The following is a 1,153,433-nucleotide window of genomic DNA, read 5'->3' on the forward strand; positions in this document are numbered from 1 at the left end:
GAGTAGGACAGATGTAAACTCTGGCTGTTCTTATCCTACAACAGGGACATTCCTGTCCTCCACTCTTTGGTGTTGCACGAGACTCTTATCTAAAACCCTGTTTAGTCATCATCTACTTCCCATCGCTCTGACCTTGACATATAGTGCTATGCTAATGACCCTTAGATTTGTATAAAAGTCACTGGGCAAGAGAAGCTGCTTTTCACTTAATCTCTGAATTAGAACCGTGCTCGCATCATCCCACCTCTCTACAGTAGAACGCAACGTGCACCTTCACACCACAACAGATGACAAACGAATCACCCCATCAATTCTCATCAAACATGCCCCTTCACATTAGCCCTTGCCCAGTCACATCACCGTTCTCATAAATCCATAACTCCATATAGCACCACATCACACCACCTCCAAGCGCACTATCCAGCTGCCCACATGACATTAAATTCCGGCAGCCACATTGCCCCCAGAACAGCCACATCATCCCCATCCATCGCATCACCCTTAACCTCTGAATCACTGTGAACTGAAAAGTACTGCTCCTGGCATCACCACATCTCACAACGTATAAAACATGGACATATGCCAAATTAGCTACTTCAATACAGACCAAACCAGCTACTACACAACAAAGAATGCACCCAAACCTACCATTACACACACATGGAAGGGAGAATAGCTCTGTGGCAACTGGTGGGTCTAGGAAGCAAGAGCACACTGAGCAACAGAGGTTCGAATCCCAGTTCCCCTAGAAGCCAAGCCATCTAAATAACCCGCACTTCCACGATCTGAATGAACAAGGCCCAGTAGAGTCGTTCCACCCTCACCCCCCTCTTTGCCTTTTTTCGCCTTGACAAACACACGTATAGGATCATAATAAATGACCTATAAAAAAAAAATTAGAACATTCACATCAACAGCCTCACATACACACATAAAAACTCACAACTAGGTCTCACTCTAGGTAAAACATATAAAAGTCTTCTTTAAAGGGTTTGCATTAGAATAAGTAAATTCTACGCAGTTGCCTAGGACACCCTAAACAGAGATCGGTAGCTGGGGGCTCGATTCCGAGCCAATAAACATCGGATACAATTCAGTTTTAAGTGGAGAGCCCACAAAGAGCCATTACCGGGGGCTGCATATATACTTATGTGTTTACTTCTAACGCCTCACCCCATAAATGGCAGCACTGAACACATACCCTACCAATCCTGCCATACCTACACACCTCGCCCCCATTGCTTCGCCACTGGCCCTCATTCCATTGCAGTGCTAGGGTAAGAGAAGGAACTAGATGAACACAACCCCATACCAGGCAGAACCAAACAGGAATGTGTCAGATGTTAATCCATCAACTCAACAAACGAGGATAAGCAAGAGACGGAGATGGGCTCACAGCCATCTGAACATTGATAAGACTTCCAACGTTACGGACCAGACAGACCTACAACAAGACATTTCCACAAGTAGGGCAAGGGGACGCCCCAGGGCTAGCACAGAGCAGGAATCACAGAGCCGTGTACATAGCACCTTAGCAAACCCAGACAGGCCCAGGAGGTCTCCAGATTTCTTCTCAAAGTATCCAGACACACCACTCCAACTCCACACATCTGCACACGAACATGTATGGCTATAGTGTACTTTTAGCAATCAGGTTGCAGATATAAGGCTGTGGAGAGGTGAACTGGCTCGGAATATGGACATTTCCAGATTGCTGGTCTCTCTGAAAGATGGGTATCGCTAAGACAGTCATCACAACCAAGGAGTAAACAGAAAAAAGTGTCTAAATCTAAACACACTCCCGTCCTCTGCACACCATTAGAGCTGATACAAAATCAGTGAAATATAGTTGTAATTTATTACTGATGAAAAAAACGTAATCAAAACATACAGAGATAATATTGCCAAAACACTTCTGATTAACAAATATAAGCATCCAAATAATTAAAAAAGGCCATTGTGGAGACAAGAATTAAAAAAGGCAAATGCAACAATACTTAGTTATATAAGGAAAAAATAATCAAAATCAAGTAATGTTCTTGGGATGAATTCAGATGCTCTACGCGTTTCGGGGAACATCCCCTTCTTCAGGAGCAAAATAGTCTGAAAATATATACATTAAAAGCAACACATCAGTATCATAAACTCCAATTAGCATTTTAAGTATACACACAATATGAGAAATCCAAAGCTTGGGATATACCAAATATTACCTAATTTATAAAACAAGTAATTCAATGTACACAGATGGTACGAAGCGCGCATGCGCGGCCCAGTGGGCCGGCGCATGCGCGCTAGTTAATAAAGGCGGTGCAGTCGACAGCTTCGGAGAGACGGAAAGTCTTCCGTATTACGGACCCGCGGAGCGCCGGCGGCCATTTTGATTTCACTCGCTCCCCTCTTCACAGGTGGCAGCAGTGGTTGCGGCCCGAAAGGGTGCTCGTGCGCCACATACCAGCTGTGTTTGGAGGTCACAGACAATTTTTGGAAAACCCACAGTCCTGCAGGCGCAGGGCTGTGGCATTTAAGAAGAAAGAAGTGGGTTTCTACACCCCAATACTACCACGAGACCAGGACAAGCCGCCCTTCTCTCAAGAAAGACAACTGCGAGTACGTGACGCAGAAATGGGAGAAGAGACCGACAATGAGGGTGCCGCTGCCCCAATCCCCCGCAGATCTCGCAGCTCCCTAGCCCCCATGCCTGAATTCGATACTACTGGCCCCCCTTCCAAGCTGGGCCCAAAGTGGCTATTGTGGGTCAAGAGACTAGATATGTTCTTCAGGGCATCGGGGGTGAACGATGATGACACCAAAATCGCGACAATGATCTACTCGGCAGGCGCAGAAGTCCACAAGATCTACGACTCCCTCGTCATCCCCGTGGTCACGTATGACGCAGTCAAGCAGGCACTCAAAGACCATTTTCTCCCCATGGCTAACGTGGATTTTGATAGATTTGTCATGGGTGCCGAAAGGCAACTAGACGACGAGCCCCTAGACAAATTTTGTGCCCGTCTGAGACACCTGGCGACCTCCTGCAGATGGGACGATGAGGAAGAAATGGTCCGCAACCAACTACTGCAGGGGTGCAGCTCCGGCAAACTTCGAAGGCAGGTACTGAGAGAACCTGGCCTGACCCTCCAGCAAATTTTGGACCTGGGAAGAGCACATGAGCTAGCGGAAGCCAGAGGTGCGAAAATGGGCGCTGCCATGCGACCGAAGAATGACGAAGACGCATTTGTTGTGGGACGGTCAGCAGCAGGAAGGTCAAGGTGGGCGTCGAGAAGGCCTAATACCCCGCCCACGCCAGGCAACGCCTCATCGTGCTCCTACTGTGGGTATGACCTCCCCCACAGCTGTGAATACCTGGCAAAGTCGAGAACGTGCGGCCGGTGTGGCACACCGGGGCACTACGCCAGGATGTGCCGGGCTGCCTCCCCTGTTGCGGCAGGAAGAGGACCGGAGAGAGTTGGACGGGGAGGCGCTCGCAGAGTGAGAGGCATCTCTTCGATCGATCAGGGCCTGCAGGACCTGGACATCGCGGAAGAAGAAGAGGAGGAGGAAGAGGTTTTCTTCATCTCCAGCATCGTAAAAGGCCCTGACACGAGGCGCCAACCCACATGCACTGTCAACATCGATGACGTCCCCACCCCCGTTCTCATTGACACTGGGGCTTCGGTCTGCGTGCTAGCCACCAAACATTATGAGGCCCTGCCAGGCCCACCGGAGCTGTCAGCGTCCATGGCACGAATATATGCATTCGGTGGGGATACGCCCCTACCCATCCAAGGCGTGTTCATTGCCCCGGTTTCTCATGGACAAAACACCATCAAAGCAAGATTCTTTGTCACCAGCGTCAGCCCACATTCCCTGCTGAGCTGTGCGGCGTCAGAAGCACTCGACATTGTCCACTTCACGTTTGGGGTATACCACGCCGATCTGAAAAGCATGCTGCACAGGTTCGAAACTCTCTTCAAGGGCATTGGTAAACTGAAAGCAGAGCCCGTTCGCTTACACATCGACAAGTCCGTAAGGCCGACAGCCCTCAAACATCGCCGGATTCCTTTTCACTTAAGAGCCCAAGTGGAAGAGGAGTTGCAACAGCTGGTCGACCGGGACATCATTGAAAGAGTGGAAGGCCCCACCCCTTGGGTGTCGCCCATCGTGGTAGCCCCAAAGCCGAAACAGCCGGGGGCGGTACGCATCTGCGTGGACATGAGGCTCCCAAATGCCGCCATCAAAAGGGAGCGTCACCTCACACCCACTCTAGATGACATCGTCGGAGAACTCCAAGGTGCCAAAGTCTTCTCCAAACTGGACCTCAGATCTGGGTACCACCAGTTGGAGCTACACCCCGAGTCGAGGTACATTACGACATTCACTACTCACGAGGGGTTGTACCAGTACAAGAGACTAAACTTTGGAATCTCGTCCACGGCAGAGGTCTTCCAGAATGCCATCAGAGGAGCCCTGTCCGGACTGAAAGGTGTCATTAACATGTCCAACGACATCTTAGTCTTTGCCAGGTCGGAAATTGAACACCTTAAATGGCTAGAGAACACTTTTGAGAGACTACAGGCGGTGGGCCTGACCTTGCACCAAGAAAAGTGCGAATTCCTCAAAGACCGACTGGAATTCTTTGGGTTCACCTTCCATGCGGGGGGCATATCCCCAGACCCTGGAAAAGTAAAGGACATAAGGGATGCGCCTCCACCCACATCACTGGCGGAGGTTTGGAGCTTCTTGGGGATGGTCAACTACTCCGGCCGTTTCATCAAAGACCTAGCCTCTCTGTCGGAACCACTGAGGGCACTTACGAGGAATGACGTGACTTGGCAGTGGACTGAGATTGAACAATGATCCTTCAAAGCCATCAAAGAAGCCCTGTCAGAGCAGGAGACAATGGCCTATTTCAACCCCAGCCGGGAATCGGAGATTGTGGTCGATGCCAGCCCGGTGGGACTGGGGGCAGTACTCATGCAGGCAGACGAACTAGGGGTCATGAGGCCCATAGCATATGCCAGCAAAGCCCTCACCGACACGGAAAAGCGGTACTCCCAGATAGAAAGGGAAGCCCTCGCCATCCTGTGGGGGTGCAAACACTTTAGAATTTACATCCTCGGCAAACCCGTCGTCGTGATTACGGACCATAAACCCCTGATTGATATCCTGTCGGGAACGTCATCCAGACCGCCTCCCCGCATCGAAAGATGGATGCTATCCCTCATTGAATACGGCGTCAAGCTAGTATACCGCCCAGGCACCCATAACCCAGCCGACTACCTTTCTCGCCACCCAGGCACGAGGGACACCCAGAGTCCCGTAGAGGTAACAGACGCTGGAGACGCCGTGCATCTCGTCATTGAATCAGCCCTGCCAGTAGCCTTTTCGAGAGAGGACATTGCGGACGACTCAAACTCCGACGAGGCGTTCCTAAGAGTGAAAAGGGCGGTGGCCACAGGAGAGTGGCGGGACATCCTTATAAACAACGCCAGGAGGAACCCAGAGGTACAAAGGGACCTACAACTGCTGTGGAAAGCTCGACACAAGCTCTCGGTGTCCACGGACGGCCTGTTGCTGCGAGGGAACCAGATCGTGATCCCCAGGTCGTTGGTCATGAGAGTCCTCCAGTTGGCCCACACAGGGCACCAGAGCATGGCCAAGATGAAGGCACGCCTCAGGCTGAAGGTCTGGTTCCCCGATCTGGAGCACAGGGTAGCCGAGTTTGTGAGGACCTGCATTCCCTGCCAGGCCACGAGTCCTGTGGAAAGAGGCCCACCCATTCAGGCCATGGAACGGAGCGACGTGCCATGGGGAATGGTGTACGCAGATTTCGGCTCGACAGGAAGAGACCTATATTTCCTGGTGGTCACAGACCAGTGGTCGAGGTATCCGGAAGTGGAACTCGTGGAATCCACCGCCAGCGATCACACCATCCTGGCGATGGACAAAATCTTCGCCACCCATGGGTTCCCATTTGAGATTTGCTCAGACAATGGAGCGCGGTTCCAAGGACAGCGGTTTGCTAGATACTGCGCCGAACGAGGCATCAAGCACCGGAAGGTAACCCCGCTATGGCCAAGGGCCAATGGAGAGGTTGAGCGTTTCATGCGGACACTAAACAAAGTTTTTCGTATTTCTGTCGATGGAGGGGAGGACCTGCGACACAACCTAATCGACTTTCTCCGTGAGTACCGGTCCACCCCACATCGATCCACCGGAATTGCACCCGCTGAGGCACTGTTCAAGCGAATACCCAGAGGGCTGATACCCGAAGCGGGAGACCGACGCCCAGGTGTGATCGATAGCGCACGGGTGACAGCAGACAGAGCAGCGAGAAACGAGAACGAGACAACAAGGCGGAGGCTGCCAGGAAAAGAGATAGCAGTAGGAGACACCGTCCTAGTCCGGAACAGGAAACTGGAAGGGAAACTCTCGATGACCTACGAAACCCAGCCAATGGGAGTAACTCATGTCAAAGGGTCAATGGTCACAGCTGCGAATGCGCGAGGGACGGTAACCAGAAACGTGTCCTTCTTCAAGCGCATAGGACCCGTGGCCGCGGAGGAAGAAATCAGTCCTGCCAAAGGACAAGCAGCAGAGGCACCGCAGGAAGGCGGTGAACCGCCCGAGGACCCTGGGGGACAAGAGGACCTCGAGAGAGGCTCGCCCAGGTACCCGCGCAGGGAAGGACGCCGTCCACCGCAAAGGTTCCAAGATTTCATCATGGACTCGGCAGCCTGAGTAACGAAGCCTGTTAAGTACAGTTTGATTTGAGCCACGTTGGCTCCCCTGTTTAATGTGTTTGTTGTTTGGGGGAAAAGGAGGGATGTTGTGTACATGGTACACGAAGCGCGCATGCGCGGCCCAGCTGGCCGGCGCATGCGCGCTAGTTAATAAAGGCGGTGCCCAGGCAGTTCGCGCCGGAGCACCGGAACGAGCAGACGTCTCCGGCGTGTGTTCTTGCGCGCTGCCTACGCGTGCTGGTGTCCCGACCCTGGGAGGCCCGCGCACCACCACAGGGCTTCCCCAGGGCACAACAACAGACATCCACCTTAAAGTGGTTACACTAGATCAAAAAACAATTATATATACATGCCCATCAAACTGCCCATAGGTGTGACTCCAAAAGAAGAGTGTGGACGGACATCATGCAAGAGCTGAAGTATATAAATATGCCCAAATCAAGAAATACCTGGAAACAGGACAGGTGAATGGGCTGAAAAGACAGCAATAATATGTAAGTAAGTCTAACGGGTTAAGCCGTCCAGTTCCTGCTGTAGTTCATGTAAACTAATTCCAAATCAATGCCCTGGGATAAGGAAGAAGGAAGAAGTGGAAGAAAAGTTATTCAATAAGGTAATACACCTAATGAAAAAAATGTCAAAAGGCCCATACAAAGCACTGAAGAAATATGCTTACCAATGATTATAACCATAGTCACTGTAATAATAGATGTCTGATGGAGGATCCAACTGGGACCATTGAGTAAGATGTAAATAAATTCCCAGCTGATTCAAATGTCACTAAATTGGTGTACCCGGGGAATACAGATATGGCACAAGTCAGAACAAGTTTTCGGCTGTATCTGCCAAACGAAAAAAGAGATAGGCACAACTGAAATCATCAAGCAGTCCATCCAAGTGGCTAGCGAACGTGCCCGAAGCGTCAAGAAAAACGGTGTTAATGAATAGAAGTAAGCAAACAAAATAAACAAAACGGACCCGAAGTGAACACTGCAACTGAGGATGTATTCCCAAGGGGGAAAGGCACGTAAATACCATATAGTAAAAGTCTAGATATTACTAATGGACAGATGCCCAAACCACGAGATTCCAAGCAAGTAGAAAGAACTGCAGTAACGTTAAACCAGCCTCGAAGAAAATAACTAATAGGAACAAAGTTCTCAACAGATGCAGAGAATAATACGTGAATTGAAAACACAATCCAAAAGTAACTCCAACGCACGTCACGGCTCAAAAAGCTGTGTACGATGCGTCCGATGGTGTGCCATTTAACCCTAGTTATTTATCATGTGACTAGAGCACGTGACTACAGGACGTAGGCAGCCTAACCTGTCAACTAAGAATGATGAAATGATTAGCTGGCTAAGTAAAAAAATAAGACGTGATTCTATGTCCATTCAATCACGTCTTATTTTTTTACTCGCCAGCTTGTTCCGTTATTGTCTGCCCCCCCCTTTTTCATTCTTTTTTTTTCCGTTGTTTTAATTATATTTTTTTTAATTGTTTTTCAGTTGTACATTACTATGGTAGATTACCGATGGCATCTTCATTTCATCATTCTTAGTTGACACGTAAGGCTGCCGAAAACTTGTTCCCACTTGTGCCATATCTGTATTCCCCGGGTACACCAATTTAGTGACATTTGAATCAGCTGGGAATTTATTTACATCTTACTCGATGGTCCTAGTTGGATCCTCCATCAGCCATCTATTATTACAGTGACTATGGATGGCTGATGGAGGTCCTAGTTGGATCCTCCATCAGCCATCTATTATTACAGTGACTATGGTTATAATCATTGGTAAGCATATTTCTTCAGTGCTTTGTATGGGCCTTTTGACGTTTTTTTCATTAGGTGTATTACCTTATTGAATAACTTTTCTTCCACTTCTTCCTTCTTCCTTATCCCAGGGCATTGATTTGGAATTAGTTTACATGAACTATAGCAGGAACTGGACGGCTTAACCCGTTAGACTTACTTACATATTATTGCTGTCTTTTCAGCCCGTTCACCTGTCCTGTTTCCAGGTATTTCTTGATTCGAGCATATTTATATACTTCAGCTCTTGCATGATGTCCGTCCACACTCTTCTTTTGGAGTCACACCTATGGGCAGTTTGATGGGCATGTATATATAACTGTTTTTGATCTAGTGTAACCACTTTAATGTGGATGTCTGTGTACATTGAATTACTTGTTTTATAAATTAGGTAATACTTGGTATGTCCCAAGCTTTGGATTTCTCATATTGTGTGTATACTAAAAATGCTAATTGGAGTTTATGATACTGATGTGTTGCTTTTAATGTATATATTTTCAGACTATTTTGCTCCTGAAGAAGGGGATGTTCCCCGAAAAGCGTAGAGCATCTGAATTCATCCCAAGAACATTACTTGATTTGGATTATTTTTTCCTTATATAACTAAGTATTGTTGCATTTGTCTTTTTTAATTCTTGCCTCCACAATGGCCTTTTTTAATTATTTGGATGCTTATATTTGTTAATCAGAAGTGTTTTGGCAATATTATCTGTGTATGTTTTGATTAAGTTTTTTTCATCAGTAATAAATTACAACTATATTTCACTGATTTTGTATCAGCTCTAATGGTGTGCAGGGGACGGGAGTGTCTTTAGATTTCGACACTTTTTTCTGTTTAATGTTTAAGACAAACCCTTTGTCAGGGTTTGTATTCCTCCCCAGCACCCGGACCAATTTAAGCCTGTGTTATTTATTATGAACATTGATTCTTTAATTTGGTGTGCACCTATCATTCATTTTCTTCTATCACAACTAAGGAGTACATGTTGCAGTATAGTTGATTTGGGTGAATGAACGTGTTAGTTCAAAATCATTGGGGCAGACAATTGTTGCAGCAGGTCTGAGATCAGCCTGGCTCTGTCACTGTTCAAACGTCATGTTAAAGTATCTACAGGGTGTTTCACCAAATAGTTCCTGCAAAGTTGCTGAGAGGTGTGGTTTTAGATTTCAACTCTAAATTCCTCTAGCTTCCCTTAATGTCAAATGCAGATTTGCTTGGTCTTGCACAGAGGTAGCACAAACACCTGCCTCCTCGTTGGGTCTTGGCGCTTGGGAGGCTATTAGTAACCACAGGCCTCTGCGACCCTCCGGGGAAAGAGGGTTAGGGTCCACGGTTTGGATGGGTAGGGGGAATTAGGGTAGCCGGGTAAAGGGTAAGGCCGAGGTTAGGGCTGGGAATGGGGATAGGGGGAAGGTGTTCCACGCTGGTTCTTGATGAAGCACTGTTTATCTCCACCCATACATCTCTGTGCATTCATACACTCTTTCACACTTGCTGTGCTGTACACACTCTCCCTGTGATTTGCCCATAGAGCACCTAATACTGCTTGGGTGCTGCCTGCTGCGATTAACATAGGAACATTACTTTCATGTTACACTTTGGATTCAGTGCTGCCTCGTGCCCTTTTACAACATATGGTACATTCCCTCTGGTGCAGCCTTTAACACCTGAACAACATTACATCATGTTGCACAAGATCACTACATGCACTTCACAAGAGTTTCACAAATAGAATGCACTTAGCTTCGAGTTCGTGGTTCGTGTGGCTCTCCCCAGAACCTGCGGTCCCCAGCTGTCAATCAGTGTTGATACGGAACTCTGCTACAAAGAAAGGGCAATGTGAGTTTAGCGTAGCAAAGAACGTTAGCACAACGTAAATTAACAATAGCGGAAGTTCGCCTGCACAGGCAAACTGTGGCTGTTCTGGGATTACATAGGTTTCACATGTCTCAATATTCCGAGCCACGCTGCCCTGTCATCTTGCAGCTGGTATGGCCAACTAATGCTCCAGTCTCCGTTTACTGTCAATGCGGTAACACGTTCATGTCAGACAACTTTGAGACCGCAATACTGTGAATCTACTAACACCCCTTCCCGCTGTTAAATAAAGGAGAGAAGACTTATCTGGTAGTACGAGCGGGGCCTGCAGTGGATGCGCAGGCGGGATTACGGCCCCGTGGTAGGTAGCCTGCAGGAGCCCCCGAGTTCCACGTCTGCTTCCTCTGATGCTCTGTAGCACAAACACGGGCCATCGGGCGTGGCGCGCGCATGCGCGTAACGTCGGGCGTAGTCCTAGGAGTTCTAGAAGGGTTGTGTCCATGCGGGCCTTCTGGGTAATGTAGTTTGATGCTCCCTCGGCTGCCTTGGAGTGTCTTTCCTCTATACCAGGCTGCCTTCCTGCAAATAACACAAAGGAGGCTTCTGTAGTATGCACATTTTCCCCTTCAGTTCCCTGGGCCAAAGCTTCTACACTGCAATACATTGTTTAAAGCAGTAAATCCCCATTGTTGCTACTTGCCACCAGGTGGTTCCTGACACTTAGCCGTCGCTGTATATACAATGAACATGATAATAAGTCAACATTTCTGTTGTTTCACATCATGGTAGTGCACACCTTTTGTCAATTACATTTTCATTACTTAATTCGGAGGACAAAACGACCACAAATGTCTGGTAATTTCCTCGTCAGAATCAATAACCACTGTGGGCTAACAAAGTGTGTTAAGTACTCAATGGGCCTCATTACGAGGCCGGTGGTAGGGGGTAAACGGCACTGGTAAGGATGCTGGTGCGTTAACCCCCTATCGCCAAATTCGAGGTCCCTTAGCGGGTCCACTAAGGCCGGCTGGTTTTACCAGCCGACCTTAGTGGGAGCTGCTAAGGGGCCAGGGAGCTAATAACGGGCCCGCTATTTGCATGCCTGTTATTAGCTCCTTTCCCATTCCCATTGAGCCCTATGGGTGCTCGAATGGAAATGGGGAATGGTTTTCAGAATGGGGATTTACCGCGTCCACCAAGGTTGGAATGACCCGGTAAGTCCCCATTCCGACTACCCGGACCCAGACACGGGTTTGGAGACAGCCATGGCGCAATTAGCACCATAACTACCTCCGAATTCGTAATGAGGCCCAATTATTTTTTGCAAAACATTGATGTCTGGAAGGTATTTAATTAATCATAATCTGTGGCACTGCACTGGACAATCCAGCAATACCTCGTTGGTCAACCTGCGGGCCATTACCAAATAAGAAATAACATATGCCAGACCGACTTGTTCCCATCCCAAAAGCACAATTCTAGCCCAAACTGCAAGGTCACATGCCTTCTACACGAGACCACTAGCTAGCCAAACGTGTTTGAGCCTCATTGGGCATTGCTAGTGAGATGTAGCTTTGGTCTGTAGGCACAGCAACTTGGTATCCACCTCTGGTCATCCGCGTCCCACCCAGGGTGGGATGTGCCAGTGAAATGTCAAACTTTCAATATTACAATTTGTATTTTGGACGCCAACAACATAGAGGCAGTCTGTAGCGTAAGTATTACAATGCAAATAGAACCAATGGAAACAGTACAATAAAGTGATAGAGAAGCACGTGCTCCATTCGAATTGCGAGAGGTAGGATAATTGCATGGTGGAAAAAAGAAAGACAAGAGTGAAAAAAGCCCAAAAGAAAACCCAGCTCATGTACCATGAAACATGTAGATATACACATGGATCAGATAATCTATACAGCTGGTCACTACTGCTATACCAGCAAGGCAAACATGTCATATTATAAAAACGATTAAAAAGTCTTCATCCTGGAAGCATGTCAGCCATGTCAAACTGTCAATCCTCTTGATATAAAATTGTGTTCTTTGCTTTGCACACTGAACTGCATTGCTGACCCATTGCAGATAATATACATGCATGGAGTTTATGACCTAATGTTACTATCAAATTGCAAAGTCTTATAACTCCCAAAGGGTATCCGGTCATTGCATCGAATACAAAGCATTGAATGCCAAAAGCATCGAAACAAAAGCATCGAAAAAAACATTGAATGCATTTTTTTCAAGGGTAAAGGTTTTATTGGGTTTTAAGGGGTAACGGGATTGGGGTGGACCAAAATGTTTGTTTACAAAAAAATGCATTTGATGTTTTTTTTTTCGTTGTTTTATTTTAGAAGCTAAGGCATTCGATGCTTTCGCATTTGATGCAATCACTATACACCCTCCAAAGACCCAATAACCCAACAGTCCACATCCTCCGACCCCTCATCCAACATCGGTCAGTGGCGTCATGGACCTCTGCAAATCTGTGTACACAACTAACACACCTGTTTGCAGATATGTCATGGTCGTGCACATGTATGCCCCATCTTGATTATAATAGTTCACAAAGCTTTGGTATTTCAAAAATAGACAATACTTTAATGTAAAGTGCTTCATTGCAGCCCTTCCTCACTCTGGCTAGCACGAACAGATGTTGTTTACATGGCTCATTAGGCCACTGACGATGCAAGGCTCTCACGGAGAATGCCTGCCTTTCTGCTCTGATAATACGGGACCCGTTGGCGTTTCGAAGACTCCTGGCCCATCTAACCCTCGGGAGCCGCGTGCAGGAAGTTAACATTCCCCCAGAGTCTTGCGTCTCTAATTCAGCCGCTTCCTGCACACCAACTCTGCCCTGAATGAAGAGCTAATTGAAGCGAAAACTGCGTTGACAGCCCTGCAAAAGCAATTATACACTTAATTGAAGTTTCATATGCTAAGCAAGCATTTGCTTTTATTCGGCTAATCTCTTGCGTCTCTCAGGCCTGCAATGCAAATGCCTGTCAGAGAGGACGCTTTGAGAATGTGCGACTGTTTCTTAATAACTTGGGGAATCTGAGGACAAGGAGTACCGGAAAGATTTAGGGGATTTGGCAGCAATCTTATTAGAAGTTAGTTGAATGGATGCATGAATGTGATATGGGACGGGTGCAGTCTCACCAATTGAATCACAGTGAAAATGCTTTATGTTGCAGGAGAAGTGGCTTCAGAAGAGTTTGTTTTTCTTTCGCTCCATCAGATGAAGTAGCTCTTTTTAAGGTTGATGGGCCTATTTAGGAATCATGGAAAGTTAGAAGTATGTATATATTATTAAGACCCGGGATAAGGCTAAGTATCGCATATAGCAGGGTCTGGCAACCTACATCTCTCCAGATGTGTGGACTTCCACGATCCTTCATCATTTGCTATGCAGGCAGGGCAGAGAGGAGTAGTAGTCCAAAACGTTTGAAGATCCGAAAGTTATAGTCCCTAAAACAGGATTGTTGCAAAACCTTTATTCCTCATCATGAACATCAGTTTGGAGACTAAGAGCCCGATTCATGGAATCTGGCGCAGAAATGGTGCAAGGGCCACGTGGCGAGAAGTACCCTGCACGAGCCGTGGTGCAGAAAAAAAATTGTACGCCACCCATATTCATGGATTTCAAGACGCATTACTAGCCGTCGTGCACGTAACAACAAGCTGCGTGAGGAACGCACCAACACGCCCCCACAGACACCAAAAAGCAAGTCAAAGGACTAACACGGCGCAAGCCTCCACGCCATCCCTAGCCCAGCATCCAGCACCCCAGAGAAAACACACGACAAAACCTTGCAATCCCAGGCCGTACCCCAGTGAAAGTGTGCGACAAAACCTTGTGATCCCAGGCCGCACCCCAGAGAAAACGTGAGACAAAACCTCGCAATGCCAGGCCGCACCCCAGAGAAAATTCATCCAGCCCGTACCCCAGCGAAATCGTGTGACAAAACCTCATAATCCCAGGCTGCACTCAAGAGAAAATGTGTGCCCTCCCTCGCATGCCCAGCCTGTACCCCAGCAAAATCGCACAACAAAACTTTGCAATCCCAGGCTGCACCCCAGAGAAAATGCATACCCTCCCCCACAAGTGCAGGCTACACCCATTACAAAAATGTGAGTTCCCTCCTAAACCCTCAGCACCCATCCTGTCCACATACCCCCCTACTGCACATTAACATCTGTAGTTCACACACCAGCCCCTTCACTTGTGACACCCCCCATAGGCAGCCCTCTCCAGAATGGACACCCCCCCACAGCCAGCCCCCTCCAGATGGGACATCACCCTCAGACCCCCTCACCTGTGACACCCCCCACAGGCAGCCCCCTCCAGAAGGGACACCGCCCTCACGCAGCCCCCTCCAAATGGGACACCCCCCACAATGATGCCAAACAGAGAGTGATGCAGCATAGGTCAATGCAAATCCAAATAGACAGTGCTCACCCATTCATCTGATTGACACACCACCACATGTCAGGCACATGTGCATCCTGCCATCCGCAACCATCCCAGCAACAATACACAAGCATGCACGCAACAAGACAAATGACTTGCAATGGATAGATTCACTGGCTCAAAATAGAACTAGCAAATAGGCCGAAACACAAATGAACTGCACCAAGCGTTGAATTTTACCAACACAATGATATATATATTGAATAAATATGTACAGGAAAAATGTTCAAATTAAGTTTACAGTTGTACAGGTACAATTTGTAAAACAATAACATCCTTATGCCTAAATAACAATATACAGTAAAAAAGGGGATGGAATGTCAGAAAAGTCTTGGGAAAATAATAAATAAAGAAAGGAAACCTACTCCTAAAAAACTATTTACACAGGCAGCCGGCTATTCCATCTCCTCCTCTACAATCTCGCTCAGGCTCTCCACCAGGGCTGAGTCCAGTGCCACGTCCTCTTCCCACAGGCGGGCCTCCATTGTTGGCTGGAGGGCTAGCATGCCCTTCAGCATATGTGTCTCTATCACCTCGGCTTCCCTGTAAGTGGCCTGCAGGATGACAGCCCACCTACTCGTCCGACGCAGCACAATCCCAGCACTGGCCAACACAATCCTTGCTTGCAGGGGCCTCTGCCTCTCTGCTCCGATTCGCTGCCCATATTGCTGGAACACGGAAGACATCCTTTGCCTGAGGTCCACGTGTTCCTCCCGCCTCACATCGTACACCTGCTTCATTTCGATGTTGGACCCTGAGAAATGTAGCCTCCTCCTTAATGCCTGCTGCTGCCATAGTGCCCGGTGCCCACTTTGTGTGTAAGCCTTACGGCCTGATGATGATACCTGAGGGCATACAGCCCGTGGCCTGCTCTGGGTGCCTGCTGCCCCCCCATTGCCGGTGACCCTGACAGTGCCTTGGTAGGCACAGTGACCACCTCAGTTGATTGATGTTCGACTCCCAATTCGGGCAGGGATGTTGGCTCCACCAGACTGGGCAATGCGCGTGGGACTGGTGCACAAGGGGCCTTGGTGATATCTGAGCCAGAAGGCGCCCTGGAGGACGACTAGCCCACAGAGGAGGAAGACGAAGAGGGGGTTGCATTAGTGAACAGCCAATGTAGCACAAACCAGAACAGGCATGTTGCAAGCCAGCTGATGAGGCGGCATACGTCATCGTGATGATGTGCAAGCAGTCTACATGTAGCCTGCACATCACCACGGATGATGGCTGTATGCCTTGCCACACCAGCCTGCAGGGGTAGCACATAGTCCTGGATGGCAACAGAAGATGGTAAGGGGGTGTCGGTCTTTGTGGACACAGCCAACACCAGGGGCTGGGACTGGGTGGAGGCGTCCTGGCAGCCGCATATAGCTGCATCCACTGGCCCAGGGACAAGAATTTGCACAGGCACCTCCAGGGTAGCCTGCACAGCCTCATGCCCCAGGGACAGGACTGCAGTAGGCACACCCAACTCAACACCTGACCCCAGGGGCTGTGCTTCAATGGCCACCCCCCGTGTACCCCCACTAACCTGGATAACTCTGGGGTGTCTTCCACAATGGATGGCCCCTGTGTGGCATCACCTGTCCACCCGCTGCTGAGGAGTCCACTCCCACCTTCACCTTCTTGGACTTACCCCAACAGTATTGCCCGATGGGACCCGCACGGACCCAGCCACCTTGGTCCCTGAAGATGTGCTCCCATAGGGGCATGTCTGGGCCTTGCACCTCTGCCTGGTAGAGGCAACCCTGCTGCCATGCTCCAAAGCACTACTTCCACCCTCTTCATCAGGTGCAACTGTGGAAAAGGAGACACAGAGCAGAAACATCAGTGTACTGCACCAATGTGTGCGTGGCAATACCAACATTCACATGATCTTGACTAGTCAATGGAACAACCATCATCCTCCATCCCCACACTCATGGACATGCTTTCCACATCCATACAAGCGGGTCTATCACTCCAGGCATTTACATCAGGCTACATGCCACTCTCATGACCAGTGAATTGTGTATGCTACACATACATGCACCATGTGCACATGCACATGTCATGCACACACATCAACAGAGAGTGCACAAGCAGTGTGATGAGCAATCACACCAGAGTCCCGTTAACTGTAATCCCGCTACATGACTATGTCAGACATCAAAATGCACGTGTTTCATCCAGGCATGAGTAATGGCCTGTCACACATTCCCATCTTTGCCACATACACATAAACATCATGCATGCACATGACACGGGCAACACTACCTCAACTCTCACACTTGTCACACTGGCACCTCTCAGACACAAGAAACAAAACAAGTGCATGGTCTGAAAGACAGCAGAACAACACACACTGCAAGTGATATTTCATTGAAATTACATATGGTCAAATACACACATGGATAGCAATGTCTGGGGCATGCACGCAGACATCCGTCTCAGAGGTATACTTGCTGCAAGTCTAAAGGGCTCACTGTCAACATGCAGCAACAATTACATGCACCGTAGAGCATAGAAACACATGGATATTCATCAGTCAAGTCCAGATGTTGATGCAACTCGCTGACCTAGGTGTGCAGCGCCAGGTAAACCTTCTTCAGGACCTGCATGTTGGTAATGGAAAGCCAGCATCTGCGAACACAGTGCACCTCTGTGGTGGCACAGGCATCAAGTAAGTGCAGGGCTTTGCTGTGTGTCCTGGATTTCAGGTCCCCCCAGCGCTTGTGCACGGTCTTGAAGGTCCGGGGTCCACCCCCTCCGCATTGATGGCATTAATTATCCCATCCCAGATCCACTGATGTTCTTCCTTGCGGCATTGCATCGGTGGGTTGAAGAGGGTATAAAAACTCTCCAGGACCTTCTGCACCAGGATGTCAACTTCCCTGGCAGTGAAGTTGACAGCCCTCTGCTTCGCTGCCATGGGATTGCCACTTTGGTCTGAGGATGACGGTGCAGACATGGCAACCCGCGAGGCAGGTGAGAGTGGACAAGGTGGTCATGAAGATGGGCTGTGGAGCAGTGGTGGTAGTATGGCATGGTGGGAGTCAGGTGAAGCAGCTGAGGTGTTCACAGGGCCAAAGACAAGAGCCCTGGCAATGGCTGGACAGCAGGCACTCAAACACAGGGCAGGTGGGCAGCAGGCACACACACTGGGCAGGGAGCAGCAGATGGCTCGGTAGGAGGCAGCTCAGGGCAGTAGGAGGCAGATTAAATGGCTCAGAGGCAGAAGCGTGGGTCTTCCGTGTATTAATGCGTGGGCAGATGTAAACAGAGTGATGGGACTTTGTGCGTAAGGAAATAGCGCGGTCAGTGAAATCTGAGGGAAGGCCCACAGTGGGTAACTTACGTGACACACGCTGCGCGCTGAAGTTGAGCATGCCAGAATTGGGGATACATAAGTACGTGTAGAAGCAAATCCAACCGTATGTGCAAATAGGTGTAGATGGACGAGTGGAATACTGCAATTGTAGGGGTGCCACGCAATTTGTTCACTTAAGAGACCGTACAAACCTCTTATTTTGGTGGGGGATTTGTCTCAGTGCATATTCACCTCTACTTTTGTATTTTCAGAGTGTAACGGTGAGTAACGTATGCATTTTTCATACTCTGGGTGCCCCTGTGTATCACGTACCTCTATTCTTACGTGTACAGTCGCTTTCCGGGTTTCACATACTCATTTTCTTGTGTTACTAGGTGCCACTGCATAACGCTTTTTCTTCTCACTGAAGCTATCGAGGTCTTGTGTACGCATTTTCTTTTTTTGGGGAGTGTCTGTGCGTTACGCATCCTGTGTTTTTGTCACCTGGTGTACTTTTGAGCCTAGCTGGACCACAGAAGTACATTTTCCATCACATACACAGCCCTCTCACTCTAATTACCCAGGACAATTGCTTGGTGTGCCTTCCATTGTTATATTACACATATAACATGAGTGGAAAGGCCCCAAGAAGGAAAGGTGGCAGAGGTGGCTGGGGTCATGGTTGGGGTCAGGGACGTGCAGTGGAAGCTGGTGTCCAAGCCCAAAGGATTCCAGAAGCTGCTGGGATATGCAGTGGAAGCTGCTGTCCCAGCCCGAAGGGTAAGGTACATGCAGTGGAAGCTGTTGTCCCAGCCCTGAAGTGTAAGGCATGTGCAGTGGTAGCTGCTGTCCCAGCCTCAAAGGGTAAGGGACGTGCAGTGGAAGCTGCTTTCCCAGCCCCGAAGGGTAAGGTATGTGCAGTGGAAGCTGCTGTCCCAGCCCCGAATGGTAAGATACGTGCAGTGGAAGTTGCTGTACCAGCCCCAAAGGGTAAGAATCTTACAACATCCAATGAGATGACACGGATATATAAACAGATTACTCAGGATCATACTAACTCACCTTCTCCTCTGAAAACTAAGCAAGTGGCTGAGAGGTAAAGTAACCGTTGGTTCTCGGCAGACTTACAAAAGTTGAAAGCTAGTAAACAGATATACTTCTATGCATGGAAATGAACACAATGTATTCATGAGAGCGAGGGCTATCGGATTGCAGCTAAAGAGTTCAGACAAGCTGTGTTTGCAGCAAAAAGGAACTTTTATGATGATAGAATCACAAAGGCACAGTCAAGTACAAAATAACTTTTAAGTATTAAAGGAATTGGAAAAACTGTGGAAAGTTAATACGCCAGTATTGAAAAGAATGATGCATGGTGTAATACTATTCAAGATGTGTTGATGGAAAAAATGTATACAATTTAAATTTAGGGGAATATTGAAGCTAATAGGAAAAACCATCATATAATAGAGATTATATTGACAGATGATTCCATCCAGCAATCAGAGAGTCATGAACACTGATTTAATTTTAAACCTGTAACAAAAACTGAATTGGCTAAAATCATCATCCATCTGAAATCAACAAATTGCAAGGGAGACCCATGCCCGGCCATGGTAATTAAGGAATGCACTCCATAGCTGATAGGTGCACTTTGTAAATTTGTAAATAAATAATTTGGGGAGAACCATGTTCCTAGTGACCTAAAGAATGCATGGATTACTCCACTGCTTAAAAAGACTGGTCTCTGCCCGGCGACAGCTCCAAATTACTGTCCTATTACAAATACACCCTTTTTGTTGAAGATTTTGGACCATGTGGCCCACATGCAACTTTCTGTGTTCTTGAATGAGCACAATATTTTGAATAAGTGGCAATTGGGCTTCAGACACAGGCACAGTATGGAGACAGCGCTACTGGATTTAAAATCATGGTTGTTACAGCATATAGACAAGGGGCAGATGGTGACATTGATGCTGCTGGACTTGTGGCCGCCTTTGACCTGGTGGATCATGGTAAATTGGGCACCAGGTTAAAGGGGTTAGCAAGATTTTCAGACAATGCAGCTCATTGGATTACATTGTTTATAAGCAAACAAAGTTGTAGAGTATGGAGTGGGGAGGCAGCGGCTACTCCTGTAATCTTGAAGTGTGGTGTTCTGCATGGAGCGTGCTTGTCGACATCGATATACAACATATTTACAGTGCCTTTCTTCAACTTGCTGGAAAAAAATAACATAGGGTTCACTAATGTTGCCGATGACACCCAGTGTGTCATTCCCATGTCGGTCCAACATAAGGAGGATGAAAAAAGGATAAATGAGACATATGAGATCATCCAATCATGGATGATGGAAAATGCCTGGTGCTTAACAAAGAAAAAAAAAGAACTGATGATGATAATAGGCACAAACAAAAAATAAAGAAACTTGATGAAGACTATAAACATTTTTTATTAGCAGGTTGTGTTATAGAAACTAAATAGAAAGTAAAGACAGTGGGTGTTGTCCTTGATGAGAACTTAAACATGAAAACAAACAAACCAACTGCAAGACTGTTGCTAGTGCTAGTTTTGGGTCTAAGATTGAATATTGTAGTAGTCTTCTTGCTGGAGTAGCCAAGATTGCTATGTCTCGACTTCAAACACTACAAAATATCATGGTTAGAACTATTGTTGTGTAAGTGATTTCAATCCAGCACTCCAATTAAGTCAATGCCTAGTATGGGATGCCCAATGGAAACCCTTATTTATATATTTTTATGTCAACAGTTCTTTTAATTCTGGAAGATGTACCCTTATATAATGCACCTCTCTTTGAATTCCCCCGGTCTCACTGAACCAAGAAATAGGTTTGTTTTGCAAATTAAAATATTTATTTGAAGAATTGAACAATATATAGATTATACTTTTATGAATATGAATAATATCTGAATATCACACTTATGAATATGAACAATGATCAGCAATGGGTAACGTTACAATATCAACAATCTCTTTAATCAATTAGGAGTAGGAATAGGAAGAACAATCTAGCAGAGAATACTTTGTATGGGTTCAAGAGATTGCAATGATAGGAAGAAATGCAACACAGAAATAAACTTGATATCAATTCAACCAAAGACAATATAATCACTCTTCCCCCTGTTACTACTCACTCCCCCCAATATGCAATATGAAGATATGGAATGAGGACACACAGGTATCAGGAATAACAATCAAGAATGCAGTTCAATCCCAATTCTCCCAGCAAGCTTAGAGAGAACAGGTATGATTTTAAACAGGTCAATTGCTTTTAAATGTATGCACCTTTTTGAACAACTTGAAAATCTAAGCAAACAGGAACTAAACAAATGGTGGGAAATTAAACACTCAAGATGTATTTAGAAGTCAATCGCATCCCGAGAGGATTACGCATTTGTATTTTTCCGCCATTTGAAGAAGAAGAAACACTAGCCTTTGAAGATTGGGTAAATTTACTGAACAATACGTCTAAAGAGATGATGATAAGACTAATCAACCAAGCAGCCGAGACACATGAAAAAATTATGAAAGATATTGATGACACAAAAGAGGCAATCAAAGCATTGGAATGTGGGGAAATCAACTTTAAAAATTACCAAATTATGGATGACTTTCTAGCGAATTATGAGAAAGATCTGAAAATTAAAAAACAAAGAACGTTTATTAGAGATGAGGATGACTACATCAACAACAGAATCTTTACCTTTCACAGAAAATAAGACACCAACCCAAAACAACAATTTAAACCTAAAGGGAGTAAAGGTCAAGATCCGACCACAAAAAGCAATCTTTCCACTCCATCATCCTCAGACATTGAAAGTGCAAGTGATAAAGAGATACAACAAAAATTAATTCTTGACTTGTACCTGTGTGAAAAATAAAATGAATTCAATCTATTTCTGAAAACAAGAGTTAAAACCACAAATATAGTAGTGCGAAGATAACACTTTGCCAATAAATTTGATTTGATTCACCAATTTTGACTCACTGCATAAGTATCCATTCATTTGATGATTTAAGGAGCTGGCGCATTTGAGTGACTTTTCTCACATACCAACCATTTAAGCATTTATCTTGTGTAGTAGCCACACAATTTTATGGGAAAACTCATGCTGACAACTTTGCAACTTTTATGAAGCAGAAATAACTCATTTACCTTTACTATCACAATTGATGTCGCCAAGGTTGAGCTTCGGTTGGCTACAAACGGGAGATTTCTAATTCTTGCTTTTAAATGTAGTTTGAATTGAATGGGTAAAATAGTAAAATGATTTTAATTTGCAAAATGGGATTCAGAACTAGTGAGAGTTGCTTTGGATTGGTTCAGGTCAACAATAGCAATGATGATAGAATGATTAGCAGATGGAAAATGAAATTCAGAAGTTGAGAGCAAGAAATAGCTGTTTTACATGGGGTGAAATTGAGCCAAATTGCAAATTTGCAGCAATTTTTCTGCGTGCGGGAAACGCAATTGAAGAAGTAATATCAGGAATCGGAATGTCGTTTTGGGTTCGTTTGAAAGCTGAGGATGTTAGCTTCAAATGACGTGCGGTTCAAAAGTTACAGAGGTTTTTGTGAAGGTAGATTTTTCAGAAACAGAGTCAAGATTCAAAATGAAAGATGCGCTTTAAAGATTAAGATCCAAGATGGATTTATACTAATGAGCTATGAAAGTACAAGATACCCAACGGGACATCCAAAAGAACAGGGCGCCTTCCGCTCTGATTGCTGTGCACCGGGACACTTGACTTTCTTCAGAAAATATCAGCGCACAAATGATTATCGCTACAATTATCACAGACTATATATTGAGAAGAATTCAGGATGGACACAAGATTCTATAATGCAGTTCTGTATAGGTTGAAATGGATTGAATAGGATTATTTTAAACTAAGAGATGAATATGTACAGTTCTAGACTAAATACACACTCATATGGCTTTGTAATGGAATGGACCCGTCAAAGATCTGGTCAAAGGTTTGGCTTGGACTTCACTCGCCACCGGACAGGATCAGGGCACCTGGACTCTGCTCTCAGCAAGGCACTCTGGTCTGCACGGCCTCTTGGACTGGGTCTGACGGGTTCTGGGTTAAAGCCCTGCTGGACTGGTTGGGGTCTTGGGTTCTAGCACGGGTTCTTGGCCAGAAGCAAAACAGCTTAGCCAGGCTGCTGGATTTTCTTAGGCACTGTGGAAGTTAGGGGTTAAAATCAGGTTTGCAAGATTTTTAAAGGCCTGCTGAAAAGGGTTCAGCTTTTTGTATTAGGCCTCTGCCTCAGGGTTCTAGAGTCTGGTTCTAGAATCTGGATCTGGAGTCTGGATCTGGAGTCTAGTTCTGGAGTCTGGATCTTCCTGCAGGGTGCTTCGCCAGGGGATCAAAAGATGAGTGAGAAAGTGTGTGTGTGTGTGTGGGTCCTCAACAGTCCCTATTTATCCATTTTACAAAGTGGGTGGGGAGGCTGATTGTCTATGCCCAACCCTCTAAGGATCTGATAGGTCAGAGAATTCCCTGCCCCCTGATTTGGGAAAGGAACTGTGTGTCATCAAGTGTCATAGTGATGCTGCCATTTACAATCTAGGGAAGAACCTCCCCTTTGCTTTTACTTAGAAAATCTCTTTTCCCCAAAAAAACATATTTCCAATATGCACAACTTGTTAATATTACATATACACATCACAGATTATTTAAGGCACGTCTCTGTTCAAGTCCCATGTTCCTATGGGTTTCGGTTCACAAATGACAGTTTTTTCGTGCTTTTGGTTGGTTACACATTTTCGGATCTGTACAATTTCTTACATATACATGCACATACCATCTGGTCATACTTCTGTAATTTTTCATGTTCCTAGCACAACCACAATAGCCACAATATTAAAAACGTTTGTGGTTCAGTCTCAGAACATCGCACAGATTCCAGATTAGTTTTTGAACTGTAAGCACATTTTTCATTTTAATAATCTCTAAATTTCATATTTTTGTTAGTTCGGTACAATATTTTAGAAGCATTTTCCTTAAACATATATTTAATCCAATTTCAAATCCACATTATCAGTTCGGCCCACCTCCAATGTCTTGGCTGAGTCAGAGGGTCACATGGCCTTCTTCCTGCCAGGGCAGTCTCTATTAGCATTTCCATTCAGCTCAAGGGAGCCCTTTGTCTGCACTCAGAGCAACAGGCCAGAGTGCCCCTCCTAGTTCCTTTTCACACCAGCCTTCTATTGACGCCCCAAATTAGCATTTCCATTCAGCTAAAGGGAGCCCTTTGTCTGCACTCAGAACAACAGGCCAGGAATCCCCTCCCAGTTCCTTTTCACACCAGCCTGCCAGTTTCTTAGCAGAGCACAGGAGAACAGATTCCTTTGTTTAGGGAGGAGGTGTGGAATGTGTTTGAAGCCCAGTGTGGGAAACTTTAACTTTTAAATTCAATGTCTGAAATTGTCTTGTCTTAAAATATAACTTACATTTTTAACAAATACATCAACCAATTTCTTACTTCAAGCCTTTTTAGAATATAGTTTTGAATTGTATCCACCTCTTAGGCTTCTGATAGCAAGTCTTTCTTTGGCATAGTTTGAGTTCAATGTACAACTTTACACATGACAGGTTTTAAATCACCAGCTTCTGACAGAGGTGAGTAACGGTACTACACACATTTTTGACAGATTTCTTCCAGCAACCGCCTTTAAAAGTGGACTTTGTTCAGATAACATATACTTCTGCTGGCATTATATTTATGTGGATTCTTGAAGTAGAATGATGTTCACCACCAAACAAGGAGGTTGGATCTTTTTGGGTGGTTTGTGAGCCATGAATTTTGCAAATTTGACAGCCAGGGAAAAATTGATTTTTAAAACAGCTCTGTGTTTCTTTTGCAATGATTTTGCTCTGTGGGCAGCCAAATGATGGGTTTTGGCAGTGGTCTCCTGGGTTACCACTAACATAGGCAAAAGTGGATGGCGGCCTATTTTTCAGATTTTTACTGCACACTTTCTGGTGATTTATAGCAAGCAGCATGCTTTCCGGTGGCCATTCTGATGTTTCTGCTGCAAGCAATGCACAGTAATGTTACAGGGCCTGGACTAGTGGGTTGAAACATCCCACAAGCCCCCCTCTTGTGATTGGCGTTGATGGACCATCAATGGGAATTTGCAAGACTGGGATGTCAGTTTCATCTCTTCTGATTCCACAAATGGTAAAGTTCATCATCTTTTCCTCCATCAGGGGTGGATCGATCGGTTATCCTTGCCAGTCCTGATGGGAGTATTGAGCGTTACTCCGGGCCCCTCAGATCTTTGCTCCTGGTCCCCGGGTAGTCGTCCTTGGTTAGTTTCCATGGTCTTCCATCAACTATACGTTATCTCCTAGGATGACAAAGCAAAAAACATATTTGTAGACATTTCCCCACCAATATTAATGTAGTGGGACTGACACATACATTTGATAAATCAGAACACATTTGTATTATTGTATTTTATAGGCTATATGTGGAATATTTTATAGTTGGAGTTTTATGGATCTTGAGTGGCCCCCTCTGGGGTTCCAGAAGACTCCTCCAGTTGCTGCAGATTGTGCCTAAGATAGCAAACCTTTGGTTGATTAATATGGACCCACTTATCTTCCCCCTCTGCCAAACTGCCTTTGGGGATGCAGATCTTGTTGGCGACTGGTGAGATTTTGTCTACAATTTCAAAAGGACCCCTCCAAGTAGGCAGAAATGTTCGCTGTTTGGCCTGGTTCCTTTGGAAATTGTATAAGTAGACCCAGTCTCCTACATTGTATTCCTTTCTGGTAGTCTTTAAGTCATAGTGGGTCTTCATGCTGTCGGCTGATCTTTCTAGATTTCGCTGAGCATAGCCAAAAGCATGTTGAAGGTGTTTTCTTAGATTTTCAACATACTCATGAGTTGTGGGGGCATTGATCAATGTCTGCTCTTGGGTCCTGTAGAGCAGATGCTGGGGAAGCACCATCCTGCGTCCAGTCATCAGCTCAAACTGTGACATTTTGGTTGCAGATGAAGGGGTAGATCTGATGGCCATTAGGACAAGAGGTAATCGAATATCCCAACTTGGCCCAGAATCTGCCCCAAACTCTTTTAATATACTCACAATTGTTCTATTATATCTCTCTACTGCACCATTAGAGGCTAGCCGGTAAGCAATGTGTAGCTTCCTTTTAACCCCAAGTATCTCCCACATCTTTGTCATTACTTCGCTGGTGAAATCGCTACCTCTGTCTGACTCAATCCTTTGGCATAGTCCAAAACGCGAAAAAGATGTGGTTGATCATCAGGACAGCTGCTGTTTCTGCCTTGCAGTTTGGAGCCGGGAGACATTCCACCCATTTAGTAAACCAGCATGTCACGGTCAACATGTACTTGTTCCCCCTAGAGGAGCGAATCACCGTCCCGATGAAATCTACTTGCAATTCTGACCATGGCACTGTCATCCCCCTCTTTTGGAGAGGCGCACGGTGTGTGAGGGATGTTGGCTGAAATTGTGCACACACAAGACACCCCTTCAAGTATAGGTCGAGGTCCTGCCCCATGTGTGGCCAGTATGCAACCTCTCTTAAGATTTCAAGTGTTGTATGAAACCCCCTTTGACCGGCTGTGGCCGCATCATGGGCGTGACTTAACAATAAGGCTTCGGAATGAGGTAGGGACAACCCACTGATCATGGCCAGCTAGGGATCTCCTTACCAACAAACCGTCTTGGATTCGGAACATTTTTGGACATTTCATCAACACTCTGAGGTCCTCCTTCCCAATGTAATCGGTATCCGTCAGGGGAAAGTTCTCTGGGTCCTCAATGTGTTGATAACATTTACCAATTATTGGATCCCCTTTCTGAGCCGTAATCAAATCAGCATCTCGGGTCTCCTTACTCCATTGTGCAGTTGAGAGAGATCTTTGTGAGCATTTGTCTGGGACCAAGTGATAGCAGTGACCTGGATTTCTCCCAACATTGACTCGATCTCTATTAGATCCCCTTGGATGACCCCGGTTTTGGTCAGCTGATCAGCTAAGTCATTTCCAGTCTTATCTGGTCCCTCTACTTTAGAATGACCCTTGATCTTTTTCCAGTAGATGGTCATCCCATTCGAGGTGACCAGATCATCAATATTTTGGATTAACTTCCCATTTTCAAGGGTTTGTTATAAGCACATAACATGCCTCTGGTTTTCCAATTAACCAGGTGCTCCACAAACCCGTTCCGTACATAATCCGAATCTGTGATTATGACCAGTTTGTGGAGTTGATGTTGGACAGCAGTGAGGATGGCTTGATGCACAGCCATCAACTCTGCCACTTGACCACTTCGGGGACCAATCTTGTTCCCAGCGGAGGGTTCTAGGATCTCATTCGCCCATGCATTCCCTATGCCGGCCACAAGTTCTTTTTCCCCATTGTTGTCAACATGGTAAGAGCATCCTTCCACATGGACAGGGGCATTCCCTCACACTTGTCTTCTTCAAAGACTTTGTGTGGGGAATTAAGGTATGCCTCCATGTTGTCCTTGATTTTTAGACTCTCGACCTCGAGACAGTTTTCTCTGGCACAATCATGCAAGTCAGCCAGACGTTGCGCGAGGGGACTCTTCTTGTTTTGGCCATATCTGACCTCCACAGGAAAGCCTTGAATTGACAGAATCCAGGAAGTAATTCAGGAATTACTCACATTTCTAGCCCAGATTCTGTCACTTTGGAGATATTGCAGAGGCTGGTGTGGAGTCTCCACTATGATGTGTTCCCCCTGGATAAAGGGCGGTAATTCTTCATTGCCCACACCGTTGCCATGCGTGCCTTCTCACAATCGTTGAATTTTTCCTCCACAGAGGATAAAGTTTTACACGCATAAGAGATAACTTTATTAACCTTGTCATGCTTTTGGTATAATACTGCAGTCAAGCATGTATTAGAGAACCCTGTCTCCATGAAGAACTCCTTGTTTCTGACAGGGTAAGCTAGGCAAGGCACTTGTGAGAGGCTTCTTTTGAGTTGTCTTACTGCCTCTGCTTTTTCTGGACCCCATTCCCACTTGAGCCCCCCTTCAAAAGATGAATCAGGGGTCTGGTGTCCTCTGCGTAGCCCTCAATGAACTTGAGTTTTTATAGGTTCCTGCAGTTTTAAATGTCAAATGGCAGCAATTTCGTTTTTTTCCTTAGGCTCCTTAGTTCCGGCAGAGTTGTCGGGTCTTTTAATTTCTGCAGTGCTTTCTTTTCCTGGGGACAGAGACCCTGAGGAGTAATCTCATGCCCCAAGAAATTGACACGTGTTCTCTTTTTGAAAGGAAAGTTTTGCTCTGGCAGCCCTCAACTGTGTCAGAACATAACAGATCTCCGCTATGTGTTTCTCAACAGTTGGATTATTGAAGGTGCTGTGGACTTCACGGATTATCCCACAGGACTCAAGGTTCTTAATTATTTCAGTAAGGGACTCCATTGATGCGAGAGGCAAGCGATATTGCTTCACAAACACTGGAGTCATGCTAGGGTCCGTGGGAATTGTTGTTGTGTGGATGTCGGTGCGACCATAGTCATATGAGTCCACCGCAAAGAGATCGTGAAAATCCAAGAAAACTTGTTTCAACTTTTGCCTCTGCTGCAGAATCTCACAGGCTTCAGCTAGGTTGACTCTCTCTTCAACCATCTGCCTGAAGCCTGGAAAGACATCTGGTTTCGCTATCTCAGCGGCCTCCTCTAGCTGGGTGGAGAAGTCCCTGGTCAAAGTGCGGATTTGGACTGGTGGCTTCAGGTGGGAAAGGCACCCCTCATGGACCTGGAAAATCACCTCATCCCTCCTGAAGTCACAAGTCACATCTTCCTTACCATGAGGGCAGGAAGTGTACACCAGGATGTTCCCCCCATACCGTGTGAAGATCCTGTCTGGTGTTGTGTTGTCATCACTGTCACTGTCAAAACAGTCCTTGGGGATTGGTCCTAACAGTTCATTGCTTAAATCAATGGAAAAATGTCGGTCATCAACCCGCCATTCCAATAATGGTGCCTGTGGCTAGAGTGATACTGTTTAAGTCACTGTTATCCACCTCTATTGAATGGTGTCATGTTCTATGTTGACTAATGGTGTTGGGTTTACCCCCAAACCTTGCTGTTGGAGAGAAGCATTTAGATGAATATATGCAGCAGGGTTTTTCAATTTCTGTCATCTTTTAACCTTCACTTCCAGGGAGAATTGTCGGGTCCTTTCTGGGATGGTGACTTCCTCTCCAATCTGAATTTCAACTGCATAAGGCAGAAGTTGAGTGGACCTAAATGCTTTCTCTGGATCATCAAAGCCCATGGGATTATCCACTAATCGGGACCAAGCTTTGAAGTTTATTAGGTCCAAACTAATGGCAAAGCGATTGAGAATATCACTGCCTAAGTAAAAGGCGGCAGTGATGTCTCGCACGACTCAACAATTATGAACTATGCTCTTGTTGCCAATGGAGATTTTGAGCATACACCTGCTTGGCAGGAGATGTTTGGAATTGGGTGTTTCCAGATCCATTTCCCATTTGTCTATCAGTCTAAATGTGGGAATGGCTGGATCTTTTGGGAGTTGGCAGAACATGGCTTCGCTGATGAAGCTCTTACCGTTGTTCACACACACTCGGGCGAGAACCTTCCCTTAATTTAACTGAACAGGTATGAACAACTGCTCTCCAATTTGTTGAATATCAGCCAGGCTCTGAGCTGATTTCTCATCTTTCTGGACTATAGGAGTGGGAATGTCTGATTGTGGATTGGTAAAGAATTTCAGAGTGTTTTCTTCCAGTGTGGAATGCCACCTCAGACTGAAAGGAAGGTTGATTTTCAGAAATAGAGAAGACCCCCCATCACCAGTTTGTTGTCCTACTTCTATTACTGTCACGTCTGGAATTTGGTTGTTCTGGAAGTGAAATTCTACTTGGTCAGATTTTTGTTCAACCATGTGGCATGTGCCGTTTAAACTAACATGGTTGACGCTGTTTCAATTTTATTGGTCGGCTAGTCTGGGTCCAGAGGACCTTGTTTACACAGTCTATTAGGGGTGACAACCTTCTCAGGGGGTCATTCCCTAGTAAACAAGGGGTGCCCTATGGAGTCACAACTATGACCGGGTGCTTCACCTTGTGTCGCCCAATTTTAATGTCCAAATCCGCAGTCCCCTCGACAGGAATTTTCTTCCCATCAAAGTTCTGAAGTTGTCCAGGAAGAGAGGTGAGAGGAATTTGATAATTCTCCCCCCTTCTTGAATGCAGTTCATCAAATGCCTTTTTGGACAGAATGGTAGCTTGGGATCCAGTGTCCACCAGTGCCAAAATTGTACCCTCCCCCTGTATTTGTACCGGGGCATAGTACCTTCCCTCCTTCTATGCAAGGGGCACAGATAATGTACATTTTTGGACAACTCGTGGGTTAGTTTTTTAAGTTTTGGACACTGAAAGAGAAGAGATTTGGACAGAATTCTGTGGGGACCCTAGGGAATCTGAAAGAAAAAGGTGGCAACTAGAGATGGGAGAAGTTTTGAGTTCCCCTGGTTCTGGTCTGGAACGCCCCCCCCTCTTTTTGGAAGCAGTCACCAGGATGGGTTTGAACCAGGGGATTTTCATGTTGTTGGTTCTGGGATTGGATGATAGGTGGCGCTAGCTCAGTCCCCACCAGTGGCGGCCGCTTATTAAGGGCGGGGGGGCGCCGCCCCCCTACCCAGGGCCCCCACTATCCAGGGATTGAGAGTAAAATGGTGTGCAGACAGAACAGTCACTATCCAGGGAGTGACAGTACGAGCATGTGCAGACAGAGCAGTTCTTGAATCATTATCTGCATAATTTTAGCAGCGCTGTGTGATGGAATATTAATAAATAAATAATATGCCAGTGCTGCTTTCTGCCGTTTTATCATGGCTGGCTGGGCCCCACAGAGGGGCGTGTCCAATTTTACACAGCTTTTTTTACTGTAAAATGCGTGGAGCTACGAGCTCCACGCACTTTACGTAACCCCAATGCAATGTAGAGGCTGGCGGGGCGTTAGAAGGGTGGCCCCGGCTCCGGCAATCTGTGCGCAAACAGCGCACCTGGGAAGCTGACGAACGTGAGTGACCTGCAGCTGCAATTTCGGCATAGCAACACTTATTTACTTTAATGTCATTGGCTGTTTGCCAGCCAATGACATTCAGTGTGGCTGGCTGGGCGCTTGTGTTGTGACGCCGGAAACCCAGTTTTTTCTACCACCTTCTCATTTCGTCCGGAGTTGCTGCACAGACCACTGTTCTGTCTTAAGGGTCCACTAATGCACATGGCACGGCCTAAGGTAAGCAAAGTAAAAAAAGTAAAATAAAGCATTTTGATTATTGGCGGTCACAGTGCCCTTGCGGCCTTCATTGCCCAGGACAGTGCTCTCTGCCCAGGCCAGGACCGTCCTGGTCTGGAGCCTTGCCCTGGGGAATGCAGGGCCTAGTATGTCGACGCCGGCGACGGTCTCACTAGCCCAGGTGGGCAGTTATACATGTGTGTGCTGCCACTGACATTTCTATGTGCATGTCTGCTTGCTGGTTTTAATGATCTGTGTACCCGTGTGCGGGTTACACCTAATATTATATATACATGTGTGCGTACTGGATGCAGGTACTAATATTCCTTCTGCCTGGCATTAACATTTCACTATACATGAGTGTTTGCTGGTTTTAACGTTCTGTGTGCTTGTGTGTACTGCTCGTAATATTGTATATCCATTAGTGCAAGCCGGCTTGAATTTTCAAAGTACACTTGTGCGAGCTGCTCCTAGTATTCAATAAAGGTGTGCGTGCTACTTTTAACATTCTATGGACACGTGTGTGTGTGTGTGTGTCTCTCGGTAGTCTATACACATGTGTGCGTGCTTACTGACCGTAACATTTCTATCTAGGTTTGTGATGCTTGTTTTAATATTCTGTGCACTCGTGGTTGATGCTGCTACTACTGCTCCTCTAAGCGTCCAGGCGGTTCTCGGCTCCATAAACATTCCACAGTCTCCCTCTCTCCTTTCAAGGCCAGGAACAAAGGTGACATTTTCAAGGGACCCTCTGTGTATTTCTCAGGCCCCTGTAGCCAGAGGCATTGCTAGGGGGTGGCTAAGAGGGCTATAGCCCCAGGTCTTTTGGTTGTAGCCCCGGCTAGAAGCTCATGGGTTACAACCAAAAAGCCTAGCTAGCCTCCGGTCCCAACAGTCCCAAAATTAGCATAGCCCCTGATCTTTTACAGACCTAGCAACACCCCTGCACGGAGCAGCAACGGCTGGCACGGCATGTGGCAATCGGATGAGAGCGCCCACGCTCCATGTTTTCTTTTTGCTGTAAATGAAGTGGTTGGAGACACTCACAATGCAGTTTCCATTTGTGGAATGTCCCTTTTTTTATTTTGTGATGTGTTTACACACAAATGCCGGCATTGCGCCCAACTTGCAACTTTATTTCTATTCCTTTGCGTTGTGGGGTGGCAAGCGGCCTGGCGCAGGTAGGCATCCTGGACTTAACAAAAACAAAGAGGTGATGGCTGGAAGGTTTAGAATTAATCTTAACCACTGGCAATGCTCTGGGCAACCCTCCAGACCACAGTTCTTCGCCTGCCAAGCCATTACAGAAGGGAAAGACCATATGCAAATCAGGCTTGGCCCCACCCCAAAAGGGGCAGTCCAGCCCGAACTGCTAGGCCACATCCCTTCTGCACGAGACCACAGGCATCCCCAAACATGTTTCGCCCTTGTTGGGGCTCATCAGTGAGGAGTAGCTTGGGTCTCTAGGCCCAGCAGGCACGGGACCCACGTCTGGGCATACCCGTCCCACTCGGGGTGACATAACAAAAACAAAGAGGTGATGGCTGGAAGGTTTAGAATTAATCTTAACCACTGGCAATGCTCTGGGCAACCCTCCAGACCACCGTTCTTCGCCTGCCAAGCCATTACAGAAGGGAAAGACCATATGCAAATCAGGCTTGGCCCCACCCCAAAAGGGGCAGTCCAGCCCGAACTGCTAGGCCACATCCCTTCTGCACGAGACCACAAGCATCCCCAAACATGTTTCGCCCTTGTTGGGGCTCATCAGTGAGGAGTAGCTTGGGTCTCTAGGCATCCTGGACTTGACTGAGCACCACAGAAGATATTGGCTGGGTCATTGCGCCAGCAGTCCCAGTGGCACATACGTGCAGGATTGCCAGCAGCTTAGTTAGATGGAATATGGCAGTCATTGTGTGAATGCTGCTTTCTATAGCGTGTGTGGTCCTGAAAGAGCAAGAGGATGGAGGTTATAGTCTGATCTAGCTGTCTCCTCGCTCTCATCCCCTTTCTGTGCTGGCACAGATCCTTCAAAGGGCAGCATCCGTGTCTGTGCATGTCTGTGGATGCCACCAGACGCATACATGTTACTCCACGATGTGCTTCTTGGGCACTTGGCTTTCATACCTTTGTTTGTTGAAACCTTGGCTCTGATGTTGCTTTGTCTTCCTGATAAGTGAACTTTTAGTTATATCTAGTGTGTATGGGTGTTATATGGCAGAGGCACAGTGTTCCCATTTTGTGAACTGCCTTTGTTGGCGTTGATAGGTCCTTCATTTTTGAAAAATGTATTTGTATGCATCATCTGTTAATGCCTTCACATTGGTCCAGTCCAGGTAGCCTTAAGCATGAGAAAACCATTGCTGACATTTCAGTGGATTGCAGGCTGTTTTCGACTCATAATTAGGCGAGAATGTGTGCTGAAAATGCACATGTAGTGTAATTTCTGCACTCTGAAAGGTCTGCATGCATGTTTTTACAATGGCTAAACAACTCCTAATAATATCCTCTGCTTTTTGGCTGTCGGTGTGACTGTCTCGCTGGACTATGGTGAGATTTATTGTGCAGTATATCACCCAATGACCTTCCCTTTGGACATCCAGTGAATACACAGTCAGGGGAAGAGGCACATACACTACATCCATCCTAATAGGAAAAAAGATTAAAAGGTGCAGTCAACTAGGAGAATCAACAACACAGGTCTGCCAAAATGTCTTGCATCGTGTATACGCTTTGCTTGTAAATCTTTTGACTTAACTTTCTTTACATGAGCTGATGAGGCCCAGCTTCCCATCCCCCTGGATGGGACGCTGTGGCCACTACCTCTCACTGTAAACACAGTCTCTGACGTTGTAGGTTGGGTGAATAGCATTTTGCTTGCCTTTATGCAAAAAAGGCTGAGAGAGTGGTATTTAGAGGTCAGGAATTTATTTGCAACAGGTTCTGGTAGGACTTAATGGGCATAAGTCATACAAGATAGTACCAGCTATTCTCAAATACAAGCTGCTGTAAAATACACCATCATATTTGCACACGAATAATGTACCACCATTAGTATGTAAAACCTAATGCTTTTTATGTCATATTTCTGTGGGTTTGGACAGTAAATTGCACATTTTGGAAGCCATTTTTCCAAGATTTCTCAGGTGGGGGAAGCCCCCCCCCCTTGGTGTGGGTTGGCATCGGTCGCTGCGCTCGCTCCCAAATTCCCTCCAAGAAATGTACGCCCCACCACCTTGCAAAGTCACCAGCCGCCACTGGTCCCCACATCTACTCAGTCTGGATTTGAATCCTTTGGGACCCATTTTTCTTTGGGAGGAGTTCCCCCATTTCTGAAGGAGAAGATCCTTTTCCCAGGATCCTCTGAGGACCCCTCTCCTTCAAATTGGAAGATCTGTACCTCCTCCACAAAATGGGTCTGTTTGGATCCTTTGTTTCTCCTACCCCCCCTGCTCCTTGGGTGGCAGGAGATTTTGTTTCCGGTTCCTGTGTTTCCAGGGGCTTTCTACAAGTGGGGAAGGAAGCTTCCTCCAAGGCTTCACTCCCCCCTTCCCCTTGTGCCTCCTCCCTGGGAACCGGTGGGATGTCGGGGTGCTGCCCCGTCATTATTCTGGATCAACAGGTCCAGAGTTGGAGGCATTCTGTGCCGGCATGCCAAGCTGAGGGTTCTGCTGAGCCCTCAGCATGTGACCCAGATCCTGTGCCATATTTTGGACCTTGCGCTCTAGCTGTGAAACCCGCTCAGGGTGATACGGGGTTCTGTGTTCTCCCCTGGGCTTATCCCGGGAAGGGTAGCTATCCCTTCTCTGGTAATACCCCGGGTTGGGAAGATTTGGGTACCCCTGCAACCTTGGCCTTCCCTCTCCCGGATTAGGTTGTCTGGGCTCAGGAAAGTGGGGAAAGAAGGATGGATTGTTCTGGGGTTGGAAGTTTGGTGGGTACCTGGGGAAAATGTTCTGCCCAGGATTTGGGGAGTTTCTGCCCTCCTGGGGGAAGTTAGGAGGGAAGTTCCCTGGGTTAGGTGCCTGGTTGGATCCCCCCTTGGGCTGGAGGAGTCCACACATAACCCAGGATGGGTCTGTTCCCCTTGTAGCGGGGACTTACGTAGTCAGGGGAGTGAGGGACCCCATTTGTGGGACTACCTCCTTGGCTCCCTGTCTGTGACTGGCTTGAGGGCCTTCTGGGCTTGGGATTATTCTGTTGTGCAGTTTTTAGGCTCCCACAGCTCCAAATCTAAAATGGGGGCAACCTTTACCTCTGCCACCTTAGCAGCAGCAGGTGGGTTGGTTGTTTTGGAGCTTTTTGAGTATTCTTGTTGTCTATGGGCTTTTGCATCTCATAGATCCGGGTGGCCTGTTCAATGACCCAGTCTAGTGATCATTTCTCATGAAAATCTCTTACTAGCTGGGTCATGATGTACTTTGGTAGAGCGTGGGAAAAAGTATTAACACATTCTCTGCTGTCCCTGCATACTCTTCTCTCTAGTCTGTGCAAAGGCACGCTTTAGTTCCTGCACAAATTCTTGTGGGGCCTGATCCTCCCCACATTGTAAATTGTAGGCTGCCTTTGCAAGCCTCTTGGGGATTTCTGTGTACAGAAAAATGCTTCAAGATGGCCGCCCTATAGGTGGACCATCAGGAATGATTTTGGTCCTCCAGCCCCGCAAAGAAACTGGAGTATTCTGGTGAGAATGTCCATTTCACATACTGAATGCAGCCACTACTGTCTTTCAAATGGAAAGTTTCCATCATCTGCTCAAAGAGCTCTAAGTGCTCCCAAACAGAATACTTAGAGTTCTTATGATAAGGTGTGAAGACTCTCCTTATTGCCTTGATCTGTTTTAAGGGGTCCTTAAGCAAGGCCCTTTTCGCCTTATTGGCCTTCTTGGTTCGGGTAACCCTGGTCCATTCATCCTCTGACTCAGAGGCACTGCTCCCAGAGGTGCTTGTCTGGTCTTCTAGGTTCTCCCGGAATCTGCGAGCCTGGGAATGGCTGGCAGAATGTGGGGACCTAGTCTCCTGTGTCCTGGGGCGCTCAGAGGAGTCTTCTGATTCCTCCTTGCTCCCAGGATTTGATGGGTACCCCCCCCACTGTCCTAACTGGGCAGAGGTTTTTAGGATACCCTTAGTGGGCCTACTCTCCTGAAGTTCCCCACTAAATTTCACTGTACTTGGGTACTCATACCCAGATGCCCGCCCATCCATACCTGGGAGGTGCTGGTCTATGAGTCCCATACTTCTGACTGGATAGTAATCTGCCATCTCCGTGGCCCTGGGCTCATGTGCGCCAGTGGGCATGGGGGTGGCAGAGTCCAGGGACTGGGAGAGATGAAGGCCTCTGGTACTAGGGTTCCTGTGGTTATGCTCAGGTGTTTCCCTTTCCCTGCAAACTTCATCTCTATCAGACCCTGCTCCCTGTTGCCATGCAAGAACCTGAGCTTTCTGTTCCTCAATCAAGGCCTTACTAGTCTCTATCAGTCTCTCTTGCATGGCTACCTGCCTGTGGAGCCTATCATTTTTCTCACAGAGAGCCTCATTTTCTCTCTGTGCTTCCTGATTTGTCTTTGAGTACTGCGCTAGTCTTTGCTGCAGGAGGGTTACCTCCTGAGTCCCGTCCCTACTGGCCTGCTCCTTTCTTGCCAGAGCATCTTCCCCTCTCCCGGTGTGCTCTAACAATCTATCATGGTTTTTTTGGAGGTCACCCAGTCCCTGGAGGGCCAGGTGATTTTCTTCCAGTTTCCCTTTTAAGTGACAGACTTCCTGGCCTAAGGCGTCCCTTTCCTGCACAAAAGCCTGCCTCTGTGCCGCCAGGTAGTCCCTCTGTCTTTGAAGGGCAGTAGCTTTCTCACGCTCTTCATCAAACTCTGCCTGGGTATCCAGGTGTTTCAAAATCAATTTATTGCTCTCTGCCTTCTCTCTATCTAGGTGGCTTTGCAGGGTGGCTACCTGCTCTGTGCATGCCTTGTTGAAATCCAGTTGTTGCTTTTTCTGGCTCTTCAGTAGAGAGTCCAAACCTTCTTGGTACTCCTTCGGCAACGCCAGCATTCTGGTATCCTGATCTGCCTTTTCCTGCTGCAGGATACACATATCCTCTTTAATTTTAACTATATATTGCCTGCTTTCATTTTCTGCCTCCTGGCTCCTCTGCAGCCTCTGCTCAGAAGAGTCCAGATCAGATTGGGCCTTTTCTAATGCCACCAGTTGCCTACTTGCCAGATCTTGGCCTTCAGCATATTTGTCCTGTATGGCTCCCATAGATAAATATAGATATGCTGCTATCTTGGCAATCTTATTTTGCTCATCCTTGGCCTTAGGGGCCATATATAGTTCACTCAGGGCCACATGTAAGGACCCTTATCTCTCCAGATATCTAACCCTGTTGCAGTGATCTGTTGTGTGATTGCCTGCAACCACACATTCTTGTCCTGCTCAGTCCACTCACCTCTCACAAATAACTTATGTAAAAGGTGTTCTCTAGCTATATTGATGTCTACCAATGTCGCCATTTTGGAAATATTGATTTCTTTCCTGACTTACAGAAGTTTTTATTTTTTTTATTTTGCAAAACAGACCATTTCCTTAGAGCGTTCCCTTTTGAGGGGTGCTTTTACAGCGTAACACAGCGTAGTAGCCCAACAGGATTTATGTATCCTATTAGTTAGCACACTGTATTAAGCCGCACAAGTGGTAGATCTAATCCAGAAATCCCAGCCACAAGCCCCCAATCTGTAAGTGATTTCAATCCAGCACTCCAACTAAGTAAATGCCTAGTATGGGATGCCCAATGGAAACCCTTATTTATATATTTTTATGTCAACAGTTCTTTTAATTCTGGATGATGTACCCTTATATAACGTCCCTCTCTTTGAATTCCCCCAGTCTAACTGAACCAAGAAATAGGTTTGTTTTGCAAATTAAAAGATTTATTTGAAGAATTGAACAATATATAGATTATACTTTTATGAATATGAATAATATCTGAATATCACACTTATGAATATGAACAATGATCAGCAATGGGTAATATTACAATATCAACAATCTCTTTAATCAATTAGGAGTAGGAATAGGAAGAATAATCTAGCAGAGAATACTTTGTATGGGTTCAAGAGATTGCAATGATAAGAAGAAATGCAACACGGAAAAAAACTTGATATGAATTCAACCAAAGACAATATAATCACTCTTCCCCCTGTTACTACTCACTCCCCCAATATGCAATATGAAGATATGGAATGAGGGCAAACATGTATCAGGAATAACAATCAACAATGCAGTTCAATCCCAATTCCCCCAGCAAGCTTAGAGGGAAAAGGTATGATTTTAAACAGGTCAATTGCTTTTAAATGTAGTTTAAATTGAATGGGAAAAATACTAAAATGATTTTAATTCACTAAATGGGATTCAGAACTAGTGAGAGTTGCTTTGGATTGGTTCAAGTCAACACTAGCAATGATGATAGAATGATTAGCAGATGGAAAATGAAATTCAGAAGTTGAAAGCAAGAAACAGCTGTTTTACATGGGGTGAAATTGAGCCAAATTGCAAATTCGCTGCAATTTTTCTGCGTGCGGGAAACGCAATTGCAGAATAAATATCAGGAATTGGAATGTCGTTTTGGGTTCTTTTGAAAGCTGAGGATGTTAGCTTCAGAATTACATTCACATTTTGTTTCTAGGACGTGTGGTTCAAAAGTTTCAGAGGTTTTTGTGAAGATAGATTTTTCAGAAACAGAGTCAAGATTCAAAATGAAAGATGCGCTTTAAAGATTAGGAACCAAGATGGACTTATACTAAGGATCTCAAAAGTACAAGATACCCAAGAGGACAACCACCAGAACAGGGCGCCTTCCGCTCTGATTGCTGTGCGCCGGGACATTTGACTTTCTTCAGAAAATATCAGCGCACAGATGATTATCGCTGCAATTATCACAGACTATATATTGAGAAGAATTCAGGATGGACACAAGATTCTATAATGCAGTTCTGTATAGGTTGAAATGGATTGAATAGGATTACTTTAAACTAAGAGATGACTATGGACAGTTCTAGACTAAATACTCTCTCCTATGGCTTTGGAATGGAATCGGCCCGTCAAAGATCTGGTCAAAGGTTTGGCTTGGACTTCATTCGCCAACGGACAGGATCAGGGCACCTGGACTCTGCTCTCAGCAAGGCACTCTAGTTTGTGAGGCCTCTTGGACTGGGTCTGACGGGTTCTGGGTTACAGCTCTGCTGGACTGGTCAGCGTTTTGGGTTCTAGCACGGGTTCTTAGCCAGAAGCAAAACAGATCAGCTAAGCTGCTGGATTATGTTAGGTCCCGTGGAAGTTAGGGGTTAAAATCAGGTTTGCAAGATGTTTAAAGGCCTGCTGAAAAGGGTTCTAAAGTCTGGATCTGGAGTCTGGATCTGGAGTCTAGTTCTGGAGTCTGGATCTTCCTGCAGGGTGCTTCGCCAGGGGATCAGTTGATGAGTGAGAAAGTGTGTGTGTGTGTGGGTTCTAAACAGTCCATATTGATCCATTTTACAAAGTGGGTGGGGAGGCTTATTGTCTATGCCCAACCCTCTAAGGATCTGATAGGTCAGAGAATTCCCTGTCCCCTGATTTGAGAAAGGAACTGTGTGTCATCATGTGTCATAGTGATGCTGCATTTACAATCTAGAGAAGAAACCCCCCTTTTACTTAAAAAATCTCTTTTTCCCAAAAAACATATTTGCAATATGCACAAATTGTTAATATTACATATACACATCACAGATTAATTAAGGCACATCTCTGTTCAAGTCCCATGTTCCTACGGGTTTCGGTTAACAAATGACAGTTTTTTCACGCTTTTGGTTGGTTACACATTTTCGGATCTGTACAATTTTTTACATATACATGCTCATACCATCTGGTCATACTACTGTAATTTTTCATGTTCCTAGCACAACCACAATAGCCACAATATTTAAAACATTGCACAGATTCCAGATTAGTTTCAAACTGTGAGCACATTTTTCATTTGAATAATCTCTAAATTTCATATTTTTGTCAGTTCGGTACAATATTTTAGAAGTATTTTCCTTAAACATATATTTAATCCAATTTCAAATCCACATTTTCAGTCTGGCCCACCTCCAAGGTCTTGGCTGAGTCAGAGGGTCACATGGCCTTCTTCCTGCCAGGGCAGTCTCTATTAGCATTTCCATTCAGCTCAAGGGAGCCCTTTATCTGCACTCAGAGCAACAGGCCAGAGTGCCCCTCCTAGTTCCTTTTCACACCAGCCTGCCAGTTTCTTAGCAGAGCACAGGAGAACAGATTCCTTTGTTTAGGGAGGAGGTGTGAAATGTGTTTGAAGCCCAGTGTGGGAAACTTTAACTTTTAAACCCAATGTCTGAAATTGTCTTGTCTTAAAATATAACTTACATGTTTACCAAATACATCAACCAATTTCTTACTTCAAGCCTTTTTAGAATATAGTTTTGAATTGTATCCACCTCTTAGGCTTCTGATAGCAAGTCTTTCTTTGGCATAGTTTGAGTTCAATGTACAACTTTACACATGACAGGTTTTAAATCGCCAGCTTCTGACAGAGGTGAGCAACGGTACTACACACATTTTTAACAGATGTCTTCCAGCAACCACCTTTAAAAGTGGACTTTGTTCAGATAACATATACTTCTGCTGACATTATATTTATGTGGATTCTTGAAGTAGAATGATGTTCACCAGCCAACAAGGATGTTGGATCTTTTTGGGTGGTTTGTGAGCCATGATTTTTGCAAATTTGACAGCCAGGGAAAAATGGATTTTTAAAACAGCTCTGTGTTTCTTTTGCAATGATTTTGCTCTGTGAGCAGCCAAATGATGGGTTTTGGCAGTGGTCTCCTGGTTTACCACTGACATAGGCAAAAGTGGATGGCGGCCTATTTTTCAGATTTTCACTGTGCACTTTCTGGTGATGTATAGCGAGCAGCATGCTTTCCAGTGGCCATTCTGATGTTTCTGCTGCAAGCAATGCCCAGTAATGTTGCAGGTCCTGGACTAGTGGGTTGAAACATCCCACAGTTGAATGGTCAGATGGCACTGCGAGTAGAGCGCTCACTTTGACATCCATACAGATCCTGCAGACACAGGTTCGAATCCTGGCAGGGCAAAACTCAGCTTTTCATCCTTCCGTGGGTAATAATAAGCAGTGGCCAGATAGCTGAGGGTTTGTAGCGCTATATAAGTGTACATTATTATGATTATTATTATAAAAAAGTGAGACCATGTGTCAGAGGCCAGGCAGGGATTGCAATGGCTTCCCATTGCTGCCAGGTTTCAGTTTCAACTGTTGACTATTACTTATAAATGCTTAAAGGATTTGGCCTGCATTATATAACGGAAGCATTGACGAAAAGAACCCAATGCTAGAACGTTGAGGTCAAATAACTCTAATCAGCTACAAATTTCCAAATGCAATCAAGTCATTAAATGTGCGTTCTTTATGGTAGCTCCTAAAGCATGGAATGAGATCCCACCCGGCCTTAGATATATTGACATGACATCAATATTTAGGAAAAGGATCAAGACATTGCTTTTCAAATAAGATTGTATAAGGCTAGATGTTTTTGTTCTGCGCATGATATTTGTTTGTTTGTTGTGCCCTCACAGCTCCGGGTTTTATGGTGCTCCATACAGGTGAATAAAGTAAAGTAAAGTAAAGTAAAGTAAAGTAAAGTAAAGTAAGAGACTTGCAGTGAAAGCTGCTGTCCCAGCCCCAGTGGGTGGTGGCATGCCCCAGTGGGGCCCTGAGTGTTCTCAGCCCACAGGGTCAACACCAACACCACGTGCCAAGAAGGCAAGGCTGCACCACAGGAACAGGTTCAACCCTATGGCATGGCAATGGACACTGGCTCAATGAGAAAGAGGAATTTCAGTGGTGAAGAACTCCAGATCCTCATGGACTACGTAATCGAGCACCAACATGACATGAGCCTGTAACTGGGGAGCACTCATACACATGCTCAGCATATGGTGCATTGGCAGCATGTCACAGATGAGATAAATGCCTCGGGGTATGAGAAGTGCACTGCTGCTCAGCTCATGAAGCACTGGAATGAACTCAACCGTTGCACAAAGTCCAAGATGGGTGCCAACCTCGCCTCTGGTATGGCAACTGGAGGGGGGTCATCATCAGAGGAGGAGCTCACCCCACATGAACAGGCTACAAGCCAATTCATTCTACTGGATCAGGTGCAAAGCGTGGGAGGTCTGCCAGAGTATGAGGGCACATCCGGTGAGTGACCAAGATTGTGCATCCTGAGTACGTGTAAGGAAACGTAACAACGTTGTATGAATGTGTTGCGCTTCTGCATGCATTTGAATGCTTGCCCTGGGTGAACCATGTCATGGTGTACTAACTCCTTTCCAGTGTACTCAAGAGTGCATACAGCCCATGTGTTGTACATCCATTGCACATGGAGGGTAACAGTACTCATCCCCCACTAGCATACTCAACCAACATCTGCAACATGCTACCACAACGTGCCATCTAGTTAGTTGCATCAGTGTGTCAGTGACTCTGCTCTGCTAGGCATGTGGGTGTGTCCAAAGCATGAGTTACACTTCATGCACTGTTTGTTGAAGATAGTCTATTCACACATGTACGTAGGTGGTTCAATGCTACAGAGAACTTCAAAGAAGACTACCAAAACGCCTCACAGCGTGCCATGAGTAACAGTGCATAGTTCTAGACTGTGCAGCTATGACAAAGATTCTGGTGTCAAATTGTTGTAAGGACTGATCCCTGTTACCCTCCCACACACAGCACACACTCCATGGGTCCATGTCCCTCTTGTGGTTCACTGTCCCTTCTTCCTATCTCCAACTACATTTAATTACTCTCTCCACTTCATAGACATTGCCTAGGTGTTACTCTTACAGTCATACTTCAAATGGGACTGTTTCCTTTTTTCCACACTGAGGTCATTTTCCCATTGTGTGCAATCCCTGTGCCAGTTCAACACTGGTGTGGCATGTGATGGATGCGTACTTGGATTGAATATGTGTGTCTACCTGTTGACATGTAATAGCATGTCACAGAGCCACATGACCATGCCGTTTTCACAGGTGTTAGTCTATAGTTTGCAGAGTGCTATGTGCCATAATGTGCTTGCTACGAACCATATTTGTTGGCAATGTGTACACTTGCTGCATGGGCCTGAGCATGGAATGCTGTTGCCAGTCTGCATATGCCATGATCAGATGGCTTCTTGTACATAGTCTGTGTACACTGTTTCTCTCATGGTGACATACCCTGCAGTGTGTTGCATGACAGCAATGTCATACACATGTTTACTGTAGACGTGTTTGACATGAATCCTCATGTCTTCTTCTGTCCTTGTGCAGGTGAGGAGGCACCAGATGCAGAGAAGGAGGAAGAGGAGGAAGAGGAGGATGAAGAGTATGTGCTGGTCAAGAACCCCAGTAGAGGACGTGGTGTGGCAGGCCAGGAGAATCCACTGGTGCTACAAACCATCCTAGGACTTTCGTCATACAACACTGACTCTTTGAAATCCAGTATCTCTGGTGCTGAACCGGATGTGCAATTCTCAATGCTGGCAGAGATGAGTCCACCCATTTTTTCAGCAGTTGGGGCCCTTGAGTCTGCAGGAGGTCAGGTGCCTTCACAAGGCCAGTCAGTGGTGTCTGGGCCATCTGTGGTGGCTATGGATGCAAGGCCCCGCTCCCAAGTATTGGTTTCTGATCCTGGGTCAGATGTCCAAAGAAGGGTTGCAGTCCAGCAACCAGAGACAGTTTCATCACAGCAAGGTCCATGCTCCTTTGGGTCAGGCCAGCATGGGCCCTGCACATGTGGGGGATGTGTGCAGGCTGGGCAGACAGTGTGGGACCATCTGATGTTGCCAGCTGTGCACCGACAGGGTGCTGCCTATGATAGTTTGACTGAGGGCATGGATAGGGTGGCCAGTTCCAAGATCCCACCCGAAACACATGTGGAGGAACAGCTGCAGGTAATGCGGTCCACATGCCGCTCCCACAGGCTGAGCAGTGAGACCAACATCAGTAGCTGATGGGAAGATCTGAGGTCTCTGCAGGCATCCTCGCTTGCAGAGGGTTGGGTGCACATAGGAAGCCCTGAGGCACGATTTGTTGGCCCACAGAGCTGAAATCCAAGAAAAAGAGGCAGCCACCAGGATACTGTTCCAAACGGAGATGCTACAATTGAGGCAGAATATCTTGGCGGAACTCCGTGCATATTGTGAGGTTATGCATGGTGACCACCAAGCCCTCAGTGTGATGTTGCTTTCATCAGTGTCATGCATGGCCGCTGCGACTGAGGAACAGGCCAGGGCACTGTGAGGTGAGGCTCCAGCACCACTACCACCTTTTATTCAACCCAGGAAGGTGGTGACAGCAGAGATATGCCTCCTGGTCCACCAAAGCCATGCAGTGGAAGAGCCCATGGAGTTTTTTTTTAACATCCCCCAATGTGGAAGTTGAAATGCCCCGTCCCCCGCGGTCCATGATGGACATTTTTTATTTTCGTTTCTTTTTTATTTTTTATTTTTTTAGATACTTTTGTTCACCCCAGGACCAGATTTTGGCATTATGTTTTTTGATTTGCCCTTTCCTGGTTTATTTTTTTATTTTTTTCCTTTTTTTTCCTTGAGGTGTGCTGTTAACATCTAAAGGGCATGACATGTGCAGAGGTGTACATGCAGGCATTCATAGTGAGGTCAACTTGCATGTTTGCATGGTGCCGCTCAGAATAGCATATGCAGGTAATTATGGTTTTTCGTGTTCCATTGAACATATGTCTGTGCCAATGGTACTTCGCTATGGCTGTTTTCATTTCTTTTCCCATGTTGTTACAGTAATCCATGATCTGCCGGGGACTGCTGTCCCAAGGGAGACACCATGTGACATCCATACTCCCCATGCCCTCCAGCAGGCACTTTCACTGCTGTACCTAATTAGGAGACACAGATCCGGATGAAGGTGATACAGGATTGAGCATTGTCTTGCATGTTGAGCATGCGTCATTGGTGTGCATGTTTGCTGCATGTCTTTCTTATGTTCATTGTGCTTTGCATTCTGTCTTTGCTGTCTTCTTGCACTGTCCTATGATTATTTTTACAAGACAGAATCCAAGCAATACTAACACTAGTATTGCTCCAAGCAGCTTGAAGGTATTTACTAGCCATAGAGGAACTTACAAGAACAGGGACAAACCATCCTTGTTCTTTGATCTCAACTACTTCTTCCTCAATTTTCATGTGCTGAGTTGACAACATAGCTATTACTTCTGACAGGGTTCCATTTTGTCCATCATGGGCAGGTTTATATGTATAGCAAGAAGGCCCCATCTTGGTGCACACACCTACTTCCAAAGATGTAATTAAATCTACGACATTCCTGTTCAGGAGGGTCATGAGTCTGATGGCCCTCAATTCTTCTCTAATCACATTAAATCCTTTCATGGTTGCACAAATTGTTTGTAGCAGCTTCCAACTAGTTATTTTTAACCAGTTATTTTTAACCAGTTGGTGTTTACTGCAGTCTGAATTCCTGGCATGAATATGGCTGTAAATATCAGTTCCATTCTACTGAACAATTTATGCTCATCAGGAAAGTTGTGATAAGCTTATATTGATTTTGCTGAAAAATAGTTCTCTCTCTTCTGTCAGAGGAGGTTGAGCAACCTCTTCATTCTTTAGTGTGCATCCACTTTTTTGAAAGCTCTCGATATGGAGATCACTTTGGGGAATCACCAATGCAGGAACATGTATGATCACTATAGAGAATATTCCTCCTCCATCTTTAGGTAGCTGCATAAAAGCTTTGGAGCCACAGGTCCAATAGTGGTCCATTAGCACGGCAGTTCCTCCATTCATTTCTGGTACAACAATTATTTGCTTGCATTGTTTGTTTTCTCCGAATTTGGTCACACCCTTGTTTCTGAAGCATAGTTTCGTCCTTGGCAGTATGGATACAGACCCTGCTTCATTTTCAACCCTGGTTAATAATTTTGAATATTTGCCCATTCTTTCAGGCATTCATAATTCACTATTTGCACTATCTGTACTGGTGCTGTCATTAATAAACGTGAACTTCATGCTAACATTCCATCGTCCCATTCTGTACTGGTGGCGATTCGTCCATTCAACAATAGCTGTGGTCTCTCCCAGCATCCTGACAATCGTTGTGTTTTCCATGTATATGCACAACCCAGTCTCTTTTGTTCAACAGTCCTTATCTGTTCTCCAGTCATACCACAAAATGATTATAGGAGCATCCTGCTTTTCCAATCGGGCCTCTTTTCCATTTTCTGCATATTCATGTATGCATCTTCATATGGGAACGTCATTTTTAACCTCCATTGTGGGGATGCCCATCTTCCTTGAAATTCTCCTCTGGTTTTGCACAGCCCTAGACATTGCTGAGACATTTTGCATCATGTACAGGTATTTCTCTTGTGGTAAATGTTCTGGCTGTACTCATGGCTGAAGGGATGAGAGAACACACGTAGCAGTTCTCATCTGATGCTCTTCTCACCAACTCATTTATGTGCTGATACAACATGTTATACTTTAAATGGGCTGAATTATCAAGGTATGTATTTATATTCTCATGATCTTCTTCAGCATCTCTCTTAAGTTGAATAATTTGCTTGGAAATATCTGGGAAAATATCACTTGTTCTTTTTTAGGGGTAAAAATATATGTCTCATTGCTAAACACTTCATCTGTATTGTGGAACATTTTTTGATGAGATGCCATAATAATGAGGAAGAAAAGACAAGACATTATGCTGAATGAGGTTACAAGAAGTATTGCAAAAGAACGAATCAATCTTCTTGCTGGCAATGTGCATCTTATAAATTGGAAAATTCCCATTCTGTTTTTTCACCATGTAATTCTTGTTACTCTTTATAATAACAACACTCTTTATAATATACATTTTAAAATTATTGCAAAGATGATCCTGCAAATGATATAATTGTTTTTATGCTTTTTCCAAAAATGTGACAATATCAATGTGTCGTCTCACTAAAGCTGGATAACACTGAAATTTGTATATAAAAACAGCATGCAGAAATGTGTGCAATGTTATAGGCAATATAAAGTGTCATGTGTAATCTTTGTGTTTTATCTTCAAGGCGTTGTCTCTTTAGCCTCACTGGAATTGTTCAGTGGATACTTTACAAAGTTCTTCTCCCTTTAAACTTGGGAAAAGTCAGTAGTCAATAGTTCCTCTGGACTCGCAGAACATCTTCTCTTGCTTCACTCTCAGTGGGTTCAGGAGGGGTAAGGGTATCTCCTTTGTAACGTTTTTCATCATTCAAGTGTAACCAAGCTCTTCTTCCTTCTATCTTCACTGTGGTGGGAGTGACCATCTGTACAAGGTATGTCCTTCAAAACAAGGCTTATTCCAAGTGTGGCCACAACTTTTTACAAGCACTTGGTCACTAGGGTACAAACTAGGTTGCTTCAGAAAGTCTATGGGATCAACTGTTTGTCTTCTTCAATCTTCTTTGACCCTTCCCTCTGATTTCTGATCTATTCGGAAATAAAAGAAACACTAGCGGTCATATAATCATGCATCTCATCCCCTAATGTTTTTGCTACACTATGGGCATCCAATTCTATTCCAGTGGGAGGAGCAAGAGGCACTTTCATGCAGTGTCCAGTTACCAGCTCCTGAGGTGTCAGGTGGTGATTAGAGCCAGGCTGATTCCTCAGTGTAAAAAATGCAAGGGGTAGGCAATGTAGCCATCCCATCTTCAAAGTCATTTTGATCTTAGCTATCCTTTCTTTAAGGAGCCTGTTTAGCCTCTCACAGATACCATTTGACTGTGGGCGATAAGCCGGTGAAAACCTGTGCTTCATGCCTAATAAAAGAGTGATCTGTTCGAACATCTCATTTACAGAATGCAGCCCATTATCAGACCTCAGAACTTCACACACACACCATCTAGGAAAAAACCTAACATACGAAAAACTTGGCAGCACATGTGACATTGGGATGTGTACATGGACATGCTTCAATCCATCTGGAAAAGGGACATTCTACCACTAACATGTATCTGTAAGCAATGCATGTTTGTAACATTTCCACATAATCTATATGCAGAGGCTCAAAAGGACCATTGGGTATAGGGATTGCTCCTCTAACTGTTTGAAAATTATGCTCTGCTGTGAACTTCTGGCAGATAATGCAGTTCACATTAAACTGTGCCACGTGTTCTAACACATTTGGTGAAAACCAGTCTTCTCCGGTCATGGCAGCAAGACTCTCTCTAGTTTTGTGCGCGGGGTAGTGAAGCTGCTCCAGTGTCACCTTCGAAAATGGTAGAGGTATAAATGGCTTTCCAGTGCTATCTTGTCTCCATATAGCCTCTGAGGGGGATGAAGAACATGCCTGTCTCTTCAATAATTCCTGCACTTCTATTGGAGCTCAACCTTGTAGATCAATTAACCGTACAATGGATAACATATTATAAACGTCCTTCACCATCATACAACGCTCTGACATTTGCTTAACACTTTCTGCTTCAAAATCAGAAATATCAGGAAAATATGCTGCACTTTTGCTTCAACATCTGCGGCTTTGTTACTATGAGATATCATGTCTGCCCTCATAGTAAGGTTGCCACAGCGATAGTCACCACAGCGATAGTCAATGAGAGCTTTACTACTTTAATGAGTTTATCCAAAAGAGACGCATGTTGCACCGGTGTACCGTCTGCGCGGAGGAAACCCCTCCTTTTCCAGTGTGAGAATCCTGCACATACGGTTGATGTCACATAGGAGGAGTCAGAGTACACTGTTGTTTCCTGATCCTCATAGCTCTGTAGTACGGCCCTAAGCACCACTAATTCTGCAGCCTGTGCTGAACAATGTGAAGGCAGTCTTGCACTTGTCATTACTTAAATTCCCCGTTCTTTTTCAACTTCACTACTGCTGATCCCGTATGTGTCTCTCCTGTCATTTTTTCAATTTTTGAAGAACCATCAATGAATTAAATTTCCAACTCTCCAAGATAATTTTCTCTAACATGGGGAATATCGTCATAAAACTCAGTATACATTGTGCAGTCATGTACATAGTCCTCCTTCTCTACTTGTTCTGCTATGAATGTCGCAGGATTCAGTACTCTACATCTAACCATGTTGATCGCTGGGTTTGAAATAATCACTTCATATCCCCTTGTTCTTTGTGTAGTCAATGTACTTTTGGGTTTTTCTAAAATGGCAAATAAGGAATGCTCAATGAATAAAGTCACTGTGCACCCCATTGTAATACTCACAGCTTTTTCAATCACAAAAGCAGCAGCAGCTAACACTTGTTTGCACAGATAATGTCCTTTCATTACTGGGTCTAAAAACCCGCTATAGTAGGCTCATGGCTTATGTCCATGTACTACTGTTGTCTTCTGCATGAGGACTGCTGTTATTAATTCTCCATTTGAATGTGACAATAAGTAAAACTCTTCATTATGGTCTGGAATTCCTAACACAGGGGCTGTTCAAAATTGCCCTTTTTTAATTCGTCATATCCTTCAGTCATCTCATCTATCTATATGTTCTCACTTTTATATATCTGTTCTTCCTTGAATCCTTTTAAATGTGGTCGAATATATGTACTGTAATCAAAAACCCAGCCCCTACAATAATTACATAGGCCTACACATTGTTGCATGTACCTTATTGTCTCAGGTTTTGGAGTTTTCATGATTGCTTCTCCTCTCCCAGGTGTCACTTTTCTCCCTTCTTGAGAGATTAGCTGTCCTATCTACAGGACCTCTTTCTAGCATAATTGTAATTTCTCTTTGTCTAGCTTGTATTCTTTTTCAGCTAGTATGGTCATTAGTTGAAATGGGCTTCATTACAAGCTTGGTGGTAGCTTTGCTGGTTAAACCGGCAGGCTGCCGCCGAACTTGCACATTTTTTCAGCGCCTGGCAATGGGGAAATACAGGGCCATTACAGGACTGGTGGACCCTGTATTTCCCCACTGCCAGGTGCCGGAATGCATTACTCCCCATTCCCAATTGAGTCCCATAGGGCTCAATCGGAATGGGGAGGCAGGATGCATCTGATTCACCGTTCGTGAATGGTGCCGGTGCATCTGACATACCCACCAGGTCAGACCTGGCAGGGGAAAAGGCAGAACTCGTAGTTCGCTGGTACCGTTGTTAGCGTAACAGAAAACTTGGAATGAGGCCCGAAATGTATCTTTTCTGTATTTTTCTTGTTTCTTGCTGCACACTAATATATTATCTATGTACTGAATTATTGTGCTCTCAAGTTGTATGTTAGTTAGCTACAATTGAAGGACCCCATTAAAGATTGTTGGGACCTCACAGTACCCCTGAGGTAATATTGTATGTTTCAAACCCTGATTTCTATACAAAAATGAGGTCAAATCTTGGGAGTCCTCATGAAGGGGAATTGAAAAGAAGGAAGTCTATAATTGTAAAATATTTGGCTTTGGCTGTGATGTTGCATAATATTGTAGCTGGATTTGGAACCAAAGAAAACTCTACTTCAACAATATTGTTTAGGGGACGTGGATCCTGAATACATCACCACGACCCCCCTGTTGCTTTCTTCACTGGGTACACAGCCGTGTTACATGGGGATTCTGATGGCATAAATATTCCATGCTGTACTAAAGCGGGAATGGTTTCAAATATACCTTCTTCTGCTTCTCTGGACATGGGGTACTACTTTACTCGTGGCAAAATTGGGCCTGTCTTAAGCTTGATTTTAACTGCTCCTGCTCCACTCAATAGACCCACGTCATATGTATGGAATGTTGGTCCATAAGATGCTTGGCACCTGTTCTAACTCTTCTTGGAACAATGGTGGTTTCTTTTTTACATTTGCCATTCTCTGAGTTATTTCTCTATTCTCAACTTTAATCCAATTAGTGAGGCTTATGAAAAATACAAACTCATCATCTGAATAATTATCTCTGAACAGCTCATCTGTCAAGTCTGTTAGTCTGTATCCTTCATAAAGGACTATTACTGTTCTCCATGCTCTTCCCTTATCATCTGTCCCATGAACAACCACCCTTTCCTCTCTTACCACTGCTGCCTCTAGTTCTATGGGGATAACATGTCCTTTTTCGTTATCCATAGGTATTTGTGGTCTAAACAAGAATTTTTCAGGTATTATCAACAGTTTAGCTATCATTCTAGGAAGCGTTGTCAACAAAATATTTACTCTATACAAAAATACTTCTGGGTCAAAAGGCACACCTCATAATGGTTTTTGACCTGTAAATTCTATCTCCTATAGAAATTGGTAATGTATCAGTAAAAGGAACTAAACTCATAGCCCTTTGTGCATTCATGGCAATGCCAGACATTGGGTACTTTCCCTCTTGAACACAGGAACAAGTTGTTCCAGTGTCTACAAGAAACAGAAATGTCTTGCCTCCTATTGTTGCCCTGACCCTAGGTTCCTCTTGGTGGGCTGGTGTCACTGATTGTACTGAACACATGAGGTTGTTCTGCGTGCTTTCCTATTGTGGATATACATTCATCCGTGTGCCTGTAAAAGGGTTCCCACCCTCTACTGCCACACTCCCTGGGTGTGAATGGTTGTGGGGCTCCTGTATTCACATTCCATTGTAGCACCATTGCCTGCTGTGCCTGTGCTTGCTGAGTCTTTACTTATTGTGTTTGTATAGGCACTTGCTGTGGTTGCCCTTGTGGCAAATGTGACTGCAATAGAAATTGCTGCATGTGCAGTATTTGCGGCACATGTGTCTGATTCTGCATGTGATCTTGGGCATAAGACTCCTGCGGTTCTGTATTGTACTGTGGAGAATAGCCCATCCCCCCTCTTGGAGCTTGCCAGTTCTGTTTCAGGCCTCCTCTACTTCTACACGTTCGGGTCATATGTTGTACCCTCCCACAATTCCAGCATTGTTGCAGCTTTACTCCATCAAACACTCCTCTACTTGAGGGTTTTGAAATACACCTCCCCTTCCTCTAGGTCCATTCCCTCTACCTCGCGGCCAAAAATCATACCCACCTTGATCTACAGGGTACCCTATATTGCTTGGCTGCGCTAGTTGTAACTCTTGTGTGGCCATGCCTATACCACTTGTCAATACTGCTCCTTCTATGGCAAGTCTTGACAATTTTTTCTGAACTAACTCTGCTTCCTCCTGTGTTCTATTCTCAGCTTTTCTCTTATTCTTCTCTTGTAATAATCAACAATGATTTACAATAGTCAACCCTATTTCTTGCCATGGCTTCGCATCCATCCCTACCTGTTTCCTCATCTGCCGTAGCTCAGGCAGTCCTTGACATAAAATATGATAGAATAATACTACTGTTTGATCCCACAGTTCTCTCATCTCAAGACACAAATTTTCTTGAATCTCCTGAATAAAAGCAACAGGATCTTAGTCCTCATCAATTTGTACTTGTCATAATTGCTCCCATGTCTGATGTGTCAGGATATTGTGCTCTAAGTGCCCTCCATATATCGGCTCTGCAATTATTGAATGGCGCTCTGTCATGTGGCGTGTTTTGCACTATCACAGTCGGATATCCTGCTCATGACCAAATGTTGTCAGCTTTCTCTCCTAAAATAGCTGCTAGTAGGCCTTTTATGTCACCAACTGCTAACGTTATTCCTGCTGTTATTCTTTCTAACTCATTCTTTCTAACTCATAAATCCATTTTCCCACACCTGCAGTCAAACTAGGAAAGTTACATTTCAAATTATCTTTATCCATTTGTGGCGATCACGCTCCCCCTTCTCTAATAATGGGAATTGTGTAAATCCTGGTCTACAATCATACCCACCTACACTTCTGGTATTCCAGGTGGGGCTAGTTTCACCTGTTCGTCTTTGCCCTGGCAATGTCCTTAATCTACTTACATAAATTAGGGATATATCCCCTGTGTTGTGCGACCGTGCTTGTGGTCATTTGGAATATGGTGTCAGTTCTTGTATCTTTACTATTGGATCTTCTAAATCTGACCCCTTTGCCTATCTTTCTATATTTACATCTATTGAAATGTGCCGTCTCTTTGTGCTCTTTCATTTTCATCCCTTACTTTATCTGAAATCATTACACCCCAGCTGGTATGGTTATTATCCCTGTCCTCATCATCAAGATCTAGTCTGCTTAGGGACAGGGTTCTATGCTATTCCATCATTAAATAATCCAATATTTCTCCTGTTTTATTCGGTAAAGATCCATTGATGCTCCCTTTGGCCTTATAACCATCTTTCTCTCTCATTTGCCAATATACATCCCAAATCCTTTTCCCTATGCCTTCTGCCTCATGCTCATCAGCCCATGTCTGTATTCTTGATATCCCTTGCAGCTCACTGCGGGGCTGTTGTGACCCTCTCTTGTCCCGTTGTCATGCTTCAATTTGTATTATACATCTAATAATGATGTGATCCAGTTCATCATCCCATTGTCCCCTACTCCTTCTCATTTCTTCTTTCCTTTTTCTCAACTCCTTTTCTCTTCTTCCTCTTTCCTTCTTTGCAACCTACATTCTTTCAAATGCTGCATTTCTATTTATTCATGTTTCTCCTCCTCTAGTCTCTGTTTCTTGTTTCTGCTCTTCATACCGTCTTCATTCTTCCTTTAGCTTCCTATTTTTGATTCTCCTCTTTGTTTGCCCTTCTTGTTCCAGTTCCTTCTTTTCCAGTTCCTCTCTTTTCTCTCTCAAACATCATCAATAGCCTTTCCATCTATTTTGAATAATATCTGTCTTCCCATCCACTCGTTCTATAATATTGTCAATTCATTGGCTTTATCCTTCTCTCCTTTTTGTCTCTTAGCTTCTTCTTCTACCTCTATCTGTCACTTCTTTCATCACACTGTTTATATTAATTATGTGCTGACATATAATTACGTTCTGTAAGCTTGCTCTTTTCTATATTAACCTCACTACTATAAGCGGAGGGAGGGGGTAATGTTGTATTAACATACCCCACTGCTGTCAGTCATGCCATCAATGACATTTGTGATGTCATCTTTGATGTCATGGGTGTTAGTCCTTGTAGTGCACAATGAATGCGCAAGTTATGGTTGCTTAGCTTTCCATAACTTGCACATTTCTGGAGTTTTTCAGTTTTACCTGTAATGATTATGTCCCTGTAACAGTGTTTTTCCATTGAATTGCATAGGTTGTTAGTAGCACAACTTAACCACAACGTCCTTTAACAACGTTTTTTCAGTAAATTTCATTGGCTTTTAGCAGGATCCCCTTAGTTTGTAAAGTTGTACTGTGCAACATATTGAAGCTGCTGGCACCATATTAATGCACACAGCAGTCGCAGACTATGCGTCTGGTTGCGGACATCGGGTGGCACAAATCTGTTCAGGAAGGCAGGTGCTCTCTTACATAGTGGTACCAATCAACAAACACAAAGAACATATACAAACAGCACCATGTACAAGAATTGCAAGGGAAAATAGAGTAGGTGTGCAAATTGTGTACTTATGAAGCAAAAAAGACAAAGGCATAGGGAGTACACCATAACGGAGTGCACCAACAAGAGAAGTGACGTCTGCCTTCAACAATCTTACCCCACTGCTACTGTACATAGGAACAAAAACGATCAGCCAGAGTAAGGACTGGAAAGTAGTAAGACCAGTATGTCACTACAATGTAGCAAGCACACTAAAGTTTGTCTGATAATTGCACAGGTGCTGCAGTATACAATAGTAGAGAAGCACAACGTGTCTTGTTTTACGCAGCAATGGCAAGCACCTTAGAGTGGCTGGAAGAAAATGTACCTCATGACGCAATGACTTACGATACTAACCCCATTGGTACTCACAGTAGTGTGAAGCGTAAATTATGTAATATATAGCTGCATGTACACCAAACACATTTTCGTTTCTATAAGAGAACATATTGGAAAGGAAAGCAAGGGAGCTCAAGTGGCACCCCTTCCACAACAGCATATGGGCATAGGAAAGGAAAGAAACCCTGTGCATAGGAAAATTGACAGCCTAGAACCCAAGTGGAAAAATTGATGAACATGTGTGCCACCATAACGGTTGCCTACAACAGGTATATATTGGACAAAATAAAACAGCATGGGCAGACCTGCACGTGTACCCCTTCCCCTTGTCAGAGCCCACTATCCCCTCAAAATCCATGTGAGGTGAGGCGTTACGGTGATACAGCAATCTCTTCCCCCCTCACAACCAACTTGTGCAATTCTCCAATTGCCCACAAAGAGTATCCACTTCTGCTACCCCTTCCCTTTCCTAATGGTGTGTATGAATGTGTACAAGTAAATGTTAACATTTAAAATGTTGTTGTGTGTATATGTGGTATTGTTTTTTTTATGTCGTTCTGAATCACCGGCACACATTCCTCCTTGGAATGACTGAAATTAAGGAAAAGGTAGGTTTCCTATGGACACTGCAGCTGCCCGGCATATCCACAGTGACAATGGAGGCATCCGTATGACACCAGCACTCTCTGCATGTCCACATGTTGCCCACCACCCATGATTACGTGTGGGAGCAGATGTGTGTTCGTTGTGCAAGTACACGCATGCGTATCTGTTCCTCTGTGTCCTGGTAACACCGCCACTGTGCAGAATCTGCGAGGGAATGTTAATTTGGTAGAGGTGCCCACCTACAATCTACAGGTAGCTATACAGATAAACATTGCACCTGCTATACCCTATAAACAGCCACCGTCTCCCAAAATGGTCGGCGCACATGTGGCACACTATTATTCAGCAGAGAAGTGGCAATGGTGGGCATACCACACCTATGCAAATGCGCACAACATATTCCTCCCAAAATGTGTCCAGCGGACAGCCGTCCCAAAGGAGAACAGTGGCGACGTCATCATGGGACCGCACCCACGTGCACAGAGACACACTCCGGACCCTTAGACAGAGGCAAAGTACAGCGTTGAGCATTGTACAGAGTGTGTTTCGGAAAGTACACGCTTACAAACACATTACAATGTGCCGCTGCACATGTATGTATGTTTTTGAACAATGTAGGCCTGTTTCCTGGGTGCAATATCTCCCCAGGAACCCTACAAAAGGCCACACCCCAGAGCTGTTCCGCAATCTGTTCACAGCTTTTCAGAACAGAGTAGCAGGCCACATAGGTTTGCCTTCTAAGTGATGGTGGACGAAATCTGCTGTGCTACATTGTGTTTGCAACTAATAGCAACAATGTCAGTCTGGCTCAGTACGCACAGTAATGGAGAAAATTATGAACAGCCCTTCTTGTGACCCACACACACAGGTGTGACAGTCCCCACTGCCCCAATCTCATGGGTAGCATGCTGAAAATGAGAGTATGTGCACATGCGTTTCCCCAAGGACAGCGGGGGATGTGCCCCAATAAAGCAGAAACATTCCTTCTTCCCTTTCCACTTTCTTCTTTCTAGCATGCCGTCATTGCGTACTGTTGAAAAGTTCCACATGCATCCACCAATGACACTGAAGAGCTCTCCATGTAACAGTATCAGTTCTGTACAACAGTCCTCTGCATACAAACCACGCCCAGAAGCATTATTGTGCAATCCCTCTGCCTCCACAGTCCCATTTGCATGGCCGCTATCCTCAAATCCCTGGATGTGGCTTTCGTGCTGTGTGCGGGTGTGGGGGAATAAATTGCAATCAGGGTAGGGGGAGTTTGTTGCATGGGGCGGCTCTGAAAAGAGCCTTTTTTTTCAATGCTTCTAGAGAAACAACTTTTTTTTGGTTTTTATTTGATTTTGTGTTTTCTTGTGCTAACATTGTCACAGTAGACTCTTCACTGCATCTTGTAGATGGGCAAACAAAACAGCATTACCAACGGGCGACAACGAAATGCCATTTGCTTGGAAAAAACTCAGCATTTCCACAACCAATGAGGTCAATGTTGCGGAAGAATATCCCACCAGCGGACAAAAAAGTACACATGCTTCTGTTGATGAGACACCTTGGTGCCTCAGACTCGGAACAACATCCAGGAGCATTGTCCCATATTCTTTGTGGTGTTATGGATGATAAAAGCATCTTGGCAGTGGGAAAAAGCCTCTTCACTACATTTAGCAACCTCTTCAGTCGACAGACCAAACCTAAACAAGACACGTAACCCATATGCATGCCGCCGTAGTAGATGACGATAAGATCGGCAGTAGCAAAAGTGGCCAGGTCTTTGCAAAGTGCATGCATGTCAGTGAAACTGCGCTTATAGACAGCATTCCACAATGCGTCCAATCCTTCCAAACCGAAATTGCCATCAAAGTATCTTTCCAGGGCATACTTGTGCAGATCTATCTCAAAGGCATCACCCAAAGTCAACACAATGCGTTTTGCCATATCAGCCAGCCTCACTACACAGAGTAATGTACAACAGTATGACTGCCCCTTCCTGTGAACAACACCCACAGTACCTGATTGGATAATCCCCAAAGTCCCATGTCCATTGGCCAGCATGCTGAGAAGCGCAGATTGTGGCACGTGTGCTTCGCAAAGTACCGCCAGGGCTGCACCCCGCTAAAGCAGGAGCAGTCCTTCTTCTCTTTCCACAATCTTTTGTCCACCACTACCTCATTCGGTACGGGTAAATAGGCAAAAACTATTCCACCAATGCCATCCAAGACGTTAGCATCTAACGCTGTCAGTTCTGCAATACCCTTCAGAGTTTCCGTTACAAATTCAGCCTGCAAGTGTTATGTCACTCGAAAGCACATCCAGTAGAAAGTTCAGTAAAAGATTGCAAGATTTGTGCATCCACATTCATCCACATGAGCACCCATCACCACAAAATGGAGGTATGAAAACTTTTTTCTGCAGTATGTTTACCACTGTGTTATAAGTGCCTCTACGCATGGTATATGCCACTGAGCGTCGATTACGTTCTTTAAAAGCATACTGGTTTTTTTTCCCCTTCTCCTACCATCAAGTGTCACTTCAGTGGTATGTGCTTGCAATGTTTTCATTTACCCATATCATACATTGTAAAATCGAAACAGGAACTTTCTGCTTTCCTTCCGACAATGCTACAAAATGTTTTCCCCACTAACCCATCTCCTACATAAATCCTAAAAATATGCCTCCAAAAACCAGCACTGCATGTATCTTACCAACCTAAAGCAAGTTTCCAAAAAGTCACTGTCTGCACAGCTGTGCGTCTGTCTAAGCTGCACTTTTGCAACAGGCTCTTTTTAAATCTGCCAGCTTCTACTCTCCGCCCTCTGCAAAGCATCCAGAAGAGGACTGCGCGACTTGAGCTGGTATCTCTCCTGCAATGAAATGTCTGCAATAGCTCCTAGTGGCTTTGAGGAATAAGGTAAAAACCCTCATTATCCACAAGGCATTCTGGGCCGTGAGACCCCAATACCTTCAACTCTCACTTCCTATATATCGCTGTGCTCGAGCTCTTCCCTAGTCCGCCTCCAACTCCCTCAGGGTCAGTCGCTTCTGCAAGCAACCAGTTGGTGTTAGATGTTTTATTTTTTGGCTGGGGCCTCCCTCTGCAACAGCCTCCCTGCCTCCCTGAAACTTGAGGAGAACCCTCGCCGGTTCCGGAAGCACCCCAAAGCCTTTCTCTTTGTGTTTGCTTTTTCTCCTCCTCTCCCCAGCTGACTGCCTGGAGTAAACTGATTCTGCACTGGTTACCTGGTGACTCTGTGATGTCGGGCCCATTCCACCTCCCCCTGAAATGCCTTTCTAGCAAATCCTGTTCTTGGGGATTGTTTTCTATATCGCTAACAATTCCGTCACCACCTGATGTGTGCACTTATCCTTGCACTTGGCACAATCGGCCTGTATTTTTATTTATTGTCATTTCTTCTTCTTCAAATGTACTGCACCTTTACCTCCCCCTTCCCATGCACGTGGGTGATCTATGTCACACCAAGGCCTAGTCAGTTTGTTGTCTCTGTCTCCCCTCTGAACCTCCTCCCTTGCCTTGTTGCGCTTTGCTAAAACATATGTATATAGGCATTCCGCATGCCATAGCATATAATTGCACATCATATGAAATCATACACAGAATACATTCATGACAGTAGGATGCCTCCCACTTACCTTGTACACTCCACAGTTTTTTTTACAGTACCCCACTTACTTCACACTTTTCAAAAATGATTGCTCAAAAACAGCACTGCATGCTTGTTACAAACTTCAAACAAGTACATACAGTTCATGCATACACCTAGGATGCCTGCCGATTAACTTGCACGATTCCACCATAGCCTTCGGCACTTATTTGCACAAAGAGACCTTCTGCCACAGTTTCTGCATACAGACAACAACCACAAACCTTATTGAGCTGTGTCTTTGACTCCACAGTCCCAGTTCCATGACTCCCATCCTATAAATGGCTGGATGTGGCACCTGTAATCCTGTAATCCTGAAACTACAAAGTGATCCACAGAGCTTTTGTGCTTGGAAGGGGGGCGGGGGTATTGGGAAATAGGGTAGGCGATTGGGTCTTTAGTGGTCCATCTGAAAAGGTTTAATCTTTTCTTTGTTTCTTTTATATACATTTTTTTTACGTGCTTGCAAAACATCTTTTCTTTGCATGACTTTCTGTTTGCTTCTTCCCCTTCCATTCTTACCAATTTATGGGCAACACTTCATGCACAGTGTACAAGAAAATGGTTTTGTGAATGGCGTTCAAAGAAATGCCATTTGCATGGAAGCAGGGTATGTTTTGGAAATTCATGCTGTTATAGTGGATGGAGAACATCCCATCATTGCACATACATGCAGACCTGCCTAAGTTCATAAGAAACCTTCCGAGCTGTGGCTGGGGACAAATTACACCAGCATGGTCCCATAGTCCTCTTGGGGGAATGGGTGAGAAAACGACCTGGGCAGTGGGAAAAATCTGCATCACTACATTCATCAACTTCTTCAGGTGATGGGGCAAATGTCCACACAACCCAAATGTAGACCTCCATAATGCACCATGACAACTTCACCAGTAACAATAGAGGCCACATATCTGCAAAAGCAAACCATCCCACCAAAACTGCACGCATCGAGAGTGGCCCACGAAGAGTCCACTCTTTCCAACACGAAATTAGCAGCAACCCCTCAGCATACCTGTGCAGATCTTGTACAAATGTATCACCCACAATCAGCACTGTGCGTCTCTCCATGTCCACCAATCTCATTACACAGAGAGTATTGGGAGAAAGTAGTACTGCCCTTTCCGGTGAACCACACCTTTGACACCTGATTCCATAATGCCCACAGCTCCATTCGCATGCCCACCATTCTGAGAATGGCAGGATGTGGTGCTTGCGCATTCCCAGATACAGCTAGGATTACACCCCAGTAAAGCAGGGACCGTCCTTCTCCCCTCTCCACTGTTCTTCTTCCAGCACTCCCTCATTGAGGACTGTGAAATATTAATGCATGCATGCAGCAATCACAGCCAAAATGTCTGCATCCAACACTATCATTTCTGTACAGCACTCCATATTTTCTGTTCAACACTCCGAGTACACGTTGCATATGCTGCTAAAGCACCTTCTGTACAAAGGTGTGGAAAAGAAATCCACAATGTCAGCTTCGAAAATCATCCAGAGCGGCACCCATCATGCCTTTGACCATGCACACAAGAGTCTACTGCTTGTCGACACCCATCATAACATAATGGAGCCATGCATAAGAACATGTGGCCATAAACCACAATCCACAAACGTAACATAGACAGCAGCACTTCTACCCAACCCAAACACCATAACACAGTGATGCATGTAAACAAATACCAGTTAGCACATTCCATAAACACACCACTTCCTCCACCACCCCTACCCACTTCCATGCACAAAGTATTATTTCACTGGCTAGCAAACCGCACAATCTTCACAACATTGGGCCTACTCCCGGGAAGCTACACAAACCAGAATGTCCAAGCACATAGAAGATTTACTTCAACCCAACCCTCTTCTATACTGACAGTGTTCCAACAGTGCATACAGTGGGCACACTGCAAGACTTTTCAATGCACAATCTGCAGCAATACACTGAAAAAACGTAGGATGTTCTAACAATGACCACACCCATGGGACCAACAAGGTATGCATGTCAGCACACTTCTGGTGCACCATGAATAGTAAAATGTGCTCCACAACCATTCTGCGACAGTGAGAACCCTCTGAGAGATGCAGTGAAAACGGCATTGCTGCGGTGGGTGTGGCAAGGCCTTGGCTTTTGGGTGCATGGCCTACAGCCTACGGCCTTTGGCCATGCACCCAATCATCTAGGCCTTGGCCACACCCACTGCAACGTAATCAAACCATGCATAGCAACATGTCACCAAGTACCACAATCCACACACATACCACAGCCACTGGCACTCCTAACTAAGCTGTGCACCGTTATATGGATATGCATAGAAAGATTCACCTTCTACCAGAATCTACAAACTTAACACAGCCTCAGGCACCCCTACCCACTTTCATTCACATACAATGGTGTTACTGTCAACCGAACCAACCAACAGTATATGAATGTCAGCAGACGTCTGGTGCTCTATCAAGTCTACAATGTGCTCCACAACCATTCTGTAAAGGTGAGGAGTCTGTCACAGATGCAGTCTACACTGCATTGCTGTGGTGGGTGTGGGCAAGTCCTAGACTATTGCCCAAACCCACCGCAATGTAATGCAGCCATGCATGGCATCATGTGCTCACATACCACACTGCACACATGTACCACAGCCACCGCCACTACTACTCACTACTCCACACCATAATACAGCTATGCATGGAAACATATCCCAGCCTACAGCATCCATACCCACTTTCATTCACATAGTACGTCTCCCAGCTCTCTATTCAGTACACAAAAGCAATCCGTCATACTGCAGTACAGTAGACACCACTCCGCGCAAGGGACACTGAGCAATCCTATGTGACATGCCGTTTATCCCGTATCCACTTCTATGCACACACTTTTGAAGAATTGCGGCCACTTCACACACTGCAGTATCCATGCACATAGAAGGTGCACTTCAACCCTACCCTCTATGATACTGTTAGTATTACCACACTGCACTCAGTGGACTCACTGCACAACGGTTCACTCCAGTAGCTGCATTCATGGAGTAAACACTGTAGGATGGGCTAAAAAGCACCACACCCATGGAATCAACCATCTATGCGATGCTTACGAACCACAAACAGAAGGGAACAATGTGAAACCTAATTCCAACCACGGCACATAGTTGTCGCTGCAAGGCCTCCAACCATGCAACACACCGGAGTAGACACTATCTTACAATGTGCATGTCATGTGCAATGCACTCCCCTTCTGCAATTGAGCTTCCACCAGTCACCACGGAAAGAGGTCTCTGCACCAGCTATTGTGCTGTAACGAAACCTGCCTGCATGCAGCACACATGGGAGTTGGCTGTGCAGAGACCCACAAATTGGCACTGTACGCAAGGACACTGCAGGCACATCAACGTCTTTGTCCACCTATTGACATATCTCAGATAATTCACTTCTCACTCCCCCATCCCTTTACATCCCTTCCTCCCACCACCACATCGTGTAATATCAGTTTTGCAATGCCCTACCCATTTGCTATTCAGGTACCACCAGTCAGCACGGTAAGAGGTTGCGGTACAAGCTATCGTGCCGTAACGAAGGATGCCTGCATGCACCACACATGGTAGTCACCTGTGCAGGGACTGGCGAATTGGCGCAGTATGCATGGATACTGCAGGCACACCACCATCTTCATCCAGCTAATAATCCCTTAATATCTCTAATGAACCACTTCTCTCTCCCCCACCCTTTCCATCCGCTCTTCCCACCACCACATGCCGTACATTATTTTAGTCAGTCCCTTTCGGCACTACACTGTCCTCCGATACACCATGGTGGCATTTCCCAAAGACTTTGATGAACAGCACGCTTCCCTCCAGCCAACCACCGGCCGCATCCAAAGATCACCCCCAGCACAGCGTACTGCAAGCCAATGAGCCTTCTGTCCACGGACCGAACAGGGAAATGGGTCCGCGGAGGAGAGCTAGATATCACTAATGTTTTGAGATGTACATTTCAGTTCTTTGCAACAAAAGTACTAGTCGGATATCCACCAAACACACAAAAGCACGCTTTCTAACCCAAGCCCCCCCTCCTGCCACAAATTTAGTGCAAATCCATCCAGCCGTTCGGCCTATAGCCGTGCGCAAAGTTTTCACCCGTTCAGCTTATTGGAAAAAAAATGTTTTTGGGACCCCCCTATAACTTTTCCCCCCCTGCACGAAACCTCAACAAACATCCCGGAAGAGTTCAAAGTGGGCCATATACTTTTTTTGCAAAGTTTGGTGAGGACTCCTCCAGGGGGAGCAAAGCTATAATCCGCTGAAAAAGTGATCTTACTATGGGTTTAGCAATTTAACCATAACTAAACGGCCGCTACCACAGCCCGTCTAATATATATATATTCGATAGACTGAATGGAGAAAAACTTTCTGCATGCGTACAGCCCAAACCGCTGGACTGATTTCACCAAATTTGCGGCAGGAGCGGCAGCTTGGTTCCGAAAGTATGCTTTTGTAAATTTGGTGAAAATCCATCCAGTAGTTTTTGGTAAAATGTAGGTCCCAAAAAAATAGTGATATCTGGCTCTACTCCGTGGGCCCATTTCCCTGTTTGCTCTGCGAAGAAGACTCTGATTGGCCCAGAGGGCGTGTGATGTCTGCAGACATATGACGCGTTCCCGCTGATTGGCTGGAGAGAAGCGTGATGTGTGTCATAATTTTCAGAAACTCCCGCCATGTTGTATTCGAGGATAGTTCGGCAGCGAAAGGGGCTAGAAAACATGCTTTGAGGCATCTGGTGGTGGCAAGAGAGGCAGGAAAGGGTGGGGGAGTGAAAAATGGCTCATATGGTGTATTTGTTTAGGTGGTAGAAGACGGTGGTGTGTGTGCGGTGTGTGCGCGGTGTGCGCGAATAGTACAGATGTTCGTGGATGGGTCCTCAGGCAGGCAGCCTTCATTAGGGTAGGATAGAATCTGAGGCAAGCAGTTTATGTGGTGACTGCAGAGAGGCTTAATTAGCCAAGTGGAGTGGATAGTAGATGATATGAGGATGTTTGTATAGGGTGTATTATGCTGTGTTTTGTGTCGTAAGCCACTAGACTCTTGGGTGCATCGCCAGAGGTCATGCACCCAAGAGTCTAGGCCCTGGTCACAACCACTGCAACATAACATAGCCATGTTGTCAACATTGTGATAGTGGTTTATGGAATGCACAAATATGTGTACACAATGCAATCGCAGATTACAAAGAAGTAAGATACCATTAAGGGTATACTTACTGTCTGTATTGTTGAGGGTGCATAGTATATCTAAAAAAGGGTACAGAGGCTTAGGTGGCTTGTTTATTGGAGTGAAGAGTGTGGTGACTGCTTGCTATTATTGGAATACTATATGTATAGAACTGAACAGGGTTTCAGGTTGTTGGTTTATGTGTGTGGTTTGTGACCAGTGTATAGATTGTTGGGTGAATGGGTATGTTATGTTGTGGTGATTGTGACCAGGTACTACAGTGTTGCGTGCATGGCTGAAGGTGATGGAGTCAACAGTCCAGGAGTGTTCCCACTGGGTGAAGTGTTGGATTACTATGTGTGCAGAAGTGGACAGGGCTTTAGGTGGATAGTTTATGTGTTTGCGTTGTGGCCACTGGGCAAATTCTTGGGTAGTTTACTGTATTATGATGTATTGGTTGCGGGCAGTTAATTTAGTCTTGGGTGCAGAGGCCATCTATTGAAGAGTTTGTGCATTGGTTGGAAGTACTACAATGTGAACTGAAGTGCGTAGGGCCGCAGGTGGCTGTGTTATGTTTGTGTGTTGTGGTAATTGAGCAGATGTATGCAATCAGGTCTGTATTATGTTGCAGTGGTTATGGCCAGGGTCTAGAGTATTGAGTGCATGGCTGGAGGCCATAAATTAAAGGGTAAGCCCTGAAGAGTGGGTAAAAGCACCACACTACAATATACCTATGTGTTCAACATTGTGATACTGGTATGTGGATTGCAGAAATATTTGTACAGATTACTTACTGTTTGTATTGTTGAGGGTCTTTGCAGTTTTGGGCATGTTATGTGGAAATGTAGGAGTAATCGTTTCATTCTCTGTGGTAAAAAAAAAAAAACATAACATTTTAACATTTTAGGGAAGGTACTTTGTCATTTTGTAGTTCATTGCATTGCAGACATTTCTATACTTTGTGGACCCTCATAATTATTACTCCATTAGTACCATGCTTTAAACAAGTGTAGTGCAAGGTGTGCAGGTTCTGTGTTTCTTTGCATAATCATTGGGTCAGTGGGAAAAAGAAATCCATGCAGGATTTTCAAAAAACCTTCTACATTCATTTGTTGTTATGTTGCACAGTCTGTTTTAGTAATGCATGCAGTAGTTACAGCAATGTTTAAGGAGCACTGTTACAGTAGGAGCAATTGAAATGGTATATGATTTGTCTTTTGGAATTGGTGGTAGTATGGTTGCAGTTTGATACCAGTTGACGTATTCTAACTGTTTATCTGTTTCCTCTTTTTAGCAGTATTTCTTTATGCGTTTGGTTGTTGCTGACGTTTTGTAAGTATTGTGGCATTGCACTGTGATATTGCAGACTTGAGGGGGTAGTTCGATACCTGTTGCTGTATTCTAACTGTTGATAGTTTGGAAGTTGTTGAGTGCTAAAGGTTGAGTTTGGCAGTTTGAATGCTGCAAGTAATATTGAAGTATTATGGCTGCATGTAGAGACCAGTTGGCATATTCTAACTGTTTACAGTTTCTCATTTTTGCAGGGTATGTTCAGAAGCGTGTGCATTCTTTTTGGTACATTTATATTTTTCAATATTATTATTTTGTTAAACTTCATTTTTTGAAATTTTACAGTGAATAGCACACAAAAAAAAACATGGGGTGTATCAACAGTTTCACCCTCGAGTCCCCCAGGTCCCCCCGTCATGGTTGTTTGCAAAGGATATTGTTTCCTCGTAGCGTGTAGCACAAAGCCGGGACTGCCTGTGGGGTAGTTTCCTGGCAAGTTCACTCATGCAGTCCGTTGGGAGTGATTCGATGAGGAGTCGTTGCTGGGGAGCGATAACAAATAAAGGATATACGGTCCCCACACATCGGGGGGCCGCGCATGCAGTGGTAATGTTCTGATGAACTCCGATTCTATGTCTTGACAGTATAGGACATCCTTCTCCAGTTTGCCAGAGTGGGGGCTGGTCCTCTTCTTTTTCATCGCGGGAGATATATATTTTGTTAGCCCAAGGAGGGCTATGGTAGGGGTGGGGTCAGCTCCTCTCTGTTAATCTCAGCCATTGTCTGCAGTACCTGTATCCAGAAGTGAGATACGGCGGGACATTCCCACACTAGGTGGTGGAAATTTGCTGCTGGAGTGCCACACCTCTCGCACAAGACTTCCTAGTCGGGACGTTGGATGCATTTTTTAGCTGGAGTGTAGTATGTTTGATGAAAATAGTTGAAGTGGATTTGTCTATAACGTGTGTTCAGCGCAACCTTTTGGGTTTATCGCAGGATGTAGGTCCAGTCCTCATCTAGTATTTGGGCATGCAAAGTTTTTTTCCATCTGGCCCTTGCGCATGTGGTTTTAGGCACTGTGTCTGTCAAGATGGATGTACAGTGTTGAGACTACTTTCGCCCTGAGCTTGAATTGTATTGTGTAAAAGCTGCCAGGTAGGTGGTTGTAGGGGGAAGGTCGGGAACAATGTTTGCAAGGTGGCCTTCTGTCTAAAATATATAAATGTATCAGGGAATGTGTTGCTACTCCTCTCCTTGGCCGCCTGGATGGTCATGTATGACTCATCAATGAACAAATTGCCCATGGTTCGCAGCTGTAGTTTGTCTGACCATTGGTGAATGACCGTTTCTGTTGTTAGGGGAACGCCAGGTATGAATTTGATTGGCAGGAGGGGGGAGAATCTAATGAGGACCCTATATTTCTGCACTAACTTTCTCCAGATTGCGTACGTGGATAGGACCCCATTCATCGTTGACTGGGCCACCGTGAGGTGGCTGAGGATGACCGCTCTAAGCAGATTGGGTGACACCAGGGTCCGTTCTATTTGTATATGAGGTCTGATGAAACTGGTAGCGTACCAGTAGCTAAGAAGCTGTGCTTGGGCCGCCCAGTAGTATCTCTCTGGATCAGGGAGTGCGAGACCACCATCTGATGTTGGCAAAATAAGCGTTGCGTAGGCCACCCTTGCTGGCTTACCGGCCCATAACAATTCCAGGATCCGGCTTTTGACTTTCCGCAGGAAAGTCTGAGGTAACAGTAGGGCTCCCGCAGTAGCAGTAGCCCCCATAGGGCTCAATGGGAATGGGGACGGAGCTAACAACGGGCCCATTCGTAATGGGTCCCTTGTTAGCTCCCTGGTCCTCTCGTGGGACCCGCTATGGACGTCTGGTAAAACCAGACGTCCAGCACGTGTCCCGCGAGGGAGCCTCGTAATATTGCGGAATGGGTTTAACGGCACTGGCACCAATAGCAGCGCTGTTAAACTCATTCTGCAATAGTTATAATAAGGCCCCTGGTGTTCTCTACTTCATAGGAGGCACGGTGTCTAATACATCTTAATCTTTTCTCCATGGTTTAAAAAGTTGCAGTAGAGCCATGTAGTACAGTTCTTTGTGTTGAGGAGATTTTAATGACAGCTTCATATGATTAATCAGGCTGTGTTTGGTAAGTTTCACCAGGCTGCCCTCACAATCTTTCGACTAGGTGTTTACCTTTTTTTCTCATCTGGTTTAATGTTATTTTTGTGTGAGGAGTTTTGGGCTATGTGGTATAGGCACATGGTTTCTAAAGCAGTACTCCTGTTTGGGTAGTATGTGTCTAATAAGTTCTTTTTCAAAATGTCCTGGCTGTTGGGATCATTTTTGGCTTTTGTTTCTATTTCTTGGTATGATTTGAGAAGTCTTTTTCTGGATGCAGCAGGACCAAGGCTTAGCCAGACTATGGGCCTCATTACGAGTAGGGCGGTAAGGGATACCGGGCACCAGTAAGGAGACTGGTGCCGGTAATCCCTTACCACCCTACTACGAGGTCCCTTAGCGGGTCCCTTCCTTAACGCCTGGTCTGACCAGGTGTTAAGGACGGGAACCGTTAAGGGACCTGGGTGAAAATAACGGGCTTGGAATACGCCGGCCCGTTATTTTCGCCCTCCCCATTCCCATTGAGCCCTATAGGGGCTCAATGGGAATGGGGAATGGTTTGGTAAATGGGGACTTACCGGTCTCTCCAAGGTCGGAATGACTGGTAAGTTCCCATTGTACCAAACCGGAGTTGGTACCAGTATGGGAGGCAGTCATGGCGCAAATAGCGCCATGACTACCACCATACTCAGAATGAGACCCTATGTTTTTAGATTTCCCATATAAGGTGGTGCCGGTTAAATGGTCTGTGGCTTCGTAGCAGCCACATGCTCTATGTATGCCAAAGATGTACAGTTTCTGTGACAGTGTTTTGTCTGATGATATGTTATCCCAGAGGTCTTTAAGCTCTGTTTTCTCTGCTTTGGTTAAGGAGGCTGTGACATATCGTACAACTGCAGTGGAATTGTCTGCAATGCACTACACATCTATATTTGCATTCCATAGGAGGACAATGATTGCACTGTAATCATTGATGTGCTTCAATTCTTTTTATGCAGTATGTGTTCTCAGGAGATTTGCCTTTTACACTGTGCCTAACTGAACACATGAAGCTGTTTACTTTTCCTATTGCTGAAATTGGTCTAGGGAAACCAAAGCAGCATTTGGTGTAGTATTTGCCTTCATTTTTATTTTTGTGCCGACAATTCTTGCCACACTCGTGTCTTTGAAACTGCAAAATGTGTGCATGTAGGTCACTATGTTTACTTTCCGAAGGGATTTCACAAGTGACATATTTGTGAATAAATTGCAAAACAGTTGCACACTGTCCTGACCAAATTTAGGAGCCGTTTTTTTATACACAAAAGCATGTGGATGTGTGGTGCTCCTCTGGCTTGTGAAAGTGGTCATTCCCCAAAAAATACAAACCCAAAACTCTGAATAAATGGACACCACCCAGTAGGTAATGGACCAGGAGAATGATTGTGAGGCAAACAGAGGATACTTTATATAACATAAAGTAAGGCATGCAGTGGACTCTGCTGCTCTGAGATCACTCTGCCAACAATACAGAAACATGAAATTTTAACCACAATGCTCGTCACTGGTGACGATTTCTATAAGTGTTACATGGTGCCACTTCATTGGCTCATTTAGCTAATACATTATAAACTATAAGGAGTCGATACTGCTCTATTGGCTGGTTCTGAACTTGTTGCTTCTTGTGGTATGTGGGTCAGCTGAGCTCATCTGGGAGGGGTGAAGATCAGGCTGAGTCCACACCGTCAGTTGTCCAACTAATCTAAACTACACAATAATTGCTGGCATGCAATGATTGATATAAGACATAAAGCTTTTTAAAAATATATGCAGTGTCATCTATAAATTGTAGTAAAAGGCACACATTCTTATCCTGGGCCTAAGTGGGGACAGGGGCACAATGATCCAGGTGCCATATCTAAGAGTGCCCTCCTAAGATTGATTCACATGTCATGTCATAGTTCAAATGAATGGATTGACAGGTGTTAGTACAGAGAGAATATATGATCACTCTGGATAAGCTATATGGGGCAATTTAGGGTGGCCCATGGGGACATGCACCGTGACACAGTTTGACAACCTACTTTTAAGGAGGCCGTTGATTTTTTTTGAGAACTCTATTCGCTTGTGACTGGTAAATAGAATATAACTTGTGTTTTATCCGTAGCAGGCACGTTACTTCTTTGAGTAGGTTGTTTACAAAGTGGGTCCCGTTGTCAGAGCGTATTACATCACAAATGCCCCATTGCAGGAAAACTTCTCTCAAAAAAGATTTTGCTGCACATTTCGCATCGGGTGGGTGCAGGGTCCAGCCTCCACCCAGCATGAAAAGGGGCAGACCACCACAATGAGATATCTTGCTCCATTACACCTTTCCCCCATGTCTGCATAATCAATATGCAGTTCATGGAAGGGTCCATAGGGCAGGGCAATGTTCCTTGCAGCATTCTCAAAGTAATTCCTGAGTTGTATGTCTGACATGTTGTGCATTCGATAGTCGATTTTGCTATGTGTTCCTGCAACTGTGGGACAAACCAATGTTCCTGTATGTCTGCTGCTATGTGTTGCTTTGCAGTGTGTGCCGGGAAATACAACTGTTGAAATGCGATTTGTAAAAGCTCTAAGGGCATTATTACTTTTCCTGTGCTATCTTGGCACCATAGGAGATCTGTTGCTGACTGTCTGCATCCCCTTTTTGCCCACATCTCTTGTTCTTCTAATGGAGCTCTTTTTTGTAAATCTATTATTTGTGACACTGACATCGAGTTGTATCCCATCTCTCTTTCCTCCTGTGCATTTCCGTTTATTATGTAGTCTGCTATTTGCAGCTTTTGAAAGTGGGCTGCCTGTTTTGCAGCGGCATCTGCTGCCGTGTTTCCCAATGAGATGACGTCACTGTTGTTAGTGAGCTTGGCACTTCACCAGGGCCACTACAGAGCATTCCGCTAATGCTTGTATTAGTTCTTTTAGGAGCTCTGCGTGCTGCACTAGGGATCCATCTGCCCTCCTGAAACCTCTCCTTCCCCACCTTGACAACCCACCATGTACGGTTGTCGTCATGTATGCTGAATCAGAATATATTGTTACTGCGCACCCTTTTGCCGTATGTAATGCTTCAATCAGTGCTATGTGTTCTGCTGCTTGTGCTGAAAAATGCATGGGTAAACGTTTCTGTACAATTGTCTCATAATGCCCATCATCCAATCTGACCACTGTTGCTCCTACGTGCTTTTCCCCTGTCTCTGGGAATATTGATGCTGACCCATCCACAAAATAAACTTCACCTTCCTCAAGGGCATTCTCGTTTGCTTTGGGAATGTCATCACCTTCCCCCTCGTACATGGCACAGTCATTATTCTGCATGTCCTCTACAGTGCATGCCTCTGTGATGAATGTGGCTGGGTTTACTGTTTTGCAGCGCACTATGTGAATGTTGGAGCTGGAGTGTATAAACTCGTATGCTGTTGCTGTTTGCATTGTGAGTGTGGACTTGGACCTCTCGAGAATTGAAAACAGAGAGTGATCAACAAACAATGTCACTGAACATCCCATCACAATTGTGGTGCTTTTCTCAATGGCAAAGGTGGCGGCTGTGAGAGCCTGTTTACACGCAAAGTGTCCTTGCATTACCACTGTAGTAGGTTACAGGTTTGTGCCCTAGAGATGTTTTTGAGTCAGCACTGCTGTCATAAGAGTCCTATTACAGTGTGAGAACAGGTAAAATTCCAATTCATAATCTGGGGTGGCTACGACTGGGGAGGTAGAAATTAGCTCTTTCAATGTGTAAAAGTGTCAAATGCACACAATAATGGAGGAGAGAAATCGACACTCTCCCCCGAACCACAGAAGCCGAATCAATTCGACCCTCCCACTGTGGTTGGCACAGGCACCTGATAATATTCACAGGACACCACGTGGCAGCCAATGGGGGGAAGAGGAGTTAGGGAGACGTTGTGGATAGGGTAGGGGGAAGTTAGGAACACCGGAAAGAGGGTTAGGGAAATCCTAGGTTGGATAGGGAAAGGGAAGCACAGGGAAAACCCTCCCTATCTAATTCTAAACTCAAATAAACACTTAGGGCCTCATTACCCGGTAGACGGTGAGCCATGGCGCTATCAGCACCATGGCTCATGCCGGTAAAATACCGGCACCGCCTTGGCGGAAAGGGGATTTACCGCCCCATTCCAAGGTTGGAGGGGCGGTAAATCCCCTTTCCGCCATTGCCCTTCCCCATTCCCATTTCTGCCCCATAGGGCTCTATGGGAATGGGGAAGGTGCTAATTACGGCACCGCAATTTTGCGGTGGCGTAATTAGCTCTGAGGTCCCTTAGTGGGTTGGATTTTAACGCCTGCAAAAAGCAGGCCTTAAATCCCACAACCCACAAAGGGACCTCGTAGTAAGGCGGTAGGGATTTACCGGTACCAGTATTTTACCGGTACCGGTAAATCCCTACCGCCATCCGTGTAATGAGGCCCTTAGTGTATTGTACTCTTAATCTTGCCTCCTAACCTGCCTCCCAGTTTATCTAAACACACCTTAATACGTGTGAACATGTAGCACAATGAACATATAGCAAGCAGGGATGAACACAAACAATGGAATTAAATTCCACACATGAAATGCATAACACATGGCCCGTTGGGCAAGCTGAATCAACACAGAACACTGATAGCCGTAATGTACATGCCCAGACAGGGAAACCAGATCATTGCTTTACACGAACAACTCCCAGTACTGCTTGTCCTGGAATGTATACTGCTGAGTTAACATCACTCAACATTGTTTGCCATAAACTCCTTGCTCGTTTTATCACAACATATATGAGAGTAGAAGCACTCTGCCATGTGTCTTTAAACACACGCGTTTTCCGCTTCAAAGTCTTAAGCAAGAATTTGGTTTTCAACACACTTTGCTTTCATCCCTTTATGTGCCCATTACTTATCTGAGCTCCGAGCGGCCCCACAGGACCACTCGGAGTCTGAAGAAAAATGCTGTCACACCACCAGGCAGCCTGCCCGCTTCGTCCTGCTCCCATGGTCCTCACGAGCTGTAATCAAAGCTCTGCACGCGTCCAGCTCTGACCGCACCCATCCATGAACAAAAAAAGCCACACCTGATTGCGCGAGTGTGATTGCTTTATGCTGCCTTCCTCCATCAATTGCAGCTGGCAACGCGCGGCAACCCTCGCTTGAACTACAGTTTCTCCACGGAATGCTGGGAAATGTAGTTCTATTCCCCACAGGTGTTTACTGAGCAAACTTAGTCACACCCTGGCGGCACCAGCCCTTATTCCTGACATTACCTCCTCTCCCAGGCCTCTTCCCAGGGCCAGGTTTTGCCGGATGTCTCAAATGAAATAGTTTCACCAACCTGGGGGCATGTACTGCCTCTGATGGTTCCCATGAACAATCTTCAGGTCCGTAACCTACCCACTGAATCAAGAACCATAGCTGCTTCTTCTTTCTTTTCGCATCCAAAGTCCTTTTCACCTCATATTCCTCTTGTCCATCCTTGACAATAGGTGGAGGTCGTTTAGTCTTCATTCCGGGAGCTGTGGGTTTAAGTAAAGATACATGAAATACCGGATGTACTGGCACAGTTTTTGGCAAACGCAATTTCATTGCAGTATCTGATACACACTTACATATTTCATAAGGACCAATTAACCGAGGCATGAATTTACGTGATCCTGCCAAGGATAGATTTCTTGTTGATAACCAAACCCGATCACCCACGTGATACTGTGGACTCTCTTGCCGGTGTTTATCCGCCTGTCTCTTATATGCTTCTTTGGCTCTCTCCAAATTTGTGCGTGCCCTCTGTCTGACCTGCAGAAGCAACTGTTTTCGCTCTTGTAACATGGGCATATTTTCCATATTCAGTAGTTGCTCGGGTATCATGTTTTGTTAATGCCCATAAAAAACATTCATTAGGTGCCATTCCCAAAGAACTGTGAAAGTGTTATTATATGTAAACTCATCCAGCCACAGTGCCTGCACCCACGAGTCTCTGCCATCCCCCAGATAACCTCTCAGGTATTGTTCCAAAGTCTGGTTCAGTCTCTCCGTCTATCCGTCAGTTTGGGGATGATAACTAGTGGACAGAGCACAGTTCATTCCCAACATCCAACAGAAAGCACGCCAAAACCTGGATGTAAACTGCGAGCCCCTATCTGACACAATGCTCTTTGGCAGGCCATGCAGTCTGACCAAATGTTGCACAAATAACTCTGCCAACTTGCCTGCCCCTGGAATTCCAGCACATGGAAAGAAATGGGCTTGTTTGGACAGGAAATCCACCACCACCCAAATGGTATCAAACAGATTATCAGGTGGTAGATCAGTAATAAAATACATTGACAGATGAGTCCATGCGCTTTCAGGGGCGGGCAATGGTTGTAAGAACCCTCTCTTTTTGACATGCTCAGCCTTGTTACGCGCACTATTTTCACAATGTAATAAATATTTCTCCACATCCTTTCTTAATGTAGGCCACAAAAAGTACTTCTCTAACATGATTTGCATTTTCATCTGCCGGCATGTCCTGCCGGCGGTAGATCAGTAATAAAATCCATTGACAGATGAGTCCATGCTCTTTCAGGGGTGGGCAATGGTTGTAAGAACCCTCTCTTCTTGACATGCTCAGCCTTGTTACGCGCACTATTTTCACAATGTAATAAATATTTCTCCACATCCTTTCTTAATGTAGGCCACAAAAAGTACTTCTCTAACATGATTTGCATTTTCCTCTGCCCGGCATGTCCTGCTAAAGGAGAATTATGGCACCAATACAATGCCTTTTCCTGTAATTCTTGGGTGGGTAAGTATAAATGCCCCTTATGGTAAGGCAACCCCTCCCGCACCATTCGTGTTGAATCCCTATCCTTCCACTTCTGCATTTGACTCGGTGGTAGAACCTTCTTTATTCGGTCAGTTAGGTGTTTAGTGACGGCACCAATAACTTTTTCTAGGGCAATAATTGTTTTGACTTCCCCTACTATATTGTCTGTATTTTGTTGTCGGGATAATGCATCCGCCTTTCCATTTTTACTTCCTGGTCTGAATGTCACCATAAAATCAAATTCATTAAAATACTGGGACCATCTCAGTTGTCTCTGACTCAGGGTTTGTGCAGTTTTAAAATATTGCAAGTTCTTGTTATCCGTTACCACCACCACCTGATGCCTTGCCCCTAGTAAATAATGTCTCCATTCCAAAAAGGCTGACCGAATAGCCAACAATGGTGGTCGGTCAAAAAACCGAAAACAAAATATCGAATCACCAAAATCCCGAATCCAAAATCTCGAAATAAAAAATCTCGAATTTTTTATTTATTTATTTATATGTATTTGTGGGTTCAGGTAAGTATAAAAAAAGGGTAAAATAAAAAAAAAAAAAAAGGGGGGTTGGGGGAACCCCCCCATTTCGAAATAAAAACGTATTAAAAAAAAAATCGAGATTTTTGTTTTCGAGATTTTGGATTCGAGATTTTTGTTTTCGAGATTTTGTAATTCGGTTTTTTGACTATAAACCGCCAACAATACCTTGTCAGTAATGGAGTAATTTTGCTCACAACTGGTCAATTTCCTAGAGAAAAATGCCACCGGATGCCATACTCCATCCTCCTCTTTCTGTGACAGTATGGCTCCTATAGCTACATTGCTAGCATCCGTCTCCACCTGAAAAGCTTTCTTAGTGTTTGGATGTCGTAACACCGGTTCTGTAGTAAAGGCTGTCTTCAATTCCTTAAAAGCTTTTTTCTGCCTCAGGATTCCAAACAAATCTTACTGCCTTCCTAAGTAATTGTGTGATGGGAGAGACTGTTTTGGAGAAATTTCGAATGAAACGCCGATAGAAATTGGCGAACCCTAGGAAAGTTTGGATATCTTTAAGGCACTGAGGGGACGGCCAATCAGTCACTGCCTGCACTTTCTTGGGATCCATAACCACTCCTGCTGGAGTCAGGATAAATCCTAAAAATTCAACCTGTTTTACATGGAACGCACATTTCTCCAATTTCACACACAGTTGGTATTCTTGCAGACGTTTCAACATGGCCCGTACATGTCTCACATGTTGTTCTGGAGAATCTGAATATATCAAGATGTCGTAAATGTAGACGATAACAAAAATATCAATGAAATCTCGCAAAACTTCTTGCATAAAGGACTGAAAGGAAGCCGGAGCGTTACATAAACCAAATGGCATCACAAGGTACTCAAACAACCCAAACTTAGTCCTGAAGGCCGTCTTCCACTCATCCCCCTCTTTCACCCTTATCAAATGATAAGCACCTCTCAAATCAAACTTAGTGTAAATCTGTGCAGACCGTACTTGATCCAACAAGACCGAAATCAAAGGCAAAGGAAACCTATTCTTAATAGTAACCTTATTTAGTGCACAATAATCAATGCATGTTCGAAACGTGCCTTCCTTCTTGGGGACAAAAAATAGGGGGGAAGAGACAGGGGAAGTTGAATGTCTGATAAACCCTTTAGTCAACATCTCATCAAGATATTCCCTTAGATGTTTGTTTTCAGTTTCAGTGAGAGCATATATCCGACTGCAAGGTAACTTGGCCCCCTCCTCTAATTCGATAACACAATCATATGATCGATGCAGAGGTAGTTGTTCCGCTCCTCCTTTGTCAAAGACCTTTGCAAATTCCATATACTGGGCAGGGATCTCTGTTTCCACCACTCCTACTACTGGGACATCTAGTCTCCTTTCAACCAACAATGCTGCAGGCCCCAATTCTGATAACATATGCTCCTTACACTTCTGTTCCTCAAACCACAAAATCTGTTTTTCCCAATCATATCTTGGATTATGTCTTTTCAACCGGGGCATTCCCAAAATCACACCAAACTGAGGTGCTGCTATTAAATCGAATGTGATTTCCTCTCGATGACCTGCTGAACATACCATCTCTAATTTCTCTGTCTGCTTCCGAATTGGTCCTGATATCAACGAACACCCATCCACTGCCTGCACTCCTTCCACCCTCTCCTTATCTTGCACAGGCAATCCTAAGTGTTCAGCCAAAGTAATGTCTACAAAATTTACAGTAGCCCCTGAATCAACCATTGCCCAAACCTCCTTCTTAGACAAGGCAAAACATTATGTCACCAATATATACAAATGAGAGGTTTTACTTCCAACCGTGTTTGCTACCCATCTGGGGAACCTTACTTCTTTCGGGCCAGACACCTGTGTTCCCCCTAAGGCCGGCCCATCTCTTTTACCGTTTCCTTCTTGCTCTTGTCCCCACCACACCCTCTCTGAGGAGTATTAGGGCAAGTGCGGATAAAATGACTTGCCTGTCCACAATATAAACACAAATTATTACTTTTATGCTGCTCCTTTTCCGCTGCTGATAGAGGTCCTCTGACGCTACCAATCTGCATGGGTTCCACCTCACTCAACCTTCCTCCTCTACTTCTATCTAGTATCACAAACGGGACCGCTTCCGGTCTCTTTCTATCACCTTTTCTCTCGTTCATTCTGTGATCTAGTCTCAATGCTAAGTCTATCATAGCTGTACATGTTCTAGGTTGCGGCTCCACTTGAGCAATGGCATCCTTTAGTTCTTCCTTTAATCCTTGATAAAAATAACACCATTTGTTTAGCCTCTGGCCATTCTGTTTCAATCACCAATCTATTAAATTGGGTCACATACGTTACTAGGTCTTTAGCACCCTGCTTCAACCCCAATAATTCTTTATACTGTGCCAAAGACACCTCCTGCCGATCAAACAGCCTTCCAAATTCTGCCAAAAAACTATCCCAATTATAGAGCAAAGGATCATCCTTTTGAACCAAGGGCATTGCCCAGGCTGCCGCATCCCCTGTTAAGTATGATATTACAAATGTCGTTCTGGCCTGAATGGTTTCAAACGATGTGGGTTTACACAGAAAATGCAATCTACATTGTGTCAGAAACATCATATACTTCCGAGGATCACCCGCAAACCGTTCAGGTGCTGCCAACGGTACGCTACTAGGAGGTTGAACAATAACAGTAGCATTTTGACTGGTAGATGGTTCCCTAACATTAGACCCACTAGCCCCCTCCAAAGGAGTTCTCTGAGCCACCAAACCTTGTACTTGTGCTTTTAAATTATCTGACTCTTGGCGTGCATGTGCTAATTGTAACTGAATATCTTGAAGAGCCTTTAGCACATCGGCCAAAGGCGGAGGAGTCGCTTCCATTTGGCTTGGGCGATTGTAGTATCCCAATATGGGGGTGGCTTATTATGTCAAATGCACACAATAATGGAGGAGAGAAATCGACACTCTCCCCCGAACCACAGAAGCCGAATGAATTCTACCCTCCCACTGTGGTTGGCACAGACGCCTGATAATATTCACAGAACACCACGTGACAGCCAATGGGGGGAAGAGGAGTTAGGGAGAGGTTGTGGATAGGGTAGGGGGAAGTTAGGAACACCGGAAAGAGGGTTAGGGAAATCCTAGGTTGGATAGGGAAAGGAAAGCACAGGGGAAAACCCTCCCTATCTAATTCTAAACTCAAATAAACACTTAGTGTATTGTACTCTTAATCCTGCCTCCTAACCTGCCTCCCAGTTTATCTTAATACATGTGAACATGTAGCACAATGAACATATAGCAAGCAGGGATGAACACAAACAATGGAATAAAATTCCGTACATGAAATACATAACACATCTCCCGTTGGGCAAGCTGAGGCAACACAGAACACAGATAGCCGTAATGTACATGCCCAGACAGGGAAACCAGAGCATTGCTTTACACGAACAACTCCCAATACTGATAGTCCTGGAATGTATACTGCTGAGTTAACATCACTCAACATTGTTTGCCATAAACTCCTTGCTCATTTTATCACACCATATATGAGAGTAGAAGCACTCTGCCGTGTGTCTTTAAATACACGCGTTTTCCGCTTCAAAGTCTTAAGCAAGAATTTGGTTGTCAACACACTTTGCTTTCATCCCTTAATGTGCCCATTACTTATCTGAGCTCCGAGCGGCCCCACGGGACCACTCGGAGTCTGAAGAAAAATGCTGTCACACCGCCAGCCAGCCCGCCCGCTACGTCCTGCTTCCAGGGTCCTCACGAGCTGTAATCAAAGCTCCGCACACGTCCAGCTCCGACCGCACCCATCCGTGAACGAAATAAGCCACACCTGCGTGCGCGAGCGTGGATGCTTTATGCTGCCTTCCTCCATCAATTGCCGCTGGCAAAGCGCGTCAACCCGCGCTTGAACTACATTTTCCCCACGGAATTCTGGGAAATGTAGTTCTATTCCCCACAAGTGTTTACTGAGCAAACTTAGTCACTCCCCGGCGGCACCAGCCCTTATTCCTGACATAAAGGCAGTGTTCATTTCTGGTGTCCATGTTATTGCTGAGTTTTCTCGCTGCGCTTCTTTTAGTGCCCGTAACAAGGACCTTTTGTACATTGCATAGTCTAGTGTCAATGCTTGGCAATAATTGCGTATGCCTAGGAACTTCTGCATCTCTTTTACTGTGCGCAGTCTAATAGTCGCATGAACTGCTGCTGCTCTATCTGGCCTCAGTACAGCCCCTCTGTTAAACAGTACTATAACTTCTCTCTGTACGCTTTGTACCCTTATCTTGCCAATATGTTTAGTAATGTGATCGAGTATATACTGCACTGTTCTTCACTTTCACCACAAATTAAGTGATTGTCTACATATTGTATCACTGTACTTTTGACGTAAATGTTTCCAATATCTTTGTGTAGTATTCTGTTAAAGATACTTGGGCTTTTGCAGTATCCTTGAGGCAGTCTACATTGTTCATATCTTCCCCCCCTAGGGTAAAATCAGGCATATATTGTGAGCATGGATCAAGTGGTACAGAGAAAAAGGTGTTTTTCAAGTCTACCACTGTGAAGCAGTTAGCTGATTTTTGAATGCTGCACAAAATGGACGTGGGTTTTGGGACAAGAGGAAACTCATTCTGTATGACATCATTGAGTGGTCCTAAATCCTGTATCATCCTCCAAGCACCTCCCTTTGCTTATTTAATCAGATAAATGGCTGTATTGCCAAGTGAATTTGATGGCACAATAATGCCCTGTTGTAATAATGCATGTATTGTCTCTTTTATCCCTTCCTCTGCTCCTCGTGACATGGGGCATTGTTTCACTCGGAGCAACACTGCACCAGGCTTGAGTTTTATTTTGACGGGTGTCACTTCCTGCAAGAAGCCTACATCATGGGGGATTGGTTGTTCATATTTTGACAGGCACCTGTTGCATGCCTTCATCAAAAGATGTTGGGGTGCAATGAAAATGGCCATGAGGGGATTTGTTACTTGTCTGTGCTGAATCATTATGTCACAGGGCATGCAAATTTCCAATATTATATCTCCATCATTGTCAGTTTATAGTTACTCATCTGTGAGATCGTGCCGCGCTATATTGGGGTCAATGCAAAGCACTGTCCACCACTTGCTTTCATGTGTGTCTAAGCCTATCACCGCAATATGTTCAGCTGATACTTGTATACCATGTAAATCTAGGAACAGTGTGGACCCAGGTACCACCTCAGGGGCAGCCACGGGGTGGAAGACAAAGTTGGAAGGTACTCTCCACTCTTTCATGTTATTTCAGGCACCACTCTCACCAAAACCTGTATTCCACACAAAAACATGGCTGTGTCAATAGGCACACCCCTGACAGCTACCTCATTCGCTATTGTGTTAATTAGCAGCATCGCTCTGAGGGGACATATTCCCGGGGTTGAACACACTATGGCTCTTTCAGTAAAGGAGATGGTCATGTTGAGATCCCCAGCAAATTTATTGGCGAGTCTTCGTGGTACAATAGGGGTGCTTGCACTGTCTTTCAACCTACCGTCCTATCCAAATCTTTAGTGTATGGAACCGTCACTACAGCCCCAGAAAAGCCCTGTGTTTCCAACTTCTAGTCTGACAGCGGAAACCGGTCTTCCATTAGGCACGATTTTTCCTCCCCTGAGTCCACCAATAAAGATGAACTGTTTATTCCCTATCTCTGCCTCCACCAGTGGTTCCTCATCTGGACGTAGGTTAGTCGATAGGATTGGACACGCAAGCGCTCTCTGTGGGCTGTCCTAGTCTGGATGTGTGTTTGTTCCTGGGAAAGAAAAAACATTTTCCCCAACCATGGCCGTTCCCTGGAAGGATGCTGGTGCAGTAGTGACAAAAGGGTGGCTGTGTGTGTTTATCATTTGGTTCTGTCGTGTACTCGCTGACGTGTTCCTTGTGGCAGTGTTCTTTTCCCTTTTGTATGGCGAGTGTCAACCTGCTCCTCTTGTCTTTATCCTCCCATAGGTATTCCATATGGGCTACCTGGGTGGGGGTGACCATACTGCTGTTCATTGTTCATTCCAGGTGCATTTGGATAGTATGCCATGGGACGGGTGCAACATTCCCTCACAAAGTGTCCCCATCTTCCACATGACCAGCAGACTCCCTGTCCTCCTATCCCTCAGGGTCCTCTTCCCCCATACCCTCCTCTCTGTCCTCAGTACCCATCCCTTCCTCTTCCAGGTCTTCCTTGCCATTGGGGCCCTCCATACTGCTCCTCTCCAGCCCATTGCTCTTGTCTGTTTGCTGCCCAGGAGGCTGCCATTCTTGCTGCACTACTACTACTGGCTCTTCCTCCCCATCTCCCTGTCTCTCAGCAGGGAGGGTGGCTGTTACTGCCGCAACCTTCACCAATTTATTTTGCACAAGCTTTGCTTCATCTGCTAATCTCATTTGTGCCATTTCCTTCTCCCTTTCATTGATCCTCCTGCAATGGTGTACTATGATGCTCTGTATTTCTGGCCAACCCTTGGCTTCTATCCCAGCAATTTTATCTAGGGCCTTCTGTACTTCCTTCAGGAGGCCGCTTGATAATGAAGTAAAAAAAGGAGATGGACTGTTCCCAAGCAGTGCCCGTCCCCACCCTCCACATATCCTGCCTTCCAAGAATGTACTGCGTAGCATCTTCTTCATTCCCCATTGTGAATTGCATCACTGACTGTAAATCAGGGGTGTCAGGGATCATACTCCACAGAGAATCCCACACCAAGGCCCTCACCTTGTTGAATTAGGCCCCATCGTGGTGGTCACAATCTATTGTCACTCCCTGGAAACCCGTCTTCACCCTCACTCCGTTTGCTTGGTCACCCACTTCGGCCACTAACAAGCTCTTGACATCTCCTATTGCTAATCGAACCCCTGCAGTGTTTTTCTCAAAGGCATGTATCCACTTACTCGCACCCCGGAAAGTGGGGCAGCGTCTTCAGCAAGTTAGCTTTATCTGTTAATGCCCAAGGCACATAGTTAGGCCTCCCTGCCCCTTTATGGATGAGAGGCTACTGCAAATTTGACTTCCCTCTCCCCTTACCTACCTTTGTTCCCTTCCTCTTTGCCAGCCCCATCCGTCCCATCCTGTTTCACAACCTTCCTTGCCACCCTTCTTCCTTCTCCTCCTCCTCTCTTGGTGGCATCCGCAGCGGCAGTTGTATGCTCTCCACCCTTGCCTTTTCCTCATACTCGTTAAGATCGCTCCAGCACCACTCTTCCCTGTCCGATGTCACACTTCCTTGTCCTGTACTCACCTGCTTGTCTTCCCGTTCTATTCTTATGGCCTTAACAGGTGTACTATTAACGTGGAAGAGGAAGTCCTCTGACTTGCACTCATCCTCGGCTATGCCAGAGGAAGCTTTTTTGTTGGCAGGGGTGGTGGAGTCTGCCCACCCCCTGGCAGAAGCTGCAAACTTTCACACAGTGCTCTAAGCCGGGTTAACTCTGCTTGGGTAGTACTCATTTGATTTATAGGTCTCGAGTGAGGTGTCCTAAATGAACTGGGGGTGCACTCGTCAGGCCATACAAACCTTTAGGGTTTTAAGGGGGAGGGGGAACTACTGCAGCCGTGGTAGGCACACTCGGCTGGGGCAAATACGATGGGTCACTATATCCTTCAGCAGGTTTGGTCAACAATGGGTATAGCTTTTTAGGTTCTTCCCCCTTACCTTTTTCTTCCCAACCTCTTACTGAGTTGTTGTCACTGCAGGCGGCGACGCTCTATCTTTGTTTTTAACTTCTGGAACCTCTTCAAACATATGCCAGAGGTCTAGTATCTCCTGTCTATTTTTGAGCTGCTTTCCTTTGTATTTGATCTATATGTATGTTGCTACAAGGTCCAACACTGTTTTATCGAAGGACCCTCCATCAGGCTATATTTGAGACAACCCTTCCCTCTTACTTTCAGTTAACCACTGCTCGTGGTACTTTTTTATCTTTTCACTATATAACGGAAGGTGTTAACCTATGTTCAAAAGGGGCGTCTTCGCATCCATTATTTGTATTTATCAGTTAAACGCATGTATATGTATAGATGTCTCAATTGCAGCTATCAATTCCTCATAGTTTTGTAATTCTATTACCACATCAAACAAAAACCCCAACACATTCTACTACTGTACATCAAAACATTATATTCATGCTTTAAGTCAAATTTTGAACACCTCATAAAAATGACAAATAACCATAGAACATCAAACACTTAACACATTGACGTGATGCACTGACGTACCTCACTCAAACCGAAGAACATAAAACATGTACCTGGACTACCCTCATTACTCATTAACCAGCACTATAGAACTAGAGTCTTCCCCCCTCATTTACTCTCCACAGTCACCCCTCCCTGGCCTCTTTTGGGCTGACCTCTAGAGAACCTTTATCAATAGTAAAGAAAAAGAACAACTAATATTTTCAGAGTCTTCTCCATATACAACACTCCCACTTATTTCTTGTTCATCCTTATAATCCAGTACTGGTCAAGACAGTACTATGCGGCGCCGCCTTCCATCCCTTTCGGAGCATGGTTCCCGTATCTCCTCTTATTCTGTTACCTTATAAAAAATCCTAATGACCATATGCAGAAAGAAAGGAAAATTGCTCAACCATACATACTCTACACACACCAGTTGTTCCCCAATTACTTAATCTGACTCTATTCCCACTACCCTAAACTCTCCTTTAGTTTTTCTCACAATCAATATGCACGTGTCCGTGTTGATCCGAGAGCCTCAGTGCGTGGTATATCCAGAATCGGGGTGCCACCCCCAATCAAGAGCCAAACCCGGCTCTGGCGAGAAGTAGGTTTGGGTATTTGCAAAGCCGGTACCCGCGGAACCTGCTAAGGAGCATACACATTTTAGGGTACCAGTCAGCCATAGATGGAGGCAGCCTTGTTGGGGGTGCCCCTGATCTCAACACAATTCTTGGGGGCTTTCCTTTATCATCATGTCGGATACACCAAGTGAAAGTGGTAATTCCCCAAAAAATACAAACTCAAAACTCTGAATAAATGGACACACTCCAATAGGGAATGAGACCAGGAGAATGATTGCGAGTCAAACAAAGGATACTTTATATAACATAAAGTAAGGCATGCAGAGGACTCTGTCGCTCTGAGAGCGCTCTGCTAACAATACAGAAACATGACATTTTATCCACAATCCTCATTACTGATGACGATTTCTATAAGTGTTACATGGTGACACTTCATTGGCTCATTTAGCTAATACATTATACACTGTAAGGAGTCAGTGCTGCTTGATTGGCTGGTGCTGAACGTGTTGCTTCTTGTGGCATGTGGGTCATCTGGGATCATCTGGGAGGGGTGAAAGTCAGGCTGAATCCACACAGTCAGTTGTCCAACTAATTTAAACTACACAACAATTGCTGGCATGCAATGATTAATATAAAACATAAAGCTTTACACAAAATATGCACTGTTGTCTATAAATTGTAGTGAAAGGTGCACATTCTTAAACTGGGCCTCAGACGGGACAGGGGCGCAATGGTCCAGGTGCCTTATCTAAGAGTGCCCTCCTAAGATTCATTCACATGGCGTGTCATAGTTCAAATGAATGGATTGATAGGTGTTAGTACAGGGAGAATATATGATCACTCTGGATTAGCTTTATGGGGGCAATTTACGGTGGCCCATGGGGGTGGGCACCATCTGCTGCATGAAAGGAACACAGGGGAGCAAGGGTTACACAGGCATTAATTCTGAAAGGTGGGAAGGTTAGAAGGAGCTGGGGCATATTTGTGGAGAAAAATGGTTTTCACAAGCCAGGCTTCGGTGCGGTCACACACTGGGCAATGATCTCAGATGAAGAGAAGAAATACATTGTCAGTATACAACAATTCACGCCTGGGCTTCCGTGAGAACAGGGCAGCCACAGAGCAGACAAGGGAGGAGGAGGTGGGGTGATGGGGTTGACTGTGCGCTGCGCTGGAAGAAGGGAGAAAGGGCTGGTTGGCAATTTCCATGATGCCTAGTCAAAAGATGGAGTCGGGAACAACACGAAAATTGAGTCTGGGGACGTACAAAATGGAGTTGATTTGTGTCATGAAATGGCTTCCGAGCTCCGTAACGGTTAGCCCAGACGTAGGGACGTCTCCAGCAATTGAATGAGCATACGATACTCTTCATACGGAATGTAGGGGGGGTCAAAAGAACCCTTCCTCCGTTACACTTGATATTCTTTTCTCTAAAAGAAGTGTTCCACTTCTCCAAGGGGAGGAAGTGTTTTATTAAAAATGAAGTGCAGCATGGCAATAAAGCAATGATGGAAGTACCTTGATATATTTACAAGATCAAGAGAGCAGAGTTCTCTTGCTGTTTTTATGTCTATACCTGTTTTGTTTTTGTTTGCCATGCATAGGAAAGTGTGCATGTCTTCCCATGCATACTCTGCACAACTTAAAGTGACACACTATGTGGGCGGGCCAAGGTTGCACAGCATACACCGTAAATCTGCATGCCGTTGGAACCAGTTTTCTTTCGTACCATGCATGTTTGCCAAGAGAAAGTAAATCCTGGTGAGGAACCTTTCTCCAATGGACACTTATCAAAGTGGACCTCAGCGCTCTGTGATCTATTGCAGTGATATTGTGTGTCGCATGAGTTGCACAACAGCGGAGAAAATGTGGTTCCTCCACTCCACTTTATAAAATTAAAAAAAGGCAAAAATAGTTGCACTCTCTCATTCATGCGTCAACTTAAACAAAGAAAAACTCCACTCAATTGGAATATAGGGATAGATTTTTGTATTAGTTAGAGTAAGTGCCTTTTGTGATGACACGTGTTTCAATGGATTACGCCGTCTTTCTCAAATCAGGGCTGATTGGTTAGATGCAAAATACAATACAGATCAAAAGTCGAAGTAAAAAAAAAGATTCAAAAGAAACAATGAGGCCGATTCATGGAAATACAGTCAAAAGTATCGCACGCGGCTGGCGCAGAGTGTTCCCGTGCGAATGTCTGCGGCAGCCGCGTGCGATAAAATCCATTTCAGCGCACATCGTATTCATGGATTAATCCTCCAAAACAAGCCGTGGCGCAGAGTATCGCAGCGACCCTGCAGCAGCGCCAGTTACGCCCCCAAGAACGCCCTCGCGCAAGGAAAAGCCATCAAGATCGCAAAACCATCACAAAGGGCTGCGCCAACCCTGTGCCAGTGCGAGAAGCAACACACGCGACCTGGGGGAGCGTGTGCGTGTAATTCAGGGGTGCGCGAGAAGTTCCACACGTGATTGGCCTGGGTGCGTGTATTACAGGGGAGCGCGAGTAATTCTACACACGAATGGGCTGGGTGCGTGTATTCCAGGGGCTCGCGGGTGCTTCCACACGCGATCGGGCCTGGGGGGAGCGTGTGCGTGTATTCCAGGGGTGCGCGAGAAGTTCCACACGCGATTGTCCTGGGCGCGTGTATTTCAGGGGTGCGTGAGAAGATTCACACGCGATCGGGCCTGGGGGAGCGTGTGCGTGTATTTCAGCGGCTCGCGGGTGCTTCCACACACGATCGGGCCTGGGGGGAGCGTGTGCGTGTATTCCAGGGGTGCGCGAGAAGTTCCACACGCGATTAGCCTGGGCGCGTGTATTTCAGGGGTGCGCGAGAAGTTACACACGCGTTAGGCCTGGGCGCGTGCATTACAGGGGCTCGCGGGTGCTTCCACATGCGATCGGGCCTGGGGGGAGCGTGTGCGTGTATTTCAGGGGCTTGCGGGTGCTTCCACACGCGATCGGGCCTGGGGGGAGCGTGTGCGTGTATTCCAGGGGTGCGCGAGAAGTTCCACACGCGATTGTCCTGGGCGCGTGTATTTCAGGGGTGCGCGAGAAGATTCACACGCGATCGGGCCTGGGGGAGCGTGTGCGTGTATTTCAGGGGCTCGCGGGTGCTTCCACACGCGATCGGGCCTGGGGGGAGCGTGTGCGTGTATTCCAGGGGTGCGCGAGAAGTTCCACACGTGATTAGCCTGGGCGCGTGTATTTTAGGGGTGCGCGAGAAGTTACACACGCGTTAGGCCTGGGCGCGTGCATTACAGGGGCTCGCGGGTGCTTCCACACGCGATCGGGCCTGGGGGGAGCGTGTGCGTGTATTTCAGGGGCTCGCGGGTGCTTCCACACGCGATCGGACATGGGGGGAGAGTGTGCGTGTATTTCAGGGGCTCACGGGTGCTTCCACACGCGATCGGGCCTGGGGGGAGCGTGTGCGTGTATTTCAGGGGCTCGTGGGTGCTTCCACACGCGATCGGGCCTGGGGGGAGCATGTGCGTGTATTTCAGGGGCTCGTGGGTGCTTCCACACGCGATCGGGCCTGGGGGGAGCGTGTGCGTGTATTTCAGGGGCTCGCGGGTGCTTCCACACACGATCGGGCCTGGGGGGAGCGTGTGCGTGTATTACAGGGGAGCGGGAGAAGTACTACACGCGATTAGCCTTGGCGCGTGTATTCCAGGGGTGCGCGAGAAGTTCCACATGCGATTAGCCTGGGCGCGTGTATCTCAGGGGTGCGCGGGAAGTCCTACACGCTTGCCTACAACACGTATTCATGGAATCGAACGTGGCCAATCCGGAAGCACGTACGCCAGCAGGAAGCAGGCGTACGTTGACCCGCACAGCATAAAAGTGCGCGCAAACAACAAACAAGCTCAGACGCCAGGATGAATATACCGTTCCTAGCAGCAGTGGCCGTGGGATATCGCAGGAGGAGGAGGATAGTCCGGGCCAGAATTTTCACACCCAGAACCAGCCTTTTTGGGATGCCTGATGACCAGGTGTATGGGAGGTACAGGTTTCCACCTCACATCATACTCGACCTGGTCAGTGAGTGGGAGGATGACCTCACATCACCCACCCTTTGCTCCCAAGCCCTCAGCCCCCTGGAGAAGGTCCTCAATGTACTGCACTTCTTGGCCACTGGATCATTTCAGCGGACAAGTGCCATAGTGGGGGGGGGTGTCACAGGCCACCCAGTCACGCTGCCTACACCAGGTCTTGGCCATCACTGCACGCCCATCAGTCCGCAGGCACATATACCTGCCCAGAACACCTGCAGAAAGGCAGGCTGTCGCACAGGAATACTACAGGGTGGCACAATTCCCCAAAGTGCTAGGCGCCATTGATTGCACCCATGTGGCTCTACGTCCCCCCAGGGCAACTGAGCACATCTACAGAAACCGCAAGCACTGGCATTCCATCAACGTCCAGGTAGTATGTGATGCCAAGGGAATCATCACTTCAGTATATGCAAACTATCCAGGCTCAACCCACGACAGCTTCATCTACAGAATGTCTACCCTAAACCGGGACATAGAGGCTGGGCGGCATGGCGATACATGGCTGCTCAGTGAGTATGAATGCCACTGCGCGTGCATGCATGTCAGATACTGAGTAATGTCACAACCCCACTAATGATACCCATCACCACCTCCCCAGGGGACAGTGCCTACCCTCTCAGCACCCACATGATGACGCCAATTCGGAACCCCACCACGCCACCCCAGGTAAGATACAACACAGCCCACATTGCAACCCGGGGCATAGTGGAGCGCACATTCGGAGTGCTCAAGTCAAGCTTTCGCTCCCTTGACCGTTCTGGCGGGCAGCTGTTATACGCTCGCCCAGTAGTGTGCAGGATCATAGTGGCAGCATGTGTCCTGCACAACGTTGCAACACGCCGGGGCCTGGCCGTGGACATGGTGGTGCCCCCACATCCCCAATCACATGCACGCCCGCTGCGCATGGGAGGGGAAAGGGCATGGGGGAGGCAGCCCGCACGCAGCTGGTGGCTGATTACTTCACATAAAATCACACCCCTGTGGAGTGGGCACAGCCCTGGCACATACCAGCTGACAATCAATGATGACTCATTCTGACAAAGATGATGCCTCAATGGAGAGTCACCTGTCACAACCATACCAGCCTGAGACTGTACAACTGGAAGTGTACCATTGTGTGCCACCCTACCTACACAAACACCACCAATGCTGTGTCATCAAAAGACACACTTCAATGATGCCAATATCACTACCACCATCAAAGATAGTACATGACAACAGTGCCATGTCACCCAACACCTCCCCCCCAGGCCCCCATCCATGTCCCCCTGCACCCCCACCCCCCAGCAGTGAGGGGCACCTGCCAACAGGCCCACACTCATCTCCACCATGGCATGTCATGCAATGTGAGAGCAAACAAATTCATACCCCAAACATTACACAAGTGCCACAGAGTACAGTGTCCCAAATGGAAACTGCCCACACACAGTATGTCCACATACATGTACAAATAACAACAAACATGACCAAATACTAAAGGATACGTTGACCTACAACCTGATGATGCCAGCACATCGACCACCTCTTACTGTACAGGGTTGGTGCCAGCCACATCTGCGAGTGCACTGCTAACAACATGAACTCCATCTCCAAAGTAGACGGGCTTGTGAAGACATGAGGACTGACCCTGCAAATTAGGAGGGAGACATGGAAGCACAAGCACACATCAATACACCATGCAGTGTACAATACTACTACAATTTGCACTAGGAATGTATACACAGTATTGACTACAGACTGGCCACATAGCTCATGGGAGTCCAACGTCACTGTGTAATTCACTGTCACTTGGGAACACCCTTTGCAAGCCCATGGAAACGGGAAGCAGGAGGGGTGTGTGTCTCACAAACCCAAGCATCTAACCCAAACTCAGGACAAGCCTGCATGTGCCCAACGGAACACAGTGGAAGCCCACGGGAGCCACACAAGGCAACACACTGCACCTCAAAAATCAAAAAGCAAAAATAAAAAATGGCCATGTGGGGGCCAGGGGGTGTGGGGGAGGCCACCCAGGAGGTCCGAGGACAGGATGCTCACCAACAGCCACCTGGGTGAATGTTGCGAAAATAAAACACCTCCATGGGCTCATGGCCTGCACGGCTACTAATTTGTGGGAGAATCACTGCTGGATTCGCTCTCCTCGACCTCTGCTGCTGCCACAGGAGGTGGTGGTGGAATGGGAGGCAGCCCACGCAAAGCCCTGGTGTGGTCCTCCATTGCAGCAGTGTTGAAGGCCTCGTTCTGGAGGGATATGGTGCGGAGATCCCCATGCAACACCCGACGTGTTGCCCGGACCTCCGCACGAGTTGCCTGCATCTCTGTCGAGAGCGTACGGGTGACGCGCTCCAGCAGCTGTTCTGTCCTGGTGAGAGTGGAAGCCTCAAGGTCCAGTAGAGTCTGCCTGAGGTGCTGGACCTCCCCCCTCAGGGCTTCCCTCTGTCCCTGGGCATCTAGAGAAATTGATTCCCTCATATAGTCCAGGGCCGCCTGTCTGTCCCTGTTGGACGCCAACATGTCCTCCCTTACTGATTGGCAAATGGAGGCTGTTGCCTGCTCAAGTAGCTCCCTCTGCCTTTCTGGGGGGACAATGGAAGTGGCCACCCTGTCCATGGCTTGAGCAATCATTTCTGATGATGCTGCCTGTTGGTTGGCCATACCATATATGGATTGCTCCCATACGGTATTGCCAGGTGGCGGACGGCCACCGTGTTGGCGGGCACCACACCTGTCTGGGGCAAGGCGAACTGCGCCTCGCTGTGTCGGCACTGCCTGAGGCTGCAGGACTGCATTTCCCCTCTGATCTGCTGGCCCAGGAACAGGATCAGATGCTGCGGAGTGTGGCCCTGCATCCGTAACCACCACAGGCGCACCTACCAACACTGACATCCCCATTGTGGACTCTACCCCTGGTGCAGGTGGGTCAGACAGAACAGTATCCCTTCCATGAACACATACCTGCGAATCCACATGGGTCTCATCCGAATCAACACTTGAAAAGAGTTCTGGGGAGGTGCACCCATATACAGCCCTGGACAGAATGCCCTGCAGCAAGAGTGGGTTCTCACCCACCAACACACCAACACACCACGTCCCCCACTCGTGCTCGGACGTGTCAGAGATCCCTCCTGGGTGAGCACCATCTCCTCACCCTCAACAGCATCAAGTGCGTCATCCTCTGAAAAAACATGAATGACAGAAAATGGAAACAGGCATTAGCACCATGGCACACAAATAGGCCAGACAAGCTACAGGAAATGTACTTGATAGACACATGTCCCACATGACTATGTCCCTCACATGCATGCACTGTCACTGAGTTGGAAGGGGAGGTAAATGTCAGACACTGATGACACCAAGATGGAAGGGAAACACATCAGATGCATGCAGAGTGATGTGCAATAGAACTGGGGGTATTCCTACAATCAGCCAGAACGTGCACAGCGAAATACGGAACAATGTTGTTGCATGTTGCCACTTCAAGGTCAACTGGCGCAATATAGTGGCAAATGCCTGCTGTGGCCAGAAGGGACACTGCAATACCCAAATCCCAGGGGGCAAAATGCATTGGATGAAGCACATGGGTGACCCAAACCACTCAGGCACACACACCCTGACCTGGCACCCACCCTGGACCCCTCCCACATGCAACGTACACATGGATCACACACACATGCATGTGCACTCACCGGACAATGCCTCGTAATCTGGAAGTTCTCCCACACCTTGGATCTGCTCCTCTGTGACGTAGGTCCCAGCGACATTCTCATGTGGAGTGAGCTCAATGTCCTCTACTGGAGACCCTTCTCCAGTCACCAGAGTTGCGGCATGACTTGAGGCCAGCTTACTCTTTGCCCTGCGCTTCAGGTCATTCCATCGCTTGTAGCACTCGGTAGCTGTGCGCCTCATAAACCCAAGGGAACTTATGCTGTCCGCGACGGCCTGCCAGTGTGCCTGACGGCGAGCAGGTGTGATCCTAGACCCTGGAGTGCTCAACATTTCGGCGTCATGATCGGACACATACTGCACAAGTTGATTCAGTTCGGCATCATTGAAGCTAGGCTTCCTCGGCGTGCCGGACTGTGTAGCCGTGTCTGGAGCATCAGCCTGTAGTGCACGTGCACTCTTCCTCTTCCTCTTGTATGGTGGTGGGGACTGTGAGTGGCATATGCCGCTCTGGCCACTCGGGGCAGGAGCACCGGTGGACTGTGTCGTAGTGTGCAATGGCACACTGACCATCTGACTTCCTGCAGGCATTAGCTCGAGTGTGATAGTGGCAGGGGGAACCTCAGTCTGACGGACTGGGACCAACACTGTCCTGGCTGGGAGAGTCAGAGCTGGGGTGGACGGAGCTGCAGCTGCCCCTGCAGCCTTCCCACCCCGCCTACTTGGGGCAGCAGATGACATGGCTGCCCCTGATACACGTGGCCTGGTGACACTGACTGGCACGGCCACCCGTGGCCTAGACTTGTGGACCTGGAAATCAGTCTCGGAGTCAGCCTGTGCCAGGTCAGGTGCCACAATGGACGGGTCCAACAAGGGCTGAGCCTCGATGGTGTCAGCCACGTTTTCCTCATCCATGGGAGGGGGGGCATGGGTCTCCCTGACTGGTCCTCCACACGTGGGGTGCTAGGGGTAGCCTGCAAATCCCGGCCACGTTCCCTACCGCGCCCACCACGCCCACCTCTTGAGGGTCGGCCACCTTTGCCACCCTTACCTCTTGCTCGCCTCCCAGACATGGCACTGATGTAGCTGTGCGAATGGGAGTAGCAGGGAAGTATTGTCCTGGGCAATTGGGGGTCAAAGGGGTAGGGTACTAGATGGTATTCGTACCCTAGTGCACTTGCAAGGCTGAATGGAACCCCTGGGGAAAGATGACGGGTCACGCAATGCACAGGCACCCCAATAACAGAAAATGACGTGCAAGCGACCCCTCGTAGACCATGTGCGTGTAAACAAAAACACGCACTACGCTGTGCCACCCAGAAACACAATAATGAACGTATGCGTGTCACATGCAGCCTACAATGACCTCTGAAGGGGTACGCGACACACGGGGCAAGCACTGTTGGAAAATAGGTGCGCAACTCACCGTCTGCCTGGAAAAGGTGCGTGAAGCACACACGCGTGCGCGCGCACGCGTTGGCAACACCCCCGCCAAAAGAAGAATTGTACGCTGTCTGAGGAGACAGGACTACAGGAGAAGTGAACGCTGTCTGAGGGAACAGGTCCAGAGAAAAAGAGAGAAAAATAAAATCTGACAGAGGTAACAGGGAATACGAACTCGAAACGCTGTGAAGTAATTCGCGTGTGAACCGACAAGAAGTACAGATTTCACCCACTCGCTCTCCACGATAAGCACGTACAAGGAAATGACGTCCTACACGTACCTTTTAAACCGGACCACACGTCCAACGTCACTTCCGCGTATACGTGCTAAGGACCTATTACAAGTGCTGATACTAGGACGTGCAGTTCACGTCACAGACGCGCCTGCGCTGTAAGGGCCTTTGGTCCAATGGATTCGCGTACCCAGCCAATACGCGTGTGGTACTTCTCGCGCACCACTGGAATACACGCACCCAGCCAAAACGCGTGTGAGACTTCGCGCGCACCCCTGGAATACACGCACCCAGCCAAAACACGTGTGAAACTTCTCGCGCACCCCTAAAATACACGCGCCCAGGACAATTGCGTGTGAAAACACCCGTGAGCCCCTGAAATACACACACACACGCTCCCCCAGGCCCGATCGCGTGTGAATCTTCTCGCGCACCCCTGATATACACGCGCCCAGGACAATCGCGTGTGAAAACACCCGCGAGCCCCTGGAATACACGCACACGCTCCCCCAGGCCCGATCGCGTGTGAATCTTCTCGCGCACCCCTGAAATACACGCGCCCAGGACAATCGCGTGTGAAAACACCCGCGAGCCCCTGGAATACACGCACACGCTCCCCCAGGCCCGATCGCGTGTGAATCTTCTCGCGCACCCCTGAAATACACGCGCCCAGGACAATCGCGTGTGAAAACACCCGCGAGCCCCTGAAATACACGCGCCCAGGCCAATCGCGTGTGGGACTTCACGCGCACCCCTGAAATACACGCACACGCTCCCCCAGGCCCGATCGCGTGTGGGCCTTCTCGCGCGTGTAGGACTTTGGCGCACATTTTTTTCCTGCGCAGGGACGCTACCGCCTGCTTTCGTGTGGCGGACATGTATGGGCCTGTGCGCGTCTTTGGCCGTGCGCTGTTTTTCCCTATTCGATTCCATGAATACGTGTTGTAGGCGAGCGTGTGGGCGTTCTGCGCACTTGCCTCCTGTACTTCCCCCGTGACGCCCACATTTTCACGAGTTGTTCCCCATTCTGCGTGTGACGCCCCGTGTTACGCCTACTTTTGTTCTGTGCGCCGCGCTATGTGCGAATTCGCTGTGGCCTTATCGCACAGCGTTCGATGACCTGTGCGCCAGCGTGCGCCAGCGTGCGCCAGCGTGCGCCGCGCACTTTCTCAGCGCACATCCCACATTTTGCGCGTGCCCGTGCTTCCATGAATGGATGTGCGCTGTTTTCTGTGCGATTTTCTGCGATTCTTTTCTGTGCCACTGCAAATCGCACGTTTTCGCACGCGTGCGCCGGTTTTTCCGCGCACATTATTTCCATGAATCGGCCTGAATGTGTCAAATGTGGCACAGACAGAGAGGGAGGGGAGTGGGATGGATTGATTAGGATAAACAGTGTGTCATTAAGCATCATAGCAGATATTAGAACATTATGTAATGACATCCAATAAAGACATGAAAAAATTTGAAAAAATTGGAGACAAAAACGGGATGGGAACGGAAAAATAAAAGGGGTTTTGAGTGAAAGAGAAAGAGAAAAGAACAAATAAAATGCCATGAGTTTGTTTGTTTCTGAACATATGAGTGTGCAGATTAGATACCAATAAGTATATGAACGTAAAACTTATGGGAATGGTTAAATCTTACCCAATGTTATAGGTTGCTAATTTGGAACGTTGCTTTTCAACATAAGAAAAAAGTATCACAGGATCAATCCCAGCCTGCCAAACAAAATTGGGGTGTTATATTTTGTATTAGTACATCTGTTTGCTTATAACTGTCTAGTTGAGAGGCTAATGAATTTATGGGTATGATTAAAAGGTGCCTCTAAAGTGTAATTAACAGGATGAATGCATAATGTGTTCCTTTAAATATTACTAAGTAAGTCTATTTAATTGTGCCTATTTTTAAAACAATAATGCGGAAACAATGCAAATCTTTCCTGCTCCTGACAAGAGAGAAAGTAAAAGATTCAGGGTGTATAATCTTAATAAACGTGCCGTTTGTTCGAACATCGAGCTGCTTAGAGAGTGCGCTTCTGTATCTACTGTCGCTACATGTGCCTTTAAATCGGTCACTTCCCATGCCGTGCAGGCTTTGGATGCGAGACATTGAATTGAGCGTGTCTTACCTAAGGCTGGGATTGATCGCGTGATTCTTTTTTCTTATGCTGAAAAGCAACGTTCCAAATTAGCAACCTATAACATTGGGTAAGATTTAACCATTCCCATAAGTTTTACGTTCATATACTTATTGGTATCTGATCTGCACACTCATATGTTCAGAGACAAACAGCAGATATTATGTAAAAAGATGCATATTGGAAGCACTATTAGAGAAATGAGAAGCAGAATCCGGGAACATATGTCTAGCATTGGCAGTCAAAATGCGAATTTACCACTGTCAACTCACTGGCAAAGAAAACATCACATATTTGGGTCTTAAAAAAGTAACACTTGGACCAAGAGGAGGTGATCAAGAGAAGAAACTGAGACAAGAGGAGGCGAAACTAATATGTCGATTTCGGACAGTAGATAGAGGTCTTAACTCAGACAATGAGATGTCCTTCTTCTTATGAGACATTGGAATTTGCAAAAGCTATGTATTATGTGTCAGTTACTTACTACAATGTTAACCTATAATAGACTTACCCTGCATTTCAATCAACAGCTCAGAATGCTAATATTTGAAACTCAATAGTTAACTGCATACATTGACAATAAGCTACATCTCTTAACATTTGTTCTACCTTATTTTATTCTGTAATTACTTCACATTCTATTGTTATTTACATATAGTCTATCTAACCATTTAATCCGACAGAGCACCGCTTTCAAACAGTAATTATATTTCAATGGCCCTCATGCCTTTAGGTGAGGTGCTTATGAGTGACCTACTCATTATGCGTTGCAATTTTTTAACAAAATTGCATACTTTGTCTAAATACGTAATGTACTTTGTGATCAAACCAATAGTGTAAGTAACAAATTTAAATTGACATGTTCAAAACAAATGCTCTTATTTTCAATTTTATTTTAATTTTATTTGAAGCATCCTATTACTGTCCCATATATACGTTTTTCTAAATGAACTTAATTTGCTTCATATTTTGGTTATATATCCTATCTTTATTTCACAAATACTTAGGATACACATTACTTAATGTGTATTCATTTTTATGCACGGGCATACGCAACCGCGATCAGTAATCTGTATGATCATAAAGCCCTAAAAGATGGCACTCTTATTAGTAACTAAAAGAGGACCATTGTGGTTGCCTTGACAACCACAATAACAACTTTTTAAAGCCACCATTTTCGATTCTCCCGCGAACGCGACAGAATCGTACGGAGCTTGTGTTTCGATACTGCAGAGGTAAGACATACTCAATTCAATGTCTCGCATCCAAAGCCTGCACGGCATGGGAAGAGACTGATTTAAAGGCACATGAAGCAAAAGAAGATACAGAAGCGCACACTCTCTAAACAGCTCGATGTTCGAACGAACGGCACATTTATTAAGATTATACATCCTGAATCTTTTACTTTCTCTCTTGTTAGGAGCATGAAAGATTTGCATTGTTTCCGCATTATTGTTTTAAAAATAGGCACAATTAAATAGACTTACTTAGTAATATTTAAAGGAACACATTATGCATTCATCCTGTTAATTAAACTTTAGAGGCACCTTTTAATCATACCCATAAATGCATTACCCTCTCAACTAGACAGTTATAAGCAAACAGATGTACTAATACAAAATATAACAACCCCAATTTTTTTTGGCAGGCTGGGATTGATCCCGTGATTCATTTTTCTTATGCTGAAAACAACTTTCCAAATTAGCAACCTATAACATTCGGTAAGATTTAACCATTCCCATAAGTTTTACGTTCATATACTTATTGGTATCTAATCTGCACACTCATATGTTCAGAGACAAACTCATGGCATTGTATTTGTTCTTTTCTCTTTCTCTTTCACTCAAAACCCCTTTTATTTTTCCATTCCCATCCCGTTTTTGTCTCCAATTTTTTCAAATTTGTTCATGTCTTTATTGGATGTCATTATATAATGTTCTAATATCTGCTATGATGCTTAATGTCACACTGTTTATCCTAATCAATCATTCCCACTCCCCTCCCTCTCTGTCTGTGCCACATTTGACACATTGTTTCTTTTGAATGGTTTTTTTGACTTCGACTTTTGATCTGTATTGTATTTTGTATCTAACCAATCAGCCCTGATTTGAAAAAGACGGCGTAATCCGTTGAAACACGTGTCATCACAAAGGGCACTTACTCTAACTAATACAAAAATCTATCCCTATATTCCAATTGAGTGGTTTTTCTTTGTTTAAGTTGGTGCATGAATGGGAGAGTGCAACTATTTTTACCTATGTTTGCCAAGAGATTTGTGATACTTGACTGAAAACTTTGTCTTTCTCTTGCACCTTTTGAAGTAGCTCCATAGCAGACATGTTTTGAAAATTGGAACCTGTTTTCAATGTGTGTGCAACTCCATAACACAGAGTTGCTAGTTCAATTTCATACAGGAGGTGGAATATGTATTCCACGTTTTGTCTGAATCTAGGGTCTTCAGAATACATTTGTAAGAGTGGTATTCTGATGCTTTTATTTGTGTGAATCTTTCATCGTATCTTCCACCTTTTCCAGTAGGAAAAAATAGAGGAAAGGCGTGTGCCTCTACACTTTTTTCCCATATACTGATTGGTGATCCTTTGGCTTTCCGCATTTGATGTGTTTCCAGTGCATCGTCTATGGAGTCTTTGGAGTGCAGTGGGTGAATTGTATAGTGGTCTAAAATATTGGAGGCTGCAGTAGAATCTAGAAGTTCAAATTAGCTAGTTTTTCAGGAGTCCCAAATTATTTCAGTTGTTTCTCTCAGGTTTTCTTCAATGTTTATTTCTTTGTAGTATTCATTGTTATCTTTAAGATATTGCAGGGCTTTTCTGACTTTGTTTAAGTCCACTAGTTGCTGCCAATTTCTTTTGCCTTTTGTAGGTGCACCATTCACCAGGATAATCAAAGATTGTTCTATTGGCCATTGCAGTCCTAGAGTGTCTACATTTTCTTGGAGATCTAATGGCAAATAAACTACTTTGACACAAATGCCTCTCAGTAATTCTGTTGGAGGTAATTTTGCAGTTTTTGGTTGTAGTCATTCTATTGCTTGAAATGGGTCTACTGTTTGGATTATAATGGTCTCATACAAATTAAGCTGCTGGAGTGTGTTTGGCAGGTGGTATATTTCCAAATTATTACTGATCACCCATGAAGGCGTTTGGTTATTGTCAAGTTTTGCAGTACAGTATGTGCACAGTATTGAGGGTTTAGTAATTTCGTATTTGTTTTCTGCTATAAATTAGAGAGCTAATTGTAACCATTGGGATTCCTCATTGTCTTTTATTTTGTACATTATATCAATAGTTTTCGTGCTCTTTGTATAAAAAGTTCTGCGACAACAGACACATACTTGGTTTGGTACTTCAGCAGATATGCTTTTGAACTTGGCTATTTCTTTTTTGTATGTATGTAATAGAAAGTTGACATCTGTAAGGTTGCCACTACTGTTTTCTGAAGTTACTGGATTTTGTAAGTGCTCTTCAGTTCAAAAATATTTGCTTTGGATGTGGTCTATTTGTTTGAGAAGTTGTTTGGATGTACCGTGCAGAAGAATGTCATTTAAATGCTGCAGTGCTAAAGCAGGACTTTTTGCATAGTACAGTTTGTGAACAAGATTTCCTACAGTAGAATGGTGTGTTGCTGACATTTTGATATGGTGGAAGGTGCTTTTGCAAGCAGGTCCAGAAGTGCAGGTTAATGAATGTCCTCGTAGTCCTGTTTATTTGCGTACTGAACAGGAGTCCATAGTTTGTTGTATTTTCATTTTTATTTTGTCGTTGACTTTCACATAGTGATTGGGGAACTTCTGCAAAGATTTGATAGAGTGTTGGCGTACATTACACATTGATGTGCATGGCCATTTGTAAATGGAGTGTATTGGTTCAGTGGAATGGAGAGTTGATTCTAAGTTTGATGGGGATATTTGTGAAAGCAGTGTTTCTTCTTCCATTGTAGTATTGTCTACCTTTTCATACCCTTTCCCTCTGCTATGTATGGCAATTTGGTTTGTTTGCTCTTGTTTGAAATATGGCTCTGTGCTGGTGATGTTACTCTACTCACCTGTACAGATGTTGCCAAAGGTATCTATGTTGATATTGCGTTTGTTGTGAAGTACTGGTTGTAATTTACTAATTAATTTTGTTAGTGGTTTCATTCTGTTTAAAATTAATATAATGAATTTCCTTTTGAGGAGCATTGCACTGTCTACAAGAGCTTCCAGGATTCGTTTTTTGTGGTAAGTTTTAAGGGTTGTGCATGATTTTTGCCCACTGGCGTAACAGGAGCCACCACAGCCCCCGCGGTGCAGGAGTCCCCGCCAGCACATGTTGTGTGGGGGGGCCCCTGGATAAAAAAAAAAGAAACATTTTTATTTCAAAAGATTTTTTTTTCTTTTTCAATTTACTCTGCATTCATAAAGAAATGATTTCTGTAAAAGAAATCATTTCTTTATGAGGGCAGTGATTACAAAAAGAAATGTTCTTTTTGAAGTCCAAGGGCTCCACCCCCCCATGGCATGGCTGACCCTCGGCTGGAGGCCTCCATTTCATGGGGTGGAGGGAGCCATATGTCTTAAAAAATAAATAGTTTATTTTTGAAGTCACTCTGCCTTCCCAAAGGAATTACTGCCATTATGGTTCGGTCCTTAACAGAAATAATTTCTTTATGAAGTCAGAGTGACTTCAAAAAGGAACAATGGGTCTCATTACGGGTTTGGCGGTAACCGTGCCGGTGCTACTGGCAGGTTGCCGCCGGACCCGTAATGATTTACCAGTGCCCGACTTTCCGGGAACACAGGGAGATTACAAGCCCATCAGTCCGGGAAGTCAGGCGCAGGCAAATGATAAGTCCCCATTTCCATTGGACTCTATGGGAATGGGGTCCACGAAAGCACTGGCACCGTTAATAATGGTGCCGGTGCTTCTGTGAAAACTCTGAAGATGGGTGTCGTTCCACCTGGCAGGTCTGGTCTAACCTGCCGGGTGGGATAGCAACCGCCCGCAGAGCTGCAATATGCTGATCCGGAAACAACAGTGCCGGTAAGCTTACCGGCACCGTTGTTTCTGGACTGGCATAGTTGTAATGAGGCCCAATTATTTGGGAAGTATTAGGGCTCCCCTGAACCCCATGATGTGTGTGTGTGTGTGTGTGTGTGAGTGTATGGTGAAAGGCTGCACAATTAAATGTATAGGTGGCTGCCTGTGTGAGCATATGGTGAAAGGATGCACACTTAAATGTATGGGTGGGCGCCTGGTAGTGTGTGCCTCTATGGTGAAAGGGTGCACACTTAAATGTATGGGTGGCTTCCAGGGTGTGCCTGTATGGTGAAAAGGTGCACACTTAAATGTATGGATAGTTGCTTGGGTGTCCCTGTATGGTAAAAGAATGCACATTTAAATATATGGATGGCTGGGAGCGTGTGTGTGTATATGGTGAATGGTGTGTGTGCTTGCGTTCAGGGGCTCAACAAATCTACATTTTGGGGGGCTAACCCTTCAAATGTTGGGAGAGGCGCTAACTTCATGGGTGGTGAGGGAGGGGCAAACTTATTTGTTTGGGGCATCTCATTTCTTTACACATTTTAATGAGACTATTCTAGTGCAGCTTCAATGTTACAAGCAGTTAGCTCTCTCCTTTAAGTTTGAAAGCACCCACTTATGGACTGCTGTGAGAATGAGTGATCTCCTGCTGCCTTCCTACCCTTCCAATCACTCCGCTGGCATGCAAGTATTAAACCCACATCACAATTTCAATTGCCTAAAAAATGTGGCATTTGAATGCAGGTGCTAACTGTGAAATGCTTTATGTTAGTAATTGCTGGGCTCTTGTTAAGAGCAAAACCCGGGTGCCATTTAACATCTGTGTCCTTTTCTGTCTGCCAACTGCTGTGAAGGTCAACCAAGTTGAGTCATCATAGCCCAAAATATCAGGGGGAAGGGGGGGAGTGCTGAATCCCAGTCAACTCAATGGTGTTGCACCAATACTTGCCTTGAATGCCTTGATTACTCATTACTCCTAGCCCTATTCTTCCTCGTCCCAGTGTGTATGAGACAGTACTTGTGTAAGAGGCAGAGCGCCTTATACACAAGTACTGGGATGAGGTAGAGGTCCTCCCAGTACTTACCTATGAGGCAAAGAGCCTCATCCATAAGCTGTGGGACAAGGAAGAGGGACGTGGAGGTAATTCTGGGCCCATAAACTGAGTTTGGAGGTTGGGGTAGTGTTGGGAGGGAAAGGGGATCCGTGGGGGGGTGCAGGATATGTGGTATTAGTGGCTAGAGAGGCATTTTGGTGTAGCCAGTCTAGTCATTCCTCAGTTTGGTGTGACATTTTTTTAACTGGGCATTTCTAATAAAGCAGTCCTGCTAAGTGAATTACCTGGCTAGACTGCCATTTGGGTGCTGCTAGTCTAGCCGCTTCTTACTGCGGCTTTGTATATTTTTCTGTGCATCTGTGATCAAATGATATGATATAAGTCAGTTATAATGCACCTGTACACAAGTGTTTCTAGGCTCAACAAGACAAGGGCGGGAAAATAGAGGGAGGACAAGACAAACAATCTTACTAGGCCGTGTGTCATTCAGATCGTGCAAGTGCAAGTGCAAGAACGAGAAGTGCAAGGGGAAAGCGAGGGGGAAAGTGCAAGGGAGAGGAGAGGGAAAAACATGACAGAAATGCTCTGAGTAAGTGCAGCGTGGCTCTGGGTAGTGCAAGGAGAACAAGGGACTGTAGGGTTACAGTTACAGCCCCTAAGTGCGTGGTAGGACCAGAGGCAGTGCAAGGGAGACTGATCAAGAAGGAGTCTGGACTCAGTGAGACTCTGAGGGTAGCCAAGCAACCAGTCGGTACAGCAGACAGTTGGTCAGGTGCAGCAGGGGAGGCAGAGAGAGAAAGCAGAAGAGAAGAGGAAATGTTTGAGCTGCTTCGGGAACTTCAGGTGGTCCGGCTCAGGTTTGAGAGGGGCAGGGAGGCTATTCCAGAGGGAAGTGCCTGCATAGGAGAGAGATCTACCACCCACTCTCTGCCTGGAAAAGTGTTTAACCCTTAGAGAGTTGTAGGTAACAGAGGAAAGGGCTTGAGAAGGAAGATATTTTGGAAGAGCGTGTTGGATGTAGTGTGGGCGCCAGTCACAGAAAGCCTTGTGGACAATGCATAGGGTCTTGAACTTGATCTTTGCAGCAACTGGGAGCCAGTGGAGATCTTTCAGGGCTGGAGAGATATGATTCCCTGGGCTTGAGGCCAAGGATATGTTTTGCAGTCCTGTTCTGGATTAGTTGCAGAGGGTTGAGAGTAGAGGAAGGCAGATTGACAAAGAGGCTGTTGTAGTAGTCCAGCCTAGAGAGAACCAAGGCTCTGGAGACAGTGAGCTTCGGGGGAAAGTGATAAAGGGAAGAGTACCTTTGTGGAGGAGCAGCTGGTAGTGGGACTTCCTGGCGATGACCACGATGTGAGGAGAGAACGAGAGAGTGGAGTCAAAGATGACACCAAGGTTGTTTGCCTCACAGAATGTCGAAAGAAGAGGACCCAAGGCGGATGGCCACAGTGAGAGAGGGAAAGCAGGGGCAGGAGTCCAAATGAGAAGGATCTCCATCTTACTGACATTAATGCAGAGATCATTAGAGGCACACCAATCCTGAATCGCAGATAGACAGTCAGGAATGAGCGAGAGAGGAGAAGAGTCTGAGGGGAGCCTGAAGGAAAGCAGAGTGTCATCCGCATAACACTGAAAGTTAGAGGCGAAGGTAGAGATCAGGTGGGCCAAAGGGGCCAAGTAGAGGTTGAAAAACCAGGGTGAGAGGATGGAGCAGAGAGAGAAGAACCAAGTTGGACCTGGGAGGGGCTGTCCAAGAGGAAGAAGGTCAGCCACTCAAGGGCCTGATCCATGATGCCCATGTTCTGATGGAGTCGATTGATCAGGATGGCGTGGTTGACCGTGTTGAAAGCAGAGGAAAGATCAAGGAGGATGAGGACAGAAGGAATGCTGGGATGAAGGTTAGAGAGCAAATCTTCACAGGTGTTCAGGAGAGCAGTTTCCGTGACTCTGGCAGCTCTGAAGCCAGACTGAAGATCATGGAGCACAACCAACAGATTCTGTGTGGAGAGTAAGCTGGGAGATGGACCGCTTTTCCAACAGTTTGCCCAGGAAAGGGGTGATGGAAATTGGGCGATAAATTGCCAGGCAGGCAGGTTCGGCAGACAGCTTCTTGAGGAGTGGATGCATAAGGGAGTGGGAAACGTGCCAGTGGTGAAAGTGTGATTACAGAAATCGGCCAAGGCTGGAGCAAGGGTGTGTGCATTAAAACACATATTTATATCATTCTGCTAGTGCAGTGTGCGGCATATACCTTCAGCAGCACATTCGTGAGTATTGCACAAGCGTCATGATCTATGGTGGCCCAGTGTGTGGCGCGACCAGTGATTTGTTGCTGAGTTGGGGGGCCCCCCTCAGCATGGCTCGCAGGGGGGGCCCCACATTTTGTGTTACGCCACTGTTTTTCCCTGTATTGATAAGGTTCTTAATGACTCTGTGGTGAAACATTTTTTGTAGAATTATTTTTTTTCAAATGCTTACTTGTGGCTACGTTACTATTTGTGCGTGCTATGTTAGCAGTATAGGTAGTTGCAATCTTTTTAGTACATTTCTTTTTATTTTTACAGTTTGAAAGAGGAGTTAACGTTTCTTTCTTGTTTGGTGCTTTCATTTTCATTAGTGACTGTATTAGCTGTTTTTTATTTAACTTTCTGTACAAATTCTGCTAGAGGCGGATGACTATTTTGTATGCTTTTAGGTTGATCAGCTCTATTGTTGTGTTGTTTTCTACAGAGTTGCTTTTTGGTAGGCATTCCGTAGTATCTGGTGGAGAGAAAAGGAAAGTGTGTGTGTGCAGGTTGGGCAATGTATATTTGTGCACTGTGCATGAGTGTTTGAATATGAGGGTAGGCATACACATAGAGGTGTGTGATTGTGCAATGGGTTGTTACTTTAGGTTGGGAAGGCTGTATTGGTATCTGTTTGTTACTTTAATGGTGGTCTGATGACAAGAGGAAGTGGGCACCTGTTGAGATGCAATGAGTAAGAATGAAGCAAATACTGTGGCGTTTCATGGAATTGTGTATCCTACAATACAAGAACACTGCACTGTGTGAGTAAGAGGCAGAACACTACGATAGAATTACACTTACTTTGTTGGATGTTGATAGTAGGTTTTTTCTAGGTTGTATTTTCCACTTGAGATGCCACTGGCTTTCAGGAGAGAGGTGTTCACTGCAAATGCAAAAGATATAATTAAGAACATATGTTTGTTAATGGCATAGTGATTGCATTTGGATAATACATTGTTTAAAATTGTAGGAGGATGTCTTGGCAGGAAGAGTTAGTGTGTGTGTGTGAAATTGGATAGCTTTGTTTATGAATGGGGACTTGGGAGCATCAGTATTTTTGGTAAAGGGATAATTGGTTTATTTAAAAGTGTGCTGTATGAGGTGCACTTTAGGAAGTGTGTGTGTTCTGTAGGACTATTTAGTTTGGAAATGGATTAGTGCAACTTTTAGTAGGGAGAGAAAAAGGTTTGGAAATATGTAAAGTTGGGAAAGGAGAATGTTTTTGTGTGTTCAATTCCATTAACTTGTTTGCAGATATATTCCTGCTACATGAGTGGAGCAATCATTTGAGTAGTTTGATTTATTTATCGACATTTATAAATGCTACTGTTCTCAATGCACACATACCTTTTTTGGCTTTTTAAGAAATGTTGCATACTATGAACTGTGCAAGGTAAGTGGCAGGCACCCTGTTGACATGCATGCACTGTATGTACTTGGTGTACTTGGTATGATTTGGTAAGATACATTCAGTTTTCCTTTTCTATGTTAGTTTTAGGAATTTTATAGGAGGTGTGATAACGGGAGAAGAGGTTGTAAACATGATAGAAAGAAGAGAATAACAGTTTGAACATTACAATGGGTGAAATGGGTACATGCAAACTTTCAAAGCACATAGCATTGTAAGTGCCACTTAATGATAGGTGATGGGACAAATGACAGTATGCTTTTTGAGAAAGTTATGGAGGGTAAGTGGCAGGTACCCTGTTCACAGGCACTTATAACAGAGTTGAAAATGTACTGTCCAAACATATTCATACCTGTAGTTTGTGTTGATGGATGGAGATGTGGATGAATCTGGAACCAGACATGATGGATAGTTTTACAGTACCTTTTGCTGGAGGTGTTTGCAATAACAGGATACCTGTGCTTTTAGTGTTTAATAGTAAATCTGCAGTGTTGAACAGAGATGAGCGAGTTAGATGTAGAGGTCTTGGATGTGATTGGTGGATGGTTTTGTGACTGCTTAACAGTAGCCAATGAGGGAGTGGTGCAATGGGTGAAGTGGAAAGGGAAAAAGGGCCGGCCCTGTTTTATGAGATCCACGGACACCACGGTAGTCCGTAGATCGCACGTGCTGCATCCAGGGCTTGTTAGCATGATGGGCATGGAACTGGGAGTGATCTATGGGGATTATCCAATCAGGTGTTCAGGGTGTGCTTAAAAGGAAAGGATGGCAACACGTTGCTTCATTGTTGTATTGGTTGTGTAGAGAAGATGGCTGGAGTTACTGTGTGGATAGTGGGAGATTCCTTTGTATGCAATCTGGAGAGCTATGCAAAGGCAAGAGGCTTTTCTGCAGATCTTGGTTTCCAGGCGTGGAAGCTTTATGGTACAGTGTGCCTGGCTGCAATTTTCAGGCACTACTTGCTGTTTGTAGAAACATGTCTACTTTTGGTCATCCTGATGTTTTGTGGTGCACTGTGGAGGAGAGAATTTGGGCTGCATCAGTGCCCCAAGTTTGTTTCCAGTATTGAATTTGTTCGTGGAAGAGCTAATGGTGCTTTTCCCTAATGCAATGACGTCCTTCCTTGGAAATGCTTGTTTTTTTTGGAAATCTAAGGAATGCTTTGCAGAAGTTGATGTAAGGCAGTAAGGAGGAAAAGAGAAACCCACCTCCCAAAAAATAGAAAATAAAAGGTGTTTCTTCAGTACCACCTAAACAAGAAAAAAGACTCTTTTCACAGCCACCACTAAAGAGGATTCCCTTACCCTGGTTGAAATGTGTTCCCCCACCCCTGCGCAAAGCGAGATATGATACCGCAGTATTTCAAGGATTGCACGTGCCCCATCCGGGGCTTTTGATGATGGCAGGCAATGAAATGGGAGTGTGGAGGCAGGGGATTGGTCAATAAGGTTACCTGAGTGTGGTGTGTAAGGAGAGACATGTGCAGAAGGTCTGTTTGCAGAGAGGAGTGCAGATGGCTATGGCTATGGCTGTGTCCTTCAGGAGGCTGAGTGTGTGGGATTTTGGGGGACTCTGGGATACATTGGTTGGAAGTGCATGCAGAAAACTGTGGAGTGGCTGCACATCTTGGATTCCATCATGTGGATGTATACTGGTATGGAGTGTGTGGAATAAAGTGGCCGGATTTAGTTCCTCTTTGTACCACTTTGGTGACTTTCGATCATTCAGACATTATTATTATTCATTGTGGAGGGAACAGTTTAGGACATTTTACCGGAATGTCTCTGCAGTATGCTATAATTGAGGCACTTGGGCAAGTCATGGGCATGTTTCCAAACCCCAGAGTCTTTTTTTCTCGCATTGCCCAGAGAGAGATGTGGCTGTGTTGTTCTTCATTTGGGCCGCAAATGGAGAAAGAGAGGCGCAGTGTCAGAAAGGCTGTTTGCGCCTTTTGAGGGATATTGGCACGTCTTCCTTCCACAATGAAAATAAAAACGTTTCGTAGCACAAACATTTTTTGCAGATTTGGAGTCCATCTTTCTCCATTCTCTTTCCTTCCTTTGACAATGATGGTGCCCCTTCCCTCTTCCCCCCAGCACCCTCCACCTGTGCCGGACTGCCACCACGGATACGCTTGGCTGGGGGTAAGGCTTTTTGTATTTGCAACTATTCATCTGGATCTGGCGAGCAACATGCCTTATTGCTTGCAATTGCACTTTTACATCGTGCGTGCAAAACATGACTAATGTGCCACAGCATGTCGCGCTCCTCGCATATCCCACATGGGATTTATTTCATTTTGCCATCTACATGCCTGTTGCCATTAGGCCCTCCAAGATGGTCGTTAGCTTGATCTGTTTGAATTCTGTCTTCCATGTACTGGGCCAGCTCCTGCCTCCCTTTCCCATTGACTGCCTTGGCCTCCTTTAGCCAATGGCAGCAACCGGGAGGCGGGAGCCGGCCACACCATCAAAGACCCACAACAAAGGCTCTGTCTACCCCTGTCTACCCCTGTCCACCACTGTATGCCAGTCGCCGGTATGCATGTACCCCCACCCCTCTGCTGCCCTCTGTATGCATGTACTCCCCCCACTCCTCCACTGCCTGTTTATGCATGTAAAACCACCACCCCTCCACTGCCCTCTGTATGCATTTACTCCCCCCAGTCCCCATTAGTCGCTTGTGCTACCCCCTCTCCTCCTACCCCAGTAAATTCCTGCACTTATGGGAATTGTATGAAGCAAATTTCTCTAGGTATGACTCTGATGCACTTATGTAACCAAGTAAGCCTACTTAACAGTGCCATGTTGCTGCACGTTGTTTGGAAACTTATATACTAGTATGCACTTGCCACCGTCCAATAAGGAACTGGCCCCATGCTATTCTATGTTGACACTAACCATGCACCTGCTTGTAGCTTGCCTCCTCTGTATTATGTGCCGGACACCACGCATTTACCCATTGACATTGACCACTCATATATTTGTTGTTGCCGCCTTGTAACCTTTGGTTGGAACCTGTATATTGCATACTTATTTTGACCACGCGATTGTTTGTAGCTGCCGCCATGCAACATATGGCTGGCTCCATGCTCTTGCCCATCAATCTAAGTAACCACTGTTTAAGCACTTATGGGAATTGTATGAAGCACCGTTTCTGTAGGAATGCCACTAAATGCACTTATGTAACTAAGTAAGCCTACTTAATAGCGCCACAATGCCCAAGGGCAGTTTGGTTCTTTACAAATTCAAATAAATCAAAATAAATCAAATCTTACTGATTCTGGCAATCAGCTTTTCCTGCAAAATATCCAAAATGCATTATATTCCTTTTTGCAAGTTTAGGAAGCATTTTCGGTAGGTGTTGGCCACTTCAACCCTTCCAAAAACAAACAAACACCACAAAAAGGCTCTTTTCAGAGCCACCATTTTCTCCTGGAAAAGAGTGCAATGTTTTTGATGGAGCCACCGTGCGCATTATTTTAGATGTCTGTGGACTAGCGTGCTGTCCACGGACCTTACAGGCTGCGCCAGGGCCTGCATCATTTCATTGGCTATTCTATTTTTGAAATGTGAAAGGTGGCTCTGAAAAGAGCCTTTTTTTCTTGTTTTGTATTTTTCATGTTTTTTTTTACACACGACACACAAAGAAAGGAAGGGAAGGGAGGGTGGGGAAGGGGTACCAACCGCATGGATAAGAAAGGGCACGTGGAGAGAGGAAGATGTTGGGTGGTCCTCACTTAGGTAGGGGGCACTCGTTCTCATGCTCCCAAACTGAAGCATCGAAAGCACTTTGAAGTTTCTCCCCCATGCAGAGTAGCGCATCGAAGTACATGCACAATACAGTGACCTTCGAGAGGTAAGAGCCTGCTGTTGTGCGTATGTCCTGCAAGGCTGGTTCAGGGATCCGCTGCCCCAAAGGAGTGTTCCTTTTGGTGGCAGGAGCAGATACGGAGGATGCTGCAGAGAAACTCTCCCTTCTGCCTTGTTTGAAGGGGACGACCCTCCTAACTGCTGCCTTGTGGTTTGACCTCAGGAGTCGCCGCATGGAGGTGGTGCCGTATTTGTACAAGCCTGGTTTGCCGCGACTGAGTACCATGTTGCACTTGCACTCAGTGCATTTCACCTGGTTAGCACAAGCTTTAGCCACGTTTCCAATGGTGGTAAACATCCTCCACACCCAAGAATCACACTAGCTGCAGGCACTGGGGAATTCCATTACTTCATCCTCACTCTCTTCTTGATCCCTATCTACATCAACACACCTGTTCTGCTCTCCAGGCCCTTGGAAAGTGGTGGTGGTGAGCATGAGGCTCTAGGTGCAGGTGCAGCTGAGGCAGAGGCAGTAGCAACAGCCATGGTTACCACTAGCTCCAAAGGTAAAGCAGAATTCAGCAGAAAGCAATTCTACCAAGGAGCAATCTGGAATACTGTTCTGGCACAGCAGCAAAAGTAGCACAACAGAGCAGATTTCGGCAGAAATCAATTGCAGTAGGAAGGAGAAATCTGGACCACAGCTGTGTTCTGGATAGCCAAAAACAGAATTAGGAGCAGCTTGGGGTGTGGCCTTTTATATGGGTGCTGGGGAGCACTTCAAACCCAAAAGCAGGCCTAAAATGTTCCCAAAAGAGGTCAGATCGCCTGGGGCATAGTGTGGGACCTCTCTAAGGGTGTAGTTTCACGGGAAAACGCCTTGAATTGCCCAAAAAAGCACTTTTTTGATTGTCAGGGCCGACGCTCAGCATGGGTACGGTCACATGGTGACATCGCAAACATTCTCGAATTGGACAGCTGGCCACAGGACACCTATTGCGCGATATACATTGTGCGCATGTGCATAGGTGTCCTACGGACAGGCATGTGCTTCCCAAACTAATTAAAATTGTGACACACGTGCGGCTGACATTTCCGAACAGGCGCAGTGTTCATAGGACCCAGGAAGGGGATGCACATATCCTGGGTGTTCAGGTGTCCATCGGACATGGGTGGGCTCCTCGAACTAATTAAACTACATCACAACTTTTTTCAGACATTCCGGACAGGGGCAGTGTTACCAGGACACAGAGGATGAGCTATGCACGCTCGGACCGGTGTGGGCTCCCACAACTAATTAAATGTGCGTCACAAGTTTGCAGACATGAGGACAGGCGTGGCATCCTATGGACACCTCCATTTTGATTGCGGACAGGCCGGACAGGTGCGGTGTCCGTACGACACCTCCATTTGGATTCATTGCGGGCATCCCGGACAGTACCACACTCCACGGACTCATAACGGGATTTTAAAAAAAAGGAAAACACACACACAGACACACACACAGACACACACACGCACACACACACACAGCAACAGTATACATATAAACCTTTATTTACACACATACGTAGACAGTAGGGATAGCAGAAATGGAGAGATTTACAGGGGCTTTTGGGTTTTGTACAAGTTGGGCATCAGGGAAGGAAGGGATTGAGGTCTCATCGTAACGTCTCTCTTCACAGGGAATTTGTGGGGATGGTTAGCTGGGAAAGGGTAAAGGGGTACAGGTTCAGATGGGGAAGTGGTATTTTATTTTTTCCATAATATGTCATTATACAAAATCTTTCAAGCTGGCAAAATTGTTTTGCAATTGTTCATTGTTTGCATCCAGGCTGTCTAGTTTTTCATTTACAGAGTCTGTTTCATTTTCTTGGTGCATATGCCATTGTGGAAGAGGTGCTGCTTGTGGTGCATTTTCTTCATTTCCAGTATGTACTGTTAAAGAAAAAAATATCTGTTAGGTGTGTCTAAAGCAATATGTATTAACTGTCTTACTTTTCAGACTGTGTTGTTTACCAATGGGGTTACTATATCCACTCATTTCGTCATGAGGGAAATTCTCTTCCAGTCAACCAAATCATTTTTTCTACTGTTGTACAGTGAACTATGCAAATGTAGGAAACAAGTTAGTGTACTGATCACGTAGTAGTGCAGTTCTGCTCTCAGTACTTTGCAGTTCTTCCGCTAACAGTTCCTTCTTCGTTTCTATGTAAAGCAGCACTTGAGGTAATGTTGTTGGAAGCAGATGTTATTTCTCTTGTTGGTACATTCCATTATGGTGAATACCCTGTGCATTAGTTCTGTTTCTTTCATAAGTACAGAGTTTGTAAACCTATTGTATTTTTCATTGTAATTCACGTATGTGGTGCTGTTTGTATATGTTCAGTGTCTTTGCTGCATGGTACAACAATGTAAAAGAACCCCTGACCTTTTGAGCAGTTTGGATGCTACCCGATGTCTGCGAACTGACACATAGTTCAGGGACTCCGGGGCTATCAGCATGGGGACAGGGGGTTCGGTATGTTGTATGGTATATCTATACAAATTAAGGGTATTCTGGTAAAACCCTATGAAATTCAGAGAAAACACTTTGTTAAAGGGTTGTTATGGTTAAGTTACCCTATTAAAAACCTATCAAATTCAATGAAAAAATGTTGTTAAAGGTACGTTATGGTTAAGTTGTGCTACTAAAAACCAATCAAATTCAGTGCAAACACTTTTTTAAAGGGACATTATAGTTACTTTGCACAAATAACAACCCATCCATATTATGGTTTCAAGTAAAACCAGAAAACCCCAGAAATTCGCCAGTTATGGTAAGCTAAGCAACCATAACTCGCGCCACCATTTACTATCCAACATGTCAAGATTATGAAAATTGCACCTCTATGGTGTATGTGGCACAAAATAAATATGTTTCTACATGAGTAGGTTCCTATGCTGCAAAGAATTACATAATACAATTGTGTTTATAGCAATGCATTGATTAATAAACTACATAGTTCATGATATTCCTTCCAATGACTCCTGACAGTTTTGTGCCAACATTATAATAAGAATCCCTTGTACAGACTTTTCATGCAAAGTAAATGCACATGTGATGTCATCAGTGATGTCATAAATGACATTTCTGATGTCATATTTGATGCCATGGGTGTTAGTCCTGGCAGTGCACAGTGGTGGCAATAGTTATGGTTGCTTAGCTTACCATAACTGGTAAACTTCTTGGGTTTTTTGGTTTCACTTGTAACCATAATATGGATAAGCTGTTATTAGTGCAACTATAATGTCCCTTTAAAAAAGTTTTTGCACTGAATTTGATAGGTTTTTAGAAGCGCAACTTAATCATAACATCTCTTTAACAATCTTTTTCACTGATATTACACAGCCACACTCGTGGCTGTGTAGTTATGGTTAAGTTGCTATTTCCATAGGAAGAGCACTTTTTGGGCAGCTTATAACTTCGCTCCCCCTGGACGAATCCTCACCAAACTTTGCAAAAAATGTATATGGGCCACTTTGAATTTTGGTGATGTTTGGTCCAGGGGGGTAAAAGTTGTGGTGGGGTCCCAACACGTCTTTTCTTCCCATAGACTGAATGGGGGAAAAACTTTGTAAACGCCTACAGCCCAAACCGCTGGACGGATTTTCACCAAATTTGCGGCAGGAGCAGGAGCTTGGTCCCAAAAGCGTGCTTTTGTAAATTTGGGGCCAATCCGTCCAGTAGTTTTCTTTGAAACGACCAAAAAGTACGTCTCAAAAAATTTGTGATATCTATGTCCGCTCCGCGGTCACATTTCCCTGTTCGCTCCGCGCACAAGATACCGATTTGCTAATCCATAGCGTCATATCCATGGACATGTGACCGTTCACTGATTGGATGTTGAACAGCGTGAAGTGCGTCAGATTGTTTTGCTGCGCCCGCAATCTTTCTTTTGTGTTTTGGTGTACGCGGACATCGCCGCTAACACATATAAAACAACACAACATTGCACTTGTTAAACTTATGAAATACTTTCTCGGAAGGTGAGGGTTAATGAGCCTGGGATGGGATGTGGCCGCAGGAAGTCAAAAAGTGGTGTTTTCTTGTCACCAAAGTCATACGGTAAATTGGAAGTTGCTGCTCAATATAGTGTCCATTAAGTACAGGCGAAGAATTACTGTGTCTGTGTTTCAATGTATATAAAATAATATTGCAGTCAGACTGGCGTCCTAAAGTTTGAAATCTGAGGCAGCCATCTGCACTGTTTGATGGAAACAGCGGGTCTACAAGTGTATGGGAGTACCAGTTCTCATGAATGCATTGAGACATGTTGTTGCAAAGTCAGAATGTATTTGTATTCTGAGTGAAGGTCACTTGCTTTGCTTTTTTGGTTGCGAGCTCAGTAGGCCCACACATTCGACTGAACCCATAAGGGTCAATTGTTTTTTGACCTTGAACGAAAGGGAAAATTTTGTAAGAATGTAGGGAGTGAAAGTTTGCAAAAAATACCATTTGATAAGGTTAAGTATTCAAAACGTTTGTAAGGCACATGTAATATCAGTTCAAGAAGATTATTTGGTGCAAGTACACTGCTGCCTGAGATTCACAAAGACAATGGAGATGGTGAATATCGTGTAAGTTTACTTTTGACGACTCTACACCGGAACAAGATTTAATTTTTTATTACCAGAACATTGATTTTGGCAATATAACTGAAGTACTATCTTTCTGTGTAGTTGTCATTTTTTTTTTACTTATGAAGAGTGCAGATTCTCGGCGTTTGTAGGCTATCACTAGATTTACCCATGTTCAATGCTAATATTTCTTTAAAATGTGATGTATGACCACATCGATTTATGTCTCAGTTTCCACGTTCTTTTTGTCTTTTTTGAAATCACGAAATTTAATTTTTTATTACCTGAACATTAATTTTGGCAATGTAACTGAAGTACTATCTTTCTGTGCAGTTGTCATTTTATTTTAGTTATGGAGAGTGTAGATTCTCGGAGTTTGTAGGCTATCACTAGATTCACTCATTTTCAACGCTAATATTTCTTTATAATGTCATGTATGACCACATCGATTTGTGTATCAGTTTCCACATTCTTTTTGTCTTTTTTTAAATTGTTTGCCAATGGTTGGGTATTGATACATATTTTCTGTTATGTTTTCCGAACAGCTCCATCCTGCCTACTGTGATTGCCATGGATTCCAGATGCCAAGTGATGGATTTTTTGCACGCCAGATGCACGTACTCGTGACCGGCTGCCTAACCGGCACTGTTTTGTGGGACAATCACGCATGACCCATTCGTCCATATGCTGCAGTGGCCATTAGGAGTAACATAACATCTTTTATGGTGGTCTAGGCCGAAGTTCATGCCGACGTCTTGCAAATCACTGTGCAAACGAAGCGGTTGCTTTATCGAAAATGAATACTTTGTATGAGAAAAGAACAACGTGTGCCTCACGATTAACATTTTCGATGACGACCGAAGAAACAAAGTTACTATTTGATTGAAAATGTGAATAGTCTGATGGTCTCTGATAGTTTATTGTGAAATAAAAGTACTTTACAAATTCTAAAATGTTAATATTTTCTTTTAAAAACTAGTTTATTATTTCAAAATGTGATGTGCTATGTTGTACGTCTGTGTGTTCATTTTCAGGTTCTGCATCACGGCACGTAGGTGCTTATGGGTGCATTTGGCTACGCTGGAGAGGAACGTCATCCAAAAAAGGTGTAGAATATCATTAGGGTTGGTTATGTGACCCGATGTGGGAGTGTTTTCGTGTTAGACAAGTGTTATAATGTAGTTAAAAAACATAGCGGTATATGTTTACTGACTGAGGGGTAGGCTGTATCCATGGGGAGTAGGCAGAATGTCGGGGTCACGGTATAAGGTCATGATCTGCACAATGTGGCTACTGGCCATGACCAGAAGGGAGAAAAGATAGGATTAAAGTGGCCATGTCCACCTGGGACTGGCTTTGTGGTAAAGCTGTTCGACATTAGGATACATTTGAAACGGAAGAAAAAAGTGCTTGTGGTAATATGTTAACAGGGTTTCCTTTTTGCTTTTTGCAGGGTGCCATGGAAAGTGAAGAGGGGCCCTGTATGGAACAGCCGCCTTCCCTTTCTATGGTGGGCATCTTGGAAAAGGATTTTGTTTTCTAATCCGGGACACCACAGGCATCCCGGATTAGGATGAAAAATCCTCCTTTTTAGTAGCACAGGTTACTGCTTTGGAAATCTAGATTGTTAATGGCATTCATCCCCCATTTTATGGGTCGAAGGGGGGGGAATGATCCAAAAATCGCGTTATGCACTCTCGCTTTGATTGGGCTGATAACTTGGCCTGCTGGCTCTTTATTCACTGTTCCAGTCCCTGGAACGGAGGACGAACGCTACAATATTCCCATTAGCATAACATAAACTGCAAATGGAAATGTTGGGAAATCTTATTGCGTCTATGTACTTTACTGAGAAATATAAAGTAGATGGAGTCTATGGATTTTGTTAAATTTATATTTTTAAACTGTGAAAGGTGGTTCTTAAAGGAACATTTAATTTGTTTACGGATGGCTTAATTTTTTTGGAAAGACAGCTAAGAAGGAAAGTTGCGGACGGAAATGAGTAAAGAGGCACGAAACAGTAATATAGAGGCCTAGGTGGACGGGGGAAAATGTTGTGCGTGTGTTATTTGAAAGGTAGGGGCAGTGTTTCTCATGCTGCTTCATTACTGCAGTGGTGCTGTTTCTTGGGGAAGAGGGAGGGCCTTAGCTCATGTCGTTTTCAGATAAATAGTACTTTTGCTAAAAGTATGTACTGTGTACTAAATTGTTAATGGCTGAGTACAAATAGGTGTTGGAGCTGTGCAAGGGAAATGTTAAAGTTGCAAGTTCCTACATCAGTAAAAAAATTTAGTTCCACACTGTCCACGAGCCATAGATCTTATTGTTAAGTGTGTTCGGATTCTCTGACATGTCACCGTGCTGTGCGCCAGCATATGGTCATGTGGCATTCTCCAGAAGGTGTGCAATGAAGTCAGATGTTAGTTTACATCATGGTTACGTGCCACTACTAGAAACCTATGAACTTCAGTAAAGACATTATGGTTAAGTTGCGCAACTAAAAATCTATCAAATTCAGTAAAAAAAAACATTGTTAAAGGGAAGTTATGGTTAAGTTGCCCTACTAAAAACCTATAGAATTCACTGAAAAAACGTTGTTAACGGGACGTTATGGTTCGAAGTAAAACCGAAAAACCCTTGAAATTCGCCAGTTATGGTAAGCTAAGCAACCATAACTTGTGCCACCACTGTGCACTGCTAAGACTAACACCCAGGACATCAACGATGACATCACAAATGTATATATAATGTATAATGTATATAAATGTATATACACCATAATGCAAGGTAGATGAGACTTACAGAAGCCTGCTGCAGAGGAAAACATAATATGGCTAGAGCGGCTATGATGGCAAGGCTGGGAAAGCATGTCAACCAATCAGAGGGTCAATGTAGAAATATGCTATACAATGTTGCAAAGACCAACCCGCTGTCATTATTCTGCTATAATCAGTATTATACATATTAATAGGGGAATCAAAGCGTGCCCACCAGATAAGGGCCAGCCATTGAAGTTATTAACACTTATATATACCATAGGTACATATGCTCCCTTTAACAATCCCTCCTTTCAATAGGTTTTAGTTTCCCACGTAGTATGACATCATAGATGATGCATATCGAGGTATAAAACCTTTGTATAATCACACTTGGGTGTGAGTGCGTGAATAACTGCCCGTTATTCGCCATATTGCCCTAGTTTATTTTTATGCTGATAATAAAGTAGTTATTTGCCATATTGTTTGAGTGTGTCTGTTTATTTGGGTCTGAGTTCATTATTGGTAATTCCATCTATCACATGAGATACTTCAAGGTGCTAGAGTAGAGCACAGGCAAATTCTGGAATATCATTAAATGACAAACCCAGTAAACTTTCAGCATGAGAACCAATGCATACTTCCAGTTTGGATAGCTAAGAGTACACCCAATATAGCAGCCCCAGTAGGAACTCAGTGTCACCAAATTCTTGTATAGTCCCAGTTTCACGATTACAGGTAAATTCATTCATAGAACACCCACAGGTCCATCCACCTCTTGTGCCCACCAACACCCAAATGACATTCAGAGAACACTCATGTACACCTGGCCATCAATGTTAGAAACACCAGCATCCTCACATCATCAAACTACATTCTGTGAACACCCATACAGGTGACAGGTGCATGCCACACATCCCTCTTGTTTTATACAATTACCGAAAGAAAGGAGTCATAGCCTCTAAAGCTAAAACCATCCAGTGCACTACATAAATAACAATAGTATATGTGCCAGACTATGCATCTCCAACTCACTTGCACCCCACAGTGCCTCACACATGAATTAAAAACCATCCAGCTTGAGTACTGTAATGCAATACTCCAAATTGAGCACCTCGATTTATCTCATCATGCATCACATATGCAACACTTAGTGTACCACTCTGGCAACATAGACTCCTTATGTATCACAAATACAACAAAACATGGTGTGCATTGCCTTGCACCATCTTGTACATTTCAAACACAAAAGAGAACAGCTTATGCACACACAAAATCAAGCACGCACTGAGTACATCACCCTTGTCCTCCTAAAATATCGAGTGTTATTTATCTTTAATACATTCTCGTCAAGTGGGGAAAGCTAGAAATAATGGTCCCTGACATTCCATCCCACCCCACAATTTATGAGGCTGAGAAATATGTTGCTTTTGTCTGTTCTGATATTTGTTTTTATTGTTTAAAGTAAAGTAAATGCAGAGGTAGTCCCAAGAGTATCACCTTAATGTTACTCAATTCAGGCAGCTTGCACACGGAAATGAACATTCCCTTTCTGCATGCATGAATTTCAACATTATTCACATGCATTCATCCATGTAGTCCAGCTCAAATATAACTAGAATTCTGAGTAACAATAGAGCATTCTAATTGTAACTCTGCTGCTTACCAACCATTTGATTCAAATAATTTTTGGTTTAAAATGCATGTTAATAAAGTGCAGACATGTTTACATTCGTCTATAATGTAAACGACCTTTACTTCACCAATATCACCAACCAGTACTGTTATCAGGGAACATTTGCATGCCCCACTCATCCCAATGTAAATATAGTACTGAGGTATCTTTGTATGAGTGTGACATTGCAAGCGCGCTCCTAGTGAATTATACCAAGCCCCTCCAGTTGCCCCAGGTTAGGCAAACATTGTCACCAATTAAGCATGCAATCAATTCCAGTGCACTAACACCAATCTAGCAGAATGCTTCTCAGATTGTATTAAAAAGATAAAAGTACTCATCACCTCTCACTTCACCAATGAGTGCCCCCGTGAGATTCAGAATAAGGGGTTGTCTGGGATTTATATTCAATTTTATTTTCATGAAAATAGAAAGTGTTCCTTTAAGGTGCCTTTTGCAAATATCTACAGTCTCCACGGGCTGCAAATTATCAATAATTCTCTGTCAGGCTATGAAACGTCATGATTATTCCATAGTGTAAATATTCAACGATGTACCTGGAAACCGGCGTGTTCAAATCAATAGGAATTAATGTACAAAAAGCAAAACTGTGCTCAGATTTCGCAGAAGTGAGTGCATACTCAGCACAAAATTCAATCCGTTTTCCTGAAATTAAATCTCACGTTTCACTCCATTATAATGACGTGCACAGTGCATTTTATCTAACCATTCGCATGTGTTTTATTAGAAACTAGCATCCCCTAGTGCTCCAGACCACACATTCTGGGGATATAGCATGTAAAGGGCTGAAGGGAAATTTGAATTTGCATTGGGGATTCATAAACACACTTCAAATGATGTTTCCAATTTTGGAAATAAATCTGCACCCTCTCAGATTGGAATCTCTCCATCGACAATGCCCCCAAGCTGATCTGCACAGGCTCCCATATGGGTCGGACTCATCGCCTTAGAATAAGAGCCATCCTTTCAGCAGCCCATATGGAATCCTGGCTCCCCAGATGGTGTCTCTCATCAATCAATCCATAATAATAATCCCTCATTATCTTTCTGCAGCCCATTTTATAATCAACACATGGTACACCCAGTGTTGTTAGGATGCTGCATATTTTCATTGGTCAAATCCTTTCATTGTTGTGTTTAATAATCAGACACTCCCTAAAATGCCCACCCCTATTCTTTAATGGCTTATAACAATTTCTATAGTTTTCCGCGCAGGAGTTCATGTGGGACTCCTGGCAGTGCAGCTCTCTCTCTTTTGGTTTGGTGAACGGACCCGTGGGATACGCTTATGGCACCCATGGGTGGGGATACAACCCTGTGCCCCTACTGTATGGTTTTGGGCACCTGTGGCTGGCCCGCAGAGCACGGTATGGGCTGGTGGCAGCTCCATGCTGAATTTGACAGGTGCACGGAGTATCCTCCATTTTGGGATACCCCGGCCCTGCCATTGGGAACAGTTGATTCCTGATGGAAAACAAGATGGCCCCTGTGGCCTCTTGCTTTCTATTACCAATTACCTTGTTTTCCCAAAGTCCTGGGAAGCCCTGACTCTGTCCCTTCCCCCTGACTGGCTTTGGGGTGGAAATTCCATATATGGTGTTGTTGTGAAAGCCCTGCCAGACTATCTGGAGCCTTCCCGGTGATGCATGTTGTGGGTACCTCCTGTGGGTGGGACCTGGGTGAATAGAGTGTGTGACGAATATGCATTCTCTGTTGTGGGTGTCTAGTATCTGGTGGTTGGCACAATGACTGAGACAACCCTGCCCGAAACCGGTATGAATGAAGCTTAGAGTGTTAAATGGCTCGGTACTTGTCCCAATACACATAACTTGTTATGAGTGTCTGGAGAGAAGTGAATGGCCTAAATACCTTGTGTGCCTGATTGGCTGCCTGCCTGCATGAATGCCCATAGTCGTGATTGGATGCTTGAGTGTGACCCAGCGGAATGAATGGGAGATCAACAGTATATCTGGGGACCTCTCACTGCTAGGAATCGTGTTCAGAAGCTGAAGTCCACTACGATGAGTAACTGGAGTAACTGACGCTTGACCTTGAAGCCCTGCTGTATGAGAAGAATTGCTGTTGCTCTCCTTCGCAATCTGAAAGCTGCTGTGTTTCCAAGGACTGACCCAGAGAGGACCTGGTAAGGCGCCCTCTTCCCGAGCTATGAGGGACCATCGTGCACAGCTGATCTTTGCTAATGCTCCCTGGTAGACAGACCTTTGACAGGCTGCCGACCGGTTACGGGGACTGCTGCGGAACTCCAAGGTTGTCCGCCACTGACCGGAGCCGCCGTGCTCCCGTTTGCCTAAGAACTTCCATTGATTATCTGACTATCTCGCCTGCATCGTCATCTGCTTGTCTCCCGCTGGAGAAGGCCTGACCGTCAACGCGGTGAGTAGCATCCACTGGTGGGTTTCCACAGACCACAGAGACGCAGACGACTTGACGCCCTTGCTGGGCCACAGCTCTTCATCATCTCTTTGCGGTCCAGAACTATCGTCACCGAGGTGCCCCGCATGCCTCTTCCTTGCAGGACGCCAATGCTCTGTCGTCGACAAGCACCGCTAGGAACGAAGCTGCCACTTCCCTGCCATAGTTCACCCTGTTTACCGTCGGACGTTCGATGACCCGTGACTCCTGCCTTAAAGGGAGGGCACTCAAGAAGGGCCGTCGATTCCCCGACACCGAACGCCAAGTTCCCCGACACCTCTCGACGATCCGTGGCTCCCACCTGAAAGGGAGGCACTCAAGAAGGATCGGTTGACGCATCGTCGGAGAACTCTACTCCACCAGGTACATTGGGCGGGATAAAACCTTAATAGGAAGAAGTGAGACTATTGAACATATGGACTGGGCTTGTGCGATATATCTTATTTTACAGGTTGCCCAGGATGGGGGATCTCCACACAGAACTGTGTCTAGGTAACGGGGCCAGCATTCTGCCTATTGTTTCAACCATCATACGTTCCTGCCTATCTCTATTGCTGGTTTCCTCGTTATTAATCTGTGTGACATTTTAACCGTACAGTTGATGCACTTCAATGAGATTCGATAACATTAGTGGTACCACTTTAGAATTGTATATATTTATCATTGTTGACTTCTGAGTACAAAGTTTGTTATTGTGATCGTGTACATACCTTTGAATATTGATTATATAAAAACTGTGTTTTCAGTAATACGGTGTGTGGACATTCCTTTGTGGGGGTTCGGGGACTACACTGTACTTAAGAACCAGCCCGCATCACCTCCTGAGAAGCTAGGCCTTTATTGCTCGTCCATTGCTACCTTATAGAGAATCTTGGCTGAGGTCTTCTGTACCTCTCCTCTACCATATAGAGAGCAGAAGTACAGACACCCCCTACCAGTCTTTACACTGTCTATAGTTCTGACATACGCAACATGGATGGGGGTCTAGCACGGCTGAATTATATTCTGTTTTTCTGTATAATTCCTAACAGCTGTATGCTAATTCAATGAAATCAAGATTTTGGAAGTTGTGCTTACAGGTGCACATCTAGGTGTCAAACAATTATGTGGAATATTTCTTTATACCTTTTTGATGGGTTCTCATTTTAATAATTTTGGATTAAGGTATCAAATGTGAATTTATTCTCGAATTAAAAAGGTCTTCCTGTTTGTCGAAAGACCCTAAGGTTCATGTTCCTACATCTCCAAATTCCAGAGTTATTAATACTATTAACTTTTGCATATGGTTAATGGTGCTTATTTAAATTGTCCTGAGAGATGCATACGATTAACATGCCCTGTGCTTACACTAGGGGGCCTCAGTGCTCCACTAAATTTCAGCAAGTGTTCGTAAGTTGTTTCAGACAGCGTTGGATGGAAGATTTCAATGGTCCTTGAAAGGTTTGTTAGTCACATATCACCAGCCAACTGGCAAGATATGCAGAATGACATGGACAAGCTGTGAGTACTAATGAATGCATCCCACTTTGAAGTTGGCCATTAATATGAACATCTGTTCAGCTCAAATAATGATCTCTACCTTCTCTGCAAGAGGGCCCATTTCTGGGTGCATTTTACAATTGTTTTACAAAAATGTATTGTAGAACATCTCTCAAACATGGAGGGTGGTGGTTTGGATTTGAACTTAGGTTCACATGATTCAACTTGTACTCAGTTCAACATCATTGATTTGAATACTTAAACTGTTCTGTATAATATTAAAATGAGACAGTCTGTGAAGTAATATGTGCACTGTTACATTAAAGTTTCATTTTGAATACAGAGAATACAAAGGTGCAGTGTGTTCTTTGTATAACATTTGAAACCATGGCAATATTCATTTAATGTTCATATATTCAACACTGATTTTTTAGCCCATTCTATGTTCTTCTGTTGGCTTAATTATATTTTTGACACGTTGGAGCCTGGGGGTTTTGAATGTGACAATGTTCCATTGTGTCAGGCACCTATGCAAAGGATTTGTTGGTGCAAAAGCTCTGAAAACAGTTGATTCATATGTGTCACACTTGACGAAGCAGTACAACCTTTCAGCAACTCTCACATTAAACATAGGCAGTGTACCTGTCATCTCACTCCTCTTAATGTTGGTGTTCCACAAGGCCCGGTCTTGGTTCTGCTCCTCTTTACACTCTACAACTCTGCTCTTGGGGCACTAATCTCCTCCTTGAGGTTCTCAAACCAACTCTAAGTGAATGACACCCACATCTTCTACTCTTTTCCTGAACTCTTCTCCGATCTCTCTATCAACATTTCCAACTGCCTCTCTGCCATTAAATATTGGATGGATTTGCACTCTCAGATGTTGAACTCTACCACAGCTGAGGTGCTCTTCTACCCTGCCAAAATCTCTCTCACATCTCTGCCTCTGTCTATACAATTCCCACCTGACACAATCCCCTACTCTTCTTCAGCTAGAATCCTTAACGTAATCCATTACCCCTCTCACACCATCTCTACTTTCATCTCCAAACCTGGAACAGCAGCTTGACTCAACCTCCTAAATATTAGGAAAATCAGACACCTCCTACAGTTTAACACTGCCAAGCATCTGTTAACCATTCTTGTCTTCTCTTAACTGAACTACTGTGCCAGCATCCTCTTTGGTCTCCCCAACTATGCTTTCTGTCCTCTCGACAAGATCATTAACTTCACTACCAGGACTCTCTTTGAACTTCCTCATTTCACACCTACTTCCTTGTACCATCATCAGGCTGGGTGGCCAACGATGCAAATCAGGGCCAGATTTAAATGTCTTATCCTGATTCACAAATCTATCCATGGTAAGGCATACTGTAGCTGTCTCCCTCTATCCAACTCTGCAAGCCTTCTCATAATCTCCGCTCTGCCTCCTTGTGCACCCTTGTTGCTTCTTGCCCCCTCTGTGCTTCCTCTTGCTTCGGCTCCTTCTCTCTTCTGGCTCCACTTGCATGGAATTCTCTTCCCCTGGACATCCAAGAAACAATAGACATGTATTTTTTTCAAAATCAAACTAAAAAACTAGGTCCTCTCCTCTGAGTTACCATCTTAACCTACCTCTTATTTGCTGAAAGCTAACATTTTCCCCTCACTTCTAACCCGCCTCCCTCCCTCACTTCCTCTGCCTCCACTCTAGCACTTCACCCATCATGGTCACATCCTGAGCACAGCTGGCTGTACCACCTACCTGGACTTAAAAATGTCCAATATTAGTTGTCCTTTATGTATGTCCACTTATGTATCGTCCCCAGTGATTGTTCCATTTACTCCCCTCCACAACCTGTTTAGAATGTCCCTAAAATGTACCCCATTGCAAGAAGCTCACTGCTTCTGTCAAATTTGATTTCTTACCTAAAGCACATTCTTTTGTGATGAAAAGAAAGAGCGACTCTAAGTGAATGACACCCACATCTTCTACTCTTTTCCTGAACTCTTCTCTGATCTCTCTATCAACATTTCCAACTGCCTCTCTGCCATTAAATATTGGATGGATTTGCACTCTCAGATGTTAAACTCTACCACAACTGAGGTGCTCTTCTACCCTGCCAAAATCTCTCTCACATCTCTGCCTCTGTCTATACAATTCCCACCTGACACAATCCCCTACTCTTCTTCAGCTAGAATCCTTAGCGTCATCCATATCCTCTCTCACACCAGAGTGAGGTGGAGGGTGCCTAATCTTCCATGGGATAGACACCCTCATCCAGGCGGTCAACATACCTTCTGGAAAGGCCACCTGCATTATCGTGTCTCTTCCCTGGTCTGTGCTCTATGGTGAAGTCTATCCCTTGCAGGCTAATGGTCCACCTGAGCAGTTTCGGGTTCTCACCCTTCATCTGGATAAGCCACTTCAGGGGCTTTTGATCTGTTTGGACCTTGAAGGTAGGCCCCGTAAGGTAGGGCCTAAAATGCCTAAGGCTCCAAACTATACTAAAACATTCCTTTTCAAGAGTAGCCCACCAAAGTTCTCTACCCTTGAGTTGTCTACTGATGAATATGATAGGATGTTCTCTCCCTTTGTCATCTAACTGGGACAAGACAGCTCCAATTCCGGTGTCGCAGGCATCCGTCTGGACGATAAAGGGTCGGCTGTAGTCAGGTGCACACAACACGGGTGCTCGATACAGACTTTCTTTCAAGCCATCAAAGGCCCTCTGACAGTCTTCAGTCCAATTAACCTTCCTCGGCTGTTTGGGTGAAGTCAGAGCTGTCAGTTGTGCAGCTATGGTTCCATAGTCTGCCATGAAATTGCGATAATACCCGGTGAGGCCCAAAAAGGCTCTCACCTTGGTTTGAGTAGTGGGAGTCTCAAAGTCCTGTACATCCTGTACCTTACTGGGGAGAGGTTGGATTTGACCCCCTCCTACCGCATGACCAAGATACGTGACTTTCCCCTGAGCTATCTGGCACTTGGTGGCCTTGATAGTGAGGTTAGCCCTTTTTAAGGCCTGCAACACTCTACCCAGATGTGTCAAGTGCTCTTCGCAAGTGGAACTGTAGACGGCAATGTCGTCTAAATAAGCCACACAAAAGGCTTCCAGCCCACTGAGAGCATGATTGACCAATCTCTGGAAGGTGGCAGGGGCATTTTTCAACCCAAAAGGCATGACCCTAAACTGGTAGAGTCCCTCGGGTGTTGAGAACGCCGTCTTTTTCTTGGCATGGTCCGTCAGAGCTATTTGCCAATAGCCTGAGGTGAGGTCAAAGGTGCTTACAAATTTGGCAGCACCTATGGTGTCCACAAGCTCATCAGCCCTGGGCAATGGGTGCGCGTCAGTTTTGGTGACAGCATTGACTCCTCGGTAGTCCACACAAAACCTCCAATCCTTGGTACCTGTCTGGGAACTTGCCTTGGTGACAAGGACCACTGGACTGGACCAGGGACTGGTTGAGGGTTCAATAACACCCAGATCCAACATCTTGGTGACCTCAGCCTGGATGTGGTTCTTAACCGTATCTGACATTCGGTAGCTCCTGCTCTTGACAGGCACGCTGTCACCAGTGTCAATCTTGTGCTTACACCACGGTGTAAGGCCTGGCGTCAGCGAAAATAGAGAGGCATACTGCTGGAGCAAAGTCCTGCAGGCCCTCTGCTGCTCGGTTGTCGAATCTGGAGAGAGCTGCACTCCCTCCACTGAGCCATCCTGAGGGTTGCTAAGCAGCAAATCAGGAAGGGGCTCACTCTCATCCTCTTCTTGCTCTGAAGCCAGCAAGAGACATGAGACTTCTGCTCACCAGTGGAAAGGCTTGAGCCTATTAACATGGAATACCTGAGGGGCTACCCCTGGGATTCCCATGTCGACCAGATAACTGACCTCGCCCATCTTGGAGATTATCCAGAAGGGTCCAGTCCATTTATCTGCCAATGCCCGAGGCTTGGTAGGCTCCATCACAAGGACCTCCTGTCTCGGAGTCCAATCCACTTGCGATGCTTTAAGGTCATGCCAGTATTTGTTCAATTCCTGGCTGGCCTTGAGATTTGCAGTTGCTTGACCCATCATCTGTGTCATCCTCCGTCTGAGGCTTAACACATAGTCCCCCACTTGCTTGGCGGGACCGGGAGGGTGTCTTCCAAACCTTCTCTGATCAAGGCGAGGGGCCCCCTCACAGGATGTCCAAAGAGTAACTCAAAGGGGCTGAAACCAACACCCTCTTGAGGTACCTCTCTGTAAGCAAACAGCAGGCATGGCAGGAGGAGATCCAATTTCCTCCTTAGGGGCTCTTCCAAAGCACCTAGCATGCCCTTGAGAGTTTTATTAAATCTCTCAACCAGACCATTGGTCTGGGGGTGTTAAGAAGTGGAGAACTTGTAGGATACCCCGCACTCTTTCGACATGGTTTTCATGTAACTATACATGAAGTTGGATCCTCGGTCAGAGACAACCTCCTTGGGGAATCCAACACGGGTGAAAATGCCCAGGAGGGCCTGGGCAACCACCTTGGCAGAAAGAGTCCGAAGGGGTATAGCCTCAAGGTACCTGGTGGCATGATCTACCAAAACCAGGATGAATCGATGTCCACCTGACGTGGGAGTGTCAAGGGGACCTACGATGTCAATGCCCACCCTCTCAAACGGTGTGCCAACCTCTGGCAATGGCTGCAGTGGGGCGATGACACTGCCTCCAGTTTTGCCAGACAACTGAAAAGTTGGGCAGGTCCTGCTGTGGGACTCCACCTCTACTCCCATCCGAGGGCAGTAGAAATGGGCAGAGAGCCTCTGCTTAGTCTTTGTGGTACCAAGATGATCAGCCAAGGGCACCTCATGCGCCAACTGCAGTAGGAAGGGCCTGTAAACCTGGGGTACCACCAACCTCTTGAGGGCACCAGGTTCAGGCTTAGTATGCTCACTAACAAGGAGCTCACCCTCCCAATAAATCTGTAAAGTCCTAGGCATGTCTCCTCATGCCTGGGACAGGGCCTGTTTCCTCAGACTCGAGAGAGAGGGACACTCTCTCTGTCCTTTACAGAAGTCTGCCCGGGAGGGTCCCCCTTCAGCTAACAAGCATTGAAGATCGGGATGATCCTCTGGGTTGAGAACCTCTCCCACAGGAGAGTCTTCTGGCTCTTCTCCCACAGGAGTTGAGACGGGGTTTACCACTGGACCCAGCCCTTCCGGAGCATGGATCCCAATGGGTGCTGTAGGAACAGCAGGAAGAGAAGGAGCTCCCTCCACAGAGGTGGCCTTCTTGCTCTTCCTTCGTCGTGCCTTAGGCCGCGCCTTCGGCTCGGGTACCTGACTCACTGCCTGTCCCGGTGTCACCTGTGACCTAGTGACCGCAGCAGCAGTCATGGGAAGACCATCCGCGATCAATCCCAACTCGACTAGATCGTTACCTAACAGAATGTTAGCAGGGACGTTGTCCTGAACCAGGACAGGAAGTTTTGCTGTCTTGTCTCCAATTACGAGAGTGACTCGGGCTACAGGAGATAATTTGGGAGGCCCAACAGCTAACCTGGTGGTTCTCAGAGGAGCATCTACATAGTCCTCTGGCTTGAGCAGGGTCCTGTCCACCACTGTCATGCTTGCCCCAGTGTCTCTCAGACCAGAAGAAGGCTGGCCGTTCAGGAGGACACTTCTCAAAAATCTACGGGTGTCCTGTGGGATAGTCGCCAGTACTTCCGCGTACTGGTCCCAGGCCCCAAGGGACACTAAGGAAATCTCTATGGGAGCACCAAAAGTGATTCCTGTAGAGGAGGGGAGGACAGTGGCCTTCACCTCAGACATGGGGTAAGGGTATGTCAGGCTGACAGCCTGTACTCCGAGTGCCTTACCTTTACACTTGGAGTCACCCCTTTTGGGATCCAGAGCCCCACAGTCCCAACAAGTGCCGGGAGTGCGGGGTACGGTACTGGAACCACCGGGAGCCTGCTTTGCAGCAGGTGGACCACTACTCTTATTCCCACCAACAGATGACTTATACCCACTAGATTTTTGGGTTTTAGGAGAGGAGGGTTTAGGTTTATTCGACTGTTACTGCTTTTGGGACTCCTCAGCTTTCTGAGAGGCCGCCTTTTCTTTGTCCTTGTCCTTCCCACTGGAGTCCTTAGGGGACACCCGGTGGGAGACCCACTTGTCAGCCAAAATAGCCAGCTTAAAGGGATCCAAAATGTTCTAGTCAGCAACATACAGACACAGCTCCGGTGAACAGGCTTCAGAGAAATGCTCAAAAAACAACAGGTGGGACAATTCAAAAAAAAGTTTTCAACTTGTAACCATCAATCCACCCCATCATATTCATGTGCGCAGCACTCACCCAGTCAACCCAAGACACATTCTCTCTTTTCTTAATTTCCCTGAACCTTTTAATGTATTGGGTAGGCGTCTTGCCAAACTTGGCAATCAAAGCAGATTTCATACACTCATACTGACCCCTTTCTTCCACACTCAGCTTCAGAATACAGTCATATCCAGTTTGAGGCACTCTGCTTAGCAAACACTTAGCCCAATCTCTTTTGTCAACATCATGAATTGCACAAGCCATTTCAAATGCTTCAATCCATTGGAGGATATCAGAACCCTCTGAAAACACACCAACCAAATCATTCATAAACTTAGTTGCTGGGGACCTGACACTCTCACTGGGTTTCGCTGAAGTCTCCACTCGAGCTTTCTCTAGCTGGATTCTCTGACATTCAGTGTCCTCGTCTTTGAGTTCAAGATCCTTATTCTTGAGTTCAACTTGTTGAGCCAACTTCTCTTTCTTAAGTTCTGCATCTATTTCCAAATTGCGATATTCAAAGGCCAATTTCATCCTTAATAACTCAAGTTCCAAGGAATTGCTGGGGTTCGGAACAGAGGCAGCAGGAACAGCGGCATTCCCAGAAACAGATTCAGTAGAAACCCCAGGGGCAGAGTCCTCATTGGTTTCATTCCCCCCCTCATCAAGAGTTTCACCATCGGTCTGGTAGTCCACCATGGCAGCTATCAGCTCAGCCCTAGACTTATCCACAAAGTCTAACTCCCTGGCTTCACAAGCACTCTGGAGAGCCTCTAAGCTCATCCGAGTCAATTTACCATTCGCAATAGACTCCATTGCTTGTAATGCAATTATTTTGTACACACCCAAACCTTAATCTAATAAAGTGCAGATATTTTGTAAGGGGCACGGTTATACACTGATTCTTAAAACCAAAAGCATCCCACCGCTGCCACCAGTGTAAAGACTGGTAGGGGGTGGCTGTACTTCTGCTCTCTATATGGTAGAGGAGAGGCGCAGAAGACTCCAGCCAAGATTCTCTATAAGGTAGCAATGGACGAGCAATCAAGGCCTAGCTTCTCAGGAGGTGATGCAGGCTGGTTCTTAAGTACAGTGTAGTCCCCAAACCCCCACAAAGGAATGTCCACACACTGCATTACTGAAAACACAATCTTTATATAATCAATATTCAAAGGTATGTACACGATCACAATAACGCACTTTGTACTCGGAAGTCAATAATGATAAATATATACAATTCTAAAGTGGTACCACTAATGTTATCAAATCTCATTAAAGTGCATCAACTGTACGGTTAAAATGTCACATAGATTAATAACGAGGAAAACAGCAATAGAGATAGGCAGGAATGTAAGATGGTTGAAACAATAGGCAGAATGCTGGCCCCGTTACCTAGACACAGTTCTGTGTGAAGATCCCCCCACCTGGGCAACCTGTAAAATAAGATATATCGCACAAGCCCAGTCCATATGTTCAATAGTCTCACTTCTTCCTGTTAAGGTTTTACCCCCCCCCAATGTACCTGTTGGAGTAGAGTTCTCCGACGATGCGTCGACCGATCCTTCTTGAGTGCCTCCCTTTCAGGCGGGAGCCACGGATCGTCAAGAGGTGTCAGAGAACTTGGCGTTCGGTGTCGGGGAATCGACGGCCCTTCTTGAGTGCCCTCCCTTTAAGGCAGGATTCACGGGTCGTCGAACGTCCGACGGTGAACAGTGAGAGTGTCAGGTCCCCAGCAACTAAGTTTATGAATGATTTGGTTGGTGTGTTTTCAGAGGGTTCTGATATCCTCCAATGGATTGAAGCATTTGAAATGGCTTGTGCAATTCATGATGTTGACAAAAGAGATTGGGCTTTGCTAAGCAGAGTGCCTCAAACTGGATATGACTGTATTCTGAAGCTGGGAAGATACGGTAAAGTCTTTCTACCAGCACCTAGGGTACCAGTTTATGTGCTGCTAGAGAATCGAATGTTCAAGAACGGTACAAGCATGCCAACCAATTGTAGAGGGCCACATAAAAAAGGGCATTGTAGTTTGAGAGCCAAAGATGTATAATTTTTCTAATAACTGTGATGACTTGCACTAAGGGAGGGCATAAGTTGCCTACCTCTCTGTAGAGACCCAATAATAGTCTAATCCCTTATAATAAAGCATACTTAAATACTCCTCTTAGTCCTAATACAATGCCCCATAGGTTTTCTTAGCTTGCCATGTAGTATGACATCGTGTATGATGAGCTTTTGCTATAAAAGTACTGTGTTTTTAGGAAATAATTTGAGACCGTGCTGTGTAACTCACTGTTTTAGATAATTGAAAATTAAACAGACAATTTCCCAACTTCCTGAGTTGGTCTTATTGATGCAATGTATTCTGCATCCTGTCCATCATATGATGTGTTACCTTAATTAAAAGGACAATAAGGGTTCACTATGTCTGAACTGCTGGAACCACTGACACAAAGACCATTTCCGTCCTGCTGAATAACCTATGTTCAGCTGGTACATCATCTATGGATTTTTATGACTCGGATGAGAAATAGTTGTCTCTTTTCACTTTACTCACTTGCACTGACCGTTTTTTCCTTCGCTTTTCTCCTACTCCTACAGACCTCTTCTTCCTTGTATTAGTGTCCATCTTTGTGAAGTCATCAAGCTTTATATCCTTTCGGGGCACTACCAGTGATGGCATATTGATGTGTAACAACAAGCAAACTCCTCCCCTTTTGGGTGGCAGCTTCTTGTATGCCTTGGATCCACACGGCCAGTAATGATCCATCAGTACTGCATTGCCTATCTTCATAGCTGCATGCTTTTCTCTTTACCGATATTCTGTGTTATCTCCCACTTTTACTTCTCCCTCATTCTTGTAGCACAATGCTGGTTTCTTCAAGGGTATTACGGGCATTGGTCCAGCTTCATCCCCTACTCAAATGAGCAGCTTAGCACTAGCATCCCATTCCTTCAGGCACTTATCATTCTCAACTTGTAATGTATTCACTTGTGATTGTACTAGGGTGTGTGATTTGCTCCCTACTACTCCGACTTTCCTCCTTCTTCTGTGTATAATGGGCCATACACAAGCATCTGTGGTCTTTCCCAGCGTCCTGGCTCTCCATCTCTTTCCTTCACCCGCCTCCTCAGGCAGGGAAGCTCTTTCAGTGTAATCGTTTTTGTGCACCTTGCTGTGGTCTGTCAGTTATATATTGTATTGCTTGGTCCAACTACCAATAATTGTTCATCATGTCAAGAGTCTTTATGTAACTATCTTGGTATGGGGAGGTTGCCTGTGAAACCCATGTCAATGCTGCTGTTTTCCCTTGAAATCTTGCTCGAGTTGTTACATCAGGCATTAGGCTCTTGCTGCTGGTATTTCAGTTGCCATGAACGTTCTGGAGGCACTCATGGCATAGGGGATTAATGAACAGACATAACAGCTCTCCTCAGTGGTTTCTCCTTACCTACATTGGTCATGTGCATTTACCACATGATATTGGACACTGTAGTAGTGTCAGTGAGATATAGATCCACTCCCATCATGTATGTGTCAGCACTGCACTTACCTCTTCTTACCATGTTGTCAGTCCTCTACTGTCCATCTGCCATGGTTGTTCCACCTGCTGGGGTCATCGTAATGTTAGTTGTTTTTATTTATTTTATTTAATGTACATTAGCAAAAAAAGCTTGACATTTTACACAGTTCACAGTCTAAAATCAAAATTCAATTATACAATATACAATTTCTTTTCTTGCATAACAAAATAAGAAATGGACGGAAATAGAGAAAGAACCAAACAGAAAAGAAAAAGAAAAAAGAGATAAAAACACAAAAAAGGCAATCAGGAATAAACAATTATCAATTGTCTACCAGACAACAAGTAGACTGGGCCCCCTTGTTAACAGTGAGATTAACATCTTTGAGAAGGGAGGCCACCTCTAAAGTAAGAAAAACTTCAGTTCCTGAGATCAACCTGTCCCAAAACATATCCGATACAAGCAAGTGGGTGTCATGAACAAATCTCTGGAATCTTTATAATCTGAGAGGCCAGGTTCCAGAGCATTCTAACAGTAGATGATGAATAGTTTGTATTACATTTGCTTCGTATTTATCACAAATATCTGTCAGATAGATGTCCAGAACGGGACATGTAGAATTTCCAAAGGTGGTAAAAGATTGAGTCTTAGTCTCAAGAAGTCCATCCATACTACAGAGTCCAGAAATGTCATTAGGTATTGAGGAACACATGATCTAGGTTTGTCAATAAGGTGTGGTGACGTCGAAAGTTTACATAACCTAATTTTCACTATGGTCCTAATCCAGTCCATGCGATGCAATGCTTCCTCCGTTTTCAGCGGATTTGTGGCAAGAGTATCAGTGTCAGTGTCCGAAGCAACCAACAATTCATTGCATCTTAGTCTCAGTTTGTTCAAAAAGATAGAAGTTGAGTTCAACATGGCTACTGCCACTTCCTCATACAGAGATGATTTTTTAGGGTCTAAAATGAGCCTTTAAATCGAGACCCATTTCCACTCCAACCATGCCCCCAAAGAGAGGAGACCAAGCTCAAACCTTATACAGGAGATCGGAACACAGTTAGGCAGTCCCAGATGTTTTTTCCATATTTTACTTTCTATCTTACTCCAGTCGATATCAAAGGGCAAGATATTACATTCCATAACAAATGTGATCACTGGTACCACCTTATCAATATAGAACTTTAGGAGAGGGAACAATGAGAATTTACAATACTAAAGGTGAATTTTCTTCATTTGCGCTACCAAATTAGTTACATTCAGGTCTATGGATCAGAGGAGATCAGCCATGGTGGGAAAAGCTGTTATCTTAGAGCCCAAATAGGTAACCTTTTTAGAGACAGGAATCGGAGAGTTGTCCAATTGCCAAACAAATGATTTCAGCTTTCTTAATGGATGTTTGAAGACAATAATTTTTTACTTGTTCGGATTGATTTTTAAGTAATTTTCCTTGGCGTACTCAGAGAGGGCAGATGGTAAGCATTGCAGACTGACTTGTGTGTAGTCAAAGACTACAATGTCATCAGCATATGCTAACCAGTTGATTTTTGTATCACCCAATTCAGGACCCACCAGACCGCTCTTCTTCAACCATTGTGAAAGATCTGACATATATAAAATGAAAAGAAAGGGCGCAATCAGGTAACCTTGATGCACCCTTCTTTATATTTTGATGCACTCGGAGAGGACCCCTGATTTGGACAAACAATTTCTTAATGGTGACTTTAAGTATAACTCTATCAGAATAGACCACAGATTATCTCTGAGTCCACATGATTTGAATTTAAACCAAAGCCTATTTCTATTAATGGTATCGAAAGCCTGGGTGAGATCCACTTAGACTCCAAATAAAGGGGTCACTCCTTTTATGTGAGATTCTGAACTGAAACAGCTCAGGATCAGAGTATTAAGATTGGTAGACCGTCTTCTCCTGAAGGCTGTCTGTTGCCTAGGGATAATACCTGCTTCCTCTGCCCACTTCTCCAGCTCCCCCAGTATAATGCCGAAATAATCTTGCCATTGCCATCAAGGAGCGAGATGGACTGATAATTCAAAGGGGACAAACAATCACCTTTTTTGTAAATGGGGGTTATGATGGAATTCCTCCATGACTCAGGGATGATTTTACTAAGAATTATATAGTCAAACAAGATTTTAAGGACTTTGGACCAAACAGAGTTCAGGGTTTAATTTGAGAACTGCATTGCTCAGTCCGTTAGGACCAGTGGCCCTAGAGATAGAAGATTTTCTTATTAGCTTTTCAATGTCCTCACATCTATAATTCTAGAACCAATTTGACGTTAATTCTAATATAAAATCCTGTGAGTCAATGGAGCTATATAGCGCAGAGAAGTGGTCAATCCAGGTACTCTCCTGAATAACAGTGTTTTGGGAATGACTAGCTGGAACCTTTAATGACCCAACAATGGACCAGACATTTCTAGAATTTTTCGCACAAACTGCCGTCAGCATTACCTCCCCCTCTTTCTGCCTCTTCCTGCCTCTGCAAGAACGTATAAGATCTCAATCACTTTCTAAGGCTATTATTTAAAGATCTTATTTCAGCTTTGAGAGTTTTAGGATCCCGTATGGTTCTCTTTTTATAATGACCTTTGCAATCTTTTAAGGTTTTTCTTTTGATAGATTGTTGAATCGAAAGAGCATTTATGGGATCTACTCGGAATGTTAGGGCTGGACAGGAGAGGATTTAAATCCCATAGGAATTCACTAAACTGAGAAGGTTCAAAGTATATTTCAAGTTGCTGCTACGAAGAGTCCTTAGTTACTATTTCTAGGTTATTGGTGAGAATACACCCACCCTTTTCAAACCGCGTCAGATGATAACCAGCAGAATTTAAAGTCACTTCCTGGGAATAATAGAGAGATTGTATACACTGTGCATAGGAAAGGGTTGCCTCAAGCATACAGTGGTTGTCTCTATTTCCCTCTGTTATTAAGAATTCAATACAATTGTTAAAAATGTTATTGGAGGTAACAATATAATCAATCCTCGATAATGATGACCCTCTCTGTCAGGTGTGTCTACTGGGAAGATCGACCTGGATGTTGCCATTGAGCATCCTCAGCTCCCAATCTGACATAAAAGTGTGCCATGCATAACCTCCATCATGTATTTCTTTTTCTGAAACACTATTCACTGTTGTCTTTATGCACATAATAATCAACTCATCATCTGAGAAACGGGTTGATCAAATTGCTACACATAGCGAGAAGACCTCCATTAGGACACCCTTTTAAACCTCTTGTTGCCATCTGCTGATATACAGAAAAACCATCCGCATTCAAAACATCAGAAGCCAAAGTACTCAGAAAAAGAGTTAAAACCTCTTGAGTTCCAGGATAAGCATCTTACTACATCCGTGACTAGAGCTTCTGCTCTGGTATTCCCAACTTAAGAAAGACTTGAGATATTTCCCAAATAGTTGGGAGAGACATTGATCATTTGCCCCAAGTCGACTAGGCTCAAGGGGTTACTTTATTCATCGCTTGAGAAGAATCTTGTTTGTCTTCGTGTGAAAGCATAGTGGATATTTGAAACCCTCTTGTTATCCAGTCTTCCTTTGCTCCCAGGATAGTTTCAAAAGACAATCTTGAGTTCATGCAAAGCTCTGTAGTATTTATCTCCAAGTGTAGAGGGAAGCTCAGTTGCTGTATGTCTGCTGTGGAGTGACATTTTAAGGCAGGGATGGTACTCATTTCCCTTAATACCCTTGAGCGATTTAAGGGGAAGCCCTTTATGGTATCCTTTGATTTATTAGAAAGGAAAACTGTAAGGCCTGAGTACGAATCTTGATTCAACTGATTATGAGTTGAAAGATTGTGACTCTTAGCCATTGTCGAGACTTGTGCAGTAGAAACACTAGTATTTCCCCTTTCAGCGGCTTCCGTTTGGCTTAATGGAAGAATGGAAGGGAATCTTCTTACCATCAGAACCTCGATCTTGATTCTTGGGGGGCTTTTCCAGTTTAAAACTATTCAAGAAATTTGGGGCAATTTTCTTGTCTGATAGAAATGTCTTTGCTTGCTTTTTTAAATTCAGAAAGTTTGGGGCAATTTTCCTTGGTGGTTGTCAGGGTACAGTAGACTTTGGTACTTGCGGGATAATTCCTCTGGAGTTTATGTTTGCTTCCTTATCTTCCACTAACCTTTTCTGTTTTTTACCCCCCTTTTGGTCAGTGCCTTTAGACTCCACTTTGTTAGGGGCCTCTAAGATCGGTCTATTCAGATTTTTTGTGGCACCATTCGAGGTAACACCTTTTTTTTGTGTTGCTTCATTTGATTCTGAGCTTCCCTCTTAGCGGAGCCTTTCAGGGCCTTATTTTGCCTCTTCCTCTGTTTCCTTGTTTTCCCATTTGGTTTCTTGCCCCTCCTCCTCTCATCTTTATCCTCATCAGAGGTTTATTCTATGGTTACAATCACCTCTGCAGCAATAGGAACTTCTTCATGCTCTAAAATAGTTGGCTACACACAATTCTTGTAACCGTTCAAAGAACCCACCATTAAAACTTCATCCATTTTCAGAGTCAATTTGATCATCTCATCTTTTAGATCGGCATATTGACTAGTTAGTAGATCTATATTCCTCAATTGCTTCTCTGATATTGAGGTCAAGAGGGTAGCAGTTTCACCCTTGGAGTCATTCAATGCCATTTGTAGGTCAACCATTGATGTGTCGCTCAATTCAAGTTCTTTTGTAATTTCCACAGAATTCCAGTATGCTGTTGAACTTCTAATTTTAAGATTTAAAAAAAACCTTAACCAAGGAGCACAACACGAAGTTTAGGGGCACTATTGAGGTGGATCCTAAGTCCGGGCCTTTCATAACAGCCGGAGAGATGTCTTAAACCAATGTATCCCTATGGTTCGGAGGGGGGGGCTCATATCTCAAACTCCCCCTGCCTCTGCCCTTTAGTTCATAAGAAGAGTCTATAGGAATTGGTGGAACTCCCTATTCCCTAACCTCCAATTCAGGGGACTGGATTTCAGTACACCAATCCACAGTGTGGGCGGGTCAGTAAGGGGTACCTTGATCGACCTCTAAAGGGGAAGAAGGGGAGCCAGATGGGCTCCCTTCAGGAGCAGATGGAAAAAAGTTCCCATTTGTGGTTTTTATTGTAGTAGCTGTTAAGGTATAATTCAAGTTTGAGGTAAGAACATTGTTTACCAAAGGATTAATCGGCGTGGAAGCTGTAGTTGTGATTGCCGGGACCCCAGATTAGTTGTAAGACCAGAGGTTGTCGGCTCTTGTAGATCTTTTGCAAAGAAACTCTGTAGATGAAAAATCACCCCTCCCATTCTTATAGGGCCTAAATGAAGAGCCCCCTTCCTTTATATTTGGTGGGGGTTAAAGGGCATCATTAAGAGCTGAGAATTTGCACTTGGAACTTCGCCCATAGACATACTTCGCAGATTGTAGGGCTTCAACATGCTTTTAGGTAGCAGAGTTTGAGGTCAGTGTTAATTATAACACTGCTATATCGCTGCTTCTATTAAAAGTTCGAACTGAACTGAAAGCGCACTCCAAAAGTATTTACTTCGGTTGCTCTTTAGACTGAATGTTTGCCGGATCGGAGGTAAGAAAAAGAAAGAAAGACCAGTGAAAAACCAGTGACCTCCTCCTCACTGCAAAACACTGCCGAGACGGCGATGACAAATAGAGGGACTGGTAAACAGAGAATCACCACTTCCCTGCCAAAGCTCCACTGAAATACATCTTAATGTTAGTAGATGATACAGCAGTTTCACTAGACACAAGCGATATTCGCCATAATATGAATACAAAGACCCCACTCGGAAATAAGAGATATGACAAAATAAGCACATTTTTTATTATTTCACCCATTTTTACCTGGGCTGCTGGATCCTTGTGCAGCTTGAAGATATCAGTTGCACGTCTGAAATGCGCAAAAACTGAGCATTACTTTGTTAGTGTTATATTAGTTTTGATCCTTCTGGATCATGTAGTCATTCATGGCAAAGATGAAAAACTGCTCCCACACAGTTGTAACTCTAGGGTTTCTGAGGACTGCAAGAACTGATGGGTTTCCTCGTTCAAGTTGTGGGTAATGTAAGGAACTCATGGGGGCAACAGTAAAGACAGACACAAGTAATCACAAATCAAGGGTGTTCAGTGAACTTTATAATGGGTGAGATAAACGCCTAATCGAAAACTAAATCTAAAATGGGAGCAAATTATGAGCATCAAATAATAATAAGGCAGTCCTAGTGATGTCTTGTCCAATAAAAAGGTCATATACAAAAAAATAAAAATATTGACAATTTTTATTACTAAATTACAAAACAGAGTGTGGTATAATGTTCACCAGAAAAGAAAGAAGTGTTCACAAAATGATAAGTCAGAGCATAACCCCGGGTTCCCCTACTCAGGTGATCCTTCCTCACTCGTCCACCCCCAGGGATGGGGCCTGAGAGCGCCAGCCCTTCCCTGGCCACCTGAATAAGGGATTCTCGAGGTCTACTCGGGAGAATACCATCAGGTGTCTTACAGAAAGCCTAGGCCAAATATGCTAAGAAAACATGGTAATATCTACCAGGGGGACATGCTCGAAATCTATTGGACCTGCTAATAAAGTGGACAAATTGCCCCATAAGGTATCAGATTTTAAATCATTGGGGAACATGAACAATCATGAAATATCACAGTCACACTTTCATTAAGAATGTATGTACAGAATAAAATAACAAACAGACAGTGTATCCTCACTCTGGATGTGCTGGAAGTCCTTGCCCTAACCCTGCTGCCCTTGAGCAAGTAACCAATGGGTGTCCTCCTCTCGGCGGTGAAAGTTCTGAATTATGTGGTTGTTCCTCTTGCTGATGATCGTTGGCCATGTCAATCTCGTTGCCAGGTGCGGCCACAGCTTGTAGGGCTTTATATCTGTGAGGTGGTTCCAAAACGACCTCCCCTCCAAAGTCACAACTTCAACAGTATAAAGGCTGGTGAATCTGGCTGTGTCCCATCGATGAACAGAATTCCGCAAGAGGACCGTATCCCCAGGAAATACAGGCGGTGCTCCCAACAAGTCCTTTGGGTTGTTGACACTGTTGTTTTCTCAGCTGGCTTCAGGTCCTCCCTGGTGCCGTTGTATCAGGCGAGAGATTAAAGAGGCACTAGCAAGCAAGGATCTAACAATCATACTTTTCCTGGCCTAGCACAGTTGCACTACTCTCTGCGTCTTTTATTGCCCTAGTGGGAGGAGCCAGGGTTAGATGAATGTGCCGTCCGTTCACCACCTAGTGTGGGGTTAAATGGTGGTTCGACCCGGGCTTATTGCGCAATGCAAATAATGCTAAGGGTAAGCAGTGGAGCCAATTTTCTTCACTCTTTTTGGTTTTTGCAATGCTTTCCTTCAAAAAGGCCATTGAGGTGTTCATGCATTCCGTTTGCTTGCATGTGATAAGCACAGGAACATTTTTGTTGAATGCCCAGCAGCGTTGGGCTATGCTTCAACATCTCATTGGCGAAGCGAGGGCCATTGTCAGACTGTAGGATCTCACACAGATGATGTGTCAGGGTGGGAACAGGGGGCTGCATCAATCCACCAAGGGAATCAGCATACCACCACTTCATATAGCAGTGTCCTTGGCACACTTGGATCATATCAACATGTGGAGGTGTTGTGGATGTGTTGAAATGGACCCACTGGGCGAGGTATGGTTCCTCTCAAAACTCTCAATGTATGTCCTGCAGTAAATTGGGCACTAGGTAGTTGGTCATACATTCAGCCACATGTTCTGCCAAATTTGGACAGAGCAATGTTTCTCCAATATGGGTGGCAAGCACCTCCTTCCCTGGGTGTGTTGGATAATGCAACTGATTCATTGCTGTGTGCAACAATGTGTGCGGCATGACCACCTTTCCTCTGTTGTTCTGCCGCCATAGGGCATCTGTTGGCAATACCGTACAACCGTTGCTAGTCAATAGGTCTTGTTCCACCCTGGGTGCAGCTCCCTGCAGTTCCATTATTTGTGTTGTAGACAATACATTGTACCCCTCTTTTAGAATCATTGTCCTTGAATAGTCACAGGCATGTGATGAAGCCTCCATTTCTAGGAGCTCTCCAAAATAGGCAGAACACTTTGCTTCCGCATCTGCTGCTTCACTTCCCCTTGAGATGGGGTCCTCCCCCTGCGTTTGCGCTTGGCATTTCACTATGGCTATTTTCGCAGGATACTGTATGACTTCTACTATCCTGCCCAACAGAAGTGCATGATGTACTGGGGACCTGTCAGGCCTCCTGAAGCCCCTCTTCATCCATCATGACAGTCATGAGTGTACTGTGGACGTCACGTATGCGGAAACTGAATACATTGTCACCTCCTTCCTTCTGCTGTGCTCAAATGCCAACATTAAGGCCTCTAGTTCTACTGCCTCTGCTAATTAGTGTGATGGCAATCACACACTGACCTCTTCCTCACAGGTTTCCTGTATGTTCTTGGTGCAGTCATGTGCATAGTGACTGTCCTGTAAAATGTTGGTGAGAAAAGTCACTGGGTTATTGAGTCTGTACCTCACTACCCTCGGTGAAGGGTAACACCTCATACCCTGATGCTTTCTGTATTGTCAGTGTGTTCTTTGATTTCTCTAGTATTGCAAAGAGGGCATGCTCCACGTAAAGAGTGGTGCTGCACCACACAGTAATATTTGCTGATGCATCCACTGCAAATGTGGCAGCAGCCAAAGCTTGTTCGCAAGGATAGCATCCTCTCATTACTAAGTCAAGCTTCCCACTGTAATATGTTCATGTCTTGTGCCCCAAGCTTGTCTTCTGTGTCAGAACTGCTGTCATCACTACCCCATCGCAGTGTGAGAACAAAGATAATTTTTTTTGTAGTCTGGGATTCCTAACACTGGAGCTATGCATATAGCTTCCTTCAGCTCATTGAATGCCTCAGTCATTTCTGTTGTCCATCATATAATCTTGGGTACCTTCTGTGCTTCCTGCAGAGCACTCAATAGAGGCCTGGTGGAAGTGCTCTACCAAAGACCCATGTCCTGCATTCATTGCAGAACCACAGAAATTGCTGCATCCATCTCACTGTTGTAGGTTTTGCTGTCCTGTGTATTACAATTCTTTCTGACAGTATTGTAGTTTTGCTTTGATCACTTTTGCTCTGCATCTCTTGTTTCCTTGCATTTCTGCGTTACTGCATTTGGCTAATGAGAAAAATACAAATAAACTTTGACAGTATGTATATGTGTCCATCTTCTAGCTATAGAACTGATGTATGTGAATGGGTGTTCGTTCAATTTGGAGCAGGACAGTGAGTGTGCTTTATGACTAATGCTGTTATGTTGTGGTGTCACTAATGACATCAACATAATGGCTTCTTGGTGCTTAATCGAGACTGTCCATTAGGGTATTCCCATCCACAACCTCTGTTGTGTCCCCTATACCTTTAAAGATAAGCACTGAATTAGGTCTGAATGGCTGACTGAGAGGATACCTTTTCGTGTACATGTCAGCCAGTGGCCCTCCATCCTTTCATACTCATTTGGGTGAGGAGGGGCATTCCTGGGACCCTCCTTTCAACAGGCCCCAATCTAAAATGCTTAAACATGTGGGGACAATATACCACTTACAATTTTCCATCTGCAACACATCAATATGCAGTCAGCCTACATTAGCATAGTGTTTCATGCTGCACTTAACCACACAATATTATGTAAAGCCATGACATTGTGTTCATGCAATCTCACATTGGCAACACTACGTATTCCATTCTGACTACTCTTTACAGTTCATCTTTCAATTGCTTTTATGTTTCCTGTGTTCCTGAAGCACCTTGGAAGGTGCCCTTTCTGCAGAAGTGAATGCTTTCCTGGCTTTTTACACAAGCGCAATGAAGCCTGCTTATTGCAGCGGGTCTTCTTTTTTCTTTGAATTCTCCAATTGGGTCCAACGGTGGTGAAGAACTTGTACCACTAGTCAGATCGGCAGCACCCCAGCCCACTACAGGACTTAGATGAATGTTTGAATTTACACCATGTAACACACTCACACATTTGTGTTTTCCATTCTAAGCATCGCCAAGGTCAACTGGACCACAAGCATACACTCAACTCAAGCCCATCAAAAGGCCACCTCAACCAACATCTCAGATCACTGCTTAGCCTTCCAGCTTAGCCCAATCCAGCCCTAAAATCCACTGGCCACTGTGCCCCCCAACTCCGCTAACTTCAGGTCTCACTTGGCACATGCCCCACTCATCCACAGAGGCAATTAAACCAGAGGGTCCACTTGATGATCTAGCATTACACGCTCAGAGAATTTCTGGGATCAGTCTGTTTTTTTCCCATGCATCCTTCAGCCTACTTCCTCAATTTGCTTCCAAATGCTTGGCTGCTGTCACTGAAAATGACCTGAATACTACGGAAGCATGCTCACATTGCTAGAAACTTGGTTTTCTAAACTCACAAATAACTTGATGAATGTTATATGTTAAGTTGTTGATGGATGTCCTGCTCTGCTCCCAATTACAAAACAACATAGTTTCTCTCTTCACTAGTCGAGTCTATAATAATGGTGTAAGCGACTTCAATTCAACACTACAGCTAAGTCAATGCCTAGTCTGGGATGCTGATGGAAGCCCTTATTGATGTATTTTTATGTCCAGTTCGTTTACTCTGGATGACAACCCTTATATAACACCCCTCTCTTAGAATCCCCCTGACCCCACTGAGCCAAGAAGTAGGTTGGTTTTGCAAATTAAAAGGTTTATTTGAAAATTAAACAATATATATCTATCACACTTTTATAGTAAATTAATATTTGATAGCACACTTGTGAGGATGATAGTGATCAACAATGGATAATGTTACAGTGGTACACTCTTTTTGATGGCTTAGAAGTGATATAGAGAGGATAAAGTAGCTGAGAATGCTTTTATGGCTTCAAGGACAATGCAATGATGAATGAAAATGCAGTACAGGAAATAAACTTGATATGACTTCAACAAAAGACAATGTAATCACTTTTCTTTGACAATTCACCCCCCCCCCTTTATGCAAGGTAAAGAGATGGAAGGAAAGCACACAGTTCTCAGGAATGCAATCAAATATAATTCAGTTCCCCCCTAGCAAGCTTAGAGGGAAACAGGTGGAGTTTTAAACAGAGGCAATACACTTTGTTGTGGTATGCAAAAACGTGAAAAATATGCTAAAATGATTTGAATTCCCTCTAGAGGTTCAGGGTGGGTGACAGCTACTTTGTATTAGTTCAGGATCACTTTAGCAATGCTCTATGAATGATTGTCAGGTTGCAAACGAATTTCAGCAAAGGAAAGCAAGGACAAATATTTTTACACGTTCAGCTAGAATGCTGATTCTAAGTTCAGAACTATGACATTTAACAGTTGCAAACTATGTGACACTCAAAAGTAGGTCACTCATTTAATTTAAACATTTTGATTTTAGTGATTTTAAATCCAATTTCAGTTAAGCTGCTGACATCCACAGCTCAGCCAGTTTTGTTATAAACATTGTTTTGGGCTCTTCATCTTTCCAGATTTTGTATGCACACAAAACTTCATTCTGCCAGATGTCTGCTGGTGTTCAGTAAGATTTTTGAATATCCTGCAATGTTTGAAATAGGCATTTTGAGCTTGCATTCAGGGAAACAAAGGTGATTTTAAAGCGCTTTTTTAGCCAACCGGCACTGTTTTTCCTTTGGCACACATTTCACTCATGGCATTCCTGGCCCATCATGCTTGCACTGGTGGGTGGCAGGTTAGGCAACCATTTTGGTGTGCGCACAAATTGCGCGGTTTTCCCAGATTCTGGCGCAACTGTGGGCTTTTTCGCCATCTTGGATTTTATAAACCCAAAGCACCAAATGTTGCAGCATAATAGTCCAAACGTGGGTCAGGACACCCAACAATGGTGATGCTTGGGGCATGGTAGTATAAAGGGTGTAGGTGTTGTTATTGATTTGTCTTCATCATAGTTACAGGCGAGTAGTTCCAGGGAACATCCAACCACAATAGAACACAGACATGATGCACCTCACTGTACAGTACACCCTTATCACCAATGTGGTGATGGTGATTTTCAGGTCATAGCAGGACAAAATGTTTAGGTTTCTTAACTGTACCTTCTTAATATTACTAACTGTTAAGATGGATTTGTAAGCTCTGACCTGGTGGGCAGAAGTTTAGAAGGGTACCCTAGTTTAGTTGAAAAGGGGAACCTTCTAGACAAACCAGACCAATCTATGGTAGCTTGGCAGGCAGTCAAGACTAAGTCTCAAGAGGGGTGAGAGTGATCGGAAGACCACAATGAGCACACACAGAAAACCTCAACAGATGACTCTTAGACAGATGTATCAAAAATACATTTATTATAGGGTTTATAATCAAAACACAACTAAACCACAGTTATGAAGAAACAATACCACACACGTACATATACTATCTAACATACATATGATAATGTGATTAGCCTAAGGCTGATAATGCGGGAAGAAAATAACCACAACCTTTAACAGCAAAAGGGTTAAATCAACACAGATGTCAGCTTAGGCAATCCTTCATCAACAATCCCTAACTTATGTAGTCCAACCTTATGAAGAGAGGAGCCTAGGGCTCAAAGTACAGTTGTGCGTTAACAACGCGCGGTCATGTGCAAATGAAAAAGGCGCATTCTCATCAGTGGTTCAGGAAGGGGCTTGAGGTGATGAAGAATAAGTTCCTAATCCTAGAAGAAGCACTACCCTTGAGGATAGAACAATTTCCGGAGTTCGGAATAGCTGGGGACACTCATGCGTACAAGTGAATGGATCTGCCAGGGTCCACTGGTAAATTAGGAAAGTACTCACTGACCCTCAACAGAGTCTGTACCAAACTTTTGGCAGTCTAGCCCACTTTGTCTGTTGGTGTAAACCCTGCAGTTTCAAGAGGCTCTGGCTCTGAGTGGCTGTGGTACGGGAAAATCATCTGTGACGGGATGTTTGCTTTTTCTCAGCCCTTGAAGAAGGAAGAAGGTTTGTTTTGATGCAGCTTGTCTCAGATAAGGGTAGACAAGAACTGGAGGCACTTTCAGCAAGGTTTGCCACAGTGGGGTGACACAGGGACTGCAAATGCTGACAGTGTGGCACTCTCTTGTAAATCCCGACCCAGAGGAGCTAGGACAATTTTTTTTGGCGGAAGAGGGCCCAGGACCACAAGCTAGTGATTTCCAGGGTCTCAACTCTTAACTCGGGATGGCAGCATTCCTGTGCGGTACCCTTGGTTTGAGCTGGTCAGTTCACTGGATGATCTAGGAACACTTCAGAAGAGGCTCTTTGCAAGGGTAAGTAGGAGAAGCCAAGAGTAGTTGTTCCCACTACTCAAAACGGGCAAAGTGCCCTTGCAGGCGGTCTTTGTGCGATGATAAAAACAGGGGTCCGATGGGAAAACAGCGGAGTCAGGGTGCCAAACCTTCCAAGAACGTCACTGGCGGTTCGTGGAGTCTGCTTTCTTCTTAAGGATAATTGGCTCCTTATGAAGTTTGGTGTGAACCTCAATAGATCAACGTGTTATGGATACAGAGGCCCTTCTCTTATTCAAGATTCGGTTTGTGCTCAAATCTTAGATAGCCAATGGAAAATCTGCTCGCTTGCATGCACCCCAGATATATTGACTAAACTTTAGCACAGTGATGATATTAGGCACACTTTCTAGATTCAACTATACCAGAGTAATGCTATTAGGCACACTTTCAAGTTTCAACCTAGCAAGGTATACGCTGTTGCTGACACAGTGGTATTTACATGTTTGGCTGAGTTAAAGATGAGTCTAAGTAGATATCAAGTATGGCAATAAATAATTCACAATAAGTCATCCGTTCATTTTTCATGCAATGCAACACACTGCTCGGGTCCTCTCACAACAGAAGGCAACACTTTCCCGATCCATGGGCATTCCATGCACAGCTTCTAATTGCTATCTAGCAATTCAAATGTGTATAATGTGCAAATTAATGCATGGGCAACGAACAGCAAACATTTAAGTAAACCCTTTTTAAAAAAAAAGATTAGTTAAAGGTAATTGCTGCTACAAATATACATTACGTAGGGACTAGAAGGGTTTTTACATACTTTTGGAAAGGTATTGGTGTGGGAGAAGATCGTGAATTTCCACTGGTTGGGGGCAACAGGAAAAGCCTGCCTGAAAGTTAGCTGATTTCGAGGGAGGGACGGAAGGAAGCCTGTAGTAAACTCAGGTTTCGGTCTATTAAACATGCCAAGCGGCTGGTGAAACATCCTTGTAAACAATGCAAACCAACACGAACCAAACGTGGGCGTCCCCAGAGGGCCAATTAAGTCCGGCATAAGTGAAATATGGCTGTATTCCTTACCCTGATAGCCGTGCGGAGGGTTAACTTAAAGGAGAGGGGGGAGAGGTCAACCTTCGGACTTTAGCCAACAAGGATTCCCTGGAGCTTTAGATTGCTCCAAGGGTCAATACTGGATCCGAGGGGTTACACAATAAATCCAAGGCATGCAGCAATACATTAATGCAATCCTGAGAGTGGGAGCATAGTTAACCTTTTAAGCTCTCAAATGCCTATTTTATTGTGCCGACTGAATCACCCTACCAGAAGGGTACTCATGGGGAAGCCTTACTGGATTATGACTGCACCCAGAACTGTTCCTATGTGGAAACTGTACCTGGTATTCGAGACCAGAATTCTGCCCACCAGATGGAAGGGAAACACTGGTAAACCCAGACTAGGGAAACGGGGCAATCCCTGTGCGGATCTGTGTTGAAGGCAGAAGCCGCAGCAGCTGACAGAGCAAGAGTCCTGTGGTTGCACCCAGAGGTCTAGATCAAATTGCAACTCTGATAAAGCCCAAATCTAACAGCCAACCACCCATCTGAGCTGCCACAACTAGACGCTGCCCATTCCTTAGTTGGCGGTGTAGCTCCAGTAAACTGAAACAGTGCACTAACCGTTTTTTGACACTAGGTGTTACCAGTAGTAGCTCCCCACAAGTCACCCTTGCTTGATCCTCTTCCGGTTCACTGGACCAGTCACTACTACAGTGCACTGCACTAGGAGAGGACAAGAGCAGTGAAAGCCAGTGGCTGGAAATCGCTGAAGCTACTAAACCGCAATGTAAAAATAAGAATAGTCTTTCCTGCGGGATCACTTTGGAGCCTTTTCAAAGCTCTACATAACATTATCTCCTCCACCAGCAATCAAAAACTAAAGACTAAGCATTATCAGGACCAACATTGTCAGTCAACACCATTTCCAATAAAACTGAATCAAAGTTAATCCTCTTCAATCTTTATAGCTTACATGCATATAACTTGCATCGACAGCTTACTTTAACAAGCTATACCGTGTACTTCTAATGCCTGGGTGTAAAAATTCCTTTTTTGAAAGTAATACGGAGTGTATTTACCAACCAACACTAGGCGAGACAGGCAGCAAAAAATTTAAAAAATGAAGGCATTCTCAACACCAGCAATAACTCCAAGAGATCGTGACAACACACCCCATTCAGCTGTAAATGGCAACTCTCCCATTAATCCGTGCAAAGTCCCATCACCAAACCCAACTCAGGCTACTTAAGTCACACCACAAACTGGTCCCCACATCACTGCCCTCATTTGAAGCTCATTATGCCAGTCATGGTGCCAAAGCACCCCCCTAACCCCCACCCTCAATACAATTGCAAGTGCCGACTTCTCATCACGAGGTTAGGTCCCAGCTTGTCAATGATATATGCTCTGGGAAAGCTGCATCAACACAATTGTTTGAGAACTAGATTAATCCCTCCACCAAAATTGCAAGTGTCCAAAAGACACTTTGCGAAAAGAGTACTAGGCGCTTCAATAGAAAACCACATGCTGATTAAGGGAGATCCACCTACTTTGCTTTTTGTAATACTCCTCCCAGGCCTTGCTGTAATCAGGCTGGCTGTTCTGCTACTGGTTCTGCTGACTTGGAACTTGCTGCAAATCTCATTATTTGTAATATTCAAAAGTCTCAATGGATTTTTAAACAACCACCTTTTTAGTTAGGTCCACCTCATCCAGGCTCAGACCTTCCACAGCATTTGCCAATTTTAAACAAAGACTTCCGATGTGCAATCAGGACTCGCTGGGTCTCTCTGTTAGCCTATGGCAAGTGCGCGTTTATTTACAAAATCACAGTTCACACAGCCTTCCCCTCCGCCGGGCACAAACACCTGTTTCACAATTCCTTCAGTCATGTTCACAATTTCACAATCTCCAAAACTTCTGCAACGTGTGAAGGACTTTTGATTGTACAAGGGATTTGGCTTGACCCTTCAATGACCATCTTGACTCCTCATATCGGCCTTCCCTATGGCCTCTTGCTACTTGTAGTTTCAATGCCCTTTTAGTTCAACACAGTCTCTTTGTTTAGGAGAGGGGTACCAGCCAGTAACCTCTGAATGAGCGCCCACGTCGTGTTGGACCACTCTATCTTTGGTACCAAGTTAATTCACAAAAGACCTCTGTATCTTAATCTTCTTAAAGTTGCCACTGCAACCTTGAGCCTAACACAGTCTGGCCCACTATCAGGTTTTTCCGACTCACCAGCTGTGCTGAACTTTTTGGCGTTTCTTTTTCCACTGGAGTCAAGGACTGTACCACAACGGCACTGCATCTCCACACCCTGGCTATCAGTGTGGGAGAGTTCCATGTACCGCTGACATCCATCACACCATTTGCCAGCTGTGATTCCTGGACTTATGTTTCCTTTATCAGAGGCTTTAATGGGTATGTGTTGAAAAGAGCAAGGGTGACTCCCTCCTTCACATCCATTTAGATCTCGCCGCCTTTCTCCTCCGTTTGAACTGCTGTCCTGGAATAGCTGCTTCCTTGTTCGTTCTGTCTTGCTCAGAGTCTGCTCTTGTGCCTCGCCTTTTATCCCTACAGGGAAGGGAAAGGGCAGTCAGGTATGTGTAGTTGTCGACAATTGCCTGACCCTTTTGTTGGCACATGTCAGGTAAACGGCTCTGGTATTGGTCCGTTGTCACTCACAGTGTGAGAAATAGTTGGTGTTGGAAAAGGGGGATATAGTTTCTAAATATGCTACTGGGTAGGATGGGGAAAAGGTGTCATAAGGAAGGGGATACCATGTCTCACCCATCGGTGTCCCACCTCCACTCCCCTCCGTCATCTAGGTGATCCTTCCACACTGGTCCACCCCCCGGAACTGGATCCAATAGTGATGGCTATGTGTTACGCTCACCTGGACCCCACAGAGGTGTCGATCGTACCCGGACAGCTGCGGTCTCCTTCAACGTGATGCGTAGTGCAGAGATGACTGTCTTGGCTGGCCCGCCTAGTCTTGTCTGCTGGACCCGAAGAAGAGTTTTCCTGCAAGTGGAGACAGGGATTAACCACCTGTGGGTTTTAGTGATGGCCTCCCAATTGTTCTCGCTCTCCCCCACTAATCACCTCCGATATCCCCTTAGTAACCTCACCTTATGTTCGTAAAAGATGAGCTCTCCATCCTGCGTGCCTTGCAGGGGCACGTAGATACCAGTTACTTCACTGGTTTGAAGGCGTTGGGAGAGTTCTGGTAAGTATTGACTCTGAAGTCCCTGGCGGGATTGGTAAGTATCAAGTTCAAAGAGTTCAATGTGCCCGATGTTCAATCTTGTCCCCTTCCTTCCTTAAGTTGCAACTGAGTTCGTGAGAAGAAGGTCTTGTAGCTGCTGCTGGCGTTCAGGTAAGAGTCTGTGTTACCAAACGCTGTCCGGTAACTATTGCATGCATTAACGTGTTGTTTTACTCCCTCTTTACAGATGCGGCATATGAAAATGTGGAGAGTTATGGAATAATACCGCCGGTGGTAAATCAGGTAAATCTATGGTGGTAAGAGGTTGTATTTGTTGATTCCCTTGGCTCACCTTGTTTTTTCTTGTGTCCCTTAGGTGCCGGATTACGGCAAAGAAATGATGGAGACAGTGCCAGATCGAAAGATGCTGTGAGAACTGGTGAGTATGGCGCTGTGCTGGAGCTGGCGAAGCGACGCGTGCAGGACTGATGTACTTTCCAGGTCCGGAGATGAAATGGTTCCGGAATTAGGTGAGTAATTTGAAATAAGTTTGTTTTCCAACCTTGTCCTTTTCTTGTTCTTTATTCTAGGATCTCCGGATTCGAGGCAGGCGTGGCAGAAGACCGGATGCTGGCTGCAGGCACGTCGGCGTGGCAGAAGACTGGATGCTGGCTGCAGGCACGGTGAGCGTCACACTGCTGGATGCAGAATAACGCGAAGCATGTGCTGCTGTTCGGGTGTGGTTTAAATAGCCTCCAAAGTAGTTCCAGGTAAGAAGTTCCCTAGAGCCATGCCCGAGTAAAAAAAAGTCCCTGTAACAAAATAGTCCCATCCAGACCTCATGTAGGTTTGTACTCTTTTGCAGCATGGTCTGCATCAGGTAAGTAAAGTCTATGAGCCTATGGACTGATTTCTATGATGAGCCTGGCACCTAAGGCGCCAGGACTGAACCCAGACAGCCCCTAGCCTGGGCTGCTGAGTTTAAACAAATGTCTGGATGCCTGCTCCCGGAGCTGAGGGCCTTGGTCCTGATGCCCGGGGGTAGGCATCATGACACTATGTCCAGACCACCTGGATGACAGATCCCCAGGGACTAACGAGTGAGAACCTTCGAGTTTTTCACAGTAGGGAAGAGTTCCCTTCAGGTGAGATGCTTGGTGGAGTAATATTGTTTTCCCAGTTGTACTGTATTTCAGGTGGTTAGGTTCTAGTCTTAGTTGAGGTGGGAGTTTGTTGCAGAGATCAGCACAAATCCCTGTGATAATTATGACTCCATACCTTTTCTTTTGAAGTTGGACTGTTCTTGGAGGTTAGCAGAAGCCAAGAAGGGAGGCTTCTCTTTGGGTTGTAATGAAAGGGCTGCTTAGAGATGTGCTCAACCCTCCGTTTGACTCTATGGGCAATGAAGAGGGTTTTCAAATCTGCATGCTGCTATCTGTTGGGACATTACACGATGCTTTCATATCACAAAACTAGTACCAAACAAGTCTCCTTTGTGAAATTATATCATACAATATGCTTGCTAACTTCAAAAGGACAGCAAACAAGCCTCAAATCTATTCACCTTTCTCACAATCTGTTCATCATGTTAGCCAATTCTTCAAGGGATCATTTTGATCTGAGATTCCTGTCTATTGCAACTCACAAAAAATCCACTTGTTCACTTTGGTTAGATTTTTTCTTTGTCTTTTAACAATATTCCTGTGCTGTATTCATCACCCACAGGTGTTCACTTTCAATCTAATTGTCCAGTAGGCATGTGTATCATGTTGGTAATGTAGAGAAGCAGTGCCTCCTCTTAGAGATTCATTGATCATAATGAATGTTCCAGGGTTGGAGGATGTGCCCTTTAGTATTTTACACTATATTGGAAGCTAAAGGTTTTATATGTGTAAGATGAATAATTTTAGAACAGAAATATGCATGTTGTAGCGGCTTTTATGACACAGCACACTCCAGCCAGGGACTTCTTCCACTGACAATGAACGTGGAGCACAATAAAAACACCTTTTTATTTTTATCTGAACCCTGGGTTCTTTCTTGAGAAAGCCATCAATCCGTCTCACACCCACCTTAACAAATACTGTGTGTCGCAATGGACAATGAACCAGGCCGGTGTGTAACAATGAAATATTTATTAATTTTTCAAATTCAAAGAAAATCAAACAAATCAAAATTAGGGTTGCAGCCACCACTGTGTGGAAGTATACATGCAAAAATCCCACAATACAGTTATTTCACACCCCTAACATAAGATACATACACCTTTGATAGAAGTGTAAACAAAATTACTTTTCTTCAAAAGAACAGATAGCACACAGGTTAGGCACTCCCCCTGAAACACTTCCCCAAAACACCTGCTTACTACATTCTTTGTGGATGGAAAGCAGTTCGGATTTAACATTCAGCCTGCCACCCCAAGATGGGAGGCCAGAAATGAAAATGAAAACCTTCAAAAGGAGCAAAATGGCATACTCCGATTTTACTTGTTAGTTGTATTTCAGTTTACAGTTTTGGTAGGACAGCTATGACAGAAATGTGTGTGGCTGCACTTAAGATATGATATGATATGATATGATATGATATGTTTATTTATATAGCGCCTATACACAGTGTGTTTCAAAGCGCTTCAAGGCAAGGGAGGGAACAAGGGAAAAAACAATGACATTCTTACATGCCATGAACAGTAAGGATGTGAAATTAACTATCATACTCGGCTTGACGACATTTCAGATAGTGCAAGAGCTAAAACATAGATAAGGAAGGGAGGGGGAGAGTGGGAAGGAAATGGAAAAAGACAGGCGACTACCATACTAGGCCTGACGACATTTCTGGTAGAGCCGGAAAAAAACCAAGAGATGAGGGAGAGGGGTGCAGAAAGGTAGGGGAGGAACAAAACAAGCGACTTTCATATTAGGCCTGATGACATTTCAGATAGTGCTGGAGGGGGGTTGGGGAGGAAAAAACCAGTAAGGGGAGGGAGGAGGAGACGGACAAGGTTGATATCATACTAGGTCCAGGGACAATTCTGATAGAGTAAGTGCATAGAAGAAAGTAAGGGGAGGAGATAGGAAAAGGAAGAAGGGAAAGGAGGAGAGAACAGGGAGTTAGCAGTCAAAAGAGTGGAGAAGCAAGAGGGGAGAGTGAATACAATTGCAGAAGTCAGTAGTAACACATAATGTTGCAAGCCAGGATACAAGATGAAGATGGGAACAGCATGATACAGGGCCACCATGAGTACAAGATGCAAAAGAAGTTCAGCATGAGAGTTGAGAAAGGGTGACGCACCATGAATGAATGAAGTCCATAAAAGTCAAATCCAGCATTGTCCACAAGATGGTGATGGTGAAACCAGAATGTATCAGGACAAGAAAGCTTATAGACTACTGAACAAGGCACCAAAGCAACGTGACAAAAGTAAGAAAATCAATTTTGGGAAGGAAAGAATGCAGAAAATAAAACACACGTGGCAGAATTTCCACTCGTTTTTCACACAGGCTTTAAAATGACAAGCAGCTAAGAAAGGGGCTTAGCTGTCAAAACCGGAAATCGTTTTTCCGATGAGAAACAAAGAAACATATCAGACAGGATTCTGAGGGAAAGGGAATATTCTTAATGGAATGATATTTGTTTTTTTTTTATGGGAACAAGGCAAATTGGAATTTAGAGAAAAACACAAAACATGGGTAAATTTGTTTTTTGTTGCACAATGACAGGTTCTACTGAGGCTATATTTTAATGACTGTATTATTAAGGAAAGACACTGCATGCAAGGGGGTTGATTTCAAATTTAAACCAGCTCCCACTGCGTACCTCCTTATAGGAAAATTAATTAATGTATTTCAAAATGGACTTACACAGATAACTGAAATAACTATAAAAGAAATACGCTAAAAGATATGGACTAACACATATTCCTCTAAGCAAAGGTGAAAAGATGATACTGGCAATTTGGGATTTGGTATGGGATTTGAATAGGATTTGAATAGGATGCAAGGGTAAGAGAGTGGGATATGCAGTTTTGGGGACTGGGTGATGTGATACTTACAAAGTAAGCTTGAGTTTAGGTAATTTGGACAGCCAGCAAGGTTTCTGGACAGCAGTGCCAAGGATCTGGTCACTGGGACAGCAGGGTCAAGAGATATGGTCACTGAGATCAGCTGGGCTCTTCTGGGTGGGATCAGCTGGGCAAGGTCTGGTCACTGTGGACAGCTGGACTCTCCTGGATAGGATCAGCTGCTTTTCCTCCTTTCTCCCTGGATTATTTGGCATGCCTGGATCTGGATGGGTGGTTCTGCCTGGATGGAATCAGCAGCATCTGGATCTGGTTTTTGAATCTGGATAGTGGGATGTATCTCTGCATTCCTGGATCTTGGGGTCGGGTTTTCAGTGGCTTGTCCCTGGCGTTTCCCTGTCTCTCCCTTTTATAGGTAAAGTGACATCATAGAATTTTACAATCTGGGAGAAAGTACCCAAGAATTAGTCCTATCCTAGGATAGGCCAGACTATTAGTCCTCCCACCTCCCCTGGGTTGATTGGTTCAGGGGAAATGACATATTTTTATGTGTGTGCCTTTATGACTTCCATTGTCCCAAAAGCCTATTTCATGAACAAAAAGGAGTTGTGGATCAAAACATCAGATTTATACTAGCCACCTTCATGGAAAATAGATATGGAGATCCCATATGTCACAGGGAATTGGATAGTCTGATCACCAACTCTGTGTGATGTTGCATCGCCCTTTTTCCACAATTACATCATTTGTATGCACAGCATACTTAAAATTCTGCAAATGGCTACACGTATACCCATTAATATTTCACATCATTTCACCAAGTTGTATGTCTGTGCCATTTATAATTCCCACCACAAATGCATTTTTCCTGCCATTCCAGTTCACAGAGTGCTAGAAAGATGCACATGGCCTCTTTCTATTCACCAAACATTTACATGGGAAACCAGCATAATATAATAATTCTTACTCATTCAGAGTGCTGAGAAAATGTCTTAAACTGCAACAGTTTTTAAAGTTAATGGGCTAGATTAGTCACTGTGTGGGCGGTCCTTCAACCCCCCACAGCCAAACTGTCACTGCCAGGCTTGGCTGGCAAAAAAGACATTTTATGATGCCCTTTGACTTTATTTCAGGGAGGATGCTGGAGGAAATTGCACCTCTGGGTCAAACGCAGGGCCCAGTCACTTCTTTTGTATTTGCTGGCAGTCTTGCTAGCCAGTCTAGTAGAACCATCAATAATCAAGCTCTTGTCCATTTCATGTGCCCTTTTGCGCATGTTCCCTTATGGGTGCAACGTCTTCCCTGGGAGGCAGGGCATCCTTGAAGTCATTGCCTGTCCAAGCCACTTCTGCTGGCTTCTGAGTTCTTTCCAAGCACCAGTTCTGATGAAAATAAATATAATGTACATTTAGGAAGCCATATCACTGCAGAACCCCCACCCACATATACCATAATATCTCTGTGCAAGCAACTGCTGTCATTTGACATTTGACTTTAAAACACATTCTCCTGTTTTACAAAAGCACATTTTTACACATGTGTTTATTTTCTTTCATTTCACTTTGACAAATGCAGTTGTCTGCAGCCTACAGGATTAGGTTTCACTTTATCTTTGGCAGGGCTTTTGCATACACTGTTAGTTCACAGACACAGAAGGGAGCCTGCAAAGAATTTCTTTAAAATGTACATATGCAAGAGAAAAAAGCTGCACTATTTCTTTCCTTTGCCGCATTTTGAGTGCAAAGGTTCATTTTAAGAGGAAACAAAAGCTGTATTGAGTGCAAAAAAGAATTATTTTCCTTTCAAGTGATTTCCCAGTACATCAGCTGTTCTGTAAATGTATTGATGCATTCCTGGTAATCAGCAGAAATAAAGCATAACAGGCTGTGTTTCCATGAAGGGCACAACTTTGAGATGTTTTAAAATGAAATCAAGAACACATGCAAAACAGTCTTGGGTGTCATGTGTGCAGCTTTAGTATTCAGAAAACAGAACTTCAAATATGGTGCCTTTCTCCATTTAGGACATCTTCAGATGGTTAGATGGAGGTAAAACATTGCATAGCACTTCTTTTGGTGGCCTTCTCAAGAAAGAACCCAGGGTTCAGATAAAAATAAAAAGGCATTTTTATTGTGCGCCACATTCATTGTCAGTGGAAGAAGTCCCTGGCTGGAGTGTGCCGTATCATAAAATCTGCTACAATGTATGCTTACAAGATGTCACCTTTGTGTTAACACTATTGTAGGTAAAGTGCACACTTACAGTTCTGTTGTCTAGCATAGTCATGGACTGAGTACCTTGATGATTCCAGGTGTTCAGCCAATGTTTTGAAGCCTTATATTGGCATGCTTATTGCACGGTTTAATTGAGCGCAACCATACTTGCTCCCATTCTCACCAACCCAAACAGTGTTGGGCATAGCAGGGCCAATGTATGCCCCCATTCCAATATCTCTAATCTGCCAACAGAATGGGCCTCATTATGATGTTGGCGGTAACGGTATGAACAGTGCCGGTAAGGCACTGGCAGCATTCATACCGTCTCTCCGAATTATGAGATATGCGCGTGGGTGCCTGACAGCCCGTCAGGTCTTACCTGGCGGGCTGTGTGGAACCCGCAAGCATAACTCGTAATTAGACTGGCACCATTATCGACGGTGCCAGCTCATCCATGCTCCCCATCCCCATTCTGCCCTGCTGTGCAAAATGGGGATCGGGAGCCCAGCAATACCGCCACCCGCGAATGGGCAATTACTGGCCCATTCAACTCGTAATAGGCCGGTTATTGCCCAATCACGGGTGGCGTTGCCGGTAGCGAGCATGGTGGTAGCCGTGCCTGCCATACAGGCATGGCTACTGCCATGCTCGTAATGAGGCCCAATGTCTTATCACAAAAAACAACATTGTAATTAAGACATCATCTGATTGGATGTTACATCATCTAGGTGTGTGCCATAAAGGGTGTCTGTCTTGCTGACAATTATACAAAAGTATACAGCGAATTTTTAATCAGTTCTATATTCATCGATAAAAAATATCCAGGGAAGATACATTTGTTTCATTAGTCTCAAATATTGCAAAATTAATCACTTGTTTTACTTTGGGTGGATTTAAATCACACAGCCCTTATCATATGCACCCTAAAACACCTTCTTGATGCTGACTCCTCATTCTTCTCTGTCTAGCCTCGAGGCAAATTGGACCACCTTCTACTCTTTTGTACACCCAACAGCAGCTCATTCATAATAGGCAATGTTTTGTCAACCCTGCCCGATTATAGATGAGCAAAGCCAGCCCAGTGAAAATACTGAGTGCTCCCCGAGATGCAGCAAACAGCAAGGGAGCGCTCCATGGGCAGATTTAACTGAACTCTCAAAGGGAAACGTGGTGATCCTTTAAGAGTTCAGTAGTAATCTAGCTTGCATGCCCAATGAGCCATTCAAGTTGGGGGTGTTTTGATTCTGCAGCCTTGCTATGCCCATTGGGGATGCAGGCAGGTGTACTGCAGGCATGAATATACGAGGGGGCGCAATTACTCCAGCTTCACCATGCATATAGAGCAGGAGCAAGAAAGCCATAGCTGTTACCTTGTTCCTGTTAATGCTGCATGGGAGCCGGAGGGCCTTCATCTCAAGGACGAGAGCGGCGTGCAGGTAAGAAAATTAAAAAATAGTATTTGTGTGTGTGTATGTAAGTGTTTGTATTTGTTAGTGGGTGCTTGAATGATAGATTGTATGCTGTTTGGATGCACTTTTTATGTGAGAGTGTACCAAATCTGCCTGGGTGTGCAGCATGGGTGAATGTGAAAGTGAATGAAGAATGAATGTCATCTGAAAGTTGATGCACGTGTTTGAATGTCAGAATGAATGACGCCGTATGAATGCTGACGCATGTTTATGAAAGATAGGATTACTTACTGGTAATCTTCATTAATCCTAGTCCTTCTCTTCCTCATCCCAATACTTACTTCCGAGGAAACCTTACCTCACAAGTGAGTTCTAGTAATCATATTCACCCCTAGTCATACTCTTCCTCACCCGAGCACTTGCTTGTAAGTTAAGGTTACTTTGCAAGTAATTACTGGACTGAAAAAGACAGACACGGAGGTAATGTGATAGAGAATGAAGAATGAATGATGCTGTATGAATGCTGATGTGTGTGGGTGCATGTGTGTAAATCTGAGAGTGAATGAAGGAGGAATAATGCCATATGATAGCTGATGCTTATGTGTGAATTTTACAGTGAATGAAGAAAGAATGAGGCCGTAGGAAGGCTGATTTGTGTGTCTAAATTTGGCAGTGAATAAAAAATAGATGATGACATGTGAATGTCTATGCATATGTGTGAATGCTGGGATTACTTTCTGGCAACGTTGATTACCCTTAGTCCCACGAGGAAGAGGGGATGTGATTACTTACCTGTTCCCTTCCTTACTCATAGTCATACTTTTCCAAATCCCAGTACTTACCTATCGTGGTGAGGTCATTTTACAAGTAGGTAATGGGACGAGGAAGAGGGATATGGAGATGATATGTGCATGAATGATTCTGTATGGATGCTGATGCATGTGTGTGTTTTGAATGTGATAGTGAATGAAGAGTACATTATGCTGTATGAATGATGATGCATGTGTGTGCATTGGAGTGTGAAAGCGGTATGAATAATCATTGATGAATGTGGATGCATGTGCCAGCTGGGAAGCAGACCTCGTATTGAGTGAAGAAAGGGAGTTGGGTTGAATGCAGCCAGGAGGACTATTTGTATTTTATTGTTGAGGTGAATGTTTGTCCAAATTGGACACAACAAATTGGTGTGTCTAGTTTGGACACATATTCACAGTGGCATGGCATTTCTTTTACTTGGCATCAAGAGTGACGGCAGCATAATGCGTGTTCCTAAGTAGTACTGGCCCACATTGGTGGGTGCATTCTGGGCATATTTCTTTAATGTAGCATATTTGTACTGGTCATGAAGGGTGAATGCAGTATGATTATGAGTGGTCTATGTGGTACTTGCCCACATCAGTGGCTTCACCCAAGGCAACTCTTCACTGTAGCATGTTATTTTTTTTCCGGGCATCCAGGGTGAAGGTAGCACGAGTTTTCCCACATGGATCTGGGCCACATTGTTGCGCCCAGTCTTGACATATTTACTTTCTGTGGCATGGCATTTGGTACTGGTAAAGTCAACAAGAGTATTTTCTTATATGGTAATACTGCCATATATTGCTGCAGCCTTCATGGACATGTATGGGCACAGACAACATGCTTTTTAATGTTTTTATTCTTGCATATAGTGTGTGCAAAGGCATCCTGAAAATGAGCTGGAAAATGCTGTTGTGCAATGTTGATAACTTTCATCTTCGGTATTTTGTCATGTGTTACCCACGAAACCCATTGCATACCGTTGATTTTTTATGAAGTTTTTCACAGAATTTTTTTTTGAAAATGCATGATTTTAACCCAATATTTAAAACATGTTCTCAGGGAGGAAAACCCCAGACCCTGCCTTGCTTGGTCTGGGTTCCCTTGTTATGCCCGGTCGATCCAGCATATTCGGGAGAAACATTTACAAACCCCATTCAAAAAGAAAATTACCAGCCACTGCTGTGTATACCCCATCTAATGCACTTGCAATGGATTTGGATCTAAATTGTCGCTGCTCCACACCACCATGGCAAATCTGCTCATTTATTGCTACCCCATCCCTTGCCATTCCCACTTTCTGCCATGTCAAAAGCCACTCGTACTTTCTACCATGAGGGGCATTTTCTGGGGCTTGATTTTTGGGGATAACCCCCACAGTCGCCTCGCCAAACTCTGTCCTGCAGTATCTCCCTCTTCAATGTCTACTGCCCTGAGCCCCACTTACCTATCTCTGGTGCCAGAGGCAGTGATTGCCATGCCATGTCTTCGGGTGGCTTCATGGCCAGTGCACTGTGTGATCCGCTAGCATCCACCCATCTGTGTTGTGTGCAATCACGTTCAACATGTAGCTGCAAACTCAGCATGCTTGAAGTGGAATAGGTGAACATTTTTCCCGCCCACTATACTTATCACAACACACAGCTATTGGGCTAGGGGGATTGCTCTGGACAACTCCCACCTCTGAGGGAAAGACCTGACATGTCTTTGCCACTGCTATGCTCTCTTCCCCATTTGCACCTGTCCGCTGAATTCTTGCAGGCACTACAGATTCTGTGTTGCCCATTTCCTGCGCTCATTGAAGTCGCGTATATTGGACCTGGCGCTCTATCTACAACTTCTCTGCAACCTTTTTCAGTTCTTTGTCAACCAGAAACGTGTTAGTTCTCTGAACCCTTTTGGTGCAGGTGTGTTGCATTCTCCAGAGACCTTTGTATGTGTGAGCAGTTGCTTTTCTGCATTATATGATGGTTTCTTCTAGGTGCATCTATACATAATGAGTGTTGGGCAATGCCGCAGGGCCTCCCAAGGCGAAGCAGGGTAACTGGTGTTACCATCAGCAGGCCAGGAGAGGGGCAGCCCAACCCCCCGTCTGCTCCTCTACTCTTCCTAGCTTCAGAGACATGCAGTCTCTGCCACACTAAGCTGAGGAAGGGTGAGGTGTGAACAATCACCTCACCCTTCCTCCAAGCAGCAAAGTGCTAAGCACCAAAGGAACTACCCGGCGGTGCCCGAGCACACAAGACTCCTGCACGGCGCCCCGTTAGCTGCAGATAGGAGACACGGGCATGGACAGAGAATAGAGACCACAGGAGCCCCCTCCACTGACAGATACTTCACTGTCCAGAAGAAAACGTACCAGTGAAATGGCCTCTTCCGAGTCACGTCTTTTGAATCGAACATAGCCACTGGAAGTTGGCACATCGGCCACCACGGAAACACAGATATACACCCAGAGACCAGGATTAAGCCTCACCCCACATTCCCACAGGCCCTGAGGAATACATCTGAAAGCTCTGTGCTGCCTGCGAACAGAAGCCATCTGCCACAGGCCCTCTGCGAGTGCCCTACCCTCCCTGGATTCCCCAAGAGAGTTGGGATCACGATACCGACGACGCCATGAGCATAGCCGGGTCTACCAATTGGACGCCCTGAAGAAGGTGCCTTGTACTGTGCAAGTACTTTAAAGCACTGAAACGTGCACCCACTTAACAATACACAGATGAAGACCATGGATAGAATATGTACCTTTTTCTTCACCCACTAGTGTGTTAAACAAATGCTTTGTGAGCATGTTGGCTTAATACAGAGATATCCCTCAAGTCCAAAGATCCAGACCTTAAAAAAGACAACCCTGAGCACTGAAGTTGTTAGAACTATTAATAATACTCTGCTCAAACAACCAACCCTCGAGGAAACCAAGCCTCAGATATTCCATACATGTTCAATAACTGCTCTGTTTGATTGTATGTCACACAAAATATGTTGCAGGAAATATTTAGATTCATGCTTATTCTTTCCGTGCACATCGATTGGTTGGCACTAAGAATTTAAAGTGCAACATGACTATATTTTGCTTTACTTTTGTTTCACCTTTGTATATATGTGTCACTGTAAATTGATCATTACACAATTGTAACATATAATTTGGTTCTTTTTACCACATAAATTGTTTTTTCATTAGATTCGGTTGCATATGGTCATTCTTCTTTTCAGCAAATAAGAGCCTGAATAAATAGTGGCATATGCATGAACTGTAGAAAAGGATATAGACCGCAACCAATTGCAGAGTAATGTGAAGAGCTCCCCAGTAGTCCCCTTGTCTAACATCCAGTGACGATTCAGACCAAGACGAGGAAGGAACAAGTTTATGCCCCCATTAACCTCAGGAGGGCTCTATAGAATTTATTAAATGCGAGAGGGGACAGCTTTTCCTTGTTGGCAAGCACCTAAGGAAACCAACAGTCAGGCAGGGCCCAGGTACAAAGAACTGCCCCCCACAGGGGTCAGACAGTCGGCTACCCGGTCGGGGGCTGGAACCCAGCCCCCACTACTTGGCACATCAAAGACCCAGGGCTCCCCTGGGTCGTATAAATAAGAGCAGCATGCTCTGAGAAAACACAATCTGTTTGTGGACCCTGAACTGGGACCCAAACAAACAGAAGGTTCACTGTTTACTCAGTGTCTTCCAACCTTTGCTTCTTTAGCAAATCTAAGAAGTTTGTTGCAAAAGCAGCGTCTTTTTCCCCTCGTTGAACATTGCACTGTTCAAATCATTACAGCCCGGGAAGTGTGCGGGGAACACTGTATCAACAAGAAAAGATTCTCCAGGGACGTACCGTGTGGAAACAGGACTCCGGCCCAACACGAACGAAGGAGGAACTAGCAGAGCAGCCCGGCGGAGGCGGCGTCAATTTCACTGTCGCTTTCAGGTGAGCCTCTAAGCCGGGTTGCGAGGGGGAGAAAAATAATGCTACAGAGGGAACACGTGCACTAGTGTAAATACCCATGGGCAGCCGACAAGAAGCAGGGCCTCCGGCAGTTTCAGGACGAGTGCGCTATGTCAATTGCAGAAAGGAACGCAGCGGAGTCTAAACCCAGGCCGGGAGGAAACTTTAATATTTAAAAAGTTAACAAAGAATATTGAAGCAGGCGAAGAGGCAGGTCCCTGGCCAGTATTAAGCAGCGCACAGATACCTGACACTTCACAACCCTATACAAATACATTACTAAGGCCCAGGCAAACAACGGGCATATTATTGCATTTAACTTTTTAAGCCAATCACCGTGGCACAGCAGTATGTTGGGTGTCCTGACCCACGTTTGAGCTATCATGCTGCAACATTTGGTGCTGTGGGCTTAGAAAATCCAAGATGGCCAAAAAGCCCACATGTGCGCCAGAATCCAGGAGAACCACGCAGTTTGTGAGTACACCAAAATGGCTGCCTAACTTGCCACCCACCAGTGCGAGCATGATGGGCCAGGGTGCCATGAGTGGAATGGGTGCCAAAGGTAAAACAGCAGCGCCTGTTAGCTCAAAAACGCTTTAAAATCACCTTTGGTTTCTCTGAATGTCAGCTCAAAATGCCTATTTTCAAACATTGCAACACATACAAAAATCTCACTGAACACCAGCGGACATCTGGCAGAATGAAGTATGTGTGCATACAAAATCTGGGAAGATGAAGAGCCCAAAACAATGTTCATAACAAAACTGGCTGAGCTATGCATGTCAGCAGCCTAACTGAAACTGGATTAAAACCACCAAAATCGAAAATTAACTGAGTGACCTACTTTTGAGTGTCACGTAGTTTGTAACTGTTAAAATGTCATAGTTTTGGACTTAGAATCAGCATTCTAGCTGCATATGTAAAAATTGTATTGACTTAAACTGGGGAACAAAAAGTGACATTTTAGCGGAAACCTGGCTTAAGGAAACTGGAATTCTGCCAGAGAGCTACCCCCGACAGGAGTGGGGGCTTGCGCAACAAATGCATTCCCAGGCCTGGCTGCATTCTGTTGCCCCTGCCAAAAGGAGGTCACACACTCTCTGATTGAATTACCAGGGGACTGCAAGAAACTAAACAAAGGGCCCAGGCAGATGGTTTATTTGGGGGGTCTTAAATGGCTTCCTTTTGAACAAAGCCCTTCCTTGACTCAGGCAGATGGTTTATAGGGGAGGTCGTAAAGTGGCTTTCTCTTGGCAGAAACGGGGAGGGGCAGCCCCCTCTGAGAACAGGCTGAGCTTAAAGAAAGTGGGCAAACTGGTTTCTCAACCATGTGACCTGGGAAGACACACCCCTGTTGGCCAGAATATGATTTTAAGAAAGATGTATAACTCATGGTGCGGACTTGTCAAAATTATCTAAATGATACCATAATTCTTGTGATTTTTCTGCCCACAGTTTAAGAGGTTTTAGGACCCGGTGGTATGATCTGGGGGTTTACTAGCGGAAAAGAGGTTGTTACTCTAAATGTATGCAGGTTAAAAATCTGACACTTCCTTATCTAAATGCCCACATGCCTTGCACACAATTGTATAAATTTGGAGAAAAATCTGATATGGGGAAAGCTACTAAAAAGCGCAAAAAGTTACCATTTCTTTACCCAAGCTCCTAGAAACGCCAGGGTCGGAACAGTGCCTCCCATCTGTAATGCATGATGTGTGTATGCAATGACAAACAACTGTGTATCTGTGGAATATGTATTTGGGTCAAATATAGATTTATGTGCAATTTGACAGGGGAGTGTCCTTTCTGCAGGCCATAAAACAGCATCACCATGACTCACATTTCCTTTCCCCTATCAAAGAAGAGAGAAAAGCTTGACCAATGATCAGTTGAGAGAGGGGCTGGCTTAGTGATGCTGCGCACACACCCACTTTCAAAAGACATAAAAAGAGCCACTGGAAGCTAGAGAGGACATTCAAATCCAGTTGCTGCGGAGCGTTTTGCCAGACCACACAACATCCAGAAGATACCAGTTCCAGACTGACTCCATCTACATACTCCAGAACCAAGAACTTATACTTTAGAACCTAAATCAGAGGCCTAAAACCACAAGCTGAGTTCTCTGCAGCAGGCCTCAAATCACTGCAAGCTACTCACAGCCGGGTGAGCTGCTTGAATCCCTTGCCAAGAACGTTTGCCAGGACCAGTGCAGAGATCCAGGAGCTGTGCAGAGACCGCTGTATCCGACCAGACCAGACCGTGCAGTACCGCAGACCCAGAGACCAGATCACTGTGAAGTGCCGCTAGCCTGATTGAGCAGATCTGTGACGAGACCCAGTCCTTCCAAATATATTGTGAGTACAGCTAGGACGGGGCAAAACCAAATCTCTTAGTTTAAAGTAATATAATTCAATCTATTTAACCTAAGTAGAACTGCCTCCTAACTGTCACCTGTCATTTGTAAAGCTGCACCACTGTCATTTGTCAATTCTGCAGCTGCAAAGCTGTCACCTGTCATTTTGAGTTTACTTTAAATCCGAAAAACGACCTTTACAAAATCGTTCATATCTCTGGAACCGTTTGGGCTACGAACTTGGTTTAACTTTCCTCAGAAAGCTTAGAATCTAACAATCTAAAAACAAGCCTACTCCTTGCACTTTTTCCGCAATCACGATTCACGCACTCGCGAATTTTACCACGATTTGCGATTTGGTTAAAAATCCAGCGACGTGTAACCATCAGCAGTCATTTCTTTCCATGCTAAAAATTCGTTTGCCTCTTAATCACCATCTCTGAATCATTGCTAAAGTGAGCCTGAACTCATCCCAAGTATCTCTCACTCACCCTGAACTTCCTAAAGGGAATTAAAAGCATTTCAGCATATTTCTCACTTCATTGCCACCACATTCAAAGTACTTGGGCCTGTGTTTTAAAACTCATACCGGTTTTCTCTAAGCTTGCTGGAGGGGAAGTGAATTTCGTATTGTATTTGATTGCATTCCTGAGAACTGTGTGCTCCTCTTTCCATCTACTTCCATGTCTTACATTGCATAGGGGAGGGGGGTGAATTGCCAGAGAAAAAGTGATTATATTATCTTTTGCTAAAATCATCTCAAGTATTTCTGTACTGACTTTTATTCCTCATTGTTTTTCCCTTGAAATCATAAAAGTATTTTTGCTACTTGATCCATCCTATACTAACTCCTCATTGATTATAAAGAAGTGTGCTAGTGTCAGATTACCCATTGTTGATTAACAATTATATTTATAAGGGCGATATTGATTATTAATTTATTATAAAAGCGTGGTATCTATATTTTGTCTTATTTCTCAAATAAACCTTTTAAACTTGCAAAACACAACTACTTCTTGGCTCAGTGGGGTCAGGGGGATTCTAAGAGAGGGGTGTTATATAGGGGTAGTCATCCAGAGCTCATGAACTGGACATAAAGATATATCAATAAGGGTTTCCATTCAGTATCCCAGACTAGGCATTGACTTAGCTGTAGTGTTGAATTGAATCTTCTTACAAGTAAGTGTTGTGACTTGTATCTGAAAGGTTGGGGGTTCGAGCCACTGCTCCAATTTCAAAATTCTAAAAGTGTGGAGAAAAGAAATTATCCTTTTACGAACTACACAGACTGGGATATTTGAAAGGGACCGGGGTAAGAATAAACAAGCGCTTTATGCTTAAAGCGCCATTACATGTTTTTCATGACTGAGGTACAAAGAACAACTGTGCATAAAGGGCACCCTAAAGCTGAAATATAAGCTTTAGATTGTTTGGGCGACATCCAGCAGTTACCCAACATGGGCAACAACATGGCAAGCCCAGAGAAATACATTCAAACACAGGCAATCAGTCATTTTAAGTAAATTGTTTTTTTCCCTTGTGATCAAACAGGCTAAAAAGAGACATGGGTCCCAAACGAAAATCGCAGGAACCCTCAACAAAACCTACGGCCTTTTATTGCCAACACTTGACAACATTGTGTGAGACAAAATTATTCTGGGTGAGGGTAAGCGGTCGGCCAATACCAATGCAAGCATGTGGGTTCAGCAGTTATGATGATGTGCATGCATACTTGATTTCCATTTCTTAGATAAAGCTGGAGTATTCTTACAAGAAGTGGGAAGACACATACCTACCTTCTTCATGGTCTGCATTGTGATCGTGTTATACAGCAAGGGCAATCTTTTTTTACAAATGACCGAACAGATGCTGGTCTGTTAGTCAGCATCTTTCCTCACTGGAGCATAAAGGGTTGGGAACATCAGTGTGCTATAGAGGGTAGGCAGGAAGGAGGAGATTGCATGGAACGTTAAATAATATTTTGGGAAGACAAGTAAGAAAAGCCAGTAATGATGATTGCCAAATCCCCATTGTCCAAATAGGGCACAAAGGCAGCGGAATCTGCTATTCATTGAACCCCTGAATATGACCAGGGGAGATTCTTAAACTTCATCTTGAGCCTTGGTGGAGGAGAGGAAGGGTGTGTTAGCAGGAGTTCATGCATCTGGGCTGATAACTCTATGGCCTAGTCCCTTTGAGTTTTATAAGTTCTCTTCAATGTGTACTGCTCATTGCACCACAAAATGATAAAAGAAGGCAGTACAACATTGTCATGCAGCGAACATATAACCCGTACTCACACGTAAATGAGGGAGACATATATGTGCATTCCTTACAAAAATGTGTTCCAGAAACTCAAATGATGTGAGCGCCAGAGAGCAAGATTCCTAGCGATTAGCACAAAGGTCCACATTCACGCAATGCTGCAACATGACAGAACGGTTCACATAACATGCTTATGAAAACTTTTCACAACTGTGGGTAGGACTTATGTTTGTTTCTTCACTTGAAAGAAAAGGCTGCTTAAGGGTGTATACTGATCAATTGTATTTACAGTTGCAGTGTTTATAGCGTTTACATAGGACGGCGGGAAATGTGCCCTGTGCCCTCTCATCTGCCAGTAATTGGGATCTACAGGTACCCGTAACAATGGCGTTCCAGTTTTATGAGTCCCTAATAAAGCAATACCCCATCCACGGAACCAGTAATTGAGTGAAATACGCAACGGCCGTCATAGCAACACTAATTTACCTCCAAACCACGTCAGAGACACAACTGTCAGAAGCGGGGAGAAACACCATCTATTAACTCACCAGTAGGTGTCGCTGTGTCATTAGAAAGGGTTGAACATGCCCGAGGGCGCATTCTCTGTCCACAAAGTACATAGGTTCATCACTGCAGAAATGCCCAGGCACACTTCTCAGCCAGATCATTAAGTGGAGCATTGGCCCTGCATAAGAAAACAGCTAAAAGTGCTGGGTTTAAACCTCATCTCCGAGGCTCACTGCTAAAACCTATCCTAGTTCAGTCATTCAACAATGTCTAAAGTAAGATGTATAGTTCAGGGATGTGGTATATACATCCAAAGCAATGTTTCTGAATAGAGACACTATACAGTAGGCACCTAAAACCTGACTCGCATATTAGGGTACAGAATTAGTTGCATAGAGGAAACGATTGAGGCTTTCAAATGTCATCAGTAGCCTTCATTTGAAAAGTGTCCCTATTTATTTCGGACCCAGATCATCCATTTTAGTTTTTATTGTGTACACCTAAGTCAATTTAAGAAGAAAAAAAAAACACTATCACTCTTTGCAATCAATATTGTGGATTTGTTAATCCTTCCATTTTGAAAAGACCAATCCTGCATTTCAAATGATATATATTATTGTTATTTCTAAAAGGCTGGCAGTGTTCAACTGTATGCTGTACAGCCTTCCTGTGGGCATTTCTGTTGTTGTATGATTTTCTAAGTGTTCTTTGTAATGATTATCCACGCTGCAGCATCACAACTAATCCTCTATTCCTTTGTGCACTAGCACCTGGAACGTATCTTATGCGCAGAATGGAATTACCATGATAAATGATCTCACACCCAAATAACCAGACAGACTCAAAAAAATATGCCAAAGTAATACTTTATTGTCAGCTCAGACAAAGTCGGGAAATCTGGTGATCATACAAAATGCAGCTCACTCACTCTCGTCTAATTTTTGATAACACAAAGACTTTATACTCCATTGTAAGTCAGCTATGATGTCATCCTACGTGGCAAACAACAACACCTATCGAGTGGAGGGATTGGATAGGGGAACATATATACGTATAGCATGTGTAAGTGTTGATAACCAAATTTGCTGCCCCTTTTCCAGTAGGCATGCCTCAAACTACCCCTAAAATATGTATAATAATGATTATAGCAAAATATTAACAACGGAATGGCTTTTGCAACACTACATAGCATGCTGCTCAATAGCCACTCATGATTGGTTGGCATAACCTCCCAACCTTGGATATCCAGCTCGCTAGCAGTACATGAATAAAATGAAACATATGTGCAGAGAACAACATCAGTCCACGGCCCTCGTTGGTCATTTAGTCTACCGTCTCTCATCAGTTACACCACAAGCCAGGGTTTCTCCTTTATAGTTGACCTTGCTCACTGTTTTCTTCTCTGGGAGTTTTAAGGGAGTCAGAGTACACCACTATTTTTGTCTGAGGCTTAATGAATAGACCTTGTCTTCGGTTCTTGATCCACGTGTTAGTAGACCACAAATGTGTCCATTTCATCCATTCATTTACTGCTATTTGATTTAATTTTGCAGGGTGCTGTTGCTCCTTTTGGCCTCTGGAGACTTGGTTGTTCCACCTTACATATGCTTTTTACATCCTTAATTGTCCAATATTTGGCACTTGCAGATGTTTTCACTTCTGCTTAATCTAAGAGAAATGTGCCCTTCATCTCATAGCTTATCCTGGTTAACTTCCTTTGTACTTTCCAATTATATCCTGCTGTGTCATCCTTAATCTTAGTAAAACAGATATTCGTTGTTCTTTGCACAAAGCTGTTTCTGCAGCGTCTCCAAGCCCTACAGCCTTTTATTGTCTCTGATGTTGTTTCAAAACGATTTGACATCCATCTTTCCATCATGGATGCTCTATTTACATTATCACTTCTATTGCAGCAAGCTTCTATACGTTTCACCTACCTTGCATTTCTGCATATGTACATTCATTGAGCCTCATCTCACTCATCTTTTCAACATTGATTATTTCCTCATCTCTCTTCACTCGATTACTTTGTTACTTCAATTGCACCTTCCATCTTTAAGTAGCTGCATATTGTTTCTGTACATCCTCATATTGTCCCATTATGACATCACTTTACTTGCGTTAGTTTGCACTTACAGCTCTTTTATCTCCAATGGTGTATGTCAACATCTTTCCACCACTTCAGCATGAGGGTACATTCGATATGTCTGTCTAATTGCATAATGTCTTTCATATCTTTGGTGCGGTATTGGGATGATACCTAGTGTCGCACACATCGCTCTCTTGCTGTTATTCCAACATGCCGGAAGTGAGGGGGCAGGCACCAATGATGACATCACCTGCTCCGCTACACCTTTTTTCCTGGTGCACTGATGATTGCTTTTATTAATTAGCTTTTGTAGCCTGAGCAGTAGGTCAGGAAACAAATCCAGCAAATTGTATTTTAAATGACTATTGCAGTCTATATACAAGCGTGCAAGCGATACCACAAACTGCTTCAACATCAAACATGTTTGGAAACATTCGACATTTGCACACATTGAGTAACACGAATGTGCACGCACTGAAAAGGCAAGTCAATTCCACCACCTCTCTCTCTCTGTACATGGCCTTGACACTCGCCATACGTGACGGTTACTGGGAACCAAATATGCCACTGGTAGGTGGACACTTCGGTGGAAGGGAGTTTTGGTGATTCAAGCCAGGTATAAAAGTGTCACAAGAGCTCTATTGCATGAAAGGGACTGTTCTACGAGTCTGGAACATAGGGGCTCATTCTGACTATAGTGGTCTGGTAACACCGGCGCCGGTAAACCTACTGACACTGTTGTTACCGGTGTGGCACAATACGACTCTGCAGGCGGGTGCCGTACCACCTGACAGGGTCAGACCTGGTGGGCAGAACGGAACTCACCCGCAGAGTTTCACGGAAGCACCGGCACCGTTATTAACAGTGCCGGTGCTTCCGTGGTCCCCATTCCGATTGAGTCCTATGGGACTGAAATGGGAATGGGGATTTACCATTTACCAGTGCCTGACTTCCCAGAATGCCGGGATTGTAATCCCCAAGTGTTTCCGGCAAGCCAGATCCTGGTAAATCTTGCAGATCCGGGGGCAACCGGACACTTTTACCGGCACAGTTACTGCCAGACTTGTAATGAGGCCCATAGTCTCAAGAAGAGACTTTCCAATGCCAGTGGGATACCGAGCCTGCAGAGCAGACTTACATCAAACAAGTCTAAAAGCCAGAATTCCACCGTCCTTGATAAAGTGACCTAGTGCAGCATCAGCTGTGTATGTGCAATGAAAACACACAGATTCACCTGGGTTCTGTGACTAGAGCGCTCACCGGTAGTGACCACACGTGCAAAGTCTACTGTGGTTGACACTTGAATATGCCACCTCCACGAGAGGTCAGACGGCCTGAAGGAGAGCACAGAGTGTATTTGCTGCTAGGAATCAGAATCCACGTTGAAGCAGGTGGGAAATTCATGAGAAACGTCAAAAAGAAAGGACAGCTTACTAGCTGCAGCAGCTAGGACGACGCAGAGCAACACAGGTTCGATTCTCGGGTCCGTGCTTAGAAACCTCTGGGTATTAAGCACGTTATAAATAACCAATTATAATTATAATAAATAATAATTATTATTATTATTATAGTAGAAGCACTGAGTCTGCAGTTTTGCTTGAAAGATCGCACAATTGAAATATGCAAAATCCATATTTTGCGCATGCAGTACTTTCTATGTTGCAGTAAATAGCCAATTCAATTGCACACTATGTTACCCTTCAAACCACACTTACAACGCTGTCAGGACCACTGGAATTGTAGGTGTCATTGCCAGTTTTTAAGGCATTTAAGGTACTGGCCTCTGAAAGAAAAGTGCTTAATCAAATCTGCTGGGATCTGTCACTTTGACTGGAGGCAGCACACATAAGTCAGAGTGAAGAGCACAACTCGAGGAGCTACCTGACAGTTTCCCAAAGCCCTGGTGTCTGGGTTGACCGATGATATGAACTATTTCAAAACATATTTAAACAGTTTACATTTCAATATAAGACAACACACCAATAAAGGCAATTACAAAGGGCAGAGAATAAAGAACTCTCAGGTCACACTTTAAAAAAAATCTATGTTATAGACGCTTTATCGTGATTGCCCGTCCCCCGGTGAAGGCACTTATTTTATAGAGAGATTCGGCTGAGATGCAAAGAGTCGGTAATCGGCCATAACGGGAAGCATACTTCTTCACAAAGCTGTGTCCTGTCAGCAGCTGTAGCAAGGCATTGAAAATCACATTTAGAAAAGCAATGGCGCGCTTCCGGAGGCTTTTTGGAGACACGCTGGCAGCCGTGCTGAGAAGAAACTCGTCAAATTAGCAATTTGGCATCCTCTCGATGCCTCTAAAAAAAGAATCGAGCGGGGGCAAAGAGCACAGGCTCCCACTGCTGGCTGACGGAGGCGGGGTACCATTACTGTTGAGATTGTGCGATGCAAATTTCACAAAGGGTGTTTGCACACGTATTGATTGAATGCTGGGAGCGTAGCTCAAGGGCAGCTCGTTTGTCCTGGGAGCAAAACAACGCGTATCAACCAGGGACGTCATTTGGGGGTCACCAGTGAAGTCTCCTTTGCTACCCCACTTGCTACTCCTGTGGTCTCCCTTGCTACCCCTAAAAAAGTAAATGAAAAAAAGAATAACAATGTAAACTCCTGGGCTGTGGCGAGAGCCATGTGGCTCTTTGTTGCTGGAGTGGTTGGCTTTCCTGATCAGGCCTCTTAATAAAAGGGGGTGGCACAAGTGTAACACTTTGAGCAGTGACCCTAAATAAGAAAGAATAGGAATAACAAATAGTCTTTCTGGATTTCTATACAACAATTGCTAGACTCATTAAAGGTTTATTTTAGGGACACTTCAGTGGGTGTGTCACTGATTTAGTCTGATTTAGTCTGTTCTTAAACACCTCAAATTCACAAGGCAGACAAAAACTATATGCATTTTGCTTTTCGCAAGTTGCAGTTATAGCATGCTTTTTTCTGCCGTTGTCTCTGTTACAATCATCACAAGACATTCCATCTCGGTGTCCTCTGTCACTTGACGAATTCCCTGTGCCTAAAAGCTTGTGTACAGTGTAGAAATGTTTAACCATAGCAAATCAAGTGGCCCTTGATTTCATTGTGCCACAATTAATGCTTTGTTGTAATGTGTCTATCTTTCCTATCTCCCTGGCATGCTGTTCAGGATGTTTGCTTTACCTGCGATACTCGAAATTATTTAATACACAGTTATGAACCCTTCCAATGGTATGTATTTTGCTAACCTCTGAAGCCTGAAAAGTAGATCCATGCAGACTTGACATGTGGCCAACTTTGCACCAGACCTGCAGATGAACTGGCCTGCTTATAAATCTCAGTTACCAGTTTATTGGTATCCACTTTGAGAACATTCAGACATGTAATTGCTAATTTTACTATAGCCGGTAAGATAGTTATAGCTGGTATGATAGCTCAGTGAGTGGAGTGCTTGCTGCTGTGATCTGCGGTGATATTGTATGTATATTTGTTCTATATAAAGTGCTTAAGTGTAAGTGCTATATAACAACACATCATTATCATTTGGCCTTGGACGTCTGCTTGCATTCAGAGTAATGTGCTAATATGGGCCTATGCACACTGACATTAACAATACATATGGTGATTCATTCGCGTATGATATAGTAACCATATTTATCATAGTGTACGTAGGAAAAATGCTATGTGATGCCACTTCCTGTTTTGTCAAGGGGTAAAAGGTTGTGTTCCATCGCTTCCCCTGATCCTGATGTCAGTTTGGGGTGGTGTCAAATGACATCACTTCCTGTGATATCATCATAGGTCAAGGGTATGGTGATGTCACTTCCGCTACGACTGGCATTTTTGTGAAATGATGCCCCCGATAGCAACACAAGTTTTAATCCTGGTCTCTCGCTTAGAAACTGGCCTTCGGTATTAAGCATGTTATAAAAGAACAATTATAATTATTATAATTTTGGGATATCTGGCACAACCCAATTGAAAATATTAGCATCATCTGCACAGAGCTGCACATTGACGAGTAGATGTTGCATACGCAGATAAATAGTGAGGGTACAGGGCCAACGTCTACAGTGGCTCTACAGGAAGTTACAAACTAAGCCCACATTGTGCATTCTTAGAATTTGTGTGTCTGAAAGTTATGCTCATTTTTTCATATATGAATGAGATTAATATTATTTTTTATTGTATTTTAGTTTTTTAAAGAAAAAAGTTCACAAAATATAAACAGTTAAAATCAGAGCAAATATCACATAAATACAAAATACAAAAAGCCAATCAAGTATATCAGCAATCATTACATATCAACATCACATCATAACATACATTTGTGAAAATACGGTGCTAAACAGCATTGTACAGCACCATTTTGATTAATTTGACAGTGGCCAGAGTCAATCATGTAAGATTTCCTCAGGACATTCTACGCCAAAACCAATCAGTAATTCTGGAATTCATGGAGTTAACAAAGGAAGAGAGAGAACGTAAGCAACATTGAATGGTTCCGAGCATTCGTTCAGCAGATGTTTCTATGATTCTGACTGTCCCAGTTTATTGGATAATTTACATGATTTGTTTAAGACACTCGACCCACCTCAAATGTTCTCTGTTTCTACACACAATAACATATTCAATCATAACCTTACAAAAATATCTTTGTAATAAAAATGTGGGAATTTACATAAGTATCCTCATAGTGAACCCAGTGGTTTTCCTCCTCATAAGATAGATTGTAAAGTTTGTAATGAGCCAAGGTCTCATGTGTGTTGATCCATTCCCGCTCCCAGAGTGTTTGTTTGACCTGGCGCAAAATAGAATTTGAAGACTTTTCATTCAAATTATCAAGAAGAATGTTGCAGTCAGTTTTAAGATCATTCTGGCAAGATCTACTGCCAGACCTACCACAAGAGAAAATGAGTGTATTTTTGGGAGGGAAGTTTAGAATAAAAGGATAGTAGGTATGCATGATTTTAAAGAATTGAAATCTTGTTTGAAGCGGATTGCAGAAACAGCAACTCAATTTTGAAGACCTACGACCGACCTCCACAGTAGGCCTTCGAGTTTAGCCAGACAAGGCCAGCCAGACATGTGCCATAATTCCAAGCTGTAAATTAGGTTGCAAATTACTTTTCCATTGTAGAATTTATTTAACAGAATAAGAGAAAGACAACAGTATCTATGAAGGATTTATTTAATTTGTTCCGCGAGTAAGAATGCCCTCTTCCTCAAATGGGCATATAGGAGCTTTGGGCTGTGTTTGTAATACATTTAGAATCCTAAGTAGGTAACGTGTCAGAATAGATCAAGTCTGGACCCCTGGTGGCACCAAGAAAAAAAAAAAGTAAAGTGTATTACATTTGTCTTGTGGATGTTTAGCTCTAACTCATTCTACAAAAGGTACGTTTTTAAAAGGGGAAGGCCTCTTTGAAGACCGATGGTTGTGTAGTCTAGCACAAGATGTTATCAGTGTATGCTAGCCATTGCATATACATTTACTTTTTTCAAGAACAAATATGTGTATATATATATCATTCAAAACATTATTTTTCTGTATATTTATCTTCTATTTTTTATAAAAAAATGTTTTGTCAAATAAAAATCTTGTTAAGTATTTTACCAAAGGAATACGTATTTTATAAAGCTCATGGGGGCTGAATATGATCCCAAATAAAATATTTAAGGTAATCCATGCTTTTGGGCACCCATATTAGAAAAGCTATTTATGCAAATTTTATGAGATAGTATTATTCCAGTTAGCTGGCACAAATGTATTATGGTGCCTATCTTATTGACTTTTGGTAATGGTAGATGCCAGTTAGAAAGTATTTGCTGCTTTGCTTCTGAAAAAGTTAAATGTTTGGATTCCAAATGGGCTTTTGCTCTGGAATTAATACATTAACTAACATTAGTTTATGGAATTATTTAATTACTGCCTCTAAGCAGAAGAAACATGATAGACTATAAGTGTGCTTTATAGACTTCAGTAAGGCCTTCGATACATTAACCAGACCTCGTCTATGGGAAAAACTTAAGAAATGGGGGATTGATCATTCACTATTACATTTCATCACAGCTCTCTATTCTGACACTACTGTTAGAATTATAGTTAATAAAGAGGGTGTCCTTACACCAGACATTGTTACTAACACTGGTATCAAACAGGGATGTGTATTAGTTCCAACCTCATATAATTTATATGTATCTGATATGGACCAAAAAGACTGTCCGTAACTTCCCTCCAATTATTGGGACTACTGCGGTACCAGGGATCAGCTGTGCTGATGATACTATTTTTATGGATCGCACCCCAGTTGGACTATAAAAATCACTCAAAGCACTAGCGGAATATGCTAAAAATAATCACCCTCGGATAAATGGTTTAAAGACTAAAATATTAATATTTGGTCATAAAACCAAAACATGCATCCCATCCTGGTATATTAATGGTAGCAAATTGGAGGTGGTAGACACCTATAAATATTTGGGTGTTCTTCATAACAATGTGCCCAGTATTGATTTTTATTGCACTAACCTTTGACTTAAGGTTCTAAAAAATGTCTCCTACTTAGGGGAATTATGCACAAGAAAGGTGACAATAATATTGAGGGCCTTCTCAGAGTATACTGTACTAATATTGTTCTTTGCATTGTTTATTGTCTATCAACTATCCCAGAAAAATAAATTAGAGCAAATAGAGCAAATAGAGTAAATAGACTAACTGGAAGCAAACATTGTCTGTACTATTTTGAGCATTCCACAGACTGTTCACAGCAATTAGATCTATACAATTGGTACAAAAATGTGCTCTTTATTTCGCCATCATGCTGACAGCTATGGAAGAAAAATCTACTCTTGGTGGGACAGTACAATAAAAATAGCAATAATGTCTTCGTGGGAAATCTAAAACAAACCATCAAGAAATTTCTTGAGCAACTTAATATGGATTTGGGAGAGACATTACTTAGTCCCAACCGAATGATCAATATTAAGAGAAAAGTAAAACAATATGATTGGTGTATGAATATCGATTATTTATCTAATTGGATCATCTATATGGAATACAGTATGCAAGCCTTTAGATCTGGGGCTCCTTGTGCTTATCTCACCAAAATGTACTCTAAAGAAATTAGAAGATGTATTATTTATCTTCATAACATTATAACATTATAGCATAATGTTATAACTTTATAACCTTTTACCCACTCTTGAGCATACAGGGCATTGGTCATGCATTCCAAGAGAGGAAAGGTTGTGTTGACGCAGCAGGAACAGTATTGAAACCTCAAGACACATTCTCACTCAATGAAATCAACTAGTAAGTAAGTATACACTAGGTTATGTTAATTTTGTAACTAACATATCACACATTGAAAAGAATCTGTTTTGGGCTGCAATTATTGGGGCAGAATCAATTGTTATAGCTGGTGCTGCCTTCTATGTATGGAAGACGGCCACCTGGCGAATAATTTCCCAATAACTGAATCATCTTAAGGATCCTAATGTTCTTACCTGTCACTCCTGATTGTACGTTTTTACTTTGAAGGATAAAACAATCCTTCATTTTTAAGTGATTATTTTATAATATGATCTAATTGAAGGCATGAATTGTTAACTCTATTTTGGTTCAAAGTGGCTTCTTTCTTGTTTTAACAATAAATTAATATTCTGTATTGTAATACTACATCTGCAAATTTTTTATGAAATGTATTGTATTTTAATATGTGTAATGGTGTGTATTAACCATAGACACAAACAAATCAATAAAAAATATTTTATAAAGTGTTTCTACTGATGTTGCCACACAAGGTGATTAATGGAAAGTTGTTGAAAAGGGTGTAGAGTCAGCACAATTCTGGGTCCAAAAGATCGAGTGAAAACAATTTAAATAACCCTAGTCATCCAGAGTGTGAAAGCCTGTTGTTCTAGGAAAGGTTTCTGAGTCAGGTGAAATAGGATAATAGTCAACAACACAGGTTTCAGTGCATTGCTTTCTATACACCTATTTGTCAGAGCATTTTCAAGCCTTGGGACTTTTGACTAATCTGAGGCGAACTTATTTGGCTAAACTCTGAACAATCGGATTTTCCGCTGTTTCGGACAGCTCAAATTCTCCCAAGCTTCCTTTGTGGTTATGATGAGGCCTGTCGTGCATGCTATATAAGAGGCCTGTGCAGTCTAAGTTTGTGATTAGTCCTGTAAGTAGAGGTAGGACGTTTCGACTGACTTGGCTGGTGTAGGTAGGCAACCAAGAGGTTTTACCGTACGTTTCATGATTGTAGCAGAGGCAGAGGTAGAATGACCGGGATCGGACTGGCCTATAGGGCAATAGGATTTGAGAAGGGAGAGGGTGCACAGCTATGTATTCAATAATTTTGTAACTTTCTTCATGTTAACTTCTGATTAGTTAATAGTTGCTTCGTAGGGTGCAGCCCACTAAAAAGTGCCTCCGTGCTGGACTCTCGTATTGGACTGTAGAAAAAGGACCTAGGCTGTTTAGCCATCGGTGTGGGCCGCACACCTATAATTACCACGTGTGGTTAATTGTTTTGTATTATACTTTGTCAAAAAATAATAAGTACCAACAAAGTTCAAATAGTTTTAAGGTAATTTTCTTTAATCCAATAAGTTGTGAATTAATAAATGCTTATCATTGGTTAAAAAGCACCAATTTGCAATATGCTGTTTGTCAGGCAAACGAAAACCCTATGGCTAATGCATTTCGGAAATACTGATTTCCTTCGTCAGAGCCGGGTAAATATACACAGGATTACTCAAAATTGTTCTTCCATTAATCAAAAAAATCATCAAGAATTACACATTCATGTTACAATAGACAGATTGTAAAAACATTTGGAAAGACAGATTGCAAAAACATTTGGAAAAACAGGGTACCCACAGGGGACAACAACGATTAACAACCACATATAAAGAGAAAGAGAAAAAGCATATGTCTGTGTTAAAATACCTGTGAGTTTATGCAAGGGTCTTATTTAGCTAATTCTTTACACACTCATAATGTAATGGTAAAACATGTTCCACATATTACAACAACTTAAAGAACTATATATCTCATCTTCTCTGTAATCATAGAATTACTTATGCATTTTATCTGGTCAATCCTTATTATTTAGCGCTGCTAATTGAGCTAAATATTGTTAGTTCTCACCGAATGTTGTGCTTATTCATACTTTCATTTAGCATATGCGGGCACTAACCTGCAAGTGTTTTTACAACCCAGGTGCTATCCGCATTGGTCAGCGTTGTCGGTTGCGTTCAAATAATGGTGTAAGAGGTACTTAAAATAAGTTGAACGTGTGCTCTAGCGTGTTTGTAATGATAAAGTGCACGTCTGCTCTTGGTTAAGCGGCTGCTTATTGTTTCTTAGTGCTTACCTTAAATGCTTTGCTATCTGTAAACGTAGTTCTTACAAGTCTTCCCTTCCGAGCTGCTGCCTGGCTCGGTGGTCACAGAAAAGTGAGACGTTGTCTAGGCAACGTATATATCCAAAATGGCCACTCGCAGTAGAGCAAGTCGGCCATGTTGGTGTGGGCATGTCAATGGTACCTAATGTGAGTTACTGTGCTCCATCTCCGTGTTCAGCTAATTGTCTGACTGATGGATGTTTGATGGCTTAAGGCAATTCGTAAGTGTAAATAGTATGTTTACAGATTATAGTACAATATATATCGGTAATTGAATAGCAAGGTACGTGTGTAAAGCGTGTATACTACTTTGTGAACATTAAAATTATGATGTTACATAATTGGCTGGTTGGTGCCAATGCAAGTAAGTGAAGTCCATAGATGATGTTTCTATCAGGCTTATGTTACGTATAAAAAGTAAAAAGAAAGTGAGCAACTAAGCCCTTCTGAAGATGTAAATATGTGATACTCTTTTAAATGTTTAGATACCGAGCGTGCATGATTATCATAAAGTAATACCAGTCTATCTATGTGGATACATGATACAGCGCCTGCAAAAACTTAAATAATGAAGAATGACAATACATAATGTTGTTATATACAATTTGCAAAGTAATTAAAGAAAACAATTCAGATCAAATGCATCATTAATTCCTCTCAGTGATAATGCCTAGTTGATCAATCCAATATGCTTTTCTCTGCTGTCTCTTCTTTTTAGTGTCTCTGGAGGTCTTGTCAATTAGTTCTTGTACTTGGAATCTGAGTTGTGAGATATTGTGATTTTTCTCGTTGAAATGTTTTGCCACTGCTGAGTTGGTATTTCTATTGCGTATACAGGATTTGTGTTCATTGATATGTATGCGTAGTTTTCGTCCTGTTTCTCCAACATAGTTTATACCACAAGGGCAACCTATACAATATACACAACTTTCTGTGTTGCAAGTTGCTTGGCATTTTAATTTAATCTGTTCTCCTGTGTAGGGATGAACCACTGTTCCTCCATTTATTATGCTGTTGCAATTCCCGCAATTTAAACACGGGTAACTTCCAGTTCTTTTTGTCACTATGATTTTTCTGGGTTTGTCTTCTCGTGTGTTAACAAGTAAGTCTCTCAGGTTGTTTGATCTCCGCTATGCAAATAGGCCCATGGCTGTAACAAAAACACAAAATGCTGGTGTGGGCCATTTTTGTTGCTCAAAGTGGGCCACTTTTTGACCAATTTGGGCCTTTTTGATGAGTTAACTTACTATGTGGCTCGTAGTTTTGACAAGTCTTGCTGAATAAATAGTCTTTAAATTACACAAATTGCATCACACTTTATCAACAAACTCCCCCTTAGTTACTATTCAAACAATGTAACAAAAGGAATGAATAGCCATTTGCAACTGTGGGGCACTTTTTCTGTGGTGCCCCAGGCAATTTTATGGCCCAGTCCGACCTGAATGACTATAGTTTGTTTGCTTTTTTCATGCCCACTTTGATAAGCATTCACACAGACACATGACTGTTTTTGTGATTAGGCTGGAGAATGCATTCAGTGGCTGTAACTAAGTGTGCAACAAATGTGCTAATTCAGTGACTTACTAGGGAGGAGCATTTCTCAGTGGCCACGTTGCACCGGCCACACTGCAAGAAATATACATAAATCACATGTGTTGCCTGTGACTCGGAAGGAGAAAATTCAGGACTTTGCTAGAGGCAGAATATGACAGACCACCACAAGCCAACCATTAGCACAACACAGATTGGGACATGTATAGGGTTATCAAATATCCATAGATATTCGAGGTCTTTGAGTGGTCAGATGAATTTCTCAAAGAAGTTACTTGATTCCGATTGACCTTCTAAACTCACAACCGTCCCCAAACCCGCACATGGGATCAGTCAGGCTTTAGCAGTGCCAGTGAGTTTAATGAGAATTTGCGAGTGAGCTGAACCCAGAATATGGAGTTTGAGCATACTGGTGAGTAAGACGAGGTGCGAAGAAGGCTTGTCCAGCATTACTTGCCCTTTTCCCACTTGCTACTTTGATAAACTAAAATGAGGTTTCCATGGCACATGAAACCACACCAGCGGGTGTAGCAAATTATAAAGATATTGCAATGATACCTCAGCTGCACATCAGCGCCATTATGATTGGTGGTTGACATCCTTCTACAGTTCCTTAATCTCAGGTCTGCCTGAGTAGCAGCAAAGGGTTCTTTCACCAAAGATGCAACTGGATTTTGAGGAGCCCAGAAAAGTAAATCTGAGGGGGTGAGGTTCCGCTGCCTCTTCAACCATCCCCTGCCTCTTCACCAGGCCTCTGTTACTGTTGTCCACTGTGTATCCATCAATTTGTATGCATTCACCACTTCCTGTAGGATGTTTCTACATACCCTATTCTCGCCAATGCCTCCCCACTCAACAGTTTTTTGCTGGTTCATTGCAGTGTAAAATAAAAGGTATTGCTCTTATCTAATTAAATGGCACTCGTTTTATCGCCTGAATAGGTGTCAACGGCCGAGTTGGCCCTGCCAAATTCGTATGTTCAGGTTGCACACAGATCCACAAATACCACCACAGATCTCTGGGGCTTACACAGAGAATAGTGTACACCTGCATGGCACTATTTTACGGTAGTACATGTTTAACTAATGTTGCCCAACAGTAATGTGCTTGTAAAATAATCTCATTGCATAGAAGTGTAGATGTCTACTACAGTGAGTTATAATGATAAGCCAGAGTCCACTTTTTTATCACATCAGTGTTTTCTTTAACCTCTTCTCAAGAATGTACAGAAATAGAATTCCCAGATCATGTTTTAGAACATATCAGTTGTTTAGCTCATGTCATTTTGCATTCCTGATTATTAGGTGTGTTTGAATTTCCCAATATGATTCTGTTACAACTACTATCAGAATGCAAAGTGATGCGAACTGAAACACCAGAATGGGGCCATCTCGCTCATTACACAAGCAGCCTGAGATGTATGCAAACATTTCTGTTGTACTGCTATATACTTGCTAGAATTAAAGTCACACAGGTCACCAGCGAAAGTCAGTTCAGTTCACTTCTGCTTTATTAAAAATCCAACAAGCATGCGGCATACGAAAAATAGTCACACACATAAATACATCATACATTGAGGCTAGAACAGTGGGATGATATAGGTGACAGGTGTTGTCACCTTATATCACCAAGGATTAGACGTTGGTTCCTTGACATCATGCAATACAATCTCCAAATATGTTACACCCCTGGTCCGCAAAACCAAGTAGCCGATTGCCTCTCTAGGTTACCGGCCAACCAAGACAACCTAGACATTGAGACTGAATTTCCTACTATTGGTGGCCCAACATGCGGAAAGAAGCAGATGAAATAGTCAAATATTGCTCCGCCTGTGCCACCAGTGACAAATCAAAGGTATTAAGGAAGACCCCCCTTCAACCTATAGAGCCCCCAAGAAACGTATGGTCAAAACTTGCCATAGACATCATGGGCCCTTTCGAAAACCTAGAGGCAGTGAGAATATTCATTATTGTGATCATAGATTATACCTCCAAATGGACTGAATGGGAGGTAGTGGAAACAAGTGTAACCACAAAAAAGTCACAGATTTCCTAACTGAAATCTTTAACAGAGAGGGTGACCCCAAAGATCTGGTCTCGGACAACGGGTCCCAGTTTACATCATCAGAATTTCAAGAGTTCCTCAGAAACAAATCCATCAACCACATCACAACGTCCCTCTACCACCCGATATCCAATGGACTGGTGGAAAGAATGAATAGACTAGTGAAGAGTGTAGTCCAACTAGCCACAGCAAATGCCCTTCCATGGAGGGAAACCCTGAAGAAAGCTCTATATGCATACAGAACAACCCTACATACCACCACCAACGTGGAGCCCTTTACCATGATGCGGGGCAGAGTTGCAACCAACCAACTGAGACCAGCGTGGATCTTCATTGATACTGGTGAGGCAAGAATGGATATAGACCAAATTCGGAAAACGGTGAAGGAGAAGCAAGAAGAACACAAAACATATTATGATTCAAGGAATGGAGTAAAAGAAATGTCCATTCAGGAAGGAGACTGGGTTTGTGTCAAAGAACCGAAGAAAACACTCAAGGACGAATTCAATTTCAGGTCTCCACAAAGAGTCACACGTTGTCAAGGAAAATCTGTCATAATGGACGATGGAAAGAGATGGTCTGGAGATGATCTTGTGAAAATAACAAAAGACATCTGCAGACCCAGCACATCCAAAGACATTAACTGTGGCACATTGTCAAGAAAAGACCTTATTCCTGATGATACGTCATATCACAGGCACATGGAAGATGATGAGCTCCATTGCGACAACGATAAAGCCTCTAAGGAAGCCCTAATTTATATATTTTTATGACAAATTATACTCTGGATGAAAAAACCCTTACATAACGCCCCTCTCTTTGAATCCCCCTGAACTCACTGAGCCAAGGAGTAGGTTTGTTTTGCAATTTAAAAGATTTATTGGAAAAATTAAACAATATATATGTATCACGCTTTGATAATAAATTAATTGATATCACACTTAAGAATATGACAGTGATCAACAATGGATAATATTACAATTGTACGCTTATTTAATTACTTAGGAGTTGGTATAGGAAGGAAAAGGTAACTGCTTTTATGGTTTCAAGGAAAAACAGTGATGGAAAGAATGCAGTACAGACATAAACTGATAGAGTTTCACAAGAGATAATATGTTCACTTTTCCCCTTGTGGCAATTCACTCCCCCCCTATGCAATATAAGGAGATGGAAGTAAAGCACACGGTTTTCAGGGATACAATCACAATACAATACGGATTTCAGTTCCCCCCCTAGCAAGTTTAGAGAAACAGGGATGGTTTTAAACACAGGCAAAAGTACTTTTAAATGTGGTATGCAAAGAAGGGAAAAATATGCTAAAATGATTTTAATTCCCTGTAGGAGGATCAGGGTAGGTGATAGCTATTTAAGATTAGATTAGTTCAAGTCACACTGGCAATGCTCAATGAGGGATTAGCAGGTTGAAAACGAATTTTAGCAGTTCAAGCAAAAGACGGCTATCTGTGACAGGAGCTAATTTTTCAATTTGCGGCAATTTTTCCAAATGCGTCGAGCGCTATTACGGAATAACTATATAGAAAGTCTAGGCTTAAGTTTTAGGCTTGTTGGAAAGCTTAGAATCTTAGCTTTCAAATGAAAGTTAAATCTCGTTCCTTTCAAACACGCGGTTCCAAAGATACGGACGATTTTGTGAAGGTAGTTTCTCGAAATTAAAGTAAACTTCAGAATGACAAAAATTACACTTTTACAGCTTTGAAATGACAGAATGAACACATGATTCCTATGATGCAGTTCTGGACAGGTTCAAATGTTTTGAATCAGATTATTTTAAACTAAGAGATTGGGTCTGGCACAGTTCTAGCTGAGTACTCACACTATAAATTTGAAATAGGCCGTCAAGATCTGGTCAGGTTGGCTGCGGTTCTCTTGCCACGGACGGTCTTTAGTACTGGTTCTGCTCACAGCGATCTGGTCTGGGTCTGCTAGCGGTACTGCGGTCTGGTCTGGGTCTCTGGTTCTGCTGGTCTGGATCAAGTGGATTCTGGATACAGCACTGCTTTCTGGGTACTGGCACAGGGTTCTAGGCCAGAATCAAACAGCTTGCCGGGCTGTTGAATAATTTGGTTAGGTTTGCTGAATGCTGAGGCCCGCTGAGAAGAGTCCAGCTGTTTGGGTTAGGCCTCTCTGCTTTAAGTTCTGGCTTGGTTCTGGATCTTGAAGTCGTCCGGCAAAATGCTTCGCAAGAAAATGGAAAGTGAGTGTGTTGCCTGTCCAAAGCAGTCTCTTGTTATGTGTTTTGAAAATGGGTGTGTGCGTGGGCATAACTAAGCCTGCCCCTCACAACTTATCATTGGCCAAGCTCTCCTCTCTCCCTCGATTGGGGGAAGGAATGGAGTGTCATCAGGCATTAATTTTATGGCATACAGAAAGAACACTCCCCTTGTCAATTTGCACACAAATCTATTTTTGTTCCAAATACATATTTATCTATGTACCATTTTTCTAATATTATATGTCCAGTTAACATATTTTCTGTAGCACCAAACCATCCGATCCCTGTCTTTGTAAGATGTCGTGTCCACTTATGACAGAATTCTGCCCTTTTCATCAAGAACACAACCTCTAAACTTTTCCAGAATTTACACAAACATGCACAAGGAATATGGGCATCAGATGATAAAGTGTCAGATTTTTAACATACAGACATTCGGAGTAATACCTTATTTTCCGCTACATACCACAGAGTCCTAACACATCTTAAAATGTGCAGAGAAAAATCACAAGAATAATGATATTAATTATATAATTTTGACAAGTCTGCACTATGAATTATCCATCTTTTTAAAATTATGCTCTGGCCCAGAGGGGTGTGGTTTCCCAAAGCACATGGTGGAATTTCTGGTTTATCCACTTCGTCCAACTCAGGTTGCTCACAGAGGCACTGCTCCTCCCAGTTTCTTCCAAGAGGAAGCCATTTACGACCCCCCCTAATTTAACATTTGCCTGAGCCAAGGAAAGCTCATTGTTCTGTTTCCCTGCTCCCAGATGCTCCTCCCCTGATTCAATCAGAGAGGTGTAATCTCCTTTTGGTGGGAATAGCAGAAGGCAGCCAGGCCTGGAATTCAGTTGTGGGGCACGTTTCAACTCATGTCGGTGGTAGCTGCCAGGCAGAATTCAATCTCTTCAAGCCAGGCTTCAGCTAAATGTCACTTTTGTTCCAGTTCTCTTCATTCAAATCAAACTTACAATTTTTACACATGCAGCTAGAACGCTGATTCTAAGTTCAAAACGTTGACCTTTAAACAGTTGCAACCTATGTGACACTCAAAAGTAGGTCACTCATTTATTTTAAACATTTCGATTTTAGTGGTTTTAAATTCAATTTCAGTTAAGCTGCTGACATCCACAGCTCAGCCAGTTTTGTTATAAACATTGTTTTGGGCTCTTCATCTTCCCAGATTTTGTATGCAAACAATACTACATTCTGCCAAATGTCTGCTCGTGTTCAGTGAGATTTTTGAATATCTTGCAAAGTTTAAAATAGGCATTTTTAGCTTGCATTTCAGAGAAACAAAGGTGATTTCAAAGCGCTTTTTTTTAGCTAACAGGCACTGCTGTTTTTCCTTTGGCACCACGTTTCACTCATGGCGCTTCTGGCCCATCACGCTTGCACTGGTGGGTGGTAGGTCAGGCGACCATTTTGGTGTGCGCAAAACTGCGCGGTTTTCCTGGATTCTGGCGCAAATTTTCTAAGCCCACCGCACCAAATGTGGCAGCATAATAACTTGAACGTGGGTCAAGACACCCAACACCACGCAATTTGGCTGGTGCGAGCGGGATACGTGATTTTGCTGGGGTACGCGCAGGCCTTCCCACGCAATTTGGCTGGTGCGAGCGGGATACGCTCTGATTTTTCACATAATTACGATGGGGGGCTGTGTGCTGTCCCAATGATGGCGCAGGGCCTTGCACCCATAGTAGCCATTTCACTGGCTTTGTCCTGCGCAAGGGGGCATGTTGGGGGCATTACTGGTGCTGCTTCATGTTCATTGTGCCACGGCTACTGATGCCTCTGAAATTCCATGAATACGCTTGTCGCGCATTTGCTGGTTTGCACCACGGCTGGCGCACGCTCCTTCTCGGCATGCGGAGCTTGTGATACTTCTGCACTGATTTCTATGAATTGATCCCTGGGTCTTCACGGGTAGTTTATGCCTATTACGACTACCAGAAACTGGACTGGAAGTCACAAAGGAAACTGGACTGGAAGTTCTGAAATTATGTTATGAAGGTTCACATTTTCAGAGCCACAGAGTACCTGATTCTATAGGTGGAAGTCACAAGACCATTAACGCTGCATTATTTTTGAGTGGGAAAAGGTCCAGTTGTAGCAAAGGCTGGATTGACCCAAGACAGGTCAGTCCGCAGTCTGGAGGTCTGTGGTGACTAGGACGGGATGCCTACCTGATCCTGTAGTCAGGGCTGACTGAGGCTTTGTGTAAGGGCCTGGTCTGGTTCCAGTGGTTCGGGAGGATATGGTACGCAGTAGCACCTGGACTTGGAAGTCACCCACTTGGCTTTGGGTCAGTACCGTGTTCAGGATTCAAATGGTTCAGATTATAAACGCCTGTTTTTTCTAGGTCAGAACAGGGCTCGCACCGTTCGCTGGCTCGGAGGCGAGGGGGGACTGCTCACACCAGACCCGTGGGTAAGAGGAGAGCTGGCTGGCGTGGGGGGGCTTGGTAATGGCTTCTGTTGAGTCACTGGTTCAGTGGGGTTGCTCTCACCTGCGCACTGGGGCTGAAGCCGCCCGGAGGAGCCTCGGGTGATGAGATGGAAATTTCCTCTGGCTCCTTTTCGAATGCTCTTTGAATTTAGAGTATAACTCGCACTGCGCTGGAGACGCCACGCACATCTATCTACGGGCCAAAAGCGCCGCTTCCATGACAACACTTTTGTTTAATTCTCCTCTGAACGATTTATTGTTACTGCCATGAATTCTGTTTTCCTTGAGAGGTCGGAGCTGTCACGCCGAAGTAGTTTATAACACATAAATGAATGATAAAATATACGGCAATGGTTGACGAACAGGACACGAGCTGGTCGCTGCTTAGGTATTTAGTCATCGGATATGTCATCTGCCCGCTGTACAGTGAAGGGCAGCATCATTTTTTACTCCTCAAAATAGTATTCGCCCACGCAGGTGAACTCCAGGGAAAAGGAAACTATTTCTGGCGCACAGTGAGGGAGTGCAAGAAAGTGGTGCAGCTAAGCTAATTTTAGATGGAAGATAAATACCTTTTCCTCCTCTCCTCTCTCTCCCTCTCTCTCTCTCTCTCTCTCTCTCTCTCTCTCTCTCTCTCTCTCTCTTTCTTTCTTTCTTTCTTTCTTTCTTTCTTTCTTTCTTTCTTTCTTTCTTTCTTTCTTTCTTTCTTTCTTTCTTTCTTGTTTCTCTCATTTCCTGTGTGCGTTGTGTCTTATTTCGTTGACTTTGTTTGTACTTTGCTCACTTCTATCTTTGAACCCCAACATTGTCCTTCTCCTTAAATTGGGCTCTTTCCATCATGTTCCCCTATGTGTGACCGTTCTTACTTAGATACATACATATACAGATATATGTATTCTCTGTTAATCCTTTCATTTGTCCTCATCATCTTTCTTTGCTTTCCTCTGATAACTTGACCTCTCCCCCCTTGTGCTTGCCAGCTCCTTAACACATGTGTAAGATGTTACTTTCCCCCAGCTCCCTGGAACCTATACCGCTTTAATGCTGCCTTTTATCCGGTCCCCTTTCTCTCCCTCTCCTTTCGCCTGTCGTTCACTTCAAGCCATAGTTCTTGCCCCTTTACTTTGTCATGTGTTCTCATTAAGTCTACCGACCCAAGGTCCCCTTTCTCCCTTTTACCTCTAATTTAAATCTTCGTCGCCCCCCCCTCCTTTTCACCCTGTCATTCCCAACCTGCCAGCTGCCACCCACTTCCATCTGCCTCATGTTACAGACATGGCTTTAATATCTCTGTTTCTGGTCATCTTCTATATTCTCCATTTTTCTTTTCCCCATCTCCATGCGTGTCTCTTTATCTTGCACCCCACATTGTCTGTGCCCAATCTTTTTTTTCTTTGTGGTCTTCATTCATTGACTGCCTCTCGCGCTCTGTTTCCTCTGCCCTCTTGGCGCGTTGTCTCTTTCTCTCTCTCTTTGTCCCACCATTGTTAATTAAAACAAGCTCAAAGCTTGAAGGAAAACAAAAAAGTACCATATAAACAGAAGCATTCTCCTAATCATCTTATGGTTAATTATGGATCTTATTTTCATCAACACAAATATGTATTCAAAATATGACATGTAAGGTTACTGCAGGGAAATGGAGTCAGGGAAATGAAGTAATTGCCCAGGAATACAAAATGCATTCATTGTGGGACTGTGTACCAGACATTAACGGCTTGACACTGCATCATCCACCGCACTACACAGAACACTTTACTATAACGCTATTCGGGGGGAGGAAAGCATATTCCAATCAGATCTCATGCCATCAGTTATCACGCCAATAATTGACCCATTCATCTGCATTTCAGAAGACTTCCAGAACAGACATAGCTTCTGTGTCTTACCACTCACGTCTCTTCTAGCCTCCTACACAAGAATGTGGAGGACATTAACCACCTTCTCCATTTCTATACGCTCGCGATACCATATTTATTCACCCTACTCGTTATCATCCTGGTGTATGCGCTTTTCTGTAGCCTCACATGAAAGGACCTTTCCAACTACCATTCCAGTATGTTTATCTCAACAGTTCTTTTCTGAAAATCAATAGCCTAAGTGGTCCCGATTTTGGCAGATTTGGTCGTTTGCCCAAAATCACACACTAAGTAGTTTAGGGAAGCTGATTAGCCATTTCTCAAGGGTCCATCGTTGGGAAATTAGCCAATAGAATTGCATCCACCCAAGCGCAGACAAGCATATATGACAGTCCCTCTGTTTCAAACCAGTCAGGGTTTCCTATTTGATTAATTATTTAAATAATGTGTAGATCCTATCTAATTTATTTCAGCCTACAACAGTGGGCCAAATTCATAGAATCCAGCGCAGAAGTAGCGCAAGCGCCACGCGCAGAGAAGGAGCGTGCGCCACGTGTGTGCCAGCCATGGCGCAAACCAGCAATTGCGCGGCACTGGTATTCATGTATTGCCCGAAGCATCAGTAGCCGTGGCGCATTAAACAGCAAACAGCACCAGTAGCACCCCCAACACCACCCCGTGCGCAGGAAAAAGCCAGAGAAATGTCCAATATGGCACAAGGCCTGTGCCATCCGTGACCCAGCACACAGCCCCCCTCCATCGTAATCACGTGAAAAATCAGGATGTATCCCACTCGCACCAGCCAAATCGCATGGCTAGGAGTGCGCATACACCCACGAATTTGCATACCCCATTCGCGCCAGCCAAATTGCGTAGATAGGGCCGCGTGTACCCCCACAAAATCACGTACTTCGCTCCCGCCAGCCAAATCACATAGAAAGGGCCATGCATACCCCTGTGAAATCAAGTACCCTGCTTGTGCCAGCCAAATTGTGTGTAAAGGGCGGTGCGTACCCCCGTGATATCGCAAACCCCACTTGCGCAATCCTAATCGCATGTAAAGGGCCACGTGTACCCCCGCAAAATCACGTACCCCGCTCGTGCCAGCCAAATCGTGTGTAAAGGGATGCGCGTGCTGACATCATCCACGAACACCCCCGCAGGCAGCCCACCCCACAAAGGACTCCCCATCAGCCATGACCATACCCCGCAGGCAGCAAACACCACAAATGACCCCCAACACCTGTGACTATAAACCGCAGGCAGCCCACACCGCAAGGGACCCCTCAACACCCGTGACCATACCCCACAGGCAGCTCACACCACAAGGGATCCCCCTGTCAGCCGTGACCATACCCTGCTGGCAACCCATACCACAAGGGACCCCTCCATCAGCCGTGACCGTACCCTGCAGGCAACCCCCACCACAGGGGACCCCCCCATCAGTCGTGACCATACCCGCAGGCAGTCCACACCACAAGGGACCCCCCATCAGCTGTGACCATACCCTGCAGGCAGCCCACAACACAAGGGAACCCAACAACACCCGTGACCTTACCCCGCAGGCAGCCCACACCACAAGGGACCCCCATCAGCCATACCCTGCAGACAGCCCACACCACAAGGGACCCCCTCATCAGCATTGACCATACCCTGCAGGCAGCCCACACCACAAGGGATTCCCCAACACCTGTGACCATACCCCGCAGGCAGCCCACACCACAAGGAATCCCCCATAACCCGTGACCATACCCTGCAGGCAGCCCACACCAAAAGGGACACCCCATCAGTCGTGACAATACCCCACGGGCAGCCCACACCACAAGGGACCCCCCCATCAGCTGTGACCATACCCTGCAGTTATCCCACACCACAAGGGACCCCCATCTACCGTGACCATACCCTGCAGGCAGCCCACACCACAAGGGACCCCCAACACCATGACCATACCCTGCAGGCAGCCCACACCACAAGGGATCCCCTCCATCTGCCATGATCATACCCTGCAGGCAGCCCACACCAAAAGGGACCCCCCAACACCCATGACCATACCCGTGGGCAGCCCACACCACAAGGGACCCCCATCAGCGGTGACCATATCCTACAGGCAGCCAACACCACTAGGGACCCCCCATCACCCGTGACCATACCCTGCGCGCAGCTCACATCACAAGGGACCCCCCCATCAGCCGTGACCGGACCCTGCAGGCAGCCCACATTACAAGGGACCCCTCAACACCTGTGACCATACCCCACAAGAAGCCCACAGCATAAGGAATCCCCCAACCCCCATGACCATACCCCACATGCAGTACACACCACAAGGGATCCCCCAACACCTGTGACCATTCCCTGCAAGCAGCCCACACCACAAGGGATCACCCCATCTCCCATGACCATACCCTGCAGGCAGCCCACACCACAAGGGACTCCCCCATCAGTCGTGACAATACCCCGCGGGCAGCCCACACCACAAGGGACCCCCAACAGCTGTGACCATACCCTGCAGGCATCTCACACCACAAGGGACGCCCCATCTGCCATGACCATACCCCGCAGGCAGCCCACGCCACAAGGGACCCCACAACACCTGTGACCATAACCCGCAGGTAGCCCACACCACAAGGGACCCCCCCATCAGCCGTGAACATACACTGCAGGCAGCCCACACCGCAAGGGACCCCCCATCACCCGTGACCATACCCTGCAGTCCCACATCACAAGAGACCCCCCCATCAGCCATGACCAGACCCCGCAGGCAGCCCACACCACAAGGGACCCCCCATCTGCTGTGATCATACCCTGCAGGCAGCCCACACCACAAGGGACCCCGCAACACCTGTGACCATAACCCGCAGGCAGCCCACACCACAAGGGACCCACCATCAGCCGCAACCATACCCTGCAGGCAGCCCACACCACAAGGGACACCCCAATCAGCCGTGACCATACCACACAGGTGGCCCACACCACTAGGGACCCCCAACACCCTTGACCATACCCCGCAGGCAACCCACACCCCAAGGGACCCCCCATCAGCCATGAACATACCCTGCAGGCAGCCCACACCGCAAGGGATCCCCATTCACCCGTGACCATACCCTGCAGTCCCACATCACAAGGGAGCCCTCCGTCACCCCTGACCGTACCCCGCAGGCAGCTCGACTGTGACCATACCGTGCAGACAGCCCACACCACAAGGGACCCCCCAACACCTGTGACCATACCATGCAGACAGCCCACCCGTGACCATACCCCTCAGTTAGCCCACACCACAAAGGACCCCCCATCAGCCATGACCATACCCCGAAGGCAGCCCACACCACAAGGGACCCCTCAAAACCTGTGACCATACCCCGCAGGCAGGCCCCGACTCATGTCCCCCAACCCCCAGCAGCGATGGAAACCTGCACACAGGCCCCGACTCATGTCCCCCCATCCCCAGCAGTAACCACAACCTGCAGGCAGGCCCGACTCATGTCCCCCCAACACATTGGCCTAACATGCAATCATGTAGCATATGTCAACTAAAATGCAACTATACGTCGCCCCCTCACCCTGCCACAGTGCACCTCAATACCCATCAATTGCCTCTGCTCCCCAGTACATGCCCCATGGCATGGGAATCACAAATTCACACATGCATATTTGCACACACATGACCAACATTGCTCAACAGCAGGGACATGTAAGAGGGCCAAGGAAGAGTGAGATATGCACCAAACCATTGAGAGCAGGCACAACTTGGACATCATGGAACAAAAATGTATTGATTCATAAAACTCACACTAACTAAAAGACAACCAGTAAAATCAATATGAATGAAATCCAAAGGAAAATCAAATTGAAAACGAAAAGAATTGTGATGTAAAAAAAGAAAAACTCAAAAAAGTGGTCCATGTCCAATGATGCTTCTCAAAATGTTAACAGAAATAAAAAAAAACATTTGTCCATGATGATGAAAAATTCAAAAATTAAAAATATTTGTCCAACTATATGCAAAGATCCAGGGCCCAGGATCCCAAAAGATAAATCAACGACCATAACAAGTCTAAGAAGAAAGAATTATTTACAAGATGTGGAGAAAAGTCCATGAACTTCAAATTAAAAAAACCCCAAATGAAACCTACTCCTGAAGAACTATTTACAAAGGCAGCGGGCTAGTCCTATGACTCACCATGTTCCCCAAGAGTCTCGGCCAGGACATCATCAAACTCTGTTTCTATTTCCCTGAGTTGGGCCTGTGCTCTCCCCTCGAGGGCCCGCAGGGACTCCAACGGGCTCCTCTCAAACTCCCTGCGAGCCTCCTCGAGGTACTCGGCCCGCCTCCCCACCAGACGCAGAGTGTTCTCCACCCTGGCCATGGTGAGTTGTATCCCTTTTGCCAGCTGCCACTCTGCTCCAATCTGCTGGGCCATTTGCTTCAACACGGAACACATCCTCGTGTCAAGGTCCACGTTTACCTCCTGCCCGATGGCCGATACCTGCCCCTGTGATGTTGAGGGCCCGAGTCCTGTCACCTCCTATGTCGAGCCTGCTGCCGCTGAAAAGCCCGGTGCCTGAGCTTCCGGGACAGCCTGCAGGATGACGCGAAGCCCCGGGGCTGTCGTGCACGTGCCCTGCTGCTTGGTGCCTGCACTTTCTCCATTGCCATTGTTCCTGTTGCTGCGGTGACCACCTCTGATGATCCTCCTTCGACTCCCAACTGTGGCAGGGATGTGGTCTCCATCAGACTGGCCACTGGGGTTTGGACAGGTACAAAGGGGGCCCTGGTGGTATCTGAGCCAGAAGACGGCAGGGTGGATGACTGGCGCACAGAGGAGGAAGAGGAGGAGAGGGTCCCAGCAGTGGCAGCACACGTAGCATATTTGTGACCATGAACTGTGCTAGCCAGTTGATGAGTCAACAGACCTCATCGTGATGATATTCAAGCCCCCGATTGGAAGCCAGCACATCATCACGAATGCTGCCTGTATGCCTCGCAATACTGGCTATCACAGGTTCAACCCTGTCACGAATTGCCTCATCCGCAGGTAGTGGAAGATCCGTTTCTATGGATACATCTGCCAAATGCGGACGTCCCATTACGAGCCCCCACTCTGTAAGTGACTTCAATTCAGCACTCTAACAAAGTCAGTGCCTAGCCTGGGATGCCCAATGGAAGCCCTTATTTATACATTTTTATGACAAGTTCATAAATCTGGATGATGAACCCTTATATAACGCCCCTCTCTTTGAATCCACCTGATCTCACTGAGCCAAGAAGTAGGTTTGTTTTGCAAATTAGAAGATTTATTTGAAAAATTAAACAATATATATATATCAAACTTTTATGAATAAATTAATATTTGATAGTACTCTTATGAATATGACAGTGATTAACAGTGGATAATATTACAGTAGCACAATTCTTTAATTACTTAGGAGTTGGTATAGAAAGGATAAGGTAGCAGAGAATACTTTTATGGTTTCAAGAAAAAGCAATGATGGAACGAATGCAGCACAGAAATAAACTGATTTGGTTTCAACAAGAGATAATACGATCACTTTTCCCCTTGTGGCAATTCACTCCCCCGCTTATGCAATATAAAGAAATGGAAAGAAGAGCACACAGTTCTCAGGAATACAATCAAAATGCAATTCAAATTCCAGTTCCCCCCTAGAAAGCTTAGAGCAACCGGTATGCTTTTAAACAGTCAATAATACTTTTACATGTGATTTGCAGTGAAGTGGAAAATATGCTAAAAATGATTTTAATTTCCTATAGGAGATTCAGGGTAGGTGATAGCTACTTTGAATTAGTTCAGGTCAACACTAGCAATGATTCAGGAATGATTATCAGAGTGAAAACGAATTTCATCAGTGGAAAGCAAGAAGCAGCTATTTTTACAAGTGGCGAAATTGAGTCAAATTGCAATTCGCGGCACTTTTTCCGAGTGCGTCGATCGCGATTATGGAAAAACTATAAGGAGTGGGTTAGATTCCTTAGAAAGCTTAGGCTCTTAGCTTTAAAAAGAAAGTTAAATCTCGCTTCTAGGACATACGGTTCAAAAGATATGGACGTTTTTGTGGAGGTAGATTTTCAGAAATAAAGTAAAGATTCAGAATGACAAATGACACTTTCACAGCTTTGAAATCACAGAATGGACACACGATTTCTATGCAGTCTAAATAGGTTGAAATGGATGGGGTGAGATTATTTTAGACTAAGAATTGACTATGCACAGTTCTGGGGTTGGATACTCACTCCTAATTTTGGACCGGAATGGGCCTTGGACTGCACTCTCACCACAGAACGGTCTCTGCCACTGGCTCTGCTTACAGCGTGGCCTCTGGTCTGGGTCTGGCACTGCACAGCAGTCTGGTCTGGTCTGCTATCCGCACTGCACAGCGGTCTGGTCTGGTTCTATCACAGGGTTCTAGCCAGAATCAAACAGCTCGCCCGGCTGTTGAATAGTTTGGTTAGGTTGCTGGATTCTGAGGCCTGCTGAGAAGGATTCAGCTTTTGGTCCAGGCCTCTCTGCTTCAAGTTCTGGAGTCTATCTGGAGTCTATGGTCCTTCTGGATATTGTCCGATCCGGCAAAGTGCTGCGCAAGAAAGTGGAAAGAGCAGTCTCTATCTGGCTTTCAGTGGTTCTTTTTATGTCTTTTGAAAGTGGGTGGGAAGGATGACTTTCTATGCCCAACCCACTAAGGGTTCTGATAGGTTAAAGGCTTTACTGTCCTCTGACTGGAGAACGGAGTAGTGAGTCATCCTGTGTCATTAGGTATCATTTTTATGGCTTTAAGGACAGAACACTCCCCTTTGGTTTCTTATAGAAAATCAATTTTACCCAAAACACATATTTCCCAGATACACAAGTTGTTGAAATTACATGTACACATCACAGATTGCTTAAGGTATAGTTCGGTTCAAGGCACATGTTTCTACGAGCTTCGGTTCAGAAACAACAACATTTTGCACTTTTAGTGGGTTTCGCCATATTGGTTTTTCATCAAATCTTCCACGGAGGTGCACCCCCTCTCTGCGTATATTACTGTAAGTGTGCATTGTCCTAGCATAAACACAGTGTCTACAATATCAATCAATCCAGGGTTTTGCCTCAGAACATCCCACAACGTCCAACTTCGTCTTCAACTGTGAGTGAATTTTTCATGTTAAGAATCCCCAAATTGTACATTTCTGTCAGCTTGATACAATATTTTATAAACAATTTAATAAAACATACATTTGCTCTAAATTCAGTACACCCATTTGTTTGCTCCTGCCCCCGGGAACTTGGCTTGCCTTCCCCAGAGCAGTGGGGACAGTTCACACCCAAAATCAGCATATTCTATTCAGCTGAAGGCATCCATTGTCTCTTTCCTCCAGGCTGCAGGGAAACTCTCCTCCCCTTTTAATCAACAGGACCCTGTGATATCCTGTGCTGTTGATGTAGGGCCTGGGAAGAGTAGGTGTTAAGAATTCTCATTGACCAGCAAGCCTTTTGAAGTCTCAGCCAACCCAGGATGCTGTTGAGCTTCTGAAATACAGGTCCCCTGTTAGAATTTAGATCTCTAGCGCCGGTTAGAGTCAAGCACCGGTATTGCAGCCATTTTTGACAACTGCCTTACCAGTAAGCAGTCCTCAAATTATACTTTGTTCACATATAGGTGCACTTCTGTGGACCTCAGATTCATGTAGATTTTTGCAGGAGAATGATGTTGACCCCCCAACAAGGAGGTGGGACCTTTTTAGTGGTTCTGTGAGCCATGATTTTAGCAATTTTTGACATCAATTAAAACGGATTTTGACCAGCCCTATATTCCTTTGCACTGATTTTGCTCTGTGGGCAGCCAAAGGATGGGGCTGGCAATGGGTTAAAGGTCCTCGTAGGACAACAGTGCACTGTATGTGCTGTTCGTGGAGACCAACGCGTGAGATTCATATTATTGTGGGTTCACACGCAAATTGTTCACTACTGTGGCAGTGCGCACTTCTTGTTTTGGCAGAGGGGTTGCCTATGCGCACACGCACGTGTGTTTTTCTTCTTATTTTTGAGGCGGACGGTGAGTCGCGCATGCATTTTTCCCATTGTGGTTGCCCCTGTGTGTCAAATACCCCCTTTTCAAGGTCAGAGTAGCCTATGTGTTACACGTGTATGCATTTTTTGTGTTGCTGGGTGCCACAGCGTACTAAAGGTCGTTTTTTCATCGCACGTGTGCCACCGAGGGGTCGCATGCATGTTTGTTTTTGTTTTTGGGATGCCTGAGCGTTGCATGACCCATTTTTTTCCCCCAGGGGTCACATATAACCTTGATGGAGAACAGTGGTACGTTTTCCATCACGTACCCTGCCCCCTCACCCCAATTGCCCAGGACAATTGTTGTCTGCATCTCCCATTGCGGTAGTCCATCAGTGCCATGACTGGGAAGGCAACAAGTGGTAAAGGAGGCAAAGCTGGGTGACCTCCCAGAGGTGACAGCAGTGGGCAAGATGGTTAGGCTGGACGAGGTGGCCAAGGTGGACAAGGTGGATGACATTACCAGGGTGGTCAAAGAGGGCAAGGTGTCCAGGCCCATACAGGGATAGCTATGCCACCCATTCAAGTGAGTCAGGGAGATGCATCTTCTGCTGCCATCAATAGCACCCATCGGACCCGACAAGCAGTGCCATCTGCTCTACCGAGCAGCCAGGGTGTGGAAGCTGCAGGGTAAGCTGCGGCTACCACCACCCAGGCTCTGGGTCAGCCAGCCCGGAATGCAGTCGTCCCGGAAGAGGCACACAGTGACTCAATGACCGATTTCTGTGTCCAGAAGGCCAAGGCACGTGTGGTGCAAGTTGCTGTCACCATGACACGTGGATCTGGAGCAGCACTGTCATCTTCTGTGCCCGAGCAGCCAGGGTGTGGAAATTGCAGGGGCAGCTGCAGCTACACTCACCCCGGCTGTGGGTCACCCAGCCAGGACTGTATTGGTCCCGGTGCTTGGCACCAAGACAGGTGCAGTGCAGGGTCCTGACAACAGGACTCAGCTGCCAATACCTGCAGTCCAACCTTCAGTCGTCATGTCATTGCCTGATTCCATCGGCCAGTCCACCTGCGCTTCAGCCCCTACTGACCAGAGTGGCACAAGCCACTCAGGGTCCGCACCACCTCGCAAGAGGAAGAAGCATGCTCCAGCGGTTTAGGCTGGGACCCCAGACACGGCTCAGGAGTCCAACACATCAAGTTTCTGTAATGAGGAACTGGACGCGTTTGTGGACTACGTGTTGGTTCACGGCCACAACATGCTGGTGATGGCAGGAAGCAAACATACGCCTGCTCAGCGTAGGGCCCACTAGCAGTGCATTGCAGACTGTATTAGCGCCTTGGGATATGAGAGGCGTACAGCCAGTGAAGTCTTGAAGAATTGGAATGATCTCCAATGCCGAGCGAAAGACAAGCTGGCTGCAAAGTTCGCCTCTACTCTGGAGACTGGCAGTGAGACACCACCAGAGGACGATGAACTCACTGCACATGAGGAGATCGCTGGTGATTTCATCGTAGTGGAGCAGGTCCAAGGCATGGGAGACATGCCAATTTATGAGACAATGGGCCTCATTACACGGATGGCGGTAGGGATTTAACTCCCCATGTGGATCACAACCCGGCACACCGCTATTAGCGGCACCGCTAATTACGGTGCCACTAATAGCGGGTAGGCCGCGTGCGCGCGACCCTCCATCCCGTTAATTACGCTATGCCGCTATTAGCACAGCATCACAAGGCCAGTGCACATGCTAATAGCGGCATGGTAAATCCCCCCAAATCCCTTACCGCCATGGTGCTAATGCCGGCATCGCGGACCACCCGTTAAGGGAAATGAGCAGTGTTCCCACCTGCCACAGGTGGACCAAATCAGAACAGGTGGAGGCAATGGAGACTGTGGCAGCTCAAAAGGAGCACACCACACCCCTTCCCACACCCCTTCCCACACCAAGATGGTTCCAATACTGGCAGCATTACATGGCCTGGAGGACCTCATTGCAGCGCAGCTGCTACAACAACAGGCAGCACAAAGGAGACGCAGGAGGAGGAGGAGGGCAAGACAGGCACAGCAAGCACCACAACGGCACCTAATCATACCACAGAGGCACCCACCAATACCCAGGATCAGAGGCAGTCCATTCAACCTGACCCCTGAGCAGATACACACCCTGTACCGTCTGGACAGGGTTACCATCACCAGCATCGTGGACATGATCCACAACGACATTGTGAGCCTCATAGACATCAGAACTGCCATCCCCCCGCTACTGAAGGTGGTGAGTGTGCTCCACTTCCTGGCCACAGGCACCTATCAGCATACAGTGGGACAGATGCATGGCATCTCACAACCAGTATTCTCACGCACGTTGAACCAGGTACTCGATGCACTCCTGAAGCATGCACCTGAACACATATCCATGCCACAGACTGCCCAGGAGATTGCAAACACAAAAGTTGGCTTCTATTCACTGGCAGGCTTTTCAAGTTGCATCGGGGCCATCGACTGTACCCATGTGGAATTGGTGGTCCCACATCACAATGAAGTAGTGTACCGAAACAGGAAGCAATTCCACTCTATCAATGTCCAAATGGTATGTGACGCCAACAAGATAATCACACATTGCTGTGCCAGATTTCCAGGATCAACACATGATTCCATGGTTCTGCGGAACTCAACTATCCCACGCTACAGGGAGCGACACACCGGACAACGTTCGTGGCTACTTGGTGAGTAGCAGGGAAAGCACATGGCAACGTGATTTGGGGGGGAGAGATACATACTCCAACTGGGTGTGAATGGGGGGGGAGAGATACATACTCCAACTGGGTGTGAATGGGGGGGGGGTTAGAGATACATACTCCAACTGGGTGTGAATGGGGGGGAGATACATACTCCAACTGGGTGTGAATGGGGGGGGAGAGATACATACTCCAACTGGGTGTGAATGGGTGGGGGGAGAGATACATACTCCAATTGGGTGTGAATAGGGGGGGAGAGATACATACTCCAACTGGGTGTGAATGGGGGGGAGAGATACATACTCCAACTGGGTGTGAATGGGGGGGGGAGAGATAGATACTCCAACTGGGTGTGAATGGGGGGGGGAGATACATACTCCAACTGGGTGTGAATGGGGGGGAGAGAAACATACTCCAACTGGGTGTTGACTGGCGTCCGTAGGGAAAATGGACATACAGATGTACGCCAATGTCCTTCAGGGCAGGCCACGATGTACTTGAGAAGAACCCACATGCAATTCAAAGGTGCACAACATTGAGAACAATGCAGGTTGCAAAATATTACACATCCATCCACATTGCACATCATGCCATGCCACATATTACACAAATCAGCAACATGGCGTCAAGACAGTAATACAGAATCAGTGCAGCACAACATCAATCCAGCAATGCGCCCTTGAATGTATGCAAAGGGATCACCCCTAGACACAGCACTGAACCACACACCTATGGCACCACTGAAGTGATGCTTCACAGCATGGCAACATCGGTGTCAGGATGTCAGTACACTAGTAGTGTGGTACCAAATTTGGCTGGGCCTGGGGCACCTAAGCCCTGGCCTCACCCAGGACATGTCAATTACTGTTGGAGACATGGATGTGGCATTTCTACTTGCAGGGTTGACCTTCCCCTTGCACGTTGCTGTCACACAGACCAGCTGCATGTATGCTGTCAATTCAGTACTTGAATCACAATGCAATGTCAATTTGTGTGATGTGAACAGGCCGATCTTGAGGTGAACAGTAACAGGACCCCATTCATTCCCCCATACAGGTGATGCGGGCTATCCCCTGAAGACCTGGCTCCTCACACCTGTACGGAACCCACAGAACAGGCACGAGGAGGAATACAATCGTGCACATACCCGTACCCGCATCGTGATCGAGCAGACCTTTGGACTTTTGAAGTCACGTTTTAGGTGCATTAGCAGGTCTGGTGGTGCTCTCCTGTATGGACATGAGAAGGTGGGCAAGATCACCATGGCATGTGTCATGCTGCACAATATGTGTATCAGACGGAATGTGCCACTGCCCCCTGACGTTGAAATAGAAGCACCTGATGAGGATGATGATGGTGATGAGGACGGAGGTGAAGGGGATGCAGTTGTTGCAAGAGGGGATGGCCAGGAGGGACGTGCTGTGAGACAGCATCTGATCAACCAAATATTCTGAGGAACATGTTTTCGTACTGTCACATGGATATGGGGGGTAATGCACTGGTGTATGTTTTGAAGCACGCAATGGACCCTGTCGCCAATAAAGTACACACACACAATGAAGATGTCCAAGCCTGTGTTTTGATCAGGAACCAGTGTATTGAGTGACATAAAGGTGTATAAGTGCAAGCCCCAAAACATCCCACCACCCTTCCCATCCCCCCACAACAGACCCATAACACCCTTCCCACCACCCCAACAACAGACCCATAACACCCTTGCCACCAACCCCCACAACAGACCCATAACACCCTTCCCACCACCCCCACAACAGACCTATAACACCCTTCCCTCCACCCCCCACAACAGACCCATAACACCCTTCCCACCACCCCCCACAACAGTCCCTCATGTGTCTGCCATGTTTTCCCTGGACAATGCATACAGAGGAATCTCCATCAACCCCCTATTTTCCATTGTCCTTGAAAGGATCTTGAGGGTTGCCAGACGTGCGCCTGGTGGTGTGCGATGAGCGCCGGAGGGGGCTTGTTTGTCTCGACCCGGAAGATGAGGACGGGGCAGACTGGCCTTGTTGGGAAAAGTGGCGGTCCATAGTGTCAGCCATGCGGACAAGGACCTCCCTGAGCCTCGCTATCTCATTGCATAGCCTGTCGGTGTTGGCGTCCATCCGCTCAGTGCAGTGCCTCGCCGTCTCGACAATGTTCTCTCTGAGATTGGCAGCCTCCTCAACATGCTGGCCAACCAGCACAGTCAGCTCGTTTTGGCGCTGCAGGATTGTGGTGAGTTGGGGGGCAGTGCTGGGTGACCGTGCACTGGATGCTGTGCCCTCCGATGCATCCACTGCAGCAGGTGATGGTAACATGGGGGACATGATTGCAGGGTTGGTGTCCTCAACAGTCCCATCAGACCCAGGGGTCTGGAATGGCACAGGCGCTGGAGTTCTAGGGGGGCTTGGGGTGTGCATCTCCATGTGCTGGCCTAGGGTGTCCTCCGGATCGGATAGGGGGGCAGTGGCGGCTGCCTCACCAGCGGAGCTAGCCGCAGCTGATGTTGGGCCCTCGGTGGCTGGCATTGGTGCCAGTGGGTTCACCTCCGGTGGTGGGGCCGCAGTTGGTGGTGCAGCTACTACTGCCCTGGCAGTGGCACTATGACGATGATTCCTACTCGTCAGGTGTGGCCTTCCCCCTTTGCCCCTGGATGTTGTTGGGGTACCCTCCGGCTCCTGTGCCCTTGGCCTCTTGCATGTAGCTGGTGCCTTTGATGCATCAGCGGCATCCTCCCCATCTGTATGTGAGCCTGTCAGGGACGAGAAGGGGGATGTCATTGGTTGCGATTCAATTTACTTAATGAAGATTACATGAATGATGCAGTTGTGGCCATTGGGACTCAGTGGTTGTGGATGCAGGTGATGTGCCAGTTCAGTGCCTCATCCATGCATGGTTGTGTTTGGGACTTGTCTCTGGTGATGTGTGCATGTGTGTGTGTTTGGGTCTGACACTGACATGGTGAGGGATGGATGCATGTGTGGATGTGTGTCCATGCATGAGAGGAGTCTGTGCTCACATATGGGGGTAACAGTACATTCACACCGCATCCTGGCATGTGTACACTCACCTCCATCTGAAGTGATAGCCACGCCGATCTCCATGTTGCCCACTCCCTCAATGGATTCAACGGCAATCATGTTTGCGCATGTCTCCTCCCATTCCTTCATCCGGATTGGTGAGCCATCTCCACCGGCACTGGCAATGCGGTGGTTCTCAGCCAGGATGCCCCTCACCCGGAGCCTGAGGTCGTCCCACCTCTTCTTGCATTCGCGCACAGTGCGCGTGCTGGTGCCCACAGCACTGACTTTGAGAGCTACCTCCTCCCAGATGGCTTTTTTCTTCAGCAAGGTTGGCCGGCGCATGTCATTTGCAAGGATACCTCCGCATGCTCTGCAAGGGTCTGTGTTAACATGACCAATTCCTCATTGGTATATTTTTCCTTGCGCTGCCTGTCACTGGTTTTCTTCAAAGCCTTGGGCATGATGCAGGTGTCCCAGATGAATTTGCACAGCTCCCAACTCAAACCAGGTCCAGGGTGCAGAGGATGGCAATGGATTGTGTTTTTAAAGATAGCCGCCGTGCTCTTTCTCGTTCCTGTGCGATGACGCTATTTCCAGTTCCGCAATTTAACAGTCACCGCTAATAGCGGTGATCGCTAATAGCGGTGACTGCTAATAGCGTTGTCCGCTAATGGCGCAAGGGCGGACGTGCTATCTGCACTTTCGCGGAAGGCGGTAAATGACTTTTTGGGGACTTTAGCGGCATGGCGGTAGGGTCATTAACGGCATGGCACTATGCTCGTGTCCGCGTACTCGTAATGGAACACCATTAGCGCCCTCTTGCGAGGGCGGACACGTTAATAGCGCCATGCCGCTAATTTGCGATTTTTAGCGCACAACGTGTAATGAGGCCCAATGTCTGGTGAGTGGTGATACGTGTGTGTCCAGGCCATGTGTATGTTTCTTGGGTGATGCGTCATGATTGTCGGCTAGTTCAGGCTAAATGGACATGACTGCCATGTGTGACCCATGTGATGTTGGACTGATACGTTTTTGTTGTCATGCAGACTGCATACAAACCATGTCCTGCAAATGGAGGCAATCCTCATCACCACACTTGCTGCATCCTTCCATGACAATCTCTGTGCAGCCTCTCTTGGCCCTATTCTTGCTCCAACCTATGGTCACGGATAGCCTTGGATGATAATCCTCTCAATACTCACCTTCTATCATCTCATGACTGACGTCTCTGTGAGGTCACCCTGCAAGCTGTTCCTTCTCAGAGGCATTCTTCCTTACCTCTACATCCCCCAGCAGCTCAATGTATCCATGGGACTGGTGATTCTGATGGCGACTAATGCAATGGGCTGCACCCACATTTCTGTGAATATATGAGTGTTCGTTCCTGGACCCTGAGCATTCCCAGCAAGTCCATATGGGTCCTGGGCAAGCAATTCATCTCCAGTATTTGCTTCCTTCGAATGGTATTTTATCATCCTTTTCCTGCTCACTCAGGGTCAGTTGCTCCTCATGGTCATTAGTTTGGGGTTCTTGTCTGTGTCGAGCAGAAGCCTCCCTCTGGTACAGCCTCCCTGCCTCTATGCAACTGCTTCCTCATTGTGCTTACTGTCCCCCTCCCCCCTGCTGTAGTCCCAGATGACTGAAAAAATGCAATTGACACCTGCCCACACTGTCTGCTACAACACAGTACTCTGTGCAACCATTTTGAGCACTGTATTTCAACACCCTAGAGTCATTGCAGCCTGTGACACATGTGTGTTTTATCGTAGTGATTTCAATAAAATGTCAAATGACATGCATTGTACATGGCTCATGGACAGTAGTATTGAGCTTCCATCTGAGTCTGGTTGACAGTTTGGCATGGCTATGCTACGTGCCATCTGTGTGTTGGGATCTGTCATGTTTGTGGAAGCACTATGCCAGCCAGAAGCTTGTGTGTGATGCAAGTGCTATGCACCATGTATTTCATTTCTTATTTTACCATTTCACACACATCCATGTCTTCTTTCAGGCTCCCCTTCCATTTCATTGACACTGCGCGCCTGAGTTTGTCTCATGTGTGACATGGCTGGTTCATGTGTTGGCTGTCAACATTGTGATACCTATGTGTGTGGCCTATGCTGTTAACATATGTGTTCATATCTTCTTTTGATTTTCTGTAGGTGAAAAGACACTGGATGCAGTGGAGGAGGGCGTGGAGGAGGAGGACGTGGAGGAGGAGGAGATGGTGGAGGGGGTGACATATTCAGAGCCCCAACCAGGCACCAGTGGAGGCCGTGGTGTGGTGGGCCATGAAAATCCATTGGTGCTCCAGACCATCCTGGCCAGGTGTGTCTCTGAGCCCTATGCCTCTGGTGCGGAATCTGACACTGAACTATCATTACTGTTGCAGGTGAGTGATTCTGCTGTGGATGCTGTTCTGTCTGACACACCTGCAGGGGAGCAGGTCCCTCACGGGCCAGTCAGTGTTGGTGCATCCGTCTGTGGTGGTTATGGATGCTGGGTCACGCTGCACACTATTTGCTTGTGTTCCTGGGGCAACTCAGCAAGAGAGGAATGCAGTCCTGCAACCACAGGCAGCACCAGCACAGCAAGGGCAAGGTATCCTTGGGCCCGACAGGTGTGGTGTCCGGCAACGTGGTGGCCGTGTGCCACCCAGGAATACTGTTTGGGAGAATTCCGTGTATGCCATTGCACAGCAACAGGGGGCATCATGTGAGATGATGGCTCAGGGTGTGGAAAGAGTGGCCAATTCTCCCCCCCGAAAGGCAGATGGAGCTCCAGCAGCAGGCAGTGCGGTCCACATGCTGCTTGCACAGGCTGGACCTGTTGGCTGCCAACAGGGCCTGACGGGCTGAACTGGGGGCTCTGCGCACAGCCAAAGCTGCACAGGCAGAGGCCAACAGGGATGCCCTGAGGGAAGAGAACACCTCCCTCAGATCTACTGTGGCTGCACTTGAGATGGCCCACAGTAGACGGGCAGAACAGCAGATGGAGCAGCTGACACACAACATCTCTTCTGAACGCCGTGCAACCCGGGAGATCTTGTGGGCAGAACTCCATGCAACACGTGAGGTGCTGAATGGGGACCTGCATAGCATCATTATGCAGAATCAGACCCTTCAGGCCTGTATGCTTGCTGCCATTGAGGAGCATACCAGGGCTATGCGTCGTCAGCCTCCCTTACCACGCACACCTTCTAATGTTACACCAGAGGGAGCCGACAGCAGTGACATCTCTCCCACTATAGGCTAGCCATGCACCCCCTCCTGGGTTCGCCAGCCCCCCTAGTTTCCCTGGTCCACCATGGCCATTTATTAAAATTATTATTTTATTTTTATTTTTGTCTATTGTGCATTCATGTAACAGTGTGTTGCTTTGTGTTGCATCCAAAGGCATCCACTGTGTGTTCCGGCTGGGCCCATACAGGTTTGTCTCATGTTTTTGTTTGTGGCTTGGGGTCCAGACATATATGCCACTCCTGCTTCCCCTTTCCATGGGCTTGCAAGGAGGGCAGCGTGTGACATTGATTTACACAGATGCATCGGTCTTCCGTCATTCATGTGGCCAGTCTGAAGTCCAACCTGTGTATACACCCCTAGTGGGGATTCATGATTGTTTGTCCAGTGCATGATTAGCATGCATTTTGGTTTGTATATTGGTAAATGGGCATTTTTTTATTGTTGCATCTTCATGTATTACCTTGCTGTCTCCATTATTGATACCCTTCACGCTGTATGCGTTACCCTGCCCACTTTAGCTAGCAGAGACCCACTCAAGATGAAAGGGTCCATGTGGTGGCTTTGTCACATTGAGGCACTTGGTCACTTTCTGACATTGTCACTTTTGGGTCCTGTGTTTATGATATGTCATGCTGGTAAAGGGATGTTCCTGTGCACGGTTTCATTTTGATGTGTCAGAGGGAATTGTTTCTTACCTATTTCCATTTGTCAAAGTGCACTTTGAGACAGTTGTGTCATGTGTTGTACATTTACTTTGGACTTTTTAAATTGCATGCCATGGTGTGGTGTGTTGCCCGGGTGACATGGGTTTTGGGAGGGTTTAGGTGACATACTAGTATTTAGATGTGCTGTTTTGCATGGGGTTAGTGGCATACTGCATCTTGAATGTGTGCATTTTGGTCACACAGAATTGTGTTGGTTTAAGTAGCTAGGGATACACAAAATGTAGCACTTCCAGGGACACATTAAGGTTGTGACAGTTGATTGTCCCTTTGTCATCATCGATTGTTACCTGGAATGTGCTAGGCCTGTGTGCACTCCGCAGGGGTGGGATTTTAGGTGAAGAATTGTGCCACAAGCTGGGTACGAGAAGCCTCACCATGTAAACATTCCCTTCCCATGCGCAGCAGGCGTGCATGTGGTTGTGGATGTGGGGGCACCACCATGTCTACCGGTACACCCCGCCGTGTTGCAAAATTGTGCAGGACACATGCTGCCACAATGATCCTGCACACTGCTGGTGGTGCATATAGTAGCTGTTCACCGGAGTGGTCAAGGGTACGGAAGCGTGACTTTAGCACTCCAAATGTGCGCTCCACTATGGCCCTGGTTGCAATATGGGCTGCGTTGTATCTTACCTGGGGTGGTGTGGTGGGGTTCCGTATTGGAGTCATCATTTAGGTGCTCAGAGGGTAGGCACTGTCCCCTGGTTAGGTGATAATGGTTGTCATTAGTTGGGTGTGTCTGTGTGTGACATGCATGCATGTGCACAGGCATTTGTACTCACCAATGAGTAATGTGTTGCCATGCCTCCCAGCTTCCAGGTCCTGGTTTAGGGGTGACATTCTGAATATGAAACTATCATGAGTGGACCCTGGATAGTTGGCATAGACAGAGGTAATGATTCCCTTGGCAACACAAACTACCTGCACGTTGATGGAATGTCAGTGCTTGCGATTGCGATAGATGTGCTCAGTGGCCCTAGGTGGACATAGGGCCACTTGGATTAAATCAATGGCACCAAGTACTTTAGGAAAGTGTGCCACCCGTAAAAGTCCGGGACCACGGCCTGCCTTTCTGCGGGTGTACTGGGCAGGTATATGTGCCTATGGACTGAGGGCATGCAGTCATGACTGCCAACACCTGGTGTAGGCAGCGTGACTGCGTGGGCTGTGAGACGCCCCCAACTATGGCAGTTGTCCGCTGAAATGACCCAGTGGCCAAAAAATGCAGTACACTGAGCACCTTTTCCAAGGGGCTCAGTGCTTGGGAGCAAAGGGTGGGTGATGTGATGTCATCCTCCTACCACCTACCACCCTGACCAGGTCTGATTTTTTATGAGGTGGAAACCTATACCTGCCATAGACCTGGTCATTAGGCATCCCAAAAAAGACCAGTCCATGGGGAAAAAAAACAGGGGTCTGGCTATCCTCCTCCTCCTCTCCTCCTCCTGCGGTGTCCCACAATCACTGCTGCAAGGAATGGTACATTCATTGTAGCTGTATATGCGCTTTTGTTGTTTGCACACACTTTTATGCATTGGTTTTGCCTCGCGGGGGCGCTTACACCGGCTTTCGCGTGGCATAAGTGTTTCCAGGTTTGCACGTCTTTTGCCTCGTGCCTGTGAGCCCTGTTCGATTCCATGAATACGTGTTGTTAGCGCACATGTGGGAGTTTTGAGGATTTTACTGTGGTGCTTCCCCCATAACGCCCACATTTTCACGTGTTGTTCCCCATTCCATGTTCCCGTCCCCTTTTTAGGGGTGTGTACTGGATGGTGTGCACCTTTGCTGGTGTATCACACAAGGCGTTTGTGGTGTCGCAGTGACGTGTTGGACCCATGTGGATTCAACACAGGTCCCAGGTAAGCCACGCACAATGTGTTCCATGAATACATAAACGGGTGCTTGCACGTGTTTTCCACGCGCCCCGCTTTCAGCACACATTTATTCCATGAATCACACTGAGTGTTTTTCCTGTTTAAACTGCTGTGGAAAGGCACACACACTGCCTGAGACAGAAGGGGTTAAATTTCAGTTAAGCAGTTTCTGGTTGTAATGTCAGGTTACATTTTCATGTGGATGTCTGATCTGTCGTGAGGGCTGCCTGTCAGTAACTGGCAGCAGGCTGTGCACAGAGATGCTGGAATGGGGTGACTGTATCTTAGTGACAGCATGACTGACAAAATAATAGACCAATGAGTGTGGGGAATATCAACAGGAACGGGCAAGCTGGTACAGCTTGGGCAGAGGAAGAATCCTCCAAAAGAGCACAGAGACAATGAGACATAGTTAAGGTGAGTTGTTGCTTGAGAAGTATCCCTAGAATATAGGGTACGTCCTTGGAACATTAGATGAGAACGACCTCCACTTGACCCACTAATAGACATCAACATATGGGGGCAATGGCAGTAAACAATTCTATCCACGGTATGGACTATTTCTGGGAGGTAGGGTAGAATTGAGGCACACCTCCAGCCTTTGACCGTGATGTTCAGAACCCCTCCTCTGATGCGCATGGTCATTCTTTTTGTGCCTCAGTGGTGACAGCACCTAGACTCGAAATCATTGAGACCATTTAACTTCTGGTGGTCGAAGAAGTGTGAATCCGGCGGAGTTCCAGTGTGCTAACTTTACTGCTTTAATGCCACAAATGTCAATGGGCCGAGATGAGAACAACGCTTTCACGGACTTCATGATCATTTCAACTTCCAGTTCAGGGATATCATGACAAGAAATCAATATAGTTGATCTACGGTAAAATATGCCCAGAGTGGTGGCCCAATGTAGTTGAGCCATGAGGTTCAATCATTATCTCGAAGAAGGCCACAAGACTGGCTAAAAGTTGCTTCATGGGGATGGTAGTGGCCAACGGGTGACTAGTGTCTTACCATTTTGCAGAACATTCTCAAGATTCATGCCTGTAAGTATTTGCTTTGGCTAGAGTGTGCCTGCTGCACTCTGTTGATGTAGGTGGTTATGCTAGTGGTGGGACATTTAATTTCCCTTAAGTGACTTTCCGGATGGATTTTCTTTTATTATATGGAGAGCCGTAGCAAAACCTTTCTTTGCATGGGTGTGCCAGATATATTCTTTCTTTTTATTGATTCAGGGAGGAAAGGTGTGGTGCCGGGGTACACTCCTCCCTCACTCATTAAGAAGGTTTCTTGTGGAGCATACAGTGGATTATCTGTAGATGGGAATGTTTGAAGAAAGGACATGCATAAGTTTTAGAAAAGAGCGGGTATCCATGAAAACATCAGAGGATTTTCTTTTGAGCCAATATTAGTCTGCGTGAAAATGGATGAGGAGGACACAATCAGAGACGGGGAATGCATGTGATGAGACAAGGAGGGTGTTGATAATCAAATGTTGGAATTGTACACCATGCTATGAGTATGTAGAGGAGCAGGTGGATATGTCACCAGTAGCTCCCTCCCCCTCACTGCCGCCATAATGGAACAGTAGGAGAAGAGCCCTATGTGGGACACCAGGTATCATCCCAATACCACATTGAGTGTATGAAAGACGATATGCATTCAGACAACCGTATCAAATGTAACCTCACACTGAGAGAGTTGAAGGATGCCTGCACACACCATTGGACATCATAGAGCTATAAGTAAAATCGGACTAGAGCAGAGTGACGTCATGAAGGAAAGACACAAAGATGCACTGAACAATATGCAAAAACGGAAAGAATAAAAGGGTAACTGGAGTAACAAGAGAAACACGTAATCAAATACAAAGAAATAATATGCACCAAAGAAATAAGTGAGTAGAGATGAAGTGAATGTATATATGCAGAAACGCAAGGTAGTTGAGACATATTTTATTTTGTTTTATTTCATTTTTATTGTGTTCCTGTCAAATTATTTACTTTTCACAAACAATAAAGACATCAATTACAACAAAAGAAAATAATGTAATATTAATAGAATTTCTCAAGGTAAAACTACTTAAAACCAAATCATAATTCACATTTCATTTACAATAGAAGTGGGCTGATTATTTTCCAGATAAAGCATTTGCATCATCTTTTATTTTTTTATAAAAGCCCAATGTTTCCAGCACCCTTATTACATACACAGTTAGTTGGACTTCGTGCCCTGCAATCAGCCTCTCCCAAAACATCTCAGTACCTTCCCGATCCACAAAGTGCCTCAGAAACTTGACTCTCGTCCCCCTTGAGCTTTTACACTCAATCATTATATGCTTGTGGGTCTGTTTACCATCATTCTGACAGAGAGAGCAGGTTTGGTCACCTTTCAGTCTTTTTGCGATTGCACAAGACCGCTCCTGTATTAATCAGGTTTAGGCAGAATCTTAAGAATTCCTGCCTATATCTGGAGTTTGGAAAGTGTCCTAAGTACCTGGCTGGGAACCCTCTTGGTTTGTCAGAGAAAGGAACAAGGCCAAACTTATTTTACGCATGGTTTCAATTGCGCCGATCCAATCCATTCTGCCCAGCGCCTTCTTCACGCCTGATGGGTTAGAGAGAACATCTTCCACAAAGCATTCACAATCATGCAAGCCTCTGGTCACCAGATTCTTCAAGTTTTGCAAGAATAAGCTTGTGACATATAGAAGATTGCTGCAGAAGAAAACATAACGTGGCTATGGTGGGCATGATGAAAAGATGGACGTCGGACTTGTGTTGAAATCAGACGTGCTACCTCAGAAACAGATCATGGCGGCAGAGTCGGGAGATGCTGGAAGAGCAGCTTTATGTGAGGAATAAAGAGGAGCCTATTGGACTGGGATCAAGGAAGCTACTTCAAGGAATAATTGCAAGGCACAAGTGGAGTCAAAAGGATACGCCATGTGTGTAAAACATATTTCTCTTAGTTTAGGTAAAGAGGAAAACATCTGCAAGAACCAAGTATTGGACAATTAAAGATGTAAAAAGCCTGTACAAGGTGGAGTGAGCAAGTCTCAAGGTTGAGAGGAGTAATGACAACCAGCACAATTGAATCAAATAGCAGTAAATAGAAGGTTGAAATAGACAAATGTGTAGTTTCCTCACATGTAATTCAGAAGTCAAAACAAGGGCCATTCATTAAGCTCTAGGTGAAGATAATGGTGTAGGTACACTCCCTCAAAAGTCCCAGAATAGAGAACAGGATGCAAGGTCAACTACAAAGGCAAAGCCTTGGCTTAGGGCCGGACCGATGAGAGATGATGGACTAATTGAGAAAAGTGGGGAGTAGTCTGACATTACTTGCGGCACCTGGGATCCCTTTTGCTTATGTGCTGCTAATGAGCTGAAAGTCCAAGGTTGGGAAAGCATGCCGACAAATCAACGGGTCTATGTAGCAACATGCTATACAATGTTGCATAAATCAACCTGCTGCTATTATTCTGCTATAATCTGTATTATATATATTTAGAGGTGTTTCAAGGTGTGCCTACAAGATATTACTAATATGTATATGATATGTAAGTATATATATTCCCTAACCAATCCCTCCTTTCAATAGTTTTTTTTGGTTTAGCACATAGGATGACATCATAGATGATGCATATTGAGGTATAAAACATGTGTATAATCAGATTTGGTTGTGAGTATGTGGACTGCAGCTTGTTATTCACCAGATTGGCCTACTTTGTTTTATGCTAATTATACTTTACCATATTCTTGGCGTTTGTCCGGTTATTTGGGTTTGAGATCACTATTGGTATTTCCATCTAGCACACAAGATGCTTCAAGGTGCTAAAGCACAAGTAGGTCTTCCATCTAGTTGGGTGAATTCACAGCTGTCTACGCAGGGGAGGAAACATTGAACAAGGGTGATACACAGGTCATCTACACAAATGTGTTGGCATCTAGTAAATATGCATGCTTGGATAGAACATGGCCACGTCATGTACTCTGCTGTGGAAAGAAGCTTAACATTTCACGTGATGGTAAAGTATAACACATATGAAATAGAAGGCAGCACTTATCAAACAATGAAATAGATTGTGAAGTCAAGGTGTTTTTTGCATTTCATTTCATTCAATGCTTTTGAAGTCGTGCAAGGGCATTCGGTCTCAGCTTGATCATTGCAGAGAATGCTATAGTATTCCTGTAGAAGGTCAGAGAATGTGTGAGGTGAGAAATCCATAAGCTCCTTCTAGGAAAGGGAGTCATCAGAGATACAGTCCTACATGCAGTAAAGTTCTGTAAGAGGCACACTTTCAGCTGCACCTCCTCAGAGGCATTCTCCCTATCCTCAGCTTCCCCCAGGAACTCAATGTCTCCAGATCGCTGGTCCTCTCTAGGCTGAGCTGCTGCAACAGCCTCTTCCTCAATCTGCCCTTATCCTCGCTTTGTCCCTTCAAGTAGACCAGAATTGTTCTGCAAGACTTAGCCTTGGCCTCAAGCCCAGGGACTGCATTTCTCCACTGGCTCCTGGTGGCTGTGACGATCAAGTTCAAGACCCTCTACATCATCCTCATGGCTTTTCCTGGGTCCTGGACTCTGCTGCATCCAATTCTCTCTCCCTAAATACCTCCTTGCTAGAGCCCTTCGGTCTACTAGCTCCAACTCTCTGCAGATGAGACGCTTTTCCAAGCAGAGAGTGGGAGGGTAGATCTCACTCTTTGGCAAGAACCTCCCTCTGGAATGGCCTCCCTGCCCCTCTCAGGCTTGAGCCGGATCTCCTTAAGTTCTGGGAACATCTCAAGACCCTCCTTTTTTCTCATTTTCCTTCCCTCTCCCTCTCCTGCTAATAGCCCCCTCTCTGCTGCATTGGCCAGCTGCCTGGTCCCTCCTGAATCTTAGAGGGCACCAGGCCCTCCCCGCCCAGTTCACCCCTGCACCCCGGTCAAGCTCCCCCCCCCTTGCTTGCACTTGCCCTTCCGGGTCCCCTTCCCTTGAGTAGCCTGGCGGGGTATGCATCCCTACCGAGCCTTATCCTTTACTTTAATTTACTTTTATTATTTATATTGCGCAGGCCATGGACTCGTAGGCTTGAGGCTGCAGCAAAAAAATAAACAACAGGAAGGAGAGAAAAAAGAGATCATAACCAGAGACCGGACTTCAGAATTCGATAGCCAAGCTTCACAAGAACAGGTGCGTTTTCCATTTCTTCCTAAATAATTATGTCGACTTTAAACACCTCAGGTTCTGAGGGAGGCCATTGCAAGCTTTCGGGGCTGCAAACTGAAAAGATCCCCTTGAGGCCTTCGAGGTTCTAGACCTAGGGAGATCCAACTGATCAGTATTAATAGATCTCAGGGTTCCTGTAAAGGGTTTTTCATTCAAGAGTTCCTGTAGATACACTGGCATCAATCCCTGACAGCATTTCTGAGTGATAACCAGAAGACAAACCCCCGTCCTCGCACTTAGCATCTGGCCCTCACTCCCTGCGCTCCCTGCTTCCTCTGGCACTTGCCCACCTGGCCTCCCCTTAGCACTTGCCTAATCCCAGGGGCCCTCTTCTTCCCCTCCTGCGCCCCCCCTGCACTCGTATACCTCCACTCTGCCCCACACTTCCCTCCCACCCTAGCATTATCCATTCAGCCCGACCTGCACTCCCCCAGCACTTCTTGTTACTGCACTTGCACGACCCAAGTAACATAAGGCCTAGTAGAACCGTTGTTTTGGTTTTCTTCACTCTACCACCCCTTTTTTATCTTATGACGCCTTGAAACACCATTTGCTATATAAGCACTTTATAAATACACAATAAATAAATAAAAATAAATAAATACATTGATGCCCTTTTTGGAGATTGTTTAGTAGCAAGGAGGGCACAACATCACACTCAATCATAAACTCTCTTCATGAGGTTGACGGTCACAGTGCCATCATCTGCATAGTTCAAGGCAATTTTAAAATGTTTCCATCACTGTTCTCCTTTTTGTATTGGATCTTCGGACACATAACTTATCCTTCTGTACATGTCCAGCAGGTCCAGCTTTGGCCTCAATTCTCACATGTCACTATGCACACTGAAATTGGGGAATTGTTATTAGGAAGGAACGACCAGAAATGTTTTGGCTTGGTATGGACTTTCCTGGTGGGAAACTTGTATGTTCCTTGTTAGCCTTATGAGTTTAAATAGATACTAGGGAAGTTGCATTGCCTGACACAGAACTCACTCTGCCCTCGCCCAAATGAACAATCAAAGTCATGTTTGTCCGAGTTGGGCGGTAAAGGTAAAACGATGCTGGTAAAGGATTACCGGCATCGTTTCCCTTTACGGCCCATTGTGACCCACCAGACCGTTATTTACGGCGCCGTAAATTACGAGGCTGTAAATAGCGGTTTAGTGGCGCGCGCCCGACACTCCATACCGAAAATAGCGCCATGGCGTAAACCGGAGCTGATCCAAAGTAAAGCGGACATGGAAAAAACGGCCTCCACAAGGCCGCAAAGTAGCTTACCGCCATGGAGTAAATACCGGCATCGCCGAGAAGGTGTTAAGAACCATGAGCAGTGTTTCAAAGAGGCACAGGTGCACTCAGTCTGCACAGGTGGAGGCAATGGAGTCTGTCACAGCACAAAAGGAGCACACCCACACACCACACCCCCTCACACACCAAGATGATACCAATTGTAGCAGCATTCCTGGAGCTGGAGGCCCTGCTTTCAAGGCAGCAACTACAACAACAGCAACAACAACAACAACCACAGCCCCCACCACAGAGGATACACAGGAAGAGAAGGAGGGTGAGACAGGCCCAGCATGCCCTACCGGTGTAGCCAACATTACCACGCCGGCAGCCCCCAATCCCCCGCATCAGAGCCACCCCCTTCAACCTCACACCAGAGCAGATCCACACCCTGTACCGGCTTGACCGGGACACCATTACCACCATAGTGGACCTGATACATGATGACATAGTGAGCCACATCTGCACTGCCACCCCCCCTCTACTGAAGGTAGTGTCTGTGCTCCACTTCCTTGCCACAGGTACCTACCAGCATACAGTGGGCTACATGCATGGCATTTCACAGCCCATATTTTCCCGGATACTCAACCAAGTGCTGGATGCCCTCCTCAACCACACAAGGGACTACATATCCCTACCACGGACTCCCTCGGAGATATATGATACCAAAGTTTCCTTCCATGCACTGGCAGGCATGCCAAATTGCATAGGTGCCCTCGACTGCACCCACATTGAATTGGTGGTCCCGCATGCCATGGAGGTGCCGTATCGCAACCGCAAGCAATACCACTCCATCAACGTCCAGATGGTGTGTAATGCCAGTAAAGCCATCACACATTGCAATGCCTGATACCCCGGATCAACTCATGACTCATGAGCAACCCACAGAACAGGCACGAGGAGGGCTACAATAGATCCCATACCCGTACACGGGTGGTGATAGAGCAGACCTTCGGCCTGTTGAAGGCACTCGGTCGGGTGGGGCACTCATCTACAGCCACGAGAAGGTGTCCAAGATCACCATGGCATGTGTAATGCTGCACAACATGTGCATCCGTCGGAACGTGCCACTGCCCCCTGACGTGGAACTGCTACCACCAGATGATGATGAGGGGGAGGAGGAAGGAATGGCAGGACAGCATCACGTTGCCGATGCACAGGAGGGACGTTCCGTGCGGCAATCATTGATCGGACAATATTTCTGACTCACAAGTCAGCTGAGGGTGTGAGGATGACAGGACATTGAGCACTGGGTGTGGGGATAGATGTACACCATGCACTGTGAGACATTAAAGGACACATGCACAATGATCAATGTCCACTCTGTTTCTTAGGAATGATCAACCAGGGTATTGAGTAATAATGTTCAAACGTGTACAACAAAACCTCCACCCTCACCCCTCTCCCCCACCTCCCCAACTCCCACTCACACCCTCACCCTCCTCCCCCTCCCCCCCAACTCCCACACACACCCTCACCCCCTCCCCCCCAACTCCCACACACACCCTCACCCCCTCCACCTCCCCCCACAACAACCCCAAAATAGTCCCATTGGTACAACATAGGCAACATATGTGTGCCAGCATGGTCAACGTGCACTCCCAGAGCCAGGGGGATCCATGTTGTGGCGGCGCAATGTACGCAGTGAGCGTCGGACCGGGCTTTGGGAGGGTGGGTCCACCCGCTCGGGTTGTGGTGTGGGGTGTGCTGCCTCCAGGGCATCTGCGATCCGGCTCAGCACCTCGCAGAGCCGGTTTGTGTTCGCCGTGATCACCTCGCCCAGAGCCTAAAGGTCATTGTGCCACTCCAACCTAGAATCACGATTGTCCCTGATGAACTCCTCAATGAGGCCTGTGAGGTGCTGGGAGCGCAATACATCCGTGGCCGATGTGGCCGACGTGCTTGGCAGGCTTGGTATTGGGCCTGCAGGCCTTTCCGGAGTGTCTGCAGGGGAAGTGGATTCAGGACAGGCAGGTTGTAATCCTTGCCCTGTGAGCCCTGGGGTGTCACTCTCCCCGGAGTCGCTATGTGCCACCTGGCTGTATGATGGTGTGTCAGGGGTATGGGCAATGTCATTGGTATCCTCCGCGTTGGTTCTGGAAATTGATGGTGGGCTGTCTGGCACATCGAGGAGGCACATGGCTGCATGCTCCCCAGCCACACTGGACTCCTCTGAGTGCAGCGTGGGGCACGTGTCCAGCGGCACTGCAGGCATGGGTAGGGGTGCAGGTGGGGGTTGTGCACCCTCCATGGGGGTTGCAGGAGCAGGTGGTGTTGCTTGTGTTTTTCTCCTGCTTGCAGGTATACGTTGGCCCCTGCCTCTGCCCCTGGAGGTACTGGCCCGGGTGCTTTCCTGGTCCTCGCTGTCATGCCCGCTGCCTGTTGGGGGGGAGAGAGAGACGGCATGAGCAATTATTTGGGTGTCAGCATTTGTACATGCCTATGGTATCACAATGGGATTGCAGTGTTTTGTGGACATTTGGGTGGTGAGTGGGACAGTGAACTGGGCTTGGATGCTAAATGCATGCAGATGTCTGGATCACTCATGTTGGCGGCGTACTGTGGTGACTCACATTCACAGTGTTTACAATCACTGCCCCGTGTGCCTCACAGATTCAGCTTCTTTGTGTGGTATGGGCCATATGGGTTACAGCCTTGCACCTGACATCAGACTGGGTCCCACTTGTTACAGCATTATTTCATTGGGGGGGGGGGTTGCCCAACCATGACGTGACACCTTGCCCAGCCCTTGGCAGTGACTTACATTAGGAATGCATGTTCTGTCTTGAATCATGACACTCACCTCCATCAGCGGATGACGCTGCACCGCACTCCATTTCGCCAACCCCTTCTATGGCTTCTGTGCCCATCATGGCCGCACACGTTTCCTCCCACGGCATCATTTTGATGGGGGAACCTGGCCCTCCTCCTGTCTCCAGGGCCTGGCTTCGGTTTGCCGAGAGGATGGCCCGCACCCGGAGACGTAGGTCATCCCACCGTTTCCGGCAATCCTTGGTGGTGCGGGGGGGGTTTCCTACGGCGCTCACCCTCTGTGCTACCAAGGCCCAGATCTCTTTCTTCCTGACGACGGTGGGCCTACGCATATCACTGCTGAATACAGTGTCTGCATGTTCGTGCAGGGTGTCCACCAGTATCTGGAGCTCATCCTGGGTAAAGCGCTCCTTTCTTATGCGTGCGGCCCCCTTTTTTAGTGCCTTAGGCATGATGCTGGTCTCGAATGCCAATTTCTCTCTTCAGTATATGCCTCAGGGTCCTGTATGGAGAGGATGGCAATGGATTGTGATTTTAAAGATGGCCGCCGTGCTCCTTCCCGTTCCTGTGCGGTGACGTTTTTTCCGGTTCCGTTCTTTACCGGTGACCGTAAATAGCGGGGACCGCTATTTACTGTCACCGCTGATTACTCCATGTCGGTAGTGTTATGTACGGTGCATTTGTTGGTGGTAAGGGCTTTGGGGGCACTTTTGCGGCATGGCGCTAACGTTCATTACCGGCATGGCGGTAAGTGCGTGCTCGCGAAGTCAGAATAGGCCGATTTTTACGGTCTAGTGCCAGCACGGAAACGCTCTTAACGCCATGCTGGTATTCCCCTATACTTACCGCCCAACTCGGAATGACCCCGTTTCTCATAAGTCTATTCACCAGTGTTCTGGGCCGTGGCATTGCAATTACAGAAATATGGCAATTTTCCACACTAACGCAGATCTACCATATAAGCATGACGTGGAACCATAGCCTCACTCACATAACTCCACAAGAGGCAGAAACTGAGATATTCGCATTGAACTCAAGTGGCACACACATATATGAACCAATTCAAAAACATGTTTACACATACATGACATGTACAAAATGTCATACTCTGTTCTACAGACACAAGCAAACAGAATGAAACATGCCCACTCAGAACCAGATCTCTTTGCAATCACTTTAGGCTGCCCTACCAAGCGCAGAATTGGAGTCACACTTTGAAACCTATAAATATCAATGGGCCTCATTATGAGTGTAGCAAAAAGGCACCAACGGCGCCGGTAGTGCTAACGGCACAGTTTTGACCTCTCCACCACACTATGAGTTCTGCTCGTCGGTGCCGGACTGCACGCCTGGTCTGACCAGACGTGCATACCGGCACCCACAAGCAGAACACCGTTATAAACGCCGGTGCAACCATGCTCCCGTCCCCAATTCTGCCCTGTGGGGCAGAATGGGGATTGGGCGGCCGCCATAACGGCACCCGTTAATGGGCAATTACTGGGTCTGCCAAACTCGGCATGACCCTGTTACTGCCCATTCGCGGGTGCGGGAAAAAAAAAACAACTCCGGCGGCAGCCGTGGCTTTAATAAGGGCACGGCTACCGCCACAGTTATAATGAGGGCCATTGTCTCTCAGAATTTCAAGTGATAGTGGATCAATTTGCTCCAGTCAAACATGTTGTACATAGAAAATTCTATACCATGACACACACCTAACTTAAACAAAGAAGAACGAAACATGAAAAAAATTGGTTCAACGGAAGAGATTCCTTTTCGCATTTGGTAACATATGAACATCATAAAGCCTATAAAATGGCAATTGTGGAAGCAAAATCGGGATATCTCCACAATCTTCAGCTGGTAACAAACCTAAAGAGCGTTTCACTATTATCAAAAATATGGCTTCCGCAGACTGCTGAATGCAACCTCACACGCCTTCCTTGCAGTTGGCTAATGGTTTGAATACATCTGCTCTCTCCAAAGTAGCCACTATCTGGTAAAAGTTGCAGATGGAATAGACAACACTAAGGGCCTCATCACGACCCAGGCGGTAAGTTACCGCCTGGGCCGTGACTTTACCACCATGGCGTAAACTATTACGCCCCGCCAAGGTCCGAATGGGGCGGTAAGTCCCCAATCCCCATTTACCCTTCCCCATTCCCATTTTTGCCCCATAGGGCATAATGGGAGTGGGGAAGGCGTTAATTACGCCACCGTAAATTACGGTGGCGTAATTAACTCCATGGTCCCTTAGCGCCATGGATTTTAACACCTGCTAAAAGCAGGTGTTAAATTCGCCATGGCGCTAAGGGACCTCGTACTCAGGCGGTAAGGGTCGGCGCTGTTTACGGCGCCGTAAACCCCTTACCGCCTGGGTCGTAATGAGGCCCTAAGTATACTCACAATGATCCATATTTATGCACTGATTCTAATTTTACATTTTGTAATGCAACGCCTGATGTTAATTGTATCTGTTGTTGGTGCTCAAACCCACTACATTTTGTTTAAACTCTCTTCCAGCTTTCACTACTTGGCCCAATGCCCTGAGCATATCTAAATGTGTATCAATTCTTGCAAACCTCTCCTTTAGCTAGGATATGATGCCCCCGAAATATTAAATCAGTGAGTATGTTCATATCACTAAAGAGAAAACAATCTTGATCCCACACTTATGAGCTATTTTCAACTGATCATCCATGTGCCTTGGCTAGCCAAGGTGCTGGACAAGCTGGTGACGATTCAACTCAGGCTTCGATCCTAAACATAGTACTGAATCTGCATTGATCACAGTGTGGAATGATGTTAAGTTTAGGAGTTGGGGTCAAATATGCACGCTGGAGCCGCTGGTGGGTTTCACAAATCTTTACTAGGTCAGGTTCACAGGTAAGTACATAAGGGAAGTAAAACAGGTAATATAGGCAAGGGAGACATCCACCGGCCCCCTTGTCCATTCAGTGCCCGGTCTCAACTGTATTACCCTGGAACTCTCTTGCACACTCCAGCATAAACATTCCACATTAACATTCTAAGTATGACTCAAACATACTGCACATGGACAGGGGCAGGTCAAAACCTAACACATCTTCCCCCTTTATACCAGACAACAATAGGAAGAAACACAGGGAGAAGATGCAACACTGCTCTGAACACAAACAAACCACATGCATTCTACATAGGTCGGTTCTTTTAAGTTCTGTTCAATATGACTTTCACCAACCAAGCTATAGCTCAGAGCAAAATTTGCTGCCCTCACTTTACCTTTCTCTAGCTCAGACGGCTAAACACTAACCTCGGACCAATATCAACTATGTAGCGGGCCCCACTACAGACATCAACAAATAGGGAACCAGCCCTCATTCACCGATCAGTCATAACCACCATGTATCATGCTAAACCATCTATTCATCTAACTTCATACTAAATGATGTGCACAGACACTTTCAAACCTAGCACATATGCCAGGCGTAGATTTGTTCCGCAAACAAATAAGCTGACGGGAATATCCCCATCAACATACCCTGGAACTCTCTTGCACACTCCAGCATAAACATTCCACATTAACATTCTAAGTATGACTCAAGCATACTGCACATGGACAGGGGCAGGTCAAAAACTAACAAATGACATCTTTGCCACACGCTGAGGATGATCATGTGTCCTATCTAGTCATTCTTCATCTATCAGCAGCATTCAACAATGTGGATCATACTACTCCAGTATTTTGTCTCAAGACCTAAAAAGTGAGGACTGGTCCCTCGCTAGACTGGTTCAAAGGTGTTCTTACAGAGAGCCATCGATTGGTAAAGATGGGACCATGTGCATCTGACTAGGCTCTATCAATTGGGTGTTTGGCAGGACACTGCCTTATTCCCTCTGCTGTTTAATATCAGTGTTTAACTGCTCATGACCAGCCCTTGTACTTTACAGGTAACATTTCAATCATATGCAGCTGATACACTGATTTATGCTCAAGCAGCGTGTCCCCATGAGAATGCTTTTGTGTCAGATGATTGCCTTAGAATGGCTTGGAAGTGGAGCACTGTGAATGTCCTCCATTTGAATCCTTCTAAAACCGCAGGTTATGCTGTTAGGCCCGGTCCATCTCTACAAGGATCTGGCATGTATATTGCCACCTTCCGGTCCTAATTGCCCTTCAAACTTCTTTTTTCAGTAAAGTGAAGACCTTGAGGTTTATTTGGGACACAGACGTGTCTCTTTCAGCCCAAATCAATGAACTTTACAAAGTGTACTGCTTCTGGCTCCAGCTGCTCACATAGTCTATTAATTGTATTCCAGAAGAATTCCATTATCTTGTAGTGGGCACACTTACAAACTGCCGCATGGATTATGCTAATACTTTTTGTGCTGGCATTTCTAATACCTTGTTGAACAAGCAACAACTGATACAAAATACCACTGTGCAGTTGATTTTCAATCTGCCCACATCCTCTCTGGTACGTATGTACCATCAACAACTTCATTGATTACCAACTCAGCAAAGGATCACTTTAAACTTCTCTATCTTAATTTTTGAGTGGTTCAATGTTGCGTCAAGGAAAACATTACTTTGTGGTCATTTAATTCATGGTACGTACTTCAAAGTTTTACATCAATTATTGTTTTAACTGTGGGGTCCTGTAGGAGAAATCCTGACACTTCCCTTGCTGCCACAATTTTACCGCAGGATCTTAGCTAGACATCTACAGACCTTGTACTCATTCTAGATGTGCATTTATTTAGAGGTATAAACCAAAAACAAACTAGAAACATTACAGAACCACCACACACTTTCACAGTTTTGCACTTTTATATATGTTCAGTTTCATCAGCCAGAAAAACAAAGAAAAACACACTCTGGGCACATGTGAGAAAACAGGAAAACACATTCTGTAACAGTAAGCACTTTTCATTAGCATAGCATTTAAAACATAAGTGGTTTCCCTCTAACCTGAGAAATCCTACCTGGCACTCGTTGGCTATGACAGCAATGTACTATGAAACGAGTTTCAGCTCTCAGTAACACCCCTACACATATCTAATGTTGTATCAGTAGGAAGATAAGATTATGAAATTGCAATATTATGAGATTGTGATCCCCTCTGCGTGAAAGAAGCAACCCCAAGCTAATACTTTGGATTATGGCTACTGTGTTAATGCTTTGGTACATGGACATCATTTGAGGTCTCTAGGGGTTGCAGCTGCGACCCCAGCCAATTCCCCTGCGACCCTGTCATGGCACCTGGAACCTTGGATCTTTGGAGACTGCGTTTTTTCAAAAATAGTTTAGATTATCCACTTCAGAGCTGTCAGAAGTGGCTGGCTGGTTAGTTTCAGCTAGTGCGTCTTGAAGACTTTCTACATGCATTCTTCATGTTTGAAGGTCCTTTACTCTAGCATGGTAGGAGTATGCTGATGCCCGCTGTGCTTGAACGAGCCTGTTGGAGAGATGCAGTGTCACTGTGCAGCTGTTCAGTATTGTGAATCCTTCTATGAGGTTGGTGACTAGCGAGAGGCGTGCAATGAGTACTGGGCCTTTGGTGTTTGCTGGTCCTCCAGTGTGCTGTGGTGCTGTGGAACAGTTGCCCACATGGTAAAATCTACTCTGTGTGCAAAAAAACACAGGCCAACTGCATAACTGTATAACACATTGAAGTGGAACAACAAAGAGCACACCAGGGCTCAGGGACAAAGAAGCACCTAATTACATTTTAGTCTGTTGAATAAGATATTGAATTATAGACATCAATGATGTCAACTTCAACCATCTAGTATGCCACAGATAGTAATATCAGGTATTGCAGATAATAGCAAATTCAAATGACTATTTGGTGCCAGAAATAATTTGATTACCACTCTGTTCAAACACTTATATACAGTAAAGATCCTCACAGGTAGTGATAGCACACACAACTCAAAGATGGCCAACACTGGTGCTAGTGATTGCAGTCCTATTTCTGCATTGCTTTCCTAGTACATGATAGGATGAACACTTATCAGCATCCATGTGCCTCATTGAAGAACATCAAAAGAAAATCCCATTTAGGTGGAGCAGTCAAGCCATCAGCATGAGAGACCACTGGGGAGACATTTATCCCCTGCAGAAAATAATGCCAGTATTATCTGAGTCCAATCCCCAGTCCCCAAAACAGCAGAACATCTGCAGGGATCTGACTGAGTACGTCAGAGTTTCTGCCTTCATGGAAGTGCCATTCATGCTGGCAGGGAAGAGTGTGGGAAGCTAAGTACAAGTACAGGTCTATCAGGTAAACCCTCTGAGGCCACAATAAATATGACAAGGAATCATGGAAAAGGTATGATTATGTACGTAATCCATATTAAAATTTGGTTTCATTAAACATCTGATAAATGGGTGTGGCCCATACCAGGTGTATGAGTCATTAACTGATATTGGGTGGTACTACTGGACATTTAAGGATGCACTTTGCATATGAAAGAAGCAACTCCATATTAAATCTGTAACCTACCAATTTAACCTTACATACAGGCTGTAAAGCTATAACAGACATGGGGTGGCAGTCTCCTCAAAGGCTACAATAGACACTCTGCATTACGGCAGCTACATGGAGTGTGGTATTTACTTGGCAAATGATTACCTGACCTGACATGTGCAGCAATAATTGGTATAAATTGGCAATAAATTGTCATATGATGCTAATGTAGCATGTGCATGGCAGCCCCCCAGACTTATTTTGGTTCTACTCTGTCTACCACTGCCATAACATGTCCCCTTCCATGGCATATTAAGTCAACTCATTTCTTAAAATATGGTTGGTATCTAAAAACGTCTTATGTTTAGTACTGGTTTGGATCTCGACACTCGCCTGTCACTTTCGTGCTAACAAAAGGGTTAAATGTCATGATCAAAGGGCATATGATATCACTGCCTCTGATGCCATCAGGTGTCACCTCTTCTAACCTTGGCATTTTTGTGAAATGACATCCCTGCTTTGGTACCGGAAGGATTAAAAAAGATCTGTCGTCCATGCCCATTCTGACACAATGCCATTTACAATACCCTGCAGAAGGAAGGGGGGTCCTAATTGATGATTGTTCACCTATTTATACTTACACAGAGCTCTCTGCTTTTCAGAATGATTGTCTTGCCCTTGAATCCGAGGCCCTTTTTGCAGCGAAGTGTGATACAGCCCTTTTCTGCTAGGACACTGAACCTGATTCAAAAAATGGCCTTCAAAGAACTTTTTTCTGCAGCTACACAGTACTCCAGCCCAGCCAAGAAACCTTTAGAGACAGTGACACAGGACAACCCTCTCTATCCAGCCAGCCAGAAGGAGCACCTCTCTCTCCCCAGGAAGCTAGCACACCCTCATTCCTCTTTCTCCCTCTTTTAAACATCTCATTGAGAACCACCTCTCGTCATATGTCTCCATGCATTTTCTTGATCATTTTCCAGCCTCCTTTTCTGTGGTGTCATCTGTCACACTAGATGCCAGAACCTTCTAGCACTCATCCTGCCCCCTCTGACGATTCTGCTCGTGTAATTTTCTAGTGCCTGGCTTAAATGACCGTTGGACAGTATTCTGCATAACACAACCTCCCAATAATGCTGCATCTTTCTTTTCTCTCTTTCTGCTCTGCACCATGAACATGTATTCTCAAGGCCCATCGCACTGTTACACTGCATGCTCTCCCTTGCATAGCACTGCTTATCAGCTTTCAATTTTGTATTATTTTCTAAAACTGGCGATGATCAGTCAGTGGTGTTCATGCACCTGTTGCAGTATTAGTTCCCTTAAAGCCTGTGGCCTAGCAAATCTAGCCCACTCAATTTGCCCCTTTACTAAGTGTTAGTAACCAATAACACCACCTTTGTTGTCCCCAATATGAACCCAATTATTAACCCAAATGTTAGTAACCCAAGTAATACACTACACACAGAATATACTGCTCAGATTATTTATTCATAACCTCTCCTACATATCCCCCTTTTCAGAAGAGGGCACTGATTAAACATGGGGACTCTGCAGAGCAACTAACCATCAAGGCTAGAAATCAAAGGCCCATTCAGACATATTGTATTCTTTTTCATTGTTATCATCCCAGTTGAACACTTTTATAAGCATGTGAGTGGGTGCTTTGTTTATATCATTGAAGTGAAAATAATTGCAATATAATTTGTGGCACTGTTAACAATATATTCTGTGATCCATAGATTAAACTATAAACAAAAACAAAAAAACAATGAGAATAGAGTTAAAGGATATTGGGCCTCATAAGGAGTCAGTGGTATCGTAGCGGCAAATGCGCCAGGATACCACCCAATGCAAATAGTGTTCCCGCAACTCGGTCCAGCTCTATAATTGCCAGATCATAAATTGTGGTGGGGCAGCAAGTCCCCATTTATATTGGGTCTATTGGACCCAATGGGGCATTTCCAGTGCAATTAACACAGTGCTATTAGCACTGCGGTAATGTCACCGAAAGTCGGCAGATGTATGTCTAGCTGTGAGCTGGGGGTAAATCTGCCGACTTTTTGCCCAACTCATAGGGCCTGATCCCGACTTCGGCGGTAACCCTTAAATCCGGCGGTAGCGCTAATACTGCCGGATTTAAGGGTCCGCTGAATCAGGGCTTCAGCGGATTTCGCCCCAGCTCTGAGCTGGGGGGAAATCCGCCGAAAATTCGCGCTATTACCGCTGGCGGAAAATCCGCCGGCGGTAAGAGCGTGAAAATTCCCCATTGAGCCCAATGGGGAATGGGGCATTCCCAAACAGGCTCAATGGGGAATGGGGAATTACTTTACCGCCAAACTCGTGATCCGGCGCTGTTAGCGCCGGGGAGTTTGGCGGTAGGGCTACTACCACCGGCAGTGATACCGCCGGCGGTAACAGCCAAGTCGTGATCAGGCCCATAGTCAGGCAGAGTGGTAATGCCGTGGTAATAGCGTCACATTTTTACCACTCCATCCAACTTGTGATGATGCCCATTATGGGAATAGAAGTAAGCAATGTGAGACATTGTCTAGGATGGATTCTGCAACTTTGGAATTAGGTACATAATATGGAGACTTTGTAAAGTGGTATTCTGTTCCCTAATATGAGTCCAACGGCATCTTCCATCTCAATTCCTTATGCTTGCCCCGGCTGAACCAGAACCTTCCCATTTGCTGTGTGGCACATGTCCAGGTTACTAAACACATTATAAGTAGTATATTTTTCAATAAAACAACATGATTTTTAACACTCATTTTCTTCCCATGTCGCAAGTACAGCCCTGTTGTCATCTGGAGTTCCCATTTGTGTCCACCAGTCTTTATCCGCCTACTGGAGCCTTCCTCTTCACATCACAGGGACTCCATCTTGCTTTGTCCTGGGCCCTAGAAGTATTCTTTTATTCTTATATTTCCAACACATACACCTTTCATTTATTCCTTTCAATCTTGTGTTCGTCTCTTTATGGGCCATCGCAAAATGATTTACTCACCTAGTTCACAGCGTTTTCTGGCTTCTGATGTGATCGTTACACCCCTCAGTCCTTATTAGTTTCTACAGGTAGTTATATTATCTGCTCCTCATGTTTTGGTTGGAACTGTATTATTTGGTTCACATGGACAAACTGCTCCATGACCAGATCCCCTTCTTTTTTTCAGTATTCTACATACCACCGGCGAAATCCTGTACACAATTTTGAATGGGCCATGCCAGGATGCCATCAACTTAGAATACTTGTTTCCTTTTTCCTTTTGTAAAGATGAATTTTAATACCTGCTCACCTACTTCATACTCCCTAACAGATAACTTCCTGTCATAGTATGATTTGGCGCCCTCTGCTGCTCTCTCTAGGTTTTGCTGTGTGAATGCAATCAGGTACAGGTATATATTCCAACCATTTTGACATCAAACATGTAACTGTCAACATGTATTTGTTTCCATGACCTTTTGACTGGGTCAATGAAATAAATGTGCAAATCTGGCCAGGGATGTGTCAACCTCTCTTCATTAATGGTGCTTTATGTGTCTGGGTGGCGTGCTTGCATGGTGTGCACACCAAACACCCTTGGGTATACCATTCCACATTGTGTGACATATGCAGGCATATTCTTTCAATATGTTAATGTTTCATGCAATCCTCTATGCCCTGCTGTTATCATACCATGGCATAATGAAACATTAGCCCCCTGCAATGACACAGGGATCACCCATTGGATATGACCTGAAATGGATTTTCGGAATAACAGTCCATCTTGCAGCTGAAGCTGTGTTTCATTCTTCATCATTACCCTAAATTACTCTCTTCACTAGCAGTCCTCCTTTGTTAAAGTATTATTTTCTGCATCTTCTTTTTTTGCTTTAATCAAATCATGTTCAGGATGTCAAAGCTCCACTAAACTAATGATTGTTTACTTGTCCCTTGATATTTGGAACATGTCAACATGTCTACTTGGATCTCACCGAGCAAGTGTTCAATGGGAAACAGTTCTCCCATTACCACCCCAATTCTGATCAGGCTTATTATTAACTTCCGTATCATCTATTGGTCTTTTAAAGTGCCCTCTTATCTTCCTCCAATGAATTTTCATCTCATTCCTTGAACAAGATGGTTGATGGCCTGAATCAACTTCCCATGCTTGAGTGTTTTTTTTTGTTTTGTTTCAAGTGACCATCCCTCTAAGTTTCCAGCTTGGTAAATATTCCACAAAACTATTCCAGGCATAGTCAGCATCAGAAACCAACATTATTTATTTTAATTAGTGTTCTACTGCTGTGAATATTGCTTTGCAAATTGCAGCCAACTCTGCTACTTGATTAGTCCTGGGACCTATCTCCATGCTCACTGATGGGATACCTTCACATTTGACCTGCACATTCCCAATTACTGCCACCATTTCCTTTTCAGGGTCATTACTCACTTGGTATTTCTACATTTCTCTTCATCAAATGCTCTGTGTGGAGATGCTTCAAATTCAATAACATCTGTTTCTAATTGTGTACTATAGATAGAAACTACAAATTCACAGTCGTGCAATTCTGCCAGCCCCTGAGCCACTGGGCTTCTTTTATTCTGCCCATATTGCACTTTCTTAGGAAACAGCTGTAATGCCAATGTCCATGATTTAATTCTTGACTGGGCGAAATTTCCTGAACGGGTCATCCTACTCTGTAAAAATTGTAGGGGTTGATGAGTAGTCTCAACAATCACACGCTCTCCATGAATAATGGGGCGGAAATGTTGTAATTCCCTAACAGTCGTCAATCGTTCTTTTTCACATTCTTAACCTTTTGTTTCCACTTGTGATAAGGTCTTGCTGGCATATGCAATGGTCTTGTGATTTTAAGCATGCTTCTGATACCTGACCACGGACATGCATAGGTCTGTGAACTCTATTTATAAGAAGAAATCCTGATTCCTCTTTGGATAGGCCAAACATGGGGCCCTTACTCCCTCCTCACATTGTTCCTGTCCCCATTATCAGTGCAAACCCTTTTTTCAGTAGCTTAGTCAATGGTTGTGTGATTTCAGCATAGTCCTCAATTCATTTTCTATTGTAACTTGTCATCCCTAACAAGCTCTTCAAACCCTTTAGATGTGTGGGATCCTACAACTTTCTTACCTTATCTTACCTTATCTTTCCTTATCTACCTTTTTCTTCTGTGGGTTTATCTTATCCCTGGTCCCAAGAAATGTGCCCTTCTCCTGCACAACTGTGTCTTCTGCAATGATACCTTTGCTCCAGCATTTTTCAATTGGCAGAGTACATGTCTGATTTCTCTGAAATGGCTCTTTATGAAATCATTCTTAATCAGGACAACATCCACATAAACCACTGTTCCTCTCTCAGCTGTATCTGGAAGTGCTTCATTCAGGAAACCAGAACCTTCCCATTTGCTGTGTGGCACATGTCCAGGTTACTAAACACATTATAAGTAGTATATTTTTTTAATAAAACAACATGATTTTTAACACTCCTTTTCTTCCCATGTCGCAAGTACAGCCCTGTTGTCATCTGGATTTCCCACTTGCATCCACCAGTCTCTTTCCGCCTACTGGAGCCTTCCTCTTCTCATCCCAGGCACTCCATGTTGCTTTGTCCTGGGGCCTACATGTATTATTTTATTTATATTTCCAACCCATACACCTTTCATGTATTCTCTCTCTCTCTTTACTCACTCTCACTATTTATGAAGCCAAATGAGGTTCTTTCCCATGCATACTGTTTCCCTTGGACGGTACACACAAATAGATTGTGTATGCCCTTTGCTAAAGACACACAAAAATACCCAGCTGTCAGATCTAAAGTAGTACAAACCTTTCATCCATGGATTTTCTCCAGACCTGGATCAATGAATGGGAGTGGCCACCTTGACACAGGTACCCTCTTATTCAGTCCTCTGAAGTCTGCACATAACTGCCACTGACCATTGGGCTTCAACACTCCTAATATAGGCGTGGTTCAGTTATTGTTAATGGTTGTAATGATTACTCTGGACTCTAAACATTTGATTATTTCTGCAAAAGATTCTTAACAGGCTAGGGGTAGCCTATACTGTCATGCAAAGACAGGCTGCCTACCATAACCTTCTGACAAAGTAGCAACATGCAGATCAGTATGCCTACATTCTTAGTCATCTTTGGCGAATATAGCCTTGAATTCTATGAATATTTTCCTCACCTGGTCTTTATCCAAATCATTTGTGCATGCCTCCGCAGCTTGGACTTGCTCCTCTATCATTTTAGAATCAGGAAAATCCACCAGAGGAGAAATATCTGTGCTTTTTTTCTAATTGTGTGGCAGTATCTCTCTGGACAGACACCACTCGCAGACACCACTATCAGACACCACTCTCAAGTATCTTGGCATTCCAGCCTCCACATCAATTTGCAATTTTTCTTCTGTCTCCTTTTCATCCACCTAGAATAGGGTGCAATCATCCAGGTGATGACAATTCACATATTTTGGTTCATAAGTATTCACCAACTGAATTCTGAAGATCCCTTTTGGCTTGAAGTCTGAAAACTCAGTTCACCTCATGAAGTGACATAGCTTTCAGGAATACTCCCAGTAACTGGGTTGTTTAAATCCACAGTGTAATATGATTTTGCATTGCCATTCCTAATGGTATCCCTTCCTTCAAGCAAATACCCTGATATCCTTTGTTATCCACAAATATCCGGATGGGACCATCCCCAACTTCTACCAAGGGTGGATGTCAATGATACTGTAAACTGCCTTCTGAATGCATGAGTGGAACATCTGTCTTTACACAAAGTTCAACTGCCTATGGAATCATTTGTGCACAATGGCATGCTTGACTTCCATTCTCAAATTTGGGTGCTGCCCCACACAGTCTAGACCAAACATTTTGATTTAAAAAATCTAAAACGATACTCTTCATGTGCATGACCTCATATCCCAGATAGAATCTGTTCTTAGTTCTACGTCCAATCCATATATAGTGATGGATGAAATTTATTTTTAACATGCATCTCCCGACAATTCTACATCCAAAGTCAAGACCATCTAATCAGAATGTTGATTTTTTTTAATTTTAAAACATGTTATTTCATTCCAGGTAAGCATTTGTTTGAACACGTTCTCATTAATGAAATTCCTCTCTTGTTCCAGGGCCAATACTGCCGTAATAATTTCCAGATGCCCATTCAGTAGCCTGATCTTCATTCATGTGTATCTCTGCAATGGTTGAATTATATTTTTCCTGATCTGACCATGAAGCAACACATTGTTTAAAATCATCAGCACTTAGATAGAATTGCAATGTGTACACTCCCACTGTGTTTGGCAGTTTTTCTTGGGATCTAGATGAATTTCCAATGACTGCTTTTCTTTGTCCCCCTGCATTTCATCCTGGCATATGAGAATTACAGTGACACTAGGTACACAGCCTTTCGGAAGATATACTGTTATTGCTCTCTCTGACTTGGCAATGTGGTTGCATTCTTTTGCACTACTAACCTGGCTACCACATTTTGAGGGTTATGGGGCTTTTTGGCCTAAGACCACAGAACACCATTCTCCTCAACAATTAGCAGAGACAGTTACTTCAGACAATGCATGCCTAAGAGGAATGGTGTCTCCTTAATTGGCATGACCACCAATTCTTGCCTCGGTCTATGTTTCCCTACTTTGATGTTAATTTCTGTCACACCTTCCCCCGGGATCTCTTCACCAATGAAGTTATACACAGGGCCCTCAATCTGCCTTAACTTCAAAATGTTCTGTTGGGATCTTCTTTTTTTGCTATCCATCATTTTTCTTGACATTACAGTAACGTGTGAATGTCAATTACTGCAAACACGCTGCTTTGCTCTTCCACTGTGATAGGGGCATAATATCTATCTTCACATTCTTCAAGTATACCTAGGAAATGTTAATTGTTACTTATCTCAGGGCCGATTTTCCTTAAGCCTGCCTGGCTTCTTGCGAAACAAAGGGGTATGTGGAATGATACCTTAGCCCCCTTTTTGCCCATTTCATTTTGAATTTCCCTGTTTATTTATTTTGTCCTGAGGTTCGATTTGAAGCTTTGCTATTCATTGGCATCCCTGCATAGTAAGCCCACCTGAGTTCTCATCCAATTCCTTTGCTGCTTTTTCCATATTGTTTTTATTTTCTTCACTTACCTTTTCGCTGGAGCACAACTGCTATGCGTTTTCATTAACTTCTTGTTCATGTGGCAGTATATCAATATTTTGGGCCTGATCATGACTTTGGCGGTAATGCCGGCGGTATTACCACCGGTGGTATTAGCCCTACTGCCAAACTCCCCGGCGCTAAAAGCACATTCGGGAATGCCCCATTCCCCATTGGGCTCAATGGGGAAAATGTGCACTCTTACCGCCGGCGGATTTACCGCCAGCGGTAATAGCGCAAATTATCGGCGGATTTCCCCCCAGCCACGAGCTGGTAATAGCGCAACCGCCGGATTTAAGGGTTACTGCCAAAGTCGTGATGAGACCCTTTGTGTTTGGAACTCACCTTGCACTTGTACTTTACCTGTTAATTGTACCTCGTTGAACATCTGCGGCTCAATATATTCCTCTGCAGACTCAACTGCAATTGTCCTTTGAGGAGCTTTGAACTCTGTGGAAATATGAACATCATTAGACGGAGGTATTGAACCCCTTCACTTGTTTGTGTATTCTTTCTATCCTTAATAGTCATTTCATTTGGTTCTGATTTATCATATGCTCCTCGTCCTTTTCATATGTTTCTTATTCAACAACGTTTTATCCCGCTGCTCCTTGGGTTCCGCCTGTGCAATTTCCTTTTCCTTTTCCCTGGCTCATCTCACAGACATGAATTGAGTCAATACTTTGGTTTAACTTTAGGTTAAACTACAAATCTTTCTTGTATGTGTTTTTATGTCCTATGTCATCACCACTTTGTTTCCCCAACTATAACTCACTGCGCAGCTTTGTGTGTTTAGCCAATGGTGAATTGAATCATTTGTGCCTCCGTGTGGGATGTTTGCCTGGTTAGTCATTGCCAGTTCCACGGGCAACGTCACCCATGTGCTCTTCATTCTGACTGGTCACCTGTTGCTGGCTCTTTTGACCAGCACACAGCCTTCCTATTTGATCAGCCAGCATTTTCACTTGTGCTTCTTTCTTTATCCTTCTAATTATCTCTCTGTGCTCTAGGCCAGTACAAGTTCCATTCAAATTGCCCTGTCCTGTTTTAGTCACCTTGAGGTGACTAAATTCAGTTTGCTTTTCCCCTGAACTCCTGTGACAGAGGAGGTGGGGAATATGGGGTTCTTCTCTGCCTGTATGCCCTTGCACTGAGGATTGAACATAGGATAGGGGCGAGGGCTATAGGTCACATTCCTTTGTCACTGGATCTTTTCCCTCTCTTTTCAAGCACTCCCTTGTGTACCACCTACTGAAAAAGCCTTCTGCTGATCCTTGCTGCCTGGCCAACTATTGCCCAATCACTATCACTCCTTTCCTGGGCAAACTCCTGGAGAAACTGGCCATCTCTCAACTAAACCACCACACTGAATCTGCTGGTTATCTCCATGACCAACAGTCTGGCTTCAGATCGGCCAGAGGCAGGGAAACTGCTCTTCCCAACTCCTATGAAGGTTTGCTCTCCAAACTTCACTCCAGCTCTCACTCTGTCCTCATCCTCCTTGACCTCTCCTCTGACTTTGATATGGTGAATCATACCACCCTGATCAACCGTCTCAGTGTGAACCTTGGTGTCACGGATCGGGCTCTGGCATGGCTGAACTCCTTACTCTTGTACCGACCCTCCCAGGTCCAACTCTTGTCCTTTCTCTCCACCACCTCTTTCCACATGTGTTCCTCAGGCCTCTATCCTGTCACCCTGGCTTGTCAATATTTAGCTGCCCCCTTGAAACCCTGATCTCTACTTTCTCCTCTAACTTTCATTGTTATATGAATTACACACAGCTCTCTTTCAGGCTAGCCTTGGCCTCCTCTCCCACCTCACTCATTCCTGACTGTCTGTCTGCTATTCGGGGATAGTACACCTCTAATGACCACTTCCTTAATGCAAAGAAGAAAGAGATCCTTCTCATTGGGACCCTTGCTCCTGCCATTCCTCAATCCCTCTGGCTGCTGTCCTTGGGCCTCTTCCCCTGTCTCTCCTGTGAGGCAAACAAATCCTGCGTAATCTTCGACTCCACTCTCTCCTTCTCTCCACACATCACAGACCATGCCAAGAAAGCCCACATCCAGATGCACCTCCTCAGAGGAATCCTACCTCCTCTCACCTTCCTCCAGAAGCTCACTGTCTCCAGAGCTCTGGTTCCCTCCAGGCTGGACTACTGCAACAGCCTCTTTCTTCTTCTTCCAAACTCTACCCTTCACCCTCTTCAACTAATCCAGAACAGGCCTACATGACTTCTCCTTTGTCTCAAGCGCAGGGACTGCATCTCTGAAATGTCTTCACTGGCTCCTGGTGGCTGCACAGATCAGGTTCAAGACCCTCTGCATCATCCACAGGGCTTTCTAGAGCTGTGGTCCTCTCTATATCCAACACTCTCTTCCTAAATACCTTTCTTCTAAAGCCCTTCATTCAGCTCCTCAAACTCTCTGTGGGCCAGACATGTCTCCAAATAGAAAGTGGGGGGTAGAGCTCTCTCCTCTGCAGGTGCCTCCCTCTGGAATGGCCTCCCTGCCCCTCTCAGACTTCAACTGGATTACCTGAAGTTCCAGAAGCTGATCAAGTCCTTCCTTTTCTCTTCGTCCTTCTCTCTCCTTCACCTGTGCAAATATACCTGTCTGTTCAGCCTGACTGGTGGCATGGTTGCCCTCAGATTCACACAGGGTTCTGGCCTATCTAGCACTTCTGGTCTGGGACTGCACACCTGTAGTCCTCTGCCATCCTGTCACGTACTCAGAGCCCTGATGCCCTGACTGCGTTTCCATCTCACCGCTTCCCCGCACTTCTCCCCTCATCCTATCCCCTAGTAGGCAGTTCCTCCTTGTTTCCTTGCTCACTTCGACCTCTCTCCCTGGCCCTGAACCCTGAATGGGCATTGGCTGTTAATGCTGGATTAGTGAATGTAGGCTATTCTGCAGATGCTAGGCGCAGCATGTCACTTGACGATCAGACCTGCAGTGAGTTTACTACCATTGTTCAGATATGTTTCTGGTTGCTGGGACATTGTGTGTTTTTGCCGCTTCACGGCCTAGTGGAGGCAGTTCCTCCTTGTTTCCTTGCTGACTCCTGCCTCCCTCCCTGCCCCTGAAACCTAACTTGTCATTCGGCCCTACTTATGTGACCCCAGTAGGGCAGCCCAACTGCCCATGGCAGCCCCATTTTTAGCAATGTTGAATCTGCGTGGTTTGTGCATTGCTGATGTGTTTATACCTAGGCATTGTCCCCTTATTTTAGGAAAGTCGAATCTGGGCGGTTTGTGCATTCTGGTTACTATTGGACTGTGAACTGTGTCCCATTAGGCTCTTCCCTACTCTATAGGTCCCCACCAGATGGGGGTACTGTTGTACTGCGGTGTGTCCCTCGTCTGACCATCCTGTGTGTCACCTACTGTGTGACCCCCCCCCTCCATGCTTACTGTATTGTGCAGCACTGGCTATGTCTCTCCTTCTCTCTTTCAATCCCTCCTCCTCCTACTTTCCTCCTCGCACCCTCTATGATGCTTACCGTCTCTCCCATCTTCTCTAACTGCTACTCTATCTCCTATCCTATCCCTGTCACTAAGACTGGAAGAAAAAAGTTCAAGAGGGACATCCTGGTCTCCAACACAAGCCTCTGTATTGCTCATACCCACATTACTGCTTCTTCCAGAGAGACTCTCAATGACATCCTCTTTGTCGTTCCCTCACCAGACCTACAGACCCCTCATATGGTCTTGGTTCTTTTTCTTATCTCTTCCTCTCCCATTATCGGGGCACAAGGTGGGAAGTCCTCTTGGTCTCCTTCCACTCCCCCAAAACCATAATTAATGTCTCTCTGAATGGCACTGTCTTAGTCCAAGGCCTTCAGCTCAGTATCCTCCTTTTTGATAGGCGTCACCCACATTTTATCAACTTCCTTGCTTCTCCTGCTACTCCTCCTAGCACCACTCTGACTCCTCTGCCACCTCCTGCCTCTGCCGACTCCCTGGCACTTCCCTGTTCCTCCACTCTGGCTACAACCTCTGCCCACTCTCTGGCCCCTCTACCACTTCCGCTGGGTGTACCTCAAGCCTGTACCCCACCCCGGAAGACTCCCAAATGTGTCATCCTGCTCTTTGTTGCTACTCTAACCTCTTGCTCTGCTGTCAAACACTCCCCTGACATATGCCAGCTCCTTGAAGAACTTAACATGGATGTCCTCACTCTTACAGAGACATGGTTCACAGCCAGCCCTGTCACAAGTTTTGACACTCTCCTCCCTGATTGCCACAAGATCCTCTCTGAGCCCAAAACCAACCGACCTGGAGGTGAAGAAGCAGTGATATTTCCATAATGGGTCCCTGATTCTGTCATTCCTCCGCAGGCTTACTCCTCCTTTGAATGCCTGGTCTGCAAGGTCTCTCTCTTCTGACCTCTCTCTGACTGTGCCCACCATCTAGAGGCCCCCTGGCAGAGTTGCACTCTTCGCCTAAGACTAGGCTGACCTCTCCTCTTCTCTCCTTGTCTCTACCTCTCAACTTGTCCTTCTCTGGGCGCTTTCACAACCTCTGTGACACTCTCTCTCTTTCCATTGTACCCTGTAGTCCGACACACTCTACCGGATACACCTTGGATGATCTCATCTCCTCAGACATCAACCTCTTTAATGTTCTAATCACTCCTCTCTCTTGGATTGACCACTTGCTACATTCCTCTCACCTAAAACTCTCTGTTCCTCAGGCAAAACCTGCCCCAGCACTGCCACCTACCTTCTTGGTCATTTGGCCCATGAAGCGTGTGCTAGTGAATGCCTTTGCCTCTAATTTCTCTGCTCCGCCTACTCCTGCAGCAGACTCACCTTCTGATGTAGCCCTCTCTAACGTGCATCTTTTTATCTCCAATGATCTGGACATCCTTGCCCCTGTCATGTGAATCCGCCTGAAGACTGCCTCGAGGTGCAACACTTGCTATGACTCTGACCTCGCCGCCCTGAAATTCAAGTGCAGGAAGGCTGAGAGGAAGTGGAGGCTTTGGGGTTCATCCTTTGACAAACTGGCCTGCCGCCTGCTCCAAAGGCAATACATACTCTTTGTCCTTTCCAAGACGACAGTCCATCTCGAAGCTCGCATCTCTGCAGCCTCTAACAACATGGCCAAACTCTTTCAAATCTGCAAGGAGCTAGCCAATCCTTCTGCAGTCTCTACCTCTCCTGGCCCTTGCCAGGTCCTCGGTACGGCTCTGGCTTCTCACCTCACCACTAAAACCCAGGACATCCTGTCCTCGCTCTCCTCTTCCTCTCTCTCTCTCATCTCCCTCTGGCCATGTCTCCCTCTCCTCCTTTCTCCTCTTTTACCCTGACAACACCTGACGATGTTTCTAGACAAGTCCGATCTATGAAAGAATCGTCCAAACAGATGCTGCCCTGATCTTCCAGAACCATCAAGGACCACATTCACACCCTCGCTCCTGCCGTGGAAAATATCTGCAATCGCTCTTTCACCACTGGTTCCTTCCCCTCTCTCCTCAAGCACTCCCTTGTGCACCCCCTCCTTAAAAAAGCCTACTGCCGACCCTACATGTCCAGCAATTTATTGCCTGATCTCTATCACTCCTTTTCTGGGCAAATGCCTTGAAAATCTGGACATCTCCGAGCTTACTCTCCACACTGATTCTGTTGGTTGTATCCATGACCATTAGTCTGGCCTCAGAGCAGCCATAGGCACAGAATCCTCTCTCCTGAAAACTTGTGAAGATCTGTTGTCTAATCTCGATTCTAGCCTTCCTTCTGTCCTCATGCTCTTTGAACTTTCTTCTTCTTTTGACACAGTCAATCACACTATCCTGATCAATAGACTCTGCCAGCAAGAAGCTGGGCATCACTGAGCAAGCCCTGGAGTGGTTGACCTACTTCCTCCCAGGTCCAGCTTGGGTCCTTTCTCTCCAACACCTCTCTATCCACATGTGGTGTTCCCCAGGGCAATATCCTCTCACTTGGCTCTTCAATTTCTACTTGGACCCTTTGTCCAAACTGATGTCTATCTTCTCCTCACAATTTCAGTGTTATGCAGATGACAATCAGCTCTCTTTCAGGCTCCCCTCAGCCTCCTCTCCACTCTTGCTCATTCCTGACTGTCCATCTGCGATTCAGGATTGGTGTGCCTCCAGCAATCTCTGCCTTAATGCCAGTAAAACAGAGATCCTTCTCATTGGGACTCTTCTCCTGCTTTCCCTCTCTCACTCCATCCACCCTCCTTGGGCCCTATTCCTTCACCTTCCTGTGACACAAATAACCTTAGTGTCATCTTAGATTTCACTTTCTCCTTCTCTCCTCACGTCATATACCTTGCCAAGAAACCCCACTACCAGCTGCACCTCCTCAGAGTTATTAGTCCTTTTCATACTTTCCTGCAGAAGATCACCGTCTTCAAAGCCCTGGTTCTCTCTAGGCTGGAATACTGCAACAGCCTCTTTCTCAATCTGCCTTCCGATACTCTCCATCCTCTGCTACTTATCCAGAACAAGATTGTGCAATTTATCCTTGGTGTCAAGCCTTGGGACTGTATCTATCCAGTCCTAAAATCTCTCCACTGGCTCCCGTGGCTGCAAGGATCAAGTTCAAGACCCTGTTCATCGTCCACAAAGCTTTCTGGGGCCATGGCCGGCACTACATCCAACTCTCTCTTCCAAAGTACCTTCCTTCTCTATCCCTTCGTTCCGCTACCTCCAACTCTCTGAGGGTCAGACGCTTCTCCAAGCTGAGAGAGGGTGGTAGATCTCTCTCCTCTGCAGGTGCCTCCCTCTAGAATGTTATCCCTGCTGCTCTCAAACCTGAGCCGGACCACCTGAAGTCCGGCAAGCTGCTCAAGACCTTTCTTTTCTCCTCTGCTTTCTATCGCGCTCTCATCTGCTAAGTTACCTGTCAGTTGTACTGACTGATTGCTTGGCTACCACAAATTTAGAGGCTGTAACTGTAAACTCTACCGCTGCCTGCCTCCCTGCACTTACCCAGAGCCGAGATGCCCTGACTGCACTTACTCAGAGAAATGCTGCCCTGATTGCAGTTCCCCTTTCTGTCTCCCTGGCACTTTCACTTCCCCTTTACCCCTGAACATTTTGTGCTGATGCACATGCACGATCTGAATGACACAAGGCCTGGTAAGATTGTTTGTCTTGTCCTCCCCTGTCTCCCCCTCTTGCCTTGTCGCACCTAGGAACACTTCTGTGCAGGCGTGTTATAACTGACTTATCATATCACATGAAATCATTATGTCGCACATTTGGTTGATCCTATTCCTATGTTGAGGACCTACTTCAATAAATGTATCTACATATCTTGGTTCCATTTGTTTGTTTTTTCCACGTGCCATTGTCACAGGGTTAATTCTACTCTGTGCCCTGAGAGAAACCTAAGGGTATTCTCACTCCAATTCCCCATGCATCCTCTGTGCAGGTCGCCAGGGAAAGGCCATCACTTTTGGATCCAGACCCTGGTGTAAACTAGCAAGGGAGGTACACCTGGGTGGAGGGTCTTTGGGGAATAGGAGTGGGATGCCCTTGAGAGAGACAGGAATTTCCCTTCTAATGACCATCTCAACCCTTCCCTTATTTATTGTGAATAAACTTCCCTGACTTCCTCATATAGAATGACTAACAGTACTGGAACGAAGAAGAGGCAGCCAGGAGTAATGAAGACTAGGTGTTTTTACCACTCTGGTAGGGCAACGATGAAGAGGCGGGCTGAGAGTTGTAAAGGTCAGTCATGTCCCCTTAATAAGGTTCAGGCCGGGCTGATTGCACATTCACACATGCAACCTGTTAAAGGGCTGCAGGTCTGTAAAAAGTACCCAAATCAAATGATGTTGGAAGAAGAGGCAGTGGTGGTGATGGTGAAGCAGCAGCAGAGAGGCCAAGAAAAGCAGTGGGGAGCTATATGTGTGCTACATGATTATTAATGGGTGTGCGGCTCCAAGGAACCAAACGAACACTAAAAGGGGAGTCGTGCAGGAAGGCTGCCCCTTTTTCTGGTATTCAAAGTGCTTGTTCTCCTGGGGTGAGAAGATGAACCAGGAGTCCCTAATGGGCAAGAGGTGGAGCACTGAGGCGGAGAACAGAAGGCAGAGAGATCTGTGCTGTGGGAACCTACAAAGAAGCAACCAGTGAGTTTCTATGAGAGAGGAAATCCAGTATGACAGTGTTTGAAAATTATGCAGAGAATTACTTTGTATCGGAGTGGTCATGTGCATGAAAAAACATGTTTTATGTTTTTAAAGGTCTCTGATCAGAATCCTCATTCACTATTGAACAATTAAGAATCATTTGTAACAGAGTGGGGGCATGTACATAAAAACACATTTTTGGAAGTCTCAGGTGCTGTGCACATCATGGAGGCAAAGATAAATAACAACAAAATGAACGGAATGAAACGGTTAACAATATTGAATTCTGAACTGAACAAAAAGCTAAACAAAATATGTTCATACTTATTGACTACTGAACTGAAAGAAAACTCAATAAATAAATGGAATTGTTGTGTATCAAGACTACAAATGAATGCATCTTTAAACAGTGGTCAAAATGTATGAAAAGAAGTAGTGGAACTATGTACCCTAGTTTTGCCCCCACTCCCCACAAACCCCATTGCCAGACCCCCTCCCACGCACAATACAAAACCCCAAACACATGTGCCTGCTGTTTAAGGGGATTTTCAGTGCAGTGCACTAAAAGTGCAAGATTCAACTTCTTCCTGCACTTTTATTTTAAAACAAAACTATTCCAGATAGGTTTAGTTTTCAAATAAAAGTATAGGAACAGTAAAACGTATTTAATTAATTAATTAAACTTAATATAACTGTACATTTCTGCCTTACTATGTTGTAACCTAAGTGATGGGCCTGGATGCCCTTGGGCCTGGTTGCGCTTTATAAATAAATAAAATACAAATACAAATACAAAATTTAAAAAAGTAGAAGAGAACAGCTCCCAACCAATCATTTTCACTTCGACCACTGTCTTTAAAATTCAAATATGTCAAGCGCGAACTTGAAATGCAACTTTAAATACAAATACAATTCATATATGCTGAAAATACAAGTCCATAAAACATACACCAAAGAAACCAATCACACTGAACTTTAAAGTGAATAAAACTTTAACAATACAAGTGAACCCAGTAGATATGGAACTCCAAGGAGAATGGAACCTTTGGAAATTAACTTTACTAAGTGAACCGAAGAAAAGTATATTAAACAACAGAGTGGGAAACATTGTAAATAATAAAATATACTTGGAAATCTGAATGAAGGGAAATTTTCAGTCAAGACATTTTTGTACAAAGACCCATCATATGCAGGGCGCAAGTGTGGCTCAGAACTTTAAGAAAACTGAACAATACTATTATAACATTGGAAGTGAATCTTGAGAAGGGAACCCTGAGGTGTAATACACTTATTGACCTGAGCACAGAGTCTCAAGATAGTTTGTGTTTGGAACTGTGTTTTTGAACTTGGGGAAGGGAATCCCAAGCATTGGTTAACTCTAGGTCATCCTGAATTTAAGACAATCCTGAGACTTTTATTGGAACTGTTTATACTTGAGGAAGGGGGCTGAAAGAAAGCTGCGAGCTGGACAGAGCTCCAAACTTTGCGTTGAACACTATTTTTTATATTATCGACATCATTACACATTGTATAGATTTGTTGTGGGGGCAAGTATACGTTTTGGACACAGACCGATTCCTAAATTGAACTCTTTGACTTTCCTTAGTTTTGTTTGGTATGGAAATCCCACCATAGTGTTGGCCAAGATAGACCTTTTTTCCATCCTTTAAGTTAAAAAAGTGTTATTGTTAATTTAGAATCTGTTGTCTGTGTCTTACTCCAAGATCTCTTCAAAGCCCACAATGCTTGAAATGGCCCAGTATGTGTTTGAATTGGGGTACTATTTGATTCTGCCATGCTGTACCGAAATCCTACCCATGGAGAGCTGCCAAATTACCAGGGACTCATGTAGGTATCCGTTTGACTGGGATCTGTTGACTGAAATACTGGTATTTGTGATGTTGTGCTCCCTTGATTCGGCACACTATTTTGATTCTGCATTGTGTCTTTTTTTATTTGGCCTTTCTCCAGTGCCATTTATCTCCCTGACCTAATGTCTGAACCTGCAGGAAATGTTGTTGTCTCTTTTGTTTTATGCTCGGACTCCTCATACTTATTTTAATTGTGAGAAGCCCTTGCAAGACAAGGCAGTGGTGTTGAGCAACACAGGTGTGCAGGAGACACTGCCCGATGACACGCTATGCTACATACAGGCTTCCAAGCCTTTAAGAACTGAGGTTTGGACCTTCAATGGCAAAGCCCTCTCAGGACAAGGCTGCAGTGTTGAGCAATGCAGGTGCACAGGAGACACTGCCCTTCGGCATGCTATGCTACATAAAGGCTTCAAAGCCTTTAAGAACAGAGGTTCGGATGCTCTGTGGCAAAGCCCTCGCAGGACAAAGCCGTGGTGTTGAGTGACACAAGTGTTTTTCGGTGATGGGGTAGCAGCGCAGATTGTGACCACGGACAACCTTACCCTTCTTTCTGTGGCTGCAAGGTAAGAGAGATTGGGAAGGGAGAGTAGCATTGTTACACTCTACCCAACCCCCCCTCACCTTGCAAGTCTGTCAATTTTCCTGCTTGCACTCGCTTTGTTCCCCCTGAAATCTGCTTTGTCCTTCTCACCTTCCCTGCTTGCTCACCTCACACCTCAGACACCCACTCCCCTGATCTAGCACATTACTCTCTGCATTGATTCCCACACATCCCTCTCTGCATTGCTCTATACACATCCCTCGCAGCAGTGCTCCTCATGAATCCTCACTGTGTTGCTCCCACGCATCCTTCGCTGCACTGCTACCCACTCATCCCTCTGCGTTCTCTCCACTGAACTGTCCCTTACGATCTGTGACCATTGTGTTGTCATTCCACTATATTGTTTCAGTACTGTAATTCTGTGACTATTGTATTGTTATTCCATTGCACAGCCTTCATTTTCTCTTACTTCCATGTTTCCTTGGGTTGTATACGATTTGTTCGAATGTCAATTGTTCGAATAACAATTGACCTTCTGCACAATTGACCGAATTTAAACGGTCAATTAGGATATATATGCGGGGGAAACCCCCCGCAGCCTCCCGCCCAATCGAACCCCCACCCCAACCCCCCTCCCAATCCCCTTATATTATTATTACACCAACCCAACCCATAATATATATTAAAATGACCATACGGTCAATTGTGCAGAAGGTCAATTAGGACCCCTATTATTCGAACAATTGTGTCATTCGAACAATTGTAAACAAACAATTCGGGTAATACCTTTCCTTGTATCATCTGTGTGTGTGATTTTGTGTGTTGGGTTCTATTGTATTGTTACATACTGCATCCTTCCTTTCTCTTCCTCCCCTCTAGGACCTCTCCACTTCCTGCTTTGTATTCTTGTACTGTACTTGCATTCTCACAACCTTGAGTTCCATTGTAGTGTACTTTGTTACCTGCACTGTTCTTCTCCAACCACGCTAAGACATTGCAATGTCAGTGTTCTAGTTATGTGCTTTATGTACCTGTTGCCCTCTTGTGCTGTGTGACTCCCTCATGTGTCTCCCTCCTGTTTGCCCCTAGGGTTTGACCCTCACTCCCTCCTGCTTGGGATGCCCCCCAACCCCTCTCACTCTCCGCCCGCACTGTCTATGGTGCTCTCTGTTTCCCCTATCTTCTATAACTGCTATTCTATCAACTATCCTATCCCTCTCACTAAGTCTGGGAGGAAGAAGCTCAAAAGGGACATCCCGGTCTCCAACACAGGCCTCCCTATTGTGTATATCTACACCAGTGCTTCCTCCAGACAGACCCTCACCAACATCCTCTTTGTTGTTCCCTCTCCATGCCTATGTACACCACATTTGGTCTGTTCTTTCTACTTGTTACTCCTCTCCCATTAATGGTGAAACCCGGTGGGAGGCCCTCCACCCTCTTCCACTCCTCCAAGACCATCATTAATGTCTATTTAAATGGTACCGTCTTGGCCAAGGCCCTCAGGCCAATCTCCTCCTTTTCAATAGACACTTCCTGCATCTTATCAACTTCCTTTCTTCTCCTGCTACTCCTATCCACCCTTCTCTGGCTCCTCTGCTGACTCCTTTCTCCACCACTTCTGTGGCACCCTCGGCTGCTTCTTTGGCCACTGTTCTGTCTCCTTCCTCTGCCACCTCTCTGGCACCCTCCACTGCTTCTCTGACTCCTCTGCCTTTGTCTCCCTCTGCCACCTCTCTATCACCCTCCCTTGCTTCTCGGGCTGCTCTGCCTTCTCCACATTCTGCCACTCTCTTCTTATTCTCTGACTACACTTCCACCTCTGCCCACTCTTGGGCACCCCTAACACTACAGCAGGGCATTTCTCATGCCTGTACCCCTCTACAAAAGTATTTCAAAGGTGGCAATCAAAATGACTTGTCATTGGGGTCAAGTTTGATTCCCAGAGCAGCTTGACTGCTCGAAGAGAGCAAATCACCATGGACATTTGTTACATACACCCTCCCATCAGCCATCCTACCAAGAAATTCTAGACTTATGTGCATCTGGCCAATTGTGTGAATTGGGTTCTCCCCATAATCATTTGCCTTAACAGATGCTTCTTTTAGTACACATTTCTGAAACACTTTGTCCCATGTATCTCTGCCTATGAGGTTGTAGTCAGCTCCACTGTCAAACAACATGAGCACTTCTTTCCCATTCACCTGACCAAGAACCTAGGTTTTTCCAATTTCACTCCAGAGACAGCGTTTATCACCTGAATAACTCGTACTCCGCCTGGAAACTCACCATCTGAATTGTGTCCCTCACCCTCATTCTCATGCACACTCCCTCCCGAGCGTACACAGCTGTGCATTCTCTCGAGTTGGCAAGATGCTGCAGATCGCTTCTGTAAATAATGACGAGTATCTCTCTTCCGGACATCATCATCCCGACCATCACTCCTCCAAAACCCAGTGTATTCTTTCTTTCCTCTAGCATTTCTGGGTTTCCTGGTATCTGTCTAAATTGGGGTCCAGTTCCTTCCACAGCTCCTCCTTAATGCGATTATCTGTACACTTTATCATTAGCTGGTCGCAGATATGTTTGTTGTGACAGTGAACAAAAACAACATTTTATAGCAAGCCCACGAACTGCAGTGACAAAGTCTTCAATTGTCTCTCCATTCTTTTGTTCCTTTGTCCCAAAGTGATACCTAGCCAAGATCCTGTTCTTTTTGACCTCATAATGCTTGTCAAGCTTAGTGATGCTTATGTCAAAACTGTTACATGATCCAACATCAAATGATTGCGTGGGTCCGGGAAGTTAGACATCTTCTCCTGCACTGCCTAAACCATGATAAAGAAGGGCGTCTTTCCTTTCTATTGAGTAATTCGGACCCATAAACTACTAATACAAATTTCAAAAAGTCTTCTTTCCACTTTCTCCACTTGATGAGTGGCTCTCCAGTTTGCGTGAGAAAAAATGCAGGTGCAGGCATGCTGGACATGATTGCCCAAAATTGTGACTCATTGCAGTGAGTAGGCAGTGAATTAACAGAAGATCACTTGACATTAACCTCCTTACTTGTTATACCATTAACTATGCCATCACCTTCTTCTCATTCATGCAAATTCGTAAAATTCTTACTGTCCTTAAGCAGACAATACTCCAGATGCCTGCACCCTGATGTTGCTCCTTGCAAATCAGTTCTTCACCAGCTTCCCTCAGCACTTCATGCATCAGAAGAAGGTTGAAGACAAATTTGAGCGGGTTCTCCCTCACCTTCACAGGTGCGGAAATTGAGCAACGCTGGAACGCTAGCAACACATAGAATAGTAATATGTGTATAGTGATTATAGGTACTGTAGGGGGAGTATACAGCATTTGTAACATGGTGGAATTATATAATTGAAGTGTATATGGTATTTATGATAATAGGACACTTAAGATTAGGATGCCTTCATGTATCCTCTCCTTTCACATGCTCAACCATTCTATCCTCATTTAACGGTTACATGATAATTTGTCATAATGGACCAGGTACTGGACTGGCTCACCTGTTTTCCTCACTAACCACCCTTCCCAGCTGCAACTGGGCCGTTTCTACTCCACCACCTCAATGCCTGTCTGCAGAGTACCCCAGGGTTCTATCCTATCATTGTGGCTCTTCAATATCTATTTTGTCCCTCTGGCTCACCTGATGTTCTTTTTCTTTTCTCATTTCCAGTGTTATGTTAATGGCACACATCATTCCTTAAAATTCCCTCAACTAATTTCTTCTCATTTTTTATCCCTGATTGCCTGGCCGCCATCAAGGCATTGTGTGCAGCTAACAATCTCTGACTCAAAGCCAATAAGACAGAAATCTTTCTTATTTTGACACTTGTGCCCTGATTTTCTCCTACCCTCTGGCCGGCCTCTTTGTGCCCTCTACTCTCACCATCCTGTGAGATCAAAAACCTTGGGGTTATCTTTAGGTCCTCTCTCCAGGGACGTCATTTCACTGAAATGCAAGGGGGAGCAGAAGTGACATCACATGACCCTTCACCTCTGATGACATCACCAGAAGTGATGTCATTTGACCCCACCTCCAAGCAACATCACAGGGAGTGATGGTACACAACCTTTCACCCCTTGACAAAAAGGAAGCTGCATCACATAGCATTGCTCCTCAGAACACTAAGAAAAATATGGTTACAATATCACTGTAATACGATATACATTTCATACAAGAATGGATCACCATATGTAGCAATAATATCAGTGTATATAGGCCCATTTTACCAAATTACTGTGAATGTAAGCAGACGTCCCACACAACAAACTGGACTATTGTACATCACTCGGGCTGAACTGTGAACAGACAGAGCATCTCAAAGAGGCCTAAACTCCAAAGTCCAAGCATCCAGTGCCTGCCAAGTGTCTTGCCACAGACTGGAAACAGCAACTGACCCACACAAGTCCAACCAGAAACATTATGGTCTGGAGGGTTACCCAGAGCTAATAAAGTGGTTATGAATGATTTGAGATGTTCCAGACATCACAATGCTATTTTGCTTATTTGGTTAGTAACCCACAGTTTCTTTTATGTTAAATGAGAGATAAAGGGGAAGGATGTGTTGCAGGTCACAGCAATTGCATATTTTCTTATTTTAAAATGTAAACAACAGCAATACCTCCATGACATTAACACTAGAAAAGGGCAATTCAATTATTTCTTTTGGTCCTTTATATCTTGCTTAATGCCAGCTTGCTCCAGCTAATAAGCACTGGAACAGGAACTGAACCCATGTTGCACTGCATCCTCTTGTTCCCAGAGAAAGTGCTTTGTCCTCGAGTTATCCTTCCAAATATATTTGTTTTGCTTGAGGAAGCAACAAATGGTTTATTTCAAAGGTGATGGGCAACTTCATGTAAATTAATTATCTCAGCTTGCGTCTATTTACAGTGTGCCTGTGAATCAGGTCTGGCATATCTGGGTCAAGTCACACAGTGCCCAGTATGGATTGGTGGCCAGAAGCCACTGGAGCACACCCCTCTCATCACAGGCTCAGTTGCTCACTGGATGTGCAAAGCAGACAGCGAGAAACACTGATGAGATTTGCATTCATGCTGTGCTGTCACTGAGTACTGCAGGCTGCTCTTACCCATTCCCAGCTAGCTAGACCTAGCCCCCACCCCCTTCCTGTTGATACAGTACTGGGTCACCAATTACACATTCTTCACAAATGGACTGCTAAACTGTTAGTGATGGCAGCTTCATGGTTTTTCCTGCATCACTGTTATTTCTCGAGCTAATGAGATAGAGATTCAGGGTGAAAAAAGCTGTGGCGCATTTAGCTGCATTTACAACTGCCTTTTTCAGGTGCAACACATATATCTGCTCTTGGCACTGCCTCTTTGTCCAGTGTCAGGGGTAGCAAGGACAGGTCTAAGGGTAGCAGAGGGGGACAGGGGTAGCAGCTGCTACCTTTGTCTACTCGCAAATGATGCCCCTGCCTCTTTTTCCTTAACTCCTTACATTTGGGAGCTTGTAAAGAAAGTCCACTTTCAGCTTGACCTCCTTACAGACATTCTACTGAACTGGAGGTCTTCCAGCCATTTAAGATAGGTTAGCAATCCATTTGAGAGGGATGGGGATACAGAGGTTACTCAAACATCAATTAACAAAACGACTCAGGAAGTTGGCAAAAAGATAACTGTTTTAATATCAATTATCTAAAACAGGAAGTACAACGGACTTCAACGGAAGTCTCACAGCATGATCTCAACAAACTTCATAAAAAAACAATCTTTTATACTAAAATCTCATCATAGGTGACGTACAGCCTGCGTATTACTAATGTGTTCCTCCATGGCAAACTACAAAAACATACTGAAGAGAGTGATAGAGTTTAAGGGAATATCTAAGTATACAATCCATATCGGTCTCATGGGTGTGAGAAAAGTGATAGATTTCTTAACATCAGGTGGGACAACTAAGCCCTTCCCTCAAAACAGGTTGAATGTCACTAAATACATGACGTCTCATTGGCTATTTAACTAAAGGACCCTCAATCATATGATCCTCTATCTTTGGTTGGCTTCTAACCTCCGTCAGCATCCTTCAGCCTACGCTAGCAGCACGCAGGCCAGCCTGCCAGGTGCTGGTTAGTTAGTCTTAAAAGTCCACTTCCCACCAATTAGAACATCATCCATCATCACCTTAGTGGTCGGTTGTCAATTAAGGCCTTTGAACTTGTCCTTGGAAGTGTTCATTTGCTCTGGAAGATACAGGAGAGTAGAGGTACGCTCTGCACTTGTGTGTAGGTGGGACCATCCTGCTCATCCAACTCCTTCTCCCCACGTGACTGAAGACCACAAAATTGAGTTTCAGTGTATTAAAAAGATTATTTTCCAATGAGCCTCTGACGCCTTTTTTGTTCTCTCCAAGCTTCTGAACAGGAGGTTCATTCCTTCACATGATTGTAACTAGTGTCTGTCTTTCTCCGCCAGATACGACCATGGCTTCTTGGCTCGTTCAACCTCGCCTTTCTGAACTTAGTTTGTAATCCATTTGTTTTCTAACTGCGCCACACTTGGAAAAGATGGCCTTTCTTCTTTAGCTCAGCTCTGTTTACAGTTCATAATGGGACCATCCATTATTTACTCATTCCTTTGTATCCATACATTGGCGCTTGCCGCAATCTATTCACTATAAAGCTAGCCTCATGAAAACTTTGTCTGCTTGCTTTATTTTGCGTTTGTACATGTGTGAACTGGCTTAATATCTTCATTGTCTCACAGCCCAAGATGTTGCTTATCTGTGATACTTTCTTGATGCCTTATAGAATATCTGCATCCTCTCATCTCTGCATCTTTTTTATTTAAGTCATCTCGTCTCTCGCATGATGTCACCACTCTGCTTCGTCAGTCAGGTGTCCTACTTCTTCTGGGATTTCGTTTAAACAGCCATCATACTGTCTAGAATGCACGTATGGTTTTCTCAATGGGAACCTAACCTCCAGGATTTCCTTTACTCTCTGTTGTTTCAGTTGTTCCATATATGTCACATACTCTGGTTTCCAAAATATAGGCTTTCTGGGCAAAGTAGTTGAGGAGGGGATACTTAGCTCCGACCTCTACACTACCGTTCCTCACCTTTCCCCAGAAGCTCAAAGTCTCTAGAGCCCTGGTCCTCTTTAGGCTGGACTACTGCAACAGGCTCTTCCTTAACCTCCCCATTTGTTGTTTAAGCCCCCTTCAGCTAATCTAGAATAGGGTTGCAAGAGGTGTTCTTAGCCTCAAGCCCAGGATCATATTGCTGCAGCTGTAGAAATGTGTACATTGGCTTCTGGTTTTTGCAAGGATGACATTCAAGATCCTCTTTATCATTGACATTCCATGCTAGAGCCGTCCGCTCCACTAACTCCAATTCTCTGCCTATCAAACACTTTTTGAAACAGAAAGTGGAAGGCATGTCTTTCTCTTTGGCTGGTGCCTCTCTTTGGAACAGCCTTCCTGCTCCTCTCTTACTTGAGCTGGACTTTCTTAGGTTCTGAAAACTTCTGAAACCTCAGATTTCCTCTTCCTGCTTTACTTAATCCCTTCCCTGCTAACTCATACTACTGCCACTGAGACTGGTGGCTTGGTCCCTCATGAACCTCACAGGTTGCAGGCCCTATATCTAGTTGACACCAGTACACTATCCCCCTTTCAGCACTGCCCTTGTGGGTCTACCGCCTGGCGGCTGTGTATCCCACTCTTGGGACTCCTCTACCCCAGCAGTTAGCAATGACCTCCCACCTTGGCATCTCTTGGCACTTTTCTTCTGGGCTCCTATCAGCACTTGGCAATCCCTACTCCCCTTTCCATTCATGTACTTCTCTTACTGGACAATGCATATGTGGATTTATAGCAGCTGTGTGTACAATTTTGTTGGATAAGTAAGGGAAATGCAGATGCAAAAGAATTGTACAACATTCTTAAGTGGCATTTGGTGTGTGGAAGCTTAATATGTTGATGGGGTTATATGTAGAGTTATTTAACCAATTGGTGGACATATGTGTGGCTGTTTGAAAGCAGGCAATGAGGCAGTGTTACAAACATAACTGTAAAAAGGGTAGAAGGGTTCTCTTCTGCGATCGTGTGCAAGTTGTGAGAAACCAAAGGGTGTCTCACTTACTAATTCCTGGGGATCACTCAGGTGGCTAGGGCACGGCCATCGCCTTCGGATCAAGACCCTGGTGGTTGACCAGTGTGGGAGAATCACCTGGGTGAGGGGTATTTGGGGAGTTGGGGTGAGACAGCCGATGGTGACACGCAGTATTCCCCCATTTCCCGTACCAATGCCCAATCCTATTTCATAGGATACTCCAATGTCCCAATGCCCCCTTTCTGCTCAAACACTGGGACGAGGAAGAGGGCAACAGAGTAAAGAGGCTAATGTTTACATATCTAATTGGACATGCCCTGCTAATCTGGTCAGGCAAAGTCAGGCACTTGACTTTAATCACATACATCTGATACCCCTTAGCTCTCCCCACATGGATAAAAGGCATAACATAGAGACACACTCTGAGCAAGGTGGAACACGAGAAGGAGCAGATCTTCTGAGGCAAAGGCAAACCTACTGGAGCACGATGACCGATCGAGGGACCAGAGCAAAGGTTGGAGAAACCCTGAGTTTCACTTCAGGAGGTTGTTGCCTCCAGGAAGCCATGAAAGAGACGCAGAGAAAACTAAATTTCAGACAAGAAGAAACTTGCATTGTGTTTCAAGGACTCCCACGACCCTCCCGCGTGAACAACAGAGTTGGGGAGGTGAGGCCAAGCCTTTGATATTAACCTTGACTCGTGAATAAAAGCCACAAAGACAAGAAAGGAACGCTCACAAACGGTGAGTTAGTGAAAGACATGAAAGGCCGGTTTATGTCAAGGAAAGGTTTAAGCTGCAACAGTGTATCTCACAAATGAACGTTGTACACATGCTGATGAGACACGAAAGAAAGTGAACCAGTGATGAACTTTGAAGTGACTGATAACTATGAAGCCAGTGATACAGAGTAGTGGAGTGGCCCGGAGAACGGAAGTAACCCACTTGAAAGTCTCAGCGAAATGTGAAATGTTTTCTTATAAAGTGGCAGTGAATGAACTCTGAAATACTTACTAGTCAAGATTAACCCCGGGAAAAGGGGAAGTTAAAAGGTGAATGCTTGAAGAGAAAGATTTCTTTGAACTTTTGTGCTTATGGTACCGAACAACCAAGTCCAAGAGACAATGGGGCAAGTAACATAAGAGTGTGAGCTGAAGAGAAAGTCAAAGTGGTCCTGCGGAGGTCTAAAGTAAAAGCCTTGCAAATTCGAAAGTCTTTGACATTTTTAAAAGGTACGAGGCCGACTGAGGGAAACCGTAAGTGTGATAAGTTAGGGGGAGAGAAACCCTGCAAGTGCAGTGTTTGAGAGGTCCGAGCCCAGCTGAGGAAGACCTATGTGAACTGTTAAAGCTTTGAGATGTCGGAGCCCGACGTGAACTTTTTTTGGTTAAATGGTGAAAGATCTTTTGGAAAACTGCAATAAGTGACTTTGACGTGGAAGGCCAGGCAGGCGTCGATCCACGTTTTTAACTGCCTTTGTTTTGAGAACCTGAGTCAGAGTGTGTCATCCTGTCTATGGGGGCTACTTTACTCCATGCTGTCCAACGTGGGGAGGAGAGCTGACTCTGTCACGTTGATCCTTTATGTTATAACACTGAATTTCTTTTACATACATATTCCCCTTTACAGACATTTTGTATAAGAGATAGAGCAGGCATTAGGGTTTGTTAGTATAGGCCATTTTGATTCGAGAGAAATTGACCAGGACTGTTTAATGTATTACTTGATGGTAGAGACTACTCCCATCCTAGCTATAGAGCAATGCATGAGTTTTCCAAACCCTGAAACTTGAATAAAGGTTTTGAAACTTGTACCTCTTGATTCAGTGTCATACTTGTGATACCATGCCTTCCCTTACAATCTGCAATCCAGGTTTTTTAATGATGCATGGCCTAGAGAGGGGACTGCGGAGACTGTGGGGACCGCAGAGGGTCATGAAGGTCCATGGATTATGGTCCTTATTGTTTGCTAGAAACATTTATTTGGAACATTAAACAATTGTCCATTATTTCCATTAGCATAGTAGAATATGCTAATGGGAATGTTGGAGAAGCTTATTGAGCCTAACTACTTTACTGAAAAATGAAAAAATAGATGGTGTCTATGAGCTTATTTATTTTTACTTCTATTTTTGAAATGTGAAAGATGGTTCATAATGGAACAATTCTTTTGGTGTTTCTTATTTTTTGTGTACGAGAGTCCAGGAAGTAAGTTGGGGAGGGAAATCAGGGAAGAGGCACCAACCAAGGAAACTGAAGCGCAGGTCGACAGGGGAAGATGTTGGGTGTGTGTTAAATCTAAGGCAGGGGGCAGTGTTTCCCATGCACCTTGATTACAGCCTGAAAACACTTTGAAACGACTCCCCCTTGCAGAGTGGTGTTTTGCAGTATATACAGAGTACTATTGTCTTGAAAGATATGGATCAACAGCCTCTTGCATGGCTTGTAAGGTAGTTGGTGAGATGTATTGTGTGCCCCACAAGAGTAGCATGTGTGGTGGCAGTATTGATTGAGGAAAATGAGGTAGAGGAAGACAGCCTACTACCTCCTGAGAAAGGAACAGCCTTTCTCAGAGCATCCCGGTGGTTGGATTTGGTGTGGCGGCGCATGGAAGTGGTCCTGTAGGAGTTCTGTCCTCATCTGCGACTGAGTGTTGAACTCAGTGCATTTCACCTTGGTAGCATTAGCCTTTGGTGCACCCCCAATGGTGGTAAAGAACCGCCACACCCATGATTTTCTCTGGGTGCTGGAGGCAGGCATGTCCTCTTTCTCATCTTCTTAGTACTGTTGATTCTTTTCTGCATCATTGCACTTTCTCTGTTTTCCAGGCCATCCAGCTGGTGATGGTGGTGGTGTTGGCTCCTGGGGAGGAGAAATGACCATGGCTGATGCCATTTTTGAGGTTAAATAGCAGTAATGCTAATATCCTTCCAAGCATGTGTTCTCTCGTGGAATGCAGATAGAAAATGAGTAAGAATAGGTCCATGAGCTTTGCTAGGGTTTAGTTTCAGCTTGAAACTTCCTAGATTAGCTGAAAATGCAGTTTCAAACTATTTGCGAATCACAGACCAGTTTGCGAAGCGTAGACCCATTCACAAACATGTCATCACAACACGCGCATGGTCACTGGACACTGTCCAGAAAGTCTGCAATAATGACAGATGTTCACAAACGTCGGTGAACAAAAAACGGTGCAAACATTTGCAAAAATTCAAGGAAGTGTTAGAAATGATTCTAGGAGGTGGGGAATGGCACAGTTATAAGGTGAATCTTTCTAGATCGTCCGAAAAGGCTGCTATATTGGAGGTAAGTATAATATTAGAAAGCTGTACCTAACTATGGCGCACTGGTAAAAACCCATGAAACTCAGTGAAAAAACATTGTTAAGGGATGTTATGGATAAGTTGCTGCAATAAAAACCTCTGAAATTCAGTGAAAAAACTTGGTTAAAGGGATGTTATGGCTACAAGTAAAACCTCAGAAATGTGCCCGTTATGGTAAGCTAAGCAACCATAACTCGCACAACCACTGTGAACTGCTAACACGAAAACCAAGGACATCAAATATGAAATCACAAATGCCATTGATGACATCACTGATGACATGACATAGCCACTTGTTTTTGTTTGAATCTAAAACACTTAATATTCCCTCCTCTACAATTGAGGAGTCTGCTGGATCTGTGTCCTCTTTATTTCCGTCGGTCACTGATCGAAAAAAACATCATATGCCTCCTCTTCTTTTCTTTTTTTTTCCGTTTCCTGGGTATTGGTGTTGTATCACCAGGACTAAGTGATCATTCAGCTACCTCATACATGGCCTCTGGTTGGGTCGCCACTTTATTTGTAGTTTTTCGATTCTTCACTCTGCTAGGGGCTACTCATATTTGTGAATCCATAATTGTAATGGTATTCTGGTGTGGAGATGGTAAATCAGGTTCACCTGCCTGTGTGCAACAAGATGCCAAATGTTGCATTTTCTTTAAATATTTCCAATGTTCTTCAATTTAGCTCGTCCTTTCAAATTCTTTGATTTTTTGCTCATTAATACCGCCATTCATATAATTTTTCAAACAGACCAATTCTTTCACCGCAGGTCACCAAATTCATGAGTCCATTGTCTCCAGCTGATTGCTCAGTAGGATCTACAGTATCTATCTTAATGCTAATTGTAGATGGTTCAGCTGCTTTCAAACACCCAAGTTCAAATTCTCATTCTCTTTATCGAGAAAACACGCTTTTGGTTCTTTAAAATTGTTGTTTTCCCCCACCCCCAAAACAACTGTGTCGTATAGTCGTATGAATGATTGCAGGACAATGTTTAATACGACCAGCGGACTATCTGTATTAGGTGTAGAATCCTGCGATAGTTGTGAATCCCCCTGAAACGGGAGTGACAAGCAATCTCCCATGATGCCTCATGCCGGGTTGTTTTCAGCATAACAGTCATTGCTTGTTGCCTCACCCTCTTCGGGCGTTTCAAACAATTTAGGAGAGACACTTAAGCTTAGTGAAAGGGCATCAATAGCGTGTATTTCACCCTCAAGGCTTATACAAGCGTCCATTAGCAGTAACTTGCTCTTCTTTCTGTTTCCAACAGAACCAGGCATGATATGTATGCTTGGTCTCTGAGCAAAGAAGGCTGTTATTTTTTCTTGATTAGAACATTTTGGATTAATTTTCTTCCCTGCTTGATAATTCAGTGTTCTTCGCTCACTGTGGATTGAATCCACAGTGCAAAGGTTATATATTTTTGGTTTCCCTCACATTCTTACAGCGCAATGTTTCTCACCAAACTAACAGAGGAAGACTTCTGTAAAGGGAGTCATTCTTAGTTGGGAATGAGTTATCACGCTCTACACTAGTAAGACACCCCCAACATCTTGCAACCAGTTTGTGAATAATACCTTTCAGTTCTTCAATCCGCTTATAAGGAAAGTTAATGGAGAACCTGGCATGACGCAGCAGCTGCCACAGACAGCCGAACACTGACTACAGACTGTTTGAGCACTTGTCGGACACTTTGCGGTCCGCATTCTGGACATTCAAGATTTTCAGCAGCAGGGGGAGCTGTCCAACAGGTTCACGGCAAAGTCCTTCAGAGAAAAGTTAGCAGCTCTCCAAAACCTTGACGCACTCCAGCACACTGCAGACTGTCTGAGCACTTGTCAGGCGCTTCGTGGCCCGGTTCGCTGACACCGCAAGAGGTACTGCAGCAGGGGGCTGAGCCAACAGGATCACTGGCAAAGTCCTTCACGAAAAGGTTACCAGCTCTCTATAACTCTGACGCACCCAGCACACTGCAGACTGTGCACATACAGGAACAGTCTAAGAACTATACTGTTTATAATTCAGATATCATCTTTTACCAGTGCACTACAAAGGAAAGCTTCAGTGACATGATGCATGTGTAGCTGTTTAGCATTTTAAACAACGTACTAATTGGTATGAACTACTCTAAAATGCTTATATCACATTTGTAGAAATGTAAGGGTGGTCTAAATATGGGCAAATATGGAGAGTGATCTTATGTCTGATGCCACTAGTTAAATCATCATTGATGCCATTTATGAAGCTATAAGCAATGTCACCAGTGAAGTCATCAGTGATGCCATTAGTGATGCCATAGATGATGTCATTAATGAGGACACCACTGATGTCATCAATGATGACATCTGTGATGACATCTGTAATATCATCATTGTGGTCATAGGCTGCATGACAGGGGGCACAAAACTAAAGTGGCTTTTAGCTGAATTTCAGGGGTTTTGTTGTGCTAAGTTCTCACCTTAATGTCCCTCCAACCAAAATTGTTTCCTTTAATTTAAAAGGTAATGTATTGCTCCGTGTATGTGTCGCGATAAAGTGGAAGGCCTCCTCCCTCCCCACAAAAGCAGACTGGCTGAGGAAAGTGAAGGAAATGTATGAAATGGAGAGCCTGACTGCCATTTTGAGAGCAACGCATACAAACATAGACCAGCTTTGGCTCCCTTTTCTGCATTTTTACAGGGAGGCACGAGTGGCTCTGCAATAGTTAAAATCCCTGTACTCTCGTAGCACTGAAAAGAGACTGGCCGTGTGAACCTGGCATTCTATATGTACTTTACCCGCCTTTGGAAGACCACGCAAGAGGAAACATCTGCATAATTCAGACCCCCCCATTTCATACTTCTCAAAGGAAGAAGACGTCTCCCTCTCATTGGTGGAGTCCAGCTACCCGACAATTATGGCCAACTAACCAAATCATCTCACCAATTGCTGTCGGCCAGGCTCAGGCCTGCGGAAGAGGGGTGGGTGGGGGGAGGTCAAGGGCTCTTTGTTTCTCTCTTCTTTTTCTTCCTCTCTTCTTTGGTTGTGTTGAAAACAGAAAATGTTTTCTTTGTGATCGCACAGTTCAACTTGGCAAATGTTGGTTGCCTGTTTTGTTTGGGGCCTTTTGGCCGATGTACTTGTTGATCACAATAAAAATATATTTAAAAAATAAATGTATTGCTCACCTTATCATTCCAGCAACTAAAGATTCTTCATTGAATTTCAAAGGTTTTGTAATTCTGTAGATTTTTAGAACACTATCAGACCACTAGCCATGGCATTTGGCCATGGTCTGTGAGCATGGCCACTCTATATTTTAAAACAATTTCAACCCATCGCTCAAAGATGTTCATCAATCACAAACTGATTTTGACCTGTTTTGACAGTGGTATTGTTACGTATAAAAGATTGCAGGTTTTGAGACCTCACAATGTTTTTAGGCAATGTGCAGTGAGTTTAAATTATTTGCCATGATCACACACTTTGATGAAGCAGTGGGCTACAAGTCGCTTGTTTCATGGCCGGTCTCTTGGTGACTGTTGGGATACATCATACAACCCCAAATAACTGCATTTAAGCAACATGGAAAAGGGAAAACAATGACCAATACAAGAATAAAATATGCCCAGGTACTTTGGCCCCCATAGTGAAAATCAAAAGTTTCACGCACAGTAAGTGAACATGTATTTTACAGAAATATAAAAATGTAGTTCAATAGACCTTCCTCTTAGAAAAAAAATGTGCAAGACAAAATTGCATTGAACTTAAAAAATAAAAAAAGGAATGAACACCACAAAAATAACCTGAGAGAGAAAATGCTGCAATAAAATGCTAGCAAAGTACAAAAGGTGCTCAACTTTTAAACCCAGCATGCTGTAATGAAATATTTCCTGGTAAACAAAATCCCACTACAAAACAAGTGTGTGTGGTCTTGTGGGTAAGCATCTCCACTGGGAACATGATAACCTGAGTATAATCCTGGTAGCCAAATACTTGAGCAAGCGTGCCAACCTAAAAAAAACCAAGGGATTGCCTCCACACTCTGAAAAAATGTACACTCTTCAACCACGTGTCCTTTTTAATTGTGCCCTTAACATCAGCCATAACCAGGGGATAATAACTGCACCAGTGTCCACGATTACAAACTCTCTTGCCATATCATGGGCAAACACTCATGACTTACTTGCACTCATCATTTACCTTCCTCAGCCCCATGTCTGGCTTTCAACAATGCTCTGCTTTATAAAGATAACTTGAAAAGTACACATTCAGTAGGGTCACTCAAATATCTAAATACCTATAGAACTATGCTAGGCAGTAATGTTACAATTGTGGCATTATTTCCCCCATCTTGACTAAGAGACAACAAATAGCAGAATGCAATTCAGTGAAAGGCAATTGTCTCTAAGTGCAATACATTCAAGGACTGACAGTGGCACAGTTTAAAAGAAATAATAACACAGATGCTCTGTGTTTTCTTAGTGTGTTATGAGATATTTAAAACTAAGAGAACACACAGCGTCGGGGATTGTGGACTGTCTTCCATCCATGCAGTAATCTTGACCAATCCTGCTTAGCTTCAAAGCAAAGAAGGTGCCTGCACCTACAGGCCATGTTGATCTAAGTGGTCTTTTAACTTGTGCTCACTTATTTGGCAACATGGAATGAGGGTGTCAGCCACTACCTTTCTTTGAAGCTAAGAAGAGTCATTCCTGGTTAGCGCATGGATAGGAGTCGCAGATGTCTATTGTGTCACTGCCAGTGATTTTTCATCCTCGACATCACTGTAGCTGTCAAAATATCTTTTTTTTTAAAGTTTTTTTCTATAGATGTGGGTAAAGAACTACAGATACCCTCAGCTATCTTTAGTTATGTTATATATGAAAAACATAGCGCTGTGGTTATCTGTAGTTTTTAATAACCGAGAATAGGGGAAAAACGGCTGGGGAAAAATGTTTTCTTGCCCTCACCAAGTGCCCCATCTTCTGTGCCAGCCCCCCACTCCATAGTTGGCCTTCTCACCTACCCTGCCCTCCCACTTCTCCCCCACAACAAGTGCTGTTTGTGTGACACAGTTTGCTTTCAGATGTCAACTATTCGCATATATAGCTGAAGTTACAGAAAAGCTCTGTGTTGCAAACACAGTCACTAGACCCCCTCCAACTCCCAAGTTTAACTTGGCGTCTGCAAATTACTTCTTTCTTACTTCTCATTTTCTGATATCCTTGGCTATAGTCACGGGGATCTCTCCCATTGAGAAGAAAAAAGACAGCAGCTTTTTCATTTATAAAAACACCCTGGTTTTGTTAATTTACCCGAGATATAGCTATCTATTTTTGAGAAGGGGTCACCTCGTTCTCCATCAAATATTTAAAGAACTACTGCATGGAATAACCCCAAACCACAGAAAGACATCTTTCAAGTGCTTCATGCCCAAGTTGTTTCGGACCTGGTTCAAATCCGTCGTGCGGTTTGGGCTGTACGGTCCGGTAAGAATTGAACTTGTTTGTCAATGGGAAAATGTTATAGTAAGTAGAGCACACTTTTTTTTCTTCCTAGTAACTTATTTTTTAATGAATCTTTACGAAACATTTGAAGAGAGAGAGAGAGATGAATGTGGCCCTTGTTGCTCCGGTCCCTCCCTCATCTCAGTGTCACATAAATCAAGGGTGCACATCATTCCTTGCCCCCTCTTCCCCATCACTGCTGTTCCGCTGATGCGAGAAATGCTATTCACTCAGACAACCATACAGACCCTACCCTGATGGCGTTGTAGTGGAGATAAGCTTGTAGGCAATGTAGCAAGTGGATTGACCGTGATAGTGCAGAGAGCCAATGACATCACGACCAGGACCAAGATATAGATGCGGTAGACATGAAGCACACATGCATCCCTGCACGAAGCTATGCAGACACCTAGGTTAAACTGCTCTTAGACACAAAGAACATGCTTATGTCCCAGTTAGATAGAGATAATGACATTGAGAGTCACTGGGCTTCCACTATCTGTCTTTGCCCTAATATATATAACACAATGTGGACAGTAGTTGTTTTGTTAAAAAATATATATTTATTCCTGGGTCAGAGTCCCTAATGATAACTAAATTGCGTGAAACTAGTTGTGTGAATATCTCATGCCCCCATTGTATGGCACACCTGTGCCTAGTTGGCGATGATGTGCCGCCTACAAGGGGTATAGAGATCCTTGTACTCAACTCTCTTACTACTCTCCTCACTCTAAGTAATAGGTGCACACTCTGTGGAGGTCGGTGTTTTATATTTATTATTGCCGCCTCTAGTCTGTGTGACTTATGGTCAAGAAATGTATTTTGGTCAAATGGTCAAAAAAACAACTTTAAAAGAAATTGTCTATCAATCAGCACGAAAATGTTATACTTTTTTCGATAGGGTTAAACATGATGTATTTGAATTACTCGAGCCCTCTCCTCAAACGTGTGTAGGGTCTCGGAGTTGTGGTCATCAGCCTATCAACTCTTGAAAATAGTCAACCGGTTTCAGCGGTCCTTATGACTAGCACCCTTCTTCAGGACAGAGAATGTAACATTCTCATTAGCAGCATGATTTCTTCAAACATCTCCACGTCTTGGAGGGTTTGAGAGATTATTTGGGTTACCCACGGGCGTTTTTGCTTGTGTCCTGATGTCTTTAGGGTTACAAAAATGGACAAGACGGGGATTGTGCGAAGGGAAAATTCTTAATAGGTATTTTAGTGTAGGAACTACCATTTGGTAGAGAGGTGTTACCTATAGTTACACTTTCTATTCTCTGGTCGTTGCTGGGTACACCTTAGCTCTTGGTGACTTCCTGTGTGAACAACCTGTAGGGAGATATCCTGGAATGTCTTGTACTGTACCAACTAATTTACAAAATGTGGCCAGTGCTCAACATTGCAGATTGTTTTTGTTAACATTATATATAGTACCTGTAAGATCGGGATCCCTCGTATCAGACTCTGTGGGTGCTGGATCTAAGTACTGGATGTTGCGTTTCGTCCAGTCCTCTTCAAACTTTTTGTTTGAATATCTCTGCAAATTAAAAACCAAAATCAGAGGATTTGAGTCTTAAGTCTTGAGTGCCAAGAGAGTGATTGGTGGGCAAATAGTGTGCGGGCAATGGTCAAATTCCAATGTGGCTAAACCATTACATATTGTGCGCAGTGCGCTCGTTGCAGGATAGATTATCATAATTGAGTTAAGCTTGATAACGTATAACTGATGCACCAATATGGAGATGTGCTGTTCGAGTGGTGCGAGCAATTAGGCAATTGTTGAATACTATGGCCATAGAAGCCCCTATTCAAATGGGTGTTTCCTAAGGGGTATCTTGGTTTCTTACCTGCATGTGTGAGGTGTTCTCTGTCAAGGGAATGGGCTGTCTGTGGAGTGGCCGTGCTAGCGCCCACCAACTTGGTTCTCGTATATGAGAACAGTGGCCTTTCGTGGTCACGTGCAGACGAAGGCCTACAGGTTTTCACAAGGATGATGGGAATTGTGGTTCTCTGGCTTTGCGTCCCCCCTCTCTTAGTGCTCGTATTAGTTTGCAGTGGCCAAAAATGGTATCATGTGAATAAAAGATTATGTGGGTGTGCCGCACATTAACCCAAAGTGTGTTGGGAGTTGTAGTCATGCTAGCAACACTGCGCTGAGATGGCAAACCCTGTGAGCCTAAATGGGGCTGCAGGTGTCTGGTAGTAACTACGAAGTGACCCATCTTGGTACTGGTCTATATTTGTGATGACCAATAATCGTCACGTGTGGGTGAAAGACTACAAGTTTTCCTCAGATGTAGTGGAAATTGTAGTTCAATGAGGTGGGCTATGTGGCTGTGTCGCACAATATCCCAAGTTCTGCCGGAAATTGGGAATTGCAGTAGTGTTGGCAATACGCTGAATAGGGCTGTCAGAGATTGTGTATACAAAGAGTGCACACATATGTGCCGCTGCTGGAGATGATGTTGCCCAGGGCATGTTGGGACATGTAGTCCAGAGGAGTATGCTCAAGTAATGGGCCTTCTGGCCAAATACTGGACAGACTTATAGATGATGGTAAATAGGATTGGCAACCTGCAATGATCTAGAAGGTGCGCCAATTTTTAGCTTTCTCAATTTTTAATAGAAACGGTGTTCCATGATCTAATTGGGTGACTGCTGGTTCTTATGGTCATATATACTAATCATCATTGCACAGCCAATGTTTGCTAGCAAATTTCTTCATTCAGGCTGATCTTATGGCTTTGAAGTCTGTAAATCCACATTTGTTCTCTTCGTAATAACAGCGCTGCTATGTTGCCTCCTCTTTTTGGTACCGTCACTTTCTCTAAGATGGCTATGATATTTCGTTTTCTGAGTGTCCCTTTGTCATGTAGTGCTCTACTAGAGGGGCAGTGCATTGTTTAGTTCTGATGTTGGATCTGTGTTCACAGATACGTGTTTTTATCGTTCTTGTTGTCATTCCGATGTACCTCATATTGCATGGATACAGAATTAGGTAGACCACGTTGGTGGTATTCCAGTTTGTGAAGGTCCTCTGTTCCCACAGGTATTTCCACCCGATGTCTACTGTGGTTGTGCGTTTAGTTAGTGGGCACACTGAGCAAATTCCACAGGGGGCATGTCCCAGCATCCTGGGTGTGTTCCAGAGAGTGTTGGTCTCTGGGGGTTTTGTTCCTAGGTATGTGTGTATTAGGCTATTCCTGAGGTTTTTCCTTCTTTTGATGGTGAAAAGTGGCACTGGTAAGTTATTATCATCTACATTTAGTAGGTGCCAGGATTTTTTAATTTCTTGTTTAAGAAGGTTGATCACAGGTGAGTGGCTGAAGACTGCTGTAATGACATCCGGTCCCCTTTCTTTTTTCCCGTGTTGTGTAAGGGTGACTTCTCTGGGTATGTTCCTTGCCCTTTTGCACGCTTGTCTTGTGATTTTTTTAGGATAGTTCCTTTCTCTCAGATTTAGTGAGAGTGTTCTCGCCTGTACATCATATTACCTTTGGGTGGTACAGTTCCATCTAAATCGGAGGAATTAACCAAATGGCAGGTTTTCCTTAAGTGTCCTTTGATGAAAACTGGCATATTCTAGAAGGGACTTCCTATCTGTTGTTTTTCAGAACACTGTGGTTTCAAAAGTGTGTTCTGTTCTTTTGATTCTTCAGTCGAGAAACGTGGCTTCAGTTTTGCTCACCTCATGGGTAAATCCGAGGAATGGGTCTAGTCTGTTTACCCACGTGATGAAATTGGTGAGGGTATTTTGATCTCTTTCAAAAAACATGAGGATGTCGTCAATGTAACGCCAATTTTTTAACAAAACAACTACTGTCCACATTGTGTTATACCAGTTAGATAGAGGACATATACTCTTTTGCTATACCAAGGTTATGCTGTTAGGCCCAATCCATCTGCTCAAATATCAGGTATGTACATTGCTGCAGGACTCTTTGGCATATCAGTTTGGTGAAGAATTTGGGGTTTATTTGGGTTGTGATTTGTCACTTGCAGTCCAAATCAATTAACTTTACAGAGTATCCTACTTCCTGCTCCATCTGCTCAGGAACTCTAATTTATTCCAAAAGAACTCCACTCTCCTGTAGTGGGCATATTTGCAAACTCCCACTTAGATTACGGTGATGCCTTTAAGCTGGCATTTCTAATACCTTGTTGGACAAACTACAACTAAGTCAAATGCCAATGAGCAGTTGATTTTCAATCTCTCTAAATCCACTCTGATTTCTGTGTACCGTAAACAACTAAGAATACCCACGAGTTAGCCCCACCCTATCGCTGCATGAAAGTGTCCACTTTGCTCTGAAGACAATATTTTACTAGTAGTTATTAGTTCACACTTCACTCACATGCTGAAGGACTGTTCTCAGTCTTAGGTCCTAAACTGTGTAATCCACTCCCTCATGATATTGAAAATGTACATTCTCTTATGCTGTTTAGAAAACAAATGTAAAACCTACCTCTTCCAATTATATCCCCTCGCCTAATAATCCCATTTTGTTCTGTGCCGAGATGCAAGTCTCCTTCAAGGTTCTCTCACAGCTGAGGATGAGCGCAATACAAATGGAATAACAACACAAGCAAACACATCTCCATCAAGCTTTTTTTATGTTAAACTACAGTCTCAATTTCACAACAACACAGTTGACACAAATATCTTTTACAGCTCCAGTGGCAGTGAAGGTTGATGGCATGCCGGGGACTTCTGTGATCTACACCTGATTTATGTGCCCCCTCTGCTGCCAAATGGAACACATATAGGGCCTCATTACGACCCTGGCAGTATGGGATTAACAGCGCCGGTAAAGGTGCTGGCGCCGTTAAAACCATACTGCCTCATTACGAGGTTACCTCGCGGGGCCCGCTCTGGACATCTGGTCAGTTGTTAGCATCATCCCCATTCCCATTGAGCCCTATGGGGGCTCGAATCAGAATGGGGATGGTCTGGGTCCGGGTTCCCTGAATGGGGAAATACCGGGCCTTCCTAGGTCGGAATAGCCCGGTAATTGCCCGTTCAGGGAACCCAGACCCGAGTTTGGAGGCAGCCATGCCCTTTTTAAGGGCATGGCTGCCTCCAAACTCGTAATGAGGTCCATAGTCTTAATAATGCATACCCTTCCAGAAACCTAAACACTACTATAGTCAAAGTATTTGAAAAGGTGATGGGGTCTGATCCTCTGTGCTACAGACCAATTTCCCTGAGTGATATTGCTTTAAAAATTCTGGGTACATTCGCTTATGGAAAAATGTCTCTAATGATATCCTCTATGATTGTCAACTTCGGGTTCACTCTTCTGTGGGCCACACCGAGCAATATCAGAAGCAACTGCTGCGAAACTGAAAGAACCCCACCAAATAAGCCGTCATAAACCAAATAGGTTACAATGAGATTGAAATATCGAAGTTTGATTATTTATGCCTGACTAGGAAGCTCTAACTGATTAAGAAAACCAAACAATGTTTTGAACCTATCTTTCAATGAAGACTTGTATTTAATATTGAACTGAGTTGTGAATGAATCTACATAGAACAAAATTGTAATGCAATGTTAAAGCACATAAATAAGAATGGGCAAACACGAATATGCATTGTATGTGACTAAAGACAAACTCAGATTTGCAAAAGTAATACATGTACACGGGTAGAACTGAATATCTATGTGCTTTGAGAAAGCCCAAGAATGGGTGAGACAATAGCACGTGCCTCCAAGATGGAGTAATGTTGGCACAACTGTACTTATAACTTGATCTAAAAACGAATAAACTCCTGCATAAACTAACACAACACTGTCAAAAATGAAGCCTTACACAGGCTGAACTTTCGACTCAAAACTTTGCGCATAGGGGCTTGGTGCAACCCAATTTCAAAACAATATCAGAAACTGTTCCTCATCATCGACAAGGACCATGGGGTGATGCAAGGCAGTTTGTGCTTTGAGTGAAAGAACTCTTTGTTGGCATTTGGCTAGGCAATTCGTGAGGTATTATGGCCTATGACATGAGGACAGATGAACAGCTACTAATGCAGCTTTATGAATGTGCCTTGTCCTGTCTGACCTGTGGTAGAAGTGGTGAATGTGCAAAAGCATTTTAATAAATGAAGGGTTTTGCTAACGGTACGTTTACACCCCACTTTTAGACAACCTTTATTCTAATGGCCTTGGGACCACCTTCTAAAATTAACTTCTGCTTTTAACTTCTGATATTTCAAGGCCAATACATAGGTTAAACCCCTGTCTGGCATATGGAGAGGAAATGGCCGACTTCAGAAGAACTCCACCAACCCTACAAAAGGTTATGCTGTTTTTATTAAATCTCGTGTAATGACCATTTATGTAAATATTTCACAGGTCATGGTCAAGATTCCCAATTATTTATATTGACAGACACTTACAAAGTTTAACACATTTGCCTATTCATGGGTGAGTGGGGTTTATGCTGAAAGCTCCTGGAAACACCAAGAGGAGAGCGTAAGCAATGTTGAACTGAACACATTTGTCAACTCTGCAATTCTCCACATAGTTTGGTGGTAACACAGTTCTCCCTCCCTCCTTAATCAAATTCAAGTCTAAGATAGATGGAATTGTGCACTTTGGTGAGGGAGCTTGGGCTATCCTACCTCTGATTCCTATTAATATAGCTGTGTATACATTTTGAGATCACTATTGGGCATGCCAAGGTCCACAGCAAACAGTCTTCTCTACCTTGGGGCATGTGTTGAAGCCCTAGCACGGATTCCATGGTCTGCCACCTTTGGTCCTCCAGATGTTTTTGACTACAACTCCCAACAACCATAGCTAGCATTTTCAATGCTGAGGGGTTATAGAATGCATAGTGCAAAGCACCTACAGACCCACAGTTTGTAGGTCTATGACCCAGACTAATGCTGGCTTTGTTCTTTAGATTTGAGATCTGGGTGACTCTTTCTGGGCTTAGTCACGTAGTCTTTCTGTCCCTTGATAACTGTGGCAAGATCTAGTGGATAGCCTTTGTTCATTACACTTCTCAATTATTGGGCTGCTCTACCCCCTTTAACTACACTGTTTGACCAACCTTTCCAAATGGGTAGTGACCAAGGCTTCCATGTCAAAACAAGTGAATGATAATCTATTAGCCGAGTCAAGTAAATCCCCAGTCAAGCATTCTTGTCATATCCATTCCCAGTTTTGAATGGCAAGTCTTATTTTTTCTAGGTAAAAATTGTTTTGTACGAAAACGTATGGCCCGTCTTTGTGTTCTTAGGCTTCCCATAGCCCTACATCAGAGAGGTGATGTTCGTTTTTGTAGTTTTGATGGTAATTCAGTTGAACCTAATATGGATTTTCTGTTCTTTTGTTGTTGGTATGAGTTCTCTCGTAAAAGAAATGAGTACTGAGAAAGGTCTATTGCCTCCCAGTAAATTGTAGGACAACTTTTGAACTTCTCACCATTATTAATAAAACAAAGTATGTAAACTGCCCCACTTCCATCAAGACTCAAGTAAAAAGGCATAACCCTGACAGATTCTTAAATCTAATCTTCGTAACACACTGCAAATCCTCAGATTTAAGCAATCTCGGAATGGCCGGTTTTTTCGTGGATTACAGACATTGGCACACGCTATCAGCCAGTGGTTTTGACAAACGTGATCATCTCACATTTAGAAAAATTATCACAAATTTGATTTCGCTTATTGTTCTGTACACACCTTTTGATATTCATCAAGCACTTACATGTTGTTGGGCTGCAGTGTAATACTGATGAGAATAAAAATTAGTCAGCTTTTCAAGAATATTAATTGCAAGAAGTGTTATACAACGTACGTTTATATCCTCTTGGCGCATGACCCTTTGGTTTGCTGTTGTCTCGAACACTTTCTTCCTCGCGGATTAGGATGAAAAAAAAACGTGCGCACCTGTAGCATTTTAGGATTTTAGTTTTAGCTTCATTTTGTTTTGCTTCTGCATATGCGGGATTTTGTTTTAATGTATTATTATTTTTGACAAATAATTAATTGAATATTGATCTATATTTTGATTACATATTTTTAATGTGGATGCTTTAAGAGACAAAGTTGATATTTTATTGTGATGTATTTCCGGTGAATGGATTTATTTGAATAACATTTTCTATTATTACTCTCAATGCTGAAGCAAAAACATAACTTCCACAAAACACAAATGTCACACATGCAAATATATATGGATTTACAAACAGGAGCTTTGCATGGATGCAAGTGTAATTAGCACCGAGGAAAATATTGCTCTAGTTCAAAAAGCAAACTTTCAATGCGTTTTTGCATCATGACAAATTACTAGGCACAATGCAAACATCGTCTTTGTGCAAAACTGCACTGAAAGCATTTGTATTTTATATTTGCCCTAGTGTTACTTGCTCGTACACCGTCGCAGCGTTTCTGTAAGACCGCGCATAATTAACATAAAAGAAAAGCATTCTTGTTTTTACGATGCCCCTCTGTTGCATCTGTATCAATAAAAGGAAACAAATTGGGTGATGGTATAATAAATACTATGTTCAGTTTATTTACAGGCTCGTATTGTATGAAACTTTCACTCAGAGTACGAAGGTCAAACAGGCCATATATATACATATATATGTACCACTCAAGATGAAGGGCACACTCCAGTTCTCACTATACCTGGCAATTTAGCTGGTGTTCTCTTCTCCTTCAAGTCCTTTTGAGCCTCATACTCTCTTCAGGAAGGAATGCTGCACTGTCAGTTTTTCCCCACAACTACAAGGACCAGAATACCTGCACTGATGGAGGATGAATTAATCATCAACACCTTGGACTGCCTTCCTGAAGAGAGCATGAGGCTCACAAGCATTTAAAGGGGGACACAGCCTAAATTGGTAGGCTTCCTGAGAACTGGAGTGTGCCCTTTATCTTGTGTGGTTCATTTCTTTTTCGGAGATTTGGACAGCAGAAGGGCAGCAACAGGGCTACTGTACCCCGCTTAGGAATGCTGCTCTGTCAGTCATTCTCTCCCGCCATTGAGGTTCTCCTACTACAGTAATGGTGGAGTGTCTGTTCTCAGCACCTTTCAACTACAAGGACCAGAATTCCCTGCACTGATGGGGGATGAAATAATCATCAACACCTGGGACTGCATTCCTGAAGAGAGCATGAGGCTTGAAAGCGCTTGAAGGAGAACACCACCTGAGTTTCCAGGTATAATGAGAACTGGAGTCTGGAGAAGGCCCTTCATCTTGTGCGGTAGTAATTATTTTAAGTTAATATTAACAAACTGTTATGAAGTGTATACATATTGAATATTTAATACCTTTCTTATTCACATTTTGAAACACTGCACTTTTATAATGCTCTCATTCTGACTCTGGCAGTGTGGGAAAAAAGTGGGAACTTTTTTAGGTAGTAACAAAATTATCATCATTTTTCCCATAACGCCAAATTACATGTTTTGGCGAAATTACAACTGGCAGAATTACCAAGCGGTAATTCTGCCAATATTTGGAGGAAAAGTGGAGGATTTACCTCCAGCATTTGCCTCCAAAAATCAGTGAAATTACCACTCAGTAATTCCACCGGTGGTAATTCCACCAAAAATCTGTAAATTGGGTATTATACGGCCCTGCCACCACTTGTAATCTGTTGTAAGAGCACCGGACCAAGTGGCGGTAACGGTATCCCATTTTGGCAGTAATACAGCAGAATTTCCACCAAATTTCCTCCAAACGCAGAATGAGGCCCTTTTTCTTTTTGGCAGCAACAAATAGGATTGATTATACATTTCAGAAGCTATAGGCACATTAAATCAAATAAATCAAAACGCGGATTTAGCAGATTGGCAAGGTTGTAAACAATGTTTTAGCCATATTTGAACCACATTATATATAATATAGAATATAAACATAAATATGCATACACACACACACACACTCAGACACATGTACCAATAATTTAGCAGGAATTTCCTTGATGTTTAAAGAAATGGCATGACTTAATTTTTTACAAAATACACTTCTTTTCCCTTCCATACTACACGAAATTGATCTTTCGGCTTCCCATTTTTAAGTACATACGAAAAAACCATCCCTCCACCCAAAAACCTAGGTACGAATTTCCAACAGTGAGAAGATCGCCATCGGTGGTAGCAGCAGGCATGCAGTGCATCTGTAAAGAACAACTCAGTTGACTGTGGCAGAACATCACACCTTGGAGGCAGGGCCAGTGCTTCGAGCTTAGAGTTGCTAATCAGATTTCAGGTTGTTCCAGGGAGGGCCAGTGTAGCAGCATGACTATTCTAGGCAGCTGCCTGTGGCACTACCTTCAAAAGCTCCACAGATGTTTCCATGTTTGGCCCAGAAATATTCAGATCTGTCCGCAGCGTAAGGTTGGGGTATGATAATGGTACTTTGTCCGGGGAAACTGAATTCCTTTCCCCATCCATGGGCACCTAAACTTTATGATATGGACAATGGCTGAACACCTTCAGAGCAGTTTATATGATATTTCAGAGGGAAACAGATGTTGCACACTCCCCTTCACACTACGGTATTCTCAAATGACATGTCTATCACTAGGTGTAAGGCCAGAAGCCAATAGGGCTGCAAGGTTTAACAAGGAGTGGCAGTTTACTGGATGGGGTTTGGTGATGGTCAAAGCTCAGATATTTCCGTCATCATTGGCTTTGCATTTTATGCCTCAGAAAATATCAAAGATATTACTTTTTAGGGCTGTGCTTTTGGTGGCAGAGTCATTATTTTGCACTTGTTCCCTTTACTTTCCCCAACTTATCACCATGCCTTACAATTACAACTTGCCTTCCACATTGTGCACCAATACTTCTCACTGTGATTAAAACACTCAATTCCTTACAGTGTGGTTGCTATTTAAAGTGCCTTTTAAAAAAAAAGAAAATATATATTGATTTAGCTCAAGGTTCTTACACATATATTTCGAATGCTGGCAGCCATGGATGTGATTCCATTTTGCAGCAATGCTGCCCCACCTTTCAGAGGTCAGCATCATGGAGTGAGAAAGACATGAGTATTCCATGGCCATGCACCCGATGGTTACTGCGGTGAGTTAATCAAGTTAGGTGATCCATTAGTTCAATGTTTTTAGAGTGAACGACACCTACGTATGGGAAACTAGGATGAGGAACAACTTTATGAATAGACCAGCATCTTTGAGGATAATCAAATGCTTGTGTCGTGGTCCAAGTTAGAACTCACCCTTCGAGGTTCCCATCCAATTATGATCCATATAGTGCATTCCCTACATCCCTCGTTCATCTTCTGCAGATTGACTGCCACACACACACAAAGTACCCACTGGTAGATCTTGGACATCGATTCAGGCACCATTCCTTCATTGTTTGAGAACAAAAGAGGTCTCACTTATCAGGAAATGGGAACATTGTATGAAAGGCCATTGCCTATGAAAGGTATGTGCAGCCGAGTTGAAGTCAAATTCAGATCGACTCCATCCAAGCTATGCAGGTTTTTCTGGGGCAACAGTATGCCATTAAAGCCAGTTGGTACCCCATCAAGCGTGTGCAACTCTACTTCGTTCTGAAGTACTGGCACACTGATATGCTGCAGAGCGAATAGGTCCACTTTTCATGGAACGTCCGCTTTCAGATCTATGAGATGGCAACGTGGCCATCAAACCATCTGAGAGCAGACTAGGTGCTCATCCACGCTCCCCAAGAGGCTAACATTCTGTTTGGTTTCCTAACTGCTGAGGTAGTTCTGTTCCCTGTAGTTCCTGTGTCTGGCATCCATTTCCAGTGTGGCATAGGAGCTCTGGCACAGATGTGACCTGGTCTTCACTGCTCATCTTTTCACAGTTGACCTCAGCCAATTTAGCCCGCAAGATGTCTCGGAGCTTCTCATCTTCCACTTCCAATGATGCTGCAAGGGCTAGGAGGAAGTAGCTGACCGCATCTTTTGTGTCCTAAAAAACAAATACATACATGAGGTAATTTATCTCTTTCACTTAATGTTGACTGTTTTGTGGCACAATATTGATTATCCCTCCCTAAACATCAATTCAAAGTGAAGATAAAATAATGTGGCAGTATTATAGCTCGGTGCCAGAAAGTGCTGCCTCTCAAGTGAATCTGTTTCGGTGCTTTTTCAAAAGAAAGTGATTCAGTAATGCTGGTGTTTTACATTATATGGTGTGGGACAGAGAGACTGTGCGTACAGAATACTTTGCTATTTTTGTATCAACTGGAATTGATACTGAAAGTACTGTTGAATAATCACAATATACGCTTTAAAGTAAATATTCTACACAAGCATGATTAAGGCCACAATTACATTAATTGACCATAGACAACTTATATGGAAGGTTCCGGATTTGTGGGGTTTAAAACATTCAAACTTAAAACAAGGAAAACACTATAGCATAGTGTATGATTGAATGTAATGCCTTTGATTAAATGACATGAGGTCAACGTGGCATTCCACACTGAAATAGCAATCAATGAAGGCATACAAAACAAAGTAAAAATGGAAATCACTTTTCTGAAAAGAAATATTCAGCATAAAATGACCAAAGATCATTGACTTTGTTGGATGTGAATTGTTCCCATATCCTGTTTGTACACATCCAAACATGCAAAGTATTTTATTGTTTATTCTGTACAAACAATAATTTATCTATGAGACAGATCTTTGTTTTTACATTTAACAGAAGATCCCTATTGTTAAAAGGAGAACCTTTGCAAAAGATTGAACAGGCCTTCCAAACAAAACATGTTCCCACAGAACAGGTGTTATTTCAGCCAGGCACACATGTTTCCTGTAAAACCACAAACATTTCTTTAGGTACTTGAAGTCATTATAGGAAGTCAGATACTTTTTGTCTGCTGATTTTATTGCGTCATCCTATCCAGTTGTTAATGACAGGCCAAAGAAATACTCTGAGACTAGCCATTAAAAAGACCTCATTATACAAAGACCACAAAATAGGTCTCATTTTCATAAAAATGTGACCTCTTAACAAGGTCTCGATTTCCTTTCCTTTTCTGTAGGGTACCATTATTCACAGGTGACACTTTTACAGCATGCCAGACAGCAATAACACAAAGTGTATATTATAGCTTTCTGGAACATACAAAAACAAAAAAACAAATGCTACTAATCAATACTTTCTTTCCAGTTTATGGGACACACACAAAGTAACTCTTCTACAGGCATGTATCTTGAATGAAAGAAATTAAACTGCAAGACTTGCTTTGAAAGCAGGCTGTTTTAAAGAGGGATGTTTTCAAGAATTAGAATCCTGCACACATTCTCAACCTTTTTTAACTAGTGAAAATCTGAAAATATGAATGTGATATGCAGGAGAAGAGCTTTACAAATATTCAATAAAGAAGCAATATGTAGACATTTTAGTATGTGAAGCAATATCTGAAAATGTAATTTCTGCTTATCCTAGTCATATATAAATTGCAAGTCAGAAAACCTCTCACTTTGAAAAATCTGATGTTATTTTGACAAACGGGAAGTTATTACAAATGTGATCTTAATAACCTTACTCATATTTTCCCCAAATGTAATCTCATTGATGTACTTTTGATGTGAGGAGGGATACAAGGGAAAATATGATACCTGTGTTCAATGCAGTCAAAACGCGGGATGCACCGCTATACTTTAGCGACTGGTGCCGCGTTTGACCACTTTTTCTGAAACCATCTTTTTGCTCTTTCTAATGCTTACAATACTCTTTTTAACAGACAAGGCGAAGGCTTGTCCTGAATTCAAAGATTTGAGCGTCACAATGCGATGATCCCCAGGTTAATTCACTATGGACACAGGTCCCATAGAAGTATTATCATCAGAAGGGCACCCATGCACGAAATGTGTCGGTCATTAGGAAGAGTCCTGCTGGCTCATAACAACTGCTTCTATCTTAGCACTTTTCTCCACTTAAATATCTGTTCCAATTAGCTTTTGAATTATGTATTGCACAATGTAATGTTGCTTTCTTTCTACTGAAATGTATTGACCAAATCTCTTTTCATGCAATATATCTACTCTGAGATTCCATGTTACACTTATTGCTTTAACACATTTTGTTAAAAAGTTTTGCTTCCATGAATATTGCATTGTTAGTTTTATGAATTTGCCTTCAACCACTTATTATTTATGAGTAAAATATCTGTATAGCACTCAAAGTTGTTGACTGTGATTGAACTCCTTTAAGGCAATTGATTTGCCACAGTCTGCACAGGTCCTGCCACACAATGTTTTTGTGTGACCATCCCTTTGCACCTTTGCGTTGTCCTTGTAGCCAAGTTCAGACCCAGAGGACCTAAACATTTCCCTTATTTGAATTTACTCTACCTCATTCGCTGTAATTTAAGTTACTCTGTGTGCACATCTACACACATCTTCGTCCTCAGAAAAAGGTGAGCAGGGAGACAAGGTGGCTGATGAGGGATGTAAATGGCTCTGATTTGTGGATGTCCCCAGGAGAGGTAGCTGGAGGATGACAATGTGAGCAGTGGGAAAGGAGTGAAAAGGCATCCTTTAGACAAGTCCCATTGCACATGAATCTCATCACAGTGGGATTTGTAAAAATGAAAACTTCCTCACAGATCCCATAGGACCGGTTTCACCCCTTCCTTTTCCCCAAAATATAAATTGTCACTTCAAAATTACATATTTCAACTCCATGACAATTTAAAGCAGCAGAGAAGTAAACACTTTTTGACTTGTGCAAACACCTGAGACCCAACACTGAGTCACTTACTGTGTGCTTCACTATTTTGATGTCCTAATTTCATGATTGTTTAACATTTTAAACATTTGATTTGCCTTTTGTTTAAAAAAAAAGCATTTCACATTTAGGAAAAAATAGTGATATGATTTTAATGTACATGTAAAGTTAAGCAGTCTTTTTTCGAATAATTGCAACTCAGATAGAGGGGGTTTGTACTTGTTTGAAGAAGTATTGCAAATGGAACTGTTTTGTAAATTCAAGATTATTTACTCAGCTTGTTTCTGTCAACAGTGTTCAAGGAGTTCTTCTCTTATGATGCTCTTATCACAAGCCGCCGGTTGTTTATTGTCCTGGCAATAGGGACTGAGATAGTGGAGTACCACCTGAGGTTACCTGTGCCTGGAAAAAAGAACCTGAAATATTGAATTATGCGACTCTGATTGAGGGGGGGTGATGGTATTGTCAAACTTCCTTAAAAGAGGTTTTTGTACATTGAATTATTGTTAAAGATAAGGGGTTTGAGGATATAATGTTCACTCTGCACATAATCCTTTAACAGAGATTTGAGCAAAAGATGACAAGGTATGTGAGAATGGTTTGTCATGGTGAATATGATAGTCTCAAAGCACAGTCTCATAAAAGATGTGGGCTATATATTAATCAATCCAAACATGTAAGGAGTAAAGTAATTGTTTAACTCACAGATTGATTTGAAATTAAATGTAACAATCTGTATATTAGTTAGACAATTTTGATATTGGTGTTGTGCATGTATGGAAATTGGTACTCCGTATTGGACGATTGTAGGAACCAGAGAGAAAACATCAAGGTAGACTGGATACAGGGACTTTGAATACAGGATAAATATATATGATTTATTAGAACCCATAATCAAATGTTGTTTTTTAAAAGTCACAAGCTTTGGTTGACAGAGGTGATACAAGTCACGCATGGTCCAAATAAAATTTTCACAGAAAATGTGCAACACAAGATCTAAGACTCTGGAAAATGTAAATGACAGATTAGCAAACATTGAAAAGACATTTGGTAAGAAAGGGGTCTATCACATCAATCACTACAGAAATCATACATGTACACCGCAAAGAGAGATAAAGTGAAAAGTTGCTAGAAAATAGAATTGAAGATAAAGTTTACATTGGTAGAGTTGATAAATATGCAGCAAAAATGTAATGAGAGACTACAAGAAATAAAAGTATTGCGAGTGATATTAGAGGTTGATCAGATGTTCATTCAACAGCAGCAAAGCACAATATAACACATACAAAAATACTTCAAAATACACTAAGCGTCCAGAAAGAATTTTGATGCAGAATGTTTGCATCTCAAGTAAAATTATAAGCAGAGGATACAGACAGGATGGTTTTAAAAGACAAATACATTTTAATTGCACCTACACTAATAATTACTTGATAATCTAATAACTCTGAAATTACAATTAAAAAAAGCCAAGACATAAATACTAATCAAATTGTTAAAGGTGTTAACTCCGAGGTGGTGTTTGGTCAGAAGTAGCATGATTTGAATGTGGTACAGCAGCTAATGACCAAAATTGCCAAACCAAGCGATACTATTTCTCAAGAAAAACACCAACTAAATTTAGAATTGACACAAGCACAGGCACAAGAATATCAAAACACGATAAATGGACAAGAATTAAAAAGAGATGTAGATGAAAAGGTGGAATTGAAATAGAAACTAGAAAAGGTTTTCCCTGATCCTATGCACAGTGTCCAACAACAGGGTAACTGGATCAAGAAGTAAATAGCTAGCAGCCTCAAAAACAATGCAAAATAAATGAGGCATGCTTCTGCAGGCTTGAGAAAGAGTCCCTACATATTGAGCTGCAAAATAAACATAATATAATTATTGGCATCCAGGAATAGTGCATGTGATTCTGATCAGGTCAGTCTCTGTGAATCATGAGAGCAACTGTTTCAGTGTAAACAATTGATTACAGAAATGGAACAGAATGCTAAATTGAAACAGGAAATGAAAGACAGTTAATTTCAGAAGAGATTACTTAAAATGAGATAGAAAAAGGCATCATAGAGAGGTAAATCTATTGACCTGCATAAGAAATCCCATCATAATGCCCAAATAAGTCTTGAATAATGTCAGTGGATCCATTATGCCTGGCCTACAACAAGGTTCAGGGGGCAGGAGGTATGTGGTTTCCCCTCCACAACATCAGGAGCAGAGGAAGACATTGACTTTCAGCTGAGAGATGGGAAGTGGCCAAATGAATATGTCTGGTGTGAAAAGGGGGGGAAATAAACATGATCCTAAGTAGAGAATCAATGAACACATATACGACAACCTGTTAAGGAAGCAAATGTTACAACACACATTTCAAAAACAAGATTATTTAGCTCACCCAGCTTACCTTGAGAGACAAGGAAAGGCATTCTAAAAATGTCTTCCTAACTGAGAGACATTCAGGATCCTCAGGGAGGTGAGGAAACAACAGTGTTTACAGCAACAATAAGGAGAAATGCCACATGATACACCCCCTAAAAATGAGTCTGAACTAATCACCTAGAAAAGCACAGAGAAAAGAATAAAGCCTGAGAACATGACACCAAGCAGATAAGAAGCCTTCCCAAAGGGAACACAACAGGGAAACCATATTATTACACAGAGAGGGAGGTCCAATTAGCTGCTCTGACTAGGGTAAGGGAAGTCGTACTCAAGTTAGACGACCAAAGAAAAAATAAAAACTTAATTTCTTTATTGATCCCATTTAACAAATCAAATCCATAAAAAGGTCTATATGATTTAATATCACAAAAATGCAAAATATTCTGTTTACAAACATTTAGAATGTTAAGAACAGATAATGGTATCATTTGGACTGAATCGTGATCAAAATCAGATTTAATTCATGAAATTGAACTTCACTCTTGAATTTTCCACTTTCCTTGCTGTAGTCTTGACACCAGACTTACACTAAATAGTCCACTTTGAAAGTTGCAATCCTAAAATATTTTCTATAAATAGAAATCCCCAAGAAACCCAACAGGCAATCTACATTTTGATGATCACTGTGGAAGAGCCTCCTAAGGATTTCGCTCTGTATCTCAAGCGTGCATTCACATAGAGTTACCGGCATGGTGATACTGATTATTGTGACTTCGAGACCACATATTTTAGCCTTTCCAAAATAAGCGGTAATGCAACTAGTCCATCACATGGATCACATAGCATCATTGTAGTGGGAAGTAACTATATTGACATAAATCTATGAAGTGCATTATCCTACTGTGCCCGATACTAGCAGCTGAGGTTAAGAGTACTCCTCAATTGGACTTTGCAATGGGGGAACAAAGTAATCCTCCTCTGCAGTTATACATATAAAAAAAATATAGGAGACCCTTTCTTCAAAGCCAGCAGAATAGTCCTCCATTAGTCCTCAATATTTTGATTATATTCCAATCGTGGGTTACAAATACACACCTCGCAGGGAAGGGCTAATCAGTAAACAAAGTCAGGTTCTCTGAGAAATCAAAATTTCAACCAGGAAACAAATAGATTTCCTCCAAGAAACAACTAGTAATGCAATTCCCCCGCTCCTCCTTCTAGGTTCCAGGACATTAGACCCCAGTACCAGGATTAGTGAAGACCTAGTTCATTTTACATTGGCAACTAGTAGTTAAATCCTAACTGTTCCCCTAGGAGAGATAGTTACACTCCTAGGGAGGGACCAAGCTATAAAAGGAGAACTCCATGCAACCAAAAGGGCACATTAAGGGTCTCCCAACTGAAGCGACAGGTCAAACCATTGACTGAGAGCATTGGTCAAGTGATGAGAGTTCATAGGCCTGGCATAAATCTAGTAGTGCCAGAAGACATGATCTCAGACCAGAGAAAGATGTTAGTTGAATAGATAGCTTTTAAGTCCTTTCCTGAACATTCTGTTTGAACTTTCAGTTCTGAGTTTCAGTGGAAGGTTGTTCCAGGCAGTAGGGGGCCACAGAGTAAAAGGCTCCAACCTTGGTCTGAGATAATCTGCAATTTGGAACAGTTAGCTGAAAGAGATCATTGGATCTGAGGCTATAGTTGCTGGTTTTAGGCCTACGTTCATCATTAATGTAGGTAGGACCACACATTTTTCAGACAGTTCAAGGAAATAGATAAGAGGCGAAAGAGAATACGTTCCTTAATAGGAAGCCAATGAAGCTCCCTTCTTGACAGGGAGATATGGTCTGATCTCTTTTTATCCATAACGACCCTGAAAGCATTATTCTGCACTACCTGCAATCTATTCACTTCACATTTTGGGAGACCGATCAGAAGACTGCTACAGTAGTCTATCCTAGAGCTAATCAGTGCTCGGGCCAACGTCTCTCTACTAGTTTGAGAGAGAAAGGGGCGTGCATGAGAAAGTAGTTTGATACAATACGAAGACGAGGACACCAAATTACTGACCTGTGATTTCATGCTCAAATTACAGTCCAAATAAATCCCCAGTGTCTTAACTTTTTTCTTGATCTTTATGGCAAAATTATCAATCACAAACTGGGAGTATAAGTCTTCCAGTTTGTGAATTTTTGGATCAGTGCCCACAAGCATGGGTTCTGTCTTGTTGGTGTTGAGGGCCAATCCATTAGCACACTTCCAGCTTTGGATGAGCAAATATATCCAGTTGATTTTAATTTCATCAACCGAGAAGACACCTGTGATAGAAATGATACACTGAGTATGGTCAGCGTAATTGGTGAACTCTATGTCATTATTGTCCAGAAAGTCAAGGAACGGAACCGTAAAGATGTTAAAGAAAATTGGTGAAAGACAGGCTCCCTGCGGGACTTCCTGTGTCAGATCCATGGGGTTAGCTTCTGCAATGTTGCTGCTCACTCGCCAGTGGTGCTCTTTCAGAAAAGAGGCGCCCCATGCGGCCACAGGGGCTGAGAAGCCTGTCACCTCCTTCAACCTATAGACTAAAACTGAGTGGTCTACCAGGTCGAAGGAGGCAGAAAGTTCCAGCAGCATGAGCATGTTTGGGCTGCCCTGATCCATATGGCGAAGGAGCCTAGATTTTAAATTCAGCAAGGGGGTCCCTGTGCCGTGTTTTTCCCGGAAACCAGATTATCTCTTGCTTAAGATGTCAGTAGTTCTCAGATAGGTCAGTAGTTGAGTGTACGCAACTCTATCGAGAATTTTAAGCAGAAATGGTGAATTGGAAATAGGACGTTAGTTCAATGGATCGTCAGGCGAGAGATCTGTTTTTTTTAATAGTGGAGTTGCCCAAGAATGTTTTATGCAGGTAGGAACAACACTGTCCCTAAAGGATTCATTGACAAACTTGCAGAGAGTAGTAATAAGCAAAGTGGTGCAGGCTTTTATTGTCAGTGCCGGGCATACGTCTCCCTTGCAGTTAGATGGTTTAAGATTTTGAATTATCACTGTAAGGTCGGCCTCTGAGATGGGCTTAAATGACAACAGTTCTGCATCATTCCAACATTTAACAGTAGTGGCCGTGTCTTTGATGCCCCTAAGTGATAGTATGTCTCTGTCTTTGTCAATGCCTCTGTTAGTTCTGGTAGGTTTTGCATCCATAGCCTCCTGTATTTGGTTACACCCTTTGGTGTCTTTAACAATGGGATCCTGTATTTGTGGTTGTTTCCAACTCTTTAAACACTTTGAACAGCTCCTTAGGTTTGGACTGATCTTTGGCTATCCTGTCATCAAGATAAACTCTTTTGGCAGCAATCACCGCTTTTTTATAAGCCCTAACATGACCATTATAAGAGTCTCTGTCAGCTTCTGAGAGCAATTTTTTCAAAATATAAAGAGCCTTAGTTTTAGTATGCTAAAAAGACATTTCAAGCCCTAGGGGGAGACACTTCTGTGCTTCTTAAAGATCCACCCAAGTTAGTGGAAATACGGGTTGAAATACCTTTTCATCAATTGACTCAAAATTAAGAGCAAAAGATTAAGTTGATGAAAAGAAACATTTAACAATCATCTTTTATAGAGAGGAGAACTAATTTCAGACGAGACTGGAAGTTCTCTCTTCCAATGGGCTATGTCTAAAGGAAAAGTGAAAGATAAACCGGAAGAAAAGCAAGAGATTTGACAAGAAACTCCAGGCATGAGATGCAACATAAAGAAACCAAAATGATTTAGTTGAAAGAACAAAAATGTAGATGCACCTTCTTTCCCATGAGATTCTGCAAATTGCAGTCACACTGTGTGACCCATGCTATAGAGCCGCCAGGCAGAAGGTGCCTGCAAATTCACCCTACCTGATTTCAAAATGTAGTTTTATTCTGACGGATTCCTCTTCCAAACCACCTGAACTTGACCTTGGTTAAAATGCATGTCTGATCATCACCCAAGATCACGATCATGACACCTTTCATGTTAAGATGATAAATTCATATTTGTCCAATATCTCACTATTTTCTTCAAATGAAATATAGAATACTCTGAACCCAGGGAGGATTGCTTCATCACTATTAAATGCCGTATTAGGAAATTACATAACTTTGATGGAACAGAATTTCCAGTAGTTGCAATTACTGAATTGGACATCAAAATTAGACAACACTTGTTCACATACCTTATGAATGGTGTGGCTCCCGAGAGTACTCCATTTTTAATGGAGAATGATTTACTTTGAAGGCTCTTGCCTTTGATTAATTGCATTAACGAGGTTTTATAGACTTAAAATGCTGACAAATCAATCTAAATAAAATTGTCCATTATGTCAGCTTAAATGGCTTAATTGAGCATTGTCCAAATCAAGTTCAAATTGACTTCATAGACAAATAAATCTGTGACATTACCATCATGTCTGTCAGTCAACAGAAACATTTGAGAGTAATCACTCAGTGAAAGGTATTAGGATTTAAGAAATAACAGGATTTTGGACAAAGCTTCCCACAACCTCAAATGTTCTGAATATTTTGTGCTAAAACCAGCAAGGGGATGGAAATCCTAGTTGGAAGGACTTGCAAAGATCCTAAATCCTAAAATGTATTCAACCCTTAATTTGAGAAATAATTGATTGGATGATATCTGTGATTGTGTGCATCAATATAAACTTTACTTTACCTTGAGGAAGCAACATGACACATGAGTTAATAAGCCCCCGTTAGGTCTGTCAATAGTACACATATATTTAATATCTTCCTCCATAAGTCCATGCCCAAATTCAAATAAAGAGGAAACTTTGTCTATGTTGATAAATGACTGAAACAAAGCATACACGTGAAAGATAATCTTGTGGAGAACCTTCAGGTTCTGACACAAGAACAGAAAGCAGATGCTAAATCATCATTTGAGATGACTCAATGTTTTTTTTTTGTTTTACCCTTATTTTTATAATTCTTACTTCTTGACCTCTTTATATGCCCCCACATCTGGGTTACCATACCTTCTTCATCCTGCAAATCATGTGAGATGGGCACAACCTCCACCTCCCCATTGGTCAATATTTCATTACCTCTTTCACTTTTACCCATCAAACCATCATCAAGAACATCACACAAAACATCTATCATCTCCCGTGAGTTAGCCACCTGTACCTCCCCTGATCCATCATCAGTGGTGCGGATGTTATTAGACAATATAATATCTACAATCTTGGCCACAATACAGTAAAGATCCTGATGCTCCTTCATTATTGTGCAACAGAGGCCAAAAACTACCTCTAATGTAGCTGAAACCTAATCCATATTTTTGGTGGGGCAGACAGAGTCATTATCATAGTGTGTAGATTCATGGTCCAAGACTTGTGACAGAGTGGTGCTATCCAGTGGAAAACTTCCTTCTGTAGAAGTTGATTTAAATGATTCAGCAAACCGTGAAAAATCGGGATTTGCCGACAAGCTGGAACCTATGATGTTGTCACAAGATTCTCCCGATCTTGGGGGCATACTAGAGCCAATAATATTTTGAAATCCCTCTGTGCTCAGTTGTATGTCATTTCCTTCAAGCACAGGGGAAGGCACTAAGGATTGACAGTTCAGATTAGACTAATTGTATCAGGCAGTTATCTACCACAAAATTCTGTGAGTTGTCAGGTAATAGAATAGTGTCAAGTCATTCGTTGTGCACCTATGTTCCAAATCAATAACATTAAGAGTTAAAACATCTGTCATCCTCCTCTGATCCATCGTTTGACTCACCTTAGTATGCTTTCCATCGATTATCGATTTAGATACCAGTTACCTTTTTGCCTTTTTTGTGGACCGGACATCAACAGTGAAGGAATAGAAATCTCATAGGGCATTATTGTGGCCCCGCTTGGTTTCTTGCAGCTTTTGTGAATGCAGTTTAGCAGGCATTTTTATCAGTCTGCCTTGGGCAATTTTAATCTTCCAGGCCCACTGAGGAGTGGAAGTAGTCAGCAGGCGTTAACACTGCCTATCAATATATGCTCCCTTAAAAGTTTGGCCATTCCAAGTGCCTTTTCACAGGCAGAGAACCAGGGAAGCAGCCAGACCAACTAGCATGCACTAGCCCTAAACAGCAAGTTCAGTGCTGCAGGTCCAACCTCTCCAGACTACAAATCCAATCACGCATAAGATGCACACTTTCACTGTGCCTCACATCCCAGTCTCAAGGACATAGGAATGGGTTTAGGGGGGTACACTAGCCAAATTCTGGCTCACAATCCAAAGCCCATGGAGAGGCTATCCTTTCAATGTTAAGTGCTTCAAGACAGTGATAAAAGTGAGAAATGACAGTGTAATTAGTAAATAAAAAGTATTGCCACTGCACTCCCTTCAACTGTGTAGGCACGTTTCTTAGCCCTCTCTCAGTCCCCCATCCCCACAGCTCAAAGGGGATATGTTCCCCAACACTCACTGTAATGAGATAAATAGAAGAGGAAGAGGGGTTGGGGTTGGGAAGTGGATGCCATGTGTTTCAAAGATCAAATAATTGCACTTAGCTGTAAGTTGCCCAATTTGCGGGTAGCGAATGCAGGGACACTACTCAGCAGCACCGTGGTGCGGCGACCCATACTGGATCAAGAGGAAGTCTGTGGGTCCAAAAGGGCAGAGAATCCCCTTCCTCACCATTCTGTGTTCTCCACATTCGTCTGCCAGCTCCCAACTCACAGCATTGGTTAACTAGAGGAATGGACCCTACAGTGTGGCCAGTATGCACTCTGTCGATCAGCTGATCATCAAGCCGCACCACGCTGCTCTGCAGAAGCACACGCCTCTCTCACTCTCTCACGCAGGTTAGCGGCCACTTCCGACAATCTGGCAATCTTCTTCTTCCACTTATTTAACCACCAGCTCAGTGGTCAGCCCACAGGCATGAAGGCTCACCACCAATATCCACCATCTGAAAAGCTGTCACCCCTTATCCACTCTAAGACAAACACAGGGATCATCTGAACCACCGATAAGGATGCCTCAGAATACATCTGAAGAGGAAAACTTTAATGAAGCAAGGAACTGAATCATCCTGAATCATCCTAAAGAGTAAGCAATTATGTTTAGGAAAGATAATTAGGATATTGATTAAAACCTCTGTATCTGTGCTCAATATTACCCCAGCCTGTTTACCCCTGTTTACAAACAGACACCATGGAATTCCATGTCCCCAATTAAGCCCTCCAGGTGGAGAATGAGCAGCATATTATCTGACTGAATGTAACATCTTCTGTAAAATGGCATGGGGCCAGAAATATATTTCACACTGAAATGGCAATCAGTTATTTTCAACAAACAAAAGAAAGTTAATAGAATTTGCCAAGCCACTTCTCTCAAAGTTACTCTGCTGTTTAAACTGAGCCCAGATGATGTTGTATATTCATTATTCAATATTCAGTTTCTCCAATAAAGCAATGGAATGATGTTTATTGTGTACTCTGTACATGTATTAATTGATGTTGGGAACAGTTTTACATGAATTTATATTGAAAAACGCTAATGTTTAATGGAAGAATTTTGGATTAAATATTGGTGTATAGTCTTTGTAATTGATAGAGCAGTCTTTTAAAACAAAACATTCGTTCCCACTTAACAGTTGTTATTTCAGCCAGATACACATGTCCTATAAAGCATCAAATGCATTTTTGCGTTCTCAAGGTCAGTGTAAGAAGCCAAACATGTTAACATTGCTGATCCAATCAGCTATTTATACTATTCAGGTTTTAAGGGAAGGCTGTAAAGGTGATCTGAAACCAGCTAGCTTAGCAGACGTCATTACAAACGTACCCAAAATGGGTCAACTATAAATAGCAATGTGGTTTTTAATTAACAAGATTCTCAATTGCCTTTGCTTTATAGTGCCTTTCATCCAAGGTGACAATTTTACAACCTACAAGTCTGACACAGGAATGTAAAGTTCACATATTTTTAGTATACACACAAATCAGATGCTATTCACAGAAACTTCCTTCATAGACTCTGGGAAACTCAAATTGTAATGTTAGGAAGGCTTTGAAATTAGTTTCTATTACTAAGGAAAGTATGGATCTTATATGCAAAGACACAGGCTTGTAGAGTCTGTTTATTCAAACCTTTGGAAGTGGGACAGCTGAAAGACAGAAATGAAACTGCTGAACATGTGTTGAAACCTGGAACTGGGATGCTTTTGAGAGTTAGAATCCTGGATTTGGTTTTATGGTGGTATATCCATATTTTAGAATGTAAAATAATACTTGAAAATGTAATTTCTGTTCATAAATGGATTAAACACATTTGTCTTTAATACTCCCTTATAAATATCTGCTTATTTCAGATGATGATGCTACTGCAAATGCTGTTTTAAAAACTGCATACTTATTTGGGTCAATTATCCTCTTGGTGAAGTCAAATTGCTGAGTGGAGAGTCGAAAGGCAACATTTGATCTCTTCTTCAGTAAAGAATTGACATTTGAGAAATGTTCCCATTCCCAAATAGTTCTCACAATCGTGATGAATACGTGGTTAGGGACATGGTCTTTAGAAATGTCACAACATCCGAGCATAGAATCAAAACAGAGAATGAGTCAAAAACAATGTCATCACAAATGCCTGATAAGGGGAAGGGCGTCATACACTTTGAAAGGTCCAACTCTATGAATGAAAAGATGCCTTTCTTTGGGACAGCATCCAGAGCAAGAAGACAGGGCTCAGCAAAAAATGCTAAGCATCATGCAAAGAGACAGGCTGATTTTTCAGAGGAGGGGAAGAAAATATCCTGAATGAAAGGCGCAGGAGATCATTTGGAAAGTTTACTTCCAGACTTCAACAGAAACAGAAGAGGGCCCAGTGCTTAGCAGCAGGCCTTGTTTGCATACAGCAGAAGCTGGTTTCTGGGAGTAACTGACGATCCTGCACATGTACAGGCAGTGAGAAGAGATGTGCAAGAGGGAGCCAGGCGAGTGACCAGCCTGTGCAGAGTTCTGCCTCCTTGTGTCCAATAAGTACATCTTGAAAGTAAGTAAATCGGTACCCTGAAAGTACATTAAAAAGTATAGCTCTATATGAATTTAATACAGAAAAAGGCAAGCTGGCCTCTTCTTAATGGGACCAAATAGAATGTCTTGGTTTTCACAGATGTAAAATTCTATCTGAATGTGTAAATTACGAGGTGCCACAGATGTCATGGATTAACAGTGATTTACAAACCATTAGCCATGTGATGACCACAGTAAAGTGTGGACATATGTCTTATTCCTCAAAGGGATTATTACATGGATGGTGCATGGTTGAGCAGAATCCCAACAGACAGTTGGATTCGACAAATTAATTTCCATAGGAAATAAATTGTCATTACAAAATTACCCATTTCAACTGAATTGCCATTTAAAGCAGCCCAGAGTCAAGGGACTTTACTATACGTGAATGCCTGGGGCCCATAAGTGATTGACTTGCTGATTCCTTCACTATTTTGATTTCTTCATTTCGTGATTGTCTGACATTTCAAAATTTTGATTTGCATATTGTTTTCCAAAACACGTCAAATGTAAAAAGAGAGTATTGTGACTTTGTTGGATATACAAAGTGAAGCAGTCTGTCCACCCATTGACAGAAGGGTGTTTGTTTTGAAGAAGTATTGCAAAGGGAACTGTATTATAATTGTTCATAGAAACATACACTTAGGCAAATTGTATTCATTTTGACAATGGCCCTCATTAGGACCCTGGCGGAGTGGGTTTCCGCCAGCGCTAATCGCGGCGGACCCGTCCGCCGTACTACGAGTTCCCTTAGCGCCATGGAGGTTTTCTCCGCCTGGTTTTACCGGGCGGAGAAAACCATGGCGCTAAGGGACCTCGTTGTTAATTACGCCGCCGTACTTTACGGCGGCGTAATTAACTCCTTCCCCACTCCCATTATACCCTATGGGGCAAGAATGGGAATGGGGAAGGGTAAAATGGGGATTGGGGATTTACCGCTCCGCCAAGGTCGGCATGGGGTGGTAAATCCGCCAACCCCCATGGCGCTATCGGCGGCTTTCCGCCATGCTCCGCGGTGCATTTAGCACCGCGGATTCCGCCAGGGTCGTAATGAGGGCCAATGTGATTTATTCTGCTGGTTTCTGGCAACTGTGCTTTAAGTGTCTTTCCCTTGTATTGAGCCGTGGCTCTTCAACATCTACCTTGCCCCTTTGGCCCACTTGATTTCCTCCTTCTCTCCTCACTTCCTGTGTTATGCAGACGCACGCAGCTCTGCGTCAAGCTTCCCTCCACTTCCTCCTCTTCTTCCACTCTAATTCCTTACTGTCTGACTGCTATTCAGGCATGGTGCACTGCTACCAATCTCTGCCTTAATGCCAGTAAGACTGAGATCCTTCTCATTGGGACCCCAGATCCCTCCTTTCCTCCCAATCTCTGGCTGCCCTCCATGGGTCTGTGCCCTTCTTCGACTCCTCTCTCTTCTTCTCCCCTCGCATCGCAGACCTTGCCAAGATGGCCCACTTTCGGCTGCACCTCTCCACAGCTCTAGTCCTCTCTAAACTGGAATATTGCAAAAGCCTCTTCCTCAATCTACCTTTATCCTCCCTTCACCCCCTTGAACTAATCCACAATAGAAGTGCAAGACATATCCTTGGCCTCAAGCCTAGAGACCACATCTCCCCAGCCCTAAAATCTCTCTACTGGCTCCCAGTGGCTGCAAGGATCAACTTCAAGACCTTCTGCTACATCCAACCCTCTCTCCCTAGATACCTTAGTTCTAGAGCCCTTCGGTCTTCTAGCTCCAACTCTCTGCAGATCAGATGCTTTTCCAAGCAGAGAGTGGGGGGTAGATCTCTCTCTTTGGCATGAGCCTCCCTCTGGAAGGACCTCCTAGCCTCTCTCAAGTTTGAGCCAGATCTCCTCAAACTACGGAAGATTCTCAAGACCGTCCTTTCTCTTCTTCCTTCCCTCTCCACCTCCCTTGGTAATGCCCCCGTCTGCCACATTGACTGGCTGTCTGGTCCTTTCTGAGTCGGGAAAGGGCACCAGGCTCTCCTTACCCAGTCTACCCCGGTCTCCCTGACTCTCTTCCCCCCAACCTGTACTTTCCCTTCCAGGCCCCGTTCCTCTGACTAGCCTGGCAGGGTTTGCATCCCAACTAAGCCTAGTCCACCCCCATCCTCGCACTTGCATGTGGTCCTCACTTCCTGCACCCCCTGGTACTTGCCCACCTGGCCTCCCCTTAGCACGTGCCTAGCCCCATGGGCCCTCATGCCTCCCACACTTGTATGCCTCCATGCTGCCTACCAATTCCCTCCCACCCGAGCAAAATCCCTTCCACCCCTTCCTGCACTCCCCCGCTGTGCTGCCCCCACTCCCTCCACCCTGCACTTCTCTTTGCACTTGCATGATATGAATGACACAGGGCCTAGAAGGACCGAGATTGCCGTTGTCTTCCCGGCTCCAGCCCGTTTTTATGTCTTGTGGTGCCTTGAAACACCATTTGTTGTGTAGGTGCTTTATAAATAACCAATAAATAAATAAAAAAGCAGAAAAACATCCCCCAAAAAAATGCACATAATGGAGAATAATTTATTAAGCGATGGCAGAACGGAGAAAGTAGAAGCCACTCAAAATAGGTGGGGAGTAAGAGCAATACAATCAATATATACATTTAAGGAAAATAAAAATAGAAAAAAGGATAAGAAGGTGGGAAAAGGCATTGAAGAAAGGGGAATGGGCAGCAAGGCGGGAACAGGGAGAGAGAAGAGTGGATTAGTAATGTGATTAGGATACACAATGAAAGGAAGAGGGAGTGGAAAGGGAATATAAAGTGGAGAAAGAGAAAACAAAATAATAAAGGGTAGAAAGGGAGAACTGAAAAAGGCCAATGGTATCAAGGTTAGGGAATGGAAAAGCAAGAGGGAGAAGGAGATATATTTAGAACAGGAGAAGGGAGAAAGGCAGTGTAAGGGAGAGAGAAGAATGATGCCAAGTGTGAATTGTTGAGAAGATGGGAGAGATGGAATAGAAAGAGAAGGAAGGTCCAGTGATCAAGTGGAGTACTGGAGAAAGACATGAACAACGGAACAAAATAGAAGAGCCATGGAAAGTAATGATAAAGTAGGTGGACAAAAAGAAGAAAGGGAAGAATCAATAAATGAGGAAGCGGTACAAGCGTGCACCTTATTAGGACCTGTTGCCTATTAGGTGCAGAACCCAGCTAATGTTGCGCACTTAGCATGCTTAGACCTGTAAGCACCAATATCAACCAGATATTCTCCTGCAATGACATCTATCATCTGTCATGCCAACAGTATCCAGCATTACTCTCTCATTTGCTGGGTGCCATCGTACATAGGCCATACAAAGGAAACCCAGTAAGGGCTTGCAAACTCACACACCAGCGCACAACCGTATGTAAGAGTTCTCTGGAAGTATGAACAGATATCAGGGCGTTGACCCCTGCTGCAATTTGGGATCTAAGGCCTTGGCAAGGGGGAAATTAGAAGTTTAAATGTGAAGGGTGAAATGCAACATACTTGCAAATGATGGAGCGAAGAAACATGGTGGTTTTCAAATTCTGCCACATAGGGCAATAAGACTTGGGAACAGTCATTGTAAACACTGAGACCCGTCAGCCCCTCCATATGGTACAGAAGGTAAGACAATGTGCATATGTGAGCTGGTGATGTGTGCCATAGCGGATAAGGCACTGAGGAAATGGATCGTTACCTTGAGATTGTGCAGAGTGAGTTTCCCCAAACGGTAGTACAGTCTTGCGTAGAATTCTGCCTCCTTTGAGCACCGCAGTGGCGAAGGGCACAGGGACGCGGCCTTCAGGTAGCAGAACTCAGCCATCTCATACATCTGCAGGAAATAGTAGACCGTAGCCAGACGATGAAATGCAACTAGCTCGTGTAACTCATCCCCTGCAAAGAAAAGCACTGGTACAGCAACACTGCCACCTGCTGGTAATGATCTTCTGCCCCAAACCCCCCCCCCCCCATCCAGACATGCACAGTCTCTCGGAAACAGCTGCTATTTATTGGATAGAATTTGAAGAAAGCTTTTTATTCAGCAATCATTATTTTGGTGTTTTTATTTAATTAGAAATTCAATTTGTATCCCCAAATTATTTGCATTATTTTTTAATCTGAAATCTCATGTGTTAATCAAACCATTTTTACATTTATCTTTAACTCATAATTCAATATGTTACTAGCCTGTAAAACATTGTGCTTTTTCATGGCATATAAGCACATTTTGGCACTGGGATTTTATGTTCTGGAACCGATTTTTGGGGGCCGATTAGGTTAGTAATTTTTTGTATTTGTATTTGTTTATTATTTATATCGCGCACCGAACCCTGAGGTAACTGGGCGCTTGAGAAACTTTGAGTTACATACGTATGAAGCAGTAAACAGTGACAAGTACATAATAAAAAACAAGATTGGCGACCCTGGTTACAGTTGGGTCAGGCAAGCATAGGCAATTGTGCAAAGTCATGACAAGAGGAGAGCAGGAACATGTGGGAAGACATCAGGAGGCAATTGTGAAGTATCCTAATAGAAATACAGCATAGAACGAGTACAGTACAGTAGTTGCTAGCGTGGATATGCTATGAAGTAGTCAGATGTGGAGGGTTTCAGAATTAGTGTAACGGCTTATTATTGAGCCAGTTTTTGAGTTTGGTTTTGAAGGTGAGGAAGGAAGGTTCCAGTCTAAGTTGGATAAGAAATGAGTTATATCGTATGGCCACTTGGACAAGAAAGCTAGCTCCTCCAGCTGTCTTTAGGTTGTACCTTGGTACCACCAACTTGAGTGAGTGAGTTGATCTAGTGGTAATTGAGGCTTGTTGTTTGCATATTTTGTCGGACAGGTATTTTACGGCTGTATTCAGCTGTATTTGAGAGGCATTTATGGGTAATAGCCAAGGTGCATAGTGTGATTCTGTCGCAAATAGGCAACCAATTGACATTGTGTCTGAGCATGGAGATTTGGCTAGATCTGGGTATGCTAAGTGCTGCTCTCAATGAGTTATTCTGCAGTACCTGTAGTCTGTTTAGGTTGAGTTCAGAAGAGCCTAAGAAGAGTGTGGTACAGTAGTATAGTTTGGACAACGCAAGAGCCCTTGCTACAGTGAGACAACTGTTTGTTGATAAGTATGATTTGCAGCTATAGATCAGTTTATTGGTGTAGGCTGTGGATGACACCAAACTGCTGACTTGTTTTTTAAGGGATAAAGTTGCATCAAGGTAGGCCCCTAGTGTTTTTATATCTTTGGATACTTTGATGTTGTTGCCATCAATATCGAAGGATGAGTACCTTGGGCCTCATTATAACCCTGGCGCTCCCGTAATGAAGTGTGCCATACGGGACCGGCACCCTTCATTACGGGAGCGCTGATTACGAGGTTCCCTTTGCGGGACCCGCTAAGGACGCCTGGTGAAACCAGGCGTCCTTAGCGGGACCCGCGAGGGGAAGAGGGAGCTAATAACGGGCTGTTATTTCCGTGCCCATTATTAACTCCCTCCCCATCCCGATTGAGCCCTATGGGGGCTCAAATGGGAATGGGGAATTGTTCCTTGAAGGAGGAATTACCGGGTTCTCCAATATTGGAATGACCTGGTTATTCCTCATTGAAGGAACCCGGTATTGGAGACCGGTATGGAGGCAGCCATGGCGCTAATACCACCATGGCTACCTCCATACTCGTAATGAGGCCCCTTGAGTTGAGTTTATTCAGTCGTCCTTGAGTGCCCACGATCATTAGCTTGGTCTTATCGTCCTTAAGACATAAGCTATTGGTGGCCATCCATGCTTGATTTCCAGGTATATTTCATTAATTAGTTTGGAGTCTTGGACGTAACAGCCATTGAGGGGTATGAGGACTTGGATGGCATCCGCATAGTTGGTATAGATGACACCCAGTTTGTCCGCCAATCGAATAACATCTTTGTAAAAATGTTATATAGTGTGGGTGATACACATGAGCCTTGAGGGACTCCACAAAGTGTGGGTATTGGGTGTGCTGAGGCTGTAGGTGAGAATACTCTGGTAGTCCGATTTGATAGGAAGGAGTTGACCCACTCAGAGGCATTTGTGGAGAATGCTGCTGCTGAGGTAAGGTGCTTAGTAAGGATTTGGTGGTCAACGAGGTCAAAGGCCGCTGATAAGCCTAAGAGCAGGAGGATCACTAGCTTACCATTGTCCTTTGCTTCATCCATTTGGATCTTTAAATGCAGGAGGGCTGTCTCGGTGCCGTATCTAGGCCTGAAGCCTGATTGTCTAAGGCCTAGAAGTTAATTTTCCTCTAAATGCTTCTGAATTTGCAAGTATGGCACTCGGACTAGGAATTTTAGGAGGAACGGGAAACTGATGATGGGCCTGTTATTAGTGTAATTGACAACTGGGTGAATTTTTTTATCCTTTTAATAAAAATGTGTTGTACATTCTCAAGGCCTAATTTACAAAGTTTTTATTTTTTTATTTTAGATGTGATTGACCCTTTGTAAAAAGCTTTTGTAAATCAGGCTCTTAGAGTGTTTAAACGACCTAAATAACACCAACCTTATATAAACTCCCAATTACCTGTATTTCTTTCTTTAATAGCAACACAAACATATTTCAACACAACTCATTTGTATAACTGTTTAATGTATTTTTTAATATCACCAAATAACTTTAATATTGTTTTACAGGTATTTATATTTTCATAAATTATTTTATAGTGATCCCAATTTTATATTGAAACAGAAGTTTTTCAAAATCACTAATAATTTAAATGTTGTTACAATAATGATTTACAAAAAAGTATTTGTATTAAACTCTTACATTAATATAATAAACTTGAAGTAACAATCTTATTTACTTTGATTCCTTAACTTCCAAATTAAGAATCACAACTTGCTGACATTACTTTAAAAACTCTTTTTTTAGCATTTCCGATTGTATGACATGCAGTGTCTGTCAAAAATTCTTATAGTTCTTATGTTTTCAAACTGCCTGAATCATTTATCTAACTTAACAAAGTCACTATGTTGACCATAACATATTGTAACACTCAAAGGTATACATCACTGCTAGCTTTTAAATGTGTACCTTTTGTATGTGTGTGTATTTTTCGGTGAAATGTTGCCTATTTTAAGAAGGGGGGAACTTGCTTTCCTACCTCTGGCATTACCCCCAGAAGAGAAGTTGAGATGTGATTTGAAATATGGGATGCAAAGGAAATATGCTTCTTATCTTATTAAAAGAGGTCAATATTGCATGCATTTGTTTCTGATTCGACTGAATTTCATTCAAATAGAACTCACCAACAATGGAGCTGAGCCTCACAGCTGTTGTGGCAAACTCCCTTGCCTTCACATAGTCCTTTAGTGCGATCTGCAGTTCGGCCAACTTGTGGAAGAGCCTGAGCTCAGTGGCGGTCTGAAGTACTTTCCTGGCCAATGGAATGGCTCCCTCCTACAAAGAACAGGGAGATATAAGATGGCACTCTGCCAAGCGACAATGTACAGAACATCGAACAGGGGTGAGCTTGACATACAACCAACTCTGCTCCGATATCACCTAATTTTCAGATGCAATGATGACCAGATATCGTAAAATCTCCTCAAATGTGAACCCGCCTCAGCCACCCACCCCTGAGATATATCTTCAGAACTGAAACATTTGTATTTGTCTATGCACCACAAGAGGTAAGCAGGATTAGAATATGAAAGATCAAACATCAAACATGTATTTTGTACCTGAATCTTATGAGCAGGGATTGAAAATCATAATAATTATAAGTATTGTTGTCACAAGAATTATGAATATTGAAGAGAAAAATACACCTTAGTCCGGGCGCAGCCTATTAGTGGCTCAATAACAGTATTGCCCAATTTGATTGATTTTAATTGATCAAATGGTACATCTGGCCGAATTCGGCCAGTACCATTCGATCGATTAAAATCGATCAAACTGGTTAATCACTACTAAACATGGGAGGCAGGGATTGCGGGGGTGTCCCCTGCTCCCCATGTTCAGTAGTGATGGCTTCTTGGGGGAGCGGGGCATGTGTCCCCTGCTTCCAGAGGATGGGAGGTGGGGGATGGGGAAAAAAAACTAAAAAAGAAGAAAAGCGCCCCCTGCAGCATCAGATCCGACCTGCGCAGGAGGGACAGAACTGACGCTGCAGGGTCAGAATGAAAGCAGACATCCAAATGATAAGTGGGGGCAGGTGGGGGGATGTATTGGGGGCGAAAGGGTCAATATTTTGCAGGATTTGGCTGTAGCAAAATTGTCTTTGCAGCAAAATTGACCACTGTCAATTCCGCCACGAAGAATTCTGCCACGGCCAAATCACGTACATCCTCAATAACGAGACGAACCTGAATTGTGAGTTAGCAGTCACAGAATTATTTCTCATCACTAAATTAATGATGCTCAGTCCCTTTTAGAAAATTTCTGTGAAACTCTTTATTCCATATGATTCTACTTTCCAACTCAAATTTTGCCTTTTTTTAGGAATTACAGATGCCCAAGTGCCAACACGTGTTTCGAACTTTGCACGGTTTTTATCAAGGCTGGGTTTAATCCATTTGTTAGTTCAACGGGTGCATTGACCATAAATTAACATTTTTAGTTGCTTGAGAAAGTCATGCCTTCCCTGATCAGTTAAACTCCTCAGTTTAGGGCGAGACCATGCCACGTTGGTGTCCCGCAATATTATGATTAGAAGTATTACAATCATGATTTTTCTTTTACTAATAATAACAATATAAGAATCAGAAGGATATTACAACTGCTAATAATATAATAATGCAAATTAGATTATTCATAATAATATGTATTACTGTTGTTATCATTAGTGTCATGATCATTATAATCTGTACCATTTATGTGGTCTATACCACCAACTGAAACATTTGTCATGCTAGCTAATAAATAATACAAGTTATTATTAGCCAACTTAATAGTACTCAGGGTATCGGCCTGTAAAGGATGAAGGGCTGAGTGAGTCCTGCTGGGATTTAAACATGTGTCAAAGAACATTGACATCAATTACCTTGTGTACTATTTGAAAACAAAAATGATGTGTTCATACACTTTAATAATCTGTGAGGATGTAATCATGATGATAGCATTAAAACAATCCTATAATGTGGTATACTCTTTTTCACATTTATTCTTTGCTAATACTGAGCAATATGTGAGCAATACTCGCTGACCATAGCACAGCGTAAAACCTTCACTAAACCGATAATATGTCCCCCCTGGTCATAAGGAGCTGTATTGGCTTGCAGTAACTGCCCAATAATTCCCTCCTTTGACAAAGAGGTGCGAACTGTGGTTCTAGATTTCCCGTTAAAAATCTCATTTTCTCATCAGGTAGCAGGTAGCTTTATTAGCTTGCTTGGTTAGAGGTCCAATCCCTTAGTGAAGAGTTGTCAAATATTAGAACCCTGGCCCGGTGAATACCCATTTCCTATTGGTTAATTTGCAGGCTATAAGAAACGGTATAGCACACATTTTCATTATAGCCTTCAAATTTGCCCTTTGCTTTCTTCAGCTCGGAAAGTTTTGCATTAACAGTGATTTGCCCCATCTAGTGGCCAAAGTGAAAATTACATTTTCCTACATATACCGTCCTTTTTCGTTTAATAGTTTGTTAGTGAAAAGACTAGCTTACTGTAAATAAGCATGACTCATATTTTTGGCATGCTATGTTCATGTTTTTGTTAAACTTAAATGTTACACAAGGAATGAAGTCCCCAAAAAACAATATAATAATTTTACAAATTATTTTTTTAAATGAACATTTTTCTCTTTGGATATGAGTTCTAATAGCTTTTTGTAATGTTATTTTTCATGTTTAAAACAAAACAAAAAAATATTTCATAGGGAATATTCAAGGCCACCAGAAAACAATGTAATAATAAAAAATACATATGTCTAAATGAATTTCTTTCTCTTTGGCTATGGGTTCTAATAGCTTTATAAACCTTGCCCGTGGGCCGTACCATTGTTATGGGCCCTCATACCTCATTAAAGGCCCTTGCGCTTTAACTACGTCTTCAGGGCCCATAACACCCAGTATGGCCGACGGGAGAGGTCTGTAAAGCTATAATATTTCTGACTTACCTATTTGACAATTCTACTATGTTTGGAATATGTACCAGGCAGTATTATAGACTTACTTGTCAATCAATTGCATCTATTCGAGAACAAGTGCAATCGTCTTGGTGTATTTGCTTCTCAACTATCAGAAAACAAAAAGATGTGCATGGACCTGCTTAATTGAGCCAATTCTTTGGAACCAGGCACCATTTCTTTCTATCATGCTTCAGATACTCTGTTGTTTCAAAAAAGGTCCCACTGAATGCAAATCAATTTTGAGCACACAAACAGATGTGCACACACACACACACACACACACACACAGACACACATGCACACATGCACGCGTGCACGCACACACACACACACACACACACACACACACAAGCAGTCTGCTCGGCCAGAACCATTTGATGTGGGAACCCCATGTGCTTTGACGTAACTGGACCTCATGTTTGAGATGCTGCATGTTTCCTTAGGAACATCAAGCTTGGGGCTTATTGTGGGATGTATTGATCCACTCTGATATACTATGCGGCCTCACTCTGCTATCTATGTTGTGAAAAACAGTAAAATGGCGGCAAAATCCTTGTGCGCGCCAAAACCTCCAACCGCGTTTTTCAGCACACAAAAAGATGGCTGAACAACCTGCCACCAATGGTGCATGTGTGGTGGATCATAACACGTGTGGTGGAACCAAACACATGCTGCAGAAAAAGTGCCAGTGGGCTCCATGACAAGTAAACATAGAGTGCAGAGGGAGAAGCAGCACTTTGCATATGAAACCCCAAAAATGTGGCTGTACATGACATTTACTTTGCTGCAAAAACCTCAAAATAACTGTACATAACACTTTCCAATCCTCAAAATCTTGCTTGGCGATAAAATGTATTTAATCTAATGAAGCACTGTGAATTTACAAGGTCCTCAAATGTTAAGAGTAAAACATTTTCTCAGCAAAACTGGATTGTCTGTGAAGGACAATTCCTGTCAAAAATCTCTGTGTAGCCAAACAGGGCTACCTGCGAGAGACATCCCCTGTCAAATGGGCTCTCCTGATTAAACGTTAAAGTTGTCTTAAACTAAAGATCTGCTGGGTTAGCAAATATAGAAGGACTGTTGCTGAAAGGAACACCGATCTCAGTTGTTTTGATCCCACAGTTTTAAATCTAAGAATATACATTATATATGTCATCTGATGCAACAAGCTTGTTTCATGCTGGATTTCAAATCATGAAAGTAAGAATTAACTTAGGCTGGCTGGGCCTGCAATAGGTTGAAAAACAGGTTTTCACCCAAGGGGAGGGAATAGCTCTCAGCAGATGCTCACTGACACAATAATTGTGGGGTATGTCAGACTTTTGTCTGCTGCCAGGGACTGAACAATGGCAGATTCTCCAGACCAGAAGGAAATCCCAACGGTGGGGGCTGCTCCTTGCCTCCAGAGACAGACAAAAGGCTGACCATTTGCTACTAAGGACTATGTAATGAACATTTTTAGAGATGTATAACTCGCTATCAGAAGTGGTGAAAAATATAAAACGGGCAGATTTGTTAATCTAAATGTTGGCCCTACATTTCAAAACATGGTGGAACTGTGTAGCATATTCTGAACAGGAATGGCAATATATGAGGTTTTATGGGAACTGTATGTATGCTAGAATTGTTAAACTTTGCACACACTTTCCTAGGGTAAATGCGCATATTTGTGGAAATTTGGAGAAATATTGGAAAATGTTTTCATAGTGAAATGGACAAAAAATTCTGCAAAAAGATGAAACAAGGTCTCACAGCTGTGGGATTTTGATGAACAGATACTCCATAAAATATGTAATCCTTGTATGTGATGTTCGTGGAGGTGACAAATGTATAAATATGTATTTAGGACAGAATTAGATTTGGATATTAGTGGCTAAGGGAGGTTTCTAAGTATTGTAAACATCCAACCATAAACCTGACATCATCTGTCTTTAATCCAATCACCAGGATGCAAGGCGGATATGAGGCTCTGATCCAATCCCATTTCGCAGGGGCAGGTTTAGTTAAGCTGGCCCATACACCCATTTGGTGACATCATTTGACAGGATAAATAGAGACATCTGACAACACATAGGACATACACTCTCTCTTCTGATTCCAGCGAAGCACTTTGATCCAGCATTCAACATCCAGCCCTCAACATCCTTCTAGATCCTGATGGCAAAGGCCAGGCCAAGGGGTAGCTGAACCATTTTCAGCTAGGCCTCAATCCTCAACTAATCCTCCCAACCCAGTGAAGCGCTGTGGTGGGGGAAAGCATGCTGAAACTATCTGGCTTGCTACCATAAATGCTTGCCTGCTGAACTCACTATCCCGCTGATCTGAAATATCCAGAAACAAGAAGGGCAGATACCGTGCAGTTCCGGCGACCAGCCTAGCTGATCCTGCCCTGAGACTGATGTGCTGTCCTTCCCTGATAGACCTGATCCATTGACCAGAATCTTGAGAGGCCAAAAACCTTAAATCCCATTGGATTGTGAGTATTAACAGGACGCTAGAGAATTATTGTATACCTTGCCTTATCTTGTTCCACCCTAATCTCTGAACTATCCTTACTTTCATAACCAGTAACAATGTCAAAATCTTTAGTGCTATCCTATCCTTTCTTTTTGCTAAAGCATCATTTCATAGTCATTTTTATTTGTGTAACTCTTATCCATAAATCCCACTTCGAGTGTTTAGACTGGGTCCGCCGGGGAAGGCGCTGGGGATCTGTTACTGAAGTCATGAATCAGTGTCAGAGCTTACTTTGCCCCAACTTGGTTGTCTAGTCTGAATGCTCTAGTCTTGAGTAAAAGCATAATCCATTTTATCTGATTTTAAACTGAAGTTCTTGTCCAAATTTGTGGCTGCATTTTCGAAAAACACCTCTCACTAAATCCTTTATAACTACCTCAGTTTTAAAGATAGAAATGAAATTTCAACTCTCATTGATACCTAACTTAAAGGTTTGCTGCAAATTTACATTAGCAAACGTTTTACACGTGTGAATTGTCTTTAAATTATTTCCCACTTTGCCTTTGAGATTCCAATTGTTTTCTTTTGAGTAAATCATTGCTTTTGCTTGCTTGCATCTCTTCAAAGCAGCTCCCGTAGAAATGTATAATAATTTAAGCATTTTAGAACACATTTAGTGTTTTTGCTCAGCCAGTTTCAAAGCCAGCCTGACAGTTGAAAAGTCAAACCCGTTTTTCTCTTGTGTTTAAGAGGGGAAGGTGGGAGTGATATTCTGTTTGGTATGTATTATTCCTGATTACCTGCTCTCTCCTCACATATAATTAAATTGCCTATTTGTGGGTTGTGGGGTGTTGCAAGGGGAACTTCTAACCATGGTGCTATCTGTTCCAAACCAACCCAAAAATATTATTTTCTTTGCTGCATTCTTTTTGTGTTATTACCTGATTCCCAGTCCAATAAAGATATTATTCATTGTTCCTGTCACCCCATTGGTGATTGTTGTTACCTATTAAAATTATTTTGTGATTTTAAATTCTGAACAAATAAATAAATATTTACTGTTACAAACTAGCCTGATTCCTGGTTCAGTGTGACCGGGGGGGGGGGGGGATTTTGAGAAGGGTGTGATATGAGTGGTATATCATTCAGAATATTGAACCTATAGACAAAAATAAATAAGGGTTTCATTTGCGCACTACATGCTAGGCGAGACTTGGGTGTGTGCCTGATTGAAATCCCTTACATTATATCATTATACCATTATTGCTTCCAACTAATGCGATTCACACAGAAAGGCAGCAAGTGTTGGATACAAATGCTTAACACTGGGCCTCTAGACTGACATCCACTGATTGTTTCAGGATAAGTGCTGACAACATTATATTACGTTATGTTTTAATTATTTTTTTTTATTGCACCAGATCACCACGGTAGAGGTCTCATAGCACTTAGCTGGTGAGAAGGTTAGTGTATTGTGCACAGGATATCAAGATCTTAGTCTGCAGAGGCAAAGGATTAGGGAGCAGGTAAGAGGATGGCGAAGCAGGAGAAATGCCACAGCCATATGTATGGGGTATTTGTGAAGGGGAAAAGGCAATGTTTTGTGATAGCTTAGGTGCATGAAGACCAATAAAGGTGGTCCAGAGATCAGGACTACAGAATGGAAATCTATTCTAAATGTGAACCCACAGGACAATCTATATGAGGCAGTGGAGAGAAGCAATAGCCAGTTAGTAACATGTAGTGTTTGGCTGCCTTACGAGCTTGAGACATGTTCCAGGTGCTCAAATAAACTGTGAAGGTTTTCTTTTTGACTCAGCATTACCTGTAACATTTTTCAATGGGAAAAACTCCAAAGCAGTAATTCGGAACTAAGCCAAGCCGGGAAGCCAGATGTGCCGATGTCCCTTATCGAAAGGTGAATGTAGTCCCAGAACAAAAGCATAGCAAGGGCTGCTCTGGAACTAACTGCGGACATGTTCTAGGATATGTTGGAAGCCTGGCACTCAGAAAGACGGTAGAATAATGTGATACTCTGATAATATGTTGTCTGGGAGTGAAGTCGTATCACAGCTTATAGTTCCTGTGCAGGGGGGCTCTGTGTGTTACATGACTGTTAATACAAAAGGCTAGGGGCTCGTGTTGCTTGCCTAGGGCCTTCAAGTCACAGGACTGTGATGCTGGGAGAGAATCTTCCAGGCAGCAAGCCAACAAAATAAGCACCAGTGCATCTAAAGATCAACTTGGAAACCCTGTATAGTCCCCATACCCAGAATAGTCAGAAATTGCTAATTCTGTAGTAGGGATTAATGGATAACACTGAGCCACTTCCAGGTCAGTGTAGCTTTCAGTATGCAGGTTTCCTGCTGTGGCCCGATTGAGTCTAAAGAGTTATCTAATTATCATTTACATTCCAGGCATGGAAATGTATGTTGCCTTTTGTGGTTATTGTGTCTTCCTTTAGTCCAGCGACATCTCATGCTTAACGGGTTGGTTTTATTGGTTTGCCAGTTTAACTGGGCCTGCAACCTGTGGCTCTCCGGATGTTTTGGACCACAACTCCCATGATCCCACATCATTTGATTAGGCTGGTTAGGCCTGATGGGATTTTTAGTGTAAGACATCTGGAGTCCCAAAGGTTCCAGACTTCTGATTACTATGCCCTTCCAGAGTATATAGCAATGCTGCACCAAATATGATCCTTTTTTAATATGTCTGGAACTTATATGCCTAGGATCTCATTGACAATTTGTGTCACCTGGATAGTTTGCATGAGCAATAACTTAATCCAGTGACCAAACCGTGTTCCACTTGCAATGCCAATCTGCAGTGATATACAGCCTTCCCTTGCTTGTTTACCCTGTAGAAGGCCACTGCTTTCTGCCTGTTCCGGCTGCCATTGAAGAACACATCCCCAGCTTCCTCATACAGACGCAGGGCAAGGACATAGTCCCCAGTTTCCAGGGTCCTCTGGACAGCTGCCTGCAAGAGAAGTCGTAATGGTGAGATCCAAGAGTCATGCCTTTAATTCAGTCATCAAGTAGCTATTTTACAGATACTGCCCAGAAGCACCTCAGCATTTACAACATACTATTTCAGAGAATGTAGGTGATTAACCTGCATAACAAAAGGGATTAATCAGAGTCACTGTCACTTTACCAAAGCTCCAGCAAAATGTAGGCTGCCAACTAGGCGATCCTAATGGAAAACACTATCAGAAAGACTAGTACATTAGTGCATCTAAACATCTCTGGATGAAAAGTCCTATAGCAATATCTTTTCACCTGGGGGCATCATACACAACAAACATGGGCCAGTCCACTATGGGAATAAAAAAAAACACAGTACCCTGAATGCCTTTTGTTGCTTGCTTAAAACCCAAGAATAACTTAGACTTTGACAAGTGAGTCTTGGAAAAGAGGACAGAGGGACACATCATTTGCATCACTTTATTAGCATTTATGTGGAAAAATGTCACCTGAAAGTACATCTCCACCAGTTCGTCCTCCCGAAGCAGGTAGTAGAGGACACCGGCATGCAGCCAGGCCTGGGCTTCTTTCTCCGTCTCCCCCAGGTCTATGTAAATCCGAAGACTCTGCTTGGTATAATCCAGGGCTTTCCGAAAAGCTCTGAAAAAGTGGACAATACTCTTTGACCAACAGGCATCCTGTGTCTCTCTTCCTAGCCCACGTTTTGACCCTTAAGCCCCACAGGTGATAAAGACTAGCAAAGCCATGTAGGTTCATCGGAGGCGATCACTAGTCTCGAAAGTACATTATTTCCCATTGGGCCTATATGTTACTGCTCCCCCTGAGCCTACAGACTGTTGACAGTCCTTCTGTACAGTGCTCCACAGCTTCATAGCAGCTCCATGCCTTTATATCTGTACATTTTCATTGTTTTAGTGTAAATTGGGCAATCCCCAAGTATCCCACCCCTTTTGATTTTCGATATAACCCCCCAGCCCTTGTTCGCTGAAAAATGGGCAGCATCAATGTTAATGAACAGATGCAAAAGTACCAATGCAAATACATAAACATGCAAACGCATCAATGTAAAGACATGCCACCCTTCCTGGCTAGGTTTGTGCTTTGTAAAGCCAACATGCAAATACTAATGCACACATTTTAAATGTTTAAAGTAAAACTTTGAATGAGCCTGATTCAAGGGATGGTGCTGTGAATGTTGCAATAACATTCCTATTGTTAGCAATTGTTTATGTAGCTATGATTACAGAACACTAGAATGTTTTTTTCACTTGCGTACTTACCCCCTCCATAGATAATTTACATACAAGTAAACACTGGCAGTAACATATTAAAATTACCAAAAAAAGGTCTGGGAGCCCCTCTACTGAGAATGAACATGGCCAAATAAGCTGTTATTTGTGACGATGCCCACTCTGGGGGGTCTAAAACCACATTATAGCTCACTGTACCTTTAACAGAGGAGAAATACCCATTTGCATATCAGTCTGTCCCCATTTGCATATCAGTCTGGTCCCTTCTGCTTGGGCAGTCTAGGAGACTTTCCTAAATCCAAGGGTAGTCCAGACATGGACCTCTTGCTCACTGTGCCTTAGAGAGGCTCATCTTCACCTCACTGAGGAGGCCTAACAAAGGCCGAAGCACGTGTCTGGGGTTGCCGATGGTACTGTTGCTCAGAGGAGAATTGCTTAGTATTCCAGTGCTGGACTGCCCTTGCGGGTCGGCCAGACTGATATGCAAATGGGTATTTCTCCTATGTGGAGGGTGCAGTGAGCTAAATCGTGGTTGAAGACCCTCCTGAGTGGACGACATTCCATAGAACAGGGTATTTGACCAATGATCGTTCTCAGTAGATGGGCTCCCACAATCATTTTTAACATCTCCATGGGTGATGTCCCGGTGTACATTATCAAGAACTTAAATGACGGCTGCCTTGTTGCAGCTGATTCCCATACATGTTGATGTTATGACCCTGCTAGATGTACATGTTACCATTATCTGGTAACACTGCACGCTTGTAGGGATGGGTTGTGTGCCACAGGGGTTGGATCCTTACCTGATGGTGTTACGGCCCTGGTAGAGTCGGCTGAGTGTCTCCAGTAGGTTTGCCTGTTGCACCCGGTCCCTCGTCCAGTTTGCCAGGCTCAGCCAGTGTTCATGATAGACAATGCACTGTCTAGACTTGGGCATCACCTGGTTACAATAATGGCACAGTGCCTGGGTGGCAAGCAGCTGACCTGTAAGGGTGAAGCAAACCAATATATTGAGCACTGTTGACCAACTCAAAACATGGAACAGTACTGGGTGAATTCAGCAATGGCAAAGGTCTGTAATTCACAATTATAAAAAAATAAAAAGGAAAACAATTTCACTGACAGGCTAAGTTTAACTGACTAAAGAAACATTGCAAAATTGTACAACAAAACACCATACATTATATTTCAGTTGAAGGCACACTAATGTTAAAATCACATTCTAGACACCACCAGTGGGCGCGGACTAAGATGGCCACGTAGAAGCCGAGCTACACAATAGCGCATATCGCAAGCTCAAAAGATGTCCCTGCCCCCAGGGTATCAGGTGTGATGCTGTCAGAGATCCATTGTGTGGATCGTGGTAGAGCCCCTGCAAGTGCTTCAGGTTGGCCGCAATGCCTCCATAGGGCTGTAGTCAAAGGTGAGGAGTGACGCGCTGGTGGGCCTAGGAGAGGCTGCAGTGGACACGGGGTCCTGACTGAGAGGCCCAGTAGAGTGAGGCGGCAGGAGTACCTGGTGCAGATGAGTAGCAGTCTGTGACCACATTGGCATGGCTGAGGCATAGTGGACCTGGGGTATGTGGTGTGCTGGGATTCAGCATGCGGCCGCTGAAGCCTGGGGCTGTGATCGAGGACGTGGTTGGAGGAGGAGGAGGCTGTCGGCGATAGCCACTAAGGCACAATACGGAGAAAGGGAGGAGGCGCTGATGGCATCACGATGTGTTAGCAGGAGTGGAAGTGTTTTCTGTCAGAATTTGCAGTGGAAACCATGGGCCTGCGCATGTGTAAGCCCAGCTGTAAAGGTGGTCTGTTCTGGGCTGCAGTAATGGTGGCCGCATGAATTGCAAGGTGAGGGCTGGTGCTGGAATTACCTGGAGAGGCACCAGTTGTGTTGATCTGTGCACTGGGCTCCACAGGACTGGAAGTGTACCCAGAGGTGTCTGGTGGAGGGTATTCGAGGCCTGGTGGTGTGTAGAATACCGAGATGAACTGGAAGGCCTCCATTAGAGAAACCGGCCAGAGAAAATAAAAGGAGAGGGTGCAGGAGGAGGCACCTGGACTTGCCCCACATGAGTGGAGGTGGATTGAGGACACTGGTGAAGGTGAATAGAACAGGGTCAATGTGATAACCTGGCAGTGAGCAGAGGAGATACAGACACAAGGGTGTGCCACCCCTGGGGCCAGGTGCCCGGCAAGTGCAGCACTGCTTGTTGAGGCTGGAGAAGGAAGGGCACATGAGAATTAGGGTGCTGCAACACTTCAGGAGGGATCCAAGGTTGTACACTGGAGAGAAGGTTGGCTAACAGTGACAAGCTGTGGGGGATGGAGGTTTGCCAAATTTGACATGGATGACAAGAAGTATATTTTACAGGAAATTAAAGCCATCAGAAGTGATATTCAGGCCTCTATTTTGGATTTGAAAGAGAGGGTGGACACGTTGGAGAACGAAATGGAGGGGGTAAAAAATAACTAGTTGCAAGTGGACCTCAGAGATATGAAATATGAGACTCGGCTGACAGATTTGGAGATGAGGGAAGCAGATACACTCTTCAAACTGGGCAACCTCGAGAACAGAGAATGGTGGTACAACCAACACATTCTAGGCTTGAAGGAAAAGAAAGGAGAGACGGGGTTGTGGTCATAAAAGTCAAAGACTTGATTAACACCATATTCATGTTGGAGGGAGGAAAGGTGGTAGAGCTTGAGACAGTGCATAGAGGGGGAGCGTGTAGGGGAAAGGGCCCTAAGTTCATTGTGCTCCAATTCCTCAGGAATGGATAGAAAATGGAAGTACTGGAAAGGGTGATGCGACTGGGCAGCATCCTGTATGATGGAGATTGTGTTCGGGTTTATCAGGCTCTGTCAGGACTCGCTTTGTCAGATCACAGGGACGGCCATCCCCAAACACAATGGCTGTCAGAGAAGGGGACCCAATATCATTGGGCCTTTCCTTTATCTTTGTACTTCGAGTGTAGAGATACAGATTATAGGATCACCAGTGAGCATGAGGTACAGCAGGTGCTGGGGCTACTAAAGAACATAGATTCGGCTAAGGCACGGTAGCAGAAGATCGATGGATCACTCATGAAACAGAATCTATTGAAGGGGTTCCTTCCAGGAAAGAGAGTACCGGGCAGCAGAAAATTTAAGAGACTGAATACCCCGTCCCTGATGAAGTGACTCTGATGTGGGTCCGGAGATGCATGTTTGAGAATTTGGTTCTACGTGAGGGGCGGTGGTTGTTGTTCAGTGGGGCGAATGGTGGTGACGTTGTTTGGTGATGGGACGCAGAGTAAGACACTTGGGCAGGGTATCCTTATGTAACTTGGTCCCCATCAGTTAGACGGAGCATGATATGGTACTAATGAATATCTCTGTACTGGGCTTGCACACAAGGGAATCTCTTAGGAAATGCAATGATATGTTGTTGAAAGATGCTGTTTTTTTTAAAAAAAAGAAATAAAGAAAGCTGTTGGAGAGTTCTTTCAGTTAAATGACACTGGGGAAGTGGATCAGTGCACAGTATGAAGGCAGCAAAGGTGACATGGAGATGATTATTGATAGGGGAGTGTGTGTCTAAGAAAAGGGAAAGTACCCTGATAGTGGAGGTGCTCAGGAGAGAGATCTGTGCTTTAGAAGTGAGGGGGCAGACTAAGGCCCATTCCGAAAGGGAGCGGCTGAAGAAGGATAGAGAAAGCGACAGGAGCTGAGGGAGCTGGAGGTGGGCAAGGTGGTGCATCAGTTGCATTTTCTAAGAAACAGATACTACGAGAAGAGGGATAAGGGCAAAGCCCTACTGGCAGCGTGACTCCGGGGAGAGAGAGCAGAGCGATGGATTGAGGGGATTATTCATGCACAAGGAACGGTATGCTCCACCACTGGGGAAACTTTGTGGGAGGTTGCTGCATTCTATGAATATCTATATAATGTGGAGAGGGAGGTGAATGAGCAGGACCTTGTGACATATCTGGATGGTGTGTCCCTCCCCTAGGTAGGTAAGTAGGGAGGAGGTGTTATAGCTGGAAGACCCAATAACCCTGGGCAAAGTGTTGTTGGCTATTGATATGATATGATATGATATGGTATTTGTAACGCGCCTATACACAAGTGTTTCAAGGCGCGACGAGGCAGGGAGGGGGTACAAGGGGAGGCAGAAAACGATCCTACTAGGCCAGGTGTCATTCAGATCGCGCAAGTGCAGGGGTAGGGGAGGGGAAAAGTGCAAGGGGAAGGGGAGGGGGGGAAGTGCAGTACAAGGTAAGAGGCGTACGTAATAAATAAATAAATAGGGCCAGCTGGTGGCAAGTGTGAGGTAAGTGCAGAACAAATGCTGGGGGAGGGGGGGCTGTAGGGATACAGAGACAGACCCGCAGTGCAAAGGGGTTCCAGGGCATCAGTGCAAGTGGAGAGTGGCAGGGCCCAGGACCGAGGCCGTTTAGAGTGGTCCAATTGCAGGATCAGTGCAGCTTCAGTGAAAATTAATTAGCCGCTCAGCAGGGGAGAGGGAGAGGGAAAGCAGAAGCAAAGAGGAAGGTTTTGAGGTGCTTCCGGAACCGGAGATGGTTCTCCTCAAGTTTCAGGGAGGCAGGAAGGCTGTTCCAGAGGGAGGCCCCTGCCGCGGAGAGAGATCTACCCCCAGCTCGTTGCTTCGAGAAGCGGCTAACCCTGAGGGAGTTGGAGGCGGATGAGCGAAGGGCTCGGGAAGGAAGATATTTGGGAAGAGAGAGTTGAAGGTATTTAGGACCCAGGCCCCAGAAGGCCTTGTGGACAATGCAGAGGGTTTTGAACTTTATCCTCGCAGCCACTGGGAGCCAGTGTAGAGATTTCAGTCCTGGAGAGATACGGTCCCTGGGCTTGAGGCCAAGGACAAGTCTCGCAGTTCTGTTCTGGATGAGTTGCAGAGGGCGGAGAGTGGAGGCAGGCAGATTAAGATAGAGGCTGTTACAGTAGTCCAGCTTCGAGAGAACCAGGGCTCGGGAGACAGTGAGCTTCTGGGGGAAGGAGAGGAAGGGAAGAATACCTCTGAGGAGGTGCAGCTGGTAGTGTGACCTCTTGGCGACGTCAGAAATATGAGGAGAGAAGGAGAGTGTGGAGTCGAAGATGACCCCAAGGTTTTTTGCCTTGCAGGTAGGAGCAGGGAGGGGGCCAAGGGAGGCAGGCCAGAGAGCTGCAGGGAAGGAGGGAGTGGGAGTACCGATGAGTAGAATCTCAGTCTTACTGGCATTAAGGCAGAGGTCATTGGCGGCACACCATTCTTGGATAGCAGACAGACAGTCAGAGATGAGGGAAGGAGAGGGGGAGGCTGAGGGTAGCCTGAAAATGAGCTGGGTATCGTCCGCATAGCACTGGAAATTAGGGCAGAGAGCGGCGATGCGGTGGGCAAGGAGTGCCAGATACTGGTTGAACAGCCAGGGAGAGAGATTAGATCCCTGGGGGACACCACAGGTGGAGAAAAAGATGTCGGAGAGGAAGGACCCCAGTTGGACCTGGGAGGGTCGATTTGAAAGGAAAGAGGTCAACCACGCCAGAGCCTGACCAGTGATACCCAGGTTTTCCCGGAGACGGTTGAGCAGGATGGCATGGTTGACAGTGTCAAAGGCAGAGGAGAGATCGAGCAGAATGAGAACACACGGAGTGTTGGAATCAAGGTTCAAGAGCAGGTCTTCACGGATGTTCAGGAGAGCAGTTTCCGTGCTTCTGGCAGCTCTGAAGCCAGATTGATGGTCATGAAGACTACCAACAGATTCAGCATGGAGGTTAAGCTGGGAGATGGCCAGTTTCTCCAGGAGCTTTCCCAGGAAGGGAGTGATGGAGATAGGGCGATAGTTAGCCGGGCAGGAGGGGTCGGAAGAGGGTTTCTTGAGAAGAGGGTGCACAAGGGAGTGCTTGAGGGGGGAAGGGAAGACTCCAGAGGCGAAGGAGTGGTTGCAAAAGTCAGCCAGGGCAGGAGCCAGGGAGTCGATGTGGTCCTTGATAGTTTTGGAGGAACAGGGGTGAACCTGTTTAGACGAGACTTTCATAGATCGGACTTGTCTGGAAACCTCGTCAGCAGAGAAAGGTGGAAAGGCAGAGAAAGAGGGAGGAGGGGTGACCGCAGAAGGGCCAGAGGAAGGGCCGGGTAGGGAGGGAGGGAGGTGAAAGGAGGAGAGCGAGGACAGGATGTCCTGAGTTTTAGAGATGAAGTGAGAGGCCAGTGCAGTGCAGAGGGCCTGGGAGGGGACAGGAGAGGTAGAGACTGCAACAGGGTTGGCCAGCTCCTTGCAGATTTTAAAGAGTTTGGCAGAGTTGTTTGATGCCGCAGAGATGCGGGCTTGGATAAGGGCTCTCTTCTTGGTGAGAACGGAGAGCCGGTACTGCCTTTGGAGCAGGCGGCAGGCCAGTTTGTCAGAGGATGAACATGAAGCAATTCAAAAAGGAAGACGGGGCGAGCACCAGGGGATGATGTATACACGGAGGGCTTTCATAAAGCACTGGCTAGTGATCTGGTCCTCCACATGGAGAAACTTTATAATCATATAATGGAGATAGGAAGGGCCCAATAAGTAATCTCGAAGCGGGGGAGGCATCCACATAACTTTAATTCATATCAGCCTACATCCCTACTCAATGTGGCCACAAAAATATTTATGAGAGTGATAGCCTCCAGAATGGAACAGGTCATGCCCTGCTCAGTTCAATCTGATCAGGTAGGTTTATCATAGGGAGACAAGGGCCGATACATTGCGAAAGACATTACACCTATGACAAAGCAAGGTAATAACCCCACACTGCTGGCCCTGGATGCCGGAAAGGCTTTTGATACAGTAAATTGGTCCTTTCTGCATGCGGTCATGTGAAGGTACGGCTTAGGGCTGAAAACTCTTAATTGGCTCAAGGCGCTGTATACAAATCCGTTGGTTTGGGTGGTGCTTAATGGTAAACATTTTAGGGCATTCAAATTGCAGAGGGGGACGAGGCTGGGATGCCTGCTCACATCCCTGCTGTTCAAAATATCACTGGAGCTGTTAGCAAGGGGCATGAGAAGGACACTCCAAATGGAAGGAATCCGGGTGGAGGATAGGGAATTCAAATTGGGGTTATATGCGGAGGATGTCTTGCTGCACCAGAGTAACCCACATTGTTCAGTCCCAGCAGCAATGGCACTGATTAAGGAATGTGGGTCTTCCTCAGGGTTCAAGGTTAATCGACCTAAGTCAGTCTTGTTTCCCGTTAATTTGGACAGATGGCAGAATTTAACCATCCTCTGGACATTGGGAATGGATATGCAACTAGACAGCATCCATTATTTGTGAGTTAACATCACTAGGTCCGTGGAAGAGTTAAGGAGTGGCTAACTATCCCCTCCGCTTCACAAAGCTGTATGGGGACATGACGGTGTGGAGCAGTATACTATTTCATGGATGGGCTGATTGAATGCCCTAAAAAGGAACTTTCTTCGAAAGATGTTGTATATGTTCCAGATTCTGCCTGTAGGAGTGCCAGAAGTACTTCTGAGAGAGGCTAAAGGGTAGATGCCCAAGTTACTCTGGCAAGGGAATAAGACGAGGGTGGTTTACAACACCCTAGTGTCACCTAAGGAGCAAGGGGTGGTGGGCCTTTCAGACCTTACCTTGTATTATAAAGCTGCCCAACTGAGAGTATTGGTACTGCACCTATGTTAGGACCCATACAAACAAAGGGTTTATTTTGAGAATCGTCATCTTCCTCCAGCTACGGTGGGCGAATTGCTCTCGGTTCCGAGGGAGAAGGTACTCAGAAGGATCAATGAACACCCTATATTGGGAGTGTTGTGGGATATTTGGAGACGTGGTCGGGGGAAAAAGGGGTTCACTGTGTGGCCTTCTCCTTTGAGCAACATTTGAGCCCCTCAGATAAGGGATGATATCCCAGAGGTGGAAAGATACCAGACACGGTTCAATGAAGGGCAGGCTAACTTCATCATGATTCTTGAGCTTGAATCATCTTTACGCATTGGGAAGCTGTGCGTCTTTTTGTATTTACTGTTAAAGGGTGTGCTAACAGTGGAGAAGTGGAAACATTGGTGCAGTGAGACCTTACTATGACCGAAACGATACTGGACACACAAAGGGATACCAAAGGTCTAATTTTGCAGTTAAATGTGTCGCTGGTGGCAGCAGGGAGGGGTAGTACTGAGGGACTTCGCACAATGTGGGAGAGGGACTTGAGTAGAGAGTTGGAGCATCGCTTGTGGGTATAGATGTGTAGGAGATCTGTTAAGGCCTCCATGGCCTGTCAATTTAAATGCATGGAGTGAAATTGTAACATTGTTAGCAATACAACCCAGTGCGGCTCTCTAGGATGTTCGCGTCAGTGAGCAGTGGCATGCTTGTGGGGAAAAGGCTGATTATTGGCATATGTGGTGAGGATGTCAGAAGGTGCGGATGCTCTGGGCTGAGTTCCTGGGATAGATTAAGGAAGTGGAGGGAGTGGAGCGCCCTATGGCGGTACTATTTGGTTTGGAACAAAAGGAATAGGGTTGGAAGTGATTACCTCACATGGGTCACTTTCTACTGGTGGCTGCTAGAACATGTCTTGCTAGGCATTGGAAGAGGGATAAAATCCCTGGCATTGGAGAATGGGGTGCTATGGCTAAAGATATCTACCTACTGGAACAATTCACAGCTGCACTTCATAGAGTGAGTTCAGTGATGGAGGGGGAATGGTCATGATTTCAGAACAAATTAATGGAAGCCGGATATAATGTGGCCTTGCAGGAGACCATATGAGTGTCTGAAAAGTAAAGTCAGCTTAGGAGCAGGTTACACAGCCTTACCAGCCACTGATAATGGGTTTGTAGTGTAGGGAGCCGCAAAACAGTGCTTGATCTCTACTGTTGGAAAAAGGTGGAAGTCGTTGTGCAGTGGACGTTGAATACCCTTGGTTGCGTTATTTGTTTTTGACGGAGGGGCATGAGTAATTGGGGGGTAAATGGGATCAGAAATGCTGCAGATGGTTGAATAGCTTTCTTAATGATTGTATGGTGGATTGTGTATCTTTCTGTGAAAACCAATAAAAATGTCAAAGTATGAAAAAATAACACACCCTAAAAAGTGTATATATTCACCAGTTAGGGCAACAAAGCAACCTTAAACCCCATGACTTTGCTCTATTGAAATTGTGGAAAGCGGTATCTCTGCTGCTGGTTCTGGTGGGCCCCAGCAGAAACCAGAAGCAGTCATCATCCAAGTGAAAAAAGGAACGTTTTTTAATGTAGGGGCGTTATGGATGGGCAACTCTTTGGTGGAAAGATAGGACTTAGTCAGACCTAATTGCCATAATGAAACAAAACAAGGAACACTAAAACCTAACCAATATAGACATAGAAAATGTACCTTCATTCTTCTCATGCACTGAATGCCTCCTAAAGTGTACATTTTCTTACAAACCTCAAAAAATGCTATTGCTAATAAATGTTGATTTGTGTAACGGCACAAAGTTAAGGTGGCTATAGCTGAACCTCATGGGTTTTGTTGCATTAAGTTCTCACCTTATTTTGTCCTTGAATATATATAGATACTTATATTACAGAGCCTGCAGTAGCGGCCCTGTAGTTATGGTTAAGTTGCTCAACCCATTGCAAGAGCACTTGTTGGGTGGCTTATAACTTTGCCCTCCCTGAACGAATCCTCACACAACTTTGCAAGCTAAGTATATGGCCCAGACAGGTTGATCCTCCGAAGTCTGATGAGGTTTCGTAAACAGGGGGCAAAGTTATAGGGGGGGTCCCAAAATGTGTGTTTTTTCCCAAAGACGCAATGGGAAAAAATGTTTGCTCACGCCTTAAGCCCAAACCGCTGGATGGATTTTCACCAAATTTCCAGCAGGAGCATCGGCTTGGTCCTGAAAGCATGCTTTCGTACATTTGGTGTAAATCTGTCCAGTCATAAGTGACCAAAAAAGTAGGTAAAAAGAAATTAGTAATATCTGGGTTCGGTCCGAGAACTCAATTCCCTGTTGGGTCCATGGACAGGCCTCCAATTGGCCCAGACGGCGGTGTGATGTCCGTGGACATCACACACGCCCACTGATTGGATGGTGAAAAGCATGATGTGTGTCAGATTTTTGGCAACACCCACCATGTTGGATTCACGTACAGCTGCCGTTGTCCGCGGAAACTGCAGTGAAAACATATTAAAAAACACAATATTGCACTCATCAAACTAATGAGACAACCTGTGGAGAGGTGAGGGGTGATGAGGTTGGGATGGGATATGGCCTTAAAAGCCCAAAAAGTGGGTGGATTTTCAACTCCGACATCTGCAAACAGTCCGGGTTGTCCGGGGGCAGTCCTGTGATGTCCACGAAGATGTGAGATGTTCGGGAACTTATCGAGTTCAATTTTCGAATGTAATATTTTCGAAAGTCAATATTTCTAATATATTATTTCGAAAAACACTTTCTCTAAAACATTTTCTTCTAAAATAAAATAATAATTTGAAATACAATGTATGTGAATATTAAATAATTTATTGAACAGTAAAATAAAATGTGTATTAAATGGAACAGTTATTTTTTTCTCCGCTAGATGGTGGAATTGTATAACATTTTGTAATGCAACTTAACAATATTATTGTTGAAAACATAGTTCGTTGCGTAACCCATATGTATGCGTTATGTGTGTGTAAGCGCCATTTTGCGAGTCCGTTCATTACCGATGGGTGTCCTCGCTGCTTCTCTTCCCATTTCTCTGGATTTTTCTTTTTATCAGACTTTTTTTTTGTATTCCACGCGTTTTTGGGATTGCATTTTTGGATTTTTGTAACCTGGATTACTTTTTTTTACCGGATTACTGGAATGGATTATGGATTTTCTCCTTGTAATGTTTTTTTTCTTATTTTTCGATTGGTTTCTTTTTTTATTGACTCCGGATTACACTTTGTTTCCCTGGAATGGATTATGGATTTTCTCCGTGGAATGGTTTTTTATGCATTTTTCGTTATTTTGGAGGCTTCCTGGATTCATTTTACTGACTTTGGATACTGACTTTGCCATTGTTTCTTATGGATTTTTGGTTACTTTGGATGTTTCATGGATTAATGTGGATTTTCGAAATGGTGAGTACCTTAACACATGAGATTATATGCTATTGCTTCTAAAAAGTCATTTGCATCTTGTGTTTCAAAATTGTTTACTATACTTTGAATTCGTTGTTCGTAGTCTCTATATTTTTTCTTTTTACTTGTGCATTTTTCAGTGAAATTGTTTGGGATAATCTAAATTCTTGTGCTGATTGTTCTGTGATTAAGTCTCGTAAGAAATGCCATAGTGTCGGGTTGTTGATATTGAATCTTTTGTTTATTCGGTTGTGCCACCCTTCCAGCATATTGTTTGTTTTAGCTCTACCCTCAATTACTGCATTGTAACAGTTCCACCACGATATTTGATATGTTGTTCTCCTTCTCGTACCATTCCTTATTAATTGCCCCAACCATGTGCCTTCCATGTAATCTAGCAAATCTGTTATATGTTCTTCATTTTTTTGTAGTATTCTGTGTCAATTAAATTTTCATAAAATGTAATCACTTTTTCTTCTTTTACAAATGCTAAAGCAAACATTTTTTTTGTATTGTGCTGGAAATCACTATCCTCTATATATTTTGTGTGTAGGCCTAGTTTTTGTAGTTTTCTCCATATGGCTTGTGTAAACTGGAAAAAACAACCTTGTATGCATGTGTCTTTGTTTACTCCTTTGAATGCTCTTATCTGGCTAGTTCATAGTCCATTACTATTGTGGTAGGCATTTTTTCAGGAATGGCATCTTTAATTTTTTCAAATATTAATCTGTATATTTCCTCTGTCTTCTTTAGCATTAATACAAACAATAGTGGAATAAGACTTTGGTTAATTGATCCATATACACTGTAAAATTGTTGAAATGGTTGCAGGCAAGCCTTAAATGTGGCTTCGCTTTGCCAAACATCACAATTTCCAAGGTGTCTTAAGTTACTGTTCGTTGTGAAAATTATTATTTTTTCCTCTTTTGCTGCTATTGTCATGTTGTGAAAATCTTCACCTTTGTCTGTTTTTCTAAACATCTCTGGTATGTATATTTACTTGTATCTCCTTGGTGCTATTGTTAGATTTTCCTTTTGTTATTTTTTACGGTTCAAGGAACGTTGTATATGTTTTTCAGCTGGCATTTGTGCTGCCACATGTAATGGTATTTTGGTACATGTGTGAGTTATTACAGACCCGCTGGCCTCACTCTGGTTTTCCATAGCCGTTTTTATTTGTTCATTCATTGTACTTTTTAACAGTATTGTCGTTCTGTCTGGTAAATGGTTATGTTCAACTTTTCTTTTTATCATAGTTTTTTCACTCCCTGCACACTTAGTTTTATGGTATTCTGTGCACTTCCAATACATTTTGTCTTCTCTTACTAATTCTCTGTTATACATGTAGCCCTCATGTATTAATTGTTCTCCTCCTCTCTGTGACTTCACATACTCGATGTCGTTGCTCATTTTGTATCTACAATAACAAAAACCATGTTTTATTTTACTTGCTATGTACTACATACAGGTTACATTTATTATACACTTCCTCTCATTTCTATATTTTTATTAAAAATTACCAGTATATATGACACGCAGTTACAGTGTATTTTTGTTCGTTTTCTCTGACCTCCGTTTCTGTCATGCAATGGCAGTTTGATCTCAACCGTCATCTGTTTGTCAATGTTCACTTAAGGTTCTTTACTTTTGGCTTTTACTCACTTGTTTAACTTTTAGTATTGTTATTTTATGTGTTTTAGGCCACTCACAATGCATATTATTTGTGAGATTGTTGCAGAGGGTGTGAGGGTTATGTGGGTAGTAGTGGTTGGGGGGGAACCCCCCATGACAACGTTATTTTTTAGACAATTTATCATTGATATTTAAGCATTGGGTTATCACATTTTGTTTTCGAAAATGTTGTTTTGAAAAAATGACCATTGCAATTATAAGTATGTAATGTCAACATGTTTACATTCAACATGTTTTTTTTCGAAAAAGTTGATTGTCGGTAAAATATTTTCGATAATATCACTATAAACCCTTCTGGGGCATATATGTCTATTTCTGTATTACAAGGTTGGTGAAAAGCAGCTTTTGGATGGGTTATAACTTTGGTGCCATTCAATGAAACTGCATTATGGTCCTTACTATATCCTAGAGAAAAGTATTTGGGACAGCACATAGTTTCTGTTCTTCAGTGTCGTTCTCTAGTATATAATTGTCCATTAGTCCTCGGGGCACCACAAAGATTGAGTGTTCTATTCACTGATTGGTCCTTTTCTGAGCCTTACTGTATGGTATTCCCACTCACATCACGGCGGCCAAATCGCACTGGTCCTCTTCATTCTTTCGCCTTCCCCACGAGCGCGCTTGTTCCACTATTGAATTGGAGAAGGGACTACACGTACTCCCTTCTCCCTTTTTCATGGCACCCATTTATTTTACGTACCTTTTTTCCCATTACTTGTCCAACATGTAAAGGGAGAAGGGACTAAGGCCCTTCACCAGTTCCATGGTGGCCATTTCCATAGTTTACTATGGCCACTATGGAAAGAGAAAACAGACTATGTTTTCCTGTCCACGGCAGCCATTTTTAAATTTTTATTTAGAGAAAAAAACACCATTAGTACCCCAGTCTAATGGGCCGGGGCACTCATGGCAATAAGCCCCTCCACTGCGGGCTACACTTGAGCCTATAATATGGGCCTCAGGGGCATTACCTTATGTGGTAATGGCCTGCAGTCTCGCGGCTTATTGCCTTATTATTCTCATTAGCATAACACCAATTGCTAATGGAAATGTTGGAGAATCTTATTGAGTCTAACTACTTTAATGAGGAATGTAAAGTAGATGGAGTCTATAAGATACTTTTTTTAGTTCTCTTTTTTAACTGTATAAGGTGGTTCCTAAATGAACCTTCTTTGGTGTTTTTTGATTTTTGTAAAATAAAATTTGCAGGAGAGGTCAGATAGTAAGGTCGGGGGAAATAAGAGAAGAGGCACCAACCACAAATATGGAGGGGCAGAAGGACAGGGGAAGATGTTGCGTGTGTGTTACATCTAAGGTTCTCAAGCTCCTTGATTACAGCTTCAAAAGCCCTTCGAAATTGCTCCCCACCTTGGCATCCCTTTGAATTTCCCGCCTGGGTTCTCATGAGCACTTGCCCATTTGTACTGACCCTTCTATTTATGCACTTCTCTCACTGAACAGTGCATATGTGCATTTATAGGAGCACTGTGTACATTTATTTCTGTATAAACAAAAGAAATGCAGATACAAAAGATTTCTAGAAGATTGTTAAGTGGCAGTTGGTGTGTGGAAGCGTAATATCGTCATAGGGTTATATGTACAGTTTTTGGAAGTTGTTGTGTCTGTTTGAAAGCAGGCATCAAGAGAGTATTGGAAATATAAAATTAAAAAGGGCAGAAGGGCTGCCCTGTGCGATGGTGTGCATGTGCCATCCAGGTCTTTTAATGATCCATGGACTGGATAGGGGACTGTGGAGACCGCAGATAGTTATAAAGGTCCATCAATTATGGCCCTTACTCTATCCTAGATAAAGGTATTTGGGACAAATAATTGTTTCTGTCCCTCAATGTCTTTCTCTAGTATACAATTGTCCATTAGTGCTCGGCGCACCATAAAGATTGTGTGTTCTATTCACTGATTGTTCCTTTTCTGAGCCTACTGCATGGTATTTCCACTCATGTCACGGCAGCGAACTCACGCTGGTCCCCTTCATTCTTTTGCCTCCCCCACGAACGTGCTTGTTCCACTATTGAATGGGAGAAGGGACTGCACATATTCCCTTCTCCCTGTTTCACGGCAGCCATTTATTTTACTTACCTTTTTTTCCCATTACTTATAATGTCCAACATGTAAAGGGAGAAGGGATGCAGTTTCATGGTGGCCATTTTCTTTGTTTACTCTTTGAAAACAGTCTATGTTTTCTGTCCACAGCAGCCATTTTTAAAAAAATGTAGAGAAAAAAACACCATTAGTACCCCAGTCTAATGGGCCGGGGCACTCATGGCAATAAGCCCCTTCACGGCGGGCTACACTTGAGCCTATAATATGGGCCTCAGGGGCATTACCTTATGTGGTAATGGCCTGCAGTCTCGGGGCTTATTGCCTTATTATTCTCATTAGCATAACACAAATTGCTAATGGAAATGTTGGAGAATCTTATTGAATCTAACTACTTTAACGAGGAATGTAAAGTAGATGGAGTCTATAAGATCATTTTTTTGTTCTCTTTTTTAACTGCATAAGGTGGTTCCTAAAGGAACCTTTGTTGGTGTTTTTTGATTTTTGTAAAATAAAATTTGCAGGAGAGGTCAGATAGTAAGGTGGGGGGGGGGGTGAGAGAAGAGGCACCAACCACAAATATGAAGGGGCAGGAGGACAGGGGAAGATGTTGCGCGTGTGTTACATCCAATGTTCTCATGCTCCTTGATTACAGCTTCAATAGAACTTCAAAATTGCTCCCCCCTCAGGGTGGTGTGTTGCAGTATATACAGAGTACTGTTGTTTTCAAAAGGTATGGATCAACAGCCTCTTATATTGCAGGCAATGTAGCTGGTGGGATTTTGTGTCCCACAAAAGTAGGCTTTGTGGTTACAGTATTGGATGAGGAAGATGAGGTGGAGGAAGACAGCCTACTACTTCCTAATAAAGGACTAACCTTTCAGAGAGCTTTGCAGTGGTTGGATTTGGGGTGCCGTTGCATGTAGGTGGTCCCGTAGGAGTACTGTCCAGGTAGTCCGCAACTGAGTACAAGGTTGCACTCAGTGCATTTCACTTTGGTAGCTTCAGACTTTGGTACAAAAAGTCATCAATGACATTTGTGATATCATCTTTCATGTCATGCATGGTAGTCTTAGCAGTGCACGGTGGTGGCACGAGTTATGGTTGCTTAGCTTACCATAGCTGTTGAATTTCTGGGGGTTTTCAGTTTTACTTATAACCATAATGTCCCGTTAACCAAGTTTTTTCATTGAATTTCATAGGTTTTTACTAGTGCAACGTAACCATAACTTAACCATTTCATCCGCCAAAGGCACCCATAAATCTACAGATAGGACACTGTTGGTTTATTTTTTTTAAGTTATTTCAGAGAATTCTATAGGTTTTTATCAGAGAATTTTATAGGTTTTTATTAGTGCAAATTAACCATAACATTCCATTGACAAAGTTTTTTCAGTGACAAATAAGAGTATGAATTAGGCAGAATTTAAACATTTGCCAAAAAGTACAACCAAGTAAGAAAAATGAACAAGTATGACAAGAAGAACAAAGTCACACTGGAGGAATTCACTTCAGAAAACCCATCAAGCTCGTCGGCAGCTACATTGGAAAGTGATGAAGCACAGACTCATATACGTCTACATTTTTTAGACAAGATGAGACTGCTGCAGCTAGAAGGCACGCAGCCACAAACTCGCGGACATTTCCAAAACAAAACCAGTGGAAAGCAAGCACCGTACCATGGAAAATAAGGCAAGGCAGGAACAAGCGAAAAACAACCAAGGAGCACAACCCGGTCTTGGAAAAAGAAGGAAACCCGGAAATAATGGAAGAAGAAATGCAAATAATTAATCTATCCAAGAGAATCATGAGCAATCAAGAAAAAAGTAGTTTTGTCTAAAGGTCTAAGCTACTGCCCTAAGTCTTGGTTGAATTATGCACAAAACTGCATTGACTTATTCAAATTTGTGCAGGAACTAAGATTGATCAAACATTATGCAACTCACAACAAAAATACAGATAAGGACAAAGGGAATGAAATACCAACAATGCTTTTGATCAAAAACATTTCAAGACTTAGCAACCACTGAGGGGGTAGGCCTTAATGTTATAGACACAGATGGAATGTGGGACAAAACTGATTTAACACCCTGTGGCATCAATATATCCCTCACAAAGGACAGCAGCTTCACACCTCAGTTTAAATTCAATCCAATAACCTCTAATAGTGCCAGTATAGAAATATTCAATGGCCTAGTGGTCGATGATCTAAAACAACTGGCTAGATGGGCTCTACCACTAGTACACAACAGAAGATACATAGAAGTATCACAGACTCTACACAATCTCATTAATGATATGAAAATTATAATAAAACCATTGGATAAAGGAGGTAACATTGTGGTGATGGATTTGGATGACTATATACGAGAGGCAAAGCACCAACTAAATGATACCACACACTACTTGAAACTCACAGAAGATCCCACAAGACAATATAAAGACCAATTTGACGAAATACTGAAAGGGTGGCACAAATCAGGTGTTCTGGAATGGGAGGAAAAACAATAACTCACAATCAAATATCCTTCACTCCAATGATATATTTTGTGCCAAATGTATACAAAAGACTTAACAAACCCCCATGTAGACCAATGGTGGCATCTGTAGGATCTCTTTTGGAAAAAAAACATCATGGTACATTGACAAATTCCTTTTCCCATTTGTACAGACTTTACCATTGTTTGTACAAGAAATGACAGATTTTTTACACAAAGTTGTCAACATTCAATGGGAGCGACTTTCTTACTAACCAAATTGGAAGTGGTCTCTCTATACATAAGTATAGAGCAACGGGGATGCAGGCAACAACATTATACCTATCAACTAAATCTGCAAGCTAAATAAACTACTCAAAAATGTTACTAGAAATGCTCAAGTTCTGTCTCGAACTCAATGCGTTCCTGTTTGATGGAATGTTTTTTCTACAAGTCTGTGGCATGGCAATGGGCACAATATTCGATCCTCTTTATGTAAACTAAATGATGGGAAAGTGGGAACAAGAAATACTGCACAGTGAAGAATATGTGAAACAGTAATAAAATAATCCTCTCATAGACTATCTTTTTATAATCTTGAACGGGAGCGTACAAGAATGGACAGGTTTTGTCAGAGCAATCAATCAGAATCATGACATTCTACAATTTATGGAACATGACAGCAAACTCCAAATCATCTATTTAGATGTATTAAATGAATATATGTGGAGAATGGACAATTGGAAAGAACAATATACAGAACACCTACAAACACCAATTTGGTATTACATGCAAGCAGCTGCCATACAAAATAAATTATAAACAGCATACCATATGGTGAAATGATCAGAACACTTAGACACTGCTCGACAGAACCAGAGTTCCAGAAACATGCAAAATCAATAGCAAGAAGGTTTGAAAAGTGTTATCAAAAAACCACAATATAACAGGCATTTGACAAAGCTAAAGCGAAAAGAAGGGAAGATCATTTACAACACAAACAACCAGGGGAGGGCATGTTTAATATCATAAGATTCATCACTACATACCATGTGAATGCGACAAGTGTGAGGAAGATCTTGGACACCCACTGGAAAATTCTGAAACAATTATGCAAATATTTCCCCACATGTGAAAGACAGAGCCCAAATAACATTTCACAAACCTGAATCAATACAATCGAAAATAGTGTCTACTTTTTTCCAAAGAGACAATACAACTATGACAAAACAGTGGTTGATGGGACAAATAACAGGATTTTTCAAATGTAGTGAGTGCAAAGCCTGGAGATATGGTCTAAATGTCAAACAGTACATGAATCAACGAACAAAGGAAATAATATCAATCAAAACATGTCTAACATTGAGATCTAGTTTTCGATACACGTCATCCAATATAGTTGTGAGATGCTATATGTAGGAAGTACAAAACATATGGCTAAAATATGCATTCTACAACACATTCAAGTGTTAAACAACAAGGATTATATGTACACTCTGGCCAAGCACTTTCAAGAGACACATGAAGGAGACCTATCAACACTACACTACTTTGTCATTGATACAATCGAAAATCAACCACGGGGACATGACCGTGAAAGAAAGTTACATCAAGAGTCACAGTACATCCTTGACGTAGACACGAAAGTCCTGAATGGACACATCATGGATGAAGAGATGTATATGTTCCTAGGAGATTAACAATTAACAATGCCGTTCTCATCAGAATTGACTCACACAGGACAAATTGAGAAGAAACAGCTAAATTGCATCCCATACTGCCACATCCCCAGAAAATGCATGCAACAGCGGCTATAGACTTTGTCATTTTATGACATGAAGAAGAAATGGTAGCTTACTAAAAATACATTTCAATTAGTCTTATACACAATGAGAGCCAAGTAACATGCACAGGACATTGGTACAACTAGATTTTAATGGTGATATCTTTTATTTGTCACGGGACACTATATTTTATCACACTTTTAACAAAATATTCCAGCAACCATTGTTACATATCTCCTTTTAAATTATGTGTATGAAAATTATGTTGATCCTATGCAACAACGACTGTGTACCCATGAGGCAGATATTGCCATTAAAGGCTAGAACACAACCATATTGCCCGGGATGAAAGAAATGGTTGCTTATGAATAATTGCACTTTATAAACATATGATGCGGCCAGTTCATAATGCACTGAGTAAAAGCTGTGATACATTGGACAATATTCTGTATGTACTGATACCATGACAATGCTGCTGATGCACAGTGGCACTTTATGTATTGTAGAAGCGTAACTGCACTTTGAACGTTAATGGGTGCTAGAGTATACATACTCACATACTGCTGCTGATGCACAATGGCACTTTCAATAATATACACGGCACACAATATATGCGACTAGCATTGTGACACGTTACTCGTTTACTGTTGCTCAAGGTACTCATACCAAAACATTACATTTACACATCAGTATTGTATTTGGACCCTGTATCAATTAAGGATAATGCATGTCATTTCTGTTTCCAGCATAAGAGCACCCAACAAGCACAATTTGCACTTGATCTGCCTAAATAGGCATAGATAGACATATGTCTTTCATTTGCCAATTAGGCATTGACCTGCCACTCGTTGCCGATTTGCCCCTAGTTTTAAGTGTAAGAAAGCATTAGCAGTGAACCACACATGCAACCCACAGCATGACACCTTGGAACATAGGGTATAAAAGAGAGCTTGGAAACTAGACCAAGATGGTGCCCAGCATAGCAATAAAAACTCACAGGACCACAGAGAAAAACACACACGAGAAATAGCAGAGGGACTAGTCTCACACATAAACAATGGTGCCTACATTCACTGACAACTTTGACGAAGCCTTGACGGTGAAACAACTTGGTTGACTCCCTGCAGTCTCTTGAATGTGTGTCATCCCCAAAGGTGATTTTTATATATTTTTCTGGATTTGAAATGAGTTTACCAAAATAAAGCAAAATTATTTTCAAAATTCACCTGGAGCTGCTGCGTCCCCTTTTTCACTGAATTTGGTCGTGCTGAACCCTTTCGAACGAGGACGAAAAAGAGGAACCAGATGCGATGCAGGGAGCTGTCCCTGATTTCTTGGATATATAGATAAATGCAAAAACCTTGGTTATGAGAGAGCTGAGGTGATCAGATTTAACGTAACAAAACCTCTGAAATTCAGCACTCACACATTAACTGTGAGCCCTCTGTTGCGTGGGAACTCAGTGGGAACTCATTGCTTTGGTCTAGGTGGCAAGACCATCTGAATGTTGCCCCCATGCATCTTGCGCCATCGAGATGCTGCCCCATTACCTCTCTATATAGAGGAATGTTGTCTGATTTTGAGAACTTGTCCATGAGCTCTGACATTCCATTTATTATTTAGAAGAGTCCCATAACTTCTGCACGACCGACCCTTGTTTCTACCCCTCTCACTGACCACCCAGAGTAGTGCTGAACTCTGTATAGACTGCCTCAGCTCATGACTGCCTTCCCTCTCCAGTGGGATATTAGGTTGCAACAGTACCTGGCAGACATTGCACTGTTCCAGTGCTGCCACAAAACGGCTACTTTGTTATGTGCGTGGCCACGTCCTGGGCTCACCTACTCTGCCTTCTGGCCCTTCGGACAGGCCCTGATCCACCTTTCTCACCCTTAGGCCCTGCTCCTCACTTCCGTTGTGCTGCAATAGGAGGCAAGCTACAGAGGGGCTGAAACATGTAAAGAAGAACGTTCATTAAGGTTCCACGCCACTATTTGAGTTGGTTTGTATTGATGAACTAATATAGCGCACCAAGCGGCGCAAACCGCTTCTAGGCGCATTTTTCCTGAACAAAATCTACTGCCCGAGATTAATGATCATTCAAAAATTTGGCGTCTATCCCTTGAAAAGTTTGGTTTTAAGGGCTTTCTCAAAAGCAACCAGAGACGTCAGTTTAATCGTGGCAGAACCGAGGGCCGTAGACCGAGAAACGTGTGTTACCTCTAGAAACGCATTGAGATGACGAAGTGGCTTGGGGATATGTTAAACCATTAGCTGATTAGTGTGTGAAATGCTTTAAATGGCTGCAGACTTGTGACGTTGTGTGGGCTCAGTGGGAGGTAACTCGGCCCTCTCAGATCTGCAACATAAAATAGTCTCCTTCCAACTACTGGTTTTTACTTTCATGTGTCGGGGTATTTATCAGGTCATCATCCCATGATGATGAAATAGTGCCGTCAACCATTTCCTATCCACTATTGCCCTGGCTGGCCAAGGCATTCAGCTTCCATTTGTAACGTCAGCCTTTGCCCACATGGTACCAGCCACCATTAAAAGCCCTCCTTATTGGTAATATTTCTTACGAGCAAAGTCTCGAGCAGTTGCGATATATATTTTAAACTGCCCTACGGGCGCCAACACCAGCATGCTTCCCAGAGAGCAACTCGCTGGTGTCTGCAACAAGCATCTCTGGCCCGGAGGAGCCAGGGCTGTGTGATGTTTTGAGTTATTCTTAAAGGTTAAATACCCGCAGCCTTGAAATCTAATTATGCAAATTTGTTAAAGCTGCCATATTCCAGCTGGCCTCTCAACCAGAAAAATTATGATTTACTGGAGTCTTATTTTTCGAGGAAAATACATTCTTTCTCACGGAGTGCCAGGAAGTGTGTCTCTCCCAACAGGCGCTTCAGCAGATGATGTTGGGCAGGGGAGTTGCTAGGTCTGAAAAAGATCAGGGGCTACGCTAATGTCGGGACTGGCGGGACTCGGGGCTAGCTATAGCCTTTTGGTTGTAGCACCTGAGCTTCTATCCGGGGGTACAACAAAAAGCTAGCTTGAAAATGCACATGGACCAGTCTGCCCTATCTCGTTATAGGTTTGCCGGTATCCTAGCAGAAAATCCGCCAGGATATCGGCAAACGTACCTACCATTTCCACGTCTGATATCCCGGTCTTACTGGGATATTACAGGTGGCGGAATCAGTCCGGACTCCATGGGGGGATTTGCCGGTATTTTCGGCACTGGCAATACCAGTTCCAAAAATACCATTTGTTTTATGCCGGTGGGGGCCTGAGTTACGTCCAGCTCTTGGCTGGAGGTAAGTCTTGTTACCCACACTGGTACACTTGTACTCTGCAAGTCCAGTAAAATGCTGGTATATGTTATTCTCTGCACTTTCTAACCAGACGGGCTGGTTTATAATGAGGCCCTATGTATTTTAATGAAAAACATCCACAGAGTGTGTACTAAAATGCATTGTTAACAGAGCACTGGGCACTCTTCTACTCCCCATTCCACCGATAACTAACTACACAAACCCTTACTCTCGTCTTTATTTTTTATGTGCGTTTTCATTTTAGAAATGTATTTTAGTTGAAGTGGCGCACAATTCACCTTCTCCTCGCACCGGTTTCGGTGCTTATCACGTCATCAGGGAGGCAGTCTCACTTGCATCAAAGAGCCAGTGCATACGTAATCAATCAATGTTAATTGTGCTGCAAGGAATTATGGTAGCTGTAGTCATTAGGTTTGCAGGGAACCTGCTCACTCCCAAGCGCCCACAGTGGGGGAGGGAGGGGAGTAGCCCACAGTGTGGCACTATTCGCCTTGGTGCAGCACCCTATAGGACCCTGGAGCTTCCACCCTCCAGAGTACCTTAAACATGAACAGCACTGGATGGAAGGGGCGCACTCTGGTTCGCTGCACAATTCACCTCCACAGCTATTTAGGTACTCCTCCGACCGGTTTCATGCAGCTAGCTTAAAAATGCACATGGACTGGTCTGCTCCATCTATGGGCCTCATTTTAGCTTTGCTGGTATCCTGTCAGAAAATCCACCAGGATTACGGCAAACGTACCTACCGTTTCCACATCTAATATCCTGGTTTTACCGGATATTACAGGTGGCAGAAAGGGCATTAAACCCCCATTCCATGGAGTCCCATCAGACTCCATGGGGAGATTTGCAGGTATTTTCAGCACCGGCCATACCAGAGCCAAAAATACCATCTGTTTTATGCAGGTGGGGGTCTGAGATACCTCCAGCTCTTGGCTGGAGGTATGGCTGGTTACCCCCACCAGCATACTTGTACTCTGCCAGTCCGGTAAAGTGCCGGTATATGTTAATACTGGTACTTTCAAACCAGACCGTCTGGGATATAATGAGGCCTTATGTGTTTTAATGAAAATCTTCCACTAAATGGATTATTAAAAAAGTACTGCACACTCTTCTACTCCCCATCCCACTGATAACTAATGACACAAACCCATACTCCCAGTCTTGTTTTTTACGTGCGTTTTCATTTTAAAATTGTATTTTAGTTGCTATATATATATTTACTGAAAAAACTTTGTTAAAGGGACAACATTGTTAAGTTGCACTAATAAAAACCTGTAAAATTCAATTAAAATACTTGGTAAAAGGGACATTATGGTTATAAGTAAACCCGAAAAACCTCAGAAATTAACCAGTTATGCTTAGAGAGGCATCAGCTTCACCTCACTGATGATCCCCAACAAGGGTGAAACACGTGTATGGGGTTGCTGGTGGTACTCTCGTTCAGATTGGAATTGCCATTGCATTTCGGTGCTGGACTGCCCCTGGGCAGGACAAAGACTGATATGCAAATGGATATTTCCCATCTGTGAAAGGCACAGTGAGTAAAAGCAGTGGCTGCGAACTCTCAAGTGGTTAATAACCACTGAACAGGTTATCATGTCTGTTCTTGCGAGAGAGGGGCGCCCGCTACCTTTGTAAAACTATTTTATAAGGAACCTGGGATTGGTAACCCTAGGTCTCCTGGGGGCAACCAGACGTGGTCTCCCTCTCACTGTGCTTAGAGAGGCATCAGCTTCACCTCACTGATGATCCCCAACAAGGGTGAAACACGTGTATGGGGTTGCTGGTGGTACTCTCGTTCAGATTGGAATTGCCATTGCATTTCGGTGCTGGACTGCCCCTGGGCAGGACAAAGACTGATATGCAAATGGATATTTCCCATCTGTGAAAGGCACAGTGAGTAAAAGCAGTGGCTGCGAACTCTCAAGTGGTTAATAACCACTGAACAGGTTATCATGTCTGTTCTTGCGAGAGAGGGGCGCCCGCTACCTTTGTAAAACTATTTTATAAGGAACCTGGGATTGGTAACCCTAGGTCTCCTGGGGGCAACCAGACGTGGTCTCCCTCTCACTGTGCTTAGAGAGGCATCAGCTTCACCTCACTGATGATCCCCAACAAGGGTGAAACACGTGTATGGGGTTGCTGGTGGTACTCTCGTTCAGATTGGAATTGCCATTGCATTTCGGTGCTGGACTGCCCCTGGGCAGGACAAAGACTGATATGCAAATGGATATTTCCCATCTGTGAAAGGCACAGTGAGTAAAAGCAGTGGCTGCGAACTCTCAAGTGGTTAATAACCACTGAACAGGTTATCATGTCTGTTCTTGCGAGAGAGGGGCGCCCGCTACCTTTGTAAAACTATTTTATAAGGAACCTGGGATTGGTAACCCTAGGTCTCCTGGGGGCAACCAGACGTGGTCTCCCTCTCACTGTGCTTAGAGAGGCATCAGCTTCACCTCACTGATGATCCCCAACAAGGGTGAAACACGTGTATGGGGTTGCTGGTGGTACTCTCGTTCAGATTGGAATTGCCATTGCATTTCGGTGCTGGACTGCCCCTGGGCAGGGCAAAGACTGATATGCAAATGGATATTTCCCATCTGTGAAAGGCACAGTGAGTAAAAGCAGTGGCTGCGAACTCTCAAGTGGTTAATAACCACTGAACAGGTTATCATGTCTGTTCTTGCGAGAGAGGGGCGCCCGCTACCTTTGTAAAACTATTTTATAAGGAACCTGGGATTGGTAACCCTAGGTCTCCTGGGGGCAACCAGACGTGGTCTCCCTCTCACTGTGCTTAGAGAGGCATCAGCTTCACCTCACTGATGATCCCCAACAAGGGTGAAACACGTGTATGGGGTTGCTGGTGGTACTCTCGTTTAGATTGGAATTGCCATTGCATTTCGGTGCTGGACTGCCCCTGGGCAGGACAAAGACTGATATGCAAATGGATATTTCCCATCTGTGAAAGGCACAGTGAGTAAAAGCAGTGGCTGCGAACTCTCAAGTGGTTAATAACCACTGAACAGGTTATCATGTCTGTTCTTGCGAGAGAGGGGCACCCGCTACCTTTGTAAAACTATTTTATAAGGAACCTGGGATTGGTAACCCTAGGGCTCCTGGGGGCAACCAGATGTGGTCTCCCTCTCACTGTGCTTAGAGAGGCATCAGCTTCACCTCACTGATGATCCCCAACAAGGGTGAAACACGTGTATGGGGTTGCTGGTGGTACTCTCGTTCAGATTGGAATTGCCATTGCATTTCGGTGCTGGACTGCCCCTGGGCAGGACAAAGACTGATATGCAAATGGATATTTCCCATCTGTGAAAGGCACAGTGAGTAAAAGCAGTGGCTGCGAACTCTCAAGTGGTTAATAACCACTGAACAGGTTATCATGTCTGTTCTTGCGAGAGAGGGGCGCCCGCTACCTTTGTAAAACTATTTTATAAGGAACCTGGGATTGGTAACCCTAGGTCTCCTGGGGGCAACCAGACGTGGTCTCCCTCTCACTGTGCTTAGAGAGGCATCAGCTTCACCTCACTGATGATCCCCAACAAGGGTGAAACACGTGTATGGGGTTGCTGGTGGTACTCTCGTTCAGATTGGAATTGCCATTGCATTTCGGTGCTGGACTGCCCCTGGGCAGGACAAAGACTGATATGCAAATGGATATTTCCCATCTGTGAAAGGCACAGTGAGTAAAAGCAGTGGCTGCGAACCCTCAAGTGGTTAATAACCACTGAACAGGTTATCATGTCTGTTCTTGCGAGAGAGGGGCGCCCGCTACCTTTGTAAAACTATTTTATAAGGAACCTGGGGGCAACCAGACGTGGTCTCCCTCTCACTGTGCTTAGAGAGGCATCAGCTTCACCTCACTGATGATCCCCAACAAGGGCGAAACACGTGTATGGGGTTGCTGGTGGTACTCTCGTTCAGATTGGAATTGCCATTGCATTTCGGTGCTGGACTGCCCCTGGGCAGGACAAAGACTGATATGCAAATGGATATTTCCCATCTGTGAAAGGCACAGTGAGTAAAAGCAGTGGCTGCGAACTCTCAAGTGGTTAATAACCACTGAACAGGTTATCATGTCTGTTCTTGCGAGAGAGGGGCGCCCGCTACCTTTGTAAAACTATTTTATAAGGAACCTGGGATTGGTAACCCTAGGTCTCCTGGGGGCAACCAGACGTGGTCTCCCTCTCACTGTGCTTAGAGAGGCATCAGCTTCACCTCACTGATGATCCCCAACAAGGGTGAAACACGTGTATGGGGTTGCTGGTGGTACTCTCGTTCAGATTGGAATTGCCATTGCATTTCGGTGCTGGACTGCCCCTGGGCAGGACAAAGACTGATATGCAAATGGATATTTCCCATCTGTGAAAGGCACAGTGAGTAAAAGCAGTGGCTGCGAACTCTCAAGTGGTTAATAACCACTGAACAGGTTATCATGTCTGTTCTTGCGAGAGAGGGGCGCCCGCTACCTTTGTAAAACTATTTTATAAGGAACCTGGGATTGGTAACCCTAGGTCTCCTGGGGGCAACCAGACGTGGTCTCCCTCTCACTGTGCTTAGAGAGGCATCAGCTTCACCTCACTGATGATCCCCAACAAGGGTGAAACACGTGTATGGGGTTGCTGGTGGTACTCTCGTTCAGATTGGAATTGCCATTGCATTTCGGTGCTGGACTGCCCCTGGGCAGGACAAAGACTGATATGCAACCATTTGAAAGGCACAGTGAGTAAAAGCAGTGGCTGCGAACTCTCAAGTGGTTAATAACCACTGAACAGGTTATCATGTCTGTTCTTGCGAGAGAGGGGCGCCCGCTACCTTTGTAAAACTATTTTATAAGGAACCTGGGATTGGTAACCCTAGGTCTCCTGGGGGCAACCAGACGTGGTCTCCCTCTCACTGTGCTTAGAGAGGCATCAGCTTCACCTCACTGATGATCCCCAACAAGGGTGAAACACGTGTATGGGGTTGCTGGTGGTACTCTCGTTCAGATTGGAATTGCCATTGCATTTCGGTGCTGGACTGCCCCTGGGCAGGACAAAGAGTGATATGCAAATGGATATTTCCCATCTGTGAAAGGCACAGTGAGTAAAAGCAGTGGCTGCGAACTCTCAAGTGGTTAATAACCACTGAACAGGTTATCATGTCTGTTCTTGCGAGAGAGGGGCGCCCGCTACCTTTGTAAAACTATTTTATAAGGAACCTGGGATTGGTAACCCTAGGTCTCCTGGGGGCAACCAGACGTGGTCTCCCTCTCACTGTGCTTAGAGAGGCATAGCTTCACCTCACTGATGATCCCCAACAAGGGTGAAACACGTGTATGGGGTTGCTGGTGGTACTCTCGTTCAGATTGGAATTGCCATTGCATTTCGGTGCTGGACTGCCCCTGGGCAGGACAAAGACTGTTATGCAAATGGATATTTCCCATCTGTGAAAGGCACAGTGAGTAAAAGCAGTGGCTGCGAACTCTCAAGTGGTTAATAACCACTGAAAAGGTTATCATGTGTGTTCTTGCGAGAGAGGGGCGCCCGCTACCTTTGTAAAACTATTTTATAAGGAACCTGGGATTCGTAACCCTAGGTCTCCTGGGGGCAACCAGACGTGGTCTCCCTCTCACTGTGCTTAGAGAGGCATCAGCTTCACCTCACTGATGATCCCCAACAAGGGTGAAACACGTGTATGGGATTGCTGGTGGTACTCTCGTTCAGATTGGAATTGCCATTGCATTTCGGTGCTGGACTGCCCCTGGGCAGGACAAAGACTGATATGCAAATGGATATTTCCCATCTGTGAAAGGCACAGTGAGTAAAAGCAGTGGCTGCGAACTCTCAAGTGGTTAATAACCACTGAACAGGTTATAATGTCTGTTCTTGCGAGAGAGGGGCGCCCGCTACCTTTGTAAAACTATTTTATAAGGAACCTGGGATTGGTAACCCTAGGTCTCCTGGGGGCAACCAGACGTGGTCTCCCTCTCACTGTGCTTAGAGAGGCATCAGCTTCACCTCACTGATGATCCCCAACAAGGGTGAAACACGTGTATGGGGTTGCTGGTGGTACTCTCGTTCAGATTGGAATTGCCATTGCATTTCGGTGCTGGACTGCCCCTGGGAAGGACAAAGACTGATATGCAAATGGATATTTCCCATCTGTGAAAGGCACAGTGAGTAAAAGCAGTGGCTGCGAACTCTCAAGTGGTTAATAACCACTGAACAGGTTATCATGTCTGTTCTTGCGAGAGAGGGGCGCCCGCTACCTTTGTAAAACTATTTTATAAGGAACCTGGGATTGGTAACCCTAGGTCTCCTGGGGGCAACCAGACGTGGTCTCCCTCTCACTGTGCTTAGAGAGGCATCAGCTTCACCTCACTGATGATCCCCAACAAGGGTGAAACACGTGTATGGGGTTGCTGGTGGTACTCTCGTTCAGATTGGAATTGCCATTGCATTTCGGTGCTGGACTGCCCCTGGGCAGGACAAAGACTGATATGCAAATAGATATTTCCCATCTGTGAAAGGCACAGTGAGTAAAAGCAGTGGCTGCGAACTCTCAAGTGGTTAATAACCACTGAACAGGTTATCATGTCTGTTCTTGCGAGAGAGGGGCGCCCGCTACCTTTGTAGAACTATTTTATAAGGAACCTGGGATTGGTAACCCTAGGTCTCCTGGGGGCAACCAGACGTGGTCTCCCTCTCACTGTGCTTAGAGAGGCATCAGCTTCACCTCACTGATGATCCCCAACAAGGGTGAAACACGTGTATGGGGTTGCTGGTGGTACTCTCGTTCAGATTGGAATTGCCATTGCATTTCGGTGCTGGACTGCCCCTGGGCAGGACAAAGACTGATATGCAAATGGATATTTCCCATCTGTGAAAGGCACAGTGAGTAAAAGCAGTGGCTGCGAACTCTCAAGTGGTTAATAACCACTGAACAGGTTATCATGTCTGTTCTTGCGAGAGAGGGGCGCCCGCTACCTTTGTAAAACTATTTTATAAGGAACCTGGGATTGGTAACCCTAGGTCTCCTGGGGGCAACCAGACGTGGTCTCCCTCTCACTGTGCTTAGAGAGGCATCAGCTTCACCTCACTGATGATCCCCAACAAGGGTGAAACACGTGTATGGGGTTGCTGGTGGTACTCTCGTTCAGATTGGAATTGCCATTGCATTTCGGTGCTGGACTGCCCCTGGGCAGGACAAAGACTGATATGCAAATGGATATTTCCCATCTGTGAAAGGCACAGTGAGTAAAAGCAGTGGCTGCGAACTCTCAAGTGGTTAATAACCACTGAACAGGTTATCATGTCTGTTCTTGCGAGAGAGGGGCGCCCGCTACCTTTGTAAAACTATTTTATAAGGAACCTGGGATTGGTAACCCTAGGTCTCCTGGGGGCAACCAGACGTGGTCTCCCTCTCACTGTGCTTAGAGAGGCATCAGCTTCACCTCACTGATGATCCCCAACAAGGGTGAAACACGTGTATGGGGTTGCTGGTGGTACTCTCGTTCAGATTGGAATTGCCATTGCATTTCGGTGCTGGACTGCCCCTGGGCAGGACAAAGACTGATATGCAAATGGATATTTCCCATCTGTGAAAGGCACAGTGAGTAAAAGCAGTGGCTGCGAACTCTCAAGTGGTTAATAACCACTGAACAGGTTATCATGTCTGTTCTTGCGAGAGAGGGGCGCCCGCTACCTTTGTAAAACTATTTTATAAGGAACCTGGGATTGGTAACCCTAGGTCTCCTGGGGGCAACCAGACGTGGTCTCCCTCTCACTGTGCTTAGAGAGGCATCAGCTTCACCTCACTGATGATCCCCAACAAGGGTGAAACACGTGTATGGGGTTGCTGGTGGTACTCTCGTTCAGATTGGAATTGCCATTGCATTTCGGTGCTGGACTGCCCCTGGGCAGGACAAAGACTGATATGCAAATGGATATTTCCCATCTGTGAAAGGCACAGTGAGTAAAAGCAGTGGCTGCGAACTCTCAAGTGGTTAATAACCACTGAACAGGTTATAATGTCTGTTCTTGCGAGAGAGGGGCGCCCGCTACCTTTGTAAAACTATTTTATAAGGAACCTGGGATTGGTAACCCTAGGTCTCCTGGGGGCAACCAGACGTGGTCTCCCTCTCACTGTGCTTAGAGAGGCATCAGCTTCACCTCACTGATGATCCCCAACAAGGGTGAAACACGTGTATGGGGTTGCTGGTGGTACTCTCGTTCAGATTGGAATTGCCATTGCATTTCGGTGCTGGACTGGCCCTGGGCAGGACAAAGACTGATATGCAAATGGATATTTCCCATCTGTGAAAGGCACAGTGAGTAAAAGCAGTGGCTGCGAACTCTCAAGTGGCTAACAACCACTGAACAGGTTATCATGTCTGTTCTTGCGAGAGAGGGGCGCCCGCTACCTTTGTAAAACTATTTTATAAGGAACCTGGGATTGGTAACCCTAGGTCTCCTGGGGGCAACCAGACGTGGTCTCCCTCTCACTGTGCTTAGAGAGGCATCAGCTTCACCTCACTGATGATCCCCAACAAGGGTGAAACACGTGTATGGGGTTGCTGGTGGTACTCTCGTTCAGATTGGAATTGCCATTGCATTTCGGTGCTGGACTGCCCCTGGGCAGGACAAAGACTGATATGCAACCATTTGAAAGGCACAGTGAGTAAAAGCAGTGGCTGCGAACTCTCAAGTGGTTAATAACCACTGAACAGGTTATCATGTCTGTTCTTGCGAGAGAGGGGCGCCCGCTACCTTTGTAAAACTATTTTATAAGGAACCTGGGATTGGTAACCCTAGGTCTCCTGGGGGCAACCAGACGTGGTCTCCCTCTCACTGTGCTTAGAGAGGCATCAGCTTCACCTCACTGATGATCCCCAACAAGGGTGAAACACGTGTATGGGGTTGTTGGTGGTACTCTCGTTCAGATTGGAATTGCCATTGCATTTCGGTGCTGGACTGCCCCTGGGCAGGACAAAGAGTGATATGCAAATGGATATTTCCCATCTGTGAAAGGCACAGTGAGTAAAAGCAGTGGCTGCGAACTCTCAAGTGGTTAATAACCACTGAACAGGTTATCATGTCTGTTCTTGCGAGAGAGGGGCGCCGGCTACCTTTGTAAAACTATTTTATAAGGAACCTGGGATTGGTAACCCTAGGTCTCCTGGGGGCAACCAGACGTGGTCTCCCTCTCACTGTGCTTAGAGAGGCATAGCTTCACCTCACTGATGATCCCCAACAAGGGTGAAACACGTGTATGGGGTTGCTGGTGGTACTCTCGTTCAGATTGGAATTGCCATTGCATTTCGGTGCTGGACTGCCCCTGGGCAGGACAAAGACTGATATGCAAATGGATATTTCCCATCTGTGAAAGGCACAGTGAGTAAAAGCAGTGGCTGCGAACTCTCAAGTGGTTAATAACCACTGAAAAGGTTATCATGTGTGTTCTTGCGAGAGAGGGGCGCCCGCTACCTTTGTAAAACTATTTTATAAGGAACCTGGGATTCGTAACCCTAGGTCTCCTGGGGGCAACCAGACGTGGTCTCCCTCTCACTGTGCTTAGAGAGGCATCAGCTTCACCTCACTGATGATCCCCAACAAGGGTGAAACACGTGTATGGGATTGCTGGTGGTACTCTCGTTCAGATTGGAATTGCCATTGCATTTCGGTGCTGGACTGCCCCTGGGCAGGACAAAGACTGATATGCAAATGGATATTTCCCATCTGTGAAAGGCACAGTGAGTAAAAGCAGTGGCTGCGAACTCTCAAGTGGTTAATAACCACTGAACAGGTTATAATGTCTGTTCTTGCGAGAGAGGGGCGCCCGCTACCTTTGTAAAACTATTTTATAAGGAACCTGGGATTGGTAACCCTAGGTCTCCTGGGGGCAACCAGACGTGGTCTCCCTCTCACTGTGCTTAGAGAGGCATCAGCTTCACCTCACTGATGATCCCCAACAAGGGTGAAACACGTGTATGGGGTTGCTGGTGGTACTCTCGTTCAGATTGGAATTGCCATTGCATTTCGGTGCTGGACTGTCCCTGGGCAGGACAAAGACTGATATGCAAATGGATATTTCCCATCTGTGAAAGGCACAGTGAGTAAAAGCAGTGGCTGCGAACTCTCAAGTGGTTAATAACCACTGAACAGGTTATCATGTCTGTTCTTGCGAGAGAGGGGCGCCCGCTACCTTTGTAAAACTATTTTATAAGGAACCTGGGATTGGTAACCCTAGGTCTCCTGGGGGCAACCAGACGTGGTCTCCCTCTCACTGTGCTTAGAGAGGCATCAGCTTCACCTCACTGATGATCCCCAACAAGGGTGAAACACGTGTATGGGGTTGCTGGTGGTACTCTCGTTCAGATTGGAATTGCCATTGCATTTCGGTGCTGGACTGCCCCTGGGCAGGACAAAGACTGATATGCAAATAGATATTTCCCATCTGTGAAAGGCACAGTGAGTAAAAGCAGTGGCTGCGAACTCTCAAGTGGTTAATAACCACTGAACAGGTTATCATGTCTGTTCTTGCGAGAGAGGGGCGCCCGCTACCTTTGTAAAACTATTTTATAAGGAACCTGGGATTGGTAACCCTAGGTCTCCTGGGGGCAACCAGACGTGGTCTCCCTCTCACTGTGCTTAGAGAGGCATCAGCTTCACCTCACTGATGATCCCCAACAAGGGTGAAACACGTGTATGGGGTTGCTGGTGGTACTCTCGTTCAGATTGGAATTGCCATTGCATTTCGGTGCTGGACTGCCCCTGGGCAGGACAAAGACTGATATGCAAATGGATATTTCCCATCTGTGAAAGGCACAGTGAGTAAAAGCAGTGGCTGCGAACTCTCAAGTGGTTAATAACCACTGAACAGGTTATCATGTCTGTTCTTGCGAGAGAGGGGCGCCCGCTACCTTTGTAAAACTATTTTATAAGGAACCTGGGATTGGTAACCCTAGGTCTCCTGGGGGCAACCAGACGTGGTCTCCCTCTCACTGTGCTTAGAGAGGCATCAGCTTCACCTCACTGATGATCCCCAACAAGGGTGAAACACGTGTATGGGGTTGCTGGTGGTACTCTCGTTCAGATTGGAATTGCCATTGCATTTCGGTGCTGGACTGCCCCTGGGCAGGACAAAGACTGATATGCAAATGGATATTTCCCATCTGTGAAAGGCACAGTGAGTAAAAGCAGTGGCTGCGAACTCTCAAGTGGTTAATAACCACTGAACAGGTTATCATGTCTGTTCTTGCGAGAGAGGGGCGCCCGCTACCTTTGTAAAACTATTTTATAAGGAACCTGGGATTGGTAACCCTAGGTCCCCTGGGGGCAACAAGACGTGGTCTCCCTCTCACTGTGCTTAGAGAGGCATCAGCTTCACCTCACTGATGATCCCCAACAAGGGTGAAACACGTGTATGGGGTTGCTGGTGGTACTCTCGTTCAGATTGGAATTGCCATTGCATTTCGGTGCTGGACTGCCCCTGGGCAGGACAAAGACTGATATGCAAATGGATATTTCCCATCTGTGAAAGGCACAGTGAGTAAAAGCAGTGGCTGCGAACTCTCAAGTGGTTAATAACCACTGAACAGGTTATCATGTCTGTTCTTGCGAGAGAGGGGCGCCCGCTACCTTTGTAAAACTATTTTATAAGGAACCTGGGATTGGTAACCCTAGGTCTCCTGGGGGCAACCAGACGTGGTCTCCCTCTCACTGTGCTTAGAGAGGCATCAGCTTCACCTCACTGATGATCCCCAACAAGGGTGAAACACGTGTATGGGGTTGCTGGTGGTACTCTCGTTCAGATTGGAATTGCCATTGCATTTCGGTGCTGGACTGCCCCTGGGCAGGACAAAGACTGATATGCAAATGGATATTTCCCATCTGTGAAAGGCACAGTGAGTAAAAGCAGTGGCTGCGAACTCGCAAGTGGTTAATAACCACTGAACAGGTTATCATGTCTGTTCTTGCGAGAGAGGGGCGCCCGCTACCTTTGTAAAACTATTTTATAAGGAACCTGGGATTGGTAACCCTAGGTCTCCTGGGGGCAACCAGACGTGGTCTCCCTCTCACTGTGCTTAGAGAGGCATCAGCTTCACCTCACTGATGATCCCCAACAAGGGTGAAACACGTGTATGGGGTTGCTGGTGGTACTCTCGTTCAGATTGGAATTGCCATTGCATTTCGGTGCTGGACTGGCCCTGGGCAGGACAAAGACTGATATGCAAATGGATATTTCCCATCTGTGAAAGGCACAGTGAGTAAAAGCAGTGGCTGCGAACTCTCAAGTGGTTAATAACCACTGAACAGGTTATCATGTCTGTTCTTGCGAGAGAGGGGCGCCCGCTACCTTTGTAAAACTATTTTATAAGGAACCTGGGATTGGTAACCCTAGGTCTCCTGGGGGCAACCAGACGTGGTCTCCCTCTCACTGTGCTTAGAGAGGCATCAGCTTCACCTCACTGATGATCCCCAACAAGGGTGAAACACGTGTATGGGGTTGCTGGTGGTACTCTCGTTCAGATTGGAATTGCCATTGCATTTCGGTGCTGGACTGCCCCTGGGCAGGACAAAGAGTGATATGCAAATGGATATTTCCCATCTGTGAAAGGCACAGTGAGTAAAAGCAGTGGCTGCGAACTCTCAAGTGGTTAATAACCACTGAACAGGTTATCATGTCTGTTCTTGCGAGAGAGGGGCGCCCGCTACCTTTGTAAAACTATTTTATAAGGAACCTGGGATTGGTAACCCTAGGTCTCCTGGGGGCAACCAGACGTGGTCTCCCTCTCACTGTGCTTAGAGAGGCATAGCTTCACCTCACTGATGATCCCCAACAAGGGTGAAACACGTGTATGGGGTTGCTGGTGGTACTCTCGTTCAGATTGGAATTGCCATTGCATTTCGGTGCTGGACTGCCCCTGGGCAGGACAAAGACTGATATGCAAATGGATATTTCCCATCTGTGAAAGGCACAGTGAGTAAAAGCAGTGGCTGCGAACTCTCAAGTGGTTAATAACCACTGAAAAGGTTATCATGTGTGTTCTTGCGAGAGAGGGGCGCCCGCTACCTTTGTAAAACTATTTTATAAGGAACCTGGGATTCGTAACCCTAGGTCTCCTGGGGGCAACCAGACGTGGTCTCCCTCTCACTGTGCTTAGAGAGGCATCAGCTTCACCTCACTGATGATCCCCAACAAGGGTGAAACACGTGTATGGGATTGCTGGTGGTACTCTCGTTCAGATTGGAATTGCCATTGCATTTCGGTGCTGGACTGCCCCTGGGTAGGACAAAGACTGATATGCAAATGGATATTTCCCATCTGTGAAAGGCACAGTGAGTAAAAGCAGTGGCTGCGAACTCTCAAGTGGTTAATAACCACTGAACAGGTTATAATGTCTGTTCTTGCGAGAGAGGGGCGCCCGCTACCTTTGTAAAACTATTTTATAAGGAACCTGGGATTGGTAACCCTAGGTCTCCTGGGGGCAACCAGACGTGGTCTCCCTCTCACTGTGCTTAGAGAGGCATCAGCTTCACCTCACTGATGATCCCCAACAAGGGTGAAACACGTGTATGGGGTTGCTGGTGGTACTCTCGTTCAGATTGGAATTGCCATTGCATTTCGGTGCTGGACTGCCCCTGGGCAGGACAAAGACTGATATGCAAATGGATATTTCCCATCTGTGAAAGGCACAGTGAGTAAAAGCAGTGGCTGCGAACTCTCAAGTGGTTAATAACCACTGAACAGGTTATCATGTCTGTTCTTGCGAGAGAGGGGCGCCCGCTACCTTTGTAAAACTATTTTATAAGGAACCTGGGATTGGTAACCCTAGGTCTCCTGGGGGCAACCAGACGTGGTCTCCCTCTCACTGTGCTTAGAGAGGCATCAGCTTCACCTCACTGATGATCCCCAACAAGGGTGAAACACGTGTATGGGGTTGCTGGTGGTACTCTCGTTCAGATTGGAATTGCCATTGCATTTCGGTGCTGGACTGCCCCTGGGCAGGACAAAGACTGATATGCAAATAGATATTTCCCATCTGTGAAAGGCACAGTGAGTAAAAGCAGTGGCTGCGAACTCTCAAGTGGTTAATAACCACTGAACAGGTTATCATGTCTGTTCTTGCGAGAGAGGGGCGCCCGCTACCTTTGTAAAACTATTTTATAAGGAACCTGGGATTGGTAACCCTAGGTCTCCTGGGGGCAACCAGACGTGGTCTCCCTCTCACTGTGCTTAGAGAGGCATCAGCTTCACCTCACTGATGATCCCCAACAAGGGTGAAACACGTGTATGGGGTTGCTGGTGGTACTCTCGTTCAGATTGGAATTGCCATTGCATTTCGGTGCTGGACTGCCCCTGGGCAGGACAAAGACTGATATGCAAATGGATATTTCCCATCTGTGAAAGGCACAGTGAGTAAAAGCAGTGGCTGCGAACTCTCAAGTGGTTAATAACCACTGAACAGGTTATCATGTCTGTTCTTGCGAGAGAGGGGCGCCCGCTACCTTTGTAAAACTATTTTATAAGGAACCTGGGATTGGTAACCCTAGGTCTCCTGGGGGCAACCAGACGTGGTCTCCCTCTCACTGTGCTTAGAGAGGCATCAGCTTCACCTCACTGATGATCCCCAACAAGGGTGAAACACGTGTATGGGGTTGCTGGTGGTACTCTCGTTCAGATTGGAATTGCCATTGCATTTCGGTGCTGGACTGCCCCTGGGCAGGACAAAGACTGATATGCAAATGGATATTTCCCATCTGTGAAAGGCACAGTGAGTAAAAGCAGTGGCTGCGAACTCTCAAGTGGTTAATAACCACTGAACAGGTTATCATGTCTGTTCTTGCGAGAGAGGGGCGCCCGCTACCTTTGTAAAACTATTTTATAAGGAACCTGGGATTGGTAACCCTAGGTCTCCTGGGGGCAACCAGACGTGGTCTCCCTCTCACTGTGCTTAGAGAGGCATCAGCTTCACCTCACTGATGATCCCCAACAAGGGTGAAACACGTGTATGGGGTTGCTGGTGGTACTCTCGTTCAGATTGGAATTGCCATTGCATTTCGGTGCTGGACTGCCCCTGGGCAGGACAAAGACTGATATGCAAATGGATATTTCCCATCTGTGAAAGGCACAGTGAGTAAAAGCAGTGGCTGCGAACTCTCAAGTGGTTAATAACCACTGAACAGGTTATCATGTCTGTTCTTGCGAGAGAGGGGCGCCCGCTACCTTTGTAAAACTATTTTATAAGGAACCTGGGATTGGTAACCCTAGGTCTCCTGGGGGCAACCAGACGTGGTCTCCCTCTCACTGTGCTTAGAGAGGCATCAGCTTCACCTCACTGATGATCCCCAACAAGGGTGAAACACGTGTATGGGGTTGCTGGTGGTACTCTCGTTCAGATTGGAATTGCCATTGCATTTCGGTGCTGGACTGCCCCTGGGCAGGACAAAGACTGATATGCAACCATTTGAAAGGCACAGTGAGTAAAAGCAGTGGCTGCGAACTCTCAAGTGGTTAATAACCACTGAACAGGTTATCATGTCTGTTCTTGCGAGAGAGGGGCGCCCGCTACCTTTGTAAAACTATTTTATAAGGAACCTGGGATTGGTAACCCTAGGTCTCCTGGGGGCAACCAGACGTGGTCTCCCTCTAACTGTGCTTAGAGAGGCATCAGCTTCACCTCACTGATGATCCCCAACAAGGGTGAAACACGTGTATGGGGTTGCTGGTGGTACTCTCGTTCAGATTGGAATTGCCATTGCATTTCGGTGCTGGACTGCCCCTGGGCAGGACAAAGACTGATATGCAAATGGTTATTTCCCATCTGTGAAAGGCACAGTGAGTAAAAGCAGTGGCTGCGAACTCTCAAGTGGTTAATAACCACTGAACAGGTTATCATGTCTGTTCTTGCGAGAGAGGGGCGCCCGCTACCTTTGTAAAACTATTTTATAAGGAACCTGGGATTGGTAACCCTAGGTCTCCTGGGGGCAACCAGACGTGGTCTCCCTCTCACTGTGCTTAGAGAGGCATAGCTTCACCTCACTGATGATCCCCAACAAGGGTGAAACACGTGTATGGGGTTGCTGGTGGTACTCTCGTTCAGATTGGAATTGCCATTGCATTTCGGTGCTGGACTGCCCCTGGGCAGGACAAAGAATGATATGCAAATGGATATTTCCCATCTGTGAAAGGCACAGTGAGTAAAAGCAGTGGCTGCGAACTCTCAAGTGGTTAATAACCACTGAAAAGGTTATCATGTGTGTTCTTGCGAGAGAGGGGTGCCCGCTACCTTTGTAAAACTATTTTATAAGGAACCTGGGATTCGTAACCCTAGGTCTCCTGGGGGCAACCAGACGTGGTCTCCCTCTCACTGTGCTTAGAGAGGCATCAGCTTCACCTCACTGATGATCCCCAACAAGGGTGAAACACGTGTATGGGATTGCTGGTGGTACTCTCGTTCAGATTGGAATTGCCATTGCATTTCGGTGCTGGACTGCCCCTGGGCAGGACAAAGACTGATATGCAAATGGATATTTCCCATCTGTGAAAGGCACAGTGAGTAAAAGCAGTGGCTGCGAACTCTCAAGTGGTTAATAACCACTGAACAGGTTATAATGTCTGTTCTTGCGAGAGAGGGGCGCCCGCTACCTTTGTAAAACTATTTTATAAGGAACCTGGGATTGGTAACCCTAGGTCTCCTGGGGGCAACCAGACGTGGTCTCCCTCTCACTGTGCTTAGAGAGGCATCAGCTTCACCTCACTGATGATCCCCAACAAGGGTGAAACACGTGTATGGGGTTGCTGGTGGTACTCTCGTTCAGATTGGAATTGCCATTGCATTTCGGTGCTGGACTGCCCCTGGGCAGGACAAAGACTGATATGCAAATGGATATTTCCCATCTGTGAAAGGCACAGTGAGTAAAAGCAGTGGCTGCGAACTCTCAAGTGGTTAATAACCACTGAACAGGTTATCATGTCTGTTCTTGCGAGAGAGGGGCGCCCGCTACCTTTGTAAAACTATTTTATAAGGAACCTGGGATTGGTAACCCTAGGTCTCCTGGGGGCAACCAGACGTGGTCTCCCTCTCACTGTGCTTAGAGAGGCATCAGCTTCACCTCACTGATGATCCCCAACAAGGGTGAAACACGTGTATGGGGTTGCTGGTGGTACTCTCGTTCAGATTGGAATTGCCATTGCATTTCGGTGCTGGACTGCCCCTGGGCAGGACAAAGACTGATATGCAAATAGATATTTCCCATCTGTGAAAGGCACAGTGAGTAAAAGCAGTGGCTGCGAACTCTCAAGTGGTTAATAACCACTGAACAGGTTATCATGTCTGTTCTTGCGAGAGAGGGGCGCCCGCTACCTTTGTAAAACTATTTTATAAGGAACCTGGGATTGGTAACCCTAGGTCTCCTGGGGGCAACCAGACGTGGTCTCCCTCTCACTGTGCTTAGAGAGGCATCAGCTTCACCTCACTGATGATCCCCAACAAGGGTGAAACACGTGTATGGGGTTGCTGGTGGTACTCTCGTTCAGATTGGAATTGCCATTGCATTTCGGTGCTGGACTGCCCCTGGGCAGGACAAAGACTGATATGCAAATGGATATTTCCCATCTGTGAAAGGCACAGTGAGTAAAAGCAGTGGCTGCGAACTCTCAAGTGGTTAATAACCACTGAACAGGTTATCATGTCTGTTCTTGCGAGAGAGGGGCGCCCGCTACCTTTGTAAAACTATTTTATAAGGAACCTGGGATTGGTAACCCTAGGTCTCCTGGGGGCAACCAGACGTGGTCTCCCTCTCACTGTGCTTAGAGAGGCATCAGCTTCACCTCACTGATGATCCCCAACAAGGGTGAAACACGTGTATGGGGTTGCTGGTGGTACTCTCGTTCAGATTGGAATTGCCATTGCATTTCGGTGCTGGACTGCCCCTGGGCAGGACAAAGACTGATATGCAAATGGATATTTCCCATCTGTGAAAGGCACAGTGAGTAAAAGCAGTGGCTGCGAACTCTCAAGTGGTTAATAACCACTGAACAGGTTATCATGTCTGTTCTTGCGAGAGAGGGGCGCCCGCTACCTTTGTAAAACTATTTTATAAGGAACCTGGGATTGGTAACCCTAGGTCTCCTGGGGGCAACCAGACGTGGTCTCCCTCTCACTGTGCTTAGTGAGGCATCAGCTTCACCTCACTGATGATCCCCAACAAGGGTGAAACACGTGTATGGGGTTGCTGGTGGTACTCTCGTTCAGATTGGAATTGCCATTGCATTTCGGTGCTGGACTGCCCCTGGGCAGGACAAAGACTGATATGCAAATGGATATTTCCCATCTGTGAAAGGCACAGTGAGTAAAAGCAGTGGCTGCGAACTCTCAAGTGGTTAATAACCACTGAACAGGTTATCATGTCTGTTCTTGCGAGAGAGGGGCGCCCGCTACCTTTGTAAAACTATTTTATAAGGAACCTGGGATTGGTAACCCTAGGTCTCCTGGGGGCAACCAGACGTGGTCTCCCTCTCACTGTGCTTAGAGAGGCATCAGCTTCACCTCACTGATGATCCCCAACAAGGGTGAAACACGTGTATGGGGTTGCTGGTGGTACTCTCGTTCAGATTGGAATTGCCATTGCATTTCGGTGCTGGACTGCCCCTGGGCAGGACAAAGACTGATATGCAAATGGATATTTCCCATCTGTGAAAGGCACAGTGAGTAAAAGCAGTGGCTGCGAACTCTCAAGTGGTTAATAACCACTGAACAGGTTATCATGTCTGTTCTTGCGAGAGAGGGGCGCCCGCTACCTTTGTAAAACTATTTTATAAGGAACCTGGGATTGGTAACCCTAGGTCTCCTGGGGGCAACCAGACGTGGTCTCCCTCTCACTGTGCTTAGAGAGGCATCAGCTTCACCTCACTGATGATCCCCAACAAGGGTGAAACACGTGTATGGGGTTGCTGGTGGTACTCTCGTTCAGATTGGAATTGCCATTGCATTTCGGTGCTGGACTGCCCCTGGGCAGGACAAAGACTGATATGCAAATGGATATTTCCCATCTGTGAAAGGCACAGTGAGTAAAAGCAGTGGCTGCAAACTCTCAAGTGGTTAATAACCACTGAACAGGTTATCATGTCTGTTCTTGCGAGAGAGGGGCGCCCGCTACCTTTGTAAAACTATTTTATAAGGAACCTGGGATTGGTAACCCTAGGTCTCCTGGGGGCAACCAGACGTGGTCTCCCTCTCACTGTGCTTAGAGAGGCATCAGCTTCACCTCACTGATGATCCCCATCAAGGGTGAAACACGTGTATGGGGTTGCTGGTGGTACTCTCGTTCAGATTGGAATTGCCATTGCATTTCGGTGCTGGACTGCCCCTGGGCAGGACAAAGACTGATATGCAAATGGATATTTCCCATCTGTGAAACGCACAGTGAGTAAAAGCAGTGGCTGCGAACTCTCAAGTGGTTAATAACCACTGAACAGGTTATCATGTCTGTTCTTGCGAGAGAGGGGCGCCCGCTACCTTTGTAAAACTATTTTATAAGGAACCTGGGATTGGTAACCCTAGGTCTCCTGGGGGCAACCAGACGTGGTCTCCCTCTCACTGTGCTTAGAGAGGCATCAGCTTCACCTCACTGATGATCCCCAACAAGGGTGAAACACGTGTATGGGGTTGCTGGTGGTACTCTCGTTCAGATTGGAATTGCCATTGCATTTCGGTGCTGGACTGCCCCTGGGCAGGACAAAGACTGATATGCAAATGGATATTTCCCATCTGTGAAACGCACAGTGAGTAAAAGCAGTGGCTGCGAACTCTCAAGTGGTTAATAACCACTGAACAGGTTATCATGTCTGTTCTTGCGAGAGAGGGGCGCCCGCTACCTTTGTAAAACTATTTTATAAGGAACCTGGGATTGGTAACCCTAGGTCTCCTGGGGGCAACCAGACGTGGTCTCCCTCTCACTGTGCTTAGAGAGGCATCAGCTTCACCTCACTGATGATCCCCAACAAGGGTGAAACACGTGTATGGGGTTGCTGGTGGTACTCTCGTTCAGATTGGAATTGCCATTGCATTTCGGTGCTGGACTGCCCCTGGGCAGGACAAAGACTGATATGCAAATGGATATTTCCCATCTGTGAAAGGCACAGTGAGTAAAAGCAGTGGCTGCGAACTCTCAAGTGGTTAATAACCACTGAACAGGTTATCATGTCTGTTCTTGCGAGAGAGGGGCGCCCGCTACCTTTGTAAAACTATTTTATAAGGAACCTGGGATTGGTAACCCTAGGTCTCCTGGGGGCAACCAGACGTGGTCTCCCTCTCACTGTGCTTAGAGAGGCATCAGCTTCACCTCACTGATGATCCCCAACAAGGGTGAAACACGTGTATGGGGTTGCTGGTGGTACTCTCGTTCAGATTGGAATTGCCATTGCATTTCGGTGCTGGACTGCCCCTGGGCAGGACAAAGACTGATATGCAAATGAATATTTCCCATCTGTGAAAGGCACAGTGAGTAAAAGCAGTGGCTGCGAACTCTCAAGTGGTTAATAACCACTGAACAGGTTATCATGTCTGTTCTTGCGAGAGAGGGGCGCCCGCTACCTTTGTAAAACTATTTTATAAGGAACCTGGGATTGGTAACCCTAGGTCTCCTGGGGGCAACCAGACGTGGTCTCCCTCTCACTGTGCTTAGAGAGGCATCAGCTTCACCTCACTGATGATCCCCAACAAGGGTGAAACACGTGTATGGGGTTGCTGGTGGTACTCTCGTTCAGATTGGAATTGCCATTGCATTTCGGTGCTGGACTGCCCCTGGGCAGGACAAAGACTGATATGCAAATGGATATTTCCCATCTGTGAAAGGCACAGTGAGTAAAAGCAGTGGCTGCGAACTCTCAAGTGGTTAATAACCACTGAACAGGTTATCATGTCTGTTCTTGCGAGAGAGGGGCGCCCGCTACCTTTGTAAAACTATTTTATAAGGAACCTGGGATTGGTAACCCTAGGTCTCCTGGGGGCAACCAGACGTGGTCTCCCTCTCACTGTGCTTAGAGAGGCATCAGCTTCACCTCACTGATGATCCCCAACAAGGGTGAAACACGTGTATGGGGTTGCTGGTGGTACTCTCGTTCAGATTGGAATTGCCATTGCATTTCGGTGCTGGACTGCCCCTGGGCAGGACAAAGACTGATATGCAAATGGATATTTCCCATCTGTGAAAGGCACAGTGAGTAAAAGCAGTGGCTGCGAACTCTCAAGTGGTTAATAACCACTGAACAGGTTATCATGTCTGTTCTTGCGAGAGAGGGGCGCCCGCTACCTTTGTAAAACTATTTTATAAGGAACCTGGGATTGGTAACCCTAGGTCTCCTGGGGGCAACCAGACGTGGTCTCCCTCTCATTGTGCTTAGAGAGGCATCAGCTTCACCTCACTGATGATCCCCAACAAGGGTGAAACACGTGTATGGGATTGCTGGTGGTACTCTCGTTCAGATTGGAATTGCCATTGCATTTCGGTGCTGGACTGCCCCTGGGCAGGACAAAGACTGATATGCAAATGGATATTTCCCATCTGTGAAAGGCACAGTGAGTAAAAGCAGTGGCTGCGAACTCTCAAGTGGTTAATAACCACTGAACAGGTTATAATGTCTGTTCTTGCGAGAGAGGGGCGCCCGCTACCTTTGTAAAACTATTTTATAAGGAACCTGGGATTGGTAACCCTAGGTCTCCTGGGGGCAACCAGACGTGGTCTCCCTCTCACTGTGCTTAGAGAGGCATCAGCTTCACCTCACTGATGATCCCCAACAAGGGTGAAACACGTGTATGGGGTTGCTGGTGGTACTCTCGTTCAGATTGGAATTGCCATTGCATTTCGGTGCTGGACTGCCCCTGGGCAGGACAAAGACTGATATGCAAATGGATATTTCCCATCTGTGAAAGGCACAGTGAGTAAAAGCAGTGGCTGCGAACTCTCAAGTGGTTAATAACCACTGAACAGGTTATCATGTCTGTTCTTGCGAGAGAGGGGCGCCCGCTACCTTTGTAAAACTATTTTATAAGGAACCTGGGATTGGTAACCCTAGGTCTCCTGGGGGCAACCAGACGTGGTCTCCCTCTCACTGTGCTTAGAGAGGCATCAGCTTCACCTCACTGATGATCCCCAACAAGGGTGAAACACGTGTATGGGGTTGCTGGTGGTACTCTCGTTCAGATTGGAATTGCCATTGCATTTCGGTGCAGGACTGCCCCTGGGCAGGACAAAGACTGATATGCAAATAGATATTTCCCATCTATGAAAGGCACAGTGAGTAAAAGCAGTGGCTGCGAACTCTCAAGTGGTTAATAACCACTGAACAGGTTATCATGTCTGTTCTTGCGAGAGAGGGGCGCCCGCTACCTTTGTAAAACTATTTTATAAGGAACCTGGGATTGGTAACCCTAGGTCTCCTGGGGGCAACCAGACGTGGTCTCCCTCTCACTGTGCTTAGAGAGGCATCAGCTTCACCTCACTGATGATCCCCAACAAGGGTGAAACACGTGTATGGGGTTGCTGGTGGTACTCTCGTTCAGATTGGAATTGCCATTGCATTTCGGTGCTGGACTGCCCCTGGGCAGGACAAAGACTGATATGCAAATGGATATTTCCCATCTGTGAAAGGCACAGTGAGTAAAAGCAGTGGCTGCGAACTCTCAAGTGGTTAATAACCACTGAACAGGTTATCATGTCTGTTCTTGCGAGAGAGGGGCGCCCGCTACCTTTGTAAAACTATTTTATAAGGAACCTGGGATTGGTAACCCTAGGTCTCCTGGGGGCAACCAGACGTGGTCTCCCTCTCACTGTGCTTAGAGAGGCATCAGCTTCACCTCACTGATGATCCCCAACAAGGGTGAAACACGTGTATGGGGTTGCTGGTGGTACTCTCGTTCAGATTGGAATTGCCATTGCATTTCGGTGCTGGACTGCCCCTGGGCAGGACAAAGACTGATATGCAAATGGATATTTCCCATCTGTGAAAGGCACAGTGAGTAAAAGCAGTGGCTGCGAACTCTCAAGTGGTTAATAACCACTGAACAGGTTATCATGTCTGTTCTTGCGAGAGAGGGGCGCCCGCTACCTTTGTAAAACTATTTTATAAGGAACCTGGGATTGGTAACCCTAGGTCTCCTGGGGGCAACCAGACGTGGTCTCCCTCTCACTGTGCTTAGAGAGGCATCAGCTTCACCTCACTGATGATCCCCAACAAGGGTGAAACACGTGTATGGGGTTGCTGGTGGTACTCTCGTTCAGATTGGAATTGCCATTGCATTTCGGTGCTGGACTGCCCCTGGGCAGGACAAAGACTGATATGCAAATGGATATTTCCCATCTGTGAAAGGCACAGTGAGTAAAAGCAGTGGCTGCGAACTCTCAAGTGGTTAATAACCACTGAACAGGTTATCATGTCTGTTCTTGCGAGAGAGGGGCGCCCGCTACCTTTGTAAAACTATTTTATAAGGAACCTGGGATTGGTAACCCTAGGTCTCCTGGGGGCAACCAGACGTGGTCTCCCTCTCACTGTGCTTAGAGAGGCATCAGCTTCACCTCACTGATGATCCCCAACAAGGGTGAAACACGTGTATGGGGTTGCTGGTGGTACTCTCGTTCAGATTGGAATTGCCATTGCATTTCGGTGCTGGACTGCCACTGGGCAGGACAAAGACTGATATGCAAATGGATATTTCCCATCTGTGAAAGGCACAGTGAGTAAAAGCAGTGGCTGCGAACTCTCAAGTGGTTAATAACCACTGAACAGGTTATCATGTCTGTTCTTGCGAGAGAGGGGCGCCCGCTACCTTTGTAAAACTATTTTATAAGGAACCTGGGATTGGTAACCCTAGGTCTCCTGGGGGCAACCAGACGTGGTCTCCCTCTCACTGTGCTTAGAGAGGCATCAGCTTCACCTCACTGATGATCCCCAACAAGGGTGAAACACGTGTATGGGGTTGCTGGTGGTACTCTCGTTCAGATTGGAATTGCCATTGCATTTCGGTGCAGGACTGCCCCTGGGCAGGACAAAGACTGATATGCAAATGGATATTTCCCATCTGTGAAAGGCACAGTGAGTAAAAGCAGTGGCTGCGAACTCTCAAGTGGTTAATAACCACTGAACAGGTTATCATGTCTGTTCTTGCGAGAGAGGGTCGCCCGCTACCTTTGTAAAACTATTTTATAAGGAACCTGGGATTGGTAACCCTAGGTCTCCTGGGGGCAACCAGACGTGGTCTCCCTCTCACTGTGCTTAGAGAGGCATCAGCTTCACCTCACTGATGATCCCCAACAAGGGTGAAACACGTGTATGGGGTTGCTGGTGGTACTCTCGTTCAGATTGGAATTGCCATTGCATTTCGGTGCTGGACTGCCCCTGGGCAGGACAAAGACTGATATGCAAATGGATATTTCCCATCTGTGAAAGGCACAGTGAGTAAAAGCAGTGGCTGAGAACTCTCAAGTGGTTAATAACCACTGAACAGGTTATCATGTCTGTTCTTGCGAGAGAGGGGCGCCCGCTACCTTTGTAAAACTATTTTATAAGGAACCTGGGATTGGTAACCCTAGGTCTCCTGGGGGCAACCAGACGTGGTCTCCCTCTCACTGTGCTTAGAGAGGCATCAGCTTCGCCTCACTGATGATCCCCAACAAGGGTGAAACACGTGTATGGGGTTGCTGGTGGTACTCTCGTTCAGATTGGAATTGCCATTGCATTTCGGTGCTGGACTGCCCCTGGGCAGGACAAAGACTGATATGCAAATGGATATTTCCCATCTGTGAAAGGCACAGTGAGTAAAAGCAGTGGCTGCGAACTCTCAAGTGGTTAATAACCACTGAACAGGTTATCATGTCTGTTCTTGCGAGAGAGGGGCGCCCGCTACCTTTGTAAAACTATTTTATAAGGAACCTGGGATTGGTAACCCTAGGTCTCCTGGGGGCAACCAGACGTGGTCTCCCTCTCACTGTGCTTAGAGAGGCATCAGCTTCACCTCACTGATGATCCCCAACAAGGGTGAAACACGTGTATGGGGTTGCTGGTGGTACTCTCGTTCAGATTGGAATTGCCATTGCATTTCGGTGCTGGACTGCCCCTGGGCAGGACAAAGACTGATATGCAAATGGATATTTCCCATCTGTGAAAGGCACAGTGAGTAAAAGCAGTGGCTGCGAACTCTCAAGTGGTTAATAACCACTGAACAGGTTATCATGTCTGTTCTTGCGAGAGAGGGGGCGCCCGCTACCTTTGTAAAACTATTTTATAAGGAACCTGGGATTGGTAACCCTAGGTCTCCTGGGGGCAACCAGACGTGGTCTCCCTCTCACTGTGCTTAGAGAGGCATCAGCTTCACCTCACTGATGATCCCCAACAAGGGTGAAACACGTGTATGGGGTTGCTGGTGGTACTCTCGTTCAGATTGGAATTGCCATTGCATTTCGGTGCTGGACTGCCCCTGGGCAGGACAAAGACTGATATGCAAATGGATATTTCCCATCTGTGAAAGGCACAGTGAGTAAAAGCAGTGGCTGCGAACTCTCAAGTGGTTAATAACCACTGAACAGGTTATCATGTCTGTTCTTGCGAGAGAGGGGCGCCCGCTACCTTTGTAAAACTATTTTATAAGGAACCTGGGATTGGTAACCCTAGGTCTCCTGGGGGCAACCAGACGTGGTCTCCCTCTCACTGTGCTTAGAGAGGCATCAGCTTCACCTCACTGATGATCCCCAACAAGGGTGAAACACGTGTATGGGGTTGCTGGTGGTACTCTCGTTCAGATTGGAATTGCCATTGCATTTCGGTGCTGGACTGCCCCTGGGCAGGACAAAGACTGATATGCAAATGGATATTTCCCATCTGTGAAAGGCACAGTGAGTAAAAGCAGTGGCTGCGAACTCTCAAGTGGTTAATAACCACTGAACAGGTTATCATGTCTGTTCTTGCGAGAGAGGGGCGCCCGCTACCTTGGTAAAAATAACTCGTGCTACCACTGTGCACTTCTAAGACTAATACCCAGGACATCAAAGATGACATCACAAATCTAATTGATGACATCACTGATCAGTGTCATGTGACCACGCACTAGAAGAGCCCTATGTGTGACACCAGGTATTGTCCCAATTCCGTATTGAGTGTATGAGAGATGATATGCACTCAGACAACCGTATCAAATGTATCCTCACACTGAAAGGGTAGAAGGATGGCAGCACACACCAATGGACATCATAGAACTACTATAATTCCCTTTCACTACCTCTCTCTCTTGCACCGACCACTCTCTTCTATCCACTCACCTGAAGCTCTCCTCTCCTCTGGCAGCAACTCACCCGGCACAGCCACTCGGCTTCATTGTCACCAGGCCCTTGAAAAAGAGACAGTGGCTGCCTTTACCTCCACCTATTCTACTCCTCCCATCCCTGCGGCTGACTCCCACCCTGACACCTCCATCGCTATCCTTAATCTCTCCATTTTCAACACTCTTGATATTCTTACCCCTGTCATGAGGGTCTTACTGAAGCCTTCCAAAAAGTGCAACTCTTGGTATGACCTCGCTGCCCTTAAACACAAGTGTAGGGCAGCTGAGCGGAAATGGAATTTGTTGGGTAGACCATCTGACAAACTCGTCTGCAGCCTCCTTCAAAGGCAATATATACTCTGCAGCTGCTCCAAGAAAAGAGTCTTTATTCAAGTCTGCATCTCCGCAACATCATGCAACATGACCAAACTTTTCAAAGTCTGCTAGGAACTTGCCAATCCTGCAGCAGCCTCCTTTTCTGTCACTCCAACCCAGGACCTCTGCTCGGCCCTGGCAGCACACTTCACCACAAAAACCCAAGACTCCTCCATTCCCCTAACACCTGAGCACATACCAGCACCTGTGCCACCCTTGGCCCACCTCCACTTCCACTCTCCTCTCTCTCTCCCCCGTCACACCTGATGAGGTTGCCAGACAAGTCCGGTCTATGAAGGGCTCAGCCAAGCAAGTGGACCAGTGACCTTCCAAAACAAACAAGGACAACATTGACTCTCTACGGTTAACCACAACATCCTGATCTCCCGGATTTGTGACACCCTTGGAATCACAGGTCAGGATCTGGCTCTGTTAACCTCTTTTCTCTCTGACTGCCCATCCCAGGTCAAACTCAGTACCTTTCTCTGGACTATCACCCTCTCATTCTGTGGCGCTCCCCATGGTTCTAACCTATCCCCCTGGTTCCTCAACGTCTACATGGCTACCCTGGTATGTGTGATCGCCACTTTCATCTCTAATTTCCTTATGTTATGTGGATGGCACGCAACTATCCTTCAGGCTACCCTCAGTCGCCTCCTCCTCACTCATCCTGACTGTCTGTCAGGTATTCAGTCATGGTGTGCTGCAAACAACCTTTGTCTCAATGCCAGTAAAACTGAGATTGTTTGCATTGGGACCTCTGCTCCCGCTTTCCCCCTCTCACTCTAGCTGGCCTCCCTTGGCCCTTTGCCCACCCCCACCTGTGAAGCCAAAAACCTTGGGGTCATCTTTGACTGCACTCTCTCCTTCTCCTCTCACATCTCAGACATCTCAAAAAAGTCTAACTATCAACTACACCTCCTTAGAGGTGTTCTACCTTTTCTCACTTTCCTCCAGCGGCTCACTGTCTCCAGAGCCCTGATTCTCTCTAGGCTTGACTACTGCAACATCCTCTTCCTCAACCTCCCTGCTTCTGCCCTGCGCCCTCTGCAACTAATCCAGAACAGAACCGCAAGACATATCCTTTACCTCAAGCCCAGGGACCACATCTCTCCATTGCTGAAATCCCTTCACTGGCTCCCTGTGGCTGCAAGGATGAAATTCAAGACCCTCAGCATTGTCCCCAAGGCCTTCTGGGGCCTGGGACCTACTTACCTCAAATGTTGCCTTCCTAAATACTGTCCCTCTTAAGCCCTCCACTCATCTACCTCCAACCTTCTGCAATTGAGCCGGTTCTCCAAGCAGAGATGTGGAGGGAAATCCCTTTCCTCAGCATGCACCTCCCTCTTGAACAGCCTCCTTGACACCCTTTGTCTTGAGCCTGATATTCCTAAATTCCAGAAACTCCTCCAGACTTCCTCTTCTCCTCTTCCTTCTCTCTCGCCCTACTCTGCTAACCTAGCTCACTGTTCTTCCTTCTCTTCCTCCTTTCCATACAGCTTACTGACTGGCCGCCTGGTGTACCTCAGAGTCTCACAGGTCCCAGGCACCACTGCCAGTCTTCCTGCACTTGCCTCTGGGCCCTGCACCCCACCCCCTCACTGCACTTGTAATAAATCCTTGAGAGCTTCTCTCTCTGCAGTTCACCAGTCTCTACCGACCAGATGCACTTTGTCCCCTGCCCCTCTCTTGCCATGCCTGCACTTGCATGATCTGTATACAGCCCTGATAAAGATTGTTCTGTCTGTTCTGTCTTGTCTTCACCCCTTAATGTGCACTTGAAAAGAAAAAAAAAAACAGAATCGCCGTCAGGCCTATTTGCAATATCTAAACTGTTAAATGTATCATATTCACTTAATCTGCCTCTGCAGACTGTTATCGTCTTAGAAATTCAAGGGCTCTGACAGACTGATGTGTTTTCCCTGTGTTTCCACCCTCCATGAGCGCTTTGAAACACCTGCCTGTGTATAGGCGTTTTATGAATAAACATTACCATACCATTACCAAGTGAAACTGAACGAGGGTAGAGTGACGTCATGAAGGAAAGACAAGAAGATGCACTGAAATGATATGCAAATACTTAAAGAATGAAGATGAAACTGTAGTAACGAGAGAAACATGCAATCAAATATGAAGACGTAATGTGCACCAAAGAAATAAGTGAGTAGAGATAAAGTGAATATACATACACAGAAACGCAACGTAGATAAGTCATAGAGGCTTGCTGTAGAAGAAAATATAACGTGAATGAAGCAGCCATGAGAAAAAGATGGATGCTGGACTCATGTTGAAACCAATCAAGCTACCTCAGAGACAGACCAGGGCTGCAGAGTCAGGAGACGTTGGAAAAACAACATCATGTGAGGAATAAAGAGGAGTATATTGACCTGGGATCAAGGATGCCACATCAAAAAATAATTTCAAGGCACAAAGGGAGTCAAGAGGATTAGCCATGCATGTAAGACATATTTCTCTTAGATTAAGCAAAAGAAGAAAACATCTGTAAGTGCCAAGTACTGGACAGTCAAGGATGCAGATAGTTTATCTGAGGTAGAGCAGCCAAGTCTTCAGATGCCAAGAGGAGTAATGACACCAAGCATAATTGAATTAAATAGGAATAAATAAAAGGTCGAAATGTACAAAATCGTGGTCTGCTCACATGTGATTCAGATTTCAAAAACAAGGGCTATCATTAAGCTCCAGACAAAGATAATGGTGCACCTACACTCCCTGGAAAGTAACAGAGGACAGGGTGTAAGGTCAACTACAAAAGAGAAGCCTTGGCTTGGGGCCTGACTGGTGAGAGATGATGGACTAATTGGGCAAGTAGGTAGTAGTCTGATGTTGTTCTCTAAACCTGAGTTTCATTTTGCTTGCGTGCTGCTAACAAGCAGAACGTCCAAGGTTGGAAGAGAATGCCAACCAATCAGAGGGTCTATGTGACAATATGGTATACAATGTTGCACAGGCCAATCCAATGCCATCATTCTGCTATAATCTGCACAGTACGAATTTAGAGGTGGTTCGAGGCGTGCCTACCAGATAAGAGGCATCTAGTGATATTAATAATAATTATATGATATATAGCTACATATGTTCCCTTAAGCAATCATTCCCTTTGGTAGGTTTTACAGTTTGCCATGTAGGATGATGTCATAGATGAGGCGTATTGAGGTATAAAGTCTTTGTATAATCAAAACTAAAGGTGTGAGTGCATGGACTACAGTTTGTTGATTGCCAGATTGCCCTACTTTATTTGAGCTGACAATAAAGTAGTTCTTTGCCATATTCTTTGAGTCTGTATGGTTATTTGGGTCTTGGATCATTATTGGTAATTCCATTGAGTACAAGAGACGCTCCAAGGTTCTATTGCAAAAAGCTTCTTCCAAAAGGCCCTATTTAAGCATTTTCTAAGCCGTACCCAGGCAGGTCTAGGAAACGAACAGAGTAAATTAGCTAAATAACTATAAGTGAACATTTTCTAAGCGGTTTACGAAATTCTCAGAGAAAAAAATTACACATGCTCGTAAATGCTTGGGAACTGTTATTTAGCCATTCCAAACGCTTAATAAATGCTTGAGAAATGTCAAGAAACCATTTCTCTTTGTCTAGGGTGGTTTCTATAAGGTCTTCTATTAACTCCCATTTTCCTCTATTTTGCTTTTTTTTAGTACAATTTTCTTATTAAGAGCATTGGATTCATAAAAGATTGAGGAATCACTAATGTCACTAACGTATCATTGACACCTTGAGAATTCACGTCTTGAAGATTCTGATCCAGCACTTTAACTACATTCAGTTGTTTAAGTTTCTATTTTAGAGATGTCTCAGTTTGTGTTTTGTCATTCCATGACCAAGCTCTAGGCCAGAGGTCTACAACCGGATACTCGGCAGATGTTCAGACTACAACTTCCATAATCCCACATCATTGACTAGGCTGGCTCAGGCTGATGGTAGTTGTAGTCCAAAACATCTGGCGAGCCAAATGTTGCAGATCCCTGTGTGGAGGTCATAGAGTCAGTCTTCTGGTTGCGACTCAGTACCACAGTGCAACACGCACGTGACAATTACTGACAAGCAACTCATGAGGATGAGCACGCTATCCCCATCTGTAGTGACAGGTGAGCTTTGACTCCTGCCTGGAATGTTAACTATTTATATGGTGCAAGACACTGAATGAATTGCTTCTTTGCGCTTTAGTGAAAGATTAAGTGATTGCCCAACTCAGTGTTGCTCCTTTCACTTGCTTCAGAATGATGAACATCTCATCTAAAAGTCTTGGGATTCAGACCGGCGGCCTGCACATGCATCTTCAGCAAGTGCACAACCCACTGAGGCATCTTATCAGCATCAATGTAAAATTCTGTTACGGAATGATCATTTAATGGATTTGAGTGCAGCAATAGCACAAAATGGACTTCTGGATTCCCTTCACCATGGATGTTCATGTGAGGCGCCCAGCGATGCTTTGAAGATGCGGTTCGATATGGATTTCAGCTTTGTGCACTACACTGGCATACCATTAAGTATTACTAGTTCCGTGAAATGGGGACTTTCATTAATCATCAACAGATACTTCTGCTATCAAATCTCAAATAACATATTACAAATCATGTTTGCTTTACTGTGCAAAAGGGCAGGATTGTGTGTGTCTTAAAAATGAAAATATATAGCAAAGAGATCTAGTGTGCAAAGGAATAATGAAAGGACTATTGAGTATCGTATCCTCCTGAGCTATATTAACATCCCATTCTGCAACATGCCTTAGGAAGTGAACCAGCAGGAGAAAGTCTGGGAAGTGGTGAACAAATCAGGTGTTGTTCTAAGGTTGAATGCTTTGTAATTGTGGTTTACTAAATTCCTATGTGGAGCTTTTCGGATTCCAGAAGCAGCTTTACCCTACTTGTTTGGAATAGCTGCTATCAATGAAGAGCTTGCACTGCAGAGGCAATTGACTGTTCCTGTTCCTTGTGGGTGGTGCACTCTCTGCTGGGGTTTTGCTGTTTGTGTTCTATGTGAGGGGAGCTAGGATTTCTGAGGCCCATGCTGGGCTCTTTGTCATGGGGATTTGAACTGCTGAGGCCTATGCTGTGCCTGTTCTCTGTGAATGTAGCTTGCATTTCCGAGGCCCTTCATTCACTTGCTCAGTGTGGGGGTGCTTGCACTTCCCCACCCCATGCAGTTCCTTCTCTATGCAAGTGGAACCTCTACTGCTCTGGCTCATGACTTATCTGTTCTGTGTGGTAATTGTGCACTGTTAAGACCCACAGATTTCCTGCTCTATGTGATGAAAGCATGGTCCACTGAGATCCATGGCATGCCCTTTCTATACCAGGCTGGGAGTGTGAACTCCTGCAGCCCATGCTGTACCTGTTCTATGTCAGTGAAACACTGAAAACCGTATGATGCTATTGTACCAATTTTGGGCATGCAGGCAAAGCACAAAGTGTTAGTGCTCACATGTTCCATTTGTGAGAGGGCGCTTGTGCGACTGCACCCTGGGCTGAGAGAAACCTGTTTTTCTGTCTCAATGTAAAGTGCTGCCTCAAGGTAATGATTTACATATAATTTTAACTTTTTGCAAGCTTCCGCTTTATGTCATTTTTTAAATTATTTTACTGAGGAGAAAACACATTTTGAAATCACATTTACTCACAACGTTTTTTAATAGGGAGTGTAATACTCCCACCTCACCTTATCCGGAGCACTGCTTGTGACACTTCGACAGCTAGGTCCTGAAATATATGGATCATTGTAAACCCTGCCAACCCCTGCACTTAGCCTCCAAGAGGGTTCACCCAAACTGTTTAATTGAAACCCAGGAAGACACCACTCTACCTCAAACATTAACTGTGTTCCAGAGGGCGTTCAACCTACCAGCGCTTTGAGATCATACCAATGATACATAAGGAGCTATATAAATGCCAGATAACATAACATAACATTAGGGGTTGCTCAGAGATTAATATATGTAAAGATTACCTTCATCCATTAACATGACAAAATTGAACCACTTACATGACAAGGTACCTGGAACATCCTATCACGTGAGTCATAAGCAAGACATAGAATATCTTTGGGATACCAAAATAAAAAACTCTGCAGCTTCAAAACCAATGATGAAATCAGCAAATGGTTTTCTTTAATAGCACTTTACTTTTCCTATATATTTCTATTCACCTAAAGGTTTTATGTCTTGATCCATGGAAACCCCAACCAATCGGCCTCTGTACCACAGGCCACCTTCTCTTTCTTCTCTTAGCCATTTCACATAGCACATGTTTAGCATATACTAGGGATTCGGTTCACAGACCCATACCATACAAAATCCCAACAAACTGTTCCACAGAGAAAGCCATACTCACTTTTAACATCGTTTGACTTCAAAGAAAAGTTCAACGCCAACTCAAAGTGGAGTCTGCCATTTTGATGCTGTCCTCTGTCCACCAAGGAGTTTCCATACCAAAGCAGAACCCGCACAACCTCTGGATCTGTGCCCTCGCTGCCTTGCAGTTTACAATACGCTTGGAAAGACTTAAAGAAATAGTTTTCTGCCAGTCGCCTTGCTTGGCACGACAAGGCCAGGCTTCCAAAGTTGGCGAGGGCGACAGCCTGGTTACGCCTGTTGCCTGTCTCCTTGGCAACAGTCAGTGCCCGGAAAGTGTTCCCAGCAGCTTTTATTGCCTTGTTCTCCATCTTGAAAGCTATGCCCAGCAAGTTGTACACTACGCCACACTGTGTCACACTTTCTGTCTCCTGCAGAGACTCCAAAAGTGATGTCATTAGTTTAGAAGCCATTTCTGGCTGGCCGGCTAACATATACGTCCAGCCCAAGGAGAGCAAGGACTCGAATGACTTTTCCTCATCCAGTCTCCTGCCCAGCTCCACAGCATTCTTTAAATAATAAATTGATCCACCTAACACCCTGTGTTGGAGATACAACTTAGATAGAATAGTGCATATAGTCCTCTGCATACTTATCACACCATCGTCACAGCTGGAGGACAATGCGTGTCTTAGATAAGGACAGACTTGAGCTGGGATGTGGTTGCCTTTCACTTGACATCCAAGAATCTTAGCTATGTTCTGCAACACTAGGACCGCAATCCAAACATGTGCATGAATTTCACGTAAACTCGAGGGGCTAGATAGTCGGGCGGAGGCCAGTGCAATGTGTGGCATGTACTTCTTGTCATACAGATAGCTCAAAAAGGGGGTAGCATCCAGAGAGTCAGATCCAGTTTGTGGGGCAAAGGCAAATAACAGGAACTGTAGGCGTTCCATAAAGGGCAGGACTTCCTCGTACCGCCCCAACTGGAGAAGTATACTGACCATGAGAAAACAACCACGCACCTCTAAGGAGGCACTCCCAGCCATAATGGCCTTTCTGAGAAGGTATGTGACCACCTCCTGTTCATTGTCTGTGCAGAAGCAATGGCTGGGCAAACAAGCCAAGAGTGTGGCTGCCTTCTCGAGCATGGCCTCCTGCTTCTCTTTAATCTTCTGTTTTAGGTAAATGGCAGTTAGGTTTCCATAGAGAGCAGCAAGCAGTGGTAGGTCTGCAAATCCATCAGTCAAGGCATTTGTGGCTTCTTCAAAATAAACCCGGGCCTGGGAGAGCTTCATGCGTTTGGCACAGAGGCGGCCAAGAAGGAAGCATGATCTGACGTGAGCCCATGTCATGCAGTTTCTCTTGGCCCAAGTTCTGGATCTTTCTAGGTACACAGAAAGTTGGTCCTCATCAGAAAACCCATAAAATGTAGAATGAAGACATGAGAAGGGCAGATCGTACAGGCATTGGAAGTGGGGCACATATCCCTCCTGATCAAGGAATGTCAAGATGGGGTCAAAGACCTCAGAGTCGTCCAGCTCCTCAGCATTGAGGTCAACATAGAACTTAGGGTCATCAAGGTCACTTGGCTCCTGCAAAAGGAGGTCCAGTGGAGGGAAAGGAAATTCTGAAGTAGGGCTTGACTTCTCAGAAAAACTGCATTTAGTTGATCCTTGACAATTGTCTTCCACCTGCCAGGCATCAAACGTATAACTGCTATCAAAGTCGTCAGAAATAATCTCTGAAAGGAAACAAAAAAAGATATAATTATATTTTTAGTCATGATTTTGTACTTTAGCTCGAGAGGATTCTAAGAAAATGTAATGTATTCATGAAGTTCTCATACAGTGACATATCATTTTGTATATTGCATTGTGCCTTCTCGCTTGATCAGTTATTTTCAATGTCAACACTTTGTCTCTTTAAACTATTCAACTTCATAATGGATAAGACTTCAGTATCCTTCATTATTAAAGGATATTTTGTATAAGCCGCCCATTGTCACTGAGATGTACTTCCCAACATTGTGTTCTTCTATCTTCATTTACATTTCACATGGGAGTACAAGGAATACAACAATATACACCAACCCAGTAGACTCCAGGTTTTACAGTAGTACAACCTCAAGCAGAATAATGTATTTATTTGCTTATGTATTTATTTATTTATTTATCAACTTGTATTGTGCACCCGGTACCCTGAGGCTTAAGGGCGCAGACATAAAACATGAAACATAACACGAGACGTAAATTACTAAGCAGTGTAATAGTAAAGTGACCAGACGTGAACCATCAGATATTTAGGAAAAAATAAACGTCTTGAATTTCTTAATTGCTATAGCAAAAGCTCAGTTACGTGCTTTGTTAGTCTAGCACTGCAGTGTGTTCAGCAGATTTGTGTTAGCATGTGCTGCTTATGCTGTAGGGATATATATATGCACAAGACACACAATGTGTCAAACATTGGGGCTTGGGGAAATAACATAAAGGGGAAGGCAGAGTACACCTTGCAAGAGTCAGTCTATGAAGCCCTGTGCCTTGCCTTGCCTCTCTCTGGCAATAGACCATTCAACCTGTAAGGTTAGGGGATATCCCTAAGAATTGGGACTAGGCCCTCCTGCATTTGTGTGAAAGGCCTCTGGCAGGGCGCACTCCATGATCCTCTCTCACACCATGACTATAGAGCCAGGCTGGTTACCATTATTGTTGCTACAATATACTCTGTTGCAGACTAGATTAATGTCTGAGCCATACCTGGAGTGAATCATTCCTTTAAAGAGTTCATCTTAAAATGTTTCCAGAAACTCCACCTGTTAAGCTGTCTTTGTACTTCCTTTTCCAGATAAATGAACTCACCATTGTGTACAGGGCACTAGTCCTCACAATATCACCTTCCAACGTGGTTAATACAGGATACCTCAACCCAGCATTGACCACACCCCTGAGAGTCATTTGCATAATTTCGTTGAGTGAATTATATCTTCTCCTTTTCTAAAGATTTAACTTAAACTGAATGCTTGAAAGCTGGAAGCTAAGCATTAAAACACCAAACAATTCCTTTATGGCCTCAGGTCTTCCCTGCATTATCCAAGAGAGCCTTTGTAATCTCTTGCTCATGGCCATATGAACAATGTTCCACCAAATTGTCTGCCTGTCTCATGTCCAGCAAATGGTCAAGACAAAACCGACAGGAGGCAGATCGCCCTTGCACTGGTGAAGTTATTTTCCAGCCTCAGTTCACAGCCATAAAACCACGTTTGACACATACCAGGTAAGAGTACCATCTTCTACCAGCATCCATTTTGTCTTCTCTCCTGACCTCAGCCACAAGGATAACTAACTCAAGATATAAGCCACCTTATACCGTTCGTGGTCTTGTAAACCAAATCTGTAGTCAGCTCTGCTGCTTTTCAGGACTTTCCACGAGAAATATACCCCTTTCCCTTCACCCCAAGAAGGATCTCATTTGATAGTACATGTTCTTAAGCACCTTCTTTTATGAAATTTGCGCTATATTCTTGAATATAAACAACAGTCAGGGAATTTTATTTTAATATGAATTTTTCCCCAAAACATAACACTGAGAGTTGTCTAATGGAGAAATGCCCCTCTTCATACCGTTCAGAATCATACACACATTTCGAGCTTCACATTTTCATCAAATCGTGAAGTTTGTCACCATATACTTATATCCCTTAGAGCATCATTTGAACGCAGTGCCTATTAAATGTTCATAGAAGCAGTACAATGACAAACTACTTGAATTTGTTTTACTCTCATTCAGTGGGAATAGGTGTCCCAGCCAATACCTGAGCTCTTTTGGATCTGGTTGGTATCACATTACCCAAGTGTAGGCGTGTATGGTGATTAGTCCACTGTACATGTTTCGCCAATATGTTTCTTCTGGACCCACTAGGTTGGCCATGGCCACTATATGTGTCTTTCGGGCCCACTATCCAGGGCTTTCAGCCATGCCCACTGTATATTTTAAAACACTACTGAGTCACTAGCCACGGATTAGACCCATGGCCAGTGGCCATGGCATTTGGTTGTGGCCACTTTACATGTTCACCCAATATGTTTCTTTTTAGACCCACTAGGTATCCACAGTTTTGGCCGTGGCCACTGTACATGTCGATCGGGCACACCAACCAAAGCACAGCCTATGGACACACACAAAAATAACACAGAATATGCCAAAACGTTTGAGCTCTGAACTTGGTCCCCAGCCCCATTCAAAACATCTCCCCCTCCAACTTCCCAATTTCACATGGTGTCCTCCCCAACCCTAGCCTGATGGCATTTCTTCCTTTTTCTTCCTATAAAAGGCATTTTTTCAACTTTTCATTTTCAGATATTTGCGCGAAAATCTCTTGCATCGAAAAAAAAAATATTGCAACTTTTTAATTTCTAAAAAGCCTCTCTGCTGCAAAACACAATGGGAGATATAGCTACAATTTTGGAAAAATAGGCACCCCTTCTCTGTCAAATATTTTAACAACTACTGGACGGAATAACCCCAGAATACTCCTGGGAGTTGTTTTATAACTGGTCTTTGCGGGAAATTAATGGAACTTTCTGTTGCAGTTCTTTTTTTTGTTGCTTTCTTAACCGCTTTTTCATTTTTTAACTAATCGTTCCCGACATTTCCAATGGGGGGCTTGTGACAACATTTTCGTTTGCAAAATATCAGCAAAATCCATCATACAAGTCAAAAGTTATTAGCAATTACATTTTTGGGTTTCTTATGTTTCTCGACACTCAACTTAACTATAGTGCGGCAACAGCTGCACTATAACATTCACTGAAAAAACCTTAGTTAAGGTACAGTTAAGTGGTGCAGCTATAACGGAACAAAACATTTGAAATTCAGCAGCTGTAGGAAGTCCTAACCAGCTTAATTAAGCTCATTCCTGTTGATGTCCCCCATAATGCTATGTTCCCCATAATGCCATTTTGTATCTCATTGTGAATCCATTCTCTTATAATATGTATGTGCTTATGAGCTCTGGAACGGGAACATGCCGAGATGAGCTGGCCATAACTTCCCAAAGCTGCTGAATTTCAAGGTTTCTTTTGCGTTAAAACTGCACCACTTAACAGCAATTTAACTAAGGTTTCTTTCATGAATTTAAAGGGTTTTGGTATATCGTAGCTTAACGGGCCACTGGACATGCCCTTTGGCCATGGTCTTTGGCCATGTGTGCTGTACATGGTCCACCAATGTGTTTATTTTAGACCCACTAGGTGTTCAGGCCCTCTAGCGAGGGCCTACATCCCTGGCCAGTGAGCATGGCCTTTGAAACACAAACTTTCTTTCCCACTCACTAGCCATGGTCTTCACCCATGACCATTGGCCCGGCCTTCAGCCGTGGCCCCTTTTCATGCTGCCCCAATAGCTTTCTTCCAGTCCCACTAACCATGGCCTTCGGCCATGTCCACTCTACAGATTGCTTCAATAGGTTTCCTAAGCGGGCCCACTAGCCATGGCTTTTCGCTGTGGTCCCTTGACATGTTGCCCCAATAGGTTTCAGTGGGGCCCATTAGCCATGGCTTCAGCTCTGGCCACTGTACATGTTGCACTATTTGGTTCCTTAAAGTAACGTAGCATCCATAGTCTTTGACCACATCCATTACCCCCACCTCACTGTAGCTGTAAGATTCCACTTTCTTTGTATTAATCACATTTTTTTAACATTCACTCTTTTAATAAAAAATAAAATAAATCTCCATAAACACGGTTAGTATAACCCTGATAATAGTAATGTACTACAAATAACCACGGTTATCCATAAATAACCTTGGTTATTTGTGTGACACACCTTCATTCCTATCCCGTTTTCTACTACAATCCTGGTTATGCGACAATAACTCTGGTTAAACATTAGTTGCGGGTAAGTTAAGGTAAGAACTTAATGCAACAAAACCACTGGGATTCAGCTAAATTAACCTTAACTCTGTGTCCCCTGTTGTGCAGTCTATGATCAAAATGATGACATCACAGATAAATTCCCTGATGACATCACTCGTGACATCAGCTCTCCACTCACCAGCGGCTCGAGTAGAAATCCTGCGCGGACATAGTTTTCTTCCGGTTTATGGATGGTCCTTCAATCGCAGACCCTGACCTTGGACAGCCGCTGCTGTCTCTATGCTGGACTCTATGCTTTTCGCCTTGACGCCGCTGCGCCCTGCTTCAGCCCCTGCTGTGGGATTCAATGTGTCCTCTATTGCCATCTAACTCTCCTACTCCTTTTAATCTCGCCCTGGGTGGTGGGATACAACTCAATGGGGCAGTGGGCCTCAGGGTCGGACTGGCCCCATTGGCCAATCGGCCCATGGCCGATAGGAAATCACGTGTGGAGGCCAGGGGACCGGTTTTTGGCCACGCCTGGGGCTGGTTTTCTTTTGAATATTTTTTTTATTAAATTGTTTTATTAAGATAATATAGAGTGTGTGTCACACAACTGCCTGCAGTGCAGCCGCCCGCAGCCTTTTGGGCCGCAGTGTGCAGTCAGAGTCAGTGTGTGCCTGGCTGCGGCCGGGATCGCGCGTGCCGCAGCATTAAATTGATCCCATCCCATTCCCCTTGCCCGGGGCGGGCCAAGCCAACAGGACGGCGTCGGCGGATCAACTCCCACACTCTGGCTGGGGGAGGGGGCGGCTTGGCTGGGGCACAGGGGCAGCATATAAATCATCAAAGCAAGGTAACTGTTACCTTGCTTTGATGATTGAAATTTTGCATGCATGATGTGATGTATGCATCATAAATTATGATGCATGCATCATGCATGGAAATTAGAGGGGCGGGGGGTGAAGGTGCCGCCACTCCAGGGGGCTGGGGGCTGGGGCCGCTGTGCTCTGCTCGAGCCGGCTCACTCAAGTAAGCCAGGGTCTCAGAGAGACAGTGTGCAATTTGCAAAATGAACTAACAGCCGGGCCAGCACTGGGCAGGCTGCTGGAGCCTGGAGGCTGACTGCAGGGCAGGGCTGGGCTGGGCGGGGCCTGGCTGTGCCCAGCGGTGCACACATTAAGTTGCTTTCAACTTTGCAGAAAGCAGCAAATTTGTTGCACTTTTGCAAAGTTGAAAAGCAACTTGTGCCTGCCTGGGGGACGCCAGAAAAACAGGCGGACCATTGGGCCAATGAAAATGTGGCTGCAGGCAGCAGCCAACGAGACTCTGTGCCACCACCAGCCTCAGTCACGTCACATGACTGACTATATTTTCCCTGGGCCTCTGACCCGGTCTACAGTACTCACTACTCAGACAAACAGGTCGGACTGGACTAGGGCTGCAAAGAGAGCAGCGCACAGACTAACAGTGACACCAGGAGGACGAGGGCCGTGGGGGGTGTCGGAGGCCGCTGTACTGTAGTGTCCAGGAGTCAGGAAGAGAAGGACCACAGTAGCAGCCACTCCAGCAGTAGCAGCAAGCTGAGGCCAGAGGCCCAGGGCACACAGGCAGGCAGCCAGCTAGCCTAGCCGGCCGGCCCGGGCCGCCCCTCACAGCCCAGGCCACAGCCACCTAGTAGTACCCTCCCACACAGCCACAGGCGCGCGCCACAGCTACCTAGCAGCGGAGACGGAGAGAGATGGCCCTGAGCTGAGGTAAGACTCTAAGCTACCATGCAATATGTATACATGGACGATGTAAGATAACTCAGTGGATTGAGTTTGTGCCATTCTTATCTCTTATACATGCAACAAAAATGTCCCATTCTAGTTAGATGCCAGTCCCGGTTTTAATTTTGCATTCTGGGACTTGTACTACAATGTGGAAATCCGGAACTACAAATCCCAGAATGCAAAGTTAAACCTGGGACTGGACTAGGTTCTACCGACTGGCATCAGTGCATGGGGCATTTTGGCATGTATGTTGCGTTCAATTTGTAGGCTTCTTGATCAAACTCAGTCTTTCACCCACCGAGGTGGAGAAAAATGCACAGTGGAGTGAGAAGGATTATTTACTCTTCAAGAAACAATTCCTTTTTAAGCGTGTACTGTGCAAATGATTTTTATTGCACACGCGCGAGATTCCGCCCAGCACTTTTCATGAGCCCATAATTCACTGTTAAAAAGCAAGTTCACCCAGGAAGTCAACAGGTGAGAGTGGCCGGGCACCGCCATAAAATACCCTAAAGCCGCTAGTCAGAGGATGTCGCTCGGTGGAATTAGACCGAGAAGGGAAAGTCGGCCTGAAAAGAGGCTTGTCACAACTATATTCAAGTTTTCACACAGTGCTCCAAAATCTCCACTTCCTGGCTTCCCCGGGCTAAACGATGGGAAGTGGGGGTGCGGGGGTGGGGGGCAGGAGCCTTGAAGGAGGTTGGCCTTCATTTATTAATCTAGTGAAAAAGCATGCATTTCTTTCCCTCACCCTCTATTTATCTGTCTGTCTTTGGTTGTCTATCTATATTATATACATATGCCTATGGGGGAATCCAACTTGTATGTGATGTTAGGTATTTTTTTCAAATGTATACCCTTCATGTTTCAATTTACATTGTCTCCAGGGGTTCTGGCGGATCTGAAGGAGAGGGGTAGGGGTGGGCGGGGGTCGGGGAGGGAGTGGGACATGCCAAATTCCTTTGGTGTTGGACCTGGATCTTCTGGAACATTCAAGATTCTTTAAAACATATAAACGTGTTGTTCACATCACTGTCAAACCCCAGGGCATCAAAATGACACAATGGCAGAGCAGATGTTGCAATTCTCCAGAGCAACGAAACTCATTTTAAACACTAGCACACTCCTGTGAGAGCTTTAACCAGCAGAATCATCTTAGCAGTACTTGAGTGGCTGGGTATTACCAGCTTCCTATAGATAAGTACTTTGAAAAGTGACGCAGAGCGAGCTCTTGGCGGAACACTTGTAAATGCTGCTCAACCTGAAGGGGAAATCTGCACACGCTGCACCCAACACGTCGCTGACTCCACCCCACCCCGCCGGCCTTTCAGAGCTACCAGCCTGCCATGTTATCCCAGTGGCTAGCTCTTCCTTACATCAGGGTGGCAACATGCCCTGTGTGTCACCCGACTAACATTTTAGACATGACTAAGTTGTGACTAATCCAATGTACATTGTATGGAACTTGCAGTTCTGTACTTATGGGAACAATTAAACTACAAGTCCCAGCATTCACCGGGCTGTTGGTTTAAAATGCAACTATGGTGGCCATTTGATGACTTAACCCAGTTGACTTCTTAAAGTTTCTGCCCGCGTTGAGGTGTCAGTGAATGGCTATGCCCCAGCCCTACCAGACATACAGGAGCAGCAGCCTACTGTGGAACTAAGGACTTGTGACAGGGCTCCGCTAAGAGCTTAGCAGGGTGTTTGGCTGCAAAGCAGCAGCTCCTAGGGGCATCTTTGCGGCGCTACTAATCTGCTGCTAAAAAGAATATGAATATGTAACCTAAATGGGCAGACATCCCCTGGCACCTTTTCATGAACAGGGCACAGAAGAAGGCAGACATTTCAGGCAGGGCACAAACCTGCCATACTTTAATAAGGTTCAATTTAATCTGGCTCAAGCACACCATGGCTTCTTTTTCTCAGGTACCTGTTCACAGCCTGGGCCCTGCCAGGGAAGGGCCAGAAAGATCGTCAAACCTGGACTTCAAGAGACTTTCATTGCATGTATGAGGTAACTAGTGCTGAGAGTATGGGATGTCCTGTGAGTGTGCTGCCTGCTTTCCCTATTTTCCCAAATTCTGAAGCTTGAAAAGAGATGCACGTAGGCTTGACATGCGGCCACATTTGCACCAGACCTGCAGATGAACTTGTCTGCTGTTAAATCTCAGTTACCAGTTAAATGGTATCCATTACAGAATAATTGCTCATTTTACTATAGCCGATATGATAGCTCAGTGGGTTGAGCGCTCGCTGCTGCGATGTGTGTGTGATCTGCAGGTTGCAGGTTTGAATCCCAGCAAGGCCATCTCAGCCTTTCGTTCTTCTGAGGTTGATAAATGAATACCAACACAGGTTGGGTGATATTGTATGCATATTTGTTCTATAAAAAAGAGCTTAAGCATAAGTGCTATACAATAACATATTATTATTTGGCCTTGGACGTCTGCTTGCCTTCACAGTAATTTGACAATATGGATCTAAACACACAGATATTAATGATACATAGAGTGATCTATTGTTGTATGAAATGCATATCACGTTAGTGAAATCATAACCATATTAGTCTACTTTTGATGCCACTTCCTGTTTTGTCAAGGGTTGAAAGGTTGTGTTTCATTAATGGCACTGATACTGTAGAAACATCTGTGTTTGCGCAGTGAGAAGCGTGGTAGGCGATTCACGGATGATGGTTTAAGGGCGTTTTTTTTAGGCGCGGGTTGGGCCACTTTTTTTGAGGCGCGGGGTGGGCCACTTTTTGGAGGCGCATGGTGGGCCACTTTTTTTTTGGGTGTCCGGCCCTATTTCTTTTCCCAGTCCGACCCTGGTGGGCCTCTTCTATCTCTCACTCCATCATCCTTACAATTCAGATATCATCTTTTACCAAACTAGTACAAATGAAGGCTTCACAAGTAGTGATATGATGTATGTGCAGCTGCTGACTATTTTTCACAATGTACTCATCTAAATTGCTAAAATTACATATGTGGAAACGTAACAGTGTTCTAAATATGTGCAAGTAACTAGAGTGATCTTATGTCAGATGCCTTTAGTTAAATAATCATTGTTGTCTTATATGATGTTATTACTGATGGCACCAGTGATGTCATCAGTGATGCCATGTATGATGGTATTAGTGATGTAACCACAATATGACCACAATGATGGCATCACAACATTACCAATTACATCACTGATGACATCACTAATTACATCTTCTATGACATCACTGATGGAATCACTGATTACAGTACAACACTAACCAGCCATTGCCTGTGGCAACAATGTTTGGCCATGCCCACTGTATATTTTAACAAAATAAGGTGCCACTGTAAAAAGTGATGTCATTGTGGTCTTAGGCTGTGCAAAGTTAAGGTGGCTTTAGCTGAATTTCAGGAGTTTTGTTGCGTTAAGTTCTCACCTTAACGTCCCTGCAACAAACGGTTTTCGGAGAGGTATGGATACTGATTGTGGAGCACTGTTATTGACCTGTCTTCAACATGATATTGACATCACGAAAGCATACACTGCAGTGTATGTTGCCTCAATAGACCTGTCTAAGGCATTTGATCTGGTAGATCGGGGAAAGTTATGGCACAAGCTACATTTGCTGGCTATGCCCTCGGGTCTGCTGAATTTTCTGGTAAGTCTTCATGAAAAGTCCTTTGTTAGGGTGAGGATAAACCAAAATGGTCTAATATCCAAAGCCATTCCAACATTCAATGGTCTAAAACAGAGGCGTTTGTTTGCTCAAACATTGTTTAATCTGTATGTAGCAGATGTGGGAAGTCATCTAAGCAAAGCATCTTTAGTTCCACCAAAAATTGTCAATATCCAAATTTCATGGGCCGCTTCTGCGGACGACTTCATAATAATGGATGTGATCCCTATTGGCCTACAGACATCAATTAATAGCTTTACGGAGTACATGGAGCTAAATAACCTGGCTATTAATCTCAACCAAACGGTTATTTTAAAGCTAAGTAGAATTCAAAAGAAGTGCTCATTTACTTGGTTAATTAATAAAACCAAGATTCAAGCGAACAATAACATGGTTTATTTGGGATACCAATTGTGGCTCACCCTAGCAGAGGATTCTATAGGATCTGCTTGAAAAATAAAGCAACATTAATAGATACGCAGATGGGCAATGTGGACAATAAATGTGGTGAATTTTTGCTTTTGTCGGCTATGAAGTACTATGTTGCTAAGGTCATCCCCAAATAATTTATGGTCTGGAACTTTTGCCTGACTGGATAGTGAGCGAACTTGAACGATATGAGGCCCTAATATGGAGAAAGGGTTTATTCCATCTACCAAGTTTTATTACTTTTTTGGCTATTAGATACGGTTGGGCCTTCAGTCACTCTCCAAGCTGGTGGAATGGAGGAAGTTAATGCTAATGAAGAAACTATGGTCAGAGCCGACATCAAATCTTTATGGCCTTCTGGGTACTAAAGGAACGGAGGGTAGAGGCAATAAAGTATATATATCAAAGAACTAAATACAAGGTGTCTGTTTATTTTGGATATGATTGTGTCGCCAAAGAGTACTTTGCTAAATACACCTAACTATATTAAAAAGAAAAAACGCTTCCATGATTGGTCTAAAACGATAGACGCCACCTCCTGCACAAACTTTTATTGTCACATAAATTCCTATAAAAAGGAATTAGGTACACTTCAACCCAAATTGATCAATTTTCTGGGTAAATGGATCAGAAACAACTTTATGCATTTTTGTTTTAATGTTTTGCCAACAAACAAAATCTTAACTATGAGACTCAAACAAATGATGTGAACGAGGTGGCTGTAGGTACTGTCATAATAATCAAATCATTGAATCTTTTTCCACCTTTTGTTCTATTGTCCAGCACTTAAATCACAGAGACTACTGTATTTTGGGAAACATGTGTGTAATCCTCAATTTGTATCATTGGAATGTTTCGGTCTCAATATGCTTCATGGGAACAATGTTTCTTTAAAATTGAGTGGTGTAAGGTTCTTAAAGGAGGCATGTAAAATGTTTAACAATGGATCACTAAAGAGATTGTATTTGGATTATTTTTCATTATCTATCTTATTTTTTTATCCTTTTCCCTGTTTCCCTTTTGCTTTGACTTATTTGTCTTGGCTAAAACGTATTTAACTCCACTAAAATGTATTTTAACAATTTTTGCTAACATTGAATAAGAATGGAATGCGAATATGAATTTGATTGGAAACTACATGGACATTTTAGTTGTGACATGATGATAGAAAAATATTTTGTTATGTTCTGTTTTATCATATTTTATAAAGGTTTTCTTTATATGAAACTAAAAATAAATAAATAATAATAATAAGAACAACAACAACAATAATAATAATAATATTAATCATAATAATAATAATAATATTAGTGACCATTCAGATGTTGCACACCATAAGGTTATTTATTTCTCCGATTACTCACTGCAATGTCTTGTAATGCCAACATCCTTAAAGGCATTCAGTATTAAATAATGTCAGTGATGATACTATTGTCCATTGTAATGGCATTACTTTTGAAGATGGCAGTGCTAATTAGAGGACCACATGTCTTTTGCTGGCTATGTCAGTGTCATTTTTTTTATATAGAGTGCTTCTCGTAATTGGTATGTTTAATTTCCAGAGTAATGGTACTCAGATTCTCAACCTTGAAGGTCTGGGTCGGCTGTGTCAATATTTAAACCTGCGACTTGCAGACTGAAAACCGATGCTTGGTGCTCTCAGTCTGAGATATGTCATGAAACTAATCTTATACCATGCCTGGATATATAGCAGTCAGTCTTGCTAGCAAATGATAGGTTGTTTACCACTATTGCATGTCCACCAAATACATATGCCTGCAGTTCAAATTTCTCATAACTAGTGCACAGAACAGCGGTGAACCCAGAAAAGACCATATTCAAAACCCCATATAAAACTTGAACACAGCAAGAGTGAAGCATAAGTTAAAAGAATGATCAGGCTAGCATAGCAGCTGGACGTACCTTCCTGAAATGCCTACCTGTCTTGTTTCCACTTGTCAGTTTGCCATTTGATTCCTTTGAAGTGGGAGAATGGGAGAAAAGACTCCCCCCACTCTCCTCGTGCCCCTGGCCTAGAGGATCGCGACCCAGACACCCGCCACGAGATGAATTTGCCTATCTACCAGACGACCAAATACCCTGGTACAGGAACATACGGATGTGCCCACCAGCCTGCCCGCCAGCCTGCCCTGCTCAAGCCGACACCTGCGGCATGGATGAACTCGACTAAGCCCTTCAACAGTAAGGAAACACATCGTTAGAGATGCCATGATGACCTAGCCAACTGTCAAGACCACCCGTGCAACCATGCACACTGGACACCCCCACAACAATCCACACGAAGAACATACTCAGTGCTATGACGTAGGTGACGGACACACCCACTGACGCGCATCTTTATTTTTTTTCACATAGGTTTTTTGAAATGCAGAAAGGCAAGACGTGCAAAGCACTCATCTAAATGCTTGCTGACGCTTCTCCTGACCCTTGCATTGTGATGAAAATACAACGAAGACATGATACCGCCTATGAAGCAATGTAATACCACAACTTAAGTGCCGCGCATTAAACATCCCCACCTATGCACCAGGCCCAAGTAGGCCGCAAGCAAGAGCCTCCACGAACATTGGACGAGCAAGAGTACAATTGCTGACCCTGCAGAACGAGCCCAGCGAGAACTGACAGCCAAGGGAGCGATGTTGCAACTCGCATGCTACCAGCCGACGCCAAGGTCACACCTGCAAGCAAAGCCAGACACGCAGTGGAAAATACAACTTTAAATGTGCAGAATTCTGCCTCAACCACGGTCTCTCCTCACGTGACCAAGCCAAACCTGACAGGGTGCCAGACCCAGGAGGGAGAAGTCGCCTGGGTCCCACGTTTGAGATACAGGCTGCAACAATGAAATGACCCAATGGACACCTACAGCGATGGGAATGGTCTGCTCTCAGGCATATGAGCAAATCCACGCATTGTCTGCACGAACACATAGTTACATATTGTTGCAAATGACAGGTACACCGCGAGCTGGGAACAACGATGGTCCCAGGCTGGGGGGCTCGCGAGTGGACCAATCAGAACATGGGGCACTCATCACTGACGCCATTAACATTAGCCAATCATTAGGGGTCTTTGTGTAACAATTTTCAAGTATCTAATAGAAGGGACAACCCAAGTATACCACCTGCCTGACCCTTAACCACTAACAGCGTTCTCTATACGTATGCTATACTAACCCTACCACTCAAGGAACCAATCCAGAGTGGCGATAGGTTTTTTGCTAACTTTGCCAGGTGATGCAAGTAGCGCGTCATACTGAGGCAAAAAGGGGCCTGCGAGCCCCACGAATTTCGAGAGTCTGGACGGACGTGTACGATCCTAGACCCATCCCTGCCGTTATTCAATAAACAGCAGAACCACCTTGCTTCTTATGTGTGTCTCATACTAATTTTTGGGATACGCGGGAGGAGTTGGGGCCTCCCAGCCGGAGGTCCACGGAAGGCCCAGCCGACCCCGGGAGAAACCCCCCGACAAGTTGGAGGCACCGCTGAGATCTGTTTAAGATCTGCCTTTTATTTTATTTTTCTGAGTACTCTCGTTGCAAGGAGGCCCGGCGGCGCGGCCCCCTTTGCCGCTGCCCCCTTTTTGAGTACTACAGGACCATCACGGAACTGCGAGAAGACCGGACAGCGCAATCCGGATATTGGCCCTCGGGAGCCGGTCGTGAAGTATCCCGCCCGCGGTTGGCGAGTGTCCAGACGTGGTCCAGACGAGGGGAGGTGGCGAGCCGCTTGGAGGGGTGCACGCAGTCGAACGGCCCCGCATCAAGAGAACTTGGTGAGTATGCCACACCCAACAAGCAATGTGAAATTGTGAGGGAGGGGGGAGGAATGGAATAAGGGAGGTTGGAGGTGTTACCAAGGTGCGCAGGGAAGATTTGATAAATTAGTGTTGACGGTGAAGTGAATGGTAGCTGGACAAGTGCGAGAGCAGTCCGCTACGCTACGAAGAAGGGTGGGCGGAGCACGAAAACATCACGTGCAGCCGCTCGTAGACACTGATTGGCCTAGGTCACGACCACCTGTAAGGGTGTGTGTGTGTGTGTGTGCGGTTTCCTACGAATTGGCAATTATAGATCAATGAGTAGATGAGGATCCCTATTGATCGATCAGAGAAACTCGATAGATAGATGACGTTTTCCTGTAGGCGGTAGCTAGCTGGTTGCTTAATACGGAAGATAATTGGCTGGTTAAGCCCTCCTGTTGAGGGGCGTATCACATGCGAGGCGACGCAGTGTGTGCAGTCTGATTATATTATTGATTACCTTGTTCCAGGCGTAACAAGAGGACAGCTGTGGGGTTAACGGGGATAAAATAGCAAAACTTATTTCGAGCTTTCTGAAATGTGAAAGGAGCTTACCGGTAGTTTTGGAAGAGGTCGGTGACGTCACCAGTAGGGCTTTCATAGGATACCTCGAGCACGAAGCATTGTTGAAGAGTGGTGGGGAAGAGAATAGTGGTAAGGGAGTGGACACGGAGGTAAACGGTAACGATTATATCGGGGCAAGGTGGAGAGGGGGACGTGACCGCGCACGGAGAACGCCGGCCACGACGAGTAAGGAAAGAGGAGGAGGGGTGAAATAAAGTGGGAAGGCTGTATAAGCACGTCACACAGGGCACGCAGCCGCAGGGGGCTACGTGCGCCTCGGCCGTAGAGGGGCCGTAACGGTGTTAGGAGAAAGAAGCAAAGACAGAAAAGAATACATGATTGCAAATGCTATATTTTATTACTTTCTTTTAGCGGACGATCGCAAGTCCCCAAAATTACGGGGCCAGGTAAAACATCTGAAATTGTATAGCGTTCATTATTAGCAAGATAACCACTACCATATCGAGGGAGGATAACAACACAGTGTTACTATGTGACACGGGACAGGATCGGGAGGGTGGGGGAACACCCTCACTACCCCGCTACAGCATATTTGTAAAACAATGTCACCCCATAGGGAGAAACTGATTAAATACAGCATAGAGGGACACAGGGGACGGACAACAAAATGACAACACCCTGGCCGCCTAATGGCAGTTTCGATCCATATGTCCAACACTCACTACTGACCCATCTACATAACACATACAAGGGGAAGAAGTTGACACACCATGTGGAGGTGTTTAACTTATGGAGGATGTTCCAGGGGTCCCGACCAGGACCGACCGGAATGTTCACTGTGGGGGAAACAAAGGAGGAGAAGAAGGTTAAGGAGGAAGAACAGAATGGGGAAAAAGAGAGTGAAAGCACACAGTGCACGGGGAAAGGACAAGAGGGAGGAGAAAAGAGTAGCAACGTAAACGAAACAGAAATAAAAAAGGAACAGGGCGACGACATGCCCTTAGCGAAAGTAGTGAAAAAGGAGGAAGGGGGGTTATATCCTATAACGGAACTACGAGAAATAGTGAGAGAACAATTAAGGGCGGCTGAGGGGTATTCGGAACCAGCATACAGCCCACCACCATATACAGCTACAGGTGGCTACACGGGAGGGGAGGCGACAAGTACGGTAGGGTCAACTTATACGAAGATGCCCGCAGGGGAAGGGAAGACTAGCGAAGAACAAATTGCAGCAATAGGACACGATGAGTGGGTAGCTGCACAGGTGTTATTAAAATTGTGAGGTTCATTAACAGGAGAAGAGAAGGAGGTAGTAAGGAAAATGAACAAGGACAATGTGAGTAAGAGCGAGATAAGAGGGGAAGGGGGAAAAAGGAAGGAAGGGGAGCTGTTACGAGAAGAAGAAGAAATTTTGGAGGAACGATTAGCGGAGTTAAGGAATGAGCAAAATGCACTAATCAAACAGCTTGAGAGGGAGGAAAGAGAGAGAAGACGAGAAAGGAAAGACAGTAAGAATGAGTTGGAAAAAATGAGGGAACGAACTGAAGAACGAAAGAGGGAAGCTGAAAGGGTGAAGGCAGCAGCAGAAAGGGTATCTCGAGCAGCACAGCGCGACAAGAAAAGGGAGGAAGAAGAGAAAGAAAAGGAAATGGAAATATGGAAGAGGAAAATACTATCAGAAACGACAAAGAAATACGAAGAAGGGAGGGTGATAGAAAGCATATTAGAACGGGAAAGAGAGAGATGGGAAAGGAGGAGAGATCAGGAAAGGCTATTGGAAAAGATGAGTAGTGAAGTAATGGAGGAATTAAAAAAGAAAAGAGAGGAAATGGGTGGAGAGATAGTAGAGAAAAAAGAAGGTGAAAGAGGAGATAGGAGAGGGGAGAGTGAAATAAGGAAATATGTACGCAGGGACACAGAAGTAGCAACAACATCAGCACAAAAGGGGAGCAACTGGTAAAGAAGAAACGGGAGGAACGGATTTAATAGATTTAAAAACAGTGACGATTCGGGTGAAAAAGACAGATTGGGGGTTGTCGCTCCTGGATGACTTTTGCAGCGAGGAAGAAGAAGAAATGGAGAGAGAAGGAAGAAATAGGGAAAGGGAAAGCTTAGATAAATTGTACATCACCCGGACCAACAGGGAATCACCATGGGCCTGCAGAAGGAAGGAAGAACTGGGGGGAAGTGAGGGAGAAGAGCAAGGAATGGCGGGAAGGCACACACGTGCAGCTACACCCTCATCAACCCGTCCAACATGTTCCACCACCCCCACTCATCCCGTGCAACATGTCCACCTACACCCACACCCGCCCCTCACGAACACACACCCTGCGCTGGCAGGCTTAGAGATCTCCCTGGACGCAGGCAGGAAGAACGAATACACACGCCCACATCAAATAAAGGAAATGATAAACAGAGGGGAAGAGATGGAGGGGAAACAGCTACGAGCAGGGGAAATATGGACATAACAGACGATGTAGACGACACGGAAGAAGAGGAGGGGTATACGGACTCAACACCGGGAAACCCGGGGGGTCAGATAGGACACAACATAATGCCACTTTTGGAGAGAGGGGGGGTTAGACCACAATACGTCCCTTGGAAGCATGCAGACAAGGAAAATATAAAGTGCAGGCTCCCATCACTAAGTGGAGGTGCGGGGAAATGGATATATGAGATGGAAAAACACACTGCAGGACAGAAACTGGCAGTAGGAGACGTGAAGGGCCTACTAATATCAATATTGGGGGATGCAGCAGATGACATCTGGAAGAGAGCGGGCTTCCCCGGGGTCACAATAACAAACACATCACACGACGGGGCGCCATTCGCAAAACTGCAGACATGCATTATGGCAAGCACTGAGGGTACAATACCCAGACACATCAGACATAGGAGCAATTACATCGCGCAAGATGCGTGAGAACGAAGATCCTGTTGATTATATCCAGGAAATTCAAGAAAAGTGGCGTATGGAAACAAGAGAGCAGTGGGACAAGACACCAGCAATATTTTACCATATACTAATAGAAGGGCTCCGGGAGGCGCTGCAGAAACAATTGAAGAAAGTAGTGGGGATGGAAGCAAAGGCTTGGCCGGAAATACAACTGACGATAGTACATCATTGTAGGACATGGCAAGAAAAGATGAAACAAAAGGAAGAGGATAGGAAAGCGGAAGAGGCTAAATTAGTGCAGAAAAAACTGACTAAGTACACGATGGAAGGAGCACTAATAACTACACCCACAACAATGACACCAAACCCCACGCAAGTAGTGGCCGCACAAGATCCCTCCCAAATACAATCACCACAAATGATAGCACAACAGCTACCACCACCCCCACCATATACGACTAATATGGGAGGAGGATACTCAACACCAGGAGCTGGATATTATAATTACAACAGGGGAAGGGGAGGAATGATGAGGGGGAGGGGATACGGCTATAACGCACAACAGCAGGGGGGAGGATTCAGAAGCTTCTACCCCACTGGGCAACCAGTATACCAGGACAATTCAGGAAGTTTCCCATGGCAGACCAGGGAACCACCTGTATGTTGGATTTGTGGATTGTTAGGACACATGTGACGCACATGTAGAATGAGACCCTCCACACAAGCGTGGGGAGAACAGGGACAACAAGGGCCTACAAGGGAACAGCAGGGTTACCAACAACAGCAGGTACTGCCACAGGGCAGCACGCAGCAACAGTTAGTAACGCAACAACAGCCACAGACATATTCACAACCGCAACAACAGGTAGCGATATCACAACAACACCAAGTGCAGCAAGTACAGCAGCCCACTCAAATTCAGGACCATAAGGTAACCTCCACCAATACACAGCTACAGCAAACACTACTGGGAAGGGTGAATGTCCTGGGACAAAACCCTTACACAGGAAGTAGTCAATCATTATACCCACAATAGGACAGCCCACAGACGTCCTTGGTGTGTCCCATCCTGTCGGTAACACCTAATAGTGCGGAGGAACCACGCATAGAGGTAACGATAGGTGACAAAAAGTTATCATTCCTTGTTGACACTGGGGCAACCCGGTCTTGCATAAGGGAAGGTAAATTTAAGATGTCAGGTGAGGCCATGAACACCCAAGGATTCTCTGGGGCTAGGGGGTTGGATCCCTTTACTGATAACATCTCCTTATCAATAGGGGATTATGACATGTCCGTCCCGCTCCTATATTCAAGGGAGTCGCCAGTAAACATACTTGGGAGAGACATAATGAGCAGGTTGAATATGACAATCTCCTTCACGGAGGACGGCATAATTTGTTCCACCCCTGGAATAAACATGCTCACTGCACGGCAAATTATGCAAGCATACTGTGGGCAGACGGTGACTCGGGCTGAGCCAGTAGATGGCAAACTGTTCCAGTACGGAACAGACATGGCATTCGCATGGATGCCAGGAATAGAAGGGAAGATCTGGAGGAGGCCAGCAGCCTATCTGTTCAGACCTGAAACACCAGCCAATGAACCAGAAGGAAAGGTGATTTCAGTGAGCATCGAGAGCATTATAGCGACTGATGATTATATCGCAGTACATGCCCAAGACCGGGAAGAAAGAGCATGGAGGGCAGTGATAGCGCTGGCTGAGGGATGCAAGCTCACCCAGGTGTCCGATGAGGAGCTCTTTTCAGAAGACAAGGAAGAGGGTGAAATGGTATTTATGATGAGTGTAGATATATGGCTAAGAGTGACATACAAGCAAGTGGCACAGAAAATTGCCATGGCACTTGAAGCACCCGCATCTACCCCAGTTCCCTTTTACGAGGAAGATATGGCAAAAGTTCCAACATCACTGTGGACCACTAGTCCCTATGACGTGGGTTGCATAAAGAGTATCAGGGGAGTAAGAATAAAACTGAAAAAGGGTGCAATACTCCCTAGAGTGAAGCAATACCCTCTATCAAAAGAAGCAGATGAGGGCATATACGAATCAATAACGGCCCTTATAAATAACGGCATACTGGTACCATCAGAATCACCATGTAACACGGCCGTGTATCCAGTGCGCAAAGCTAAAGGAGGGTCTTGGCGTTTCATCCAGGACCTCAGGCCCTTGAACAACATTGTAGAAGCAGAATACCCCATAGCAGCAAACCCGGCCACCATATTATGTGGAATTCCAGCAGAGGCCTCACGGTTTACAGTAATTGACCTCAAAATACCTTTTTCTCAATACCCCTGCATCCAGATTCACAAGACCTGACAAGCTTCACGTACAGAAACACAAAATGGAAACACACCAGGTTACCACTAGGGTACTGCGAGTCACCCTCAATTTTCAACAGAGTAATACAGATGGACTTGGGAAACGTTGAATTGGAAAGTACGGTGCTGCAATATGTTGACGACATAATAATTTGCAGAACAAGCGAAAAAAGATGCAGGGAGGACTCATTGAAAATGCTGACAATATTGGCTGAAAAGTGTTACAAGGTAGACAAAGAAAAGTTACAGTACTGTCAGGAACAGGAACATTGGTCAACTGATATCCCAACACGGAAGAAAGATTGCACCACAAAGAGCACAGGCTATATCAAACACGCCATTGCCACAAACAGTGAGGGAGCTGCAGCAGTTCCTGGGATTGTGCAACTACTGCAGAGCATGGGTTTTTGATTACAGCTCATACATAGGACCCCTACTTGAAGCATTGAGAGAAGCAAACAAGGGGGAGAAAAAATTGAGGTGGACAAGGGAAATGAAGGAAGCATTTGACGAGTTAAAAGACGCGATATCAACTGCTCCGGTACTGGCCACCCCAGATTATGAACGACAGTTCCTTATCTTTTCACATTGCGACTCAGCAGTAATGAAAGCAGTGTTGGCTCAGAAAACAAGCATGGGATACAAGCCAATAGCGTTCTACAGCGGTCACTTGGACCCTGTTATGTTAGGTCATTTCCCTTGTGAACAAGGTCTTGCCGCAGCTGCCTTCGCAGTAGAGAAATCTTCATCTATTACAATGGGGTGCCCAACCACACTATTCGTGGAGCATGCACTATTTGCAATATTGAACAAACCTAAGTCCACACTAACCACGCAGAGGGCGTCAGGTTATGAGATCATCTTATCTAGACCAGAACTATCTATTGTTAGATGCAGCACAGTTAATCCTGCAAGGTTTATAGCGGAAGTTGTTGAGGAAGGTGACTATGCTCACGACTGTACACAGACTACTGAAATGTACTCATGTACTGGAAAAGTTGAAGAGGATGCGCTAAATGGAGGAGAGCTCTTGTTCATTGATGGGTCATCGACAATAGACCAGAGAGATGGGATAAGGAGAACTGGGGCAGCAGTTGTAAAAATGACAGAAGAATTGGTGTGTGTCCCGGTGAAATGTGTACAGTTACCTCAGCATTATTCTGCTCAAGCAGCAGAATTGGTTGCACTGATCTTGGCGTTGAAGGAAAGCTTTGACAAAAGAGTTACTATATATTCTGATAGCGCATATGTCACGTCAACTGTCCACTCGGGGTTGACAAAATGGCGGAGAAGGGGGTTTAGGAGAGCTGACGGCACCCCAGTGCAACATGCTCTCTTGTTAGCTGAATTAATTGAAGTAATAAATAATCCCCAAGAACCAGCTTTGGTCAAATGTCCCGCACACACTAATGGAGAAGATCAGATCTCAAAAGGGAATGAAGCAGCAGACGCACATGCCAAGTATGCTGCGTATTTTGGTGAAATATGGAACCCCCCAGAGTCAGAGAGAGGGAGAGGGAGGGGGATAGCTAAAGAGATGTTGATGAAAGAAGGGTACACCCATCTCCCAGCCACACAGATAATGAAATTACAGGCGGTCACACCAATGGCAGAAAAGGAACTATGGGTAAAAAGAGGATGTACAATGTCGCCAACTGATGCACTATGGCGTCAGGGTAACACTGGAAAGATGGTCATGCCATTGGCACTATTGAACACCGCCCTGGGCCAGCTCCATCACCCAGCTCATACAGGGAAGGAAGTTATTGCAGCACGAATTAGGGAAGACTGGTTTTGCCCCGAGCTAAATTCTCATGTAACAAATTTTATCAGCAACTGACTTACATGCCAACAATTTACGGCCGGTCACACGATGCAAGTGATAAAAGGTATTATACCCCGGCCAGAGGGACCCTTCCTGCACATTCATATTGATTACGTTGATATGATCAATGTATGTCAAGGAAATAGATATATGATTGTAGTGGTATGCCCATTCTCCAGGTGGATTGAGGCAGGACCCTGCCACATGCGGATGCTTTCAGAGCAGCTAAATTTCGAGTGAGGGAGGTTTTCCCCAGGTGGGGAGTGTGCGAAGTACTGCGGTCAGATAACGGCCCGTACTTCGCTAATGAAATGTTTCAGCACATCACGTCCTTACTGAACATCAAGCATACATTTGCGTGTGCATATCACCCGCAGGCCAACGGTATATGTGAACGCCTGAATGGCCTATTAAAGGAGGCAATCGCAAAGATACAGCAAACAACAAAGAAGAGTTGGCTGTATTGTCTTCCGCTAGCTCTATTTGAGCTAAGGAATAGGCCAGGGTCTGACCACCACCTCACTCCTCACGAGGTGGTGACCGGACGTCAAATGCGCCTTCCTCTAATGCCAACATCAAGAGCATTCACAGACTATGAAAACACTGCAACTGTTCTTGGTGATGAAATGTACCAATATGTGTCTTCTTTGATTACTAGTGTAGCGTTTGTATCTCAACAGCTCGGGCGCACGCGGGGCGGGTCTAAGAGTTACCAACAAGAAGACGCCGACAAAGAATTGGAAAAGGAAAGACTCTGCAAAATTGCTAAAGGTGACCACGTGCTACTCAGCAACTTCAATAGAAGGTGGAACAACCCATGCTTCACTGGTCCCCACTTGGTAGAGGAGGTATCTACGAGAGCGGTGAAGTTGCAGGATAAGCGTGCTTGGAATCACCTACACGACGTGAAGATCTGCAAACTCCAGACCCGCCCTAGCGTTACTGACAGGGCCATTGGAAGAACAGCGACAGCATTACCTACGGAGAAGGAGACGTCTACCACAGCTGACAACCTTAGTATCACTATACCCTATCACCCCCCAGAGTCCCCAGAGACAAGTACTGAAATAGACACTGGGCATTTGCACACCGCCCATCCCATGATCACGAGATCAAAGAGTAAACAGACTTCCATCAGTTGAACCCCAAACCCCCTGCCCACTACAGCCACCACCCAATTGAAGGACATTGTTTTGCGCACATACACATGTAAACACTTGTATGTTTTCTTTTTTCTTTCCCGCACATGCAGGTACTGTGTGTAATTCTATTGTTAAGAAAATAGGTAACTAACAGCGTACATTGCCCAGGAGTAGATGCTACCCACAGACCATAACTACCCTGAAGCCCTATCACACCAATTTGTATATCACATAAAAAGGCCAAAGTACCTAAAAAGAAGGAGGGTACGTGTTTACTACACCGCATTTATTTTGGCCATAGAACAATCAATGCCCCATCTTCACCAGCACTTACCTGCTCTAAGAGATAGATAGCTTAGATTGGCGTGGGAGCAGCTCTTCGCCTGGGCACTGAACGACTACCTGATAGGGAGGGCTTGATAACGACAACTAACCATAATAACAAGCGTATTGAGAATTTTCAGGCGGGCAACTTTAACGTTGCAAGAATAAGCTGTCGGACTGCAGCAAGGTAAGAGCAAATGCCGGTGAGACTAGCTTTTGTAATAAAAATGATAGGGGTTTTGGTCATCACTGGTCTATTGGCTGCCACTGTATGGCAGAAAAGTTATGCTATCAATATTATGGCTGCACCCAAACCTAATGTACCCCCACCCACGGCTGCAACAGGTGTTACGTCAGGTGGTACTAGCAACCCTCCACATAAGGGAAGTAGAATTAAACGCAGCACATATTCAGATAATAAGGGTATTGATAATTACATAACAGATTCAGCACACGTTTCGAACAACATGTGGTACCAGCACATGACCCAAATAGGTAAGCAGACAACAGAAGACAGCTGTTATGTCTGCTCATTGATCCCATACGCTATGAGCGCTTCTCGAACATTCGTCGCCACAGAGATAGAAGAGAAGACGGCACGATGTATAATATATCTGGCACTATTCCAAACGAGAGGGTGATTTCAAGGAACGGTGGTGAGACTGGTGTGGAAAACGGGAGACACATATCCATACGAAAACAACTTCCTCAAGTCATATTTGAGTTACCACAAGAGCAGTTTGCATGCTGAAGCATTCAGATACATGACAAGTGGTCCTGAAAAGGGAGAAACGAAGAAAGTGACACTACAATACCTACATTGTGACTGGTACGCCACTGAAGTTCCTGGTACACAAGGCTGTTGGGAAAGACCACTGGTAACAATAACAGGAAAGGTATACATGAACAATAAATGGGACATAGGAGTGGTTAGCAGCAACATGGTAACAAGAGAAAATATTACCACCATATATGAACATAATAACAGATGTTGGACGATATGGGGCAAGTACGTACCCATGCTGACATGGATGGAGAAGGATGAAGACCCAATGAGCATACTGCCGCTGACTGCGCCCAAGCTATGCTACCAACACAGAGGAGATGTGGAAGTGGGATACAACACCAACTGTGCAATCGTGTTAGAGTTACCAGAGGGGGGAGCAGGAACAGCAGTGTTAATGGACAACTACTGGGCCTGCGGAAATAAGGCATATCACACCCTGCCCCTGCTGTGGAATGGTATATGCACAATGGTACACATTAATGTACCATCACTAGTGGTGCCCCAAAAACATGTGAACATGGCTAACTTCCCCAAAATGGATGAAGGAAACAAGAGGAAGAAGAGATCGGTACAATCTCAGAGGGGGTCGGACAACGACAACAACAACAATAATGTCCTGAACAGGAAAAAGAGACAAGGAGAACCTCTGACAGGAAATTACCTGTGGGGAAGGTCGGAAACAGCACTCACTTCAATCCCACCAGAACACAGATTATTCAGTAGAGCCGCAATGTTCTTCTCGTCAATAATACACCCTGGACTACAAGCTTATGCAAACGCTAAATGGCTCCAGATAACCCGATGGGAGCTGATGATGACAATTAATTCAACAGTAAACGGATTCAACGCGATAAAAGAGGAACTACGAGCGGTGAGGATGGTAGCACTACAGAACAGATATGTATTGGATCTCCTTACAGCGATGGACGGAGGAGTTTACGCAAAGATAGGACAATCATGCTGCACATTTATTCCTGCTAACGATGCCGACAATGGTACTCTCACCGAAGCAGTATCACAACTGGCCCAGATGCACTCTAAAATGATGGAAGAAAGTAAAGGAGTGAAGAAGGATGATAGCTGGTTTTCATTGTTATGGTCATGGATGCCATCATGGCTGTCGGACGGGCTGAAGATTATAGTTGGATGTATAATACTGGCTGGGGCTGCATTGATTATAATAAGGTTCTGGAAAGCCCGGAAGGCACGCACTACAGACAAAATTATCGAAATGGATGGTATGCACCCCTTGATGCCAACTGATGATGACCAGCACACAGACACAATAATAAAGGAAAGAGAAAAACTGCGCAAACAGATCATCACCAACCACCTGGACCCGCCATCCCTGAAGCTCGAAAACCCAAGAAACCCGAGGAGCTACTCGGGAAATGGGTATACTGCACACCGGGAGGAAGTTGTATATATATGTATTGGTCATTTGAGGATCATGTCAACCACTATGGACACCTGGGAGGAGTAACTAAAATATGGAGAGTAAGAGGAGATAAGGAAAAGGATATGTTTGTGGTCGACAAGTCGACCAGAGGGGGGACTGAAGTGGGAGAATGGGAGAAAAGACTCCCCCCACTCTCCTCGCGCCCCTGGCCTAGAGGATCACGACCCAGACACCCGCCACCAGATGAATTTGCCTATCTACCAGACGATCAAATACCCTGGTACAGGAACATACGGATGTGCCCAGCAGCCTGCCCGCCAGCCTGCCCTGCTCAAGCCGACACCTGCGGCATGGATGAACTCGACTAAGCCCTTCAACAGTAAGGAAACACATCGTTAGAGATGCCATGATGACCTACCCAACTGTCAAGACCACCCGTGCAACCATGCACACTGGACACCCCCACATCAATCCACACGAAGAACATACTCAGTGCTATGACGTAGGTGACGGACACACCCACTGACGTGCATCTTTATTATTTTTCACATAGGTTTTTTGAAATGCAGAAACGCAAAGCACTCATCTAAATGCTTGCTGACGCTTCTCCTGACCCTTGCATTGTGATGAAAATACAACGAAGACATGATACCGCCTATGAAGCAATGTGATACCGCAACTTAAGTGCCGCGCATTAAACATCCCCACCTATGCACCAGGCCCAAGTAGGCCGCAAGCAAGAGCCTCCACGAACATTGGACGAGCAAGAGTACAATTGCTGACCCTGCAGAACGAGCCCACCGAGAACTGACAGCCAAGGGAGCGATGTTGCAACTTGCATGCTACCAGCCGACGCCAAGGTCACACCTGCAAGCAAAGCCAGACACGCAGTGGAAAATACAACTTTAAATGTGCAGAATTCTGCCTCAACCACGGTCTCTCCTCACGTGACCAAGCCAAACCTGACAGGGTGCCAGACCCAGGAGGGAGAAGTCGCCTGGGTCCCACGTTTGAGACACAGGCTGCAACAATGAAATGACCCAATGGACACCTACAGCGATGGGAATGGTCTGCTCTCAGGCATATGAGCAAATCCACGCATTGTCTGCACGAACAAATAGTTACATATTGTTGCAAATGACAGGTACACCGCGAGCTGGGAACAACGATTGTCCCAGGCTGGGGGGCTCGCGAGTGGACCAATTAGAACATGGGGCACTCATCACTGACGCCATTAACATTAGCCAATCATTAGGGGTCTTTGTGTAACAATTTTCAAGTATCTAATAGAAGGGACAACCCAAGTATACCACCTGACTGACCCTTAACCACTAACAGCGTTCTCTATACGTATGCTATACTAACCCTACCACTCGAGGAACCAATCCAGAGCGGCGATAGGTTTTTTGCTAACTTTCCCAGGTGACGCAAGTAGCGCGTCATACTGAGGCAAAAAGGGGCCTGCGAGCCCCACAAATTTCGAGAGTCTGGACGGACGCGTAAGATCCTAGACCCATCCCTGCCGTTATTCAATAAACAGCAGAACCACCTTGCTTCTTGTGTGTGTCTCATACTCATTTTTGGGATACGCGGGAGGAGTTGGGGCCTCCCAGCCCGGAGGTCCGCGGAAGGCCCAGCCGACCGCGGGAGAAACCCCCCGACACCTTTGTTGCAGCTATCATCATTATAATCCTAGAGTAGCTTGCTCTTGCTCACATTTCACTGACTGATCCAGAGTGCCAAGAGATGGTGTGTGTAGCTTTAGAAAAACCTCGATCATGTACAAGTCGATTTGCAGTTAGACACTTCCAAATTATTTGCAGTGATCCTTGATCAACAGCATTTTCCTGACTAATGCCTTTTCTTCCCTGCTATTAGTAGTGGACCACATTTAATTAGACCAAAATGCACATAGCCCCAAAAATACTCATTAGGCTTTTGCCAGACTTCAGCAGGTTGGTTACCAAGTCTAGCTGTGCTGTGCCTTTAATTGGCTAATCTGTTACAAACATGCTTCTAAAGTAGATTCAACAAACTTGATTGTAATTTTGGTTTGTAATTTTATTTTTATTTATTGGACATTTGTAAGGCACCAATAGAGCAGAAAGTGTTTCAAAGCGCCACAAGACAAAGATGGGTGGAAGGGAGGCACAGGGGAAACAACAACAATGATGGTCCTACTAGGCCTCGTGAAATTTGGATCGTGCAAATGGAGTATAAGTACATGGGGAAGGAAAGATGGGGGCAAGGAGATGGAATAAGGAGAGGGTGAAGAAGGAGAAGTGCAGAGGGAGGGGCCCCAAGGGACTCGGCAAGTTCAAATGGGAGCCCGGGAGGGCAAGTGCCAGGGAGAAGATGGCGGTAGGGGTCAATAGTGTGTGGACGTGAGTTGACCAGCCTCAGAGGCAAGTCAGGGAAGGGTGCCTGAGGTCAAGGGGTGGTAGGAGGGTGTGCGAAGGGAGACTGGTTGAAGGAGGGCCTGAACCCAGTAAGACTCATAAGGGAGCACAGACAACCAGTTAAAGTGGCAGGAGGAGACTAGCAGCAGTACAGGAGAGAGAAGATGGATGAGAAAAGGAAGGTCTTGAGAAGGTTCCAGAAGTTAAGGAGATCAGGCTCAAGTCCGGGAGGGTCAGGGAGGCCATTCCAGAGGGAGGCTCCTGCTGAAGACAGAGATCCACCCCCACTATCTGCTTTGAGGAACGCCTGATCTGCTGAGAGTTGGTGCTAGAGGACTGAAGGATTCTAGCAGGGAGGTATTTAGGGAGAGAAAGTTGGATGTAGCAAGGTCACAGGCCCCAGAAGACCTTGTGGATGATGCAGGGGGTCTTGAATTTGATCCTAGCAACCACCGGGAGCCACTGAAGGGATTTTAGGGGTTGAGAGATGCAGGCTTGGGCTTGAGGCCAATAATAAGTCTTGCCGTCCTGTTCTGGATAGGTTGAAGAGGGCAGAGGGAGGAAAAAGGCAGATTAAGGAAGAGGCTGTTTCAGTTATCAAGCCTTGAGAGAACCAGAGCTCTGGAGACAGAATTCCTGTGGGAACGTGAGGAAAGGGAGGTGAAGATGATAGTGGGTCTTCTTGGCAAGGTCAGCAATATGAGGTGAGGAGAGAGAGGAGTCAAAGATGACACCCAGGTCTTTAGCCTCACACGAGGGTGTGGGGAGGGGGGCCACTGAGGGTGACCAGAGTGTAGGAGGGAAGGATGGGATAGGAGTCCTAATGAGAAGGTTCTCAGTCTCACTGGCGTTAATGCAGAGATCGTTAGCAGTGCACCATGTCTGAATAGCGGTCATACAGTCAGGAATGAGAGAAGAGGGAGCAGAGGAAGTGGAGGGAAGCTTTGTGGGATATATTGAACCACTCAACGCATTACCCCACATCACTGAGCTGCAAAATTGCATTTTGGCAGCAACAGAAAAATGGCTGCACCATCTTGCCTCGCACATTTAAGCAAAATGGAACTAGGGGACACAATGAAAAAGTATGCCAGTGTGTTCTGATACATATATAATTTTTATTTATTTTTGTATTTTTAAAGCACTCACACAGCCCGCAGGCATCAAGGCATTGTTACAGGAATTGTTTGTTTTTTAGTTGTTTAATTGTTTTTTTGTTTTTGTCTTAGTTGCGTATTTATAACACACTTAAACACCCAGAGGTATCTAAGCGTGGACCCGGGGATCAAACCTGTATTGCTGTGTGTCATTTTGCTTCCAAGGCGAGAACGTTGCCACTGAGCTATCCTCCTGGGACAATATATATGGAATCAAGGGAACCAGCAGCATTGCATTGCTACAAATGCCAACAATTCCCCTTCAGAATGAAAAATGTTCACCCTTTCAAAATGCTGCTTTGGTGCGAATTCCACCTGTCTTTCTGAAACCACTGTGAGTAAAAAGGCCCAGTTAAACCAACTCTCAGAGAAATCAAAAGCAACTTAATTCTTCCCTCGCACGGGAACACACGTTTATTTCTTGACAAAATCTATCCAGGCAAAGCAGTTCAAAGAGACTTTTTACTCTCTGAGCCAGGTCAAGGATAAATGTATCTATATTTTAGATAAGAGTCCTGCTGCAAGGAAAATGACTACAGCTGCCAAGACAGTGGCAATCTGAGGAGCTGCAAACTGAATTAAAGAAAGAAATGATAGCAGTTTTTAACGCATGTGGAAACAATGGGCTGTGTTGACTGAAGAGAAAAAAATGACCTGTTTAAAACTCAATTGTTAATGAAAGCCTGCTTAGTTAGCAATGTACAGGAATTATGTTAGTGGTGACAGTACACACATAGGATATCTTCTGTCATAGGTTGGTTTAATTCAAGACCCAAAGTTAGAAATTAAACAGTTTAAAACACATAGGCTGGAGTTGCATGCTCTCAGAAAAACCTGTTATCCCAGTTGCCAGCTATGAAACTCCTCCAAGGAAGGGAGATACAATCTCAATCCAGGACACATCAGTGCGAAGTGCCAGCTTGAAAAACTTTGAATGGGATAGGACAATGAAAGTTCACATGCTCATCAGACATTCGTCTGTGCTCCATGCTTGGACAATAGCAGTCCTGGGACACTCACCTGTCAAGTGTGAAGGGACCATAAAACCTTCAATTAAGACTGGAAACCCCCTTGCCTGGAAGGAAATGACAGTTGCTTGCAGTTGAAGTAAGAAAAAAAAAACAGGATCAAGTAACAAAGGGACTGCCTTTTGGTGCTAGAGACTATGCTACTAAGAAACTCGAAGACTTTATTTCTGTTACAAGAATTAGCAAAAACTTAAAAAGGTTGCAGTTTTAAACCTAATTTTGTGGGCTATCTTTTAAAACTTGATAGAACGCATTGCCGCATGGGGAACAGAGGTTATGAAAGATGACAGATTCCAAGGAAAGTATTAATGTAGCAAACGTAAAATTGTGTACATACATCCCTGGGAACAATTCACATTTGTGTATAAAATTGTGGAATTTTAGGCCAAATCGTTGATGTGTAAAATTACCAAAATGTGTCAGAAAGGCGAAACAAGGTTGCAGAGATTTGAGGATTGGACTGAAATGTGATGCACATAATATGTGAACTGTGGGTATAATTTGCCAAGAGATTGCAAGTGTATAAATGTATGTTTTTGGAAAAATCAGATTTTAAGTAAAGTAAATGTGGGAGTTTCTGGAAATTGTAAACCTCACCTCATATACCTGACATCATCCCCTTAGAAATCCAACCGAGAGTGAGGAGGAGACTAGCTCCCTGCCCAATCCAAGTAGTTTAGGGGCGGGCATAGTTAACCCTGCCCTGACCCAGCTTCTACATTGATGTTGATGATATAAATAACGGTCCCTGACAAGACCCTGGACACAGACTGATTCCTGCTTTCCTACGTTGGCGTCCTGTTCCTGTCTGTTTCTGTCTTCATCTTGCATCTATCCATCTGAACTCCAGATCCCAACCACAAGGCCAAGCATTGCTGATTCTGCTTCAGCTAGGCCTCAATTCTAAAATAATCCTAATAACCAAGGGAAACACTGTGGTGTTTCGGTAAGCATCCTGAATTAACCTAGCTTGCCACTCACTGCATGCTGCTGCCATCTTGCTATCCTGATGCCCTATCTTATCCAGTAACCAGAATTGCCAGTCCAGAAGAACTATCCTTTGATATCCAGTCCATGCTGACCCTTTCCCGCTGATTTTGTCTGGCTGCTCTGTGTTAGACCAGATCTGTGTGGCGACCAGAACCGCTGACTGTCCAAAATCAAAAATAACAATGAACTGTGAGTATCAAAAGGAAACATAGAAAATCATAGTATACCTTGCCCTGTCCTTAGTTCCAATCTCTAAGTCATCCTATACTTATCCTGATAACTTGTAATGTTGTCAACATCATGCTTGCCACTCTGTCTTTGATTCCTTGTGCTAGCGCCAACATTTTTATAAATTTTTTCTTGTAAAATCCTGAGCTATTAATCCTGTTTGGAGTGATCGGGCTGGGTCCGCCAGGGCAGACATGGAGGTTCTAGGGTTGAACTCATGAGTCAACCCCGGGGCTTTCTGTGTCTCAATCTGGTAGCCTAGCCTGAATGCCCAAAGGTAGAGTACAACTGTCCTTGTCATAATTGATTTCTGCACCTACGTTGTCTCAAAAACCGTGTCATTTGCCATATTTCACCCGTTTTTATTAAAAACCGTTTTGGTAAATTCAGTCGGGAATTGCAAAAGTGTGTTAAATTTCCAGCGTGTCATTTTGAATATAAACTGTTTTAAATCTTCCATTTAATTTCAAATTGTATACTTTGGCTCAATCCATTGTTTGTGATTGCTAGTATCTTTCAAGTGTTGCTCCAGTAAAGAATTGTCTTTGTTTCCAGCGTTTTAGACACATTAATTCATTTATTCAAAGTGTCATTTTAGCATTACCAGGGTTTAAAATCTGTTTTTCTCTCTTGTTTGGGGAGGGAAAGTCGGATTTTAATGCTGTTTTCCATTTGTCATTCCCGATTACCTGCTGTTTCTGTTTATGCACTTAGAATGTATTATTTGTGGGTTGTGGGAACGTTGCAGGGGGAAATCCTAACTCAAGTGCTGTCTAAGAAGAAGTTTAAACTAAGTGCATTGCTTACATTCCTATTGTTCTTATCACCCCATTGGTGATTGCTGCCCCATATAAAAATGTGTATGATTTCTTTTAATTTTCAAATAAAAAAATTAATATTAGATTTTATAACCAGCCTGGTTCATGGCCCATTGGGACCCGGGGTATTTGAAAAGGGGGTATGATGTGAGTGGTGTATCATCTCAATATTGAATCTAATCTAACCTAAGCATTTCAATTGCGCACTGCACACTGGGCTGAGACTAAGGTGTACATCGCCTGATTGAAATCCTTAACAGCTTAAAGGAGAGCTGTGTGTTGTCAGCATAACACTGGAAATGGGGAGAGAAGGTGGAGATCCTTTGGGCAAGAGGGTCAACGTAAATGTAGAAAAGCCACGGCGAGAGGATAGAGCCCTGTGGGATGCCGCAAGCCGAGAGTAAAGTGGCAGAGAGAAAAGGGCCCAGTTGGACTTGGAAGGTCCAATTTGAGAGGAAAGTGGTCAACCAATCCAATGCCCAGTCTGAGATGCCCCCGGTATCACTGAGCTGATTTATGAGGATGGAATGATGGACCGTGTCAAAGGCAGAGGCCAGATCAAGAAGGATAAGGGCAGAAGGAGTGTTGGAGTCAAGGTTTAAGAGCAGATCATCATAGGTTTTCAACCAGAAGTTGGAAGCTTTTTCATCCAGGATATTTTCTTTTACATTTTTCGTTTTTACCATGGATAAAAAGGGTGATGATTATGGGAAGAGAAAACAATCTAAAGAAGATTGTGGATGTGATTAAAACTTGACCTTTTAATCCCTATATGTTTAAAAATATGCCTTAACGAGGGAGCAAAAATGTATGTCATACAAAAGTCACTGGCCACCTCCATTCTGTACATAGACACAACACACCATTTCTTACTCGCCAATAGTCAAATATCACTAGCCAATGGCTAGTGGTGATTGCACATTTTGCACCCTTCTTTGAATGCAGCATTTCGACACATTTTATTTAAAGATTCTACATTTTCTTGGAGCAAACAACCCCTCTTAGAAGGGTTGGGCTCTTCAGCTGCGCTCGCTCGTTCAGTAAAATATAGGGTCACTTTGGAAAGAAAAAAAAACAGGGCCAATTATGGCTTCCAGTCCAGCCCTGGCTGCAGCGTGATCCATGCTATGGCTGCCACTGGAGTACGTGTACTCTTGAACAGTGTCTACCACCACCTGCATGAATTTGGACAGGGTGCCTACGTTGGTAATTTCTCTCATATTGACTTAAAATAGTTGTTTGGTTTATTTGATGGAACAAGCTCAATCTGCTTGTTATGTTTCATAGAAATGATACCCTGTTAATAGTAGATACATTATTTATATAAAGACTGGTGACAAAACCACAGTATGATCATTTAGAATGCAAGACAGAACAGCATCCATCGCAGAGTTCATAGGTTAACAATTCCTCAAATGAGGAACAGTCACATCTGAGATCACGCTGAAAGAAAAAAGAGGAGCAATGATGCCGGCCAGTAATGACGGGTTTTTGAACAGCTTGGCGCTTGTTTTTCACTAGGAACGAAGCAGCGCTATAGTTCTGTCTAGGGATCGTCTTTGTGAGCCACAATGAACGCTTGCTATACATTAGCATGAATATCAGAAAACAAAGAGTTGGAAAACTCAAACCCTGGTGTGGGCACAGCATGCCACTCCGTAGACAAGCCTTCGAGCCATGACGCTACCATGGGGGACTTAGGCAGAGTAGATAATCCTATTAACATAACATAATCATGGCTTGGGTGTACTTTGGAACCACTAGAGGAGGGGTAAAGGTCTGGAGTAGAAGTTACCACAAACGTTGATCCTGGCAGTACAGATGGCATTTTGCAGGTGGGTTATTTTGGTTTTAAAAAGGGAATGATGTGGCACAATCTACAGTGCCACCAATCCTGGCCCCACCCTTCTTGGACGGCATATGGGGCATTATTGGGGGACAAGATATCCCTAACCAAAAAGGATAGAATGCAACCGACTCATTGCCAAGTCTGGGTGGCCGGATGCCGAAGCCCCATGCAAAGCGGTCTATCATATGGGGGTGCTTGCCTAGTGCAGGGAGAGATCCATGTTAAGAGCAGATAATGTGGCGTACCAGCTAGTTGCCTAGAGAAGGGGTATGCTTTTATGTTAAGTGGAAGGAGTGATATTACATTTCAAAATGGCTAGGGGTCATACTGGTCCAAAATCTATCTCAGGTTAAATTGGGACCGCATCAAGACCCAAAAGGTTATGTATTATATTCACTCTTTGTTTAATTAATAATTGCTCCTGTAAACAATACAGATCGTCGATATGTGTCTTGTCCTTGAAGAGGCCCCTGTAATGCAATGTTCAGCAGAACTAACATATGGTTTTAATAACAATAGCATGCATTAAATATATCAAACATTCATATCTTGGTCACAAATGGCATAGTGACTTGAGGTATGTTCTGTATGTACTGAATAATATCCAGAAACAGTGCCTTTGTAAACATGTGGCCACTGTTTGATGTCCACCTCTTGCTAAATACCAATGTGGCCAGCAAGCAGTGACCACACGCTGGAGAGCAATCAGTGCAAGCAACAATAGACACCAGCTCTCTACTGTTAAATTGATTGAAGACTTTGAGTATTTAACATGAGAGTCCTGTAGGGCTGAGGAAGAGTCAGTCACATTCCACTCATACCTCAGTTGTGGATGATTATGCCCCAACACTGAGTTTAGTCATATCCAAATTACCCAACAGAACCCCTTGTGATCACCAGCAATCAAGAACCTACCAGAGCACTCGGTTTGGAGAGGGAGAAAAGGGGCACTTCAATGGGACAGCCACATCCAACGAGTTGGTGGTAGATCTCTCTCCTCGGCAGGGGCCTCCCTCTGGAACAACCTTCCTGCTCCCTGAAACTTGAGGAGAACCATCCCCGGTTCCGGAAGTACCTCAAAACCTTCCTCTTTGCTTCTGCGTTCTCTCCCCCTCTCCCCTGCTGAATTGCTGGCTGAATCCGCACTGGCAACCTGGCCATTCTTTCTGACCTCGGGCCCAGGCCCCGCCACTTGGCCACCTGCAGTGCCTCACTGGCAACCCCTGCACCTGGGGACTGTATTCTGTATCCCTACAGTCCCCCTACCAGCACTTATGTCTGCTCTTACCTTGCACTTGCCACCATCCGGCCGTTGTATTTATCTACTTATTCTACTACCCCATGTACTGCACTTTCCCCTCTCCCTTCCCCCATGCACTTTTCCCTTTCCCCCTTCCCATGCACTTGCGCGATCTGAATGACACCTGGCCTAGTAAGATGGTTGTCTGTCTTCCCTCTGTTCCCCCGCCCTTGTCTCGTCGCGCCTCGAAACACTTGTGTATAGGCGTGTTTTAAATGCCATATCATATCATATCATATCATATCCTCATCAAACAAACAAAAAACACTGTGCCAACATTCACATGCACATGTGATAGTTACAATTTGTTCTACTCACCAGAGGCCGCATGGAGGAGAGTTCCCACGGGTTCTGCTCCGTCTACGGGAGGAAAGAAGAGGCGTGCTAAGGACACAGTAAAAACCACCACCAATTTTTACGGCCTCCAAGGGCGCACTTTAATTTCTAGGATAATTTTAAATCTTCTGTTGTGTCGGTCATAAGTACATACAGCTGTGAGTGAGGAAAGTACAAATACACATAGTTTGGGTTTCAAAGCTCTGAAGTTATATTTGTGTAGCTGTGTCCATTATTCATTGGCCTTTTTCTAAAGGGCTTTGTAAGAACTGACCTAATATGATCATATTTGAACTGGTCCAGGCCCGAGTTGGGAATGGTGATGCCTGTCATCGTGGGACCAGCCAATTGACCCCACTCAAAGGTGAGAGTAACAGACTAGGAAGTGAGGGGGATGAAAAGAGTGAAGTGCACTAAAGAGAGAGTGAGTAAAGGGAGAATGTGACAGAGGCACTGTGGACCACAGGGAGGGCCAACCCTAGGGAGGGAGAATTAGAGGAAACAGAGTGAGGGGGTATGCATTCCTTTATGCTTGACTGGCCGCTATGCATTGAGGCCCAATCAAGGACTCTGGTTGTGGGCCATTGAGAATGTGGTGATGTCATGAACTAAAGGTGGACTCAACGAACCAGCTTACACAGCAATGTTGCCCATAGAGTTTCAACACAGCGCCATCTCCTGGCTCCAGAGGGAAAGACTTACCCAGTCTGTAGACAGAGCTGATGTCTGTCTGGGCTAGGTCATGCAGGAAGTCAATGGCGGCACATCCAACCGCAATTTCCTCTTTGGGAAGGAGAAGGGTGGACTTCTCTTGCTCGCTTAGGAATGACCCGTGCTTCTCCCTGAAATAAGAGAGACAAAGGAAGATCACCCGCTGATACACCTGGAGAGCAGCATGCTGCACTGAGAGGTTCAACTTGTATTAAACAAAGATACGACAGGGTGAATTATCCTTGGCACACAACTATCCTGCACAACTGAAAAATCTCTACAACATCAGAGCGTGCAGCACCCACCTGGAAATGATAGTTGAGACGTGCACTCAAAGGTGCCCCTTCTCTGGGGGCTGTGTTGGACCTTGCACTGCTTTTCCTCCACTTATCCAACACCAGCACAGTTCGCTAGCACCAGAAGATCAAAAGTCATGTTCCTACAAGTGAAAGCCCAGTGAGTGCCCACTCCCAAAATAACGTGCTATTCAAAAGCAAGCTGGAGTAAATGCCCATTCAAAATCATATGGTATGTGAATAAAGACAAGGTCCTGAGACATTGGCCCTCATTATAACTGTGGCATTCCGGAAACAACGTGCCGATAATTCCCATTACAAATGACCGACACTGGCCTGCAAGCAGCCAATACCGATATACGATCTGCAGGAATTGCTGCAAGAAAGAGCCTTGGCCAGTGCTACAATCAAAGAGTATCCTGGGGATGGAAAAGACAAAGAAAAAATAGAACTGTGCCAATTGTTAGTAGAACATGCTTCAAGGGCGTACTCAGGGCCAGCCTTATCGGCAGCAGCACCCTGGGTGAATTGGCGCTTCCCCCCACACCCGCACGCCTCTGGTCAACAGGGTGCAGGGTGGGGGGTAGGATGCACCACAATTTTTTTAACCTCCTTGCTCCGGCGTCGAGAGTGAGGAGGTAATAATGTGAATAGGGTACTGATGCAGAACATCAAGACCCTATTGTTATTAAATGCACCCTGCCACCGTGGGCGCATTTAATAACAAAAGGGCGCCTGCCGCGCCTTCTAACACTACGCCAGTCCTTGTAAGACTCCCCCGAGCTGGCGTGACAGGGGCATATGGTGCCCTGGGTGGGCATGGCGCCCTGGGTGGGCATGGCGCCCCGGGCACTCGCCCGGCCCGCCCTGCCCTAAGGCCAGCCCTGGCCGTACTTATTCAAGCAGTTCATGACAGGCACTGCTAGTAACAGACTTCTAAATGACTGCATTAAAAGGTGTTTTAGGAGTGCTGTAGTGAAACATCACCCAGAAACCCTTATTATGGACCAATCCTTTAACTTCAGGACAGGTTAACTGTAAAAAACCCTCTCCCACATGCCACCCCCAAGAAAACCCATTCCCTCAAAGGATTCAGAACCAAGCAGTGGTAATGTGACTTACCATCAAAAGGCAAGGGCACATATATCAGTCTTGAGCTTACAGGACTGGCTCCCAATGAGACATATAGACTTACAGATAAGTAGTTAACTACAGAAATATAATCCTCAAAGGGTCTCCTTTTGACAACGGACAGAGACCAAAAGTGAAGCTTGAGTTGCCTATAGTTTAAAGTGATCCATCTTATAATTTTACACTGTGTATGGACCACACGTGACCTTTTCCAGACCTTGCACTATTTCCAGGTACCAGGATTGTAGGAGGTGCAAAGGGGAGAAATGAGGGAACTATATGCAACCTAACAATAGCAGGATGCCTCTCACGTAACCCCAAGGTATCCCAACAGGAGAAAATACAATACTTGAATGAGAAAACGATGCATCCCTCATCCGTGATGTCACAGTGGTTATGAATTCCAAAAATCTGCTGCTATGACATCACTGAAGAAGGACACAGGATAATGAAGGTGAAACAATTTAGCAATACATCCCAATCGGGATGAGCATTACCGGTCAGGGAAAGCCCTAGGGTGCATGTTAACTTGAAAAAACAACATGGCCACCATGGATCAAGAAGAAGGGAACTGCACATAGTCCCTTCTCCCTTTCCATGCTGGCCATTGCTGTGATGGAGCTGTGCCAGCACATTGTTCAAAGCACCAGCGAGGGATGAAGGAGCACAAGGTAAGTGGGGAGGTGGTGAGAGCGGGAGGGGATTATGGAAATTGGGGTGGGGCTAGGAGAATGTGGGGGATGACCTCATTCTGAGCATCTTGATTGGCTGGGAGTCTGCCAACAACCCCCCCACCCCCGCACCAACCGCCTACCAGGTACTAGTTGCTAATAGCTTCCTATGGAGGCCAAACCCAACAAGGAAGACATATAAACCATTTTCCACCATGTATACAGCTTTCTAGGCCAGGGACCAAAGTATCTTTAGAAGCAGACATTAACCAGTATTGTCAGGCATTAACCCAGACCTAACTAAACTCACAACACCTGTCAAGAACAGCAGCAAAATGCACTGAAATATCAGTGTTGAGACACTACTTTTTAGGAGCTGGAGACTGCTGAATGTGCAGGCCACATTGTTGAGTCAAACCTGCACATTAATACTTCCTCTTTAGCTCAGTAGTGATTGTGGTCCAAATTTTCAAGACCCAACAAATACAACGCAATCATGTAACATTTGACAGAAAGCCTAAAGGTGGCATCAATTAGCAGGTAAACTGGTGCTGATGTCTGGGCAGAGGCCATGACCTGTACAGTGACGTCCTTTGCTAAACACCGAAAAGTGATGCACACTATTTATGGTTGTTCCTCTTATGGTTGTTTGCAATTTTGAGTGAAATATTTTTTGGGATCGATTCATGCCAAATTGATAACTTTTTAGGAAAACGCTTAGGTTGGTTGCATGTCTTTATATCGAAAATGTTATAGTGAAAAACACAAATATCGAGTATTTTATAACAAAAACCTGTATACCGAATGCATTTAAAAGAAAATGTTTTAGCACCCTTAAAAACACACCCCAAACATTTCCCCAAAAACTTTACCCCACCCAAAAATACGTTTGGTATACAGTTTTTCGTTATAAACGTACTCGATATATGTGTGTTTCAATATAAAATTTTCCATATAAACACTGCATACCACTTAGGTCGTGTTCCTCTTTACACGTTTTTTTTCCTTCAGTTTGATAATGCTAATTGTTAGATTAATAATACAATTTGTGTATTTAGAACACGTCCCTAATTTGGATGTTTACTTTACATTGCCTCTTAAGTGCATTGATTCTAGATCGCGTGAGGCCTGCTGTCCCCACCTTCCATGGCAGAGCTATGCTGGCAGACCTATGGTGAGTGAAGTGCTAATGCAAGGAGTCCTGACCACTGCTCCTGGTCAGGCCCACCGCAGAAGGAAGACGATGGATTCAATGTCAAGCACACTATGCCACTGGCCACTCTCTCACCCTTGCCTTGCCATGCCAGTGGTATACAGTTTAGGACTGCAGACAAGGGTTAAAGGGATTGTTACCCCCAGTTCTGCATGGCGGCTGAGTTCAAATGGGGGGAGTGATAGTATAGTGAAAGCCATTGAGTGTCTTAAGTCTTGTGAGCAGAAAATAATTGACTGTTTATAGTGATACTTAGTCCAATATTTGGAAATGGATTATGTTATGATTAGCTCTGCCTGCAAGAGAGTGGAATGTTGAGATGGAGCATGTTTACCCATGAGTGAGTGTTCCAGGGTGGTCAGTTGAAAGATGCAAGCCCTGAGAGAGGATGCCGGTGTGTGTCCTATTTTCCCCATGACTTATCTGACTTAAGGAATTGTAATTAATAAGCCCAAACCAAGTAAAGAACTTACAGTTTACATGAACTTGTCGGAGTCATTTGTAGCCGGACCTAGAACCCAACAGATTACAATCACACAGGATGCTTTCAAATAGCTCTTGGCTTCATAGTACATGAGCAAAGGATGCGTACATGGTGAGTAAAGGAGAAGGCATGCATAGTCCTGTACAGATATCACAAAACTAGTGCACAGGAGTCAGGCAGGCAGGGACACTGGCCCACTCTGAGGCAGTGTGATCATGTACGGAGTAACAAGACCCATCAGAGGGATCTCCCATCTAGGAGGCTTGGCTGTAGCGGAATGTATGGGTCTTTCTCATAGTACTGGATCTAAGAGGCAGCTAGTGGATTACGGAGGGGATTTCTTTCAAGAACTCTCCTCCGGGGAGATCCCAATGATGTGGTCACAGCTCATCTTCCTGCCTCAGGCAGCTGTCAGATGTTGTTTGCACACTTTTCTAAGTCTTTCTCTGTCTTGTTCTGGGAAGCCCAAGACCAGAATATGACAGTCGATCACCTTGCCTGGGGCTCCCAGAGTTCTTTAATCTTGCATATATATATATATATATTCAGTGAAAAACTTTGTTAAAGAGACGTTATGGTTAAGTTATGGTTAAGTTGCACTAATAAAAACCTATGAAATTCAGTGAAAAAACATTCTTAAAGGGATGTTATTGTTACAAGAAAAACTGAAAACCCCCAGAAATTCATCAGTTATGGTTAGCTAAGCAACCATAACTTGCGCCACCACCGTGCACCACTAAGACTAACACACAGGACATCCAAGATGACATAAAAAATGTAATTGAAGACATCACTGATGACATCACATATCTGTGCCATTTGTTTTTGTTTACTGACATATTTAAGCCATGCGGTTTCGTTCACTGACTTTCAAAATATGAAAATTGAAAAGGTGCTATATATCTAGATGTTAACCTTCTTGTATGTTCTTAAAGTACTTTCCGGTGTATCTGGGTCTCTAAATGAACATGGAACAGGTACCAGATCAGAACCAGGTAAGTGCAAAAGAGCAGGATGCTTTATTTCATTTTAGTTAAAGCATAAGAGGTTAGCAGTGGGAGAGTAGGGCGCATGCATCCATCTTGGTTCCTATCTATACTCCAGGTCCATTAACTGTCATTCATGGAACCTCACGGTACCCTTCATTCAAGCCTATATCATAACATTCCATGAGGCCTACTACTGCATTCACCCATACACATACTCTCAGATACAACACATCTCCCTCTGCAAAAACACAAAACATTAGGGAGGGACAAAACTCCTACATGCCGGGACAAACAAACAAGAATAAACCGAAACTCCTTCCACCCTGGCCTACCATGACAGGGTCATGCGACTGCCACTCGCAAGCACAAAACTTGCCACGCAGGTGCAAAATTACCCTACCTACAATTTCAACCCTCAAGAAAACTGGACCTCCTCCAACTGGGACTGTGTGAGAAACCAGAGGGTATTCTCCCAGCAGGAGTTTGAGAATCCCTTATTCAGGTGGCCAGGGAAGGGCTGGCACTCTCAGATCTCAACCCTGGGGGTGTACGAGTGAGGGAGAATCACCTGAGTAGGGGAGCCCAGGGTTATGCTCGGGGGAATGCCCCAGGTGATATGCAGTATGTTACCAGAGAAGAAGAATAGGAGGGTGAGATCCCTGAGACCTTTATGGGCTGTTACACATCTCCCACCTTCCTCCCTTTTAATCTCTCCTACCCAAATCCACTGACCCCTCTGTATACAACCAATCCCTTAGGATCCTGAACCCCATCACACTCAGAAACCATCTCTCTCATAATCCCTGCTTTCCTGATCCATATCTGAATACTCCCCATCATTCTTCTCCCTGTCCCTCTGGTTATTCTGTCCTGAACACCCACTCTACTTGGACTAAACACTACCCTTTACACAATCCCCTCTTTACCTTTCACAATAAAAGTCCAGGTCATTCCTATCAATTGCCCCCTTCTAAAGTCATCAATCGTCCTGATATGAGGGTTGTAATTTGCTATAACAGCTCTTCCCATCCTACCCCGTAGGATATGCTGACACTCCAAACCCCACCTTTTCAAACCTGAACACTTTCTGCAATATGCAACCTGGTTACCTGACATGCCTCAACCAAAGGGTCAGGCAAAGTCAGGCAATTGACTGTAATCACACACACCTGATGGCCCTTTCCTTTCCCCACAGGGATAAAAGGTGGAGCACGAGAGCACACTACGAGAAAGGCAGACTGCACAATGTGAGAGCTAACTCAGCATGGCAGTTCAAGAGGAAGTGAAAGATGGCACAAGTCAACAGGATACCAAGGGGAGAAGTGACCTTGCCCTTATCGATAGAGACCTGTGAAGCCTCAAGAGAAGGAATTGTAAGACCGCAAACAATAGCCAGCGTGTGTTGCAGCAGATGTCAACGGTACCCAGGCTCCTCCTCCGCTGACAGTCAAGCTGGGGAGAGTCGCGTGGCCCAATGGTACCAGCCTTGACTCTACAGACAAGAAAGCAAAGGAATTCATCACAGCCGGTGAGTCGAGGGGAAAGCCGATAAAGAAACCAAATTGTTTTGAACAAATGTAGCAACTGGCTAATTGAACTTTGAGTAAACAAAGGAACTATTGAGAAAGTGGGGGAAAAGCCTGCAACAGAGGCGTCCGGCACCACATGATTTTCACGCAGAAAACTCTGGCCGGTTACCGGAAGGTAGAGACTACCATAACCAGAAGTCCTTGGAAAGAGGCGAAGAGAGGTCAAAGTGGTAATACAGGGGTCCTGTAAAATCCTCTGTTCGGCCGAAAGACTTTGACCGACAGATGATTGTGAAGAAGGGAAGTAAATCCTGCATGGTGAAATCAGTAATGAGCTGCGTTTCGTAAAGTTGGCAAGAGTGAACCCGGCATAGGGAAGCCGACAACCAAGGGCAAAGCCCAATGATCTGTATAAAAGAGATTAAAAATTGGCAAGAGTGAACCCGGCGGAGGGAGGCTACCGAAAAGGGGTGAGCCCTGAAGTCCCTATGTACAGTATGTTGACAAGGTGAACCAAATCAAGGGAGACTCGCACTGCATTGTTTGAAAAGACATTTAGATTTGTGAAAGCAGGAACTATTGCAAGATAAGGGGAAGTGAAGTGTCCCCCTTATCCTTTGGGGTCTGAGCCAGGCAGAGGGAGATAGATGGGTGGAAAGTCATGACCCTAACTACCGTTTTAAAATAACTGTTACATTGAATCGTCGAGGAACAACTGTGTGGGGTTTGTGCCCGGAAGGTGGTGGGTGTTCAAGGGGTGTAGCTGTCACCCAAAGCTATACGAGGAACAGAATGTTTGTGTTTGTTTGTTGAAAACTGTCAGGCCCTTGAGGGTAAGAGAATTTTTTATCGAGAAGAGACTTTAACCACTGAAGAACCTGATAACTGATACGGAACTGTCGGCTCGTGCTCAGAAAGCTTGAGTGTGTGCTGTGTTTGAAGGTCCCCCATTGTCCCATGATGAAAATGTGGGGAAGGGAGACCACTGGCAATCACATTCACATCCTGACATATGATTTATGAACACTTGGCCGATTCATGGAACAAACGTGCGCCGAAAATCTACGCGCAAGCAGGCGCAAGCAGGCGCAAGCGGAAAAAAAGAGGAAGTCCCTGCGCGTGTCTTCCTCAGGATGTGCGCCAAACCCGTGCATGGCGCACACGTCACTGCAACATCCCGAAAGACGTGCGCGACGCGCACAGTGAAAGTGCACAACCTCTGCGCATACACTAGAAAGTGGGCGGAACACGGGGCGTAACGCGCGGAATGGGGAACAACTTGCGAAAACAAGGGCGTAACTGGGGATGTACTGCAGGGAAGCAGAGGGAACGCCCACACGCACCCGAACCACACGTATTCATGGAACCGAATAGGGCAAAGCCACGCACAGCGAAAGACACGCACAAGCCGATACACGTCTGCCACAAGAAGGCAGGCGGTAGCGTCCCTGCGCATTACAAACGTGGCAACATACAGCAATTGTGCGAGCGGGGCACGTGTATTTCGGGGTTGCGCGGGAAGTCACACACGCGATTGAGCGGGGTACGTGTATTCCGGGGGTTCGCGGGAAGTCACACACGCGACCTGGCCTGGGGGAGCGGGCTACGTGTATTACAGGGGTTCGCGTGAACTTTTCCACGCGATCGGGCCTGGGGGAGCGGGCTACGTGTATTACAGGGGTTCGCGTGAACTTTTTCACGCGATCGGGCCTGGGGGAGCAGGCTACGTGTATTACAGGGGTTCGCGTGAACTTTGTCACGCGATCGGGCCTGGGGGAGCGTGCTACGTGTATTTCAGGGGTGCGCGGGAAGTTCCACACGCGAATAGGCTGGGCGCGTGTATTACAGGGGTGCGCGGGAAGTTTTCCACGCGAATAGCCTGGGCGCGTGTATTTCAGGGGTGCGCGGGAAGTTTTACACGCGAATAGCCTGGGCGCGTGTATTTCAGGGGTGCGCGGGAAGTTTTACACGCGAATAGCCTGGGCGCGTGTATTTCAGGGGTGCGCGGGAATTTTCTCACGCGATTTCAGCAGGGTACGTGTATTTCAGGGGTGCGCGGGAAGTTTTACACGCGAATAGCCTGGGCGTGTGTATTTCAGGGGTGCGCGGGAATTTTCTCACGCGATTTCAGCAGGGTACGTGTATTTCAGGGGTGCGCGGGAAGTTTTACACGCGAATAGCCTGGGCGTGTGTATTTCAGGGGTGCGCGGGAATTTTCTCACGCGATTTCAGCAGGGTACGTGTATTTCAGGGGTGCGCGGGAAGTTCTACACGCGAATAGCCTGGGCGCGTGTATTTCAGGGGTGCGCGGGAAGTTTTACACGCGAATAGCCTGGGCGCGTGTATTTCAGGGGTGCGCGGGAATTTTCTCACGCGATCGGGCCTGGGGGAGCGGGGTACCACTCACCGTCTGCCTTGCGTGTAGTAGAACGCGTAGCCAACACCCGCTGTGAAGTAATAGCGTGTGAACCCCAACGGATGGAAAACACACGCACCGCACGAAAAGCACGTACAGAACAGAAAGGCACGTGGGATCTCCAAGCCCTGCCAGGGCAACGCCCGTGCGCAAAACGTCACAGACGCGCTTACGCTGTAAGGGCCTTTGGTCCAATGAAATTGCGTACGCGTGCTGACGCGCTTACGCGCTAAGGGCCTTTCCTCGAATTACACGCTGACATGCAGATTTTTCACGTGCCAAATCACTCCGTATCAAGCTGGCCACGCGAAAACACACGGAAGACCACGCTCCTGCCCAGAAGGCCGAATTACTGCCCCCCCAGTGCCCCGAGCAGCCTCCCACGTGCCATCTGCTGCTGCCTGCCTGCCTGCCTGCCTGCTACCACCGTGCCCTGCCATTTGGTGCCTGCACATCAGCCATCTGCAGGGGTCCAGTTGCTGTGTCCACCCCTGCTGGAACAGTAGACTCCCGACTGGGATACCATCGCTCCACAGCCCAGCCCCAGGACCCAGTTGCCCACCCACGCCTGCCTCGGGGGTCGCCATGTCGGGGCAAGCACCATCTGAGACCAGTGGTGACCCCCAGCCAGAGAGGCAGAGGGCCACCAGCTTCAGTGAGAAGGAAGTTGGTGTCCTGGTGGAGCATGTCCTGGGGCATTATGATGCCCTCTTCGGAAGACCACGCGCCAACAAGGAAGGACGGGAGAGGATCTGGGACGATGTAGTGGTTGCCATCAACGCGGAGGGGGTGGCAACCCGCGACATCAAGCACATCAAGAAGCGCTGGGAGGACTTGAGGGCCAGGACCCTCAATAAGGCCCGGCGCCTCGCGGAGGGGGGCCGGGCACGCCTGAGTGACATCCAGATGAGGGTCCTGGAACGCGTAGATCCAGCGCTCCACGGCCAGATCCTTCGGAGGCAGACCCATCTGGAGTTGGCCGGTAAGTGGCCAAGCATTACTGTGTGAGACAGGGCATGTTGCAGTGTGCTGGTTGTCTGATACCTGCCTGTATGTGTGACATAGGCCATGTACGTATGTGTGTGTGCAGGGACATCATGGTCAGGCATGTGAGTACAGTGATGTGTGAACCACATGGTTGGTGCATGTGTTCTATTGCAACATGGGGGGCTCTGTGCGGAATGGACACATGGAAGCATGGCAGTCTCTGTTCCTGGACATGGGTGGGGGTGAGGGATGGGTGCTGGTCCCATGTACACGTATGGTGTCCATGTGTGTGTGTCTGACCTGCGTGTCTGTGACTTGTAACTGCCATGGATGCATGACACATGTCTGTGACAATGTTCAGATTCACTGATGCAGCCTAGTCATCCTTGTATCCACTGCGTCTGTGGTGTACGAGGCCAGATGGATGGAACTACGGTGAGGTGTGTGCATGTGATGGCAAGACCCATGATGCATGTGAGTTTAAAACCAACATTGTATGAATCATGAGTCCCTTGGTCATGTATGCCAATGTCCATGGCATGCGCCATGGCTGTTACTGTATGTGTTTTGCCTGCACTGACCCATGTGTTGTGGAGGGACATGATGGAAGTGATGTATGACAGTGCCACTCATCTGATGTTGCTTCCTGTCTAGGGGACCATTGTACAGTACCCTGATGCTTGTGTTCTATGTCTCCCTCTACACAGTGGCAAGTGAAGAAGAGGGCGGAGAAGGCGCTGTGGAGCAGAACGGCGGGGATGCCGCCACGGCTGCAGCGGAAGGGGTGGGTGAGCCCCCACAGGGGCTTGCACCGGCGGAAGACGGCGTGGAGACATCCAGGTTGGTGGTTTCCACAGAGGGGGAGGAGGCCGCTACTGAGCCACACATGGGGCCTGGTGGGGGCATCCCCGCTGGTGCAAGTGGTGCAGTCCAGGGCCAGGGGCAGGAGGCAGCACAGGTCGCCGTGGAGGTGCCTGTGCATGTCACTGTCCCTGACACTGTGACTGCACCACCATGCACCAGCAGGGATGCCCCATCCCAGGCCCGTCCGCAGGTAGGGGAGATGTCCATGTCATCTGACACTCCTCTACCTGCGGACGAGGGGACCCCTGGCCGTGTGGGGAGGGTCCTGATTGGTGTCGCGTTGCGCACGGCTGGCATTCGTGATGAGGTGCATGCTTCCCGGGAGGAGCATGCACATCATCACGAAGAGCACCGTGCGTACGTGAACCATTTGGGAGCCGCCATGGTCGGGGGTTTCCTACATGTGTGTGGCCTTCTGGCGACCCTCTCCTCCTCTGTGGAGGCTATGCGCCAGTCGTGCTCCATGCCGTCTTCCGGCCCAGATGCCACCAGGGCCCCCTGTGGACCTGCCCCGACCAACGCAGCCAGCTCGGTGGGGACCCCATCCCTGCCAACATCGGGAGTCGAAGGTCCAGCAGGGGTGGACACACCAGCAACTGTCCCCCTGCAGATGGAGGATGTGCCGGCATCATCTGGCAGGGCACGCGCACGACGGCATCGGTGGATTCCATCAGCCTGGATGCCGTCGTGCTGGCAGAGGCAGTGGCGTCGGAGGCAGCAGCAGGCTCGACGTGGGAGGCATCATGGCTCGGGGCCATCAAGATCAGAGGGGCAGGCATCGGCCGGAGGGCAGGAGAACCCTGGGATGGCAGTGTCTTCCGTGTGGGAGCAGTTGGTCCAGCGGATAGGTGCGGAGCGGCAGCGGGCGGAAGAGGAGCGGCTCACCATGGTCAGGGCGGAGTTCTCCATGCGTCGGGCGTTGAGGCGGGCTGAGTGCCTCGAGGAAGCTCGCAGGGAGTTTGAGGTGGACACGGGGTTGTCCCTGCAAGACCTCGGGGCCAGGACAGAGTCCCGCCTCCGGGACATCGACATGGAGTTCGATGATGCCCTGGCCGGCAACATCACAGAGTGAGCCGCAGGACTTGCCCGCTGCCATTGTATATAGTTCTTTAGTTAGTTAGTGTTAGGTTTCCTTTATTTTTTAAGTTTTTTTTGGACCGCTCAGACAATGGCCACTTTTCTGTATATATTTTTTTTATTAGTTAGTAGTAGTAGGTTTCATTTATGGTGTTGGGCTCATGGACCCTGGGATATTCTTGTACATAGTTTGATGTTTGGAAAACATTTGTTGGATTTATATTTGTGTTCACCATGAGGCAATGGTTTTTCCTTATTTTTTCCCCCCATTATTTTTCTTTGGACTACATTAGTTTTTGGATTCCTTTGTTTTTTGATTTTTTCTATTAGTTCTCGGACATGGACCATTTGTTTTGTCATCCCCAATGTTGTGTGTTTTATTTCTTTACTTCATTTTCATCTTTAATACATATATTTATTACTTACATTTGTGGTATTTTCTCATTGGTTTCATGCATGTCATGATATGGGTTTTGACATTCACTTGCACCCATTGTGTATGTGTGTGTGACGGACATGTGTTCATTTACATACTTGCCATTGGGGTTGTATCATGTAATTGCATCTACTATGTGGGTGGATGCAATCCTTGGCTGGGTGTTTGTGCTGGGTATGCTGCCCATTACTGCCATGATTGCGTTTCGTCAGGAACTGGGGGCAGGGGGACATGAGTGGGGGCCTGCAGGGGGGTGGGGGTGCAAGGGGACATGAGTGGGACATGGTTGGGGGCCTGCTGGCAGGTGCCCCACAGTGCTGGGGGGTGGGGGTGCAGGGGGACATGAGTGGGACATGGTTGGGGGCCTGCTGGCAGGTGCCCCACAGTGCTGGGGGGTGGGGGTGCAAGGGGACATGGTTGGGGGCCTGCTGGCAGGTGCCCCACAGTGCTGGGGGGTGGGGGTGCAAGGGGACATGAGTGGGGGCCTGCTGGGGGGTGGGGGTGCAAGGGGACATGAGTGGGACATGGTTGGGGGCCTGCTGGCAGGTTCCCCACAGTGCTGGGGGGTGGGGGTGCAGGGGGACATGAGTGGGACATGGTTGGGGGCCTGCTGGCAGGTGCCCCACAGTGCTGGGGGGTGGGGGTGCAGGGGGACATGAGTGGGACATGGTTGGGGGCCTGCTGGCAGGTGCCCCACAGTGCTGGGGGGTGGGGGTGCAAGGGGACATGGTTGGGGGCCTGCTGGGGGGTGGGGGTGCAAGGGGACATGAGTGGGACATGGTTGGGGGCCTGCTGGCAGGTGCCCCACAGTGCTGGGGGGTGGGGGTGCAAGGGGACATGGTTGGGGGCCTGCTGGCAGGTGCCCCACAGTGCTGGGGGGTGGGGGTGCAAGGGGACATGAGTGGGGGCCTGCTGGGGGGTGGGGGTGCAAGGGGACATGAGTGGGACATGGTTGGGGGCCTGCTGGCAGGTGCCCCACAGTGCTGGGGGGTGGGGGTGCAAGGGGACATGGTTGGGTGCCTGCTGGCAGGTGCCCCACAGTGCTGGGGGGTGGGGGTGCAAGGGGACATGAGTGGGGGCCTGCTGGGGGGTGGGGGTGCAAGGGGACATGAGTGGGACATGGTTGGGGGCCTGCTGGCAGGTGCCCCACAGTGCTGGGGGGTGGGGGTGCAAGGGGACATGTGGCTTGGCTGGGGGGCATGCCCATGGTGGATGGGCTGCCTGCGGGACATGACCAGGGGTGCAGGGTAGTCCCCTGTGGTGTGGGCTGCCTGCAGAGGTCGTGGAGGGGGTAGAGGGGAGACCTGGGAGGACCCACACTGGCAATTCACCTCTTCAACTTCCCGCACACCCACGTAATACACTGCCCCACTCGCACAGGCCCAATCGCGTGTAGAATTTCTCGCGCACCCCTGAAATACACGTACCCTGCTGAAATCGCGTGTAGAATTTCTCGCGCACCCCTGAAATACACGCGCCCAGGCCAATCGCGTGTAGAATTTCTCGCGCACCCCTGAAATACACGTACCCTGCTGAAATCGCGTGTAGAATTTCTCGCGCACCCCTGAAATACACGCGCCCAGGCCAATCGCGTGTAGAATTTCTCGCGCACCCCTGAAATACACGTACCCTGCTGAAATCGCGTGTAGAATTTCTCGCGCACCCCTGAAATACACGCGCCCAGGCCAATCGCGTGTAGAATTTCTCGCGCACCCCTGAAATACACGCACCCAGGCCAATCGCGTGTTGAATTTCTCGCGCACCCCTGAAATACACGCGCCCAGGCCAATCGCGTGTAGAATTTCTCGCGCACCCCTGAAATCCACGTACCCAGGCCAATCGCGTGTAGAATTTCTCGCGCACCCCTGAAATACACGCGCCCAGGCTATTCGCGTGTGGAATTTCTCGCGCACCTCTGAAATCCACGTACCCAGGCCAATCGCGTGTAGAATTTCTCGCGCACCCCTGAAATACACGTACCCTGCTGAAATAGCGTGTAGAATTTCTCGCGCACCCCTGAAATACACGCGCCCAGGCTATTCGCGTGTGGAACTTCACGCGCACCCCTGAAATACACGCGCCCAGGCTATTCGCGTGTGGAACTTCACGCGCACCCCTGAAATACACGCGCCCAGGCTATTCGCGTGTGGAACTTCCCGCGCACCCCTGAAATCCACGTACCCAGGCCAATCGCGTGTAGAATTTCTCGCGCACCCCTGAAATACACGTACCCTGCTGAAATCGCGTGTAGAATTTCTCGCGCACCCCTGAAATACACGCGCCCAGGCTATTCGCGTGTGGAACTTCACGCGCACCCCTGAAATACACGCGCCCAGGCTATTCGCGTGTGGAACTTCCCGCGCACCCCTAAAATACACGCGCCCAGGCTATTCGCGTGTGGAACTTCCCGCGCACCCCTGAAATACACGCGCCCAGGCTATTCGCGTGTGGAACTTCATGCGAACCCCTGAAATACACGTAGCCCGCTTGCCGTGCTGGTACAGGGTTAGCGCAGCCCTTTGCGCTGGATTGGGGATTTTGATGGCTTTTCCCTGCGCGGAAGGCGTTCTCGGGGGCGTAACTGGCGCTGCGGCAAGGTCGCTGCGCCACTATGCGCCACGGCTGGTTTCGGTGGCTGGAATCCATGAATACGCTGTGCACGGAAATGGGTTTTGGCGCACGCGGCTGGCGCAGGGATTCGCACGCGCACACTGTGCGCCAGCCGCGTGCGCCACTTGTGCGCTGGATTCTATGAATTACCGAGTTCTTTATTGAACCCCTATCCCACACTCTTTGTATAATTAGTTGTAAGGAATTGACAATAGGTTTTTCTTAGAAGAGGCCCTTTTATTCTGACATGACGCCACAAGGAATGTCTTATTTTTCATTTGGTGGTCGACACTTGCACCCATCTTAGATTTAGGTTTAGTTCAGGCGTTTTTCCACCCTGCATATTGTTAAAATAATCACCCTTGAATTGTGATCACTTGTGTCTGTCTTCACTGTTACCACCATGAGTTTGTTACAACTGCAACTCCCTGGTAACAGGTCTGCCACATCTGCGCACTATACCAATGCCCACAAGAAGACAATACTACCTAACACAAACAAACATCGTCCCAGGCACCCAACTATCTTAACACGATCAGCACTTGAACAACAAACTACCATCAACACTTCACCATCCATTCTCCAAAAAGAAAACACAAAAAAAAAAATTAAAGGTTGATAGAAAATCAACTAACATCACAAGAACACACAAAACAAGTACACAACCACACAGTCATGGCACGTGATAGTACACTTACCCTTTGCGAAACACTCACAAGCGTGCAGTGTACAGCTACATGCGAGCACAAGCAGAATGGTAAAACATTGTGCTAGCAAGAACAATTTTGACTAGATTATCTTTATTTTTTTTGGCAAAAAATGTGCATCACATATCCTTATTACCAGTGTCTAATGCAACCACGTGGTTCTAACAAAAATACATACCACCATAATACCACTTGCTGTACACCTAAAAACACTGGTAATGTACTTTTTGTGCCAAATAAATCTATGTATCCTAGGATAGGAACTCCAATCTTAAATGTATCTTAAATGTCCCCATAATAAATGATGGCAACACAACATCAAACACATGCACTCCAACTGAATGAACCATTTCACCTCAGGACACCACAGTGAGAAACTATACTCACTATAGGTTTGCTACTAGGGCACCCAATATCTCCACACCCCATTCTCTACACCTTATGCAAATCTCTACACCAAATCAGAACCAAATGTCACTTGTCCTGTACCATATCTTTGCCTGCTCTGATTCAACATGCAACAAGCTTTTGCTCCAGAAATATAACTCCATCGTTGGCCGCTCTGATTCAACATCGACAGATTTAACAACTGACTAGGGAGATCACAAAATATTAATGTCTTAACAAAACTCTGTAAATATCCACTTTAGAATTCCATTCGAACTCAGATAAACTCTTCACAAGTGATCTAACGATGATTACACCAAGGGCACTGCACCTGGCCAGCATGTGGGCCGCAATCTCTAAACTCGATGCACGTAATCCTAAACATGCAAACAATACACCTCATGCAAGTTTCACCTCAAACATGCACACTCACGCAAACACTTCTAGTACAGCTCTCCATAAAAACATGCACACATCACCTTGACATGCATTCACAAATGCTTAAAACCTATACATATACCACTTTATAAATATGGTAATTATGGGATGACTATTAGCAACTGGCAGAGCAGTGGTGATCAGGCACTGCTCTCAGCGGATATAAAAAAAAACAACAATGTAGACATCCCAGAATTGATTGTGAACAAATCTCATCTTAATTCAGTGCATATTCTATATACTGTACATGTAAAATCTCATAATAAAACAATATACTTCACTTCTAAACGGCCGCCCCATCATGGCATGCCAGTTCAAATCTTCTCTTCTACTCACTAGCACTTAATTGCATTATAATTTCTACTGGCGCACAAGCACCTCATAACAACACTAAAGTATCTCTTCAAACAAACTTTACCACCCACACATAGCCCACATATACCACAAAGATCAACAGCTATTAATTTAATATTCCTTACATTAAAGTGCCATTAAAACTTTAAGTCCCATGTAAGCTTAAATATGTCTTTGCTGAAAATGCAGCACCAGAAACTAAATCATATCCACAGTGTGATATCTGTTAACAGCCGTGAAGACTAATTAACGCTGTCCACACACTGCTGTAAGGGCTGAGTAGAAATAGTAAAGGGTGCAGTATCTTCAAATCTTCTCTGTGGTACAATTGTGCTACCAACGCAGTGCCCATAACACTTCTGAACTATTTCAAACACTTGATAGCCCTTGAAAACAACTCCTTTCAAGCCAGAGCTGTTTGTTTGTTTGTTTATTTTATTTGTATAGCGCGCCTGACCCTTAGGTATCTGGGCGCTTTGAAGATAAGAAGGTGATTACAAGTTACATGTTACAGACCTTTAGAAAGGTACAGAGGTCATTTTATAAATGTCACAATCATTTTTAAAAATGCAGCACTATAAACTAAATCATATCCACAGTGTAATAGCTTGACCCGAGCAGTATTGTAAGAAGTGAGACCCGAGCAGTATTGTAAGAAGTGATTGGCAAGTGTGAATACATCAACCAAATTGACACCAGTCACTTGTTCTCAAACCCTACAAGGAACAATAATTGGACATTTTTCCCTCCTTGGCTCTCTTGAAATATATATTTGAGGATTGAAATAGGCTGGAAACTAAGTAATCTTAGAATACTTCTTTTACATAGAAGAAGAATGTATTTTTGTGACACTCAGCGTCTTTACCGAAAGGAAATTTTCTTCTTTTTATGTTGAATTTTTTCTTGTTCGCTTTTTCTAAATGTATAGCTTCTTTTTTTGCTACTGATGCATGTTCTTTTGATTATTATCATTTTGTATGGTGTATGATTTATTGAGATACTGTTGATCTGATTGTCATATGTTTCAAACCTGATTCAAGAAAAAAGTGTCTAATAGTTTGTGAAATGTCACAGAGGCTCATGTGTAAAAGATTGTCTTATGTTCTTTATTAAATAATGAAAAACATCCTTGATGTATATGGTGAGATTTCATATCTAGTTAAGTGACAAAATCAAAGTAAATGATTGTTGACAACATCAGTTGCACTATTACACATATGTATGATGGCAGTGTGTACAAATAGAGAATATTAGGACACCACCTGGAATTAAGGAATAGCATACCCAGTTAGTAGTGATCCTGTTGCGAAATATTTTTGTGAAAAAATTCAAATGTTTTGTTTGGTCAGAGAGAAAGAGGTGTGTATAGGTAATACATATACAGCATCACCAGTTTATAACCTGTGGGGACATATTTTATTGGTTAATAGCTGTGTGTAAACATGTCCTTTCCTACGTGCTGCATATGCAAAGCAGTTGACATTCTTTTTTTGCAATTTACTTAAAAACGGTATCTTAACTTCAGGAGAGTCTCTCACAGCATCACAGCAATATTTTAAAACAGTACCTCTGCTTCAACCTTTAATTCGGCTGCTTCGTATAGTTGCATATGTTTGTCTTCAACACCCAACATATGTTCCCATGGGCACGCGACCATGAACTGGCTTAACCATCTCTCCAACAATTAAATTGATAAGAAACAACTATAGTTCCTTGTGCGTCATTACACTTGTGCATGCACAAAGGGCCTTTCCTCTAATGCGCTTTCACCAAGCACAGAGAAAGAAATTGTGGTATCTGGTCTTTTCCATGCTTTCCAGCCAAACGGCAAGGCTGGAACGTAGGGCCAGCTTGGCACGAGCGTTGCCGACGGCCCCTCCAACCCTCACCATGGCCCCAAACTGGTCTGCCATCATATCTTTTAATTTCACAGTACCTTGCAGTGAAAATTGTAATTGGTTATTCATAAAGCGCTTAATACCCAGAGGTTTCTAAGCGTGGAACAGGGGATCAAACCTGTTTTGCTTCAAAGGCAAGCGTGTTGCCAATGGCTACACACAGACTACGTGTCCCACAATACCTCATTTCGCCCAAGCGAAATGGCGCTTAAGGCAGCAGCTGACCATGGCCTTGCAATGTACACAGGAAGTGTGCACTTTATTCTGGCTCCCCACATGGGTGAACCACTTTTCAGCTATATTTATCTCCATGTAGCAGGACCTACACCTGTCCTGGTCCTCTCATGGACTTTCAAACTGCATGGACACTTCTGGATTGTTCTTCTTTTGGTCTCAGCTCCGTCTCCGCGACTCTGATCTTCTCATGGACTGAATTTTTGTATCAGGCCTCTCTTCTCATCTCCTTCACTCTCTCCCTATTTTCTGAGCTTGCTTTTGATAATCCTTGTTGCCAAATGATATATCCGGGTCTCTAAATGAGCATGGAACAGGAACCAGACCTGATCCAGATAAGTGTGAAAGAGCAGGATGCTTTGTTTCTTCTTAGTTACAGCAGAAAAGGTTAACAGTGAGAGAGTAGGGCTCATGCATCCATCCCAGATCCTATCTATAATCCAAGTCCATTAACTGTCATTCATGGAACCTCACAGTCCCCCTCATTCCAGGATGCATCATAACATTCCATGAGGCCTACCTCTGCATTCACCCATACCCATACTCTCAGATACAATACTATCCTTACAGTTTGGTCTCAGTTCATGGTGCACAAATATGGGGCATTAAGCAAGCTTCAAACACACAATTCATTGTATACATGGTGATGAACATTAATGTTATTGACATTTTCTGGTGATGTTGTTTCTTTCTTCCTTAATTTATCTTATGTACCTCTGATTTGTATGCATTGTGTGTTTTGTAAGGAAGGCATGGTATCAACAGTAAGACGGGCAGAAGTGACCACAGTTCAAGGGTGTTTATTGAAATTCAACAAGGGTGTGATTAACATCTATCCCACCATAAATCTACAGATGGGAGTAAGCTATGACCATCAAATAATACTAATGCAGTCCTAGTGGAGTGGAGTTAAAATAAAAGGGCCTATACTAAAAAACTATACTATACTATACTATACTAAAAAAAAGAACATTGCCAATCCTTACCACTGTGGGGTAGTGTTCATGAAAAAGAAAGACGTGTCTACAAAATGATATATCAGGATGTTCAGGCCATTGGCCTTCCTTCCTCATGTTTTCAACACGAGACAAGGCGATTCACTCGAGCAAATCACACACGCTGGCTTCTTCGGCACAAGGATACAGTTCCATCACCAACGTCAGGGGTTCTTTGGTGCAAGTTTCTTTACTTCTCAAAAGCCTCTTGATTCAGAGGGCCTGATGTACAAGAACAAAATACAAAGTTCCTTTCCTCTTATAAGTATTCAATTCGGGTAATTTACCATGGTTCCCCCTCAGCCAGGCTCAGATCCCTTGTATATCAAAGTCATTTTTTTGGATCCCCTTCTTCCTGGCTCAGATCCTCCTTTTTACAATGTTCAGAGAATATCCTTTCTCTGGTGACTCACGGTTCACCCCGGATCCCCTTCAGCCGAGCTCAGATCTTTCCTTCTATACAATGAATCTCCTTACGCCAGGCTCGGACCAATTGCAGTTCACATTCAACTATCAAAGACTTTCAAATGTGCACAGAATTTAGCTTGACCCGTTGCAGGATCACTTTGATCTCAAAATTCCCTTTTCCACAGTGGCCAATCAGTTGGATGCCTAATTTGTTTGTTTATTTATTTATTTGTGTATTTAATGTATAAAGCGTACATACAACCCGTAGACATTGAGGCGCTGTTACAAGGTCAGAGTATTAGTCAGGCTTATTATAATACAGGCATAGTTTCATAAAATCACATGGTGAAGAATAGAGTATAACCTGGTATAACCAGGTGACAGTTATCAAAGAAAGCATAAAGAATCACACATTACATCAGAGTAAAACCAGGTGCCAGTTATCCTCAAAGCACGCAGTTGGGTGGTGGGACAAAGAAGTTATTGGTGGTAGGTGCGATGGGGGAATTCAGATTTAGGTGAACAGAGACCTTCGAATAAGCACTCACGTGGCGCCGGACCACTCTGTCTCCAGTGTCTTGCTTGGCCTCCCAAAGTTCAATCACTCCTCGGGTGTTCAATTATATTTGTGTCGCTCATCACATACATCTCACACACTGCTTTCTTTAGCTTTCTTCATACAATGTTGCTGCTTGCAATCATGGTACTAACACAGGCTGGTTTGGTATCAGTCTCTCCGACTCACCAGTGTTAGGCGGAAACCTGTGCAGTTCCCTCTGGGACCACTGCAAAAGATTTAGGACCACAGGTGTTTGGCGGTGAACCCACTTGGTAGCAGTCTGTACCACACAGATTCACTTGGTAGCTGTGGCTGAGCAGTCAGACTTCCCTCAAGAAGAGTTGAGCAGTATGTGGCGTATACAAAATAGGGCAATTCTTCCCAGCAAGACAAGCAAGCACGCAACGAGACTTAGTGTAAAGATATTAAGGTATTTATTTATAACGAAACATCTATGAAAAACACTATGGCACTTTCACGGCAAACAAATCAAACACAATTACTCTACAAAGAAGAAACGATCAATCCCCCTAGCAATATTTCTGCAAGTCTAGGTTCTACCGGCACCACTTATTTACAGACAGAGGTGTATACCTCAACCTAGATGGCACTCGAATATTAGTTAGGACGGGAGAGAAAAAGATAGGCATGTTACGAAGTCAACGCAGTTCAATACTTCACAGGCAAAATGTACGGTAAGAAGGCAAGAACCACAATAGATCATAAAGTTCAGAGGCCAGGCCCACTCGGAGAGAGGCAAGGCGCTATGTCCCAAAAAGTCTCTAGAGGAGATGCTTTCAAGTCTTTGTAGCAAATTGTTATCGGCAGATTGAACTAGTTCAGAACAATAAGTGAGAAAAGCTTGGAGGCGACCCAATGGAACGGAGAGGATTAAGACACCTCACTCGAACCGATCGAAAGGGAAGCCAGGCGGACACGGTACCTTGTTGTGGAGGGCAGCTCTGGTGGGGGCAGTTGTTCCTGGTGGTGGATGCACGTCGGGTCTTTGCCAAGAGTAGAGAGGTTCTCGTCGTCGAAGAAAAGTGAAGTCCGGTGCACCACCAGGGAAGAGACCAGCCGCGGAGTGCTCCGTCACAAGGCACCACCTTTTGGTCGCGGTACAGGGGTAGTGGCTATCCGGTTGCCGAGGTGCGCTGCACGGGCAATTCGACCACTGCGTCCTGAGGCGAAAAAAAAGCAAAGGGGACTGGTTGTTCCCACCAGTCAGGGGAAGAGACTCTCCGGCAGGGAGATCTCCTCTGTCGTCGGGAAGTGGTGAGTCGGCTCAGCAGGGCTCCACCGGAGGTGTCGTCGTTGCAGGTCGGCTCAGCGTTACCCTCGTCGGATTCTTAGGTCCTGTGGCGACTTCTGAAGATCCAGTCCCAAAAGCCCTGCTTTTATGCAGAAAACCCCCATTCATTCAGCCTAGCTGTCAATCAACACATGCTAAGTGGTAAGCGGGAAGGCTCACCACTTGGGCCAATCAATCCAGAGTGCGACCGGAGTTGGCAAGGCAACTCGGTCCAGGGTGCCTAAACCCCCTCCCACACCCCTGTGGTAACCCAGACAGAATGGCACCACTTTGGAGGGTCTCTGTACAGAGCCCGCCAAAAGTGGAACAAAGGGCTCGACCTTTGGTTTAGGAGTCACAGAGACGAACACAGACGCCATTTTACAAACCGAGTTCTGGCAGAAAATACCCTCCGATAAACCTATTTAAGACAAGTAGATCGGTGGTACGTTAGAGATTAACGAGGAAAAGTATCAATCTCCAACAATGGGACGAATCCCATAGGGTTATGTTCGGGGTTGCACATAACAAGTAGTTTCCACTGCCACCAGCCAAAACTCGACGAGGGGGGACGGGACAGTGCCCCCTCGAGTAACAGATCCAGGAGTAATCGAATTACCCCTACTAGTACGCCCACTATAAGATGGTTTGTACTAGTCCTGTTAGTAAATTTAGGTCTAGTAAAGCCAATGGTGACTTTACATGCCCGGGGAGACAGTAGTCAGTCCCCGGGTATGGAGTCTCTGGTGGGGGTCCGCTAGGACGCCCCAGTGCTACGGCACATAGGGTGCGGTGTAACACACATAGAAAAACATATGAGACCCTATGGAGTAAAAGACCCCATAGCCCATAGAACAATTGACATTCAAAGGAATTACACACATACATGTCCAAGAGTGGGAGGAAAAAGAGTCTCACTCTTGGCAGGATGGAAAAAAACAAACTCCCGAAATCCAGCAAAGCTGCTGGGGGACTCACTAGGTTAGGAAATTCAGCCTAAACAGAGAATTCTCCCTAACACTCGCGCCCCCCCAGACTAAGGGACAGGAGGATTTAATCCACTCCTGAATGAATCTCATACCTCTAGTCGATGACATACATCCTAGAGAGACCATCAGCATTTTGGTGGTGACATCCTGACCTATGCTCAATGGTGAAATCAAACCCTTGCAGGCAGATCGACCATCTCAATAGTTTTGGGTTTTCCCTTTCATTTGCATTAACCATCTCAAGGGTTGGTGGTCAGTCTGAATGACAAAAGTAGAACCATACAAGTACGGCCTAAACTTCTTCAGAGCCCACACGATAGCAAAGCACTCTCTTTCGATTGTTGCCCACCTTGTTTCAGGATCCTTCAGCTTGCGGCTGATGAAGCAAACGGGGTGCTCCCTGCCTTTCCCATCCAGTTGACTGAGTACGGCACCTATTCCTACATTTGAAGCATCTGTCTGCACAATGAAGTGTTGGCGGTAATCAGGAGCTCTGAGTACTGGGGCTTGGCAAAGAGCCTTTTTCAGGTTTTCAAAAGCCTGATTGCACTCCTCGTTCCATCTAACCTTCTTAGGAAATTTGAGCGAGGAGATGACATTCAGTGGAGAAGCTATGGTCCCATAGTTCTCTATGAAATTCCTGTAATACCCAGTGAGGCCTAGGAAGGCTCTCACCAGGGTTTGAGTAGTCGGTGTTGTCCAATTTTGCACAGCTTCAATTTTACTGAGCAGAGGCCTTATTTATCCACCGCCTACCTCATGCCCAAGATAGACTACCTTACCCTGTCCAATTTGGCATTTGCTCGCCTTTATGGTCAGATTGGCTCATCCAAGAGCCTGCAAAACATCTCTCAGGTGGGTTACATGTTCTTCCCAGGAATTGCTGAACACTGCAATGTCATCCAAGTATGCCATGCAGAAGTCCTCCATCCCATTCAGAACCTGGTTTACCATCCGTTGAAACGTAGCAGGTGCATTCTTCAGTCCGAACAGCATTACCTTAAACTGGTATAAGCCAACGGGGGTAGAAAATGCAGTTTTCTCCTTGGAATGGTCTGTCAGGGCTATTTGCCAATAGCCTGACGTCAAGTCAAATGTGCTGAGGAACTTGGCGGTGCCAAGTTTATCCACCAACACATCTGTCCTTGGCAAAGGGTGGCAGTCTTGGTGACTGCATTAAGAGCTCTATAATCCACGCAGAATCTAAGTTCTTTAGATCCTGCCTTTGGTACTAACACAACTGGGCTAGACCATGGACTAGTAGAGGGCTCTATTACCCCGAGATCAAGCATCTTGCTGACCTCACCTTTGATGTGGGTTCGTACGTTTTCTGACATGCGGTATCCTCTGCTTTTGACGGGCAGACAGTCACCAGTGAGTATGTCGTGCTGGCCCCAAGTGGTCAAGCCTGGTGAAAGCGAGAACAGAGAGGCAAACTGATTCAACATAGATTTGCACTCTTCTTGTTGCTCGGGTGTCAGATTGGAGGAGAGATTTACTCCTTCAATTTTTCCATCTAAAGGTAAGCCTCTGAGGAGATCCGGAAGAGCTTCACTCTCTTCTTCTTCCTCGGATGACGCTAGAAGCAACGCTCCTACATCAGGTCGTGAGACATACGCTTTAAGTCGGTTGGTGTGAAAGACTGTCGGAGCCTCCTTGGGATTGCCCAAGTCCACCAGATAGTTAACCTCTCCGAGTTTACCCACGACTCGGAAAGGTCCCATCCACTTATCTTGCAAGGCCCTCTGCCTTGTTGGGATCATAACGAGAACGAGCTGGTCTTGAGCGAACTCAACCATGTTAGCCTTTTGATCGTGCCAGTGCTTGACCAATGCTTGTCCAGCTTTCAGGTTATCGCTTGCTTCCGTCATCATGTGTGACATTCTCCTCTGGAGACCTATCACGTAGTAAGTCACTCTGACTGGCTTGGGGGAAGGAGCACTCTCCAACCCCTCCTTAATCAGGGCCAATGGACCTCTGACGGGATGACCATAGAGTAGTTCGAAGGGCGATTAACCTACGCCCTCCTGAGGGACTTCTCTATAAGCAAAGAGAAGGCATGGCAGTAGAAGGTCCCACTTACGCTTAAGGGGTTCCTCTAAAGCACCTATCATGCTCTTCATGGTTCGGTTGAACCGTTCTACCAACCCATTGGTTTGTGGGTGGTAAGCTGTTGAGAACTTGTAAGTAACTCCACAGGTTTTCCACATGGCTTTCATGTAGTTGGACATAAAGTTTGACCCCCTGTCAGAGATTACTTCCTTAGGAAACCCGACCCTAGTAAAAATACCAAGGAGGGCCTTAGCCACAGCCGGAGCTGTAACAGTCCTCATAGGAATTGCCTCAGGATACCTAGTAGCATGGTCTACTACAAGAAGGATAAACCTGTTGCCTGAGGAGGTTGGAGGATCAAGGGGACCAACAATGTCAATCCCTACTCTCTCAAATGGGACTCCCACAACTGGGAGAGGCACTAAAGGTGCCACATTCTTGGAGCCAACCTTACCAGAGATCTGGCAGGTGTGGCAGCTCCTGCAGTGTTTTTCTACTTCGGCCCCCATCTTCGGCCAATAGAAGTAGAGAGAGAGCCTTTCCTTAGTCTTCTTGAAACTCAAGTGACCAGCCAAAGGAATCTCGTGGCAAAGACCTTCCAGAGTTGGACATTCTCTCTGTCCCTTACTGAAGTCTGCCCTGCTGGGTCCACCTTCTGCCAGTAAAGACTGCAGCTCAGGATGGTCAGCAGGATCCAGATCTCCAATGAGTTCCTGGCCCTCCATTAGCTCTTCCTCTGAGTCTAATTCTACCACACAGGGTCGTACCTCCCTCTCAGCCTCGGCTGGAGGTGGAGTTACGGGTGTAACTTTGGACAACCGCGGGGAAGTGCATGTGGGCTGCACTGGAATGCTGGCTGCTGGTTTTGGGATAGAAGCCTTAGGTTTCCCTTTCGCTTCTGATTTCATGGAGACAGCGGCCGACAATTCCAGTGGAGCAAGAGTGATTTCTTTCTTCATCATCTCCTGGATAGTACCGCGCATGGTCCTCTCTCTTGCAGGTCTGGTTAGCTCCTGTAACCGTTTACTAGGAGGTCTGGGAGTATGCGATACAACTCCGAGAGTTTTCAAATCGTTACCCAACAGTACGCGTCCTGGTACCTCACTCTGTATGCTGACAGGTATCTTCACAGTCATGTCGTTACACTGGATGAGAACTGGCAATTGGGGAAGCATCTGCACAGGCCCTCCAGCTAATTTGGTGAGGCGTTTGGGTGCCTTAGCAACATCCTCAGCCTGAAAAAACGATTTATCCACCACAGTTATGCTGGCCCCAGTGTTCCTAATGGCAGGAGTCTCCTGACCATTCACCTGGACACTGTCCTTATAATACTCTTTAGTATTATCGGGGATAGAATTATAGACATCTAAATTCTGTTGTTCCCACAACCCCAGAGATACTAAAGAAACGCTGGCTGAGACTCCAATGGGTTCGTCAGCTAGCAGTAGAAAGTTTCCACTTGCCATTTGGACGTCCTCCTCTGGAGCGAAGGCTAAGGAGACAAGCTGGACCCCTGAAGGTTTACCCTTACATCTGGGATCTCCTTTCACGTGATCAGTTGAGCCACAAACAAAGCATTTACCGAATGCTTTCTGGAATGGTGGCTTGTTCTGACCTCCTTCCGGTTTGGCACCAGAAGGCACACTATTCTGCGGTGGTTTTCCTTGTGGCTTACCCTTCTGGTTTTGTTTGGGGCCCTCTTTGGAATGTGAGTTATTAGAATTCTCTTTTGAGTCTTTTTTAGGCTGTTTTCCCTCATCCTTTTTCTGAGTTGCCCCAGAATCCTTATGAGTAGCCCGGTTGGCAACCCATAAATCAGCAGCCCTAGCTAGCTCCCGGGAATCCAATTCCTTCGAATCAGCCAAGTGCTATCTGAGCTCAGGAGAACAGGCATCATAAATAGACTCCAACATAAAAAGATTCCTCATACCCTCATAAGTGTTCACTTTGTAACCCTTAATCCATCCCTCTAAGTTCTTCAACCCTTCACTCACCCAGGTAGCCCAAGGGGTACCATCATGCTTTTTGAGGGTTCTAAACCTCTTAAGATACTGGGAAGGGGTCTTCCCGAATCTAGCTATTAAATCTAGTTTCACACTTTCGTAATCCATCTTATCCGCCTCCCCCAACTCCATTACCACAACAGTCGCAACAGGAGGGAGCCTAGAGAACAACCAGGGAAGTAACGCATTCCCGGTGATGTCCTGGAGCCCATGATTGTATTCAAACAGTTTCAACCAATCCAACACATCCAATCTCGTTTCATACATACCCACTAATTCCTTCGGCATCCGGGGTCTTTTGGGACTGGAGCTCCTAGAGGAACCAGAGGAGAGAGTAGCATTTTCCATAGACAACTTTTTCATCCCTAACTCGTGATTAAGTTCTATTTCCCTGAGTCTTAACTCAGCTTGCTTCTGCTCAGCCTGGGCATTCATCCGTCTGAACTCGAGCTCTTGGTTTTGTTCAGATTGAGCCAAGAACCGTTTGTATTCTAATTCGAGCTTCATTTTTTCAAGTTCAAAATAGGCAGGGTTACTCATGGGACCTGGTATGGGCCCCGTAGGCACAGCTGGTAAGGCGGGTAGAGGAGCAGGGGAGACAGTTTCGTTAGCCTCGCCATCCTCGTCAGCCTCTTCATCGCTATCATCAGAATTATGATTTAGATCAACACCATTACTGTTATCTACATTTGCTGGAGAGCTTGGTTCCTCTGAACCAGTACCCAGACTTTGGTTCGCCAGCAATCTCTCGATTAGTTCTAACTTCTTGCCTCTTACAGAAAGATTCTCTTGCCTACAGAGAGCTCGCAAACTCTCAGTATTTTTACCTGACAAGGACTCTTGACTGTAAGTTTCCATCGTAGACATGTTTTTTTAAAAGTTGCTTTTTGTGCAAAGTTTTGTGGTTAGTTATCCTACAGTGTCGAAAAGCACTCTAAACTGTATACTCGATACAAATCCCACCGCTGTACACCAGTGTTAGGCGGAATCCTGTGCAGTTCCCTCTGGGACCACTGCAAAAGATTTAGGACTACAGGTGTTTGACGGTGAACCCACTTGGTAGCAGTCTGTACCACACAGATTCACTTGGTAGCTGTGGCTGAGCAGTCAGACTTCCCTCAAGAAGAGTTGAGCAGTATGTGGAGTATACATAATAGGGCAATTCTTCCCAGCAAGACAAGCAAGCATGCAACGAGACTTAGTGTAAAGATATTAAGGTATTTGTTTATAACGAAACATCTATGAAAAACACTATGGCACTTTCACGGCAAACAAATCAAACACAATTACTTTACGAAGAAGAAACGATCAATCCCCCTAGCAATATTTCGGCAAGTCTAGGTTCTACCGGCACCACTTATTTACAGACAGAGGTGTATACCTCAACCTAGATGGTACTCGAATATTAGTTAGGATGGGAGAGAAAAAGATAGGCATGTTACGAAGTCAACGCAGTTCAATACTTCACAGGCAAAATGTACGGTAAGAAGGCAAGAACCACAATAGATCATAAAGTTCAGAGGCCAGGCCCACTTGGAGAGAGGCAAGGCGCTATGTCCCAAAAAGTCTCTAGAGGAGATGCTTTCAAGTCTTTGTAGCAAATTGTTATCGGCAGATTGAACCAGTTCAGAACAATAAGTGAGAAAAGCTTGGAGGTGACCCAACAGAACGGAGAGGATTAAGACACCTCACTCGAACCGATCGAAAGGGAAGCCAGGTGGACACGGTACCTTGTTGTGGAGGGCAGCTCCGGTGGGGGCAGTTGTTCCTGGTGGTGGATGCACGTCGGGTCTTTGCCAAGAGTAGAGAGGTTCTCGTCGTCGAAGAAAAGTGAAGTCCGGTGCACCACCAGGGAAGAGACCAGCCGCGGAGTGCTCCGTCACAAGGCACCACCATTTGGTCGCGGTACAGGGGTAGTGGCTATCCGGTTGCCGAGGTGCGCTGCACGGGCAATTCGACCACTGCGCCCTCAGGCGAATAAAAAGCAAAGGGGACTGGTTGTTCCCACCAGTCAGGGGAAGAGACTCTCCGGCAGGGAGATCTCCTCTGTCGTCGGGAAGTGGTGAGTCGGCTCAGCAGGGCTCCACCGGAGGCGTCGTCGTTGCAGGTCGGCTCAGCGTTACCCTCGTCGGATTCTTAGGTCCTGTGGCGACTTCTGAAGATCCAGTCCCAAAAGCCCTGCTTTTATGCAGAAAACCCCGATTCATTCAGCCTAGCTGTCAATCAACACATGCTAAGTGGTGAGCGGGAAGGCTCACCACTTGGGCCAATCACTCCAGAGTGCGACCGGAGTTGGCAAGGCAACTAGATCCAGGGTGCCTAAACCCCCTCCCAAACTGCTGTGGTAACCCAGACAGAATGGCACCACTTTGGAGGGTCTCTGTACAGAGCCCGCCAAAAGTGGAACAAAGGGCTCGACCTTTGGTTTAGGAGTCACAGAGACGAACACAGACGCCATTTTACAAACCGAGTTCTGGCAGAAAATACCCTCCGATAAACTTATTTAAGACAAGTAGATCGGTGGTACGTTAGAGATTAACGAGGAAAAGTATCAATCTCCAACAATGGGACGAATCCCATAGGGTTATGTTCGGGGTTGAACATAACAAGTAGTTTCCACTGCCACCAGCCAAAACTCGACGAGGGGGGACGGGACAGTGCCCCCTCGAGTAACAGATCCAGGAGTAATCGAATTACCCCTACTAGTACGCCCACTATAAAATGGTTTGTATTAGTCCTGTTAGTAAATTTAGGTCTAGTAAAGCCAATGGTGACTTTACATGCCCGGGGAGACAGTAGTCAGTCCCCGGGTATGGAGTCTCTGGTGGGGGTCCGCTAGGATGCCCCAGTGCTACGGCACATAGGGTGCGGTGTAACACACATAGAAAAACATATGAGACCCTATGGAGTAAAAGACCCCATAGCCCATAGAACACATTGACATTCAAAGGAATTACACACATACATCTCCAAGAGTGGGAGGAAAAAGAGTCTCACTCTTGGCAGGATGGAAAAAAACAAACTCCCGAAATCCAGCAAAGCTGCTGAGGGACTCACTAGGTTAGGAAATTCAGCCTAAACAGAGAATTCTCCCTAACAACCAGCTGTGCTTTCTTTACTGGTGTTGCTTTGTTGTAGGAGACAAAGACAGTACCACAGCAGCAACCGTTCCTCCCTGTCTTGGTTATCAATGCAGAAGAGCCCTGAGTACCTCCGACACACGATGCAGATTTGTTCAGCTTTAGTTCCAGGTCTTAGGTTTCTTACTTTCCAAGGTTCACAAAAGTAATGGTCTGAAAAGGTCAAGGGCACTTCCCTCCTTGCAATCCTCTCTAATCTCACAGTCTTTCTCCTCATATTGAACTGCTATATGGGAACTGCTGTTTCCTCGTGTGCTTTGCCTTGCTCAGAGTGTGCTTTTGTGCTGCGCCTTTTATCGGTGTGAGGAAGTGTGATGGAAGTCAGGTGTGTGTAATGATCAGTTATTGCTTGACGTTGACTGATCATTGTATTGGGACATGTCAGGTATACGGCTCTAGTGTTAGTCCGTTTACGTTCATGGTGAGCTGTCAGTGAGAAGGTGTTTGTGTCAGAAAAGAGGGTGAGGGGGTTCAGTTCCTAGGTATACTATCTGGCAGGATTGGAAAAAGGTGTTACAGGGAAGGGGATACCACGTCTCACCATCCGGTGTCCCACTTCTAAATCCCGAAGACCCCCCATCCGGTGATCCTCCCGCACTCGTACACCTTCAGGAACTGGATCTGAAAGTGATGGCCATGCCCTGGCCACCTAGATGACAGATCTCCAGGGAGTAGTGGGTGAGAAACCTTAATGTTTCTCACAGTTTTCATATGTATTGTTTTTACTAACACAAGTATGTAGTAAGTCTTGAATTATTAGCTATTTATTTCATGGTTAACATTATTCAAAAGTCTGATAAGGGAGCATTTATTATTTTACTATCCAAAACTATCAGATTAAAAATATTGTACTTCTATGATGCATGCTGCAGCCATTGCCTATGTGTATATATGATTAGGTTCCTGTATTAACAACACCACTCCAATATAATGTTTTGTTTAGATTAGTACATTCTTTAATACATTAAGTAGTTCATGATAAGTCTGCCGATCACCCCTTAGATCTTGTTATCGACATTATAAACACAGCCCCTTGTAGGGACTTTTCATCAAAATTAATTTCATATGTGATGTCATCAGTGATGTCATCAAAGACACATCTTTAAATGTTCTTTGTGTTTGTCTTAGCAGTGCACGGTGGTGGCACGAGTTATGGTTGCTTAGCTTACCATAACTGGGGGAAATGTCTGTTTTTTTTGGTTTTACTTGTAACTATACCGTCCCTTTAACACATTTTTCCCTGAATTTCATAGGTTTTAATTAGTGCAACTTAACTATAACGTGACTTTAACACAGTTGTGTCACTGAATTTCATAAGTTTTTATGAGTGCAACTTAACCATAACGTTCCTTTACAAAGTTTTTTTTTTTCTGTGAAATTATAGGTTATGAACAAAAAATGTTACATCACTGTATATTAGTTATTAATAATTCCTCTCTTAACATATCAAAGAACTGTAAACCTCCTTTAAGAACCATCTTTGTTTGCAATGCATACTGGTGTGTGTCCTTATCAGCAGTGCATGCTGGGGATGCAAGACATGGTTCAATTGACTCGGGCATGAGGCTCGACCATGACCCCAGCTCCACCAAACCACCCCCGTTATCCACTGCACCTATCCTGTATCCAAGTTCAGTGTTCACTATACCCACATAATGTGACCACGACCAGTGCTCATGGCTGGCAGCCATGGCCAGTCTCCACAATCTATGGGGCATGGGCTTCGGCCATGCCACATTCCCAAATAGGCAAATCAGAGTAGACATTTGTCCTTGCCGAGGCCCAGGCCCACTGCCCAGGCATTAAGGTTGTATCACTATTTTTTGTACTTACTTTTTGACACTTTCAAAAAAGTTAAACACAGGACAGATTTGAAAAAGCATGCTTTCAGGTTCTTGCTGATGTTCCTCAGGCAGGTTTGTTGTAATACAGTCCAGCACTTCAGACTGTAGCCACAAACCAAATATTTTTCCCATTCACACACAGGGCTTCAGCCAGGTGCATGCCCCAATAAGCAAATCAGAGTACACATTTGTCCTTGCTCAGCACCAGGCCCATAACCCAGGCACCAAAGTTATATCACAATGTTTTATACTTACATTTTGACACTTTGGAAAAAAGTAAAATATAGGACAGATTTGCAAAACCATGCTTTGAGGTCCTTCTGATGATCCTTGGGAAAGTTTGCTGCAGGATTGCTAACAGGAGTCAAGCACTTCGGGCTGTAGCTACAAGCAGACTTTGTTTTCCCATTGAAACCTATCCTGTTTTCAAAAAAAGTTACCACATAGCCGGTCCCTGGTGGCAATGCCCACTTTAACCCCATTGCCGATCCCTCTTGGGCATGGCCAGCATGACCCACACAATCTGTCCACTGCCCATGGTCACAGGCTATACCTCAGTCACCAAAGTAGATCACATTTTTTTTTACCTACATTATGACACTTTTCAAAAAATAAAACACAGACACATTTGCAAAACCATGCTTTCGGGTTATTGTCAATGCTCCTTCCACGTGTTTGCTGCAAATCTGTCCATGTTTTATTTTTTGAAAAGTGTCAAAATGTACGTACAAAAAAATAGTCCTAAAACTTAGCCCCCACTTGACAAAATCCATTCATACTTTGCACAATCATTCAATGTTAGATCTATAATCTTTCTCAAGATTCGTCAAAGGGCAACAAAGTTATAAGTAATCTAAAAATGTTGAGAACCCCCCTCTAACTGTGCCCCCTCTTGACAAAATCCCACTAATCTTTGTAAAACCATTCACATCTGGGTTTAAATCTGTTTGCAAACATTTGTGCAGATTTGTCAAACAACACCAAATGTTTAAGCCTTTGAAATATTTTGGGACCACCCCCTCTAATTTTGCCCCCTATTGGAGAAACAGAACTAAACTGTGCCTACCCATTCAAGGTCAGTTCTAAATAGAGATTTCAGAATTTCATGCAGTTTTATTGAGTGGCACCAAAGTTTTCAGCCATCCAATAACTGCTTTTCACAGACCCTGTAATGCAGAAATATGCATGGATGCCTCCGAACATCTGAGATGTTCGTGGACATCGGATAAGAAAAAAACACCTGATTTTTTTGCTTTTTATGACCATATCCCAGCCCATCCCCATCACCCCTCACCTCCCCAGAGATAGTTTAATTTGTTTGACAAGTGCAATATTGTGCTTTTTAATATGTTTTACCGTGATTTCTGTGGACTACAGGAGCTGTTCGCGAATCCAACATAGCTTCCATTTCAAAAGTTTTAATGTACCTCATGTTTTTAACTGACCAATCTGCAGGTACGTACAACATCACGCAGCCCCGAGAATGGCCCAGGTGTGTTCGCGGACCCCGAATAAGGAAGCGAGTCTGCGGACCGGGTCCAGATATCACTTTTATTATCTACTTTTTGGGCAATTTTTAACTAACTACTTATCAGATATACACCAAATGTACAAAAGCACGCTTTCGCGACCAAGCCTCCGCTGATGGCACAAATTTGGTAAAAATGAATTAAGCAATTTGGGCTGTAGGCGTGAGCACGTTTTTTTTCTGTTGCATCTATGAGGATTTCCACATAATTTGGGACCTCCTCTATAACGTTGCCCCCCTGCACAAAACCACACCAAAATTCGCAAAATCATTCTGAGGTGCCCACAAACTTTGGTGAGGATTCATCCAGGGGAGGGCAAAGTTATAAGCCACCCAAAAAGAGCTCTTTCTATGGGCAACTTTACCATAACTACAGGGTTGCTATGAGAGAGAGGGGGAGAGAGAGAGAGAAAGAGAGAGAGAGAGAGAGAGAGAGAGTGTGTGTGTGTGGAAACATAGGTTGTAATCAAGGAAGCACTGCCCATGGGGAATGCAATGCACGGAACAGGTTGGGGACGTTGGGCGGGGGGGTAGGGTTGACTGGAGCGATCAATGTTTGGCAAGATGTTCTTTAAAGGCTAGGGTAACTTGTTCCAGGGACAGGCAGGACGCATATTGTGAAAAGGTATGTTTCCTATGTGTTTCCTTTTGCACTTCTTTGTTTCAGTGGTGTTGTGGCTTCTGGGGGTGCTCTGGCCTCTGGAGACAGGGATGCCCAGTTACAGTGGTGTTTTGTGTCCGAGTGAATTATGGATGATGCAGGTCGTATTGAATATGAATGCATGCTTGAAGGGTAGCCTGTGCAGTTCCTTGAGGATGAGGTGATTTGGGCAACGTTTCTGAATCCTGCAATGAGTCGTGCTGCAGCATGCTGGATGGCTTTCAGGGCGGCCAAGATGACTTTTGAAACTAGGGCATTGCATCCACCCAGTTGGAAGATGACCAGTGCTTGGGCAACTGTTCAGAAGCTCAGGGGTGGATGAAATGCTGACGTTACAGACAGGTGCAAGCTGGTACTATGGGGTTTGTTTTTCCTTGAAGTGGTGGATTTTTAATGAGAGCTCACAGTTGTGGGTAAAGTGCTGAGAGTTTGTGCTGGGTAAGAGTTGATGCTCGTATCTTTTGAGTTTCACTTCAGTCTGGCAATTTTAGAGTTGGGCATGCTTAGTTGGATTTCCAAGGAGACTGAAATGGGCCTTTCCCAGGTTGACCGTCAGAAAGGTGTATGATGGGGACATTGGATGATTGACAGACAGGGCTTGTTTTGAGGAATGTAGTTAATGCAATTGATCTTTAGGTAAAGATGTTCGTCATCTGCATATTGCAGCATCCAGATGATGGCAGACAACCATTCGACCAGAGGTTCCTTGCAATGGGGGTTGTAGCACTGCTACTGAATTTCATCTGGTAGGATAGCCCAAACATTTTGGATGTTTATTACCATAAAATGTTGCCGGTAATGTTGCTTCTGAAAAGGAGGTCTGTTAACCAGACTCCCCCCTCTCATTATGCTTCATGCCAATATGATGGGTTCGGATGCAGGTCTATCCAACCCTGTATTTTTTGTATGACTATAAAATAAATGTTGAGTTGGGTAAAAATAAGCATCTGTTTTCTGTCTATAGCATCACAACTCCCCCTCCCCCACCTCACGGAGGATGACCTCTACAAATAGCCATGCTATTTTGATGTAATGTAAACTTCTCAGCTTTTATCTGTTGGCGGGTAGGAGGGCATTGGTTGTGTGGCCTGAAGGACCCCAGAGGCACTCATTGCAGGCAGTAAGCATAGTTTGTCTCAGTCTAGTGCCAATATTCAGACAGCTTTAAAGACAACACTGGAAGAGACAGCCCAGCTGGGCATTACATTTGTTTGTAAACATCCAAAAATAGGAACAGCTTGGAGAGTAAGTATATTAGCACATGGAGATCATTACTGACCTCCTCTTAGCCAACCTGAGTGTTCAGACTGCAGTCAATAACAACTAGTAATGACTGTATTCTGATCATATTGTATTTCAAATCCGACATCAACACAACTATGCAATTTCCGGGTAACATTTCTTTAAGCAAGACATTTCCTCCCTGGGGGGACCTTTTTTTGTTGTTGCTACACTACAACATCCTATTTTCAAAAACTAAAGCGAAAGCTAAAACATGGAAAAAATACTTTCACTTTCTTACAGAGATACAATTCACATGACACCTAATGCATGTTCATGTTAAAACCTCTTCAGCTTTGCCAAACGTGTAAAGTACTGAACTTATGAGGACACTCATGTTATTTACTAGCTCATGAGCCCTATTTACTTTAATCACTGTTAATGTATAATTTAATTTTATTTAGCTACTAAAACGCCAACATGCGTATTGTTACTATCACTATCTATTAATAGCCTTATAGACCTTGTGAGGAGTCATTATTGCTTGGGATAATGACCCTTCCCACACTTATGGACTGAGCCGAGCTGTGGCTCATTATCCCACAATAATGACCTTTCCCGAGGTCTATTAGCAGGGCCAGCCTTAGCGGCGGCAGCGTCTCAACAGCAAAACAAGCTGCCTGAGAGCGGGGCGCATTTAATTTCAAAAGGGCGCCTGCTGCGCCTTCTCCCACAGTGCCGGCTCGAGGGAGACCTTGAAAGACTCCCCCGAGCTGGCCTGTCGGGCTAATGGTGCCCCAAGCGCCCCTGCCCTAAGGCCAGCCCTGTCTATAAGACTATAATAATGTGATCTACTAGTGATCAATTTGGGTTAACAGTTTGGAAAAGACACCGGAGTTGTAAAGCCGTTTAAAAAAAAAATTAAACTTCAGTTTTAAAATCTGCATTTCAAACTTCAGTAGATTAGATCGAGAGAAAAGTCTCACTACTGAAAAAAGAAAATGTTACTTCAATGGAACAACCCTGCCTCCTAGCGGAACAATAATGGAAGTTGTTATCCAGATCAGCAAATGGTAAGGCAGTTCCTTCCAGTTTTGTTAATAATTGTCGTCGCAATGTGTTTAAGAGAAATCATCAAGTATGTGTCCCAAGTCCGGAGGCTTAAGTGAAGTATTGCGTCCAGTTTTGAAGGCTTATGGCTTAAGAATTAGATCCAGTGCAGCACCATTCCCAATTCTGTGGTACACCTCTGCAGAACGGCTTTGATTGCTAGAGTCTTCAGCTGGAGCACGGCCCGGTCCTGTTGGCCACTACTCCTGGAGCACCATTAACTATAGTGCCTGCTCTGCAAACAATGCCTTCTGCTGTTTGACTTCCATGTGCCAGCAGTACGGAATCTATCCTCTTTTTAGGTTTATATGAGGTGGTGCTTAATTGGCATCTACATGCCAACAAGTATTGCAATGAGGTACAGATCAGTGAGAGATGGGAAGTGTATATCGACACACTGATTGTGGGCGTTGTTTGGTTACTTACCAACCCATTGACTCCCCATGGCCATACTAATCCTAATGTTGGTCCCCACCCACTATCTGCCCCTCCCCGCCAAAAACACATTCCACTGGGCTCTCTTTGGGCTAGCTCTCTCATTAAGTAACACAAAACCGTATAAAGTATAAAGCCTATCCGTTAAATTTTTCAAAGCAGCCTTTTTAGAGTCAATGGTGCAATTTCAACTTTAAATGCACTAGTGGTATTCAAGAAATGTCTTAACTATGTGTGCCTTCAGTAACTTGATTTATAACCCGTAAGTGAGTGTTCTGAAATCTGTTCCTTGTGCTGAAGTCTTGTTAATCATTGGCAAAGCCAACCTTTTTTGCTTGTGTATGGGTCTCAGATGGGCATTTGCCAGGCACTGTCTTCATATGCCCTGTACTCACAGAGTTGTCGAGCGGTGTCCATCTTATGGCCATGTGAGGCCATTATGGCAGCGCCTGGCAAATGCCGATTGCATGCCTACTCAAAACATAAAACTATTGGCTCTGGCAATGCTTGTGTACCATGATGTCATTGGGTAATATACCAGGATGCAGCATCTCGACGGAACAAGAGCAGGGCAGAGTGACAACAAGTGTGTACCACCTGTGTCTCTGGTGATAAGCGCCTTAATGCTTAAAGGAAATTGCTTTCAACCCAAGGAATTGTAATCAAAGGAAACTCACAGTAAACTAAGAAACGCAAATAACACAAAAGAAACGAAATAGCCACAATTGAACTCTTTTGTACTCTTTATAGAAAGGTTCTTAAAAGCAGGCAGAGCAACCTGTAGTAACTATAGGCACTTCGTATGGCATTTCCTTGGATTGATTAAAGCCCAGGTCCAGCCCCCTAACACATCTCCTCCAAAGCCTGATGCAGTTCTTGGTCTGTGACGCATACACCAAGTCTCTCAGTTCAAGTTCTTATTCAGAGAAAAAACAGGAAGCTACCTTCCAGACGGTGAGGTACAGAAGTCTATTTAACAGGGCAGATGCAGACTATGTTGGCTCAAAAATATATAGTTGGGCCCCAAAAAATGTGCATGCTCTGAGGCCCTTAGTTCTTCGCTTGTCTGGATAGTTGTTCGGCAGTTCTTATGTACACTTGGCTAGCACCACACAGGGTAAATGGGGTGTAGGATTTTTGCCAGCTTTCATCTGCAATATATACTCCTCTGGACAAAGGAGTGTATCACCCTTGGATCTTCAGACCATCCTTGGTACTGCTCATTGCTTACTGTAGTTAATGCTCTGCCTGTATACTTCTTTGCTCTCCTTATCGGACAGCCCCCACAGCAGGGACCTGCAGTAGGGTAGACTGGGCCTCATGACAAAAGCCTATTGCAATTGAGCCTCAAAAAGGGTGCTCTCTCCACAGCAGCACCTACTTCATCACGAGTTGGGCGGTAACGCCGGCGCAATTAGCGCCGGCGTTAATAGCCCTACCGCCAAACCCCCCGGCGCTAATAGCGCGAGATCACGGGTTTGGTGGAACGGGTATTGCCCATTCCCCACTGAGCCCATTCGGGAATTTCCCATTCCCCATTGGGCACAATGGGGAATTTTCACGCTCTTATCGCCCGGCGGATTTCCGGCCGGCGGTAATAGCGCGAAATTTCAGCGGATTTCCCCCCAGCTCAGAGCTGGGGAGAAATACGCTGAAGCCCTGATTTGGCAGACCCTTAAATCCGGCGCTAATAGCGCTACCGCCGGATTTAAGGGTTACCGCCAAACTCGTGATGAGGCCCAAAGTCTGCACCAGCCAAGCGAGCAAGCACATGCCTGCATTCTCGCTGTCATCTATGGCCATGCATGAAATGTGGCAGTAGTTCATGACTAGGGACTGCGTTGCCATTCATAGAGCCAATGACTCGTAATCCTTCTCCGCCCCGTTCTCTCACTAGGAAGCAGTAAACACATGTGTAAATATCTTTGTATATCTCATATAGGTGCACTTAACTGGGTCTTACATTTGTATCATGCTTTTTGCCCTCTCCACTAAGAACCAGATGTCAAAAATCAGCTCACGTTCTCGAACAAACCACAGACTCTGCAGTCTGCAGCACTCAGAGGAACTGCAACAGTTGAACGTGTCTGAAGTGTATCCACACTTGATGCAGCACACACGTGTAATCTGCTGTCTTTAGAAGATGACTATATGCCCATGGACCTTGCCTCACAATGACATCTGTCTGTGGTGTATTTTCAGCCCCAGGATACAAATTAACTGTGTTTGGCTAAGTTAGGCCCAAAAGTGAAGGAATATGGAAAGTGCATTGTAGACTGCCAGACAAAAGGCCAGCATTTAACTCTCCAATGCCAAACATTTAAATATTGTTTTCAGAAAAAAGAAAAATAAACATATTAAGTATGTCCTGTACTCGAATTAGAAGGCCGAAAGACTACCGGCCTACTTCCCACTACATTACTGAGGGATTGGAGTACAGATTTGCCAAAAGGGAGATGCTATAAGTTGTGAACTCTACAATTTTTATGGAACAATGAACACATAAAAAATTAAACTCCATTGTCAGAAGTAAATTCAAAGCCACACATTAATGAAGCATGTGAAACTGTCAGCTTGTAAACAAAATGCATTAAAATCAGCAGCAAGGTGGATGATGGAGCAAAATGTATATTTTATAGTACGAGATATTGGTGCAGGCATCATACGTAACGAAAATGCAAAAAGTTAAAAAGCCCAATATCTGTTTATTAGAGTGGACTTAAAACCCGTGTTTAGGCAAGAGAAAACTTTCCCACATCATCTTCAAAGGTCAAACACTCCTTCACCTTTCCATTTGGTCAGCCTCTTGGAAGCTCAGAAGAGCCAGGAAGGGGACATAGCTTGTGCCTGGGAGGAGGTTTGTTGCAATGGAATGATGACCACTGAGTAAACAAAACTGCAGCCCATGGATTTTGAACTATCCTAAAATACTCAAAATTAAATTCAGTTTGTGGTGGGGTTCTGAACTGACTGACAGTTGAGATGTAACAGGAGAAGCCACATGTTTCAGGGGCAGAGTTATACCCCTCTGCTCAAAGAGATAAGGAAGCACATGTTTTGGCCCTTAACCTTTAAAGAATGTTAAGTGGTTTTATTGCAGACTAGATCAACAAAAGCCAGATGCCCAGGCCTACATACAGGTTTTGGGAAAAGAAAGGATTATTCATTAAGTGTAAAAGTATGCATGTAATCAAAACGGTTTCTTATGATTTTATGGGGGGGTATCGTATTTTGCTCATAAACTGGTGAAACATAATAGATACAAAGATGTTTCATATGTCTTCAGAAAACACATGAAAAGCATTATTTGTTGACAGGAATCCCCTAAAACGGTGCCCTTGGAAACCACAGTTATAAGCTAAAATGTGATGGCAGTTTCCCAGAATAACTTATGAATAGGAGAGTCAAGTATCTGGTAGTTTATGGAATCAAATACCTGTCTGTAAAATATCATGATCATAATATTATTTTTTCCATAGAAATCACAAAAATCCTCCATTCACGCAGACAACCCCCTGCCAACACCAGACATGGTTAATTGATTTTGATATTGATATTTTATTTGTAACAGGCCCGTACACAAGTGTTTCAGAGCGCAGCAAGGGAGGGGAACAAGGGAGAACAAACACAAAGATCTTACTAGGCCCAGTGACATTGAGAACGTGCAAGTCCATGGGAGAGGAAGAAGGAGAAAGTGCATGGGAGGAGGAAGGAGGAAACGTTCTGAACAGACAGAACAGATCAGCAAGGGAGAGCAGCAGGGGAGAGGAGGAGAGAAGGCAGAAGCACAAGTAAGGTCTTGAGGTGCCTCCGGAACCAGAGATGGTTCTCCTCAAGTTTAAGAGTACCATGGAGGCTGTTCCAGAGGCAGAAGACAGAGATCTTCCCCAGCTCATTTCTTAGAAAAACGACTGACCCTGAGGGAGTTAGATGTGGAGGAGTGAAGAGCTTGGCAGGGAAGGTATTTACAGTGGGAGAGTTGAAGGTATTTTGGGTCCAGGCCCCAGAAAGCCTTGGGGACAATGCAAAGGGTCTTGAAGTTGATCCTTGCAGCCACTGGGAGCCAAATGAGAGTTTTCAGGGCTGGAGGGATACAGGCTTCAGGCCAAGGTCAAGTCTTGCAATCCTGTTCTGGATACGTTGCAAAGGGTGGAGAGTAGAAGCAGGTAGGCTTAGAAAGAGGTTGTTGCAATAGTCCAACCTAGAGAGAACCAGAGCTCGAGCGACAGTGAGCTTCTGGGGCAAGGAGAGGAAAGGCAGAGTACCTCTGAGGAGGTGCAGTGGGAAGTTTGACTTTTTAGAGACATCAGAGATGTGGGCAGAGAACGAAAGCTTGGAGTCAAAGATTACCCCGAGATACTTGGCCTCACAGGTGGGGGTAGGAGGAGGAGGCCAGCCAGAGAGTGAGGGGAAAGGAGGGTGGAGGTGTGCCTTCTTGCTGGCATTCTGGCAGAGATCATTGGTGGCACACCAATCCTGAATGGCAGATAGGATAGTCAGAGATGAGCGAAGAAGAAGTGATGTCTGAGAGAAGCCTGAACATGAGTTGACTGTCATCTGCATAGCACTGGAAATTGGAGCAGAAAATGGCAATGTGGTTGGCAAGAGTTGCCAGGCATTGGTTGAAAAGCAAGGGAGAGAGGTTAGACCCCTGGGGAACACCATAGGTAGAAAGAGAGATAGATGGCAGCAAGGAGCCAAGCTGGACCTCTGAGGGTCGATCAGAGAGGAAAGAGGTTAGCCAGGCAAGAGCTTGATCGGTGGTACCCAGGTTGTCACGGAGATGGTTGAGCAGGGTGGTATGATTAACTGTGTCAAATGCAGAGGAGAGATCGAGTAGGATGAGGACAGAGGGGTTGTTAGAGTAAAGGTTGGAGAGCAGATCTTCACGGATGTTCAGGAGAGCAGTTTCCGTGCTTCTGGCCAATCTAAAGCCAGACTAATGGTCATGCAAACAACCAACGGAGTGAAGGTTAAGCTGTGAGATGGCCAGCATTTCAAGAGGTTTGCCCAGAAAAGGAGTGATGGAGATTGGGGGATAGTTAGCCAGGCAAGATGGGTCAGCTCTGGGTTTTTTGAGAAGAGGGTGCACAAGGGAGTGATTCAGAGGGGAGGGGAAGGTTCCTGAGGCAAAGGAGTCATTGCAGAAATCAGCCAGGGCAGAAACAAGGGTGTCAATGCGGCCCTTGATGGTTTTGGAGAAACACGGAAGAACCTGTTTTGATTAGACTTTCGTAGATCAGACTTGTCTAGAGACCTTGTCAGGGGAAAAAAGAGGAAACAATGAAAAAGTGGTAGGGCGTGACTCTAGGAGGGCCAGAGTTTACAGAAGGAAGGGGGAAGCGGGGGTGGGGATAAGTGAGTGGACAGGATGTCCTGGCTTTTAGAGATGAAGTGAGAGGCAAGGGCCGGGCAGAGGGCCTTGGAGGAGACAGGAGAGGTAGAGAATGCAGCAGGATTGGCCATCTCCTTGCAGATTTTAAAGAGTTTGGCCGAGTTGTTAGATGCTGCAGAGACATGTGATTGGATATTGGCTCGCTTCTTAGCGGATAGAGAGTCGGTAGTGCCTTTGGAGCAGGCGACAGGCCAGTTTGTCAGAGGATAAACATGAAGCACTCCATTTCCTCTCAGCTACTCTACACTTACGTTTAAGAGTAGCTAGGTCAGATTCATACCAAGAATTAAACTTGGCTTTGGCTTCAAGCGGATCATCATGACAGGGCAAGAGTATCAAGAGTATCAGAAAGGGAAGAGTAGAGCATAGACAGGGATGTGTCAGGATGTGAGTCAGCCAATGGTGGAGATGGGGGGGGGGTGGAGGCAGAAGCCTCAACTGACACACGCTTCATGGGTCGGATGTCAGAGAATGTAGGCGGCAGTGCTGGAGTTGGCTTGGCCTGGGCGGTAGAAAGGGAGAGATGAGAGGAGAGGAACGAGTGATTGCTCCAGGAGAGAGGAGTGGTCAGAGGGATGGAGAGGGGGAGGTTAGAGGAGACCAAGACATCAAGAGCATGCCCTGCTGAGTGAGCCGGGCCAGAGGGGAGATAGAAAGGGAGAGGGAATCACACAGGTCACGGAAGAGTACAGAGGAGGAACAAGGAGAGTCTAGATGGATATTGAGGTCACCAAGAAGGAGGAGTTGAGTGGTAGAGGCCAGAACAGAGGAGGAGAGGGCCGTCCACTCAGAGAGAAATGAGGTGATCTGATCAAGGGGCCGGTAGAGAGTAACCACAGTAAGAAAGTGTCTAGGAGAGAGAGAACGTCTGATTGCGGCCGGTATGATCAGACCACTTTAGAAATATATTGATTGAGACCCATTTTTGTACATTAAAAAAGTGTCATGTTTAAGATTTTTAAATTTATATCTGAGTCAGAAGTGCAATTTCAGATGTATGGAGCAAGAACTCCCAGAAATGGGGCCTGGAGACCCGATAACAAATCAGAGGGAATGGGCAAGTTCTTGTTTAGGGAGGAGAAGAAGAGCTGCCCAATCAGGAGTATTAACCGATGAGCTGGTACATTTTAATTGAGACAGTTTTGTTTGTGGTTAGGAGATTTTAAAACTGAAGGAACAATGGAATGGGGGTCTAAACATTTCTGGGAAGAAAGGAGGAACTAACATTGGGAGAGAAGCAGCAAAACTGGGGGCTGAGGCTGGAGTGGCTCCATAACAGAAACTAGGAGAGGCGGGCAACAGAATATACTCTCGAGTGCCCTACCTAACTAAGGCCCACCAGTAGGGAGTCTACCCAGGCCCTGTTGCTTTCAAAGAGCTGACTCCCTGATGATGGCACCTGTGCACAAACCAAGAGAGATTTAAAGTGAGTAAATCTGTCCAACAGAACAAACCATTGGTGAGGTTCTATTTGAATGCATGTCTTCCCCTATATAGACATTCATGGGGTGGGCATCCCGGAGTAGATCCATAGAAATTCATTGCTAATTAATATTTTAATTAATTCCCAGATATTCAATGGACACTAGAGGGATGCTGGGGAAATTAAAAATCTCCAGCATCTATCGAAAGTGCTAATTAAGATATAGAGCCTCATTAGTATTTTGCTGGTGCCGTATGTGTGGGGCTAAAAATGTGAGGCTCACAACTGTGTTTAGTTTTCTCGAGGTTTGACATGTTTTATTTTTTAACAAAAACAGCAAATAAACCCTACTAAAACCTACTCTACCAGGGGATTCCCTGCTTAGTTTAGGATCTAAGGGAAAACCTCCGAGCATACACCAAACAAATCCTCACACTAGACACCCAAACATTCAAAGTAAAACATAAACAACATAAATAAATGATTACCAAATAACAAGTGTCTTGGATGACTTCTACTTGTCCTGAGTAGATCATGCTTCCCCAGTAATGTCCCAAAGTCAATTTCTTTCAAGGAAAAGATAGTCTTAAATCAGTTCTTGAAATGTTCCAAAGAAACAAAATTATACTCAAACAACAATTCACTAGTAACAGTCCTTCTGTGTTTGATGACAAGATTCCCTTTCCAAGTTCCACAAAGAAAACAATATCACCAATGGTATGTATTCCTGGATAACCTCCTTTGTTAAAAAAGTACCACTTCTGGCAAACAACAACTCCTTCTGCAGCGTCTTGAATACAATTTGTAAGGATGCTTCTTCTTAGGGTTTGCTCTCTCATTAGCAAATCCCTTCTGCAAATGATACTGTGAGATGAGGCTCCATTGTCTCACAGTCTCCTACTGCTTCTACTACATTCAAATAATATTGTTCTGACACATTTTCAGACAACCACATTCTACTTCTTCAGCTGCAACTGGATGCTTATAAAGTATTTAAGGCAACAAGACTCTTTAACATCTACAGGTTGGCAAGGCACTCTTCTTTCTTGTATGTTAAGAAAGGCTAGCCTCTATGCCTTTCCCTTCCATCTTGCAGCTACCACAAAATCTGTCTTAGCTTCCAGACTGTTTCTCTCTCTTATTTTTAAAAGTCTCAGCTCTACAGATTAAAGATGAATTATTTTAACAAGCACCCAGCTCCCTTCCCCAGCTTCATGTACACCTTCTAGTCACTTGTAGTTACCCCAAAGCTGTATTGTCACTCTGCCAGCTTTGGATAATCTTGTAACCCTTATATCAGAGAACTCTGGGTTTACAACAGCTTCAACATCTTTAAAACAATGGTGTTCAGTACTTAATTGGGCTGGTTTCACCTTGAAAGGGCTTTGTCTACTGGCGCGGGTAATGCTTGTTCTTCTCATGACTTCAGCAACTTCTACGACTGCTAAATAATTGTTCACGATGTTACAAGAATTACTTTTCTCTGTAGAAACTAATTTAGGTACACGTAATTTTGTTTTGATGACAAACTTCCACTTTAAAGATTTGCGTTACCTCTTATTCGGGCAGCATTTTGCTTTAATAGGAATCGGGAAACACAGTTTCATATGCACATATGCACAAACTCTCTTTGATGTTAGATAAGCTTGTAACACTGTGGGAAAGTGTGATTCTACTTCATAAAGGTTTACCAGCAATGTTCTTCTCTTTAATAGGAGACACATGACAGTTTGGCCACAGATCAAATCTAACAATGGGGAAAAGAAAAAGGCTTTCTCTTCACACAGGCACTTTAAATTCAGTGTAATAAGCTTGTGATACAAATCACTTGTTAGAGTGACCTCCCACGGCTGTGAACAACTTTTACTGGCTTTTATTTACACGCGAGCATCAATTAAGATGGTTATAGTTACCAGCAAGGCAAGATGATTTGGAGTACAGAGCTTCATTCACAGGCTCCAAAATCACAGCGGATGTGGGCTGCTTCTCCTTCTGACTTTATTTCTTCTACTAGTACTGCTAGAGACACACTTGGGGCCCACAAGCTTCTGCAGCATGGGTGTATCAGATCCGGCCTCAATAATTTCTCCAGCATCCCTCTGCTTGCTTCTGCGCATGGTCCTTGGTTGGATGTGCATTCATATCAAATAGGCGCACCTGGAAAGACTGCCAGTTCCTCCCATTCTCTTCCAATGCAGCCACAGCCAAACAGGGTTTGTGCACACAGGACCAACTCAGAGCCTCCAGGTGAAATCTGTTATTCCTCTGCTTCGGTGTTTCTTCTGTATTCACACTTCCCAGTGAACTTTCGGCCTGGTGCTCTGCTTCTTCTTCTGCTACTGCTGCCGAACTTCCAGCTCCTGCTGTAGCTACTTTCTACTGCTCCTTCCTGCTGCAGCCTTTTATGCCACTCTGGCGGGTTTATTGGCTTCAGGGACAGGCCCTTAGAACTAATTACGTGACACTGCCAAAAGCTATTAGGCCTGCCTGCCTGTCCTTGGCCCTTATATTCCTCTCCAGCTGTCTTCTTCATCACAGTCCCTGAGGGACTCTGGAAAATGTAGTCCATTTTAGAGAAATTTTGTTTTACTACTTCTTTAAAAGGTTTAAAGATGATCTTTCTTCCCTCGATGTTATTGGAAGATGGATTATAGGGTTTAACCTTTTCAGAAACAGATGGGACAGAAAAAGTTGCTTTTCTGTTTTTCCTTTTGGTATATCTTTGGGATTGCGGTGGATAAGGGATTTTGGGGTACCAAAAATTGTTATTTGGGTACAACACTGTGTTGAATCACCTCTTTAGAGGTGACCCTCCCATCCTTAGTAGGAGGCTGAGATATATAAAAATGGCAATAAGTCAATTCCTCCTCTAAGTCCATGGCAAGAGTATTCCTCTTCAAGGAGAAATACTGTGTCTCACCCTGCAAAATCTCCCCACCGCCCCGGGCCCTGTCTCCACCCAGGTGATCCTCCCCCAGTACAATATCCCCAGGCATTGGGATCAGGAAGCATCTTCCCTCTCCTGGCCACCTCGGAGGAAACTTTAGGCAGCATTTTAGTGAGGGATCCGCAGGATTCTCCACAGGTAATAACGTGCCGGTAATTCCATTTACTGGCACGTTACCGCATCAGCAAAGTCCAAATTGGCCTGTCGAGTGGCCAGAACTACCTCCAGCCAAGAGCCAGAGGTAATTTTGCCACCCTACCAGCAAACCTAGCTGGTAATACTGGTGCTGGTAATAGCATCATATCCCCACATGGAATCTGATGGGACTCCATGGAATGGGGATTTACCACAGCTGTGGGCACTGAGAAACCAACAGTACTTTCACTGGACTGAGTGCTGGTAACAGTAATACAGGTTACCAGTATCCTGGCAGTATTACCGTCGAGATACCGGCAAACTCGTAATGAGGCCCATAGTGTTTTAAAGTAATTGGGTATCACCGACATTATCGTCAACCACAACTATCCCCTAAAAGTGAGGGGTGGATTTAAAAACAAAATTTCCCCAACAATTCAACATTTCACGGACCCTGCCTTAAAGTAGAAGGGTTTGCAATGGTGAACTGAATCTCTGGATCTGTGCTGTGCGGAAATGAGTTTTCATGGTTAAGCAAAGTGAATATAGCTGGTTCAAAAGAACACTTCAGATATAGAGGGAACTAGGAACTCCAAATTAAAGGGGAACTTTCTCACTATCTAGTGGCAAAAGAAAGATGTTCATTATCTGCTGAAAAGAGCGATTTATTAAATGTCTGTAATGCTACAATGTTGTTCAAGATGGAAAGTGCACAGGAATGTCAGAAATAAAGAGCTGGGTAGGTCGATTCTTTTGCTCACTAGAAATGTGCTACCTTTTATTTAAGTTGACCACTTACGAATTACATGGTAAAGTACAAATTTCACGTCATGTTCTAGGGTGCTGCTTAATTATCTTTACATTAGGCCTATTCCTGTGAGAGATCCAATTATCTGAAGTATTCCCTAGACCTGTTTTTCTCTTTACAGGGGGACTAGAGACAAGAAATGAAAACTGTAGAAGTTATAGTGTATTAGAAATTCAGTGATTTTTCATTTTGAAAAACAAATTGATGCTTTCAACCTGTTAATAGTTATGGCATTGTCTGGAAGGAAAAACTTTGTGTCACAGAGTAAGTTCACATGCCTCTTGATAATCATTGTGTAAATTTGACTATGGTCCATTAATAAAAAGAAAATAAATGTTATTCTTTCTGCACTCCGGCCTGGTTCTTGGCTTGCCTACTGCAAAAAGAGTGAAGGAGTACTGCAGTGTCATATATTTCAAAAAAGGCACAGTTAGTTAAGTATCTATGTCATTGCTCAATTGGTCTGGGGCACTTTTGAATGTGGTGGGGGGAATAAAATCCATCTATTAATTGTTGCGCCATAAATAATCATGTATGTCCTCTGTGCCACATTGGCTCTCATGATCTCAGTGAAAGACCTTGTCTGGCTGTGCTTGTCTTTGTTACTCACCCCTACTAGTATTTATGACCAAGACCTCACGTCATCCATCATGTCCTGCCTTTTCCTTGACAGAGACCCTCTGTCAATGTTGGCCACCTGTTGGGCTGTCCAACCTGATGACTTTGAGAATCTGTGGGATTGCCTAACTGCCTCGGCAGTGGAGAGGGCCCTGGCCAGTTTGGGTACTATGTACAATGGTGGCAGTGCTGTACCATACGCATGTCAATATGAAACCAGAGGTCACTGGGGGTGAATCCAGTTCCTCATCAACCAATGAGCCAAGATGCAGTCCAGTACTAAAAGATGAAGCATATATGCTGCCACTACTGAAACACTTCTACGGTCAATGCAATAAGTCAGTGGTCGAAGTGTATGCGGTGGAACTATGTTCCTTGCTGGCCTGACTCTGCTCTCCACACACCCCATCACCATGCCCCCTCCCAGGAGCAATCCAAGCCCCCAAACAAACACACCTGCAAGTTTCAACTTATTCAAACACTTTTATTTTAAAATTAAACAATTACAGAATGGTTTCTTTTTAACATAAAACTATATGAACAGTAACACTTTTTTTTTTTTAAAGTAGGGGAGCACTGCTTTCAACCGCTCCCGCCTACTTCAACCACTGCAATATGTGAGAGGTCAGAGATGTGAGGCGGGCAACTTTGTAAAGAGTTTTTCACTTATGCCATTTTATTAAATGAAACAGGTTGAATAAACGCCTCTCTATTCCTACCCTAATGAGGATTTCCCTGACTAAAGGAAACTAAAGGGAACACTTCCACCAAGGGATTTCTAACCCTCACACGTATAAAACAATCAAGCAAAAAGGTTATATATGGCAACTCAATTCAACAAATATGTATACGTCATTCAACCTGGTTGATAGTATGATCAATGTCTCTGGTTGTGGACTGGGCAAACTTCCCTTCCCCAGATCCAAACAAGGGTTTTCTTCTCAGTTCAAAGGCAACACAAGGAAATCCAATTTAACATAAGGCCAGTTTTAGAAGAGAAATATGGATTGTTGGTCTTATTATTTCCATTACAATACAACGTCCTCTTATTAGGTTTTTGGGAGCTAGGGGATTTTATAACCACAAGCCTTTTTTGGGTTATAACAGGGTGTTTGTTACTTTTAACACCACAGTATTCATGGCTGAATTCCCGCCCATTCGGATGGTCTACTTGTGGAACAACAGGATTATGATGGCAATAAGCCATTACATACTGTGGATTTGACAGGATGTGTTCTTTAAAATAGGTGAAATACCAGTTTTCATCCCATATATATCCTTCAATCTCCTCACCCTTTTCTCCTCCTGGGTGATCCTCCCGCAGTACACGACCCACAAGGTCAGGAACAGGAAGCATCTGCCTTTCCCTGGCTACCTGGGAGGATACTTTAGGTAGGGTTTCAGTGAGGGATCCATAGGATTCATCATAAATAAGTACAAAATCTACCAAACAAACAGAGCCTCCTACATTTCTTCATGAAGCCCTCCCAATTTTTGAATGACCAGGCAAAGGTTATAATCATTATTGCACACTTGGTGGAGGTGGAGCATTAACCTAGTCCACCCCATTACAGAGTTCGGCAGATCCCATAGACATTACACAGGATTCAGTGCCTCATTAAAAACAATGTTTTTTTAGACATTTGTCAACTGAAGCCAAGGGAGTCGAAATGCTGACTCTGAAAATGGGTGCCTGGGACTTGCTTACTAAATGGTTTAGTTCTACAAATTAGTTCTAAAAATCCAGTGGCATGACAATACTAAAATGGTGGCTTTTCAGCTAGAGCTTTGGAAGGATATTCAGGTTGCTCTAGCTCATGCACACCCTGCCCTAGTCACTATCAACGATCTTAACAATGTGGCACTGTGAACTGATCAGCGAATCCAGGATCATTGGTCCGAACCAAAGATACCTGAAAGTAGATGATCCATTATTGTCATGACTGAGGTTGCAGCAGAACATACACCCATGGAGATTGGTTGACTCTGTGGTTCCCTCGCTGTAGAAGAGTGAAACGAGAAACACTTGGATGGCCTATGGATGTAGTGTGGAAAAAAGGGCCACGTTGTACAAGACTGTTCTTCATAGCGTTCAGGAAACACAAAAACCTGGAGATAGTGAGATGGCACTCTTTGAGCACCTCTAATTCACTCCTGCTTTCGGTGTGTGCCTCCATTTTGCATGTCTGCATACCCATTGAATCTGTAGGTGATATAGCCCCAGTGAAAGTCCCCATCTTTATTGACTGTTAAACAATCGACAACCATGTCAACTTAAAGTTCACCAGGAAGTACTCAATGCTTTTGCTATTGAAACCTCATTCTTTGCCAATCCATTGCATAGATGTCTTCCCCCGGCCACCAGCAGGATCTTGTATGTAACCATTGCTTTACGAATGCACATCCAAGATCATTTGAAGTTAATCTTCTTCAATCTCATCGATGCCCCCAATCTACAAGTTATTATGTGGATGACTTTGCTATTCCATCACAATCCTAACACCGAATGTGTTGAACAGCAATACATATTCATCGCAATACTGCCTGCATTGTCACTGAGGTACCTGTGATAGACCTGGCACACCTTGCTGAGGTTGCCATTCTGAGAGAGATCCTATCAGAGTACCACACATTCAAGTATCTTCTCTGGCTGACAGAGGCAAAAAGGCTATCTCCAACACCCTCCAACAATTGACAATACACCTCATACTGGATAAGACTATTCCGCAAGTTTCATCTACAACCTGTCACAGAAGGAAAGAAAAGTTATAAAGACGTATGTGAATGAATCCAAGCAGAAGACCTTGATCTCTCCTGCTGGGGCCCTGAGATTTTTCATAAAGAAGATCTCCAGAGAGTTTGGGCCATGTATTGACCTCCACAAGTTAAACCACATTAAAATCAAGAATTGGTACCCGCTCATGCCCAACAAAATTGAGCAAGTTCAAGAGACCACTTGCTTCACTAAGCTTGTTTTGCTAGGAACGTTCAATCTGGAACAGATTGGAAAAGGGGGCAAATGGACATTGACATGCAAGATCAACTGTGTCCCCTTTGAGTATAGAGTCATGCCTTTCGGCCTCTATAACACTCCTTCTGCTTTTTAGAACTTTATCAATGATGTGTGTCATTACATCAGCAGAGTTTACATAGAGATGTATCTGGATGATATAGTCATCAACTCTCACAACAGACAAGATTGCGTCTGCCATGTTAAGGAAGTACTCCTCGGATTGTTGAAACACTCGAAACCAAATTGTAACAAGACACTTAGACCACGCTGTCATGGGGCTACTAGCAAACACGATTCCAGTCATGTATAGATTTCTAAACAATACTGAAAGGGAATAAGAAAGAGAAACACAGGGTATTTTGGGAATTACTGACCATCAACTAGCTTCCTTTGAGGCCAGGAAGGAAAATCATTCCCACTTTCCTTTAGAATCTGCAAATCATGGACTGTGGAGATATCCCCTGATTACAGATGCTGCACACTTGCACAATCAGAGTACTTACATGGACTTGCAGCAGCTGAGGTCCACGTGCTGTGTCTGTACAAAGCCAATAGCCCCGCTGACAGTGGACTTCCCCACAAACCACTTGAGAGCAGGTAGGAGGAATCCAATAATTTCGATGTCCTCTCCATCACAGATGTTCAGTTCATCCCAGGTGGTCGATCGGTGGTCTTTGGTGGCAGAGCACGTCCCTTGGCCTGGAAAAGCAAGCAGAACACACAATAGTATAAGTGTGAATATGGGTTGTCTGTGGTGCCCACTATCAGGGAAAGGAGAGACTTGTAGATCATTGCTGCACATGTGTAGGCGGGATTGGAAGAAATGGAAACACTGGATGAGATTCACTTGGAAGAGTTAGCCCCATAATCCTAAGGGAGGTGTATAAAAGAAGAGAAAGGAGGAAAAAGGTTATGCTGTGCACATTACTGATGAGAACTCACTCAGATTTAAAGCATCATCGGGAATAATGTGCCAGGTTAAGGAGGCCTATCTGGAGAGTTGGTTAAAGGTCTGCAGGGCCAGAGGGAGAGCCGTGCAATGTTCTAGAGGTTTTATTTCCAGAAATATGAATACTACAGTGGCAGAGAATAGCATGTGACTAACTCCACCAGGGCCAACCAGGTCCCTCAAAGGTGAGAACTCAATTTACCATTTTGTAAGGCAAGGTCTCAAGCTATACCACTGATAGTTATGCTGAAGTGTGCCAGGCAATGTAGGTGTGAATCTTCTGTTTACCCATGAGGGTGGAGGAGCCTGGAATGCTGCTCTGCCTGGGAATACTGCAGCTCAGTGGGTAATTTTTCAGGAACCATCTGCAAAGGAAATAGAGAAAATCCATAGGCAGGTCTGCTGATGCATCATGCTGTAGGCTCATGTGAGTTCTTTCCAACATACCATATTAGATTCAAGACTTTAAGGCATGTCCTTGAAGAAGTTTGAGCACACCAGTGAGTAGAACATGCTAGGTAGGCAAAGCTCTTTCCATGACCATGATGTGATTACATTTTTGGTGGGTACATTGAAAAAATGTGACTCCCAAGGATATGTCTTCAATTACAGGTCCACTTGTCGGTGACACCCAAATATCACAAATATATAAATGAGTCGGGTAAAATCAAACTATAACACCACTGAAGATGTTCTCTACAAAATGACAATCAGTATTGACAATTAACATAGGATAAAATTTACCGACAGAGAAGGGAAATTGCACCAATCCCTGCTCGCACTCCTGCAGGTTGCCGGCCCATCTAGGGCTCAGTGATCATTTAGCTTCATCCAGCTTTTCGGTCGTGATACATGTGCAATAAGTCATGGGAGCTGCTGAACAGGCTTTTGAAAATTTGTTTTAAAAAAGATCTTGAAGCTGATGTCATGTGCAGATTAGAAATATTTTATATATTTTTACATTTACATATTTCCTTTTGTCTTTTATCAGAAATTCTATTTTCTGCATTCTCTCGAGTGGTTTTATTCTGGTGCGGAGGAGAACCTAGAAAGAGGTTCTAAACTGCTTCCACGATCAAGGCCTCTCTTCACCCAACTCTGCTAATCAAACCATCAAGCAGTGGCACAAAATGGGAATCACACAGAGCCCAGATTCCCACACCGCTTCATGCAGTGAATCTGATCAGTAATGGTGGTTATCATGAATAGCAAAGCAACTCTCATTAAACTTGAGGGCTAAGGACTGTGCTTGATTTTCAGAAGATGCAGAACATGCAGATATAGTGCGTATATCTCAAGAGGGAGACAGAATCCATCAGAATAACAGGGGAACTCCAGTTCATAGTTTCCTCGACCATGCATTGAACCCTTACAGAATGGGCCCAGTGGGGAATTGGCTAGGAAGGCATTGATTCATTCATTTTTCCCATTGTCTGCTCCTATTGAAAGAAATCTGTTTACAGATCAACTTTACAATTATAATGGGTAGATCAATATGGGGTGTCCCCATGTACTGAACAGTATGTAGTGATCATACAAGCACACGCTCTGTGGCCCTGCATCTGGAGATCACACCCCTAGCTCATTACCTATGCCAGTAGCACTATACTACTTTAGTACCTGGGAGGGTATTACCCAAATTGACCTTTTACAATGGACCTTTTGTCCTAATTGACCTAATTATAGTGGTCCTAATTGACCCTCTGCACAATTGACCTTTATATTATTTTAGTTATTTTATATATGTATTGGGTTGGTTTTGGATTATAAATAATATAAGAGGATTGGGTGGGTGACGCGGGGGGTTTTCCCCCGCATATATGTCCTAATTGACATTTTAAATTAGGTCAATTCTCCCGAACGTCAATTCTCCGAGGTCAATTGTGAAAAGGTCAATACAACCCCTTGGAATACAGGCTCTTGAGCTCCAGCTATCACAGATATTATGTAACATTCACTTACTGATAGAATGGGAAGGAAAGTGGTTCCACAGCACACACGGGAACCAAGCCATGTTGACCCGTGGACAAGGAGAGGCCATCCCATCGGTTCTTTTCCCCAACATCCTTCACCTGCAGGAGCTCATCTGTGCAGACGCTGAGGTTCTGATCCAGACTGTCCTCTTCCTCTTGCGGGTGGAAGACACTAAATATCACCCTGGCAAAGAAGTGGCCTGCAAAGTGTGTGAGGAACATCCAATTACCAATGTGAAGATACATGTGATCAACTGGAACAAAACCCTGAGATATCTTCACAATTGGCTACATGAAAACATCACATAGTGGGCTGCTGGAATGCATAGCTGATCAAAGGCTATGCATTCATTGGTTGCATTTATAAGCTCATGGTTGCACTGGGCTGCATGAAATACCTTGCAGGTCTGTAACAAGAGGCTCCAGGGATATTTCTTCAGCAGTCTTAATTTGTTTGCATGTTTTCTGTGAGAAATATACAGTGATTTGTAAAGTGATGGGGCCTCATTATGACTATGGCGCTGACGGAATGAAGGGGGCTGGTACGGGACCGGCCCCCTTCATTCCGTCAGGGCTCATTACGAGGTTCTCTTTACGGGACCCGGATCAGATGTCTGGTAAAACCAGACATCTTTTCCGGGTCCCGCGTGGGGGAGAGGGAGGTAACAACGGGACACTTGTAATGTGCCCGTTTTTACCTCCCTCCCCATTCCCATTGAGCCCTATGGGGGCTCAAATGTGAATGGGGAATGGTTCCTGCAAGGAGGACTTACCGGGTCCTCCTATGTCGGAATGACCCAGTAAGTCCTCATTGCAGGAACCCGGTAATGGAGCCCGGTTTGGAGGCAGCCATGGTGCTAATAGCACCATGGCTACCTTCAAACTCGTAATGAGACCCATGGACTTTTATCACATTTTTATCACATGCTCATTGACTAGAAAAAATGCACAAGGATCAAGGCATGTGTGTTTGTCAGGTTATCTCTGTTCCATTGGCAGATGGCAGATTTTTTTTAAAGGGGTGCGGGGGGTACATTATACCCGATAATGAATACAAGCGACTGAGAGTAATGATCCAGCCGAACACAGTCACAGCTGGTTTATGGCGCTACTCACCACCGAGAAATATATATTTTTTAAATAATGTGTACAATTCTGCATTTTCAGTGTACTTGAATTGAAAATGTGGTTAAAAGGGCACACCATTTACAATGGGGTATATAGGAAACACGTTAAACAAAAGATGCAAGATCACCAATAGAACACAAGGGAATTTTCTAACACATATTCAGGATGTGTACAAAGAAAAAACCGTTATGGTTTGGGCCTTTTAGACCAGTAAGGCTAGGCATTGTAAGAACGCACTTGCAAAAAGGTCCTAAAATTCAAAGTTTGTTAAGCACTTATATCCATTATACCTCTGACATTCATTTGGTTGGCCAGCATAATGCAAAACTTCCTCCCCACGCTCTGGCAGGTGGCTGATCCCCAGCCCTTACTGTTGCTCACCTTCCTGCAGCAGGAGTCCAAGATACAATGTGGCCAGGTCATCTTCATTCACAGCCACCTGGATCTCGGTGTCCTCAACCAGATGCGAGTTTAACCAGTAGTTCTGGTCCAAGAGAAGATGTTCCAGACAGCAGGCCACGTAGCCTGCACGGTCAATACAGAAACAGAAATGCATATAGAAACAAGGAAACAGAAAGTGATTGCCAATGAACAATGACAGGCCCCACCAAATATCCAATGCAAGATCCACTCACATAAGGACCGTCATACTGACACAGATACAGAGTGAGGCTCACCAATATTGGGCCTTTCTGGTCCTTCCAGAAAGGACTGCCAGCCCGAGCCTGATGAGAAGGACTGCAAGGTCATCCAAATATAAATTGCAGAAAACATTTAAAAGAATAAACGAATTTCAAACCACACTACCAGCCTCATATCTCCCAGGACTATCCAGATAATGTCTGCTATGTGAGAGGAGCCAGGCATGAGACGCGGACACAGACAAGTCATATGTGTGGTTATAGACTTTAATTAAATAATAGGGGTTTGGGAAATGTGTCACTGTCATTACTTATAAGAAATATTTCCCTGCCTCAAACAAAACTAAGGGTCTGTACAATGTCAAGATCTCCAAAGCAAAACTGCCTGTGTCCGAAATCCTATCATTGCCCTCACATTCTTAAGCAACTCTAAGGTTTACAGGGGTTATGCCTTTATTGTTGAAAAGTGCACAAATGTTTAAGTTCAAAGGAAATATAAAGGTACTCCAAAACAAATATTCCCAATGGGTGTTGTTCACAATTCCAGGGGATGGTTCCCTTACCTAGGTTGTTGTTCAGGGTTTCTCAAAACTCCAGCAGACACAAAACTCTGTTGTAGGTTTCTTAGTAAATAACAAACAAAAACCACTACACTATGTTCTAACACAGTTCTAGATATCAGTTCCAACTATCCAACTATGCATATTACCTTTTGTATTTCTTGCCAGGATATTTTCCACTTCAATCTCTCTTTACTCTCTGTTTTTGGTTTTTACCTGTCATACTCTTTTGCCAGGACTTCTAGGGCTTTTAATGTGTTTCACCTTAGACACATTTGTCGACTTGGGTTTTCCTGATATACTCTACTGCCAGAGATTGTAACCTGCTTCTCTTTATATACACTTGCAGACTAGTGCTTGCCTGGTAGCTTCCTGCAAGGGCATTTAACATGTTGCACTGCACACACACTTACAGACTTATGCTTGCCTGGTATACTCTCCTGCCAGGGCTTTAAATGTGCTGCCCTTTACACACACATGCAGACTTATGTATTTGCAAAACTTCACAAGGTGAGGGTTTTTCTTGTTATTCCCTTAACCTCTCTCGGGTTGTGCTCTCCTTGATCACGGATCCCAGACTCGTAACTGTTACAGCTTTGCAAACGCTCACAATGTGCAGGGTTTTCTTCCCACCCCTTGATCTCTCTCAGGCTTTGCTTCCCAAATAGTATTCCCCTTCATTCAATTCTCAATTAATGTCCTTTGGTATCATTGCTGAAGCACCCCGGTGTACCTCTCTTTCTCCATAGCACTCACCGATGTTCTGAAGCACTCTTTAGGTCCCTTGTGATAAACTGGGTCCGGCATCTCAGTGTTCTGCTTCCAGTTAGTGCATCTACGGTCGTCTCTCAACGGCCTCCATGTCCTTTGCAGCTCCCACTTGGCGTTTCAGCCTCTCTCTCTGTTCCTGGGGCTGAAGCACCGTTCTCCAGTTCCCATGACGGCTGAGCAGACTTGCCTTCTGTCTCTGATGTTGTCCCAGCAATACACACCGGTTATTAAAGCCTTCCTCCTTCTGCCTTGAGCTGGGGGTTCTACAGATTTCTCCAGAACGGCTTACCAGTCCCTCGCTCATCCTTGAGAGAACACAGGTGGCTCAAGTAACTTCTCCCCTGCTCATTCACGGTCTGCCTTTTAAATCTCTGGCACATGTGAAGAGATTGTAACTACCAGAGTGCCTTCTGCAGTTCTCGGCACTGTGGATCTGCATTACTCCCTTCAGCCTCCTCGTCTCAGTGTTTTTATATGTATGGAAATGTTGTACTTTCCTAGGTTTTGTTTCTGCAAAATACTGAGGTCTTTAGCAGGTTGTGTGGATAATGGTAGGGAACATTTATAATAATCCATAACAGCTTGGGATACAGAGGGAATTTCCCTAAAAGGTAAAGGGGGATATGTGCCTTCACCTGACGATGCCATGTTAGCCCCCTGATGGCCACCTCCCCCCATGTGGTTCTCCCTCATATAGCTGCCCCCAGGGTCAGGATCAGGTAGCGACTGCCGTCCCTATCCCAATCCCTGTCTTCTTAGCTGTGGTGTGCCACAGGGCTCCTCCTTGTCACCGATTTTCTTTGACATCTACATCTGGGCTTTAGTTAGTCTCATCCAGTCCTTCGGCGTCAGGTGCTACTCGTATGCTGATGACACTCAGATCTTGATCCGTTTAGACCTAGATCAGGCTGAGATGGCGACATGTCTGCATGAGTGCCTGACTGCCGTGGGGAACTGGATGAACCAAAACTAGCTCAAACTGAACGGCGATAAAACAGAGGTTCTGGTGGTAAGGTGCCCCCCCAATCCATCACTTTGGGTGTCCTCTTTCTGGCCTACATCTTTAGGCAACCTTCAATAACAAGATGGAAGGTACTCAACAGCTGTCTCTTTCTCAGAAATGCACCAGCCTAACAGTAATGATTTAAAGTGGTGTTGTGATTGAAAGAGGATGGATCCACGTGGAGGAGGCCGTGACACAGGCACCCTTAGAGTAAACAGATAATCCACCTTTGATCCCTGTCCCCAGAAGGCATGAACTTGGATTCAGATATTTTTGCTTTTATTGGTGACTAATTCAATGTCCTGTATTTGGATTGACATCTGATGAGTGTATGTTTTTCCTGCTGAATTGAAGTCCTCATTTTCATTCAACAGATATGTTGCATTAATCAAAATGTGGAAATATGTATGCAGATGAGCATGCAAAGTCTTAGATTAAGCCTTGTTGTTACACCTGACCCACTAACCCGACTAATTTACGAAGCAGTCAATTATACATAATGCTAATAGATGTGTTAAAACTACTCATCCTTTTGCATATTTTATTTTACGCCTCATCCCCACTCGACCTGAATTTTGCTCTCCAATTGCGTGAGTTGCTCAAAGGCTTTCTTACATCTGTTTTCCCAGTATGATTGCAATGGGAAAAATCGAAATAAAAAAAACGTTCAAAAAGAAAAATATCGGAATTGCAATATTCTATTTTTCCAGTAGAGGGAGCAAACGAATGTCTTAAAACTTCAAATATGTGTTCAGAAAGCAGACAGCGTTTCATAATTGTAGATGTTGTTTTGCATCTACAGACGTATTCATTGAATGAGTAAGTTCACTTCCTTTCATTTAATCGTGTCCTTTTGGTTAAGGCACACATAAATTAACATGTTACAATTTGCATTATCTATTAGATTTTGAAGCCATTCTTTTTGTGAATGGTTAATTTATTATCATGATTATTATTATTTATTTTTTTTAACACTTGTTACCAGGTTAATATTTGCAACTGCACCTAATGTTTGGGGAAACTTGTGAAATCCTAACCCATTTCGCCTTTAGGCAGGACGAATGTCACTATGAAACAGGTTTTTTTCTGGGTCTTAAAGTGCTTTAAACCTGTGTGCACAATACGAAATAAAACCTGCTTTAACATGCATTGCTCGTACTTTGCAGCTTTTGTTTTCACCCTGTGGGGTCTAACTGTGTCGATGTGTAGGGAAGAAGATTGTACTGTCTGCAACATGAGAGCTAGGTGTGCTATTCTGCAGTGCTGTTTGGAAAATCTAAATCCAGTTAAGCTCTTGCAGAATCAGTAGTAAGATAAGAAGTACTAGGTTCACTCACAAGAGCTCTATTCTAACAAAACTGTCACGAGGATCACCACATCACTGAATAAAGACATGAAAACCCAGCCTGGTCAATAGAAAGTTGTCAATGAATCTTTGAAAAAGGTCTTCCCATAGAGATTATAGGTAAAAAGCAGTTGTTCTTGTACCAGTCTTGCTTCAAAAGATACCGTGTATTGGATCATTATCATTATAAGGAGTGTGGCGTTGCCCCGTAAGGGCTGCGCACGCGGCGGCGTGACGTTGCACGTCGCCGCGTGCGGCTTAAATAAACGGGGCGTTCCCGGAAGCTACAGAGCGACCGGGGAGCCCGAACCTAACGGACGTGTGAGTCTGAGCTCTGTTGGGTTGGGGGCTCACGGGCACGCCTGGGGGGCCAAGGATAGACCCCCAACAGTGGCGACGAGTGATGTCGGATGCCCGGGCCCGGCGGTGAAAGGCGTCCGGAATTTTTGAAACGATCGGAACTTTCACGGACATTTCGTTTCATGCCGTGGCTGCGGACCGCACACGCGGCTGGCGGCCGTTTTGCAGACGAGGCCGCGGAACTTCTCGGAGCTCCGGTTCGGACCGAGAAGGTGATCCGGGTCTAATTTTTGGATTTTGTGGGTGCTGAGTGCACGACCTGCACGCCCATGCCCAATTTGTGAGTTTTCATCAAATTTTGGGATTGTTACGTCGAGTGTAAGCCAGGATAAGGACTAATATGGTAGGGCCTGCTTAGTCCAGTCCATCCACGTGGCTCAATTTTTGGGACTTCTACACAGCAGTGCTTTTCTGCAAGGTGGCAACAAGGCACTTCCTCGCCCCCTTCATCATCAGGACACTCTTTTTGATCCTCTTCATCATCACAAGGTGGTGGCCGTTTTGGAAGGTCTTCGTGTTTGCGCCAGGCTGTGTGTGGCACGGGGGTGCATCCTTCCGCATGGTGATGGTGGGAATCTGAGTTGCGGCCCCAGGTCTGGTAGTGGGGTGCCTGTGCGCTCAGTCCCATGTCCGACAGTGACCAGGACGGTGACACCGCGGATCCTGGGGAAGAATCTCAGGACGAAGGTCGGGCGGCCCAGCCTGCAGCTCTGCGACCGCTGCCACCGGGGAATCAGGGGCCTGCACCACAGGCACCACTAGGGGCACCCCCCATTATGGCTCAAGCGAGAGCCCAGGCGGCCCTGCAACCGATACCAGAGTTTGATCCTACGGGCCCCCCATCCAGTCTGGGGCCCCGATGGAAGAGGTGGGTGGCCCGCCTGGACATGTACTTCAGGGCTGCTCGAGTGGATGATGATGACAGCATGGTAGCCACCATGCTGTACTCGGCGGGAGCCGCGGTTCAGGAGATCTTCGAGTCGCTGACTCCGGTGGACCAGACCTATGGTGCGGCGAAAGCGGCTCTCCTTGCACACTTCCTTCCACTTGCCAACGTGGACTTTGAGAGATTCGTGATGCTGTCGGCCAAGCAGAAGGATGATGAGACCTTGGACACGTTTTACGGCCGCCTACGCCGCCTTTCCCAAGGGTGCGCGTGGGGGGACGCGGAGGACATGATACGGACAATGCTGATCCAAGCATGCTCCTCCGGCAAACTGAGGAGACAGGTCCTCAGAGAGCCGGGAATCACTCTGCCCCGTATACTAGAACTGGGTCGATGTCACGAAGTGGCCGAGGCACGGGCAAGCAAGATGGAAGCGGGTTCACGCTCGATCAAGGCCGAAGAGGTGTGCGCTGTGTGGCGGGGCGGCAGAGGAACGAGAAGGCCTGGCGGAGCCCCCCGAGACAGGGCAGGAAGATCGGGGGAGTCATGCCAGAAATGTGGCTATGACCTCCCCCACTCCACAGAGTGCCCAGCCGCAGGAAGAACATCTGGCCGATGTGGACTGCCGGATCACTTCTCGAGAGTGTGTAAGTCGGCGCTACCTGTCATGGTACCCAGAGGTCCTGCCCGAATCTGGACTCCGCGCCAAACCCGGCCATCCAACGTGGCCCAGGTGGATCAAGCGGAAGAGGAGGCTCAGGCAGAGGAGGCTGAAGCAGAGGAGGAGGAAAACATCTTCTTCGTCTCAAGCATGGGGATCCTGAAAGGCAAAAGCAGGAGACAGCCAAGGTGCGTAGGGGAGGTGAACCGCTCGCCTGTCCCCGTGCTGGTGGACACAGGGGCATCGGTCAATGTCATGGCTAGGGGACATTATGACGCTCTTGACCCATTACTGAACCTGGCTGCGCCAAGAGCTCGCATCTTCGCCTTCGGTGGACTCGAGCCCATACCGCTGGACGGAGCGTTCGTGGCGAAGGTGGAGCATGAAGGCTCGAAGATCAGAGCCCGGTTCTACGTCACCCCCATAAGCAACAACACCCTGCTAAGCTGTGCGGCTGCGGAGGCACTCGGGATAGTGAGTTTTGCGTGCTCAGTATACCTGGAAGATATCAACGATCTACTGGACAAGTACGCAGCCCTGTTCAATGGCATTGGGAGAATGACCGGTGATCCAGTCAGGCTACACATTGACGACTCAGTACAACCAATCGCCCTGAAACACCGGAGAGTTCCCTTTCATCTGAGGGAGCAAGTCGATAAAGAACTGGACAACCTGGTGGCCTTGGACATCATCGAGAAAGTGGAAGGCCCAACACCATGGGTGTCCCCCATTGTCGTGGCCAGGAAACCAAAACAGCCGGACTCCGTTCACATCTGCGTGGATATGAGGCTACCCAACAAGGCCATAAAAAGGGAGCGACACCTGACCCCGACCATCGATGACATAATTGCTGAGGTACAGGGGGCCAGATTCTTCTCCAAGCTCGACCTCAGAGCAGGGTACCATCAAGTTGTCCTCCATCCGGAGTCCCGGTACATAACTACATTCACCACCCACCGGGGACTCTACAGGTACAAGAGGTTGAGCTTTGGGGTATCGTCGGCTGCCGAAGTGTTTCAGAACATTATCCGGGGTGCACTTGCTGATATTGAAGGGGTACTCAACATCAGTGATGACATTTTGGTGTTTGCCAACACGGAGGTGATCCACCTGAAGCGCCTGGCCAAAACCTTCGAGAGACTACAGTCATTGGGCCTCACCCTCCATAGGGACAAGTGCGAATTCCTGCACCCATCAATAGAATTCTTTGGGTTCGTGTTCAAGGAGGGAGGGGTGTCACCCGACCCGTGGAAGGTTCAGGACATTAAGAGTGCACAGCCCCCGGAATCCGTGTCGGAAGTGAGAAGTTTTCTGGGCATGGTGACCTACTGTGGTCGGTTCATCCAAAACCTGGCCTCGAGGTCTGAGCCGCTCAGAGCTCTTACCAAGAAAGATACTGCCTGGCACTGGGGTCCACTGGAACAGTCGGCGTTCGAGGACATCAAAAGCGCCCTAACAACGGAAGACACCATGGCGTTCTTCGACCCGGCGCTACCCTCGGAGATCGTGGTCGACGCCAGTCCGTTTGGCCTGGGGGCGGTCCTGACCCAGGCGGACCGCGAAGGAAACCTCCGGCCCGTTGCATACGCCAGTAAGGCGCTCTCGGAAACGGAGCAGCGGTACTTCCAGATGGAGAGGGAGGCCCTGGCGGTCTTGTGGGGATGCCGACATTTTTGCCTCTATGTGCTGGGGCGTCCGGTGACTGTGGTGACTGATCATAAACCCCTGCTCCCGATTCTGGCGGGCTCGTCATCAAAGCCCCCGGCCAGAATTGAGAGATGGATGCTCGCATTGCTTGATTACGGGGTCACGCTGGTATACCGGCCAGGTGCCAACAATGCAGCGGACTTCCTTTCCCGTCATCCCAGAGTGCGTGGGGGAGTGGCGGGGGACACCTGTGCAGATGAAGCGGACGACCATGTCCGGATGGTGGTGGAGGGAGCAACACCAAATGCACTGCCCCTGTCGGAACTGGAGGCTGCGGCGGCCGAGGATGGGTGCTTCCAGATACTGAAGCAGTCGATGCAGAGCGGGTCCTGGAAGCTCGTCTTGGAAGCTCTCGCAGGGCGGACCCATGAGGCGAAGACCGCCCTTGAACAGCTGTGGAAGGTGAAAGATGAGCTGTCTTTCTCTGAGTCGGGGCTCCTGCTCCGGGGGGATCGCATAGTGGTCCCCCACTCCAAAGTGGGCGAGGTGATCGCTTTGGCCCATCACAGACATCAGGGTGCTGCCAAGACGAAGGCGAGGCTGCGGATGAAGGTCTGGTTCCCGGAGCTAGAAAAAAGGGTCGATGACTTTGTGGCAGCCTGTGTATGGTGCCAGGCAGCCTCCCCGGTGCAGAGGGAACCGGCTATCGAAGCAATGCCTCGAGGGACCAGGCCCTGGGAGGTCGTACATGCGGACTTTGGGTCCACGTCCGTGGGCACCCATTTTCTGGCCATAGTCGATGAGTACTCCCGGTACCCCGAAGTGGAGTTCGTGGAATCGGTGGCATTCGAGCATGTGGTAGTCGGCGTGGAAAAGATCTTTGCAACCCACGGATTTCCCCTGACGCTGTGCTCGGACAATGGGTCGCCATTTCAAAGCGAACGCTTCTCAGAGTTCCTGGCCAGCTGTGGAGTTCAACATCGAAAGATATCCCCGCTGTGGCCTAGGGCCAACGGCGATGCAGAAAGACTGATGCGAACACTAAACAAGACATTTCGGATTGCGCAAGGACAAGGCCAGCCCCTCCAACGGGCGTTGTATCAATTCCTGAGAGTGTATCGCACCACCCCACATGCCTCCACGGGTGTCGCCCCGGCGGAAGTGCTGTTCCGGCGATGCCCCCGGGGTCTACTGCCGGAGGTACAGGAGAGAGAACCCGGGATTATCAACGACCAGCAGGTTGAGGCTGACCGACTGGCCAGGATCAGCCAAGAGAACGTGCGCCGGGGCCTGCGGCCCCAGCGGCTGGAACCCGGGGATGAGGTGCTCATCCGGAACCACCATCCTCACGGGAAGTTGTCACTACCTTATGAACCAGCGCCCCTGGATGTGGTCGCTGTGAAGGGGTCAATGGTGACGGCCTCCGATGGGCGGACGGCTGTCACCCGTAACGTCAACTTCTTCAAGAAGCTGGGGGACTCGAGAACTGAACCCCCTCTGGACCCTGGTGTCGCCGAGATCCCTGACGAAGATGGGCCCCCTCTCGGTGTCCCGGCCTCTCCGTGTCGGGAGGCTACTGTTGACGGACTGCCGGTGCCGGAGGTGAGCGGGAGGTACCCCCAGAGGACAGGGCGAGGGAAACCCGCTTACCTCAGTGAGTATGTGTTGGGACAGGTGGAGAGTCGTCCGGGGTGAGGGTGGCTGACATTAAAGAGGCCTGGGTCCAGGATGGGCAAGTTGTTTGCTGTGTGATATGTTGTGTTTAACTAATAAAGCAATTGTGTGTCCTCCTCAAAAAGGAGGAGTGTGGCGTTGCCCCGTAAGGGCTGCGCACGCGGCGGCGTGACGTTGCACGTCGCCGCGTGCGGCTTAAATAAACGGGGCGTTCCCGGAAGCTACAGAGCGACCGGGGAGCCCGAACCTAACGGACGTGTGAGTCTGAGCTCTGTTGGGTTGGGGGCTCACGGGCACGCCTGGGGGGCCAAGGATAGACCCCCAACAAGGAGTAGTAGTAGTAGAAGTAGTAGTTTAAATGTTGCCAGTAGTGTACATTAGCACCCTGTGAGGCGCCATCCACCAATAAGATGCTCGGAACACGGGCTGTATTCACCAAAGAAGGCCCGCGTTCCAAGCATTCTCATTGGTGTTGGGCGCTTCCTTTGCTCGCTCCCCTTCAACATTTAGCACGGGCGCTAATGGTGTCTTTTTTCCAAAAGGAAAATACAAATAAAACGTACCTATGTGGTGCATATCGGGTCCAGCAGTGCTGCTTTTTGGGAAGTCTGTTGTCCATGTTGATGACTTCAGAGTCATCAACATGGAAAATCGACTTCCCTGGCAGCACTGCCGGAGCCGATCTGCACCATAAAGGTAAGTCTCTTCCTTTAAAAAAAAAAAAAAAAACATTAGCACCCATGTAGGGAAACTACACGGGTGCTAAAGGCGATATTAACATTGCCGGCGGGCCGTCTGTGTCGCTAACGGCAACGCCACCCTCGTTAAGGGACCCTCAATTGGGACCCTTAACCAGGGCGGCGTTGCCATTACCGACAGGGTCAGTCCGCCACCTCGGTAAATATCGCCTCAACATTACAACTGCTAACATGGAACTAATTATATAACATCATATCTGGCCTATTAGAGACACGGTAATCCTGCAGTTTCCCCAGCGGCCAGCCCATAGCTGTTGACATCAGCGTCTCCAAATCATAGAACACACAACACATACATTTCAATAATGTTCCAGAATTCTGACAAAATAACCCTTCTTCAACATTCACAACACTAAAGACGGCCAGTTCAGAAGAGGTGGCTAGAATATACCTAGGCTCATATACGTCGAGAACTTCCAGACTTCCTCAACAGTCTTGAAGGTGATGACGAAGAGGTCCTCAAGAGCCTGGATGGAGAGCAGGCGCGCTGACAGTTCCTGGGGAAAGACATGATGAAGGCCACTGTGTGAGCGTTACGAGTAACAACATTGGAAATACAGATATAGATCACAATTGTTCATCTGACTTGGACTCCTAGCAATGTAACTGTCTACCCAGGAGCCCAATCAAACACAGAGATCCAAAGTGTGACAATGCCTGTGAAGGGCACTTAGAGTTTGAAGTGAGTGCTCAATAAAGCGCTTGTATCTACTGATACCTCTCTCTTCCTAGATGGTGTATACGACTCAATGGACTAAATGATGTAACAATATAAAGGAGGACTACTGTTTCTTTTTGACATAGATGTGCATCATTATCATATTTTGCACAGATAGTTTCAGCGGTCACTATTCAACCTGCTCAGTGTGTCCTTCAATTAACCTGCACAAGTCTTCCTGTGACTTGGGACAACACGGTTACTCATGTGGTCACAGTTTTAGTTTTAAACAGGGCTGAGTCCACTCTTTGATCACTGTTGCCCTAAGTAAATGCCTCATAGTCACAGGTCGATCTTGAGGGTGCGGGTGACCAACTTCCACTGTCTCCTTATACAATGTTCCTTCCACTTCCTGATAATTTCTTTTAACCATCTGGTGGCCTATTATGATCTCCTCCAAGACTCTTTGCACCTGATCCTGATGTTCCTCCACCGCCGCCTCCAAGTCCATCTTGAACGTTGCCTGATGCTCCTCTACAATCTCCTCCAAGTCTTTCTCAACCTCTTGTTGTCTCAGCTCCTTACCCACTCTCCAAACTCTTTTTCCATCCTCCTCCCTCTACCTCTAACCACCACCAAATCCTTTTCTCACTTTCCAACCTCCTGCTGCAAGATCAAACATCAAACCCTCGCCCTGTCTGACTGAAAGCTTGGCTCAAAAATCCCTGTGACCTTCTCCCTAGGACTGGAGTACCTGTGGCTGGCTGCAGCTGTGGTTGTGTATGAAGGTTAGCCTACATTTTTCATCCATGTTGTGTATGGTGGTTTGGGGCTGGACCAAGTGACTGACCTCTTGGATTTCATTTAAGCAATAAGCACCAGTTCAGGGGGCTTCACCAGCTGGTAATGACTCTGGGCCCAAGTTGTAGGCCCGAGCCCTGGCACCTTTACCAGCTGCTGAAGGCCCCTGGATGGATGCCTATTGCTATTAGCACCCCCGTTTTTAAATCCAGAAACCTCGGGTGCTAAGAGCAATATACATTGTTTCCATGAACAGATCCCCTCTTCCATTTCCATGGTGGCCAGCAGGGACACAGAGCAACAGCAATGGTGGCGTTGGGGGTGCCACTGCCGCTGAACAAATCAGTAAGTGGGAATTGAAGGATGGAAAGTCAGTGGGGAAGGGAGTGGAGGGTGGGAGAATCTGGCAGGTTGGGGGAAGCAGCCATCTGGCTGCTCGGAAAATGGGCTGAGATCATGGGATCCGAGCAACCTGATTGGTTGCATCTCCCACCCCGGGTGCTAATTTCTGTGTTGGTCTGTTTTGTAGAAGGTATTCATGCTTCCCTGAAGATTGTCCTTGAGCAGAGCAGACTGCATACATGTTTATATTTGGTGTTTCCCTAAGCCACTTCTCTGCACTTAATGAGCAGGGAAATAAATGTGCATCCTTCCTGGTGCCGGTGTCACTAAGCAATCGTTAAAAAAAAATGGTGCCAAGCTGTGGTTTTCTGGGTGTGTTCACAAAGCGATTGCTAGGGAAAATCATGCGTGTCTCTGAAGCACAGACAGACTTGTCAAGAAAATACTATGCACATCTGCAATGCGACTCTTTTCTTCAGGTGATACCCTGAAGCAAGTTCTATGGAAATTTCAACTTTATTAATAAATTGGATGCTCGCTATCCATTTTGGAGAATTGTATTTCCTTTGCAACATAGTTTATTTTCCAAAGGCTTTATTTCAGTACGTTTAAAGGGATCTTGATCACAATTCTACATGCTTCATTATGGTCTAGTATTTGCTTATCTTGAGGGCTCCCAAACGAATTTGTTTTGTGCATTAAAGGGCGGAAGTATGTTGTTACAGACCCCTGGCTTTCCAGTACTAAGGTCTGTCTCCCTTAAAGGGACATCACCACCAAAGGCCACAAGAGTATTGAAAGGACTGGCGTCTCTATGTGCTGTTTTTCCGCCTAAATTTTATAGATCAGTGGTCTTCAAACTTTTTTGGCCTGTGCCCCTGACCAAAATGTGGGCAGGCCGGCCCCCCAAAAAATGCCAAATGGACAGTAAATCCACATGGCTATGAACTATCGCACACCGTCACCGACCCCCTTCTCCCAGTATAGTGCCTGGGCACCCCATCTGCTCCCATCAAAGTCTCTGGGCTCCCTCATCCCACTCCTACCCAGTTCCTGGGCTCTCCCCACTGGACAACAGACCCTGTGCTCTCCCCACCCTGCTCCCTGAATAGCCAAACAGTTAGCAATTCGGGCCCACGTGGCAGGCATCGTATTTTTTACTGGACATCTATGGTAGATGACCAGTAAAGAAATACCACCCCTATCCCCTGGGCTCCACACCGCCTCAGAAGGAGAACTTATTTTGGGAGGTGGGTAGGGGGATTGTGCAACAAAAGCATTTTTAAAATGCCTTTGTTGAACAACCCTCCCCCCACTTGCCAAAATCAGCTCCACGGACCAACACAAGCACACACACACATTCACACAGCATTCACACATCAAGCACTCACTGGCGTAACAGGGGCCCCCGCAGGCCCTGCGTGCGGGGGGCCCCGCCAGCACGTGTGGGGCCCCTCCCAGGACTTTTTGCAAAAAAAAATCTTTGTTTTTTCTTTTTGAATTCACTCTGCATTCATAAACAGAAATAATTTCTTTATGTAGTCAGAGTGACTTCAAAAAGAAATGATAGGCCTCATTGCGGGTTTGGCGGCAACCATGCCATTGCTACCTGCAGGTTGCCGCCGGACCTGTAATGATTTACCTGTGCACGACTTCCCGGTAACACCGGGGGATTACAACCCCGGCAGTCTGGGAAGTCAGGCTCCGGCAAATGGTAAATCCCCATTTCCATAAAGTCCTATCGGACTCTATGGGAATGAGGACCACAGAAGCACCGGCACCGTTAATAACGGTGCCGGTGCTTCTGTGAAAACTATGCGGGTGGGTGCCGTTCTGCCCAGCAGGTCTGACCTGCCGGGCAGGACAGCAACCGCCCGCAGAGCTGTAATATGCCAGCCTGGAAACAACGGTGCCGGTAAGCTTAACTGCACCGTTGTTTACAGTCTGGCATAGTTGTAATGAGGCCCAATTTCTTTTTTAAGTGTTAGGGCTCCCCTCAACCGCATGATGTGTGCGTGAGTGAGTGTCTGTTGAAAGGGTGCACACTTTAATATAAGTGTGGCTGCCTGGGTGTGCCTGTATGGTGAAAGGGTGCACACGTAAATGTATGGGTGGCTGCCTGTGCGAGTGTATGTTGAAAGGGTGCACACTTTAATATATGGGTGGCTGCCTGGGTGTGCCTGTATGGTGAAAGGGTGCACACTTAAATGTATGGATGGCTACCTGGGTGTGCCAGTATGATGAAAGAATTCACACTTAAATGTATGGATGGCTGGGTGTGCATGTCTGTATATGGTGAATGGTGTGTGTGCTTGCGTTCAAGGGCGCAACAAAACCTACATTTCGGGGGCTAGCCCTTCAAATGTTGGGAGGGGTGCCAACTTCATTGGCGGTGGAGGAGGGGCAAACTTATTTGTTTGGATAATCTAATTTCTTTATGCATTTTTTATGAGACTATTCTAGTGCAGCTTCAATGTTGCAAGCAGTTAACTCTCTCCTTTAAGGTTTAAAGCACCCACGTATGGACTGCCGTGAGAATGAGTGGTCTCCTGTTCCCTCTCTACCCTTCCAATCACTCCCCTGGCATGCAAGTATTAAAACCACATCACGATTTCAATTGCCTAAAAAAAAAAATGGCATTTGAATGCAGGTACTAACAGTGAATTGCTTTGTTAGTAATTTGTGGGTTCTTGTTAACAGAGAAACCCATGTGCTGTTTAATATATGTGTCCTTTTCTGTCTGGCAACTGCTCTGAAGGTCAGCCAGTTCTAGTCAACATAGCCCAACATTTCAGGGGGAGTGCTGAATCCCAGTCAACTCAATGGTGTTGCACCAATACTTGTGTTTAATGCCTGGATTATTTATTGGTAATCTTCATTACTCCTGGCCCTATTCATCCCCGTCCCAGTGTGTATGAGACAGTACTTGTGTATAAGGCACTCTGCCTCATACACAAGTACTGGGATGAGGTAGAGGTACATGGAGGTAATGCTTGATTTAGCTACCTGTAATCTTCACTACTCCTAGTCCCACTCTTCCTCATCCCAGTACTTACCTGTGAGGCAAGGAGCCTCAACCGTAAGCTCTGGGGCAAGGAAGAGGGACATGGAGGTAATTCTGGGCCAAGGAGCTGATTTTGGAGGTTGGGGTGGGAGGGAGAGGAGTTGTGTTGGGGGGGCAGGATTGTACGACAAATTATAATGGATGTCCATGTCCAGGCTAAGCAGGCATGATATGTGGTATTAGTGGCTAGAGAGGCATTTTGGTGCAGCCAGGCTAGTCATTCCTCAGTTTGGTATGACTTTTCTTTTAATGGGGCATTTATGATAAAGCAGTCCTGCTAAGTGAATTACCTGGCTAGACTGTCATTTGGGTGCTGCCAGTCTAGCCGTTTCTTACTGCAGCATTGTATATTTTTCTGGGCATCTGTGATCAAATGATATGATATAAGTCATTTATAACGCACCTGCACACAAGTGTTTCTAGGCGTGACAAGACAAGGGATGGAAGATAGAGGGAGGACAAGACAAACAATCTTACTAGGCCGTGTGTCATTCAGATCGTGGAAGTGCAATAACGAGAAGCGCAAGGGGAAAGGGACGGGGGAAGTGCAAGGGAAAGGGGAGGGGAAAAACAGGGCAGAAAGGCTGAGTAAGTGCTGTCATGCAGCACAGCTCTGGGTAGTGCAAGGAGAACAAGGGACTGTAGGGTTACAGTTACAGCCCCTAAGTAGGACCAGAGGCAGTGCATGGGTGACTGATCAAGAAAGAGTCTCGACTCAGTGAGACTCTGAGGGTAGCCAAGCAACCAGTCGGTAAAGCAAACAGGTAGGTCAGGTAGGCCAGCAGGGGAGGGAGAGAGAGAAAGCAGAGGAGAAGAGGAAAGTTTTGAGCTGCTTCCAGAACTTCAGGTGGTCCGCTAAAGCTTGAGAGGGGAAGGGAGGCTATTACAGAGGGAGGCACCTGCAGAGGAGAGAGATCTACCCCCCACTCTCTTCCTGGAGAAGCGTCTAACCCTTAGAAAGTTGTAGGTAGCTGAGCGAAGGGCTCGAGAAGGAAGATATTTTGGAAGAGAGCGTTGGATGTAGTGCGGGCCCCGGGCCCAGAAAGCCTTGTGGACAATGCAAAGGGTCTTGAACTTCATACTTGCAGCAACTGGGAGCCAGTGGAAAGATTTCAGGGCTGGAGAGATACGATCCCTGTGCTTGAGGCCAAGGATAAGTCTCGCAGTCCTGTTCTGGATTAGTTGCAGGGGCTGGATAGTAGAGGAAGGCAGATTGAGAAAGAGGCTGTTGCAGTAGTCCAGCCTAGAGAGAACCAGCGCTCTGCATGCAGACAGTGAGCTTCTGGGGTAAAGTGAGAAAGGGAAGAGTCCCTTTGAGGAAGAGCTGCTGGTAGTGGTACTTCTTGGCGATGTCTGAGATGTGAGGAGAGAAAGAGAGAGTGGAGTCAAAGATGACACCAGTGTTGTTTGCCTCACAGGAAGGCGAAGGAAGAGGGCCCAATGCGGGCGGCCAGAGTGAGAGAGGGAAAGCAGGGGCAGGAGTCCAGATGAGAAGGATCTCCATCTTACTGACATTAAGGCAGAGATCGTTGGAGGCACACCAATCCTGAATCGCTGATAGACAGTCGCGAATGAGCGAGAGATGAGAGGAGTATGAGGGGAGCCTGAAGGAAAGCAGAGTGTCATCCGCATAAAACTGAAAGTTAGAGGCGAATGTAGAGATCAGGTAGGTGAAAGGGGCCACATAGAGGTTGAAAAACCAGAGTGAGAGGATGGAGCGGGGAGAAAGGGACCAAGTTGGACCTGGGAGGGGCAGTCCAAGAGGAAGGAGGTCAGCCACTCAAGGGCCTGATCTGTGATGCCCAGGTTTTCATGGAGTAGATTGATCAGGATTGATCAGGATGGCATGGTTGACCATGTCGAAAGCACAGGAAAGATCAAGGAGGATGAGGACAGAAGGAATGCTGGAATCAAGGTTAGAGATGCTGGAATCAATGCTGGAATCACAGGTGTTCAGGACAGCAGTTTCCGTGTCTCTGGCAGCTCTGAAGCCAGACTGATGGTCATGGAGACAACCAACAGATTCCGTGTGGAGAGTAATCTGGGTGATTGCCAGCTTTTCCAAAAGTTTGCCCAGTAAAGGTGTGATGGAGATTGGGCGATAGTTTGCCGGGCAGACAGGATCGGCAGAAAGCTTCTTGAGGAGTGGGTGCATAAGGGAGTGCTTAACGGTAGAGGGGAAAGAGTGATTACAGAAATCGGTCAAGGCTGGAGCGAGGGTGTCAATATGGTTCTTGTTGGTTCTGGGGCAGCAGGAGAGCACCTGTTTGGATGACACTTTCATAGATCGGACTTGTCTAGAAACCTTGTCAGGTGTTGACAGAGAGAAAGAGGAGAAAGGAGGAAGAGAGGTAGAGATGGCCAAAGGGGGGCTGAGAGAGGAAGAGGGAGAGGAAGAGGAGATCGAGGACAGGATGTCCTGAGTTTTAGCATAGAAGTGAGATGACTGAGCCATACAGAGGGCCTGGGAGGGAACTGGAGATGTAAAGACTGCAACAGGATTGACCAGTTCTTTTCAGATTTTAAAGAGTTTGGCCGTGTTGTTAGAGGCCACAGAGACACAGGCTTGCATGTGTGTTCTATTCTTTAGGAGTGTTATTGCTTTGACTGCCATTTTGGTGCAACCAGTCTAGATATGTCTAAATGTGGCCTGGAAAGCTTTACTATATTGTTATTACATGTCTACACTGGTCTACATTGTGCAGCCAGTTGGACAGGTTTTCATTGTGGCATGGAATTTTTAATAGAAAATAATTATTGTTCCTGTGCACTGTTGGTGACTTGCATCTATTGGATTGGTGTTACCCTAGAAAACAATTGCAAACACTCTGGCTTTTTAGCCAATTTTTCTCAGACAGTGTGCTGTATGTTATATCAAAATACATATGTATATCTTTCTCCTAGTGCAGTGTGTGGCATATCCGTTCAGCAGCACATCTGTACGTAATGTGCAAGTGTGATAATCTAGGCTGGCCCAGAGTGTGGCGCGACCCTTGATTTGTTGCTTAGTTGGGGGGCCCCCTCAGCATGGCTCGCAGGGTGGCCCCACATCTTGTGTTATACCACTGACTCCATCATTCACATGAGCACCCATCATCATACACACATTCATAACACAAGCATGCACACATCCATACATATAAATAAATAACAAATAAAAGAACATAAACGTATCTTCTGCCCTGTCCTGAAGTTTCCACCACAGCGCTCCAGCTCCTTCATCATGAATAGGAATCGAGAAGCAAGAGCATCCTGTTTCCTGCATGCAGGGGCCAGAGTGTGGGTTCTGAAATGCCCTGCTCCAGCCTGCTCTGTCTGAATATGTGAGGAGGCATAGGAGCTCCCCCTATCAAATGCAGCATGCAGTTCCCCAGCCAACATTTCCAATGAGCTATGCAAGGCTGGCAAAGCAAAATGCCCCATGCATTGAATGTCGCATAGAGCATTTGCGCCTGGGGAACTGGACGTTTCCCTTTGACAGTTCAGCCAGCCCAGCAGTACTCCCTCACCTGGAAAGAGCAGCTGAGGGAGCGTTCAGTGTTTCGCTGTGCTGGCTCCTCAGCTCCTCCATAATGGGTGAGGGGGCTAATGGGTCGACACCCCCTCACCCATTATGGATGAGCCACACCTGCCCAGGGCTCCCCCCGTGCCCCACTTTTTCATAGATCTATGTGATCACTGCACCGCCCATGATGTCGACTTTCAAAATGCCAACCTCCATTACGGCACGGAGCAGTGATCAAACAGATAACTGTGCCCTGCATCCCCCTAAACGCCATCCTACTCACTCCTCGATCCCTGCAGCGTCAGTTCTCTCCCACTCTACGTGGGTCAGAACTTGCACTGCAGGGTTCTTTTTTCTTTTTCTTTTTACTTTTTTTCCTTTATTGTCCCCCGCTACCATCTAATAGAAGTGGGGGACAGCACCCCCCGACCCTATTACACTGACTTAGGTAGGAGCCAACACCCCCACAACCTCCACTGTCCTTAGTCAATGTAATGATAGTCAGGATTTTTTTCCTTGCAAGGGTACAGTATTCGTAATGTCATCACAATTGTGGCAACATTTTGGTAAGTTCAGGCTCAAACTGGCCTATAGGGCAATAGGGCAATGCCCAAACCCAAAACACAAAATGCTAGTGTGGGAGTGGACTGCTGAGTGAACTGCAGTCTTTGGCAGTCCGTGGGCGTCGTGCCGGTGTGAGACATGGAGGACAAAAATCATATCCTGTGGAGCGGATGTCTGCGCTGCACAGAATTGGGCGCCCGAACCTCCAGCAAGAAGTCATTGCCGGTGGTCATCGCGCCCATAGCAGGTAAGAAGTAGCAAGTAGGGTGGTATTTTCTAACCACTGGAGCCCCCTCCCTGCAGCGAATGATATAAACATTGACATTGACATACCGTCGAGCAAAATAATAACTAAATCAACAGATGAAACTCGATTGCCCCTCCACGAGCTCTGCTTGTCCGTTGCGCTGGAGGTAACAATTGCTCCCACGACAGTCTCCACCACTAGACTTAGAAGACGCACATGGTGCTCGGAAGGGGGCGGAAGGGTCCCCCGAAGTCAGGAAACACCTTGCACTTGAAGATTCTTGTATCTTTTGACCCCTAAATAATAGCATTACTGATGTACATCCAATTGCGCCAATACTGCAATTGAAGGGAACAGACCCTAATGCTTTTCAGAAGCCGCCCCGACCGTCCTTAACCAAATTGTGCCTCCAAGCATTGAGGTGCACCCAAGGATCGAAAGAGAAGACCTAACAACTCCACCAGGGAATGTTACATATGCAATAAGTTCGGATGGAGAGGAAGGAGGGGGCGCCCAAGAATATCAAACCAAAAGCCAAGTAGGGAAGTGTAAATCTGTTAACCAGACGACTCCAGGGTCACCTGACAAAATGCTCTCCGTGAACGGAATTACCTTGCAGAGCCCGACAAACAAGTCAGATGCTCCGATTACCCCCCGAGCTGAAACAACAAAATCTGCATCCATCAAGGAGCAAAGCAACTAGAAAAAAGAAGAAGAAATCTTCCGGTTGCCATAAAGCTCAAAATGCACAACAACGTAGAGGGAATAAGCCTATTAAGAAATAGGAACTGTTCCGAAGAGAGCTAAATGTCAACAGAGTAAGATTCTGCCCTTATATGCTTAGCAACAACTAGTGTTCCAAAACTTATTTAAAAAAAGCTAACAGGCAGTAGAGACTGCACAGAGGAAATCACAGAAGCTGAATTTAGAGAAGGAGTTGAAGCCTTGAATGTTCCCCCACAATCCAACAAACCGACCACAACAGAGTCCTCCTCAGCAAAGAAAACATATTGGGGAGATAGGATAGAGGAAACCTTACCCACGCCAAGTGAGAACGGGAGTGAGATGGCCTTTTCTACTATGATACCACCAATCCAAAGATGGCATTTGGGAAAACCACAAACTAAAGTCCAAAGCATGAAGGAAGATTTGAATAATTCGCTGAAGACAAAAATGCCAAAAGAATTGGAGGCCTTAAAAGGCACTCAGCCCTCCTCAGACACAGAAACAACAAATGACAATGGCGCAAATTGCACACACTTAAAGCCCGAGTGAGCCTAAACAGTATGCATGAGCCTAGGGAGCAGGATCTTTCTCCTATTGGAAAGAAGACTGACAGTGCATCAAAAGAGTTATGCAGCCAATCCATCTTAGATGATTTGAATCAATCAATGCGGGAGTGTCCAAAAATATTAAATAAACCCATAAAGGAGAAAGTAAAGTCAAGTGCAAGAGAGCAAAAAAAACGAAAAGCCTTAGAGCCTGCTTTGCCACGTGGCAAGGAAATCGACATGACCCCCTCAAATAGACGCTTAAGCGAAATTTCAACTCCTACATCGAAAGAAACACCTTCTAAAAAAACAGACTTAATGTCTTTAATGGCGACTGTCACAATAGCACTGACTCCCTTCTGCAAGCTGTATGAGTCATTGAATGATACTTTGAAGGATCACACCTCTCTCACAGACCTAATGCACACTATATTATCCTACTTTGAAGGCTACTTTATGACAAAAATAGCAGAAAAACCACAATGCAGAGACGAATCCACAATAGCAGCGCCGATTTACTCACAAACGGTGATTCTGCTGCACCTAGCAAAACGTTCTTCACATCGGTGGCAACTCAAACAGAGGACTTGAAAGTAATTAGTCCGGCAACGGAGGATGAAAACCAGCCATAAGGACCGAGCAGATAGTGACGCCTCAAAAGGAAATACGATTACACAACTGTGAAGAAGGGAAACAAAGTAACCAAAACAGGAAAGTAACAAAAATCAGTGCCCAGCTGAATCGTACCTCCTTGGCTAAACATAAGGACAACGGCGCTATGCTCTGCACCTCATCCTCTCAAGTTGAAATAGTACCATTGCCCTCTAAAGATCCCTCTAAAAGATCACGACGGACGATAAAGGTCGGGAAAATGTTATCATATGGTATTTTTTCACAGAAACTCTATGGCAGCCAATCGGAAAAGACTGTGAAGGAAGGAAATCCAAATTCTCGAAGTAGTCCCCGAAAAGAGTTTCATTGCAAGGCTCTGATGACAACCCGCTCGTGGATTCAAAGACGTCAAACAAGGTAGTGCAAGGTATCCAAAAGGAAACACCAGACCCAAAAGGTAAGGAAAAGGACCAGGAGAGAGACGGACATTGAAGATAAGGAACAGTTGGTGGATTTAATGAACATGACCCTTTATGCGATAGAAAATTCAGAGTCAGAGTTGACAATCATCTCTCAAGTGAAAAGAAAAGCAGAGTTCTTGCTGGACGAGGAACCAACTCAGAAACCCAAAAAGAAAATCTTGATTCGGGACTCGCTGTCGACGATTTTCCTAGCAATCGACGACAAAAGCAAACTAATACATGGTCCGCTTTCTCCCCCTGTCCGCAAAGAACACAGAGTCAGGATTGACAAACCCTTTGTTTTGACAAAACAAAAAAGGATTTAAAGGAACATCCTGAGAACATGGGAAAACGACAAGACCAGCGGGATTGTGATAGAAATTAAAACCGCAAATTGAGAACACATACATCATCACAACAAAGAAATAATGAAGACGAAATAACACATTTCTCAAGGAAAAAAAGTTATAGAGAAAGGAGAATACAAGACACGAGAACATTCAACCTGAAAATAATCTCAAACAGGGAAGACAACCTGATATTAAACCGTCGCACCATAATGAAGGTATTTGATCATGTACCTAGCTTGAGACATATTCACCCTGATGATATAAAGATTGTAGAGCCCACCCTAAAAGGACAAACTGACTGCTCATACCTCCACATTGATCTACCAAAAGTGAAGCATCTTTTGTTAAAAGCCACAGAGAACCAGAGAGTTCTGGGATACGACCTTATGAAAATTAACCCAGATGGGATGAAAAAAAAACATCAAACTAAAGAGAAACGAGATAGTGATAAGTGGGCTCACTCAAGAAATCACTCCACAAGGACATCAAGAAAGTACTCAAGATTCCCAAGACGTGGACACTTGCCAGAAACAAGAGCCCTTGAGCTTGACCAAAGGCAATCACATTTACTTAAAAAAAGAGAGGAGAAGAGATGCACGTCACGGGAGCAACCAAAAGCTGAGAAGGCAACACACAGAAAATACTCAATTGACAATGAGGAATTGGAAACTGATGGCAGCGATATGGAATGATACCCAAAAGGCCCCCTTCCTCTATTAAAAATACCTTTTGACCAAGAGGATCCAGAGGTGAAAAGGACGTTCCAACATACTCTAGAGAGTCAGATGCAAGTTAAAGATCCTCAAAAACAGCCAATAAAAACTGGACCTGGATTTCCAGGATCCAATACGAGCAAAAATCTAATTAGCCATTAAACAAGGGCAAGTCGGGAGAGGTGATGCCGGGAAGTAAACCAACAAACTTATTAGAGGATGTGAAAATTGGCTCCTGGAACACTCAGGGTTTTGGTCACCTCACCTCACAATCCATGGTGACGTCAAACTGGGAGCATTTGACTTACTATGTTTACAAGAGACCTGGCTGACATCCAAACCAAGTCTGGATGGATATGAATTGGCTCTCTCTCCTGCCGTAAAAGGCTGACAGTCATTGGGCCTCCTCACAGCCATTAGATCAGGCAGTGGTTTACATCTGGAGAGCATCATTTTGGCAACGGATTCAATACAAGCATCCTTGATTTCCTGGCAAGTCTTTGATAAGCTAAAAGACAAGATTAAAGTGGAAAATATCCTTTTGATAAACACATATTGGAATCCAGCATCAATCACCACAGAGAGATTTATAAAAGCCATGGAAAACTTACTAGAGGAGGCAAATGATTCCTACAAAATGGATTACACAATAATCAACCGAGATCTAAACGCAGTCTGCACCAAAGAGGGGGTGGGGAATAGCTCCAACGAAAACTGCATTCCATCTCATATAAGAGGCAGTCAATGGAACCGTTTGATGGATTTGAATGATCTCCATAATCTACAAAGGATGATTGATAAAGCCGAATCAATAATTCCGACATGGGAGAGTAATGGCACGGGATTGACACTGGATCACACCTGCGTTTCATGTGAACTTCTGGCCCTAATTGAGAGCTTTGAAGTAGTCAGGACAAAGAACAGTGATCATATTATACTGATCACAACTTGGAAAGCCACTCGCTCAAATTCCACACTCTTTCTCAACTCTCATGCTGGACTTCCTTTGCATCCTGTACTCATGGTGGCCCTGAATCATGATGTTCCCATCTTCATCTTGTATCCTGGCTTGCAACATTATGTGTTACTACTGACATCTGCAATTGTATTCGCTCTCCACTCTTGCTTCTCCACTCTTTTTGATTGCTTACTCTCTTTTCTCTCCTCCTTTCCCTTCTCCCTTTTCTTATCTCCTCCCCTTACTTTCTTCTATGCACTTACTCTATCAAAATTGTCCCTAGACCTAATATAATAGCAACCTCGTCTGTTTCCTCCACCCTCCCATTACTGTTTTTTTCCTCCCCACTACCTCTTCAGCACTATCTGAAATGTCGTCAGGCCTAGTATGATAGTCGCTTGATTTGTTCCTCACCTCCCTTTCTGCACCCCTCTCCCTCACCTTTTGTTTTTCTCCGGCTCTATCAGAAATGTCGTCAGGCCTAGTACGGTAGTTGCCTGTCTGTTTCCATTTCCTTCCCACTCTCCCCCTCCCTTCCTTATCTATGTCTTAGCTCTTGCACTATCTGAAATGTCGTCAGGCCGAGTACGATAGTTAATTTCACTTCCTTACTGTTCATGGCCTGTAAGAATGTGTTTGTATTTTCCCTTGTTCCCACCCTTGCCTTGAAGCGCTTTGAAACACATTGTGTATAGGCGCTATATAAATAAACGATCATATCATATCACACAAATGTTGACAGAAGTTGAAAGCTGTAATGGCAATACTCGTCTCACATAAAATGGAAATGCCATCAAGTCCCTCACAGAGAAATATCTAAGATGAGCGGTAAACAAAAAATCCGGGAGGTTGGAAGATATAGACTATTGCCCACTACTAGAAGTCTATGAATCAAATAAGACACAAGCCTCTGTTACTTCAAAACCAAATCTCCACATGTACAATCAGACACTAGTGGACAAGAGGAGAGCCTTGAGGCATAAAACTGGTGGCTAATAAATCATGAAACCCAAAATGAATGGCTCATGCCAAGGCAGAGGAGAAAACAGAAACTGGCTATGTCATCAATGACATGAGCTCTACCAGGCAGACTCTGAAGATATGCTTAGCACTTTGAGCAGGAAGAAATCAAGGGACTTCTGGGCACTTATAAGATCATGTGCAAAAGAGACAAACTCAGAATTACAGAACAACATGGCTAAACATACATTTTACAGACCTTTACAAAAAACCTGAAAGTGAAACATTAAACAGCCTCTCTCACCCTGTGTTGGAATGGAAAATCCCATTCGAAATGGAACAAACTGTAACAAAGATCTGTTAAATGACTCCAATCAAGCCATTCCACTAAGTCAGTGCCTTGTCTGGGATTGCTCAAGGGAAGCCCTTATTTATATATTTTTATGTCCAGTTCGTGTACTCTGGATGACAACCCTTATATAACATCCCTCTCTTAGAATCCCCGTGACCCCACTGAGCCAAGAAGTATGTTTGTTTTGCAAATTTAAAAGGTTTATTTGAGAATTAAACAATATATATATATATATATATATCACACTTTTATAATAAATTAATAATTGATATCATACTTGTGAATATGAGCAGTAATCAGCAAAAGGTAATCCTACAATAGCACAGTTCTGGTGACTTATGACTAGGAACAGGGGAATAAGGTATCAGAGAATGCTTTGTGGTTTCAAGGAGATGCAAAGATGAATAAAAGTCAGTACAGAAATAAAGTTGATATGATTTCAGCAAAAGATAATGTGATCACTTTTTCTTTGACAATTCACTCCCCCCCTATGCAATGTAAGGAGATGGAAGTAACACACACACTACTCAGGAATACACACAAATGCAATACAAAGCTCCAGTTCCCCCCTGCGAGCTTAGAGGAAAACAGGTATGATTTTAAACACAGGCAAAATCATTTTAAATGTGGTGGCAATGAAGTGAAAAATATACTCAAATTGCTTTTAATTCCCTATAGGAGGTTCAGGGTGGGTGATAGCTACTTTAAATTAGTTCAGGATCACTTTAGCAATTCTCTATGAATGATTGTCAGGTTGCAAGCGATTTTCAGCAAAGGAAAGCAAAAGACAAATGTTTTTACACGTGGCTGGAATGAAGCAAAATGTCAAATCGCGGCAATTGAGTCACGTGCGTCGAGCGCAATTACGAAGGAAGTATAAGGAGTAGCAAGTCGGTTTAGAGCTTGTCGGAAAGCTTAGAATCTCAGCTTCAAAATAAAAGTCAAATCTCGCTTTTATCACAAACAGTTCAAGAGATACGGACGACTTTGTGGAGGTAGATTTTCAGAAATGAAATTTTAAAGTTTCAGAATGACAGATGACAGTTTTGCAGCTTTGGATCAAAAGAAGGGACACAATGTCTATGATGCAGTTCTCAATAGGTTAAAATAGTTTGAATTAGATTATTTTAAACTAAGAGATTGGTTTTGCACAGTTCTGGCTGAGTACTCACACTATATTTTGGACAGGAATGCTACTTTGTCACGGATCGGGTCAGGATTAGCTGCGGTTCTCTCGCCACTGGGTACTGGTTCTCTGGTTCTGCTCACAGCGATCTGGGTCAGCTCTCAGCACTGCACAGCGATCTGGTCTGGGTCTGGTCTCTCTGGATAATTCTGCCTCTGGGTCTGCTACCGGTTCTGGCAAAAGTTCTTGGCAAAGAATTCAGACAGCTCGCCCGGCTGTAAATAGTTTGGTTAGGTTTTGAGGCCTGCTGAATAGAACTCAGCTTGTGGGTTAAGCCTTTGCTTTGAGTTCTGGAGTCAGAGTTCTAAGTTCTGGTCTCTGTCTTGCTGGAGTCAGTCTGGATGTCTGGATGTGAAGTCGTCTGTCAGCGTGCTCCGCAAGGAAATGGAAATTGAATGTCCCTACCTGTCCTGCACAGTCTCCTTTTATGTGTTTAGAAAGTGGGTGGGTCGGCTCATTCTGCATGCCCAACCCTCTCAACTTATCATTGGCCAGTTCCTCCTCTCTCCCTTGATTGGGGGAACTGGGTTGTGAGTCAGAGTGATGAGGTACGTTTATGGTCAGAGGATCCTCCCCTTGTCAAATTGCACACAAATCTATTTCTGATCCAAATACATATTTCCCAGATACACAAGTGGTTGACATTACATGTACATATTACAGATTACTTATGGTACATTCTGTTCCAACTCTGATGTTTCTCAGTGCTTGCATTCAAAAATGACAACTTATTTTCGTTTTTAGTTACTTTACCAATATCGGACGTTTACCAAAAATGGCACACATGTACACCGCCTTTCTACACATATTCCAGTAAATTTTAATTTTTCTAGCGTGAACCCCGTGTCTGCAATCTCTAAAATTCATGGGGTTTTGCCTCAGAACATGGTACAGAGTTCTAACACCTCTTATAATGTGCACAGAAAAATCACATGAATGATGATATTATTTATATAATTTTTACAAGTCAGCACTATGAATTATCCATCTTTTTTAAATTATGCTCTGGCCCCGAGGTGTGTGGTTTTCCAAAGCACATGGTGGAATTTCTGGTTTATCCACTTCCCCCAAGCTCAGCTTGCTCACAGATGCAGTGCCCCTCCCTGTTTGCTTCCAAGAGGAAGCTATTTACAACCCCCCTAATTTAACATTTGCCTGGGCCAAGGACAGTGCTTTGTTTTGTTTCCCTCCAGTCCTAGGTGCTCCTCCCCTGATTCAATCAGGGAGGTGTTATCTCCTTTTGGTGGGGGCAGCAGAATGCAGCCAGGCCTGGGAAGAGTGGCTGAGCAAGTTTCAACTCCTGTCGGGGGTAGTTGCCGGGCAGAATTCACTCTCTTCAAGCCAGGCTTCAGCTAAATGTCACTTTAATTCCCAGTTTTCTACATTCAAACCAAACATGCAAGTTTTACACATGCAGCTAGAACGCTGATTCTTCGTTCAAAACTATGACATTTAACAGTTGCAAACTATGTGACACTCAACAGTAGGTCACTCATTTATTTTAAACATTTAGATTTTAGTGGCTTTCAGTCCAATTTAACTTAGGCTGCTGACCTCCACAGCTCAGCCAGTTTTGTTATAAACATTGTTTTGGGCTCTTTCTCTTTCCAGATTTTGTATGCACACAAGAATACATTCTGCCAAATGTCTTCTGGTGTTCAGTGAGATTTTTGAATATCTTGCAATGTTTAACATAGGCATTTATAGCTTGCATTTCAGAGAAACAAAGGTGATTTCAAAGCGCTTTCTGAGCTAACAGGCACTGCTGTTTTTCCTTTGGCACCACATTTCACTCATGGCACTTCTGGCCTATCACGCTCGCACTGGTGGGTGGCTGGTTAGGCGACCATTTTGGTGTGTGCAAAACTGTGCTGTTTTCCAGGATTCTGGCGCAAATGTGGGCTTTTCCGCCCTCTTGGATTTCCTAAGCCCACAGCACCAAATGTTGCAGCATAATAGTCCAAACCTGGGTCAGGACACCCAACAGATCAAAAGGTTAAACAACTCAAGAGCGGCAGGCCCGGATGGGAAAACTCATTTTGATGTAAAAAAGCACCCAGAAGCCTGGGTCTTCTTTGTAAGCGCAGTCTTTCAGAAATGCAAAAAAACAAGAGAAATCCTTCTCCCATGGAGGAACGCATACGTAGTCCCCATCTTTAAAAAAGGTTCAAAAGACGACCCTCGACATTATCGGCCCATTGTACAGCTGGATACAATTGGGAACATTTTTTAGATCCTTTGCCCTTGACAATTTCCAGGAATGGACTAACCAAAGAGAAAACTATGACCCCCTGCAGGCAGGTTTTGTCAAGGGCATGGGCACCACAGCAAATATTCTGCTGTTAAGCTCCATGAAGGCAAAGATAATGGAGGGCAAACCATGTGTCTTTCTAGCTTTCTAGTATTGGTTGACCTGCTCCAGGCGTTTGACCAGGTCAACAGGGAAATCCTGTGGAAGAAGCTGGACCACCGAAAATACCCATGACCAATTCTGGAGCCAATAAAGGCCCTATACTCTCAGACAAACATGAGAGTGAGATTGAGCAGAGCAGGCATATTATCAAAACCTATAACCACAGCACGGGACGTCAAACAGGACTGTCCTCTAGCTCCAGCTCTGTATAATTCATACCGAGCAGACTTCATGGATTCCAAGAAGAAGATCAGTGCCTTTCCCCCCACGCTAGGAAACTGAAAACTCGCAAGATTACTCTACGCAGATGACATTATTTGAATAGACCAAACACCAGTGGGCCTACAGAGGCAGCTGAACAATTTGATAGTCTATCTGAAAGAAAACCGTCTAGAAATGAATAAATCAAAAACAAAGGTAATGTCGTTTGAAAAGCAGGGGCGCACATGTCGACAGGCTCCAGTTGGAAAAGGCCAGGAGCTTCCAATACTTAGGAATTATACTAAATAACAGCAGAATTGAACTACCAATGCAAGAACATGTTTATGCGAAGACCAAAGCTCTTACAGCCCAAACGAAAGCAGTGAACAGAAAATTTGGCCGCTTTTCTTTGTCACCAACATTGAACTTTTACAAAGCAAAAGTCGAACCGGCTTTAATTTATGGAGTGGAGGCCATGCCAACCATCACGGCCCACATTGGGCAAAAACTGGAAGGGCGCTTTTGGCGCTGAGTATTAGCTCTGCCCCAATTGACCCCTATCACTCTAATCCGTCGTGAAATAAGTCTAACTTCCATCAAAGCAACAGTAGACCGGAATGGTCTAATGATCTATAGAAAGATCATTTTTCCTTCACTGAAACTGATTTTTGAAACCATCAAAAGAGAAATGGAGGGGGAGCAGAACTCAATGCTAATAGCATGGAGATCAAAAAATTGGCAGTTGCTAGAACTCGATTGGATTGAGACTCAGAACGCAGCAGATCGCTATATGCTCACCAGAGATCTACCAGCGAATCCCAAAAAATGAGATAATGCTTTATATAGTAAAATTTCCAGACCAAAGAGCCCGACAAAGTTTTCTCTGAATCCGTCTAAACTTGATCAGCACAAACGAGATCTCAGCAATAAGAGGACAAGTAAATTCGAACACATGTCGTTTCTGCGGACCATTGAATCAGATGGAGACCATAAGACATCTCCTCCTGGCTTGTCTGAGAGTGAACGGAGAAAGAAATGCCTGCTTAGGCCCCTTCTTCAAAGACCTCCATGCCTACAGTGAAGCTGAATGGTAGGCTTGTTTAATGAGTGGAGAAAAGAGCCACTGGGTGATAGCAGTGGTGAGATTTTTTAGAGCAATTGGTCTGGATTGGAAAAAACCAGACCAATCGCTGGATTTGGAAGTAACAAGCCGGGTGACTTTGAGGAGGATTGACATGCAAGAAGAACTGTTATTCTGACCCATCGCTCATTACGAAAAGACAAGCAGAATATCCTCTTGAAAACGCCTTAGGCCGTTGGACTGCATTGTCCATGAGGGACATCATAGGATCTGGATTAATGAACTGAGAATATTGGTATTCTCCTTTTTCTTTTGTAAAAAATGTTTTATACAAATAAATCAAATAAAAGAACAAATTACAAAAACAATGCTAGTGTGGGCAAGCTTTTTGGGTCAAAGTGGACCACTTTTTTTGGCCCATGTGGGCCAGTTTGATAAGTTACTTCAGCATTCAGCTAGTAGTTTTGCACGAGAAACTTTTATGCCCAGTCTGACCCTGGGTACATTTTCCTTTTTAATTCCTCCCTAAAACAAAAAAGCAAGATGATTTTTTTTTTAAATAGTTTAAAAACAAATATACATTTCAGGCTGGGGATTCATGCCCCCTGGGAATGCAGCTGTGCCACCTCCCTTCATCCCTGGGGTGCACCCAACAGTTTGAACACCTCTGGTATAGATTATGAGAATTATCTTGAAGGATTAAAGACATGAGGATCTGTTTGAAGCTATTACAGAGGGTGGTACAAATGAATAACTTCTTTCACCAACAGTTACGAGCCATAAAGTTATAGCCTGGGGCGACTCCTGTAGAATTATGGGCGAGGATAAAGAAGTCCACCTCTCTCTGGTTAAAAGGGAAATCCTTACCAGAGATAATTGAATTCATTAACATAGAACAGTTCATTAATTTACTACCCCCTTTTTACAAAGAGTAGAGTTGCAGTTAAATAAACATACCCTGGCCTTAGCCATTGAAACTGCACAAAATAATTCTGATGCCAGATGGCACTTTCAGTTCCTACACAGAGGTGATGAAAAGAAAGAAGATTGAGTTATATCTCATCCTCCCCTATCCCAGCAAGATAAATCTGGAGTTGCGGTAAGAACAAGGGAACCAATAAATGAGGATAGAGAAAGAATAGAGAAAAGGACAAAGTACGGAAGAAGCCAAAAGAGAGGAGCTTAAATCCAGCAAACCACCTCCCCTCATGTGCTTCTCTTGTAAAGAGCCAGGACATCTACTCCAAAACTGCCCCAAAAATCGAAAGGAAGAACCCATGAAAATAGGTTGTTTAATGGGGGAGAATGGGGTAAGCAAGCAGAGGATATTGAAACCTTAAGTGGCTGCTTCTGTGATATTCCTTCAGATTCCACCTATGAACCTGCAATGGTGAATGGTACTCACATAAAAGCCCTTATAGACTCTGGCAGCAAGCAAACAGCCATACAATCGGACCTCCTGCCTGCTGAAAGTCTCAAGCATGCTCGATGGGTTAGGATCACCTGTGTTCATGGGGACCAGGAGATCTATCCAAAAATACCTGTTTCCATTTATATCAATGGTAAAAGGGAGGTAATCCCATCAGCTATAATACCTGGCCTACCAGAGGACCTCATCATTGGTAACGATTTTCCCAGGTTTTCCTCTTTGATACAAGACATTAATACACAAACACCCATCTTCTCTCCACATAATAACTGGGAAGAAACCCCTTTTTCCCCACAGGCCAATGTATGAGAATGGCCGACCCCAGCAGAAAGCACCCTCCAACCAACTTTCTCCCATTGGGTGTGAGGCCAGAGATTTAGGCGAAGGGTATGTGAGAAACCTGAGGCAATTCTCACCAATAGTCCACCTGGGTCCATTGTTCAGTTGACCAGGAAAGGGCCATTGCTTTTGGATCCCGACCCTGGGGGCGGACAAGCGAGGGAGGACCAACTGAGTGGAGGGTCCTTTGGATTGGAAAGAGGGTACTTGAGGTTGAAACATGGTATTCTCCCCTTCCTGATAGTGACCTACCTCCGCTCCCATTCCATAACCATTATGGGCTGTTTTCAGTCCTATTCCCTTAACCTCTGTAACTCCCCTGGAAATATTGAAACAAAGGCAAGGAGGTCAAGAGGAGTGCAGACTTCCTATGAAAAACACCACTATGGTACTAGGACAAGGAAGATGCAGATCAAGGCACATCAATGTAACCAATGGACCTGTCCGACTAACGAGGCCAGGCAGGGCCAGGCAACTGATTTCAACTATGCCCACCTGCAGAATGTTAAGTACTCAGGTGAATATAAAAGGAACACACTTGCTTGGCAATAAGAACAAGCTGGATGGTGAGCAGGAGAAGTAGCAGAGCCAGAGCTGCCCAAAACCAAGGCAACGGAGAATGAGATTCTGGGACGCTGTAAGACTGCCAGCTGTAGAGGCAGAAAGCGCAGTGAGAAGGTTGTGTCTCCCAAGAGCTGGAGGAATTGCCAGATGGGAGCCGTGGAATATGCCATTACCATACTCCGTGTTGCCAGAGAGATGCTTTTTCCCCTCTGTAAAGCAGAAAGCCCAGGAGGGTCTGAGGGGCAGGCAGAGAGAACCTGACCTCAGGCGGGAAAGCTCCTGAAGGAAGGAGCGGCAAAGTCATGATCAGTGAGTTTCAGAATGAGAAAGAAACCTGCACCAATTGAGAAAAGACTGTATACTTGTAACAGTGTGACCGCGACTGAAAGAGAACTCATTCCCGAACGCCGTTGGGACACCGCTGAGATATGGACAATGATCAAGAAGGTATAAAAGGATATAAAGTCACAGAGTGGTCCCATATAACAGTATACGCATTCGCATTATCTGTGAAGGAAAAGGAGCATTGCGGCAGCATGGAAGCTGCACACGAGAAAAGAGTGAGCGAAATAGAAATCCTTTTTGAAAAGCACTGCGGTAGTAGGGCAGCTACACAAACACTGAAGAGCAAAACTGTAAAAAACTGACAATGAGAAACTGTGATTGAACTAAGAGTGTTGGGAAGCATTGGTGTTGCCCCCCAGCCAGGAGGATGATACAGGGAGGCCAAAGATACCTGACCCTAAGAGCCAAACAAGAGACTTAAGCAAAGCTAGGCACCTGGTTGTGAGACCTGTAATGTATGGACCATGCGGTCTGCAAACTGTGCCATGAACAGGGTGGTGGGGGGGATGTTAGGTGTGAAAAGGACCTGTTTGAGATACTGAAGTTGAAAGTCAGAGGGACTTGGTTTTGCATGGAGAAGGGAGTCCGACAAGCAACAAGTGCAGAGTGATATTTTCTGATGGAAGTTTTGTGAGTTATACTGTTATGTTTGAAAAAGTGGTAACTTTAAACATTGGTACGTTGAAGGATAACCAGGAGGGTCTAAGCTCGAGTCAAGTGAGACCTGACAGACCCTGTGATTAAGTGAATCCAGATAAGGAAAAGGTACTGTGGATTTTGCCAAGTGAATCCTAAATACTTGTGGAACTTTCTTATCCTTACAATATTGAACTTGGGGTAAGATCCATGGAGGAGCTCCATGTTCACACTGAATTTGCTTTGAACACTATTAAATTAGCCAAATCCCACACACCCTATTACTTTGAAGAAGTGAGGGTATGCACAGGGTTTGAAACAGACAGTAGTTTACTTTTGACTGACAGACTTAGACTTTCCTTAGTTTTCCTTTCATTGGAGTAAGGGCAAGATCGGTATTTTCCCAGCCTGACCACCAAAAATAAAGGTTTTCTAAATCTATCTATTTGTCTGTGTCATCTCTTAATACCATTCCTGTATCACAGTGGGTGCAGGCATTGTGAAGTGCATGTATAACTCAATAGACACGCATGTTTAACTATTGTATTCTGGGTTCAGAAGTGTCCAGAAATCATTGAAAGGGACACAACACGAGTCAGGATGCTGAGACAACATGCCAAAAATGAGGGTCTTAGTCTTTGGGTCTTTTTTTCGAGAAATTACTTTATTAAGCCGGTGTAATCAGGGTTTGAAGAATAAAGCAAAATGTTTAAAAGTAAATGTTTTAGAAGTCCATCACTGAGTGCATAACACAAACTGAAGGTGCACTTCACCTATGAAGTAAAAAGGTACCCCAAAGTACTAAACCCCTAAAGTAAATTTGCCTGTCATAACAAATCCCTTAATTTAAAATAAAGGTTTCTTTAATCAAAAATTACTTGAAAGTGAATTGTCAGAATAGCTAAATCAAATGGTGCAATGAATAACAAAAACATAAGTCCTCCCCTTGGGGAAAAAGTACTGAGGGTAGAATATCTAACCTGAAATCCTTCCCTAAATTAAAAAAAAAGTCCAACAGTTCTCTCACTGTTTCCTCAGATATACAAAGGGCTGCTTACATGAAGCAAGCAATAAAACTGGCACCTGTAGTTGTATTCTAGTTGCAGGACCCCTTAGGCGAGGAATCAGCGGGGTCCTGTACTTTGGTTCTCCAACGCCGTCCTTTGGATGATTCATCCCTGTCTCTCCCTCTGCGTGAATCCCCTTTCCTTTAGAAGGCTATCTTAATTACCTTTCTTCTCTATTTTTGTGACCTCGATTGGTGCCCCTCTCCTCTTCAGGAGAACTTTGATTATGCCCCTCTTATCCTCAGGGGTCCTGATATGATATGATATGTAATTTATAATGCGTCTGTACACAAGTGTTTTTGCTGATGTCCTGGTCTAACTCTACCGGGATCTTAGCAAAGTTTTGCCTTAGCCTCTTCCAGGCTTCTCAGATAGGTCAGCTCTTTCACCTTTCTGGATGTAGGGGTACTCCTTCTTCCCCCTGAGTTAGTCAGTTTCCCCAACTTCTCCTTAGGCTTCTCAAGCAGGTCAGCTCTTCTACACTTTTGGCTTAGGTGGGCTGCAGGGGTACTCTCCTTCTTCCCCTGAATCAGCTAGTCTCTTTAGGCTCTTCTTAGGCTTCTCAGGTAGGTCAGCTCACCACCCTTTTGGCTTAGGTGGGCTTCAGGGGTACTCCCTTTCTCCCCTGGCTCAGCTATTCTTCTTAGCCTCTTCATAGGCTTGTCAGGCAGGTCGGTTCTTCCACCCTTTTGTCTAAGGTAGGGATGCAGGGGTACTCTTCACCCTGGGTCAATCAGTTTCCTCCAGGCTCTTCAGTCAGCTTCCAAGCAGGCAGTGCTCCAGAAGAGTCTAGTCGCCTTCATCCAGGCAGCAACTCCTACTTTGGGATACAGCTCCTCTTCAAGCAGCTAGGCCTGGAGAGAAGTACTGTCATGACCACTGTGAGGGGCTCCCACCAGAACCCTGAGGGCCTTAAAACCACTGCAAAAGGGCTCATGGAGCCAGTCCTGGCACCTTTGACACCCGGCTCATATGTATGAAGGAAGGGCTTTTCAAACTAGGTCCCATTTATGTACATGGGCCTTTAAATCCAACATGGAAGCACCCACACAGTCTAGTTCTAAGAACAAAGCCATGCGGTCTAGTGTTTTGGGTGTGGCAGGCCTGGAACTACTTTCCCTGGTACTACTTCACCTGGGCTATATAAACCACACCCTGACTGCAGAACATGCTTGATGTTATTCTGCAACCAGCAGAGTGACACTCACTGTGTCCAGCTCCTGGTCTTCAGCATCTTCCTGTAATCCTGCAAGAACAAGAACAAGATTATTATGTTTTACCTCAAAAAACACCATCCAGCACTCAGCATCTCAACTGGGCTGCAATCTGTGGAAACCGAGAAAAGAAGAAACATCACTCACCTGTACTAGCTTAAGGACTTTCGGCAAACCGCTCCCACAGCTGCTGTTCGAACACTGCAACCTGCAATAACGAGAAAGGGAAAAACAATATTAGAACGCACGCTTCCAAAACATCGAATTCCATCAGTCTTACCTGAATTCCATCGCGCTACGCCACGCTTCCATCCGGAGCATCACAGCAACATCTGTAAAGAAAAGAGACATATTCAGGTTTGCTTTCAATATTAAACTACCGCACAGTGCTGTACTACCTTAACGGATTCCGGGGGCCTGTTTTTTCATCGTGCTCTCATCCGCTCGCAGCACCACAGCGACCTGTGGGAGAAGAAGAAGAAAACACGTTAGCTTTAAAAGACAATAAAGGCGCTGCACTTCGTGCTTTCTCTTACCTAGAAACGTGTCTCTGAATCGGCACGCCAGCATCGAGACCTTCGCACCCGAAAAGAAGGAGATAAACACATTAACAAATTTCCACCATAAGCAGAACAAAGGCTTACAATTAACAAACCTAACTGCCTACCAGCAGATTCGGGTTCACATCAGGCCTGGGCCCAAGGAAGGCATACTGCACCAGTGAAGCAACTCGGGCAGCTCGCCAACAAACGTCAAGCGCCCCTGCACAAGAAACGCAGGACAGAAAGCTCACCCTACAAATAACTAAGTTTCATTATTCAGCACTGGGTAAATATGCATCCAGGGTTCCAGATCTCAGAGCCTTCCAGATGCCCCAGGATATCAGGTGAACGTAACAGAACACAAAACCTTTAAACCTTATCCACCTGGGTGCCATGGAGACATCTGAAACTGATCAGTTAGCCCAGCTTTTGGGACAATTATGCGCCAAGGTACACACACCCCGGCCGGAAACCAATGCTTTAAGACGAGAGTTAATAGTCACAAAAGACCGTACTGATGAATTAAGCAAACAGCTACTACAAACACAGGATTCGCCCCATCCATCGCTACACCATGATCAGTCAATCCAGTACAGATAATGTTGCCGGGAGCAGTACCCCTGGCACCACCAGAACGGTTTAATGGGGATCCCAGAAGGTATGCAACATTCATGAACCAGTGCCGCCTTCATTTTCTTTGTAGCCCTGGGGCTTTCCCAAACGACCAGGCGAGGGTGGCCTTTGTGTTATCATATTTGAGTGGAAGTGCCGCAGACTGGTCGTTACCTTTAGTGAGCTGGGATGCCCCTTTACTGCAGAACTTCAGGGGTTTTCAACAGGAGATGGAAAAGTTATTTGCTTGACACTTGCATGGATAACAAACTCCTGTCCCTCCGCCAAGGGAATCAAGATTGGCTGACTTATACTGCCACCTTCAATAGACTGGTTCTAGAAGCGTGGTGGCCAGAAGATAAAAGAACCATGTTCTTTCATCAGGGCCTACGAGGAGACCTGAAGGATGTCCTTGCTCAAGTGGTAGACCCACCTAAATACTGTCCAGAGTTTATCAACCTGGTAGTTCAGTTGGACCACAGATTACAGGATCGAAGAACAGACCGACGTAGACTCAAAAATCATGCCATGTACCTACGTTCAAAAGATAATGTTCAAAGTCCATCAGAAAATACCACAGAACCCATGCAGATTGGAGGAGTACGACCCCGTTTAACCAAGGTCGAAAGAGACAAGAGGAGACAGCTACAGTTATGCCTATACTGCGGTAAATCGGGTCACTTCCTCAAAGAATGCCCAGTGAAACCTCCAAGGAAGGTGGTAGGCGCTACAGAGAAAGAAGATGATGGAAAGGAATCAGAAAACTTCCAGGCCCGGCAAACGTAGAGGTCCGCTTGTCGAGCAAGAAGGATGAGTCACAGGCCTCACGTTTCGCCCTACCAGTAACCTTGATCAATCACCAAAGACCCTCATGGATGCATGCCATAGAGGCATACATAGACAGCGGAGCAGTTGGCAATTACACAGATCGAGATCTGGCAACAGACATGGGACTTCCCTTATGCACAAAACCAACAACTGAAAAGGTAACTACTGTTGACGGTACAGAAATTGCTTTGGGACCAGTAACCCAATGCACAACAGAATTAACCCTTATGTTTCAGGGTGGACATCAAGAAGCAATCACGTTTGACCTCATCAAAGCTCCTCAGTTCCGGTTGATCTTAGGGATGCCATGGTTAGTAACTCACAATCCTCATATAGACTGGCGTGCAAAGAGACTGACCTTTTCCGACGAATGTGCCCACGCATGCTACCCAAAATCTATACCACAGCCAAACCTGAAATATGTTTAAGGAATAGCATCGGGGATCGGGGAACCAATTGACACTTTACCAAAAGAATATCAGGATTATCAAGATGTTTTTTTAGAAGGAACAGGCTAACACATTACCACCACATAGGCCCTATGACTGTCAGATTGAACTGATATCTGGCGCACAGGTTCCTTGTGGTCGAATTTATGCACTTACGGAAACCGAAAATATCCACTTGCAGTCCTATCTGGATCAATACCTGGCTGATGGGTTTATACGCCCGTCAAAGTCATCGGCAGCCTCTCCCTTATTCTTCGTACCCAACAAGGAAGGAGATTTGAGGACTTGCATCGATTACCATGCACTTAATCAAATCACAGTAAAAAACTGCTACCCTTTGCCCCTTATCCCGGAACTGTTGGACCAACTCAAGGATGCCTGAATCTACACCAAACTAGACCTCAGAGGAGCATACCACCTTGTACGTGTTAAGAAAGGGGATGAATGAAAAACCGTGTTTCGCACCAAGTATGGTCTGTACGAATATCAAGTAATGCCTTTCGGGCTGTGCAACGTTCCAGCAACGTTCCAATACTTCATGAATGATGTATTACGGGAATTCATCGTTATCTGTGTCCTGGTCTATATTGATGACATCCTGGTGTATTCCCCCTCTGAAAGAGAGCAGGTGGAACATGTTCACTCAGTCCTTGCAAAACTTTGCCAGCACAAACTGTACGCTAAACTCGAGAAATGCTCCTTCCATGTCACCGAAGTTGAGTTCCTTGGTTTTGTTCTCTCGCCAAAGGGAGTCAAGATGGATTTACACAAAGTAGATGCCATCCTTAATTGGCCATCACCTTCTTCACTAAAAGGAACCCAAAGCATGCTCAGCTTTGTGAATTTTTATCGCCAATTTATTTCAGATTTCTCACGGATAGTCCACCCAATCACATCGTTACTGAGAAAAAACAACAAAAAATTCCAATGGACTGAAGAGGCGGAACAGGCTTTTCAAGAACTTAAGAAAAGATTCACCTCCGTGCCAATTTTATGACATCCTCGCCCCGATCTCCCCTATGTAGTGGAAACTGATGCTTCCAGCGTAGCTATGGGAGCAGTTCTCTCTCAAAGAGATCCAGAGAGAGGCCAATTACACCCATGCCCTTTTGGTCACATAAATTCTCACCAACAGAACTTAACTATGCAATTACAGACAAAGAATTGTTGGCAATAAAATCAGCCTTCACAGCCTGGTGGCAGTATCTATTAGGTACCAGACATACCATCACATTAATCACAGATCACCGAAACCTTCAATAACTAAAGTCAGCAAAAGCCCAATCGTCACAACAATTGCGGTGGGCTCTATTCTTGACAGAATACGTAATAACATATCGACTGGGAGTTCGGAATGGGAAGGCCGATTCCTTGTCTCGTATGGGTGTTGAAGAGAAAACAAACAGTACCCTGGACCCTGTTGCCATCATCTCAAGTGATAAACTATTGGGACTCACCACCACATTGACTCTGAGTGAACTTCAAGATAAGATTCAAACCTTAATGAACCCCTAGATCTTGCAGAAATGGAATTCCCAAAAGGAGCATCACACGGTTCTGGATGGATTACCCTACTAATCGGAACAACTATATCTACCAAGTAAAGATCTGCAAGAATTGGTCATGTCTGGTTATCACGATTTTCTGATCGAAGGCCATCCTGGAATTGCTAAGACTCTAGCCAAGGTTAAACGGAATTATTGGTGGCCAACCTGGCATAAGGACATTGCTCGATTTGTTCTATCCTATGGGATATGTGCATAGAATAAATCACAAAAACAGAAACCAGCTGGCCTCCTACAACCACTGGATATTCCACTGGCTCTCTGGCATACTCTTTCTCTTGATTTTATTGTGGACTTACCTCCCTGTCAAGGTGTTAACACCATTCAGGGGGTTGTAGACCTGTTCTCTAAAATGGCACATTTCATTCCATTCAAAGGACTTCCTAATGCTACCGGTCTGGCAAAAGCATTTCTTGAAAAGATTATAAAACTGCATGGTTTCTCCTCAGTCCTAATCTCAGACGTGGAAGCCAAATTGTATCCACCTTCTGGAGGAAATGTTGTACCTTGGCACAAATCGATGTACGATTATCCACTAGCCATCGCCCCCAAACGGATGGACAAACAGAAAGAACAAACCAGACATTAGAACAGTATCTACGTTGCATGCTGCATCAAGTGGAAGAGAATTGGAAAGACTTGTTATGAATAGCAGAATACGCATACAATAACTCCATACACACGAGCACGGGACAAAGCCCGTTCTACACAATATACAGAAGACATCCACATACCTCTGAACTAGACTCCCCCACGACCTTGGAAATGCCAGCGGTAAAGACACTACACAGAAGCATAACCCAAGCCTTCAAAGGGGCAAATGAACATTTACTGCAAGCCAAAGACAGACCAAAAATATTCTCGGATCGGCATCGAAAGACAGCTCCTGATTACCAAGCTGGAGATGAAGTCTAGTTGGCATCAAAACATGTGCCCATAAAAGGTACCCAGACCTTTCGTCCAAGATATCTAGGACCCTATACCATCGAAACTGTGATGAATCTGGTGGCCGTCAAGTTAGCCTTACCACCAAGCATGCAAATTCATCCGGTGTTCCATGTGTCACTTGTAAAACCTTTGCAACCAGGAACCCAAGTCCTAACACCACCAAAACCTGTGCTAGTTGATGGAGAGCTTGAATTTGAAGTTTAAAACATTTGGATTCGAAACTTACCAGATCTAAGCTATACTATTTAGTGTACTGGAAAGGGTACGGGCCTCAAGACAGAACTTGGGAACCAAGTGAACATATTCACGCACCACGTCTGATTAAGAGGTTTCACCTGGATAACCCCACCAAACCCGGACCAGACCGGAAGGTTACCATGAGTGGGGCCTTGGGGGGGAGTGCTGTCATGACCACTGTGAGGGGGCACAAGCTGTGCCACAAGCAGGCTCCCACCAGAACCCTGAGGGCCTTAAAACCACTGCAAAAGGGCTCCTGGAGACAGTCCTGGTACCTTTGGCACCAGGCACATATGTAGGAAGGGAGGGCTGTTCAAACTAGGTCCCATTTATGTACATGGGCCTTTAAATCCAACATGGAAGCACCGACACAGTTTAGTTCTAAGAACCAAGCCATGTGGTCTAGTGTTTTGGGTGTGGCAGGCCTGGAACTACTTTCCCTGGTACTACTTTACCTGGGCTATATAAACTACACCCTGACTGATGAACAGGCTTCGTGTTATTCTGAAACCAGCAGCGTGACGCTCATCGTGTCCAGCTCCTGGTCTTCAGCATCTTCCTGTAATCCTGCAAGAACAAGAACAGGATTATTCTGTTTTACCTTAGAAAACATCATCCAGCACTTAGCATCTCAACTGGGCTGCAATCTGTGGAAACCGAGAGAAGAAGAAACATCAATCACCTATGAGTACTAGTTTAAGGACTTCCGGCGATGTTAGGAAAGATTGCACAATTGTATGTAATTTTCACTCCATGTGGCAACCCCCAAACTTTTTGCTGTTGTTTTACACCATGATCTAGACTTTGCCAGAGAAGTGCAGCCTTCCGCCGCACTCCTCTGGGCTTTCGCTCAATTCTTATGGGGAAACTGACATGCCCTTAAGACAGTCAGTACTGGGCGACTTTGTTTCCCTTAGTCCTTTCCTCATATTGCAGCTTTTGTGCAACATGAAACAAGAGTGCACCATAACTTACATTACCGCGCTCTTGGTTCTGTAGTCATTCCAAAGGCCCTAGAAACTCTCGCTGGACTTATTATGAACTGTGCAAGTGTGTCACGGACGGGACTGGTGGCAGCTATCGTTTTGAACCCTTTTTTGCCATGTATCCGTGCTTATCGCGTTTGCCACGAATAGGTGGCCTGGCTCCCATAATGGCCATGCCACAAGGCTCTTTGTCCTGTCCGCTGACCGTCTTGCCCCTTCTCCTTCCCCCAGGTCGAGCCGACCCGGGGCAGTCCTTATTTGGTCATGCACTTTCCTGCAAAACACAACGCTTTCGCGGGCTTCTGCATGCCTTGTGTGTGCCTCTAGGATGTGGCCTGGGATGTCTGTTCCCAATTCACATCCTGGGTGCCAGAGAGTCTAGAGTGTACTGAATGGCTGGGACCACCGTGTTCCTTGATAGGTACACGTATGATGTGAGTGTCTATGAGCAGATCTCCCATTGGGTCCTCTCCGTTTTGGCGCAAAGGGAACTTTGGATAAGAGGAGGCTGGAAACACCACTCCCATGTCGATCTCCTGATCTCACACCGAACAAAGGATAAGGAGCCAATTATCCTGCAACAAGAAGCTGAGTCGAGGAACCGCTGGTGACCCACTGAAGGTTTGTCATCCTGAACTGCTGTCGTCCTGCGAGACCCCTCTGCATCTGATCATCCTAGAAGGTCTGCAAAGGCGCTTCGACCCATTGGAATAGTGGGATCAACTATTCCCAGCACCTTCATCAAACCCTGCACGTAAGCCTCTTCGGAAGTGTCCCTGGGACAACCAGTGGGCTGACCAACTTACGCAGGATGCTTTGCTCTGTCACCTCTGCCGTTTCGGGGAAGCCCTCGAAACTTGGTCTACTGCTTGCTCTGTGTCCACGGCACCCTCACCCCGAATTCATACACTTGGCATTCCCAGGTCTGAAGTGAGACGAGTGCGCCCGGACCAGAGTAAACGCGGTTGCCGTGTTGCCCTGCTGTGGTAAAAACCTGTGCACGTCTGCTGCATTTGGGACACCCTTGACCCTGCATCCTATCTGAACCTGCCAGCAACGTGAACTGAACTGGAGAAGTCTGGGTCTGCCTGCGTCGGGGACCGGTGAGTAGTCCATAACCCAACCGGTGGCCCCTTGCGCAGGAACCCGTTTCTTTTCTACCGCTGTTGCGAAATAGCGACTCTATCCCGCACTCTCACCCTGCCTCTGCCCACAAGTTGAGGCCTTGCTTGAGTAGTGGGAACTTGTTCTGCATTGCTTCATTCACCTTCCTGAACTGCCTGATATCCTTGAAGAGGCCCTCTTTTGTCCATTGGCACTAGCGCATGCAGGTACTTTTGAGCAAAGGCTCCTCTCTTCGTAGGGCTCGGACTTCCTCCTAGTTAGGTGCATTTCGGATGTCGAATTGGGTCTAATGATTACTTGCACTGCCTGTTTTCCTCCCCATCTAGGTGGTCTACATATTATGTGCTCCTAACTCCTTAGACCCCGCGGTCTTGTATATATATATTGTATTGCTTGTGATGTGTTGGTTTACTTTAGTATTATTGTGAGTCTTTGCTATGGTCGATGTTAGAAAGGCCTTGTAATAAATGTGTCTATATTTTTAATATAACACCTGTCTGGAGTAATTTGTAAGTGTCCTTGCTTTGTGTGCTCATTGAGGTCTTTCCGTCACCCTCACCCCTCTTGAGACTTAGTCTTGACCGCCGCCATCGCTACCCTGATTGGTCTGGCTTGTCTAGAGGTTACCCTGTTCCAAGAAACTAGGCTGGCCTTCTGAACTTCTGCCCCTCCACGACCTGCAATAACGAGAAAGGGAAAAACAATATTAGAACGCACGCTTCCAAAACATCGAATTCCATCAGTTTTACCTGAATTCCATCGCGCTACGCCACGCTTCATTCTGGAGCACCACAGCAACATCTGCAAAGGAAAAGAGACATACTCAGGTTTGCTTTCAATATTAAACTACCGCACAGCGCTGTACTACCTTAATGGATTCCGGGGCCTGTTTTTTCATTGCACTCTCATCCACTCGCAGCACCACAGTGGCCTGTGAGGAGAAGAAGAAGAAAACACGGGTTAGCTTCAAAAGGCAATAAAGGCGCTGCGCTTCGTGCTTTCTCTTACCTAGAAACGTACCTCTCAATCCGGCATGCCAGCAACAAGACCTTTGCACCCGAAAAGAAGGAGATAAAGACATTAACGAATTACCATCATACGCAGAACAAAGACTTACAATTAACAAACCTACCTGCCTACCAGCAGATTTGGGGTCACAGCAGGCCTGGGCCCAAGGAAGGCGTACTGCACCAGTGAAGCAACTCGGGCAGCTCGCCAATAAACATCAAACGCCTCTGCACAAGAAACGCAGGGTAGATAGCTCACCCTACAAATAACTAAGATTAATTATTCAGCACTGGGTTACTACGCATCCAGGGTTCCAGATATCAGAACCTTCCAGACGCCCCCAGGGATATCAGGTGTGCGTAACAAGTACACAGGACTTGTGCCTGACTAAGACAAGTTCAGAATGAGCTGTCTCTGCTTTTATAGCCAGACCCCTCTTATCATGTTGGCTGCTTTTTGATGGAAAGCCCTGCCTACAGGATTGACTGACAGGGTGTTTCCACTTTGGTCCTCCTTAGTTTAGGCTCTCTTTCTCTTGGCCAGTTGGGCTCCTGTTATTTTAATTGTAAATTTACTTTATTTGCTTTGTATATTCTTGTTTTATCCTGGGCTCTTTTTAAATATTATTTGTCGAATCCTTGGGGCTCAGGTTTTGGTTTTATTAATTTAAGTGCCTCTTACTTTTTCTCAGGTTACGCTATGGCGATTTGAACCCAAGTCCTCCCATAAGCTCTATGGAGTTCCAAACATTCAGGACATCTCCTGGTTCTGTTGAAGGAAAAGAATCGGGTCTTTCATCTGAGGTCCTGCAGTGTTTCTCTGCTGTCCTCTCTCATCGACTTTTATCCCTCAGAACAGAGGACAGGGCAGTCCTAGCTCCCAGTGTTCCACCACAGGCATGCTAAGGGGTGGATGCCCATTTGTTCCTCCACGTGTCAGGAGCTGCACTGCTTCTGTCGCCGTCCCACTGCAGCTGGCAGCATTGCTGCCACCGGTAGGCAGTCTCTTGTGGCACCGTAATTCACCACAATGCCCACTGAAATGCTATGTACATACAGATATGCATTAATAGCAAGGCCAGTCTTTGCAAACATCATCAATATTTCAATTTAATGCACACCATGGGCCATAGTCAAATCAGGGAGGAGACGCAAACCAGTATTAAAAAAGTGCAGGGGGATTCCCAAGTCCTGCTAATTACCATCGATGTAAGGCACTACTAAGCCCTATGCATTTTGCAATGGACAACCACAACCACAATGCACTCCCGCCGCACCTTCAGAACAAATAGGTATATCATCACTTCACACCTGCAACCAAAACACAGGCATCACCTCATTGAGATACATGTCAGCAGCATGGATGTCATGTTTACAAACTTAAAGGTGGAAAACTCAGAATGCCATTGGATCAGAGGCATCAACCAGTGTTTAACGCATTCAATTCAAAACTAATTGTGATTTCAGTAACTCCACACATTACATCCCACTAGTCAGACACCAATACCCAACCCTTATTTATAAAAAAAATAAAGTAAGTAAAGTGGTAGCAGTCTTTCCAGTAGGCGTCTGATGAACAACCCCATTGAACAGAAGCAGGACGACATTGGAAGATAGTCCCTAGTTTGAACATGTATATGTGGTCCTTTGGGCAGGTCCTTCAACTAAACCTGCTATGTTCATAACCAGGTATTCCTTTGCCACTCCGATAACACTCATATTGCTGCCTTTTTATTACATAGTTATTTTCTCACTTTCTCCTTAACCCTTGGTTGTGACTGTGTTTCTGGAAGTGGATTGTGAAACCTTTGCAGTAAGATCACAAAAGGGCTCAGAGGGAATATTCTATTCCTCAAACTACTGAGGAGATTAAGGAAGATAAAGCCACTAATGACAATAAATTGGCTCCACCCTTTGCCAATCACGTCGAGATTAAGTCCTCCAAAGATAATATTTTCAATCTGAACACAATTTCATTTTATTATAATAAAAAATAACCCAAAAAAGACCAACAAGAAAGTCTTTGTCGTAATCGCCTCATTTATGTGCATTGTTAAATAAATCTAATCCTGCAGGTGAACCTTCTTTTTTTCAAACTTGATTAATTCTCTAGAAAGAGGCATTGAAACTCTGTATTAGTGAATATTTGCTGGATCCTTCACTGTACTTGAGTTAACAAAAAGGACAACTGTATATAATCTACATGACCCTCATTGGATTATTCCAATCTCTTAATTGTTGCATAGTCCAATTGAGAGAGCTGACCCCTCTGAGATTTTAACACCTGCACCTCCATCTCTTAGGGCTCTGCAGCTTGAGTTACAGTCACTTTTAACATTCCATAATGTACATTTGGCTGATGTATGAACACAAACAGAACTTTTTAGAGAATGTTCATCCATCTGCTTGGATCTTCATTAATCCTTACTTAGAAATAGTCAACAATCACAAGAGAGACGCTATGGGCACGATTCATGGATTTAGGTGCAGAAATCACACAAGGGCTGCATGCTGAGAAGGACGCTGCGTGTGCAGTGGCGCAGAATGAAAAATGCACACACGGCGTATTCATGGACACAAAGGTGCATTTATAGCCATTGCGCAAGTAAAAACAAGCTGCGCTGGGAATGCCCACAACAGGCCCCCACACGCACAAAAAAGCAAGCAAAATCCCAAACCGGGCACAAGCCTTCGCGTCCAACGCTGACCCACCGTCCAGTACCCCTGTGCTATGGCGCGCCCTACCCCACAAGCCCAGGCTGCACTCCTGTAAAAATGTGCAACTCCCTCGTAAGTGGAGGCATCACCCCAGTGAAATTGCGCCTCACCTCACAAAACCAGGCTGCATTCCTGTGAAAATGCTGGCCCTCCTTCTCAAGCCCAGGCTGCACCCCTGCGAAATCATGCACCCCACCTTACAAGCCCAGGCTGCACTCTTGCAAAAATGCGGGCCCTCCCTCACAAGCCCAGGCTACACCCCAGCGAAATCGCATGCCTCACCTCACAAGCCTAGGCTGCACCAAAACGCAATTGTGCGCCTCACCACACCAGCCCATGCTGCACCTCTGTGAAACCACGGACCTCACTTGTAAGTGGAGGCTACACCCCTTAAGAAAACGTCCACCCCCCTACACTCTCGGCACCCATTCTGGCCGCATGCCCCCCTATTGCACATCAACCACTCTAGGCCAGACAACACCCACCATCCCCCATGACCTGTGACACCCCCTGCAAGCAGCCCCCTCCAGTCGGGACACCACCCACCAGCCCCCTCAAGTCTGGACACCACCTACCAGTCCTCCTCACCTGTGACACCCCCAGGAAGGCCCCTCCAAACTGGACACCACCCACCATCCCCCCTCACATGTGACACCCCCCAGGCAGCCCCGTCCAGTCTGGACACCACCCACTAGCCCCCTCCAGTCTGAACACCACCCACCAGCCCCCCTCACCTCTGCACCCCCAGGCAGCCCTCTCCAGTCTGGACACCACTCACCAGCCCCCTCCAGTCTGGACACCACCCACCAGCCCCCCTCACCTGTGAGCCTCCAGGCAGCCCCCTCCAGTCTGGACACCACCCACCAGCCCCCTCCAGTCTTGTCACCACCCACCAGCCCCCTCCTCTGTGACACCCGCCCAGGCAGCCCCCTCCACTCTGGACACCACCCACCAGCCCCCTCACCTGTGACCTCCCACAGGCAGCCCCCTCCAGTCTGGACACCACCCACTAGCCCCCTCCAGTCTGGACACCACCTACCAGCCCTGCTCACCTGTAACAGCCCCCAGGCAGCCCCTCCTGTGTGGACACCACCAACCTAGCCCACCTACCCCACCTTCCCTGTGACACCCCCCAGAAAGCCCCCTCCAGTTGGGACATCACCCACCAGCCCCCCTCACCTGTGACACCCCCAGAGGCAGCCCCTTCCGGTCAGGCCAACACCCACCAGCCCCCCCTCACCTGTGACACTCCCCCCAAGGCAGCCCTCTCAAGCCTGGACACTACCCACCAGCGCCACTCATCTGTGATATCCCCCGAGGCAGCCCCCTCCACTCTGGACACCACCCACCAGCCCCCCCCCCACTTGTGACCTCCCACAGGCAGCCCCTTCCAGCCTGGACACCTCCCGCCAGCCTCTTTCAGTCTGGACACCACCCACCAGCCCTGTTCACCTGTGACACCCCCCAGGCAGCCCCCTCCAGTGTGGACACCACCCACCCACTACTCCTCACCTGTGAGACCCCCCAGGCAGCCCCTTCAGGTCAGGACACCACCCACTAGACCCCCCACTTGTGCCCCCCCCCAGGCAGCCCTATCCAGTCTGGACACCACCCACCAGCATCCATCACCTGTGACAACCCCCAGGCAGCACCCTGACTGTCTTCCACAATAACAGTGCAATGCAAGGCTGCAGCTCACCTGAACCTCTGTGGTCTGCCAGCACCATGAAGTGGACCACCAACATGTCCACAGCAAATATGATCAACAGGAAGCACCGTAGATCTATCCAGGACTGGAGCATCTGCTGACACACCCTTTGAGACCTTAATCAGCCCACCCCATACACATGTGACAAGTGAAAGCAATGCCACGTGGCATGTAGATGTTTGCCATGACACATTTCCAAGACATCAAAGCACACCAACTGAATGTGTGCGCACGACAGAAGCAAACATACTAAAAAATTATCCAGATCCACAAACAATGTCCAGGCATGTCACATGCTGAGAATCAGTGACCTAGGTGGAAGGGGTGGCAAAATACCAGTCAGGGAACAATAACATGAAAGGACCATGCACGGGTGATGGGAGGGCAGTCAGAAAGTGCATGAGTCATTGAGACAGGGAAATTGTGCTGCCACACTGAAAGAACAAACATGGCTCACTGCTGCATTCCAGTGGTAGAGGTGGAGCAACACATGAGAGAAGGCACTGTGCAACTGCACATGCTGGTAGGCATGTCTGCATGACATGAGTTTAACACAGCAATGACAAACAAATGTTCAAGTAACATGACCATGGCACACCTCCACAGTGAGCCCACCTCCCTGCACCCCAACAACACTGATGCCAAACACACAGTTATGATGCACAGGTAAATGTAAATGAAAAAATACAGTGCAGACCCAGTCGTCTGATGGACCCACCCTCAAATGTCAGGCACATGTGCATCCTTCCAGCCGCAACCATTGCACCAACAACAACACACACGCAGACACGCCACAAGACACATGACTTGCAATGGAGAGATGCACTGGCTGAAAAGTGAACTATTAAAGTTGCTGACACACAAATGAACTGCATGAAGCATGGAATGAAACAAAATGAAAGATGTATTGAATAGAAACATGTACAATTAAAATGGGGAATGAAGGTCCAAGCAGTCCAGGAGAAAATATTAAATGAAAAAACAACCCTATGACTAAATAACTATATATATGAAAAACTGGGAAGGAAAGTCTTCAAAGTCAGTGAAAAATAATAAATAAAAATTGAAATCTACATATAAAAAACTACAAAAGCAGCGGGCTAGTACTCCTCTCCAAGCTCACTCCGGCTTTCGACCAACACCACGCCCTCCTTCGTCAGGCGGGCCTCCTTTGTTGTCTGAAGGGCTTGCCGGTTGTCCAGCATCTGCACTTCTACCTCTCGCGCCGCCCTGCAAGTGGCCCCCAGGATAGCAGCCTCCCTCTTTTCCAGATGCAGTGCAACCTCAGCCCTGGCCATCATGACTCTCGCTTCCTGTGCCCGCTGCCTCTCTGCCATGATCTGCCCTTCATATTGCCTAAACAAGGAAGGCATTGAGTGCCCCAGTTCCATGTGTCCCTCCTGCCTCACACTTTCCGCCTGCATCCTTTGGGTTGTCTGCCTTGCAACATAAGGCCTCCTTGTCATTGCCATGTAAACAGACAGCTTCGGTATGCCCTTGGTGACACGTAGCAGACTCGGGCATGAGAAATACAAAGACCAAAGAGAGGTAGAGCTGCTACTGACCAGGTTCATCCCAAATTTTTGTCAATAAATGAAACAACTATATCATGGTATTGGGAATCATGTTGTGTGGGTACTAGTGGATGAAATCCCTAAGTCTATAACCCATGGGATTGTCCAGAAAGAAAAAAAGGGGGTTGAACAAGGAAACTCACAGACAACAAAGGCTGTGAATATACGTGGTTTGTATTGAAACAAAGAACATTCAAAGAAAAAAACATTTATAAACAACATACATATGGCAAAATCCAATAGTCTTAGCATACATAAATAATGAAATCAGAAATTAAAGTTTTGCTTCAGTACATAGGTAAATTTGGAGTACTGAACATACACCGTACAGGCTCTTTTGGTGCTTGCTAAATGAAAAGTACAAAACATAACCCGTAAGGGAGAGGTACACAAATGATTCTAAGTGTACAACATAACCCATGTGTAACACATGTGGAAATCTAAGATAGCTTGTGTTCAATAGAATAGCTTGTATTCAAGAAAGCATCTCATCTTGCAGGTGCCAACGTGACAGGGGGAACGTAGTCAGATTCTCGTTGTCCAGTACTGGCCTAACAATAGGTAGTTCATAGACCCAAAGGGACTTTTTGGTGTGAATAACCCCCTTGCGCATGGTACACGTTTCGGCGGAAGAATTATCCAACTTCAAAATGCATCAGTCGGAAAAGTGTTTTTCTACAAGAACCGCCTTCATCAGGGAAAATAGGTGGCCCCTGTAACAAGAAAATCAAAACAAGAAAAAAGTAATAAGTAAAAAATTCTTGTGTGTCAACACCTTAATTCTTTCTGGACATAACTGGATTAGATAGTACCCACAACTATATTGTGCAAAGGGAACCGTGTTGCCGGTTCTGTTGAAAACACTAGATTAAATGGATGGCACATCAGTGCAGTAACAAGGGTGCAAGCAAATGCTGGTATAGTTTGAAGGTGGTGGTGGAAAAACATGCCTAACTCACCACTGAAACCTTGTCATGAATCTCGCTGTGAGGTAGGTTCCCCGAACAGACCGGACCAATCAGTCAGCATTATTTGTTGCTAGTTGTGACAAAATGTGGCTGGTCCCGGTCCACACACGTGAGTAGCCCAAGGGCCGGCTTGCTCTACAAGGGAGGCAAAGAATGAATGAAAAGTGGCATACTGGCACTGTATGTGAATGTGTCAGCAAATGGTTGCAGTGGAGACTCGGTAAGAACTGCAGGATATATTAAAGATCCTGCACCCCCAGGGGCATGGTGAATATCTAATCTTGAGAAAGCCTATATGCCCCATGCTAAGAGAAAATAATCATGTATGGACATGAAAGTACCTTAGCTGGAAGTAACTGGCTCCCTGGAAATGGATGCCGATCATTGGATGCAGCGAGGCGGGACCATGCTGTCAAAGTGTCCGGAGTGGGGCTCTGATAGCTAGAGGGTAGGTTTCCCGATTGTCCTATTGGTGCGGGCGAAAATGAAACAGGGCGTGGCCCTCAATATTCAGTTTAAATATAGACATATTGGTAGAGTTTAGCTAGAGCTCTAAAAACAATTGTTACCTGGGACGTAATCCGTGAGGCACTGTCCTAGCTGTGCCGTTTGGATGCGAGTATGTGCTCACAGGCGCAAATACATTTTACTATGGCGAGTGACTGCTGGCCGGCGGTGGCTGCATCCCTGGCATTTATCATTCAGAGGGTGTGTGTGTCTGAAGGCCAATGGGAGCGCGCCACGTATTGTGGCCTGGTTGGTTACCGCCACGAGAATGCGGAACCGAATGCAGAAAGTAGGTTGAGCCAACGGAGTCCCCCGTTTCGGCAGGCCCTGGACGTCCAGAAGGGAAGAGAGATTTGGGAAGGTGAGAGGAACATAGAGTGGTGCAGGGCTAATATTGTGCACCCGCGTAGAAGTGCCACGAAAGGTTGTGGTGCTCCGGCGGGGGAAAGAATGGGAGAACGGCGCAGCGGCATCCAAACTTCCATCAGTGAGATGGAAGCGGTGGGTGTGCGGCAATGGTCCAATCGTAGCGGGCCTAAATCCCCCCCTATTGGAAATCAGTGCCGTATAGGCAGAGGGTAGGAGCTGCATTGGTCTCCATGTTGATGTAAAACAGCAGGCAGATATTGTCAGTTCTGCACTAGCAGAGAAAATGTTTGTGGTGGCATGTAATACAAAAAAGAATATTTTTGAATGCTGATAGTAAATTGTCATTGCCACCTGCTGCCACAGTGCCCAGTGCCTGCTACATTTGTATGCCCTCCGAGCTTATTACAATCCTCGAGGACGTACAGCACCTGCACTGCTACTAGGTGCCTGCTGTCACTCAATTTACTGTGACCCTATTGGTGTGTGGGTAGGCATGGTGACCACCACAGCTGCTGATCCTGGGTCTCCCACACCAGGCAGGGATGTGAGCTCCACCAGATGGTGCATTGTGGGTGGGACTGGTGCACAGGGGGCCATGCCGGTGTGTTGGCTGGAAGGCACCCTGGATAATGACTGGTGCACAGAGGAGGAAGGCGAGGAGGTGGTTGCAACAGTGAACATCCCATGGAATCCACCAGGGAACAGGGCTGCTGCAAGCAAGGCCATGGGGTCGTATAGCTGACTGTGATGAAGGGCAAGCAGACTACGAGTAGCCTGCCGATCATCGCGAACGACACCTGTCCGCCTTGTCAATCCAGCCAGCAGGGCAGCTCATAATCCCAGATGGACACACCAGGTGGCAAGTCAGTGTCGGTCTGGGTCGACACACCAGCCGACAAGGGTGGGTGGTTCTGTGTGGAGGCATCCTGACAGGCATGCACTGCTGCATTTGATGCCCCAGGGACAGGATTTTGCACAGGCACCTCCGTGGTGGCCTGCACAGCCTCATGACCCTTCGACAGGACTGCATCTAGTACGCCCACCTCAACACCCCATCTGACCCCATAGACTGGGCTGCAATGGCCACCTCCTCCACTTCCCCCTCTGTCAACCTGGATAACTCCAGGGTGTATTCCACCATGAATGGCCTCTGTGTAGCAACACCTGGCCCCACATCTGTTTATCTGCCCATATTTACCTTCTCTGACTCACTCCCAGCAGTCATGCCTAATGTCACTGGTGCTGCCACAGCCACATTGCTCCCTGAAGAAGAGCTGCCCCGGGGCGTGTCTGGGGCTTGCACCTCTGCCTGGTGAAGAATCTCTGCATCCATGCTCCACAGCACTGCTTCCGCCCTCTTCATTAGATGCAACTGTGGAAAAGGAGACACAGAACAGCAACATCTGTGTACTACACCAAAGCTGGTGTGACATCACCAACATTCACAGGAACATGACTTGTCAAAGGAACAACCAACAACCTTTACACCCACACACATGGCATGCAATCCACATCCATGCAGACACCTGCCTGCCCATCACTCCACACAATCACATCAAACTACATGCCACTGTCACAACTAATCAATTGTCTATGCTATACACACATGCATCAATTGCACATGCACATGTGAGCATGCCATAGCACCAAGCACATACACATGTCAGGCACACACATCAACTCAGAGTGCCCATACAGCACCATGACCAATCGCATCAGAGTCCAGGGAACTGCAATGCCTCAACGTGACTAAGACAGACATCCCAATGCACGTGTTACATCCAGGCATGAGTGATGCCCGGTTACACATTCCCATTTTTAGCACATACACATGAGCATCATGCATGCACATCATGTGGACAACACTACCTCAACTGCCACACTTGCCATCCTGGCATGCCTCAGACACAAGTAACATTGCATGTGCACGGTCTGCAAGACAGCACTAAAACACACATTGCAAGTAAGAGCACATTTGAAATCAGAAGATGCCTGAATGCACACATGGCGAGCAATGCCTGGGGCATGCAAGCAGACATCCGTCTCCGAAACATACGTGCTGCAAGCCTAAGGGGGTCCCTGCAAATATGCGGGTGCATGAACAACAACATGCACTGTAGAGCAGTGCACCACATGGCTACTCACCAGTCGACTCCAGGCCTCGGCATCATTTGCAGACGTGGGAATGCAGCGCCAAGTAAAGCTTCTCCAGGAGCCGCATGTTGTTGCTTGACAGCCTGTGATATCGTCCCAGATCTGCTGATGTTCTTCCTTGCCAAGTTGCATCTCAGGGTTGAAGAGGGCATCATAATGCTCCAGGACCTTCTCCACCAGGATGTCAACTTCACAAACACTGAAGTTGATAGCCCTGTGCCTCGCTGCCATGGGGTTGCCACTCTGGTCTGTTGATGATGGTGGTGACATGGTAACTCCCTAGGAAGGTGTTCGTAGGCAAGGTGGTCATGAAGATGGGCTGTGGAGCAGTGGTAGAATGGCACAGAGGGAGTCCAACAAAGCAGCTGATGTGGTCACAGGGCCAGAGACAGGAGCACAGGGAATGGCTGGACACAGGCACTCCAAACACAGAGGAGGTGGGCAGCAGGAACACACTAGACAGGCAGCAGCAGGTGGCAAAGTTGGAGGCACCACAGGGCAGGAGGAGGCAGGTAATAGGGCACAGAGGCAGGAGCATGGGTCTTCCATGTCTCACAATGAAGGCAGCTGGAAACAGAGTGAAGGGACTTTGTGGGTAAAAGCAGAGAAAAGCGTGGACAAGTGAAAACAGAGGAAAGCACGTAACTTATGTGACACACGCTGCACGCAGGTGTTGAGAACGCCATATTTGGGAATACATAAATATGTGTAAAAGCAAAACCGAACGTGCGTGCGAAAGGGAGGAGATGGACAAGTGGAGTAAACATGTTTTTTTGGGGTGCAACGCATTCCATTCACTTCAGGGACCGTACATACTTTTTAATTTGGTGGGGACTTTGCCTCTGCACATAAACACTTTTACTTTTGATTTTTGTGAGGCTAACGGTGAGTCGCGTATGCATTTGTTACAACTCTGGGTGCCCCTGTGTATCGCATACCACTGTTCTTACTTTTCTGGTAGTTTTCCAGAGTACGCGTATGCATTTGTGTGTTGCTGGGTGCCACTGTGTATCGTTTACTGCTTTTTGCTTATTTCAGAAGCTATCGTGTACATTTTTTTCTGGTTGCCTGTGCGTTACACATACTGTACTATGCACATCTGGGGTACATTTCAGCCTTGCTGGACCACAGAACTATATCTCACATCACGTTGACTGCCCCCATATTTCCGTTACACCTTTGACATGAGTAGAAAGCCCCCAAGAGGTAAAGGGGGTAGACATGGCTGCAGTCACGGATGTGTTGTGGAAGCAGCTGCCCCATCACCAAGGGGTCAGGGACATGCTGTGGAAGCAGCTGCCCCAGCCCCAAAGGTTCAGGGACGTGCTGTGGAAGCAGCTGCCCCAACCCCAAGAGGTCAGGGATGTGCTGTGGAAGCAACTGCCCCACCCCCAGGTGGTCATGCTATGCCGCAGGCTGCTTGTGGTCTGGCATCTGGATCCCAAAGTGGTCCCAGCCATACAGGGGTGGCACCAACACCTCATGGCACCCGTGGCAAGAAGGCAAAGCCTGCACATCAGGAACAGGTGAAACCCCATGACAAGGCACAGGACACCGGTACGTTGAGGAAGAAGAACCTCCATGATGAAGAACTCCAGATCCTCATGGACTATGTTGCCAGTCACCACTGTGACATGTGTCAGAATCCAGGGAGCACCCATACAACTGCTCAGCGTATGGTGCATTGGCAGCATGTCGCGGATGAGATCAATGCCTTAGGGATTGAGAAGCACGCTGCTGCACAGGTAGTGAAGCGCTGGAACGATCTCACCTATCGCATCAAGTCCAAGCTGGGTTCCAACCTGGCCTCTGCTCTGACAACTGGAGGGAGATCACCAGAGGAGGAGGAGGATCTGACCCAGCATGAAAAGGATATGAGCCAATTCAAACTAGTGCAGCAGGTGCAAGGTGTGGGAGGCCTGGAAAATGACAAGGACACATCCGGTGAGTGACCAACATTGTGCAGCCTGAATATGTGAAGTAATGCATAACCAAGATGTATAATTGTGGTGCACATCTAGCTGCATTGGAATGACTGTCCTGGGTGTGGTGGACTGACTCCTGTCCAGTGGACACAAAAGTGGATACAAACCATGTGCTGTACATCAGTGGAACATGTCGTGTGACACTACTCATTCCCCACAAGCATCCCCCACAACATCTGCAACATGATACCACAACATACACAGTTGTTTGCTGCATCTTTGATGCAAGTGACTCTGCTCTGTTAGACATGTGCATGTGTCAGAAATCCTAGTTACACTTCATACCATGCAGGCTATTGAATCTCTTTTCACACATGTACATATGTGCTGCCATGCCACATAGACCATCCAAGCTGACAAACAACAAGCCTTATGGTGTGCCCTGAGTGAGTTTGCATATGTTCAGACTGTACACATCCCTGGTTCCCCAATGTCAATGACTCCAGAGGAAAATTGTTGTGACACCTGCTCCCTATAACCCTCCCACACTCAGCCCACACACCATGTGCCCACGCCCCTCTCCCTCTTGTGGGTCACTGTACCTTGTTCCTTTCTACAACTCCATTTACTTACTCTCTCTACTTCACTGACCTTGCCTAGGTGGTCCTCTGACAGCCATACCTGGGACTAGTTGCTATTTCCCAAACATACAGCATGTTCTCATTGTTTCCAATCTGTGTACGAAGACAACACTGGTGTGGCATGTGATGGATGTGGCCTTGTATGTGCATATGTGTGGCTGCCTGTTGCCATGTAATTGCATGTCTCAAAGACACATGTCCATTCCCATTTCACTGGTATTAGTCAACTGTTTACGGTGCCATGGGCCATAATGTGCTTCTTAACGACCCTGTTGGTTGGCAATGTGTACACAGGCAGCATTGCCCTGAGCAAGGATTTGGTGGCCAGTATGCATATGCTATGTTCACATTGCTTGTTGGCCATAGTGTGTGGATGCTTTATTTCTTCTGACTACTTGCCATGGAATTTTGTTACATGACAGCAATGTGATACACATGTTTGCTGTAGACATGTTGCACATTACTCCATGTGTCTTTTTCTGCCCATGTACAGGTGAGGATGCACCAGATGCAGAGGAGGAGGATGAAGAAGAGTTTGTGGTGCTTCAGACCACCAGTGGGGGATGTGGCGTGGCAGGCCATGAGAACCCACTGGTGCTCCAGGCCATCTTCAGCTGTGCTGCAGAATCTTCTCAATCTTTGGACTCAGTTGTCACTGATGTTGTACCGGATTTGCAGTCTTCAATGCTGGTGGAGGTGAGTGTACCAATGGTGGGAGCAGTTGGGACCTGTGAGTCTGCAGGGGGCCAGGTGCCTTCACAAGGCCAGTCACTGGTGGCCCCCCTATCTGCTTTGGTTACGGCTGCAAGGCCACCCTCCCATGTTTTTGTTTCTGGCCTGGGACAGATGTCCAAGGGAGGGTTGCAGACCTGCTGCCAAAGACAGGTGCATCACAGCAAGGGCCATGCTCCCTTGCATCAGGCAGGCGTGGGCAACGCACACATGGGGGACACCTGCCCCTCCCACAGACAGTGAATGGAGGCCAACATCAGGGGCCAACGGGCAGATCTGTAGTGTCTGATGGCATCCCTGCTTGCAGAGGGGTCATGAACACAGGGATGCCCTCAGGCGTGAGATGTTGGCTCACAGGACTTTAGTCTGTGAGGAAAATGCAGCCACCAGAAGACTTTTCCACCAGGAGGTGTTAGCATTGAGGCAGACAATCTCAGAGGAATTCAATGCCACCCACAAGGTTGTGCATAGTGACCTCACAGCCCTCAGTTTGCAGGTGAATTCATCAGTGTCATGCCCGGGCAGCTGCCACTGAGAACCTGGCAGGGCACTGCGTGGTCAGCCTCCAGCGCCACATCCACTTGCAGATTCAACGCAGGATGGGGGTGCCAGCACAGACATGCCTCCTGGTCCATCATTGCCGTGAGGTCCATGAGCCCATGGAGGGGATTTTATTTTTTTATTGGAGGTCCACCGTTGACATGCTCCCTACCCCTCCCCCTTCCTCTGTGCCCCCCTTCCTGTCCATGATGGAAATTCTTTTTTGTTGTCTCTTTTGTAAACCTCAGGCCTGGATGTTGGCATGATATTTTTTATATGCATTTTTGAGTTTTATTTTTGGGCGGGATTTTATTTGTTGCTTGAGTTGTGTAGTTGCCCTCTCAAGGGCATGACGTATGTAGTGGTGGACATGCAGTCATGCAGAGTGAGGTCAACTTGCATGTTTGCATGGTGGTGCTCAGGATGGCATTTGCAGGTAACTATGGGTTCAGTGTATCCTGGCACTTTACTTTACTTTACTATATTTATACTGTGTGGACCGTGGACCCCTAGGCATCAGGGTGCAACAAACATAGAGACGTACCATAAAGCAAAAGCTAATCACTATCCACCTGATCTTAGAAGTTCATGGATACAGATTCAGACAGACAACAGCGTTTTTAATTTCTTCTTAAAAAGATCTAAGGACTTCTGGCATCTGAGTTCCAGAGGAAGATTGTTGCAGGCCTTAGGAGCTGCAGTGTGAAAGGCCCCCTTTTCAACCCTCGTAGTCCTGCACCTAGGAAGCATCAGCTGTTCAGGGTTACTGGATCTGAGAGTTCTCATGTGAGTTTTTTCAGTGAGATGGTTTTACAGGTAGAGAGTTATTTTGCCTTGTCTACATTTGAATGTAATAACTAATAGGCAGAAAAGGAGCCTAGCCTCTACTGGGAGCCAGTGCAATCGGCATCTCATGGCAGAAATGTGATCTCTTTGGGCTAGTCCCATGACCACACGCACTGCTGCATTCTGAACCACCTGCAGCAGGATGCAACAATAATTTATCTTGGCCCCTACAATTGCTCTTGCGATTCTTTCTGCATTGGTTTTAGAAATAAAAGGTTGAGGTGAGCTAAGAGCTTAATGTAGTAGGCTGACGCCAACGCAAGGCTCCCAAATTGTTCCCTCATATTGAGGTTTTGGCCACATATGACACCTACCTTTTTAACCTTCTTTTGAGAAAATATCATTACATCACTGATTAGAAAGTTCTCATACAATGGGCAAAGTTTTAATAACATACTATGGGAGCCAACAACCACCGGCTCAGTCTTTTTTCTGTTCAATGCCAGATTGTTACTCACCATCCAACTCTCAATACGACTATAAATCCTATTCAGCTCTGCTTTGTCCATTGCATGTGTCCCAGAAATAGCGATGACACACTGCGTATCATCCGCATCATTTGTGAACACTACACCTTCTTATTCCATGAGGGTAAAATTGGTACCATAAATATATTATATAAGCAGGGTGAAATACATGATCCCTGCAGCACACCATATTTTAGCGTTATGGGCAGAGCTACTGCCTCCTCATGATACACTTTACTCTCCCTATTACTTAAGAATGAAACAATCCAGTGGCCTGCTTTCGGTGAAAAATGTTCCAGTTCCCCCAACCTGGTGGCCATGATGGAGTGGTCCACCAGGTCGAAGGCAGCCGACAGATCAAGCAGCATCAGCATGGATGATGTTCTCTTATCCAAGCGTTCCAGGAACCTGGACTTCAATTCAAGTAGCACATGCGTGCTGTCTGAATGCTGCTGTACTATGCCTGTTGTAATGTCTTGTCCCATGTTGTTTCAGTAATCCGTAATGCGGCGGTGACTGCTGTCCTGGGGGAGATACCATGCACCCTTTGATGTCCCTGCTCCTCATGCCCTCTGCCAGACACTGGCCCTCCTATCACTCATTTGGAGGCACAGTTTCTGGTGAAGGTGATGCAGGATTCACATCATGCCGGCTCAGTAAGCAGGTAAGCATGAGCACTGTCTTGCATGTTGAGCATGCATCATTGTTCCCCGTATTTGCTGCATGTGGCAGTTTCCTTATATGTGCTTTGCATACCACCATGCCAGGATGGTTTCTAAAGTGGTATTCATGTCACTGTCTTCCTCCCTCAGTCACTCAGCTCTGCCTGCACCAACTGTAGAGTAGTGCATGTCCTTGGCCATCTCCATTCCAGACAGTGTACTCCTTGATGTGTTTTTCACTTGGTCTTCCCTCTCACTGTCACTCTCTCTCTCTGTTGTGCTAAGCTACACTCATGGGCAGATCACAATCGATGTCCTGTCACCCTCTTGCACCATGTGGACCTTCTACTGTGAGTGGTCTCTGCATATTTTCCTCATCCATTCATGTGATGTCATGGATGTGCAGTTTCTGTCTGTTGTTACTATGCATGTCTTAACATTTGGGGGTTGTGTCACCGGTGGGTTGCATCGTATGCAAGGCAGGTGGGCACCCGTGTGTAGGTAAGTGAAGGGTATTTTCAGACACTTGTGTGGTGTTTGGCTGGGAGTCTTGCACTGTGTGTTATTTTTTTTTTTTATTTTTTTTTTTATTAATAGTTGATTTGCGATCAATCGAGACCTTTCAACTTTAAAAGCAAGTGATAAATCATGTATGTACAAATTCACAACAATTTACATAAATACAGCATATATACAGGGAAAAATAAAAAAAGAGATCAGGAATATTATACAATGGGCCTCATTACAACCTGCCAGTCCGGGACCGTGCAAAATCCGTGATGGCGGTAAAAACGTTTCCGTGTCCGCAAGGGTGCGGAAAAACCGCACGATTACACGCTGTCGGTCGCGCGCACCACACGGACTCGGAAACGTTGTTACCGCCGTCACGGAATACCCCACGGAAATGGAAATAACGAAGCCACAAGTGGCGCAAAACCCGTTTCCGCCTCCGCCGCCACGGACACGGAACCGGAAATACCATGATCGCCAAAACAGGAAACAGAGAGGCGGCCATCATATAAAAGCACAATCCATTGCCATCCAGAGCCAGCACAAGCACAATCCTGACTCTGAGAAGCCAAAAGGGACCACCAGCATGTCTGCCAGGATTCCTGCTCAGAGGCAGCGCAAACAGCGCTTCAGCGAGGCGGAGCTAACCGTCTTGGTGGAGCACATTGTGGACAATGCTGAGATGCTGTTCAGCGCCGACCAACGGCGTGCCACACAGCAGCGGAGGAAGGAGGTGTGGGCCGAAGCTGCACGCAAGTGCACCGCTGTGGGCGTGGCAGTGAGGAGTGTGAAGGACTGCCACAAGCGTTGGGACGACCTGAGGCTGAGGGTACGCAACCTCATTTCCACGCACCGCCAACGCAGCAGTGGGACAGGCGGAGGACCCCCTTCCCCACTGAGGCTGCAAGCATGGGAGGAGCGTTGCAGCAGCGTCCTCCACCTAGAGGGAATCCATGGGATTGGGCAGGCTGAGGCAGGAGTGAGCCCACCTGCAGATGCCGGTAAGTGCCCAAACATGAATGCCACATGTAAATATGCAGTTGTGAGTACTGGGCCAAAGGACCCATTAACAACCCCCCGCCCAGGCAGTGCATGTGTGGGCCAAAGGACCCATTAACAATCCCCCCCCCCAGGCAGTGCATGTGTGGGCCAACTGACCCATTAACAATCCCCCCCCCAGGCAGTGCATGTGTGGGCCAAAGGACCCATTAACAACCCCCCCCCCCCAGGCAGTGCATGTGTGGGCCAAAGGACCCATTAACAATCCCCCCCCCCAGGCAGTGCATGTGTGGGCCAAAGGACCCATTAACAACCCCCCCCCCCCCAGGCAGTGCATGTGTGGGCCAAAGGACCCATTATGATCCGTATGGCAACCAATATCACTGAATGCAGACACCAGCAATCAGATGCATGTGACTAACACTATTCAATGTACAAGCTAAATGACGCATGTGATGCACCCATCTGCCACCACAACAACACTAATTGCATGCCCTTTGTGTCCCCACAGCCGTTTCAAGTGACAGTGATACTGCACAACAGGCCAGCCAATCAGCATCGGCAAGTACACTAGCCACCGCCACCACACAGGAGGATGCTGCCGGCAGTTCTGCACCTCTGGCCACATTACCAGCCACTACAGATGTGCATCACACCACCACCACCACCAACATCCCCACCATCTCCACACTGGCTGAGTCCAGACAGGTGCCACAGGAACCTATCATGGCCACCCAACAAAACACCGAAGGCAGCAGCACTGCAGAGGGGGCGGCCTGCAGTGATAACAGTGCCCCGCAAGAGCACTCGGAAACGGGGCCACAGGGGGAGATGCCCACATTGGAAGACCTGGGCTCCTTCCATGAGCTGGGGTTCAGCCCCACTTCACTGGGGAGTCCCATGAGGTCGCCCACCCCATCCATGGCCGAACTGAATGGCCGCATGCAGCGGATGGAGGACCAGCAGGCTACCCTCACCCAGCTGGTGGAGAGGCAGCTAGAGGAATCCAGGCTGCAGAGGGAGAGCTACAGCGCCTCAGTGCGTCGCCTGTCGAGGTCCATTGGACGCTTTGCGAGCACCATAGTGACCCTTGCACGCCATGTGCGGGAGGGCAATGACCACACCTCCAGGCTTGTGGAGGCCATGTTGGTTGGCCAACAGGCAAATCTGGCACGGATGCCCTCAATCCCTGATTCTGGCCAATCAAACACTACCACCCCATCCAGCTCCACTACTGCCAGTCCAAGGAGGCGCTCGAGTAGGCTAACGGGTCCCTTGGGCAAGGTTGCACAGAAGCGCACACGGAAGTGATGGCATGTGTGTGGGGCAGTGCAGGACACATGTGGACTACAAGGGTGTGAGAGGGGTGGTCACGTTTGGGTGGTGGGGTAGGTAGTTTTGGGGGTTTGGACAATGGGCTCTGGGTGGGGGTGGGCACGTTTGGGTGGTGGGTGGCCCCGGGTGTACAGCTTCCCTAACCAATGCACCTTCTTCCCTGTTGTTATTACATCAATACATCACCATTTCAAATCAAGACATACATGTGTGGACATTGATCATTTATTTTGCAGTGCAACTATTAATTCATTGTCGTCACCATGTTTGTGCATTACTGTGAATGTGCTGTGACTCAAAAGTAAATGCGAATCAGGGCATCCCGTGCTCTCTGGCCATCATGTGCACCCCCAGGGGGAGGCGGTGCCATCCCATCCCCATCTCCATCTCCATCCCCATCTCCATCCCCATCTCCATCCCCATCCCCATCCCCATCCCCATCTCCATCCCCATCCCCATCCCCATCTTCCTCATCTGCGTCTGGTGGCATTGGGATGTTCCTGCGCAGGCATATATTGTGCAGCATGGCACATACCAGCGTGATTTTGCCCGTCTTCACTGGGCTGTACAGCAGTGATCCGCCAGATCTGCTCAGACAGCGGAAACGGGCCTTCAGCAGTCCAAATGTCCTCTCAATCATTCCACGTGTGCGGATATGTGCCCTATTGTATGCCTCTTCATGCCTGTTCCTTGGTCTCCGTACAGGTGTCATCAACCATGGCGTGAGTGCATATCCCGCATCACCTACATGGGATGTAGATGGGGGAACATGTCAGTGTTTGTGGCATCATGTCCTCATCTGCTGCTGTGCATTCTTGTATCATCATTCATTCATGCATATGAACCATGCAGTGTCTGGAGGTATGTTTTGGCCATCACGAGGAATGTCGCTGACTGCATATGGGCCTACACATTAACTTGCATGTTTGCTGTGCCCTGCGGGTGACATTTGATTGTGTGCATGTCATGGTGCAGTGCTGTCCACACATGGCAGAGTGACTCCACTGTACGGAAGTAGTAAATACTCGTCGTATCATTTGCACGCCTCTCGTGCTTTTTGGGGCAGTGTTTCAATTGAGGGTGGGTGTCTGCAGTGGCACAGGGTTCATGGGACAGTGACGGGATTGGCTGTGGCAGTGTGTGCACGGGCACATTGTGGTGCCCTGTCATGTCTTCCTTCATGATGTTTGGCATCCGCTGTGTATTTGGTAGATGGAAGGGGGGTGATGCATGTGCGGTCACAGCGGCACACTCACAATGCTCATTGCCTGGACACACACACACCACTCCGACAGGGTTGTAGCATCGTCAGCTGTACTCACCCAATAGCCACGTGCTTTGTCCGGCATAGCGTTCCATGTACCGTGGCAACGTGGAATTCCGCAGTACCATTGAGTCATGTGATGAGCCTGGGAAACGTGCGCAGCAGTGTGTAATCAGTTGCATGGCATCACAAACCATCGGGACATTCAAAGAGTGATACTGTTTCCTGTTGCGGAACACCGCCTCAATTGCATGTGGTACTGTCAGCTCGACGTGGGTGCAGTCAACTGCGCCTATGCAATTTGGCATGCCTGCTATGGCATGGAAGGCCAACTTGGTGGCAATGACCCCGGGGAGGGTGCGGGGTAGGGCTATGTGTTCCGACACATGGCGCAACATGGCATCCAGTACCTGTACCAGGACTTTTGAGAAACACGGTTGTGATATGCCGTGCAGCTCACCAACCGTGTGTTGATAGGTGCCAGTGCCAAGGAAATGCAGAACTGAGACAACCTTCAAGAGGGGGGGGGTGGCAGTGGGGGTGTCAATTAGGCTGCTGATGTTGTCCTCAATCATGGCGGTGATGTGCAGGATTGTTGCACGGTCCAGCCGGTATAGGGTGTGGATCTGTCCTGGGGTGAGGTTCCAGGGTGAGGCCCTGATGCGTGGTATTGGTGGCTGGCGGCGGGGTCGGGCTGGCTGGGCAATGGGGTTTGCCATGGCTGCAGGGTTGGCTGGTTGCCGCCTGCGCCTCCTCCGCCTACGCCTCCTCCTCTGCGCCATTGCTGCCACCATGTGCAGTACTGCCTGTTGGTTGAGTAGGCCCAGTCCCAGTGCTACTAGCCCTGCTGCCTGCATGGTTCTGTGTTGTGTTGGGCTGGGTGTGGCCCTTTTGTAGGCTCCCAGTGGCCTGCTAGGTCCAGCTGGGCTGATTTGGTGCACCTGTGCCCTGATTCAGTTCAGCCGGCAGTGTATAATGCCATGTTCGCGGTGGCGGCGGTTCCGCCACCGTGATCACGGTATTTCCGCCATTTTTTTCCCGGTATTTCCGTGTCCGCGCTAGTTGTGATGCTCACGGTGTTTCGTGTTGCCGGTAACGGAGGGGTTTCCGTGCAGGCGGAATTAAGGGGAACCCTATTTCCGCGGTGGTGGTTTAGGGTGGTGCTATTACCGGGGCCGCGGGTCATGATTGCGCGGACATGCAAACGGTGCCGTGATGGTTTTACCGGCAGTGTTAATTCCGGACCGGAGTACTTGTAATGAGGCCCAATGTGTTTAAACATCGCCATGAACTTTTGGCTTTGCATACATTCGTATTTTGAGCTGATACAGATAATTTACCACAGCATATCTGACGGCCTTTCTGTTGGTGTGGAGTAAAAGGACCCATAAGTGTTTTGGGGTCAGGATCTCTTGGGCCAAAAATAGGGGTTTAAAATGAGTGCAGCGAATTGATACTAGTCTATCACATTCAGTGCATAGATGCTGAAGCGTTTCTGGGTGTTGTTCACAAAATCGGCAGGGCAAATTGCTGTTGACATTGTCCCTGCGATTCAACACTTCGTTGGTCAGCCATAAATTTAGCCTAAATCTCAAGAAACCATTACGGTGACTTGAGTTAGGAGACCTCACCAGGTAGTCAGCCACTGTATTAAACATTTAAGTTCAAATGGAAAAACCTCAAAGTTTTTATAGTTAGTACAGGCTAGACGTGTGTAAATCCAGTCGGCCTCCCAGATTTTTGATTTCGCTTTGTCTGGATTCTCTAGTAATAAGGCTGGATCTATCTGTGCTTTTTCTAGAATAGATTGGATTTTTTGCCGCCATGCTTTCGGAAAGGTGTCTATAGATCTTAGTAGGTAAATGGATATGATATTGGTAATCCCTGTTGTGGCTTGATTTAAGAGGCATTTGCGGTATAAGGCACATAAATTCCACTTATAGATTGCATATAGTGAGATTAACCCCAACTCATATCTTACAGGTGGCAATGGTTGTGAGGTTGGTAACTGCAAAATTTGTCTCCAAAACCGGCCCTCCCTGATGGCCCAGTAGGTGTAAGTCATAATGCAGCGGGTCTCGGCGCCATATAAAATGACTGGAACCACTTTTTGTTTGAAGTACGTGAGGATCGGTAAAAGAGAGAATTTACAGTATCTTGCCTTAATCACTTTGGCTTGTGAGATGCACATTTGCAGTTTATGAAGCCCTTTTTTGTTATACTGATCAGGGGCACACAGGTTGGAAATAACCATACCTAAATACACATAGTCATTAGTAACAATGATCTTACTTTTTTGAAGGGGCCAGTATAGCTGAGATATGCTTTGCCTCTTGGTGCCAAATTGGACGACATTTGTCTTGGCAATGTTAATTGTTATGCCATTTGCTTTTGTATAGACGTCAAGGGAACCTAATAGTTGACGTAAGCCTTTGGGGGTATGTGACATTAGGACCATATCATCAGCATAGAGTAGCCATTGAATCTGAACTCCCATGAGTCTAGGAAAATCAGATGTCACTTTGTTGAAATTTTGATGGATGTCGGAGATATTGTAGTGTTGGTGTATAGTTGGATTATCCATTTCAGAATGTGCCATGGACAGTTAACATCGAACAATTTTTTGTACAAAAGCTCTCTTGGCACCGCAACAAATGCCATTTGAAAGTCGATAAAGGCAAGGTACAGAGGCTGTTTTCTTTGGTAGGCTCGTTGGATAAGACTTGATAAGGTGATGATGTTTATGCCAGTGCCTATCCCTTGCAAAAATCCCGTTTGGAATGGATCTCGTAAATTGCTATGCTCTAGCCATATGGTAAATTGTTTCAGGAGTAATCTGGCAAATAATTTGCCAGGACAATCTAGTAATGCAATTGGCCTATATGATTTAGGATTCTCATGATTACCCTTTTTGTAAATTGGGAGAATGATAGATTTTTTCCAGGTTTCAGGAATGACACCAGAATTTGATACATGATTGAAAATTCGATGAAGGATACCTGCCCATTCGTCAGTGTGCTTTTTTAACATAGTGTTATGCAGCCCATCTGGGCCTACTGCCCGGGACGAGCTCAATTGCAAGATGCATGATTTGATGTCGTCAATATCAAAGGTGAGTTCTTTTGTTGCCACTGACAAACAGAGATTTAATTGGATGTCAGGAAAGGGAGAAAGATACAGTTTCTGAAAGTACGACTGCCATGTCTCGGATGAGATTGAGTTTATTTGGGCTGCATGTAGGGAGATATCAGATGTACGATTGAGTAGGGCCCAAATGCCGGCTGTAGATTTTGTAATTAAGTGTTTGAGCATTGTTTTCCCCTCCAGTTTTTACAAGTTGGCTCTTTTGACTTGGAGCCATTTTTTATACTTTCGTTTGGCTGTTCTTATTTCTTCAGCCATATTTATTTTTTGTAAGTTCCGCAAATGTCGGATTTCTCGTCTAAGATCAGATTTACGATAACGTATTTCCAAATCATGGGCATGAGTGTGCCGCTGTTCATGCTGCCCATGGCTTGGAATAATTCGAGTAAATATCTGCATGACAGCTGTGTAATCTTTAACTACAAGATTACTCCGGTACATGGTCTCAAGGTGGCAATTAAGAATTCTCAGTTTTTCTTTGTCCCAAGACAATCTATTTCTCCCATTATTCACGACAGCCCCACTTACATATGTGTTAAACCATTGTGTTGTTTGTGCATGGCCAATCTGTAATGACAGTTTAAGTTTATGATGATCACTTAAATGTGTGTTAAGAACTTCAAACTTTTGAACTGAGTTAAAATTTTTAGCATTAATATAGATGTAATCAATTATAGCATATTGGGAACCTCTTTGCCAGGTTGGCTGGGCGGGGCAGTCACCCCTCACATTTCCATTTAACCTCAAGAAGTTGCGTTCGGCCATAATAGATGACCATTTAATTTCATCTTCCGATAAGGGCAAGAGTCCTTTTGGGATAGATGTAGATTGAGATCGCCCAGTATAAGAATATGTGTTAAGGCATTTCCGGTTGCCAATCCATCTAAGATTTCTACAAGTTGCTGGAAAAATTCTTCAGAGGTTAATGTATTACTACACCAATAGATGTTAACAATTGCTATTCTGTGGCGAGTATTAGAAAGCTTTACAACCTGGAATGAGCCGGAGGGAACCTTGCACATGGTTGCCTCTAGTCCACAGGTTTTTTTACTGCTAATATGAGCCCTCCTTTGGGTCTGCCGTGGGCGCCTTTTTCTGCGGGGGTGAAATGGATAGCATGCGAGTCCCAAATCGGGGACCGGACAAGCCATGTCTCCTGAAGGGCAACAATATCACTATCACATAAATCCTTGCTTGGTATAGAATTCAAATGGCTATGACCTCGTGTATTCCACGAGATTAAAGTTAGAAGCTTCATTTCATGGCATAGTTATGCTTGTGTTGTTCGATTCATCACATCTTTTTGCGAAGAGCCATTAGAGGATGATGTGAATATACGTGACATGTGGCCCTGTAGTGTTGTGGGACCAGGCATAGTTTCTCGAGATTATATGAACCCCAGGTCAAATAATGCCATTCTGGCCTGCCACAAGGTCTCAGCTACCAATAGAGATCGAATGTACAGGCGGGCAACAGACAGGTCCGCATGATTTATAAACTCGATCTGTTCAATATCCAGGGATAAGATAGCTGAGAGGGCTGGAATTGCTGCACAGATGTTAAGAATACTCGACCGATTCAGATCATAGGATTTAAATGGCGCGTCTCGACATTTTATTATAAAACGATGATGAGTTAGATCTTGTTTCGGTTTGGTCTGCGCCGGTCGATCGCTCAACAGCATAGATGATCTGGCTGGAGAACGGGCTCTTCTGTCTTGGTCGATGGCAACAATCGCCTTTGGTCCCTGTATGAGGGGTTTAAGCGAAGGAAACCCTTTTTCTGCCAGTTCAGATGAATTCATCTCATTTGATTGATGAATATAAGCTTCAATAGAGGCTTTGATCTCATCTCGTAGCTCCTGTCGAGAAACTGAAGTTTGATTGAAAGTGGGGACAGGAGTGGGAATAGAGGCTTGAGGCTGATGTAAAACATTTATCTGAGGGTTAAAACTGGCATTACGCTTCAAGTAAGCCTCCACTGAGGCTCTGATTTGACCCTCCGTGTTTATCGGGAGGCTCTCTTCTCTTGGCAGGGCATTATGGGCAACTAGGCTCTGTTCCGATTGGCCATTAGACTGTGGAGCCCGTGTGATGTCAGATTGTAAGGGGTGGATCTTAGTCTGATCATCCATAGATATAAAAGGTATGGCGTCGCAGGAGTCCCGAGTTAAAAACTGGGAGGACTTTTTTTTTGGCAGGGATTTCAAGTATGAGTCAATGGATTTCTGTACTTGCAACTGAATCTCCTTCGACATAAGAGCATTCTGGAGATCAGGCGATTGGGACACAGACTCCACTGGGGCTGTGACAGCAGCAATTAAAGAAATTGGGAGAATTCTATCAGGACTTTTTAACTGAGGGTCTTGCTGTTTGCTATTACATTCGACCATCTGCACCAGATCGTCCAATGGCTTATGCGAGACAACCGGCGCAGCAATAAGAGCCGCATCCGGGTTCGAGAAGCCAAGATTAGAAATGGAAACGGTCGACTGATCAATTGGTAAATCCTCCTGATTTTTTCGTTTTTTACTCAGTGTGGATTTTATGGCAGGAGTCTTGGGCTTGACGAACTGAACTTTCCTTCTTTTGATGGACCGTAATGTAGTGGGTTTGGCAGCAGTTATGTCAAAAACCTCGAACATATTCTTTTGCAGTGGTGGACAGGTGGATTGGTTTATCTTTGAACTTACGGCAGGTGCATGAACATCCGCATAGACATTTGGCTCTGGTATAGAGGCAAGCACGGGCGTGGGAGCATTTGTAGAGCCAATTGATGGTATCATGATAGAACCTGCCGTTGTCTTAGTGGTACTGTCAAGGGAATTGACATTTTCGATTATGGTAGGAAATAAATCTGTGGTCGACATCGTAGACAAATTGGATTGGATTGGCGCCCCTTCTATTTGTGAGGGCAGATTATTGTCATGCGTCTGCGTATAGGCTGCATAGGTGACTTTTGAGCTAAAAAGCTCTTGATTCTGACTTAATAGATTGGTTTGTGGTGCGATTTTTGAGTACAGGGAGAGTAACTGTTTAAGACAGGAAGTCTGTTTAGAAACTTTTGCATCCAAACTTTCGTACAGTTTTGCAATAGCTAACAGGGCTGTATTCATTGCTGACAACGTATTGTTTAGGGCCGGAGCCTCTGGAAAAGAGTATCTCTCTCTGAGATTAGGGTTGAGAAAGAAATCAGAGACTCGGGGAACCTGGTCAAAGCGTGGTTGTCTCGGAGTGGGTGCTATATAGGAATCAGCTTCCTCTATTAATTCAGGGGGACGAGACGGGTGTGTAACCGGCGAGCCCGACGATTCAGCCATTGCCGTGTTATCATGAGGCAACACAGGTGATGGGTTCTCACTATTTGCACCAAAATGATTATTAATATCTCGTTCTAGCTGAATTAAGTCACCGGTATTTGAACACACATAAAAAACTTCTTCAGAGTGCTCCTCAGTCCGATTGGAGAGGTTCATAAAATCAATATCCTCCTCCTCTAATTCCCCAATCACAGTCATATGAGTGTATGCTTGTCTCAGTTTATGTTGGGCCAGCACTGAGCATTGAACAGGTTGGGGCATGGTGTCCCCCGGAAAGAGAGCTGGAGTTGTTTGTAAATCGCCTGCAACACAGGCTGCTATTAATGTGTTATCAGTGGGGGCATTACATGAGCTAGTTTCTCGATATCTGCATATCAATAGCAGTTATGAGCATGGGGTCAGGAGTACTGGGGCTAGAGGGTTGATCTCGGGTGTTGGGCCCCATAAGAACAGGTTGAGTTATCGGAGGCTGGGGGCCAGACTGACCCTCTATCTCAGACATGAGCCCCTCAGTTGAACATAGATGCATATTATCAGAGACTGAGTGTGAACGTTGGGTTGTAGCACGTCCCACATATGGTAATAGGCTTGTGAGTCGTGGTTGGAGAAAAAAAAATTTCGTAGCACTTGCACGCCCAATTTCCATCAATTTTGTCCTGGTCTCTGATATGGGCGGCATGCTGGTGGTTAATGTGTAGGGAATCATACCATTGGCCACACAATAAAAGGATGAGAACGAAAAATATATGAATAAATAGAAAATAGCAAGAAAAGTATTGAAGAAAAAAAAAAAAGAAAAAAATTATACCCTTGACCAGGACCTCGCGACCCGCGAACAGCAAACAGTACTTATAGTACTTGCCGAGTGCGCGCGCGGGTGCGCTATGACATGGACTAATAAAGGCCAAGCAAAGCAGGCTTGGCGGGGGGCGTGGTCGAGGGCGTAGCAGTCCTTTAAGGAAAAAAGAGGAAAAAGAAAACGGAGAACTATATTAGGGGCCAGTCACGGTGGTTAGAAGTGACACACCAACACAAAGTACACAACGTGGGGGTTGATTAGAGGTGCACAACGTGCACAAAGCGCTTCACAACGAGCTTCACGCACAGTCACCTTTGTTGCTGTTCTTTTAATCAGGCAGCTCGGGTGTTACATGGAAAGACGTCTGCCGTCCGAGAGCAGGGCAAGTCCACGAGTGAGGCAGCAGCTGTAGAAAAAAACGCTCCGACTTCCAGAGTTGAAACGCACAGAGGATCGGCACAGCAAACAGTACTTATAGTACTTGCCGAGTGCGCGCGCGGGTGCGCTATGATATGGACTAATAAAGGCCAAGCAAAGCAGGCTTGGCGGGGGGCGTGGTCGAGGGCGTAGCAGTCCTTTGTTGCTGTTCTTTTAATCAGGCAGCTCGGGTGTTACATGGAAAGACGTCCTCCGTCCGAGAGCAGGGCAAGTCCACGAGTGAGGCAGCAGCTGTAGAAAAAAACGCTCCGACTTCCAGAGTTGTCTTGTGGGGCACTGGTACTACTTCATAAGTGAATGTGTCACATGGTGTAGTTCTGGTCATATGTATCGCCATGGTGTGGTTTCTATGTATTAATGGGGCCACAGGTTGCAGATTCCAAATTGTGGGAGTTTCAGCTGTGTGAGCGTTTCTTGGGTGGTTGGGAGTGGTTGGCAGGGACTGCTGCGTGTGCCCTATGACAGGTGTTGATGTTGTGCTAGTGTATTTTTCATTGCACTTTGCACATGTGTACTGAGTGACACTTTGCATCCCATGCAAGGTTTGCGGGGTAATGTTTTGATGGCACATTTTGCCTCTCTTGCTTAGGGTTTCCCATTGACGGTGTGCATCCCCAGTTACGATCTACAGACATGGAACCATTGATGCACATTTTTGGGATGCTATGTTATGAAAAGGCACCCTATATTGTGCAGTGTTGGGGTTTTCACATGCATGTCCCATGCATGCTGCACCATGGTGTTTGCACCTTCAAGTTGATCACAACTGGGTGAATAAATGAACCAATTGTATGCTGTCACAATGAAATCTGCATTGACCTTGCACTTTTCCCTTGCATCATACCTTTGGCATGCATTTATCCTTGTTTATCCTTGTTTGCAGTTTTACATAGCTGTGTCATCCATGGCAGTTGCCTCGGTGGCCAGCCTTCCAGTCTGACATCGGCCTCTGTGAAATCCTGCCTCCAGCATGGTCTTGCATGGAGTGCAAGAGGTGAGTATGTGTGAACTAGCATTCTTGTGCTTTGTATCATGGGGTCCAATGACTATGTTCACTGCACTGTCCAACTACTACGCTGGTGATGACATGCCTTGTCATGTCATTGTTTGTCTTCCAAGGGGTTCCCTGCTATTTTCCGGGCTCAATTATCTGCATTTCTGATATCTTCTCTTTTTCATGCAGCATTGGCTGATGCGTGTGTTGTGTATTTGCCATCGGCTTGGAAATTGGGATATGTGACATGCACATTTGCTGCATGTCATTCATGGGGTCAGGCAGTGTGGGTGTTGTGGTTGTATGTCAGTGTATGTATTTTTTGTGTTTGAATTGCATGCAGGTGTTGCTGCATGTGTGCTGGGACACATGATGATGGTTGTCTTGTGAGTTGTCTGCATGTGTTGCATGTCACTAATGGGGCACGTGTGTCTGTACTTTTCGGGTTCATGGATGTGTTAACTGCAATCAGTTTTATTTTTTCCATTGTCTGCAGATCCTTCCATCAGGGAATGATGGCTAGCATGGGATGTTTTTTGACGGTCGACTGCATACCCAGGGGACTTGTAAGATGTGCATTTATCTTGATCCATATGCAATGCTACATTAGTTTCTGCATGTCTGGATGTGGCCATTCTGGTGTGTCGCCCTCTTTGTGACAATTGTCAATTACTTCAGTGGTTCATTTGGGATGGGGTGCATTTTGGTCATGTTGCTAGAATATATCTCACATGTGGATCCTTACTGCACTGCTTTTCCACACGCCACAATAGGGCATGTTTGTGCACATCATGCACATTCTCTAACATGTGTGCAGCAATACGCCATTGTGCTTCTTGTATTTTGGGGACAGGCACATTTTGGGGCCATGTATGGCTGGCAGCTCTGAAATGATGATTGGTGCATTTATGGAATTATCGGTGGTTACACATGTGATGGGTATGTTAGTTAGTCATATGGGATGTTTTTAGTGCCTAGGGGGTGGTTTTATTCAATGGTTGCCATGGTGGTAGTGGTGTACTCCCTCTTCAATGGGTTTCTTTTGGAAACACCAAATGCATGTCTTTTTAGTTCAAATGGATGCACACAAATTTGCACTTCCAATGGCACTTTCTAGGGGTGGATTGGCCCATTGTCATCATTGAATGGCAGCTGGGGTTTGACAAGATCGTGTGCACTCCACAGGGGAAGGATTTTAAGTGAAACAAGAATGCACAAGCTGGGTGCGTGCAGCCTCTCCACATGCCCTTTGCCCAGCCATACGCAAGTGATGTAGCCATACGCAAGTGATGTGCCTGTGGGTGTGGATGGTGGGCCACCACCATGTCCACTGGGATGCCACACTGTGTTGTGACATTGTGAAGGACACATGCTGCCACAATGATCCTGCAAACCACTGGTGGTGCATATGGCAACACACCACCACAGGGGTCAAGGGAGGGGAAACGTGACTTGAGCACTCCAAATGTCTGATCCACTATGCCCGGAGTCGAAATATAGGCAGTGTCGTACCTTACCTCAGCAGGTGTTTTGGGGTTGCATATGGGCATCATCATGTATGTGCTCAGAGGGTAGGCACTGTCCCCTCTACAGGTGGGAATGGTTGTCAATGGCATTTGTTGACAGTGTCTATTGGTCTATGTGTAACATGCATCCGTGTGCATGGCCATTCATACTCACCAAAGAGCCACGTGTTGCCATGCTTCCCAGCTTCCATGGCACAGTGCAGCAGGGACATCCTGAAGATGTTACTATCATGTGTGCTACCAGGATAGTTGGCATACACTTCAGTAATGAATCCCGTGGCATCACACACAACCAGAACATTGATGGAGTGCCAATGTTTCCAGTTGTGGTAGATGTGCTCCGTTGCTGTAGGTGGATGTAGAGCAACATGGGTGCAATCAATAGCACCTAGCCCTTTTGGAAAGTGCAACAACCCATACAAATCCTAGACTACTGCTTGCCTTTCTGCTGGTGTCTGGGAATATAGATATGCCGGCAAACAGAAGCTCATGCAGTTATGATTGCCAACACCTGGTGTAGGCAGCAAGACTGTGTGGCCTGTGAGATGCAACCTACTATGGTGGTGGTCCACTGGAATAACCCAGTGGCCAAGAAATGCAGAGCAGTGAGCACCTTTTGCAAGTGGCTAAGTGCTTGGGAACACATGGCGTGTGATGTGAGGTCATCTTCCCACTCCTTGACCAGGTCTACGAAGAAATGGTCGGGGGACCTATACCTGCCATAGACCAGGTTATCAGGCATCCCAAAAATTCTGGTCCGTGGGTGGAAGGTCCAGGCCCTGGCAATTCTCCTTTTCCTGCAATGTTCCTTAATGTTTGCTGCAACAAATGATGCATTCATTGTGGCTGTATCTGTGCGTTTTTTGTGCTTGCGTGATTTATATGCATTTGATAGGGTGCACATTGACGTTCACACCTGCTATCGTGTGGCGTAGGTGATCCGGGATTTGCGTGTGTTTTTTTGCGACCTGACCTTCCCAGTTCAATTCCATATACACGTTTATTTTGCGCACTTATGGGCAGTGCGATTGTTTGACGTTGGAACATCCCTCGTAATGCCTACATTTTCGTTGTTCCATCTCATTCCACGTGTTCCTCCCCCTTTTTAAGTGGATGTGCAGGCCGGGCCCACCCTCTTCTTGGAGTCTCGCACAAGGCGCTCATCGAGTCGCAGTGATGTGGCAGACCGGCGCAGATACCTTGCAAGTCCACCAAAAAGGCCTTTGCATTGCTTTCCATGAATCGATGAACAGGGTATTGCGAGTGATTTCCCGCGCAAGACTCTTTTTTCCCTCCCGCAGAATATTTCATGAATCGGGCCCTATGTTGTCATTTAAAATAACATTTTGTATAATAAACCCAACTCTGGAAGGGTAAATACAAACGGCTGTGAACAAGACTAAGTAGATAGTGAAATGCTATCTATAATACATTCAACAGGTCAAGATCCACAAGTATTAGGGACTGTTAAGGATTTCCCTCGGCAACACACCTTAGTCTCGGCCCAGTATGCAGTACACAACTGAAATGCTTATGTATATCAGATTCAATATTGAGATGATATACCACTCATATCACACACCCTTTTCAAATACCCCAGGTCACAATGGACGATGAATCAAGCTGGTTGATAAAATATAATATTTATTTATTAATTTATTTGAAAATTAAAAGAAATCATACAATTTTTTATATGGGGCAGCAATCACCATTGGGGTGGTAAGAACAGTAGGAATGTAGGCAATTGACACACCTACAAAACACCAGGGAGTGGAAACACTCTTTAATTTTCGGAAAGATAGTATTGAAGTTGGGATTTCCCCCTGGTAAATTCCCTCAAACCACAAACAATCACTTCTGAATCGATATAAGAAAGCAGCAGGCAGTAAGGAATATGATTCTGGAAATGGAAATCAAATCTAACTTTCTCACCTCAAATGAGAGTGAAAAATGAATTTGAAACCCTTGCAATATTAAAAATGACACTCGGAAATGGATGAATAAATGAATGATTGTGTATACAACTTTTGAAACAATAACAATTATTTACTGGAGAAATACTGGAAAGATACTAGTAATCAAAAGCAAAAGATTGAGCAAAAGCATACAATTTGAAATCGAATGGAAGACTGAAAATAAGCAAAATGATACATTGGAAATGTAACACATATTTGCAATTCCCGCCCGAATTTACCAAAACGTTTTTTAAGAAAAATGGGTAAAATATAGTTTTAAGTGGGGGGGTAGCTATGCAACTTAGGTACAATATGAAAGTGAAATGAGGTCTCGAGCTGGTAAATTGAGTAAGTTATGCAAGATCTGGTGTGGTGCGTTTTTGAGACAATTAATGCGCGAAAAAGGAAAACAAATCAATTTTGATACGGACAGTTTTACTCTACACTAGAGCATTCAGGCTAGACTACCAGATTGAGACACAGTAAGTTCCGGGGTTGACTCGCAAGTTCAACCCTAGCACCTCCGTGCCCGCCCTGGCAGACACAGTCCGATCACTCAAACAGGATTAATAGCTCAGGATTTTACAAGACAAAATTATTAAAGATGTTGGCGCTAGCACAAGGAATCCAAGCAGGGTTTCAAGAATGATTTTTGACAATATTACAAGTTATCAGGATAAGGATAGGATGACCTAAAGATTGGGATGGAACAAAGCAAGGCAAGTTAGGCTATGGTTTTCTATGGTTCCTATTGATACTCACAGTCCACTTTTTAGTTTTTGGATTTTGGACAGTCAGCACTCTGGATCACCACACGGATCTGGTCTAACACAGGACAGCCAGACAAAATCAGCAGGCATGAACCAGTGGGCAGGGACTGTATACCAAAGGATAGTTCTTCTGGACTGGCAATTCTGGTTACTGGGGCCTATAGCTCATCAGGGTAGAAGGATAGCAGCAGCATGCAGTGAGTAGTAAACCAGGTTAATTCAGGATGCTTCCCAAAATACCACAGCGTTTCCCTTGTTTATTGGGATTATTTTAGAATTGAGGCCTAGCTGACGCAGAATCAGCAATGCTTGGCCTTGTGGTTGGGAGCTGGAGTTTAGATGGATAAATGCAAGATGAAGACAGGAACAGACAGGAACAGACAGGAACAGGATGCCTGCGTAGGAAATCAGGAATCAGTCTCTCTGTGTGTCTTGTCAGGGACCCTTATTTATAATGCCTGATGACATCATCAAGGTAGAGGCTGGGCAGGTTTAAATAAACCCGCCCCTAAACTACTTGGATTGGGCAGGGGAGCTAGTCTCCACCTCGTTCTCAGTTGGTTGGATTTCTAAGGGGATGATGTCAGGTTTATGAGGTGAGGTTTACAATGTCCCAGCACTCCCACATTTACTTTACTTAAAATCTGATTTTGCCAAAAACATACATTTCTTCACTTGCAAACTCTTAGCAAATTATACACACAGTTCACATTTTCAGTGCCTCACATTTCAGTCCAATCCTCAGTCTGTGTGACCTTGTTTCGCCTTTCTGATACATTTTGGTGGTTTTACACATTAAAGATTTGGCCTAAAATTCCACAATTTTATACACAAATGTGAATTGTCCCCAGGGATGTATGTACACATTTAATACTTTCCTTAGAATCTGTCATATTACGTAAATTATGTTCCCCATGCAGCAATGAGTCCTACCAAGTTTTAAAAGATAGCCGACAAAATGAGATTTAAAAACTGCAAACTTTAAGATTTCTGATAATTCTTGCTACAGAAATAAAAGTCTTTAAAGTGTATTTGTAACATAGTCTCTGGCACCAAAAGGCAGTCCCATTGTAACTTGATCCTGTTTTTTTGTTTTGCTTTCTTCCTTCAACTGAAAGCAGCTATGATTTCCTTCCAGGCAAGGGGGTTTCCAGTCTTAATTGAAGGTTGTATTGCCCCTTCGCACTTGACAGGTGAGTGTCCCAGGACTGCTATTGTCCCAGCCAGGAGCACAGACGAATGTCTGATGAGCATGTGAACTGTCATTGTCCTGTCCCATACAACGTTTTTCAAGCTGGCACTTTGCACCTACGTGTTCTGGATTTAGGGTGTATCTCCCTTCCTTGGAGGAGTTTCATAGCTGGCAACTGGAATAACAGGTTTTCCTGAGAGTTTACAACTCCAGCCTATGGGCCTCATCACGAGTTGGGCGGTAATGCCAGCGCTATTAGCCCTACCGCCAAACCCCCCGGCGCTATTAGCACTGGATCACGGGTTTGGCGGAACGGTTAGTGCCTATTCCCCATTGGCTCCATTCGGAAATTCCTCATTCCCCATTGGGCACAATGGGGAAAATTCACGCTATTACCGCCGGCGGATTTCCGGCCGGCAGTAATAGTGCCAAAAATCGGCAATTTTGCAGCGAATTTCCCCCCAGCTCAGAGCTGGGGGGAAATCCGCCAAGGCCATGATTTGGTGGACCCTTAAATGCGGAGGTAATAGCGCTACCACCGCATTTAAGGGTTACCGCCAGACTTGTGATGAGGCCCTATGTGTTTTAAACTGTTTGATTTCTTACTTTGGGTCTTGAATTAAACAAACCTATGACAGAAGATATCCTATGTGTGTATTATCACCACTAACACAATTCCTTTACATTGCTAAGTAAGCAGGCTTTCATCAACAATTGAGTTTTAAACAGGTCATTTTCTCTTCAGTCGGCACAGCCCATTTTTACACGTGTTAAAAACTGCTAGCATTTCTTTCTTTAATTCGGTTTGAAGCTCCTCAGATGGCCACTGTCTTTGTAGCTGGAGTCATTTTCCTTGCAGCAAGACTCTTTTCTAAAGTATAGATACATTTATCCTTGACCTGGCTCAGAGAGTAAAAAGTCTCTTTGAACTGCTGTGCATGGATACATTTTGTCAAGAAATAAACACGTGTTTCCCATGCGGGTGAAAAGAAAGTTGCTTGCTGATTTTTTTCAAATCTACTTTGACAGGCCCTGTCATTCAGGAATTATGCCTGTTTTTTCTGAGGCACAATGACTTATCCTGGGCCTGGCAGGGACGTTTCCATCACAGTGGTTTCAAAATGTACGGATGGAAATAGCATAACACAGCATTTTGAAAGGGTGAAAAAAGGTTTCATTCTGAAAGGAGAATGTTTGGCTTTTGCAGCAATGCAGTGCTGCCGGTTCACTTGATTCCATGTATATGTCTCTGAACACACTGGCATACTATTTCAGTGTGTCCCCTTGTTCCATTTTGCCTGAGGTGTGTGAGGCAAGATGGTGCAGTCATTTTCCTGTTGCTGCGGAAACGCAGTTTTGAGGTCCTGGTGCGCACAGGAGAGAGCATAGCCAGGTTGCTGTTCCTTGCCCAAATGCAGCTCAGTGATGTGGGGCAATGCATTGAGTAGGTCAATATATACCACAGGACTACAGGGGCAATTTTGCAAATTATTGTTTAGGTTATAATAAATGTAGGATCCAAAAAAACGAGGCAGGTGGACACATACAAATTAATCCCAAACACAGTGGGGCCAGAAAAATAAAACAATATTATTAGTGATGCCTGCAATGTACCTCTCACAACACATAAAGAATTGCATTTTGTTTGGCATGTCTGTATATTCACAATATGATCTATGTGGTCGCATAGTACTCAAAGCATAAAGATGATAGAATTAAGAAGCTGTTGCCATCAAAACGATTGTGTCAATTTCCGAAATTCAACTCATATGGATGAAAAGGGTCACATTGTAATAACTAAAATATCTCCAATCGTTACAACACAGGAACAAAGATCTGTTCACCTACAGAGATTGAATTTAGTGAGGAACTGAAATTACTCTTTAAGGGACCAATAATCTCTCACCAAACTGCACCAGTCATTTGTAATCATGTATATAACTAATACAAATAAATTTGGAACAGGACTGTGGTGCTTGCCTTGTAATGTCAGTGAAACGTAATGTCAGTGAAACTATTTTTGATGATTTAACGTTTCATTTAAATCGGCAACATTTTTGGCACATGTTCCATTAGACTCCTTCACTGAGAGTGATCTCCACCGATGATATTGATCAGATGGAATTTAAAAATCAATAAGACACTAACAGTGGTGAATTTGCATAGTATATCATCGTCCATAATCAAGTTGATTCTTGTTGAGATTGATTGCATATGAGTGATGCAACATGATAAATATATATATATTTTTTTTTTTACCAGAGGAAAATAATTTGTCTATACAAACAAAATTTACTTTAAAAAGTGACAACTTATTTGCACAAACCGTGAAGCCTAAAATGACATTGAAAGCTTTGTATTTAGAAAAATGTATTGTTGAATGTAGTGATAATGTCTGTGGAGATAGGAAAATAAGGTTTGGTACTTTTGTATTGTGATCCCAAATGTGCGATCATTGTGCGATGTATGGTTACATGTTCTTCCAGCTATGATCAGAACACGGAAAAGACCTAGATGTGTGCAATAATGTATTTAAAATGCTTTGCTTGAACTCATGCGGTTACAATAGTTTTATTTGTATCTAATCAAGTGGCTTTAGACGTTATAATGTCTGATGATTCTGTAATTTAACAACAGGTTTGATTATGGAAGGTTCTGCATCTCAATGATTTTAATTGTATTTTAAAGAGGGCACTAAAGAGGAATATTGTCTTTTATGTGTAATACTTGTCACGGATGGGCTCAAGAACTCACCAGCTCTCTAAGATGGGTTTTTAGTAGAATGTTTAAATAGGGTAAAATGATCGTCCCTCCCTCTCTCTCTCTCTCTCATTTTCTGTGGGATATGACCTCCGTAGCCGAGGTATCTCTAATTGTCAACATTTGCACTAGAGAGTGGGCCCATATACCAGAGTATCAGCTGCCTTGAACAGTCCACCAGATATCTGGGCCTGAGCGGTGCATGTGGAGCTCCCCCAGCTGCTTATTAGGGGCAACTTAGCTGCCCCAGACCTCGGCAGGTGTCGGCCACCCGGGGGCAAGTCCGGACAGGCCCAAGCATCATCAAGGGCCCAGACAGCATGCAGACTGACCTCTGGCCAAAAGAACAGACCAGCCTGGAAGCATGAGGGGGAACAGCCCAGACCAGGCTGCCCAGGCATGCACGCCAGCCACGTGTCCAGCAAGGTCGACAGCTTCCAATAGTCCTACCAGACCACATAGGTTCAGGCACAGTCCGGGAGGTGAAGAGGGTTGAAGTCCACTCTGCCCTGGAGGTTGAATTGGTGAAGAAAGCCCTGGGCTGTCTCGCTTGCCAATCCATGTGGAGAGCGCAGCTGAGAAAGTCCCTGGCAGCTCTGTTGGTCAGGCTGGGTGAAAGAAAGCCCCGGTTTCCTCATGGAGCAACCCGGGTGAAGATCTGGTGGCCCGCCCCTATGTTGAATGTTAAGTAGGTGTAGGTTGTGAATATATAAAAAGGGAGTAGAGGAGAGAAACCCTGGTGTGAGGTAGTGGGATAGTGTGGCAGCCTACCTGAGGCCGCCTGGTCAGATGGGACCACCCGCAGAAGTTATCCTCTGGCCTCACACTCCATGTGGGTCGCACCTGAGTTTTGGTAAGTGATCTGTTGCGTCAGACTCACCTTTATGGTCCCTCAGACTCTCCAAGGAAGGGTGAGCTGGTGTAGCAGGTCCCCATTTAGTTGGTGCTCACACCAAGGGAATTATAGGTTAGAAAAAAGGAAATTGATTCAAAGTATAAATGTCTTTTTATAAATAAAGAGGGTTCCCCTTTGGGATCCCTATTAAATGTACTCTGGTGTCTGTATCCATTGGTAATCTAAGAACTCATGGTTTAGCCCATCTCCTGTTAACAGTGATTTTATTTGCCCGGTGCAGCATCCCTCCCTATCCAGGTAGACTGGTCGGTGAGGATGGTGGTTTCCATGGGAGCTGTCCCTACTCCAGGGGAAGAGAAGAGTACACACTTGCATGGACATGGGATGTGAAACAGTGGCTACATTTGACCTCCCTAGCCAGGTATTTCTAAATATCAAGATTTTCAATAAAGATTGGTACCCCCTACTTTTTGAAATTCTTGCTGTCTAATTGTGAGGGCCTCTAGAAAAAATCTAGATGGATTCTAACCAGTGCCCCAAAATAATAATTCTATTAAGTAGCAGTGCCTTCCAACCACCCGGTTTTATTTGGTCTTGGTCTGTAAAGCTCTCCTGTTCCTTTCCTGGATGTTCTTTATTTCCTTTCCCTTGTTTTTACTCTCTTCCATTCTCTTCTTTTCACTCCCTATTTCTCTGCCTCTCTATTCCTCTTTCTGTCTCTCCAATCTTCTCTCATATACTGTTGCTCCCCGTCACTCTCCACTACTGTCCAATCCATCTCTACTTACCTCCACTCCAACGCTATGCTTCATTGCACTCCACCCCTCCTTCTCTCACAGACACACTCTTTTCACTCTCATCTTACTTACTAACTTCCACTTATTCCCCCTACTTTTGCACATTACTTAGTTATTGTCTTCACACACCAAACATGCACCCTCACATCCAAGTACCAATTTCTCTCACCAACCAGTAAGTCTCCTACACGCTCTCTATAATTTTTATCCACAATCTGCTGCACCATCCTTCCTCTTGCTCATCTCTAGGTCCACCTTCTCCTCCCTTGACCTTGCCTGAGCAACCCACACTGTCCTGTTCCCTGTATCTCCATTTATGCTCCTCCTCTCCTTCAGTTGGTTCTGGTTCCCACCTAGATGCCAAGGCCAGTTGCTACCATGTTCATTCCCCCGTGTCATGTCATTCAGGTGCCTCTTAAGTCCTTTTTTGAATGGTGGCCTGTGATCAAAATATGCAATGCCAAAATTATTATTCACCTTATCTTGATTATCCTGTTTGCCAGTCTGCAGATCGTACTGCTCCACTGACTTGCTGTTGACCGCCAGATCACTTGATTGTGGGTTGCATGTTTCCTCCCCTGCCACAAGGACATCTGGGTCCTGTAGTCCTGGAAAGGAAGAAAGGGAACACTTGCCAGAACATGGCATGCCAAATATGGGGTGATAAGTGCAGCCAGGCACATGTAGAGGGGACAGAACGCTGGATCCTCCAAACTCCCTCTCTCCACCACTGTCACAGGACAGGGCCTAGCAAACACCCTGGAGGGCCTCCTGCCCCAGGTTCAGAGGAATCCCCACCCCCATGCCCTTAATAGTGTTGGCTCCTGACCCCATAGCATAAATACTATCTCGCCGGTAACCATGGACTAGACAGCAAGCAAGGACATATAGATTATTCACATTAATTGTTGTCTTCCAATTTGCAAAGAAAAGGTTTGGCGCTGTAAGTCCAGTGTTAAAATCACACAAGATGCAGCATTTGATTTGTTTTTGACTAACTAAAAATAATATGCAGAGATGGAGCAATCCATTAGCCTTTGAAGTTCCTCCGACTTTTTCATCAGATTGTGCAGAGTGAAATGATTTGGAAAGAAAAACCCATAGGAGAGTTAATTCTGAAAGCGAGGGGGCATGGCCAGCATGCATGCTGTAAGGACAGGCTCCCACAGAGCTCTGTTCCGAGATCCTTGTTAAATATGCTAATATCGCTAAAATTGGTCTGCAAAGCAAAATAATCAAATAATATCGTAGGGGAACCGATTGCCAGTACTCTACCCTGTTTCTGGGCCGAACCGGAACAAAGAAGGCTGGCAACGCGAAGCTCGAAGCTGAGCCCCGGAGACCCACAAGATGGTGGCGCCCGCCGAGGAATAAAGCTGAAGCTGCCGCGGAACCAGGTCACCCTCCAGAGTGCGACGACAAAGGGCTCTCTCCCGCACTGCAGCTGACGGGACGGCCACTCGTTCCTCGGCTGCACTCCGGCCCCTACGGATGTGTGGTGGATCCGCGGGGACCGAAGCTCGAGCCCTGCGACACCGGCGCTAGTGGCACTCCAAGGAGGAGCCGACCTACGGGCGCAGAGCATCAGGAGAACTACCCACCGCCGATGGCGGAAGAGGACACACGCCCGCGGTGCTACAGCTACCCGCACGAGGATGGACCAGGCGGAGGCTACAGCTGAACGGGACTGTTGGGAAGTTCATTGGGGCTGCGAGGGCGGTGGGCCCATATACAACGCAGTAAGTGGGGCGGAAAGGAGCCAGGGCCCCCCCAACATCACCCCTAGTTGGGGCACAGTGTGCAGCGGACCTCACCCGCATGACCAACCAACAAACGGGAGGTTCGACTGGGCTCACCACCCCGGCACCCTCCGTCTAAGGACCCGGACAACTGGTTGGCCCAAGCGATACAATGGGCCCACACATAGCAGGGCGGCCCACTAATGAAGTGGGAGCGAACCGGTTAAACAACTAAAACCGCACCAATAAAGCCACCAGAAGGGTTCCGGAACGAGCTGGGACTCCTCGGGTACCTGAATCGAAAGCGGCTGGAGACTGCCAATTTGCCTGAAGCCCACCGCTAACGCTTGGACATATTTACAAGGCCCAAACACACTCACAGGTGAACGCCTTCTCTGAACATTGTAAACAGCATAGGGGCACACTCATGGGCAGAGGGACAGCAAATGTTACCCGATAGTTGATCCCAGGAACATTCATTGCTGGAACAGGATTTCATGATAGGACAAGACTCTCGTGGCAGGCGAACTGCAGAAGGCTGGGTCCATCCAGAACTAACCAGAGAAGCAGCCTGGGCTACACCCCATTTGTCTAGCCTTAAGACACAGAAAGTAAGGTTTAGAGGTTAACGTTAAATCTGAGCTGCCGGTCATCGGTCTGATAGGGGATCCTGCCTAGGGGAACTCACTTGGTGATACAAGAGCTGTAACACAAACTAAGGGCCGCAGGTAAGACCTGTGTAACTTGCGGTACAGGACCTGGCACAGGAGACTGTGAGACCTAAAGAAGGTGATGTCTCCCCCAATAGCAAGCCGAAATTGGTCACAATGGATTCCTTCACGACAGTCAGACCCCAAAGACAATCACAACAAGACCAGGAAACCTCGGAAGAGCCACCCCAACAAGAAGAAGATCTCAAGCACACGCAAGCCCTACTAGCAATAGCGGCCCTCCGCACATCAGTCGAAGGGAAGATAGAGGAGGTGAAATCGGAAATACAGCTCATGCGTCAGGACGCCCGCAACCTAACTGAAAGGGTGACGGTGGCAGAAGCTACCCTGAAAGACAATGTGGAGAGTACCCAAGAGCTAAAGATGAAAGTACAGGACCTGGAGCAAAAAGTAGCAAGACTGGAGGCGCGCTCTGAGGATGGCGAGGGTCGAGCCTGCCAAAATAACATTCGTATACTGGGGGTTCCCGAAGACATGGAAGGCCCAGACCCGACAGAATTTATCGAAACATTGCTACAACAGGAAATAGGTCCAGGAAATCTCTCCCAGGGGTTCTCCGTGGAAAGAGCCCACAGATCTCTCCACAAACGCCCTCTGTCCGGTTCACACCCACGTCCAATTATAGCCAAAATTCTAAATTCTCGTGACCGGGAAACTATATTGCGATATTCTAGAGAAGGAGGAGAGATCAGACGAAAAGACTCGACAATAGTCATGTACCCAGACTATACCCCTACTGTGCAACGAGCAAGGAACTCCTTCATCCCAATAAAAGCACGGTTACGAAAACTCAACTTAAAATACATGTTGCTCTATCCGTCACGCCTCAAGATTCTCTATAAAGGAAGAGTGATATTTCTGGAGACCCCAGCCACAGCAAACTTGTGGCTTGAACATAATAACCTGGCCGATGACAAGGAAGACCCACTAAAGTCAGACTTGGACTGACCACGTACCCACCATGACAAGAAGAATAACGGGATCTCCCCATGTGAAAATATAAAAGCAGACATTTATACTACAATCCAACCCTACTGTGATGTAAGCCAGATCGGACGAGAGCTCGGAGAACCACACGAGCGCAAGAAAAGCGACCCACCCCATTGGAAACTGTGTAGGCACTTCAGCTACACGCTACCCGATCCGGAAGGCCAGGAGTGGCCTGGAAGGCTCGGGACCCCCCGAGCGTTGCATATTGAAAGCAGCCGCTAGGGAAAGTTTGAGTTGTTTCCTTTTTTTTCCCCCATTCAATACAATGGGAGTTACTCCAGTTAATAAGTCTCCAACATGCGTAACAGATATAGCTGAGGGGGAGGGTCAAGGGGGGTGGAGGCCAAAAGGAGCTGGGCGAGAGGAAGCGGTTGTTGGATGCCAGACGGAAGCAGCAAAAATCCAACTAATCTACTATGGCACCTAGAATAAAAATAATGACTTGGAATGTGAGGGGCTTGGGAACCTACCTGCGCCGGAACAGAATCAAGTCCTACTTACACAGAAGGGGAGTACAAATAGCACTGTTACAGGAGACACACTGCACGGCGGACTCTCTGGCCAAGTTAGGTGAACACTGGGGAGGACAAGGCATTGGAACCACTTCCTCTAAATATGCCAGAGGGGTATACACCTGGATCCACCCCCAGCTCCCATTCCATTTGCTTAAGTCCGAGATAGACCCTGAGGGCAGGTTGGCGATAATGTGGGGCCGACAAGAACAAGAAGAGGTATGTATAGTGAATTCCTACCTTCCCAATACTAACATTCCGGCACACCTGAGTCTATGTATACCAAAATTGTACCACACAGGCACGGCATCTTTTTCTGGGGGGGGACTTCAACGGGTGTACAGCCCCACCCGAAGGGTCCTTCAGCAGCAACATTTGCCCTGTCCCTATCAGTGGACAGGCTAGATCTTGCCGACACATGGAGAGAGCTCCATCCCGACGCCCGAGAATACTCGTACTACTCCTCCCCACATGATATTCATACAAGATTAGATTATATTTTCATAAGCAAAGAACACCTGTCACAGATAGATGGGGCACTACACCTTGGGAGAACCATCTCAGACCACTCGCCACTTCTGATAGAATGGAACCACGATGGCCCTAGGCCCCCCATTCCTATGTGGAGAATGCCAACTGACGCCCTGGGGGACCTGGCCTTCCGGGATGAACTGCACGACTTCATAGACAACTTTATAGAGGTAAACACTGGAAGTGTCCACCACCTGTGCACGATGTGGGATGCCCTAAAAGTTGTAATAAGAGGGGAAATGATAACAAAGGCAGGTGGCATTAGGAAACAGCTGCAGGGCGAATGAAACCTGTGGGAACAAGAGATTGGGCAACTTGAGGCCACCCCAGTGAACACTTGCCTGAGAGAGGACAACCTCAAAGCGCTTAGAGTTAAATGCACATCGGCTTGCGATAGATTAGCTAAATTCGACTACACTACCAGGACTAATAGAGGGCACACAGAAGCCGAGTAGAATGTTGGCCTGGCTATGTAAGAAAGAACACCCCAGGCACTCAATCACCACGATACAGGACGCGGAAGGCAATATATTCTAAACACAACTGGGCATAAACAACGCCTTCAAGCGCTTCTACGAGCACCTATACTCCCACAAGGACCAGGTTCCCTGAGATCAAATCACAGATACCTTGGAGGTCTCCCCAGACTAACCCCTGAGCAGACTGAGGCCCTAGATGCAGATATCACAGCTGATGAAATAACGCAGGCTATTAAATCGCTAGCCACCTGCAAGGCCCCTGGGAACGATGGGCTTCCCACTGAGTTCTATAAAGCTTATGAGACCTCCCTAACACCCCTATCACATGAGGTTTTCCAAGAAGCGTATGAAAGAGGAATATTGCCGGACAGCACGAGGGAGACCCTTATGATCCTGATCATTAAACCTAACAAACCCGTCGACAAATGTGACTCTTACCGCCCAATAGACATCCTCAACTACAATGTGAAAATATTGACAACGATAATAGCAAAGAGGTTGGCTAGAATCATAGGGGAGGTCGTACACATGGATCAGTGTGGCTTCATACCAAGCCGAAACACGGCCATGAATTTACGCAGGCTACAACAGGTTATAAACCAAACTGAGGCTAGCACGGAGGCATGTGCGCTGCTGTCCCTTGATGCCATTAAGGCGTTTCATTCTATATTTTGGGAGTGGCTGATGGTGGTTCTAGAGGGTTTCGGCTTCGGCCCGGGGTTCATTTGATGGGTCAAGATACTTTATACTAAAGCCAGGGCTAGGGTAAAAACCAGAAAATAAATATCTGAGGCCTGGGACATATGTAGGGGCACTAGGCAGGGATGCCCTCTATCCCCCCTGCTTTATTTACTGGGACTGGAGCCTATTGCCATCTATTTTTTAAAACAATTATTCGACGCTAGGATACGTCTGGGAGGAGTAGACCACATCATCTCACTTTACGCAGATGACGTACTATTGTATGTCAGGGACCCATACAATAATGTGCCCACAATGCTAGACGTCTTAGATAACTTCGCAAAAGTCTCAGGCATCCAATTTAGAAGGGCGAAGTCCTGCCTCTTCCCTCTGGCGGGCCTCGTGGGCAAGGGCATTGCAGAACTCCCTTCAGTGGGGATACAGTGGGAGGTCACCTCGTTTAAATATTTGGAATTACACATAATGCACACCCCTGCATTAATGCACGAACACAACACGAAGGTGGCAATCCCCGTCTTAAGGAAATCCATGAATTTCTGGACAAGACTTCCCCTGTCCATGATGGGAAGAGCTTCAATAATCAAAATGATTGTTCTCCCCAGATTCCTGTACGGGTTCCAAAATGTACATTACTACATCAATGCTCCTTTTTTCCGCCTGCTAGAAGGAATACTCTGTGACTTCCTATGGGGGAAAGGGAGACGCAAGATAGCACTTACCACTTCGGTCCTACCATACAGCCAAGGAGGAATTCAACTCCCAAACTTTGAGAAATATTATTTGGCAGCACAACTCAGCTTTGTGACTAAGTGGTTGGCAGACGACACCACTTCCGAGACACCCCTACTACAACCCTTGGTCTCCCCGATACATTTGAGGGAACTTATCTGGTCCCCCAGCCACCTGACGCAAAACGTCCCCTTTTTGGCTGCCCTAGGGCGAAAAATATGGCACAGGGCAGAGGCATTCGCCCATGTAAAGCAACAGTATTCCCCGGACATACCAATGATCTCGGACCTATGCAGATCCGACATGGATCTACAACACCTCAGACACTGGTAAAAGAAAGGGATATATACATGGGGAGATCTGTACGCTGATGGCACTTTTAAGGAATTTGAAATGCTACAGGAGGAAGCTGGAATCCACACGGGACAGTTCCTGTGGTACCAAAGGATACGAACTACTGCACGAAACAAGTGGTCGACATTGCCGGAGGAACCAGAATCAAACCCCCTGATCACACTACTGTATGGTCTGGGAGAGGGATGGAAACCAGTGTCTCAGATCTACGGCCACCTGAGCGACACCCCTAACCCACGAAGTGCTGATCTAAAAAGAAGGTGGGAAATAGACATGGGCCGGGAAATAACTGATGGAGAATGGGAAAGGGCTCTAACGCATCCTAAAACTGTCTCCAGAAACCATAGATTCCGACAAATACAATAGAACCTGCTGCATCCAACATACTTAACCCCATCCAGGCTGGCGAAATTCAATAAATCACCATACTTTAACTGTACCTGGTGTGAAGCGAACAACGCAGACTTGATTCACATGTTCTGGTCGTGCACTAAAACACAGTCCCTGTGGACCACCGTACAGTTGACAGCGGAAAAGGCAGAGTTGACCAGGTGCAAATGGACCCCAGACGAATGCCTTCTGGGAATGTACCCCAGACCGACCAAACTTAAGCACCTGGTCAAATTGATGGACATTATGTGCATATTGGCAAAAAGGATAATAGCAATGACCTGGAAAAAACCGTCAGGACCTCAATCAAAAGTATGGCAAAGGGAATTGGAACGCTGGGTACAAGCTGAGACAAAGGCATGGGAAGACAGTGTTGCCAGATCCACGGACGCCTCGAGCATGTCCCTAGCAGCCTGGAAAGAATTTACAGGATCCCTGTTTTACCCCTCGGATGATAAACCCCCATGAACTGGAACAAAACTACGGAAAACGGATTTACGAACAAAATCACAGAACCCTGACAGTAACTACTCAAGGCTTCACTGGGTCCTTACAGACTCAAGTCCCCCTCCCCTCGGATTGCCTAACCCTCCCCCCCCCGAACCGATAGTCCAATCTGATATAACAAGAAGAATACTTGGAGACAGTTAAAGTTGAATTGTAATGTTATTTTGTTAATGTCTTAAGTTGGAACGCTTATTATCCTTCAATTGTGAATATAATCTGTGTCATGCAAATGTAGAAATGATAAATGCCAATAAACAAATTTAAAAATAAATTAATTCTGAAAGCGAAGTAAGAAAGTATGTTTTAAAATGTATTGACTGAAGGAACAGTATGCATGGCCTGCAGGTAAAACCATAACAAGTCAAGCATCAGGAAACACAACTATGTTGGGTGGCAGATGAATATGTCATCCATAGTTTCTGCCCCTCCCTGGCCCAATACCACACAGGTGAGAAAGGTAACTCAGTAAGACAATCATACCGCCCTTATCGCAGACATGTACAGCAGGATATAGAAACAACCTAAACTGAAGATGGCAAAATTAGTCAAACTAATGCTGTAACAATACATATGCAGGCATTCAGAAATGAAGCAAATGTGCACTCCACATGAGGAACATATGCAACAGATAATATGTGCATTTATACATGAAGAATATCAGCATAGCATACACTAGCAATGAAACATACTAACATAACTGTTGTATAACTGAATCCAAATACTGCTCACTAACATAGAAAAACAAGTATAATGGGGTAGCCATCTTCTCCAAAATGGAAGCCGCAGCATGCGTTTAAATAAACAAAGGCACCAAGACTTCTAGGGGATTCAAAATGCTAAATCCACAGAAATACAAGGTTACAGTGAAAAAAGGGAGCATAGGAAATGAAGAGAGAATGTACGAGATAGCAATTCCCAGGATACAAGAAGTATACTCCCAGATTAATAAAGAGTGCAACCAGTCTTTTTTAGTCAGGTCCAGTAAAATAGCAAGGCAACAGACTCCATGAAGAATAACTCAAGAGTTTCTCCAGTGGCAACAGAAAACATGACACCTACATTAATATTAGCTAAATTCTCAATAGATACAGGATACATCTATCCCAAACACTGTCCCATCACACGTGAGTTACAACTGGACAACATTGTTGATTCATTAGAAGCAAACACATATAGGACTCCTGCCATACTCCCTACACACACACACAGAAACACAAGATGCCGTGCAAGGCCAAGTACAAAGATATCACCCTGGCTCATGGCATATGAATAAGGGATGGTCCCTTTTTGATTAGGAAGAAAAGCAATCCGTGGACCCCTCTCCCCCCACTCCCTGTCTGGCCCATGTATTGATGATCTGTCAATTGTCCAAGGTTGGTTAGCAAAATGCCAACCTATCAGAGTCCCTGGAGTTATACTTCCCATCAAGTTATGTGCCTACCAACCCCTTGTTGTAGAAATGACATAGTTTAATCTTTATCAATAAAGGAGAGGTCTCAGGAGGAGCCATCAGACAAATATAACCCAATTAGATGTTTGAACCATATAGAGTGTATATGTAGCCACCGCCATTACCCAATCACCATAGGTTTTTGTAAACTGATGAAATGTGATGACCTCATTTATGACAAAGTTGTACTACTTAAATCGCTGTTCGTAATAGATGAGCCGAGAGTGGCCGACATTTTAAATTCTTGTATGCTGTCCCTGCTTTATTTGACTGATAATAAAGCTGGATTTTGCCTCACACTTTGTCTACTTTGTCTTTGAGTCTGATTTGGTTTGATTCCTGGTCCTTTGGGTTATTAGGTACTTTTTTGGGTCATCTTCACAACTTTGTTAAAACAGTCCACATTTCTACCTGAGAGTTTCATTTAAAGAAAACAAATCATTTTCACTGTTGAATGGAATATGTTTTCAAACATTAGGAATAGGCAGTCTTAAAGTTGGCAATGTAATTTCCTAAAATGTGTGTGGTTAATTTGAATCTAATGCATTGCTCTAGCTCTGCAGAGTGTTTTGAGTTAGCCCAATAAAAGTTTTTGAAACCTGCATCATGTGCGATTCCCAACTTATAAGGAAATGTGATTTTTAATCAATGCATAGAGTCAACCTAATAACATTAGGTTGTATTAGCTCTTTGCTTAGATTTCTGAGGTTTTAAGGGACTCATTTAAGACTGTTAATGCATGTAACATTATAGTGATTGAAAACCGTAATGGAGTCTGTTTGTTTCTATTGATGTTGAGGGCAATTTGATTTCCTTGTCCAAATATTGATTGCTAAAATGAGGAAGGTCAAACATGATTCACCAGGTAAAGTGGGTAAATATGTAAGGCGATAGAAAGACCCCCCACCAGTTAACACATCTTTTTATTTGAGTGTTGTTTACCGAAAATTCTGTTGGAATCTCCAAAGTTGCGTCCAGGGAAGATGAATGTTAACAAAAGGAAAAAAAAAAAAAACAATTGACTGGTCTGTGAAAAAGCATGGATTCTGAGTGAACACGCGCATAATATCTATGTACAATTTACAGATATTTAATTGCAAACAACATCGTGTGTACAAGTTCAGGTGTACTTTCAGTAGAACTGATAACACTTGGGAACAATGGTAGGTGGCCAAGAGCAAAATAAGGCAATCATGGGCAGTGTATTGCCTGTTTCTTTGCTATACCCCTGTATGATATCCCCTTGGGGAGGTCTCTCCCCTGCAACCACACCATTGCATTTCCCAAGCCTGATCTCCCCTTATTCAGTACTCCATCACAAGCAGTTCCAGGTGCAGAGCACTTGTTTGCTTGTTCTTGCCTTCCGTCCAGATTGCATGCAGTATGATTCCTTCAGCTCCACAAGGTTCTCCCGCCCGTTTCCTCTCCAATCCTGGTAAGCACATCACACTTCTGTCTGTAGCCCCACTTAACCCTTACAGAGTAGAATCTGATATTGTATGACTCTCTCTCCCATTCTACATATACACGTGCCTTTACTAGATAACCTATGCCTCTTTCATAGTTCATAGTTTCATAGTTCAGATGCTGCTCACAGGCAGGAGTTGGTTTTCCTGCTTCTTCATTTTGTGGCTTTTCTCCATTTGGGTGAAGGCTTTTTTTTTCAGCCTCCCTTCATAGAAAGCACTGCAGCCTGCAGGACCACTGGAATCATGGTGCCCTTAAGCAATAGAATACAGGTGTGTGCACCTGGTGTTCACATCTGATACTATTTTTATTTAGATATCATTGCGGCCTTTATGTGGTCCAGCAAGTAGCAATGGCTTGATTCTCCAGTGCTTTAGCTTACTTTTCCCTATTTGATCCCTACCACTGTGATTCAAAGCTTCATTGGATGTGGCTATAAGCAGGAGGGGATGATCCAGAATCTTCCAGCCTTGACACCACCTTCCTGTTTGGTAGAGCTAGCCAAGCCATTGCTGACAGTAGAAAAACAAGATAAAATATATAGATATATATATCTTGAGAAGGCGGGGTGGATGGGGTACTGTGTTTTTAATGGTGGAATGCAGAATGATTGCCACAGTGATCGAGGAAGGTGCCCAGATTGGTATGTGGAGGTATACATCACCATTGTGTGTATTCTGCGCGAGGGAACTTTGCCTGTACTGGGGGTCATTAAGGAGATATGGATAGGTGTAGTGTTGGGTGTTGCAGTCTTTACAGATCAGCGGTCCAGGCAGTATGGTCTACAAATGTGCTTGTTATTTCCTGTTAATTATTCGTTTTTTGTACATATTGTAACACATCTGGAGATTTAGCATGACCTCCAACAGCACCACCAACCAATCAGTGATCAGCACGCAAAAAAAAAAAAAAAAACATGGCAGAAGAAACAGATCGTTGCACATCAGACTTTCTAAGGTGGAGTGATGTTTTGAGAGACAAAATGGTGTGAAATCTCAGCAAAAGACGCTATTACATAAAGGAAATGATGTAATTGTATACTAAATTGTGCTAATATTATACTAAGCAAATGTCTTAGAGAATTGCTGTTTTGTACATTCCGAAGGTTTGAGAAAATATATGTTATTACATGTCAAACATGTTCATAGCAAAGCTTACGGTGTAGCATTTTAGTACTTCATGCAATGGATGCACCTTTAAAAAAAAAAAAAAAAAATGCTTGATTGCCTAATGAAATCGCGGTTTCTGGCACAGATGCACTTTTGAGAGTCATGCATTTTGAACTGACACTGACAGTTGCCCTGTGATATGGGGCAGTTGAGGTACGGCCAGCGGTAGCCAAGAAATTAAGAGGAGTGCTACGCCTGGTGATCCCTAATTGGCTTGGAGAACACAGAACATCCTGCTCCTGTATGTGCCCTTCTGTACATGGTGATATTTGTGTCGCTGGCTTCCACATGACAAGTGCACCTAGTGCTTTAAGTGGACCGGGGCCAGCGAGTACCAAACCCCTGCAGTCTCCAAAAACTGAGGCTGAGCCAGGCCCTGCCGGGGCAACCCCGGTTTCACCACAACACGGCGGGTCATTATCCTGCCACGGCCACAGTCGCGATCGGAGATTAGCCCGCTTTCATGATTGAGGCAGGCTGTGACTGACGGAAGTGCCAGCCAGCCACAGCATCGCACAAACTGTTTGAGCGACGCTGTGGCTAACTGGCACTTCTGTCAGTTACAGCTGCCTGCAGGAAACACACAGCTTTTCAAAACTGTAGCTTCCTCTCGTAACCACTATCAAGGCGTATAACCTGACGTGAGCGTCACGAGAGAAAATTGCAGTCCAAGGCCAGCCCTGATAAAAGGGTGTGCCATTTTGGTATTACTGTCGTAAACATCAGACGAGAACAATCTTCCGACGGGAAAGTGAAGCCATAGCTACACCCATAGCAAGGTACATGACTGCTGCCTGACTTCCACTGACTTTGCTGTTGCAGTCTCACTTCAGTGTGTTCGCCTCGACCAGCTGAAACGGCGACAGAGCTCTTTCGTCTTTCCATCTCGCAGTGTTTACTTGCTTTCTCTATATCTTTAATCTTTTCTTGAGCTTTCCCTTTTACTTTCTTGCCTGTGGCGCTACATGGGCCCGATTCACAATGATTCGCCCCAGGATCACTGGGGGTCAGAGGGTGTGGGCATGAGTGAGTCCATGGTGAATCAAGCCTGCACCCCCTGACCCTCGGCAAACCTGGTGTGAATCTGACCCATTCTCTTTTCATCCTAATGCAGGGTGCTTCGCGCTGCATGAGTACCCCGCATTAGGATGCAAACAGAATGGATCTATTGTTTCGGGATGGGGCCGCGATAGTCCACCATGCTTAGAAGCAGTAGGAATCAGTTGGGAAGCACTATATTAATGTGCAAGGCTACTGCTCATTACCCTGCACCCCAAAAACTCCCTCTCGACTCATAAGGTCTCCTCTATATTCCCAGCAAAGTTAGGAATCTGCAAAATGTACCCCTTTTCATAACTTGAGAAACAACAAACAATTTTTAATCAGGTGCTTAGTCTGAAGATTCTTCCAAAATATTCTTTAAATAATCTGCACGAAAACGAAACAAATATCATTTTTAGTTCAAGGGAGTTGGGCAGCAAACCAGGGGCATAAACTTTTGCAGAAGGTGTCCCCTTTTCAGTGTTTAACTGGATAATTCCACAATGATAAAGGTACCCCATTATATGTGCATAAAATGTAAAGTTTGCAAGGAGCTCAAGACCCTCCTCTTCAAGCATTGCCTTTCCCTAACACCCAAGTCTCCTTAACACCCAAGTTCAAACCCCCCTCCACTCCCCACCCAAATCGAGACTGGGTGATCTGCAGCCCACTGTCTCTTCCTGTGGTTGCTTTTTTCCAAATTGCCCGTCCTCCCCTATTGATTGCTTCCTGCTTGGTTGTGATCTGCTTCCCGCGCTCAGTGCTCCCCATGACACAGTCAAGCGCTCTGTGGCTTCCTGAAACTAGGACCACGCTCACTGCGAATCAGACCCATTCTGTTTTCTTCCTAATTCAGGGTACTTCATGCTGAAGTATCCTGCATTAGGAAAGAAAACAGACTGGGTCTTGCCTTACCTGGTATCTTACCTGGCAGGTCTAATGCTCAGTTTGTATTTCTGTGGCTAGAGATAATTTCCCAGTTAGTAATGGAGCATGCCATTCTTTTACACATCAACATCTATATTCATTTCATAGACACCAGGTCCTAGGATTGATGCCCCACCATGGGTTCATAAATCCTCCTCCCCTAGCACGGGAGGACTGGCCACATTTGGCCTGTGGGGCAAGTTTACTTATCTGGCCCATAGTGCAATGATTCAAACCCGCAGTGCAGCAGCCTCAACTTCTAGAATAAGTCAATTCAATAAAATGTCTTGCCCTCCCACACATTCTCAAGTACATATAATAGACATTATTGATATTACTTTCCTTTCATGCAGCATATTTTTTCTGTTATGTGTGTGGTTTCTTGTAGACTCAGACCCCTGCAAATTCTCCTACTTTTACACAATTATTTCACAGGTTAACATAATTGGTGAAATGGGGAAGCTTGAATTTTAGTCCAATTTTAATTGTGTTGCAATTTGTAATTTGACAGCAGGCTACATTTCCTCGCATCCCAACCCATGTTTAGTTTTGGAACAATGCAAAGAGGTGGTCAAGCTACAGAATTGACTGGTGGAGCAGAGCCATTGCTGAACCTGGTAGGCCTGGGTTTGCTCTCAGAGACAAACATTGCAAAAGACCCAAGCCAGGCTTCTCGCCTCGCCAGCCCACAACACAAACCCCATAGCTGCACCCTGTGTACCGACCCCCACAACCTAAGACCCTCACTTGTCATCCTTCCTCCTCACAGTATGCTTAACATAAATTGTTAAAATGATAATTATTTATAGGGTAACACAATAAAGTATAAACCCATATGAGTCAGGCTTTCTCTACAGATAGGTAAGAAAAATAAGGCACAGTGATGAAAAGTGATTGGCTCAAGAGCCCATAATGTATCAAGTGTGGAAGGCGGGAGTTGAATCCTGTAGTCCCGGTGCCACAGCTCCCAATTCAGAAAGTAGGGAAGGCTTCATCTTCTCCTATTCAATCTCCAATAGTAGAAACAACAACAAAAATGTTTCATGCAAAGTTTTTATTCAAGGGCTAAGCTAGTATACTGTTCAATACATCTAGTTTTCCAAGCACCAATGTATCTACAAGAGGGAACCTATCAATCATCTGTTTCCTAATGCAGATGCACCTGAGAAACAGAATGAGATTATAATTATAATGAAAACTTAATATATTAGTCTGTGCAATTGTATACTTTCAAACCACCAAGTCACATGATAAAACAACCAGAACAAATATAAGACAAATAATAATTGAAACATATGTACCTGAAACAAGTATGATCACTTAGAAAAAAAAGCATGTCAAGCCAGTCCACAATCAGGGGCAGTGGCAAGCCGGGCAGACATAGATCTTAGCAAAAGTCAACATGCTGACCTACCATTCCAGATGTGTATCTCTGTCTCAGTTACCCTATTGTTCTTACCCATCATCCTCTGGTGTCCTTCCCTTGCACAACATTCTTAATGCCCCACTATTTCATATAGCTAACTTTTGACCTCTGTTCCTCTTTTACCTCATCCTTTAACTATAAATGCAATCCACTCCCTTACCTTGCAAGCACCTCCTTCCCTTGCCCATATAGACCAGTTTCCAATTCGTGGTCACTCTGGTCCTTTCATTGCCCATCACAACAAGCCCATTCCATGCCCCTTACCACCTTCCATTGCCCCGGCTTTCAGATAGGCAGTAGCCCACCTTGATCTGTCTGGCAGCTTCTGCCAGACTCAACAAGAAGCCACGGTCAGGTTCTTGCCGGTATTTGTGGCTATGGGGTATGCACTTGGAGAATGCAGAGTGAAAGACTGTGAGGGGATGTGGCTTTTTTTGTGCTGCCAAGTTGCACTTTTTGTGAAAATTGGCTGCATATTTCAAGACACGGAAGCAGAGAGAGCAGCGGGGGAAGAATATGCCATGGACCTGGTGATGGAGAGGGAGCAAGAGTGGCCTATTATATTTATATGTATTTTCAAATAAGGTGGAGTGGGTGTTTCAGTTTCTGTGACTGGGGAAATGTGTTTGCATGTATGTGACAGTGGAAAGTATAGGTGAAAGGATGTATCTGTGTTCATGTGACTGTGTATCTATGTATATGAATCTGGTGTTGATTTGCATGTATGTCTTTTTTTGGTCACATAAGAGAAGAGTGTTCTGGGCAAGACAGTGGAAAACGATTGCGGATTAAGCGGATTAAGGGGTCAATCGGAATTGGCTGGTAAGAGTAAAACCGTCAGTACTTGGCAAATACCACTGATTTTACTTTCCACCCAATTCAGGGTTTGATCAAATACCATGGGTGGTATTCCATGGGAATACCAGCGGTAGCATTTTCGGCAGACTTTTTGCAGAAAATCCATCAAGGTGGAGGTAAAAAATCCAAACTAGCCCCAATTTTTTTAAATCTTTTTTTTACTGCACAGAATGGAAGCACAGCTGCTTCCCTTCAATAGAGTGAAACACGTTTGTACAAATGGCCATACTGAGGGGGTAAAAAGCTGGGCATCTCTGATTGCCTCCTCTCACCACCTTACCCATATAATGCATAAAAGGGCTAGAATGTACACTTGTTTGTTTAAAGAAAACCAACAGTAATTATATGAGCCACAACTGTAAATCATCAATTTCTCGCCTAACATAGATGCTGAAAATGGCTGAGAAACTTTTTTAAAAACCCTTTTCACATTACAACTTTTGGAGGTGATATTTCTAAAATAGCACTGGAGGTATTCCAGAAATACCACCTCTGCTGGTTTGAGCATGGTGGATTTTCAGCCATTCCACCGGTGTAGTGTGTAACTTTCTTCAGCTGTATTAAAACATTTGTCCAACTCTGCATGGCCCCCTTAGTTTGTAGTCTTCTAATAATTAATACTTGAATATTACATCTTTGTGTGTTTTTTAACTGTGTCCAAAAGTAAGTTCCACAAACAGTCTGTGATAAAGAAATTCACCAAAACGTATGGGAAGCATTAGCACAGAATCAAACCGAGGACACACTCTAATATGATATGGACCCTTACTTCATTTGCAAGCAGGCGTTGTGATAAGCTACTGTGGATTGTAACAGACCAATGGTGTATGGGGAGCAGTCATGCCCACATTACCATCCAGGGTCACATGATCTGTTATATAAATGCATACATTGTCAGTGGGTGGTATGAATAGGCCTCTGCAGCAAGATAACTCTCACTCTCGCTCACTGTGAAGGCTCATGTGTGGGGGCCACCCAGGGACATCTGCCATGCTTCGGAAATCAAATTGCCTCCTCATATTGATATAGAATCTGAGCAGACTTTGCAGCACTCGGTTGCTTTGTGGCAGGCTATATTCTGAAGGATGTTGTTTTTTTCAATTCATATATTTTTCATTTTGGAGCACTGGTCCATGGGGCAACATCCCAGTCAGCCTGGGGGGCAATTGCCACTTTGCCTCCTTGCCATTCCGTCCCTGTCCCAGAGCCCATACATGTTTCTTTCCCTGTTTTTTTAACATGCCAGGCAATATTCCCTATTTGCAATCTGTTTACTTTCCCTCCTGCCTGTACTAGAAAGATAGTACAGTGGCGAGTGGAAACAATGGAGTCTCCCTGAGACCAGCTGCAGAGGCAGGTTTTGGTGCCAAAGTTAGCAAGGGGATCCTCATTGGACTCCACTCAATTACAATTACAATTACACTATGTGCAAGGATGAAAGGTTCAAGTTGCAAGCCAATAGCCAGGCATAACAAGTCATCCCCCTTCAATTATCTGCATGCACAAAACACACTGTTTCTTACTCCTCTAGTGTGAGTTATCGTTCACCAGTGGCTAGTGATTAGGACACATTTTGTGGACTGATGAGGACACATTTTGAGGCAGGATGTAGAACATATCTGTTCTAACAGGGGGACATGAGAGACCTGAAAGTCTTTCTGCAGGAAGGCACGTGCTCAACCTAAGGTAGTTGTCCTTCTTTTGTTGTCATTGTGAGGAGGTAATTATCTTATTGTTTCTAAAGGTGAATGAGTCATTTTAAAAAGAAGTAAATGTTATGTTCAACTATCATGTTTGGGGAAGGAATGATTCACTTACACACCTGGGCTGAATATGTGCTTATAAATCGAGTGCCAGAAGGCAGACCTGATAAAGACATTTTTATTACACTGTTAGAGTGTTTACATCTCAAAAATAAGTCACTAACTCCCAGATGACTGCTTTGAGAAAACAATGTCAGGAACTTTTAATGCAAAGTTTGATGGTAAGGCTAGAGTAAAGTGAGCTCAAAGAGTTCCCATGAGGGACTGTTTTGGGTGTGCAGTATATTTGTTGACGACAGCAAGATTAGGTGCAAGGTGCACTGCATGTTGTTGCACAAAACACACCTTCATCGGTAGAAGATCTATGATGCAGCAGCAAGAAAAATATTGATTCATGCGTTGACCAGCAGAGCTGTGTCCTCATTGGTATGCCAGTTGCTCTAATTGCACAGGTTCCCCTTGCATACTAAGCTGGCAGCAATTCATCAGCTGCTGATACCACACCCGCGACTACAAGCACTTATGACATGTAATTGGTGGTGCATTAGCAAGCTAAGCCACATTAAAAAAACAATAGTCAAAGATACAATATAATTACTTTCTTTGTGCAATTCTGAATGCATTGCAGGGAGAGAGGTGAGGGTGCAGGTTTAATGGGCATTTCTGAAACTAACTTTATTATTATTTTTTAACCCAGTGAACAGAGGGAGCCTGTATCTTCTTCATGCAAAGCTTCTTGGAAATCCTCGACAGGCACTGCATCTTCTCGGTATAGGAGTGCAAGGGAAGAGAAATAGGTATGTCAAATATTCAACCATTGCAATATTTCTATCATTAATCATACCAGATAATGTAATTGTTTGATGAGAAAGCATTGGTCTTGCTGTCCAATCCGTTGCTTCTGCTCTCTAATCATGGTTCCTTAGTCTACCTGTGTGAGAGATGCTGTGTGTGTGGGTAGACAGATGTAAGTGTTTTACATTGTTCGGCTCTTAAAAATGGCACTCCATCACCATTGTGTTTCATGAGTTATCACAGAGTAAACACAGTGTTTCGTATGTATAGTTTTTATTGAGTAAGACCCGATATGCATTAAGGATCAAGAATGTTTAATATGCATTTTATCAACCTGTCTATAAAATAAAAATGTATATTGTTTCTATTACCACATGAGATTTGGGTCTAATTGAGTCTCTCCTCCGGGGCTACCTGGAGGGCAGTCCAGCTATAATGTGTTAATGTATGTCTTTTTCCGCCAGACAGGATTACTGTTTATAAATACTGCTTTCGCCACTTGCCACAAGTCAGCCACAATTATGTGCTAAATGTTTAGTCCATTAGAATCTGAGAAAGGGGAATGGGGCACTGGATGCATGACTCACTACCAATGTCCCCTTACTTTCAATTTCTGTTCTATAAAATATGCATGGGGGTAGCAGAAAGGAGAATTGTATTTGTAGCATGACATCTGGTTCACAAATAAGATATAGTAACATACATATAAACTGTGTTCAGTGCAGTAAACCACAATTGTATTTTTTTTTTTTTACAGATAGGATGCTGAGAATTTCTAGCGTGCACAAGCTAGAAGCAGATCCCATAGTGATATATCTCCCTAAGGTTTTCCGCCGCCATTAACGATGTTGGCAAAGTCTGAGGTACTTCCCAAGCACAAATCTACGCTGAGTTTGCTGTTTGACTACGTCATCAACGAAAAGATGTAAAGTGGTGGAGGCTGCCACCAGTCTAAGTGGGGATGAGGAAGCTGGCCTAGTCAATCTAAGTAGTGAGGCAGCAGAGATATGCCAAGAGTTTTGCGCTAAGTAGACCCGTAGTTCCAGTGCATCTCCCATCCACTACACTACAGCCTGTGCTAGAAGAGCCACTTCTAACCGCTGATTGCTCGAGCATGCAGTAATGGTGCTATTTTAAAGCTGAATAAGAATTTATTTTTTTGGCTTCAGGTCACCTTGGATGTTCTGTGTGTAGGGACGTGAAAGCAATAGGAGGCTTATCGTTGCACTCCAGTGGGTAAGGATTGCGCATAAGCATAGAATGGTCCAACGGAAAGGTGTGTCCTTCAGGTTCTGGCAAACATGCTAGGCAGAAGCAGCTCCGAAAAAAGATTGTAGAGCACAAGTCAAGTGGTGCTCACAAGGCATCAGAAGATATTCTTACAGAGTAAAAGAAGAGCTACATGATAGAAGTCATGCAGCAAAGCAGTGGCAAACATTTGGAAAGCACGTACAGAGTTTTTCACACTGTATTCTAGCTGACCAAAATGAATCGCCCATTCACAGATCACCCTGATTTGGTAGACCTTCTGGAAGTGAATGGCAGTGCAATGGGCCGTGTGTTTGCACAGTCATGTTAATGCAACTGAACTATTAATACATATTGCATCAGACATGCAAAATAAGTTCCTATGTTATATCAGAGAACACAAGCCAAAGATTGCAGTGTCTGTGGATGAGGGCATGGCTGCCAGCAACAATTCAACATTGATTACAGGGTCTTTTTCAGGCTCATAGTAATCCAGTCACCATTTTCATTGGTCTAGTTGAGCTGCAAGAGAGATGGCCATAAAGGCAGCTCTGCTGGGATATGTTGAGAATGTTGGCATCACAAAAGCCCTGTTGCATGATATCTGGATTGCTATTTCTTCTGATGTTGCAGCTGTGATGTTTTGTTAAAAAGGTGGAGTGACCACATTATTGCTTGCTGAATTTCCAAATCTTGTTTTATCTTGCCATTGTCTGGCTCATCACCTTGAACTGGCTGTAACAGACACAAATGATGCAGTAGGTGGGGCCAATCATTTTAAAATGTTCATGGACTCTTTGTACGCCACATTAAGCATGTCACCAAAAAACACACAACAGCTAGAAATGGCTGCCAGTGATCTGGGTTTGCAGCTGCAGAAGATGGGGAAAATGCTGGACACCCAATGGGTTACCTCAAGCTATAGGACAGTTCAAGGTGTTTGGAACTGCTTCCCAGCTTTGTGTAAGCATTTCAGAGAAGCGTCGAAGGACCCATCAAGACCATAAGAGATCGAAGCAAATATAAGGATTTGCAAAGGAAGCTTACCTCATGTTCTTTCTTGAAAGATTTTGGGCTGGTGTGTGATGCCCTTCAAGAAATAAAGGACTTGTCTTTGGATATCACCATTGTTGATGCACAGACTTCTCTGCAATGAAGGAATCTCCTGGGGCGTTTGCTCCTACTGCTCAGAGTGCAGTTGATTGTAGACAATTTCAGGACGTTTATATGTCCTAGGAATGGGCAATCTCTGTGTCACTCAATGAAAGGCCATTTTATGAAAGTCTTTCAGTTAACCCTGCCAAAAGATGTGCGCCAGGCTCCGATAAAGAACTTGTAGCCAGTTGTAGTTTGCTAGATTCAAAAAATGTTCCAAATGATGACCGAATTGTGCTTTATGGTGAAAATGAATTTCAAAGACAGTATACCAAATTTCAGCTCCCAATAAGAGACACCATACATGCCTTCAGTGATTTGATGGGAGTTTGGTGGCAAAATGTGCCCTGAAGATTTTATAACTTTAGTTTCTTGCATGCAAACGTTACCTGCAAGTAATGTGGATTTTGAAAGGGGATTCAGTGCTATGAATGTAATTTCTTCACGAAGCCGAGCGTCCCTCTAGGTGGCCACTAGTTCTTTGTGTCCATGGCTGAAACGTAATGGCCCTCCAGTAAAAGCTTTTAAGCCATTGTCCTTTGTGAAAAGTTGGCTAGAAAAAAGCGAGACAAACAGCTGAGGAAAGGCACTGTGAGCAAACTCATGCAAAGAAGGACTCCCTTGAAGATTATTATGTAGAAGTTCTGGGAAATCGCCAATTAATGGTTACAAACTTTGAATGCACCTGCTAATATACCTCAACCCCTTTTGTCAACAGACCTATTTAAGGTTCCAATAAATAATGACGTTGAGCTTTCATTAGTTATACTTTAAGGAATGTTGCAAGCAGTCTGTGTTTCAATATGCCCTTAGTTATGTAGGCCAGACCATGTTTACATGTTCGTGTTTAGGCCATGCCCATCAGGTATTAGTCCAAGCCCATCACGCAAGCCATCCCACCCAAATGAGACCCTGCCTCAATTTCTTACCACACTTAGAGCACTGACTGCACCATGATTCAGTGAGCAATGTATGTGAACATCTCCATATCCAAACTTCAACAGAAAAATAGATGCAAACAATGTGGCTCGTGATTCAAACATGGTACGAATATGTGATGATTACACTGATGAGGCACTCAATGGCTATTTGACAGACAATGCTTTCCAATGAACTGGTGATTACTTTCTAAATTACTTTGGAGGATGCTAATGATTTCAGAAGTGCATTTTCCTTTGGGAAGGAGGACCTTCTACCCACCTGCTTCATAGAGTTTACCCGACCGCTATAATAAAAAGTCATGATTTAATGCTGAAGAATCCTTCAAAGAAATGATGAAGCGCTGAGAAGCCAGATGCACCAGTCTTGGCAGATGCTGTTTCTAAAACTATAGTTGCCTGATTGAAATCCACTTAACTTCAACATGCAAAAGAATGCTGCAGAAGATGGCTGAATCAGCGTAAAGGCTAAAGTGCCCGAAAATGATGGCCTGCGGTCATACTTCAATGAAGTCTATGACCCTTCCAGCTTGCTATTGCCATTTAATAATGTTCTCATATAATCCATACCCTTCCTCTGAAGACCTGTCCACCGTCCGGCCACAAAGACTTCAATAATGTACCCAGAGAAGCTCCCTAGGTACTGATAGATAGACTGAATTGTGTGTAGATTGTGTGAATACTGAGCTTCTTTTAATATCAGTTTGCACCTGACTTGTTGGTTAATGTTTGTTTCTTCCTTGTTTCTAGAGATTTGGTTGTGATGATGGACTCAGTCCAAATGCATTGGCTAGGCTAGTTCTATCTATTCCCCTCATTGTTTATGTTCATTTGCATTACATTTAGTAGTAGTAAAAAGTTTATTTTGGAAACACAGAACGTGACCAAAAAAACAACAACAATATACAACATAATTACAAATAAACGCATATAAAAAAAAAAAAATCCAACATCATTAAAACCATAAAACATTTTGGGGATACAAGAAAAATGCTTTCAGGCAGATTTCAATAAAAATGTCCTGGCGACCACCAGGGGGCGCGGGCAGGATGGACGCCTGAACGTCGAGCTCCGCACCCAGCCCCGGGTGAATCACGATTTATCGGCGAAACGAGGGTCCCATATACTACGCGACCCCCCCCAAAAGACGTGGAAGCCTGTGGCCCCCACCTGGGTCCAACTTTGGTTCCGATCCGACGCTCCTGTGCGGAGTTACACGGACCAAGGCGATATCGGCTGCCCCTCCCCCACGACCTGGCGCGGAGTGGCGCAGGAGACAGCACGAGCCGCGCCGCCCACGAATAGGCCCGAGAGGGTGAGCCCGCGGCGCTTCCTCCCCTGGGCATCCTCCGACTTGAAGAAAACCGTCCACCCACACAGGGAACGCACGCCCGGCGCCTCTGGTGCCCGAGGCCCGGCCTGACCCGGAGAAAGGCGGCGTCCGTCGTAAACTGGCCGACACGAACCCCTCATGAACTGGAGAGAGAACTTGCTGAAATATCAGTTTGTTCCCAAAGAAAGGACCATGGCCGCCGGTAGCCCCACCGTCCCACCCCCGGATCTGGGGGCTATCCAGAACAACATCCAAACGATTCTGGAGGAGATACGAGGTATGAGGACAGACATGGGGGCCAAACTGGCCGACCTCACCACCAAGGTCGCCACCCTAGAAGACCGCGTGGAGGGCGTCGAGAATAACCAACTCTCGGCGACACTCCTCGAAACCCAAATGGACATGAGACTCCGAGACATGGAAAGGCGCGAGGAAGAGCTTCGGTTCAAGGTTGACGACATGGAAAATAGGGAGAGGAGGAACAACCTTCGAATCTTTGGCCTGATGGAATCTGAGGGCGAATCCGTACAAGGACTTGAAGGCAAAGTGCACGATATCGTGAGGATCGCCCTGGGAACGGAAGACGTGGGGGCGACCAACTTCGACAGGGTGCACCGAGCGGGGGGGGGAGGCAGAGGCCCACGCTCGGTTCTGGTTCGGCTGCACTACTACAGGGACAAGATCAGAATCCTGGAAAAGGCGAGACATCTTGGCACCATACAGTACGGTGATTCAAAGGTATCCATCTTCCAAGACCTCTCGGCCCTAACCCTGTCAATGAGGAGGAAATGCGGCACACTCACAAGATGGTTGCAGGGAAAAGGAGTCCGATATCGGTGGGGTCACCCCTTCTATTTGGAGTTTGAGTGGCTAGGTGAGAAACACCACCTGGTGTCGGAGGAGGACATACGAAGAGCCACGGACGATCTGGTGAACGACCAGGCGGGCCATTCGGGCGCCCAGGAGGGAGGACCACGGGACCCCCCTAGGGGTCCCGACGGCCCAGGAAATCACAGTGGGAAATCTAAGGTCAAGGGGGCCCGAAAGTTTCGGAAAACCAGACACCCGTCGATGAACCCGGAAAATCACACTGACTCATGAAAATAACGTTCGATTGGAAGGAGAGAAAATCATGAGGTGAGAGACGATTCAGGGTACGGACGCAGGAGGCCCCGGGCCCACGAACTGCCTTGAACGGACACCGCGGCGGTGTCGCGTTTGGCCCACCGGACCTTGGGTCGGCAGACCATTATGTTAAAAAGTTAACTGTTTATTTGTGTTGCCCCGCGTTTGGGTTTCTGGTTGTGGGTTGAGGGCCCGGGCGGGGTCTCTGGTTTTTGTCTCGGTTAAGTGCACCGAAGGCCTGCAGGGGCCGACCTGAATCGGACTTGCGATCTGGGACTCTCCAGACACACGAAAACCCCGGGGCTGGGGTTGGAGTCCTTGGTGGTTCGTTGACCGGCCCCAACACATGTTGGGGAGAGTGGACGGACGCCTCAAGGTACAAGGGTGGGGAGGGGGGAGGGAAGACACGGGGAGGGGGGTCAGTTGCAAGGGGGGGGGGGATGGGGGGGATAACGGGGTAGTTTGGGGGACTCAGGGGGAAATTCAGTTCAGACCGCAAGAATACGCTTGGCAAGGGGCACTAAAATTCAATCACCACGAGGGGTTCAGAATACGCACACGGTATGATGACAACGATTGAAGGGAAGGTGGGCACGTTAAATGTCAAGGGTCTAAACTCTCAAAATAAAAGATCCCTCACGGGCAACATGTTCCGAAAACAACACCTGACGGTCCTATTTCTACAGGAAACACATTATAAGCGCGGGAGGGAATCCAGAATCAAGGGGAAAGACATCGGTAGCAACTATTGGGCTTCACACCCGACCTCGAAGAAGGAGGGGGTGGGCATTCTCCTGGGAAGGGCTCTCCAACTAACGGGGGTGGAAACCAAGAGGGGGTTTGGGGGTCGATTTCTGGGTGTCAAGGGGCTTTGCGAGGGGCAGCGAGTTACTCTCGCCACCGTATACGCGCCCAACACGGGCCAGGTGGAGTTCCTCACACGGATCTTTGGTGTCATGGATGAATGGGCCGAGGGGGCCATGATTCTCGGGGGTGATTTTAATCTCATAGCCGACCCCCAACTGGACTGGTGGTCCGCCAGAGGTGGGGTACCCAAGGGGATCACGAGGGATAACCTGGCCTTGCAGAACCTCTTGAAGGATCACTACTGGGTAGATGTTTGGCGCAAGGCGTACCCGGCCCAGGGTGGTTACACATTCTTTTCTCCCCCGCACTGCACCTACACCAGAATCGACCTTCTGTTGGCCTCAGAGGAGGGAGATGGGGCGATGACCCAACCAAAAGTCGAGACCATAACGTGGTCGGACCATGAACTACTTATAGCTAACTGGTCCCTGCCCATCGCCCCGAGATCGGCTCGATGGCGGTGCAACGACACGCTCCTTAGGGATCCAGTATTCCGTGAGTTCATGAAGCAGGAAATGCTGGCCTACTTCGAGACAAATGACACGGGGGAGACGGACATGTCCATGGTATGGGAAGCGGGGAAGGCCACCTTCAGAGGCCTCCTCATAGCGGAGGGCTCGAGGCGTAAAAGAGAGAGGGGCCTGATCGAGAGCAGACTCCGAGGGGAGCTGCAGATCTTGCGGGCCAGACTGGGAGTCCCGGGAGTGGACCGGAGGGCACTATTGGACGAGATGCAGGGCAAAAGACAGGAGCTCCATACGGTTCTCATAGGGGAGGTGGTTAAGAGGATGCGATATACCAAACAGAGATACTACGAACAGGGCGACAGGGTAGGCACTCTGCTGGCTCAGAGGTCGAGGGGGTGTAGAGTGGAGAGAGGGATTACCCGGTTGACCGACGAAGAGGGCAGGGTTCATGGGAACCGGCATGAAGTGACGGAATGCTTTGCTGAGTACTACAGCAAACTCTATTCTAGGCAAGCGGGCGAATCTCGGGAGGACATTGCCTCCTACCTGGCAGAACACCCCCTCCCCAAACTGACCGACCAGGACTTGGAGGCCCTCGAGGGGGAAATTTCAGAAGAGGAGGTGGAGGGAGCCATCAAGAGACTGAAGGCCGGAAAGGCTCCTGGCCTTGACGGCTACACAGCGGATTTCTATAAACAGACCCAGTCCACCTTAGTGAAGCCCCTGACCAAATTGTTCAACCAAATTAGAGGCAACGACACGATCCCCCCGACTTTCCTACAGGCCCTCATCACCGTCATACCTAAACCTGGTAAAGACCGGGCAGCTTGTGGGTCTTACAGACCCATTTCACTTCTCAACTTAGATGCCAAGATCTTTGCTAGGATCCTGGCCTCCAGATTGGAAAACTCCCTCCCACGCCTGATACATCCTGATCAGGCGGGATTCGTCCTCAATAGACAGGGTTCCGATAATTTAAGGAAGACCCTCCATGTATTGGCCACGACTGAGGCCAGGAATGAAGGCGCTCTCCTACTGGCTCTTGACGCGGAGAAGGCCTTTGACAGGGTCAGCTGGGCTTTCATGAGGGAGGTTCTCTTGTCAGTGGGGATGGGTCCAAGGTGGTTGGGATGGATATCCGCGCTCTACTCCTCCCCCTCGGCCAGAGTGGTGGCTAACGGGATTGAGTCTAGGGAATTCCCCCTTGAACGTGGCACGAGGCAGGGATGCCCCCTGTCTCCGTTAATCTACGCATTGGTGATGGAACCGTGGGCAATCTCGATCCGCAATGATGCGGACATCAGTGGTGTACAGATGGGGGATATGCACTGCAAGATCTGCCTCTTTGCGGATGACGCCCTGCTCTATGTCACCAGACCGTCCCAAACAATCCCTCGGGTTCTGCAGGGCCTCGCAAGATATGGAGAACTATCGGGGTATAAGGTTAATTTGGACAAATCGGTCGCATTCATGGGTGGGAACCTGCCAGACACGGAGGTGACCTTTGTGGAGGGTCTCCCCTTCAAGCGGAGCGATGAGGGGTTCCGTTACTTGGGAGTCCAAATCACACGTAACCTTGAGGACCTGTATGGGGCCAACTTCCCCCCCCTCTGGTCAGCAATCAGGAGAGACATAGAAAGGTGGGCGGGAACGGGTCTCTCATGGATGGCACGCCTTAACCTTATAAAAATGGTTATCCTCCCAAAATTTCTGTTTCTCTTTCAAATGCTCCCGGTCCAAGTCCCCAAGGCCTTTTTTGACGAGACAAAACGCATCCTCCTTAGATTCCTCTGGCAGGGCAAAAAACACAGGATTTCATACGAGGTTCTGACTAGGACCAAGGAAGATGGAGGGGTGGGCTACCCTGATCTCGAGACGTATTATAGGGCTTCCCAGTTGAGGATCCTGGTCGATCACTTCTCACCGGGACCGAAAAAACAGTGGGTAGCCATGGACAATAGGCCCCTGGCGCCCGTCACACTAGAGGAATGGCTCTGGGTCCCAAGGAGAACGATCCCCAGATCAGTCTTGAACCACCCGATTCTAAGAGTACTGTGGTCCCTGTGGAGAGAGGGAGGTTACTATAGATGGCTCACGACATGGCCCTCCCCCTTGAGCTGCATCTGGGCCCCTCCTTTCCTGGCCAAAATAGCGGAACCAGCAGCCTACCAGACATGGTTCGAGGCGGGCCTTAGTAGGACCGGCCAGTTGTGGGTGGGGGGCTCCTTCCTCCCCTTGAAGGACCTTGAGGAAGCCCTGGGAATAGGCACGCTTTCCCCGTTCCGATATCTTCAGCTTAAGGGTGCCCTCACGGAACCATCTTGGGGTGATACCCTCAGGAGGGAACTCACAGACTTTGAAAAACTCCTTCTGACCGCAAGGGGCTCCAAGGGGATAATCTCCCGCCTATACAAGCTCTTTCTGTTCTCCATCCCCCGAGACCCGCCACCAGCACGCATACAATGGGGTAGGGACCTGGGCGAGGAAATTGATGACGAGAGATGGACAGAGATGTGTAGACGGGCCAATCGATCCACATCCTCCCTCCAATATCGCCATCAGGCCCTCAAGATATTACATAGATGGCACTACCCCCCGCAAAGAATAGCCAAAATGCGTCCAGGATATGACCCACACTGTTGGAAATGTAGGACAGAGAGAGGTGACTATATCCACATGTGGTGGGGATGCCCAGTGGTCCAGAAATACTGGGACAAGGTGCGGACCTGGATCAAAGGGGTAGATGGGATAGAACGAGTATCCTGCCCGTGGCTCTTCCTCTTCGGGATTAGTAACGAAGAGGACCGGGGTAACACTCATGATCACATGCTCCAGGTGATGCTGGTAGCAGCTAGATGCTGTCTAGCGCAGAAATGGAAACACCCGAGAATGCCAGGGGAAAAAACCTGGGTGACCAAAGTAAGGGCCATCTACGACATGGAGTTCCTCACACACCTGCTCGATGAGTCTAAGTCCAGTATCGAGGAAATTTGGCTCCCCTTCTTTGATAAGTACGGCCGAGTGGTCTAGGTCCTGAAGACTGAGCTGAGGGATTCCCCTCCTCCCCACGGAGGTGGGACCATGGGCCAAGGACCCGGCTGAGAACTGAACTCGTTTGGCCCATATGACTTTGGCGTGCCACACGCATATTGTATTGACGCCTCCATCATTAAGAGAGCCCGTTGTGCAAGTGTTTATCAAGGCTATGTAAGCGCGAACTGAAGGGGGGTGGGGGGAGGGAGTGGGAGGGGGGGGGCATGGGGTGTGTTTCGTCTGGTTTTCTCTTTATGTTAACTCACATTAATAAATGCAATGCAAGAATGTAACCTCGTTATGCACCAAGGAAACTTAATAAAATTGATTTTCAAAAAAAAATGTCCTGGCACAAAATGATAATAGTGCCCGGAGCCACACACAATAAATCTGCCTGTAACAGATAACCCAGAGCAGGTTCATACTGAAGGAATCCCTGGCCCCGGAGAAGTGGTTTAAGCGTGCGATCTCCTAAAGGTGAGAAAGCTAGGCAAAACAATAAAAAATGGGCAAGGTCCTTAATTAGGTGCATAACAAAAAATACACAACTACTTCTCATTACCATTAGACTAGGCTGCCACCAATGCTCTCAGTGGAATACAATGAAAAGGTGCCCTTGTTATAACAATGTGCTTAGATGGATTCTGAGCCCATCACAAATATTTCTGGAGACCTGAGCTTGCAATGATCATATGTTTCCTGTTTGCAGGCCTCATCATCTCAGATGAATCCCCTTTCTCCAGTATATTCTGGAGTCACAGATTTAGAAACATAAAAAGGCATAACATCTGTCATAAATGCAAAACATTATTGAGTCATCACTGTTACGAATGTGTTGAGATTATTCAACCTTTTCTAAACGATTTATAAATGATTTTTTATGACTCTTGAAGAGTCTCCTGGACTCGAAAAGTAAACAAGCCGTAGTTGGGGAGCTTCTCCGGGTATACTATTGCATGCGTTTTGGTGTCCATGGACATATATCTTTTCACTATATAAGTGGTGGTGTCTACCCCAGTATCTCTTCAGTTTAGTCCCAGTATGTACTAGTTGGGCGGAGGCACACTGTTATATGAAGATATAAAATCAATTACTGATAAAAAAGCTGAAGTACTCAGTTTCTCCAGCGAGGAAGCAGAATTGATACTTAGTTCAATAAGGGATACTTACAGCACTACTCCCAAGGGAGATCCAACTAGGAAGATCAAACAGTTTATATATTTTATTTGGAAGCAAATTAACAGCAAACTTCATGCCATTACCCTAGTTAGATACAATACGGCCAAGCATATCCCAAAGGGGTTATGCATACCATTATGTCCTACTCTATAAAAGGGAAGTAGGACATTTGTTGGAGCAAATATTCAACAAATGTTCCCTTGAACTAATTCTATTAAACATACAAGAATTAGCAAAACAAGTGGACAGCATAGACCAGGAGATCAAGGGCATACAAGCAGAACTAGAGGGACTAACTGGGAAAGAGGAGTTAGATTCAATACCCCAATCAATTAATGAAAAACTGGAATAGTACAAGATATATTTGGAGCAAAAGAAGATTAGATCATTTAAAAGAAAACAGATTTAATTACTTAAATGGTGAAGTATAAACATGGATGGATAAACCAAAAAACAATCCTACAATACAATGCAAAGCAACAAATAGCAGTTCATCTAATGTGTCCAGTACAGAGGGTCCCATTGAACAGAGGGATACTATAGACATCCAACCGGTGGCTGGAATTCTAAGAAGCCCAAATGGCATTATCACTAATCTCTTTTTTAGACCAAAGAAGAAAGGAAATAGCAGACGGCAGGGGAAAGAAGAAAACAGGTAGGGCCACAGACTGAAGGCCAGAATTCAACACCAGAAAAACTAGTTATACATCTATCTGACAACTTTGTTCCCACGTGTGGCTCTAGCATTTTGGACACTACTAATTGATCTCTTCAAATGTACACATAAACTGAAACTTTGTGTCATTTTTTCAAATTGGAGACAAATAGTGATAGCAATTTGTCTCAGGCGGATAACAACTAGATTGAATTTAAACCTAAGAGGAGGTTTATACTACCCATTACTGTATTGTCCAAAGACATATTCCACAAAACTATTTTAAATGATCTCTCACACATCACAAATTGAGTGTATTCAAATGACTAGCGATTACTCAACTGAGTGTCTCAAAAAACGAATAGACTTCATGACATACATGAAATTTGACTCTGACCCCACCAACGGCATCATCTGTAATCTTAAAGAACTGCTTCTGACATCAGAATGACTTGAGTGCATTAATGACAACCCCAGCCATTTTCTCTGAAATAAGTATCCCAAGGAACACATTTTCTATCTGTTGCCAAAGAAAGACAAGCAAATATCCAACCCACTTATGTGACCTTTACCAGCAGCAATAGATAGTAAACGATACCCATTAGGGAAATACATTGACTTTTGCATTCAACCATAGATACAGAAATCCCCTACATATATATTAAAGACACATCACAAGTCTGGTATATCTTAAAGACTTCCACATTGGAAAATGGTTACATCTTATTTACATTCAATGTGACAAGGGTGATGAATCAGAGATGATTCCGCCAGAAAACCTGGCCTGGAACCCTTCTAGTGTCACCAGGCAAATGCAGACGCTTTCTGATCCAGACCCAGGGGGTGGTGTTCTGCGGAATGGGACACCCCCTTGCTGAACTTCCCCTGAGACCCCAAACTTGTAATGGCCTATTGTAAAAAAGAAGTTACAAAAAACGATTTTTGCAATACGAACTACAAGTTACATAATCCCCAAAGTATTGGGACGAAGAAGAGGGCTGAAGAAGAACAAAACTGCAAAGTGCAGCTTGTTAATGGAAAAGACCCACACCTGAGGGAGACTGGGAGACTTAAAAAGCCCCCTCAGGTGAAGGCCAATAGTGAGAAGAAGGAGCAGAGTAGCAGTCGTACATGGAAAAGTTGTGGACTCTCCACATTGCAACAGAAGCAGAGACTGGAGAAGGAAGAAGATGCCGGGACCACTGTTGAGTGGAGAGCAGTAGCCAGTCTTGAGAGGGTCTTCACCTCCTGAAGCCTTAATTGCAGAGGTTGTGCGCAGGAAGCATCGGAGAGGAAAACTTGCCCCCTGGAGACCTTAATTACAGAGGCAGCGCAGCAGGAAGCAAACATTTGAAAAGCTTTCCCCACAACAAGGCTGTCTCCACTGACAGGAGAGCACCGGAGAACCTTTGGAGCAGAGAAAGCGCTGTGTGCAAGTCACGCAGGCTACAGAAGATTGGAAATAGGTAAGAAGCAGCTGGGGCAAAGAACCTGGAAGTAGCGACAGAAATGCTGTGCACGCCAGACCCATTGAGTTCAATACGCTATTGTGACAACGGAGTGATATGTAACCGCTCGCATGCTCAGACCAGCTATATGATCAGAAACCATACATGTAGAGTGAAAAAGAAGAAGCCAAGCAATTTGAATACTGATCTGACAAAAAAGCAGAGATAGCATTATTTTGTAAATCAAACTGACTTGGAAAGGAGCAAGTGGAATGATAAAATCTTGATCATCAAACCTAATGGGTATGATTATTAGCATGCAGGTCTATTTAGAAGCCAGCAACAAGATGGGGCAATAATTCAAGAACCTAACACATACTTCCATTGCCAAAGCCAAAAGAAAGCTATAACATGGCAAATTAAAATCAACAATCATTGCCAAAGTCAAGAGGGAGCAAACAAGAGTCCAAATGTTTGCAAAGCTTATTGGCTATGTTTGAAGAAGTTCATAGTGTAAACTTGCATTGTCAAAGCCAAACAAGAGTCAGAGTGAGACCGAAATTACTGCCAGTATTTGGTTAATTTATTTATTTATTGGAAATTTGTTAGGCACCTATACAACATATGGTGTTTCAAGGTACCACAAGAGAAAAAAGTCTGGGGGGTCAAGGGAGAAAGATAACAATAATGATCCTACTAGGCCGTATGACATTTGGATCATGGAACTATAAGTGCAAGTGATGGGAGGGTGCTGTTCTTCGCAAAATTCGAAGTGAAGTGCAAGGATGGGAGGGGAAGTTCAGGGAAAGAGGGGAGAGTGCAAGTGAAAGGGGGGTGTAGGAGGGAAGGGAACAGGGTGAGTGCTAAGGGGAGGCCAAGAGGGTGAGTGCCAGAGATTGCATGGGATGCAGGGGGTGAGGGTCCTCATGCCAAGGGCAAGGAAGAGGGTGGACTGGACGGGGGTGCAGCCTGGTGCCCTGTAGAGCACAGAGGGAACCCTGCAGCCAGTCACTATGGCAGATGGATGTCTGAGCAGGGCAGGGTGCAGGAAAGGAAGAAGAGAAAAAGAGGGTCTTGAGCTTCTGGAACTTAAGGAGATCCATCTCAAAGCATGAGAGTGCCAGGAAGACCATTTCAGAGGGAGGCTCCTGTGGAGCAGAGAGCTCTACCCCCACTCTCTGCACAGAGAAGTGTCAGAGCTGGAGCTAGAGGAAAGAAAGTATCTAGCAGCAAGGTATTTAAGGAGAGAGAGTTGGATGTAGCAGGGACTCAGGCCCCAGAAAGCCTTGTAGATGATGCAGAGGGTTTTGAACTTCATCCTAGCAGCAACAGGGAGCCAGTGAAGAGATTGTATGGCTGGAGAGATGCGGTCACTGGGCTTGAGGTCAATGATAAGTCTTGCAGTTCTATTCTGGATTAGTTGATGGGGGCAAAGGGAGGATAAAGGGAGATTGAGGAAGAGGCTTCATTACGGGAGCGCTGATTACGAGGTTCCCTTTCTGGGACCCGGATCAGACATCTGGTAAAACCAGACGTCTTTTCCGGGTCCCGCGTGGGGAAGAGGGATGTAATAACGGGCCACTTGTAATGTGCCCGTTATTACCTCCCTCCCCATTGAGCCCTATGGGGGCTCAAATCGGAATGGGGAATAGTTCCTGCAAGGAGTAATTACCGGGTCCTCCTATGTCAGAATGACATGGTAAGTCCCCATTGCAGGAATCCGGTAATGGAGCCCGGTTTGGAGGCAGCCATGGTGCTAACAGCCATGGTGCTAACAGCACCATGGCTGCCTCCAAACTCATAATGAGGCCCATTGAGTTTCTGGGGGAAGGTGAAGAAAGGGAAAATGCCTCTGAGGAGGTGCAGTGGATAGTGGGCCTTCTTGGCAAGGTCTGCATTGTGAGGAGAGATGGAGGTAGAGGAGTCAAAGATGAAACAATGTTTTTTTTGCCTCATAGGAGGGTGAGGCAAGGGGACCCATAGAGGGCAGCCAGAGGGTAGGAGGGAAGGAGGGAGCAGGAGTCCCAATGAGAAGGACCTCAGTCTTACTGGCATCAAGGCAGAGATCATTGGCAGTACACCATGCCTGAATGGCAGTCAGACAGTCAGGGATGAGAGAGGAGTAAGAGGAGGCAGTAGAGGGAAGCTTGAAAGAAATCTGCATATTGTCTGCAAAACAATGGAAGTGAGGAGAGAAGGAAGAGATCTGGTGGGCCAGAGGGGCATTGTAGATGTTGAAGAGCCACAGTGAGAGGATAGAGCCCTGAGAGACACCGCAGGTGGAGAGTGTGATAGGGGAGAGAAAAGGGCCCAGTTGAACCTTGAAAGGTTGGTCAACCAGTCCAGTGCCAGGCCCATGAATCCAAAGGTGTCAAAGAGCCGATTTGTCATGGTCACATGATTGACTGTGTCAAAGGTAGAGGAAAGATCCAGGAGGATAAGTATGGATGGAGAGTGGTAAACGAGATTTAAGAGCAAGTCATCACAGGTGTTCAATAGAGAAGTTTCTGTGCAGCTGGCTGAACTTAAGCCAGACTGGTGGTCATGGAGAAAACCAACAGATTCAGTGTGTTGGATCAATTGGGAGATGACCAGTTTCTCAAGGAGTTTACCCTGGAAGGAGGTAATGGAGATAGGGTGGTAGTTAACCAGGCAGCAGGGGTTGGGAGATGCCTTTTTGAGGAGCGGGTGTATGAGGGAGTGCTTGAGGTGTAGTGGGAAGGAGCAGGTGGCAAAGGAGTGATTACAAAAATCAGCCAAGGCTGGCGCAAGGGAGGCAATGTTGTCCTTGATAGTTCTGGAGGAGCAGGCAGCACCTGTTTGGAGGAGACTTTCAGAAAGCGGACTTGTCTAGAAACCTCCCCCGGTGCTATGGGTGAGAAAGATGAGAGTTGGAGGGCTGAGAGCTGTGGATGGAGGATGGGAGCAGAGGAGAGTGGGGACAGGAGGCCCTGAGCTTTGGTTAATAATTGGGAGGCCAGTGAAGTACAGAGTGTCATGGATGGCAGGGGAGAACTAGAGACTGCAGTAGGATTTGCGAGTTCCTTGCAGATTTTAAACAGTTTGCCCTTGTTGTTCGTGGACCCAGAGATATGGGTTTGGATATGGACGCTCTTCTTAGAGTGGAAGGAGAGTGGAGAAACAAGAGTGGCAAGAAACGGCCCTTCTGGTCAAGAATATTCAGAAGGAGTGGAGCATAACTTGCAGAGAATATGGACATCACAAAAGTGTAATAAAGAGCACAATGTGAATTGTGTCTTCTCCAAAGAAAATCTTAAACATGCTGTTGTAAAGCAAGAGACACTGCTAAGTTCTTGTAAGCTGATCTTAACCACAGAAGCACTTGTAGTTCATAGTTTCTGGCCTGTCACCATGTCAGAGCTTGTGGTAACACTTTATTCTGTTCTGGAAGGAGAGTACACCAGAACAGAGAACTTTGAAGTAGTAGAACATCTCTGAATATTAATAAGGCCTAGCAGGACCGCTATTGTATTTTTGTCATCACTGTTAACATATTCTATTGTCTTGCTGTTCCCTTGTTCCCTTCCCTTTGCCCTGTGAGCGCTTTGAAACACAATTTCTTGATTTACAAGTGCCTTACAAATGCCCCATAAAATAAATAAATAAATCGGTCTGGCATGAGAGTAAACCAGGTGGAAGTTGTTTAAGTGCTATGAAGTGGTGTTGACAAGTCATAAAGAAGCAGTTATAGAACCATTGATACATGTTGGTGAAATATTGACAAATCATCCTGACAAGCTTTCATTGCTGAAACAGGTGCTGTATAAACTGCTGCAGAAGTGTATAATTCTTTCTAAACACATATGTGGTTGCAGAATAATTGTGACAAAGACAATGTATATTCATTCTAATGAACTAAGGAGATGTTCTTGGTTTATGCAAAGAAGGTTATTTTACTTAATATCACAAGTGGAATACAAAGACACCATGTTGAACAATCCTGAAGTGTTGGAACGGTTTGTTGCTAAGTTGAAATCAAACAAACTGCATTGGAACTTTGTCACAAGACAGTATTTTCTTTTTTTGTTTTTGGAACTGGTTCCTGCTTGAATCTGGGGAAGGAGGATTCACCCAGGTTATAAGGAAAGGCACTTATCATACTGTGAACGTAACTGTTATTTGAGTTGCTTTTGAACTGCTATACACTCCCCTGTTGAGTTGTTTATGTACAAGTGTGAGGTAAAGAAACCTTTTGTTACAGTGTTTCCTTTAGTTTATTTTATGTAGGGAAATCCTCATTAGTGTAGGGATAGTGAGGCGTTTATACGTTTTGAGTTAATAAAATGGCTTCTTTTGAAAAACCTTTACAAATTGTCTGACTCACATTTCTGACCCCTCACAAGCCTCTACACCTCAATGCCACAAAACATAGGCTTGGAATCTATTGAATGAGTTTTACTGCAAGAAGATCAGATTGGAGCTTCTGAAGAAGTAATCATGACCATCCTTACCTTTATTTCTCAAAACACATATTTTAGATATGGCAGCCAATTCTACCTTCAAATGTCAGCCACATCTATAGGGGCTATCATGACCCATCATATGTCAACTGCTTAATGCTGAAGTGTGAAACTGATCATGTACTCATTCACCCTGTTTGGAAGAAATATGTGTCCTACTGGGATAGATACATCAATGACATCTTTGGCATTTGGAAAGGCTCCAAAGCAGACATTGAGAACTTTTTCACATACCTGAATGCAATATAGTCACATACAGTTCACAGTGGGGGTAACCCTCAAGATACATTTCCTGGACATGAAGATTACAGTGAACAAACTGGGTTTATCAACTACCATCTTACATAAACCCACCAAAAGGAATAACCTCCCTCATTGTTTGCATTTCCATCCACTGAGTCGGATTAGACATCTATCATATGGCCAATTTATGAGAGTGAGAGGCATAGTCAGTGACAATGAGAAATGTTATAAGGAAATGAAACACATTACCAATAGGTTCAGTGCCAACACAAGAAGCAGACCTAAAAACAACAATCTCCTGTAAAACAATCCTATGGTGTATGTTTCAAGATTTTCCACACAAAGTCAAACAATTAAAAAATGCATATTGAAACAATGGGAGATTCTCAAGAGTGAGAACAGGGTTAAGGATTTAATCCTGGCTGCTCTTCCCTTTTCGTATGCAGGATGTCATAACCTAACAGGACCATCTTTTTAAGGCTGATGATAAATAATCTAAAAAGTGATTCACAAATGGGTGGGAACCTTTCCTTACCTCCAGTGATCTAACTGTAGCTATGTCACCAAAGGTAATCTGACATACTATCCATGTATTTGGGCAAAAATAACATTATGTGATTGTGCCACGTGCCATACTGCCAATGCCATTCATGCAATTAAATGCCTTTGTGGCACATATTATGTCAGCCAATCAAGCAGAGCAGTCAAAAACCAGTGGTATGAACATAGATCCAACCTTTGCACCAATAACCGGAATTCAGCAATGGGAAGTAATTTTCCGAACTTTCACCATCAGATTGCATAACTTTGCTACCAGATAATGAAAGTCGTGTCTGCAAGAGTACATGACAACCTACACAACAGCCTTGGCCGTAGAGAGGCTTTCTGGATTAAAAGATTGGATTCAATAACCCCAGGAGGAATGAATGAAGACTATAACTTTGCTTGCTTCTTCTGATGACATTTTACCTGCTGTATGAGCTTCGAATACTTCCATATGGCATGCATTTTAGAATGTCTTGACAGCTATGTATTAATATGTCTATTATTTGATTTACTTTATTCATGGTCTTGTTTTGAGTTGCTTATTGTTGTTTTTTGCTTTCATTCATTATACGATTTATATACGTTATATAATTATATTCTAATTCTTTTGATTGCTTGCTTTAGATTGGTTTACTCATTCCTATCACATGCGACATGTTTCTCTGTAGTGCTCCATACTTATACTACACCTCTTTCACAATAAAAAAGTATATATTTTCACTATGAAAGTGGTGTTGCCCACGCTACAACTTCTTCGGTTTATTTCACCAAGATCTACCAAGAAGTAAAGGAAATTGGCCAGTTTAAATATCACAGGATATTGGTATGTTACCCCCTCCAGTGGCCAGGCATAATTCTATCCACCGTTTAATTAACTCAAGTGCTTCAAGAAGCCTTTTAATGCCCAATTGTGGAGTATTGAAAGAACGTGTTAATGTCCCAGAATGACCATGAACTCACCATGTGGACATTTCTATTGCAGAGGGGATAGTCCATTTAGGAGGACCTTGCACATGCTTCATTGTGGCCTTACCATCACTCATCTCCCCTGGTGCCGTTTTTCAAACTGTGAGCATTGTTAAATATTCCCACTTTACCATTCTCCTAAATCTAACATTAAAATGGATGTGAGTTGCTAGTTGTTCTGGCAACATGTATACATCCTCATAGTAGTGCAGATTTTCCCGGATCACTTTTCAGTATTGTGGCACCTATATCAACTTGTGATAATGTTTCATCCTCTGTCACAATTACCGCTTGGTAAATACTGAAAGAAAATACAAACACCAGTCTGATAAGTGAATAGGTTCCCTGGTTACATGTACTAGGTTTCTCGGTGTAAACGAAACCATATCACTCTATGCTTCCTCGCAATTCAAGGTTAGGGTCCAATTAAGCTACTCAGTGAGCCGCAGGGTGCTCAGTGGCCATTCAGATACCCCCCAAAGGCTTTGGCTTAAACTCGCTCAAGTCAAATTCTCACCATTACTCTGTCTCGACCCTACCTGGCATTGGCACCCATATCCTCAAGCCAACTCTCTGAAAATACATAGTTTCTTCCAGTGTTGGTCTTTTCTTAGCAATTTAGATGTTAAAAACATGTGATGTTCGCCCATCAAAAAGTACTCTGCTTTGCCACTCTTGGTGTGTACCCGTTCTTTCTAGTTACAGTGATGTCGCTCATTCTGGTGTTATGTTTAACCCTTCACATTCAAGGGAACATTCCCTGGGAAATGTTTTCATTAATCTCTTTTTGCTGAAAGCATGACGCACATTTCCCTGCCTGAACACGCTGTAGCTCTAAATTCAGGATGGCATATGAAAACAGGATTTGGCCCCTAACCGGTTTGCCCTCGTGTAACTCTGGATCCCAACTCTGTTGCTGTAAGAGGCTGATGTGCTTAATGATGCTGTTAGTTTTGCATATGTTTGTGTTAGCAATGCCTGAAAATGCACTAAAGAAGCATGTGAAGATAGTGTGAGCTATACAATGAAGATTAATTAAAAAAACGAAGAAAATAAATATTAAATCTACAGTTAAAGGAGTAGTGCCATGATGACGCAGGTTATGCTCTGTCTCCTCCCTACCTTAAACAGTGTGATTACTTCCTTGTTGTCACTTTCCAGGGCCCAAAGTCTCCGTCTCGCCTTCTCCTGGAGCTGCACATTGAGCCTCTGAGTGGACCGTCTCAGGATGCAAAACGTCAGCAGAATTTCTACATAGTAAAAGCAAAATGGTATGATATATACACGTCTTAATCTGTATGTTTCTGTTTTTGTTCCTTAAACATCAGCACCAAGTTAATGTTCCAGTTCCAATCAATTTTAAAACTCATTAAAAAATACTCATCTATTTATATGACACTGCTCTGCTGACATCTCCTGATCCTAAAAATTGAATTAACCTAGTCCTCCTATTTCAACATACCCATATTATAACCCATGATCATTATACTCTGCATTCTGCATTCCGTGATAATATTATCTGTGATCCTAACACATCTGAGACCACAACACAAGATCCCACAACTCAAAATCATACTATTTATGCAAAATATTACATTTTAAGTTCCTACATAACGTGTAGACCTAAAGTTTGTGATCTTTCAACTGGTTTCTGGCTAGTTGTGGCTTTACATGTCACCTTTGAACAACTCCTAACAATGCACTCCTCATGGCCCAGCTATGTATGACAATAAATCTCTTCATGCTATGTGTGATCATACAACTCATTGCCCACAACCACAATTCTACAGCCATAAGCCTGTAGCTCATGGTCCTATGTCACACGATTAAATAGCTCTTGGTCCTATAACTCTTAGTCACGGCTTCAGAAAAAATTCTGAGGTGGGAGTGTGTTACTGTCTGTTTTTGAAGTTGGGACATTAAATATAACTAAACATGTAACTCCAATGCCCAATTGTTGTATTTTTTAGTGACATAGAAACATATATTTACTCTAAAGCTACTATCTTTTTGAAACCTGTCACGCCTGCACACCTCATGGTTCCCAGTCTCCACAGTGCCCCCTCCGGTTCCTCTAATCCCACCAGTGCCCTCCTAACTTTCCCGTGTGCCATTGCGTGGATTCCAGCCTGCAGCTGCTCACTCGCTGCGACGACCACTTCAGTGGAAAGTCCCATAGCGATTGAAAGACCGGCTTCATGCCGCACTTCCGCATACCACGGCCAGAGCTCCTCGCTCACGTGATGTGGCCATGTTCCACGTGACCAAAAAGACATGCACATGTGATGCCCCTACGTGTCACGTGATTGGAACTTGCGGATCACGTGTCCGAGAAGGAAACAAAGCGCCAGTATTTAAACAGCCGCATCGGAACATCTGATGCTTCACAGCTGTTTAATTTTGGACACTGTTCGGCGCTACGTATTCTGACTTTGGATCACCTGGAAATTGACCTTGGATTGCCTTACAGATTTGCTCTTGGATCTCCCTGGTTTTGCCTTCTACTGTTATTGGATTACTCATCATGTATCACGGACTGTTTTTTGGACTCCTGCTTGCTCGACCCTTTGGCATTACGTTCTTTGGTTCCCTTGTCCAGGACTTTAATACCAGGTGAGCCCGGTTCACGAATATTACACCTGACCTACTGGCACACGTCTCCCGCTAGGAGGGCCCTTGGTGAGTCCCGGAAACCCTATTAGTACAGACTATCAAGTCACCGCCTCTGTGGGTAAGACCTTTCCATTTGTTCTTGTTTGGTCAGTGGTGGTTGTTGTGCCGTACACTTAACCAGTGCTTTGTTTACAGTGGTCCGGGGTTCCAAGAGGTCTGCGGTTCTGGAAGACGATCTCCCACCTGTGGCCTCAAAGGTTGTACAGGGAGTACTATTAACTCTCTCTGTGCGGCACTTGTGGACATAGGACTCTTCTGACTACACGACAGTCAGACTATGAAGCCATCCTGTCCTGTAGTCATGGAGGGGGCTGCGGACGAACCTTTGGCTGCTATGGTGGAAGCCATAACCGTGTTACGTGCTGACATGGCCGCAGCTAACACTGCCATACATCAACGTCTGGACAGTATCCAAAGCACCAGGCACCCCTTGCAGAGTTCGGGGATACCCCTTCAAGTTCACAGCCTGCTCCACCTTCTGTGTCACCCCCTCAGGGTCCCATACCGGTGGTCCTACCTTCTCCTTTCCCCCTGGCTGCCCCCTAGAGGTATCACAGAGACCCCTGTAAGTTCAGGACCTTCTTGAATCTATGTAGGCCCCAGGCCTTTCCAGACTCAACCACTAAGGCAGCCTTTACTCTCTCCCACTTAGCTGGTACAGCCGCAGCCTGGGCTAATCCCCTCCTTGACAACAACAACCCGGCCCTTTATGACTTTGACCTTCTTGTCACAGAGATGTCACGGGTATTCGATACCCGTCACAAAGTACAATCCCGGGATCTAGAACCCTTGGATCTGGGACAAGGGAGAGGTCCTCTGATTGAATATATAACCAGGTTTAATCAACTGGCAGCAGAGACGTCTTGGCCCGAAAGCAAAAAATCTGTTGTGTTTTACAGGGGCCTGTGTAATTCCATGAAGGACGCTCTCGCGGTTGTTCCCTCATTGCCAACCGTGTTTTAGGATTTAGTCAATCTAGCCTTACAGGTAGAAGCCCGGTGTTCAGAACGCAGGGTTTAGGCCTGTATTTCTCACACCCCGGCACAATCTGTCGTCCCAGCTACCCCCAACGCCAATCATGAACCCATGCAGATAGGGGGCATACGGAGTCAGATCACGCCCACGGAGAGGGAGCATAGGAGGGTGGACAATGCTTGTTTTTATTGTGGGTTAACCGGTCACTATGTCATGGAGGGTCCCCGTAGGCCCAAACTCAAGACATTGGGCTTTCAGACTGCTCGACCCTAGAACCGGGGGTTGGGTCGAGCACTTCCTGTTTCACCCCAAATCCTATACCCGCTTTCGGTCGCATGAGGCCAATCCATGTGCAAGCCGTTATGCAACCCACGCCCGTAATCTCTCATCAGGTAACGATCATCATAGATTCCGGGGCTATGGGTAACTATATAGAGATCGTGCTTGCACACTCCCTGAATCTACCCCTTCTGACCAAGACCTGACCTGAACCAGTACAGGCGGTGGATGGCACTTCACTGATATCTGGGCCCATTAAACAGCAGATAGCCCCTTTGTTGGTGACAATCCAATCAATACATAAGGAAACTCTGAGCTTTGACCTTATTGCAATGCCCCAGTTCGATATCATACTGGGGATCCCATGGCTCCAGGAACATAACCCATTGATAGACTGGAAAGCAGGTTCTGAGCACTTTGAATCAGATCTCTGCCAACACTATTGTCTTCCCGCACCTACCAGGGACACCACGCACGCTCAGGCTTTAGGGCCATTGCACACTTAACCATTGGGGATACCACTGTTCTCCCGATAGGACACCATACAGTGGGACTGATTTCCATGCTTGTTCCTACCCAATACCAGGACTACGCAGGGGTGTTTGATCGGGGTTCATCAGAAGTGCTCCCACCACATCGCCCATATGAATGTCCGATAGATTTGATACCTGGGAGTACCATTCCCACCGGCCGGATCTATTCCCTTTCCCCCGTTGAAGACCTGGTTCTGAAGGAATATATCCAGAAATCCCTCCGCTTAGGTCACATTCGCCCTTCCACTTCCCCAGCGGCTAGTCCCATTTTCTTCATCCCTAAAAAGGAGGGGGATCTGCGCGCATGCGTGGACTATCATCGGATCAATGCTATCACAGAAAAAAAACAGTATCCCATTCCCATGATTACACCCTTGCTTGATCGCCTTACTCACGCCTCCATCTTCCCTAAGTTAGACCTTTGAGGGACGTACAACCTGGTCCGTGTACGACCTGGCGATGAATGGAAAACCACCTTTTGTACCTGCTATGGGCCCTATGAATATACGGTAATGCCGTTTGGTCTATACAACACTCTGGCCACGTTCCAGAGATTTATGAATTAGATCTTTTCCGATATCCTGGACGTGTTCGTTGTGGTGTATCTAGACGATATTCTGATCTTCTCCCAGGACCTGAAAGAACACGTACAACACGTACGGGAGGTGTTGAATCGTCTGCAGAAACACTCCTTATTTGCCAAGCCCGAGAAGTGTCAGTTCCATGCGGACACCGTGGAATTCCTTGGTTTTCACATCACACCTGGGGGGTTGGCCATGAACTCTTCTAAGGTGAGGGCTGTATTAGACTGTCCTGTTCCCAAAAACCTGAAGGCGTTGCAATCTTTTCTTGGCTTCGCTAATTTCTATAGGCGCTTTACCTTTGGGTTCTCATCTCTAGTGGCACCCCTCACCTCTTTGACTAGACCTTGCATTCCTTTTCTGTGGTCGGATACTCACCAACAGGCATTCGAGGCCCTAAAGCTAGCGTTCACTGCAGCACCTGTCCTGCAACATCCGGACCCGGAACTGCCATTCATCGTGGAGGCCGACGCCTCCTCCTTTGCCCTTGGTGCGGTTTTGTCACAGACATGTTCCACAACCGGCCGGCTCCACCCCGTGGCCTTTCACTCGCGCAAATTCACTGACGCTGAGGCGCACTACACAGTGACAGAAAAAGAACTGTTAGACAGTCATGGACGCCTTCCATGTTTGGCGTCATCAACTCTTGGATGCGAGACATAGGGTCACTGTGTACTCAGACCATCAGAACCTACAGGACTTAGCATCCCTGAAGTGTATCAAAAGCAGGCAGGTCAGATGGCATTTATTTTTTGCAGCTTTTGACTTCTTCATCAAGCATTGTTCAGGTGTGGCCCACGGAAAGGCCGATGCCTTGTCCCGATCCCCTGGGGGAGTGGCCTTGCCAGTATACCCTGATACTCTCGTAGACTGCGGCAAGGTGGTTTGTCTATGTACCCCTTCTCTGCCATTACTCGAGGCTGTACGGGAGTGGGTTGTCCTAAACCCCGATCAGTTGTCCGAATGGGACCCTGTGATCCGCGATGGTCTAGCCTTCATTTCGGAGACACTATTCTTGCCTGCAACATGGCCCTGGAATGGTCCCACGACGCCCCTGTGCCTGGACACCCCGGCCAATCACGTACTTTGGCATTATTGAAGCGATGGTGCTGGTGGCCGTCCATGAAAAGGGACGTGGAGTGTTACTTCAACACGTGGGTCATCTGTGCACGATGTAAACACCGTGGAGGCCGTTCTTTGGGTCTCCTTCTCCCCTTGCCCATCCCTCCCAGACCCTAGCACACTTTGACCATGGATTTCATTACTGACTTACCCCGGGTCCAGGGATTTTACACTCTGTGGGTGGTTATCGATTCCTTCACAAAAATGGCTCGCTTTATTCCCTGCAAAGGAATCCACGCAATGGCACACAGGAAAGTGAGGAGGGCACTGAGTCCCGGAATCGGGCACAAGAACTGGTGGGATTAGAGGAACCGGGGGCGGGGGGCACTGGGGAGACTGGGAACCCTGAGGTGTGCAGGCGTGACAAAACCAAACTTCATTGTATGTGTGTATACATATACCAGGATTATGAATTGTGAAAAGTGCAGTGAAGCAACATAGATTAGCAAATCATACAAATTAAAAGATGCAATTGTTAACATTAAGTTTCTCTTCACATCAGGCCATAATAAAAAATAGAGCTCCTTTCTTTGGCACTGCTCACTCTGCTTGTAATGCCGATCTGAAAATATGTATTCATGTCAGTGAATTTCTATTATTTATTGAGAATATTTGTATGACCTATTCTTGTTTTGTTGCCAACATTTGCTTGTTAACAGGGAGTAAAACTGACTGATATACCACTTATCGCAAAGCTTCTCTTAGTCATCCAGAATATAATACATCTATTGATAATGCAACACATTATATAAAATCTCCATATCTGACTATTTGTAATAATATAAATAATGGTCCAACATCACGTAGTGCTATAACTCTACATTCTAAAATCCTCTGATAAAGCATTTCATGATCTTACAACTGCCAGTCCTAAAAAAAAGGATGTTGCAACTACAGTGTCAAATATTCCCGATACCACAACTCAATCTGCGAGCTCTTGATCCTGCAAATTATAATCCTGCAATGGATTCCATACCTTTACAATTTACAATTCGGTATACATCTAATTCTGTCATGATGCTGTGGGATGTATTTACCCATGCATCCGAGCCCTACCTCAAAACTGTGCAGTACTGGCATGAAAACATCGTGATGGTCAGAGCTTCCCGGAAAATGCCCAGGGAAGTGCATGAAGAATAGGCGGCCACCCATTTTTGCCGATGTTATGGGCACAGAAGGACACTGCCTAAAACCACCATTGGACTACCCACACAGTAGTCTGAAACCATTGGGAATGGCAATGCTGATTGCCAAAAGCAAACCCATAACTGTCGGGAATTCATTTTCTTAAATCCCAAAAAGGGGTGCAGTACCAGTACTCACCACTATCAAAAAGCCGGCGTTTTAAAACCACCAGATTTTGTAGAAAACTGAATAAATGAACCCAAAACATGCCAAAGAAAGACTTACTGAGAGGTGGATCCAATGTAAAGTTATATTCTGAAGTGACTTGAAGGTTTATAACAAGACTGGCTGAGCTGTGGATTTCAGCAGTTTAAGTAAATTTGGACTGAAAGACACTACAAATCTAAATGTTTAAAAGAAATGAGTGACGTATTTTGAGTGTCACATAGGTTGCAATTGTTTAAATGTCATAGTTTTAAACTTAGAATCAGCATTCTAGCTGCATATGTAAACATTGTCTTGACTTAAACTGAGTAACAAAAAGTGACATTTTATCTGAAACCTGGCTTAAGGAACGGAATTCTGCCTGGCAACTACCCCCATCAGGAATGAAACTTGAGTCACAGCTGTGTTCCCAGGCCTATCTGCCTTTTGCTGGCCACACTAAGGATATGCCATCTCTCTGATAATTGAATTAAGGGGAGCCCCCACAGAATACAGGAGCTCTGAACAAAGCCCTGTCCTGACCCAGGCAGATGGTTTATTGCAGATGTCGTAAAAGTAGCTTCCTCCTGAAGCAAAGGGGAGGGGCACTGCCTGTGAGAGCAAGCTGGCTTGGCAGAACTGGAAAAACCAGAAATTCAACCTTGTGCTGGAGGAAAACCACACCCCTTTGGGGCCAGAACATAACTCTAAAAAGATGAATAACTCATAGAGCGGACATGTGAAAATGTTATAAATGATACCATAATTCCTGTGATTTTTCTGCCCACATTTTAAGAGGTTTTTAGAACCGGTGGTATGTTCAGGGGAGTTTTAGCGGAAAAGAGGATATTACTCAAAATGTGTGCATGTGAAAAATCTGACACTTCATCAACTAATGTCCATACTCCTTGCGCACATGTGTGTAAATTTGGGTTAATATCCGAAATTGCAAACCAGTTAAAAAGTGCAAAATATTGCCATTTCTGAATGCAAGCCCCCAGGAAGAGCAGAGTTTGAACAGGGTATACCTCCTGTAATGCATGATGGGTGCATATGATTTTAAAACAATATGTACCTCTGCAAATATGTATTTGGTTCAAATCTAGATTTGTGTGCAAGTTGACAGGAGGAGTGGACTTTCTGCAGGCTGTAAAATGACATCACTCTGACACAACTTAGCTCCCCCAATCAGGGGAGAAATGAAAGCTTGGCCAATGATAAGTGGAGAGGGGTAGGGTCTAGTGATGCTGCACACACACCCATAAAAAAAACACATAAAAGCAGACAGACAGGACAGATAGGGACCTTCAAATCCATTTGCTGCGGGACGCTCTGCTGGAAAATCCATACTTTACCTCCATCAATCTCTAGAGAAAGCTGTGCAGAAAGATCCAGACTTTAAATCCCTCAATCTTCAGAATCCAGAGAGAGAGCTGACCCAGGCCAATGTTAGCAGAACCAAAGAGCTGAACCGGAGTCCAGTCCAAAACCTGACCAGATCCGTGGCGAGGCCCATTTCACTCAAGAATATAGTGTGAGTACCTAGAAAACTGTGCAGAACCAATCTCTTAGTTAAAATAATATAATTCAATCCTATTTTAATCTAAGTAGAACTGCCTCCTAAGTGTCACCTGTCATTTGTAAAGCTGTCACCTGTGATTTGCTAGTTGCAAGCTGCACTTGTCTTTGTGAACTTTAAAATTTCAATCTGAAAAACAACCTTTATTTAATCGCTCATATCTCCGTGACCGTTTGTGCTAGAGACTTGCAGTAACTTTCATCTGGAAGCTGAGATCCTAGGCTTTCCTAGGACCCCAATACGATAGTGATAGTCCTTGTAGTTCCTCTGTAATCGCGCTCGGCGCATTCGCAAATTTAGCCGCGATTTGACATTTTACCGCAATTTGCAAATTTCTTCACGTGTAAAAATCTGCTGCTGCTTGCTTTCATTTGCCAAAAATTCGTTTAACCTACCAATTACTCCTAGATCCTTGCTAAAGTGAGCCTGGACTAATATTAACTTGATTTCACTCACCCTGAACCTCCTAGAGGGAATTAAAAGCATTTTAGCATATTTTTTTCTACATTGCCAGCACATTTAAAAGCATTTGGGCCAGTGTTTTCAACTTCTGTAGTCTAAGCTTGCTGGGTGAACTGAATTACGTTTGAATTGCCTTTCTGAGAATTGTATGCCTTCCTTCCATTTCCTTGCATTGCATAAAAGGGGGGGTGAATTGTACAAGAAAGTGATTACATTGTCTTTGCTGAAATCCTATCAAGTTATTTTCTTTACTGCATTTCATTCCACATTGCATCCATTTGAAACCATAAAAGTATTGTTGCTATCTTATCCATTTCATGTCAACTCCTTAGTGATTATCAAGAAGTGTGCTAGTGCCAGATTCTCCGTTGTTAATCTTTATCATCTCAGATTAAGTGTGATATTCAATTATTAATTTATTATAAAGCGTGATATATATATATATATATATATATATTGTTTAAATTATCAATTAAACCTTTTAACTTGCAAAACAGAACTACTTCTTGGCTCAGTGGGGTCAGGAGGATTCCAAGAGAGGGGTGTTATATAGGGGTAGTCATCCAGAACGCATGAACTGGACATAAAGATATATCAATAAGGGTTTTCATTCAGTATTCTAGACTAGGCGTTGACTTGGCTGTAGTGCTGAGTTGAATCCTCTTACAAATTGGGGGCTCGTGCCGGACGTTTGGGTTAGATCTACCATTTGTGCAGATTAATACAGCGTGCCAGCTGACCAGATACACATATCCGGTTGGATCACCACGCTGTGTTACGCTGTAAAGCACTCCTCATAGGAACGCTCTAAGAAAAAGGTCTGTTTTGCAAAAATAAAATACTAATTTCTGTAAGTCAGGACAGAGACCAATCTCTAGAATGACGACCTTAGTAGACATGAAAATAGCCAGAGAGCACCTCTTACATAAACTATTTGTGAGAGGTGAATGGACTGAACAGGGCCAGGATGCCTGGTTGCAGGCCATCACGCGACAGGTCACTGAAACAGGGTCAAACCTATGGAGAGATCAGGGTCCATTACATGTGGCCCTGAGTGAACTATATATGGCTCCTAAAGCCAAAGATGAACACAATAAGATTGCCAGGGTAGCGGCATATTTATATTTACATATGGGAGCCATGCAGGACAAATGTGCTGAAGGCCAAGATCTGGCGAGTAGGCAACTGCTGGCATTACAGAAGGCCCAATCTGAGCTGGACTCTTCTGAGCAGAGGCTGCTCAGGAGCCAGGAGTCAGAAAATGATAGTAGGCAATATATCATTAAAATAAAAGAGGATATGGGCATCCTACAACAGGAGAAGACAGACCAGGATACCAGATTTCTGGCCCTGCAGAAGGAGCACCAAGACAGTTTGGACTCCTTACTGCAGAACCAGAAAAAGTTGGAGCAACAGATCAATTTCAACAGGGCATGCGCGGAGCAGGTAGTCACCCTGCAAAGCCAGCTAGATAGAGAGAAAGAGGAGAGCAATAAACTGAGTTTGAAAGACCTGGATACCCAGGCAGAATTTGACCAGGAGCGCCAGAAAGCTGGTGCATTCCAAAGGCAAAGGGACGACCTGGCGGCACAGATGCAGGCTCTCAGTCAGGAAAGAGACACTTTAGGCCAGGAAGTCTGCCACTTAAAAAAGGAAATTGAAGAAAATCACCTGGCCCTCCAGGGGCTGGGTGACCTCTAAAAAGAAAACCAGAACTTGGTAGAGCACACCAGAAGGGTGGAAGATGCTCTGGCAAGAAAGGAGCAGGCCAGTAGGGATGGGACTCAGGAGGTAAATCTCCTGCAGCAAAGACTGGCCCAGTTCTACAGGACCAACCAGGAAGCACAGAGGGAAAATGAGGCCCTCTGTCAACACAATGATAGGCTCCAACAACAGGTAGCGATGCAGGAGAGACTGATAGAGTCTAGTAAGGCCTTGACTGAGGAACTGAAAGCACAAATGCAGGCTCTTGCATTGCAACAGGGAGCAGGGGCGGATAGAGATGAGGTTCGCTGGGAAAGGGAAACTCCTGAGCATAACCTCAGGAGCCCTAGTACCAGAGGCCTGTATCTCTCTCAGTCCCTGGACTCTGCCACCCCCATGTCCCCTGGCGCACATGAGCACAGGGCCACAGGGATGGCAGATTACTATCCAGCTAAAAGTATGGGGCTCATAGGCCAGTACCACTCAGGAATGGAGGGGTGGGCATCCGGGTATGGGCACCCAAGTACATTACAGTTCAGTGGGGAACCCCAGGAGAGTAGGCCCCTTAAGGGCATCCTGAAAACCTCTGCCCAGTTAGGTCAGTGGGGGGGGTACCCAGCAAATCTTGGCAGCAAGGAGGGATCTGAGGACTCCTCTGAGCACTACAGGAAAAAGGAGACCAGGTCCCCGCATTCTGCCAGCCTTTCCCAGGCTCGCAGAATCCGGGAAAACCTGGAAGATCTGACGGGAACCTCTGGGAGCAGTGCCTCTGAGTCAGAGGATGAATGGACCAGGGTTACCCGAACCAAAAGGGCCAGTAAGGCAAAAAGGGCCTTGCTTAAGGACCCCTTAAAGCAGATTAAGGCGATCAGGAGCGTCATCACGCCTTACCATAAGAACGCTAAGTATTCTGTTTGGGAGCACTTAGAGTTGTTTGAGCAAATGATGGAGACTTTCCATTTGAAGGTCAGCCAAAGCTGTATTCAATATGTAAAGTGGACCTTCTCCCCGGAATACTCCAATTTCTTTGCGGGGCTGGAGGACCAAAATCATTTAAGATGGTCCACCTATAAGGCGGCCACCTTGAAACATTTTTCCATTCATAGAAATTCTCAAGAGGCTCGCAAGGCAGCCTACAATTTGCAATGTGGGGAGGATCAGGCCCCACAAGAATTTGTGCAAGAACTGAAACGTGCTTTTGCGCAGACCACCAGAAGGGTGCGCACAGACAGTAGAGAATTCATCAATACATTTTTTCATGCCTTGCCCAAATACATAATGACCCAGCTCGTGAGGGATTTTCACGAGAAAAGATCTTTAGACTGGGTCATTGAACAGGCTACCCGGATCTATGAGGTGCAGAAACCGGTAGATAGCAAAAGTAATGCCCAGAAAAACCCCAAAGCCAACAGCACCCCTGCTGCTGCCAAGGTGGCAGAGGTAAAGGTCACCCCCGTTTTGGATTTGGAGATGGGGGGGCCTAAAAACCTACCTGCACCTAATAATGCTAGGCCCAGAAGGTCCTCGGGCCAGTCACAGACAGGGGGCCAGGGAGGCAGCCCCACAAATGGGGTCCCTCGCTCTCCTGATTATGTAAGCCCCCGTTACAAGGGAAACAGACCCATCCTGGGTTATGTGTGGACTCCTCCAGCCCAAGGGGGGAGATCCAGCCAAGAACCTAACCCAGGGAACTTTCCTCCTAACTTTCCACCGGAGAGCAGAAATTCTCCGAATCCTGGGCAGAACTTTTTCCCAAGGTATCCACCCAATTTCCAGCCCCAAAATCCTCCACCCTTCTTTCCCCAATTCCCTGAGCCCAGACAACCTAATCCGGGAGAGGGGAGGCCAAGGGTGGAGGGGTACCCAAATCTTCCCAACCAGGGGTACTACCAAAGAAGGGATAGCTACCCTTCCCAGGATCAGCCCAGGGGAGAAAACAGGGCCCCATATCAGCCTGAGCGGGTTTCCCAGTTAGAGCGCCAGGTTCAAAACATGGCGCGGGATCTGGGTCACATACTGAGGGCTCAGCAGAACCCTCAGATCGGCATGCCGGCGCAGAACGCAACCAACTCTGGACCTGGTGCTCCAGAACAATGACGGGGGCAGCACCCCGATAACTCACCGGTTCCCAGGGAGGAGGCACAAAGGGAAGGGGGTGTAAAGCCTTGGAGGAAGCTTCCTTCCTCACTTGTAAACAGCCCCTGGAAACCCAGGAACCGGAAACAAAATCTCTTGCCCCTGAAAGTCTGCCTCCTAAGGAGCAGAGGGGTGGTAGGAGAAACAAAAGACCCAAACAGACTCAGTTTGAGGAGGAGGTACAGATCTTCCAATTTGAGGGAGAGGCATCCTCAGAGGATCCTGGGAAAAGGATCTTCTCCTTCAGAAAGGGGGGAACTCTCCCAAAGAAAAATGGGTCCCTAGGGATGCAAATCCAGACTGGGGAGATGTGGAGACTGAGCTACTGCCACCCACCATCTCATCCCAGAACCAACAGCAAGAAACTCCCCTGGTTCAAACCCATCCTGGTGAATGCCTCCAAAAAGGGGGGGCGGCCCAGAACCGGAGCCAGGGGAACCCACAATGGCTCTGATCTCCAGTTGCCAAATTTTTCTTTCAGATTCCCAAGGCTCTCCACAGAATTCTGCCCAAATTTCTTCTCTTGCAATGTCCAAAACCAGAAAGTTAGCCCACCAGTTGTCCAAAAATGTGCATTATCTGTGCCCCCTGGAGGAGAAGGAGGGAAGATACTATGCCCCGGTACAAGTACAGGGGCAGGGTACGATTTCAGCGCTGGTGGACACGGGATCTCAAGCCACCCTTCTGTCCAGAAGGGCCTTTGATGAACTGAATGCAGGAAGGGGAGAGAATTACCAAATTCCTCTCACCTCTCTTCCTGGACAACTGCAGAACTTTGACGGGAAGGAAATTCCCGTTGAGGGGACTGCAGACTTGGACATTAAGATCGGGCGACACAAGTTGAAACACCCGGCCATAGTAGTGTCTCCAGAGGGCACCCCTTGTTTACTAGGGAATGACCTCCTGAGAAGGTTGTCACCCCTAATAGATTGTGTAAACAAGGTCCTCTGGACCCAGACTAGCCGACCCATAAAATTAAAACAGAGTGTCAACCATGTTAGTTTAAACGGCACCTGCCACATGGTTGAACAAAAATCTGACCAAGTAGAATTCCACTTCCAGAATAACCAAATTCCAGACGTGACAGTAATAGCAGTAGGACAACAGACTGGTGATGGAGGGTCCTCTCTATTTCTGAAAATCAACCTTCCTTCCAGTCTAAAGTGGTACTCCACGCTGGAAGGAAACACCCTGAGATTCTATACTAATCCACAATCAGAAACTCCCACTCTTATAGTCCAGAAAGATGTGAAAGCAGCTCAGAGCCTGGCTGATATTCAGCAAATTGGAGAGCAGTTGTTCATCCCTGTTCAATTAAATGATGGGAAGGACTCTGTTCTCGCTCGAGTGTGTGTGAACAACGGTAGGAGCTTCATCAGCGAAGCCATGTTTCGCCAACTCCCAAAAGATCCAGACATTCCCACATTCAAACTGATAGATGAATGGGAAATGGACCTGGAAGCACCCAATTCCAAACATCTCCTGCCAAGCAGGTGTATGCTCAAAATCTCCTTTGGCAACAAGAGCATAGTCCACAATTGTTGGGTCGTGCGAGACGTCCCTGCCGCCTTTTACTTAGGCAGTGACATTCTCAATCGCTTTGCCATTAGTTTGGACCTAATAAACTTCAAAGCTTGGTCCCGATTAGCGGATAATCCCATGGGCTTTGATGATCCAGAAAAAGCATTTAGGTCAGCTCAATTGCTACCTTATGCAGTTGAGATTCAGATCAAAGAGGAAGTCACCATCCCAGAAAGGACCCGACAATTCTCCCTGGAAGTGAAAGTTAAAAGAGGACAAGAGTTGAAAAACCCTGATGCTTACATACATCTAAATGCTTCTCTCCAACAGCAAGGGTTGGGGGTAAACCCAACTCCATTAGTCAACATAGAACATGACACCATTCCAATGGAGGTGGATAACAGCGACTTAAAGAGTATTACTCTAGCCGCAGGCACCATTATTGGAATGGCGGTTGATGACCGACATTTTTCCATCGACTTAATAAATGAACTGTTAGGACCAATCCCCAAGGACTGTTTTGACAGTGACAGTGAGGACAAAACAACACCAGACAGGATTTTTACCCGGCATGGGGGGAACTTCCTGGTGTACACTTCCTGCCCTTATGGTAAGGAAGATGTGACGTGTGACTTCAGGAGGGATGAGGTGATTTTCTAGGTTCATGAAGGCTGCCTTTCCCACCTGGGGCCTCCAGTCCAAATCAGCACTCTGACCAGGGACTTCTCCACCCAGTTGGAGGAGGCCGCTGAGATAGCCAAACCAGAAGTCTTTCCAGGCTTCAGGCAGATGGTGGAAGAGAGTCAACCTAGCTGATGCCTGTGTGACTCTGGAACAAAAGCAAAAGTTGAAACAAGTTTTCTTGGATTTCCAAGATCTCTTTGCGGTAGACTCATATGACTGTGGTCGCACTGACATCCACACAACAACAATCCCCACGGACCCTGGCATGACTCCAGTGTTTGTGAAGCAATATCGTTTGCCTCTCGCATCCATGGAGTCCCTTACTGAAATAATTAAGAACCTTGAGTCCCGGGGAATAATCCGTCCAGTCCACAGCACCTTCAATAATCCGGTGCTGGGAATATTGAAGCCAAACGGCCAGTGGAGACTCTGCGCCGACCTCAGGGAGCTCAACAAACGGGTCCATACTTCCCGATGGCCTCTGCCCTACATTGACCAAGGGCTGGCCCAGATCCAGGGGTCACAGGTATTCACTGCAATAGACCTGACCAATGGATACTGGACCGTGCCTGTCAGCAGGGAGGACCAATACAAACTGGCTTTTACCTTTGGGGGCCAGCAGTATACATGGACCCGGACTCCCTTTGGATACCTCAACTCCGGCAATGAATTCAACATTTTCCTACATAAGGCCATGCCCGACCTGGGTGCGAGGGGTAACCTGGCTTATGTAGATGATGTCCTCATCAAAAGTTCACCTGTGGAGGAACACATAGCGGAGATCCGTTATGTTCTGACCCAGTTGAGGGCCGCCGGAGAAAAACTTTCCTTTCAAAAAGCACAGTGGTGCAGAACCCGTGTTTATTTCTTGGGGCATGAGATTACTCCTCAGGGTCTCTGTCCCCAGGAAAAGAAAGTGGAAGCACTTCAGAAACTGAAAGACCCCACAACTCTGCGAGAACTAAGGAGCCTCCTTGGACTGACTAATTACAGCAGAAAGTTCATTGAGGGCTATGCAGAGATCACCAGACCCCTGATCCATCTCCTGAGGGGGGGGGTCAAGTGGGAATGGGGTCCAGAACAAGCCGAGGCAGTAAGACAACTCAAGAGAAGCCTCACACAAGCGCCTTGCCTAGCTTACCCTGTCAGAAACAAGGAGTTCTTCCTGGAGACGGGGTTCTCTAATACGTGCTTGACGGCAGTATTATACCAAAAGCATGACAGGGTCAATAAAGTAATCTCCTATGCGAGCAAAACTTTATCCTCTGTGGAGGAAAAATTCAACGATTGTGAGAAGGCACTCCTGGCAACGGTGTGGGCATTGAAGAATTACCGCCCGTTTATCCAGGGGGAACACATCATAGTGGAGACTCCACACCAGCCTCTGCAATATCTCCAAAGTGACAGAATCCGGGCCGGAAATGTGAATAATTCCCGAATTACTTCCTTTATTCTGTCAATGCAAGGCTTTCCTGTGGAGGTCAGATATGGCCAAAACAAGAAGAGTCCCCTCGCGCAAGGTCTGGCTGACTTGCATGATTGTGCCAGAGAAAACTGTCTCGAGGACGAAAGTCTAAAAATAAAGGACAACACGGAGGCATACCTTAATTCCCCACACAAAGTCTTTGAAGAGGACAAGTGTGAGGGAATGCCCACTGTCTATGTGGATGGATGCTCTTACCATGTTGACAACAACGGGGAGAAAGAACTGGTGGCCGGCGTAGGGAATGCATGGGTGAATGAGTCCCCAGAACCCTCCGCTGGATACAAAATTGGTCCCCGAAGTAGTCAGGTGGCAGAATTGATGGCTGTGCATCAGGCCATCCTCACTGCTGTCCAGCATCAACTCCACGAACTGGTCATAATCACAGATTCGGATTATGTACGGAATGGGTTCGTGGAGCACCTGGTTAATTGGAAAACCAGAGGCATGTTAAGTGCTCACAACAAACCCTTGAAACATGGGAAGTTGATCCAAAACATTGATGATCTGGTCACCTCGAATGAGATGACCATCTATTGGAAAAAGATCAAGGGTCATTCCAAAGTAGAGGGACCAGACAAAACTGGAAATGACTTAGCTGATCAGTTGGCCAAAACCGGGGCCATCCAAGGGGATCTAATTGAGATTGAGTCCCTGTTGGGGGAAATCCAGGTCACTGCTATCACTAGGTCCCAGACAAATGCTCACAACGACCTTTCAATTGCACAATGGAGCAAGGAGACCGCTGATGCTGATTTGATTACCGCTCAGAAGGGGGATCCAATTATTGGTAAGTTTTACCAACACCTTGAGGACCCTGAGAACTTTCCTCTGACGGATACCGATTACATTGGGAAAGAGGACCTAAGAGTGTTGATGAAATGTCCAAAAATGTTCTGGATCCAAGACGGTTTGCTGGTAAGGAAATCCAAAGCTGGCCACGATCAGGGGATGGTTCCTACCTCATTCCGAAGCCTGATGTTAAGTCACACCCATGATGCGGCCACCGCCGGTCATAGGGGGGTTTCACACAACATTGGAAATCTTAAGAGAGGTTGCATACTGGCCACACATGGGGCAGGACCTTGACCAATACTTGAAGGGGTGTCTCGTGAGTGCACAATTTCAGCCATCATCCCTCACGCACCGTGCGCCTCTCCAAAAGCGGGGGATGACACTGCCATGGTCAGATTTACAAATCGACTTTGTAAGCCCCGTGATTCGCTCTGCTAGGGGGAATAAGTACATGTTGACTGTGACATGTTTGTTCACTTAGTGGGTGGAATGTCTCCCAGCCCCAAACTGCAAGGCAGAAACGGCAGCTGCCTTGATGATTAACCACATCTTTTCCCGTTTTGGTCTACCTCAAAGGATTGAGTCAGACAGAGGTAGCCACTTCACCAGTGAAGTAATGACAAAGATGTGGGAGATACTGGGGGTCAAGAGAAAGCTGCATATTGCTTATAGACCAGCTTCTTCTGGGGCAGTAGAGAGATATAACCGGACAATTGTGAGCATCTTAAAAAAGTTTGTGGCAGATTCTGGGCCAAGTTGGGATATCCGATTACCTCTGGTCCTAATGGCCATCAGATCTACCCCTTCATCTGCAACCAAAATGTCACCATTTGAGTTGATGACTGGGCGCAAGATGGTGCTTCCTCAGCATTTGCTCTACAGGACCCAAGAGCAGACACTGGTAAATGCCTCCACAACTCATGAGTATGTGGAGAATTTAAGGAAACACCTCCAACATGCTTTTGCTTACGCTCAGCGGAATCTAGAAAGATCGGCTGATAGCATGAAGACCCATTATGACCTGAAAACTTCCAGGAAGGAATATCAGGTGGGAGACCGGGTCTATCTATACAACTTCCAAAGAAACCAGGCAAAACAGCGAAAATTTTTGCCTACATGGAAAGGACCCTTTGAGATTATAGACAAAATCTCCCCTGTGGCCTACAAAATCCACATCCCCAAAGGTCCTTTGGCAGCGGGGGAAGACAAGTGGGTCCACATAAACCAGTTGAAATGTTGCCATCCCAGGCACACTCTGCAACAACTGGAGGAATCCTCTGGAATCCTAGCGGGTACTGTCTCAGATTAATTCAGTTCCAACCATAAAACATACCACATCTAGTCTCTAAAATATTGTGATTTGCATGAAACTGTCTCTTAGTTATACTGGTTTTTTTTCAAAATAAGAATGTAATGTTTCGTTATGATGAAATGCATATGCTGCCCCACTATCTCAACAGTGGTGAAAAAACGTCTATGAGTAGGTATTGCCGCTTTTGCTTTATCATCCTAGGAGAGATGAAACCATGGAGAATGACCAAGGAGGATGATCCGGAGACTGGGAGGATGACGCAAGGGGGCCCGGGGTACCGCCCAATATTCCCATCAGGACCGGCGAGGAGAACCGATCGATCAGTACCGGATGGAGGAAAAGATGCTGAACTGTGCCATCTACCGGAAGAAGATGAGAACTACATCCCAGATCTTGCGAGTCCCATCAGTGAAACCGAATGGCCATCGCAAGAGGGGCGCTTGTGGGATGTATTTACCCATGCATCCGAGCCCTACCTCAAAACTGTGCAGTACTGACATGAAAACATTGTGATGGTCAGAGCTTCCCGGAAAATGCCCAGGGAAGTGCATGAAGAATAGGCGGCCACCCATTTTTGCTGATGTTATGGGCACAGAAGGACACTGCCTAAAACCACCATTGGACTACCCACACAGTAGTCTGAAACCATTGGGAATGGCAATGCTGATTGCCAAAAGCAAACCCATAACTGTCGGGAATTCATTTTCTTAAATCCCAAAAAGGGGTGCAGTACCAGTACTCACCACTATCCAAAAGCCGGCGTTTTAAAACCACCAGAATTTGTAGAAAACTGAATAAATGAACCCAAAACATGCCAAAGAAAGACTTACTGAGAGGTGGATCCAATGTAAAGTTATATTCTGAAGTGACTTGAAGGTTTATAACAAGACTGGCTGAGCTGTGGATTTCAGCAGTTTAAGTAAATTTGGACTGAAAGACACTACAAATCTAAATGTTTAAAAGAAATGAGTGACGTATTTTGAGTGTCACATAGGTTGCAATTGTTTAAATGTCATAGTTTTAAACTTAGAATCAGCATTCTAGCTGCATATGTAAACATTGTCTTGACTTAAACTGAGTAACAAAAAGTGACATTTTATCTGAAACCTGGCTTAAGGAACGGAATTCTGCCTGGCAACTACCCCCATCAGGAATGAAACTTGAGTCACAGCTGTGTTCCCAGGCCTATCTGCCTTTTGCTGGCCACACTAAGGATATGCCATCTCTCTGATAATTGAATTAAGGGGAGCCCCCACAGAATACAGGAGCTCTGAACAAAGCCCTGTCCTGACCCAGGCAGATGGTTTATTGCAGATGTCATAAAAGTAGCTTCCCCCTGAAGCAAAGGGGAGGGGCACTGCCTGTGAGAGCAAGCTGGCTTGGCAGAACTGGAAAAACCAGAAATTCAACCTTGTGCTGGAGGAAAACCACACCCCTTTGGGGCCAGAACATAACTATAAAAAGATGAATGACTCATAGAGCGGACATGTGAAAATTTTATAAATGATACCATAATTCTTGTGATTTTTCTGCCCACATTTTAAGAGGTTTTTAGAACCGGTGGTACGTTCAGGGGAGTTTTAGCGGAAAAGAGGATATTACTCAAAATGTGTGCATGTGAAAAATCTGACACTTCATCAACTAATGTCCATACTCCTTGCGCACATGTGTGTAAATTTGGGTTAATGTCCGAAATTGCAAACCAGTTAAAAAGTGCAAAATATTGCCATTTCTGAATGCAAGCCCCCAGGAAGAGCAGAGTTTGAACAGGGTATACCTCCTGTAATGCATGATGGGTGCATATGATTTTAAAACAATATGTACCTCTGCAAATATGTATTTGGTTCAAATCTAGATTTGTGTGCAAGTTGACAGGAGGAGTGGACTTTCTGCAGGCTGTAAAATGACATCACTCTGACACAACTTAGCTCCCCCAATCAGGGGAGAAATGAAAGCTTGGCCAATGATAAGTGGAGAGGGGTAGGGTCTAGTGATGCTGCACACACACCCATAAAAAAAACACATAAAAGCAGACAGACAGGACAGATAGGGACCTTCAAATCCATTTGCTGCGGGACGCTCTGCTGGAAAATCCATACTTTACCTCCATCAATCTCTAGAGAAAGCTGTGCAGAAAGATCCAGACTTTAAATCCCTCAATCTTCAGAATCCAGAGAGAGAGCTGACCCAGGCCAATGTTAGCAGAACCAAAGAGCTGAACCGGAGTCCAGTCCAAAACCTGACCAGATCCGTGGCGAGGCCCATTTCACTCAAGAATATAGTGTGAATACCTAGAAAACTGTGCAGAACCAATCTCTTAGTTAAAATAATATAATTCAATCCTATTTTAATCTAAGTAGAACTGCCTCCTAACTGTCACCTGTCATTTGTAAAGCTGTCACCTGTGATTTTCTAGTTGCAAGCTGCACTTGTCTTTGTGAACTTTAAAATTTCAATCTGAAAAACGACCTTTATTTAATCGCTCATATCTCCGTGACCGTTTGTGCTAGAGACTTGCAGTAACGTTCATCTGGAAGCTGAGATCCTAGGCTTTCCTAGGACCCCAAAAGGATAGTGATAGTCCTTGTAGTTCCTCTGTAATCGCGCTCGGCGCATTCGCAAATTTAGCCGCGATTTGACATTTTACCGCGATTTGCAAATTTCTTCACGTGTAAAAATCTGCTGCTGCTTGCTTTCATTTGCCAAAAATTCGTTTAACCTACCAATTACTCCTAGATCCTTGCTAAAGTGAGCCTGGACTAATATTAACTTGATTTCACTCACCCTGAACCTCCTAGAGGGAATTAAAAGCATTTTAGCATATTTTTTTCTACATTGCCAGCACATTTAAAAGCATTTGGGCCTGTGTTTTCAACTTCTGTAGTCTAAGCTTGCTGGGTGAACTGAATTACATTTGAATTGCCTTTCTGAGAATTGTGTGCCTTCCTTCCATTTCCTTGCATTGCATAAAAGGGGGGGTGAATTGTACAAGAAAGTGATTACATTGTCTTTGCTGAAATCCTATCAAGTTATTTTCTTTACTGCATTTCATTCCACATTGCATCCATTTGAAACCATAAAAGTATTGTTGCTATCTTATCCATTTCATGTCAACTCCTTAGTGATTATCAAGAAGTGTGCTAGTGCCAGATTCTCCGTTGTTAATCTTTATCATCTCAGATTAAGTGTGATATTCAATTATTAATTTATTATAAAGCGTGATATATATATATATATATATATTGTTTAAATTATCAATTAAACCTTTTAACTTGCAAAACAGAACTACTTCTTGGCTCAGTGGGGTCAGGAGGATTCCAAGAGAGGGGTGTTATATAGGGGTAGTCATCCAGAACGCATGAACTGGACATAAAGATATATCAATAAGGGTTTTCATTCAGTATTCTAGACTAGGCGTTGACTTGGCTGTAGTGCTCAGTTGAATCCTCTTACAATGCCTACCTCCAAGGAGCCAGGTCCGACCCAGCAACCCCAGAGGCAGGCATCATTTCCCCCAGGGAAGTGCCAGCGGGCCCAAGCTGGGGCCCTTTGGACACAGTCCTGGCGCCTTAGGCGCCAGGCTCATGTTGGACCCCTGTCCTGGCGCCTCAGGCGCCAGGCTCATAAAGCTAGACATGTGTTCAAGTGTTTTAATGTGCACTTACCTGATGCAGACCATGCTGCTACATCCAGGCCCTCTTGAGGCCTGAATGGAACTACTTTACCTGTGGGACTACTTTCCCTGGGTGTGGTCAGGTAAGGATACATACCTGATCGGTGGAAGGATACATACCAGGAACTTCTTCCAAAGCTATTTAAACCACACCCGATCAGCAACTCACGCTTCGCGTTGTTCTGCTCCTCGCAGCTTGACGCTCACCGTGTCAGCTCCTGCTTCTGGACTTCAGCCACACCTGTCAGCATCCTGGGTCACCTGCTAAGAGAGAATTGGAGAGAAAGAAGACCTTACCTGCTAAAGCAGCATCACGGAGACATCACACCGACAATCCTGAAAGGGAAGACATCATTTTAAAAGCATTTCGCTTCGATCGCTGCATCGCTCCATTTCACTCACCTTTCCTGGGCACCTCCATCTTCAGCAGCGATCATCCAGATCCGCAGCCACTTCCCAGAGCCTAGAGAGAAAAAGACAAGAACACAAGGTGAGAGAAGGAAGGGAATAGGAAAAGCTCCGTTTCCTTCTAAGACTTACCTGTTGGGTAATTCCCATTTAATTTTGGGTCCTGCTGCTTCCTGGCATTCCGGACCCCGGCCCCTATGGGGAAAAAAGACAAAGACATTGAATGAGCGAATGCAAAGACATTACCCGAACGCTCATCCAGAACTTACCTGTCATTTACTGGAACTGCACGTTTCACTTCGGGTCGGCGCCTTATCTCCGGCATTCCGAACCCCGGCCCCCGAAGGGAAAAAGACATAAGCGTTAGCACTTGCTGCAATAAGACAATGAACATTATTATTAAGCTTGAACTTTTGAACTTGCTACAGAACTCTTACAGCACCTTACCTGAATAGTCAAGCTTATTTGAACTCCCATCAAACCTCAATCCAGTGAAGTAACTGGGTTTCAACGCGCCCCTGCATCAGAAGCAGGATGGAGAGCTCATCCTTCCTGACCCTAAGGTGAGACTTCACGGGGAATCGAGGAAGGGTATCGTGGAGGGTTGGAAGGGAGTGGGAGGCTTGAGCATTATTCCGTCAGTAGGTAATACTCCCTTTTCACACACAGGGGAATATTCCTGCGAGCCAGTGAGTCCATCTTCAGAGTCCTGCGCTTCACCATTGAAGAAGCATCAGCACTCGAAGCCAGACCTGCGCCTCCGTGGGAATCAGGTGAGCGTGACAAATTCCATATCTCTGAACTTCTGATTCTACAAAACACCATTTGTTCCATGTCCTGGTCCTCCATAAATTGTTACGGTGGAAAACATAAATTGTGGCAGACCAAACATGTTAACATTTTATCTACAAGAATTGGCTTATTAGTGATTTCTACCACGTATGCTTAAGAGACCATTTGGGGTTCTGCAATGTGGTGAAGGCTGAAGAAGTGTAATTTTATATCTAGCCTTAATGCAGAGATAAGTGTTTCCTTCCTTCCATATTATTGGAAAAGTATCCATTGGAGTATTTGAGAAGAAACAGGGTTGAATTGTGGACTTGGTAGTGAGTGATTGTGGACGAAGCACAGGAAGCTGCAATCTGAGTGTTCCTGCATAGGTGATCAACATTCTGTTTCTACCTTCATCAATTTATATGCGTGGTTCATTGCATTCAAACAGCCTTAGTCAAGCAAGAATGATGGTTGATTCCATGAAACTATTTTTCTCTTAGCATCAACTAAGTTGAAGTGTCCTTATAACATATGGAACACCACGAATATCAATCCCTCTGGCAGCCACATCTGTACAAATCAGGAATCTCACCTCAACATTCTTAAACCTTTCCAGGTTTTGCTTCCTTTCATGAAGGTTTCTATCAGCATGCAGACAAACACAAGATAACTGGTGTCCTTTTTTATCTGGGCCTCCTCCTTGTTGGATAAAGTATTGTTCCATGTTATCACAGTCAATTTTGGTTTGGCAGAAAATAATTGCTTGATCCATCTTGTGTTCTTTGATTGCACGCACTGTGTATTCTCCCTTCAAGATTTTGATAGCTTCAGATCACCCCTCTGGAGAACTTCCACCAGGTCTTGTATTATCTTTGGCATGAACTTCATCAGTACGAATATGAGATTTCATTCTCTCCCAACTTTTGTCAGTTTTAGGGTTGACCGGTACCTCTACGTGGAGCACAGTTTCACCCAGCATGGAAAGTGCATGATCTTCTCGGCTAATTTTGTCACATCAAATAGAATGCAGAGTTGCAGAGCATACAATCACCTGTAGTCTCTTGCCATCGGAAGTAATCGGTGGAATCTGACCATGGATCCGATTAATGAAATCTGAGTAGCCTTGGGTTTAGGAGACGATCAGCTTCATCGAGGACAAGGAATCCGACTTGTGATAAATTTAGTTTTCCTGTTGACAAAGTCATCCACTCTTCCTGGAGTTCCAACAACTATATCAACACCCTGTTCCAGAATCGATAGTAGATCCTTTGCAGCAACACCAGCAATTATCAAAAGCTCCCTGAGTTTCGGATCAACCACATGTTTTAAAAATTGTTTGACATTTTTCAAAGTCTGTTCTGCCAGCTCTCTGGAGGGTTCAATAATTAGAGCTTTAGGAGCATTTGGAAGATGTTTCGTCTGAGCGACATGTGCGGTTGCCGTGTGCTGTCACTAAACTATATGTCCATCAGATGCCTTGCAGAGAGCAGTGAATCCATCTTTTGGTGGGAACTTAAAATGAAATCTTCTTCCCCAAATTTTAATTCGGCATTCTTCAAAACAGAAGATGGAAAGAAAGCCTGGTTTTTTCAAATGTGCGCTTTTTCAAATTTCATATGCTAAGCCAAAGTCCTTTCCATTTTTTGAAAATTTGATACAGCTTTTCTCTATATCCAGGTAGCACCCCACCGTGTCATGCATAGTAAACTCCTCCATAACTGTCAAACTGTCTGTTGTGTCCAGTACCGCCAAAACCAAATACAAACTTGTTGATGCCCAAGTCCAGAGAAACCTGCATGGATGACCACCCAACTCTGCACAAACCCTGATCATGAAAGGGTAATTCGCAGTAATATGTGACATTATTTATTCCTCTGGTTGTCTGACATCCGTGCCATTCTTTTATTTCTCGGCTTTGGCAACAAAAACCATCACATCCAATTGCAAAAGCAGATCCTCTGTCATATGGATTCATCTGCCACTTATTCAGCACAGTGGCACCGGTCTTCACTGTGGTTTTTCCCTTCTTTCCTTCTTGATGATCCTTCAATGTTTCATAAACAATCTGTATGACTGGAATACTGAATGCACCAGTTTTGTCAATTCCGGTTTCAGTAGCCATGAGCACATCACCACCTCCTAATACCAATGGGATTGACACGGCCTGGATATCTGTGGGGAGAAGCCAGCTCATTTCCTCCACAGTCTGAGCAATCTCAGCCATAACACCCAACTCTCCGTAGGCCACCATGATGTCAGTTCAGGCGCTGCAAAGTGTGTACCCAGAAGCAGAATTGCACACATGAACGAATGGGCAAAATGGCCTCTTACCTTTAGAACCACCTCACCAGGAACTAGTATTCTCTGCGTATTCTCTGTCTCGTTATAATGTTTCGGCTTCAGTGGCACATGAGTTTTGGCATGGATTGAATGCATTTATTGGCACACTAGGACTTCACGTCACACAGTGGAGATCCAAGGACTCAGTACCATCTTAAGAAATACCTTCTTCTGTGTGACTGACCCATTGGGCTAGAGTCTTTAACCAGCATTGTCAAGAGCAATCATTCACTGTATTGTACCACAATATGCTACAGCTGATTACTTTACATGGTGATATGTTTCCATAGTCAAAGTAGACAATGTATTCAGGATCTGGTGACCTTCACTTCAGCTCCAGTTTTTCAGCCTTTCTAAGCATGCCATTTAAACCTTAAATGCCCACAATGTATACTGCATCAAGTTTGAGAGAATCGCAATGGGCAGTTACATTAATAAGAAATAAGGCATCTGGGGTAGCTCCAGAAACTCACCGGTCGGAAAACCCTCCCCTACAGCCAGGGACACCGACTCCGTGCTCACTGGGCTTTCAACTGAAGTTTCAGGGGCCATCGACTCAGAGAGATCTGTGGAGACACATAGTGGTACATTTAGGTTTCCCCTCAAAACGTATACATTGTATGCAATGCCTTATTTCATTCCAGGCATGCATACAGTAAAATGTGCAATAATCTTAGTTTAACAACTTTACAAGAATAGTTAGTTGAAAAAATTAACAGTGCTGCCATCGTCAAATGATTGGAATATACATTATGATGAATAGGGAAACGATATATCACCTATTTCAATTCTCTGGGAAGAATATGGACTGTGACTGTTGTAGTTTATGAATACCTTGCACCCCATACACAACGTTAATCCTGGTTGATACCCCTCGAGTGCCAATTGTAACAATTCACTTGCCCAGGTCTGGGGAGTTGCTGGTGGAGGCACAGTGTGCAACTGTTCAGAGCATTAACTGACGGAGCTGGCTACAAACCCCGATGAAACAATCCATCCTGCCCATAACCACACTGTTTTCCCGGGGTGATCTTTATAATCACAGTGCTTGAATCATGTGGTGGCTTGTTTAGTGCCCTTTTCCAATTCAGCCAGGTTATCCGGATGGGAAAATTTGGATTTGGACCCAGGGCTCCAGATAATATTTTTCAGTTGGGGGAATGTACACCATATTTATCTATTTGTTAGTAAAAATGCTTTTTAGGGAGTAGACAATTAACTCCCATTGCTACTGTTGATATTGTTCAGGCATGTTAAGATGTATGTTAACTCTAAAATGGAGTACACAATCAAATGTAATCCTTTGTACTCCTGACATCCCTCACATTTATGGACGCTTCCCTTTACTTTCACTCCTTAGATCCAACAACTACACGTAGAATTATCAGGTGAGTACTTTAAGTGTGTTTATAAAGATTTCCAAGACAAATTTAAAGTGTTAACACCCCCAAAAAGTATATTATTGCGAGCATGGACCACTTCTCCATTTAGACCCCACCCACGGCAACCGAAGAATCTTCAACAAGTTCCAAGGTGCACACAATTTGTTTGTTTTTGAGTTAGTTGCACCCCTGTAAATTACACATCTGTTCGTAACATCTGCCCAAACACCGAACACACCCCAAAAGAAAAGCCTGAGGTCCACTTCTAGATGAATTCTAATTCCCTTTGTGAAATCGTAGTAACAATTATGTTTTTGTCCTACTTTCTCCTGGAGAACGTGTCCTGAATCATCCCCTGGATGGAGATCTACACGCACAGCTGGAAAACTGTGAAATGTGTTATTTACAGTAACTTTGTTTACTTGCAGAAAAATAGCTTAATTTCTTTAACGATTACATTATAGGTCATCTCGTGGCTCCTGTGGCTACTGAATTCCCTCTCTTAAACACGATGCCCTCAGGCCTTTACCTTCCCCCTCTCTAGCATGCATCCGCTCCCCCTTTTTGCATGCTTCACAGTGTAGATTTCTATGGGTGGGAGGCAGCAATTTCAGTCATTTGCACATGTACACAATAAACACATATTTTAATATCAATGGCACATTTTTCAAAGGTTGGTTTTCTTGTAACTAAAAGTGCATTCTGGAAGTTACAGTCTTTGTTCACAGGAGCAGAACCAATGGGACTAACACATAATAATCGTGACTTGCAAAAGTACAATAGAAAGGAAGACCGGAAATGTGGTGGCCTGGTAACATTGAGTGACTGTAAGTGGGATAGCCAGACAGAGCTCAGGCCAGCCCTCGTCAAATGATTAAATAGGGACCCCAGTGTCAGGCTTGGAAAAGAACGGCAGCACTTTCCAGAAATTAAAAATAGTTTTCCCACATCGCTGCTACATTAATGTTGGTGCAATGGTCAGCATCCTTCACACCTATTCGTCTTCAAACATCGCAAGACATTTCAGGGGCAGGCGGGCCGTAGATCACGCTGCCTGCCCTTTACAAATAAACACATACATGCAGACGTAATCAACTCTGCTGGCTGCACTCGTTCCTCCCACTCCCAGCCCACCTTAGAAGTGCTGGGTTGGGAGTGTGTAGTCTTTTGTGATGAGTATTCTGCCAGCATCCTTCTAGAAATGTACAAGAGTGTCCCAGACAATGGCCCTGGATCATGTAAATGGTCGATGTCCTGGACAAAAGCTCTTTATAGATGCTAAAAGAAGGAAGGGTTTGACTGGGAAAGCCTCCCACCCCTCCAGCTTCCCCGTCCCCAAGTCCCCATTTTAAAAGTGCACAGTTGGCTCATTGATCTCTGCTGATTGGGATCACACAGAGGTGTCTTTTTGTGTGTATCTGAACATTTTCTTCATCTCACGAGATAGACGTCTGATTGACAGTGTCAGGCGCTGGCACCCATGGCACACGCATTCATGCGTTTATATTATGTACAGAAAGCGTGTCATCCTTCATGCATGTGATTTAAAGTGTGCATCACTGGCATAGATAGCGTGCTCTATACATGCCAGTAATTGTCACTTAGATCATACGCATGAACCGGGTCAGCCTTCACGCGTGTGATGAATTTGACCATTACTGGCACGGATAGATTGTGGCTACAGCTTCATGCATGTCATTTAAAGTGACCATTACTAGCATAGATAGGTTGTGCTATCTATGCCAGTAATGGACACTTTAAATCACATGCATGAAGCTGCTGCCACAACCTATCCATGCCAGTAATTATTACTTTAAATTATGTGCATTAAGTGCTTGTTGCATGACATTTAAACCGGGGAGCTTGTCCATAAAAGACGAGGGGGCATAGACCCTCCTGTACGATCTACCCATCATGGAGCTGAAGGAGTGCTCCTGGACTAGCTTGAATTGCCAAGGGGGAACATGGTTGCCCTTTGACAGTTCGTACCCCATGCAAGTCCAGGGATGTTTTCCTTCCCAGTATTGCATGGCCATTGGTAATGTGGGCTGGGATACTGCACGTTTGTATGTGCAAGGGGGTACTCCTGCACCTCTCTGCACATACAAACGGGGTGGTTCGCCACATCAGTAGTCATCCGGCTCCTGCATGCCAGAGGTAATATTTTATTTGTCAATGTATTATATGTGTGAATCAATGAGTGTGTGACGTATGGGTTCATGTGTGAATGGAAGGAATGAGTGAATGTTTGCGTGTGTGTGCTCGGCCAGTGAGCGGTTGTGGGTGTGGTAACAAAGCATTTATTACTTGGCTTCTATCGTATATGCCCAGGTTACATGTGATTTAATCGTATCCCAAAACTAATGAAATTTCAATGATTACAAAACGACTAAGACCAAAATAACTGATTTCTTTTTTGTTGTTTTTGGGGGAGGGATCCCCACCCAAAACACCCCTTTTTGGTTTTACAAATACTTTTCCCCCACCCCCAAAAGCACTATTCCCACTATCAACCCCATTTCTAGTTTTTTCCCCCAAGTTATTTATTTTCTATTTTGTTTTTTTTGTATTTGTCGTAATTTCATTAGTTATTTTATATTCAATATAATCACTGCATACCATATGCCCAGTAAAAACCATCATCCTTTCTTTTATCACCTAGTGTTCAATAAATAATGTGTTATTACTTGGCTAGACGGGGATTTCGGAGCAACCAGTTTACCCATTTCTTAATGTGGCATTACATTTTTTTATACTTGATATCTATGATAAACCAAGCTTTCTGTGGCATGGCATTTTATTCTGGACATTAAGGATAAAACAAACATGATACGTTAGTATGTGTCTAGAGAGGACTACATCGTGAAGCCAGTTGAGAGAAACTCGAGGGTATCCTCCCACCTACTCCCCATAGATCCTCTTCTCAGGTGGACGGGGAAAGGACATTGAATTTATTTATGTATTGTTCGCTTTGTAGGGGCTTATAGAGCAAATAAATTCTGTTTCAAAGTGCCCACAGTGCAACAGGCAGGGGATTTAGGAATGAGACACATTAAATACATACAAATATTAAATACAGTGGAGGGAAAAAAGGACAAACCTACTATGCCTTGTGAGTATTCAGAATGGGCAAGTGCAGAAGTGAGGGGGAAGTGGGGGAAGGTATTGGGTGCCCATGCTCGTGGGTGAACAAGAGATGAAGTGCAAGGTATGGTAAGTGCTAGCCTCCAAGAAGTAGGATGTGCTGATGCAAGTGCTGAGGATAGACAGAAGCTGTGGGTGATTTGGTGTGGGAGGTCAAAGCCCTGAGGATATATAAGGGCCTGGACAGCAATCAAACCAACTATGAAATTAGCACTGAAGAGAATGGGGAAGGAGGAGGTAAAGAGGACAGTCTTGTTGAAGAGCCAAGGGGAGAGGTTTGAGCGCTGGGGGATCCCACAGCGAGAAGTAAGTAGGTGAGGAGAAGGTGCCCAGAATGACTTGGGGCGAACGGTCAGTTAGGAAGGAGGTCAGCCGGTCTAGTGCCCGCTCCGAGATACAGACAGTATCATGGAGCCATTTTATGAGGATAGAATGGTTGACTGTGTCGAAGGCAGAGGAGAGATCGAGTAGGATGAGGACAGCTGGAGAGTTATACTCCAGAGATGCAAGTAGTTTGTCACAGGTGTTCAGAAGAGCAGTTTCCATGCCTCTGGATGCTCGGAATCCAGATTGATGGTCATGGAGACGACCAACAAGTTCAGTGTGAGAGTTCAGTTTGGGCAAGGCCAACTTCTCCAGCAGTTTCCCCAGGAAGGGAGTGATGGAAATAGGGTGGTAGTAGCCTGGATAGGTCGTGTCTGCTGACAGTTTTTTTAAGGAGGGGGTGCACAAGGGAGTTCTTGAGGGAGGAGGGGAAAGAACCAGTGGTAAAAGAGTAGTTGCAGAGGTCAGTGAGTGCAGGGTCAAGGGAGTCAATGTTGTCTTTGATAGTTCTGGATGAGCAAGGGGAAACCTGTATGGAAGAAAGCTTCATGAAGCAGATAACTCTGGTGAATTAAGCAGGTATGATGGGGCAAGGGAGGAGCAGGAGGAAGGAGAAGGGTTAGGAGCCAGGGGAGGCAGGGGGTGTGGGATTGGTTGGGAGGGTGAGTAACATGCTGCTCAGGATATCCTGAGTTTTTGTGGTTAAGCGAGTGGCCAGTGCGTTTGCAGAGGTCCTGGGAATGAAGAGGGGAGGAGGAGACTGCAGGATCCTATACATTTACATTTTTATTCCTTGACCTGTCCTTCTAGTTCTATTTTCTTATACTTAACACTTTATTCTTCCCAGAATAGATAGAACAGACACTATTAGCAGGTGCTTATACAGTGTCTACTGGGTTTCCTTCTCTATCTCCATACTGATACAGTGGCAGATTGTCACAGGAAACACATAGAGTGGGGTTGTATGAAAGAGTGTCTTCTTTTCTGGCAAATAGGAAGGTAGATCATAATGGCCGAGGAAAGAACGCTTGCTTACAGCGATGACTATGCTTCGGCTTTGATGAAAGCTATTTCTATTCTCAACCATTCAGATATTGAAGATCTTACACAGCAACCAGATGAATGGGATGAGCTTGTCCAACTAAAGAAAAGATTGATATGCACAGAACTCCAGGAGCAATACTGTTGGAGTATCTTAAAAATAAATCATTACCACAAGGACTCACTGTACTGAATGAACCACGTCTATCTTAGACAATGAGAAATTTTGAGTTCCATGGAGCTACATTGCTAACCGATGTGGACACGACTGGTTGATCTTGATAATAGATACGGATAAAGAAACTTCTGAAAAAATTTAAATAGATCTGAAAAAAATAGAAGATAATATGAAACAACTTCTCCCATTGAATAATTTCAAGAATAGAATAGAGGAAATAGAGAAAGAGATCAAAGATTTCAAAATTATCAACACTCAAGAACGAATCCAGAGGATGAAAAAAGATCTGGCCCGGTTCACACATGAACGGGCATTTCCGTATGTCGATGCAAAATATCAAAATAGATCACTACAACAACAAGGTCCCTCCAAGAACAACAGGAGAGTACGCTTCCGCAACACATCATACAGCACGAGCAATTACAGTAGTGACCCGGACGATGCAGGGCAAGGTACATCAGCTGCAGCACCACAAATACCAAGACGAGGTCGAGGTCAATTTAACAAACAAATAGGTAACAGGGGACGTAGAGCAAACACCAGGCCTTTTTTATATCAAGGCCAGAATCGGAGCACTTGGAACGACGGAACCAAACACCTCAGGAGCGGGAATCACTTCTAGTTAACCTTTCGGATTAGCAAGTCACAAGGATAGAAGAACAAGTACTGAATAAAGGCCTTGGGTTCGTAATATCTAAACAACACAACCGTTTCAAATTCTGTACAGACTTCAATAAATTCCTTAGAAAGATCCATTTTAGGGAGATCTTTGAATCAGAGGAATGTGGTGTCACAGACAAGACTACAATGCCACAGGGTTGCGTAATCAATCTACTTTTTGCCCCCCGAGCTGCAGCCATTCACCTGAATCCAATGTTTTTGAAAGAAAAGTGCTGGCAGAGATTGGAAATCTAGAGAAAAAACATACCAAATATTTTCAGAACATGAGTAGACTGGAACGAGAGGCTATTCAATCCTTTGCATCTAATTCGCAGATAGTGGTAAAGAAGGCAGATAAAGGGGGAGCGATAGTGATGCTGAACAAGAGTGATTATATCAAAGAATGCGAGAAACAGTTGGCTAACACCGGTCATTACATTCATCTGGAAGGAGATCCAACTGAATATCTACAACAACTTATTGCTAATAAAGTGTCCAAAGCAGAAGAACGCGGATGGCTATCGAAACAGGAATCAGATTTTTTGATTAACACCAAACCGACCGTGCCCACCTTCTACTGCCTCCCAAAAATCCATAAGACATTGGTGGACCCTGCAGGGTGCCCAATTGTGGCCGGTATCAACCCGGTCCTCGAAGCACTGTCAAAATTTGCTGATCATTATTTGAAGGGCTAGGTGAAGAACATGCAGTCCTATTTAAAGGATTCCAGAGACGCCATAAATCATTTTGAAAACACTGTGTTTAATCCTACTACATCTTTATTACTAGGTCTGGATGTTGTTTCTCTCTACACTAATATCCAGCCACCCTGGAAACAATTGAAGAGATCTTACTTACCCGAGAAAACACCGATCCAACGTCGTTCCTCATGTGGTGCATAGAACTAGCCCTGACTAAGAACTATTTTGAATTCAATGGGAAATTTTACCAACAAATAGAGGGCACAGCGATGGGGGCAACCATGGCGCCCAGTCTGGCAAACCTTTATGTGGAATCTTTTGAGAAAACTCACATTTACAATGCTACCAACCCCTTCATACAAAACATTACCAAGTGGACACAATATATCGACGATATCTTGGTCATCTGGACGGGCAATCTAGAAACAGCTCAGGCTTTTTCAATTGGCTTAAAAGCCTCAACAGGCATTTACAATTTACAATGACTGTTGACTAATACACTACTAATTTTTTGGTAGACCTCACCATGGACATCACCATTTTCCATCACCAAGGAGTACTCAAAGTGAGACCGTTCCATAAAACTACAGATCGGAATTCTCTCCTACAATATTCCAGTCACCATGTTAAACATCTGAGGGATAATCTCCCTTTTGGGCAATTCTTGAGCATCAAGAGAAACAGCTCTAATACTGAAACATATCAAGCAGAGGCCGAAGTCCTAACTAAAACATTACGAGAACGAGGCTATCCGAAAAAACTGAGCAGCTAAACAGGCCTTCAACAACAACTGAGAAGCGCAGCTGGAAGAAAAACCAGTAAAAGAACAAGATGACAGAATGGTCTGTGTGAACACTTTCACCAATTTCAGTATGAAGATAAAAACAATCAAACAGAAGAATTGGAGAGTCTTTGAGACCAAAGAAACACCTATGCTACGACCGATGTTTGCCTATAAAAAGAGTACATCAATTGGTAATAGGGTGAGCAACAGCAGACTCAAACCTTGCAGGACTGAATAGCCCAGCATCACTGCCCTATGGGGAATGAATCCAAGTGTGGGCCACTATCCATGTGTCACATGTGGAATTTGCAAGCTGACCACTAAGACAACGGAGGTAGACATAGGCACTGGCCAACCTTGGAAACAGAAAACCACGACGAACTGTAACACGGACCACGTGGTATGTTTAATCAGATGTAAATGCGGTTTTCCCTATGTAGGGAAAACGACTAGGAAAGTCAAAACAAGAATAATGGAACACAGAAGTTGTTTGAAGACAGCACAGAAAATGCACCGATGGTTCAACATTTAATCTCTATGAAACATGGGCATGAGGACTTCACATGGATAATCCTACAGACGGTCAAAGGTGGTTCCAGTACCAGTAGTGACTCCAAACTGTTCAAACTCAAAAAAGAGATGATTTTTAGAATGAGAAGTGACCAACAAGGACTGAACAAGTCCATAGAGTGGAACAAGATAAGAAACTGATGTTTTGAAGGAGGCAATGTCCAAATTTCACACAGTTTGTACTCACATTACCTCCGAAAGAGTGCCGAGAATAACCGACATGAGCTCCACACCCCTTAATTATAGTGGGTGGATTCCCTCAGACTTCCTATTTTTCCCCTTTTTCCTTAATAACTGTTGTCCAGAATAATAAGGACATACACTAACACCCACTAACCCTTAATGAACAGGTTGTTTCAGAGGGTAGAGTCACTAGAAGACTATCTAAGCGGTGGGGACACTAAAGGTGTTCATACCATGGGTTCAAAACTGTAAACATGGGTTTGAATACTGTACACTCTGATGAAATCTGAAAGAATGAATAACCAGTCTTTATTTCTTTATTTCTGTGTCCAACTGCTACCAACTGCTGTTGACTGGGAATGTTTGGGTATAAATAGGTCTGCAGGAATGATACTATACAGCTATACCCGTTAACGAAATACATATTGGTATGATTTTGGAATAAGTTCTATTTGTTCATTCTAATGTGTTAGGTTTTGGAGGAGAAAGAGTATCTTCACTCTGAGGGTGGAACACTGGGGGAGAGATACAGGAAAGTGGTGGGGAAGACATGTTGTGATTGTGACATTAAGTGTAAACCGGTGGAAACTGAAGTGTACTGTGCCGACTCGATCTCTGAATGTTTATACCTGGACACTACTATTGGTTCAGGAATGAGACCATGTAATGAAGCCTATGTACTTGTTGCAATGTAGCACTTCATGAGTTTGTAAATGTGAAAATCATAATGTCAATGTAACCTCAGTTTAACTATTCGAGGTGATGACGGTATTTGTCTGCTGTAAATAAATGTAAATAATGACAGTTAAATATATTTAAGTAACGACAGGACCAGGACTGTAGGTTCCACTACTTTTTAGGAGACTGATTCTACACCTAGGGTTAAGACCTCGACGGCAGATGGATAGTAGCTACGGGATAGAGGAGTTGCAAGTCGGAACCATCTGAATGCCCTTATAGAAAGGGCTTTTTACTCTGTTCCAATATGGCGCTGAGGAACCAGCACCTCGCGCACAATCAGTGGATTGGAGTTAAACATGGACTATGGACTACGTGTGATTATAGTAACCTGTACGCCATATTCGTGGCATCCCTCTATAAGAGGCAGTCCGTTTTCTATCTCGGACGCGTGTGATTTTGAACACTCGGCACGGGTGAAGAGGCGAGGCAGCAGACTAAGGGAGCTTGAACTTACGAGCAGAATCAAGGTAACGGGGGCTGTGTCCCTGAACCTAGGACCCCCGGTTAGAACGGGTAGTTGGGCTAATGGAGGAAGTTATGCACTTTTCAGTAACTAGCCTCATAACACGGAGGAATGTCCGTTTGCCAGCACAGATGTTGTCAGTCTCACTTAACCCAGAGGGCCTGACAACAGGATCTACCTGCCAAACTTAGATCAAAGGCGCTATATGAGAGGTGTAGTATTTGAGCTGATGACACATGTTGGTGTATACTCAGGCACTCTCTTTTTGGTTTTCTAGGAGGATCGGCTATTTCCTTTGGGTCTTAGTAACGACGACCTGTTTGGCAGGCTGTGGAAAGTTATTACCACAGGTAAATTTTGTTTATGCCTGTACCATTGCAATGTATGCACTGTTGGAGTGTCTATGCCATCCTAGACACGGGGGATGTGAGTAGAGAACAGTTGATTGTCTGCCCTGTCTCCGTCTCTTGGGTTGCCCGATCCACCTGGGTAACCCTACGTGTTCTCTATATTGTAAATGACTGCAGGACTCTTGGGTACTGCCAAAGGTCCATGGTGAATACTGTAAACACAGCGTGATGACATCCTACCCCGGTGGCATAGCAGGGTGATTTTTTTTCCTCCGCACACTACAAGTTCTACTGATACCTAATACAGGTGGGTGTGTGTTGACACTGTCTACTATTAGTACCCAGGAGCCCTGACCTTCCTATGTTTGCCATATCCGAGCCGCACACTCATACTGCGTTTAGCTAATCTAGATTTTTGCTTAATTTTTTGCAGCCCTAAAGCGGGGAGATTATTGTGCCCTACGGTAATTCAACTTAAGGATTGCTCGCCCCCGCAAGTACCCCCAGAGGTAATTTGTTTATCTGAGGTTTTGGGTTCCTAGTTCATTGTTGAACATTTAGAGACTGACTCTAGCAACTATAGCTTACAGGTTCTCTTTTTCTTTTAACTTTGGACAGGTCGTGTATTGTTTGTTTTATCTCTACTCAAACTGGACGCACAATAGCAATTTGTTGCACACTATTTCCTCCTGATGAACGTTCTGTACAAAAGACATCATGAACTGAAACATGTCGAGAGATTAATTATCTCTGTAGAAGAACAGAGTGATAATAGGGACAACAATTGTCAAGTGATTAATGATTGTGAAATATGATTTATCATTTTTTGCCTTTTTTCTATGCTCCAAATTGAGGTTTAGCCTATGAATTGGCTCTATGTCAGAAAATGGTATTCTGAACACATTTGATTTAATATTGGTTTTTATGACTATTATTGTATTATTGAACACATAAATTTAAATTTGTATTCATTGACCTGTCCTTCTAGTTCTATGTTCTTATACTTAACACTCCTACCTATACCTATGTGGCTCCTCTGCCACCTCTCTCTTCTACATCCTTTCTGGCACCTTCCTCATCTTCTCTAGCTGCTCTACCCCCTCCTTCCTCTGCCACCTTGCTGGCATCCTCCTCATCCTCTCTGACTACTCTGCCTTCTTCTTCCTCCTACCTCTCCTCGGAAGTCTTTCAAATGTGGCAATCTGCTCCACATTGCTACTCTTAACTCTCGTTCTTCTGTCAAACACTCCTTCGATATCTGCCAACTCCTCGAAGAACTTGATCTGGATGGGCTTGGTCTCACCGAGACATGGTTCACGGCCAGCTCTGTCACAAGTTTCGACACTCTCCTCCATGATGGCTAAAAGATTGTTTCCGAACCCAGAACCAACCATCCAGGAGGTTTAGTAGCCTTGAAATTACCAGAGTGGATCCCTATATCTTTCATTCCTGTGCAGGCCTAATCCTCCTTTGAATGCCTGGTCTGCAGGCTCTCTATCTCTCCTGGCCTCTCTCTTACTGTGGCCACCATCTACAGTCACCTGGCCAGGTCGCTCTCCTCCTCTCCGAGTGGGTCGACCTCTCCTCATCTCTCCTTGCCTCTACCTCTCAACTTCTCCTCTGAGACCTCAGAATCCACCTGGATGCTTCTAACCACTCCTATGGACTTTTTTGCAATCTGTGTGGCTCTCTCTTTCTTTCTATTCTACCCTCTGGCCCGACACACTCTGCCAGGCACACCCTGGATGTTCTCTTCTCTTCAGACAGCCCCCTCTCTAACTCTGTCACCACTCCTCTCACTTGGACTGACCACTTTCTTCTCTTCTCCCACCTGTCGCTTTCTGTCTCCCATGTAAAGCCGACCCCAGCACTTCCACCCACCTTCTCGGTCATCCGGCCATTGAAACGTGTCTCAGTGGAGGCTTTTGCTGCTACTTTCTCACCTCCTCATATGCCTGCAGCTGACTCACACTCTGACACAGCCCTCTCCAACCTGCATCTCTCTATCTCTAACCCTCTTGATGACCTTGCCCGAGTCATGAGGATCCATTTGAAGCCCACATCCAAGTGCAACTCTTAATATGACTTCGACCTTGTCAACCTTAAACACAAGTTGAGGGCATCAGGCTCATCCTCTGACAAACTGGCCTACCGCCTGCTGCAAAGGCAATACAGACTATCTGTCCTGTCCAAGAAGAGAGCTTAGATCCAACTATGCTTCGCTATGGCTTCTAACAACACGGCTGAACTCTTCAGAATCTGCCAGGAGCTGGCCAATCCTGCTGCAGTCTCCACCTCTTCTGTTCCCTCTCAGGCCCTTTGCACGGCACTGGCTTCTCACTTCACCACTAAAACTCAGGACATCCTGCCCTCTCTCTCCTCTTCCTCTCCCTCTACCTTTCTTGGCCCTTCTCTGGCCGTCTCTCCTTACTCCTCTTTCCACGTGTTCTCCTCTGATGATGTTTCTAGACAAATCCGATCTATGAAAGTCTTGTCCAAGCAGGTGCTCCCTTAATCCCCCAGGACCATCATGGAGTACATCAAAACCCTTGCTCCAGCCTTGGTTGATTTCTGCAATCACTCTTTTGCCACTGGAACTTTCCTCTCCCCCCTTAAGCACTCCCTTGTGCATCCCCTCCTTAAGAAGCCCTCTGCCGATCCTTCCTCCCCGGCAAACTATCGCCCAATCTCTATTACTGCTTTTCCGGGGAAAACTCCTGGAAGAGCTGGCCATCTTCTAGCAAACTCTCCATATTGAATTTTTTGGTCGTCTCCATGACCCCCAGTCTGGCTTTAGAGCAGCCAGAATCACAGAAACTGCTATCCTGAACACCTGTTTGACTTGCTCTTTAATCTCGGCTCTATCCTTCCTTCTGTCCCATCCCCCTTGATCTATCCTCTGCTTTCGACATGGGCAACCATGCCATCATGATCAATCATCTCTGTGACAACCTGGGTATAACGGGTCAGACCCTAGCCTGGTTGACCTCATTCCTCCTCGATTGACCCTCCCAGGTCCAATTGGGTTCCTTTCTCTCCACCACCTCTATCTCCACATGTCGTGTTTCCCGTGGTTCTAACCTCTCACCGTGGCTCTTCAACCTTTACTTGGCACCTCTGGCCCACCTCATCTGCACCTTCTCTCCTACCTTTCATGCGGATGAAAGTCAGCTCTCCTTCTGGCTCTCCTCTCTCGTACATTCAGAACTATCTATCCGCGATTCAGGAATGGTGTGCCTCCAACAATCTCTTCTTTAATGTCAGACTGAGAGCCTTCTCATTGGGACCTCTGCTTCTGCTTTCCCTCTTTCACTCTGGCTGCCCTCCTTGGCCCCCCTACCTGCATCTTCCGGCGAGGCAAAAAACCTAGGTGTCATCTTCGACTCCACCCTCTCCTTCTCTCCGCACATCACAGACATCTCTTAGAAGTCCCACTACCAGCTGCACATCCTCAGAGGTATTCTTCCCTTTCTCACTTTCCCCCAGATCTCACTGTCTCCAGAGCCCTGGTTCTCTCTAGACTGGACTACTGCAAGCCTCTTTCTTAATCTGTCTCCCTCTACTCCTTGCCCTTTGCAACTAATCCAGAACAGGACTGCAAGGCTTGTCCTTGGCCTCAAGCCCAGTGATTATATCTCTCCAGCCCTGAAATATCTCCACTGGTTCCCGGTGGCTGCAACAATCAAGTTCAAGACTCTCTGCATTTTCCACAAGGCTTTCTGGGGCTGGGGTCCCCACTACATTCAACTCTCTCTTCCTAAGCACTTTCCTTCTCGAGCCCTCTGCTCATCCACCTCCAACATTCTGAATTCAGGTGCTTCTCCAGGCAGAGCGTCGGGGGTAGATCTCTTTCCTCGGCTGGAGCCTCCCTCTGGAACTGCCTCCTTGCCTCTCTCAAACTTGAACAGGACCAATTAAGGTCCCGGAAGCTACTCAGGACCTTCCTTTTCACTTCTGCTTTCTCTCTCTCTCTCTCTCTCTTTCCCCTGCTGATGTACCTGTCTGCTGCGCTAAATGGTTACTTGCCCACCGTCTGAACCTTACCGACCACCAGGCTCCTCAATGACCAGTAGCCCCCTGCACTGCCTATGGGCCTCTCACGCACTTACGGACTGTATCTGCAACCCTACAGTCCCTTACCTACTTGCACCTACTAGAGCCGGCCACTCCGGCAGCACTTACTTGAGCTTGCCTTTGCACTCTCCCCTTTTTCTCCCCTGGCACTTTTCCTCGACCTTGCCCCTTGCACTTTCACGATCTGAATGACACAAGGCCTAGTAAGGTTGTTTGTTTCGTCCTCTCTTTGTCTCCCCTTCCTTGTCTTGTCATGCCTAGAACATTTTGTATACAAGCGCGTTATAAATGACTCATTATATCATATCATATCCTGACTCTGGGGGTGGATAAGCAAGGAGGATCACCTGGGTGGATGGTCCTTGGGGAATGGGGAGAAGGTATCCACAAGCAAAACCTGGTATCCCCTTTTCTCTTATGAGAGCCAATCTAACCCTCCCCCTGCCTTTATGGGCTACTGCAGAACATCTCCCTTCATTCAACCTACTATAGTACTGGGACAAAGAAGAGGCAACTGGGAGTAATGAAGACTAATAAGTAATTTCACCACTCTAGTACTGAGATGAGGAAGAGGCCTGCAGAGCTTTGTAAAGTCAGGCATTTCCCAAGTTCTCCTCTAATCGCAACCTGGCAATTACAATTTGAAACTCATGCTTGCAACCTATTAAGTGGTTGCAGGTGTATAAGAAGGAAGGAGACCAGCAGGGAATCCTGATTGAAAGGAGGCAGCCATTGTGGGTCCTGCAGGAGAGACAGGACACCGGCAGATGACCCCAAGCAACTGTGGAGCCCAGCGCCAGGCGGGCTGCTAGAAGACCACAGTTATGGGAGCCTCCAGGATTGGAGATACACAGCCGGAGCTGTGGGCAAGAAAAAGAAAACAAAATGATCTACAGCGTATGAGGAGCAGAAACAGACCTGCTGGCGAGAACTAGAGGGAACCCAAAGTGCAAGCGGGGCTCACAAGCAAAGGAAAGTCAGCCGGCAGAGATGAGAAGTGAAAGTACAGCCACCCAGAGGGAAAGACCGCAGCTGCTGAGAAAAGAGGGAAAGTCACTCAAACCTGGGCACTCCTGGGCACTGTGGGAAAGTGAAACAAATGCTGAGTGCATGAAACAGCATGTGCGTGATGAAACAAACCCGAAGCCACAGGTTTACAAAAAAGTAAGGATAATACAATATGCAAGTAGCATAGAAAATGCAAGCGGCAAAGTAAGCAATCACAAATATTGAATGCCGAATTGAATGAGAACTTTTTGGCAGAGCTACGATTTAATGACAATTGAATGTGAAATTCAAATATTTCCTAATTAAAAGTGAAGTACGAAACAAGAAATCAAGTGTGAAAAAATATGAGAGAACATGAAAGCAAGGTGGTGAAGGAGCATAGCTACCACAAGCTGAACTATACGCATGAATACAGTGCTGCACTGCCAAAGACTGGCAAAGGTTATATCACACATTGTGGCAAAGCCAAGAGGCTGACAAGGAGAAGTCAAGTGAGTTTGAACATTCACACAGGGGCATTTTCAGAAGAGCCTTTGTAGGGTAGGAAGCCCAGAGTTCTTGGTTGCATGACCTGTAATGGGTGGACCATGTGTTCTGACAACTGCCCTTAGACCAGAGAACCCTCAATTGTGAAAGCCAAAGACATTGCTTAAGTGAACTAAGAAGAAGTATTCTGCTCGTACTGTTGATCCAATCCAGAAGGAGTGAAAGTTGATCTGGAGTTGTATGACCATTGAAAGATTGAGAATAAGTGCAAATTTACTTTCTTGAACTTGGGAGAGGTAATCCTGAGACTATTGTGGAACTTGCTTGCAGTTGGGGAAGAGGAGCGGAAAAGTAAGCTAGAAGCTGGAAGAGCGCAGAACTTTATTCCGATCACTATTTCTGTTATTGCTGACATCCCATTGTTTAGCTTTAGTTGTGATGGCGAGGATTGGTTTTAGACACAGACAGACTTTTAGGTTGAACTCCCTGAATTAGTTTCTTTAAGGTAGGGAAATCACACCTTAGTCTAGGGCAAGTTAGGCCTTCATCCAGCCTGACATTAATAAAGCAATTATGTTGGAATTTGAATCTGTCTGTGTTTTACTTCATGATGCTTTCACACAGTATGGAAAGTTTATTACTGTGGCATGAATTTTTAAAGGCAAAGCCAACAGGAGTATGTTCTTTTGGGAAATATTGCCAAATATTGCCATATATTGGCAGCGGCAGTCTGGACAGGTTTGGGTGTGGAGAAATATATTTAGCAGCTTTGCTAATTTTGTCAAATGGCGGGCAGTAGAGGCAGGGGTAAATTGTACTGAGAAAGGAAACTAATGGCAGTGGGCCTCATTAGGACCCTGGCGGAGAGGGTATTACGCCAGCGTAGTGCATGGCGTACCTCTCCGCCATACTACGAGTTCCCGTAGCGCCATGGAGGTTTTCTCCGCCTGGTTTTACCAGCCGGAGAAAACCATGGCGCTACGGGACCTCGTTGTTAATTACGCCACCGTATTTTACGGTGGCGTAATTAACTCCTTCCCCACTCCCATTATACCCTATGGGGCGAAAATGGGAATGGGGAAGGGCAGAATGGGGATTGGGGATTTACCGCTCCGCCGAGGTCGGAATGGGGCGGTAAATCCGCCAACCCCCATGGCGCTATCGGCGGCTTTCCGCCATGCTTCGCGGTGCATTTAGCACCGCGAAGTCCGCCCGGGTCGTAATGAGGCCCAGTAAGAGTTGAGGCCTAAAAAGAAGGACAGGAAGCTGTATGTTGTTCTGGTGAGGTCAGACAAGGTAGAGCTGCTGGACCAAGACACAGCTGGAGGAAGGAAGGAGCAGTGGATTGTGGAGGCATTTTCTGGATAATGTGAGGTATTGGTTAGTGAGTGCAAGTGGTACTGCAGAGTGAGTGCATGATAGTGTGGCAAGTGTGGTTAAGTAAGTTAGTGTAATTGCATGTGAAGTGTGTATGACAGATTGAAAGGAATGTGTCTGAGTAGAAGGTGGGAGGATGGAGTAATAATGTGGAGGATGAAGCAATATTTCAGAGGTGGGAAAAGTAGTATGAAGGAGGAAGTAGTAGTACAGAGGAGGGAGTAGTAGCAAGGACGAGGGAGTAATAACATCAATCTCTCGAGGCAAAGCCTTACAAATACAACAGACATTGATGGGATAGAGGAGAAGAGGGGAGAGAAAAAAGGCAGGTGGGTCTGGAGAGGGATTGTAGGAAGGCGGAATGAAGAGGGAGAGAAAAGAGTGAACAAAATAGGAAAAGACTGCATCAAATAAGGTGCCTGCAAGGCACAATTCAATACCCCTTTAGAAAGCAAACAACTTGGTAGAGTAGGGAAAGCTTTAATGTCCCAGAAGGAGTTTAGTGAGAAAAGGCCATAGGCCTTTGGGTTATATAGCATATTAGTGTCCTGAGGGTGAAATAATCACTATCTACTAATCAGGGACTAAAGACACCTAGTTTACGGAGGAGGTACCTTTAGACAAGGGAGAGAGGAACGGAGAAGGATGGCCATAGGTCCCTCTGGAAAGTTCAATGAAAACTTTTGAACTGTCTTTCAGCATTGATGTGTTTCTTGAGCCATCTGTGACACCCCACACTATACTTCCCCAATTCGTACCACTCTGTCACACACACCTTAACTGCACTCTCATATAACCACTGCCACAGTCTCTCTGCTACTCATATGAAAAGTTCACCTTCCGATGCCTGGCATCCTGGTCCACCAACTCCACCCCTGACCTCAGCCAAATACCTTCAATGTGACCTGCCCTAAATGGGTTTGTATAGCCTAGCTAACCCTGTTGTATGTCTCCTCCTGGCTTCTATTGGTTGTTCCCATCGCCTGCCCCATGGCCCAATCTCTGGCTTGCTTTTCCCCCTGAGGGTATGTAAAAGAAAGACTCAGCCTAGCTCCTTTTTTGATCTTTGGCAGGGACAGGTGGCTCCATTTCATTTTTTCCATTTTCCGTATGCATCCCCGGCTTGGTTTCCTGGCTCCGTTCGTGTGTGGCCTGTCTGGAGGTGATGGTTGGTTCACTGATAATCTTGGGAGGTGAATGTTTGGCCTGCCTCGGCTCCCGCACGTTGTTTCTGCGATCCTGTCACAGATTTTCCGGGTTGTGATTTGGTCACTGAAGGGAGAACTGGCTCTGGAACACAAACAAGTGAAACAAGGCCGGAAGAGAGGCATCCCACTCAACTCCCACACAACTCTCGGGTAAGTCACGGCTCTGGCAAAGCCCTGGTAGGCCACCTCTCCCTGATTGAGATGTGCCCTTGTTTATTGACATACAAATGATCATAGCTTCAATAACTATGACCAAGCTCTTATTTAAAAATGTATAAAGTAACAGCATTGTCAGAGGCAACAATTGTTCCTGTAAAGATGTACGGAAGTTCAAGCAAAGGCAACATCAACAGATTTACTAATTGCAATTCATTGAAAAACACATGTTTGTAGTTTAAAATACTAGGACCAATCATTGTGTAAATGCCACAAATAGCAAGCATGAGCTAAGACAATAGTTTTGTTATTTGTAGTACTTCACAAAAATATGGCCATACCTTCAATTACTCTGACCAATCACGTGCGTAGAATTGTATGAAATAACAACGATTGGAAAAGCCAGTAGTAATTGTTCATTGACAAATGGTCATAGCTTAAATCTACTTTGCTGCTGAAAATCTGTGAAAAGAAACTTCTTTTAATAGAGTTACATTTTCCACCTATAAGAAGTTACGACTACAAAGGTTGAAAAAAACAATGTTAAGGTTAGTATGTACACTCAAAAGTTACCATGAAAGGGTGAATAAATAACATTAAAAAAAATTATCATAACTAAAATTGAGATTTAAAAAAGAAATGTCACGGTTACTGTTTAACTAAAAAGTAAATTTTACAAACATTGCTATATCAAAGTTAAGGTTTAACATATTATTAAACATAAAAGTGATATTAACAGTGAATAGAACATAACATTAAAACTACGTTAAGATCAATATTGGTGGTACACCCTCACAGGCTTATGTTCTGTTTTCAAAATTAATCTATTTCACAATCTCCAGTTCATTGATCTATCAAGCAAGGGGAATTGCGAAAATGGATTGAACTTCAGTGCATGCCCCCGTCCTCATCCTTCCTGCTGCCTTGCCGGTGGATACACCTAGGTCCCCAAACGACATTACCCCCTTCTCCTTGCTCACATTATGTGGGAGACACCCTTGGAGCCCCTGCCATTCCCTCCTCCCTCTGCCCCCACCTCCTCCTCCAATACCCAGTCCACTCATCCTGCTCCCTGACACAGCCCTCCCTGTGACTCACTTACTACTACTCTTCCAGAGGACGTTTTGCACTGGATTACATTTGAAACATCCTCTGTGCAATACCTGGCACACACCCACCCTCACAAATAACACACAAAAAACTGAATAACATAACTATGACTTTACAACACACAGTATATGTACAAAACATACAATACATTTAAAAGTACACCACCTTACCATAGGGGTAAATGTGCATAATAAGAACCTTATATTAAATATCTTTAAACATACAATTTAAATCACACTTTCATGAAATGACCCCAAAACATACACCTAGAATCATAACTTAAATTATTTCAGAGCACGCTCCCACAATTGCTAAAATCACTAGAACGCAACAATATTAAGGGGCCGATTCATGGAACAAACGTGCGCCGAAAATCTTCGCGCAAGCATGCGCAAGCGGAAAAAAACAGGCGCACGCGTGCGATTCATGGAAGTCCCTGCGCGTGTTCACCGCGGGATGTGCGCCAAACCCATGCATGGCGGACAAGTCACAGCAACATCGCGAAAGGCGTGCGCGACGCGCACAGTGAAAGCGCACAACCTCAGCGCACACACCAGAAAGTGGGCGGGACATGAGGCGTAACGCGCGAAATGGGGAACAACACGGGAAAATAAGGGCGTAACTGGGGATGTACTGCAGGGAAGCAGACGGAACGCCCACACGCACTCGAACCACACGTATTCATGGAATCGAATAGGGCAAAGCCACGCACAGCCAAAGACACGCACAAGCTGAAACACGGCCGCCACACGAAGGCAGGCGGTAGAGTCCCAGCGCATCAAAAAAGTGGCGCGCGGGAAGTCAAATACGCGATTGAGCGGGGTACATGGATTTCAGGGGTGCGCGAGAAATTCTACACGCGATTGGCCTGGGTACGTGTATTACAGGGGTGCGCGAGAAATCCTACACGTGATTGGTTGTGTTCCGGGGTGCCGTGAACTTTCACACGCGATTGGTTGAAATCCACGTGTGTTCTGTCATCACGTGCAATGAGGGATACACCCTCGCACGTGACGTCACAGACGCGCTCACGCGCTGAGGGCCTTTGGTCCAATGAAAATGCGTATGCGTGCAGACGCGCTTACGCGCTAAGGGCCTTTACCGAATTACACGCTGACGTGCAGATTTTTCACGTGCCAAATCACTCCGTATCAAGCTGGCCACGCGAATACACACGGAAGACCACGCTCCTGCCCAGAAGGCCGAATCACTGCCCCCCCAGTGCCCCGAGCAGCCTCCCACGTGCCATCTGCTGCTGCCTGCCTGCCTGCCTGCTGCCACCGTGCCCTGCCATTTGGTGCCTGCACATCAGCCATCTGCAGGGGTCCAGTTGCTGTGTCCACCCCTGCTGGAACAGTAGACTCCCGACTGGGATACCATCGCTCCACAGCCCAGCCCCAGGACCCAGTTGCCCACCCACGCCTGCCTCGGGGGTCGCCATGTCGGGGCAAGCACCATCTGAGACCAGTGGCGACCCCCAGCCAGAGAGGCAGAGGGCCACCAGCTTCAGTGAGAAGGAAGTTGGTGTCCTGGTGGAGCATGTCCTGGGGCATTATGATGCCCTCTTCGGAAGACCACGCGCCAACAAGGAAGGACGGGAGAGGATCTGGGACGATGTAGTGGTTGCCATCAACGCGGAGGAGGTGGCAACCCGCGACATCAAGCACATCAAGAAGCGCTGGGAGGACTTGAGGGCCAGGACCCTCAATAAGGCCCGGCGCCTCGCGGAGGGGGGCCGGGCACGCCTGAGTGACATCCAGATGAGGGTCCTGGAACGCGTAGACCCAGCGCTCCACGCCCAGATCCTTCGGAGGCAGACCCATCTGGAGTTGGCCGGTAAGTGGCCAAGCATTGCTGTGTGAGACAGGGCATGTTGCAGTGTGCTGGTTGTCTGATACCTGCCTGTATGTGTGACATAGGCCATGTACGTATGTGTGTGTGCAGGGACATCATGGTCAGGCATGTGAGTACAGTGATGTGTTCTATTGCAACATGGGGGGCTCTGTGCGGAATGGACACATGGAAGCATGGCAGTCTCTGTTCCTGGACATGGGTGGGGGTGAGGGATGGGTGCTGGTCCCATGTACACGTATGGTGTCCATGTGTGTGTGTCTGACCTGCGTGTCTGTGACTTGTCACCGCCATGGATGCATGACACATGTCTGTGACAATGTTCAGATTCACTGATGCAGCCTAGTCATCCTTGTATCCACTGCGTCTGTGGTGCACGAGGCCAGATGGATGGAACTACGGTGAGGTGTGTGCATGTGATGGAAAGACCCATGATGCATGTGAGTTTGAAACCAACATTGTATGAATCATGAGGCCCTTGGTCATGTATGCCAATGTCCATGGCCTGCCCCATGCCTGTTACTGTATGTGTTTTGCCTGCACTGACCCATGTGTTGTGGAGGGACATGATGGAAGTGATGTATGACAGTGCCACTCATCTGCTGTTGCTTCCTGTCTAGGGGACCATTGTACAGTACCCTGATGCTTGTGTTCTATGTCTCCCTCTACACAGTGGCAAGTGAAGAAGAGGGCGGAGAAGGCGCTGTGGAGCAGAGCGGCGGGGATGCCGCCACGGCTGCAGCGGAAGGGGTGGGTGAGCCCCCACAGGGGCTTGCACCGGCGGAAGACGGCGTGGAGACATCCAGGTTGGTGGTTTCCACAGAGGGGGAGGAGGCCGCTGCTGAGCCACACATGGGGCCTGGTGGGGGCATCCCCGCTGGTGCAAGTGGTGCAGTCCAGGGCCAGGGGCAGGAGGCAGCACAGGTCGCCGTGGAGGTGCCTGTGCATGTCACTGTCCCTGACACTGTGACTGCACCACCATGCACCAGCAGGGATGCCCCATCCCAGGCCCGTCCGCAGGTAGGGGAGATGTCCATGTCATCTGACACTCCTCTACCTGCGGACGAGGGGACCCCTGGCCGTGTGGAGAGGGTCCTGATTGGTGTCGCGTTGCGCACGGCTGGCATTCGTGATGAGGTGCATGCTTCCCGGGAGGAGCATGCACATCATCACGAAGAGCACCGTGCGTACGTGAACCATTTGGGAGCCGCCATGGTCGGGGGTTTCCTACATGTGTGTGGCCTTCTGGCGACCCTCTCCTCCTCTGTGGGGGCTATGCGCCAGTCGTGCTCCATGCCGTCTTCCGGCCCAGATGCCACCAGGGCCCCCTGTGGACCTGCCCCGACCAACGCAGCCAGCTCGGTGGGGACCCCATCCCTGCCACAGTCGGGAGTCGAAGGTCCAGCAGGGGTGGACACACCAGGAACTGTCCCCCTGCAGATGGAGGATGTGCCGGCATCATCTGGCAGGGCACGTGCACGACGGCATCGGTGGATTCCATCAGCCTGGATGCCGTCGTGCTGGCAGAGGCAGTGGCGTCGGAGGCAGCAGCAGGCTCGACGTGGGAGGCATCATGGCTCGGGGCCATCAAGATCAGAGGGGCAGGCATCGGCCGGAGGGCAGGAGAACCCTGGGATGGCAGTGTCTTCCGTGTGGGAGCAGTTGGTCCAGCGGATAGGTGCGGAGCGGCAGCGGGCGGAAGAGGAGCGGCTCACCATGGTCAGGGCGGAGTTCTCCATGCGTCGGGCGTTGAGGCGGGCTGAGTGCCTCGAGGAAGCTCGCAGGGAGTTTGAGGTGGACACGGGGTTGTCCCTGCGAGACCTCGGTGCCAGGACAGAGTCCCGCCTCCGGGACATCGACATGGAGTTCGATGATGCCCTGGCCGGCAACATCACAGAGTGAGCCGCAGGACTTGCCCGCTGCCATTGTATATAGTTCTTTAGTTAGTTAGTGTTAGGTTTCCTTTATTTTTTATGTTTTTTTTGGACCGCTCGGACAATGGCCACTTTTCTGTATATATTTTTTTCATTAGTTAGTAGTAGTAGGTTTCATTTATGGTGTTGGGCTCATGGACCCTGGGATCTTCTTGTACATAGTTTGATGTTTGGAAAACATTTGTTGGATTTATATTTCCGTTCACCATGAGGCAATGGTTTTTCCTTATTTTTTCCCCCCATTATTTTGCTTTGGACTACATTAGTTTTTGGATTCCTTTGTTTTTTGATTTTTTCTATTAGTTCTCGGACATGGACCATTTGTTTTGTCATCCCCATTGTTGTGTGTTTTTTTTCTTTACTTCATTTTCATCTTTAATACATATATTTATTACTTACATTTGTGGTATTTTCTCATTGGTTTCATGCATGTCATGATATGGGTTTTGACATTCACTTGCACCCATTGTGTATGTGTGTGTGACGGACATGTGTTCATTTACATACTTGCCATTGGGGTTGTATCATGTAATTGCATCTACTATGTGGGTGGATGCAATCCTTGGCTGGGTGTTTGTGCTGGGTATGCTGCCCATTACTGCCATGATTGCGTTTCGTCAGGACCTGGGGGCAGGGGGACATGAGTGGGGGCCTGCTGGGGGGTGGGGGTGCAAGGGGATATGGTTGGGGGCCTGCTGGCAGGTGCCCCACAGTGCTGGGGGGTAGGGGTGCAGGGGGACATGAGTGGGGGCCTGCGGGGGGGTGGGGGTGCAAGGGGACATGGTTGGGGGCCTGCTGGCAGGTGCCCCACAGTGCTGGGGGGTGGGGGTGCAGGGGGACATGAGTGGGACATGGTTGGGGGCCTGCTGGCAGGTGCCCCACAGTGCTGGGGGGTGGGGGTGCAAGAGGACATGAGTGGGGGCCTGCTGGGGGGTGGGGGTGCAGGGGGACATGAGTGGGACATGGTTGGGGGCCTGCTGGCAGGTGCCCCACAGTGCTGGGGGGTGGGGGTGCAAGGGGACATGAGTGGGGGCCTGCTGGGGGGTGGGGGTGCAGGGGGACATGGTTGGGGGCCTGCTGGCAGGTGCCCCACAGTGCTGGGGGGTGGGGGTGCAAGGGGATATGGTTGGGGGCCTGCTGGCAGGTGCCCCACAGTGCTGGGGGGTGGGGGTGCAAGGGGACATGAGTGGGGGCCTGCTGGGGGGTGGGGGTGCAAGGGGACATGGTTGGGGGCCTGCTGGCAGGTGCCCCACAGTGCTGGGGGGTGGGGGTGCAGGGGGACATGAGTGGGGGCCTGCTGGGGGGTGGGGGTGCAAGGGGACATGTGGCTTGGCTGGGGGGCATGCCCATGGTGGATGTGCTGCCTGCGGGACATGACCAGGGGTGCAGGGTAGTCCCCTGTGGTGTGGGCTGCCTGCAGAGGTCGTGGAGGGGGTAGAGGGGAGACCTGGGAGGACCCACACTGGCAATTCACCTCTTCAACTTCCCGCACACCCACGTAATACACTGCCCCACTCGCACAGGCCCAATCGCATGTAGAATTTCTCGCGCACCCCTGAAATCCACGTACCCAGGCTAATCGCGTGTAGGATTTCTCGCGCACCCCTGTAATACACGTACCCAGGCCAATCGAGTGTAGAATTTCTCGCGCACCCCTGAAATACACGCGCCCAGGCTATTCGCATGTAGAATTTCTCGCGCACCCCTGAAATCCACGTACCCAGGCCAATCGCGTGTAGAATTTCTCGCTCACCCCTGAAATACACGCGCCCAGGCTATTCGCGTGTAGAATTTCTCGCGCACCCCTGAAATACACGTACCCTGCTGAAATCGCGTGTGGAACTTCACGCGCACCCCTGAAATACACGCGCCCAGGCTATTCGCATGTGGAACTTCACGCGAACCCCTGAAATACACGTAGCACGCTCCCCCAGGCCCGATCGCGTGAAAAAGTTCACGCGAACCCCTGAAATACACGTAGCCCGCTCCCCCAGGCCCGATCGCGTGAATAAGTTCACGCGAACCCCTGAAATACACGTAGCCCGCTCCCCCAGGCCCGATCGCGTGAGTGACTTCACGTGAACCCCTGGAATACACGTAGCCCGCTTGCCGTGCTGGTACAGGGTTAGCGCAGCCTTTTGCGCTGGATTGGGGATTTTGATGGCTTTTCCCTGCGCGGAAGGCGTTCTTGGGGGCGTAACTGGCGCTGCTGCAAGGTCGCTGCGCCACTATGCGCCACGGCTGGTTTTGGTGGCTGGAATCCATGAATACGCTGTGCGCGGAAATGGGTTTTGGCGCACGCGGCTGGCACAGGGATTCGCACGCGCACACTGTGCGCCAGCCGCGTGCGCCACTTGTGCGCCGAATTCTATGAATTGGCCCCTTAGTCTTACCGTCATCTTCAACCAGTTTTCACACCAAACTACAGATAACATTTACAGTGCATGGACAAATAAGCACATGCACAACAATATACCAAAAGACAAAACACTTAACTCGTGAACACATTCACAAATTAACACCAATTAAAGAAACGAGGATGGGTAAACGTTGCAACAATGTTGGTTTTACTGTAGTTTTCATTTCATGTTACTTTTACTGCTAATTTCACAGTTATGTTTAATAATATGTTCGACCTTAACATTAATATTTCCAACAAGTGTAGACTTAACATTGCACTATATTTAAGGTGAAACCTATGATACATTGACTTGGAGAAGATTCTATTGATAATAACTTTTGACTCATTTGAAGTATCTTTAGAAGTCATTTAACATTTTCTAGCCAACAGGATTTAAAGTTATAAAGCATTGAAAAAATAGCTTGTTTTTCACCATTAGCATATGTTTTCATATAGGTGAAAATATGCATTCCCTGAACAAGCATATGTTGAAAACCTGTGTAAAGATTTGCTCCAATTTTGAAACAAAATTGGAATGAAGCAGTGCAGAAATTATTTTTAGTGGATTGGTGTAAATCAGTGAAGTAGCTTTTTTAAAGTTTTGACAGCAAACAGTGTGCCTTCGGTACCAAATTCTTGTGTTATCTCCAATGGTCCATTGCAGCAAGTGGACATTTCAGAAATAAAAAGCAGCCGTTTATTCACTGATGTGAGTCAGTCAAATGAGAATTCTTGCAAGAATAAGAAATTACAGCTTTCTGAAAAATCTACTAAGGGGGTAAAATAGAGTGTTTGCCTTTAGGGTGAGGTAGGGAACCACAAAAAGTAGCAAATGGGAAATTGGGAAGTGTGAGACTTTGTGGTGGGCTCAGATTTTTATTTTTATTTTATTGTTTGTTCATGTATTCGCTAGAATGCTGATGTTCTTGCAAGAATGTTTTTGTGAAGGGTCACTGGAATACGATATTCCTTTCCGCTGTTTATTGGCAGTCTCGCGAGAATTTGAGTTAAATTATAGCAGTAATTTTGCTTTGCATCAAACCCTTATGACAATAGTCATGGCTAGAGCCTACATACCTGTATTGGGGTAAAATCCTGGGCGTCATAGCTCATACGCATACTGATAATATTGAATATGACCTCTGTGATAATATGAAAAGAAAAATGGGATATAGCATAACAAAACCAGTGAAGGCCACCAGAAAAGTTAGTTAAGAGAGAGTTTAAAGTTGAAACCCTTAAATGAAACAAAACCCTTGAAATTCAGCAAAAAATGTATTGAAGTTACATCCAGGTGATGGATTAATCAATGCAAAAAAAACCTTGAAATTTGACAAGTGCTTGAAGCTGAGACACTTTAACAGATTTCCCCTAGTTGAGCAGCCCATGAGCACACTGATGACATCACAGATGGCAAAATTATTCACATCACTTGTTAAAGCATCAATGACATCACTGGATTGTATGTGCATATATATAAGTGATACCAAACTGTGAACCTACACATATATATAAAATGTTCATGGAGCAATTCAATTAAGTCAGACTTTTATGGAACTAGTCTTGAAATGTAGCAGATGAAACGAGTTGCAGGCTCATGGATAAATATTCCTTAGAAGAATAGAAAGATATGAGCTGCGGCCTTGGCACACAGGGCATCATTATGAGTTTGGAAGTAACCGAAGAAACAGGTGGTATTAATAATGCCACCTAAATCCGCCTGATTATCGGTTTGTAACCCAATAAGCTGTGAAACCTCAGGCATGTAGATGTTGGTAATATCATCAGCATTATGACCAACAGTATTACCAACAGTATTACCAATGGCAGTAATACCTACATTCCCCAATAAAAAACAATAGGTATTCAGAATAGGGACTAACAGAAACTCCTAATCAGGAAGAGATGCCAGAATTAACACTACCGCTAAGGGTAGTTCCATGTGTAGGCATTTCAAACATCTGTAGTCCCATTTCACGTTTGGCGAGATTAATCACCAAACTAATTTTTCATTACTGCCACTCGCTATGGTCGAATTAAAACTGCATTACAAGTGGAGTAACAATGGACTTGGTCTCCATTTTGAGGACATGCGACACCATGGCGAATTTAGAGGAGTTACAATGAGAAGTAATTCTGCTTCAGCAAAACCCCCATTATTTAGGGATAAAGTGGAAGAGTTACCTGCGGTTGGCAATAAAATGTGTTGAAGTTATTTTAGCAGGGTTCCAGTAAATGTTAAATACAACTCCCAATTTAATTCTACTTGGGTTTCCTTGAACAATTTCCAACACTAGCATTTGAATCTAGGGATTAGGGTTCAGATTTGTTTATTACTCCAATCCCTTTTCCTGTTTTAATCAATGTTAATAGCCATGAGATTGGCCTTCCCTTCTATTCTTTAATTGTAGGATTTAGGAAAGCTGAGTAGCAATCACAAATCAGAAAATAAAAGTATAGGAACAGTAAAACTTAATTAAAAAATTAGAGGAGCATCGCTCCAGCCCACTTCGACCACTGGCTGATACAGATATATCAGTGCTTTTCTCCCTGTGGCAGTTACCTTAATAGTGGTCATTGGAGATGTTGCAATTTGTGTTCAAGCACCATTTCCTGGAAGCTGTGCAGTCAAGTTAAAATGTGGCCATCTCAGAGTGTGCAGAAGCCCATTGTGAACATTGCAGAGCTGCAATCACTGTACTCCAATTGGTTACAACTTTGAGAACCATTTATATCCTGAAGATCTGAGAAGGCGGTCCCATTTTTTGTGCACAATTTTCCATGAATCCTCTTCATAATTGTTTAGGGGTAACCCAACATCTTCTCCCAAAAACATGCACTTAATATCATCAGGTTTCTCAATTATTACTTGACCTATGAATTTTAAAGTTCACCATTAGACATAAAAGTGGCCAACAATGCACAAATGGTACACTCGCAGGATGCCATACAATGCCACCAGAGATACTACATTTTGGTTCTTGGGCCTACATATTGTCCCAGTCTCTCCCTCCCTCAAACAATGGCTCTTAACTTCCACAATTGCCAGACATGCTGGAACTGTAAAGAAATGCTGGTGTTCTACCAATGCATCATAATTGTTATGGACTCATGAGGATCTTTTAGGATGCTTAGTCCCTTTGTTGGAGCTTCCTTGATTTAGACTACATAGGCCATATTAACTATATCTTAGCCCAGTGGATGTAGAATGTTGGTGCACCCTCCAGGCCTGAAATATTAAAGTGTAGGTATGGATAAACTGTTCCAGTAGAACCTCAAATCACCAGAAATGTGGTTGATTCGACCAAGTTCAGCCAAGTTTCTCTTTTGTCAGCTATAAAGGGGCACTTAAGGTTTGAGTTTGTGTTTGGTGTAAAACAGCTTTCAGTGAGGCCAAAGGTTGTTGATAGAGGAAGGTTTAGGACATTTATGGATAGAGTAGTTGAGCAACAAAAAATGTGGGAAGAGCTAGTGAGTGGCTCGGGAAGTAGAGAATTAGATGCTATTTGATAACTTCAGTGATTTCAAGTGGGCAAACAACACAAGTGCCACCTTGTAAATTTAAGGAGAGGGAATCCCTGGAGTGTGTGAATGAGCCATGTGTCATTTGTTGACATTTGGGAGAAGGGGGAGTAGAGAATCCCTGAGGACAACTAGTTGGTAATCACATTTTCATGATTTCTGAGAAGGCAGCTGAGATTCAGGGAGCCAAGGGATACCAGTAAGTGTATGTCTCTTGAATCAAGTGAATGAGACACTTGACATTGGATAACACTTAGGGGGAGTGAGAGGGGAGAATCCACAAAGGCAACTTATACAAGAAACCTGCCAGACTTTTGTCGGAGAAAGTAGCAGAGATTCAGGGAGGCATGGGATACCATTCAAAGTTTGTCTCTTGACTTGAGTGAACAAGACTTGTGCCATCGGTTGACACCTTGGAAGAGGAGACAAAAAATCCAGGGGGCAGCTTGTGTGAGACTTACGCTCATAATTTTTGTAGGGCAAATTGGCAGTTATTCAGGGAAGTGTATGTGAATATCTTTGATGGGAGTCAGATTTGTCGTATCCATCAGTTACATGTTTGGACCATGAGGAGGGCATCAAATTGCAGCCTGCAGGGTCTTGTTTGATGTTAAGTTAGTTTAATTGAGTGGTCTCTTCGGTATTTTGTCGGTCCCATTGTGTAAAGTATAGTGTTCTAAGAAAGGTAGCCATTCTATGCCGATATTTGTATGTGATTCCATTCGTATCACAGTTAGACTTTCCATATTGTATAATTCACATGTGTTTTTCATCCATTCCACTAGAGTTGAAGGAGGGCTTATCTTCCAATGGAGTGTAATACAGACTCTAGCCACTAAGTTGAAGTTCCTGTGCATATGGGGAAGCACAAAGTATTTGACGTCATGTGTTTCGATGCTAAACAGTATCAACAATGGGGACCGTTCCCTTTCTATATACCATCTATGTCCTTGATCCATCCTAACACCTCCTTCCAGCAGCATTTTATTAAGGAGCATTCCCACCACATGTGCCAGTATGTGAATGTCATGCCACAATTTCTCAAGCACAGGGGACTGACGTTAGGGTACATTTTGGAAAGTCTGTAGGGAGTTAAGTGCCACCTAAAAATAAGTTTACTGGAGGAGGAGCAGGCCACCCTACAAGATATGTCAGTTTCTTCATCAAGCTGGAGGTCGGTGGAGCATTGTTTCAGCATATTCTGTGTGTCTGTGTGACCCCTCATCAAGAGTGACTCATACAATTCAGAAATTAAACCCTTTGTGTCCATGTGTGTGTTAAGTATCTGTTCGATTTGAGTCAGGGGGCTTGTAGATTGTCCTTCCAACAATGGTCTGTCAAGACCACTTTCAGCTGGAGGTATAACAGGGGAGGCATGGTAGTCACACTGAGTGCAATCTCTAAGTCCATTTTATGCAGGAAATGCCCTTCTTTCGACACTTCACCTGCCCTAGTCTGGCCTGATTCACAATAGGTTTGAAATCTTGAGGGGGCTACTATCTTGTTTCTTATTGGGGAGGACCAGCTAAGTGGTGATGGCCATGATGTAACAACCACCATATCTTTTTATTTTTTCCATAGATGCCATAATACAGAGAGTGCTGGGTGTGAGTGTATCCTCTGTGGCATATGTCTGTAAGGGGATCTATAGCCATTCCCCTAAGTGGATGGATGGATGGATGGATGGATGGATGGATGGATGGATGGATGGATGGATGGATGGATGGATGGATACAAAAAGAAGGTTTTCTAGGATGATCCATTGATTATCTATATTTTCCCATAAATGAATCACAAAAACCAAGAATTGTGCGGCTCTGTAGTATTCATAAAGATCTGGGAATCTGGTGATGCCTTTATCTTTGGGCAAAGTAAGAGTATCATATGCTATACACTGTATTCCCCCCACAGAAAAGCAAGGAGAGTTGTTTTATTTTGTCATGGAGCAGGGACGGCAATATCAGGGGGAGAGCCTTAAACATGAATAATCACCACGGAAGAAAATTTACTTTTATATTTGTGAGGTGGGCAGCCCAAGACAACATGATCTTAGACCAGGACAATAGATATGTTTTGTTTTTGTCCCATAGGGGTGGGTAGTTTTCTTCATAAAATGTATCAAGGTTCACAGTGATATGTATCCCAAGGTGTTTTATTTTGTCATTTTAGCTTTGTGTGCCGTGATTTAATAGGCTTTGGGTTGAAAAAGAGCTAGTTGCCTGTTATAACATAATGCTACCATTTTGGCAAGGATCATTTTGAATCCAGAGAACCATCCATAAACTGTGATTGATGTATGATGAACATTCTTTGAGAGCAACAGAGGATATTGCACTTCAGTTCCATCCTCTTCCTTAGGGGTGCCAATCTGACCTGCTGAAGACCAGTGAAGAACAACACATGGTGTAGCTGAGCAGAAAAAGGAGTAAGAAAATTCCAGGTCTCTATTTCTGTCACCCCATCCACTGATAAGTCCGACAGAATTTAAGACAAATGCCAGGATGGTGGTCACAACAGATTTAATGATCCAGCAGAGTCCAGGCATGAACATGTGTTATTGCTGGAGAATAGTGACACTGATGAGTTTGAGAATTTCATCAATGAAACACAGGCTATAATAGTAATAACAGCTGAACCCCAACTTGTGTACAGTGTGTTTAAGAACAGATCCAAGAGTATATCATATCATTATGTAGCATATAAAACACTGCAAATGCCAGCACCAATGTGCCCACATGATCCCAGTCTGAGTTTTATTAGCCCACAATGAAAATCAAGTGTTTGGCAGTACCTCATACAGAATAAGCAGCTATCAGAAAATGATATTATCAGGAAAATCAGGAACCAATTTGTGTACAACTTCTATGGGTTCCTGTATGCTGCAGCACAATCCGTAGACATGGAAGAAGTGAAAATATATGAGCAGTAACTCTACTCGTACCATAAGACAAGCAGCATACCACCCCGGTCTGAACAATTCAAAGATTTTGCAGCTGTGTCATTTCTTGGGACAGCAAAGCCTACCCTTAGTATCCCAGCGTTGCATAGAAATGATACCTCATTGTTACGCTCACCTGGACCCCATAGGGGTGTCGATCGGACCCAGACAGCTGCGGTCTCCCTCAACGTGATGCGTAGTGCAGAGATGACTGTCTGGACAGGCCCGCCTAGTCTTGTATGCTGGACCAGAAGAAGTATTTTTCTGCAAGTGGAGACAAGGATTAACCACCTGTGGGTTTTAGTGATGGCCTCCCAACTGTTCTCGCTCTCCCCCACTAATCACCTCCGATATCCCCTTAGTAACCTCACCTTATGTTTGTAAAAGATGAGCTCTCCATCCTGCGTGTCTTGCAGGGGCACGTAGATACCCATTACTTCACTGGTTTGAAGGCGTTGGGAGAGTTCCGGTAAGCATTGACTCTGAAGTCCCAGGCGGGATTGGTAAGTATCAAGTTCAAAGAGTTCAATGTGCCCGATGTTCACTCTTGTCCCCTTCCTTCCTTAAGTTGCAACTGAGTTTGTGAGAAGAAGGTCTCGTAGCTGCTGCTGGCGTTCAGGTAAGATTCTGTGTTACCCAACGCTGTCCGTAACTATTGCATGCGTTAACGTGTTGGTTTTCTCCCTCTTTACAGATGCGGCATATGAAGATATGGAGAATAATACCGCCGGTGGTAAATCAGGTAAGTCTATGGTGGTAAGAGGTATTTGTTGGTTCCCTTGGCTCACCTTGTTATTCTTGTGCCCATAGGTGCCGGAGTACGGCAAAGAAATGATGGAGACAGTACCGGATCAAAAGATGCTGTGAGAACTGGTGAGTATGGCGCCGTGCTGGAGCTGGCGAAGCGACGCGTGCAGGACTGATGTACTTTCCAGGTCGGGAGATGAAATGGATCCAGAATCAGGTGAGGAATTTGAAATAAGTCCGTTTTCTAACCTTGTCCTTTTCTTCCTCTTTATTCTAGGAGCTCTGGATTCGAGGCGGGCGTGGCAGAAGACTGGATGCTGGCTGCAGGCACGCAGGCGTGGCAGAAGACTGGATGCTGGCTGCAGGCACGGTGAGAGTCACGCTGCTGGATGCAGAATGACACAAAGCATGTGCTGCTGTTCGGGCGTGGTTTAAATAGCCTCCAAAGTAGTCCCAGGAAAGAAGTTCCCCAGGACCACACCCGAGTAAAAAATAGTCCCTGTAGTAAAATAGCCCCTTCCAGGCCTCATGTTGGCTTAGATTTATTTGCAGCATGGTCTGCATGAGGTAAGTAATGTCTATGAGCCTGGCGCCTGTGGCGCCAGGACTGATTTTTATTATGAGCCTGGTGCCTACGGCGCCAGGACCGAACCCAGACAGCCCCTAGCTGGGGCTGCTGGGGTTTTTGTAAATGTCTGGATGCCTGCTCCCGGGGCTGATGGGCTTGATCCGGATGCCCGGGGGTAGGCATCATGACAGCACTCTCCCCCAAGGCCCCTCCTAAAGTTGTTCTTCACCTTGGCCCTGGTTTGTCTGGGAAGTTCAGATGGAATTTCTTCACCAACCGAGGTGCATAAACGTGGTCACTAGGCTCCCATGACCTTTTCTGTGGTCCGTAACCTTTCCAATCGATTAAATAAAAAAGTCTTGATTTAACCAACTTAGAGTCCAGGATATTCTTTACCTCGAATTCAGGTTCTCCATCTATTAGGATGGGGTCAGGTGGTTTGGCAAGTCTTGTCCCGGGTTGAACTGGTTTCAGAAGTGAAACATGAAAGACAGGATGGATCCGCATATTAGAGGGTAATTCCAACTTGACGGCCACCGGGTTGATAATGGCCTTAATAGAGTAAGGTCCTAAATGCCTACGATTAAATGTCTGAGTTCCTTTTAGAGGTATGTGTTTTGTAGCCAGCCAAACTTGATCCCCAATCTGATATCGTGGAGCATCGCTTCTATGTTGATCAGCATTTTTCTTATATTCCTCTTTCGCTTGTTTCAAATGTTCTGTTGCCTCCTTAAAGGCTTGTGTAATAGTAGATTGTAAATGACTAACTGCAGGCATTTCTAAGTGCAGAGGCGAATCGAGTTCTGAGGTTCGAGGGTGATGTCCGTATATGGTATAGAAGGGGCTTTGTCCGGTTCCAGATGTACTGAGTTATTGTATGCATATTCGGAAATCCATAAAATATCCTTCCAATTGCTTTCAGTCTGGTGCAGCATGCAACGTAGGTACTGTTCAAGGGTCTGGTTGGTCCTCTCCGTCTGACCATCGGTCTGGGGATGGTGACTGGTTGATAACCTCACGCCGATTTGCGCCAATTGACAACATTTCTTCCAAAATTGTGAAATGAATTGACTGCCTCGGTCAGAGACCAATACGGAAGGAAATCCGTGTATTCGAACAATGTTTTCGAGGAACTCCTTGGCCAAAATTGAAGCGGAAGGTAATCCTTTTAAAGGAATAAAGTGGGCCATCTTGGAAAAAAGATCCACAATAACTAGGATGGTGTTAAATCCATTCCATGGAGGTAGATCTGTAATAAAGTCTAAAGACAGGGTGTGCTATGGTTTAGGTAGAATATCCAAAGGTTGTGAAAGGCCAGCTGGCTTTTTCTTCTGGCTTTTGTTTTGGGCGCAAATGCCACAAGACATCACAAATGACTTTACTTCTTTTCGCCAAGTGGGCCACCAGAACTGTCTCTTAATTTTCGCTACAGTTTTTGCGATACCTGGGTGTCCTTCCATCAGGGTGTCATGGTAATTGGAGATGACTAGTTCTTGTATTTCCTTGTGTGGTAGAAATAGTCATCCTTGATAGTAAGGTAGGTCATTGATGACTGAGTAGTCTGGGCCTTCCTTTACCCAGTCCTGCAGGGTTGCTGGATCGAAGAGTTTTTGGATTTTTGAATGAATATCTTCTAGTGTCTGTAGAGTAGTTATGCCAAGAATTCTTTGCTCGGGAATTATTGGCACCGGTTCCGGGTTTGCATATGCTTCTCCCATCCCTATTGGGATAAGGCATCTGCTTTGCCATTTTTGCGGCCTGGTGGATAAGTGATCACGAAATCGAATTCGGCAAAGAACAATGCCCATCGAAGTTGTCGCGATGATTGGGCTTTGGCTGTTTTTAAATACTGCAGGTTCCGGTGATCAGTGATTATGGTAATGGAATGCCTGGCACCAAGAAGGTAGTGCCGCCAAGCCTTAAAGGCGGATTTGATAGCTAATAGCTCTTTATCGGTAATCACATAGTTTAACTCAGGTGCTGAGAACTTTCTGGACCAAAACGCTACTGGGTGAAGTTGACCGGTTTCAGGATCCTTCTGGGACAGGACAGCTCCCATGGCTAAACTGGATGCATCAGTTTCTACTATGTATGGAAGCTCAGGGCGTGGATGCTTTAAGACAGGTGCTGATGTGAATTTTGCTTTCAGGTCTTGGAAGGCCTTTTCAGCCTCTTTGGTCCACAAGAAGCGTTTGTTTTTTCGCAAAAGTGCTGTGATGGGGTGTACAACATGGGAGAAGTTCGGAATGAATCTGCGGTAGAAATTAGCAAATCCGAGCATGCTTTGTACCCCTTTGACTGAACTGGGTGATGGCCACTTGAGAATTGCGTCCACCTTTCGAGAGTCCATTCGGACTCCCTTTGGAGTCAGGATAAATCCAAGAAATTCAACTTCCGTAGCATGAAAAACAAATTTTTCCAATTTTGCATATAACTTGTGCTGGCGTAGTTTCTCAAGGACTGCACGCACGTGCTTAACATGGTCTGATTCTGAGGAGGAGTACACTAGAATATCATCTATGTATACGACGACACAGACGTCAATGAGTTCACGAAGGACATCATTCATAAAATACTGGAAGGCTGCTGGTGCATTGCACAACCCGAAGGGCATCACCTGATATTCAAATACTCCGTACTTGGTGCGAAAGGCAGTCTTCCATTCGTCGCCTTTCTTGACATGTACCAGATGATATGCCCCTCGGATATCTAACTTAGTGTAGATACAAGCATCCTTTACTTGGTCTAGTAATTCGGGGATCAGAGGCAATGGGTATCGGTTTTTTACCGTAATCTGATTTAATGCACGGTAATCTATGCACGTTCTAAGGTTACCTTCCTTCTTTGGCACGAAGAATAAAGCTGAGGATGCAGGAGACTTGGAAGGACGAATAAAGCCATTAGCAAGGTATTGGTCCAAGTATTGCCATAGGTGAAGATTTTCAGGTTCCGTGAGGGCGTAGATTCTACTGCATGGGGGTTGTGCACCGGGTAGGAGGTCGATTTGACAATCGTATGATCTGTGAGGAGGTAATGTATTGGCCTGTTCTTTTTGAAAAACATCCTGAAATTCTTGGTATTCCTGAGGTAACTGCACGATTGGGTTAACGACTGTAGCCAGGCCTTTGTTCAAAGTTTTCTCCGGGTAACAGGTGTGTGCACAATCTGGGAAGGTTATTCTCTTCTCTCGCCATTCTATACAAGGATTATGTGTTTCCAACCATGGCATCCCCAGTATTATCTGGAACTGTGGGGTTTTGATTAGATCAAACACAATAGTCTCTCGATGCCCATCTTGACTCAACAGTGTCATCTCTGTAGTGGAATGAGTTACAGGCCCCAAGGCAATCTCAGTTCCATCAACTGTGGTGATGACATCCGAAGTGGTCTTTTTGCAAAGAGGTAGATTCATCCTTGACACCAATTCGTGGTCCATATAGTTTCCTACGGCCCCGCTATCTATGTATGCCCTTACTGAGTGCATACGTGATGGCTGCCTGGGATCAAGTAGGACCATTGGGATGATCAGATGCGAGGTCTGAGTGTCCTTCTTTAAGCTCGGCAAGCAGACCTCTATGCTTGTCGGGCGTGGTCGTTTCCCGAATCAGGCTCTATATGGCTTTTATCAGCAACTCCTACCACCTTCTTGGGTGGTTTTGTAGGGCAAGCCCGTAGAAAATGTCCTAAGGTTCCACAGTACAGACACAACTTCATCTGTCGTCTTCTTTCTCTTTCCTTTTAAGTTAAGGGTCCTTTAAGCCCCCCGATCAGCAAAGGTTCAGATGCATCTGTTCCTTTGGGGGCAACGTTGGGTTTAACCAATACCCGATTCTCGAACTTAGCTCGATCAGTCTTTCGGTTCTGAAGTGGGTGGTCTAGCTGGACCACTAAGTCTATAAACTCTGTGCAATCCTGAGGTGGGTTCACAACTTAAGCCAAGACGTCTTTGAGTTCTCCCCGAAGTCCACGATGAAACAATGTAATTCGTTTTTCCTCCGGCCACCCTGTTTCCACCACCAACCTATTGAAGGTTGCAATATAGGTTAGCAGATCCTGGTTACCCTGTCGTAAGGATAAAAGTTTGTTGTCCAGGGCTTGACCCTGTGAGTGTCTGGCGAATAGTTTTTCCATGCTCCTTTGAAAACCCTGAAAATCCCGGAGAAGAGGATCATCCTGGTTGACTAACGGAATGGACCAATCCGCTGCGCTGCCACTAAGATATGACAATACAAAGGCTACTTTGGCTTGGTCATTTGGAAAGGCTCCCAGTCTGCATAAAAAGTGCAAGCGGCATTGGTTCATAAACACGGCGAACCTTTTGGGGTCCCCAGCAAAGCGTTCGGGTGGAGCTAACGGAGTATTTCCTGGTAAAACCACTTGCACAGGATTGCTTGATGAAACGGGGGTTGGGTTTCCCCCATATCCAGGTAGGGGCGTTTGCCCAGCTTGGTTTTTCAGTAGTTGCCTAGCCAGATCATCAGTGCACTCCTTTGAGACAATCAGTTCTCTCCTGAGGGCATTAGTCTCTTGGCGAGCGGCATGTACTTCCGCCCTAAGTTCCCCCAATAATACCAATAATACCCGGGTGGGTATTTTTAGAAAGGCTTCATGTTCTGTTACGCTCACCTGGACCCCAAAGGGATGTCGATCGGACCCGGACAGCTGCGGTCTCTGCCAACGTGATGCATAGTGCAGAGATGACTGTCTGGACTGGCCCGCCTAGTCTTTTCTGCTGGACCCGAAGAAGTATTTTCCTGCAAGTGGAGACAGGGATTAGCCACCTGTGGGTTTTAGTGATGGCCTCCCAACTGTTCTCGCTCTTCTCCACTAATCACCTCCGATATCCCCTTAGTAACCTCACCTTATGTTTGTAAAAGATGAGCTCTCCATCCTGCGTGTCTTGCAGGGGCGCGTAGATACCAATTACTTCACTGGTTTGAAGGCATTGGGAGAGTTCCGGTAAGCATTGACTCTGAAGTCCCAGGCAGGATTGGTAAGTATCAAGTTCAAAGAGTTCAATGTGCCCGATGTTCACTCTTGTCCCCTTCCTTCCTTAAATTGCAACTGAGTTTGTGAGAAGAAGGACTCGTAGCTGCTGCTGGCATTCAGGTAAGAGTCTTTGTTACCCAACACTGTCCGGTAACTATTGCATGCATTAACGTGTTGTTTTTCTCCCTCTTTACAGATGCAGCATATGAAGATATGGAGAATAATACCGCCGGTGGTAAATCAGGTAAGTCTATGGTGGTAAGAGGTATTTGTTGGTTCCCTTGGCTCACCTTGTTATTCTTGTGCCCCTAGGTGCCGGAGTACGGCGAAGAAATGATGGAGACAGTGCCGGATCGAAAGATACTGTGAGAACTGGTGAGTATGGCGCCGTGCTGGAGCTGGCGAAGCGACGCATGCAGGACTGATGTACTTTCCAGGTCGGGAGATGAAATGGATCCGGAATCAGGTGAGGAATTTGAAATAAGTTTGTTTTCTAACCTTGTCCTTTTCTTCCTCTTTATTCTAGGAGCTCTGGATTCGAGGCGGGCGTGGCAGAAGACTGGATGCTGGCTGTAGGCACATGGGCGTGGCAGAAGACTGGATGCTGGCTGCAGGCACGGTGAGAGTCACGCTGCTGGATGCAGAATAACACGAAGCATGTGCTGCTGTTCGGGCGTGGTTTAAATAGCCTCCAAAGTAGTCCCAGGAAAGAAGTTCCCCAGGACCACACCCGAGTAAAAAATAGTCCCTGTAGTAAAATAGTCCCATCCAGGCCTCACGTTGGCTTGGATTTATTTGCAGCATGGTCTGCATGAGGTAAGTAATGTCTATGAGCCTGGCGCCTATGGCGCCAGGACTGATTTTTATTATGAGCCTGGTGCCTACGGCGCCAGGACCGAACCCAGACAGCCCCTAGCTAGGGCTGCTGGGGTTTTTGTAAATGTCTGGATGCCTGCTCCCGGGGCTGATGGGCTTGATCCGGATGCCCGGGGGTAGGCATCATGACACTCATTGCATCAAGCCAGTCTTGTGGAATCGTTTAAGCAGGGACACAAATCTCACAACTCATCCGACAGGCATTGCCTGCTCATTGATAACTTGTTTATGATTTTGGCAATAACTCTCTTGCCCAACTCGTATTGTGGGAAACCCTGGATTTGGCAGCTACTGGGAAAAGCAGATTACGCATGGCAAGTTACCAGACTTTTTTCTTCAACAAGGCAGTGGTACCGCTATAAAATGAGGGAGCAGTGCCACAGTGGGCCAGGAATTACAGCAGTCAACTGGCCAAAAAATCCTCTTTATGATCGATTTGTAAACCACTAGTCAGAGCATTGACTACATGGCCATCCCCCCAAAATGGGAAGCCTTTCCTTCGTCCACAAGCCAAGAGAGGTCTCAGGGTTATGAGAGGGGGAAGCAGGTGTATGCATTTCAGAACAAGGCAATGTTGTGCATGCATGGTTTGCAGTCGATAAGCCATAGTCAAGTTCGCATCTGGAAGAAGGTGAAGGAGATTGAGGCTTAGTGGGTTAGGGTTAAGGTTAGGTTGGCATATCATCTGAAGGCTTTGCAAGGGGAAGCAAAAATAATTCATCATTGGACCCTGGCTGAGGTGACAGTCTGCCTTACAGCTTCTGGTAGTGAAGGAAGGGCAGGATTTCCAAAGAGGGAAGCAAGATCCCTCCCCTAAACATCTCCCAGGGAAAAGAGGGATATTCTGAATCCAGACGACCCTCCAGAAGCTCCAGAACCGGTACCCAACCAGCACACTGCAAGGCTCTGCAAGCAAGCTTCCTAGGAAGGAACTGCCAGAGAGTCTCTGAACCAAACCAAGGACAAGGCCATAGCCTGCAACACTCTCCTTAGCTTTGGGCAATCCGCCTTAAAGGATGACACAATCCCAGTGAAGAAGCTAGGAGGACTAAATCGACAAGCATCAACAAACGCTGGCCTTAAAGGACATTTTCGAGCCAATTGAGCCCCTCAAGACCGACTGCGCTGCTGACTGTTTACATGCCGCAGTCGCTAACGTTGTCTGAGATGCCTCGACCAGTCCTTTAGACCCGCCAACCAGCAATGAGACAACGATTCCTGACCCCAAGCTGCCGTGTAGTCCAGCCTGCAGCCGCCTGGCCAGCCTTGCTCGCCGAACTGCTTGTCGTCTGATACCCGCAGCTGTCTCCCCTCTTGAACTCTGTCGCAGAAGCTGCAAAGTGCCCTGAAACCGACTTGACCCTGTTGAGCAGCAAGAACATCTACAAGCGCAAGGTACATTGTGTTTCTGTCCCCTGGTCCTTCTCTGGAGGCCCCTAACCATATTCTACCACCCATTGTTGAAACAAAGTATCTTTGAAGTATTTATATTAATTTCTTTACCAATTACCCTACTGTCAGTATCCAGAGTGCATAACTTTACCTTCTTTGACACTGTCTGTCTTTTGCATTCCTTTACAGGGTAGGTTGGATTTTGTAGTGTGCTAGAACTGACTGTTGTGAAAATAATATAGTCGTGGTTTTTTTATACAGCCTTGACTGGACAGTCCCTTTTATCTTTGGGCAAGAATTGTATTTTGGCTGTGTTGCAACTGACCAACAATCCATAACCTTGCGGAGATAAGCTTGCCGTTCCATCCACGTCACCAAAAATTGGAAAGGTTGTTTATAATTTGCTTGTGTTTCCAATCTGTTCAGATCCCTTCTAGTGTACTAGAGTTGTGGGGCTGACTGATGGTTTAGAAATCGATATTCATCCCTGGACCAGTGGTTCCACAGAAGTTGATTTGTTACACTGGGACAGTGTGATCGTGATTTTTCATTTATTTGGGGGAAAAGACTGAGAACAGGGCAGCTATATTTTTCTTTAAAGATTTTATCAGAGGAAGCTAACGGGAAAAGGACAAGGGGAAAGGTAGAGTTGTTTAAGGTTTATATATCAGGAAACAAAATACTAAAGAAATCCAAAGCCACACAAACTCTGAAAACAACACCAAAACTATACAAAAACAAATATAAAAGTCCAAAAACTGTTCCTTAACTGACCAAAAATTCCTAACACCGTCCAATTGAGAGCCTGCCCTATAAAACATATTTCCCCACAGCCTAGCAAAACACACACGAACAGGAAGTGAGTTGGGCCTTTTATTGAGTCTCAAAATTCCAAAGGAGATTTGAAAGCTCTGATTGGCTGGATGAACACCCTGAATCGGTCCAACATACGGCCCTAGAGTGGAGGCTCCCCAGCAATGCACGAATATGTGCGAGAGACCCAAATAGCCACCACCAGTTCAAACTGGGATTTTACCATGCCAAACACCTACTGAAAATGCATGAGAAATTATGCATTTTTTCCAGTACTATTAAAGAGGATTTGTACATTTAGGGGGTAATTCATAGAATGCAGCGCACAAGTGGCGCACGTGGCTGGCTCACAGTGTGCGCGTGCGAATGCCTGCGCCAGCCGCGTGCGCTAAAATCCATTTCCGCGCACAGCGTATTCATGGATTCTAGCCACCAAAACCAGCCGTGGCGCACAGTGGCGCAGCGACCCTGCAGCAGCGCCAGTTACGCCCCCAAGAACGCCTCTCGCGCAGGGAAAAGCCATCAAAATCCCCAATCCAGCGCAAAGGGCTGCGCTAACCCTGTACCAGCACGGCAAGCGGGCTACGTGTATCACTGGGGTGCGCGGGAAGTACCTCACGCGATTGGCCCCGTGCGAGCAGGGTACGCGTATTTCAGGGGTGCGTGAGAAGTTCCACACACGATTGCCGAAGGGTACGTGTATTTCAGGGGTGCGCGGGAAGTTCCACACGCGATTTCAGCAGGGTACGAGCATTTCAGGGGTGCGCGGGAAGTTCCACACGCGATTGACCCCGTGCGAGCAGGGTACGTGTATTCCAGGGGTGCGCGGGAAGTTCCACACGCGATTTCAGCAGGGTACGTGTATTTCAGGGGTGCGCGGGAAGTTCCACAGGCGATTGGCCCCGTGCGAGCAGGGTACGCGTATTTCAGGGGTGCGCGGGAAGTTCCACACGTGATTGCCGCAGGGTACGTGTATTCAAGGGGTGCGCGGGAAGTTCCACACGCGATTTCAGCAGGGTACGTGTATTTCAGGGGTGCGCGGGAAGTTCCACATGCGATTTCAGCAGGGTACGTGTATTTCAGGGGTGCGCGGGAAGTTCCACATGCAATTTCAGCAGGGTAAGTGTATTTCAGGGGTGCGCGGGAAGTTCCACACGCGATTGGCCCCGTGCGAGCAGGGTACGTGTATTTCAGGGGTGCGCAGGAAGTTCCACACGCGATTCCAGCAGGGTACGTGTATTTCAAGGGTGCGTGGGAAGTTCCACACGCGATTTCAGCAGGGGACATGTATTTCAGGGGTGCGCGGGAAGTTCCACACGCGATTTCAGCAGGGTATGCGTATTTCAGGGGTGTGCGGGAAGTTCCACACGCGATTTCAGCAGGGTACGTGTATTTCGGGGTGCGGGGGAAGTTTCACACGTGACATCAGCAGGGTACGTGTATTTCAGGGGTGCGCGGGGAGCACCACACGTGAATTGCACGTGTGGGTCCTCCCAGGTGTTCCCTCTACACCCTCCACGGCCCCTGCAGGTGGCTCACACCACAGGGGCCTACCTTGCACATGTCCTGCAGGCACCCCATCCACCATGGCCATGCCCCCCAGCCAACCCACATGTCAACATGCACTACTGCCCACCAACGCATGTCCCCCTGCACTCCCAGCCACCAGGGGCACCCTCCACCAGGCCCCCACCCATGTCTCCCACCCCCTCCACCCCCCAGCACTGTGGGGCACCTGCCAGCAGGCCCCCAACCATGTCCAACTCATGTTCCTCACCACCCCCACCCCCCAACACTGTGGGGCACCTGCCAGCAGGCCCCCACCCATGTCGAACTCATGTTCCCCCCCCCTCCCAGCACTGTGGGGCACCTGCCAGCAGGCCCCCACCCATGTCCAACTCATGTTCCCCACCCCCCCACCCCCCAGCAGTGCAGGGGCACCCTCCACCAGGCCCCCACCCATGTTCAACTCATGTTCCCCACCACTCCCACCCCCCAGCACTGTGGGGCACCTGCCAGCAGGCCCCCACCCATGTCCAACTCATGTACCCCACCACCCCCACCCCCCAGCACTGTGGGGCACCTGCCAGCAGGCCCCCACCCATGTCCAACTCATGTTCCCCACCCCCCCCCAGCACTGTGGGGCACCTGCCAGCAGGCCCCCACCCAAGTCCAACTCATGTCCCCCCCCCCCAGCACTGTGGGGCACCTGCCAGCAGGCCCCCCCCCAAGTCCAACTCATGTTCCCCCCCCCCCCCAGCACTGTGGGGCACCTGCCAGCAGGCCCCCACCCATGTCCAACTCATGTTCCCCACCACCCCCCCCAGCACTGTGGGGCACCTGCCAGCAGGCCCCCACCACCCAAGTCCAACTCATGTTTCCCCCCCCCCCCCCAGCACTGTGGGGCACCTGCCAGCAGGCCCCGACCCATGTCCAACTCATGTTCCCCACCCCCCCAGCACTGTGGGGCACCTGCCAGCAGGCCCCCACCCATGTCCAACTCATGTTCCCCACCCCCCCATCCCCCAGCACTGTGGGGCACCTGCCAGCAGGCCCTCACCCATGTCCAACTCATGTTCCCCACCACCCCCACCCCCCAGCACTGTGGGGCACCTGCCAGCAGGCCCCCACCCATGTCCAACTCATGTTCCCCACCCCCCCCCAGCACTGTGGGGCACCTGCCAGCAGGCCCCCACCCATGTCCAACTCATGTTCCCCACCCCCCCACCCCCCAGCAGTGCAGGGGCACCCTCCACCAGGCCCCCACCCATGTCCAACTCATGTTCCCCAGCCAACATGTCATCACAATCTAGATCCCTGGTCCCTATGGTCAGCCTCCAAATGCAAAACACCCACCCGAGTATAGCATCCACCCACTCATAATTGGCAATTACATGACAGAACACCAATTGCAAGTTCCGAAACAAACATATTTCCCTCACATACACCCAATGGGTGTCAGTGAATCTCAAAACCCATATCATGATATGCATGAAACCAATGAGATGATACTACACATTGAAGTTTGATAAAAAATATGTATTAAAGGAAACATAAATAGAATCAAAAATAAAGAAACATAAATGGGAATGTACAAAAATGAAAAGAAGCATGTCCGTGAAAAAAAGCAAAACCAAAAATCAAAATCCAAAGTAATGGTGTCCAAAGTCACTGTCCACAAAACAAAATCCAATGGGAAATAAAAAAGAAAGCCATTGCTCCATGGTTAAAATGTGAAAGAAAAATACAATCCAACAGTGAACTATGTACATACAAACAAGCCAGGGTCCATTATCCCAACAACAAAAAAAGAAAACCTATCTAACTACACTAACTAATAAAATAAACTATATACAAAAATGTGGCCAATGTCCAAAAGGTCCAAAATAAATCCAAAAAAAATGAAACCTAACACTACCAACATAACTATGTACAAGGGCAGCGGGCTAGTTTGACGGCTCACTTTTGGATGTCCCGGGCGGGGGCATCATCGAACTCCTGCTCAATGTCCCGGAGGCGGTCCTCCTCCATGGCCCCGAGGGTCCGCAGGGCCGTCGACGTGTCCACCTCCAAACCCCTGCGGATTGCCTCGAGGCACTCGGCCCGCCTCAGGGCCCTCCGCATGGAGTTCTCCGCCCTGACCATTGTGAGTCGTGCCTCTTCCGCCCGCTGCCGCTCCACATCTATGGCGTGGCCCAACCGCTGCCACACGGAAGACACTCTCTGTCCTGGGTCCTCCTGCCCTCCGGCCGATGCCTGCCCCTCCGATGTTGAAGGCCCCGAGCCTTCATGGCTCCCACCACGTTGCTGCTGCTGCTGTGCCTCTGCCCGTGCACTGCCTCCTGCTGCCTGCACATCCTCCGCCGGCTGGGGTGCAGTCGTTGATGTGGCCACCCCTGCTGGACGTCCGACTCCCGACTGTGGCAGGGATGCCTCCTCCACCAGCCTGGCCGCACCGTCAGAGGCAGCTCCAGAGGGCACCCAGGTGACTGATGGGTGGGAAGATGGCACGACTGGAGCGTAGGGAGGACGACTGGAACGTAGGGGGTTCAGTTGAGGAGGGGGACGTAGCAAGCCCCATCATACGGAGGAATCCGGCCTGGGTGACCTGTCCCAGCAGGCTGACGTGGTCAATGAGCCATTCGAGATGACGTGCAGTCTCCTCATGAAAAGACTGCAGGTCACCTCGCATGGCCCGTTGACGCAACGCCACACCACTCAGAACAGGCTCAACCCGGACCCGGATAGCCACGTCCGCAGGCAGAGGAAGGCCAGTTGACGTGAGCTCATCCCCTGCCTGAAAACGGGTCTGGACGTAGGCATCCCTGCTGGTGCAAGATGATGCAGGGACAGGATCAGGGACAGGATTGCACACAGGCACCTCCGCGGCGGCCTGTGCTGCCTCCTGTCCCTGGTCCTGTACTGCACCACTAGCACCAGTGGGATCCCCACCTCCAGACCCTGTCTCTGTTGCTTGCACGGCCTCCTCCTCCACCAAACCCCCCACCAACCTGGATGACTCCGTGCCATCTTCCCCTGTTGGGCCCTGTGTGGTCCCAGCTGCCCCTTCTGCTGCCGAGGAGTCCAACTCCAACCTCCGCCTCTTGGACCTCCCCCCGGCAGCTGCGGCCTGGGATGCGGCACCGGACTCCTCACTCCCCGACGAGATGACAACATGGGAGGGGAGCCGGGCCTTGCGTCTCCGGCTGGCGGTGGGATCACCGCCGCTGTGCTCCACAGCACCTTCTCCGCCGTCTTCATCAGTTGACGCTGCAGACAGGGAGCAATAAAACACAGGCATCAGGGCACTGTACAATGGACACATACACACATGACAGTTGTACATGAGTGGCATTGGCAAACCTCAGACATGTCATCACAATCCCCAACACACATGTCATTTCAACTCGCACACATGAGCCATACCACAGCCATATCGCAACTGCCAGCACCATCCATACACATACAACAGCATGAGCAGGCAAAGGTGAGCCAGACATCACATGCAACACAGGAAGTGCACCACACATGTACACACACCACCACACTTGCATGCATGTGTACACCTCTGCCAAGTGTTGCAGTGTTCAGATGGGCATCCATGTCACATCTGCCGATCAGGCTTCCACATACCGCTGTCACATGCATCCATGTTGCATCACTGTTGCACCCTTGTCAAATACACACAGATGCACATATACACAGTGCTGATACATGCAGCTGAAAACAACATACATGCTTGACATCACGGACATGTCTACTTACATACACATTCATCCAAACATGTGTGCCCACACAACTGCATTTGGCATGCAAGCCTACACACACAAGCACCATCCATGTCTCACACATTCCAGCCCTCGCATGTGTTAGCCCCACGGCCCTGTACACCCCGACCCATACTCGACCCCATACAAAAAGATGTGCAACCTGCACACTACTGAAAAATCAACACACGCACATCTCACAATCAGGATGCATGTACACTTACCGCTCGACTCCAGACGGCTCTGCCTCTCAAGGACCTGGACGTGGAGCGCTGGGGATATGCGTTCCAGGACCCTCATCTGTTCTTCCGACAAGTGGCCCCGGCGCCCCTTGGCATCCGCTGCCTTCAAGAGGCGCCGGGCCTTGTTCAGGGTCCTGGACCTGAAGTCCTCCCAGCGCTTCTTGACATGTTGTAAATCGCGGACTGCCACCCCCTCCGCGTTGATGGCAGTCACGATGTCAGTCCAGATCCGAGTCCGTCCTTCCTTGACAGCGCGGGAACTTCCGAAGAGGGCATCATACTGCCCCAGGACTTGCTCCACCAGGACACCAACTTCAGTGGCACTGAAGCTGGTGCCCCTCTGCCTCTCTGGCCGGGGGTTGTCAGTGGTCTCAGATGGTGTTTGCCCCGACATGACAACCCCAGCGGCAGGAGTGGGTGGGCAACTGGGTCCTGGGGCTGGGCTGTGGAGCGATGGAATCCCAGTCGGGAGTCTTCAGTTCCAGCAGGGGTGGTCACAGCAACAGCACCCCTGGCTGATGTGCAGGCAGCAAATGGCAGGGCACGTGGACAGCAGGCAGTCAGGCAGCAGCAGATGGCAGGTGGGAGCGTGCTCGGGGCTCTGGGGGCAGTAGTTCGGCCTTCTGGGCAGGAGCGTGGTCTTATGTGTGCTTACGCGTGGCCAGCTTGATACGGAGTGATTTGGCACGTGAAAATTCGGCACGTCAGTGTGTAATTCGAGGAAAGGCCCTTAGCGCGTAAGCGCGTCTGGACGCATACGCATTTTTATTGGACAGAAGGCCCATCAAGCGCAAGCGCCCCTGTGACGTGACGCGTAGAGGCGTGCATGGGCATTTCAGCGCACGTGCAAAACTGCACGTCCGCGTGTAATACGAGGAAAGTGCCCATGCGCGTAAGTGACGTGACGCGCGCGTGCGTTTCCCTCAGCACCGGATAAAGGTGAGTGGGCCCAGCAGTTCGCTGTACGTGCCTTTCGTGGAGACCTAAAGGTGAGCGGGCCCAGCAGTTCGCTGTACGTGCCTTTCGTGGAGACCGACGTGTGTTGCTGCTTCCTGTTGTTTCGCGCGCCATCACAACTTCACAGCTATCAAGGATGTATCTCTTCTTTTGGCGGGGGTATTGGCTACGCGTGTTTTTCTGCATCGCGCTAGTCAGACGGTGAGTCGCACACGCTCTTTTTCCCACTGCGGGTTCCCCTGTGTATCGCACCCATTTTCGATGTCATAGTAGCCTGCGTGTCCCACGCGTACGCGTTATTCATGTTACTGGGTGCCACCGCGTACTGCGGGAGGTTGAATCCACGCACGTAGGCTGCAGGGTTGCGTGCACGGTTTTACTGCAGTTTTGGGGTGCCTGAGCATTGCGTGACCCGTCACCACATCACCGGGGTCACATACAGCCTTGCAGGTGCAGGGGGGCTGTTAACATCTTGCTTCCCACCCCCTTCACCCCAATTGCCCAGGTCAATTGTGGTGTACACCTCCCATTGGCACCACTCCATCTGTGCCAGCACCTCTACATCAGTGCCATGGTTGGGAGGCCACCAAAGGTGAGGGGCGCCTCAGCTGGGCGTCCTCCTCGTGGCGGGCGTGGTCGGGGACGTGGCCGTGGTGACCAGGGAGTAGGGGGACTCCAGGGTGTCCAGGGCGGCCACAGAGGGGGAAGAGGCAGGGGTGCGCCACTTGAGCACAATGTTGTGCCATGTGTCGGAGCAGTCATGCCACCACCCCCTGTGGTTCCGGGGGATGCAGCTCCTGCATCTGGCACTGGCACCCGTTCGACCCGGCAGTCCGTTCCATCGACTGCCACGGGCCCAAGGGTAGTGGTAGCTGCAGGTGCAGCTGTGGACACCGCCACCCAGGATCAGGGTCTGCCAGCGCAGGCTGCGTTGGCACTTGAAGAGCCCTTGGTAGATCTCCAACAGGCCAGGGGGGAAACCATAGGGGCAGGACGGGCTGCTCAGACCAAGACACGTGTCCCTGGGGCAGTCATGTCATCTGCTGCCCCGAACAGCCGGGTGTTGGCAAGTGCAGGGGCAGATGCACCCAACAGCACCCCGGTTGTGAGTCTGCCAAACAGGACCGTTGCGGTCAATGACCCTGCCACAGCTGATGTTGCTGCGCAGGGTCCATTAGTGGGCACCCAGCTGCCACTGACACAAGTCAGGCCTTTGGTCATCCCTCCACCTGCCACTCCCTTGGCTCAATCCACCGAACCCACTGGCCATACTGGTCAGGGTGGCATTAGCCAGCCAGGGTCTGCGCCACAGCCCAAGAGGAGGAAGGTTGCACCTGCAGCACAGGCTGGGACCCCACACACAGCCACGACCTCCTGCACGTCAAGGAAGAAGCCTTTCTGTAAGCAGTTACTGGACTTCCTCGTGGACTACGTGCGGGGCCACAGCCGTGACATGCTAGTGGGTGCCAATGGTCAGACTACGGCTGCCCAACGTGACACCCACTGGAAGCATGTTGCGGAACATGTCAGTTCATTCGGCCATGAGGTGCGCACGGCGCAAGAGTGCAAAAAGCGTTGGAATGACATCAAGCGCAGCACTAAGGCTAAGCGTGCCTCTAATTACAACTTGACTCTGGTGACTGGCGGTGGGCCTGCACCAGAGGAGGAAGAGCTCACTCCGCATGAGGCTCTCGTTGCGGAGGTCATACCACCTGAATTGGTCGAAGGAGTGGGAGAGATGCTGGACTTTGATGCGCAGTCCAGTGAGTGTTGATGCGTGTTTGTTGAGGACGAGTGTGTTTCACTTGTGGGATATGTTGTGCATGATTGCTGCTACATGTGACGTGTACATGGTTCTGATGTGTAAGTAATGCAATGCTTCCGTCATGCATGTCTCCTCTGCCTGCATGCGGGACTCCATGTAGGCATGCTCCCTTGCCCCTCCTCCGCCACTCTGCACCCCAGTTCCACCTTTGCACTGGTCTGCTTCAATCTTGCCAATGTGTAGTTTCTTGTTCATGTGTCCTGTGTAGATGCTAACTTCCAGCGTAGAATCTGCCAGACATATGCCGTGTGGTACAGCCTTAGTACTTGATGCAGGGTATCTCACTTGTACTGTGCATGGGTCAGATGTCCCTCAGGGACATGAGTGCCCATTCATGCTCCATGTGCATTGCACGCATGCCCCTATGTGTCCTTGACTGGATGATCACTGTAATATATGTCCTTGGTTACATACATTGCCTGCCATCTCATCAGCCTTCCCATGTCAACTGTGGCTCAGTCCTGCGTTGCACACATGTTTAGGCTCTGACAATCTGTGTGGCTCACAGGCCTCAGCCTGTTCAATGGCCAAAGACTCTGTCCAACTCTTGTTGTGTCTTCTTCACACGTGGGCGGCCTCCGGAGTTTTCATCATGTGTCCTGCCTACTGTCCCAGCATCATTTGCAGTGTTGTCATTTGAATCACATTAAGCTGTTGATGCCAGTCAACACTGCCTGTCAATACACAGGTGTATGGTCAGCCTTTTGATACCATGCTAGGCATCCCTGCTTTGGTACTGGGGTGGAGGGGTGCTTGGCTTCTAGATATGGTACACATTGAATGCACAATGCACGTGATGTGTGAATTTGACATTGCACTGCCTTCACATTTCCTGGCACACACCATGGAGTGCTTGTACATGTAGGTAATGAGTGGCGTACACATTTTCTGCACTGCATAGACCCACTTCCATGAAAACTGCCACCTTTCAACAGGTCTGATCACAGAAGCTATTCAAAGTAGACCCAGCATGCATGCCAGGTTATATGTTGTGTGTCACATATCTGCCGGATGCGTTTGCTGTCGGTGTGTGTGTGTGTCGTGTGCTTCTGACATGTGTAGTGACCTTTTTCTCTCTATTTTCCAGGTGATGACGCAATGGAGGCGGAGGATGGTATTGTCATGCCAGACACAGGGTTGGTAACACCACATCAACCCGGCACTAGTGGGGGTCGTGGGGTGGTAGGCCACGAAAACCCCCAAGTGCTGCAGTCCATCTTGTCTCTGGCTGCTATGAGTACAGCCTTGATGACGACTCTGACGTCCATGTTGAGTTGGATGAGCATCAAGTCCATGTGTCAGGGGTGAGTGATTCTGATGTGGACACTCCTCTGTCTGTGACACCTGCACTGAGGGATCAGACAGTCTTGGTTCCTCTGCCCGTGGTGGATCGGGACGCAGGGTCACCCTCCACACCAGTCACTGATGTGCCTGGGACATCACGTCGATGGGGGCATGTAGTCGTGCAGCCGCGGGCGGTGCCAACACTGCGAGGACCCCCAGTCCTTGGGTCCCGCAGGGGTCAAGCCCGGCAACGCGGTCGCTGCGCGCAACCACTGTATACTGAGTGGGAGCAAGACATGACTGCCAATTCCGAACGGCAGGGGGCAGCAATGGAGAACATCACTGAGAGCATGGAGCGTGTGGCCCGATCTGTGCTCCCCCCTGCTAGGCAGGTGCTTCTCCAGCAGCAGGCGGCACGGTCCACGGCCCGCTCGCTCAGGCTGGGAATGGCGGCTTCAGACAGGGCACGCCAGGCTGAAATGTCGTCTCTGCGTCAAGCAATTGCTGCTCACGCAGAGGCGCACATGGATGCCCTGAGGGAGGAGTATTCTTCCCTCAGATCCACTCTGGGTGTCCTTATGATGTCCCAGAGGCAGCAGGCAGAGGAGAGGTTTGCACAGCTTGAGCGTACCATCTCGGCTGAGCTACAGGCTTGCCAGGAGGTGCAGCGGTTTTCCAGCCAGGCCTTGCAGGAGGAACTCCGTGTTACACGTGCTACCTTGCAAGAGGAAGCACGTGTATCACGTGAGGTTCTGCATGCAGACCTATGTCACATCGCCACACAGAACCAGGCTCACCCGTCCGGCAGACTTGCTGCCGACGAGGGGCAAGCTGCGGCTAGGCGTGGCCAGGCTACTGTGCCACGTCCTCCTTTCCAGGATGAGCCAGACTCGGACGACCATCTATCTCCCACATAGGTCGGGCTGTGCAGGCGTTGAGCCCATGGAGGGTTTTTTTTTGGCTCAGCATCATTGCATGTGGATGTTGAGCAGCACCCTGTACCTCCCCCATCCTGGGTGCCTCCCTCCCCCCCGGGTCGTATGTGGCCATTTTTGATTTTTCTTTTAGTTTAGTTAGTTAAGTTTCTGTTTGATAGTTTAATTAGGTAATGTAGGGTTTCCATTGTTAGTGTAATTAGTTAATAGTTGATTTAGTTTAAAATTGCTAGTCTATTGTGCTTTCATGTGACGGTGCGGTGCTTTGTGGCTTTTGAAGGCATCCACTGTCTGTTCCAGCTGGGCCCTTCAGGCTTGTCTTGTGTATGTGTTTGCTGCTTGGGGTCCTTGACTCACGTATGCCACTCCTGCCTCCCTTATCCATGGGCTCGCAAGGATGGTTCGGCGTTACAGAATATTACACAAGGGCTTTGGACTGTCATAACTGTGGCATGTCTGGTTCTGTGTGACTTGTGTTGACACCCCTAGTGGGGATGATTTTGGTGTTATTGTCCACTGTTCAGCTTTTGCCAGATGGGGTGTGTCATGATTAATGTGTACATTGATTGCTATGCATTGTGTAGTATGTTTCATATCTTTCCTGTACACGTGCTTGTTGCAATTCATGCTGTAGATAGTGTTCCACACTTTGGATGTGAAAGACGGACTGATGGTGTGATTTGTGATGTGACTCTCTGACATGGTCAAGTAATGAGATGCCTGATGAGACACACACAGATGACTTTGAAGCATTAATCATGTGTTTCATGCCCTTTCTGCAGGGGGATGAGCCTCCAGAGCACCTTTGCCAGCAGACATGGCCCATTGGACGACGGAATTCTGGACACGTTTGTTGGTGCCCACATGCACATGTGTGCACAAGCAGAGGCACAGGGATTGCAGACCCACATCCTAGAACTGCTGACATGTTCCAAGGAACTCCAGGCAAGGTGAGCAGCACAGGGGGGCCACGACACAGCAAAGCTTGCACCAGGCGAGTTGCACATGCAGGCTTAGTCACAGCAGTGAGGGTGAGCTTAGACGAATATTGGTGTTGAAGCACACAATGCAGCTCAGATGTGTTGGTGGACTGATGGCTGTTGATAGTAGGGTTGTCTGGGACACATGCAGGGGCAGTTGCACATACCCTCCGGTACACCAAGGTCCATTGAGGCACTTGTATCAACCATGTAGCCTTCCGAGACATGGAAAGGGGCAGCTCACAGGGACATACAGCAAGGGACATACTCGGGTGCAGTGCATGTACTTTATGATAAATGCACTGCCAACTTTGTTTCGGTCATGGTGGTACGCAACTTGCTCTGAAGTCATGGCTTGCTATATGGGTCTGTCTGCTTACCCAGGGAACATTGCATGTTGTGTGAATTGTGACACATTGGTGTTCCATTTGCCACGCACCCACCAGCGGCTGACTTACTGCATTGACTGTGTATGACCCGTCACAGGGGTGATGTTATATATGGGTACGAAGCATCTACACCAGATTGTCTGTTTGTAGAGTAGTTTGTTGCTATGGGGCATGTTTGGTGTTGTGTTTTTGTGTAATTGGCACATACAGGTTGTTGCTTGTGGCTCTCTTTGCAGCATTGCAGTGCTCCTGTAACCGGACCTGAGAGTGCGCAGGCAGGAGGCCAGCACTCAAAACCAGAGCTAAGTGTCTTGTTGTTTCTCTTTCGAACTGCTCTGCATAGGCTTGCTGGGGAGTGTACTAATGCATGGATGTATGTGTGGTTCAATTTGGTATGTTTTTTCTCCCTAATCACCCGTGATCCTATGCAATTTTGAACCCTGTACCCTCTACCCGGTGTTCCTGCTTCCCGTACCTATCCAAGCAACGTTCCCTGACCCTCTTTCCCCGGTGGGGTTGCGGATGCCTGTGTAAGCCCCGAACTTGCAGGTGCCAAAACCCTAGAGGGGGTGGTTGGTCCGTACCACTCCTGAGCCTGGACTACAGAAGGCCATGACAATGATGTCCAAGTTTGTTTGGATTGTGTATGTGTTCATGCAGGTAGTACATTTTCGTGCATTCCCTAGTTTCATGTGTCATTCCTCCTCCCCTCTCCTGCCACTCATTCCAGTCATCCATTGTGTCAACACCTGTCCCGACTGCATATTCCTGAACCTCCTTCCCCACCAGGGTCTCAGGGGCCTGTGTGAGTTTGACCTTGCAGGCACCCGGGACATGGTGGGGGTGGTTGTTTCGTGACACTCCCGCGCCTGTACAGGGGACCTGTGACAGTACACATCCGTTCATGGTGCATCATCCTATGTCATATACCACACATGTTTCACATCCTGTCGTGACATTGTTTTGCTGTGCTACCTTGGTTGTTGCATCATTGTGGTAGTACTTGGCCTTTGTGAGGTACTGCTACGTCAAGTCATCTACTGGAGGGTGTTCTGGTTTGTTTTTCTGGTTTGGATTTTGTGATTTTGGACATTGATTATGAGGGTGCAGGCACCTTTTTACACACAAGGTGGGAGATGGTGACGAAGGGTAAAGGTGATCCTGTGGCCAGGTGGAATTGGGGTTTGAAGGCTCCATGACCCAGGTGCAGTTGTTCAGTGGGTCATGGTAATTTGTGAGGGAGGGGGGGTTGTTGTTGATAGTTGCCTTGCCCTGCAGTGTGATGGGCACTTTGACATTGTAATGGTGGTATCCTATGTACATGTTGTGTTCTACTGATCAATGCTGTTCATGTGTTGTGTTTACCTTTCAGGTGCCAGCGGATAGTTGTGGTTTGACATGCTGGGGTGTACACATGGTGAATGTTCACATGTGATGTGTAGAGAACCCTAATGGTCACTTGAGTGCACATGCATATGTGGAGTGCATGTCCTTGCAGAACCACACACTTGCACTCTGATGCACTACATGTACTCCCACCCTTGCATATCCACGTGTACACTGTTTGCCTTCTGGTGCCCACTGTGTCCCTGCAGCACATGTTCTCTGACCGATTATGGATCCTGTACATGCCTAATTTGCTGTTTGATGTGGTCTGTCACTTAGATGTGATGCTCAGGGTGTGCATCACACACAATGGCTGTTCACTGTGCTGTGCGCTGAGCAGTGTGTTGCAGGAGTAGGACACTGCACACATGAGCTGCAGTGTTGATTTTGCAATGCACAATGTGCATGTAGACAGGCATTCATTGTTATGTTACGTCTACGACTCTTGTAATGCATTTGGAAATTACTTATTTTGGGTGGGAGATTTTGTTGGTCTGTCATTTCATCTGATTCCGGGTCAGGCATCATTGTCTGATGCCACTGTACATTTAGGACATGGCAATGTGTACCTTATCGTTACTGTGTTGGTGTATGGGTATTGCTTGCCATGTCATGTTGTGGTTTGGGAGGGTTTGAGTGACATGACAGTGATGGCCATGGCCTGTTTTGCAGGTGTGTGTGATGCACAGCTTGCATGTCAGGGTCATCCGCTTCTCAGAGCAACTAGCTGGGGGTAGATCTCTCTCTGCGGCAGGGCCCTCCCTCTGGAACAGCCTTCCTGCCTCACTTGAACTTGAGGGGAACCATCTCCAGTTCTGGAAGCACCTCAAGACCTTCCTCTTTGCTTCTGCTTTCTCTCTGCCTCTCCCTTGCAGAATTCTTCACTGGAACTGCACTGGAGCTGCAACTGGGCCACTCTCACCGACCTCGGTCCCTGGCCCAGCCACTCTCCACTTGCACTGCCTCCCTGGCAACACCCGCACTGCGGTACTGTCTCTCTATCCCTACAGCCCACCCTTCCCAGCACTTGTCTGCACTTACCTTTGCAGTTGCCACCAGCCGACCTATGTATTTTTTTTTGGGCTACTTCCCCTGTACTGCACTCTCCCCCCTTCCCCTTGCACTTTTCCCTTCCCCCTACCCCTGCACTTGCACAATCTCAATGACACCTGGCCTAGTAGTACCGTTGTCTGTCTTCCCTTGTTCCCCCCTCCCTGCCTCATCGCACCTTGAAATACTTGTGTATAGGCCATATCATGTCATATGTCACATGTGTGCCTTTTGGTCACACAGGATAGTTTGTGTTTAAGTAGCTAGGGATGCAGACGATGTGGCACTTCCATGGCAACTATCTCAGGGTGGTAGGGTTGTGACAGTTGACTGTCTCTTTGTCATCATCGATTGTCACCTGGTATGTGCCAGGCCTGTGTGCACTCCGCAGGGGTGGGAGTTTAGGTGAAAAATGTGGCCACAAGCTGGGTCCGGGCTTCCTCGCCACGTGCCCTGTCCCCTCCCATGGGCAGCGCCTGTGCCTGTGGTTGGGGATGTGGGGGCACCACCATGTCCACCGGGACGCCCTGCCGTGTTGCAACATTGTGCAGGACACATGCTGCCACAATGATCCTGCACACTACTGGTGGTGCACAGAGTAGTTGCCCACCAGAGCGGTCAAGGGAGCGGAAACGTGACTTGAGCACTCCGAATGTGTGCTCCACTATGCCCCTGGTTGCAATATGGGCGGCGTTGTATCTTACCTGGGGTGGTGTGGTGGGGTTCCGGATTGGCGTCATCATGTGGTTGCTCAGAGGGCAGGCACTGTCCCCTCGGGAGGTGATAATAGTTGAGATTATTAGGGTTTGGATATTTGTCTATGTGTGACTTGCATGCATGTGCAAGGGCATTTGTACTGACCTAGGAGCCATGTGTCGCCATGCTGCCCAGCTTCCAGGGCCCGGCTCAGGGCGGACATTCTGTATATGAAACTGTCATGGGTGGAGCCAGGGTAGTTTGCATAGACAGAGGTGATGATTCCCTTTGCATCGCATACCACCTGTACATTGATGGAATGCCAGTGCTTGCGGTTTCGGTAGATGTGCTCAGTGGCCCTAGGTGGACGTAGGGCCACATGGGTGCAATCTATGGCACCGAGAACTTTGGGGAAGTGTGCCACCCTGAAAAAATCCAGGACAACGGCCTGCCTTTCTGCGGGTGTTCTGGGCATGTATATGTGCCTGTGGACTGAGGGGCGCGCTGTCATGATTGCCAGTACCTGGTGTAGGCAGCGTGACTGCGTGGCCTGTGAGACCCCCCCCCACTATGGCAGTGGTCCGCTGAAATGACCCAGTGGCCAAAAAATGCAGGACATTGAGCAGCTTCTCCAAGGGGCTCAATGCTTGGGAGCAAAGGGTGGGGGATGTAAGGTCATCTTCCCACTCCCTGACCATGTCTAGGATGATATGGGGTGGAAACCTATACCTGCCATAGACCTGGTCGTCAGGCATCCCAAAAAGGCTTGTCCGTGGTGCGAAAATGCGTGCCCTGGCTATTCTACTCCTCCTGCGGTGTCCCACGATCAGTGCTGCGACAAATGGGGCATTCATCGTAGCTGTATATAGGCGTTTGTTGTTTGCGCGCACTTTAATGCTGTGCGCGGGGACGCTTCCGCCTGCCTTCGTGTGGCGGACGCGTTGACGCCTGTGCGCGTCTTTTGCCGTGCGCGGGTTTCCCGTATTCAGATCCATGAATACGGGTTGTTCGCGTGCGTGTGGGCTTTCCGTGTAGTTCCATGCAGTACTTCCCCTGTTACGCCTTCTTTTTCACGCGTTGTTCCCCATTCCGCGTGTTACGCCCACTGTTCCGCCGACTTTGGTTGTGTGCGCCGCGCTATGTGCGCTTTTGCTGTGCGCGTAGCGCACGCCGTGTATGCCTGCGTGCGCCATGGCTGGATTGGGCGCACGGACAGCGGGAAACGCGCGCAGCATCTTCCTTGAATCGCACGCGTGCGCTGCGTTCGCCTGCTTGCGTTAGGATTTTCGGCGCACGTTTGTTCCATGAATCGGCCCCTAAGCCTCACTCAAGATCCAACGTTCTGCTTTTTTTGTCCGTCCCATCCCTATGGCCTGTTAATCTTTTCCAATCCATATGGAGTTATCAGGGAACTATGACAAGGATGCAGAAGGTGACACAGAAATAGTGTGTGCTTAGTTCAGTAGTTATGATGACGCAAACCCGAATCTCTAAACACACACACACACATCGGAATACAGTTCCTGTCACAATCACGATGTCAGACATCATGGAAAACATAGACGACAGAGCTCTCCATATCGCACAGGCACCCAAGTGCCACTGGTCGGAAGGTTGAGCTGTTACTGGTGTTAAGTGGGCACCCATGTCTCACGGTACAAGCCAATCACTGTCACATGGCGGTTCAGTATGCAGGTCAAGGCATTCCTAGCTGGGCTCGAGTCATCAGCCCGATAGTGAGACCAACAATAATCCCTCGATTGGCCATAACACCCACATATCAGCCCTTTTGCCGAGGTGGGACGTGCCAAAATGGCTCCTCTCCGTACATTCTTGCAAAGGCACTTACAAGCTTGAGTGCCTTTCAAATACCAGTGCGAATCTCATGCCAAAACCATAAATACGCCTACCAAAATCCCTGGCAGAATGATTGCAGCAGCTAAGCAACACGTTAGTGTGTGGGACTGTTTAAATCCCTACACATCAGAAGTACACAGTTGCCACACATTCCGGGGAGGTTATCATGAAGAAATCGCTCGCGTGTGTGTGTATGCAAATATATAAAGAAACTCTCCAGCCACCGACTTCCCTGTTAAGATAAGGAAATGAGAGTGTAAAAACAAAGAGGTGCAGCTGGGGAGAGGTGCCAGGGTCCTTCAACCTTTTCAGTTGAAATAGGCCTTGCGGGGCCCAGGCACATCTGCCCACATGCTAGAAGTCTTTTCACAAAGCAAAATTCTTAATTCATTCGTACATTACATTTCACAGTGCATGTAACCAGTTGCCTTTGTTGGCACCCTCAGACTGTCACCTCTTTGGGTCTTGAAAGTATCCAGCAGCGTTCTTATCACCTCCTTGCCTTTTTACTTCGGTTACATCTACATTAGCAGCTTGCTGACAAAGAGAGCATAATAGCTTTTCAGTAGACATTTAGTGTTGAAGAGCCCCGCTGGCTGCCTGGCCCATTATAATCTGCAGCAATTAATCCCCACTGCATTCCTTTATCTTCGAGTGTATGTATGATCCATAATAATCTGCAGCTATTAATCCCCACTGCATCCCTTTATCTTTCTAGTATATGGCTGGCCCATAATAATCTGCAGCTATTAATCCCCACTGCATTCCTTTATTTTCTAGTGTATGCCTGATCCATAATAATCTGCAGCTATTAATCCCCACTGCATTCCTTTATCTTCTAGTGTATGCCTGATCCATAATAATCTGCAGCTATTAATCCCCACTGCATCCCTTTATCTTTCTAGTATATTCCTGATCCATAATAATCTGCAGCTATTAATCCCCACTGCATTCCTTTATCTTCTAGTGTATGCCTGATTCATAATATTATGCAGCTATTAATCCCCCCGCATTCCGTTATCTTTCTATTATAATCTCAGACAGGTTTTCCCAGATGTGGGCAAGGAGGTCCCAAGCTTCATTTTGAAATGGGCCCTCAAACGCCCAGAAACATTTTCAGTCAGCCTTGGGTGTGGCATGCAGACCGATACAATGCCTCACTCTGAGTAGGAATAAAGGTACATATTGGAATGACACCAGTGACTCTAATTCACTTTATATCATTGTACTGGAGATTACAGATGCATTGACAATGTAGCCCAACACATATAGAAAATACAATGTTTGCTCCAGGAAGAACCACGCATTTTATAAGACACTGAAGAAAAAGGAGCTTTTTATTGACGTATATTAGTATAAGTGTGAAAAGCCATGCAGAAAACATAAAACAAAGGGGCATCCTGGAATTTCAATTGTTGGTGATGCAGGGACTGGTAAAGAGAATTGAAATAATATCTGTTCATTAGTTTTCCCCTTCATATTTATATCAGTGCACGGTGTGGTGGAGACGTCCTGAATTCCGTATAAACAGTGTAACATAACATGTGACAGACCAGTTTCATGTGCAAGGGGAAAAACAAATTTCACGTGCATTGTCAAATGGGTGACAGGGTTAGAGATGTGGCCCTTTCAAGAGAGGATGAAGACCCCTCTCAAACTGGGGTAGAAGTTCTACAATGCGGTTTCCAAGAGCCAGTCTTTAGCCAGAGGTGGGGTGTGGGAGTTGGAGGGTGGGGGCAGTGTCTTTCCCTTCCACCTGTGCCTGCCGCAGAGAACCATGTATCAGGTTTTATTGACAGAAATACCTGTGGTGCACAATACTGGCAATACTTTTTCTGTTTTTGCCACAGTACTACATCACCCAGAGGGCCTTGCAGTGGAGGAAGGAGTGAGCAGTCCATCCGAGAGACAGCTGGTGAGGAACTGTGAGACTGCAGACGGATCCGCAGTTGTGTCAATCCAGATTGACACAAACTGTATACGTCTTAATGAAACCGACAATCCAAATATTCTGTGTAATCTTGACAATACCCATGGAATGGACTTTAACTGGCCACCATTATCCAATGCCAGTGGACATACACACTTTGAAATTGACTATACTTTGCAAAGGCTGTCATTACCAAACGCTGGTAGAACTGCGAACGAGAAGGGGTAGGGCTTAAAGCATGTCATGCTTTGTGTGTTTGCACACCTGTAACCCAACCACTGGGGAAAAAGAAGCCAGTGATTGGCCTAGGAACTAGCTGACAGAACCAAATTAAGTTTAAATGAATTCACCATGAGTTGTGGCAACTCAAAGATGGCCGCCAGATCGGTGCGAGGTGCATCCGCCTCCATCACAGCCTGATTGAGCCCTGATTGGCCCTCCTGGTGCTCTTATGCACCAATCACGAGCCGGCAGGCGAGTTTGAGCCAGCCCACCACAACAAAGGCCCGCACCAACAAAGGCTTTCACTTTGCCTGTCCCGAGCCTGTCACTCGCTGTCAGGCCGTCGGTGAGAACCTCTGCTTGACGTACATACTTCTTTCAACTAACGCTTCCTCCTGGCTTCCCAGGCGCCAAAGAATCCCTGAACCTAGGTACTGTTTACGTCTGCAGCGCCTCTGCATACCTCTGCAGTGTTCGCTCTTAAATGTCATATTGGTTCATGCACTTCAGCTGCCTCAATTGCTTTGTTTTGGTGATCTGACCACTTATGTTCCCTATTGCACCCATAGGCGCTGCACTACCATCCTCCCAGCCTAAATGCGCCATCACACATTAATGTGCTCCTTCACTGTACTCATTGCATCATACTCCTAATCATTCTAGCCAAATTATGCTTTGAATTTAGGCATGACTTGATTGCACTGTAGCCATACTGTGTCCCAAATTTAGGTGCTACCCTCCCTGTATTCTAGCCAAATTGTGTCTTTTGAATATAGATGCTACCCCATTGCATTTTAGCCAGATTGTGTCTTTTGAATTTAGATGCTACCCCCATTGCATTTTAGCCAAATTGTGTCTTTTGAATATAGATGCTACCCCATTGCATTTTAGCCAAATTGTGTCTTTTGAATATAGATGCTACCCCATTGCATTTTAGCCAGATTGTGTCTTTTGAATTTAGATGCTACCCCCATTGCATTTTAGCCAAATTGTGTCTTTTGAATTTAGATGCTACCCTCACTGCATTTTAGCCAAATTGTGTCTTTTGAACTTAGATGCTACCCTCATTGCATCTTTGCCACAGTGTGTCTTTGAACCTAGATGCTACCTTCCTGCTTTTTAGTCAAACCTTGCAATATGCTATATATCTTAGCCTATATGCGCCTTGCCATTGAATGCCCCATTTAGCCCATATGTGCCTTGCCTTTGAATGCCCCATTTAGCCCATATGTGCCTTGCCATTGATTGCCTATTGCCATTGGACCTAGTTGTGCCAACAAACTAGCTTCCTATGAATTACTACTGTACCTACCAACACTACAAGACTAGCTAGTCCTATCCTATCACCATTAGTCTCAGGCACCCACGTGCACATATCTTGAATCGCTGGAACATGCTGTATCCATCATTGCACTACAGCATTATAGCTGCTACTCTACTCTTTATCACCATGACCCAGGAATACCACATTGCGTCTTCCTCCTCGGCGTCAGACCCTATCCCACACACGCTGTCTAACAAAGTGTCTAATAACCCTACCACCTCTCTACCGAATAACATTAGCGCCATCACCTCCCTCCCACGCACTTTGCTAGACAGAAATCTTAAACTTCGCGCTAGACTCACACAACTATATGAACCACCGAGAAGAACCATACCACCAACTAACCTAAAAACAAACTATCTACAAAAGCCTCACCAGACTGTAACAACAAATGCCACTAAAACTAAAAGACAAAAGTATAGCTTAGATGGTAAATTGATTGGTATATTTTCTCTTGCACCTGTATTTTAAATTGTATTTTAAAGTATTGTGTGCTAATGTAAAATAATGCAATTTTAAATGTTTAAATTTTTTTCTTTACATGGATTTTAACTTGTTCTTTTGCAAAGGTTCTACTCGAAATTATTCTTGTAAATGAACTAAATGCAAATAAAAAAAAACAACAAAAAAAAAGACAAAAGTATAAGTCCAAAGACACCAACTTAACCACCCACAGCCAAATCAACATGTCTAAAAAGACATTAGTACTCAGAGGAGCATTCCTCAATGTGAGATCCCTTGTTGCACATGCCCTCGACATAGCCGACCTTAATACAGAAAAAATCTGGATTTCCTGGCAGTAACCGAGACCTGGCTACACAATGCAGCTGGCCCATCGCTAATGTTAGCCATTCCAGAAGGCTATACCATAACAAGACAAGATAGGGACGGCTCACGAGGTGGTGGAATTGCCATTATCTCTAAATTGAGCCTCTCTCTCAGAACATCCCCTCCTCAAATCCTACAATCCTGTGAAAATATCTCGGTTAAATTCCAGATAAACAATATACAAACTCTCACAATCCACCTAATATACAGACCCCCCGGTCCTCTCGGCACCTTTGAGGAGGACTTGTATAGTCTAATCACCAACAACCTTAAACCTACCTCCCAGCTCCTATTATTAGGAGATTTTAACCTTGGCTTTAATGATCCTATGGACAAACAAGCATTAGATATAGCCAACATCATCAACGCCTCAGGCCTGATTCAGAAAGTCAACAAACCCACTCATTCTAAAGGGAGAACACTGGACTGGATAGCGGACTACAACTGCACAGTCTCCATCACCTCCATCTCTCCTCAATCATGGACAGATCACTCACTCGTGGCCTTTAACTTATCCACAGCCAGACCCTCTCCTACGGTCTCATTGCTAGCACCACCATGTCTAACTAGAAATAAAAAAAAGTATTACAGTGGAAAATGTCATCCCTGCTATCCTACCCACGCTAAACGCTCTACCTGACAATCTAGACCCTAGTACTCTAGTCCAAGAATATAATAAGATTATGCTCAACACACTGGACAAAATTGCCCCACTCAAACTTAGAAAAAGCAAACCTAAAGCACACCTTAACAAATGGTTCACGCCCTAATTAAGAGACTTACGACTTCTAAAAAGAAAAAGTGAAAACTCATGGAGACTATGCCCTTCAATCGAAAATAAAGCGAAACTAACCTCCATTTCCTCACACTTCAAAAAAGAAGTGCACCTTGCCAAAAAGAATTCCTATGATGAACAGATCACTAACTCAAACTCCAGCATGAGAGAACTCTTCTCCATACTGAAATATTAGAGTCACCAATAGCCATACAAGATCTAGTTACCAAGGATAAGACTTCGTGCGCAGACATCCAAAATGCACTAGCAAACAAAATGAATACACTTCAAACCAAAAAAGAACAAAAAAAAGATATGCTCAATCTACAGTATTCCCCTAATACCTCACCACACAGTGACTCACTTGAGGCAAACAACAAATTTCACTTTGCCAAAACTTCTCCACTAGAAGTAGAAAAAATTATTCTCTCACTCAAACCGTCCAATTGCAAGGGCGACATCTGCCCAGCACAGTTAATAAAAGATGCTGCCAGAGACCTCTCACCATTCATTTCAAAATTAATTAATGCCTCCTTCACATCAGGTACAATCCCAGCCAACTTAAAACACTCCTGGGTGCTCCCACTTCTCAAAAAACAGACCTTAGATCCACTCATCCCAACCAACTATCGCCCCATTACTACAGTGCCATTCCTCCTTAAAATATTGGATAAAGCCGCCTATATCCAGATACAAAAACACCTTGACCTGCACAAGCTCCTAGGAGCTAGACAATCTGGCTTCCGCCCACTACATGGAACGGAAACCGCCCTAATCGAGTTAAATACGCAAGTTGATGAGCTGAGAGATGGAGGGGGAACAGCACTCCTGCTCTTACTCGATCTCTCAGCCGCATTCGACTTGGTTGAACACAAGGTCCTTTGCAGGCACCTGGACTCTGCTGCTCACTTCTCTCCTGAGGCCATCAAGTGGTTAGAATCTTTCCTTAGCGAAAGAACAATGAGAGTATTCTCCCCATTGGCTGCAGCTGACCCTACCCCTAAACTGTGTGGCGTTCCCCAGGGTTCCTGTGTCTCGCCAACCCTATACAATATCTTCACCAAACCCTTGTTCGACGATTTGGACCTTCTGGGTATCAACTACACTAACTATGCAGATGATACACAGATTCTCCTCCCACTTTCTGGGGATCATAGGACGGACTCGGAGTTGGTGAACAGGGTATATCTCGTCGTTCAAGCATGGATGGCCACCCATGGCTTGTGCTTGAACGACGACAAGACGGAGTTGATAATCTTGGGAACACACATAAAAACCAAAAAACTAGGCCACGAATTTTCCTCCTTCAATATTGACGGAAATTCTATTAGGGTCTCCAAGGAAGTAAAAACCCTTGGTTTCTACTTGGACTCCACATTTTCATTTGATAAACAGCTTAAATCCTTGGCTTCCATCACCGCCTATACCTGCAAACTGATAAGAGCAGGTAAGCCTTTCCTTTCTAACAATAGTTGCATGATCCTGGCCAGAACACTCATTCTCTCCAGGATTGACTACTGTAATGCCCTCTATAGTGGTGCTAATAAATCAACAATCCAGAAACTACAAACGCTCCAAAACAACGCCTTGCGAGCAGCGCTTGGCATAAATAAAAGAGCACACATCTCCGCCACCAGACGTCAATACAAGTGGCTATCCACAAACCACAAAATACAATTAAAAATGATCTCTTTGACACACAAAGCTCTCAACAATGCCGCCCCAAGCTACCTTATGAACAAAATACAGAAAAAAACCTCTATCAGACCAACTAGAGTTACCAACACCAACTGCCTAGTAGTACATAAATATAAACTAACCACGATTGATGGCAATAGCTTCCCTGTGAAGGCTGCTAAAACCTGGAATCTACTACCTAACAAATTAAGAGCAGATCAACCTTACCCACTATTTAGAAGGAACGCCATCCAACATTTTATCTCTAACGACCACTAGTCACCGTCCCACTCTATTCCCAGGCACGACACCCGACATTGGTCCCTTTTCTCCTGTTGAATTATGATATGTTACCTGTACCATCCTTTATGCAATTCACTGACTTTTACGACTCCGGTCTTGTATAATTTGTATATTATTATTGTACCTTGTATAACTTGTATAATATTACTGTATCTTGTATAATTTGCAACTGTGTAAGCTTTGCATTATCCTACCTGCTGCGCCCTTCTACCCACGGGTGTGGAGCGCATTAGAAATAAAATAAACAAACAAACAAACAAACAAACAAGGAGATGGGGTGGATGAAAAGGCCATGGAAATAAAGGCATGGTGGGGGGTGGGAGGGCTTTCAGTGAGATCCTGGGAGGAGACGGAGGACCAACAGACCAAGTGGAGGAATGAAGGTGCAGAGGAGTGTGGAGAAAGATTGCCGAAAGAGTAAGTAAGGCGAGCTATTGGTTGGTGGGAGAAAGTAGAACAGTAATTTGAGCATTTTTGCAAGGTGAACGAGTCAGAGTAACAAAGAGTATGGAGTGAAAGGGCCTGAGTGAGAAGGTGACTGGGAGACTGAAAGGTGGGTGACTGCGGAAAAAGGTGTTGGTGGAGAATAAGGTTGTAGTGGAGAGTAACGGAGGTGAAAAGGGAGAGGAGTGGAGAGGAGAGAGAAACGTAGTGAGTTGGATGGGGGAGACCAGAAGCAGATCATTCAGGATAATAGATGTGGGAGAAAGACCATTGGAGGGAAAGTAAGGCAGAGGAAAAAGGGGAAAGAGTATGGGATAGAGAAAGAAAGGATAGAATATTGGGGAAAGGAAGGAGTACAAGAGCATGTAAAGAAAGGACTCAATAAGACATGGTGATTGGAAAGCACCTTTAATTGACAACATTCATATTGTGGGGACCCAGGTTAGGGTTCACCAAAATATTTCCCAGTTCCTAGACTATCATGACCAGCCAGTTATTTGTTAGACATTAGGTGTTATTGATCACTTGTATTCATCCAAGGGCTTTGGAACGCTGGGGCTAAGGATGGAACAGATCTGTTACTTGTGCATTAAGACATCAAACAATTAAAAATGCGAACACAACACAAGACAGAGCAGTTCAATGTGCAAAGTCACATCACACAATCAAACATTCTAACACGACACTGAGTAAAGAACTTTCATGTTCATTATGACACCAGGCTTTATGCGATCATGCAAAGGGACAGAGCTCTTCACTATCACACAACACATTCTATAAGTGACTGTGCATCAAAGGTAAAACAAACATAAGCATTATGTTCACTTTACACTTGATAAAGCAAACATAAGTGTTATTTCCTGGCTAGACTGGCCTACCCACAATGTTCCTTAAAGCACATGCAGAATGGCACCACTAGTTTCAGCCCTCATAGACCATTTTAATGTGGCATGGCAGTGTTTATTCGGCATCAAGGGAAAAGCAAATAGAAGTGTTATTGCTTTGTTTGATTGACCTATATTAGTAGTGCTGTCTGCATGTACATTCTTACAGTAGCATGACATATTTTACTTCGCAAAAAGAGTCAGGCAAACATGATAAGTGTTACTGCATGGCTAGCTCGGCCTATGATGTCAACGTGCATTTACTGCCTTACTGTGGCATGGCATTTGTTACTTTTTATTTGGTATCAGCGTTAAAGCAAATGTGATCCTTTTATTTACGTGGATGGAGTGGCTTACACTGGTGGCACAAGTCGAGCCACCTATTCTTTGTGTGTCATGGCATTTATATACTTTGCAGCAAGGGTAAAAGGGAACATATGTGTGATTGCATGGTACACTTGCATATCATGGTATAGCCAGTCTTAATACACTTTCTGTTGCATGGCTTTTTTACTGGCTCAGAGGCCTTACATGGTAAAACGGGCATATTTTGATGCAGCATGCATGGACATGTACAGGCACAACCAGCATGAACATGTTTTATATCCTGGCATATGTTGTGGGCAAAGGCATCATGAAACTGTGTTGCAAAATGGTCCTGTGTACGGTTGGTAACCTGCAACTATTGGGTTTTTTCATGTGCTACCATATAAAACTGATTGTAAACTGAGGCTTTTTTAACCAATTTGTTATAGGGCATGCTATAAAATGCATTTAACGCATTAATACAAATAAATTCTCTGGGGAGAACCCCACCACCCCCAAACCCATGTTATTGGTTTTACTCCTTCACTACACTTGGTTGTGTCTGCATATTGGGAGCTTAACATTTACGCCCATCCAGTTAATAAATTCATCGGCCAGCACTGACCAAAACATCCCTTTAACAACGTTTCTTTCTGTGAAGTCAAAGGTTTTATTGCAGCAGATTACCCATAACTTCCTTTAATTACCCTATAGTTAAGGTGAAGTCTGTGTACACTGATGTTTATCAATATTCTATTGCTAATAACATTGCTAATAGCATTTGCGTCATTGAACTTTTTTGGATGACATTTTCCAAAACCAAGTGTCACAGGCCCCACCAAATTTTTGGAAAGGTTTGTTAAAAATAAAAAAAGATTTTTAAAAACAAAACAAACATTTTTTTCAGCCACCTCCCATTCATTTCCCCATAAATAATGAATAAGTAAATAAATAAATAAATAAATAAATACATAAATAAATAAATAAAAATAAATACAATTTCCCCATAAAGAAAAAGAGAGATTTCTGAAAATCCGGTGCATGAAAACCATTGGAAGTATTTGGAATAAATAAAACAACTACGGCACAAAGCCTTAAGACTTAATTATATTGACTGGTTTTGGGGTTAATCCATCCAGTTATTTTTTTTAAATATTCAACAGAGAAGGGGGTGTCCCCTGGTCCTCTAAACTTGTATATATTTTTCCCATTGTGCTTTGCAGCAGAGGGGTCTTTCAGGAATGAAAAGTCATTCTTTTTTTTGTTGTTGCTCGATATGAGTTATTCCCGCAATAATACATGGTGAAGCTGAAAATGAAAAGTGCGGTACTCAAAATGCTATTTGGAGGAAGATAAAGGATGCAGTTATATCAGACTAGAGTAGAAGAAGGGGGAGTTGTGGAGTTGGGGGTGGGCTGGGGAGCCAATTACAGGTCAAACATGTCCTGTTTATTGTGGGAATACCGGAAGAATTTTCAAGATTACCCCACCATCTATGCAAGATGCAATTGGAAAAGAAACTGCAGCACACAATCCGAAGAGTAATAAAGGTTAATTGAAGAGGGTCAGGGAGGGGAAAAAGCAATTGAGGGGAGTGGGGGACCAAGACAAGATGAGGGGGAAACATAGTGAGCGGCAATGAGGATGAGGAAGACTTTTCAATTGTCTTGTGTTTTTTGGTATATATCGTGGGAATCTCGTGAGATTAATACAGCAATGCTGCAAAACGCATTCAGAAAAGAAGCTGTTTCACACAAACCGAAAAGTGCTAGGGTGTAATAGGAAACATCGCAATGGAAGCCATGAAGGATCCCAATTTCAAAGGATGGCTGGAGAAAAGGGGATGCATTTTTGAGGCCTGTGCTAATTGGTTCCCATTGGCTGCTTTTGGCGATGAAGAAGGTTGCTTTCGTCCCCCTAGCCAAATTCAGCAGCGAAATTGAGCAGTATCATTGCACTGACCTACGCTTGATCTCTACCGAAGAGCAGTTCTTTTCTGGCAGTTATGATTGTTGCTTGCTTCATTGACCAGAATGAAAACAAGGCTGAACGTCATTCAAAAAGGTGTTGAGCTCGGGGTACTAGGACAGTTGTATAGTTACTGATAGTTCAAGGTGTTTGCTTCACAAGGGAGGGAGGAGAAAGCACTGTAGTCTGCAAGGATGTCAGGATCTGCAGTTGGTGTTTTGTGGATGCAGTAATTATAACATGTGTCTTGTGGCGACTTTTGTCTGAATGAAGAAGTAGTTTACTAGCTTCGGCATTAATTAATGATGCAATCATGTGCAAACCAATTTTAGGTATGTTGGCATTGCAGGTGACACAAATTGGAGCAGTATTCTTGAATGATTTTGCAGCTTTCTCAACTCCATCCACTGTAGCCAGGAACATGTGTAAAGTCTGGCCCAGATAGTTCTGGCTCTTCACAAGGGGCCGCTGGAGGAGGTTCAAGCAGGATCTGAAAGAGTAATTGTTTGACTGGAAGAGCAATATCTAGTTGTCAAGCCGAATTGTTGAAGGTGCTGGAGTGGTGGTGTTGGTGGGAGGGGCAGCCAACTCACAGAAAACATATTTTGAGAAATATTGTGCTTTTTATAGTTTGCAATATTAACATTTGGCCTGCAAGATGGTCATGAGTGGATTTTTAATTTCCCCGCCATCTCTCGGCAATGCTTCCTCTATCTACTAGGACTAGCGTAGGTTCCTCAAACCATCTGTCAGTAGACAGCTTTACCATGTTTGGGTCACATGCTCCTGATGGGCGCTACACTATCTAAAAGTCTGGGTATTTTGGATTCCAGTTGCAGCAGGGTCTGCAGTGGGGACCAGCCAGATACAAGTAATGTATCTGGGAAAGCATTTGGAAGGCTGCAGTCTTCAGTAATGTAAGGTTCTTGTGCAGGATGCGGCTATTCTTCGATTTCAAGATGTTAGATTGCATGAGGATTTCCTGCTCCTTGTGCGATACATTAAATAGTGGGAATTCCACAGGTGAGAGCAAGTGTTGAAAGAAAAATTAGGTTGAGGCTGTGGGTAGTAACATAAGGCGAGGCAACCAATATCGGCAATCAGCTCTGGGACACAGGAGGCGGATGAATCGCCCGCCCACAAACTGAAGTCCCTGTTGGAGCCTACTCTGTGAGCCTTGGCTGAGGGGGAGTGGGTCAGATCCTTAATCACTTCCCAAAAAGATGCTTTGAGGCCCTGCGGAGGCTGGTGAATTCTGGAAGGCCTAAAGGAGTATGTTGGGATGATGGGTCATGTTATTACATATGGTTGAAGGCTTCAGTTTGGAAAAAGCAACCGATTGCAATTGATGACATCAGCGTGGATTACTACAACGCAGCCACCTTCTCCTGTGTTTTTTTTGTTTTTTTGCATGATGCTGTAAGTAGGTGGAAGAAAGTCGGACAGAATAGGAGGAGAGGAACCTGAAAGACAGTTCTCAGTGATTGCTGGATGCGAGGGGAGTGCTCAGTGATTACATAATGGGTGTTTGTGGCCACTTTGGTATCAGACACGGTGATAAGAAGCAGTGTTTTTTAAAAATGTATTTATGTACTTACTTTTTATTTAAGTGGGCTTAGTGTGAAAATAACACTGTTCACACTATGTAAATCCTCCATATCAAATCATCAAATATTTCTAATACAAAATATCACTCCTAAAAACATTTCATAACGATCAAAGTCCTAAAGACATCATGGCTCACCTAGAGCAGCCGGCCCATGAAAGCAAACCACGATATGCATTACACAATACAGTGTTATATAATTATAAAGACATTTAAAATCAGTGGTTAAAAGCGCCAAGATATTTCACAGCCGAACCTGATATACATACCCCCAAGAAAGCACTGTTTCTATTGAAGGAGGGTTCCTGAGTGTCCTCCGTGGGGCCGGATGTGGCGTGCTGATGAGAGGGGATTCTTGTTTAGACTACTTTGTGAAAGATGGAGGTTGAGACAGTGATACAGGAGTAGGTGCTACTGTATTACCGGACATTCTACCATCTGTGTGACTGAACAATAAATGGGTATTATTTCCGAACATCGGAATGATGAAAGGCTGAGCCAAGATTGCTACCCAAGATATGCAGCTCAAATCACTTAATGACCATGGTTTCTGCAGACCCAGTAATGGCAACTCCAAGAAATATCCCTTCATGAGTGCACTTGAAGATTTTGTGGCTGGCCAGCCCCTGGAGGAGGCGCTAGAGGGACAGCCTGCATAGCGGGCTGCCCCCCCCTTGGCAAATCTCCCAGGGGGTATCCAGCACCTCTACTTCTCCCTTGGAGATGGAAGGGGCATCCCCAGGCCCAGTCGCATCTGGCTTCGGGATCCGGGGAGCATTTATATGGCGGGAGAACTGGGCTCTTTCACTTTGTTGCAGCCCCCCATCCAAAGATGAAGACGAACGAGAGGAGCGGTATGATTAGGAGTAATGTTGTTGCAGTAACAAGGGAAATATAGAGAATAGGGGGCTTATCAAGGGGCCTGGCAGAAGGTTGCTGGCCTTCACTGGGAGAAGCAAGTCTTCTGTTTCTTACTATCGCTGCCACATGGCATCAGCGAGGTCAGCCCAAGTCATAAGGCCAGGGCCGGTGCTATCCCTAGACAAGGTTAGGCACTTGCCTATATGTGGAAATGTTAAAGTGGCAAAATGCTGCTTTAACACCCCCACACTAATTGTGCAGTACTAACTGCCTTGCCTGTGATAGCACCGGCCCTGACTGTCTGTTGGCTGCAGCAGCAGCACACCAGGTGGCACCGCCACGCTGCAAAGGTTGGGACCGGGACAGGGCCATGAGTGGCATGTGCGTGGCAGCGCTGGCACGGTCCAGCACCTGAGCATTTGCACTCCACGTGGCAGTCCATGAACGAAGCACCATATGTGCCCCCTCGAGTCTCGACCGATCGTCGTGATGGCCATGGTTTGAGTCTTTCAGGGAATGCTGCATTGCACTGTGCAGCCTGCCTGAGAATCCTGAGCCTTTTAACTTGAATTGGTCCACCGTCTAGACAGTCCATCAGACGTGGTGGCCTGTGCACCCAGGCTGGAGGCCGGCAGCAGCCTTTTGCTGTGCAGTGCTGGTGCGCCAGGCCAGTGAGTACCTGTCGCGTAGGCCAACCATGCTGGATGCGGCGGCCCCTGCTGTGCTGTGAGAGCGGCTCTGGGGCAGAGCCTGGCCTGTACTGGAGCATGTGCTGAGAACAGTCTGACATCACGCAGATGAGGACTCCACACTAATTGTATACTGCTTTGCCTTGATAGGATCAACCCTATTTCCTTTGCACACACTCTCTCCTCCTCTTCAAATCCCCCTAGCAGGAATTGGTACCTGCGTTAACATGTGTGCTCAGCTGTACTGCACGTGCAACACTAGGAGGCCGACACTGTGCAGATTGCATGCTTGTGTGTACCCTGTTTCTCCTTCACACTCCACTACACGAAAGTCAGTGCATCCCCTGCAAATACGTTTAAAACATAGTTTGGGTTGCACGCTCATTTGTACACTTAATCTTAATGCACTGACTATAACAGTGGAAAGTAGCATGGAGTGTGGGCAGAGGTGCATGTGTGCAAGATATTATGCATTAATTTAGCTTAGCAAGCAGGACCGACTCCACCTTTCAATCTTCCAAGGTCAATCCTTAACATGGCTGCCATTTCCTTCCTTGGGGCAACACGTGTTCTTAACAGAGCCAGGACCTCGAATAATGTAGCCAGTCCCCCACACTCCCCATTTGGCGATTCGGAACATAGCTTTTCAATGCATCCAGTGGAGCTGGAGGCAAGAAATTCACGGAATGCCCCACGTGGAATAAATACAGGATGTTTAGTGAGACCCTGGAATGCAACAATCCCAGTGTCCCTGCAGGTCGAAGAGTCTTCCTGATTCTCTGACATTGTTTTAGTGAATACCTCAAATGCAAGGAACATGGGCGGGCCGAGTAGCCCCGTCTGCCTGCGTGGGACACTTATGCCCATTTGAGCTTGCAGTCCATTGACTACCTAAGGCCATGCTAATCCCTATGGCCAGCCATTCCCACCCACTTCCTGCCCAAAACGCATCCACTCCTGGGATGTCTTTGAGCTCGCTTTACTCAAGCCAATAGCCCCATCCATTTCACCCGAGGTCATCTTAGAGTCAGCCTCGGCCCCATCAGTCAGGCTGCACCAACAGCAAAAGATGTTTTGAGTAAGTGCAGTTCATTACTGCTCGGTCACAGCTCTGCTCAAGTAGGTCATTTTGAAATACAGTTGTTGCTTAAAAAAGAAAAAGGGGAGTTGGGGACTTTGAGGAGTGCCGGTTCATCACACTTCCTCTAGTACTAGAGTGCAAGGTAACCTATTTAAGGGAACATCATAACACTAATTTATTTATTTGTACTTATTTTATTGTTCATTTAGACAGCGCTTATACACAGGTGGAGTACTTCAAAGTGCTTCAAGGCGGGAAGGGAACAAGCAAATACAGTAATCACTCTTAGGCCTTGAAGTTTCTGAGTGACTGACAGAAAAATTATAATACTCGGCCTGACTGCATTTCACCTAGTGCAAGTGCAGGAGGTGTTACAGTAGCGACCAAGCTAGGGAGAAGGGACACAAAAAGGGGGGGGGCAGTGCGGTATGCAGTGATTATCATGAATACCAAAATACCTAATACCATTATAACTAATCTAAAATAACGAATTCCAAAATATTGAAAAAAAAACTAAAAAATGGGTTGGTAGGGGGGGGTAGTGATTTTGGGGGTGGGGAAAAGTATTACGAGCAAAGAAATGGGGTGGTTGGGACAGAACCCCCCCAAAAACAAAGATAAAGGAATTTATTTGGGTATTTGTTATTATGATATTAGTTGTTTTGGATTCATTATAATTACATGCAACTGACAGGACAACCTAACTAGTCCTGGTACATTTAGGTCCTGCATGTGTACAGACGGAGGAGCGAGGAAGGGGTCCTGGGGGAACAAATGAGTCTAGTCCAGCAGGGCCCTGCGTTAAGTGCAGAGAGGTTGCCCCGCTCATGGAGTGTGATCTGAAAGTGCAGTAATGCTGAACATAGTGCATTGGCCCGGAGGCAAGTGCACAAGACTGGTGGGGGAGCCTGGGACCTGTAAGGCTCTGGAGGTGAACCATGCAGCCAGTCAGCTAAACCTGAACAGAGTCTTGAGGAATTTACGGAACTTAAGGTGCTCCGGCTCAAGACGGAGAGAGGCGGGGAGGCTGTTCCAGAGGGAGGCACCTGCAGAGGATAGAGATCCTCCCCAAATCCCTGTTGGTGAAAGTGGCTTGCACGCAGAGAGTTGAAGGAGGATGAGTGGATGACTCTAGACAGAGAGTATTTATAAAGAGACGGTTGTAGATAGTGCAGGCCCGGGCCCCAGAAAGCCTTGTGGATTATGCTGAGGGTCTTGAACTTGATCCTTGCAGCCACAGGGAGCCAGTGGGGGGATTTCAGCACCGGAGAGATGCAGTCCCTGGGCTTGAAGCCAAGGATAAGTCTTGCGGTTCTGTTCTGGATGAGTTGTAGAGGACAGAGAGTAGAGGTATGGAGATTGAGAAAGAGACTGTTGCAATAGTCCAGCCTACAGAGGACCATGGCTTTGCGAGGTGGTGAGTCTCTGGGGGAAAGTGAGAAAAGGCAGAATACCTCTCAGGGGGTGCAGTTGGTAGTGGGACTTTTTGGAGATGTCTGAGGTATGAGAGGAGAAGGACAGCTGACTGTCAGTGTGAGATTGGGAAAGCGGGAGCAGGAGTCCCAATGAGTACCATCTTCGTCTTACTGGCATTTAGGCAAAGATCATTAGCAGCAAACCAAGACTGACCTGAAGATAGACAGTCACGAATGAGCGAGGAGGAGGAGGACGAGGGTAGCCTGAAAGAGAGCTGCATGTCATCCGCTTAACACTGAAAGTTAGAGGTAAAGGTAGAGATCCTGTCGGCTAAGATATTGAAAAACCAGGGGGATAGATTGGATCCCTGGGGGACACCACAAGTAGAGAGAGTAATAGAGGAGAGAAAGGACCCAAGTTCCACCTGGGAGGGCCAGTCAGAGAGAAATGAGGAGAGCCATGCCAGGGCCTGATCTGTGATGCTTAGGGTATCACGGAGACAGGTGATCAGGATGTTGTGGTTTACATTATCAAAAGCAGAAGAGAGGTTGAGAAGAATGAGGACAGAGAGAGATTTAGAGTCAAGATTTGAGAGCAGGTCTTCATGGGTGTTCAGAAGACCAGTTTCCGTGCCTCTGGAAGCTCTAAAGCCAGACTGATGGTCACAGGGACAACCAACAGATTCAGTGTGGAGGGTAAATTAAGTGATAGCAAAACAAAAGAAAGCCAGAATGTCTTTACTTTATCAGCCAGCATCAGTCAACAATACAAACAAAGCCTGCTGTGTGCATCCCTGTGTACAATAAGTGTGACACTGACATGAACGCTCCAAACACTGTGAAAGAGTCCCATTGAATCATAACCCTGCACAAGCGATTAGCTCTCGGTTGCTGTTCCTGGCCATTTCTCAACCTACCATCACCCGCTGTGAGCATGTGTGCAGCTGACACACAACCGCATCCGAGAGCCTTCACAAGGCAGTCAGCCTGCCTGGATACAGTGTACCAGCAACATGCTAGTGCTCTTGCAGTTTAATGTGAAGAAAGTGCATTGGAATCCATACATATCAGAAGACGTGAGCAATGTGTTAGGTGAAGGTAATGTAATGGGTTGCAGCAATCAGTAACAAATTGGTGACGGTTGGTTGAGAATGGTTAGTACCCGGAAAGATCATGGTTGGGGGGTGCCAATCCGGCAGTTTGCCTACGGCCACAAAATTACTTGCACCGGCCCTGCATAAGGCGGTTGTGGGGCAAAGGTGCTCCTGGTATTGTCTTCGGCAAATGTTTTCATTTGCCCAGCGCGGTTGCCGCACCACCTGGGATTGTTTTAACAATGCACCCAGTAGCATAACAATGTTTTCGGTGGCCAGGGAGGTCTCCGTGCAGCCTGGTTTTGTTTAAAATTAGGGCTGTTTGCTGTCCATCCATTTGCTAGAGTTTTACTGTCCATTCAGATGCTGAATGATGTTTGATATTTTGGCTTTTTATTGTGTACCCAGTTGCTAAAGACTGTTTTCCATGCCCACGGGGTCGCTGCACTGCTTAGGTTGGTTTATCCGCAGCAATGATAATTGTGTGCCCAGTGTGGACGCAGAGCCGCCTATGGTTGAATCATGTGTGCATGTGGGAGCAACGGTGTTAGTGGGCCCAGGGCGGTCGCCGAGCTGTCTGGGGTTTATTCAAAGGTTACGTTTTCATTCACTTGTGGTTTCGGAACAGTGTTTGTCATGCGAATGGGGTGGCCGTCGCTGCCACCCAGTGGTTTTTTGAAACTACACCATTCATTTGTGAAATTGGTTTCAACAGCACTGAGTGTTACATAGGAACTGGTGAAAAAACATGTAAGCTTTATAAGCAATACTTTGCGCGCCTTTAGGAGTTTGTCGTTGACTTGATAAAATGTATGCTGCGCGGCATGTTTTACGGCCACAAAACAAATGTTGGGCATTGATAAGTACAGCAGGGATTTTTCTTTCTGCCCTGGGTGCTAGTGCTAGTGTTGCATGGGTGTAATTTGTACGCAATGGCCAATGGGCTGGTCTGCGTCCACAGAAGAAATATATGGCCAGCAAAGGGCCGAGTGAGATTTAAATATGAGGACGTAGTGGACACCAAAGAAAGAGAAGCTTTCTGGGCTGTTCTGTGCACCATGCGCTCTACGTTCTTTTGTGGGGGTTAGGTCATGCGCTGTTGTGTGGGGCTCTAGTGTTTTGTTAACGTGAGCGCCGTGACTGTGTCATGACGCTCACGTGCTTGTTTAATAAAAGGGGCTCTGCTGGTGCTGCGAGGGCAGAGCAGCAGAGCCCCAGGAAGTGGCAACTCATGTCTGTGTGTGTGTGCTTGGATACAGGTTGTGGGCCTGCCACGTGGTCGTGGCCTTGTGTGCGGCGCGGCCCGAGTGCCCTCGGAGCCGCGACTGCTGGAGTCTGGGGGTGGCACCCCCGCACTGTGTAGCCTGTGGCCGGTGACACCGGGCGCCGTAGGGTGCTTTCCTACAAGAGACATGCTGGTTGTCCACCGACGTGCCTACACTATCAGAGACCGGAGGCAGCCCCCTACACGCGCCATGTGCTTCTGCAAGGGCGGCGGTGGTGACAGTGGTGCAGCTACCTAGGGCAGGCACGAGTTCAGTACTTTCTTGGAGGGCGAAGAACAAAGGAATGACTCTTTCTGTGTATTGATGCTCAGGCTCACATTCCGATTGACAGAAACAAACGCCCTGGGAGATTTTGGAAATTGCATGCAGGGTTGTGCATTTATAAGTATGTTTAAACGTTACATGGTTTGTGATACTGCAGTAATGCACAGGTGGGTCATGGCTGTACGCACGCAACAGCCTACAACCCTCTTATTGTTTCACAAAATGTGTTGAAACAGTGCCCCGTGGGTCGCTGCGCAATCCGGGTGGGGTAAACATCCAGTTGTGTGGTTTTTATTACTGTCCAATAGACTCGTCAGTGATTAAAGCTAGCATTCCAGTTTTCTTGTAATTTTGCAGGTGTTGGGGAACCAATATTCGTGATCAGCTACCTATGCCACTTATGGAATACGCATTGAGTGGCACGCATTTATATGTTTAGGGGCTGAATTTAAGTCCCACAATTAAATAAATGAGGTATGTCTGGCAAATGGGCATGCACAACAATGAAACAATATAGTAAGCCCAGCCACCCAGCCAAGCTAATGCTGCAAAGGATACTTAGCAGCAGGACGATTAAAGGGTGGGATGCAAATTAATCATTTAGGGAACTACTGATTTCATTTATTTGTAAGCAAACTATACACAAACAAAAGGTTCCAGGACAAACATAAGACTCCAAAGGGGGTGACAACAGAATGCCTTATGATCTACGTTGTGGTAATAACAAATTGTTTTGTGTGCAAAAAACAGCTTCAAGGATGCCCTAAGAGGAGAAAGGATAATTTGCCAGGTCGGTCACGGTACAGATAAAGAGCTGGAAATGAGTGGCAAGGTTAGTCGTGTATAAAGCAGGTTAAGAGAGGCTTTGCTGGACACTCAAGGTGTAGGAAGTGTCTGCTAATTAAGTATAGTAAACACGTACAATTCCCTCTCTAACTTCCCCCTGCATTTTGTGAGCTGCTGCACTTGCGCAATCTTAATAACACAAGATCTTGTGAGATTGTTTATCTTGTCCTACCTCTCTCTCCCCCTCCCCTCTTTGTATTGTCGCACCTAGAAACACCTGGGTACAAGCGCTTTATAAATTACATATATCTTATCATTGAGGGACAATGAAGGAACGGCAGGTGAACACAGGGGATACACATTGTAACAAGTTACATTGTGTTCCCATCATCTTAGGTCAGTTTAAAATGACGAGAAGGGTCACCAGACATGTTCGCCAGCATCAAAGTTGCCTCCAACAGTCCCAGTGGTAACAAGTGCGAGAATGAGGCCGAATTGTGGGCACTATTTCTGGAAAATAATAGCAGGAAGGGTAAAAACTGGGCAACAAAGATGCTTGAAGAGGAGGTGCCTACACTCCAGGAGGTTGTTGAGGCCCAGATCTGCTCGCCCATAACTTTGGACACCCCCCACCCGCCAAACGAGGATAAAGTTCAAAACCCTCTGCATTGTCCACAAGGCCTTCTGGGGCCTGGGTGCTAAATACCTTCAACTCTCTCTTCCCAAATATCTTCCTCCCCGAGCCCTTCGCTCATCCGCCTCCAACTCCCTCATGGTCAGCCGCTTCTCGAAGCAACGAGCTGGGGGTAGATCTCTCTCCGCGGCAGGGGCCTCCCTCTGGAACAGCCTTCCTGCCTCCCTGAAACTTGAGGAGAACCACCTCCGGTTCCGGAAGCAGCTCAAAACCTTCCTCTTTGCTCCTGCTTTCTCTCTCCCTCTCCCCTGCTGAACAGCTAATTAATTCTTCACTAAACTGCACTGATCCTGCAACTGGACCACTCTAAACTGCCTTCGGTCCTGGTCCCAGTCACTGATCCCCTGGAACCCCTCTGCACTACGGGACTGGTTCTGTATCCCTACAGCCCCCCCCTTCCCCAGCACTTGCTCTGCACTTACCTTGCACTTGCCACTAGCTGGCTCTTTTTTATTTATTACTTACGCCACTTACCTTTACTGCACTTCCCCCCCTCCCATTCCCCTTGCACTTTTCCCCCCTCCCCCACCCCTGCACTTGCGCGATCTGAATGACACCTGGCCTAGTAGGATCGTTTGTTTTGTCTCCCCTTGTTCCTCCCCTCCCTGCCTCGTCGCGCCTTGAAACACCTGTGTATAGGCGCGTTACAAATACCATATCATATCATATCATATCAAGCAAAATACCTACCAAAGCACCAACAAAAAGGAAATGGGCAGTGCATAAACCGAGGTGTAAGGTTGCAACTGTCAGATCACAAGAACCAGTGTTAATATAGGTGGCAGCTAATCCTGCCGAGCAATCTGTTCAAGTGCAGCAGGCGGTTCTGCCAGCAATTGCCGAGTTAGATGCGATAGGTGGTGCTGTAATTCCGCCAACAGTTAACCACTTGGGCAGTAGGGCAGTAAGTGGGGCACATGACCGGCCAACATGTAATGATTGTGAAAATGGGAAAATTAGTAAGGCATTAGAAGAAATGCTGAGATTGTTACGTGCAGTGGTGCAGCTACCTAGGGAAGGGGCCATCAGTGAGACCACAAGAAGAGGTTGGGAGGGCCCCTCAGAACCTGGCGCAATCATGAGGGTAATGGGGGCACAGACCTCTCTTGATTCAAGAGGAGTGTCTGTTGCACCGGGGGGGTCAAAGGACTAGTACACCAACAGGGGTCCACAGGACTGGGGGACTTGATTACATGAGGACAAGCTGAAAAAGGGGTAGCAGCCTCAACAGTGTCTATAGCGGTGCCACACCGCAGCAGCCAGATGCGCTATCAGGGACAAAACGTCATACTGTGATTAAGTGATCTAGACTTGAGGTGGGTGGTACCCGCTAGTGACCATCATGCCTTTGCTGTCCGGCAGGTCCACCTTAGAATGGCATATTCCTAGGGAAGTGAAAGAGCAGATTTGGGAAAGGGAATATGTCAACATATTCTCATTATTATCGGTTGAGACGGCAGATCCGACATTACGGTTAGCAATGAAGAACACAAGAAGAGGCAGAAAAGAAATAAGGCTGAGCAGAACATAATAAACTGTAACAAGGCATTCTCTTTGTTATCAGCAGTATTGATGGACAAATATCCAGAGCAGCGGCTAGCTTTATGGAAGTACAGGGAAGCTATTGTCAATGAGCAAAGGAAGTATAACTCCACAGGGTGGATAGATTACGACAAGGATTTAGATCTAAGATGTCAATGGTTCCGGATATGACATGGGAACAGAAAGACACAGAGGGCTGGGTTTCATTCATGGGTGGTAAGGACAGGGCCAATAAGGCAACTCTTGAGGTGTCAAAGAGTACACAGAAGCTGTGATACGGTAAGGATGAGCCCGACCATTAAAGAGACTGGCGGCTCTTTCATCAAGTTACCTTAGCACTGAGGCGAAATGACCAGGCACATAGGAGTTTTAGTTCTGGACACGCCTGCAGATCATTTAACAAAGGGTCCTGCAGTTGGGGGCGCAAGTTGCAGATTTCCACACCATTGCTCAAAATGTGGGGGTAGTCACCCAGTTGCAAAATGTTTCAAATCTGAGGGGGAGGAGAGGTGCCGAGGGCAACACAAAGGTGCTCAAAAAATCCATGTGGGAAAAAGGACCCTCCCCAGTAGACAAAATGGTGCTTCAAGAATTTATAAAATTATTATCCAAAGGACAAAGAGCAAGTGAGTTACTATTTAAGGGCTTTATTGTTATGCATACTGGCGTTGTCAAAACTAGCAGGCTTAGGTTTATGTGCTGTCGTAGGAAATTGAGATATCTGAGGCCAACGAGCACTGCCTCAGGTTTGTCTCACGAGTATGGCCATGAGCACTCAAAAAGTGCCCAGACTTTTGGTAAGGTGTGGGACACTCCCACGGATGCAGTTTCAGCAGTAAGATTGTATAGTAATATAAATGTTCAACAGAAACACTTACAACCAGAAGTATTATAAACAATGAATGTCTATAATAAATACAGTTAGGCCGTGTTAAGCCTTGGGGAAGTACTTTGTCATACAGTCATACGGACATTATAAAAACACAACACAAGCCTGTAAAGTACACAGACCAAAAGCATAAACCTTCTTCGGAACAACTATCTGTAATTGCAGGGAAATCAGACCTGATCAAGCACATTTAATATAGGACACGCCTATCCGTGGAGAGCAAATCACCTGTTACTCTCAGAGTACCTCACAATACAGACCACATCGTAAAGGGTCTCCGATTTCACCAGTTTCATATACGAGGTAAGATGGGACGGATATTTTAAGTGTAATGAAAAAATGTTAAAATATGAAACAGGCCAGTTATCGATTAAAAAATCACTGCAAGTCTGGGAGACTGCACACTGTGGAAATAGCTCAGTGAGTAAGCGTCAGGGAGCAAGAAGCCTGCTATCGATTAAAGGCACTGCATGCCAAAAAGAGTGGTCCTCACTTAAAAACATACAATTTTACCTTGTGTTATGCTCCACTTAGCTGGCCATGATCTGATAGTTATTATTGTGTGATGATTAATTGTACACCTCACAACAAACTGGGCACATTTAGAAAACTGGGTACACTGGGCACCCACTAAAGATTTGCACGGTCCACCAGATGAATTTAAGCTCAGTGGTAACCAGTTTGTCTCAAAGCAGGACAAGGTAGAGCAACACAGATTCAATGCCAGAAGCATGTCACAAAAGACAAATAATTGATATCAGTGGGGACATGTGAGATAGTGTATTGATTTCAGCAATGAAAGAACATGGTGCAATGGGGCACAGGCCTGTCACCAGCAGGATCTTGTTCCAATACTTTGCACACTTGTTAGTGAGGCTACAGAGCAGCGATGGCAGCAATGGCAGGTCACAAGTTACAGTATAATATCCGTGCTGAACAGCACATCAGGTACTATGCACCATGCTAAAGGGCCACCCGAAAGGAGGTATGGTGAGTATATTGGCCAGAAATCGGTGAGGGCATTGTTATGGGAGAGCTGACCTGGCAGTCAGATACCAGAGGCGGGCCGTCCACTCAAGAATGGAAACATGAGCGATCTATACAAAGGTTATGGGAGTGACTGACAGATGGATACCAGGGGAGCGTTGTTTTCGCTTGAACCTAAACAGGAGTGATCCATACAAAGGTTATGGGAGTGACTGACCTGGCAGTCGGTTACCAGGGGAAGGCTGTTGTTGCTGGAGCAGAGCCAGAAGTGATCCATACAAAGGGTTAAAGGAGTGACTGACCTGGTAGTCTGCTACCAGAGGCCCTCAAAGAAGGGATTTGTGTTAACACACGACAAAAGGTTGTCCTCGTGGTTGTGGTTCACAGCTCTAAAATGGGCAGGAAGTCCTAAGGAGAAATTGGAAGTGTAGATGCTGTAGATAAGGTCTGAGGTTTTTGGGGCATTGGGTGCAGTGGGGGAGCCCCCCTCCCCTGAGTGAAGCCCCCCACCCCAAACGTGGTGGAGTTACAGGGCGGTCCTAGCCAGGGTGGAGCTTTGACACTGCAGTTTCGTCCACGGGCAGTGCCAGATGGCTGCACTCGAGCCATCAACGCGATTCAGTGGTCCCGGAATATTAATGCTTGGCAGTTTATAACCAGAAGCAGACATTTGCTACTCTGCAAAACTGAAAGTGACAAGAGTCACCTGGGAACAATAAAAGGTAATGCAAGCACACACCAAAAAAAAGGGCTACCGTAGAAGTCTAAGGAGATTGCTTTACTTAGTGGCTGGGCCCGCCCCAAATTGTTCCCGACTCCAGTAAATGTGATCTTTTGTTTCCAAAATATATACAAGTGTCTCTGTGATTATTATGAAGAATGTAACCTTTGCATCTATGTCTTGAACCCTAGGGGAAGTGGGGGCCATGGTGGGGGATGGCCCCAACATGCCCTCTTCACAGCCACTCCTATAACATTCCCACATGTTAACTGCTCTCTGGCCAAAAGCCCGGATGCTGAGCACTACCTCCTCCACACTCAGTAAAGCCAAGAGTTGCTCTACTCCCAGTAAGGGGGGGTGACATGCGATAGTGTATCCACCTAGGCTAGGCAGGGCACATTCCTTTCTGCATAGCTGAGCTACTTTGAGGAGAGCTCTCCAGGGCTGTGTGAGGTTTGCACGAGCCTCTCTTTGCTTTACATGTCAAGGCAAGCCCCTGAAGGCCTGGATGAGAATCTCATTAAAGCGACAGATATTGGTCAAAGGATGGTGTGTTCGTTTTAGAAACTGCACCCATAATAATTTTTAAAGAAGTATGCTAAAGTACTTGGCTTAATTCCCAAAGACAACATATTCCGGCTTATGGTGAAAAAGGAGATTTCCTAGTAGGCCGGCAACTCAGTGTGAGGCTTCCGGTCAGAACTCAAAGAGTGAGGCATCCACACTTTCCCACAAAACATGTGAAGTGAGTGTGCCACAAAGAGAGCAGTGAGCCAGCGAATATGTGTGTATACATTTGCAAAGAGAGTGCCCAAATTAGAACGTCAACTTTCTCGAGTGCAAATAAAGATATTTGGTTGTTTTAAACACATATAAAATGAAGCTAGAATTGATTGTTTCACATGAAACTATTGGGACGATGTTAAGTACAGTGTTTGAGATTTGATCATGTAAAACATGATTTTCCCTCCATTGACTGTAATGGTGTGTGGAGGGATGAGGGAATGTAATATATAACTTCAAAAAAACAACACCTAAATATAAGAAATGTTGTATTGGGGTTGCATGCGTGGGTGCGGTTAAACATTTCGACTCCTGAAGGTGTCAAAGCAAAGTGCTATCTGGGAAAGCATGAATATGTTTTCATGCACGTTTGACCGTGAAGAGGGGTGGCATTATGAAACCTATTGCTAAACATGCAAGTATTTGTTTTACTTTTTACAGGGAGCTGTGATTTTACCCAGATAGGGAACCCTACAACATTTTAAATGTTTGGTGACATTTCTGCAAAGTGAAACCATTACGTCCCACCCATGGACAACAGCTGAACAGACACCGTCTAGAAAACATGACACAGAAAACGTAATACGCCTACAAACCTGAAGTGCACCACAACTAGTTACGACATTTCTGCAAGAAATACAATGTTTAATAAAAAGGGTATTGGGTGAATTTGAATTTGATAAAAGCTATGAAACAAATTAAATAATTCCATTAAGCAAATTAACTGCAGATTATTTAAGGGAAATTAAACAAATGAAAGATATACAAGTGATTGCAAATAAAAAATTTGAAAAATAGCTTTTATGACAGACACACCATAAAACATTCTAAAACAGTAATCTCCAATGAACGGCGCCAATTGGGTGGGTGTGAATACTCCAACTTCCAAAGCCAAGCCAGTCCATCCACTAGGTCAACATCCAGCGAAGGCTCTAATAAAACTGGGAGGAAGGGTGTACAGCATGGTCTTGCAGGCGCCTTGCTAGAACGACGTCGAACTGATATCCCCAAGCCTAGTCCTTTATTTCAATACTTTACAAATATATTTCCTCACCAGAAATGCCTATGAAGGCTGTGCCAAGAGTGCCTATCAATGCTTGCTGAAAGCCCCTAATTCCTTGCAGCAAGAGACTAACCCATCTTACCCTGAGCGTTTATGATGGGGGAAAAGAAGAGTGGATAATTGATAGGTTATTTATAACGCGCTTAATACCCAGAGGTTTCTAAGCGCAGACCCGGGGATCGAACCTGTGGTGCTCCGTATCCTGCTGCTTCCAAGGCGAGCACATAGCCCCTGAGCTATCCACCGCAGTTGCAGAAATACACCCCTTTCCACCCCCAGACCATCGCCCAGTGAACGACTAGAATCCCAGGTATAAGGTTGGCATTGCTGCCTTTACCATAGTTTCTAAATACAGCTCTGGCCCCTAACAAGTTTGAGAGACAAATACAAGGATGTCCTATGGTTGGAACAAGGATGTTACGAGTGCATCTTCTTCCATCAGGAACCTGCAGGTCATTGGGATTCAGCTTCATGGTCCTAGTGATCCTTCAGATGCAATCTGGGCAGGAGGTCCCTGCACATATTTCTCATCCACGGGCTATCGTTAGTCCCTGTACGATGCTTTAACTTAGACAGGTGGACCATATATACTGCGGGTTCTACCTTACGCTAGATAATAACCCCCAGCAGCACAGATTTCATGATCATTGAGGCCAGGAAATGTCTAATAGCAAGAGCTATTGCCTTCCCTGACTGTAAGGCACTATTCGGGATGGACAGCAATTACCTCTAACATGTGGACCGGCCCCAGGGCTTGCACCCGTGAAGCGTGGCTGTGATTCCCTTGGCATCAAAGAGGGGTGCTGTCAGAGATCTTGATCCAATTTAAGGAGTGTACCTTTGAAAACGAGCCGCCTGTTCATTCGGAAATGAAGAAGTATGTGGGGAAGCCTGGACCCTGTTAAGCGGAACTCACCCCAAGATAATCAAATTCAGTGACATATTCATGAATTAAAAACAGAATTCCAAATTCATGATAACAAATTGTTACTAAATAAATGAATCCGAATAAAAGTCAAAGCACAATAATTAATAATGAAAATAAAGCTTCATAAATGTAACACCCAAGACCGGGGACTTGAATATTGTTGGTTATTTGTCGCAATTGCTCGCTAATGCCTCCTTCATCCAGCACCCTCCCCAACCAAGCACTTGCTCTCAAGAGCTTATCCAGGCCTCACCCCCTAACTTGTTGCATGAGCACTCAATTCCCATGGAAGGCAAGCCGAGAAACCAGGGCCGATCCACCTGAACCATCAGTGTTGAAGCCCCACAACATACTCCAGAGACTTTCTTTGGGCCCAAACGACTCCTTAACCAAGAAGGTCACAGCAGTCCAATCCTTATCGCCTCCTACTGGCATTTATAAAGATGTGGAATTCGACCACATATTAGCAGCCTCTGAGCTTCCGTTGAATGTGCTATATATCTACCCCATCCTGCATACACCTATTCTTTCCACCCCATCCTACCCAACTAGCGCTCTGGTGCTTTTATCTCTGCACGCTCATGTAGCAAAAACCCCTTAAACAGACATAAATCCCAAATGAAGCCTAATAATAACAAATCTTAAATGGTGCTGCAAAATAAAATTATAAGCACATGCAAAGTAAAGTTGGTATTTAAATATAATTGACTAGTAATGTTTAGAAAAAGTACATTAAATGTCTTTCCTTAAATTGAAAAAAAATAATAACTTTAAAGTATTTGGGATTGAATGTTAAAACAATCTATATTGACGTTCAAACATGATTTTAACTACAAAAAACGAATTGTGTTTACATTAACAGAAGTGTCATTGTAAGCAACTTACGTTAGTGTATTCTCTAGAAAAAAATTGAAAATCGAAAAATAAAAAAAATCTTAGAAATCTTAGAAAATCATTTCAATAGTTTTATAATCAGAAAATATTAAATGCATCCAAAATAATTTACCGAAAATGCAGTTGAGATGCTGGCAGAATTCGGCACTGAAATTTACATGCAAACATGTTTAACAAATTTCATTTTAAGAACAGTCATGTGTAAAAATAAACAAATAAAACATGCACACATAGTGGAGAACAGGGTGCAGTAGAGGGAATTGGGGAAGGGCAGAGGAACAGGGGGAAAAACATAGCACATGGAATTCCTGTGCCCAAAGGCGTTGCTAAGGGGGGAGGGGGCTAATGGGGCCATAGCTAGGGGTCTTTTGGTTGTAACCCCGGACAATCAAAAAGGCTTGCTAGCCCCTGGTGCCGACAGTCCCACATTTAGCGTAGCCACGGATCTTTTCCAGACCTAGCAAAACCCCTGCCTTTGCCCTACCTCAAATGAAAGGTAACCAAAAAAGAGGGCAACAGAATCATGAGGATGAGGTTGCTAATCTCATCATCGTGAAAAACACAATCGGTAAAAAGACGAAGGTGCGTAAGAAAAATCACCTCTACCGTCTTTCCCCACACTTTTCCAGAGGTGTGGAAGGGAGAAGGGGACCTGGGAGGTTTCCTCATAGCCATGTAGGAGGGAAGTGCTTCCCTAGCCGTACCCAAGCTGGCTGACCGCTGCACTCATCACTGCTAGGATGTTCTAGAGAGCTACCTGGCAGTGCGGAGAATGCATCTGGCAGAAGCGCGTCTTCCAGGCCGATTCCCTTCACTTTAATTAGAGGGTTCGCTTCCTCCCAACCTAGAGGCCTGAAACCAGAGTGGAGTTTCTGTCACAACCACTGCTGCTGGCCAGACCTGTAAATCAGGACTGTACGGTTGTACTCTGTTTTATTGGTAAAGTCTCCCATGTTTACTTCAATGTTATAAATAAGCTCAATGTTTTCTTTGTTAACGAAAGAAATAGTGTGGATGTTTCTTTTTCTAGCAAAATAAGCGAAGACGCCTTAAATAACAAAGTACTTTAGATTACTTTTTTTCTGATCGGTTTAATTTGTTTCACAAATAATCATGTCTTTAAAGTGCTGCAAATGCAATAATAGATCTGAAAATAATCTTGAATCAGCTACCCTACAGATGCTGGGACAGCTTCATACCAGCTCGGTCACAAGGTCTCGAACACCACTGTCACCAGATATGACATAGTTGGATTACTTTTATTGTTACTGTTATGCTGTGCTATTTCTCAACTAGATATCTTGCAGGAAAAGCATTTGCAAAGCACACTAATTATGTGTCACAACTGGGTACTCTTTGTAAGCGCATTACAATGATCTATTCTGTGCCCTAGCAAGTACCCAAGGTATTGCAACCTAGGAACCTATAATAGTGCATTGAAACATGCCATAGTGTACTCTATTGAGTTTTCTTATCTAGGTGCATTTATGTAAATGCATTGATCTGTACTGGTATGTATGATATCATACCTGGATATCCTTCACACAAGGGCTTCCATTATCTCTTCTGTGCATGCTGTCTCACCTCTCGATATGACTATATTTTTTCAGCATCATCTCTGAGTTATGCACTGTCTTGCTCGCATGAAGATGTCCCATTATAGGAAAATCACATTATCTTACTGTGATCTGTTGTATTTCAAAAATAGGTATCTCAACAAACCCACCAACAACCTCCTTCTCAACCACACTAACTCCCTCAAATTCTGACCAAACACTCCTACAAAAATAGTGTGAAAAAACGTTCTGCCTAAACACTCCAAACCCCAACATACCTCGATTCATTATGCAAACTTCACCAACCGACTCAAACACGGGTACAATGTAACCTCTCTCATCTGGAAACATCTGGACCTCTCTCATCTGGAAACATGCACCAACAGCTAAGCACAACGGCTTTGCTTTTTCCATTTTTTCAGTCCACGGGAGCGGCTGGAGATCCTGCAAATGGCAGTGGTGTCCCCATAGCTCATTCCCTCCCTATTTCCTACTCTCCACAGAGGCCAAAAGGAATAGCAGAACTCCCATGAACATAGGATACCTGCCCACCTTATCATGGCCGTTTCATTGCATTTGGTGAAACAGCCACTTTGCTGGATTTTTCTGTTGGATGGATGGAGAGGGAGAAGAAGAGGGGAAGGGCGGAGGAGAAGGAGATCGATCTCCACTGTAATATCTTATTTGGGGCAAGCTAATTATGTGGATCATGTATGCGTGGTTGCATTATGATGTGTGTGCTATGCTACGCTCATCCATGTTTTTGCTATGTCGCTGTGCTACACCACACTATGCAATCTTTCCTATGCTCTTCCCTGCTTTGAAATGTTCTTGTTTTCTTAAGTTTGGTGTACTATGCTAGGTTCTGCTACTCCATGTCATATTTAAGCTGCCAGAATCTGCAGTGCAAAGTCGTTATGTTAGGATTTTTTTTGTTTCAAGATGCATCTTTGCCGGAAATGTTAACTTGAAATTGTGCTTTTGATGCACACCTTCATTTAGCAAGGTTTATTTTTAATTGTCCCGTCCCAATTGTGATTTTGTAACTGAATTGTATTTTTTGATTCTAAGGACATTGTGATTTTATTTTCTTTTTAATTGCTCATGTTTCTTTTCTTTGCTTCCCATTGATTTTTTGGGACATGATGGTGATTTTGTTCTTCTTGCTCGTTATATTGTCAGAGCAAATGATGTCATGATTTGTTGTGCCTTTTCACATGAACGTCATCCAGAATTGTGAAGTAGCAAGGGGACATGTAGCACGCCAGAAAATAAAAATAACAAAAGAAATACACGTGAGCCACACTCAGTACAAGAAAAGGACTACAACACTCAAAGCTAGTAAGCAGACTCTACTTCCTGGGATGGAACAAAGATGTCCATGCAGCCTTCTTAACAGGACATGGTAACTGCATCCCAGTTTAAGAAATGTACACAAGGTGGGTCATGCAGATCAACTACCTGAGGACCACACCTTAGCTCAAGAAGAATCTTGCCTCCCACACCTCTCTTGCTGTCCCTGTAAAGTTTCCAGAAGGCCTCACAAACTTCCAGGTAGCGCAATCCAGGTTTTTCCTCAGAGAGGATCCGCATTTGAATAGTGTCTGTGGTTTCTCAAAGATTTCCTTTCTAGGAAAATCGTCAATTCATGGCCTAGGTATCAAGAATATGGACATTTGCACTTCTGTTCCTTTGTGTATGGTGATAACACATCAAAGATCAAAATGGATACTCGGATTACATTTCACAGAAATGGGTGGCAGGCTGTCATTGGGCCTCATTACGACCCAGGCACTAAGTGTTTAACGGCGCCGTAAAAGGCTGCAGCGCCGTTAAACATTCAGCGCCTAGACCAGCCGTTAAAGTAGGGACCCGCAAAGGGACCTTGATGGCAATTACAGTACCGCAATTTGCGGTACCATAATTGCTGCCTTCCCCATTCCCATTGAGCCCTATGGGGCAAAAATGGGAAATGGGGAAGGGCCATGGCGGCATGGGGAAATACCGCCCCGCCAACCTCAGAATAGGGTGGTAATTCCCCATTCCGCCATGGCGGACTCCGGCATGGACCATGGTGCTAATAGCATCATGGTTTAGCGCCGGAGTCCTAATGAGGCCCATTGCGTACAGAAGCAAAACAAAAAATAGGTGACGGCTGGAAGGTTTAGAATACATCTTAATCTCCAGCATTGCTCTGGCCAACCCTCCAGACCACTGTTCTTTGCCTGCCAAGCCATTACAAAAGGGGAAAGACCATATGAAAATCAGGCTTTGTCCCACCCCCAAAGGGGCAGTCCAGCCTGAACTGCTTGGCCACATCCCTTCTGCAGAAGACCACAAGCATCCCCAGACATGCTTTGGCTTCATTGGGCATCATCAGTGAGGAGTAGCTTGGGTCTCTCAGCCTGGCAGTTCAGGCAGGTCTGCTCCTATTGGTGGCAGCACCTGACTGATTTGCATATGACTGGACCCTTTTTGCAAAGCACCAGAGGGACTTTAGCTGGTTCCCCCTCCTCAACACCCAGCAGTCCAGGGGATAAAATAAGATGTAGCATGTGTGTTAATAAAACCAATAACATGAATCCCATCGGATACTTGTGTTTGTACCCAGGCCCCTATGCAGTGTCCAGGAAACGAGCAGTAATGGTCAATGTTAAAGACTCCTGGGAGTTTTGCTTGAAAGTTGTCAGTCGGTGAGGATATCTTAGAGGATAACAGTACAATGTGGCTCTTCACTTTATTAGGAATCATGCCCTCCATGTAGTTCTGACTGGAGCCCTGTGACAGATCCCAGATAGGGTCTCACTTTGAAACGGGAGTGGCAGATACACTCCTTGAAGGGTACCTCTTGCATATGACCTCATTATCAATCAATAGCACTATTTCTGGAGGGACAGATCCGCGCTGCATCATCGATGTTCCAGACACCTGCACTCTTCTGACCTCTCACAAGAGGGCAGAACGAAAAGTAAAAGCATGGGCACGTGTAAGACGTTTACGGCACGGGGTCTGAGGGAGAAGACCGCAGCCCCACCGCTATGACCAGCAAACCTGGCCTCATCCCCATGCCAGACTTCGACCCCTATTCGGACCCCTCACAGACACTCACTGAACAAGCCATGAATTAGAACCCCACAGTGAAGCAACTGTGGGTAAGCTGTGTTACTCAGTTGGCAATAAAGGCAATGTCACACCAGAAAGTGTCAGAGTGATCTTTGAGGGGTCACATCAGCTGGCCCTGCTCCACGCTTTATGGAGCATGGTCCTTCTTGGGATGTATGACAAAGCAAGAGCCAATGGCATCAGTGACATGATCCACTCCCAGGCAACAAACACAGTGCTAGTACGGATAAGACACTGACATGTACCTCTTGCAAAGCCCAAACTCCAAAGTCAAATGTGGGGGGCCTGGGGGTGGCGGCTTAGCGACAAAAAGTCAAGCAGTTGAAAGCCAAAGTATCACATTCCTAGAGCAACAAAGAACATAGTAACCAATGTATTGGGACACAGTACATGCGACTATGAAAAAATATACTTATAACAGGCAGTAAAGGTGTCTACCTATGGAAAGATACTAGAACAAACCTTGGGAACTGTCAATCTACATTTTTGGCTCGATTCATGGAATATTTAGCTTGGGCTAAAAACTCCATGAATCGGGCCCTAAATATATCCCAAATGTAAGTCTGTACTACTACAGCTCCAACCTTAACACACACTAGACAAGCGACAAGATTTGCATTTGCACGTGTTTGTGTTCTGTACATTTCTTCTCTCTGATCTGCCCTGATTATTCCTCTGAAAGGTGGGCTGGGCTGGGGGAGAGTAGGTCACATGCCAGTAAACTGAATGTGACTGACGGTGACCCATACCTACCTGCTTTTTACAGGCGCCAGGCTGGTGACCATTTCCCTTGCTAAGTAATGGCCTGGAGCCCGCTCTCCTACTGCTCCACCCCAACTCTCTAACTCACAGTCAATCTGTTAAGCCTGAGTGTGTGTTTTCTCTCCTCTTTGATCTGCTCAGCCCCTCCTATGCATCTGCTGAGGCAGGATGTTCTATGTTTAGCTGACCGTCAGTCTAGCTATGTGTTTGTGTTTATCTGGTTCCGCCGTGCATGCAGGCCTTATAGATACATTTTCAACGCCGTACACAGTGAAGAATTCAGAATTTCATGATCTTATTCTCCAACGTTTTCCTGTGAGCACCAGTGACAGGTAAGGCCTGGATGAATGTCTAACATCTTGAAAATCAGACAAAGATAATTTCGAAATGCTCATCCCGAAATCACGTGTACCAGATATCAAATTGGGTACACTTGTACTCATGCGGAAATTGCACAGCCTGTCAAAATAATCTGAATGCAGTTTGTGCCTGAAGCTATTTCAGTAAACAAGCAATGCGTGGGAAGAGGGTCTCTAATAAAATATGGTTATACTCTTATGGCATTTCAAAGTTGCTGGTAAAAATATCAAGCACTATATACATTAGAGGGCCTGCTGTAGCAGCCTTGTAGTCATGGTTAAGTTGCTCACTTCATAGGAAGAGCACTTTTTGGGTGGCTTATAACTTCGCCCCAACTTGACGATTGCTCATCAATCATTGCAACAAAAAAAAAAGTATATGGCCCCCTCAGAAAGGGGGGGCAAAGCTATAGTGGGTCCCAAAATGTGTGGTAATCCTAATAGACGCAATGGAAAAAAATTGTTGCTTGTGCCTACAGCCCACGCCGCTGGATTGATTTTCAGATAATTTGCACCAGATTTTAGTGTCCGCTGAAGGTTCTGGGTGAATCTTGTTATTTGAAGGTGTATTGTACATACTTGTTATAGGGTTTAATTATATGGTGTTAGTTGTGGCCATTGGCCGGATTCATGCCCCCAAGAATCTGGCCACTGGCAACACACACTATATTAATATGTGCATAGTAATTATACATACTGTAGTGGGAGTATACCATATTTATAACATGGTGGAATTATATAATTGAAGTATATGATAGTAGTACAACTGAAGATAGTGCTCTGCGATCTGTGCTCCGCCTTTGACATGGTCAACCCTTCTATCCTCATTAAATGGCTACATGATACCTTCGGCATTACGGACTGGGCACTGGACTGGCTAACTTGTTTCCATTACTAACCATCCTTCTTGGCTACAACTGGCTGTTTCTCCTCAACCACCTCAATGTCCACCTGCAGCATCCTCCAGGGTTGTATCCTATCACTGTGGCTCTTCAATATGCATCTTGTCACTCTGGCTCATCTGATCTCATTCTTCTCTCTTCGTGTCCAGTGTTATGCTGATGACACCCAACTTTAATTGAAACTTCCCTCTACTACTGTCTCCTCCAGGTCCTTCACACCTGATTGTCTAACTGGCCCCCTAGGCATTGTGAGCGTCTAACAGTCTTTGTCTCAATGAGAGTAATATGGAGATCCTTCTTATTTGGATATCTCTGCCCTGATTCCCTCCTACCCTCTGGATTCCCTCCTTGGGCCCTCTACCATCACCATCCTGTGAGGCCAAAAACCTTAGCGTCATCTTGGACTCCCCTCTCTCCTTCACTCCTTCAGATTCACCTCCTTACAGACATTCTACCTTTCCCCAAATTTTCCCAGAAGTTCAAAGTCTCTAGAGCCCTGGTCCTGTCTAGAATGGACTACTGCAACAGTATTTTTATCAACCTCCCCCTTTGTTCTCTGCACGCCCTTCAGCTAATCTAGAATAGTGTTGGAAGACTTATCCTTGGCCTCAAGCCCAATGATCATATCTCTGTAGCCCTAAAATCTATACATTGGCTCCTGGTGGCTGAAGGATGAAAATCAAGATCCTCTGTATCATCGACAAGGCTTTCTGGGGCATTGGACCACACTATCTCCAACTTTCTGTCCCAAAAAACTCCACTGCTAGAGCCGTCTTCTCCTCTAACTCAAATTATCTGTAAAGCAAAGTCATCTCCAAACAGAGAGTGGGAGGCAGGGGTCTCTCTTCGGCAGGTGCCTCTCTTTGGAACAGCTTCCCTGCCCCTCTCAGAGTTGAGCTGGAATTCTTCAAGTTTTGAAACTTCTAAAAACTTGTCTTTTCTCTTACTCTTTCCCTCTGTCCCTTCTCTGCTAATCGATAGCACTGCCACTGAGACTGGTAGCCTTGTCACTCACTGGTGTCAGGCCCTATATGTAGTTGACACCAGTACCTCCCCCCTTCAGCACTGCCCTTGCGGGGCTACCGCCTGGTGGCTGTGCACTCCACACTTGGGACTCTTCCACCCCAGCAGTTAGCCAGTGACCTTCCACCTTGGCATCCCTAGGCATTTGCATGCTCGGCTCCCATCAGTAATTGCCCATCATTACTCCCCCTTCCTTTCATGCACTTCTGTTACTGCTGAATGAACAAGTTCATTTATAGGAGCACTGTGCAAGATTTTTTGGGATAAGTAAGGGAAATGCTGATGCAAAGTATTTACAGAACATTGTGAAGTGGCAGTTGGTGTGTGGAAGTTTAATTTGTTGATAGGGCTATATGTACAGTTTTTGGAAGTGACTGGTGGATGAATGTGTGGCTGTTCGAAAGCAGGCAATGAGGGAGCGTTACAAACATAAAAGTAAAAAGGGTAGAAGGGCTGTCCTGTGCGGTAGTGTGCATGTGCCATGCAGGTTTTTCAATGATGTATGTCCTGGAAAGGGGACTGTGGAGACTGCAGATAGTCACAAAGGTCCCTGGATTATTGTCCTTTTTGTATGCTAGAGAAAAGAATTTGCGACAGCATATTGTTACTTTTTCTCTAGTATACAATTGTCCATTCTTTCCATTAGCATAGTACAGCATTCTCATAGAAATGTTGGTAAATTGTATTGAGTCAAACTATTTTACTGAAAAATATAAAGTAGATGGAGTCTATAAGATTATTTTTAGTTAGTTATATTTCTTTTTAACTGTGAAAGGTGGTTCCTAAAGGAACCTTGTATTAGTGTTTTGTCTTCTTTTTTGTTCTTTTATTTGTTTTTTTGGAGACACCTGGAAGTAAGGTGAGGGAGGGAAATGAGGGAAGCTGCACCAACCACAGATATGGAGGGGTAGGGGGACAGGGGAAGATGTTGGGCACACGTTAAATGTAAGGTAGGGGGCAGTGTTTCTCATGCTCCTTGATTTTTGCCTCAAAAACATTTTGAACTGTTCCCTCCCTGCACAGTGGTGTATTGCGGTATATACAGAGTGCTGTTGCCTTGGAAAAGTTTGGATCAACAGCCTCTTTTATGGCCTGCAAGGCAGCTGGTGGGATTGTTTGCCCCACAGTTGTAGCCTGTGTGGTCGCAGCACTAGTAGAGGAAGATTAGTTAGAGGAGGACAGCGTGCTACTTCTTGAGAAAGGAACAGCCTTTGTCAGAGCATCCTGGTGATTGGAGCTGGTGTGGTGGTGCATGCAGGTGGTCCTGTAGGAGTACTGCCCAGGTTGTCCGCGACTGAGTACAACGTTGCACTCAGTGCATCTTACCTTGGTAGCCTTAGCATTTGGTACACCCCCAACGGTGGGAAAGAACCCCCACACCCATGATTCTTTCTGGGTGCTGGAGGTAGGAATTTCTTCTATCAGATCTTCCTGGTCCTTTTGATTGTTTTCGACATGTGTGTACTTTTTCCATTGTCCAGGCCATACAGCTGACGGTAGTGTTATTGGTGGTGGTGGCTCCTGGGGAGGAGGGATGGATGATGCCTGTTGTCATTTTTGAAGTTACTAGCAGTTGTGCTTTATTCTTCCAAGCATTTGCTCTATCCTGGTTTGCAGATGGAAAACCAGTAAGAATAGGTCTAGGAGCTGTGCAAGGGTAGATTTTCTGCTTGAAACTTTCTAGATTTGCTGACAATACAGTTTCGAACTATTTGTGAAGCACAGACCCATTTGCGAAGCTCGGACCCATTCGAGAACATGCCATTGTGCCACACACATGCACACTATCACGTGACACTGTTCGGGCAGTCCGCAGTGATGTCAGAGGTTCACCAACATCGGCAACAAAAAAACTGTGTAAAGGTTTGTAGAAAATTGATAGAGGTGTTTTGAATGTTACTTGGAGGTGGGGAATCACATAGTTTTGGCTTGAAACTTTGTAGATCGGATGAAAATGCAGATTGATTGGGGATGAGTATGATATTAGGAAGTTGTAGCAAATTATGATGCACTGGTAAAAACCTATTACATTCAGTGATAAAAAACGGGATGTTATAGTGACAAGTAAAAGTGAAACCCCCAGAAATGTACCAGTTATGGTAAGCTAAGCAACCATAACTCACACCACAACTGTACACTGCTAAGACTAATACCCAGGACATCACAGATGACATCACAAATGTAATTGATGACATCACATATCTGGCCCACTTATTTTTGTTCACTGACATATCGAGACCAGTTGTTTTTTTTTTTCTACTGACAGTAAGCATTTAAATAATTAAAAAGGTGTTATATATCCAGACACTGACCTTCTCATATGTTTTGAAGTACTTTGCTTAGAGTTTGATCTCAGCTCATGGTGCTCATACATGGGCCAATAAGCAGGCTTCAAGCACACAATTCATGTGTGTACATGATGATCAACTCTAATGTAATTGTTATTTTCTGGTGATGTTGTTTCTTTCCTCCTTCCTGGAGTTACCTTGTATGTGCCTCCAAATTTTATACATTGTGGCTCTGCATATGTATTGTTTGTACTAACACAACTCTGATGTGAGTCTTGTATAGGTAGCTATTAATTTCAAGTTCAATGTTACTCAACATTCTAATAGGTTTGCATTTATTATTTTATTGGCAATATTACCAGATTAAAGATACTGGGCCTCATTACGACAATTAGCGCCATGGATGCCTCCAAAATCATGTCCGGGTCCGACCTGGTGGAGTGGGGACTTACCCGCTAATTAAGGGCCTGCTAATGGCGGGCCGTAATTAGCGCCCTGGTCCCCTAAGGGACCACAGAATTGGGTGGTAAGGGATTACCGGCACCGGTCTCCTTACCGGTGCCCGGTATCCCTTACCGCCCACCTCGTAATGAGGCCCACTGTACTGCTGCATCCATTTCTTATGTCTAAGTATTGTAAGGTCCCTGTAGTAACAACAACACTCCAAAATTATGTTTTACATAGATGAGTAAATGTTTTAATACATGAAGTAGTTTTGATGGATATTCCAATCAACCCTGACATCTTGCTGCCAACATTGTAAACACAACCCCTTGTAGGGCTTTTCATCAAAATTAATTTGATATGTGATGTCATCAGTGATGTCATCAATGAGATTTGTGATGTCATCTTTGATGTCCTGGGTGTTAGTGTTAGCAGTGCACAGGGGTGGTGCCAGTTATGGTTTCTTAGCTTACCATACATGACCAATGTATGAGGTTTTTTGGTTTTACTTGTAACCATAACGTCCCTTTAACAAAGCTTGTTCACTGAATTTCATATGTTTTTAATAGTGCAACTTAACGATAACGTCCCTTTAACAATGTTTTCTCACTGAATTGCATAGGTTTTATTAGTGAAAATTAACCATAATGTCCTTTTATCAAAGTTTTTTCACTGAAAATATATTGTTTTCTCTAAAGATGTATGTTCATGCATGCAGCCTCACACACACCGATCCTCAGGGTTTGGGGAGAGAAAACATTATAAAACACAATGGAGTGACAAATGTTGCAGACTTTTTATCATCACATCCAAATTCTGAGGCTGTCAAAATGATTAAAACAATATGATTTGTAAAAGGTTACATGAGCATTACGCTCCTCCAACCCTTTCAGCAGAGACATATTTGTCAAATAGATCTGTGGTCATTCTTACGTTCCCAAAATGGCCTTTGTTTTTACGGAAAGTGGCCAATTATCCTTATTGGTGCCAATCCACTTTCTCATAGGGAAATTATACAAGAGTATGCTAGGAAACAATTTATATCGTTATTATATGTTTAGATAATCTGCTGTCTCTGCCAAATTGCCCTTTGTTACTGGATAGGGTGATGCTCAGATTAAAACCAATTAACTGTTTCTTCTCTCAGCATGAAGGCAATGTTTATTAATCACAATGACAAGGGGTGTCTTCAAATATCAAGCATGCCCTGACCCCCGAACTCCATGTGGGTATGCCTTGGTTGCTGTATCTCTACAAATAACCAGTTGAACGAATTGTGCATTGCCACTTTTTCAATTCAATTCATGAAATAATGTGTTAATGGAATGACGGGATTTGGGAAATTCCATTTTCAAATGCATTTGATTTTGAAGATGACTCTAAGTTATCCAATCACTGCCAAAGTCATGACATTACAAACTAGAAAACATCCTTTGTCTGACTACACACCTCCCACACTACTGAAATGTAGTCCTACTTTTGTGTTGGCATTCACTGTCAAACTGCATTCTTAGATTAATGTTGTTGGCCTGTGGGTTTTGATTTTGAACAAATGGCCAAAAGACATGTACGGCCCCGGCTTCTCTTCTCAACCACTCCTTTACAAATGTCAACAAAGCTCCCTTCTTTGCATCCCACACCACAAAGGATTACTAAAACACAGCATGCATCTCTAGACAGCTACAGTCCCAGTTGACTCTCTCTGTCCATCATTCCCTCACATCCCAGGATGTCGTCAGTGAGAGAGGGCAAGGAGGAGCTCAGAGAGGTTCTGACACCAAAGCACAGACAGTGGGAGAGAAACAGTTAAAAGGAAAGAGAGTGTCAGAGAGGGGAGGATAGAGAAGGAGAGATAGAGCTGGAGCGAGACAGAAACAAAGAGAAAGATAGATCAGTGTATTATATGCCAGGTAGAGCTTGTATATATTAGACACTGGTTTTATCGAATTGCATGTGAGTATATAGTTCACATCACCAATTTTAGACTATCTTGAACACTATCAGCACACTTTCATGAAGTATACATAGTGTCATGGTGGGTGCTGAGCGTGCAAAGGATCATGCACAAATATTGCTTTCAAGTGATTTCTTAAGAGAATTACAAAGGTGAGGACTACATAATAAGTTTGTGAAAATTAGTTGGGATGGTAACAGAAAGGCGCCTTGCTCTAGAGAGGGGAAAACCATGAGTATCCCAACTGAAGGATATAACACCTAACAAATGTGGTCAAGATTAAAGGGAAAGAATACGCTGCTGTAGTGCTGACAAATAAACATGAAGTCCCAGATGCGTCCAGGACTCCCCTGGATAGCAGTCCCTCAAGTTTTGGGGATCCCACGACCCACTTCCCACTAGGATGTTGCTCAACTAGAGTGTCCTTCGGGTTTACAGGATCTGCAGCCCACTTCTTTTCAGAATGAAGTCTAAGCCAAATATCCCGTAGGTTCCTTGGTGCCTGCTCAAGAAGTGAGGTAGTCAAGACAAAGCAGGTGAAGAACGGAGGGGGGTCCCTAATTCTCTGCCTACCAAACTTTGCCTCCTCAATATCTAGTGCTCCTTATTTCCTCTGACTGTTTTTGGTTCCTCCTTCTTATTCCCAAACATTAATTTATCCTTTGTTACCTCGCCCCTTTGGGCCCCTATTTCCCAACCTTCCTCTTCTTACTTAGAAATATACCTCTCTAGTGTTCTTGCTTCTTCCTGAGCTTTCTTGAGCTCTTCCTCCCAGGCCTGGAGTTGTTAGAGTATGTTGGGGATTCTTCTGGCAAGACTCATATCCGCCCCTATAGATGGTATCCAATGCTAAAAAGTCCTGACAATAACAACCTTCCTGGGCTCCTGATTTCATGACCCTTCAACTTCCTCTCCATCTTCCTTCCCTTGTATCATCCCTACCACGTCCTGTTCACTTTCCTGCTCCTTCTAGGACCCTTTCCAACTTATTTGGATTCTAACTCATACTCAACCTTCTAAATGCTCATTCTATTCTGCCAGCCTCCAGGAACCTCTCTATAACCTCATTCCATCTTATCTCCTCAATGGCAATTCTACTACCTGCAGTAAATTGTCCTCAATTTCTCTGGTAAATTCTCACCAATCCATTAGGTTTTTATCTTCTCCTCAACTTCCTCAATGATGCTTCACCAACTGCCAGTAACTTCTCTCCAACTTCATTTGCTCCCTTTTCCCCTCTGAACTCCATCACAGGTTTTTTCCACCTTCCTTTCCTCTAGTATTACTTTTTGCCATGCCTGGTTTTACTTCCTACCTCCTCCCTTCCTTCTTCTATTATCACGATTCACTACCATTCCTAAATTTGATCTTCCCCACCTTCTTATGGCTCCTATTCTTTCTTTCCACTCCACCTTTCTTTGCTCGTATTCCATCCTTCCACTCCACATTTTACTTCTGCCTTTCTATCTTTCTCACATCCTGGTCTTTCCTCCAACCAAACTCCATTCCTGGTCTCTACTCTTCTCTGCTCAATTGCCTCACCTCCACTCCACGCTCAAATCACATTTTTGCTAATGCTCCAGACTCCTCCCTACAGCTTCAAACAATAGTGTATTCTTCCTCTGTAACCGGCTACCCTCTTACTGGGACTGAAACTTTGTTCTATAGTCCCTTTGACTCGCCACTGGGTTGGCTCACAGTCAACAAACTGCAACTGAGTAGCTAGGGATGGGCAAGCTGCTGATTGGTTCAGTTTACTTCCTTCCCAAGTCTTGTATGGGGTGGGACTTTCTGGGAAAGAGGGTATATCAGGTGGGCAGCCATTTTGAATCACACCATTTGGTTCTGCCTCTGCCTGCTGCCGCCTGTTGTTCTCACCTATGGGTACAGGAGGTACGTCTTTCTTCAATATTATATTTGCTATGTCTTGCTGACCCTTAAACCTTATGCTCATATTATGTGGGACCAGGGATGGTTTGGTGCAGGTAAAACAATTGTTTTTTTCTGCCTTTGTTTTTAAGACGTGGAGGAGGAGTGCTTTGTTTACTTTTAAGGATGGTAAGAATGTGTTAAGAATTAAATTGATTAACAAACAAACACATGAGTGAGTCCATGCCGCAGATATGAATTTAAGTAGCCAGCAACAGCAGACAGGTACATATCACACTCCATACCTATGGAAGTTAGCCAAAAGCAAGTATACTCACCCGCACACATCTGCAACCACACGCCTCGCCCAACGGCATATTACTTAACACCTTTGTCATTCGAACGCAACTATCCTACAAGACAAAAATGTGGTCTAGTTGGATGCATAATGTACTTCTACTACTCTTTCATGCTCTCTTATCTTTTTTTTCAAAGCACCCATCCATGTGCCTGCTTGACATGAGGAGTTATTAGAGATCTAGCCACCCCAACCCAACTTTGCCTTAGCTAAAATGCCCACATGCTTTCTAAATTCCTCTGACAAACGTTTCCATACCTGGAATGTCCTCCGAGGGCTTTTTCAACCTGCAGCGCATTAGGGCTATACCAGTGGTAAAAGGCACTATATAAATAATGAAGATAATGATATAATTATAATAGATATTGTTTGGACACAGAAGTCTTCAACAGACTTCATGGCCCTCATTACAAGGTTGCCGGTAAAACGCTGGTGCAACCAGTGGCCTAGAGGCAACCTCAGCTTACTGTTTTCGCCACCCGATATCCCAGTAATGCCGGGATATTACGGACGGCAGAGGAACGGTAAGTTCCCATTCCCATGGAGTCCCACGGGAATGGGAACACTGAAGAACTGACACCATTATTAGCGGTGCTTCAGTGATATTTCTGCCGGTAGGGGCCTGTACTACTGGCAGGTCAGGCCTGCCGGTAGTTCATAGACCCTACCGGCAGACTTGGAGTGACCCAGTCCGGAAAAGGTATCAGTAACCATTGTTACCAGCACTTTTTTCCAGGCCGGGTGACTCATAATGAGGGTCCATATTTTATTTTTGGCTACAAACCAAACCTATACATTATATCTATTAAGTGATTAAATAATTATTATTCTAAATAACTAGTTCTGTTTCTAAATGTATCTTTGTTGATCTTTCACATTGTAGTAGGATCCACATTTCTGGGAGCTGGGAACTATTTAGCTCTTGTTTTTAACTTATAAGAGACTGGTTAGCTTGACATCAACAGTTACCAGGAATATGACTGACCTTTCCAGGACAACTGGTCCCTTACCAATAAACCTATGTGATATAAACTCTGTGTGATTGGTTATGTGTAAGGGAGCACCAGAGCATATCCTATAGTCATTTAACGCATTAACTGATTATACATAATTAACGTAAAGTTTATGTGAAAGTTAGATTCCTTGCATGCTATGTACTATTACCTCATTCCCAAGAGGTATTTCCTGTTTACTGAGTGAGGCTTGATACCCAGGAACAGCTTGTAGTTACTACTCATCAGATCTTTATTTCAATCCTTGTTGGATATCAGCTCCCACCCCTTATGTGCTTCCTTTATTTAGTGGGCCTTGATTACTCGAGGAACACTATCTAATTTCGGCAGTTGTAGTTCTCTGATCCAGAGCAGACATTAACACAGCAGGAATACCTTCAACCAGAATTGGACTGGCCTGTAGGGACTCTTGAGATTTCTCGGTAGGCCTTTGCACCTTGGGCCTTTTTTGTGTGATAACATATTTTATTTCCAAATGTTCTAATAGGAAAAGGGTTGGGCTTGCTATAAATGTGTAATATGGGGTCACTTTGAAAATTATTTCCAGGACTTCTTTTGGTTACCAAGCCACCCATGCCTTGAACCACTACTAGAGGTATCTTAAGCGATTATAGCTCCAACTTTGTGGTTCCACAATACTCAGCAAAAGCCTGACATATATAAATTATGGAAATGGGATTGCACGGTTTGTAAAATTGGGAAGCAAGAAGGAATTCATAGGTCTTCAAGGTCTGTCCAGAAAGAGCATTACCACTTAATAATGGATTCTAAGATGGCAATAAAACCTGATGCGGAAGGCTGGATCGCTTGGCAATGGCACGGGGCCCAAGTTATAGGCCGAGAGCGCATCAAGGGCCTTAAACATGTCCTGGCACTGTTTCCATACGATCTGGACCAGTTCAGGCTTTATTCCCATTAGCACCCCTGGTTTCAATCCAAAAACTCAGGGTGCTGACAACAATGTAATTTGGTTTGAATGAATGGGAACGGCTCACAGAGTTCTGTTCATTCAAACATAATACAAAGATGGCCACCATGGAGTTGGAAGGTTGGGCTCCATGCAGAGCCCCTCTTCCTCTCTTCTTCTCTTCTCTTCCATTGGTAGCTGGCGAGGAGGTGGATTACTGGCTGCAGTGGAATTAGGTAAGTGGGATAGGATGTGGGAATGGAGGAAACTGGAGGGGAGGTGAAGGTGAGGGGAAGATGGCAGGTGGAAGAGTATCCTTCAGGTTGCTCAGAATGTGGGCTTGGATCATGGGATTCAGCTTGGGATCTGAGCAACCTGATTGACTGGCTCCCCCATACTGGGTGCAAATAAAGCGTATATAAGAATAGGACACTGTTACGTGTGAGGGGTCAAAAATGCAAGATGGACACAAAGTTATAGTGTTCTCAATGTTTGCCATTTATTAAAATAAAAAGGGGTGAGATAAATGCCTATCTTTCCCTATCCTAAGGAGAATGTCCCTACCTATCAAACTAAAACTAAAGAAAGATGACGTAGTTTCCAAAAAGCATCGGACCCTCACACTAATACATACAACAAAAGTATACAAGGAATATTTGTCTGTCTTCAGTTCAACCCAAAAATGCAAAAGCTCAAACGTATAAATCATAGAAAGCACTTCTTATGACCGGGGTTGGGAAACCTTCCCCTGGATCAATTCAGGACAGTTCAGATTCAACTAAGATCTGCTTAGTTCAATATTCAACAAAAAGATATTTTCCATCCACTGCATCCTTACACTGGATAAAGTAAATGTCTATTTCACAAATCACTAGTTCATAAACCAAGGTAGTTGTTTTCCTCCACACAATGTCTTTATCACAACTTATTCTTTCAATCAAATACTTTGTCAGGACAGCACATAACCACTATTATTGATGCAATAGTTAAACAGCATAATAAAGTTATAAATGGCTTCAACAACACTTTTTTTTTTACCACAATCACGTTTCTTCAAAGTAACTGTTTCTCTCCTGGTGTGCTCGCCTGCCAGGACTAACTTCAAATGGTTCCTTTCCTGGTTCACTGTCCTGCCAGCAATTACACTCCTACTGCTACAGTTGTTCGCTTCTTAGTGGCAATATGGGTTACAGATTTCCCCAAACTGGTGTCTTAGGAAAGGAGAATTACACCTGTGTTGCCCTTTTATCTCGTGGTTATAATGTATGTGCTGTTTACAATGCGGGTTACAAGTTTCCCCAAGTTGACTTCTCATAAATGGAGATTTCTGCCCTTTTATATTTAGTCAGCCCAGGCAGTGGCGTAACACAAAATGTGGGGGCCATGCTGGGGCCCCCCCCAACTCGGCAACAAATCACGGGTCGCGCCACACTATGGGCTGGACTAGATTGTCACGCTTGCGCAATATACACGAACGTGCTGCTGAAGGGGTATGCCGCACACTGCACTAGGAGAAAGATATAAATATGTATTTTAATGCAATACACACCGTCACTCCAGCCTTGGTCGATTTTTGTAATCACTCTTTAGCCACTGGAACATTCCCCTCTCCCCTTAAGCACTCCCTTTTTCACCCACTCCTCAAGAAGCCATCTGCTGATCCTTTCTGCCTGGCAAACTATTGCCCAATCTCCATCACCCCTTTCTTGGGCAAGCCCTGGAAATAGCTGGCCATCTACCAGCTTACTCTAGACACTGAATCTGTTGGTTGTCTTCAGAGATTCTAGAGGCATGGAAACTGCTCTCCTGAACACCCATGAAGATCTGCTCTCTAACCTTGATTCCAGCATTCCTTCTGTCCTCACCCTCCTTCTTTCCTCTGCCTTCGACACAGTCAACAATGACATCCTGATCAATAGAATCCGTGAGAACCTGGGCATCACGGATCAGGCCCTGGAATGACTGACCTCCTTCCTTTTGGACTGCCCCCCCCCTCCCAGGTCCAACCTGTTCCCAATCTCTCTGCCACCTCTCTCTACATGTGGCATTCCCCAGGGCTCTATATTCTCACCCTGTTTTTTCAACATCTACTTGGCCCCTTTGGCCGACCTGATCTCTACCTTCTCCTCTAACTTTCAGTGTTATGCAGATGACTCAACTTTCCTTCAGGCTCCCCTCAGCCTTCACTCCTCTCTCACTCATTCCTGACTGTCTATCCGTGATTCAAGATTGGTGCACCTCCAACGATCTCTGCCTTAATGCCAGTAAGACAGAGATCCTTCTCATTGGGACCCTGGCAAAAGCTTCCCCTCTCTCACTCTGGCCGTCCACCTTGGGCCCTCCTCCTTCACCTTCCTGCGAGGCAAAAAAGCTTGGTGTCATCTTCTATGCCACTCTCTCTTTCTCTCCTCACATCTCGGATGTCACCAAGATGTTCCACTATCAGCTGCTCCTCCTCAAAGGGGCTCTTCTCTTTCTCACTTTCCACCAGAAGCTCACTTTCTCCAGTACCCTGGTTCTCTCTAGGCTGGATTACTGCAACAGCCTCTTTCTCATTCTGCCTTCCTCTACTCTCCGTCATTTGCAACTAATACAGAACAGGACTGCAAGACTTATCCTTGGCCTCAAGCCCAGGGATCATATCTCTCCAGCCCTGAAATCTCTCCACTGGCTCCCAGTGGCTGCAAGGATCAAGTTCAAGACCCTTTGCATTGTCTACAAGGCTTGCTGGGGCCAGGGCCCGCACTACATCCAACGCTCTCTTCCAAAATTCCTTCCTTCTCGAGCCCTTCGCTCAGCTACCTCCAACTCTCTAAGGGTTAGACGCTTCTCCAGGCAGTGAGTGGGGGGTAGATCTCTCTCCTCTGCTCTCTCCTCTGCTGGTACCTTCCTCTGGAATGGCCTCCCTGCCCGTTCAAACTTGAGCTGGACCATCAGAAGTTTCGGAAGCAGTTCAAAACTTTCATTTTCTCCTCTGCTTTCTCTCTCTCCCTCCCCTGCTGACCTACCTGTCTGCTGTACCGACCGGTTGCTTGGATACACTCAGAGTCTCTCTGAGTCCAGGGTCTTTCTTGATCCGTCACCCTTGCCTACCATGCACTTATGGGCTGTAACTGTAACACTGAAGCCCCTTGTTCACCTTGCATTACCCATAGCCGTGCTGCCCTGGCTGCACTTAATCAGAGCATTGCAGCCCTGTTTTCCCCTCCCCTCTCCCTTGCACTTCCCCCCTCCCTTTCCTCTTGCACCTCTCGTTCTCACTAGTGAGATTGTTTGTCTTGTCCTCCCGCTATCTTCCCTCGCTTGTCTTGTCATGCATAGAAACACTTGTGTACAAGTGCGTTATAAATGACTTTTATCATATCATTTTATCACAGATGCCTAGAAAAATATACAATGCCACAGTAAGAAATGGCTAGACTGGCAGCACCCAAATGCCAATCTAGCCAGGTAATTACACTTAGCAGGACTGCTTTATCAGAAATTCCCAGTTAAAAGAAAGTCATACCAAACTGAGGAATTACTAGACTGGCTGCACCAAAATGTCTCTCTAGCCACTAATACCACATATCATACCTGCTTAGCCTGGACATAGACAACTATTATGATTTATCGCACAATCCCGCACCCACACATCCTCTCTCCCTCCCACCCCCTACCCAAACCTCCAAAGTCAGCTCCTTGGCCAAGAATTACCTCCACGTCCCTCTTCCTTCTCCCAGAGCTTATGTATTTGGCTCCTTGCCTCATAGGTAAGTACTGGGATGAGGAAGAGTGGGACTATGAGTAATGAAGATTACAGATAGCTAAGTCAGGCATTACCTCCATGTACCTCATCCCAGTACTTGTGTATGAGGCAGAGTACACAAGTACTGCCTCATACATAAGTACTGGGACGAGGAAGAATAGGGCTAGGAGTAATCGAGGCATTAAACAAAAGTAATGGCGCAACACCATTGAGTTGACTGGGCTTCAGCACTCCCCCCCCACTGACATTTTGTGCTATGTTGACTCGACCTGGCTGACCTTCAGAGCAGATGCCGGACAGAACAGTACACAGATGTTAAACGGCACCTGGGTTTTGCTGTTAATAAGAGCCCAGCAATTACCAACGTAAAGCATTTCACTGCTAGTACCTGTATTCAAATGCCACATTTTTTATGCAATTGAAATTGCAAAGTGGGTCTAGTACTTGGATGCCAGGGGAGTGATCTGAAGGGTAGAGAGGGAATAGGAGACTTACAGAAGAGAGTTAACTGCTTGTAACATTGAAGCTGCACTAGAAATGTCTAATTAAAACACGTAAAGAAGTTAGATGCCCCCACACAAAAAAGTCTGCCCCTCCCCACCACCCGAGAAGTTAGCGCCTCTCCCAACATTTGAAGGGTTAGCACGCCAAAATGTATGTTTTGTTGTGCCCCTGTACACAACCACACACACCATTCACCATATAAACATGCAGACATCCATACATTTACACTCTTTCACCATACATGCACACCCAAGCAGCCACCCATACATTTAAGTGTGCACTCTTTCACCGTACACGCACACACACACACCTGGTGACCCGCACATTTGTGTGAACCATTTTACCATACACTCACACACGCACACGTCATGGGGTTGTGGGGAGCCGTTTTATTTCAAAAAGAAATTGGGGCTCATTACGGGTCTGGCGGTAACTGTGCCGGTGCTACCAGCGGGTTGCCGCCAGACCCGTAAGAAATGACAGCCGCCTGACTTCCCGGTGCCGCCGGGCTCTTCCAAGTCCAGCGGCTGGGAAGTCAGGCGCCACTAATTTCGGCAATCCCAATTCCTGTGGAGTCCCATAGGACTCCATGAGATTGGGGACACGGAAGTACCTGCACCGTTGTTAATGGTACCGGTGCTTCCGTGACGGGTCTGCCTACCGTGGCCGCTGTGCCCAGCAGGGTCAGACCTGCCAGGCACAGCGGCCCCCGCGTGTAGACCTGTAATATGCTGGTCCAGAAACAACGGTGCCGGTAAGATTACCAGCACCGTTGTTTCTGGTCCGGCATGGTCAGAATGAGCCCCATTGTTTCTTTTTGAAGTCACTCTAACTTTGTTAAGAAATTATTCGGTTAAGGACCGAACCATTACGGAAATAATTTCTTTATGAAGGCAGTGGGGCCCCTCCCAGGACAAGTGCTGGCCAGGCCCCCCACATCATGGGGGCTGCGGGGACCCCTGTTACGCCAGTGAGCCCAGGGGTTTATCCAGGTATACGTTTAACTTTCTTTGCCTCCCCCTCTTCCTTTCACTTTGCTCTTTAGCTCCCCTTAACTTAATTATGGGAGCGGAAAATGCTACAAAGCGCCCTGGTGCCCAGTTCCTCATCATACGGTCACTGGTTACTGTTGGCAGCTTCAGCGTCCTCCTCTGGTGCTGCACGGCCCAACATTTCTCCTTCTCTTCATCTCAGCGTGGCAGGGACCTCTCAATTTCCGTCACAGTCTTCTCTCTCTCTCTTTCTCTCTCTCTCTCTCTGGGAGCCTCTGCTGCACTCCCAGCGACCACAGCTCTCCGGCTCTCCCATCTTCCTTATAGCCACTGATACGTCCTTTTCCTCGCCGCTCTGCACACCTACTGCTTGGCACAAATGTTTCACCTGCAGCTTCAACCACTTCAGTGTTTTCCCACACTACTTCTGCCTCTGCTGCACCTTCTCTTCCTTTTCCACCTCTCCCACCACTAGACAGCAGTGTTACACTTTCAGATTTAAATGGCTCACTCAAGTGCGTTTGCCTACAAACAACTAGACCACACATTTTCTTCAATGGCATTTGACATCCTCATTAACTCCTGGTCCTTCTTCCTCATCCCAGTACCACAGGCATTATGGATTATGTTGTCCATAATGGATTTAAGTCTTTTCTAGTCATTTCTGTTTGATTGTTGAATGGAATATTCTTAAAGCTAGGAGACGTTATATGCATAGCAGATACCATGGTTTGCTCTACTTTACAATATGCCATCATTGCTTCACGGAGAATAGGGGAATCATGAGTCAAAGAGGTCACCAATTCCCCTTGGTAAACATCTTCTCCCATCACACATGTCACACGGTAGGCCATGCTGTAAGAAACCAAACAGAGGTAAACCCACCTCACTCTCATTCCCCTCCCACTATCTGTCCATCTATTCTAAGCACTCAAACCTATGTTAAAGTCAATACTTTGTGTGCCTGGTTGGTTGGAATGCATGAGAGGATCAGTGCAGAGTTTACAGTCATGGTGTCTCCTAACATAAAGCACGTGATATGAAAAGTATAGCTTTTGCTATCAATATGCTTGGCTTCACTAACCACATGAACATTCCGGCCCATGTTACCACTGTTTAGTTTTGTGTGATTACAGGGAGCCCATGGAAAACGTAGTGCAATGTTGGCAGCCTGCAAGTTTGGCTGCACACACCACATGATGCTGCCAGTGCATTGTTTGCTCCCTGTGTGTCAGGACGACCCTCGTAGATTATATAATCTGTGCCATGTTTGCAATCATTAGTGCATGTTTTTCATTTTTAATGTGAGTGTAGAAATACTCTATCCCCTGCTCGACTTAGTATGAGCAATCAAATAAGTGAAGCGGGGGAGACTGCCCGTCCCCATATGTTTTGACGTGAATCTCTGCCCAAGGCATTTTATAAAAGCCATAAATTGTACAAACAGTTCCGAACACCAAATTATACACCACTTCAGAAAACAAATGTAAGAGTAAAGTAAAGAAGAATAAAGTAATGCAGGTGTGTTCTACCATCACATCTTCCTGTAGGAAAACACTTTTGGACCACCAACAATTATAATTTATGTCTATGTGTAAGTATCAGATATTTAGAAAACATTAACAGTTACATTACATATTTCACTTTTCTGTCAAAGAAGAACAAAGTACTTACCCTGGTAATGTTATTTCTACTAGATGTTCCTTCAACAGATTCTCCACCTTTGATATATCCATACCCTATTTTGCAGTCTAGGGAAAAAATATTTGAAAGCAGAGGGTTCAGTGAAGCATCTAGTCGATGTCCATCGACGGTTACTATTTTCCCATCCGGACGGGATGTCGATGTTATAATAAATAGCACGCACTGCACCCATTGAATCAGTTCTTCATTGTTCCCTCTTTCTGCCCAGCCGAATTGAAGATTTTATAATATGCATGGGCGTTTAAAGAGAGAAGTATAATAAAGAATTCCCCCACAGTCAGAGGGGTAGGCTGGAAGGTCAATGAGGAATCTGTCAGAGGAAAATCCAACAGAAAGAATATTACCAGGGGTAAGTTATTTGTTTTTCTAAACGATTGTGTCCTCCCACAGATTCCCTATCTTTAATAGACTCCCATGGCAGTGTTTGTAGACGGGGTGGAAAAAGTGGATTTGTTGTCATTATTGGTTGTTGTTGTGCAGAACTGCCCTTCCAAACCTAGCGTCTTGACCAGACAGTGTATTTAAGCAGTAATCCTTCAAGAATGTGCGTAGTGAGGACCATGAAGCAGCATTACAAATGTCCTGCACCAATACACCTCTTTGAAGACCTGAAGTGATAGCCACTCCTTTTATGGAGTGGGCTCTCAGAGTTTCAGGGACATCCTTTCCCACAACAGAGTAGCACTCCAAAATGCATAAACTGATCCAACGGTATAAAGTGTGCTTGGTCGCGGCTTGGCGTAGCCTGTAGCCTGTGTACCCAATATATTGTTGGTCATCCTGCCTGACATTTGCCATCCTAGAAATGTAGAAGCTAATAGTCCTATTTGGGTCTAGCCTGTGTAGCACCTCTTCATCCTTAGAAGGATGAGGAGGTGGGTAACAAGCCAGTAGTGTTATCTTCTGTGTCAGATGGAATTCAGACACAACCTTCAGAAGGAAGGATGGATGAACCCTCAAGACTACATTCTCCCTGGAAAATATTGTAAAAGGAGGTTTGCATGACAGGGTTTGTAGCTCACTCACTCCGTGAGCAGAAGTGATGGCTCCCAGAAAGATTGTTTACAAGGTTAGTAACCTAAGTGGACAAGAATGGAGGGGTTCAAATGGAGATCCCATTAATTAGGTTAGTACCAGGTTAAAATCCCAGATAGAACCAGAAAGGGGAACGGTGGGAAAGAATGTGTGAATTGCTTGAGGAATTGAATGACATTTGGCATCCTAAATTAAAAGCCTTGGTCTGGCGTGTGTTTAAAGGTGGACATCTCCACCAGGTAACGCTTGGTGGTAGCAATCTACAGCCACTGATAGGCTAGGTGCAGCAAAAAATAAGCACTGCAGGTGTATTTCAAGAAAAAAGATCAATATATTTAGCTCTACACAGCTGCAAAACATGTTCCAATGGCAGCAGTATAGAGCTTTTGCTGCTGGTTTTATGGACGAAAGCAACACCTCCGACAAGTGTCGGGGAGGTCCCAATCTTTGTATATTAGCCTCTAAGAAACTAGGCGTGAAGGCTCAGACTTCTAATTTCTGGGAGAGCAGGTCCACTCTCTGAGGAAGATGAACTGGAGGGCAGATGGAGATGTCTAGAAGGTCCATATACCACATTATCCTGGGGAAAACATATGGAGCAATTACGATTATGAACTTCCCGAACTTCCTCAACCTCCTAATGACAGGAGGAATGAGGGGGACCAATGGGAAAGTGTACAGGAGTGGACATTCCCACTCCACTATGAACGTGTCCCCCAGAGCTCCTCTCTGAGGAAATTCCCTGGAGCAAAACAGGTCACATTTCCTGTTGATACTGGATACAAACAGATCCACTAGGGTTCCCCATCTCTTGAAGGACATTCTGAGCTAACTCCCACTCATGGGAGGCTGTGGTCTGCCTGCTCAGAGCATCCACTGTTATGTTCTCTTCTCCAACTAGGTGGTGAGCCGACAGAGAAATTCTGCTTTGTAGCACCCAAAACCAGAACTGTATTGCCACCCTGCACAGGTGTAGTGAACCTACACCACCTCTTTTGGGTATTACCATACTTAATCGAAAAATATTTGACCTTTTTGATTTGACAAATAGTTTTGATAGTTTATTTCAGTCAAATTAAATTAAATAAATATATGGGAGGGGTAAGGGAATAGGTTAAGGTGGGGGGGAATAGGGAGGGAGGTTGCAGGGGGGTCTTCCCCCAGATTTCTTGACCAGGAAAAGACCCAAAGAAATTAGGTCAAATTGGGAAAGGTCAACTATTTTCTACCAAGTAGACCTAAACCCTCTTTTGTTGAGTACTGTCCATCATTAACAAGACATTGTTCCCCTATATGGGTGGCAAAAAATACATCAGAGCCAGTCTGATTGCCCTCAGCTCTAAAAAGGTTTATGTGTAGTCTGCATTCTGATGGGGACCAAAATTCAGTGATCATTAGATCGCTCATGTTAGCTCCGCAGTGTGTGAGGGAAGAATCTATGATTACGGTTAACTTCGGCCAGGGTTGCTAAAAGGTTTACCCTATCATCACATTCTACTTGCAGGCCCATCACAGGAGATCCTGTGTGAACTTGCTCAGGACCTAAAGAAGGTCCATCATCCTGCCTGAGAATTGTGACCATTGGGATCTGAGGGCCCACTGGAGGGGTCTCATCCTTAGGTGGGCTTCTGCCACAAGGAAAATACAGGATGCCATAATGCCCAGCAACCTTAGAAAGTGGAATGCTGGTAGATGTTAGGCGTTCGGAAATTTTGTAACCATCTGCAAGGTATGCTGAGCCATCAACTCGGGAGGTGAAACATTCCCTGAAGAAGACTCCAGGACTGCTCCAATGAATTGCACATTTTGGGAAGGTGACACCTAGAAATCTTGACGTTGAGAGAGAAACCCAGTTTGTGGGAAGAGTAGCAGGTGCTGTTGAGATGTTCAAGAGCCTGTTCAGAGGAACAGGCTCTGAACAGCCAATCGTCTAGGTAGGCGAAGATGTGAATCCCTCCCCTCCTTAGATTCATTTCCACCACCTCCATCAACTCAGTAAAAACCCTCAGGCAGAGGTTAGCCCGAAAGACAGTATTTGAAACTGAATGTGAGAACTGCAAATGGGGAAACTCAGGTACTTTCTGTGCTTGGGATGTATAGGCACATGAAAGTAAGCATCTTGAAGGTCGAGTGACACCATTCAATCCTGAGACGAAAGGGTCAGGAGAATCTTCGAAAGAGTGACCATCTTGAATCTGTCCTTCCTGTGAAACTTGTCCAAGCATACCAGGTCCAAGATGGGCTGCCGTCCACTGTCTTGCTTGGGAACTAGAACATAGGTGGAGTACCAACCTTGGTATTGTTCCACTACAGGTACCCTTTCTATGGCACCTTTTCCCAACATGGAGAGTTTCTCATTTAGAAGCAGCGGATCTGGTTCCTGAAGAGATTACACACTCAGGGGAGAATCTGATGGTCTTTTGAGAAATGGGAGACAGTACTCTTGAGGCACTTTCTGAAGGGCCCATACATCTGAAGTAATGCAATGCCATTCTTCCAGATGCGGGGTCAATCTGCCTTCCACTGGGGTCCTGTGCACAAAGTGCTCAGAGAGGTTTTGGGGCTGTGGCAGAGGGCAGTGAGGAGGTGGCCACATGGGTAGTCTTTACACCATGACCCCAGGGGGTGCGTGTGACTCTCCTTTGTCCTCATTCGGTAGGTTGGCCTCTTCCTCCTTGGCCATAAGACGAGTAGTACCGAAAGGAACGCCCTCTCCAAGCCTGCAAAGGTGGGTGTTGCTGTTGTGGCTGAAAGAGGGCCAACCCCAAAGATGTTGCAGCAGAATTCGAAGCTTGCAGCTTCTCTAATCTGTCCTCTGCCTTTGGCCAAAAAGATTGAATCCATCAAAGTGCAAGTCCAGTAGCCTTATTGGACATCAGGGTTAGACCCAGGCTTTTGTAAGCATTCAAACCTTCTTATCACCTCACTAAACTACACTATCAGCACATCCACCAGCTGACACTGTCAAATGCATCCAGGCTCAACTGAAGGGTCTGGCAAGAAGCTACTTTACCTTCACTGATGAGATTGCAGAATCCTTCTCTCATCTCACCTTCCGAGATGTTTTTTTCCCGGACTGTGCAATAGTGTTCCATAAGGTATAAGACCATTTTTCTAAAGCACAAGAATCATTAATGGCATTTAAGGCGATGCTTCCAGGAAAAAATTCTCTTTTTGCTGAGGTGTCATACTTTTGTCATCCCTTTGCAAGGGGATAGTAGGGAAAAGCTGCTGCCTTGGAAGTAGATATAGCCACATGCACTACCAAACTCTCTGGAGCAGGGTCCCGTGGAAGAAAATCAGGATGTATAGAATAAGGCCTGTTTTTCTTCACCGTCTCCTTGTTAACAGCGGAAGTGGTGTCAGAATTTTGCCATTTCTCTAATATGGGGTTCTTTAACACTGAATGAAAGGGGATTAGGTCTCCTCCCACCTGCCAATCACTAGTAAGCTTTGGGTTTTCCCGCTCTTTTTCCTACTTAAGCAGGCCTTCTAGCCTCCAGTTGGGGCAAGGGAATTAGGTCTCCTCCCACCTGCCAATCACTGGCAAGTTTCTGGTTTGCTGGTCTTTTTCCTGTTCTTTTTCCTACTCAAGCAGGCTTTCCAGCCTCCTTCAGTGCAGCTGGGACAAAGGGATTAGGTTTCCTCCCACCGGCCAATTACTGGTAAGCTTTGGGCTTTCCTGCTCTTTTTCATACTTAAGAAGGGCTTCCAGCCTCCTTCAGCAGGGGCAAGGGGATTGGGTCTCCTCCCACCTGTCAATCACTGGTAAGCCGAGGGTTTTGGTACCCTTTTCCTGCTCCTTTTCCTACTTAGGAGGCCTCCAGCCTGCTTAGTTGCTGCTGGGGAAAGGGGATTAGGTTTCCTCCCACCTGTCAATCACTGGTAAGCTTCTGATTTTGCCACTTTTTTCCCATGCTTTTTCCTACTTATGCAGGCCTTCCAGCCTTCTTCTTTGCAGCTGGGGCAAGGGGATTAGGTCTCCTCCCGCCTATCAATCACTGGTAAGCTTCTGGTTATGCCACTGTTTTTTCTGCTCTTTTTTCTACTGAAGCAGTCCTTCCAGTCTACGCCCCCTAGGCTCCCTTCTAAAGAATTGGTCTTACCTAGCCATCCTCAGCACCAGTGGTGGGCCTCAGCTGTGGATGTACGAGGACAAGAAAAATGCCTGTTTGTGCACGTTTGGGCCTGGCAGGGACCAGGGTCAACCATGCTGCCCGTCAAATCCTCCAATAGTCATCACCATGTGGCTCGTCCATCTGCAGCCAATCCCCATGATCTCCAAGGCCCTTGCTCTAATGCGCACGAGGCAACCACAAGTGGCTACCATATCCAACCTCATCACCGTACTACATCTCCCACAACAGCACCCTCTCATCATGCGCTCCCGTACCATCATGCTGGTAAATTTCCTGGTTGTCCGTAGCCCACGCCACTGACATTGCTGATCTAATCACTGAGAGTAACGTTGAGGCGGTCTTCAACATGGAAAGATGGTTTATCCCCTTCTCCCGGCACATCCTCGATGTTCTCCTGCCATCTGAATACACTATTCAACATATTGACTGGCAAGGAATGACAGGTGGCAGGGTTCATGTCATGCATAAGTCAAAATGGCCCTGCATGGTCCTGTCATCCAATTCCCCCTCTCCCACAAGGACTCAATCACATTCCATCTCATATGTTGCCCGCCCCAAGGGAATGGGTCATTCATGGAGGACCTCACCAACCTCATTTCTTCAGCATCAGAAACAAAGCGCCAGCAAAATCCTCCTCAGGACTTCAACATCCCAGATACACCACCCTCTAAACACCTAAATGACTCTCTCTACGCACTAGTGGACTCCTGCAACCTCCAACAAATCATCCTCGCTCCAACCTACACAAGAGGGCACACATTCAACCTCGTCTTCACCCCTCCGGCTTTCCTCCAACTTGATAGGTCAGACCACCTGCCAATCCCTCTGACCCTGCAACACTACGAACATCCACATAAAATACATGCTAAATCCTGTGAAATCACCCGCCGCTCTGTCAAACACTTCCCTGGGGACCTCCTTGAGCCAACTCTGGCCACCGTCCCCTCCACCGGACATGCTTCATACCTCCTTGAAGTCTTCTCTCTTGCTGCCACTGACCTGGTTAACACCCACACCCCACTAAAGACCACATGAATCGAGTCCAGACCATTTGCCCCCTTGTACACTCCTAACCTCGAGATAAACAAAAGGGCAATCAGGTTGGTGCAAAAACTGCCATCCGGAGGATCTCTCCTCACTCAAAACCATGTGCACCTTGTGCAAAAAGCTGATTTCTGATGCAAAATCAGCGTATTATGCCACCACAATTGAGGGTGCCCCTAAAAGGGCAGAACCCTCTTTAACATTGTCAGAGACTGCGCCAGGTCCACCCCAGTCCCTGAGGTCCCAGCTTCGCAGGGGAAATGCAATAGCATTAGCAGCTTCTTCCTTGACAAAATTGCCAAAATCAGGGACTTTATCGACTCTGCAAGGAGCTCCAAAAAGCAACCCTCCACCCTGCACCTGGAGCTCCCACATTAAAGACTTCTCAGACACCCTCAGATCTCTCAAAGTCACAGCCTATATGGACAATCTCCTCCCAGGCTCTATCTTCAAACAGATCCAAGGGCATGTCCTCAACACACTCCTTAATATTGTCAATTCTTCTCTTGGTTCCTTCCCAGGCTCTCTAAAAACAGGGCTGAGTGACACAACCGCAAGTGGAAAATACTTCATTTAAACCTAAATCAATTTTTACACCAAGTTTACAAATGGTGTCAGAAGAAACAGCTATTTTTTAGTATTCAGGGTCTTTCATTGAATGTACAATGATAAGAAGGAGGAAAATAAACACAATAAAAGTTATAACTTTTCAAAGGCAGATTGGAAAACTATGAATTCCTAAAATAAATATCCATTATTCGTGATCAAAAAGCAGATAAGGACGGAGGCATAGTAGTGTGGGATGCCAATAAATTTGATCAAGAGGTTATGAAGCAACTGAATAATAAGGGAGTTTACATAAAGTTGAGAGGCGACCCGACAGAAAGTATAAAAAGAGATATCCTGCAACTATGCCATACCACTTTGGAACAAAACATTCTTACGTAGAAGGAATTTTCTTTTCATACCCCAGACAAATCGAGAGTACCTTTATTTTATATACTGCCGAAGGTCCACAAGTATTCACTAAATCTCCCCGGGTAGGCCTATTGTCTCCCTATGTGGGCCGATTTTAGAACCAGTCAGCCAATATTTTGATTTTTTCTTTGAACCATTGGCCAGAAAAACCATGACATACTTGGCCGATACCACAGATGCAATAAAAGAACTAGAGAATTTGCCATATGACATCAGGTCGGAAATTTTGATTACATTAGATGTGGAGTCATTATATTCTATTATTCCACAAATGGAATCGCTCAGAACCATGAAGAAATTTCCAGATGGAAGAACAATACGAGATGTCCAAATTGTTTTCCTGATTGAATTACTGGAGATAGCCCTGACCAGAAACTTTTTGAGATTTAAGTCTGCCTTCTATATGCAAACTAAGGGAACTGCGATGGTGCGGCTTTCGCCCCCAACTATGCCACATTATATATGTGGGGATTTGAGGAGATCAACATCATGACAAATTCTAATCCCTATATACAGGCTCTGAAACTATATAAGTGATACATAGATGATATCATAATCATATGGGATTGTAAAAAGGGTGACTATAATTGTTTTCTTCAATGGATTAACACCCTGAATCCCACTTTGCATTTTACTATGCAGGTGAATATGAACAAATTCCATTCTAGGAAAGAATTGGACAGGAATACTATACTCCATTACAACAGTTTCACTCTCAAGATTTACGATCCAACATACCATATGGACAATTCCTGAGAGCTATACGGAATTGCTCAAGAGAAGAAGACTTTACAATTCAGGCAAACACTATACAAGATAGATTACAAGACAGAGGGTATCCTATTAAGCTCTTCAGAGACAATCCAGAAAGCGGGTGAGATACCAACATAGAGACAGTCTACTGAACAAAAGGATTCCGGTTGATCACAATATCGACAGACTGGTATGTGCATTTACGTATAATACGTATCACAACAAAGTAAAAAAAAAACATATCATCACATTGGCATTTATTGCAATTTAATAATCCAGCTTTGCAGAAGCCAATGTATGCCTTCAAAAAAGGAAACAAATATAAAGGAATGGATCTCTAAGGCAGACAGAAGAGTTACAGGAGATGAACAGCCGAAATTAACCACAACCTGGGGGATGCAAACAGTTATAGGGCATTTCTCTTATATAAGTTGTTGCTATTGTAGCTCTACTTCGGCATGTACTATTTATTATTAAGATCAATAAAAAAGTTGGTATTTAAAAAATCATACCACTTGTAATAGTAGTAACATAATATATGCCATTATTTTCCCCTGTGTGAGAACCTATATTGGTAAGACATCACGGGCGGCCAAACTAAGAATAACAGAAAATAAATCAAAAAATATGTAATAAGAACATAAATACCACCTTAGCAGCACACTTTATTGAAAGAAAAACACAGCTGCAAGGATTTGAGATGGTGGGCGATTGATAATATCTGGTGCGTTGATATTATGAACATTGCCACAAGACTATCCCAGAGAGAACAGTGGTGTCTGTACCGGACCCAGAGCTATATAAGTGGGATAAACCTACAAGAGGAGTGGAATCAATGATGTACCATCTAAATATTATATTTATCATGATACAAGAATAACACCTGAAAGGGTTACCTTTGTGATTTAAGTTATGGAGTGACACAGTAAATTAGGATTAGTCTATCCCTAGCTAGGAATTGCAGAATATAATGAGAACAACTGCCTGTTACAGTGGTGTAATAGGGATCGACTTTAGGATATAAATATAACAACTGAACATATTATTACTGGTTATATCACACACTATGGAGTGATGTTAAATCACACATTTTGTGAAAAGATACTAAGAAGTTCTGGGGTCCTACGTTTAATGCTGGCAGCATAAGGGCAAATATATGAAATGAAAGGAAATAAATACACTAGCAGTAGGATTCCGGTTGAAGAACCATATGATAATGTGGTAGAAGCAGTCAATTTTTCAGGTTGCTTTAATCGGACTTGATTTAAAAACACGAATGGTAAGCAAAGCTATCTGTTTTTGATGGAAAAAATAATCATTTTTGAAATATTGAAAGTAATGGTGCCAAAAAGTTTTGGGCCATGCGTAACATGAACATTAGGAAGTAATCCAAACTAGAAAGGTTCTGTATTTCTGAACATGGAAAGGAAAAATAGTCCACTTTCTATGGGCATGATTATGTTCCCAAGCAAAGACAGGATTCTGGAAGCAAGTTAGTCCTTTTTCTATTACAAGGCCAGTTAAAACACGGCAGATAACTGCAGCAAGAGTTTAGAACTATTTCAAACAGTGTTTTACGCCCTGAGGATTGCAAAAGTCTCGGATTTGAGGTCGAGCTTCCTCTATACACAGATGAAGCTTTTTTTCAACAAATGTCGCAATGAAAGAAAGGTAAGTACATTTACGCATGACAACAGGCGTACATGAACGCATTACATCTAAGGTTGCTACCCGTTTTTTCATTATGAAAAATAGAACACAGTGCCTCATTAAAGTACCTTTGTTTTACAGGGATAAAGTGACTGGATTACTGTTGACCACATGCATTTGAATTAAGGACCCTTTTAAAAAGTGTACATAAATGGAGTGAATAAAAAAGGTACGTGGTTCAGAGATATGTTAAAGTCACAAAAAGATACAGTTTGAATCTCCCTTGAGAGGTATATAGTGTTTTTCAATACAAAAGGGAGATTGCAATTGCAGAAATGCAGGTGCCATTTAGGCACCTTCGGTTCCAGAGAATTGCATTTTAATATTAAGGTCTATGATTGCACATGTTTATAGACAGCTCGCTTTAAAGGCAAATGTAGACTGGTCTGGGAAGGGCAGGGTCTGCACTTATTATTTTTTGAGAGACCTAAGTTATTTACAAAAAGAATAGTATTTGAATTTCATTATACAAATAACTTTCATATGCCGCATGTTAACGGATTGAGGGTTAAACACATGGGGAAGTTTGGGGTCCAGGACCCCCTATATGTTTACACAGTGTTTAGACAAAAGGCACAGACTTACCCGTGCTTTTTGGTCTTTTTCTGCAGAAGTGCAGATTGGGCCCGCTTCTGGAAGATGGGCATTTAAAGAAATAATGACCCGTCTAGAGTTTGAGCTGAACACAAATTAAGTAATTGATCATCACGTGTGAAAATTAATAGGACCATTTGGAAAAGGTTTTTGAGCAAGAAAGTACAGTGGGGCTACAACTATTTTTTAATACAAGTGTATGTTTTATTGTCTAAATGTGTCAAGTCACTGGTTGGAAAGAATAATAGCTACCTCAGTACAAGTCCTGATGAAGACGAGCTACTATACCCATTGGTGGACCATTAGATAGCATAACGTTGAAACTTTAGTTCGGATATGTCTTGTTAAAAGTATTGGGAGGAATATGTGAGTTTGTAGAACCCTCCACAAACACCTATAGTCGACATTTACTTGTATAGTGTTGTTAATTGTGAAAACAAGTTGGCTCTAGTAATATAATCTGAGAGCTAATAGATCCATGACGGTCAATTGACTCTTGTTTTGCACATTTACTTTTTGCCCGATGTGGCCAAAAGCATTGGACGATATATTATGATACAGGCATTCATTTTAACAGAAAGTGATCTTGTATGTTTTAAATGTTTATATTTGTAATAAGTTTGTATGTTTTATTTAAAAAATTTAAAAAATGAATATTTAATCAAATAAAGAATTTAATAATATATGTGTAGCCCAGACTACCCTTTATCGCTTTCAAATCTTTCCAATATGGTCTGCACTCCTTGTCTATGGAATAATCTAGACTTTATGGAGATTCCGTGAAGCATCCCTTCTGTTACTATTCTTTAAGACAAGTAGCCGGATCTCCCAAACAAGATTGATCAGAGATCAATTCTTCAGGAACATTAGGTGTTCCAAAATGTTCATACCGAACAGTGTTACGTCTTCTTCCTTCTCATCCTCATCGAAGATGTACCAAAATATTAGATTTTTTTTTTTTTTAAACTGAGGTTTGAAAGCTGAAGATGGATCTGAGGTTGACGTCAACATCAAAGGGCTCTTCAACTTCGATTCCTTTGACAAGAAGTGTACATCAGTCTTTGGATTCAATGTTTTTTCTGTGGTCGACACTATTGACGCAACTCGACCGGGGTTTTTGGGCATGCAAGTGAAAGCCTTCTTCGATTCCCTTCCGGTCTTGAAGATGCTGTGAGATTGCTAGCCTTCTTCAGAACTTTCAAAGGATCAAGAGGGGCCGCCTTCAAAAATACATCCATCAATTTTTGATGGAGCTTTTCCCATTTGGGGCTGTTTAATCAGGAAAACGTACCCGATGTTTGTTGAAGAGTCGGATGAATTGCAATGATGGATTTGTTTCTTTGATTTCTTTCATGAAGATGAAGAATTACAAGAGGAGCTCATACATCTTGACTGCTTCGAATGTTTTGAGCGTTTCTTGGGCCTTCCTGGAGACTTGTCCCTAGTTGATATCCTGACTTTGGAAGATTTTTTCTTTGAAAGAGTGGAGGACAGAACCGTTGAAACCGATCGACCGAGGGCAAGATTCAATCTTCTCTCTTTTAAGGCTTTGCTGGTCATCGATTGGCAGGAGCCAAACTCGATGAATTCATGCATTTTGCCGAGGCACCAGAGACATATTTAGTGTGGATCTGTGATCGACATCTTTGAGTCACAGTCCGCACATCTCGTAAGGCCTGTTCTTGGCATAGACATTATTGAAAAATTCATTAAGAAATATAAAGTTGAATCACTGAGATGACTCGAACTGTTCCAAGAGCATGCTGTGCATGCAGGTAAAAAAACGGAAGTGAGGAAATGGACTCAGTTTATGCTATTTATACTAACATCGATGTGACGTCCAGACCAGTGGTCGAAGTATACGAAAAGAAGTAGTGGAACTATGTTCCCTACTGGCCCACCACGCTCCCTTCAAACACCATCACCACACCCCTTCCACACACAATACAAACCCCCAAACACTTGCACCTGCTGTTTAAGGGAACATTCAGTGCAGTGCACTGAATGTGCAAGCTGCAACATCTTTCTACACTTTTATTTTAAAACGAAACCATTCCGGAACAATTTCTTTTTAAAATAAAAGTTTAGGAGCTGTAAAACGTAATTTAAAAAAGTAGAGGAGCACTGCTCCCGACCACTCCCGCTCACTTCGACCACTGGTCCAGACATGGGAATGCTACCCTTTGAGGGACATCAACTCGATGCCGCATAGCACCCTCTGCTGTTGACATTTGTTTTTCGAGACTGCAGTAGTATATGGATATATCAAAGACGGGGAATCATTGGGAGGACACAATCCATTAGAACCAGGACTCTCAAGTGATGTTGCCTGAATGAGAAAATAGCCAATTCAGTTTACAGTGTGCATTATAGAAATGGTTAATATCACTAATGTATGGAGCAATGTAATAGATTAGTAAAGCATGTAAGAGAGAAACGTCTTCTATTCAACACACTGAACTGAATCTCTGATGGGTTATCCAGATGTTGAGTGTTAAGGAAAATAAATCTTGGAGTGAAACTGATTTGCTGAGGATCACACAACACGTCAAGTGCGAAGCCAGGATTTATGCTCTGGCTGCCTTGTTTTACTCTTTACCATTTAGACAGCAGTGCAGACTAGATTTTATTTTCCATCTAACGTTGTAGAAGCCACGTGCAATGCTTTCTTTGCAGTTGCCTTTTGAGAGCTAAACAAATTATCTGTAATACATCTGACTCCACAGCACCAACTCGCACAATACGTAAACGTAAAATCTTAATAGACATTGTTTTTCTCTTTTACTTCTTCAAAGAAAGAAAGGGGCCGAGTCGTCCCCATAAGGCTTCAAACAGGTGCAGTGGCACGCATGTGCACGTTGATCTCAACAACAATCACGCAACCTGTTGAGCTACCTTTTCAGCTTTGCGCTCATCTTTTAAAGAATGCCAATTTGAAGGTGGAACACTGATACTACCCACAATAACTTTATTACCGAAAGTGCAGTTCCTGTAAATTACATATAAGTAAAATGTTGTTTCATCTCCTTGTTACTACTACATGTAACATTATCATGAAAATGAATGAGATATGTAATAATACTTCCTTCTTGAGGTTTATTGTGTATTAAACATTGTAATTGTGCAAAATCGTTTCCAAAGTGGATTTTATTTCCAAATGTAATACTACGTTGATTCGTAATTACTCATGTATAATGAACACAAAGGGTGCATGTGTATTTGTTTGTGTGTCTGTGTATGTGTTTGTGTGTGTGCGTGTCCTGTGGGCCACATCACACTAAATACATGATTCAACTTGTGCAGAGTTTAAAATATGTGAGCCCGGCTGTACTAAATACATTCCATACATTTTAGAAGGGTTACAATCGGTGTGCATCACTGCATTAAAATACAGATGGTGGCAGGTTTACAGTTGGTGTGTCTGGCAATACTAATCACAGGAGTAGACAGTGTAGCGTTCACACTCTACATGTCTGGTTGCAAAAAGCATGCAATACAAAGAAGGTCCTAATAAATAAACATACATGCGTATATTGTCACTATGTGCTGAGTGGATAACAAAGTGAAACACTAGCATGGTGTCAATAAAGGTGTACAGGGAATACATTCAGTTGGGAAAGATAAGTGCAGGGGATGCCTCAACCATGAAATGAGTAGCAATAAGGAAACCCCAGGGGAAGCTTGCTTCAGCGGGAACACCTCTATGAGCCTTGTTGACCAGTCAAAAATTCCCAAGTAGTACAAAGCCGCAATGGTTACCCTCAGTCTGCACCTCTGGAATATCCCATCGATGATCTTGTTTTTTTGTCTCCTTGTGGCTTTCGCCGGGTTCCTCAACCCTAGAGGATTGAGTATGGTGTGCAGTGCCTGCATGACCAACACATCCTCTGCCTAGGGAAAGCCACAGGAACCACACCTTCAGTAGGTCCTGGTGGTGGTTGGTACTCATTTTGCTGAGAGCTCGTGGTCACTGGTGTCTTCAGGAATCAAATTTAGGGGGGGCACAGAGGAAGCCACGGGTAAAAGTGGACAATATGCATGTTGTTTCCAAATTGACATGGGTGAAGTAGCCAAAGTGAACTGAGAGAGGTAAAGATTGTGCATTTCTACAGCATAGTGTTTGGGGAAAGTTGGATAAAAAGACTTTTGCCAGCACTTTGGTAGGAGCAAAATCAATATTCTAATACTTTTGATGCCAGGGCATGAACTCTAAGCAGAATGCCAATAATGCCTCATAGGTCAGTATAAATGACACCAGTTTTAATATTGTGACAGGATATCATGCAGTGCACAGGATTGAGTTTGCAAGTGCCAGAATGTAACAGAATTAATTGCAAGGCGTTACCACCAAAATGGCAGGTTACTTCAAAGTTTACCTTAGTGTTGCCCAAATGCTGCAGGATGCTGTCAATTCAGGGTGACCCATGTTGCTCTATTACAGGGAGTTGTTTATAAAAGTGGCAACCTGCCTGGGGTTATGTTTAAATACACTATGGTTCGCTTAAAAACTGTTTGCAGCAATGTGCCAGCCTGCCAGTTAAGCATAGACTTTCCAGTTTCAAACAACTCTACTTAATAACAGTCAACATAATGACAGATCCAACAGTGTCATGCCATCCTTGCCCAACAATGCCCCAGTTTGACATGTTTGGATGTAAGTGCAGCTTCAAATTCACCAATAACTGTTAAAAGTTCAGTAAACTCATTGATTACTCTTCTCCAATCTCTAAATCTTTAATCAAGTTTAAATTTCTGTTAATTTAAAAAGATTAGTTACATTTCATACAATTCAATTTGGCATTGTTTCACCTCAAACGCGACTTATTCATCACATCACTGGATTTCAAAACACTTGTCGACAGTTGCGTTGTAAATGCCATATCATTTGGGAAACACGGCATGCAAAAATATATCAACTGCTAATGACAGCACATCTGCTCTCCCACCTGGAGTATATACAACCAATCTTCAGCGGCAATGCTCTATAGTCTTTAAAGTAACAATCAAAGTTCAAGTGCCTTAGATGGGATGGTGCGGAACATTCTAAGATATATGCTTCAGGGTTTCAATTCCTGATGCTGCTTTACAAAAGTGGCACACTCTGAGATTTTGGGGCAGACCACATTGTGCGCCCAGAATCTCATTAGTGTTAATTAAGTTAAGACGATACAGGAGACATTGTGCCCTCATTATAGCATTAGGGAATTTCCTAAGATATGTTGGAATAGAATTGAGTGGTTTCACATCCATAATAACATGATGGATTAATGTATAATTCCAGAAATCATTAATATAATTAGCCCAAACCATTAACCATAATTTAGTCTTCACAGCTTCTGAGTTCTCTAAGATCATCACTATTTACATCAAACTTCAATACTGGACAAGAGTCGACCCACACATAAATTCATAGTCATATCTCCTTTCTTCATCATTTCCTTTTTGACCAATTCAAACAAGGTGCCTGCTTCTGTCAGAAGGCACACACGCATCATAGCCTTCAAACAATTTCACACAACTTGGACATCGGTCCCCTAATGCCGTTCCCACCACAAGCACATTGAGGCCATATTAATGGGATAAAGGCACTGTACTAATGACTACTACAACTGCTACTACTAGTTTAAAAGGGATAGAACTTTCCAGTACACTATGGCTGATAAGGATAGGAAGCCCAGCTCATAACGTATACCAGCCACTGGAATGCTCATAGGTAACTGGAGCAGCCTCCTCCAGAACTGCCCCTCCAGTTGCTTCCATGGGATTCTAGAGGTGTAAAGCAAGGATTCTCAACCATATGACAGGATAGGGACCACCTTACATTTGTAGAATTTGATCATTGGGCTTAATGAAAATACTTCAAATCTGCTGTTTATAAACTTTGCCTGCACGGCTAAAAGACAATCTTTTGCTTTAGGGCAGATACAACCTTCATATTTCTTAAACCGTCCACCAAGGTAGAAACCCAAATAGGTAGAGGTAGAAACCACATCCAAGTTGCCTGTATCCAAATGCCATTTAAAATTTCTATGGGACTTCTTCCTAGTAGAACATGCCATCATGATTTTAGACATGTCCGTATTTATCAATAGATCATTGGAGTTTGCATAATTTTGTAATTCAACCAATTGTCTTTGCAGTCCAATTGCTGTCTGATCAATCAAGACTAAATTGTCAGCATAAAGACATCTATGAAGCTCTCTCTGTTTGGTCCATCCAATGAAAAGTAGCATGTGTACAGGAGTCTTCCACAGCTTCCACCCAAATGATTACTCACCTGGCGCCACTACCTGCTCACGGAGGCATGTCACCTTGGATTCAGCGGTGCAGCTCTGAGACCCAGACTGGATGGACAGGTTCCCGGGGTGTACATCTGCGGAAGCCCGTGCTGTTTTATCTGTGGAAGGAAGCACAAAGTGTGCGATAATGAAATGTTATCCCATATGTGTAATTCTCTAGGAATGTCTATGAAAGATCACAGTCCTAGACATCCTCACTCTGAAACCTGGCTGCTCCTTCCATGCCCTGCTCTTCTAAATTTCAGCTCTGCACATCCTATCTGAGTGAGGATACATACAATTGTGCCTCTCAAAATAGCCTTCAGTCTTGGAAAGCGCAGTGATGGGAATAGAAGTATCTGTTTTATCTGTGAGCAGCAAGTTAATGCTAAATTGTGCCTGCTGAAAGGCAAGAACTGTGTTCCTAACAATTTATCACATAGAGAATGTCTATAAGATCAGGAACACCTACATTCACTTTACTTGTAATAACTGAATGTTTTTATCATTTTTATTACGGCCTGAATTTAAAATGTTTGCATACAAACATATGTTATTACATTACCAGATTATAAAAAGGTTCTCAAACAATGAACACATGTGTAGCCTAAGTGTACTTATTTCAAACATAAACAAACAAAGCATTGAATAATAGAATGGATGGTTTGTGAAAACAACAGTGCTAAATGAGGTTACATGGTAGGCAAAATCATGATCAAGCTCTACTTTCAGTACCTTAACACACAGCCTATAGAGTGGCATACATGTTTTTGCTAGTAGTGCAGCAATAATTTATACAACACACCCTTCTTCAGGGTCAATACATAACTATTTGGTAGTTACCCAGGATATTATTTTTAATATTGCATAATAGATGTGCCAAATCTGTTCATAACCCTGAAACGGTCAAGCAAAGTTTAGCTTGGAAAATGCTGAGGCATTGTTTTGGTAAATATCAACTCCAAATACCAAGACTCTTAATTTCATGGCCATTGGAAAACCTATTTTAATTAATGAAGATAGGTCAACAGAAAGAAGGAAATTCTTCATCTGACTGTAATCTCACTGCAATGCAGAGCTTTAAAGATGTCATTGGAGTAAAATAATGATTGATATATTTCAGAGGAGAACGCGATTTAATCCACCTGTAACAAATTAATGGGAACATGTTTTTGAAGGATATCATTAAACTACCATTTAATTTTCAAAGATGTCATTCTAATTTGAGACAAGGTGAACACTGGCCTCCCAAAGCCCTTTTGAAGATACATGAAACACAATGAATGAAATAGTAAATGTGGACAAATCTCTAAGAAAAAAAAACGTTTTAACAATGTTGGCCGATGGTGAATAATGGGTACCCTTGAGTTAGGATCCAACTTTTTAAATCATAGAACACATAACTAAAATTATTCGGGAAGCTTGTAGTAGTTTATGCTCTATGCTATTAGCAGCCGAAAGAGACCCAAGGAAGGTCCAGTTGATAAAACCAAACCCAAGAGTTACTGTGGTATGGATTATAGTGTATTAATAGAGTAGAGAACAAGGCTGTGACAGAAGACAGAAGGATAGAGCGAAACAGAGGTACTATCCCTGCCTACTGTGCACTCTCAACTAGGTTGCGGTGTAACAACGCCTGTATAATAGTGACAGAATAAGAATGAAATTACAACTTCTATGATGTGTAATGCATTCAGCCTTGTGAGTCCAATACCACTCTCCTCCAGTTAATTTAAATCGGAAGAGACTACAAGTAAAAGAAGCACACCAGGGAGGGTAAAGAGGATAAATCCTTCCTCTTTTAGAACTCCTGTGGCATCTAATGGGATAGACAATTCTTTAATAACCCATTGATTGTCACACTAACCCTGGGTTGCTAGGGTAAAAATGACACAAACAAAAGGAAGTGGATAGATTCCTATTCCGACAACAACAAAGACAATACAGTCACCACTTGACATACAGAGCTTATTTTTACTAACGGGAAGTGGGACGATATAAAACGGTTTGCTCAAGCTAAAAAATAGGCAAAATGGTGCCTTTTTAGATGTAACAAACACCGTCGACCGGTTTCAGTAGCCTAACTTTGATAAAGCCACATTCATCAGGACAGTCTAAGCTTCCTCAAAAGCTGGCATAGTTCATGACTCAATAACCGGTTTGTGAGAGAAGTAATAAACGGTAGATGGAGTAGTATGTTACCACCTTGCCGTAGGTGTCATAGAACTGGAACAGTCTGGGAAGGAACCTGTGGGATCAGACAAAGTAAACCACAGTCACTAGGCAGCTGCTAAATTCCATGTATTGGATTATGACTTGACACTATAGTAACGTGCCGTCCATGCAAAAACAGTCAGAGGCTGTCCCAAAGCACCACTTCCTCTTTCAGTCTTAGTATATAATTCGCGTCTCCTTGCTAAATAGCATAACACCTGCATCCAATAGCTACAATACTATATGTTAGAAATCAGATGTTAGTTAAGAATGTTCTTACATCAATACAGGTTAGTCATTAATGGTTATCAAGGGGAACACTCACCCTTAACTTTCCTTCCCTTCAGATTTAAAGCAGAGTGTGCCTCAAATTACGGCACAGCTTAGCTGACCAGTTCAGGTGCTGTACATCTGTGAATAAATACAGAGATGTAATCAAATTCAAGGCACTGAACCCTCAAAGGTGCCACTTTGTGAAATCCACTGATCTTAGTGCCAACCGCCAAGTAAGTAATTCTAGTTAAATTGGGCAAGTTAGTAGATTGGAAGACATAGCGTGGCATGGTCCTATGAGAGGCAGTTACTCGTTTTTGAAAGGGGACGCTAACCCGTGTGAACACGGGTAAGGGAATGGTAAATATAACGTATTGCCATAATTCCCCTGCACTTACTTGGTAGCACCTTCCACGGGCATCTCAAGAATTAAACAAGAAAAAAAGAAAAACGCCTGACAAGAGCGCGTACGCGGCTGTCTTAAGCTCTCTGTGTTATGAAGGAGAGCAGGGAAGGAGGGGAGGAGTCGTCTGTTCTTCTGCATCACGTGACATGCCCAGGCATTTCACAAGAGCGCGTGTCATCCTACGTGCAAGACAGACTCCGAGATTCTGTGCCGGCCAATGCCGGCTCACTCCACTGTCACGTGACATACTGCGTGCTCACCCACATGCACGCAAAGGTAAGGCGGGGAATCCTGAACTTCGTCAGACAATCTACGTTGTCTAAAGTACCGACAGTGTCGCCCGTCGCGTACAGATGGATCTAGATGCTATGATTGCATCAGGGTGCAATAATCAAAGAAAAGGTAAGCTGGCTTTTAAGTTGAAGGAAAATAGCGGGTGAGGTCCATCAAACGACCAGCTAATAGGCATTACTGGCGAATGAGCAGCTATATTGTATTAAAGACACACAAATGCTCATTCATTCGGGCACATCACAGTTCAAGGATGACACGTTGCATCCTGATCCTGTGTGCAAGTGTGTTTCCATATGATCTTAACTTGTATAGGATCAGTAGGGATACAGGAATATAGAGTATCCAAGCAGAATGTCTCTGGCCAGATATTGATCAGGGCAAATAATACTGATGACATTATAAGTGGCTTAGGTGATAGCCAATGAGTGCCAAGGTATACTTTCATTCAGACCCACCTTATCAGTTTTTAAACGGAAAACCCATTTTTGTTGATGTTTTAGTAGGAGGTGACTCATGTCTCCTCCTCTCCTGGGGCATTTAACTTTTTCTATGACTGTCCACTCCATTTCGATGGCCTGATGATTTAGCCTAGTGAAATGGTCAACCATATGGGCATTTTCCCGGTGGGTCGTAATACATGATAAATGCTCCTGGATACGATTCTTGATCAGCCTTCTGGTCATGCCAATATATCTTTTGTCACAGGGGCACTTTATCATGTAGATTACATTAGATGTATTACAGTTTGTAAGAGCAAGTTCTTTCCATGGTGTTTTCAGACCAAGTTCTAGGGTTTTAGTGCGTTTGGTAAGGGTACAAACGTTACACTGGCCACATGGTGTATGTCCTTGTGGAGCGGTGTTACTCCATAGGGTTGTTTGCCCTGTAGCCTCCTGGGCTGGTGTGTATGAGTGTATCAGGGGGTCCATCAACTTTTTTCTTTTTTTCATAGCAAACCGCAGAGATTAACTTGCCCTACATCAAGTATAGGCCACAGCTTGATGATTTCCCGTTTGATAAGGATTATTTTATTTGAGTAGCTAAAGACTGCTGTGATGGTGTTTTCTCCAGCGGATCGCGTTTTTTGTTGCAGGGCTATATCCCGAGGGATGTTTCTTGCTCGTTTCCTTGCTGTTCTCACAGTTTTCTTAGGATATCCACGTTCTAAAAGGCGATCTGCAAGTCCCTGTGCCTGCAGGTCATATTCCTGCGTAGTTGAGCAGTTACGCCTGTATCGCAAAAACTGTCCAAAAGGTAGGTTTCCGCGAAGGCTCCTCGGATGGAAGCTGGTATAATCCAAAAGCGAGTTACGATCAGTGGGTTTTCGAAAAACAGTGGTGCCCAAAACACCCAATCTAGGTTTGAATTCTACATCGATAAAATGTATAATCTCTTTTGAAATGCAATGTGTAAACTTGAGATATCTATCTCTAGAATTGAGCCAAGTCAGAAATTCTTTGAATTTGTCTTCCGTTCCTGTGAAGATAGCCAGAACATCATCAATATACCGTGTCCATAGAGTGACATGTGTCCTGAAGGGATTGGATGGCTGGTATATATGAGTCTCTTCAAATTCAGCAACATACAAATTTGCCAACGACGGGGCAAATGTAGCACCCATAGCAGTGCCTGAACATTGCTCATAAAATGACTCTTTGTGAAGAAAGAAATTCTTGGTAAGTGCTAGCTCCGCTAGTTGTATTATGAGTTCAATGGGAACCTCTGGGGGAGTCACTGTATCTCTAAGTACCTTTTCCACTATCTCTAGGGTAGCCGCCTGAGGGATGTTCGTGTAAAGTGCTTCTATGTCTAGCGTTACCAAAAACTGGGTAGTTGGATCAAATGTCAAGCCCTGCAGTGTGTTCAGAATACTCATGGTGTCCTTAGTGTATGAGCGCATTTTGGGAATGAGTGGCCTCAAAAAAAAATCCATAAATTGCGAGAGTGGCTCCGAAATGGAGTCAATTCCAGCAACAATGGGTCTCCCAGGGGGAGGTGTTAGTCCCTTATGAACTTTCGGTAATGTATAAAATACCGGAATTTATGGAAATTTGGGCATGATGAAAGCTGCTTCTTTGGTACTAATGTATCCTTCACATGCAGCTTCTTCCACAATGTTCGTAATGGCTGCTCGAAGGTTCTCTGTAGGGTCACCAGTAAGGATTTTATAATGTTCTTCATTTCCCAAGAGTGATGTAACCATGAGATCATAATCGACCAAGTTCATTAAAACCGTGGCACCGCCCTTATCTGCCTGTTTGATTATAATGGCCTTATTGTTACTTAGATCGCACAGTGCTTTGCGTTCTTGAAGTGTGATGTTGTGGAAGGTACTTTTTTCTTGTTTTTCAATTTCTTCCATTTTTATCACTATGGCCTTCTCAAATGTTAGGGATTCTGCAGAAACATTGGTCGGATAAAAGGTTGATCTGGGGTCTCTCTCTAGTCGGTAGATGCTCGGTCTACCATGCCAAAATGTTGTCTAAGTCCAATGTTTTGCATTAGCCTAGCAAATTCAATTCGTGTTTGGAAATCATCATGTGTTGCAGTGGGAACAAAACTCAGTCCTTTTTGTAGGACTTGTTGTTCAACATTCGTCAAAACATGTGTTGAGAGGTTTATTACTAATAGTTCTCGGGCTGTGGGAGGCCTCTCCCTCTGCTCCTCGTCACTATCGGGGAGCCTAGATCTTGTCCTCTTCCTCTGCCTCCTCTCTGGCCTTGGTATAAAAAAGCCTTTCTATTTGCGTTCTGGCCTCTTGGGTTTTGATTACCCTGGAACTGGACCCTCCTATCGTTAGATTGATCACAATTGTGAGAAGAGCTCCGTTTATGGGTGCCTACTCCAGAGGTCCCAGGTCTACTATCTTCATCTGAGCTACCACTGGAGAAGGTCCATTGTGCTGGTGTATTCCGCTTTTTATTCCTGCTATTATTTTGTCTGGGGTACCAGTTTTTTTTGTTCTGGTAAGGCTGCTTTGGTCCCACTGTTGGCTGTGGATCATGGTAATAGCTATTGACTACATAATGATAGATCTTCTCATGCGAAAAAACCGAGATGTCTTTTTTTATTTTCAGGATTTTTTAATTCAAATTAAATTCTTTGAAATCTTTAATCAAAATATCGAGATCTTCTAATTTTTTCTTGAAGTTTTCAAGAACCTCTGATGATTTAAGTAAGTCGATTTTTGATTCAATTTCTGCCATCAATTTGATTGAGACCGTTTTGGCTGTATTAATTATTAAAATTAGCCAGTTTCGTGTGCATTTATTGGCTATGAAACTCCAGTCCCGCCGGAATTGGATCTGGTCTAAGAAAATTCTCGGTTCAATTTGGATGATAAGACCATCTGGAACTGTTTGCGCACGTAAATATTCAGTCATGATAAGACCATGCAGCTCTGTTCTAATTAGCTTTTTTTGGAGACCCTCGAGTTCATTCCATGAATCATTGTTAGTCGTTACTTGGGGTACCGAAGCCTCCCCTATGAAAGAGGGGGCTGCTAGAATTGATTCCACCAGATCTTCCGCGAATGCAAGGAAATTGGATTCCGTCATCATATTTATGCTGACGTCCGCCATTTAGGATGTATTTGGTGTGGACACGTCAGGTATATTAGAGCTATGATGTATATTCTCAAGGTATGGTCATAAACAATGTAGGAGGAGAGAGAGTGGAAAGAGAAGAGAGGTGTAAGCGACAGCCCAATGCTGTATTGCAACTGTGTTGTTATTACACAGACAAAGGGTCGAACTTCAATCGACCTACCCGGATCTATTTAAGAATGGGAAAAGAAGCCCACGGCTGTCACCGTTAGAAGGATTATAACCAAACAATAGGGCAAGTTCTACAAAGTTGACAGGGACTGGAGTTTCATAGCCAATAAATGCACACAAGACTGGCTAATTTTAATAATTAATTCAGCCAAAACAGTCTCAATCAAATTGATGGCAGAAATTGAATCAAAACTCGACTTACTTAAATCATCAGAGGTTCTTGAAAACTTCAAGAAAAAATTAGTAGATCTCGATATTTTTATTAAAGATTTAAAAGAATTTAATTTGAATTAAAAATCCTGAAACTAAAAAAAGACATCTCTGTTTTTTCGCATGGGAAGATCTATCCTTATGTAGTCGATAGCTATTATGATGATCCACAGCCAACAGTGGGACAAAAACAGCCTTACCAGAACAAGAAAAACTGGTACCCCAGATAAAATAATAGCAAGAATAAAAAGCAGAATACACCAGCACAATGGACCTTCTCCAGTGGTAGCTCAGATGAAGATAGTAGACCTGGCACCTCTGGAGTAGGCACCCATAAACGGAGCTCCTCTCACAATCGTGATCAATCTAACGATAGGAGGGTCCAGTTCCAGGGTAATCAAAACCCAAGAGGCCAGAACGCAAATAGAAAGGCTTTTTTATACCAAAGCCAGAGAGGAGGCAGAGGAAGAGGACAAGATCTAGTCTCCCCAATAGTGACGAGGAGCAGAGGGAGAGGCCTCCCACAGCCTGAGAACTAATAGTAATAAACCTCTCGACACATGTTTTGATGAATGTTGAACAACAAGTCCTACAAAAAGGACTGAGTTTTCTTCCCACTGCAACACATGATGATTTCCAAACACGAATTGAATTTGCTAGGCTAATGCGAAACATTAGCCATAGAGAACATTTTGGCATGGCAGACCAAGCATCTACCGACGAGAGACTGATGCTATGTGACTACACCCCAGATCAACCTTTTATCCGCCCACTGTTTCTGCAGAATCCCTATCATTTGAGAAGGCCATAGTGAAAAAAATTGAAGAAATTGAAAAACAAGAAAAAATTACCTTCCACAACATCACACTTCAAGAACGCAAAGCACTGTACGATCTAAGTAACAATAAGGCCATTATAATCAAATAGGCAGATAAGGGTGGTGCCACGGTTTTAATGAACTTGGTCGATTATGATCTCATGGTTACATCACTCTTGGGAAATGAAGAACATTATAAAATCCTTACTGGTGACCCTACAGAGAACCTTCGAGCAACCATTACGAACATTGTGGAAGAAGCTGCATGTGAAGGGTACATTAGTACCAAAGAAGCAGCTTTCCTCATGCCCAAATTTCCAAAAATTCCGGTATTCTATGCATTACCGAAAGTTCATAAGGGACTAACACCTCCCCATGGGAGTCCCATTGTTGCTGGAATTGACTCCATTTTGGAGCCACTCTCGCAATTTGTGGACTTTTTTTTTAGGCCACTCATTCCCAAAATGCGCTCATACACTAAGGACACCATGAGTATTCTGAACACACTGCAGGGCTTGACATTGATCCCAATACCCAATTTTTGGTAACGCTAGACATAGAAGCACTTTACACGAACATCCCTCAGGCGGCTACCCTAGAGATAGTGGAAAAAGTACTTAGAGATCTAGTGACTCCCCCAGAGGTTCCCATTGAACTCATAATACAACTAGCGGAGCTAGCACTTACCAAGATTTCTTTCTTCACAAAGAGTCATTTTATGAGCAATGTTCAGGCACTGCTATGGCCCGTCGTTGGCAAATTTGTATGTTGCTGAATTTGAAGAGACTCATATATACCAGCCATCCAATCCTTTCAGGATACATGTCACTCTATGGACGCGGTATATTGATGATGTTCTGGCTATCTTCACAGGAACGGAAGGCAAATTCAAAGAATTTCTGACTTGGCTCAATTCTAGAGATAGATATCTCAGGTTTACACATTGCATTTCAAAAGAGATTATACATTTTCTCGATGTAGAAATCAAGCCTAGATTGGGTGTTTTGGTCAGCACTGTTTTTCGAAAACCCACTGATCGTAACTCGCTTGTGGATTATACCAGCTTCCATCCGAGGAGCCTTCGCGAAATCCTACCTTTTGGACAGTTTTTGCGATACAGGCATAACTGCTCAACTACGCAGGAATATGACCTACAGGCACAGGGACTTACAGACCACCTTTTAGAACGTGGATATCCTAACAAAACTGTGAGAACAGCAAGGAAACAAGCAAGAAACATCCCTCGGGATATAACCCTGCAACAAAAAATGCGATCCGCTGGAAAAAACACCATCACAGCAGTATTTAGCTACTCAAATAAAATCAACCGTATCAAAAGGGAAATAATCAAGCTGTGGCCTATACTTAATGTAGGGCAAGTTAATCTCCCATTACCGCGGTTTGCTATGAAAAAAAGAAAAAACTTGAGGGACACCCTGATACACTCATACAGCCCAGGAGGCTACAGGGCAAACAACCCTATGGAGTAACACCGCTCCACAAGGACATACCCCATGTGGCCAGTGTAACGTTTGTACCCTTACCAAACGCACTAAAACCCTAGACCTTGTTCTGAAAACACTGTGGAAACAACTTGCTCTTACAAACTGTAATACATCTAATGTAATCTACATGATAAAGTGCCCCTGTGACAAAAGATATATTGGCATGACCACAAGGCCGATCAAGAAACGTATCCAGGAGCATTTATCATGTATTAGGACCCACCGGGAAAATGCCCCTATGGTTGACCATTTGACTAGGCTAAATCATCAGGCCATCGAAATGGAGTGGACAATCATAGAAAAAGTTAAATGCCCCAGGAGAGGAGGAGACATGAGTCACCTCCTACTAAAACGTGAACAAAAATTGGTTTTCCATTTAAAAACTGATAAGGTGGGTCTGAATGAAAGTATACCTTGGCACTCATTGGCTATGATCACCTAAGCCACTTATAATGTCATCAGTATTATTTGCCCTGATCAATATATGGCCAGAGACATTCTGCTTGGATACCCTATATTCCTGTATCCCTACTGATCCTATACAAGTTAAGATCATATGGAAACACACTTGCACACAGGATCAGGATGCAACGTGTTATCCTTGAACTGTGATGTGCCCGAATGAATGAGCATTTGTGTGTCTTTAATATAATATAGCTGCTCATTAGCCAGTAATGCCTATTGGTTGGTCCTTTGATGGACCTCACCCACTATTTTCCTTCAACTTAAAAGCCAGCTTACCTTTTCTTTGATAATTGCATCCTGATGCAATCATAGCATCTAGATCCATCTGTACGCGACAGATGACACTCGGTATTTTAGACAACGTAGATTGTCTGACGAAGTTCGGGCTTCCCCGCCTGACCTTTGCGTACATGTGGGTGTGCACGCAGTATGTCACGTGACAGGGCAGTGAGCCGGCATTAGCCGGCACAGAATCTCGGAGTCTGTCTTGCACGTAGGATGACACGCGCTCACGTGACATGCCTTCATAACACGGAGAGCTTAACACAGCCGTGTACGCGCTCGTGTCGGGCGTTTTTTCTTTTTTTCTTGTTTAATTCTTGAGATGCCCGTGGAAGGTGCTACCAAGTAAGTGCAGGGGAACTATGGCGATACGTTATATTTAACATTCCCTCACCCGTGTTCACACAGGTTAGCGTCCCCTTTCAAAAACGAGTAACCGCCTCTCATAGGACCATGCCACGCTCTATCTTCCAATCTACTAACTTGCCCAATTTAAATAGAATTACTTACTTGGCGGTTGGCACTAAGATCAGTGGATTTCACAAACTGGCACCTTTTAGTGTTCAGTGCCTTGAATTTGATTACATCTCTGTATTCACAGATGCACAGCACCTGAACTGGTCAGCTAAACTGTGCCATAATTTGAGGCACACTCTGCTTTAAATCTGAAGGAAAGGAAAGTTAAGAGTGAGTGTTACCCTTGATAACCATTAATGACTAACCTGTATTGATGTAAGAACATTCTTAACTAACATCTGATTTCTAACATATAGTATTGTAGCTATTGGATGCAGGTGTTATGCTATTTAGCAAGGAGACGAGAATTATATATTAAGACTGAAAGAGGAAGTGGTGTTTTAGGACAGCCTCTGACTGTTTTTGCATGGACGGCACGTTACTATAGTGTCAAGCCATAATCCAATACATGGAATTTAGCAGCTGCCAAGTGACTGTGGTTTACTTTGTCTGATCCCAAAGGTTCCTTCCCAGACTGTTCCAGTTCTATGACACCTTCACTGTCCTGATGAATGTGGCTTTATCAAAGTTAGGCTACTGAAACCGGTCAACGGTGTTTGTTACATCTAAAAAGGCACCAATTTGCCTATTTTTTAGCTTGAGCAAACCGTTTTATATCGTCCCACTTCCCATTAGTAAAAATAAGCTCTGTATGGAAAGTGGTGACTGTATTGTCTTTGTTGTTGTCGGAATAAGAATCTATCCTCTTCCTTTTGTTTGTGTCATTTTTACCCTAGCAACCCAGGGTTAGTGTGACAATCAATGGGTTATTAAAGAATTGTCTATCCCATTAGATGCCACATAAGTTCTAAAAGAGGAAGGATTTATCCTCTTTACCCTCCCTGATGTGCTTCTTTTACTTGTAGGCTCTTCCGATTTAAATTAACTGGAGGAGAGTGGTATTGGACTCACAAGGCTGAATGCATTACACATCATAGAAGTTGGTAATTTCATTCTTATTCTGTCATTATTAGACAGGCGTTGTAACACCGCAACCTAGTTGAGAGTGCACAGTAGGCAGGGATAGTACCTCTGTTTCGCTCTATCCTTCTGTCTTCTGTCACAGCCTTGTTCTCTACTCTATTAATAGACTAGAGTCCATACCACAGTAACTCTAGGGTTTGGTTTTATCAACTGGACCTTCCTTCGGTCTTTTTCGGCTGTTAATAGCCTAGAACACAGACGTGTGTTGCCTACTCCTTTTGTGTGAACATTATCTACTAAAGGGCAATACCCTGGCAACTTTGTAGAACTTGCCCTATTGTTTGGTTATAGTAGTTTATGCTCTACCAAAAGTCCATATCAATTTAACAAAACCACTTTTTAACCTATTGTGGCTGGAACAAATTTTGTATTCCAGCAACAGGAGTTGATGAAATATAGTAGGACCTTTATGAAAGATACGTCTGATTTTCTGGAACCATTTGATGTGCTGGAATAGGGAAATATTACACCACCAACAGAAGTCACAATGGATATCATAGCTTTGTAGTCTAAAATCACATATAGTGGAATCTGGCAAGAGCATGCTATTGACCTATGGGGTAACTAAAGAAAATTCAGCCTTTTCCTTTACAATGGATACATAATTCTTTATCACATGGTTCTTTATCACAATTATTGCAGATTACATTGGCAAAATTACTTTCCAAGTAATGGAACCAACATTGGCTGTAAAATGGCACTTACACACAATTTCAGGCACCAACACAGCACAAAAACACACTAACATATTCATCCATCATTTAAAACAAGATTATATTCATGATGATGCATCATGGGAAAACATGATAATGATCTTGTAGAGATACATTAATTTTGTTCTCAGAATATAGGCCAGAGACAAGTTATCTGTGGAAATAATTGGTGAAAAGTAATCCAGAATATATTAAAATGATCATTCAATCTAGTCTTCGTTCCTGAAATATTTAGAAATCCATTCTAAAATTTCTCTCCATAATTCAAGAAAACATGTAATCAATTGGTTGTACTAGTTACTCGTGCTTGCCTGATGCATATACAGAGCTACAATTGTTTTCAACAATGGTTCTAACACAATCAATTATAATCTCCAAAATAAAGTACATTATTTCCCAATGTGGTCTTGTTCACAGCCTACACGTGTTTCGACACAATGGGCCTCATTACGAGTCCGGCGGTAACCGAGGTGGTAAAACCACCTGCTTACCGCTGGACTCGTATTACCATTCCGCCTCCGTGGTTCCCGAATTACGAGGGCATTACAACCCCGGTTTTCCGGGAATCACGGAGGCGGAATGGTGTTAATCCCCATTCCCATTGAGTCCTATGGGACTCAATGGGAATGGGGATCATGGAAACACCGGCAGCATCTCGTAATGCTGCCGGTGTTTCCTCGTCCGCCTGCAGGCGGGCGGTGTTAAACCCGCCAGGTCAGACCTGGCGGGAACATCACCTCCCGCCTGCAGGAGTTGTGATCAGGCTGTCTAGAAACAACAGTAGCGGCGGGTTTACCGCCACCGTTATTTCCGGACCGCCTGATTTGTAATGAGGCCCAATGTCTTTGTCAAGGCAGTCCTTCACACGATGGCCGCTGGGATGATTCCTTAAAGGACATCCTTCTAATCGTAGCGACTTGAAAGTTGGAAATCCGATTCATCTTTTGCATCAACGCACATTAATCAGAGACCGGGCTAATGAGCAAAAAGTGATTCACACAATATACAGGCAACTTAAACCAGTGTGTAGCGGCCAGACTTTACCCAGAAATCAATGGGCTTGAATAAATAGAAAGGACTGCCTTGACATCAGGCAAGCGCGAGGAACTAGTACAACTAATTGATTTCATGTGCTTCTTTGAGGGGACAACCTCAGTTTACTAGTCACACTGCATGCCAGAGAACTCATGTTTGGGGTCTTAGTGCACTTACAAGAGGGTGTGCCCCGACTCTTTTTGTTTTTCATGATTAAAGAAGAATTGTGTTTTGTCTAACATCTTTCACAATGAGCCACTGTTGTTTTCTAAACGATGAGAACACATCAATAACTGCAATTGCTAACATTTGAGAACCTTGAATATACAACAATCAACCGCAAAAGAGGGTAATTCCACTTTTTAGATTGTGGGACTGTAATAATAAGCTGAACGGATAATCAATAGAGTGCCCTAGATAAGGCAAAATAGTTTTTGTAACAGTTTGCTACTTTCGACAGCAAAGGAATAATCCACGTGGACCAAACTGTGAGGATGTCAAAAACAAGATGGACAAAACATAAATCAAACTTTCACAGTAAGGAGTCATGATCTACGCAGGCACATTCATTTATGTAAAATGGACATTCCATTACTCAAATGTGCTTCATAATAGTAACACTGCCCCCATCGCTTCCCAAGGTTTAGACCACAAGCAGCTGTTACTCAGGGAAGACATTTTTAGGATATACCTATTGGATTCTGAGGGTTTAAAATGTCTGAGTGAGGGAACGGACATGAGCAGTTTCCTATACTGTAACAGGAGTTCGTCAATCATGACTCTGAACTTATCTTCTGACTCAGGATTTTTCTTAAAGGTAACATCGAGACAAACCAAATCAGATGTATCACAGAGTTGTTTTCATCATTGCAAGGAAATCTAGTTGGAACTGCCACTGAATCCCTTCAACACAAGCTGTCTCTAGTGGGGTGACTCCTGAGTAGACCACAACTAAGTGGCAACTGAAAACACAAAGTACACAGAGAATATGACCTACCTCGATGTTATGCACTAATAGTGCCTACTCATCCACAGGAGCAGGGGGCTGGTCCCTAATTTAATGTGCTTCAAAAGCAGACTATAGAAGAAGAATATATAAATAACATGATCAGACTCCGTATCCACAGTCTATTTATGAGACAAAGCTGACATTCAATAGAGTTGTTACAGGTTGTACTCATTAACGAAAAAAAAGTAATTTGTTGCTTGCGGTTAACATGTGAAGTGATGTACAAAGTCATCTCCTTCCGTTGTGCAGGAGCAATGAAAAGTGCTTTCATTAGGTAGTACTAAACTCATGTGGATAGAATATATCACACATGTGTTGATAATGCGAGTAGATTTGGGACTACCTGAATTATTTTGCTTGCCATTTAGTTATGGTTTGAGATTGATATTTCTGTTAACTTCTTCTGAAAAGAATTCCTTTATACTGAGTGAAAGAATTTAAATCATTTTTCGAGACAAAATTGCTGATGCTGGGCTTACACCTGGAAAATACAGACTGCTTGCTTCTGTTTTATTCGCTAATTGAGTAGTCTTTTCAAAGAGTATCAATACAAATTAACTTCCTATTTGGAAAGGAAGCCTGCGTGCAGTTGTTTTTTTTTTTTTTTTGAATTTGGAGTTAGTATATCCCCATGGACAGACAGAGCAATAACATATTTTCATTGCATACAATTAATGAGTTGCTCTACTACTCTCAGTGGCGAGGAATCCATGCAGGTGGGTGATGCTATGGCCGGAATCTGGAGAGAGTTAATTAGAGAGGACATGAGTCTTGTGAGTAATGCTGAGTGAGGTAGTGAGAGACTGCCCTTGACTGCTGTGGAGAGGAGTTACTGTAATGGGGAGCAAGGAGTGTAAAACCATCCTGGACAGACTCTGATTCATCTATCTTGGGCCACTGGAGCAACGGAAAGTGGCCATCTGGAATTATACATATTGCAAGATGGCCTCCCTTGCTGCAGTCTTCACACACCTTGTTAGAATGATATGTGATGTGATTGACCATGTATCCCGGCTGCCTTGCCTTTAAAGTTCGAGCCTGAAGCACTGCTATCACCAGGGTCTTTCATGTCTGCAGTGGGCTTCAGTTTTCAAATGGAGATCAGGCTTCCTCCTGTTCCTTTCACCAAAGACCTTAATTAGCAAGGCATTGGATCCAGTGTTTGACTGCCTAGGCAAAGTGAATGGATTCTCCTGGCACGGAATCGTTACTCAACCATATGGACTCCTGGATTTTGAGATCATGGCAGCAAACTATCAGTTGATCGTTTATGAGCTTATCCAAAAGCACATGAGCTTGCCCATTTTCTGAGTGTTGTTACAGGTTCACCGACAGGGTTGTCACAGCCTGTAGTGTGGTGTGCAGTTGTTCCTTTTCCATGACAATGTTCACTTTCTTGTGGACCTTTGAGGGATGCAAGCAAGCAAGAGCATCTTGGAATTAGTCGGTGGAAGCTGAGCCATCCTCTTGAATTACTTGTGATGTACTGGCACACAGTTGTCTTTCTTTGCCCATGGTGGAAACACAAAATGCTCTCCTACAGACTGAAGGGATATCCAGTCCCGAAACTGCTTGGAGCAAATCCAAAAACAATTGGCACCACTGGGCCAGAGCTATTAGCGGAGCTGCAGAAGACTTAAAATGGTACCAGAGGTGACACACCATGGACGGTTGATGGAAGAGTGGTGATACGTTAGTAGTTGGCGTTGCACTTTGTCTGCTGATTAAATGCTGGTGGAGCTGCTAGTGCAGAATAGTGTGAGAATGGTATTCCAGCATGTCACCATTGTGGTGATTGAGGTTGTACTTTCCTGCTGCACAATATTCACGAGTTCCAAGTGCCTAGTTAGGAGGTCAACAATTAGTTCTTAATGCTTCAGAAATTGCAAACCAAACAATGACTGGCCACACTCTTCAGTACTCTCAGCCAGGGGTGTTGCTAGGTCTGGAAAAGATCAGGGGCTAAGCTAATTGTGGGACTGGCAGAACTCGGAGATAGCTAGCATTTTGGTAGTAGCACCCAAGCTTCTATCCGGGGCTACAACCAAAAGACCCGGGGCTATAGGCCCCTCAGTCACCCCCTACCAATGCCCCTGTTCTCAGCACTTATCTTTCTAAGATTCCCAGCACTCGCCAGGAGATTTCCCTTCATTGACCTGCTCTTATATCTACACTCTCACAGTTCCCCTCAATGGGGCACATGTGCTGGGTCCGGCTCTCGCATTGGTGAGCTCTGCCACTGGCATGGATAGATTGAGAGTGCATTGCAGGGCTGCTGTGAATGGGGCAAGGTCTTGGTGGCAAGTGGGGTACGCATTACACTGGGATAAATACTCTCAGAAGAATAGCGCAGACACATCCAGAAGGTGTTCAATACTTTCAGTGTTGTATGGCGACAATTCTCACAAGAAAGAACATACTTTGGTGTATCAAGTATCTGAACTTCTGTATTTCGATTTCAAGCACAGACTATTCTGGTGACAATCCAACATCCTTCCCCATCTTGAAATCTTCCATCCACTTAAAAATATGCAGCTTTCCTAACCTCAGAAGAAAACGATGCTGCATTCATAGAGATAACAAGGGGTATCAGATGTTACCCCTGGTGCCCCCACCCCGTCAGTGGATCTCCATGGCACTGTCTTTGCAACCACTGATTCAGGGATAGAAGGGGCAGCCCTGTTAAACAGAATCGCCACCTGGCAATGTAACAAATCGAATGATGAGGGTAATTCCATCTCCATAAGGGGTAATCCTCCAAACAGATTCCCCTTTTCCATCTACTCCATGCCAAAACCATACTGCATTAATGCCCCACCACATCAGTAGCCTGATCCATGGTGCAAGCTCTACTTGTGGCACAGAGCAGGTACACAGGTCAAGAAATGCCCACTTGACAGCCAAGTCCCGATGACACAGAGGCAGCATCTAAAATATGCCCCACAGTACCCAAAACTATGATGATCATAAGTCACCCATGCTGGTGGCAGGATAAACTCTAAATAAAAGATATGCCCGAGTTAGGGCAAAGTTCATGATACTACTTATGATCACGACTGCTACATTCTGATTGATATCGCACATGTGTCAGCTCCTGAAAGTCTGCTCTGCTGTGGAAGGTGATGTGTATTCTGGTTAGCTGGGAGTAGCCCCCCAAATGGCAGGTGAAGTACCTGGATTGCAGGGCCTCCACTTTGATCGTTTTTTGAGGGCATCCTTCTGCTGAGACAGCCACAGATTAGGCAGCTGCCCTGGGCAAGGCATTAAAAGAACACACCCATTCAAAAGGAGTAGCCTCACACCGGGGCGTTGCATCTCTGATGTCCTTTGTTCTCAGTGAGAAGGGAAGAGGGTGGGATTATAATAAGTAGGAGGGCACCAGTCAATGGAAGAAGGTTTGTACCATCTTGATTTTCACTATCCCTCTCTTTCTTTTCTGTCCCCTCCACTTCCTCTGGAACCAAGCACATCAGGTGTGATATCAGAAATGCAAAGTCGTCTCTGTTCAAGAGCAGGGATTGAAGCACTATGTCAGGCTAGCTTTGGTCCAATCACCCGAGGACTTGTGCCTTTAAAAGAAAGGGTCTTCCACAATTTTGATAGATTCATTCAGATCTTCCCTGATCCTTTAAGGATGCAGATTAATTCTGAAGATCTAACTGGACTTCCTCCAAAGCCCTCAGCCTGAGGTGACAAAGGAATCATCACAGACAGAAGGAAGAATTGTCCACCTACCACTCTCAGGGCACATCAGGAATAATCTCTGCTGTGGATCAGGACCTACCACTCTGCACCACAATCTCCTGAACTAGCAGAGCAGACCTTAAACAGAACCATTGTATCCTTGAGTCCCCCCGAGAGGGACTCACAGCAATCGGTGGGCCAGATCATATGAAGCTCCCTGTTCTACCACACCAAACCGATCGCTCCATGTTCACCGCACCAGGAACCAGAGGGAAGTCACAGACACTGGTTGCTGTGTTCATCCACCACATCAAACCTTGCTTGCACTTATGACATGCTTAACACTCCATCGTATCGTGGCTAAGCTTGTCAACTGCTAGACCTGAAGTGACTGCTCAATGATGGCACTCAAACTAGATCACTGGAGAGTCACACATTGACTCTAACTTGGGGTTACAACCACGGCTCGACCCAGCTAGCTCTTGAATTGCTTCCTGATACTTTGCACATCCATACACCCAAGATGACCATTTTGGTGACTGTGGCTCACAGACTTAAACCAATGGAGTGTCACTTAGTGACCCCTCCCCCCCCAGCAGCTAAAGCCCTACTCTGCCTGGGCAACAACAAAACAAACAAAAACAACAAAATATTCCTGGGACCGCCCCAACCTGCATCATAGAGAGATGCCCTTCTATAGCACAGAGCACCCATATTCATCCCTAATCGATGCCTCCTTGCTGCTTGGGCCTCCATGATCCTATGTGCCTGAACTGAGCCTGATCAGCTTGCATCTACGTTCCACACCGTGTCTGACGGTGTCAGCCCACCAAGAACTGCATCCAGGTACTATTGACTCTGAACTGCACCGCTGGTCCACTTAGACCCCAGACACTGGTTAGGTCAGGATCATTCCTGTTTTCGCAAAGACACCCTTTTTGTGGTTAGTACTTCACCCACCACGCCTGGAACTACGCTCAGAGTGCTACTTTCTCCAGTATGCTGCCTCTTCTCTGTTCTTCCTTCGGTGTGGGTTTTTGTACAATGTTTTAATTTGTTCTATATGCAGACGGTGTGTTACATTAAAGTATAATATTCTCTCTCTCTCTCTCTCTCTCTCTCTCTCTCTCTCTCTAATATATTTCTATAACCTTGATTCGACATTCACTTTATTTTGAACTGTGATACTGTGTTGTTTGAGTCACTACTGGTTCATCTTCACACCCCTGTTAAGATCATGGGGCCTCATTACACGTTAGGCGGTAGGGGGTTAATGGGGCCGGTAGAGCTGCCGGCCCCGTTAACCCCCTACCACCTCATTACGAGGTCTCCTCGCGGGACCCTCTAAGGACGCCTGGTAAAACCAGGCGTCCTTAGAGGGTCCCGCGGGCAGACCAGGATGCAAACAACGGGCCTGTCATTAACAGGCCTGTTGTTTGCATCCTCCCCATTCCCATTGAGCCCTATGGGGGCTAAAATGGGAATGGGATGTACCGGGTCCAGGTTCCCTGAATGGGGAAATACCCCCTAGGTCAGAATGGCCCGGTATTTCCCCATTCAGGGAACCCGGACTCGGTATGGGGGTAGCCATGCCGCAAATAGCGGCATGGCTACCTCCATGGTCATAATGAGGCCCATAGTCTTCGCTCGACTCACACTACCACAAAAGGCAAAGGAGTTATATCTCTTAACTGCCACTGTTTTACCTTTATGTTTGTGTTGTGTGTTTGCTTTGTAGAAGTGTGAGGGCTGAGTGGGCCACTTTACCACTACTCATCTGTGTACTCCTGCAGAGCAGAATCCAATTTGTTGCACTGCTGGTAGCAGTGGGATTTCAAACAGACTGTAACTACAGCTCAGCCAGACAAAATAAAAGTGTGCAGTTAACTTAAGGTTTTACTGCCAAGGAATGTTTACAACCTTGGACATGAGGATAGTGCAGACCTTGACAGCAAGCGTCATGCACAACCTCTGTCGAGAGATGTGGCTGTAAGGTTAAGAAAGCCAAAACGTTACAAAAGCCTCCAAGCTTTCGAGGACGCTATGGGGATAGAGATTTCTCCATGGGTCAGCAGCAAGCTGTATCCCCTAGCCCTATTGCCCAAGCACCTGAGAGGCATGGAACTCCAGAGAAGAGTGACAGTGATAGCACTACCCAGCAATCTCCACCCCGGGCGAGCAAAGTGGTCTCCCAAAGGTCACAAACCGCCCAGAAGTCGCACACATCCGCTTCAACCAGGTCTCAAACGCCTCACTAGACTCAAACCTGATAGGCTCCACCTCCTGGAAGAAATGAGAATAGTGCTAGCAGAGCAAAACCTGCAGGCTGCCAAGCACATGGTGGAAAAAGAAATAAAGGGGCTATGTTATGCTGTGCAAGATGAAGTTTGAGGTTCAAAGGGAAGCCAACGAAAAGATGGCCAATACAACTTACAGTGGAATGTCTCCAGTGTTGGCTCCGAAAGAAAGCTTAGGCCCACCTCCCCAAGGACTAAGTCCAGACATAGGAGATGGGGAAGGACATTTTCGACTGGTTTGAAAAGCTGAAGTTAGCTTTCTGCCTCCAGTAGTTGGAAGAGGAGATGTGTGGTGCAGCCCTTATGAGTCGTCTACCAACGATTCAAACTGAAGTGATTATTCAGTTGCCCTCTAAAGAGAGGCCTATCTATTCCTAGATGAAGGCTGCTGTCCTCAGGAAGTTCTGCAAACCCCAGAACAACACCTCAAGAGAGTTCTCCAAAAAGGGGAGTCACACCTTTTACGTGTTTACACATCAATCCCTGAAATATATAAGTGGAACAGGTCACAGGTAACAAAGGTGACACATTTACAGGCATGTTTAATCTGATAGCATGTGAGAACATACATAAATAATCTGAGATGGAGTTACACCAGCATCTAGTGGATAAGAATATCACAGACCTTGAGAGCAGGCAAAGGCAGTCCGTTTGTGGATACTAACATCCAAAAAAAGGCAGTGGTCATTGCATCCAAACCAGATGACAATGTGGTTGAGAAAAGTAAATTCAAGGAGGGTAAGGACAATGGTTTTCCCCCTCTTGCAAAGAAAGGGCCCCAAAAACCTTAAGGGAAATTCCAGTCACCTGCATAATTTGCTCTGACAGAAAGGAGGAGTGAGATCACCAATTACACTGGAGTACCCATATTAACAGCCTCTCAATGCTGCCTTGTCTGCAGAGATTGGAGGCATAGAAAGAGAGATCCTGTCTCCAAGGCTAGACTAAAGGCAGCTATGATTAGCACTCATGGAAGAGGGAGAAGAAGACGAGAACATAGTCAATGTGGGCATGTTAGACCACGACCAAATGGCGTGGAGTTGGCCAAATGCACTCTAGGATAGCTGAGCGGGAAAGGTACTGGGTCTCCCAACGAAGCCCCGGTTCTTGCAAATACAGAGATCTTTTTGGACCAAGTGTCATTAACGGGAGCAGAGCCACAGATCCTGCTTCGAGTATCACTGCTGTTTGACATCAGTCAGTGCAAGAGGACCAGATTATCCCCAGTCCTCCCAGACTAGCTAGAGGATTCAATGGTCTCACTGAAGCCCATTGTATATCGTGGAGTTCAGTTGGAGGAGGAAACCTCTCAGCTCTGCATTGCTGTTAAAGATGCCATTTCAGTGGACTGTCTGCTGGCAGACAAAAAACCTGATGCCAAAATTGCTGATGCAGTCACATGATCTAGGGCAAAGGAGGAAGCTGTGGAAGCAGTTCTGGCTGCCATGGGTCCAGGGGCTCTTCCATCTGATGACAGCAAAAGACTGGATCCACCTCTACTACCCTGTCCACATCCAGAGTCCACAGAGACACAATCTGCAGGAAAGTATCTAGTGGCCACTGAAGTGCCTGCTGTGGTGGCACCCGACTCAGTGACCTCAGGGCTGCCTACCAGTGAAGACCCCAATCCTAAGGTGGAGGACATGGTAGTTTTAGACCTCTAGGGTCTCCATGAGCTAACTGATTTGTCCTAAGCTGGGGCCCCGTTTCAGGCTGACCTTTGCAAGGCACAGCATGACTGCCCAACTTGGGCAGACCTGCGTGATCGGTTAGAAAAGCAGGCCCAGGCATGCTGGGAAAATTATCTCTAGTAAAGTGAGCTTAAGTATTCGCAGGCAGGGGCCAGCCATCATATGGTGGCTCCCCAGGGACACAGAAGATTCCTTCTAGTCTTGGCTCCTGACATTCTGCTGGCTGGTCTTCTGGGAATGACAAAGACAACCGACAGGCTGTCTGCCCAGTTCTATTGACCCCAGCTAGGGTCAAAGATAAAAGAATGTGTCTGGTTCTGCCACACTTGCCAAGCATCCGGCAAGGCTGGCAGCACCACTAAGGCCGGCATAATTCCATTACCCTTGGTTGGGCATCCTTTCAAGAGGATAGGTATGGACAATGTGGGAACTTTGGATCCTCAAACCTCCTCTGGAAACTGGTACATATTGGTAGATTATGCCACCCAGTACCCTGAGGCTGCCCCCCTTGCAAAAACTCCCACTGAGTTATTCTCTCATGTGGGATTCTCTAAAGAAGTCATTTCTGACAGGGAATCCAAGATGATATTGGCATATATGAAGGCAATGTGGGATGAATGTGGTGTAACCTACACGTTCTCCGTGGCTTTTCACTCACAAACAAACAGGCTTGTTGAGCAGTCCAACAAGACCCTCAAGGGCATGATATGTGGCTTGGACAAGCCTCTCACAAGAAAGTTGGATATTCTCCTGCCATTTTATAGGCATGTGCCACAAAATTGTGTTGGACTCAGTCCCTTTGGGCTTCTGTTTTGCAATCCTGTTAGGAATCTGCTAAGTCTGGTGTGGGAATGATGGGAAGGCAATCCCCAAACTCCTTCCCATTACATAGTGGCCTATGTGCTTGGTTTTGATCCAAGATGGCTAAGTACAGGGAAAAGAGCAGCATGTGCCTGAAGGACTAGCATGGCCAGAAGACCAGCATGATGGAACATGGGCCAGGCCAGATGGTCTGTATCCTGGAGCGTGTCAAGCCCAGTGCCTTGCATGACAAGTGGGCAGGGCACTATATGGTGCTGGGAAAGATTAGTGATGTTAAAAGCCTCCTTAATACAAATACCCTGAGGCAGATGCATCAGGTCTTCCGTTGCAACTGGCTTAAACCCCAGTAAAGCTGAAATGACTTAGTGATGGCTCTGTTCATGGATGACATGACCTAGGAGGAGTCGGAACCCCCTCCCCGACTCATTGCAGGAAGAACCCACCGATAGGTCTCTCGAGGGAGTGCAAATCTCTCTAGACCTCACCAAACAGCAGTGGCAGAACTGCAAGTAGTTAACCACTTTGATCTACAAAAGACAGGAAGATGGGTAGGACTTAGGTATATGTTGTCATGCTTCACCTTTTCCTGTTGCAGAGCACTTTGGTCCTGACATCATGCATAACAGATGATTGTTGGTGGGCCCCCAGGATTGGTTCATTAAGGTAGACTTAGCCTGCACCAATCACTGGGGACGATTTGGCTTTAAAAGAGGGCTGAACCCCTCACTTTGCAGAACATCTGACGACTTTGAAAGGAGTAAGAAGGACTCATTTGGACCTGGGCTGAAGGTACAGTCTACCTTACATCTTCCACCAGTGAAAGTAGGCCTGGAGTTTCAAGAGGGAAGCAAGATCCCTCCCCTAAACATCTCCCAGGGAACAGAGCTCTCAGGAGCTGTGAAGTGTCCTGGAACTGCTGCGACGCTGTTGAGCATCACAAACTTCTAAGCACCAGGTACATTGTGGTTCTGCCCACTCGCCCCCGGTCCTTCTTCGAAGGCCCCTAGAGACAGTTACAACCCTTTGCCCCTTGGTGCTGACACCAAATAACCTTGAACAGTAAGACAGATTACTTTACCAACTACCCTCCCCTCAGTACTATAGTGCTTCCCTTTCCTTCGTGAAACTGCCTGTCCTCCGTGATCCTTTACAGGGTGGGTTGGATTTTGTAGTGTGCTAGAACCGTGTGTTGTGCAAATAATAAAGTAGATATTGTTATACAACCTTGACTGGACAGTCGCTTTTATCATTGGGTAATAATTGTATTTTTGCTGTGTTGCACCTAACCAATGATCTACGACCTTGCCGAGCTAAGCCTGCCGTTCTGTCCACATTACCAAAAACTGGACTAGGAGGTTTATAATTGACTTGTGTTCCAATCTGTTTGGATCCCTTTTGGTGTACTAGAGTTGTGGGGCTGATTGATGATTTAGAAACTAATGTTAATCCATGGACCACTGGTGCCCCGGAAGTTGGTTTGTCACATTGGTGGTAAGCGGCCGCATCAGTTGGAGCCTTGTGCACAGCTTAGTCACCCAACGTAAAAATCCTGTTGCAGGAAACTTTTAGTCACTTACACGTATTAGTAATAGTCATGGAGCTTGACATGGAGACTGTAAAAGGCATGACCAGGGATGTCCTGCGCATCTTATGTGAAGAGGGGACTTCCCCACAGCATTAAGGCTAATAAACCTGAGTTGCTAACCAGCCTCCAACCTTGGGTAGAAGCAAGGGTGGTTGGTGAGAAGATTCCAGGGGACGGGCTAGGCCCTGTTTACCCGAACGGACAAGACCTTCCGGAGGGGGAAAGTGACGAGGAAGACCGCATGAGCAGTGTTTCTCGCCAATCATCCTGCCGGTGGGCAAGTATGATTTCTCAACACTCGAGAGTGTCAGTGAGGACAGGGGCTACTGCGGCATCCCGCAGGTCCCAGACATCAGCACAGTCCCTTAGCAGCCCACAATTGTTCGAGCAGTTACTGAGGTAGCAGCTAGAAAACTCCTGCTAGAGGAGAGGAGACTAGCACAAGAGGAACAGAAACAACAGGATAAGGTCACCATAGAGCTGTGCAAGCTGGCGCATGAAGAGCAGAAGGAGGCCAACAGGTCCGCCTCTAGCAAAACCAGCAGTAGGGGCTAACCAGAGTGCCCGGGATAAGCCCCAAGGGAACATCCCTAAATATTTAGTACAGGCTTATGAAGTGGGGAAGGATATTTTTGACTGGTTTGAGGTGCATGAGCTGGTTTCAGCCCTGAAGAGTCGCTTACGACACCATGGATTGATGCAATTCTTCAGTTAACTCCTGGGGAAAGGCATGGTTATGAGAGCATGAAGGCAGCCCTCTTCTGGAAATTCTGTAAAAACCCCAGAACAGTATCTCAAGAACTTTAAAGAGCTCAGAAAGAAAAGTGGGCAGACATTTAAAGCATTGACACACTTGTTGAAATATGGGTAGGTGACCTTTAACAAAGTTGCCACATTTAAAGGGATGTACAATTTGATTGCCTGTGAGCATGTGTTGAAAAATTGTGAGGTTGACCGACACCAGCATCTTGTGGACAAGACTATCACAGACCCTAGGGAGTTTGCGAAGGCCGCCACCAGGTTTGTGAGTACTCAAGTCTTGAAAAAGGCTCAGGCGAGCACACCCAACCTGGAAGAGAAATCAGCAGACAAAAAAGTCAATAAGGATGGGAAGGACAAAGGTCCAACCCAATCCTCTTCAAAGTGAGGTCCCCAAAAGAACATAGGGAAACCCCCAAACTCTAGTTCAGCCGTGCACACTGAAAAGAAGAGCACAGGCACCACTACCACTGAGACACTGGTGTTCTGACCACCCAAAGGTTGTTTCATGTGTAAGGAGCTGGGCCATCGGGAAGGGGATTCTGCTTGCAAGGGCTTACCCAAGAAAGCTATAGTGAATGTTGGACTTGTGGAAGAGGCCATCATTAGTGTGGGCCTCTCAGAGGAGGGCTTCCCACTTGGCATGGGAGTGGCTGAATGTGGATTGGTTACACTGAGTGGGAACTGTACCAGATCTCCAGAAGAGATCACAGTTCTCAATAATACTCAACTCTATCTATAACACATGTATATCAATGGACAGAAAACTCCTGCAGTCTGAGACACTGCGGCTAGCGACACTACTTTCACCGAGCAGTGGGTACAGCTAGACCAGTATATTGCTGGGCCTGATTTGTGCATAAGTGGGTTTGATGCTAAGAGTAAGTGCCCCTTGGCGATAGTAGAGTTCATCTGGCGAAGTGAAACGACCCAGCCTGTGTAATGGTGAAAGACTCCATCCCTGTCCCATCTCTGTTGGGTAATGACCTTCCTGAACCTGAAATAGTCATAGCGGATACATGATTGAGGGCCAAAGAGACCACGCAATTAAACATTCTGAGAGCCTTAGGGCATGGAGTGCTTCCAGACGGTGTGTTGGAAGGACCTGCGGTAGAAGGGCTAGTAGCCACTAAGGACACTACTTTGGTAGCGGGGGACTCCATGAATTCAGAATTGCCTGGCGCAGTGCAGGAACCTGAGGTGGAGGAACAGGTTGGTGCAGATCTGAAGGGTCTGCCCAAGCAGGATGAGTTTGCATCAGCTGGGGGCCCAGATCAGACTGACTTCTACACAGCCCAGAAAGAGTGTCCCACTCTGGAGGGTCTGCAAAAGCAGACGGAGGAGCAGGCTAAGGGCGAGGCCACTGGACTGTTCAAAGTGTACTGTGAGCAAGAACTCCTGAACATTGAGCCAAAAGACTCTGAGGGCGAGGGCATAAGGAGGTTGGTGATTTCCCAGTACCACAGAAAGTTCCTTTTGGATTTGGCTCACCGAATCCCTTTAGCAGGTCACTAAGACATCAGACCAGTTGTCTGTGTACTTTTACTGGCCACAGTTCGATGTAAATGTTAACAAATGTGTCCGGTCCTGGCCGACTTGTCACGCTTCTGGCAAGTCAGGTGGTGCCACAAAGGACCCCTTAATTCCACTACCCATGGTTGGGCGGCCTTTCGAGAGAATAGTCATGGATATCGTGGATCCTCAAACCAGCTCAGGGAACAGATGTATCTTGGTGGTGTAGACCATGCCACAAGATACCCTGAGGCTGTCCCTCTGAGGAGCATCAAGGCCCCTGTGGTTGTGAAGGCTCTGATTGGTTATTCTCCCAGGTTGGATTCCCCAAGGAAGTTGTTTCTGACAGGGCATCAAACTTCATAACAGCATATATGAAGCCTATGTGGGAAGAGTGTGGAGTCACCTACCGGTTCTCTATTTCCTTCCATCAACAAACCAATGGGCTTGTTGAGCGGTTCAACAAGCCCCTGAAAGGCATGATAGGTGGCATGGAAGAGCACCTGAGGAGAAAATGGGATATTCGTTTGCCTCTAGGGAGGTGCTACAGAAGGGAGTAGGGTGTAGCCCCTTTGTGCTTCTGTTGGGACACTCTGTACAAGGTCCCCTAAGTCTAGTGAAGGCGGGATTGCAAAGCAAACCCTCATCCCATACATGAGATGTGGTGGACTGTGAACTTGGCCTTCGTTACAGAATGGCAAAGTACATGGAACAGTCAACAAAGAATCGAAATGCCATTCAGCAGCTGATGATGCATTGGCACGACCAGAAGGCCACAGTTATAGTCTATTCTCCAGGCGAGTGGGTATGGATTATGGAGCCTGTCAAACCCAGTGCCCTTCAGAACAAGTGGGCTGTGCCTTAATGTGTGCTGGAACAGGTCAGTGAGGTGAATTATCTCATTGACGTGAAAGGACCTAAACAGATGTACAGGGTCATGCACGTGAATCAGCTAAAACCCTGTTATAGCCGGGATGACTTGATTATGGCATTAGTGACTGATGGAGAGACTGAGTAGGAGACTGATTCCCTCCGAGACCTCTTGTACACTGAAGCCACAGATGGGTCAGTTGAAGGTGTCAACCTTGCAACCGTCCTGTCAGAACAGCAACTGACAGACTGTCTCTGTTTACTGGGCCAGTTTGCCAGTTTGTTTTCTCTGACTCCAGGTTGCGCAGATTGGTGCACCCATGATGCGGACACTGGAGACAGTAAGCCGGTGAAGAGTAGGATTCACCAGATCTCTGACAAGGTCACCCACTTGCTGCTGGGTCCTTCACGATCCTACGTGCCTAAACTGAGCCTGATCACATCGCATCTACGCTCGACACCGGGTCTGAAGGTGTCAGCCCACCAAGAATTGAATACGGGTATCTATAGAGCAGAATCCAATTTGTCGCACTTGCCCTTCCTCTACACTCTTCTTTGTGACAGCTGTTGAGGGGGCAAGCAAGGGGACAAGGGTTTTTAACTGCTCTTCTATCCTCAAAGTCTTAAACATTGGCATGTGGGGACTCCAACTTACATACGAGTGATTAACTGACACTAGATGTCATAACTAGACACTAACACAGTATCAGCCGTTTACTGCACAGACAATTACTGCAGAGCTGAACATATTGCATCATTTACAACGAATCAATGTGAAAATATAGAGAGAGGGATGGGTTGGGGTAATCATTTAAGTGGGGGATGTGGGAGGCTGTGAAGGTCTCCCCCTGAATTCATTTTCGCATCGATTTGTTCTAAACAATGTTACATTTTCGACCGTGCAGTAATGGATGCACAGTCCTCACAAAGATCCCACTGACATTATATGGCATAATTGTGCCATTTGATTCTGCACTTAGCATACAATTGCGGCAGGTGCACATGTGAGGCTATGCTTCACATATGGTGGTATCATGTATATGAAACAATAATTGTATAGCATTCAAATTATATTTCTACAGGCACTTGGCATATGATGACAGCAACTGGACATGTGAGGCAGCACATTACAGGTGGTGTGTACAATGCATGTTAGACATGATTTGGCACTGGGTGGCATTACTGGTGCATGTTTGCAAGCACTTGGCATCTGATAGCAGCAATTGGACATGTGAGGTTGCACAATACAAACTCTGATTATACCATTCATATGAGCCATAACTTACAATGAATAGCATTAATATTGATCTTATGTCTGAACTTGGCTTATGATATTGGCAAGTGGGAATGTTATGGTGTTCCTCATATATGCGGACTATACCAGACATATAAGTTGTTCACTATAATGAACTGACTCTGAGGCATTGAAGATTCACCTGGAATATGATCGCAGCTCCTGGACATGCTAGGCCGTCTTTTACATATGTTACGTCTACCACAACAATGTGGAAATAATTGCAATTACATGGCATTATGGGGGCATTTGATGCTGCGTGCGACATGCAATGGCAGCACGAGGATATGGGGGATTGCATCTTTCATAGTGTGACCACATCATGAATAGAAAGCATTTACTATCATTAAATGCTATTTCTAAGGCATGTAAAACTGCATTTGACTTATGATCCCGGCATCTGCACATGTGTGGCAGGATATTACATGGCACATCAAACAGAGGGACATTGGGCCTCATTCCGAGGTTGGCGGTAAGTATTGGTTTTTACCGGCATGGCGGAAAGAGCGAGTCCGATCTGGTACCACGCCGCTATTTACAGGCTATTCCGACCTCGGGGGCACAAGCTTTCTGCCATGCCGGTAAATCCCCTAGCGGCATACCGCTAAAGGGCCCGTTAAACCCCTTAGCGGCATGAAGCGAGACGTTCTTTACAACACCGCCATTGAAGCTTCGCCATCCGTAATTAGCGGTGACCGTAATTTACAGATACCGTAAATTACGGTCACCGCTAATTAACGGAAATGGAAATTACGTCATCGCACAGGAACGGGAAGGAGCGCGGCGGCCATCTTTAAAAACACAATCCATTGCCATCCTCTTCATACAGGACCCGGAGGCATATTTGGATCGGAAAAATAGCCATTAGAGACCAGCATCATGCCGAAAGCACTGAAAAAGGGTGCCGCCCGCATAAGGAAGGAGCGCTTCACACAGGACGAGCTCCAGGTACAGGTGGACACTCTGCACGAACATGCAGAGATAGTATTCAGCAGTGACATGCGTAGGCCCACCGTCGTCAGGAAGAAGGAGATCTGGGACTTGGTTGCACAGAGGGTGAGCGCCGTAGGAAACACCCCCCGCACCACGAAGGACTGCAGGAAACGGTGGGATGACCTCCGTCTCAGGGTGCGGGCCATCCTATCGGCCAACCGAAGTCAGGCCCTGGAGACAGGAGGAGGCCCAGCTTCTCCCATCAAAATGATGCCCTGGGAGCAAACGTGTGTGGACATGATGGGCACAGAAGCCATAGAAGGGGTTGGCGAAATGGAGTGCGGTGCTCCGTCATCCGCTGATGGAGGTGAGTGTCATGAGTCAAGACAGTAAATGCATTCCTAATGTAAGGCACCGCCAAGGGCTGGGCAAGCTGTCACATCATGTATGGGGAACCCCCCCCCCCCAATGAAATCATGCCGTAACAAGTGGGACCCAGGCTGATGTCAGGTGCAAGGCTGCAACCCATATTGGCCATACTACACAAAGAGGCTGTCAATGTGAGTCACCACAGTACTCCGCCAACATGAGTGACCCAGACATCTGCATGCATTTTCCATCCAAGCCCAGATCACTGTCCCACTCACCACCCAAATGTCAACAAAACACTGCAATCCCATTGTTATACCATAGGCTTGAAGAAATGCTGACCCCCAAATCATTGCTCATGCCGTCTCTCTCTTCCCCCCCACAGGCAGCGGGCATGAAAGTGAGGACCAGGAAGCCACCCAGGCCAGTACCTCCAGGGGCAGAGCCAGGGGACACCGTATACCTGCAAGCAGGAAGAAAACACATGCAACACCACCTGCTCCAGCAACCCCCATGGAGGGTGCACAACCCCCACCCGCACCCCTACCCATGCCTGCAGTGCTGTCGGACACATGCCCCACGGTGCACTCTGAGGAGTCCAGTGTGGCAGGGGAGAATGCTGCCATGTGCCTCCTCGATGTGCCAGATAGCCCAACATCAATTTCCGTGGCCAACATGAAGGACCCCAATGACAATGGACATAGCCCAGATACTCCATCATACAGCCAGGTGGCACACAGCGACCCTGGGGAGAGTGACACCCCAGGGCTCACAGGCCAAGGAGTACCACCTGCCTGTCCTGGATCCACTTCCCCTGCAGAAAGTCCCGAAAGGGCTGCAGGCTCAATACCAAGCCTGCCAAGCACATCGGCCACACCGGTCATGGATGCAGTGCGCACCCAGCACTTCACGGGCCTGATTGAGGAGTTCATCCGGGACAACCGCGAATCAAGGTTGGAGTGGCACAATGACCTTCAGGCTCTGGGCGAGGTGATCACTGCGAGCACAAACCGGCTCTGTGAGGTGCTGGGCCGGATCGCAGATGCCCTGGAGGCAGCACCCCCCAGACCACAGCCCCAGTGGGAGTACCCACCCTCCCAAAGCTCCTCCATGCAGACCAGCCCTGTCCGTCGGTCACTGCGTATATTGCGCTGCCACGACATGGATCCCCCTGGCTCTGGGAGTGCACATTGACCCTACTGCCACACACATGTGGCCTATGTTGCACTGATGGGACTATTGTGGGGTTGTTGTGGGGGGAGGTGAAGGGGGGTGAGGGTGTGTGTGGGAGTTGGGGGGAGGGGGAGGGGGGTTAGGGTGTGTGTGGGAGTTGGAGGGGAGGGGAAGGGGGGTGAGGGTGTGTGTGGGAGTTGGAGGGGAGGGGGAGGGGGTTGAGGGTGGAGGTTTTGTTGTACACGTTTCTACATTATTATTCAATACACTGGTTGATCATCCCTAAAAAACAGAGTGGACATTGATCATTGTGCATGTGTCTTTTAATGTTGCACAGTGCATGGTGTACATGTATCCCCACACCCAGTGCCCAATGTCCTGTCATCCTCACACCCTCAGCTGACTTGTGAGTCAGAAATATTGTCCGATCAATGATTGCCGCACGGAACGTCCCTCCTGTGCATCGGCACCGTGATGCTGTCCTGCCATTCCTTCCTCCTCCCCCTCATCATCATCTGGTGGTAGCAGTTCCACGTCAGGGGGCAGTGGCACGTTCCGACGGATGCACATGTTGTGCAGCATTACACATGCCATGGTGATCTTGGACACCTTCTCGTGGCTGTAGATGATTGCTCCACCCGACCGGCTGAGGCAACAAAAACGTGCCTTCAACAGGCCGAAGGTCTGTTCTATCACCACCCATGTATGGGTATGGGATCTATTGTAGTCCTCCTCATGCCTGTTATGTGGGTTGCGGACCGGGGTCATGAGCCACGGCTTCAAAGGGTAGCCAGCATCACCTGCATGAGAGTGTAATGAAGGTAAGTGTTTGTGCATTCATGGTGGAGAATTATACTGGTCTTACATGGCCGCAGGTGATTACTGGCCATACACACATGTCCCAGGATACAGTCACCCCATTACTGGCCCGGCTATGTGTCCTGTGCAATGGAATGATGGAGGGGGTAGCTTCTCCCTGATGGGTCATGGTGTGCACTCATGTCTTGTTGCATGTGCATCGTATATGCATGCAGCAGTGTTGGACTGTATTCATTGATGTCTTGCGCAAGACTTGGTGAAAGGGGGTGTTGGCTGTAGTTGGTAGAATACTCGTCATTCTGCACGGATCCCTACCATGGTGACTTGCAGCAATCCTATGGGGGTGCAGGACCAGTGACACGCTGTAGGATCCCTGTTAGACTCACTTCTATGCACTCCCAGGGATGACTGTCCTGTGTGTTGAGATGCAGGAGTCAGCGACATGGTGCTTTGCACTGCATGGTGCCGGATGCCGCTACGGTGTGTAAGGTCCGCCGATGAGTGGTGCATGTGTTGTGGTATCTGGCCAGGTTTCCTGTTAGTCATGTAGTGTTAGGTGTCGGCTCAAATTCATCACTGTGTGGTTATGTGGTCATGTGCCGTGTCACTTGCCTTGGGGCACAGTGTGCTGTGAGGTGAACATCGTGCACTGGCGTGGACATTCCCACCCAGGTGGAGTATGCACCCCCCCTTTCCCACCCAGGTGGAGTATGCATCCCCCCCTTTCCCACCCAGGTGGAGTATGCACCCCCCCTTTCCCACCCAGGTGGAGTATTCACCCCCCCCCCCTTTTCCCACCCAGGTGGAGTATGCATCCCCCCCTTTCCCACCCAGGTGGAGTATGCAGACAACCTACTCACAGCCCCAATGCACTGCCATGGCCCATTCAGGTTACTCACCTAGCAGCCAGGCACGTCGTCCAGCATGTCGCTCCATGTAGCGTGGTAGTGTTGAGTTCCGCAGGACCAAGGAGTCATGAGTTGAACCGGGGTATCGGGCATTGCAATGTGTGATGGCTTTACTGGCATTACACACCATCTGGACGTTGATGGAGTGGTATTGCTTGCGGTTGCGATACGGCACCTCCATGGCATGCGGGACTACCAATTCAACCTGGGTGCAGTCGAGGGCACCTATGCAATTTGGCATGCCTGCCAGTGCATGGAAGGCAACTTTGGTGTCATATATCTCCTGGGGAGTCTGGGGTAGGGATATGTAGTCCCTTGTGTGGTTGAGGAGGGCATCCAGCACTTGGTTGAGTATCCGGGAAAATATGGGCTGTGAAATGCCATGCATGTGCCCCACTGTATGCTGGTAGGTGTCTGTGGCAAGGAAGTGGAGCACAGACACTACCTTCAGTAGAGGGGGGATGGCAGTGCTGATTTCTATGCGGCTCACTATATCATCATGTATCAGGTCCACTATGGTGGTAATGGTGTCCCGGTCAAACCGGTACAGGGTGTGGATCTGCTCTGGTGTGAGGTTGAAGGGGGTGGCTCTGATGCGGGGGATTGGGGGCTGCCGGCGTGGTAATGGTGGCTGCACCGGTAGGGCATGCTGGGCCTGTCTCATCCTCCTTCTCCTGTGTATCCTCTGTGGTGGGGGCTGTGGTTGTTGTTGTTGCTGTTGTTGTAGTTGCTGCCTTGCAAGCAGGGCCTCCAGCTCCAGACATGCTGCTACAATTGGTATCATCTTGGTGTGGGAGGGGGTGTGGTGTGTGTGGGTGTGCTCCTTTTGTGCTGTGCCAGACTCCATTGCCTCCACCTGTGCTGATTGAGTGCACCTGTTCCTCTTGGAAACACTGCTCAGGGTTCTTTACACCTTCTCGGCGATGCCGGTATTTACTCCATGGCGGTAAGGTACTTTGCGGTCTTGTGGAGGCCGTTTTTTCCATGTCCGCTTTGCTTGGGATCAGCTCCGGTTTACACCATGCCGCTAATTTCGGCATGGCGTGTCGGGCGCGTGACACTAAACTGCTATTTACGGCCTCATACTTTACGGCGCCGTAAATAACGGTCTGGTGGGTCAGAATGGGCCGTAACGGGAAACGATGCCGGTAGTCCTTTACCGGCATCGTTTTTCCCTTACCACCCAACTCGGAATGACCCCCATTAACTGGCATTAGGTTGCACTACAGAGCAATTGGAGGCTGCGCTTCACATATGAATGCAAAACCTGCGTGTTGCTGCACCTTATATATTTAGACTAGCCCTGCCACGTGAGCCTTTCGCATTCATATGATCTCAGTGTATACATATACATATGTATACATAACATATTATGGCAGCACCTGGAAATGTAGTGAGGTGCTTAGCATTTAGCAATTATATCTTGCATGTCCAGTTGTAACTGCCATGGTTCAATGTGCCTGTGCTGCATTATAAAGGCAATACCACTAACTCCACCCATATCATATTAAGGGGTAACCCTAATAAAAATACTATTCGTAACACAAATAGTCCCTTGTCTGCCTTAGTAAGTATGTGATATTTTATATACGCCTTGTGCTATACCCGTAATGTTATGAGGGTCAAAGGTTAACAGACATCACACCCTGTGATGTCATCCCCTCCTTGTGTGATTTCGCTTCTGCTACCCCAGGCATTTTGGTGAATTGATGTCCCTCTGTGCACCTTGACAAGTGGTATGATTTGTCTACGCTGTCTTGCTCAATTATTGTGTGGTTTATTAACTTGTGGCTTACTGGAGCAAATCTCAACAGGGGCGACTCACCCCGTGATCTTTCATAGTAGTGTGTGCCCCGAAGTTGCTGTTTGACAAGGCCTATTCGATAAGTGCCAAGAGACAATCCACGTGAGCTGTGTGCTCTAACAATGTTTGCTAAGATCAGTGTTTTAAGTGGGTCGGGGCCAGCCGGGGCTGGGCCCCGTCAGTCTCCAAAAAGTGGGGCTGAGCCGGGGCCCTGCCAGGGCCCCACGATCCCACCACGCCATGGCAGGACACATTATCCCGCCATGGCCGTAGCCGCGACGGGAGATGCGCCTTCCATTTTAATATCAGGCAAGCTGACAGAATGTCAGCCAGCCACAGCAAGACTGTGGCTGGCTGGCAATTCTGTCAGTCACTGTAACTTCCTCTTGTGACCCCTCACGTGAGGGGTCTAAAGAGGAAGTTATGATCCCTTTGTTTGTCCTCCCCAGGTCACTGACACTCAGAGAACTCCCATGCTCCGTGATCTAATCTCTAGATCAGATCACAGAGCCCCTGGGTTTGCAGAGGGTCTGAGACGCCTCGGTCTCTGTGATCTATCTGCTCTGCCGAGCAGAGCACAGATTACTGAGCCCAAGGCGTCTTTGGCCGTTGGCAAAGCTTTTAAAAATCCATTGAATTGCGTACGTTTCAAGCCATCTTTCATAAATATAGAACTATATAAACATAGAAATATGACATATTTCTATGTTTCTAAAGATGGTTTGAATTGTGTATGTTTCAAGCCATCTTTTATAAATATAGAAATATATTACATTATAAAATTTGGCTTGAAAAGTACACAAACCATAGTAAGGTGCGGATACAAATCTATACATGCTTAGATGCATTTATTATTTGTGTGCACCTTACTATGGTTTGTGCATTTTTTAGGCCACGCCTACCATGGGGACCACAGCCCCAATGAGTGCACCCCCACTCACTTTCTTACCCCACTTAAAGCACTGGCTAAGATTCCAAGAAGTGTAAACAAGCCCCTGCCTCAGACAAGTCAGGTGCTAGGTTTCTGATAGCAGGTGAGGCATGAAAGCGTGCAGCAATGTTATCAGTCTGCTTGTGGAATGCGGTTGTACTGGTATGACGAGAAGCCTGACAAAAGTGGTCACCAACAGCAACAGAGCATATCAAACAACCAATGCAAAGGTTGGCCTACCAACCGCATTGCCAAGGGCATCTGTATTTACTGAGAGCAGTCATATTTCAAATGATCTTCAACTCTGGACATGGTTCTAAATTGACGCTCTGCATGTGCTTTCCGTCCTATTCTTCTTGTAAATGGACTATCGCCCTCTCTATGTCTTCGGATCACCTAGCTCATTATGTGAAAGACCATTCAGAACCATTACAATGGAAAATGATAACAGCTATTAACCAGTGCTTAGAAGAGGGAGATATCCGACAGGAAATGCTACTAAAAACGAACACTACAATGGTTATGGTTAATTTACGAAAGAACTAAGACAATGGGTTAACATGTGTATTCAAATCTGTTCCGACCTTGTTCTGGCAATTGTCTGACAACATTTGGTCAAGAAGCTGATTTCAGAGGGCATTTTACATAAGCATATATTTTCGTGGATTTCATTTTGCAAGAAGCTGTCCTGCAAAGTGATCATATCCATATCCAAGTTTGCCGAACAATGTTTGTAAAATATGCTATGTAAACTTGTTAAAAGTTTTCTCTTCATTTTCCAAAAAAATCACACCGAAATTCAAACACATTTATAACTGTGATAATGTGTCACAGGGCCAGAATTCTGGTAATGTCAGGAGCAGCAGGGGGTAGGGGGTAGGGGGGTCGACCCCCAACATTCCTCCCCGGGTAGCTGAATGGAGGGGATGCGCCCTCCTTACCTCAAGAAGTCACAGCGGGGAGGACCAAAGCCGAAAAGGGTCCAGGTTGCTCCCGCCGTCCCAGCGAGAAGACCCGTAGGGTACTAAGGGACAGCACAACGCAAACCAGAGTGGGCCCAATAACCCAGCGCCACAACCCGGAGGAGTGCTGCTCCAGCAGAGAGAGTCAGCTGGAGCCCGTGCACGAGGAGGCAGGGCCAGTGACCGGAAGGCCGTGTTGCGGCAGGGACTCCATTCCTGGGGGGTACAGCAACTGGGACAACATCGATCACCGCAACAAGAATGCCACATGGCTCCAGCCGGCAAATCCAGCTGGAGTCTATGCATACAGAGATTCCACTAGCCAACCAGACAATCCCTCTTGAACAGGGGCCAATAGGCCAACAGGAATTAGATTAATGAAAAGAAGCCTCCAAAGAGACCATACTAACCCACTACACCAGGGATATTTGAGTGGGAGACCTAGAAAGACACCTGCTCGATGGGAGCCAGTATGGGCTCCATGTTAGATATTTGTCCAGCTCATGTGAAGGGGCCGGGCCTTACAAGCCCTCTTCAACCCTACCCATGGCCAGCCCATGTAACACCCCTAGATCCAGATAAGTCTATTGGATAAGGTAAGTGGCCAATCCTGGGAAGTGGTTGGGGTTATAAGTAAGTGTGTGTGAGTGATTTAGGTGTAGATTAGTTGGGTGAGGACAGAGGTTGGTGAAGGACGTCTAAGAGACCAGAGGAGGCGAAAAAGACCGGAGTGCAGAAGGTTTTGGAGAAAGGGGGTCTTTAGAGTGTTTGCAAGTGAGTAGAGATTGTGAGGAGTGGAGGTAGAGTAGGAACTGCAAGGCGGTAGTGGATGCAATGGTGGTAGCAGCAGTGTAGTAGTTGTGGGAGCAGATGAGTGGTGGTGGCAGTAGGAAGATGTATTTGGTAGTGGTGGTCGGTAGTACGTTTTAGTGAGTGGTAGTCAGAGTAGTGGAGGCGAGAGATAGCAGTGATGGTAGTAGCAACAGGATGTGAGAGAACTTGCGTATTGGTAGGAATAGCAGTACGGAAGGAGAGGCAGTAATAGTGGTAGTAGAGGAAGGAGGGAGGAAAGATTAACAGTGGAGGGAGCAGTGGAGTGATAGTTGGAGGTCAGATTGATAGTACGAGCAGTAGTAGGAAGAGAAGGAAGATCAAAGGGTGTAGGTGTAAGGGGAAGTGAGAGATTGGATGGATAGTAACGCAGTGCGTGGAGAACATCTTAGGAGCCCAGTGTAGCAAACGGTCAGGTAAGAACATGCATGTAAGAAGTGAGAGTGACACTGGGTGAAAGAAGGCACCTTCCCCATTACCCTTTAGTACTAGGCAGAATAATTTAGGAAAAGTATCGACAATCACAAGGGAGGTAGTGAGCCGTCGTCCTAGTGAAGTCTCCCTTAGCTATAGAAAGAGAGATGACAATAGGTGGCACTTATCTATAACAACTAGCTTCCACGCTAAGGACACCTGGGCTAGGAATGGGATAAGCCGGCGGCAGACAGACAGAGAGTGATGGCCCTAGCGCCAAACTCGCTAGATAACCCGCTTAGCCATGAGACCTACCCGTGAATTTCTGAGACCAACCGCTTGTAATTTTGAATAAACACTCTTGGCACTTCTTCCAGTCTCCAGCATGGGAGGTGTGGCAGCCCACCCCATCACAAATTGTTCCATTGTTCATATCCCTCTCTCCCCCAGAACTTGCAGAGACCAATGTCAATCTTGAAAAGGCCCACACCAATCCTACTGCTGGTACCTGCTCCTTTCGTTATGCTATCAAATCCTCTCTGCTGCTCTTCTGGCACCAGCCTTAAAGTGGGTTTTACCAGAGTAAACAGAGAGGACTGGGTGCTTGTATCCTTGTAGGTCTTGAGTGGCAGAGATTGAAAGAATGTTGTATTCTAGACCTGGATCTGAAGCATTAGCACATTTCTGGGTTGTAGGATGAGCGCCAGTACCATGATAAGGCACTCAAAATAAAGCTTGGCTCTAGTTCTGTGATCTCCCTTTGTCAAATTGAAGAATAAGTGGTGTGAGGAGAAATAAGGACCACTGGATAGTACATGCATCACAGCTACACAATGGAACATGTGTGTCTACTCTAGAAAGCACTAGACAGATAAGAAAGACTATCACATACGAAAAACAACAAAGCCCAAGACCCAAGAAAGTGTACATAAAATAAACAAATTGTAATCTTAATCTAGATCAGTAAAATAAAATCCACCAAAGAAAGTATGTAACAACCCTCTGGTAGTCACTGAGATGACGCCATGTTTCATCTATGTGACTATACACCTTTGTTTATAATCCTAATGCGATAGAAGTGAGTCGAGACAGCCATTCTGCAGCCGATCCTCCCTGTCTCCCTAGCTACCGCCCATCAACTGAAGTAAGGGAAGGACAATCTACGGCATATCATCTTACCAAATGAAAGATAGATATGCTAGAATCATACCAAACAACGTTCACGGAGAGATCAGGACGGAAGGGTAAGGATGATATGTCAATAATGCCTTGGCCTACAAAGTAAACACAGGCAGCAATGCAGAACTTCAGAAAATAGATAGGAAGGGAGCCAGTGATTGTCAACATTTGATAATCTTCCCATCATCGTTGGGACAATCCTTTTGCCACGTTTGCTGGGCTTAGAAACCCACATATCTGTGCCAGTCGTATGCAGAGGTGCTGAACTTCCAAAGAATAGTCCAACCACACGCCCTATGATTATGGGAAGTCTTGCATTATTCCTGACTCATGAACACTGTAGAGTGCGTAGAAGATTTGTTGTGCACTTTACTAATCAAATAAATATATAATTCCTAAATATATATGAGCTAAATAATTAATAGAAATTGCATGGGATTCATGTAGGATGAAAGCTAGCTATAGATACCACATGAGCAGGTCATAAACAGGCCTTACTTATTCATTTTCATTTATTTATTTTATTGTTTTTTTTATAACGTGCATAATGCCTGAGTTCCGTTTCTACACGATTCACACCCCTGCTGCTCTGCGTGATCTTTCTTCCAAGACCAGCACGTTGTCCCTGTGCTATCCTCCATTCACATTACCACCAGCATTAACAATTATTGCAAAATCATTACACTGGACAATTCAACTGTGAGCTCAAATGTGGCACTTAGAAGCAAGGCACCCAATCCTCACATGATAAATCCCCCCTCTCTTGCGTAGGCTTCCCCTTCCACCATCTCTCCTCTCCCTTTCATTGGGGGGTCTCACCAGTTCTCTCCCTACTTTCATCAATGATAATCCAAGTCTGTGGTCAATGGATTCCGAATACAGCAGAAACAGGTGGCTGCACCCTCACCTCAGGACACAGTCTGAGCCACATCTTCACTCTCAGGGGTTTATACTTCTGCTCTCCAGCAGTATTTCTAAGGTCGACCAGACTTGTATTCTGACTACTTCTATTACATTTCATCCTCAGCTAGTACCGTAAACCCACCTGCATTCTCCTAAGAGACCTGCTTCTTCGCCAGGACTCTCCAACTTCCTCCGCAGCCACAGTGATAGTAGCAGACAGTATTTTTCGCACACCACCAGCAAATATTTTGGTGTGTGCCTTTATCAATGCAAGAATTTCCAACAAGAAATGCTGCAACATACACGACAGGATCACTGACACTTTGCCTCCCAGCCTAGAACTTGAACAGGGCACTCAAACCCTGTGACTGCCCACCTACTTGCAAGAAAACACTCGGAAAAAAGAGAGGCGGGGTTATAGACAGTGATGTTGCCCTCAAATTAACAGACACGATTTCTCGCAAATTAAGGAGTGTCCACCAACAAATCAAGGAATACCTACGGGGCAAATGTATGGATCCAATGCCTTCCTATAGTTGGACCTGCGTTTAGCATTTCATACAGAAAGGACATACACGTTCTTAGTGGGCTTCCTGTATCCCTTCAAATACATTCACTCTTTCCCAAAGTCTACTCTTATCGTCACTGACATTAACAACCACGCAGATGATCCCCGCAGCTAGGACTGGGTTCGGATAATGATTTGTTATTTATTTAGCGCTTTCGCTAAAGCGCTTTCAATTGAACATTTGCATACACTGATCATCCAACCAAATTTGGTATTCATTTATCGATCCCAGAAGGATGAAAGGCTGAGCTGGCCTTGCTGCGATTCGCAACCTGCGACCTGCATATGACACAGATTGCAACAGCAAATACTCAACCCGCTGAGCTCTCTAACCGGAAACAGCCAGGACTTGGATATCCTGTGTTTTAACCAACTAATATAGTGTGAAACACAATTAGTTGTCACAGGATAAACCTCATATTCCGATAGGTACAAAAACTGCAATCATCAAACTTTATGATATATGCACGACCTCTTGGCTGGACTATATCCTAGTCAATTTTACCACTAGAGATGAACATGAAATCACATTGAAAAATTTCTCAGCGCTGGCAATTCATGTCTATCCTAATGAGAAACCTGCACTCGGTAACTTTCCTATTCCGGTGACAGTGGTTAAGAATCTAGGAGTTTATCTTTCTTCCTCGCTTTCTATGGCTCCCCAGGTGAGTGCAGTCTGCAAAACAGGAATATTTTTGCTTAAGGTGCTTCGTAACGTTTTACCATTCTTGCCTATCCCTCTGCACCCTGCGGTAGTCACCTCATTGGTTACGAGTTGTCTAGACCACTGTAACACACTGTTTCTGGCCCAGCCTATCAGTCGTACACATCAGTTGCAGCTCCTGCTGAACCTAGCTTCCCGGGTGGCCACTTCCACCCTTATGGTTCCCACATTAGCCCTGTACTAAGATCTCTTCACTGGCTCCCGGTGGCCAATAGGATTATGTTTAAATCTCTCTGTTTGGTCCACCGGGGGTAATCCCGACAGGGGTGGACTATATTCATGACAGGTTTTTGCCATACACTCTGGGGCGATCTCTCTGCTCCGGCAATGCTGGTCTCGTTGTTAATCCTGAATCCCACCTATGCACCATGGGGGGGTCAGGCCTTCTCTGTCGCTGCCGGCAAACTGTCGAATGATCTTCTGGTATCCATTAGGCGTACTGAGAACCATCTGCAGTTTCAGCATCTGCTGACAACTCTGTTATTCTAGATCTGGCATGGTCCAGCATGCCATTATAACCCCAGTGGCAACATGCCGTCGGGTGTATGTGCACGGTGTAAATCAGACTAATATAACATAACAAAAGGATCAAGACACCTTTGCCGATACAGACCAGATCACAGTGCTCCCAGAATTGGCCAGACCCAGGCACATCCTTTGGCTACAACGAAAACACTGCCAATTGTGCTCTAAACTGGAGCCAACCAATCAACTACTCAAAGAATGAACGTGTGTCACACTGAAAAAAATAACTCTCAAGTGGCACAGCGAGTAGAGCGCTTGCTTTGACATCCGTGCAGAGCCTGCTATCGCAGGTTCGAATCCTGGCCCGGCGGGGCCAAACTCAGCCTTTCATCCTTCCGAGGTCAATAAATGAGCACCACACACCGTGGGTAATAATAAGCAGCTCTCAGATACCTGAGAGTTTGTAGCGCTATATAAATGCCAAATTATTATTATTATTATTATTATTATGAGGACAGAGCTAACTAAAAAGATGGAGAAAATCACAGCTCTGCTCAAAAGGCACCAAACGATGGCTATGGGAACAGATTATCTCAAAGCCTCTAACTGTTCATGAAATGCAAGGGAATGTTAACACAATATATACCAAGACAGCCTGTGCAAACTCTCACGAAATCTTTGCAACCCTGATATTGTTTTTGAGGATAGACTGGATAAAGATGTAGTCCTACTGCTGTAACTTGGACCTTGTGAACCCCCACATAAGAACTGCAATCAAGCTAGTGACCAATGCATCATTAACGCCACCATCCATCGCCAACGCATCTCTTCTATTATCCTCAATGCTATTTCTGGTAAAATCGTGGGTAAGCTATAGCCGGAGCCTTTGTGTTGCAAATTAGTACAATGATCTTAATTTATTGAGACATTCCACCCATCACTCTCACAAGACGGGTACACCACCCTAATTGGTGTGCATTTGTGAACCAACCTTAAAATGTAGCTGAACTGAGAACAATGTCTGCTTATCGCAATGAATGTCAGAGCACTTGTGCCTGACTTGCCTATATACAAGTTTGTTTCCTGCAACTGTTCAGTATAGCCATGCAGTATTCCAGTTAGAAGGGCGAGGCGGTAAGGAGCCCGACGGGGCAAGCGGACATATCAGGGACGGGACGCAGAGGAGGTAGAGAACGGTTCCAGGGTGCGGGCCCTGGAGGGGGGACATGTTTATGGAGGGGCGGCAAAATGTTTTTAAAAAACAAGCCCCTGCCCCCTTGCTCGTCCTGTTCCTCCTTTTCAGGCACTTTCTTATTTTTCCCAACAACGATCACCTGCACTTTTATGTGCTCTCTAGTTGCTCCTTGGGCATAAACTTGTCCCTCAACCATGGCCCTCACCCTGGACCCGTTCTCTCCCTCATCTGCACCCCAGCCCCGATATGTCCACTTGCACTGTCAGGCGTCTTGCAGCTTCACCCTTGTAACTGGAATACTACATGGCTACACTAAACAGTCACATACCATTTCCCCAGGCCATGCACTGTTATAACACTAGCTTGCCTGATATGCCTGTATAGGTGGCCCATTTAATCTATGCCGGGAGTTACATTTGCCCATGGGCAGTGCTGGTACTTGCACCACTGTCTATTCCTTTTACGCGTTTACACAACAAGAGCCTATTGACAGAGTTCATAAAATACAATATTTGCTTTTCGATCACCACACACGGTAAGACACATGTATCACAGCTCGTTGCCTGTATAAATACGGCTTAGCAGCAATCCCTCAATTATAAATCATACCATCTTTTATTTTCTTCCTCCTCTCCCTTTTTCCTTCCTTAGTGCTATGATACAATCCTAAAATAACATGTGTTCATTGCAATGCCTATGTAACCATCCATGCTATATGTCTACCTAACTGAAACATCTCACAATGGCGTTATTCATGTCACGCACAACAACCAATGTACACCTGGTTCACACCACTCGGTATACACACAACGCTGTACACAATGCCTGTAAATGTGCCTGTTGAAATCTCACGAACGACGCAACAATATCTTCTTCTCACCTAAACTATATAAATTCGCTGTCCAAAATACTGCACTGGTCACCTCCACTCGGGTTATTTTCTATTAAAATGCATATGCATCGCATCTTGTTCTGTCACCACAGCCTTGAAAAGACCCATGTTGGGTTGAAACACATGTCGGCTGAGTGTATTAATAAATCACCAACAAATATAAAGCGACAAGACTGTTCCAATTCTTTGTGAAATCTGTATACACTTATACAGAAACTCATTCAGCGCCCGGGTGATACCAGTTCTTCAACCCTAATTCATGCTAATCCTGTTGATGACCACTCAAACACAATATCTGACAAGACAGCAATAGGCTCAGGCTGCCAAAGCCCCTGGCATGGGAGGGCTTAGGCCCTCTCACATTGTGGCGGTTGCAGGCAGAAGGCAGCCCTCTGCCATGATGCTCAGCCCGGGGAGCCAGTGGAAAAGGGGTGCTACAGGAAAGAGCCTGTCAGATTTCTCACCCGGGAGAGCAGAGTCTTTATGATTAAACCCTCATGTACTTGCCATCAGCAGCAAACCTTTCAGTGGCAGAGGATAGAAGCCTTCCCAGGCGATATCAGCATGCCCCCTTTGATGAAGCCCGTGGGTTACCTGCTGGGCTCAGATTTTAGATGGCCCGCGCCTCCAATGATTCGAATCTTTAGCATCACTTTGTGAAATGATGCAGCCCCTGAATTGGCATGAAAGATGCATCTACTAGGGCCAAAGGAATGCTAAATTCTGGGCTCACAGAAAAGGGCGGTTGACAGCCCACTGGGGGCATGGCCCCACTCATGCCCTGCTTTCGAAACTATGTATTGGGAAGAAAGAAAGCCTGTGCTTTCTACGTATTTTATCACCTCGCGCAGCTTTGGATTGTAGTGGGCAGGGCTCAAGTCGAGGGTACACGCAGGGGGACGGAGTCCACCCACTTTATTCAGCGGGTGGACTCAGTCCCCCCAGCTCAAATGATAAACATTGAATGTCTTCTTTTAATTTATTAATTAAAGACCACCTCTGGGATCAAATTGCAGTCGTCAGGTTCGCAGGGCGGACACTTCACCACTGCACTATACAACCTGATGAAAAATAACAAACAACTAAAGGTGAAATGTCCCTTTCCGGTACTGCAAGTCCCAGGGGAAACATTTGTATTGGTTCTTGGAGTTTCAAACATGCACACCTTTTAACGTTTTCAAAAACAATATTAGATGAAAATTGCCTCTTTTGGTTTTGTGTGTGTGTTCATTTGATGAAAGGCAAACGCCTGTGTAATTTGGAGAGTTATGCAAAGCCAGTTTAATGAAATGTGCATATTTCACCTTGATATGCTAATTTCTGCCGACGTCACATCCCATTGCCCCACTTTAATTTTTAGGACTTGACCCATGGTAGTGGGAAGAGCTAAAATGCGCCAAAAGAAACTACTGTCTGAAAAAAAGAAAACCTGTGTATAGATATATGATACCCTCAGCGTGTCACGTGTGCTTAATTAAGTTGTCGACTGTGAAACCAACAACTGCAGAGACAGATGCTTTCTCGTTGACTAAACTGTGTGATACAGGGGGTAGAGAACGCTTTTTACCAGTGCCTCACTCGCTTTATCTTATAACACAGGGGGTGGATTTATACAAATATATATATATTTCCAGCATTATGCACCATTATATTTGTTTTCTTATAACACCAGAGAATGGTTTTTAAGCGCGGGATCTGAACCTGTGTTGCGCTTTGTTGTCTCACTTCCAAGACAAACACGTTGCTCCTGAGCTATCCCCCCTCACCATTAGCACCAAAGGAACATTCGCACGCGTACTGCATACCGTGAGACTCACCTGGGCACGGAAAAAGTCTACTCAGCAATGGGACCCCCCCACAGCATCCCATGTGTCGCCCTGTCACTGTGCCCCCCGTCGGCCTAGGACCAGGGGGGGCACCACAGATCAGCCGGCGGCATTAGCATCCATGGAGATGCCCAGGAGGTTCACCCTGCGGCCGGCGCTCCCTCGCTGCAGACAATGCCCCTATTGACAGAGAGCAGGAGGTTCGCGTGCAGCGATGGGGGGTGAAGAGGGTGACCGCTGGGACGGGCGAGCGGCACCGACGTCTCCGTCGCTTGGCACCGGGCGTCTCCGCTTCGCCCTCACGGGCCAGGCATTCTTCGCATTCTAGGCCCCCATGGTGGTGGGCGGCCAGGCCGGTTTGTTGCTAAGCGTGCCTAGCCAGCCTCATTCCCCACCCAGCCCACGGCATGCTCTCGAGCAGAGATCTCGAAGATTATCAAGCTTTCTGACGACTGGGAGTGAGTGCCTCGTCGCTAAGGTAGCTCAGTAGGTTCCCCACCCACTGCAGGGGAAATGAAATGCATGCACCCTGAAAGTCAACGGGTCATCTCTTTGTAGATCCGGACCAGCCTTTTGTTAACTCGTTGAGATTCGAATCATGATGACTACAATGATGCATTTTATACATGCTATCAACGCACACGGGAGTCACCAGACCAAGGACCCCACGCTGTAACCTACCCCTTGTGAGTATGAACAGAGAACACTGGCTGTTTACATGTAAACACTATGTTTTGGGCTATTGCGCTTGTTTTCAACACAAAGCCATGGAGCGCAGCCTCGCTGTTTTGGTATCAGCTATAACAATTCAGCGTTCTCAGACATACAAACCCATGCCCTCTGATTGAATTCCAAGGGCAGAATCCCCCTCCCCACCCCCACGAACGCCCCCCAAAACTGTTTACGTCAGCAGCAGAGGTCCAAACTGAGAGCAGAACGTCTCGCGTGATATTTAAACATGGGTGAGTTTGGCAGGGCCTTGTTCAGGAGCAGGCAGTCTTTTGGACTCTATACCGATATAGTGAGGTTTCAGAGCAGTACCTCTAGGTTGATCAAGGCACTCACATGTCAGGCTAAAGTTTGACATGTGACAGAGCCCCTCTCCCGGACAACGCCCATGACCTGCCTTCTTTTTTAGAAATACCCTATCAGGGCTTCAAGTGGGCCGGGGCTCCCCAGCCTTGCTGGGGCCAACCCTCCCCACCCCGCTGGGCCACCGCCCTCCCGAACCCCCCCCCCGCACGCTCCCCCTCCCACCACCTGGGCTGAGCCCCAGCAGTCTCAGAAAGGGCTCTTTTTCTAACGCAGCGACCATCCCAAACACGCCCAGTCTCGTCCCGACTAGATACTCATGGCTGCCTTTGAGATTGGACTCGTCTCTTCGGATCTCTCAACCTGCACGTCGATGCCCCGGGAAAGATTTTAGGAAGGAGTTAATGTTAATGTTAAAGGACATTTGTACCGCGCACTATCACCACTGTAGTGGTCCCTTGGCGCTCTGGCGGCTCTGAAAGAGGAGGGGAGGATGAGTCAGTGGGAGGAAGCAGGAAAAGTGCCAAGAGAGCAGTGATGTGCTGTTGGCGGCCTCAGCCTGGTGGGTTCGTTGGCTGGGCCTGGGGTGTTTGCGGCCGGTAGTCGTTGTGTACTGTTGTGCAAGGCTATGTATGTTTTTGTTTTTGTTGTTGCCATGTAGTGAAGTTTGTGCGGTTTGTTGTGTTGTAGGTTTTGGTTGTGTTTGGTTTGGAGTTTGAGAGGTGTATGCAGAAAGGGAAATTGTTAGTAGGGTTGGTTAGTTTGCGTCTCTATCCTGAATTGAAGCGCTCGGCTTGCGCAGTCTCCCCTGTTGCGGCTCTGTCCTGATCTGGGTCTGACTGGCATGCAGGTTCCATACTCCACTAGTCCCCGCCTCTAATATGCTCTCTGATAGCTCCCCTTATCCTCCATTTAGACTCTAGTGGGCCTGCCAATGACAATCTCTCAGGTAGTGGGGGAGGTTGCCAGTGTCTCGATAAGGAGTGTGAAGGACACAATACCTTCCATTCAGCCTTGCTTCACATTAACACTTTGTGCCATTTCTTCCTTTTTTGTACCTCTACCATAAGTGCCATGAAGAGGCCAAACGGTAGTGTGGGCACTATGCAAAAAACAGCACCAAGGAACAGAAGGTTGGAGTCAGGGAAGAAAGTAGTGAAATCTTGATCTGCGTGCGTAAAATAGATTCCAGGTAATGCTCTTTCCACGAGGCTCTCAAAAACAATTGGCTTTGCCACAGCTCACTCGCTGTAGCAGATCCAAGACAACTATTGTTCTTTGTTGGACTGCTCAGTAGATCCCAGAAAAAAACCTTAAGTGTGTTGAGGGGAGTGCATGCTCGGCGGATCCCGCTGGAAACACTCCTCCCTACTGGGCTGAAGTCCAAGGATTCAGAAGATTCCAGAATAACCGGCCAACCTCAGGCAACCCCACCCCTACAACCGCTCGTGTTTGGGCTTTCCAGCATGTAGGCGATCCCAAGTGCAGTCATCAAGCTTGTGTGTGCCAGACTCAGGGTCCCCCTTAAGGATCTAGGGGCTCCTGACTGTGAATTCCAGCCGTCCAAACCTCCTCATAAGGACAGCTCGTCTCCTTCGTGCTTTTTAAAGTACCTTTTTCTTCTGGCGGTTGTTTTCTGCCCCCCCCCCCCCCCATCTAGTTTAGGTCTAAAGACATGTAGCTAAAGCACGTGATGTAGCCCCCAAGCATTAACTCACTGGTTAACTGGCGAGCAGATTGCACCACACACTCCTGCAAACACAGTACCTTTCCTCCTGGAAGAGCGTCTTCTTGGCACCCGCGGCTCGTCTGCTATCCACCTGCGAGGGGAAATGAGGGTCAGGTCCCGCAGGATCTTCAGGGCGCTGGGGACCAGTTTCCCCGGGGGCTTAGACCAGCCACTCATGCCAAGCGGCGACAGCGGCATCAGCACACGGCAGGCCTCAGCCCACTCCTGCATACACAGGGGCTGTCCGGGTCCAGAATTGCCTCTGCACAGCGTGTAAATATTTGTAAGTGCTGGTCAGACAGGGAACTTGAGAAGGGACTGCGCGTTATGAGCCCACGGAGGTCCCTTCGGGGTGACAGCTGACAGCCTCTCCTGCGCTCTCAGTACTCCTGCTCTGTAGGCAGGTCTTCAAAATGCCAAATCTATTTCTGGATGAAGACCGTCTGAGGAGGCAGTCTCAAACACGGGCAAACCGTGGCACAGGGCGCAATAATACCTGTCCTGCAGTGAGTGGCACATGGATAACCTGCCCTGGGGGATACGCGGGGGGCGGGGGAGAGTTCGGGCGGTGGTGGGGAGCAGTGGCTGCAGTCACTGCATCACTGGTTGCCGGTTCGGCGCCTTTCCTACCCATCACCAATAGGCTGGACGGCATACAAACAATTACTCAGAGACGGGTATGACGCATTTAAAGCCACCCCGAAAGCCAGTGTATTTTCCTAAGGATGGTGAGGCGGGGCATCCCGTTTATTGTCACAATTGATGACCATATGCAGTCATACATAACACATTCTCTGCATGATATGGTTTATAGTCATAATGTCGACAAAAAAATGTCGACAGACAAAAATGTCGAAAAAATAATGTCGAAAATAATAATGTCGACATTCTATACTTTTAATGTAAAAAGTCATAATGTCGAAAAAAAAATGTCGACATTTTTTTTTCGACAATATGACTATAAACCCTTAACACTATCAACACCTCACCCAACACCCTCCTGCAACCCCCCCACACCCCACACCACCACCCTCCCACCCCTCATATGCAACACATTCTAATTATTTATATATTTATTTATTTATTTTTTCAATAAATAAATAACCAACAAAAAGTATCATTTACTATGGGGGGGTCCCCCCCCAACCCACCCTCACCCAACACCCCCCTGCCACCCCACCACACCCCCTAACCACCCTCTCACCCCTCATACTCAACACAATCTAATTATTTATTTATTTATTTATTTATTTTTTCAATAAATAAATAACCAAAAAGAGTCTAATTTACTATGGGGGGGGTCCCCCCCCAACCCCCCCTCACCCAACACCCCCCTGACACCCCCCCACACCCCCCCAACCACCCTCTCACCCTCATTCCCAACACATAGTAATTATATATTTATTTATTTATTTATTATTCAATAAATAAATAAACAAATAAATAAAAAGAATATCATTTACTATGGGGATGTCCCCCCCAACCCCTCTCACCCAATACCCCCTGCCACCCCCCACCCCTCATACTCAACACATACAACACAACAATAAATATATATTTATTTATTTATACAACATTTCGAAAAAATGTCGACATTAATGTAAAATGTCGACATTTTTGTATGTCGACATTATTGATTTTCGACATTAATTTGTCGACATTTTGACTGTCGACATTATTGATGTCGACATTATGACTGCACACCGCATGATATACACCCGTTCTACCAATTATCTCGGCCCCCCACTATTTCTCCAAAGGAACACAACACACACACACTGCCAGGGTAGGCAAAGGCCCACCGTGAATTCCCACGTTTTGGATTCAGCCATTTCCAGCTGTAATCTGCCACAGCTGTGTGAAATGGCGTCACACTGGCACCAACTCACCACACCAGTGTGGTAATGAAAGTGGCATCATTTTGACACCCAGTATTCCTTGGTGCAGTTACGTACAGTCAATGTCGAAAAGGCCGAATCTTGCCGAGCTATGGGAAAGTCCCTCTGTCATAAACACTGGCGCAAAGGTCAATATGGGGTTGGAGGACTGTGTATGCACTCAAACAATGGCGGAATGCAGCAAATCTGCTCCGATGCTGGACTTGTATTGCACACAAATGTTCCTGGGCTTGAGGTTTACTTCGACGTGATTAGTCCTCATTATGCAAGAGCGTTGTACATTAGGGTTAGAGTGGGAATTTTGCCAGTCTCCGCTTTGAGAAACAAATGGAATGCTGCATATCCATGCATCCATTTGCCAATCCTCCTAAGAGACACTCGAGCACTTAATTTTGTAATGCCCCACATTAATGGATTAATGCTGGTTTTACCTAAAGCCTCTTTTTGGGCAAAGTTCAATAAGAATTAGCGCTGATGCTAGGCCATTGTGTAAATCTTCAGGTCGTAATACTGTAATTATGCAGTTTCTAAATGCATTGCCAGAGTTTGGTTACACAGGAGCTTATTGTACATAATGAATGCATAGCTGGAAGTTCATTTGAAATTATCGCATATATTGTGGTCTTTTTAATTCTGCTGTCATGCATGATTTTGTAAAGGATTCTTACATAGACGTTAATAAGATCCCATGATATCGGCATAGGTTTTAAAATTGTGTATCCCATTTTTAATATTAATATGGATTTGTTTATTAACAAATGGCTGGAAGACTTAAGTCAGATAAAGCTTATTATGAGGAATTTGAGATCCTGTCAGATGACGTCAGAGGAAGTGATATCAGATGCTCTTGACCCCAGAGGCGTCGAAAGAATATAGTAATATTTTGACGTGGCAACGTCGTAAGAATGGGATACGAACAGAAAACCGATTGGCACAGAAGTCATGAAACATGGTGACTGCCACCTCCGTTACTGTGACACACAATTTCTGTTCATCAGTTCCTTGGGGGCTTCTGCGGGAGGGCGTGGGGGTTGCACACATGTTCCAGTCTCTCTGCTCCTGTGCTGGTTAGGGACTCGAGTAATCAGTCACCTGAAAGTGTATTACGGGAAAAATGCATCAACCAGTAACCATTCTCTTGTGCATTAGTAAACTAAGGGGTGTGGTTGCAAGGGAGGTAATGTTTTAAACACGAGTTTCCACATGCCAAAACGTACACTCAATTAAAAATGCATTGTCATAAAACTTTAGCTGCAAGTTAAAAGCCAAATACACCATGATTACCAAAGGTTTACCCTCAAAGTTGGCGAATGCTAAGAAAATTTGAATAAGGAAGCTTCTTGCTCAGTGCCAATCTGCTCTCCATGGGTTTTGCGGAGGGGCTTGGGAGTATGTTATCCATAGGGAAGGACACAAGATCTGATAGACTGGAGCTCTTTGGGTCTGCTTAGCGAATGATGTGGGAGAGTATGACAGGGCTAAAGAGGGGAGCTTAGTTGTGTCTCAGTTAGAGTTGATGTATTCACAGATAGGACTGTGGTGGCTGTCTGTGGGATGTGTGTGTGTGTGTGTGTAGAGTAAGGTGGTAGGAGATCATAAAGTAAAGTCAGAGGGTCGGGGGGTACCGCCTAACCCTTTAACTGTTATTAACACTACAGAAGTGAGGAAGGAGGAGAGAGCCTTTCTATCAGAGTCGGTGCAGAGTTGACTGAATTGTGCTCTTGCATTTATAACTTTTACACAAGGTGGTAAGATGTCCAGCAAAGAATGTCCGCAAAGGCAGCACAAGTACCCACACTCTTAAACTGTGCAGCTGCTGTCGGTGCCCTATGCAACCACACAAACAATAAACGATTGCCCCACCTTGGTCCCACACTAAATCAGCTGAGAAATGTTAACCGGTGGTGTGCATTACAAAGAAGAAGCTTAAAGCTTTTAAGTTCCTGAAAATTGAGCATAATTACATGTTTGCGAATAGAATCAAACGTTTTGTAAATGACTGGGCTACTATATAAGCTGGGTATAGGATTGTAGAAACTGCCTGTAAGACCTCCTTTAGTCTACCCGGCCCAATATGTAGAAATATGTACACATAGACACATGCAAAATAAAGAAGAAGCTTGACATTTCCTAAACAATTGAGGAAATGGCATGTATGTGGATAGGATAAGCCATTTTGTAAATGCCCGGGATAATGTATAAGCTGGGTATAGGGTTGTATAATGTTGCTGGTAAGTTTTCTCCATAATAATTTCTTCAAGGTAACATTTTTAGTTACAGGATCCTTAAGGCGAAACTGAACGCAAACACATCCCTGAAATTCAGCTAAAACCACCTTAACTTTGCGCCCCCTGTTGGGCACCCTATGACCACAATGATGACATCACTAATGAAATCTTTGACATACACACAAGTCAACGTATTAAAACATTAGATACCATGTAAAGATTACTTTTACTTCAGACAGTATGTGTTTTATTTCAATGTTAACATGTTAAACACTTAAAAAGACATACAGAAAGAAATATACATCTATTAACATGTTTTCAAGCAAATGTTGCATTTTAAAACTTAATTTCTTTTCAATACATATATGAATTAGAATACTACTCTTTTTTTCAAAAACTATGTATGAACATTCTTAAACTATATCCTAATACCATATCCTAATACATAGTTGTTCCCTGTTTTAAAACACTTCTCATATCATTTAGAAAATTATATGTCTGCACATTTTTCTTACAATAAAATAATTGAGTATTTAAGTATTTTTATTTTAAAACATCGTACATAATTAGGGTTCAACCTGTGTTGCTTTACGTTTTTTTCAACAACTTTTTTTGTAAATGTATCTACAGATTATATTTTAATGAACATGTCTTAGATATGATTTGCACAAACAGGAACATTCTAAGAAGTGTACTATTTATAATTCAGATATCATCCTTTACCAACGTACTACAAAGGAAAGCTTCACAAGTAGTCATATGATGCATGTGTAGCTGTTTACTGTTTTAAACAATGTATTCATTGTTATGAACGATTCTGCAATGCTAATATCACATTTGTAGAAACATAAGGGTGGTTTAAATATGGGCAAATACATAGAGTGATCGTATGTCTGATGCCATTAGTTAAATAATCATTGATGTAATTTATGATGCTATTGGCGATGTCAGCAGTGATGTCATTCACGTTGTCATCAATGCTAGCATAGATGACTTCATTTGTGATGTCACCTGCAATGTCATCAGTGATGTCACTGGTGGTGCCATCTGTGATGTCATCATTTTGGTCATAGGCTGTGCAACAGGGGGCGCAAAGTTAAGGTGGTTTTAGCTGAATTTCAGGGGTTTTGTTGCATTAAGTTCTCACCTTAACGTAACTTTTCTTCCTTGAATTTCAAAGATTTTGTTACAATGGATTGCGCACCTTAACGCCACATGCAACAAACTTTTTTTTCCTTTAATTTCAAAGGTTTTTTTTCCCCCATAGATTTTTAGAACACTACCAGACCACTAGCCATGGCCTTTGGCCATGGACAGTGGGCACAGCAACTCTATATTTTAAAACACTTGCAACCCATCCCCATCCCACAAAGACATTCATCAATCACAAACTGATTTTTTGGAACTGTTATGTATAGAATATTGCAGACTTTGAGAGCTCGCAATGTTTTTAGGCACTGCACAGTGGGATAACATGATTTGCCATGGGCCACACACTTTGGTTAAGCACCATGCTACAAGCCCATTTTTTTATTGCCGGTCTCTTGGTGACTATTGTGACAGATTGCATGACCCCAAATAACCACATTTAAGCAGCACGGAAAAGGGAAAAAATTGACTGGCTGCAAGAATAACATATGTTCTGGTACTTTTGCCCCCATAGTGAAAATAAAAGCTGACACCCATGAATATACGCAGAGTAAGTGAACATATATCTTAAAATGAAATATGCAGATGTAGTTCATTTGACCTTCCCCTTAAAAGAAAGGGCACAAGACAAAATAGCATTGGATGTTAAAAAATGTAATAATCACTAGAAAAAGAAATGTTCAATAAATATGCTAGCAAAGTGTTCACCTTTGAAACCCAGCAATCTGTCGTGAAATGTTCCCTGGAAAACAAAATCCCAATATGAAAAAAGTTTTTGTGGTCTTGTGGGTATGCGTCTGCACTCGGAACATGACAACCTGAGTAAAATCATGGTAGCCAAATACTTGAGCAAGCTTGCCAACCTAAAAAAAACAAAAAACAAGTAATTGTGTCCGCCCTCTGAAAAAAAGTTATGTTGTCCACCCATATGTGTCCTTTACTTGTGCCCTGAATATTAGCCACAATCGGGGGCAAATAACTGCACCAGTGTCAGGATTGCAAACTCTCTTGCCACACTGTGGGCAAATACTCAAGACTTACTTGCTCTCTTATTTCCCGCCTCACCCACATGTCTGGCTTTCAATAATACTGTGCTTTATAAAGATAACTTGAAAAGAATGCATACCATATTGTCACTCAAATATATAAATCACTATTGAACTGTGTTAGGCAAAAAGTGCACTTTGTGGGATTATTCCCCCATCTTTACTGGGAAAATAAAAATAACAGAATGCAATTCAATAAAAGGCAAAAGAATTATCTGTTGCTGATGAAGTGTGTTGCTGTGTGGTGTTGTTTGGCGAGCTCTCAAGCTACCCATTTAATTACGTTTTAAAAGCATTTAAAAAACAAATTGTAATTTATGAAGCTGTTGCTGCACTATTTCGCACTAGTTTAAAATAGCTGCACTTTAGGACCGTATTTAGTATTACTGTGAAGAAAGTTAATGTTTACTTCTATCTACCTCTGAAGGAGTCACGCGGGTACCAGCGCAGGCTGACTTAATTTTACATTTCCAACGCTGCCTCAGAATTTTCTGAGCCCGCAATGAAAACTACAACTCCCAAATGAGTTGTAGTTCTTTAGTTCCTTTATACTGTTTACAGGCGCAACAGCATATAAAGGAAATTTGTAATCCCGTGCCTCTGATTGTGTGTTGCTGCGTGGTGTTGTTTGACGTGCTTGCTAACTACCCATTTAATTACATTTTAAAAGCATTTTAAAAACATTCATTGTATTTTATGAAGCTATGGCTGCACTATTTTGCACTAGTTGAAAGTATCTGCACTTTAGGATCAAATTTAGTATTACTGTGAGGGAAGTTTATTTTTACTTCCATCTTCCTCTGAAGGAGTCATGCGGGAACCAGCGCGGGCTGACTTCATTTTACATTTCCAATGCTGCATCAGAGGTTTCTGAGCCCGCGTTGAGAACTACAACTCCCAAGTGGGTTGTAGTTCGTTAGTCCTTTTATACAGTTTACAGGTGTGACAGCGACCAGCCCGTCTGTGTCGGTCCGTGGCGGCTGTGCTGCGGTTTGGGCCTACACTTTAGAAGGTAAAACCTGTCGTGCCATGGGTGTTCTATACTCAGCAGATGAACTTCTGTCACTTAGGTCAACTGGACTTGGTGCCTTGCCGTTTCGTGCTTTGAACAAGATCAGACTATTTAATTTTGCTATTGAGAGACAGCAGTATCCATGCATTCCTGGGCCAACTCCCTTGAAGGCTGTACTTATCAATACTTGTTCCGCCATCAAAAACGCTGCAACCCTGAATTAGGTCATTAGTTCCCCGGACCTTGACCAATGTTTTATAACTGAGACGTGGTTCTCAGATAATTGCACAGCTCATTTTCATATGCTGGTGCCAGATGACTATCTCATAAAGTGGCACAACAGAAGTATGCAAAGAGGTGGTTGAGTGGCCATTGTGATGAGTTCCTCCGTCAGAATTGGTAATGTTCAATCCCTTGACTGGGATGTCTCATCCAAAATATTGGCTACCACCCATCTCCTAGTGAAGCCAATCACGTTCTGGTGTGTTACAGACCTCCTGGTTCAGCTACCCTGTTCCCGGATGCCCTAGACATCTATCTAGGCTAACAGGCACTTCAATATGATAATGTAGTCGTCTTGGGCCACTTTAACATTTGGTGTAACACCATAGAAGACAGAGACTGCAGATATTTGTTTGACATTCTGCAGTCACTTGGTCTTCAGCTGTTATCCAATTTGGCTACTCACATAGGTGGACACAGAGGTTCAGTGCTGGCCGTTTGTATTATAACTCCCGTCAGCTGGTCAGACCATTCATTTGTGAGTTTTGTCAGGCCCAGTTTCAGAATATTGATCCTAATATACAAGTGCACCATCGGAAAAGGGATCTGGGTAGTATATCTGACAATGATCTTGTGCAGAATCTCCCGCATATACAGTCCAAAATGGACTGCTCAGAGTATTACTCTGATTTAATGCTGGGTTTGCAAAACAATGTTAATCGTATTGCCCTGTTAAAAGCCATTAAAGGAAACAAGAAGAAGAAGAATAAATGGTACAAGGAGAATCTTAAAATCCTTAAACAGCATTACAGGAAAAAAGAAAACAATTGAATTAAAGTAAGAGATGAAATCTTTCACTCAGCAATAAAAACAGCACTGGCTACATATAAAAAAGAAATTATGTTGGCCAAATCCTTGGCAAAGCAAAACCTTATCAAACAAGCGGATAATCGGCCCAAGGCTTTGTTCCATGTTATAAGAAATGTCTTCATTCCTGAGAACGTGAACTCTCATCTTCCAGCATCAGCTACCTTGGCAAATAAATTCAACTGCCTTTTCCATGAGAAAGTTAACACTGTTAGAAACAATATGCTGGTCTACCAAGCCAAAACTAATGCTGACATAAACATCCCTCACTCTACTTTCTCATCTAGCTGCTGTTCTAGTTTCTCTTTCTCCGCTCTTGGGGATGAGGAAATCTTTAAATATCTGGAAGAGTTAAAACCTACGAATTTTAAATATGATCCAATTCCAGCTTATTTGGTCAAACAGCACGCCTTGGTACTTAGTAAATCTATGGCCTCTTTTATAAATGCTTCACTATCCCAAGGCTGTGTTCCTTTACTCCATTGTTGAAGAAGCCGACTTTGGACCACAAGGTCCTTGACAACTATTGTTCCATAGCCGGTATGTTATGGCCTGGCAAAATTCTAGAAAAAGTGGTGACAAGGCAACTCCATACATATATAGACGAACATAAGATTCTCGATTGTTTTCAGTCTGGCTTGAGACCAGCTCATCGAACGGAGACTGCCCTGGTGACGGTCTGGGATGATCTGCTGGGGGCTGTAGACGGAGGTACTGTTAACATGCTTATCATGCTGGACCTGTCGGCGGACTTCGATAGAGTGGATTTTTACATCCTCATCACCAGACTGTCATCAGTGGCACATGTCTCCGAAGAGGCTTTGACATGGTTTGTGTCTTTTTTATCTGACTGCACCAACCAGATAAAGATGGGTGATAGCCTCTCTGATACAGTGCCGGTCGAGTGTGGGGTACCCCAAGGGTCCTCACTCTCGCTTCTATTGTTCAACATATATATTCAAATCCTGTTAAACATTCTTTCGGAATTTGGGTTGCCATACCACTCTCATGCAGATGACACCCAGATTTACGTGCGACTTAATCAACCAATAGAAGCAATAAATACTGTGTTTCCTTGTGCAGCTAAAATTAAGGACTGGATGTTGGAGAACAAACTCTCCAGCAAAAACAGAGAGATATTATCCCTCTTATTCTCCCCTCCTTCATGTAGATTCCCTAGTTGTTTGTCCACCTCTGCATGAGCTTGTGCTGTATCGACAGCAATAGTCAAGCTTTGTTTACTGAGCTGAAGTATGGCCTGCTGTAAAAGAAGTTGGAAGACGGTTAATCACCTGATCTAAGGCTAATGCCTCCATAACTTTGGGCAACATTTCTTTCCCCAACAATTGGAAGAGGTTATTCTGGATGCAGGCCCCTAGCTCTAATGGGGTTTAATTGGGGCGAGTATAATCTGCTGAATATGTTTTCAAATAAAACCCTTTGGTTTGGCTAACCTGATGTAGTAACCCATGTTTAATTTCAGCAAGCAAGATAGTACCCAAGGGATTTAGGGTCTGATAGGATGCTTGCAGATTTCCCTTTAAGAGGGGTGTAAGATAACAACTCTTTAGTTCCTCAGTCCATCCATGTAGTTGGGCCAGACTTTCAGAATTGAGGAAAACATTCCTGAGGTCAACCCCCATTCCGTCAGGGCTGGAGTATGCCATGGGGAAGTTTTGGCAAACGTTGAGTGGTGGCTAACCCATTTAACCACTCCTGGAAACGTTGGTCTGTCTGGATCTGGTATTCTCCCAGGCGGTGCAATAATGCTTCCATTTGATATTAATGGGTGAGCTCTATTGCGTCTATATTATGGGGTGCTCCTCTTCTACCCCAGCCACTTCTTCACTGCTCCAGCTACTGGATAAGGGGGAAGTAGAGGGAGTAAGCAGTGTCTTTGCCACCCTTCTTTATATGCTTCAGTGGGTTCCCCCATGTTATGTAGTAGTTGGGCAGGATGACCAAGTGATGCAATAGTGGTTACTATAAAACATGTATTGAATGCAAACCAAACATATCCATCCCTAACTCTAAAGGGGTTTCACTACCTAACAAAAGAAACTCAGATGATGGTTAGGAAGTCTGTGTGAGTCAAAACAAAAAGGCACCGTCCCAGTCAGAAAAGGCTCCTACTCTATTCCTGTCACTACAACAAAACACCATAAAGTAAAGATACTGTTCGTAATCCAGGAGAATGACTCCCTTCCCCTGGATGTGAAGTGTCCAAGAAAAAAGTTCCACAAAAGTTCCGGTTTCTCCATAGCCCAACAGAAAGTCAATTATTCACAAAATGTTCTCATCGGGCTAGGAGAATGACTCCTTTGTCCTAGCCGGTTCCCCGATGTATTTCTCAACTCTTAATAAGGTTTGTACATCCCTTAGGGAGGTTTTCCCAGTATCCAGGCTTTATACAATTCATGATCCACCCCACTGGGATGATGACACTGTTACTCTCGACTCCCCAGTACCACCCTCCTGTTGCACTGGCCAGGAAACTGTATCACTAAAATGGTTTACTGTCTTTTTTGTTTCTTTAAGGATTTTATACTCAAAGGGTTCTTGATTTTTCTGGCTTTTCAAGAGCAAAGAAAATGACAATGATAAGGGTTTTCTTCGTATCTTGAGGAAGGCAAGATTAAGGCATGAGCTTCAAAGACGGGAATCTTGGCAGGACCTGGTGTTGACCAGTCATCAATGGGTAACAGACTTATGACAGAAGATGATTGGTGTTTGGCTCAATGGTCCCGCCCTAGACGATTCTGGGGGGTTTACAGTGATTTTCTCCTTCGGCAGGGGTTTCCCCATCTATACAATGTTTGTATTGAGAAGGAGAAAATAAACTATGCCAGGGTCGATGAGATAGCCTCCTTCTATGGCATTTCAGGGAGTTGCGGTCTCAGGCTAACTGACAACATATCTTCTCCATTACTGAGATAGGTGCTCTCAGTTCATACTATTCACTGTTCTCTCTTGTTGCCTTAAGTTTCATGGAACATCTAAAGAATTTTTTAGACAGCTTTAACACTCCCTCCTGGACTTACGTTAATTCCTGTAACTGTATTAGAATTGGGATGCTTGACCGGGTTAATAGGACTTTGGATGATTGTCAATTGACTTTTTCCACTCTCGTTGGGGCTCACTTCTTTGGCCCTGTACAGCTGGCTGTCAGGAAGCAGACAAGGGATATGACCTTCCTTCCCTGTATAGAACATCCACCATACCGTTCTGGTCTGTTCATGTAGCTGTGCTAATGGATCGGGTTAGCCGTTTCGACACAGTTGTGGGACTGCACGGTCCACCAACTACAGGTCATTCCATCATGAACCAATCTCTGTCCTTTTGTATGGCCGCCTCTCTGGCGTCTGGTATGATGCTTTCCTTGCATTTTTATGAACAATGAACTTCTGGTCAACCGGTTGTGTAAAACCTGACGGCATCTTCACACCTATTCCCCTAGGATCCTCTTTTCAGATCCTGAAAGTAGTCAACTTCTCTAAGGAATTCATCCTCCAAACTGATGCTTCCTTAATGGGACTAGGAGCTGCCTTATCTCAAAACCATGACGGACTGGAACACCCGATATTATACATCAGTCAAAGCTGTTTCCCAGGGAGAAGAACTACTCAGTCATTGAGCTGGAGGCATTGGCAATTAAATGGGCAGTAATACATCTCAAATACTACCTCTTGGGTCATAGGTTTCAACTAATTACAGATCACTCCCCTTTAGTGTGCATTAGTCAGAGAAGAAAATCCAATCCAAGGGTTATGCAGTGGATCTTGGACCTTCATCCTTACGGCTTCACAGTGGAAAACTGGAAGGGTCGAGAGCAAGGCAACATGGACATTCTCACTCGGTTTTCATGTAAAGTACCCAGTCCAACCCGCATAGGGGAAGGTTATGTGAAAAACCTGAAGGCATCTTCACACCCATTCCCCTTGGATCCTCTTGGATCCTCTTCTCAGGTGGCCAGGGAAAGGCCATTGCTCTTGGATCCTGACCCTGGAGGTGGAGAGGTGAAGGAGGATCACCTTGGTGGAAGGTCCTTGGGGAGTGGGGAGAGGATGTCTTTAGGTGAGGCATGGTATCTCCCTTTTGCCTGGTGACAGTAAACCCTCCCCCTACCTTTATAGGTTGTTACCAATCATTTCCTCTAACTTCCCCTCAGTCATACCATTCTAATAATGGGACGAGGAAGAGGCGACTAGCAGTTGTACACACTAACATACAATTTCAGCACTCTGGTACTGAGACGAGGAAGAAGCCTGAAAACTATTGTGAGGGTCAGGCATGTCCATAGAACACCAGCAATTGTGGTCAGGCAATAGGAAACAATGGCTCACAATTGTAACCTGTTAATATATCACAGGTGCACGAAAGGTCGAGCCGACATAAAGGAAGGGGAAACCAGCAGGAGACATGACGGGCCTGGAAATACGAGCCTGAGAGTGTTATGTCCTGTCCACTTATGTATATAACTTCATGTAACTGTGACTTAAGTACTTGTAATAAACATAGAAGTAATCTCAAGAAGCCTGGAAGTCACTTTACAACATTGGCGACGAGGTGGTCTTAAAAAGAAGAACATGCGAGCAAGAAACTGAAGAAAGTGGAAGAAGCCTGCTGCTGGGGGTGCAGGAAGAATTTGGAAAAGAAGGACAACACTGCCCCAAAACACAAGTAAGACCCATCACCCAGGGCACCAAAAGGGAGGAAGGAAGCCCTATATAGGAAGGATAAGCTACCCATAAGGTTAAGGGAGAGCTGGATCCTGGGGCTAAAGAGAGGAGCATGGCCTTGAAGGGAAGCTCAAGAAGGGAGCGAGGCCTTTAAGATTGAGAAATCTGTGTGAAGAAGTCAAGCCTGTTAAAGTAAAACCAGCAGTGTTGTCTGTTAAGTGAAGATAAAAGGAAGCTTAAAATGATACCTGGGCCCTTAAACTGAAGAAGGAATCCCACCCCATTAGTTTAAGAAACCTGTTGATTAAACAGAGCTCGTAGTGAAGATGACTCTCATGAGAGAGGGAGGAGCTAAGGAGCTGCGGGCAAGAGAAGACAGCTGATGCCATGACCAGCAGCATCTCTTTGTGGTAGGAAGGTGTTCCTGGGGTATGGCGTGCTGGGTGAAGCTGTCACCTGTCAGAGGTTGCATTGCAAGTGTGAAGTACTGAGGTGTGAAGAAGAAAGCTCTGCAGTGATGTTTCCATTCACCAGTCAAAGTATCATTCCCCAGTCATGCAGCGCAGGGATGTGATGCTGTTTACCCTCATATGAAACCAAAAGTAAGATTTGGGGAAAGTATGAAGCCCAGTAAGCATTCTCCCATGTAGGAGTGTAAGTCTGCTTTGAGTTCATAAGTGGGACTTGGAGAAGGATGTGAGACTGCGGACAGTGAGCTGAGGGGTACCCCAATGAGCCACTACAATGTTAGGGAAGATTTTGAAGTGACAGTCTGGAGTGAGCAGCGAGTACTGGCTCTGTATGTCCCAAGCGCAATGTGAACTAAAGGTTAGACCCAGGCAGCGCTAGTCTGGTAGCGTATGCTCAGGGAAAGGGATGCAGGGAAAACTGCCTGTGAGCCACTTTGCTTTCAAGGATCAAAAGCGGATCGTGTTTTGGATGCAGTGAACCATTTTAAAATATTGAAGTTGAAGCGTGACATGCGCTGGGTCGAAGTACGTGGTATGAGTGACGTTTGGCTTATGAAGATCAGCATTGCCCCGAAGCAGAAGTGTGACTGGTGACATCACAGATGGTTTAAGGGAGTCGGCGATGCCATAGAACGCCAGATTCAAGCATTATGTTCATATTAGAATGCACACACTATGACAGATTCCAGCCGGTAGCCGAAGTCGTTAACCGAGGCAGGATGAAGAATAAAATAAATGATGTTATGAGGAAAGAACCCAGCGACATGCATTGCTGTGCACAGGAAGAGGAGAGCTGAAGGCATTGGGCCATAAGATAAGTGAATAAGCCTAAGTGCGTTGTGGGGTGAGAGGAGAGACCCCCTTACAAATCATCTTCACAGTGTGCCTACGATTTTATGGGTATTTTCCGGCTGAGAGATGTAGAGCGCTGCTGAGCACGTCAGTGAGTCAGAAAATCAGACAGGAATAAGAGCGCAGTAGGAAATCTGAATTCCACTATAGGATTTGCCAAGGATGTCATTATTGTCATCATGAGTGTCGTTCCTGGTGAAGGGAATGCGACAAATTTGGGTTATGGTGCATCAAGGTGCTGCGACTGCAGAGGAGGCACAAGGACCGCATTTGAAGTAATGGCTGCAGTGTATCATTTTATGTTTCAGTGATTATGATGGTCACGAATCTGGTCTTTCAGAAGATAACGTTGGACATTCAGGAGCAGCAACGTGTATCCTTTAACTGTTTTTGCATTAAGTTTGTGTTACCAACCTAGTTTTGTAACAGATTAAAGATTGACAAGCATGGGAGGTGCACGAGAAGTTTGTGTGTGGATATATGCGTGCAGGAATTGAGGTTCAAATCTAAAATGTATTGGATTTAACACATTTGAAGAATTTTAGGTTCAAAAGGACTCATTTGGACATTCTGAACATGCACAATATTTGTATGCATTAAGTTTGTGGTACCAACTGAGTTTTGTAACAGATTAAGGATTGACAAGCAAAGGAGGGGCACGAGAAGTTTTTGTGTGGATATATGCGTGCAGGAAATGAGGTTAAAAGTAAAATTTATTAGATTTAACACATTTGAGGAATTTCAGGTTCAAAAAGGACTCATTTGGACATTCTGAACATGCACAGCATGCGTAGATGTGTGCAAGTCAGTAGCAGGGTGTGAGAGAGGTTAGAGAAACCATTGAGGGATTGCAGGGTAGGCTGCAGCCAACATGGACATGTAGGAATAAATGCGCATAATTTCTTGGTTACGCCATAAGGGCTGTGTACGCAAATGTCACTATGAAGTTGAGTTGTTGGGCAGTGTAGACACAAGTGTTTGTGGGTGAGTGCCACAGAGGTGCAAGAACATAGTGTATCGGAGTGATTGTGGGTGAGTGCCACAAAGATGCAGGGTGGTACATAAACTTGCCAAGGATTTTAGGAAATGTAATTATATAGTTTGCTATTGCTTTAATGGTGAGAAAAGAAGTATATATATTGTGCAACATGGATTATTAGGATGGTAATTTTTGCAAAATGGTAATGCAAAATGTTGTTTTATGTGACTCATGTATGAAATGGGTGCACATGGGTAAAACATGTGTTTTGCTAAGAGTCAAAGAGGTCGAGTGTTGGGTAGCACCCAGAATATGTATTGTATGTGGGTGAAAGTGCATCACAGGTTTGGAGGTAGCGACTCCAGTGCATATGTAAGTATGAGTGTGGTTGAGTGAAACCACAGCTGTATGGGTGGTAGCAACGCCATTAAACTAGAAAAATGTGGTGAGTGTGCCACAGAGGTCTGGACGGTAGTACATCCAGTTGTGCAGGGTAAAGGTGGTGAGCCTGCGTGACCATTTGGGTATGTTAGAGGTGTGTGTGGTTAGGAATACCACAGGAGTTGTGGAATACCACAGGTGTTGCTGGGATTGTAAATGTATGGTTAATTCACGTTTATTAGTTAAAAATGCTCTGTGTTTTTTATTTTTTGTAATTGCACATTTTTGGAGGAATGCTTGTGTGCATTATAATTTATATTTGTTATATAGTCATTTTGTATTAAAAACATTTTATATTTGTTTTACATTTATTATAGGTGTACATTTAATTTACTGTTTATTCATTTCACATTGTATACAATTACTTGATTGCACGTGTGTGATCATTATTATATGATTATATTGTATCCTTTTAAGTTGGTGAGTGCATTAAGGTTACCATGATGTTTGATTCAATATATTTTTTTGATTTATTGATAAAGTTGATTATGTTGTTACCTTAATGTTGTTATTACTAGTGTTTGTAGAATGTACGTTTGTGTTGGTTTAACCTTAACTCTATTGTAATAATTTTCTTTAAATAATTTCATTTTGTTTTTTTACAGTTACGTGATTGTTTTTGATTTGTAGTGGGTATAGGGGGAGTGATTATGCTTCAAGTTTCATGGTTGGGTTTGTAGTGGTATACAGTGATTGTTGGTACTGTAACGTTATTTCCACTCGTAGCGTACTTTACTGTTTCCTATATTAACCTTAACATTGTTATTGCCACTATTTCTACACTTCACTCTTTGTTAAATTAACTTTACCTCTTGATTAATAAAGGGTTGTTTTATTTAGAATTTTAGCGGAATCATGAGTTTAGTAGTATTCTAGCGATGAATCTGCCAAATTACCACCAAACCCAATTACCGTTAATACCACTTGGTCCTGTGGAGTTACCATGAGATTAGTAACTATGGTAATACCCCCTTCTTTGAGCTTATAGGAATACATAGTGTTTTTTCGCAGATTTACCAGAGGTGGAAATACTGGGTGGTAAATCCACTAATTGTTGGTGATAACATGGAGGATTTAATCTACCAGTTTTCCTCTGAAAATGGTCTGATTTACAGCAAATTAAGCAAATTAAGTCTGCCAGTGGTACTGCCACTATTTCCTAGAACTGCCAAGCTTGTAATCAGTGTTTTATTGTGTGAAGTATGGTGTAGCGTGTGTACACCCTGGCTGGTCCCCGGGGATCTGTCATCCAGGTGGCCAGGACACGGCCATCGCTATCGCTATTGGATCCAGTTCCTGGGGGTGGACCAGTGAGGGAGGATCACCTGGATGGGGATTCCTTGGGAAGTGGGACACCGATGGGTGAGGCAAGGTACCCCACCCCTTTCAACACATTTTCCCCATCCTACCACGTAGGATATTCCAAAACACTGCCCGCTCTTTTCCGACACGAACAGGTTCACACAACACAGAAGACAACAAACTAACACCAGAGCCGTTTACCTGACATGTCCCAATACAAGGGTCAGGCAAAGTCAGGCAATTGACCAGAATCACAGAGAATCAGAGCACAAAACAAGCAAGGCATACCGCACAACGTGCGAGCTAACTCAGCAAGGAAGTTCAAGAGGAGGAGAAAGACTGCGCAAACCGAGAGGGTGACAAGGAGAGAAGCAACCTTGTCCTTTCCAACCAAGGTCAGTGAAACCTCTGCAGATGGAAACCTAAGACTGCAAACAATAGCCAACGTGTGTTGCAGCAGATCTCTATGGTACATGAGACTCACCTCTACTGATAGCCCAGCCGGTGAAGGATGCTGGTATCTGTGGTACCAACCTTAACTCGAAGAGAAAGAAAGGCAACCGGATCATCACAGCCAGTGAGTCGAGGGGAGTATCGATAAGAAACCAAACTGTGTTGAAGGATAAATAGCCACCAGCTAATTTGAACTTTTGAGAAATTGAAGGACACTATTGAAAAGAGTGGAAACAGCAAGAGACAAGCCCAGCACCACGTGCGTGCTCACTTAGAAAACTCTGGTGATTACACATTTGTTGAAACTGCGAGAACCAGAAGGTCTTGGAAGAAGGCGAAAAGGGAATCAAAGTGGTCATACAGGGGTCTTGCAAATCCTTTGTACCGTCGGAGGTCTTTGACCGACAGATGATTAAGAAGCGAAGGGAAATTAATCACGCTTGTTGAAATGAGTGCATGAACAGTGTGCTGTAAAGGTTGGTGAGAGTGAACCTGGAAGAGGGAAGCTGACAATCAGGAGCGAAGTCTGAAGTACAGTTTAAAAATAACTTAAAACTTGTGAATGTAACAGGTGTTGGAAGACGAGGGGAAGTTAATTGTCCCCATTGTCAAGTGGTTCCAAGCCTGGTCAAGGGAGATCCAGGGGTGAAAAGTCATCACCCAAAGTTCATTGAGAAAGGAACTGTTCAATTCATTGGTTGAATACCATACATGAGGTGTCGGTGCCCGGAAGAGGGGGACCCAGGGGTGAAGCCATCACCCAACGTGAACTGTGGAAAGGAAGTTTTTGTTTGTGGTTAGGCATCGATGGCAAGAGACTTTTTTATGAAAAGAGACTTTACTATCGAAGAACTTGATAGCTGGAGCGGAACTGTCGGCTCGTGCTGAGAAAGCTCGAGTTTGTGCTGTGCGCCAATGTCCCACCTTGTCCCGTGTTGAAAACGTGCGGAAGGGAGACCCCTGGCAGTCACATCCTGACTTATGATTTGACAACACTTCTTTCTTTATTGAAACCCTACCCCTCTTTGTATAATTAGTTGTAAGGACTTGGCAATAGGTTGTTCTTAGTAATGGCCATGTTATTTGACACAACGCCAATAGGACTGCATTATTTTTCATTGGATGGTTGAGGCTTGCTCCCATCTTAGATTTAGGTTTAGGGTAGGCATTTTTGCACCCTGCATTCATTGTTCAATAAACACCCTTGAACTGTGATCACTTGTGTCTGTCTTTGCTGTTGCCACCAAGCGTTCCTTACAGTACAAAGGACGAGAGTTTGCTGTATGACTGTATTAGTGTATGGCATATGAGCCACATGCTTTACATTTACTTTATACTTCCTACATTTACTACATGTACACAATTGTTTTCATATGTATAGCAGCGCACTTATACAAAATTATATGTTTTATAGTACATCAGAGTACATATTTCCTGTCCTACAGCATACGTTTAGGTAACACGAGTACTCTTTGGTCCCTGCCCTTTCAGTGTTCTTTGAAAGAGCAATAAAAGGCAGAAATTACTGCCAAAAAAACAAAGAATTACAGAAAAATATTCTCTGGGAAATTCCATGGTTTCAGAATAAGCTTCTTCTCATCATTAACAAACAGAGGATGACCCGCTTACTGTGATATAACTGTTTGACACACAAAGTACTAAATTAAACCAGTTACTCGTTCCCTGTTAATCTATCTATACTGGGTACCCTTCTAAATTGTGATGGGGCCGAATTGTTAAGGGATAGACCGCTATGCCACTCCTACTTTATGAAATGGATCAAGCAAAGTCGCATGTGGGCTTGTGCAACCCAAGCACCCAACTGTGGAAATGTATGTCTGTCTGCAACGTACTTTTGAAATATCCTGTTTTTTGCAATGTCATACGACAGGCTTCGGGTAAACAAAAAAAAGTCCCTGCGAGATTGTATTCCAGGACAGCTGCCAACGAGTGCTTATCACACCTCCTAAAAGTGACAAGATGCAGCACACACGCATTCAGTGCAGGCAGGAGTGCACCTTCTGAAGGCAATACAAGGTAGCACAGTTGCTCACTAAAGTAAAGCCATGCGTATGTGTGATATCACACGTTTGCCACAAACTACGCTGCACTTCTGAATTGTGTTTGGTATTTTCAATGTTTTGTTAATTATTAGTGAGTGTACATCCTATACAAATGCGCAAATTCAACAGCACTACACCACCACTAACAACCAATCCGCAGCGAGCTTGAAAATTAAGCATAGTCTCGGTGCGCACAGCATAAACATATCATTGTTTTTAATGTGAGCTTGACCCTTTCTAAGAAGATTGGACGTTTTGAGAGACACTGCATAATTTTAGGTTGGGTGCAGTACGTACATAAAACTCTTCTTCTGGCATTGGAATTTGAAAAACACGCCCAAGCACCAAATATTCATGTTTTCACTTTCAGGTTGCTAATAAAGTCCTGTGTTGTAAGAGAACACACTCGACCACTTACCACATACACATAAGTGGACTTGCTCTAAAGCCAAATATTAAGGGTCCATTACATTAAATGTTTACCAGACAGAACTAGTTTAATGTGTGGTTCTCAATGTTTGTCATAACGTTATGCATATGGAATTACACCCTAGCTCACACTACTATCAAAGACCCCCCTCTCCCTGATTCACCAAAGTAACGCCTCTCCCACCCTTCCTAGACTAAAATGGCCACAATCTCCAGCTCAGACCAGCAACCCTTCCATCTACCCACACTAGTTCATCCAGCAATCCCCTCCCATCCACCATAGTTCACCTCACCCAGCAAAACCCTTCACTGGGCCTCACTTGTTCACCCAAGAACCACCCGCCATCCCCATCCAGGTACTCTCGCTTACCCCAGAAGAAAAATAGCTCACCCATCCAAACTCACCACACAAACCACTAGATTGCACCACCAACCATTCTGCCTACCCTATATGTTTCACTCCAGAATCCATTCTATCTCATCCTAATAAACAGCTAGCTCTCTTCAGCAAACACCACCCACACCAGTAATCCCCAATAGTTCAGTCCAGCAAGCATCCGATAACTCACACCAACAATAAACCCCGGGTCCTCACTCCTCACGCACACACCATATGAGAACCCAACAACCAACTCTTCACCAACCACAGAAACAAACACCTTGCACACACCCTAGTTTACCCCAGCAACCAATGGTTCAAGCCAGCATAAACCGCCTAACCCACACACCCTAGCTAGTAACCAACCTACCTGTCTGAGCTCATGCCAGCAGCCAACTTTAGCTTGTCCCAGCAACCACCTCTCGGAAGCCAACCCTAGCGCACCCTGTAATCAATCACCATGCACCCAGTATAGATCACTCCAGCAACCAACACAAAACCTCAGCAACTCAACACTCACAATAGTTCATGCCAGCCAACACACTCCCACCCACCATAGCACACCATAGCAAACAACATACACCACCCACCACAGCTAAATTCAACAACCCTTCACACAGCCACCCTAGATCACCACAGCAACAATCACCCAACTATTGCCCACCTATAACCCCCATGCACCTATTCACCCACCTACCCTTGCTCTCCGCAGCAACCAGAATTATTCACCCACCTTAGCTCAGGTTAGCAACCAACCTCCTATTCATGCTCATTACATCACACTACCTCACTCCAACAAACCCCATGCAACCGACCTAGACAACACACACAGCAACAATCCAAACACCCACCCACCCGAGCATTCTAAATAACTGCAGCAATCATCCTTGCCAAGCAACCAAGTCCTACCTCACCAAAGTTAACATGCATTCAGCTTTCTTTCTCACACAGCAAACAAAGCTTCATCCACTCACCCTTGCTCACCACAGTGATCACAGCTCTCCACTGCAACCATAACTCCACTCCTCAACTATTGCTCACTTCAGCAAATGCCCTAACTCAGCCCAGCACCCATAGTAAACCAACCCAGCTCACCCCAGCACCGCAACCTACCCTAATGCAAACAAGAATCTTCATTGAACGGAGGATAGTACAGGGGCAACGTGCTGGTTTTGAAAGCAAGACCTCGCAGAGCAACAGAGGTTTGAATCCCGGATCTGTGCTTAGAAACCGAACTGTGGTATAAATTGGGTTATAAAAAACAATTAAATAAATAAAAAGGAACATCTGAGATATTTGTTAAGTGCCTGAGCACATGGCGGCAGTGCCTGGCAAATACATGTCTAATACCATTAAAGGAGCTAAAACTGCTGGCTTAACCAGTGCTGGTTTCCTTAAGTCCCCTCTTTTCTGACATGTGATCATTACACTACTCTGTTCAAAATGAAATATTGTATATTCCTCAGGATTGCATGCAGGGCTTGATAATGTCTCTAATGTCTATCTTGCTGCCAGAAATATTCCTACATACGTCATGTTCACATCCGTGACAGGCGGAGTGGTATTTCCTTGGTACAGTCTAAAAGGGTCAGCTATCCATCATGAAAGACTGCTTTACTCTCTATAACTATGGCGAGGAATGCAACAACATGGTCACAAGCAACTACTGCGCACAGACTTGCACATGCTTCCAACACTTGGCGAGCCCCTCAGTTATGACGGGTTCCAGCATCTGGAATTCTCTGTAATGTCTCTGTATAAAGTTGGCCTATGGTCAGGATGCTCCTTCAGCCTAGTGTGGCAAAGCAGGTTTGGCCTTTTGAGTCTCAAGTAGCATTTGCTTTTGTACCTGTCACTAGAATGCCGGCTATGCCACAAGCGTTCCACAGCTGGGTCATTTATAGATCAAATAACATAAATACTGAAATCTATAATGATGACCTAGGAAGTTTGAGAGGGTTAGATGAAAAGCAAATGCAACTAGCGCATATGGACAGACGAATGCTCAATGTTCAAGGAATTGTACAGTTAGGAATGGATGAGTGTTAAGTACAGTCAGGAACAGTACGTCAATTATATCCCGATTGAAGCGAAGGAAAACATAATTTTAACAGTCACATTGTGTATTTTGTATCACAATAATTCTAGCACGTAGCAATGACGATGAGGTAAGTCAATCTATTCAATATGTTAACGCTCCCCAGACTACTGTATGTACTACAAAACACCCCAGTATTAGTCCCCATGACAGTATTCACTAGAATCGACTCATTACTTGGGGAGATTATTTGGGGGAATGGCAGTCCACGAATAGCCTGAAGACCTTGACCAAGTCGGTTTGGGAAGGAGGCCTGGGAGTGCCAGACGTCCAGAAGTATTGCTATTGCTGGGCATCACAATTAGTGCTGGCAAATGAGTGGGAATTTCACTGGGCAAATAAAGCTCACGCGAAACTTGAAGGTACCCTGATGAGAGATAGGTCCTCCCTACAAATGCTTAACGTGAGCCCAGGGAGGGAGCACTACAGTCAGCGGGAGAGAGAATTACAGAGATCAGGATAGAAGTCACAAAAGCAATAGTGTAGAAGGGGAAAATCCCCAAAATCTCACTGCAGTGGGAAAATCCGAACATCCCTGAAGTACGTAAACTCGGGAAACAATTGAGATAGGCAAACAAAGGGATCAACAAAGTAAGAGAAATTTTACATTCGGATGAATCGGGGACGTTCCTGGTGTTGCTTGAGAAATATGGGCTAACACAGAGGGATTCTTATGCATACACACGACTAAAGCAAGCCATCCAGACCCAGTTCAGAAAAGAGATAGATATTCTGGCAAACACAACTCTAGAAGAAAACATACTAACTGAGATGTTTGAAGAGAAAGCAGTAACAATACTATGCTAGGCGATACATACCTTTACGTCCCGGACAGGACCTGGTCCTGATAGAAGAGGAGGAATGGGCTGAAGCGCAGATAGCCGTGGGAGAGACTAACATGTCTACGAGATTCACGCTAGTGCAATTGAAGATCCTGGACAGTAGATCCTATTCCACAGAAAAGTTCTACAAGATGGGTAGTAACGACGACAATATTTGCCTGAAATGTGCAGGGAAGTGAGTACCTTTTTCTACCTACCATGGGGCTGCGCGAGGAACAGTGCATTCTGGAAAAGGGTTTTAACAACACTAGCCAGGTTGATGGAGCATGCAATCCCACAGTGCCCCAAACTGACCCGTCTCCATATTCTGGGGGACTTTGCACACTCAGGGGGAGAAGAAAATATGGATTAATACTACATTGATGATAGCCAAGAGGGATTTGGCAACTAATTGGGGGACCAGTGAGGTCATTTCAAAATGGTAGCATGTGGCAAGTTTCTCAGCCTCAAACAAAAGACTAGTTTTTGTCCAGAAATTCTAAAAACACAGACATTGATTTTTTTGGCATTCCAAAATAGATGTTGCAGGTTTCACCAATAGTTTGCCCCTCTTCTTGTAGCCAGTGTGAGGAATTGCTATCTGGTATGGGTGTAAAAGCGCACACTTTTTTGATTTGTATTAAGTAATAAAACAATGTGGGAATTCCATTTTACAAAGGCTGGTCTGCTAATCAGACCCTGCTTGCAGAATGTTCCATGCCAAAACCATAGTGTACAACTGTGCCCTGATGCAGCAGCAACATTGTGATTTGCAGCTCCAAGTCTTCAGTGGCCCAGAGCAGGTTCAAAGGTCGCAGCCACCCTTTTTAACAGCTGCTAAAACAGCAAAGCCACTGCAGAGAAAGGTTGTATTTGATTCTGCACATCTGAACCAAAACAGTAATAATTATGATCAACTATCCATCTGGTTGCAGGGTAATCTCTAATAATAAGCCATAACTAGGTCTTGGTATGGTGACTGGTATTTTCACAACATTATTACAACATCTGATTTGTATCACACAATTCAACACTGTGAGCCCAGTCAGCTATGGGCCAGCAAAGTGGATTGGAGTCAGAGTGCCCATCTCTGCTCATCCAGAAAGACAATAAGCAGGAATACTGAGTGGCCTTTGAACCCTTAGAAGGTTGGGTAACGCCTCTACAGCCAAGGAAGCTCCCAGCAGGAGGACTCCATGGAATCAAAGTTCAAAGCAGCACACCCACGACAAAAGGGCCAGCCTCATACTAGGGTGCGCATATCAAACAGCATTTGAAGCTGCTGGCTTAAAAAGGGTGTGGGGTTAGGACAGTCAGAAAGATCAGAAGGGTTCCTCCATCTTGGTTTTCGGACAGCTTCTCTTTCCTTCAAGTCTCCTAAACGTCCCGCAAAGTGCTTTGGGTATGATACAAGATGACACACATGTGTTATTTTAACAGGGGTGGGACCCCTTAAATCAGGCTTGCTTTTATCCAATCCTGGGTGGTCTTTTGTTTTTGTAAGGAATTCATCATGGACTCTTAATCAACAGAAGAATTTGTTTGGCCCTTGTTGGGAGAGCAGTCCCTTCACAAACCCTCTTACAGATGTGACGACAGGTGTTTCAGGGCAGAGGAAACCTTGCCTCACTAACCATCTGCAGGGCAATTTAGGGTTGACTTGCTATTGGACCACGACCTGCACTCTTTGAAATCTGCATCAGTACCCAGGCTCATCATGGTAGGCAAAGGACTCCTGCAGGCACGAGCAAGATTTCCCAGGCCGAAGTGCAGAGGAAAAGGACTACTCTTGCCCCCGAGTCACTGGATGAGACTCACAGCACCAAAAGAAGCCACACAGCTGTAATCCTGAATTCTGCCATGTAGAGTCACATCAAATGCTAATCATGCACATTTTAATGCCTTTGAATCATAAGTGCCCACGGTTTTGTCTTTGGTACTTCTTCGAACCTCAAACCGCTATGTTGATACATCGAACCAGTTTGCTGCAGCTTTGCGCCAGCTGAGTGCATTACATTTCCCAGCTAAAACAAGACGCTCACCGATGTAGAACACTTCAAATTGCCAAGTCATAAACCACCGTCATCTTCGTCACTGACCTAAGCTCGACCATCTTACCAACTGTAGTGGCATCATCGAACCACATAGTTTGAACGCTGCCACAAGCAAGGCGGAACTACATCTTGCGCCTGACTAGACAATTACTCTCAGTCTGGATAACCACAACACACTGCATCCAAACCCAGTTTGATCCACACACATGGCACTGATAAGCCCTGTTCAGTGCCACAAGGTTGCCTAAGAACAGATTCAGGTACTCTTGAGAAGTCCAGACCCCATGGCCCACTTTTGAGACCATTGAGACTGATAAGCTTCCAGTTTGACCTTTTTCTAGCAAGAAATATCCTTTTGAATGACATTGTTGCAATGTCTTGTCTTTCACCCTGCTACATTACCCAGAGTGCTGGCTACATTCACATTCCGCATATTCTAGTGTTCTTTCCACATGGGTATGTTTTTGTTAGTGTTTTTCTGGTACAGTTATATTGCATACTGGTGCATTAAATTAAAGTATAGATTTTTTATAGAACCTTACCTTTGCATTCTTCTTTACTTTGGACTGGTTTACTAGTGCTTTATGGGTTGCTCAGTTTATCACATTCACACCCCTCTTAAGAGAATAGCCTGCCATAGACCCATGTCACCACAACAGACAAAGGCAGCATATCTCTTGACTGTGCCCGTTTCACCTTTAGAATAGCCCCCGCCAATCCCCACCTCTCTGCCTCGCCCCAATATTCTAGACCTGTAAGTAGTAGCAGGCTAACAGGCAAACCTGCACATTGATAGGACACTGCACAATTGACCAGGGCATTAGCACTTACAAATAATGTAATTTGCAAACAAGGGTTTATAGTAATCTAATAATTATAAGGATTGCGCATCCTAACAGTTGAAACTGAAGTACATTAAAGCCTAGCAACCCATTCTCTTGACATAATCATGAGATACAAATAAAAGGACAAGATCTCCCTCAGCAATTCATAGTGAAAGCAATGTAACAGGGAATCAATGCCATGCCAGCTGTCCATAGAGAACCTTGCAGGTCGCCATGGAGGTTTACAGCAACAATTCATTTGACATACTACAATAAGGTAAAATATAAATGTAAGAACATCATCGTCAACTCTCATTAAAAACTACAGAATGTGGTGAATTACTGCAATACCATCTGTCACGAGAAAACCTATAGTACCTTTGAATCGAGACTAAAATACCACCAGAGTCGGTGGAACACCTTGGACTCCAGAGTGTTCAACGAAATAGGGGATGTTGGAAAATATTGGGTGCGAGTAAGGTTGAGACTCTGGGGTCAAGGACAGCCTGAAGAAGATGGGGGAAACTAGCTTTATCTTGAAAAGTAATAACTGAAGTGGCACTTGATATCCTCTATGTCGTGTCCCTGCAAGAACTCTCGAGAGCAGAGTTATGCCCTGTATCAGGAGTCTTGCACTGAAGATGGTCAGGTAGTAGAAAGCAGAACCTTCACCCTCAATGGAAGGGCATGCACTGTACATTTTGTGGACCATTGTGTTTCCGGTCTAGCTCTCTGTAAGAATCAAACTAACAGCCTTATATTTTATCGACTGTCATTTGCCACATACAGACTAAAGAGGCCAAAACAACTTTTCCCCAGTCTAAGCAATGCAGAAATCTACATCTCTCAAATCAAATTGCAAACCTCACCAACCAACCAAACACTCTTACAAGTTAAACATTTTAAGCCTCCCAACTGGATACAAAATGTCTTAAGTGTACAACTCAAAAACACACCAGAAAAAAACCCATACAGATCCCAGTTGCTCCTTCCTATGCAAGCATCATCAGTAAAAGCACAACACCTTGTCGTTTTCCCCTTTCCTGCTAACCAAAACTTCCCCACTTTCCATTTCTTATAGATCAATGAGAGCGGCTAGAGTAATTGCAACAGTGAGTGGTATACATCCCAATACGCAAATAGCATTGCGAAGCAGGGTTTGGGAATTTGGTTTGATCCCACTGATAGCTGGGATCTGTGAAACTGGTTCAGACGCAAACACTCATAGTTCATCTTTACTGTCCATGTGGGAGTCAAAACCCCAGCTATCATCTATATGCAGCTGTGAAAACCGCGTATTGAACTACAGTGCCCATAATTGGGCTCTAATCAAGCTTGTTTCAGCAGTGTCTGTTTCACTACTGTCTACATGTTCAAGAATCCTATCTGCTATGGGCTATAACTTCACAGTGTGCCACACACAGGCTTTTGAGGCCCACTCCTTCTCACAACAACACATTTGTATCAGAAACCAGGAGATTCCTCTTGAGGGACTCTATCCTAGGCTTTTTGGTTCTCAACATGCGCCGTTGCCAACTTGTGAGGGAAGAGCAATAGAAAGCAGCGAGTGTCCAACATCAAGATACCAACAGATCCCGAAATGTATCCAACTCCAATCGGAAGCATCCGTCTGACTTGTCAAAGGACCCTGTAAGGAGGGGAGCAACCAGGGGTACAGGCTGCTATCCTGGAACATCGCCTGGGTGAAAAGGCATTTAGAAGACTCAATGACGATTGATTTTATTGGTGGTTATCATTGTTCCCTATATTTATTTTTATCCAAGTGCGGAACTGGTTGCTTTTCGTGTGCACTTTATTTTCCATGTATGCAACTGACAAACGAGGTAAGCCACTTTGTGAGTATGCGTAGTTAGTGAGTTACCATCTCCGAAGAGAGTTTGGAAAGGAATGGACCCTTCCGAACGACTGCAATGCTTTACAATTATATGTATAAGGTGCATCTTTCATCTCTTTTTCCAAACACATAGGCTAAAAAAACAAATATTGTATATGTGATTATAAAGACAATTTAACAACCAGTTCAAGAGCTCAAGATATGCCACAGTAGCTAGCAAAAGTACTCTTGTGTAGAGAAAAATGTGTGCTTTATGCCACTGGAAAAACACTCATGTGTATTACAAAAAACAAATATCGCTTTTCATAACTGATGTGGCTGTCAGAAAATCAGACAGGATACAATATTTGCAGATGGAATAATGGGAAACAAAAGGAATGTGACAAAACATGCCGATGGGAGTTCATGTGCCATTTTAATGAAGTAAATCAAGGGCCAGGAGAACCTGCCTCTCATAATTTGTGTAAGGATGTTAATTGCATCAGAATAAATGCCTCACTTAATATGATGATCAAAATTCCCTGGCTTCTGATTACTATCAACATTACGTTGTCATGTGAGTTGTGACAATACTTACTCAAAACTATCACTATCAATCTTTACTCCCTTAAAAACTGAAAAATATGCGCAACAAAGACACAGAAGGTGCAATTCAGTTTCCTGTCCTTTAGCAAACAACACATTTCCTTCACTGTACTGTACTGCTGAAACAACTGACTTGGTTTTTGAATGTTACTGATTTGATCATCACCCACAAGGAGTGTTCTCCTCTGCCCTTCCACTCGTACCTCACTCCGGCTCCCGTGGTAGCCTCCAATACTAGTTGACAGGGAACTAGAAAAATTGAGGGATTGCAGCAGTAAAACACTCACTGGGATATTTGCAGACCCATAATACTTTGCAATTAAAACATATTTATTGCCTCACCATATGATATGCATTTTAAGAAAGTGTCATGTATCTGCATGTACACTATTATTTTGCAGTGCATACAAGATTGTTTGCAACTTATCCCACCCTTATATAGTTGGGTAGGATTATACAACTGATAATTTAAACCGTTTTCATATAGCAGCGAGTTACAATACAATTTGTTGAGGTCTATGCCCAATGCAACTCTGAACACTTGAAATGGATGCAGATTGTGTGAATAGTTATGTACTGTCTGAATATTTGTTGCCCTACTACTATAGATTAGTAATTTCGGGGCTAGTCCATACCCATTATCCCTTGCAAGCCAAGTAAATATTGCAATTTTACTCTCCGCTTATAGGGTAATGTTAGCAATGCTAAAGTAGGAGCCGTTGAGCATGATATTTGTCTACACAAAATCCATAGAGAAAATTAATATTTGAGTTTTATAATGCATTAACTTGCAAGGGGCCCCCTTCAAAGCACTTGCATCACATATGTTCCAAGAATACAAAGCACGGGATGAGGTTGAGCATCCAAGTAGCCGTCCTTACAGTCAGTATACGATATTTAAGATGATAGTTGGATTACATAGTGTGGGTGACACTTTTATTATCACTATTATTAGGGTATTTATTGAGCGCGAGCTTAGCTTTCGGAAGCAACAGAGCACTTTACAATCACAGTAAGGGAAGCAGAGAAAAAGGGAATGGGAGCTAACGGGTGGGCAATTTGCAGCAAGGGATCTGCAAGCAACCAGGGTAAAAGACAGTGAGGAGCAGGTCACAGAGTCTCAGTATGGTGGGGAGTGCAGAGTGTGTGGATATATGTGTTAGAGAGGAACCATTCCTTGAAAAGCAAGGTCTTGAGCTCTTTCCTGAATGGTAGCAGCAATGGGGTGAGTCTGATGACTGGCTCATTATTTTCTTCCTGGGCCATCAGAGTTTAAGTCTGCACATTTCCTGACTTCTGGTGGATCGCAGGCCTGTGGAGATGCAGAGTTTCTCAGTGAAGTAACTTGGGGACTTCACGGTTACAGCCTTATAGAGACTTGCCGCAGTTCAGTTAAAGGAGAGTCTTTTGATGAGTCATGCTGCAGCATGCAGAACACATCTCAGGAGTGCCGGTGTAGTCAAAAGTGCACCTTTGATAATGCACCCTGAATAATAGAAGGTCTGTTGCTTGAACGTTATTTAAATTACAACAAACATACAACAAGTGGATGTAGGTACAAGTCTGGAAAACGTTTGCAGAGCCAAGAGAGGAAGCGTCCCGCTGTCCAGTAATATCTAAATAGGTTCTGGGGTAGAGTTTAGAGGTCTGAGTAAATGCACGCTAAAGTAAAGTATAGGAGTCTTGGGTGGGGAGGGGACAGTATTTAGTTGATGTGTGCAGGTATAGCTTAACTAGATTTTTCTGTTCATGGAACCACTTTTTCATATTAGTTTTTACCTCTTGTGGTTGTATTCGGTTTTTAAGGTCACACTGGCATAGTAGGGTAATGTAAATGAGCTAGACCGGAATATCATGACTAGTTAATTATTTTAAGTGAAAGCAAATGTCAGGTAATTGCTGTGGCTTGTGCCTTATTAAATCTTATTGCATAGGTGAGAAATTTCTGTGTGCGCTGCCAAAAATCTTCTGAGCGGCACACAGAATGAAGCTGGGCAAGCGCACATGCGCACAGCTTAGAGGGAACATTGGTGGTTATAATATAATAGCCTTGCAGGACACTTGGGCTTTGGACCCAGTTATGTTATATGGCTATCAGTCATTCTGTGTTCCGGCCACCAAGGGCCAAAAGCATAGGCCCCGGGGGTGGTCTACTGGTTTGGATACAATCTTCCATGGGCAGGGAGGTGAAGTGTGTGAATATTCATTCCCCGAAGTTATTATGCTTTACATCAAACTCAACCCCCGGAGATGTCATGCCTAATTAACATTTATAACAGACACGCAAGTTCAAATGATATGGCCTGTATGGAAAGTATCAAAAAGGCACTAGTCGCCAATGAAGCGGGAGGCTTTCAACACTATTTCATAATGATGGCGGGCGACTTCATCCTCCAATTGGAGCCGATCGACCAGCTCGAATGTTTGTGGGTTGACCAAGACCAAACCTGGGCTATTCCCGACCTGGTGGCGTCTCAACCACTATCAGTGTATCCCCTAGCAGAGCAAACCTCTACCATTCTGTACAACCTCAAACTAAGAGCCTGCAATGGCAGGTTTGACTTAGATCAACCCGCCAACAAAACCTTATCGGGCTAAAGGTTTGCAGTCTTATTGATTATACACTAAACTCTGCATCGGCTAGGGCACGGGTAGGTGAGTTTAGAGTCATCAACAGGTCCGAAAGAGACCATCACCCACTAGCCATCCACATAATCTGGGCTGTTCCAGGGATTGGATGGAAGGCATCAATGCAGGGAGCGCACCCTAAAGGGACCACAGGCCCTGTTTGAAGACCGCTGAAATGGGCCAAGATTTCAATGGCTGAGAGGAAGCAGAGAATGTACGCCTCGATCATAGACAACATTGAGGCTATCTGTAATTCGGTCAAATGGCCTGCCTTGGTCTTGGTTGAGTACAAAATAGTTAAAGTTAACACTCAGCCTCATGTTTCATTGCCGGGAGCCAAATTTATAAACAAACCAACCAAGAGGGAGGTATGGTTTGACGGTCCGTGTAGAGCTGCAAAAAGAGCAATTGAAAGATGCAACAGAGAACCAACGGGGACCGAGAAACGAAAGCTCTGTCTTTTGAGATCTCAATATAAAAGCCTAATCTGCATAAAAAAGACTGAACACCTAAAGGGGAAATGGGAGGGCCTTTACAGAGACCACCATTTAAGGGACATTGTCCGGTTTTGGAAATTGATTGCTGGCAGCGATTCTAACAGGGAACCTCAAGTGGCCGGCAGTATGGGCAGGGACAGATGGAGGGCCCATTTTAGTGATCTGTATTCTGCAGGCTCCTTTTTTACCTGTCACTTAAGCTTAAACAGTAATACAAGCTCCCGTTAGGCTATGTCACCCTTTAGGCTGTAGAGGACGCAATAGCCTCTACAAAAAATTGCAAGGCGGCAGGGTCAGACCTAATTCTGATGTATCTTTACAAGGATGAGGCTCTCATCTGGGCCCCTATACTGTGCCAGGTTTTAATGCAGACTCATGGCGCAGGGCGGTTATCATCCCGGTATATAAGAAAGGAGGTAGGGCCAGTCCTGCCAACTCTAGACCAATTTCCCTGCTGGGGCTTGGAAAATGGTTTGGAAAAACAATTCTGAACCACCTGCAACAATGGGTTGAAGAGAATAGGGTGATTAGTGTCCATAAAGCAGGGTTCCAAAAGGGTCATGGGGGAAGTGGACCAGTGCCTTTTGCTATCTCGCATCTTTCAGAAATACTCAATACTACAGAAAAGACATCTGTATGTATTTGTTGTAGACCTAAGGACAGCATTTGATTCTGTTCTTCTGGAACAACTATGGAAGGTGCTGGTGAAGCGCAAAGTACCAGAGTATTTGATAAGTATCATACCATCACTCTATTCAAATACTGCGTCCTGTGTATGCTACAATATGGGGCGTAATCAAACAACATACTTTGAGGTGGTACTGGGTGTTAGGCAGGGCTGTGCTCCCCTCCTAATCAACCTCTATATAAAGGAGATTATTGATGAACTACTAAGGGGAAGGCCAGGACTGCCCTAGGATGTCTACAACTAAATACCCAGCATTATTCTATGTAGATGATGCTGTCCTAAAAGCAATGACACCTCAGGGCCTGAAGGAATCCCTAGCAATCTTTCTAAGGAAATCTACCGACCTGAGACTCCAAAGTAATCTTACAAAAACCAAGTTGATAGTAACAAAACTGGAAAATGTAATGAATGTCTCGCTCCAATGAAAAATCAATTACATTTTAATCAAGCAAGTCAATGGCCCTCATTACGACCCTGGCGGAAATCGAAAAACGATGGCGGAAATGCAATACCGCCATCGAATAGCGCTCGGTGCGACTATGACCCGTCACCGCAAAGTACGATGCCATTAGCGACACCGTAGTGAACGCCAACGCTAACTGCACCAAGTACGCGCGCGCGCGCCATGCCAAACCGTAAATACCACCATGGCGCAAGGGTACGCGAATTCCGACCCTAGCGGACATGTACCTAACGCCATCAAGCACGGCGGAAAGTACCATACCGCCATGGCGAGAAGTACGGCATCGCGAATCAACCGTAAACGGCCCCACTGAGTGCCTGTACACCGCTCCCTGCCCACATAGTACAACTCCCCGTAGGTGCAATGAAGTCACAATGCAACCAGTGAAATGTACAAGTCACCCATGCATGCCAACGAACAAAAGAATCACAAGAGGGGCCAATGGGAGCTGCAGGGCACAGATGGCACGAATACAGAAGCCATTCCAATGGACATGACCACAGTCCCCCACCAAGAAACGCACGCAAACACAGGCACCTGTGACCAGCAATATTTCGAAAATCACATCATTCCACCAGTCCACCTGGCTGACCGGCATCTGTTACACAAAACCTAATCCCCCGCCCCTGAGCATGACATCATTCAAACAGTCATATTGGCAGCCCTCATCCCTGACCTCACTGGGCTTCGTAGGCAAACGCGCCCAGCACAGTACCACGCAACTATACTCCGAAGCTGGAACCCAATGCAGATCTCCTCACAATACATCGCTCCCCAAATAGGAATATGCCACATCACTTGCAAAGAAGAACGCTACACGGCCCATATCAGAATAGAAATTGAATGCACAACAAAATCACCAAGACCATACAGCCATTAGGCCATGAACTCCAAAACACATTTCACCATTGTGGGCTGCATCCGCAAGAAATGACCAGCTACTTCTTGTGTGACGCCCTGTTCCATCATGGTACACAGAGCCACATTCACGTACGAAAAGGCAACATGGAAGCGCACAGAACCGCAGGGCCGTCCCAATGGGGAGGCACTAGTCCAGCTGAAAGGCCGAAATGTTGCTCCGAGCCACTAGTACTGCGTAAGGGCATGTGGCCCATTGGCGATCGTCCCATAAGATCGTAATGCTGCTCCACTGATTAACACGAAGCAGCAGGTGTCCGGAGTAAAAGCCATCTGCAGGAGTGGCATACAGATGGCAGTGGCAAAAGGGGAGGAGATACCTGTCAACCAAAAGAAAAGAAAAAGAACAGAATGGCCATCAGAACTACATTCGAACAACTCACTTCAATGATCACACTAAATCCACAGCCATATGCATGCTAGCCCACTCCAAAGGATCATCACCACCCCAAAACCACTTGCGACTCATAACTATCTATATCGAGGTGTAAACACCATCACAAACGAGTGTACCTGTGCATGCGTCTGTGAAAACAGAATCCATCAGATGGGATTGGTAACGTGCATGGACACAAGTGTCTGAGGGCGCGTCGAGACAGGGAGGGCTCAACAAGGCCAGATAGACGATGGTCCCACTATGGCAGCCCTGCATCACATAGCGCAGGGGAGGCGGACAGATTCCAAGAAGCCCTGTACATGGCAAACTCTGTATCAAATCATCTGTCCATGCATCCATTCATCATTCCCTCATCCCGGGATAAAAACGCCTGAATATTTACTCACATAACATTAGAAATATCCATTGAGTCTGTGCGTTATGCAGCCTGCAAAATCCACAGTGCCCCAGCCCGTAATTCCAGTGTTGTGAAGTAACATGTATTTGGGAACGTCCGGCCTCATCGCCCACGTCGCTATTTCGCATCCCAAACTATTCATATCAATCATTGCATCCTCGCCATGGCCCCTGTCTCAAGGACATTGAACAATAGAACGTTATATTTGCAGTCAGACCTGTGGGCATCTCCTCGCCGCTAGCTGATAACCGAAAGCGCCGCCCTTCGAATTCCTCATTTGCAACATCACGTCGAAAAGGCATCTGTGGCCGCTTGAAATCACAAATTAATCCATCTAGTGCGGCTGTGTGTGAAAATGGCAACTGCCTTCACTCACAAATGGGACGCCCCGCCCGTCGTTGCAACTCGGTACAGTGATGCATGAGGGCCCACCGTTACTCGAGTACTACGTTCCACTGACCCCTCAAAAGTCTGTTCGCGACTGCAAAGATTGCATGTGAAACAATGGGACCATAGCCGAATGAACATATCAACCAATGTTACACGGCCATCGGGTACAAATACATGATTGCAATAGCAAGATGCCATGCGTCGAATTGCAGCGTTGTGTGCGGGACGTGCTCGGCCAAAGGGGAGAGCAGCTTGCACAGGTGGAATGAATCACCACAGGTGGAGGCCATACAGCCTGAAAACACATAAATTGCACACCCAGTCTCCTCCCACAACCACACCCACTCCGAAATGCTACCGGCAGGACTAGCTATGTTGGCCCTGGGGGACCTGATAGCACTGCAAGTACTCCAACTCCAAGAAGAAGACGAACACCAACTTCAACCGGCCGCATGGAGGAGACGCAGGAGGAGGAGGAGGGCAAGGCAGGGCCAGCAAGGGCCGCCAGCACAGCCACTACCACCACGCAGGCAGCCCGCAATCCCACGCCTCTGAGCACATCCGTTCAACCTCACTGATGAGCAGATCCACACCCTCTACCGTTTGGACCGGGACACCATAGCCGCCATCGTGGACATGACACAGGCTGACCTTGTCAGCATGATAGATAGCCCAACCGCCATCCCACCCCTACTGAAGGTGGTGTCTGTACTCCACTTCCTGGCCACAGGCACCTACCAGCACACAGTCGGACAGTTGCATGGCATTTCTCAGCCACTGTTCTCACGGACACTATTGCAAGTGCTCGATGCCCTCCTGCAGCACGCAGACGACTACATCTCTCTACCACGCTCGGAGCAGGAAATTACGAACACAAAAGTGGGATTCCATGCACTTGCCGGCATACCGGGTTGCCTTGGTGCCATCGACTGCACCCATGTGGAATTGGTCGTCCCACATGCCATGGAGGCCCAGTACCGCAACCGAAAACAATTTCATTCTCTGAATGTACAAATGGTGTGTGACTCCAACAGGATCATTACACATTGTTGTGCCCGATTCCCTGGATCAACCCATGATTCTATGGTCTTGAGGAACTCTACAATACCACGCTACATGGAGCGACACGCAGGGAACAGATCCTGGCTACTCGGTGAGTCTCATTTCATGCATGATGATGTGGGGTATGTGATTCGGCAATGACCTGGCAGGAAGGGGGGGGGTGTGTGTGCGTACGTAGCAATGGCATTCCACATTATACGTTTATCGTCCACATACAGGTGATGCTGGATATCCACTGAAGAGATGGCTCCTCACACCAGTCCGGAACCCACGGGACCAGCATGAGGAGGACTACAACCATGCCCACTCACGTACCCGTGTAGTCATAGAACAGGCATTCGGCCTACTGAAGACTCGTTTCCGCTGCCTCAGCAGGTCTGGCGGGGCACTCCTGTACCGCCATGAGAAGGTTGCAAAGATGGTGATGGCATGTGTCATGCTCCACAACATGTGCGTACGTAGAAATGTGCCCATGCCCCCTGACGCAGAACTACAAGCACCTGAGGATGGTCATGATGAGGGTGGGGATGTGGCAGCACCTCAAGGAGTCTGCGAGGCACAGGAGGGCCGTGACATTCGTCAGCATCTCATTGATGCATGCTTCTAGCACTCATGCCTGGTGGCTGATACATGGACACGGTACTCGTGGCACTGTGTGTGTCTGGTACATGCACAATATGGACTGTACGCCTATGATGGCCTAGTACACAAAGATCATTGTCCACACATCTCATTGGTTGATCGTGCATTGTTTATGGCATATGTGATATCATGTTAAACACCCTATCGACCCGCCACCCAAGTGAGCCCAACACACCCCCTCCACCCTCCTACCTCCCCCCCAAACACCAGTGTCCAAAGATGCTCATTGTCAGTGGGCTGTCGCTATTGCAAGCCCCCTCTGCGGGTATCAGGGGCACCCCTGCCTGTGGAGCGCAGGTTCCTCCCAGATCTACGTTGGGGGCTGCCCTGGACGGAACTTGCAACGGATGATGTCTCTGCCTGCTCACGTCCATGCATGTCCCTAAGGGTTTGTGAGAGCTCAGTGAGCACACGGCGCACTGCGGCAAGTTCGGCACATACGTCTTTGGACGTCGCATGCAGTTCCCCCCTCAGGCTCTCGGTGCTTCTCTCCATTTGGACTCTCAGGCTCTCGGTGCTACTCTCCATTTGTGCCCTTAGTGTCTCTGTACTTCTCTCCATTTCTGCCCTAAGTGTCTCAGTTGATGTTTCTATGTCTGCCTTAGTGCCCCCACATTCATCGGCATGGTCCTTGAGGAGCGTGGCCAGTTGCTGCTGTTGCACGATTAACTGGTCGAGGGACTGTTGCCTCTGCTGGGCCATGGCCATTTGCGGTGGTGTCACAGAGTGGCTGTTCGCCTCATGTTGCCCTGGCACAGGGCTTGTGGGGGATGGCCAGTCGTCGTCTTGTGGGTGCCCCTGCGTGGTATCCTCATGTTGTACGGGATGGGACAGACAGGGGGATTGGGACAGGTCATGGATGGATCTGACTTCGACATCCCCGTCTTCTGTGTCGGAGCATGCTGCCATCAATGGGGTGTCACCTATGGTGCTGCTGCCACCAGAGGCAGTGCCTTCTGTGGCATCCATTGGGGGGACCTGTGGTGCTGCTGTTGTGGGCATGCTGGCTGCTGGGGTGCCTGTTGATGTTCCCTCCTCTGTGCTGCCACCTGATTTGTGCTGCTGCCGTGTCTTGATGCGTGCAGCTGAGGTGGAGGGTCTTTGGCCGTTGGTCTTGGCCCTCTTTGCAGGTGTGCTGGTAGGGGTGTCCTGAAGCTCGTCGTTTGGATCGGACCCTGTGGTGGAGTAAAGGAGGGCGAGGGTTATTAATGGGTCTGTGGGAATTGGAATGGCATTGTATCACATGCATTGGGGTGGTACCTGAGGGTGATTTGGGTCGGGGCCTTGGAGGTGCTTTCATTTGTGTGTGGAGTGAGGGTGCAGTTGTTTGGCAGCCTGCAGTTAGGGTGTGCCTGCTGCACGTGTAGTGGGTGTTTTTGGGGTTTTTAATTATTTATGTATTTATTGTGTGTTTTAAAGTGCGCTATCAGGCCAATGTGTGTGGACGTCCTCCTGGCCATGTGTTTCTGTTGCACTATGTGGACACATGGTACTTCACATGATTGGACATTGTGGATTTGGCATTGTTTTATTTGGGCCACCTACCTGATTCTTCGGATGTCTGCACTCCTTTCTCCATCCCTCCGACTCCCTCTATACTCTCCATTCCAATGGTGGAGGCACAGATTTCTTCCCAGGGGGTCAACTTTATGGGTGATTCCGATCCTCCCCCGGTGGCTGTGGCAATGTTGCGGTTGGCAGAAAGTATGCTACGGACGCGTATCCGCAGGTCGTCCCATCGCTTTCTGCATTGCTGTGGGTTGCGGGGTGCGGTCCCCACCGCACTTACCCGCTGTGCCACCAGAGCCCATATGGCCTTCTTGTTCGCAAGTGCCGTCCTGGTCATTTGCGTGGAGAAGACGGCGGCGGCATTCTCCTGGAGGGTCTCTGTTAGCACGGTGAGTTCCTCACGGGAGAAGTGGACCTGCCGCTTGCGGTCGCACGCTTTCTTCGCTACTTTTCCCATTTTTCTTGGTTTCGCTAGGGTGGATGACGGGTTGGGGTGTGTCTCAGGGTAGTGTTTTTAGTGGTTGTGTGGATTTTGTGGTTTTATAGGTGTACAGCGGGATGTTTCCCGTTCCGGGCCCATGTTTTTACTTCCGTTTCCGTATATTTACGGTCACCGTACTTTCCGGTTGGCGCTCACTGCGGTGTCCGCTAAGATGGGTGGCGGTATTGCACCTAGGGCGCCGTACGGCGGCGGTGTGGGCCGTTTTGGGGTCATTTCCGCCATCGCGGACTTTGCACTTCCGCCATGGCGTGGTGCTCGTGCCCGATGGGTCGGAATGGGCCGCACTTTGCTCCATCGTGCAATGGCGGAAACGCTATTTACGCTGTGGCGGTCCGGTCAGTCACTTTCCGCCAGGGTCGTAATGAGGGCCAATAGCTTTTACTATTTAGGTCTGAGATTTCAGGCAAGTCCAGGCTGGGTCCACCGGATAAATAGGGCTGACATCACGTTGAATACATTTAGTGGGGCTATTTTAACCTTTTTCTCCAATCATGTGAGTGGGGCAATTTCTCCTACATTAGAACTTTATCACAGACAGGTGGTTTCAGCGCCCCTTTATGGTTCAGAACTATGGAGATTTGAGAATGTTGAGCCGATTCCTAACAGGGAAAACTTCTTGAAGGAATTGTTATTATTACCACCTAGTGCCCCGGCTGTACTAGTCCATTTGGAGTATGGCACCCTTCCTCTGACCACAGATATTGGCCCTCATTACGACCCAGGCAGTAAGTGAAAAACGATGCCGGTAAATGATTACCGGCATCGTTTTCCGCTAGGTCCGATCATGACCCGTGACCGTTAACTACGATGCCATTAGCGGCATCGTAGTTAACGCTGCCGCTAACTGCACCAAGGACGCGTGCACGCGACCTGCCACACCGTAAATACCGGCATGGCGCAAAGCTACGCGAATGACGACCCAAGCGGACATTCACCTAACGCCATCACCCAGCCCGTTAAGTACCTTACCGCCATGGTGCTAATTACGCCATTGCGAACCAACCGTAAAGGGCCTTGTGCATTGAATCTAGCTGCCACGGGTGCACAGAATCAGCACAGGTGGAGGCAATACAGACTCAGGAAGTACAAAAAGAACACACCCAACCCCTTCCCACACCAAGTCACACTCCACAATGATTCCAATAGGACTAGCAATGTTGGGGCTGGAGGACCTGATAGCAATGCAAGTGCTACAACTTCAACTACAACAACAACAACAACAGGCTGCACAGAGGAGATGCTGGAGGAGAAGGAGGGCAAGGCAGGGCCAGCAAGACCCACCAGCACAGCCAGTGGCACCACGCAGGCAGCCCACAATCCCACGCATCAGAGCCAGTCCATTCAACCTCACCGCTGAGCAGATCCACACCGTGTACCGTTTGGACCGGGACACCATCACCGTAGACATGATACACAACGACATTGTCAGCATGATAGAAACACCAACCGCCATCCCACCCCTACTGAAGGTAGTGTCTGTACTCCACTTCCTGGCCACAGGCACCTACCAGCACACAGTGGGACACTTGCATGGCATTTCACAACCATTATTCTCACGTACACTGATCCAAGTGCTTGATGCCCTCCTCAAGCACACAGACGACTACATCTCATTACCAAGGTCTGCCCAGGAGATTGCAAACACCAAGGTGGGTTTCCATGCACTAGCCGGCATACCTGGTTGCATTGGTGCCATCGACTGCACCCATGTGGAATTGGTGGTGCCACATGCCATGGAGGTACCGTACTGCAACCGTAAACTATTTCACTCAATCAACGTGCAAATGGTCTGTGACTCCAACAGGATCATCACACATTGCTGTGCCCGATTCCACGGAGCAACCCATGATTCAATGGTCCTTCGGAACTCCACAATACCACGCTACATGGAGCGACATGCAGGGCCAAGATCCTGGCTACTCGGTGAGTCACATGTCATGACCATGGAAATGTGAAGTGGGCAGGTGAACGACGTACCAATGCATACTCCACCTGGCTGAAAGGGGGGGGAATGATGCATACTCCACCTGGCTGAAAGGGGGGGGGATGATGCATACTCCACCTGGCTGAAAGGGGGGGATGATGCATACTCCACCTGGCTGAAAGGGGGGGATGATGCATACTCCACCTGGCTGAAAGGGGGGGGTGATGCATACTCCACCTGGCTGAAAGGGGGGGGGTGATGCATACTCCACCTGGCTGAAAGGGGGGGGTGATGCATACTCCACCTGGCTGAAAGGGGGGGATGATGCATACTCCACCTGGCTGAAAGGGAGGGGAAATGATGCATACTCCACCTGGCTGAAAGGGGAGGGGGAACGATGCATACTCCACCTGGCTGAAAGGGGGCGGGAAATGATGCATACTCCACCTGGCTGAAAGGGTGGGGGAATGATGCATACTCCACCTGGCTGAAAGGGGGCGGTGATGCATACTCCACCTGGCTGAAAGGGGGGGTGATGCATACTCCACCTGGCTGAAAGGGGGGGATGATGCATACTCCACCTGGCTGTGAGTAGCAGAGACAAAGGAGCCAGATCATACCCTAAAGCAGCACAAACTTCAGCTGACACCACTAAACCTAATGCCCGATGTATGCAGCCCCACCACGTGAATGAAGGTGTGCCCCAACCATGACACAACCATCTGCAAGTGCATTGTACCAATTCACACCACATTGACTTCAACGAAATCCACCTACATGCACGTCACCAGACATCATCAACTGAAAGGCCTGTCCCCCATAACTGCGCACAAAGGAGGCACATGACGGACAGAAACATCAACACACCATCACACAGACAGCAAGGCCCACAAAATGTCCCTATCAACATCAGTATTGCTCACTGGGGTCATGATGAGGCTGACAGCAATGTTGCAATGATGTGAGCGTTGACATCACAGGACATGTGCCAGGCCACCAAAACAAACGGCATGAACAAACACAGTGGATGGGCACTCACAAGGCACTTGACCCCCCTGCATACATTGGTTGATGGCATGCACAACAGTCCATAAGAGCCATGAGCATATACTGGTCGCATAGTGTGAATCAATTAGTGCATTTAAAAGAAGTCCGAAGTAACATTTGGATGCAAGCCATGGTGGCACGTCATGTTTTGAAATAGACATCATGACTAACACATATATTCTCGCCCACATACAAGTGATGCAGGCTATCCCCTGAAGAGGTGGCTCCTTACACCAGTCCGGAACCCACAGAACCAGCATGAGGAGGACTTCAACCGTGCACATACACGTACCCGTGTGGTGATTGAGCAGGCATTTGGCCTATTGAAGGCACGGTTTCGCTGCCTCAGCAGGTCTGGTGGGGCACTCCTGTACCGCCATGAGAAGGTGGCAAAGATCGTCATGGCATGTGTCATGCTACACAATATGTGCGTCAGACGCAATGTGCCCCTGCCCCCTGATGCAGAACTGCAACCACCTGACGATGAGGATGATGAGGGTGGGGATGGGGCAGCACCTCATGGAGGCGGCGATGCACAGGAGGGGCGTGAAATGCGTAGTACTCTGATCAATCAATTATTCTAGCACACGCGGATGGGGGGTGTCACCTGGAGATGACGATTGTGGCACTGTGTGTGTCTGTTATATGGACACTGGGGACTGTTTACCAATAAATCACACATACGCAATGAGCAATGTCCACACATTTGATTTGTGCAAATAGGAAAAGTGTATTGTAAAAGTGATTTTGTTGAACACACCCACTCCCCCCTCCCCCCTCCACCCTGAACTCCCCAACACACCCGCTCCCCCCTCCCACCTCCCCCCTGAACTCCCCAACACACCCACTCCACCCTCCCCCTCCCCCCTGAACTCCCCAACACACCCACTCCCCCCTCCCCCCTGAACTCCCCAATACACCCACTCCCCCTCCCTCCTCCCCCCTGAACTCCCCAACAAACCCACTCCCCCCCTCCAGTCTCCCCCCTGGAATCCCTACAAAGGTGTGAGTAAGTCTGTGAAGCAGTGTCTGATGTAGGATTTCTCCACTGTCCGGCCACTATTGGCAGCCCCCTACCATGTCCCCCGGGGCACCCCTGCCTGCGCTACGCAGGTTCCTCCCCGATCGGCGGATGGGGCTGCTTGGTGTCGAACTGGCACCCGAGGAGGTTCCTGCCTCCTCATTTGGACGCATGTCCCAAATTGTCTGCACTAGTTCAGAGATGACGTGCCGCACAGCGGCGAGTTCTGCGCAGATGTGCTTTTTGGAGGACTCTATAGCAGCCTTCACTGTCTCCGCACATTTCTCCATTGCTGCCCTTGCCCCCCCACATTCTGCAACATGCTCAGTAAGGAGCGAGGATAGTTGCCGCTGCCGGGTGACGATCTCCTCCAGCGTTTGTTGGTTTCTCTGGCCCATGGCTAATGGCAGTGGTATTCCCATTGGGCTGCTCACCTCCTGCACCGAGGATGGAGAGCCTGGCCAATCCTCATCCTCTAACTGCCCCTGTGTGGCATCCGCATGCGGGCTGCTTTGGGACAGGTAGGGGGAATGAGGGTGTGCAGTGGGGCTTCCGACATCAATCTCCTCAATAATCCCTGCTTCGCTATCGGAGGAGGCTGCAATGGTAGCAGTTTCCCCAATAGTTCTGCTTGCAGCAGAGCCTGTCCCTTCTGTGGGCACGATTTGGGTAATGTCTGCTGCTGCTGCTGCTTCTGTGCTGCCTCCTGGGGTGGCTGTCAGTGCCCTGTCCTGTTTTCCCGGCACGGATTTTGGCTGCTGTGGGGTTTTCCTCGGGACGGCAGAGGTGGAGGGTTGTGGTGTTGGCACAGTTGTCCTGGCCCTCTTAGTGGGTGTGGAGGCAGTGGTGTCCTCATCCTCAAGGTCGTAAATTGAGCCTGTGGTGGAGCAAAGGAGGGAAAGTGTTATTGATGGGTCTGCGGACATTGGGCGGGCATTGTGACGACTGACATCTTATCAGTTAGTACATGCGGCACATTTGAGGCAGGGGCATACAGGTTGTCTCCCTTTTGTGTGGAAGTAGCATGGAGGTCTGTGGGTGCCTGCAGTTAGGGTGTGCATACTGCATGTGTACAGGGTGGAGATCGGATGTGTCTGTGGGCAGTCTCCTGCTGATGTGTTGCATTTACACTATGGGGCAACATTGTACTTCACATGAATGGACTTTGGTGACTTTTGCATGGCTTGATTTGAGCCACCTACCTGCATCGTCTGATGTCGGGGCTCCTTTCTCCATTCCTCCTACTCCTTCTATGCTCTCCATTCCAATTGTGGAGGCACAGATTTCCTCCCATGGCTGCATTTTAATAGGGGACTCCGATCCTCCCCCGGTTGCCGTGCCCAGGTTCCTGTTTGCCGATAGGATGCTCCTGACTCTGAGCCGGAGATCATCCCACCGCTTGCGGCACTGTCTCACATTGCGGGGTACTGTCCCCACGGCACTAACCCGCTAAGCTACCAGTGCCCATATGGCCTTCTTCTTGGCTATGGCCGGTCTGGTCATTTGGTTTGAGAATACCACTGTGGCGTTCTCCTGAAGGGTCTCCGAAAGCATGGTAAGCTCCTCTCGGGTGAAGCGGTCTTGCCGCTGGCAGTCATAGGCTTTTTTAACAACTTTAGGCATTTTCTTGCAGGAAGAAGGTTGCTGATGGTATTTGCCGGGTCTCGGGCTCGGATGTCCAGTGGTTGCGGAGGATGCCAATGGATTGTGTTTTTAAAGATGGCCGCCGTGCTCTTTCCCGTTCCGCCGCGATGACGCTACTTCCGGTTCCGCTTATTTACGGTCATTGCGGTGACCGCTAACTACGGTCACCGCTATGAACGGTGGTCGGGGTGGTGGTAGTGCACCTGCGTGGCATACGATGCCGGTAGGTGCCGTTTTGGGGGCATTAACGCCATGGCGCAGTTTACATTACCGGCATGGCGCTTTTTACGGCTTTGACCCAGCACGTAAACGTTAGTTACGCCATGCCGGTAATGTCGTCTACTTACCGCCTGGGTCGTAATGAGGGCCATAGTGTTTCGTCCTGTCTCGCTATGAATCCGAGTCTGCTCAAAACTGTCTCTGGAACCATGCATTGACGCTCTTTTACACATCATGGGCCAGATTACAGAAACATTGCACCGTTGCCAGGGCATGTTTGCACAGTATTAGCACTAGGGCAAAGTCTGCCCTATTTTTAAAAACACTGTGACACAGTAAAAAACCATTGCCGATCTACAAGTGCAGTTTGGCATATTAAAAGCACCAGGGCAAAAATTTCCCTAGTGCTCAAAAGAGCCATTTTCAATACATTTTTGCACGAGGGCAAAGTTTGCCCTAGTGCTAATACGGAATGGTATTAGCACTAGGGCAAACTGTGCCCTGATGCAAAAATGCAGTGAAAAGCTATTTTTTTGCACTACGGCAATTTTTTTCCCAGGGGCCTATACCATGCCAAACTGCACTTCTCATGGTAAAATAGTTTTCCAATATGTTCCAGTGTATTTAGAAATAGGGCAAACTGTGCCCCAGTGCTAATACCATGCACTGGACAGGATGCATGTGGCATTGGTACCACCCCAGGCAAAGGAGTCAATGTACCACAACAAAAAGCAGTACCACTCCATGAATGTACAAATTACATGCAATGCTGATCTGACAGTAGGCCACTGCTGCACCCGTTTCCCGGGTTCAACCCATGAAGCCATGGTCCTGAGGAACTGCAACCTGCCTGTGTTCCTGGACTCCCACAGGGACCATCCTACTTGGATACTGGGTAAGTAGCAACTGTGAGCATACCATGCACAATGTCATCCAACGGTTGTAAAAGGGTGAGGGGGGTACACAGGACTGCTGTCAAAACATATGACATGTAAAAAGAAAGTGCAAGAATATGATGCATGTGAGTGCAACAATGCAAGCGACATGGGGCACACAACTCTACATTACAGAGTGAAATGTCCCTTTCCCACATCACACCCTCCCATAGAAACAATGACATGAGTATTACTGATAGTAGGGTACAGAGGGTACACTGATGTACAGCCCTCGGTCCCTGACAATAACCAACTCACAGTAACAAACAGAAAGACATACTATTGACAAGACTACCCAACTATGCCCAGCACAATGCCAAATCCAATGTAGCAGTAAGTCACTAAATTGTAATACAGTAATTGTGACGTTGCACTTGTGAAATGGAGACAACAAAGGAAGCAAAGCCTTTCACCATGCAGCTGGAATAAGAGCACACGCACTCCTCTGTCATCACCCCTAGAAGGGTCCATAGTCCCCTATTGTCATGCATAGAGAGGCTTCCTGTATTTCGGATGAAGTACCAGATGAAATTGTTACACATACTGCAATGTTCAATGAGGCCTGTGTATACAACAAATACTTCCATCATAAATCATGACACTTATCTATTGCAGGTGACTCAGACTATCCAATGCTGTCATGGCTGATGGCACCCATCAGAAGGTCTGGCACTCCACAGAAAAGGGAGTACAATGAGGCACATGCGCAGACCAGGGTGTACATTGAGGGCACATTTGAACTGCTCAAGGAAAGATTCCAGTGCCTCCACCAGCCCTGAGAAGGTGGGAAATGTGGTCATGGTCTGTGCAATGCTGCACAGCATGTGCATTTGGAGGAATGTCCCTATGCCTCCCGAGGAGGTGATTGGCCATCCAGAATCTGACTCTGATGATGAAGGTAATCAGGGGCCAACTTCAGGTGGACGTGAGGATGTAAGGGAAGGGCACATCATCTGTCATGAACTGATTCAGAATTGTTTTATGCGCTGTATTTTATTTATTTACTTTTCCATTTATATAACACGCTAAGCCCTTGGGCATCAAGGTGCTGTTAGAAGAAACCAGTTATACAAGTGAACAGTATCGACGACCAGAAACATGGTATGAGTTAACAATTGATGGGCAAACTTAGTTTACATACCTCCGGAGGAGGGAGCAATGTAATTCAGAGTTAGGTGAACACTGTAACATAACGTAACATCACTACAACATCACTACATAACATAACTATATCACTAGCATCACTAAGTAGCATGGCTTGTACAGATTTGAGAATCTGTTAGCTCATTGGATGCGGCTACTATTTGCAGTGCGGCTTGACGGCTGGTGACGGTTTGTGTCATTGCAAGGTTCCTTCCTCTAATCAGGAAGAGGGTGCTCGGATGTTGGAGTTCGAGTGAGCTCCAACATTTCTTCGTGTCGCGGGACCCCATCGGAAACCTGCAGCGGCCACACATCTAATATCCATTCCCCAAATGCCCTTTGATGTCCTCGGGATCCTGGATCTGACCTTGGAACCAAGGGTGAGAAGGAATTGGATGAGAAGGAATAGCTTTTTAGAAGTTATCATCAGCCTTGGTGTGGGGCGGCTTGATATGCGGAGGGTTGCAAGTATCTTGTCTAATTCATTTTAGATGTGTTATTTTTGGTTGGAAGCGTTTTTAAGCTTCTGTTTTGGCCTAAAGCTTGTATAATGCCTGGCACCAGAGCTCAGTCATATAATGCTGCATTGGAAACACCTCAGTCCTCTTCAGGGGCGAGCCGCCGACCCCCTGACCCCAGGGGACTGCAGACTCCAGGACATTTTGGTCAGAAGTACTCAGCTCAGCCAGTGTCTGCAAAAAGAAAAAAGTGAATGGAGGAATCATGAAGTATGTCCCTGTGCAAATTCTTCTGCCACTAATCAAGTCTTAATAAATGTCCCTATGATAGGGGTGGGTCATGAAAGTAATACCAGTGAGGTTCTGCAAGGCAATATATCATAGACTTGACTCCTGACAGGGATGCATCGCAAGGCAGTAATATAGTTCAAACTCCTCTGTCACTTCCTAAATCCCCTTTACAAGTTGATCAGATTAAACAGGAGGGTGCTACATGTGAAGCTAAAATATTTATTTTTATGTGTTCCAGAAGTTAAATTTGCTGCTAGGTTCAATCGGTTTTAATTGTTTTTAAAAAAGATATTGTGCTCCTTTAGAAATTACTAATTATTCATTTTAGCTCTGAATTAATTCTGAGTTTCTTGACCTACTATCTGCTAGCAGCCTTCAACCAGCAGCAACTCCCAAACTAAGTGTGGCATGGGTGGGGAGTAGAGCAATCACGCTACTCCAGAAAGCCCTGCCACTCTATATTACCTTACCTCAGATCATAGCCTACCAGGCGAATTGTGACTATTAGCCTGCTCCAGACCCAGATAGAATTGGGAATATTAGCAAATGCGACACTTACTTAGCATTGTGAACATTAGCCTACGCCGGACTCAGATAGAATTGTGAATGTTAGAAAATGTCACACTTAGTTAGAATTGTGAACATTAGCTTGCGCCGGAACCAGATAAAATTGCGAATGTTAGCAAATGCCACACGTAATTTGCATTGTGAACATTAGCCTACGCCGGACTCAGATAGAATTGTGAATGTTAGAAAATGTCACACTTAGTTAGAATTGTGAACGTTAGCCTGCGCTGGACCCAGATAGAATTGTGAATGTTAGAAAAATGCCACAATTAGTTAAAATTGTTTACATTAACATGCACCGGGCCCTTGTGAATTTGTAAATGTTAGCAAATGCCACAGTTAGTTAGAATTTAATGTGAACATTAAACTGCGTTGCATCCAGATAGGATTGCGAATGTTACCAATGTGCCACACTTAGAAAGAATTGTGAACACTAGCCTGCATCACATCCAGACAGGATAATAATTGTTCGGCAAGTGCCACATATAGCTAGAAGAGCAAATATTAACATTAACATCAACCTAGAAATTACCCTTGCTGCATTGGTTCACAAATCCATGCAAACACTCCAATCCCACATCATTATGCTTACTCTCTACTCTACACATCACACAATTAGAATGCAGCTCCACCCCTCGATCAAGTCGGCCTAGCTGTTCACATACGAATATTATGGGAATGAACACCTCATCATTCTAATAAAATGCAGCTATACCCCATGACAAACCAGCCTAGCTGCACACATAAGGCCTATCGCAGCCAGAACCCAGTCCTGGTGTCCACCTGCCAGACTGCACACATTCAACCGACATCAATACCATCACACTTAATGCTAGGATGCAGCTACCATCAGACAAATACATCAGCTTCGGTACACACATAACCGGTGGACCCAAGCACCCTACGATACCCTAGTATCTCAACTGAACAGGACTACAGTCCCAGAGGACGCTCAAACTACCAGCGCTTTGAGATCATACCAATGATATATAGATCACTATTTAAATGCCAAATAACATACCATAACAATGATATCAAATGGCACACTTAGATAGAATTGTGAACGTTAGCCTGCATAACCTCCAAACAGATTTGTGAATGATAACAAATGCCACACTTAGATATTGTGAATGCTAACAAGTACCACACTTATGATGGAACTGTGAATGATAGCAATGACCACATTTAGTTTGAATTGTAAACATTATCCTGTATCGCTTCTAGACAGAATTATGTCACATCTGGATGGAGTTGTGGATGGAGTTGTGAATGATGGCAATGACCACATTTAGTTAGAATGTGTCCTCCAGACAAGATTGTAAATGCTAGCTTGCACCGCTTCTAGTCAGAACTATGAATGTTAGCCAACTCCACATTTAGATATAATTATGTACACTAGCCACTGCCACTCCCAGACAGTGCTGTGAATATTAACGTACACCACATCCAGGCAAGATTGTAGATCTTCGCCTTTGCGATATTTAGATAGAACTGTGAATACTGGCTCACATCAACCCACATGACTCAAACCCAGAAAGGGCCCACTGTGATAGAACTGTAAGTTTGCTAGTCTGCGTCGAAGTTAGATTTTGAAATGTGCATTGCCTAAACACTTAGAAACTGTTAGCATTGCATTGCACCAAACCTAGAAAGTGCCCACAGTGATAGTACTGTGTATTTCCTAGTTTGCGTTGCATACTTTGTAACTAGTGTATTTCCTAGCCTGCGACGCACACGTTGTAACATGTTACATTGGTTGTGTTACATTGATTCAAATCTAGAAGTTGTAACACTATGTTGATATTGTCATTTATTAACACGCTTAGGAATTGTTCTTGTTAGATTGATTCACTTCTAGAAAGCAACTTTAACTCACACGTTGAAGTACCGCTGAGATAGCACTGTGACTCACTTGCATGCGCTACACAATTACAATTTCTCTCACTCGCTCGACTCACAACTAGAAAGGGCCACCTGCGATAGTTCTGTAAGTCACTTACCTATGTTTTATATCATAACTCAACCCAAACTCTCACCCCCATATCACTATGCTTACTCTCTACTCTACACCATCACTCATTTAGCATACAGCTATACCTCTCGATCAAATTCGGCCTAGCTGTTCACATACAAACATTACTCCATAAACACCTCATCATTCTAATAAAATGCAGCTATAGCCCATGACAAACTGGCCTAGATGCACACATAAGTGTCCTACAGGCCTAACACAGCCAAAACCCAGTCTTGGTGTCCACCCGCCAGACTGCACACATTCAACTAATATCAATAACATCACACATAATTGCTAGGATGCAGCTACCATCAGGCAATTGCACCAGTTGCACACATAACTGGTGCACCCAAGCACACTATGACACCAAGAGTATTCAACATACCAACGCTTTGAGGTCATACCAATGATATATAGAGCGCTATATAAATGCCAAATAACATAACATAACATAGTGTTTAGCTCCTTAATATCTAGGTGACGTGCTGCTCTGCATGAACTGTGTAGAGCTGCATTCAGTGCTCGTCTCGCAGCCGTTAAAACTACAAATCCCTTTACTTGCATAACAGGTGCGAGAGGGACAATCCGGTCTGTGGCAGTCCGTTGTGCTCCAATGTGCTAGATGTGCAGGGTCTGCCTACTTTGCAGTACTTTGCAGTAAGTCTTGAAGATGAGTGTGTTGTATGTACTAACGCTAATTGCTGACGCAAAACAAAGTCAGATGTAAGGGCCACACTGGGGGGACACAACAGGCCCTCACACTCGCACAGATGCCATACTTGAGCTCCATCTCAAGCAGGGAGCAATTAAATTGGCGTTCCCTGCTAGTAGTGGGGATACACTGGGGGTGAGGGCTAAAATTGAGCTTAGTGATCCCATAACGGAGGGGAGACATATTGCGCACTCTTCTGTAGCTCAATCAGAGATTGCTATGGTTGACGTCCCGCACCAAGATAATATTATCACGGATGCCAAATGCTCTATTAACGCAACACCACAGAATAATGTACCTGGAGGGGCAGGCCATTTGGGCCATAATTAGCCAGCCTATGGTGACACCCATGCCCATGTCCATGACCATTCCTAAAAAAAGGACCAGGCCTACTGCAAGCTTCTAAATCCTGCTACTTAACATGAGGTCTTTACTTAAACATGCTTTTGATGTTGCCACATATTTAGTTCTACATGATATCAATATATGTGCCCTAACAGAGACATGGAGTCATGTGGCTACAAGCCATTAGTTCTTGCCACTCCCTGGATACAATATCCTCTATCAGGATAGACCAGATGGAAAAGGAGGTGGAGTTGGAAGGATTTTTAAAGCAACTCTTGACATTTGGAGAATGGATACCTTGGATCTCGATGGATGTGAAGTGTTACATATCAAAATTAGAACATATGCGGAATCCACATTTAATATGGTTCTTGAGTATAGGCCTCCATCACCTATGACAGAGTTTGCCAAACAATTATGTAACTCTCTACTTTCATTCTTAAATGCTAACACTAAAGCATTGGTCCTGGGGGACTTTAATTACTGGCTGGGTAATAAAAGTGACACGCGTGCTAAATCTATTGGGGACGCCTTAGGGGATTTGGGGTTTAACGATTTATGAAAACTCCAACCCATAACAAAGGAAATATATGAGACTGGGTAGCTGCTCACAATATGACAGTTCTAGTCAAGAGATCTCCCCCTGCCCCTGGTCAGACCATTCTTTTATCCACTTTACAATTGTATGTGAAAATGAGGTACGTAAGGTCACTGTGGCATCTAGGAACTTTATGAATCTCAAGCCAAACGCCCTATCACCCTGGCTTTTACCTTTAGCTCAGTAAGTGAATGATATAGTCACAGCGGAGGATATTGTAGATAAGTACCAGAATACCCTTCAAGAGGCAACTAATGCTATAGCGCATTTAAGATAAAGAAGGTCATCCTGTGGCAGACCAACACTTTGTTTACCCCAGACATACAAATTCTTAAGAGTGCCAAGATTAAAATTCTCTACAAATGGAAATCCTCTATGAATGAGTCTGATAAAGAGGGTAATAGGTATGCAGCCAACCGATTCAAAGAAGCTGTCATGCTAGCAAAGAAGTCATCTCTTGATGACAGAATTAACAAAGCACAATCACAGTCCACGGAACTGTTTAAAATCCTTAGGGAGTTAGAACATCCGGCCCCTGGTAAAACAGAGACTATTATTAGGGATACTGATTGGTGCACATTCATTCAGGGAGCTATGTTTGGCAGACTGAGTACAATCAAACTCAATATTGAATCTGCCCAAAAATCCATGGAGCCTAGTGCTGAGATAACTGACACTACTATCCATAAATTGTGGGGGCAAGACAAACATTTCTACTTTAAACCGGTGTCAGAGTCAGAACTGGCACTATTCATTGAAAATTGTAAGCCAACATCTAGCCAGGGGGATGTGTGCCCTGCCATGGCCGATTAGTACCCTGTGCAAGTCTGTCAATACCTCTTTTAGTGAAAGCCAAGTTCCTGTGGACATTAAGAACACATGGATCTTGCCTCTGCTTAAGAAGCCAGGACTATGCCCTTTAAGTCCTCTGAACTATCGGCCAATTTCGAATTTATCTTTCTTGCTGAAGATTCTAGATTGTGTAGCACATACACAAGCCATGATGCACCTCAAGAACAATAAGATCTTGAATGAATGGCAATCAGAATTCAGGGAAAACCATGGCACGTAGACTGCTCTTCTGGATTTGAAGGCCAGACTTCTCTGTATTATGGACAATGGGCAGACATCCCTGTTAATGTTGTTGGACCTCTTTGCCACCTTCAACCTGCTGGAGCACTCCTTGCTAATCTCCAGGTTGAAGGAGATAGCAGGGTTTTTAGGGTCAGCTGCCCTTTGGGCTGAATCATTCCTAAGTAATCGCTGGTATAGAGTTAGTAGCGCATCCACAGATGCAGAACCTGTTCTGCTGACACATGGGGTGCCCCCAGGGCCATGTCTGTCTCCCTCATTCTAGAACATTTTTACTGTTCCTTCCCTCAATCTTCTAGAAGAGAATAAGATTGATTTGACTAATTACTCAGACGAAACACAATGCGTTATTCCTTTGTCTGGTAATTATGTTGAGGATAAGAAAACCATCAACTGGATCTATGGACTGACCCAGTGGTGGATGAGTAACAATGGATTAGCCCTGAACACTGGAAAAACAGAACTGATGGTGGTGGGCACTTAGGTTAAAATCCGAAAGATGGGAACTGAGGACTCCCAGTTTTAAATTGATGGCTGTGACATAAAAGCTAAAAATAAAGTGAAAACTCTGGGGGTCTTTTTTGACTTTAATCTCAATATGAAGGCCATGTTGGCAGTTTGGTGTCCTCAGCCTCATATAAAATCAAACTGCGGACACAACTATGCCCTTTTATATCAAGAGTAAACTGTGAGACAATAGCTAGGGCAATAATGGGTTCTAGGATCGACTATTGCAGCAATCTGCTTGCGGGCCTATCTAAGTCTGACTCCGGTCGGCATCAGGTTATACAGAACAATGCAGTAAGAGTTAAATATGGATCTCAACAGAAGGGATAATATATCAGAGGCAAGAAGGAGTCTGCATTGGCTCCCAAAGAAGCCAGAATTGATTTTCATCTCTCCTTAATAACACATAAGTGCCTGACGGGTTCATCCCCAGTATACCTGAGTGAAGTGCTGGCAACGGAATTGAGTGTATGTAATCTTAGATCCAATAACACCAATCAATCGAGAGTTCCAGCACACAGGATGACCCAATTGAAGAAAGGAGCTTCTTTGTAGCAGCCCCCACCATTTGGAAAGCTATTCCGCCGGACATTAGGGAAGAAAGATCAACTGCCCTGTTCAGGAAAACACTAAAGACCTTTCTGTTCAGCTAGTCACCCTTCGAATGACAACTTTATTGACCTATGACCAACTTGCCTAGTGAAAGAGTAAATGTATAGTCCCTGGATGTGTTGCTGTGTCCATTCTTTTCTGTTTGCCCATTTTGTTTTGCTCTCTTAAACCTACGGGTTAGTGGTGCGCGATAAAAATATAATAAAGTAAAGTAAAAAAGGTAAGCAATTTAGTAGTGAGTAAAGCCATGGAACACCCTTTTAACAGTATGGATACTGTCATCGCTGAGGCACTGTTAAATATGGACCAGGATAAGAAGGGATGCAATTTAGCCACTAGCTGGAAGTCTGTAAAAGAGAGGATTATTTGTGACCTTGATAAGTGTGAGACGGTTATGGACTTCCAAGCCTGCATTGATTATTTTAAAACTATAACTTCTCAGTTTGGTAGAATGGATAAAGAGTGCAAAACAGACTATTTGAATGCCCCAATAATTTTCAACAAGGCAGAAGTAAGCTTCCAAATTAAGCGGGAACTACCCAGTAAGTATCTACCTATGATTAATGAATCCGTAGCTAGTCAGACCATCTCACATGGCCTGGACGGTACTGTAATCACTTCATCTGGTTTTACTTCTGCGGACTGTAAGGTGATGACAAATTGCTCACAGCCACTAGTACCTAGATGTCCTGAGTACAATCCTACCAGCTTCTCACAGAGTAAAGAGATTTGTTTGAAAAAGGCTTTTATGCCGGAGATCACAGACCCATATCTAAAAGGGCTGGTTGCCGATAGTAGAAATATGGTTATTATGAGTCAACAATGTAAAGGGTACTGAGCCTAGAGAGACCTTTCGGAATAAAGTGCTGGCTTGGTTACAGTGTAAAACTGGCAGGAGCTGTATCAGAACTCAGGATCGTAGATGCCTGCAGAGGGTTCAAATTAAAGAATTGACATCAAAACACAGACCTGATTGCATTGTCATCAGATGTGGCCATAGTAATCTCCCCGCTTTGCTTAACTGCTGTAATTTATTAGCAAAATTGGCTTCTAACGCGAGTCTTAGAATTGTACTTGACTGAGTTGTGTGTCTAATTTCTGTATTCCGTATTTGATGACTGATTTTTATGATTTATGTATTTGTCTGTGTAGTGGTTTGTTTCTATGTGCACCCATAAGCCTCTGGGACTTTTGATAGCGCGTTATAACTATAGTAAATAACATAACTACATGACTACAAAAATGTCATATTATGTACACTCAATGACTACTGTACTCATTTGCTGGAGTGAACTATTTTATTGCAAGTGAACAGGCACTTGCCCACCCACCACACACATTCCCAACTGTAACTTCCTCACCCAGTACCCACATCCCCAATGTTCCTTCCACATGCACCACCCACATCCACAACTGTCCCTAGCCCACCCACATATCCAAATGTCCTTTACCCACCGACCAACCCCCCTCACCCACAAAACAATGCTTGTGGCATGGTCTCTCCTCTTTCTTTTGTCTCTTGCCCGTCCATGTGTCACAGCTCGAAAGAGGGGCTGTCTGGAGAGAGGGGCTGTCTCCTCCAGTAGTGTCTAATAGGGTGCTGGGCAGGCATCCCTCTGTTGTTGTGACCAAGATGGAGCTGGCTTCGTCAAACCCACGAATGTGCTGGAGTGTCAGAATCAATGCCCTCAGAAAGGACTTCTTGGGAGAGGAAATGGACTATGCCAACTCGCACGCCATTTGGGCCACTACTGTCACTGCCGCTGTGGCATCAACAACTCTCATGCTCTTACTCTCCACAGTGGCACCCACAATTCTCAAGACACCCTGAATGGTATCCCGCAAAGCCCGAGCATGCGCCAGGTGCTCCTCTGCGATGGCCTCCATATGTTCCTGCCTCTGCTCAATTTGGCTCTGTCTCTGCCATATCATGTCCATTGTTGTTGTGGGGACTGGTGATGGTGGTTCATGGGGCATGCCCCCCCAGATACAAGTGGCACACCATCTGCAGTGTCATGCTCATCAGGAGTGGAATCACTCTCCTGATCATAATACCACTGCAGGGGCCAGTCAGGGTATGTGGGCGAAGAGGTGGGGGTGAGAGGGGAGAGGGAGGCAAGTGGGGGAGAGTCAAGTTAATATAGCAGACCCCTTGTGCTGGCAGGAGTGTGGGGAATGCTTGCCTCAGTGTCTACTGCCACCCCTGTCCAGAGCTGTGCATTGACACACTGGTAGTCTGAGCCACAGAGACAGATGCAGCTGTGCCGGTGGTTGCCACTGTGGCAGTTGTGGAGGCACATATGGCTGTGGTTGTGATGGTTGTGGTGGCAGGTGCAGCTGCTGTTGCTGTCGGCACACAGGCACTATGGTGGCTGAAGCAGACTTTCTGCCTTTTTTCCTGTGTCAGCACTCTGGCCAGTATCCTTGGAAGTGTGGCAGGAGAGTGGTGCTGTAGTTGATGTTTGTGGTGCCAGAAGTACCTGCTGTGCTGCTGTCTTCCTGTTCCTCCTGGCTGCAATGAGATAAGTGACATACCGTCAGATTCAATGTTCAAAAGAGGTTGTTTGTGCATTGCATTACAGAAATGTTCTTAGCCCACCCACCCAATACAATTCTTCTGGGGAAGGGTGTGGGTGTTTCGCATGAGACACCAGGGACTTGATAGGTTTGTAGCATGCAACTGGTGAATACATATTGACTACATGAATGCAGTAGGTGGCATGGCTCTAAAGGCATTGTGTAGTGGCCAGCAGGGGCGATTATAGCAAGGTGGCTGGTTGCATTGTTTCATTCAGTAGTCCTTCACTGATGTGTGCAGCATCCCTACAGCCCTTTATGAGACTTGATTGTGTGTGGGTGGGTGGAATATGCCCCATATGTGTCTTTCTGGCCCATTGCATTGTATGTTTACCTATGCCTCTGTGTGTGAGGGTGATGTTGTATGCCCAGGCACTGGAGAGTTGTTGGCCCATTCAAGGTACACATGGCAACTTATATGTTACATGTACATTACTTTAATACACTGACCTCTCACTGAACGTCAAGCGTTGTTGGGTTTGAGCTACCAGGTGGCCAACTCATTGATGTTAACCATTGTGCATTTCACTGCAAGCCCCATAGTCAGCAGGTTGACAAGCAGTAGCGGTGTTGTGCTCTATGTAGTGAATCTTATATTTCAATTTGCACTTACAAGGCTCATGTTGGCTGCAGCTCTGCACTCAACTGCTCCTACTCCCTCAGCCCTGCAAGGTGGAGGATGGTGCTGACCGTCGCCGCCCAGGGGGTCAGGAACAGGGGTGCCACGGTGCCTCCTCCTGTGGCAGCTGTTTCCCTGTGGGGCTTGGCAAGGAGATTGCACGCTCTGGCATTCAGGTCATTCCATCTTTGTTTTATGTCCTCTACATTCCTCGGTATAGTGACCACTGCCGCCACCTTGTCACGGACCTCTGATCAGATGGACGACTTATGCTTCAATGTTTTCTTCCTGCTAATGGCCCCATACAATGCATCTGTGTAAGCTACCACCCCATTGGCCAGTACTGTTGGCTCTGCCTCTGTGAATGTGGGGTTATGCAGCCTCATTTTCAGGACACATGATTTAGATGTGTCCCATGACATGGCTGGTAACTTATTTCCTAGGATGGCTGTTGCAACTGGTCATCGTCAATGGATTGTGTTTTTCAAAATGGTCACCAATCAGTTACCATTACCGCAAGGTGGATTTTTAGACGTCCATCTCCTCATAATATATCATTAATTCTGCCAACCACATTGGCGGTAACAGTAATTCCGTATGGCAGAATTATAATTTTTACCGCCAAACTCGTAATGAGCCTGATTATTTTTTGTGCAAGGTGTTGTTCACCTAGGCCTCTGTAACAGGTGCTAGCATGAGCCTGGGGCAGACTGGGCTGGTTTAGTTTCTGCAAAGTACAGAATGAGGCTAAGCCTCAATGGGAAACCAGGATTACATGTTCACCCCAGGAGGCCTCTTCTGGGCAGTGAACTGGAGATCCATCACATGGGCACTCTGAAAAAAGACTCTAAGAATCTTTTGTCTTGTTCAGTTTAAATATTCAATCCTCTTTTGAACACAGAACACATCTCCAGAAAGGAATAATAATCAAAAGTGAAACTCACACCTAAACATTTCAGCGTGATGCATCATTCTGCACACTCTTCCATAAGCAAAGGACCACGGCCAGAAATAGCGCACACACTTTAATCTCACTCGTATACGTTTGCAGACACCAGACTTTGGCCTTGAGGTGTAATGCAGCCGACTTGAAACATAAACAAAATGATATGCCACTTTATGCACGTCTAAACACTTTGAGTGTCCTTTGGAATACATGCACACCCCAAAAATGTGGTCCCATTTTACCCATAGAACGCATATATACTTCCAAATGTCAAGGTGGTGTCGGGGGCGGGGAAGCTAGTGTCTGGGCTCCCCCACAACACCCTCCACTCCCCAAGTGCCAGAGACGACAAGCCAATAGATGTTGTGCTGCATCCCTCTGGGATTGAATGTGGGTGAGGGGAGTAAGAAAAGCGTTGATTACATTTTAAAGGCCCGCACTAGAACTAAGGGTTCATGTGCAGCAAACACTCGCAACCATTCAGAGGGTTTGGGATAAGTTAGGATCAGGTGCCATCATTCCACCCGTTTTCTAAAACAAATGAAGAAAACAAAAAAGTATCACTTCTCAAATAAGATGGACACCTCGTGCCAGATTACAAAAATTGTGGACTGGTGGAAATGCCATTTCACACAGTATTAGCAGTAGGGCAAATGGCCCTAGAACCAAAAGCATTTGTTTTCTAAGCACTAGAAGTAACTTTGCCATGGTGTTAAAGTCTACTGAAAAAATAGGTTTGTGTTGCTCTAGGATAAGCTTTGCCCTAGTGCTGATACTATGAAAACATGAACATCCACCAATGCAACATTTCTGTAGTCTGGCTCAGGGTCTTGATAATTCCTCTATTTAAGAAAGCCAGCGCCAAGGGACATTAATCTAAGGTTTTGGGGGCTAAACTAAGAAAAGCGCCTCCAAAGAACTAAGTTGTTTGACTCACGTAATTACTTAAATTGCATACGCTCGCCCTACTGATGATATTCATCATGATGACGTAAATTGCATACCACCCTATTGATGCCATTCATGTAACTTATTGGGTCATTGATGATCCCATCGATGATATAATGTCTGTGCTCATGGCCTGAGCAACTGGAGGGACACCGAGTTAAGATTGTCACTCCTACACCTGACAAATGTAATAGGTTTTCTTGAGATACATTGGTTCACCTGAACTGTGTCTCTACTAAAGATTGTTTCCACTGAATTCCAAGTGTTTATTGTTATGCTATATCGTTATGCCTTGGAGTAGCAAATAACCACAGACTCCCTGGCTAATGGCTTCCAGCTGTGGCCACTATCCCCTTTTCCACAATTACGGTCACAAGTCATGACCCACTGGGCCTGCCCCCTGTCCCTTTGCATTAATTAGAGTAAATGACTGCAGCCCACTATTCACTTTGCACCAATTAGTGCTAAATACTGATCCACTTGCCATGGCTTTTGTTACCATGTATCTTACTGTCCCAATAGTGGTAAATAAACATAACTCTCTGGTCGCTGTCCCCGTTTCACCAATTAGGTTAAATGTCTATAACCTTCTAGCCAAGGCCTTCATTCATGGCCCCTCTCTGCTTTGCACGAATTATGGCAAAAGACTGTGGCTGACTGGCCATGGCTGGTGGCCCACCTGAGCCGTGGCTGCTGATGACTGTGAACCAATGTGGGTAAAAGATCATAGTCTACCTACAATGGGCTTTGGCCATGGCCACTGTGCTCTTTTTGCCAATTAGGGCAAAATACTGTAACCCACTAGCCAATACCTTAATCCATGGCCCCAGTCGATGCCCTTTGGCCCCGGCTTCTGTCTTTGTTGCACCAATTTGGAGAAAAGACCCTTCTCCATTTTGCACCTATTGCTGTGTAAAAATATGGCCCAGTGGCCACTTTAGAACAATTAGGGTTAAATATGGTGGCCCCCTTTGCCCATTTCCCCTGACCACTTTGCACCAATTAGGGTAAATAAAATAGCCCACGGCTGACCACATACCCCCTTTATAGTAAATAACACGTCAGACTGACCATGTCCCCAGGTGCTTTGCTACACCTAGGGTGAAAGAGTGTACACCACTGGCCATAGTATCACTTTATTGTTTGTTTGTTCTTCTTTCATTCCTGCAAGATTGTCACCAGAGAATTTAAAGCAGAAGCATAACTGAAAATCATTGTATGCCCTTCTCCTACCCTAAAAATGGTTCGGCCTGATATACAAAGTCGTTTGATCACTGCAGTAAGATGAAAATGTCTTTGAATTCAAATGTCTTTTTTAGCCCTGTGTAGTGGTCCATATTCACCCTCCACCTTTTTGTATCTCACCAGATCCCCCCTGAACTCAATCAGCCGCAGCCCCTCTCCTAACAGGATTTTCCAGGAGTTCCTATTACGCACAACCTCTGACGAATTAACTTCCGTGCCACCAGTGGTCCAGGGATGAATATCGGTTTCTAAACCATCAATCATCCCCACACCTCTAGTGCACCAGAAGGGATCCGAACAGATTGGAAATACAAGTAAATTATAAACCTCCTTGTCCAATTTGGTAATGGGGATGGAATGGCAGACTTATCTCGGCAAAGTCGTGGATCGTGGTTAGTTGCAACACAGCGAAAATACAATTATTGCCCAAGGATAAAAGGGAATGCCCAGTCAAGGTTGTGTAAACATATCTACTTTATTATGATTGCAACAGACCAGTGAAGCAAATTGCAAAATACAACCCACCCTGTAAATGAACACAGAGGACAGACAGCTTCACGAAGTAAAGGGATGCATTCTGGATACTGACAAAGGGTAGTCGTTAAAGCAATCAGTCTTAACTGTTCAAGGTTATTTGGTTTCAGCACCAAGGGAGCAAGAGGTTGTAAATGTCAATAATGGCCTTCGGAGAAGGACCAGGGGGACAGAACCACAATGCACCTGGTGCTTGAGATAATCTTGATGCTCGACAGCATCAAGTCGGTTCCAGGACGCTTTGCAGCTCCTGCGACAGAGTTCAAGACGGGAGACAGCTGCGGGTATCAGGCGGCTGGCATCTCGGCAAAGCGAGGATGGACTGATGGCTGCAGGCTGGCCTAAATGGTGGCTCAGGTCAGGAATCATTGTCTATGTGCTGGTTGGCAGGTCTGGAATGCTGGTCGAGGCATCTCGGATGGCTTTAGTGATTGTAGCATGAAAATAGTCAGTGGTGCAGCCGGTCGTGATTCGAGGGCTCGACTACCTAAAAGATTTATTTAAAAGATGGACGCTGGTTGATGCTTGTCGTGCCACTCCTCCTAGCTTGTTTGCTAGGGCTTGTGTTGTCCTTTAAAGCAGATGCCCCAAAGCTGAGGAGAGTGTTTGAAGGCAACAGCCTTGTCCTTTGGTCAGATACTCTCTGGCACTTCCAACCAATGAAATCAGCAAGATTTCCATGTTATGACGAAAATGATTTGACTGGAAAGGCCCTATTTTTCCCTCCCTAAAGGGTCAAACTCACAATTTGGTCCTCTTTCAACATCCCTGCCTGCTGTGATAACACATCTTTTCCTCTTACACATATCATTTTGAGCACTTGTGTTTATTCACTTCGCACAGGATTATTGCTGGAATGGCTTTTCACCTTTTCATGCCCGAAAAAAATGCACCAGGATGATAAAAGGTTGTTGGATCATAAGATCCCCATTCTCCATCAAATGTTTGAGAAACTACTGGACAGATTTATACCAAACCATAAAAAGGACCCAACTTGTGTCTAATTTGGCACAAATCTGTTCTGTGGTTTTTGCTCTGTGTCTGTTCAAAATAAGTCTTTACAGGAAAATGAATGGGGTCGGTAAAAAAGCAGCTTCTTTGATTAGTAGCTTGTGAACTTGTCCCAAATAGTGAACTTACGGTAGAGGGCCTTTCCAATCTCAACCAGATCTGTCCAGCACCAGAGAGGTATTCATTGAGTTGACTTGCTCTTTGAGTTGGTCCAGTAAATCTTGGACTTTGGCCACGGCACGATGGGCCAATACATTGTACTTGCCCCTCAGGTCAAAAGTTGCATGTCCTCCTAGGCCTGGCTCTGCAACCGGAGACAAGGAAAGGCTAATAGAGATCAGGTTCTGTACTCAGTATGACAAAAGAGAGGTCAAGATTTGTAGACAATGTAAAACTCGAACAGCTCAATACAGACCAGACTCTGCACCCAGTGTGAAAGTGTGACACAGTAACAGAGTGGTTAAGCTTTGCAGAGTTTGGTAGGGTTTGCCAGAGGAAAGATTCCTCATCCATATTGATGGAAGACAGGACCAATAGCCAATGCCACTAGGAAAAGGCTTTAATATTCTTAGCAGATTGCCCAAGTGTCACCATGCGTGGTCATTACCTCTTTTGATACTTAAGCTTTTTAAAGTGTGTTCTCCCTTCTTTGCCATAACCAAACGCCTGTTTTTGTTTGTAATACCTGTCAGAATGTACAGTCTCTGTCTGCCAGAGGATTACTGATGTATCTACGATGAAGACTTTACAGGTAACGTTTTCTGGATAAAGGCTAGCAGGGTTCATTGTGATGAACAACACAACTACATAAAGGTTTAATTGAGATTCATCACAAGAAAGGGACTAGATGGGAGAAGTGGTCACAAGCCTCTCGTAGGATTTTCATTATAAAACAAAGCCAAAAGCAGTAGCAAAATAGAGAAGTGGGGTGTTTCGTGTTTGCTAGAGGCAATGCACTTCTTTTCGGGAGAAAACAACATTTCAAAACCCAAGTAGTGACAACACTCCTCTGCACAAAACCCAAGTAGTGACAACACTCCTCTGCACATTGCAAGTAAACGATGAATAATATACTCCTTTCTGCCAGAGAAAGTATTGACTAAGATTGTCTGCATTCAAGATTAATTCTGTTCTGGGTTCAGGTAACCAGTCCTGGGTTGAGTCATAGCGTCTAATCTTGGCTGTGTAAGGCCTCTGGGAGGCAATCTTGTTCACAAGAGCATTTGCGAACATGAGGAGTGTCTGCAATTGAGAAACCATCTGTCGAATTGTTGTCTGTTATGTTACTTGTCATTTAGAGTTCTGATTGGTCACTGGTCTGACTGCATAGTGCTTTGTGAAGCGTGGGTGAGCCTGGTTACAGAGTTTGGAATTTCCATAGGACTTTTGCCCAACTTTTAATCATAAACAGCTGTCAGTAATTGCAATTCGGTAAACATTTGGTGTGCACCACGTTGCAAGTGGATATTAACATAACATTGCATGCATGCATATTAGTATAATGCATCTGTAGAATATAGGAGCTGCAGGGCTGGTTTAGGGCTGGGTAGCAAGGGCGTCCTCCCGGGTCACCACATTAGCCCAGCTGGCATGGTGGGTGAAGGTGCAGCAGGTGCCCAATTGTAATGCAATGCACCATGCTGTCCTGCTGGCGCTGGGAGTGCCAGGAGGAGAGTGGTTTGCTTTTTATTACAATAGGGCACGGCTGTCAAACCTGCATGGGGCAGCCTTTGAAAGGCAGCCTCATGCTGGTTTGACAGCCGTTCTCTATTCTCTGCATGGGAGCGGGAGATAAGCACTTCATAAAATAGAGTGCCACTGCTGGTTTGGAGGCGGCACTCTGTTTTGCAGAGCAACAAAAAAATCCCACCCACCCCTTAAAGGTACCCGGAGTGCCAAGGGAGGGTTGCCACATTTTGTTGACTCAACCCGGTTGCTGCCAAAGCTTAGGTCGGCGCTGAGGAGATGGTTTCAACCAAGACATCTAAAGATCGCTTCTATTTCCTCATGCCCTCAACTTCATTATTGTACATACTGCGACACACCCACTCTGTGCTCTGGGGAAATAGTCCACAGATTGGTTCAGAGTGACAGAGACTAGACAAATAGCAAACAGTAATTTGTATATGATGCGGCTAGGAACACACAGGTGAAATGCACCCTGCAGTTATGAGCTAACCATCTGTCATTTTATGTTGTGTATGAACTCCCCACAATGCCCTTTTCCAACCCTGTGTGGTCCCTTACAGAATGGCCTTGCTGGTGGTCTAAGGCAGAGGTATTTAGGAATAAATACAAGACAAAACTACCAAGGGACCTATTTTACGGATTTGTTTTGGAGTAATTCCATTACTAGCACTTTATTGCCAATTTCTGCACTGCCAAATTCTAAGTTTGGAGGTAAAGTGGAGGAAGTACCTCAAGCTGTTGCTGTATGTATTTCCTCCACTTTGCACCAAAAAAGTAGGGCATGTACCACTGGCACAATTTCTGGTGAGGGTAAATCCTCCAGTCACATGGACTGCAGAAATGGAGGCTTATCAACTCTGCCACTCCCAATCAGGCAGATTTACTGTGATTGTGTGTGGTTGAAGCAGTACGCAGCTTTGGTGAATGTCCTTTGTGATGCAATGCCCTTTTTTGAGAGCCATCAGTGCTATCAAACAAAGACAGCTATCAAAGTGGTTAGCTGTTTTTATACTGTTAACACCTTTCTGATGTGTGTCAAGTGTTTTATGGTGCCTGACAGTGTTAGTAGTAGAAGGGGCCTTTTTTTGTCTCCATCAACATTTCAAACTGTTTCCAGCCTTAGAACAACCACCTTTTTATATGCTTTGATATAAACTTAATATAGATTGTATATATATAAATGATATCAAACATTGTTATATCCATTTTTATATCAAATGTATATTTGACATAAAGTGTGTATAATTTATATCAGTTTTGATATAAAGTGATATAAAGTGAATATACATTTTATATAAAAATCTATACAAAGATGGGAGCAGCGGTCGACGATGTTGCTTGGTTGAGGGCCGAGAGTGAAGTGAGCTCTGAAGACATGGATTGTGAATCTAGGGTTTTGCAGAGTGACGCGGTAATGACATAACAGAGAGATTCTGCCTGGGTTGATAGGAAGCAGACATACATTTTATTTCAAACTGATGAGCCCCCCCAAAGTTTTTGATAGCAGTTTTATTAAACACCAATCATTTTTAGATAAATATAATAGGAAGTGAAAATTATATCAAACAATTTTGATATCTTTTTAATATAACGATATGTATAAAAATGTATTTTAAAATATTTCTGATTCAAAAATTAATATTGAAATTAGAACACATTTTGATATAGACATTTGTAAAAATTAATATTAAAATGCATACTTTTTGATATAGAAATGTATATAAAAAGTAATATTTCATCATAGAAAATTAATACATTTGTATATAAAGTTCCTCCAAAATGTTGATTTCAAACATGTTTTAAATCAATTTTGATATGAAAATGTATATCAATGTTATATGAACTGATTTTGATATCAAGTGTAAATAATGAAAAGCATGTCACTTTACAAGTAAATTGTGCTTCACAGAGCCTGTACAAAAGTTCAAATGATTGGCTTTGGCAAGGCCTGTGTCTTTTAAATAATGTAAAACAGTTCACTTTAAAATTAAACTGTATTCCACAGACCCCATGCAAAAGTCAATTTATTGCCTTGGACAATCTGGCCACCTGCAATTGTACCTCTGCCGCTCTGTGTCCCCAGAAACAGCATGTGACAGGGAACTGCTTTGGGATGGGGGTTTGTACTGCTCAACCACAGATGGGTAATACACAATGGAACACCAGGAATGCCAGCAATTCCGATGTCTCACATGAAGGCTTGTGTGGGCAGCAGGAAATGCAGATGGTTCTTTATATTTAGCTCACCAGAATACAAGATGTTATGGGACAACTGTGTAAACACACCCAGGAAAATACACAAGGACAGGCACCAAGGCTATGTTTAACTTATGACAGAAGGATGGCACGTGGAAAAATCTGCAGGCTGAGTTTAATTTGTATAGTATGCAGGAAATAGAATGGTGTGTTTCGTTGATAAGAAAAGTGTGTCTGAACACAAGAAACAGCTAAAATTAGATTGCTACAAAATCCCTCACACATGGGTTCAGGACGGCCCATTGTGTTGATAAGGAAAGTTGCGCTGGACCCATGGAACAGCTAATATCAGATTGTTACAAACCCCACTTCCCAACTAAGCACAATATACATACATCTGCGTGTGTTGATAAGGAAACTGCTCATGGAGGGGTTGTGCTTTCACTCCTTAAAAGCAGGGTCTGACTCCAGCAGCAGTATTGTCAACCCCACTGTCACAGTGCTTTCCTGATGATTCCCTTCCAGTGACACTAATTGACTTGGAACAGCTGATTGCAACATGCTGGGGAAAAGTTCCTTTCCAGCTGAATGTGATCATGGTACTGGGAGACCATTGCAAAGCCTTTTCATTGGAAACTGGCCCTGTTTTTTTGGAGTTTATTTCAACATCAAAAAGGTACGCTTTGGGGTATTTTAAGAAATGTGCTTTAATGTATTGTTTTTGTATTTTTCTAAAAAATTACAATTTATGTGTTTTTAGTCAAGCATTGATTGGGATTTTTTTTAATGTATTTATTGCTATTCAGGCCCTTTTTGAGATAGGTCAATTAAAGAGGTTTCATAGCACTTAGAATGCACTCAAAGGCACTAGGCTGTGCATTTTTAAACTAAATGGCTATGTGCTTTTAATGATGTTTTAAAAATGTAGTTTTTTGCTTATAATGCTCTGTGGTTTTGCATGTAAGCTAGGATAATGCAGAGTTGTTGGTAGAACCGGATTATATTTCCCTAGTGTGTGTGCATGTGTATGCATGTGTAACCCTAATTCTACTTTTGGTATACTGATATGATTCAGGCCATGGGGCAAGTCATGAGGTAGGCCAGTTAAAATTTGTTTCACAGCACTTAATATGCGCTCAATGGCACTATCACGGCCACCTTGATAGCCATCCCAAACATTCTGTTTTTGCATGACTGTACGTTTGTTGCACTTGTCTTTTTGTGATGAGGCGTTTCACAGCACATATACAATATGTGTCGTGTGTAAATCTTTCAGCACAGAGGGATCAGTATATGCCAAAGATCACATATGGTGTGTTTAATAAAATAATGCTTATATGGTGGATTTTTTAAAGGATTGCAAGCTACATCATGTGTGGACGCAGCCAAATGATTGTTTAGAATGTAGTGAATTCTGTGATAAAACAAAGTTTAAAAAGGAACAAAGGTAGAAGGTACACTCAGAATGTCTCCCAAGTCCACACTTTATAATAATTAACTGGCTTAACTCCCCTATGTGGCCCTAATGGTCCAAGTGTTCCTAGTGGTCCAGGTGTCCCAAGTGGCGTGTGTGTGTGTGTGTGTGTGTGTGGGTGCATGTGTGTGCGCATTTTGTGTGTGTGTGTGTATGTGAGAGATGGAGGCCTTCTGAGATTATGTTTCACCACTGGGTATACATGTCAACCGTAGCGGTAAGTGGCAATCAGAGGTAACAGAAGTCCTTGGTCTGCTTATGAGCATGGCTGCAAATGTCTCTGGGATGTTTCACATTCCAAACGAAGGAGATGTTTGAGCCATGATTTGTGTTAATTTAGTGCAAGCTCTGACTCGTGTTATTCACAAAACCACTGCCTGCAGAAATAATTTTAACCCTTGCTCAGTAATCTCCAGTAACAATGTAGGATGCATTTCACAATTCATCATTAGACTCCTGGCACAGTTGGTTTTGTGTGATACCATTGTTAAGCACTTAAATGAGTAGACAAAAGCTGTGGAAGTGCGGCAGCACCATCAGGCTTAAAATGTGATAATTCGTGGGGCTTATGCCACAGGTTTTTATCAGAAGTAGCTGTTTTGTTAAAAGCACTCCCTGGCACATCTATATTCACTGCCCTGCCCGTCTAGAATACAGAGAATACAGAGTGATTTTTATAATCACAATATTGAAAACAAACTGTAAATAAACTCTATGGAAACATCTAAAATAGCTGCTGTGGGGTGTGCCATCCCTTTCAGCAACAGAGTTACACCCACCAGCATGCACATGCTGGAACTCTTTTTTTGCAATGGGTGATGTACAAAACATCAATGTTTGATAAATAAATCACAGGCTTTACACTTGAAATACTAATATATCCTTGCCTCACTACCATAAAGCCTACAACTGCCCTATACACCAGAAACTGCATTAAATTACATTTTTCCTACTAAAAATGAATTACATTTTGCACACTTAAACCATCTAATGTTCCCTATCTCACAAGTGTCAGTGCCAGAAATGTTGTTCACAAATGAAAATGACCCATGGCACATGGCATCATTTGGCCGGTCGCCCTATAGTCAGTGCTAAAAGAATTGTATACTTTAACACTCTAGGGTAGTGTTCATTTTGTTTTTGCACAACACCCTAGCTTTATCAAGGTTTGTCACCATGACCATGACCACCTCTACTCATTCGACCAGCCCAAGATTTTGCATCTGAGATTAAAAGGTTATGATATATTTAACTGTGTTTGCTTTCAAGGGCTGGAGAGTTTTAGAATAAAAAATCCTGGCTCTCATTGTGGACTAGCCCAACACCTGTAGCTGAGACATCTTAAGAGAATTATACATATACGCTATGAATGTATAATTGCGAGGCATTATTTCATTTAACCCCAAGGCACCTGACCCAACCATGTTATCATGTCACAATGCCATGAGAAACATTTAAATGTATAAGTGGCTGTGTACCCATGCATAATTATCTCTCAGCAACATTCTGCACAAAATGCACCCATGTTTACATGTACAGAGTTCCAAACTTAGTTTTCAGCCTAGCACAATGAATGAGACCTTACATTTCCCAGAAAGGTTGGCTTTTAAAAAATTAAAGTACGGAAGGAAAATGCCATTTGGTGGGTGCTGCTACCACACATTTTTTGTAGCCTCCAGAATTGTAATACAACATCTGATAACCCAAACTATTGAGAATACAATCTGAATTAAAATGGTTGTTTTACAAAAAATGCACTGTTTATAACACCTAGTTTGCGTCTTTATTTATTTATTTATTACATCCATATGCATTTAGCCAACAAAGGCTTTACATATATACACAGGAAAATACAGGTTAAAACTTATTCAAATTTAAAACAGCTCCACACTAAAGAACAAACCAATTAAAAAGAGCTAATTTAAAATATACCATCAGAAAATTGGCTAAGAATGTGCAAACATAAATCATAAAACTTCATCATATGAAAAATTAAATTAACATCATTTCCATTTTTAAATATTTTCCACAATTCATTTACATGTTCATGGTCAGAAGAATTAACATAGGCCTTCAGATATTTCAGTCTCAAAGTATCGAGACTCTCACAGTGGCATATAATGTGTTCCGCAGTTTCAATTTGTAAAATCCCACATAATCTACTCCGCTCATTTGTGCTCTCCTCGGCCCATTTATTATACCTAGATCAAAAATATCCATTTGTGCTCTCCTCGGCCCATTTATTATACCTAGATCAAAAATATCCTAACACACAAAGTTTATCACTAGTAATACCTCTGATTGTTTGCATTAATTCGACAATAGTAGTGTCATTGTTTAAAGTGCATAATTTAGCATATAGCATTGCGACTTTATATTCCGTGTCACCTATGAGCATCATATTACGTTTGAGTAGTATAAATTCACATGAAAGTGATTTAGGCATTCTGAACAGAATTTTTAGACTTTTCCCCTCAAACCTGTTCAATTCCTGTTTATATTTGTCCCCCATATTTCAGCACTACTTTAGCAGAGTATAACAATAAGATGGTACTTAAGGAGCATCCACTTGTGTTCCAATAAAGTTACTTAGTGCCATGGTAATTTTCATACATTTAGTTTTGGTCTCCAGTCACTGTTGGTTCCTACTCAACTTATGACCTACAATGACACCCAGGTATCTATAACATTCCACCCATTCAATAGTCTGGCCAGTGATGGTGCATCTCAGATTTTTACACCTAGATTTTTTATTTTTCCTAAAAAGGCAATGATTTTAGTCTTACTTCATTTTTAGCCCATTCTCATGTGTGAACTTTTCTAACACTGTTAGTTTAGGCTGTAGTCCCTTGGGGGTATAATCAAGTAGCAAGAGGTCACCTGCATAACCTAACCACCCAATATTTTGTGACACTAGTTTGATATAATTAGAGAGGATGGCATTTAATGCTATTGCCAAATCTGCTAGATATATGTTGAACAGGGTTGCGGCCAGTATGCAACCCTGCTTAACTCATCTACAGGTCAAAATCATATTAGAAACTTGACCCTCTCCATCAAGCCTAACTCTGACAGAGGTTATTCATGTATAATAAGTAAAAACTCCTTAAAGTGGGATCTTGAGCCTATTTCACGCATATTTTATAGATGAAACAAGAGTGGTGATATTATGAACTGTGGGGGACTTTTTTCGAAAACCTGATTGATTAGGGGGAAAAATGCGATTTTCTGCGATCCATTGATTCATCTCTTGTAACAAGACCTTGGTGAATACTTTTGCCGGGATGTCTAACATGGCTAGCATGCGATAATTAGTTGGATCTTACCAATAACCTTTTTTATGGATGGGCAGAATTGAGCTCCATCATCAAGTTGTAGGAACCTGACCATATTTGCCTATCCAATAAAATAGGAAATATAAGGCATGGGCCCAGTATTCAGGAGTTAGCATAAGTAACGCATTATAGGTACCATCTGTACCCACTGCCCATGATGTAGGAAGGGCTTTAATCATTATAAGTACCCGGCGAGAGTCAAGCAGAATGTAAAACACATTCTGATTGGCTCTCGCTGGGTCGTTACCCAGCCGAGAATCCCTCGACCGGGATTTCCCTGATTTGTTCACGTTGGGGTTGTGGCAGCCACTCAGCCAATGCGGAGGCTTGAAGCAGGGCCATTCCTGCTCCAAGCCTCCACACGGCTGGAGGCTGCCATTGTCCCCCGCCAGGGACTCAGGAAGGTATTTCTTTTTTCGTTTCCCCTCCCGCCCTCCCAACCCCACTTACCTTCTTATCTTTATTTTTTTTGGGAGCAGACGCGCTGGGAACACGTGTGTTCCCAGCGCGTCCGCTCCCGATGGTCGCCATGGAAGGGGAAAACAGACTCTGTTTTCCCTTCCCAGAGGGCATTTTCTCAGTCATTTATTTTTTTTGTGTTCCGAAACGCTGTAGTGTTTTGGGACAGAAAACAATGCTTTTAGTACCCCTGCCTAGCAGGTCTTGCGGGCAGGGGTATAATAGCAATATGCCCCTCGCGGCGGGGGCATGACTGAGTCAGGTAATGCCCCGGGGCCTTCGATAAGGACCTTGCATCACTCTGATCTATAGCTATGGGCCCCGGGGCATTAACTGACTCAAAAATGCCCCCGCCGCTTGGGGCATATTGCTTAAATATAATGTCTTCAACAGTATGTTGTCCAGTCCATTGAGCCTACTTGCCAACATATGGCTCATCTATTATATTGTGCGCCCCGAAGGTCTTGTTCACATGAGTTAACCAGTCATGTTCAGGTACGCTATTAATAGGCAAAGATTTTCATTTTGTTCCGTTAACAACAGCCCAAATGCCTGAATTATTATTGGATCTAGCAAAGTGGGCCAATGATCGCCAGACTTCATTGGCCGCATTAGGTCTGTGTTGTCAGAGCCATTTTTGATAGTCATTCTTCAACTTTTTAATTCTAATGGGAACATCATTCTGGTCATTATTCTTTAACAGACCAATTGTACTTCTTATATTTTTTGGCATCATGAATGATTCTGTCAAACTGTGGACCATGATGATGGGTGATATTCCATCTTTCACTCGTGCTTGTGTATGCTCGTTTTTGACACAAAATAGCTTTAATGGCTATTAGGACATGTTTTAATGTTTGTATGATATGATATGGCATTTATAACACGCCCATACTCAAGTGTTTCAAGGCGTGATAAGGCAAGGGAGCGGAAACAGAGGGAAGTCAAAGACAGCGATCTTACTAGGCCAGGTGACATTGAGAATGCGTAAGTGCAGGGGAGGGTGGACAGGGAAAGTGCAGGGGCAGTGGGCAGTGAAATACAGAGGATAACAGTAAAGAATAAAAAAATAAACAATAGGTAAAAGTGTGGCCAGCTTGTGGCAAGTGCAGGGGTAAGTGCAGACATCAAGTGTCAAGAGCTGGGGGAACTGTAGGGATACAGAAACATCCATCAAGTGCAGGGTTTGCCCGGGGACCTGGGCCCGAGATCAGAGGGTAGCCAGGTGACCAGTGCAGTTTCAGGCAGGAATTCAGCAGGGGAGGAGAGAAAGCAGAAGCAAAGAGGAAGGTCTTGAGGTGCTTGCGGAACCAGAGATGGTTCTCCTCAAGTTTCAGGGAGGCTGTTCCAGGGGGAGGCCCCAGCCAAAGAAAGAGATCTACCAGAGACCTACCACCAACTCGTTGCTTGGAGAAGCGACTGACCTTGGGGCAGTTGGACGTAGATGAGCGAAGAGCTCAAGAAGGAAGATATTTTGAAAGAGGCAGTTGGAGTTATTGAGGCCCCAGGCTCCAGAAGGCAAGAGCAATGAGCTCGACTTTTTCTTGGAGCTCACACATGTTATGTGTGAACTGCGGCATCTCTTTTTTCAGCGATCATTCTCCCTTTTTCTAATTTGATGAGGTTCCATTTTATCCTATTCTTCCCATTATTAATGAATAAGATGCCATTCAATTCATAATTACTTATGTCTACATCTTTGGCAAGCAACAGAAATAGAGGCAGGTGGGTGCCTTCTTCGTGTATCCCAACTGACATATCTTACACAAATTTACTTGCGCTTTCATTCGTAACTATGTAATCAATAGTGGTCATGCTTTACCCACTTACTCGAGTGGTGCCTCTGTTAGCATCACCTTCACAATTGCCATTAAGCAGGTTCAGTTTATGTGTGTGAAACAGTTTGGTGCAACCTTTTCCTTGCCTATTGGCTCGATTTTTGTTAAGTGGACCTGATTCATGTTTTTCATCTAGGCACATTTATTTGCGTCTTTATATTATGCTGTTATGGGGCAACCATGCCTGGGCATGAAGTTGTTGGGAATATATTAAGACAAAGGGACTTTGACAGGTATGGAAGGATGTTAAGAGCTTGTAGCATCATCTGTGAAAATAAAAAAGCCAGTATCTGTACCAGCAACAAAGTTCTAGTCTGTGTCTTAACTTATAATGTGTGATTAAAAACATACCAACTGTTTCTTGAGCCCATATGAGATTGCTGGTTCCCACCACATCCTAGCGTTACACATCAGAATAAAATATATTTTTTTAAATCAACAAGCAATGGGTGCTATTACACATAATGAATAGGAACACGAGTCAGACCATTTTATGATTTTGAAAACAAATTTCTATAAAAGACATTTTTAATACAGAAAGGAAAAAGGATTATACACAATCAGGTCAATGCAGAGAGAAAAAAAAGTTTGAATGCAAAGAAAACATAAACATGCAGATTCAAACAACCAACTCTCAGACACTCAGCTAGGATAGGTACATCACTTATGTGACCTAGATTATTTAAAGGTAGAGACGGCAGGGGGGCTGTGAAATAGTGACGCGAGGCGGTTGAAACCTGTAGGATAATGCTTCACACTTAAAAACTGTTGTGGCCTCCTTCGCACCAGGTGGCGCAGATTGGGGGCTCAATACTGCTAACTATAGCATTCCATGATTGAGCTTTGGTAGCGGTGCTGTCCCAAATCTATAACCCCTTTTAACAACAAAGTAGCAAAGTCCATGGCGGCTCCTTTGGCCTGCATCCTTAGGATGCGACATTCCTTGAGACACTGATTACCAAGCTCCATTGATACATAAAAAAAAACAATCTCCATCTTTGAACTGACCCATCCGTTCACCCATTTTAAAGTGCCACCATTGGTGATTCTGAAAATGAGGCTGACCCCCATCATCCTTGGGTCTTGCTGGCTCCTAAACCAGATGGGGTGTGTTGGGTTAGATGAATCAATCACCATAAATCCAATGTCTGCCAAGTGCCAGTTGCCTCATTCCAGAGAGTCTGTTGGCTGTGCCATCCATCTGTTGAGGTAGATGATTTCACTAAAAATATGAGAACAAATAAAGATTCAGAATAAAGCATCTTTTACACAATGAACATCAGCGCATTACAGTTTTCACCAACTGTAGCAACACAAAAGGGGCCTGATTCGCACAGCATTTTCCAATGCAATTGCACCATTATAAAACGCTTCTATGAATCAGGCCCAATGTGTTGGAATGTCAACATCACCATGTTGAATCCAATTTAACAACCAAGTAAAGGGCCCCTAAGAAATTGAAATGTCAATATATATATATATATATATATATATATATATATATATATATATATATATATATATATATATATATATTATAGTCATGCAGTCTGCAGGTTCCCATCACTCCAGTGCCAATGCCCCTCCAGGTTCCCGTCATTCCAGTCCCCCTTCTGCCCATTTACCCTCACTTACCCAATCAGGGCGGCAGCAGCATGTGTTCATTGGCAACTCACATGGAGGCAGACGGGCATGGATGGTCGCCCAAGGTCCCTGCGTCCGTTCCTCCATTGGCAGCGGCCTTCGCATTTTGCAACAATTTGGCGTAGCCTCCGACCCAGCTCAGTTCTGCATCCGCATCACGTGACCAAGAGGGGCCAGCCGGTTGTTGTTATCAGGAAACACATGATGCGGAAGCGCTTCGAGAGCCATGCATCACGTGACGCAAAGGCGTCTGATCACCTGACTATTCAGCGCAGTTAAAAACGGCGATGACACGCTTGCACAGTGCTTCACAGCTGTTCATTGCGGCACTGTTTGGCATCATTGTACTTTCGTGATCACGGTATTGGACTACAGCGATTTTAATCGGATTCCTCTTGCCTCTCCCTTGGATTATGGTCTGCTTCTTGTTGCTTCTGGTCTCCTGACTCCTGGACTGCTAACTGATTTTCCTTCGAATTATCCCTCTGACCTTGTTGCGCTCTTTGGCTTCTGACCTCGGAACTCTTGGATTGCTTTTGGACTGCCCTGCTCCATTGTTACGCTTGAGCCCGCAACCACGGCTCACACAGGTGTTACAGCGTGTGTTCATCCAGAGTGCTGATCAGTGTTTTCCACCGCTTGCTGCCGCCATTCACACACGGCTGGTGCCTGGAACGCCTCCTGCTCTGTCTGTCCCAACCCAGGGTATGGTTGACGCCCCTCCCTCCTTCCACCTATGTAAGCCCATTAGTGTTTCCCAGCATACATTCTGTGCTCTGTCTGTTCTTGCCATATTTCTGTACTAAACCCTTGCTTGCCTTACAGTGGTCAGGGGGGTTTCCGGTGTTCCTGGTTCCTGATACTTCAGCACTCAACACCTGTGGTCTCAAGGATCGCATAGGGAGTTGTTTAGTATCTCCCTGTGTAGTACTTGGGGACGGAGGTTTCATAATCTTCACGACAATCAAGATATAACAGACTGTGAAGCCTTAATTGTTGTTCGGCTTATGGAGGCCTCAGCCGGGGACCCCATGGACGCTTTGGTGCAAGCAGTCGATGTCCTAAGGGCGGATATGGCTGCAGCCACAACAGCCATCCATCATCGCCTTGATACCCTTCAGAGTACACGCCACCCCCTGCCAGCTGATCCTGAACTTGGGGATACAACACCAGAGGCACCGGGTCCCTCTGGCACTTCATCTGCCACCATACCAGTGGTGGTTCCTATCCCTTTCCCGTTAGCAGTCCCCAAAAAATATCACGGTGATCCCAGGAAGTTCTGCACTTTTCTGAAACAATGTAAGCTCCACTTCCTCTGCCGACCTCAGGCGTTCCCTGTCTCCACCACCAAGGCTGCCTTTCTCTTGTCCCATCTGTCCGGTGTAGCAGCTACCTGGGCGAATCCACTGTTAGAAAATGACCACCCAGCCCTTTATGACTTTGACCTATTGGTGTGCGAAACGTCCAAGGTGTTTGACGCGAGGCACAAGGCCCAGTCACGGGATTTGGAATTACTAGACCTAGCCCAGGGTAAACAATCCCTCATAGAATTCATAACTCGCTTTAACCAGCTATCAGCAGAGATTCCTGGCCTGAGAACAAGAAGGCCGTGGTATTCTATGGGGGGTTAAGCAGCTCCTTGAAAGATGCCCTTTCGGTGGTACCTTCACTCCCGGCGTTATGTCCGACCTGATCGACCTGGCATCAGTCCCCCTTCGATTTGACTTCTGCGTTTGGGTCCATAAGACCCGTCATAGTTCATGCTCTATTGAAACCAAACTCTGACACCACACACTCTGTTCAGATCGTTATTGACTCAGGGGCTACAGGCTGCTTTATTGACATAGCATTGGCTAATGCTCTTAACTTACCCCTAGTAACCAAGAAGTGCCCTGAACCAGAACAAGCCGTGGATGGGACGTCCCTTGTTTCCGCCCGATCAGGCAACAGACCTCCCCTCTTGAAGTAATCATTCAGGATACTCACAGGGAAACACTCACGTTCAATCTCATATCCACACCTCAGTTCGGGGTCATCTTGGGTATACCCTGGTTACGGCAGCACAACCCGCTTATCAACTGGGGAACTGGTCAAGTCCTTTTTGAATCTGATATTTGCAACATTATTGTCTCGTAGAATCCGAGGGGGTGCCTACACCATCACGAGCACTAGGTGCGATTGCCCTTCTTGCTGTGGCTGAGGACAAAGAACCACTTACATCAGTCTCGCATATTATCGCTGCAATCCTGGCTAGCATCCCCACGGTTTATCATGATTTCCGGGCAGTGTTTGACGAAGGTTCTGCGGAGGGTCTACCCCCGCACAGACCATACGACTATCCCATAGACCTGGTACCCAATGCCCCAATACCCAAGGGTCGGGTCTACTCCCTCTCTCCTTCCGAAGACCTGGCTTTAAAGGACTACATACAAAAGGCTCTGTGTCTGGGCCACATACGGCCTTCTACCTCACCCGCGGCGAGCCCGATCTTTTTTGTTCCAAAAAAGGAGGGTGATCTTCGCCCTTGTGTGTACTACAGGTGTCTAAATGCTGTTACGGTTAAGAACCGTTACCCGATTCCTCTCATAACCCCGCTCCTGGATCGGTTAACTCACGCTTCTATTTTTTCCAAACTAGACCTCTGGGGGGCATACAACTTGATCCGTATCCGTGAGGGAGACGGCATTTTGCACCCGACAGGGTTTATACGAATATAAAGTCATGCCCTTCGGGTTGTGTAATGCACGGCCACCTTGCAATGGTTTATGGACGACGTGTTCAGTGACATCTTGGACACTTATGTCATGGTCTACTTGGACAACATCCTTGTGTTTTCTTCTTCTCTGGAGGAACATGTTGTCGATGTCAGAGAAGTGTTGTCTCGATTGCGCGAGAACGCTCTCTTCACTAAAGCAGAGAAATGTCAATTCCATACCAAGGAGGTAGAGTTCTCGGGTTTCCACATCTCACCGGGAGGGTTGGCTATGAATCGGTCAAAGAAGATCTGTGCTGTCCTGGACTGGCCTATTCCAGTGAATCTCAAGTCCCTGCAGTCATTCCTCAGATTCGCCAACTTCTATCAGCGATTCATTCCGCTTTCTCCTCCATTGTGGCACCACTTACGGCCCTGACCAGCCCCCGCGTTCCCTTCACATGGTCTTCCGAACAGCAGACGGCCTTTGAGACACTCAAATCCTCCTTCACCACAGCCCCAGTCCTCCAACATCCAGATCCGGAACTACCCTTTGTGATGGAGGCCGATGCTTCGTCATTTGCATTGGGGGCCGTCATTTGCATTGGGGGCCGTACTTTCCCAACCTAGCCCGGCATCTGGTCACCTACACCCTGTGGCATACCATTCACGCAAATTTACCTCTATGGAATCACACTATACGGTCACAGAGAAGGAACTTCTTGCTATCAGAGACGCATTCCAAGTATGGAGACATCACCTTTTAGGGGCTAACCACCAAACCATTGTATACACAGATCATAGGAATTTACAGGACCTCGCTTCCCTCAAGTTTGTCAATAGCCGGCAAGTGCGATGGCACCTATTTTTTGCAGCCTACGACTTCCTAATCAAACCCAGGCTGGGTGTGCCCCACGGCAAGGCAGATGCACTGTCCCGCTCCCCTGGGGGGGTGTCCCTTCTGGTATTTCCAGAAACCATACTTGGTCAAGGCCACGTGGTTTGCATTTGCACACCCTCGCAGCCCATGTTGTCTGCCATATGTCTCCAGGTTTCCCAACACCCACACCAGTTATCCGAGTGGGATCCTGTATATCACGATGGACTGTCTTTCGTTCAAGAGAGACTGGTGTTGCCCACCAGCGATACCCGGAACCTGGAATTGGAGTGGTCTCACAACACCGCCATCAATGGGCACCCTGGCCAACAGCACACTCTAGCATTATTGAAACGCTGGTGCTGGTGGCCGTCGATGAGACGCGATGTAGAGAACTATGTGAACACATGTTCAGTGTGCACCCAATGCAAATCACGTAGGGGTCCTGTGCCCCTGAAACCTTGGCATACCCTCACGATGGATTTTGTTACCGATTTACCCCGGGTACAAGGTTACGACACGGTGTGGGTGGTGGTTGACTCGTACACAAAGATAGCCCGCTTTATCCCCTGTTCAGGCATCCCTTCTGCCCCCACTCTGGCCAACCTGTACTTTAAGTCTGTTTTTTGTCTATTTGGGCTCCCTTCGGTTCTGGTGTCTGATAGGGAATCACAGTTCACGTCCCGTTTCTGACAAGCCCTCACAAAATTGCTTGGTTTTGATGCACGGTTCTCCTCCGCATACCACACGGAAACGGGCGGACAGACGGAGAGAGTGAACCAGGCCATGGAGAAATACTTGCGTTGTTTGTCTTTACAGCACCAGAAGTCCTGGCTCAATTTGTTACACCTCGCTGAGTTCGCATACAACAATGCTTTGCATTCCTCCATTGGCTTCTCCCTGTTTTATTCTCTCTTTGGCCAACATCCCCGGACCCTTCCTATTCCTGACCTCTTGTTGTCTTGTACTCCTGCTGCTACTGCTTGTGTTCGGGATCTTGCCTCGGTCCATGCCCGCACTATTGCCCATCTACGGGGGCCCAGTCTGCCATGAAAGCGACAAGAGGCAGGTTGCGGCTTCCGAATACCATGTAGGGGACAGCGTTTGGTTGTCTACTCGTCACCTACGCATACCCAGTTGCCGCAAGCTCCTCCCTTGTTTTGTTGGTCCTTCCCAGGTGTCCAAGTTCCTGAATCCAGTTGCCTATCGTCTTTCCGTCCCTGCTACTTGGCGCTTTCACCCGGTTTTTCACACCTCTTTGTTCAAACCTTGCACTGACCCTACCCGCATTGTCACACTTCCGGCCCCTGTGTCTGTTGTGGCCCCCGACGAGTTTGAGGTTAGCGCCATTCTGGGTTCCCGTCTCCTTAGGGGGCGATTGCAATAGCTAGTGGACTGGTTGGGTTATGGCCCTGAAGACTGCTCGTGGGTTCCTGCCCGGGATGTTCATGCCCCTTGCCTGGTCGCCCAGTTCCATCAGAGATTTTAATCGGATTCCTCTTGCCTCTCCCTTGGATTACGGTCTGCTTCTTGTTGCTTCTGGTCTCCTGACTCCTGGACTGCTAACTGGTTTTCCTTTGGATTATCCCTCGGACCTTCTTGTTTTCTTTGGCTTCTGACCTCGGAACTCTTGGATTGCTTTTGGACTGCCCTGCTCCATTGTTACGCTTGAGCCCACAACCACGGCTCACACAGGTGTTACAGCATGTGTTCATCCAGAGTGCTGATCAGTGTTTTCCACCGCTTGCTGCCGGGACAGAGATTTCATAATCTTCACGACAATCAAGATATAACATAAATATATATATATATATATATATATATATATATATATATATATATATATATATATATATATATTTATATATGAACTGCAGCTACACCACTTCACCAGATGTGTGATCTTTGAAACATACTCGAATCCACTGCATCTTGGGGCGTGTCAATATTGTACAAAACATTGCACAACTTCTAGGAATGTATTTTAAATTGCTAGCACACAATTAACACAGAACTTCTTTAAAGGATGTTAAGATGCAGGGAAACACTCTGGGCTTCCCTTGCAGATAGAGAATGGAAATATTTAGGTTTAGTTTGTGCCCCTCTGGGTGCAGAATATAATACATTGCAGCCCCGACTTGAAAGCAGAAAACAAATCCAGCACAATCTAAAACATGCACTGGTACAGTCTTTGGGACTTGAAATAAGCCAGCTTTTACACATCTGCAGACATATCAAGTAAGATGTAGCACCCTGACACTTGCAACCCTTTAAAAAAAACACCCTTCCAGAGTTCTTTTCTTAAACACAACATATGTGGTTTTTGGCACATACTGATCCCTCTGTGCACAATATTTTACACACTAAATATATTATAACAGTGCTGTAAAACTAAAATACTGCATTCTGTGTGTGCAAATATGCTCCATCACAATAAGACAAGTGCAGTAAAAGTGCAGTCCGGATTTATTTGATGCAAAGATTCTTTTTTAACAGAATGTTTTGGACAGCTATAAGGGCCAGAGTGATAGTGCCTTTGCGCGAATCTTAAGCGCTATGAAAGATGTTTTATCCAGCCTACCTCGTGGCCTGTCTCATATGAACTCTAGTGTTTTGTGCAAATAAATCTCGGCTATGCCATTTCTGCAACATGTGTAATCTTTGGCACATACTCAAATACTAACTTCACATTGCACGCATTCAAATACAATCTGACTATTTTACACACTAACAATATCTATCAAGTTTATCAGCACTGTGAAACTAAAACAATGCATTGTGTGGATGCAAATATGCTGCAATCCAAAAACAACAAATGTACCTAAAGTGCAATTAGGGTTTAACACACACACACACCCACACTATCGAAATATAATCCAGTCTACCAACACCTCTGCATTATCCTAGCTTACATGCAAAACCACAGAGCATTCTAAGAAAAAAACGTAAATGTTTAAAAACATCATTAAAAGCACATAGCTGTTTAGTTTAAAAATGCACAGCCTCGTACATTTTAGCGCATAAGTGCTGTGAAACATCTTTAATCACCTGTCTCAAAAAGGGCCTGAATATCAATAAATTGTAATGGTTTCTTCCATTACATTCCGGGATGTGTGTGAGGATCGTGCCTTTAACGTTTCTGAGACGATATCAGCTGCAAGAAGTGTTGACGGTCTAGTTCTGATTACGGTCACGACGTTACCACAGGAAGCAGTAGGACGTCAGGGGGACGTAGCCATGCCCACGGAAGAAGATCCGATAAAAGAATGGAGAGCGGATTTCACGTGCCGTCACTACTCCATTAGAGGTTGTCAGACGCTCCGTGAGTACGCTACAGGATCTTTTTGGTATCTTTCTTTGTGCTTCTATTTTCCCTTTGGATCTTTGCAAACTTGCATCACTGTTTACCTTTTCTACCCTATTTTGCTAGGATCTCAGCTTTGGAACGGTGACCTCTTTCGATCCTCCTTCTGTTTAAACTCATTGCCTTCCTTCATAATCCCAGTTAGACAGTGTTAGGGTAGGCAGAACTTGACATTAGTAGTTTGTTCTTGTGTTGACAGTTGGCGGAGGGTTTATAGGTTTACATTGTTGGTTCATCTTCATTTTCATTTAGGAAGCCGCATTGGTTTTGATAGCCACTCTCTCTTTCTCGAGAACTACGACTCCCAGAATCCTTTTTGTCATCTGGTGGCACTCCCCATTCTATAGACGAGGCCGCGCAGCCTTCATCTCTTGCAGGTGGAGAAACCCTTTCTTCCCTTACTTATTTCTATCTGATATCTCCTGGGGCAAACTTTGTTACTAGCTACGCTTCTTCTTTCATTTCTTCATAGTATTTGAAGGCTCCAAGAACACGGACTCTTTTGCTCTACCTTCGTCATTAAATTACCATTCGGTTTAGGACTTTGGTAAGAGCAGGGGAACTTTTCTGTAATCTTTATTTTCCTTTTTCTGTTCCATTCTTTAGCTAATATTGTTCTTAAATTCATCTACAGCTGGGCTAATTAGTACAAGCTTTCAACATTGGTAACCGGAAAGCAGGAATTATTCCGAACATTCCGGAGGGAAGGAGAACGTTTATCCACGCTCCCCAGCAGCTCAGCTCAGGGTTTTTTCCCCCTCAAGGGTTTCCCTGGAATTCCCTTCGGGGGGTAGCCTTTGTAGTGCTGACCGCGTAGGGGTTTCCAGGAGGATCCTTTATTTCATCAGGATCAGCGCACCCCTCATCGTGCACCTGTCTTCATTAAGACAAGGTAGGAACTATTCCCAGACTGCCTTATTTGTTTGTTTGTTGTTGTTTATTAAGAAAGACCTTTTCAGGCTTTCTATAAACTGGGTTGGTTTAGTAATTCACGGAGGTAGAAGTTACATAAATACAGTAAAAAAAGCCTTATCAGTGCTTGAATAAAACCACATAAATTGTACATTATTAGAAAAATACAAAAACAATGCATGAAAGCAATTCCTAAAAATACCCCCAAGCTCACCTTTTTGATGTTGTTGAAATAAACTCTGAATAAACAGCAGGCCCAGTTTCCAATATAATTGCTTTGCAGTGGGTCTCCAGGTACCGCAATCAAATCCAGCTGAAAAGCAAGGTTTCCCCAGCTTGTCGCAATTATCTGTTCCAAGTCAATTAGTGTCACTGCAAGGGGATCATCAGGCCAGCACTGTGACAGCTGCATTGATGCATTGACAATACCCCTGCTGGAGTCAGACCGTCCTTTTAAGGGGTGAAAACAGAACCCTTCGCTGAGCAGTTTTATGATCAACACATATAGATTTATGTATGGTATGTTTACTTGGGAAATAGGGTTTGCAACACTCTGTTTCCTGACACTTTTTTATCAATAAAACCCAGCATTCTATTGCCTGCATACTCAGCAAATTAAGCTCAGCCTGAAGATATTTCCCTGTGCCATCCTTCCATCATAAGTTAAAAATAGCATTCGTGTCCATTGTTGGGTTTAGTTGATAAACAAATGTCCTTGTGTATTTCCCTGGGTGTGTTTACACAGCTGTCGCATAACATCCAGTAGTCCAGCAAGCTAAATATAAAGAACCATCTGTTTCCTGCTGCCCACACACGCCTTGGTGTGGGTCAGCAGAATTGTGGGATTCCTGGCATTCCATTGGTTAGTAATCATCTGTGGTTGAGCAGTACAAAACCCCTAACCCACAGCAGTTCCCCAGTCACACACCGTTTGCAGCGACATAGAGTGCCAGAGGTACACATGTAGGTTGCCAAATTGTCAAAGGCAATACTTTGAATTTTGTAAGGGGTCTGTGAAACACAGTTTACTTATAAAGTTAATTATTTAAAAGAAACACACCATGTCAAAGCAAATAGTTTGAACTGTTTTACAGGCTCTGTGAAGCACACTTTACTTGTAAAGTGAGCACATTTTCATGATTTATACTCTGTATCAAAACCAGCTCATATAACAGTGATATACATTTTTATATCAAAATTGATATAAAAAATGTTTGACATCAACATTTTGGGGAAATTTTATATAAACTTGTTATATTAAAAAATGTAAAAAAATATATATAATCTTTTAGTATTTTATAAAAAATGTGAGTTTTAATATAAATGTTTATATAAACGTATATATCAAAAATACATTTATATTTGTTTTTATACCAGAAATATTAATTTGTATATACATTTTTATTTTAAAAGATATCAAAATAATTTGATATCATTTTCTGCTTCCTGTAAAGTGTATATAAAAATGATTGGGGTTTAATAAAACTGCTATCAAAAAAGTTGGGGTCCTTATCAATTTGATATAAATGTATATCTACTTCCTATCACCTCGGGCAGAATCCCTCTGGGATGTCATCACTGCGTCATTCTGCAAAACACTACATTCACAGTTGGGGTCCTTATCAATTTGATATAAATGTATATCTACTTCCTATCACCTCGGGCAGAATCCCTCTGGGATGTCATCACTGCGTCATTCTGCAAAACACTACATTCACAGTTCCTTCACTCTCGGCTTTCGACCAAGCAACATTGTCAACTGTTGCTCCCATCTTTATATCGATATTATGTAAAATGTATATTCACTTTATATCAAAACGGATATAAATTATATACACTTTATATCAAATATGAATTTATTATATAATCGATATCAAACATTTGCATTACAATTTTTATATCAAATCTATATTATGTTTATATCAAAGGATATCAAAAGGGGGAATGGTTATGACCAGGAGCATGCCCACCTGTCAAAATGTTGATAGAGACAAAAGAGAGCCCCTTCTATTACTAGTGTTCACCCCTTTCTGCATGCACAACTTAGCCCTCACCTTTCTTTGACATTGAACCTAAATTTGCATTTAATATTTTTATAAATAAATGAACAATGACGTGTGTATTTGTTTGCACGCAGATTCGATCAACTATGCCAAACAGTGATGAGTAGACTAATCAGACCAGCTCAAGAAAATAAGAGTGTACTCAGTGACACTCCATCCACCTCTGAGTCAGACATGACCGGAAGTGAAAATTAAGAACCCAATGTGCGTCTACATTTTTAAAGACGAGATGTGGCTGCTGCACCAAGACGGAAGAACAAAAAAACAAGGAAGAGGAGGGAATTCTGGATGGGGATGAGGAAGATGTGGCAGAAAGAAATGAGGAGTGGCCAGAGGGGCAAGAGATGTGACAAACAACATGCCAGGCAGATTACTGTGCTCTGGATAGTAGATACCCCCATGGAAGCAAGGAATAGCGCAATGAAGGATATCAATCAAACTTATCATGTGCTTACCAACAAAGTCTTGAATTTGGGCCTCAAGTTCTGCCCTAGTACACACTATGATTATTTACACACTCTCATTGGCTTTAATCAATACATATGAAAAATTAGGCTTCTAAAGTTTTTTTGCCACTAGCACCTACATCAAATCAGCAAAAGAAAAATCACAAGGGAAAACCAATATTACCATCAGAGAATTAGATACCTTGTCAACTGTGGTAGGCCTGGAGGAAGGTCTGGATGTCACTTTGAGGAATGAGCAGATTGATCTTGCAGCCCTAAATATAGACACAGATTGGATTGCTAAAAGCTGTCTTAAACCTAAGCCAAGGTTCAACCCAATCACTGCCTCATGTTACAGTATTGAGGCTTTTCAGACTCTTGTCCCTGAAGACCTTAAACATATAAGGTCAAAGATGAGAGCCAACCTGTAAATATATCAACATCTAATAAAATTGCCTTGCAGGAATTACATGACTTACCAGACTGTATTATCAAGCCATCTGATAAGGGACGGAATGTAGTTCTCATGAATCGAGAACATTACATGAAAGAAGCATATAAACGATAATGATAAGAAATGCTATGAAAGGATTACACAGAATCCCATCAAAAACTTGGAGATCAAGGTGGAAACTCTCATAAAGGAATGGGAGACAAAAGGCATCTTAAGGGAAGATAACTGCAGGTTTCTCTTCACTACACATACTGTTATGCTGACTATATATTTTCTCCCCAAAGTGCATAAAAACATTTCAAAACCCCCCAACAGACCTAGAGTCACCTATTGTCACCCATTCCGGCTCGCTACTTGAAAATATGTTGATATTTATTGATGAAGTATTTTTTCCCTTTGTCTCTCCACTTCCATCTTATGTAAGAGACACCACCGACTTTATTTCGCTCATGGTGGATTTACCTTGGGAAGATGACTACTAGCAACCATGGATGTGGTGTCCTTATACACCTCAATAGGCCATGAGTTTGGCATGAATGCTATGCTTGCGAATACTACCTCAATAGCCGGTCATTGAATTACCTTTTGCATACAGGAATGATACTTGGCATGATAGATCTTTGCTTGAGAAATAACATGTTTTTGTTCAATAACGAATACTGCTCTCAGCTGCAGGGTACGGCCATGGGCAATACCTTTTCACCTCCCTACGCTAATTTGACCATGGGTTTTTGAGAAAAGTTTACTGTTTGGACTGAACAGAAAGAGGCAACAAGAGATAATGTGGTCATTTGGCTTAGGTGCATAGATGACCTGCTCATCATTTGGAAGAGCAGCAAACATCACTGGCTAGATTTTGTGAAGTTTATGAATATAAACGAAAACAATATGTGATTCACAGAAACACATCTCAGAGTAGTAGACCATAAACTTACCATGGAACTATGTAGGAAACATAAGGGGACCAATGATCCCATGCATGCTATGAGTGGGCACCCCAAGATTTAATTTGGGGTGTGACATATGGGGAATTCATCCGTCTCCATAGAAATTGTTCCACCATGGAAGTCTTTTACAAGGAGAGTAAAACTACGGCACAGGGTTTCCAAGAGCAATGCTACCCTAAGAGAGTGATTGAACACGCCTATGTCAAAGCTCAGACTTTAAACAGAGCGAGTCTCCTCACTACCTCCAAAACTGTCCAGAAATGCAATTCCGAGACTAAAGCTATTAGATTGATATTAACTTTTAGCACTGCAGCACCATCAATCAGACACATTTTGAAATGACATTGAAAGTTTCTGATGGTTGATAATGATTTATGCATCCAACTTAATCCCCATCCTGATATCAGCTACAGAAGAAATCACTCCATAAAAGACATTCTTGTCAGCAGTTACATTCTTCCTCATAAGAAAGATAACGCCAGGCTGTGGCTTCAGGATTCCAGAAGGGGATTCACTAAGTGCACTAGATACAATATTTGAAAGTATGCTAGCAATTTTGTGTTTCTAATCCATTCTGTTCTAGGGCACAATATATTTAAAGCGATCACATTACATGTGAGTCAGAGTTTGTTGTGTATGTGCTGCAGTCCAAATGTAATAATTGGTATGTGGGCATACGAAATGTAAACTGAAAGTTCATATACAGCAACATGTAAGAGCCATTGCCAATAAAGACAGCAGTTATCCAATGGACAAGCATTTTGCGGAATCCCATGGCGCCAGTGAAGAGGGTTTTAGTTTTTTTGAAATCCACAGAATTACTACTGGACAACGTGGAGGTGACAGAGAACGGGCCCTAAGACAACAAGAAATGAGATGTTTCTTGGACTTTGAGAGTAAATACCCAAAGGGCCACAATATTGACGAAGGAATGTATACCATTTTGGGCCAATGATGCATCAGTATCGTTTCTTGTGTCACTATGGCGGGACATATAGTTGTACCACTTTATCTGTGAGGTTGTGTCACAGATAAGTAATTTCTTGCCTTCTCTCTCCCATCAATTATTGATTATTGCATCATTTTCCTTCTTTTCTTGTATTGATTATTTAATGATTGTTTTATTATTATGGGTTCTCATTCGACATGCATAGGTTTGTTGTAATTATTATTATGAGATGCCTGGGTGCCTGGAATGTTTTCCCAGTCTCTTGAGATGGGATGTGGAGCGTCATCTGTTTTGTGACATGTGCCTTATTTATTCTTTGTCGATGTTGTAATGTCCATTTTGATATTTTGTCAACCACTTTGGGCTTACTGTTTTCTGTCAGTAGTAGCGCTGCTTTTTCTTTGTCTATTCCTTATTCTAACTTTTGTGCACTCTTTCCTGGTCCTCTTCCCTCATGGCTGAGTCATCTTTACTTCTTTCTTGTCTTTTCTGTTTCACTTTGGTGAGTTTCATATTGGTAATGTTATCTCTGAGCTTCAGTCGTTTCACTCATTTGCAACTGAGGGTAAAGTTTCAGGTAGCTATCATATTAGGCACCTTTATGGGCCCATTTGTTAGATGAGGACATGTACTTGTGATAGATGTGTACTCATGAACAGTATGTGATGACTTCACCATGCATTAGCACTTTATATATAGCGCCTTATGCAGAGTTGCACCGCACTATGCACTTTACTATCCTGTAACGTGATTGTTGCACATATAATAATAGTCTGAGCCCATCTGTTAGATGAAGGTGTGAACTATTGAGAGATGCTCATTATTTTTAGACATTATGTGATGATGGGAACATGCATGAGCACGTTATCTTAAGCACTTTATGCAGAGTTGCACCACATCATGCACTTTATCATCCAGCAAGTATTTTGAGAGAATGTTTACCTTGGACTGGCACTTTATTGTGAGTATTTGGTGCTAGTTCTGCATTATGCACTCTACAATTCAGCAATTAAATTGTTGTACTTGAATCATCAATTTTGAGATAATGTTTAGTCTGCCCTAGTGCTTTATTTTCAGCATTTGGTGCCTGTTGCACTTCATTATGTATTCTTAACTTGTAATTATATGTTCAATAATGTTTTTAACCTTTGGTTCCTTTGAATATGGGAACGGGTTGCTGACATAAATTGTGTAACATCATTTGTTTATTTTTATAGGTCACCGCTTACCCTTGCCATGGTCTATTTGCTTTGACAATACACCTTGCTGTACAGGCCCACCAGGCCAGTGAGTACCGTAGCTCACATGCTGCTTTGGTGCCAGGAACACACTGTGTGTTCCACAGATAAACATTACTGTCATTGATCCATACAGTCAGACATGTTGCCATAAGGACTCATTAACCACATTTAATTACATACTTTGAACTATAAGGCATGCCTGTGCATGCACTTAATGGATTTCCATGCTTGCCCCCATTTCGATATTCTATTGGAACATATTATTTAGTTACGATGTGTCAACATGCAGTTGCATTTTTACTGGGATGTTTTATGCTGTATTTCGTATTACATCAATGTAACTCAATATGTCTGCATGCCAAATTGTCAGATATTGGTCCCTTGTTTATGTTGTGGGCTCTAGCTGTCATAAACTCCTCTTCTATATGTACACTGGAATTCTAGGTGGCAAATGTGTGATCAAGCGACATCTAGGTTGTGAAACATAATTTTATATGTTAATGGTCTTTTAATGTACTTGATTCACTAATAAAATAATCTGACATTTTCACTTTGGTGGACTTGTCGTCCTGGTGGATACCGACTTTGAAGAGTGCTCCTCAATCTTTTGGTTGTACAAGGCAGCAGAACCTTTGCATATTATATGTATATATATATATATATATATATATCACTAAAAAAAACTTTGTTAAGGGGACGTTATGGTGTCGGGGTCGGTATCCCAGGGTCGGCTGAGCCGTCCGCGGACCTCCGGGCTGGGAGGCCCCAACTCCTCCCGTGCTTCCCAAAAATGAGTATGAGACACACACAAGAAGCAAGGCGGTTCTGCTGTTTATTAAAACAACGGCAGGGATGGGTCTAGGATCGAGTGCGTCCGTCCAGACTCTCAAAATTCGTGGGGCTCGCAGGCCCTTTTTACCGTAGTATGACGCGCTACTTGCGTCACCTGGGAAAGTTAGCAAAAAAACCTATTGCCACTTCGGATTGGTTACTCAAGTGGTAGGGTTAGTATAGTATACATATAGAGAGCAATATTAGTGGTTAAGGATGAGTCAGGTGGTATACTTGGGTTGTCCCTTCTATTAGATACTTGAAAATTGTTACAAGAAGACCCCTAATGATTGGCTAATGTTAGTGGCATCAGTGATGAGTGCCCTCATGTTCTGATTGGTCCTCCCGCGAAGCCCCCATTCTGGGACCATCGTCGTTCCCAGCTCGCGGTGTACCTGTCACTAGCAACAATGTGTAACTATGTGTTTGTGCAGACAATGGGCCTCATTACGACCCAGGCGGTAAGTTACCGCCTGGGCCGTGACTTTACCACCATGGCGTAAACTACGTTTACGCCATGGTTGCTGGCGGACTTACCGCCCCATTCCGACCTTGGCGGGGCGGTAAGTCCCCAATCCCCATTTACCCTTCCCCATTCCCATTTTTGCCCCATAGGGCATAATGGGAGTGGGGAAGGCGTTAATTACGCCATCGTAAATTACGGTGGCGTAATTAACTCCATGGTCCCTTAGCGCCATGGATTTTAACACCTGCTAAAAGCAGGTGTTAAGTCCGCCATGGCGCTAAGGGACCTCGTACTCAGGCGGTAAGGGTCGGCGCTGTTAACGCCGCCGTAAAACCCTTACCGCCTGAGTCGTAATTGTGGCCAATGTGTGGGTTTGCTCATAGGCCTGTGAGCAGGCCATTCCCATCGCCGTAGGTGTCCATCTTGTCATTTCACTGTTGCAACCTGTGTCCCAGACGTGGGTTTCAGGCGACTTCTTCCTCGTGGGTCTGGCACCTTGTCAGGTCGGCTTGGTCACGTGTGGAGAGACCGTAGCTGGGGCGGAATTCTGCACATTTAAAGTTGTGTTTTGCTTCTATGTGCTTGACTTTGCTTACAGGTCTGACCTTGGCGCCGGCTGGTAGCATACGAGTTGCAACATCGCGCCCTTGGCTATGAGCTCTCGCTGGGCTCGTTCTGCGTGATCAGCACTTGTACTCTCGTTCATGCAGTGTTCATGGCGGTTCTTGTTTGCGGCCTACTTGGGCAAGGTTCATGGGTGGGGATGTGTAATGCACGGCACCTGTGTTGCGGTTTGATATGGCTTCATAAGCAATATTATGGGCCTCATTACGACCCAGGCGGTAAGTTACCGCCTGGGCCTTGACTTTACCACCATGGCGTAAACTACGTTTACGCCATGGTGGTTGGTGGACTTACCGCCCCATTCCGACCTTGGCGGGGCGGTAAGTCCCCAATCCCCATTTACCCTTCCCCATTCCCATTTTTGCCCCATGGGGCATAATGGGAGTGGGGAAGGCGTTAATTACGCCACCGTAAATTACGGTGGCGTAATTAACTCCATGGTCCCTTAGCGCCATGGATTTTAACACCTGCTAAAAGCAGGTGTTAAATCCGCCATGGCGCTAAGGGACCTCGTACTCAGGCGGTAAGGGTCGGCGCTGTTTACGCCGGCGTAAACCCCTTACCGCCTGAGTCGTAATGAGGCCCCATGTCTTCTTTATATTCTCATCACGATGCGAGGGGTGGGAGAAGCGTCAGCAAGCATATAAGCGAGTGCTTTAGGCATCTTGCGTTTCTGCATTACTATAAAGGGGCCTATGTGAAAAATAATAAAGATGCGCGTCAGTGGGTGTATCCGTCACCTACGTCATAGCACTGAATATATTCTTTGTGTAGGCTGGTGCGTGAGTAACCAGTGTGCATGGTGGCACGTGTGTTCTTGGCAGTTGGCTATGTTGTTATGGCATCTCTAACGATGTGGGTGCTCGTTGTTAAAGTCTTAGTTGAGTTCATCCATGCCGCAGGTGTTGGCTTGAGTAGGACAGGCTGGTGGGCATATCCTTATGTTCTTGATCCAGGGTATTTTGTCATCTGGTAGATAGACAAACTCATCTCGTGGTGGATATCTGGGCCGCGATCCTCTAGGCCATGGTCGCGAGGAGATTGGGGGGAGCTTTTTCTCCCATTCTCCCACTTCAGTCCCCCCTCTGGTCGAATTGTCGACCACAAACATATCCTTCTCTTTATATCCTCTTACTCTCCATATTTTAGTTATTCCTCCCAGGTGTCCATAGTGGTTTACATGGTCTTCAAATGACCAGTACATATAAAACACAGCTCCCTCCCGGTTTGCAGTTTACCCATCTTCCAACATAGCTCCTCGGGTTTCTTGGGTTCTCCAGCTTTACAGATGGTGGGTCTAAGTAATTGGTGATGATCTGTTTGCGCAGTTTCTCTCTTTCCTTTATTATCACGTCGGTGTGCTAGTCATCATCTGTTGGCATCAAGGGGTGCATGCCAATCATTTCGATCATTTCGTCTGTAGTACGTGCCTTCCTGGCCTTGCAGAACCTTATTACAATCAATACTTCTGCAGCCAGTATTATGCATCCAACAATTACCTTCAGCCCGTCGGACAGCCATGATGGCATCCATGACCAGAATAATGAAAACCAGCTATTATCCTTCTTTACTCCTTTACTTTCTTCCATCATTTTGGAGTGCATCTGGGCCAGTTGTGATACTGCTTCAGTAAGTGTTCTATTATCTGCATCGTTAGCAGGAATAAATGTGCAGCATGATTGTCCTATTTTTGCACAAACTCCTCCTTCCATTGCTGTGAGAAGATCCAGTACATATCTGTTCTGCAGTGCTACCATTCTTACCGCTCGCAGCTCCTCTTTTATGGCATTGAATCCGTTTACTGTTGAATTAATCATCATCATTAGTTCCCATCGGGTGATCTGGAGCCATTTTGCATTTGCATATGCTTGTAGTCCTGGGTGTATTATTGACGAGAAGAACATTGCAGCCCTGCTGAATAATGTTCTGGTGGAATGGAAGTGAGTGCTGTTTCTGACCTTCCCCACAGGTAGTTTCCTGTCAGGGGTTCTCCTTGTCTCTTTATTCTTGTTAGGACGTTATTGTTGTTGTTGTTCTCTCCCTCTTGTGATTGTACGGATCTCCTCTTCCTCTTGTTTCCTTCATCCATTTTGGGAAAATTGGCCATGTTCACATGTTTTTGGGGCAACACTAGTGATGGTACATTGATGTGTACCATTGTGCATATACCATTCCACAATGGAGGCATGGTGTGGTATGCCTTATCTCCGCAGGCCCAATAGTGATCCATTATTACTGCCGTTCCAGCAACCCCGTCTGGTAGTTCTAACACGCTTCCGCAGTTGTTGTTATATCCCACCTCCACATCTCCTCTGTGTTGGTAGCATAACTTGGGTGCGGTCAGCGGTAGTATGCTTATTGGGTCTTCATCCTTCTCCATCCATGTCAGCATTGGTACGTATTTGCCCCACGTCGTCCAACATCTGTCGTTGTGTTCCTGTATGGTGGTAATATTTTCTCTTGTTATCATGTTGCTACCGACCACTCCTATTTACCATTCATTGTTCATGTATACCTTCCCTGTTTTTGTTATCAGTGGCCTTTCCCAACATCCTTGTATACCAGGAACTTCAGTGGTGTACCAATCACATGGTAGGTATTGTAGTGTTATCTTCTTCGTTTCTCCCTTGTCAGGGCCATTCGTCATGTATCTGAATGCTTCAGCATGTAAGCTGCTCTTATGGTAACTCAAATATGACTTGAGGAAATTGTTTTCGTATGGGTATGTGTCTCTTGTTTCCCACTGCATTCTCACCACCGTTCCTTGAAATCGTCCTCTCATTTGAAATAGTGCCAGATATACTATATATCGCGCCGTCTTTTCCTGTATTTCTGTGGTGACGAATGTCCGTGAAGAGCTCATGGCGTATGGGATCAATGAGCACACATAACAGCTATCTTCTGTGGTCTGCTTACCAATTTGGGTCATGTGCTGGTACCACATGTTGTTTGAGACGTGTGCTGAATCTGTTATGTAATTATCAATACCTTTGTTATCAGTATATGTGCTGCGTTTAACTCTACTTCCCTTATCCTTAGGGTTGCTATTACCACCTGACGTCATACCTGTTGCAGCCGTGGGAGGGGGCATGTTAGTTTTGGGTGCAGCCATAATATTGATAGCATAACTTTTCTGCCATACAGAGGCAGCCAGCAGACCAGTGATGACCAATACTCCTATCATTTTTATTACAAGAGCTAGTCTCACCTGCATTTTGCTCTTACCTTGCTGCAGTCTGGCAGTTTATTCTTGCGACGTTAAAGGTGCCCGCCTGAAAATCCTCAATATGCTTGTTATTATTGTTAGTTGTTGTTATTAAGCTCTCCCTACCAAATAATCGTTCAGTGCCCAGGCGAAGAGCTGTTCCCACGCTAATCTTAGTGATCTATCTCTTAGAGCCGGGAAGTGCTCGTGTAGATGGGGAAATATTTGTTCTATGGCCAAAACTAATGCGGTGTAATATACGCGTACCCTTCTTCTTTTTAGGTACTTTGGTCTTCTTATATGATATACAAATTGGTGTGATCGGGGTTCAGGGGAGTTATCATCCGTGCACAGCATCTACTCATGGGCAGAGCACACTGTTAGTTACTTATTTTCTAAACAATACAATTATACACGGTACCTGCATGTGCGAGAGAACAAATAGAGAAAACATACAAGTGTTTTATATGTGTGTGCAATACCCAAGTTTGTTATACAACGTCCTTCAATCGGGGGTGACCTTAGAGGGGAGGGGGCTGGGGCTCGATTGGGCAGAAGTTTGTTTACTTTGTGATCTCGTGACCATGGGATGGGCTGTGGGCTAGCGTCCAATGTCTATGGCAGTAGTTGCTTCTGGGGAATCTGGGGGGTGATCAAGTTTATTCACACTATTGTCGTTAGTTGTGGTCGATATCTCCTTCTCTGTAGCCGATGCTATTGATGTCGGTGTTCTTCCAATGGCCCTGTCGTTAACGCTAGGGCGGGTCTGGAGTTTGTAGATCTTTACGTCGTGTAGGTGATTCCAAGCGCGCTTATCCTGCAATTTCACCGCTCTGGTAGCTACCTCTTCTAACAAATGAGGGCTGGTAAAGCGTGGGCCATTCCACTTTCTATTAAAGTTGCGGAGTAGCACATGGTCACCTTTAGCAATTGTGCATAGTCCTTTCTTTCCCAGTTCTTTGTTGGTGTCTTCTTGTTGAGAACTCTTCGACCCGCCCCGGGTGCGCTCGAGCTGTTGAGATACAAAGGCTACACTAGTAATCAAAGAAGACACATATTGATACATTTCGTCACCAAGAACAGTTGCAGTGTTTTCATGGCCCGTGAATGCTCTTGATGTAGGCGTTAGAGGAAGGCGCATTTGACATCCTGTCACCACCTCGTGGGGAGTGAGGTGGTGATCAGACCCTGGCCTATTCCTTAGCTCAAATAGAGCCAGCGGAAGACAGTACTACCAGCTCTTCTTGGTTGTCTGCTGAATTGTTGCGATTTCTTCTTTCAGTAGGCCGTTCAGGCGTTCACATACAACATTGGCCTGCGGGTGGTATGCACATGCAAATGTATGTTTTATACCTAGCAAAGATGTGATGTGCTGAAACATTTCATTAGCAAAGTGTGGGCCGTTATCCGACCGCAGCACTTCGCACAAACCCCACCTGGGGAAGACCTCTCTCACTAAAAATGTAGCTGCTCTGAACGCATCCGCGTGTGAGCAGGGTCCGGCCTCGATCCACCTAGAGAATGGACATACCACTACAATCATATACCTATGTCCTTGACATACATTGATCATATCAACGTAGTTAATATGAATGTGTAGGAAGGGTCCCTCTGGCCGGGGTATAATACCTTTTATCACTTGCAGCGTGTGACCGGCCGTAAACTGTTGGCATGTGAGGCAATTGCTGATGAAATTGGTGACATGAGAATTTACCTCGGGGCAGAACCAATCTTCCCTAATTTGTGCTGGAATTACTTGCTTCCCTGTATGTGCTGGATGATGGAGCTGCGCCAGGGCGGTGTTCAACAGTGCCAATGGCATGACCACCTTTCCGGTGTTATTTTGACGCCACAGTGCGTCAGCTGGGGACATCGTACATCCTCTTTTTACCCATAGTTCCTTTTCTGTCATTGGTGTGGCTGCCTGTAATTCCATTATCTGTGTTGCAGGGAGATGAGTGTACCCTTCTTTCATCATCATCTGTTTTGCCATTCCCCTCCCTCTCCCTCTCTCTCATTCTGGGGGGTTCCATATTTCACCAAAGTATGCCGCATGCTTGGCATGTGCGTCTGCTGTTTCATTCCCTTTCGAGATATGGTTGTCTCCATTAGTGTGTGCCGGGCATTTAACCAAAGCTATCTCTTGGGGATCATTAATTACTTCAATTAATTCTGCTAATAAAAGAGCATGTTGCACTGGGGTGCCATCAGCTCTCCTAAACCCTCTTCTCTGCCATTTTATCAGCCCCGAGTGGACGGTTGACATGACATATGCGCTATCAGAATATATGGTAACTTTTTTGTCAACGCTTTCCTTCAACGCCAAGATCAGTGCAACCAATTCCGCTGCTTGAGCCGAATAATGCTGTGGTAACTGCACGCATTTCACCGGGACATACATCAAATCTTCTGTCATTTTCACAACTGCTGCCCCAGTTCTCCTTATCCCATCACTTTTGTCTATTGTTGATGAACCATCAATGTACAAAGTCTCTCCACCTTTAAGTGCAACCTCCTCAACTTTTCTAGTGCATGAGTACGTTTCGATAGTCTGTGTACAATCGTGAGCATAATCACCTTCCTCAATAACTTCTGCTATAAATCTGGATGGGTTAACTGTACTGCATCTGACAATTGACAATTCGGGTCTAGACAAGATGATCTCATAACCCTCCGCCCTCTGTGTGGTTAGTGTGGACTTAGGCTTATTCAATATTGCAAATAGCGCATGCTCCACAAATAGTGTGGTGGGGCACCCCATTGTAACCGATGATGATTTTTCCACTGCAAATCCAGCTGCGGCGAGACTCTGTTCGCAAGGGAAATGTCCTAGCATGACAGGGTCCAAGTGACCGCTGTAGAACGCTATTGACTTGTGTCCCACGCTTGTTTTCTGAGTCAATACTGCTTTCATTACTGCTGAGTCGCAATGTGAAAAGATGAAGAACTGTCGTTCATAATCTGGGGTGGCTAGTACCGGAGCTGTGGATATGGTGTGTTTCAACTCATCAAACGCCTCCTTCATTTCTCTTGTCCATCCCAATGTTTTGTCCCCTTTGTGTGCTTCTCTCAATGCCTCAAGTAGGGGTCCTATGTATGAGCTGTAGTCAAAAACCCATGCTCTACAGTAGTTGCATAAACCCAGGAACTGCTGCAGTTCCCTCACCATTTGTGGTTGTGGCGTGTTGAATATAGCTTGTGCTCTTTGTGGTGCAATCTTTCTTCCATGCTGGGATATTAGTTGACCAATGTATAGTACCTGCTCCTGACAGTACTGTAACTTTTCCTTGTCTACCTTGTACCCTTTTTCAGCCAACACTGTCAGCATTTTCATTGAGTCCTCTCTGCACCTTTCCTCAGTTGTGCTGAAAATTATTATATCATCAACATATTGCAGCACCGTACTTTCTAATTCAATGTTTCCCAAATCCATCTGTATTACTCTGTTGAAAATTGAGGGTGACTCGCAGTACCCTTGTGGTAACCTGGTGTGTTTCCATTTTGTGTTCCTGTATGTGAAGCTTGTCAAGTCTTGTGAATCTGGGTGCAGAGGTATTGAGAAAAAGGCATTTTTGAGGTCAATCACGGTGAACCGTGAGGCCTCTGCCGGAATTCCACATAATATTGTGGCTGAGTTTGCTGCTATGGGGTATTCTACCTCTACAATGTTATTCAAGGGTCTGAGGTCCTGGATAAAATGCCAAGACCATCCTTTAGCTTTGCGCACTGGGTACACGGCCGTGTTACATGGTGATTCTGATGGTACCAATATGCCATTATTTATCAGGGCCGTTATGGTTTCTTTTGATAGTGGGTATTGGTTTACTCTAGGTAGTATTGCACCCTTTTTCAGCTTTATTCTTACTCCTCTGATACTCTTTATGCAGCCCACGTCATAGGGACTGGTGGTCCACAGTTATGCTGGAACCTTAGCCATATCTTCCTCATAGAATGGAACTGGGGTAGATGCAGGTGCCTCGAGTGCCATGGCCATTTTCTGTGCCACTTGCTTATGCGTCACTCTTAGCCAGATATCTACACTCATCATTCTTCCCTGTCTTCTGAAAAGAGCTCTTCATCGGACACCTGGGTGAGCCTGCATCCCTCAGCCAGGGCTATCACTGCCCTCCATGCTCTCCCTTCCCTGTCTTGGGCATGTACTGCAATATAATCAGCAGTTGCTATAATACTCTCGATGCTCACTGAAATCACCTTCCCTTCTGGTTCACTGGCTGGAGTCTCAGGCCTGAACAAATATGCTGCTGGCCTCCTCCAGATCTTTCCTTCTATTCCTGGCACCCATGCAAATGCCATGTCTGTTCCGTACTGGAACAGTTCGCCATCCACCGGCTCAGCCCGAGCTACTGTCTGGCCACGGTACGCTTGCAGTATTTGTCGTGCAGTAAGCATGTTTATTCCTGGTGTGGAACAAATTATGCCATTCTCCGTGAAGGAGATTGTCATATTTAACCTGCTCATTATGTCCCTCCCAAGTATGTTCACTGGCGACTCCCTTGAGTACAGGAGTGGGACAGACATGTCATAATCTCCTATAGATAAGGAGATGTTATCAGTAAAGGGAACCAACTCCCTACTCCAGAAAATCCTTGGGTGTTCATGGCCTCACCTGACATTTTAAATCTACCCTCCCTTATGCAAGACCTGGTTGCCCCAGTGTCAACAAGGAATGATAATTTTTTGTCACCTATTGTTACCTCAATGCGTGACTCCTCCGCACTATTAGGTGTTACCGACAAGATGGGACACACCAAGGATGTCTGTGGGCTGTCCTATTGTGGGTATAATGACTGACCGCTTTCTGTGTAAGGGTTGTGTCCCAGGATAGTCACCCTTCCCAATTGTGTTTGTTGTAGCTGTGTATCGGTGGGGGTTAACTTATGGTCCTGTATTTGAGTGAGCTGTTGCACTGGCTGTACTTTTAGTTGTTGTGTTATTGTCACCTGCTGTTGCGGTAGTGAGCATGTCTGCACCTGTTGTGTTGCTAATTGCTGCTGTGTGCTGCTCTGTTGTATTCCCTGTGGTTGTTGGTAACCCTGCTGCTCCCTCATAGGCCCTCATTGTCCTTGTTCCCCCCATGCTGGTGGGGAGGGTCTCATTCTACACGTACGCGACATGTGCCCTAACATCCCACAAACCCAACATACAGGTGGTTCCCTGGTCTGCCATGGGAAACTTCCTGCATTATCTTGGTACCCTGGTTGCCCATTGGGGTAGAAACTCCGAAATCCTCCCCCTTGCTGTTGTGCAGGTTGGCCATGTCCCCTCCCCCTTATCATTCCTGCCCTTCCCCTGATATTGTTATAATATCCATTTCCTGGTATCATATACCCTCCTCCTATGTTAGCCATGTATTGTGGGGGTGGTGGCATCTGTTGTGTTATAAGTCGTGGTGATTGCGGTAGATACAATACCCAGGTGCTATTTGTAGTTGTGAGGGATCCTGTGCAGCCACTACTTGCGTGGGGTTTGGTGTCATTGTTGTTGGTGTAGTTATTAGTGCTCCTTCCATGGTGTACTTAGTCAGTTTTTTCTGCACTAATTTAGCCTCCTCCGCTTTTCTATCTTCTTCCTTTTGTTTCATCTTTTCTTGCCACATCCTACAATGGTGTACTATTGTTAATTGTATTTCCGGCCAGGCCTTGACTTCCATCCCCACTATCTTCTTCAATTGTGTTTGTACTGTCTCCGGAAGCCCTTGTATTAGTATGTGGTAAATGATTGCCGGTGTCTTGTCCCATTGCTCTCTAGTTTCCATGTGCCACTTCTCCTGAATCTCCTGGATATAATCAACAGGATCTTCGTTCTCATGTATCTTGCGTGACGTAATTGCTCCTATATCTGAGGTGTCTGGGTATTGTATCCTCAGACCTTGCCATAATACATGCTTGCAATTCGCAAATGGCGCCCCGTCATGTGATGTGTTCGTTATTGTAACCCCGGAGAATCCCGCCCTCTTCCAGATGTCATCTGCCGCTTCCCCTAATATTGATATTAATAGGCCCTTCACGTCTCCTACTGCTAGTTTCTGTCCTGCAGTATGCTTTTCCATCTCGTATATCCATTTTCCCGCTGCTCCACTTAGTGATGGGAGCCTGCACTTTATATTTTCCTTATCGGCATGCTTCCAAGGGACGTATTGTGGGCTAACCCCCCCTCTCCAATAGCGGCATTAGATTGTGCTCCATCTGTCCCCCCAGTTGTCGCGGTGTGGAGTCCGTATACCCCTCCTCTTCTTCTGTGTCAACTAGATCATCTGTCATGTCCATATTACCGCTGCTTGTTGTAGCTTCCCCTTCATTTCTCCCCCTTCTCTCATTACTTTCTTTATTTAATGCAGGTGTGTGTGTCCGTTCTTCCTGCCTATGTCCCGGGAGATCTCTAAGCCTGCCGGCGTAGGGGGTGTGTTCAGGAGCGGGTGTAGGCGGGCATGTTGGGCGGAATGATGTGAGTGTAACTGTGCGTGTTTGCCCTCCCGCCACTTCTCGTTCTTTCTCCTCACTTCCCTCCACTTCTTCCTCCTTTCTGCATGCCCATGGTGATTCCCGGTTGGTGCGTGTGATGTACAATTTGTCTAAGCTTTCCCTTCTGCCGCTTCTTCCTTCTCCCCCCATTCCCTCTTCTTCTTCGCTGCAGAATTCATCAAGGAGCAACAACCCCCAATCTGTCCTTTTCCCCCTAATCGTCACCGTTTTTAAGTCTATTAAATATGTTCCTTCCTCTTCTCCTTTACCAATTGCTCCCCTTTGCAATGATGTTGTGGCTACTTCTGCATCCCAACGTACATATGTTCTTACTCCACTCCCCCCTTTCCTCTCTCTTCTTTCTTCTTCCCTCTTCTCCACTATTTCACCACATAATTCCTTTCTTTTCTTTTTCAATTCCTCCATCACCTCATTGCTTACCTTCTCTAATATCCTTTCTTCCTCTCTCCTCCTTTCCCATTTCTCTCTCTCCCTTTCTAATATGCTTTCTATTACTTTACCTTCTTCGTATTTCCTGGTGCTCTCTGAGAGTATTTTCTTCTTCCATAGTTCCATTTCCCTTTCTTTCTCTTCTTCCTCTCTTTTCCTGTCATGCTGTGCTGCTCGAGATACCCTTTCTGCTATTGCCTTCATTCTCTCAGCTTCCCTCTTCCGTTCTTCAGTTTGTTCCCTTATTTTCTCTAACTCATCCCTACTTTCCTTCCTTTCCCGCCTTCTCCCTCGTGCCTCTTTCTCGAGCTGTTTGATCAGTGCATTTTGCTCATTCCTTAATTCTGCCAATCGTTCCTCCAACATCTCCTCCTCTTCTCGTGATAGATCCCCTTCTCTCGTTTTTCCTCCCCTCTTATTTCAGTGCTACCCTCGTCGTCCTTGTTCATTCTCCGTACCACATCCTTTTCTTCTCCCGTTAGTGTCCCTCGCAATTTTAACAGCATCTGCGCTGCTACCCACTCATCGTGTCCTATATTTGGGATGGGTTCTTCACTGTTCTTCCCTTCCCTTGCATGCACCTTCATACAAGTTGGGCCTACCGTGCTTGTCACCTCCTCCCCCACTGTGTTGCTACCTGTGACTGTATATGGTGGTGGGCTGTACGCGGGGTTCGAATATCCCTCAGCTACCATTAGTTGTTGCCTTGCTGCTTCTCATAGTTCCGTCACAGGATATAACCCCCTTCTTCCTTCTTCACTACTTTCGCTAGGGGCATGTCATCGGTCCCTTCCTTATTTACTTCTACTTCACTTACGATGCCAAGCTTTTTGTCCCCCTTTCTGTCTCTTCCCGTGCATTGTGCGCTACCAACCTCCTGTTCCCTGTTTCCCTCTTCCTCCTTGATCTTCTTCCCCTCCTTCGTTTCCTCCACAGTGAACATCCCGGTTGGCCCTGGTCGGGACCCCTGGAACATCCTCCATAAGTTAAACACCTCCACGTGATGCGCCAACTTCTTCCATTTGTACGTGTTATGTATGTGTGTCAGTAGTGAGTGTTGGATGTACGGGTCGAAACTGCCGTTAGGCGGCAAGGGTGTTGTCATTTTGTTGTCTGTCCCTTGTGTCCATTCTATGCTGTATTTGATCAGTTTTTCCCTATGGGGCGATAGTGTTTTACAAATATGCTGTAGTGGGGTAGTCAGGGTATTCCCCCACCCTCCCGATTCTACCCCATATGACATGGTTACACTGTGTTTTTAGCTCCCTTCAGTATAGTTGTCGTTACCTGGCCCCGTAGTTTGGGGACTTGCGACCGTCCGCTAAAAGAAAACAGCCAAATATAACAATTGCAAATATACTGTCTTTTCCTGTGTTTGTTTTCTTCCTTGATACCGTTACGGCTCCCTGCGGCCACGGCGCACGAAGCCCTCTGCGGCTGTGTGTCCTGTGTGACGTGCTTATACAGCCATCCCACTTTTCTCCTCCCCTCCTCCTTCCACCTCACTCGGCGTGGCCGGCGTTCTCCGTGCGTGGTCACTTCCCCCTCTCCACCTGTCCCGTATTTGGGGTGGACGGCGACCTCCGTGCGCACCCCCTGCCCTCTATTCACTTCCCTACCACCCTTCAACAATGCTGTGTGGTCAAGGTATCCTATGAAAGCCCTACGGGTGACGTCACCGACCTCTTCCAACAACTACCGGTAAGATCTTTTACACTTTAAGAGAGCGCGCAATAAGTTTTAACTGTTTGTCCCCGTTATCCCCACAGCTGTCCTCTTGTTACGCCTGGAACAAGGTAACCAACAATACACTCGTATAATCGGACTGCGCACGCTGTGTCGCTTCGCGTGTGACACGCCCCTCGCCGGGAGGGCTTAACCAGCCAATTATCATCCGTACTTGCCAACAATTTAGCTACCACCTACAGGAAAACGTCATCTATCTATCGAGCTTCACTGTTTGATCAATAGGGATCCTCATCTACTCATTGATCAAAAACCGCCAATTCGTAGGAAAGCCACACACACACACCCCCTTTACAGGTGGCCATGACCTAAGCCAATCAGTGTCTACAAGCAACTTCTGGCTCCACCCACCCTTCTTCCGTGACGTGGTAGCGGACGGCTCTCGTGCCTGTCTCGTTACCACTCACTTCTCTGTCAACACTGATTGATCAAATCTTCGCTGCACACCTTAGTAACACCTCCCGCCGCCCTTATTACAACTCCTCCCCCCTCCCTCACAATCTCACATTGCTTGTTGGGTGTGACATACTCACCAAGTTCTCTTGATGCGGGGTCGCTCAACTGCATGCACCCCTCCAAGCGTCTCCCCACCTCACCTCGTCTGGACCACGTCTGGACACTCGCCAACCGCGGGCGGGATACTTCTCAACCGGCTCCCGAGGGCCAATATCCGGATTGCGCTGTCCGGTCTTCTCGCAGTTCTGCGATGGTCCTGTAGTCCTCAAAAAGGGGGCAGCGGCAGAGGGGGCCGCGCCGCCGGGCCTCCTCGCAACGAGAGGCCTTGGACAAATAAAAATGAAAAGGTAGATCTTAAACAGATCTCAGCGGTGCCACCAACTTGTCGGGGTGGTTATCCCGGGGTCGGCAGAGCCGTCCGCGGACCTCTGAGTTGGGAGGTCCCAACTCCTCCCGTGCTTCCCAAAAATGAGTATGAGACACACACAAGAAGCAAGGCGGTTCTGCTGTTTATTAAAACAACGGCAGGGATGGGTCTAGGATCGTACGTGTCCATCCAGACTCGCAAAATTCATGGGGCTCGCAGGCCCTTTTTACCGTAGTATGAAGCGCTACTTGTGTCACCTGGGAAAGTTAGCGAAAAAACCTATTGCCACTTCGGATTGGTTCCTCGAGTGGTAGGGTTAGTATAGTATACATATAGGGAGCTATATTAGTGGTTAACTATGAGTCAGGTGGTATACTTGGGTTGTCCCTTCTATTAGATACTTGAAAATTGTTACACGAAGACCCCTAATGATTGGCTAATGTTAGTGGCATCAGTGATGAGTGCCCTCATGTTCTGATTGGTCCTCCCGCGAGCCCCCCAGTCTGGGACCATCGTCGTTCCCAGCTCGCGGCGTACCTGTCACTAGCAACAATGTGTAACTATGTGTTTGTGCAGACAATGTGCGGGTTTGCTCATAGGCCTGTGAGCAGGCCATTCCCATCGCCGTAGGTGTCCATCTTGTCATTTCACTGTTGCAACCTGTGTCCCAGACGTGGGATCCAGGCGACTTCTTCCTCGTGGGTCTGGCACCTTGTCAGGTCGGCTTGGTCATGTGTGGAGAGACCGTAGCTGGGGCGGAATTCTGCACATTTAAAGTTGTGTTTTGCTTCTGTGTGCTTGGCTTTGCTTACAGGTGTGACCTTGGCGCCGGCTGGTAGCATACGAGTTGCAACATTGCGCCCTTGGCTATGAGCTCTCGCTGGGCTCGTTCTGCGTGATCAGCACTTGTACTCTCGTTCATGCAGTGTTCATGGCGGTTTTTGCTTGCGGCCTACTTGGGCCTGGTTCATGGGTGGGGATGTGTAATGCACCTGTGTTGCGGTTTGACATGGCTTCATAAGCAATATTACATCTTCTTTATATTCTCATCACGATGCGAGGGGTTGGAGAAGCGTCAGCAAGCATATACGCGAGTGCTTTAGGCGTCTTGCATTTCTGCATTACTATTAAGGGGCCTATGTGAAAAATAATAAAGATCCGCGTCAGTGGGTGTATCCGTCACCTACGTCATAGCACTGAATATATTCTTTGTGTAGGCTGGTGCGTGAGTGACCAGTGTGCATAGTGGCATGTGTGTTCTTGGCAGTTGGCTAGGTCGTTATGGCATCTCTAACGATGTGGGTGCTCGTTGTTAAAGTCTTAGTCGAGTTCATCCATGCCGCAGGTGTCGGGTTGAGTAGGACAGGCTGTTGGGCATATCCTTATGTTCTTGAACCAGGGTATTTTGTCATCTGGTAGATAGACATACACATCTTGTGGTGGATGTCTGAGCCACGATCCTCTAGGCCATGGGCACGAGGAGATTGGGGGGAGCTTTTTCTCCCATTCTCCCACTTCAAAGGTTAGGTTGCGCTACTAAAAACCTGTGAAATTCACTAAAAGTTTTTTACAAACGTGACATAATACAAAAGTCTCATTATGGTTCAAAGTAAAACCTAAAAACCCTTTAAATTCGCCAGTTATGGTACGCTAAGCAACCATAACTCCCCGCAACACTGTGCACTGCTAACAGTAACACTTCATCTTTGATGTCCTGGGTGTTACTGTTAGCAGTGCACAGTACTGCGGGGAGTTACTGTTGCTTAGCGTACCATAACTGGGAAATTTCAAGGGTTTTTAGGTTTTACTTTGAACCATAATGAGACTATTGTATTTTGTCACGTTTGTAAAAAACATTTAGTGAATTTCACAGGTTTTTATTAGCACAACTCAACCATAACGTCCCCTTAACAAAGTGTTTTTTTAGTGAATTATAAAGGTTTTTAGTAGGACAATTTAAGTGTAAGGTCTTGCTAAGAAAGACATTTTGTACTGCATGCCACAGATTTTCAGTAGGGCAACGTAACCATAACGTCCCTTTACCAAGAGCCGTTTGGCAAATAGTATACACCTTGCGAAGAATGCCACATTAAAGTATGCAGGCGTACAGCACCGTGACATGTCCCGGAATTAGTACACACTTAACTGGACTATCTATGCCTTGTGGGCAGTGTGTAAATAGATGTTATATTTATGTAGGAACGTCCACCCTCAACATTAGCTGTACACAACATGTATTGGTATGGAGGGATTACCAATGCACTACACATTATATATCATTAGCAAAAGTTGTACTTATCTAAAAAAAAAGACATCAGCTAAAAGCATCCTTCCTCCCTAAGAAACAGCCGCACTGGTGTTATGAGAAAGCATAAGAAACAGTGGCGCTACCTTGCACATAACAAACGGACAAAATGTATTGCCGTACATCTACCAACCCAAATTACCGTTTATTGCCTTTTTGCTCATTGCCGTTCGCAAATTCCCTTATTGTCTGCCGTGCCAAAAAATAAACCCACCTGTAAACAAGGATAATAATGCATTAATAACAACCTTTCACAGTGTAAGAGAAAAAATATATATATATTTGCATACACTCCAAATAATACATATTTCTCAGTAAAGTACATAGACACCATAATATTTGCCAGTAATACTCTAAATTAGCAAAGCAGTAACATGTGCTACTGAAAAGGACGATTGGTTGTTGTAATCCGGGGCGGCGGTCGCAGTTCTGATTACAAAACAAAATCCTCTTTCAAGATGGCCGCCATAGAAATGAAAGGCGGTTATTCCATACATAGCCCCTCTTCCCTTTCCATGGTAGGCTGCAAAAAGCACAAGTATGTGATGTGACGCCGCACTTGTAAACAAACATACAGTGATGTACGAAGTAATAAGTAACATTTGGAAATGATGCAGTTCAATGTAAAAGAAACGTGAACATTTTACAGTTTGCAAAGTAGGTTTATTTAACAACAAAGTGGCAGAGACCATGGGAGTAAGGGCATTTTTAGTACAATCATAACAATAGTTCTAAGGGTGGCATTGCAAATGTCGAAGATCACAAACATGTTTTTGGCAGACAAAAATGTTGGGATTTCGTTGAAGCAGTTGCTTTGTTTCCACAGTGATTTCCCAAAAGTGGTCATGACCTCCAGCCTACAGCACCATAAATGAAGTGACGTTGCTCCGCATAGCGAGTTCAGCTTACGGACAAAACGTACTTAAAGTCTCATTCCACATAATAGTTATGGCCAGGCAACCGCTCACCAGCAGCTGCATTTGCCGTTCGAAGAAGCCGTCACTCGGCAAGTGAAACCCATTACACGCACAATACGGCAAGATATACCTAGACGGGAAAGGTTACAGAAAATACGTGTCAATAACCAACCTGTACCAAAAAAAATCAAAAAAGACACATAAAATGTGCAAAGTACTACACAAAGGTACGTGTTCAAACATGACATTTTAATAAAATGTTACTAATGTCCATTTGTACCTATAGTGCCAAGCTACAAATGCCGAGATTTTGCATTCGCCGTAACAGAAAAAAATGCCAACTACACAGGAAGAGGATAATGCAGTTATAAATTGAAAAGGAAGGGAGAATGAAAAAAAAAAATTATGTCGCCTTATTTCAAAAAAGACTAAAAAAATGTGCAAAGGTTAACAAAAAGCTATCTGGAGATAGTTAAGGTTTCAAATAAGAAATTGTAATGCTAAAAAAGAATGAGTGCAGTCATACACTACAAATGTACAACCTGGGCACTCTCAAATATTACTGCAATAATGTAATATGGCAGAAAGATAATATGACAATTATATTGGCACAATTAGATGTGCGATAAGAGAACAATAAAGCGCGGTTCGCTGCAGAGTGGGCAAAATTAAACGTACACAATATTTACTGCCTCTATTCTGTTTGTGCAAGGTACACCAATGTGTTCACATGGAAGATTCTTCGTATACTGTTCCATGTCCCTTACAAACTTTTTGAAACATAATGTTATCAATTGCTATTTTTTTCGACCGTTTCATTCCGTGAACTGCCAGTAAGTTTCCCTTTTCACTCAAGGTCAAAAAACAATTGCCCCTTATACATTCACTCAGATGCGCGGGCGTATTGAGCGGTCAACCAAAAAAGCAACTCATGTGGCCTTCACTCAGAAGCCATATACATTCTTTCTTTGAAGCAACATATTGCAATCCAATTATGAGAACCGCTACTCCCATACACATCCCAAAGGGATGTTTCCAGCAAACACTGCAGATGGGTGCCGTAGTTTACAAAACTGAGGACGCCAGTTTGATGACATGGCCTTTGGCCATGCACCCAAGACAGTACACCCTCCCCAGAACCATCTCACATGCTAACATATACTACAGGTGTATGCATTGCTCTAATATGATGCGGTGGATGTGTGCAGGGCCTAGGGTTTTAGGAGTATGTTGTATGGGCTACAGCCTGCAGCCATGCAATCAAAACTGTACATCTTGCCAATTTGAATGGTCAGTAACATAACGCATGTCCTTGAAACATTTTCAAGGTGCCTCTACACAGCACGGACAAAAATACTACCCTTATCGCACACCTAATTTTCTGCATGTACAAATATCCTGAACAAGGCGGCAATGGAGAATACATCATTAACAGTTGCCGCCCAAACAAGTACAGTATTTCAGTCATCTCTTACGCTCTGGACCTCTCCAAGCACTGTAGGTGTTCAGAAGACTTTCCCAAACACCATTTTGCATGGTGAATACATCATTACCACCTGCCACCCTAATAAATACAGTATTTAAACCATCTCTTACTCTGTGATCCTCCCCACGCACTGTAGGAGAGCAAAACAGTTTCCAAAACAGCATTTCGCCTCTGGTGGCGACCGCGCTGTCTTCGGATCCAAGATGTCGGGTGCATCCACATATTCTAACGCACAACACGGCTCGCTGCAGCCAAACGGCGAAGACGTTGCGTGTCCGCAGTCATGACACCACCCCCTTGGCCAATCGGTATCTTGTCTGCAGAGCAAACAGGGAACTGTGACCGCAGAGTGGACATACATATCACTAATTTTTTTAGACATATTTTTTGTTTGTTTTAAAGGAAACTACTGCACGAATTGGCACCAAATTTACAAAAGCACGCTTTTGGGACCAAGGCCCTGCCCCTGACGCAAATTTGATGACAATCCTTCCAGCGGTTTGGGCTGTAGGCATGTGCTAAGTTTTTCCCCCATTCAGTCTATGGGAAAAAATGACGTTTTGGGACCCCTCCCTTATAACTTTTGCCCCCCTGGACCAAACATCACCAAACATTGCAAAAAAATTCAGAGTAGCCTATATACTTTTTATGGTGAGGAATCGTCCAGGGGGAGCAGAGATATAGGCTGCCCAAAAAGTGCTCTCCTATGGAAACAGCAACTTAACCATAACTACACGGCCACTACCGTTGCCGTGTAATATATATATAACAACGTATTTCAGTGAAAAACGTTGTTAAAGGGCTCTTATGGTTAAGTTGCACTAATGAAAAACCTATCAAATTCAGAGAAAAAACTTTGTTAAGGGACATTATGGTTAGGTTCCACTAGTAAAAAGCTACCAAATAGTGGAAACACTTTTTTTAAAGGATTATTATGGTTACAAGTAAAATCCAAAACCCCCAGAAATTAGCCAGTTATGGTAAGGTAAGCAACCATAACTCGTGCCACCACTGTGCACTGCAAAGATGGCATGATAATTATCACGTCCTCACAAAGGGTTATGTTTATAATGTTGGTAACAAGGTGTTACGGGTGATTGTGAGATCTATGCAAAACTACTTAACATATGAATGAGGTTATTACAGTGTTCCTCTGAATAGAGAGTGCTACTCATTCATACACATATGAAATGGCTGTAGCATACAGTGCAGAAGTAGAATATTTTTATTCTGCTAATTTTGCTTTGTGAAATCATGAAAGATATCCTTGCAGAGTTGTCCATAATGGTAAGCATGGAATACATAGTTAATACGTCAAGACCTACTACATGTGTGTCTTAGTGCAAACAATAGATACAAAGACCCACAAAGCATACATATTACATGCATATACTAGCATACAGAAGACAGAAACAATATCAATACAAAATGTCAATAACATTACGGATCATTATGAAGTACTCATTTGAATTGTGTGCGTATGGCCTGGTTATTGGATTATATCTGTGCACCATGAGCTGTCTGACACCAAACTCTAACTCAAATACTTCTACAGTATAAAAGAAGGTTAATGTCTTCTGCATTTATCACAACTTTTTCATTTAAACATTTCTACAGTCAGTAACCAAAACCAAGTGACCCAGATTTCTGAGGTTTTCAATGATGTCATCAATGAAAATTGTCATGTCATCTTTGATGTCATATGTGTTAGACTTAGCAGTGCACAGTGGTGGCACGAGTTATGGTTGCTTACCTTACCATAATTGGCAAATTTCTGTTTTTTTTTACTTTGTACTTGTAAACATAATAACACTTTTAAAAGGTTTTTTCCACTGTTTGTGTTAGCTTTTTACTAGTGGAACATAACCATAATGTCCCTTTAACAATGGCCTATGACCATGCACCCAAGAATCTAGGCACTGGCCACAACCATCACAGCATAATACGGCCATGCACACAAGAATCTGGCCACTGACCACAACTACCACACCACAACTTGACCTTAACTTCCCAATTCAAATGCCATCTGCAGACATCAAAATAGACCGCATCCCTATTTTTCAGCAATGCCAATATCCCCAAATCTAAATTCCACTCCCCTACTCTAACAAGCCCTCCTGTAGTCACCAAATAACCCCAGCCACATTTCTCCAACTGCCCACCGAAGACTTACTACTACAATGATTGTGGCCAGATCCTTGGTTGCATGACCGTATTATGCCATGGTGGTTGTGTCAGTGCCTAGATTCTCAGCTACATGGCCAATTTTTCACCTATGCAACAACCCCATATCATCAACATTCCACTCCCCTACACTAATAAAGCCTGTATGCAGTCACCAAATAAACTGTCCGCCAAAGACCCTGTCTGCGGACTACTGCGGTGTCCGCGGACTGCCGCACTATGTACGCTCTTCTTCCACCTAAACAAATAACCCGATATCACCTTTTTTTCAGTCCCCTGCCCTTCTCAGCACCTCTTTCCAACCCCAAATGGTTTCCCAGCCTTGTTTCCCACCATGCTGTCTGCAGACAGCCGTGGCTATCCGCGGATAAAACATGGGGGCGTTTCAGAAAAATATGACACACCTCGCTCTTTTCACCAACCAATCAGTGGGCGCATCTAATGTCCGTCGACATCATGCACTCCCTGGACCAATCGGAAGCCTGTCCGTGGAGCGAACAGGGAAGTGAGTCCGCGGATCGAACCCAGATATCACACATTGTTTCCTACTTTTTCCCGTTTTAAAGAAAACTACTGGACGAATTTACAGAAAATTTACAAACGCATGCTTTGGAATCAAGCCACCGCCTTTGCCTCAAATTTGCTGAAAATCCATCGAGATTTTAGGCTGTAGGCGTGAGCAAAAACAATTCCATTGCATCTATGGGAAAAAAAAGAAAATGTGGGACCCCCCCACTATCTTTGTCCCCCCTTAACGAAACCTTCCCAAAATTGCCAGACTGGGCCATACACTTTCCTTGCAAAGTTTGTTAAGGATTTGTCCAGGAGGATCAAAGTTATAAGCCACCCAAAAAGTGCTCTTCCTATGAGTTGGGCAACTTAACCATAACTACAGTGCAGGCCCTGTAATATTACACGGCCTGCGGTAGCAGCCATGTAGTTATGGTTAAGTTGCTAAACCCATAGATAGAGCATTTTTTGGCCGACTTATAACTTTGTTCCCCTCTGGACGAATCCTCACCAAACTTTGCAAAAAAGGTTTATGGCCCGCTATGTATTTTTTGGCAAGTTTGGAGAGGTTTCGTCAAGGGGGGGGCAAAGTTATAAGGGGTGGTCCTAAACTTTTTTTTTCTCCATAAACTGAATGGAAAACATTTTTGCTCAAGCCTCGAGCCCAAAGTGCTGGACGGATTTTCACCAAATTTGCAACAGGAGTGGTGGCTTGATCTCAAAAGTGTACTTTTGTAAATTTGGTGGAAATCCATCCTGTAGTTTTTTTAAAAGGACCAAAAAGTTTTTTTAAAAGAAAAGCGATATCTGGCTGCGCTCCATGGACCCATTTCGCTGTCCGGTCCATGGACAGGCATACTATTGGCCTAGAGGGTAACGTGATGTCTGCGGACATCGGACATGCCCCCTGATTAGATGGTGAAAAGAGTGAGGTGCGTCAGATTTTAGGAAACACCCGCCATGTTGGATTCGCGGACATCCGCCGGTGTCTGCGGACACCGCTGTAAAAACATGAAAAAACACAACATTGCACTTATCAAACTTATCAAACAATCTCTGCAGAGGTGAGGGGTAATGAGGATGGGATATGGCCATAAGAAGCCAAAAAAGGGTGTTTTTCATCCCTGGAGTCTGCAAACAGTCTGGATGTTCGGGGCAGTTCTGTGGTGTTCGCGAACACTTCAGATGTTCAGGATATCTGTGCCTAGTTCTGCATTACAGGGTTGGAGAAACGCAATTCTTGGATGGCTTATAACTTCGGCGCCACTCACTGAAACTGCATGAGATTTTGGAATGTTATTCTAGATTTGATTCTGAATGAAAGGTATGGAACTGTTTTGTCAAGAGGGAACACATTTAGCTGGGGGTCTGCAACCATATTGTAAATGATTCTAAATGTGGTGCCATTTGATGAATCTACACAAATATTTGCAAAAAGATTTTAGATTTTTGTAAAGTTTGGAGGGATTTTGTCAGGAGAGGGCTGTATTAGAGGGGTGTCTCAACATTTTTAGATGGCTTATAACTTTGTTGCCGTTTGACGAATGTGGACAAAGGTTTTCAGAAAGATTATAGACGTAACCTTCAATGTTTGTGTAAAGTCTGAATGGATTATTTCAAATGGGGGCTAAGTTATATTCCTATTTTATGTACATATATTTTGACACTTTTGAACAAAGAAAATATGGGCTGATTTCAAGCAAACTCATGTAAGGAGCATTGGCAAGGACCTCAAAGCATGGTTTTGCAAATGTGCCTCTGTTTTAGTTTTTGACAAATGTCATAATGTAGGTACAAACAATTGTGATATACCTTTAGTGACTGAGGTACAGCCTGTGGCCATGGGCAGTGGCCAGATTGTCTGGGTCATGGTATAAGGTCATGACCCAGACACTCTGGCTACTGGCCTTGACCGCGAGGGATGATAAATGGGGTTAAAGTGGCCATGTCCACCTTTGACAGGCTATGTGGTAAAGTTATTCGAAAGTGGGATAGGTTTGAAAGGGAAACAGATTTGCTTGTGGTAATATGGTTATTGGGTTATTTCTGTCCTCCCCTTCTGCAGGCTTCCATGGAAAGGGAAGAGGAGCTTTGTATGGAGCCCCGCATTGTATGGAGCCCCGCATTCCATATCCATAGTGGCCATGTTGTAGGAAGAAAAATCTACTTTTAGCACCCTGGGTTCCCGCTTTGGCAACCAGGAATGCTAATGGCCTTTATCCACCCATTGCAGGGTCTGCAATGGAGGATAAGGGGCTGGAGCCCTTGCTATTAATTCATTAATTTATTTATTTATAACACGCCAAAGCACACAGGCATCAGGGTGCATACAGACACAGTTCACTGGAGCGATAGCTTGGGCTGCTGGCCCGTTATACCCCCGTTCCAGTCCCTGGAACAGGGATGAATGCCACATTATTCCCATTAGCATAACAAAAAATGGTAATGGAAATGTTGGAAAAATGTATTGTCTCTATGTACTTTCCTGAGAAATGTAAAGTAGATGGAGTCTGTAAGATATTTTATTTAGTTCTATTTTTAACTTTGAAAGGTGTTTCTAAAGGAATCTTTCTTTTGTTGATTTAAAAAAAAAATGTTTGCAGGAGAGGTTAGAACATAAGGTGAGGAGGGAAATGAGGGAAGAGGCACCAAGCACTAATATGGAGGGGCAGGTGGACAGGCGAAGATGTTCCGTGTGTGTTACTTCTAAGGTAGTGAGCACTGTTTCTCATGCTCCTTTTTTACAGCTTCAAATGCACTTTGAAATTGCTTCCCCCTGCAGAGTGGTGTGTTGCAGTATATATAGAGGACTGTTGTCTTCCAAAGATATGGATCAACAGCCTCTTTTGTTGCTTGCAAGGTAGCTCGTGGGATTTTGTGTCCCATAGAAGTAGCTGTGTGGTTACAGTATTGGTTGAGGACGATGATGTGGCAGACGACCGCCTGCTACTTGCTAAGAAAGGAATAATCTATCTGAGAGCATTGTGGTTGATGGATTTGGTGTGGTGACACATGAAGGTGGTCCCTAAGGAGTATTGTCCATGTAGTCCACGACTGAGTACAAAGTTGCACTCAGTGCATTTCACTTTTATAGCTTTAGCCTTTGGTACATTGCCAACAGTTGTAAAGAACTGCCACACCCATGATTCTTTCTGGGTGCTAAAGGTAGGAACTTCCTCTACCTCATCTTCTTGGTCCTCTTCATTGTCTTTGGAAATACTTCACTTTTTTTGTTGTGTGGATACTCCAGCTGGTGGTGGTGGTGGTTCTTGGGGAGGAGGGATTGTAATAGCTGATGCCATTTTTAAGATAAATATTAGTTTTCTACTATTCTTCCAAGTATGTGCTTTGCTCTAGATTGTGAATGGATAATGAGTGAGAAGAGGCGTAGGAGCAGTGCAAGGGTTCATTTTCAGCTTGAAAGTTTCTAGATCAGTAGAAAATTCAGTTCTGAACTGTCCTCAAAGCAAGGACGCGAATGCAATGTGCAAACACGTTCATGGACACGTAATCATGCCGCGTGCGAGCAATGGTCAAGTGGCACTGTCCGGAAGGTCCGCAATGATGTCAGATGTTCGCAGACATCTATGGAAGCAAAAACAATGGGAAAAATATAGAAGTGTTCAAAATGATGCTAAAAGGTGGGAAATGGCAAAGTTTTAAGGTGAAACTTTGTAAATTGCATAAAGGGTAACTACGTAAAGTGACTGTAATGTGATTCCCATTGCAAACCTCCAAATTTGTTTAAAAGATCAGAAGTGTCTCAGAGATATGAGTTTAAACCAAGAACAAATGGACATAATATCTGATCAAGGTACTTGGAAGCTGATTGCAACAGGGAACCCATGGAAGAAACAATGGCACTTCCTGGTAGTTCAGTGACGCTTTTATGTATTTTGGAAAGCAGATACAGAATGGCTGTCATTGAGAAGTCACATTTCAAAAAGGAGATTTCAATCTCATCAACAAGGCCTTGCTGTGACCACTGTGTTAGTTTACAAATAAACTGATCACTACATAGCATTCAGTATCTCCTAATTGACTATGTGCTTCCTTAAGATAAGAAGACTTTTGCCAAAACACAACCCACTCACCCCTTGTCAGAAGGTTGAATAACATTTTGTAGACTGACCAAGGCCAGGGACTAGGAATGGCTCTAATTTGATGTCCAGTTTTTTTGTGTCGGGACAGTTTTTTTTAGATCTTTTAGAACTAGCTCTTCAAAACTAAGCAGGGTCGGTCGCGGTTACTGCATGAATGGGATGCAGTCCACAGTTCCATATGCAGTGTGTTTTCTTAATTTTAAATATCTCATAACAAACTAAGAAAACACACAGCATCTGCATTATTATTTTTAAAATGTGTTATGTTCAGTCCTTGAAAGTATTCCACTTAGAGACCATTCTTTTGGCTTTTGTTGAATTGCATTCTGTCATTTGTAGTTCCCAGTGAAGATGTGGGAAATATTGCCACAATTGTACATGTTTTGCCTGACATAGTTTGATAAAAATTACATATTTGAGTGACAATATCGTATGTGTACTTTTCAAGTTAACTTTATAAAGCAGAGTATTGTTGAAAGTCAGACATATGGGTGAGGAGGGGAAATGAGAGGACAAGTAAGTCATGAGTATTTGCTTAAGATGTGGCAAGAGAGTTTGTAATCCAGGACACTGGTGCAGTTATTTGCTCTTGGCTGAGTCTGATTTTCAGGAGACAAGTAAAGGACAAATGTGGGTGGACAGCATAACTTTTTTTCAGAGGGCGGACGCAAACCCTTTGAGGTTGACAAGCTTGCTCAAGTATCTGGCTACCAGGATTTTACTCAGGTTGTCATGTTCCCAGTGCAGACGCTTACCCACAAGACCAAAAGCACTTGTTTCGTATCAGGATTTTGTTTTCCAGGGAAAGTTTCACAACAGATTGCTGGGTTTAAAAGGTGAGCACTGTTCATACTTTGCTAACATATTTATGGGAACATTTCCTCTCTCATGTTATGTTTCTGGTGTTCTTTACTTTTTTTCTAATGCTATTTTGTTTTGCACAATTTCTTCTATGGGAAGGTCAATTGAACTAGATTTGTATATTTCACTTTAAGATATATGTTCACTTACTGGGCATATATTCATGGGTGCCAGCTTTTGATTTTCGCTATCGGGCAAAGGTTCCTGGGCATATGTTATCCTTGCAGCCAGTCATTGTTTTCCTGTTTTCGTGCTGCTTAAATGCAGTTAGTTGGGGTTGTGCATTGTATCACAACAGTCACCAAAAGACTGGCCATAAAACAAGGGGCTTGTGTCTCGTGCTTAACTAAAGTGTGTGGTTGATTGCAAATAATTTTATCTCACTGCACATTGCCTAAAAACATTGTGTGTTCTCAAAGACTGCAATGTTTTATACACATCAATACCACTGTCCAAACAGGTCAACATCTGTTTGTGATTGATGAACGTCTATGTGTGATGGGTTGCAAGTGTTTTAAAATATAGAGTGGCCGTTCCCACTGGCCATGGCGGAAGGCCCTGGCTAGTGGCTTCGTAGTGTTTTAAAATGGACAGTGTGCGTGGCCAAAGGCTGTGCCCACTGACCATGGCTGAAGGTCATGTCTAGTGGTGTGGTAGTTTTCTAAAAATCATGGGTTAACAAAAACCTTGACATTCAAAGAAAAAATGTTAGTTACAGGGAAGTTAAGGTGAGAACTTATTGCAACAAAACCCCTGAAATTCAGCTAAAGCCACCTTAACTTCAGCCACCTGTTACGCAGCCTGTGACCACAATGATGACATCACAGATGGCATCAGTGAGGGAGGGAGGGTGAGGGTTACCTACACCTTTGGCCCTCTACAGACAGCACATTGAAGTCTAGTACCAACATGTTCTGATCTCTAATAATGGTCCAATGCTCTACTGTAAAACCTGGAAAAGATTAGTGAACTTTTAATGGATTTCGGGTAACTGATTTTACGTTTGCTAAGATATGAAATGCTGTAGAGGGTTTATAGTGATAGCATCAAATGCAAAATCATTGAATGCAAAAGCCTCGAAAAAATGCATCGAAAGAATTGTTTTTTTTCCATTTTTTTAATGGGGGGTCCCTCCAACCCCTGTTTATTACCCCTTAAAACCCATTTTAATTTAAAAAAAAACTTTACCTACAAAAGAAATTCATTTTTTTCGAGGCTTTTGCATTCAATGCTTTTGCATTCGATGCATTGTATTTGATGGAATCACCGGAAAACGCTGTGGAGTAATTAAGTGTGGATGCCGCTGCGCCCCATATTCTGAACTATCGTTTAGCGAACTCCTTGAGCATTGCGTGTTGTGCCCTGGTTCCTATTTTTGTTTGCCACTACCATCCACCTTGACCTACGCGCAATGGTTGCTACCATGGTTGTGACGCGTTCGGCCTTTACCCTGGCACCTTGATTTGTTGCTATTCATAGCAACAGCACGGCCTGTTCTTTACCATGGCTGTGTTTACATCCATAGCAGGTGCTCACCTCCTGCCCTTTTGGCATTTTTGCACCTTGAAACTATGCCTGCCGCCTCCTACCCTGACGACTGACATATCCCTGCTCCCCTTTTTGCCTGGAGATAGGTTGCCATGACAATTTTTTCTGTTACGTGCCAGCCGGCTCTACTAATCATTAACTGTCGGTCCGGCAGTGTTTTTCATTACTGCGTCATTCTCTACAGCATGACACGGCAGTCTCCTTCTCTGCTTCCCCCCATTGTGGCCTCTTTTATCACTTTATATTCTTTTAGGGATTGTTGCCCCTCAGACCCTGTTTTCCAGTTTCCTTACCTGTCCCATTCCCACTCTGACTCGCTGCCATCGGCAGCAGCAGCATGGCCTGTTTATTCTCCAGGGCTGTGTTTACATTTGAGGAAGGTGCACCGCCTTCCGTCATATTGGTTCACCTGCCTCTCGATCCGTTCTACTACGCCCAGCATTCAGTGCTGCGGTGCCTGACACCCCCCACTCCCATTGCCTGGAGCATGGTTGCCATGACAACCTTCGCGCAATGTGCAAGCCGGCTTTAACAAGCCTCAGCTGCTCGTCCCGCGAAGGTTTCACAAGAACGCTCTCCGCAGCATGACGCAGCAACTTTCTACTTGTTGTCCGCTCCAACTGCAAGATTTTCCTTTAGACTAGTCACCTTCACTTCGTGAGTGCACAGGTAAGCAGTTTACATTTTACATGCAACTTAGGGCTCCCGCCCTCGTGGCACTTTCAGCTGCCACATCTATTAGGTATGTTCCATATGCGAACATGCCGTTATCTTTTGCAATTTTCTTGTAAATTATCTTTTTTCCTTCCTGTTCCCCGTCTGATTATGTCCCTTTCACAGCACCAACTGTGTCACTGGATTTGGTCCGCACATTTCTATACAACCCCCGACTGCCCGATCTCCAGTCCAGTCTCTTCAGTCCAGTCCCACCTGGATATTGTTAAGAAAGTAATCCTTTCAGTATGCTGCACACCCGAATATTCCAATTCACCTTTTCGGTGTCCCTTACCTGCACGAGCACCCGCTCCCCCTTTTTTCACCCATGATCTGTGGTGCTGGCGTCATTCGCTCTTGCTCGCCCTTGGTTTTGTGGTGTTGGACCCACCCAGCATTTGTGTCTGCCGGCTCTTAGCTCAGCTTTACTTACCTAACTTACCACACCTATATATTTTAATTATTTCCGTTATTATCCACATTAATCTGTGATTCATCTTAAACAGGCACAGTTTGACTTGTGCTCAGCTACACACTAGCACACTACCTGTCGATGCTCGCCCATAGCAATTGTCATCTGTTAACCTTTTGATTCTTTTCTATTTACCTGAGGCCCCTCTTTTTCTTTTTGTTCTTGCCCCATAGTTGCTGTACTCCTGCACAACAAGTTAGAGCATTGGCCCAGGTTCATTTCAACTTGGCTGCACCAAGTAACAGTGCAAGAATCCTAATAAACTGGGAAAGTAGCTCCACGGATTCCCCCTTTCCTTATTGTATCTACGGGGTGAGTGATCCATGCATTCATGACAGCAGTCAATAAACTTAGATATTCCTTAGAATCTGTCTAACAGAGTACTGTTTGCATAAACCTTGTCCCATTTTTCTCTGCCCCCTTTAGGGTGAAACTATTATACTACATAATTCCTGCCCTGAGGAAGGCCCTTACTACTGATGCCCGTTTGGCACGCCGAAACGTGTTATCCATGGGTTTTGTTCCCTTCTCGATTGGAAGTACTTGGGGAACAAGTCTATGATCTCTCCTACATGTTGGCAGATAACCATATAAACTTAGCTGATTGAATAATTTCTGTTTTACCTACCAGGGTAATTTTTTACACACCCTGGTAGTACCTATTCTGTAGGATCAACTTGCATCCTGCTAGGATAGTTTCAGCAATCAAAGTCATTCTAAACTATCCAAATTGCTTTTTGATGAATATATTGTTCTTTGTGAATTTATATATATATGATGAATGTTATGTTTTATGTCTTTTTCTTGTTCTCACTTCCCTCATTTAACTTTTGTAAAAAAAATGTTTTTGAATAACAAAAACATGTGTTTTGAATAATAAATGTACTAGCTGTACTCTTTAAACTCTTTTCTTTGGTTTACCCTTACGTGACTTTCTCTGAAAGCACATTCCTTGCATTACTATGGAGATTTAACCAAAACAATTGACCGAAATTAGGACTGTCATCAGTGTGGGTACCTCTTTTGGTTCTGTTAATCAAGTTAAGAAATGACAAGTAATGGGGCTTTGTTGATCATGACATCACTGCATCCAACTGCTTTGAACTGACCTGCAATTGAGTTTTGTTTAGAACAAGGATTCTATGCCACTGCAGCAAAATCCTCTGACTTCTCTTTTCAGCTTAAAGCAAAATGCATATATTTTGATTTTAGATGCCAACAGCAAAGCTGTTGAGCCTTGTGTTATGATCCACATTCTTTTCATCCTGGGAATCTGGAAAACGTTCTAGCCATTGGAATCATTGAGAACATCAGAGCACCCATTTAATCTTATGGCAGAAGGATCCCATTTGTGAGGAGCAAGAGCATGTTCTGGGCAGACGGACGTAGGAGCTGCCGTGGGCCCTGGAACCCCATGTGGAGGTAAATTGGGCACATGCAGAGGTTGGTGATGTGTACAAGTTAATGTGTGCACACTTTCACATTAAACAGGCACAGTTAAAAGATGCCTATTCATTGTGCTGAATAGATGATTTTTATTTCTTTACTAGAACTATGCTTCATGTAATAATTTACAAACCCCAAATTGATCACGTTTTTAAGCAGTCAAGGGCATTTGATAGGTGTATGAGCATTATTTAAGTATTCTTTGTTTAAATGCAGCCCATTTTGAGATGGTGATTTCACCATCTCACAATGCAATGCAATTTGAGGACGGGTACCTGAAGCCCATATACCTCTTACCTGTCTTTTAAGGCTGGAAAACATGTGCCAGTTAGATCAGAGGGCAAGAGTGAGCCTGTGCGCATCTGTTCACAACCCCAAAGGGGTCATATTGGAGGTATGAATTCCTCATTTAGGCCATTGCGGAAGCTGTCAAGGCGGTGAATCCATCGGGCTTCTTTAGATAGAAGACTTGTGAGGGCATTCGAGGAGTGGACAACTATGTCTACAATCCACCAAGAAATGTCATCAACTGAGTGGTGAAATTCTACATAGTGGCTTACAAGGGGTGCACTCATGATCTTACACCAAATCCTGGAATGATGTTCACAGATTCTAATGTGGGCAGGATGCATCGTCTGGCCCACATATCTGAGGCCACAGGGACACTCTATAACGTACACCACTTGTTTGCTTTTGCAATTCATAAGATTGTGAAGGGTCCATGGTCTACCATTTACCACAAACTCTTTTGTTTTTCTTGTAAATTTACAGGCTGTGCAGTTACCACACTCAAAATGACCCACAGCACTCCTCAGGTTCCATTAGCCCACTCTGGATGCAGGTTTGACAAATCTGGAGTGCACAAGGTGATCTCTTAAATTCTTGCCACGTTTGAAGGCAAATCTGGGAATTGGCTCATCCTGCCTCATCCTGGAGACAGAGTCGTGTCAGAGGCCAGTATTTGGAAATAAGTTTGCAAATTTTGTGAGCGTTAGTACCGTGTGTGAAAACACAGGTAGCCCTAGTGCGGGAGTCCGTAGTTTTTATTTCTGGTTCCAAAAGGACCTCCCTATTGTAAAATATAGCACGTTTTTTCGATTTTGAGATTATGTGGCGTGGATATCCTCTTTGGGTCAATCTGCTATCTAGATCCTGTGCATGTTGGTAAAAGTCTTCAATGACAGAACAGTTTCGTCTAATTCTTAGAAACTGACCAGACTGAAGGTTCTCCCTAAGGTGTTTTGAATGGTCGCTTGAAAAATGAAGAAGGGTGTTTCTATCACTTGGTTTGCAGAAAAGGTTACATTTTATCCTCCCTTCTTTGTGCTTAATTTCCAAATCAAGGAAGGTAACCATGATCTCACTGGATTCCATTGTGAATTGAATTTCGGTATTCACATTATTGAGCCAGGCTAGAAATCTATCAAGAGTATCCTTGGTACCCTCCCAAATGAAGAGAATGTCGTCAATATATCGCCTCCATTGGTGTATCTGATTTTTGAATGGGTTGATTTCAGCAAAAACATTTATCTCCTCGAACTCTGACATAAAAAGGACAGCTAGACTTGGCGCGAAGGTCGCACCCATTGCCGTCCCTTTTGTCTGGAGATAGAACTGACCATCAAAGTCAGAGTAGTTTTTGGTAAGGGCCAGTGATAGTAACTCAATGATGAAGGGAACAGGGACTCTGTTCTGAAGGTCATATTTGATCAGTTGTCTCCTCATACACTCAATTGCCTCACGCTGCGGTATGCTAGTATACAAGGATTTAATATCCATGATTACTAGCAAGTGTAGTGTCGGATCAAAGGGTAGATCTTCAAAGGTTTGGATAGTATGGGTAGTGTCACGCAAGTATGTGGGGGTCAGGACACTCATGGGTTTCAGGAAAAAATCTATACATTTACAAACTGGTTTATTTCTTAACTTGATATTCTTTTGCTCTGAGAGTTCAAGAAAATACACTTTCAAGGAACGATATGTTGAAGAGAAAGTATAAAAAAGTAGATGTGTCTCCAAAGAAACATTGCTAATGACAAGGGACTATGGTCACTATAGTGAGAAATGCTGCTAAAAAGAAGGGAAATCCCAGCAGCAGGTTGAGGATGTTCTCATACTTCTAGGACTATGAGCCTCATTACGAGGTTGATGGTGACCGGACGGTGCGACCGGTGGGTTACGGCCAACCCCATAACACCGGATGTGAGGCAGGTCTTCCTGGTGCCACCAGGACATTACAAGTCCCTTCGGCTTGGTCAGTCAGGTGCCGGATGTTGTTACTCCCCATTCCCGTGCAGTGCCATAGGACTCTATGGGAGTGGGGAGACAGAAGCACTGGTGCTAACAGTGCCAGAACTTCCATGAAGAATCTGCGTACTGGGGCCGCTGCACCCGGCAGCACCAAACATGTCAGGAGCAGCGGCCCCGGCAGGCAAGCTCGTAGTGTGGCTGTCCGGAAACAAGGATGCCGGTAAGCTCACTCTTCCATTTGGTAAAAACAAACGCAAAATGTCATTCTGTTCTGGATAATTGCCCTAAAAAACCTCTAAGCTACAGCTGAAGTATTTACATCTACCAGTAAATGTGCACTAACACCTGCATGAAAGAAGCGGATCCACTGGAGTTGGGATCTCCCATTTTTGAGAAAATCCCCTGTAGGGGTCAGTATTATCTGTCAAAGTAACAATGAGTTGATTGGTTATCTTTCTTTATTCGTTTTAGCATTGTACTACAAATAGGGAACATTTTGAATGGAAATTGTTAGTGACCTGTCGCTGAAACTGCTTACTCAGACATTACTAAAGGTGCAGAACGATTCCTCTCCTAGTGTTTGTCTACCTGCAACCGAATTTCAAGTGCAGACTGACACTCTACTTGTGGTCAACTACCACCAAGGAGACAAGTCTATCTGCATAGTCATAGTAGTCCAGATAGGGCCCTACAATTGACACAGGCTATGTTAACTTGGAAATCCTTCTTGCGCATTCCGAGACAATAAGGTTGTCTCATGGGAACCCCTGAAAAGCTGTCTTATGGAAGCCCCTTCAAAAAATGTAACTATGCACTCCTCCCCATTGTAAAAAGCCCTAACCTTCTAACACGCTGCAGCCTTTCATGGGGCTGGGTGCATCATTGCCTGGCTAATGACTAGTGGGTGTTCTTGTATGGCCCAGACCCATTCGACAGTATCCTTGTGAACAATAAACATGTGTTCTGAATATTGTCCAGAAGGCAATGATGTGATGCTAAATAGTCCTTGATGTTATAAAGCATGCCCATAAGCTGCTATTCTACAGTACAGATTCCCCATGGATGCAATGTGTCCTATTTTACCTACTACAACTTGAGTCCTGTTCAATCTTGAGTAAACCAATAGAGATTAGCAGACAGCTGTCCCTATGTGTACATAAATTTGGACCAACGAATAAGGAGTTCCTGTGCCACCATGTAGTCCTGCAAATGTCCTTTGATCGCACAAGTACATGTTATGCTGTTCCCTTGACTGTTCCCTTGACTGCAAAATCACAACATCCTTGCCTGATATCAAGCAGGTTCAAGGCTTATGTTTTATGTATTTTTTATTTCACCAACTTTGTGCCCTTTCACTGTACAATCTGCCCACCCTGCAGCCTTCTACGAAGAACAGCCGGAACGGTCAGCCTTGCATCCAGGAGATGAATGCTGTGTTCGTGTAAATCCCTTTTGTTTTATCTAAGGGATGCAGATTCTGGTACTTCTCAAATGTTCAATGGCTGGCATGTCATGGGTGCGGACGTCCATGTTCCTCCTAGCAATGCACTGGATGTCAGAAGTCTGTGCTGTTCATGTGTTCCAAAGCAGTGGTTAGGCAGAAGCTGCCTATGGGTCGCGTCGAAGTCAGTTGCGTGTCAAAGACACTGTTGTTTACATGTCCGATAGGATTTAATTGTATGTTGTCGACCCATACTTTCGATAGCAGGCAGCAGCAGCGCATTCATGGGCCTCGTTGAATATCAGTGCCAGCGCCGTAGATGCTTCTATGTCGGAGGTGGAGTCACCTAGGTGTCCCACAGCATTGCCGTGCAAACAACGGCATAACTCAGTTTCTGATCTATAGCAGGCTTTTGTGGAGTATGGATAACGCTGTACTTTTGGGACATGATTAAAGAATGATGGAGCATATGTGAAGTCATGATAAATGTTGTCACCACTACAGAATTGGACTTCTTATACTCTTACACTCTTTTGCCTGTTCTATTACAGCAGGATGACAAACAATAGAGAAACGTTATGCCTGCCCCACATATAAATCAAATGATCTTTCAGTGTAGCTCTTGCCAATAAACAAAAGCTGGTAAGATAGGTACATGTTGTTTAAATATAAACATAATTTAATCTTATAGACCTAACAGACTCTTTTATCGCTCAACAGTTGATAAAATGAGTGCCCTTTCATAGTTTTGTAGAACAATCGATTATATGTATGAGGGATTCGACCATCCGCACAGGCAGTGTGTGTTCGCCTGGTCTTTTTAGATTTTTTAGGAAATGGAATGATGGGAGATCAACTTCTGGAAATGTGTGGGGCTAGTCCGCACACATTTTCTAATGCTCGCCGCACAACAAGCACATTGTCCTCTATACTCTGGGGGACACAGCCTAAGAGGCACCGTCCTCCCTGTCACATTTATTTCTGCAGGTGTCCGCAAGGGGTGCTCGAAAACATCCAGAGGAGAAGAGCAACACCTTCCTCGTCCAATGGCCAGCCTAATTAAATATCAATGGCTCCATGGACGGGCCTGTAGTATTGTCTAAGTTCTATGTGGTGGCGGCGTATACTGATGAGAGTTAATTGAGGCAGGCCTGCAAATAGGCCTGGTCACAGAACTTTAAAATGGGCAGGAAAACTAACACCTCTTTGTTATGCAATGCATCACCTTGAAGCTAGCTCCACCCCTCTGTACAAAGGGCAGTGAATGACCTGTCTGGGACAACTGTTAACAGTATGCAAACTCCCTTTCAGATGGACGCATTATGTTATTTGAAGAAGACAGAAGTTTGTTGTCACAACAAACTTCAAGGGAGACCTGTGCTTTGATCAAGAGTCACAGAGGGCTACATTAACCAGAGAGACACATATTTTTACAACAGACAGGAAGATGGGTGGGATTTAGGAGTACATGTTGCCTCCCCTTACCTTTCCTCTTGCAAAGCAGTATGGTCCTGACCTCACGCATAACAAAGGATTGTTGGTGGGGATCCCAGATTGGTTCCTTAAGGTAGGTTTAGCCTGCACCAATCAGTGCGGCCCATTTGGCTTTAAAAGAGGGCTGAGCCCCTCACTTAGCAGATCATCCAACGACTTTTAAAGGAGTAAGTCGAAGGACTCATATGGACCCTGGCTGAAGGTACAGTCTGCCTTATATCTTCCTCCAGTGAAGGAAGTCCAGGATTTCCAAGAGGGAAGCAAGATCCCTTCCCTAAACATCTCCCAGGTAACAGAGGGAAATACTGGACTCAGAGGACCCATCCAGCAGCTCCACAATTGGTACCCAGCCAGCATACAGTGTGCCCTGCTAGGTTCTGTCAGCAAGCTTCCTAGGTGGGAAGTGCCTGAGAGTCTCTGAATAATTTATGTTAATTAGAAAATGTAATTATGTTATGTATTGTGAATATGTTGGAATAACCAGTCAAATGGAGTTTGTTGAAAAATGAACATGATACCTGAGAATTAAATTGATTGATTCATATATAAGTAATTCTGGATTTCTTACTGAAAAACTATGTTTACACTTGGGACTTTCTAGTGTGATTTATGAATATTCCCCAGGACTGTTCGTGAGTAGCGGTTTACCGCTTTTGTACTACGCTCCCAGAAAGTAAAGGAGGTTTTCTATAACACCTCAACATGGCGCCCATTTGATATTTCTCCAGAAAGCTGTTCCTACATGTTGGTCCAAAGTCAAGCAGTACAGCCAGCAGAAAGATGAGTAACTGCTGCGTTAACAAACTCCTTGTTTAAATTGGTTCAATCGTTCGTCACTGTGATTTTCTCCAAAGGATGTTCCTTTTATTTTCCATTTTGAGGCTTAAAAATATGTTTTCCAGCGATATCAACACAAGGCAACATATTGGTTATTTGAATTGGGAGTAATCCAACCAGGTGTGTGAAAACTTTAGTTTTAGTGAAAGGAGCAGAAACGGTTGGGGGTTGCTGTGTTCGCGTGTGGCATTGTGTGGCTCTCATGGTTGCATGGGGTTGGGTGCTGTATGGTCATGACGTTGATAGCTGCTTTTTAGTCAGTACACATAATAGCGTGAGTTTATGAATGGGTAGCTGGAAGATTGAAATACATGGACACCTAAGGTAACCTTCTAGAGAGATTGGAATTAAGATATTTTGATCAATGCATTGACATGTCTCTTGAGATTTACTTGCATTAACTTTAGACTCGAGGTGTCCAAGCTTGAATGGATGTGGTATTCGGCCATATAGTGATGTAGAATTAAGAGAGTGTTGGTCCTTTAAGAAAACTATTTGTGTCGTTGCTTGATTCAGTGTCTTGAAAAGGGTGAATGTTGCATAAAACGTATCAAACCATGTGAAACAAAAATAATGACAGTGATCTATGAATGTGCATCATTAAAACTGGCATGCAATTGACTCTGCACTGATTGCTTTGGTGACCTGATCATTTTACATGCGTGGACCACAAAATCCTTGACCTCATATTACTTGTAAATACAGCAGCACAGGACGGGATGGGGCAGAGTAAAATATACGATATTCTTAAATTTGTAATATAAGTTTGGTCTCAATTACGTAATTTGGAATGCTAATCAGGGCCATCTGAATTTGGAAAAATGTTTGTAACAAACTGATGCCCTAAACATGTTACTGTATGGCGTTGTGTTTAAAATGTGCTGGTGTATTATTTCACCAGGTTATTAGGGGAGATGTGCAGACAAAGAGCCACTACGAGGAGGACTCTCATGTAGCAGACCCTCCGCACCCTCTCTTCTATATATCCCACTTCTTGCCTAGCACACTGCTTGTCCCCCCCGTAGCTAGAAGCATCCCCGCCATTGCTGAAAGCATCACAACCCAAGCAAAAACAGATATCACTAAGCAAGGGGGTCCTGGGTTTTTTATAGTTAGAAATAGAAAGAGAACAGCAGCAACAGAAGCATCTCTGGGGTAGGGATTGTTCTGATACCTGGAGGCATGCATTGTCATCATGTGTCTTGGGAAATTGTTGCCATCATGTGGAGGGTGCTTTGTCCTTATGAGAGGAGTTGTTGGGGGACACCAGTAGGCTCCTGTGGGTCTGCCAAATCTTTTAAGGGACCACAGGGCCAGGCTGCAGAGTCCATAACTGTGTTTGGTAGGTTCTGTTTGTGTTACCTATTAGTGTAAGAGAGCATGGTAATGAATGTGCAAGGTCAGCAGCACGACCAATGAATCAGTACCCAACACACAAATGTATATATGATCCTGGTGCTCACAGAAAAAAAACAATCATTGCTTTTAATATGGGTCCACCTTTAACAAGAAAAACGGACATTTTGAGAGACACACTGGTGTGTATTCTATGGAAAATATGCTATTAAAGAAAGGTTTATTACCTAACTGTTTTGCATTAATAAATGTTGTCTCTTTTAAAAATGTTACCGTGTTCATTTCCAATGGTCAAATAAAGTATGCATTGGTGTTAGAACATTGGACATGTCAAACACATATACATTATTTCAAATTGTACTTTTTAAAGATACCTGTACGAGGAAAGGCACAGTTAGAACAAATGAACGTTTTTTGACACTTTGCATGACATCAAAGAGGATATTGGGAACATGATTATGACCACAGATCTGTATTTTTGACAAATAGATCTGTGTTCAAAGGATTATATACTCGAATCACCGCATACATAATGCACACTGGGCTTGCAGCTTGTTTCTTTGTTTACAACACTGACTCTAACACGATATGATTTGGTATTTATAACGCACGTTTAAACAAGTGTTTGTAGGTGCCACAAGACAAAGGAGGGGAGACAGAGGGATGACAAGACAAACGATCTTACTAGGTCTTGTGACATTCAGATTGTGCAGGTGCCACGAGAAGTGCAGGGGAGAGGGTGTGGGGAGAAGTGCAGGGAAGGGGTACGAGGGGAAGTGCAGTCAGGGCAGCAGGACTACGCTGGTGCAGCCCCAGACCGGTAGTGCTGGGTATGCCAGAAGGCAGTGCAGGGTGTCTGGTCATTGGGTGGAACCCTGTGTGACTCTGAAGGCAACCATGACACCAGTCAGGAAAAGCAGACAGGTAGATCAGCAGGGGTGTGGGAGGGAGATGAAAAAGAAAAGAACAAGGTCTTGAACAGCTTCCAGAACTTAAGGTGATGCGGCTCAAGTCTGAGAGGAGCATGGTGGCCATTACAGAGGGAGGTACCTGCAGAGGAGAGAGATCTACCCCCCATTCTCTGTTTGGAGAAGCGTCTGACCCCCAGAGAGTTTGAGGTAGCTGAGCGGAGGGCTCTAGAAGGAAGGTATTTAGGAAGAGAGCGTTGGATATAGAGTGGGCCACAGCTCCAGAACACCCTGTGGATGATGCAGAGGACCTTGAACTTGATACTCGCAGCCACCAGGAGCCAGTGGAGAGATTTTAGAGCTGAAGAGATGCGGTCCCTGGGCTTGAGGCCAAGGATAAGTCTCACAGTCCTGTTCTGGATTAGTTGAAGAGGGCGAAGAGTAGATTTAGGAAGACTGAGAAAGAGATTGTTGCAGTAGACCAGCATGGAGAGAACCGGAGCACTGGAGACAGTGAGCTTCTGGGGGAAGGTGAAAAAAGGTAGGATACCTCTGAGGAAGTGCAGTTGGAAGTTAGCGTTCTTGGTAAGGTCTGTGTTGGGTGGAGAGAAGGATAGAGTGAAGTCTAAGAGGACACAAAGGTTTTTTGCCTCACCGGAAGAATGAGGTGAGGGGGCACAAGGAGGGTGGCCAGAGGGAGAGAGGAAAAGCAGGAGCAGGGGCCCAATGAGAAGAGTCTTTATTTTACTGGCCTTAAGGAAGAGGTTGTTGGAGGCACACCATCCTTGAATAGTGGGTAGACAGTCAGGAATGATCTGAGGGTAGCCTGAAAGAGAGATGTGTGTCATCTGCATAACAATGAAAGTTAGAGGAGAAAGTAGAGATTAGGTGGGTCAGGGGGGGGCAGATAGACATTGAAGAGCCAGGGTGAGAGGATCGAGCCCTGGGTAACACCACATGTGGATAGAGAGGTGGTGGAGAGAAAGGACCCAAGTTGGACCTGAGAGGGTCAGTGCAAGAGGAAGGAGGTCAGCCAAGCCAGAGAATGACCAGTGATGCCAAGGTTCACACTGAAACAGTTGATAATGGTGGCATGATTGACCGTGTGAAAGACAGAGGAGAGGTCACGGAGGATGAGGACAGAGTGAGAGCTGGAGTCAAATTTGGAAAGCAGCTCTTCATGGGAGTTCTGGAGAGCAGTTTCCATTCCTCTGGCCGATCTGAAGCCAGACTGATGGTCACGGAGATAACCAGCTGATTCTGTGTGGAGTTTTAGCTAAGAAATGGCCAGTTTCTCAAGGAGTTTGCCTAGGAAAGGAGTGATAGAGATCCAGTGATAGGTGGCAAGGCAGTAAGGATGAGCAGAATGCTTTTTCAGGAAGGAGTGCTTGAGAAGAGAGGAGGAAGATCCAGTGGCAAAGGAATGTTTGCAGAAATCAGCCAAGGCTGGAACAAGGGAAAAAATGTTTGGATGAAAATATCTTGGACCGGACTTGTCTACAAACATCATCAAGTAATGAAAGTGTGGAGGACCACCAGAGGGCACCTGACGCTGGTCTAGCTTTTCGTTGCTCTGTCCGGGCCGCCCGAATCCTGTAAAATCCTGGCAGAACCCTGAGGTGCACTTGACCCAAAATAGGATAATCGGGGAGGGGAACACACCCGCGCCCACCGGTATGAAAATCTGACAAAAATCGGGGCGTTTTGAGGCCCCCTGCGCCCTCGCCAGGATCAAGGGAAGCTGGCCGCATAATCCAGCTCCAGAAAATGACTGCCGGGTCCCAGTAGTAGCCGAGGAACCTGCGGTGCCTGAGAACTGCAGCCCCGCAACACCCGCAACACCTCAGCATAGGGTCCAGCATAAGAGGGCCCCCCTCCCCGGCATCCGCCGTGTGCGCTGTGAGCGAGCGGTGGGGCGTCCGGGTTGAGGGGTGCCCACGACCGCGACTGATATAAAGTCGGGACTCGGGGCCAGGTAAGTGGAACGGCCCCCATCTCTCTCCCTCCTCCCCCGCCTCAGCGACCACCACTTTACAACTACTGCGTGGGAGGCCCCCCCTCCCCGACGACTGCCTTGTGCGCTGTGAGCGAGTGGTGGGGAGATCGGCTCGAGGGGGGCCCACACCCACCAGCCAGGCAACGTTGGGCCCTGCGGCCAAGCGGCCAAGTGGGCACGGCGGCCCCCATCTTCTCCCCCCCTCTCCTACCTCAACGATTGCCAGCACATAACTACTGTCAGAGGGGCCCTCCCTCCCCAGTGCCTGCCATGTGTGCTGTGTGCGAGCGGCTGAGCGTTCGGATCGAGGGGGGCCCCACAGATACGTCCGCGCCCGGAGGCGGTGAGAGAAGGACCGAGACAATGCGGGGTTTCTCTGTTTTGTCCTGCCCCATCCCCCCCACCGGCCATAACTGCAGGGGGCTTTCTCCGTCTCCCCCCGCACCTCTCGGCCCCCCCGTGGGAAGTGGAGGGGGACCCAGCCCTATTAAAAACGCAAGGCCACCCCCCCCCCACTGGCAGTTTGAGTCCCCCATGGTGTGGCAAGAGCCCCACCCAACAATCAGCACTGCGGGAGAGCCCTAAGCCCGCACTTTTGGGCACCCACCCAAACGGGGCCACTAGAAATGCCAGAGCCCCAACAAGCGACGGGGTGAAGAAAGGCCCCCGCCAATTGACAGCGGGGGAAAACCCCCCTGGGGAACAAGCCTGGGGACCGGGTACACCCACGGGCAACTATAAAGGCAGACACAACACACAGGGACACCGGCCATCCTGGGGACCACGTGGGTGGCATCCAGGAGAGACTGGCACAGAACCTGCGACACACACCACGCAGACCTGGGGCTAATAAAGGAATCCCCCACAAAACCACCCCCAACCAGGGATCCAGGACATTTAAACCCCCCCAGCATTGCGAATACCCATCGGCGGATACACCAACATACCAAACCACGGAAAAGGTGAATACCCCACAAAGGAAATCCCCCCCCCCAGACGCAAGCGAAGGAAGGAGACTGCACCGCAGAAAAGATCTGAGAAATAAAGACTTACAATACCTGGGGATGATCCGGTGAGGGGAACAACAAAGGCACTAACCATGGGAAAAGACCTGCCCTGCAGAGGGGTAACACAGAACAAGATGGACAAATACACAACTTGCACACCAGCAAGGCTCCCCGGACCGGCAAATGAGGGGGCCGAGGACACCATGGGTGGTGACTCGGACCTTGCATTGTCACCCACGGACATTATAGCTGCGATAAACAACTCCCGGTCCTTGGTGGAGGCAAAAATCGATAGCCTGACCTCTGAGGTGTCATTCCTGAGACAGGATCTGAGGAACTTAACCTCCAGGGTAGGAGAAGCAGAACAAAGGATATCTGAATCAGAGGACATGGTTAAGAACCTGGGGGGCTGACTGAAGTGGAAAAGAAAATCACCCTCCTGGAACACAGAGCCGAGGACAGCGGGGGAAGATCCGCCGCAACAACCTCCGTATTCTCGGCCTGCCCGAGAAAGAAGAGGGACCCTCCATGGAACTCTTCCTGGAAGACTGGTTAGCAGATCTCATGGCCCCGAAGAAACTCTCAAAGTTCTTCTCAATTGAAAGAGCGCATAGGGTCCCGACAGGCAGACCGCTTCCCGGGGCCCCCCCGAGCACAGTTATCGCCAAACTTATGAACTATAGAGACCGAGACACACTCCTCCAGATGGCAAGGGCAACGGGCCCAATTACTTACAATGGTAACCGGATCGGCTTCTTACCCGACTACGCGAGGGAAGTCCATAAGTCACGGCAATCGTATGACTCCGCTAAGAAGAAGCTGGTGTCCCTGAATATCAAATATGCATTATCTTCCCAGCAACCTTAAAGTTTACCACAAAGGGGTGGTCCAGGTGTTCCACAGCCCCTGGGAAACCTGGTACTGGCTCGAAACACAGGTTCTCTCGGACGCACACCCCACCAGCCCAAGAGAAAATGCACCCCGAGAAAGCGACAAAGGCACCTGCCACCTCCCCAGAGCAGCTGACACCACCAAGCGGGACGGACGAGACGCATGCAAGACTGGCCGAAAGCGGGCCAACTTGAGAAACCAGACAAACAAATTAAAGCTCACAGGGATCAAGGAACAACTTTGAAGCCGGGCGGCCCGGGCAGAGAGAAACCTAAAGAAGCGCACCCCCCATCCACCGGAGTGCAGAGCGGCTACAGGTTGCACGAGTTGGGACACTTGGTCCTCCTGACCACCTACAGTATTTAGTTCATGGTTCGGTTGGTTTGGGCGACAGGTACTTCAGTTGGGGGGAAGTGCAGGGATGGGGGAGTTTGGGAATTTTAGTCACTAAAGGAAAAGGCTCACAGACAGTAAACACACCAGTGATCTGTGACACGCCACATTGGAAACATCCTTGCTGCAGAAGTATAGGAAACGGGCATACCACGCCTAGGGACCCAAGCATGTCCACTCATACTCAAACCGAGCCAACCTCAAGTTTATTGTTCAATGTTTCAAGGTTTCTACGTAAAGCACACCATATCGTAAATACAGCGAGAGGGACCACGATGGGGCACCATAGCCCGGAACAGAACAACGCACCGCAAGTGACAAAGACATGGAAATCGCAGCACATCCTTCGGCATCATCACACAGGAGGACACACGCAGATGTAGCCAAAACAAGACAGATCTCCCTACTGACTTGGAATGTGAACGGTATGGGGTCAAGTATAAAACAGAAATTGGTGCTTCAATATCTCAACAGGCACTCCCCGGACGTTGCATTTATCACTGAAACCCACCTCATGTGTACTACCAGTGGCTTCTTCAGGAAATCCAACTACCCACACACATACATGGCATGGTTCTCTAGAGTCTCCGGAGGAGTCATGATCCTCCTACACAAGCGGGTCCCATTTAAGACCAATAAAGTGATATCAGACCCTCGGGGCAGGTTTGTGATGGTGCTTGGAGAGATGGGCGGAGAGACCTGGGGCCTCATTGCAGTGTACGCACCTCCCACAGTCATGGCGGAACTCCTCACCGAGCTCCAACCCATCATGCTGAAGGAACAGGCGGACGACGTGTGGGCAATCGGAGGAGACTTTAATGAGGTCATGGACATTGGACAGGACAGAAAGCACAGAGGCAACAGGACCACAGATGCCCCGGGCAAGCTGTCTGCCTTTGTGGACGCAATGGGACTATTGGACACATGGAGGACAGTCCACACGTCAGAGAAGGGTTACTCGTTCTATTCCAACGTGCATAGAACCCTCTCCAGACTGGACTACATCTTCACCGCAAAGAACATGACCCATCGACTAACAGCTGCAGAATTCCTGGCGAGAGGGATCTTGGATCATCCCCCCTGCCACACGACACAGCACACCTACCCCTCCTCCCCCCTCCGAAGGACTTACCATCAACTGTAATGTCAAAGTATTGTGCTCCCATTGTTGACTCGCTTTACTGTGATTATAATCTGTATATGTGCTGTTTTCTTGTGTTGAAAATAATAAAAAGAATTTAAAAAAAAAAAGTAATGAAAGTGTTGTGACCATGAACTTCTAATACTGATGAGGACAGCATCAGTATTTGGAGGCGTAAATTGCCTATGGTTTCTAAGGAAGAGCCATCAGAAATAATGTAGCATCTCCCTGAGGATGCGAGCCTCAAGAATTTTAGAAGATGAACGTATTAGAGGTCTCAGGGTTAGTATGTTGGTGTATATGCTATGTTATAATATGTTGATTTATACCACGCAGCGCTAGCAAGCAAGGGCAGTCTTTAGGCACTCATGGGGCTCTGCAAGAGAGGAGGAGTGGGTATTTGTGGGATAGAATGATAGGATTGGTTCAGAAACAGGAGGAACTGGCATCTGTGAGCATTGTTTTTCATGTGGGAGAAGGTTCAGAAGGCCCTGTGTGTTGTAACCATATGGGTAGGACTCAGTGCATCAGTTGTGCTGGTGTTTGTGTTGTGTGATGTTAGGGTGGGTTGTGGTTGTGCACACTGCTCAGTTGTATCCATAAGGGGTCAAGAGTAAAGGATGTCTGCTGGTGTGGGACTATCTATTGTGTTGTGTGTAATTGTGTAGTTGATGGATGTATGGAATGTCTGCCGGGGAGTTCCCTCTAGGTTTGCTTCCAGAATCTCAGAGAGATGGTAGGTTGCGAACATTAGATTGATTCTTGGAGTGTTTATGTGTAGTGTGACTAGCCCCTAGTCAAGTGTTTTGGCATTGGTTGTGTTGGAGGAGCAGGAAGGGGAAGTGGGTTAGTAGGTTGGTCAGTTTGGCGAGGTGTCTGGTGCGAGTCTTAGTTTGCCGCTTAATGATATATACCAATGTTCTTGATTGTGGTTCGTCAGCACATCTCGCCTCCTCTCTCGGTCAAGGGGTTGACTGCCCTGTGGGTTATGCTGGCAGGTGGATGGTTGTACCCAGTGTTTTTCTGGTTACTCTCCCAGGTTAGCCGTGGCCGTCGGGTGTGGACCTTGGTTCCGCTAGGTTGCCGAAAGGGTCCGCAGCAGGAGTTAAAAAGATAAAAGGTAGGTGCTCAGCAGGGTGGCACTAGTTATGGTTGAGCAGATTATGGTGGCTGCGTCTAGGGTTGTTTTGGTGGGTTCTGTGGTGCTAGGTAGGGTCAAGTCTGGTATGTTTGTTAAGGCCTCCAGGTCTAGGTTCTTCCCGTTTCTTTTCTTGCTGGAATGGAGTATTTCCTTTACGGTCAGTAGGCGGGCTTGGAGTGTGATGTAGAATGGGAACAGATAATGGTCTCTCCATACCATTGGTGTAGGGGCGCAAATGCACATAGTCCTTCTCTGCAGATTATTACATCTATGGTGTGTTGGGCTTTGTGGGAGGATCCATTTACTATTTACTTGAAGTGCAATGTTTCCAGGAGTGCGCAGTGCGAGTTCGCTGAGTTTTCATTTTCTTTCTCGAACCAAATGTTGAAGTCTCCCAGTATCACTAAGGTTTTGTGGTAGGTTGATAAAACTGAGGCAGAGTCTTCTAGTTTTTTCGCAAAGTTGAGGTTGTGGGATGGTGATCTGTTGCTCAGGAGGAACACTATGTTGGTTTACATATTGAGTTCGATGTTGATGAGGAGGGATTCATGGTCTTCTATGTCAGTTGGGTTGAGTGGAACGACTCGGATGTGTTCTTTGTGTATGATTGTGATTCCACCTCCTCTTCAGTTTTCTCTGTTGGCATGTATTAATTTGAAATTATCCGGTATGGCTTCATTCACGATGGCTTTGTAATTGTCAAATAACAAGGTTTCTGCAAGAAAGACCATGTCTGCGCCTCCGTTGGTTAGTAGGTCATGCATTTCTGTGGCGTGTTTTTCCATGGATATTACGTTGAGCAGGCTGCAGTGCAGTCTGTTTAATTTTCCTTCTGGGTTGCTGTTTGTTCTATCGTCAGTTCGGTTCGGTGTGTTGTCGGTAGGGTTTCTGCTGCTGGTGATTCTCTCCTGATTGTGCCTGTTGGGAGGGAGAGTTCTTTGGTGGTCAATCTCTTCATTGACTAGTATGATAACATTGATTGCAGTGTTGTTTGGTTTTGGTTCATTCCCGCTGGTGAGTTGTGTTGGTGCCCATCTTTTGTTCCAGTCTTTGGTGATGTACGGTGTGTAGAAGGAAATGGATTCAAGTTTATCCCTGATTCTTTTTGGAGTATTGTCGATGGTGTTCTCTGGGTTGGGGTGGTTCATCAATTGTTGTTCTGCGTTTGGTATCTAAGTGCAGTCTGTATTTGTTTCGATTCTTGCCTGTGGGTTTGATGCTGGCAGTCTTTCTTTACTTACAAACCATTCGTATGAGGAGAGGTAGCGAGCAATGAAGTCTGTCTTTGCATGTGTCCTCAGACTACTTGGCCTCTTCTTCACCAATATTTTTTGGAGTTGTGAGATGTAGCTGATATGCACATTTCTGTGCGACTGAGGTTTCCTTTTTATTTCTGTTGTCCATTCTAGCTTCTTACTCTTTTGTGTGTCGAGGCATGGTGTCTGAGATGTGGGTTGGATTCCTTTGTGTGGGAGTCCTGCTTGGATTGGTATGTTTCCTGGTCCCTGGAACTAAGTCTTCACTGTTTGTGGTTAGTGGTTGCTTATAGTTGATGAGGCTCTAGTTGTGGAACAAGGGGCTGTTTACCCTCATGGTTCGGTTGTTTACCGGTTGTCCTTTGTGATGACCTTTTGGGGGAATAGTGTGGTCCTTTGGTTATTGCTGTAGAGTTGCCCCTGTCTTGTTCTGAGGTTTTGGAGTTGGTGAGTCACCCGGTGCAATTCTGGCTAACTTTGGGATGTTGGGTTTTGCATAGGCCCAGGTGAGTAACCATTCAGCACCTCTGAGTGGTGCAAACCAGGGTGGTGGGTCTCAGGGTTGATTATGGGGCATTGTTCCATTTGATGCTTATTAATTAATTACCTCTGGAAAGGAACGGGGACAAACTATGTGATTAGCTATCTGTTGCAGTGGTAGAGACCCTGTGGTTCGAACACAGCAGTAGAGGGTTGGCCCCTAGGAATAGGACAACAGAGTGGGTGGGTAAGAGTGCTTTATTTGTCCCGGTATTTGTCGGCGGGCAACACCGGCACTCTTTTCTGAGCACCGGCACTCATTGAGTCAGCGTTGTTGGCATTTGTTTTTGGATCCATGTGACATTCTGACTGCTTCAGAGCAGAGTCACAGTCAGTAAGATCTTTAAAAAAAAATGCACACAAATAAAGGTCAACAGCGTCTTGGAGTGGCCACACTGTGAATCAGGCTTGCTCCGCAGCTGGCCTGCTGCTGAGCTTGCATGGTGTTATAACAGGCCTCAGAGGCCTTGGTGTACCATGCAGCGCTTGTACAGTCACCAGTGACAACAGCTTATTTTTCTTTTCTCTCTTGCGAGAAGTTCCAATACCACGCCATTTACACCGTTATACCATGACTGTTTAGTGCCACAATGATGCTTGCCTGGTCTGCAGAGCCGATGCGCAGCCTGCAGGTCACCTGGGTCATGGCTTCGGGTCACTCGTTGAACGTGGGTATGAACTGGTGCTATAGTCCGTGCATGCCACACAGCCAGGGGGCTCAGACTCTTTGAGTCTGAGACCTCACCCTGGAACAGGCTGGTGCCCTTTGGCAGGCACTGACTGCAGTGGCCAGGTGAAGCAGCAAGTTCGGATGGCAACTCGGCTGCAACTAGCTAGCGGTCCTCCTCAGGCTCCAGCTCCCAGCTACCAGCATGCTCTGGCTCTAAGGAGGCTCAAGGTGAGACTGAGAGATGTGTGGAGATTAAGTCTGATGAATGATGATCCCAGCCCATCCTGGTGGTGGCGGCCTCATGCTCACCCTGCAGTTCCCCAGTAGCAGAGATACATTGCCTACCTCCTGCTGTTTCATTGGGGATGTGTAGCAGGGTGAGCTTCTTCCATGGTGGCTGGCTGCCCCTGCTTGTTTCTGTTGGCTGAGCACACACTGAGCCCCCTGCAGGGAGGAGGGAGTGCACCTGTTCTGCGATTATATCGTGGTTTAGATCAGCCATGCACCTGGTGGCACTTAAATAACATTATTTTAGCTCTGAGCGCAACACTGCTCCATTCAGCCGACCTCAGAGTGCCGCCACCATTCTAAGCTGTGCGGCTGTGCCCTGGCAATTATGCTCAAATTATTGTATAAGTCACGCGACCCACTGAGCTATCTGGTATGTTATCGCTACCTGGTGATCAGGGCTCAGAAGAGTAGACCTAGTCTTGCTCAACCACTAAACTCTGCATTACAGTTGTCTTTTTGCAGTCTGTTTTTCTAAATATCAGATTCTAACTTCAGTGATCTGACTATCCCAGACCCTACAGGCCTATCTACAGATCCATAAATATTCTCTCACAGCTTTTACCCGATGAGGCCCACTGGGATCTTACCCACAGGATGAGCACCCTCCATATTAGGTCCCAGGATATCCCCTTTCTATGTGCATCCATGATGGCTCCCATCATCAGATAGCATTTCATCCAGCTCATGAAGGGGAGTGGCAGGTCAGCCTGGTAGAGCACCAGGGGTGCAACAAAACCTACATATCAGGGTGGGTGCGGAGTGCTAACCCTTCAAATGTTGGTAGTGAGGCTGAGGTGCTAACTTCAGAGACAGTGGGGTGGGGGAGGGGTACACTTACTTGTGTGGGGTGCATCTAACTTCTTCTAATTATCTAACTATGTGACTTTTCTAGTTCAGCTTCTATGTTACAAGCAATTAGCTCTCTCTTTGTCTGAATCACACACTTAGGAACTGTTTTGAGAATGGGATTTCTTCCTTTTCAACCACTGCCCTGGCAATGGCATGCAAGTACTAACCCCACATCACAATTTGGATTGGCTACAAATGTATACATATGAATGCAGATGCTAACATTGAGATGCTTTTTGTTAGTAATTGCAGGGCCTTTGTTAACTGCAAAGCTCAGGCGCCGTTTAACATCTACGTCCTGTTCTGTCCGGCCACCACAGTTCTGTTTAGAGCACCGAATCCTCGAAACAGATTCAGAAGCTCAAGCTTTTGATCCTCTTCTCTACGGCCATGTGGCAGTTGTCATATAGAGTGACTGACAAGAGGCAGTGCTGTATCAGGCCAGAGCTGACAGGGAACAATGGGTGCTGCTCCATTCTTTGTTATTAATTGGAACCACCACACAACATTGTGAGGGTGATCTGGCAAACCTGCTGCATAGGGAGGAGCCACTGAGGATGATTTGATGCACCACACATTGCTTCAACACTTAGGCTGCTGTCTGCCTTTCCCTGAGTTTGATTTAGACATCCAATTAGGAAAACAGACTTTCCAATGACACTTAGAATACCTCGATGTATACGCCTGTCTGTCATGGGCTCCATTATCATACTTTTTAATCCTGTTGAAAAAGTTCAAAACATCTAGAGAAGTAGAGACTGGACGTTCCCAGTGGTAATCCACTCTAAAAGCTTTCAAAACACATATTTCCCCCAGAGTGCTTTTTTTAGGATTGAGTTCCTAGGAGAAACAATTGCATTCAATCAGAAATATGCAATGGACAGAATGAAAAATAAAATGCACACATAGGCGTGGCTCGTCAACCACTGCAAAGGGAAAAGAGGACTTCTAAGGATGACATGCTTAACCAGGAGCTGGAAGGGGAGGACCTTGCCTTCGGCTACTTTCCATTAGCACAGAGTGTGATACGTACCTGTGCGCTCCTCTGACTGGCTTCCCCAACCCATGTGTGCTCCTTCCTTCCCCATCCATCCCACTACTAGCCCATGCCAGCAGTTTCTGCAGTGCCAAACATTAGCATTGTGATGGGCTGGTGGGGGGGGGCGATCTAGCATTGAGCCGGGGCGCCGCTGGCGTCGGCATTAGTGAGCCAAGGTTTTATTGGGCCTTGGCACTTGTTTATTTTACAAATTAAGCTCTGGTGGGCAACACCTGGTTTGGGGACACAGCGGTGGAAGGGAAACACCTAAGACTGGAACACAGTGCTAGGGGGAGGATAACTGGAGTAGGAGGAAACAGTGATGGGAGAAAAGCCTCTAAATTGGAGATACAACAATCACTGCAAGGCACCAATCTGTGAGATACATGGAAAGTAGGAAAAAAGCCTAAATTGGGGACACAGAAGTAATAGCGAGACACCTAGATTTTGAATATTTGGGTAGTGGAAGAAAAGTCTAGATTGGAGACACAACACTAAATGCAACAACAGCTGGATTCCAGATACCTGTAGAGTGGGAGAAAAGCTTAAATTGCAGACACACCAGTAAATGCAGCAACATGGGGCAGTGTTCATACAGTTTTCCTGTCCCAAATCCCCATACATCCTTGGAGAATTATGTATATCAGATGCTTGGTTCACACTTATCACGAACCATGCAATCAATTTAAAAAAAAACAAGATAGGAGCAAAACAAAAACAATAAAAGCAGATCCTCAACATACAGTTATAACTGCAAACATTTAAATGCACATCAGAACACATTTCATTGCATATTTTTAATCCTAATCTTGTCCCCCTCTACTATGTTCAAAATGTTCTAAAACCCATAATATAACATACTTCATGTATTCTTAAATTATTGAAAAATGTGTATGATTCATGAGAAGAAATGTTTCGTGCAGGACAAATAAGCCTGATTTAGTAACTCTCTTTAGATCGCATCAGTGGCGTGCACAGGGAGTGGCCTTGGGTGGCACGTGCTACCCATGGAATCTGATTGGGCACCCGAGGGGCCACCCCATTATCCTAAACTAGGATCAATAAACTTTAAAACACTGCAATATAAGACTCTAATGCTAGTAATTAAAGTAGATATGGGTTGTGGAGACAAATAGTAAATTAATGCTATTCAGACGTGTGCGTGCATGCATGCTCGTATTTCAAGCTGCCCCTGCATAAGTCAGTGCCCCGCTTGTGCCACCCTAGTCAAAACAGTCTGGACAGGGCACTGGATCACATTATGGGGCAGGCCAGTAAATCAAGCAGACTTGTTTCTAATAGCAATCAGGCAGCTGCAGATATAAAACGCTTAGGTATGTTGCGGAATGGTACACCCTGTTTCGGCGCCTCCAGTTCGGCGCGGGCCGATTCACCGCGGCCAGTTCGGTGCGGCCAGTTCGGTGCCGGAATGTTTCGGCGCTGGGATGTTTTGGTGTGCCGCGCACCAGTGCACATCGGCTGCTGTTTAGGGAGACGTTCAGTGCAGTGCACTGAAAGTGCAAGTTTCAACTTCATCCCAAACTATTCCAAAATGAAACTGTTCTAAATCGGTTTTATTTTAAAATAAAGGCATAGGAACCCAGAATTTTGCATTAAAAGCAATGCGCTGTGCGAGCACTGAGCACAAAGAGTAATCTACTCTGTGTGCACTGTCCTCGCACAGGGCAGATTAGATCTGCCGGGCTCACAAGGGTGGGGGCTGTGCTGCTCGGAGCAGACTGCTCCAAGCAGCACAGCCCCCACCTTCGCGGGCCAAGCTGTATAGTCTGCGTGGCTGTGGTGCCTGCATGAAGAACTCGCAGTGACAGTGCAGGATCAGGACATACATGTGCGGCCAGTTCGGCGCAGGCTGCCGCGCTGAACCGGCTCCTGCGCCGCACCGGCCGCGCCAAATCGTCCTGCGCCGAACCGGCCACGTCGAAATGTCCTGCTCCGGTTGCGGTACTCAGCTGATGCAATTTATCAGTGTTAGGTTGGCCTCTGTTGTCCAAATGACAAAGTGCACCTCTGTGTGCCCTTTCAATTCAACAACAGCTATCATTTTAACAAACAGAATTAGCACAGTTCTAAACGGTCACCTCCACCTTTCACTATCACAAACTTTCTGAATAATTTCAAGTTACTTCTTTCCACAGCCACTTCTCTTCACACGGGGCATGGCTGTTACAGTGTCAATGAACAGTTAAATACCGTCTCAACGTTTCAGTCTCTAAAGAGCGAAACGCTGTGGGATGAATGCCTCCTTACAAGCTAAAACTGATAGTAAGTGCTGTCATTATGCTACTACGCAATCTCGTGCCATCACAGGGACTCTGCAATGGAACAAGGTAGACAATTATGCGTCTACAAAGACACATCAGAGTCCTGTGTAATCGATGGAATTTAGATACTGTTCTTATACTGCACACACATCTCATTCCATCTGATACAAATATGCCTTTCAAATTCAATGACCATTAATGTTATGTTATGTTATTTTGCATTTATATAGCGCCTTATATACCATTGGTATGGTCTGAAGGCGCAGGTAGGTTGAACGCCCTTGGGAACCGAAGTTCAGATCAGTAGAGAGAGTAGAGAGAGTCAAAAGGTGCATGTGAGCAGCATGTGCAATATCTGTGTAGTAGCTGCTTCTTAGCGGTAGGTGTGGTGGTTGAGAGATCAGGAGAATGTGTTCGTTCAGGCAGGTTGTATCCAGAACGCTGCGGCTGCGTTAGGCCTGAGGAGAACACCTGGCTGGGGGGGGAGGGGTGTGAGACAAGCAGTGCCAACATAGAATGATGTGGAGTGAGCGGCGGATGTTGGTATGAGAACAGTTATACCAAATGGTGTCATAGTATCTCTGTGTTCTAGTTGAGTGGTGATGTAAAAGAGAGAGTAAGCGTGGTGGTGTGATATCATGAGTTATATGCTCTTTCAAACGTTCTCTGCATTCTAAACCATAGTATGTATGTCACGCAATTGTATGCGTTCCAGTCTGTACAGTGCACACCTATCCATTCTATGCACCCCAGTCTGATCCAATACACTCTGGCGCGCCATGCACGGTCTAGTCAGCTCCGCGCATGCGCTCTTGTCCACCTCCAACTGTCCATTTGTCCGCCCCATGCTTGCCCTCTTGTCTGCCTCGCGCATGCACTCTTGACTGCCCCAGGCATGCACTCTTGACTGCCCCAGGCATGTAGTCCTGACTGCTTCATGCTCTACGCATTCAGTAGCTCAACGTACTCATCCATTCTACGCACTCATCAGTACCGATGCGTCAGTGCTCAATCGTTCTATGTACTCGTCGGCTCTACGCAATGCGTCAGTTCACTCCGGGCACTCGTTCGCTCCAGGTACTCGTTAGCTCCAGGTACTCATCCGCTTTATGCTCTCATGTGTGCTATGCGTTCACCTGTTTTACGCACTCACCCCTTCTATGCACTCAGCCCCTCTATGCACTCACCCCCTCTATGCACTCACCCCTCTACACACTCATCCTCTCTATGCATTCAACGGCTCCATGCACTCATCCTCTCTGCACTCATCCGTTTTAATCACTCGTGATTTCACGCATCCAACAGTAGTATCTTGTTCTATATATTCATCTCTACACTCACCTGTCCTATACCTTCATTTACTCTGAATATTCATCCATTTCATATATTCATCCGTTCCATACGCCTATCCGCTCCATACACCCATCGGCTTCATACACTCAACCGCTCCATACACTCAACCTCTCCATACACCCATCTGCTGCATACACCTAACCGCTCCATACACCCATCTGCTCCATACACCCATCTGTTCCATACACCCATCCGCTCCATACATCCATCCGCTGCATACACCCAACCGTTCCATACAGCCATCCGCTCCATACAGCCATTCGCTCCATGCACTCATCCGCTCCATGCACTCATCCGCTTCATGCACTCATCCGCTTCATGCACTCATCCGCTCCATGCACCCATGCACTCTATATACCCATGCGTTCTATACACCCATGCGCTCTATTCCACCATCCGTTCCATACACTCGTCCGCTCCATACACTCATCCGCTCCATACACTCATCCGCTCCATACACTCATCCGCTCCATACACTCATCCGCTCCATACACTCATCCGCTCTATACACTGATCCATTCCCTACACTCATCTACTCCCTACACTCCTCCACTCCCTACACTTGTCCGGTCCATACCCTCATCCGCTTCCTACACTCATTCACTCCATACATTCTCCAGGTCTGTACAATCGTCCGCTCCTGCGATAAACACACTCTCCACACTTCCGCATTCATCAGCTATCCAGACTCGATGGCTCTACATACTCATAAGATCCACATACTCATCTGTTCTACACACTCATCCTGTTTTCGCTCATCCGTTCTGCACATTCAACCGGTTTGTGCATTCTTGCGTTCTACTCGCTTCTCTGAAGTTTACGCACTCACCCCCTCTGCGCACTCATCCCCTCTGCGCACTCACCCCCTTCAGCGCACTCATCCGCTCCAACGCGCTCATCCGCTCCATGACTCATCTGCTCCATGGACTCATCCCCTCTCCGCACTCATCTGCTTTAAGCACTTGTGCTTTTCACGCATCCAACAGCACTATCCTATTCTCTATATTCAATCTCACACACTCATCTGTTCTATACCTTCATGTGCTATGCGCACTCATCCTCTCCATACACCCGTGCGCTTCATACACCTGTGCGCTCCATACACCCGTGCACTCTATACACTCCTCAGCTCCCTACACCCATGCGCTCCATACACCCCCCTGCTCCCTACACCCCTCCGCTCCATACACCTGTGCGCTCCATACACCCCTCCGCTCCATACACCCCTCCGCTCCATACACTCCTTCGCTCTATAAACTCGTCCGCTCCATATACACATCGGCTCCATACACTCATCCGCTCCATCCACCCATCCGCTCTGCAGTTCTGAGTTCATCCGCTATCCACACAATCATGTCTTTACTTGCCTCTCCTGCTAGAAAACTGCTGATATGACCTGGAGCTGTCACATGCTCTACAAACTTATCCGTTCCACATACTCATCTGTTCTACACACTCATTCGGTTTACACTCATCTGTTCTTCACATTCATCTATATTTTACGCACTCATCCGTGTTACACGCTCGTCCGCTCTACATACCCGTCCGCTCTACACACTCATCCGTTCAATATGTTCATCCATTCTATACACTCATCCGACTCACTTATTCTTTTGATTTCCACACTCATTCGCAATATAGCTATCTGTTCTTCCACTCATGCATTCTTCGATTCAGCGCATTCATCTGGTCTACCGGCTTCATCAATTCTAACCATATCATCCATGCCATTCACTTCGTTCACTCCTCATGGAATCTGTCCATTTCAGCAGTTCAACTTTCTTTACTGTTTCCGTATGATTTACTCTTATTAACCCTTAAACTGCTTTGATCTACTATATTTGTTTAATTCTGTTTGTCCTTCTAGTTTATAGTAGGAGTTAGTAGCTGTCGATTTCTCACATCGGTAGTAGTTGGATTGGTGTCATTGAGTTTTTGTTAGTCTGTTTTGGGATAGTATGGTACGGGTTGGTTTTATGGGAAGAGCCAGGTTTTCAGCAGTTTGCGGAAAGACGTCAGATCCTCAGTTAGACGGATGCAGGGTGGGAGTGAATTCCATAGCATGGGGGCCAAGGCTGAGAATGATGCTCCGCCTAGCCTGAGTTTGTCTACGGTATGACTAGGAGGCCGGCTGAGCTCAATCTTCGGGTGCGTGGGGGGTGATAGGGTTTTAGTTTGTCTTGAAGATATTCAGGTCCGGTTTTATGCAGTGCTCAGTGGGAGATCCATAATGTTTTGAAAGTCATCCTTCGGGCTACTGGAAGCCAGTGGAGTGTCTTAAGGGCTGGGGAGACGTGGTCTCTTGGGCCAAGCGCATGTAGTAATTTTGCTGCCACGTTTTGTGCCCTTTGGAGTTTATTCAGTTGGTACGCATGGATTCCGAGGTATAGGGGGTTTGCGTAGTCCATTCTTGATAAAACGATTGATTGTACGGCGGAGAGTCTGTTGGGAAAGGAGAGATATGGAAAGATGCGTCTAAGGGTTTTAAGGTGGTAGTGGCAGGTCTTTGAGGCGTTGTTGACTTGCCGCGAGAGAGTTAGGTCAGAGTCAAGGGTGCACCCAAGATTTTTCACTAATTTGGAGGCGGTCGGTGAGTTGCCCATGGCGGGTGGCCATGATAGTGGGTGCGGAAGAAGTTCGGAGTTGCCACATACCATGATTTCCGTTTTGGAGGGGTTTAACAGGAGGTGGTTTTGTGTCAAGGAGGCAGAGTTCTATGTCAAGGAGGCAGGAGGCCAGGTCGGGTCGCAGAATGAGTTTTGAGCTCAGGAGTTTTAGAATAGCTGAGTATCGTCTGCGTAGTTTTAGCACAGGATGTTGTGTGAACGGATTATCAGTGGGAGGGTGGTCAGCTAGAGACTGAACAGGAGGGCAGATAGGCATGCTCCTTGTGGGACTCCCGTGTCGACTGGTCGGGCTTGGGAGGTATAGGTGGAGAGTATCGTTATTTCGTACCTATCTTTGAGGAATGAAGCTATCCATTTAAGAGCGGTTCCATGAATTCCTAGGGAGTGGAGGCGGTCTAGGAGGATTGAGTGATTGATCGTGTCGAAGGCGGCAGATAGGGCGAGAAGGATTAGCGCGGCGCATCCCGCGGAGTCTGCTGTCATTTTAAGGTCATCCCAGATTGAGATTAGGGTGGTTTCAGTTACGTGACGGGCTCTGAAACCTGTTTGGGCGGGGTCTAGGAGATTGTTGGCTTCGACAAAGGCATTTAGCTGGGAGTAGGCGGTTCGGTCAATGAGTTTGGCAAGGAACCTGGTATTTGAGATGGGGCGATAGTTTTTGGGGTCGTGAGGGTCGAGCAAAGGTTTTTTAATTAGAGGTTTGACGTGAACCATTTTGAATGCGTCGGGAAAGATACCACAAGAAAGGGAGGCATTTATGATGGATCTTGTGTGTTCTCCTGCGCAGGTGGATGCGAAAATTTCTTTGAGGGTTGTCGCTGGGCAAGGGTCTAGTGGGGATCCACATGGTTTGCGGGCAGATAGAAGTTTGAGAAATTGTTCTGGTGATATTGGGCTAAAGGTTTCAAATGTTGGTTGCGTAGAGGTCGCAGCTGGTGGGCTGCCCAGTATGGGCGGAGAATTGCCTGGTGGATGTAAGAGAGCCAGTTTGGTGGTTAGAGTTTTTGTTCTTTGGAGAGCTGCGGTGTAAAAGTGGAGGGGGAGTGAGTCGCACAGTGATTGTGAGGGGGTCGGGACGGTCGTGGTGCAGGCCGGATTGGTGAATTCGGAGATGATTTTGTGGAGTTCTTTGCTTGGGTTTTTGCAGTTTAGGATTCGGGAGTTGTAGTGGGCTTTTTTTGCTTTCCGGATATCAACCTTGTACTGATAGAGGTGGCGGGCCAAGGTGGCCCTGTTCTCCTGGGTTTTGTCATTCTGCCATATGCGTTCTAGGTATTTATATAGTTGTTTAGTGATCTTCAACTCAGGAGTGAACCATTTGGGGAAGAGGCCACAGCGGTCTGATGGTTTGCACAGGGGTGTGAGCCGCATCAGAGATGCGTTGAGCCATGAGTCAAAGGTGTCAGAGGTTAGTTGTTTGATGAGAGGGTTGGTAGGTGGTGGAGACTGGAGGAGTGCCTCGGCTAGGTCTGCGGTGATTATTAGTTTTTTCCAGCATTTGCCTAGATTCAGAGGGTAAGATTTGAGTACGGGAAGGGGGTCAGGTGAGCGAAAGTTGAACAAGAGAATAAAGTGATAGGACCAGATGATAGGGGTGGGTGGCTTTAAATGAATCAGAGTGTTGGAGGTAAAAATGACATAAATTATGTGTCCTTTATAGTGAGTCGGGCCATTTATGCGGGGTTGGAGGTTAATTGTGTCTAAACCGTCAACCAGAGCGTGTGTCATAGGGTTCGTGGGGATGTCGAGCCATATGTTGAAGTCTCCAAGAAGGGTGAGGTTGGGATGGTTTAGTTGAAGGTTGGCAATAGAGTCATAGAGGTTGTTTGCAAATTGTCCATCATAGCCAGGAGGCCTGTAAATTATTAAGAAGCTGTGTGAGAGCGATGGGGAGAGGGATAGTTTAACAAGGAGAGATTCGCAGGAAGGAATGGAAGGTTGGTTGTTGATGATTGAGGCGTGGAAGAGAGACTTGAAGACGAATGCTATTCCCCCTCCTCTGGAGGGACAGTTCAGTTGGATGAGGGAGTAGTCAGGGGGGAAGGCTTCATTAGCGATTGGGGTGAAGTCATTGGAGAACCAAGTTTCAGTGATGAAAACTAGCTCTGGTTTGATAGAGGCGAGGAGGTCAAAGATACAGTGTCTGTTTTTTGCTACGGATCGGGCATTAAATAGTATGCAGTTCACATCGGCAGGCAAGGTTGGTCTCGGTGCTGGAGCGGGAGGGGGTGGTGGCGGAGAGAGTGGAGGAGGGAGGGGGGTAGGGTGGGTGATGCTCAATGGGAATAGAGGGCGAGCAGAAAAATTGGCAGGCTTCGGGCTGGGTTGGGAGGCTGGGTGTGTTAGGATGATTGGGTTTGGTTCTGGGGATTTGAAGGTGGGGTGTGGGCGGCTAGGGGTTTCAGTTGCAGTTGATGAGAAATCGAGGGAGAGGGGTTTGAGGAAGGGTGAAGCCGCGGGGGAAGGAGGTGATTGCAGGAATGAGGTGGTGGGTCGAGACAGGGGAGGCGAAAAGTGCTGAGAGATTGAGGGGGACCAGGAACGTTTCCTCTTTAGTTTCCTTGTTGCGATTGGGGTGTGAGAGAGGGTAGGGGGGATCAGAGTGGGAGAGGGATGCAGCTTTGGTTCTAGCAAGGGCTAGGCGTGCAGTTTTTAGAGAGGGGAAAGGGTGGGTCGGAGGGAGGTGGCAGCGGTGTGAGCGCAAGGCGGGGGTGGGTGATTGCAGGGCAGGGTGTGCCAGGTATGATAGTGAGGGGAGCGGGAATGGTTAAGGATGGCTGGACGGTGGTGGGGTTTAGGGGAGGAGTAGTTTTAGGGTGGTTGGCTCGCCATCGTGCCCCTCTGGCTTGGTGTTTGGAGAGGGGAATGGCAGGGAGCGCGAAGGAGGGTGGGGTGGTTTGGGAAGGGGGGGACGGGAAGGAAGGCAGATCGGGAAGTGGGGGTGGTCCACAGTGGTCGTTTCCGACTAACTCTGGTGAAGTGGATGCACTCATGCTTGGTACGTGCTTTTAGGTGGATTTTAGGAGGGCTTTCTAATTGTAGCTCTAAGTTCCGTGGGGACACGCTTTTAGGCACACTTCCAAGTTCAATTTGCACAGAAACGATACTAGACTATTAGGTGCACTTCTAGGTTGATTTGTACACAAATTATATTAGGCTATTAGGTATTATTAGATGCACTTCTAAGTTCACCTGCACATAGAGATGATATTAAGTCTACCTCTAGATTCAATTTTGCATAGAGGGGATATTAGATTATTAGGCACAGTTCTAAATTCTAACTTACATAGATATACTTTTAGGCATATTAATAATTAGGATATTTAGGTACGCTTCTTAACCTCACTGGTGTCGTGTACACTTTTACGTTGGTCTAAGTGAGGAGAGGCTATTCTGGACACTAGTCAGTTCAATTAGGGCACGCTAATAGGTGCACTACGTTTAATTCAGCTTTATACAGGGAGGGTATTAGGCATGAATCTTAATCAACTTTGCACAGGGAGGTTGTTAGGGAGATTAGTCGTTTCGGTCCGGCATGGTATTATACTGTTAGGATAATCGGCACACTTCTCTAAATCACTTTCGCGGAGAGTCTATTGGGCGCACTTGTACATTCAACTTTTACATGGAAGCTGTTCGGCACACTTCTAAATTCAGTTTTCACAGAGAGTCTATTGGGCCCACAATTAAATTCAACCTTCAGACGGAGGCTATTGAGCACACTTTTAAATTAGACACACTTCTAGATTCAGGTTTCACAGGGAGGCTATTGGGCATACTTCTAAATTCAACTTTTCAGAGTGGCTATTGGGAATACTTCTAGATTCACAGATAGGCTATTGGGAACACTTCTAAATGTAACTTTCACAGAGAGGCTATTGGGCGCACTTCTAAATTCAACTTTCCAGAGTGGCTATTGGGAACACTTCTAAATGCAACTTTCACATAGAGGTTATTGGGCGCACTTCCAAATTCACAGAGTGGCTATTGGGAACACTTCTAAATGCAACTTTCACAGAGAGGCTATTGGGCGCACTTCTAAATTCATAGAGAGGCTACTTGGAACACTTCTGAATGCAATTTTCACAGCGAGGCTATTGGGCACACTTCCAAATTCACAGCGAGGCTATTGGGAACACTTCTAAATTCACAGCGAGGCTATTGGGCACACTTCTAAATTCACAGTGAGGCTATTGGGAACACTTCTAAAATGCAACTTTCACAGAGAGGCTATTGGGAACAGTTCTAAATGCAACTTTCCAGAGTAGCTAATTGGGAACACTTCTAAATGCAACTTTCACAGAGAGGCTATTGGGAATACTTCTAAATGGAACTTTCACAGAGAGGCTATTGGGCGCACTTCTAAATTCAACTTTCCAGAGTAGCTATTGGGAACACTTCTAAATGCAACTTTCACAGAGAGGCTATTGGGCGCACTTCTAAATTCATAGAGAGGCTACTTGGACACTTCTGAATGCAATTTTCACAGAGAGGCTATTGGGCACATTTCTAAATTCACAGCGAGGCTATTGGGAACACTTCTAAAATGCAACGTTCACAGAGAGGCTATTGGGAACATTTCTAAATGCAGCTTTCACAGAGAGGCTATTGGGAGGACTTCTAAATGCGACTTTCACAGAGAGGCTATTGGGAATACTTCTAAATACCACATTCACAGAGAGATTATTGGGCGGACTTCTAAATTCACAGAGAGGCTACTGGAAACACTTCTAAATGCAATGCAGTTTTCACAGAGAGGCTATTGGGCACACTTCTAAATTCATAAAGAGGCTACTTGGAACCCTTCTAAGTACCACTTTCACAGAGAGGTTATTGGGAACACTTCTAAATTCACAGAGATACTATTGGGCACACTTCTAAATTCACAGAGAGGCTACTTGGAACCCTTCTAAGTACCACTTTCACAGAGAGGTTATTGGGAACACTTCTAAATTCACAGAGATACTATTGGGAACACTTCTAAAATGCAACTTTAACAGAGAGGCTATTGGGAACATTTCTAAATGCAGCTTTCACAGAGAGGCTATTGGGAATACTTCTAAATACCACATTCACAGAGAGGCTATTGGGCGCACTTCTAAATTCAACTTTCACAGAGAGGCTATTGGGCGCACTTCTAAATTCATAGAGAGGCTACTGGGAACACTTCTAAATGCAATGCAGTTTTCACAGAGAGGCTATTGGGCACACTTCTAAATGCAACTTTCACAGAGAGGCTATTGGGCACACTTCTAAATTCAACTTTCCAGAGTAGCTATTGGGAACACGTCTAAATGCAACTTTCACAGAGAGGCTATTGGGTGCACTTCTAAATTCATAAAGAGGCTACTTGGAACACTTCTGAATGCAATTTTCACAGAGAGGCTATTGGGCACATTTCTAAATTCACAGCGAGGCTGTTGGGAACACTTCTAAAATGCAACTTTCACAGAGAGGCTATTGGGAACATTTCTAAATGCAGTTTTCACATAGAGGCTATTGGGAACACTTCTAAATGCAACTTTCACAGAGAGGCTATTGGGTGCACTTCTAAATTCATAGAGAGGCTACTTGGAACACTTCTGAATGCAATTTTCACAGAGAGGCTATTGGGCACATTTCTAAATTCACAGCGAGGCTATTGGGAACACTTCTAAAATGCAGCTTTCACAGAGAGGCAATTGGGAATACTTCTAAATACCACTTTCACAGAGAGGTTATTGGGCACACTTCTAAATTCACAGAGAGGCTACTGGGAACACTTCTAAATGCAATGCAGTTTTCACAGAGAGGCTATTGGGCACACTTCTAAATTCACAGAGAGGCTACTGGGAACACTTCTAAGTACCACTTTCGCAGAGAGGTTATTGGGAACACTTTTGAATTCACAGAGATGCTATTGGGAACACTTCTAAATGCCACTTTCACAGAGAGGCTATTGTGCACACTTCTATATGCAACTTTCACAGAACACTTTTCTAAATACAATTTTCTCAGAGAGGTTATTGGGAACACTTCTAAATTCACAGAGTTGCTATTGGGCACACTCCTAAATTTAACTTTTCAGAGTGGTTACTGGGATCACTTCTAGATTCACAGGGAGGCTATTGGGCGCACTTTCTAAATGCAACTTTCACAGAGAGGCTATTGGGCGCACTTCTAAATTCATAGAGAGGCTACTGGGAACACTTCTAAATGCAATGCAGTTTTCACAGAGAGGCTATTGGGCACACTTCTAAATTCACAGAGAGGCTACTGGGAACACTTCTAAATTCACAGAGAGGCTATTGGGAACACTTCTAAATGCAACTTTCACAGAAAGGGTATTGGGCGCACTTCTAAATTCATAGAGAGGCTACTGGAACACTTCTGAATGAAATTTTCACAGAGAGGCTATTGGGCACATTTCTAAATTCACAGCGAGGCTATTGGGAACACTTCTAAAATGCAACTTTCACATAGAGGCTATTGGGGACATTTCTAAATGCAGCTTTCACAGAGAGGCTATTGGGAATACTTCTAAATACCACTTTCACAGAGAGTTTATTGGGCGCACTTCTAAATTCACAGAGAGGCTACTGGAAAAACTTCTAAATGCAATGCAGTTTTCACAGAGAGGCTATTGGGCACACTTCTAAATTCACAGAGAGGCTACTGGGAACACTTCTAAGTACCACATTCACAGAGAGGTTATTGGGAACACTTCTAAATTCACAGAGATGCTATTGCAAACACTTCTAAATGCCACTTTCACAGAGAGGCTATTGTGCACACTTCTATATGCAACTTTCACAGAACACTTTTCTAAATACAATTTTCTCAGAGAGGTTATTGGGAACACTTCTAAATTCACAGAGTTGCTATTGGGCACACTTCTAAATGTAACTTTTCAGAGTGGTTACTGGGATCACTTCTAGATTTACAGGGAGGCTATTGGGCGAACTTTCTAAATGCAACTTTCACAGAGAGGCTATTGGGCGCACTTCTAAATTCATAGAGAGGCTACTGGGAACACTTCTAAATGCAATGCAGTTTTCACAGAGAGGCTTTTGGGCACACTTTTAAATTCACAGAGAGGCTACTGGGAACACTTCTAAATTCACAGAGAGGCTATTGGGAACCCTTCTAAGTACCACATTCACAGAGAGGTTATTGGGAACACTTCTAAATTCACAGAGATGCTATTGCAAACACTTCTAAATGCCACTTTCACAGAGAGGCTATTGTGCACACTTCTATATGCAACTTTCACAGAACACTTTTCTAAATACAATTTTCTCAGAGAGGTTATTGGGAACACTTCTAAATTCACAGAGTTGCTATTGGGCACACTTCTAAATGTAACTTTTCAGAGTGGTTACTGGGATCAATTCTAGATTCACAGGGAGGCTATTGGGCGAACTTTCTAAATGCAACTTTCACAGAGAGGCTATTGGGCGCACTTCTAAATTCATAGAGAGGCTACTGGGAACACTTCTAAATGCAATGCAGTTTTCACAGAGAGGCTTTTGGGCACACTTTTAAATTCACAGAGAGGCTACTGGGAACACTTCTAAATTCACAGAGAGGCTATTGGGAACCCTTCTAAGTACCACTTTCACAGAGAGGTTATTGGGAACACTTGTGAATTCACAGAGATGCTATTGGGAACACTTCTAAATGCCACTTTCACAGAGAGGCTATTGTGCACACTTCTAAATTCACAGAGAGGCTACTGGGAACACTTCTAAGTACCACTTTCACGGAGAGGTTATTGGGAACACTTGTGAATTCACAGAGATGCTATTGGGAACACTTCTAAATGCCACTTTCACAGAGAGGCTATTGTGCACACTTCTATATGCAACTTACACAGAACATTTTTCTAAATAGAATTTTCTCAGAGAGGTTATTGGGAACACTTCTAAATTCACAGAGTTGCTATTGGGCACACTTCTAAATTTAACTTTTCAGAGTGGTTACTGGGATCACTTCTAGATTCACAGGGAGGCTATTGGGCGCACTTTCTAAATGCAACTTTCACAGAGAGGCTATTGGGCGCACTTCTAAATTCATAGAGAGGCTACTGGGAACACTTCTAAATGCAATGCAGTTTTCACAGAGAGGCTATTGGGCACACTTCTAAATTCACAGAGAGGCTACTGGGAACACTTCTAAATTCACAGAGAGGCTATTGGGAACACTTCTAAATGCAACTTTCACAGAGAGGTTATTGGGCGCACTTCTAAATTCATAGAGAGGCTAATTGGAACACTTCTGAATGCAATTTTCACAGAGAGGCTATTGGGCACATTTCTAAATTCACAGCGAGGCTATTGGGAACACTTCTAAAATGCAACTTTCACAGAGAGGCTATTGGGGACATTTCTAAATGCAGCTTTCACAGAGAGGCTATTGGGAATACTTCTAAATACCACTTTCACAGAGAGTTTATTGGGCGCACTTCTAAATTCACAGAGAGGCTACTGGAAACACTTCTAAATGCAATGCAGTTTTCACAGAGAGGCTATTGGGCATGCTTCTAAATTCACAGAGAGGCTACTGGGAACACTTCTAAGTACCACATTCACAGAGAGGTTATTGGGAACACTTCTAAATTCACAGAGATGCTATTGCGAACACTTCTAAATGCGACTTTCACAGAGAGACTATTGTGCACACTTCTATATGCAACTTTCATAGAACACTTTTCTAGATACAATTTTCTCAGAGAGGCTATTGGGAACACTTTTAAATTCACAGAGTTGCTATTGGGCACACTTCTAAATGTAACTTTTCAGAGTGGTTACTGGGGTCACTTCTAGATTCACAGGGAGGCTATTGGGTGCCCACTTTCTAAATGCAACTTTCACAGAGAGGCTATTGGGAACACTTCTAAATACCACTTTCATAGAGAGGTTATTGGGCGCACTTCTAAATTCACAGGGAGGCTACTGAGAAAACTTCTAAATACCACTTTCACAGAGAGGTTATTCGGCGCACTTCTAAATTCACAGGGAGGCTACTGGGAAAACTTCTAAATACCACTTTCAGAGAGAGGTTATTGGGCGCACTTTTAAATTCACAGGGAGGCTACTGGGAAAACTTCTAAATACCACTTTCAGAGAGAGGTTATTGGGCGCACTTTTAAATTCACAGGGAGGCTACTGGGAAAATTTCTAAATGCCTCTTTCAGAGAGAGGCTATTGGGAACACTTCTAGATGCCATTTTCACAGAGAGGCTATTGTGCACACTTCTATATGCAACTTTCACAGAACACTTTTCTAAATACGATTTTCTCAGAGAGGTTATTGGGAACACTTCTAAATTCACAGAGTTGCTATTGGGAACACTTCTAAATTCACAGGGAGGCTACTGGGAAAACTTCTAAATACCACTTTCAGAGAGAGGTTATTGGGCGCACTTTTAAATTCACAGGGAGGCTACTGGGAAAATTTCTAAATGCCTCTTTCACAGAGAGGCTATTGCGAACACTTCTAAATGCCACTTTCACAGAGAGGCTATTGTGCACACTTCTATATGCAACTTTCACAGAACACTTTTCTGAATACAATTTTCCCAGAGAGGTTATTGGGAACACTTCTAAATTCACAGAGTTGCTATTGGGCACACTTCTAAATTTAACTTTTCAGAGTGGTTACTGGGATCACTTCTAGATGCACAGGGAGGCTATTGGGCGCACTTTCTAAATGCAACTTTCACAGAGAGGCTATTGGGCGCACTTCTAAATTCATAGAGAGGCTACTGGGAACACTTCTAAATGCAATGCTGTTTTCACAGAGAGGCTTTTGGGCACACTTCTAAATTCACAGAGAGGCTACTGGGAACACTTCTAAATTCACAGAGAGGCTATTTGGAACACTTCTAAATGCGACTTTCACAGAGAGGCTATTGTGCACACTTCTATATGCAACTTTCACAGAACACTTTTCTAAATACAATTTTCTCAGAGAAGCTATTGGGAACACTTTTAAATTTACAGAGTTAATATTGGGCACACTTCTAAATTTAACTTTTCAGAGTGGTTACTGGGATCACTTCTAGATTCACAGGGAGGCTATTGGGCGCCCACTTTCTAAATGCAACTTTCACAGAGAGGCTATTGGGAACACTTCTAAATACCACTTTCATAGAGAGGTTATTGGGCGCACTTCTAAATTCACAGGGAGGCTACTGGGAAAACTTCTAAATACCACTTTCACAGAGAGGTTATTGGGCGCACTTCTAAATTCACAGGGAGGCTACTGGGAACATTTCTAAATGCCTCTTTCAGAGAGAGGCTATTGGGAACACTTCTAGATGCAACTTTCATAGAGAGGCTATTGGGAATGCTTCTAAATGCACCTTTCACAGATAGGTTATTGGGCACACTTCTAAATTCAACTTTCACAACTTCCTGAAAGTGATCAGTGGTAATTTCGATATTTAAGAAGAGGGACAGAAGTGACCCTATGAATTACCGACCGTTATTGACCTTTAAGGTATGCTAGAATGTAGAATGTATGTTGTGCCCAAAATGGCTAGTTATGAGTATTTTGCTTAAGAGTTTCCAAATACATGTCACTTGCCAAGCAAGTTAAACCAGTTCTTACCCAATTGATAAAACACATATTCTTTTAAAAGCTTACTTTTTTTTAGTGTGGGTTTAAATTACATTTTGAAACAGTGGGGTGTTTTTTTTTTATTTGTTGGTAAAATGCAAGAATTGCTTCCAAACCCAACACATTTACAATGAATAGAAGAAAGTATCAAGTTGAGGCAGAAAGATCATGAAATCCACAAACATGTTTTCAGTGCTCATAAGATTAGCAACCGCCTTTGCTTAAATTGCACAAACTGTGACTATATAATCAAAGGAAATGTGGTAACACGTCCACTCAGTAAAATAGGCATTCGTTTAACACAATTCTGAAATTGTGGATCTATTAAGATAGTTTTTGATACGGAACGTCCAAGTGGACATTATTATGTGGAGGAAAGAAATTGTTCAGCTAAAATGAAGTGGAACGAGTATCACTGTAATATTCTGCTACAAGATTTAAGTTCAACTTTGTGTGCACACTTCTCTGATAAATGAGATACAATTTTGCTAAAAAAGTTCCAGTTCCCGATTGTGAAAGTAGTACTTCAAACAAAGAGGATAGAAGAGCATAGAGAAAGGGGAAAGATTTTGGATCACAAATGAGTGACTGTACTCTAGTGATTGGTAGCAAATTTGTTTGAGGGGCCTTTATTGTCACTGGCAAGGCAATTTCGCTCTTGCTCCCTCTTTTGCTCTCACAGAGATAAGAGCTGTAGGTAAATAGGAAATTAGAGGGAGGTGAGAGATCGTGTGCATATAAGTGTACCGTACTCCGATGGAACTCTCACTTGTAGTGAGAGCTGTACAAATGGGCTTAGTTTAGTGATTGATTGAAGGCAATGTTTTCAGTGTTTTAAGAAGAAGGAAATTAAATCAAAAGAAGGGATGAGAATTTCCCATATTGGTCGACAGAACTTTCATGGAGGCCATTAAAAGTGTGGTGTTCCTGGTATTACGTTATGTTGTGGATGTCCGAGGGCCAAGTGTGGTACAAAGTGTTCCTGGGAGTTGTGAGAGCTATTAACCACATAATAAGATTGGATCTACTCCTGCAATAATTCTGGTAATGCTGAGTCCGCTGATGGAGGTCTCAAAGCCAGGAAATTGCTTTGTGAAGAACGAGTGTTCGGGGATACAAAAGGAGAGTTTCACAAAAAAGGATCTCCATCACCTCGAGACATAACAGGTTCATTTCAAGTGCAGAAGACAAGGAGTGTTGAATCTGTATGTAAGGAAATAGTATACAAGCCTTTGGAATGTAATATCAGAGAATTAAATTAGATGTAAGGTTGTAAAATCATTTATGGCAGGCTAGCTAAGACACAGGAGACATTCATTATGAACACATCTATAACTCTATATAAGACCCCTATGCAGAGGCTGTCTGCAATTTAAGCACAGGCTTTCAGACCTTCCTGCACTGCCAGGTGTACTCAAGTGATGCCTACAGGAGCAGGCAAGCACACACTTGTCCACCTGGTCCAAGGCCACCGAACAACAAGGTTCTATAGACAGGAGAGCTGGGAGGCACTATGGGCTATGGGCACCCTTAAACAAGGCCGGCTAAGGTCAGTTAATCGAATGGGAGCAAGACCCTGGACTGGGCTGGCTGAAGCTTCTTGAGGCCTGGTCGAAGCTTTATAGGAAGATTAAACAAATAATGACCTTTAAAAACAAAATCGAAATTTGAAAAGAAGAATTAGAATAAAAACACAAGGATGAAAAGAAGTAGAGGTGTGTGTGTGAGTGTGAGTGTGCGTGTGCGTGTGTGTGTGTGTGTTTATAGACAGAAACCGTACATTTAAAAAAAAGATGTTAAAACGAGGAAGGTTTTTATTCTGTTTTCAAAAGCCAGCGGGCCTGCAGAAAAACGTGTCAAACCACATATCAATCTCCTTCAAAGCAGACCCACAGCCCTGGTATTTCGCCAGCTGCAGTTAAATGGTGAATTTGGAAGCACTTAGACAGTAAATCCTTGAAAAGCCCTATGAAAACCCAGGTGGATTACATTAAATCCTGTGGAAACGTGGTTATTAATGCTCGTCAATTGTCTTTCTTATGGATGCTCACCTCAATAACTCTGTATTGCTCAAGTTATATCCTCTCCTTTACAGCACTTACCTAAAAAACTGGATTGATTACATCATTTCTATAGTTAGAGTGTTGTGAAGTAGTGGGACAGAGGGAGTTAAGCCAGGGACGTCATTTCACCAAAACGCCAGGGGTAGTGGACGTGACATCACACGACCGTTGACCCCCTGATGATATCACATGAAGTGATGTCATTTGACCCCACCCCGAAGGGACATCACAGGAAGCAATGGAACACAACCTTTCACCCCTTGACAAAAACAGGAAGTGGCATCACATAGCATTGTTACTAAGTACACTACAAAAATTATGGTTATGATACTGTAATGTGATGTACATTTCATACAAGAATGGATTACCATATTTACCATTAATCTCAGTGTGTATAGGCCCATATTACCAAATTACTGTGAATGCAAGCAGACATCCGAGGACAAATGATAATGATGTGTTATTATATAGCACTTAGGCTTATGCACTTTATATACAACAAATATGCATACAATATCACCCAACCTGTGTTGGTACTCATTTATCAACTTCAGAAAGACGAAAGGCTGAGTTGGCCTTGCTGGGATTCAAACCTACAACCTGCAGATCACACACACATTGCTGTAGTGAACGCTCAACCCATAGAGCTATCTTACCGGCTATTGTACAATGAACAATTAGATGTCAGAATGTTCTCAATGTCAGAAAGCAAATTACAGTGGATACCATTAAACTGGTAACTGAGATTTAACAGCAGGCCACTTCATCTGCAGGTCTGGTGCAAAGTTGGCCACATGTCAAGTCTGCGTGGATCTACTTTTCAGGGATCAGAGGTTGGCCTCACATGAAACCCAATACTCTGGGCACTCCTTACCTCATACATGCAAACAAACATACTCAACAGCATGACATGGATATAGGAAAGATGATCGACACATTATAACAAGGCATTCATTGTGGCACAATTAAATCAAGGACCACTTTATGTGCTATGGTCAAACATTTCTCACACTGTAAACAAGCTTTTAGGCCCAACGTTCTTGTCGAGTGACTGAGCAAAGCGAGATGGAATATTCTGTGATGATCGTAACAGAGACAACAGCAGAAAAAACATGTTATAACTGCAACTTGCGAAAAGCAAAATACCCGAAATGGATGCTTATTCTACTCTAAATGCTTTTGGGAAGTTTTTGTCTGCGTTGTGAATTTGAGGTGTTTAAGAAAGGACTAAATCATGGGCTCACACCCTGAAGTGTGCCTGAAATAAACCTTTAATGAGTCTAGCAGTTATAGTACAGAATTCCAGAACGACGCTTTATTTTTTACTGCTCAAAGTGGTACACTTTTGGAACATCCTGTTTTTTTTTTTTTTTTTTTTTTTTAAGAGGCCAGAACAAGAAAGCCAACCACTCCAGAAACAAAGACCCACGCGGCGCTGGCAACAGCCCAGGGGTTTCCATTTAAAAAAAAAAATACGTTTTTTACATTTTCCTTTTTTCGGCGTAGCAAGGGAGACCTCCGGGGTCGCATGTACGACCCCTAAATGACATCCCTGAGTTAAGCTTCTTTGAAGTCGGATGAATGATGCAATGATAAAGCAAGGATGCTCACACGTTCATCAAAGTGCCGCCACTTTGAATCAATCACTGTACACACACATACGTTGGCCTACCCCTCTAAATGCGTGGAGCTAGGAAAGAAGAGGTGTATTTTTTTTAGAATGTGGCCCCATTGAAGTCAATGGACACAACCACTCTATGAAGATGATGAGTTATTTGAGACTCATTGAGAGTCTATGGTGCGCACTGGGTGAAACCCTCTAAAATGATTGTGAGTTGAGAGGTAAGCAGGTAGAAAGTAACAGGTGATCACTGTTAAACATGAGCCGTCCACTACTTGAGTTGTATAGCACATAACAGACGTTCTAAAAAACGAAAGCAAAAGCAAAGTGAGTCATGCGAGGAAAATGTATTATGCATGTGCCTCGCATGTCTCACTGTGTTACAATTTACACATACGTTGTATTAAGTACACGGCGGGGGCTGCGACGCTTTCCTCACCTGTGGGTGTGCGCATGTCTCAGCATTGTTTTCCGAGGCCACGCGCCAGCTCTGCCTTTTGTGGCGGGATCCCGAACTCCGCGGGTCACACAGCGGGGAAGGAGCGCGCGGCCAGGGCAGTGTCCCGGGCGGTCATGTGTGTGCTTCTGGCTGGCTCGAGAGCTCACCGTACTCGCTGGCGCTGCCCCTCCCTCCGTACAAGGAAGCAGCGCCTCCAACTTGCCTCATCGACCGCCGCCGGAGTCCAGGTCGCGTGGCAGACTGGTGACCGACCTGCCACTGTTTTGGGCGAACATGAAATGCCATTTCGTGTATATCCTTGAGTATCTACGAGGCATAGGGCGTTACACAGCTGAGCCAGCACACATAATCAGCCTGCCAATAAACTCCATGTATAACTCTCCTTTTTTCAGAGTGAAAGGGGAAGGTCGTTTTCCAAAGGATTGCATTCTTCCATGAATGTTTTCACTAGCTCCTAGAGGCTGCACAGCAGGGGGTGGGGTGGGGGGGACTACATTGGGTCGTTGCGGTGCACAGGCTTGAACCGGGAACTCTCGTCTTTGTTCGCGTGTGGGCGCGTGGCAGACCACATAGTGCGCCACACGAGTGACTGACTGTTAATGCTACCTTCCATCTCGCTGCCACTCCACTCTACATGAGGCACTGAAATCGGCATCGGGCACCATTCCATTCCTTGGTTCTTTTCGCCCGAATCATCGTGCACATGCCAGCCAGCAGGTGCGTTTCAATTGGACCTGTTTTGTACACTTTGTGCAATGGAAGCCGCTGGGTTAACCGTCAACTCGTGCCTGCTTTGCCGTATGTGCGATTGTTTTTCGCGATAGCTACCTGGTGCCGCCGGCTTTGATACGAACACGCACACAGTGCACTTACACGAATATATCAAGTTGTAACGTTCCAAGTGAATTGTTAGTGTTGTGCGCGTAAAGTTTGATGAAACTTCAGTGTGATTAACGCAGGTCCTCTGCTGGACAGGGTCCCAAACGTTGCCATTGGTCGAATTAAGTACACCGCCAGCTCCCAAGTTGTACTTCGCCGCCAAACCTCCGCTATCGGAACTCCTGGTGGGCGGCGAGGAGGGGAAGGGGTGAGGTATTAGGCGTGGGGCGTCCCACCGTAAACATTTAACAATTATAAAGGTACATTTTATTTTTTACAGCATGTTGGACCGGAACCTGTGAAGTGAACGAATTAAATATTCAATTAATGTAGTCTCTGCACAGTCTTCATGAGACATATTTCTCTAATAACTGCATCCGATATTGAAATACGATGTGTGCACAGTACTTGTTTTGCCACAGTTAAAGAAGTGCACAGCTCGCACTGTGCTGCTCTGGAAAATTGCTCCACTGGACATCCTATTCCAATTAGGACTGGCACCAGTTTTATAGACTGTGCCGGAACACAGACAATGGCTGTTGTCATGCTTTTTGACATGCCACAAAAAAGTTTTTACCAGATCATGCTCTGCAATTAGAGCGTGGGCAATTACACCGTAGTCCGGCAATCACATTTGTCGGTACAAATGGATATCGATTAAAACACTCCTGGTGTAGCACATTTCATTACAGTGCGGCTCTAGAATGCCCTGCGTGCTGCAAATGCTCAGAGTGCACTGCTGGATATTGCAGATCAGTGATCGATATGTACGCTTTTCACAGCGATCACTGGTTGTTAAACAGGAAATCATACTGTGCCTCCTTCTGATATATATATATATAGTTGCTCTGCGAAGAAAACCGTGTTGCAAAGTTCCGATTTTAGATCGGCTTCGCCGCCATTTTTAGCATCATTCACCATTTTGATTTCTGTTCAGATGTGAGTCTGTGTTCTAAAATGGCGGACTATGTTTCCAACTTGTAACCGAGCCTTCCCGACCTTTTGAATCTAGTTAATGGTTAGACTGTCCGAGGGCCGAATGTTTAGACTAGGTAATGAGACCTTGTCCCAAGCATGACTTTTGGTCTAAGGATTGTCTGCACTAGCAAGCCTCATCCTTGAACACACATTGAGGACAATGTAATGCAAATGTCGAGCGTGGACACTGGCAGAACTGTATTGTGAAGGTATATGTGCTAAGGCTTACTGCCAAATCCAGGAATACACTTTGCCATTGTAACTTTGTTGGAGATGCAACCCTATGTAATCCATGTGCATATTATTGTATGAGCCATAAGTGAACTCGGCACAAACTCTAGACCACAGATTATTAACCTGTAGAGGGGCTGGACAATATTACTGAATTTGTATAAAAAGCTGAATGTCCAGATGTCCAGCACTCTCACTCCTCACTCTGAAGGGTTGGTACTCATTATGATGTATTGAGAGCCAGATAGCTATCTGTATTTTCTGTTTCTTTGTAACTGTACAGTAGATTAAAAGATCTGTGAATCTTTATAGCCCGTGTTTGGTGTATTTCCTTTTGTGGTACTCAGCCTCGATATTTCCTTGCTTTTACAGATGGTACCCAAATAGGGACCCTCAAGATTGATGCCATCTCGTTGAAGTGTTGACGTGGCTATCGGATTGGGATCGGACAGTGAGAAAGGGGGCCCCTTCTTGGATGAGACGCAATACCTCAACAGTACTGCAGAACCCGATCCCTGGACGGTGAGCCCGCAGTCTAAGACGGCATCTTGACGATGGTCCATATATCGAGGCGGCCAGTTTTGCTGAAATCAACAACCACGAGGGTCCTTTGTTGTCCGTAGTTATCCGATCGGACCTCCTTTAGTTCTTTGATCAGGTGTTTGATCAGGTGAGTCGTGGCCCGATTCTTAAGTATCCTGATAATTTGTTTTGGCGCATTGTTCTCGCAAGTACAATTATTGACCAGGTAACACCAGGAATCTGATATGCCTGAGAAATTGTCTGCCTGCTTTAGGGCATTATTCCGCAGAGACAGACAATCTTTGGAATTTAGCCGTCCCGCACCACAAGAGGGGTCGCCAGCTTGTACTATGTACTGTAAGCATGGCATTGGTAGTATAGTGTTTAATGATATTTGGCACAGACAAGCTAGACATGCTTTCGAACTTCAGTCGCCAACCAATGGTAGCTTTCAGATTACTCGTATAGAATATTTAGGGTCTATATTATTGAAGAAAAAGGCTAGACCTGCAGCATTCGATGTACTACAAAATTGGAAGAAGGAAGCTATGCAGCAACTTAAAAGTAGAGAGAAACATGTGCATCGTCGCACGTCCAACGCCGAAAAAAGCGTTGTTTTATGATCAAAGTAAACAGTCAGAGTCAGTTAGAAATATGGATAGGGCTTTTCAACTTGGTATTCAGAAAATGTATCCGTCTAAAGATTTTCATGTGTCTGATGAATTAATTGGCAAACTTCTAAATGAACGAAGGCCTGGTGCCACTGCGCCACCTCCGTATGTACCTATTCCTGCTGCTTTACCTCTTCCTGCTGTTGTTCTACCTCCCGTAGTAATTCCTGCTCCTCCTATCGTTCCTCCTATTGCTCCTCTTCCTCTGGTTATTGTTCCTCTTCCTCTCGTTGCTCCTCCGCTTACACCTCCGCCTTTGCCTACTGTTGCGGGTCTGGTAGATTTGCCTTCTGCAAGAAGGGAAGTGAGTGGGCACCACTTGATAGTAAATCCACGTATCTCAAGTGTTCAAAATCCTAAACAAAAAGAAAATTAATTCAAACAATTTGTATCCAAATATTCAAAAAGGAGCTGGCTGCGACGAATTTGGAGACACCCAAACTCAAAATACATGTGAAGCAGGAGACCAAGTGGAATACTAGGTCACACAGCCGCTCCCTATAGAACCCAGTCTGGGTATATGGTTAGTTAAGATTACTAAGAGTTCAATCTTCAAGTAAAAAGGCGATGTCTTTGGTTGAAAAACAACAAAAACATTGAGGTTCGGTTGTTTTTTCAAAACAATTTTATCAAAAATAATAGTCTCAAGAATGAGAAGTCACTAATATTCTCTTAGTGAGGAAGAATTTGCCACAATTGATGTATCAATCAGACCAAAATTGCCAATGCATTTCGGAAATAGATTTCGTTCGTTAGGGCCAGTCTAAAGATAATACATACAAGTTCACAAAATAGATAAAAAACAGTTTAAATTTGTATAAAGCAACATATAAGTGTCATACATTATTGTAACAAATTTAGGAACATACCATTCAGTTGTAGTTTCAGAAGTGGATGAATAAGGTGAGAGCATGGGAAAAAAAGAGAAAAATAATAACCATCATAAGACCCTGTTTACTGTAGGTATCAGATAGTAAAGCAAAATGAGGGAAACGTTTACCTGAGATTGATTGGTTGCATGCAGAGTGTGTGGCGAGGTTTGCTCATGAAGGCCATGTGCAGTCAAAAGCTGCCTGATAGAAATCAGCACAGAACAACAGCCAGAAAAGTGTTGGCTGAAACCAAAAAAAATCCAAAGTTGTAAAGGGTTTAAATCTGCGTTTAAAGTAAAAAATAGAGATGTGAAACAAGCTTACCGTGCGTGACATGGGAGTAGCGGAGTTCTCCTGTTGCGGGCTCGATTGAGACTGCGGCTATCACATCGAAGCGTTGCTAGGCCAACGTTTCCTTTAAATGACACGTGACCGCATAGCAGCCCGTATGGGCGCGTGGTCAAAATTGGAGACTGTAATCAAGCCAATGGGCTCTATTTGGATGAATTTAAGTATTTATCTGGTCTCGTGTGTACTAATGGGGAATTGTAATGTGATAAAAAAGAAAATTGAAAAAAATGTAAAGTTAAATGGAAAAAGAAAAAATACTCAAATAAAAAAACTCAACAGAGAGTAGTAACCTGTGAGAATAAATACAGTAACAGATGAATGGTGAAAAGACTATGTATGGAAATAAAGCACAGTGTTAATGTTGTAACTCTGCTGCCGTTGGTGACGTCATGGGGCGGCACCATTGATCCTAAACACATGGTCCAGAATGTGCAGCAATGACATTGAAGATTCATAAAAGTAGTCTCTGTCAGAGTAAATATTTGTGTCCATCTTGAACATTATTCATTAATATACAGCCCTGCTGTGAGTGGTGTCGTCAACAGATGGCACCTTGGGTCCCAGACAACGTGTCTAGGGAATACAGCAGGGTAGTCAGTAGGTGTACAATCTATTGGTACGAAGAATACTGTGCAGTGATGTCATTCTATACAGTGTTAACAAGGAACATAACAATTAAAGCAGTAGAAATACAAGATCATAAGAAACAATGATAATTAATTTCTTCATTGATTCCATTGGGAGTTAAACTACCAAGCTTGTCGATCCAAAATGTCTCTCTGCGGTTGAGCCGTTGGCTCAAGTCCTCATATACGCACAGTAAGCTAGTTTCACATCTCTATTTTTTACTTTAAACGCAGATTTCAACCCTTTACAACTTTGGATTTTTTCTGGTTTCAGCCAACACTTTTCTGGCTGTTGTTCTGCACTGATTTCTATCAGGCAGCTTTTGACAGCACATGGCCTCCATGAGCAAACCTCGCCACACACTCTGCATGCAACCAATCAATCTCAGGTAAACGTTTCCCTCATTTGGCTTTACTATCTGATACCTACAGTAAACAGGGTCTTATGATGGTTAATATTTTTCTCTTTTTTTCCCATGCTCTCACCTTATTCATCCACTTCTGAAACTACAACTGAATGGTATGTTCCTAAATGTGTTACAATAATGTATGACACTTATATGTTGCTTTATACATGTTTGAACTGTTTTTTCTCTATTTTGTGAACTTGTATGTATTATCTTTAGACTGCCCTGACGAAGGAAATCTATTTCCGAAATGCATTGGCAATTTTGGTCTGATTGATAATTCAATTGTGGCAAATTCTTCCTCACTAAGAGAATATTAGTGACTTCTCATTCTTGAGACTATTGTTTTTAATAAAATTGTTTTGAAAAAACAACTGAACCTCAATGTTTTTGTCTTTTTTCAACCAAAGACATCTCCTTTTTACTTGAAAATTGAACTCTTAGTAATCTTAACTAACCATATACCCAGACTGGGTTCTATAGAGAGCGGCTGTGTGACCTAGATTTACCTTCTGCACCAGTGATAGCAACCTTGTTACCAATTGTACAAGATTTGTCTACTTTTTCTCTTTCGGGGGATTATGCTCCGCTTGTAGTTGATAAGGGAACGGAATCAAAGATTGCAACTCTCAATACAGTGTCTAAAGAGAGAGCGCGATTTGACTGCATGGGCTGGACAGTGCATGGAGAAGGGTGAACAATCTGATGTTTTTGCCACACTTTCTAATCTACAAACTTTTACTGAGAAAAATGTTTTTATCAAAGGACTGGGAATTCATTTATGTATAATGTGGAACAGACTGGATGATATAGGTCTCCCACAAGGGTTGAGGGATCTGAATGTTTTAGCATATTCAAGAGATACTGCAGAGAAAGTATACAAGCACGTCGAGAGGGTTTTTTGAGTATAGAAGGGAGTTGTAAAAGTTACGGAATGAAGAAATTGATGGTGATAGTTTGAGTACTATTTTTGTACAGAAACTGTTCCTTCCTCTTTGTACGGCGATGAGTGAGGAAACACGAATTTGCACAGAAGATGCGATTAGATGGATTTCAGACATGTCAATATCTCCCGTAGAAGTATATGACACGTATAGTCAGTATACGCCAGAAATGCAGAGGAAAGTGATACAGGTTATGGTAGAATACCTGCAGGATGAATGTATAAAAAGAAAGATTTGTTGTCCCGCAGAATTGTTGGATATCTATAAGAGAGTTTTTTCGTCTGACACTCCTGCAGCTTCTTTAGTGCTCGATTTAGCCCTGTTGCTCAGTAAGCGTTCGGCGTTTCCTATCTCTCAGTTGCCTATGAGAGAGGTTCCTCCGACATTTGTCCCAGAAGTTGAGGTTCCAGCTAATGTTGCAGCAGGAACTGCTGCTTATGACATTCCTCCTCATTATCTATCACAGTTTGTTCACGTCCCGTTCTCAAGACATGAAGTCAACACCATCAAACAATCCATCCCTGATATTAGAAAGAATCCGACAGGGTTCTATAAAGAGAATCTGTTTTGCAGTCGTCAGTATTTACACTGAGCGATATAGATTTGTTATTTCCCGTGCTCCTACCCATTTATTTGTGGAAACAAATTAGGACAGTGGATGATGTATCAGGGTTAGGGAACACATGGGATTATATGGTTAGACAAGATAGAGAGACCAGCTGGCGAGAGACCGCCACAGGTAATACTGGCTTTGCCTGGTAGAATAGTGATGAAACTAAAAGCCGTAATTCATGAGAGAAGGATTATTTGGGACAAACTTATTGCTTGTGTCCAAAGGAAGTCTGAGGGTGCTACCGAATTCTTTAATTGGTTTGAACAAGTGTTTTCAGATTTCAGTGGACAAGATTTGAGCACAGAGTCTGGAAAACGACTATTTGTAGACAAATTTGTGCGTGGATTGTTGCCTGACATCCAGTCGCAAATTATGACTTCTGAGAGCGCTTGGCAAGCTAAGTCCAAATCTGAAGTATTGCATATGACTCAGTAATATGAAAATCAAGTCAATAATGAAAAAGAGAGAATCGAAAAGAGAAAGGGAGACCTGAAAACTAAAGTTCTATTGCAGCAAATTGTTAGAGGCCCTAGAGCGGGTAATACACAGTTTAGGGGACAGTATGCTCCACAGGGTAATGCGCCATTGGGTCCTGTACACGGGAACCAATGTGCTTATTGCAGACAAGAGGGTCATTGGCGAGCACAATGCCAGATCCTCCAGCAGAGGTCGAATAACACATTTGGTATCATGGGTAGACGATCCAGAGGCCGCCCAGGGGCAGGGGGTCCTGGTAGAAGTCAGTTTTCTCAGAATTCACAACCTTTATCACAGGACAATCAGTCACCGAGTGTGAATAATAGGAACATTTTTGATAATCCTTCTACTGCATATCTCTCTAAAGATCTTCCTTTTGATGACATTTTGTTTCGCTAGGATTGCCCGAAGCAGGGTTTGGAACCGACGCCTGTTCTCCTTAATCGGAAAGGCCCCTACATTGAAATGATAGTGGGAAATAGGAAACATCTATTCCTAATAGATACAGGAGCACAGATGTGTTCCATTGACCATTCACAGGTTCCAAACATTCCACTGTCAGGGCAAACCAATGTTTCTGTCGGGTTTTCTGGTACACCAGTGGTTAGTCCAGTTTCTTTGCCGGTACCGATTACACTGGGTCCATTCACGGATCACTGTCCATTTCTTTTGACAACTAACTGGGGAGAGAATTTGTTGGGGTTGAATCTGTTGAAAGAATTAAATGCAGTAAATCATTGTTCTTCAGATGGATTACATTTGACAATTTCACCGCAGCAACTTTCTGTCTCTCAGTTCCTGACTAGACCTTTGCCGCCGGAATTTAGTGATGTTCCGGAGTGTTTATGGGCGATTGATGACAATGATGTCGGTGTTCTACAAATTGAGCCTGTTAAAATCATTTTGAAACACGGAGTAAAGTTGCCACATATTCCTCAGTATAAGAATTTGGTTGATGGTGAGCAAGCTTTGAAGAGTATAGTTTCTGATTTTGTACACCGCAGGGTAATTGAGGAAATTGCAGGTAGTGTGTGTAATAGTCTGATTTTGCCTGTGTATAAGAAAGGCGATAATGCAATTCCTTTTTGTTTTATCATTGATTTACGCGCTATCAATCAGATTGTTGCTCCACAATTTCCTATTGTGCCTGATGTAATGATGATACTAACCATGATCCCAGCTTCTGCTACTCACTTTAGTGTTGTAGACCTTAAGACTGCTTTCTTTAGCATTCCTATAAACAAGGATAGCAGATACCTGTTCGCATTCACCCTAGGGGGACGCTCGTTTACATTCACCCGTGCGCCAGAAGGTTACACGGAAAGTCTGAGCATTTATAGAAGGGATTTGAAAGAGCATCTTGATACATTCGAGTTGCTTACCACTTGTACCTTGCTTCAATATGTAGAAGATCTTCTTTTAGCTGCGGACTCAGAAAGTGCCTGTAAGGAGGGCACCGTGTTGTTGCTTATTCACCTAGCAAAACATGGACATAAAGCTTCTCTTAAAAAGTTTCAATATTGTCAACAGGAGGTCGCCTATTTAGGCTATCTCCTGTCAAAGGAGGGAAGAAGGTTGATGCCTGAACAGATTAAAATCTTTACTAGCATTTCCATCCCAAATACACAGAAGGAAGTCAGAGCCTTGATAGGAATGGCTTCTTACTGTGCGAAAACAAAGAAATAATATGAGGCTGGGTAGCCCAAAAAGGAAATACACCAAACACAGGTTACAAAGGAACATATAATGGTCTTTATTTTATGCTAAACAATTACAAAAAGTCAAAGACAAATCAGATAGCTATCGGCCCTCAGTACAACACAGCGAACTCCAGCGTGGTTCGGTGTACTCAGTGAGTGGGAATATCATTGAAACAGTCAGGCGTTTATACAATTTTCAGCCTGATGTCCAGCCCTACTGCGGGTTAACTATTCCATAAATACATTACGGATCTAGGGTTCGTGCCAGGTTCGCTTCTAATTGGTTTGTCTATATGTATCTAGTTCATCTTTGGTTTACACATCAAGAAGTCAAAATGGCAACAGTGTATTCTCTTGGTTTAACATTAAGCCTTAGGACATAGTTTATACAATTTAGATAAACAGGCGTCCCCATTCAGTTATTCAAACGACATTGCAGTTAATATATGTTCAAAGATCAGTTTCGTTGACACAGGTAATCCATTACACACAGGTCAGCAAAGGACAAGGTCTCGGTTCATGACCCTAACAAGTGGCCTGCAGGCAAGTTACATATTAGCTGTACACAGGGGTCATGACGGCCGTGTTCTATTCTGAATGACATTGTCCATCATTTTAACTCACAGGGTGACTTTACAGGGAGAGAGAACCTAAAATGGCGGTTTACATTGATTCTAGGGTCAGGACCTTGCAACACAAATGTCTTCACAAGTAGCTTGTTAGCAGCTTGGCGTAGGCCAATATACATATATTCATAGCAATAGAAGGCACGATATAATTTCCATTTTGACAACTGTAGGCAGTGGATCCCCAATTTTTCGCTAGTGATTAAACCAATGTTGGCTTTGACAAAGACGGGCATTTCTTTGCCATTGCCGTGGAACTTGGAACACCAGAAATCGTTTGATCTGCTCAAGACTGCACTGTGTTCAGCTCCAGTTTTGGGCACACCAAATTATGAAAAGGCCTTCGAATTGTATGTGCATGAACCTGATGGATATGCTTTGTGTAACGCTCACCTGATTCTCGCAGAGGCGCCTGTCTTTACTGGGCGACTACCGTATTTTCAAAGGTGATGTGTAGCACCCGGTTGGCTCTTTGGGCTGGACCTCTGTGCACTGTATGCCTGACGTGAAGAGTAAGATGTCTGCAGATAGAAAATATGGGGTTAATGAACTGGGGTTATTGGGGTGTCCCTATCTCTTTCCTCTTCTCCTCTCCTGAAGACCCCCAAAGGTTAACGCTCTCACCTTAGGTAAGTGAATGCCGAGCTCTCCATCTGCCTCGGGGCAGGATGCTGTAACCAGTTTCTTCACTGGATAGGTAGCGCAGGCCTCTTGACTTCAGAGGACTGCTGTCCGTCGTTTACTGCACGAACGGTAAGTTTCGAGTAATTCAAATGTCTTTAAAGTCTTTAATAATGATGTCTCTTGTTTTGCAGGGTTCCGGCAACGGCGGATGACGGGCTGAAGTGAGTTGAAGATGGAGGCCGTGTGATGAACAGAAGCGCCTGGAAGCACGTAAGTAAGCGCTTGTTGCCTGCTGCACGATGCGCTCTAACTGTCTTTTTATTTTGCAGGTACAAGTTCGGAGCGGCTGCAGGGTGCCGGAATACCCACTGGGTTAGATGTGGAAAGGAGTAATGGCACGTGAGTATTAAAGTTCCCCAATGTCTTTAAACGCACCTTGTTTTGTCTTTCAGATGCGGGATGCAGCGCCGACGGCCTCCGGAGCGTGCGAAGAGTTGGTAAGCTTTTGTCTTTCAGATGCCGGAATGCAGTGTGAAGACCTCCGGAGCGCACGAAGAGTAGGTAAGCCTTTGCCTTTCAGATGTCGGAATGCTGTGTGAAGACCTCCGGAGCGCACGAAGAGTAGGTAAGCCTTTGCCTTTCAGATGCCGGAATGCTAACCTGTTCTTTCTTGTCTTTATAGGTGTTGCTGAAGACTGGATTCAGGATGGTAAGCCTTTTTCCTTAGGCCCAGGACCGGATGCAGAAGACACGATGAGCGTTCTGCTGCAGAGGGTGCAGAATAACGCAAAGCAAGATTCATCCACCGGGTGTGGTTTAAATAGCCTCCTGTAGTGCTTAGGTGTCTCCTTCCACAGCCACGCCTAGGTAAGAAAAGAGTTCCTGCTTTCCAGAAGAGTTCCAGTGTTCTGAATCTAGGGAGTGGCTCCAGCCCCACCCAACAGGAAAAGTAGTTCCAAACAGAAGGGGATCAGAGGCTCAACTGGCAGGCAAGTAAGCAGCATGGTCTGCTGCAGGTAAGTCCACCCAAGCATTACGAGCCCGGCGCTTCCAGCGCTGGGACTCAGCATATTTATGAGCCTGGTGCCACTGGCGCCAGGACTGGGTCCAAAAGGTCCCAATTGGGACTGGTTGGCAATCGTAACCTGGGTTATGGATCTGCTTCCAAGGGAGTTGGGAAAACCCTGACCTTTTGGAAGCAGAGATCATGACACTTTGGCTGTTGTAACGCAGGAACATGGACTGAAGAATAGGCAGCACGGCTACTTTTCTTCCACCCTTGATACCGTTGCATGCGCTTTGCCAAGATGTTTGAGCTGTCACTGCTGCTGCTGCGTCTGTAAAACAGAGCGAGGGTATGGTCCTAGGCCATGATTTAACCTTGTTGGTACCGCACTCTGTAGATGTTCTATTAAACAAAACACAAATGCAACACCTCACCCCTGCACGATTAACGAGATACAAATTGATCTTGTTCGCACCGCACATTAAAATTCAGAGGTGTTGTGTATTGAATCCAGCCAAGCTATTACCTTTCCCGCAAGATACTGCTTGCAGTGACGAAGTGTCACATGACTGCCTTTACACCACAGAGCAAGAGACTAAAGGCAGGATTGATCTGAAAGATACTCCTTTGAACGACCCACTAGGGGAGCTGTTTTGCGATGGCTCCTGTTTAAAACTTCCGGATGGTACATCCACGGCTGCTTATACCATCACCACATTAAGCACGATTGTGGAAACCAAGGGAATCACGCATAACTCTGCGCAGGCCGCAGAGATTATTGCATTAACTCGAGCTTGTGAACTTTCCGAAGGGCTTAGAGTAAACATATATACTGATAATCAGTATGCTTTGTGGTAGTTCACAACTTCGGTAGACTGTGGGCAGAACAAGGTTTCTTGACCTCACATGGAACAAAGATCCAATATGGCACCTTGATAGTGCGGTTGCACTTCCCACTCAGTTAGCGATCATGAAATGCGCAGCACATCAGAAAATCATAAATGATGTAGGAAAAGGGAAATCCTTCACTGTCCAGACAGCCAAACAAACTGCCACTGATCTCTATTCAGAAATGTACACTGCAAGGGAAGCCACAAATGTTTGTTCCATAGACAAGGGTATTGAATCTGTAAAGAACATCCAAGCTGATGCCACGTTGAAGAAACTAAGCAATGGGTTGAAGGTTTGGTGAGGTTGGATGATGATGGGTGTTGGGTGGCTAATTTGGAGGGAAAATGGATGCTGCCAGACGCGTACATTACAATGATGTTCCCAATGGCTCATGGGCCCACCCACATATGTCCAAGGAAGGTTTCCAAAATGTTAGAAAAAGTCTGGGTGAACGATAATATCTCGACAACAGCTGAACGTTTTGTCCAAAGTTGCATGATCTGTCTACAGCATAATATGGGAAAGGGCATATCGACACCAAGGGGTAGTTTTGGTTCACCACCTGTCCCCTTCGAAGTCATCCACTTTGATTTCATTGAAATGGAGCATTGTAATAATCTTAAGTATGGCTTAGTTGTTATTTGCGCCTTTAGTAAATGGGTTGAAGCCTTTCCTGTGAAAGATGCTACAGCAATGACAACGGCGAAAGCCATGCTTAAGGAATATTTTCCTAGGCTTTGTTTGACAAGAGTCATCTGGTCGGACAATGGTCCACATTTTATCGCTGCTGTAATTCTGCAGATATGCGTGGGATTACAGATCGATAAATGGTTTCATTCGGCCAGACATACTCAGAGCACTGGATTGGTAGAGAGACATAATGGAAATATAAAGAACAAGCTCGCTAAGACATGTGCCGGCGCCAAATCGAAATGGCCGGACGCCTTACCGATCGTGTTACTGTCAATGAGAACAAACCCACAGACTAGGACTGGGCTCTTCCCTTTTGAAGTGGTTATGGGGAGGCCAGCTAACATTTGGAACTTGCCTAAGCCTAAGGGACTAAGGGATATTGAGCATGTACTTCTTTCCGAATACTGCGAGCAATTGACTAAAAATCTGTATTTGATTCATCAACAGGTGCGAGAAGCCCTCCCAGTCAAATAAGAGGGGCCAGGTCACAGTATCCAACCTGGTAGCTGGGTGCTTGCTGTCGGGGTGATGTCCCGGGGGCCGGCAGAGCCATCTGCAAACCTCAGGGGCTGGGGAGACCCAACTCCTCCCGCATCCCAAAAGGAGTATGAGACACACACAAGGAGCAAGGTAATTACTGCTGTTTATTAGAGTAATGACAGGGATACGCTCAGACCGTATGCATCCGGAGAGGCTCTTGTCGTTAGCGGGGTTCACAGGCCCTTTTTACAGCAGTATGACGCATACTTGCATCACCTGGGAAAATCATCAAAAAACCTATCGCCACTTCGGGTTGGTTCCCCGAGTGGTAGGGTTAGTATGGATACCCTATGGGAAGAAACGTTAGTGGATGAGGACGGGTCAGGTGGTACACTTGGGCTGTCTCTAACAGTTGTTACATTGGAATTGTTACAAGGGGACCTTTGGTGATTGGCTAAGAGTAATAGCGTCAGTGATGAGCCCCCCTGTATTCTGATTGGTTCTCCCGCGAGACCCCAAGCCTGGGACCATCGTCGTTCCCAGCTCGCGGTGCACCTGACATTAGCAACAATGTGCAACTATGTGTTTGTGGTAGACAATGGACAGGTCTGCTTATGGGCTGGTGAGCAGGTCTTTCCCATCGCTGTAGGTGTCCAACTTGTCACTTCGTTGTTGCAGATTGTGTCCCAGACGTCGGACCCTGGCGGTTCGCTGTCTTGTACGTTTGGCACCTTGTCAGTTCGGCTAGGTCACTTGTGGGGAGACCGTAGCTGGAGTAGAATTATAAGCATTAGATTTTGTATTTTGTCTCTGAGGGCTTGGCACCTGCAGGTATAAACTTGGCGCTGGCCGCACGGCATGCGGGTTGCAACATCGTGGCCTTGGCTGTGGGCTCTCGTTGGGCTTGCTCTGTATGGTCAGCATTTGCATTTCGTTCTGGGAGGATTTTCATTTGCGAGGCTCCTGCCTGGAGACTCTTGCTTGCGGCCTACTTGGGGTTAGTTCGTGGGTGGCGGTACATAATCCATACTATGGAGGTCGTGGAGTGACAGAGTGTCATACGCAGCATTAGATATACATGGTGGCATCTTCATAGTGATAGGTAGCGAGAAAGCATCAGCAAGCACATACACAAGCTCTTCAGGCGTCTTGCGTTTCTGCGGTGCTCTAGAAGGCCTATGTGAAAAATGACAACGATGCATGTCCGTGGGTATGTCAGTCTGCTACATCATAGCACTAAGTATATTCTTCGTGTTGGTTGGTGTGTGAGTGACCAGTGTGCATGGTGGCACGTGTGTTCTTGTCTGTTGGCTATGTCGACATGGCATCTCTAACGATGTGAATACTTGCGGCTGTTGTTCTAGTCGAACTGATCCATGTCGCAGGCGTCGGCTTGACATGGGCGTGCTAGTGGGAATACTCTTCATATATGCATGTTTTGAAGCAGGATACTTTGTCATCTGGTAAATAAGCGAACTTTTCTCGTGGGGGGTGCCTGGGGCGTGATCTCCTTGGCCATGGTCTGGATGAGATTGGGGGGAGGGTGTTATCCCATTCTCCCACTTCAGTCCCCCCTCTGTTCGAATTGTCAACCACAAAATTATCCTTTTCCTCATCTCCTTTTACTCTCCATACTTTCGTTATTCCAGCTAGGTGTCCATAGTGATTGATATGTTCTTCAAATGACCAGTACATATAAACGCATCCGCCGCCGGGTTTACAGTATACCCATCTTCCAACATAGCTCCTCGGGTTCCTTGGGTTCTCCACCTTCAGAGATGGTGGGTCTAGGTGATTTTCAAGTATCTGTTTGCGCAACCTTTCTCTTTCTTGTATAATCATGTCTGTGTGCTTGTCGTCTTCTGCTGGTAGCAGGGCGTGCATGCCGACCATTTCGATCATCTCATCCGTTGTACGTGCTTTTCTTGCTTTCCAAACCCTCATTCCAATTAACACTGCCATTCCCACAAATAAACCAAATCAATTTTAGTACATCTGACAGCCATGAAGGCATCCATGACCATAAAAAGGAGAACCAATGGCCATCTTTCTTTACTCCTTTACTTTCTTCAACCATTTTCGAGTGCATAAGGGCAAGTTGTGATACTGCTTCAGTAAGTGTTCCATTGTCTGCGTTATTAGCAGGGATAAAAGTGCAACATGATTTTGCACAAACTCCTTCCATTGCCGTGAGGAGGTCCAGCACATATCTGTTTTGTAGTGCTACCATACGTACCGCCCTCAGTTCTTCTTTTATTGCATTAAATCCATTGACAGTGGAATTAATTGTCATCATTAGCTCCCATCGGGTTTTCTGGAGCCATTTTGCATTTGCATATGCCTGCAGCCCTGGGTGTATTATTGATGAGAAGAACATTGCTGCTCTGCTAAATAGTCTGTGTACTAGTGGAATGGCAGTGAGAGCTGTTTCCGATCTTACCCACAGGTAGTTTCCCGTCAGTGGTTCTCCATGTATTTTCACTCTCGACACAATATTTGCGTCATTGTTCTCGTCACCTTCTTTAAATGTCACCGATCTTTTCCTCCTTTTGTCTCCTTCGTCCATATTGGGGAAGTTGGCCATGTTGACATGTTTCTGAGGCACAACCAGAGATGGTATGTTGATATGTACCTTAATGCATATTCCATTCCATGATGGAAGTAATGTGTGGTATGCCACAGGCCCAATAGTGGTCCATTAGAACTGCTGTGCCGGCACCCCCCTCTTGTATCAATATTGTACTTTTACAGTTGTTGTTATTTCCAACATCAACATCGCCGTTGCGTTGATAGCACAGTGTGGTTGCAGTTAGCGGTAGTATAGTTATTGGGTCTTCAACTTTCTTCAGCCATGTTAACAGTGGTACACTTTTCAACCACTCCATCCAACACTTGTGGTTTGTTTCGTTTATTGAGTTTGCATTTTCGTTTGTTACCATATTGCTCCCCACCACTCCATCTGTCCATCTTTCATTTGTGTATATCTTCCCATATATTACAATGAGGGCTCTTTCCCAACAACCTTGTTGTGGCAGAGGGGATCAACAAGCACACATAGCAGTTGTCTTTAGTTGTCTGCTTACCAATTTTGGACATGTGCTGATACCACATGTTGTTCGTGACGTGTGCTGAATCTGTGAGATATGTGTCAATCCCCTTATTATCTCCATATGTGCTACGTTTAACCCTATTCCCATTACCTCTTGTGTTACTTGTACCACCTGACACCGTACCTGTTGCAGCTGTGGGAGGGGGGTACATTAGTTTTAGGTGCAGCCATAATTCAAGAAGCATAGTGTGTCTGCCAGACAGAGGCAACAAGTAGACCAGTGATTACCAACACCCCTACAATTTTTATTACAATAGCTAATATCACCAGCATTTTGCTCTTACCTTTGCTGCGGTCCTGCAGCTTATTCTTTGATGTTAAAGATGCCCGCCTAAAAATGTCTAAAAAATATGCGTTAGGGTGTTAGTTGTCAAGCTCTCCCTATCAGGTAGTCGTTTAATGCACAGGCGAAAAGCTGTTCCCACGCTAATCTCAGTGACCTATCTCTCAAAGCTGGTAAGTGCTCGTGGAGATTTGGGAATGATTGTTCTATGGCCAAAATGAACGTGTTGTAATATACATGTATCCTTCTCTTCTTGAGATATTTTGGTCTTTTTATAGCGTATACAAATTGGTGTGACAAAGCTTCAGGGGTGTTATCGTCTGTGGGTAGCATTTACCCCTGGGCAAAACGTAATGTTAATTTCTTCACTTTTTCTTATACAGAAACAGTTGTGCGCAGTACCTGCATGTGCGAAACAAAAAGAGAAAGAGTACATGCACGTGTCTACCAGTGTGGTGCAACATAACAATTTGTTAGGCAATGCGTTTTATTTGGGTAGTGGCAGGGGCGGGCTGGCTAGGGCAGTATTTTGTTTGACCTGGAATCTCGTAACCATGGGGTGGGCTGTGGGCAAATGTCCAAAGTTCTTATAGTCTGTGGTTAGGGAGGGGTCAGGGGCAGTGTTGCAATTATCTTTTGTTGCAGCTGCTGCTGTGTTGTCCTTTGTTATCATTGTTGCAGTGTTGGCCCCGTCATCAACGCAAGGGCGGGTCTGGTCTTTGTAGGGCTTGATGTCATGTAAATGGGTCCACACTTTCTTATCACAGAGCTTTACAGCTCGAGGAGCTACTTCTTCTACCTGGTGGGCCCAGTGAACCTGGGGCTGTTCCACCAGTGGTTGAAGTTGCAGAGGAGAATGTGGTCTCCTTGCGCTATAGTCTAGTTAGCTTGTTGTCCTTGCTCCTCATTTGTTTCTTCTTGTCCAGTTGTTTTCGACCCGCCCCGCGTGCGCTCGAGCTGTTGAGAGATAAAGGCGATACTAGTAATCAAAGAAGACACATATTGATACATTTCATCACCAAAAACATTTGCAGAGCTGTCATAGTCGGTCAAGGCCCTTGATGGTGGGGTTAGTGGAAGGCGCATCTGATGTCCAGTCACCACCTCGTGGGGTGTGAGGTGGTGATGTGACCCTGGCCTATTCCTTAACTCAAATAGAGCCAAGGGGAGGCAGTACAACCAGCTTTTCTTAGTTGTCTGTTGGATCTTTGCAAGTTCTTCTTTCGGGAGGCCGTTCAGGCATTCACAAAGACTGTTAGCCTGTGGGTGATATGCACATGCAAACTTGTGTTTGATGCCAAGTAGTGCAGTTATGTGTTCATCCATTTCGTTTGCAAAGTGTGGGCCGTTGTCTGACTGCAGCACTTCGCAAACGCCACACCTCGGGAAAACTTCCCTCACTAGAAATCTTGCTGCTCTGAAGCTGTCTGCATGAGAGCAGGGCCCAGCCTCCATCCACCTTGAAAATGGGCATACCACTACAATCATGTATCTGTGTCCTTGACATACGTTGATCATGTCAACGTAGTCAATGTGCAGGTGCAGGAAGGGTCCTTCTGGGCGGGGTATAGTACCTTTATCATTTGCCGTGTGTGACCGGCTGTGAACTTTTGACATGTTAGGTATTTGCTGATAAAGTTTGCAACATGTGAATTTAACTTGGGACAGAACCAGGCCTCCTTTATTCGTGCTGCAATCACTTCCTTTCCTGTGTGTGTTGGATGGTGTAGCTGAGCCAGGGCTGTTTTCAATAGGGCTAGGGGCATTACTACCTTGCCTGTATTATTCTGAGGCCATAATGCATCTTTGGGGGACATTGTGTACCCTCTTTTGACCCATAGCTCCTTTTCCGCCATGGGTGCTGCTGCCTGTAATTCCAGTATCTGTGTTTCAGGGATGTGAGTGTATCCCTCCTTCATTAGCATCTGTTTTGCTCCAGCCCTCCCTTTACCTTCTTGTTTTTCTGGGAGGGTCCACATCTCACCAAAGTATGCAGCATGTTTGGCATGTGCGTCTGCTGTTTCATTTCCTTTTGAGATAGGGTCATCCCCGTTAGTGTGTGCTTGACACTTCACCAGGGCTATTTCTCTAGGGTCATTAATTACTTCAATCAGTTCAGCAAGTAGTAGGGCATGTTGTACTGGGGTACCATCAGCTCTTCTGAACCCCCATCTTTGCCATTTTATTAATCCTGAGTGTACCGTTGATGTGACATATGCACTGACTGAATATATTGTTACTCTTTTATCATAGCTCTCTTTTAGTGCCAAATTCAGGGCCACTAGTTCTGCCGCTTAGGCTGAGTAATGTTGTGGCAGCTCTACACATTTTACTGGTGCATACATCCAATCCTCTGTCAGCCTAACCACTGCTGCTCCTGTCCTTCTTACCCCATCACTCTGGTCAATTGTTGAGGACCCATCAATGTAAATTATCTGCCCCCCCCTCTAGGGCATTTTCCTCAAGCTTTCTTGTGCTGGAGTAAATTTCGATGGCCTGTTTGCATTCATGAGCGTAGTCACCATCTTCAACTACCTCCGCTATAAATCTTGCTGGGTTTACATTGCTGCACCTTACAATTGTTAATTTTGGCCTAGATAAAATTATTTCATAGCCTGATGCTCTCTGTGTGGTCAATGTTGATTTGGGCTTGTTCAATATTGCAAAGAGGGCGTGTTCCACATAGTGTGGTGGGGCACCCCATTGTTATTGATGATGATTTTTCCACCGCAAAGGCTGCGGCGGCCAAACACTGTTCGCAAGGAAAGTGACCTAACATTACAGGATCCAGGTGTCCGCTGTAAAATGCTACAGGCTTGTGTCTCATGCTTGTTTTTTGTGTCAGTACTGCCTTCATTACTGCTGAGTCGCAATGTGAGAAGATAAAAAATTGGTGGTCATAGTTTGGAGTGGCCAGTACTGATGCTGTTGAGATGGCGTGTTTTAATTCGGCAAATGCTTCTTTCATTTCTCTTGTCCATCCCAACTTTTTGTCCCACTTCTGTGCTTCTCTGAGGGCCTCGAGCAGGGGCCCTATGTATGAGCGGTAGTCAAAAACCTACGCCCTGCAGTAGTTGCATAGTCCCAGAAACTGCTGCAGTTCTCTCACTGTCTGTGGTTGTGGTGTGTTTGTTATCGCTTATGCCCTTTGTGGTGCAATGTTCCTTCCATTCTGTGAGATGAGCTCACCAATGTAGAGTACCTGTTCTTGGCAGCGCTGTAGTTTTTCCTTGTCTACCTTGTACCCCTTCTCAGCTAACACTGTGAGCATCTTAATTGAGTCCTTTCTACACCTTTCTTCTGTGGTGCTGCAAATGATGTTGTCATCTACATATTGCAGCACCGTGCTCTCCATTTCGATGTTTGCCAAATCCATTTGTATCACTCTGTTGAAGGTGGATGGTGACTCACAGTACCCTTGGGGCAACCTTGTGTGTTTCCATTTTGTGTTGTGGTATGTGAAGCTTGTCAGGTCCTGTGAGTCTGGGTGCAGAGGTATCGCGAAAAAAGCATTTTTGAGGTCAATCACGGTAAACCGTGATGCCTCTGCTGGTATCCCACATAGTATGGTAGCCGGGTTAGCTGCTATGGAGTACTCTACCTCTACAATGTGGTTCAAGGGCCTTAGGTCCTGGATAAAACACCAAGACCCTCCTTTCGCTTTGCATACAGGGTACACAGCAGTGTTGCAAGGAGATTCTGATGGCACTGGTATACCATTGTTTATTCGGGCGGTTATTGTTTCATATATGCCCTCATCTGCTTCTTTTGATTGTGGGTATTGTTTCACTCTTGGCAGCATTGCTCCTTTTTTCAATTTTATTTTTACACCACCAATGCTCTTGATGCAGCCAACATCATATGGACTGGTGGTCCACAGTGATGTTGGTACAGCTGCAATGTCTTCCTCGTAAAATGTCACTGGCATAGGGGCAGGTGCCTCTAGGGCCATAGCCATTTTATGTGCCACCGGCTTGTATGTTACCTTCAACCAAATGTTAATTCTCATCCCAAACACCATCTCTCCCTCTCCATTGTCGCCTGAGATGAGCTCCTCATCAGACACCTGTGTAAGCCTGCATCCCTTTACCAGTGCTATTACAGCTCTCCAGGCTCTCCCCTCCCTGTCTTGGGCATGTACTGCGATGTAGTCTGCAGTTGCCATAATGCTCTCGATGCTCACTGAAATCATTTTCCCCTCAATTTCACTTGCTGGTGTCTCTGGTCTGAATAAGTATGCTGCTGGCCTCCTCCAAATGTTTCCCTCAATTCCAGGCAACCATGCAATTGCCATGTCTGTCGCATATTGGAAGATCTCTGCATCTACAGGCTCAGCCCGGGCCACTGTTTGGCCACAGTAAGCGTTGTGCTGTGAGCATGGTAATTCCTGGTGTAGAGCAAATTATGCCCTTCTCCATGAAGGAGATGGTCATATTCAATCTGCTCATTATGTTCCTCCCAAGTATGTTTACTGGTGACTGCTCAGAACAGACAGAAGTGGGAATGACTTGTTGTGATCTCCTATAGATAAAGAGATGTTATCAGTGAAGGGAACCAACCCTCGAGCCCCAGAGAAGCCTTGAATGTGCATGGCTTCGCCTGACATTTTAAATTTACCCTCCCTTATGCATGACCTACTGGCCCCGGTGTCAACTAGGAAGGAAATATTTTTGTCACCTATCGCTACCTGTATGCGTGGTTCCTCCGCAGTATAAGGTGTTACTGATGGGATGGGACACATCAAAGACATCTGTGGGCTGTTCTATTGTGGATATAGTGACTGACCGCTTCCCGTGTAAGGGTTGTGACCCAATATTGTCACCTTCCCCAGCTGTGTCTGCTGTAGCGGTTCAGCATTTGTTGATACTGCATTGTCCTGTATTTGTGTAAGCTGCTGTACCAGTTGTACTTGATGTTGTTGCGTTGCCATCGCCTGTTGCTGTGGTGGTGTGCATGTTTGTACCTGCTGTTGTGGTTGCTGCAGTGGCGCTTGTTGTTGTGGTAGGCATTGTTGTATTCCTTGTTGCGGTTGGTAAGCTTGTTGTTCTCCCATAGGCCCTTGCTGCCCTTGTTCCCCCCAGGCTGTTTGGGTTGGCCTCATCCTGCAAGTGCGTGACATGTGTCCCACCATCCTGCAAACCAAACATATTGATGATTCTCTGGCTTGCCATGGGAAACTCCCTGTGTTGTCCTGGTACCCTTGCTGTCCGTTTGGGTAGTAGCCCCGGAACCCTCCCCCTTGCTGTTGTGCAGGTTGGCCATTGCCCCACCCTCTTATCATGCCGCCCCTCCCCCTGTAGTTGTTATAGTATCCATTTCCCATTGGCATATATCCTCCTCCTGCGTGTGACGTGTATGGTGGGGGCGGGGGCATCTGCTGTGTTATAATTTGGGCTGGCTGCTGTAATTGCGCTACCTGTTGTTTTGTTGTGTCTTGTGCAACCGTTACTTGTGTGGGGGTTGGTGTTGCTACCACGGGCGTTGTTATTAGTGCTCCTTCCGTGGCATATTTAGATAGCTTTTTCTGCACCAATTTTGCCTCCTCTGCCTTTCTATCTTCCTCCTTTAGTTTCATCTTTTCCTGCCACATCCTGCAGTGGTGTACTATAGTTAGTTGTATTTCTGGCTAGGCCTTAGCTTCCATCCCCACTATTTTCTTCAGCTGTCTTTGTACTTGCTCCAGGAGCCCTTGTACTAATATATGGTAGAAAATTGCTAGTGTTTTATCCCACGGCTCCCGAGTTTCCAGGTGCTACTTCTCCTGAATCTCCTGGATATAATCAACAGGATCTTCATTCTCACGTATCTTGCGTGACGTTATAGCTCCTATGTCTGACATGTCTGGGTACTGGACCCTTAGAGCCTGCCACAGCACATCTCTGCAGTTGGCAAATGGCACTCCATCATGTGATGTGTCAGTTATAGTGACCCCTGGGAAGCCTGCCCTTTTCCAAATGTCATCTGCAGGATCCCCCAATATTGATATTAGGAGTCCTTTCACGTCCCCACCACTATTTTTTGCCCCACAGTGTGTTTTTCCATCTCATATATCCACTTCCCTGCTCCTCCACTTAGTGATGGAAGTCTGCATTTTATGTTCTCTTTATCGGCATGCTTCCAGGGGACATATTGTGGTCTGGTCCCTGCTCTTTCCAGAAGTGGCATTAAATTGTATCCCCTCGTTTCCCCCAGTGCCCATGGGGTTATGTCAGTGTATTCATCCTCTTCCTCTGTGTGGGGTAATCAATCATATCAATATTACAGTTAATTGCTCTATCGTCCCCTTCATTCTTCCTCCCTCTCCTGTTACCCTCTTGTCTCACTGTGGGTGTGCTTGCCCGTTCTTCCTGTCTGCGTCCTGAGAGGTCCCTAAGACTGCCGACATAAGGGGTATGCACAGGGGTGGGTGTCAGTGGGCGTGGTGTTTGTGCTGGTGTCGGTGTTATTGGTTGTGGCGTTCTCCTTGCTACCTCTCTTACCTGTGCTTCACCTATAATTCCTTCTTCCCATTTTCGGCATGCCCATGGTGACTCGCAGTTAGTGCGTGTAATGTACAGTTTATCTAAGATCTCCTATTGCCATCTCTTCCATCTTTTCCCAAACACTCTTCCCCCTCGCTGCAAAATCCATCAGGAAAAGACAATCCCCACTCTGTTCTTTTCCCCCCACTGTTACCGTCCTTAAATCTATTAAGTCTGCTTCCTTGTACTCACCTCCTTTAACAGTTGCCCACTGTGATGACGTTGTAGCCACCTACGAGTCCTGGTGTGTGTATGTTTTTACTCCGTGCTCCACTCTCCTATCTCCTCTCTTCTTCCTTTTTTTCCCATTATTTCACCACCTATTTCCACTCTCTTTCTGTGTAGTTCTTCCATTACCTCTGCACTTACGTTTGCTATTATCCTCTCTTCCTCTTCCTTCCTTTCCCATTTGGCCCTTTCCCTTTTTAATATGCTCTCCATTCTTCATATTTCCGGGCACTTTCAGATAGTATTTTCTTTTTCCACAGTTCCATTTCCCTTTCTTTCTCCTCCTCACTCCATTTCATTTCTCGTTGCTCAGCTCGTGACACCCTCTCTGCTATTGCCTTCATCCACTCTGCTTCCTTCTTCCTCTCTTCCATTTGTTCCTTTATCCTCTCCTGCTCGTCCCTATTCTCCTTTCTCTCCTTCTTTCTTTCTCGTGTTTCTTGCTCAAACTGTCTGATCAGTGCACTTTGTGTGTCTCTTAATTCAGCCATCCTTTCCTCCAGCATTTCTTCCTCTTCCTGTGACAGTTGACCTTCTCTTGTCTTACTCACCTTGGTCCCTGTCTGTGTGATACCCGTTTCATCCTTTGCCATCCTCCTCACTGCGTCCTCTTCTTCCCCTGTTAGTGTCCCTGGGAGCTTTAGGAGCACCTGCGCTGCTACCCATTCGTCTGGTCCTATGGTTGCGATGTGTTCCCCATTTTTCTTCCCTCGTTTCGTGCTTGCCTGTGTGGAGTTTAAATCTATTGTGCTCGTCACCTCCTCCCCCCTCTGGTAGCTATATGTAGGGGCATATGGTGGAGGGCTGTATGCAGGGTTTGAATACCCCTCAGCGGCTGTCAGTTGTTGTCTGGTGGCTTCTCTTAATTCCATTACTGGGTACAACCCTCCTTCTTCCTTCTTCATTACCTTCGCCAGAGGCATATCTTCTGCCCCTTCCTTCTTCACCTTCTCTTCTGATACTGTACCCGATCCTTCTTTCTCCTTCTTGCACTCTTCTGCGCATAGTGCATTGCTGCTCGCCGTGCCCATGCCCCCTCCGTTCTCTTTCTCCTTTTTACCTCCCTTCGTTTCTTTGCTCCCTTTCTCCTCTGCTGCCCCTTCCATAGTAAACATCCCCATTGCCCCTGGCCTGGCTCCTTGAAACATCTTCCATAAGTTAAACATCTCTATATGGTGAGCTAATTTCTTTCCCTTGTACGTGTTGTGTATGTATGTCAATAACGAGTGTTGGGTGTATGAGTCAAAGCTGCCGTTAGGCGGCCGTGGTGTCAGTATTTTGTTGTCTGTTCCTTGTGTCCAGTCGATACTGTACTTGATAATTTTCTCCTTGTATAGTGATAGTGACGTGCAAATGTGTTGGAGGGGTGTAGTTAAAGCATTTCCCCTCTCTCCAGACCCCGACCCGTAGTATGTGGCCATGTTACAGTTTTGTTTTTTCCAATATCAACCTTTTTTACCTGGCCCCGAAAACTGGGGACTTCCGACAGTCCGCAGAAAAGTAATACATTTGCAAATATACAGTTCTTTTTCCTTTATTATTTGTCCCCCTTGATGTCACAAGTATGGCCCCCTATGACCGTGGTGCACGAAGCCCCCTGCAGCTGCGTGCCCTGTGTGGTGTGCTTTTACAGCCGCCCTACCTTTCCTTCTTCTTCAAAGCTCTCCCTCCCCTTTTCCAACCCCCTCTTGCTGAGCGTGACCGGCATCCTCCGTGCGCAGCCACCTCTCCCCTTTTCGCCCCTCCCTTATCGAGAGTTGCTGGTGTTCTCCGTGCGCGGCCCCCCTCACCTCTTCTATCCCGCCCTTTCCCACTTCCTATCTCCCGGCCACCCCTTGATCAACCCGAGATGGTCATGGTGTCCTATACAACAAGCCCTGCGGGTGACATCACCACCTTCTGCAAACTATTACCAGTAAGAAACCTTTATAAGACAAAAAGAGCGTGCAATATGTTTTAGCCCTTTTATCCCCCGTAAATGCCACAGCTGTCCTCTCGCTTCAACCGGAGCAAGGTAACTCACAATAAACTCTTATAATCGGACTGCGCATGCTGCGTCGCCTCACGTGTGATACGCCCCTCACCAGGGGAGCTTAACCAGCCAATTATTTTCCGCACTCGGGAACAATCTAGCTACCTCCTGCGGGGAAACTTCATCTACCTAACGAGTTTCAACACTCAATTAGTAGGGATTCTCATCTCCTCATTGATCTATAACGCCAATTCATAGGAAAGCCACACCCCTTCCCTACAGGTGCCCGCGATCTGAACAAATCAGTGCCTTCTGACAACCAAACGTGGTACCTTTCTGCTCCACCCAATTCGCTTTGTGACGCGGTAGAAGATGGCCCTTGTGCCTGTCCAGCCACCGCTCACTCGTCTATCGTCACCTATTCATCAAATCTTTTGCAGCACACTGTAAACACCTCCCTCCTCCCCCTTCACAATTCCTCCCCCCCCGCACATCATTACATTGCTTGTTGGGTGTGTCATACTCACCAAGACCTCTTGCGTCGGGGCCGCCCGACTGCGTGCACCCTCCAAAGCAGCTCGCCACCTCCCCTTGTCTGGACTACGCCTGGACACTCACCAAGCGCGGGCAGGATACTTCTCAAGTCGGCTCCCGAGGGCCAATATCCGGTTTGCGCTGTCCGGTCTTCTCGCAGTTCCGCGATGGTCCTGTAGTCCTCAAAGGGGCAACGGCAGAGGGGGCTGGGTTGCCTCGTTGCAAGAGGCCCTGGAATCGTGCTCTCAGGGTAACAGACCTCAAACAGATCTCAGCAGTGCCTCCAACTTGTCGGGGTGATCTCCCGAGGGCCGGCAGAGCCGTCCGTGGATCTCCAGGGCTGGGGAGGCCCCAACTCCTCCCGCGTCCCAAAAGGAGTATGAGACACACACAAGGAGCAAGGTAATTACTGCTGTTTATTAGAGTAATGGCAGGGATACGCTCAGACCGTATGCATCCGGAGAGGCTCTCGCCGTTAGCGGGGTTCGCAGGCCCGTTTTACAGCAGTATGATGCGCTACTTGCGTCACCTGGGAAAATAATCACAAAATCTATTGCCACTTCGGGTTGGTTACCCGAGTGGTAGGGTTAGTATGGATACCCTATGGGAAGAAACGTTAGTGGATGAGGACGGGTCAGGTGGTACACTTTGGCTGTACCTAACAGTTGTTACATTGGAATTGTTACAAGGGGACCTTTGGTGATTGGCTAAGCGTAATAGCGTCAGTGATGAGCCCCCTGTATTCTGATTGGTTCTCCCGCGAGCCCCCAAGCCTGGGGCAATCGTTGTTCACAATTTGCGGTGCACCTGACATTAGCAACAATGTGCAACTATGTGTTTGTGGTAGACAATGCACAGGTCTGCTTATGGGCTGGTGAGAAGGTCTTTCCCATCGCTGTAGGTGTCCAACTTGTCGCTTCGTTGTTGCAGATTGTGTCCCAGACGTGGGACCCTGGCGGTTCACTGTCTCATACGCTTGGCACCTTGTCAGTTCGGCTTGGTCATGTGTGGGGAGACCGTAGCTGGAATAGAATTATGGGCATTAGATTTTGTATTTTGTCTCTGAGGGCTTGACACCCACAGGTATAACATTTGCGCTGGGCGTGCGGCATGCGGGTTGCAACATCGTGGCCTTGGCTGTGGGCTCTTGTTGGGGCTTGTTCTGTATGGTCAGCACTTGCATTTCGTTCTGGGAGGATTTTTGTTTGCGAGGCTCCTGCCTGGGGACTCTTGCTTGCAGCCTACGTGGGCCTAGTTCGTGGGTGGTGGTAGATAATCCATACTATGGAGGTCGTGGGGTGACAGAGTGTCATACGCAGCATTAGATATACATGGTGGCATCTTCATAGTGATAGGTAGCGAGAAAGCATCAGCAAGCATATACACAAGCTCTTCAGGCGTCTTGCGTTTCTGCGGTGCTGTAGAAGGCCTATGTGAAAAATAACAACAATGCATGTCCGTGGGTATGTCAGTCCGCTACGTCATAGCACTGAGTATAATCTTCGTGTTGGTTGGTGTGTAAGTGACCAGTGTGCATTGTGGCACGTGTGTTCTTGTCTGTTGGCTATGACGTCATGGCATCTTGAACGATGTGAATACTTGCGGCTGTTGTTCTAGTCGAGCTGATCCATGTCGCAGGCATCAGCGCGACCTGGGCGTGCTAGTGGGAATACTCTTCATATATGCATGTTTTGAAGCAGGATACATTGTCATCTGGTAAATAAGCGAACTCCTCTCGTGGGGAGTGCCTGGGCCGTGATCCCCTAGGCCATGGTCTGGATGAGATTGGGGGGAGGGTGTTATCCCATTCTCCCACTTCATTGTAATAGCATTTGAAAGAGCATCCTTTCTTGCACAGCATTGGAGGGGCCCTCGCCAGGTCCTCCTATCCACACAGACTGCCGTACGAGTGACTGGACGAAAGCACTGGATCCACGTGTCGCATGTCAAGAGGATACCTTTCCCTTTGCCACACGACGGAGAAGATACGGAAAAACGTACCTACTCTGGTCCCAACGATCACTCAGAATTGAGCAGTACTGAGAGTGCTACGGAGACACTCCCTGAGCCCGTGGGGCCTGGGAAAACAGCCGCTTCATCTCCACACTCTCCGACAAATAGTTTTTCACCACTGTTAGGCTCTGTTGCAAATTCACCACTTCCATCAGGAAGCAACGACACGTTGTTCACAGATCACACCGTACCAGGAGTCACAAGGTACAATCTGCGTCCACGGAGCTAGGCTTACTGCATGGTTCGGCTGTGCCAACGGAAAACTACTGCAGGGCTTGTCTTTTGCCTTATCTTTTGCATTCTGAGCATACTAGGTTGCCGGGGATAGGCAAAGACTAAGAAAACGCGCGATCAGGAGATCACCAGCAAATGAACTCCGGCGTTTTCCGATCTTTAGGAACAATGCCTGTTATTGCTCTCAACCGTACAGAACAAAGGAGAGACTGTGTGGCCAATCGAAACAATGGACAATCAAATACGTGGTCTTGCAAGACGTATTGGGCCTCATTACACGGAAGGCGGTAGGGGATTACCGGCACTGGTAAGGGCACCGGTGCCGGTAGTCCCCACCGCCCTACTACGAGGTCCTTCAGCGGGTCCTGTCCTTAACGTGTGTTTAGATCACACGTTAAGGACAGGACCCGCTGAGGGACTTCAGTGCAAATAATGGTACCGCAAATTATGGTACCGTTATTTGCTCCTTCCCCATTCCCATTGTGCCCTATTGGGGCTCGAATGGGAATGGGGATTTACCGGTCCCGCAAAGGTCGGAGTAGGCCGGTAAGTCCCTATTTGCTAATAGCGCCATGGCTACCGCCTTCCGTGTAATGAGGCCCATTGTTTTCTTGTGATTTTGTTAACTAGTTGTATAATATTAATTGCCTTAGGATTTTGGTATTTAGAAGAAGTACATCAGCTCGAAACATTCTTGCCTACTGAACTGTTTCTACACCTTTTGTGCATCTGCACACTCTATCTCCTAGAGACTCTCAACACAGACAGAGTTACCACAATAACATACTACTATTCATAATGAATGCAATACATGCCATTTTGAACAGGTCTAATTGCTGGGTCTGCACTCATTTACCGCAACATGTAGACAAGGGGTTGGGCTGGTATATTCATCTTTGCCTCTGACTACTGCATGTTATGCTTCTTTAAGGGCACTATTCTTTGGCCGATGGAATGATAGCATCTCGGGGAACTTTGATGGGACAAATTTGAATGAATTTGAAAAACGAGTTCTAACGCCCCTCGGATGCTCCCTTTTTTGCAAATAGGAGCAAGCTTAATGTTGCTTCTATTAGGCCTTCTGATAGACTATCCCGACCTTTTCAATCTCTAATCTCTTTCAAGATGGCTCCTATAGGCAATAGGGATGCCACGCCACCTTCCTACACTGTTAACCATAGTCCCGATTCAGTTTCTTTCTGCATACAGAGGAATGGTACTCAGTCAATGAGTGATTTCAAGGGTTGCACAAACGTTGCGAACTCGACAATTGAGGACAGACCTTTGTATGTAGGCGAACCCGTCTACTTCGTTTGCGGTAATGAAGCTTTCCCATGGCTACCTAGGGATTTGCAGGGAACCTGTTATTTAGGAATTCTGTTACCAGGGGTATTCATAGCAAGCACCATAGAAATCTGTAAGGCTCGTCCAAGGCGGGATGAGAATGGCGATACTTCATCACAAGTTCTGGGTGATGTAGCAAAATCTTTTGTACCTTTTTGGGGACAAATATTAAACTCTACTTTCAGTCTTATTGATTATTCTGGGTATTCTGTTGTTCTGCTGTTGCTGTATACAATGTCTTCCTGTCATATGTTCAGTGTTAGGAGGATGTTGTGCACTGACTATGGGAACATTAGGACAAAAGGTACGCGCACCAGAAAGAATGTACAATGAATTTGTGTTGAAGGACAGTTCTGTCGCAGACCTTATGGCGATCGATACCTCTGATGATTGTGATTCAGGTTGTATGGACATTGAGACGTGGCGTTACTCGTAAAGTGACTAATGGTATTTTAGCGCTTGGCTTAGGCCAAAAGGAGGGTTTGTTAAATGGGAAATCATATTGTGCCTCCTTCTGATGTATATATTGGCCTAAGCTTAGTCGCTCTGTGAAGAAAACCGCGTTGCAAAGTTCTGATTTTAGATCGGCTTCACTGGCATTTTTTAGGATCATCCGCCATTTTGATTTCTGTTCATATGTGAGTCTGTGTTCTAAAATGGTGGACTGTGTTTCCAACTTGCAACCGAGCCTTCCTGACCTTTTGAATCTAGTTAATGGTTAAACTGTCCGAGGGCCGAATGTTTAGACTAGGTAATGAGATCTTGTCCCAAGCATGTGGTCTAAGGATTGTCTGCACTACCAAGCCTCATCCTTGAACACACATTGAGGACAATGTAATGCAAATGTCGGCATCAACACTGGCAGAACTGCATTGTGAAGGGATATGTGCTAAGGCTTACTGCTAAATCCAGGAATACACTTTGCCATTGTAGCTTGTTGGAGATGCAGACCTATGTAATCCATGTGCATATTATTGTATGAGCCATAAGTGAACTCGGCAAGAACTCTAGACCACAGGTTATTAACCTGTAGAGGGGCTGGACAATATTACTGAATTTGTATGAAAAGTTGAATGTCCAGATGTCCAGCACTCACACTCCTCACTCTGAAGGGTTGGCACTCATTGTGATGTATTGAGAGCCAGATAGCTATCTGTATTTTCTGTTTCTTTGTAACTGTACAGTAGATTAAAAGATCTGTGAATCTTTATAGTCCGTGTTTGGTGTATTCCCTTTTGTGGTACTCAGCCTCAATATTTCCTTGCTTTTACATGGTGTTAGGGAGAATACTAAAATGTGCTAATTCCTCTCTACATTAGAGACCCCCAGCCCTTTTGCTGAACTTTGGGACTCTGTATTTTTTTAATTCTGTTTGTTTTCTGTGTTTATTTCTTTTTGTTATGGAGTTTTAAGATAACTCCATAGGCATCATCTTTTTTATATGTGTCAGTGCAGTGACAAAGGGATGTCATTTAGACTTCTGATAGGTTTAAATACCTTCTCCGGAATTAACTACAGTTTCCCAGAGAATGTAAAGTGAAATTGACTTTACTAGTCTTTCCAAATTACTAGACCCAGCACACACCATCTTACAATGGAGTGCTCGAGGAGTTACATAGTATCCCCGGTGTCTAAATACTCATGTAGCAGTCAAATGCTACCCTTTCCTATGGAAAAGGCTGGTGGCAGTGGTTTTACAATGAACTACCATGATCTTTCCCGACCGCGAACACCGGTAGCTAAAAATCACAGGAACAATGTTTTTCAAGATGGCGCCTTAAGCCCCTTTGTTTAAATGGGTCCCGGTCTTCTTTTTTCACTGTTTCTTTTTGGAAAGGTCCTTCTTGTGTTTGTCTCTGCGCGCCAAACCAGGTTTGGTCCCTTTGTTCATTTGCCTTTGGTAGGCTTCAGGACTGAAGACCGTCTCTGGCATCTGAGTGTCTGGGATGGGCTGGAAGTGAGGGAGTTGCCCGAAACTCCCTGTGTTTAGTGTCCTAGGAAACCCAAATGCACGGTGGTGTGATTGACTGGCTGACTGTCCGGCAAGGACAAACACCCTGCTGGGTGAGTGACAGCTAGGCTGGAATGAAAGGGAGAAAACTGTTTAAAAGGCGAGTCTCCAGGACTGGAAGGCAGAACAACCACTAGAACGAAATAACAAAAGACGAGCTGGAAGAGGACGGCTGCTGCAACTCCTAGACCGTTGGTTTGCCCAGTGAAGCCCTGCTGCAGGTCCGAATTGCCAACCTCCATTTGACAGAGAAGCTGCTTCAAGGACGGCTTCTTCCTTTGAGTTGGTGGGACCAATCAACTCACAAGACACCTAGATATCATTCTCAAGGCTTGTTAGGATTAACGAGGGAGAGCGACACCAGTTTGTGTTCTTGAATCTACAGCTACTGGAACTGAAGTGACTCCATCTTGTTTGCTTTCTTCAATGATCCTGTGCAGTGCAGGACTCCCCGATGTCCTCCCTCTTGTCCCCATGACTGAGGCTCAGGAAAAGCGAGATCTGCTGGACCTGCCAGGAACCACGACTTCAGCAGCATTTGTTTCTTCATATAAAAGGTACTGTGCCAACCCGATTGAGAGACCTCCACTCTCGCTGTTAAAGTTTGTGAAACTTTCCCAACTTGCAGGCCTAATCAGCTTGTGACCCGACATATGATTCTTTTTCGCCTAAACGTCTTCTAAGAACCTTCGCGAATACTTTACCGTTTGATACCAGAACTGTTCTTTCCTATCCAGAACAGTAGCCCATTGACTTTGGCCTGGCCTATTGACTTGAATTGAACTCTTCTGGTGAACTGAAACTATTTGAACTGTTTAAAAAGTATATATGATCTATTTTACTTACCTTGTGCCTTTTGCTCCTTTCGAAGTAACTGAACTGCCATTTGGCTCAGGGGAGCTCAAACCGTCTCAAAATCTATGAATTTTGTATTGAAGTATATTGGGTTATAATATTAGTTACCTTCTGCTAGTGAAATGTTTTATGAATGATTGTGTAATAAATTGCTAAGTGTTTTTACCAAGAAACCTTGAGTACAAGTGTTTACTTGAACTACTGTGATTGAATGCCCTCTGTGTAACTACTTGTACTGCTCGCATTCACTCTTGAGCTAAGCCTGGCTGCTCAGCTTGCTAGCAAAAACTGTGTGGTACAGACTTTTACCAAAGGTTGGTTTGGCTAACACTTGCAGTCCCAAGTGTGTGTAGTGGTCCCAGAGGGTACTGCCTGTAATTCTGCCTAACAACTTGTGTTCACATGGTTTGGGGCTTCTCACTGCACCAGGGGGCGCTAGGGGGTCCAGCAGAGGTGGAGCCAGAAGGGTTCGGGGATGGCTGCCCCCTTCTGGTGACCAATGCGCCCCCCAATCCTCCTGCTGGCACCCTATTATCCCCCCACACACTTAAGCTACATCCGCAACTGGGGTCCATCACTGGTGCAGGTGGTCTTAAGCTACTGGGATTTATACCACCAGCACTGCCGTTTGCCTTGCTTCATGGGGTTCTGACTGATGTCTGTGAAAAAGAGGGTGTGCCTTAGGATCATAAGGAGGGAGGGACATGCTAGGTAGCTTTGCTGTTGTGCACAGACCGGAACTACCCTAAGATCTGCGTGCAGTGGTGGACTGGCCTACTGGGAATTCTGGAGATTTCCAGGTGGGCCTCTGCAAATGATCTTATGGGAAAGGGGTTGGTGTTTGCTCACCATATGTAATATGGGGTCACTTTAAAAAAGATCTCCATGGCCTCTTGTGGTTCCCAGTCCACCCCTGTCTACACGTGGGTCTCTGTGTATTGTTCTACATGCTAGGATGCATTGACCAGGGTTATAGGTAGGCTGATTATAGAGGTCTAGTGTTCTGTTGTTTGATGTATGTGGGGAGAGTTTTTTCTTTGCCACGTGAGTGGCTTAGATGTTATATTTATGATGTGTTTGAACGTAGAGGTCTAGAGTGTTAGTCTTGAAAAGTTAATGGAGGCCAGGGGGCAACTCAGAACATCAATCTGGTGTGGCCAGGTTGATGTTTTTGTAGAGGTGCCAATTGGGCAGTTTCTCATCAGATGTGCCCTTCAGGTAAGGTGATTAGAGGAGATATGGTGGAGAGGAGCAGCCAAGCGCCCCTGCAGGCAGTCTCTCCCCCTTGATGCCTATATGCTGGAAGCCAGAGATCGTGACAAACTTGACACCAGTGACATTGTAAAGGAGGCGCCAAATGCCTCTAACGGAAGTCCTGCCCCTATCTTGCCTATATGTTGGGAACCAGAAAAAGTGACATGCACGACACCTGTAATGATTCCCATAACACGAAAAGCCTTTGAGACAAGGTATCCATTGAGAAAACCATTCTTCATGTATCCACGAAGTCTCTTGAGAGAGATCCCGGAAGAGCATGTAAAGACGGATGGAAGAGGATACTGGTGACGTCACATGAAGCAAGGTGACATGCCAAGAAGAGATGCTAACAGAGAAGGTGAATAGACGATATAGAATCTGATGACGAAGTAGAGGATCGAGTGACCCTTTACGTGTGGAATAAAGATTACACGTGCAAAGAGCACCAAAGAAACTGCAAGCTGTTTTATAAATGTACAGATGCAGTAAAGCAAGTAGACTAAGTGTTCATGTAGGCTGGCTATACGTAGTGAATAGACTGCAGGCAATGCCACCATTATATAGAAGCTGGGTGTTCCTCCTCGAATTTTAGCAAACTATGACCCCATGAGCAGAAGGGCTGAAAGTGAGGCACAGTAGAATAAGAGCAGCTGATGATGGAGGAAGAATCGAGTAGGCTTGTCTGGCCCACTGTAAGTGTTGAGGCAGCCAAGAATCTTGTTATCTATCATGGAAAGATACAATGAAAATGAGAGGTGAAGCTCCTGTTAAGGTGCGATGGAAAATAATGAGTGCCAAGTTTCATTCATTTTAATAGTTTTAAATGCAAAGAAGGAGCTCAAAACTTGGTCTCCTGCCACATGGACTAGATGAAAATAGACTTTGGGAAAGCTGTGCCGAGACTTGAAGATAAGGGTATGCTCACACGGCATGGTCAAGTCCAACCCACCAGCACCTGCGGTACCAGCCTGCGTGCTGCTAGCGAGTGGAATATTCCAGAAGGGTACAAGCGTGCCAGCCAATTATAGAGGGCCACGTATCAAAAAGCCCTATATTTTGGGGCCCAATGAAACATTGTGTATATTATGATACTGACAATGACTTTCACAAGGGGTGGGCATAGTTGTCCACCTGACTGTAGAGACCCAATCGCAATTCCATCCCCCATAGAAAGTATATTTAGATGTTTTCTATTGTCCTACAACAATCCTACTTAGGTTTTCTTACTTTGCCACGCAGTATGACGTCAACAATGACAAGTTTTTATTATAAAATGTCTTTTTTATGAAATGTTCGGATAGATATGCTGTGAGACATCCTTTGATGTCAGTTGTACTCCCTGTTTTAGCTAATTGTTAATAAAACAACTAACTATTTGCCAGCTTCCGAGTCAGTCTTATCATTGATGTTTGAGTAACCTTGCATCCCCATCCATCCCATAAAGTTCTACCTCTTTTGAAAGGGTTTAAGGGTTCCCTTGGTAGCAGAGGATGGTTCAATAGGACCCATCAATTAGTAAGTCTCTAGATTTCCAGATAAATCGGAACCCTCCACCATCTAGCCAGAAGATTGCAACGTTTCCTGTGGAGACCGGCCGATATAGAATACTTGCAAGAAAAATCGAGACAGTAGGACGGGTCCCTCTTTGACAAAATCCCTCCTGGTTTCCACAGACGTTGAGCGGACAGAAGGCAAAAGTGGCCAATTAAAGGAGGCGAGACAATACCGAAGGCCTTGAGCTGAAGAGCGAATGGTGACTAGACTGAGGGGAATGGCAAAATGTGGGTACGGGATTGTGGTAGCATATAAAAGTAACAGGGGTTGTTGAGTATATAATGAGGAACGTTAGATAAATATGACAAGCCCACTTTCCTAGCTCTAGGAGCTTTAGAAGGAGTCATTTCAAAACCCAAGTGTGTAAAAATAGGCGGCACATACACCAGGTCTATGAGAGGGAAGGACTCAAACTCCAATCAGGACATTTTAGTGGCTAAAGAGAAAAGGAGTACTATGGTGTGTATGTGAAAAGTTGACTAGTCTGTCTGTCTGTTTGTTTTTTGTATGTATTGAAAAAGGGATTTGTCGAGGAGCGACACAGATAGGCTGTGTTAAGTAGAGATCAAAAGTTATTATCTAGCTTGGGTCATTGTCGGTGTCGACCGCAGGGTAGATTGAGATAATTGAGAAATGGAGGCTTTGAGCGGCAAAGGTTGGAGCGTGCTCATATTTGTTGTTTTCCTGAAATGTATTCTGTGTAACCACTGGTAAGTATTGACAGTCAATTGTGACTCGGCATAATGTGAGAAGTTACTCCAGTAATGCACTTGTGCAAAACACTGCCAAAACATATGCCCAAGCTGAAACAGTACAGTGCAGAATTGGTAAAGGGCCCAGAAGATAAAATGTTCATGCTGTCCCCACAAGGGGGATTGCTGTCAAAAGCAGTATTGCAACACATGACTACATACTTGCACGCTGCATACACGGGAAAAAAATTAGAGAAAAGATTAGCTATTTTAGAGATTTGGAAAATGTACCAGGAGGAACGGGAGGATCTGCCTCCTGAGGAGTGGATGCTTAGCCAACGCATGGAGGAAGGTGTTGAGCCTTCTGCTCCCCTTCTTGGTCATGGTATAACAGTTTTTATATCAGTGGTTCCAACCTCATTGCGAACACTTTGGCAAAGATTTTTGCCTCAGTATGTATTGAAGAGAAAAGCCTGTAAGTTTTGACCAGTGATGGATCTCTGTTGGGTTTCAGTATGACTAGGATCAATGTTTTGTAAAAGGTCCCCATCGGGATTCATTGGAACCGTAACATTAAATAAAGGCTCATAATTTGGCAATAGCATGTGTGCAAATGGTTAGTAGAAATCTATGGGTAGGTCGGTATCCAGTTATATTTTTGAAAACACATTTTCGACATGCCAATATCCCGAAAAAAAATATGTCAAAAAGAAATCTGAATTTATTATTTTTGTATTTTTGTTTTATGTTTGTTCCGTTAGTAAAAAAAAAAAAAGTGTCAATAAAAAAATCAGGGGGTTGGGCAGGGAACCCGCCCATTAAAAAAATAAATTAAAAAAACATTTGAAAAAACATTTTCTGCCATTTTTGTGTCGAAAAAATGGCATTTCGAAAATGTGACGTTCAAAAATGTCACTATTAACCGGGTAGGCCGCTTGGACCTGGTGCTTTACACCTCCATAGTTTATTAATAGCCAGCCTGATCCTATCGGAAGAGATGCCAGCCTGCACTGCATCAAATTCATTTGACCAGACGTGCCGGCGAGAATCATGTGGAGTGTCCCGTAGGTAATAATGTTTAGGATCCTGGATGGGTCTTGCCTTGTGTGTAGAATGCAGCATAACTTTTGGCAAACCCTTCCACTATTTCATCCTATTTAACTGTCGTGTTATTCTTGACCTTAAGGGCTGTAACTCTGTCATTTTGGCTTCAGGCTTTCAGATAAGATACTAGCATGGAACCTGCCTTGTTTGCACCCGCAAAGGATTTCGAGTGATATTTTAATAGTATCCCTGATGCTTGGAGTGTGCTATTCTTGTTTTAGTCAATGTTGGCTTTAATCAGGACACTTAATGTTGCCTGGGTAGGTGCACAAGTGTGCTCCACATGTAGGTCCTTAATGGATGTGATGACCTAAAGCTACTTACTTGATCCCATAGCTTATAATATAACTCCCTGAAAAGCCACCTTGTATGCATCCAACATAGTTACCACTGATTGCCCTTCCTGTTCATTAAAGTAAAATAATTCTAAAGTGAATTTTTCAACCGAAGACAGTCAAGGAACTGTAAGAGATCAGTGTTCAAGCATCACTCTTGGGCCACCACTACCAGGGTATGGTCTTATATGAGTAGCTTTGAATAATCTGTGCATGAATCTTCTAATTAAAAATAGGTAATGCAGGGAAGGCAATGTATCACATATATTGATACTGACATAATGATACCATTTATAAAACATTTATTGAAAATGTTGGGGTTGGAGAAACTCCTATTCAGCCCTATAACTAAAATGGGAGTGGTCTCGACCATCAAACGATAAACAAAACAGTCTGAGTAGAGTCTGTCAAATCAAAATGGCCTATGTTAACAAAAAACGAATGCCTCCCCTATCTCTTGTACAAAAAGTGTAAAAAGCATAATATGTATCCAAAAGCAAAAGTCAGTGTTCCAGTGATAATGTAGCTGAACTAGCTCTCTACCCCTGTTGAGCCTCACGGCGTAAGGTGATCCTTGTAGGCAGGACAACATACTCTGGCTCAGCTTCCAACACAGTACACAGTTCAAAATTGTGGATAAAGGCCTGCCTGGCCTTCCAGGTTTAAAGTTCCTTTCTCTGACTTTCAAAATAATGTTTCAACCAAAACTTTCACAGAGGTCCCCCTCTGCCAGGCTCAGACTGCTCACGATACAGTTCACAACAATTTTCAAGGGGACTCCCTTCCCCCAAGCTTAACACACTTCAGGTCTCCCTCACTCAGGCTTGGACCACTTCTGTATGTCAAAGTCTTTTGATTGTACGTGGCTTTAATTACCGACCACCACAGGACCACTTTGACTCAACGTTCACTATTTGCTTTCACTCTTGCTGTTTGTTGACGCTATAGCTTCAAACAATGCACCTTTCATGTAGACTTTTGAATGGGCTACTTCTTTTCACCAGACCACTCAATTACTTCGAATTGCTGATCTTGCAGCTGTATTTTACTTTAAAGTTCACTCACAGGTCTGCCTTCCTTCGCGTCTAATCCACATGCGTGCAACATTCACTTCTGATTAGATGTTTCTGCTTCATTCACTTTAACACACACCGATTTCTCATGTTGCTTGCCAACTCACTGGCTTTGTGTACTTTTTTCTTGTTTTGTATGTTCCGAGTTTCGAGTCAAGGTTAGTACCACAGACTTGACCTTGGCTCCCTAACTCTGCCGCTCACCCATGAGGGTCACTGGCGTCCTTGAAACACAATCTTCACTTGTCGGATCTGGCCTTCTCCACATGTCTTTCACGGTCTGTAGGGAAGCCTTTGGGTTTTCGGCCTGCTGCTCTCGTCCCTTGGTCTGTTGCTCTGCTCCAGTAGGTGTGCCTTTGTCCCGGAAGTTCTGCTTGTTCTCGTGTTCCACCTTGCTCAGAGTGTGTCTTTGGGTGGTGCCTTTTATACATCCGAGGAGAGCTAACTGTTATCAGGTGTATGCACTTAGGGTAAATTGTCTGACTTTGCCTGACCCGATTAACGGGACCTGTCCACTACGATGTGAGTTAGTCCGGTTACTCTCAATCACCCTCTTCCTCGGCTCAGTATTTGTGTAAAAAGGGAGAGCTGGGACTTCGGCAAATCCTAAAAAATAGGATGGGGTAGATGATCAAAAAAGGAGGGGATGCCGCATCTCACCATTGGCTATCTCACCCCCACTCTGTGAAGACCACTCATCCAGGTGATCCTCCTGCACTGGTCCACCTTGAGGGTCTGGAACCAAAGGTGATAGCCATGCCATGACCACCGCAGAGAGATATCTCCAGGGACTCGTGGGTGAGACACCCTTTGGTTTCTCACAGTAATCATTTCTAAAGTATGAGTGATGCATATGTGAATAGAAAGTGCATTCCGATTCCGCAAGATTGCATATCCCCCTGCATTGACAAGAGCAACACCCTCAAATAATAGCTCAAAACATGTATTCATCTTGGAGTGTACAAACCTGCATTGAGATTTCCTTTCTAGTATGGGGTCAAGTGGTAAGTTGCAGTCCCTGTTGTACCATCCTGCGAAGGTCTGACGAAAGCCGTGATCTTCTTTGTTGGGGGGAGTAGATGTTAAGGACTGCTACTTGAATGTTTCCCACCAAGCAGTCCAGTATTCATTATTTACCCTTGCTGTCCCTACATACATTGAGAACCTGCACTGCTCATATTTTGTGGAACAGAATGGTGACTTCTCCCTTCTGCCCCTGACCCACCCATTGATCCTTGAGTCTGTGTGCCTCTGTTTCCAAGAGGTGAGTTTTATGGAGGAGTGCTTTATGGGTGTTAAGCTTCCTCAGATGAGATAGGACTCTTTAACTTTTGATGGGACCTTTTTGTCCTTCAACATTCCACACAACCAGATTAATCATGGGGCATCAGATAACTGTTCCAAGTAAGATTTTGTGTCTCTGAGAGCTTCAAATATGGCACCTGCTATCCTTTGAAAAGGTCCCCAGATTGTATCCTTCCAGAATAATTCACCCTTGGGTCTGAGCACCTTCCACAGCTCCCCTCTCTCACAATTATATAAAGTGCACATACACACGCAAGTGGCAAGCAAGAATGAAAAGAAATAGCAAGTAAAGACAAAGCAACTACAATCTGTAATAAACCACAGAATCATGGCCTTGCGATGTGCTCTAGAGGCCAACACCTTGTCACTCGCATTTATCCCCTTTCCAACCTGAGACCACAAAAGGCCTCGATATAAGGGAATGTAGAGGGCAAAGGGCAGATACTACAGTGGCCGCTGCTAACCCAACTCCACGTTTCCTGAGCAATGAAGTTAGTGTTGCAGAACTTCAAACATGAGTATGATCACCTCACAAAAGAGGGTGGGGGTTTTCATCATTTGTCCACATCATCAGGAGGTTTGCTTCAGGGAGGCTGCTACTTTAAACTTTAGGGGTGATCTTGAGTTTTCACACTCTTCCGTCGAGTCAGTGAATCTGGACCCTGTATCCAATGAGACGGTCTGCAGTCTGGAGCTGGTGCTTTTTTAAAATCTGAAGCACGATCGGCAACCATCCGGGTGCTGGAGGTTAAAGCTAGGTTGTTAGTTTCCACAGGCCACCCCGCTATTGCTCTTCCACACTGGAGATAGTGGGGGTGACAGTCTCCATTGGGCACTCGTCTGTCACATTTCCAGGATGTGTGTACTGGCCAGTGCATATATTCTAACATTATTGTAAGCAGTCCGCTGGGCATAACATGTTTTCTAGTTATGTCCTGCCACCACATTGCATCTGTGGGAGAAAACAAGTATACCCCAACTTTCCCTTAGTTCCTGTTCCTTTCACATAGCTCTTCCCTGTAATTCAGCAATTTGTGCAATGGACGGTGTGTTAAAGCCCTCTTTCATCACCACGTTGCTTGCACTCATGTTATTTGGTACAGTTGCAATATACGTTACTTCTGAAAAATATGCTGCTCGTTTTGCTTCTAAATCAGCGCCCTCATTATCATGAGAAATCAAATCCACATCTCTGGTGTGTGCTGTGTACTTCGCCATGGTGCTAGCCAAAGGAGTTCAAGTGTGTCTATAAGCCTGTCTAATAATATCTGTGCTGTACTAGTGTGTCGTTTGCATACAGGAAGCCCCTCCTTTTCCAACTTGACAATCGTGCATGTACTGTTGATGTCATGTATGCGGATTGGGAATACATTGTTACCGCCTCATCTGTATGTGCTTCAAGCACCAAAATCAATGCTACCAATTGTGCTGCTTGCGCTGAGAAATGCACCGGCATTCTAGTGCTGCTCGCTGCCCTAAGCTATCATTCTCCCTGGCTGTCACAACTGCTGTTCCACCATGAGGAGCCGTCAATGAAGAGAATTATCCCCACTCCTAGTGCATCCTCTTTAACATGGGGCACTGGCTCTGCTATGAATCTCGCTTGGTTTCCAACTCTGCATCTGACAATTTTTATTGAGGGATTTGATATAATCACCTCGTAACCAGATTATCTGTGTGGTCAATGTGCTTTTGGGATTTTCAAGGATGGCGAAAGGGCTTGCCTGACGTACAATGTTACTGAATAGCCCATAGTTAGGCTGGCTGACTTCTCGATTGCAAAAGCTGCTGCAGCCAATGCTTGCTCACATGGGTAATGGTCACTCATTATTGGACGCAGGATTCCAGTGCGAAATGCTAATGGTTGGTGTCCCATGGTACTTTTCTGTGTGAGGACAGCCATCATCACTACTCCATTTGAATGGGAAAACAGAAAAAACCTTCATCATAATTGCAGATCTCTAACAATGGTCCTTTGCTAATTGCCAGCTTCAACCTATCAAATGTATCTACATTTCACCTGTCCAGGCTATGTCCCTTTTTGTCTTTGTATTCTTCTTTCAATCCTTCTAAAAGTGATCTAACATAGGTACTATAGTCAAAGACCCATGATCTACAATAATTGCAAAGGCGTAGGAAGTGCTGCAATTCTTTCGCTGGGCCTCATAAGGACCCTGGCAGCCTACCGGGTTCATACCGGGCCGCCCCATTCTGAGTGTGCTTGCGGGTGCTGCTCTGGAATGCCTGGTCAGACAATGCGTGCATAGCGGCACCCGTGAAGGGGTACAGGTTGCTAACAATGGGCCCGTTATCAACAGGCCCATTGTTAGCATCCTCCCCATTCCCATTGAGCCCTATGGGGGCTTAAATGAGTATGGGGACGTACCAAGTCCGGGTCCCGCAAAAGGGAAATACCGGGCCCTCCAAGGTTGCAATGGCCCGGTAAGTCCCCTTTTGCAGGACCCAGCCCCAGACCCAAGTTTGGGGGAACAACGATGGTCTGGAGGGTTGCCCAGAGCTTTGCCCATGGTTATGATTAATTCAAAACCTTCCAGCCAACACCTTTCCATTTTGCTAAAGTAACCCCGGGACGGGTATGCCCAGACGTGGGTCCCGAGTCAGCCGGGCCTAGAGACCCAAGCTACTCCTCACTGATGACACCCAACAAGGCTGAAACATGTCTGGGGATGCTTGTGGTCTCGTGCAGAAGAGATGTGACCTAGCAGTTCGGGCTGGACTGCCCCTTTTGGGGTAGGACCAAGCCTGATTTTCATATGTTTTTTCCCCTTCTGTAATGGCTTGGCAGCTGAAAAATGATGGTCTGGAGGGTTGCCCAGAGCTATGCCAGTGGTTATGATTAATTCAAAACCTTCCAGCCATCACCCTTCTTTTGTGCTAAAGTCACCCCGAGTGGGACGGGTATGCCCAGACATGGGTCCCGAGTCTGCTGGGCCTAGAGACCCAAGCTACTCCTCATGATGACACCCAACAAGGCTGAAACATGTCTGGGGATGCTTGTGGTCTCGTGCAGAAGGAATGTGACCCAGCAGTTTGGGTTGGACTGCCCCTTTGGGGGTAGGACCAAGCCTGATTTGCATATGGTTTTTCCCCTTCTGTAATGGCTTGGCAGGCTGAAAAACGATGGTCTGGAGGGTTGCCCAGAGCATTGCCCGTGGTTATGATTAATTCAAAACCTTCCAGCCATCACCTTTCTGTTTTGCCTAAGTTTGGGGGCAGCCATGCTCTTATTAAGGGCATGGCTACCTCCAAACTCATAATGAGGGCCACTCTCTTTGGCCTGCATGTTTTCATGACTGTTTATGCTCTTTCAGCTATCACCTTCCTTCCTTCTTTTGATATCACTGACCTATGTATAGGACCTGTACAGGAGGGCGGAACAACCTCAGACGGGCCCATGGGGTCAGAGCTCACCCTCAAGTACTTTTAAGTTGAGATAGCAGCACCTTGAAGAGGATGGGGTACAGGATTCTCTTACTCCAACGCAAGTCAATAAGAACAACTCAGTAGTTTGGCAAAGGGAAGTCTGTTTAATGACAAGTACAAAAAACGGGAAACAAATGTAAATCAACAGTGTTGTGATCGCCTGTCTCGCTTCAACTTCCAACTTCTTTATTCAGACAACAATAGTTATAGTACATTCTCATCATCATTGACGTGTAACATTCAAAGTTTGTCATGCAATTCTATTGGTTGGGAAAGGTAACTTAAGCATAGGTGCTATATCTGTATATGGTAACAGAGCGTGAGGATTGGATAACTCTTATACGGTGGGCGTCTACGCCCATCCCTCTACATCACTCGTGATAGACGTCACTACAAATACAACGTCTTATTGGTTCTACTAGCTATAGAACCCTAGATTATTTGGTCCATTGTGATTGGATAGGTTACACCCCTAGATATAAATCTCCACTTTCATTAGCAGCATGCAGAATGGACACCCAGGTGCCTTGTGCCCCAAGATTCACCCTGCCTCCCTTCCATCAATCAGTAATTTAGGGCTATGTGTCAATTAGTTGGCTGAGCATGGCCTCGAAACTGTAGCTTCTTATCAGGAAAAGTTATGGCATCCTCTGGTTCTGGGTGACATCAGAGGTTGGTACCTCTTTGCGCTTGGCTGGTCATTTGTCTGTTCACAGTGAATCTGCTACATTTTCCCTCTTTTCGTGTATTTGATTCTTTCTTAGCCTTGCCACCTGCCTGGGGCCTCCTTATCTTGAACTTCAAGAGGCAGGCTTCTATGCTCTGAAGTTTCCATTCTTCGTAGTTGCCGCTCTCCTCCCTTCTTGGAGTTGACCTCAAATTCCCAGGCATGAGCTGCTTTGTGCTCAGTTTCGATTCCACTTCTTCTGTCTGGCTTTAGCTGGAATATGAATCTCGGCCTGTTTGGCCCCATGAAGCCTGGGCTTGATTCTGTTTTTACAAAATGGATTCGCACTTGTATAGTGTGCTTCAATGAGGTAGATATATAATTGGCGCTTGCCGCTCTATCCTTCTACTAAGCATTGCAAGCAGTATCGTTTCCTTGGCTTCTTGCGTCCCAAGCCTATTTACAGGCACTTGTTAGTTGCATATTTTCATCTCACTCCATGGTTACGTTTCCTTATATATCAACATCGTTTTCGTCTTACGAGTCCATTACATCATTATTCTTTACTTTTCGTCCTTGTGTGTCATCTTTCAATTGTCGTTTGTGTTCATCTGTACGTCTGTCCGGGCCCTCGATTATTACCACTCGCCTTGCATTAAAGCCCTTTGGCTCTCTTCGGGTACAGACTGAAGGTAATCTTCATTTCGTGTCAGCTGCTGGTATGGTTGTCTAAGCGGGTACCATGCTGCCCATGATTGTCTGGTTATAGGCACTTCAACAGGTATTGGTCTTCTGAGGGGCACTGGGCATAGGCCTAGTGCAGCTCTCTGTTGGTTCAATTGTTCCTCATACGTCACGTACCTTGGCAAGTATATTCCTGGTACCTCAAAATGGGGAGCTGGGGTGCAGGCCGTGTCTTGGACCTCCTCTACAGACCTCTTCCTGGCAGTATTGTATTTTCTTTTTGTCCACTTTGTACCCTTTCTCTGCCATTAGCTTCATTGAGTCTCTCCTGCACTCTTCTTCTGTGGTGCTGCACACCAATATGCCATCCACAGTGGATGACTGCACTATAAAGTTGTATGTTTCCTTACTCCATCAGTAACACTCGGTTGAAGACTGACATTATTTTTCCATTTTTAAAGCACTCGCACAGCCTGGGGGCATTGAGGCGCTATTACAGGAATATATCTTAGTTGCGTATTTATAACACGCTTAATACCCAATGGTTTTTCTAAGCACGGACCCGGGGATCGAACCTGTGTTGCTTCATGTCGTCTTGTTTCCAAGACAAGCACGTTGCTGCTGAGCTATCCTCCCAGGACAAACTTGATTCACAGTACCCCTGGGGCAAACACATGTGTTGCAGGCAAATCCTGCAATAAGAAAACACTATCAGATATTTGAATCAGGGTACAGAGGAATCAAACAGAAAGCATTCTTTAAATTGATCAGTGTAAAATATTTAACTTTGGACATGTTACATAATATCATGGCTGGATTTGGCACTAATGGGAATTCTGCATCAACAATACTGTTCAGGGGGCAGAAAACATGTTTAAATCTCCATGGCCCTAGCATTCTGGGGGCACTAATGTCACCTGTTGCACTAGGGTGGCAATGGTTTCATAGATACCCTCATTGGCTTCCTTTGACATGGGATGCTATCTTGCTCATGGTAAAATAGCCCCTTTTTTAGTTAAATTTGTACTGCCCCTACTCCTTTTAATAGCCTGACGTCATAGGGACTGCTGGTCCAGTGTGAGCTTGGCACACGCACCAAATCCCTTTGTAAAAAGGGTAGTACCTTCTTTGCAGAAGACATTCTCTGGGGAATTTCCCTGTCCTCAATTTGCAGCCAGTGGGTGAGGCAAATGCTGAACATCACTTCATCATCTGAATCATCATCTGTGAATCATTTTTAATCGGTCAAGTCGGCCACTCTATGCACCCCTTCGAGCGCTATTACTATATGCCAATTTACCCGCTCATCATCAATTCATGCAAAATCACTCTGTCTTCTCTTACTATTGCTCTCTAGCTTGATCACAATTATTTGCCCTTCATCCACATCTGTGGGTACTTCTGGGCAAAACAAAAACTCTGCTGGAAACCTCAATATTTTGTCCCGTATTCTTGGGAGCCATGCTAGCAATATGTGTTCTCCATAAAGGAATATATACGAGTTGAGTGGCACCCCCTCTGTGCTTTCTGACCATAAAAGGTTGTTATGAATTCTTGTGCATTCACATGATGAATCCCTGTTTTGGAACATATTATCCCTGTGTCAGTAAATGATATTGGGCCTCATTACACAGTAGGCGGTAACCATGGCACTATTAGCGCCATGGTTGCCGCCGGTATTTTACTGTGTCCGCCTTGGTGGATGGCGGAATTACCGGCCTACTCCAAGGTGAGCAGGGGCGGTAATTCCCCATTCACCAAGGCACTTCCCCATTCCCATTTTTGCCCCCATAGGGCATAATGGGAATGGGGAAGGAGCTCATTACGGCACCGCAAATTGCGGTACCGTAATTAGCACAGAGTTCCCTTTGCGGCACCCTACTTTAACGGCTGGTAAAACCAGCCATTACGGTCGGGTCTCGCAAAGGGAACTCGTAGTAAGGCGGTAAGAGTTTACCGGTACCGGTGCCCTTACCGGTACCGGTAATCCCTTACCGCCTACCGTGTAATGAGGCCCATAGTCATGTTTAACTTACTCATCAAGTCTCTCCCCAATATGTTAACTGGTGTCTGGTGGGAATATAACAATGGCATAGCCATGTAGTGTTTGGCTATGGTTATGGGTAAACTGTTTGTAAAAGGAATCTTTGTTGTCGCACCAGAAAATCCTTGTGCATCCTTGGATATACCTGAAATTAGAAATCTTCCCTCTCTAACCCGAGAGCATGCAGCTCCCGTATCTACTAAAGAGGATTTCTTATCACCTATGGTAACTCCGACTCGTGGTTCCTCTTGTGGGTCTTGTGGAAGACATAGGATGGGGCATTTTAAGTCTGTCTGTGTGCTTTCCTATTGTAAATACCTAGTCGGTCTAATCCCTGTAAAGGGATTCTCTCCCATTACTTTCACACCCCCTATTCTTGGTGTCGGTGGCTGCAGCAATAAGTTCGCAATCCATGGCGTCACTTAATTCTGTTGTGCTGGTGCCTGTGACGGCATTGGAGCATGTTGTATCTGCACTGATGTGTGCTGTGTTTTGCCTTGGTGCTTGCTCTGTTTGGGGTGGCATTCCCTGTTGCGTTGGCTGTATTTGCGACACTTGTGCCTGATACTGCATGTGATCTTGGACATAATATGCTGGTGGTTCTGTGCTATATGGTGAGGGATAGGTAGCCCTACCTCTGGTGTCTATTGGTTGCCAATTCTGTTGCATCCCTCCCCTACTTCTGCATACACATGAAATGTGCCCCATTTTCCTGCATGTCCAACACTGTTGTAGTGGCGGTCCTCCAAATTGTGGTTGCCCACCATTAAATGCTACTCCTTGCTGGGCTGGGAATCCAAACCTCTTCCCTTGTATGCAAACCCTCTATCCCAGGTGGGAATAGTTATAGATCCCCCGCCATCCTTACTGCAAAGTTTCCATTTGGGTCTGCGTTTGTTAACATAGCCCCTTCCATTGTCAATTATTATAATTTATTTTGCACCATCTGCGCTATCTTTCTTTCCTTAACATTCTTTCTGACATTCTCCTGTTTCGACCTACAATGATGAACGATATTCAATTGTATCTCAGGCCATGGTTTTGCTTCTATTCCCATTCTCTTAAGTTTACTCTGTACCTCTTCAGAGAGTCCTTGACATATAATGTGATAGAAAATTATAATATTTATGGCCCACTGATCACTAGTCCCTAGTCTCCATTTCTCTTGAATCTCCCGTACGTATGCAACAGAGTCTTCCTCTGGACCGATTTTCTGTGTCATGATTGCACCCATATCTGATTTGTCTAGATATTGGGCCTCATCACGAGTTGGGTGGTATACTGGCGGAATTACTGCCAGGATACCACCCGCGCTAATAGCATTACTGCCACCCGCTCTGGTGCTATTAGTGCTGGATCAAGGGTTGGGTGGTAATGGGTATTCCCCATTCCCATTGAGCCCATTGAACCCAATGGGGCATTTTCACCACAATTAGCGCGCACTAATAGCCCCACGCTAATTGTGCACAAATAATTGGCATTTTTCTGGCTCATTTACCCGAGCTTGGAGCTGCCAGACTCGTGTCTGGGCGGACCCTTAAATGTGGCAGTAATAGCATTACTGCCGCTTTTAAGGGCTACCGCCCAACTCGTGATGAGGCCTATTGTATTCAAAGTGCCCTCCAAACCTCTGCTCGACAATTATTAAAAGGTGCCCTGTCATGTTGTGAGTTTTTGGCAGTCAATCCAGTATACCCTGCCCGCTTCCAAATGTCTTCTGATTGTTTGCCCAATACGGGAGGAACACACTTTTTATATTGCCTACTGCTAGCGTCATCCCAGCTGTCATTCTTTCCAACTCATAGATGCACTTTTCTGCCTGTGCTGTGAGCAATGGTAGTTTATTAAGCAAGTTATTTGTATCTGTCTTTTGGCCATGGCATATATTGTGCTAGTCCTCTCCTTTCTCTAGTAAGGGGAATTGGTTCAACCATGTACCCAGTGCCAGTGCAGTTGCACCCCTTGTCTTTGTCAATGCGTCTGTCATGCTCACTCTCTTCCGTAGGGGTAGATTTCTCATTCTAGGAACATATTGTGCCCTCCCTTCAAAACTGTCAGAGCATACTTTTTGGGAGCCTCAAATATCCAATGGGTTATGACTTCTTCGCAGAGTTCTCTGTTTCTGTCCACAATACTTCTCTCCGTATCTGGGTACATGTGGATGGGGCTTGTGCTGCCTCCACCTTGCTTCCCTCATCTTCAGCTTCAAACATTGTGTCAACACGCTCTTCGTCCTTCTTATCACCAAAATCTAGTCTTATAAGGAGATTGGTTCTGTAAGTTCCGTTCATCACTCCTCCGTTAGGTTTCTGCCTTCCTCTGGCTGGCTTGTTCCCCAACATCCAATTGTACCAATACCTTCCTTTCTGTTCATGTCTAGGCTAACTTCTTCTCACAACCCTGTCTACTTCTCTATCTGATCATGCATGTCTGTGCATAAGATCATCAACTTCCTTGCAGCATTTCTCTATGCTCCTCTCTTGTTCTATCTTCACCTCGTTGGTTCTCTTTTTTCGCTCCTCCTTTTTCCATGCCCTTTTCTTCACTTCTCCTTTCCCTTTCTCTGTTCCAAGGTTTATGCTACTTAATAATGTCATCTACTTATTTTTGGCACCTCTCCCTACTTCTCTCCCTCTCTTCCTGATCGTCTCTTTCTCTTTTTCTTTCTTCTTCTAGTCTACCCTCCCTTTCTTACCTTCTGCAATCTTTCTCGCTCATCCGTTGTTTTCTCTTCTTTCTTTTGTCTTTCCCTAACTTCATTTTCCTTCTCTTTGAAATCATCAATGCCCTTTTTATATTAATTATCGGTCCTCCTACCCAGTTGTTGGATACAATTGCTGTCTCAACGCTGTCGTCTTGCCTTCCTCTCTCTCTCTGAACCTCTACCTTGGATTCTAGTAGCCTGGCTGTCACCTCGCAATGCTCATCATACTCAACATGTCTGGATAGTGGTCATTGTTTACTTATTTTCCGCCCAATTACAATGTCTTCACTGCTATATGCGGGAGGTGCATATGCTAGGTTAGTATATCCTGCCACTGCTTTTAATACAGGTAATCGGTATAATCCACGTGCAGTCGAAGAATGATCCTCACTCTGGGGAAGAGGAGGAGCTTCGGGTGTTGGACACCCTTCATCATGCTGATTCATCATCCATTCCTTCATTTCTATTTTTTTTTTCTTTTTTTACTTGTGTTTATTTGGCAAGCTACGCAGAGTACAATACGTTACAGTGAGCATTTATGTCAGGCAGGAAGACATAAGCACGATGCATTACAACAGGATCAAATTGTGAGGTGTCTGAGGTACATATGTTACATTGCTCGCTGGAGTAATATAGTTAATAGGTTTACTTTGTGTGACATTTATTCAGTTATTCATCGGAAGGAAGGTTGGCCAGATAGGTTTGGAACTCTGACAAGGCATTAAAGGTGTGAGATGTGGGGGGTAATGAGTCCAAGTACATCTCCTCACAGTTCTGGGCCCAGGTTAGTATTGGGTGCAGTGACTTGTTTCCATTTCAACAGTATACATCTCTTGGCATCATACAACCTGTATTTACAAATGAGCAAAGTCTCTTGTTTGGAAGATTGTCCCACATACCAAATAAGACTCCCAAGGGGGAGCGCTCAAGGGGAACGTCCACAACATCAGAGAGAGTTTTTAATACAGTGTCCCAGAATGTTCCCAGTTGGGCACAGGACCAAAACATATGCATGTGATCAGCCGGGCTAAAGCGACATCTAGGATAACAGTGCTCCACACCTTGAGATATCCTGCTGAGATTCTAAGTGGGTCTTATACAGTCTCTTCAACAATTTATATTGTATACATCTGAATCTAAAACTCAAGGAGACCTGTTTAGTGTGTACACACATGCATTTCCACAGGGTGTTGGACAAATCCATCCCCAAGCTGTCAGACCAACTATTGCGTGTCCCTGGGGACAAGAAGGATTGTTTATTGACACGCATTTTGTATAGTGTCAACAATATACAGCGACTGCCACTAGAATTGGCAACGTATACCAACTCTTCAGGCTCCAGGGCTCCCGATGAGTAACATGGCTACTGTGACTGGGCAGCTGCACGTAACCTGTAATACTGTATAAGTCACATCCCTGAGCCAGTATGTTCCCGCCACCATGTTAGTGGGGTGATGAATATCCCATCCGAGAATCGATCACCCCTGGTCCTGTAGCCGAGGCGCTCCCATTGTAACGCCAGTGCGGTGTCTCAGGTGGAGCCTAGACCAGGGAACCTTCATAGTGGAAGACATTTATAGTATGGGTGTATCTCAGCATTTGCAGAAAATATGTGACACCAGGCTAGCACCGTGGAGGACACTGGGTCGAACGGGCAATCGTCTTTATATTTGCAGTCCATCATGAGCATCCTGAGGTCTGATCCACCCGCTGCCAGGCGCTTGAGCTTAACATGAAGTGGTTCTAGCTTTTCCTCATACCATGGGAGGCATATTGGGCCTGTGCAGCTAAGCCGTATAGCTCGAGGTTTTGGGCCATGAATCCTCCCCTTATCATATGGGGGAGAAATATCTATCAACTTTTTTCGGAACGCCCTTCGCATGCCATAAGAATTGTGCACTGAGCCCATGGAGTTTGGAGAAGAAGGGCTTACCTAGACAGATCGGGACGTTGGCAAATATATATAAGAGTATGGGGACTAATACCATCTTTACTAAGGACAGTTTACCCACCATCGTAAGTGAAAGTGCCCTCCACATGGTCAGCCTGCCCATCACATAGCCGTCCATTGCCCCATAGTTGTATTTCAAGAGGGAGGAGACACTCACTGCTAGGTATTTAATTCCATTGGCGGGCCAACGGGGGGGATACCCGCCCCACAGTTGTTTAGTGCTGCTAGTTAGTCGGAACATGTCTGATTTGGAATAGTTTATCCTGAACCCAGAAAAACACCCTAGCTGTATTATGTCCTGGAGGATTGGATCCAGAATTCTCTGGGGATCCCTTATGTACAATAAGACATTGGGCCTCATTACGAGTTTTGAGGTAGCCATGCCCTTGGTAAGGGCATGGCTACCCCCAAACTCGGGTCCAGCTCCGGGTCCCACAAAAGGGCACTTACCGGGCCATTCTGACCTTGGAAGGCCCGGTAATTCCCTTTCGTGTGACCCAGAGCTGGTACGTCCCCATTCGAGCCCCCATAGGGCTCAATGGGAATGGGGATGATGGTAGCAGCGGTACCATTCATAACGGTACCGTTGCTACCATCTTGGTCTGTTCTCGGGTGCTGCTCTGCATGCATGGTCTGACCAGGCGTCCAGAGCGGCAACCGCGAGCAAACTCGTAATGTTGCGGAATGGCAATAACAGCGCCGGTAGCACTACCGGCGCCGTTAATGCCTTACCACAATAATGAGGCCCATTGTCTGCATATAGTGAAACTATCTCGGATGATCCGCAAAGGCGGATTCGCCAATGTCTGTGACTGGCACGGATCATATCCACCATTGGTCGATGACCAGGGTGAAAAGGATCGGGGAGAGTGGGTAGCCCTGCCATGTGCCCCTGCCAAGACCCAGGGGTTCCACCAAAACTCTGGTTGTAGGCCATGCTTTCTGGGTGTCGAGTGTCATGTCCACCGTTTCAGCCGCCGGATCTATTCTTGCCATCACATCGAATAGGCGTCTAATGTTCGGCGAGATTGACAAAGCCCCTCTGGTCACTATGGACAATGTGGGGCATCAATGGGTGAAGTGTATTTGCGAGAGCCTTCGTGTCGACATTCATTAGGGAAAGGGGCCTGTAGGAACCACATTCATTGCTTGGTTTGTCGGGCTTGAGTAGGATAGTTATAGTGGACTCGCATAGGGAAGTGGGCAGAATAGAGTCGCAAAGCACCTCCACCCATACCCCAGGAAGGTGAGAAACAAGCAGGGATGCATGTTCTTGGTAAAATTTGGGTGCAAGTCCATCTGGACTTGTGGCCTTACCCATGGGCAAGCTGGAAACCACTGTGAGGATCTCTTCCATAGATAAGGGGTCCTCAAGGCTCTACCTGGCTTGGGCTTTCAGTCACAACAGGGGTATCCCTTCAAGCAGGGAGTGTATAGCTTTTGCACTGTGTTGTTGATCGGATGCGTAAAGGGAACTATAGAAATCAGAGAACTCTTTGAGAATCTCATGGTCTTACAATTGCGGATTCCCCATTGAATCGTTAATACAGTTCACCTGGGTACGCCCACCGTCTGATTTGGCCAGTCCAGCTAGTTTTCTACCTGGCCTCTCACCTTCCCTGTATTTCCTGGCTGCGTCTGGACATGAGAAGTAGCGTACCTCATGGAGGACATGCTCCTCAAATTGCTCTGGTTCAGAACGTATCTGCGCCAGCACCTGCGGATTTGAGTGGTTGGAGTATTCCTGCTCCAGGGACTTGAGCTTGGTTTCGGAGCGCTGAAGGTCACTCCTAATGGTTTTTAAGACCCCCGCTTCTCTAGAGATTGATATTCCACGGATGTAGACTTTAAAGTCTTCCCATCATACACTGGCGGAGATCGCACTCACCACCTTACACGTGAAATATGTCTCAATATCTGACGGGATCTCTGCCTTGAATGGGCCTCATTACGAGGTTGGAGGCAGCCATGGAGCTATTGGCTCCATGGCTGCCTCCAAAACCCTTCCGACTCCGCCCTGGTGAATGGAACAATTACTGGTCCATTCCGAAGTCGGAAGGACCGGTAATTCCCCATTCACTGGGGCCATTCCCCATTCCCATCTGAGCCCCCATAGGGCTCAATGGGAATGGGGAAGGCGGTAATAACGGTACTGCAAATTGCGGTACCGTTATTGGCTCTAGAGTCCCTCTGCGGGTCCCGTCCTTAACTCCTGCAAAAAGCAGGCGTTAAGGAAGGACCCGCAAAGGGAACTCGCAATAGGGATGTAAGGGATTACCGGCACCGGTACCCTTACCGGTGCCGGTAATCCCTTACCTCCCACCTCGTAATGAGGCCCAATGTCTCTGAGTGCTTCAGATTTGAAATGCCAAGCGCTACTCAACCTGGGGGGGGTCTGTCTGTGTCAATACTACTGGGGAGTGGTCAGAAAGAGTATGGGGTAATATTACGGTGTCCCCGACTCTACCCATCAATGAGCTAGAAGTCAGGAACATGTCAATACGTGAGGAACTTTTGTGCACAAATTAATAGAACATGTATTGTCACTCTAGTGGGTGTAGTAGGCACCATGTATTGGCCAGTGTCAGTTATTCCATGTAGACCAGAGCTTCCAAGCTGCATGTGACCTAGATCTGGAGGCCACACCAGACCTGTCTATAGTCTGATCAAGGATCAGATTCATGTCCCCCCATATGATCAGGACCCCAATGTAACCAGTGAGTATTAATGCTACCTCACCAAAGAATTCAGGAGAGTCGATATTTGGGCCATAGGTTTTAACCAGCAGCAATTCGATACCATTGATGAAGCAATAGAGGATGGCGTAGCACCCCCCAGGGGTCTAAATACATCTTTTTTTAGACAAATTTTACAAATTTATGAATTAGTGTCATGACCCCATAGATTGGGTTGAGTACGAGGCGAAAAACCTGTAGTGCAACGCCCCTGGACGCCCCCTATTTTGCATTATTCTCCTGTCGGAGAAGGACATTTACCCTATGCCTATTAACATAAGCCATGATGTTACATGATTTTGTGAAGTCCCCAACCCTCTAACATTCCAGCTCATCACCCTAAGCCCCATTGCAGTAGATAATCATAGTTAATGGATGCTCTGCAGACCTCCCATTGCATGTTCCGCCCTATAGGTGAACACATTTCCAACCTTGTACTCTGCTGCCAATTCGTTTCCTGTTTCCCTCCCATATTCATCCAAGGTGCGCAACAGGCGCTTGAACATTCAGAGAGACCTGTTGCTAGCACAGATCTCAACCCCCACCCATCAACTGTCACTGCCCTCCCTCAACCTGCAGTGTAAAACCCCTCTCCACCCCACCCATACCCACAACCCACCCCAACAGGGCCGTAAAAAACAAACATGACACAACATTGTTCAAGCCGCTGCTACTGGGCTAACTACTGCCGCTTTGGCCCGCACCACAACACAGTTTCAGGATTACATATTTTAATATACAAGTAGTAGCGGTAGGTCAAACTTCAGGTGCTATGTAGTCATCTGAGAATTAGGGGTAACTGAAGCAGATCCATGGCAGGTTCACTCAGACTGGTAGTTGATCATTCTCATTAGCTTCCCTATGGTCCAGAATCGATATCTGAGTCTATATAAACTTTGCTGCCTTGTCCGGCACTGTAAAAAGTATATTTATCAAGGAACTGAAACTTCAGGCGGGCTGGAAATAGCATTGCATACTGTATGTCAGGAGCCTGCAACATTTTCTTGATACCAACAAATTGGCGCCCCTCGTGTTGAAGTGAAAGTGAAAAGTCTGAGAAAATAAGTATTGTCTGGGAGCCCAGGCGTAGTTACTTTTTTTCCCTGGCGAGGAACAGAAGATTATCTCTGTCTTGAAAATTCAGGATTCCCGCGATGATGGGGTGAGGAATGTCCCCTGGTTTTGGTTTAGGTGTGAGAGCCCGGTGGGATCGCTCCATCGTAAAAAAGGGGGAGAGCCCTGGTGCTTCAAGTAGATCCTTGAGAAGGTTTTTCACAGCCATTTCCATGCCCGCAGACAGCGCATCCTCCGGGACCCCCACAATATGAATGCTGTCCCTCCTGGAACGTGACTCAAGGTTATCACACTTGTGTTTTACTATTTTCATTTCCTTCGCCAGGGATGTTACTGTATTCGGAAGCCCCTGAACGGTATCTTCCGTCGCACCAATTCTCGCCTCTGCTTCAGTAATGCGCACAGACTCCTTAGCCAGCTGTGAATGCATGGATGCCACATTAGCTGTAATGTCATATTGTTTTTCATGGACAGTAGCAAAGCCCTTAGCGATGGCTTCCATCATGTGCGTGAGATCCGGAGGTGGTGACATAATGGTTTGAATCTGATCCGAGTGGAGGGGTCGAGGGCCCAGAGCTATTGCGGGAAGCAACTTAGCAAATTTGTCCATAGCCCCTGTTTTTCCCCCCACGTCTGGTGCCTCTAGTCATGGCAGATGGGTAGGGGAGCAAACAACTTCCGGTGCCTCTAGTCATGGCAGATGGGTAGGGGAGCAAACATTGAGGAGGGCACCAGGGACACAGAGCAGGGAATTACCACTATCTGCCTGCATTATCCGAGCTCGATTTAGCGTCTTTATACTGCCTCATTTGTTGTACGGGGCCAGTCAATGCCAGTAGGTAGCCCAGTAAAGCCTTGTTGTACCCCAGGGGTGGTTCATGGTCCAGCAGTGATATATAAGGCTATTGGCCCGCACAGGCAGATTGTTGTGGGCACAGGATTGATGCCTGGGATTGTTTTGTTTCCTCCTGTAGCGCTGCAAGCCCTACAGTGTTCTGGCTGGGCCAGTGAGTGGACTAGGGAGTCATGGGGTTACAGGACCGGCCCGGCAAGCTCACCTTTCAGAACCTCATGCTCTCGTTTACAGGCGGCCAACAATAGCAAAAGCCAGGGGTACACCATACAGGGGCAGTAAATAGATTGTTGGAGTGTTCCTCACCACTCCATATGTGCAGCAGGGTCCTGAAGGTGGTGAGTGTACAGGGATGATATGGGGCTCAGGGCGCATGGCTCAAGGAAGCTCAGTGCTCACTCTGTGTAAGCACCGTTGCAGCGCAGGTAACTTGATATTGTGCATTTAGGGGGCCCTCTGTGTTTTATAGGTCTGTGGCCAGACACCAATTGTGGGGGCACTCACTCAACACCAGCGTGGCCCGAGCATGTCGATGTGGCTGTTTCAACCGGCCCAGGCTTGGTCTTACACTCTGCTGCCACAGCATGGGCGTATGGGTATGCCCGCCTCGGCCGGCCCAGGTACAGTCTCAGGATGTTGCTGTCTGCAGCGTCGCAGTCGTGGGACCCCCCGCTGCTCCTCGAGGAGTCACGCTGAGGCGGTGTGTGCCTCTTCCTGCAAGGCCGGACTCGAGTTGGGACACAGCCACCTTGCAGAATCCCTCAACATTGGAGATGCCGTAGCTCCTCCCCCGCCACCACTGTGAATCTTCCTGCTGATGCAGCATGTCTCCTGATCCCTAGTTTCAGTCACTTCTGGGGTCGATCATTCCCCTCAGTCAGGGGTAACAGCACACAGGATTGCAGAGTGTGAAATCCGATATTACCGCCAACACACTTGCTTTTTGTCCAGCTGAAAGCAGAGATCAGTCCCTAGCCAGACGTCTTATCGGCTGCTCATCAGCGCCCCCTTCATTTACAATTCCAGTATACTTAACCTGTTTCATAGCTGTTTTCCGTTATATGCGGCATGTAAGTATGTGCACAGGTGTTGCAGTACTCTTCGAATGAGTGCCTTCTTGCGGCCAGGGCATTCATATCTTGCCCACAGTATCTTTAACCCATACCATTTGGTACTTAAGGATTTTGTCTTTGTACCGGGGCAATGATTTATATACATGAATGGTCGGGGTGTCCCCATTGCAATACAACACAATACAACATACCAATACTCACCAACTTTACTTCAATAGTCTTTCCCCCTTTTTCCTTTTCAAACTCCATCCCCACAATACTTTTCCACAGTTGGAAACTTCTGTGTTTTTTTTTTTTAGACTACGCCTCCTGTGTCACCCAAACATTTTGACCAGCACCACAACAATGCCCCTCACTCTTTGAGCAGCCCCACCTTGCTGACCTTCACTTCTTCTGAGTGGCACCAGAAATGCCACTCATTCTTTGAGCAGCCCACCTTGCTGTTCCCACACCGACCACGCCCTTCATCCACTCTACCACTTTCTATCCCCCACAAATGACCAAAAATTCCACTTCTACAAGACCATAGCTATCTTACAACTGGAGGCTGGTGCCAGCAATTACTACACAATAAAATACAATCCAGCGTTGGCCTCTCCCTCTGCAAGGTATCCGTCTTTTATTTCTGCCCTGTAAAGAGGCCTACCACATGATCTTTCCTTACCCGTGTCAGAAGTTAAGTTAAATCGTTTTCTCCTACTCTTCTTTTATCTCTTCACAATCCCCCAATATAGAAATGATCCCCGCCCACCATGTTGCCATGACTATGCCATACTTGCATCCACAGCCCTGCTAAAGGTCTTTGGTTTCAAGTCTCCCCTCTCATTCTGCAAGCCTACATGCCCTACGGGACACCCTGTGGTGACCGGACAGGACTTTTCTCCAAAGAGGCTCCTGTCAGCCCTTCTCTGCTGTGCATGTTCCCACTCTTCACATGTGCCCCCTGCAGTTCTCAGGGTATGTGTCAGGGACTTCATGACAATCTGATGACACTTAGACAACCCCATCCTCTGCTACCATATGTTAAGGCCGGCCCAATAGTCCCAAGTATGCCAAAGGAATTGGAGTCAATCCAAGCCAAACTCAATGACAACATAGACAAGGTGCCAGGCAAAACCCAGCTTTATTATCATCCAAATAAAGCAGGTACAGCATACAAGCATTACAATGTTGAAGCTCTCAGTTAGCAGATACAAAACACTTGTTTAAGTACTAAGAAAGTGTCATCACTAACATCATAACATAATCATAGTTACAAAAACCTATGGGGATCAGGGATTGGTTAATTGGTATGGTTACCTATAGATCACATAGGGGTTACACATTTTATTGGGTAACATTTATCTGATGACTCCACCTGAGACCACCCGTGTTCCGATAAAGGTAAAACTACATCATCTCTTTGTTAGAGATTGGTTGGCAAATTACCTGATGGGTGGCATGGCACTACGGATTATGATAGGTTGGCAACATACTGACCAACCTTGGACACTTGACAGGTCATCAAGATATGAGCCAGACAGGGTGTAGGGGGGGAGAGATTCATGGACTGTCCTTTGTTCATTTAAAGAAGATGACATCGCTCATCCTCAGGCCATGACACTGGGCAATTACTTTGTACTTGACCTTGCAAGGTGGCTTATGTCTGTGTGCACTTGTAGGAAGTCTTACATGTGTCCTAAATTATGATGGTGGCTGATGAATAGCCAGTGTTCTCCATTTATAAGTCACATGTTAGAGGACCATGAATGAAATGGAATCAACTACGATGTATTGGGATTTTAGCTAATTTTAACTTGTGTGTTGTGTTTTCTGTTTCCACCAGGGACCCTCTTGAGTTGTTCTTCATAGGGTTTGTTGGCTTACTATTTTACTGCACCTTTTTAACGAAGGACGGTTGTATACCGATAAACCTTTCATGAATTTGGGAGTATCCTGCTTGCGTCTGGAGAAATGCCATCTCGTGCCTTCGTTCTGCCATTCCCATCCTCCCTATCTCACGCTAACCTTGGCTCTAATTGCCAGGAACTGTATGAGCTCTGCACAGCTCTGAATTTCTGTAGATTCTGCTTTTTTAGTTCACTCACAGCCATGCCCTATTTAAAAGCATGCTGCTGCATCCATTATAAATGAGGTGGCTGCCCTATTACACTCTAGTTTCGATATTAGTACGCTATATTTGCATGGTGTTCAGGTAGCATTCAGCTTATACATTGGTTCTGTTAGTGTTTGTCATGTCTTGTAGTGGCCATGTTCATATTCTTCATGAATAAATGCATATTGGACCTACTGTGTGTGTTCTTCATGTGTAGTGCATATTTGCTTTGTTTCTAATGCATGCACTTGCTACTGGTGCAACGTTGACTACATTGTGTTTGCCATCTTCACCTTAGATTGACTCTGTGTTGTTGTACCTGCCTGGGATAGGGGAAGTATGGTTGCCTTAGTGAGTAACACTTCTTACCTGTGCAATGTTGGATTCGAGCAGGACAGAAGCTATGGATTATGTATACATCTGCCTCCCAACACCAGATCCTAGAATGGAGGACTAGTACGCTACTTGGCAGCTTCTCTGTGGTTAGTTTCTGGTGCCTGGCTTCATCCGGTAATCACACAGGGGTAAGTGAGGCTACACATTGATCTCTGTCTGCTGCTATAATTAAGTTGTGGAGGCTGGGAGGTAGAGCTGGGCTCTTAAGCGGCCATGTTGTGGCCTGCTGCCAACACCCACTACACCACTTGTTAAATGTTTTCAAGTTATCCAAAAAGTTAGATAATTGCCATTTTTGAATATAATTGTAAAATGACATAGTTTTATAAAATGACAAGATAATAATGTGAAGAATTTGGCACAGTGTCAATGAAATGAATAACATTGAAAAATGTGAGAGCCAACAGCTGGTTGTGTTTCACAATGAGCTCTTTATCAAGATTTAACAATTTGTTTTGGTTTCTATATTAGTCACAGTATTAATAAGCCTAGCTCATCATCATGCATGAGAGTATTGAAGTCTGCAAATTTGTAAAGTTTTTTGGGCCTCATCACGCTTTATTAGCGTTTGCGTCCACCCGCCCGGTGGTATTACCGCCGGTTCACGGGTTGGGGCGCTGTTAGTCCCATTCCCCATGGGGTTGGAACCAATGGGGAATTTGTGGTGCAATTACCACACGGTAATACCGCAGACGGTAATTGCACCAAACATTGGTATTTTTCCAGCATATTTTGGGGGTAAAAATGCCAGACTTGAGATTGGGTGGACCCTTAAATGCGGTGGTAACACTGTTCCCGCCACATCCCAATGATAGATGGCAGGTTCCTGTTGAAATTGGATTTCTAGAGATGTGTTTTTCGTTAGCCTGTTGACTTTGTTGTGAGGACACGGGATACCATGCCTATAGGTATAGCTTAATAGCTGGTGCATAAAGTGAGGAATCAATTTTCTCGTGAGCACCAGCTACGCGCTCACCAATGAAAAAAGGAACTACCAGTAAATGTTAAATCCTACAAAGCGCTGAGCATTATGTAAGTAAGCTCTCTTGTGTGTGTCATTGCGTCTTCTCTTGTAATGTGAGACAATGCGCTCATTACGAGGTTGGAGGTAGCCATGGTGGAATTAGCACCATGGCTAACCCCTTAGCGCATTCTCGGGCCGGGTTCTTGAAATAGGGACTTACCGGGTCATTCCAACTTTGGATGACCAGGTAAGTCCCCATTCCGAGAACCATTCCCTATTCCCATTCGAGCCCCCATAGGGCTCAATGGGAATGGGGATGGAGCTAATAGCGGGGCCGCTAATAGCAGGCCCGTTATTAGCTCCCTGGTCCTTTAGCGGCTCCCGCTAAGGGACCTCAGAATATGGAGGTACGGGATTACCGGCACCAGCACCCTTACCGGTGCCGGTAATCCATTACCTCCAACCTCGTAATGAGGCCCATTCCTGCAGAACTAAAAAACAATTTGCACTGCTTGCTAGATGGGGTGAGCTTAAGCTTTCCACAGCTAATTGAACAAGCACAGGTGGCCGCATGAACCTCTTCCCAAGCCAGAATTGCAGCAGATCGTCTTGAGTGCCTGGCTGGCAAGTGCTCATATAGGTGCAGTGGGCCTGCGGAATTTCCGTGCCCCCCCCCCAATGCATAAATCAAGCTAGGCTGGGGGTGTATCTGTACCACACATTCTTACTTCATTCCATTCTTCGCAAGCTCCTCGAGGGTCCATCTGAACTATTGTCAGAGTTTGTGGAGAATGACTGTGCACTGTCTGATAAATCCCTCGGCTTTTGTGGAGTTTTGCACTGGGTTGTTGATCTCTGACTTTGTGTCGCTCGTCTTGTTTCATTCTGGCTTTTAGCATCTCTTTAGGGCATCCTTACGCATAGCTAGACCATCCACTTTCGAATGAAAACCGCATGCATGCTCCTCTTCATTCACATGCTCTTTAAAACTTGGCACTTTTACTTTTAAGCATGGGTTAAGCAAAGATGTCAGTAGGCACTCCATATTCCCTGTCACCCCAATAATGTGTAGATCCTGCCAGAAGGTTGAGAGGGGATTCATAGCTGGTTGCTCTGCTTCTGCAACACAGAGCTTTCATGTTGATGTACTGTTTTGTACAGGTACAATATTACGCCTGTGGACTGTATGTACTAGATAATGGAAGTTTGAGGTGACTTGCAATATGATTATACATCATGATTGGGGGTACTGTATCTATTATACTTAAGATTTATTTTTTTTTTTAAATAATTGGTAATTTTGTTTACAATAAGTGATGGAGTGGTGACTCACTATATGCTGATTTATCAAAGATCCCTTGGTATTGTGTATTTTCTGCTAGGAAAAGTGATTTTTTTTTTGGTGAATAGTTCTTTTAACTTTTGATTTGTTTCAGGTCTCTATGTAAGGACTCTCGACACAGTTGCAGGAGCTTGTACGTTTGGGTGTTCGCTGTTAGGAAAGCAGAGTTTCAAACCTGTCTTCTTTGTTTAGTTCCGTTTCCTGCAGTGCAAAATGACCACACATAATTAATGCTAAAAACAGATGCTGTTGTATGACGAATATGTTTTTCTGCTGTAGCTGTAGGTTGACGTAGCTTCCTATTTTTTTTGTTTGTAATTATTTGTGATAGGGGAGCTGATGCGCTTGTTTTCCTTAAACTCAAGCCGCTGCTGTTGATGTTCAGGCTTAGCGCAGGCTAAAGGATTTCCTGCCCTGATTAAAAAGTGATAGCAGACATCTTAGGTCTCTGTTACTGTGAAAAGAAAGCCTTGTTTCTTTCTGACCTCCCATCACAAAGGTTTATGATGCTCAGTGTTGTGCTGTGACGAATAAACCTCCGGTGCACCAGTGGTCCAGGGATGAATATCGGTTTCTAAACCACCATTCAGCCCCACACCTCTAGTACACCAGAAGGGATCCGAACAGATTGGGAACACAAGAAAATGATAAAGCTCCTTTTCCATTTTTGGTAAAGTGGATGGAACGGCAACCTTATCTCTGCAAGGTCGTGGATCGTTGGTTAGTTGCAACACAGCGAAAATATAATTATTACCCAATGCTAAAAGGGACTGTACAGCCAAGATTCTATAAAAATATCTATTCTATTGTTATCACAACAAACAGTTCTATCGCACTACAAAATACAACCCACCCTGTGTAGGAATGCAGAGGACAAACAGTTTCAAGACGGAAAATGGATGCAGTCTGGATACTGACAAGAGGGTAGTCAGTAAAGTAATTAATCACAATAGTTCAAGAATACTTGGTTTAAGCGCAAAGGGAGCAATGGGTCGTAAAATGTCACTAGGGGCCTTCAGAGAAGGACCAGGGGGACAGAACCACAATGTATCTTGTGCTTGTAGAAGTTATTGATGCTCAACAGGGTCAAGACGGGAGACAGCTGTGGGTATTGGGCGGCAGGCAGTTCGGCGAGCGAGGCTGGATGGATGGCTGCAGGCTGGCCTGCATGGCAGCTCAGGGTCAGCAATCATTGTCTCAGTGCTGGTTGGCATGTCTGAAGCACTGGTCGAGGCTTTTTCGGATGATATTAGTGACTGCGGCATGACAGCAGCCAGTGGTGCAGTCGGTTGCAGCTCGAGGGACTCGACTGGCTCGAAAATGTCCTTTAAGGCAGACGCTGGTTGATGCTTGTCGAAGCACTCCTGCTAGCTTCTTCACTGGGATCGTGCCATCCTTTAAGGAAGACAGTCCAAAGCTGAGGAGAGTGTTGCATGCAACTGCCTTGTCCTTGGTTTGGTTCAGAGAATCTCTGGCACTTCCCACCTAGGAAGCTTGCTTGCAGAGCCTAGCAGGGCATGCTGTGTGCTGGCTGGGTACTGGTTCCGGAGCTGCTGGAGGGTCTTCTGGAGTCACTCTCTCCCTCTGTTCCGAGGGCGATGCTTAGGGGAGGTTTCCTGTTTCCCTCTTTGGAAATCCTGGCCTTCCTTCACTGGCGGAAGCTAAAAGGCAGACTGTACCTTTAGCCAGGGTCCAAATGAGTTATTCTTGTTACTGTTTGCAAAGTCTTCAGATGATCTGCCAAAAGAGGGGCTAGACCCTCTTTTAAAACCAAATTGGCCCCAGTGATTATTGTAGGTTAAGCCTACCTTAATGGACCAGTCCTGGGTCCCCACCAACAATCTCCTATATGCGTGAGGTCATAACCAGAGTGCTTTGCAACGGAACAAGGTAAAGGGATGAAAACATGTAATACTAAGTCCCACTCATCTTCCTGTCTGTTGTGGATCAAAGGATCTCTCTGGTTAATTGAGCACTCTGTAGTTTGTGATTAAAGCGTCTGGTTTCCCTTGAAGATGTTGCAAGAACAGAAATCTGTCTCCATCAAATAACAAACTGCTACCCTCTGAATGGGGTTGCCCTGCAGGGGTTGTCTACTGTAAACACATGTTCCAGACATGACATCTCACTGTCATTGATACTGAAATGTGGGAGCTGGGTTCAGGTTGACACAGATGCATATCAAAGGTGTTGGGTGTTTCCTGTCTCTTTTGTCTTAGCGTCTGCAGCCAGACCCCATGTAGGCCTGTTTGAAGTATACCCTATTCGTATTCTAATTATGTTAATTGCTGCCACCATTCTGCAGTGCACACACAAATTGACAGGGCGGATCCATGGAGCCTTTGATATTTTATTAGGCTCGCCATGGCAGGAGGAAGGTTTTGCCCTCCTCCCTTTTGAGATGCCTTGATATACTTCTGGGTGTCACATTCCAACTAAATGTGATGTGGAGGACTACACCTGTAGGCTGTGTCCACCCAGAGTACACAGGTCTATATGTATGTTGTGTGGTGAGCATAGGAAAATGTGTGCACATTAGCCCCACATATTTTCCAGAGGTTGATCTACCATCATTCAATTTCATATAAAATTTCAAAAAAGCTAGGTGAGCACACACCTACCGTGCATAATTCCTCAAAGGGGCTCTTTTGGCCTTTGCCTTAATATAGATGCGAGAGGCATTTGCAGCCTTCACTGACTTGAAAGGATGCAAGACTACAAAAGCATGCCCATGGCCTGACGTCAGTACATGCCAGTAATAAGGTATTAAAGTTGTTTAGACATCAGAATTCGCATTTAGTAGGAACATATTGAACAGAGTTTTACAGGTGCATAAGAGTTATGTGCACATTTGTATATGATGCAAAATGACACCCACAAAGAGGGCAAGAGCTAAAAATAATAGATTCCCTCCTCCCTCCTCCCAGAGGTGGCTACATTGTGTGATCTGCAAGTTGTCATGCAGCACAGTGGCATGTAATGAGACATAAGTCAACTAAAAAAGGACTTGGCGATTTTTTTTATAACAGAGGACAAGACTACGCCCCTTGTATAAACCAACTATGCTTCCAAAAAGTCTTGACACCTCTTTTAGCTATCACCTATAGTGTCAAGGGCCCCTATTTCAGGGACCGACCCACTGCAGGGACTGTCAATACCACGCAAACAGAGAGACACTCTACCACTGCGTATGGAAATGACCACACTCGGAGTCAATTTTATAAATATAGACTCTAAAAGAATTTGTATTAATAATGTTTTTTTTTTTAAATTCATTGATACAATCAACAAAAAAGGCAAAAAATGCATACAATCATTATTAAACACATAGTGAGAAAAACTGTGAAACACCTACATATACACAACACCTCCTATGTATTTAGAAAGGTAAGTAAACACCACTATGAGCTTTACAATAACAAACATAGAATTAACTGTGTTGGAGCCCTCACCATAGACCTACAAGAAATAAATAACATACATGAAACACCTAGCATAAACATTCAATTTATGAAAACCCATGAAATGATGCCCATCAAAGGGCCATCTAAAAAATGACACGTAACACTTCGAACCAGCACTTAGTCGTATTGAGTCAGTACTTATGTCTAGTGTACTCGATTTTAGTAGACTCAATTGAAAATGTCTTAACATCATGTACAAAATTATCAGTAAATAGATACTGCTGTCATAATTAATATCACAGTGACAACAATCCCAACATGTTTCGTTCCCATATATTAATCACAACCATTCTGTGCGGGAAATTCTTCAGGGGAATTTTACAATGTGTCATAGACATGAGCTTGGTAGACAACTGTCTTCTTCTGTATGCGTGCCGCTGACATCCTCTATCGGGGCTGACCTGTTTGTTACAACAGTGACCTACGGAGATAACACAACCCTATATATGAGTCGGCTTACATAAATATTAATTTTGGAACTTCTAATCAAAATGAATCAATAATCTTGACCAGGCTTACCGCATGTATTCGAGTAATGTAGCTCAAATGCGTCAAGTGGAATTCCTTATTATTAGGAACCGGTTCTATGGGAACAAGGAGAAAAAGTATCCATTTAGCAAACTTATCTTCAGTCAGGGGTCCTTAGTGAATCGATTATATTTTTACAGATTTATTGCTGATGGAAGGGAATGCCTGTACTTCCACCAAACTTGTAATTTAAAAACTGTAGTTGCAAAGAGACTTCCCTTATTGTCTTAATAAAACACCACATTTCGTGTAGTGATTACTCTAAAAATACAAATAAAATTGTAATTCGCACTCAGTGATCCACAAAGTTCTTTAACTGGACTGTCCCGCTTCCTTACAAAAAATACACGAGTGTTGTACTCAGCTGTATAAAATACAGTGACTCACACATGCTTCCATGTATTTTAAACCATTAAGACTATGCACCTTCGTGCACTGTGCTACTATTTCTTTTTGTACAGGTACAGCATATTAATCTTGGCTCGTACCTGAAAAAAGTGCTCAATGTTGCACTTTCTGGTGAAAAACATATTTCCTGACTGTAGAGAGTTCCTCCCTTTCCTTAAGCCGGTTCGCGAGTCCCGTATATGACCAGGGCATTCGGCTCTTTCAATCTTGCATTCACGCAATTCTAAAGAGACAGGGTAACAACAGTGTTTGTCACTCATAGAGCACCACATCCTAGCGTTCGTTATTATTGAATAGCCATCATGAGCGTCCTATTACGACTCGCGCTCTCAAACGAGACCACGCGTGGGCTCTGCTTAACTCGCTCACCTTTGTATTGTTTGTAACGCCATTCGGCACGTCTTCGAACATTCTACCTCAGCTATTGTCCTTGCCGAAGTGGGAATTAGTCATACTTTTATCTTCATGGTATACACCGGACACGATGGTTCTTTTCTAATCTTCTTCCTGTTTAAACACTATTATCCTAAAGACCATTCCAAATGGACTTCTGGTGTCGGCCATTTCTCCTCATACCTAGACGTGAGCCGTGGCAGTCCCGACCGCGGTTCTTAGCTCATAAAGTTAATGGCGCGGAATGCATTATACTGGTGAGTCAAACACTTGTACGCTCGTCCCACAGTTAACACTATAAGGAAGCTTTTAGTTTCTTCTGAACCAATCGAAAAATGCAAACGTTAACCAAATTGCATTTTTAGTAGTTAATGTGCACAGAAACATAGCATGTTCTTTCTGCAGTTGACATATTCTGCACTTCACAATTGTTGACCCAGTTGCAGTTACCAATTACTGGTCAGTTTATATATACAAAGAATGGTAATCGTAACAAGGTTGACCATGTAATACCTGTTCCACCATTACTGTGCATGATTGCACTCTTGAAAACATGTGCTTTTATACATAACGACCACGGCTATGACTTCTCAGACTGATGACCAATCTATCATCTCGTTCAGGGCTTTATCTACACTGTTGCACAAATATATCAAATGTTGTTCTTTGTGATATAATTTCTTCTTACTCAAGTATCCGTCTCCTATCAGCGGTACCTGTTCTAGGACGGTCCATGTCAAAGATTCAGGTGGATGTTCCATTGCCAGAAAATGCCCAGCCATCGGTGCTGTTAATGTTGAATTCCTTATACAACTCTTATGTTCTGAAATTCTGATTTTAATCTTTCTCTCTGAATCCCATTGCTGTTCCATGAACCTGATGGAACAATTTGTTATTGAAATTGAAGTAGTTTTCTGTAAGTGCAAGTTCTGCGCACCACAAAATAAAACTGTTGGGAGTAATTCCACTCGTTCTCTTGGTTAACAGTACCTCTTCGATCACTGCAAGTGTTGTGTCCTGTGGGATGCATGTGTACAAAGACACAATGTCCAAACTTGCCAACAGTTGTTTTTTCTAGTTAAATGCATAGCGTTTGATCAAATTAATAACCTCAGTTGTATCCTGAAGATACGTAATGAGACATACACACACAATAATAATGAGTCTCAAATAAATGTGGATACATTTCAATTAACAAAGTGGATATCAACTCAAATAATTTCAGGATAACATCAAGTTACGGTTGAACAGGGTGAAACTCCTTGGAATCAGAAAACGGCATTTTCGTGCATGCTCCCTCTCAGTAATCCTTCTTAATTCTGAGTCACTCATCATCTAGTGTGGATTAACAATACCTGCAGTTCCCCCATCTTCTCTTTCTTCTAGCAACCTCGTGACGTTGAGAGGTCCCTTCTGGGAAACCTCAGAGCCTTGCACGCCCAATGTGAACAGTGACCAAGAGAAGGCTAGAAAACCACCAAGTCTAGGCCCCAAAATATACCCCAGTGAATAGATCACATGACTGGTTATCAGGCCAAGGCCGATGCAAGGATATTTTTTTCACCATAGAGGAAAGGTCATTTTGCTGCCCACCCCTACCAACTCTGCCCTGACTACAGCATCTTCAAACCCAAAATATTTCTTCGCCCCTTTAAATGCATGTCCTACCTACACACAATCACAAGCACAGTTCTGTCAGGATGTTTTACATATAATTTTCATAACATGCTAAAATCAAAATAACCTTACACACAGCCAAACATACAGGCATAATCATGAAATATAATCTATAATATCAGCATATCTAAACAATAATGACCATTATACACCCCCACACTACTCCCTCTTTACCCAATAAAACCTACCAGCACACAGATGTGAGCCCTCTGAGCCTTTTTACTGGGCCTATGTGGATCCCTTCCATGGCTTATAGTAGACATCCTAAAAGGATGTAGGAAGGAGGCATCCACTTCTTTCCACCAACCCGCATGCTCTCCAACACCTCTACATGAGATGTGAAGCTACCAGTGGCTTTGTTCGGAGTAGATTTGTCCTTTCTCCAACTATATCCATTCCACTTTCATGTGCACGATTCCTAAACTCACTAAACAGGTACATCGCTGGCAGAAACAATACAAAACTTATTCACACAGAGTACCACAGCACCATGCATCAGAGGTTCAAATGTCTTTGACATACATGAAATGTACAATATGGGTGGCATCCACGCAAGCGGCCCTCACAAATAGGAGAGGTCAGGCACAGAAAGCAGCAATGAAATCTTCACTCATACACTGGACAGATACATCAGAGACTGCAACACTGCATGGGACTGTCACATACCAAACAGTAGCAACATGGTTAGCATCAGTGCCAGCTTCCTGCAAATGCACACGTAACAGTCACTACGTAGCAGCAGCACTGCGAAGTTGCCAAAGGTATATGCTTTCCTCCCAAATACAGTGTACACAGTTAGTGCATGGGCAGGACCATCACAGCTTTCTCTCATATACATAGCACAAGCATAGCATAGGCATGTCCAGTACAGCCCTTCATAGGACTGGTACAGTATGGACAAAGGCCAGTGCAAGTCTCCCTCAAACTATCAGGTGTAGCACAGGCAGGGGCAATGTAAGTTCTCCTCAAAAATGGTACTGTATGGTTGGAGCAAGCATTTCTCACTTATGGTTCAGAATGGGTAAATTAAAGTTTTCTCCCAAAAAGTAGAGCATGGACAATTACTCACAATCAGGTAAATAATGGAGCGGGCCAGTGCTTCATAAGAGACTACGCGTATAGCGTGGGCAAAGCTAATACATGTTTCCCTTGCAAAGGGTACATCGCCAGCATGTGCTGGACAGGCCAACATTCCCTCGCAAATGGGTAAATGTACAGCATGGGCAGGCCAGTGAAAACATCACTCTGCAACCCGTACATCATATGCAGGGTCACTGAAAGCTTCCCTCACAAAGAGGAACAACAAAGACAGGTCCTGGGTAAGTCCCATTTAAATGCGTACTGGTAATATTGTAAGCTTTCATTACAAACAACTGTCTGCAAGGGCCTGTAGAAATGTCTCTCATAAATGGGTACCATTATATCACGAACAGGACCAGTGCACTGTTCCCTCACAACTAGGCACATCTACAGCAAGTGCAAGACCGGGGCACGCTTTCCCTACCCATGGTGTCAGTATGGTCCAGCCATTGCCAACAGGCTTAAAGTAGATGCATGTTTAGAATGGACAGGCCCAGTGAAAGCTTCATTTACAAAGAACAGCTACAGCATGGCTGCTTTCTCCATACAGCTTGACTGCTTTCATGCAAATGGAGTTATTGGCATTCAGATGCCCTTCTTTTCCAAAAAAAGCAGAGTTTCTTGGAAGCTGGCTGGAAAGAGGTGGAGGTACAGGGAGCACACTGTGCAAACATGCCTTATTTCTGCACTCTGTTTCAGCAATATCTCACTGTCGGTTTTACATCTGTGGAAGTAGAAAAGAGAGGTGAAGATAATGGAGCTGTAAAGTGCAGCTGTTGGTACACACACACAGCCCTTTGGAGAGCAAGTGCACTAGCGGTAAAGTGCTATCAGCTTCCCCTATATTCATTGTCACTCCGAGTGGTGTTCTCCTCCCCTGCTTTTCAGTGAGCCTAATTTAGAGGGTCATACCTTTTTGTTTATCACGCATTACCCGTATTCTGCAATGACCTTCCAAAATGTTCAATTAGTTTAATAACTTTCACTGTAAGTTTAATATAAGATTAGATGACCCAAGCAAAACCGACAGGTTAAGTGATCTGCATTTATCTGCAACATAAAGATATTCTGAGATAGCATGCTTATCCTGGATTTATAACCTGCACTAGATAAACATACACTCATACACATGGAGAAATCCCTAATCATTGCAGTTCAGCATTTAGCACAAAGTTAGCTCAGACAATTGCAAATGAACAGAAATACTAGATAATGTTTGCATCTCTGATATCACCCACATACCAAGTATGGCAACCTGCATTTGTGCTCAAAATAATTATGTATACAGGCAGCTTTTCCAAAGTTGGATGACTAAATATTCTTCATCTTGAGAGAAAATGCTCCAGCAAAGCCATCTTGAGGTTAATGCTCCGAGGCAGCCCCGCTAGCAATGCCTGAACACATATGTCTATCAGATTGTTCATCCTAATGAAACTGTTTAAGAGAAAATGTGCTGAAAGCTTAGCACACTTTGCCCCATTCTGAGGTTGTGTGTTAAAAGTCTATTCCGATCCTAGTTGATGAACTTGGTTGAGACCTCTACTTCCTCCTGCTTCTATTCATGAAGCATATGGTCCAGTTGCCCATGCTGTGATTCCAGATGTTCCTGCAGGGCTCTAACATGACTTTGCCCTGCATGGGGTGAATGATCAGGTTCTGATGTTTTTATCAAGACTTCTTCATGTAAGGCCTCAATGTTTTAACTTTCATGCCAGAGAATGGTGTGTGCAGCCCGGAATTGGGTGTAAGTGAGAAACTACCTACTTCCACCACGAAATTAGTGACTCGTAGATCCTTGAGCATTATGTTTGTATGAGTGAATTATGTAGCCACTTTTGGATGGGTTTACTACTCTTTCTGTAATTGAATTGAGTAGGAAAGTTGCAGTTTGAAGTTGACCTGCTAGCGAGTACCTAGGCAGCTGCCTAATTTGTCTAGTGCTTGGACTGGCCATGCATCAGGCTGATGGACAGACCATCTCCTTCTCCTAAATCAGGGGATCTGACACTGATTTCCAACCCTCTCTCCTGCACGTTCACCTCAACACTTCAATATCATCTTGTTGATGAGAAAAGGCTTTCTGCACCCCTTGCTTGCACTCAATATCCTTTCCTGACACCTCCCCAATGACCCAGCATGTACACATACCTCTTCTCCTCTCCCAATCTAATCTGTCTGACATAGACATGCCTGACAGTTCCCTATCTCCTCCCTGAGCCTTGCTTCTTCTTGTCTCCTACTCCTCCATTTCACCACTGCCTAAGTGTTTCTTCAGCTCTTGTTCCATACTTTCCCTAAGGGTCACACTCCATCCCCTTCAGCTGTTTTCGATGCTTCTGCCTAAGTCTCACATATGGATATTCCTCAACCTCATGGTCTTTTCTCTCCTTCCTGTATTCTCCCACCAACTAATTACTTTATTATTTACCTCTTCCTTATGTGTTACCTCCTCCTATTTCACCTTCTCCTGTCACATTATATTGAGACCCTCCTAAACCTGGGAGTTCCTTCCCACCCCCAATCAAGGAGCGCTGCAATACTTTATTGCTGGCCTTACTGAAGACTCATATAGAGTCACACAAATCTCGCCCCCTTTGCCCACAGTGATCCAAGAACCAGACAGGGTGTAGGAAATATATTTGTATTTCTTTGGAAGAATGCATATGGCAATTATGATTTCACCCACACTTTTGGTGTAAATTAAACACGGGATGATTTAGCGGTTTGTTTTCAGACCCCCAGACTGAAAAGTCTGTGTTGGGGAATTGGGACAGTAAAAGTTGGGATAATTTGAGAATTTTGAATTTCAGACCTCCCTCCACTTAAAGGCATGTGTTGGGGAAGCTAGACCAATAGGTGTACCCAATAAAATGACAGTCTATTGTTTTTAGTGCACAATGAGAATGAGCTTTATTAATTTCAAATTGTAACAATAATCACCATGTGGTGTTCTGCCAAGGGGAATTAATTGAATTCATATTTTCAGTTAGATAGGCTAAGGATCTGCACAGTTGACCACTATGGGCGGAAAGGATTTAAGGCAAGCAGATTCCCACACCTTTGGTTTCAATTGGCTCAATTCTACTCACATTGAAAGCCTCCAATTAAAGTTCAGGAAAGCCAGCTGCATTTCAGGACCCTCATGGGGAACATGGCAGGGGTCTGGTCAATCCACTCTCAAGGATGGTCCACAGCTCTTCACCATAAGGCCCCATCAGGGTTTAGGCCTCCCCAGCAGTAGACAGATCCACCCAGATGCAATCTCTGCACATTTCCTTTGGTGTTTCCTTGTGGCTGTCAGATGGTAATTTTTATCAGCTCTCCCCTTTCTTCATAGTGCATCCACTTCATAGACCAGTGATGACACCATCAAGATTTCAATACTGGGTGATGCCCTACAAGAGTTCTAACAACCAGAATTGAACAGGTACCCTTCTTTCTACCCCCAAGTCCAGCTTCACTCTAAGGATTGGTTTAGGAGTCTAGAGCAGACATATCATAATTCCCATTTGCAATACCATTTTGCCATGTCAACTTTAGGCAAAAATCTAGTTATGTGTCAAATACTTTGTGAGCTAATAGTAACTGCCATAATATGTATATATATATATATATATATATATATATATATATATATATATATATATATATATATATATATATATATATATATATATTCAAAACGAAAATAATGCCCTGAAATAAGGCAAAATCCAATGGGTTGCACTCCCAAGAGCAGCTGAGGCGTGGAATCCAGTCTCAGCAGAGAAAAGGCATGACAACTAGTCCAGGCAGCACACATTTTTCTTTATATATAAAAGGTGCAGCAGAAGGAAAAGCCTCGATAACAAAACGACACGTTTCGCGGTACACTGACCGCTTGTTCACGTAGGTAGGGAATTACATGGAAGAAGGACTCCTTATCAATGCTTTAAAACCTCTATGATACTAGTGCATAGAATGTCCCCATTCACAAGGGAATACAATGTGGTGAACAAATGGTGGCCATCTTATTACAGTAAATATATATATTCTGCTTCAGAGGATCATGGGGATTTTAATAAAACAGCAGGGTCCACACCATGTTGCACGGCCATTTGGCAAATTTCTGCTGTTATTACAAAACGCATACTAGTTAGGAACATGCAATTTATGCCCCACATAATTAGTTAATGCATGAGTGGTTCAAATCTAAAGCCCATTTTCCTCTCAGCTGCACAAACAAGTTGCACCAAGCCGCTGTTGGTCTTCTTTGAATGTGAATAGGTTACACGTTGTATATTTAAATTTGCAATGCATCTGCTCAGTCCAAGTTTAGTGAATTCACATGTGCATAAATGCTCCATAAAAATATAACCAGGTCCTTCTCAAATGTCCAAAAAGAATGAGAAATTATCCTATTCTTGTTGGTGCGCACTAAAAAAGTAATCACTTAAATTCCTAATAAAAATTGTGCATGAATATATCATTGGTATGCATCAGTAGTAAGGCTACGTGGGTAATTTCTCAGCAAACCCTCCCTAAATAGAAAACAGAAATTAAGGTGTCACCTCACTTATTCTGCGCTTCCAACTATAGTCTGACAAAGGCAGGTTTCAAAAAGAACACAATTAGATATGTATATGATAAGTCTCCAAAGATATCCAAATTTGCGAATAACATCTTTAAATAAAGAGACTTTTTTAAATGTTGCATAGACACCAAAACGCCACACCAACACGTGTTTCAACCCTAACTGGGCCGTCTTCAGGGCGTACAGTAGATATGACTGTTATTTCTCCAAACAAGTAATTCCATTAGGCTCCGCTCAGACACACGGCGGAGTCTGCAGCAACCTGCAATGTTCGTACGCATTCAAGCGTTAAATTAGATGGAATTACTCCACATGAGAACTGAGTTGCAATTAGCAGTTTCAAATTTAAATACAAACAAGATAGCAGTTGCGGGAATATAACCTAATACTTGTTTGGAGAAATAACAGCCATATCTATTGTACGCCCTGAAGACGGCCCAGTTAGGGTTGAAACACGTGTTGGCATGGCATTTTGGTGTCTATGCAACATTAAAAAAGTTTCTTTATTTAAAGAAGTTATTCGCCAATTTGGATATCTTTGGAGACTAATCATATGCATACCTAATTGTTTTCTTTTTGAAACCTGCCTTTGTCAGACTATAGTTGGAAGCGCAGATTAAGTGAGGTGACACCTTAATTTCTGCCTTCTCAAATGGCACTGTTCACTGAAAAGTCTAAATGCACATGGTCCAGTGTCTGTATTTGCCTTTCCTCTGCACCAACATAACCAGTGTCTTTGGAAAAACTGTGTATGCATAATCACTAAGTTGCATGCTTCCATGCGTAACTGCTCGAACCAGTCCTGGCTTTTTACACATGGCATGCTGGGACTTGTAGGCCCATCCTTAAAAAGGGAAACCCCAAACTACAAATGTGAGCATGCACTTGGATAAAAAAAATCCAGACTGGTTCGAATCCTTACCAAAGTCGAATACTACATTTAGGGCCTGATTCATAGAAAATTTTCCTGTGGCATTGCGCCATTATAAAACACTTCCTTGAATCAGGCCATTAGTATTTAACTTGTCTTTTAATAGTATTCAAAGATTATAGTTTATTTTTTAGTATTACATAGTATTCATTTTAAGCTGCATACTATTTGAAGACTATTCAGCGTGCTGAATACTAGTCAGTTACTAATAAAATAGTAAACAAATGCTTGTTTCTAGTCTTTTAGTCTGAATTTAGTATTGAATACTACAAAACCACTACTGCATAGATTAAAAAAAAAAAATATGAAGAAGATCTTTCATTTCGGTAAGGGAGCTGTCACGCATGGAACTGGGAACATTGCCAGGGGAGTGAATGAGATTGTTGCAAGTCATGCACAGTTGCTACTCACTCGTGAGCAGGCAGGTGCACGTCACACAACCTCAAATCCAAGTTTGAAAAACGACATGTATTTCTGCAGCACATGCATTTCTAAAAGCTTGTGAGATTTTCTTATTTTTATAACGCTTTTACACAAATGTTCCGGTATGTTGGAAAAGAAGTTCATTAACAGTGGTAAATTCGCTATTGTTACCTTTTGCTGCATAGAGCCTTGGGTCTGCATAAAGAAACCCAGCAATGTAGTGTTAATGCATCTTGACCTACCTCTCTGCATTCGTAACACCAAAACACTTTGGAAGCTTGATGGAAGTGCATGACACTTTAAGGCGTAATTCACAGAAGTGTTTTATAATGGAAAAACCCCATTGGAAAACGTTCTATGAACAAGTGCCTGAATGTCTACAGGTTCAACAAACACCCCTACTTCGATCATTTCCTTCTCTGATCCAGCACGGTCAACCCTATTCCCGCACTACTCCACTCTGTCTTTCCTATACCTCTTCCCCACAGTTCTTCTTTACAAGAAGAGCCTTTTCTTTGAAGCTGCGCTGCCTTATATTCTTCCTGTCAATCTCTGACTAGTGTTCATTGCTGTTTCCAGACTCGGACTAACCTATAAGGCAATATGCCCAAGGCTGCTTTTTTGGCAAATTTTTGCAAGTTTGATGAGGTAATACACTCTGCGGCTAGTTGTTTTGACGAGTGTTGCTGAATAAATATTCTTTAAAACGCACAATTTGCATCACACTTTATAAAAAAAGTCCCCCTTGGTTACTATTCAAACAGTGTCACAAAAGGAATGAATATCCATTTGCAACTCTGGGCAACTTTTTCATTGGCACCCAAGGCGATGTTATGGCCCAGTCAGACCCTGTCTATGGCTTGGCACCTGAGTCAGACTGGGACATCAAAATTGCTCCTGCACCTATGGTTACTTTTGTGCCAAAGACAGTATGTAACTGTTCATTTTTTGGTTTTTGGAAAAAGGTTTGGTTGACTGGGGGATGCGGGAAGCTGGGGACTAGGGGTGTGAGCTAGAGTTACCAACAGCTTGCATTGAGTGTAGGCTTATATTGTAAGTTTCAGAGTGATTCTTAAGCAAACTATTACATTAATAACGCCAGCTAAGCAGGGTGGATCAGCCAGTAATGACTCAGACCCAAGTAACAGCCCCGAGTGAAGTGAGGCCCTTAACGCGCCAGGCCCTGGTACTGTTACTGGCTCATCCAGCACCCTGCCACGTGTGTTATTACTATAAGCACCCAGGGGCTAAGACCTAAGGTGCTAATACCCCTTTTATACAGCAAATATTGTGTAGAAAACAGAAGATGAGGAAAAACCTTACTTTATCTCCAAAACTTCCCGTCAGACAATCTCGCACTCAATTCCTGAGAATGAGATTGAATTTACTACCTACCAAGGAACTGCTTGAGGCTAGGAAACCAGCGCCTAATAGGGATTACCGCTGTAGACTATGCTGTCACCCATATGAATCTATTAAACACCTAATCATGAATTGTTCAGGAATTGAGGACACATTTGATCAAAAAATTATTTTCCGAACACATCACACTTAGTCGAAAATTAGGTCCTCTTTAATTTAAGGGTCCAGAACTTCAGTGACGTTTGCTTTATTGGAATCTGTCAGGATTATATTTGCAAAAATGGAAGCAACAGTCATTTTTTAAAATGTATTTGCCTTTGACAAACTTTTTTTTGCTTTCTTTTTCTTTTCCTTTTCTTCGCTTGTGGATGTTGTCTCTATTTTTATGTTTAAACATTGATTGGTTTGATAAAATAGCTGAAAGGTTTGAAATAGAAACTAGATGCTAATAAAAATAAAAATATTTTAAAAAAGACACTTTTACTATGGAAAAAAAGGAACCAGCAGCGTGTGTGTGGATGTGTGGATCACAGTTGAGGCAGTCTTAGAAATAGAAGACAGGCTCCAATTGGAACCCTGTTTCCATTTCTATGATGAACACGGACCAGACAGGCTATGGGGTATGGGGAGGGAAGGCGGAAGACAGGAGAGGTGTTGGTTAGTTGCTGAGAAAGGGCACTGGCACACCTGGGCAAAAGGGCCTAGCAGACACTCTGGGAGGAAGCTGCCGTCCACTGGACGGGGCACATGGTTCCATCATGAGATTCAGCCCACGTTTCCCAGCAACTGATTGGCTGCTGCTTTCTCCCCGCATGCTAATGTCTGCTCTGTGCCTCTCACATGCATATGTGTTATGATATCCTAACGATTGCTAACCCAGCCAGGACCAGGAGCACTTATCTCTCCTTGTTTGGTTGTGAAAAATGTTATTCAGGTAGCTTGATCCTCGAGCAGGCTTTGACATTTTCATGCACTCATTTTGGATTTGCTCTGAGAGACATATTTTGATCTCCCAGTATAAGATGTACGTAGGTTCTGCTGTTCTTCACTTGCATATATGTTTGGTAGATGGTAAAAGAATGAATATGTAATCATCATAATTAATATATCATAGGGAGGTCCACATCTTCCCATGAGGAGCAGGATTCATAAAGACGCAAAGAAGTTCAATGCCGATGTAGGCCCCAGGCCCACTCTGAGGCTCATTTGGTAGGTCTTTTGGAGGAGATAATGGGAGAGTTTTATTTTTATGGTCTAGACTACAGACTAATCCTTTCTTGGAAGAATGTACTGTGTGACAGCAATGATGGCAGGTTCCAGATTACGAGTCCTAAGGTTGAAGTTTTCCACTGTAGCAGTGCAGGATGCACCAGGATTTTCAAGGCAAACATGTTGTGCCTGTATTCTGGTTCTGAGGAAACCAATCAAAAGTCCATGCCCCGAAACACAGCGCACCCCAGTGATAAAATGTGGATTGCATCCTGTTGACACATCACTCACCCCTACGGCCATTGCTTTGAGGACACAGGATCAGTTGTCATTCTAAGCCGTCACAGCACTAATAGAATAACTTCCAGGATCATGCTGGTTGTTTTCAGTTTGGGCTATTAGGTGGTGCTTTAGCGCCATCTGTAAGCTACAATGATTGCATTAGAGTACAGAGAAATGGCATACCAGGAGGGACACACAGCTTGTAAGTTTGGTTATTTGTCCATGCTAATCCTATGGCCATTCCCACCCATAAAAACCTCCTCATGGGAATTCTTGAACTCCCTGTAATCAAGTCTTACCATCAAAATGTGCACTTGACGTGCCCACCAGTGTTTTTCAAAGCAGTCTTCTGAGAGTTAATGATTTAGTTTGAGCTATTAACATGCAACTGGTGTAATAAAACATGTCTTAACCAGGTCTACCTTCAGCCACTCGATTTATAAGCACCACGAATATTCTTTACTGAAGTCCCTTTAAAAACAAACATTGGCAAAGACAATAGCCCTGGCTTTTGTTCAATTACTAGGCAAGTGCCCTGTCCATGCCTACACAAAGGCATAAGCTGTTAGCATTGCCAATGCTTGTTTTCACGTTTCATTTCAGGCAGGAAGAAAGAAACGGGCCAGCACCAGGTCTTACACTTAAGTCTAACAAACATGTTTTTTAAATTGTATTTTATGAGCAGAATTCAATTGTGAAGTGATTAGTAGTATCTGTGGACACTGCAATAAATGGGTAATTAAACGTGACTATTTTCTGTGAAAAGCCCCATAACAAGTGTGTATTTTGAGTGAAAGGAGCAGGGTGCACCACAAACTGCATGATGGCTTAAACAATGGCTATAAACAAGAGACCTTAGCATGAATTTGCTTTCACTCTGTAAGTCTTAGGGGGTACATTTGTAATTTGCTTAGGCGATTTGTTTCTGTCCATATAACTTTGTAACAATCTGAATAAATGAAAAAAGCTACAATCGTACTCCTTTTGCTAAATATGTTCATGTAATTGTGTATATGTTTTCAGGGGGGTTTATTATATGACGTGTACGTTTTGACTCACCACTTTAAAACAATGGACTATTTCAGATCTTGAAACACAAACATTAAACTAGAGCTTGAACGATTTGGGGTTAGGTGACAGACTGGATTCAAATCCCAGATTCACCAATTAACCAACGTGTTTGATCTTTGGCAACTCGGTTAAACTCATTGTGCCTTATCTGTCAAATCGGGAGTGCCTAGAGTGCATTCAGTTCGCAATGCCTCACCAATGGTTTACTGTAGTCTAGCATTGACAAAACCAAGAACCCCAGCTCAGTGGAGATGTGTTTTTGTTGCAACACATCCACCATACAAAGAAAGGTTTGTTGGCTGCAGATGTCTGGGTTGCCCCGAGGATCTTGGCTTCATTTTCAGTTGCTGCTGCTGACTGTGAAAAGGAGTTTCAGTAAATTGGTCCTGATAAAACATGTACTGCCTCTAATGGCTGATGAAGGGGAATTGGCTCTTGTTATACTTTTAATTGAGGCCAAAAAGATCAACAAAATAGATTATCCAGCAGCAATAAAAGCTTCTGTGGCAGCAAAATCTACGAGAGTGTAGTTTATTTACACAATTAATATATTCATGTATAATGTAAGTGTTTGCAATATTGTCTACTTTTCATGGTCTATTACTGTTTGGTACTGTAAATACAAGTTAGAATAACAGTTATTATGTGTCCTGCAATGGTGAAATCTGCGGGTGGAGCAGAGCACCATGGCAGTCGAAGAAATGTAAAAACGTGAAGGGTCCTGGTCAGTGCACCTTCTCCTATTGCATTCTCTAAAAAAGTGTGTACTGGGGTAGTGTTCCGTCAGCTTCATACCTTTGGATGTAGATTAAACCCAGAATGAAACAATCCTGGGTTTACCAGTCCATTATTGGTTTTGCCATCTCTCAAGCAGATTGTTCAACATCCCTTCTTTATGTGCTCTATAAAAGCCCATCACATGCTTGGCATGACTCCACCCCTAATTTACCCCTCACCAGGGACCCAACTGTTCAAGCCCCTCTCCTATCAATTCAAGATGTGGTTGCCAGATTGAATGCTTTCTATTTTCGGTATTGGCCTAGCCAGTGTAAATGTTTGACCTTGGCTAAGGGCTAGGATGTCTGTGTTTTGGCAGACTCACCGTAACACAATACATCCTCCAAATCCCAAAACATGTCTTCCCATTTGGACAGCATGTGAGACTTTGGCTGTTTCAGTGTAGAGCTCATCGGTCTCTCGAAAGTCTTCTGAAGTCTGCTGGCAGGTGAGAGCTACAGAGCAGGGCCTCGGGGAGCAGATTGTTGGGGCTGCTGGGCTATCTTAACCAGGCGGGGTTTGGACCTCGGGACCGGGACAGCCCTCTGACAAGACAGCCTTTACAGGAGTTGTGCTCCTCCTTGTTCTGGCCTGTTTCCTACTCTGATCCTAATTAAGCAATAATCCCAGAGCCGGGGGGAAAAATTGCCAAAGGCCCAGGGGCATTACCTGACTTGGTAAAGACCCCCAGGCGAGAAGATTGTTGCTATTAGTACCCTGGCCTGTTGGACCAGGCTACTAAAAGCTAGTTTATTCCTTTGCAAAACGCTCTTGCATTTCAGAAAGGAAGAAAAAAAAAGAATAAAAATGGCTACTGTGAAAGGGAAAACGAAGTCTGTTTTCCCTTTCCATGGCATCCATTGAAATTAATTTGAAAAAAGTAAACCAATGAAATGGCCGCCATGGAAAAGCAGAAAGGGCTACAGCTTTCCATGGTGGCCATTTAAAAAATAGGAAAAAAGTCAACAAAACAAATGGCCGTCATGGAAAGGAGAGACTATCAGGCCGATTCATGGAATAATTAGCGCGGCGCAAGTGGGCAAAAACGTGCGAATCGCAGTGGAATAGCGAAAATCGCAGTGCAATTGCGAAAATCGCACGAAAAGCAGCGCACGTCGATTCATGGAAGGCCGTGCGCGAGAAAACCAGCGGATGTGCGATAAAAAAGTGCGCGGCGCACGTTGGCGCACAGGCCATCTAACAGCGTGCGCCAGGTCACAGCGAAAATCGCACAGGCCACAGCGAAATTCGCACATAGCGCGGAGCACGCAACAAAAGTAGGCGGAACACGGGCGTAACACTCGGAATGGGGAACAACTTGCCAAAACGTGGGCGTCACGGGGGAAGTACAGGGCACAAGTGCGCGGAACGCCCACACGCTCGCCTACAACACGTATTCATGGAATAGAATAGGGGAAAAAAGCGCACGCTCAAACCAGCGAACAGGCACAAACACGACCGCCACAAGAAAGCAGGCGGTAGCGTCTCTGCGGCTGTAAGAAATGTGCGCCAAAAGGTGCGCCAACAAATAGCACCTATATACTGCCATGATGAATGTCCCATACTGTGGCCCTCCAGGAAAAATGACGTGCAAAGGGGTACCCACAAACACGGACACCCGCTGACAAAAAATACGTTTGCGTGTATACCGGGGTGCGCGGGAAGTCTAACACGCGATTTCAGCAGGGTACGTGCATCACAGGGGTTCGCGTGAAGTTATTCACGCGATCGGGCCTGGGGGAGCGGGCTACGTGTATTTCAGGGGTTCGCGTGAAGTTTCTCACGCGATCGGGCCTGGGGGAGCGTGCTACGTGTATTTCAGGGGTTCGCGTGAAGTTTCACACGCGATCGGGTCTGGGGGAGCGGGCTACGTGTCCTACAGGGGTTCGCGTGAAGTCACTCACGCGATCGGGCCTGGGGGAGCGGGCTACGTGTATTCCAGGGGTGCGCGGGAAGTTCCACACGCGAATAGCCTGGGGGCGCGTGTATTTCAGGGGTGCGCAGGGAGTTCCACACGCGAATAGCCTGGGTGCGTGTATTTCAGGGGTGCGCGGGAAGTTCCACACGCGAATAGCCTGGGCGCGTGTATTTCAGGGGTGCGCGGGAAGTTCCACACGCGAATAGCCTGGGCGCGTGTATTTCAGGGGTGCGCGGGAAGTTCCACACGCGAATAGCCTGGGTGCGCGTGTATTTCAGGGGTGCGCGGGGAGTTCCACACGCGAATAGCCTGGGCGCGTGTATTTCAGGGGTGCGCGGGAAGTTCCACACGCGAATAGCCTGGGCGCGTGTATTTCAGGGGTGCGCGGGAAGTTCCACATGTGATTTGACAGTGTGGGTCCTCCCAGGTGTACCCTGTACACCCTCCACGGCCCCTGCAGGCAGCCCACACCACAGGGGACTACCCTGCATCCCTGGTCATGTCCCGCAGGCAGCCCACCCAACATGGGCATGCCCCCAGCAAAGGCACATGTCTCCTTGAACTAATGAACACCAACTCATGTCCCCTTGCACCCCCACCCCCCAGCACTGTGGGGCACCTGCCAGCAGGCCCCCACCCATGTCCAACTCATGTCTCCCACCACCCCCACACCCCAGCCACCAGGGGCACCCTCCACCAGGCCCCCACTCATGTCTCCCACCACCCCCACACCCCAGCAGTGCAGGGGCAGCCTCCACCAGGCCCCCACTCATGTCACCTACCACCCCCACCCCCCAGCCACCAGGGGCACCCTCCACCAGGCCCCCACTCATGTCTCCCACCACCCCCACACCCCAGCCACCAGGGGCAGCCTCCACCAGGCCCCCACCCATGTCTCCCACCACCCCCACCCCCCAGTCACCAGGGGCAGCCTCCACCAGGCCCCCACTCATGTCTCCCACCACCCCCACACCCCAGCCACCAGGGGAACCCTCCACCAGGCCCCCACTCATGTCACCCACCACCCCCACCCCCCAGCCACCAGGGGCACCCTCCACCAGGCCCCCACTCATGTCTCCCACCACCCCCACACCCCAGCCACCAGGGGCACCCTCCACCAGGCCCCCACTCATGTCACCCACCACCCCCACCCCCCAGCACTGTGGGGCACCTGCCAGCAGGCCCCCACCCTTGTCCAACTCATGTCTCCCACCACCCCCACACCCCAGCAGTGCAGGGGCAGCCTCCACCAGGCCCCCACTCATGTCACCCACCACCCCCACCCCCCAGCACTGTGGGGCACCTGCCAGCAGGCCCCCACCCTTGTCCAACTCATGTCTCCCACCAACCCCACACCCCAGCCACCAGGGGCACCCTCCACCAGGCCCCCACCCATGTCTCCCACCACCCCCACACCCCAGCCACCAGGGGCACCCTCCACCAGGCCCCTACTCATGTCTCCCACCACCCCCACACCCCAGCAGTGCAGGGGAAGCCTCCACCAGGCCCCCACTCATGTCACCCACCACCCCCACCCCCCACCCACCAGGGGCACCCTCCACCAGGCCCCCACTCATGTCTCCCACCACCCTCACACCCCAGCCACCAGGGGCACCCTCCACCAGGCCCCTACTCATGTCTCCCACCACCCCCACACCCCAGCAGTGCAGGGGCAGCCTCCACCAGGCCCCCACTCATGTCACCCACCACCCCCACCCCCCAGCCACCAGGGGCACCCTCCACCAGGCCCCCACTCATGTCTCCCACCACCCCCACACCCCAGCAGTGTAGGGGCAGCCTCCACCAGGCCCCCACTCATGTCACCCACCACCCCCACCCCCCAGCCACCAGGGGCACCCTCCACCAGGCCCCCACTCATGTCTCCCACCACCCCCACACCCCAGCCACCAGGGGCACCCTCCACCAGGCCCCCACTCATGTCTCCCACCACCCCCACACCCCAGCCACCAGGGGCACCCTCCACCAGGCCCCCACTCATGTCTCCCACCACCCCCACACCCCAGCCACCAGGGGCACCCTCCACCAGGCCCCCACTCATGTCACCCACCACCCCCACCCCCCAGCACTGTGGGGCACCTGCCAGCAGGCCCCCACCCTTGTCCAACTCATGTCTCCCACCACCCCCACACCCCAGCAGTGCAGGGGCAGCCTCCACCAGGCCCCCACTCATGTCACCCACCACCCCCACCCCCCAGCACTGTGGGGCACCTGCCAGCAGGCCCCCACCCTTGTCCAACTCATGTCTCCCACCACCCCCACACCCCAGCCACCAGGGGCACCCTCCACCAGGCCCCCACTCATGTCTCCCACCACCCCCACACCCCAGCAGTGCAGGGGCACCCTCCACCAGGCCCCCACTCATGTCTCCCACCACCCCCACACCCCAGCAGTGCAGGGGCAGCCTCCACCAGGCCCCCACTCATGTCTCCCACCACCCCCACACCCCAGCAGTGCAGGGGCAGCCTCCACCAGGCCCCCACTCATGTCACCCACCACCCCCACCCCCCAGCACTGTGGGGCACCTGCCAGCAGGCCCCCACCCATGTCCAACTCATGTCTCCCACCACCCCCACACCCCAGCAGTGCAGGGGCAGCCTCCACCAGGCCCCCACTCATGTCACCCACCACCCCCACCCCCCAGCCACCAGGGGCACCCTCCACCAGGCCCCCACTCATGTCTCCCACCACCCCCACACCCCAGCAGTGCAGGGGCACCGTCCACCAGGCCCCCACTCATGTCTCCCACCACCCCCACACCCCAGCAGTGCAGGGGCAGCCTCCACCAGGCCCCCACTCATGTCACCCACCACCCCCACCCCCCAGCACTGTGGGGCACCTGCCAGCAGGCCCCCACCCATGTCCAACTCATGTCTCCCACCACCCCCACACCCCAGCAGTGCAGGGTCACCCTCCACCAGGCCCCCACCCATGTCCCCCTGCCCCCAGGTCCTGACGATACACAATCATGGCAGTGATGGGCAGCATACCCAGCACAAACACCCAGGCAAGGATTGCATCCACCCACATAGTGAATGCAATTACATGACACAACCCCAATGGCAAGTATGTAAATGAACACATGTCCGTCACACACACATACACAATGGCTGCAAGTGAATGTCAAAACCCATATCATGACATGTATGAAACCAAAGACAAAATAAGACAAGTGGAAGTAAAAATAAAAAATGTATTAAAGATTAAAAATAAGTAAACAAATCAAACATACAACTATGTGGATAATAAAATAAATGGTCCATGTTGGAGAACAAAAGTAAAAATCAAAAAACGAAAAAGGAATACAAAAACAAATGTTGACCAAAGCAATATCAAGTAGAAGCAAAAGAATGAAAAACCATTTGCACATGGTGAACACAATAATGAAAAAAAGAAAATGTTCCTTCAAAAAACAAACTAAATACAGGAATGTACCAGGGTCCATGAGCCCAACACCATAAAGGAAACCTACTACTACCTAATGAAAAAAATATATACAAAAAAGTGGCCATTGTCCGAGCGGTCCAAAATAATAAAAACAAATAAAGGAAACCTAACACTAACTAACTATATAACTATATACAAAGGCAGCGGGCAAGTCCTGTGGCTCACTTGTTGATGTTGCTGGCTAGGGCATCATCGAACTCCATGTCGATGTCCTGGAGGCGGGACTCTGTCCTGGCCCCGAGGTCTCGCAGGGATAACCCTATGTTCAGCTCAAACTCCCTGCGAGCTTCCTCGAGGCACTCAGCCCGCCTCAACGCCCGACGCATGGAGAACTCCGCCCTGACCATGGCGAGCCGCTCCTCTTCCGCCCGCTGCCGCTCCGCACCTATCCGCTGGACCAACTGCTCCCACACGGAAGACACCACCATCCCAGGGTTGCCCTGCCCTCCGGCCGATGCCTGCCCCTCTGATCTTGATGGCCCCGAGCCATGATGCCTCCCACGTCGAGCCCGCTGCTGCCTCCGACGCCACTGCCTCTGCCAGCACGACGGCATCCAGGCTGATGGAAACCACCGACGCCGTCGTGCACGTGCCCTGCCCGATGATGCTTTCACATCTTCCATCTGCTGGGGTCCAGTTGCTGTGTTGTCCACCCCTGCTGGACCTCCGACTCCCAACTGTGACAGGGATGGGATCCCCACCGAGCTGGCTGCATTGGTCGGGGCAGGTCCACAGGGGGCCCTGGTGGCATCTGGGCTGGAAGACGGCAAGGGGAACGACTGGTGGATAGCCTGCACAGAGGAGGAGAGGGCCGCCACATTGGCCAACACATGCAGGAAACCCCCGAACATGGCCGATCCCAATTGGGCCACGTCGGCACGGTGCACTTCGTGATGACGTGCGTGCTCCTCCCGGGAAGCACGCACGGCATCACGAATCACAGCCGTGCGCATCGCGACCCCAATCAGGACCTTCTCCGCACGGCCAGGGGTTCCCACGTCCGCAGGTGGAGGGGAGTCAGGTGACATGGACATCCCCTCTACCTGCAGACAGGCCTGGGACGGGGCATCCCTGCTGGTGCATGGTGGTGCACTCACAGGGTCAGGGACAGCGACATGCACAGGCCCCTCCATTGTGACCTGTGCTGCCTCCTGCCCCTGGCCCTGGACTGCACCACTTGCAGCAGCAGGGATGCCCCCACCAGGCCCCATGTGTGCCCCAGTGGCGGCCTCCTCCTCCTCTGTGCAAACCACCAACCTGGCTGGCTCCTCACCGTCTCCCACCGTAGCAGGCCCCTGTGGGGGCTCACCCACCCCTTCCGCTGCAGCCGTGGGGGCATCCCCGCCGCCTTGCTCCACAGCGCCGTCTCCGCCCTCTTCTTCACTAGCCGCTGCGTAGAGGGAGACAAAGAACACAAGCATCAGGGCACTGTACAATGGTCCCCTAGACAGGAAGCAATAGCAGATGAGCACCACTGTCAAAGTACACTTCCATCATGTCCCTCCACAACACATGGGTCAGTCCAGGCAAAACACACACAGTAACAGGCATGGTGCATGCCATGGACATTTCCATGCATGTCCAATGGACTCTTGAAACATTCAATGATATGTAACTCACATGCATCATGGCTCATGCCTATCACATGCACACACTTCACCTCAGTCACATCCATCTGGCCCCTAACACACCAAACACAGCGGATACAAGGGTAATTTGGCTGCTTCACTGAATCTGTGCATTGTCACACACATGTGTCATGCATCCATGGCATGCACAAGTCACAGACACGCAGGTCAGGCACACAGACATGGCTACCATATATGTACCTGGCATCAGCACCCATCCCTCACCCCCACCCATGTCCAGGTACAGAGACTGGCATGCTCTCATGTTCAAAATCTGCATAGGGCTCCCCATGCGGCATTTCAACACATGCAACAACCATGTGGATCACACATCACTGGTCGCACATGCATTACCATGATGTCCCTGCACACATACATGCATACATGGCCTATGGCACACATACAGGCAAGTATCATAGAACCAGCACACCGCAACATGCCCTGTCTCACACAGTAATGCTTGGACACTTACCGCTCAACTCCAGACGGGCCTCCCCCTCAAGGATCTGGGCGTGGAGCGCTGGGCGTACGTGTTCCAGGACCCTCATCTGGATGGAACTCATGCGGCCCCGGCCCCCCTCCACGAGGCGCCTGGCCTTCACAAGGGTCCTGGACCTCAAGTCCTCCCAGCGCTTCTTGATCTTCAGGACGTCGCGGGTTGCCACCCCCTCCGCGTTGATGGCAACCACACAGTCGGCCCAGATCCTCTGCCGTCCTTCCTTGCTGGCGCGGGACGATCCAAAGAGGGCATCATACTGCCCCAGGACATGCTCCACCAGGACACCAACTTCGGTGACAGTGAAGCTGGTGCCCCTCTGCCCCTCTGGCCTGGGGTTGCCACTGGTGCCAGATGTGGAAGTGCCCGACATGGCAACCCCAGAGGCAGGTGTGGGTGGGCAACTGGGTCCTGGGGCTGGGCTGTGGAGCGATGTAATCCCAGTCGGGAGTCTTCAGTTCCAGCAGGGGTGGACACAGCAACTGGACCCCTGCAGATGGCTGATGTGCAGGCACCAAATGGCAGGGCACGGTGGCAGCAGGCAGGCAGGCAGGCAGGCAGCAACAGATGGCACGTGGGAGGCTGCTCGGGGCACTGGGGGGCAGTAACTCGGCCTTCTGGGCAGGAGCGTGGTCTTCCGTGTGTTTTCGCGTGGCCAGCTTGATACGGAGTGATTTGGCACGTGAAAATCCTGCACGTCAGCGTGAAATCTGAGGAAAGGCCCTTAGCGCGTAAGCGGTCAGCACGCATACGCGATTCTATTGGACCAGAGTCCCTCAGCGCGTAAGCGCGTCTGTGACGTGACCCGCACGGGTGTTCCCCACTCAGCACGTGATGACGGGGCACACGTGGAAATACTGCACGTCAGAGTGTCATCACGTGTAATTGGACAAAAGTGCGCGTACACGCGATTGGCCTATGTACGTGTATTTAATGGGTGCGCGGGCACTTACACATGCAAGTACGTCAGCGAACCTGTATCCCGTGGTGCGTGTGAATTTCCACACGCTATTGGACTGGGAACTGGATTCCAGGGGTGCGCGGGTCACACGCTGTATCCCGTGGTGCGTGTGAATTTCCACACGCTATTGGACTGGGAACTGGATTCCAGGGGTGCGCGGGTCACACGCTGTATCCCGTGGTGCGTGTGAATTTCCACACGCTATTGGACTGGGAACTGGATTCCAGGGGTGCGCGGGTCACACGCTCGCCTAGAACACGCACAAAGCATACATTTCCGGACTTTAACAATAACAAGCTCAGACGCCAGGATGAACATACCGTTCCTAGCAGCAGTGGCAGTGGGCTACCAAAGGAGGAGGAGGAGGATAGTCAGGGCCAGAATATTCACACCCAGAACCAGCCTTTTCGGGATGCCTGATGACCAGGTGTATGGGAGGTACAGGTTTCCACCACACATTATACTGGACCTGGTGAGTGAGTGGGAGGATGACCTCACATCACCCACCCTGTGCTCCCAAGCACTCAGCCCCCTGGAGAAGGTCCTCAATGTACTGCACTTCTTAGCCACTGGATCATTTCAGCGGACAAGTGCCATAGTGGGTGGGGTGTCCCAGGCCACCCAGTCACGCTGCCTACACCAGGTCTTGAACATCATCACTGCACGCCCATCAGTCCGCAGGCACATATACCTGCCCAGAACACCTGCAGAAAGGCATGCTGCCGCCCTGGATTTTTACGCTGTGGCACGATTCCCCAAAGTGCTAGGTGCCATCGACTGCACCCATGTGGCTCTACGTCCCCCCAGGGCATCTGAGCACATCTATAGGAACCGCAAGCACTGGCATTCCATCAACGTGCAGGTAGCATGTAATGCCAAGGGAATCATCACCTCAGTATATGCCAACTATCCCGGCTCCACCCACGACAGCTTCATTTACCGAATGTCCACCCTAAGCCGGGACCTAGAAGCTGGGCGGCATGGCGATACATGGCTGCTTGGTGAGTATGTATGCCACTGCACATGCATGCATGGTGGATACTGAGCAAGGTCACAACCCCACCAATGATACCAATCACCACCTCCACAGGGGACAGTGCCTACCCTCTCAGCCCACACATGATGACGCCAATTTGGAACCCCACCACGCCACCCCAGGTAAGATATAACACAGCCCACATTACAACCAGGGGCATAGTGGAGCGCACATTCGGAGTGCTAAAGTCACGCTTTCGCTCCCTTGACCGTTCTGGCGGGCAGCTGTTATACGCTCCCCCAGTAGTGTGCAGGATCATAGTGGCAGCATGTGTCCTGCACAACGTTGCAACACGCCGGGGCCTGGCCGTGGACATGGTGGTGGCCCCACATCCCCAACCACATGCACAGCCGCTGCGCATGGGAGGGGAAAGGGCACAGGGGGAGGCAGCCCGTACACAGCTAGTGGCTAATTACTTCACATAGAAATCACACCCCTGTGGAGTGCACACTGCCCTGGCACATTCCATCTGACAATCAATGATGACTCAACCTGACACTGATCCTGAATGTCTGGAGAATGAACCGGGAATACCATGTCAGCCTGAGATTGTTCACCTGGAAGTGTCACAATGTGTGCATACCTACCCACACAGACACCACCAATGCAGTTTTGTGAAGTTACACATTGAAGCAGCTAAAATGAATACCCACTTGCAAAATGCAACAAGAGGACAGTGCCATGTCAGCCAACCCAACCCCAGCACCGCCACACGACACACCGTGCCATGTCATGCTAATTGCAGGTAAACAAAGTAATCCCCACAACATGACATCAGTCTCACTATGTACAGTGGCACTATTAGAAACCTGCAACACCTGAAATGCTCACAGCAATGCCGGACCAACAACAAACTTGAGCACGTACTACCATTAACATGACATCACAAATGTTACATATTAGTAGTCTCACCACCTGGAAATGCCTGCACTCCCACCACTACCAACTGTGCAGTGTTGTCGCCATGTAGAGTTGTAGGTGCACTGCTGCCAACATGGACCCCATCTCCAGACTAGAGGTCCTTGTGTGGACATGAGGAAGGGACCTGCAAATTGGGAGGTAGACACAGAAGAAGAGTTACACATCAATGCAACATGCAGTGTACAACACAACAGCAATATGCACTAGGAATGTATACACAGTATTGACTACAGACTGCCCACACAGCTCATGGGAGTCCAACGTCACTGTGTAATTCACTGTCACTTGGGCACACCCTTTGCAAGCCCATGGAAACGGGAAGCAGGAGGGGTGTGTGTGACTCAAACCCAAGCATCTGAACCAAATACATTACAAGCCTGCATGTGCCCAGCCACAATGCAGCGTATGCCCACAGGAACCACGGAAGCCAACAGATCGTCCCAAAAAAATTGGGAATAAAAGAAATAAAAATAAAAATAAAAATAAGAAACAATCAAAAATGGCCATTGATGGGCCCGGGGGGGTTGGGGAGGCCACCCAGGAGGTCCGAGGACAGGATGCACACCAGAACCCACCTGCGTGGATCCTGGGAAGATAAAACACCTCCATGGGCTCATGGCCCACACGGCTACCCTATTGTGGGAGTATCACTGCTGTCGCTATTATCACCCTGTGCAGCTGCATCCGGAGGTGGTTGCACTATGGGAGGCAGCCCACGCAAGGCCCTAGTCTGCTCCTCCATGGCTGCAAGCATGCGGGTGTGGTAGGTCTGGTTCTGGAGGATGAGTGTGCGGAGGTCCCCATGCAACAACTCACGGGATGCCCGGACCTCCGCCCTCGTTGCCTGCATCTCAGCTGAGAGCGTACGGGTGAGACGCTCCAGCTGCTGTTCTGTCCTTTGGTGTGTTGAAGCCTCAAGCTCAACAAGAGTCGTCCTGAGGTGAAGGAGCTCCTGCCTCAGGGCTTCCCTGTGGCCCTGGGACTCAATGGAGATGGCCTCCTGCAGAGTCGCCAGTGCCGCCCGCCTGTCCCTGTTGGACCCCAACATGTCCTCCCTGTGTGACTGGCAGATGGAGTCGGTTGCCTGCTCTAGTCGCTCCATCAGCCTTTCTGGGGGGACAATGGAAGTGGCCACCCTATCCATGGCCTGAGCCATCATCTCGGATGATGCAGCCTGTTGGGTTGCCATACCGTAAATGGATTGCTCCCATGCGGTATTGCCGGGTGGCGTACGGCCACCACGTCGGCGGGCACCACACCTGTCTGGGGCAAGGCGAACTGCACCTTGCTGTGCCGGCACTGCCTGAGGCTGCAGGACTGCAATCCCCCTCTGATCTGCTGGCCCAGGAACAGGATCAGATGTCGCGGAGTGTGACCCTGCATCCGTAACCACTGAAGGCGTAGCTGCCAACACTGACATCCCCATGGAGGGTTCTGACCCTGGTGCAGGTGGGTGAGACAGAACAGAATCCCTCCCTGGAACACTCACCTGCGACGGCACGTAGGTCTCATCCGAATCAACACCTGAGTACAGCTCGGGGGAGGTGCAGCCAGAGACACCCCTTGAGAGCACGACCTGCAGCACTTGTGGGTTCTCCCCCACCACCACACCACGTCCCTCACTGGTGGTTGGTCGGCCTTTGGACCCCTCCTGGGTCTGCACCATCTCCACAACCCCAGCAGTATCAGGTGCGTCTTCCCCTGCAAAGACATGAAAACAAAGAAATGGAAACAGGCATTAGCACCATGGCACACAATGAGTGCTGAGAAGCAAGAGAACCAGTACTTGATTGACACATGTCCCACATGACTAAAACCCTCCCATGCATGCACCCTCACTGCGTATGAAGTGCAGGCAAATGGCACACACTGATGACACCAAGATGGAAGATGAACACATTTTCTGCATGCTGCCTGGCAGTGGCATCACACATTGGCCTGTGATTGCCAGGTGAAACACACATGCCATCACACAGATGGCATGTACCATTGCTATTGAGTGAAGATGGAGAGGAGGGCAGCACCTATTCATTCAGTCCAGTTCCCGCATGTAATTGCTTTTCTAATCCTAACAGGTCAGATTTTACACCTGGAGCTGCCAGTCTGAAATGGTCCAATTGCACAGGGACATGTGTGTACAAATGATATCCAGGTAACAAAGTCACTCCACTTTACCATACCCATGTCAGACATGTGACTAGTGGACAGCGACATGCCTAGTGAAAGTGGTGGAATGCAAACAAACTGACTGAATGAACAGTGAAAAATAAGCAACAATGTTGTGGCAAGGTGACACTTCAAGGGCAACTGGCGTGCAGTTGGGCTAGATGTCTACTGTTGGCAGAAGGGATACTGCTATGGCCAAATGCAGCTGCGCAGGAAGTATTGCATGAAGCACATGGCTGACCCATACGACTCAGGCGCACACACTCTCACCTGGCACACAAACAGAAGCCCTCACACACACACCATGCACATGTATGACACACACATGCATGTGCACTCACCGGACAATGCCTCGTAATCAGCCAGATCTCCCACGCCTTGGATCTGTTCCTCCGTGACGTAGGTCCCAGCGACTGACTCATGTGGAGTGAGTTCCATGTCTACTACTGGAGACCCACCTCCAGTCACTAGAGTTGCGGCATGACTTGAGGCCAGCTTACTCTTTGCCCTGCGCTTTAGGTCATTCCAGCGCTTATAGCAATCATTGGCTGTGCGCCTCACGATTCCAAGGGCACTTACGATGTCCGCAACGGTCTGCCAGTGTGCCTGGCGTTGTGCAGGTGTGGTCTTGGATCCTGCAACAATGACCATCTCGTTGTCATGTCCGGACACATACTCGACAAGTGCATTCAGTTCGTCATCCGTGAAGCTGGGCTTCCTGGACGGGCCGGACTGTGTAGCCGTGTCTGGGGCATCAGCCTGTGCCGGACGAGCACTCTTCCTCTTCCGCTTGGAAGGTGGTGGTGATCCTGAGTGTCCTGCGCCGCTCTGGACACTAGGGGCAGGAGCCCTGGTGGACTCTGTATCAGGAGTGTGGGATTGCACACTCAGCATGGGAGTTGGTGCAGGCATTGGCTCTAGTGTGATGGTGTCAGGGGGAATGTCAGCAGCATGGACTAGGACCGACACTGTCCTGGCTGGGTGTGTGAGGGCTGGGGTGGATGGAGCCGCAGCTGCCCCTGCAGCCTCTCCGCCCTGCCTCCTTGGTGCAGCAGATGACCTTGCTGCCCCAGATCCACGTGGCATGATGGCATCAACGTGCACCAGCGCACGTGTCGTAGCCCTGCTGACCTGGAAGTCAGCCATGGAGTCAGCCAGGTCTGGTGCCACAATGGGCTGGTCCAACAAGGGCTGAGCATGGATGGTGTCAGCCACATCAGCCTCAATGGGAGGGGGGGAGGGGGGGGATTATGGGTGCCCGTGACTGGTCCTCCACACATGGGGGGACAGGCTCACCCTGCAAGCTACAACCACGTCCCCTACCGGATCCACCACGGCCACCACTTGTGGCTCTTCCACCTTTGCCACCCTTACGGAATCCTCGCCTCCCAGCCATGGCACTGATGTTAATGTGCGTATGGGAGTGGATGTAGACTATTGTCCTGGGCAATTGGGGGTCAAAGGGGTTGGGTACCAGATGGTAATTGTACCCTAGTGCTCTAGCAAGGCTGAATGTAACCCCTGGGGAAAGATGACGGGTCACGCAACGCACAGGAGGCCCAAAAAAGGGAGATGACTTGCACGCAACCCCTCCTAGACCACGTGTGCAGAAAGAAAAACCTGCACTACGCTGTGGCACCCAGAAACACAAGAATGAACGTATGCGTGTCACACGCAGCCTAGAATGACCTCTGAAGGGGTAGGCTACACACTGGGCAAGCACAGATGTTAGATACGTGCGTGACTCACCGTCTGCCTGGTAAACGAGCGTGTAAAAGGAGCACGTTTGGTTGGCAACAACCCCGCCAAAAGAAGATTTGTACGCTGTCTGAGGAGACAGGACAACAGTAGAAGGGAACACTGTTTGAGGGAACAGGCCCAGGTAAACCAGTAAAAGCGAAAGAAGAGAAAAAGCTGTCAGAGGTAACAGGGAATACGAACTTGAAACGCTGTGAAGTAAATCGCGTGTGAAACGACAAGAAGTACAGAATTCACCCACTCGCTCTCCACGAAAAGCACGTACAAGGAAGTGGTGTTCTACGCGTACCTTTTATACAGGCACACATGTCCAGCGCCACTTACGCGGCGTGTACGCGCTAGGGCCATTTCCACCAATTACACGCTTTGTCACTTCTGCGTGTAGTGACATTTCCTCCAATTACACGCTTTGTCACTTCTGCGTGTAGGGCCATTTCCACCAATTACACGCTTTGTCACTTCTGCGTGTAGGGCCATTTCCACCAATCACACGCGATGAGACTCTGACGTGCAGTCTTTCCACGTGTGCTCTGTCATCACGTGCTGTGTGGGAAACACCCGTGCGGGTCACGTCACAGACGCGCTTACGCGCTGAGGGCCTTTGGTCCAATAGAATCGCGTATGTGTGCTGACGCGCTTACGCGCTAAGGGCCTTTCCTCGATTTTCACGCTGACGTGCAGGATTTTCACGTGCCAAATCACTCCGTACCAAGCTGGCCACGCGTAAGCACACGGAAGACCATGCTCCTGCCCAGAAGGCCGAACTACTGCCCCCCAGAGCCCCGAGCACGCTCCCACCTACCATCTGCTGCTGCCTGACTGCCTGCTGCCCACGTGCACTGCCATTTGCTGCCTGCACATCAGCCAGGGGTGCTGTTGCTGTGACCACCCCTGCTGGTACCGAAGACTCCCGACTGGAATTCCATCGCTCCACAGCCCAGCCCCAGGACCCAGTTGCCCACCCACTCCTGCCTCTGGGGTTGTCATGTCGGGGCAAACACCATCTGTGACCACTGACAACCCCCGGCCAGAGAGGCAGAGGGGCACCAGCTTCAGTGCCACCGAAGTTGGTGTCCTGGTGGAGCAAGTCCTGGGGCAGTATGATGCCCTCTTCGGAAGTTCCCGCGCCGACAAGGAAGGACGGACTCGGATCTGGACTGACATCGTGACTGCCATCAACGCGGAGGGGGTGGCAGTCCGGGACTTACAACATGTCAGGAAGCACTGGGAGGACTTCAGGTCCAGGACCCTGAACAAGGCCCGGCGCCTCTTGAAGGCAGCGGATGCCAAGGGGCGCCGGGGCCACTTGTCGGAAGAACAGATGGGGTCCTGGAACGCATATCCCCAGCGCTCCACGTCCAGGTCCTGGAGAAGCAGACCCGTCTGGAGTCGAGCGGTGAGTGTACATGCATCCTGATTGTGAGCAGTGCGTGTGGTGATTATTCGGTATTGTGCCGGTTGCACATCTGTTTGTATGGGGTCGAGTATGGGTGGGGGTGTACATGGCCGTGGGGCTGACACATGCGAGGGCTGTAATGTGTGAGACATGGATGGTGCTTGTGTGTGTAGGCTTGCATGGCAAATGCAGTTGTGTGTGCACACATGTTTGTATGTATGTGTATGTAAGTAGACATGTCCGTGATGTCACGCATGTATTTTGTATTGGGCTGCATGTATGAGCACTGTGTACATGTGCATGTGTGTGTATTTGACAAGGGTGCAACAGTGATGCAACATGGATGCATGTGACTGCGGTATGTGTAAGCCTGATTGGCAGATGTGACATGGATGCCCGTCTGAACAGTGCGACACTTGGCAGAGGTGTACACATGCATGCAAGTGTGGTGGTGTGTGTACATGTGTGGTGCACTTCCTGTGTTGCATGTGATGTCTGGGTCACCTTTGGCTGCTCATGCTGTTGTATGTGTATGGATGGTGGTGGCAGTTGCGATATGGCTGTGGTATGGCTCATGTGTGCGAGTTGCAATGACATGTGTGTTGGGGATTGTGATGACATGTCTGAGGTTTGCCAATGCCACTCATGTGCAACTGTCATGTGTGTATGTGTCCATTGTACAGTGCCCTGATGCCTGTGTTTTGTTTCTCCCTGTCTGCAGCGTCAACTGATGAAGAGGGCGGAGAAGGTGCTGTGGAGCACAGCGGCGGGGATCCGACCGCCAGCCGGAGACGCAAGGCCCGGCTCCCCTCCCGTGTTGTCATCTCGTCGGGGAGTGAGGAGTCCGGTGCCGCATCCCAGGCCGCAGCTGCCGGGGGGAGGTCCAAGAGGCGGAGGTTGGAGTTGGACTCCTCGGCAGCAGAAGGGGCAGCTGGGACCCCACAGGGCCCAACAGGGGAAGATGGCACGGAGTCATCCAGGTTGGTGGGGGTCTGGTGGAGGAGGAGGCCGTGCAAGCACCAGAGACGGGGTCTGGAGGTGGGGATCCCACTGGTGCTAGTGGTGCAGTCCAGGACCAGGGACAGGAGGCAGCACAGGCCGCCGCGGAGGTGCCTGTGTGCAATCCTGTCCCCGATCCTGTCCCTACATCATCTTGCACCAGCAGGGATGCCTACGTCCAGACCCGTTTCCAGGCAGGGGATGAGCTGACGTCAACTGGCCTTCCTCTGCCTGCGGACGTGGCTATCCAGGTCCGGGTTGAGCCTGTCCTGGCTGGTGTGGCGTTGCGTCAACGGGCCATGCGAGGTGACCTGCAGTCTTTTCATGGAGAGACTGCACGTCATCTCGAATGGCTCGTTGACCACGTCAGCCTGCTGGGACAGGTCAGCCAGACCGGATTCCTCCGTCTGATGGGGCTTGTTCCGACCCCCTCCTCAACTGGACCCCCTACGCGCCAGTCGTCCTCTGTGCCATCTTCCCACCCATCAGTCACCTGGGTGCCCTGTGGAGCTGCCTCTGACAGTGCGGCCAGGCTGGTGGAGGAGGCATCCCTGCCACAGTCGGGAGTCGGACGTCCAGCAGGGGTGGCCACATCAACAACTGCACCCCAGCCGGCGGAGGATGTGCAGGCAGCAGGAGGCAGTGCACGGGCAGAGGCAGAGCAGCAGCAGCAGCAACATGGTGGGAGCCATGAAGGCTCGGGGCCTTCGACATCGGAGGGGCAGGCATCGGCCGGAGGGCAGGAGGACCCAGGACAGAGAGTGTCTTCCGTGTGGCAGCGGTTGGGCCACGCCATAGGTGCGGAGCGGCGGCGGGCGGAAGAGGCGCGGCTCACAATGGTCAGGGCGGAGAACTCCATGCGGAGGGCCCTGAGGCGGGCCGAGTGCCTCGAGGCAATCCGCAGGGGGTTGGAAGAGGACACGGCGTCGTCCCTGCGGACCCTCGGGGCCATGGAACTGGACCGCCTCCGAGACATCGAACAGGAGTTCGATGATGCCCTGGCCCGGAACACCACGGAGTGAGCCGCTGGACTTGCCCGCCGCCTTTGTATATAGTTCTTTAGTTTTAGGTTTCCTTTGTTTTTTCTTATGATTTGGAGTCGACGGACACTGCTCCACTTTTTGTATATAGTTGATATTTAGGTAGGTTTTTTAGGAGGTTTCCTTAGTTCAGTTGTGATGATGGACCCTTGTTATTTTTGTACATAGTTCTTTGTTGCATGGAGAGTTTTTACATTTTACTTTGGACAAAATTTTATGGATTTGATTTTCTACTTTTGTGTTTTTATGCGGACATGCAGCTTATTTTTTCACATTTACATTGTAGTTATTTTTCTTTCTTTACCATTCGTATTTTTGTCCAATACATTTTTTTTTCCATTGTTCACTGTGTGGTTTCATCTCATTGGTTTCATGCATGTCATGTTGTGTGTTTTCCCATTCAATTTGGAAATCTGTGTGTGACGCACATGGGTTCATTTGCTTCATGAACATTGGGGGTGTAACATGTGTTTTCATTTCCATGTGGGTGAATGGGTTACTTGTTAGGGCTTTTTGGCTGTGGAGGCTGACCATTACGCACATGATTGGGGATTGTGAGGACCTGGTGGCGGCTGCACATGGTGGCAGGGGGGTGGGGGTGGTGGGAGACATGAGTGGGGGCCTGGTGGAGGGTGACCCTGCACTGCTGGGGGGTGGGGGTGGTGGGAGACATGAGTGGGGGCCTGGTGGAGGGTGACCCTGCACTGCTGGGGGGTGGGGGTGGTGGGAGACATGAGTGGGGGCCTGGTGGGGGCTGCCCATGGTGGCAGGGGGGTGGGGGTGGTGGGAGACATGAGTGGGGGCCTGGTGGAGGGTGTCCCTGCACTGCTGGGGGGTGGGGGTGGTGGGAGACATGAGTGGGGGCCTGGTGGAGGGTGACCCTGCACTGCTGGGGGGTGGGGGTGGTGGGAGACATGAGTGGGGGCCTGGTGGAGGGTGCCCCTGCACTGCTGGGGGTGGGGGTGGTGGGAGACATGAGTGGGGGCCTGGTGGAGGGTGACCCTGCACTGCTGGGGGGTGGGGGTGGTGGGAGACATGAGTGGGGGCTGCCCATGGTGGCAGGGGGGTGGGGGTGGTGGGAGACATGAGTGGGGGCCTGGTGGAGGGTGACCCTGCACTGCTGGGGGGTGGGGGTGGTGGGAGACATGAGTGGGGGCCTGGTGGGGGCTGCCCATGGTGGCAGGGGGGTGGGGGTGGTGGGAGACATGAGTGGGGGCCTGGTGGAGGGTGACCCTGCACTGCTGGGGGGTGGGGGTGGTGGGAGACATGAGTGGGGGCCTGGTGGAGGGTGACCCTGCACTGCTGGGGGGTGGGGGTGGTGGGAGACATGAGTGGGGGCCTGGTGGGGGCTGCCCATGGTGGCAGGGGGGTGGGGGTGGTGGGAGACATGAGTGGGGGCCTGGTGGAGGGTGACCCTGCACTGCTGGGGGGTGGGGGTGGTGGGAGACATGAGTGGGGGCCTGGTGGAGGGTGACCCTGCACTGCTGGGGGGTGGGGGTGGTGGGAGACATGAGTGGGGGCCTGGTGGAGGGTGCCCCTGCACTGCTGGGGGTGGGGGTGGTGGGAGACATGAGTGGGGGCCTGGTGGAGGGTGACCCTGCACTGCTGGGGGGTGGGGGTGGTGGGAGACATGAGTGGGGGCTGCCCATGGTGGCAGGGGGGTGGGGGTGGTGGGAGACATGAGTGGGGGCCTGGTGGAGGGTGACCCTGCACTGCTGGGGGGTGGGGGTGGTGGGAGACATGAGTGGGGGCCTGGTGGGGGCTGCCCATGGTGGCAGGGGGGTGGGGGTGGTGGGAGACATGAGTGGGGGCCTGGTGGAGGGTGACCCTGCACTGCTGGGGGGTGGGGGTGGTGGGAGACATGAGTGGGGGCCTGGTGGAGGGTGACCCTGCACTGCTGGGGGGTGGGGTGCAGGGGGACATGAGTGGGGGCCTGGTGGAGGGTGACCCTGCACTGCTGGGGGGTGGGGGTGGTGGGAGACATGAGTGGGGGCCTGGTGGAGGGTGCCCCTGCACTGCTGGGGGGTGGGGGTGGTGGGAGACATGAGTGGGGGCCTGGTGGAGGGTGACCCTGCACTGCTGGGGGGTGGGGGTGGTGGGAGACATGAGTGGGGGCCTGGTGGAGGGTGCCCCTGCACTGCTGGGGGGTGGGGGTGGTGGGAGACATGAGTGGGGGCCTGGTGGAGGGTGACCCTGCAGTGCTGGGGGCTGGGGGTGCAGGGGGACATGAGCAGGTGTGCAGGGTAGTCCCCTGTTTTGTGGGCTGCCTGCTGGGGCCGTGGAGGGTGTACAGGGAACACCTGTGAGGACCCACCCAGCCTAATTGCGTGTGATAATTCCCGCACACCCCTGTTATACACGTACCTGGCCAAATCGCATGTGAGAATTCCCGCGCACCCCTGTAATACACGTACCCAGCCGAATCGCGTGTAGAACTTCCCGTGTACCCCTGTAATACACGTACCCAGCCAAATCGCGTGTGATAATTCCCACGTACCCCTGTAATACACGTACCCTGGCCAATCGCGTGTAGAACTTCCCAAGGAACCCGTGTAATACCCGTACCAAGCCAAATCGCGTCTGATCATTACCACGCACCCCTGTAATACACGTACCAAGCCAAATCGCGTGTGATAATTCCCACGTACCCCTGTAATACACGTACCCTGGCTAATCGCGTGTATAACTTCACGCGTACCCCTGTATTACACGTGCCCTGGCTAATCGCATGTAAGACTTCCCGCGTACCCCTGTAATAGACGTTCCCTGGACAATCGCGTGTTGAACTTACCGCGTACCCCTGTAATACACGTACCCAGCTAAATCGCGTGTGATAATTCCCACGTACCCCTGTAATACACGTACCCTGGCTAATCGCGTGTATAACTTCGTGCGTACCCCTGTATTACACGTGCCCTGGCTAATCGCATGTAAGACTTCCCGCGTACCCCTGTAATAGACGTTCCCTGGACAATCGCGTGTTGAACTTACCGCGTACCCCTGTAATACACGTTCCCTGGACAATCGCGTGTTGAACTTACCGCGTACCCCTGTAATACACGTACCCAGCCAAATCGCGTGTGATAATTCCCACGTACCCCTGTAATACACGTACCCTGGCTAATCGCGTGTATAACTTCACTCGTACCCCTGTATTACACGTGCCCTGGCTAATCGCATGTAAGACTTCCCGCGTACCCCTGTAATAGACGTTCCCTGGACAATCGCGTGTTGAACTTACCGCGTACCCCTGTAATACACGTTCCCTGGACAATCGCGTGTTGAACTTCCCGCGTACCCCTGTAATACACGATCCCTGGACTATCGCGTGTTGAACTTCCCGCGCACCCCTGAAATACACGTACCCTGGCAGCCTGGCTAATCGCGTGTATAACTTCACGCGTACCCCTGATATGCACGTTACCCGCTTTGCGTTCCTTGTTTGGCAGCCCTGTAAACTGGTCCAGGGTTAGCGCAGCCCTTTGCGATGATTTAGCGATTTTGATGGCTTTTCCTTGCGCGAGGGCTTTCTTGGGGGCGTTACTGGCGCTGCTGCAGGGTCGCTGCGATACTCTGCGCCACGGCTGGTTTGGGAGCCTAAAATCCATGAATACGCTGTGCGCGGAAATCGGTTTTAGCGCACGTGCCTGGCGCAGACAATCGCACGCGGACACTCTGCGCCAGCCGCTTGCGACACTTTTCTGCGAAATTCTATGAATTACCCTGTAGGTGTAGTACCTTCTTCCTTTCCATGGTAGCCTGTTGCAGATCAGGAAGTGTTTCCAGTCTGTCTGCTCCCAAAAAGGAGCAAAAAAGCAGGTAAGTGGAGAAAAGGGGGGAAACCGGAGCCCTTACCTGAATTCCGGCATCGGAGATGGTGACCTCCAGCCATGAGGAGGATCAGAGTATGATAACCATGTGATAATTCCACCATTCCAAGCTTCCTCATTGGCTGGGAGGCTGCCAGCTCCCCACCGGGTACTAATTAATGTTAAAACATATATATATAATTTCTGCCCCAATTCAACTTTTGATTACATCCAGGTTCGTATTGATTGTTTTCACTCCATACAAAAAATACACCTCCAAAAGTTTCTTTTTGACGAACCAACATTTTAAAAAGAAGACTTTTGTTCAGACAGGTCGAACGAATGTAGCCATTGAGGACGCTGATACCTTGACCAGTTTGATACAGTTAGAATAGCTGTCGGAATCAAGTGAATCCCCAAATCCAGTACATTGGGAAGATTTGGGGATCAGTACTGACTGGTGGAGAAAGTCTAAATTCAAATGTAAGTCGAAATTCAATCCGCCTGCACCTTCAGGTGGACTCACTGAAGTTGTTCAAACTTTAGTGATCAATGATTTGAAAAAACTTAGAAAATCTGTGAAAATCCAAAAAAACAGACAATTTAAGCTCCAAGACAAGAAAGGCTGTTAAAGAACTGCAGAATCTGACCTCATGTATCATCAAACCCTCTGATAAGGGAAGAAATGTAGTACCTATGAACAGAATAGATTATATTAATGAAAGATCTGGCTTGTTATGGTGTGGTAATAAACAATCCCATAGTTGAAATGGAAAAAACTTTGGAAGTCTACTTAAATCATTGGAAAATGGAGGGGCTCATAGATGCCAATATGTGCATATTTATTTTCACAAACAATTCAACGATACAGACTATTTATTTTCACCCCAAATTTCACACAAGCTACCTGAAGTGGTAATGAACCCCCTGCTAGGGGCTTATTGCTATTTGTACCCGGGCCATTTTCACTTTCCATGGCGGCCATTGAAAATAAGTGTAAAAAGGTAAACACATAAAATGGCACCCATGGAAAGGAAGAAAGGACTACAGGTAGTCCCATCTCCCTTTCCATGGCGGCTATTCAAAATATAGAGAAAATGTACACAAACAAATGGCCACCATGGAAAGGAAAGAAGGGACTACGTGTAGTCTTCTTCCTTTCCATGATGGCCTGTCTTAGATCGGGAGTGGACGGCTGGGGACAGAAGTAGACCCAGCATGTCGGCACCCGTAATGGACAGAAAAGAAGGTAGGTGGGGTTGGGAGGTCGGGATGGAATTCTGTGGAAGGGGAGGGGGAAGAGAAAGACTTACCTTATTCCACAGCGAGTAGAGAAGGCGGCCACCAGCCCTGAGGAGGCTCAGGGCCGCAGGATTAGCCATTGGTAACAACTGCGTTCTGAGCCTCCTCATTGGCTGAGGGTCCACTTCACCCCCCTCGCCGGGTACTAATTGTGGTTAACCAATAATGTTTTTGTGTTTAATGGAAAATGTTAGACAACTACAGGGTCCTGCAATGGGGTCCAGATTTGCCCCAATGTATGCTAATTTGACGATGGGTTTGGTTTGAGAAATGTATAGTGTGGACAGATTGTTAAAACTGATATAATAGTGTTTCTTCCTCATTGTATATGTTGCCCTATGCCCAGTCGCTTTGCGAGGAAATCCATACTGCAAGGTCGTGACCTTAAGTGAATCAAACCTCCATTTTAGGTTAAAGCCGCCATTTTAGTTTATCGTGCAAAGTCACCCTGTGGACTAAAATGGCCGACCTGTGTTCTCTTTTTCTTACTTCAACCTCTTCCACCTCTATAGGAGAGTTAATGTCCAACCTGCCTGCAGGCTACATGTTAGGGTCATGTAGACCTTGTCCTTTGTTGACCTTGGGATCTGGGGATTACTTGAATCGGCGATGTTAACCTACAAGTATACAAGAACAATAACGCTATTTAAACATGACATGCAAAACATCTGTTTCAACTGTATTAAAACAAATGTGTATAGAGTGTAAAGTTAAACCCAGAGAATAATAGTGTTTGTTAGTAAATGTATTAATAAGTAAACCGCATGCACGAGATATGTAAATTAGGAACGAACCTGGCGCGAACCCTAGCCCGGTACATGATTAACTTGTAGGAGGCTGGACATTGTTATGAAGAAACTGTATAAATACGCTGATGTCCAGCTAGCAATTCCTGTTCACTGCTCACATTGAACCTGCTGGTGGTCTCTGTGATGTACTGACGGCCAAATAGCTATGTGTACTTTGTTTTGTAAACTGTACAGTATTGCAATAAAGATTCTGGGAATCTTTACAAGTTCGTGTTGGTGTATTTCTCTTTGCATGGTGTAAAAGCCTTAATATTGTATTTTCTGATTCCACAGATGGCATCTGAATAGGGACCCTCAAGATCGACTTCGTCTCGTTGAAGGTTGGCTCGGCTATCGGACTGGGATCGGACAGTGCCAACAAAAATGGCCCCTCTGGACGATAAGTGAATTCCTCGACAGAACAGCACAATCCGATCGCTGAACGGTGAGCTGTAGCCCGAGACGACGTCTTGACGAGGGTCCATATATCGAGGTGGGTAAATTTGCCGAAATCACCAGACACGTGGGTCCTTAGAATTGTCCTTAGTAACCCGATCGGGCCTCCCAGTCCTTTAGTCAGGTGAATCGTGACCCGATTCTTAATTTAACCCTGACAATTTGAATTTGGCGCATTGTACTCGCGAGCACAATTATTTGACCAGGTAACACCAGAATTCTGATATGCCTGGAAAATTGTCTGGCTGCTTCAGGGCATTATTCTGCAGCGACAGACAATCTTTGGAAGATAGCCGTCCCGCACCACAGGAGGGGTCGCCGGCATGTACTATGTACTGTAAGAAAGGCTTTGGTAGTATAGCATTTAATGAAATTTGGCACAGACAGAGGAGACATAACTCTAATCTTTGGTGGCCAACCAATGGTAGCTTTGAAATCCCTCGTATAGAATATCTAGAGTCTGTACTGGTAAAGAAAAAGGCTAGACCTGCAGCATTTGACGCATTGCACAGTTGGAAAACAGAAGCTTTGCAGCAACAAAAGAGTAGAGAGAAACATATGCGTCAACATATGACAAGTGCTGAAAAGGCACGGTTGTATGATCAAAATAAACAATTGGAATCAGTTAGGAACACGGACAGAGCATTTCAATTAGGCATTCAGAAAATTTACCCTTCAAAAGATTTTCATACGTCTGATGAATTGATTAACAAACCTTTGCATGAACGAAGGCCCGATGCCTCTGCGCCACCCCCGTACGTCCCTCCTCCTGGTGCTTTGCCCCTTCCTGTTGTTTTTCCTCCTCCTATAGTTCCTCCGCTCCTCCCTGTTGTTCTTCCTGTTGTTCTTCCAGCCGTCGCTCCTTTGCCTGCCCCCTTGCCTCCACCTGTTGATATTCAGAATGTGCCTACTCTTTCTCTTCCAAGTGATTCTGCATCGCTTGCATCGCTTGTAGTAGACCAGGGAGCGGGATCAAGGGTTGTGACTCGTAATACTGTGTCCCCAGATAAAAAGAATGAATTGATTGTTTGGGCTAAACATTGTATAGAGAAGGGTGAACAAGCTGATGTTTTTTCCACACTTGAAAATTTAAAAAAGTATTCCTGAGAAAAATGTTTTTATTGAAGGGTTAGGGATTAATTTGAATATAATGTGGAATAGATTAAACGATGTAGATCTCCCACAAGGGTTACGGGATTTGAACGCCTTATCGTTGTCTAGAGATACTGCGGAGAAAGTATATGAGCATGTGAAGAGGATTTTTGTGTATAGGAAGGAGTTGGAAGACTTACAGAATGAAGAAGCAGATGGTGATAGTTTTGGTATTATGTTCTTACAGAAACGGTTTTCTCCTCGCCGTGAATTGATAGGTGAGGAAGCACGAATTTGTACAAAGGATGCGATAAGATGGATTTCGGATATGTCGATAACTCCAGATGAAGTATATGACATGTATGATCAGTATACATTAGAAATGCAAAAGAAAGTGATACAGGTTATGGTAGAATACCTGCAGAATGAGTGTGTAAAAAGAAAGATTTGGTGTCCTGCAGAATTGTTGAGTGTTTATAAGAGAGCCTTTTCGATTGATACTTCTTCGACTGCCTTAGCGCTTGATTTGGCTCTGTTGCTTAGTAAGCTTTCGGAGCTACCTACTTCTCAGTTGCCTATGAGAGAGGTCCCTCTGACATTTGTCCCAAAAGTTGAGATTGCGGGCGACGCTGCACAAGGAATAGTCACGGTGGACATTCCTGCACATTACGTATCGCAGTTTGTTCACGTCCAATTCTCGAGACAGGAAGTGAACACCATAAAGCAATCTATTCCTGATATAAGAAAGAATCTGACGGGGTACTATAAAGAAATAGAGTCGGTCTTACAATCATCGGTATTCACCTTAAGTGATATTGATTTATTATTTCCCGTACTCCTGCCAGTTGATTTGTGGAAACAGATTAGGACTGTAGATGATGTACCTGGGTTAGGAGATACATGGGATAACATGATTAGGCTCGACAGAGAAAGACCAGCTGGTGAGCGACCGCCTCAAGTGATATTAACTTTGCCCGATAGGATTATTGTAAAATTAAAAACTATAGTTCCTGAAAAAATAATCATTTGAGACAAGCTTACGGCCTGTGTCCAAGGAAAGTCTGAGGGTGCTACCGAGTTCTTCAATCGGTTTGAACAGGTATTTTTAGATTTCAGTGGACAAGACTTAGGCACAGAGTAAGGGAAAAGGCTGTTTGTCGACACATTTGTACGTGGATTGCTGCCTGACATCCAGTTACAGATGATGTCTTCCGAAAGCGCTTGGCACTCGAAGTCTCAATCAGAAGTACTGCACATGGCTCAGTACTATGAAAATCGTGTGAATAATGAAAAGGAAAAACTTGAGAAAAAAAAGGGTGACCTGAAAACAAAAGTACTATTACAACAGATTGTTAGAAACCTTAGAGGGGGTAATCAATTTAGAGGTCAGTACGTTCCACAGGGAAGTATGCCCCTGACTCCGGTAACCATTAACCAGTGTGCCTATTGTCGACAGGAAGGTCACTGGCGCGCACAATGTCTGACCTTGCAGCAAAGGTCATTTGGGAACATGGGTAGACGATCCAGAGGTCGCCCAGGTGTAGGGGGCCCTGGCAGAGGTCAGTTTGCGCCAGAATCACAGCAACCTTCTTCACAGGATAAACAAGTTTCGAATGTGGATAATAGAAACATTTTTGATCACCCTTCTGCCGTGTACCTCTCTGAAGAGCTTCCTTTTGATGACATTCTGTTTCGTTAGGATTGCCCGAAGCAGGATTTGGAACCAACGCCTATTCCCGTTCATCAGAAAGGCCACTACGTTGAGATGGCGGTGGGAAATAGGAAGCATCTATTTTTAGTAGATACGGGAGCACAAAAGTGTTCCATTGACCATTCACGGGTTCCAAACATCCCCCTGTCAGGGCAGTCCAACATTTCCGTAGGGTTTTCAGGCACACCTGTAGTTTGTCCGGTCTCTTTGCCGGTACCGATAACACTGGGTCCCTTCACGGAGCAGTGTCCATTTCTACTTACTACAAACTGTGGGGAGAATTTGCTGGGGTTAAATTTGTTGAAGGAATTGAATGCAGTAATACATTGCTCCCCGGACGGAGTTCGGTTAACAATTTCACCTCAGCAATCACTCGCCTCTTAGTTATTGACTCGACCTTTACCACCACAATTCAGTAACATTCCAGAATGCTTATGGGCAATTGATGATAATGATGTGGGCATTCTTCAAATTGAACCTGTTAAAATTATTCTGAAACATGGAGTAAAATTGCCTCGCATTCCACAATATAAGATCTCAGTTGAAGGCGAACAGGCTTTGAAATGTATAGTCTCTGATTTTGTACATCGTGGAGTAATTGTGGAAATTACAGGTAGTTTGTGTAACAGCCCGATTTTGCCAGTATACAAAAAATGTGATAATGCGATTCCTTTTCGGTTTATAATTGATTTGCGTGCTATTAACAAAATTGTGGCTCCTCAATTTCCCATTGTACCTGATGTTACAACGATACTAACTATGATTCCGGCTTCTGCCACTCACTTTAGCGTTGTTGACCTCAAAAACGTGTTTTTTCAGTATTCCCATACACAAGGATAGTAGGTATTTGTTCGCGTTTACCCTAGGTGGACGCTCGTTCACATTCACTCGTGCACCACAAGGGTACACTGAGAGTCCAAGTATTTATAGTAGAGCATTAAAAGAGCAACTCGATATTCTCGAGTTGCCTACTACTTGCACGTTACTACAGTATGTAGATGATCTCCTCTTGGCTGCTGATTCTGAGAGTGCCTGTAAAGAAGGCACCATGTTGTTGCTTTGTCATCTAGCAAAACATGGCCACAAAGCTTCACTCAAAAAATTCCAATATTGTTGTCAGGAGGTCGCCTATTTAGGCTATCTCCTGTCAAAGGAGGGAAGAAGGTTGACACCTGAACGAATAAAAACTATTTCTGGCATGTCTGTCCCAAATACGCAGAAGGAAGTTAGAGCCCTGATGGGTATGGCTTCTTACTGTAGATTGTGGATCCCTAACTTTTCGTTAACGATTAAACCAATGCTGGCTTTGACAAAAAAGGACATTTCTTTGCCATTGCCATGGACTTTGGAACACCAGACAGCATTTGACTTGCTCAAAACCGCGCTGTGTTCGGCACCGGTTTTAGGAACTCCAAATTATGAAAAGGCCTTTGTGTTGTATGTGCATGAACGTGATGAATGTGCTTTGGCTGTGTTAACGCAGGAACATGAAGGGAAGAATAGGCAGTGCGGCTATTTTTAATCCATCCTTGATCCTGTTGCATGCGCTTTGCCGAGATGTTTGAGAGCTGTCGCTGCTGCTGCATCTGTAAAACAGAGCGAGGGAATGGTCCTGGGTCATGCGTTAACCCTAATGGTACCTCACTCTGTAGATATTTTATTGAATAGAACTCAAACGCAACACCTTACTTCCGCACGATTGACAAGATACGAATGGATCTTGTTTGCTCCCCACATTCAAATTCAGAGGTGTTGTGTATTAAATCCGGCTGAACTTTTACCTGTCCCGCAGGATACTGTTGATGGTGACGAAACGTCACACGATTGCCTTTACACTACAGAACAAGATACTAAAGGTAGAATCGATTTGAAAGACACGCCTTTGAATAGCCCACAAGGAGATCTATTTTGTGATGGCTCTTGTTTCAAACTTCCGAATGGTACTTCCACGGCTGCTTATGCCATCACTACTTTAAGCACGATTGTGGAAACCAAAAGAATTATGCATAATTCCGCGCAGGCCGCAGAAATTATAGCATTAACCCGAGCTTGTGAACTTTCTGAAGGGCTTACAGTAAATATATATACCGACAGTCAGTATGCCTTTGGGGTAGTTCACAACTTCGGTAGACTTTGGAAAAAACGAGGTTTCTTGACCTCACATGGCACAAAAATACAGCACGGCACTTTAATAGTGCAATTACTTTCATCGCTCGCACTCCCGGTTCAGTTAGCCATTATAAAATGTACAGCACATCAGAAGGTTACAGATGATATAGGAAAAGGGAATGCTTTCGCTGATCAGATAGCTAAACAAACTGCCACTGATTTTAGTTCAGAAATGTATGCTATAAGAGAAACTATAAATGTTTGCACTTTTGGTGAAAGTACCGATTCTGTAAAAGATATTCAAGCAGATGCTACTGTAGTGGAGACCAAGAAATGGGTTGAGGGTGCAGGGAGATTGGATGGTGATGGGTGTTGGGTGGACAATGTTGAAGGAAAATGGTTACTCCCTGACGCCTATATTACAATGATGGTCGTTATGGCTCATGGTCCGACCCATGTCTGCGCATGTAAATTGACTAAAATGTTACACAGTGTATGGGCCAATGATAACATTTTCAAAATTGCAGAGCGCTTTGTCCAAGGGTGCATGGTCTGCTTGCAGCACAATGTAGGAAAAGGTACCTCAACTCCTAGAGGAAGTTTCGCTCCACCTTCTGTTCCGTTTGAGGTTATCCACTTTGATTTTATTGAGATGTAACGTTGCAACAATCTTAAATACGTGTTGGTTGTCATTTGTGCATTTAGCAAGTGGGTTGAGGCCTTCCCTGTTAGAGATGCAACGCCCATAACCACGGCAAAAACTCTGTTGAAAGAGTTCTTTCCTAGGTTCGGGCTGCCGAGAGTCATCTGGTCGGATAATGGGCAACACTTTATCGCTGCTGTAATCCTACAAATATGTGAAGGATTACAGATTGATGAACGGTTCCATTTGGCCAGACATGCCCAAAGTGCCGGATTAGTGGAAAGGCACAACGGCATTATAAAGAACAAGCTCGCTAAGACGTGTGCTGGCACCAAGTTAAAATGGTCGGACGCCTTACCGATCGTGTTGCTGTCGATGAGAACAACCCCTCAAACTAAGACTGGGCTCTCTCCCTTTGAGGTGGTAATGGGGAGGCCTGCTAATATTTGGGGTATGCCAAAAAGTCGCTCATTGCGGGATATAGAGAATGTACTTCTTTCAGATTACTGTAACCAGTTGACTAAAAATCTATTTTCAATTTATCACCAGGTGCGAGAGGCATTACCTGTATGGTACGAGGGTCCAGGTCACAGTCTACGACCGGGGGACTGGATCCTCACGAAAGTTTTCGAAAGGTCGTCTTGCCTTGCACCTGGGTGGAGGGGTCCCTACCAGGTACTGCTAGTCACCCAGACTGTGGTGCGGGTAGCAGGGTGGAAGAACTGGATACATGCAACACACACCAAACGGATCCCGCAGCCCGTGCCATACGATACAGAAGACACAGAATCCCTTTCCAATGCTGTAACCAATGTGCCCGAAACAGCAACAACCGACACAAGAGTATCGGAGACCGTTGCAGAATTCGTAAGGCCAGATAAAACGGCCATTTTGTCTCCGCACTCTCCAACAGTGGTACTTCCGGATCATCCATTTTCTGATCTCATTTCCGTTCACTCGCCACCTCCAGTGGGAAGTGACGACATACTGTTATCCGATCCTTCGTCACCGGAAATTGTGAAATATAATTTACGTCCAAGAAGATAGACGTACAGCACGGTTTGACTGTGTGATTGAGGAAAGCATTTGAGGGCTTGCCTTTTGGCCCGACTGTACGAAAAGGATTCTGTTGCCTGAGGGTTGTGGGAAAGACATTAAGAAGACGCGCAACTGGAGTCGCCAGCAAACGAACAATTGGTGTTTTTCGATTGAAGACTACGATGCCCGCACCCGCTACCGCTCGTACCGAACTTTGAGATAAATTTGTGACTAGCAGAGACAATGATCAAGTGTGTAATGGGACCCCGAAAATGTATTGTTGCGTTTTTGTAATAATAACTGGGTTTTTAGTAACTATTGGTTTTGGGTTATGGTATCTGGAGGAAGCATATCCGCTAGAGGACTTTTTACCTGTTGAAAATGTATCTGTTTTCCCCACCCCTTCCGTGCAATTGCATACCTTGTCGCCTAGAGATTCTTCGCATAGACGGAACTATCAGAATAATACTCTTTTGTTAATAATGAATGCCACTCATGCAATTTTTAATAGGACCAATTGCTGGATCTGCTCGCATTTACCGCAACATGGGATAAGGGGCTAGGTTGGTACATTCATCCTTTACCTTTGACAACTGCTTGTTATGCTTCTCTTAGAGCACTATTCTTTGGCCGATGGAATGACAGCATCTCAGGGAACTTCGATGGTACAAATTTGAATAGTTTTGAAAAACGTGTTTTGATGCCCCTGGGATGCTCGCTTTTTGCAAATAGGAGTAAGCCAAACGTTGCTTCTGTTAGGCCCTCTGATAGATTGTCTCGTCCTTTTCAGTCTTTGATCTCTTTCAAAATGGCTCCTTTAGGCAATAAGGATGCCACGCCTCCATCTTATTCTGTTAACCATAGCCCCGATTCAGTATCCTTCTGCATACAGAGGAATGGAACACGGTCAATGGGTAATTTTAGAAAATGCGCCAACGTTGCGAATTTGACTAGTGAGAACAGACCTCTGTACGTAGGTGAAGCTGTCTATTTCGTTTGCGGTAATGTGGCATTTCCATGGTTGCCCAAGGATTGGCAAGGAACTTGCTATTTAGGGATTCTATTACCTGGGGTATTTATTGCCAGTACTGCAGAAATTTTGAAGACTCGTCCACAACGAGATGTGAAAGGGGATACTCCAGCGCAAACTCTAGGAGACATCATAAAATCCTTTGTGCCATTTTTTGGGCAAATCATGAATTCAGAAGATATCAGGGGACTAGCGAGAGCATTGGAGAGAACCATCAACCGGACCACTGACATACTCTATAATATGACGTTAGAACAGAAAGCAGTAAGATTAGTAGCTCTTCAGAACCGGATGGCATTAGATGTCATTCTGGCTGAGCTTGGAGGAGTATGTAGATTAGTGGGGTCCGCTTGCTGTGTTTACGTACCAGACTCCTCTCCAACAATCTTTAGGGCGATCGAAAACCTACATGCTCTTAGTTCGGAAGTGCATGTTCCTGAGGGAAATTGGGAACTTAGTGCATGGTTTTGGGACCTCCTACGGTCGTGGGGATGGAAGTTGTTTTCGGCCCTGCTGATTATCTTGGGTAGTTTTCTGTTCCTTTGTTGTTGTATAAAGTGTCTCCCTGGTATTTGTTCGGTATTAGGGGGGTGTTGCGTGCAAGCAACAAGTGTATTAGGGCATAAAATATACACCCCAGATAAGCTTTCCAAGGAGTATGTGTTGAAAGAAACTTTCGTGTCTGATCTAATAGCAATAGATATGTCTGATAATGATTCGGGGTGTATAGACGTTGAAATGTGGAGTTAGTCGCAAAGTGATTGAAGGTAGTTTAGCGCTTGGCATAGGCCAAAAGGAGGGTTTGTTAAAACTGATATAATATTGTTTCGTCCTCATTGTATATGTTGGCCTATGCCCAGTTGCTTTGCGAGGAAATCCGTATTGCAAGGTCGTGACCTTAAGTGAATCAAGCCTCCATTTTAGGTTATAGCTGCCATTTTAGTTTATCGTGCAAAAAAGGCCTGTGGCCTAAAATGGCTGACCTGTGTTCTCTTGTTCTTACTTTAACCTCTTCAACCTCTATAGGAGAGTAATGTCCAACCTGCCTGCAGGCTACATGTTAGGGTCATGTAGACCTTGTCCTTTGTTGACCTCGGGATCAGGGGATAACTTGAATCGGCGATGTTAAACTACAAGTATACAAGAACAATAACGCTATTTAAACATGACACGCAAAACATCTGTTTGACCTGTATTAAAACAAATGTGTAAAGAGTGTAAAGTTAAACCCAGAGAATAATAGTGTTTGTTAGTAAATGTATTAAGAAGTAAACCGCATGCACGAGATATGTAAATTAGGAACGAACCTGGCGCGAACCCTAGCCCAGTACATGATAAACTTGTAGGAGGCTGGACATCGTTATGAAGAAACTGTATAAATACGCTGATGTCCAGCTAGCAATTCCTGTTCACTGCTCACATTGAACCTGCTGGTGGTCTCTGTGATGTACTGACGGCCAAATGGCTATTTGTGTACTTTGTTTTGTAAACTGTACAGTATTGCAATAAAGATTCTGGGAATCTTTACAAGCCTGTGTTGGTGTATTTCTCTTTGCATGCTGTGAAAGCCTTAATATTGTTTTTTCTGATTCCACAAGATGACAATGTTGAATACACAGATAAGATCATTCTATCACTACAGTTTATTGACAAACATTTTGTAATTTGGAAGGGCACGGAAAGTGTTAATATCTTAAAAAGCAATACATTAAATTTGAGGTTCACTGAATCTTACAGCGGAAGAGTGTCATTTCTTTAGATGTGGTAGTCATGGAAAACCTAAGTAAAATTGAGACCGACCTTCACAGGAAACCCACAGCATCCGATGCACCGTTACATGCTACCAGTAGCCATCTGAAGAATCTCATCTGGAGTATCCCATATGGAGAATTTATTATATTGTGGCGCAATTTCTCTATGATACAGTATTATTGACTGTCAGAGTTGCATCACAGCAACAGTTTAGTTTTAGAGACCAGGCATATCCCCAAATGGTCTATGAGAGAACATAGTGTAAAGTATGCAATATGCAAAGGGATGGATTCCTGTTGTCCACTGATCAGACTGATGCAACCAATATAATAAACAGTGAGACAAGATTCATCATTACCTATGATGAATATTCCAAAAGCATCAAAGAGATTATCAATAGACAATGGATTGTGCTGAAGCTTGACAAAGGTTTAGCCAAGGATTTATCTAAACATCGAAGTACAACATATAGAAGATCTATTTCAGTTAAAGACCTCCTTGTGTCAGGTTTCATGAAGAAAGAAGCAATTCCATCTGGTGCGCAGTGGATACAGACATCTCATCAAGGTTTTTATAAATGCATGAGCTGGCAAGCTTGTCAATATGCTCACAATTGTGCCACATACATACACCCTGTGTTGAAACACACTGTCAAGATCAGGGAAAAGATGTCATGTAATACTCAGTTTTTTGTCTGTTCTGATGTGTCCCTGTGCCATATGGTATATAGGGAGCACAGTTTGTAAACTCAAATTATGGGTGTTACAACACATACATGCAATTAAAAACAAAGACCAGTCATAAACCATAGCCAAACCTTTTAAAGATGTCCATGGTGGAGATTTGACAGGGTTCAAGTTATTTGGTTTGACAAGTATACTTCAACTGATGAGAGGGGAAAATAGACAACTAATGTTGAGACAGCAAGAAACTCAAACCATATTAAATTTTGAAATCAAATTTCCCCTGGGACACATTGACAAATGACTATACACTTTAGTGTAAATCCTGTTAAGCTGTGTAGAGATATTGAGATGTATGAGGCATAGCTCTTCTGAGTTTTGTATTTTCTCTTTCGTTTTGTTTTGTTTTCTCCTTCTTTTTCCCTTGGTTCTTTTCAAAAATGACTTTCCCAACCTTGTTTTGCTTTGTCTATGCAGTATGTATCATTTTGATCATTGCACGGTATGACATTTGGATTGTGTTGTGTAAATTCCTCAATATGAATGGGAGTTTTTAAATGTGGTCTATCTATGAGGAACTCTGAAGTTGTAAAAGTGATGGCTATCATTTCATAAGTGTATACTATTATAGGTTGACAGCACGTTGCACTTTATGAAAGTCGGAAGGACTAAGCAAGGTCCATTCCACTCCTCTGTGAGTTAAGGATAAACTAGATGATTGTATGCCATTGTAGGTTGTTAGCACCATACACTTTATGGGAGCTGAAGGATATAGGGATGTTTATTGCAGGAATGGTCTTCAGTTAGACTCTACCTAACGGGGTATCTTGATTATATTCCTAGCCATTCACACATTTTCTGTATGTACTGTGGCACTTTTCACTTTAAGATGACAGGAGCATTCCAATGGACAGACGGTTATTGGTTAAACATCATTGTAGCTCATGAAAACACTTGGCACTTTATGCAATTTGCACAAGACACTCAGTGACCAATGCACATTTAGAGTGGGCTGTTGTACAGCAAGGTTCATTGTAATGCAATATGTTTATACGTGTAGGCATTTGTTAGCACATGCGCTATTTGCACATAATTTCGAGACCCTTGGTAGGGTCATCTATTGCATTTTTGAGAATTAAGACATATCATGTTTACAGCACTATGCATTTTAATGTTTCTTTTAGGGAAACTAGAATCTTAGAAATGTTTTTTTTTACCAAAAGTGATCAAGTGGTTATGATGCAGAAATATGTTTCATGAACCTTAATTGTTTTGTAATAATGAAATGCCATTTTATAATGTTGATACAACCGTGTGTGAAATTCATGAGCGTATTTTACAATGTACCAGCTGGTTGATTTATCTTTGAATTAATCAGAGGGGTCTGTACTATCAATATGTACCTGTGTTTGTGATGAATTCCATTTAGGAAGAATGTTCATTTAATGAAGCAGTGCAATATGACATCAGGGAGATGTAGTTCTCATTTAGTTCAGAGGTTCTCCCATAACCAGACTGGGTATTAAAAAAGTGCAAAGATGGCCGACAACAAATCTATGTGCATAACTAGTAGTTATTGTTGCTAGCAACATCAAAGTTGGACTCATAGTTTGTTTGGTGTGATCAAAGAAAGTGTACAAATTAGTAGATAGACCACACAAAATGTATGGGAGCAGGCTACAAGTGCATGGCAAAACACATAATTTTTTTGCTGTTTTTATTCTCTTGAACATGGGGATTTGTTATTAAAGGACTTTGTCTCTGGTTGCACTATTTAGCTTTTTTTCAGCACCTTCATCTGAAAAACGGAAGGAGTATGACAGCAGGGTGCTCGATGCACCATTTATGTGGAATTTGATAAATTACACGGCCTGCGGTAGCAGCCGTGTAGTTATGGTTAAGTTGCTCATCTCATAGGAAGAGCACTTTTTGGGTGGCTTATAACATCGCTACCCCTGGACGAATCCTTATCAAACTTTGGAAAACAAGTATATGGCCTGCTCTGAATGAGGTTTCGTCAAGGCGGGGCAAAGTTATAGGGGGCGTCCCAAATGTCTTTTTTTCCATAGACACATTGGAAAAAAACATTGCTCATGCTACAGCCCAAACCGCTGGACGGATTTTCACCAAATTTGCAGCAGGAGCGGTGGCTTGGTCCCGAAAGTGTGCTTTTGTAGATTTGGTGTAAATCAGTCCAGTATTTTTTTTTAAAAGAACCAAAAAGTAGGGGAATTTTTTTTGGTGATATCTTTCTCCGCTCCGCAGACCCATTTCCATGTTCGGTCCGCGGACAGGCATCCGATTGACCTATCAGGTGACGTGAAGTCCACGGACATCGGGCACGCCCGCTGATAGGGCGGGGGGAAACTGTGAAATGCGTCAGTTTGCTGGAAACGCCCACCTTGTTGGATTCACAGACATTTGCCGGTGTCCGCGGACACTGTGGTAGAAACCCAAAAACTTTGCAATTGTCAAACTCAACAAACAATATCTGGGGAGGTGGGGGTTGATGAGGATGGGATGGCACATGGCCACAAGAAGCCAACAATGGGTGCTTTTCATCCCAGTCCTATGGTGTCTGCGGACACTTCAGATGTCCTGGAACATGTGTGCCTAATTCGGCATTACAGTGTGGTGAAAAGCAGCTTTTGGATGGCTTATTACTTTGGTGCCACTCTATGAAACTGCATGTCATTTTGGAATCTAATTCTGGTTTTGCAAAGTTTGGTGGGATTCTGTGAAGATGGTGCAAAATTAGAGGGGGGTCCCAAAATAATTTGAAGGCTTATAAATGTGGTACCATTTGACAAATCTACACAATAGTTTGCAAAAAAGATTTTAGATCAAGCTATAAATGTTTTTCTGAAGTCTGGTGGTATCTTGTCAAGAGGGGACTAAGTTAGAAGGGGGTCTCATTATCTTTAGATGGCTTATAACTTGGTTGCCACTTGACAAATGTGGACAAAAGTTCTCAGAATGACTACAGACCCAACCTTGAATGTTTGTGTAAAGTCTGAATGGATTTTGTCAAGTGGGGGCTAAGTCATATGACTATTGTATGTACATAATTTTGACACTTTTGAAAAATAAAACATGGGTGAATTTCCAGCAAGGTCCTTAAAGCATGGTTTTGCAGATGTGCCCTTGTATTATTTTTTGACAAGTATCATAATGTAGGTACAAAAATAGTCATATACCTTTGGTGACTGAGGTATAGCCTGTGGCCATGGGCAGTGGTCAGACTGTCTGGGTCATGGCATAAGGTCATGACCTGGACAATCTGGCTACTGGCCATGACCACAAGGGACGACAAATGGAGTTAAAGTGGCCATGCCCACCTTGGACCGGCTATGTGGTAAAGTTATTCTTAAGTGGGATAGGATTGAAAGGGAAAAAATAATGTGCTCATGGTAATATGGACATAGGGTTCTCTTGAAAGGGAAGCCCCGCCTTCCCTTTCAATGGTGGCCATCTTGGAAAATGATTTCCCTTCCTACATAGGGACGCCATAGGCGTCCCGGTGTAGGAAGAAAACATGCTTTTTTTGTTAGCACCCCAGGTTCCCAAAGCGGGAACACGGGGTGCTAACGGCCTTCATCCCCCATTTCAAGGCCTGGAACAGGGGAATAACAGTCCAGAGCCCTCATTATCCGCCCTCGCTTCGCTTGGGCCGATAACTTGGGCCGCCGGCCCGTTATCCCCATTCGAGTCCCTGGAAAGGGGGAAAGAGGGATGAACACCACATTATTTCCATTTGCATAACACAAAATCCTAATGGAAATGTTGCAACATCTTATTGAGTCTATGTACTTTACTGAGAAATGTAAAGTAGATGGAGTCTATAAGATTTTTGTTTCTATTTGGTGGAACCTTTCTTTTGTTGTTTTTTTATATTTGTTTTTTTGTTTGCAGGAGAGGTTAGAATGTACGGTGTGGAGGGAAAGGTGGGAAGAGGCACCAAACACTAATATGGAGGGGCAGATGGACAGGGGAAGATGTTGTGCATGTGATACTTCTATGGTAGGGGGCAGTATTTTTCATGCTCATTGATTACAGCTTCAAAAGCACTTTGAAATTGTGTCCCCCTGCAGAGTGGTGTGTTGCAGTATATACAGAGGACTGTTGTTTTCAAAAGATATGGATCCACAGCCTCTCTTATTGCTTACAAGGTAGCTGGTGGGATTTTGTGTCCCACAGAAATAGGCTGTGTGGTTGCAGTATTGGTTGACGAAGATGAGGTGGAGGAAGACAGACTACTACTTGCTAAGGAAAGGCACAACCTTTCTGAGAGCATTGCGGTGGTTGGATTTGGTGTGCCGGCGCATGGAGGTGATCCCGTAGGAGCACTGTCCAGGTAGTCCGCGACTGAGTACAAAGTTGCACTCAGTGCATTTTACTCTGGTAGATTTAGCCTTTGGTACACTCCCAACAGTGGTAAAGAACTGTCACACCCATGATTCTCTCTGGGTGCTAGAGGTAGGCACTTCCCGTACCTCATCTTCTTCGTCCTCGTCATTGGCCCTCATTACAACACTGGCGCTAAACCATGGCACTATTAGCACCATGGTTGGTGCCGATGTTGTAACGAGTCCGCCATGGTGAAATGGGGAAATACCGCCCCATTCCAAGGTTGGTGGGGCGGTATTTCCCCATTTCACCATGGCCCTTCCCCATTCCCATTATTGCCCCATAGGGCTCAATGGGAATGGGGAAGGCGTCAATTACGGTACTGTAAATTGCGGTACCGTAATTGCCTGCGAGGTCCCTTTGCGGGTCCCTACATTAACGGCTGGTCCAGACCAGCCATTCAGGTCGGGTCCCGCAAAGGGACCTCGTAGTAAGGCGCTAAGTGGTTAACGGTGCCGCAGCCTTTTACGGCGCCGTTAACCACTTACCGCCTGGGTCGTAATGAGGCCCATTGTCTTTGGAAGTACTGCGCTTTTTTTATTGTGTGGGTCCTCCAGCTGGTGATGATGGTGGGTCTTGGGGAGGAGGGATGGCAATAACTGATGCCATTTTTAAGAGAAATATAGCAGTTTTTCTAATATTCTTCCAAGTATGTGCTTTGTACTAGATTGCTAATGGATAATGAATAAGAACAGGTGTAGGAGCTGTCCAAGGGTACATTTTGAGCTTCAAAGTTCCTAGATCGGTAGAAAATGCAGTTCCGAACTGTCCTCGAATCACGGACCCGATTGCGAAGTGCAGACGCCTTGGCAGACACATCATCATGCTGCGTGCGAGTGCATGGTCATGTGGCACTGTCCGGAAGGTCTGTGATGACATCAGATGTTCGCAGACGTCGAAGGATGCAAAAATAGTGGCAAATGTTCCAAAAAGTGTATAGAAGTGTTACAAATGATGCTAGAAGGTGGGAAATGGCAGAGCTTAAAGGTAAAACATTGCAAATTGGACAGAAGTGTTGCTATATTGGGGTAAGTATGATATTAGTAAGTTGTAGGAAAATAAGCATGCACTGGTAAAAACCCATGAAATTCAATGAAAAAACTTTATTAAAGGGTTGTTATGGTTCATCAGTGATGAACAGTTGATCAGTGACATCATATGTGATGTCATCAGTGATGTCATAAATGACATTTGTGATGTCATCTTTGATGCCCTGGGTGTTAGTCTTAGCAGTGCACGGTGTTGGTGTGATTTATGGTTGCTTAGCCTACCATAACTGGTGAATCTCTGAGGTTTTTCAGTTTTGCTTGTAACCATAACGTCCCTTCAACAAAGTTTTTTCATTGAATTTCATAGGTTTTCATTAGTGCAACTTAACCATAAAGTCCCTCTAACAAAGTTTTTTCATTGATATTTAGCTGTTTTCCCTTGCAGACTGTGCAGGATGTCTGTCCATTGCAACAAAAAATCCCTTCAATGAAAAGTGATAAATTGTAACACTAGACACATTGCAAGTGATGCATATCCAGTTTTAAACCTGAAATGTTCTTTTTTCTGTGCCTACAGGTAAATTCAGTTCAGTGTAGACAATGAACAGTGAAAGAACAATGTGAAATCTCTGTCTACATGTTATAAATGTTAAGCTTAAACTAGTAGTGGTATAATAAAAATGTCTTACCAGGTCTGCCTTCAGCCCTTGATTTATTAGCGCTATGCTTGTCCTTCACTGAAGTCCTGTTAAAAGCAAGCATTGGCAAAGACATCATTTTTAGATTGTGTATAAGTAGTAAGCATTTGCTAGGCACTGCCATTAGAAAAATCAATGTTTTGCTTAATACGGCTAGCTCGGTTGTAAATCTCGTGAGAAGCCTCCTGCAAAATGCCCTAGTGACATCACATCCCAAGAGCTGGCACCTAGAAGTTTTGCAAATGACTGCAAGGAGGAGGCAAGAAAACGGCCAAATGAGTCCTGGAAATGTGGGTCAGTACTAGACGATACGTAAATAGAGCATATTCGGCTCTAATCCCAGAAATGCGAAATCTTGCTGGGACCAAGCCATTAAACGACTGGGTCTTAGGCCCTTGTAATTCAGATAGGCAGCTGTCTGGAAAAAGCTAAACAAAACCCATGAATGATGCAAAACCTTCAGAGGCAGAGTGGATGTGTATGACAAGTAATGTTGAACTTCTCTCTTAGAGCTAACAGCAGGGCCAACACGAATTGGTGGGTTTAGTAAGAACTACAGATCGTTACAGCTCCCGAATACTGGGGTAATTGCTATTAACATCATTGGGCACCCTCTGTGGTGTAAATCGCATTTTAGCTTTTTTTGTTTTTTTATGGCACTTGAGCTATGTTTATTTTGGGTGCCCAATTTTCCTAAAAAAAAAATACACCCTAAAATGTTAGGAGTACACTAAGTTTTGGGAGGATAGCTCAGCGGCAACATGCTCGCCTTGGAAGCAAGACCACACGGAGCAACACAGGTTCAATCCCCGGGTCCGCGCTTAGAAACCTCTGGGTATTAAACACGTTATAAATATCATATCATATATCATATCACGGCCACCATAGAAAAGGCAGTAAGTCCTTTTTCCCTTTTTCCCTTTGTATGGCAATGGTGAGGGAGCACGGGGAGACAGACCTGGAGCAGGAGAGAGCAAGGTAAATTGGGGGTGTGCTGGTTGCAGGACTCTGGGTTGTTCAAGGGAGCAGTAAGATTAAGGGGCCTTGGGGCGTGGCCAGTGAAAAAACAATGGCTGACCTGGGAAGGAGGCGCCAGAGCCCAGGAGAGAAGCTGGCAGTGATCATGGATTATGCCCAAGCTCATAGCCTCTTCATTTGTGGGTGACTCTCGCGACGGGTGCTGGTGACATCTGTAAGAGGCTTAGAAGTAGGGAACATTCCATTTGTAGCTCACAAAGTTAATGCATCAAGAAAAGGCGCAGTAGAAATGTGGTCTCCCCAAATAGCCAATATGGGTGACAGACCATTTCCTAAGAGTACTAAAAAAGAGACCTCCAAAATAGGAGGTGATATGAAGGAGGACGAGTTGAAAAAGGCTGAACCGGGACATATTCTCATACAGCCGTTTCATGTGTCCCAAGGCAGAACACAAGTTAAGTACCCTTATTCAAGATAAAAAAGGAACTTCACCATCAGAAGTGCACAGAAACTATTGTCATGCGAATCAATGCAATGTCAGGAGAGGCCCGGGAGCTGGTTGGTAAGAACAAAGTCTACCCCACCCAGTGTCAGGCTTCATATGAATGGTACCCTTACCATATGTGAAGTATTACCATCATAAACCAAGTTCACTCTCAAATGTCTCAATAATTCAAGTTAAGGCCTACTGTGCCTAGTATAGTCTCCATAAGTCACGAGAAGGTACGCATGTCCAAGTGCAACCTTAAATATCTGAGTAATGCCATTAATGAAAGTTCATGACTCCATACCCAGTATAGTCAGCATGTGTAAGCGACAGCTTAATATATCCAGTTCCAGCCTCTCGACATTGCCCATCAGCCATAGTCATGCCTATTTTTTATCTATGCTGCTCTCTTGATATATGCACCGCACAGATTGCCACAAGAGGTATCCAAAAAAACGAATTGCCCAACAAAGCCAAAATCCTTTGGAAAGAGAAATGGAATCCCAACCACAGACCTATGTTACAAATCCGTCCAATTCTATTCCTGCTGTATGGAATAGAACCGTGTAGGACCTTAAAGAAGTACACGATACATCAGCTGAAGTTGCCTTACTTCGTCTCGAGAGAGGCATTGTGAGAGAGGGGAAAAAGTGGGTACACTTCATGCAGCCCAGTTAAAACACAGGGAGAACAGTATGAAAATTCCCATGCTCGAAAATTAAAAGGATCTCCCGTTGACTCACCCAATGTTGACCAACAGGGAATTAAAAATGTTTTATCCACGACTATATACCTCTGAAACACACTCCGATTCAAGACACCGCCAAAAATAATTGGTAGATTGGCTGAACCTTCCTAGCCTATCAGAAGTGGACAGGACATGGTTGGGCCATTATATCTTTAAAGATGAAATCAGAGAGGCAATTAACCTGTTACCAACCTGTAACGCACTGTGGATGGATGTTCTTCGCAATGATTTCAATACAAATTGTAAATTCATTATATCTCCCCTACCATCTGCACTATTCTGATCCTGATAACTTGTTGAAACTATCAGACTCATTCTTGAAAGCCTGCCCTTGATTTCTATTGCTAGCGCTATCTCTTTAGTAATTTTGTCTTGTGTAATCCTAAACCATTAGTCCTATTTCGAATGAACGGACTGGTTTCCGCCAGGGTTGGGCCCTGGGGTGAAATCGCGAATCAACCCTGGATCTTACTGTGTCCCTCTTTGGTGGGCTAGCCTGAATAGTCTAGTTTAAAGTAAAACTGTTCTTGTCACAACTGATTTTGTTTCCTATTTGACAGCTTCATTTTACTCAAAGGGCACCTTTTTTATATCTTGTGTAACTCCGTTGATTTACCGGCTAGAGACTTAGTTTCACTTCTAGAAGATCCCAGTGATATACCTATATCCCCCAACCTAAAACCCGCACTCCAAATCAGTGTAGTTCACCAATTTTTATTAAAAACTGTTTGGGTAATTTCAGGCGGGAATTGAAAAATCGCAGTTTCCAAGGTATCATTTTGCTGCAATCTGTTTTAAACTTTTCACTCATATTTCCAATTGTATGCTCTTGGTAATCCATGCTTTGTGATTGTTAGTGTCATTTCATTGTTGCTCTAGTGAGGAATTGTATATGCGTCAAGGTTTTTAACACACATTCATTATTTATTTCCGAGTGTCATTTCATCACATTGCAAGGGGTTTGAAATCCGTTTTTCTCTCTTATTTGGGGAGGGAAGGTCAGATTTGGATTCCGATTCTTTCCTCTTATTCCTGATTACCTGCTGTGTCTTTCTATCAATATTTGGGGGTAGAGGGAACATTGCAGGGGGAAAATCTAACTTCGGTGCTATCTTTCCTAAACCAAAAAGTGCTCCTATTCCACTGTGCTGTGTATGTGTTCCACTAGAAAGTTAAACCCAGTGCATTGTTCACATTCTCGTTGTATTTGTCACCCCATTTGTGATTGCTGCCCCATATTAAAAGTGTATGATTTCTTTTGAATTTTAAAATAAATATTGTATTTTACCAACCAGCCTTGTTCATGGTCCATTGTGACCCGGGGTATTTGAAAAGGGGATGTGATATAAGTGGAGTACCATCTCAATATTGAATCTATATAATATAAAAAGATAAGCATTTCAGTTGTGCGCTGCATACTAGGCCGAGACCAAGGTGTGTGTCGCCTGATTGAAATCCTTAACAGTGCGAACTCCCCGTAAACCGTCCCTGCACCCCGATTTGCTGTGTATGCGCACCCCTGAGTCTGATCAGAACCCTGTATGCATGCACGCACCTCTAAATCCGACATGCAAACTCATCTTCACGCTGCAATTCCTAGCCTCATGTGCCATACACCTGCCTTCGGGTGGTGGAAAGATCGAGGGCTTTGCGTGAGTATTTCACAGGTGAGATGTTGCATGGTCACATCCATAAATACACTTTGTCACGCCCATTTAGGGGCATGCTATGGACTGCCTGCAGCCCGTCCCTCGTAACGAACAGTTTTTCCCTTGTTCTTCCCCACTTTGGATGTTCCATCCCTACTCCGGTCCCTGCACAGGCCATGACCACCCCCTGTGTGGAGTCTCGCGCAAGGCACTTGGTCGATCGCAGAACCGCATTGAACTTGTGCAAAGTCAGTGCATAGTATGAAAAAGTGCCATGCTGACGATTCCATGAATCAACAAATGGGGTTTCATGTGCGGTTTGGCACGCAAAGTCCCTATTTACTGTGCAATATATTGCATGAATTAGGCCAATAGTGCATATCTTGTGGAGTTGCCCCAAAGTAGATAGCATTTGGACACAATGATGGGGGAAGCTGCTGCAATATGTGGCAATATGCTGACCAAAGCATGGAGGGTTGGCGTTACTACAAGACTTTTCAGATATTGAGCCTCCTAATACTCACAACACTTATTGGATTACTACTGCATGTATGGCAGCCAATGTTATCATCCTGCATTTACGGAAAAGACCTACCACGCCTTCCATTCGTAGCTGGTCGGCAGAAATGTTGAAACTAGCATCATATGAAAAGATCATATATCGAGTAAATAAACAGGAGTGTGTCTTCTGGAAGATTTGGGCAACGTTTCTCTCCAGCACCCTACATATTTGGAGTATCACCTTTTTAGTAAACTTTTGTGATGATCTGTTTTACTATTCTTTATATGCATCATCCTTCTCTTAGACTTAGATAACTGCATGATTATTAGCAACGCGGTTATTATTGAATATATTTTGATGTTCAATGTTCTGTTATTCAGTTGACTGTTCTTATATTCATTAAGCAATAGGCCCCTCGCAAAGGGGGCATTACCACTTAAGGTAATGCCCCAGAGCTCATAGTTACAGGCCAGAGCGAAGCAAGGGCCTTAACGAAGGCCCTGGGGCATTACCTAAGTGGTAATGCCCCCTTTGCGAGGGGCCTATTGCTATTAGTACCCAGGCCCATGAGACCAGAGTACTAAAAGCATTTTTTGTTTCTGTTCCGAAAAGCTTGGGTGTTTCGGAACAGAAAGAAAAATGTTTTAAAAAATGGCCATGGGGAAGGGAACAAGACGTTCTCCCTTTCCATGGCGGCCATTCAAAAAAATTGAAAAAAGTAAACAAAAAAAATGGCCACCATGGAAACGGGAGAAGGTAACTACACGTAGCCCCTTCTTCCTTTCCATGACGGATTGTCGCAGATCGGCAGCGGACGCGCTGGGGAAACAAGTGTTCCCAGCATGTCCATTCCAGAAAAGGGACAGAAAAGAAGGTAAGTGAGTGTGCGAGGGCATTGAGGGAATTCTGTGGATGTGGGGTGGAGGGAGGGCAAGCCTTAACTCCTTCTTCAGCGAGGGGAGATGTCAGCTGCCAGCCCTGTGGAGGCTCAGGGCAGCAGGATTACTATCTGGTAACGTCTGCGTTCTGAGCCTCATTGGCTGGGAGGCTGCCACACCCCCCTCACCGGGTACTAATTACAGGTAGTGCCCCAAACCAGGAACTTTGAACTTGGATGCTGTATGACATCATTTTATATCTACTAGGTGGATGTTTTTATTATTTCTTTGATTAGCGCTTCAATTTGTACCGTGGCCTACAAAACGTAAGAGTTCAACATATGTACAGAGTCTATTCGTATTTATATACGGATGCTAATGGACGAGTTGTTTGAGTGAGATAATTACATTATTCTCTCTCTATCCCCCTATTATAGACCTTTCATTGGCACCTCTATGGTATAGTGCATGACTCGGTTATGCTACAATTGCATTGGGCTTCATGTACAACTCAATATAAAATATTCTTCGAGAAAGCGGTGACAGCTGCTACTCCCTGAAAAACCCTACTTGATTTCCAGGATTCCTGGCTGTGAGGGCTCTACTCAAAAACTCTGTGGACTCCCTAGGTTTATTCATTACAGGTTGCACCCCTAGACCATGTCCATCAAATACAACACAAACTCCTCTAGAATGAACTTCAAAAAGTGATGTTTTTATAGAAGAAAATGTGTTTACTTTATTTGAAAATCTATACAAAAAAATATAAAACAATTCTAATCCCCAAATATCCATGGGGTTATAATTCATTCTAATAGCCAGGGTATGTGAGTAGATGTCTTGAATGCTAATGAATGCGATCGGATGTGAGTGTAAAGGAGTTACTGGCGAATAGGGCACATGCAATAAGAAGATATTTTAGTAAGAGTGTTGAGGAGCTGACGTAAGAGGAATTTCTTAAGATATCCTGTTAGAATGAATTATAGCTCCATAGATATTTGGGGATTGATTAGAATTGTTTTATATATTTTTGTATAGATTTACAAGTAAAGTAAATTCAAAAAAAGAAATTCCTAAGATAAATCACCTGTTGAAGTTAATTTTAGAATGGTTTGTATTATGATGGCTCTAATTCACACTGTAGCAAAACAAAAAGGTGATGGCCGGAAGGTTTTGAATTAATCATAACAACAGGCTAAATCTGGGTATTCATAATTTCTTGGCATTTTAAGTCTAGCTGTGAGCACGCAAGGTTGGCTGTGGCAAATTAAGTTGTCCCTGTTATATGTTAGGTATGCTAAGTAGCTCCTGGACATGTGGCGGTGTTCCTGGCATTTACAAGGGTGAATGGGAATGTATGCATTAGAAAATAAAGGCAACTAATAGAAAAAGGGAAGCTGATGTTTGCACTCTAAAGAGCAACCCACGATCACTCAATACTTTGAGACCCCCACACTACATTGGATCCTGGGGTCTGGCACTGGGCATGTGACCATCACACTGTAAGTGCTGACAAGAGGATCTGCGTGAAGTGACCATGGCTGCGTTTCCCGCAACGGAAATGTATGCATGGGAAATGCAAGAACACAAAATGTTTGTACATTTCCCCAATGCGAACATGCAGGGGTTTCCCCCGCAACCCCCGCTCACTATACTGTGTAGTATAGTGAGGGGGCTGTTGCGGGGGACACCCCTGCAGCCTCCGTTTTTATTTTGTTTATTTCTTTTTCCCTATTCTGTTGGGAGAGCTCGGGGGCTCACTGTAGTGAGTGGGTGTTGTGGGGGACAACCCCACAGACCTCTGCAATCTTTTTTTTAAATGTATTTTTCATACCGCCCCCACCTAAACACATACCATGAAAAGTTCGAACTTTTGGTAGTTAGAACTTTTCGTGGTGTGTGTTTTAGGTCTTTTGGTGGGGTCGGTAATTTCTTTTCAGACATTTCGGACTATTCGGACAAGAACAACACAGGTACATTAGATTGACTGGTAAATTCTTCAATTCCAAGTATTGCTTTGTAGGCCCTCTTATGTGCCTGACCTGCCTGACCCCCTCTCCATTCCAAATAAGAACAACATTTCCCTAGCATGCAAACCAGACCTGTCATCCGGGAGCAGCATGCCCACTCTGTGTTGTGTCGCCCCTCTAATTATGAACAAGGCGTGTGGGTCACGGTTTCCTGATCCAAGAGTCCAGGTGGGAGAGGGAGGGTGGGATTTTCTGCCCGTCCATCCAATAGTGGGCCTTCACCATCATATATAGAAACATGTGAAGTTTAGAGGGTTAAAGCTGTGTGGTGGTGTTCCATCGTGTTCGCAGCACCTCTGTGTGGCTGCAGTTTATCCGCTTCGCGACAGACACGAACAATTGAAAATAAAGACCCTGGACCCAAATAACTAGTGCCTATTTTAGGAAACTTCCACTTATGTCCCCTGTATTCAAATGCATTTTATGTGGATAGCGTGAAACCCCGAAGTGGATTTGACGCCTGCAAACCGGATTTGTCTTTCGATCATCCCAGGCCTCCGTTCTAAAACAATTGTACAGTAACAATAATAGCTATGGTTTATCACTGCCTGTGCCAAAGGTCATTCATTTTGCAGTTTTGAAAGCAGTACATATCTTAGACTTTGACCTGGCACCCTCTGTTCATAACTTGGCAATGTAATAAACAACAACGTTGTGCAGAAGCGAAGTCCACAGAGGGTGTGAAGCAGGGTTGCACAGGTTGGTTCGAAAATAGCAGAAGGAAAGATTGTGTAATGTTTGGGGAACAATGAAAAAAACACTGAAAATCAATGCACAGAGAACGTGTTTTACGCGAGCGCGATAACCTCTGGGACTTGGAATGCATGTGCACACTTCAGTGGCTGGTTGCTGAAGGTCTTGTGGTGCGGCTGTCATGAAGGAGCGGTCTATTTTCATTCCTAACAGGCAACAGGTATTTACAACACATTCCTAAAGTGGCTGAACTGCTGTGCGTTTCCTGTAGGCACACTCTACACATCTCTCTGGCTGAAACCAAGCAAGGCGTCTGTGTACAAAGAGGAGGCTTCTGAAAGTCGTTTCCCGAGCTGAGGTGAACCCCAGGATCAAGCTCCTCCCCAGCGAGGGCCACGAGGTTTCTAATAACTTGCCAATGGGCCGTAATGTCAATGGGCCAGGCACTGAATAGACCAATCGAAGCTTCTTATAGTCCGGTGCAGCAGACTGGACTGGAGTTCATTAGAACACTCTGGAGTCATCTGAAGGGACGATGGCCAATGTGGTTGATGGTATGGGTACGGCACCCATCTTTAAGATGGTTTAGATCATAAAGTGAACCCCTATAGCTTCTGACAACTTGGCGAATAGGGGGTTGGCGTGAAGACAGTGGAAAGCAATTACAGGTCCTATAGATAGATACCCTTACTGATCAGGACATGACCTGATGATGTGGATGGGACATGTTCTTGCTTCTCTCTCTGGCTTCTCTTGCAATTTAACAGAGCAGTGTCTCTCTCTGCCCCAGGTGACTGCAGATCCTTTTGCAGCTGTCTCCCCAAACCTTTTTGATAGGGTTGAGGGCACGTGGCTGCCTACCTCACCCTGATCTTTGTATATTCAGTGACTTGTGATTTTTGATGGTTAAGGAAGTAAAGGATATTTTTGGCCATCATGAAGTCTGATGCTGGTGAGGCGCTTCCGGTGAGCCTCACTTGTGGGTCACGGCTTAAAGAAGCACACTTTGTGAAATTATGCCGCTGGACCCCTTTTTTTACTATCTTTTGTGTGGAAATAGTTATTGCTCGTTTTTATACCCTGGCTATTGGTTAGCAACTCTTCATAGCTCATGCTAGCGCATCCATGCTTCATCTGTATCATTTATGTTGGATTAACATGAATATAGAATTATATCTGTGATGCGCATACCCTGAGCTTTGCCATATCGACCACTATCAAGGAAACTCTTTTGTATTCTTCTCCATTTTGGAGCCCATTCTCCTGTTTGATGCCCAATCCCTCCACTTTGGCTGGTTGGCTGGTGCATGGGCCCTTCAGTGCTGCTGTTGGGCTGCACTGGAGTTCACAGTGTTACAACCTGAAAGATACCCTCCCTAGCCCTCAGCCCTGTGAGGTGGCATTGTGGTGGCATAAAACGCTGCACAGGCAACAATGGATGCCATATTCTTATACTAACAGACAAGGCATAATAGCGTAGCTTAATATAGGAGAAGTGTGGCAAGCTCTGTCCCTAGACAGAAAGTCAAACGTCCGGCCTTCTCTGCATAGCCACCCACTTTCTCACAGTCTATTGAAGTCAGCCTGCATAGGTTGCTCGGGCTATGCTTCTTCACTGTAGATGACTATGTATTCCAATGCTCAGAGAGCCTACTCCCACGTCAGGCACCACCCTGTCCCACTGTGAACTCAAATAAAGTCTAGCATGACATGGAACAAAGTCTTAAGAAAAACCTTTCTACATCAAAGTGCCATGCATTCTCCATTTTACTGCACCAGTTTGACCACTGAATCCCTTACCTTCTGTTACCAACTACATCAACATTTGTACACAGTCTATTCTCGGCTATCACTCCTGGCCCAGTCTTGGAAGTCACAGAATTAACAGTATGGAGTTTGAGCTTGTGAACAATGTGTAGAGAAGCCTGGGCAAATTATATATCAGACTTCCAAGATTGTCCAAGCAAAATCTCAAGTCCCTTATGACTCTGGCATTATATTGTGTACTAACTTACCTCCAAATCTGCCTTTGAAACACAACTCAATTACCACGACACTGTAGGGCAAATGAACCTCCCCACTTGCAGAACTATGGTCCTCCCAAAAGGACTGGCTGCACACAGGCTATCACAAAATAGCCCTCCCCTGCTTCATATCTCAACTCCTTCCCTGTGTTTCTAGCATTTTTGGGGGTCATTAGAAGTTTGTCGGTGATTCTGGCGGCATACTCGCAAAATGAATTACCATTTCTGCCACCTGATATCCCAGAATTTCTGTGATATAATTGGCAGCGGAAAGGGCAGTAAATCCCCATTCTGTTGAGTCACATAGGACTCCATGGAAAGGATTGCCGGTATAACCGGTACCAGTAAAACCGGTGCCGGTAATATCGGCATTCTTTTGCCAGTGGCGGCCTGATTTACCTCCAGCTCTTGGCTGGAGGTAAATCAGTTACCCCTACCGGCAAATCTGTAGTTTTGCGGTAGAGTAAAGTGGCGGTAACAGAATTACCTCCACTTTCACTGGCACTATTCCCGGACCACAAAACTTATAATCCCCCTCATTGCTTTTCCATACTCTTAGCTTCCCCTCACTCATTTTCTCCCATTCAACAGACTAAGGTTTGGATACCTATGGTGAGCCCACAGTACACCACTCCAAGGAGAAGCCTAGGCGCCCTGAAACTACTACAGTGGTGATTTGCTACAACAGAAAAGCAGATTGACATAACATTTTGGCCCGTTTGTCCTCTAAAATAGTTCCAGTTGTTCTATTTGAGTGTACAACTTTTCTTCGCCTTTTCACTTTAATCTTGTTTGTGATGTGTTTCCTTTCGTGTGTTTTCTTTAAATCTAAGGCTTTCCTTTTAGTGTTTGTCTACGTCAGCAGGTAGAAGGGCTCACAAGGGTGAAAGGCACAGTAGTTCCTGGCGTGATTTGAACTTGCCACATTCAGGCTGGCCTCTTTTTTTCAAATCTGTTCCAACTGCAGTGTTTCTATTATAGTGTGAAAAAGGTTTATATTGTCCAACCGGTAAGGAATTTAAAATGCATTTTGTATTGTGTGTATGCTTTAAAGTCCATCGCAGAAACCTACTTGTCTTCCGATACACGTCACATTTTGGTAATGATTGTGATCTTGTTGTTACAGATAAATTGCCCCAGGACTTGGTGAAGGAAGCACAGGCCCCACGAGTAGGAGGTAGGATCCGAGGAAACATCCATAAAGGACTGCATCAAGTAATGGCACGGAATGCTAATTCCGATCCATTGTCCAGGTGATTTGGAGAACGCTCCCGAAGTGGAAAAAAATCACAGACGACTGATAAGGAGAACTATAGCAAGCACAGGTGGTAAAGGGCAGTGCAGTATCATTGCCACAGGTGGACAGTGAGCAGGAAACAGTAATCAGGGAGAATGCAAGAGTCAAAGGATTAAAAGGGGAAACGATGTCGCTAGCTGTGAACAAGTATTGTGATCATGTGGCAGAGTTGTAGGGAAACAGCCCATAGACCGGGGGTCTGCAACCTGCAGCTCCCCAGATGTTTTAGACTACAAATTCCATGATCTCTCACAATTGAATTTGCTGGTTAGAGCTGATGGGAATTGTAGTCCAAAACATCTATAGAGCCAAAGTTTTAAGACCTCTGCTATAGACTGACCAGGCACTGTAGACTCGGAGTATTCGACATAAAAATGCAAATAAATCTGTCTCTGAGGAGGTCACACAAGTGCACCTGCTGGCTAAAACACTACTGAACGGGAAGCTTTGGTGTTGGTCAGCCCAGCAAGTCATCAACTCATAATTTCCACTGTACTACACATTGCTTACAAAACGTTTCCATCCATCATATGGGTCGAAGGGATCTTGTGGGGCACAGCATCCGTGTTTCACGTACAGAACTTTCTAAAGTAAAACTGCAACAGGCCTCTTTTCCTTCTCAGTTTAACATCTGCATCCGTTCCTTTTCCAAAGGGTAAAATGGACCGTATTCTGGGGCACCATAATCTCCTTCTCGCCACAGTAGGCCACATCCCTCCCCTAAAGAGCGCTATATCCCCAGATAACCAGATTGCTGAAAACATCTGATGTAGGGTCACAAAAACAACTGGCATTCTCAATGGCGTATAATCAGTCACTGCTAAAGCCATAAACGCAAAGATGGGTGAGGGTTTACTTGTAAACCATATGTACTGGGAGGAATCTGTGGGGGCTGCTGCAGATAAGGCATCAGTGGACTTGGGGAGATTTAATGAGGTTAACCCCAGGGCAGAGGCAAAGGCTCCTGCTCTTTTGTTCTTTGGTGTGGTTGCCACACTGCTCATAATAAAGACTGCCATGAAAACTCCTTTCTGCAAAGAGACAAAACCTGACACTGAAGATGCCAAAGTTGATGTTTTGCCTCTAATTTGATAAGAGACACACAACGTAAAGGCACATATTTTGAGCTTGGCGATTTTACAGATGTTGCATTAGAGACGTTATGGGCGATGTTAGCGCAAGTTGGCTCACTGTATGAGTCGCACGTTTACAAGAAATATCCAGTTCTAAAACATGACTTTTCTGTCACAGGATCTTGCAATGGGAATCTTCAACGTTTGGAAGATTACTTCACTGATCCAATCACTGAAATATTCCCTTTCTTTTCACTATTATTTCAGATTACAATTTGTGAGCAGCACGAACACATTCCTGCAGTCAGCAGAACCCATGGGTCATCCGCTTTATAGCGCAACATGTTCTTACATCAACAGTATTTGCCTGGATTTCTGCAATTAAGCAATCTGAGCCCCCAATTAGGGTTGAATATCGGAACCTCAAAAACGAGTGGAATGGTGAGCACTTAATCACTGGGGCGTCAACAAGATCTCCTCTGTCAAAACTGCTAGCAAGCGGTGATATTTCGCTAAGACAAGCACTGTTTATTTCTGCCAGACAAAACCTTTATGGCAGCAGCATCCTATGCTTTGCGGAAATTGCCATTCCCACTAGATGCTGGTTGATGTGATGCAAACGAGAAACAGTTTCCTATGAGTGGGTTGAATACTGACCGCTATCTCATTCACAATGTAGAGTATCAGACTTTTGGTGATAAATATGTTCCCTGTGAGCCCCCAAATAAAGCAATTCATGAGCCCCTTCTCTGGATGGGCACTACCAGGGACGTCATTTAGGGGTTGCAACTGCGACCCCTGAGGTCTTCCTTGCTATCCCCGTGGACTCCCTTGCTACCACTAAAAAAAGAAAATGAAAAAAAGTGTGTTTTTTTTTTTTTGTAATTTGTTTTTTTAGTGCAGGCTCCTGGACTGTGGCCAGCGCCATGTGCCTCTTTGCTTCTGGAGTGGCTGCCTTTTTTGTTCAGGCATCTTAGATAAAACATTAAAAAAGAACAGGGGTTCCACAAGTCTAACACGTTCCTTTCAGCAGTGACCCTAAATCAGAAAGAATATGAATACCAAATAATGTGTCCCTCTGGAATTCTATACAATAATTGCTAGACTCATTAAAGGTTTATTTCAGGCACACTTCAGGGGGTGAGTCACTGATTTAGTCTGTTCTTAAACACCCTGACTCAGCCTTTCATCCTTTTGAGGTCGATAAATGAGTGCCAACACAGGTTGGGTGATATTGGATGTATATTTATTTCTATATAAAGCGCTTGAGCATAAGTGCTATATAATAACCCATCATTATCATTTGGCCATGGACGTCTGCTTGCATTCACAGTCATTTGGTAATATGGACCTATACACACTGATCTTAACGATATATATGGTGATCCATTCTTGTATGAAATATACATCACATTATAGTGATATCGTAACGACATTTTTCGTAATGTACTTAGGAACTCCCGTTTTGTCAAGGGGTGAAAGGTTGTGTTCCATTGCTTCACACAAAATCACTTTGGGGTGGGGTCAAATGACATCACTTCCTGTGATGGCATCAAAGGTCAAGGGTCATGTGATGCCACTTCCGCTACCCCTGGCATTTTGGTGAAATGACATCCCTGGGCACTACCTGAGAGAGATTTAAACATTTAAAACTATTCCTTGATATTTGTTGTCTGTTGGCACACATGACTTTAGTTTTGCCTCATTCACTTACTCTGGAAGAAAGGATATTCCCCATAATACACAAGCACACATCTGATTTCAGAAGCAGCTAATATATCCAGAACACTGTTGTTCTTTATACGGGCACATTACATACAAATGAAGCCTCACAAGCTTGCAACATGTTGAAATCAAACCATGATTTCCTTGAGCTAACTAAAAAGTCAAAGATAGTGCACAAACCAAACCATAAGGTGTAAAACAGTTGTCTCTCACTCTGTCTACAAATAATATTTGTATTGATTGGGGCTTTATTCTCCAAGTTGACAGCCTCCATTTATTTATGTTGCGTTGGAACATCTTGTGAGCCTGGTGTTGGCTTATGTTGATTGAGTTGGTGAATTTGTTCATTCCAGAACTGGAACTAAAAACCATTGTGCTACAATTATTGGTGGCATGTTTGTACACTGTCTTCTAAGATGCTTTTGGGACAGTTTTAGCCAATAAGTGGCTACACCGTTTACACTTCTATGTTCTTCTAAGTCTTTTAATCGCAGACAAGCTCACAGATCTGGCTGCTGTTCTTGACTTTAGAGCGTATTGCATGGATACTTTTAAGTAAGTATGTTTGGGGAAAACAACCTGTACACAATTATGTGTGGGTGTGGTCATTTTTTCGTCTGAATCTGTTGGCAGTAGCTGCTACAATGACTACATGCAAACAATTTGTTTCATATCAATGGCCGTAACTGGTCATTAAATGGCATACCATGCCATCTGGAAAAGAAATTAAGAGTATCCTGAATTTTCTTTACTTCTATTTCAATAACTCACTTTCACTAACATTGTTCCTCACACGCCTGAAAAGAAATTTAAGGTTAGTGAAGCTGTCCACCACACCGATAATAGAGATTATATGCTCATTTTTAGATTATTACAAAAACATATTTTTTATTTTTCACTTTTAGAGATTGGTGATTAAATGACCATTATGCATTGTGCTGATCTGTGACTAGCCGGTGCCTTTACACAGCGTCCTGAAGACGGGCTCAACAGACCACGAAAATGTGTTTAAGTCAATCACATTGTCTTGCTTTGAGACCTAGAAACACAAATATGTGTTAACCAATCTAAGGAGAAACAGCATTGAGGGTTTTCTTTCCATTAAACATACCCCTCACGTCCCTTACTAACCTCACATTTTGGCGAAAAACGTCTAGATTGAATTGAGACATCTGTCTTGCGTTTGCTTTAACAAACAAGTGATGCTCTCTGGAAATGCCATATCATAAATTTGTATGTTTTTGTACACATTTGATATATGAAGATTACAATATGTTAATTGTAGAGCATTCTGTCTGTCTAAAATGAACAATGGCAGCTGTTGATCAGTGCTAAGTGTGGACTGCCACACCTTGTGTTTGTGAAGGAGGGTAGCTGTATTGTGGAATCCTCTTTATATACTGTTGTACTTTTGGTCCTCCTCCACACAGCTCCCTAAAAAAGAGGATCATTTAGCTCTGTACTTGTATATTCAGTACAGTGGCACACTTTGAAACCAGCAGTCTTGTTAATGCCTTAATCTGTGCAGATGAGGGTGTTCTTTCAGCTCACCTTAGAGAAACTCTTGAGGCCAGTATCAGTATCAGTAACGACCTTGAGTGCTCATATTTAGAACTCATCCATGCATAAATCAGTTGTGCCACAGAATATCTTCTCTCTTGAGACATCTGAATAAGGAAGTTGAAATGGGCCAAATGTATGCCAATTTAGAAACTTTCAGTCATCAGCCATATTTTCTGATATAAAAAAAGAAAGAAATTAAATTGGTTTCTTATATTGCGTTTCATGTCGGACTCCTGCCTCTAAGCACAGTACCGGGACTGGGTACTGGACCCATGCTGCTCAGTGTAGTCTTGGTTACGGGACCGGAGAATTGCCCCTGAGACATCCCTCCTCATATATTGAACTGGCTTGGCTTGCAATGGGACCCGGTGGGGATGATGGAATTCCAATGGGTTTCAGCAAAAAATCTGACAGGCCATTTGCAATTCCTTCTGACTTGCTATATCCCTTTTGGAATTCTAAAAGGTCATTAATGTTGAATCTTGAAATCTGCTTTGTCGAAGTCTGCAAGAGGTTCACAAAATACCTTCAGAAATGTGTATTCTGATAAATGTGGCTCTATTGAATTTTCCTCATGGTTATGCCCTTTTCTACCTTCCTTCTCTTATCTCTTACACTCCTAGTCGGGCACTCCGATTGCAAGATAATGTCCTTCATCTGCACAGTCTAATTTTCGCTGCTTCTCTCTCCCAGCATCTAAGCACTGGAACAACTTCTGCTCTCTATTAGGACTCGTTCTTCTCTTTTTCTTTTTCTGTCACAATTAAAAGACTATCTTTTTATGAGGAATTCAACCATCCGCACGGGGAGTGTGTGCTCGTCTGGGCTCATTTGAATTTTGGAAATGAAAATTAATGATGGGAGATCGACCTCTGAAAATGTGTGGGCCATTCCGCACAAATTTTCCCTGCTCACTGCACAACAAACGCTTAGTCAAGTGTACTCCAGGAGGAGAGAGCCTACAGGCGCCATCCACCCCTGTCAAATTCAGCTGGAATGTGACAGCCATGGGTACATCAAAAGCATCTCAGAGGGTGAAGGGGACACCTTCCTCCGGCCATGGCCAGCCTAATAAAAATATCAAAAGCTCCATTGATCTTTCTCTCTAGTGTCTAAATTTGCTGGTGGCGGTGCATACTGATAAGAACTAATTTAACCAGGCCTGGACAGGCTTGGTTAGAACAGACAAACAGGAGGCAGGACTACCACCTCTTGGATACGCAATTTGTCAACTTGAAGCTAGCTCCCACCCCTCTGTATGAAAGGCAGTGAATGCCATGTCTGGGTCCACTATTTACCCTAGGCAACCCCTGCAAACAGGACCCTTTTCAGAGGGAAAATGTATGTGATTTAATGGAGACACGAAGTCTGCTCTCATCACAAACTTCAAGGGAGACCTGCGCTTTGATCAAGAGTCACAGAGGACTGAGTTAACCAGAGAGGCACTTCGATCTACAACAGACAGGATGATAGGTGGGAATTGGGAGTACATGTTGCCACCCCTTACCTTTCCTGTTGCAATGCATTCTAGTCCTGACCAAAGAAGATTGTTGGTGAGGACCCAGGATTGGCCAGCACAAATCACTGGGGCCCATTTGGCTTTAAAAGAGGACTGAGCCCCTCAATTAGCAGATCATCTGACGACTTTGAAAGGAGTAACACGAAGGAATAATTTGGACCCAGGCTGAAGGTAAAGTCTGCCTTACATATTCCACCAGTGATGGAAGCCAGGATTTCCAAGAGGGATGCAAGATTCCTCCCCTAAACATCTCCCAGGGAACAGAGGAAGATAGTGGACTCATATGACCCATCCAGCAGCTCCAGACTGGTACCCAGCCAGCACACAGTGTCCTGCTAGGTTCTGCCAGCACGCTTCCTATGTCGGAAATGCCAGAGAGTCTTTGAACAAAGGACAAGGCTATTGCCTGCAAACACTCTCCTCCGCTTTGGGTCGTCCACCTTAAAGGATGACACAAGCCCTGCGAAGAAGCTAGAAGGAGTGCCATGACAAGCATCAACCAGCGTCCATCATTTAAGGACATTTTCGAAGGAGTCGAGCCCTCGAACTGCGACCGGCTGCACCACTGACTTTTGTCACGCTGCAGTCCCTAAAGCCATCCAAAATGCCTCAGCCAGCATTCCAGATCCGCCAACCAGCACAGAGACAATGATTCTTCACCCTGAGCTGCCATGTAGGCCAGCCTGCAACCGTACGCCCAGCCTCGCTCGCCTAACTGCCTGCCGCCCGATACCCGCAGATGCCTCTCATTTTGAACTCTGTCGCAGGAGCTGCAAAGTGTCCTGGAACCGACCTGGCGCTGTCGAGCATTAAGATCATCTCAAGCACCAGGTACATTGTGGTTCTGTCCCCTGGTCCTTCTACAAAGGCCCCTAGTGACATTTGTGACCCCTTTCTCTCTTGGTGCTGAAAGCAAATAACCTTCAACAGTTAACACTGATTGCTTTACTGACTACCCTCCTGTCAGTATCCAGAGTGCATCCGTTTCCTTTGTGAAACTGTCTGTCCTCTGTGTTCCTCTACACGGTGGGCAGTTTTGTGCAGTGTGCTAGAACTTGCTGTTGTAATAATAATAAAGAAGATATTTTTAAACAACCTTTACTGGACAGTCCCTTTTATTATTGGGTAATGTATTTTCGCTGTGTTGCAACTAACTAACGATCCACGACCTGCCGTTCTGGCCACGTTACCAAAAACTGGACAAGGAGGTTTATAATTGACTTGTGTTCCAATCTGTTTTGATCCCTTCTGGTGTACTAGAGGTGTGGGGCTGATTGACGGTTTAGAAAACGATATTCATCCGTGGACCAATGGTGCCCCGGAAGTTGATTTGTCACACTTTTTTTTCCCTGTCTCCCTTTTTAAGTGGATCATGAAAATTGTTTTCCTCCAGAATTTTTGACTGTTTTTAAATTGTTCCACACTTTGTGAAAGTGATACATTAGACAAAAAAAATACAAATCGAATAGTAGTAGTTTCATTATTAAACTCTGACCAAGCTTATTATTATTATTATTATTATTATTATTATTATTATTATTTGCCATTTGTGTTAGTATCAGTAATCTTATTAGTAGTAATAGCTGTCGCATTATTTGTATTTGTCTGGGCTTCCAGCCACAAACCTGGCCCGCCTCATTACAGGTCCCTGCAAATTCGACCGTGTCTCTCCAACACTGTGCAGGCTTCACTGTCTTCCCCTCCCCGCCAGGATCATATTGAAAACTGCCTGTATCACCGACAAAGCAGCCTCAAATGGAACACCAACATACTTAGCAGCTAAACACCACACCTCTGGAGGCGCTCACATAGCTCACTATCAACAGGTTGGCATCAAAGCTAGCCTGCAAAGAGAAGACTTGCAGGCAGTCCTTCTCCTGCCATGCCCCAAGCAACTGGTACTCAATCCTGGTAGAGGCTCAAAATGCACCTACCATCCCCCAGTTGTGTGAAACATTAAACACATGGTTCTTGCAGCAATACCTGCCGGAGGAATAAAAATCCCTCTTTCCCTCCATCAACAGCATTGCGTTACTGTATAAAATGCTGAGCCCGATTCTGGCACAATCCTTTTTGTAAAGCGCTCCGCTGCTCTTGAGCTATATTCGCGCTATAAGCTGTAAAAAATTAAATGAAATAAAACCTTTGTAGTAGTAGCATATTATTTTTAGTATTAAGCAGTAATATGTGGCCCACTGTCCTATCAGTAGCAATGTTTCAGGTGAAGCAGTCAGCGGGGCAGAATCTGAATTCCGTATAGCGAGCAGAGTGGCTTCCTCTTTAGCGGGTCGTATCATGGCTTGAAGGAGCACTCAAAGGGCTGTGAGTGAAATTAAATGACCATGCAGTGCGTGCCATGGCTTTGTTTGGTTCCACCTGCGGATGAGGTGGGTTAGATGGGTTTGTCACTTGATCTTCTGGCTGCCTTCTCACAGTTCCTGGTTAACACCGTTCCGCTTGTGTGTGTGCCGGTTGTGACCTGCAACATGATCTGATTCTTCGCAGAAGAATGCTCACACAATGCCTTCACAAGGCGAGCATTGTGCTGACTTCTTGAAGTGAAACCGGATGTAAGCAAACCTGCCTTCATAAAATTTACAAATTACAAGCTAGTCTAGCAAGACGAAAACATGGCTGACCCTCAGGGGCTCATTCTCGTTGACGCTGTGGTAGCAAGCCATGCAGGCATAGGGTGTCATGCGTAAACATATTGTACTCTGCCATGGTAGCGTTGATGTGCGATTACTTTTCCAATTGTTTATTTGGATTGTATTAAGAAGAAATGCTAAAATAATAAATAGTTATCAAGTTATCATTGCAGGAAGGACGTATAAGAGAAAGTGTGCCAATGGGGTAAGTTGCTAGCACTGAGTTGACGTGGATGTGGCATAAATGCACTACAAGAGTATGCCAACAAACGTAATACAGCCGCTTAAGCCCCTACGGAGGTGGTTGTTTTGGGCATGCCTCCACCGGCAGCAAGTGAGGGAATAATCCCTGAGTGCGGCATTTGATGTCATATATTGTTTGGTGTGTGGAGAAGATTCAGGTAGCCGTGGAATGAGGTGGGATTGAGGAACGGCACCAGGAACAACTGCAGTCATTTGGTAGCACCAACGCGGCTGAGATTCGGATGGGACCACGCCTGCTGTCTCGAACACTCAGTGGCCGTGTGCGGGTGGCACATCAGACTCGAGAGCAAATGGCTCCATGGAAGTCAAATTCATGCGGTGACAGATGATGAAACCAGGAATACGCAGAATAAAGGCGTCTTCTTGTCAAATTCGACTTCCCCTCTAATTTGTAAATATACGGTCGACTGCTGTCTATTTTAGATCCAAGGAATATTGGAACAGCTCAAATACTGCTGGGGAAAAATGGATCCCAAAAGCTGTTTTCGTCACTGACTTTTTAACTAACTAATGTTTGTTTTGTTTGAATGATTTTGTGTTTTTAAATTAAAATGGCTTTTTGAAATTGGTTTGTAATAGAAATAGGATGTCTTTATACGTCATGATAATACACTGTGTAGATAGTGAAAAGGGGCACCAGAAACCTTAGAGCCCAGAGAGAGATTGAAAGACAAGCACCCCCCCCCCACCCCACCTAGAAAAGATACATTAAGAAGTGTCTAGTTTACTAAGACACTGAAGTCACGGCATCTGCAAGCTCAGCTGGTGTGTCTGTAGTTTGCATGCTTACTTAATGACATATTTTAATGTCTCCGCTGGATTGAGCAGAGCAATGACATATGGGCTTTTGAGATGACCTTGAAGCACTGTCTTCTCAAGTGCTGAAAGTGTGTTCAACAGTGGTTTCTCCCTGTGCTCCTCCAAGAAGATGATTTTATATGCGTAGCTTTTAGCAAGGAGTGCTCCTATATCACATTACAAAAAGAATAATAATAATTGGGTAGAATCCTGTGTCTCATACTGGAGACCAGGTCCCCCGAACAAATATCTAGATTCAGTATAGTCTCACCTCAACATTGGCTTCCTCCGTTCTTCCCCTCCATCCTCCGTAAGGATCATTGTCGTAGCATCGTACACTGTTGGGGATTCTTTGGCGAAGATAGACATATTTTCTTTTTCTTCTCGGAACCTTTCTTTTTTCATCGGCACCCTGAGACCACTATTGATAGCACAGGGCACAAGGAGGACTTGAGGAAACATAGTTGCTCCCTCAGCATACAGTACGAAGTGGCTTTATAAAATATTCAGAAATCCAATTTCCAAAAGGGCCTACAACAGCAGAATCACTATCGTCGAAGAGACGCATCTCCCTGGGAGCTGCTTCAGGCTGCTATTTTGAGAAGGCCTTGAAGCTAATATCAAACCTAGATGCGTGCATTCGGATTCTAGTGACTTCTGCATGGAAGGGGAAATGATGAGATATCATTGTGTAGGTAATGTCATGGAATGTTACACCACAATGGTTGGTGAACACGCTTCCTGCCTCATCGTGACCAGCTGTGGACCACGTCTGAATATGTGGGAGGTATAGCAGTAGGGACAAGTTGAAGGAATGTTTGGAAAGGTGCTTTGTGGGCATTGCTGGGGGTTGTGTATGATGTCGCAGAAGTCTTCCAGTGTTGGCCAAACAACCACATCATTATTACATTTTGTTGGCAGTAGTTGGTGTGTCCTTGTTATTCATAAGATATTTATGCTATAGTTAGGAGCATGAACATTTGGTAGGTAAAGACATTGGGCTTCATCACAATGTTGGTGGTATCCTACTGCTAATTCTGGTGGGATTCCACCAAATGTTATGACCGCTACCCGCACTTGGTCTGCCGGTATTGCCGCCATATTACACAGGCCAGTAAAGGTGGGTATTGCCCATTCCATGGAGTCCCATAGGATTGGCTTGGAGCTGCAGGTAATTCTGGCCACCCCACCACCAAACTTGTAGTTAGCAACTCTGGAAACGTGCCGGTAAACAGAATTACCAGCACATTAATTCCTGACCAGCAAACTTATAATAAGGTCCATTGACAGGTAGGAGGTGTGGTCTTCGGATGAAATGTATGCTGCTGTATCCAAGCTCTAGTCCTGACCTCGATTTATCCACTTATACCAATTTTGTCATTGGTCCCCTTGTTCATTGATTGACTAACTTAGCCATCGAAAAAGGCTACTCCCATCATCGAGAGTTGCGTTTCACACCATTGTTTGCTGGAAGTTCCTTTGGATGGCAGCAGGAGGCCAAGATGTTACTTTGTCAGCTTAACATTGTGTACTAAAGCTGGAAATAGGCAGCTCACGAGATAGTAGCCGAGTGCCTAGAAATGAACGAGTGGTGACCCCAGCATTCATTTAATGCAACAGTAACCTGTGGTTTTGTGGGTGCATTCACTTCTGTTTTGAAAAATTGATGCAGGGGTGCGTTTGCCCCAGCACAGTGTGATAGCCTAAAGTAATACACACAAGGTCAGTGAGTTGAACACAGTAGGTTATTATAGTCTTGTGGCCACAGAAATAGTGTATAGCTATCTTCAAAGAACAATGTGATGGAGTACAATGAGAGTATTTGGGTATGGTATAGAAGACTAGCAGTTTGAGGGTGGGTGGGGGATGCATCCAGATCCATGTTCCAGTAGGATAATGAAGGTGGTAAATACCGTCAACATGATTATGAAGGGGTTTCTGTCCCTGAATAGGTCCTGTTAGGTTTGGCAAGTTGATTTAGGGACTTCAAACGTCTCCTCCCCCTTCCTTTGCAACCATCCTTATTCGCATTTATAATTGTCACCCAATGACACTGTCTTCGCTGACTGTTTAAGGCTTGTCAGACCAACACACATCCACACACCTATTAATGCTACCAATGTTTGCCAGTTGCGTAACAATATCCTGCCACCAAGCAATTTATTTCTGCTAATATTTGTGCCTTGGTATTGGCTTACATCTCTGATTGTCACATTGCTTGAGTCTGCACACGTATTCAACCATAAACCAGCAATACACTATCTTCCTGCCTCTGTGTCCTGCCTCAATAATGAATGTTCCGTTTGCCTTTACTTGCACCCACTTTACCCTCGCCCTCGATTCTTCCCCACTCCTCTATTTCAAAACAGATGGCGGATACCCTGGGCAGTTTTGGCAACATGCAGATGAGAACCATGGAGAACCCTACAGTAGCACTGGGTGCAGTATAATCGAATCATGAAATTTGAATTTTTATTAGAATGTAGTTTGAGAGAGACAAGTAGAAAAAGAGGGGCACCTGGCACTTCCCTGATCTCGCTAGGTAAATCAAACTCCGTATAAACAATTAATCAAGGTGATCCAGTTGTACACTAAGACACACACAATTAGACACTTATTTATAACAGAAAGATATTATTGTGCATTACATATAGGCAAAAATGTCGCCACAGGTAAGTGAGCCCAATACATTCCCTACAAGTAAAACATATACATCACTTTACACATAAGTTGATACACTTTATGACTGTCTGGTGACTAACAATATGCATCCCCATGTGTATTGTACAGGGTTTAACATTAGTGTAGAACTAAACATGAGATTTTTAGCGTCCGTTGTCTGTGTCGGACACAAATATTCATAAAGAGTCGACAAGTCTGTGTTTCGGCCTATAGCATTTCATATCGCTATTGCTACCAATGGCCTTCATCAGGACCGGGAATTTTCTATGGTGTGACTCTATAACATAAAACAAATTGAAAATATTCAGTGTGCTTGTTTGGGGTAAACATGTGTATCAAACATAATAAATAGCTAAGAAAATGACCCCAGGAGGGGAACTTACTGTGCTTCTATATTGTCACACGGCATATCGCAAAAAAGTCAAACTTCTGACTGTGGCTACGTTGTCCTTTAAATTGGACTGCGTATTCTAATACTGCAGGTGTCCAAATTGTACCTGTGAGAAGAACATAGACACAGGAAATACTTCACACCTGTGTCCATTCAAAATGTAATGGCTGGTCATATATAACACATAACTATCACCACCACATTGTATTGTCTTTGGCACTCACAGTATATGGAGAACGATCAACTCCAAACCTTACACCAATTTAGTGATTTGTTAATTCAGGTAGGTATGATGACAGAGGGGTCCACTCACTCTGGTCCCTGACATGCTTTAGATAGTCATGTCAGATAGAAATTCAGTATCAGTGAGACGTGTACTGTATTGCGCAGGATCAGTGAAACGACCGTCCCTTTGTGACCCATCCTGTGATGTGGTCTACTTGTGCAATTGAAACACTAAATGCTGGCCGGCTGGCACAATGGTGCCACTGTTCTTACCTGGGTACTTCCAAGTTAGGATCTTCCCTTCTGATGCTCTATGTCTAGAAAGAGACCGCCTTGCAAAATTCGAATAGTTGTGGAAACGGCCGCATCCGTTGCTCTGACGATGCGCCAATACGGTAAAACTCGGTCCTGAGTCATGGTGTCAATGGTCCCAGGCTGACTATGAATGTTGGGTTAAATGAGAAGAGTCAAGTGTGGACCCCACTTGGCTACATATATCAGGGTGACTTGTACTTCATATCGAGGGATATATCTCTTGTGAATAAGGTGTGGAGTGTGTATGTGCACTCCTAGCATCGGACTGTAATCACAACGTGGTGGGTGTAGGAAGTTATATAAATATATATATAACATCAAAAATATCTATATATCTATATATAATAAATCCTTCATATTTAAGGTAGTCCATGCTGTTGATCCGGAGGGGTAACGGGGGGGCATGGACCGCTGTGTCTGATACTAGTCAGACTGTGTATCAAATTGTTCCGCTCATGGAGTCGATAGCACGTGAGATAGACCCCTATTGCTTGTGTGACCATCAAAAATGTGTATGGTATTGGATACGGAATTGTGAATGGGTGCTCATGTTTTAGTTACTAAGCCGTTCTCAGATAAAAGGTAATTCAAAAATCCACAACATTTTAAGTATACATAGCTCAAATCCATATTGCAGTGTATGCAGACTTGTCACATACTTGGAATTGTATCCTATTCTGGCTATTCATAGCTAGGATTTACATATACATATTTATGACCCCTTTTGCTGGAAACTCTGTCATATCAAGTTCTCAACAGGTTAACAAGGGGTGCCTGGATGTGCATGGCTGTGTATGAATCCTTAAAGCAGTATATGTAAACTAGTCATATACTTGGTAAAGTGGCAAATTCTGATTCTCTGTTGCTAAAATTCACATGTACATATGTAGTTCCTATTTCACTGGAGACTCTTTCCCATCCTGTTCTCATAGTGATGGCACAAGTTGCCTTTATGTGCATATGATGAGTGCACAGAGTACACAGAAAAACTGTGACAAGATCCTTTTACTAGTGGTCCCTTTGTGCTTTGTCTATTTAGACCACTGCATATTCACCTCTTTGCAAGGATTCAGGCCGGGATTGACTAGCCCACTGTGGGCCCAAGTACACATCTGTTTTTCCAAGAGGGCGGTATAGGTGTGCACCAGAATGTCACAATTATCGATTAAGGAGGCCATTCAAACCATGGCAAGCACTGTCGAGTTTATAGATCCATTGCTGCTCGAGTTCTCTGAGTATTTTTTCACTGTCACCTCCTCTAATGTTTGTGCTGATTGTTTCACAAACCATTTCTGATCACAGTCCGTATGTTTAAATCATTTATAGTGATCGACAAGCGGTTTATCCGCTTCCAGATGTCGAATACAGGAGCCTTGCTCAGATATCCTTTGTTTGATGGGTCTTTTTGTTTTACAAACATAGATTAATTCACAAGGGCATTGAATGGCGTAAATGAATATTTTGCTGTTAGATTTCAGTTCGAGTTGGAGGGAGGTCTGCAATCCAAAATTCCCAAATCATTTCAATTTTTCTGTCTGACTTCCCCAACACAGACCAAAGTAGGGATGCCTGAAAACAAACTGTTAAGACCAAAGTAGGGGCGGCTGAAAACAAACTGCTAAAACGCCCTGGGTTTATGTTAAACCATAAGTGTGGGTGAAATCATAATTGCCTTATGCATTTGTACCAATATATAAAACATACTGCTAGCCTTTTAAGTTCAATGGAAAATTGCACAGCACTACATATGTAAAGTGCATTTGCTCAATGACCAGTGTTGATTATTTCTGGAAGTGAAATTGGGATAAAGTAAAGTATTATGATTTGTGTTTTTCCCAACCAACTTGTGTGATTTATTTGTGCAGCCAGAAATGTTATTGTGGGCCATGTTGTGATGGGAGTTTGAGGGTTGAATGAACACTCTAGAGCCTTGGTTAGGTTATGTGATTTTAGTAGGTTTGTATCATTAGTTAAGTACAATTAGGTTAACATTTAGGACAAATTCATGGTACAGAAACATCCACCGGTCCCCCAGTGCCAAGCTCAGTTTCCAACTGAAACAATAAGAAGCTTGGCACTCACACAATAACATTATAGGTGGAACACTCTAATACAAACATTACAGATACAGACTCACACATAGATAGGCAATAGCTGCAAACACAGGATAGGTCAAACATAACACATCCCCCCATTTACATAACATTACAAAGAAGGAAGGAAACAGAAGAAAAGGTCTTTAATATGAACAATTTATATCTCAAAGAACTATCTTTCCAGAAACCCATCCTGCAAACTATTAAAAGCAAAATGCTTCCAAGTCCATAATATGGCTGTCAAATAGCCAATCCACTTCAATTCAATCACCAGAACCATAATGGCCACTTATGGAACTCAGCAGCATGGGACCAGCCCACCATCTCATAAACAATCTTTACCACTTACAACAACAAATTAACCCTGTGTCAACATTCACCAACAAAAAGGTTTCCTGACAAAACCACAGGGTTATGCCTAAAGCATATCCATATTGAGACACAATGAGTGTACACTAAACACCCTCATGCTGGCACCAAGCCCAATGCCGTTGTCATATAACACTAACATTGACACAAGTAGGTGTCTACATAATACCAGGTCTGTAATCTAGCCACAAACCCTGAAAAACAAATGCTCACCAATGAGCACATTAACATTGGCATTACTCCAAAACATACCAACTGCACTCACAACCATCTTCCTCCTCTGACACCAACAGTGTCGGGATTCTCCATCCTCCACACATTTGACACTACCAGTGTCGGGATTCTCCATCCCCCCAAAAAATTTGACACTACTAGTGTTGGGATTCTCCATCCCCCTAAAATTTGACACACCAACATTGTTAGGAATTTCATCCGTCCTTCCATTTGCACACACCCACTCTCTCACAGATTCACATCACACTCTTAGGCAATTTGCGCATATAATATTTGGTAAACATGTAAGAGGATTCAATTCAACACTACAGTTAAGTCAATGCCTAGTCTGGGATACTGAATGGAAACCCTTATTGATATATCTTTACGTCCAGTTCATGCGTTCTGGATGACTACCCCTATATAACACCCCTCTCTTGGAATCCCCTGACCCCACTGAGCCACGAAGTAGTTCTGTTTTGCAAGTTTAAACAGTTTATTTGATAATTTAAACAATATATATATCACACTTTATAATAAATTAATAATTGAATATCACACTTAATCTGAGCAGTAATCAATAATGGCTAGTCCGGCACTAGCATACTTCTTTATAATCAATGATGAGTGGTTATAGGATGGATACGATAGCAACAATACTTTTATGGTTTCAAATGGATGCAATGTGGAATGAAATGCAGTACAGAAAATAACTTGATAGGATTTCAGCAAAAGACAATGTAATCACTTTCTTGGACAATTCACCCCCCCTTTTATGCACTGTAAGGAGATGAAGATGACACAGTTCTTAGGAATGCAATCAAATAGAATTCAGTTCAATTCCCCCCCAGCAGCTTATACAACAGATAGGAGTTTTGAAACACAGGCAAAATGCTTTGAATATGGTGACAATGCAGTGAGAAATATGCTGAAAATGGTTTTAATTCCCTTTAGGAGGTTCAGGGTGAGTGAAATATACTTGGGATGAGTTCAGGCTCACTTTAGCAAGGATCTAGGAGTAACTAGCAGGTTAAACGAATTTTTGGCAAAGGAAAGCAATGAAGCTGCTGTTTTCACACATGGCTGGATTTTTAACCAAATTGCAAATCGCGGTAAAATTCGCGAATGCGAGAATCGTGATTACGGCAAACGGTTCCAGAGATACGGACGATTAAATAAAGGTAGTTTTTCGGATTTGAAATTTTAAAAGTTCAAAGCGACAGGTTACAGCTTGCAGCTAGAAAATGACAAGTGACAGCTTTGCAAATGACAGGTGACAGTTAGGAGGCAGTTCTGGTTAGATTAAAATAGATTGAATTATATTATTTTAACTAATTGATTGGTTCTGCACAGTTCTGCTAGGTACTCACAATATATTTAGAAATAGGCCTTGCCACGGATCTGGTCAGGTTTTCGGACTGGACTCCGGTTCTGGTCTCGGCACTTCACAGTGATCTGAGTCAGCTCTCTGGTTCTGCTAACAGCGGTCTGGGTCACTCTGGATCTCTGGCCTCTGGTTCTGGATACTGCTCTGCTTTCTCTGGGTACAGCACTGCTTCTGGATCTTTCTGCACAGCTTTCTCTGGATACAACACTGCTTTATGGCAAATGGCAAGAGTTCTTGCAAAGAATTCAAACAGCTCGCCTGGCTGTGAATAGTTTACAATGATTTGAGGCCTGTAAAAGAGGGATTTAGCTTGTAGTTGACCTCTCTGCTACCAATTCTGAAGTAAAGTCTTGGTCTCTGAAGGTGGATAGATTGGAGTCTCTGTGTTGGCTCTCTGGAGGTTGATGGAGGTAAAGTATGGATTTTCCCGGCAGAGCGTCCCGCAGCAGGTGGAATAGAATGTCTCTATCTGTCCTGACTGTCTGCTTTTATGTGTTTTGAAAGTGGGTGTATGTGCAGCATCACTAGCCAGCCCCTCTCTCAACTGCCCATTGGTCAAGCTTTCCTTTCTCTCTTGATTGGGGAAAAGAAGTGGAGTGTCAGAGCGATGTCATTTAATGGCTTGCAGAAAGGACACTCCCCTGTCAAATTACACACAATCTATATTTGACCTAAAGACATATTTCATAGATACACAGTGGTTTGAAATTACATGCACCCATCACATTTACTGATGGTAGCCCCTGTTCCAATTCTGTCGTTTCTAGGAGCTTGGGTTCAAAAATGGCAACATATTTCACTTTTTGGTCGGGTTACCAATATTGGATTTTTCCCCGCATTTACACAGATGTGCCCATGGTGTGTGGGCATTAGGTGGTGGAGTGTCAGATGTTTAACATACATACATTTAGAGTAATATCCTCTTTTCCGCTAAAAACCCCCCTGAACATACCACCGGGTCCTAACACGTCTTCAAATGTGCACCGAAAAATCACAAGAATAATGATATCACTTATAAAATTTTCACAAGTCCGCTCTATGAATGATCCATCTTTTTAGATTTATGTTCTGGCCCCAAAGGGGTGTGGTTTCCCCCCAGCACAAGGTTGAATTTCTGGTTTTTCCAGTTCTGCCAAGCCAGCTTGCTCTCACAGGCAGTGCTCCTCCCCTTTCCTTCCAGGGGGAAGCCACTTTTACGACCCCCCCCCCCAATAAAACATTTGCCTGAGTCAGGACAGGGCTTTGTTCAATTTCCTGCAGAGCCCAGGTAATTCAATCAGAGAAGTGTCATATCCCTTTTGGTGGGAACAGCAAAAGGCAGCTATGCCTCAGCTAAATGTCTCTTTGGCTGCCAGTTTTCCTGTCCAAATCAAACTTCCAATTTTTACGCATGCAGCTAGAATGCTGATTCTAAGTTTAAAACTATGACATTTAAACAATTGCAACCTATGTGACACTCAAAAGTAGGTCACTCATTTCTTTTAAACATTTCGATTTGTAGTGTCTTTCAGTCCAAATTTACTTAAACTGCTGAAATCCACAGCTCAGCCAGTTTTGCTATGAACATTATTTTAGGCTCATCCTCTTTCCAGATTTTGTATGCCCACAAGACTTTATTCTGTCAAATGTCTGCTGGTGTTCAGTGAGATTTATGGATGTGTTGCAATGTTTGAAAATAGGCATTTTGAGCTGGCATTCAGAGAAACAAAAGGTGATTTTTAAAGTGCTTCCTAGCGAACAGGCACTGCTGTTTTTCTCTTTGGCACCCCATTTCACTCATGGCTCTTCTGACCCAGCACACCCGCACCGGGGGGTGGCAAGTCAGGCGACCGTTTTGGTGTGCGCACAAACTGCGCGGTTTTCATAGATTCTGGCGCACATGTGGGCTTTTTCGGCCATCTTGGATTTCCTAAGCCCACAGCACCAAATGTTGTAGCATAATAGTCCAAACGTGGGTCAGAACACCCAACAAACAAGAGTATGCAACATCAATTGAGTCCAATATATTCAGCTACAAAGTCCTTTATGATGTTCCCTGTGAAAAAAAAACTGTCATGATCAACAATATTGCAATTAGGATGTTCTCAATAAACATTGCGAGAATGAACATATCCAAGAAATGCAGTAGGTCTCAATCACAATGTCCACACAAAACAACTAAAGGAATTCAGCAAAATGCAATATTTAGGTGTGCCACATAAAAGTCCACAATATGTATGCCTGCAGAGTTTTCGTTGAGATGTAACTGTGGATAACAGTTTGGGTTAGTGCAAAAAAAATGTGTACATATCATTAACTGACATTTCTTTTGGTTGCATATGTTCCATAACTTTTCCTAAAACTTGCTAAACTCATTGGCACCATAACATTAAGTCCATACACTTTCCAATATAAACTTGCCAATAACCACATTGGCGCCATAGCTTTGGGTCCATGCAATTTCCAAATAACACTTGCCAAAAAAAATACACATTGCCACCGTACCACCCAACATGTGGTTTCAACAACAATAAAGACATGCACATGTCTCAAACCACGCCAACACTAATGGCACTATCAAAAACGGAAATCACCATACTACAAACAGCATGTCCACTGGTTACTGTTTGGAAATCTCAAACCAAAACGTTAATTCACTTGCATCTCAAATTGTATGATATGTGTTCACTTAGACAATATACATTGCTGAAAACATATATATATTTCCTGTAGTATGTATCACCTTTCCCAACCCTCAAAAGAAAACATTAAAACAGTACCTCGTGCCTCCTCATGGCAACAGCAGAAATAGTATGATGCACAAAGGAAATAAACATATCCACATTCACTGCCTGCTCCATAAATCCATATCCTGAAATTTCCCTTTTTCTTAATAATAGGAACAAAAGCTCTGATCCTGATCGAGTTCCACTCCACTGCAGTCCAACCTTTTCCTTCATATCCTGCGAGAAAAAACGTTGGAATAGTACCTCATGTCCCTGAGACGGCAGCAGCCGAAAAATGTATTCATCTCACAGAAAACAAAACACGTCCGCATTAGCTGTTTGTTCCGTTGATATGCATCGATGTAATTTCCCTTTTCTGATGCAACAAAACAAAACTCTGATCCGGATTGTCCTTCCACGCTGTTACAGTCCAGTACTAGGCGACTGACCTTTGAGGTACGCTGTAGTACCATCTCCTGCAAGATTGTTCACTATTCGCCGTTGTATATTGTCTCAGACCCGGAACTAGTGCACGTCGGAAGGTGCTTTACTTGAAACCCCCACTGTTTTCCTATGGCGTAGAGCTATCAATCGAACATTCCTGGAACTCTGGTATGAGAATTCTATGCCAGCAATATCGCTGATACCTCCAGCAGCATAGTGACGTCACCATTTGGATGGAGAGGAGAGTCAGGATTAGAGCTCTCCGGGTCAACCATCACCTAAAGCAGAGCTGCCTGTCATACTGGGCTTCATAAACTGGCTGCTCACGCAGCACCCTGTAAACGAAATGCCAGGACGGTAAGACTTTGACATACATTTCTCAATGTCTTATGTCGCTCTGACCGCCGTTTCTGCTGCTATTAATGTAATGCAGGCCACTTTTATTCATACTCTTCCCCGGCCCCTTTACGCGCTATTACTGTTAATCACTGCCGTTCCAGGGCCATTTCCCAAAAATAGCACAGCTGCGCAGCGCTGCCCTTCAAAGCACTATTCTAGGCTTGCCACTTGTTAGTGCAAACGGGGGGGGCACGCTTTCCTTGGGCCCGGGTGGTGGATGCTTCCAGGTCCTTGCTTCTTGGTGATGGGTAACTTTCTTGTAAACCTTGCCACCTGGTCCAGGCCCTTGTTCTACTTTTCCTTCCTTTTCCGATCTTTGCTCCTTTTTTGTTTCTGTCCCAACTCCTCCAAGAAAATCCTCATCACCAGTGTTGTGATGGGAGTTAGAGGGTTGAATGAACTCTCTGGAGCATTGGTTAGGTTATGTGATTTTAGAAGATTTGTATCATTAGGTAAGTACAATTAGGTTAAAATTTAGGACATGTAAGCGGTTTCAACCCAGCACTCCAACTAATTCAATGCCTAGTATGGGATGCCCAATGGAAACCCTCATTTATGTATTTTTATGTCAAAAGTTATTTTAATTCTGGATGATGTACCCTTATATAACTCCCCTCTCTTTGAATCCGCCCGGTCCCACTGAACCAAGAAGAAGGTTGTTTTGCAAAGTTAAAAGATTTATTTGAAGATTTGAACAATATATATATATATGTGTATATATTTCACACTTTTATAGATATGAACAATTTCTGAATATCACACTTATGAATATGAACAATGATCAGCAATGGCTGATATTACAATATCAACAACCTCGTTAATCAACTACGAGTAGGAATAGGAAGAATAATATAGCAGAGAATAACTTTGTATGGGTTCAAGAAATTGCAATGATTGGAAGCAATGCAACACAGAAATAAACTTGATAGGAATTTAACCAAAAACAATGTGATCATTCTTTCCCCCTGTTACTACTCACTCCCACCGATATGCAATAGGAAGTGATGGAAGAAGGGCACACAGGTTTCAGGAATAACAATCAACAATTGCAGTTTCAATCCTGATTCCCCCAGCAAGCTTAGAGAGAACAGTAATGATTATAAACAGGTCAAATGCTTTTGAATGTGGTTTGAATTGAATGGGAAAAATGCTAAATAGGATTCAGAACTAGTGAGAGTTGCTTTGGATTGGTTCAGGTCAACACTAGCAATGATTGTAGAATCATTGGCAGATTGAAGACGAAATTCAGAAGTTGAATGCAAGAAATAGCTATTTTTATATGGAGTGAAATTCAGCCAACTGCAAATTCGCTGCAACTTTCCTGCGTGTGAGAAACGCAATTACGGAATACCTATGAATAATTGTCGTTCATTTGAAAGCTGAGGATGTTAGCTTCAGAATGACATTGACATTTAAATTTCGTTCCTAGCACGTACGGTTCAAAAGTTACAGAGGTTTTAGTAAAGGTCGATTTTTCTTAGAAAAGAGTCAAGATTTCAAAAATGAAAGATGCACTTTAAAGATTAGGAACCAAGATGGACTTATACTAAGGGGCTATGAAGATGCAAGATACCCAACAGCCAGCCACCAGAACAGGGCGCCTTCCGCTCAGACTTTTGTCCGCCAGGACACTTGACTTTCTTCAGAAAAATATCAGCGCATGGATGATTATCACTACAATTATCACAAGATTATGTAATGAGAAGGATTCAGGATGGACACAAGATTCTATAATGCAGTTCTGGATAGTTTGAAATGGATTGAATAGGATTACTTTAAATTAAGAGATGACTATGGACAGTTCTATACTAAATACTCACTACTATGGCTTTGGAATGGAATGGGCCCGTCAAAGATCTGGTCAAGGGTTTGGACTTCACTCGCCACCGGACAGGATCAGGGCACCTGGACTCTGCTCTCAGCAAGGCACTCTGGTCTGCACGGCCTCTTGGACTGGATCTGACGGGTTCTGGGTTACAGCTCTGCTGGACTGATCTGGATCTTGGGTTTTAGCAAGGGTTCTTGGTCAGAAGCAGAAAAACAGCTGAGCCAGGCCATTGAATGATTTAGGCCCCGTGGAAGTTTAGGGGTTAAAATCAGGTTGCTAGATTTTAAAGGCCTGCTGAAAAGGGTTCAGCTTTTTGGGTTAGGCCTCTGCTTCAGGTTTCTGGAGTCTGGTTCTGCCTGCAGAGCTCTTCACCGGTAGATCAGTGATGAGTGTATGTGTGTCTATCCTCTCTGGGTCCTCAACAGTCCCTATTCATCCATCATCCAAACGGGTGGGGATTCTGATTATACAATGCCCAAACCTCTAAGGATCTGATAGGTCAGAGATTTCTCCCTATCCTGATTTGAGAGGGTCCAGAAAAAAAAACTCACATTTGTATGTAACCAGAAAATCTACTTTTCATAAAAAACATATTTCCAATATCACAAACGTATTGATAATGCATATTTACATTACAGATTACTTAAGGTCCACTTCTGTCAAAGTCTCATATTCCTATGAGTTTTAATTCACAAATGACAGTTTTTCGCGCTTTTGGTTGGTTACACATTTTCAGATCTGTACCATTTTTTACACATGTGTACACATACCATCTGAGCATATAAATCCCATATTTTTGTCAGTTTGGTACAATATTTTATAAGTCTTTTCCCAAAACATACAGTTACTTCAGTTTCAAATCCACATTTTCAGTCTGGCCCGCCTCCAAGGCTTGGCTAAGTCAGAGAGTCACATGGGCTTCTTCCTTCCAGGGCAGTTGGTGTCAGTCACAACCAAATTAGCATTTTCATTCAGCTCAAGGGAGTCCTTTGTCTTCACTCAGAGCAACATGCCAGAGTGCCCCTCCCATTTCCTTTCACACTTGCCTGTCAGATCCTCAGCAGAGCACAGGGGAAAAGATTCCTTTGTTTGGGAGAAGGTGTGGAATGTCTTTGAAGCTCAGTGTGGCTAACTTTAACTTTTAAACACAATGGGCCTCATTACAACCCAGTCGCTAATGGGTTAACGGCGCCGTAAAAGGCTGCTGCGCCGTTAACCTATTAGCACCTAATTATGAGGTCCCTTTGCAGGACCCAACTTAACGGCAGGTTTTACCAGCCGTTAAAGTAGCGACCCGCAAAGGGACCTTGGTGCTAAGTACGGTGCCGCAATTTGCGGCAACGTACTTAGCGCCTTACCCATTCCCATTGAGCCCTATGGGGCATAAATGGGAATGGGGAAGCGCCATGGCGGCATGGAGAATTACCGCCCGCCAACCTTGGAATGGGGTGGTAATTCCCCATTCCGCCATGGCGGACACCGGCATGGACCATGGTGCTAATAGCTAATAGCACCATGGTCCTCCGCCTAGGTCGTAATGAGGCCCAATGTCTGAAATTGTCTTGTTCTAAAATATAAATTACATTTTTAACAAATACATCAACCAATTTCTTAATTCAAGCCTTTTTAAAATATAGTTTTGAATTGTATCCACCTCTTAGGCTTCTGATAGCAAGTCTTTCTTTGGCATACTTTGCGTTCAATTTACAACTTTAAACATGACAGGTTTTAGAAATCGCCAGCTTCTGACAGAGGTGAATAACGGTATTGCGCCCATTTTCAACATAATTTTCCAAGCAAGCAATCTTCAATGTGGATTTTCTTCTGATAAGTGTACTTCTGTGGACATTGTATTTATGTGGATTCTTTAAGTACAATGATGTTTAACACCCAACAAGGAGGTTGGGTCTTTTGGGTGGTTTGTGAGTCATGATTTTTGCAAATTTGACAACCAATAAAAACGGATTTTCACACAGCTCTGTGTTTCTTTTGCAATCAGCCTTGCTCTGTGGACAGCCAAGTGATGGGTTTTGGCAGTGGTCTCCAGTGTTACCACTGACATAGGCAAAAGTGGATGGCGGCCTATTTTTCAGATTTTTACTGCACACTTTTGGGTGATTTTTAGCGAGCAGCATGCTTTCCGGCGGCCATTCTGATGTTCCTGATGCAAGCAATACACAGTAATGTTGCAGCGCCTGGACTAGTGGTGTAAAAACATCCCACAGACAAGTTTGTGGTACAGAAACATCCACCGGTCCCCCTGTGCCAATCTGTTTCCAGCTGAAACAATAAGAACCTTGGAACTCACACGATAACATTATAAGTGGAACACTCTAATACAGACATTCCAGATACAGATTCTCACATAGATAGGCAATAGCTGCAAACACAGGATAGGTAAAACATAATAGGCCACATAGATGTGGGCATGTGTCATTTTAGTGTGATCTCCATTTTTTATCATTTAAATAAATACAAATATGTTTCCTATACCCCGGCCTGGTTCTTGGCTAACTGTGGGCACGGGGGTGGGGGGTGGGATGGGTGTTTGTCTGACTCTATATGAGTCTTCAGTAAGGCCAGCGCTATAAAACTTAAACGAGAATTGCAGGGCACCTTGATTGGGGGTGGGAAGGAACTCCCCAGGTTAAGGGTGGTCTCAATATAACATGATGAATGAAGTAAAATTATATCATTCTAGGGAGGTGCCCTTGGTGTGGGGAGGGTAACAGAACTGACAGCGATGAGTTAAGGATTGCTCTATGGAAGTTCCATGAAGACTTCACCACCCCATGTGTAACAGACCTGGGTGTTTGTTATTTTTCTTTAAATCACAGCAGACTCTGGTGAGGGCATTCTTCTTCTATTGACTGTAGCCTATGATTGTACGAGACACCCCAGAAGATGCTGAGACCAGGAATATTTGGTGAGCTTGGATTAACTGGATGAAAGTAGTCCACCCGCCGTTTTGTGGACGAAACCGGTTCTAGCCAATTAAAACAATGAACCCCTCAGAGGGGATGGAAGTGCTTCAGTTTGTGGAGGACCAACTCCCCTTGCCTGAGGCGGGTGAAATGGGGACTTGTAAAGCCCGTCATCATTACCCGGATGTCAACTATCATGAAGGTACCTGGAGATCATGAAAATATACAACAGACTCTCACGAAATACATTGTGTCCTTTTGTTTGTGAGAGGCGGGAGCAGCATGCCGAAGGATATGGGTTGAGCGTCTTGAGGCCCATACAATGAGCAGGCTCGGGCGGTACAGCGTGTTAGTTGGGTGTGTGACAATCCTTCAAATGGTATCACTTCTCCCCGGGGAGAACCCCACTCCATAAGGTAAGGGAGGTGAGGCCGCTAACCAATAATCCCCCTAGGGGTGGTAATATGCGGAAGGATCTCATGAAGAGATACTCCTCTAGTTGGGATAAGGAAATGATTGGGAAGCAGAAAACCTGCAAAACCCTAAGGCTACCCCTAGTAGGCTGACGGTAGTGAAGAGGGGGTCCCTGCAATGGCCCTCATGTCCTCTATGCATGAGAAACAAAAAAGGCAACTCACTGTTGGGCCAATCATCCAGCGCGCCGGTGTATCCAACATATGCAAAAAGATATTCTCTCAGACGATGGTTTTGAAGATACAAGTGCCTCATTGATGGATCAGGTTGACTGATGACAAGATCCAGCCGTGATGACGTCACTAGTGACAACACGGCATAGCAGCGTTAGTCACAAAGCAAATTTGCATTCCTGCACGAAGACACATAGACACACATACACAAAGAGATCATGCTTACACCTTCTATAGAGGACAGATACATGTACATACTGTCACTAGCTTTTTCCTTTTCATTAGCCAAATGCATAAACGCAAGAAACTAAGCCTACATGGACCGAGCTTGAAACTGTTTTACTGCAACTAACCATAAGGATATACGGGAACATATAAGGAATCTATAGGGCTCTACAATGACTAACCTCTAAGAGGATATCAGAACATATAGAGAAAGCACAGAATTCCTGTAGTGAATACACGTGAAATCACAGGCCTCAAATACATGGAGCGACAAGTGCAGTCCCTGAAGCACAAAGCACAGAGACAGTGTTTGCAGCCAAGGACAAAGGGCGGGTGGAAAAGTGCAGATTTGTGTGGTGTTGAGCCACCTGCAAAATACAGAATAAAATCCTCATAATTGTAGACAGACAGTCTCAGTTTTGTGGTCCTAGCTCCCGTGACCCAGAAGAGCTGAACAATGACTATTTATTTACTCATGGTGAGAGGAGGAGCTGTTCCCAGCAAAGCAGACAAGATTGATACATGCGTTCAAAAAAATTCAACCTGCAGGCACTCTCTCAGGCTAGGTGATCAGACCAGTGGCAATAATGGGGACACATTGGGGGTCATTACGAAGTTGGAGGTAGCATGGCGCTGTTTGAGCCATGGCTACCCCCTTACCACATACCAGGTCCGGGTTCCCTGAATAGGGAAGTACCGGGCCATTCCAACCTTGGAGGACCCGGTATTTCCCCATTCAGGGAACCCATCCCCATTCGAGCCCCCATAGGGCTCAATGGGAATGAGGACCATGCTAACAACGGGCCTGTTATTAACGTTATTATCGGGCCCGTTGTTAGCATGCTGTTCCTTTAGCAGCTCCTACTAAGGGCGCCTGGTAAAACCAGCCACCCTTAGCGGGACCCGCTAAAGGACCTCGTAATGCAGCGGTAAGGGGTTAATGGCACCGGCACCATTACCAGCACTGTTAACCCCTTACCACCAACCTCAGAATGAGGCCCCTTGTCTTTCTCATTACCTTAAAAAGGTACACAGAGCGCTGTGCACAAAACAGGGTTCCAGGCCTGGGGGAACCCGCTCCAGTCAATGCAGACACTAAGATCATGGGGTGCTGTAGAATGTTGCACAAGCCAATGGCCTAGATGGTTGGCTCAAGGGTACAGATGACAGACGTTAAGTAAATATTGGATTTACTGTGGGTTGGGCATTGTAGCATTGGTCATGGATGATGGAATTCACGTGTATCGGGCTCAGCAGGTGAAGCTAGCTTGAATCACGGAAGCTGTTTTTTTGGTTAAGTCTCGTGGAAGTGTTTTATCTACAAGGCAATGCTGCAGGTACAGATTGAACATGTGAAATACTTGTATACCCTGTTAGGAGGCAGGAAGACGGCCTTAGACATGTTGTTTGTTCTTGTTTGGGTGTTGGTGCAGTTGGGAAATGTTGTAATGAATTCAGTCAAGGGGTCGGTGTCAGCGTTTTTCTTTTCTCTCTTTCCTGTATTGTAGAGGTGACGTCACCAATCAGGTTCGCGTATAGGGCTCAAGAATGCACGTGGGGTGCAATCTTTTTTTGTGGTCGCAAACGACAACTGAGGATTGAAAGAGTTTTGTTTTAGGGTGGTGCACGGAAGCACATGTGCAGGAATGGTGGGTGTGCCTTTAGAGGCAGAGAATTGCAGAAGGGAGGTGTGTGGCATACTCCCAAGGCATTGGTGTAAAGCCGGAGAGGCTGGTGATTTTTGTGGCTCGAAGAGCAATTTGAACATATGGTGTTAATGTAAAATGAAGTGAGTTTGGTTGATAACAGCGGAAGTGTCGAAAACCCTGACTTGGGGTCAAATAGTAATGAATTCCAGTAAAAACATGGGGATACACACCTACATCACATGTGCAAGTTCAGTGCACGCTATAAGGGTAAAGTGCCTAAGCCATGGCCAAAAGGAGGGAGCTTCTCCAAATGTGTGCCGCAACCATTACACACGCATATATATGAGACTTAGAAAGGGGAAGAAGCTGAGCAAGTGTATGGCTATATTTGAGCTGTGGAAGATGTTTCAGGTTGATGGGGGGATGTGGCACAGCATTACTGGATGGTGAACCAACAGGAGGCCAGCAGCAAAAAGCCCTCGGCCCCTACTCCTCCTCCTCCTCCTGAATGCAAAGGCACAACATCGGGGGACCAAGGATTATATCCAGCAAGGTAATTAAGAGCGGCAGCAGGGTATACCAATCCCACATTTGCACCTCCAGCATATAGTAAAAGGGAGGGTCAGGACGAGACTGGACAAGTTCAAAGTGCAGGCAGCGAGGGCAAAGACCGCAGTCAGATTCAGACCCACGTAAAAAAGAATGACCTTGAGGGAACAGAGAATCTAGTTCCGAAGGAGTGGATAGGCGGACAAATATTGCTTAAACTAGATGGACAGGTAGCAGTAGAGATGGGGGGCCCTAACCAAGGAGCAGTGGATTGCAAGGATGTAGATGAAGAAAGAGAATGGGCAGCGGTAATGGAAGAAGTGGAGAGATGAGAGAAAGAGGAGGAGGTAGGGAACGAAAAGAGTATGCAGGGAGAGACAGAAGGCAGAAGTGCAAGAGCGTGAGGAGCGGGAAGCACATAGACAGAGAGAGCTTGAGGACATGGCAGGAAAGGAGGAGGGCAGAAGAAGAGAGGGAAAGGCAAATGCAAATAAATAAAGACAAGAGGAAGTTTGAAGTGGAGCGGCACCTTAGAGAGCGACACGTAGGGAAGAAGATAAGAATGAGAAGCAGAGAGAGATCAAAGCCAAGAGAACACCCAAATGTCGGCATGAGAAGCTCGAGCAAGAAATCTGGAGGGTGTGGTTCAAGGGAATGCACAAGGATGTCTTGCAGGCCAATAAGGTGTTGGCCGTAGAGCAAGCCGAAATGAAGAATGTAATGGGTGTCCTGCATGGCGGCAGAATGCCTATAGAAGTAAAAGCTGGTGGCCTGTGGGAGAGAGGCAAGCCAAACAAGAGAAGGAGTGGCAAAAATTATTATTATTATTATTAAAACACCCAGGTTAAACAGAAGTACATTGTTGATAAGATGCTGGGAAAGCATCATATCAGTTGGCCGAGAGTCAGTCCTATGGAAGGACAGAGATTGGGTCTCAGTGGCGTGACCTGTAGTGGGTGGACCGGGCAGTCCAAAAACTGCACAGAAACCGCTAACCTTACCTATCTATTCACACAGCTTCCAACACAGACCTGAACAGTGTCCAGAGAGGTGGTGGCTGGACGTTCTAGACAACGAAGGAAGGTTGAGTCCCTGGTTCATTTCCCGAAAGCCAGCTGTGCAGGGCTCAAGAAGAGAACCCTGACAAGAGTGGGAAAAGGCGATTGACCATCATGAAAACCCAGCGCAAAGCAGTGAAGAGTCCTGACACCAAGTACCAGGTAACGGAAATTGGTAAAGTCCAGGAGAGGGCCAAGGGAAACCTCAGAGAGCCTCAGAGGACATTAGTAATAGCAAAAGGGGGTAAAGTATTGTTAGCTGAACACAGACAAATATTAAGAACAGTAGAAAACTAACCCTCACCTTGGCAGTTGTGATTAAAGTCTGTCCGTACTGCTCTGGAAACCAGACTCCCTTGAACTGTATTATATTTATAATAATTCTTTTATAATGCGCTTCATACAAGAGATTGGTTTCTAAGTCCCAGATCGGGATTCGAAATTGTGTTACGCTGCGTTGTCTTGCTTCAAAGACAAACACAATGCCCCTGAGCTATCCCCCCTCACCATTCAAGGTATTCAAGGGGTTACCTTCTCGAGTACAATCCAAAGAAACTAAAACCCATCAATGGGTCTTCTGGATAATCATTAACAGGAACACAGTTCTGAGAAGGGCAATTGTTGATATAGAAGTAGAGGTCCTCCTGGACACACCCCCGAATCCTCCAACGCTGGTTCACTGAGCCAAACCACAATCATCTTCTGTCATTAGTCTATTACACATTTGAAGGGGATTGGGTCCTCTGAAGTATTCCATATCTGTGACAGTAATCACCGCTGCTGTGCTGCGGTGATTACTGTCATAGATATGGAATACGTCGTCGGACCATCCCATCGAAAGAGCAACTTGTTCTTCTGTTTGGTCAACATAAGATCCTGCCAAGAGTCCGGTATTTTCAGCACATGACCTTAACCTTGACTTCCTCAAGATAAGAAGAAAACCATTATCATTGTCATTTTCTTCGTGTTTGAAAATCCAGAAAAATAGAAAACTCTTTGAGACTCTAAACCATAAGAAAGAAGACAAAACGTAAACCTTTCTGTGATAGAGTTCCCAGTCAAGTTCTATGGAAGTGTGTTGTTGGAGAGTCAGGAATTACTTCAGGGAATAGCTGTATTGTCCCATTTGGGGTCAGACCAACAATTGTGCAAAACCTAGAGATTGTGAAAACCTCCATAAGGGAGCTACAAACCTTATTAGGAACTGTGAAAGACACTGGGGAATCAGCTAGGAGAAGGGAGTCATTCTCCTAGCCTCACGAGAGCTTTGTGTGATTGTTTATTTTCTGTGGGGTTACAGAGTACCCAGAACATTTGTGGAACCTTTAGTTTGAACAACCTGAGAGGAGTTTGAATGCTTTGCATCCAGGAGAAGGGAGTCATTTTCCTGGATTACTAACAGTAGCTGGACTTTATACTGTTTTGTTGTAGTCACAGGGATGGATTAGGAGCCTTTGTGACTGGGACAGTGCTTTTTTGTTTTGACTCACATGGACCTTGTGACGAGCACCCGAGTGTCTTTAGTTTAGATAGGGAAACCCCATTAGAGCTAGGGATGGATTGGTTTGGTTTATCATTTAATTAAAAGTCTATAGCAATGACTGTGGCACCACGTGGTCAGTCACTTCATTCCTTGTTTCCACAGGTGTCATTGATAGGATGGATATTGTCAGATGTCTTGCAAAAATTTGCTGTTAATACACCATTACCTGTTCATCTACTGAGAGTTAAATTGTTGTATTGTTTGATCCATTAACACTACCTTGTTTTCATTTTGAAAGAGTATATCTGGCATCCTTCCTTTGCAAGGTAGTCTGCAAGGTCAATCTGGTTAGATATTGACCTTACCGGGAATGCTGTGAAGACAAATTTAAATGTTTTCAGCTTTGCCACTAATCTGCCCAACCAAGTTCTGTATGCCTTGCTTCCAGCGTGGTCGAAGATATGGATAAGAAGCTTATAGCCCTTGACTAATGTAAACCTTATGCGCCTTTTGTAAAATCTGAAGTGGGCCGTGGTCAAGTACAAGCCAACATCGCCATGATGGAATAGTTAGTTTCAGCAGCAGTTAGTGACATGAAGTAAAATACCACAACACATTCTCAACAATCTCCTAACTTCTGCTTTGCATTAATATGACTTTGAGTCCATCGTCACTTGCATCCCCTGAAATCCATGTTGCCAACTGAGGTGGAAGGGTTCAAGCATGGAGCACCTGCAATCGCAGTTTTTACTGCACAGAACGCGGATTCGGGATCCACACACCAGCCCACTGTCCCACTCTTCAGCATTCTTTTTTGTGGCTCTCGTTTGTTCAAAAAGTTGTGCACAAAGTCTGTAAAGTAATCCTCCGAACCGCATAACTGACTTCCGTTGGTCTTTGTTTTCTGGGTGAGGGGCATTTGTAATAGCATTTAACAAATACATTTTGGGCTTAATACCCTCTGCAGAGACATTGAATCACAGGTATTTTTCTTGCTGCTGGAACTTGGATGTGCTCCTGCGCAATTTGAGGCATTAGGTGTACAACTTTGCTAACACTTTATTCAATGTGCTGTTATGTTCTTCTGTCGTCTCACCGCAGATGTGTAAGTCATCTTGGAAATATTTACCATGTTCCATGTCTTTTAGCATCAAGCCTATTATCTGTTTAAAAAATAACACTGCAGAAGACAGGCCAAACTCTATCCTTGTACACAGTGGTGTCTAGTTTATTGCAGAGGTATACACATTTCCTTTGAATAAGCAGGAGTGACTGAGAATAGCGAGGGAGGCCAAACCAAAAAAGAGGGATTTGGTGGGTAGGGGATTGTCTTCTTTCCCTGTGTCATTTTTTTAATAATGGCCATAATGGTGCATTTTACTGGACATTTTCTGTGAACAAATGGGTAAATAGTCACACAGTTTACAAACCGTTTTGTCGGGTAACACATGAAAGAAACCAATAGATGCCAAGTCACCAATATTGCACATGTGTATTTTACAATGGATGTTCTTGATGACTTTCCCACAATATATGCCACTATTCTGTCAGTGTAATCAACACTTTCATGCTGGCTGTCCATACATCTGCACGCTGGCTCCACAAATATATGCAGGTTTTCCTTAATAAGAACATACTCATGTTTTCTCTGCTCATAACGATACTATAACAACAATTGTCCATGCTGGTTCTGTCAACATAGGCCATCATCCCTCCATAAGAACACTCCCCGCACTGATTGGCTGGCTCTTGAATCATCTCTCTTGGCACCGCCGGAGCCAGCAGGCGAACGTCGGTCCCCCAAAGGGCCTCCTTCTAAGGGCCTTTTGCCTCACAGTCTGGCCCTGTCCAGGCCTGGAGGACCATAGGTCCTGGACATCTGCATCTTAGCTGTTTTCCATCCTTCCAGCAGCAGCGGTTCGCAAGATCCACTGGTAAGTTTCCCACGTTGCATTACAGTCTGCTCTGTTGTTCACCTTTCATTTTCAATACCTCTCCATGTTCACAGAAGACTTACTAGCCCTTCGCACCAGCAAACACCTAGCCCTAACCAAATGGCAGGCTAGTGATTCCAGTCTGAAGGAATTGAAAAGGCTCTCAACGCAATACAAAAAAGACATATTCAAAGCCAAGTCCAACTCGTTCAAACACTGCATCACTAATGCTACTCCAAATAAAAGGAAATGTTCTCTATCTTTAAAGACCTCATCATTCCTTCCACCAGCCCTGATGAGATTACCAAAGACCAAGCCTGGTGCTCCAGCATACAGGCAGCCATGCTAAACAAAATGAAACTTCTCCAGTTCAAAATTCTATCTCAATGTAAAACACTTCCCAAACCCGCCTGTCAGGCCACGCCCAGCACCGACCCTCACAAACCTTCCACCCCTCTCTTCACCTTCAGGGCCGTCTCAGAACCAGAAGTAATACATTTCCTCCAACATCTCAAACCATCCGTATGTAAAGGTGACATCTGCCCCCCCAACATTATCAAAGACTGCGCTGAGACAGTGGCTCCCCTCATCACGGCATTCATCAACGCCTCTTTTACCACAGGCATGGTACCATCCAACGTCAAGGAAGCTTGGGTCCGCACCCATCTAAAAAAAACATCCATGGATCCCACTTCCTTGAATAACTACCGCCCTATCACTACCGTCCCCTTCCTGCTCAAGATCCTACATAAAGCAGCCCACAACCAGATCCAACAATTCATAGAGTCTAATGCCATCCTAGGCAAAAGGCAATCAGGTTTCCGCAAAGGCCATCGCACCTCCCTCCTAGACCTTAAAAATCAAATAACCAAGATAATGGACACAGGCAAACCAGCCCTTCTGCTACTACTGGATCTCTCAGTAGCGTTTGATCTTGTTGATCATAAAATCCTTACCTCCCACCTCACCAACACTGCTCACTTCTTCAAACAAGCTTCCTCTTGGATAACCTCATTCTTAGAAGGCAGAGCCATGAAGGTCTTCTCGGATCAGGCTAACCCTGTGCCCGCCACCATCCACTGCAGAGTCCCCCAGGGCTCCTGCACAGCACATACACTCTACAGCCTTTACAAAGCCACTCTTTGACAAACTGGACTCCCTCAGCATAGCTTACACTAACTATGCTGACGATACCCAAGTCCTCCTCCCACTCGCCGGATCCTCTGACCAAGAATCAGTAGCCCTCCTCCAAATTTACAGCTCCATTCAAGCCTGGATGGCTACCAATGGACTCTGCCTCAATGGAGACAAGACAGAGATCATCCTCCTAGGCCCCAAATAAACCCTGTCCAAAATCAACCAAAAATACTGCAACTTCACCATCGACAACACCACTATTCCTGTCTCCTCCTCGGTGAAGACCCTTGGAGTCTTCCTAGACTCTTCCCTGTCTATGACATGACAGGTCAGTGCCATTGCCTCCGCCTCTGCCCACACCACTAAACTAATAACTGCCATTAAACATTTCCTATCCAATCAAAACTGCCTCTCCATCGCTCGAACCACTATCGGAGCTAAATTAGACTACTGCAATGCTCTCCTAGTAGGCCCCTCAACTAAAAATCTAAATTGGCTACAAATAGTCCAAAACAACGCACTCAGAGCAGCTCTTAGTATCCCCGAAGAGACCACATCACGCAGGCCTGACTGTCTTTCTACTGGCTCCCTGTAAAAGAGAGAATCAAATTCAAGACCCTCACAATAACGCATAAATGTTTAAGCCTCTCTGCCCCGCTCCACCCTACCTATCAGAAACCATCATCAGAGATTCCTCTTCGCCTCCTAAAAGAAGACATTACGCCAACCAACTATGCATCCCACCCATCAAAAGAGCCAAAGCAGGAGGGATTGGCTTTCCTCACTTAGCTCCCAAACTCTGGAATGCCCTACCCAATGCTTTAAGGGCTGAGACCTCCCACATTGCATTTTGCAAAGGCCTCAAAACCAAACTATTTACCTAACACACACACCGTCCTTCCCTCTTCCCTTTCCACCTCTGTACTCTGCACACTCCTGTACTTCCTTGCAACCATGGTTGACTATTCTGCCTCACAATCATGTAACTATGTTTTTTCTCTGTAAACAGCAACAATTTCTTTTGTCTGTAACAGTGCCACGGTGCCTCCGGGCTGATACGCACTTTATAAATGTTAATAAATAAATAAATAAATAAATAAATAAATACATATAAATAAATAAATAATTGGCATATAACTGTGCACCTCCAGTTTATGCTGTACTCGTGCTCTCTGTTAATGTTGAATTTAGTTGGGTTTTTCATCTGTGCAACTCTGTTTTCTGTTGTACTCATGCTCTCTGGTTAATTCCCAGAACTATTTTCCCTCTCTAGGTCCCAGTCTTTGTTGATACCCAGTGTAATTGTGTGTGTCCACTAGGCTCTCTCCCACTCCTAGGTCCCCTCCACACTATGATTCTGTTGCCACTGTGAACTGTGTCACACTAGAATCTCTCCTACGTCCCGCTTGGGGGTACTGACTGTGCTGTTTTGTGTACCTATGTGCCGCTTCTGTGTGTTCCAGACTGTGTGATCCCCCCTCTGCTCATCCTGCATTGCGCAGTGCTGGTTTGTGCATCACTCCTCTCTCTTTCACTACATCCAACTTCCTCACAGCACCCTCTATGGTGCTCTCCATCTCCCCTATCTTCTCCAGCTGCTACTATATCTCCTATCTTATCCTTCTCACTAAGTCAGGAAGGAAGAAGTTCAAGAGGGACAGCCTGGTCTCCAACCTAGGCTCCTTATCACTGATACCTACATCAGTGCTTCCTCCAGACATACTATTACTGACATCCTCTTTGTCATTCCCTCTCCAGACATGTGGACGCCTCATATGGTCTCTGTTCTCTCTCCTTTTTCCTCCTCTCCCATTAATGGTGGAACTCGGTGGGAGGTCCTCCTGGCCCCCTTCCACTCCTCCAAGACTATCCTTAATGTCTATCTAACTGGCATTGTCTTGGTCCAGGGTCCTACACCCAATATCTTCCTTTTCGATAGGCGTCTCCTGCATTTTATCAACGTGCCTCCTTCTACTGCTAGTCCTACCAACACCTCTCTTGCTCCTTTGCCACCTCCTTCTTCCAATGCCTCTGGGCACCCTCCTCCTCCTCTCTGGCTACATTGCCATCTCCCTCTACCACCTCTGCCCACTTTAGTGCCCTTCTACCACTTCTACATGGCGTACCTCATGCCTGTACCCCACCACTGAAGTCTCTCAAATGTGGCAACCTGCTCCACTTCACTACTCTCAACTTTTGCTCTGCTGTCAAACACTCCTCTTACATCTGCCACCTCCTCAAAAAACTTGACCTGGATGTCCTTGCTCTAACCAAGTCATGGTTCACAGCCAGCTCTGTCACAGGTTTTGACACTCTCCTCCCTAACGGCTACAAGATCCTCTCTGAACCCAGAGCCAACCCTCAAGCAGGTAGAGTAGCTCTGATCTTTCCAGAATGGGTCCCTGCTTCTGTCATACCTATGCAGACCTACTCCTCCTTTGAATGTCTGGTCTGCAGGTTCTCTATCTCTCCTGGCATCTCTCAGACTGTGGCCATCATATAAAGGCCACCTGGCCAGGCCGCCCTCTTCCTCTCAGAGGGGTCTGACCATTCCTCTTCTCTCCTTGCCTCAACCTCTCAACTTCTCCTCCTCAGAGACCTCAACATCCACCCGGAAGTTTCCTATCCCTCACAGGGCTATTCTGCAACATCTGCAACACTATCTCTCTTTCCATTCGACCCTTTGGTCTGACACACTCTGGCATACCTTGGATGTTCTCATCTCCTCAGACATCCTCCTCTCGAACCCTCTCACCACTCCTGTCTCTTGGACTGACCACTATCTGCTGTACTCTCACCTGACGCTCTCTGTCCCCCAGGCTAAGTCCACCCCAGCACTGCCACCTACCTTCTCTGTCATTCGGCCCATGAAGCATGTGTCAGTGGATGTCTTTGCCGCTACTTTCTCTGCTCTTCCTACTCCTGCGGCTGACTCACACTCTGACACAGCCCTTTCTAACCTGTATCGCTCAATTTCTGACACTCTGAAGGTCATTGTCCCTGTCATGAGAATTCGTCTGTAGCCTACCTCCAAGTGCAACTCTTGGTATGACTCTGACCTCAGTGCTCTAAAGCACAAGTGCAGGGTGGCTGAGAGGAAGTGGAGGGCATTGGGCACATCCTCTGACAAACTGGCCTGCCCCCTGCTCCAAAGGCATTACAGACTCTCTGTCCTGTCCAAGAAGAGAGTCCACATCCAAGCCTGTGTCTCTGCAGCCTCTAACAGCATGGCTGAACTGTTTAAAATCTGCAAGGAGCTGGCCAACCCTTCCACAGTCTTCACCTCTCCTGTTACCTCTGAGGCACTCTGTACGGCTCTGGCTTCTCACTTCACCACTAAAGCTCAGGACATCCTGTCCTCTCTCTCCTCTTTCTCTCCCTCTACCTCTCTCGGCCCCCCTTTGGTTGCCTCTCCCTCTCCTCCACCTTTCTCCACTTTCTCTCTGACTACAACTGACAAGGTTTCTAGACAAGTCTGAACTATGAAAGCCTTCTGCCGATCCTACCTATCCGACAAACTATCACCTGATCTCTATCACTCCTTTACTGGGCAAACTTCTGGAAAAGCTGGCCATATCCCAGATTACTCTCTACATTGAATCTGTTGGTTGTCTCCATGTCCATCAGTCCGGCTGCAGAGCAGACAGAGGCACGGAAACTGCTCTCCTGAACACCCATGAAGATCTGCTCTCTAATTGCGATTGAAGCCTTCCTTCCATCCTTATCCTTCTTGACCATTCATCTGATTTTGACATGGTCAATCACACTATCCTGATCAATTGACTCCGTGAGAGACTGCATCGCAGATCAGGCCCCGGATTGGCTGTCCTCCTTCCTCCTGGACCGACCCTCCCAGGTCAAACTTGGGTCCTTTCTCTCCCCCACCTCTCTCTCCACATGTGGTGTTCTCCAGGGCTCTAACCCCTCACCCTGACTCTTCAATGTCTATGTGGCCCCTTTGGGCCACCTTATGCCTACCTTACCCTCTAATGTTCAGTGTTATGCAGATGACACTCCGCTCTCTTTCAGGCTCCCCTCTGCCTCCTCTCCTCTATCACTCATTCCTGATGGCCTATCCATGATTCAGGATCGGTGCACCTCCAATGATCTATGCCTTAATTCCAGTAAGACTGAGATCCTTCTCATTGGACCCCCTCCTCCGCTTTCCCTCTCTCACTTTGGCTGCCCTCTTTGGGCCCTCTTCCTTCACCTTCTTGTGAGGCAATAATCCTTGGGGTCATTTCTCTCCTCACATCTTGGACCTTGCCAGGAAGGACCAGTACCAGCTGCACCTCCTCAGAGGTATTCTTCCTTTTCTCACTTTCCCCCAGAAGCTCACTGTCTTTAGTGCCCTGGTTCTCTTTAGGTTGGACCACTGCAACAGCCTCTTTCTCAATCTGCCTTCCTCTACTCTCTGCCCTCTGCAACTAATCCAGAACAGGACTGCAAGACGTGTCCTCTGCCTCAAGTCCAGGGACTGTGTCTCTCCAGCCCTGAAATCACTCCACATGCACCCGGTGGTTGCAAGGATCAAATTCAAGACTTTCTGCATTGTCCACAAGGCTTTCTGGGTCAGGTCCCGCACTACATCCAACTCTCTCTTCCAAAACACGTTCCTTCTCAATTTATTTATTTTCAAATCTATTTATTGGCATTTGTTATTTATTACAAACATAGGAAAATAACCATTACTGCCATCAAACAATAAATCACATAGCGTCTCATATTATTAACGTTTACAACTTAACATGAAACTATAACTATCTCCAAACGTTTGTTTCTTGAGAGGCCGGTGCCGAGTGGGGGCACAGGGGGGGATTAGGACCTTAAGGGGGGGGGAAAACTTCCCTTGGCAGGGTTCACATGAGGTAGTGATTGGGCTGCCTCGAGGACTCCAGTTCTATCCATGGGACTTCCTACTGTGGGTCTGCGGTGGTTCATGGGGGCTTATCGTCGGAGGGGTAGAACAAGGGGTCTGTGAGTCCCTTCCAGGCGTCTAAAGTCATACTCGAGGCATCTGTGGATCTAGCCACGCTCTCCTCCCAGGCTCTCGTTTCTGCCTGCACCCATCGTTTCAGTTCTCTGTGCCAGATTTTCTGTTGTGGTCCCGACGGTTTCTTCCAGGACATTGCAATTGTCCTCTTAGCCAGAATACACATAATGTCCATTAGTCTAACTAGATGCTTTAGCTTTGCTGGTCTGGGGTATGTGCCGAGTAGGCACTCCGCAGGAGTCCATTCGTATCTGGTCAGCCCCAGATTTTCACTTGTCTGCTGTATTGAAGACCACAGGGATTGTGTCCTGGCACAGCGCCAGAATGCGTGAAGCAGGTCCGCATTGTCCATTTCGCACCAGGTGCATTTGGAGCTCTGAGTTTTATGGAGTCTGGCCAGCCTGGATGGGGTTAGGTATGTCCGATGCAGAAGGTTCAATTGTATTTGTCTAAACCTATGGTTTCTAGATACTGTTTTAGGAAATGTCAGAGCCCTTTCCCATTCCCCGTCTGTTAATTCTCGGCCTATGTCAGCTTCCCATCTGGATTTGAGTCCAGCACTGCGTGGGTTGGGAGTGTCATTTAGGTGGCTATAGATCTGAGACACTGGTCTCCCTCCCTCTCCCAGTTCGTACAGTAGCGTGATCATGGGGTTTGTGTCTGGTTCCTCTGGCCATGTCGACCATCTGGCACGTGTCGTGGATCTTAATTTTTGATACCACAGAAACTGGCCTGTGTGGACCTCATTTTGTTCTTGAAACGTTTCAAATTCTTTGAACTCCCCTTCCGTGTATAGGTCCCCCCATGAGTATATCCCTTTCTGTTCCCAGAGTCTGAGTTGTAGTAGTTCCGCGGGGGATTTGCATAAGTCCGAGATAAGCGGGATGTTCGGGGAGTATTGGTCTTTGACATGGGCGAGGGATTCGGTCCTACGCCAGATTTTGTGTCCAAGGGTGACCATTAGGGGGGCATTTCTTATCAGGTGGGTGGGGGCCCAGGGAAGTTCTTTCATGTACAACGGGGAGACCAGTGGCTGCAGGAGAGGTGTCTCCGATGTGGCATCGTCCGCTAACCATTTGGTGACAAAGCTAAGCTGCGCGGCCAGATAGTATTTTTCAAAGTTTGGGAGTTGGATTCCCCCCTGAGTATACGGTAACGACAACGTGGTAAGCGCTATCTTACGTCTTCCCTTCCCCCACAAGAAGTCTCTAAGCATACTTTCCAGTAGGCGAAAGAAGGGCGCTTTGATGTAAAAGTGTACGTTCTGAAATCCATACAAGAATCTAGGGAGGACAATCATTTTAGTTATGGAGGCCCTGCCCATCATGGATAGGGGGAGTTTCGCCCAGAAAGCCATGAATTTCCTCAAGGTCGGGAGAGCAGCCTTAGTGTTGCGCTCATGCATTTGTTCGGGGGAATGCATTATGTGTATGCCTAAGTATTTGAACGAGGTGTGTTCCCACCGTATTCCCACCGAAGGAAGCTCCGATGTTTCCTTTCCCTTAAGGTTTGCCAGTGGGAAGAGACAGGATTTGGCTCTGCTGAATTTTATTCCGGAAACCTTCGCGAAATTGTCTAGGACATCTAGCAACGTAGGCACATTGTAGTATGGGTCCTTGACAAATAATAGGACATCGTCCGCGTAGAGAGAGATAATGTGGTCAGTGTCTCCCAGCCGGATCCCAGCATCAAAAAATTGCTTTCGAAAGTAGATAGCAATGGGTTCCAGGCCTAGTACGTAGAGCATGGGAGAGAGGGGACAACCCTGTCTGGTTCCTCTGCATATGTTCCAGACCTCCGATACGTGCCTCCCAGTTTTTACTCTGGCTCTAGGTTTCGTGTATAATATCTTGATCCACCTAATGAACCTCGGGCCGAAGCCGAACCCCTCCAGAACTGCCAATAGCCACTCCCAAAAGATCGAATCGAACGCCTTAATGGCGTCCAGGGACAGTAGTGCATATGCTTCTGTGCAAGCTTCAGTTTGAGCAATGACATGCTGCACTCTGCGCAAGTTCATGGTTGTGTTTCGGGCTGGTATAAAGCCGCATTGGTCTTCGTGTACTACTTGCCCTATAACTCTAGCCAGTCTATTTGCTAACACCGTTGTCAGGATTTTCGCGTCGTAGTTGAGCATTGCTATCGGACGGTACGAGTCACACCTGTCAGGGGGTTTATTAGGCTTAATTATCGGGATCAGGAGGGTCTCTCTCATGCTATCAGGTAATATCCCTGTCTCGTGTGCTTCTTGAAAAACCTCGTGTAGCAGGGGCGTTAGGGTGGGCTCGTACGCCTTATAAAACTCTGTGGGCAGACCATCGCTCCCAGGCGTCTTGCAAGTGGCTAGCGATCTAATGGCTTCTGTGATATCCTCAGTTGTGATGTCTGCATCTAGGGCCTCCGATTGCTCTGGGGGCATCTTGGGGAGTCCTATCTCTTCAAGGGTGTCCATGTTTTTTTCTATGGGGATCTGGTCGCTATGAGAGTAAAGGCGTTCATAGAAGCCCTTAAAGGTATCGTTTATGGCTTGCTGTGTCTGTGCTAGCCCCCCTTCCTCGGTTTGTACCCCGGTGATAGTGTGCCTGGGGTGCTCTTTCTTGCAGAGCCAGGCTAGCATTCTGCCTGGTTTGTCCGCCTCCGTGTGTATTCTATTAGTTTTGGTGGCATAATCAAATTTGGCGAGCCTATTCCAAGCTAAGGTAGAGTTAGTTCTAAGTACTTTGAGGTTGTCTTCCCTTTGTTCTGTGGCAACCGGGGCTGCTTCCAATTGTTCTATTTGTTGCTCCCAATGGGTCAGCTCGCCCCTGAGTTGTCTTTTAATGCCCCCTGCCTTTGCTATTATTTCCCCCCTCGTCACTACTTTTAGGGCGTCCCACATCGTGCTTAAGCGGTCTACGCTTCCGGTGTTTCTTTCTATGAAGGATTCTATGAATTCGTGCAGGTCTTCTCTAAATGTCGGGTCTCTCAGGGCATCTATCGGCATTCTCCACATTGGAATAGGAGGTCTGGGGCCAGTGTGATTCCAGCCCACCAGGAGTGGCGAGTGGTCGGAAATGGTTCTGCCCAGATAATGGGCTTCTTCTATTTGTGGCATATGCTCATTGCTTATGAAAACGTAGTCCAATCTGGTGTGTAGACCGTGCGGAGCGGAGAAATATGAGTACCCTCGAGCGTCAGGGTGACACTCTCTCCAGGTATCTGCCAAGTGTAACCTATCGACTAATAGGGAGAGAGCCGTTGTAGCCGCTGAGGGCCCTTTTGGGTGCGGGAGGGACCTATCGAGTATCGGGTGGTGGACACAGTTGAAGTCTCCCCCCCAAAAAAGGATTTCATGCCGATATGGCGCAATCTTAGCGTACATGGAGTTTAGGTACGATGGGATGTTGGTATTGGGGAGGTAGGAGTTCACTATGCAAATATCAGTTTGTTCTAGTCTGCCCCATAGTATTACAAACCTTCCCTCTGGGTCTGACTCAGTCTTAGTTATCTGGAAAGGGAGTTGTGGGTGAATCCAAGTGTATACCCCTCTTGCATACCTAGAGTACGAAGTTCCGACCCCCTGGCCTCCCCAGTGTTCACTTAGCCTCTCTAGGGATTTAGCCGTGCAGTGTGTCTCTTGCAATAACGCTATCTGTACTCTCTTTCTGTTCAAATAGGACTTGACTCTATTCCGGCGTAGGTATGAACCCAGACCCCTCACATTCCAGGTCAATATCTTAATATTTGTTTTAGCCGCCATGATATGGTAATTGAGTAACACTCACAGTTGTCCAACCCCTGTTGGCCTCGTTTGTCCTTCCGTCCTGTCTTGGTCTTCTCCCCACCTGTCCTCTCGTTCCGGGCCCAGATCTTTCGTTGGTTGGAGATTTCCGAACTTGTGTAGATCCCATTGTGTTGAATGGGGAAAAACTAAACAAAACTTTCCAAACTGACCCTAGCAGCTGCTTATAACTTGCAGCGCTCAGGGGCTCCTGAGCCTTCCAGGCCACTCCTGGCCTTCCGGATCAGGTTATGTGTGAGCAAACTGCTTACACCTTTTCTGGTGGGGTGGGTTGTTTGTCCGCTGCTTGTATGCTCCTCCAATCTCGCGTCCGGTGTTGCGAGACTAGTAGTAGGACCTACATAATGGTTCGTTCGTCTACGGTTCGTGTTCATTTCCTTTTGTTTTCTGTGGGGATTGCCCATTGCTTGCTTTCACCGGGGGTGGGTGGTCATCCCCGGTCTGAGTTCAATGATTCTTCCTTGTCGTCCGCCAGATTGTTATGCTCAAGCCACATGTTAGCTGCGGCTGGGGTCTCTAGGAACGTCGCTTTCCCTTTATATAGAATCTTGAGACGTGATGGGTATAAGAGCATATATTTCAAGTTGAGCTTCCTCAACCGGGCTTTTATTGGAATGTAAGAGTTTCTGGCTCGTTGTACTGCAGGGGGGTAGTCCGGGTATATAACTATTATGGAGCCGTTTCTTTTTATCTCCCTGCCTTCTCTAGAGAACCGCAGTATGGTTTTGCGGTCTCTAAAATTCAAAATCTTTGCTATGATTGGACGTGGATGAGATCCAGGTGGGGGACGTTTCTGGAGAGACCTGTGGGCCCTTTTGACGGAGAATCCCTGGGAGAGGTTTGCCACCCCTATTTCTTGCTGTAGGAGCGTTTCAATGAAGGTCGTCGGGTCTGGGCCTTCTAGATCTTCGGGAACCCCCAGTATGCGAATGTTATTGCGGCGCGCCCGACCTTCTGCGTCCTCAGAGCGGGCCTCTAGCCTTGCTACCTTTTGCTCCAGATCTCTGACCGTCGTCTGTAGATCTCGGGTGTTCTCAACATTTTCCTGCAGGGCAACCTCAGTCTCCGTAACTCTTTCCGTTAGGTTGCGGGCGTCCTGCCGCATGAGCTGCATATCTGACTTCACCTCTTCAAGCCGTCCCTCGAGTGATGTGCGGAGGGCAGCTATTGCTTGGAGGACTTGCGTGTGTTTGAGGTCCTCCTCTTGTTGAGGCGGATCGTCAGGGAATTCTCGATCTTGTTGTGATGACTGCCTTTGGGGTCTGACTGTCGTAAAGGAGTCCATCGTGACTAGTTTCGGCTTGGTCCTGGGGGGAGACATCTCCTGGTTTGAGGTCTATAAGTGCAACCCCCTGCAGAGTGCAGATCTGTCGACGACCCCTGTATCAAGTGTTTTGTGTGGGCTACGAGGGAGCTATAGGCCCAGGGATCCCACCCTAGTTTTTCGGTTGTTTCCGGCAGCTGGTGTCTGCACAATTAGGTTTCAAAATCTTGACCAGTGGCTGTGGGCTCAGGTTGTGTGGGGAGCCTTGTTCTGGGAGTTGCTGTGGTGCTAACAGGTCCCGGGCTGTGCCTCCGATGAGCTGCCGGCAGCTGATGTCGTCCCACCACCTATGGGTCAGGCTCCCAGGGGCTCCCAGTCACTGTAGTAGACGCCCTTCTCCCTCTCGGGCCTTAGTGCCGTGAGTGGGTTCCTTCCACTGGGGACTGCCTCCCACGAGTCTTCTCGCGTATCAGGCAGCCTCTAGGGCGACCGCAGCCCCACAGGTCCAGGCCAGTCCTCCTCGCAGGAGCCGGTGATGGGCCCCAGGGCCGACCGAGCTTTGCTCCCTCAGGCTGCTGGGGGACCGTATGAGGCGTTTTCAGGTGGTCCCGTTAGGGAGCGTCGTGAGGGGGGACCCGGCCCCGCTTTTTGCGTTAGTGAGGGGCCCGCCGCCTTCTGTACTGTTCCCCGTAACTCGCTCAAGTGCAGGCTGTGAGCGTGGACAGTCTCACCTTCGCGCCGCCGGGACTGCTAAGTGCTCCCAGTTCCAGCGTCCGCGGCGGACACGACCTCCTCCTGACCGCGCCCATGCAGCGGTTCCTCCGACTTCCGCGGCAGTCACCGGCGCCGGTCTCCCCCTGTCGAGTATCCACTGGCGGGGCAGGGAACAGGCTCTTCCGCAGCGGCCACCCCAGCTGCAGCGGTCCGCAAGATAGCCCAGGGGGCCGAGGCTGGCTTCGTCCTACTCCACGGCGGGCGCCGCCATCTTGGAGTCCCAGGGGGGTCGGCTTCGGGCTTCCCGTTTTCCGTCGTCCGCAGTCCGATTCAGCCCAATATTGTTGCCGGGTGTTGGCAATCGGTTCCCCCACGATATTCTGGCCTCAGGTCGAGTCGTAGACCTTAATTCAGCGAAAGTAAAGCATTAGTTTCAGGATCACGGACGGAGCTCCGTGCAGGTCTGTCTTTACGGCATGCGTGCTGGCCACGCCCCCAACACGTTCCTTCTCAAGCCCTTCGCTCATTCATCTCTAACTTACTGAGGGTCATGTGGTTTACCAGGCAGAGAGTTGGGGGTTGATCTCTCTCTTCTGAACGTGTCTCCTTCTGGATGGGCTTCCCTGTCCCTCTCAAACTTGAGCCAGACCACCTGAAGTTCTGTAGCAGCTCAAGACCTTACTTTTCCCCTCTGCTTTCTCTCGCTCCCCCTCTGCTGACCTACCTGTGTGCTGTGCTGACTGGTGACCTGGCTACCCTCAGAGTCTCGCTGGGTACCAGGCTCCTCCACAAGCAGCTTCCCCAGCACTGCCTCTGGGCTTACCACAACTGTAATGCTACAGTCCCCTGTATCCTTGCACTTATCCATAGCAATGCTGCCCTGGCTGCACTTACTCAGAGCAATGCTGCCCTTATTGTACTTCCAATGTCCCTCTCCCTGGCACCCCCCCACACCTGCATTATCGCACTTACACAACTTGCACGATCTGAATGTCAAAAGGCCTAGTAAGGTTGTTTGTTTATCCTCTCTGTGTCTTCCCTCACTTGTCCTGTCACGCCTCAAAACACTTGTGTACAGGTATGTTATAAATGACTTATCATAGCATATCATATCATAACATACACTGGTGAGCTTTGATCATAATGGCAGTGAAAATGGCATGCTACTGAAGGAAATCATGTTCATAATGTCTTCACCGATGTAGGCCAGTATGACCACAAAAAACACTCACCATTTGGAATTTCCCAAAATACCAGTAAAGCAAATGGCATGCCACTGTAAGAAAATATTTACATTTTGGCTGTACCAATGTAGGGCAGAATGCTCACATTAGAACACTCATCATGGTGGCTTTGCAATATGCCAGTAAAAATGGAATGACACGGAAAGAAAACACCAATGGAGACCAGAATAGCACCATAAGTACACTCACTCGGCCTCATTACGAATTTGGAGGCAGCCATGCCCTTATTAAGGGCATGGCTGCCTCCAAATTCGGATCTGGGTACATGGTCCCTGAATGGGGAAATACCAGGCCATTCCGACTTTGGAGGGCCCAGTATTTCCCCATTCAGGGAACCCAGACCCGGACCAACCCCCATTCCCATTTGAGCCCCTATAGGGCTCAATGGGAATGGGGAGCATTCTAACAATGGGCCCGTTAATGACGGGCCCGTTGTTAGCATGCTGGTCCCCTCGTGGGACCCGCAAAGGACATATGGTCTGACCAGACGTCCACAGGGCGTCCCGCGAGAGGACCTCGTAGTGAGGCGGTACAGGGTTAACTGCGCCGGCACCTTTACCGACACCGTTAACCCCTTACCCCCTCACTTGTAATGAGGCCCATTGTGTTGGATTTGTCATAATACCAGAAAAATATGTAATGTCACTGTAAGGGAACATGTTAATACTGGCTGAACTAATGTAGGCCAGAATGATCACATAATAACACTCATTATGTTGATTTTGTTAATGATGGCTGTAAAACATGAAATAAAACAAAAGAGGTTGCAATGCAACCCTCCAGATCCTTGTACTTCTCATGCCAAGCCATTACAAAAGGGGAAAGACCATGTGCAGATCAGGCTTGGTCCCACCCCTTTTGCACAAGACCACAAACATAAGCCAAACATGTTTTGGCCTCGTAGGGCCTCATCATTGAGGAGTAGCTTGGGACTCTAGGCAAAAATGCAATGCCATAAAAATACAAAGCAATGCAGGACATCATTCCCACATAATAACAATCATCATGCTGGCTCTGTTATAAAGCCAATAACAAATACAATCCCACACAAAGAAAACACCAATTAAGGCCAGAATGCCCACATAAAACACTCAACTTGTTAGCTTTGCCATAAAGCCAGTAAAACATGTGATGCCACTATAGGAAAGCATGTCTATATTGGCTGCACCACAAAACAGATCGCCGCCTCCTCCTATGCCTTACAAGAGCAGGAATTGCAGCCTTCTGTTAACTCTTCCCCCACCCTGATGGCATTCACATAAAATCACAGCCGTATCCAACCTTTTCTCCTACAGTCCCACCCACCAATGATAGTGCACATCCCTGTTGCCCACCCACACACACATTGCACACATACATCCAGCACATTTTACCCATGCAACTATAATCACACACCTGCATACACACAAACATAAATAGTATTACACTTACCTGACTTACCTCTTCTGATTCTCAGCACATGGTGACCCAGGTGGCCAGCCCCTCAATCAGTGTGTGTTTAGACACACACTACTGACACAAAGTTGAGCGGCTTGTGGGGCCAGACTTCCTACACGCAGTTTGCCTCTCAACAGATTGCCTTATGGCTTTTACATAGAACATTAGACTCCACGTGATAAAAGTCATGTAGGTCAAGGACGTGCCCTTATGTGGCCTGGTGTTGTCGAGGAAGTTGCTGCCCCTGTCTGCTTCTTATCTTAGGAGGCAGGCAGGAGCATTGACTTTGTTAGCAACATCAGACAAGCTCAGCTAATTAAAGGAGGATTGCACCCTTTAACGCCAATGGACCAGCTGCCACTGCTTATCCATCTTACAACTTTGAAAGGAGGGATAAAAGCAGTGGGGGATTTTGACTCTTCTGAAGGCGAATCGTGAGATATTTATTCTTCACATCACAATTTGTAAAGCACACTCGCATATTCAACTTTACTACTAATTCAGAAGGGCTTGCAATGGGTTATTTATGTGTGATTATTTTGCTGTGACAACTGTAGAGTTCAAAACACAACCTCAGTTTCTTAGATGTGCTTTTCTGTAGGATATCCACACTGGTTGGCTAGCCATTTGGTAGCTTTATCCGTTTCAATAGTTCCTTCTCTTGTGAGTTTTTCAAGGAGACATTTGAGTTGGTCAGATTCCGTGTCAGGAGAAGGCCTTACTTTGTGTTTTACTGGATCACTCTTTTACGTGCTGTGTTTTATAGGTGTACCCTCATACCCATCGTGGATGGTAATTAAAAGAAAACTACATGTTTGCCTTCAACTTCTTCCCACAAGGTTGGTGTGACTGCCACTACTTGCGCATCACTTCATGGTTCAAGTGTATTGTCATGATATATTTAATCTCCCTAACCCAAGATCAGGGTGACCCTTTTGTCTTGTGTGCCTTTTTCCAGGATTACCTGCCAATGTATCCAAGAAGGATGACTTTAGTTCAGCTGTGTGTTCCAGGTTGGACGTCTGATTTCTTGATTATTACTTGTTCCATGCTTAGCCTCACTTTGTATCTATCAATGGGCCTTATGGTAAAGGCTGAAACTGAGTCTGCTATCTATGGTGATGTTGCAGTGGTCTTTTTTAGTGTTGGCTATTAGGTGGTGCTGAAAGCGATACCTTTAAGCCAAAACTATTGTCTTAAAAAAAGAGCATTAACATTAGAGATTCAAATAGGGGCTTTGAAAGAGGGTCTCTGGTGCTTTTCAATGCAGATGACCTGCGGGGTGGATTTGTGTAGTTTGGATATGTGTCCCACCCATTTAAAGCCCATCTCTAAGTTGTTAAGTATTTCAATCAGGCGATACACCCTGGTCTCAGCCTAGTATGCAGCGCACAGCTGAAATGGTTGGTAAAGGTAATATGTAATTATTTATTTCAAATTCAAGCAGCAATCACCAATGTGATGACAATAACAGATAGGAAGGTATGTAATGCACTTACATTCACTCTACAGTAACACAGAAGGAAAACACCAGAGAAATAGAACACTTTTGGCTTGTTTTGGAGGGATAGCACTTAAGTTAGGATTTCCCCCTGCAATATTACTCAACCCGCAAATAAACAATTCTAACTAGATATAGGAAATAGCAGGCAATCAGGAATAAGGAATAAGCAGCGTTATGCTCACCGCCGCCTGAGAAGCATCTTACCTGTTTTCCAGTGCAACCATCGCGGAGAACCCTCTTACCTGTTTTCCAGCAAACCATCTCGGAGGAAAATCTTACCTGTCGTCCAGCGAAAACATTGCGGGAAGCATCTTACCTGTCGTCCAGTGAAACCATCGTGGAGAAGCATCTTACCTGCATAGCCAGCCAAACCATCGCGGAGGTGCTACTTACCTGTTTTCTCCATCAGAACCAGCTGAATCTTCGCTGAAGCGCCTCTTACCTGCTCCAAAGTTCTACATGGCCAGCTTCATCGTGGTGGCAGGCATCCTTCACCCACCGCCAGGTCCACGCACCGCAACTCTTCGCCAAGCGCCGCCAGACTGCACCTGCAGGAGAAAAGAACAAATAAGGTTAGAAACCTAATAGAGACATTCGCTAAGGTTGCGCGCCATCACATCTAGCGCTTACCTTTGGATCCCAACTGGTTATCTTCTTGGGAACACTTTGAAGTCCTCTACCAGCGCAACGGCTCTGCTGGGCTGTCATCACCTATAAGGGAGAAAGAGACATTATTAAGAGTATGCACTTAAATCATGTGACAAGACATTAATACTTATATGAACAATAATCATCATAAAGACTCCTACCTTCAAAGTGGTTTGGTCACAGCCAGCCTGGGCCGCCACATCTACAGACCAGTGACGCAATTGGGTCTTCTTGAAGTGCCCTTGCTGATGAGAAGCAGGACAGAGAGCTTGCCCTAACTATATATCAGGTGAGCCTATATGGGTATACGCTTACTTACCTCATTTTGGCACAAAAGGTCCGAGGGGAGTCACAATACCTCCACATACTTCTCATTGCCTTTCGTGTTCCCGCAGGGGCAGTACCAGCATCCAGAACACTATACTTGGCAGCAGCTGGGGATGAGAACCGATCCCAGGGAGCCAAAACCAGGGAGGGCTCCAACTATGCCCCAACGTCCCCGAAGAGACCAGGTGAGTGTAACACTCCCCAAACAAGAGAGAAAAATGGATTTGAAATCTTACACTTTAAAATGACATTTTGGAAATGGCTGGGTAAAACAATGAATGTGTACAAAAATTCTTAAATCAGTACAAATCTCTAAGGGAGAAACATTGGAAAGATACTAACAATCATGAGCTATAGTTTGAGCAAAAGTAAACACTTTTAATCCAAATGGAAGGTTGCAAATAATTTAGAGTAAAAATCACACATGTAAAACTTTGCAAAATTCGGATTCCTGCCTAAAATTAACCATACGGTTTTTAAGAAAAATGGGTGAAATACACTGATCTGGTGGTTTTTCGGTAGCTATAGGTCTTAGGTACACCCCAGAGTTGAAATGAGGTCTCTAGTTATTAAACTGGGGACGATATGCACGGTTGAATGAGAAGCGTTTTTAGAAAAATCAGGTATTGAAAACAGAAAAGAAACTCAGTGGACTAGAAAATATTTATTATAGTTTTACTCTATGACTAGATCATTCTGGCTACCATACCGAGGGAGGACAAAGGAAGCTCCAGAGTTGATGCATAACTTCAACACCAAAATCCACAGTGCCCGCCCCGGCAGAACCAGTCGGATCACTCGAAGAAGTATGGATAGTTTAAGATTTACACAAGATAAAAATTACTAAAGAAATGGCACTTAGCAATATAAATCAAGAACAGGATTGCGATAAGGATTCTGACAATGTTGCAAGTTATTAAGGTAAGCATAGGATGGTTTAGAGAGGGGGATAGGACAAGGCATGGCAAGGTATGCTATGATTTTCTTTGATTCCTATTGATACTTACAGTCCACTTTCATTTAGGATTTTGGACCGTCAAGGGTTCTGGTCATCACATGGATCGGGTCTAACCAAGGACAGCTGGGCAACTCTGGTGGGACAGAATCAGGTGGGCGGTTCTGGTCAACGGACTGCACTGGACTGGATACTGGAGATCAGTGGGATGGCGTGTTTTTTCATCAGGGATGCATTTAGTAGCAGCAAGCCAGGCTGGATCAGGAGGTTTCCCTTGGGTTTCTGGGGTTTTTAGAATTTGAGGCCTAGCTGAAAATGGATTCAGCAATGCATAGGCTTTGCCTTTGCAATGAAAACTGGAATCAATATCAAGCAGGGTGAAGAAATCAGGAACAGGATGCCATGCAGGGTATTTAGGAAGAAGTCAGGAATCAGAGTGTCTTGTCAGGTTCCCTTCGTTGATTGGATCACAGAAAAGGATGTCATGTTTATGGTGTTACTTTTACAATGTCTAGAAACCTCCCCTAGTTCCTAGAACCAAAATCTAATTTTACCACAAATACATATTTATACAATGATAACCTCTGAGAAAATTAGATACACAGGTTACATATTTTGTGGGTCACATTTCAATCCAAACCCCAAGCCTGTGGGACCTGGTTTTGCCTTTTTCTGCTACATTTTGGCAATTCTAAGCATGAAAGTTTTGACCTAAAATTTACCAATTTTGTACATAGATGTGTATTAACCCCCTGGGATGTGTGTACAAAATGCTATGTGTGGAATATCAATACTTTCCCCACAATCTGTCATTCTTTACAACTTCTGTTCCTTATGCAGTAATGAGTTCTACCAAATCTTCACAGAAAAAGCATAAAATTAGATTTAAAACTACCACCTTTCATATTTTTCCTCTTTCTTGCTGCAGAGTTAAATATCTTGAAAGTTCAGTTACAAAATAGGCTTTTTAAAACCAAAAGTAAGTCTATTGTCACTTATCAGTTTTGTTTTCTTTTCCCCAACTTTAAACAAATGTCAATTCCTTTGAAGCAAGATGAGGGGCCTCTCTCTGATCTTTACTGACCCTCCCACTTCAAAGGTGAGAGTCTTAGCCTGCTATTGTCTCAGCCTGGAGCAAAGACGAATGTCTGATGACGACTTGGGAAGTCCCTTCGGCCTGGGTATTCAAAGCCTCTAGGCTAGCAATTAGCCTTTCCTGTGCCAGCAGTTTATGAGGTGTCACCCTTTCTCAGGGCTAGCACTGGCAGAGCAGGATTTTTTAGATTTTTTATATAGTTTACAAACTTATCCTGGGATTAACTTTTATTTTCTCATTTTAAATCTTGACTGAAACCTATGGAATCAAAACAGTTTATAGGAATACTTTTACCAGCAAGAAATATGTTAACATTTCTAAATGAGCATGCATTTACACAACAATGTACTTTTAAATAGGCGATTTTGCTATTCATTCAGGAAAAATCACATTTAACTTATTTCTTTAAATTCGGTTTTCATCTGTAGCAAATACACTTTGGGCAGTTCTGGTTCTTTCCTTGAGTGCTGGAGTTGTACATGTATCAGGCATCTGTGTAGAGTCCTTCTCTTACAGCTGATTCTTTAGATACACTTGCAAAGTTTTAGCTGTGTTTCCCATGTAAAATGAAAAACAAAGCCTGTGGTTGTTTTTCCAAAGATACTTTTGACAAGAGCTGTCATTCAAATGAGGCCCAGTTCCTCTGAGACTCAAGGATGATCCTGGGCATTGCAGGGCCCTTTTTGATCACAGTGGTTTATGAGAAATCTGATGAATTTAGCACCAAACAGTACGTTTAAGGTTGAGAAAGTGTCATTTTAAAACAGCATTTTGGGTTTTCAGAAATGTAATGCTGCCTCTTTCCTTTCACTCCATGTTATATGTTGCAGAGCACACTGACACATTCCTGCAGTGAGTACTCTGTTCCACCACACCTGAAATGTGTTTTCGCAGGGCAGTGCAGCCATTTTCTGGTTGTTACAAAATGCAGTTTAGAGATCTTGGTGCGCACAGGAGTCAGCATGGCCATTTTATGCTGTTTCTTGCCCGAATGCAGCAAAGTGATGTAGCATAGCACAGCTGAGTGGGTCAAAATACCCCAAAAAGTCAAATCTATATGTTTTTCCTCCCATTCCCACCTAATCCCGCCTTAACAACACCCGTTTTTTGCACTGTTTAGATGAATTTGTATTGTGTTCTGAATGTGTGCGCCATGTGTTATTATTAATAAAAAGTTATTTGACTTGATTGATGCTTTAAAAATATTTACTACAGCTTTTAATTTATGTTAAATATTTTGATGTATTTTGCATTAAAAATAACGTAGTTACTGTTATAGTTACATTTGGATCTAAAATATCTATGAAAATGCCCATGGCACATATCATTATGTGCTTCAAAATGCTCCCATGTGCATAAATCCTAACCTCGGAGTGGATTGCATTGGGCCTGTGTGACACAGAGAATAGCCCTTTACTTTCCAGCTCAGTGAGGAGCAGAATGGGCTGAAACACAATTTCTTTCGTTTTCTACTAGAAATAAATAGAAGAATAAACCCTCTGGAAATTAGATCCAAGGAGAACCTACGTTGCGTGGCTTGGAAATGTGCCAAATGTTTCACAACAAATCAAGCCTGGCCGTTCCACAGTCTTGAACATAGCATTAGGTTTGAGCTCCTGTCAAAATGCAAGGTTTTAACCCCTCGAACCCCCACACCGTTGTGTTCCTTCTAACTGCTGTACCCATGATCAAATAAAAACAATGGGCCTCATTATGAGATTGGCGGTACAGTGTGAACGGTGCCGGTAAGGCACTGGCACATTTCACACCATACCGCCAAATTATGAGTTTTGCTTGAGGGTGCCTGACAGTCCGCCAGGTCTGACTTGGCGGGCTGTTCGGCACCCACGAGCAAAACCCGCGGATGCACCGGCATCGTTATTAACGGTGGCGGTGCATCCATGCTCCCCATCCCCATTCTGCCGTATGGGGCAGAATGGGGATGGGGAGTGCGGTAACACCGCCACCCGTGAATGGGCAATTACCAGCCTGCAAAACTCGTAATGGGCCGGTAATTGAACATTCACGGGTGGCGGTGCCAATGCGAGTTTGGCGGTAGCCGTGCCTGTTTTACTGGCATGGCTACCGCCAAACTCAGAATGAGGCCCAATGTCACACTAGACCCGGTGTGTTCTTGCAATGATGCGTGCGTCGTTTAGTTTGCAGTTTTACTTTCCAAACAATTTTGTGCTGTATTCTCCATGTGTGCACCATTTATTTATAGGTCTGCATGTGTATTTATGATGTAACTGCTGTTTAGCAGCAGCGACAAACACAGAGCAGATTAATACAGGTGTGCTCTGTGGTTTGCGCCACTGCTAAGCAGCAGTTAAACAACACTTGTGTATTATTATTTAACTGCCTTGTGTATTTATTATTTAACTGCTGTTTAGCAGCGGCTACAACCACGCAGCACATTAATACAGGAAATTTTGAGCAGTAGCCACCAAACATCTGCTCAATATTTCATGTATTAATGTGCTCCGTGGTTGGCACTACTGCTAAACAGCAGTTAAATAACATGAGTCACAAAGGAAGTTTGTTTCACTTTTAAAGCGCATCATCTTTTGTGGGGACATCTGTCTGTCATCAGTGGAACTGCAACCTTTCCACTCCATGCAATCCCTTGCAAGGGCATCTATTGGTTGCCAGTGGAATTGCATCCACTGCCATGTTGATTAGTACATAGCAAAGACCCCGACCAAAAGGGCACAGGGAAATAGGTGATAGCGTGTTGCCCAATTCTTGTAATTAACCCTTAGAGAGATGGAAATGCAAGTGCTCAGAAAATGCTCTTAAGCGTGGTTTGTCATAATACATAGATTTGCTGCGAATGCACATGAGTTTCGGTGATAGGTGACATCTGTTGCCAATGTATTAAACATGAGTATACCAGTCCAGAATCACAAAAGGGGTGCAGTGAATGATGGATACATTTAAAACACGGTCGCTCTCCTTGAAGAGACACAGAAAGTTGAGTGAAGCATGAGGCGGCATGGCATTCCCATCAGACAACTTAGGTTACTCATCAATAAATACCTGGCTTTGGTTATCCTCTCCAGTACCCACTCGTCTCTAGAATCTTACTCAATATTTCTGCCCAACTTTTCTGTGTATAATCTCGTTTCCACCCCTTCTCCATCCGCACTCCTTACCCCTTGATGATTCTACCTCTGAAATAAAAAAAATCTCCAAAACCAAAGCATGTAAGGCAGCCCTCCAGCGTTATCTCCTCTGCCTTGACTACAAACATGTGAATCACCCAGCAGTGATACAGTTCATTGTGGCCATAATGTCTCCGACATGCATGTAATCGTGTCTAGTTCTGTTCTTTATTTGAATATAACATTGCAGCCCAAACCAGAACTGCTTTCTGAGTTCTTTAGTCTTCTTAGCAACTTCACCATCAGCATGTATGGGACTATAATAGCGCATGTGGTCAGAACTGCCTTTAAACCCTTTCTATAAAATGCACTATTTGGAGCCAATAATTCAAAATAATTATTGGGGAGAACACCCCACCAAAACCCATCAGGGAGGACTGGGACTCCTTTGCTACGCCTGGTCGGTAGCTCATGTTAGTGCGCTGGGAATGGTTTGCTGCCAGATAGTACAAATGTGAAAATATTTACCCATCAGATGTGTGTCTGTGTACGGTGAAACTTCGGGGTCAATGAGGGTCATGTGGATGGTCCGGTGGTGCTGTAGACCAGGCATTTAAAACCCACAGTAGTTTTGTAAACTAACAAAAGTACATTTCAAAAAGATTTTTTTAAACAACTTGCAAGTAGTTGTTAAGGTATGTTGTGAAGATTTTATACAGTACCAAATCACCAACATCAGAGTCTGAGACCACCTAGGCTTGTCCAAAAAGTGTCATGCTGTGTCCATATCAAGCGTTGCCAGGCCATGTGCACGAGTAAAAACACCCTTTCCACCCCTTACCTAAACAAACAGCTATGCCTGCAGCAATTTAATGTTAATCAGGAAGCAGACATGTGCTAATCACTGCACTATTAGATGGCTCAGCAATGGGCTTTATGTATCAAGCGGGATTACTGAAAGAAACAGTAGTAATCTAGCTGCAAGATAGCTCAACAGAATGTGACGTTAGAGCAGATCTAGCAGCTGCTAAGATTTGAATCCCTTTAAGCGGGCAGCAAAAACAAGCGTGCTATTTGTAATCATGGGAGATTTTAGCAAACAGTAGACTCAAGAAACGTGTCTTTCCCTTTAGTGCCACTTCGACCTTTGCTAAAAGCTTTCAAACACTTAGCAGGTTAAGTGGCAGATCCAGACGGCTTCTGATGATCTCTGCATCATTCCTTGTGAGCCCAAACAAAAGCTGCAGTTATCCGTGGATAAGCTGCAAAACCTCCTATAATTGATTCATATACATTTGTGCGTAAAGACGCTGCATGATCCCCTCCAAGACAACAACCCTACTTAAAGAGTATGGGCCTCATTACGACCCAGGCGGTAAGTTACCGCCTGGGTCGTACCTTTACCACCATGGCATAAACGTAGTTTACGCCATGGTGGTTGGCGGACTTACCGCCCCATTCCGAGGTTGGCGGGGCGGTAAGTCTCCATTAACCCATTTACCCTTCCCCATTCCCATTTTTGCCCCATAGGGCATAATGGGAGTGGGGAAGGCGTTAATTACGCCACCGTAAATTACGGTGGCGTAATTAACAACAAGGTCCCTTAGCGCCATGGATTTTAACACCTGCTAAAAGCAGGTGTTAAATCCTCCATGGCGCTAAGGGACCTCGGAATCAGGCGGTAAGGGTCGGCGCTGTTTACGCCGCCGTAAACCCCTTACCGCCTGGGTCCTAATGAGGCCCTATGTGTTTTAGACGTAAGACAGCATGCCAGAACTCATTTATTTCATATTAATTTAATCATTTTTTAATTATAGAAAACTTTTACAAAAGAGCATATCAAATATAGTAATAACACATCTATAAAAAACAATTGTCAAGAACACACATTTTATCACATCAACAAAAAAGCTCACATCACACATATCATTGCCTTCCATACTCTTTCATCCCCATACATACAAAAATCACTCAAACTTGTGCAAAAAACACAATCCTGGTAATTTTGTTCTGTAACTCAGAACATCCCATCCATATGGGTTTGATATTTTACTAGTTCCAAAAGTGCCTATTTAACAATATTTTTTTCCATCAAAAGATGTAAGAACACTGGGTGGGTATTCCAAAGCTAATTATTCATGGACTCATATTAATCCCCATATCTGTCTATAAAAACCCAAGTTAGAGCCAACTCTGGGAGGAGTAGGCTCTGTGGTATTGTCCTTGTTAGGACATATGGATGTTGTCAGTGGTACTGCACCGTTTGCTCTACACAGGGTTCCCACTCCCAGTCTGTCCGAAAAGCTGGCATTCTACTAATGGCCAACAGATTTCTTGTGAGGATATCTGGATGTTGGTCTTGCTTGTTTAATATGTTACCCATGACCTTCCCTAAAGGTGCTTCACTTGGGTAGGACCTCTTGGCCATGCAACTTGTGTTGGCACTTCACGCACCTGCGCTGGGCGGGCAATTTCAATACATGACTGGGAAATTGTTGTTCGAGTGACTGCAAAATACACGTGTACACAGGGGTTAAGTCCTAAAAATAAAAGTGTGGGGACTTATCAACGAAAGCAGTGGGGTGTGTTGTCGCCAGAAATTAGCATATCAAGGTGAAATATGCAAATTTCATCAAAGCAGGTTTGCCTAACCACCCTATTTGCACAGGACGAACGGCATTTGCTTTTCATAAGATCAACACACACATAAAACCAAGAGAGGAGATTTTCTTCTAATACTATTTTTTTAAAACGTTAAAAGGTGTGCATGTTTTAAACTCCAATAACCAATACTAATGTTTTCCCTGGAATATGCAGTACCGAAATGGGACATGTCACCGTTACTTGTTTGTTATTTTTCATCAGGTTATATAGTGCAGTTGTGAAGTGTCCGGCCTGCAAACTTGGCAATTGCGACCCCTATATTACTTTAATTCATACATTCAAAGAAGACTTTCAATGTTCCATTTTAGCTGGGGGGTGGCGGGGAGGGTCCACCTTTTGAAAAAAGTGGGTGGACTCCGTCCACCTGCGTGTACGCTCGGCTTGAGCCCTGCATGTACAGAAGGGGACAGACACAGATTTATCAATGCCCAACGAGCACTGAACTGGTGTGCTATTTAACAGATAAATGCAATCCATAAACAGTAACACATTGAATTCACACAGTTTTAGAATGCTAATGGCGAATTTAAGGAATTATGCAACATTACAACTTGTACAGAGATCTTGAGTAAAACACGGCAATGTTAAGCGCGCACTTCACAGATATATAACACTGTGCACTACAAATTCAGCAAGGAAATGGACAGCGTTATTACAAGATTTGTAAAATGTAAACGGGCCTGTTTGGGAAAGGGTGAACATGGCAGGGAAAGGCATTCACCATCCTGATCAGCTGTTTTTCACTATTGCAACAAAGTTGGTACTCTTTGGAGCTGGAAATAAAAATAAGCTTTGCTCTCTCATTGGGTGTACCCCTACTGTGATGGCATACTTTCACATTGGTCATGTTTGTGATTGTGTTTCACACACTCCTATTTACTTCTGGCCGATTGTAAGTGTATGTATTGATTTGCATTGCGCTAGATGCATATATGATCAATCATGAGGGACACATTTAATTCAAGAGGATCTTGGAAGGATTATTTGAGAGGAGTGAAAACTAGATCTTGAGGAAGAATAATGAGTATAGATATAGGGAGAGCATTCCAAGGTGTATGCACCATGTTATGTTGTGACATTTTATATGGTGGTTAACTAGCATTATAATTGTTCCCCAGCCCTTTGTCTCGGAATTTGAAAACCAAAATCTGGCCATTAAATAATATTTGTTTTGGAGAGCAGGATAAGGAAGGGGCTGTGCTGCACGGTACGTTTTGTGCAGCACTGCATCCGGCGAGAGTGCTGATTACAATGGGCAATCCTACCTCCACTCTCTCTACCCCCACACATCCTACTGCCAATCATCTACCACAACCACCCTACCAACTCTCTCTATCCTCACCCTCCCTACACCCCCACTCTCATTACCCACCCTATCCTCACTCTCTGTAACCCCACCCACTGCCTCTCTCTACCTCATCCACCCACCCTAACCCCTCTCATTATCCCTTCCCATTCTACCCCTCTCTCTCAACCGCCACCCTATCATATCCCCTCTCTCTACTCTACCCCTCCCCCTTTCCCCCTATCCATGCACCCTACCCTCTTCTAGGTCTCTAGCCCCACCCAACCTATACCCTCTATTTCCCCCACCATACCACCTCTCTCTACCCCCTCTCATCCTTCCTCTCACACTCTTGCTCATTATCAATGGCACCTTCTGTCAATGGCTTCCTCCCTTGCTCTAATCCCCTTCTCATTCTCTTGCACACCAGCACCCCATATCACATCCTCCTTTAAAACTTTGCACTCTCCTCCATGCACCCTGGTGCCCATATTTGCAAAATGCAAAAAACAACAGTAAATGCCAAAACTATTGCCATTGCCAAAGTGTGTTTCTTTTCTACGTGCTTTTTTCATTGACTGACAGAGCTAGGACTTCACCTTCACTGCAGGAATCACTAATTCCGGGCTTATCTTTATCAATTACAATTTGCTTTCATGTCGCGGATCTTAGTTCTGCATGTTTTGGGACTTTTGCGGTTGCATATAGTGCACGTCTTGCCTCTGTCTAAGCATCGGTCATTGCTAGCTAAGTGGGATTTACTAGTACATCTGAAACACTGTCGTTCTTCGTTTACTTGGAATTTTTTGACTGAAAGGCTCTGGCCTTCACTTTTGTCAGGTGTCATCTGGATTTTGGCACTTTTTCTTCACGTAGCTGATTTCTCCATTACATATGTGCTTCTCTAGAGCTCATTTTATAAAAACGTGTAATTTGGCAGAGAGGAGCTGTTACATTTGCACTGCAACGCAATCGGCTCTGCGCCGCCAAATGCTTGTCCTTTTCAGAGCTGGGTGTAAAAGGGCAGGTTATATATTCCGTCTCTTGTCCTGCACTTTTGCAGTCTGCTGTACAAAGTGAGTGAACGCTGCCGGGCATGCTCACGGGATAGGCACCATTTACTTTTCATTGTAAGTGCCTCTTGCCATGCATGGCAAGCGGCACTCACTATTACAATTAAACCCTTGCATGTCGGGCAGGATTTAATTGTAATTGTGCACGCTGACTGGCATTCAAGCATGGCAGGAATCATGTACAATGGATCTCTTTGGGAGGACCCCTATGCAGGTGCATAAAGCTGGCAGACCCAATAGGGTTCTCCAGCATTTGCGCCGGCATGAAAACGCTGGAGCATTTGTATGGTGAAGAGGAATGGAGGTGGTGGGAATGCATGTTGTGTTCTGCCCCCCTTCTTCGCCATGTATATGATTGAATATGAGCCGCGGCATGAATGGAAAGCGTTAAAGCCTTACTCAAGGTTTTTACACCTTCCATTTACATCACAGCTCATTAGAGACCATGAGCTCCTCTGTGTCTTTGCATTTGGTCGTTGTTTCCTCTGCTGCTCTGACAATTGACATTGATTCATCCAGTCTGATATTTTTGGCTTGCAAAAGTTGTTCTTGCATGTTGGGATTGAAGCAGTTATCTGTTCTCATGTCACCTATCGTATCATCTATGGTGTCTTTAAAAGTACCTGTGATCGAAGGTTCTTTGAGGGCCACTTCATAATCATCATTGGATTCATGGCTGCACTGCTTTCTTTTGTAACACTAGCTGTCCCCGGCCACGCGTTGCTGTGGCTCAGTCTGGTTAAATGGAAAAGAAAGAAAACAGAAAGCACACGTTTCTGATATGTTTAATTTGACAATGCTTTTGGATAGTTTTTAATGGCTCTGGCGGTTCTCCAAGTTGAGACAGTTTAATTTTCCCGGCGGCGCAACACATTCCTTTCGTTTCCCCATTCAATTTCAGAGCCTTGCAATAAGGACACACTTCAGTCATGGTGCCGATGAGAACATGCCTGCTCAAACTATAATCATCAGCTGGGTTGTACCGGAATTCAAGGCGATTGTAATAGTGTGATTGCTGAGCACGGAGTCGTGTTTGATGCTGATCTGCTGTTTCTTGTTGCCGTCTTTCAGCCACTCTCAGCCTGTCGCTTTCATTCTGTTGAGAACAAAGCAGATCTGAAGCTGCACAACGCGATCGCCATGCTCACAACCGTGCATTCTAAAGTCTGGCTGCACGTTGCTCTGCTGCTTCCTCGGCACATATTTGAGCCATTCCAAATTGGAAACATTGAAATGGAATCGTAAAATAGAGTGTGTTGCTTTTACGTCCAACAGATGGCGCTGTTTTGCAGTAAAATGTTCAGTATAGTGTGTGTGTTGCTTTTACGTCCAAGAGATGGCGCTGTTTTTCAGAAAAAGCAGGTTTTTACCTGTCACAGGTGTGACATCTATGTATAGTAGGTATATAAAAACACGCGCTTATTCGAATGCAACGTGTCAAAATCTCAAAGCAATCGGTGAAGATCTTTCGGAGATTTAAGATTTTGAACAAACAAACATCTACATTTTTATTTATATAGATTTTTACTGGTGAATTGTAATATTGGTGTCAACATCAAATAGTTTCTACAACCTTTCAGTGGCTTCTTTGAATGCATAATTTTGATCTTCTGTCAATTCGTATTCTGGTAGGCTTTCAAAAATCATCTGCTGTTCAATGACCACATTGCCTACCAAGATTACTATTTTCTTAGCCACTGCAAAGCCTGTACCATCTACAGCACCCAGATATGTTATGTTATTAAAGTGTTATGTTATTAGGATTTGTGCCACACTGTGCTGCCAATTGAATGGTTTCCAGGCGCACTGGCGGATCTGAAAGACAGTGAGTGGGTTTGGTTGTTTTGGAGGAGAAGTGAAACAAAGATTCCTATGCTTTGTGTTGAGGTTGCAGATCGGAAGTGTGTGTTTGCCAGCTTTCTGTCTGTGAAGTGTTGGGTGCATCAAAAGCTTTGTGTCCAGATGGGTGGCCGTCTACTGATAATGTGGGAGCATGTTTCCATGGCTCTGCATGTCCGTTGTACTTTAAGGTGTACATTTGTGATGCGTGAAATCTTTGAAGAGGATCTTTTCTAAAAGCTACATGTGAGTGGCTAGTTTGCATTTGTGTGTGGTGAGTTAAGTCGAAAGAAATGGAAAGTTAGACTAAAGATGGGGCGTGCTTTTGAGGTTCTGTAGTGCTTTCAAATGAATGTTCTTGCTGTCAGTTGTGTTACAGTAAGAGGTGCTTGGCTCTAGTGGTTGATGCATAAAGATGTCCTGTGTAGAGTTGTTGATATTCTGTGACACAGTTAAAAGTGTTCTCACTTTATGTGTATTGGTGGTGCCTTGATGTCATGTCTTTCAGACCAGTATAGTTTTCTGAGTGTGAGGCATTGTGTTCCAGGCAGTCGTCAGGAGCTGGTTATTATTCACTAAGGTTGTTTCGGTGCATGAAAGTCAAAGTATTGAGGGGTGTAATTTTTGCAGGTTAAATTATCTGTGTGTTTCATGTTTGAGCTGGGTCTTTAGGCTTTTCTTTTATTGCAGGCAGGGACATTTGCCCAGGGTGCAAAGGCCTAGCTGGAAATCTCCAGAGTTCCCTATAGGCCAGACCACCCCTGATTTCAGGTGGGCCTTTAGGGTGTGGATGTCCCTTGTAGCGGATTTCCGTGTTTGGCCACCACTTCTGAAAAGGCAGACCCTCTCCGTCTTTCGTTGCAAAATCTCCTGGTTTTTAATAGCATGTCCTTTCTCAATCTTAGGTCTGGAAGGTTGTTAGGGTGTGATTTTGTTTTGGAGGAATTCCGCTCCTTGAACTTCAAGTCAGTGCTCTGTGGCAATGTAGAGGGCCTGTCAGACATTGCCTTTCACTTAGACATGTGATCAGCGGTTTTCATGGTTTTATTAAGAATTGAGTAGAGGCATAGCACTGTGCATGACTAATGGCCATGTACTTGTTCAGCTGGAGTGTATTCCAACTTGTCTCCAGTGTGGTGGGTCCCTTCTGTGTAAAAAAAACTCATTCATATCTACGACTGACACTAGAGTATGATTTTGAGACACTAATAACGAGGGGGATCTTGTTCCCCGATGAAATGGCTATTCAGACCTGCCTTAATGTCTAAGAAGCTCATTTTAAGATATTGGAAATCAAGTAAGTATCCTTCCTAGACAGTGTGGATACAAAAAACGCACAAGCTCTCATTAATTGTGGAGAGTTATCTTCAGAAGTAGAAGAAGAGTACATTGTTTGGGGCTAATTTGGGGGTATGTTTAGCGTTGATATGAATTGAATGCATACTTTTTGTGAGGTGGGAAGTGATACTGGGGGGTGGGGCAAGGGGGTATTATTCTAAATGGTTGCCATTTTGTTTTGTAATTAATCTCACTCGTTCAAATGATGGTGATCACATGTATTTAGTGATAAACACCAGAAGCTTTTGCCACACCAACAGGTGCTGTGCTTGGTTCAAACCTCCAGACATATTACCTGGGATGGCGGTGCTAGAGACCCAGTGCCCTGTAACTGGCTGCATCCGTCTCATGAAATATGTCAAAGTTTAAGCCTCTCATTAACTTTAATTTTGGTCATAAATGGATAATGCTAAAGTTCGTCCAGTAAGGATGGAATATCCTATAAAACACAAATGCAGGAGCGCAGAGGCTATTGTGAGAAGGTGTGCACAATACTGATATTATCTGTTTCATATTAGAAGAGATAAGGTTGTCAGGACAGTCATTATGATATATACAAGAAAGTACGGCTCAAGACAATAGAGAATCTAAAATGTTTGGAAAGTAATGTTATGCTGGCCCAAATCCCCATAACATATCATAAGATATAAATAACAGTCATCGTATGATATAGTACATTTAGAGCACTAGTAACCCACAAGCAGGGCAAAGAAAAACCAAGTGGGGAGTGAGCTCGGCGGGGACTTTAGTTTTAAATGGCAACAATGTATTAAATAGGCCTGGTGATTTCCTTTAAAATAGGTGGCAACCCGATTGGTAAATGCTCAGTACTTGTTTTTAAGAAGAGGCTTAGGCGGCTGCCAATTAAAGCCCTCATTTATTTCGGCAGCAGCCTTTAATTATGGAAATGGCCCCCTGTCACCTATTGATTATCTATTCAAGTAAATTGCCACCAGTGCATGGGCTGACCCAGCCAGAGTTGAAAGGGCACTACTTGACGCAAATCATAGAAATGGTGTCGCAGGAAGCCGCCAACGTGCACAATTTGTGCTGAACAAGACTCAGTCACATCACAGGAGCAGCGCTTTGTGCTCAACTGCCGAGCAGGGAGACGTGGCAGGACCCGGATACAGGCAGCCAACCCCATCTCGGTTAAGGCTTGCTTCACCTGTTCCCACTTGCCTCTCGTAGTATTTCCTTTTTGCTCCTTTACATTTTTCTGTCTCTCCTATTCACCGTCAATGATTTGGCCTAGACTACGGTCTCCCCTTGCATATGAGGTGGGGGAGTGGTAGAGTGTGTGTGGGTACAGCCAGGCCACGGTGGTGTGAGGCTTGGCTGTAAAACATGGCTGGCCTCCAACCTCATCAACCCCAAAATTCAAGTCCCATACCTGGTGTCCTGCCTTTGCTCTTCAACACCAAACCACCCCCACAACATAAGACCCATATTTATGTATTTAATTTATTTATTTGTTCCACTTGTATAGTGCACACAAACCCAATGGCCTCTAGGCGCTGTTGATGAATCAGTTGCATGTTGCCTGGAGGCTGTGGTCAAATACAAATAAAGTTAAATACAGCATGTATAATGCAACAGATTCATAATTTGATGGGAAACGTATGTGGTGCGCAAGGTTAAGGCAAACAACCAGGTTTTGAGGGCTCTGCGGAAGGTCCAATAGGATTCCTCCGCCCTTACCGTCTGTGGGAGGGAATTCCATTGTTTGGCAGCAATGACTGGGAAACACATCCAGCTTCACCACCACGCAATGAAATGAAATCTATACCTATCCTCTTACCTCTCCACTACCAAAAGCCAAAACCAATGCCTAGCCTCCTCTCTTCCCATCCTCCAAAAAACATGTAACTCAATTCCGGCATCATGCACACACCTACTCCTATGCTCCTCCCCCCATGGCGGAAAAGCCATTGCTGGCATCCTGCCTCCCCACTACGCATATCGCGAAACACGAAACATCCCAGTTTTGGCAGGTATGGCAAAGTGAGATTAAACAGTGTGCCCAGTAACGCACACTTTAGTTAAGTGTTGAAGCTGAGATTTAAGCTCACCACTGTTTCATAGGGAGGTGGCATGAAAAGTACACAAACTACATTTATAAACAACATGACAACATATAAATTCATATGTTAAGCGAAATGTGTATGATTGAAGCTTAGTTTTACCCAAAGTAATGTCAGCCCAAATATTTACCCTTGTTTTTACAAGAGTGCTTTCAAGACTAAAAGACATAGAACAATAGGAAATAAAACAAAACTTTGTGACAATGTCATCTTCTTGTAACTTTGCTTCCCCCATCCTAAGTGGAAGGCCACAAGTACCAGAATGTATATTAGTACCCGGCGAGGGCGCAATCAGAATGCAAGAGCCATTCTGATTGGCCCTAGCCGAGTCATTAACAGGCCGGGAATCACTCCGTTGGGATTCCACGGCCTTTGTCTCCAGAGGGGGGCATGGCAGCCCCTCAGCCAATGAGGAGGCTCGAAGCAGGGCCATCCCTGCTCCGAGCCTCCCCGCGGCTGAGAGGCTGCCTTTGCCCCCGGCTGGGGACTCAGGTAAGTCTTTTTTTTTATTCCCTTCCCTCCCTCCCACGGCTCCCCCAACTTACCTTCTTGTTCCTGCGTCCCCGGCGGGGACGAGGGAAGCCTCCAGCCATGTGGAGACTCGGAGCGGGGCTACCCCCGCTCTGCACCTCCACACAGCTGGAGGCTTCCCTCGTCCCTCGCCGGGGACGCAAGTACATTTTTATTTTTGTTTTCTCCTCCCCCCATTCCACTCCCGCCCTCCCAACCCCACTTACCTTCTTTTTGATCCTTTTTCGGGAGCGGAGGCGTCCGCTCCCAATGGCCGCCATGGAAAGGGAAAACGGACTCCGTTTTCCCTTTCCATGGTGGCGGCCATTTTCTTCCTTTTTTTCTTTTTTCTCCCGAAACGCTGCAGCGTTTCCGGACAAAAAAAAAGCTTATAGTGCCCCAGTCCCGCAGTTTTTACGGGCCGGGGTACTAATAGCTATATGACCCTCGCGGCGGGGCATTACCTGAGTCAGTATTGCCCCCGCCGCTCGGGTCATATTGCTTAAGCAATGTCAGCCCAAACACCTCATCTTGGTTTTACACGAGTGCTTTTAAGACTCAGCGACATAGAACAGCAGGAGACAAAACTGTGTGAAAATGTCATCTTCTTGTAGTCATCGTTCGACAGACACATGCATATAATTCTGCATGATAAAGAGTAAATGGGAGACTCCACTTAAAATTATTTTTGTTTGTGTGAAACCGGCACAAATCACGGACAAAAACTTGCCAGTCTATAAAAACGACGGAGTTATTTTGTGAAGTCGTTTCCTTGTCTGGAAGAAGGAACAGTGTATCTGCAATAGGGTGGGGTTCTTTCAGGTATCCCTGAGTTCATCAAGTTCTGATCAGCTAACATTCATGCTTAGCCCACAGACAATATTGTATTGCCCCTCTCGCCCTGTCTCTTGGCATTCACTTACAGAGCTTCCAATTGAAACATACTGCTACCAAGAAATGTTGTGAAAAGTATTCTCAGCCCCCCTTGGCCCCCCACCCCCAGCGGAGAGAATAACTCCTGCTAGCATGGCCCTGGTGCCAGCAAGAGAAGACAGCATGAAGACTCCCAGGAGCAAGGCTCTTTTCTGCGCTCCACATCGGAGGTCAGGAAGACACTCCCTGCCCACAGCCAGGCAAGATTGATTTTTATTTTGCTTTGCTTTGATCCCAGCAGGCAGGGGTTGGCTCGTATTTTGCCAGGCAGAGGTTCAAAACTCCTGTCGATCTCCAGCCAGCCACTTGGTCTGAACTAAACCAAGTCCCAGCTGGCCCGCCCACCTTTACCTCACATACTATCAAATAGGCTCGCACAAGGGGCTGCACCTCTGATCTCAGCAGATTGTGCCACCTGGTTTTGTTGGTGGTTGGAGCCTCTCAAAATTGGCGACATTTGAGTTTACAGACTTTCTCAAGAGAAAGCTAGATATAACTAGAGAGTTTCTGGGAAGAGAGAGAGCAAGAGAGAAAGAGATAAAGAGAGAGAGAGAGAGAGAGAGAGAGAGAGAAACGGAGAGAGAGAGACAGAGAGAGAGAGAGACAGAGAGAGAGAGAGAGAGAGAGAGAGAGAGGGAGAGAGAGAGAGAGACATAGAGGGAGAGAGAGAGGGAGAGAGAGAGAGATTAGACCCGTTTGATAGTTCCCTGCGTAGGCCATAGTGGAAGAGGAAGACACTGGTGAGCTCTGACCATTATCAGGACCCCCCCCCCTCAGCAAGGTCCTTAGACCCCTCACAGGCCTGTCCACATCAGTGCTTATAGTCAGTAATAGGATGTGGCCCTGTGCAGAATGCTCTATGTATCAAACGTACTGACAGCCCAGAAAATAATATCACAGGGAGTGTCATAAGTATTTGATACTCGAGTGCAAGGGAATATAAAATAATGTGCCATGATTTAGCCCATAGGCAAATAACTTGTTGATGTGCAGTATATGAAAAGTCGTGTTTATTTTAAAAGGATCAATGTCCTGTTCGATTAACCAGTGAGTGCGGCTTGTTTTAAAAAGTGTACTAAACAAAGAGAGAGGCAGTCTGTATTGGACAGAGTAATCCCTTTATAAATCAGCAAATATTGAAAGATGACTGTTATGCATCAAGAGATTCCCAGCGAAAGACAGTAAAGAGATATGAAGGTCTGGGCAGTGCCTCCAATATGTTGAAAGTTGGAAATGCACTGGAGAAAGTCTCCACTGAATGAACGGTGAAGCACTAACACTTATTTGTCCTGATGAATGGAGAAAAATAAAAAATAAATGCATACAGAAACCGGTCGAGAAATAGAAACATCTGTGCTGAGACACCATATTTCTATCAGAAACGGTTTTAAATGCCATTCTTATTCTGTCCTTCTTAAGGCATTGGTATAAAGAAAGAGCGAATGGAAGGAAGTGCTTTAGTTTAGATGGGTGACACATCACTGTTCACTAGGGCAAGTGAGAATACATGGAGGGTGTGATAGGTGAACCTATGTCCTTGAGAGATACATGAGGAATGGGTAAGAATTCCCTTTGTTGTGATGTAAGGGTTTGAGTCATAAGAAGGGCACTTTTCCGTCATGAATTGCCCCATGGGGTTACATATTTTGGGTGATGCCGCCAGCAATGCATAAACAGGGCAACGCGTTATAGTTTCACTGGCAACCCTTCACTGGGGAATGATACTGTATTTTAAATTCGGAATTGTAACCATAATGTCCATTCAATTTACATTGTGTCCTGGGAATGTTAAATGTATCTTTCCTGTGTCTTTTATTACCCTGGGCTATTGTATAAATAGCCGTCCCAGAGAAGTAGATCTTCTGTTACCACTGGTCAGAGCAACAGGAGAAAAAGAAAGCTGGGAAGAGTGGAGTGGAGCTATGACCCCCCAGCCAGAGAGAGCATGAACACAGCTACTATATGTCATCAAGGAACAGTCAGGACAACACACAATACACACAATTGTTTCTCCCCGTTGTCCAGACAGAATCTGTTCAATGGCCTACCCGCCTGCTCAATCATAACACATGCATGAGGTTTGTAGGGCAAGATGTTACCATGGCATTTGTCCTGGAAATAAATCTGAGAAACACCAATAAAGTTAGAGTGTCCAAAGTAAAAGTTCAGAAAACTAGAACTCAGCGTAAGAGGCCAACCAGAACATGTATATAAAGCAGGCACTTTCCAGGCACTGCGGTAGTGGTATTAACTGGCTATTGAGGGTAGCAGATGCAAAATGGTGCAAGTACCTGGGCATCTAATAACAGTGCCATGAAATGACTAATACTTATACACACGCCAAAACTGTTGGCTTTGCCAATGTTTATTTTGAACAAGACTTCAGTGAAGGGCACACACTGCCTATACATCGAACGGCTGAAGGCAGGCCTGCTTCACACATTTTTATTATGTCAGTAGTGTGTTCACTGCTCCAATTAAGTCAAATCTCAGAAAGCTACTTTGAAAAAACTGTGGCAGGCACTTTGAGGGCAAAGTTTGATGTTAAGGCTTGAATGATTAAAGCAAGCTCAAAGCGTTCCCGTGAGAAGGTGTTTGGGGCGGGGAGCGACTGGAACTGGGTGGGAATGGCCATAGGGAGTAGGATGAACATGGCTGGTCAAGGAGTAGGCAAATACCCAAACAACACCTAAAAGCTGTGCGTCCCTCCTCATATGCCATTTCTCGCTATCTGTACTCCAGTGCAACAGTTAAGGCTTATATGTGCCTCAAGCAACACCTAATAGTCCAAACTCAACAAGTTAGAAAGAAAGAACTCAAGAGCTGTGATAGTTCAGTGGATTGTGCGCATGCACATTACGATGATGTTCTAGAGTTGGGTTTCAAGGGAACAGCCGTGAAGTTAGAGCTGTTCTCAGGACTGCATACCCTGGGGTGTGTTCCTATGCGTGCACGTAGCTGGATCTTGTAGCATGCACTTATCTGGGTCCTAATCCACTTATCTAGGTTTGCATAATGTGCTCTGTTCTTACGTTACCTCTGCGAGACCCACTGAAATCAGCAGCACGTCCAGCATCATTTACAAGGTAAACAAGGCCCCATCTAGACTCTTTTTGGCCCAACTGCATCCATGGCCGGCTGAAGATTTGTCTGGGCCTCTTTCAACATGATTTTTGGGGGAACCCCTTGCCTATAGCTTTGAAAGCCTGTCTGAGACAGCTGTGGAGAGCATAGATTATAATGGAGAGAATAAAGGAATGGAGGGAGGTGGTGAGTAACTGCAGATTATCACAAGACGGCTTTATTGGTCACTGTTCAGAACAAAAAAGGCAACCAGTGGGGAGCTAAAACACTAAGGGCCTGATTTACAGCATGTTTTTCATTGAGAGGGTGCCATTGTGAAGCGCTGTTTGCAAATCAGTCCCTAAATGTTCACTGAAAACTTATCATCAAGCTCACCTTGTCAACAAGGCGCTAATGTAGTCGAAACCAGAGCCAAAGGGCAATGAAGTGATAAGATTGTTGCTGGATACTGCGAGGACAGAGAGGAGACTGCGTGTGGGGACGAGCAAAGTCATCCTGTACCGTGCTCCCTGCAAAGCGCAGTTTGAAGTATTTTGCTTTGTGATACGATGGCCAACACGGGGGCATTGGCTGAGGACCCCGCCTGAGGGCCTGTTTTAACTGAAGAACTGAATGGCCCCAGTGCCATCCATGGCTGCATCACGAACGTGGACTCAAAGTTATGCCACAAATTCTTTCTGAGTGACCTGCAATACAATTGAAGCACCCTCAATTCATGAAACTGCACAGCAGCACTACGGTTTCTTTGATTCTTTTGGCGCACTGGATAGCCGGGGCTTCACCTGTCAAGTGGTGATAGATGGGCAGGAGTGCTCCCTGTTGTCCACCTCTAATCTGAACAACTTCATACAATGGACAACCAATGTCTTTCTTATGTGGACATCTCTTGGATGTCATTGGAACTCCAATCTTAAATGTAGTCCAGTTAATGGTATAATGACTCACAACATGCCACTTTCTACAATTAAGACATTCTGGCCAGGGACGTCATTTCACCAAAAATGCCAGGGGTAGCCCAAGTGACATCACACGACCCTTGACCTCTGATGACATCACCGGAACTGTGACGCCCATCAGGAAGTGACATCATGGGAAGCGATTGAACACTACTGTTCACCCCATATCAAAACAGGAAGTGGCATCACATAGCAGTGTTCCTAAATATACTACAAGAAATATGGTTTACGATATCACTGTAATGTGATATACATTTCATACAAGAATGGATCACCATATGTATCTTTAATAGCAGTGTGTATAGGCCCATTTTACCAAATTACTGTGAATGCAAGCCAACGTCCAAGGCCGAATGATAACTGATAGCATGTTGAATTAAATTGAAAGGAGGTTTTAAATTTTGCAGGTATGCTTTTAGTGAATCTACAATAACTGTATGTCAAATGTAATTGAATTGATGATATTATATTGTGTAAACATGTTTTCTGTTTTCTACTATTGCACTCAATTTGTATTTAATTTGTGTAAGGTTTTATGCAGAGCACAATAAAAAAAAAATAATGATGTGTTTTTATATAGCACTTAAGTTCAAGCACTTTATATAGTACATATATGCATACAATATCACCCAGCCCTTGTTGGTACTCATTTATCAACTTCAGAAGGATGAAAGGCATGAGCAATTACATGTCTCAATGTTCTCAAAGTCAGAAAGCAAATGACACTCTGTAGTGGATACCATTAAACTGGTAACTGAGATTTAACAGCAGGTCAAATCATCTGCAGGTCTGGTGCAAAGTTGGACACATGTCAAGCCTGCGTGGATCTACTTTTCAGGCTTCAGAGGTTGGCAAAGTACATACCGTTGGGAGGGTTCATAAATGTGTATTAAAGAATTTAGAGTAGCACGCGGAAAGCAGAACACTGACACAGCATCCCGTACTCTGGGCACTCGTTACCTCATACATGAAAACAAACATCCTGAACAGCGTGCCATGGAGATAGGAAAGATATACACATTACAACAAAGCATTAACTGTGGCACAATGAAATCAAGGGTCACTTTATGTGCTATGGTCAAACATTTCTACGCTGTACACAAGCTTTTAGGGACAAAAATATTGTCAAGTGAACAACGACACTGAGATAGAATGTCTTGTGATTATCGTTACCAACACAAAGGCAGAAAAAACATGCTGTAATGGCAACTTGCGAAAATCAAAACACATATGGCCTCATTACGACCCTGGAGGTAACCATGCCGCTTTTTGCGGCATGGCTGCCCCCATTCCGAGTGCCGGGTCCGGGTTCCTTGAATGGGGAAATACCGGGCCATTCTGACCTTGGAGGGCCCGGTATTTCCCCATTCAAGGAACCCAGACCCGGTACATCCCCATTCCCATTTCAGACCCCATAGGGCTCAATGGGAATGGGGATGATGCTAACAACATGCACGTTAATGGTTAGATTTTTGTTGCGTTACACTAATCAAATCTATTGCCTTGACAAAAACCAGAAGTTGAAACACGTGTTGGGCCTGCCAGTGTAGCATTCTTTTGAGTGTTTAACTACTTAATTGCCTGGGTAAATGAACTCCTGGTTGTGATAAATCCAGTGGAGTCATCACTGGTTTCCCAGCGATGTCCTCCTCCCATGTGGCCAAGGGACAGTAGCTGCTCTCTGATCCTGACGTTGGGGTCATGTATATGAGGGCGGATGACATGGGGTCACACAACATCTGGGGAGATGTCATGGCTTCGTCAGGTGAGACATGGTATCCCCCATTTTCCCTTAAAAATAACCCTTCCATATCTAATATCCTTGTGGCCTATTGTTACACGTCCACTCCTTCTCCTATGAAGAATTGGAAAATCAGTGTCTCCAGTTCCACCTATCAGTCAACCAGGACTCATTCACTGTTTAAGACCACTGGAAATGTTTATTCAAGTTTTTAAAACCATTTCTCAAAACCGGGCTTCCTTTCCCAGACAGACCAAAATACTAGGCTGCGGAAGAGGAATCGAGCAATGCAGAAAGACAGAGGCACGAGCCCAGCAAGTACTCTAGAGGTTGCTAATTTCAAGTGTGTGAATACATGAAGCCCTGGCAGGAGAGTATACCAAGCAATTACAAGTGTGTGAAAACAAGAAGCTCTGGTAGGAGAGTGTACCAGGCAACAATACCTGTGTGAAATAAAGAGGTCCTGAGAGGAAGCACCAGGACTAAAAAAAGATTGTGTTAACCAGGACAGAAGAAGGCTAAACCCTGGCGGAAAAACATACCAGGTGTTCTGAAAGAGAAAGAATTGCAAAGTCAGACAAGTTTGTATGTCAATTTTGTTGTGGGCCAGTAAAGGCACACATTAATGTTTGTTGGTGAAACATCAGCGTGGAAAGAAGAATCTAGGGGAACGGAACCACACTCTCGAGCAAAGTCCTTTGTCCTTGAAGAATGTTTGTGTTGGAGCTATTTATTCTTCTTTGTGAACACTTTTCTAAACCACTGAAAGTTAAAGACATTTCCAGTTTCATCTTAGAGTTTAGTTTATTGTGTGAGGGTTTGAGTAGAACTTTGGGCACAGGACAGTTTTGCTTTGGACATTCTGAAACAGACAGATCCTTAGTTTTGTTTAAGGTAGGGAAATTCCTCTTAGAGCAGGGTCAGAAAGGCATTGTCCTAACCCGTTTCATTTTCAATAAAAGTCTTTAACCAAAATCATGGCTAACTTGTGTCCGAGTTTGATTCCTGAGTCTTCCCATGGGCAACAGAAATCTCTTAATGTGTGTCTTCAGCTAGTTGATTTTATCAGCAATATCTTTGTCCATGCCTCTGTTCCTTGCCTTGGAGTCCTGCCTTAAACAAGTAATTGCAAGCCAACAGTTTTGGCTTGCATTTAGGTATTAGAAAGACATTTTCCAGGCAATGCCATCATATGTCCATGAACTCGCACCATTTCATAGCTGTTCTCATCTGGTAAAAGCATGCACATTTCAAAGGAATTCATTGTGGATGGCTCCCACAATTGTTAATTATAATTGTTCTTTTATAACGTTATTAAAACCAGTGATTGGTTTCTAAGCGCAAAATCAGGATTCAAAAGTGTGTAGTGGTGTGTTGTCTTTCTTCCAAGACAAACGTGTTGACCCTGAGCTATCCCCCCTCACCCAATTGTGAAATTGATTACACTTTTCCAGACACATAGAGGAAAAGTGAAAAGCAAAGGCAATTGTCACCTGTGATTTACTCTTTACTTTTTACTATTTTGCCAAAAGGTGCATAGAGGAGTGGTCACCTCTTTTCATCAACAAGTTTCCACAATGATGTAAACATTGTTAGGTTGTTTTATAATGTTACTTGTGCATTTCTAAAGTAATGTGCATCAAAATGAAGTATTATTTTGGATATTCAAAACCAAACTTCAACACATATTTGTACGAACTTGAGCTTGGATGATAGTTGGAGCTATGCTCAAATTGCTGGATGTAGGGAAAGCAAGGTATCACAAATATGACACTGAAACAATGGATACAATTTGTAAAATCTTTATTGAAAATGTTGGGGTCCGAGAAACACCTAATTTGCCCTATACCTAACATAGGAGAAGTTTTGAGCATCAAATGATAAACAAAACAGTCCTTGTGGAGTCTGTCAAATCAAAGATGGCCTATGCAAATAAAAACCAAATCCCTGCCCTACCTATTGTACAAAAAGTGTAAAAAGAACAAATGTATGCAAAGGAAAAATCAGTGTTCAAATCAAAAAAATGTAGTTGAACCAGCTCTCCTCCTCACGTTAAACCTCACAGAGTAAGGCTGACCATGTAGGCAGGATTAAACACTCTGGCTAGGTTTCTAACAATTCAAGCAGTTTCAATCCGTGGATTGAGGCCCAACTGGCATTCTACGTTAAAGTCTCTTTCTTGACTTTCAAAATGATATTCCAACGTAAAGTTCACAAAGGTCCCCCTCTACTGGGCTGAGGACTTACAGCAGACAGTTGTTGTAGCCCCCCCCCCCTGTAGGGTTCAGACCACTCATGTCACAGTTCAACACAATCTTTCCAGGTGGCTCCCTTCCCTCAATCGGGCTCAGATCCCTTTCAGATGTCAAAGGCTTTCGAATGTGCGTGGCTCTCTTTTTACAGACCTCCGCAGGACCACTTTGACTCAAAGTGTAAGTTTACTTTAGTTGAATTCACTTTTGCTGTTTGTAGACTTTATAGTTTCAAACAATGTACCTTTCACAGAGACTTTCGAATGGGCTACTTGCTTTCGCCAGACCACTCTGTTCCTTAGGGCCTCATCACGAGATGGGTGGTATCCTGGCGATAACACCGCAGGGATACTGCCCACCACTAACAGTGCTACTGCAACACGCAATTTGTGCCGGATCATGAGTTGCGGTGGGACGTAAGTCCCAGTGGGTTGAAGAGTGCTATTACTGCTGCTGGTAATTGCGCTGGCAGTAATAGTGCCAAAAATGGCTGAAAACTAAATTTTTGGCCCAACTCATGATTTGGGCAGCCCTTAAATGTAGCGGTAATACTGTTAACGGCGTATTTAAGGGCTCTGGCCCAACTCGTGATGAGGCCTTTAGTTTTGCTGATCTCACATATGCCTTTTACTTCAAAGTTTATTCACAGGTCTTCCTTTCTTCGCGTCCCATCCACACGCGTGCAGTCTTCACTTGTGATATAATGTTGCTATTTCATTCACTTTAACACACACTGGTCTCTGAGGTCTCTTGCCAACTCACCGACTGTGTGTGCTGTCTTATTTTGCTATTTCCAATTCATGACTGAAGGTTAGTACCATAGGCTTGGCCTCACTTCCCCCAACTCTGCCGTTCATCAGGGAGAGTCACTGGCATCCTTGAAACACAATGCAATCTTCACTTGTGGGATCTGGCCTTATCCACATATCTTTTATGGTCTGTTGAGGGCAACAACCTCTAATAGGGAACCCTTGGGGTTTTCGGCCCACTGCTATCGTCCCTTGGTCTGTTGCTCTGCTCCAGTAGGTGTGCCTTCATCCTGGAATTTCTGCTCGTACTTGTGCTCCGCCTTGCTCCCAGTGTGTCTTTAGGTGTTGCCTTTTATTTGTGTGAGGAGAGCTAACTGGTGTCAGCTGTATGCACTTAGTGTAAACTGCCTGACTTTGTCTGACCCGATTAACAGGACATGTCCAGTATGATATGAGAGAGTTAGACTGGTTACTCTCAGTCATCCTCTTCCTTGGCCTAGTGTTTGTGTAAAAAGGGGGTGCGGGGGAGTTTTTGTGTAAAAGGGAGGGGAGTTGGGACTTTGGAAGATTGGCTCATGCCCTGGTCTACACAGACCCATTTCCATGCCTGGCATCCTCAAAAGACTCGGATGTGTCATGTGCCATCTGCGGACTACCGTGGTGTCCGTTGGCGGACAGATCGTCCAATTGGAGGGGGTAGGGAGGGAAATTAAACACAATGTAAGTGATTTAATATTTAGTTGTGGCTCTGAAAGGAACCTTTTTTAAGTTTAGATTTTTTCGGAGGCTTTTTCGTTTTATTTCCCCTACAACTACTAACATATACTCTACATTATTTTCAGAGGAACTTTATGAGTGCATTTTGAATGTTTTGAAGAAACATTGCAATACCAAAATCAGTGAAAGTCATGAAAAAATGATGTCCACCATTCGGCAGAATGGTCTCTTTTGGGAAGAATGTCATCCCAACACCATTAAAAAATGAACATACACCTTTGTTCACAAGGCACCTTCCTGTGTCTTGTTGGGGACAAATCACATTGGTGCACCTCCATACAGTCCTAGGAGGTATGTGGGAAAAGATTGTCTCTCACATGGAAATAGTTCCTTTAGTGTTTTAAGCATATCTTTCAATGCAATCTGTAAAGATATTGCATGGATGTAGCCCAAAATATGTCCTCCACAAAGGACCACAATGTTGTCTGGACATTGGAAAAGAGGCATGTTTTTGCAATTTGCAAATAAACACTCCCAGGTTTGGCCAGGCACACCATACCATGAAACCTCCACTCCCTCCAATCAATTGTTAGCAGAAATGCCACACATTTTTTGTGTACCTTTCAGATTCACCATCCAAGAATCTCTCACCATCCACAAAGTAAGCTTTTTTATCTCAACATCCACAGCCACCTTCCCTACACACAGCAATGAAAATAACTGCTACCCTCTCTTCCTATAAATCACAACCAGAACACCTGATTGGCTAATCCCCAGAGTCCCCTTCCCATGCCAATTAACAAGCCAATTAACAAGCCAATTAACATGCCATGCCAATTAACAAGGGGGGTCCTGGGAGTCCCTCTGCCAGACATTAGTCCTGGTTACGAGAGACTTACCCAGAGTCTTTAGCTCACTATCTTCGCAGAGAAGAAATATCCTAAACATATCAGTCTTTGTCCTGCACTGGGGCAGTCCAGCACCGAAATGCTAGGCAATTCTCCTCTGAACAAGAGTACCAACAGAAACCCCAGACACGTGTTTCGGTCTGGTTGGTTCCACTTTAATCTTTGTAGAACTCGCTCATTGGCTACTTTCAAGCAGTCCTCCACCAGTCACCAATCACATCCAAAAAGTTGACACCTAACTCTGTCATCTTAGTTCAACACATCAGATTTACTGTTGTACACTCAGAGCACACGTTTCCTGTTACTCACAAGCACCTGCATCAAAATATACTATACAAATCTCCAATATTTATATTTGCAGATTCAACCACATCTGCATCTACTAAGACAATGTACAGGCATGCTTATATTTTTTAAATGAAATGTCCAACTCCTTTACAAATGCATGTAAACAGGCTTCCTGCCACTCAAGCAATACAAAAACATGATGGACAATGAACGCCAACAAGAGGAAGACGTTCAAGCACAACTAGATCAATACACTCCTGAGGGCAGTCAACTTTCTCTTATAGGAAACCAAGAACCACTTTGAGAGCCACTCATTCTAAATGAAGCAGAAAAAGCCATGACTGAAGTAGAAAACACCATGTTTCAATATGAACAATCAGAAGAAGACTTGTCAGTGCCGAAATCACTGCTAAATGATGAGCAACTTAGCATTTACCTAGAAGTGACTAAAGAAATTGAACATAGTTTGAAGCATGAAAGTAATACTTGTAGCTGTCAAAATTATAAACCTCTGCTCCTCTATGTAAGTGGTGAAGCTGGTTCTGGAAAAACATTCTTAATTAAAATCAACAGCAAATTCCTCCAAAATGTAACAAACGACAACCTTTCAGCTGTTGTAACAGTCCCCATAGGTTTAGCTGCCTACAATATAGGAGGTGTTACTTTAGAGTAACTACTGCTCCTTCTAGTAGAACACCAAAACAAATGAGAGTACTACAAACTATCATCAGAAGCTGCTACTGAAGTACACAGAATTGTGAAACAAATGAAAATGTGCCTAATAGACAAGGTAAGCATGGTGTCCAACTTAATGTTGGCTTTAATTCACCTCAGATTGCAAGACGTCCTTAAAATGTACTATGAAGAACTCTTTGGAGGAAAATACGTTATTGTTTTTGGAGATCTACTACAATTAACACCAGTGAACGGTGATCCAATTTTTTAAACCTTAGCACACAAACAGCACCGCAAACACATTTGGCAGCATAGGAAACGTAAATCTCTGGCAACATTTCCAATATAGACAACTAACTCAAAATGTGTGAGTCTACAGACCTCACCTATGCTAACATTTTAAAAAGCATTAGACTGGTCTTCTTTCTAAAGATGCACAATCCATTTTAAATAGTAGACTCATCCATGAGCTATATGGGCATAACACATCTGCTCCTGATGTCATGGAACAATTAGCAAAAAAAAGTAATATGCATGTCCTTAATTCAAACACTAGTAAGCTGTACTCAATTAAATGAGACAATGTTAAAAAAAGAAATGCAACCAATAGTGCATATTAGCTCAACAAACCAACTGGAAGTACATGGTGTGACACTGCCTATCTGTAAACAAGCAACAGCACGACTAAATAGCTTAGAAAAATGTATCCAACACAGCTGGTTTGGAGAAAATGTTAATGTGCTTAAACTGCAGAGTAATTTGAAAACATAACACTGACATGCAGCAAGATTTAGTCGATGGCACAGTTGTTGGCTACGAGACATATCGACATGACAACAACATTCAGTTTGTCAACATCCACTTTGACAAACTTTCAGAAGTAAAAGGATAGGACTCTCAATCGCATGATTCCTTCTTTTCAAAGACATGGATGTACGCAGAGAACAATTATCTGTGTCTTTTGCATAGTCACTATTCACAAATCGCAAGGTCTAACCTTAGAGGCATTGATTGACATTGGCAGCGCAGTCTTTAAAGAAGGTATGAGTTATGTAGCACTTTCACATCTATGTACACTCGAAGGACTATTTCCAGTCCATATTGATGCAAACAAAGACAATGCTGACATTCCTTGCATCCTAGAGTACAACGGACTACATGCACTATACACACCCCATCTAGATAGGTACTCAACATGGTACAGTTTTAATAAGACAATTAATGCAAATAGAAATCATAAGAGAGCTCCCAACAACACCAAGAAAGAAACAAAAAACTGCTACTCCATCAAGCAGTACAACCACAAAATGATCTAGTGCAAACACAACTGCACATCCATCAAGATATAAAGAGAAATGTTTCTTTTAAAAAAACAAATTGAGCTGCAGCAAATGACACAGAGACAGAACTTGCTGGTCCATTTACATTTTCCAACACAACCGGCATAAATTGCTATGCAAATTCAGCAATCAATTTTCTGTTCACATTGCCACCAATTGTTCAAAATATTTACTTGAATGGCTCCGACCAGTTGTGTTTGCAAATGCTTGTCCTTCATAGAAATGCCAAAAATAATCCAGGAATTGTTAATGTACTTACTGCAATTACTGGAAACCAAAAACATTACTAAAATTGAAATCTTTCAGATTTCATGCATGCGGAAAAATGTGTGCACTCTCTTCAACCATGTATCACAAGAGCACATACCTAATGAACGATGTGTTTGTGTATCTATACCGACTTATGAATCCATTCCATCAACTGGTGTAAAATGCAAATCATGCCATAATATGCACTTTTTGCATTTCAGATAATCGTTCCACCTTACAAATACAATCACATAGCCAATATCCAATACCAATGCTTTTAAGGTACAACGCAGATGGTACCAAAACAACTGCAAGCTTACTAGCTTCACACACGGGCAAGTATCTCTTGGCAAGAAAACCTTCACAACGGTAGGCATAATCTACCACACTGGTGCCGCAACCACTGCAGGTCACTATACTGCATACATTAAAACAAGATGTGGTTGGTTTGAATGCAACAACACTTCTGGTACTGTAAAACAGAGATTACCAACAAATCTAACAAATGCCTACTTAATATTCCTTAAACCAAAATGTAGTCACTGACCTGTGAAACTATCAATAGTTAGTGTATTTAAGCATTCCTTTAAGTACTGCACACTTCAAACAAACATACTCTGAAAGGTAAATTCATATAAATGTAGTATTCTTTTTCAATTATGTATGGATGTTATTTCCCAATGACCCAAAGATAATGCACACAGAACCACAACCTGTGCAGAATACACAGTAATGTTGTTTCAAAAATAGTACTTACAAATTACTGATTATGAGGGTCTACAAAGTTTAGTCACTGACCTGTAGAACTATCAACAGTTAGAATATGCCAACTTGTATCTATCTGCATCCATATTACTGCAATGCTACTTTTGAACAGCAAAATAGTTACAAAGTACCAACAGGTATCAAAGTGCTTTAAAAAATACCCTTCAAAACTATACAACTGTCAACAGTTGGAATACGCCAACTGGTATCTAACTGCATCCATAATACTGCAATGCTACTTTTGAAGTTTAAAATAGTTAGAATACCCCAACAGGTAACTAACTGTTGCACAAAATACCCTTCAAAACTGTGAAACTATGAACAGTTATAATACGGCAAATGGTTCTTAACTGCATCCATATTACTACAATGCTATTTTTGAATAGCAAAATGGTTAGAATGTACCAACAGGTATCGAAGTGCTTAAAAAGATAACCTTCAAAACGATCAAACTATCAACAGTTATACAACGCCAACTGGTATCTAACTGCATCCATAATACTGCAATGCTACTTTTGAATAACAAAATAGTTAGAATATGCCAGCAGGTATCTAACTGCTTCCAAAAAATACTTTTCAGAACTACAAAACTATGAACAGTTAGAAAACACCAACTGGTAATTAAGTACTTCAAAATATCCATCATTACACTTCATTGCAAATACACCATTATGATTCCTCCTACTTCAACACTGCATGTAACAACAAATACACTTATTTCTGCACTTTAAACTTTCCCTTAAGTACTGCACATTTCAAACAAACTGTGAAAGTTAAAGTCACATAAATGTAGTAGTTTTTTTTTATATTTGTAATCTGTATGGATTTCTTCCCCAATGATTATGCAAGCAGAAACAACAACTGTGCAAAACACAAAGTCATGTTCTTTCAAACATACTACTTTGAATGTACTAATTGTGAGGGTGTGTCTAAAAAAAACATGAATATGTGACATTGTATGCAAATAGACAGTGTACACTATCCTGCCTAACATATTACACTGTGTTTTTTTCACAGAGAAAAAAGATAATATTTCTGCTTCATTACCATGTACAACAAACTCAACCTGTCCCCCTAATAGTACAGCAATCATAAGTGCTTGCACTTCAATTGCATTATGTCACCATATTGCAAATACTGTATACTGCCCCTACACTGTCTGTAATTATTATACACATATTATTGAAATGGTTGTATCAAGTGGCCAGATTCAATTTCTGTAGACATATTATTATAATGGTTGTGGCAGTGGCAAGATTCTTGGGTGCATGGCTGTATTATGCTGTAGTGGTTGTGGCCAGTGGGCAGATTATTGGGCACATGGCCGCCCATGCGTCCAAGTATCTGCCCACTGGCCACAACCACCACAGCATAATACGGCCATGCACCCAAGAATCTGGCCACTGGCCACAACCACCACACCACAACTCGCCCTGAAGCTCCCAATTCAAATGACGTCTGCACACATCGAAATGGACCGCTAACCCTTTTTTTCACCTACGAAAATATCTGCATATCATCTAGATTCCACTCCCCTACACTGAACAAGCCCTCTTGCAGTCACAAAATATCCCCAAATGTGTGTCTCAAGCTGCACGCCCAAGCCCTCTTTCTATCAAGAAATAACCCAAGCTGTCCGCCCAAGCCCTCTTTCAGTCACCAAATAACCCCAAATGTGTTTTCCAGACTTTTTCCCCACTGATCCATCCACGGTCAGCTGCGGCTGTCCCTGGATCAAACATAACTGGCGTTTCAGAAAATATGACACACCTCACGCTTTTCACCATCCAATCAGCAGGTGCGTTCAATGTCTGCGGACCTCACGTCGGCCCCTGGACCAATCGCAAGCCCGTCCACGAAGCGAACAGGGAAGTGAGTCTGCGAACTGAATCCAGATATCACTAATTTTTCTTTACTTACTTTTGACCTGTTAAAACTACTAGATGGATTTACACTAAATTTACAAAAGCAGGCTTTTGGGACCAAGCCGCCGCTCCTGGGGACAAATCTGTCCAGCGGTTTCGGCTGTAGACGCAAACAAAACATTTTTTCAATTCCGTCTATTGAAAAAAATGAAATTTTAGGAACCCCCCTATAACTTTGCCCCCCCTGGATGAAACCTCATTGAAGTTCACAGAATCAATCTGATTGGGCCATATACTTTTTTTTGCAAAGAAGCCACCCTAAAAGTGCTCCTCCTATGGGTTGAGCAACTTAACCATAACTACAGGGCCGCTACCACAGGCCCTGTAATATATGTATATACACATAATTATTTGCCAGATGCAAATATAGAGTTAATTTTGGTTTCTATATTAAAGACGCAGGCAGACACAGGCCCATTTACATTTAGACTCTGTGCTTTCATTGAGCACCTCTGGCGGGAAAGGGTTGACATTTGCCATTAACTTAATATTTTGTTTGCTTTGAACGTGTGCTGCCAGGAAAAGGTCTGAACTCTTCAGCACAACTTTTACATCAGCATTTCATCAGCATTACATTGACATCGTCTTAATCCGATTTTTCAGACGAATGCATTCAAAGTTCGGTCGAGCCCGAATCACCAGCATACAGTTAAAATTCAGGTGATCCAGGGGTTGGAAAAAAACGTTGGCAAATGGTTAATCATAGTTGCAAGGATTACATCAACTTCTCAGGACTGTATTTTTCTCTATGGGGCCGAATACACTCCCATATACATAAACTTCCCAAAACGATTGCATTCCTTAATCAATACTTGCAACCATCAATGTCAGTTTGCAGTCATCACATTGTATGTTTGTATGTAACATATGTTCAACGGTGCTGCGCGTGCTGAGCTTTATCATACGCAGAACGGTATGCTTCTAGCTTGCGCAGAATTCATTTCTATGCGCCAGCCGATGCAGGCACATTTGCGTGATGTTTGTGCATCAACTGCGTTTTGTACAAAAGCCACACGCATACTATTATAAGCGTTTCTAAAGCCAAGAGCTGGTGCTAGGGTTCAACTTGACTAATACACTGCATGTATGTGCGGACATGTATGTACACTTTTGGGGCCAGATTACATAAAGTTTGCCCTACTTTTTAAAACAATGGGACACATTTGAAAACTATTGCACCATGACAAGTGCAGTTTGTCAGGGTATAAGCACCAGGGAAAAAATTGCCCTCAGGCAAAAAAGATACAAATCACTGCATTATTGCAACAGGGCAAACTTTGTCCTGGTGAAAAAACGCATTGAAAATGTATCTTTTTTTCACTGGGGAAATCTTTGCCCTGGTGCGTATACCATGCCAAACTGCACTTGTCATGGTGCAATCGTTTTCTAATGTTCCAGTGTTGGTAAAAATAGGTCCAACGTTACCCTCGTGCTAATACCATGCAGACTCTGCACTTGCACTGGTTCAACGTTTCTGTAATCTGGTCCCTGGAATGTTTGCCCCGAGATCAAAAGACAGCAATGCAATGAGATGTAATTATATATTAATCCGCATCCGTCGCATAGCGGATCTCTGTGCACTGTATGCAAAGATGCAAACTGCAGTGGCGTATGCATGCTGTACAGGCGAAATAAGGAGACTGTATAGATATTATAAAGAGACATTTTTAAAATATCTTTGAATAATTATTACACGGGTGTTAGTCGAATTAGAGCTACTTCTACTAAACACCGCACTATGTACAGAAACTCTTACAGGTGTGCATGAGCGTGCACAACCACGTCCAAAGCACTGTGTATATAGGCTGGCACACACTGTGTACAGACACGCACATCGCAAGTTCGCAACACACAGAGACAAGACCGGTACTATGTACACTCTCCAACCCAGTGTACAGATGCTCTAGTAGTGCGACGTACAGACATGGACAGCGCTATGTACAGAGACTAGCACAGCACTATGTACCAACACGCACAGCACTCTGCCCTAACATGCACAACACTAAATACAGAGACTAGCACAACACTATGTACTAACATGCACAGCACTGTGCCCTAACAAGAACAGCACTATGCCCTGACATGCACAGCACTATGTTCACAGACTAGCACAGCACTATGCACTAACACGCACAGCACTATGCCCTAACATACACAGCACTATGTTTAGAGACTAGCACATCACTATATACTAACACACACAGCACTGTGCATTAAGACCAGGACAGCACTATTTACTTGCACGCACAGCACTATGCCCTAACATGCACAGCACTATGTACATAGACTAGCCCACTATGTACTAACACACACAGCACTATGCATTGAGACCAGGACAGCACTATGTACTTGCACGCACAGCGCTATGCCCTAACATGCACAGCACTATGTACAGAGACTAGCACAGCACTATGTACTAACATGCACAGCACTATGCCCTAACATGAACAACACTATGCCCTAACATACACAGCACTATGTTCAAAGACTAGCACAGCACTATGCACTAACACGCACAGCACTATGCCCTAACATGCACAGCACTATGTACAGAGACTAGCACATCACTATACTAACACGCACAGCACTGTGCATTGAGACCAGGACAGCACTATGTACTTGCACGCACAGCACTATGCATTGGCCTGGCACAGCACTATGCATTGTGCCTGGCACAGCACTGTGCACCATCACTTGCCTGCTTCTGTTGCTTGGGTGAATAGCTTCCTCCTCTCAGGAACGCGTCCCTGCCAGTCTTCTCCAATGACCCCCTCCCGGCCGTGCTTCGGCTGGTGGGTCGCCCACCAGGCGCTGGGCTGCCTGGAGGCCATCGCAGTGCCCCCCTGCCAGGTGCCCTGTCCCAGTGGATGCCCTGGGCTGGGCCCCCATGGCTGACCCGGCATCCGGGCCCTTGATCCTGGGTGGAGGCATGTGGACCCCTGGCTCCCCATCCAGTAGACGCGTATGAATCAGCGCTACAGCCTTCTCCACTTGTGCGGGCCTTCCTTTCCTGCTCGCGCGGACCTCAGCTGCTGGTGCACGCACCCCGCCACTCCCATCCCATTACCGTCCCTTACTTGGCCTTAACGCATCTATTATTCACCACAAATCAATACTACGACGGAGCAGGTATTGCCCAGAAGACGCAGCTTTCTAGCAACTTGCCTCAGAAAGGCGACGAATCCAATTTGCAGGCTCTTGGGGGACATGGGGCAGACCCAGAGGAAGGCACGAGGCAGGGTCCAGGGTCAGAAGGGGCACTGGCCGCTTTTAAGGGCCCCACAGCGCACTGCGACCTCTGGTCATCCGGAGCACTGCCTCTCCAGGCCACTCTCTTCAGCCCTTATAAGTAAAGGCATGTTGGACAACCCAAACGATCCCACTATTGACGTGATGTAAGCTAGCTCAGTGAGTTGAGTTCCCACTGCACGGTCATTGTTGTGTCTGGATCAGGGAGCACCCAGTCCAGACACACAGTTGCTGGGGCACCCAGCACTACCAGTCCATACCACGGACACACGGTTACCAAGGCAGGGGTCCCCCTGTTGTATCTGGCGGAGCTGGGATCACCCAGCAGACCGTCCTTGGATCCGTGGGCACACGGGCCAAGATAAACACACAGGCCGTGGGTGCATGGCAGGCCACTCAATAAGCAGACATGGGCACCGGTTTGCCAGTCATAGGGTCTTGTGCCTTTCTGAGGCTCGTGCCAGCTCGGCTCCTTTTATTAACAACTCACACTCTTAAAAGGGCAACATCACAGTCATCAAATGGGAACTATGGAGTCAGAGAAACATGACAGTAATAACGTAACCACTACTGGACAATCCAGCTTCTGTTGTGTGAGCATAAATGCTTACTTCCAAGCTGTTACAAAATCAGCCACGGATGGCTTTCTAGCCACGCAAAGGGGCGTGCATAAGCCCTTACGTATGGCGGGAAAGATAAACTGCACAGCCATGGATGCAAAATTGTGTTGACTATAATTTCAGGACTTACTATAAAGACTGATATGCAAATGGATATTTCCCATCTGTGAAAGGTACAGTGAGCTAAAATGTGACTGCGGACTCTAGACTGGGTAACATCCCATAGAACCGGCCATTCTTGGTGTGTTTGTTCTCATAAAGAGGCGCCCTTGACTATATTTTGATTTTCTGTCTATAAAGTGCTTTCATGATATGGGTTATCTGGACATCTAGACTGTGTGTGTCTTTGGGTGTCAACAGACAGAAATCCAATGGCAGGCAGTGATGATGGGTGGTGAAACGATGTGGCGGGGGTGAGCGGTTGAATAAGGTCTGTTCACTTGAGAACCACCAGTGGAGCAGAATGCCTCTCCCAGCTACCTTAGATCAAAGTGTAGGCTGTGGTTTTGGACCAGCCTTTTCCTGGAATTTCTATCTCTGTGAAGGCGGTCCTTTTGTCACTATTCCAGATCTCAATTTCATTTTTTTTGGGCTGGGAATATACCTGGGTGAGTACTAATGTGCTCTGCTCCAATCATATCTCTGCACACACCACCTGTGGAAATCTAGCCCTATGGGTCACACATCCCAAACATATTAACACACATAAACGATGCACAGAAACTTGTTTTGTGTTGGCAATAAAAAGGCCATGGGTTTTTACCTAATACTAATAAAACAAAACAGACTATTATGGATATTTCCCAACAAAACAGTTGTGCAGTGTTATCTTAGTTCTGTACTTTTGGACACTTGGACAAGGAAATGGAAGTTGGCCTTCTTTGCTCACATGGTGCCCAGCATGGGCTCCCAGACCCACGTGTTTGGGACCTGTACATTTGGTGGTGTGCATACCTGTGCCTGCTGGCAGATTACTTTCATGCCCATGCCGCCATACCTGGGTGGGTTCATGGCCACTCTGGTTCCCCAAAAGACCCTT

At 45.4% G+C, this 1,153,433-nt stretch overlaps 1 protein-coding gene and 1 pseudogene across 3 annotated transcripts; both read right to left on the bottom strand.

Moving 5' to 3' along the window:
- Positions 1–268,360: 268,360 nt before the first annotated feature.
- Positions 268,361–934,354, bottom strand: SH3TC2 (SH3 domain and tetratricopeptide repeats 2). Of its 3 annotated transcripts, none has more exons than XM_069651388.1 (18): positions 934,017–934,354; positions 725,298–725,417; positions 598,652–598,744; positions 572,938–573,065; positions 461,862–461,967; positions 451,546–451,689; positions 450,026–450,236; positions 448,352–448,428; positions 447,618–447,813; positions 395,810–395,949; positions 395,090–395,131; positions 358,253–359,959; positions 303,582–303,762; positions 302,017–302,167; positions 301,398–301,520; positions 293,255–293,405; positions 289,671–289,867; positions 268,361–271,792 (listed from the first exon to the last, which is right to left on the bottom strand). In XM_069651388.1, exons 1-18 carry the CDS (start codon positions 934,030–934,032, stop codon positions 271,550–271,552), a joined length of 4,026 nt encoding a protein of 1,341 aa, XP_069507489.1. In that variant the 5' UTR covers positions 934,033–934,354; the 3' UTR covers positions 268,361–271,549. The 3 variants fall into 3 exon arrangements, with proteins under 3 accessions (XP_069507489.1, XP_069507487.1, XP_069507488.1); XM_069651386.1 differs by lacking the exon at positions 934,017–934,354 and adding an exon at positions 774,007–774,206; XM_069651387.1 differs by lacking the exon at positions 934,017–934,354 and adding an exon at positions 771,199–771,635.
- On the bottom strand, positions 594,741–598,089 carry LOC138579576 (ATP-dependent RNA helicase DDX1-like; annotated as a pseudogene).
- Positions 934,355–1,153,433: the final 219,079 nt, after the last annotated feature.

The sequence above is a fragment of the Ambystoma mexicanum genome, chromosome 3p, assembly GCF_040938575.1.
Source record: "Ambystoma mexicanum isolate Mex_15411 chromosome 3p, UKY_AmexF1_1, whole genome shotgun sequence".
NCBI lineage: Eukaryota > Metazoa > Chordata > Amphibia > Caudata > Ambystomatidae > Ambystoma > Ambystoma mexicanum.

What these genes read in the sequence shown, in the direction of transcription:
- SH3TC2 (XM_069651386.1), bottom strand. Translation starts at nt 774,199, where the DNA reads ATGCAGGAGTGGGCTGAGGCCTGCCGTGTGCTGATGCCGCTGTCGCCG. An exon ending in AAGTAATCACACTGTTTAAG is followed by an intron (nt 461,968 to 572,937) that starts GTAGGGAGGAGA and finishes GTCTTTCCCCAG; the next exon opens with GAACTGTCAGCGCGCCTGCT. An exon ending in TCTCCTCCATGCGGCCTCTG is followed by an intron (nt 359,960 to 395,089) that starts GTGAGTAGAACA and finishes GTTTCCTTTCAG; the next exon opens with AGATTATTTCTGACGACTTT.